Source organism: Castor canadensis, chromosome 3 (assembly GCF_047511655.1).
Source record: "Castor canadensis chromosome 3, mCasCan1.hap1v2, whole genome shotgun sequence".
NCBI classification, from domain to species: domain Eukaryota; kingdom Metazoa; phylum Chordata; class Mammalia; order Rodentia; family Castoridae; genus Castor; species Castor canadensis.
Genome location: NC_133388.1, coordinates 159,976,309 through 161,029,284, shown reverse-complemented (window position 1 = coordinate 161,029,284; position 1,052,976 = coordinate 159,976,309). Strand labels below are relative to the sequence as shown.

Below are 1,052,976 nucleotides of genomic sequence, written 5' to 3'. Positions count from 1 at the left end.
TTTACCAAGTTATTTAGAATGTACATTATAATATATGTACATTTATAAGCACCTTTTTCCAAAAATGATTTGAGGTTGGTTGCATGTTCCATTTATAGATCAGAAACAAAAAGAGGTAAGTTCTACTATTGAACAAATTATTAAGATCGGGGAAATTGTCAGTTTTGTAGGTTTTTGGGGGGGATTTGTTTGTTTTTTGCTTTTAGGTATCTTGTGTTCCCACTATGCACAGATTTAAATATAGCTCTTGCACTTTTTTTTTTTTTTTTTTTTTGGCGGTACTGGGATTTGAACTCCGGGTCTTTACCTTGAGCCACTCCACCAGCCCTTTTTTGTGATGGGTTTTTTCAAGATAGAGCCTCTCGAACTATTTGCCCAGGCTGGCTTTGAACCATTAATCTCCTGATCTCTGCCTCCTGAGTAGCTAGGGTTACAGGCGTGAGCACTAGCGCCCAGCCTCTTGCACATTATTTTAATAAAATGATTTAAAGTGTTAATTAGATATAGATATGTGTGGAAAATTTTGCCAAACATATATAACTTGATGCTTCACTTGCTATAAAATTTCATTAATTGCTAAACATTAAACTTTATCTATATTCTTTCTAATTCCACTAAGGGTTTTTGGAAACAAAGTATAAATATGAATAAAGTATTAGTTGTATCTAATAAAAGTTAGACAATCTCTGAATTTTACATACTTTATGACTTACTTGATTCTAACTAAATTCAGTTCTCAGTGTTTAATTTCCTAAAACACCTTTGACATCAGGGTCAGTTTACTAGTTAATGTTATTTACTTCACTCTTAACATTTTTTTCTCCATCAGAGAAGTTTGTTTTTAGGAAACTTATTCTAGTCTTGATTCTCTTAAGATATGAAGTCACCTCTTTGATTTATTTAATCCACACTACTTGTCTTTGGCCTTCCTGTAGCTCAGAGCAAGTCATATCTTCATTTGTTATATGAACATTTTGCTGTTTTATGCTCTTAATTTCTGCCTGATCTAAACGCATTCCTGAAGTGATGTCTTAGATTTTCAAATTACAGATCCTGTTCTTTGATGTTTTCTAAAAAATACAACACAATATTGTCTATTCTATGTCATTTAAATGTCCTAATATCTAGTAAGTTTTATTTATTACAAAAAAATGGGAGAGGAAGAGAAAACATTTACAAATGAAATTTTCAGTAGTGCTGTGTAATCTGCAGTCCTACTTCCAGTCGGTGCAGTGCTCTGGCGCCATCTTGTGTGGCACAACTCCCTAGCTGTGGAGTCACATCTGTCATCTTGTGGTTACTCAGCAGTGTTTTACCTCACTCTGGTGGTGAAAAAGTAGGTTTTACCACATTTAATTTAAGAAATAAACAATACTTATGTTCCTCTCTTAAACAGTGTAGATACTCTTAAACAGTGGAAACTGAACTTTTTTATATTTCTGGTTTTACTTGGACTTCAGTATTTTGATCAAGGAGATATGAATGAAATAATGTAAGGATACATGTTTTAATAATTTTGCAATAAAATTTCCTGAAGAAAAAAGATCAAAATAGGAATTCAAGAGGTAGGTTTCTTCTTGGTGAGTTCTATATTTGTAATAGGGTTGAGAGATAGGTAGGTCAACTTTATTAAACAAAGGCTCCAGCTATCTAGAAAATCCACACGATTTTAATTATTATAAGTTATTATGTACTGTAACTGACTGGAGTGGTTACTCCCTCTCTATACTTCCATGGAATCACTATGTCCTCTGAAGTGGCACATCATTCTCTTTATTTTGCTTGTTACTCTCCCTGTAAGCTGTGCAAAGTCCTGGGCCATGTCATGTCTGGTTTAAAACCATTGCCTCCCTAGCACCTAGCATAGTGCCAGGCAAGTAAAAGGAGTATCAATAAATATTTACTGAGTGTAAGTGGGTTATTTTACTGCTATTAATAATTTTTATCCAAGTAAGCCATTAAAAAATAATATGCAAATAATTTTTATCATAATAATTTTCAGTTTCTTAATGTTTGATTTCACTGATTAATGCTTTAGCATCTGAAAAGAATAAGATCTAAATTATTCCTTAAGTTCCATTTAAATATATAATCAGTGAATTTGTTTGGTATACTCATTCTGTAGCTGATTTTTCTTAGAACCAGTTAAAATGTAATGGAAGGAGCCCAAGGCCAGGAGTAAAAAGCCTCGGGTTGCTATCCTGAAGTGCTTGCTAGTTATGTTCTTCTGCAAATCATATATTGATTTTGAGCCAATTTCCTTTATCTATAAATGAAGTTTAAAAGACATTGTGAATTTACTCTGGAAACTTTTTAAGTGTTACATCAATTTGTATTAATACAAATTTTGGCTATATGTGAATAGCATAAAGTGAAATCGCATTTGTGGGGATAGAACATACAACCTTGGTATCATTAGCATATGCTTAATGAAACTATAAAGTCAACTTCTAACTTATAAAAAGTGGCTGAAAGTAAATTTAACACAGCATCAGCTGAGCAGTTGCTATGTACAGACACTGTTCTAAGTACTTAACATGTGCTAACTCATTGCTCATTATGACTGTAAGGAAATTCATATCTTACTCTTTTTAATATGTCAGGAAACTGAGGCCCACAGAGGTTAAATAATTTGAGATCACACAGGCAGCAAGCAGGGACCAAGATTCTGGCAAAGGCAGTCTACCATTTGTATATGACAAAGCTGTTTGCATAATTCTGTTGGTGAACCTATTTCAGACAACATCTTAATGGAAGACTGTTTTGCTATTTGAGAAAATTTTCTTGGTCTATAGGAAAAAAAAACCTAATTTAGAATAATTCTGCTTGAATAGAGTACTCCTTAGCTCACACGTGGTTTAAACAGCTTTATTATTTGAAAAAGTAAATTAATTAAATGAGTAGTCTTTTCTGAGAGTACTGTTGTAATGTAGAAAAAAGCCACTGTTCTAGTCTCAGGGTCTTTATAATCTAAAAACCTAGGGCATGAAAACAAGAATAAATATTACCACATTCTAGTTATTGAAACATTCTTAATCAATTTTTGACTATTGGGTAAGAGAAAGCAGCAAGAAAGGTTCACCAACATTTATTGATGTGTATATCTGTGTTCCCAAGGAGGTTCCAAAACAAGAGGAATGATTACATTTGGCATTTCATTTTTGTGTTTTGTTTCACTCTTAAGTAGGACATGAAGAAAATAATGAGTTTTACTTTAGAGGAAAACCAATGAATGCTTTACCTTCTACTGATTTAAAATAAAATCAGTCTTCCTCTCTCCCTGCCCCCTCATGGCCTGTATTCCTGATAACCTTTCTTGCTAATGGGCAGGAATTTTCTTTCTTTTGACCTCTTAGTACCAGGAAGGACAGGTCTTTCCTAATTTTCACCTTCTAGTTTGGAAAAAATGGCTAGGAACATGTGTTAAATAATATAAAGAAAAACAATGTAAATTTTATACTAGTTTTCCTATAAGCACAAATGTGGACATTTAAATTTATTCTAGCTATTTAAAGAATTAAGTCTTATTATGGATTTATTGATAAGTTGAATTGCTGTTGAGAAATCACTTTTGATACATTTTGACATTTATAAAGTGAAGTTAAGTTACCTTTACTTAATTTATGACACAAAGCAAAATTGTAAATTTATGTCACAAAAATTTAGCAAGTCAATTTTGACTTTTAATACATTCCTGATTTCTAATGTTATATATTATCACTTTATTTTAAATAGCTTCTGATTAAAATAATCTAACATATATAAAATGTTTTAAATATTTGAAAAGATGGAATTATGCATTATTTCTATATGAAGCAGGGTAAATATTTCAAAGGCCACACTAAAATATTCCACAAGGGGACACCAAAGTCTCATTAATGTGATTTTGGCCTTTCTTCAAAAAAAGCAAATTTAGCTTTTATGTATTTGACATTGATATGCTATGACATTGCCAAATAGTGAAAGTGTTCTTTGACTTCATTTTTTAAGTGTATGTAGAATAAATTTGGGGAATAGTATTACTCAGAGTTGGTAATTAAAATATTTTAGCTGGCTCACAGGAGGGTACTGTTTTCCCCAGGCCTTCTAATAGCACACCTTGTTGGTGGGCCTTGGTTTGTGCTTTGGCCATCTGTGTTTACTTACCCCAAGGGCTCTGGACTCTTGGCTCCTCTATCATGGACTGTGGAGCCAGAGAGGCAAAGAAGCTGTGGAAACATGGCAAGTGAGTGTTGGTTATAAAAGTGGTCTCCTGCTACTACCAGTGACTTCCTTCTGGCATTCTCATTCCTGCAGAAAGATAGTGCAAGTTTCAGGCCTTCATCACATCCTGCTAGATTACTGTGAGTGCTGCCTAACAGGTCTTTGCTTCTACTAACTTCCCATTTGAATCTCTCCTAAATGTTCATTGCCAAGTTGTTTGTACTAAAATGTGGCTTCAATGTCATTAGTTCCTATTAAAAATGTAGCAGAATTTAGGATCTCCAAATGGTCCTAACATTCTAGCAGTGTGTCCCACTTACTCTGTGCACTTTGCTCCAGCCAAACTAGACTCCTTGTTCTCTAAATTTCCCATGTGACTTCTTCCATCTCCTTCCTCTGTTGCCATTCTACATTCTGTTAAATCCAGCTAATCAGTAGTTGTTTCCTTGAATTATTTTTTGATCTCTCCAACAAGATGAAAATTTTACCTTCTTTGAATCTAGTGTGTGGTTAGCCCTTTCTTATGGTATTTCTGGCATGTCTTATTTGTACTAAATTCTTGTCTTTCACCATTAGCAAATTTCTTAAGGACAGAACTCTTTTTTACCTCTCTACCTCCTTTAGCAAAGTGTTTTGTGCATGATAAGAATCACGAAGAGTCAGCTAATTTTTTTCAGTACTGGAATTTGTACTCAGGGCTTCATGCTTGTTAGATGGGCACTCTACTGAGCCACACCTCCAGCTCCAAAAGGGCTAGTTGAATTGCTGAAGTAATAGTGGTTGCTTGCCATATGATAGGAGAAAATTTTTCCAAACCCCAATTTCCCTTTTTCAACTGGTAGCACAAGGAACTTCAATTACAGTTATTAGTTTTTGCGGCATCTTTAAATTGAGACACCTCTGCCTTTGCCGCAGCATTTTCAACATGGGTCATTTCTCCAACCTGCCTAGCTTTGCCAATGCTGCTGTCTCCCTTGAATTGTCATTCTCTCCCTTCCTGTGTGCCTCCCTCCTCTGTGCCTCTGAATTGTTTACTAGGGCCACCAAGGCTGATTGTCTCACTCCTTCAGCACAGCTGGAGTGTTATCCAGGCATGTACCAGTTTTTATGTTTTCCTCTTTAGACTGTTCCTCATCTGTGATGAACCCACATCTGTGTTCCCAATACTTAGTCTGAACTAAAGTTCCATGTTTGGCAGAAGTCTTGCCTGCCACCTCTCCTCTACCCAGTCTAGACTAGTTATACACAGAGTGCAATAGGGCAGGGAGAGGGACTCACTCCTGTGTCAAACCATTCTTCTGTGTCATTGTTAAAAGTGAGATGTCGAGGCCGCTAACGTGAAAGCCCTTTTTTCTCCTCTGCCGCCAGGGAAATGTCAGCTGCTGCCTCTCTCCTTAAGCACTGATATGATACACAGTGTAATTTCTCCTCGTGCTCAGCTACCCTCTAAGTGCTTTTGGATTGTTTCCCAAGGAATATAAATATCTCAGGGATGGGGCTATTCTTTCTTACTTCCCTCTAATGCTCCAGTGTCTGCTACTATTAACCCCAGAGAGACACTGTAAATGATGGCTAAAGGGCTGTGGGATCTGAAACAGGGACCCAAATTTATCATTTTTGTATATTTTTATTGTTGGTGGCTAATTTTTAATTTGGTCAGGCAGTGAACTAGGTGCTTTGCGGACATCTCATTGTGTTAAGAACAACCCTAATACCATTATTATCTGTAATATTTTTCCAGATAAACTAAGATTTAGGCGGGCTTAAAAAATATATTCTTCATATTCGTGAATTTAAAGCTGGGGTTAAAACAGTGGCTGTTTTGATGGAAAATGTTTAGGCTTGGCTTGCCGCCTGCCCCTGTGAGCTTTGGGTCTGCTGCTCCCTGCTTTGTTAGAGCATTACTTACTGCTTGTTTGGCCTCAGGTAAGCAGATGGAAAATTCAAGCTATTTTGCTTTTTTCTCTTTCTTTTCTTTTCTTTTTTTCTGCTTGGGGAAATGAAAATTTCACATCTTTTGTTTTGACCAATAATGTTCTTTTATGAGTTAATAACATGATCTTTGTTTCACCATTAAATAGGAATTATTTGTTTACCATATTTATTGAGCATTTACTTCACCACACCAGGCTTTGGTTTAGGTACTAGAGCTATAAGAAACACCAGCACAGGTCAAAAATCCCTTAGAGCCTAAATTAGTTTTTTAAAGGTGGGGGAGGAGGAGAGAAGAAAAACAATAGACATAGGAGGGGAGAAAAAAAAGAAAGAAGAAAATATTCTTTACTTACAAAAATCACAACATCTTAGAGCAATTAGAGTTTTCAAACTTTAACTAGGGAAGGGTTAAAAATTGAATTATCTAAGGGCTGGTGAAGTAGCTCAAGTAGTAGAGCTCCTGCCTAGCAAGTGTGAGGCCCTGAGTTCAACCCCCCAGTAACACCAAAAAAAAAAAAAAATTGAATTATCTCATCAGTGTGTGCAAGAAACAAAGCAATGGAATAGAATATATTGACAATTAGAGTAAATCTAAACCAGCAGGTCCAGATGGTAGTTATCTTGAATAAGTTAAGAAATTGCCTAATGACTATATTAAACTAATTATGGCCTTCAAAAAATTAGAACTGTTAAGTTGGAAAGTAGGAAAAATGCTGTTTTCCAGTTAAATGTAATACGGATGTGGGTACTTATACAACATAGATAAGAAATATAATTTAACAAAAAGTAAATCAAAAAGAATGGAAATAAGTAGTATATCAATTTTATAGTTTCTGTTTTTAAATTTCCTTGCCACACCTGCAGTTGCCTTAAGAACATCATGAGGTATTGAGCTGCCGTCCAAATCCTTAGGAATAACACTAATGCACTAACCTGTCACTCTGATTGACTTATGTGGAAAAATTAAAAGTATAATTTAACTATGTGGAATAAAGACAAACCTAAATCAGATTTTAGGATAGGCTATTTATTCAAAGCTTGCTGGGGCAGTGAGTCAGTCCCTATCACTTGTATTTTTCAAAGATACAAATGCTTCACAGTGAAAAGGAAAAGGGAAGGCTTCAGGTACACTCTACTTGGAGATTTGTTGTCATGGCAGGCTAGAAGTAGGCTAACTAGAACTTAGTGGGCATCCTATGTAATTGGTTTGGGGAACATATTTAGCTTTCTCTAATTGGTTCTGAGCTGGAATTAGAGCACAGTTAGGGAGTGACAGTCACCAACCAAGTCCTGATTGTATCAAGTCTATTTCTGCAAAGGTTGTGGTTTGGCCTCCAAGGCTGGTTGCTGCAGAGGTTATGGGTCAGAATTTATTGTCACATATCATTAGGCCATTGTCCATTTCTATATTCAGAGTCTTGGCTCTGTTAAATATCCTATCAATCAAAAATTAAACTCACTGTTATATTACGAATTTCATTCTTTGGTGCTAAACCTTTCCACAAAAAAATTTGCGAATAGGCTTACATTGGACTCTACCATATCAAACTCAAGGGAAGATTGCTACTTTTATGTAATTAAAGAGCAGGCAGGATGCCTAAAAATGTGCTCTTGATTGTCAAGGAGATATTTACACAAACACATATTAGCTAGTCTCTACAGTAGTACTGGGAGGGTCACTAAATAAATCCCTGCAATTTCTGACCCTGCAAAGGCTACATAAAGTGCCCTAATGAAAACTTGCCTTGCAATTCAGAAGGTTGGCTCTTGAGATGTTTGGTGTAGGGCTTATATTTGAAAGTCTATCATTTTTCTCTAGAAGCTTAACATGAAAACCACTTCTATCCTACTCCTCAGTCACCTTGGCTTCTCATTACAGCATAATTTTAACTGTTCTGTGAGAGACTGAGATGCTCTCTAGGGTTTCCTAAGTTGAATTTCAAGTACACAAGAAAGTCTTTAGGTAAGGCTACCCTAAACCCTTCAAAATTGCTGACTACATTACTAGATTCAGAAAATAATAAACTTAATTTTGTGTAGATAATAGTTTCAGATAAACAAAGCCTTTGGTTTTGAGCTATCTTGGTTTCAACAACAATACAGACTGGTTGTAGAAAAAAGCCTTTTCAGAAAAACTAATGTTTATCATCAGACAGAATATAAGGAGCTAAAAGTAAATACAATCTAGTAATCAGGTAAATGAGCATAAAAACCACAAAGAGATACCACTTCACAACCAAGAGGATAACTATAATTAAAATATCAGATGATAAAAAGTCAGGTAGTAAGAGTTGGCAGAATATGGAGAAATCGAAACTTATGGTCATTGTTGGTGGGAATGTAAAATGATGTAGCCAATTTAGAAAAACATGAGTTCCTCAAAAAGTTAAGCAAAGAGTTGCCATCTGACCCACCAATTCTCTTACGTAGATAACTAAGAGAAATGAAAACGTATGTACACAAAAGATTGTATGTGGATGTTCATAGTGTCATTTTTCACTAACGTCAAAAGCAGAATCCAAATGACCATAAGCAAAATGTGTTTTAACTATATAATGGAATATTATTTACTCATAAAAAGGAATGAAGTACTGATCCATGCCACAGCACCCACAAACCTCATAAACATGCTAAGTGAAAGAAGCCAGACATACACACACACACACACACACACACACACACACACATTATTCATCGTATTTATATGAAGTGTCCAGAATAGTGAATATATAGAGAAAGAAGGTAAGATAGTAGTTGCTTAGGGATGGGGGGGAGATAGTTAAAGGATATGCAATTTCTTCAAGGTGTTGAAAATTCAAAAATTGTGCTGATGGTTGCAATTTTTTGTTTTTTGTTTTTTGTTTTGGTAATACTGTGTTTTGGACTCAGGGCCTCACACTTGCTAGGTAGGCATTCTACCACTTGAGCCACGCCCTCAATCTCATTGCACAATTTTGAACATACTAAAAAACATTGAGTTCTGCACCCCAAAAAATCACCAAAACAGAACAGTTTATAACCTAAGCACTTGAGTTTAAGTTACTGTCTGTGATTCTCGTGCTGTTTTTTTTTTTGTTTTTCTTTCTTGTGAGATTATCTTTGGAGAGAAAAGCCACATAACAGGCTTTGGCACCTGACAAGTGGATCAAGCTGTGTCTCTTGTAAATTATCTCATCACTCTCTAGGTCTGTTTCCTAAATGGTAAATTGAGAAGAACAATACTGATCTCTTAGCCTCTTGTTAGAGGCTCCTCATAAGAAGGTTGCTGCTGTTTATGTTGAAACAAGATTATTGACTTCTCTGCAGGATGGCTATTTGACACAGGAATTACCAAGTCTTGTTTGTGAGCAGAGCACAGTGCAGAATGATTGTAATGGAGAGGAACTCCAGAAGTTCAACGAACAGCTACTGAGCAGTAGGGCCTCGGAAGCGGGTGTGATATAAAGAGGAGGAGGTTGAAATAAGACGCAGCCCTTTTCCCCTCAAGTTTAGCCCTCCAGGAGTTTACTGTTTGGTGTTGGCAATGGGGATTGAGAGTGCACCTTCTTGTACCAGTCATTTTAGTAGTAACAATAAGGGTTTAAGATATGGGCTTGCACCAAGCATACAAGAGCAAGTGGAGAAGCCAATGCAAGGAATCCATTGGAAAGTACACTGGAGGAGATGACTCCCAAGCTGAGTCTTAAAGAATGAGGAAATTTCACCTGGTAAAGAAAAGACCAGAAGGGTTTCTCTGGTGACAGAAGCAACACAAACTCCTACAAAGCCTGTGCGGACTCTCAAATATCTCCAAAATTCTGGGTCTTATGTCAACTGCAAACTCAAAATCTTCATTTGGATGGCTACTGAACATTTTACACTCTTCTCCTCATCATGGTCCACTCAGTTTCCCCTATCTTGACTGACAACAACACCCTTCTGGCTATTTAGGCTAAAAAACCATGGATTCTTTCTCAACACTTTGTTCCTGTCTCTCACCCAACTTCTCAGGAAATCCTCTTGTCTAAAATGTATGCAAAATCTGACTCCTGAAACCTGTGCTGTCTGCTCTGAGTAACCGGTGGCCTGCTGCTCTCAAGCTGTCTACACTCTCTGGACAGCACCAGAGTGATCATTTTCACAGAAAAGTTAAATCATGCTATTTCCCAGTAAAAGCTCTCCTTTGGTGCACCTTTCACTCACAATGAAAGCCACTGCTCACAAGTCCCCTGTGATTCATTCCCACACACCTCTCCTGACCTCTCTGCTCTCTTCTACTGCTCTCCGTTGATTTCATTCTGTTCTCTGATTTTGTCTGGTCAGGGCAAAGGCTTAGTCTACTTTTGTCTTTTCCTCTGTCATATCAAAAAAGCAATATGACCAGGCAGATGTCCTGCTTCCTCACACTGTGGGCATCCACTGTCTTACTCCTTGCTGAAGAATTCACATAACTGCCAACCCCTGGCCAGCTCTAATGTGTTCATCCCTAACACTGAAAGTTTTAAGTAGGTCAGAGTTGCATTTAGATAGATGATTTTGCTCTCAACGTGGATAATGGATTTAAGGGGAATGCTGCTGGAAGCCAAGGTTGGAAGAGCGACAAGTTAGGAAGTTTTTACAACAGTCCAGATGGGAGCCTGTACTAAGGCTGTGATTGCTAGTCAGAGTGGAGAGAAGATTCTAGATTCCAGAAATATTTTAAGGTAGAATTGGCAAGACCCAGTGGTTAGCTGAGTATGGACTTTGGAGGGAAAATTTTTAGGGGAAAACTCCCAGTTTCTGGCTGGAGTCACTTGGCAGGAGGAGGCACCACTGGGTGATCACATTTATGTCAGCAGATGAAATCTGAAGATAAGAGATGGGAAAGGTGTACGTTCCCTTTTGGACATGTGCACTGGAAGCCTTGGCGTGTATAGCAAGCAATTGGATTTGGGGTTTCTTTGGGGTGAGGTGGGAAGATCTGGGCTGGACATTTGAGATAGATGATTTTTTTTTTTTGAAAATGTAAATTTTTTTCCAATTTAGGATTAGTATTGTTTTCAAATTCCACTCTTTGTACTTAAACTCTTTTTATTATAAGTTTTCCCTAAACATACATGTTAGATAACCTCAGTTTATGTTCCGTCTTCAACAACCTCTTTGGGTAATGTTTAAAGTTTAGGTAGCGCAGAAATGGGGCAGTAATAACCGACTGGAGCAAAAGTGCGAAGGTGAAAGTATCTCCTAAAGCCCATGGAGATTTAACACTTTCTGCAGGCTTCCGAGATGCAGAGCGGTCTGTGTGCACCGAACACCCTCTGCTTTAGGAAGAAAACCCCTGGCCGCCCTTCTCTGCCCCTCCGGCCTGTTCTTAGTAGGGGACCCCAGGTCTCCCTGGGCGCCGTGGACAACCGTCCCGAGCTGCGGTCACCCGGGTAACCGACGCCGGTGTCGGGCTGCGGGGAGGCCGGGGCGGGAGCGCGGGCCTGGGCCTCGGCGCCCGCATTGTCCCCGCTCCATAGCAACGCCAGGCCCGCGCGCCGCGTCGCTCGGGAGAGCCGGGTCGGGCCGGGCTGAGCCGGGCCGGAGCCGGGCCCGAGCGGATGGCGCCCTGATGGCCCGCGCGGGCGCCGGCATGCCCGAGAAGCGGCTGACCGCCGGTAGGTGACCGCCGGCCTCCCCGCCTCGTCCATCGCCCGTCCCCTCCCGCACCGCGCGGCGGGGCGGCGGAGCTCTCTGGACCGCGGCGCGGGGGGCCTCGGGCCGCAAGGTTAACGCCAGGGTCACAGCGGATTAGGGACAAGCTGGGTTCCAGACGCCGCTCCTCCCCACTTCCACCTTGAATTCCAACTCACAATTCAATCCATGTGCAGAGAACCGACAGACCGCCAAAAGTTAACTGAGCTTGCCCATTTGTTAAGTAGGGCTAGGCGCTGTCTCAGCTTATTTCGTTTGCTCTGAAAGAAATCAGATTTGAATGACATAATGTAATATTTTATCTTGTTTCAGAGCCACCAGATATTACAGAAGAAGAATTTGTAAGTACAACTTAGAAGGCCTACTTCTACCCACCGCCCCCCCTGGCTTTTTAGAAAATAGCAAACATTAGATCCTAGAAACCTGTGTTTTCCCTTTTTGCTAAACGAATGTGTGTAGCTTTGCTTTCGTGACAATGGTGATAACTGTGTACAATGCTTTTTTGCATTCTTTAAAGGTACCTTTTTAAGAAGGGGCCAATTGATTTATATGGTGGATTTTTAATCATTATTGAAGTTCTCTCACTTAAATGACCTCAATTAATTTCTCTAAATTCTTTAGTGTCTCCAGGAGACAGGTTTTATCTCCATGGTTTTGTTGTGATGTGGCTGTGCAGTTCCTTGTTGCAGTAAACATTAGTAGGTTGCATTGATTAACGTTGAGGGGGTGACTTCAATCACTTTAAACTTTTCTATACATTCTTCTCAGTTCAAACTTCTGGAGAAACTGAATGATTCTAAGTATTTTGCCACATCTTATTACATCATCGTTTAGGTTGAGTGGTAGCTTTAGGATGGTGCTATTGTAATTCCTATTTATATATTTAAGGCACTTGCCTCAGGTTACAGACAGAAAGTAGCAGAGCCTTATTCCTAGGAAGGTCTGAGTCTGATTCCAACCTCTAAGACACCTTGTTTCTACTATTTACTTATGCCCTCCAGTGCTTACTGCACGTGTTGGCTGGTGATCTTATTTACTTTTGGTGTTTTATTCAACAAGCACAGTGATTGTATATTCAAAGATCAGTTCTTAGATGCTGAGGCTAAGTCTAGAAAGGGATGAGAGAGAGCCAGCTAATTCTGCAGATACTGGTAGCTTCCACTTTCAGCTTTCCAGGCCTTTGGTCCACTGCTTGTGTTGAGAGAGAGAGAGAGAGAGAGAGAGAGAAAGAGAGTGACCCCACACCCATGTAGAGATCCACAGAGCTTGTTGCATCATCTGGCCATGTTGGCTGAGTGAGGTCTGTTTAGTGGGAAAGTTTAGGCCTTGACCCTGAACTGCTCTTCATTCCAGCAGCAGAAGACGAGCATTTCTGGAGTCAGAGAATCCTTCCCATACACTTCCAGCTTGAGCTCTCTGAAGAGTACTTAGTAACACACCTCTCAATGTTTGAGCAGTTTGCTAACCATTTAAGTCATTTGACCTTGTCTACAAACCTATAATAGCTTGGAGACTATCATCCACTCCTCCTCCTTCCTTGGATGCCTTTTTTTTTTTTTGACAGTGCTGGGGAAATCGAACCCATGCCTATGAATGTGTTAGGCAAGCTGTCTACCAAGCTGCATCCCCAGTGCACTCCCTCCTCCCCCATGCTAGCTCTTAGTTCTTTCATCTCTTATTTTTATTGCCTCTTTCCAGCTTCTTTTTCTTTTCTCATGAAAGTATTCAACTTCTTTAGGATTCTGTTCCTTAGACTTTCTCTGGGCGATCTTCTCTTTTGCTTCTAGGACTTCAGCTACCCCTCCCCCCATCTCACAGGACTTCCAAATCTATACACACCTCCAGCACAGACACCACTTTGGATGCCACTGCTGCATATCCAGTGGGTTATTGGCCATCTTCATCATCTAAATGTTCCTGTGTCACCTCAACAGAACCTTTATCTCTCCTCCCCCAATTCTCCTTTACCTTCACTTTTTCTTAATTTTGTTAATAGTGCCACTGGCCACCAAGTCGCCCAAACCAAAGCCTTTCCTCCTCTTTTTTCTTCAGCAAACATTTATCAAGTACTTTAAATTGAAAGATAATTTAGGGCTGGAAGTGTGGCTCAAGCAGTAGACCATTTGCTTTATAAGTGTGAAGCCCTGAGTTCAAACCCCAGTCACACCAAAAAATAAAAAGAAAAAATTTTTATTTTAGAGCTAGGTATGGTGGCCCATCTGTAATCCTAGCTACTTTAGAGGTAGAAATCAGAAGAGAAGTAGTTTAGGCAAAAAAAAAATTTAGCAAGACCCAATTACTGTGTAATGGTACATGCCTGTAATCTCAGTTATTAGTCTTTGTCCAAGAATTTCCCTCCCTGTCACCCCTTCAAAATCTCGAGAACTTGTCTGAAAAAAAACTCAAGCAAAAAGGGCTAGGGGCATGGTTAAAGTGGTAGTGAGCACTTGCCTAGCAAGCACCACTAAAAACCTCTATATTTCATGTTACTTGACTGCTCAGAGCTTTTATTAATAAAATTTTATTTATTAAATGCCAACTATATGGTAGCATTCAACCTCAAATCAACCCTGTGAGGTCATTATTACCCATATTTCACAGGAAGCAGAACTTCACAGAGTTTAACAACTGTGCCTGAGGCCACACACCTAGGAATTAGTAGAGCTCTTCACACTTTTCTAGAACTTTTTGTCTTTCACCAGGCCTTCCAATATTTTTCTCTGTGATGAATCTGACATCCATCCCGTTTGGAGTTTATAAAATACTTCCACATGCCTCCTGCTTGAGCCAAACTACCCTCTGGCCTGTGCTGTCGAGTTTGGCCCAGTTGCCCTTCCTTGTTCATTTCACTGTCTTGCACATATTTCTAGGCCTAGCTCATCTCCTCCGTGAAACCTTTCCAAACTAACATCATGCAGACTGCCCTGGAGCTCTGGGCAGCTTCCCTTGGAGACCAGTTGGTGACCAGATCCTCAAATTCACACACTCGACCAAGTGTTGTCCACAGCTTAAATTATTAACCTGTCTTGAACATAGTTTCATTTACCCTTGTTTTTCCAAAGTATTGTTCTCATTAATAAAGTTCATATCCTTAGAAGAAAGAGTGTGGCAGAGACCTGTAGCTCCCCAAACTTCATTTTCTCCTTGTCCATGCTAGACACTAGATGCTGTACTATCCAGAATAAAGGCAACATTTTCTAGTATCTCCTGCAGCCAAATTGGTCATATAACTGAACTCTGGTCGATAGGATGCAAGCAGAGGTGTGGTGTCCTACTTCTTGAAGGTTGATGTTTATAGACATCAAATAACTGACCCCTTGATCACACAGCTAGGAGCTAGCTGAGCTACATTTGGAAGGTGGTTATTTCTGACTCTAATACTAATGTAGGTGAGAGAGGGAAAATGAGCCCTTTTTCTTCTTCCTGGTGGCTGGAACAAGGATTTGGTGCTAGAGCTGAAGAGTCATCTTCATGAAGTGTAAATGGCATCTTTTTTGGGGGAAGGCACTACAGGGCCCCATGCTTGCTAGGTAGGTGCTCTACCACTTGAACCACAACCCCAGCCCTTTTTTGCCTTCATTGTTTTTCACATTGGGTCTTATAGTTATACTTGGGCTCACCTGGACTGAGATCTTCATGTTTACATCTTCCATGTAGCTGGAATGACAGGCATATGTTACCATGTGCAGCTTTTTATTGATTGAGATGGGGTCCTGTGGACTTTTTGCCCAGGCTGGTCTTGAAATGCAATCCTCCCAATCTCCACCTCCCAAGTAACTAGGATTATGGGCTTTAGCCACTGTGCCAACCTGGAAATGGCCTCTTGAGGATGGAAGGATCAAAGGGGCATGGGGTCCTAATATTTAGGAAGCCACAATGGGAAGCCAAGAAGAGCTTATGATGAGACAAAGAAACTTCTATTTCATTTCAGTGGTGGTTTGGTTTTGTGTTCCTCCGCTCATAGTATTTGTTTCATACTTTCTGTTTTGACAAAATCTTCTTATTTTATTAGTATTATTTAATTAGAGTCTTTGATGGGTATAAATCTTTTTGGGTTTCATGCCCTCAGTGTAATAACTAAAGCATTCATCCAACAACGTTGTGAGCATCTGCTACCTAAAGGCATTGAGACTTTTAAAACTTAGTAAGAAACAGTCCTTTTCCTCCAGAAGCTCACAAGCCAGTGTGTGATATCTGTATGCAGACAACTATGAAATGAAGTAATAAAGGTTTTTAGAAGGAAAATGCATTGGCACTATTCCAGACTTTGTGAGAAGAAAAAGGATAGGTAGATTAATAGGGGAGAAAAAACTTTCCAGCAGAATAGTCAGTATGTGCAAACGTTTAGAAGTATAATTCTAAATTGTAGAGGATATAAGAGTAATTCTAAGTTTACTAAGAATTCTAAGTTTTCTAAGTAATTTGGCAGGATCCAAATTACATTCATCACAAGCCATTTTTGTGGTAGAAAGGATTGAAACAGGTGGATCCTGTATATTAAATGAGGCAAGGAAGACTGATCCAATGGGTGGTGTGGAAAGGAGGGTTAGGAAAACACAAATTTTGGCTTCTTATGGACAGGAGGATAAGCAAGCAGTCTCAGAAGTCTGACTTTTAGTGGATAGGATTTCAGGGGATTTAATCTCGAGACAATGGCAGTGATTAGAGAGTTGTCATTTAGTAGATAGGAGTCTAAGAAGACTGTCCATAAGGTGTGAGAAATTTGGTCTAATTTTTTTATGCATAAGTACCACATACAACATTTTATAATAAAAAAGTTTAAACTTATGAAGTTAAAAGAATTAGATAGTGAACACTGATATACCTACCAAAATTTCAACTATTTCACTATATTTGCCTTTTCCCATTTCTGTCTTCCCTGGCCTGGTAGCCATCCATCAACTTTATTTGTTTATGTATTTTGTAGGACTGGGGATTGAACACGGGGTTTCGTGCTTGTAAAGCAGGCACTCTACCACTTGACCTCCAGTCCATTTTGTCCTGGTTATTTTGGAGATGGGGGTCTTGTGAACTATTTGCCTGGACTGGTCTGGAACTGCCTCCCTATCTCAGCCTCTCAAGTAGCTTGGATTACAGATGTGAGCCACCAGCACCCATCTAATTAATCTTATTTTTGATGCATTAAAAAAAAAGTTATGGACATTGATATACTCCTCCAAAACACTTCAGTGTGAATGTCACAAGCTAGTGTGTTCAATCTTAATTTATTATTCTTTTGTTGATATAAAGTTTATATACTATAAACTTAAAATTTTTTGAATTGTCATTTGATAAATTTTTTGACAAATGTGCACTTGTGTAACCTAAATTTCCATCAATTTATCAAGAGCATTTCTATAATTCCCGAAGATTCCATCAGGTTCCCTCACAGTTGATTCTTAATCTTATTCTCAAGATGGCTATCCTGTTTTGCTTTCTGGCCTTTCTTTCTTCATGCATTTTGCTCTGCACTCTGCATTGTATCTCATATTTAACTTCATAGAATTTGAAGTTATTTGAAATATATTTCAAATGCCATTTTCCCTGTTGAGTCTCTCTGATTCTTCCCACCAGATGACACATTTCTTTCCTTTGGAGGAAACTGCTTATATTGTAATTCTCTTATGCCATGGATTATATTCTTTCTTGGACTGTGTTTTTCTGTCTGTAATTATCTTATTTCCTCTTCCCTGTTTATAAGAGCTTCTTTGTATACGATACATCTTTTGGAATTAGGAAGAAATTGTAATTCTTCTGACTTGAGGGTCCAGCATAATGAGCAAAATATTTTTATTGTTTTATTATTCATATGTGCATACAAGGCTTGGGTCATTTCTCCTCCCTGCCCCCACCCCATCCCTTACCACCCACTCCGCCCCCTCCCTCTCCCCCCCTTCCCCTCAATACCTGGCAGAAACTATTTTGCACTTATCTCTAATTTTGTTGAAGAGAGAGTATAAGCAATAATAGGAAGGAACAAGGGTTTTTGCTAGTTGAGATAAGGATAGCTATACAGGGAGTTGACTCACATTAATTTCCTGTGCATGTGTGTTACCTTCTAGGTTAATTCTTTTTGATCTAACCTTTTCTCTAGTTCCTGGTCCCCTTTTCCTATTGGCCTCAGTTGCTTTTAAGGTATCTGCTTTAGTTTCTCTGTGTTGAGGGCAACAAATGCTAGCTAATTTTTTAGGTGTCTTACCTATCCTCACCCCTCCCTTGTGTGCTCTCGCTTTTATCATGTGCTCAAAGTCCAATCCCCTTGTTGTGTTTGCCCTTGATCTAATGTCCACATATGAGGGAGAACATACGATTTTTGATCTTTTGGGCCAGGCTAACCTCACTCAGAATGATGTTCTACAATTCCATCCATTTACCAGGGAATGATAACATTTTGTTCTTTTTCATGGCTGCATAAAATTCCATTGTGTACAGATACCACATTTTCTTTTTTTTTTCTTTTATTATTCATATGTGCATACAAGGCTTGGGTCATTTCTCCCCCCTGCCCCCACCCCCTCCCTTGCCACCCACTCCGCCCCCTCCCTCTCCCCTCCACTCCCTCAATACCCAGCAGAAACTATTTTGCCCTTATTTCTAATTTTGTTGTAGAGAGAGTATAAGCAATAATAGGAAGGAACAAGGGTTTTTGCTAGTTGAGATAAGGATAGCTATACAGGGCATTGACTCACATTGATTTCCTGTGCGTGTGTGTTACCTTCTAGGTTAATTCTTTTTGATCTAACCTTTTCTCTAGTTCCTGGTCCCCTTTTCCTATTGGCCTCAGTTGCTTTTAAGGTATCTGCTTTAGTTTCTCTGCGTTAAGGGCAATAAATGCTAGCTAATTTTTTAGGTGTCTTACCTATCCTCACACCTCCCTTGTATGCTAAAGCTTTTATCATGTGCTCAAAGTCCAATCCCATTGTTGTGTTTGCCCTTGATCTAATGTCCACATATGAGGGAGAACATACGGTTTTTGGTCTTTTGGACCAGGCTAACCTCACTCAGAATGATGTTCTCCAATTCCACCCATTTACCAGCGAATGATAACATTTTGTTCTTCTTCATGGCTGCATAAAATTCCATTGTGTATAGATACCACATTTTCTTGATCCGTTCGTCAGTAGTGGGGCATTTGGCTGTTTCCATAACTTAGCTATTGTGAATAGTGCCGCAATAAACATGGGTGTGCAGGTGTCTCTGGAGTAACCTGTGTCACAGTCTTTTGGGTATATCCCCAAGAGTGGTATTGCTGGATCAAATGGTAGATCAATGTTTAGCTTTTTAAGTAGCCTCCAAATTTTTTTCCAGAGTGGTTGTACTAGTTTACATTCCCACCAACAGTGTAAGAGGGTTCCTTTTTCCCCGCATCCTCACCAACACCTGTTGTTGTTGGTGTTGCTAATGATGGCTATTCTAACAGGGATGAGGTGGAATCTTAGTGTGGTTTTAATTTGCATTTCCTTTATTGCTAGAGATGGTGAGCATTTTTTTATGTGTGTTTTGGCCATTAGAATTTCTTTTTTTGAGAAAGTTCTGTTTAGTTCACTTGCCCATTTCTTTATTGGTTCATTAGTTTTGGGAGAATTTAATTTTTTAAGTTCCCTGTATATTCTGGTTATCAGTCCTTTATCTGATGTGTAGTTGGCAAATATTTTCTCCCACTCTGTGGGTGTTCTCTTCAGTTTAGAGACCATTTCTTTTGATGAACAGAAACTTTTTAGTTTTATGAGGTCCCATTTATCTATGCTATTTCTTAGTTGCTGTGCTGCTGGGGTTTCGTTGAGAAAGTTCTTAATTATACCTACTAACTCCAGAGTATTTCCTACTCTTTCCTGTATCGATTTTAGAGTTTGTGGTCTGATATTAAGATCCTTGATCCATTTTGAGTTAATATTAGTATAGGGTGATATACATGGATCTAGTTTCAGTGTTTTGCAGACTGCTAACTAGTTTTCCCAGCAGCTTTTGTTGAAGAGGCTGCTATTTCTCCATCGTATATTTTTAGCTCCTTTGTCAAAGACAAGTTGGTTATAGTTGTGTAGCTTCATATCTGGATCCTCTATTCTGTTCCACTGGTCTTCATGTCTGTTTTTGTGCCAGTACCATGCTGTTTTTATCGTTACTCTTTGTAATATAGTTTGAAGTCAGGTATTGTGATACCTCCAGCATTGTTCTTTTGACTGAGTATTGCCTTGGCTATTCGTGGCCTCTTGTGTTTCCATATAAATTTCACGGTAGATTTTTCAGTCTCTCTAATGAATGTCATTGGGATTTTTATGGGAATTGCATTAAACATGTAGATTACTTTTGAGAGTATAGACATTTTTACTATGTTGATTCTACCAATCCATGAGCATGGGAGATCTCTCCACTTTCTATAGTCTTCCTCAATCTCTTTCTTCAGAAGTGTATAGTTTTCCTTGTAGAGGTCATTCACATCTTTTGTTAGGTTTACACCTAGGTATTTGATTTTTTTTTGAGGCTATTGTAAATGGAATTGTCTTCATACATTGTTTTTCAGTTTGTCATTGTTAGTGTATAGAAATGCTAATGATTTTTCTATGTTGATTTTATATCCTGCTACCTTGCTGTAGCTATTGATGATGTCTAATGAGCAAAATTTTTTAACTCTCCATAATTAGCAAGTACACATAAACTATTTTGCTTAACTCCCTTTCAGTATGAAATTCAAGAAGTTAGGAGTAAAAGTGGAAAAGCTGACTTCCACTTTCACAGGTGGCACACCTGTAATACATGGAAAGCCAGATTTCAATACTATATTCAATTCTGAAGAAGTGTTCCCTCTTTCCATGTATCAGTCAGCAGAGAATATGTGTTGCAAATTTTGCAGTCAACTTGGAGAAATGATGTAATGGAAGAATTGATTGTAACTCAATTTTCTTCTTGGTTATACCTTTAACCATCAACAGTTTAGTGGTTATTTGGAGATAATAAACCCAAGTGTGAAGATTTAATTAATTTTTACATGTGTTAGTAATTGAATTATGGAAACTTAATGAGAACAATTGGGCTACTTTTTCAGATTTTTAATTTTTTTTTTGTAATTGAAGGGCTTTAGGAGTAAAGGATTTATCATGTCTTTATTGGTTTGCAAGACCCTCTGGCTGCTAATGTGGCAAAGTGTTTGAACACATTGAACTAGTGACTGCATGAGAATATACTCATTGGAAAAGTTCAAGCCTTCCTGCTGAAGTGCCACAAGAGGACTGAGCTGGTATCTAATATCAGTAGAAATTGTGATACAATTTTAGAAAAGAAATGCCAATTTTGATGTATTTGAATAATACTTGAAGTGGTTCTGGATGTGTGTAAATATAAATTTGAGGTTGTGCCTGAATGCCAGGAGCTGCCAAAGGACCAAAGGGCTTGGGCAGGAGACTACCAGTGCCACCTGAGAACTCATCAGTCTTTGGCAAGTGACCTGAGCAATACAGAGCAAGCATTTAGAAATTTTATGGCAATTTGATGGAGTATGTTTAGTGAATTTAACAATAAAAAATTGGAATTGCACCATGTGTCCTTTTGTCTCATTTCCTAGTAATTCGTTCTTAGTATATTCCATAAAAGTTTACATCTGTCTGAAATGGATTAAGGAAAAACAAAAACAAAACGAGTGCTTCATCATTACACTTCACTGAATTAGAGTTTTTTTTAGAAGAGCGAGGCATCTGGAAATGAATATTTGAATCTGAGGATTGTCTAGAAATTTTTGGCAATGTGATTTGCCAAATTCCAGGCAATATTTAAGTCCACCAGACTCTATGAAATACACATTTTATATTATGGCTAAAAATTAAAAATAAAATGCATATTTTAGAAAAATTAACAAGGGATTTTATACTCCATTACTGTTATTAATTTAAAATACACACCCTTCCCATCTATGGATTTTTGATCATGTGGCCTATTATTGCAAAATTTGTCTATACTTATTGTAATACAATGGTTTCTACCTTGGAGATAATAAAAATATTTATTGAGTTCAAATGTTTTCTCATAAGAGCAGAAACTAGGCATTTCACTAAATATAGAAACTTAAGTAACTTTGAAAGGTTACTGGCTTTAGGGCTTCTCCCAAAATATCTACCTTCTTCTACTTTATTAGAACTTTGCCAATCAGAACCTTATTTGAGCATACTCCTAAGGTACCACCACTACAAAGGTAGATTTATTAAATCCTCAGTTTGTGTTGTTTTAATCATTTGAGGTTTTTAGCAAAGTAAATCCCGTGTTACCTTAGTCAGTTGAGAGGTCTGGTAAGTTCCTTAATATAAATATATATTAAGGACTTTATAATTCTCTCTGACACTGAAGTAACTTAAAATTACCATAAAAATCTATTTTCCAAAGTAAGTATAAATTTACTAGAATATCTTCTGTATAGCACTACAGTTTTGTTTTGTTTTTTTGGCAGTGTTGGGGTTTGAACTCAGAGCCTTATGCTTGCTAGGTGGGTACTCTACCACTTGAACTACACTCTCACCCTCAGTAATTTTTTTTTTAAAATGTCCAATACTCTATAAAAAGAAAGTTATCAGCCATATGGAAATAATAGCATTGTGTCATGTTGTCAACTTTTGTGTTAGATTTGCAAAATTGAAGTATAATTATGAATAAGAAAATAATCACATGTACTATATAACAGAGTGTGTTATGATGTGCTTTTGACAAAATGGAAACAATGACTAATAAAATAAGGTGTTTTATGATTTAAAAGAGAGATTTCCTCTTGGCCGTGGCTTTTCAATTTTGCCAATTTCGAAAGTGACTATGTTGGTATATGAGATTGTTATGGAAAAAGTGTATACAATCTATGCTCAGAACACATGCATTGGCAAAGTTTCCTTGTGTAAAAATAAAGCAGGACTCAGATTGTGATCTCATTCTGAGGGAGAGGAAGTGGAACTTTTTCTTCACTTAGCTTATCACTTCCATTGAGCAATTAAGAAATTTACACTCTCACTTTCCTTTTAACTCCAGACAATGCTTCTGTCTTTATTGACTACCTTTATTTTTATGAAATACATTTATTTAATACATCTGTGCAAATTTACCATGTCACAGTGGCATTTTGTATTTGTTGGTGCTTCATTGAAGTGTCGTGCTATATTTTTTTTCATGTTCTGTTTTCTAGTTAGCTACAATACAAGGTTTTTAAAGAGTATGTTCCATTCTATTTTCTTTCTTCTTTTCCTGAGGCTATAGCACTGTGTTAGGTTTATAGTTAGGATGCAGTGTTGCTAAAAAAATCTTTGAAAATAATAAGTTGATAGCAGAATTAGGGAATAATGTTAGCATAATCATAAAATTGTGTTTTTATGTTTTATGCAGGAAGATTGTTTGGCAACAGATGACTTCCTAGTGGACTACTTTAATGAATTCCTAAGCCTTCCAGTGAGTGTGCTATTATTTCCTATTGAATCATTGTCAAGGAAAAATATTTTAATCGCTGGATTATCTTGTGAGGCAAATTTATCAGAGATATTATTTTCTTTAAAGATCACTTAAGGAATTTTGTAAATTTGTATCTTTTATAGAGTTAATCATTTGGGTTTGAATCATATTTAGAAATTATTCTTATTGAAGAGTTTCCTAAGCATTAAGAAGCATTCTATACAAAATCTGACACAGTTTTATTTGTTTGACTTTGAATAGAGGTTATAAAGACAAAATATTAGAAACTCAAGAAATTAAATTTCTTTGACTTAGGCAATTATTGTCATCTTCTTGGATGGGCAGACATTAAAATGGAACTTTCATTTAAGGCAACTAGAGTATAAATAATAATAAATAGACTTAAGACACTGCTGTTGATGTAATGTAGATGGATGCCATTTAATAGTTTCAGTCTTAGATAACATCGATTGATAGAGTCAGTATTAATGCATTTGGGAAACATAAAATAAGAGCTCATAAAAAAGCCTTATATTGTTGGGTGGAAACTAAGTTAATCAGGAATGGCAGTTATAAGAAACATAAGATAAGGTTTTCATCACGTGTTCTGAAAACCTTTCTCATTAAAAGTTTTACCAGGAAAAATTTGGACTATAAAGAAGTCACAAAAATTAATTTCAAGGGGCAGACAATAAAATGTTAAATCTTTTAAAGCCTAACTGGCTGACTGTGTCTTTGAAGGGAAGATACTATCTATTACTTTCTTACATAGATTAGTTTCTGTATATACATATATGTCTATGTATGTATGCATGATTGTTTTGAGATTTTTTTTTCTCACTAAAGGAATTTTGTGCTCTCTCCTCCATTTGGCACAGTGAGGTCTCTGGAACTATTATAAGAATTAGATAAACACCAAATCACCTTCTCCCTTTCAAGGAATGGACCTGAACGACACTACGGGATACTTGAGGTTCTTGTTGGGTCTGACTCTAACTTTCATCACCCAGCTGTACATTATAAAAACACTCAGTAGCATCACTAAATTGTCAGAACGTTGCTTTTCAGATTATATAATTTTCTTCTGGGTTCTGCACTCTATTCTTCCTCTCAAAGAAATACATTTGGTTAAAAAAAAAGTAAAAAGAAAAATCTTTATGTAAGTCTAAAATTTCAGTATCTCAATATTTAAATTTCAGTGCCTCAAGATTTGAGATTATTGTGAATTTTACTTGATTCAGACAATAATAAACTCTCTTGCCTTTCTTTAAAATTTTTTTTAATTATAGAAATAATATAGTGCTAACAGAAAATTTATAAAAATTATAAGAAAAATTTAGTTATATTCCTGCCATCTGTTCAAAGTAGACACTGCCATTTTTGTTTGTTTTCTGTCAGGCTTGTGGGTCAAACGAGTGTGACCTCTGTTAAACTCTGTCTTCATTCACGATTTTCACCCCTTTCCAGCAGACACTTACAGTCTGACAGGTCTCGTTCAACCCACCTGGCGGGCTCTCTTCCATCTCTCCAAATCCTTTTAATTTTTCTCCCTTTTTAAATTCTTTCCTTTCTCTCTCTCTCTTTTTAGCTCGCTTCACATCTACATTTAGTACCACTTAGCCGACCTATGGAGTATTCACTCTTCATATCATGTGACAAGAGAAAGGAGAATGTTGCCACAGGTTTTCAGAGGGGACAAGGAGGGGAAGGAATGATGGATTCTCAAACCAAGTTTCTGGCACAACTCTCTAACAGATTACTAATGTTTGGTTTATGAGCACTTAGCTAAGAATTAGAAGCCAGCATGGGTTTACTGAGAATAAGTGTGCAAACTAATCTCTCTCTTTTTTGGATAGCTATGGGCTGGCATTTTAGGGAACCGTAAATTTAGTGTATTATGATTTCAGTAAAGTATTATAAAAATAATAAAATGAATCATGTTACTTCCTGCTCTGCTCAAAACCCTGTTTAGTGGCTTCTTTTATTACACTAAGAAGAAAATCCAGAATCCAGTAGGATCTGGCTCTTGTCATCTCTTGGTCTTTATTTCCTATCCCTTTTTCCTTGTCAGTTCTTTTCCTGCTTAACAAACATTCTCCATATTTCACAAAAATGAGTATGCCAAGCATATCCAGGGTCTTTCAGCCTGGAATGCTCTTCCCTGAGGTATTTGTATCACTCTCCTTGACTTAAATCACTTCTGTCTAGAAAGCCTTCCCACCAACCCTATCTAAAATAATATCCCCAACTCATGCTCTGCCTATATTGCTTTATTTGTCCCCAAAGCCCTTATCATTATATGTGAAATTAGTTTCCAAATATTTGAACTGGTTCACTAACTATAACCAGTAGGGGTTGATTCTTAATAGCCTACAGATTGAACTCCCCGTTCCTTCGTATGGAATTCAAGACCCTTTGCAATTTGGCCTCAACTTAACCTTTCTAGTTTTATCTCTAGCTCCATACTACTTGTGTCACTCTGCACACTCTTTTCTATCTCCTCTAACCCACCAACCCACCTTGATCACACATAATCTTCTTGTGTTCAACTCTCACTGTGTAATGGTTAGTAACAAGAGACAGAACTCTGTTTGATTTTGGCCCTCCCATTCATAACCTATGCAATTTTAGAGGCATCACTTACTTAAAGAAACTTTAGGTTTCTTTCTCTCTAAAAACAATGTATCTTGTAGAATTATTATGGAATGAGGTAATGTATAATATGAGTTAGTGCTTCTTTTTCCTTTCCCTTCACTAACTAGACCATCTTTTCTTCCATTCCTGAAACACAATAGGCAATCAGTCTCTCTTTAATTGGATTGGTGGATCATTGTCAATCTGGAGGATAATCTGTGCCACACAAATCTGTTATTGACTTTGCCTTTTAAAATTTATTTTTATTAGAGGCTTGTATGAAAAGTTGTAAGAGAAACCAGTATTTTTCCAGTTTAAGGTCACTCAGCTAGTAAATGACAGGTTCCACCCAGGGCCACATGGCTCAGAAACTTTTGATTGTCCCACACGATTGATGTCCACAGAACTGGCAATGGAAGGATAAACTGATCATTTGGATAACAGACTGTGGTCTCATTGTAATCCTGATACATAGTATGAAACGAACAAAAACAAACAAAGCTAATGTATTTTTAGGGTACATTAATAAAAGTATAGTCAAGATCAAGAAAAATACTGGCCTGGAGCATAGAAAGCACTCAGTAAATGTTTTTTTGAATAGGGTTGAATTGTCAGACCACATTTGGAATATTGTGTTCCATTCTTGGTGCCATATGTTAAGAGTTGCTCTGCCAAAACAGACTCAGGGAGACTCAGCTTGTGAACACTCAGGAAACCATGTCAGATGAGGAAGGGTTGAAAGAAGTATGAGTATTTAACCTGGCTTGGGACTGGGTGATAGGAGTGGAATGGAGTAGCCTTTTCAAATATTTGAAGATTTGATTAAGAAAGATTGGTTAATATATTCTGTGAAACTAGAGGGCAGACCCAGGGCCACATTTAGGATGGAATATGATTTTGAAGTTTGTTTTCAAACAGTAATATTGGCTGGTTTATGAAGTATTAAACTCTTTGTGATTGGAGGTTTCAGGTAGCAGTTAGAAAATCATCTTATGAGAATGCTGTATAGGAGGCTAGGGGTAAGGGAGAGGGAGAGAGAGCAATCATCTTATAGGAATCCTGTATAGGAGAGATTGCCTATTTCTCTCTCTCTCTCTCTCTCTCTCTCTCTCTCTCTCTCTTTCTCTCTCCATCCATCTGTGGTGAGAGACTGGACTTAACAAATAAATTATGATTAATTCCTTCTTCTCTGTTTATCTTAGGAGTTGCATTGTACATTTCTAGAGCAAAGATGTATCTCTTCTGTACCTCCCAAAACATATTCACATCTTCCATGTAAGACCCTTAAAATAAACAAATAATTTCTCCTGCTTCCACTCCTCTCCTACCTCTACCTCCCACCCAAACCAACTACAATGTAAGCCTGAGAGTGTAGGTAAAGATTATAGGGTCCTCAGGGCATCTACATTTCTGAGACTGTTCCTACATCTGCCCAAGGTCCTATAATTGGATTGTGGCAAAAATGGGCCTAGGAATCAGTCTTTCTGACTCCTACACTATTTCTTTCCATTACACTATCACACCCTTGGGACAGATTGTAAGATTCAGAAATTGATGGCTGGTAGCCTGCCTCCATGTTATTTTTTGATGAGGGGAATCCAGGACAGTTGCCGCTATTATAAATGATTATGGCACTTTCCACATCCTAGCTTTCATAACTTCATTCCGTTTGTTCTTGTGCCAAGTTCACATTCAGATATTGTTTTCATTTGGTGTCTGGGAGGGTTTTTTTTTCTGTCAACTCTTTCTGGACAAGTGTTTGCTTATTAAGCTTTCTCTGTGATATAGTGTGAAAACATTTTTTCCTTTTGGTTTTGTTTTGTGTGTTTTATGCTCATGACTGTTGTGGGATTGAGTAGATGAGCCCACATAGATTTAGGTTGGTCCTCTGTGGGTGGTTTCAAATGTTTGTGACATTTATGGTTTGCAGAAGCTGAAGGGGTGGCCTGTTCTATACCCTCCTTGCAAGGATAGGTATGTCATATGTTTGCCAGACCATGCTTAGCTATGTGCTTTTGGAATTTTACTATAACTTCTTTTTTTGGACTGATTCTCTACACTTTTTTTAACCTGAAAACTATAATTTCTTGCAGCTTTCTGAAAGTTATATGCTAGATGAATTGTTGAGTGAGAGGGGATGTCTAGAGAGAGAGACAGACAGAGAGATAGAGAGAAAGAGACAGAGAGAGAGAGAAGAGAATATAGATTTGGAGTGGGATGAAGGGGGCGGGGATGGAGGCCTTGGGCCTTCCATTGCAAAGATTCAAATACTCAGAGATTTGTTTTTTCAAGATGTTGATGGGGCTCTAGGTAACTGCTTAGTTCAGTTATTTATACCTTTGGATATTTTGATAAGCCTTGTAGCACCAACATAAATTGCCTAGTATAACTCATTCTCTTAACTAAGGATATTTTCTGTACATTTCATGTGGCACATCATTCCTTCCATGAATGTCTAGTAAACAGTTTACAGTTAAACATCTAAAATGACAATAAAGCTTAGATTAAAAGAAGTTGTTATTGGTAACTGACTTGTTATATTTAACTACTCAGATGTTTTTTATTCACTGACTAGGATGCATGTTTAAAATACAGCTTTGGAGCTCAATTAGTAGAGACAGAGTTGGAGCAGAGATGAACATGTATTAAATTAACCTAGTCATTAGTTTTTAATTTAAATACTGTTCAGCTAAATAATTTGGCACCCAATAAGTTTCAGTGGTGCTGGGCTGGCAGTTTAAGCACATCACTAATTATTCACAGGTTTTTTTTTCCTCTTCTTTTCAAAGAAATGTGGAACCAGCAATTTATTGTGGTAAAAATATTTTCATGCACTTGCTTTTTCTGTGAAAATATTTTTCGCACATGGATGACTAGTACTACAAAGTTAGCTTTCACCACCTTCAGGTCAATTCATCTTAGAACATTTGGAAGATGATACCCTTGAAATAAGAAATTAAGTAAGGAAAAGGCAGTCTGCAACAGCTTGTGGAGGATTGGGTTTAAGGCACAAACTGAAGATTTTTTTCCCCCCATCATATGATGAAAAGCTGAGCATTGTCTAAATCAGCCTACTCAGCTTTTGTGGGGAAATATTTCCCATATCATTGCTTTCTATCTCCCCTACCCTGGGTCTTTTATTATAACATATTAAGCTATCTTCAGGAGTTTTATGGATGGTAAAAACAAAGGACTTGATGTGTAAGGGAGATTATTTTTAAGCAAGCAACAGAAATCTGGGTCATTACAAAAGGGCAGGGTTTTCTCCCATGTACAGAACATAAATGGCTAGCATCGTCATGTATATGAGTACACAGGAGAGTCAGCATGAGGGAATGGACAGGGCTTAGGCCTTGGGATTTTTCTTAACCTGGAGTATATCTGTCTTCAGATAATAATTCTTCAATAGCACCCCATCATTTTGAAGGAATGAATCTTGAGCGTGCACTAGAATTACTTAAGGGCTTGTTAAAGTTGAGAACACAGGGGCCCCCATGCTGCTTCTGATTGGGGGGGCACGAGAATTGGCATTTGCTTCAAGTTCCAAGGTGATGCTGAGCACACTCTGAGAACCACAGGATTCAAGAGGATGCATTGAGGGTTACAGTGTGCAACAGCAGGTCCTGATGGAGCAGTCCTCGCCCTTTTCTCCAGACTTCCAGTCTGCTATTGTCCCCATCACACACTGAACTTCAGCAGTGCTACACTGTGTGCAGTTCACCAAAAGTGCCCTGTTCTTTTGTACTATCTTCTGCTCCTGTATCTTGGTACATTTGCTCTTTGTTTTGCTGAATTTCCTTCCCTCCCTGTCTACCTAATAAATGCCCATTCATTTTTCAAGACCCAACTTTAGCATTCCACTTACTCTATATCTCTTCCTTAATTTCCTGAAGATAGTTAAGTGAATCCTTACATGCCATCACACTATTTTGTATGTATGTCTAGTGTGCTTTTTATGTGTTGAAGTGATGTTGCAATATACATGTTGTATGTAATTGATCTCTTCATGTGGTGCAGAGAGAGTAAGAATGGATTAAAGATTAAGGATGATTTCTTCTGTTCCAATCCATGAATGTGTGTCCTGGAGAGGGTATGAGATGGAAGATGAGAATCTGCCATTCCTTCTTGAGTCTCATCCTTATTGCCTCTCAATAGTGTAATAGTCTCATTATGCCAAGGGCAATTTCGTGTTAAACATATACGTTTTTTGTATGACATGACCTTAAAGTACAAACCCACCACTTCATCTGGTCCCTAACTGAAATGAATCAGTGACCCATTTCCATGCTGAAAGACACAAGTCAGCTTGAGAATAGTGTTAACAACAACATTGTCCTTTACAAGTGCTTTCAAGGGTTTCAAGAATAATTTTGACTAATGTTTATCTTTCTTCTTTTGTTAGAAAAAAAAGAAAATAGCAAAACATTTATTTATCCTTGGGAAAGACTCTTAAGTCTTAAGCATTCTTAATTTAGAAATGACAGTGTTTTTTTCTTTGAAGATGGTGTCTGTCTATGTTGCATGGACTGGCCTTGAACTCTGTCTCATTCATTGCAGTTAGGGCTCTGTGATGGATGCTCTGCATTGGCTCCCTAGATATGGCAGTATATCTTCCATCATATTATCTCATTTAATAAGGAATCAGTAAATATTTATTGAATGAATGAGTGAGCTAACAAGGAGACAGTGGAGTTGGGTGATCTTACTAGAGAACAGAGATTTAGACTTTTCCCCCCTGGAGAGGCAGTCATGAACTGAGGGAGTATCAGACAGGGAAGGCACCTTCAGATTATCTAGTTAAAGCCCCTTTTTACTCAGGCAAAGTAGTTTTTCCAGTATTTCTAATTATTCTGCTTACCCTCTGGATAGTTTCTAGTTTAGCCAAATCTCTTTTCAAGTATGATAACTAAACAAGACATAATATCCTAGAATTATACCCCTTATCTCTGTGAACATATTTCCCCTTCAGTATTTACATTTACATGTGTTTTAACTGATTTCAGTATTTCATTGATTATGTGTGTATGTGGTACTGGAGTTTGAACACAAGGCCTTGTACTTGTAAGGCAAGTGCTTTTCCACTTGAAACATTCCCCTCATCCCTTTTTTTGCATTAGTTATTTTTTCAGATAGGGTCTCATGCTTTTAACCTGGGTTCAGCCTTGGACTGCATTCCTTCTATTTACACCTCCTACATAGCTGGAATTACATCTACATACCACCAGTTTATTTCCCAAGATGGGGTCTTACTAGCTTCTTTTGCTGAGGCTGGCCTCAAACCACAATTCTCCTGATGTCTGCCTCCTGAGTAGCTGGGATTACAGGTGTGAGACATTATGCCCAGCCCTTTAAATGTTCTTAAGTTTAAAAATTACAAAAAAAATTTTTCAAGACAAGGTCTATGTTGCCCAGGCTGGCTTTGACTCCTTGGTTCAAGCAGTCCTCCTGCCTAAAGCCTCCCAGGTAGCTGGGACTACAGGCACATGCCATCATGCCCAGCTTATAAATATTTTGACGTATCCTATATTTACATTTTTGGGGGGTCATTGAAACAGGTTGGCTTTGAACTTGAGATCCTTCTACTTTGGCCTCCTGAGTGCTAGGATACATTTCCTTTTTAAAGTAAGAACATTTCATGTCATTTTACATAAACACACTTAGTTCTAATACTCCTTTTGTTGCTTTTCCTCGTGCCTTTTTTGTAAAACACTTCTTTTTGATTAGTTCTTCTTACTTTAATGTGCTTACATTCCTTAGTTTTTCTTCCTCAGAATAATATACCTGCCTCTTTTACCACTTTGCTCGGTTCAGAATCCAACTATCTTTTGAGTGACTGTGAGTAGTAGGGACCTAAATGAAGCCATGGTTACATGGGGGCTGGGAATGTTTAGTTTTCCAAGCTTTCCATTTCAGGAGGTTGGAATGCATCCTGAGTGAGCTGGTCACAGCACCCACCTACTACAGCTCTAACTAAAATTCCCTGGATTTAAAGCTGTTTCAGTCATCATTCCAGAGTTCTATAGTAAGCTCACTAAGGGACTTGCTTTACACTATGATGACATCATTTAACCTTTCTCAGCTGCATTTTTCCCTGGTAGCAGAAAGCTAATACTTGCCCCCACCAAACTGGATGTGACTGTATGATGATGGCTCTGCTTGTTGTTATGAGCAGCCTACCTCCCCAGCTCATGAGCTGGCAAGGAGACAGCACATTCTGCAAACTGCTCCCCTCAGAATCTTCCTGAAAGACAAATGGGAAGTAGAGATGCTCCCCCCTTTATTAGGATATTGGCATACGCTTGTTTCCTTGAGGCTTGAGATAAAGTCCTTACTTCTTAAAATGGCACTTAAAGCCTTCCATGAGCTGGTCTTGTCTACCTTGTCTATCCCAAGCTGTTCTCTGTTCCTTGAACTATTCTACCTCTAGCTATCCTAGTTCTGCTCCAACTGCACTGTGTGCCTAGCCGCATTTCATGTATATCATGCTTCTGTGCCTCTACCACTAAAACCAAGTTAAGGAGAACAAACCTGTGCTGGTTTAAATCTCAGCTCCATTACCTTCATAGGGAGAGTTATGTCTTAGCACAGTGCCTGGCATAGAGAAAGTGGTTAGACATGAGTTTCCTCGCATGTGCAATACAGCAAAGAAGGGGAATGTGCTGTCTCTAGAGCCCTGATCTACCACTTCATAGCTCTGAATCTATGGGTTGTCACTTAACCACCCCACACATTAGTTTTCTGTAAAGAGCTCGCTTAGGAATTTAGAAGGTTACAAGACAGTACGTTAAAGTGTCCATCACATACCCAGTACATGGTAAACGTTCAATAAACTGTAGTTTTCATCCCCCCTGTTATTTCTGCCAACTGAACCTCAACTAAATAGAACTACTAAGTAAGATTTGGTATGTATCATTTCAGAATGTCACAGTCTTTCTATTTTTTTTTTTTACTTGAGCATTTTTTACTTGATTAGTGGGAATTTTTTCTTTGTCCATTGAACTAACTAATTGGTCTGGGTTTTTTTGGGTGGTACTAGGGTTTGAACTGTGGGCCTCACACTTGATGGGAAGGTACTCTATCACTTGTAATTTTGTGTTGGGTATTTTCAAGACAGAGTCTCTTGAACTATTTGCAACTGCTGGCTTCGAACCACAATCTTCCTGATGTCTGCCTCCTGAGTAGCTAGGATTTACAGGCATGAGCCTCGGATGCCCGGCTCAATTGGTCATCTTTGCTTTGGATTATCACAGCTTTGTGTTCCTCTGGCTGGCAGGTCTGGGGGTAGCAGATAGAAAAAAGAAAGCAACAACTGAAGGTCAGGCTGGTTCTCTTGTTCTATGGATATTGAGAACTAAAAGGAATCTTTTCCAGATGGTCTTTCACACTGTAGTGCTTCCTTTCCTCCACTCCATTAATATTTGATATGTATTCTTTACAATGTTTAATTCACTTCTTTCCCTCAATCCCATAAATCTGGTCTCTGATGGCAGCAGATTCTTTTCAGCCCCTGTCATAGTATATAGTTTGGGCTAATATTTATGACAAATAGGTGCCTATTTGAATACCATATTTGAAATACAAATTCAGTGGGCAACCAAAAAATACATTTATTGAAGAAACCCTATACACAATTTACTGATAATTATTCATATTTAAACATTGAGCTGTATTTGTCATTTGGGGAAAAAAACTTTAGCTCTGAGGCTCTTTCGTACTGTGAATTAATACTCATCTTGAACTCTGTTGTCCTTTCAGTTTAAATTCCTTACAAGGGGAGGTAGTCAGATTTTAGAAATATGATATTATCTGACATCTACATATAAATATAAATATACACAAATGTGTGTATTTCTAGTTCAAATTTGCAATGATGTCCTAGCATTTAACATTGTAACTATAGTGCATGTAACACCCCTTAGGAAAACTTGAATTAATGCTCTGTGTAGGACACTTACTGTCCCACGAGGGTCTAATGTCTTTTACCACTTGGCCAAACATACACAAATCACATGAATGCATGATCAGTTTACCAAAGGTGCCATAAACTAAGTGAATATTCTGAAAAGGGGACCTGATTCTGAATTTGGAGGGCAAAATGAAAAAAGGCAAGTCCAGTCCACCATTTACTTCTTATGGAGATAAAAGACCTAAAGGTGTTCAAATACTTATCCCAAATTACAGAGCTATTTATTGACAAGCTGGCATTCAAACTCAAGACACCTGACATTATGTATTAACTACTTAGCTTTAAATAAAAATTGGCAGCATTTAGTAATTACTGAGAAAAGCTCAGGCATGCTATTCTTTTTCACTTTTTTTGTCACAGTGTGAGGAATGGTGTTGAAATAGTCTTAAATGAAGAACATGTTGTGCTTAATTTTCTCCTTTTGGGAGAAAGAGATTGTTTGCTTTTATGGCTCCTGGGGATGAAAAAGGTAACAGGAGCATTATTTCTTCTTTATTCTTCCCTGATAATTCACCCCTTCTAAGAGGGTGTAATTGCTTTATAGAGACCAGTTTTTTCTAGTTTCAAAGGATCACAGAGGTAAGATGTTTATACAAAGGGAATTTCTGCCAGAGCACAGGCTGACACTGGTGAGGAACAATTCACTGGATCCCCTCACTTCTAGCCAAGGGATTTCCAAGTTCCTAAAAGGGAAGAGGAAATGATTTAAGAACACAAAACAAAGAATACATGTATATATGTAGAACTCAAGTCTTTAGAGAGACAGTGAGTTTCTGAGTTTTAAGTTTTTTTAATACCCCTATGTTTATTTATTTATTTATTTATTATATTACAGACATTTTCAGAAGCAATTAGATTTAATATGGATTATGGAGTTTTTGAAATAATTAACGATGCACCACAACTTCTGGAAAAGCAACTGAAAAAAATTCTACAAAATCAACAACCTCGGAATCCCATTTATGATGTTGTAAGGAAAGGAAAGAATGATGTGAAACCTGTTCAAATGAGTATCCCCTATGAAGATGAGACCATTAATATCAACTACAATATTATGGTAAGAAAGTATATTTGAATTTATTTTTTGCAGGATACAGAAAATGTTTGGTGAGATTAACATGAAACTCCTTGGGCTTCTGTTGCCGAAATGTAAGTATTTATTAACTTGTGTTACACTTACACATAGTGTTTGTTAGACACAATATTATCAGTTCATGTATAATGGCCAGCTTTGGTCAGGCAGTTTTGTTAATGTTTATCAATATAAGAAGGTTTACATAATTAAAATATCTGTACTTTGGGGCAGCATAAATATTTATATAAATGTATATATACACATATATATATATATCTCCTTTATAGTTTAGTTGCATTCTAGGAAATGTGGCTATGTAGGGAGAGTTGATTTCATTTGCGTTTAAACCAATCCTATTAAGCATTTAGAAATTGAGACTTTTGAGTCTAAAGTTACACTGTTTGGCTCTGACCTCCCTGGCCTCAAGTTTTATTATCAGCCTCTAGATTTTGTCTCCTTATCATGTGGTCAGAAAAACCTGTGTTCTAACATTGGCTGTTCAACTTACTAGCTCTGGGCCTTTGAACAAGTCACTTTGATAAATTTTATTTTCATCATCTGTCATGCCTTTACTATCTACTACTTAGGGTTATTGTGTGCATCAAATGACAATAATAATGAATACTTAACAATGCTATTCTCATCTGCTACAACTGTGCTAAAATATGTCTAACATTTCAGACATAGCTCTACTCCAGTCTGAAAATTCTTCAACTCTTCTGTTACTGAATTCGAGTATATTTCTGTATTTCTTGTTAACTCCTGTCAAATTAAATGCTAATAATAATGACTACATTAAAACACTATTTTGAAGCTAAAATAAGAAAATATATTCTGAATTATATAAAGTATTAGTTTATAAAATTTTAAATCAGATATGCCAATAAAGCTTACTGGCAACAATAATTAGTAGCACATTAATAATATATATGTATAATTACATTAAATTTAACTGGGTCTAATCACCCCAATTAAAGTCTGAGTCACATGGGATTAAAAAAAGAAAGACTCAGCTATTTGCTATCTATAAGAAACTAACCTCACAGGGTGGTGGTGACTCATGACTGTAATCCTAGCTGCTGAGGAGGCAGAGATCAAGAGGATTGCGGTTCAAAGCCAGCCTGAGCAAATAGTTCATTAGACCCTATCACAAAAATAGGACTGGTGGAGTGGGCTCAAGGTGAAGGCCCTGGGTTCAAGCCCCAGTACCACAAAAAAAAAAAGATAGAAAAGATATACAGTATAATTAATAATTAAAAGAAAGCTGAAGCAGTTATATTAATATCAAATGAAGTAGACTGCAGGATCAAGGAATCTTGTTAGGATAGAGGGACATTATATATAATAATAAAGGGATCAATTCACCAAGAAAGCGTAACAATTCATAATATGCATGCATCTAACAACAGAGCTTCAGAATATGCGATGCAAAACTAGTAGAACTGAAAGAGGAAATAGACAAATCCAAAGTTATAGTTGAAAATTAAAGCACTCCTCTCTCAATAATCAATAGAAAAGATAGATAGAAGATCAGTAAAGAGACAAGTTCTGTATGGCACTAGCGATGAGGCCACTCTAACTTGCATTTATGAACACGTTCTCTCACAACAGTAGAATGCATATTCTTTTTCAAGTACATTCGGATTATTTACTAAAATGTACCATATTATGGGCTATAAAACAAATTTTGACAAACTTAAAAGATTTGAAATCATGCAAAATGTATGCGCTAACCACCCCAGAGTTAAACTGTAAGTCAACCACAGAAAAATATATGGAAAATATTCAGATATTTAAGTAATTGAACAACATGTTTCTAAATACCCAATAAGTCAGAGGGTAGCTTTCAAGGAACATGAAAAATTATGTTGAATTGAATAAAAATTAAACACAATCAATCACAATTTGTGGGCTAAATTAGTTCTTTGAAAGAAATTAAATTTATAGGTCAAGTACTTATAATTGAAAATCCTAAATATCTTAAATCAATGATCTATCTTCCACTATAGGAAACACAAAAATAAAATAAAATTAAATCCAAAGTAAAGAAGTAAAGGACACCAGTCGCAGTGACTCATGCCTGTAACCCAGCTACCTGGGAGTCAGAGGTAGCAAGATCATGGTTTGAGGCCAGCCTGGGCAAAAATGTTAGTGAGATCCTATCTCAGAAATAAGCCATGGTGGCACAAGCCTGCAATCCCAGCTATGCGAGAGGCAAAGGAAGGAGGACAGTAGTCCAAAGCCAGCCCAGGCAAAAACATGAGACCCTATCTGAAAAATAAAGTGAAAAGGAGTAGGAGCATGGTTCAAGTGGTAGAGCATTTATTTGCCAGTTCTGAAAACAAAAAAGAATACAACCAATGAAATTGGAAATGGAGTCAAGAGAGAAAAAAAACAAGACTGGTCCTCTGAATAAAAATAAATAAAATTAGTAAATTTTAGCCAGATTAACAAGGACTAAAAAGAAAGAAGATATAAATGACCAATGTCAAAAGTGAAATAGAGGACATCATTATTGATCCTACAAATACTCAAAGAAAAATAAGGGAATTTGATAAACAACTTTCTGCACATAATCTCATCAATTCAAATTAAATGAACCTATACCTTGAGAGAGACACAAATTACCAATGCTTACTCAAGAGGATAGCTATAATCATAATAACTTGAGATTATATATTAAAGATATTGGATCTATAGTTAAAAATCTTCCCACAAAAAGAACTCCAGATCCAAGTGGCTTACTGGTGAATTGTATCAGGTATTTGGAGATGAAATAATATCAAAATTATGAAAACTTCTAAAACACAAAAGAAGAGAGATCAGTTTCCATTTCTGAGACTACCATTACCATAGTACCATCAGTAGATAAAGAAATTTCAAGGAAAAGAAAAAAAGCATAGGTAGAAGGATTGCAATCCAAGGTCAACGCTAGGCAAAAAAATTCAAGACCCTATCCAAAACATAACTAAAGCTTGGGCTGACAGTGGCTCAAGTGGTGGGTTGAGTGGCTGCCTAGCAAGCATGAAGTCCTGAGTTCAAAACCCTAGTAATGCCAAAAAAAAAAATGAAAACTACATCAAAAAGGACTGGGGGTGTAGCTTAAGCGGCTCAACAATAAAAAAACAAGTCGCTTTAAAAATCCAAACAGACTTTTCTCTAAATAAGATAAATAAACATCTATTAAGAGAATGAAAAAGATGCTCAAAGATCTCTAGTTGTAAGGGAAATGTAATTAAAATCACAGTGAGATACAGCTTCACATCTGCCTGGATGGCTATAATTTAAAAAGATAAAATTGAGAATGAAGGTTTGCAGAAGTTAGAGCTCTCATACAATGCTGGTGCAATTCTAAGGTAATGAAACCACTTTGAAAAATTTTGGGCAGTTCTTTAAAAAGTTAGCCCCACAGTTACCATTCATCCCTGAAATTCCACTCCTAGAGACACACCTAAAGAGCCTATAAAACATGTCCACACAAAAACATACCTACCATCATTCATAATATCCAAGACACAGAAATAGTCCAAATGTCCCATAGTGATGAACAGATAAACAAAATGTATATGGTATAGCCTATAGCCATGCACGGAATCCTATTTGGCAATAAAATATAGTACTGATCCAGGCTATACCAGGGATGAACCTTAAAACATCATGGTAATGAAAGAAGCTGCTCACAAAAGACCACATGTACTTAATTAATATGAAATAACAAGAATAGTCAAAAAAGAGAGAAAGGAAGTAGATTAGTGGTCATTTATGGGTGCTAGAGGGAAGGCAGGGAGTTGGGGCAAAATGGGGAGTAATTGCTGATGGGTATGAGGCTTTTCTGAAGATGATAAAATGTTCAAAATATGTGGTGGGTAATGGTTGTGTAACTACAAATATCCACAAACTACTGGATCTTGCACTTTAATTGGGTAAATTGTATGTAATTTTTTATTGAGGAAAAAAATAAAAGTGTTGTTAAAAAAAGACACAGCATGGTTTGTAGCTCAGTCGTACCCCTTGCCTAGCATGCACAAGGTCCTTGATTTGATGACCAGCATTGGAAAAAAAAATGGTACAAAGCAGAATGAACTTTTTCTACACATCTAATTGAACCAGTAAAATAAACAACAAGCAAACAATAAAAATTGACAAAAACAAATGCTAGCCAGGATACAGAGCAACAGAAACAAAAGGTTCCTATTTTAAAACTTCTGTATGTTGTTAAGAATTCTACATAGAAATCAGTTTGGTAGTTCTAAGTAAAACAGTCCAACATACCCATATATCCTACTCCTGTGTATTACCCAAGAGAAATGAAAAGTTTTATTTGCACAAAAAACCCTATCTACTTGAGGACATAGTGACAGAATCCCAGCACTTTGGAGGCTGATACAGGAAGATTGTAAGTTCGAGGCCAGAGTTCGAATCCCAGCACTTTGGAGGCTGACACAGGAAGATTGTGAGTTCAAGGCCAGAGTTCAAATCCCAGCACTTTGGAGGCTGATACAGGAAATTGTGAGTTTGAGGCCTCTATATAATGAGACTGTCTCAAACAAACAAACACTGTATGTGAATGCTTACTGTTCTTCTATTTGTAATCATAAAAACTGGAAACTTCCATGTTTCCTTTCATTGGGAAATGGATATACAAACTGTGGTACATCCATACAGTGGAATACTACTCAGCAATGAAGAGGAATGACCTAGGATTACAAAGAAGAGTGAAGGCCCATTCACATTACTTTCTGCTAAAAAGGTGCCAGCGCCAAGAGCCATATACTATATCAATTCCATTTGTATGACATTCTGGAAGAGGCAAACTATCAGGGCAAAGACAGATCATTGGTTGCCAAGGCCTGGGTTGGAGAGAGTCATTGACTACTAAGTAGCATGAGGAAATGTGAGTGTTGTGGAGCTCTTGTCTGGGCTGTGGTCCTTGTTACATGACTGCAGGCATCTGTCAGAACTTGTAGACCTGTCGGGTGAAAAGGAGGCTTTTACTGTGATTAATTCAAACAGCAAAAAATATGACTAAATAAAAAGATCTCTTAGTTGATAGTCATACTTTATTTGACTGCTTTAGACATGTAAATATAATTTTTATTAACCTAAAGGGGAGGTATTTTACACAGTTGCAGAACTATTTGGAAATAGTCCATAACTATTTTCTTTTTTTGTTTTTTTTAGCGGTGCTGGGGTTTGAACTCATGGCCTCACACTTGCTACTAGAGCCACTTCACCAGCCTTAAATGATTCTCTTTCTCTTTTTAAAAATTTTTATTTTATTCATATGTGCATACAATGTTTGGGTAATTTCTCCCCACTTCCTCCCGCCCCCTCCCTTACCCCACCTTACCCCTCCCTACCAGGCAGAAAATATTCAGCCCTAATCTCTAATTATGTTGAAGAGAGAGTATAAGCAATAATAGGAAAGTCTTTTGGGCCAAACTAACCTCACTCAGAATGATGTTCTCCAATTCCATCCATTTACCAGCGAATGATAACATTTCATTCTTCTTCATGGCTGCATAAAATTCCACTGTGCATGGATACCACATTTTCTTGATCCATTCGTCAGTAGTGAGGCATCTTGGCTGTTTCCTTAACTTGGCTATTGTGAATAGTGCTGCAATAAACATGGGTGTGCAGGTGCCTCTGGAGTAACATGTGTCACAGTCTTTTGGGTATATCCCGAAGAGTGGTATTGCTGGATCAAATGGTAGATCGATGTCCAGCTTTTTAAGTAGCCTCCAAATTTTTTTCCAGAGTGGTTGTACTAGTTTACATTCCCACCAGCAGTGTAACAGGGTTCCTTTTCCCCCACATCCTCGCCAACACCTGTTGGTGGTGGTATTGCTAATGATGGCTATTGTAACAGGGGTGAGGTAGAATCTTAGTGTGGTTTTAATTTGCTATTCCTTTATTGCTAGGGATGGTGAGCATTTTTTCATCTGTTTTTTGGCCATTAGAATTTCTTCTTTTGAGAAAGTTCTGTTTAGTTCACATGCCCATTTCTTTATTGGTTCATTAATTTTGGGAGAATTTAGTTTTTTGAATTCCCTATATATTCTGGTTATCAGACCTTTGTCTGATGTGTAGCTGGCAAATATTTTCTCCCACTCTGTGGGTGTACTCTTCAGTTTAGAGACCATTTCTTTTGTTGAGCAGAAGCTTTTTAGTTTTATGAAGTCCCATTTATCTATGCTATCTCTTAGTTGCTGTGCTGTTGGGGTTCCATTGAGAAAGTTCTTGCCTATACCTACTAACTCCAGAGTATTCCTACTCTTTCCTATATCAACTTTAGAGTTTGGGGTCTGATATTAAGATCCTTGATCCATTTTGAGTTAATATTGGTATAGGGTGATATACATGGATCTAGTTTCAGTTTTTTGCAGACTGCTAACCAGTTTTCCCAGCAGTTTTTGTTGAAGAGGCTGCTATTTCTCCATTGTATATTTTTAGCTCCTTTGTCAAAGACAAGTTGGTTATAGTTGTGTGGCTTCATATCTGGATCCTCTATTCTGTTCCACTGGTCTTCATGTCTGTTTTTGTGCCAGTACCATGCTGTTTTTATTGTTATTGCTTTGTAATATAGTTTGAAGTCAGGTATTGTGATACCTCCAGCATTGTTCTTTTGACTGAGTATTGCCTTGGCTATTCGTGGCCTCTTGTGTTTCCATATAAGTTTAACAATAGATTTTTCAATCTCTTTAATGAATGTCATTGGGATTTTGATGGGCATTGCATTAAACATGTAGATTACTTTTGGGAGTATAGACATTTTTACTATGTTGATTCTACCAATCCATGAGCCTGGGAGATCTTTCCACCTTCTGTAGTCTTCCTCAACTCTTTCTTCAGAAGTTTATAGTTTTCCTTGTAGAGGTTGTTTGCATCCTTTGTTAGGTTTACACCTAGATATTTGATTTTTTTTTGAGGCTATTGTAAATGGGATTGTTTTCATATATTCTTTCTCAATTTGTTCATTATTAGTGTACAAAATGCTAATGATTTTTCTATGTTGATTTTATATCCTACTACCTTGCTATAGCTATTGATGGTGTCTAGGAGCTTCTGAGTAGAGTTTTTTGGGTCTTTAAGGTATAGGATCATGTTGTCTGCAAATAGGGATATTTTGACAGTTTCTTTACCTATTTGTTTTCCTTTTATTCCTTCTTCTTGCCTAATTGCTCTGGCTAGGAATTCCAGCACTAGTTGAATAGGAGTGGAGATAGTGGGCATCCTTGTCTGGTTCCTGACTTTAGAGGGAATGGTTTCAGTTTTTCTCTGTTAAGTATAATGCTGGCTGTAGGTTTGTCATATATAGCTTTTGTAATGTTGAGGTACTTTCCTTCTATTCCTAGTTTTCTTAGAGTTTTTATAATGAAATGGCGTTGGATCTTATCAAAAGCTTTTTCTTCATATATTGAGATGATCAAGTGGTTTTTGTCTTTGTGTCTGTTAATGTGGTTTATTACATTTATTGATTTTAATATGTTGAACCACCCCTGCATCCCTGGGATGAAGCCTACTTGGTTGTGGTGAATGATCTTTTTGATGTGTTGTTGAATTTGCTTTGCCATTTTTTTATTGAGGATTTTTGAATCAATGTTCATTAAGGAGATTGGCCTATAGTTCTCCTTTTTGGACATGTCTTTGCCTGGTTTTGGGATAAGTGTATTACTGGCTTCATAAAATGTGTTTGGCACTTTTCCTTCCCTTTCTATTTCGTGGAACAGTTCAAGGAGGGTTGGTATGAGTTCTTCTTTAAAGGTCTGATAGAATTCAGCAGAGAATCCATCAGGTCCTGGACTTTTCTTTTTGGGGAGACTCTTGATTGCTGCTTCAATTTCATTTTGTGTTATAGATCTATTCAGGTGATTAAATTCCTCTTGGTTTAGTTTTGGATGGTCATATGTATCTAGAAATCTGTCCGTTTCTTTAAGATTTTCAAATTTATTTGAATATAGGTTCTCAAAGTAGTCTCTGATGATTTCCTGGACTTCCATGGTGTTTGTTGTTATCTCCCCTTTTGCATTCCTGATTCTACTAATTTGGGTTTTTTCTCTCCTCATTTTAGTCAAATTTGCCAGGGGTCTATCGATCTTGTTTATTTTTTCAAAGAACCAACTTTTTGTTTCATTAATTCTTTGTGTGGTTTTTTTGGTTTCTGTTTCATTGATTTCAGCTCTTATTTTTATTATTTCTCTCCTTCTATTTGTTTTGGGATTTGCTTGTTCTTGTTTTTCCAGGAGTTTGAGATATATCATTAGGTCATTGGTTTGGGATCTTTCAGTCTTTTTAATATATGCACTCATGGCTATAAACTTTCCTCTTGGGACTGCCTTAGCTGTGTCCCATAGGTTCCAGTAGGTTCTGTTTTCATTTTTCATTGACTTCCAGAACTTTTTAATCTCCTCTTTTATTTCATCAATGACCCATTGTTCATTAAGTAATGAGTTATTCAGTTTCCAGCTGTTTGCATGGTTTTTGTCTTTACTTTTGTTGTTGAATTCTAGTTTTATTGCATTGTGATCAGGTAGTATGCATGGTATACTTTCTGTTTTCTTATATTTGCTGAGGCTTGCTTTGTGCCCTAGGATATGATCTATTTTGGAGAAGGTTCCATGGGCTTCTGAGAAGAATGTATATTGTGTAGAGGTTGGATGAAATGTTCTGTAGACATCAACTAGGTCCATTTGATCTATTGTATATTTTAGATCTTGAATTTCTTTATTGATTTTTTGTTTGGATGACCTATGTGTTGATGATAATGGGGTGTTGAAGTCTCCCACAACCACTGTGTTGGAGTTAATATATGCTTTTTAGGTCTTTCAGGTATGTTTGATGACATTGGGTGCGTTGACATTGGGTGCACACAGGTTGATGATTATTATTTCCTTTTGGTCTATTTCCCCTTTTATTAGTATGGAATGTCCTTCTTTATCTCGTTTGATCAATGTAGGTTTGAAGTCTACTTTGTCAGAGATAAGTATTGCTACTCCTGCCTGTTTTCGGGGGCCATTGGCTTGGTAAATCTTCTTCCAGACTTTCATCCTAAGCCTATGCTTATTTCTGTCAGTGAGATGTGTCTCCTGTAAGCAACAAATTGTTGGATCTTCCTTTTTAATCCATTTCATCAAGTGGTGCCTTTTGATGGGGGATTAAGTCCATTAACATTAGTGTTAGTACTGACAGGTATGTGGTGATTCCTGTCATTTAATTGTCTTAGTTGTTTAAAGGTTTGATTGTGTGTACCTAAATTGAGGTTGCTCTCTACTGACTTGCTTTTTCTTTTCCTGTAGTTTGGTGCTGCCTGCCCTTTCATGGTTATGTTGGGTTTCACTTTCTGTGTGCAGAATCCGTTGAAGAATCTTTTGTAGTGGTGGCTTTGTGGTCACATATTGTTTTTGTTTCTCTTATCATGGAAGATTTTTATTGCTCCATCTATTTTGAACGATACTTTTGCCGGGTATAGTATCCTGGGGTTGAAGTTATTTTCATTCAGTGCCCGGAAGCTCTCACCCCAAGTTCTTTTTGCTTTTAATGTTTTTGTTGAGAAGTCTGCTGTGATTTTGATGGGTTTTCCTTTGTCTGTTACTTGTTTTTTCTCTCTTACAGCCTTCAATATTTTTTCTGAAGTCTCTGTATTTGTTGTTTTAATGATAATATGCCATGGGGTGGTTCTATGTTTGTCTGGTCTCTTTGGTGTTCTGGAGGCCTCTTGCATCTGTATGGGCATATTTTTCTAGATTTGGGAAATTTTCTGTTATTATTTTGTTGAATATATTAAACATTCCCTTTGCTTCCTCTTTTATGTTGTCTATTTTCATCCTGAGTTTATTTATCTATTAATCATGTTCTTTGTTTCACTTTGGTGTTTATACAGTGCTTCTATGCTTTCTTTTATTTCTTCTTGTTCTTTCTCAAATTCTCTATTTTTGTTGTCTTGGAATTTCTTGAATGTCTCCTGTACATTTTGGGTGACCACATGCAGTCTCATCTCTATAAAATTCTCATTGATTACTTGAAGGATTTCGTCTTTCAGCTTATTCTTGTGGGCTTCTTTGGGTTCTTTGGCATTGTTTATCTTCGTTTTGTTGGAGTCTGGTTCTGAGTATCTGTTTTTGTCATTTCCCTCTTGTTCCTGTACTCATTTTTTGCTGTGGGGAAACTGGTTTCCCTGTTTTTTCTGTCTTCCCATCATTGCTTTTGGTATTTTAACTGTCCCTGTACTCTGTGCAGTTAAGTATTTTCTAGCTTGTAATAATATCAATGGTGATATTTAGAATGGAAGGGTGAGAGGAGAGAGAAAGCAAAGAAGGTAAAGAAAGAGGGAAAAACAAATAAACAAGTAAAAAACAAACAAACAAAAAAACTGTGTCAAAGATATAAACAGGGAGGGATAGTGTACTAATCACCAGTAAGCTAAACAGGCATTAGAGAGACAGAGAGAGAATAAATAAATAAATAAAATGAAAATAAAAAAAAACTCCAAGTTCAAATGCAATAAAGTTTCAGTCTTAATAATTTTGGTGTTAGTCCCTCAGCCTCCAATTCTGGAGATGGTGTCTCAGAATTAGTTCTGTCATTGTCTCATCAAAATGAAAAAACCAAAAAAGCAAAAAAAAAAAAAAACCACAACAAAGTGTCCCAAGTTCAGCTGCAATACAGTTCCAGTAAGTTTTTCAGCATGCAGGTGTAGTTTGGTTGTTCTCTCATCAAAGGAAGAGAAGAAAAATAAGTAAATAAAAAGAGTCTGGAGACAGCTTTGTCAATGTCTATCTGAGGCTGTGGTTCACCTGCCTGCTGCTGTCAGCCTGCTGTTGCTGGAGGCTTTATTTATGCAGATCTCAGGAGTGAGCTTAACACTCACTTGGCCCCTTAGGCTATGTTTACTTAGAGTTCTCCTGGACGCAAATGCCACTGCTACAAGCTTTCCCCTTTCCAAGCACACTGGGGGAGGTGACACTGCAACCACTTTCTCAGGCTGGCATGTTTATTTACAGTTCACATGGGAAGTGAACCTTCCCCTCTCTCCAGTGGAGTTTTCCTCCCACCACCACTTTTACACACTTTCCCGCTCCTGGTTGCTGGGTGTGTGCCCCCACTCCGGCCTTCACTGGCCGGCTTGTTTATTTACAGTTCCATGAGGGATTGCCCCTCCCCCCCCCTTCAGCACTCAGGGCTCCCCGCCCTCTTTGCTACATGTCTTTTTTATTGTTATTGTTTATTAATCAGTTTTTTTCTCTTTTTTCCCTGGGTGGTGGTCGGTCTGTCCAGGGGGCTATGCTGAGCTGGCCCAGGGTTGTCTGTGGGAGTACCATGTACTGCTTAGCTCACCTGTGGTCTGCTTCTCCCAAGCTGGTTAGGAGCTGGCTTCTGGCACCGCGGGAGCCCTCCTGGTGTCTCCGTTTAACGTGGAGTGTGGATGCTCTGCGCTGGCTGGGGGTGTGGAGGTGTCGGAGTTTTACCTCTTCTTGGTGGCTTTTCCTGCAAGGTGTATCTACAGCATCTCTCCAAGATTTTACTTTAGGAAGCATGCTTTCTGCTTCCTCCCTCTAGTCGCCATCTTGGAATCCTCTAAAATGATTTTCTTAAAGCAAGTTTTCTTTAGCCTTTTAGTTATTTACTTTGTTATTTAACCAACTTTTTTTTTTAAATTTTAAAGATTAGGTAATTTTTTTTTGTGGCAGTACTGGGGCTTGAACTCAGAGCATTCTGCTAGCTAGACAGGTGAGGTAAATTGTTTTTGTGTTTCTTATAAATATTCAGTTATTTTATGTTAGGAACGTTTTTGGTATTATATTTTAGTTAATTTTAAACACCATAAAGGGATTTTGTTTTGATTAAAGGCTTTTCTTCAACTTTTGATTTTATTCTTTAAAGTTTTTCCTTTCATTTTTAGATTAAATAGATGCAAAAAACATTAATAAGGAGGGGTCTGCAGTGACCTTGGTGACTTAACTAAGTTTTCTTGGTGGTTCTTTTTCTGTTTGTGATTATTATTATTATTTTTTGAGATACTAAGGTTTGGACTCAGGGCCTCAGGCTTGCCAAGCAGGCACATTACCACTTGAGCCACTCTGCCAGCCCTAATTTGTGATTATTTTGTACCCATTTTATGAAAATAAAAATACTCAAACTGAACTGGCTTTTTTTTTCATTCCTCCTGCTGCAATAAATTGCTTAATCTTCCTGAATTCTATTTGCTAATCTGTACAGTAGAGCTAACAGTTGATACAAAGTTGTTGAGAAAATTAAAGGGGCTATCAGGGGCAAGAAGTGGCTTGCCTCACTTTTGTGGCTTAGAGTTACTCTGCTGTGCTCTCTTGTGCAAATAGAAGGTAGGGAGAGTTCCTAGTGATAGCTAGAGGTCATTACTGCCCTCATGACTAGGACTCAGTTGTCCTAAAAGGTGATTTTCTTTGACACTCTTTTTTTTTTTCACTTTCTACTGACAGTGTCTCAGTCGTGAACAGGGTATTAAATGGATCAAAAAAGAAAGACTTCCAGCATTTCTGGAAAGTGATTGCTACTTCGAATATAGGTATTGTAGTTCCATTAATTTACATGTTTTAAATGTCTGCTTTTTTCACCTAAAGTTATTTTCCTGTGATTTCTTAGTAAAATGGTATCCCTTTCAATTCACTGGAGTTTGGATTGCACCTGCTATAGAATAAGAGTAAAGGCAGTGGCAAAAATCACTTAACTTTTCTAAAGAGGTTTCACAGAAACAGTTCCTGGCGAATGTATTCTAACTGTGCCTCTTTGATCATTATACTTTTTAAGTTATCTACTGGTGATAATGGTATTTGTATGCAGTCGGTAGTGTGACATTCAAAAGATAAAATGTAAATACAGGGTCAAGGTTTTCCTTTATGTAACTTGATTTAAAATGTAAGTATGCAAACATTTTGAAATTTTACTAAAATTTGACTTTTACTTATTTTAAAAATAAAAAAAGTGTTAACTAATGAATAATTCTATAAGTAAGTCATTAATTTCAGCTGAGCCTAAAAGAATTATCCTGCAGAGTTAGGAGGAGAGACTGGTTTGAATACACAAATTAAAATTTTAGTTAGTTTTCTAAATGCTACCATATTCAAAGTTTATTTCAAAATTTGTAATTTCTACAATGCAGGTTAGCCAAATTGGTCTCACAAGTAAGATGGAGCAAGTCAGGTATGAATTTCTCAATAGGTGCAAGTTTTTCTCCCTGGGTCCTGAAAAAAACACCAACTCCACCTCCTCCTATCACAGAAGAAGACAATCTCACAATTATGAAAAAGTTCTACATTTCTCTTGGCGAGGTAAAAGTATGAGTATCTTTTCATAACTTGGCATTTCAATGAAATTTTTCATTTCAGAGGCATGAATTTCATTTGTACACTTGAACAGGAAAAATAATTTCAAGCGCTTCTAAGGCAGAACTAGGAATAATTCTTGTGGATGAATGCTGACCATTTGCTCTGTCCTGTTTCACCTGAAATACAATTAGGAATATGATCCTCATGTGTCTGAAGTGACAAAAGCGAGTCTGAAAGACATGCTGAGTATCACCTAGGAAGCATCCTGTCCATTACATTCCAAAGTTATTACTATTTGGATTCAATTACTTTTGTAAAAAAGACGATAAATTGTTTCTCCTTATTGGCTTAGTAGTAAGTGCATTACCGTTTTGTTGTTCTCTTTTCTCTTTGACAGTACTGGGATTTGAAGTCAGGGCCTTGTGCTCTACAACTTGAACCAAGACCCCAGCTCTTTTTGGTGGGGTCTAATTTTCAAATAGACCCTTGTGTTTTTCCCTGGGCCACACTGGACTGTGATCCTCCTATCTATACCTCCTTCATAGCTAGAATGATAGGTGCTGGCCACACATCCAGTTTATTGGTTGAGATGGAGTCTTACTAACATTTTTTCTGGGCTGGCCTTGCAACCACCATCCTCCTGCTCTTTGCCACTCCAGTAGCTAGGAATACAGGCATGAGCCCCCATATCAGCCCTGTTTTACTTTTATAAGATAATTCGTCCTTCATAATTGTAGATGTGGGGTTCTAAGAGTGCAACTTTGGATTATCATAGTATAGCGAAGCTGTTGTTTTATTTTGGGCCTCCTAAAAATCAGATCTTACTTCTGGCAGCACACTTCAGATACACAGCTCTATACAAATTAGGAATGACAAACATGTGGTCCTTGTGCTGCTCCTCTCAGTCTCTATCCATGACAGACATTGTTAATCAATTGTAGCAATATTTCTGCTGAGCTAGGACTTGGCTCCAAATTCTTCTCAGCAGAGCATTCTAGACGGGCACCTCTGATTGATCAAAGATGTCATACAAGAGGAAACCTCTTTGCCATTTGTGTGGGAATGGATAGACTTATGTTTGAATTTTTTCACTTCATTTTGTAGCTCCTAGTTAGTTTTGTAGTGTGGACATTTCTATCAGCAATGTTTATCAAAAATGTTAAAATTATACCAGTTCTATCATTTCTGGAGAATAATGCATATTTTTGCTTCTCTCTTATATTTAACTATTTATTTTTCTTAATGCATACGTTGTAGAAATTTCATAAAATATGTACTGATGTTTGGGGCAATAATCATGCAAAGGGAGGATCAGTCCAGGGGAATTAGTTTTGACTCCTTAAATGGGAATTTAATAAAATACAGGGAGTGAAAATCCATGCTAGTTTCCTCTTGCTATTTTCTGAGATGAAAAACCTCATTTCTGTTCACTTGATTAATACTTTAAATGTATGTTATCATTTTTCATAGGCTTTGAACTTTGCGGATTCAAATTTCTTTGGGCTCAAATTATTTAAACCATGACTATGACTATAAATAGAAATTAATTGTCTTTATGAGAATTGGTAATGTTTTTGAGACTTCAGTTATACCACCTAAACACAAACAATGGCCCATGTCTTGAAAGCATAGAGTGGAAGAATAAACTGCTGACTGACTGCTAAATTCTTTCTCCTGTCCTCGACTCTCTGATCCATTTTAAGCAGTTGACACTTGAATGTTGATCTCTCACAATTCCTTGAGCATTCCTTAACTATTCAGACTCTCTCTTAGTGCATAGGATACTGCTTAGAATGTAGTAGTGTATTAATCAGTGAATGTTGAATGAGGATATAATTAATAATAAATGACTTGATTTTAAAAGAAAAAAGAGACAAAAGTGAATTAAGAATCTTTCAAAGCTTTTATACATTCAGAGAACCTTATCTCTAAAAAGGGCAATTGCTACACAAAAGTCATTTTCATTTCTCTGTCTTGCTTTGGTCCCATTGTGTGGCTTGATTTGTCATGTTAAATCTGTATACTAGATAAGGGATATTATCTCTTCCATTTGAGCCCTGCCTCTTCCATAAGTGTTAGGCCAAGTACCAACCAGCTGATAGTTGGAGAATTGAGGGGGTACTGGACACTCCTTTCTCTGTTGCTATTGAATAGCTTGGATTCTCTAGGATAAATAGAGAGGACATTACTGAAAGAGGCAGGTGGAGGAATTTCCCATAGGAAAGTGGGCTAGGAGCTTCTTAGTGCTGTAAGCTAAGGGTCATCTTGGGAATTGGGTCAGCTGGTGTGGGGATACACAAAGCAGGGTTTCCCTTCTCTTTTTATGTTCACATTATTTCCCCCCGGAAAAGCACATAAATTTCTACTGTGGGGAGCTTTTGTGGGTGATAACAAAGCAAAGGAAAAACTGAAGACTAATCCAGCAGGTGGAATCTGGAATCAGTTGCAGGAAGCATCCAATCCAAGCAAATTGTGAAAGCCCAGTCTGAGGCATAAGGGCTCTGAGCTTAGAGAGGTTTCCAGTGGCGCTAAGAGTGGCATCTTTATCACACTGGGGAAGAGCTATTAAAAACACTCAGCCAGGTCTGACAGAACTGGGGATATAAAATGATTGGAAAAGTTATAAATTGGGGCAGCTAGCAAAAGATGCAGTGAAAGAATTATGAATCTGTAGGGAATCCAGAAGTGGGGTTTGATCAGCAACAGCTTTCAAGGAAGAGTGAAGATGAATTTGATGGGTAGTGGACACTTTTTTTGATTATCTAATATGAAGAAATATGGGTTGAGATTTCCTTCTCATTATTCTCTTAATTAATGAATTTTAGTTCAATTTTCTTTTTTCACAGAATAGGTTTTTCTTTACATACTGTATAGTACAAACTGAATGTTGTTATAATGATTTGTCCAGGCTCGTGATTGGAGATATGCTATTACTCTTCTTTTAAACTAATATGCCTTTTTTTCCCTAGGCCTCCTACACTCAAACAAAAGACTGGTTTACACTAGCAAAGCAAAGTGAACAAACAGTGTCTACCTTTTCATCACCCTGCTGCACCACCCAGAACAAAATTGCACCAGGAGTTTTGCCATCTGTTTCTGGTAAGCAGCAAAGGACAAGAATGGCTTCAGACTTCCTTGTGAAGTCTTTTGTTTGTCCTAATCTTACAGGGCAGCACTTAGTGACAGGGGAAAGGTTTATGCACAGAGCCCCTGCCTCTATGCCATTTCCTATTGTTTTGTTGTTTGTTTGTTTGTTTGTTCATTTTGTTTTGTTTTGTTTTTGAGACAAGTTCTCGCTATGTTGCCCAGGCTGGCCTCAGATTCACAATCCTCCTGCTCAGCCTCTTGAAGATTTAAGGCATACACCACCATGCTCAGCTCACTTCCTACTGTTTCTGGAGAAGCAAGTTGGTAAGGTAAAAAGGGAATGGGTTTGCAACCCAATTCTGGTACTCATTAGTGTGACTTTTGGTAAGTTATTCCACTTAGAATCTTATTTTTCTCATCTATCAGAGAAGACTAGTGATACACACACATTAAGTGTGTGGAAAATGCCTGGCCGAGCGCTTGATACCCAATCTGCCATCAGTACTTATGAATAGGAACTCACAAGATGAATTCCTGTTAAGACAGTGGGTGCAACATTTCTGTTTTCTTAAAAGTAAACAGGCTGGGCATCGTGGGGCACAGCTTTAATCCCAGCACTTGAGAGGCAGAGGTTGTGAGCCTGAGGCCAGCCTGGGCTACATACTGAGACCCTGTCCAGAAAGACAGTTGGATAAATAGTAAATAGTCATTGAATTGAAATTGAGCTCCTTTCTGCTTTTAAATTCAGACTGTTTTTCTCCTTGAAAAGCAGATAAATTTCTACTAGGGAGTTTGTGAGTGACATAAACTCTTTATAAAAATAGAAGGAATCTTCTAGAAATAGAAGTAATTAACTGTGATATTCCTAAAGAAAAAAAAATTTGGATGTGATTTGGGAGAATTCAGAAATCTATTAAGAGTTTTTTAATCTTTCTGAAAAATATAAGCCACTTCTGGGGAAGATAAATCTGGAATGCTCTGGAATTGAACCTAAGTCTAGGTAAAGAAGAAAAACATCTCCTTACTTGCAAACAGTTGGATTTATGGGTTTCTTGCTTCCTCAAAGTATTGCTATAAAGAACTAGAGAGTAAAGACAGTGAATAGGAAGAGGATGGATAGCAGGAGGGTGGGGAGCACAACGCCGCCTTGCGCTCTGCCCCTCCCCTTCATTCTGTAGGCGTGTGTGTCCAGCACCTCTGCCTAGGTTTACAGACTCCCCTCTCTCTCTCCGTGTGTGTGTGTGTGTGTATGAAATTTGATCTATACATTTTCAAGAAAAATTATAAAGAAATATTTCTAGTCTACTGAGATTTGAAATCTGGTTACTAAGAAAATGGTCATTGAGGATGGGAAGGTTGACAAAACTTACCTCATCACTCTATCAAGGAGTAGAGCGAGTGTGTAAAATACAGTACTGATGTGATATTTCTGTTATTTTTGTTTCTTTGTTTTTTTTCTGGTGGTATGGGGTTTTAACTCAGGGCCTCACACTTGAGGCACTATACTGCTGGAGCCACTCCACCAGCCCTTTTTTTGTGTTGAGTATTTTCAAGATGGGGTCTCACAAACTATTTGCCCAGGCTGGCTTCAAATCACAATCCTCTTGATCTCTGCCTCCGAGCAGCTAGGATTATAGTTGTGTAATCCTATCATATACTGGCCCCAGCATATGATATTTCTCTTGTTTCAAAAGAGAGAGAAAGTAAGAGCGAAAAACTATAGCTTTAGAAAAAGTGTAAGCCTTCATAAGTACTTTATGCTATTTTGTAACTTTAATGATAGGCTATAAGCATGATAGTATTTGAATCTTCTTTATAAAATCTTTCTTATAAAATAGTGACTCTGGTTCTGATTTCTTCATCTATGCTCTCATTATGGATGGCAGCTACCTATTATACAACATGGAACATTAAAACACATATAGTTGTTTAATGTATGTTTCTAATTCTCTAATAGATCTGGCCCTTAAATTTTGTTTTTTTTTACCTATCAGTCTGAAATATTACATTTTTTTTTATTATTCATATGTGCATACAAGGCTTGGGTCATTTCTCAACCCTGCCCACACCCCCTCCCTTACCACGAACTCTGCCCCCTCCCTCTCCCCCCCCACCCCCTCAATACCCAGCAGAAACTATTTTGCCCTTATTTCTAATTTTGTTGTAGAGAGAGTATAAGCAATAACAGGAAGGAACAAGGGTTTTTGCTGGTTGAGATAAGGATAGCTATACAGGGAGTTGACTCATATTAATTTCCTGTGCGTGTGTGTTACCTTCTAGGTTAATTCTTTTTGATCTCACCTTTTCTCTAGTTCCTGGTCCCCTTTTCCTATTGGCCTCAGTTGCTTTTAAGGTATCTGCTTTAGTTTCTCTGCGTTAAGGGCAACAAATGCTAGCTAATTTTTTAGGTGTCTTACCTATCCTCACCCCTCCCTTGTGTGCTCTCGCTTTTATCATGTGCTCAAAGTCCAATCCCATTGTTGTGTTTGCCCTTGATCTAATGTCCACATATGAGGGAGAACATACGATTTTTGGTCTTTTGGGCCAGGCTAACCTCACTCAGAATGATGTTCTCCAATTCCATCCATTTACCAGCGAATGATAACATTTTGTTCTTCTTCATGGCTGCATAAAATTCCATTGTGTATAGATACCACATTTTCTTAATACATTCGTTGGTGGTGGGGCATCTTGGCTGTTTCCATAACTTGGCTATTGTGAATAGTGCCGCAATAAACATGGGTGTGCAGGTGCCTCTGGAGTAACCTGTGTCACAGTCTTTTGGGTATATCCCCAAGAGTGGTATTGCTGGATCAAATGGTAGATCAATGTTTAGCTTTTTAAGTAGCCTCCAAATTTTTTTCCAGAGTGGTTGTACTAGTTTACATTCCCACCAACAGTGTAAGAGGGTTCCTTTTTCCCCGCATCCTCGCCAACACCTGTTGTTGGTGGTGTTACTAATGATGGCTATTCTAACAGGAGTGAGGTGGAATGTCAGTGTAGTTTTAATTTGCATTTCCTTTATTGCTAGAGATGGTGAGCATTTTATATGTGTTTTTTGGCTATTTGAATTTCTTCTTTTGAGAAAGTTCTGTTTAGTTCACTTGCCCATCTCTTTATTGGTTCATTAGTTTTGGGAGAATTTAGTTTTTTAAGTTCCCTATATATTATGGTTATCAGTCCTTGTCTGTTGTATAGCTGGCAAATATTTTCTCCCACTCTGTGGGTGTTCTCTTCAGTTTAGAGACCATTTCTTTTGATGAACAGAAGCTTTTTAGCTTCATGAGGTCCCATTTATCTATGCTATCTCTTAGTTGCTGTGCTGCTGGGGTTCCATTGAGAAAGTTCTTGCCTATACCTACTAACTCCAGAGTATTTCCTACTCTTTCCTGTATCAACTTTAGAGTTTGGGGTCTGATATTTAGATCCTTGATCTATTTTGAGTTAATCTTGGTATAGGGTGATATACATGGATCTAGTTTCAGTGTTTTGTAGACTGCTAACCAGTTTTCCCAGCAGTTTTTGTTGAAGAGGCTGCTATTCTCCATTGTATATTTTTAGCTCCTTTATCAAAGACAAGTTGGTTATAGTTGTGTGGCTTCATATCTGGGTCCTCTACTCTGTTCCATTGGTCTTCATGTCTGTTTCTGTGCCAGTACCATGCTGTTTTTATTGTTATTGCTTTGTAATATAGTTTGAAGTCAGGTATTGTGATACCTCCAGCATTGTTCTTTTGACTGAGTATTGCCTTGGCTATTCGTGGCCTCTTGTGTTTCCATATAAATATAATTGTAGATTTTTCAATCTCTTTAATGAATGTCATTGATATTTTGATGGGAATTGCATTAAACATGTAGATTACTTTTGGGAGTATAGACATTTTTACTATGTTGATTCTACCAATCCATGAGCATGGGCGATCTCTCCACTTTATAGTCTTCCTCAATCTCTTTCTTCAGAAGTATATAGTTTTCCTTGTAGAGGTCTTTCACATCTTTTGTTAGGTTTACACCTAGGTATTTGATTTTTTTTGAGGCTATTGTAAATGGAATTGTTTTCATACATTCTTTTTCATTGTTAGTGTATAGAAATGCTAATGATTTTTCTATGTTGATTTTATATCCTGCTACCTTGTTATAGCTGTTGATGATGTCCAGAAGCTTCTGAGTAGAGTTTTTTGGGTCTTTAAGGTATAGGATCATGTCGTCTGCAAATAGGGATATTTTGACAGTTTCTTTACCTATTTGTATTCCTTTTATTCCTTCTTCTTGCCTAATTGCTCTGGCTAGGAATGCCAGTACTATGTTGAATAGGAGTGGAGATAGTGGACATCCTTGTTGGTTCCTGGTTTTAGAGGTAATGATTTCAGTTTTTCTCCGTTAAGTATAATGCTGGCTGTAGGTTGGTCATATATAGCTTTTATAATGTTGAGGTACTTTCTCTCCATTCCTAATTTTCTTAGAGCTTTTATCATGAAATGGTGTTGGATCTTATCAAAGGCTTTTTCTGCATGTATTGAGATGATCAAGTGGTTTTTTTCTTTGCTTCTGTTAATGTGGTTTATTACGTTTATTGATTTTTGTATGTTGAACCACCGCTGCATTCCTGGGATGAAGCCTATTTGGTCGTGGTGAATAATCTTTTTGATGTGTTGTTGAGTTCGGTTTGCCATTATTTTGTTGATGATTTTTGTGTCAATGTTCATTAAGGAGATTGGCCTATAGTTCTCCTTTTTGGAGTTGTCTTTGCCTGGTTTTGGGATAAGTGTAATACTGGCTTCATAAAATGTGTTTGGCACTTTTCCTTCCCTTTCTATTTCGTGGAACCATTTAAGGAGGGTTGGTATCAGTTCTTCTTTAAAGGTCTGATAGAATTCAGCAGAGAATCCATCAGGTCCTGGACTTTTCTTTTTGGGGAGACTCTTGATTGCTGCTTCAATTTCATTTTGTGTTATAGATCTATTCAGGTGATTAAATTCCTCTTGGTTAATTTTTGGATGGTCGTATGTATCTAGAAATCTGTCCGTTTCTTTAAGATTTTCAAATTTATTTGAATATAGGTTCTCGAAGTAGTCTCTGATGATTCCCTGGACTTCCATGGTGTTTGTTGTTATCTCCCCTTTTGCATTCCTGATTCTACTAATTTGGGTTTTGTCTCTCCTCATTTTAGTCAGGTTTGCCAGGGGGTCTATCGATCTTGTTTATTTTTTCAAAGAACCAACTTTTTGTTTCATTAATTCTTTGTATGGTTTTTTTGGTTTCTATTTCGTTGATTTCAGCTCTTATTTTTATTATTTCTCTCCTTCTATTTGTTTTGGGATTTGCTTGTTCTTGTTTTTCTAGGAGTTTGAGATGTATCATTAGGTCATAGATTTGGGATCTTTCAGTCTTTTTAATATATGCACTCATGGCTATAAACTTTCCTCTTGGGACTGCCTTAGCTGTGTCCCATAGGTTCCGGTAGGTTGTGTTTTCATTTTCATTGACTTCCAGGAACTTTTTAATTTCCTCTTTTATTTCATTGATGACCCATTGTTCATTAAGTAATGAGTTATTCAGTTTCCAGCTGTTTGCATGGTTTTTGTCTTTACTTTTGTTGTTGAGTTCTAGTTTGACTGCATTGTGATCAGATAGTATACATGGTATAATTTCTATTTTCTTATATTTGCTGAGGCTTGCTTTGTGCCCTAGGATATGATCTATTTTGGAGAAGGTTCCATGGGCTGCTGAGAAGAATGTATATTGTGTAGAGGTTGGATGAAATGTTCTGTAGACATCAACTAAGTCCATTTGATCTATTGTATATTTTAGATCTTGGATTTCTTTATTGATTTTTTGTTTGGATGACCTATCTGTTGATGATAATGGGGTGTTAAAATCTCCCACAACCACTGTGTTGCCGTTAATATATGCTTTTAGGTCTTTCAGGGTATGTTTGATGACATTGGGTGCGTTGACATTGGGTGCACACAGGTTGATGATTATTATTTCCTTTTGGTCTATTTCCCCTTTTATTAGTATGGAATGTCCTTCTTTATCTCGTTTGATCAATGTAGGTTTGAAGTCTACTTTGTCAGAGATAAGTATTGCTACTCCTGCCTGTTTTCGGGGGCCATTGGCTTGGTAAATCTTCTTCCAGCCTTTCATCCTAAGCCCATGCTTATTTGTGTCGGTGAGATGGGTCTCCTGAAAGCAACAAATTCTTGGATCTTCCCTTTTAATCCATTTCGTCAAGTGGTGCCTTTTGATGGGTGAATTAAGTCCGTTAACATTAAGTGTTAGTACTGATAGGTATGTGGTGATTCCTTGTCATTTAGTTGTCTTAGTTGTTTGAAGGTTTGATTGTGTGTACCTAAGTTGAAGTTACTCTCTACTGCCTTGCTTTTTCTTTTCCTGTAGTTTGGTGCTGCCTGTCTTTTCATGGTTAAGTTGGGTTTCACTTTCTGTGTGCAGAATCCCTTGAAGAATCTTTTGTAGTGGTGGCTTTGTGGTCACATATTGTTTTAGCTTCTGCTTATCATGGAAGGCTTTTATTGCTCCATCTATTTTGAATGATAGTTTTGCTGGGTAGAGTATCCTGGGGTTGAAGTTGTTTTCATTCAGTGCCCGGAAGATCTCACCCCACGCTCTTCTTGCTTTTAATGTTTCTGTTGAGAAGTCTGCTGTGATTTTGATGGGTTACCTTTGTATGTTACTTGTTTTTTCTCTCTTACAGCCTTCAATATTCTTTCCTTAGTTTCTGAACTTGTTGTTTTAATGATGATATGTCATGGGGTAGTTCTATTTTGATCTGGTCTGTCTGGTGTCCTGGAGGCCTCTTGCATCTGTATGGGAATATCTTTCTCTAGATTTGGGAAATTTTCCATTATTATTTTGTTGAATATATTACGCATTCCCTTTGCTCGCACCTCTTCTCCTTCTTCGATGCCCATGATTCTCAAGTTTGGTCTTTTGATGGAGTCGGTGAGTTATTGCATTTTCTTTTCACAGGTCTTGAGTTGTTTAATTAATAGTTCTTCAGTTTTTCCTTTAATTACCATTTCATCTTCAAGTTCTGAGATTCTGTCTTCTGTTTGTTCTATTCTGCTGGATTGGCCTTCCATTTTGTTTTGCAGTTCTGTTTTGTTCTTTTTTCTGAGGTTTTTCCATATCCTGAGTGGTTTCCTCTTTAACGTTGTCTATTTTTGTCCTGAGTTCATTTATCTGTTTATTCATCGTGTTCTCTGTTTCACTTTGGTGTTTATACAGTGCTTCTATGGTTTCCTTTATTTCTTCCTTTGCTTTTTCAAATTCTCTATTTTTGTTGTCTTGGAATTTCTTGAGTGTCTCCTGTACATTTTGGTTGACCCTATCCAGTATCATCCCTATAAAATTCTCATTGAGTAACTGTAGTATGTCTTCTTTTAAATTATTCTTGTGGGCTTCATTGGGTCCTTTGGCATAATTTATCTTCATCTTGTTGGAGTCTGGATCTGAGTGTCTGTTTTCTTCATTCCCTTCTGGTTCCTGTACTAATTTTTTGCTGTGGGGAAACTGTTTTCCCTGTTTTTTCTGTCTTCCCGACATTGTCTTTGGTGTTGTTACTGTCCCTTTACTGTGTGCAATTAAGTATTTTCTAGCTTGTAATAATAACAATGGTAATATTTAGAATGGAAGGGTGAGCGGAGATGGAAAGCAAGAATTAAAGGAAAGGGAAAAGCAAATAAACAGACAAGAAGGAGAAAACAGAACAAGGAATCAGACAAGAAAGTTTCAAAGGTATAAACCGGGAGCGTTAGTGTACTAATTGACAGTAAGCTGAACAGGCATTAGAGAGACAGAGAGAGGATTGAAAATAAGAAATAAAAAAAAGATAAGCATAAAAATAAAAAATAGGTAAATGAAAGAAATATCTATATATAAAAATAAAATAAAATAAAATGAAAAATAGAATTTTTTTAAAAAAAAACCCAAAATACCAAAAAGCCAAAAAACCTCCAAGTTCAAATTCAGTGAAGTTTCAGTCTTAATAATTTGGGTGTCCGTCTCAGTCTCCAATCCTGGAGATGGTGCCTCAGATGTTGTTCTGTAATTATCTCATCAAAGGGGACGCATAAAGTAGAACAAAACTACACACACACACACACACACACACACACACACACACAAAACCCCACCACGTGTCCCAAGTTCAAATGCAATACAGTTTCAGTAAGTTTTTCAGCATGAAGGTATAATTCAGTTGTTCTCTCATCAAAGGTAGGGAGAAAAAGAGAAAAAAAGAAAAAAAAAACAAAAAAAAGAGTCTGAAGACAGTTCTGAGAATAGTATCTGCAGCTGTCTTGCCTGCCTGCTGCTGTCAGCCTGCTGTTGCTGGAGGCTTTATTTATGCTGATCTCTGGGGTGAGCTTAGCACTCACCTGGCCCTGCAGGCATTGTTTACTCAGAGTTTTCCTGTGAGCCTCTGCTACAAGCTTTCCCCTTTCCAAGCACTGGGAAAGGTGACACTGCACCCGCATTCTCAGGCCTGTGTGTTTATTTACGTAGTTCATGTGGGAAGTGGGTCTTCCCCCCTCTCCTGTGCAGTTTCCCTCCCACTCCCACTTTCACCAGCTTTCCTGCTCCTGATTACTGGGCAGTGCTGCTGCTCCTGCCGGCCGCCATGTTTGTTTACAGTTCACGTGGGAAGTGGGTCTTCCCCCCTCTCCTGTGCAGTTTCCCTCCCACTCCCACTTTCACCAGCTTTCCTGCTCCTGATTACTGGGCAGTGCTGCTGCTCCTGCCGGCCGCCATGTTTGTTTACAGTTCACGTGGGAAGTGGGTCTTCCCTCCTCTCCTGTGGAGTTTTCCTCCCTCCACCACTCTCACAAGCTTTCCCACTCCTGGTTGCTGGGCGCGCGCCCCCGCTCCCACCAGAGCCTCTCCGGCCAGCCCGGCTTGTTTATTTACAGTTCCGGGCAGGATTCCTTTCCCCCAATCTTTGGCACTCAGTGCGCCCCACCCTCTTTCCCACGTGTCTTTATTGTTCTTATTGATTATTACTCAGTTTCTCTTTTTTCCCTGGGTGGGGGTTGGTCTGTCCAGGGGCTATGCTGCTCTGGCCCAGGCTTGTCTGTGGGAGTACTGCGGTACCGTGAAGCTCACCTTGTCTGCATCTTCCCAAGTCCTCTGGGCACGGGCGACTGGCGGCCCGGGGGCCCTCCTTGTTTCTCTGTTTAACATGAAGTGGGGATGCTTTGTGTCGGCTGGAGGTGTGGAGGGGTTAAAGTTTTGCCTCTTCTCAGTGATTTTGCCTGCAAAGTGTGTCTCCAGCATCTCTCCAAGATTTCACTATAGGAGGCTCACTTTCTGCTTCCTCCCTCTAGCCGCCATCTTGGAATCCTTCTGAAATATTACATTTTAAAAACATATAATGTCTTTTTGAATATCCTCTGTGTTGGGGATGTCAAATATTTAGTCATCTGCTATCCTTCTCCTGTGCCATGTCCAAGAAGACAAGGTTAATTCCTGTTGGCAGTTTTTTCCCTACTGGCTCCAAATGCAATCCTTCTGAAGACCATGGTCCATGCAGTCATTCCCTGTGACAAACCCATTTGCCATAGCTCTATAGCATCTATTTAATAATAAAAAAGTTTGTACTCATATCTAACCTAATATACATTTATGATTTAATGCAGAGAACTTTATCTTTGATGATGGAGTTCACCCCAGGACAAAAAAAGGCCCATCTAACTTAATTTCTGAGTTGGAAGAAGAGGAAGAAGGGTCCATATCTCTAAAAGACACTCCTTCTAAAGCTCTTCTAAGAATATACCTTGAAAAGGAACAGAATGTGGTTGAGGAAAGCCTGACATTGCATTTCTCCACATGTGAAGAATTTTTAAACTCCTATGTAAACTTTATTTTGATGGCAGCCATTCAGCAAATTACCGGAGGGCTATTGATCGAAAGCTCAGGCTGCGTAAACTTCAGAAATGTAACACAAGTGTCATTTGATGTTTATTTTGAGTCTGGCCTTGACAAGAATTTTATACATCAAACCACGAAGGAAAATTCAGAAGAGATATTAGAAAAAGCGAGTTTAAATTCAAAGACTGAGAGCATTGGACCCGAGAGCAGGGCTGACTGGTGCATTTCTCATGGAGCTTATGACATTGGCAATAGAAAGGAGTTTGAAAGATTTAAGAAGTTTATAAAGGGAACATTAGGAGAGAGATATTGGTGGCTCTGGATGGATATTGAGAGGTTAAAAGTTCTTAAGGACCCTGGAAGACATCAAAGGTATTTCTATTTTCTATTTTTCAGTAGTTTTAAAAACAAATAACAGAATGTTTGTTTGGGTTTTTTAAGCATAGGCAGAAAACCTGAAATAAATATGAGTATAATTTATACTTTTGGAGCGATGAATAATGATTAAAATCTATTTTATTGTAATAATAAATTTGATTTATGTTTTCTAATTTCATAGCTTTCAGGTACTTATAACAGCAATTATTTGGGCTTCCCATAAACTCTACAATTGCTTGAAATTATTCTTCTTAAGCTTTTATAATGTTCAAATGACACAGCTTTTATAAAAAATAATTTATCAGTTACATGACTACTCTTGCATTCACTAGATACTAATGCCTGTGTAAAGACTTTTTTTTCCCCCCAGCAGTCTGCTTGGTCAACAAGTTTCATGAACATTGATCAGATGCCACACAGCTGGATATCTGAATGAGTTTCTCTGCTGAAGACCTAAGGTCTTTATTTAGCCAGCTCCATATATTTTAGGTTACTGTAAATCTAAGAATCTTAAGAGAATGCTCCTTAGGAGAGTTCTTATTTTGTCTATAGTTTCCTGATGTAATCCAGAGCAGACCAAATGCAAACCAAGATCCTCTAGCTTTCCCTCCCAAGTAGCTGAGATTATAGGCATGAGTCACTGCACCCTGCTCCCCCTTTTCCACTTTTCTGGGTTTTTTTTTTGTGGGGTTGACTCTCTTTTTTTTTTCTAATGAAATGAGATATTCTCTCTCTCTCTCTCTCTCTCTCTCTCTCTTTCTCTCTCCTCTGCCTCCCTTCCTACCTCTCCTCCTCTGAATCTCCCTTTCCCTCTTTCCATCTTCTCCCCTTCTTTCTCTTTCTCTCTTACAGAACTGGGGTTTGAACTAGGGCCTTGTGCTTGGTAGGCAGGCATTCAAATATTTGGGCCATGCCTCTAGCCCTTTTCCAGCTTTTGAGGCTACCTATCTTCCTTGGTTTGTGGCCGTTTCCTCCATCTTCAAAGCCAACAGTGTGGTATCTTGTCTTCTCTCTGACCTCTGCTCTATCCTCACATTTTTATGATTCTGGCCCTCCTGCTTCTCTCTTAGAAAGATTCTTGTCATTGCATTGGGACCACTTAGAAAACTCAGGATAATTTTTAAAGTCCTCATTTAATCACATCTGCAAGTCTCTTTTACCACGTAAGGTAACAAGTTCACAAATTCCGGAGATCAGGATGTGGACAGATTTGCAAGATCATTCAGCCTAATGAGAGGGCAAATGACCTTCTCATTCCCATAATTGAGAAATATTTTATTTTCACAAAAAGGTTTAGTACTCCTGTAAGTCAGTATTGGCCTCGAGATAGTCCATTACCTATCTGAGACATTTACATTTGAGTAGGAGAATAGTCTATTATATATATGTATATGTGGGTATGTGTTTTATTTCAGACATCTAGAGAAGATGAAAAAATCCTATCTTGTGAGCAGTGGAGATTGCTACCTTTCTGCAGAAATCTTATCAAAACTCAAACTGTTAGATGGAACACAGTGGACTAAAGAACATTTAAAAAATATTCAGGTTGAGGTTGTAAAGCCTTTACTTCTATATTGGTAAGAACAATAATGCAAATAAATCGTTTACTTTCACTTTTCATAGACTATGAATAATGCCTTTTGTCTATGGGTATATAATTCATAGAAATTTAAAATGATGAGATTGTTATATCTTTGGCCTTCCTTAAAATACTTATCTTTTAGATACCTGGGGTGTTTGTGTGACTTTAAATCCATAATAAGGTCGGATAGTACTTATGTTCTCTTTTAACTTTTGATCCCATTCTTCTACAACTTACCTTTTTATGGCCAGTATCCCATAAAATTAGGGAGAGTACATGTGTACAGGTAGCTAGAAGTGCAGATTTATCATCTCAATGAACTTTTTTTTTTTCAGCTCTTGCTTTTGGCCAGCTGCTGGGCTAAGGAAAAGGGTAAAACCTGGACTGGTACAAGGGCCATAGTCCAGTGGGAGGGACACACAGGTGAAATTGGTGTAATAAAAGGTATGCACAGGGCATAAGGAGGTCATGTTTATCCTGGGACCTCTGACATTTAAGGGTCAGTGAGTTCTCCATGTGGCTGCCTTGAATCTGATTTAGTCATTTCTCTACTTTAAATTTCACTGGTTGCCCCAAAGTTTTCAGTGTAAAGTTCAGATCTTTTTAAATTGGCAAATAAGATCATCATGATTTGTTCCTCACCCATTTCTCTGGATCATCTCCCATCTAGGAATTCCAGATTACTTTTATGCTTTGTACTTTTCTATACACAGCATGCTGTTCTTCTCTTTCATTAAAAATTATTCTTAGATAGTTAAGATATCCCAAAAGATGTGTGTTATACTGTAGTGTACTATGTACACACCACCCAACTTAATAAACATTAAGTTTAATAGACATTACCAAGACAGGGGAAGCTTTTCTTCTATAATTAACCTTTTTGTTTTGAGATAATTATAGATTCATATGCAGTTGTAAGAAATAATACAAAGAGATCCTGTATGTGTTTCCTCCAGTGGTAACATGTTGCAACTATAGTTTAATATCATCCTAAGGAAATTGACATTGATACAATGTATTCATCTTTTCCATATTTCATCAGTTTTACACACACTTATTTGTATATATGTGTATCATTAGTTCTATGTCACCTAATCATTTATAGATTCATGTATATGCCACCAAAGTCAAGATACAGAACAATTACAGTGCCACAAACATGCTTTGTGTTGCCCTCTTTTCCCTCTTATAACTGCACCTCCTCCCCTTTTCCTCCCCATAACTCCTGGAAACCACTAATAAGAATTATACAATATAGGTGTAGGAGTGCGGCTCAAGTAGTAGAGTGCCTGCCTAGAAATTTTGAGGCCCTGAGTTTAAAACTCTTAGTACTGCCAAAAATTAAATACTATGTAATCTTGAAGCATTAACTTTTCAAATTCAGTATTCCCTTGAGATTTGTCCAAGTTGTATGCGTCAAGTTTCTTTTAATTCCTGAGTAGTAGTCCATTGTATGAATGTACTATAGATATCCATTTACCCATTAAAAGACAGATTGTTTCCAGTTTTGGTTATAAAATTATACACACACACACACACACACACACACACAGAGACGAGACAGATCCTTGGTAGTTATGTGTCAAATATCTTCTCCAAACTTGCTATAACTTAAGAATTAATACATGAACAATGAGTAGTTACTTGAACAATGAAGGACAGGAACATAAAACAGGTCATGCTAAGGGGAGGGCACTAACTGGAGGGAGAGGGTAAATGAAGAAAGTAAAGAAGGTGAATATGGATGATGTACTTTCTATACAAGTATGAATTGGAAGCATTCAAACCTGTTGAAGTCACAGTAAGAAAGGGACTGGTTAGAAAAGAGAATAATGGAGGAAATTAACCAATTTGGGGTATAATACATGGAAATGTCACAACAAACCCCCCTGTGTAACTATCATAAACTAACAAAATGTCTTTTTGTAATGAAGGACAAGAAGGTAAAACAGGTCCTTTCCAGGGGTGGGTACCAGTGAGAGGCATAAAGGAAAGGGTGAAGGAGGGTAAATACAGTGGAAGTATCTTATACTCATGCATGAAAATAGAACAGCAAAACCTGAAACCTATTGAAATTGTTCTAAGAAGGAGGGAGAGATATATAGAGAGAGATAGAATCATATCTATATATATAAAATTATATATATATATATAATTGATGGACTGATTTTTAAAGCTTATTGTCTAATTTAATCATAATATCTTTCATCTTAAATTGATTTTTTTCAATAAACAGGGCACCAAGATTCTGTGTTACTCATTCATCTTCAGCAAAACATGCTAGTGCTGAACTGAAATTCTGGCACCTCCGTCAAGAGAAACCAAGGGTAGATATTGACCCTTTTCCACAAATGGCAACCCTCTTGCCATTAAGACCTAAGTCTTGCATTCCACAGATAACTGAGATCCAGGTAGGGTGCATAGCTGATGCTGTTGTCTCTATTAAATGTACAGTAAAATATCCGTGTTTGAGTGTTTGTCCACTTATATGTTTCATCATAAGCTCTGCTGTTATTACAATAGCACCACAATCAGAAAGTAAGAAAATCTATTCTGTTTACCATGCAAAGTGACCCTTTTAAATCACATGATCATGGCACTTATCTGCTCAAAATTCTCCAGTGGCTTCCTCTTCTACTTAGAATAAATCTAAAGTCTTTACATAGCTGTACAGGCTCCTGCCAGCCTCTTGACCTCATTTCCTTGCTCCCGACTAACTTACTTCACCCCAGCCACACTGGTCCTTTGAGCACAACAAGCGAAAAGCTATTTTGGCATTTGCTATTCCCCTTGCTTGGAGCACTTGTCCTCCCGGCTTGTCCCCTTACTTCCTTTAGATGTATGTTCAAGTATCACTTAGTCGGAAAGGCTGTCTCTGACTCTTCTACATAAGCATGCTTATGGGGAATGGCACACACACACACCCACTCTCTGAACCCTTTGCCCTGATTTGTTTTCCTTCGTGGTGTTTATGATCATATGATTTATCTGTTTATCTTTTACCTTCTACCAGAATATAAAAAATTTTTCTTTGTTAACTGCTGAAACGGTACCTGGCACAAAAGTGTTGCTTAGTAAACATAAATGAATGAAGAGCAAGGAGCAGCAACGACAGAGTTAGAAGTGAACTTTCATTGCATGGAGAAGAATAAAAGTACAAAAGGATAAAGGAAAACAATCTGGAAAGGGAACAAAGTTTCATTAACTTTGAAGAAAATCAATAAATAGCCCTATATATTTTGGCACAGAGATGCAATAATATAGGGAAGACCTGCCTTTCCAAAGTAAAGACCTCTGTTGAGCTTAGCATCCTGTAAAGATATTGTATTGTATTGGCATAGTCAGAAACAACCTCTTAAAAAGATTGCTTTATAATCAGGATATCATACTTTTAGAGGCAGGGAGATGTTTTACTTCTATAAGTCATTTTTCTTTTTTTTTATTATTCATATCTGCATACAAGGCTTGGGTCATTTCTACCCCCTGCCTCCATCCCCTCCCTTACCACCCACTCCGCCCCCTCCCTCTCCCCCCAACCCCCTCAATACCCAGCAGAAACTATTTTGCCCTTATTTCTAATTTTGTTGTAGAGAGAGTATAAGCCATAATAGAAAGGAACAAGGGTTTTTGCTGGTTGAGATAAGGATAGCTATACAGGGAGTTGACTCACATTAATTTCCTGTACATGTGTGTTACCTTCTAGGTTAATTCTTTTTGATCTAACCTTTTCTCTAGTTCCTGGTCCCCTTTTCCTATTGGCCTCAGTTGCTTTTAAGGTATCTGCTTTAGTTTCTCTGCGTTAAGGGCAACAAATGCTAGCTAATTTTTTAGGTGTCTTACCTATCCTCACCCCTCCCTTGTGTGCTCTCGCTTTTATCATGTGCTCAAAGTCCAATCCCATTGTTGTGTTTGCCCTTGATCTAATGTCCACATATGAGGGAGAACATACGATTTTTGGTCTTTTGGGCCAGGCTAACCTCACTCAGAATGATGTTCTCCAATTCCATCCATTTACCAGCGAATGATTAACATTTTGTTCTTCTTCATGGCTGCATAAAATTCCATTGTGTATAGATACCACATTTTCTTAATACATTCGTCGGTCGTGGGGCATATTGGCTGTTTCCATAACTTGGCTATTGTGAATAGTGCCGCAATAAACATGGGTGTGCAGGTGCCTCTGGAGTAACCTGTGTCACAGTCTTTTGGGTATATCCCCAAGAGTGGTATTGCTGGATCAAATGGTAGATCAATGTCTAGCTTTTTAAGTAGCCTCCAAATTTTTTTCCAGAGTGGTTGTACTAGTTTACATTCCCACCAACAGTGTAAGAGGGTTCCTTTTTCCCCGCATCCTCGCCAACACCTGTTGTTGGTGGTGTTGCTGATGATGGCTATTCTAACAGGGGTGAGGTGGAATTTTAGTGTGGTTTTAATTTGCATTTCCTTTAATGCTAGAGATGGTGAGCATTTTTTCATGTGTTTTTTGGCTATTTGAATTTCTTCTTTTGAGAAAGTTCTGTTTAGTTCACTTGCCCATTTCTTTATTGGTTCATTAGTTTTGGGAGAATTTAGTTTTTTAAGTTCCCTATATATTATGGTTATCAGTCCTTTGTCTGATGTATAGCTGGCAAATATTTTCTCCCACTCTGTGGGTGTTCTCTTCAGTTTAGAGACCATTTCTTTTGATGAACAGAAGCTTTTTAGCTTCATGAGGTCCCATTTATCTATGCTATCTCTTAGTTGCTGTGCTGCTGGGGTTCCATTGAGAAAGTTCTTGCCTATACCTACTAACTCCAGAGTATTTCCTACTCTTTCCTGTATCAACTTTAGAGTTTGGGGTCTGATATTAAGATCTTTGATCCATTTTCAGTTAATCTTGGTATAGGGTGATATACATGGATCTAGTTTCAGTTTTTTGCAGACTGCTAACCAGTTTTCCCAGCAGTTTTTGTTGAAGAGGCTGCTATTTCTCCATCATATATTTTTAGTGCCTTTGTCAAAGACAAGTTGGTTATAGTTGTGTGGCTTCATATCTAGGTCCTCTATTCTGTTCCACTGGTCTTCATGTCTGTTTTTGTGCCAGTACCATGCTGTTTTTATTGTTATTGCTTTGTAATATAGTTTGAAGTCAGGTATCGTGATACCTCCTGCATTGTTCTTTTGACTGAGTATTGCCTTGGCTATTCGTGGCTTCCTGTGTTTCCATATAAATTTCACGGTATTTTTCAATCTCTTTAATGAATGTCATTGGAATTTTGATGGGAATTGCATTAAACATGTAGATTACTTTTGGGAGTATAGACATTTTTGCTATGTTGATTCTACCAATCCATGAGCATGGGAGATCTCTCCACTTTCTATAGTCTTCCTCAATCTCTTTCTTCAGAAGTGTATAGTTTTCCTTGTAGAGGTTGTTTGCATCCTTTGTTAGGTTTACACCTAGATATTTGATTTTTTTTGAGGCTATTGTAAATGGAATTGTTTTCATACATTCTTTTTCAGTTAGCTCATTGTTAGTGTATAGAAATGCTAATGATTTTTCTATGTTGATTTTATATCCTACTACCTTGCTATAGCTATTGATGATGTCTAGAAGCTTCTGAGTTGAGTTTTTTGGGTCTTTAAGGTATAGGATCATGTCGTCTGCAAATAGGGATATTTTGACAGTTTCTTTACCTATTTGTATTCCTTTTATTCCTTCTTCTTGCCCAATTGCTCTGGCTAGGAATTCCAGTACTATGTTGAATAGGAGTGGAGATAGTGGACATCCTTGTCTGGTTCCTGATTTTAGAGGGAATAGTTTCAGTTTTTCTCCATTAGGTATAATGCTGGCTGTAGGTTTGTCATATATAGCTTTTATAATGTTGAGGTACTTTTCTTCTATTTCTAGTTTTCTTAGAGCTTTTATCATGAAATGGTGTTGGATCTTATCAAAGGCTTTTTCTGCATCTATTGAGATGATCAAGTGGTTTTTTTCTTTGCTTCTGTTAATGTGGTTTATTACGTTTAATGATTTTCATATGTTGAACCACCCCTGCATCCCTGGGATGAAGCCTACTTGGTCATGGTGAATAATCTTTTTGATGTGTTGTTGAGTTCGGTTTGCCATTGTTTTGTTGATGATTTTTGCGTCAATGTTCATTAAGGAGATTAGCCTATAGTTCTCCTTTTTGGAGGTGACTTTGCCTGGTTTTGGGATAAGTGTGATACTGGCTTCATAAAATGTGTTTGGCACTTTTCCTTCCCTTTCTATTTCGTGGAACCATTTAAGGAGGGTTGGTATCAGTTCTTCTTTAAAGGTCTGATAGAATTCAGCAGAGAATCCATCAGGTCCTGGACTTTTCTTTTTGGGGAGACTCTTGATTGCTGCTTCAATTTCATTTTGTGTTATAGATCTATTCAGGTGATTAAATTCCTCTTGGTTAATTTTTGGATGGTCGTATGTATCTAGAAATCTGTCCGTTTCTTTAAGATTTTCAAATTTATTTGAATATAGGTTCTCGAAGTAGTCTCTGATGATTCCCTGGACTTCCATGGTGTTTGTTGTTATCTCCCCTTTTGCATTCCTGATTCTACTAATTTGGGTTTTGTCTCTCCTCATTTTAGTCAGGTTTGCCAGGGGGTCTATCGATCTTGTTTATTTTTTCAAAGAACCAACTTTTTGTTTCATTAATTCTTTGTATGGTTTTTTTGGTTTCTATTTCGTTGATTTCAGCTCTTATTTTTATTATTTCTCTCCTTCTATTTGTTTTGGGATTTGCTTGTTCTTGTTTTTCTAGGAGTTTGAGATGTATCATTAGGTCATAGATTTGGGATCTTTCAGTCTTTTTAATATATGCACTCATGGCTATAAACTTTCCTCTTGGGACTGCCTTAGCTGTGTCCCATAGGTTCCGGTAGGTTGTGTTTTCATTTTCATTGACTTCCAGGAACTTTTTAATTTCCTCTTTTATTTCATTGATGACCCATTGTTCATGAAGTAATGAGTTATTTAGTTTCCAGCTGTTTGCATGTTTTTTGTCTTTACTTTTGTTGTTGAGTTCTACTTTTACTGCATTGTGATCAGATAGTATGCACGGTATAATTTCTGTTTTCTTATATTTGCTGAGACTTGCTTTGTGCCCTAGGATATGATCTATTTTGGAGAAGGTTCCATGGGCTGCTGAGAAGAATGTATATTATGTAGAAGTTGGATGAAATGTTCTGTAGATATCAACTAAGTCCATTTGATCTATTGTATATTTTAGATCTTGGATTTATTTATTGATTTTTTTTGTTTGGATGACCTATCTATTGATGATAATGGGGTGTTAAAGTCTCCCACAACCACTGTGTTGGTGTTTATATATGCTTTTAGGTCTTTCAGGGTATGTTTGATGAAACTGGGTGCATTGACATTGGGTGCATACAGGTTGATGATTATTATTTCCTTTTGTTCTATTTCCCCTTTTATTAGTATGGAATGTCCTTCTTTATCTCGTTTGATCAATGTAGGTTTGAAGTCTACTTTGTCAGAGATAAGTATTGCTACTCCTGCCTGTTTTCGGGGGCCATTGGCTTGGTAAATCTTCTTCCAGCCTTTCATCCTAAGCCTATGCTTATTTCTGTCGGTGGGTCTCCTGTAAGTAACAGATTGTTGGATCTTCCTTTTTAATCCATTTCATCAAGTGGTGCCTTTTGATGGGTGAATTAAGACCATTAACATTAAGCATTAGTACTGATAGGTATGTGGTGATTCCTGTCATTTAGTTGTCTTAGTTGTTTGAAGGTTTGATTGTGTGCACCTAAGTTACTAAGTAGAGAGGTTACTCTCTACTGTCTTGCTTTTTCTTTTTCTGTGGTTTGGTGCTGCCTGTCTTTTCATGGTTAAGTTGGGTTTCATTTTTCTTTTATACTTAACTTTTACAAGAAGTTTTACTTCTATATGTAGTGTTTTAGAGCTAGGCAGATATTACAGTTTGTCATCAGTTTCTGAACCTTGGTACATTAGAAATCACCTGGAAAACTTTTAAAACATACCAGTGCCCGAGCTTTACCTTCAGAAATGCTGATTTAATTGATCTGAAATGGGTCACTGTCGCTCTGAAAATCAAGGAGTTGGTTTGGAACCAAAGTTCTTAACCTTGCTTGAACACTAGAGAGAGCCTTGTTTTAATCTGCATTTTAATAATAGTCCCAGGTGATCTGAATGTGGAGCACTGCTATTGTTCGGTGGTTTTCAAGCTTTAGCATACCAAGGTATCATCAGAAGAACTTGTTCAGAAATTTCTGGGCTCTATCAGAGATCAGGATTTTGAATTAGTGTCCTTTTACTGTACCACTGTTTTCTTATCCATTGTCTTGACTTCTTCCTGTCCTCATTTGCACCTTGTGACTTTATTATATGCCACTCCACTAATTTAATCTAAGCTTACTGGTTAGCCCATGTGATGTAGTGTCCCAGGCATTAAGTGAAGACATATCTTGAAGGCATAGCGCAGGGAGCATGAGCGCATCGTATGATACCATGCGAACATTTCTACAAACGTTTGCAAACTGAAACTTGAGTGAAAAGAAGAAATGAATTAAGAAAAGAAACTTGAATAAGTTTACAAGGACAAAGGAATGGGGAGAGATGAGCTAGTGTGAAAAAGTGGTATAAACATGACTGCCCTGTTGTCTTCATTTGGCCTCTTAAGAGTCATCACCCTTTGCTGTCAGTGAGTTTTCTGGTCAGACAATGTGTTCTGATCTCACTCTATCTCTCATTGGCAGAAGATATTCTAAGGAATAGAATTTGTTGCCAGTTTACATTTTCCATTTAAACATTAAGATATAATTTACATACAGTAAAATATTCTCTTTTAGTGTTCAATTCCACAGATTTGGGCAAATGTATATAATGAGTAATCATCGTGTCAGTCTTCACAAAGGGCAGTTCCTTCACCCCACCATCCTCAATTCTACTGTGCTTTTTTGTCAGTTTTTTTCTCCCATTGTTTACTTTCTGACTACTCATGCAAGTCAGCAAGCTCAAAAAACTTAGGCTCTTCTCTGTGTGAGACACTTAAAAAGTATTATTTTAAATTTAAGAAAACTTTTTTAATGCTGGGGATTGAATCCATAGACTTGTATGTGCTAAGAAAGTACCACCATTGAGCTTTACACCCAGCCTAATAAAACATTTTTAAATGATCGTGGTAAAAAAGATACAATACAAAAAACTATTTTTAATTGCACACTTCACTAGTGCTAAATATATTCACTTTGTTGTATAGCCAAGTTTCAAAGCCTTTTTACCTTGCAAATCTGATTCTGTATCATTAAACAACAACTCCCCTTTCCTTTCTACCAGAGGCCCTGGAAACCACCATTCTATTTTTCTTTTTCTATAAATTTGGCTACTTTTGTAAGAAGTATGTTTAATTATAATGAGAGGTACCCCTGTGGTACCTTTCATTTATTGAATATGTGCAACGTCATACTGTGTTGTGCATTACTGAAACAGATGTGAGTCTTGACCCTAGAAAGTTGTATGTGGCACATACTCTGGTGATTACTTTTGTTTATAGAATTCTTAAAACGTTATTAGTAATTATTATGTATGTAGAGTATATACAATTTTATTGTTTGCTCTGGATAACAAAAACATCATAGATATAATCCTTGCTCTTCAGCAGTGTATATAGTATTAGAAAATTTTTTGTGTTTGTTTTTCAAATTATAGCAATAAAATCACTGTAAATTTAGGAATAGGAGAGAGACAAGTCACTTCTGATCTCACCTACTTCTAGACAATTATTGGCTTATTTATTTTTTCTTAATCTTCTTATAATGTTTTATTTTAATGCATTCTTTTGTATTCTATCTCAATTTCATCAGTATTTTTCCATGTGCACCATCATTTTTATAAGCACTACTTTTAAGTATTATATGACGTAACAAATTTATGTATATCCCAAACTCAGACAATTGTTTCTCCTCCATTTGGACATTTATTTATTTATACTTCTTTTGCTTCATGCATGTAACATCTTATAATTCTGTATTTAAATTGTTAAATTTTATCATAAGGAACTTTTAAGAATGGGAAAAATAAGCATAAAAATAAAATGTCCAAAAATGGAAGGAAATAGTCCTATTAATGTATAGCTAGATCCCTTCTTATAGACCAAGGGTATGTTTGTTTCATTACTTGCCACACTGCTACTACCCATTTCCCATGCTAACTCTAATCTTTTTTAATTATAGAAGAAAGAAGAGTTTCTGCAGAATTTCCTCCAAGAAAGAGTCTGCTTTCATTTTAGTGGAAGTTAGGACATACAAGTCTTTGACTCTTCTTTTTTTACAGTGTGAATTGCTGTTGGATTTGGTTTTGCTTGTTGTATAAAACTGGGTTTGGGGAAAGAGAAAAATTCTGTATTGGGGAAATGCAGTAGGAGGTGGACTGAGGTAGAAATCCTCTACTGATCAGAACAAATTTGAGGTACATGTGCAGAACCAGGCTTCAGTTCCTCTCCTTTTTTTTCATTTTGCTCATTTTTCATGTCATTTATTATTTTCCTACTTTTTAGGATGTCAGTTTGTTACAATCTCCTAAATCTCATAAGAAATCACATAGAGTAAAAACAGAAACCCAAAAACCTTGGAAAAGTGAGTCTTTGTATCAAGTTTCTTCCAAAGATGATGGAATTGACAAAGGGTAGGTACAACTTTTTGTATGTTAAGTGCTGTTCTAAAATGATAAGATTTTTGAAGAACTTAAAAATTAAATAGAAACTGAAAGCTAGTACATTGATTTTTTTTCATGTGGGTTCTTATATTTCAATGATATGTATTAGAGGCTTAAGGAGACCATGCATACCCTAAATTAGGAGTAGAAATCCATTTTTTTACATTAATTTATGTGAACTTTCTGCTCAGAAAGGAAAAGTGGGATTGGAGGAGGCAGATGGTGAATCCAGTTAGAGGCAGTGCACGAGTAGTAGAATATCCAGCACAACATCTGGCACAGGGTATGTTTAAATAGTATTTGTTAGATGACTGGAGAAGCTAAGGTACTCTTGAGGGATGACATAAAATTATATGAGGATCCAATTTTTCTACATCCTTGCCAAAAAATGTTATATATTGGAAATGTGAATTATCTCAAAAAGTAAAACTGCATTAGAAAATACATTGAGATGTACATGTCCAAAACATGTGTCTGGAACCCAGGAAAGATATCAGCTATAAATAAAAATATTTGGGAAGCACTGCACTTCAGGGGATAGTTTAAGCTATGGGTATGGTTGAATTGTTCTTGATAGAAAAAGTTGTGTAGAATGACAAGAACTAAGTTATCAAGCTTTGCAGTAAAGGCAGAGAACAAGGAATCAGAAGAGAAGGCCAAGAAGGAGTGATCTGAGATATGGGAGACATATATCTAGGAAAGGATGTTGTAATGGAAGACAAGAGAAGGAAGAATTTTAAGGTAATGTTAAATGCTGCAAAGTAGTCAAATTAATAGTAGCAAGTGTGTGTCCATGGTAAAGTTACTGATAACATAACAAAGATAAATTTCAGGAGCCAGAAACTAGATGGTAGTATCAGGAAGAATATTTTGAAGGTGAAGATGAACTGATTGGTAGAAAAAGTTGTGTAGAATGACAAGAACTGAGTTATCAAGCTTAGCGCACCCCTCTATTAACTTTTTATTTTGTAGTTGTGAGAAATGAGACCATATACCCTTCATTCAGCATCCCACAATTGTAATATCTTGTATAACTAGAGTATACAAGCAACATTCATCTTCATCACATTTCACCAATTTTAATGCATGTGTGTATGTGTGTGTGTGTGTTAGGTTCTATATAATTTTATCACATGTGCACTTTCATCTAACTGTCACATCATTGACATACCCAACAGTTTCATACCAAGAATCTCTTGTGCTGCCATTTGATACCCACAACCACTTCCCTCTCTTCTCCTTCCTTTAGCTGCCTGCTGGCAACCAAAACAATGTCTATAATTTTGTCATTTCAAGAACGTTACATTTTAGCTTGATGTGGTGGTCAGACCTGTAAACCTAGCTATTTGGGAGGTGGAGATCTGTAGGATTGTGGTTTGAGACAGCCTGTGCAAAAAGTTCACAAGACCTGATCTCAACCAATGATTGAATGTGGTGCTATGTGCCTGACATCTTGTCATCCCAGCTACACAGGAAGCACAAATAGGAGGATTTGTAGTCCAGGCTGGCCTGGGCATAAAGCAAGACCCTATTTAAAAAATAACCAATGCAAAAGGGCTGTTGGTATGACTGAAGTGATAGAGCACCTGCCTAGCAAGTGCAAGGTCCCTAGTACGAGGGGATTAACCCCCGTATTGCCAAAAAAAAGAAAAAGAATGTAACATTTTAAATGGAGTCATAATGTGTACAACCTTTTAATATTAACTTTTTTCACTTGGTATAATTCCTTTGAGAGCTACCAAGTTGTTCCAGATATCCATGCTTTGTTCCTCCATATTCCTAAGTAATGTTTCATGGATTATTCTTTTTAAAATATGGACATAGCTGGGCACTGTAGGGCATGCCTGTGACCTTCCCATAACCCAGGAGGATCAAGGCCAAACTGGGTTACAGAGTGAGACCCTGCCTTGAAAAAATACAAATTTTGGACACGAAGATTTGAAATGAGTCAGAAAAAAGTTAAAAGTCACTGAACTTAGAGGATTGCATTTTTGTTAAAGTTTATTCCTAAGTATTTTGTGCATTTTTTCTGTGTAAGGCTGTTGTGAATGGAAATGTTGCTAGTGTACCAAAATACAATTCATTTTTTGTGTTTATCTTACATCCTGTTATTTTACTGAACTTAACTAGTTCTAATAGTATTTTTGTGGGTTGTATATATTATCTGAGAATAAGGACAGCTTTAATTCTTTCTTTATACTCAGGACACCTTTTATTTCTTTTCCTTGTCTAGTTGCCTTGCCTAAAACTGCTAAAACAATGCTGGGTAGAAGTGCAGAGAGCAGGCATCCTTGCTTTGCTCCCAATTTTGGGGTACACATTCATCCCTTCACCGCTGAGTGTGACGTCAGCTGTACGTTTCACATAGATTCTCCCTACAAACCAACAGTGCTGCAATGTGTTTATTGATTTTTATTCTCACGTCTATAATTCAGGTCAAGGTACATGTCAGAAAGCAGTAAAGTGATTCGTTTAACATCTTTTACTGACATTTCTGAATGTCTGAAGCCCCAGCTGGATAGAAAATATATTTATACAGAAGAGCCTAACGTAAGTATCTTGAGGAGTGACTATATTCCTCATTTAGCTGACCAATGTCCCTAATTTTAGAAGATTTTTATTGACTCATCATAGTATTTTTTTTCTCTACCAAGTAACACATTTAATTTTTTTCCTTGCAAGAAAATTTTGACACAAGAACCTCCCGTGTATCCTTCTTTAGTATCATGCTGCTGTATACTGCATCAATTGCTGTTTTAAAAAACAGCCATGTTCTAGTTGAGGTGTGATGATACCTCAGACACAAAATAAGACCCTCTAGTATTTTTTTTTTTTTCATTTTCAGGACTTGGTAAAAGAATGTTTGCTATATGTTTTAGAAGTGTAGATTTTTTAAAAAGGCAAGCTATTTCCAGAGTGCAGCAGCCTGGGTGATGTGGACTGAGTGCCCCAGTTGTGGGTGAAGATTCCACACCCCCAGGGAAGATCTACTTGACATACAAACCCCAGCAGACCAACACAGATGAGCACTTAACTGGTTTTGTATAACCGCTTATTTTATCCTAGGCAAAGAGTTCTTCTTTTCTTCCAATTAGGATTTTTTTCCCTACTAAAATACTGTGGTTTTAGTTTGAAATACTGACAAACATAAACAAACAAACAAACAAAACCTATCAAATTCTCAACCCCGGAATTTGTTAGCAGGCTAAAAAGAGAGCTAGCATGACAAAAAGTGCAAAAGCTTTGCTGAAACCCTGTTTATGCCACACTTGTTTTAGGACTACAAAGAAGTCTGAGTTCCACAAAATAAGTAACAAAGAGTTCATGAGAACAGCAGACACCCTTTTATATTCTGGAGTCACCCTTGCACTTGGAGAAAGAGCCGCCAGCTCTGTGTTTTGAGGATGGTTTTAGGGTTGCTAACACTGTTGGCAGAGAAGCCATAAACAGCAAGGTTTTATGAGAACTTATACTGCCTTTTACACTTGGAAGGCCATGACCTATGTGGGATGAGACTGTCCAAAGAGGGACCTGCAAAAGCAGTTAATGAGCAGCGCTGAGAGGCCTTGAAGATGGTTCTTTTTACAACCCTCTCATAGCTGTAACAGCAGCACCTCAAGGCTAAAATAACAGTAAATATGTAGGAAACAGGCCACCAACAGAGATTTGGAAGACTCCTCAAATGTTATCACAGTGCCTGAAATGCGAAAATAATTGAGGTCAGGCAGTCACTTGAACATGAAATTTGAAATCAGACTGGTTTATAGTAGAATGAATTCTGCTGCTATAATTGGGTTTCATAAATGAATCTTATATGACAGTCATACTGCACTAATTATACATATGGCACAAATAAAATAAAAGGGGCCAGTGGGAAAATGACAGCCTGGCAGGATTATGAAACTCACTTGTGCAATGCTATAAAAAATTACAGTGTTTTTGGGTGGATAATGGACTTCTGTCTTGTTATCTAGGTTAAAACTGTATCAGATGTTGGTGCCTTGGGAGGATTTGACATGGAAAATTTGTTGCAATCTTTGTATGTAGAGAATAGAGCTGGATTCTTCTTTACTAAATTCTGTGAGGATTCAGGGAACCAGGTAGAAAAGAATTATTTAAAATCTAATTTTATAATTTTGCTTCATTTGAAAATAAGCAGTGTTGAAATAATTCAATGCTCAGATAATTATATTTGCTGATAAATTTCCTATCTGTGGTAAAAAAAAAAAGTCCATACTTGACATTTAGTAAAAATTTTAAACATCTCAATTATAATTGTCTGGTTCACCACCCTAGGAAAATAAAACACAGGTGAAGATTGACATGCGTTACTAACAGTAGTTTATTTTCATATAATTTTATCTTAGGATAGTATATTTTAAATTTACAGTTGATTTCTGTTAATTCTCTAATTTCCAATAATTTTAGCAATTACAGATTATAATGAATAGAGACAAAATTACCTCCAGTGTTTTTTAAAAATCACAAACATTATTCATTTTATAGAAATGAGAAGTGCTTAACTATTAGAATAATATTTGGTTCTGTTCTGATATGCAGTTGCCCATATATATCAGAACCTTCTGATTTTCCTTTCATGCTAGAAATAGCTGATCATGCTAACTACTTATGTATGTATGTATGTATGTCTATATATGTATATATGTATTTATTTATTTATTGTGGTGTTGGGGATTGAACCCAGGGCCTTGTACATGCTAGACAAGTGTTCTACCACTAAGCTACATCCCCAGCCCTTAATAACCATTGACTAGAGACTTACTATTTAAGGACTTTTAAATTACTTTTGAACATTTCCATTACAGTCAATTATATGGGAGGCATACATGGAAAACTATACTGCTCTAATGGCAATACCAATATTTTGTATGTTGCTAGTTTGTGATAAGAGATTAAAACTATCTTAAATTGAACCTGATTTATGGTAACAGCAAAGAGTTAAACAATTACTTATATTTGAAATTAGAGTTTTGTTTTGCAGAGTTTTAATAATTGGGTGGTAATAATTTATGTACTTTTCCCATCTCCAGTTGTGGAAGAACAGCGTGTACTTTTGGTTTGACCTGCAGGCTTATCATCAGCTGTTCTACCAAGAAACACTTCAGCCTTTTAAAGTATGCAAGCAAGCACAAGTAAGTAGTAAATAATGTAGGCTCCATGTGATGCTCTAAGGACACAGAGAAATGAAAATTGTGTCCAGCCCCAAACAAGAGAAATCTGGAGTTGTAGGCAAAAGGCAGCAATTAAATTGTTGCCTTGGGATTACTTTATTTAAATGTCAGCAAAATATTGGTTTATAATCTGATTTGTGGGTTTTTAGTTTTATCTGTTTTACTTGGTTTGCTCTGTTTTCTCTTTGCTGCCAACTACTTGCTCTTTTTCTTTCTTTCTTTCTTTCTTTCTTTTTCTAATTTATACCTTTTTGGTTTGACTGTGGGTGATTCACAATAGGGTTGTGAATCATTGGATGAGTAGTGGCACTGACCAGTATTCTCTGAGCTTCCTACAGACATCAGCTGTTGTCTGTACCAGGCTGTGTTGACTGGCTGTGTGTATGCAGGCCCATGTAGGCGCCTGGACTTCTGTGCTACACGCCATATGAGACAGATACTCAGAGGGTGGGTAAAAGAACGCTTTAAGACCACCCTGAAGCAAAATAGAGAAGGAATGAACAAAAGATAGAGAAGGAAGAACAGAAGATTCTCTGCAAATTAGGACAGAGAGAGTAGCCTCTCTTGGTGGGGGGGAGGAACAGAATTATGACTCAAGCTGCCTTATCTTTTTGGTTTTTATTCTTAGGCTCCTCTGATCTTTTATGGAGAGAGGCCTCCAAGACTAGAAAACTGCTACTCACTTCTCTATCTGTTGATCACTTAAGTGATTCTTATAACCCTGAATAACCGATTCCAGAGGGGCTCCCCCCAAACAGTGCTGAGGAAACTAGCTTCATCATTTTATTTATTATTTTATAATCTTACTGAGGACATCAGAGAATCCTGCTGGATGTCTCTTGTCCTGCTCCTTCCACTACCCTAACTCTGACAGTAATAGCTATGCTTTGTAAATCAGTGACAGAGCTCTGTACTTTTTTACCGTGAGAATAAGGACTTCAGCTCCTTCATAGCCCAGCTGTCTCCATGAAATTAATTTCTGATTTACCAGTGCCATTTTCTGAGACCACACAGTCGACTGTTCTGCTTGTTAATCCTTTACCTGTGATTCACTGTTTATCCTCCTCCTCCTAACCTATTGCCCCTGTCTGCTACAGTGCCATCCGTTATTTTTATTATGTTTTCACTACTACAAAGAGTACTCCTCCAAAAATCTTCAGCTGCTCACTGAAGTGGGATTTTTTTGTTATTAATAATTAACCAGATTTCCATGCACTGGAAATTTATTTGGGAGAAGGAAATTCTATTTGGTCAACTTATTAATTCTTAGCAATGGTATTATTTTACTAGTTATGAATGGTTGTAAAACAGGATAGAGAGTTTAACTTTTTCAAAAATGGATTATTTGGTTTGGTAATTATCAAGGCCTATAAGCTTTTTTTCCTCGGCTTCTCTTTTTGGAAGTCAAAGCAGGGTAGAGGAAGGGGAACAATGGAGACGTTTGCTTTAGGAATGGATAGTAAGGATAAATAAAAGGAGCAAATTCATGTGAGGTTCTTTTAAATGTATTTTCATCTTGCTTCTATGGTTATTTTATTTTGTACATCTGGTAGGAGGAGCAGTTATATAAATTGATCGAAGTTTTCATTATCTAAGATTTCTGTCCCTCCAGAAAGAGGAATTGCTTATGATACCATTAACCTATATGTTTCTTTCACAGAATACGATATCATTCATTTCTTTACAATAGAATGTTGTATTGTTTTCTTCAAAGATGCATTTACAATATAGATCTACTGCTACTGGAAGATATAATAAGCTGGCACTATGTGATTATGAACTTGATTTTACATCATTTTCAGACACCTGCAAAAGTATATGCTAACAGCCTGAGTTAATTCCAAGGGATGTAGATGCTGCTCTGTACATATGCCTTGGAAGTTTCATTCTCCCATGAAATATTATAGAAGTATCCGTAGGCAGACTGGATGGGGATGGTCAATAACAGTGATTAAGCATGACTAAAAAGTCCAAAAGTTTGAACTAGTGTCTGGAGGCATACCCTGCACATTTCGCTGCAGGGCTTTAAGAGAGCATGTGCACAATTAGAAACCAATTGAAATGGTCCTGGCAGGAGAGGAGGGATCACTGCCATTGTGCAGAGATAAAATCTGACTCTAGCACCAGCTTACCAGAGGACCATATACCCCTGCCAAGGTTTGGAGACTAGATTCCATACTTCTTTTTGAAATTATACACTTGTTGAAACAAGCATGAGACACAGGACAACAGAATGAAACAGATCTAGGTACCTCTGCCTTCTACAACTTCTTGCATCCTTGTGAATCTTTCAAACTTTATGTCCCAACAAAAACTATTCATTTAGAATCTACCATTCTTCTACCATACACATTGATATTTTTAAAACTAGTAAACATGTATGACATAGTCATGCTTACAAATCCATAAAAATTTTAAAAATAAGAAATAGGAAATGTCATAATGAAATCAGTATTTTAAACAGTAATATACACTATATAGGACCAGGAATGATATCATGCACCTGAAATTGTAGCTATTCAGGAGGTGGAGGTAGGAAGATTGTGATTTAAGTCCAGCCAGGACAAAAGTATGAGACCCAATCTGAAAAACAAACTAAGAGCAAAAGGACCAGGGTGTGGCTCAAGTGGTAGGGTGCTTGCTAAGCAAGCATGAGGCCCTGAATTCAATCCCCAGTACCACGCCTCCAAAATATATATGTATATGCTAATATTAAAAATACATAAAAAGAAATGGGAAAGAGGAAAGAGAAAGAAAAACCAGTAAAAATTAGAGTCCATGAGAAGAATTATATGGGAAATGCAAGAGTTATTAAGTGAAAATGGCAGGAGTTATTAATGAAATAGAAATGAGGAATGAGAGAAGTGCTATTTAATATAATGAATGGTATTCTTCCAGAAGCATCAGATTTTTGCCTTATTGAGTTGGACCTTAGGGTAACACACTTTAACACATAGGAAAAAATCACAGATCTTAGAATTTAAGGCCATGAATATAAGTCACCTCTGCTGTTACTGGCTGGGTAAACTTTGTCAAACCATAATCCTGGGTTTCATATCCTATAAAATGTGAGTAATATTTTACATTTTTTCCCTCTACTGGTTTGGAAATTACATGTTCTGTTTCTGTTTTTAACCCTTATAATTTTAACATGAATACTGAGTAATGTTTAAAATTAATCATTATCTTTATCCTTTCAAATGATTCAAGAATCTTAGAAGCAATTTAATTCTACTATACCTGTCCATCTTACGTATGATTTTAGATTTGTTTGTGGTACTAGGGATTGAACCCAGGGTCTCATGCACACTGTCTTTGAGGTGGGAGTCTCACTAACTTTGCCAGGGATTGCCCTTAACTCCCAGTTCTCCTGCCTCTGCCTACTGAGTGGCTGGGATTGCAGAAAAATATATCTATATATCCTGCTGGGGAAGAACACAGGGCCTTACATATACTAGGCAAGCACTTCCACAAAGCTACATACCCAGCCCATGTACGGCAGATATATATCTATATATCCATATATCCATATATCCATATATCTATATATTAATATAGATGTGTGGTATGGGGGAATGTTGGACTCAGGGCCTAGCACTTTACCACTTGAGCCATGCCTCCATCCCTTTTTTGTTTTTAGTTATTTTTTCAGATAGGGTCATTTTTGCCTGGGCGGCCTCAGACTATGAGTCTCCTACCTATACCTCCTGTTAGCTGGAATTTCAAGCATGAACCACCATGCCTGGCTAATATTTTTGTTAATTTTGTTCTATACCCTCCCAAGTTGTCAGTACTTTTATTACTACCAATCCTTGTGTCCAGTTTATTCACAGATATATTCCTTGCTTACCATTGTTTTATTTACGTATATCAATTGTATATTGATATTTCCATTGTGATATTTCCATACATATTTCCATACATACATATATGTATGATCAAATTTACCCCCATTATTCTTTCTTATCCCCTTCCCTCTTTTTAAAATGAATTTTAGTGATTTTCATTATTCTACTTTCATACATGTATATGAAGTATCTCAATCATGTTCCTCCCCCCCACACTCTCCTTTCACCTCCCTACTCCCACTGATTCACTTCCAAACAGTCTTCCTGTTTTACAATTTTTTCATTTTTTTTAACATCTAGATTCTATATATGAGAGAGAACGTGTGATATTTGTCTTTCTCAGTCTGGCTTATTTTACTTATCATGATGATATCTAGTTTCCTGCAAATGACATAATTTCATTCTCTTTTTTTAGTGAAAGTGATAGTAAAGTTTCTTAGCAAAGGACTACACTTTCAATAGGCTGAAAGCGGGTCAAAGACCAAGAATGACCAATTTCATTCTTCTTTGTGGCTGCAAAATGTACACACACACACATACACACACAAACATACACATATCATGTTTTCTTTATCCATTCATCAGCTGATGGGTATCTACACTGATTCCATAGTTTGACTATTGTGACTATTTGTGCTATGAACTTGGGTGTGCAGGTGTCTCTACTGTATGCTGACTTACACTCCATTGGAAGTATGCCTAGGCTCATATGGTAGAGTTATGTGTAGTTTTTTGAGGACCCTCCATTCTGATGTCTTTAGTCACTGCACTATTTTCCGTTCCCTCCTACAGTGTGTGCAGATTCCCTCCCTTTCCCCCATGTCCTATTTTGGAAAGATGTGGAATTAGACAAGTGTGAGTTTGGAAACCAAACCCACATGAGGGAACTCGCAATAACAAATTTTCAAGAAAAGTATTTTTTTCCCTCTTACATAGGGTTCAGGCAAAGATAAGAATGCTTCTTTTTTGTCTCCTAGATTTGGTAGTTTTCATGGTGCTTTCTATGGATACTAAGAAACTACATGACTGCTTCTTCCAGAATCTTCCTTCTCTGGTATTTTGGCAGCCTAGATTACTTGAAAACTCTTCCTCAATAAAATTTCTGGAAATACTGGATAAAATATATAAATATCCTCCTAAATACATGGCTAAGATAGTTAGAGGACTTCCAGGAGCCAGATTTAAGGAGCATGTTAAAAACCAGGGAGGTAAGTGTGAGCTGACAGTGGGACGGCCATGGAGGAAACCAAAAAGCTGCAAGAACTTGACATTCATGCAGTGAGACTTCCATATGTGTCAAGGTCTTGAAGGGCTATACACAACTGAAATGTAAAGTAGAAAAAAAGTTTGTAAATAAAATACAGCATATTTTAACATTAAATTTTAAAATATATTTTTCCATTTTGCATTTGACTTTGTGTTTAACTTAGAGTAAGCATATGAGATATTTTTATAGATAAAAAGAAACTAGAACTTTGACCTGTTAACCTTGTCAGGCTCACACAGCTAGGGACAAGGCTAGGCTCAGTCTTGAAGATCAGCCTGACCTCAAGTGTCTTTCTTTGCTTTCTCTGCTATGCAAAAGTTCCTATTTCATGTCATTGCATTTTTATAAGGATTGCACGAGAGAATGTAGGTTTTTTTTTTTGTAGTATGGAGCAGAGCACTGTATGGGATAAGTAAATGTTCTTATTATCAAGGCTGATACGTAAGGTTCTATTAATGACCTGAATACGAGCTTACCATCATTGAAGAAAGCAGGGTGGAGGAACTGCAACTCCTAAGTCACTACCTATTCACTCAGTCAACTCAGTACCTGTTCTGAGTTTCAGAATGCAACTTAAATAAAAATGGACTGCAAAAAATGACAATCTCTTAAGAAACTTTTTCACAGTGTTTTGTTGGTTATTTAATAATTAACATTCATTGAGAGACTGCCATGTACCAAATGATGTCCTGTTAATATGAGGACGATTAGGACAATATTCTTAGCTTAAAGAGCTCACTCTCTAAGATGGAAGAGAAAGAATTACTGAAAAACTGCAACTATGTTTCAATAAACAAAAACAAATAATAGTATTTTAACAGAAGATGAACTAAGTTCTTCCTTTACCAACAGGTAATGGTGGTTGATTTTTTTAATAGTCATCACCTCTTTTCAAATACCTGTGGATATGAGGAAATTGTTGTCTTTTTTCATTTTTTTAACCCAGATCTGCTCACTTTTAGTCTTATTCATGCCCTGCGGAGCAACACAAAATCTCTTTCTTTTAATGACAACCCCTCAAACAAGAAAAAAATGATACTGCCTTATTTTATTCCTATTAATAACTTCAGACTAAATCTGAAATCATTCTAGTATCTTCAGCTACAGCTAGATGAACTCTTAACACTTGGGAGTTCTGCTCCTGATATCATCCTCCACCCCATGATCTGACAGCTCAAAAGTACTCTCTGGCCCAGTGCTCTTGTGAGAGACTCTTACTGATTCTATTCACATTCCTAGAGACAAACAAGGCTTTTGATGGGCCCATCAAGTAAGCCAGTCCAAATGACTCTAGGATTTATAATATTGCCACCAGTTGTGTGTTTGCAAAATTTCATGAGAAAAAAAGGAAACACACAAAGTTGAGCCAATAAATGTCACTAGACCTATATTCATGCATTGATGTTTTTAGAAAGACATAAGTTGCTATGTAATAGCAATGTAGAATTTGTTAATGTATCTGTTCAGCAGTTATTTACTGCTATTCTCATCCTCTCTGATCCCAAATCATCTCAGCTCCCCAGATGGTCTTAGACACAGTGTGGATCCAATAATGTCCACAATGGCTCAGGGTTCTCCAAGTTTGTCAGCATAGTTGTCCTCCTTGCTGCTGCTTCTGTTTCTACTACTATAGGATCAGGAAATAAAGATGAACTGGATAGCGGTTAGGACAGCAGTTGCAAGCAACATTTCCTTAGCCTAAACACTTTTATTGATATTTCCACAAGCATTTATCAAGGGGCTGTGATCTGAACTGGGAACACACTGGTGAGCAAAGCACACATGTGGTGTCCTAAGGGGCTCTTTCTGTCAGTGTTGGAGAATGTGCTTTTTTGCCCATGTTTCAGAGAACCCTAGAAAGATCAAGAAAGAAAAAAATCATGTATCCCCTTTCCTATAAAATTTGCATTGTCCTGACAATATTTTCCAATGACATCTGAGCTAACATTGAGTTACCAAAACTTAGGATGCTGCCACAAATTCATTTGAATAAACATTTTACAGCATAGGAGGAATGGTATGAAAGACTTGTGTCTAATAATCACCTTAGTTTTTTCTTAACTCACTCTTATCCATTACCTTAATTGTTTAGCTCCTTTCTATACTTGGCTTATACCGCACTTACATACTTCAGGGTGGTCCTGGACGTTTTCATTAAAGTGCTATGAGCTAAGTGCTCCTTCTCTAGGCTACGGTGTATTTTCAGGTGCACTAACAGAGCTCATTATTTCTTTACTCAGCAATGGCATTAAGAATCAAGCTGTGTTTCCTAAAAGATGGATGGGCATGGGTGAGGGGTGAGGTTGGATGTGAGTGAATGTGGAAAATCATGAGCCTCTTTATAGCTTAATGGTAAAATTCAGTGTCTTTATAATTAGGTTGTTTCTTGAGTGCTGGCAATTACTATTCAATCTTTTTGTTACTTTATTTGTTTTTGTTACCAGAGAGATTGTGTACCAAAGTAGTAGTCAGGCTTGGATTCCTGAGCACTGTGAATCACAGAGCATAGAATCAGCAGGGTGTTCTGGTCTTGTACCCATTTGGTGGTGTTTGCTAGAAGCAGACTCAGGAAGAACACACATAGCACCCAGCTTGCTAGCTTGTAGTTACCCATCCATTCCCAGTCCTGTTTCTGATGTTTATACCAGATATCTAAATTCATTCAGAAGATTTGAATACTGTAGGATTATGGATCAAAAACTAATCTCCTTAGATTCTCTTTTAATCCTTTTATTTCCAGAAAAGCCAATTCCTGAACCTCTTTGAATCATAAATTTCATTATATGTGACAGTAATTTAATTTGCTGTCAAGTTCTATGGTAATAACTTTATATTAATAAATATATTTAATTCTTGTGTCACCATCAAGGTCTATCATCCTACGAGGTAGATGTTGTTATTCCTGTTTTAGAGATTAAGAAACTGAGACTTACAGAAGATGAATGCTTTCCTAAAGTCTTTCATTTAGCAATTGGAGAACTTGGAATTTGAACCAAATGTTCTGATTCCAGACCCTATCTCACCGTTGCTTTCCTATTATTAATTTCCTACGTGAAAGTGAATATCTAGTACCTTATTTAATCTTTTACTTTGATATCTTAAAATATCTTTATGAATATTATATGTGAAGCTGCATCCTTAATATTTTGCTTAGTAGACTCATGAGTCTATGAAGATAGTCTGTTTTGTCTACCTTACAAGGTATATTCAGGACTAGAGGTGGCTTATGAAAGGTTCTCCAATAGTTACTGAATAAATGAATGAACTCATTGGCATGTTAGTAGTCTCAGCAACATGTTATAAATCCAATTACAGTTAATCAATGATTGTTTGATTATGAGTGCCAGCAGGTTTGTTTTTTTTCAAAACAACTTTTTGGTGTGAAAATAGTTTAATGAGTTCTCATACACCATTATCCAGCTTCAACAATGACCAATATTCTGTATTTTCAGATATCTGTGATTATATTCCAAGTGTGCTCCTAATCAACAGACTGTAATAAATTGCCTGGGGCAACAGTGAAGCCTCCCTATTCCCTCTTACCTTATTCAAGGAACCTAAACTGCCTTTTGAAATATGGACTATGAAATAACTGTTTAATCATTCAGAACAGCTATGAGCAGTTGTCTAGAGACACAGCATCTTCACAGGCCTGAAAGATTTGTAATGAAGTTTCAGCACATCTGAAGACAGAGTGTTACATCAAGAAGACCTTTATGTTACTCTTGAAACATTGTCCTTAGATGTCTACTCCTCTGGGCCTCTGGTCAGCCTGACACATCTTTTTTTTTTTTTTTTTTTTTTCATTTTTCTTTTATTATTCATATGTGCATACAAGGCTTGGTTCATTTCTCCCCCCTGCCCCCACCCCCTCCCTTACCACCCACTCCGCCCCCTCCCTCTCCCCCCCCTCAATACCCAGCAGAAACTATTTTGCCCTTATTTCTAATTTTGTTGTAGAGAGAGTATAAGCAATAATAGGAAGGAACAAGGGTTTTTGCTGGTTGAGATAAGGATAGCTATACAGGGCATTGACTCACACTGATTTCCTGTACATGTGTGTTACCTTCTAGGTTAATTCTTTTTTATCTAACCTTTTCTCTAGTACCTGTTCCCCTTTTCCTATTGGCCTCAGTTGCTTTAAGGTATCTGCTTTAGTTTCTCTGCGTTAAGGGCAACAAATGCTAGCTAGTTTTTTAGGTGTCTTACCCATCCTCACCCCACCCTTGTGTGCTCTCGCTTTTATCATGTGCTCAAAGTCCAGTCCCCTTGTTGTGTTTGCCCTTGATCTAATGCAGCCTGACACATCTTGATGGAGAGAACACTCACAGGATCACACAGTTACCTTCCCCTCTCCTGACTCTGCAACCTGCTACACCAAAGCTTGCTTCCAAGATGGCGTGCCAGATCATGTCAACATCTGGCATGATTGATGGTTGACTTTCTCACTAGAGTCACTTGATGCTCTGGGGTCATGTATCAGGTCTTATGTGCTTTGTTAGTGTGGATTAGCATCCCTGTGAGACAAGTTTTTCTTTTTAAGCCAAAAATGCTAATGTAATGATACTTCCCTCATTGAATTATTCTTTGTTCATTGATTTCTAAGAAATTACTGTTAGAGATTTAATCCATTGGTTCAATACATATCTTGCCTTTGTTAAAGGGTTCTTTTAGTGAATAAAAATTTGATGATAAAATCCTTATTTGTTTCTTAGATTGCCTTCGACTACTCAGTAATAATTCTTTTTTAATGTGCTTGTCTGTTTTATTCCATTGTGTACTTAACCAGTTTTGCTTAAAATGTCTTCAGCAATGGCCTAAGTTTGTCTTAAAAACCTAGTCTATTTTGTCCCCTGAGTTTATGGTTTGTTTTTGGCTTTACTTGACACGTTCTTTTTTCCCCTTCTGATTTTTCATTCTGTCCAAAATGATTCAAGCTAGTTTTATTCTTTTATCCTATTGGCATTTTCTTAGGTTCTTTTGCTTTGAATTCTCTTTGGTGGAGTCTGTGCAACTGCCAGGAATTCTGTGTGATTGTCATCACATTATCTTTTTTATGAAATTCCATCTTGCGTTGATCTCTGCAGTAGTTTGCCTTTCAGTATCAGGGATGTTGCAATCTCTAGGTCCCATCTTTAAGATTTCTAATTGAAAAGCCCAAGGATCTTTGCAGGAAACCATTTGTGGAGAGCTCCATCTGTAATTTATTCCCTCTCGGCATAGCTTCTCGGTAATGTTTTTGAGCTCCTACTGGGATATGAGAAGTCATTAAAAATCATCATTTTTTCCTCCTTTTGCAGAAAAAAAGGTTGGATTGCTTGAACTTGCTCATTATTTTCTTTTTCTGCCTCATATGAACTCAGATAATAGTTCGCCTGCTAGAGCTGTGAATGGTTATGAAAACAGACTTGTCTTTTTGCTAAAGTAAATATTTTGAGATTTCTGAAAGCATCCTGTATCAGGGCATTTATATTCCTTTTACAAACACCTCTAGGGACTCTTTTTTTGCCTTTAGCTTTTTAGAGCACAGTATCATCTAATTATTTTAAATAAATGCTAAGGATAGAGTTACTGAGCCCCACTGAAGGGATTCCATGTTATTTTATTTACCTTCCAGTACAGCAATATGTTTCTGTTGGTATTACAGTTTAGTGGACATCTGCTTTATTGTGTTTAAAATCATCTGTGAAGCAACTTGGGTCTCTTTGGTGTCAAGACACTGAATCAAGACCCAGTAATATCAACTATATTTTTCCTAATGCTTTAATGTTTTTGCTTCAAGGCTGCCCTTTGTACAAGTTTTCCCCCACTAAATTTACCTCTTTTGATTCACTTATCAGACTGAAGTTAAATATAACTTTTGAGGTTTAGCTTCACCCTTTTCCAAATAAAGACTGTTCAGAATGTCAAGAGACAAATTTAAAGAAGAGCTTCTTGGCTCTCTTCTTTTGGTATTCAAAGGGTCTTTACTGTATCCATATTTTAAAAAGTGAATGTCAGTTAAAACAGTTGTAAGTAAACTATATTATAGGCATATTCTGTTGTGGATTGATGTATTCTGGTATGTGGCTTTACCTCCAGTACATTTTTTTTGTGGGACCGGGATTTGAGCTCAGGGCTTCATGCTTGGAAAGCAGGTGCTCTGCTTCATGAACCACACCTCCAGTCTACCTTCAGTAAATATTTGAATTAGCTGGTGTCATTTGCCTTTTTCCTACTTTCTTTCTTTAGTGATAATGATAGGAAAAGAGAACTGTATTTCCCTATGATCAGTAGTATGATGGTAAAGGTTTAGCAGCTAGTTTGGGGGGTGGTATCCTTATTTGTAGCATTTGCTGATCTCTGGGTGTAAATGCTCTCATGGTTGAGTACAGATGTGCAGCAGCACAACATCACACAGTTTCCACCATACAGATGCAACGCGGGTAAATAATCACAAGTCCACAATCACAGTAAAACATAAGATCAGAAAACATAGAGTTCTGAGTATTCATTATCTTTGTTTTTAATATAATTTTCTTGATTTTTAAGTTTATGTAATTCAATTTTGATAGTGAGTTTAACAATTGATTCACAAAATTCCTGAAAATTGAATGAATTGCAAGCTGGGAAGAGCTGGCATATCATTGTTTATAATGGAGGGAGAGAGTTAATGACAAAAGTATCACTCTGATCTTCTCCATTTTAAGTTTCTATAATATAAGAGCTGGAAATCCTGACCCTCCACCTTCAGAATTTTCTGCCATCTTTTAGAGACTTTATATTAATCCCTTGTTTACACCTACCAATGAAAGCACATTGCTCTTGCTCCAGAATTATCAGGTCCTGATAATTGTTTATTATGAACTTGAAAAAGAAGCTTTTTTGTATATTTCAGTAGCTGGAGGATTTTCCTTCTTCTGTCTTTACAGCGTATGAAGAAGTGTCATGGATTTTGTAGGATATCTAGTTCTTCTTCTTTGGTGGCTGGCAGTACCACCCTCTCAGTCCATTAGGCATAACTCCAGTGCTACCTGCCCCTGAGTAGAAGGGAGTAGGAGTAGCAACAGCAGACAGCTTTTGATTTGCCATACTCTCCTGGTGATCAGAGTTGACTATATACTTTTTAATTAATTTTTAAATTAATTATATATGTATATACTTTTAAAGCATATATATATGCTTTTTATTAATTTTTAAATTAACACATCATTGTACATGTTTATGGGGGATGATGTAATGATGTGATATATGTATACCTTACATAATGAGCAAATCAGGTTAATTAGTATATCCATTGCCTCATACATTTATCAGTTCTTTGTAATGAAACCATTCAAAATAAAAATCTACTTTTTTAGTGGCTCCAATTTTTGTAATCCTGATGATATGACCTGCTGGATGTTCTATAAGCTAATGTTAAGGTCTCAGCACACAGGATTTGACACATCTTATCCTTAGTGTGCTGAGGAGCTCATTTTAAGTCATACAGTTGTAAAGTTTTCCATTTCTCTTTCTTACTTCCATTCATGGCCTGGTGGTGACAGCAAAACCTCATGTAATTGTCTTACGAGGCAATCATAGAAAGATACATACACATGATCATTAAACTAAATATATCAAAAGGAAGTATGTGAGACTATTCCATTTACATAACTAGCAGCTGAAATGTAACATAACAAATCAACACACGCACTACAATATTTTGTATTATTCTCAACTTTTCCTTTTAAGGCTTCACAGAAATTGTTCTTGTTTTCATTGGCACACAGAAGAGTGTTGAGCTGCAGCTCATCAAATGGCCCCTACTTATGAAGAAGATGCCTTCCCAAGACTGTGCTCACCTTTGCACAGCAAGGAGGCTTTGCTGGGTGCTTCTACAGAACACATGTACAGCATGATAACTGGAATCTAACCCCATAGCTGTCATCATGTAGCCTTTGCAGCAAAGAAAAATCCAAATAGCACAGACAGTTGTGGAAAGTATTTCATTATTTTTCCACTTTCGACATTGTTAAAAACAGGAACACATTCAGTAAGTCCAGCATTCTCATAGCTTAGGTGAGTTTATCTAAGCTTTATGGAGTAATAAGAAAACATTAACATGGTAAAGATGAAATTGTAATGCACTGTAATATATATGAAAGGAAATTGGAATCCACTTCTACTCAAGAATATGATCATTGTTTTTTTGTTTGTTTAGTTTTGTTTTGCTGGGGATGGAATGCAGAGCCTCACAAACACTAGGCTCCACTGCTGGGCTACATCCCCAGCCCACGAAGATGCTCTTTAACATAAACTCTCAAAATGATTTTGAAAATTGACAAGGCTGCATTATTGCATGCAGAATATCATAGGGTTGGAAAAAATATAAATTGCAATGATGAAGTCCATAATTTATTTGATCCATCTCCTGTGTAGTACAGTGCAGCTGTTATTACAAGATATTGTTTCTAATGAAGCATCTGAGATTTCCTTACAGAAGCAATCATAGAAACATTTTCTCTTGCAATGCTAAAAAACAAATGTGTATTTAAAATAATTTAATTTAAATATTGTTCTTTATTTAATCCCAATTAAAAAGCAAAAATATTTATCAAAACATTATTTTTTATACTGTTGGTGACAATATAAAATTAGTCCAACCACTATGGAATCATACAGAGAAACTAAAAATAGAATTCTACCATATGATCCAGCTACACCACTTCTGGGTACATATCAGAAGGAATCAAATCAGCATATGATAGAAACACCTGTACACCCAGGTTTATCATGACACTATTTATACTATTCACTAGCCAAGTTATAGAATCAACCTAGGTGCACATCAACAGATGCATGAAGAAAGAAAATGTGATATTATATATAATATATACATATGTCATAAAGAACAAAATTATGTCATTGCAGGAAAATAGATGGAACTAGAGATTATCATGTTTAGTGAAATAAGCCAAACTCAAAAAGAAAAAATCTCATGTTTTCTATCATATGTGGAATCTAAATAATAATAATAATAATAATAAAAAGACATGAAAGTAGAGGGAGGACTAATTGAGGATTAGGGGATGCCAGTGGGAGGAGAAGAGGAACAAAAGAAGGTGATGGGTGAATAGGATCAAAGTACATTATATATATGAATGAAAATGTCATAATGAAACCCATTATTTTGTATAATTAATATACGCTAATTCTTTAAAACAATGTTTTTCTCTACCACTCCCTTTTATTATTTTTGGTCTTCATTTTTTCCAATTCATTTTTCCAATCCAATTCTTCCTCCTGTCTCCACAGTATACATCCTATATCTTTTTTTCTATTTGATAGTCTTGTTAGCAGTCAGATAAAGAGTTTAGTGAAACAAGATGAACTCCAGAATTTCAAGCCTGTAAATGATTTTTTCAGGAGAGGCCTTGCTCTTTTTTTTCCCTTCTATTTAATATAGTTGCCAAGAAAGTGAGTCATAGGCACAGGTGTAGAGAGGTGCAGGCAGGCCGCCCATTGTGCATTTCCTGATTACATAACCTTTGAGCGTCTCAAGGAGAGATGGAGTTCAGAGCTGTGTTGTGTGCAGTGCCAGGCCGTCTGATCACAGACAGGCAGTGCTTGTATCCCTTCTCAAAAAGTTTCCTGCTGGGCTGTTAAAGCACTGAAGGTTAATGTTTAGGTTGGAATCATGTCAGCTGCAGCTGTGAGTGAATCTCTGCTTCACTGTAGAGGAGAGTGGATGACTGAACTATGAAGGAAGCCTTTTCTCTCCGACCTCAACTACATTGTTATTTACTCTTCAGCTTGAAAGGAAGAGCTGGGTGGCCAATAAAGCAGCTAATGACCCAGGATATTGAAACAATGTTCCTAATCCACAATTATACTATATTATTCAGACATTATATGATCTAATCTTTATATTCCATCATAAAATCAGCTTACATCAACTTAAAAATCATTTTCATCATCTTTATAAAGATTTTAAGATTTTAAAAGTAGTGTTTAGTTTTTTAATTTACACATACACACGGTACATCTCTTGTGTTTGCTACTTATAGTCAGTTGTCTACTTACAGATTGTTTCTTGATTATTAGAAAAACATTCAGATTTTAATGCCATAAGTCAATTGAACATGTTATAAATTTACTGTGTGGTCTGACAAAGAATTGACAACTGAGTTCTGCTTTCTTATCCTAATGCCTTTACCTGCCTTTGTCCCCACTGCCCTGGGGAGATGAAGAAGAGTAGAGACTTGGCCCCTGGGGGGGAGAGTAAATGTGTGCAGTGTGGGCTTGGAAGCCAGGGGATCAATGACCTCTTCAGCCCCTTCCTGACACCTCCAGTTCTGTGCTTTTATAATAACACAGATAAAGAATCAGAGAAGTGAGTGAATAAACTACTCTTAAGGACTGTACTGGTTATCATAGTGGGGATTGATAATGTGAGCAAAGAGAAGTTACTTAGGTGATAATGATAATATTCTGATATACTAACTGCAGGGAAGCTAAATAAATAAAGTGGGAGGGCAAATAAATTTACTCATCTAGGTGCAATCATTTAGTGCATTTTATTTTATTCTATTTTATTTTTTGAGACAGTGTCTTGCTATGTAGCCCAGACAGGCCTTGAACTCATGTAATCCTCCTTTCTTAACCTCCCAAGTAGCAGGATTGCAGATGCATGCCATCTTACCTGGCACCGGTGTATTTATTTCTAATAGAGAAGTCTGTGAAGCTTCAACTCACCTTCCTCATTTGACATTCTAGCTTTTGGGAACAACTTTTCATTTCATAGGATTGAAAATTAGACAAATGTCTGTTTCTCAGCAAGAAGCCTACACTGCCTTTCTTTCCTTTACCCTCAGCTTTATCCTTGAGCATTTCTAAGAGCCTTATCATTAATCTAACTGGTAGCAGTTATAGACAAACCATCAAATTTTTGTCTGTATGTGATGCTTTTAAGAGTGAAAGTGGAACAGTTAATAATCATGCCAAGACAGCAGGCTTAAGCTAGATTGGGAACCCAAGACCACCCTAATTATAGTGCCTTGAGTGTATGCATTATTCATTTAAATATTATACATGGACCTCTTTGGCTACATGGAGCAAAAGAAAGGTATGGGGTCAGGAAAGAAGGCAGCTGGCAATAGCCAGGGGGAAAGGTCTAGCCTAGCTTGGTTAGATACCTGGGTTGTGTGAGATTCTTGTTGGAATGGAGCTGGTGCCACTTGTTTCTTCCTAATAGTTTTATATTTGTTCCTGTTTCTGTTTGTTCCATCGTAGAGATTAAATTCATAAGATTTGCCTTTAAGGGGAAAAAGGGAAGGGTGAGGAAGAGTCAAAGATTGTGTTCTGAATGGTGTGTCACTAATGAAAACCTGAAACACGGTGGGAAGAAGAAACTTGAGAGGTTACATTACTGGTTATCAATTAGCAATATTATTGATTCCTTGGAGGTCTATAGGAGGTTTTGAATTTCAGGGGGAAAAAATCAGGTCTAAAGCTAGATATGTTGGAGTTTCTTCTACAAGTAATTGACCATTGAATCTTTGGGAATGGATGAAGTCATTCACTCATTGATTCATTAACTCTACATTTAGCATTATGCTGGATATTAGGGAAGCAGTAATGGACAAGATAGATCCAATCTCTGCCTTCATAGGGCTTAAAAGTAAAAGGTCCATGGGAGCATATAGGAAGGATATCTAAGATAGACTTCAGAAGTCAAGAAGCTGAGTCCTCCAGGATGGATAGAAACTCAATGAAACCAGGATAAGGATAGAGGGCCTCGAGTGCATAGAACAAAGTGCTGTGCGACGCTTGGCACTTGTAAGAAACTGTAGGAATATGAACTGAGAACCGAGAGAATATAGTTGAGCATGGAACTTTACTCAGGGCCTCACATATGCTAGGCAATTGCTCTGCCATTGAGCTACATCCCCAGCCCCTGAATGTCTTCTTTTAATAGAGGAAAAGGAGTCAGCAAAGGAGCCTGAGAAGGATAAAAATAGGGGAGAGAGTCAAGGAAAGCACAGATCAGCAGGATCAGACCTACATCAGAGATCAAATAGGATGAAGCTCAAGGAGAAAAGCTACTGAATTGACAGCTGTGTGGTTCTTAGTGATCTTGGAGATCAGCTCCATTGACATGGTTACCACATTGCTATTGATTGAGGAGTGATCGTGAAAATTTCAGAGAAGAGAATCAGGGTAATAGTTTGAGGGAAAAACTCAAAAGTAAGAAAAAATATTTGAGAATGTGAGGTGCTAGCACTTCTCTTGCACAGCTTTTCAGCATATTGAAACAATGAAAAGGTAGAGAAAAGGAAAAAGGCACTGAGGGAATAATCAATGTTGACTGCCCAAGAGGAATGCAGTGAGAGCATATGTGCATGGTTTAGGCTTGGAAAGACACCTGCCTTTGAGACATAGGGAAATCAAAAAATTTAGAAGAGTAAAGAGGAAAGTCAAGGGCATTCATGCCAATAGTTTTTCCCAGTAAGATAGGAGATACAGTCTACTGAAAGAGAGGAAGCATAAAGGTAGTGTGGCAAGCCTTAAAGAAGAGGGCAATATTTAGAAATATGGAAATGGAGTTGATTAGAAATAAGTAAAACCTTAACATGCTCCACACTCTTGCAGCTGAGGTGTTTTTTTTAAGTCTCTCTATAATGGAATCAATCATCATAATTTATTGGGGGACCTTGAGGACAAGAGTTTAAAAAACGAATGAATAGAATGGCCCAGAATTGAGGCTTGATAAAGATGTTGATCAACTCCTCAATCAACAGCAATGTGGCAACTATGTCAATAGAACTGATCTCCAAGATCACTAAGAACCACACAGCTGTCAATTCAGTAGCTTCTCTCCTTGAGCTTCATCCCATTTGATCTCTGATGTAAGTCTGAGCCTGCTGATCTCTGTTCTCCTTGACTCTCAAGAATGAGTGTTCTCTGTGGATTCAGTACAATTCAATAAATGTTTATGGAATCTATTCTGTCAAGAACAGTTGGAGGTTCACAGATTAATAAGTTACCATCTTTGACCTCAAGGACCTCAGTCCAGAAGAGAAGACACAGCCATATTGTATCATAGTTTGACATGTAGAACATATTATCTTGGGAGAAGAGGACAGCTCCCTAAAGAAGGAGAAATCCATGTTGTTTTTTTATCTATCTATTTATATTTTTTTGAGATTGGAGTCTTGCTAAGTTCCCCAGACTGGCTCAAATTTCCAATCCTCTCACTTTAGCCACCCAAGTATCTGGAACTATAGGCACATACCACCATGCCCAGATTTTGTTTTTGTTGTTTAATCAGAGTTTATCAAGCAGACAAAGTGTATGGGGTAGAGTAAATATCCAAGATTGAAGAAACAGTATATGCAATGGTACAGAATAGCATTGCAACAAGATTTAAGGACATTAGAGACAATATGATCTTCGAGTGTAAAGTTTGAAAGGTGGTTAATGGGACATGAACTTAAAAGTACAGGCGATCACTGAAGCCCTAAGGTGCATCACATGCACCTACACCATTTGCCTTTCACCTCCATGTCACTAACAAATGGACTCCTTCAGAGCAGGCTTTGGCTGCTATTCACATAGCATCTAGCCAGCTGTCTAAGATATAGTACTCAGTAAATTAAATACTTATGTTATTAATGTAGACCCCTTAAAAATTTAAAGATTATTTTAAATAGAACTATTACTTGATATTGAGAATAGATACGTAATGTCTCTCAATTTAAGAGACTAGATATTGAGTTGAATCTAGATATTATCAGAACCAAAGTCTAAGTATATGAAATAAAAAACAATTAAAAATTCTTACTAAAACTACTTTTAAATCTGATGTTCATGGCATGACATATCTAGTGTGTAATACTTTAAAAAATATAATTTTGTTAAGCCAAGCATCTTTGATTTATACCTATAATCCTACTTGGGAGGCTGAGATTGGGAAGATTGTAGTTTGAAGCCAGCCTAGGCAAAAAGTTCATGAGACTCCATGTCAGCCAATAGCTGGGCATGGTGATTCCCTCCATGTCATCCCACTACAGCGGGAAGTGTAAAATAGGAGAGTCATAATCTAGGCCTGCGTGGGCAAAAAGTGAGACCCTGTCTCCAAAATAACCAGAGCAAAAGGGCTCAAGCAATGGAGTGTAAGCCTAGCAAGTCTGAAGCCCTGAGTTTAAATCCCAACTACCAAAAATAAAATAAATAAATAAAAATGGGTTAAATTGCTTCTGAGATAAAAATAGCTGTCATTGGGTGACATGACAGATGAGCAGACATTTGTGGTTAGTTTTCTGGGAGTTCTGTGTATATCTTCCCATTTACTTTTATCATCTTCCTGCATCCCTTCTACAGCATGGGACACTGGATGCAGACACTTTACGGTAGAAAGGGATAACTAGCCACAGTCTTAGAACTGCACCTCACTTAGGTAAGTTAGACATAAGTTAGGGCACTTGTGTCTAGACTAGAAGAGTAATAGCCAGATTTTCAGCTCTAGTGTGTTCCTTGTTGTTGTTTCCAAAAGGGTATTTCAGACCACTTTGGAAAGTAAAAGAGGATGTGTTAGAATTTAGGTGAACATAAGAGAATAAAGGATGTTTTTAATTTCAAATCAATCATAATAATACCTAGGAGAGCCACAGAATTTTGTCATCTGCAAAAAATTGACTACTTGCTAATTACCAACAAAAAAAGAAAAAACAGCTTTGTAAGAAAATATATTGCTTTGTCTTATGTAGTTTATCCATCTTTTTAAGAAATAAAAAAACCTCACTTGCACTTATTTGCCTCATCTCACTTCATTTTGGAATTTTGTTGAGGAGTCTGCTAACTTTTTTGGTTTCTCCCAATCTCCTGTGTTCCTCCACTTCCTCTCTTAGTATCTTTTTGCCACATATGTTGCTCCATCGGCCACTCTTGATATTGGACTCCAACAAGAAAAGAAGAAAGAAATCTATATGAAAATACAACCACCATTCGAAGACCTTTTTGACACAGCAGAAGAGTATATTCTTCTCATCCTTCTGGAGCCCTGGACAAAAATGGTGAAGTCAGACCAAATTACTTATAGAAAGGTAGCATGGCAGTGATAAATCCTAGAAGCCTTCTCTCTTTGCTGCACACTGAGCATAAGCAATGCTGTTAACTCACAGGAGAAAAGCTGAAAAAGATTTCACATGAGCCAGGGCTTTGGAGTTCAGATTTGGACAGGCTCAAAACTTGGGCAGGGAAAATGTTTATTAACTTTATTTTTTTGCTAGTTTCCCTATTGTCTCCTAACAAAAACATTCAAATCTCTGTCATTTTTGGTTCTCTGTACAAATATGTCAGAAGAGAGGAATCTGAGTTTTGATTTTCTGTGAACCAGAAAAATATGCCATGATAATAAACTGGCTTTGTCCCTTCCTGTCATTTCTCAACAGTTGTCTTAATTTTGATTAATGGAAAAAGCCCGTTTCATTTTATGCTGGATATGTTACAGTAAGTCTTACACCCATGGAAAATATAAACATTTCCTATGTACAGTGAAAATCAGATCCTCTGGCTTCAGTACTTCTGTTTTAAAGCACCCCCAGATATTCATCAGGTTAGACTGCTTGCTTGAATAAAAGTTTCAATACATTATTTTTTCCATTCCAGAAGGGCTCATTTTCAGCCTCGGTGCTTGAGTATTTTCATTATTCTTAATAATGAGTAGAGGAAATTTCTTTAACTATTTAGTTTGAATAACAGATTAAAACTGTTCTTATATATTTTTGTGTTAATGCATATCCCCTAGTCATTCCGCTGTCTCTGTATTTGTACTGCTACTCCTTTTTTTTTTTTTTTTTTTTTAAATGGTGTCGGGGTTTGAACTTAGGGCCTTGTTTGCCAGGTGCTCTTCTGCTTGAGCCATTCCTTCTGCCGAATTGCTCTCTTTATTCATCTCCCCTGAGCTACTTGTTAGGAAATCTTGTCTTCTTCCAGGAAGGCTAAGTTAGATGATTAAGATAAAGTTAGCAAGCACCAAAACACCTTGGATAGAGTTACCTCACTGGATTGTGACTGAAACAGCTCTCTGACTTACTAAATTCAGAGACCAAAATAATTAGATTTTTATTCCTGAATTCTCTTTGTTCTGAAATATTAGCAGAGCTGCCTTTCTACCATCAATATGTATATTTTACACTAGGAAAATTAGGGTTTCATATGAAAATTTTTGAAGCTTCATTTTTCTATTCATTTAAAAAATACATGCTGTATTATACACTATGTTACATAGAGAAAATATAAAGTGTATAGGATCCTGCAATTGTAAAAAAAAAAAAAAAAGCATGGAATTATAGCTAACTTAATAAGTTTTGGCACTAGCAACAATTCTTATAAAGTATGTGAGACATGTTATATACTATTTATAATAAAAGGAAAAACACATCTTTCTTAGTTCTAGAAACTTCCTTAAATTCATCACAGGGGACTCTCTAAAAGCCTATCTGACTGTATTCAAGCAGACTAGCAAAGCTGGTATTATACAGAAAGTTCTGACACAGCTAGTCAGCCAAACTGAATTATCCCTGCAGTGGGAAATTGGAGAGTGGTCTTGCCTTCCTGACTGTAGCAAATAGTACATTACGTGCTCTGAAGATTGAGATCTGCTGTGAGGATTAACTTGATAGTTTGCTGTCTTCTCTTTTGCTGCAGAACAAAGCCTTTGCTGGTAGACTAATAGCACCATGGAGTCTTTTCTAGTTCTGTGAATCATTTGGTTCATAAAGCTAGCAGTGATTGCCTTCATGTCTGTCATCCTGTTATACTGAATAGAAACAAAAAATGTGACCAACATATTTCACTGCTTGTTAGTTTACATGGAGTGACTAAAAAGGAGGAGCAGTCATTGGTGCATTATAATCATTACATAGAAATGTATGCATTTTTTATTGTATACTTTTTTAAGTATACAGTACTTCAAAAGCATTCAATTGGGTTTCCTGTAGCCAATATTTTTAACTATGTTGGTTTTCCTGCTTTTGCCTCCAAAAATTTTTGCTTTATTGGCCAAACCCCACTATTACTACTAAATTGTGCATTTTGTTCCCCACTTTTTGCATTCTATTGATAGTACAAGCTTTATTATTATTTGTTTAGGTGGAACTGGTGGAGGAAACTCGGCAACTAGACTCCACATATTTCAGAAAGCTACAGGCTTTGCATAAAGAGACATTTTCCAAGAAAGATAAGGTAAGACAATTTTCTACTTAGAAAAACAGACTTTTCATATTAGAGAAGGCTACTATTTTGTTTTGGTGGTGAGGAGATCTTGTATTGATAAAATAGAGGATAGGCAGTGTCATTTTACTGCTGTTCCTTTGCCTAGCATGCTATGTTTGTCAGGTGTCACATTTATATTGACACATTTAACAACAGAAAGATAGTCACTGAAATGTTAAAGATAGTTCTGGGTAGTGGGATTTCAGAGGATTTTTTTTTTAACTTTCTTCTTTGTGCCTATCTGAACTTTTTATCCTTATACAATAATCTTTTATAAAAACAGAACAACCTTCACAATAGTTGTTTGGTTAACCCAGAAGTTCTCTATTTGGTATACTATTAATTAATATCTTGGAAAGGATACATAAAATTCATAAGGGAGTAAATAAAGCTGTATTTAAACTTTAGGAACTATAATTTATATCACTCTCCGTAATCATTTTACATAAGGAGAATTTTTAAAATATCTCATGGTCAGACACTTTTCAAAAAAAATAGGGAGGTGAATTAATTACATAAGGAATTATAAGAGGAAGGAGTTTTCAAAGAGTAAACCTCTCTACTGCTTTAGAACCTTGTAAACTGCCCACAAAACATCAGAGGTCTTAAAATTACCTGAAATTTAACTTTATATAAAGGGGATTACATTAGAAGGATGAACTACTAGACATTAATTTTAACTATTAAAATTATGTTACAGAAACTGTTTTATGTTCATGATGTATTGTTAAGGAAAAGAACTCAGTTACAAAAACCATACAAAGGTGCACAATCCTATCTTTATTTTTAATAAACTGCATGTATACACACAAAAAAGACTAGAAAGATATTTATATAATATTAATGGTATTTATCTTTGAATGGTAGTATTACATATACTTTTTAATTTCTTCCTTTTTGTTACAAGACATATTACTCCTTTACTAAGAAATAAAAAACAATATTTTAAGACAAATGCCTTGTATATAGTAAATTTTGCTTAATGTTGGTAAAAAGAAGATAATGGAGTGGAAAGGAATAAAAAGGAAGTTGATATGAGTTAGAATCTGAACCACCTAGATTCTTTATCCTCTACCATTGAATTGCTAAACAACCCTGGCCTAGTAGTTAATTTTTCTTTCAGTTTCTCTATGTAAGACTGTAAAGAATTTGTTGCATTTAAGAGATTTTATGAGAAGTATTTATGTCACTAGGATACAACTGGTGAAGCTGGAACTGGTATGTTGTCCCTCTCCGATGTCTCTAAACAAACAGAATATTGGAGTAATGTTCCAGAAGAATACAAGCACTTCACTTTTAATGATCTGCTTAACAACAAACTGGAGTTTGAACATTTCCGTCAGTTTCTTGAAGCTCATTCTTCAAGGTGAGGAACATAACTATTTTTAAATGTATTTCTCACTTAAAATATCATTTTTCTTTTGATATTTTATTTAGGTACTGATTTTGATTCAGCATATTATAATCATGATTTGGTGCTAGATATTTTTTAGCCATGTCTATAAAAACTGGTGAACATAATTATCTGAAATCTGCATGAATTACTTCTTGTTGGAGTGCATTTTATGGTAACAACCTCCATAATGTTATTTTAAATGGTTACACAATATTTATTGATATTCTTAGCATTGGCTAACTTAAACACCAATATGCTTTATTTTTCCCTTTTCCTGCTATTTCCCTGCTTCCCATTATTAATTATTAATTATTAATAAGTACTTTATTTCTGAAAGTGTCTCATTTATTTCATTAAGCAACTAAAATTATTGTGATATTTTATAATTTTATCAATGTATATATATTTATAAAACACATTGTAGCTTTATACATAATCTCAGAATCTTATATCATATTTATCTAATTAAAAACTCAAGTATTAGTCATACTTTTTTCTCCCAAGTTAACAGAAACTGGGAGTCAAAATTCACTCTGTGTGGTTTCTCTTGATTGTGATTAGAATTATTCTAAATTTGGCTTATTGTCAAATGGACATACCACATGTGGAAGTTTTCCCATATTTGAAATTGATGACATTACTTCATCGTTAATGGAGGAACTCTGAGATGCAACCGATAATGATAATAGATTTTTTTTTTCTGATACCAGTTCCTTGTGATTATTTAGCCAGAATTAGGATTGTAGTAGAGTTGAGCTAGCTGACCTAGGATGGAATCAGAGGCAACACTCTACTCCTGAGTTCTTTGATCTATCCAGACATGCTAACTAATAGATAGCCACTTTCTGAGTTCTGTCAAAAACAACAACTTGTTTAGTAGAATTTAGAGAAATAAGAAGGACTGTATTTTCTCTTTGTTTTCGTTTTAGCATTGACCTTATGTGCTGGATAGACATTGAGCAGTTTCGAAGAATAATTTTCAGAGATCGAAATCAAATGGAGGCAAAATCTATATACATTAAAAACAAATACCTTAATAAAAAATATTTCTTTGGACCCAACAGTCCAGCTTCTACACATCAGCAGAATCAGGTATCAATATGTGAACCTATTTTCTGTCTTTAAATATGAAAAACCATCATTTATTTCTTTTTGCCAACAACCTGAACATCTCCTTTTTTTTGGCTTTGCTTTTATGATTTATATGCTACATACTTTTGATATCTAGGTATTCACAAGTATCTATAAGTTAAATGTCTTTAACATATACTTGAGTATTATATATTATAAAATATGTTATTTTTAAGTAATTTATGAGATAAAATAACTTTTATTCATCTAGGTCTGTATTTATGACAGTGCTCAGAAATTGTGGGGGTAGATCATAGCTTTATACCTATTGTCCTTAAATTAGTCATTTATTCATTCAACAAATACAAGTGACTTTGATGTGCCAGGCACTGTTCTAGGTGCTTAGGACAAAGTGGTAAATGGAATGGACAAGGTCCCTGCACCTTATAGCAAGTAAGAAACCAGCCATAACCAACCAGTAAACCTAATTTCTGCCTCTTTCCTCTTCTTCTTTTAACAGTTATTACTCCAAACATAATGAGTCTTTGAAATTCCTGTTCACAGTTATATTAACCCCAAAAAACATTTTCATTAAGGAGGAACATAAGTCTGAAAATTTGTTGTACTCGGGTCCTTTGGCTTTGGCTTTGATCTTAATTTATTAATTACAATAGTGTCACAAGATTTACAGCTAAAAAATCAGATTGGGATTCAGCAGTGGGTTTGAGTGTTCTTGTAACACTTCCATCTCATGAAGTATGCCTCAGTTTTTATGCCTTTGCAATGTAGTGTTATATACTATAATTTATTTAGTTTGAAGTCTGTTACTGCCTAAAGATCAAATTTATAGTATGTGATTTTAAAAAGTTGTATACCCTAATGGTATACACATTTACAAAACATGAATTTCAGATTAATGCTAAGTTCAGGAAATTAAAAATTCATAGATATTCATGAGCAGAGCGAATCAAACTAGTAAGTTATATTTTAGTGGAGGTGGGATAAACAGAAGTCTATGGGAGCAAGAGGGAGAAGCAATTCTACAACTAAAAAACTTTGACAAAAATGCCTTCCCGTTAGTTCCCTGAGCTGTAAATCTGGGACATATTAGCAAAAGTGGCTGGGTACCTCAGTAAGCACAAGTATGAAGTAAACACATGGGAAGCATTTGTTTTCTATTTGGCTTGTGCTACATTGCATGGGGTTTCATGGTATCTGATGCTACTGTGTGAACCCTCCGTAGTACATACGGCACGCTGAGAATTTAGAAGTCAGTGGGAAAAGTCACCATCGCCATCATAGCAAATGGTTGTGCTTACTGCAGTTTTCCCGCTGCCTCTTCTTTAACATTGCCATTCCTTTTTTATTTTCTTATTTTTTTACTTGAGGATATTTGATCACATGAAATTTTATGAAGATCCTACCATTCCTAATTTCAGTTGTACAGCCAGTTTGCTTTTTTATTTTATGCAAAAGCAGTATTAGAGTATTTTTTACTTGATTAATATTATTAAAGAGGACTGAAAAAGGATTTCTCCTTTGTTTTTAGTTAGTATTAATATTATTAAGTTAGCATTTTCTTAATATTATTAATCAAAAGTGAACTAAATAAAGAGGGCAATTGTTCCAGTGAGCAATCCAGAAATTATGAACAAGATATATACAGAAACAGGTAGAAAACAGAATAATTTACAGCAGGAAAAATCAGTCGGTCACTTGCTGAGGCCAATAATTATGCAGAAGGAAGATTTGGGCCACAAGGAAATTATGTTTTTAAAATGTGCTGTCTATGCAAGCCTGCCTATCATCTGTAAAATCTGACCTTTCTCCACTTCCTGCTGCCTGATTTCTTTTTAGAAGTTGTTGGAATAACCCTACATAGCTGCTGTCACCATCCACCACGTCCAACCTAACATTTATTGTTAATGTGTATATTTATGCTATCAGAGTCATACCTCATTTTCCTCACCTACAAAAGAAAATGCTTTGTGAAATGGGTAAATTTCACTGGAATCATAGATTTATAGGATAATAGGACTAGAAGAAAATTTAGGAAACCAATAGATTAATGCCCTGGGGCTGGGAATGTAGAGTGCTTGCCTACCACGTGTGAGGTACTGGATTTGATCCCTAGCACTGCCAAGAAAAAAAATAGCTCTCTTGTGTTTTCAGCATTTCATAACAAGCAAAATCACACACCTAGAACAACCACTACCATAACAACAGTTCCTTGTTGACGCTAGATATCTGTCTGTAATTCTTATATACAATATAGCCAGAAAATATCATATGGAAAATGAAAATTGTGGCACTGCCAGGTATGCTGCAAATGGTTTGGAGTGAATGAGTTAATGACTATTAGTGTTTCTTTAACAAGACACAAACTGTAGTTTCTGCTTCATTTGTATTTTCTTAGATAATGCTTTTAAGTGGTGGCTGGGGGAAGATTCTGCATGAGCAGCTTGATGCACCTGTTCTGGTTGAAATTCAGAAGCATGTCCTGAACAGGCTAGAAAATGTGTGGTTGCCATTGTTTCTTGCAAGTGAACAATTTGCAGCACGTCAAAAGATAAAGGTACATTGATTAGTATAATCTCTGGATAGCAATTAGTAGTACCTATCAAAACCTCAAGTGTGCATACCTGTTGACTCAGCCATGATATTTCTGTGGCTAGTGGTTAAAAGCAGGGAGTTAAACTTTTCACATTTTAATTTAAACATTTGTCGCATATTAACTGTACCACTTTTAGGTTTCATAAATTTAGCTTACTCATTTGAAAAATGGGACTAATAGTAATTGCTTCATAAGGTTGTTGTGAAAATGAAATGAAATGTGTGCTTAGTTTCCTAGAATGGTGCCTGGCATGCAGCAAGTTCTCAAATATTATCAATTAATATAGTTGGTATTTTTAACATTAATAACTCCTCACACAAATGGGAAAGGATATACAAGGACATTCTTTGCAATATCATGTGGAAGAATATTTATGTGACTTACAATACTTCCATTCTATGTAAAATGGAAGATTTTCATACAAAGTATTATAAAAATGAGATTTTTACCATATACTAATATAAAGGATGTTATTTATTGAGTGAAATAAGCAGGAAAATATATGGGTGATAATCTCATTATATCACTTGTATCTCCATTTTTATCTGTATGTGCAGATCTACTCACATCCATTTGTCCATTTATCTGTCCATCCATTCATCCTTCTTTCTATCTGTCTTTCTTTTTGCTTAAGCTTGTGGAAAAAAAATCCTAAAGGATCTGTAACCTGGAAATGGGTTTGGAGAGTAAGAAGAATTTTTACTTTTTACTTTGTAAAGCAGGTTTGTGTGGTTACTCTGTTTTATTTTGTAGGAAGCAAATCTTATTTTGATCATTTAAATTTCATTAGCATGCCTGAAAACAGGTGAGCCTGATCTTTACAAAAACACCAGAAGTGTCAGAAAATGTGTAATTTTGGACTTTACAAACACACACCATTAGTATTGATCAGGGAGAACCTGGAAAAGCTTCTCTCTGTATTGTATTCAATTTGAGACCTACTTATCTGGAAATATCCTTTAGTCTTTTTAGCTGAGTAACTTTTTTGGGGAATGCATAATTTATAATATAGAGAAGAGCTGACTTGTTTTACACAAAATGTTCCTGGTAACAAGCTTTGGGAGAACACAAATCTGCTCATTCCTTTTCTTCAGGGAAACTCCAATTCTCTATCCAAAGCCAAGTAAAATGATATTTGGCTTACTAATATTATTTACCACATTTTCTCATTCTGTTTACCACAGTAAATTTATTGTAACTTGTAGTCATTTCCTGACTTAGCATTCTTTGGGTGGTCAGCAAAATAAACTGACTTTGGCAACTTCAAGCCAAAGACAAAAAGGAGGGGTGAGAATTTATTATAAAATAGTGCTGGGGCATCTCACACACTTTGGGGAAGAGCTGACACCCAAACTTTAAAGATATGGCCAGGACAGCCCTGGGAACCCAGCAAGAACTCTCAGCTCTTTTCTCTGGGCTGTGGCTGTAGCTTAGTGATACAGAGCTTGCCTAGCAGGCATGAGCCCTAGAATTGCTAACAAGAAAAGACTCAGTCCTGGTGATCCCAGTCCCTGACTCTCTAGAATAGCTCATAGGTCTATCTGCTATGGGCAGGGAGGTAGAGAGACTGCAGGCGCAGTTCTCCAGGAAGGGAAGATATTAAATACAGGCACTAACCCCCAAGAAATACAGTTGTCCTTTGCTAACCATGGATTCCAAAAATCTGAAGATGCTCAAGTCTGTCATATAAACATGTCATAACATTTGCATGTACCCTATACTTATCCTCCTATGTACTTTAAATCATCTCCAGATTACTTGTAAAATCATAATGCAACATAAATGTTCTGTAAATAGTTATTATATGGTACGATTTAGGGAATAAAGACAAGGAAAAAGTCTGTATGTGTTCAGTATAGATGCAGCTTTTATTTGAATAATTTTGATCTGAGTTTGATTGAATGAACAGAGTGAGAACCCATGAATACAGAGGGCTGGCTGTGTCTTCTGTAGCTCCCTCTATGTTGAAAGTTACTTTTGGACACTTCAAAAATTAGTTGTGAAAAAATACACAGCTAGAGTGGTAGAGTGTTTGCCTAGCAAGTGTTAGGCCCTGGGTTCAATCTGCAGTACCACACAAAACAAAGTCAAACAAACACAACTGGCAAGAAAATAACACAAAAATCTGAGAACTCATAATTATCTCTCCAGCTTCATGTAAGTGAGCCCAAGTGGAACTGTTAGGTACATTTGGGGCAATGCAATTGGGTGTTATTGTGTAGCAGATGCGGAAACGGGTCCCAAGAGTGAGTAAACGCACCAGAACCCTTACTGCAGGGCTTCCATTCCTCAGTCTTTATTTACTTCCTGAGCAGCACTGTCATATGTGACTTGACTTTTACCTCATTCCCTAAGCTATGGGATTCAAAACTGTGGACATTCTGAATAAGTGAATAAAAGAACTGATTTTGCTCTTAGGTACAGATGAAAGGCATAACAGATGAGTGTTTACTACAGAAGCATGAAAGGAAAATCGGGGTCTGGAAGGCAAGTAATTGCTATATTCTTCCTTTTGTAAGTAAATCCCACTCTGTCAAAGTATTGTTTTTCCTTCACCTCTTGTTCAGAGATCTTTCCTGCAGACATGGTTTTCTAAGCCACCGATTGACTGTCAATAGTATTCCTCCTTGGCAGATGGAACTTGGAGGAAAGTGTGACTCGGCCAAGACTCTGTTTTTAAGGGTTCCTTGATCTGCTCAGTGGAAGCGTGGGATTGGCCTTTGAGTATGAACTTCTCTGCATGAGGCTACGGTTGTATCCCCAGCTCCAAAAACAGAGACAGAGAGAGACAGAGAGATAGAGAGAAGCATTTTTGTTCTTACCCTGCTTGTGATGGATTTATTGAGGCATGCTGTTCTTATCAGCATATGGCAGTTGTCATTGAGAGGGGACTACACAAACAGAATGAGTAATATGCAGCAGAATCAGCAGGCTAAATTCTCTTACATGATCTCCTTTATTTGAAATTATAGTTCAGCTTTCAAGGAGTTATGACAACTATCATTTTTGGTGACTATTAAAGCCACTATAATATAATACCTTAATATTAATTCTCAACAAGCATGATGAGCACAGTCTTCTTGAACCCACATGAGATCATCAGACTAGACCCAGGTGATCCACTGCAAACTAACAACCAAAGATAAAAATTTATTTGAATGTTAGAGTAGTGCATGTATCTGCTAGGATGTGGGATACTCTTTTCTGTATTTTCCACTTGAAAGGAAGTAAACTTTTTAAATGTTTTTGTTATATATTTAATTGAAATATTAAGAATGAGCTTGTATTTTATATTGTTGTGCACTATATATTATATTATGCTCAATTTAGTTAAATTGCAGGTTTTAGTTAAATTACTAAGTTTTACTATCCTAAGAAGCAAGTCTTAAAACATTGTTCGTTGAGTGGGTTTTAAATAAACATCCCAGGCTAATCCATAGTTGTTACTATTTATAGGGCTGTAATTTCAATTTGGACCAGATGTTAAGGGTCTTAAGTTTTTGTCCAGAGAATGTGGCATGTGCCTCGCTAAACAGCGATAGACATCTCTGCACGGTGTCTGGGCTCATGGCCCTGCTGCTCACCTAGACCGCCTGGAGTCGCCTTCACGTTTCAGTTCCAACTCAGATGTCATCCTTCAGGCCCTGTCTGTAAAGACTTTCCTTTTGCGGGCTGAATTGTAACTCTTGCCTTTGTGTTGCTGTAGCACTTTTAAAATAGTGCTCTTAAACACTTACATTGATGGTCACATATGATTTATTTCAAGGAATTTATTTAATGTATTGTCAGTAATGGATATTTTAATGCAATTTATTCATTAAGATAATTTTTAAGTAAGGCCATCTAAAATGTTGCATTTAGAGTGATGCTTCCTTATATGCACAATAGTGTCAACCATGGGGAACTTCAATAAAATTAAGATCTATTTGCTAAATTCAATAAAACCTTGTTTTATGTTTTTGAATCTGATAGAGCAAAGGGGATTGAATATTTGATTTTTAAATGGACAAAATATAAAAATATGAAACAGTTCAAAATTGTGAAGATATTAAATAGGTATAGATAAAAATAGCTTTAAGTATTATTAAAACATCATGGATAATTCTGGATTTTATGACATGTAATGTAAATCCTTAGAGGAATTTTATTATTTTAAAAAAATTACTCCTAGGGGGCAGATGCAGTGGCTCAAGCCAGTAATCCTAGCTACTCAGGAGGCGGAGCTAGGAGGATCACAGTTTCAGGCCAGCCTGGGCAAAAAATAGTTCAAGAGACCCCATCTCCACCTGGCTGGGTGTGGTGTTATGCATCTGTCATCCCAGCTATGTAGGGAAGCACGAATAGGAGGATCACAGTACAGATAAGCCCAGGCATAAAGTAAGACCCGATCTCAAAAATAATGAATGCAAAAAAGGTTAGAGGTGTGGTTCAAGAGGTAGAGTGCCTGCCTAGCAAGTGGGAGGCCATGAGTTCAAACCCCAGTGCCACAACCAAAAAAAAAATTATTGCTCAATGGTAGAGCACTTGCCTAGAATGTGCAAGGCCTGGCTTTAATCCCTAGCATCACAACAATAATTAATCAATTATAATTGATAATTTAACAAGTTATTATTTAATAATAAGTCAATAATGACAATAAATTTAATAATTTATTATTAAAATTATTTAAATATGTTTTATCTGAAAACATGATTTTTCCAAGCTAGAATTACAGTGAGGTCCTATCATAATTTTTCTGTTTAAATTACATTGGAGTAATTGTTTGTTTTCTAAAAAACTTGAAAAACTGTCTTAAAAATTCAACTGCTTTTACTTTTTAAAAGTTAGGGGGTGTGGTGGCACGTGCCTGTAATCCCAGGACTTAGAGGCTAATGCAGGAGGATCATGAATTTGAAGCCATCTTGGGCTACAGTGTGAGCTCCAGCCAGCCTGGGCTATAGGGAGACCCCCTCTCAAAAAGTAAAAAAATAATAATGTATAAAATGTAACATTATGATTACTTTTTTCCCTTTCCAGCACAGAACTCACACATATTTACATAGAAGTAGTTTTTCACCATCCTCCCAAACTATAATGACTGTTAACATTCTTAAATCATGTGGTCATACATTGAAAATCATCTAGTCATTTCTTTTTATAACTTCTAAAAAATCATTTTTATTTTTATCTTTGCCACACACAAAAAAGAGACATAAGGGAAAAGATGGAGAGGAAGGGGATTGCCAAATTCTATTGTGTTCATACTACAAATTCCAATAGCCAAAAGTAAAGGAGATAAAGTTGGTCATTTTAGCCTAATTAATGATTTTATTATCACTTTTTAGAACACAGTTGATTTTCTGTATTCTCTGTTTTGAACAGCCTGTGAAGAGTAAGTGGATATCCTCATCTTGTGAAATTATTGCTTTTCGTAAAGCATTATTGAATCCAGTTACTTCAAGGCAATTTCAACGTTTTGTTGCTCTAAAAGGAGATTTTTTGGAAAACGGGGTACTTTTTTGGCAAGAAGTACAAAAATATAAGGTATTGTATCGGGAGCTGGAGAAAACCGCTTTTTTTGAGAAAGAGAAGAATGACAGATTTTTCACTGTAATTTCCTGACAAGATTTATATAAGACATCCCAATTTTGCCCTCTTCTTCGTACCGGTATTTAAATATCGAGATGCTTACTGTCCATTATCTAGATATTCTCACACAGTGAAGAGTCAGAGCGAGCCCTCAGATGATAGCATTAAATGTTCGAAGTGTTAACATATACCGTGATCTAATGAGTATGCTCCTGAAAAGATAAGTTTTAACTATATTTCTACATTCTCAGCATCTACAAAAGCACCACATACGTTTCCCCTGAAGACACTCATATTTAGTAAATCCATATAACCAAGACCTCTTTATGAGAAATCTTCCCAACCTATTTTCAGGAACGGTAATCAAAGACACTGGTTTATAGATAAACCAACACAGATGAAAAGGCTAAATTCTTAACAAAAGTAATAGAAGGGTGGTGGGTTAGGTGCAAAGGCAGTTTGTTTTCAGGTTTAAGTGTTTAATTGACCCATATAGAATCTTTGCCTTGAGGAAGAGAAAGGGACTTTCCACATTATGCTGTCAAGAAACACCTAAGACGGATCTAGCATCTGGATAGGAATGGAGCCTTATTTCCTTGGAAGCAGCCTGTTCTATCTCATTGTAAAAGTGGAAAATAAAAATAAACTAGAAGTTAGGGGTGCAGTGCTTTCAGTCGGCCTATAATTTAGTGTTCATTACACAACACCAACATGGCTCTTCTGTGAATGGTCAGTAGTTGCTCAATAACATCCAAGCTTTCTCCAACATGCTGTGAAACAAATTTTTACCTTTTTCTGTTATCAAGCCATTTTTCACTATTCTCAGCTTAGATTAAACAGAAAAAACATTTGAAGAAGTTTTTTCACAATCTTTCACAAGAATAATATTGAAGTAATTTTTTGAGAATTAGAAAGTATGTAGAGTCTATTTCCCACAACAGGAATTTTTTTTATGAGTGGGAAGAACTATCTTTAAGGTGATATGAATGTGAATAGTCCAACCCTGCCTTGCGAAGGCAAGAGGGAATCAGATAAACCTTATTTTAAAGGTACTTAAAAAAAAATAGCATCAACTTTCAGCTTTGTGACTATCTTTGGTTTCCATTTTAATGTCTTTTCTGCAGTATAGTATGACGGACTTATAATACTAGGCAATTACATTTAAAAATATCCCATAAAATTAAAAATGATGCGATGGGAGTAAATTTGCTCATCCAAGAAGCATATATTATCACACTTGCTGGGCATTATGCTAGGAATTGTAGGAATAAAAAGGTGAATACAATGTATCACCCTTCCTCACTGGAGGGAGACATTCATGAAACAAATATCAGGAAGTAGTGTTGTTTCTGAGCCATGTTTTAAGAGATAAAGCTTTAGCACAGAGGAGGTAATGATGGGGTGGAGAAATGGTAGATCAGGGAATTCTCAGCAGAAGTGTCAATGCTTGCATTTGATCTTAAGGGAACTTGCCACTTGGAAGGTATTCCACCTGGCCAGGTCTCACTGAGCTAGCTAGTGTGTAAGAACACACTTGGTCTTACTGTTTGCCACCTGCCAGATATTATTTTAATGCTTTTCATGTTATAATGAATTTATTCCTCATAAGAATGCTATGAAGTCAAGGATGTTTTATTCATACCATTTTACAGATAAAGATGCTAGAGCACAAAAAAAATTAAGAAACTCCCAATGTTACAAAGCTAATTAAATGATAGAGCTAGAATTTAAACCAAGTCATTCTATTGCTAAGCCCATGTTCTTAAGCACAAAGCTAAGCTGTCTGCCTCCTCCTAATGTGTGTGATAGCATACAAAAGAGGTGGCTGATATAATCTTGCTCAAGCATTGTTCTGGATTGTGAAAAATCAGAAATAACCAGATGTACAACAAGACATTGGTTACTAAATTATGATACATCTCCACAACCATATACTGCAGCCAATATATCATTGATATATTTAAAACTAGGTACTAGAACACAGTATAATTTAATCCAAAATATGTGTTTGTGTGCGTATCCATAGAGAAAAGATTGGAAGGATATATTCATCCAACAAATAGTTATTGGACCAGGCTGAATCCCAAGGATATGACAATGACCAAAACAGTTTTCCCTGTTAGAGTTTACAGAGTCAAGGGAGGGACAGATGAGAAAGCGTTTGCAACTACTAGTAGTCTGAGTCAGGTACCTGGTCTTGGTGTTCTCCTGCAGCCCTGAGGTAGACGGAGGCAATCATAAGAGCACGATGAGGGCCATAGTGGATGGTCCAGGATGTGAAGTAAGTGGGTAAAATGGCTGTCCTTCTGTTCTAAAGGAGGCCCAGAAAGTTCATTAAAAGGAAACATGCTTAAAGTGAGACCTTAATAATAGGTAAGAATTAACTATGCTGGTGGCAAGATAGGGTAGAACAATTAAGAAAAAAATCAGTTATAATTCTGTCTCAAATTCTATCTCTTCACTCAAAATTAATACTAGATAACTTCACAAATATGTTTTCATTTCATAAGCTGATATTCCATAATTATAAACCAGGCTCACCAAATAATTACATATGACAGTCCTACTAGTGATGCCAAATAATGCATACTTCGGGACATATCAAACACAGCATAAATAGACTTTTTGTGAAGTGACACTAAATTCAGCAGAAATGCTGTTGACAATGTGACATTTAAATTAAGCTTTTTCACATATAACTTATGCTGAACTATACATAAAGTCTTATACGGCTGGTACCTGATTTTTTCTTTAATAAAATCCCTGTGACAGCTATTGCAATGACTGGCACACACTGGGTTCTTTTTTTTTAATTGTTTTATTATTCATATGTGCATACAATACTTGGGTCATTTCTTCCCCCTGCCCCCACCCCCTCCCTTACCACCCACTCCGCCCCCTCCCTCTCCCCCCCACCCCCTCAATACCCAGCAGAAACTATTTTGCCCTTATCTCTAATTTTGTTGTAGAGAGAGTATAAGCAATAATAGGAAGGAACAAGGGTTTTTGCTAGTTGAGATAAGGATAGCTATACAGGGAGTTGACTCACATTAATTTCCTGTGCGTGGGTGTTACCTTCTAGGTTAATTCTTTTTGATCTAACCTTTTCTCTAGTTCCTGGTCCCCTTTTCCTATTAGCCTCAGTAGCTTTTAAGGTATCTGCCTTAGTCTCTCTGTGTTAAGGGCAACAAATGCTATCTAATGTTTTAGGTGTCTTACCTATCCTCACTCCTCCCTTGTGTGCTCTCACTTTTATCATGTGCTCAAAGTCCAATCCCCTTGTTGTGTTTGCCCTTGATCTAATGTCCACATATGAGGGAGAACATATGGTTTTTGGTCTTTTGGGCCAGGCTAACCTCACTCAGAATGATGTTCTCCAATTCCATCCAGTTACCAGCGAATGATAACATTTCGTTCTTCTTCATGGCTGCATAAAATTCCATTGTGTATAGATACCACATTTTCTTGATCCATTCGTCAGTAGTGGGGCATCTTGGCTGTTTCCATAACTTGGCTATTGTGAATAGTGCTGCAATAAACATGGGTGTGCAGGTGCCTCTGGAGTAACCTGACACACTGGGTTCTTAAATGTTAGCTCATTTCTGGTCTAGAATAGAAGATTCCAAATTTGTTTGCTTTCAACTAATTAAGAAAACAGTGTCTTTGACATAAAAATGCTATAATTCAAGCTGATCTATCCTTTTAAGAAAAAAGAAAAGATGCCCTACATTTTTTACTTTAAAACTGGCTCATTTTAATGCCTGGTTATTACTTTAAGTTCTTTATAAAGATGGCAATGTGATATGGTAACTGAAATAATATTGATAGTAAACACAGTAAAATGACAGACTTGTTCACCACCAATAGGCCCACTTTTGTTGCTGGCTATTCATAGAAGGAGCCCAGTGAGAAAGCATTTGCAACTACCAGTAGCCTGAGTTAGGTGCCTGTTCTTGGTGTTCTCCTGCAGCCCTGAGTATACCTCTGTCATAGCTATCCTCCATAGGGAATGAGCCTTTCAAGTGTAGAGGCAGTGTCTGAAGGCTCAGCTCAGTGTCTGGCAAGTAGCAGGCACTTAATATACAGGTGTTATGTGTGTCAGAGTCGCTGGCACGAGGAGCTCACACCTGTAGTCACAGCTACTCAGCAGGCAGAGATCAGGAGGGTTGTAGTTTGAAGCCAGCCCTGGGCAAATGGCTTGTGAGACTCTATCTCGAAAATACTCAACACAAAAAAGGGCTGGTGGAGTGGCTCAAGCTGTAGAGTGCCTGCCTTGAAAGTGTAAGGTCCTGAGTTCAAGCCCCAGTACCACTCTATTCCTTGGGCTGGGGAAACAAGTGATCAGGATTAAATGAAAGTAAGCTATATATGCCAGTTTCAGGTGCTTCCAGTTAGAAAGAAAAGCTATGATCTTTAAAGAGAGCCCTGACATGTGGCAGTAACCTCTTAACCTAACGTTAAAATGCATATATTAGAACACATATGGATATAACTGTATGAAATGTTGTTGTAATGCATTGGTCACATACTGCCCCGTCTTTTCTCCTCTTTGTTGAGGACTTGTGCCACTCCCATTGTGATGAGTCCGTCATCCAAAAGAAGATCACAACTATCATCAACTGTTTCATTAACTCCTGTGTTCCACCACCTTTACAAATTGACATTCCAGTGGAGCAGGCCCAGAAGATTATCGAACATAGGAAGGAGTTAGGACCATATGTATTCAGAGAGGCACAGGTAAGAGATCAGGAAATGTGGCTAATCGTATTTCAACATAGACTGATAATCAAGATATTCTTTTAAAGCTTTTACATTATTCATATTTAGCAAAATTTTAATCCTCCCAATACTGGAATTTATTCTATTTCATTTAAATAACCTTGGTATATGCCACAAAATATGAAAAGCTAGTAACTTAGATGCTATTTTTCTTGAGGATAATATACAGAAAGTAAATTTTAATAATACACTTTGACTTTCCATGGTTCCCATTTTTGTTTCCAATTATCCTCCTTTCTTTCCCACTATTCATATTTCCCTTTAAAATATCTGCTACCACAAAAATGTGTAAAATATCCTAAGATTTGTATATTTTTAAAGATTGGAATATTCACATAGCTCATAAAATAAGTGAGAGGAGATTTAAGTACTCCAACCAACATAAAGTAAACAAACTCATGAAAGGAAAATCATGCCTGTTAACCTGCTCAAGTTACTTCTTTTTAAGATAAATAATAGAAAACATTGACTTGGTGAACATACTTTATATGCATTTTCAAAAGCCTTTTAAGTGATGCTGTTCCTAAAAAATGATTAAGAAAAATAAATTGTAATAGGGGTAATAGGGAAGGCCATGTCATGAATTAAGTGATATGAAACAGAGATTGAGAGTATGATTACCCTTGAGCGTGGAAAAAGGCCATTACTCCTCAACATTCATTTGTAAGCCAGCTGTGTTCCAAATCCTCTAAGGAACTGAAAGTGGACTCAAAAGCTAAACTAAACAGACAAAATACAGAGGAATGATTGAGGATGTGCTAGAGAGAAATAGAGAAAACATAACCCATGTAGCATCTGTTAATGAAAAAATCTTAGAGATAACTTAACCTTGCCTTGAGTACTGATAAACCAGACCAGGACTTGCCCATCGAAGTCAAAGACCTTGGTCCTGCACTGTTGAAATTGGTTGGTTCTAGCACACTCTTCAGGGACGGTAGCCAATGAGCTTCATTTGTGTCCTCTAGCCTGTGACTTCTACCTGCTTTCCTAAAGTGGAATCATAGATATGGCTTAAATATAGACTTTGAAACATATGAAATTACAGAATCTTTATGTGGGGATCTCATTCCTCCAAATCTGTTATTCTCCCTGTTTCCCTAAAGGAAGCTCAGAAAATGACACCCGTCCTACCCAGGTGTGTAAGCCAGAGATCTGGTTGCCAATCTTCATGTCTTCCCTCTCCTTCATCCTCTTATGCCCACATCTAACCAGTCCCTAAAACATTATCTGTTTGTCTCCTTGTTACATCATCCATTACCAAAACTCCCTGCCTTTGGGTTCTCTAAAAACCAACTCAACTGCACACAGACAAACTTTTTCAAAATGTGTATCTGATATTTCTCTGCTTACAAAGATTTGGACTCCCCACTGCCCTCAGAACGAAGTCCGTATTCCTACACACCTATCTAGCTACATCTCTTAGCACTCACTGCTGTCTCTCCCCTAGTCTTACTGAAATATCTGTAGTTCCACAAAGTGTCCTGTTTTCCCTTCTGAGCTTTATGCAGTATCATCTCCTCTTCCTTGTGTTTGTCCTTGTTACAAGACTTATCACATTAAGTTGACTAAGTCTCATGTCTGACTTTCCATTAGGTTATAAACTTTTTGAGGGCAGGCAAAAAGTTTATCTTTGTGACCCAGAGGTCTGGTGATGAGTAGGTATTTTTGGACCACGTGGTCCAAATGATGTGAGAGATTTGTCATGACAGAAATGAATAAAATCAAATTGGAAACGAAAACAAAATTGAATAAAAGAGCTGAATAGTAAATTTAAAAATTGCTGTTTTAGACTTGTTGTAGTCTCTGCCTATCTCCCACACCCACTGCCAAGAGCCTGAAAATTTCATCAATTCAGCCAAAATTTCACCGAACTCTTTACTCATTAAAACCATCACTCATCTGCTGGCAGTAAGCAAAGTAGTCCTATATTTATTAAAGTATTTTCTTAACCTACAATTTGGTTATCCTTTAAAGTTCTAGAAGTATAGGTAATGTTTATTAATGATAGATATTAACCTAAAATTTTAATTGCAACTTTTGGGAATATAGCATTTTATGCTTTCCATTGAAAAATTGTGTTCAAATTGAGTTAACTTTTAATAGGATACCTGCTTCATGGAAATAGTTATATTTGAGGGCTGGAATGACTTCAGGTTTTGGAGAGAAAATTGACAAGTAGGGTCACTAGTTGGTAAATAGAGAAGGAGGATATTTAAGCTTAAGAGCTTAATGAGCTCATTGTAACTTCTGTGTTCCCTTAAATTGGAAATAGAGATTAATTAAATAAATGGCAGGTAAATGTAAAAGAAAATTTCTTACAGTCTTACATGTCATCAAATAAAGTGCCTCTAGATTTCACACTCCCAAAAAGCTGTAGAATTCAATAACAAAACTGTAATTTAAAAGGAATGAATACTTCTAACAACATTCATGTATGGAAAAGAAGAATAATGAAATATGCCAGTTCAGGACTCTGGATCACTGCAGCATTTACCTTTTTTAAAAAAAAGCATTCTGCTTTTCCCCAAAGAATTGGCTTGGAGCCTAATGGGATGGTTAGTTTTTCTTTAAGGCATTAGGTAAAGGCTGTTCCTTTATGCTGGACTTGATCTGATGTGACAAGTCTTACTTCTTGGAAGTAATGTATGCCTCTGGAACTAATGGAAGAAGTTGGCATGGGAATTACAGCAAGTATTCTTATCTCTGTAAATATCATAATTAATCATTTAATGTAAAGGGTCTTCATAGACAACATTTATCTAGGATACCAGTCTGCTTTTTAAATGCTACTTTTCTTGCTCTCACATAAAAGAGAGATTATATCATTTAAAAGTTACTCAAGATTTATTCTTAGATCTGCAGCTTTGTTTAAGAGCTTTTCCAGAGGCAAAATGGTATTTCCTTTCTCTAAAAGAAAGAAAAGGGGGTGGGGGAGTTTCTCTTGATGAACCCAATACTTGGAATTCTTGCATTAAACGCAGAGTGTGTGGCACATCAACTAGTATATGTTTTAAAAGAAAACATAACTTTCTTATTTAAAAAGACCTAATGGATTCTTTATTAATACAATCAATTGGTTAGGGAAACATAAAGAATGAAGTGACTTTTAAGGGTATTTGGTGTGTGTGGGTATTTTTTTAAAGAAAAACTTCTTGTTGGTAATAAAAAACATTGATGATAAGCATGTGCTGAGCTAAACTGTACTAAGAAGTCTGGAGACAATAAGTAGAAGGAAACATGGTGTGTATTAAAGATAGAATAGTTAATCCATTATTATGGTAAATTAGTGTTTAAATGGGTACATTTGTATAGAATTGTAATCTGAGACTTTTTTTTAATCCAGATGACAATTTTTGGGGTTCTATTTAAATTTTGGCCACAGTTTTGTGAATTTAGGAAGAATTTAACTGATGAAAAAATTATGAGTGTTTTAGAGAGAAGACAAGAATATAAGCAGAAAAAGAAACCATCAGTCACAGATGATGACAAGTCTGGAAAGGTAAGATGACTCATTTTGGTTGTAATCACACTTTCAAAAGGTAGTTATGTATGTGAATTTGTCGAAGAGTTTGGGCTGAGAAAATATACAGTGGAGTTAAGTAATACAGATTTTAGTGAGTTTTAAGCATCATTCAGAGGTTTCAGACATGTTTTTAAGTTCTTCAAAATTCATTTTGTAACAAAAGTCTAAGACCATAGGCCAGACTGTGTGGGGCTCCAACATGTCAAATCTGGTCACTCACCCCAAAGAAAGTAGATGAAAGTAACAGTGAAAAGAGAGTCAATTGGGCTGTTTTGGGAAGATAGAAATTAAGCATTTCATCCCATTTTGGAGGGTACTAACATGAACTTTAGGCTTAAATATAGGAAGAGTTGGGGCAAGGAGTGAGAGGTACATATAACTAAGCAGTCTTAGTCAAACTGTGGTCTGGTTGTATCTGGGTTCTGGCCAGAAGGCCTCATTGCTTGGGATGATTGTTCCTGTTTGGAAGTGATCTCATCATAGGTGATTTGTCTGCAAAGCTCTACTGTACCTGGAATCCAAAGTGCCTGCAGGCTTAAGACAATGATTAGAGGCTTCTGCAGGTGCCTTTTCAGGGGTCTGGAACAGAACATTGTAAAAGCTGGCAGTAAGATACTTTAGTTACTCTTTGTGTCTTCAGTCTTAAAGGGAGATGAGCCAGGTTAGGTGGCACCAGGTTGTAGATAGGTACTCCATGAATAATTAACATTCGTATGCACAGGGTTAAGCAAGAGTCTGACCCAAAGTAAAGGAGACAGATACAAACTGAAGGTATAGATGCCAGCCAGGCTTATATCTTGCTTTTAGTACCTTATATACCCAAATGCTTTTTTGAAAAAGCATTGAGTCACTCTGGACTGACAAAGTGACTCAAGTGGTAGAACATCTTCCTAGCAAGCCCTGATTTGAACACATAGTACCACCAAAAAAAAAAAAAAAAAAAAAAAAAAGCAGTTTCTAAGTACCTGTTAGAATTCAAATACCATGTCTTCCAGGTGAAGGCTTTCTTAGTTCTCCTAGGCAGCATCATTTACATCCACAGCAGTCATCCACTGCTTATTTTCCTATGACCAAGTTTGACATCTGCCATGCTTGCTGGATGGAGATCTTCAAAGACAGTATCTGCCTTATTCATCCATGCTTTATAAGCATTTACACTAGTGTTCAGCATGTGCTCAATTGTTAATCATTGCTTGTTGAGTAAATCAGGAAATGAATGAATGAATGAACTTGTGTACTTGGCATGGCATATTTAAAATTACTGACTGAAATTTGTAAATGCAAATCACCAATTGGCTAGACTGCCTCCATTTCTACAGAAAATCCAGGATGTATGTTTACATCATATTGTACTTAGGAATGTAAATGCAAATGTTCTTAACTGATGTTCTCTGTTTTTATTAGCATATATTAATTATACAGGGGGTTTCATTGTGATGTTTCCATAGATGCATACAATGTACTTTGAACAAGTTCCCCCCCATATTATTCTCCTAAGCTTCCTTTTGTGCTGCCCCTTTTTCAACTAATATTTATTGTATATGTAATGTACTTTAATCCTATACACCCTCCAGTACCCTCTCCTTCACTCATATGTGGACTCTAGACCTAACATGATAATAATTGATGTCTTCTTGTTGGTCCATAGCTCTTAGCTGGTAAGGTATAAACAAATATTGACAATTGGAAAGTAACTCTTTTGTAGGGTGACTAATCCTAAAAAAAAAAAAAGAAAGAAAAGAAAAAAAGAAAGAAATTCCACTTTTGAATGTTTTAAATATTCTTTGTTGTTGTTTTTGTTTTTTGAGACTGTGTCTCACTGTATAGCCCAGGCTGGCATTGAACTGTAAATCCTTTTGCCTTAGCCTTCCAAGTGCTGGGATTATAGGCTTGCACCACTATGCCAAGCTACTCTTTTTCTTTTTTTATTTTTGAAATAGAGTCTTAACCATGTTGCCCAGGCTGATCTCAGACTCATAAACTTAAGTGATCCTCTTGCCTCAGTCTCCAAATAGCTAGGACTACAGGTATACACTACTACACCCAGCTACTCTTAGTGTACACTTAGTATATACAAAAAACATAATGTTATCATGTACTAGTAACAGCAAATTTTACATTTACATTTATTTTAATGTGGAAAATGTAAGGAAGACTAATGTAGTAGCAGATAATTGTTTTAATGAGTAAATGCTGGAAAAATGAATAAAGCAACACTATGATTTTTTTGGAACATAAAAAAATGTATGCTCTGAAAAAATCTGTTACTTTGCAAAGCATGGGACTTTAGGTAACTGTGGATGTGACTCAACTCTGGACCTCAATTTCATCTATCAATTGATAGTGATAATATTAATCTCATATAATTTGAAGGGGATTAATTGGTACGGTGTGCATAAAAGACCCTATGTAAGCTATTGCACTGTAAATTGTGAGGTGTTATTTGTCACTTGAGACAGTATAGCATAGTGGGTAAAAGTTTTTGGTGGGATGGGCAGTACTAGGGTTTGAACTCAGAGCCTGTGCTTGTTGGGCAGTCACTCTACCAGTTGATCCATGTTCCCGGCCCTTTTTGCACTGGTTATTTTTGAGATAGGGTCTCACTTTATTCCCAGAGCCCATTCTGAACCATGATCCTCCTATTTACGCTTCCCTACCTAGCTGGGATGACAGGCACATGCCACCATGCCAGGGTGTGGCATATGTGTGTAATAAAGTTTACATCATGGAGTAGGATTAAAAAAGACATGTGAAACACAGTGCATGTCATGAAGTAAATGTAAGTTATATTAACACTAGCAATAATTGTCTTTCTTTTTTTAAACTTTTTTTACAATAGGGTCTCACTGCATAGCCCAGGTTGGCCTCAAACTCTCACAATCCTCCTGCCTTAGACTCCCAAGTGCTAGATTTATAGGCATGCACCACCATGCCCTTCTTATCCTTTATTACAAAATATTAAGGTCGAATGTACATTCCATTAAGTTGGATATTCTGGAGAAAGTTATGATAGGAGAAAGAGAATCCAATGAAAAAGTTTCAGCTAGTTTAATATCAAGTACTTAAAATGAAGTATAAAATTTATTAATTAGCAAAGGATCACTGTGATTTAACTGCATAAAAATTTGAAACTTACATGGAAAAAATAAATAAGACTAGAAGAAAATAAGACTAGAAGAATAATTGGGAAACATAATATATGATGTAAGTTATAAAAATAAATAAATGCATGATGTAAATTGTAAGAATAAATCAGACAGAAGATATATACTCTTAACACAAATTTGGGCAAAGAGCATTAACAAGCAATTCATAAAAAAAATACAAATGAGTAAAAACATCAAAAGATGTTTAGGCTGGGTGTGGTGGCTCACACCTGTAATCCCAGCTATTTGGGAGATGGAGATTGGGAGGATCACTATTCAAGGAGGATCACAGTTCAATAAATTGAATGTGGTGATATGTGCTTGTCATCCCAGTTGTGCAAGAGATATAAACAGGCAGATCGAGGTCCAGGCCAGCAAGGGCAAAAATTAAAACCATGAGACCCTATTTGGAAAATAACTAATGCAAAAAGTGGATGGCTCAGGTGGTAGAGCGCCTGCCTAGCAAGCACCAGGCCCTGAGTTCAAACCACAGCACTGCCAAAAAAATGATGTTTAATCTTGCTGGTAAGCAAAGACATGAAAGACTGGCAAAGAAGAAAGCTTGGCAATGCCCAGTATTGGTTGAATGTGTGAGGGACAGATGTACAAACTCAAATACTATTAGAGAAAGCATAAACTGGTACTTTCTTTTGGAAGGGCAGTTTGATAACATATATTGTCTAAATATATGTTCTTCTTTTTAAATCAGCAAAAACACTTTCAGAAATTTATTGTAAAGGAGAATCATAAAAATACACAAAGGTATATAAATACAGCATCATTTGTAATAGTTCAGAGTTGGCACCAAAGGCCTATGGCTCACACCTGTAATCTTGGGAGGCAGAGATCAGGAGGATTGCAGTTTGAGGGCAGCCTGGGCAAAATAGCTCATGAGACCCCATCTCGAAAACACCCAAATACAAAAAAGTCTGGTCTGGTAGAGTGACTCGAATGGTAGAGTGCCTGCCTAACAAGTGTGAGGCCCTGAGTTCAAACCCCAGTGCCGCCAAAAAAAAAAAAAAGAAAAAATAGTTCAAAGTTGGAAATGACCTAAGGATCTATCAGTGGTATTAGGTGTACCTCTTTACTCACCTTTGAGAATGATGATATAACATTCATTTCATTGTTCAATAAATATTTGAGTGGATAAGACCTTCCAGCCATTGAAAACGGCAATGTAATTTATTAATTTCATCAGCCAATAAATATTTAAGTGCATTGTTTGTGATAGACACTGTTTTACAAATAAAAATATAGTGGTGAATAAAATAAATACCCAACTTACGTTCCAGCTCTCTATTTCCACACATGGAAAGATTGTTGCATTTCTGAGTGAAAAAAGCAGATCTTAAAACAGCACATATAGTTTGATTTCATTTGTATAAAATTTATACAATAAAGTATAAATATTAAAATTACAGATTATAATGAAATAGCTATTCATTTCCCTAATGAGAAGTCTGGATGTGTGTTCATGAAATGTTTACAGTGGTTTTTCTTGGATGCTAGAATGTGGGAGTGATTTTTACATTCAACTTCATCATTTATCTCATTTAGTTTTAAATGTTTTTATATTAGTATGAAAGAAAATTAAAGATCAAAGTGAAAGGGACTTAATGAAACCTCAAATGTAGCACTGACTATGGAGTATTTTTTCCATATAATGTTATGACTTCCTAACTGTAAGTTTATATTAGTATAGTAACAATTTAATTTAATTACAGATTGGACTCAAACCATATGCAAGTGTTACAGGGTCTGCTACAAAACCTCCTTTAGCCAGTGAATCCTACCTAGGCCTGCAAGCATATGGCCGGCAGGTAAGCTGCCAAGAGGTCTCAGGTCTCACTTCCTCTCTAGAGCTCGGGTAGTGGTACACAAGTGGCTCTGTCATTGGACAGCATGAGAGGTGTGTTTGTTTGAAAACGGGCCTAAAATTTTAATACTAGGAGAGTTTGTAAGGAAACGTCCTTGAGCCTTCAGAGAACATTAAAATTTCAGCTGATTGTGGATAATATAATCAAGGAAAATAACTTCTTGACACATGAAGATTTAAGTTGCAGATGTTGAAATGACAATCTTACTTAAAAAGAGCGTACGACAACTATAACAGAACAAGATAGAATATATGTAGGTTGTTGTGTTCTTGTGTTAAGAGATGACAAATTCAAATGCTTAGTCTCAATTTCTTAATTATTTAAAGTGGGCATAAAATTAGTTAATATATGACCACCAACTAATACATTTATAGTTTTTATACTTACATTTACATTTATAGCCCATCACACTAGTATCACCTCCCTGAAATTTCATGAGTTTAATTTATGTCTATTTTTGGTGACTTGTATTGAAAATGTTCGTATCCTAGAATAATACTAATTCAAGAAATTATCTTTTGGCATTTAGGAATGTCAAATAAGTTTAGTCACCAGCCAAGATAACTTGATAGATTTAAAGCTATTATTGAGGGAAGACAAATACCCAATTTTGTGGAAAGTGTATGATACCCAGTAAGACATTCATAAATATATTCATCAGCAAATGATTAGCATTAAATTTCAAAAACACAGTATAAAAATAAACAAGGAAATGAGGACATAGAGAACTCAGCTTCTGATTTTTACTCTGTCGTTATCGATCAGTATTACCACAGTCTCCTTTGAGCCTGCTTCTTTACCTGTTAAAAAGAAAGGGAGACGATGACGACAACAATGATGACAATGACGATTACATGACCTGTCAGAAAGCTCAAGATTTTTATGGGCAACTAAAAAGATTTTAGAACCAATGAAATTTTATATTTATTATAATCATTATTTATAGTTGCTATTTAAAGTACACATGATGAATCATTCTAGCAATTTGTAACATACTACCATCTGCAAATGTGGGTGCCTTATTATGCATTTGTTTCAGATAGATTTTGCAAACTAAAAATTGTAATTGATCCAAATGCAAAATTATCCTCCCCCCCAAGAAATCTTTAATCTTTTATAAGTATGTAAATTCATAACCAAATTGAGTACATAAAGGTGACTGAGTAATTGTCAAGATACCTACAAAGCTTTTGTGACAACAATTCACTGAACGATAGTATCAACATCCTCACATCCCCTCTTTCCCCACCCAAACAGGGAATTTACAAATTTAAGTCAAGGCTATAGAAAAAAGTACCTTTACTTCATCATAAACATTCTTATGAAAGTGGATAGGTAGATTGATAATAATTTATGGTACTCAGTTAAAGGGTTAAATGGGTAAATTCAGTTTGTGAAAATCCATATCACTGTAGATTTTTGATAGATGGAATTTTCTTTATATATATGCAAATAAAACATTTAGATGAAAGGTCTATAAGTGATTTTACCTTCAGTTCATTTCCTGAGGCAAAACTTTCCAGAATTAACTATGAAATTCTTTTCCTAGCCAACCTGGTGCTACTCCAAGTATATAGAAGCCTTAGAACAGGAGAGAATTCTTCTTAAGATCCAAGAAGAACTGGAGAAAAAGATGTTTACTGGTAACTTTTGCTTTTTGTGGACAAGAGTTCTTTTGTTATCATCTATCACAGATTAATTTTAGAGGACTCTGCCAATGATTTTTTCCTTGCTTTTCTTATTTCTCTTATCTTTGTGCAGGCACAGCATCTTTCACAAATTTATTTAAGTCTACTGGTTCAAATATGTTGTTGAAGAAGAATATGTCTATCTATACCTTCCAGAGTGAGTTTCCTTCTTTCTTTTTGTGGTACAGGGGTTTGAACTCAGGGCCTACACCTTGAGCTACTGCACCAGCCCTTTTCTGTAATCAGTTTTTGTCAAGATAGGGTCTCACGAATTATTTGCCTGGGTTGGCTTCAAACCACAATTCTCCTGTTCTTTGCCTCCTGAATAACTAGATTACAGGTGTGAGCCACCAGCACCCGGCCAGAGTAGGTTTCTAATGATAGTCCATCTTTAGTCCTTCCTTCTTTCTTCTTCTAACTGGCCATCCGGAATATAGAGAGACTGACTCTATATAGAGACCCCCAAAATTAGAGACTGTTAGTGTGTCTATGTGTGTTCTACCTCTCTGTGTTCTCTGGTTTCTCTTCTCTGCCAAGGACAGACTAACATTTCACTTCTTTCCTAGAGTGACAGCATTCACACCAGTGTTCACATCCTGCTTCAGATAGGTACAAGGTAAGTCCCAGTCTGAGAGTTGGTCAGTCCCACCACATCTCTTTAACATAAACACTAGTGCCTATGTGCACATGCACACACATAAACCTCATGCACACATATGTTCACACACCACATCCATGCCCACAAACAAATCAATGGGTAGGAGTGTCTTGTCTTCTTTTTGAAAGGCATTCTCTTCTGAGAAGCAATACCTCTGGAGAGGCATCATTTCTTGCTTCTATTTACTCCTCATCAATCCTTCTTTTCCACAAGGAATATGCCCTAAATTTTTTTAAGCTGGAAATATAAGAAGGAAACAAAAGTCAAGCTATGATCATTCTCCCATACAGATATTAATGTATTTATATTGTTTCGATTATATGCAAATTTTGATTGTATGCTAATGTTAGATTTTAACAAGGGCTTTATGAAATAGTCTGGTAGTGTAAAGTAATATATGCGTAACCCATTGACCAGTTACTTGAAGTAATCATTTAAAAGTCCCCCTCCCTCATCTTTTGTCTTGCAGATTAGTTTTTGATTTCTCAGAATTCTTAGTTTTCTGGTTCTTGGGAGGGCTTGAAGAGTAGGCCTTGCTGTTTTTAGCTGTTCATTTTTTCCCCCCTTTTTTTCTTTTTTTTTAGTTTTCCCTAGACACAACCCCCTCTGCTAGTTCCCCTATCCCCTTAGGCCAAACTTATGGGATACCAATATTTAGGATACTACTTTTTTGATCCTATGACAACTCTTGTTAAGTTTTTATCATTATTTTAGATTTATATTTTCTATAATGCTTATATTTCCTCCATTTATTTTTCTTTTGCAGGAATTATTTAAATCACACTTAACTGACATGAAAAGTTCAAGTGATTGATTTTTTGATGGTCTGCATTACTTTAGAATAAAATGACTACTATCTAGCTTAGAAAAGAATCAAAATGTTTTGCTTACCACAGTCCCTAAGGGAGTATAAGATATGCCCCTCGGGTAATCTTTCAACAAATATTCCTTGATCATTTATTATACTTGGCTAGCACATGTATTCAAGAGGTGATGAAGGAATGTGAATACTTCTGGCAATAAATTGACCCAAAACATAAAGGGAAAAGCCTTCCACAGCCATCCCCAACTGTGAAGGAAGTGTATTGAAGCAGTGGTTATCACACATTAGTGCGCATAAACTTAAGGCAGGACATTGGTTAGCAATGCATGCTCTTGAGGCCGGCCCTGAGAGTCCGTTCAGTAGTTCCTGGGCAGGAGCCAGGAATCTTCATCTTTACCAGGTACCCAGGTGATTGTCAGGCAAGTGTTCCTCTGGCCATTATTTAGACAAACTGTTAGTGTACCAAGAAAAGTAAAAGCCCTCTCATTAACTGGAGCGATATTTATGAAAAAAAGAGAATGAAAACGTGTATCTTCCTCTACTTGTTCCTGGAGACAAAGGAGAATGTGTAAGAAATGACCTCCAAAGGTTGTCTAGGGGTCTTATAATGGAGAGACCCAAGGACTGTGACCCCAATTACCAGATGGAAAACAATGGAAATCAGTCTTACACATCATAGAAGGTATTTTCAAAGTCGAAAATTCCATTTCTACGAAGTTAGATGTTTTATGTTTTGTTTTGTCTTTGAGACAGGATCTCATTTTGTAGTCCAGGCTGTCCTCGGATTCAACCTCCTCCTGTCCAGAGGTGTGCATCACCTGGAAGGAGTTAAACATTTTAAATGGGGAAAGTGCCACTTTTCAAAGAGTCACTGTGACCCTCTGGTTCCCTGCACTCCCGTACTATCCCTAAACCTTACAAAGTTTGTGACTGGCTTTCATTTATTCCCCTTGCTCTCTCATTTTTGCTGTTTGTTTTTTGTTTTGTTTTTCTTCCATTTTTGTTCTACCTTCTCTGGTTTTAATTAAGAATTTCATGTGCCTCCATTGTTTCTCCTCCCCCAGCATATTAATTATACTGGAATTCTCCAGTCTTCAATATACATTACAATGAATAAAAACCCACTTAAAGTAGCACTATGGGTGCTCTTCATGGGCAGTGCAAGTGCTTTGTGACAGCATGGACAACTCCCTTCTCATCGCATTGCTGCCATTCACTTCACAACCCACAAACTGTAATTACTGAATGCATTGTTGCTGTTATTATTTTGAACAAGCCATTATCTGTTAGATCAACTAGGAATAAGAAAAATAAAGTATTTACATTCATTTATTCATTCCATAATGCTCTTCCTTCCTTTTTGTAAACCTGAGTTTCTAACCTATATATTTTTTCTTCTTTCTGAAGGACTTCTTCTATCATTTCTTGCAAGGCTATAGGTCTACTTAAAACAAGTTCCTTTAATTTTTGTTTGCCTTGGAAAGTCATTTCTCTTTCCCTTTTAAAAAGATAACTTCACAGGACACAGAATTCTAGGTTAGTAGGTTTTTTCTTTCAGTGCTTAAACTATTTCACTTCACTCTCTTGCCTGCTTGATTTCTGAAGAGAAGTCAAAATGTTATTCTTTTAACCTAGAAGGTAACACCCACGCACAGGAAATTAATGTGAGTCAACTCCCTGTATAGCTATCCTTATCTCAACTAGCAAAAACCCTTGTTCCTTCCTATTATGGCTTATACTCTCTCTACAACAAAATTAGAAATAAGGGCAAAATAGTTTCTGCTGGGTATTGAGGGGGTAGGGGGGAAAGGGAGGGGGCGGAGTGGGTGGTAAGGGAGGGGGTGGTTGTGGGGGGGGGGGAATGACCCAAGCTTTGTATGCACATATGAATAATAAAATAAATAAATAAAATGTTATTCTTAAATTTGCTCCTGTATAAGTAAGTTGTTCTACCTCTTTCTTCCAGGCTTCTTTCAAGAGTTTGTCTTTGATTTTCTTTAGTTTGAATAATATACGCTTAGGTGTAAATTTTTTCACATCCATCCTGCCTACTGTTTCTAACTTTCCTGGATCTGTGATTTGGCCTTTTTCATTAATTTTAGAAAATTTTGTCATTATTACTTCAAATATTTCCAGTTCCTTCTTTCTTTTTCTTCTGGTATTCCTATTACTCATATTAATACCTTTTGTTACTGTCCCACAGGTTTTTTTTGGATATTCTGTTCTTTTTTTCTCTTTGCATTTAGGTTTTAGAAGTGCCTACTGATCTCTTTTCAAGTTCTCTGATCCTTACCTCAGCAGTATGTAGTCTGTGTTGAGCTTGATAAAAGGTACTTTTCATTTCTGTTATAGTTTTTTATTTTTAGCATTTCTACTTGACTCTTTCCTTGGTATTTTCCTCTCTGTGCTTACATTACTTATCTGCCTTGCATATTATCCATGTTTTAAAATTAGAGCCTACATATTAAGCACAATCATTTTAAATTTCTCACCTGATAATGTCAACATGTCTCCCATAACTGAGTCTGATTCTGATGCTTGCTTTTTCTCTTCAGAATGTGTTTTTTGCTTTTCACATACCTTACAATTTTTTGTTGAAAGTAAGACATGATGTATCAGTTAAAAGGAACTGAGTTAGATAGGAATTTAGTACGAGGTTTTATGTTTATCTGGCTAACAGGCTGCATTTACTGTGGTGTTAGAGCCTGAAATTTCCTCTGTGACCTAGCTTTTGCCTACCCTATTGTTTTTGGGTTTCCATAGAAGTTCCTTAATAGTGCCGAGGGCTTGAAGTTCTTGACGTTAATCCCCACTGATGTGTGGTGGTAAGGAAACGTTTTTTAGTATCATGATTAACTGTCAGGTTTTAGTGAGCATTCCCCTCAGCCAGTTGCTTGAGCTTTGTTTAGTTTCTGGTATGATTGTCCCCTTTGAGGACAGGCCTTGTTAAGAGTAGAGAACTCCTAGTATATTTGAAAATGGTTACTTTACTACTCTCCCTCCCAAAAGTAGGAGGGAATTTTTCTCTGGTTTTCACAGAAGAACATGGTAGAACTCCTAAGGTAAAACTGAAGGAAATGTGAGGGCTCCCCTAAGACTGGGCACCTCAGAGTTCTAGTCTACCTTCAGCCTCTGGCAATTCACCAGTTGTAGTCTCTAGCATTCCTAAAGATACTGCCTACAGCTCAGGCTTCTACTCCTGCTAAGCTTTGATTCTGTTTCTGCCTGTCTATCTGTCTCTCCAGTTTTAGAGGCAGTTCACCCTATTACCACATTCTTTGATGGAAAGAAGAATTGTTGATTTTCAATTTGCTCATCTTTTTTCTTTTAGTGAGGTGTCAAACCTGTATCTCAAAATATTCTGTAGTCAGTTTTGTTCTTAAGCTGAAGAAAGGTTAATTTATTATTAAAAGTTTTATTGTGTTACATATTTTTGGTAATTTTATACCACAAATATTTAGATACTCATTTTTGGTCTACCTTCGAAACTTTAAACTGCTGGACTTATCTTCATTTTTTGTCACTAGAAGGAATTTCCTTTTATTAGCATGCCTAAGAAGTGTTCCATAGTGTAACTATGGTTCTACTGGCTCTTCATATCCTTTTAATTCTTCTCCTCTCCCTTTTTCTTATTACTGGATGATTACTTTATTCCAGATCGCCTTGGATCTGGACCCTATTAGTATCCTGCCTGGCCCCCTCCAGCTGCCTTCAGAGTGACCTTTCTAAAATGCACACATGATATTCAGCTGTCTAAATGCTCCATTAAGATAATTGGTAAACCTGTTATTGATAAAAATAGAAATCTCTTACTTAGTGTGGCATACATCTAAGCTTTCCTGTCTTCTAATATAACATTAAGATCAGGCATTTGTTCCTCTGGGAAACTGTCTGATATCTTCTCTTCCCTGGGTCCCCCTAAACAGCTACTGAAGTTATCACTACCTCTTCTGTTCTCCCACAATAGTTTGTTCATTACTCAGTAGTAGCTTTAGTCACACTGATTGAAATTTTTAATGTACATGTCTATGTACCTTCACACAGCAGTTATTTGACTTTTCTTTCCACTACCTTACATAGAATATCTAAAAAATAGGTGTCCATTAAGCACCTGTTTTAAAAAAAATTAAGGAAATATCTCCACTATAAAATTCCTGGAAGATAAAAATCACTACTCATCTAAAATAAATTCATACAATACTATTCACAAAAATTTGTCACTAGTCAGTTTTGTGATTATGAGCACATAGTAATGTGACAATTTTATGTGAATTATAAATCTTTTATGTATCTACGTAGTTTTTCATATTTATAAAAATACATCTATATGACGGCCTGTGCACTGTAACAGTGTCCCTGGCCTTCTGCACACTTATGCTAGTAGCACCTCCCCAGTTATAGCAACTCAAAATATCTGTAGCTGTTTTGTCAAATCATCACTAGTTGAAAACCACTGCTTTAGACTTGAACATTTTTAGTTTTTGTTTCTCGAAATCTCTGATTACAATGGAAACTTTAAATTCTAGTTTTGTGTCATAAGCTTTTTAAAGTATACTACCCGCTCCTCCATTGTACTACCAATTCCTCTGGTCACTGATGACTCATTTGTTCTAGTGAGAATCCTTCCACTTGAATAATTTCTGATCTTTTACATAATCACTGGAAGCATGCTGCCTAAAGCAGATGCTCAGCCAATGTTTGTTGGATTAATAAAACTTAAATTCCTTACTGACATTTAATGTAGATAATACTATATTTTAGGTAGTCTTCAAAGTGTCCTAAAATCTACCCCGGGTGTGTACAACGACTAACTAAATAAATTCTAATTGTGCTCTACTTTTGCATTTGATGTGCCTCTTGATTTTATGAATTCTCTTAAAGAAAAAATAGCTCACTTTTAGAAGAGTTCAAAGTTCTAAAAACACACAAATTATTATATATACTATGCCAACTTACACACTTTAAAACAGGAAAATTGAGTTTACACTATTGTTTACATTATTACTTTTGGTGAATAAATGTATTTTGAAATAAACACAATTGTGAAGTAAACTAAAAGTTATTTGGCAGTTGGGTCAGATTGAGTTTGTGCATAAGCAAATTTGAAGATAAAACATAATGTTATATTTCTTTAAAATAGATCTTCATTTGTTATTCAACTGAGTACATAAATGTTAGTGATCACATTTTCAATGGGCATACTCTAAAATTACAGTGAAATTTCTGTCTCAAAAATATATCAGTTGGCATGTGTCCAGTGGTTTTGTAAAATTTGGTTCTAGTTCTGGGTCTCTTGCTGCTTTTCAATTTGGGGCCATTTATTTCATCTCTTTGAATCTCAGTTTACTTATGTATAAAGAACTCACAGTCCTTTTGTAACTAATGTTATATGACTATGAATTTATGATAGTAAAGCTTTTTAATGTGCAACTGTGTATAGAGTTTTGGCCTATTTTTCAATGAGAAATTATTTCTGTATTTTGAATTAGTACCTTACATTAAAAGATGAAAAGAAACATTCAGTTCAACATCTGTGCTATTTCCCTTTACAGAGTCAAATACTTAGTGTGCTGCCTGGCCTGAAAATAGTTATTTCTTTAGCAACCTCTTTATTGTTCTTACTGAGACAGATCAGGAAGACTCAACCATCCCTAAGGGTATTTGGTAGGAGTTAAGCATTATTAGAAAAATTCCCTGAAAAAGACTGTTAGTCCCATGCCAGTTCTTTGTAGCAAAAACCCCTGAATTTTTCCCTTTAAATATCTGAAGTAGTCAGGCACAAGCAGTTTGGCTGCTTGATTGACAACTATCAGACCCTTCCCCTGCACCAGTGTGCCAGACAGCACAGGGAGTAGAGCTGGGCAACTGCCCTAGGCCAGGCAGGGAGGAAGGCCTGCTGGGAACTGCTGCTGTTGTCTCCACTGGGCCTGCTGAGACTGTGGAGACACTGCAGCATCTACTGAAGACCCATGCCCTGCAGCAACCACAGCTCCAACCCTGCAGTTTTCCTGAGAACCATGGGAGCTGTCAATCAAGCATCCACTCCCTCTCCTTGGAGTTTCCTTTAGCTGTCACGACAGCACAGCTGTGTTTAAAATGTGGTGCACACCTGTAATGCCAGCACTCAGTTGGGAGGCTGAGGTAGGAGGATTGTAAGTTCAAGTCCAGCCTGAGCTTCATAGCAAGACCCTGTGTCTCAAATAATAATAATTTAAAAACCTCCTGGCTTCTCAGGTAGACTCCAATCCAGCCACCAATAAATACCCAAAGAAGACTTCAGCCCCAACACAGATGTTGTTCCAGTCACAGGGACCACCACAACTTGTCACAATTGGAGCTCAAAATGTGACTTTGCTTAGGGTGACTCTGCTTCAGTCACAGCTGCTGCAGACACCTTGCTTCAGCTCCAGGAGACTTTGCTTTAGCCATAACAGCTTCAGATGTCCCTTAGATGACCCTACCTGGAGCCACTCCGGATAACACCACCACCACCACAGCTAGATCAGAACTCCTGGCAACAGTCTTCACTATGATTGAGGAGACTCACCTTGCCCAATCATGGCAGCTAGTGCACATGTGTGACTTGCCATAGAGGAGAACCCTTCTCACTCCCCTGGACAGTCCCAAGACTTCCCTCCTGTGTACTGCCCTCTCTGAAGCTGCAGCTTAAGTCCCAATAAAGCCTCATTCAATTGTTTATTGCCAATGTGCACTCTTTACACAGGTAGAAAGGGCTGAGCTGGTAATACAAAAAGCAGACAAGTCCAAGGGCTGCCAGCCACAGGCACACCAGGCAACAGAAACTAGGAGACATCTGAAGAGTTTCAAAGAGCAGTCAGGAGCAGATCGTAGAAAGCAAAGGGCTCTAAAGAACTGAGGATGCAGAAGAGCTGCAAACCCAGCCTAGAGGAAGAGTTCCAGAAAACTGCTAAGAGTTACTAGCTCCAGCTACCAAGTTGCTGCAACACTAAACAGAGTCCTGACACCACTATGAGCTCAGAGCTGTAACATTAGCTACTGGGTGCTGGGCTACTGCTCCTTAAAGCTCTGAAGTGAAATTCTGAGAGTGGAGGGATAATAGACATCCTAAGCTCAGAGTTGCTGACACTAAGGGAGCTGCATTTTGCCTATTCCTGATTTCCATCTGATTAGAACAAAAGAACCCTCAGCTAATCAGTGATAATACTGTAAAACTAATGTATGCACCCAGTTTGTTTGTTTTTTTTAATGAATGATTTGAGAGTATGACTCAAGTGGCAAAGTGTCTGCCTAGTAAGTGTGAGGCCCTGAGTTCAAACCCCAGTTGTGACCCCTCCCCCTTCCTCCAAAAAAAATCCTTCTTGGAATCTTTACTCCCATTTCCTGCATGGGGAACAGGAAGTGTTTCTTCCTTTACCCCAATTTTCACTACTTTTATCCGGTAATACTAAATTCTTTTTCTAATAAAATTTGCTATCATTTTCACTATAAAAAATTCAATAGTACATGATGAAAATAAGTAGTAATTTCACTGTTTACCCCCATTAAATAGAGACTGCTATCTCCCAACATCTCTCTTATTCTTATTCTCTTTAGTAATGGAATCTTAAGTTTTAGCCACATGCACAACTACCTAACTGGAGCCCAGTGTCATTTTCCAGTCTATTTCACAGGTAGATATAACCATCTGACCAAGTTAAAACCAAGGAGATATGCACAGAAGTATGCAATATCCATTCAAGTCTTTTAAAAATGAAAGTGCTTGTCAGTCATGTTCTCTTTTCACTTTCTGTAACTAGGTAAGAGTTTTGGTGCTGGCTGGCAAGCTTCCACCACATAGACAGTTGGCACATTTGAGGAATTATGGAGCCTAGGTCTTTCAAAGGCTTCATGAACTGTTATGCGAGACAACAACAAAACAAATCCCTATCTTTTCTGAGCCACTATTTTCATGCCTTTTTGTTATAGACACTTATCCTATACCTTAACTAATGCAAAAATTGCCACCAGATATATGGTACTACCATAACAAATATATAAAATATGTGATATTGGTCAAGCAGTCAGTCACTGGGCATCAAGGAAACAAATAATTGCAGGCAAGAAAGGTTGTGGCCTTTGTAATATTATTGCAAAATATTAGGTAAAACTGGTACTTCTGCTGACTTGGAAGGCAGGTCAGGTGCCCAAAGCTTTCTAAAGGAAAAGGTATTAAAAAGAATTTGATGTATATTTGTGTGTTTATTGCTTTTTGCTGATTTTAACAAAGTACAGTGAGAAATATATCAGGCAAGAATTAACCAGTTTATAAGGACATATGGAAGAGAATATAGCTCAACCAAGAGGGGCATATTCTCTGACTGAGGCTTACAACTAAAATTGTAAAATCTATTAATTTGGATCATCAAACTTCGGAAAGTCAACTGAAAGAGAACTTTTAGTCACTATCCTTTTCAAAAGTGTCTCGTTAAGGCTTTTCATCTAGTTGGTGGTAGCCCAGTAACAAAGGTCAAAGTAAAGGTACACCATTTTATTCTAGCCCATTGTTTCAGAAGACCTTAAAATAGCTACCTTTAATATAACAGAAATGTGCTAATCACAGAACTAAATAAATGAGAGAGTTGGCAAGCTTATTATGATATGGAACTGGTAGTAAATAGACTGAAAGCTTACTAAAATTTTGATGGAATTTTATTCTATGCAAAACCACAAACCTGGCATGAAAAGGCTTTGTGGGGTTTTTTTTCCAATATCTAAAATGACCATTAGGTACCTAAACTTGCATCATCAGAAAACAAGCTATGAAATTTGTACAGTCCCCAAAGAGGCTCACCTCTAATGCCAACTTTAGATATGGCCTAGAAGGTAACAGGCAAGGAAAAGATTTCTCAGAAGTCAAAGCCAAGGGTCACTGAGAGCTAGGGACAAGGGAGTTTCTCTTGTAGGGTCAAATCAGGCTCTAACAAGGCATCTTTATGATTCCTGCCCAGAAAATGAATTGTGGCTACTATATGTTGCCCATCCTTCCTTTTTCAAATCATCACAGTCATACATTTTCTATTTGTATGCTAAAATCATTCCTCAGTTTTCTACCTTACAAAAATAATAAAACTCTGGTCCCCTGATGGCTTCCCTCCCATTCTCAACCTTGTTACCCATTCTTTTTGGCTTCTTTATCATCATGTCTGTGGGATTTTCAGAAAGAGGAATGGTCGAGAGAGAAGTTCAGCAAATCATTTCACTAAAAAGAAATAAAACTAAAAAACTGTTAAATCAACCACTTCAGAATTTTAGAAATTTTTCAAGGCATATAACAAATTGAAAATCATTTATTCAAGAAAAACTTCTAAACCTTAATAGAAACAGCTGAGTCTGTGATGTTTTGGTCTAAAGCTGCTTCCATTCCTCCCACCACTACCAAGCCCCATCCAGCTCCATGACAGGTTGAGATAGGTCATGAGGAACAGCAATCTGGCTGATAGAGAAGCTGATTTTATTTATATTGGAATTTGGCAAAACTCATGCCCAGGACTTTGGCAAAGACAATGAAACAATCCAGGAACAATGGCAAACAACCAGAAAAGCCAACCTTACAGCTAGTCTGAGGTCACGCCATTGGTTGGGCAAGTAGTAGATAAGCAGACCAACCAAAAGTATGATACAAATCTGGGATGAGATAGCCAAAGTGGTTACTGATAAAAGTTCACATATCCCTGGCAGTTTGAGAGCCAGTGGACTTAGGCAAGGCTGCCCACATTCAGGGGAGATGATGAGAGAGAGCCCTGTCTGATGAAGTTGAGGCCTGTGTGTTCAGAAAGTGAAAGTTGGAGCAAATTTACACACATGAGCTTTGAATACATTTCCCAACCCACACATTGATTCATCAGCAGAGTGGAAATCTTACAAGCTCAAAGTGATTATTTTTCACTCTATATAATAAAGGGTATAATTCTGGATAGCCAAATATAAGAGTTGCATAGAGCAAACTTCCATGCCCTCTGTGTCTGAGCCACCCTCCCAGCATCAACATGTGTTTACCAACCCAGAAACTTCAAATTCCATGCCAATTTTATAGTCATAATTAAATCACTGTCCCTTGTCCATTTCTACAGCTTTCCCTGGCAGGCATGGCATGTTCCTGGCAGCTGTACCTTTTTGGAGTCTCCACTGTGGATTCACACCCACAGCTCCATTCCCAAGGATCCATTGGGGCCTCCCTGCATCAGCTCTGGCCCTGTAGCAAATTTCTGCCTTGCCTCTCAGGTTTTCCTTCGACATCTTGGTGTAAGCCACCATGACCTCATAACTCTCAAATTCTGCATGCCTGTTAAATCAACAGCATGTGGTCACCAAGGTCGGCTGCCAGCATGGGCTACTGCTGGGCCTGTTTGAACCATAGCTGTAGCCACAGAGTGCTTTGCAGGCTGAATGTAGGGGGAAAATATCCTGAGGTCTGTCCAAACCTCTGGGGTTTCAGGAAACAATTCTGCCCTGAACAAGTCTGGGCCTGTGGTGAGATGGGTGCCCCCAAAGATTTCTGAGATCCCCTTGAGCTCTTTTTCAGTTATCCCAGAGCAAAGGAACTGCTTTCCTTTTATTCCCATTAATCTCTTTAGTAAGAGTTTTCTCTACCACATTCTTACATTTTCCTCCTTTCCTCTTCCACGTTGCAAATTTTCCAGATCTCTTCATTCTCCTCCTTTTGTTCTCAGGTCTCCCTATAAATCTGACAAAATGGTCAATAATACCTAGGCTATAAGCTGAATGTGGTGGTGTTTTGATCACCTTTAAAATATACCTTCCACAAGGTTAAGGCTTGGACATAAAATAGCGAACTTCTTTGCTACTTTGTAACAATCACTCCAATTTCCAATTAAATCTTCATTTCCATTGACAAGCGCTCATCAAAATCACCTATAACACTCCAGTAACAGCATTCTAGCCTTTTTCTAGCCTGCTTCTCCAAACTCATCCAGCCTCTGTCCATAGCCCAATTCCAAAGCTACCCATATTTTTGGGTATTCATTATTAGAAGCAGGTTCACTTTTTGGTACCATTTGTCTATTAGTCTGTTTTTTGTTGCCAAAGCCACAAATACTATAGATTGGGTAAGTTTAATGAAAAGAGGCTTGTTTTGGCTCATGGTTATGGAGGTCTAAGGTTGAGGGTCCACAGCTGGTGGTGGTGGTCTTGCTGGCAGTACTGAGGCAGTGCAAGCTATCACATGGCAAGAGGAAAGGAGTGTGTGTGTGTGTGTGTGTGTGTGTGTGTTTTCTGGTCTCTTTCTCTTATTTTTCACAGGGACTCTACCCTAATCACCTCTGAAGGGCCCCAACTCAAAGGTCCACACTGCCTTCCAACATTGCCACACTAAAGACCAAGTTTCTAATACACAAACCCTTGGGGAACGCACCACATCCAAACCATGACACCATGGGTAACCACATAGACACCCATGGAATCTGTTTCTTCATTCCCATTTTTTCATCCTTCCTCTTCCCAAAACACATTTCCGTAAGCCAGGACCATTCTAGCAAGTCCTACTCTGGTACCAACTCCGAAAAACTGTTTCTTCTACTTCTAAAATATTTGATGTCAAATGTGTAGGTTTTCCATACTAAGCAATTCTCCAGTTCTATGCAAATACCAACTGGGTGTCTTACAATTTAATTCATTTCTGGCACTAACTACTCAGAATTAACTCAGACCTGACAGCTTAAGGACTGGGTGACATAAGACTACCCCAACTCCAAATGCCAACTACAAGTCTCAGGTTACCACTTCTTCTCACCAACTTACTTAGAATTCCCCACAACCCACTTTTTCATGTTCAGTTACTTGCTGTATGGCTTATAAAACTCAAGAAAATATCTACTCATGTTTACTGGTTTATTATAAAGGACACAACTCAGCAGCGATCAAGTGGAAGGGATTCATAGGGCAGGTATCTGGGAAGAAGGACAGCATTTCCATGCCACTCCCTCAACACATCTTTGTGTTCAACAACCCCAAAACTGCAGCTCACAATGTTTAAGTGTATCTTCCAACCAATCACTTGACTGGCCACTAAGCTGTGATTACCAAGAGGTGACCCTAGGAAGCAAGATTTAAAAATAAAAAGCTGGGCAGAGACATAGGTAGCTGTACAATGTAGTAGAGACAGACTGTAGAATTAGCCTAGATAGGCCAGTAAACTAACAAATTCCACAATATATTATCTAAAATTTCCAGTCTCAAAAAACTTATAAGACATGAAAATAAAGTGTGACCCATTTAAAGAAAGAACAGTTAATAGAAACTGTGTCTTGGGGAGGACACACCTATTAGAATTTGAAGACAAAAACTTCAAACTAGCTATTATAAGTATATTTAAGTAACTAAAAGAAACTTTAATAAATGCATAGCAATAATTCATTAGATAAGGAATAGCAATAAAAAGAAATTAAAATTCTGGAGTTGAAAAGCACAATAACTGAAATGAAAATTTCACTATATAATTTTAACAGCATATCTGCACTGGAAGAAGAAAGAATCACCAAAGTTGGCTGGGGATGTGTAAGACTTGTACATTGAGAACTGGAAAACATTGCTGAGAGACATTCAAGATGTAACTCAATGGTGATGTGTTCCATTTCATGGACCAGTTATTGTTAAGATGCTAATTCTCCTGAAATTTATCAATGGATTCAACATAATCTCTATCAAAATTCCCCGAGCCCGTTTGTAGAAATTGACAAGCTGACCCTAAATTTATGTGAAAAAGCAAAGGATGCATCCTTAAATAATTTCACTAAGAACAGGTTGGGGGACTTACACATTTCAATTTCAAAATGTACCTAAAATCACAGCAATCAAAACAGTATTGTGTTCACCTCAGGATAGATACAAGGATTTATGTGACAGAATAAGAGTTCATAAATAAATCCTTTTGTTTATTGTCAATTGATTTTCAACAAAGGTATGAAGGCAATTCAGTTACCCTCAAAATAGATCATAGACTTAAATGTAAGCGATACACATTCTGAAGGAATACAAGAAAGAACTATTTGTGACCTTGGGTTAGGCAAAAATTTTCTTAATCTCAAATCAACTAAATAATATATCCATAGAAACAAAAAATATTCATTGCTTCTTAGTCTTTTGCCTCAGATAAAGTGTAGAAAGCAAAAAGTTGATAAATTATACTTCACAAAACTTTAAAACTTTTGTGTTTCAAAACATACCATTAAGAAAATGAAAGAAGACAAGCCACATTCTGAGGGAAAATATTGGCAAATCACATGTCTTCAAAGAACTTGCATATAAAATATATAAAGAACTTTTGCAATTCAATAATAAGACCCAATTTAAAAATGAATAAAGTGAGGATTCCAAGATGGCGGCTAGAGGGAGGAAGCAGAAAGAGAGCCTCCTATAGTGAAATCTTGGAGAGACGTTGGAGACACACATTGCAGGCAAAATCACTGAGAAGAGGCAAAACTTTGACCCCTCCACATCTTCAGCCGGTGCAGAGAATCTCCACTTCACATTAAACGGAGAAACAAAGAGGGCCCCCGGGCCGCCAGTCACCCATGCCCAGACGGCTTGGGAAGATGCAGACAAGGTGAGCTTCGCAGTACCATGGTACTCCCACAGACAAGCCTGGGCCAGAACAGCATAGCCCCCTGGACAGACTCCACCTGGGGAAAAAAAGAGAAACTGACTAATAAGCAATAAGAACAATAAAGACACGTGAGAAAGAGGGTGGGGCGCACTGAGCACCGAACATTGGGGGAAGGGTATCCTTCCCAGGACTGTAAATAAACAAACTGGGTGGGCAGGAGAGGCTCTGCAAAACAAAATGGAAGGCCAATCCAGCAGAATAGAACAAACAGAAGACAGAATCTCAGAACTTGAAGATGAAATGGTAATTAAAGGAAAAACCAAAGAACAATTAATTAAACAACTCAAGACCTGTGAAAAGAAAATGCAAGAACTCACTGACTCCATCAAAAGAACAAACTTGAGAATCATGGGCATCGAAGAAGGAGAAGAGGTGCAAGCGAAGGGAATGCGTAATATATTCAACAAAATAATAACGGAAAATTTCCCAAATCTAGAGAAAGATATTCCCATACAGATGCAAGAGGCCTCCAGGACACCAAACAGACCATATCAAAATAGAACTACCCCATGACATATCATCATTAAAACAACAAGTTCAGAAACTAGGGAAAGAATATTGAAGGCTGTAAGAGAGAAAAAACAAGTAACATACAAAGGTAAACCCATCAAAATCACAGCAGACTTCTCAACAGAAACATTAAAAGCAAGAAGAGCATGGGGTGAGATCTTCCAGGCACTGAATGAAAATAACTTCAACCCCAGGATACTCTACCCAGCAAAGCTATCATTCAAAATAGATGGAGCAATAAAAGTCTTCCATGATAAGCAGAAACTAAAACAATATGTGACCACAAAGCCACCACTACAAAAGATTCTTCAAGGGATCCTGCACACAGAAAGTGAAACCCAACTAAACCATGAAAAGACAGGCAGCACCAAACCACAGGAAAAGAAAAAGCAAGACAGTAGAGAGTAACATCAACTTAGGTACACACAATCAAACCTTCAAACAACTAAGACACCTAAATGACAGGAATCACCACATACCTATCAGTACTAACACTTAATGTTAATGGACTTAATTCACCCATCAAAAGACACCACTTGACAAAATGGATTAAAAGGGAAGATCCAACAATTTGTTGCTCACAGGAGACCCATCTCACCGACAGAAATAAGCATATGCTTAGGATGAAAGGCTAGAAGAAGATTTACCAAGCCAATGGCCCCCGAAAACAGGCAGGAGTAGCAATACTTATCTCTGACAAAGTAGACTTCAAACCTACATTGATCAAATGAGATAAAGAAGGACATTCCATACTAATAAAAGGGGAAATAGACCAAAAGGAAATAATAATCATCAACCTGTGTGCACCCAATGTCAACGCACCCAATGTCATCAAACATACCCTGAAAGACCTAAAAGCATATATAAACGCCAACACAGTGGTTGTGGGAGACTTTAACACTCCATTATCATCAATAGATAGGTCATCCAAACAAAAAATCAATAAAGAAATCCTAGATCTAAAATATACAATAGACCAAATGGACATACTCGATGTCTACAGAACATTTCATCCAACTTCTACAAAATATACATTCTTCTCAGCAGCCCATGGAACCTTCTCCAAAATAGATCATATCCTAGGGCACAAAGCAAGCCTCAGCAAATATAAGAAAATAGAAATTATACCATGCATACTATCTAATCACAATGCAGTAAAAGTAGAACTCAACAACAAAAGTAAAGACAAAAAACATGCAAACAGCTGGAAACTAAATAACTCATTACTTCATGAACAATGGGTCATCGATTAAATAAAAGAGGAAATTAAAAAGTTCCTGGAAGTCAATGAAAATGAAAACACAACCTACCGGAACCTATGGGACACAGCTAAGGCAGTCCTGAGAGGAAAGTTTATAGCCATGAGTGCATATATTAAAAAGATTGAAAGATCCCAAATCAATGACCTAATGATACATCTCAAAATCCTAGAAAAACAAGAACAAGCAAATCCCAAAACAAATAGAAGGAGAGAAATAATAAAAATAAGAGCTGAAATCAACGAAATAGAAACAAAAAAAACCATACAAAGAATTAATGAAACAAAAAGTTGGTTCTTTGAAAAAATAAACAAGATCGATAGACCCCTGGCAAACCTGACTAAAATGAGGAGAGAAAAAACCCAAATTAGTGGAATCAGGAATGCAAAAGGGGAGATAACAACAAACACCATGGAAGTCCAGGAAATCATGAGAGACTACTTTGAGAACCTATATTCAAATAAATTTGAAAATCTTAAAGAAATGGACAGATTTCTAGATACATATGATCATCCAAAACTGAACCAAGAGGAAATTAATCACCTGAATAGATCTATAACACAAAATGAAATTGAAGCAGCAATCAAGAGTCTCCACAAAAAGAAAAGTCCAGGACCTGATGGATTCTCTGCTGAATTCTATCAGACCTTTAAAGAAGAACTGATACCAACCCTCCTTAAACTGTTCCACGAAATAGAAAGGGAAGGAAAACTGCCAAACACATTTTATGAAGCCAGTATTACACTTATCCCAAAACCAGGCAGACACCTCCAAAAAGGAGAACTATAGGCTAATCTCCTTAATGAACATTGATGCAAAAATCCTCAACAAAATAATGGAAAACCAAATTCAACAACACATCAAAAAGATTATTCACCACGACCAAGTAGGCTTCATCCCAGGGATGCAGGGGTGGTTCAACATACGAAAATCAATAAAGGTAATAAACCACATTAACAGAAGCAAAGACAAAAACCACTTGATCATCTCAATAGATGCAGAAAAGGCCTTTGATAAGATCCAACACCATTTCATGATAAAAGCTCTAAGAAAACTAGAAATAGAAGGAAAGTACCTCGACATTATAAAAGCTATATATGACAAACCTACAGCCAGCATTATACTTAATGGAGAAAAACTGAAACCATTCCCTCCAAAGTCAGGAACCAGACAAGGATGCCCACTATCTCCACTTCTATTCAACATAGTACTGGAATTCCTAGCCAGACCAATTAGGTAAGAAGAAGGAATAAAAGGAATACAAATAGGTAAAGAAACTGTCAAAATATCCCTATTTGCAGACGACATGATCCTATACCTTAAAGACCCAAAAAACTCAAATCAGAAGCTCCTAGACATCATCAATAGTAAAGCAAGGCAGCAGGATATAAAATCAACATAGAAAAATCATTAGCATTTCTATACACTAACAATGAGCTAACTGAAAAAGAATGTATGAAAACAATTCCATTTACAATAGCCTCAAAAAAAATCAAATACCTAGGTGTAAACCTAACAAAAGATGTGAATGACCTCTATAAGGAAAACTATAAACTTCTGAAGAAAGAGATTGAGGAAGACTATAGAAAGTGGAGAGATCTCCCATGCTCATGGATTAATAGAATCAACATAGTAAAAATGTCTATACTCCCAAAAGTAATCTACATGTTTAATGCAATTCCCATCAAAATTCCAATGACATTCATTTTAGAGATCGAAAAATCTACCATGAAATTTATATGGAAACACAAGAGGCTACGAATAGCCAAGGCAATACTCAGTCAAAAGAACAATGCAGGAGGTATCACAATACCTGACTTCAAATTATATTACAAAGCAATAATGATAAAAATAGCATGGTACTGGCATAATAACAGACATGAAAACCAGTGGGACAGAATAGAGGACCCAGATATGAAGCCACACAACTATAACCAACTTGTCTTTGACAAAGTCACTAAAAATATATGATGGAGAAAAAGCTGCCTCTTCAACAAAAACTGCTGGGAAAACTGGCTAGCAGTCTGCAAAAAACTGAAACTAGATCCATGTATATCACCCTATACCAATATTAACTCAAAATGGATCAAGGATCTTAATATCAGACCACAGACTCTAAAGTTGATATAGGAAAGAGTAGGAAATACTCTGGAGTTAGTAGGTATAGGCAAGAACTTTCTCAACGAAACCCCAGCAGCACAACAACTAAGAGCATAGATAAATGGGACCTCATAAAACGAAAAAGCTTCTGTTCATCAAAAGAAGTAGTCTCTAAACTGAATAGAACACCCACAGAGTGGGAGAAAATATTTGCCAGCTACACATCAGACAAAGGACTGATAACCAGAATACATAGGGAACCTAAAAAACTAAATTCTCCCAAAACTAATGAACCAATAAAGAAATGGGCAAGTGAACTAAACAGAACTTTCTCAAAAGAAGAAATTCAGATGGCCAAAAAACACATGAAAAAATGCTCACCATCTCTAGCAATAAAGGAAATGCAAATTCAAACCACACTAAGATTCCACCTCACCCCTGTTAGAATAGCCATCATTAGCAACACCACGAACAACAGGTGTTGGCGAGGATGTGGGGAAAAAGGAACCCTCTTACACTGCTGGTGGGAATGTAAACTAGTACAACCACTCTAGAAAAAAATTTGGAGGCTACTTAAAAAGCTAGACATTGATCTACCATTTGATCCAGCAATACCACTCTTGGGGATATACCCAAAAGACTGTGACACAGGTTACTCTAGAGGCACCTGCACACCCATGTTTATTGCGGCACTATTCACAATAGCCAAGTTATGGAAATAGCCAAGATGCCCCACCACCGATGAATGGATCAAGAAAATGTGGTATCTATACACAATGGAATTTTATGAGCCATGAAGAAGAATGAAATGTTATCATTCGCTGGTAAATGGATGGAATTGGAGAACATCATTCTGAGTGAGGTTAGCCTGGCCCAAAAGACCAAAAATCGTATGTTCTCCCTCATATGCAGACATTAGATCAAGGGCAAACACAACAATGGGATTGTTGAGCACATGATAAAAGCAAGAGCACACAAGGGAGGTGTGAGGATAGGTAAGACACATAAAAAATTAGCTAGCATTTGTTGCCCTTAACGCAGAGAAACTAAAGCAGATACCTTAAAAGCAATCGAGGCTAATAGGAAAAGGGGACCATGAACTAGAGAAAAGTTTAGATCAAAAAGAATTAACCTAGAAGGTAACATACATGCACAGGAAATTAATGTGAGTCAACTCCCTGTATGGCTATCCTTATCTCAACCAGCAAAAACCCTTGTTCCTTCCTATTATTGCTTATACTCTCTCTTCAACAAAATTAGAGATAAGGGCAAAATAGTTTCTGCTGGGTATTGAGGGGGTGGGGGGTGAAGGAGGGGGTGGAGTGGGTGGTAAGGGAGGGGGTGGGGGCAGGAGGGAGAAATGACCCAAGCCTTGTATGCACATATGAATAATAAAACAATTAAAAAGAAAAAAGAAAAAGAAAAATGAATAAAGGATTTGAATAAATGTTTAACTAAAAAAGATACACCAGTAACCAATAAGCACATGAGAATAATCTCAGCATCATCAGCACTGGAAAAATGCAAAATGAAAACTACAAATATTTATCTTCACTCTCACTATAACGACTGTAATCCCACAGCCAGAAGTATTAGCGAGGGTGTGGAGAAACTGAAAGCCTTACATGCCACAGGCGGAATAAAAGAACTTCTTGGAAAAATCTAGAAGTTTCATAAAAAGCTAAATATATATTTACCATACTGCTTAGCAATTCCACTCTTTGTGATCCACCCAGGAGAAACAAAACATTTTTCACACTTAGAGTTTTATGCTGAGGTACACAGCAGCACTATTCAGCACTACTAAAATGCAAACACTACGCAAATGTCAATCACCTGGTGAGTGGACAAGCAACGTTTTCCAAGTACACAGAGAATACCATCCAGCAATTAAAAGAATGAACTGCTACTACTACTTCTCGATATGTGTTACCAGGTGAGACTTAAGCACATTATGCTAAGTGAAAGAAAACACACAATGGCAGAGTTTATTATAGGATTCCATTTATATGACATGTCCAATAAAGGCAAATCTGTGTATGGCATTTAGTTAGTGGCTGCTTGGGGCTAAGGAGGGAACAGAGTTTCCCTCTGTTTGAGGTGTGAAAATGTTCTAAAACGGGCTTGTAGTGATCATTAGAATATTGCTAGCTTACTTGTAAAATAATTGAATTTCAAAATAAGTGAATTTTGTGGTATAAAAATCATACTTCAGTAAAGCGATCTATACAAATTGCTGAATTATTAAATTATACACACTAAAAATATGTGTTTGTCTTTTTTATTTGTATTTGAGATTTTTTTTCATATTATAAAAAGGCAAGGGTTGGAGGCATGGCTCAAGCGATAGAATACTTGCCTAGCAAATGCAAAGCCCTAAATTCAAACCCCAGTACCACAGAAAATGGTGTGTGTGTATATATATATATATATATATATATATATATATATCACATTTTCTTTATCCACTCATCAGTTGTTGAACACCTAGACTGATTCCATAGTTTGGCTATGGTGATTAGTGCTACAATAAACACAGGTGTGCAGGTCTCTATTGTATGCAGACTTACTCTCCTTCAAGTATATGCCTAGGAGTGACAGAGCAGGATCATATATGGTACCACATACACACACACATTCCATCCTTACCAGCATTCGCTGTTTGTTTCCTTGATGACAGCCATCCTAACTGGGGTGAGGTAGAACCTCATTGTTATTTTGATTTATATTTTCTTTATGGCTAAGGAAGCTGAACATTTCTTCTTGTTTTTATTGGTCATTTGTACTACTTTTTTAAAGAACTGTTCAATTCATTTGCCCATTTTTAATTGGATTGTTTGTCCTTTTTGTATTTAATTTATGAGTTCTTTCTATGTTCTGGATATTAATCTTTGTCATATGAATAACTGGCAAAGATTTTTCTCTTGATCTGGTAGTTGTTTCCTTTGATGTGCAGAAGATTTTTAATTTGATGCAGTCCCATTTGTCAATTATTGCTACTATGTAGGAAACCCCAAAGACGCTATAAAAAAAACCTGTTAGAACTAATAAATGAATCCAACCAAGTTGCAGGATGCACAGTCAACACAGAACAATCAGTTGTGCATTTATACATATACAACAAACTATCCATAAAGGAAATTAAGAAAACAATCCCATTTATAGTCGCATCAAAATGAATATAATAGGAATACACTTAACTAAGGAGGTGAAAACCGATACACTAAAAACTACAAAATATTAATGAAAGAAATTGAAGGCACAAATACATGGAAAGACATCCCTGTTTATGGATTGGAAAAAGTAACACTGTTAAGATGCCTATGCTATCCAAAAGATTCAATACTATCCCCCAACAAAACAATGCTATTCCCCATCGAAAAAAGATTCAATGCTATCTCCCATCAAAATCCCAATGTCTTCATTTTTTTTCTTATGCAAGCCTGTAGGAGTGAAAAACATGATCATTTTGGTGCCACTGCCTTTACACATATATAGGAGGCAGTAGTTTTTCATATTTCATTAGCATCACCAATACAAATATCAAGAGCAAAAAAACCAGTGTCTTAGTATTATCATGAAAATAGTTTTGACATTGTCAATCTCTTGAAAAAGTGCTCTACAGAGCACACCTAAAGAACCACCTCTCACTAACAAAGTCACTCTAACTAACCAAAGTCACTTGTAGTTACCTACAAGTCACAAATGGCTCATTGCAGTTTCATATTCCATCTGCCTGGGAATCCCTTGCCTTTCATCTCACAGAACTCCTATTCATTTTTGAAAGGGGCACTTTAAAAGTTGCCTCACTCTTAAAACTGCTCCTGACCCTTTCCTCCCCCAACTAAGTCGACCAATTTTTCTTTTGTCTTCACTATGCCTTATACATATTTCTGCTACATCACCTGGCAATAGTGTTGCACTTTTGTTTGCATGTTTTGTTAAAGACTCAATAATTTCATGAAGCTAGAATTTTGTAATTACTTACCAGAGAAATCGAGGCAATGGCTGATTTTTCTTAGTCCTGTGGTTTATTTCCTAGAGCTTAAACACAATAGTGCTGCCATTGGTTCACTCTGTACTATACGTGGCATGCTCTCTTATTATTTGATTGTAGTTCTTACTTGGTTATCAATGATGTAAATATTACTTACTTATTCAATTAGCATCTTAACTGTACTGAGATTATATTTTCATTAAATCTGTTTTGCCTTTTTGTACTCTTAAGTTAAAGTAACATTTTAAAGTAAAAACTTCCATTTATCATCAAAAGAAGAAAATTAATTTCTTTAAAAGAGTAATTAATTTAGCTCATATGAAAGATACTTCATAGTCAGGTGTGATGGTACATGTCTGTAAGCCCAGCTCTTGGGAGGCTGCAGCAGGAGGATCACGAGGTGAAGGCCTTCCTGGGCTACACAGCAAACAAAACAAACAAATGAACAAACACTTCATAAAAGTGATAACACTTATTTCATCCGAGAGTTTTAAATGGATTATTCCAAAATATCAGTGTGTATTTTCCATTTTTATACAACTTATTTTTCAGGCTTGTCAGCACAAAAGAAGAATACACTTAGGAGATTGTGCTTTTAATTGGATAATGGTTTTCTCCATTAAGACCGTTAGGGGCACAGCCCTTTTACACCATATGTGTTTGAAATTCTCATCCTGCCAGAAATATAATTTTTTTCAAATCAAGAGAATTATCTCTTCTCAGAAAAATATTCTTGTACACAGAGAAGCAATCATCTCATTAGCTAGAATGTGAAATGAGACAAATGACAGGACAAACAAGGAACAAACACATTGTCATACAGGAGGAATGTGCTTGCGTGCAAGAGCTGATGCATTTCTGCCTCTAAGACAAAACTGTACATATCAACAAAATGTAACATACTGTGTAAATTCTTACAAATGTGGGATGTAGATGTTTGGAGGATGGCTAGTCTTGTTGCTCAGTCTTCTTTACTATATTTTAACCCAAAGAGAATGACTGCTTTAATTCGGATATAATTCAGCAAAGACCACTGTGTAATCATTGTGGCCATCAGAAAACTGATTCATGTGCAGTTGGTCCAACGGTTACAAAAGCTGTTTCTGAGTTCATGTTTGTACCCACCATCTTAAGATTACATCAGAATCAAAGCATGCAGGACTTGAACTGACTTCAAAGACTAAACTTAGACGTCTTGCTAGTTTAGCTTTTTTCTTTTACTGGTTCATGTTTTCCATTTGGCTTCCATATCCTGTTCTAGCTTGATGCCCCTTCTAGAATTTCATTTACAAATCTTACAGCTTTAGTTGGTGAAATGGACTAATTAATACTGCTGTGGAGGCTGAGGATTTTAGCAATCTCATGCCTCCTGCTTGGAAAAATAGCTGTGGTTTTTCCACCCATGTCTAGCACCACATTGAACATGGCAAAATGCATCCTACATAGAATTCTAAATGCACTTAATCAAAATGCATTTAAGGAAGACTGTTTACACTATTATCTGTTGCCAGTACTATTAATCATGAAACTCAAACTTTTCAATGCAGTAGAAATATGAGAGCTATTTTTTCCTAATTAGATTTTTTTCAAGTAAAACAATAAAGTAAAAACAGACCATTTTAATGATTTCTAAAAGTCCCAAATAATACTTAAATGAACAACATTCCAGCTTTATAAAGCAGGCAATTCTACAAGCTTTGTAACTTTCTTATGACAATATTAAGTAATACTAATTTAAGGGACAAACTCCAGTTCCATAGGTTTTTGTTCTGTTTGGGATCCTGGAAACAACCAAGGTCAGATTTGCTGCTTTCTTCTTGAGGAAGTTTATGATTTCTCAATAAATCTAGGTTAGTGGTATGGTACTTTCATTCTATTTTAGTTGAAATTGGATAAACCCAAAATTACTTGTGTTAGTTTGCCCACCAAGTTATAACAGATCCATAGGTGTCATATATTTTAAGTTGATGCTAAGATTGGTTTATCTGCACGCTTTCTTGTGTTAATGTCACTAGATATCAATTCAGTACTTTCTGAGCAGCATGTAGGGCCCACACTATTAGTAGGTTTAAAACCTTTGAAGGAATATTTAGGTAGTTTTAAAGCACTGTAGTTCTTAGATCATGGGATTATAGTTAAATTTCCAGCTCTGGGACTTCTCTAACTCCAGTTGAGTGATAAAGAAGAAAAGACAAGCCACTCTTGAAACTCAAAATTCATTGAACCTGGAACACATCACTCTTGTTTAGCTGTCTGTGTTAGTTGGCTGTCTGCAAACCAAGGAAGATGGAAAGGATGCTTTGTGAATATGTGCTGTAGATTTAGCAATCTACATGGCCAAGTCCAAAGCTCTGTTTTTGTCTTATTATCCAAATCCTCATGTATTTGGAAGGTTTATGTGTCCTCTGAGACCTTCTGATGAATGCAATCCCACTATACTTCTAAGAACCTGGGAATCCACTATTATCTAGCAAAAAATAATTTATAATACATTTATCTTGAGCTCTGATTGGAAGTATTTGTTACTATAGCCCCTGTGTTTTGTCTCACAAGTGTGAGCAAAGGCAAAGGAATGATAACTGGTCCCAAAACACAAGTTTTAAAAGTATGAGGAGAAAACTGTATGTGGCTCACTTAAGGCTATTTTTCTCAAAATTTTAAAATATCCTTTCCAAGATGGCATGCACTGATTTTTCTAATATTTAACTGAAAGTTGATTTAGAAAGATAGAGAAATCTAATTCAGAAATGTATTCCCTGAGTTCTATTTCTGTTTTTTTTTTTTAGCATCTGTAGAATTTGTTCAGCAGATCCACAGAGGATTGTCTTCATGCTGTCACACACAGACACAAACACAGTTACAGCACGATATCCATATTTAGCCAAGTGCATTCCTTCTGAGGCTCATTTATGTCTTTACATGTCATAGCCCACCATTTAAATAATGGATATTTTCAATGCCAATGCCTTTGTCAGCTTTTTCAATATCTTCTGCAGACATCTTTTTTTCCTATTTTCTTTTTCTTTATTTGTCTACATTCAGCTGTGTTCAGATGTACTGTCTGAATGATTCAGACATACAAAACCCCCACTCTTTCCCAGTAGTTTTTAAAACAAAATCGTCATGTATAAAACTGAAACACTGAAGCATTAAAATACAGGAAACTCATTTAACTCACTTCACAAAAGCATTAACAGATGACATATACCTTCTGTCACTATTTAAAGTCAAACTGAGTCTTTTTACACTGAGTATACACGGATACTCAATGACAAGAACTCAAAACTCTCCCCAGACAAGGCTGTAATGACAACTAACAAACCATTAAAGACACGGAGTCCCAAACATGGCTGAATATAGGTCACATCTTAATGATACCAACACATAAAGTGTGCCGTTTTCCTTCTGCCATGGTTGTAACTGTGGCATCTGCAGCAGCAGGGTAAAGTTTAGCCCCAGGAGAAGTTAAGCCTAGACACATGATATTTGTCTACTGAGTACAAATTTGGATGGCTCCTTTATTAACCTGCTGATGTGGCAGGATAAAAGGATATTTGTGAAGTAATCTTAGGGTTGGATAAAAAGGCCCTTCTCTGTCTAAAAAACAGTAATTCTGCATTTACTGTAAGGATTTCTATATGTTCATGGCCTCAGATATTTTGACAGAATCTTTCTTAGGCATGACTTGATTAAGCCACATTTCAATACCTGTAAATTCTTCTATCAATTGATTTCTTTCTTTCTTTTTTTTTTGGAGGTAGTGGGATTAGAATTCAGGGCCTCATGCTTGTGACACAGGTGGTCTCCCACTTAAGCCATTCCACCAGCCCCTCAGTTGATTCGTAATCCCCTAAAAAACTGAGGGTTTCAACTGGATGCAGTTAGACACATTTTCTTTTTCTTCAAATTTCTTGAACATGATCCGAGGTGATGGGGGCAACAATAGGGAAGGGCCCGGGATGGAAAGAAATTGAATTAGCAAGGGTCAGGCAGGATCCCTTCGCAAGAGGAAAGCTGGCACTGACCATCAGAGTAGCTGTCTGATTTCTACATTTAAAAGATCACAATTGTCAGTTGCTCTAACATGTGTGTCATGGATGTCAATATACCAAAGTTACTAAAGAGTGGGAAAGAAAGGCCTCAAATGAGGAAGTGTATTTTTTACATTCTTTTCACTTTCTTACACGAAGTGAATGACAAGGTAGTGGTCAGAACTAATAACACCTAGATTTCTTTACCTTGTTGATGATATTGACAATAATGATGATGATAATAATGACTTGACATTTATTAAATAGCATTTTATTAGCATATATTAATTGTTCAAAGGGATTTTATTGTGATATTGCCATTCATGCTTAGAATGTACTGTGACCAAACTTACCCCCTCTGTTACTCTTTCTTATCTCCCCTTTCCCTCTTTTTAAAACAATTTTAACAGATTTCATTATTCTATTTTCATGCATGCATATGAAGTGCTTTGAATATATTCACCCTGCCCTTTCACCCTCTCTCCTGCTGGTTCTTCCTCCCACCCCTGCCACTAAACAGTCCCCCTATTTTGCACTTGTGTCATTGTTTTGGCAATACTGTGGTTTGAACTGAGGGCCTGTGTCCCTGCTAAACAAATGCTTTACCACTTAAGCCTCACTCCTAAGGACCCCTCCCTTTTTTGGCTTTAGTTAATTTTTGGACAGGATCTTTCATTTATGCCTAGGCTAGCCTAGACCATGTGTAACTGGGATGATAGGTGAATGCCACCATGCTCCCCTTTTTTTGTTGTTGTTGTTTGTTTTTGTTTGCTTGTTTTGCAATATTGAGTTTGAACAAAGGGCTTCTCATTTATGGGTCATCACTCTACCATTTAAGTCATGCCTCCAACTCTTTTTGCTCTGGTTATTTTGGAAATAGCATCTTACTTTTTGCCCAAGCTGGCCTGGACTGCAATCCTCCTATTTTAGACTTCCTGCTGTCACTGAGATGATAGATATGCACCACCATGCCAAGCTTTATTCTGTTGATATGGGGTCTTGCAAACTTTATGCCAAAACTAGTCTAGAACCATGATCTTCCCAATGTCAGCTTCCTATGCAACTTTGTTTGACAGGTGTGGCCAGCATGCAAGACATTTGTTGAGATGGGGGTCTCACTAACTTTTTGCCAAGGCTGGATTCAAATGTGATCCTCCCAAGAGCCTTGGATTACAGGCATTGAGCCAATACTGCCCAGCTCATACAGCTTTTATTGGTTGAGGTGGGGTGAAATTTTTGCCTGGTCTGGCCTGAAACCATGATCACCTGAGCTCCACCTCCCAAGTAGCTAGGATTACAGGTGTGATCCACCAGCTTAATATTTAATTTTTAGTCATGTCTTTTTCCTGCCTCTCCCTTTCTTCCTCATCTATTTTAAAGATCTTTTTCTGTCTTCAATTAAATCAGTTTTCTCTTTTATTTCTTCTTCTTTCTCTATTTCCCTCATCTATAGTTCTTTATTTTCCTTATTTTTCATTCTCTGCTATTTTCTTTCCCCCTCATTCTCACATTACCTTTAGCTGAACCTTCTCCATCTCTTCCCTTATTCTTTCTCATCCCTCTTTCTCTTTACCTGTCCCTCTTTTCCTTCTATTTTTATTCTTCTTTTTTCTATTCTCTGGTGTTATTCCTCTTATGTTCTTTCCATTCCAATCCTTACTAAGTACATATTTTTAGTTCACATAGTATTATCTTTGTTAAATGTTTTGGAGTTGTGGTGTTGATTGTCTTTTTTTTTTTTTTATGTCTGCATATTTTTTTTCATTTTTCTTTTATTATTCATATGTGCATACAAGGCTTGGTTCATTTCTCCCCCCTGCCCCCACCCCCTCCCTTACCACCCACTCCGCCCCCTCCCCCTCCCCCCCAATACCCAGCAGAAACTATTTTGCCCTTATTTCTAATTTTGCTGTAGAGAGAGTATAAGCAATAATAGGAAGGAACAAGGGGTTTTGCTGGTTGAGATAAGGATAGCTATACAGGGCATTGACTCACATTGATTTCCTGTGCGTGGGTGTTACCTTCTAGGTTAACTCTTTTTGATCTAACCTTTTCTCTAGTACCTGTTCCCCTTTTCCTATTGGCCTCAGTTGCTTTAAGGTATCTGCTTTAGTTTCTCTGCGTTAAGGGCAACAAATGCTAGCTAGTTTTTTAGGTGTCTTACCTATCCTCACACCTCCCTTGTGTGCTCTTGCTTTTATCATGTGCTCAACAATCCCATTGTTGTGTTTGCCCTTGATCTAATATCTGCATATGAGGGAGAACATACGATTTTTGGTCTTTTGGGCCAGGCTAACCTCACTCAGAATGATGTTCTCCAATTCCATCCATTTACCAGCAAATGATAACATTTCGTACTTCTTCATGGCTGCATAAAATTCCATTGCGTATAAATACCACATTTTCTTAATCCATTCGTCAGTGCTGGGGCATCTTGGCTGTTTCCATAACTTGGCTATTGTGAATAGTGCCGCAGTAACATGGATGTGCAGGTGCCTCTGGAGTAACAGTCTTTTGGGTATATCCCCAAGAGTGGTATTGCTGGATCAATGGTAGATCGATGTCCAGCTTTTTAAGTAGCCTCCAAATTTTTTTCCAGAGTGATTGTACTAGTCTACATTCCCACCAACAGTGTAAGAGGGTTCCTTTTTCCCCGCATCCTTGCCAACACCTGTTGTTGGTGGTGTTGCTGATGATGGCTATTCTAACAGAGGTGAGGTGGAATCTTAGCGTGGTTTTAATTTGCATTTCCTTTATTGCTAGAGATGGTGAGCATTTTTTCATGTGTTTTGTGGCCATTTGAATTTCTTCTTTTGAGAAAGTTCTGTTTAGTTCACATGCCCATTTCTTTATTGGTTCATTGATTTTGGGAGAATTTAGTTTTTTAAGTTCCCTATATATTATGGTTATCAGTCCTTTGTCTGATGTGTAGTTGGCAAATATTTTCTCCCACTCTGTGGGTGTTCTCTTCAGTTTAGAGACCATTTCTTTTGATGAACAGAAGCTTTTTAGTTTTATGAGGTCCCATTTATCTATGCTATCTCTTAGTTGCTGTGCTGCTGGGGTTTCATTGAGAAAGTTCTTACCTATACCTACTAATTCCAGAGTATTTCCTACTCTTTCTTGTATCAACTTAAGAGTTTGGGGTCTGATATTAAGATCCTTGATCCATTTTGAGTTAATCTTGTTATAGGGTGATATACATGGATCTAGTTTCAGTTTTTTGCAGACTGCTAACCAGTTTTCCCAGCAGTTTTTGTTGAAGAGGCTGCTATTTCTCCATCGTATATTTTTAGCTCCTTTGTCAAAGATAAGTTGTTTATAGTTGTGTGGCTTCATATCTGGGTCTTCTATTCTGTTCCACTGGTCTTCATGTCTGTTTTTGTGCCAGTAACATGCTGTTTTTATTGTTATTGCTTTGTAATATAGTTTGAAGTCAGGTATTGTGATACCTCCTGCATTGTTCTTTTGACTGAGTATTGCCTTGGCTATACGTGGCCTCTTGTGTTTCCATATAAATTTAACAGTAGATTTTTCAATCTCTTTAATGAATATCATTGGAATTTTTATGGGAATTGCATTAAATATGTAGATTACTTTTGGGAGTATTGACATTTTTACTATGTTGATTCTACCAATCCATGAGCATGGGAGATCTCTCCACTTTCTATAGTCTTCCTCAATCTCTTTCTTCAGAAGTGTATAGTTTTCCTTGTAGAGGTCTTTCACATCTTTTGTTAGGTTTACACCTAGGTATTTGATTTTGTTTGAGGCTATTGTAAATGGAATTGTTTTCATACATTCTTTTTCCGTTTGCTCATTGTTAGTGTATAGAAATGCTAATGATTTTTCTATGTTGATTTTATATCCTGCTGCCTTGCTATAGCTATTAATGATGTCTAGAAGCTTCTGAGTAGAGTTTTTTTGGGTCTTTAAGGTATAGGATCATGTCGTCTGCAAATAGGGATATTTTGACAGTTTCTTTACCTATTTGTATTCCTTTTATTCCTTCTTCTTGCCTAATTGGTCTGGCTAGGAATTCCAGCACTACGTTGAATAGGAGTGGAGATAGTGGGCATCCTTGTCTGGTTCCTGATTTTAGAGGGAATGGTTTTAATTTTTCTCCGTTAAGTATAATGTGGGCTGTAGGTTTGTCATATATAGCTTTTATAATGTTGAGGAACTTTCCTTCTATTTCTAGTTTTCTTAGAGCTTTTATCATGAAATATTGTTGGATCTTATCAAAGGCTTTTTCTGCATCTATGGAGATGATCAAGTGGTTTTTGTCTTTGCTTCTGTTAATGTGGTTTATTACATTTATTGATTTTCGTATGTTGAACCACCCCTGCATCCCTGGGATGAAGCCTACTTGGTCGTGGTGAGTAATCTTTTTGATGTGTTGTTGAATTTGGTTTTCCATTATTTTGTTGAGGATTTTTGCATCAATGTTCGTTAAGGAGATTGGCCTATAGTTCTCCTTTTTGGAGTTGTCTTTGCCTGGTTTTGGGATAAGTGTAATACTGGCTTCATAAAATGTGTTTGGCAGTTTTCCTTCCCTTTCTATTTTGTGGAACAGTTTAAGGAGGGTTGGTATCAGTTCTTCTTTAAAGGTCTGATAGAATTCAGCAGAGAATCCATCAGGTCCTGGACTTTTCTTTTTGTGGAGACTCTTGATTGCTGCTTCAATTTCATTTTGTGTTATAGGTCTATTCAGGTGATTAATTTCCTCTTGGTTCAGTTTTGGATGATCATATGTATCTAGAAATCTGTCCATTTCTTTAAGATTTTCAAATTTATTTGAATATAGGTTCTCAAAGTAGTCTCTCATGATTTCCTGGACTTCCATGGTGTTGTTATCTTCCTTTTTGCATTCCTGATTCTACTAATTTGGGTTTTTTCTCTCCTCATTTTAGTCAGGTTTGCCAGGGGTCTATCGATCTTGTTTATTTTTTCAAAGAACCAACTTTTTGTTTCATTAATTCTTTGTATGGTTTTTTTTGTTTCTATTTCGTTGATTTCAGCTCTTATTTTTATTATTTCTCTCCTTCTATTTGTTTTGGGATTTGCTTGTTCTTGTTTTTCTAGGAGTTTGAGATGTATCATTAGGTCATTGATTTGGGATCTTTCAATCTTTTTAATATATGCACTCATGGCTATAAACTTTCCTCTCAGGACTGCCTTAGCTGTGTCCCATAGGTTCCGGTAGGTTCTGTTTTCATTTTCATTGACTTCCAGGAACTTTTTAATTTCCTCTTTTATTGCATCAATGATCCATTGCTCATGAAGTAATGAGTTATTTAGTTTCCAACTGTTTGCATGTTTTTTGTCTTTACTTTTGTTGTTGAGTTCTACTTTTACTGCATTGTGATCAGATAGTATGCACGGTATAATTTCTATTTTCTTATATTTGGTGAGCTTGCTTTGTGCCCTAGGATATGATCTATTTTGGAGAAGGTTCCATGGGCTGCTGAGAAGAATGTATATTTTGTAGAAGTTGGATGAAATGTTCTGTAGACATCTACTAGGTCCACTTGATCTATTGCATATTTTAGATCTTGGATTTCTTTATTGAGTTTTTGTTTGGATGACCTATCTATTGATGATAATGGAGTGTTAAAGTCTCCCACAACCACTGTGTTGGCGTTTATATATGCTTTTAGGTCTTTCAGGGTATGTTTGATGAAACTGGGTGCGTTGACATTGGGTGCGTACAGATTGATGATTATTATTTCCTTTTGGTCTATTTCCCCTTTTATTAGTATGGAATGTCCTTCTTTATCTCGTTTGATCAATGTAGGTTTGATGTCTACTTTGTCAGAGATAAGTATTGCTACTCCTGCTTGTTTTCGGGGGACCATTGGCTTGGTAAATCTTCTTCCAGCCTTTCATCCTAAGCATATGCTTATTTCTGTCAGGGAGATGAGTCTCCTGTAAGCAACAAATTGTTGGATCTTCTTTTTTAATCCATTTTGTCAAACGGTGTCTTTTGATGGGTGAATTAAGTCCATTAACATTAAGTGTTAGTACTGATAGGTATGTGGTGATTCCTGCCATTTAGTTGTCTTAGTTGTTTGAAGGTTTGATTGTGTGTACCTAAGTTGATGTTACTCTCTACTGTCTTGCTTTTTCTTTTCCTGTGGTTTGGTGCTGCCTGCCTTTTCATGGTTTAGTTGGGTTTCACTTTCTGTGTGCAGGATCCCTTGCAGAATCTTTTGTAATGGTGGCTTTGTGGTCCATATTGTTTTAGTTTCTGCTTATCATGGAAGACTTTTATTGCTCCATCTATTTTGAATGATAGCTTTACTGGGTAGAGTATCCTGGGGTTGAAGTTATTTTCATTCAGTGCCCGGAAGATCTCACCCCATGCTCTTCTTGCTTTTAATGTTTCTGTTGAGAAGTCTGCTGTGATTTTGATGGGTTTACCTTTGTATGTTACTTGTTTTTTCTCTCTTACAGCCTTCAATATTCTTTCCTTAGTTTCTGAACTTGTTGTTTTAATGATGATATGTCGTGGAGTAGTTCTATTTTGATCTGGTCTGTTTGGTGTCCTGGAGGCCTCTTGCATTTGTATGGGAATATCTTTCTCTAGATTTGGGAAATTTTCCGTTATTATTTTGTTGAATATATTACGCATTCCCTTCGCTTGCACCTCTTCTCCTTCTTCGATGCCCATGATTCTCAAGTTGGTCTTTTGATGGAGTCAGTGAGTTCTTGCATTTTCTTTTCACAGGTCTTGAGTTGTTTAATTAATAGTTCTTCGGTTTTTCCTTTAATTACCATTTCATCTTCAAGTTCTGAGATTCTGTCTTCTGTTTGTTCTATTCTGCTGGATTGGCCTTCCGTTTTGTTTTGCAGTTCTGTTTCGTTCTTTTTTCTGAGGTTTTCCATATCCTGGCAGTTTTCTTCTTTATTGTTGTCTATTTTTGTCCTGAGTTCATTTATCCATTTATTCTTTGTGTTCTCTCTTTCACTTTGGTGTTTATACAGTGCTTCTATGGTTTCCTTTATTTCTTCTTTTGCTTTTTCAAATTCTCTATTTTTATTGTCTTGGAATTTCTTGAGTGTCTCCTGTACATTTTGGTTGACCCTATCCAGTATCATCTCTATAAAATTCTCATTGAGTACTTGTAGTATGTCTTCTTTTAAATTATTCTTGTGGGCTTCATTGGGTCCTTTGGCATAGTATATCTTCATTTTGTTGGAGTCTGGATCTGAGTTTCTGTTCTCTTCATTCCCCTCTGGTTCCTGTACTAATTTTTTGCTGTGGGGAAACTGGTTTCCCTGTTTTTTCTGTCTTCCCATCATTGTCCTTGGTGTTGTTACTGTCCCTGTACTGTGTTTAATTAAGTATTTTCTAGCTTGTAATAATAACAATGGTAGTATTTAGAATGGAAGAGTGAGCTGAGATGGAAAGCAAGAAGTTACAGAAAAGGGGAAAACATATACAGACAAGAGGGAGAAAGCAGAACAAGGTATCAGACAAGAGAGTTTCAAAGGTATAAACAGGGAGTGTTCGTGTACTAATCAACAGTAAGCTGAACAGACATTAGAGAGACAGAGAGAGGATTGAAAATCAAAGATAAAAAAATAAAAAATAAGTAAATGAAAGTAATATCTATATATAAAAATGAATTAAAATAAAATGGAAAATAGAAAATTAAAAAAAAAAAAAACCAAAAAACTTCCAAGTTTATATGCAATGCAGTTTCAGTCTTAATAATTTGGGTGTCCGTCTCAATCTCCAGTACTGGAGTTGGTGCCTCAGATGTTGTTCTGTAGTTGTCTCATCAAAGGGGATGCATAAAGTAGAACAAAACTACACACTCACACACACACACACAAAAAGCCCCACCAAGTGTCCCCAGTTCAAATGCAATACAGTTTCAGTAAGTTTTTTGGCTTGCAGGTGTAATTCAGTTGTTCTCTCATCAAAGGAAGGGAGAAAAAGAAAAAAAAGCGTCTGGAGGCAGTTCTGAGAGTGGTATCTGCAACTGTGGCTTGCCTGCCTGCTGCTCTCAGCCTGTAGCTGGCGGCGTTATTTATGCAGATCTCTGGGGTGAGCTAGCACTCACCTGGTCCCACAGGCTTTGTTTGCTCAGAGTTCTCCTGTGCGGGAGCCTCTGCTACAGGCTTTCCCCTTTCCAAGCACTGGGAAAAGTGACACTGCACCTGCGTTGTCAGGCCTGCGTGTTTATTTACAGTTCATGTGGGAGGTGGGTCTTCCCCCCTCTCCTCTGAAGTTTTCCTCCCAATGCCACTTTCAGAAGCTTTCCTGCTCCTGCTTACTGGGTGGTGCTGCTGCTCCTGCTGGCCGCCATGTTTGTTTACAGTTCACGTGGGAAGTGGGTCTTCCCTCCTCTCACAAGCTTCCCGGCTCCTGGTTGCTGGGCGCGCCCCGCTCCCGCCAGAGGCTCTCCGGCCCGCCCGGCTTGTTTATTTACAGTCCCGGGAAGGATTCCCTTCCCCCAATCTTCAGCGCTCAGGGCACCCCACCCTCTTTCCAGCGTGTCCTAACTGTTCTTATTGCTTATTACTCAGTTTCTCTTTTTTTCCCGGGTGGAGGTCAGTCTGTCCAGGGGGCTATGCTGCTCTGGCCCAGGCTTGTCTGTGGGGCTACCGCAGTACCGCAAAGCTCACCTGGTCCACGTCTTCCCAAGCCGTATGGGCGCCAGCCACTGGCGGCCCCGGGGGCCCTCCTCGTTTCTCCATTTAATGTGAAGTGGAGATTCTCTGCGCCGGCTGGAGGTGTGGAGGGGTCAAAGTTATGCCTTTTCTCAGTGATTATGCCTGCAAAGTGTGTCTCCAGCGTCTCTCCAAGATTTCACTATAGGAGGGTCGCTTTCTGCTTCCTACCTCTAGCCCCCATCTTGGAATTCCTGTGTTGATTGTCTTAAATTGATAATTACTATATGTTCTTAGCTGGTTTGTTTAATAATTGTGGTTGCTTCTGCAGTTAGTTTTCTTCTCTCTGAGTGGTGCAGGCGATCAGGTCCAGCTCCTCAAACACACTGTGGCTACTGAGCCACACCCCTTATCCAGTGGTGAGAATCTGTACTTCAACCCTGTCATAACCTTGTCTTGCCTGAACATTAAATACTTCAATTGAAAGAATACAGGAGAGTAAAACCTCCAACCAAAAACTTGGCCACAGATAAACAAATGCTAATGCAGAAACACAAGAAATATGAAAAATAAAAGCAACGGGACACTTTGAAAAGTCAATAATTCCATAGAAATGGAGTCTAGTGATAATGAAGTGGATGAAATTCTAGACAGAGAATTAAAAAGAATGATTACATGAATGATAATCATTTGTATAATTTGAGTGAAATCACAGAGGGGACTATTAGACACCTGAATGAATTCAAAGAAAATAACAAGGACTGGAGGCATGACTCAGTGGTAGAGCAGTTGTCTAGCAAGACTATGGCCTTGAGTTCAATCCCTAGTATTGCAAAAAAAAAAATGGATTAAAAAGCAAGCAAAGAGAGTAATGGCAGATGAATGAAATATGAAAGACAGTAAAGGATATGAAAGGGAAATTCAATAAAGACATAGATTTTCTTATTTATATTTTTTTTATTATTCATATGTGCATACAATTCTTGGGTCATTTCTCCCCTTTCCTGCCACCCCATCCCTTACCACCCACCCTACCCCCTCCCTCTCCCCCCACCCCCTCAATACCCAGCAGAAACTATTTTGCCCTTATCTCTAATTTTGTTGAAGAGAGAGTATAAGCAATAATAGGAAGGAACAAGGGTTTTTGCTAGTTGAGATAAGGATAGCTATACCAGGAGTTGACTCACATTAATTTCCTGTGCGTGGGTGTTACCTTCTAGGTTAATTGTTTTTGATCTAACCTTTTCTCTAGTTCCTGGGTCCCTTTTCCTATTGGCCTCAGTTGCTTTTAAGGTATCTGTTTTAGTTTCTCTGCGTTAAGGGCAACAAATGTCAGCTAATTTTTTAGGTGTTTTACCATCTCACACCTCCCTTGTGTGCTCTCACTTTTGTCTTGTGATCAAAGTCCAATCATCTTTTTGTGTTTGCCCTTGATCTAATGTCGGCATATGAGCGAGAACATACGATTTTTGGTCTTTTGGGACAGGCTAACCTCACTCAGAATGATGTTCTCCAATTCCATCCATTTACCAGCGAATGATAACATTTCATTCTTCTTCATGGCTGCATAAAATTCCATTGTGTATAGATACCACATTTTCTTAATACATTCGTCGGTGGTGGGGCATCTTGGCTGTTTCCATAATTTGGCTATTGTGAATAGTGCCGCAATAAACATGGGTGTGCAGGTGCCTCTGGAGTAACCTGTGTCACAGTCTTTTGGGTATATCCCCAAGAGTGGTATTGCTGGATCATATGGTAGATCAATGTTTAGCTTTTTAAGTAGCCTCCAAATTTTTTTCCAGAGTGGTTGTACTAGTTTACATTCCCACTAACAGTGTAAGAGGGTTCCTTTTTGCCCGCATCCTTGCCAACACCTGTGTTGGTGGTGTTGCTAACAATGGCTATTCTAACAGGGCTGAGGTGGAATCTTAGTGTGGTTTGAATTTGCATTTCCTTTATTGCTAGAGATGGTGAGCATTTTTTCATGTGTTTTGTGGCCATTTGAATTTCTTCTTTTGAGAAAGTTCTGTTTAGTTCACGTGCCCATTTCTTTATTGGTTCATTGATTTTGGGAGAATTTAGTTTTTTAAGTTCCCTATATATTTTGGTTATCAGTCCTTTGTCTGATGTGTAGCTGGCAAATATTTTCTCCCACTCTGTGTGTGTTCTCTTCAGTTTAGAGACCATTTCTTTTGTTGAGCAGAAGCTTTTTAGTTTTATGAAGTCCCATTTATCTATGCTATCTCTTAGTTGCTGTGCTGGGGGTTCCATAAGAAAATTCTTACCTAGACCTACTAATTCCAGAGTATTTCTTACTCTTTCATGTATCAACTTTAGAGTTTGTGGTCTGATATTAAGATCCTTGATCCATTTTGAGTTAATATTGGTATGGGGTGATATACGTGAATCTAGTTTCAGTTTTTTGCAGACTGTTAACCAGTTTTCCCAGCAGTTTTTGTTGAAGAGGCTGCTATTTCTCCATCATATATTTTTAGCTCCTTTGTCAAAGACAAGTTGGTTATAGTTGTGTGGCTTCATATCTGGGTCCTCTATTCTGTTCCACTGGTTTTCATGTCTGTTATTGTGCCAGTACCATGCTATTTTTATCATTATTGCTTTGTAATATAGTTTGAAGTCAGGTATTGTGATACCTCCTGCATTGTTCTTTTGACTGAGTATTGCCTTGGCTATTCGTGGCCTCTTGTGTTTCGATATAAATTTAATGGTAGATTTTTCAGTCTCTTTAATGAATGTCATTGGAATTTTTATGGGAATTGCATTAAACATGTAGATTACTTTTGGGCGTATAGACATTTTTACTATGTTGATTCTACCAATCCATGAGCATGGGAGATCTCTCCACTTTCTATAGTCTTCCTCAATCTCTTTCTTCAGAAGTTTATAGTTTTCCTTGTAGAGGTTGTTCACATCCTTTGTTAAGTTTACTCCTAGATATTTGATTTTTTTTGAGGCTATTGTAACTGGAATTGTTTTCATATATTATCTTTCAGTTAGCTCATTGTTAGTGTATAGAAATGCTAATGATTTTTCTATGTTGATTTTATATCCTGCTACCTTGCTATAGCTATTGATGGTGTCTAGGAGCTTCTGAGTAGTTTGTTGGGTCTTTAAGGTATAGGATCATGTTGTCTGCAGACAGGGATATTTTGACAGTTTCTTTACCTATTTGTATTCCTTTATTCCTTCTTCTTGCCTAATTGCTCTGGCTAGGAATTCCAGTACTATGTTGAATAGGAGTGGAGATAGTGGGCATCTTTGTCTAGTTCCTGATTTTAAAGGGAATGGTTTCAGTTTTTCTCCATTAAGTATAATGCTGGCTGTAGGTTTGTCATATATAGCTTTTAAAATGTTGAGGTACTTTCCTTCTATTCCTAGTTTTCTTAGAGCTTTTATCATGAAATGGTGTTGGATCTTATCAAAGGCCTTTTCTGCATCTATTGAGATGACCAAGTGGTTTTTGTGTTTGCTTCTGTTAATGTGGTTTATTACATTTATTGATTTTCGTATGTTGAACCACCCCTGCATCCCTGGGATGAAGCCTATTTGGTTGTGGTGAATAATCTTTATGATGTGTTGTTGAATTTCAGTTTGCCACTATTTTGTTGAGGATTTTTGCATCAATGATCATTAAGGAGATTGGCCTATATTTCTCCTTTTTGGAGGTGTCTTTGCCTGGTTTTGGGATAAGTGTAATACTGGTTTCATAAAATGTGTTAGGCGTTTTTCTTCCCTTTCTATTTCATGGAACAGTTTAAGGAGGGTTGTATGAGTTCTTCTTTAAAGGTCTGATAGAATTCAGCAGAGAATCCATCAGGTCCTGGACTTTTCTTTTTGTGGAGACTCTTGATTGCTGCTTCAATTTCATTTTGTGTTGTAGGTCTATTCAGGTGATTAATTTCCTCTTGGTTCAGTTTTGGATGATCATATGTATCTAGAAATCTGTCCGTTTCTTTAAGATTTTCAAGTTTATTTGAATAAGTTCTCAAAACAGTCTGTGATGATTTCCTTGACTTCCATGGTGTTGTTGTCTTCCTTTTTGCATTCCTGATTCTACTAATTTGGGTTTTTTCTCTCCTCATTTTAGTCAGGTTTGCCAGGGGTCTATCGATCTTGTTTATTTTTTCAAAGAACCAACTTTTTGTTTCATTAATTCTTTGTATGGTTTTTTTTGTTTCTATTTCGTTGATTTCAGCTCTTATTTTTATTATTTCTCTCCTTCTATTTGTTTTGGGATTTGCTTGTTCTTGTTTTTCTAGGAGTTTGAGATGTATCATTAGGTCATTGATTTGGGAGCTTTCAATCTTTTAAATATATGCACTCATGGCTATAATCTTTCCTCTTGGGATTGCCTTTGCTGTGTCCCATACATTTTGGTAGGTTGTGTTTTCATTTTCATTGACTTCTAGGAACTTTTTATTTCCTCTTTTATTTTATCGATGACCCATTGTTCATTAAGTAATGAGTTATTTAGTTTCCAGCTGTTTGCATGTTTTTTGTCTTTATTTTTGTTGTTGAGTTCTACTTTTACTGCATTGTGATCAGATAGTATGCACGGTATAATTTCTATTTTCTTATATTTGGTGAGCTTGCTTTGTGCCCTAGGATATGATCTATTTTGGAGAAGATTCCATGGGCTGCTGAGAAGAATGTATATTTTGTAGAAGTTGGATGAAATGTTCTGTAGACATCAAGTATGTCCATTTGGTCTATTGTATATTTTAGATCTTGGATTTCTTTATTGATTTTTTGTTTGGATGACCTGTCTATTGTTGATATTGGGGTGTCAAAGTCTCCCACAACCTTTGTATTGGAGTTAATATATGCTTCTAGATCTTTCATGGTATGTTTGATGACATTGGGTACATATAGTTGATAATTGTTATTTCCTTTTGGTCTATTTCCCCTTTTATTAGTATGGAATGTCCTTCTTTATCTCGTTTGACCAATGTAGGTTTGAAGTCTACTTTGTCAGAGATAAGTATTGCTACTCCTGCCTGTTTTCGGGGGCCACTGGCTTGGTAAATCTTCTTCCAGCCTTTCATCCTAAGCATATGCTTATTTCTGTCAGTGAGATGAGTCTCCTGTAAGCAACAAATTGTTGGATCTTCCCTTTTAATCCATTTCGTCAAAGGGTGCCTTTTGATGGGTGAATTAAGTCCATTAACATTAAGTGTTAGTACTGATAGGTATGTGGTGATTCCTGTCATTTAGTTGTCTTAGTTGTTTGAAGGTTTGATTGTGTATACCTAAGTTGAGGTTACTCTCTACTTTCTTGCTTTTTCTTTTTCTGTGGTTTGGTGCTGCCTGTCTTTTCATGGTTAAGTTGGGTGTCACTTTCTGTGTGCAGAATCCCTTGAAGAATCTTTTGTAGTGGTGGCTTTGTGGTCACATATTGTTTTAGTTTCTGCTTATCATGGAAGGCTTTTATTGCTCCATCTATTTTGAATGATAGTTTTGCTGGGTAGAGTATCCTGGGGTTGAAGTTATTTTCATTCAGTGCCCGGAAGATTTCTCCCCAAGCTCTTCTTGCTTTTAATGTTTCTGTTGAGAAGTCTGCTGTGATTTTGATGGGTTTACCTTTGTATGTTATTAGTTTTTTCTCTCTTATAGCCGTCAATATTCTTTCCCTAGTTTCTGAACTTGTTGTTTTAATGATGATATGCCATGGGGTAGTTCTATTTTGATCTGGTCTGGTGTTCTGGAGGCCTCTGCATCTGTATGGGAATAGCTTTGTGTAGCTTTGGGAAATTTTCTGTTATCATTTTGTTGAATATATTACTCATTCCCTCTGCTTGTACCTCTTCTCCTTCTTCAATGCCCATGATTCTTAGGTTTGGTCTTTTGATGGAGTTGGTGCATTTTCTTTTCACAGGTCCTGAGTTGTTTAACTAATAATTCTTTGTTTTTTCCTTTAATTACCATTTCATCTTCAAGTTCTGAGATTCTGTCTTCTGTTTGTTCTATTCTGCTGGATTGGCCTTCCGTTTTCTTTTGCAATTCTGTTTCATTCTTTTTTCTGAGGTTTTCCATATCCTGGGTCATTTCCTCTTTAATGTTGTCTATTTTTGTCTTGAGTTCATTTATCTCTTTATTAATTGTGTTCTTTTTTTTATGGTTTCCTTTATTTCTTCTTTTGCTTTTTCAAATTCTCTATTTTTGTTGTCTTGGAATTTCTTGAGTGTCTCCTGAACATTTTGGTTGACCTTATCCAGTATCATCTGTATAAAATTCTCATTGAGTACCTGTAGTATTTCTTCTTTTAGATTATTCTTGTGGGCTTCATTGGGTTCTTTGGCACAGTTTATCTTCATTTTGTTGGAGTCTGGATCTGAGTATCTGTTTTCTTCATTTCCCTCTGGTTCTTGTACTAATTTTTTGCTGTTGGGAAAGTGGTTTCCCTGTTTTTTCTGTCTTCCTGTCATTGCCCTTGGTGTTGTTATTGTCCCTGTACTGTGTGCAATTAAGTATTTTCTAGCTGGTAATAATAGCACTGGTGATATTTAGAATGGAAGGGTAAGAGGAGATGGAAAGCAAAGAAGTTAAAGGAAAAGGGAGAAAGAAATAAATAAGTAAAAAATAAAAACAAAGAAACAAACAAAAAAGGTTTCAAAGATATAAACGGAGAGACAGTGTACTAATCAACAATAAGCTGAGTAGGCATTAGAGAGACAGAGAGAAGATTGAAAATAAAAAATAAAAAAATGAAAAAATAAAAATAAAAATAAAAAATAAATAAATGAAAAAATATATACATATAAAAAAACTCCAAGTTCAAATGCAATAAAGTTTCAGTCTTAATAATTTTGGTGTTCATCCCTCTGCCTCCAATCTTGGAGATCGTGCCTCAGAAGTGGTTCTGTGGTTGTCTCACCAAAGGGGAAAAAGTCTGGAAAAACCAATATAAAACAAAACCACACAAAACAAAAAAAAAAACAACCCACAAAGTGTCCCAAGTTCAAATGCAATACAGTTTCAGTAAGTTTTCAGCATGCTGGTGTAGTTTGGTTGTTGTCTCATCAAAGGTAGGGAGAGAGAAAAAAAAAAAGAGTCTGGATACCGTTCTGTGAATGGCTATCTGAGGCTGTGGCTCCCCTGCTTGCTGCTGTCAGCCTGCTGTTGCTGGAGGTGTTATTTATGCAGATCTCAGGGGTTAGCTTAACACTCACCTGGCCCTGCAGGCTTTGTTTACTCAGAGTTCTCCTGTGCACGAACCACTGCTACAAGCTTTCCCCTTTCCAAGCACACTGGGGGAGGTGACACTGCACCCGCTTTCTCAGGCCAGTGTGTTTATTTACAGTTCCTGTGGGAAGTGGGCCTTCTCCCCTCTCCTGTGGAGTTTTCCTCCCACTGCCGCTTTTACAAGCTTTTCTGCTCCTGGTTGCTGGGCATGCACCACTGCTCCCGCCCTCTCTGGCCAGGCCCAGCTTGTTTATTTACAGTTCTGTGAGGGATTCCCCTCCCCTCCTCTTTGGTGCTCAGGGCACCCCACCCTCTTTGCTACATGTCTGTTTTGTTGTTATTGCTTATTATTCAGTTTCTCTTTTTCTCCCTGGGTGGGGGGTCAGTCTGTCCAGTGTGCTATGCTGATCTGGCCCAGGGTTGTCTGTGGGAGTACTGCGTGCTGCTTAGCTCACCTTGTGGTCTGCGTCTTCCCAAGCCATCTGGGCATGAGTGTCTGGTGGTGGTGGGGGATCCCTCCTGGTTTCTCTGTTTAACATGAAGTAGAGATGCTCTGCGCAGGCTGGAGTTGTGGAGGAGTTCGAGATAGATTTTCTGAAAAAAAAAAACACATTGAAACACTGGAAATGAAAGCTCAATGAGTCAAACACTCAGTTGAAATTCTCACCAATAGACTTGTTCAAGTGAAGACAGAAAATAAGGAGCTGAAAACAAGGTATATGATTACAGCATTCAGATAATAATAAAGAAAAAACAAAGAACACTTGAACAGAATATATAAGGACTGTAGGACACCATTAAAAGACAAAACAAATTGTTGACATAGAAAAAGGAAAAGAGAAGAGAGATCCAAGATGGAAACTAGGGTACAGAAGAAGAAAGCCTAATCTCTGTAATTCCAAAACCTTCCTTAGAAGATGGAGTCATACCTGGGTAACTCTGACTACTTCTACCAAAATAACTGCTGTCACACTAGGTGCAGGAAAAAATTCAAAGAATGACCCACAAATCAGTCTTGAATTGCACCTAACAGCTGCGTCTCACTGCACCGCCAGCAAGGAGGGTCCAGCCCCAGGGAAAGCTTCGTTTACCATGGTGATTTTTTTTTCTTTCCTCTTTTCTTCTCCTTCTTCAATGAAGTAGAAATAAAGCACCAACCAGAATCAAACCTTTTACACCCTAAATCCCTAGCCTGTGGAAAGCCTCCCCATGCTACATTACACTGAGAAAATTTGAAGTCATTTCTCACTGTTGCTGCCACCGTTGCCAGTGGCTCCAAACCTGCCTGCTCATCATTTGACAGAATAAACAGGTGAGCAACACATACCACGCAGAACTCTCCCAGCCACCCCCAGGAACATAAACCAGCACAGCCCCTGGGCAGACTGATCCCCACAACAAAACTCAATAACAAACAGCGAACTAATCTAGCATGACAGCAGAGGAGGCGGCAATGCTGAAAGTGTACCAGAGAAAGGGGGAGGGCAGGGAGATAATCTCAGTGTGAACTATCAGTAAACAAACACAGGAAAGGCAGGAAGGTGGAGATCAGGCAAGCAAACAAAGCCAATCACCTGGTGAGACCACATCAGCGCTTCTGCTTATATGCCAATACCAGGACTGGATGCCAGAGGAGTAATTCCAGAACTTAAACTAAGACTGAGATTCTATTGTTCCTGAACCTGGTGGGGGTTTTTTGTTTTTGTTTGTTTTGTCCATTTGTTTGTTTGTTTTCCTATTATTTTTCTTTATTGTCTGTTTGTTTTGTTATTGTGGGTTTTTCATTTTTATTTCTATTTGTATTTTTTTTCTTTCTACATTATTAACTTTACCATCATCATCTTCTCATCCCTACTCTCACCCCCTTCACTCTCCCTCCTTCTCTTGTGCTAAAGTTCATTGCTTTCCTTTCCAACAACTTGTTCTGCCCTTTCTCACCCACTCTCTCCCCCTGCCTTCACCTTCCCCTTCCATTCTCTCCTAACCTATCAGACTACCTCTCCCTCCTACACACTCATCACCTGCTGACCAACCTACTATACCAACTTTACACAACCCCAACCTCCTGAAATCCCTGAAACAAGCACCTTTCACTACAACAACAGAAATACACTAAAACACACACAAGGGCCACAAAAACAAGCAGCCCCCACACTGCTTCCCCCACTTACCCACCCCATTTCCTTCCTCTCCTCTTAGTGCCACCCTAATCAACTCCCCAAATTTCTATAGCTAAACTAACAAACCATAACCCCCCAATTCCCACTGCTTTTAGATATTACCACCAAGGGGTCTTCTATATAATATATAAACTACTGGTTGGGTATGGAACCTGTGAATTAGTTATTGCTAAATTACACCCAGACCAGGACAGAAATAGCACATCAACCTAGCTAAAAACCAAGACAGCCACAAAACAAAACTTAAATCAAGGGAAAGAAAATAGATAACTAAAACCATCAACTAGCCTATCAAGAACATAGTTGCACAGTACCAAGTGGAATGATGGGAAGAAGAAAAAGGGATGGAAACCACTCTCCTCAAAAAAAAATTTGATACAGGATTTAGAAGGAAATGAAGAAAACAGATACCCAGTTCCTGATCAAAACAAAACGAAGATAAATGACACCAAGGAACCCAGTGATGCCCACAAAAACACACTCAAAGAAGAAATCCTGGAAGTAATCACTGAGAATTTCATGCAGAAGATACTAGACATGGATAACCAAAATGTACAAGATGCACTGAAGAAATTTCAAGACACCAAAAATAAAGAATATGAGAAGATGTAGAAACAAATAAATGAACTCATAGGAGCCCTAAATAAACACCAAAGAAAAACAGAGAACACTATAAATAGATCGATAAATGAGTTAAAGATCAAAACAGAAAATATTAAAGAGGAAGTGACCCACGATAAGGAAACCTCAGCAAAAAGAATCAAACAGAAACACAAAACACAGTGGAAGGCCATTCCAGCAGATTAGAACAAGTGGAAGACAGAATCTTAGAACTTGAAGATAAAATAGAAATTCAAGAAAAAACTAAAGAACTGTTAGTCAAACGACTCAAGACCTTTGAAAGAAATAAACCAGAACTCATCGACTTCATCAAAACACCAAACCTGAGAATCATGGGGATTGAAGAAGGAGAAGAGGTGCAAGCAAAAAGGATTCACAATATATTAAATATAATAATAACAGAAAAATTCCCAAATCTCAAGAAAGTTATGCCCATTCATGTATAGGAAGCCTCCAGGACACCAAACAGAATTAATCAAAATAGAACCTCCCCACAACATATTATCATTAAAACAATAAGCACAGGAAATAGAGAAAGAATATTGAAGGCTGTAAGAGAGAAAAAGCAAATAACATACAAAGATAAACCCATCAAAATTACAGCAGATTTCTCAATGGAAACCTTAAAAGCAAGAAAGGAATGGAGTGAGGTATTCTGAGCACTGAATGAAAACAACTTCAAACCTACCCAGCAAAACTATCATTCAAAATAGATGGAGCAATAAAAGTCTTCCATGATAAGTAGAAACTAAAACAATATATGACCACCAAGCCACCACTACAAAAGATGCTCCAAGGAATTCTGCACACTGAAGATGAAAGCAAACAAAACCATGAGAGGACAGGCAGTACCAAACCACAGGAGAGGAAAAAACAAGGAATCAGAGAGCAGCATTGAGTCAACTGAACACAATCAAACCCTTAAACAACAAAAGCAGCTATATTGCAGGAATCACCACATATCTACCAATATTAACACTGAATGTCAATGGACTCAATTCCCCCATCAAAAGACACCATTTGCAAACTGGATTAAAAAGGAAGATCCAACAATCTGTTGTTTATAGGAGACCAATCTCATTGACAGAAACAAACACTGGCTTAGGGTGAAAGGCTGGAAGAAGATTTACCAAGCCAATGGCCCCCGAAAACAGGCAGGAGTAGCAATACTTAGACAAGGTAGACTTAAAATTTACATTGATCAAACAAGATAAAAAAGAACACTTCATGCTAATAAAAAGGCAAATACACCAAAAGGAAACAACAATTATCAACCTATATGCATCCAATGTTAGTGCATCCAATTTCATTGAACATATTTTAAAGGACTTAAAGTACACATAGACTCTAACATAGTGGTAGTGTGAGATCTTAATACCCCCCCATCACCAAGAGATAGGTCATCCAAACAAAAAATCAATAAAGAAATTCTAGAACTACATCACACCATAGATCAAATGGACCTAGCTGATGTCTATAAAATATTTCATCCAACATCCGCAAAATATACATTCTTTCAGCAGCCCATGGAACCTTCTCCAAAATTGATCATGTCTTAGGGTACAACAAAAGCCTCAGCAAATATTAGAAAATAGAAACAATTCCCTGCATTCTATCTGAAAACAATGTGTTAAAAACAGAACTTAGCAGCAAAAACAACAGCAGAAAATAGGCAAACAATTGGAAGCTGAGCAACACTTGGTCAATGATCAGTGGGTCATTGATGAAATAAAACAGGAAATTAAAAGGCTCCTGGAAGTTAATGAAAGTGAAACACAACCTACCAGAACCTATGGGACACAGCAAAGGCAGTCCTAAGAGGAAAGTTTATAGCCATGAGTGCACATATTAAAAGGACAGAAAGATCTCAAATAATTGACCTAATGCTATATTTCAAACTCTTAGAAAAACAAGAACAAGCAAAAACCCAAAACAAGCAGAAGGAGAGAAATAATAAAAATAAGGGCCAAAGTTAATGAAATAGAGACCAAAACAACACACAAAGAATCAACAAAACAAAAAGCTGGTTCTTTGAAAAAATAAGCAAGATTGAAGGGAAAAAACCCAAATCAGTAAAATCAGAAGCACAAGAGGGGAAATAACAACAAACACCAAGGAAATCCAGGGAATCATCAGAGAACATATATTCTAATAAATTTGAAAATGATGGAGAAATGGACAAATTTCTAGATACTTATGGCCATTCAAAATTTAACCAAGAGGATATTAACCACATAAACAGCTGTATAACACAAAATGAAGCAGCAATAAAGAGTCTCCCAAAAAAGAAAAGTCCAGACCTGATGGATTCTCTGCTGAATTCTTTCAGACCTTTAAAGAACTCATACCAACTCTCCTTAAACTTTTCCACAAAATAGAAAAGGATGGAATACTGCGTAACTCACTCAATGCAGCCAGTATTATACTCATCCCAAAACCAGACAATGACACATTCAAAAAGGAGAACTATAGGCCAATCTCCTTAATGAACATCAATGCAAAAATCCTCAATAAAATAATGGCAAACTGAATCCAACAACACATCAGAAAGATCATTCACCACGACCAAATTGGCTTCATCCCAGGGATGAAGGGGTGCTTCAACATATGCAAATCTATAAATGCAACACAGCACATTAATAGAAGCAAAGACAAAAACCACTTGATCATTTCAATAGAGACAGAAAAAGCCTTTGATAAGATCCAACACCACTTCATGATAAAAACTTTAAGAAAACTAGGAATAGAAGGAAAGTACCTCAACATTATAAACCTACAGCCAACATCATACTTAATGGAGAAAAACTGAAACCATTTCTCCTAAAATCAAGAATGAGAGCAGGGTGCCTACTGTCCCCACTCCTATTCAACATAGTACTGGAATTCCTAGCCAGAGCAATTAGGCAAGAAGAAGAAATAAAAGGCATACAAATAGGTAAAGAAACTGAAAATATTCCTATTTGCAGATGACATGATCCTATACCTCAAAGACCCAAAAAACTCTACCCAAAAACTCCTAGACACCATAAACAGCTTCAGCAAGGTGGCAGGATACAAAATCAACTTACAAAAATCATTAGCTTTTCTATACACCAACAATGAACAAGTTGAGAAACAATATATGAAAACAATTCTATTTACAATAGCCTCAAAAAAAATCAAATACCTAGGAGCAAATGTAACAAAGGATGTGAATGACCTCAACAAGGAGAACTACAAATCCCTGAAGAAAGAGATCAAGGAAGACTACAGAAGATGGAAAGATCTTCCATGCTCATGGATTGGTAGAATCAACATAGTAAAAATGGCTACACTATCAAAAACAATCTACATGTTCAATGTAATTCCCATCAAAAATCCCAATGACATTCACCACAGAGATTGAAAAATCTACCCTAAAGTTCATTGGGAAATACAAGAGACCATGAACGGCCAAGCCAATACTCAGCAAAGAGAGCAATGTTGTAGGTATCACAATACCTGACTTCAAACTATATTACAAAGCCATAGCAATGAAAGCAGCATGGTACTAGCACAAAAGTAGACATGAAAACCAGTGGAACAGAATAGAGGACAAATGGGCAACTGAACTAAACAGAACTTTTTCAAAAGAAGAAATCCAAATGGCCAAAAAACACATGAAAAAATGCTCACCATCCCTGGCCATAAAGGAAATGCAAATCAAAACCACACTAGGATTCCACCTCACCCCTGTTAGAATGACTATCGTCAAAAACACCACCACCTACAAATGTTGGTGAGGATGTGGGGAAAAACGAACCCTTGTTCACTGCTGGCAGGAATGCAAACTAGTACAACCACTCTGGAAAACAATATGGAGGCTTCTTAAAAAACTAAACACAGATCTTCCATATGATCCAGCAATCCCATTCCTGGGGATATACCCAAAGCAATGTGACTCAGATTACTTCAGAGGCACCTGCACACCTGTGTTTATTGCAGCACTATTCACAATAGCCAAGTTATGGAAACAGCCAAGATGCCCCACTACTGACAAAATGGATTAAGAAAATGTGGTATTTATACACACTGGAATTTTTTTAAAAATTTTTTATTATTCATATGTGCATACAATGCTTGGGTCACTTCTCCCCCTCCCCCCATCCCCTCCCTTATCACCCACTCCGCCCCCTCCCTCTCCCCACCACCCCGTCGATACCCGGCAGAAACGATTTTGCCCTTATCTCTAATTTTGTTGAAGAGAGAGTATAAGCAATAATAGGAAGGAACAAGGGTTTTTGCTAGTTGAGATGAGGATAGCTATGTAGGGAGTTGACTCACATTAATTTCGTGTGCATGTGTGTTACCTTCTAGGTTAATTCTTTTTGATCTAACCTTTTCTCTAGTTCCTGGTCCCCTTCTCCTATTGGCCTCAGTTGCTTTTAAGGTATCTGCCTTAGTTTCTCTGCATTGAGGGCAACAAATGCTAGCTAATTTTTTAGGTGTCTTACCTATCCTCATACCTTCCTTGTGTGCTCTTGCTTTATCATGTGATCAAAGTCCAATCCCCTTGTTGTGTTTGCCCTTGATCTAATGTCCACATATGAGGGAGAACATACGATTTTTGGTCTTTTGGGCCAGGCTAACCTCACTCAGAATGATGTTCTCCAATTCCATCCATTTACCAGCAAATGATAACATTTCATTCTCCTTCATGGCTGCATAGAATTCCATTGTGTATAGATAACACATTTTCTTGATCCATTCATCAGTAGTGGGGCATCTTGGCTGTTTCCATAACTTGGCTATTGTGAATAGTGCTGCAATAAACATGGGTGTGCAGGTGCCTCTGGAGTAACCTGTGTCACAGTCTTTTGGGTATATCTTCAAGTACACACTGGAATTTTACTCGGCCATGAAGAAGAATGAAATCTTGTCATTTGCAAGTAAATGAATGGAACTGGAGAACATCATCTTAAGCAAAGTTAGCCAGGCTCAAAAGGCCAAAAATCATTATGTTCTCCCTCATATGTGGACTTTAGACCTAAAACAAATGAAGTAATATTATTGGACATGGGTCAACACTAAGTGGAGACACATAGGGAAAGGTAGGAAACCCAAAACTTGAAAGTATTTTATGTGCCCACTGTAGAGGAGCTAATATAGTAATCTTAATCTGACAGAGGCCACTATGGGAAAGTGACCAAGAAGTAGTGAAGAGGTCTGGTAGATATGAAGCAATTCAGGCTGTAATACACATGTGCATGGAAGCAATGATAGAAATCCCTCCATATAATTATCTTTATCTCATACTAGCAAAACCGCTATGTCTTTCTTATTATTGCTTATGTCTTCTTGTCAACAAAATTGGAGAAGAAGGCAGAACAGGTTCTGTCTGGAAGTGAGGGGGTAGGAGGGAGATGAAGGGGGTAGGGGACAGGGGGAGAAATGGCCCAAACAATGTATGCACATATGAATAAATGAATTTTTAAAATGAATAAATGGATAAAGAAAAAAACTAAAAAGGAAAAGAGGAATAAGCTAAAGTCATAGAAAATATATTCAATAAAAAAATAGAAAAAAAATTCAAATCTTGGGAAAGAAATGGTTGTCCAGGGACTGGAAGCTTTTAGAACACTAAGTAGACAAAACCAGAAAAGAACCTCCCCATATCATATTGTCCTGTAACAAGAAAAAATATACAAAGTTGCAAGAGAGAAGCACCAAGTCACATATGAAGCAAATCCATCAGAATAACTATAGGTTTCTCAATAGAAACTAAAAACCAGGAGTGGAATGATGTACTTCAAGTCCTGAAAGAAAATAACTACCACCTGGATTACCCAGCAAAGCTATTTTTCATAATTTAAGGAGAAATAAATCATTCTATATAAACACAAACTACAGGAATTCATGACCACTAAGCCAGCACTACAGAAAAGATACTTAAAGGAATAAATATGCAAAGAAGAGGAAGATAAAACCAAGAGAATGTGGAAAATAAATGTCTCACTATAAGAGTAGATAACCAAGTGAGGATTAAGAAAGAATCAAATATCACAAAAAAGACAAAATAACAGAAATTAGCACAAACTTTCAACAATAACTCTGAATGTTAATGGTCTTAATTCTCCAATTAAAAGACAGAGGGGCAGGTTGTATTAAACACAGAGACACACCCAACTGTTTGCTGCCACAAGAAATGTACTTCCCTGGCAAAGACAAACACGACCTTAAGGTAAAAGGATAGAAAAAGATATTCCAAGCAAATAAAACCTGAAAGCAAGCAAGAGTAGCTTATCTTTGGCAGAGCACACATCAAACCAAACCAAAATTAGTCAAAGAAAAGATAAAGAAGTTCTTCATATTGATAAAGGAAATAATCTATCTAGAGGCTATAACAATTTTAAACATATATACATTGAATATAAGCTAAATAATTTCATAAAATAAACATTACTGGACAAGAAGTCACAGCTAGACCCTAAAGCAGTAATAGTGGGTAACTTTAATATTCACTATCACCAAAGGTAGGTTATCCAGATCAAAAAAAATCAACACAACATCAGAGTCAAATGGATTAACCAGCATCTATAGAATATTGTACCTTGAAGTCACAGAATACACATTCTTCCCAGCATCCTCTGGAAATTTCTTCAAAATAGATCATATTTTAGAACAGAAAGCTAGTCTTAAAAAATACAAAAAATATTGAAGCAACTTCTTGTATTTTCATATCATAATGGAATAAAACTAGGAATCAACAGCAAGAGAAAATATACCAGTAATAGAAAATACACAAACATGCAGAGATTGAAAAATATACTTGAATTATCAAAAGAAATAGGGAGAAATTTTTAAAAATTTCTAGAATCAAGTGAAAATGAAAACACAATATACCAGAACCTATGGAATACCATGAAAGGAGGATTAAGAGTGAAGTTTATAGCTATAAATGCCTACATTTAAAAATCAGAGATATCTCAAATAAATAACCAAATTGATGCACCTCAAGTTCTTAGAAAAATAAGAAACCAATCACAACTTGGTAGAAGGAAAGAAATGATAAAGATCAGAGCTGAAATTAATGAAATAGAAAGTAAAAGAACAATACAAAGGATCAATGTGACAAAAAGTTGGTTCTTTGAAAGGATAAACAAGACTGGCAAATCCTTAGACCAGCGAAAATAAAAAGAGATGAATTTAATAAAATTTGTAACAGAAAAGTGAGATATCACAACTGATAACCAATGAAATCCAAAGAATCACTAAGCAATATTTTGAAAACTTATACCCCAATAAATTAAAAAATCTAAATGAAATGGATAAACTCCTAGACATAAATGACCTATTGAAACTGAACCAAGAAGCTCCAAAAAGCCTAATCAGATCAGTAGGAAGCAATAAAATAAAAAAGTAACATTAAAAAAACCAACAACAATGAAAAGCCCAGGACCAGGGCTGAATTCTAGCAGACCTTTAAAGAAAATCTAACACAATTTCTCCTCTAACTATTCCAAGAAGTAGAAAGGGGAGGAACACTTCTAAACTCAGTCCATGAAGTCAATATCATCCCAATACCAAAACCAGGTAAGAATGCATCAAAAGAAAGAAAGAAAGAAAACTATAGGCCAATCTCTCTAATGAACTTAGATGCAAAAATTCTCAATAAAATACATACCAACTGAATTCAACAACACATTGACAAGAGCACACTTCATGATCAGTTGGGTTCATTCTAAGAATGGAATACAATATGGCATATAAGCAGAATCAAGGACAAGAGTCACATGGTTATCAAATAGATGCAGAAAAAAGCCTTTGACAAAATTCAACATCACTGTATGATAAAAGCCCTGAAAAAAGTAGGACTGGAAAGATAATACTTCAACGTTATAAAGACAACATATGACAAACCTATAGCCAATTTTATACTGAATGTGAAAAACTGAAAGAATTTCCTTTAAAATTAGGAATGAGACAAAGTTTTTCACTATCACCACTCTTATTCAATATTGTGCTTGAATTCTTAGCCAGAAAATAAGGCAAGAGAAAGAAACAAAAGGAATACAAATAGTAAAGGAAGAATTCAAATTATCCCTGTTTGCAGTTGACATGATTCTCTCTTAAAGGACTCTAAAGATGCCACCAGAAGACACTTAGTCTGAAAAACACATTCAGTAAAGTACTGGGTACTTTAATTTTAATAAACTACTGAATTTACAAAAATCAGTAGCATTCCTATACGCCAACATCAAACTCACTAAAAACACCAGAAAACAATCCCATTCACAACAGCCCCACCCTCCAAAAAATACATAGGCACAAACTACCATAGATGTTAAAGACCTCTACAATGAAAACTAAGAACTAGAGAATTGTAGTAAATACTAGAAGAGGGCTTGCTTTGCAAGTACAAAGCCCTGAATTTAAACGGCACTCCCACCAAAAAAAAAAAAAAAGGCAAATCAAAACTACATTGAGGTGCTCAATGAGCCCAGCAAGCATAAACCCCAGTATCACCAAATAATAAATAAATAAACAAATAAATAAGTCCACAGGAAAACATATATTACCAGAGATACAACAGTAAGAATAATGGCTGACTTTATCAGAAAGAATGGAAGCTAGTATGGATTGACTAAAGGTCATTGGGCATGCAATGACTAAAGTGATGAAAGAAAAAAAGAAATTTTTGAACTGGAATTATATTTCCCAGTCAGAATGGCAATCATCAAGAAGAAAAAATAACAAATTCTGGCAAGGATGTGGGGAAAAGGGAGCCCTTATTTGTTACAAGTGAGAATGTAAATACAAGTGCAAGTACTATGAAAATCAGTACAGAGGTTCCTCAAAAAACTAAAAATAGATCTTCCATATTATCCAGCCATACCCAAAACAAAGTCAGCTTACTGCACCCATGGTGCTGTACTATTTACAACAGCCAAAAGACGGAGTCAGCCTGGGTGTCCACCATGGATGAACAGTTGATGAAAATGTGGTAGATTGATACCCAGCAAGCAGGAGATCCTGAATTCAAACGCTAGTACTGCAAAAAGAAAAAAAAGGCCCAAAACTTTTAATAGTCAAACTTAAGTGCAATCTGGGGTTAGATGAAACAATTATGTCACTGTGAATTCCCTACAACTTACTTTCAAGAGTTTGAAAAATTGTGTGCATGTGTGCACAAGTGTGTAAGTGCACATCCATCCTCAGAGAGAGGGAGAATGATTAAGCAAATGTGGCAAAGTGTCAACAATTACAATGTTTCTGGTTAAAGAGGGTACTTTGCCACTCCTGCAATTTTCCTGTAGGCTTAAAAGTTACAGTTAAAAACTAGAAAAATGATGGTTAAATATAGACATTTTCAGGCAAACAAAATCTGCGAGGCTTTGTTGGCATTAGCTCGGCACTGCAGGAAGCACTAAGGAAGTTCCCAGGGCTGAACCCAAACGATCCCAGATGGGAGCCTGCATCCGCAGGAAGGAAGAAGAGTGCTGGAAAAGGCAAGATTTCTAAACTGTGCTTTCTGACTGTAATTCAATATGGTAGATTAAGCACATGTGTTTAGCTACTCTCCCTCCCAACTCCATTTTTATGACTATAAAGCCTAAAGTTATAAACCCACAAAAATAAATAGAGGGCATCAGTTGATCAGAGAGTTCAAACTTGTGGAGACTGAAAGTGGGTGATGGTCTAAGTATTGAACAAGGGGGCAGGGAGGAGGAGACTGCACTCCAAAGAACATACGGTGGATACTGTGGCTGGGGAAACTACACAGCGACCCCCTGGAGAGGCTCAGGACTCAGAAACTCCAGGTCCTACAGAAAAAACAAAATGTGGGGCTGGAAACAGGAGTTACTGGAAAGCCTATAGGCAGAACATCCAACACATGCACATTTGTGCAGAGGGACAATGACAGACACAGAGAGGGGAGACGTTAATTGGTCTATAGATTTTGTTTTGACATAAATGGAAAGTGGTAAGACACTGGAAAAACAAAAAACATTTTTTGTTTTCTTATTTTTCTGGATTTCTCTCACCTGTAGTTTTAAAGGCATACTCTATAAGTACTACCAAAGGCAGAAATCAGCTGGAGAAGGTTATGACATTATGTTATTAAAAAAAAGGACATTTAACATGTGGACTGAGGCATATAATTTTTGTATCTATTAGTAACTGATAGAGTAACTAAGAAGGTGATTTTGGGAGAAGTGGGGGTGGGGAGTGGTAAAGAGGTATGAGGTCAACACTAATCTATCATAGCTGTAAGTCAGTAAGTCTTATAATGATAAAACAAGAAGTGTACTTGATACTATAACAGGTACTCTTAGAAACTGCTTTTGCCAAAAAGTCCTGACTTCTCACCCAGGCTCACAAGTGAACTGAAAGCAGGAGAAAAGCCTGGCATTCCTGCCTCCATTTTGTATCTGTCTCCTGTGTCTTAAAATTGTGGGTCAGACTCCTGTTGAACCTGCATGTAGTCATGTTAATCAGTCAAGAAGTGTCTGCCTAAAAAAAAGAAAATGATAAAACTAAAACTAAAAAGCAACTGAAGCATAGCTCAAGTGGTAGGAGCACTAGCCTAGCAAGCCTGAGGCCCTGAGTTCAATCCCCAGTACCACAAAAAAGAAGAGCAAATTAAAAGGTACCTAGAAGTCTACAGTCATTGTCCTAAACCTGCAGTCACCTTGGAATCCAGGAATAGCAGAGCCTTGCAGACAGCTCACCTATAATGAGATCACCCAAGCAGGAGCAATCATCTCAACTGATTGACCCCTCAACAATAAGGACTTCTTGGGGGCCATCTTGCAGAACCAGAATGGAGATAATGATTGATCAGACCACACTTTGCCCAGGCTGCTTAATTATGTATACCTCTCACCCCTGCCCCAATTCTTCCTCTATTTAAACCTAGAGCTCATGTCTATACCCTAAAGATGGGCTGAAATTCTTACTCTCCCTCTTCCCAGCATAGCATAATTATGTTGAATATATCTTTTCCTGCCTTTTCACCATTGCTTCTGTTTGCTTCCTTTGGGGCAAGTGGCTACACCTGACATGTTAGAACTCCCTGAGTTGGACCTCTGATCTAGGACTCCTGTTACAATGCGATTTTATTCATGTGATCACATGACAGCATAGTAAAGCATAATGATTGCCTGTTGCCTATAAACATGAAGATAATCAACTGGAAAAATAAATGAAAGTAGTTGATTCTGAAAAGTGCAGTAACAGTGGGGCACATGAAGACACAAGGCTGTGGCTCCTTATTACAAGCCCACCTGCAGTGTTTGGTTCTGTAACTGTGAACACAAATTAGTTTCGTTTTGATTAGATGACCCTGGGCACAAAACTGAAAAGGTAGCTGGAGCAGGCTACCACCTGCTCCAGGAAAAAAAAGACTGTAGCTTTTTCACTACATTAGGAGTTTGGCCTTGACTCTACCAGCAATGAGAAGGCATTGACAACCTCACTTTGGGAGAAAATGAACAGTTGTGCAGGGTTAGTGACTAAGAGTCACAGGTGAGCCTCCCTCAGACTGGGTAGGAGGCAGTAACCCTAATTGCTGTTGCTTTTTCCCAACCTTCCTTCCTTCCTGCTTCTTTTCCTTTATTTCCTTGAACATGATTTATGTTGTACCCTATGTGCCAGGAACTTCATGTGTTAGTGTTAAATAGCCAGTATTCCCTGAGGAGTGAGACACCTTTCGCAGCAATGCAATTTTAAGTGGCACACAGTCACTGCGTTAAAAAACATCAGTTAATTTGCAAGGAATAAAAAGAGAGAGGGAGAATTTACACATTAGGAGATGTAAAACTCTTAGCAGTCATTTGCAACATGTGGCCCTTATTTTGGTCCTGATTCAAGTAGTTTAAAAAAGTGATTTAGAAATTTGAATATTGTATTTTTAATGATACTGAGGGATTATCACGTGATAATGATATCATAGTTATATTATAAAATGGATTTTATGCCTTAACTGATTTCTAATGAAATATTTATAGATAAAACTATATGATATCTGGAATTTGCTCCAAAGTAATCAGTGATGGTAGAGAGTTGACATGAAACAAAGGAACCTCCTGGTCTGACGGTGAGTGATGTCATTATACTTCTCTATCAACTATGAATATGTTTGGAATTTTCCAAATTTAAATTTTTTTAAATGTTTAATGATACAATGAGAAAGTTAATCTCTTTTCAATATCTCTTCAACCTATCTGACTAGGCTAGACTAAGGAGGGGAAATTCTCTGATCTTTTTTATAAAGTTAGGCTCAGAGTCAGCATCTAACTAGAAATTCATAAAATTGTTTGGCTTTCAAGTGATCCTGGATTAAATTCTGTAATGATATGGAATTTATATAAAATTTACTTTTAGTAATATTTACAATTAAATAATGTATCATTTATTATATAACATTATAAAATTATCAAACAAATATTTTAGCTGGCTTTATATTCTCACTTCTACACATGTAAAAGTTATTTTATTTCTCTGTAGCTAAACTCAAGTTAGTTTTTGAGCCCTGTTTCTTTCTCAGCAATAGAAAGTGTGACCAATTTTAATCAATCTCAATTTAAAATTGAATCTTTTGCTGGGCACCACTGGCTGTTACCTGTAATCCTAGCTACTCAGGAGGCAGAGATCCAGAGGATCGTGGTTCTAAGCCAGCCTGGGAAAATACTTAGCGAGATCATTATCTTGGAAAAAACCCATCACAAAAAAAGCCTGGTGGAGTGGCTCAAGGTGTAGGCCCTGAGTTAAAATCCCAATACCAGAAAAAAAAGAAAATTAAGTTCTTTTATAAAATAAAAAATAATTTCAATCTTTTTGTGGGACTGTTGCAGATTCTCTTCAGAATCTCTTCTCCCTGGTGTGACTTTTGTTCTGGTATCTGAAGAATGGGTCTACAATGTGATTTCCTAGTCCTCCACATAGTTCCTGGGCACTGGCTTCTCAAATCTGCTTTCTGTCCATCTCTCCAGTCTTCTGGTTTCTTGGGGTCCACAGCTCAATCTCAGAACCCATCCCTCCAGGGGAGACCTCCTGAACTTTTAAGATGTTCTATATCCTTACTACTCTAAATTCAGTCTGTGTATCGACAACTGGGAACAGGTTAGAAGTGCAGGATCTCAGGTCTCATCCTGGACCTACTGGGTCAGAATGTGTGTGACATTGAGCTTTAACAAGCACTGCTCTAGAATTGACAGAGCCTCTTCCCTGCCACCAATGAAGCATCCAAGGTCCAACTGCCTCTTCCCAAATTCTCTGCCCACCTAATGTTATTTCCCTTTAATTAGGGAACTATATGTATTTTGGACTCATTAATTACCCACTCTTTATTACCTTGCTTTCTGATGGAATTGTTGACTATCTAAAACTTTCTCTTTCTTTAAAAATATAACCCAAAAGCTATGGGTTTTAAGACTACTTGTGAGTTTTAAATCAGTTCACCAAGTTTACTACCCCTAGGACGATGGGGGTAAATGGGGAAGATATGGACAGTGGGGAAGTCCAAGTTAGCATCTGAAAATATTAATGACTATGTTGATTTTTTTATTTTTTATTTTTATTTTATTTTTTTTTAATGTTGATTTTTTTAAATGAGCCAATTTAAAGGCAAGGGTTAAGTTAACAATAGTATAAGGCTATGAAAACAGTTGAAAGTTGGAAAACCACAAGTTAGGCTCTAGGCCCCCTGTACAACTCTTCTGAGTCAGTCTCTGTCTCTGGAAGGCAGAGGAAAAAGTACAGGTAATTGGTCTACTAATAAAAGGAATTGCTGCTGATATTAAAGATAAGGGGAGCTTAGAGGACATGGCTTTGGTATTCAGATGAGAAGGAAGAGGTCTGTGGGACTCTGGGAGCACCCTAGCATTTAGACTGGGCTGTAATCAACTGTGCTCCCCCAGAAACAACCAAGTCTGGCCAATAGTAGCCACAGTAAATATTTGTAGAGTGAATACCTTAGACTTAGAGTGTTATAGGACAGCTCAGACAGAGAGATGGGGCACCAAAGCTTTTGGGAGGCAAGTTTATTAAGCAGGCCAGCAGCAACTCAGTGGATTTGCATCTAAAGTTGAGTCACAAGAGCAAAGGGGGCTTTCCTTATATACCATTTAGAGTAGGTTACAGAAATGGGAGGTACAGCTTATCCCATAAATGGTCACATGTTACTTCATTGGCTATTTTAACCTCTGGGACAAGGTGATTCTTCTCTGGTCTCACCCCAGGTGACATTCCTCAAATCTGTTTTTTTTATGTTTCACTGTTGCACTCATTATCTCTCATTATCTCCCTTACCCCTCCCTGCCTTCCTGCTTGGACACACTTCTGGGTCAAAGAGCATCATCTTGATCTAGGGGTTTATGTCTTTACAGCATCATCACATGGCCAAGAGTTGTCTCCCTGGCACATATGCTTATCATTTGACATATAAACTTTTTCCCAAGCCAGGCCTCTGCTGGTGTTTCCACTACCTTGAGGTTGATAAATGGAGTTTTTAGCTGTTACAGCGCACACATCAAAGTATATAGATACTGGCTTTTTTAGGGTTGTAACCCTGTGTCTGGCTAATAAGCTCCCTAGTGCTGGTGAAGCTTAGGACCCCTAGCCATTGCTCCCAAGGGTGATAGGTGGGATTAAAACAGATATACTGACCATGATGACAGCACACTGAGTAAGTGGTATGGTTGTGGGTGCATGACCCAACAACTGTTCCTGCACAAGAATAGTAAGTATGGAAAACCAGAGTTTTGGCAACAATACTTCCCACTTGGGTAGTGTGTGTGCATGAGTCACAGTCCAAGGCCTGAGGGTCCCCAGGTAGAGGGCTGACCAAGACTTGCAAGAAGAAAACACGGAAGGGACTCACCCTCAACAGTGAGATGGGCAACTCCTCAAGTTTCTGCTGTGTAGACTAGACAGCTTCCAGAGTGACTAGAGCAGAGCTGACGTCTTGTCATTCATGGTCCCCTATTGTCTCCCAGGAAGGTTGCAAATGTTCTGGAGGGTGATCTTGCATGGTGAGGCTGGGTCAGGGATGCACTCCCACTCAAGGGAAGCTGGTTTCACTTGCCTCTGGTGGATCTAGGGAACAATCTCTGCTACCTTAACTGTGGTGGGGGTTGATAAAACAACAACAAAAGGGCCCCTCCAGTGGGGCTTTAATGGTTGAATATTCCATTCCTTTACCCAAGCAGCATCCCCTGGTCTATAACGGTGTGTGGGAGTTGTCAGGCTAACGGGGAGTCTCTCTCTTACCTAGTCATTGATTTTCGAGAGCGTCAACTCAAGGGCCTGCATCTGCTATCTCAGGGCGAGGTCACCTATTTCCTGAAGGTCCCCTCACAGGCCCTTGACTAAAGGGGGTGGGTGCCCAAAAAGAATTTCAAAAGGGGAGAGACCGGTCTGCGTGGTGGGGCTGGACCTAATCCTGAGTAAGGCTATGGGCAGTAACTGATCCCATTGTAGTTGGGTCTCCTGGCATCGTTTTTCCAATTGCAATTTTAGAGTCCTGTTTATACGTTCTACTTTCCCTGAACTCTGAGGGCAGTGGGCTGTATGTAGCTTTTAAGTTATTCCTAAGCCCTTAGCCACCAACTACACCACCTCAGCCATGAAGGCAAGCCCATTGTCTGATCCAATAGACACAGGTATTCCAAACCAAGGGATGATTTCCTTTAACAGGCACCTGGCCACTTCCCAGGCTTTTTCCAAGTAGGGAAGTTTTCCACCCATCCTGAGACGGTATAGACAAACACCAGCAAATACTTATATCCTCTGGTTTGTGGCATTTCAGTAAAGTCCACAATCAGGTTTTCTTGTTTTATTTTTCATTTATTCACATGTGCATACGTTATTTGGGTCATTTCTCCCCCTGCCCCCCGCCCCCCCTTCCCACCCTCCACTCTCCTCCACTCCCTCACTTCCAGGCAGAACCTGTTCTGCCCTTATCTCTAATTTTGTTGAAGAGAAGACATATGCATAATAAGAAAGACAAAGAATTTTTGCTAGTTGAGTTAAGGATAGCTATACAGAGAGATTCCTAGCATTGTTTCCACACAATCAGGTTTTCAAAGGGAGTTCCTTCATCACTTTACACCTGGAGTATTACTCACTCTGGGCCCTTTTTGCTGGAGAGCTTGGGGACATAAAAATGCTGGGCCAAGGTGGTTTCAAGAGTTGCCTACCCTGAGTGAGTTCCTTCATGGAACTGCTTGACAAATGTGGGAGCTAGTGCTTCTGGAGTTGCAATATGGCTGTCAGCAAATTTCTACCACCTGCCCTTCAGGAAACTTCCTCCTTCAGTCTCAAACCATGCCTGTTCTTGTGAAGTATACCATGAGTTCCATTCAGGTAAGGGCATGGGAACAAGCCAGCTGTCAGTGAGACTGAGGTTTGTCCTCCTACAAGGGCTGCTCACTTGTCTTTCCTATCAGCTTTTTGGTTTCCCTGAACAACTGTTGTCTCCCCCTTCTGGTGCCCACAGCAATGCATGAATGCTACTCACTTGGGGCCCATACAGGTTTTAGCAATTTCAGAATTTCTTGTCCATATTTAACATTTTTTTCTCCCACGTTAATGAGTCCCCTTTCTTTACATCGGGCTCCATGGACATGAATGGTAGTAAGGGCATATTTAGAGTCTGTATAGATATTTACCCACACTCCTGCAGTGAACTGGAGCACCTACATGAGAGCAATGAGCTCAGCCTTTTGTGCAGAGGTCCCGACTGGCAGCAGATGTGCTTCAGTGACAATGTCCAGAGTCACTACTGCATATCCAGCAAAACATGTGCTGTCCTGGACAAAGCTGCTGCCATCTGTGAAATACTTGGTGTCTGGATGACTGATAGGCTGATTAGTCAAGTCTGGCTGGCTGGCGAACACCTCATTCGTAACCTCTAAACAGTCATGTTCCAGGGGGCCTGAATCAACCAGCAATAGGGTGGCCAGGTTTAGAGTCTTAACAACCTCTAGTTGGATACGTGAGTTTTCATATAACATGTTTTGATAACTGATCATTCGGTAGTTTGTCAACCAATAATTTCCTTTATATTCCATAAGAGTCAAAACAGTAGAGACTCGGACTGTGAGTTCTTATCCCAAAGTAAGTTTGTCTACTTCAGCCACCAAGATGGCAGTGGCTACCAGGGTGCTCAGGCAGGGCGGCCAGCCTTGGGAAACTGCATCAAGTTGCTTTGATAAATAGGCCACAAGGCAGTGCCAGGAACCTAGCAGCTGGGTCAAGACTCCTACAGCTGTCCCCAGTCTCTCATGTACGTACAGGAATATAGGTTTCATCATATCTGGCAAGCCCAGAGCAGGGGTATTTGTGAGTGCCCTCTTAATTTCTTTAAAGGCTTTTTCTTGCTCTTCTCCCCATACTGTGGGTTCCTGTTCTCCCTGTTTTGTGGCTTCATACAGGGGTTTTGCCAACAGAGAGTAATTGGGGATCCAGATCCAGCAGAAACCCACAGCTCCTAGAAATTCTCTAATTTGTTGACAGGCTTTGGGGTCAGAATAGACACCTTGTTTTCTCTCAGGGTCCAGTATACATTGTCCTTGTGACAGGTGAAATCTGAGGTATTTGACAGTATCCTGGCAAATCTGAGCCTTCTTATGGGAAACCTTGTATCCTGCCTTCTACAAAAGGGAGAGAAGGAGGCGATTTCCTTTCATACAATCCTCATGAGTTGGTCCAGACAACAGAAGATCCCCTATGTACTGGAGGAATGTGTAGCCATTCTGGTCAGCTGAGAAAGCCTTTATGTCAAACACCTGGGCAGTCAAAGATAGTGGGAGAGTTTTTGAAGCCCTGTGGCAAGTCAATTTTGAAGCCTTGAGTCCAAGTCAATTGTCTCTTTTCTCCAGTGCTAGAATTTTCCCATTGGAAGGCAAAGATGAGTTGGCTCTGTGGGGCCAGGTGGATGCAGAAAAATGCATCCTTAAGATCTAGGCAGGTAAAAATTTTGCCTCAGCTGGGATAAGGCCCAAAAGCCTGTATGGGTTTGGGACTACAGGGTGTAAGGTAACAGTTGCTGAAATAACTGCCCAGAGGTCCTGAACTGGCCTAAAGTCTTCAGTCCTTGGTTTTTGGACAGGCAGTGGGGTCGGGGAAGGGGTGTTCCAGGGAGACTGACAAGGCTGAGGGATCCCATACTTCAGGAGTCTGTCAAGATGCTTTTGGATCCCAATCTGGGCCTTACAAGGAATGTAGTAGTATTGCCTCTGGGTAACAGGGATGGCTCCCTGTTTTAATTCTACCACCACAGGAGGTATGTTCCTAGCCGGTCTGGGGGGTTGTTCCCAGCTCATACTCCTGGAATCTTAAAGGGAAGTTCAGGCATCTCAGGAACTTCTTTTTTAGAGACACAGAGTCACCATTCCCCCTCCTGTGCCACTGTGAGGGTCAGAATCTTGGCTTCATGTCCTCTCAGCTTTAAGGCTGCCATGCCATAAGAGTCAAAGGTTATCTGTACCCTTAGCTTGCATAACAAGTCTCTGCCCATCAAGGGCAATCAGGAAGGTAAAAAAACTCATGTCTTATTTCATGCTTTCCAAGATTGCATTTTCTGGATACAAGGAAGGGGAGGCAAGTCTGATCTCCTGTGGCCTGGACAATAGTTGCATGTCTCTGTGAGAAAGGGCCCACCGGTTGGGTTACAACCAAATGGATTGTGCCCATATCCACCATTAGGTCAACAGGATGGCCCCCTATCTTCATTTGGACCATAGGCTCATGGGGGCCAAGTAGAATGGAGCCTGGTCTGTCCTAGTCCTCCTCACAATCCTTAAAAGTGGCCAGTCTGATGACATCTTCCTCCTAGGGGCTGTTTCTCCCCTGATCAGGCCAATACTTCCCTTCAATAATTTGGCCTCTGTCTCTGGTCAGGGGAGACTTCTGGGGGTCTCTGGGCCATTGGGGACACTCATTTTTGTAGTAGTTTCCTTCTTGGTGACAGTAGGCACACTGGTGCAGCCTTAGTTCCTCTCTAGAATAAGGCCATTCTGGGGGTGTTAACCACCGTCCATGGGGATTGCCCCCTCCTCTCTGCCATAGCCTGCACACTGTGGCCCACCCGACTATTTGGCTAGAGCCACAGCAAGGAAGCCCACCTTCCTTTTCATCTTTCTGTTGGCCTCCTGTTTGGCTTCCTGGTCTAGATTGACAAAGACTTTTGTGGCCACCTCCAGAAGCCGGCTGGTGTTCATACCAGCAAATCCCTCCAGCTTTTGCAACTTTCGCCTTATGTTCCCCTGGGCCTGGCCGACAAAGGCTGCATTAATCATCCTTTGGTTTTCAGCCACCTCTGAGTCAAAAGAGGTGTACAGGCAGAAGGTCTCACATAGTCACTCACAAAACTGACTGGGGCTCTCATCTGGCCCTTGGTAGACTTCTGTTGTCTTACTTGTATTCACGAACTTTTTTCCTCCCTCCTTCATGCCTCCTAATAATGCCTCCTGATACTGCTCAATCTGCTGGTAATCTCTATCATCATTAGGGTCCCAGTGGATGTTCTCCTTGAGGAATTGGCCCTGAGTGTAAGCTTGGGCATTTTGAGTGTCCACAGGAGCATCGTCTTCCAGCCATCTTAGAGCTGCCAATGTTATATGGCATTGCTTCTCAGTGTCTAGGCTCCCCTACAACCATTTCAAAAACTCTGTTGACTATGACTTTATCTAATGACTCCTCCGAAGGCCATCCTACACCAAAAGCAGGCCAGTCTATTTCACAGAAGGTCCTGAGCTTGCCAGGAGTCAGCTTGACCCCGTAATCTCCATCAAACCCCTTTTAAGGTTTTTAAGCATGCACTCTAGGTGGATGTTCTTACTCTGACCTCCTCCCCTTCCTCCCGTTTGCCAGACATCAAGACAGAGACAAAGACAGAAGGGATAAGGACTGTGGAGAGGCGATAAGGGTCCTCCTCTCCAGCACACAGGGGAGAACAAATAACACCACTCACTTCATCTGTCTCTGGCCACTCCCCTTGCAGGGATTTAGGCATCTCTTGGCCATAGTGAGGCTGTATAAGCCCCAGACCTGAGACCCTGTTAGGGCTCACCCTACAAACATATGAGTTCACCATGGACATCCAGATTAGGACTCTGCACTCACTTCATAACCAGGTTACATCTCAGCCTCGCACTTTCACACACTCTCACACAGCACAGTACTTCCACCCCGCTCCCTGTACCTGAAAGACACTGTTTCACCCCCAAGAAGGGCGTTATCAGGTGTCTTTGGGATATGATCAGTCTCCCTTTCTGCCCTGAGGCAGGGCTGACTTTGAACCAAGGTTCTTACCTGTCTGATGAGCGGGGATCCCAGGTTGGTTCCCAAGCCTTTCCAGGTTCCTTTGTGCAACCGGAACTTGCCTCCTTGGCTCACCAGGAAAATGGCTCCCTCTCCCTGATCAACATGGTCCAGTGGTGCCTGGCAGAGGCAGCCCTCCTAGTGGGCCAGGGATGCTGAGCTGGTGACCAGGAGGTGAAAACAGCACCCTCCAAGTCCCGGATGATGCACCCAGAAATGTTGTAGGAGGGCTTGGGCAGAGACTGAGAGGGCACCAAAGCTTTCAGGAAGCAAGTTTATTAAGCAAGCCGGCAGTGACTCAGTGGGCTCAAGTCTAAATGCTGAGCCACGAGAACAAAGGGGACCTTCCTTATATACCATTTAGAGCAGTTTACAGAAATGGAGGGGTGGGTAGAGCTTGTCCCATACATGGTCATATGTTATTTCATTGGCTGCTTTAACCTCTGGGGCGAAGTAACACTTCTCTGGTCTCCAGGTAACCTTCCCGACTCCAGTTTGTCTTTGTTTCACTGTAGCATTCATCATCTCCCTTCCTCCTCCCTGCCTTCCTGCCACTGTCACACATAGAAAGGTTTATCCTTCAATATGTTAAAATCTTTAATTCAGAGAAATCTAAAGGTAACTAAAGAGGGAAGGCATATAAAAGAGACTAGGTCTACTCATTTCAGGTACAGATGGTGAGGTGGTCCTTTCTGAATGGTTCTCTTGGGGCCCCAGATTTTAAATGTGGCACAGTGTCAGTGTGACATGTAGTCCTCTAGTGACTGTGTCCTGCTGGCCCACTGTGACCATCTCCCTAGAAGAACATCTGGAAGCTAAAGATATCCATGTTTATTGTATTTGGTTAGTTCAGCATGTCCATAAATTAAAATAAACTTAAGTTTGAAGTGGATTGCTGAAGTAACTACCAAGAGATCCATTTTTTACATCAAAAAGTTATTATCAAGTGTCCTATCTTAGATAATTTATATCTTTGGCTTTCTCATATCCTCTTGGAAACTAACGTAAGATATTTCTTCCCCTTTCTCTTCGTTGTTTTTTCCCATTTAGTAAACTTTGACTCTTTTGCTCTCTCCGTGTTCTTAATGCAGCTGAGTTTAATATGATTCTTTCATTTAATGACTTCATTTCATAAGGGCTTTTATCAGGCCAGAAGAACATCTTTGTGTACAGCTTCTGTGATTGATATCAGCCTGATTCTGGGAAAATTGTTCTAGTTACTATTGCCTCTGAAAAGCCTGAAGAAACACCAGACCTTGTCAATATTGGTCTAGATAAATAATTTCTTAGATTTTTTTAAGTAGAATGTAAGAAGATATATTCATTCAACCAAAAGAAACTGAGGACTATGAAATACCTATGGGTTTAGAGAGTATCCTCAAACATTCCCAGGCTGCTTGGGATGATCCTCTCAGCTCTTAAGTAGTAGGTGCTCAAAGAATAATCATAGGCCAGTGAGAGGTGTTCTTTGAGTAGATTTGTATTGCTGGAGGTACTCTTCATAGTGCTGATGTGGGAGGAAATTCCTGGAGTTTTGTGCTAGTCTAGATTTGGGTCCTAGTTCTGCTATTTTTCTACCACTATGGCCCTCAGTTTATCTAGAAAATAGGAACACGTGCTTATCTCGTGGGGTTATTGAGAAAACAAAATGAAAGGATAGGTAGACATATTTTGCAAACTACTGTAGCAGGGAGGAGGATCAGAAGAAAACAGTCTAGGCCTGAGTCCTGAGAAAGTAGCAGGGAGGTAGGGATGGCATAGAGAGATAAAACCTGAGAAATCTGAACGTGTGGAAGGTCACGTAGCACCAGGGAGGGGAAAGTCACATAGCACTAGGGTAAAGTAGCCAATAAAATTAAATATAACCATATTTGGATTAGACCTTGCTTTTTGCTTCTGTAACCTGCTTGCAAGGGTATGTAAGGTGAGACTCCTTTGTTCTCTCAGCTCATTCTTTGGACATAAGTCTGCTGAGTCTCTGCTGGCACAATAAAACATTGCTTCCTGCTAATTGCCCCAAGAGTCCTATCTCAGCTAGCAAACTCCTGCAACACTACTAGGTGCTACGTAAGATTTTCCTCTATAATGAAGCAGCTATTTGGTCCTTGGAGTGGCCAGAAAATATTATCCGTGATCCATGTTGAAGCTTCAGGGCAGTTTAGGGACCGTACACCACAGTATCCCATAAGTCTTAGGGGAGCTGATGTCTCAACCACCGAAAGGTGCCCAAATATCTAGTGTTCCCTCAGGCCAGCAGCCAGAGGACTCTTCAGCAAAGGACAAGCTCTATTTAAAAACCCTAGGCCTCTTACAGCATCTCTGGATGTCAGGATTTGGCTCACTAATCCAGAAGGGCAAGGATCCATACTTCTTTTCCTTTTCTTTTTTTCTTTCGACAGTACTGGGGCTTGAACTCAGGTGCTCCACCTGAGCTGGAGGCATAGCTCTGGTTATTTTGGAGATAGTGTTCTGCTTTTTGTCCAAGCCAGCCTGGGCTGCTATCCTCCTATTTAAATCTTCCCACTGTCACTGGGATGACAGGTGTGCTTAGCTCTACTTTGTCGAGATGGAGTCTTGCAAACTCCCTCTCTTTCCCCGCTGACCTGGAACTGTGATCCTCTTGATCTCAGACTTTATGTAGGTTGGGATAACTGACAGTCGCCATCAAGCCCAGCTATTGGTTGAGATGGTGTCTTATGAACTTTTTGCCCAGGCTGGCCTCAAACTATGATCCTAATGATCTTAGCCTCTCATGTAGCAAGGATTATAGGCATGAACCACCAGTGCCTGGCTCCATGGTTTCATTTTGCCTTCAACTCAGAAGATACTGTGGTGATTGACATAGCTTATTTCCAGTGCTACCTTAATTTCCTCATTTTCTATTCACAGTTTCACTGTCTCTTATTATTATTATTATTATTATTATTATCTTATTATTATTATTGTGTGTCTCTGCATTTATGTACATGTATGCTAACTAAAACAGATACTTTTTTTTTAACCTTCTGTGCCAGTCAGGATGAGCTAACTCTGTCTACAGGACTGTGCTAGTTAACTTTCCACCACTGCAATAAAATACCTGAGAAAATAAACTTAAAAAGAAGAAAGATTTATTTTGGCTCATGGTTTCAGAGGTCTCATTCTATACTTGCTTGACCCTATTGCCTTTGGACCTGTGTTAAGGCAACATGTCATGATAGAGAATGTCAGGAGGACAAGGAGAAAATAAGAAGGTAGGGTTCCAATACTCCTTTCAAGGGCATGCCCTCAATGACCTAACTTCCTTCCACTACCTCCACATGGCCAAGGTTCTATCACCTCTCAATAGTGTCACAAACACAAGCCTTGAACACATGGCCCCTAGAAGACAGTTCACATCCAAACCATAATAAGGACCAAACTGAATGTCAGTGGAATAACACATCAGTATAACCCTCACCCACTGTAGCCGGGCAGTAGAAGTCACTATTCATTCTATTTTTTCAGAATCAATGATGCAGCTGTCACCTCAGTCAATAATTCCATCATAACAATGGCAGGGAAGAGATAACATGGCAAACCTCACCACTTGTAAAGCTTTTACCCAGAAGTGACACATGTCACCTCCACATATATTATGCCAAAATAAATCATATAGTTGATTCTAACTTTAGAGGGGCAGAAAGAATTGGGGCAGAGCTTATCAGTAGAGCGCTTGCTTAGCAGGTATAAGGCCCTAAGTTTGATCCCCAAAAAAGTAAGGGAGGGAGAGAAAAGGAAAATATAACTCTACTGTGTGCCTGAATGGAAATAGAAATATTTGTTATATAAATGCTAATCATAACCCCACCCTGTTGAGTATGAAGAATAACAACCCTTCCAAAATGTCTACTTACTACTAATTCCTGAATTTTGTGATGTTATGTGGCAAAAGGAAACAAAAGTTCCATGTAGAGTTAAGGTTGCTAAACAGCTGATGTTAAAGTAAGGAGAACATCCTTGATTATCCAGGTGGACCAATATGATCCTAAGAATGTGGAAGTGGTAGGGAGAATAGGAAAGTCAGAGTAACAGATGATACGGGGCTGACTTTGAAGGTGATTGGATGAGGTCTCTAGCATTCATGCATTAGAAGCCTGGTCCCTAGTGGGGCAATGTGAAGAGGTAGTGGAACCTTTAAGAAGTAGGGCCTAGTGGAAGGCCATGGGCATGGGAAACTACCTGAAAAGGAATATAGTTCTCAAGAGAGCCTGGTTAGTTCTCATGAGAGGATTGTGTAAATGAACGAGTGTGACCATGCATCATTCTGTCTTCTTGTGTCATCATGTGATTGTTCTCACATGTGCTCCCACTATGATACCATCCCCCACTGACACAGCAAAGGGGACTCTCAGCAAAGCTGAGTTAATGCTTATGCTGTGTCCTTATAAGTTCTAAAACTGTGAGTTATGTAGAAATCTTTTCTTTATAAAATCCCCAGCTTTAGGCATTTCATTATAGCAACAGAAAATGGACTAACATGGGAACTATGAGCCAAGAAATGCAAGCTGCTTCTAGAAGCTAGAAAAGACAAGGAAACAGCTTCTCTCTTAGAGCATCCAAAAGGAATGCAGTTTTGTTGTCACATTGATATTTATCCAGTGACACTTGTGTCAAGCTTTTGAACTACAGCACTAAGATAACGAATTTGCGTTGTTTAAAACCAATATATTTGTGGTAACTTGTTTTAGTGACAATAGGAAAGTAATGTACCTCACCATTTTTTAAAAAAAATCACATTTATTGTTTTTTTCTGAACATAAAATACACAATCAAATTTGCAACACATAAAAGTAGAAAAATAAGATAAAAATAGTCTGAGTTTTTGGTAGATGCTCTTTCAGCATTATTTTCTGCATATAAATACATATGTAATATGTGTGCATATGTTATAAAATTAGATCACACAGCATAGTTTTGCAGCCTGCCTTTTCATTTAGCAATGACTCATGAACATTTTCCCATGACTAAAATGCTGTAACTGTGCTGTCCAAAACAGTCACATGTGGCTATTTAGAACTCCAAATGTGCACTGTAAGAGAAAATATAAACACCAGATTTCAAAGACTTAGTATGAAAAAAGCATGTAAAATATCTGATAATTTTTTGTATTAATGGCATTTCAAAACAATATTTGGCTTGGGGCTGGGGATATAGCTCACTGGTAGGGTGTTTACCTATCATGCACAGAGTCCTAAGCTCCATTCCTAGCACCACAAAAACAACACAACATGAAACAAAAAAATCCAATGATATTTTGGCTTTATTGGGTTGCATACATGACAAATATTAATTTTACTTGTCTTTTTACTTTTTCATGTGTTATTAGAAAATGAGAAGTATCTATATGGCTAGCCTTATGTTTATATTGAACAGTACTATTCTAACAGGTAAGATTTTGTATGCAAAATGCTTGATTTTAAAGAACTTATTTGGAACTTTATTTGCCTCTCTTATGGTGACCTGTAAGACTACTTTTGAGAAAATATCTAGATTTCCTTCGAGTGTCCCCATCGCTTGTCATAGATGCAGTTAGCCAGTTCCTTCCTTCAACTGCATTGTGACCTCTCATGGCTTCCAAGCTCCATGCCAGGCAGCATCAGTGACAGCAAAGGGTCTCTCCTGCAGACCTACCTTTCAGGGCATAAACAAGTCTCAAGTGTCTTGGAACTAGTTGAGCACTGTCAATCCCAGATCAGGAAGTCATTTTCAGATGATGACTCATCACATTTACTTAGTTAATGACAAAGTTACTGAGAAGAAATCACTGCATGGTTTTGCTGCCCTCTTCCCCACCCAAAATCCACTGGCTCTGTTCCAAGTTTTCCAATGCCCCTATCCTCAGCTGGTCCCTAGAATACAATTCTCTGGGAATTTTTGAATATGCCTTCCAAAGGCAGGTGGATTTTCCTGTTGAACCTTGCTTGCAGTTTCTTGTTTATTGATCAGTGGGTGTGCAGAGTAGGAAGAATAGTTACTTTATCCTTCTGCATCTCTGAAATCTTAGATGCTCTCAGTGACGATGAGTAGTGAAATTCCCTCCCTTGTCTCTTAACTCTGTGATGTAACTCTAACTCAGCAATCTTTTATTTGTTAAATATGAAAGTAGAATGAATTATATGGAAAAGAGCCAATAGGTCTACCCCTTAGGTTTGTCAAATGCTGTCACTGCTGCTATTTTATCTCATACAGAAGTTGTTTTTGTTGTTTCTTCTCAGTGTCTCACATTTTCTTTCTTTTTTTTAATTCTTTTTTTAACTATATTCATTTATTCATATGTGCATACATTGTTTGGGCCATTTCTTCCCCCTTGCCTCCAATCCCCTTCATCTCCCTCCCACCCCCTTCACTTCGAAGCAGAACCTGTTCTGCCCTCTTCTCCAATTTTGTTGATGAGACGACATAGCAATAATAAGAAAGACAGAGCGGTTTTGCTAGTTTGAGATAAGGATAGCTATATAGAGAGATTCCTAGCATTGCTTCCATGCACATGTATATTACAACCCGAATTGGTTCGTCTCTACCAGACCTCTTCCCTACTTCCTGGTCACCTTCCTGTAGTGGCCTCTGTCAAATTAAGATTACTATATTAGCTCCTCTACAGTGGTCACATCAAACACTTTCAAGTTTTGGGTTTCCTACCTTTCCCTATTCCTCCTGTATGTGTTTTCCCCTTAGCATGTGACCTGTGTCCAATAATATTACTTCATTTGTTTTAGATCTAAAGTCCACATATGAGGGAGAACATATGATTTTTGGCTTTTTGAGTCTGGCTAACTTTGCTTAAGATGATGTTCTCCAGTTCCATCCATTTACTTGCAAATGACAAGATTTCATTCTTCTTCATTGTGTATAAATACCACATTTTCTTAATCCATTTGTCAGTAGTGGGACATCTTGGCTGTTTCCATAACTTGGCTATTGTGGATAGTGCTGCAGTAAACATGGGTGTGCAGGTACCTATAGAGCAACCTGAGTCACTTTCCTTTGGGTATATCCCTAGGAGTGGGATTTCTGGATCAGATGGCAGATCTGTGTTTAGTTTTTTAAGAAGCCTCCATATAGTTTTCCAGAGTGGTTATACTAGCTTGCATTCTCACCAGTGGTGTGTGAGGGTTTCATTTTCCCCACATCCTTGCCAACATTTGTTGTTTTTGATGATAGCCATTCTAACAGGGGTGAGGTGGAATCTTAGTGTGGTTTTGATTTGCATTTCCTTTATGGCCAAGGATGGTGAGCATTTTTTCATGTGTTTTTTTTGGCCGTTTGGATTTCTTCTTTTGAAAAAGTTCTATTTAGTTCAGTTGCCCATTTCTTTATGGTTCATTGATTTGGGGGGAGTTTAGTTTTTTGAGTTCCCTGTATATTCTGGTTATCAGTCCTTTGTCTGATGTATAGCCAGCAAATATTTTCTCCCACTCTGTGGGTGGTGTCTTCAGTTTAGAGACTATTTCTTTTGTTGTGCAGAAGATTTTTAATTTCATATAGTCCCATTTGTCCATCCTTTCTCTTAGTTGCTGAGCTGCTGGGGTTCTATTGAAGAAGTCTATGCCTCAAAGGGGACTGATTTCTAGCCACTGTGAACACTTAACTGAAATATAACTTTCAGTATCCTAGCCTTCATAGTTTATTCCTTGAGACCATGCAGAACATGTCCAATTCTTTTACCAAGCCATCTTTTACTCTAGTATAAACTATGGACTCAAGTGAGATTGTCAAAGTCTTTCTCAACCTTCCAATATAAAAAGATTCTTCTTCACACAGACTTTCTTTACCCCCACTTTATTCTATTTTTTCCCATTGCTTTTATCTCTACTCTATATTTTTATTGTCTGTTTATTGTAGAGTTGAGTTTCATTGACCTGGCCAGGGTCTTCTGCTCATTCTTAACAAATTACTGTGGCAAAAGGGGTGGGGGACATTGTTTGGCCACTTGGGTCATATGTTCAACTGGGATAGGATTTAGCCTTTCTAGAACTACATGTCTGGATTTGGGGAAGGGCTGATTCCTAGAAAGACATCATGCACTGCTACTAGAAGAAGGAAAGAAGAAATGCAGGACAGGCAAAAAGAACAGAGGGAGAAATCCATATTCAGAATGTTTATTTAACAAGCACTATACATGCATTATCTCATTTAATTTGCACCACAACTGACAGAGTTGGTTTTAGAGGAGAAAGCACACTCAGATGAGTTAAAGACAATTTGTTAGCTAAAAAGGCAATGAGTTGGAACTGAAATCCAGGTCTACAGGGGTGTAGAACAGAACTCACATGTACCATCTCTCTACTTAAATTCTCTTCATGTGTCACCTTTAGTCATTCACCATGGATTTAATGTGATTGGCCCTTTGGTTTCTAAACAACCACTCCACTTCATCCAGGCCAGGCTCTGTGCTCTGAGTGTTAGTCTTAGACACATTCTTCCAACTAATGTTGTTTGTCATTACTTCTTCACTTTTCCAGGCCTCTCCATTGGACTGAGACTTAGCTCTGCTTCCTTCCCTTCTATATCCTCCCTGAAGCTTTCCCTGATGGTTTCAACACACAGAAATTCCTATGAACTCTGAAATTTACTGCTCATTCTGACCGGTGCTGGGGATAGGGATAGAAAGGTAGTGAGGACAAAGTATCACTTGAACAAATTCCACATAAACATTTTCAGATGGGTAGATCTTTTGAAAAGAGGCCAAAAAATGTTGCTGAGGTCCAAACCCACTTCTGACTTTCAATAAGCACTTATTGGAAAGCTGAAAGGTTTCACTTCCTATATGGTCTGTTAGCAAGTTGAGGACAAAAGCTCTGTAAGAAGTACCTGCTTAAAGATCTGTCCTTCTTATATAGCAGAGCTTGACACACAGTAGGTGCACAATCAAAATATGTTCACTCAGTATCATACATCTTTTCTGTCCATGTATCTTCCACAAGCTTCTCAGTTGACTTACATAATGTTTTGTAAATTTAGTATTTCAAGAAAAGTAGCCAGGCACCTTAAGGCACAAGAGCCTTCCTTGTCTACACAGCTTTCCACAAACTTCCCTGATGCTTTCCTTCAAAACACTTGCCTTTTATTAAGAACCCAACACTAATACCCATTAAACTTGCTCAACTTTGTCAGGCCGATAATTGCTTCTGTGGTAGCTGGGTCACGTCTCTGTGGTTGATTCCACTGCCTGAGAATGACTTCTGTTAATCTGTTTGTATTTGTCCCACCCATTAGGCTCTGAGCATCTAGAAGTCACCTTTTTTTGACCTTTACAGGTAGTGATAATGAAAATGTTGGTTTGTGCACATGGTTTGGTTAATCCTTTGGTTTAGGATAATTTGTAATGATAAATATCTTTGAATTCCTTAATAAATTAATAATAACTGTTTTTGAGCAAGATTATTCTTTCTAATATACTAAAAAACTACGAGGTCAAAGTTCTTCAAGGTTACACAGGAAGCTGGAGGTCGGCGCGTTTTGCCTTTTGAACTTCTTGGGCTTCCGTCGCCACGTCCTCTCCGCGCACGCTCCTTCTGCGCCTGCGCGGTGCAGAAACGCCGTCCATTTCTCCAGCAACCGGGAAGGACGTTGGTGTTAAGGTGAGTCTGAATGGCGTTTCCGTGTTTTTGTTTTCACAGCTGCCGCCTTCCCTTCTTTATCTGCCTCGGGGTTGACTTGTGACTCCACATTTCAGCCGTGGCGGAGCCCCTGACCTCCTTCCGTGTCGCCCCCCCGCACGCCGGGTCACGGCCCGAGGAGGACGGTGGGCAGGTGGGCGGGCTGCGGCAGCTCCGCGGAAGGCCGGCTGGCGGCGGGGGACTTGGGGGCGGGCGGGCTTCCTAGTGGCCGCAGGCCCGTTTCTCTTGTGTTTCCTCGTTAGTGTGACCTTGGTTAGGTTATTTGACCTCGCCGGTCCCAGTGAAAAGGGAGTGGTGGTTTATTCCTCAGCGGGCGGTCGGGCGTCCGCGGGAGCGTTGGTGACAGAGCGTTGGTGACACAGCCCGCGACGCCGGCGCGCGGGGGACTTTGCTTGAGTTTGGGGATGGTGTGGGGAAGGTGGAGGCGGGGCACCGGCCGGTCGCGGGAGGACAGGCCGCACCCCGCGGCTTCCCTGACCCCGAGCCGTGGGTCTGCGGGGACCGCCGTCTGTGGGCCCACGAGGCGACTGTCACGTTTGCGTCCGAGTTTTCGTTTTCGGGGTGACCTCGGACCACGCACGCGCCCCGCTCTCCGCGGTTGTCGTGGAAGCGACGCGGCGGAACGTTTGCACTTGTAATTACCACTCCTCTTTGCTGCGGGTGGGAGTGACTTTCGTCGCTCTGGTTACTGGTTGTGTCCCACGTACCGGGCTTATTTGGGACAGTTCTGCATAGGAGAGAATGAAAAAAGGCCGTCCAGGCCAGTGGTCACCTGAGGCTTTGTGGGAAGAGCCAGTTCCTGCGTCTGTAGGTGCTAAATGCGTGAGCAGCGAGCATCCTTTCGGAGTCTTAGGGTCTAGGTGTTCTAAGATTCTCTTTTATCGTTTGTCTCTGAGGGACAGTTGCTACCATGGCTTCCGGCGCGTTGGCAAAGCCTCAGATGCGGGGTCTCCTGGCCAAGCGTCTGCGGGTTCATATTTTTGGAGCATTCATTGTCGCTCTAGGGGTTGCAGCTTCCTATAAGGTATGTGTGTTTCTTTTTTATGTCACAAAATATGTGTTTATTTGAAAACGTATTTTATAATTAGTCTTTTTATGTTACTGGGGATTGAACCCAGGGCCTCATGCTTGATAGGCAGGTGCTCTACCACTGGAGTTAGACCCTCAGTCCCTAGTTAACAGTCTTCTGAAGAAACTTCCTTTTGGACAGGGGGTGAAGTTCAAGCAATAGAATGAGGTCCTGGGTTTAAGCCACAGTACCAGAAACGAAACCAAGTAACTGCAGCAGTAGAGAGGCCAGGGGAGGAGGATCATGAGTTTAAGGCCAGTCTGGGCTACATCATAAGACCTTGTCTCTAAAAGCTACAAAAAGCCAAAAACTTCTCTCTTTAAGGTGTTCCATTTGTTTACTTTCCCTGGACTTAAACTGTGACAGGAACTACCTCAGTAGTCCCCAGATAGGTTGCCTTTGTCTTCAAATGAAGCTGGGTTAGTTTGGTAGGGCTGCCATTAATAACTAATATATCATAGGCATGGGTTTGAATTCTGCTTGAGCCATCTGCCAGCTAGTGCTTCTTCCTAGATCCTCCTCAAGTCACTTAAACTCCCCTCCAAAGAATGAATCTTCTTTCTTTCTGTGTTGATCTCCTCCCTTTGTAGAAATTGTAAAAAGCAAAGCAATAACCCAACAAAGTAAACACTCCTGTCTTCCCCATCCTTTTCTCTGATGATTCTGCAATGTTAGCAGTTTAAAGGCTTTAATGATCAGTAGCCTTCATCTTGGGTTCATTTCCTCACTTGTAAAGTGATTCACTGCTTACTCCTAGAGCCTGCATGTTGAAGTATAAATCATCCCAAACTATTTTTTGTCAGATAAAAAGTTTCCCTTGCCTTTCAGAGACAGATGGTTACCACATCGGTCTCAGACTCCTTTAAAATTCATACTGTGGCTTAAATTGAATCAGAATATTTTTAGGCTGTTTTAGCTGTGTGAGTGTATTTAGGATTTGTTGGAGAGGAGGCTACTCATCTATTCTTTAACACCTTTGACATCTTTTGTACCTCTCTTCTACCAGGCACACATACACATGCACACACACCATCCACCCAGGAAAAGGTATAATCTGTTCCTTGGCAAGGAAGGCTGCTCTTGCTGTGTAGTTTCCTTGAGACCATCATCATTGCATCTGTGACACTTCTACCCCATGTCTTAGGAAATGTTGGGTTCAAATTAAAGAGTGGGCACAAATGTCATTTATTTTGCTTTTAGATACTAGGTTTCTAATAATCTGAAAAATAAACATCCTAATCAGCTATGTTACTTTTTAGTTTGGTGTGGCTGAACCAAGAAAGAAGGCATATGCAGATTTCTACAGAAATTATGATTCCATGAAAGATTTTGAGGAGATGAAGGCGGCTGGTATCTTTCAGAGTGCAAAGTGATTTTGGAATGGAAAGGTAATACAATTATTTCAAGTCACTTTAAAAATTTAACTTATGGTAAAATATAAATGAATACAATTTATTATCTTAACATTTTAATTGTACAGTTTGATGTTATTAAGTACTGTTCATTCTTGTTGTTCAACCAGTCTTTAGGACTCTGCATCTTACAAAACTGATCCTGTGTACCTGTTAAAAACTCCCCATTCCCATCTCCCCCCAGACCGTGACAGTTACCATTTTACTTTCTGTTAATCACTATAGATACTCATGTAAGAAGAATCATAGTGGTGTTTTTTTTTTGTTTTTTGGGGTTTTTTTTTTGTGAGTGGCTTATTTCATTTAGTATAGTGTTCTTAAGGTTCATTCACGTCATAGCATGTGTTAGAATTTCCCTCCTTTTTATGTCTGAAAAATACTCCATTGTTCATATTTACTACATTTTATTTATCTGTCAATATACATTTGAATTGCTTTCACCTTTTGACTATTGTGAATACTGCTCCTAAGAACATAAGTGTAGAAATACCTCTTCAAGGCTCTGCTGCTTTCAATTCTTTGGTGTACGTATTCAGACGTGGAATTGATAGATCATACAATTGGTTTTTTTTTTTTAAGCAATTGACGTACTGTTTTCCTTAGTAGTTGTACTCCCACCAACAGAGTACGGGTGTGTTTTACTTTCTCCATGTCCCCACCAATGCTTGTTACTTAATTGTTTTCTTTTGGTAGTAAGTATCTTATTGCAGTGAGATATTGCATGGTGTTTTTGATTTGTACTTCCCTGATGATTTGCCGTGTTGAGCATTTCATGTATTTATTGGCCATTTGTATATCCTCATTGGATATATTGGAGATTGTTTTTATTCAAGTCTGTTACCCACTTTTGAATTTGGTTGTTTTGGAATGAATTGTTCTTTGCACATTCTTGATGTTATGCCCTTATCAGATGTGATTTGATTAGAAATATTTTCTCCTATTCCATAGGTTGTCTTTTCACTCTATTGTGTCCTTTGCAGAAATTTCAAATTTCAATTTGCATATTTTTACCTTTGTTGCATGGGTTTTTGGTGTCATATCCCAGAATTATTGCTAGATTTAATGTTATGAAACTTTTCTTATGTTCTCTTCTATGAGTTTTTAGCACTTAACACTTTAGGTTTGTATCATTTTTTTGGTGGTGGGGTGGGGTGGTCCTGGGGTTGAACCCAGGACCTTGAGTATGTTAAACATGCTGTACTACTGAGCTATACCCCCAGCTGTCTTTGATTCAGTTTTAACTTTTACATATGGTGTAATGTAAAAGATAGAGCTACATTTTTTTGCATGTAGATATCCTGTTTCCCAAAACCATTTGTTAAGATTGTCCTCTTCCCATTGAATGATGTTGGTATCCTTGTTAAAAATCATTTGACCACAGGGATTATTTCTGAGCTTTTTATTGTATTCCATTGGTCCCATATGTTTTCTTTACTATAGTTTTGTAGTAAGTTTTGAAATTGGGGAATGTGAAGCTTCTATATTTGTTCTTTAGTTTTTTTTCCTCCCAAGGCTTAGCTATTAGGGAGTTCCTTGAGAGTCTATAAATTTTAAAATTTTTGTATTCTATTTCTGCCAAAGATGGTATTGGGATTCTGATAGGGATTGTGATGAATCTGTAGATTGCTTTGGGTAGTATGGAAATCTTAAGTATTGCAATCCATGAACATAGAATGTTGTCTTATTTCTTTGGACAGTGTTTTATAGTTTTCTCTTAAGTCTCTTATGTTCTTGGTTGTGTTTATTCCTAAATATTTTTTTTTTGATGCAATTGTAAATGGGATTGTTTTCTTTCATTTGTTTATTGTTAATGTAAGAAACTGATTTTGGTGTGTTCATTTTGTGCTATGCAACTTTGTTGACTTCATGTAATCTGACACTTTTTGTATGGAGTTGTTAGGGTTTTCTACATACAGGTCATGTTACATGCACACAGATCATTTTACTTCTTTCCTTTTTGGATGCCTTTTCTTTTTCTTGCCTAATTTTTCTGGGTAGGACTTTTAGTGCTTTATTTTATAGAAGTGGCAAGAGTGGGCATCTTTGCCTTAAAATCTCTGACAAATTAGAGGAAAAGCTTTCACTTTTATACCTTTGAGTTTAGTGTTAGCTGTGAGCTCATCATGTATGACTTACTATATTGAGGTACATTGCACTTAAAGTTCCTAGTTAATTGTTTTTATAATGAAAAAAGTGTTGAATTTTGTTAGATTCTGTTTTTCTACATTTATTGAATTATGATTTTTTTTTCTTTGTTACTGTGGTGTATCACATTTATTAATTTGTGTACTTTAAACCATCCTTGCATTCTAGGAATAAGTTTCTTGGCTCTCATGTGTAATCCTTATAATGTGCTATTGAATTTGGTTTGATATGTGGGGGATTTTTGCATCAGTATTCATCAGTGATTGGCCTTTTAGTTCTCCTTTTCTTGGGTCTTTCATTTAGAGATCAGGATAATGCTGGCCTTATAGAATGCATGTGGAATTGTCCCATTTTCTTCATTGATTTTGGACTGATTGAAAAAGGATCAATGTTCTTTTTTTTTCATGATAATTCTTTAGATTTTGGTAAAACTCACCATCTAGTCTTGGGCTTTTGTTTGTTAGGAGCTTTTTGATTACTGATTCAATTTTCTACTAAAGGTCTATTCAGATTGCCTATTTCTTTCTGATGTAATAGTAGGTTGTACGTTTCTGAGGATTTGTCCATTTTATCTAGGTCATCTAAATTGTTTCATATAATTATTCATAGTAGTCTTACAGTTTTTTTTTATATCTGTAAAAGTTTTGTATCTATAAAAACAAAAAGAAATTTTGTTTTTAGTTAGAGTCTCTTTTTCTTAGTCATTTTAAAGATTTGTCGGTGGTGTTGATTCTTTCAAATGACCAACTTGGTTTTGGTGATTTTTCTCTATTTTCCCATTATCTGTTTTGTTACTCTCTAATCCTTATTATTTCCTTTCTTTTGCTAGCTTTGCTAGATCCTCTTTTCCTACTTCTTAGTGTGTAAAGTTAGGTTCTGGATTTGAGATCTTTCTTTTTAAATTTCCATATGATTTCCTCATTGACCTATTGGTCACTAAAGAGTATATTTTTTAATTTCAATATATTGGATTTTCCTGTTTTCTCTTGAGTTCTAGTTTCATTGTGATTAAAAAAGATACTTTTTATGATTTCCAGTGATCTAGGATTTGTCAAGACTTCTTTTTGTCCTAACAAATGGTCCTTTAGAGAATGTTCCATGTGCACTTGAGAAAATTGTGTATTTTGTTATTGGTGGGGTGTTTTATTTGTCCATTAGGCCCAGTGTTGTTTAAGTCCTCTTTCTCCTTATTGATCTGTGCATTGTTGAAAGTGGAATATTAAAGTACCCTACTCTTACTGTAGTACTTGTATTTTTCCCTTTAATTCTGTGAGTGCGTGATTGATATATTTGGCCCTTTGATGTTCTCTGCATTTATATTTATAGTTGCTGGCTCTTATCAATGAATTGGTCCTTTTATTGTTACTAATGTCTTTGCATTTTATAGCCTTTTTTTGACTTTAAAGTCTGTTCTATTTAATATAGCCACTCCTTTTCTCTTAGTTACTATTTGTGTGGCACGTCTTCTTTCACTTTCAATATGTGACCTTAGTCTCTTGTAGATAGTATATACTAATTGAATTAGGTTCTTTTTAATCTATTTTACCATTCTTTGTCTTTCGATTGGGAAACTCAATCAATATACATTTAAGTAAATTACTAATAGGGAAAGACATTACCATTTTGTTTTTATGTATCTTATGGCTTTTTTTGTCTCTTTATTTCTTCTTTTACTATATTCTTGTTTAATTGGTTATGTTGTAATGATCTCTGTTTCCTTTTGTGTAAATTCAGTGTTTTCAGTTGTGACTACCCATGGGGATTTTATGAACCATGCTAAAATTCTAACAATCTATTGTAAACTTAGCAAATTTAACTTTAATTGCATAGAAAAATTTTACTCTTCTACAGTGCCCCTCCTTTGTTATTGATGTTACAAATTATATTGTGTACCCACTAACATAGATTTACAGTTGTTACATATGCTCGTCTTTTGATTTCAAAGTGGAGTTACAAGGCTCGATTACAATACAGACTTTTTATATTTATCCTTTATCAGAGAACTTTGTATTTTTGCATGATTTCCAGTTAATGTTTAGTATTCTGTCATTTCAACTTGAAGAACTCTCTTGGTATCAATTTTAGAGCAGGTCTGCTGGTAATGATCTCCTTTAGTTCTTGTTTATCTAGGAATGTCTTACTTTCTTCCTCATTTTTAAAAGACAGTTTTGCTGGATACAGTATTATTCTCAGTTGACATTTTTTTTCCTCCAGTGCTTTAAATGTATTCTACAGCTTTTTGGCCTTGAAAGGTTTCTGCTGAGAAATTCTCTGATAATCTTATGAAGGCTCCCTTGTACATGATGAGTTTTTTTTCTGGCTGCTTTTAGTACTCTCTTTGCCTTTGAGTTTCAGCAGTTTGATGATAATGTCTCTAGATTTACTCTGCTTGGTGTTTGTTGAGCCGCTTATATTTATGTATCAATTTCTTCAGATTTGGTACATTTTTAGCCATTATTACTTCAAGTAAGTTCACAGCCTCTTCCTCCTGTCTCCTGGGATTCCCATAGTATAGGTGTTGACCTACTTGGTCCCTTAGGCTCTGTTCACGTTTTTTACTCTTCAGACTTAATTGCCAATGACCTGTTGCCCTAGGTTTGCTTGTGTCTTTAGCCAGTTTGAGTCCACTCATGAAACTCCCTAGTAATTTGCAATTTAATTATTGTATTTTTCAGCTTCAGAATATCAGTTTTTATAATTTCTCTTGATATTTTCATTTTCATCATATATTTTCTGATTTTTAGTTGTCTGTGTTCTTCTTTAGCTTATTGAGCATATTTAAAGCAGTCATTTTTAAGGTTTTGTCAAGTAAGTCAGAGGCCAGTGTTTGTAGTTGGTTTGTGGAGATTTATTTTGTGTCCCTGTTTTTTGGTTGTTTTTGGTGGTACTGGGGTTTTTTGAACTCAGGGCCTCACACTTGCTCAGCAGGCACTCTACCACTTGAGCCACTCAGCTAGCCCTTTTTTTGTTGGGTGATTTCAAGAGGGTCTCGCAAGGTATTTGCCTGGGCTGGCTTTGTCCTGAAATCCTTCTGATCGCAGCCTCTCGAATAGCTAGGATTATAGGCGTGAGCCATGCACCTGGCTTCTGTTTCTTTATGTACCTTTTATGATCTTCTGTTGAAATTAAAAAACTTCTACCTCTTCCCCTGTTTGCAGACAGGGTCTGTGAGGGGAAGAGCTTTATTAAAGGCTCACAGTCACCCTTTTTTCTGAGGATACATCTTGCATGGGCCTATGTGTGTGCAGTTATTTTCCTTTATAGCTGATTGTTCTTAGGTCTGCCTTAACTTTACGAGTTCATTTCTGTTTACTCTTGTAATTCCTCTGCCTGTAATCTCTTGCCCATGGGTGCCTACAGATCTGTAGTTCCTCTGCAGCTCTCTCATGCTATGGCATTTACTTCCAACCGGATATTCAAAGTACAACACTGCTTCCATCCAAGTCAGGAAAGACAGAAACCAGTTGTTTGAGCAGCCCCTAGACAAACCAGAATATAGCAAGTACCTTCCATTCTTCACTGTGTGTATGCTGAGAAGGAGCTGACAAGGGCAAGCAAAAAACATCACAAAGTTTTATACTGTGTTTTGAATGTGGTTTTCTTGGCTAGGTGTTCACTTGGTTGCTGCAGCTTAATGGGTTTATAGAGTTCTCACAAAGCTAATTTGGTCCATGTATTACTCAGTATTTCTCTAGGGGAGGAGTGGTGGGTAGCTTGGAGCTTTTGTAGTATACTATCTTGCTGATATATGAAGTTACTTTTTATGTTCAAAGTCATTTCACAAGTTTTGCTATTAATTGCTTGGTTGATATTTAAGAAAATCTCACCATATGTGAGAATCAACTAAATTCAGATCTTTTCTGTCAAAGGCGTTAATGTATAGTATATTATCATTGTATAGATGTCAGCTCAACTTCCCTGAATTGTTGCCTATGTGCTTTGTGAGATGTCACTTAACTCGTAAATTCCTATTTTAAGCAAAGAGCTGTCCTCAGCTGAGCAAGTTCCTGTTATCACCAGGTACTCTAGTTTCAAAAACTGCTTGCTTAAGGCAGCTATTGTTCAAGTAAATCTTTGCTTTCCCTGTCCCAAAGTCCCTTGCCCCCATGTGCCACCTTTTCAAATTAGCCAGTCATGGAGATTATGAACTTGAAACCCGTTAAACAGGGTAAGGGGCAGACTTGCATTAGAGATAAAACCTGAGTGGACTTGCCATCCAGTGTGCTTGCTCTTTGTACAGTTACTTGCAGAAGTAAATTTTGTCTTGCCTATTGACTTCTGAGTTGTGTTGTCTCTTTCATGACACCCCAATATCCCAAATTCATTTCTAGCACATAGAAGTGACTTTAAAAAAAAAGATATTTTAAAGATTTTGGACACTTTCTAGTGCTACAGTGTCCATGAGTGACTTGCTGGTTCTTTTATAGATTCTGTGTGGTCTGTTATATCTGTGAGGTCCTCATGTCTCATGGACAGTATAAATTAAGGTTCTTTAGAAAAGAACAGCCTGTGTGCTGATGAAAGGTAATCCACTGAATTGATTTGAAAGGATGTATCAGATACCTGATGAGACCGTTCATACTTGGACTCTTACCATGCATGTATTAAAGTTTATTCAAGCTCAACTAAAAGGAAGGAGAGAAATAATTTAAAGATTCTATCACTTTTGTCTGGTTTTGTACACTGTAAATGTTTGATTTGATATGGAGAATGTCAGTATTTTTTTCATGCATGATATTCCTCAATAAGCATTTCAGCTGCACTAAAATGTGTTTTATTTAAATCTTTTGGAAGATCTGAGGTGGGAAAAAGGCCAATAGCACTGGACTTAGATCACTTTTCTAAATGGCACAAAGGCTTTTAGACTACAAAGATTTTTAATACATGATTTGATTCTATAACATTCTGTTATTCTAAGGAAATATCTGAAATGCAGATAGGTACATGTGCTAAGTGTCCACAGTAACTTTATTTTTCTTCTAATGGTTGGAAACTTAGTAAGTATAGCCTTCTTTCATACCTGGACTATTGTGTCCATTAGCAGTGATATTCACAAAAGTTATAGAAAATAATGTTTATATAAAGGATGGTCTGGTAGAAGAATTGCACAGGGAACAAAGACTGAAGGAAGAAAAAGATTCAATAAAATAGTGCTAATTTTGTCAGTTTTTAACATTGCTGTTTTCTTTAACTTTGCAGTTTTCAGAATTTTTCACATTGGGCATGCATTTCACAATCACAAGATGTTAGTGGTTACTCCTTCTTTACTTATAACAAATTGTTCAAAAACCAATAAGGGAAAAGTAGATTTTGAGATAGAACAGTATAATAGTACTGGGGATCAAACTGTGGGCCAACCTCAGATTGTGAGCACATCCAGCCTCCAGATGAGCTCTTTTTTAAAGAACATGTGTAAATACAATAGGGAAGAGGGAGTGTAGGTGGACTTGAGAAGGAAAAAAGTAGAATATGTTAAAATGAAAGTAAGAAATGAGTAAGGTTGGCATGTCCAAAATGGTTAAGAGCCCAGTCAGGGAGTTTGGAGGAGACTCAACCTAGACAGAGCTCAGGCAACCTGAACTAGGCTTCTCCTGGGGTGAAGTGAGTGGTCAAAGTGTAGGGTCAACTAATAGAAATGTACCTCGGTGATCTCAAGTGAGTATTGATAATGTTTGTCATTAACTTAGTCATTGTGTTTCTCTCCACAGAATTTCTTTGGATTGAGTTCCATAGAAGTTTGTCATTGACCTGTTCCTGAACTATGAAACGTGAATATGTGGACTATGGAATAGTTTCTCTTGATAAATAAATACTGTGAACAGTAAACGTGGCTCAGTTATTCTTAATAATAATTCAGGGAATTTAAAAGTATTATAACTGGTTAGGAGATTTTGAAGTGGTTATGAATGTTATGAAGCTAATTTTATTTCATTATTTAAAAATTTTTCATTGGTTTACTACATCTTTAATTGCTCTGATCTTTTGTCCATCACACTGAGGTACTTCTAGCAGCATTTATCTGGTCCTGTGTTGAGGGGGTGGTGTGTGTCTTTTAGGCGTCAATACCAGGCTTTAGCACTGTGGGGCCTAAAGCGACAGGCAGGGCTTCCAGTAAAACTTGTCCTGGGGCTGCACTGTTACTGGTTGGTAGCCTTCTTATCACTAGATAGATAAAATAGATAACTGAAATGCAGTTATTGAGGAATACCCAGCATTACTTTATTAAAGAGTTTGTACACAGAATTGGAATTTTTTTAATCCAGAAAAACAATCAATCACTTAACTAGAATTCAGTGAAGTAGAATTGAGTGATGTCTACTGGTAACTAACTAAACAGGTAACTTTTTTGAAGAACATCTTAGAATCTTTTTTGTCCTTTAATGTTTTTGTTGTGTCAAAGTGATACCACAGCAAGCATTAAAAGTTACATTTATTTTATCCAAAGTTAGTTTAATCACTAGTCACCTTATTATTAAGATAACAAGTACTGTCTCTTACTCCTTTTTTAACTCAAAATTAATACAAAATTCTTGAATCCCAGAGATGTGAACTATAATAGACAGGTGTCAGCAAAAAACTGCAATGTAAAAACCCTGGTAACAGAATAGACATTTATATATGGTCAGTAACTAAAGAATACCTTTTATTTTAAACAATTTCATATAACAGTTCTTGGCAGTATGTAAAATTACCATAAAATATGTAGGAATTGGTACATAATTACATTCTTAAAAATAGTTATCTTGAGGTTGACAAAAAATGCCATTCTCCTTAAATGAGTATTACAAATCAAACTCATATTCAGACTGAATTGTCCATTACTAGAGTTGCTCTCCAGTAACAGTGCCACAATAATGTGTGCCTAAAGATCAATGGGCCGTCAGAAATGTATTTTCTTAGTATTTCACAATTGTACCCAAAAAGTTGTAGGGCAAGTTTGAATGTAATCAGTGGATGTGTTTTAATTGAACCATGAGATGTTTACTGAACATACCAAGATACCTAGTGACCTGAAAATCTAAAATGATACCAGACATCAGGCATGTCTTCATACTTTATCACATCAGTTCATCATAGTAAGCCATCTGGACTGATGTCATTGCCAGCATTAATGTTGGGGTTCTTGATTCCCCTCCAGTACACCAGGCAGTTCCACACAAGGGAGTTCCTAGAAGTACATGTTTTAAAACTTTTCTGAGCACTTGGGTCTGTTTGCATTGATTGGTACACTCAAAGATTAACATTTTAGCTTGTTTAGTAAAACAAACTTTCCTAAAAGCACCTAAGACTTTTATAAATTTCAGTAAAATGCAGACTTTGGAGGTAATATACATGGCAGCGATAACTAAAAGAACAGCATTGCAGTTAAGTGACAAATTCAAAGTCCAAAGCATTTCACTTCAAGAATTTCAATCTTTATAGATGCAGAGTATTAGGCAGAGGTGGTATCTCTGCTCCAAAACAGATGCAACTGGGATGAAGTTTTAAGTCTGACTCTGCACTTTTGTCTTGGAGCAGAGCATTAATAGAGCCAAATTATAGTGGATATTTTTGGAAATGACACTATGGAACAAAAAGGAAAGTTTTCCATGTGTGGTAAGAATACAGCATATATAGGATTTTATTGATCGTTGTCTCTAAATGGGAGAGGAACACATTTTTTGGTCACTCCATCTTAAAAGTATTTTCTTTGTTTTAGGGAGAAAAGAAGAATCACAATTTCAGGAGTGTCTAGAAAATGAGTGTACCTATACCTGTAGTGTTGGCCCTGTGTCTATGTTGAATGTTACAGCTAATAAATCTGGGTTTCTTGTTTCAAAAATAAATTGTACAAGCAGAATTAACACCTTTGAGGGACTTAGGGAAACCCTTTCCTCAGGGCTTTATTCTTCACCATGGTAAATTTACTAATGAAGACCTGAGCAAAGGGTGGGTCAACCAGATAATGGTATGTTTTAGCAGTGGAGGAGGGAGGTTCCACAGCCACCACAGGGCATGGTATTTGCACGGAAGTGCAGCTGGGGGACAGGTGACATGAGGTCTTTGTGATATAGTCCACAAGTCTGTTGTACTGTTGCTCTGATAGTCTCTCTCGTACTCCATCCATCTAGGATCCAAAAATAAAAGATTCAGTTAGTTGCCAAAACCCTTATAATGAAACTTCTGTAACAAAATTATTTCTTGTCTTTTCCTTGGTGCATTTGTGTACTATTCCTCTTAGGTCATCTAATAAAGCCATTTGGTCCAAAACAGTGCTTTATTTTTCTTCTGAGATGTGGCAATGATAACAGTGCAATTTTTAGAATTAGAGAAGAGCTCTGCATGAAGGTACCAAACATCTGGTGTTGTGTAAAATTTCCCATGTTTGAAGTTGATGATTTGATAACATTTCACGCATTAACTGTTAAAACATCTATCGTTGCTTTTTATCAAGCAGCCCAGGACCAAAGAAGAAAAATGTAATTCTTCTACTTAAATCTTATCAACATTAAACCCAGCATCTCCAAATAAAAGTTGTTCCCAAACCTGGTTCCCAAAACCTCTTTAGATAGAACCTCTTCAGTTTCATGGAAGGAAAGAGGCAAAGAGCACCTCATTCAAACCAGTGGCTGGGCAGAGCATTAAAAACAAACAAAAAAAACCTTTGAACTATAACATTTCTATTTTTATAAACAGTATGATTTAAAGCCAGAGAAAATATAAAAACTGGGCAGAGGAAGGGGAGAGTTTTAGGGAAAAAAGGGAGGATACAAAGTACATTTATGGTTCATAAAAGTCTGGCTCATCTTCAGTGGAACTCAAATAGGGAATGGAGATATACTACCTAAGTTTTGAAGTGAGATTTTTCTGAGAAACCACCCATCAAAGGCAGAGCTATAAATTCTTTCTACCCTGAAGTCCTGTAACTATCTAGTTACAGATCGAGCAGGGTGGGACATTCGCAGTACAAGCCACAGGTTTGAGAATCAAGTAGCCACTGACTTTCAGTAGTTTCTACCTACTGAGTGTTGGCAAGATCACTGGAAGAATTACATTTTAATGATGAGGGCTTTTTAGTCCTCCAGGCAGATAATGTAAAGGATTTCTTTGTATTCTGTATAGGGTCCAAAAATACTGCAGCCAAAAGTGTCTTAAAAGCTGCAAAAAGTCAGTGACATATTAAATGGGCCTGCCAGAGGAGTAAGTAGAGCATCTGTTAGAGGTCAGGTCTCGTATTTTTAAGCTTGAGAAAGAAAATAAGGGCCCCTAAGATTCACTGACAGAGGAAAGCTGTGCACCAGCAGGCAAACGCCAGCACTCTGATGATATCATTTGACGGGGCCAGGATTCAGCTGGAAAGCTTTGAACACACAAAAAAGGCTTAATTGCTCCTCCTAAACAGCAGCACAGGAAAACCCGTGTTGTGAAAGGAACCTGGCCAAGGAATTAATTGACCTGACTCATTTTGAGCCTCTCATAAGGGATTTCAATAACGTGCCAGGCATATAAAACAATTATTACTCTTAAAATGGCTGAATTTAACCAAGAAATTAGCAAATTGGTAATTAGCAATTAGTAAATGCTAATTTCAAAAAGTCTGAAGCCTGCCATATTTGAATATGCTGGATGTCATCTATAAATTAATTTCTTCCAAAATTCAAAGGAGCTGTGTTTCCTACCCTGCAAGGCAAAAGCAACAAACCAGAAAAGAAAGCTATTTTATATAAAGATCTTAAAATACTGCTCTTGGTTTTCACTGGCAGACAGCAGGCAGGCTTCCTAGCAAAGCTTTTTGTTGGGAGGCACTGACATGAGAGCTGGAGAACCAACTGGGTCAAAGCTGCGCCCTTGTAACCTTTCTCCTCTCATGTTGAAAATACACCAGATCGCAGCTCTCAAAAATCCCTGCTGCTTTGGTTTTCTTAGGGTGAGGGGGGCGGTTAGGGTTATGGATACAGGAGGGGGTTTATTACTGTTGTTTCTTATGAATAGAGGAGAAGGTGTCAAAGATAGTAAGAGAGCAGATGTGGAGCCTGAAGGCACAGGATATCTGTTACGAGCCTCCTTTTATTCCTGGACACCAGTGGGAAACCTATTAAGCTTATGGTCCAGAGCTGTGGGGCTTCATCTCTGACTGTGATTCCAGGGTCTGAACCTTTCTAACTCCTAAAGGTGCTGAATCCAGTTTTCATCTCAACAGCCCCTAGAGAAATAGGTTTCTTCCCCTCCAGCTATGATAATCCTGTTGGTACTCTTCTCAAACCTAAGTGGAAAAGAGGGATCATGAGATAAGACAGCTTGACAGCAAAAGATAAATCTCCACTCCCAAAAGGTTAAGATCTAAGCATTTCCCAAGCCAGCTAAGGAAAAACGATGGTCACTGATATTCTTGAGGTCTTGGAGGTTTCTTGTTAAGGACTAAGGACTTGGAGATAATGATACTATCCTCTGCCAAATTCTGTAGCCAGATCACTGCTGCTTTATTGTCAAACGGATCAGAAGATTTTTGGCACATCTAACAAAGTCAGCCTGGATAGCTGACCTCAGTTTATTCCCCAAAAGTTATCAACTCAAAGCAGCAGTGTAGTCCTGGTGCCAACCTCCAGCATAAAGCCTGACTGATTATGATCCAAGAAACTAAAGAAATCTTAGCGTTGTTGTGGTTGGCTGGTTTCCATCTGCTTAGATAATTGTATGCAAACACTTCCATATCAGGAAGAAAATAATGGAGGAAGGAACCAGGCAGGACCTGCTGGGTTTGTGTCCTTTGCTGGGGCCACTCAATCCCCAGTAGACTCCAGCTTCCCATATGGAAAAAGTGTTTCCTAGGTCAATAATTAGGGCTTGTGGATCGGTCCATCACCTGGGGTGCAGAGTGCAGTTTCCCAGTGGGTTTATCTGCTTATCCTAGGCTGTACTCAAGGAAACAGGCCACTCTGGTCAGGGTTCACTTCTTATTCCTGACACTCAGAATTCCCCACCTGAGCATCCGTTCTCGGAGCCAGCAGCCAGCAGCCAGCACAGCTCAGGAGCTGTAGGGCCAGGTTGCTGGCCCCAGCACCTAAAGCTGTCCCTAGGAGGTACCCTGTGTTATTTATGGGACAGGAAAATATCCTTTGAGAAAGGGAACACAGAGCCACAGAATATAAATCAATGAGTAGGAAAGAGAGAGATTTACAAAATTTTGACTCCTGAATTCTCTGGGGTTGGGTGTGGGGGAGAGAGCACAGGGAGGAAGTTAAGGTCCCTGGTTAGCTTGCAGAAGTCAGGCTTCCTGCTCTTGGCTTGGTTCCCGCAGGATGCCCCTTGCTTCTGCAGCAGTCTTCTGTACCCACAGCCACTCCCAGGCCACACACAGACCAGGGAGCCTCCTTTTGTGGAATTGCTAGGAATTGCTGTCACACTCCTTGCCTTTCCTCTAGCAACCACTCATTTTGGAACTCCACTTACTGTCAGTCTCCAGCAACCCAAACTCACAACAGACAGCCACATTAGCCTGTTCCACTCACATGGTGACTTAGCCCCAGGCCAAGAGCCCCTTGCCACCTGAGCTTCCTGTGCAGGGCTTACATACACTGGGTGGGGCTTTCCTGATCTCTTCCGCAAGGGATCCGCAATCCTTCCTGTGTAGTAGCTCTACTGTCTCTAGTAGCCACTCTGGAGCTCATAAATGCTGGGTACCGGCAATCTGCCTGCATCTTGACCTTCCTGGCACCTAGCCCCAGTCACTCTATTTACTGAACTGTACCTCCACATCACAGGCCACTCTTGGTTGCTTGAGCTGCACAGTAAGGAGGTTGTTTTGCTTGCTGTCCTGTGCACAGTCGATCTCTGTGATGGGGAAGGCCTGCTGCTGCGTGTCCTCGCTGATGCTCACCACGAAGAGCACTTCTGATGTCAGCAGCAAGCACCCTTCATGCTCCTGGCCTGAGCCCCTCACCAGCACCACATCCAGGGCCATGTGGACTTCTGGTCTGCCCAGAGACTGAAGCATTTTCCTGTTTAAAAGGAGGAAGGAGGCCAGGAGTCAGCTTGGAGACAGTCACTTATCAGTACTTACCAAGGACTGATTGCACACAAAACTCAAGGGCAAGTAGATTAACAACTTTAGCTTGAAATGCTAATTGTCAATTCTCAAATTGATTCTAGTCAATAGAACCTGGCTCTTCCTAGAGACAAAGATATCCTTTAGTTCTGTTTATCTCTTTTTAATCCCATTAAAAATGACACCCCCCCTAACTAGAACTCCAGTTCCAGGAATCTTGGGCCCTTCTTGCAGGCCAGGGCTTTGCTACTAATGTGCATCTCCTTGAGAGGGCAGTGTGAAGCAGAGGTTTTTTGTTGTTTTTGAGACACAGTCTCCCTGTGTAGCACAGGCTGGCCTAAAATTTGTGATCCTTCTGCCTCAGCCTCCTGAGTGCAGGGATTACAGCTGTAGACCACCATGCTTGGCCTGTGGAGCAGAGTTCTTCAGCTAGCCCCAAACCTGGGAATAGCAGCCCTTCCCTGGCCCTCTAGGATGCTTGGTACGACCCAAACGCCAGTGCCCAAAACAAGCTAACGGGAAGCATAGCTGTTAGTTTGAGAGTAAGCCAGGAGCTGCTACCATAGAGTTTGGTTATAAAGATAGGGAGTGTCTCAGTAATTTTACCAGACATATTTGACATGGCTGTTTGGAGCCCGGTCAGCATGTAGATCAGTTGGCTCATAGCGCTGTTTGGGAAGCTGAGAAAGTCCAGCTCCGTGTAAAATACCTGTGGTAAGAGAAGTAAGGGAATTTTACTACTTGTTTTCAGGAAAATGGTTCCATGCTACAGTGATGTCATTTACTTAGAGCCATCCATAAAATGTTACAGATCCAAAATGATGTCACATGTTTGGAAGCGTGTACAGATAATCATTAAACGTTACAATGCTCTTAGCACTGGTGACAGTGTATTAGCTACAAACTAAAATACGAATGCGCTCCAGTCCAAGCGTAGACTGGTACTTAGAGAACACCTAGTGCTCCGCTCCTGAGAGTAACTGCTCATGGGCAAGAGCTCACATATCACATGTTTAAAAGTCAAGACTATTGACTTCCTTGCTTCATATTTCTGTATGTGTGCTATGGCTGGCCAAATAATAAACACAACATATATAAATATGTACAAAGGCACAAGGTTTGCCTAGGTACAATATTTAAATGTTAAGTGACTTAATCCAGCTGTTAAACACAATTCCATAGACATTTATGAGTGCATTTGGGGCTCTGGTTTATGGCATGCTCTCCCTGGTGCCAGCACCAAATGAGGGCACCCAGCAGCAGCCACACAGGCCTCCAAAGAGAGTCCAGAACCAAAGATGGTACAGCATGTGTGCATCCTGGGGGCTTGTAAATGTTTATAAATGAAGCACAGTCATTAGACTGCGAGTTAGTGGTTTGTAAAACCTTCAGTGTGGTAATAAAAGTTTTATAAGAGTGATGGAAACCAAAAAGGCCATGTGAAGCTTTGCTCTGAGATGCTCTTACATAAGGCACACTTCCCCAGCCTGGGGAACATGGTGAAGGACAGTGGCATTTTAAAAACTAGAGCGATTTATGAAGTATGAATGTACCTCACTGGAGTCTGTTGCAAAAGCAATACTGCTTATTATCATGTGAGGTCCAAGCATTTGATAAGGGAGAGTTTAACTTCTATCTCCAAGTTGCAGCGATTCTTATTGTCACTTTCCCTGTGAGTGAACATGTCATACACAGGAGAGAAAGAATTTGTAAAGAGGGAGCAGGCCTGTGTGGGCTCTCAAAGAATGCTCTGGATGGCTGCCTGGAGTGTAGGCGTCATCTCCCACTCCCTCTGTTTCAGACACTGTCTTTAATGCCCTGATGTGGTTGCATCCTGTCAGAGCTCCTGAGGTAGCAGATGCCTACAATGAGTATAAGCTGCCACGGAGATGCAGTGCTTGGTGACACTCCTCTGGTTTGAGACACCAGCTAGACAGCCTGCTTCATGGCCAAAATGATGGCATCAATTTTAGGTGAGAGGGTAATTGGTTGGTTATGCAGTCACATGTTCATTGCAAGGTGCTCTAATGTGCTCTGCCAAGAGTGCAGAAAGAAAGTGTGGGAGTGGGTGCTTCCGTTCACACCACCCATCACACAGTAGTGCCACAAGCCCCAGGTCTCTGCAGCATCTGCCTGGGAGACACTGTACCTTTGGTTCTTTTGGCCAGGAGACTGCCTGACTGCCAGCAGCAGGAAGCGTCTGTAGGAGAGAAAGCCACCCCACTCCCAAAGAGCTGTGTGCCTGCCTTGCTCCTGTTCCTCCATACACACTGGCTGTCACAGACCTCTTCTTGCCTTTCCAAATTTCTCAAGGTAATCATCCTTTCTTTTCTCTACTACAATATATTGCTCTCAATGTTTCGCTGATTACTTTTTTTTACTAATGTCTATTAAGTGTATTGTAAAAGATTTTGTGATACAGAATTTACTATGAAATTACTAAGATTAGTAATTGATTTCTTGGTTCTACAATTTTGTTATTTTTTATTAGTAGTTCAATTCTACTCTATGTAAGTAAGCATAGGGAAATAAGAAAGATAGATGCTTTTTATTTATTCTGTTTTCGCCCCTTCCCCAAGTGAAGGTCTAGATTACCTCAGGGAACCCTGGGTATCAGCAGTGTCTCAGTTGGCCTGACTGGTTTTCCACCTACTTACCATAGCCAGTCTGTGACACAAGCTCAGCAGCTCCCCCGATGGGTTTTGTGAACACTCCCATGATTCCTTTCCCCACGCCTGAGATAACTCCCTTGGCTTTGTGTCCTGCTGATGCCTGGGCCTCGGATATTTTCTGGAAGTTCTGCATTGGCTGATCAACTATACCAGCAATTGCACCTGAAAAAACAAAAGTCTTTGGTAAGGACAGAGGTTTACAATACTCAGAAAATGAAAACCTCAATCTGGAATGCAGTTTTATTTTGACTGAAAATGAATCCCTGGCCAGGTATAGTGGCACATGCCTGTACTCTGTGCATTGGGAGGCTGAGGCAGGAGGATTGCGAGTTTGAGGCTAGCCTGGAAGACATAGTGAAACTCTGTCTCAAAAAAAAAAAAAAAACACAAGGAGAAGACAAAATAATCATGCCCCCATTATAAAGTGCTCTACTATATATTAGTTTACCAATAATGTAAGTACATTAAAGGCTGTTTACATTATAAATTATCTTCATCTAAATATGATGTTCAGACTGGGTTTGGGCCAATCAGGTTTTGTGAAGCTTTGTCCAGAATTTAACAAACCTATCAGACTATTCCAAAGTGTCACCCCTGTGCCTTTCCCCCCAAATAAGGCAATACTTGCTTAGGGAGAAGAAAGAGTTAACAACTCGGAAGAAAGAGCTTACATGGTTTAATGAACTTTTATTCAACCAGTATGGAAAAAGTGGAAGGGACCAGCCCTTTTTGATATCCCCACTTTCAATAATAACAATTATTTAATAATAATTCACTGGTATCAATACACTAAAATGATTAATAAAAGAAACCATTGATATGGTCATTATTTCTCATCTAATCTATCTTGAGTGCTTACTATGTGCTAGGGTAAAGAGCTTCACTTGTATGAAATCACTTAATCCTCAGAATCCTAGGAGTTAGGCACTGTTGAAGAGTACACTGAAGTACAGAGAGGTTAAGGGGTTTTCCCAAGGTTATACAGCTAGTAAGTGGTTGGGAATCAGTTTAAATCTAAGGAGCCCGAGTCACAGCCTGGCTCTGAACCTGTTTATGAAATGGGTGCTCCTCTTTGCCACTTTGGAAAAACTTTCTTCTCGCTCACTTCAACTGAGGTTTGTCCAGTTACTCTTCACTTCAGCAAGGTAGTAACCAAATCCTGTTTCGCTAATTTGCTCCAACAGCTTTACCGTGGGGCCAGCATTTCCTGTACTGAGCTTCAAAGTGGCTACAAATGAATGGCAATCCCTCAGCCACTGCTGTGACTCATTCTCCCTGCCCCTCTCACTTTGAGGGTCAAGGATGAGGTCTAGGAAAGGCTTTGTCCAACCTGACTTTTTTTTTCATGATGGAATGACAGTTTCCTAACCCAGAATAAAAATTTCTTTGTAATTCTGGACAGAATTCTGTTTTCAACTCAAACTTGATAGGATTAATGAAAACACACAGTCTCTTGGTAGAAATTTTAGTACATGTCAAAGCCCATTATTCAAAATGCCACTAATTTGAAGTCTCCTTGTGAAAACAGATTTCCAGGTCTCAGTCAGTGACCTGCTAATTTTGAGCAATATTCCATTGAGTAAAATCCAGTACAACAAAAAGCTAATTCCTTCAGGTCAAATGTAAGGGGAATGTTCTTCATGGATTCACTCAACTAGGTTTTGACAGCTATTTAAGTTTATGAATCAACAGATTTAAGAATTACTGAAGGTGACAGATCTGTTTCCTAGCCTAGAGTAATACCACCCAAACCTTGTAAATAAATGACAGGGGCAAAAGGAGGTAGCTGTTCCTGGCTGACCCAGCCTGCCCTGGCTCTTTGCGGGCTGCAGGTCATTCTTTCAGCCCCATTTTCCATGGCTAGGGAAATCCCTTCACTCTGTCAGAGGTCAAGGGGCCAGTGATCTACTCTCCACTTACAATACCAGAGGTCGAAGCAGCTGTGTGTCGGGGAGTAGGGACATCAGAAGTGCAAATGGAGAGGCAGGAACTCTGAGTCTTCAAACCATTTCATAGCAGTTAGCTCAAAGTAGATAGCACTAACTCAAAGAATGTAGACTCTATCCTTTCATTACCTGATTTCTCTGAATGATCTCCATATTTAAGAGTACAAAAATTGGTAAATAACTACAAACACATCAATCAAATTATTGCCAGTGTTTCTCGAAGAAATGTCCTTTCTCATGTGTGGCTTTCATTACAACTATTAAAAGTGAGTTGGAAGCAGGTGGTTACCTCATTTAGAACCTTCTCCCACTTCCTTTCATGTGCCAGCCCTGACCCGTGCAAGGAACATGGAGCCTTGAGCAGTTGTGACATCCACACAGGGTGCTAACTTCTGTGTGCCTAAGTGCAAACAGGTATCACAGTGAAACTCCCCTTTGATCTTCTGATTTCTCCAGCCACTGGCCACACAAAGGCTCCGGTTACTGTGGCTTTGATAGATAAACTATTGGGGCGGCCAGAAATGTGGAAAGCCTGAGCTCCATGACAAGGTGTTAGATTCCACGAGTTGGAGAAGGAGCTAGGAAGTCACATACTCTCAACTCAGCCCTGGATCCTAAAAGCAGGGAAAGCTGCCTGTCTCACATATACCCTGACACCTCACCGGTTACCAGGTGCCACTGGGTTTGCTCTGTGCTAACAGCTGGAGAACAGAGAGGCTGAGAGCAGCTACCAGCCATTCCCAGGTCTCTGCAAGCTTGCCTGGAAGGAGGCAGTTCTCTTGAGGCCTTCAGGAGGCCTTCTTCCTAAGGATAATCCAGCTAAGTCCACACTGGTAAATTATTTACTGCCATATACTCAGACTGTGCTCAAAGGCTTTAATGGTGAAACTGATCCTAAGACCGTTGTCTGTGGGCAGCGGGCCCATGGGGTGGGCGGCCACATGGAAAGGACTGTGATGTGATGAAGTGAGGCGTGGAGGGCAGAGAATGCTGGGAGGGGCATTGGAGGACTCTAGGTGCTGGGCCGGGGCATGGGGAGCTGCTGTTTCTGCACCCTCAGCTTTAGGAGGAGAGGCCTTTCTTTGAGAAGCATGGGGCTATGCTATCCTTTCACCTCTTCTGTGACTTGCTCCTGGTATCTCGCAGGGATACTTGGTCACTGATCTATTTTGGTTCTGGTTTATCACATGGTATGATTTTGTTTCAGGCCCTTTTTTGTCACAAATAGAAGAGGCGCAAGCCTAAGCTGGGACACCACACTGCAACTTACCATTACAGATACAAGCGAGACCTAGAGTGCAACAGACATTACAACTTGGGGCCTTTTTTTTTGGACCAGAACAGATGAGCAAACAGAGAAGCAGATACTTAACTACAAGCCTGATTGCTGAGGGTACCCTGTGGTGTCAGAGTCCTCCCTCACTTACTTGAGGCAAAGGCCTGATTCACCTGCTAGAAGCAGGAATTCTGAAAGGCTCCCAAGAGCGCCCAAGAGTGTGGCCTGTCGAGATCCAGCATCACTGCATCAGTTCAGCAGAGGAATCAGGTCTGGGTGGGACCTGGAGCAGAATTGTGACATGGAGCTAGCTGCCCAGCCTTTCCTAGCCCAAGCTCCAGGACAGAGAAGTGAGTTGTGGGTATGTGGGGAAGCAGATTTGGTACATGTAGGCAAGGCCCAATGACAATTTTGCAGGCCAAAGCTTCCCCAAAAGCCCCTGCCTTTGGAAAACTGTTGTGGAGTTCATCCAAAAGCCCCGGTAGCCTCTCTTTGTTGGCAGATACTCTTCCTTGCTGATCTGGGGCCGTTGAAGACTTCCTTTGATTTTTATGTGCCTCACAGCACTCCACAGTTGTTTCCATGAGGGTGAAACATGAAAACTCATGAAGGCTCTTGAAAATGAGATACATTCGGGGGAAATATGTTTTTCCTGCCCTGGAACTTTCAACTGTTAAGTCTCCCCACACCCTGATTGTTTCCAGGCTAGGAACCCCAGGGGCAGATCTTTGCACCAGAAAGGCCCAGGTTCTTGTCCTGCTGGAAGTTTGGTCTGAGCAGTCACTTAACTCCATCCATGCCTAGGGTTGTGAAGAGCACACATGTGAAAGTGCTCTCTCAACCCTAAAATGTTCAAGTGTATTTTTACTAATTGGGTCATTAAAGTTTCTGTTTTATAAGGGAAGAAACTGCACAACTAGAAATTCAATTTCCCAACCAGGGATTTCAAACTATTATATAATAATAGCTCTAATTCAATTAGGCACTTAATTGCATGTGGCAATTTTAAGCACAATTTATGAGGACGAATGAAATGATGACAAACCTATACTTTTTAAAGCAAGGAGACCTGATTGCTCCTGCTCCTCCTCTTTTCTTCCTGCCATTCAGCTGGCAGTTCTGAGGCCAGGCATTGTGAGTTAATCCAGAGATTCTGTGAGACACAGATGGGCTCTTAAAACCCTGGAGGAAAGAAAGCTGCTTTGGCCAAGCTGGAGACACCCACTATGAACTCTGAGGAGTCCAGAAATACCTGTGCTACTCAGGGTGTGTGCTAGGCTAGGACTGGGGGGGTCTGGGTAGGTCAGTGTCAGCAGGTATACCCGTAGACACCAAGAGAGCACTTATGTTACCCTAGAACTCACAGGTTTCTGGAAATTACCTGACTCAGGAATACCATGTTAGCCCACTGCCATTTCCACAGACAGCATGGAGAAGATACAAGACACAATGACCAAAGCAAAGACCAGGGCTTTATGACTTCCTACCCTGTACATGGAAGCTGTGCCCAAAGAGTGACTTCCCCAGAACAGATTCATGGCCCTTCATGTGGCTGATCTCTGCCAGCAAGTACACTTTTAGACTGTAAAAGTTCCAGGGGGGAAGAGAGCAGACTGTTAGGACCTGAAAGAAGTCAGGATCAGGGTAGAGCCAGCCATGCATCAGCTAGCTCAGATCTCCTCTTTGATTACCTGGAAGTTCCAGGAAGCACTTGGATGGGGGAAAGGGGCTTTCATACCCAGTGTTAAAGGCACAAATTCTTACCATAAAAATGTCCTGAAGTCCTAAAATGGTTATCCGATACCTCCAAGATAAACTCATTGTCACTTCCTCTGGTTATAGCAACTTAATCTATTGGATTTAACTAAAACAAGAATAATCTTACACTTGCTCAAATGCCTCTCTTTGCTGGAACACACTTTGAAACCAGTTAATCCTTACAGGTTGTGTGCTGCCAGAATGTAACACTGACATGTGCTGTCTGCCCGTATGGACTCTATGCCTGGCCCCCCACCTGCCCATTGCTATTTCTAATAATGGTATTACCAGCTCCAATTTACAAAACATAAACCCATGACCAGAGAAGTTAAGAACTTGCCTTGGGTCACAAAGAAAGGACTTTGATACTCTATCCTCGGGACTGCAATCCTGAGGAACGTGGTCTACCTGCTGTACCACACTACCTTTCCCATCACTACTGGATAGCTCAGTCAAGCAGGGATGGCTCCTTTACCTAGCACATTCACTGCAGGTCACTAGCTTCCTGTGTTCCACACATTATCAAGTGACAGTGCCCCACACCCCTGGCTGTTATTGCTTAAATAATTTCTAGTAATTTAACCTGCACTTGTAACATTTTACTGCTTCCTCCCACAGCCTCAGCTGGCTGTGCTGCGGGGCTGGGGCCGAGGAGTTATAAGGAGAACGAGGAGCTGTGAGGAGAACTGAAGGGGAAAGAGGATGAAGCCTTTCAGGCTCCGCTTTTCTACCCTGTGCTCTGCACTGTTTTGGTCACTTTGATCTCTGCTAGGCGTACACTCCCTCAGATGCACAGAAGGCAGGGTGCCAAGCAGTACAACCTTAAATTCCTTTGTAAGCAAACAAACAAAATTCCCTTGAAGATCCTGCACTGCACACGTTTAGCTCTGAAGCTTCCCTTTTATAGATTTTTCCAAAGAAACTTATATTCAAACATTTGTAATACTTTGAAATAACCATAGCAATCTTCACCTCTAACTATACCATCTGGCTGCTCCACAAACAGTAATTGCTCTGAGTAAGGCTGATTTAAAATAAATAAATAGAAGGAGAAGCCAGCTCTTCACCAAAGTTTACATGGCATGTGCACGCTGCTCAAACAAAAGCAAGCATCTGCAGTGTGTGTGGTAGTGGGAAGCAAGTGCTTCAGAGGGTTGCCTGTTATTCACTTCAAAAAACAAACAGCATGTATATCGCTATGCTTGTGTGGACACCACTTTGCTCAGGGGGTGTCCTATGCAATTATCCTTTGCTTTGGAGAACTATGCAGAGGACAAAGTTACCTCTCCTGCTAGGGGCAAAGGAAGGCCAAGCATAGGCGTTGTTTGGGCCACCTTTCTTACCTGGCAGGTCCTGGGATGACCTTGTCATGGCCCCACAATGGAACTAGGAAATGGGGTCTTGTCCCAGAGTTCTACAGATGCACTGTAGGCACCAGGGGACATGCCATATCCTCTCTGAGCCACAGCTTTGCCTACAGAAGGGAGGTGAACGTCATAGCCACTCCCCAGGGAGAAGGCAAAACTGCCAGTCCTGGGAGAGCCTGACCGCAGCCTGCAGACTGGAGCACAGATGAAGGAAATTCCTGCAGCTCCTTACCAAGCAAGCTGATGCCCAGCCGAGACAGGCCCTGTCGCAGCCCCTCACCGAGGCTTTCAGGGAGCTGGCGCCGCCACTCCTCCTGGCGGTTGTAGTGCTCCTCATCCAGTGAGAGCCGGTCCATGTTCCGAGCTAGGCTGGTGGCCAAGTTGGTGATGGATGTGAGGGTACCTAAGGGCACAAGAGATGGTGTTGGCCTCTGTGACACAGGCAAGGTGGCCCCAGAGTAGTGGTCCTGGAGGTCTGGGTGGGGAGAGTGGGGAGAAAGGGCAGTGGCAACTCTTGTGTTCCTCCTGGATGTGCTCCATGGGTAGTGCTCCTGGGCAATTTGAAGCAAGAGCTTTAAGAAAACTTCCACGAGTGTGATGACATGCTTCAAGATTGTTAAGTAACAATCTCTGTGGCAAAGAGAGGGCTAGAGTGTCACATCCTTCCTATCATTTCATTGTCAAGACTTAGTTAAATAGTTTTGAAGTCCTCAATGAGGCCCAGTTTTGAAGGTTAAAATTTGCCTGCTCTGATTTTAAAGGTTAAGGTTATGTTGTTGAATTTTAGACAGACTGTAAAGAAATGTTTCCACTTTAGGAATAACATTTATCTCCTCCTTTATGACTTTATTATTTTTATTTTTAGTTTTTGAGACAGAGTCTTGCTGAGTAGCCTGAATTCATGACCCTCCTGCCTCAATGTCCTGAGTGACAGGCATGCACCACTACACCCATATATGACTTAAGTCTTAATAAAAGGAGACACTAAGTTTTATCATATGGCACTCTGAAGAAATAATTATTGTGCAAGATAGAACACATGCAATTTTGGTATTCATGCCATTAACTGAAAAAGTGAGGACAGCAAAGAGAGTGAAGCTATGATTCTGCCTGGTTTTCCTAAGAAGGCTGACTTCAGTCACTTGTTCAAAGGAGTCCGCACACATTTCAACAAGCAACCCTGGAAGGCATGGATGGGCATGTCCTGAAGCCAACAAGCCAGTTCATTTACTATTGAACATCTTAGTTTGGAGAAGAAGTGGCAGATGTTTTTGCGGCAGCATCTTTACCAGTCATCTGAAAACACACACACACACACACACCCTAACAAACCAAACAGATTTTGCTAAGAGGGAAGAATAAGTATAAAAATATTCAGTGAGTTAAGATGCTAAAATTACCACTTAAGTTCAATTTAGCACGTGTTTGTTGTCGTATTTTAAAATAAAAACAACAGAACCACAGATACTCTAGTGTCAGGAATGAGAAACCTGCCAAGGGATTCATGTGAGAGCAGCCGAGCTCACAAGCTGCTCAGGATCTGGGGCCAGGGGAGAGTCCTTTTCATTGTCCATGGAATGTTTTATTGCTCTTGCTGTTCTCTTGCCAGCCCCACCCATACCCCCCCCCCGCCATGGAGCATGGATTTTCATATTTCAAGCTCAGGTCTTCTTTTGAGGATTTCTAGAGACTTCCCCAACCTGCCCACTCATAATGGAGTTTCAGGACTGTCTACAGTAAAATGCCTTTTATGGGGAAGAAGGCCTTTGCCCTGTTTTCCCTGCCTCCTACTGAGAAGAAAAAGGGACTCAGATGGCCCTTGTTAGTTCCTCAGTCACTGCCAATCTGACCAAAATATCAGGCAAACACCCTCGGATGATATGAAAACATTCTCTTTCATGTAGGAAGCAGTTTGGCCTCTGTGCCTGGTGACTTATCTGGACCACAAGATGGCACTGTTTACGTAGCATGCTAGAGAAAAGTTGGCTGTTTCACCTCCAAATCAGCTTCTATGTCAAAATGTATCCACATCGTTAAGAAAGTTACAACTGTATCTACATTAAAAAAATATGATGAGGCAACACTGTTGGATTTCTGATGTTTAGCAGAAATCCTGAACACCTTTAATATTTCTGTTTATCATATGAAATAACAGTTGGGCCAATCCTTATCTTCCCAATAGGAAGTTTAAAATACTAAAGTTTCTGAAATAGTTTCACATACTACAGGCAAGTAGTGATCTGTTTAAAACATAAGGAATTACATATAAGGTTTGTTACAAGTTCAACATTTCACTGCGAGCTATCAGGGCAAACAAAGCTGGAGGCAATGTGAACACATTTAAAACTTTAACACTGTTTCTTAGAAATGAGGAGTAAGACGAGGACGGAGCGAAGTTAGGGCATTACCACAAGGAACTACCTTTGGAAATGTGCTTCACAAACGATGTGGTCCCTCTGGAAACTCCGCTCACGAAGGCCCCGGGGCCTCGGGTCAGTCCCTCATATGGAAGCCTGAAGAAGTCGGAGATTCCATTTCCTATGCTTCTCACCAAGCTTGCTGGGCTGCCAAGAATTTCCAGAGACCCCACCACCCAGCCTGCAATGCACCAAAGGAAAAGGGTTACTGAAACCTTGAGTACAGTACTTTCAACATCTGTAAAAAAATGGCCCGTTTTTCCCTGCAAGTCATTTCTCACAGAATTGAGAATATAATAAGCTTTGTTGGAGCAAAATATGGGAAATAACTCATTCACTGTGAATTCATAAATGGCGAACTTTCATACTTTATAAATCATAGTGATCCTGTGCCAGCTTCACAAATGGCTTTAATATGACTTCCTTGCTTGAGCTTCCTGCACTCCTGCAAAGGGATCTGTGTGTAGGGGATGTACTCCCACCTGCCCAGGGAGGACTCTTGGGGCTGCAGGTGCTCCCAGGCAGGGGCATCGTTCTAAACCTGCATGGCAGCCAGGCAGCAGGAGAAAGAGACACCCAGTGCTAAATGGGGTGTTGCAAAGAGGATGCAAACTTCTGACAAGGATGGAGGGGTTAGTTTTTAATCTCTCCCAATCCTACCAAGTTGAGCGCTTCCCTTTGGAGCAGAGTTAGAGCCAGACAAATGTCTCCCCTTCAGCCCTAGGTTGGGTTGTGTAAACATCACTTGACAGGGACATGCTGATTAGGTTAGTGAGAGGGGAGTGTTCCCTGAGGATGTCCCAGGAGGGTAGCTTTGGATCTGGTTTCCTACTTGTACTGGGATTTGCCAGGAGCCAGCTTACTCAGTGGCCTGATCTCTGTCTACTGTCTTGTAGAAATGAGGCTGTGCTGTGGTCCACAGTGGCTGTCCTTCTACATCTGCCCAGGGAGGAGGAAAAGGGGAGGTGCTGGGCTCAGAGGACTGTAGGGCAGGCAAAGGTCAAGGTCAAGGAGAGGAGGAATCTGAAAAGGCTGCTTTCTCTGGGAATCCACAGACCTCCCCAGCCCAGTGTTAAGGGCCCTTTAGTGGGAAGGCTGTGGGGACAAGACCTGAATGGGAGCCATATCTCCCTCAGCAGCATGCCTTTGGAGGCCAGCCCTGTGACAGAGAGCCTCAGATAAGTCATATATGTATGATAGGAAGGTGAGTATGCAAGAGGCAGGCCAGGGTCCTGAAGGGTCCCAGTCCTGGCACAGGCAGAGAGGGACTTTCATAAATTTTGGAGCCCTGCCTCTTTCCTGGATCATTAGGATGGTAACATTAGAATTTAGGTCAGAGGACAGAATAATTCCCAGAAGATGAAGAATACAAATGGGAAAACGTGTGGGGTGGGACATTACTCATTTAGTTTTCCCGGCACTTGTGTGAGAGAAGCTCCTCATCTCATTGCAAATCCTACCAAGCTCACTGACGACTCAGCTGCTGTTGGGGTCAGGGCTGCACTTTTCACAGGAGGTACAGGCCAATCCAACATGCTGTTGCTTATGTGCTAGCAGTCTCATGGTCAGGTAGAAAAAGGAGGACATCAAGGCTCAAAGAGCACTTCAAGTACCCATAATCTTCCACTGATGAGACACAGGGGCTGGGTTTTGAACTCAGCTTAATCTGATTCCAAAGCCTTACTGCCTCCATAAGCACAGGCTGCAAGGAGTAGGCAGGGTGCTGTAGAAGGGCCCTCTCTGGAAGTAAAGAAACAGCAGAGTCTACAGATGGTCTATAGACATCCTAATTTCCCTCCTCTCTAAAGACTCTTCCAAAGAAAAGTACCTCCTGTCTAGCAGAGACCTCCCTGCCACAGGCCGGTTCAAGTCAGTATAGAGCACACAGGTGAAGGTTCCAGTCTCCTCACTCAGCTCTCACACAGCTACTGGGGTCTTTTTTGCTCTTCCCAACCACATGAAGGGTGGGGCTGGATCTCCTGGTTAAAACCACAGAAGTCTGAAGCCACTGCTTGACAGGAGGGCTTCACCTCAGTAGCATCTGAGCTGGCCAGAAAAGGACAGAAAGTATCCAAGGATACGCCTTTTTAAATGATTTTCCCCTCCAAAAGCAAATACAGTCGACTCTCACCATCCATGGGGATTAGTTCCAGGACTCCTACAGATACCAAAATCTAATGATGCTCAAGTGTCTGATATGAGTAGTGTAATACTTTTTATAAAATGGTGCAGTATTTGCATGTAACTTATCCATAATCTCCCTTATGCTTTTTTTTTTTTTTTGAGGTACCTGAGTTTGAACTCAGGACCTTGTATTTACTAGGTAGGTGCTGTACATCTTGAGTCATGACACCAGACTCTTGGTTTTAGTTTTCTTCAAATAGGATGTCATTTTTATGTCTGGGCTAGCCTGGACTACTATCTTCTCTTCCCATTTATGCTTTCTATATAATTGGGGTGATAGGTGTGTACCACCACACCCAGCTTTTTATTGGTTGAGATGGGGAGGATCTAGCAAATATTTTTCCTTCAGGAAATATCAAACCATAGTCCTCCCAGTCTCTGCCTCCTGAGTAGCTAGGATTTCAGGTGTGAGCCACCATGGCCAGCTTTCCTTACATTTAAGTCATATCTAGATTACCTGTAATACCTACTACAATGTAAATGCTGTGTCAAAGTTGTTATACTCTACTTCTCAGGGAATAAGAAGAAAAGTCTAATGTTCAGAATAAATGCAATTATTTTTTGAAATATTTCCAATGTGCAATTGGTTGAATCTGCAGATGCAGAACCCATGCATAGAGGACCAGCTGCATATCTTTTGCTTAATTATTTGGAAATTTTGTTGATAAAGGGAGTCTATCTGGCTTTGTGTCAAATGGAGACTTGGAGGTAGACAGGGACTTCAGGATATTCTTAAGCCCACATTCTTTCCTTCAAATAGGGTTACTCATGTCTAGTTACTATTTTATTTATTTTTAAAATCTTTTTAAATGACTCTACAAACTTCCCTAGAAATTAGGTCAGGGTGTTTTTGACCATCAGAGCCAGGAAACTTCTCGGGTCCAAAGAGTGAATGTTGACCCAAATGAGATGTGAAAGCAACTTGCTCACTTCCAGGCCGGTGCTCTTCTTTCTTCTACAAGAATGCTAGTCCACTCCTTTTAAGAATTCTCTACCTGGTGGCTCATGCCTATAATCCTAGCTACTTGGAAGGCTGAGATTGGGAGGATTGTGGTTAGAAGCCAGCCTGGGCAAATAGTTCACAAGACCCTATCTTCAAAATAACCAGAGCAAAATAGACTGGAGGCGCAGCTCAAGTGGTAGAGCGCCTGCTTTGTAAGCAGAAAGCCTTGAATTCAAACCCTAGTGCTACCAAAAAAAGAAAAACAAAAACAAAAACAAAACTTCTCTTCCTGGGGTTTGGCAGCCTCCAGTTATCCTTCCATTTCCCACTCTTCAAGCACTGCTTTTTTCAGATTAATCTTCAGACTGACCAGAAACTTGGAGTGACAGGCTCTAAAAACTTGCCCTTTGTACTAGAATTTCTTCTCTGGGTATAGAATGAGATTGGGATAGTAAGAAAATTTTTAGGTAAATTACAGAAAATTCCAAACAGAATGTTCTTGTGAAATCTCATTAAAAACACAAAACAAAGCAAAATACAACACAACAGAGAGATCACTTTAGCACACAGGCTGCAGCAACCATGGGGACTTGGGCCACAGGTGGAGTTGCTCCTTCTGCTCATTTCCGGGAGGGGTACTTCCTGCATCTTGGCCTTATGCAGTGACTACATGAAGCCTTATTTCTTCCCTGCCTCAGATCAGAGCTCAGTAACCTACAGTCTGCTTTTCATATTAAAAGCAAAACTGCCTGAGAGAGTAAGGTTCTAGTATGGTTTGTAAATATACTCATCTCTTAAATTTGAAACACTGTTTAATTTTAAATGAATTCTTAGCAAGAGGGAGTATTTTCTTCATTGTGCGAGCTATCAAAACAGGTCTGGTAGGGCCTTTCCCTCATCTTGTCATTTTCTTCTACAAAAGTGTCTGGACAGCCCTGTTAGGCCTATGAATTTCATTATGGAGAAAATGTAATCTTACCAATATGGCATGGTCACTGGCATCTTACCAATGATAACAGGGGTCATTTATTGCTACAATCTATATCTTCTATGGCAATACCTTCACCAAGCACAAGGTCACCTAACGAGGTTAGGACAGAGGTTCCCTCCTTTGCCACTTTCAGAAAGTTCAGACTTGTGTGTTCTTTACTTAAGTGGGCTGCTGACAAAGTCAAGTCTGGAAGCTGCTCTCTGCTTCAAATCTTAGGACCTTGAGGAGACTGATATCAAACTTAAACTACTTTAGAATGAACTTGGCTCAGAAACATGTGCTTTGGTTCTATTATGGTAAAGTAGTTTGAGATCATGTGGTCCAACACTCAATGTTCAGTGCACAGTACTCCCCATACAAGACTTTCTACACATACCAAACACTCCTTGCAGACTTTTCCAGCCAGACTGAAAACAAGAGCCTCCCCTCTCCCAATGAGCCCCTGAGAAACAGGAGCCTTGGCATGCAGGAGGCCATCTGCCTGGCACCAGAGGGCAGTAAGGGTGAGCAAGGACCATTTTTCTCTGGGCTCGGGTCTGTGAAGAGGCTGAGACACTAACAGCCTTCTCTGTGTGCTCTGTCTGAACAGCTGGTGCTGTGCTGGAGAGGTAGAAGGCTATTTGTGCACCTCAGGAGCACAGGAGCCCTCTGAATTTCTCACCTACAGCTATTTACAGCAGCAATGAACACTAACCACCTAAAACTGGATTTTCTTTAGGCCCAGGAGCTGAGGCCCTGGGCTCTTTTTCTGGCTACGCTAGTGTGTTGAGAAAGGGTCTTGTGCTACAAGATGCTAAAAAACTGTTTTCTAAATTGAATTAAATTCTAAGTTAACTATTACAGCTATTGTTACTTGAGTATTTATTAATTGCCAAGGTGGGTACTTGATATGCTTTCATCTGACCATTTCAAACATCTTAAAACCCACGGTATAGATGAGCAAGTGGCAACTCAGGGAGATTTAATAACTTGCCCAAAGCCTTACACAGCCAGAGTCTAGTTTTAGATCCATTCTTGTTTAATTGCAATGCCTACATGTGTTACCTCTAACTGCTTCCTTATGTTTTGAAATAGGTAAGGCCATACACCAATGCATGTCATTTTTACCTAGGCTCTAGCTTGTCACAGATGCTCTGTTTGTATCCTTACCTGCTCTAAAAAGAGCCCCAGCAGCATAGTGCATGGCCAGGGCATGCACGAGCTGCCTTGCTGTGGTGAAGATGGGTCCTCTTTCGAACACGGAGAAGGAGAGAGGAGTGTGGTCAGAAGCTATGTACAGCTTGAGGGAAGCATGGATGCTGACGAGCAGGCTCACTGGCTGTATGACCAGCTTTCGTAACTTCACTGGGTTTACCAAGGCCCTGGCGTGCTGTCTCACCTGCATGGGCAGCACCTGTCTATCCCCAAAGAGCTGCGCAGAGGGACGAGCCAGCCTGCTGTAAGGAAGGTAAGTGTTGAATAAAGTTTTGATGTAGTAAACAAATGTGTCCTCCACGTATAACCGGGCAGGTTTCAGCTCAAATCTGAACTCGTTGACATTGAGCAAGAAGCTCTTGCCCTCAGTTACAGTGGCACAAAGCTTGATGAAGCAATTCTCCTTGTATTCTTCCAAATCTCTGCTGGATATAAGGAGATTCTGCATTTTAGAACACTGAGTAGGTTCTGTTTTCTCTCCCTGGCAGACCAAGACAGCAAAGTGGAAATTGGACTTGTTATAAAGCTGGTTGTCCAGCTGCAGGTCCCCACAATAGACCTCAACACAGTAAAGCTGGAAGAAAGTGGCAGTGGGCTCTTCTCCAGGGAGGGCACCAGCCACAGGGGCCACATGGAGAAACACATTGTCCAGCGTGAGCCTCAGAAGTTCAGACGATGCTCTGTGGTGAGTGAGGTCATTGGACACCGTCAGGCTCAACTGTGTGATGAACATTTTAACAGTAATCATCTTCTCCAGAGTTCTAGAAGAGAAAGGAAAAAGAACATTAGTCTCCCCCCACACCATTTTCTTTCTTTCTTCTTCTTTTTTAATGATAGTGCCTTATTAAACACCTCCTGATAGGACATCACATTCTCATAAGAGATAGATAAGAACTCAATTTTCAGTACATTGTGTCTGGACAAAGCCAGCTACATGCAAACAGTATTGGGAAATGTTCCCAAGGGGACTATTACAAATCCTTGTTATGTTTCTGTATGTATTTCCCTTATCAACACCAGATTTTTATTCCAGTTTTTTTGCACTAATTCTCTGTCATGATGACCACAAAATAGAAAGATAAATAAAATTACTAGGACTCCTTAAGTTGAAAAATGAAGCCAGTAGAAGAAAGCTCAGCATGAACCACAGCCCCCATCAACACACTCCTCCTTAGTGAGCACCCAAAGTGAACTGCAGGACTCTCTGCTCAAGGCCATCATTGCAGTGATGCACCTGTCCCACTTCACTGGTCTCTTCATTACCAGCAACTTATAAACATGCCATTATTTCTCCTCTCTTAGAAAACCCCTCTTGTAACTCTCCTTCTTTCTCATGCCAGCACTCGGTTCTCTGATTCCCTTTATATAAAAACTCCAAAGCATCTGTTGCCCGCACTGTTTCTGTAAGCTTGTTGTAAGCAGACTTGTGCACCTTCCCCCTCCCCCCAATAATCTGATTGTCAAGGTTGCCAGTGACTTCCATTTGGCTAAAGCAAATGATGGACTTTCAGTTTTGTGCTTACTCAAGTTACTAATGACATATGACAGTGTTGGGAGCTCCACCCACCCAGACACATTTTTTTTACTTGTCTTCTCTCAGACCTTTTGCCTCTCTGATCACACAACTTTAGCCATCTATGTGTACCCTTCCTTCTCTTCCAGATCTCTTAAATTGTTGGTAACTGTGGCTAAAACCATGGCTCAGCCCACGATCCTCAGGGAGTGTCTTGTGACTTGAAGCATCACCTATATGTGGATGCTTAGAACTTCCCTAAGTCCAGTCTTATGTATCTAACTGCTGTCCAATAGTTTTAGGTATCTAAATGACATCTCAGCTCACCATGTCTGTAATCTTTGGGGTTTTTTTTGGTGATACTGGGGATTGAACTCAGGACTATATGCCTGCTAGGCAGGAACTCTGCCACTTGAGCCACTCTGCTAGCCCTGTAATCTAACTCTTGTTCTTATACCCTAAACCTACACACAGCCTTTCCCATTTCAGTTAATGGAAACCATACCCTACGAACTAATTAGACCCAAAATTTTGGAATCATCTAGTTTCAACCTTTATCCAATGTACCAGGGAAATCCCACTGGCATTTCTTAAAAAGTATACTCCAAACTTCCCACCCACTTCTACAGATACTGGTGGTCTTAGCCACCAGTGCCTCTAATGTGAATAACTATAATAATCTCTGAACTATAAGAGTTTCCTGCCAGCTACCACCCTATTTCTCTAGACGTACTTCAACAAAGCAGCCAAAACTTCTCTGTTCAAAATGTTAAAATGACTTCCTCATTTCACTTAGAATTAAAACTAAATTTTTATGATGGCCTATGAGGCCCTAAATTGTGTGTCCCTCCTCCAGCCCTGATCTCTCTGGTCTCATGCACTACTCACATTCATCTCCACACTGGCCTTTGGCCTGTCTTCCTCTATGCCAGGCACACTGCTACAGGCACAGGCATGGCTATGCCCCTGGTCTGGAAAGCACCACCCTCAGAGGATCACACTACTAACCACCTTGCTCCTTTTGAATTGAATTCTAATGCAGCTTCTTTGATAAGGCTCTCTATACCGACTTCTTTAAAAGTCTACTCTCCTGTCCCTAGACCCTGTCACTACTGGCCCCTCATACTGGGCTCTTTTCATTCCTGTAGAATGCTGACCTATTGTACCATAAATTTCCCTTTATTATGTTTATTTTCCCCCATCTCATGTCTATGAGAATGTAATCTCACGGGTAAGAGTTTCAGCCTTTTCACTTGTTGATGTATCCCTGCCACCAGAACAACACATGGCATCCAGGAAGTGCTTGAAAACTATTTGTTGCATAAATGGATCAATAAAATGCAAGTCAAGGAAGTGCCAGTAGATATTGGTACTGTTCTTATTTCTACCTCCACATGTATGCTTGTGGGTATTATCATTTAACACTTATGCCCTAGGTTTCTGAAACTGTTGTGTAGGCTTGAAATTTATATAATTTGAAATTTACTCTCCAATTTTGTCATACTCTTAATTTTTTACACTTTGGGGCAAAGAAAACATTCCATCCAATGTTGTTTGAAATAGTGGGGTCAAAACTCATGAGTTCTAGCCATACATAAGAAGTAAGGAAATTTTTTTTAAAAGGCCTAAACAAATGTAAGAAAGTTAGCATTGTTAATTTAAACTGTAATTAAACTTTGATTATAAAATGCTAGTATAAAAATTAAAATACAAGAATTATTAAACTTACAACCCCATATCTATTAACAATTTTGATTGCTTCTTTTTCTTTCAGTCTTTTTTTTCAATACTGGGGTTTGAACTCAGGGCCTTGTGCTTGCTACGCAGGTGCTCTACACCTGAGCTATGCCCCTAGCCTTTTTTCCTTTAGTTATTTTTCGCATAGTGTCTCATGCTTTTGCCCGTCTAGCTTCAGGCTGCAATCCTCTAACCTCTGTCTCCCATGTAGCTAGGATTACAGGTGTGAACTACTGCGTCTAGCTCTTTCTTTCATTCTTTTTTCAGTCCTTTAAAATATGTATTTCTGTGTCTATATGTACAGATGACACATAACTATGACATTTATGTAGTCAATGTTATATTCTGCTTGCTTTGCTTTAGATTGTATCATATGCATCTTTCTATTCCATTAAAATTCTACAACACCTATTTTATGTAATGCACCATTTGTGAAGCATTTATATATCTTCTATTTTCCTACTGATGGGTATTTGTACTTTGAATACCTTGCCACTATAATTATCAATCTTATAAACATCTCTCTGTGTATATCCTTGCCCATGTCTTTATTTTCTTAACTCTTAAAACTCTTAAAAAGTGGAATTTCTAGGCCAATGGGATTTTAAAGCGCCTTGCTAAAGTGCATTCGAGAAAATGGCACCTATTTACCCTTCTCTCAGGACTATATATGGTGGACTATCTTTGTTAATTTGATAAATAATATCTTATTTATGTTTTCATTTTCATTTTTTTGATTACTTATATTTCCTCTAACCTAGAATTTCCTATTCATGTCTTTTGCCCTTATTTTTGTTTTTGGAAGGAGAGGGTGTCTTTATATTATTTCTATTGAATTATCTAAACCTGATAGCAGTACTCAGGTAAAAGGGGGAAAATGTTGCTGTAAGAAATAAAGCCCTAATTGCTTAGTCTGATTACTTGTGAAGTTGTCATGTGTATATAGAAATGTTAACTTGCACATCATGTTAACAATAATGGCTAATTCTAAGATGAATGTATTATTTTTGTAAGTCAGTTTGTTGAATTTATCACAGAAGAACTAGAAGGGAGACTCAAGAAAGATAATGCATTGCTGCCTATTACAGGTATGACTTCATGCTAATAACTAAATCTTTAGTTAGGGATTACACTATAATTAATCAAAAGTTTTAGAAAGTGTGTAGGGATGACAGAGAATGGCAAATAGTAGTTTTGCAAATTTATAATGGGAAAGCTTACTATACTACCACTGGGAAAATAATTACACCTACCTGTTTGGATTGGTTGAAATTAGTCCTGCTTTTCCTTCTGGGGCCACAGTGATGAAAACTGTGCCACACTGATGAACAACGTCCACATACACATAGCCAAAGCCAGTGAGGAAAAGAACCTGCAAAAGAATATTCAGATTAAAAAGAAGTAAGAACACTAATAAAAGTTCTGATTCAGTACTACAAACACTTCCTGGTTATATTTCCATGTGTATGGGCTATTCAGTTGACTTGAAATTAAAAAAAAAATCAAATCTAGATTTTTCAATATCCAGCTATAAGGCTCATAGAAAAAACTGATGAACGATGGGGCATGAGTATCTTCATTCTTTGTTTCTCTGCAATTGACAAATAACCCTGTATGGGATAGAGGCCAGCCATGGGGCCAGCTTTATGTGTACATATGGATCTCTATGGAAAAACCCTAAGACCGAGGACTTGACATGCACTGTGCAGAAGAATTTCAGGCTCTTGAGTTGGATTTACTACTACAGGGGTACCTTAACATGCTAGGCACGAAAGCACTCCAAATCAGCAATAAGACACATCATAGTTCCTCCAAAGTCCCTCATACAAGTTGTAAGAATTTTAGATAAGTTAATTTGCTTAGAGTCAAAATTAATTTTTTTTTACCATGAGAAGGTGGACAGAGACATAAAAAGCAGTTCTATCTCAGAAACGAGGTGCCAGGCCAGGAAAACAGATGTCCTTTCAGCATTAAATACCAATGTTGCTTAAATGGATAAATACTTGGAAACAGAACAGAACTATGTGAAAAACAACTCTAAGAACATTGTGTTCACAGCCAGGATTACCTGAGGGCAAGGGCAAGAACCAACTTGTGCCTGGGAATGTTGATTCTGATGATTTGCAATATCATTTTAGTCCAAGTCTAGGCCCTTTATTATTGTTAGGACAGCAAATAAAAGAAGAAAGACTGAAAATTCCTGGATGAAGGAATAAAGTAAGGTGCCTTCTTTTTTTTATTTTTTATTTTTTCATTTTTCTTTTATTATTCATATGTGCATACAAGGCTTGGTTCATTTCTCCCCCCTGCCCCCACCCCCTCCCTTACCACCCACTCCGCCCCCTCCTTCTCCCCCCCACCCAATACCCAGCAGAAACTATTTTGCCCTTATTTCTAATTTTGTTGTAGAAAAAGTATAAGCAATAATAGGAAGGAACAAGGGTTTTTGCTGGTTGAGATAAGGATAGCTATACAGGGCATTGACTCACATTGATTTCCTGTGCGTGGGTGTTACCTTCTAGGTTAATTCTTTTTGATCTAACCTTTTCTCTAGTTCCTGGTCCCCTTTTCCTATTGGCCTCAGTTGCTTTAAGGTATCTGCTTTAGTTTCTCTGCGTTAAGGGCAACAAATGCTAGCTAGTTTTTAGGTGTCTTACCTATCCTCACCCCTCCCTTGTGTGCTCTCGCTTTTATCATGTGCTCATAGTCCAATCCCCTTGTTGTGTTTGCCCTTGATCTAATGTCCACATATGAGGGAGAACATACGATTTTTGGTCTTTTGGGCCAGGCTAACCTCACTCAGAATGATGTTCTCCAATTCCATCCATTTACCAGCGAATGATAACATTTCGTTCTTCTTCATGGCTGCATAAAATTCCATTGTGTATAGATACCACATTTTCTTAATACATTCGTCGGTGGTGGGGCATCTTGGCTGTTTCCATAACTTGGCTATTGTGAATAGTGCCACAATAAACATGGGTGTGCAGGTGCTTGACAAGTAACAAATGTACTCTAACTGACCACACAAAGAGGTACAAGAGAGAGCATCCACCGATACATAGGAGGAAGTCACAGATTCACATGTGTACTAGGCTTCTTTCTGGTGCAATGACTACTCCCTTAGAAATCCTGACCATCTTCAGCATCCAGCATCATGTCATCTCTGCCTCTTCTACCTCCTTTGCAGCCCAGCTGTGCTCTGATCCTCACCTCCGCCTAGCTAGTGCCCTAGACTAGGCCCTTGCATGCTAGTCACCACTCCCTGTGCCCAGAACACACTCTGCCTCATGCAAGTCCTTTCAAAATCCTGTGCATCTTTTAAATACAGTTTTTAATGCCTTATTCCATGAGGCTATTCTTTAATTTTCTATCCCCCCTCCTCAGTTTGACACCTACTCCTACATTCAAAAAGCACTTAAACCAGATTTCTACTTGGTTACCAATTTCCCTATTTGTATATTATGTTACTTGTTCATAGATCTGACTCAATCACCAGATTGTCAACTTCTTGAGAACAATGAGTCAATTTGCTGTATCTGTATTTTTATGTTCCTGTCTCCCAAGTGGATTGTTTTGCAAAAATATCTATTTCAAAGAACTCTGTATCCTGAATTTGCTCTATTTGTTCCAACATAAAAATTTAACTTGGAGCTTAAGTGCCAGTACTAAAAAAAAAGTATTTTAACTTGATTATGATAAAATCTGGAATTAAAATGGCTCAGCTCATGAACCTAAAATAAAATGAGTATTTTCTAAAAAATATTTCCAATGATGAAATCCACCCATGTATGATATAAGCAAGTAGCTTTTTCCGAGGCTAAAAGACAATTATTCACTTGGCACAAACCTTTTTTAGGCTCTATGTTCCCATTTATATCCATTTTCTCAATGACTGGCCATAACTTCAGTGCATAACCCAGGCTTTTAGTGAGAGTGCTAAAAACCAGATCCTCCATCTCTCAAAGGAGGAAAGGAGAGGATTGGAATAGGAAAATAGTATTCAGCTCATTCTTAGAGTAATTTTCAGGCATTATGAAATGAAGGCTCTTCGGTGTTGTAAGATAATAAGACAAGGTGACAGTTTCTGTTAACTGCCCAGGGAGTTTTGAAAGAAAGCAAACTAACCTAAACTTTTAATGTACTGTAGCTGTAGAAATTAGGGGATGAGATGAGATGAGATGAAATGAGATGAGAGAGAGAGAGAGAAAGAGAGAGATTGAGCACCTATTCCTAGAACCCTAGAAATTTAAAGGAAATCCTTGTTTTGGTCTGATGGTTTGATCACTCAATCATTCCACCCATTCTTTGACAAATTCCTAGAGTACCTGCAAAGAAACCATCATCAGAGAAGAGAAAATCATACCCTTGAGTTGCTAAGTGCACAAATAGACGATGACTAACAGTTCTGGAGTGAAGGTACATATAGTGCTTCTCTTATGTAGTAACCTTCCTGGTCTCTGTGTGAACTCCATCAAAACAAAAGCTTTCTGTCCAGTTTTTTCATACTTAAACTCAGTGCCTGGTCCTCAAGAAAAACAGGCAGGTGACTGAAGTGGCCACTTTTGAAAAGAGGGTCCCATGACAAAGACTTCTAGCCTCTGCCAGTGCCTAGGTTTTCTCTTCTTCTAAAACACAGCAAGATTATACTGCAGTCATGTGACTACTTTTGGCCAATGGGTAAAGGCAGAATTCACATGTGATACTTTTGAGTCAAAGCATAAAAGGGCCAAAATTCTTCCCTTTCTGCAAGTACTGGATAAGGGCTTTCGTAACAGATTAGTGGTGGATCAAACCAGACCACTGCCTATTAGTGGAAATAAAGTTTTACTGAAACAAAGCTATGCTCACTTATTTACACCTTGCCACTGTTGAATAAAAGAACTGAGAAGTTGTGACAGAACTAATCGGCCTGCAAAGCCTAAACTCCTTACTATCTGGACTGTAACGAAAAAGTCTACTGCCTCCTGCTCTGATAGTTGTGGTAGACTGATTGTTACACAATCAATGAGTTGTATACCCAAATATCCATTTCCTTGTATAGTCTCTTCCTAAATTGACACTGAGCTTGGCTATGTGATTTTCTTCAGCTAACATGGCATCAGCAAACAAAAAGCTTAAAAAAGCTTCCTCGTTGGAGTCTGCCATCTTGCCATCATGTCTGAAGCTTGGTCTGGCCTCCTTAAGCAGGAAAGACCATATGGTGAAAGAGCTGTCCAGATTTCCCAGCTGAATTCATCCCTGGGCCAACTCTTGCTGAACGCAGCTGTATGTGTGGTCCTAGGCTCACCTCGTAGAAAACTCACTCAGTGAACTCTTAGAATCATAAGAAGATGTTAATCATTATTATTTTAAGCCATTAAGTTTGGGGGTAGTTACAATGGAGCACCACAAGATGATGAAGGTTCCCTTTTCCCCAAATCCTTCCCAACATTTGTTGTCACTTGTGTTCTTGATGACAGTTATTCTAACAATTCTAACAGGAGTGAGGTGGTATCTTAACATGGTTTTGATTTGCATTTTCTTTGTCAGGGATGTTGAACATTTCTTCATGAGTCTTTTGGCCATTTGGACTTTGAAAAAGCTCTGTTCAGTTCATTTTCCCATTTCTTCATTGGGTCATTGATTTTTTTTGGGAGTTTGGTTTATTGAGTTCCCTATACATTCTGGTTATTAATCCTTTGTCAGATGTATAGGCTGGTAAAGGTTTTTTTCCCATTCTGTGGGCTGCCTCTTCAATCTGATGACTGTTTCTTTTGTTGTGCAGAAGCTTTTTAGTTTCATGTAGTCCTATTTGTTAATCCTTTCTCTTAGTTGCTGAGTAATTTGAGTTCTACTGAGGAAGTCATTACCTATGCACATTAGTTCCAGTGTATTTCTTGCTTTTTCCTACACTAGCTTCAATGTTTCAGGTCCTTAATCTACTTTAGTTGGTACTTGTACAAGGTGAAAGACATGGATCTAGTTTTAGTTTTCTGCAGATATCCACTTTCCTCAGCAACATTTGTTGAAGAAGCTGTCTTTCTCCATCATATGTTTTGGGAACCTTTGTCAAAAATCAGATGGGCATAGCTGCATGGACTCATATCTGGATCTTCTATTCTGTTCCATTGATCTTCATGTCTGTTTTTGTGCCAGTACCATGCTGTTTTTTACTGTTATGGCTCTGTAATATAGTTTGAAGTTGGGTATTATGATACCTCCAGTGTTGCTCTTTCTGCTCAGTATTGCTTGGATATTTGTGGTCTTTTGTGCTTCCAAATGAACTTTAGGGTAGATTTTTCAATCTCCGTGATGAATGTCATTGGAATTTTGATGGGAATTGCATTGAACATGTAGATTGCTTTGGATAATAAAGCCATTTTCACACTATTTATTCAGACAATCTATGAGCATGGGAGATCTTTCCATCTTCTGTAAGATGATGGAGCCTCTATCAATCTGGGTTCCTGAGTAACTAGACTGAATAGAGCCCCTAATGACAAGCATTGGGCATGCAGCATGAACGTGAAATAAAGCTAGCAGTATGATAGGCAATATAATATAGTTTATATTACTAAATAGATATTTGTAAAAGCATGAGGCCCTTGTATGGTGGTTGGGCAGTAAAAATGGACACTAAAAGCTACAAAAGTGGAAATGGTCATTTTGAAGTGTCAAAGCATCTAGTAAACTGTTGCCTGACTACTTGGGGGGAAGATCATAAACTCAGTAAATCTGCAGCTTTAGAAGATAAGGTCTGGTGCTCGCTTCGGCAGCACATATACTAAAATTGGAACGATATAGAGAAGATTAGCATGGCCCCTGCACAAGGATGATAGGCAAATTCGTGAAGCGTTCCATATTTTTGAGATAAGGGCAAAATAGTTTATGCTGGGTATTGAGGGGGTGGGGGAGAGGAGGAGGGGGCGGAGTGGGTGGTAAGGGAGGGGGTGGGGGCAGGGGGAGAAATGACCCAAGCCTTGTATGCACATATGAATAATAAAACAATAAAAAAAAAAACCTAAAAAAAAAAAAAAAAAAGAAGAAGATAAGGTCTGAAAACAAAACATCAGTAGTGCGTGTCGGTTGCTGTTGGCTGTATCTATCTCTCACTCTTTCCCTTTCCAGACTAGAGAGGCTATCACTGTTATTCTCCTGTAAAACATAAGGGAGAGGGAGACTGATTACTCACAAGTACTGGGCCATCAACGGTGATTTGGTGACTGGTTAGAACCTTGGAGGTGACACTTGCTTGTTCCATGTGTGAGAAAAAGAATGGATTAAATGATTGATGGCCAAGGGGAATTTTTGGAGGGTTGTTTGTTCTTCACTTCACTCTAGTAGCATCTGTGTGTGTGTGTGTGTAGTTCTAGGCAACATATAGTAAGATAGTTGCTGCTTTAACTACAAAATATATCTGTGAGATCCTCTGTTTTGCCATTTGAATCTGTGTTAGAACACTACATTAAATAAGATGCCTTATCTATTGTGGGTATATCATTTGAGGTCTCTGTCATGCCTTCCTTTTAGTACATCATGTTTTACTATAATTACAAATAACAAACATGTAAATGTAATTTGTGTTTTTCTATGTACACAGTTATCTTTACTAAAATGATTACTATATTTTTATCTAGCAAGCAATATTAATCGCTATACCAATTTAATTTTACTAAATTAGCTATATGGTGACATATAGGAAGTAATGGAAAGTATACTTGGAAGTTTCTCTTTCACTCCCCTCCCTGGCTTTTTCCCCTCAATAGTTCATAAATCAAGATCTGGGGACAATCAAGAGGGGTTATAAGGCATCACAGCATTGTAGGCATAGTAAACATAAAGTTACCCCTGTTACTAAAATGCGTAAGCAGTTGCCTCCTCCAGTTTTCACAGATCCCTTCTTCAACCAGGCTTCAATTCCTATTATGATTGCCCCCTGTTTCAACTCTCTTCTACATGAGTCATCTTCTCCCACCTCAAGTTTTCACTTCTGTGTTAGGTGGAGGACTTTTGCTATGTCTTTCTCTTACTCCCAGCCTAACCTGGCTACCTTTTCACAACCAAAATTGTTCATCCAACAGTTTTCCTAAAGGTAATTTTCTTCTCATGAAGGAATTCTATCTATTCTTAAAAATGATATAAGATTAGCTGGGCACTAGTGACTCATGCCTGTAATCCTAGCTACTCAGGAGACAGGAATCAGCAGGATCGCGGTTCAAAGCCAGCCCAAGCAAATAGTTCAACAGACCCTTTAAAAAAAAACCTCCACAAAAAAAGGCTAGTAGAGTGGCTCAAGGTGTAGGCCCTGAGTTCAAACCACAGTATGGAATAGTTTCCTCTCCTACTTTTGAATCTATAAGTAAAATACTTACCTTGTATAGGAACTGATACATCCAAATGATCTGAAGATATGCTAGGTAGGCATTTTCTTGTTCAGCTGACTTGACTAAAACTTATTTTTTAAATAAAAAATTTCACCTGATACTTTGGGAAGGAATAAGTTTATACTTTACTACTTAGATATCCAAGTAAATACTCTGTGAAAGAGTATCACAAGTACAAAAACTATGATATGCAAGAACTCTATGTTTCATCTTTGAAAGGAGGGCAGGAAAGTTTTACAAATGTACTGAGGGGCTGACCTCTCACTTGTAGAGGGAGGACAGAGGTAAGATGTAGCCTGGTCTTTATAGTGGTCTGTTTTAAGTAAGCTGGTGGAATGGAGAGCCTTCTCTGGGCTGAACTTTGTGTTTTAGTAGTTACTTTGGTAGTTATGGACACAGACTTGTGGGTGAGAGACTGACCACGAAGAGACCTTTTAAGAGGAACTGATAAAATCTAGGAATGAAATGATGAACCAAAGGCCTGATCCTGGTCACAGAGAAAAGGGACATTTGTGAGGTATTTCTGATAGAGCACAGTGACTTTATGGATGTGGGAAGAGAGAAAAAGGAAGGCACTGGGATGCAACAGGAAGAAGTTAACTTGGAAGACAGAGAGTTGTGGGTGTGAGTCTGAAGTCCACTTACCCGGTGCAAGATTACCTCTCTGAGCTCCAGGTAGCATCTACCTTTAAGATATGTGACAGACTAGTGACAATACATTTAGAGTACTTGCATTAAAACAGACATTGATACAAATTCATAACAATATTATTTAAGGCTTTCATTCTGAGGAAATAGTGATGACATTAACTGAAGCAGAGATTCTAGGACAAGCTGGCTTGGGGTCCAGAAAATGACCATCTTGGTTTCAGACACATTGAATGTAAGGTGCTTGTATGACCTTTAGGCCAAGATGTTAGGTGGGTAGCTGGAAACAGATTTGGTGCTTAGGAGGGATATAAGGGTCAGAGATATCTGGGAGTAACTGGGTAATAGTAGCTAAAGCTATCAGATAAATTAGATCTCTCAAAAAGGAAAAGAAGGGAGATGAATTTCTAAGATGATTAAAGTAGAAAAGGTTGGATAGAGATGAAAAAACAATAGATATTCTACATGCAATGTTTCCTTCTGTATGCCTTTTGAAAAACATTTTAAGAGAAATCTCTACTCCTCAGTGTCTTTGGAAACAATTGTAATGCAGCCAGAACAAACTGAAAACATATAGAAGCCCCTAAAGCAGAGTACTTGGCAGACATTCAGAAGTGGGTGCCAACCTCTGATATCTGTTCTGGCCCTGACATGGGGTGGGGAAGGTGAAAGAAATAAACAAGAAGCCAAAATACTTGCACTACATATTTTCTAAATCAGATACTCAATTTGATTGACAACTTTTTTCTTATGTAAAAATTCCTGAATGGAGGCTGGAAGTACCTCTGAAAATTATTACCTGCTGCTTCAAACATTAATGCTCAGGGTTACCTCTGTGTTTTGTACACCAAATGGACTAGTCACACTGAGTCCCGGTTCATCAAGGCCATAAGAGTGCCTCATGATATTCCTGAGGTTATTAAGATACCATGTTTAATACAGTACAGTTTTAAAGTACTTTTAGAAACAGTTTAGAACTGTGGGTAGATGACAGTTCAGTGTATGTTACTGGGTGGCTGAACCCAGTCATGAGAGCAGTGTCCAGTAATTGTCCATGATATGAAGTCTTTGGACTTACATGGTTCTATATATTATTAATGACTTAGATGAACATGCAAAATGTATGCTTACCACGTCTACAATCACATAAGGCTCTCGTGGATACTTAATATGTTACATGACAGCATCACAATTTTTAAAAAGTAATTTCAATAAGGTAAACTAGGCCAATAGCAACAAAATTTAATTTATTGGAGATAAATACAAAGTCCTGTCATTGAGTTCAAACAGTCAACTGTACAACAGCAAATCCTATGATAAAGACCTGGGGGATGTGGTTTGTCAGAGGTTCAGTAATAACAAACAGTCTGAACTTGTTAATAAGAAGCTAACTGAACCTTTCACTTTATTAATGGAAGCATAGGGAGGTAATGGCTGGTTAGACCACATTTGGAATACTGTGTGTAATTCCGGCTGTCAGATTTAAAAAAAAGGAACATAACACAGTGGTGTGTTCATACAAGGGTAACTGTGGAGATGTGTCTGGAAATCAGTTTACAAAAAGAGTGATTCAAGGAATCAGAAATGTTTGGCCTGGATAAGGGAACACTTACAGAAGATGCTGAAGCTGTAGTGTGGCTGTATTGAAGGGGAGGTAAATAATCTGTGATGTTCTATGAGGAAAAGCCAGGATAATAAACAAGTGGATGTTGCTGAAAGATAGTTTTTTACTTAGATTAAAAAGAAAGTTTCTGGTCAGACGCCAGTGGCTCACGCCTATAATCCTAGCTACTTGGGAGTTTGAGATTGGAAGGATTGTGGTTCAAGTCAGCCTGGCAAATAGTTCCTGAGAGCCGTTTCCAAAATATCTGGAACAAAATGGACTAGAATGTGGCTCAAGTAGTAGAGTACTTGGTTTGTAAGTGTGAAGCCTTGAGTTGCAACCCACCAGAAAAAAGAAGAAGAAGAAAGTTTCTGGGATGAGTATGATTGGTGTATGTCTGTTAATCCCACCTACATGGGATGTATAGGTAGGAGGATTGTGGTTTGAGGCTGGCCTGGGCAAAAAGTGTGAAACCCTACAGAGAAATAACTAAAGAAAAAAGCTCAAGAGGTAGGAGCTCTTGTTTCGCAAGAGAAAAGAAGAGGAGGAAGAACGGGAGGGGGAGGGAAAAGGTGAAGGGGAAGGAAAAGAAGAGGAAGAGGAAGAAGAAAGTTTCTTATGGTCACAACTAGATACTGGGACCTTCTGAGACAAGATGTCATAGAAGAGACTCACACTAGATAAAAGGGGGAATAAGAAAACTTCCAATCCGTGTTTGACGAACTGTAGGGCAGCAATACCTATAGCCAAGGCAGGACTTCAGAAGACAGCCAGTGACCTCAGTTTTGTGTAGTAAGAACAGGACTGGATGACATGTGAGCAGATCTGGGTGCCAGCCTGATCTGCTTAGCTGTAAGCCACCTAGCTGATTACTCTTTAAGCCTGAAATGTCTCATAATAAATGAACACAAAAATTACTGCTCTTACAATCTTTGAGGTGACCAAGGGCTCTATTTTAGGACTTATTAGACTTTTCCCCATTTATTTATTATTCAAGTCCTTGAAGTTGGGGATTATGCCTTATTTAGGATAAAGGGCTTGGCACTTGATAGATCCTCAAAAAATTTTTTGAACAAATGAATGAAAGATTGGAGACTACGTGGGAAAGCATTTTGCAAATGGTACAGAGGTATGTAAATACAAACTATCACTCCTTGACCTTCCCTCCTAAATACAATTTGAGAATAGCAATGATACTGACCCCACTCAACACTTATGTTAACAGTCAAAGATCATGGGAATTTCCTGGGTCTTTTAAAGAACAAAATTCACCTGCAAAAGGATAACTTTAATTCATTTTGGGGGGTTCAAACTGAGCATTTTCCTTTGCCATTTTAATGGCTCAGAAATTACTTTTCATAAATAATTCAATGATTTCCCATGGCTCTTAAGATAAAAATCAACCTTGAAAGAACACATGGGATCTTGTGAGGTTTGTTTTCTTGTGCCTCAGAGGCCTCCTATCCCTTCCCTTTTACTTTCATCTGGTATGACAGCCACACTGGTATTTAATACCCAGAAATGACCATGTTCCTGCACTGAGCTCTGAAGCAGCAAATGTTGCTTTTTCTGCCTAGAAAATTGTCTTGCCCCTTATCTAGTTCATGCCTCTTCATCCTTGAAGACATAGATGCCAGGTTGCTCACCCAGAAACATACTCATTGGCCTTCAAATGGCCTAATGTGATCTCTTCTAGAATACCTGCTGCTTCTTTCACAGCTCCTACTAGAGTTGGCAATAATACAACTCTCCATGTAAACTCCTAGAGGGCAAAGTCCCAGTACCAAGCTTAATACCTAGTACATGTTAGAATCTTGAAAAATATTTGTAGATTGAATGAAGGCTTCACAATGTTTGTTAGTTAAATGGTAACTTCTAGGTTTGTTAGTTAAATGATAACTTCTATGAATTTTTTCAAAGTAATATTGCTTAACTGTCAAAAATAAGATTTCTATCAGAAATTGAAATCCTATATAATATGACAGAGTTTTGCTGATCAGGTCAAAATTATGACTTAAAATTATCAGTGTAAACTTTTTCCTTATGCTTTACTTTTTTGTGACCTTTGCTTTCTGAAATGAATTAGAGGTTTGTGTGTAAGAATGCAAATAGCAGAAAGTGAGGAAGTAGATGGGGAGTTTTGACAGACTGCTTTGGTTCAACACACCTCTGATGCCCGTGATTCTACAACGGGGTATGAGGGCAGCATATGCCCTACCCGTAACTAAACCAGTGGGAATTCTGGTCATTATTATTATTACCAGGATTATTATTATTATTTTAGCTGAATCATTACTCCCTTAGTTGAAGTATTTGATTTTTAAATTTTTTGGTGGTGCTGGGGACTGAGCTCAGGGCACTGTACATGCTAGGGAAGCACTCTACCACTGAGGTACATCTCCTTCCTGCCTTTACTTACTTGTTGAGATGAAAATTTAAAGATTCTTCCTTCCAAGCTCTGGCTACCATACCCTCTGTCACCACTTCTAGGCCTCTGACTTAATAACCATAAAATGTTTTCTAATGAGGTGTTAGTCAAGAGCACAATCCAGGAGCACCCACACCAACTTCACAATCAGAATTGTGTGGCCTACAAGTTATGAAGTCTTCTCTCTGGGTACAAAGAATACTTCCTTGTAAGATTATAAAAGTATTTCAGTATATTATCTTGCATACTCCATTTCAAAATTGTACAACATGAGACTGTTCAACTTATAAAACAGCATGCAAATATATCTAGGACTGAGAAAAGCTAAAGAAGTTTTCTTCCTTGTGATATACTGGAAATTTTATGGTGTTTTAGGTTTGCTTGTTTGGGTCAGTGTTGAAACTCATGCCCTGTCTCTTAAACCAAGGGCTAAGGGGAAACTCCTGGAAGACTAACCCACTCCTGCCATGTGGGCTGCTCTCCTATAGGGGATGTAGCTCCTTATCTCCCTAGTGGTTTAAATGACTGGTGAGGGCATGTTGGTGAGGGTCTGAAACACATCTTCCTCCAGAGGCGGAAGTACAACACAGTCTGCAGGACATATGGCTCCTCAAAGATTAACAGGAATATGAGCCTCTACAGGGTCCAAGGACCCTGGATGATAAGAGCGTTGGAAAGGGCACCTCTCCTGGGCTTTGAAGTATCTCTGACTCCAAAGGTTTGAGGAAATTTAGAGTGAATGAGGACTCCCAAAATACAGTTTGGCAGGCAAGATGCCTATAATAAAGAATTCTCTAGTCATACATAAGCAAAATGTCAAAAATCTTCAAACCAATGCAGGGGAGATTAGGAATGCTTGAGAAACTTACAACATTTATTTCGTAAATTAACAAGACCAGGAATATCTCCTGAAGCTGTACAGACCTAGCAGGTTTTCAATATTCATCAAATGAGCAGTGCTGATGGAAAGCACGGCCCTGGGTAGATTGGGGCCACTACAAATGCAGGTGTCCAGGGTAAGCAGCCTCTGGGCTGCTCAGCCATTCTTTGTCTGTCCCTGGCCAAATCCTTTAATTGTTTCCACTGCTACTGCTCTCCCCAGACCCCTCCATCTTTTCTTTTCTCTTAGCAGATCATTCATTCCACACTTCACAAATAAGCTCCAGGCCACTGAGAACCAATTCACTTAATTTCCCAGCCCCATCTCTTCACATGGCTCTATCTATACCTGTAGTCATCCTTATCTCTTTAGTCTGTCAGAGATGCAGAGTGGCTCTTCTGGTTAAGTCAAATTATTCTGTCTGTGTCTTGGATCTGTCTCTCTGAGCATCTTCTCACTCATATTTCCTGCTCTCTTTGCCTGGTTCCTCCCCTATAGCAGGTAAAGAACTTCTTCCATACTGATCTCATTTTCTTGAGAGAACAACTCAAACTTTCTCCTCCATTCCCTCTGAACTTGCACTTTCTCATCATTTTCTTGTTCTACCCCATAACCACTCTCCTTCTCCTACCCAGTCTCTTCTCCCCCTACTCAGCTCCTTTCCCCTCATCACTTTTGTTGCTATACATGTGCAGGTTAGCGTTTCTCCAGGTTATACCTGGGACCCTGTTGGCCTCCTTCATATGATTTTTGGTAACCTCTTCGTATTTAATTGTTCACTAAGTCATGCATTGATTCAGTTGATATTGATTAAAATCCTCTGGTGTTGACAAGTACTCTGCTACAGGTTGAGGATAAGTAAGGTATGTATCTAACCATTGGGGATTTTGATGTGATTAGGACATAATTTAAAGAAATAAGTGAATTAAGCTGGGTGTGGTGTCACATGTCTGGAGGCAGAGGCAGGTGAATTGCGAGTTTGATGTTAGCCCAAGGAAAGTTTGCAAGACCCTATTTCAAAAATAAAATACAAAAAATAAAAACAACAAACAAAATACAAACAAAAGGGTGGGAGCACGGCTCAAGTGGTACAGTGCTTGTCTATCATGAGGTCCTGGGCTCAATCCCAGAAAGAAAAGAAAGTGCAATTAAAGGTACAAATATGATATGAGCAAACAGAGGGCCCAGAGCAGAAGGGAGGACACTGGATGGGGGATGAGGCTACATCTTGAGAAACAGTGTGATGGAGGAAGAGAAGAGTCAAGAGATTCCAAGAAAAGGAGTAGCATGTGTGGCACAGGGCCTCTGTGCATGGGTGTTGGAGCCAGACCGATCTGGATAAAATCCTAGGCCCTTCTCTTACAATGCATGGGAATTAGAGTTGGAGGTCTCATTTCCCACTTCTGTAACAAGCCCTAACTTGCATGGCTGTTGTAAAGCTTAGAGAAGAGTTGAGAGTGCTCAACACAATGCCTGGCACAGAGTGATTCTTAAATGATAACCATTATTATTACTGTAAATATACTTTACAACCTTGATATGCGTTTTATAACCATTACAATAGAACCATTTCCATATGCTTATTATGAATACTATATGAACTCATAAAAGTGAAATAACTTTTAAAATATATAGCACAATATTCTTCAGCCATAAAAGGAATGGTGTTCTGATAATGCTATAACATGAGTGAGCCTTTAAGACAATATGTGAAGTGAAATAAACAAGATACAAAAGGACAAACAGCTTTTGAGTTCCCTTATGCTCAGAGTAAACAAATTATAGACACAGAAGGCAGAATAGAGGTTAGCAGGAATTGGGTAAGGGGAGAATGGGTACAGAGTTTCTGTTTGGAATACTGAAAAAGTTTTAGAAACAGATAGTATTTGTTATAGTTTAGATATAAAATGGCTCCAAAGGCTCATGCTTTGAAGGTTTGGCTTCCAGCTGGAGGTGCTATTGAGAGGTGATTGGATCAGGAGGGCACTAACTTCATCAATGGGTAATCCACTGCTGACTTCATAGCTGAAAGGGCTATCAGAAGGCAGGGCCTACTACCAGGAAGCAGGTCAGTGGGATGTGCTTGGTTAGTCTCTAGCCCCTTTCTCTCTGCTTCTTGGCTGCCATGAGGTGAGCAGCTTTCCTCAGCTATACTCTTTCTTATGCTGTTTCTGCCTTGCCTATGGCAATGGAGACAGCTGACCATGGACTGAAATCTCTGAGACTATGAGCCAAAATAAATCTTTTTTACTTACAAACAGTAAATTTTAAGTGCAGCAGCAAAGAAATGGTAGGTTCTTGGGGCATTTTCATCAAAAGTAATACTAGTAACATTCAGAGTAAAACAAACAAATCAGGATGTTTTTATCTGTTTAGGATTTTAAAACTATACTTGCACAGTTCTATGAATTACTAGGCAAACTTAGAAAAAGGGATTAATCTAAGGTTGATATTATAACCATCCTAAAACCTATACAACTGGACTACTTTCTATTTAAAGAAGTATAAAAATTTTATTTCATTCTTGACTTGTATTAGGTCTGAGATGGCCTGATTTTTTACCAAGTTCTGCCTGCTGGTGAGTAGTTGCATAGCATACTTTAGAGATATACACTTACGTTTAAGAATTTATAGCTCGATGAGGATGCAAAAATGGATAAACAGGTGCCTTCACACAGAGACAAGTTCAGCATTTAGAAAACTGTATTTAAAATAAACAATCAACAAGACCTTAGAAAAGGGAATTTGCCTTTGGGCCTTGGCAGGAACACATGTGGCTCACTGACCTGTGTTCCCTGATTATTGATGTCGATGGCATCACTCCACTCAGTTGTGATTTCTTCCAGCAATTCTACTTTTAAAAGGAGGCTAGGAAGTAAGTCTTTGGTCTTACAGTCTGGATAACTAGAAATCTGATGATATAGCTCGTGATGAACTGAACTCTCAGAAGGAACTTTTCTGCAGTAAACCTCAAACTTTGGAATATCTGAAATTTCAAAGAGGCATATGCAAAATAAGCTTCTCAAGAAGGAATGAATAATACTTTTGCTTAAATATTGTCTATAGGATCACAGGTATTTACTAAATCAAAAATGTAAATTTTACATTATTTACATTATAGTTAGTGCTATCAACTATACCTTTGATATTTTCCTTTATAAGCAGTGTTACTGGACATCTGTTGTGGAAAATTACTCGAGGACTAGGGTCTTCTGAGAGAGTTAAATAAGTCACTCCACAGTGTTCTTGATATGTCAGTGCTATAGCCCTAGAACAGAATCAAATCAAACGAACTCAAGGAAAAGTTTTAGAAAAAGGAGTCAATTCCCTCATTTGTTGGCTGTCATACATGAACTATAGGTTTACTGATTTTTAATGCAATAATAGTAACATGTATTTATCATAAACCATTAAAAATTTTGAAAATTATTTTAAAGATAAAAACCATAACTGTACCACCCAGAGAGAACAATAGCTAACCTCATACTAACTTTGCCTGCTGTTTTTTTCCTTTATGCATATTGCCCTAAACTCTTCAGAAAGGGCACCTTCTTCATTCCCAAAAGTGCCCAGTAAGTTTTGGAAAAGGAGTAGTTGACCTGCCTTTAGAAGGACTACTAGAGAATTTGACTACTTGCTCTTTTTGTCATTCTAAATGTAGGTAGACTCATGATGCTTATTGTCAATTTTCACAAAACACTTTACAGGATCTACATTTTGGCAAAGCTGTATTATATTACTTGGAGTTATACAGTTGCATAGGCATAGGAAGAAAAATTCTTTATGAAGTCTAAATTACATGTAGTGATTGTCAAAGTTAACAAAAGAAATTAGGTAATCTGCTAAATGTGGCTCTTCGTTTTATGCTGGCTAAAAGGGGTCAATGATGCAGTAAGGAATTTCCTATTTGTCATCTATCCTATTTGTAATCTGAGTCTTTCCCAGAGATTGCATTTTTTTGAACTGCCAAAGTGAAGTATCCATCAGCCTTTGGTGAAAACACATTAATAAGTGCATATCACATGTGTACTTGGGATTGAGGAGAGGAAAGAGATGAGAAAATGGGACACTAGGTTCTCAGAGTGAAGTCCTTGGATGAATAGGAAAGTTTTCTCAGTTAATTTTTTTTTTCTTTTTTTGTGCTGGGATCGAACCCAGGGCCTCACACATACTAGGCAAGTGCTCTACCAATGAGCTACATCCTAGCCCTCTCAGGTCAATTTTGAAAGAGCTGGGCAAGCCAACCTCAGACAATTTTTTTTGATGGCCACAAAAGTTGGGCACTAGGACTAGAATATGGTACTTTTAGTCTATTTAGTTTTATGTTTATAAATAATATTAAATTACATTATGATTCTTAGAATTTTAAACCCAATTCCCAATGAAGTTTTTTTCAAATTTTGACTCTCCATTTAAAAATGCTTTGTTTTATAGACCTAAGTTCACATACCTTTGAAGACTGCTTCCTTAAACTCAAAACACTGATAACATTATCTAACAGCAGAATATAAGGGCAATTAATCCTCTATAGGGTTAGGAATGAAAAATGCTCACAAAATCAGAGTGTTTGTGAAAGAAGAAAGGATGTGTGTAGGAAATAGGGTCTTCTCATTTAAGGTTATCTTATGTTAAGGTGTCATCTTTTTAAAAAAGTACAATTAAAGATCTGTATACATCAAGAAACTTAGGATGGCTTAAACATCAGAGTCTATAAATTTATGGTCCTGAGAAGAAGGCACCTCTCATAAGGTCCCAATATGTTTTCTTTTGTAGTTGTTACATGTACCATAAGTAAGTTATTCCTGACAGCTGTAGAAAGGACATATTGCATACAAAACAATCTCAAAATAGAAGTCCAGTCTGAACAAACAATTACATGTCTTTGGCTTGATTCTGTGGCTGTTATTTGCATAATAGGTAATCAGTAATTGGAGCAACTTGCATACAGGAACAACGACAGCAGAATCTTCTTTGGCTTGAGTGTATCTAAGTTATTATCTTTGTAAATGACTCTTTATGAAAGCTTCCATTTTGAAGTAAAAGTAAAATACTGGAAAATAAAAAAGGTTTTCCAACTTGACTTTCTCATGTTTTAGACTATTTCTCATCATTTTATAGAGGGTAAAAGCTCTTGAAAGAGGGGCTGGCGGAGTGGCTCAAGTGATAAAAGTACCTGCCTAGAAAGCATGAAGCCCTGAGTTCAAACCCCATTATCACCAAGAAAAAAAAAAAAACACTCCTAAAAGAAGGTGATTACTTTCATTATGATGTATTGCTGCTTCTATAGTACAAACACTGTCATTTCTCACTAGCATATGGTACATAAGGGAAAAATCTCATAAGCAGTACGCTGAGACAATACATTTGTGGTCATAACATTTGACCAAATGAATACAATGTCTAGAAGTTATTAAAGATAAAAGTAAAACCTAGCATTATATATGTAGAGCAGTGAAACTATTCTCCTGTCTCGCTTGGCATCTTGCAACACTGACAAGCAAAGAAGGGCATGCACATTTGTGTAAAATACCTGGTACAGAATCCATTTTCCCTGAAGTTCCCAAAGGGCACTGCTATACTCTGTCTGGGAAACTCTTGTCTAACTATAGCTGGCAGACTCCAGCACTGTGAGCTGTCAGCACCTGCAGCAGGAGAAAAGCCCAGCAATATCTGTTTCTGAAGCAGGGATACATCCAACACTGATGGCCCAATGTCAGGCATGAAGTCCCAGCAGGGAAGGGAGCTGGATTTCATAGCAGACTGTTCTCCACCTGGGCAAATGCTGAAAGTAGCACTGTCTGGGACGTGAAAATACTGAAAAAAAGAAAAGACAATGCAGAGGAGCACATTTACTACAGCAAAGTGGTGAAGTTAAGTTTTTAGAGCATACCTTGTAAGAAGACATAACTATGTATTCTCAGAACATGAACAACTCTAGGAAATGGGAATATCAGGAACTCTGTTTCCATGAGAATGCCCTAATGAGACAATTAAAGCAGTGAACTCAGTGTTTGCTTTCTTCCCTCCCTCCCTCCCTCTCTCTCTTTTCTTTCTTTTTTCCCCCCCCTCCCTCCCTCCCTTCTTTATTAGTACTGGGGATTGAACCCAGGTTTCACTTTACCACTTGAGCCATACCGTCAGGATCTGCATTTCTGGGCATAATGAAATATGTTCAACTGGGGTGACTGGAAGGTATTACAAATTTCTCATTGTCCCCCAGATATTTGCAAAAATCCTGTTGCCACAAGGGTAGAAATACTCTATGCTGAGGAGAAAGCATCTCACACAGGTATGCATTGAAGGTGTGGCACATGGGAGATGACAGGAAAAGAGATCTGAATGAGATTCAGAATATGGAACTGGGGGCTCAGAAGACAAATTTTGTTTAAGACTCACCCTGAGGGAGAAGCAAACTAATCTCAACCCTCAGATGGAACTCTACATGGTTTCTGGTATTAGAGTCCCTGAATTTTAGACTTGGGATAATTTCTTTGAATCTCTTTTCACAGCTGAGGGAGCTGCTTTCCAGTGAACCAACCTTCACTTTGTGATGTGCCCAACACCACAAAGCCAGTAAGTGGCAATGCCTAGCCAGATGTCAGGTTTTCTGTTTCTGGGTTTGGGGTTTCCTCACTGTCCCACAGTGTCCCTGAGAGGTTAGGGACTACCATGTTTCTCAGAAAATCCTACATCCACTTGAAGCAGGGTCAGTGTTGAAAAGGAGACATTCCTTGGCTGTAGGGAGGAGCCCAGCTTCCCCTTCTCTCTAGGAAGCTGAGGCAAATCAGGAATTCTGAGTGATGCTGATGCTGCAGTTGGTGCTGACTATTGTCATTTGTGAGTGACTATCCTTTTTATTTATGTGATCTTAATCCTCTCAAACCTGTAGGGAATGCAAGCTTCTGTACATTTTACAAATGAGCAAACGTTAGCGTGAAAAGTGCTGGCCAGTGTCTCAGGAAGCCCTGGGGTGAGGAGAAGCAGGAGAATTATTAGGAAGCATGTTGATTCCCTGTCCAGTCCTCACCTACAAGGCACAGCCTGATGACCTCTATTTCCCATCTGGGCTATCAATGGGGGTACTTATATTTTTATCAATACTTCAGTGGCCTAGGATAAAATTCTATTGTTCTGACATTTTTGTAAATACCACAACATATTGTAATAAGTGTAAGACTTTGATCCTATGTGATTATTCTATTGTAATTTTTAGGAGCTGAAAGTTAGGGGCATAATTATGTGTAGACAAAGGTAAGATAACACTTTCCTATATGACAGTTTCAGTAGCCTGAAATAGTAGTATGCCACTGGCACATCCTATTTTAAGTTTTTTTTTTTTTTTAAAATCTCCTTATTCTCTTAAATTATAATTGTTTAATTGTATAATGAGCCAAATCAAGAATCCCTCTGAACATTCTTGGACTTATTTTCTGCCACTGAGATGTTAAGATTACATTTTCACATTACATTTCATGGATACACAGCTCCCAGCTCCCAGACCTGTGGCTCAGTTTAGACCCTTGCCTTCTGCCCACATAGTCCCTCAGGCACTTTGGCTTGCAAGGGAGATGTTCTTCATGCAACTCTGGAGCCAGTTCACTTCTCTGCTGGTGGGGTTTAGGAAAAACTGCTGGAGTCTCTGAGCAGGTGTAGCCCAGGTAGAACTAATTCAGCAGTGTGCCAGGATCTGCTGCCTTGTAGGATTTCTGCTCATTAATTACCTCAGAAGGACTGGCTCTACCATCCATGGTTTTTGTTACAGCATAAGTAAGTGGATTTCTCTTGACCTATATTCAGTGTTAGCTTGTTGTTTGCCCCAGGCTAGAAAAAAGTTGATACTTATTGTTAATTTACAAAAACACAGACAAAACAATCAGGTGATGTATTGCTTACCTCTGTTCCAGAATGGGTACTGGAGACAGATAACCATGGTTTATAAAATATTTGATATGGTGTGTTATTGATTATTGTTGTCTTGTCTTCAATCTGAATAATCTGTATGCCTTGCTGTATCATGGAGGAAATACAGAACTGACACAACTACAAGAAAATTGGGGAAAGAAAACAATAATATAAGACATATGCAAATCTCTCAAGTTGTTTTATCTCTTGGTTTGCCACTTTACCTTTCTCCAAAGTACTTAACAGCACTCACTTTCAGTTTCAAAAATGTCCTGGCCAATGTAAGGGGTCAGGATTTACTCTACAACAGGGTACTTTAGCAAGCCAGTTCCTTTTGCTGCTATTGTGTAGAGACAGATAAGAGATTTGTTTTCATATGTTTGCAAATTATCTCACACACTGTTTGTAAAGAACTTATATACAAGCAAAGAGCACACATCTTACTCAACAAGAGTCAACTCAACATTCCTCCTCCTCAAGTTCATCCTAGCAGTGATTTTATGGAATGCTTACCATAGACCAAGGAGAGTTCTGAGAACTTTAATAATGATGATAATGAAGAACAAAATGACTGACTCTCATATATTGCAATAGTATGCTTCCTACCTGTTTTAATTACTTTATGCATATAAACTCATAAATTCATCATGATGCCTACATAACGTAATTACTATTATCCCCATTGTATAGAATAGAAAAGCAACTTGCACAAGGTCTCCTTGGGGTTGGAACCCATGTGGCCTGAGTAGCACTGTTCTTCACCAGTATCTGCATCATTTCATTGCCTCACTGCATTACCTGAGGAACATCAACTCTGAGAAGATGTTCCCTGCCTAAAGGTATCCAACTAGTAAGTAGTAATCTCAGGATAGCAGTTCTCAAAGGATGGTCTGGAGACTCACGGGAGATTCTCTGAGCAAGGTGTCCCAAGGTTAAGACTATTTTTATAATATACTAAAGTGCTATTTATCTTTTCACTCTAATTTCCATATGAGTGTACAGTAGATTTTCTCAGAGGCAATATTAACACATGATAACATTCTGATGGCTAATAGAGTATGTTTAAATTCTTATGTTTTAAAATTTTCTGTCTTTATTTATAATCTGATAAAAATTTATAACCCACAGAAACAAAAGGTCTCTGAGGGTCCTCAATAACTTTAAGAGTATAAAGGAGTCCTGAGACTAAAAAGTTTGAGAGCTACTTCTAAAAAGTGATTAGAAGTTAGGAGCTCACACCTATTATGCTAGCTACTCAGGAGGCAGAGATCTGTAGGATTGCAGTTCAAAGCCAGCCCAGGCAAAATAGCTCCACAAGACCCTATGCTCAAAAAAAAAAAAAAAAATCCTTCACAAAAAAGGGCTGGTGGAGTGGTTTAAGGTATAGGCGGAGTTCAAACCCCAATACTGCGTGCGTGCGTGCGCACACACACACAGACACAAAAGAGTGATTGGAAAAGAGTTACTACTAAAGGGTGATTGGAAATTAGCATATTTCCCAGCAGCTTGTTCTTTGTTTGCCCACAAACATTTACGCAGTACTTGCTGTGGCCACTTTGTGAAGTGCTAGAGATACTGGTTATTTGGCTATATATCATAGCATATTTTCCAGGTTTGGATGGTAGCTCTCAACTAACAACTATTCAACTTTGGGTGATTCATGCTTATAGTTCTTTGCCATTTATACTCGTGTTACAGGACTTTAGCTGGCAGAGTATAAACATGTGTTGCCCAGACAATTCTGAGGAAATGGAAAGCAGCCTTAAAGACTGAAAAAAGACTTCCTTCTTGTTTTGGGGAAGATTATTTTTTTAAAAGTGACCAAATGACCTTAACTTTTCTCAAAAAGGCTCTTCAAAGATGGCCATCAAAAATCTAATTTCTGCTCAGCGAAAGATCACTGTGAATTCTACTCTGTGAAGTACCCCTTCTTTCATTTGGGAGAGCTAAAATAATGAAGATAGTAAGTACAGCACGGGACTTCCACATGGTACACTATGATACTATACTTTCATACCTACAATTTAATGTGATTGATTACTACATACTACACCATTCAACTAATTGGTTTTCATAGGCTTTCGATTTATGCTAAAAGACATCCAACATTTGTACTCAGTTAAGTATCTAATTATTCCTTTTGTATATGTATCAAAAACCATGGACACCAGCCCACTGTTGAAGAATAAAATTCCCTCTTGTAACACTGGTTCTATGGAAGAATTTGAATTGGTTCCTATCATTTGTTCAGGATGCCATTTCCAGGAAGATGACCTTTGCTGCAGGAGGCTTTGTCCGTTCACTCAATGCTCACAATGATAACTACTCTACTTCCTAAAGAAGGAGGCCTAGAACAATTTGTGGATATTCTGGAATAAGTTCATTTACATACTATAAATCAAGTGACTGCTGAATGTTCTGAAATAGAGCATTTATTTATTTATTGGGTAAATTATGTGATACAGCTTTTATCACTAGTAAAGAAAAAAGAAACACTATAAGACTGAGGTCTAAGAAGTTAAGAAATCAAGCGTTTTACTGTTATAAATTATTTGGAATGACTAAAACCCAAAAAGTGCTTAAAAAAGAAAAGGAGACTTAACTTTGACCTTACCTTCTGATGTCCTGGGAAAGCACCTAGTCTTATTTCAGCATCAACAAATGCGTCTTCATCCAATGTCACAACTTCACTATTACATCCATCTTTCCACTTTGGAGATGTCAGGTTATGGGCCAGTTTTATTGCTACTGACTTGTGCACAGTGTTTGTATTTGCCCAGTATATTCCAATTTGAAAAGCCTCCTAGAAAAATAATGCTTCAATTATAAAATATTTTTCTTAACTCTGGTATTTTTTACCTTGATCTCTGGGATTTTTAAAATAAAGGCAACCAAATATCCTCACCGCTTTTGTAATGACAACATACATTTTATCTTGGTTTCCAATGTCTTTTATGATTCACACAGAAACTCACATTTATGGGAGGGGGAAAAAGCAAAGTCAAGATGTGACTATCCTGTAAATAGTGAAGGCTTTAAAACTGAAAGGTTTCATATCATTTGACAAGAGAATAATACGCAACACTAGGTCTGCATAGGTCAACATTCCAATTCTATAAGGTAACAGCATCTAATCAGATGCTGTTTCCTTTTAAAAGGAAAAATGCAATTGAATAAAGATGTTTATGAACTGGAACTCAAAAAAAGGACTCTGAAATTATTCTCTGTCAGGAAAATATTTTATTTAGGAGTTCCTTGAACTCTATTTTCTTATAGATTTATATGACTTCTTGAAATGGGTTAGCCTTATGAAGTTAGTTCCCTTGAGACAGAATATGAAGTTTTCCTGTGAAATTTCATTTTCTTGTTTGTTTTTCCATATTGTTAGAGGTAACAACACGATAAATATGACAGGCATCCAAGACCACTTATAAAGGAAAAGGGACCCTGATAAAAATTGTTGAGAAATTCATGATACCTCCCAGGTTTCAGAGAATTTCCACAAGAACTGCAAAGAACATATAAGGAGCAGGTAAGCACATGATACAGCTCAGTATCCTTAATACACTGAGTAGACAAAGCCTGATAGTTGTCAATTATCCTGTACAGCATGGAAATGAGAATGTAACTAGTACAAGTTATCAGATAACTCGAACATGAATACTACTGATGAGAAAAAGAAAAGACATGTGAAAAGTCTCTGAATATCAAAGAACATTCCACGCCCCTTACATATACGCCTACTAGGACTATTGTCCATAACTGATTCACCCTTTTAAGATCATAAATGCAACCTCAGAATAAAATTTAGTTGTTGAGAAAAAAGATTTATGCTAGTTTCAAATGTTATAGTACCTGAAAATTAGGAGGAATAATAATTTTGCCAGCAGGAACTTGTAGAACAATCTTCTCTCCTTCAAATAGCCAGAGGTCCCACTTGGATTGATTGATAAGCAAGGCCCATGGTAGAAGTTCTATCAACAAGGTTTTAACATATGGCTTCCAGATTGACAGTTTCACTCGCATTGGGCTATCCCACTGACTCAGCTGTTCATTCCTGTTCCAAATACCACATCCAAGAGACTCAATGAAATATGATGACTTTAGTATTCATGAAATATGTTTAAGGATTCCAGACACACACGCTCCTGTATGAAAGCTCTTTATACCAGATTCATTCAATGCTGAACGTGCAAGCAGGAGAAAGCAACTTTTATGCAATTATGTTCTACATTATAAGTAAAAAAATACATAAAATATAGCTATGTTGAAAATAAAAGGTCAGAATCTGCCAGATACATGTGAATCTTTCTTTCACACCATTTATGGCATCTAATATTTCTGTCAATGGTTAATTCTTAATGTTTTAGAAGTGTGTGCAGAAAAAGATCACTAAAAAAGGTTACCTGTCAGATTCCTTCTTATTATAGGGCCACGTGGGTTCAAGGAACTTTTCTGGCCCATAGAATTCATCAAGGATCTGATTAACTGTGCCTCCAGGGAGTACTTTAGTGGTTATTTGCTTAATGAGGGTTGTTGATATGGGAACAGCACAATCTGATGGATCATATTCTTCTCTAAGAAATTAAAATTAAAAACAAGCATATCAGATTTCTAAAGTGGTCTATAATTTACTAAAACTATAACTACAAATGTACTATATAGACCAATACTTTTTGTGGGACCAAGTCCATTTTTGGTAACCTAGGAATTTATTGACAAAGTTTTGGCATGATCTGGGCCCCGGCTTTTCCTCTTCACTTGCTCACGCTTGGGTGAGATCGCTAGTCATCTCTTCTTCTACTAAAACTTGTGGGTCAATTATATCTAACTTAAATGACATTTTCTGATTATCTATCTATCTATCTATCTATCTATCTATCTATCTATCTATTATCTATCTTTCCCTTTCTCTCTCACTCTTTCTCAAAGCCTCACACTTGCTAGGCAAGTCCTCTACCACTTGAGTTACATTCCCTAGTCCTAGTTTCTTTTTCAGACAGGGTCTTGCACTAACTTTGTAGGGGCTGGTCTTGAACCACAATTCTCCTGTCTCCACCTCCTGAGTAGATGGGATTATACATGTAGTACACCATGCTTGGCTTCTCTCTTAGTTATTTCTAGATTTAGTGAAAAAGGCTGAATTGTATCTAAAACTACAGAAGAGAATAAGAGAACACTATGCAGGGAAATTAAATAATAACATTCTTTTAAAATAAGAAATTATATAATAAACGTCATCCATGCTCCCTTACCTCCCAACAGTACCAGTTTTCTTTTCTACTGAATTTCTCTTAGGAAAATATAAAAATGTAATGTACTTTGCTAATACCTTGCTTGAAATGTTAGGTGATGTACAAGGTCAGGTTCTATGTTTTGCAGTGGTTTTTCCAGCCCTTTTCCTGGAATAATCTGTGTTTCGCTCAATCCCAGACTCCTTTTCTCCAAATGTATGATAATGGGGTCTGGAAGATGACTCCTCATGATAAAAAGAGGGCTGAACACAATCTATAAAAATACAAGGACAGAACAACTTTCATATTTGCTTTGTTGCAGTATTCCAGCTGTCTGATGCTGAAACAAACTTGTAATAAATCTCTTCACTGGGTCACTCTGACCTTAATTTATTTCAGAACAGGAGAGGTCAGAGTCGTATACCATATTTCATGATTGGGAAAGCACTCACCATTCGTTGTTGCAGTTGTGAGTTGGGTTCCAAAGTCAAAACTGTGCACCAGACATAAATAATGGAACTGTTTGAAGCTGGCACCTGCACATGAGATAGGAAAGGGTTCTATTAGATACTAAACAGCCTACTAGTTAATCAAAGTAAGACACAGATACAATATCAGTTTGGATGATAAAAAAAGTTTAAAGTTATAGGGAAAAAGCCCCTAAAAAAACCAGCTAAGCAAAACCAGACTTCATAGTAGATGGGGGCCTATTCTTTCCATGAGGATGAAGGGATTTGCGTAAGAATACAGTGATAGGAGACTAACTGGGGTCAGGAAGAGAGGATTTGTCCTTTATGGGAAGGAAATGATGATGGTGAAGACTGAGGAAGAGATAAAAAGTAACAGATCACGACAAATATCTTCAAGTGTGGAGGTCGCCAGCTTGATTCCCATCCCACCCCCAGCCTTGATGCATCAGGATCTTTTTCGAGGTTTAACTCACCTGCATCTGGGAAGAACAGAGATAGGGAAGTAACCTTTGAGAAGCACCTTCCAAAGTCTTTCTACGTTTTCTCAGATCTCTCCCTTTTTGTTTCTATCACCTTTTAATTACTTTACTAAAAAGCATTTAACAAATTAAGGGTTGAATCAAATACAAAGTATATTGAGGAATTTTCAATTACAAAGCCGCTCTCTTCTAGACTATACTACTTCCCATACCTGGATGATGATGCTATACTCAGAGGCTTTGGATTCTAGGCACACGTCTCTTGACCAGTCTTCATCTCCTTTGGCCTTCACACATAACTCTGTCAGTTCACTGTTTTCCAATATATATGAGGGCAATTTCTGTTTGGCTGTGAGGCAGTCAAAATGTTCTCGAACCACAGCTTGTCCATCTTGACCAATGTAATGCTGAACGACTTTTAGTTCTATGCTTTGAGACAAATAACTACAGATGATCTGTCTTCCACAGATAATAATCTAAAAGACAACATATAAACCCATAAGACTCCATCAACTTGGACTTTATTAACTGGAAATATGTAATCTTTCAGACAGATAGGTTGATTTTCATAACAAATGAAGTACTTAGCTTAGTACTAGAAAGATAAAAGAGACTTCAACTTCAAGAAAGAATAAATTTTGCTCTGATCATACTGAGTTTGCAGTATGGTCCAGGGTCCAGCTGGAAATGCTGGTCAGGTGTTTGAGAAAGAAGATGGAGATGGAGAGAAAGACTTGTGAAGTAAAGACTGCAAATGTGCACTGACAGAGGATACCTGGAGGAGAAAGTGAACACTCAAACCTAAAAATTGGCCAATACTGTAGGCAGACTTAGGATAAAAAGCCAGAGAAGGGGCCAGAGCAAAAAGGAAAGAAACAGAGTGGAGATGCACTATTAGAAAGTAGTGCTGCTGAAGCCCTATGAGGTGACTTGATCTAAAGGCAGTGCTTAATTCTGTCAAGTAATGTAGAAGTTGAAAAGGATGAGAATTAAAAATAAGCATTTACCTCTGGAAACAGAGGGCAACTGTGATCAATATATTCCTTGAAACTGATTTCCAAGGGTGTACTGTACTCTTATCCACTAAGAGATCTCCGTGTAAACAAATTACGAATAATCCTTGTTTTATTTTATCCAGGTTTTTCATACATTGTAAAACATACAGAACTGTCCATTAAATCTATGGATTATCCAATCTTGCACACCGCTAAGAGTATAGTTCATAGTAGGTATTTAGAAATGCTTCTTAAGTTGCTTAAAATTGAGAATACACTACAAAATGTACTCTCACGCAGTGAATATATATATATATTTTTTGGCGGCACTGGGCTTTGAACTCAGGGCCTCACATTTGCTAGGCAGGTGCTCTTTCTGCTTGAGCCACTACACCATGCAGTGAATGCTTTTAGAAAACAAATCTTAACAAATTTTTCCATAATATGAATATTCGTCATTATTGAGGAAACAGTATTTTTATAAACTAGATTTCTTATTTTTAATATTGTTCCAAATTATAAAAGAGTAAGCATGTGATGGTTACTTTTAATGTGTCTGGGTCATTGAGTGCCCAGATGTTTAGTCTAACACAATTATGAATGTGTGTGAGGATGTTTCTAGAAGGCACTACATTTGAATTGGCAGACTGAGTAAAACAGCTTGCCCTCTCCAGTGTCAATGGACATCATCTGAACCAACTGAAGACCTGAATAGAAAAAAAAGTACTGAGTAAGAGGGAGCTCATTTTGCCTGACTGCTTGGGACACTGGTCTTCTGGCCTTTGAACTTAAACTGAAATACTGGCTCTTCTTGGGTCTTGAAGTTTTTGGCTGGCTCTCAGGCCTTCAGACTCAGACTGAAACTACACATTGGCTGTCTAGCTTGCTAACTGCAGATATTGGGACTTCTGTCTCCATAGTCATGTGAATCAATTTATAATCAAGCACTCAGTGGTTCCCCTCTACCATAACCTATACTGGTTCTTTTTCTCTGGAGAACCCTAACACAAAACATTTTCACAATTTAACTCTTTTATTCTCACAGCAACTTTATAAAGTAGGTGTTCCTACAACTCCTTATTGATAAAGATAAAATGTAGGTAAGAGACATTGAGTAACTTACTGGCTGGCACCCAGAAAGAATGGCCCAGAATCTATGTTGGGGATCACTCTGATAATACTAGTCTGTCTCTCATAAAATTAATGCCAACCCACTAAGAAGACTTAGATTTTTTAAGACAGAGAGCAAAGGCTGCCCACCAAAACACAAATGTGGCAGATATCATTGGTTCCCTTCCCAATAGCCTGTTTCTCTTTTATCTTATTGTTAAAAACTCTGATTTGGTAGGTACCAAAAGTTAGCCAAGTACTTAGGGGAGGTGGATACCTCCCTTGGCCCCCAGAAGCTGTACTGTAATTGAAACAAGCTAATCCTGGTAACCCTGATACCCTTTTGCCAATGGTTGGGGAGAACATCGGACTCTATTTTGGCTAATAATATGCAAAGTAAAGAAAGGGTTCTAGAGAAGATTTTATTCCTTGAGAGTCAGGAAGATGATCCGAGGAGAGAAAGCTTTCTTTTTCTGTTATGAAAGGTGTTGAGAGGATGTATGTAGCATCTGCAGCCATCTTGAGATCAGGAGACAAATAGAGGGGGATGGCAGAGAAGCAGATATACTACCAATGTGCTGAGTTAACCAACACTGAACCTGCCTTCTTCCTTCTTACAATGTGAAATAATAAATGTAAAATGGAAATAATGATAGGGTCTGCCTCACTAGCTTGTTATGAATTTTAAAAAGCATACTTTGTAACTTCAAGCTGAATGCAGTCAAATCCACACATTTTCTGTCATCAAGACACGGCTACTCTATAATCATGATTTTTAATTATTCATACAAATAAATATGAATAACTATTTTTGAATGAACTATTTTTCATCCAAAACAAGCGTTGCACATTGGTGGACCAAAAACTAAACATCGCTGTTATTTTACCAGGTGTTATTTGAATAGTGGAATTTAGCATTTTCTTAAACATTTATTTTACAAGTATCTATTTGTTTGAATTTCTTTAGAAGGAGCTTCATTTCTTTAGATGGCTTCTCCTAGATACACCAGCCATTACAATCTTTTCAAAGTCAACTGAACTATGAGTCCTAAATAAGTAGGCAAGCCTTTCTTTAGCATATGCAAAGGATTACTAGACACCCATGATAAATCTTACAATTACACAGCAGTACCTAATTTTAGACATTTGATAGCTTTGAGGCAATATTTAACTCTGTTCTTACTCTTGATTTGCCCAGAACTGGCAATATGTGTGCATGGCTCTTGCTTCACAACCTTTGGACTCTAGAAGCTTTAGAAGAAAATTTTGCTGTCTCTCAAGAAACCACAGAGTCTCTGCAACCATCTGGGACTCACTTTGTTAGAGACAAAGATCCTCTTGGTGGGTTTTTATAGTTTCATTTTCAACTAAAAAGCCTGCTAAATAGGCTTTCAAATTTGGTTTAAAAAAAAAAAAGAAAGAAAATCCTTGAAAGTGTCCAGCAAGGGAAGGTTGCTTGAGTGAAGGAAAATCCAAAATGGCTATTCACTGGAGGGGTGTTCTTTCATGGTGGCAGGGTTCAGGAGAGCTCTGTCTGCTTTTCTTCAAAGTAGCCTTTATTTTGAAATTTATGGTTAGCATTTCAAGATTAATTTATCAGTTGAAGACAGCTACTTAATTTTTTTTAATGTAGGGGTTCTCTTTAATACACATTTCCAGGTTTCACACTAATTCCCTTCTTTTTCCCAAGCCACAAAGATGTGTACTGAAGATTTCCACATATGATTTTACTTAGCAGGTTTCAGAACTCTTACTAGATCAGTGCCAAGAAGAATAGTGATAGTAAAGAATAATTCCAGAGCACCAGATGCACTGGAAAATGATATCTTAACCATGATTAAAAGTGTATGTATAAAGATACAAATATACACACATTTGAGCTTTTAGAATGATAAAGGTTTCTTTAATGAAGAAATGGGGAAACATGAAAGCAAATATGTGTTCGTGAGCAGTTGCAGAATGTACAAAGTTTCTGGGAAATTTTGCATATGGTAATTTTTCATTTGACTGGAGGAAATGAGAGAAGTATAAGAAAGGCAGAGCACAGACAACAAAACATCAATATTATAAAGAGCTTTAGCAAATTCTTTATCATCTTGGGGCATATTAATGTGGGTAAGGTACATCAGGGATCTGTATACACTCACCTCCCCAAATAAGTCTTGGTAATTAGATAGCTGCAGTTTACTGCACATTTCCAGGTGGAGTAGAAGGAAAGAAGCCAAGACGTGAGGGAGGCAAGAATCCATGAAGCTTTTCTGAAAGCTTGATTCCTTTCTTCCCTCTTAATCTCACCAATTGAGGAAATCCTCTCTTTGCTGCGCTTTAACTAGACCTAATCTGGATGCTAGTTAAACTACCCTAATAAAAAAAATTAAATGTAATTGATCACAATAGCCAAGTTATGGAAACAGCCAAGATGCCCCACTAATGACGAATGGATCAAGAAAATGTGGTATCTATACACAATGGAATTTTATGCAGCCACGAAGAAGAATGAAATATTATCATTCACTGGTAAATGGATGGAATTGGAGAACATCATTCTGAGTGAGGTTAGCCTGGCCCAAAAAACCAAAAATTTTATGTTCTCCCTTATATGCGGACATTAGATCAAGGGCAAACACAACAAGGGGATTGGACTTTGAGCACATGATAAAAGTGAGAGCACACAAGGGAGGGGTGAGGATAGGTAAGACACCTAAAAAATTAGCTAGCATTTGTTGCCCTCAACGCAGAGAAACTAAAGCAGATACCTTAAAAGCAACCGAGGCCAATAGGAGAAGGGGACCCGGAACTAGAGAAAAGGTTAGATCAAAAGGAATTAACCTAGAAGGTAACACACATGCACAGGAAATTAATGTGAGTCAACTCCCTGTATAGCTATCCTTATCTCAACTAGCAAAAACCCTTGTTCCTTCATATTATCGCTTATACTCTCTCTTCAACAAAATTAGAGATAAGGGCAAAATAGTTTCTACCGGGCATCGAGGGGGTGGCGGGGGAAAGGAAGGGAGCGGGGTGGGTAGTAAGGGAGGGGGTAGGGACAGCGGGGAGAAATGACCCAAGCCTTGTATGCACATATGAATAACAAAACAATAAAAATTTAAAAAAAAGATGCTACAATATCACTTGTAAAAAAAAGTGTAGTTGAAATATTTGCTTGTTTGTGTGAGTGAGAAGGGAGGGGAGGGAAAAGGAGAGAAAAAACTTTTTGGCAAAGTTTTTAGAAATGTATTCTTCAAATGACCAACTTTTTGACATTTGGTATACTGCTGCAATGCATAACATCTGTGCGGGATATTATAAGATAGAATAGGATATGGTATATATTGTGTAGATTAATTTATCCCTGAAATTTAACATCATTCCTTGAAAACACATATCCATGCCAGAATGAGGCACTACTGTAAAAACACAAAAAGTCCATATAGTGTCACTTATGCTTGAGAACTTGTCATTATAATAACTATACCCGAAGCTTACTGAGCTATGTCAGTGGGTGAGGAACACTGTAAGCACTTTGTACAAAAATTCACTTAATACTCAGATTAACTTCCTGAGGAAGGCACTACAACTGTCCTCATTTTCTAGATAGAGAAACTGATTCACAAAGATGTTAAATACCTTGCTGAAGAACACACAGGGGATACATACAGATTGCCTATAATCAAAAAATCATTAAAATCATTTCTCCATGGAAGGACCTGCCACTTCACTCACTGGTAAATGTTCTAGCAACCAAATGCAAATGAGTTGAACCAATTGGAAAAATTTAGATGCCCAGGACCAGGATCTCAGTATCACTGGGAACTTGTTAGAAGTGCAAATTATTAGGCTACACCTAAGACCTTGCTGGATCTGAGACTCTGCGGGGTAGGATCCAGCAGTCTATGTTCCGACAAGTCCTCCAGGGGTTCTGATGCACATTGGAGTTTGAGAACCGCTGGCCTAAAGAGAAGGGAACCGAGGGGAAACATGCTGCCCTCATGTTTTTAAAGAGCTGTAATACATAGGGCATTTGTGGAGTCCTCACAAGTTGTTTGCTGCCTGTGTATGTCTCACAATTTTGGAGAATAATAAAAGCTGGTGGAATGGTAAAAGATTTCAGTCCAAATTGTGTAAAGAACTTCCTAATACCTGGTAGAAATCAACTACAGAAAGGGCACATGTAAGGAATGGGCCTCTTGCTGCTTGAACTATTCAAACAGAAGCTGAATGACCATTTCTCAGACATGCTAGTGAATGAGAGGGTGTATGAGGCAATTCTGGAAAACCATGAGTTACAGAATCAGAAAACCAGTATGCATTTATTGGGCAGGTATTTATTGATAGTGGAACCATGTAAGAGAGCTCTGAGGGCAGATGGGAGTCAGTGATGGTTTCATCTCTTAGGACTCTACTTCAAAGCTCATACCAGTAAGCTGGTCCCTCCTCTCATTAATCTTTCAATAAAACTCATTTATCCTACACTTGTGTTTTTGTTTACATTCTATTGTCTCCTTGGAATGCTCTTTCTTCATTCAAATGCTACGTATTTTCCAAAGCTTTGCTCAAGCCACATCTTCTTGTGAAGCCTAGAAATTCCCTTGACACTTAATGTCAGTTGTATATGTGACTGGGATTACATAAATTTGCAATTTAAGAGTAAAGATTGTGTCACATACTTGGTGTCTTCCGTTTTACCCTGTATCACTGTAGGCAATGGATAAACTGATAGGAATGACCAGTTTATTGGGAAAACTCTTCCACACTTCTTTTCTGACTTCTTTGCTACAGTTTTCTTTTCCTTTCTGTTGCCCACAACAATGAGAACACAAGTCCAGTTCCCCTGATTAGGTGCAGACCAAGAATGTACATGCTACAGGCCTACTGTTCCTCTTGCCAGTTGCTTCCTGCTTGTTTCTTGGCATACAGCAATAGATGAGCCCCTGCTGCTTGGTAAGTGGAGCTCTCCCTTTCTTTCCAGGGACTGAGTGTTGTTCCTATCATGTCTCCAGTTCACATAAGCTCTGGGTTGCTTGTTAACAACCCAGATGCAGATGTATATGTTAAAACTCTTATGACAAATCCAGTTATTATGTGTGCAGTGAAGCCGGTTTCAGATTTTAATACTTCCTTTTTTTTCTTTCTACTCTTGTCATATGCTCCACGCTTGAAAAACATACTTTAGAAACCACATTTTCACATCTTAAGAACACACCCAAAAAAGTGTTAGACACTTTTTTTTCCCTTTGCAGCCTTAGAACTTCAAAAACAGCCAAAAGGAAGTTTTATAAAATACATAAAAGTATGTGCTGAGAGCTGAGGTTTTATATGCCAAGAGTTTGACTGCAGTGGGTTTTTACTGCAGTTAATATTAACTCCTAGAAAAAGAAATGCTTGCAGGAGACCTAGGCCTCTCTGTATCATACACTTTCAAACAGACTGTTGTCACATGCATGAGAACCAACTCCTGGTTATCCATTGGTGGATTATCTAGAATCCCCACCACCCTTTGGTGCTTATCCTTCTCAGTAAAGGCCCTTTGGCTATTTCACAGCTCATTAGCACCTCCAACAGAAATTAGGTGGTGACAGGGAGAAGAGGTGAAACTAAAATCAGCAAATTTTACTGCTCGTTAGCAGCTCTTGTAAAAGATGTGGCACAATGGGGTTGAGACCATATCATCACTGGTATCATCAACAAGCACTCATTAAACGTTCACAGCCATAGTAGCAGTAGGCATGACTAGGCATAACCACTGTGATTTTTATTATCGATTGTATTTCGTTTAAGTTTGATCTCTAAGATATAAAATATTTAGGAGTTGTGTGGGTCATGAACATAATGAAGCTTACCTGTTTTTGCACTCCACTGAGTTGCTGAACTTTGATGATGAGTGAAGCAGTTCGACCCTTGTACTGAATTGTTCTAATAAACGACCCAGCATGGTCCACACTGAAGGGCTCTGACCAGCGCCAATTGCCCCAACCTTCGATGCAAATGTGTAACAGCTGGAGAGAAAAACAATAATCATCATAATGCCAAATGTGCCAACAAAAATCTAGTCCTATAATGAAAGTCTCGCTGCTGGAAAACCTTTCTATTCATAGTATCTAGCATCTGTTTTCTTTCTAACCTGCATTATTCATTCACTTCCAGCTTATTTCACCAGGCTAAGAATAGCAAATATGCCACATAGAGTCAATATAGTTTTCCAGACCACATTTAAACCTTCTTAAAAATAATGGTCCTATCAAATGGTAAAAGGTCTGCTGAACATTTGAAAAAACGCCATTTCATTCAGTTGGAGGATAAGAAGCTTTAAATGTGAGATCAGAGAGCCCTGACCTGGGCTGAGAAGTTTATTTGTTCTTAAACAGTAGTTAAAGCTAAATTTGGTTTGTGGCATTATTTTTGACTCTAAATTGCTGTTCCTTATTTTTCTTTCAATAAAGAATGAAATACAATTTGAAGATGCAATTCATTTAGCATACTCTCCTTATGAGATTACAATATCAAATTAGAAATACCTCAGGGCTGCCTGGGGTGTGGCTCAAGAGGCAGAGCACCTGCCTAGCAAGCACAAGGCCTCTGGTTCAAACCCCAGTACCACAAAAGAAAAAAAGATTGCTCAAATGAGAAAGACCTTCAACATTTTTGTGTATTTACTGTAATGTTTACCAATTGAATATCTTGACTCATATTTTTATTTATCTATATAGCATTGCTGCTATTGGTAATATCTGGATTTCTTTTGCGGTCATTCAGATATTTACTACTTTGAATACTACCATGGACTGCAGTTAAGGAAATTGGTTTTAACTTCATGTAAATTAAAAACAAACATATTGCTGGATGCCTGGTGGCTCATGGATGTAATCCTAGCTACTCAGGAGGCAGAGATCAGGAGGATCGTGGTTTGAAGCTAGGCCAGGTAAATAAATAGTTTGTGAGACCCTATCTTGAAAAACCCTTCACAAAAATAGGACTGGTAGAGTGATTCAAGGTGAAAGCCCTGTGTTCAAGCACCAGTACCACAAAACAAACATATAAGCAAACAAACAAACAAAACATAGCTGGGAATTGGTAGCTCATGTCTATAATCCTAACTACATGGGAGGCTCAGATCAGGATGATCAAGGTTCTAGGCCGGCCTGGGCAAATAATATGTGAGAACCTCATCTCCAAAATAACCAGAGCAAAATGAACTGGAGGTGTGATTCAAGCAGTAGAGTGTCTTCTTTGGTAGCATGAAGCCCTGAGTTTAAACCCCAGTTCTGTGAAAAAAAAAATCATGATAGTTCTTTAGGATATATATTTAAATGAAAATAAATAGTGTTTTATATATTTATTAAGTATAAGGAAAGAAAACTGTCACTTTAAGAAAAATATTTCTATGACACAAGTGCATAGTTCAATATTTTCCTTTGTATCATATGCAACTTTACAGAACTAACTAAAAGTGAATCTCATGAAACATTCCCTCTTGACTGGATAAAAATTTGAAAACATCCTATAAGAGCTATCATAGCAGATACATGGGTATTGTCAGATAATAAAAGGTCTTGATGGAAGCAGATTAGTTTTTAGTTTCAGCCATAGGATAAGCCCAGGACAACATGCTTCAGTCAAAAAAAATTTCCCAGTCTGCTGGTCAACACAGCATGAATTTTGATGAAAGATCATGGCAGGACTTTTTTTTGTTAAATGTCTAAAGAAGTATTTTAAAAAATCTAACTCATGCTCCTGCATTTAAGATGGCCCCACTCTAGTTCTTCCTCCACATAACTGCCAGTGATCCTATGAAATCAAAAGGCTACTAGTGACATGACTCCTAAAAAGAAGGCTAACAACTGAGATGAAAAAAAAAATCCTGGACAAATACCTTTAGGGAAAATATGGTCTTACACACATAGACCCTACAACATAAAAGCACCTGAGTATCTTTGATGTTTAAACATTAGTTACAGAGAAAAAGAAAGGAAACAATAGCAGTGTTTGGAACCATTTCGGCTTTCTATAGCAGCAACTGGGAATAAGCTCAGGGTACACACAAAACTAAAAGAAACAAGAAAGTTGTTTTCTTTGGAGCGACTGGTAGCTGGAAATGACAAAAAAATAATGAGGTGAGGTACTTAAGGTCAAGCTCAGCTATATTTTTCCTGAACATTCCATAGACTCTAGAGAGAGGTCTAATATATACGCTGTAATTTTAATTGAGGAGAGGTCATATTTGTATATGAATTCAGTTTAAGAAAGTTGACCACTCTGTGCACAGCTTTTAATGACTGAGTGTCACTAAGCAATATACTGTCAGGTTTTGCTTGGCAGCGACTCGTTCTCAGAATGTTGGCACAGATATCTTCTTTGAATTATGAAAATTCAGATACATTTGGATTTAGTTCACACAGAAAAGTTAAGTGGAAGAAAAACATAACACCTTTTCCCATAAACATCGTCAACTGGGTATTTTTAGCGTTTTAGTCTGCTATTAAAAAAAATCTAAGTATCACTGGTAATTTGATGTATAAAATGTATTGGAAAGGAATTACATTCTTTTTTGTTTTTTGTGGTACTGGAGTTTGAACTCAGGGTTTATGCTTGCTGGGCAGGCACTTGAGCCACTACTCCAAGCCCTTTTTGCTTTTTGGAGATAGAGTTGTGCCTTTTGTCCAGGCCAGCATGGATTGTGATCCTCCTATTTTAGGCTTCCTGTTTTAGGACGGGATGGCAGGCATGTGTCATCATATCCATTGAGATGGGGTCTTCAGAACTTTTTTGCCTGTGCTTGTATCAAACTGTAATCCACTCAGTATCAGCATCCTAAGTAATTTAGGACTACAGATGTGAGCCTCCTGTAGGAATTACATTCTTAAGAGGGATATCTATACAAAAGAATCCAGGAGGCCCAGGAGCACAAAAGTCCTTCTTTCCATGGTGTAGTCACAGGCCTGGGAAACCTGTGGCACTGGATTTGGGGCCTGGATGACAATGGTCAGATGACCACAAGTACCATGCCAGAGGTAAGAGGTACTGTTTTTGTTGGATCCACTGACTAAATTTCACTCCTACACATAATGAAAGTCTCCATTTAATAACAAATACTCATATATTGATTTTTTCTTTTCTTTCTTTTTTTCTGGTGGTACTGCATGGGATTAAACTCAGTGCCTTGTGCTTGCCAGACAAGTGCTCTACCACTTGAGCTCATTTCTATGCTGATTTTTGCTTCTAGACATTAGGAAATATAAAGTTAGGCATAAAAATATGAACTTTGTATCACACTACCTAATTTTAATTCATTTTTTTCCTAAAATTGATCCAATATATCTTCATTATTCAGGTCCTATAAGGAAGGCAGTAACATGCTAGGCAGTACAGAGGAAATAAAGAGGCAGAGATGAGTTCTTTGTTATACCAGGAATGTGTGAGAGCAAGAGCAAAAGCCAATAGGAGGCAGCAGGAGAGGTACAGAGCGCTGCACAGTCTTGGGCTGCTGTGATCAGGAAGCTTCATTTCAACTGACAAAGATGACAGCTCAATCCCATGCCAAAGACATGTGAGATGTGAGAGCCAGAAGCCATGTTTAGAGCAAAGTAAGCAGTCTCAACTGGTGGGAGAAAAAGATGGGGGAAAGAGTGGAAGATAATGTCACAGGTAGATCTAGATGGTGGCTGGCACTGATTTATGAAGCTAAGGAATTTGCATTCCATCTGGGAATTTTCAGGTAGCCATGGAAGTCTTTGGTAGAGTGAGCAGTGTGTTGACAGAAGAGTAAGAGTAGCTACAGCGGCAGAAACCCTGCACTAGTCAGGATGAGAGGCAGTCTGGGGAATGGGAGCGCATTGGGTTTGTCCCTTTCTCCTGGAGCCCAACGAATTTTTTGTGTTGTCTTATCAACTTGGAAATTTTCCTTTGCCTCTTGTATGAGTTTCCTTTATTGACTTACTTCCTCCACCACCTTTCCATCAATTTCATTCTTTCTGATGTATTTAACTAGTGTCTAATATTTTCCACTGGGGGCATGCGGGGGAGTCCAATAGGAATCACTGTTGTTGGAATTCAACAGTGTGGCAACTCAAAGGAGGCAATAAGGAAGGGGCATAGTGGCTGCAATTGTTGGGAGGTCCCAAGGGGCTATGTTTTCTTTTTTTCAGCAGATCCCCCCGCAATGCTGTGCTGGCAGCAAACTAAATTTGTAATTTTACTACTGAAGACTTCAGATGGGAGCATATACAGCTTCAAGTTATTTTTTTTTTCCTATGCAAAGTAAGACTTAAAACAGAATTAGTGTTCAAGGAGTTAGGGATCAGTTCTGAGGACCACCCACTGTCATGTTCAAAGGGAGAATTTCTGAATCGATACATTCAGGAGGAAAGAAAAATAAGATGAAATTTAGGAAAACAGAGTATGCACAGGAAAAGGATAGTTAAGCAAAAATTTAAACTATATCTTAAAATACAGATGATAAAGGCCCCAAATACATTTTTTATGAACTTAGATATTTCATTATTCATTTAAGAACTGTTTTCAGTTTTCCTATCTCAATAACAACAAAGTAAATATTAGACTTCAGACTCATTTGCAGTTTTCTTTTGCTTTTATAAGTTACCCTATAGTGATATATAATTTTCTAAAGAGAAACTAAAAATCTAAACAACTTCAGAAATTTCCTAATGAAGTGTATTCATTATAGAAATTTAGGACTTCTAAAACATTAACATAAAACCCAAGGGAAATAAGCTACTGAATATATATTAATTTATTTATGCATTACAATATGAATATTTAAAAATTTTAGTGGTGATATTTATGCATAAAATAGTATTATTAAATGAATATTAGATCAAAATATTTAGAAACATTTCTTTTTTTTTTTTGTAGTACCAGGGCCTTGGGCTTGGTAGGCAAGTGCTCTACCACTTGAACCACACCCACCAGCCCTTTTTGCTTGGGTTATTTTTTGAGATAGGGTCTTGCTTTATATCCAGGAGGTCCTGGACCACAACTCTCCTATTTATGCTTCTCACTATAGCTGGGATGACAGGTATATGCCACCATGCCTAGTCATTGGCTGAAATGGGGGCCAGTCTCAAACCATGATTCTTCCAATCTCAGCCTGCCAAGTAGCTAGGATTGTAAGACTTGAGCCACTGTGCCCAGCATAAAGGTTCCTGTTTTGAATGCTCTTTCAACACAGAAGAGCTGTCTTACATGGATAATGATATTAAAGTACAAGTCAATGTAATTCCTTGGATCTATAATTCAGACATTGTAACACTGAGTAGGCAAAAAAAATAAAATAGGTGAGTATCATGAATGAAGAAAGATTAAGTAAAAAATCTTATCTATATAGAATCATACCTGGAAAGCAAATTAAATAGATCAAAGTTAAATTGCTTGTTTGAAAGGCATGCGTCTAAGTGGAACTGATGGTACATTTCACATTGCATAGAAATAAAGTATGTTGCTCATTATGGCTTTTCTAAGGCAGCTGAATTTCAGGGTCTTCATGGTATCTGAAATAATGCTCAGTATGAAGTACCAAGTACGTCATGGCAGTGCTTGATGCCATCATGACTCAATACCGAAACTCTTTGGGCCCTATAGACCCTTTCACATTTGTTGAATACAATCTCACAGGTAGAGAACAATTAAGTGAAAATGAATAAAATTTGAATTGTTTTTGTGTAAGATAACTTGGGCTCTTTGGAGCAGGTAATCTTGGCAGAAATGAGAGACAGCCACCTTATGAAAACCTTTCCAATAATAAAAAAATTTGGTACTATGAGGAAATTGGTCAAATAAAATAAATAAAAATAATAAAACCTACCAATTATTAGATACTATATGCTTGTAAAAAGTACTTTTTATATACTGTCTTATTTATTTCTTATTTTCACTTTTACAGATGACAAAAGACCATGGTACACCAAAGACTGAGTGATTCTTCAGTGCCACACAGCTGGGGAGGGGAGGGTATATATAAGATCTGAATGGAGCTTCTATTTTTAATCAGACTCACAATGTAGAGTCCCCTCAAACCACCAAAATCATTCATAGCATGAAAAAAAAATTAACACTATTGGCTAACAATCAACTGAAAAAAAATTATAAAAAGGTAAATCCCATTTCTCCTAAGGGAGAAAAGGTTAGATTTATGCTGGAATGTTAACAGTGATTATCTTGAGGTTGTGGGGTTTTCATGAATGTTTTGGGTGCTTTTCATGTAATTTTCAAATTTTAGACTATAACTAGGTATTATTATGCAGTCAGGTAAAACTAATGTTATTAAAACAAAAACAGTGTCTAAGAGAAAGCATATAAAGCCTGCATTTCAAGTAAGAAGAAACTTCACATTTCTATTTTAAAAACCAAAATCAGCTTCTTCCATGCAATCTCCCTGTATGTCCTAATCAAAGTCACAGCTTCCCACACTGGCATTCTTAGCACTTTGCTAAGAGGATGACATTGATCCTCAGTTCATCTCTGTAATCTTTCCCAACTCCTTGCATAGGGCCTATCTTGCTAAATTACTGCATTATATAATCACATGGTTCTTGGAGCAGTTTAATATTATTGTGTGGGGCTTCTTTCTTAGCGTATTAGGTATTTTTCCCCTCAATTTTGCAGATATTTTTACAGATGTGTAGCTATTAAATATTTCCCATAAGTGAACTAACTGTACTAAATATGGTGGTTATAGAGAAGAATAAGATACTTTACCTGGGCTAAAAATGCTCACACCAATAATAGGAGAAACAGATTTTGAACAAGAAGAATTATATCACAAAATTTTACTAGAGATTAAAAAAAAGTATTGTAGGATTGTAGAGGTTTTCTGCTGGGGAAAGTTAAACACTTTCCCCATATTTTACTTATCCAAAGAAATAACATGAAAAAAGATAGGTTGAAATGGAATGAAAGGTGCCGTAGAGTTACTTAGCATAAATAAATTCAGGCAATAGCCTAACTTGCTATGTGACAACCAGAGAGAGAGTAGTTCTTTCTGTACAAGATTAATGTCTACAAAACATACAGATTGCAGCAACTGAAAGACAAGTCACAAAAGTGGCAAGGTACAGCTTCAAACTAATTGAGCAAACAACTTCTGGTTATATTTCTTGCCAAAATAATTTGGAAACTTAACTTTATATTGTGGACTCCTCAGTTTCCTACAATAGTTTTGATCATATCTCAACTGAATATTGATTCTGGGGTACAGTAGAGTCATTGTAATGGAACAAAAATCATTGTTTTAGGAGGTCAAATCTTACTTCCAGGTAGCCAAGAGACATGTGCGGAGATTACTGGAGATATAGAGAAGAGAGGGTAGGGAAAGGACCAAGGGAAAGGCCAAAAAAGAGTGGTAAAGAAAGGAAAGATAAAACATTGTGAATTCTTAGGTAAGTAACAGGAAAGACAGTAAAACAAAGTAACTAAAACAAAGAATGTTCTTGTTTGGCTGTCTGAAATAATGTTATTTGCATCTCCTATCTATATTCTTTAAAGTGTTCAGATAGTGCACTGTGTCATTTCATCATACAGTTTATAACAGTCATTTGAATTTCCATGAGTAAGTTTTGATGCTGAATGTCACACATTTCTAGTAAACTGTAAGGATTAATCAATGTTTCAATATATCTGCAATCAAGCCACTAAATCTTTTTAATATGTTTTCATAAATAACATAAACAGAACTCTAAATTCAAGAATTTGTTCATGGACTTTTACTATATTAGCATTAGTGTTGGTTCTGTCTCTGGCTGAAGTTTATATACTTAGAGAAAAATAAGTTAAAAAAGAAGAGGAGACTGAACAGTTATGGCACTTTTGACTTACATATGATCTACAAAACCATGGGCTGTGTAATGTGTATTCTTTGCTTAAAAATTATCTAAATCTAAATGAAAGTAAAGTTATTTTTACTTAAAATTTTTTGCAAAATACATTATTCATAATAGCCAAGCTATGGAAACAGCCAAGAAGCCCCACAACTGATGAATGGATTAAGAAAATGTGATATTTATATGCAAGGAAAATTTATTCAGCCACAAAGAAGAATGAGTTTTTTTCACTTGCAGGTAAATGGACGGAACTGAAGAACATCATCTTAAGTGAAGTTAGCCAGGTTCTGAAGGTCAAAGGTTGCATGTTTTCTCTCTACGTGGAATATAGACCTAATACAAATACAAGTGACATTATGAGAAACAGGTTACACTATGAGGAGGTCACATTTGAGAGAGGGAAGGTAAAACAAAGAAGTTAAGGAAGTGAATATGGATGATGTACTTCCTATGCAAGAACGAATATAGAATGTTTTAACATGTTGAAATCACCGTAAGAAAGAAGGGAACTAAGGTAGAAAGGAGAAAAATAGAGGAGATGGGCCAATTCAGGTTATAATACATATACACATGGAAATGCCACAAGGAAACTCTCTATATAGCTATTTTAAATAAACAAAAATATCATTTTTTTTCTTTTACAAAATCAGAGAACAGGAGGGCAGAACAAGTCCTGTCTGGGGGATAGTACCAGTGGGAAGCGGGGAGGATGTGGGGGAAGGGCGTATGAGGGTGAATATGGTACAAATACTATGTATACATGTATGTAAATAGAAAAAATGAGACCTGTTGAAACTATTCCAGACACTGGGGGTGGGGTAGGATGGATAAAGCAGAATGATGGAGGGGGTGAATTCAAGTATGATATATTTGATAGGTTGTAAGAACATTGTAAATGCTACAATGTACCCCCAGCACAATAAAAAAAAAAAGTTGCAAAAAAAATTTAATAAGCAAGTTGTCTTATATGTTTTACTTAAAAATTTTACTCTTGAAATCTGATGTAACAATACAAGTAAAAGAAAGTATGAGTTGTATAAAGGCTTGTTTTAAAGAGGTCATTTCAGTATTACACATATCTCTAGATTCATGTGTCTAAGGAGTATGGGCTTTCCTATAATTAAGTGATACATAACTAAAAAAAAAATGAGCTGTGATATTAATAGCTGCTTTAAGTTTAGAATTATGTGACAGCTTATTTACCCTTGATACCACCACAAAGGATTAAAAGGTGAAAAGCCAAAGAACTTTGATATGTCCATGTATATACATATGCAGAAGAGGATAATTCACATTTTCTTTATAAATTAGTAAGTAAGACAAATAAAACTTTCTCTTTGCTCATTAAAGTTGTACTAACAATGCAGAGATTCTGGTACTGTGTAGACATACTCTTTTCACAACATGATAAGTCAATGGTTGTCATGTACGTGGATGGACATAATTCTTTAGGGGAAAAGTTAACAATATGTTGGATGAAAATGATAAAGAATAATTTAGGTGAGCTGAGAAATGGAAGCCAACAATATAAGAAACTAGAGAAGCCACCTAATAGTCACTCAGATTTGGATAACAATTTGTGAGTCAAATTGTTAGGTTTTGTTTCTTTCTTTGAAAATCAAATTTGACTAAATACAAATATAAATAATAGAGAAACCTTCTTAAAGTTTGAATTAAAATTCTCTTTTAAATTGTTCTCAAATGTAACATTCATTGTTCAGCAAAATGTAGTTTAATTTAGAAGGCATGCCAACATGTGTCCTAAGAAAGGATCAAGTGGTTTTATGTGATTTTAAATTTATTTTTAGACATTATAGCAATTTAGATAATTATAATCGTTATCTCTAATTTTTAATTAGAGAAAAAAAGAAGTCAACAGATGGATATAAAAGAAATCCAAAATTCTTATTTATTTTCATTTAACTAAACTGCCTTGCCATACTAAGAAAACATTTTTGTAAAGGTTAAATAAAGTATTTCATGGCAACCGCTGCTTCTTAGTGCCTGTATAACAAGAAACATGAGCCAGCCAAAGTTGTGCAAGTTGGTTTTCTTTCCCAGTGAGGGAATGTGGTATCTAAGACCTTGTCCTAACTCATTTTATCCCCAAGTGTAAGTCAAGCAAGTCAAACATGAACTAATGCCTGAAAGGAAGTCCCTGACTCCAAAAGTATGGATTATTTCACATTTATCTTAAAATCTGCTCTCAGAGTTCTTAAAATTCACTAACTTGGCAAGTCAGGAATTATCATGAGAAATGAAATAATTTCACAACTATGAAGTCATCCAGCATTCCATGCATCTGACACTCACTGGGCTTGGCCATGTCTTGGGCATTATTCTGACCTTTAAATAATAAGTTCTTCAATATTCTGGAAATAATTAAAAGCATGGAAATAATTAAAAGTGCCACAGTATAATAGACATGCCATTGTCTTTCAGTTAATGCCTCTGTTACACAGTCTCATGGTAGTAAGTTATTATTAAAGACAATCACATTATGTATGCTGAAATCTTTATAACATTCTCAATCAGTATTTCCCATAACCTAAAAATGGCAAAATCCCATGCTTTAATGGCCCAGCTGCATACTCTTTATCCAAGCACTATGCATTAAAATTCACATTTAAAAGTAGTTCAGTGAAGAACCTTTATGTTTAGACATCAAGAATTCACGTTTACAGAGTACTGGCTTGTGAAAAAGCTTTGAAAGTCTTGTAAAAGCTTAAGGAATCTTCAGTATGTTTTCTACAAAGCTATATTTCAATATCTAAAATTTATTGCCAGAGGAAGGACAGAGAGACCATTAGCAGCACCCGAAGTCATTCCTTAGGGTGTTTCACAGCTGAAATAATCCTTAGTCAACCTCTTTCATGTAGGCTTGTAGAAAACTCCAGAAATCAGCCCTTGAGAAAGTGCCCTATCAACAATCCCATCTTAGCCATTTCTTGTAAAAGACTTTAAAAATATTGTAATAGGTCACACTGCAAATGATTTTTTATAAAGAAACCCTAAAATATATAGGAAATGAAAACTCAATTTCAAACTTCAGTCTAATTTAAATGTAATTCTCAACAGAAAATGAAGTTCGAAACATGTTCTGTGCATTAGATATTTAATGACCACAACTTTTTGGAGCCCATTTACTTCTACTGGTGGGTTCAAAAGGCTCTGTAAGCTCCTTCAGAGGATGTGAGTTTCTTGGAAGTCCCAATGAAATTAAAAATATTTTAAGAGAGAAGCGAAGGAACTGAGTCTACAGTGCACTTTTTTTTGCTGTGTTTGATTACTGTTTAAAACCAAAATAAAAATGCAATTGATGGCAAATGGACAGTAGTTCCGGGTACTCAGATGGAATCAGTGTTTATGGAATATTTTGGATTAAAACCCTTGCCAGATGGTCCTAAGAAGTGTTTATATCACTGTTGATTTTAGCTATCTTAATGTCAGCAACAATAAAAAGAAGCTTGTTACTGCCACTGGGGAGCAAAGGCATAAAATCCTTCCTCCCCAAATGGAGCTGCTAGCTGCAGGCAGCTGTGCCCTACACAATAATAAGAGTGATACTGTAGATTTCTGGGACATTACTTCCATGATTAGAAAAAACAAAAAAACCAATATGTGGCAAACTTATAATGAAGTCTACTTTATATACACAATATTTAGTAATTATAATATGTACTTTTACCTTATGAGAAATAATAATTTTTATAGCATAAACACAGACAAAAGTGTGAGGAATTGTGCATGCATCTGGGTCTGAAAGTTGGTTCCATCTGAAACATATTGCTAATCTCCTCCTGTAGCACTTTCCTGTTTTATGAGATTTCATTAGTGGCCATAGGGAGGCCACAAGGGCAGAGGTGGGGAGGACCAGGAGCTATTCTTATTTTAGAGTCTAAGTGTTTTGATAGCATATTGAGGCATACATACTTTGAGATAAATGCTTCTTTTTTTGTATGTATATACAGTATACACAAAAGCATCTAAGATGATGCAAAAATACTTATAATTTTAATATTATTAAAATAAGATTTTACACCTACGTTCTTGAGAAATGTTAGAAAAGTTATGAGAAATCCCCATATTCATCTATTTAGTGAACATATTTTGAGTGCCTATTACCATTAAATTCAGGAATAAATCCATGGAAGCATCACTTTATTAAAGCCTCCTACTCCTTCTTTCCCCTTTTCATTCTCAGTAAACTCCCACTATAACCTTACCTACATTCATACCCACCTCTCCTGTCTCGGAACAGGAAGAGGTTCTGGTGACAAATTGTAAATGGTTACAAATACTCTGCAGCCACTCTCCTCAAGATCTAGTTCCCTATCCTTTGGATCTGGCTAACTTTGTGACTTTCTCTTCCCAATAGAATGTGGTACAATGACACAGTACAAGTTCTGAGCCTAGGTTCAGGAGATCTTACAGTGTCTCCTCTTATTGTCCTGGGATAATTTTGTCATGTGAAGAAGCCAGGGCTAGCTTGCTGGAGAAGTCACATGAAAGAGAACCAAGGTACCTAGCCAACAGCTTGCCAACTACCATGAATGTTGGGGATGCCATCCTAGACCATACAGTCCCAGCTGACTGTAGCTTCTTGAATGTGCCCAGGTGAGAAGCAACAGAACCTCTGCATCTATCAAGATGTTTAAGCCACTGCACTTGGAGGTTGCATATTAACAACAGTGAGTATCTGGTATGAACCACTTCTCATCCAAGGTCAATCCTTCCATCTGTGATCCAACCTGTGTTACCAAACTAGGTATCATGGAAATAATAATGAATGACTTCTAAGGTAAGATCATAAAAGATACCATGCTGTTTGCTTTGTTCTGTCTTGGATCACTTGATCTAGGGACAGCTGCTACATCAAGAGAACAACAAGCAACTCCATGGAGAAATCCCTGAGGTGAGGAACTGAGACCTCTTATCAAGAGCCATGTGAGTGTGCCACTTTGGCAGTGGATCCTCTGGTCCAGTCAAGTCTTCAGATGACTGTAGCTCTAGCTTATGTCTTGATTACAATCTTATTAGAAACTGTGAGCTAGAACCATCCAGTTAACTCCTGAAATGCTTGAATAACAAAACTATGAGATATAAGTAACTGCTCAAGTTTTGGGGTAATTTGCAATAATACAACAGGTGACTAACACAGATTTTGATAACTGTAAATGGGGTGTTACCATAACCTAAGATGTGCAAGGGGTGTTTAGAGCAAGGAAGTGAGTAAAAACTGGAAAGTCTTGAAGGGTGTTGGTGAATGTCTGGTTTCAAAGAGATTATTAACAAAAACCTGATGGCTTTAAGTGGAGGCTGCCAGTGAATAAGTCAGGAAAATTGTATTGCAATAGGGGGAAGGGATCTTTCCTATGTAGTGGCAGAAAGTTCACAGCGACCTTACTATAGTGACACAGAAAATAGAAAAGAGACTTAAACTATGGGATCTAGCTAAATTTCCAGGCAATGCTGAAGTGCCTTTTGGCTTCTTCTCTCTGCTTACATTAAAATCAGAGAGGGGAGATACATACTTAAAAAAGGACTTATATAAAAAAGGGTCAGGACATATTAGTTCTGAAAGTTCCTAGCTTTATCAGATGGCAAAAGATGCTAAAACAAAGAAATGGCTTTTAGGAAAAGATCAAATTCAGGACATGGTCAGGAAAACTTCATCGAGAGATAACAAAGAATATGCATGTAAAATTCTTTGTTAAGACCATAGAGATATCTCAATTGGTACCTCAGAGAACTAGTCAAACAAAAGAGGATCTAAGACACTTGGGTAATGTCTCTTAGCAGTATCAGCAGAATCTTGAAGTAGAAAAGGGCTTATCTTGAAGACATCAGTGGTTTCACTTTGTCTAGTATAGTGAACCTCAATAAAATTAACAAGAGACCCACAGCATTGCTTAAAGGATTATATTGGCAGCAACATCGCTAATTTAGATGAAAAAGACAAAGATAGTACAAGTGAAGAGCCTTTCAACCTTCAACATTTTACCAGCAGAAAGCAAGTTAAAAAAAAACACTACAAGGTGTAAACAAATACTACTTTTCATGGAAAATGATGGACAACTCAGAGGCTACAGCCAAGACCCCAAAGCTATGAGTCATGGAGAATTATTTCCTAACTGGAATAGCACTGAATACTAATCAAGAAACTTCCCACATTTATCAGGTGGGATTTCAGAATTTCTGTGGACTAGTGACCCCTGTATGTCTCCTGTCTTCTCCTTTCATGAATGGGAGCATCTACAGGACTTACTATGCTTGTATTGTCACTATACATTTCCTGCAGCACTGCATAGTGAATAATGTCCTTTTCTCTTAGCATTAGCAGTCTCTCTGGGCATTCTTATCTAGTCCCACTGCGCCAAGGCACTGATGACAGGCCAAACTGGCATCTTCAGGCAGACTATTCTGTTTTCTGTTGATCTCCAGACTCTTACATCCAATTGCCCATTTTACACATCCACCTGCATGTCTAGTTAGGAAGGTGGAAAAAGGAAACTTGTGGTCATACAGAACCAAGTTCTCTACTAAGTACTTTATAAATGTTTTTTATGGAATACTCATAATAATCTCTTAATGGTTCAGAAGAAAAACTAAAGTTCCAAGAAATCAAGAAACTGTCCAATTTCCACAATTAACAAAACACAGGGATACACAGGTATTTCCAGCTTCAAGTTTGTGCTTTTTCTAACATATCATCCTTTCTGCACTCCAAAGCAACCTAAAATTTAATGTGCCCAAAATGGTTTTAGGATTACTCTAATGGGCACTCAACATTCTCTGTCTCTAAAACACTATTCTACTTAGGGCTTGTCTTGTTTTGTAACACTATTCATTTGTCACCTAATTCTGAAACCTCAGAGTCATCTCTAGACCCAGTAATCAAATCCTGGTGATTTTAATAACTTCCCACATATCTATCTTCCAAACTAAACCTTCTCTCAGCACTTTAAAGATGTGATTCCACAGTCTTCTGGCCTACTTATGGAAAGCAATCCATATAATGTCAGTTGCTGACCCTCATGGTCAGTGCTCTCTGTTTTCCTTTGGTTGCTTTTAAGATTTTCCCTAATTTGGTTTTCAGTAGTTTCATTAAGATGTTCCTGGTTGTTAATTTTTGAATTTACCCTGTTTGGAGTTTTCTGAGCTTCTTGGATCTTTAAGTTTTTATCTTTCATAAAATCTGGCAAATTTTCTGGGATTATTTAATTTTTGCCTCATTTTTTTTCTTATTCTGGAATTATAATTACTCAGATGTTGGACATTTTGAAGATTTCCCAGAGGTTCCTAGGATTATATTCATATTGTTTGAATGCTTTTTTCTCTTTCAGATGAGACGATTTCTACTGCTATCTTCCGGTTTCCTGACTTATCCTTTCTATCATGTTGTATTATATTTCCATTACTGAGTAACAAAGTACCACAGATTTGGTAGCTTAAAACCACATTTATTTACTCTCTCATAGTGTCTGTGGGTTAGGAGTCCAAGAACGACTTAGCTGGGTTGTCTGTTCAGGGGCTTACAAGACTATAAACGAGCTGTTAGCTGGGCTGCATTCTCATCTGGATGCTCATTTTGGGAAGAATACACTTCTAATCCTGTTGGCAGATTTATTCACTGTGCCTATATGAGTGTGTTAACGTCACACTGGCTGGCACTGATAACCACTTCCAGGTCTGGGAGGCTGTCACAGCTTGCTGCTCTCCTCACATATCATCATAACCTGGCAGGTTGCTTCATGGTTGGTAGAAGCTTATGTGTCTACCTTTCTCTGCAAAAGTTCCAATTCTTCTCTTAAGGTTTTTATCTGGTTGAATTAGGCCTACCCAGGGTTACCTTTTAATTAACTAAAAGCCATTAATTTGGGGCCTAAATTACATCTACAAAATCCTTCTCTTTGGACAATTGCTTTATAGTATGTGTTTGATAACGCTAACATCTGGGTCACTGAGGGGTTGACATTTAATTATCTTTTCCTTGAAACTGAGAAAAAATGCTTAACTTCTCTTAGGCAATTTTGGTTATATTACAGACATTGTAAATGTTATGTTGTAGAGATTCTGGATTTTGTTATGACTGCTTCAAAGAATGGTGATATTTTTGACTTAGCAGGTAATTTATTTATTATTTCGATTCAAGCAGAAAACTCTCACACCTGGGTGAGTGGCAGCTGAGATTAGTCCAGTTATTTAAGCCCTGGATGTGAGCTGCTTTCAGTTTGCCCATCTACGTGTGTGGTTGAGAACAGTTGAGACAAATTTATATATGTTCCCATTTTATGGCTTTCCCCTTTCCAGGGTTTCTCTTCATTCTCTAACAGCTTGGTTGTCTGAGCTTTTTCCCCTGGTACCTTGGGCTGGAAAGATGATAGGCCACCCTTTCCCTGCCGATTACACTTGCCCTAAGAGCAAAGCTATAAAAAGTAGGGAATTCACTCTGCAGATTAGTTGCTCAAAGTTTTGACTCTCCTCCAAAATCTGCTTGCCTTTGTTTAGTCTCCAGAGGCCTCAGGTAGATTTTAGTTGTGTTCTGGTTTTATGGCTGCTATTCACAGAAAGATTGGTTTCTTAGGCATTTATATAAATCTATGCCTTCTACTGTGACTTCTAAGTCACTATTGTCTCTCTCACTCCTACAATAAGCAGTAGTGCCCAAACAATTCTCTGCTTGTATTCTCAATCTCGTGTACACTATTTTCTTATCTATACCAGGAGCATCTTCCCAAAATGCAACTGTGATCCTGGCATTTCTTGACTTACAGCTCTTTAGCAGCAAAAGCTACCTATCATAAACAGGGGATAGCTCCTCAAAATGGGTTACCAGGTTCTTTGGAATAGAACCCCTCTAATGTTAAGCTGAAGCCAACTCATACTTGTTTGTGAAAATAAATTGTACATTCAACAATTTGTAAACTGGTTGTTAAACCATTGTTAGCTTGAAATTAGCTAGAGTGGGAGCATTTATACCACAAAATTGGCCAACCCATATCCTAAGAGCGAGTGTACCAACCATACATTTTGTTTTTAGCATGATGTTGCCTTTCTTATGCCTGAGTTACACTGAAAACACACTGAGTTTTCTTGACAATGCCATGTTGTTTACATATGTCTGTCTCCCTGGTTCTGCTTGGTATGCTCTCTCCACAATGTCCATTGGCAATCTCTACTCATCTTTTAAACCTGGCCTCTGTAGAAAGCTAACTTTGACCTCTCTCGGTCTGCAGATTCTCTTACCTTAGTGCTATCACTGCCTCCAAGGTAGCACTGAACTGCTTGGCACAGCATACCAGAGTCTTAGGGTCTTCATCTAGTTTCCCTTCTTTCAGCTCCATATATGTACTCTACACTGGGGCCAAATTAGTTAAGTCCCTTACCATGCCATGTTTCATGATTCAGAGGTTTACATACACGTTGGCCCATTTATCTGGAATACCACCTCTGCTCTCACTTCATTGGCTTACCTAACTCTTATTTAAGCATTAAATTTAATTTGAATATGCCTTTTGCTAGGAAGCCTTGTCAAACTTTCATCTTCATGTCCAATTTGGAATAATACTGTGTTCCCATTAAGACTCTCTGACTTTTCGTCCCATAGCTAGCATTTTAATTAGTCATTCATCATTTTTCCCTGTCCTAAACTATTGTAATGATTCCCTGATAGGCATTGATGTCTGTAATAATTTGTTAACTTTTCTGCTAACAATTGATAGCACATTCCTTAGTAGAACGTATATACTTAAGTATGTCACTCTGTGACAATACATCATAACAGACTAATATTTGATTAAAAAATGAATGGGAAGGAAGGAGACTGATTAAGGAGAAAGAGGGGAAAGGGGGAGGGAGAGAAGGAGGGAGGGAGAGAGAAAGAAAGGAAAGAGAGAAAGAGAAATAATGGCAGACGGGGGCCTGTAAGGAAACTGAGTTAGGCCTTAGATGCTAGAGATTTTGGATATTATTGAGTAGATCATGAGGGCGTATTGAAGGTTTTTGGGCAGGGAAGGTATAATAGTCAAAGTATCAGGAAAATTATTTGAGCAAGACAGATTGGAATGTGGCAAAACAGTAACTAAGAGAATAATTGAGAAAAACTATTGGGATTGTTCATATGAGAATAAAGATAACCATTCTAGTGATATATTATTACACTTGCCACTACTCCAGTTAGCATCTGAAATTCTTGTACTTTTTTAGTTTGCATATGATTCTTTATGAGTTTATTCTTAATCTCTGATTTAATAATTTATGCTCCTTATTAAATAGTTGAAAATTACCTAAAATGTAATACAGTGGAAAAATATCATATTAGCTGATCTCTCAGAGGTAAACACTGCACTGTGACATGTCTCTTTCCAGTATTTTTGGTGTATTTGCTCTTATATTGTGAAGGTCATATTGTATATACAGAATTTTTATATTCTGCCTTCCTGACTAATGATATGGTAGCACTTCCCTTTTCTATGTAAAAAATTTAAAGATCATAGCTATGGCAGAGTTTACTTAACTAGTTCCTTAAAAGTGAAATTTTGATATAAATTTTTCTACTATAAAGAAAATTGATAAACATTTTATATATAAATCTTTTCTTTAGTGTAGAATAGATTCATAGTAGAAGATTTATTGGGTCCAAAGTCTATGATTGCTTTAATAGCTATGAAATTTCTTACCCAGTTGCTTTCTAGAAAGGAAGTACCATTTCCATTTGTAACTTCAGTATGTAAGAGTACTTATTCATTTGCTATTTCTGAACAAACTTCATAATATCCACAAACAAGCAAACAAACAAAAACAGCAGAACAAAAGCAAACTTTAACATGTTTGTATGCACAAGAGAATAGTTGAAAAATTTATCAGGTTTGCCAACACAGAATCTTTCCTTGCCCCCAAAATCTGCTTTTTTAGTTTTTAAATTATGACTGTGATAATAACGAATGTGCTCTTTCTCTAGATATATGTGTACACATGCATTATATGAACGGAACTGGAAAAGTGGTAACTGAGTAAGAGTTACAGTCTAGTTAAGGAAATTGCCAATTGACTGGAATTACAAGATAGGCCTATATTAAAACTCACTGCTTTCTCTTTTGGACAAATAACCAGATCTCACTTAAAAATATTTTTACATCCAAAAAGAGAAAGGGAGAAACTTTCAAAAGTGTATACACTGACTAGGTCCAGAATGAGAATAACAAAAGCATTTTACTGTTATTTGGTAAGTATGGGTATATTAGATGAGTTAGATTTAAACTATTACCTGACGTTTCTCAGTTTTTGAAATGTTTTACCAAGCTTTCAAATGGTAGGAATACCATATAAGTCAGAGTGAAAATAACTTTAAATCAAACCTTTAACCTACAGAAACATATCAAATGAAAGACCCTAAAGCAAGGGTTGGCACACTTGGACTCACGGGCCAAATTTGGCATGCTGCCTACTTTTGGATAACTTATGAATTATGAATGGTTTTTATATTTTAATGGTTGAAAAAAATTTCATCTTGTGTGAAAGTGGAATGAAATTCAAATAAATGTAGTTTCATTAGAATGCATCCACATTCATTCTTTTATTTATCACTATGACTGCTTCTGTACAGAGTTGAGTAGCTGCAACAGAGATTGTAATACTTTGAAAGCTTACAACATTTTCTATCTGGCCCTCTACATAAAAAGTTTGCCAACCTCTATCTTAAAATAATGTAGGCTTTATATTGTCACTATGCCTGTTTAATGCATTTTTCAATGATGCTCTGCTGCTCATCAAAATTAATTCTTACCTAGGCACATTTTGTATCTTTACAACTGCCATTTTCATGAACTTATTAAACTACTTTTATATTCATTTTAGAGACAGATTTTATTACTTTATATACTCTATCTAGTGTCTACTTCTACCTTGTCTAATGATAAAATTACTAAAATTAAATCATTGGTAATTAGAATTCTAGAATTCTGAAAAGGCATTTCAGAATTGTATAATGTTTTTTTTATAAATTGTGCATGCCTGAAGATAAAAAGCAAGTGTAAATGCTTACATACAAGATACAGGAATTCTTATTTCAAGAGCAGTTTAATTAACCAACAGTGTCCTCTAGTAACCAGAAAAGGAAGTTAACTTCAACAGACCATATGCAAATCCTATGTAGTTGATGGAGGTGTCACTATTTATGTGGTTTGACCAAATCAAACAAAACTGTCCTTAACCCTGAGTTACATATACTGCTTATATTCTGAGAGAAGATTTCATAAATTCACACTATCAGTGCCTAGATTCAACTCTGCATAATGTGAAGCACTTCTCTGAAGACCAACCCCTTGCTGGTTATTGTTGTCATTCAACATGAGCTGAAGTCTACTGAACTGGGATGTTTAACTGTCCTTTGTGGTGGCATCTATGATTCTGTGCAGCTGAACATGTTCAATTATTCCCTGAGAAATAGTTTCGTTCTTCTTTTGTTTGTTTAGGCAAGAAATTGTTGTGGAATATCCAGCATTTTAAGTGATTCTGCCTCAAAGCATGTGTTAGAAAGTATAAGGAGGATTTATGATTTCTTAGTACTAAAAGGTTTCTCAGCTTTGAGTTTCTAGAATTGGTTGTGTCCATGTTTCTTCCCATCCTACCGGGACTTAATGTTGTTAGCAACTTCCTGTGTGGTTCTAAGATTTCCTGACCTCTTTGAAACCTTTCCAGATGCCACTTTCTTGATCTCTACAATATAAACTACATTGTTCAGTGGAGTTAAGTTCTATGAACTTTAGAAATCCTCCCTGAGACTATGAATTGACTAACACCCAAAGTAGCATAAACATGCAGACACAAATGTTCCTAAAACCAGGCTTGCTGGGCATCTGGAAAAAGGAACATTTTCCTCACTTGTGTATCTATGACTAACTCCAGGTGCAGCTTGAAGCTAAATGGCTAGTTTTTCTGATTCTCACATTAAACCTTTCATTAGGACATAGGAGAATTTGCAATTTTGGATATGAGGAATTCCATGAAGACTCTCTGGACTCATTAAGTCCTCTGGCTTAAGAGTGTCTTAAAATACACTTACATCAACATATACAGATACAGTAAAGACACATTTTTCTATAAATTTGATCTAAATTTTAGCTGAAAGATTATAATAACTGGCTCAGCTTAAAATCTGCATTCAAAGTATGCAGTTACAAATAAAAAAAAACAGTTGAAGAAATACCTGTCTTATGTTTCTATTTTGTCATTAAAAGATTTTTATTGTTTTTAGTAATACCGTTAAGGTTTTGCAAGGGTTATACTTGGACTAAGAATCCCATATTACTCTAGCTTTAGACTTACATGGTTCTACTGTATCAGAGATTTCTCAGCTGCCCTTGTAAAAACCTCTAGCTGGATTGTTCTAACAGACAAATCATGCTGCCAAAACCAGGGAGTAAATACTGTAGAAATAATACTATATATATTCAGAATTAAAAGGTAGGTTTTCACATCTATAAAGTATGTGTAACAACAAAATACACAGGGATATTGTCAAAATAAAACTAATTCAATGATTTTTTGTAATAAATACAAAAAGTCTTGAAAAATGTGCAGAATATGAAAGGTGACAGTTTCCCCACCCAGAAACTGTATGTCTTCATACTTCTGGGCCAGCTGCTCTATGATCACTCTTCCCATCCTGGCTCCTGTGTCCAGGGAATCCTGAAGGCCATGCATCTTCACATGACTGTGTAGAGAGTTGTTTTCTCTGCTTTGCTTTTTGTTGGCTAAGGCCTACAGTTTGCTATGCATATATAGGAAAACTGGCTGCAGGTATAGTGTATAGTTACATATTGTTGCAGCTCCTCTAAGGCTTCTTTCTGCCACTAACAGTTAGATTTACAAAGCTACACAATCAGTGTTAACTTGTTTGAAATTATAAATGTGTCAGTTAGATTTACAAAGCTACACAATCAGTGTTAACTTGTTTGAAATTATAAATGTGTCAGTGTTTTGTTTTGTCCATATATCAGTATGCTTTCACTTTTGCCATCAACTAGAAGAACGTAACCAAAAGAAATTTGATTTTGAAACAAAACCCTACAAAATCCTTTAACTATGGGGAAATAACTTAAAAACTCTCTACCATGAAAAATTTCAAGAGGAAAATTAAAAGATAAGGGCATGTGATTCACCCTAAAAATATGCATACAATATCACATTGTGTGAGAAATTTTTGTAAGAATTTTTATTAAAATTAATTTATGTAATTTTCATGTCCTGCCAGATTAATTTGAATTAAATAAATATATTTAAATAAGAAATATAATACTATATGTACTTTTCTAAAATGCCACACAAGAGCACAGCATTTTGATGAAAAAATATGTAAGAAACCAGAGTCTAGCTACTGCGGGAGGGGAAAAAAAAAAAAAAAGAAGGAAGATGGAGCCTCGGGGTATAACATGTTCTGAAGCTGGTCTATAGACCACATGGGAAAACTTGCTTTCTAATCTAATGACTTTCTTTTAATCACAAGCAGACAGTTGTTTCCTTATTATCCAGAGTTTTGGAAATACATTATTCTTGAGAGTGCTTCCTAGGATTTCTTTCACTCATTTAAGACCGCATCTTTGTATTTAATTTATCCTTATATTATCCCTGCAGGGCACATCTCTCTAATTATTCCCATCTAAAGCAACAGGAAAATGGAATTATACTACTTGGAAAACAGACATCCTTTGTATGTCTTTTCTCAGTGCTCCCTTGGGCACAGCTTGTCATTGTGTTCAGTGCGTTACAGATTGTGAGCATGAAAGAGTCATAGACTATGACTTCTCTGCTTTGCATCCCCAGTGCCTGGCATGTACCTGGTACAGGGTACCTACACAGAAGAAATCTGGATAAACACATGGAAAATGGTGTCCAACACATAGTGCTTACTGTATACCAAGCACTAATCTAGTGCCATATGTGTATTAGCTCACTTAGTTCTCACAACCCTATGGAACAGGTACTATTTTTATCTCCATTTTTCATTTGCAAAAGATGGAGCACAAAAAGTAAAGTAAGGTTCTACAGAGCCAGGATCTAGATCTACATGCTTTGGCTCTCAAATCCAATCTCTTCCACCACATCCTGCTCCTCCACCAGCAGCCATGCTCAGCAGGAAAAGTTTGACTTTAGAGGAAGCATGGATGCCCTGTGCCCAACCTCTGAAAATTTCTGGGTTTCCGTAAGATGTAGCTATATGGTGGGGTTCCTTGGGAGACTTAAACAGGGAAATAACTGGACACAGGCACACAAATGCAGAATAAATGAATCTCCAACCTTAACAATTGCTGTGTTTGTAAGGCTGTTTCTCAAATACCTGTGGGGATTTGTGGGAGCGCCAGCTGTACTGGTGACTATGGAGACTCGCCAGCAGGATATTTTCATCAGTATCCACCTGGCCAAACCGCAGTGTCTCCTGTGTGTCATTACAGATCACAAAGTGGCTGAAGACCAACTCCTCTACCTCAGGGCATTTGTTCTGAAAGAAAAAGAACATGAAAGCCAACGTGTATCAGATTAATTGCAAGATGTTTGGCAGCTGTCTGCCCAGTGGCCATTGTTATAACACAGAAACCCTAAAGGATCTGTTGTCATTAGTTCTGGTATACAAAGCATTCTATACTTCTAGGATAAGCACAAAAAATACCTTTAAAAGATCATAAATGTTCCAAGAATGTGTTTTGATTTATACTCCTAAAAAATAAATCATATGCACAGAAGAGCAAAAGAACAAAAAGATCCCAAAAACTTTTAACATTTCTTAAAATGAATTAACATGCTACAAAGAGTGCTGTACTGGGTAGTGCATGTTTTTGAACAAAGTACTAGAGGCTAGAATTACCATGTTCCTGGCCCTCTAAGCTCCACAATCAAGACCAATTACCAAAGCCACAGTTTGTACCCTAGAGAAAGTAAGGATCATTTAGGTAATACATCTCTAGATCCCGTAAGGGTGTGTGTGTGTGTGTGCGTGTGTGTGCGTGTAAATCTCTCAGGGAGAAATGTAAATAAAACCATAACTTTCTCTCTATCGTCAAGAGATTGAACACACAAATCAACTCAAAATTAGTTTAAGCCTAGTTGCAGTTTTTGAGAGTGAGTAGTTAGTTGAAAAACAGTTTCCAATACCTGTTTCAGCTAATGGTCATCAAATAGCTAACATCCTTCATTAATCAGTTAAGGCTCAGCAAATAAGTAATATGTTCCTGTGTTGATAGCTCTTTCTTAATTTAACTGGGTCTGTGTTTGCTGCTCTTACAGCAAAACACTGGCAAAGTAATACCGTATTTCTGTGCTTACACTTTCATCACTCTGGTTAGGTTATGACCTAAAAAGCAATGATCATGCTTTTGGTAAACCAAATAAATCATCAACTTGAAGATATCAGAAAAAAATCATAATTAATTTCCAGAGAATATGCAGTAGATACTTCTCCAGTTGGTCTCTATTTCCTGGCTGTGGATCTAAAGAATGCCACAATGCCATACTCTATAGTTTGCCATTTTATCAAGGGGAAGTAGAGCAAAAGGCGCTACAACTCAGAAGCATGGAGATTCAAGGGGATTCCAAGAGATAGGAGGCATGATGCCAAAGAGTCTATGGATGAATGTACCAGGATGGAGACCAGACTTGGAACTCATCAGGGAACAGGGTCTTTTGGGAAATAGAATTCACTCTTAGACCTATAGAATACCCCTGACTAGGAGGGCCATGCTTTGTGGCTGCAGGTAGTAAAAAGGTCCTTGTAGGTGGCCTCCTTCCAGAGGCCCTCAAGGACTTCCGAATCCTTTCTCTATCATCCATCCATTCTTACCAAACCTCTTAATTCTTAAAGAGCTGATCCTTGCTTGACTAAGGATCAGCTAATCACCAAAGAGAATCTGTCTGAGACCAAAGCACTTATAAACAACAATTACCTGTTGTCTACTGTAATGCTCTCTGCTGTGGTTTTTATTCAATGGTCATGAGTTCAAAAGCATATTGCACAGGCATTTGCAATTCAGCAGAGATACTGTTTTGGTGTCAGAGAAGACATATGAGTATAACTGATTTAAAAAGAAATCCCCTTTAAATGTTTTAAATGTTTTTGGTACAAATATGGGAAAGTGAAATAGGAATATAAAACAAACTGAAAGTGGCATTTTGGGTCCCTAATCTGGTTTCACAAAACAGTCATCATTTATAAAAGAGAAAAAAATCTATAGCCATAGAAATCAGACACTGATGAAGACTTCTGCTAATTTTCAACTCATGACCTAATGATGAAAGGTCAAATTGTTTCATGCCTTAACTGTCTGTTCCATCTACACTGGGTAAAAATGATTAGTCTCTGATATGAATCTGACAAAAACTATGTGGAAAATACTTATCCTGTTTATTAAGTTCATTTTTCTCACTGGCAACAATTGTACCACATGTAAGCCTTATACACATAATAAAATTCAAATTTGGGGAACTAAAGAGGATAAACTACATTCAGAACATCTTAGAAACAATGAATTTAATAAGGCTCTATAAACCCATTGCAATGTCAAATGTCCTATAATGTCAAAGCAGCACACTTTCATATTTACTTTGGAACACACAGGATTAGATGCCTACTACATTAAAGCTTGGTGGCAAGTACCGCTGACATGGGAGGAAACAAGAAAATTACAGCAACAATTACAGAAGTATATCCTCTTGTGGCTCATGTTAACATTGCCAAATCCCAGTATAAATCAGAACCAACTATTCATAGAATGTACCTGTCAGCAATATGCTATGTGACATATGGCTCTACTTAACCAAATATACAATTTCTTAAAAAAAAATCAGAATATTTCTTTAAGGCATTGTGTAAGCCAGTCATTCATTCACACTCTGATGTGGTTTAAAACATTTAAATATTTATGCACCATATTTTACTTATATGTATAACTGTGTCTAAAAGAATATTTTTACCCTTAAAGGAAACCAATATTCCTGAAGGCCATTTTGCAGTAGTTGCTACATATGAGTTGTCTTATAATGGCTGATACAAACACAAAAATATTCTTGGTTTAAATGCTCCATCAATGATTCTTTTACATTTTCTAGGTTTGTTTTTTATTAAATGCATTGTTCAAAATATGACAAAAAAAACAAATGGAAGCCATGGAGGTTTTTTTTTTTTTTTTCACATTGCTATTTGAACCAGCTGCAAAGATTTAGATCACACTAGCTCTTATTTTACGCATGTCCTTTGCAACAAGAAAACCGTGGAATGTCCTTAAAAAAGATTTTTAAAATATAAAACAGATGTGTTATCTTCTTTCCCTTTGCTATTATAGTACCATGTTAGGCAATTAATTCCTTAGTCTTGTATAGGTCTTCATGCATGTAAAGAAAACATTAAATTTTATTTCCATAAAATTTAATTCCCATAAAAATTCTTAGGTTAGAGAACTAAAAATTCTGTTTTAGAATTATTTTTTTCATAAAATTTCCATAAAATTCTTAAATTATTCTCATAAAAATTTTCCCCAAAATCTTTTGTTTATTCCCACAAAAATTTCTGTTAGAGAACTAGAGCCCCTCCCCATACCCTCTAGTGCCATCCTGATTGAGGTCAGGGTAGGAGGAAGGCCCATTTCTGCTGGGGAGCAATCCCTACACAAGTGTCTGTGAAATGTGGGGAAGTGTCTCTGGCTTAACTAGCAACCAAACCAAGGAAACATTGAAAACCAGAACAGAAAAAGTTGTGATTAGTTGCTAAATTGCTGAACATATTATCATACAAACATTCTGTGAAATTATTTCCATGCTAGTAGACATGAACAGGTTTCTCATTTAGCACAGACTTTCCTTTCTCTCTCTCTCTCTCTCTCTCTCTCTGAGGTACTAGAGGTTGAACTCAGAGTTTGGCACTTGCTAGGTAGGTGCTCAACCACCTGAGCCTGCCTTCAGCCCTTTTTGTTCTATTTTTGAGAAAGGGTGTCTTTTAGCTTGCAAGCTTTTTAGATAGCTTGTACTGTAATCCTCCTAATTATACTTTTTGCCAGTAGTTGGGATGACAGGTGCACATCACCACACCCAGCTATTGATAGAGATGGGGTCTTAAGAACTTTTATGCCATGGCTGGACTCCAATCACAATTCTCCCATTCTCAGTCTCTCAAATAGCAAGGATTATAGTCATAAGCCACTGTGCCTAGCTACTTCATCTCTTTTTTTGGACATGCATGTTTCCTAAATGATATAAGTGAAAAATTATTTTAAGTGAACAAGAGTATCTTACTGATCCTAAAAATGTATTATCCAGTTTTTTTTAGTGAATCAAAACAGCAGAATGATAGTAAAGGAAAGGACTAAGACTATACTGTGCTCACAGATTCCATCTCAGTGCTTTTTTTTGTTTGAGAAACTGGAATGCTTGTCAGAAAGGCTCATATATGTTCTTTATTTCTGTGATGGACACTCAGTACATAGCTAAGTTGAAATTTTAGCAAACTAAAGTAATAGTACTGCGAAAAAATTTCTGAGAATATGTTACTTTCTACACAGATGTGGTATATTAGTCATAAAAATGTAGACATGATTTCTGATGTGTGTATACAGTAGAACCCATATTCTCCCAAGTTCTTAAATAATACATATATCACATTACCAAAACAGAGAAGCCCCAGATATTATGGTGCCCATCAAATTCTTTATTCTTTCACATTTTTGTTTGTACTTAACTTACAATTAAAAGTACTATCATACAGTACCTAATAAAAGATCATGTGCAGCCAAACTGTTCTGGAATGTACGTACCTGTTGCCAAGCTTGTATTGCAGTGCTGAGAGAATGAACTACATGCTGTCCAAAGTTTACAAACAGGGAGTCCACTCTCAGGGTGCAGTCAAGCATCTTTTCCATTGCATCACTGGAAACTGCAATCTGTCCAAAGATGCTGAAGGGTTTCACCACACTTTGCATTGTAACATTTCTGCACTCTAGAAGCTTACAGTCCATTTGAGCTGAGAACCGAATTTCCTGGCAGACGGAATCATTATTCCACTGTTGAAGATACACATGTGGTTCTCTGAAGGAAATGATCATGTATTCTAGTTCAGATGGCACATTTTTATCAGAAATGAATGGCTGTAGGTATTGTGGTGAAGCTGTTGAGGAAAAAAACAAGTAAAAAAAACAATTAAGATGAGCCAAAACTTTGTGGAAATAAGTAAGATGACATTTAAATAATTTGCTTTTTGCTGCTGAATTTTATATTTGGTGTTTAATAAATTCAAACACTGTCTTGAAGATATTAAACTCTTTAAGTTGCGATTTAATATTTTCAAATAAATTGTTTTGTTCAATCTAGTCTCTTAGATGTATATTGTTCAAGGGTTACTTTCACTTTCATAGACAAAAAATGTGACCATAAGCGGACAACAAATAAAACAGGAGGCAACTATCTAAATTTCTGTATCTACCAACAAATCTCAAAAACAACAAAGTGATTCAGAGAAAGTTAGAAAAGGGTTAAACTGTTTTTTGCTGAAAAGGCAAGATGTTTAACAGTAGCTACAGTTGGTTTTAATCTGATTTTTATTTATTTTTTCCATTATATATAGGTTGAAAGTATAATATCTAAATCAAATCAAAATTTATTAACATTCTGAAAAGATGTGGTACAGATATAATGCCTTAAAAATAATCACTGAAGTAACATTATAAAACACAATCTTTGGTGTATGGGGTAATTTAATCATCTTTCTAAACTTGTATAGATGTCACTCCTTTAAATTAATTTGAGAATGTGCCCATCTTTTGCAAAGGACATTCAGGCTTTTGAAATCAGGCAATATCAAGTGCTTTTAGAATTTATTTGTCACTAATGTAATGGCTTAGGTTACGGAACAAGAGTGTATTTCTTACAGAAAGATCTAATTGGAATAATAGCAAAACCTGTGGTTTTTGTAACTTCCCTGAAAATTTTCATTAGGAAGTATGCCAAAACATGTCAGCTCAATACCATTGGTAACTTATAGGTTACCAACTCAAAAGCAAGGGGGCACACTGATTATAGCAGGCCAACTTCAAAATAACTTTGCCAGTACTGACTTCACACTTCCTGAAAATAAATTAGCTGCTAAAACCTGATGAATTGTGAATCTTGAGAACACTTAAGAGAAAACAGCAGTAAGTGGACATTACAGTGATGATACTAAAGTAAAGAGTACCTGTGCCTAGTTGATCAAGGTGATGACAAAGATGGAACTCCAGGTGAGCAAACTGGAAGGACATGGAAAGAGATGGGACAAACCATGGGGTAAAGCAGGAGTCAACTCTGGTACAGGCAGCCAGGGCTGTTGGAGTTACAAGTTGATCACAAGTGCTTTGTGAACCAGATTCACTTGCAGAGCTATGGGAAATAATAGAAGAAGTTCAATGACTTACATTTCCCAATATCATATAAACATAATGTCTTTCCATAAGAGTTCTTAAAATTAGCACTCAAAACCCTATAGCTAATATGATAAGCAAGGATCTACTCACAATAGATGTTTAAAAATTAGTTCATGTTGAATATTCTATAGACTGTTGAACAAAATACTTTCAAAGTATTCCTCAGCCTCAGGTCATTTGATCTACTTCCAACAGTTTTCTTCCATATGCATCTCACAAAACTTATGGACAATTTGGTCCTATATTAGTTTAAGGCCAACACAATTGCAGAACATGACTTTTCTGTTCAAAAACCTCAGTATTTTCAGTGTCAACATAAATGTTTTAGTTTTGTTTTACTTCTTCAGATTTTCCATGCGTCCATTAATACTACTTATTGAATACCCACTGAGTATTGTAGTTCCATAAAAGTTATATCCATGTGCAAGGAATGAGGGTCCACTGACAATTGCACTATCTGGGTCCTTGCTTCACTTGCTCATTCCTTGAACAGAATTAAATATAAGTCTGATTAAAATGAAGAGTGAAGACATCCACAGGAGGGAAGACCTTTGCATAGTGGCTGGTGGGTGGGGAAAGTATGATGACAAGATTACATTAGTGCTAGTAGAAGTCTGAAAGGTTGGGGCTGGAGAGGGGAAGAATAATTATGGATCACTGAGTAGATGCTGCCCCTTTCCCTTGCACTGCCCTCTACCTTCTTTCCAATGTGACGATGCTTGCCCACCATGTTAGCCTGGCTCCCAAATCCATGAGGAGCCTAGACAACAACATTGTGATTTACAGTATCCTAGGGACTACGACAATAAAAACTTAAAAAAAAGTCCTTGGTTTTCTACTTTTTTTTTTTTTTGGTGAGACCGGAGTTTGAACTCAGAGCTTCATGCTTGCAAAGCAGGCACTCTACCACTTGAGCCACATGTCCAGTCCAGTCCTTGGTATTTAAAGAACTTTCAGTCTAACTGGTGATCGTCCATAGACATTTGCAAACATTAGAAAGTAAAACCATCAAAGTGCTGCTGTTGGAGTAGACACACAAGAGGAATTAAGAATGGAAAAAACCAAAACAAAACAAAAAATAAACCCCAGAATGGCATAGGGGTGAATCATGCTGAATTCTCTGAGGTGTGAATCTTCAGATGGGTTTTGAATGAGGTTGTGAAAATAAATGCTAGATGTATTCCAATATGTATACTAAGTAGTTTAACATCAAAAAGTTTTCAGTTATGGGTGGTATTTACTGCAATGTTAGTAAACTTCTATTGAACACAATACAAACTCGGGGTCACTAAGTTATTAACTAATTGCTATATACAAAAATGCAGCCAAGTTTATTTATTTATTTATTTTTGAGACAGGGTCTCACTTAAAACCTAGGTGGCCTGCCTCTATCTCCCAAGTGCTGGGATTAAAAGTATGCATGACCATAACTGGCACAAGATATTAAAATCTCTATAAATGGGCACACTAAATAACTCTCTAGGAATTTATCTATGGAGTTCCAAATAAGATTTGATTGGCAAGGTAAAATTAAAGCTTGTATTTATACAGAAGAAGCAAAAAATATTTGTACCTGTGTTTTACACATTTGAACTTTCTTTCATACTAAAGAAGTCATAAGAAATAAAGTACAAGTTTAGTCAAAATTTAGAGTTCTAGAGATCAGTTTTAAAACAGTGAATGCACAGTTGGAAGTGTTTATCTGAAGCATTTTTCTTGCCAATTATAATTTCTGACACTGAGATTTCCCAAGATTTATTTTTCTATCTCAATTTTTAACACTGAGATTTTCCAAGATTTATTTTTCTATCTCTAGAAAGTAGAAGATATTAGAATACACTGAAAAGGGTTATGAAACATCCTGAGTATCTGCCACAACCTTTATTCATAAAAATTAATTCATTTTCCTAAATTAAATATATAACCACTGAGTAGAATAGAGATATATTTAGTATACAGAGTAAATCCTGAACCATAAAACCATACTTAAGTGGTCAGCAACACTCTTTCAATCTTGAAATCCTGACTATTCTAAAAATTTTATGCTTTTATTTAAAATTGGAATTATATAAAAATTAAACATTTCTTAAACACAAAACTTATATGGTACATATGTGAACTACTTTAAATATATATTTGAATCAGCATATAGTTTTTTGTCCTTTTTAATTTGGCAGTTAGTACTGAAGTTTGAACTCAGAGTCTTGCACTTCTTTTGCTTTAGTTATTTTTCAGGCAGGGTCTTACGTTTTTGCTGGGTTCCAGCCTCAGACCAGGATCCTCCTGCTTACAACTTCCCATGTAGTTGGGGTCACAAGTGCATACTACTATGCCCAGCTTGTTGGTTGGGATGTGGTCTAAGTTTTTGTCTAGGCTGAACCGAAACTTCCCAAGTAGCTGGGATTATAAGTGTGAGCTACCATGTTCTTAACGTGATCACCACTGTATACTATAAAAGTAGTATCTAAGTATTCACTTTTTACATAAGGATTGAAAACATCTAAGTGATAGAACAACCCTGTTGTTAATATCAGTGCTGACTCTGCTAGAGACTCACAGTAGCTAAATATTATAATTTCTTTAATGAAATTATGGACTGTGAACTAATTCACGTAACGATTTTTGTGATGCATAATAGGTAGAAACAGAGAGGAAGGTAACAACCCAAAACCCACAATCTATACTATTTATACTTCAGTACTTCTTTTCCGAAAAAGTTTTTTAATAAGGTCAAATTCATGGCTAGTGGTCAGTTCACACAATTCTGTGGTACTGCTCACTTCTGACAAGCTCAAGAAATACACAGAGCTCAAGATTCAGTAACTTGTTCAACCATCTGCAAGTTCAGTTGTAAATTTAAAATTTTATAGTGGTGGAAATATTGTAAACACTGCAAAGCATTGCAGGAGTTTTTAAAAAACATTTTTATCACTGTATATTATCTGTATGCAGGATGTCACGGTGGTACTTCACACGTGCATATATTGTACTTTGATCAGATTCCACCCCTCTTCTGCTCTCTTCTCTGAAACACCTCTCTCCATTTTCAACAGCTTTTAGTGGGTTTCCTTATGCCATCTTCATACATAGACACAATGTACTTTTGATATTATTCATCCCTATCATCCCCACCAGCCCCAAACAGTTCCACAATTACAATCACATTTTAAATGTATATGTATATATTTTAGGCCTAGATTCCACATATGAAAGAGAAAACATATGACCTTTGTCTTTTTGATACTGGCTTATTTTGCTTAACATGACAATCTCTGCTTCCATCCATTTTCCTGCAAACGACATAAGTTCATTCTTCTTTATGGTTGAATAATACTCCATCGTGTTTATATACCACGTTTTCTTTGTCCATTCATTAGTTTATGGGCATCCATGCTGATTCCACAGCTTGGCTACTTGAATCCTGATATAATAAACATGGATGTGTGAGGGTCTCTATTTCATCCTGACTTACATTCTTTCAGGTATGTGGTATCTCTAGACCATACAGTAGTTCTACTTTTATGTTTTTGAGGAATATCCATACTGATTTCCATATTGCTTGCAGTAATTTATAGTCTCATCATCAGTGCCTAAGAGTATCTTTTCCCTACATCCTTGTCAGACTTTGTTATTGTGTTCTTACCCATTTTGACTCAGGTGAGATGAAACCTCAGGGTTGTTTTGATTTGTTTTTCCTTTATGGCCAGGGATGTAGAACATGTCTTCATCTAGTTATTGTCCATTTGTACTTTTTAAATGCCTATTCAATTCTTTTGCCCATTTATTAATTGGGTCATTGATTCTTTGGGGTTTAGTTTTTTGAGCTTCTTGTATATGGTGGTTATTAATGACCTGTCAGATGAATAGCTGGCAAAGATTTCCTCCATTCTGTAGGCTGTCTCTTAATCCTACTTACTGTTTCTTTTGCTGTGCAGAAGCTTTTTAGTTTGCAATCCCATTTGTCAGTCTTTATTTGCTGAGCTATAGTTGGAGTTCTATTTAGGAAGTTGTTGTCTGTGCCTATATATTCCAGTGTTTTCCCTGTCTTCCTACAGTAGTTTTAAAGTTTCAGGTCTTACATTAAGGTCTTTAATCTACTTTGAATTGATTTAATACAGGGTGAAAGAGATCTAGTTTTAGTATTCTACATGGAATATTCAGTTTTCCCAATACCACTTGTCCAAGAGGCTGTCTTTTCTCCAACACATGCTTTAGGCACCTTTGTCAAAAATCAGATGGCTGCAACTGTGTGGACTTCTTTCTGGATCTTCTATCCTATTCCATTGGTTTACATGTCTGTTTCTGTGCCAGCACCATGCTGTTTTTGTTACTATAGCTCGGTAGTATGAAGTCAGGTACTGGTGATACCTCCAAAATTGCTCTTTTTGCTCCATTGCCTTTTCAAGATCTTTTGTGCTTCCATATGAATTTTAGGATTTATTCTTCTATCTTTGTGAATAATGTCACTGGAATTCTGATGGGGATTGCACCGAATACATAGATTGCTTTTGGTGGGATAGCCATCTTCACAACATTGATTCTGCCGATCCATGAACATGGGAGGTCTTTCCATCTTGAGTGTCTTCGATTTCTTTCTTCAATGTTTTACAGTTATCATTATAGAGGTGTTTCACTTCCTTAGTTAAATTTATTCCTAGGTACTTTATTTTTTAGAGATATAGAGAAGTGCTAGAAATATGCAGAGATCAAAATGCAGTAGTTTGTTCAACCATCTGTAAGTTCAGTTATAAACTGAAATTTTTTGGAAGTTTTTTTAGTATCATATTATTGTTGTACTGGGGGTACACTATGACATTTATAAAAGTTCTTATAATATATCATAGTTGAATTCATCTCCTCCATAATTCTCCTTTACCTCCTCTTCCTGCATTCCTGGAATAGTAAATTCACATTATTAGAGTGGTGAAACGATCATAAATGGTGCAAAGCATGCAGGATATTTATGTATTTATGCCTCCAATTTAACCAAAGCTACTTATCACCTGTCCTGGGTGACCTACATAGGGACATCAATGCTTTGAACAAGGAGGGTTCAGTACATAAAATGTAGATTGATCCTATCTTAACGGCACTGGGCCTAGGCAAAATCCCTAAAGATTTACTAAGCATGTCGTTCTGGGGTGAACATCTACAACACAGCATGTACCAAAAAATAATCTGACCTGACTGATGAAGCCCTGAGCTATACTTTGGATCCCTCTGTGATAATAAGGGTTTGATACAGCACACAGATATATCAGAGAATGACTAGGATGAAGGAACCCAGATTAAAATGCTTGCACTTGTATCACACACATTGTAACAATGCACATGTATATCTGGCTAAATCTAGTCTAATCATCTATAAAATGAGTACAGTATTAGACCTACTTTTTAAAGTAATAGTGAGATACTAATACAACAGTTAACTTAGTGTCTAACATTTAGTAATAGAAAAAACCTCACCCTTCTTTTTTCTTGTTGGTAAACAAGGTTATTTAGTTTAACACTGATTTTTAGAGATTATCTTTAACTCACCAAGTGGCTCTCACAATATCATGCTGGCATTCATCTCAAAGGGTTCTGCTTCACAACACTGGTTCACATAAATGGTCTCTTGCCTTCTGTGCTAACCCTTCTATCATCCTGAGAGAATGCTGAATGCATAAGAGGACATGGGAGGTATGTCTGCCTGATGCACCAAGATCTGTCTACTCCTTACAATTGTCATTTTTCAAGTGTTTTAACTCTAACCCAACACAACAAATACATCTTTTTTATAACCAAGGAGAGACATAAAACGGGGGTAAGGGCAAGTTTTCCTGAAAATGTAACACATTTTGATACTTTTTTTTATTGTGCTAAGATACGTATACAATATAGAGTTTATCATTCTAACTATCTTAAATCATGCAATTCAGTGGTATTAAGTATATTCACATTTCAACATCAACATCATCCAGCTGGACATTTTTATTTTCTCAAACTGAAATTTCATAACATTAAACAATAATTATCAGTTCTCCCTTCTCTCCAAGCCCCTGAAAACCACTATTATAACTTATGTTTCTATGAATCTGATTACTCAGCATCTTATATAAGTGGAATCATGTAGCATTTGTCTTTTTGATATTTTCTGCTTTATCAAAAATTTCAGTTGCAACCTGCTAAATTATTTCATGACCCACTAATGGGTTGCAATCTATAGTTTTAAAAACAGCCTTACATGGGAGGTAAAGGACTCCTTTAAATCTAGTGGGGAAGAAGGGAGGGAGAGAAGGGAAGAGAAGTGGGAGGTGGAGAAGAGGAGGAGAAAAGGGGAGGAGGAGAAAAGGGGGGGAGGAGAAAGGGAGAAAAGAGAATATCTCCTAAGATTTACAAAATAAGCAACATGACCCAAAGATGTCATTAGTACCATAAATCTACAACTTTAAGTGAAAACTGGGGAATACTGAGTACTTTGGAATGTGTATGGGTGAAGGCTTACATGGCAAAAGACCGACTTTCTGGAGGATTCAAGCATAGCGTTCAGTCGCCAACTAATGGGAAAGAGCAAAAGACCTGAAAATAAAAAAAAGTCTCACCTAAAGTAGAGAAGGCAAAATTTAGGTTTAGACCTAGGAAAGAATAACTGAAAGATTTCTCTGGATAAATCCTGGATCATACCATTGTATGACTAGACACAGGGGACAAGGCAGTTCCAAGTGTTAAGGTTTAATGTCTGAATAGCTTATGAAACTCAAAACACTATCCCCCAAATCTAGCTCTATCTGAGAGTTCAGATCCAAGTAGTCAAACAGAGGGGAAGAATATCTGGAGGCTACTGTCACCTTCTGATCAGAGAGAATTCAACTGGTGGAGAGAAAAACAATTTAGCGACTTAACCATCATGACTTCTGATTTTCCCACTGTCAATATATGCAAGAGTCAGTGCTTTGGGAAATGAAAAGCATTTTCTTTTCACAAAGACTATCAAAGATAAGTAGACAGTGACATCTTTTATGGAATCTTAAAGGAATTTGAGGGAATAGGAGAGGAAAGAAGAAAATGTGAATGTAAACTCGTTTTCTTCTTTTTGGCACATCCAAATATAAAAGCCCTTAGGAAAACTTACTAGAGGCTCAATTTTCATGACATGAGGAAAGAGCCACACACCCTTACGCTATTTCTCTTTCCATATGAATTAGCATTTTGGGGGTAGGGATGAAAAGTCCTTGTACATCACCTGCTCACACATTTTAATGTTGTGAGAAGATGACCATACAATTTGGATAACAACGTGCCAAAAACAGATCAACAAAGTATAATGTTTTGTCAAGCAACTTGTAACCAAGTATAACTAGATATACATAGCAAGAATGGCAGTTATTACTGTTATACGACAATTTGTGCTTTATATCGTCAAAGTAAGTACATCTGGAACTGGTCATTTGGTAGTGAAGCTAAGAGGGGCAGATGAGTAAAAAGTGTTTCTGATATATCAGAAGACATCTGATTGACAGGAAATTCAGGGAACTTGGCAAGGTTTCTCAGAGCCTGAGAGAAAGGTCCATGATGACTCCTTTTCCCTTCTGATCCTTCCAGGGCCAGCCATATAGTAAGAAACTGCAAATTAAATTGAGTATGTATTTGCTTGATACCTTCTGTTTACTATTTAGATCCACTTTCTACCCTTCCACACCTTCTATGCCCCTGGAAGGAACTTTCTGTACTGCATCGGCAAGTTCCTTGTCTTCTGGCTTGTCCATGAGTTCAGTCAGTGGGAGGTACCCGTAGAGATAAGAAGGCACCAGGGAAGTGAGGTGAGAGTTTGCATTTCCCTGATTCCTTCCCAGCCACATCTCTATACAATGTCTCTGTCCCTACACTAAAAGCAGCTACAGAATCCCACTCTGGGAGTTTGGGTAATGACTCTCTCACTTGGCAACTTTAAGCCTAAAATGGGATGATTCTCAGGGTTCCCAGCCCCAGGGTATTGTCCCATCCCTCGACCCTGTCCACACTTCTGTAAAGAGTCCTTTCATTAAACTCACCTTAATCACTCAGCTTGAGCTGCCATTTGTTTCCTGTCAGGACCTGATTGGTACAGGTAGTTTACTTAGCATTTACAATGGCAGTGAGTATGGGCAAATATATCCATGATGGGTCTAAAGATGCATAGCTGAAAGGGATGACTTAACCAGGGAACCACAGGTGTACCTCTTGCCCCCAGTCCAGTGTACAGGAGAGAGAAGGGGAAGGCTCTCACAGGTTAATACTATTGTGGAAATAGTATGAAGACCAACACTGATTCTACTACAAATGCTGCCTCCAAAAAACCACTATTATTTCTAACTCATTCATTTGCATATGGTTAAGCAAACCATTAGTAAAATATTGTGGAATGTAATAACTATTGTCTCTGTCCTTTGCATTGGAAGTTCCCTGCTATCCCTTGAACCAGTTAGCTCCTATTTATTCCTTAAAGTCCCAGCTTACACTGTCTCTCAAGGCCATATATCCCACAGGTGATAGAGCCAGGACGTAAACCCAGGACTTCTAGCTTGAAATTCTCTATTAAATATGCCTCTACTTACATACATACAGTGACATTATCACTGTGGCAGGCGCCTTAAACTGTTATAGATTCATCTCAATTGCAGGCAGAAGCTCTTCTTTTGTTTTAAATATTAAGTTATACGGTACCTATTTTTATGACCTTTTTTCTAATAATGTCCGACGACCTGATGCATACCTTTCTCAAACCACTTTTACCTTTTATAGTAAACTAATCTCTAGTCAAAAAAGTGCCGGGTTTCGGTCAACATCCAGGTTTCCCATGTGACACAATACACTGAAGATAACCATAAAAGCTTCTGTCCGCATGTAATTTTTATTTCTGTTTTTTAGTGATGAAGACTAAGCCCAGGGCTGTGTGTATGCTACACACATTGCCATTTTATGTAAAGTTGATGTATCATCAAAGTTTTGATACTTTCTTTTTAGAAATTAGACAAAATTTGTCTCTTTTGAAAAAAATGCCTTAATAGTGTTTTATTATGCTAATTTTTTAAACCAACCCCCCTAATTTAATTAGTATCAATTTCTACCTGAAAAAGGATTAACCCCAAACAACTTAAAGTAAGATCAACTGTGAAATGTCAGAAAAAGTGAAAAATCCCCAGTGAGGGTCTGTGATTGTGATGTAAAAGTCTGGTGAGAATGTCTCAATTTGATTGTCTGCATAAATGTCTGACTTCTAATTTCAACAGTGCCAAGCTTACCACAAAAGTAATTTTATGAATGTTTCAGATTCAGAGGAATTAACCTTGTCCAAAATGCTTCTTTCAATGATGAGAATGTATTCTTCCATAAATAAAATCAAGAAATAATTTCTAACTTGATACTACTAATGAAACTCAGAATTTAAAAATCAATTTAGCTATCGAGGGAATGTACTTTCTGAGATTGTCCAGTTTCTATACTTAGAAAAAGCAATCTTCCTATCAATCTGCTAATTCCTCATAGCATTTGTGTTCTTTTATTGCTACATTACTTTTAGTAAAGTCAAGACACTACTTCTCTATAACATATTTTCAATAAAAGTATATTACTATATAATATACTAGAGAAGGTAAATATTTTCAAGTGCACAGATGGTCTTGAAATAAAATCTATAAAGTATAAAGCAAATTACTACTACTAAGCATACAAAGTAGTCAATGAAAAAAGACTGAGGCTAGACCAATGTGCTAACAGGACTTATTTCAGTGTGATATAATTACAGATTTTTTTTTTTTGCTTTCTGAATGTTCTTCAATCACTGAGAATTTCATGGAGATGTTACTAGACATGGTCAACCAAAATGTACAAGAGGCACTCAAGAAATTCTAAGACACCAAAAATAAAGAATACAAGAAGATGCAGAAACAAATAAATGAACTCATAGGAGCCCTAAATAAACACTAAGTGTAACAGAGAACACCATAAATATAGAGATAAATGAATTAAAGTCAAAAATTGACAATATTACAGTGGAAATGACCCATGATATGGAAAACCTCAGAAAAAAGAATGAAACAGAAATACAAAACACAATGGAAGGTCACTCCAGCAGACTAGAACAAGCAGAAGACAGAATCTCAGAACTTGAAGGTAAAATGGAAGACCTGTGAAAGGAATATGCAATAACTCACTGACTCCATCAAAAGACCAAACCTGAGAATCACGGGCACTGAAGGAGAAGAGGTGCAAGCAAAAGGGATTCATAATATATTCAACAAAATAATAATAGAAAATTACCCAAATCTACTATGCCCATTCAAGTACAGGAAGCCTCCAGGACACCAAACAGACTTGACTAAAATAGAACTACCCCATGACATATTATCATTAAAACAACAAGCACAGAGAATAGAAAAAGAATACTGAAGGCTGTAAGAGAGAAAAAGCAAGTAACATACAAAGGTAAACCTATCAAAATTACAGCAGATTTCTCAATGGAAACCTTAAAAACAAGAAGAGCATGGAGTGAGGTATTCTGACACTGAATGAAAATAACTTCAACCCTAGGAAACTCGACCCAGCAAAACTATCATTCAAAATAGATGGAGCAATAAAAGTCTTCCACAATAAGCAGAAACTAAAACAATATATGACCACCAAGCCACCACTACAAAAGATTCTTCAAGGAATTCTGCACACAGAAAATGAAAGCAAACAAAACCATGAGAGGAGAGGCAGTACCAAATCACAGAAGAAAAGACAAGGAATCAGAAAGTAACATTGATTCAGCTGCACACAATCAAACACTTAAACAACAAAAACAACTAAATGACAGGAATCACCATATACGCATCAATACTAACAATGAATGTTAATGGACTTAACTCCCCCATCAAAAGACAATGTTTGGCAAACTGGATTAAAAAGGAAGATCCAATAATATGTTTTTTATGGGAGACCAATTTAATTGACAGAAACAAGCATTGGCTTAGGGTGAAAGACTGGAAGAAGATTTACCAAGCCAATGGACCCTGAAAACAGGCAGGAGTAGCAATACTTATTTCGGACAAAGTAGACTTCAAACTTACATTGATCACACAAGATAAAGAAGGACACTCCATGCTAATAAAAGGAGAAATACACCAAAAGGAAACAACAATTATCAACCTATATGCACTCAACGTCAGTGCACCCAATTTCATCATACATACTCTGAAGGACCTAAAAGCATATATAGACTCCAACACAGTGATAGTGGGAGACTTTAATACCCCACATCACCACCAGATAGGTCATCCAAACAAAACATCAATAAAGAAATTCTAGAACTAAATCACACCATAGATCAAATGGACCTAGCTGAGGTCTACAGAATATTTTATCCAACTTCTGCACAATATACATTCTTCTCAGCAGCCCATGGAATCTTCTCCAAAATTGATCATATCTTAGGGCACAAAGCAAGCCTCAGCAAATGTAAGAAAACAGAAATAATCCCATGCATTCTATCTGATAACAATGCATTAAAACTAGAACTCAACTACAAAAACAACAATAGAAAACATGCAAGCAATTGGAAACTGAACAACATATTGCTCAATGATCAATGGGTCATTGATGAAATAAAAGAGGAAATTAATAGGTTTCTGGAAGTTAATGAAAATGAAAAATGGCCTACCAGAATCTATGGGACATAGCAAAGGCAGTCCTAAGAGGAAAATTTATAGCCATGAGTGCATACATTAAAAGGACAGAAAGATCTCAAATCAATGACCTAATGCTACATCTCAAACTCCTAGAAAAATAAAAACAAGCAAATCTCAAAACAAGCAGAAGGAGAGAAATAATAAAAATAAGGGCCAAAATTAATGAAATAGAAACAAACAAACAAACAAAAAACCATACAAAGAATCAATGAAACAAAAAGCTGGTTCTTTGAAAAGATAAACAAGATTGACAGACCCTGGCAAACCTGACTAAAATGAGGACAGAAAAAACCCAAATCAGTAAAATCAGAAATGCAAAAGGGGAGACAACAACAAACACCATGGAAGTCCAGGAAATCATCAGAGACTACTTTGATGATTTAAATATATAAATATACTATTTATGTTCTAATAAATTTGAAAATCTTGAAGAAATGGAAAAATTTCTAGATACTTATGACCATCCAAAACTGAACCAAGAGGATATTAATCACCTGAATAGATCTATAACACAAAATGAAATTGAAGCAGCAATAGTCTCCCAAAAAAAGAAAAGTCTGGGACCTGATGGAGTCTCTGCTGAATTCTATCAGACATTTAAAGAAGAACTAATACCAACTCTCCTTAAACTTTTCCATGAAATAGAAAGGGAAGGAACACTGCCTAACTCATTTTATGAAGCCAGTATTACACTCATCGCAAAACCAGACAAAGATACCTCCAAAAAGGAGAACTACAGGCCAATCTTCTTAATGAACATCGATGCAAAAACCCTCAATAAAATAATGGCAAACTAAATCCCACAACATATCAGAAAGAATATTCACCATGACCAACTCGGATTCATCCAAGGGATGCAGGGGTGGTTGAACTTATGCAAATCTATAAATGTAATACAGCACATTAATAGAACCAAAGAGAAAAACCACTTGATCATCTCAAAGATGCAGAAAAAGCCTTTGATAAGACCCAACATCACTTCATGATAAAAGTGCTAAGAAAACTAGGAATAGAAGGAATGCACCTCAACATTGTAAAGACTATATGTGACAAACTTATAGCCAACATCATACTTAATGGAGAAAAACGGAAACCATTTCCCCTAAAGTCAGGAATGAGACAAGGGTGCCTGCTATCCCCACCTGTATTCAACATAGTCCTGGAATTCTTAGCCAGAGCAATTAGGCAAGAAGAAGAAATAAAAGGAATACAAATAGGTAAAGAAACTGACAAAATATCCCTATTTGAAGACAACATGATCTTATATCTCAAAGAACCAAGAATCTCTACCCCAAAACTCCTAGACACCATAAGTAGCTACAGCAAGGTGGCAGGATCAAAATCAACTTACAAAACTCATTAGCTTTTCTATACACCAACAATGAACAAATTGAGAAAGAATGCATGGAAACAATTTCATTTACAATAGCCTAAAAAAAAAAAAAATCAAATACCTAGGAGTAAACTTAACAAAGGATATGAATGACCTCTACAAGGAGAACTACAAACCCCTTAAAAAAGAGATCGAGGAGGACCTCAGAAGGTGGAAAGATTTCCCGTGCTTTTGGATTGGTAGAATCAACATAGTAAAAATGGCTATACTACCAAAAGCAATCTACATGTTTAATGCAATTCCCATCAAAATCCCAAGGACATTCATCACAGAGATTGAAAAATCTACGCTAAAGTTCATTTGGAAACACAAGAGACCATGAATAGCCATGGCACGACTCAGCAAAAAGAGCAGTGCTGGAGGTTATCACAATACCTGACTCCAAACTATATTACAAAGCAATAGCAATAAAAACAGCATGGTACTGGCACAAAAACAGATATGAAGACCAACAGAATAGAGGACCTGGATATGAATCCACACAGCTATACCCACCTTATTTTTGACAAAGACACCAAAAACATATGATGGAGAAAAGACAGCCTCTTCAACAAATGTTGCTGGGAAAAGTGGTTATCTGCCTGAAGAAAACTGAAACTAGATCCATATTTACCACCCTGTACTAGTATCAACTTAATGTGGATCAAGGACCAGAGTATCAGACTGAAACTCTGAAGTTAGTACAGGAAAGAGCAGGGAATACTCTGGAAGAAATAGGGATAGGGAATATACCTATTCCTGAGGTTGCTTAACAGAGGAAAGGATGGACAAATGGGACTATATAAAATTAAAAAGCTTCTGCATAACATAAGAAAGGGTCTCTAAACTGAAGAGACCACCCACAGAGTGGGAGAAAATATTTGCCAGCCATACATCATACAAAGGACTAATAACCAGAATATACAGGGAACTCAAAAAACTAAATTCTTCCCAAATCAATGAGCCAATAAAGAAATGAGCAACTGAACTAAACAGAACTTTCTCAAAAGAAGAAATCCAAATGGCCAAAAAACACTGGCCATAAAGGAAATGCAAATCAATACCACACTTGAGATTCCACCTCACCCGTTAGAAGAGCTGTCATCAAAAATGCCACCAACAACAGGTATTGGCGAGGATGTGGGGAAAATGGAACCCTCGTACACTGCAGGTGGGAATGCAAGCTAGTACAACTACTCTAGTAAACAATATTCAGGCTTCTTAAAAAACTAAACATAGATCTGCCATATGATTCAGCAATTCCACTCCTAGGGATATACAAAAAGGAATGTGAATCAGGTTACCCCAGAGGCACTTGTACACCTATGTTTATTGCAGCACTATTCACAATAACCACGTTATGGAAACAGCCAAGATATCCCACTACTGACAAATGGATTAAGAAAATGTGGTATTTATACACAAAGGAATTTTACTCAGTCATGAAGAAAAGTGAAATCTTGTCATTCTCAAGTAAATGGATGGAACTGGAGAACATCATCTTAAGCGAAGTTAGCCAGGCTCAGAAGGTCAAAAATCATATGTTCTCCCTCATATGTGGACTTTAGACCCAAAACAAATGCAGTAATATTATTGGACATGGTCACATGCTAAGGGGAGAACACATACAGGAGGAATAGGGAAAGGTAGGAAACCCAAAACTTGAAAGTGTTTGATGTGCCCACTGTAGAGGAGCTAATATAGTAATCTTAATCTGACAGAGGCCACTATGGGAAGGTGACCAGGAAGTCATGAAGAGTTCATGGAGAGATGAATTAATTTGGGTTGTAATATGTAATACACTTGTGCATGGAAGCAATGCTAGGAATCTCTCTGTATAGCTATCCTTATCTCAACTAGCAAAAACACGTTGTCTTTCTTTTTTTTTTTTTTCCTTTTTCTTTTATTATTCATATGTGCTGTCTTTCTTATTATTGCTTATGTCTACTCTTCAACAAAATTGGAGAAGAGGGCAGAACAGGTTCTGCCTGGACGGGGGGCGGGGGGCAAGAGGGAAGAGATGGCCCAAATAATGTATGTACATATGAATAAATGAATAAAAATGTTCTTCAACGAATATATACTATTAATAAAAATACCTTCAAAAGAAAAAACATGTACAATTAATTCATTTTTATTATTCTTTGATTATCCTGGGGTTTGAATTCATGGACTTACACTTGCTAGGCAGGTGCTCTACCACTTGAAACACACCCCAGCCTTTTCTTGCTTTAGTTGTTTTTTAGCTCATGCTTTTCACCTGGGGCTACCATTGGACGCAATTCTCCTATCTATTCCTCCTGCATAACTGGGATTATAGATGAGCACCACCATGCCATGCAACTCATTTATAATTTAAAGCAGCAATAAAAACATAATGGTAGGCTATAATTATAACATATATATTCATATAAGCAAAAATAAAGGTTAAATAGAAAAGGAAAAAAGTTGATTTGCAGTCCAAAAGAAGGGATCACATAAGAACATTTAGGTCCACCCTTTGGGAGAAGAGGAAGGCAGGACACTGACAGCAATGAAGAACACAGCCTAAGCCTATACATCATATCTATACCAAAGAAAATGTTCCACTGACTGTGGCTCGCTTTCTTTTTCAGTCGAAATTATGAGAGCATGACCAGAAGGCTTAGCTGGAGAAGAGGCTGCTAAAGCCATTTTTCTTACTCTAAGTCAGTGGATATGACAGGCAAGCAGCGGAGATGGGTATAACCTGGATCCTTTCTGCCACAACCAGATACTCTGCAGGACGTGGGGAACAAGAACTTTTGGGGGTCATAATTCAGAAACCTTTGATCTGTGGCTCCTGAGATTCATTACAGACAAATTGACTTTAAAAACTTCATATATCTCAACTTTGTTGGTCAAGTTTTCTTAATATTGAAAGTTGCCTTTTAAAGCTCTTTAAAACCATTTTTTTTCAGTTTGCCTTTATGCATTATATTATGAGTAAAACATGGGATTTTTAGTATGCAGACTGTGACACCTCAGAATTTATCTTTTTTACTAGCTCTCCTCTGTAGTTCAGGCACATGCAGGTGCTGGACAGCCAAGCCACAGGCACTAAGAAAAGATGATGTGGTGACTGTTCCCCAGTGCAACTCTGTCTCTTCTCTCTCTGGGTTACCTTTGATCATCAGCTCCATTTTGGTTGCTGTTCAAGACAATTCTCCAAAGGTCTGAGGATACCAGTTTCTTCTGGTCTTTCACAAGATTGATATCTGGCAAATGCAGTTCACAAACTTTGCTTTCAGACAGACTAAATTCTTGAAATGCAATAAACACCTTCTGGAGTTCATCCCAGTATTCCAAACTGCAAGGAACCTATGTTAAAATAAAGAAAAAAGTTAGAAGTTATAAATAGAAATTATGCTTCTGCATTTATTGAAAGGCAAATTAAGCCTTCATGAAAGTAGTAACACTAAGAATTTTAAAGAAGGATTAACTTGTGAAAGACAGTGATTTAGGATTTATTTTCAAGTTATATTCACCAAATACTTTAAAAGACTCACTAAAAGCCGGACATGGTGGTGTATGTACGTAATGCGAGCACTCAGGAGGATTGTCAGTTAAAAGCCAGCCTGGGCTACAGAGTGTGACCCTGCCTCAAAATAAAAAAATTAGGAAAAAAAATCCACAAATAATAAATGAAATCAGGCAATTTTTTTCTAAGAGATAATGGGGAACAAATTCTACAAGATATTAAGTAGACTAAAATGCTATAATAATTAAAAGATAAGGTTGAAGCAATGACGTACAAATAGATTAAAAGAACAGAATAAAAACAGTAAAAGAGATAAGCACAGATGAACAGTTAGTATGTAGTGAAGGTGCCCAACAAAGCAGGGGAAAGATGAAAAACGTGGTTATAAGAATTGCGAAATCATTTGGTAAAACCACAGCAGGTCCTTATATCATTCTTTACATAAAAGTAAATTCCAAAGGACCAACAGTAAAGGCTAAAAATGGAAAAAAAATCTGCAAATATTTTTTCCATTTCGTAACAGGACAGTATTTCTACATATGCAATGAAACTCATGAATGGGAAAATACTTCAATTGATAAAAATCAAATTTAAAAAGCACACTAGGATAAAATAAGGCTATATTCAATGACAGATCAAGGAATATTTGTTCTGATAGCAGAGAGCTCTTGTAAACCGAGGATAAAGATCTAAGTGAACAGAAGAGTGCACATTTGCTCTAAAAGATGTGGACTTTGTCAAGCTCCATATTTCTCAACCATGCCAAGTATCTACTGCATGCATAGCATCCCCCTAGCCTTTTTGCATCACTCTTGGGGGACTTGGGACACTGGGAAACAATGCAAATATACTTATGGTGTCAGCTACGAAGTTCTTTGTTTCATACCCAGGAGTCCTGTGTTCCACCAACATCCATGAAACACTAACAGAATAACTACTAGCCTGCATAGGGGAAAAATCTGAGATGCTAATAGCAATTAGTTCACAGAAGAAGAAATATAACCATCCAGTAAGCATGAAAAGGAACTCAATTTTACTAATAAACAAATGCAAATTCAAGCCACATATAATATTCTTACTTATAACTCTTGCAGTTTAAGAAGATTTATAGTTCCAATTTTTGTACAGGTATGAAAAAAAAACATTCCTACACAGTATTTTTGCAGAGTAATTTGGCAATATGTACTAAATACTTACATAATTTACTTATTTCTAAGAATGTATTTTAAAAAGATTCTGATGCAAGTGTGTGTACATATAATACATATATGTATATTTAAGCTTTCTATATGTTGTGTACATTGTGTTTGTGTGTATGTGGACTGTACTGTGTGTATTAGCAAGAAAAGTGGAAACTCAAATATAAATATCAACAGGGGAATAGTTTTAGATATAATAAGTGGATTACTGTACAACCATCAAAATGAGCAATGGGTAGCTATATAAATTAACACAAAAGATACGCAGGATGTATTATTAAATTTAAAAAATTTAGTTCTAAAATAAGAACGTGTCTTATTTGTCTTAAAAAGTACTGCCCTCAGATATGCTTCTTTTGGAAGCATTCACTAATGGCCATCCTCAGAGATGATCACTGCTGCTCTTGTGTCATCTCTTCCCAATACCTTCCTCTATCACAGAGTGCAGTTCCTTATTTACATATTTGTCCCCTTTACTAAATTATAAGACCCCTGAGGGAAGAAAGGGCATATTACTTTCAAATTTATTTCTGACAATGCGGTTTTGGGGGACAAAATAAGGTCTTAAAGTTTCCTGAGTTATCACATTTCTCCATAACCTTTCTTTCCTAAATAAGTGGAATCTTAATCTTTCAAAAGGAATATGTTTCACCTTCACCTGTGACCAAGTTTCTTTTCTTTAAAAAGTTATTTGAGTATCCAGGTATGAAAAGATGCTAGACAGAGGAAGGGAGAAAAAATGGAAATGCTTTAGAGGCTAACAGTGTGACGAAATAGGCACATGTTCTGGATATTGAAACTACCATATTCATAGTATTCTATTTTTTGCTACCACTCCCTGAAATTCTTTTCTTGCCATCCATACGTAATTTCTCTAACTTCCTCTCTCTGGGTCATTGGTTGTATATTCTCTCAGCCTGAACTACTTGTATACTCCATACTTTCTCATGTCCTTATGTCTAAATTATTCCATCTATTAAGGATCAACTCAGATGCTACTTTTCTCTGAGTCTTTTTATCTCCTTAGATGAAAACATTCTCCCTTTTCTGAATAACAGATTTTAAAAAAAAGTGAATCTGTTTTATAGCTCTTATCACTATGTACCTCATTTTATAGTTATTTCTATACATGATATCTTCCCTGATCTATACATTCTTTGAGGGAATGACTTCCACTTCGATAAGCTTTGGATTTTCACAGTGCCTGGCAAAGCGTATACAGCGAATGTTCAAAAAGAGTTGTCGAGTTCAAACTTCAGCACTGACAAAGGAAAAAAAAAAAGAAAAAAACAAAACAACAACAACAAAAACCCAACCAAGTGGCCAAAAAGAGTTGCTGAATAATTCATAAGTGAATGAACAAATAATACACATATATGGAGATTCAGCCAGTATCTGGCACATTAAAGATTCTCCACAATGAACTACAGAATACAAAAGCATGAATTTTGCAGTCAGACCTACTAAGATTCAAATCCTAGCCCCATTTGCTATGGGTTCTTGAGAAAATTAACTTTTCTAACATCAATTCCTGTACCTTTAACATGTGGATAATAAAAAGAGTCTCCCTCATGAATTTTCATAGGGATTAAATGAGATAGAACAATTTATACAATACCATATAGTAAGAGCTTAAGAAATGTTATCTATTACTAACTTAGGCTTCTCATGCTCAAAGAACAGTTCTGAAGCTGTGTTGTGACAAGAAACTTGTAAGATTTTTTAGATTTCTTAACAGTGGGTTTGACTTATACAAAAAGTATGACTGAACCATGAACCTGGATGTTCATGAACACTGTAACCATAGTTGAATATTATTTTCTGCTACATCTGTCAAACTGTAGCATTCTGTATATCCTGTGACTTAAGAGTAAAAAAAAAAGACTCATTGCTTAACTCTTTTCTGGGCTGCCAGTGAGCCTGCCCCTTGATTTCAGATACTTATAACCAGGGGCAGAAGAGATGAAGAAAATGAGGTTTAAACCCCTAGAAAGGCATACAAGAATCTCAGTGGAAGAAGGCAAGAATTCAGCAAAAGGCCAGGCTTGGTGTCTCACATCTGTAATCCCAGCTACTCAGGAGGAGATTGGGAAGATCATGGTCCAGGGTTGCTCACTAAAAGATGCAAGACACTATTTAGAAAATAACTAAAATGTAAAGACTTGGGGGCATGGCTCAAGTGGCAGAGCACTTGCCTAACAAGGCTCTGAGTTCAAACCCTAGTAACACCTAAAAAAAGTTCAGAAAAATTTGTTAACATACTTATTGTTTTTTGTAATACAAATAATAGAGTAGAACATTCAACACAATTTTGGTGGAGAGGTTACACAGAAAACAGGGTGAAAAACCTGTTTCTGGTATCATCTCCATAAGTTGTACAATAACTAAGGAAAATTAGTTGTTATACTGCAAAGCAGAGAAGGACCTTAAGGAAAAAGTTCGAGTAAGTTTTTTATTATGGTATATTAATTGTATAAACAAGTAAGTTTTGATGCAATCAGTATATAATATAAAGCAGTCTGAGCTGGGAGCTGTTGTGGGAAGCTATTAGGCAGTTTTGAAGCAACGAGACTAGACCATCCCAACACTGGGGCTGGGAAAAAGAATAATTGTGGAATTCAAAAAAATTGTAAAAGAGAAAAGTCAAAAAGAAAACCTTTTAGTTCACAACTGTGAGAGACTGATTCAATTGAGGTTATATACTTCAATTGGAATATTCCAGGCTACTCTGAAAATTCAGGAAACAACAGAAAACTTTTAAAAAATATATCCTAATACATACCAGTGTTTGTCAGAATTTTCCTTTATGCATTGTTTTCATTGCTTAATAAAAGGATATTAACAAATTCACTCCAAATGAAATCTCTGCTGAAAAGTTTTAAATTGTAGGCCTGTAAGTACATTTACAAAAGTCACACACCTATCCTTTTGTCCCTTAAGAATTTTTTTCCCCAGAAGAATATGTTTCTATAATTCTTGCTATAATTCATGCCTATAATTCTTGCTATAATTCATGCCTACAATTCTTACTAGTTGGGAGGCTGAGACCAGAAGGATGGCAGTTCAAAGCCAGCCAGGGCAAAAAGTTAGTGAGACTACACCTCAACCAATAGCTGCATGCAGTGGCATGCACCTGTCATCACAGCTGCACAGAGGCAGAGATTGGGAGGATTGTGGTTCCAGGTCATCCTGGGCAAAAAATTTCATGGGATCCAATCTCAACAGAAGAAAAAGGTGGGTGTGAGAAGTATAATAGGAGGATCACAGTTCAGGCAAGCCTGGACAAAAAGCAAGACCCTATCTCCAAAATAACCATAGGAAAAAGGGCCAGAGGCATGGATGAAGGAATAGACACCACCTTCCTATCAAATGCAAAGCCATGAATTCAAATTCTGGTATGGAGAAAAAAAAAGAGTATTTGTCTTCATTACTCCAAAACAAAAGCTAATGAGCATAATTAGTAATTTACAGGTAATTTTATTCAGTTTTCCACTCCAGTATATACTAAACTATAAACTTACAAAATAAAAATCATATATTGATCTTTATATTATCTTAATTGTAAGATATTTATCTTTTGTTACCTTATTTTTCCATCCTAAAAATATCACAATGATGTCCCACTTGGGATGAAATCCTGGTCCTGCCAATGTAAGCCACTACTCTATGACCTTGGGCAACTTAATGAATCTAAGCCGCACTTCTCTACCTTGTAAAATGAGGGTAAGAAAACCTACATTAATTTTAGTCTAAATTAAGGATTTTGCACTTTATCAATGCCAATGATATACCTTTGAAGGGTTTTAAGTAAAAAAGTGATATTATCAAATTTATATTTTAAAAATACTGGATACTACAGAAATGGATTTTAAAAAGGAATAAATGTGGATATAATAATAGCAGTTAAGAGGTGGAAGCTAGAAATGGTGATAGCTCAGAGTATTTCTGGTGGCACTAGAGTACTGTATGGGAGAATCTTGGGACACAATAGTCGTATGGACTGATCAGATTTAAGAAGCAAGAGGGAAGTGTCAAGATGACTTAGGTTGCTGGCCTGAGTAACTGTGTGGATGCTGACGTCATTTACTGGGATAAGTAAGACTGACTTATCTCTCTGGGGAGTAAATTTATGGTATATGGGGGGTGGAGAAGAGAAGATCATGAGTCCATTTTCAGATAAGTTGCGTTGGAGATGCCAATAAGCCATACCAGTAGAAATAATGAATAAGGAGTTGGCTATTCTGGAGAGCACAAGAGGGATATCACTGTTGTTGTACAGTGATTGGGTTTATCCAGCATTGCCAATTGTCAGAGGTATGTAATGGAAGCACAGAGACTAATAAAGTTTAGGGTATTTACTTGCAAGAGAGTGTTTTAAATGATGAGATAGGAATGCAAACTAGTTAAAAGGGTACATGAAAACAGTAAGATGATGGGTAAGAAGAAACTGGAGAACTACACATAGGTTTAATTTAATGAATGACTAGAGGAAGTTGTTGGGTGAACAGGCTGAAAGGCAATGAGAAACTATGAGCAAGATTAGGATGCTAAAACAAATGATTTAAGAGACAGGAAAGTTTTAGAAGATGCAAGGCTTGAGCAGGAGTGAGAAGGTAGATGGAGTGGAGGAGAAATTACTTGAGAGGTAAGATTAAGGTAGGGTCCTGGCTGGATTGTTCACGCAGATGCTGAGAAAAAGGCTGGAAGCTGTGGGCCAGGACTTCTGAGAATGAGAGAGTGCTCCAAAAGTAGAAGGCAACATCAAAGAAGGGTAAGGGTGATATAACTAGATGGAATGAGTCTTAAACAGAGGGATCTCACAGAAAGATGGAGAGGAAAAAGAGACACAAGTTAGTATCTAGACAGTAACTCTTATAATTCTGGTGGTGACTAAGAAAGAGGGAAGCAAGGTGTGTGTTGAAATTGAGTCTTGATTTAGGAGACAGGGACAGTGGCTGTGGTTTCAAAAGTAGACTAGTGCTACTTCTTTAAGCCTGGCTTGCATGCCATGAGTGATCAGATGAATATTTTTAAAGAACTATAACTAGTTTTCCAACAAACCCATAGCAGAAGGTTTATATATATATATATATATATATATATATATATATAAAATATATATATATATATATATTTTTTTTTTTTTTTGGTGAGACTGGGGTTTAAACTCAGGACTTTAAACTTGCAAAGCAGGTGCTCTATTGCTTGAGCCACACCTCCATTGGAGATGTGGGGGGTCTCATGAACCTCCCCATCTCAGCCTCCCAAGTAGCTAGGATTACAGGTGTGAGGCACTAGAACCCAACAAGTATATGGTATATTCTTAATAAGAAAACTAATTAATAGGTACTGGGGGTATGGCTCAGGTAGCATGCTTGTCTAGCATGAGGGAGGCCCTGGGTTTACTATCCTGCACTGCCCCCACCCAAATAATAATATTTAATGAATAAACATAGGTGGCTAAAAAATACCATCTACTTTACTTTAAAAGTCTTTTATTCTAAAAAGGTTTTTTATGTACTGGTCTTCCATTCAAATTGTTTTACCATCATACCTGTTTTAGCCAACTTTGCTTTATCTTACTAATCTTCCTTTGTCTTTCAATTAGAAGTTGTCATTGCCCAGTTAATCTCTAGATTAGTGGTGACATAATTAAATAAAAAATGTAATGTGGTCATATTGTGCTTATAGCTTCATATGGTGGTAATTAATTATTCTGAAGAAAAACTCTCTGGGCTCTATTTAAGATAACTGTATTATGTGTTTTAGTTTTGAAAGAGATGATGTGAATGATCTTTAGTTACATATCTATAACTGAGCATTTATTACTAATGCCTGTACTGAATAACTTGAAGGAAAGATGACTATTCCAAGAAAGTTTGGTTGCCAAAACATAGTTTAGAAAGCCTGAATATCTACTACTGAGTCATGGGAAGTGGGAACAAGTAAATTGGTTTCACTGGAAAACATTCCCCATATAACACATGGTACATTTCAAATGACTGTCAAGATTATATTTTTGTATTACATTTTGTTTTCCTAGCCATTATTTGACAGGACCTAAAAAATTAGCCAGCCATACATAATAAACTATACTCTAAGCATATGTGGTCTTTGCACGTGAATATATTTTAGGCTGTATATCTGCCAGCTGGTAAGAGCACATCTATTTTTGCATTTAAAATGTTATCCCACAATTTGTTTCCATTTGATGGCTAATTTGGGAAGATTTGCATGTGTGTTGGCCATTTAAAAATATTTTTTCGTACAAAGAATATTTTGGCACTTAATTTGTTTTTATTACTTAATAGTACTGCCAAGATTATTAGCAGGATTACAACTGCCCATCTGTTCTCATGGAAGAACAGCTCTGATTTCTTTGTGCAAGAGCTGCCAAAGCTGGGCAAATACCACTTTGCCCATTCACTCCAAGTGAACCACACAGGCAAAGAATAACCAAAAGTGTCTTCCCTGTATGCATGTGCATAACAAAGAGCTGGTTGGTAGAGAGGGGAGATCTAGTAACTGATGTACCCAATCAATCTGCTTCCACTGTTCTTCCTTTTGTATCATGACAAAAGACAGGCTAGCTGACCACACAGGGTTGGTGAGTGCATACAATGGCAGAGTTTCCATCCTGTATTCAGTTTCTGAAGCTTAGTTACAGAACACTACCTTCCTTGCTCACTCTACTTCACTTGTAGATTTCCCCAGATGCCAAATCAATAGGTGATTCTAACAGGGAAGAATGTGGCAACTGTGCATAGAAGACACTACCTTCTGAATAGCCCTTTACAAAGATTTTCTTATACATTAACTTAGTAATGAAATATTTCCATTTTCTAGATGACTATGGCTCAGAGAAGTTAGGTAACCTGTTCAAAGTTACCCATTTAGTCCATGGCATATCATTTGTCTATAAATCCTATGCTCTTTAAACTAAACATGACTCTATAATGTATCATTTAAAATTTCTAGTTCCTGTTTCTTTAAAGTGGATTCTTAGGAAGCAAACTGAATGCAAAATACATTTTGATGTTTGTCATTAATACAAGCCATTTATAGTTACTTTCCTTTGGTAGTTTTTCTCTCATTAAAAGAGATAAGAAAAAATATTTCCTTCAGCAGGTTGAAAATGGTATCTCACTGTTTTCTGAAGTTTATGGTTTTTGATGAGAAATGAATTGTTCATCTTACTAATAGCTCTTGTATGTTATGAGTCACTCCTCTGGCTGTTTCCAAGAATTTTTTGTCTTTTGACAGTTTGTATTTAGATATGGATTTAGATATGAATTTACTGGAGTTCAGTGAGCTTCTCAGATGTATAAAATGTCCAGTCATTACTTCTTCAAATTTCTTTCTTCCCCTCACCTTTCTCTCTCCTCTCATGAAACTCATTATGCATTTGCTAGTGTATGTGGTCTTTAAGTCTCAGTTCATTTTCTTCATTCTGTTTTCTTTCTGTTATTCCAACTCAACAATCTCAACTGACTCATTTTAGCTCACTGATTCTTTGCTCAAATATTTATTGGGCTACCTGAATCCTTCACTTTAGTTATTATATTTTTCAATTCTAGAATTTCTGTTTGCTTGTAAAGATTCTTACAGGTTGAGTATCCCTAATCTGAAAACCCCAAATGTTCCAAAATCTGAAACTTTTTTTTTCTGGCAATACTGGGGTTTGAAGTAACAGCCTGGCACCTGCAAGACAGGTTCTTTCACTTGAGCCACACCCCCAGCCTATTTGCTTAGGCTATTTTTGAGATAGGGTCTCTTGTTTATGCCCTGACTGGCCTGAACTGCATACACTTCCTGCCAAGCAGGGATGACAGGCATGTAACACAATGCTAAACTTTTTTATTGGATGAGTTGGGGACATGTGGACTTTTTTGCCTGGGCCTGTCTTAAACTGTGTTCCTCTTGATCTCCTCCCCCTCAGTGTAGTTAGGATCACAGGTATGAGCAAATGCACCCAGCTTAATCTGAAACATTTTGAGTCTCAACATGATGCCATGGATGAAAATTCCCCATATACCTTTGGGTTGGCACAGAACACAGTACACAAAATTATTTAAAATATTGCACAAAATTACTTTTAGGCTATGTGTGCAGGTATTTATAAATAAATTTCATGTTTAAACTTGAGTTCCATCCCTCTGAATAATTCATTTATCTGCAAATATTCTAAAATAAAAAATATCCAAAATTTGGAAACAAATATCATTCCAAACATTTGGGATAAGGGATAACCAATCTATACTTCTCTTTATTAATATTCTCTATTTGGTGAGACATCATTTCCATATCTCCCTTTAGTTCTTTACATATGCCCTTCTTTAATTCTCTGGACACATTAAAATAGATTTTTTAAAAAAGTACTTATCTAGTAAGTCCAGTATCTGGACTTTGTCAGGGACAGTTTCTGTTGACTTTTTTTTTATATATATGGGTCATACTTTCCTGTTTTTTGCATCTCTCATAACTTTTTGTTGAAACATTTTAAATAATACAAACTTCTATAATATTACAAATAACCAATGGCAACTGTAAAAATCAAATTTAGCCCTTTCCTAGAGTTTGTCATTGATTGCCATTTATTTTTATTATTTCTTTTGTTATTTATTGATATTTATGACTAATTGTATAAGGTTTGAAATCTTTGTCAGTGCTATGATTTGGATGTTGTTTGTCCCTGTAAAGGTTCATGTATTGGTTGCTTGGTCCCTAGTGTGGTGATGTGGATCTGGTGAACCTTTAAGAGGTGGGGCCTAGTGGTAGAACCTTAGGCCACTGGGGGTGTGCCCTCAAAGAGATTAAGATATTTCTTCTGGCACCCTGGTTAGTTCTTTCAAGAGGATTGTAGACTGCTTCTCCCAGTTTCTCTCTGGCTTCCTACATTGAGATGTAATCACCTGTTTCTACACATGCACCGATCATTACCACACACCATTCATTATGTGACACAGCTGAGAGGGCTCACAGCTGAGGGGGCTCTCACCAGAGGCCAGCTGATGCTGGTGCCATGCCCTTGAATCTCTAAAACTGTGAGCTAAATAAAATTCTTTTTTCATAAATGGCCCATTTCTTCTATTTTGTTATAGCAATGCAAAATTGACAAACACAGTTGTGTAGTCACAACTGTGTAGACACAAAGGACCTTACTTGGTTAGCTTAGTGGCCATTTTAGTTTTGATGGTACTGGGGTTTAAACTCAGGGCCTTGAGATTGTTAAGCAAGTGTTCTACCACTTGAGCCACACCATCAACCCAGCTTAGTGGCTATTTTATGATTAGACAGACACAACCCTAAAGGCCTGTACCAATAAGCCTCAAGTTCTTTACTAAAGGTCCTTTGGGCTTGTTTGCGTAAGCCTTCAACTCTGCCTTAGTCTTCTCTTCTTCCTTGCCTTTAGGATAGAGTTTAGAGAACAGGGCCCTTTTAGGTGTTTCCCAAACATGCAAACCGTTTGAGCATGTTCATCCCTGTGCATGAGTATATGTGTCTAGTTGTCCAGGACAACAGTAGAGCTTTACAAAACCCCAGGAACATCTCATTCTCCATCTTTTCCTTTTAAACTTTCTGGTTAGTCTACTGTTTACCCCATTTCCTACTGCCTGGGGCAACTTCAAAATTAACCAACTGACTCCACTTGTTTTTTGATGTATAGCCCCAGGGGTGGGGTGGGGCACACTTTTTACACTGAAAAGCTCCTACTAGGTAACCTTTGAATGAGTAATTGCTGTAAAACTCTTATTTTGATAATAAAAATGATTTTTACCTCATTAACAAAATAAAAGTACATATTACACTTATAACAATGTCAAGGGGATAGTAAGACTATATATATTCCCTAATGTAGAATGCACTACAAAGATTAGAGAAGCAGATAGGTGAAAGAATTTTTAATTGATGACTGGAGGATAGTAGGTGGATAAACTGAAAAACAGTGAGATATGAGCATGAATCAGACATTTCTACTAACTGAAAGAGATGGTGCATATGTAGGAATAGAGATGAGAGGACAGCTACACATTAAAACTTTAATGAGCTAAAAAAATGTTTGCTGTTTAGTAAGACTGTGTTAGGGTTTAACTGCCCTTTTAAACAAAAACACCATTCTCAGTTATTTATAATTTAAAATAGGAGTCACATATTCATATAATAGAGCAAATGCAAACTGAAAAGAGATACTTTTCAGTAGTTAAAAATTAAATGCATTTTTACTGTAGAATTTGCTTATTTTTGTATTCATTTAATAATGAGATAAAACACAAATATGCTTTTAATCTCTGCTGTTTCTGGTTATAGTTCTTTTTATATGTAGCTGCTTTATAGTTGATTCTGAAGAAAGAAATGTTTCTATACATCTTCAACTAATAGAAGTCATACCAAAAAAAAAAAAAAAAAAAAACCTTATAGCATTGGAACCAGTTGAGAAACCACAAGTATTCAAATGCAGGAAATCATGATTTTATAACATTTTAATGTGATCTACTCTTGGGAAAAAAAGTTAACCAAACTCTATTTCTGTACAGGAAATATTTCAGTGTACAGTTGTAACACACTGTGGTGAAGGGTACAGCTGTGGATTTTTCACCTGTAATGCCCCACTGGTATTGTGGTTTTACTGCACTGCTTCAATATTGCCTTCCTGTCTGGAAAACCTTCTCAGTACAAACAAGACTCCAAGTCCAGATTTTATTTTCCCTTGGTATCAGAATATGGTAATTTAAGAGCCCTGAGAAATACTTTTTAGCCTTTAAAAGGAAATATGTAACATTCTTTTATTAGGATCTATGTTTGGGCTGGTTTTTCAAAAAACTTAACATATGACCCAGTTATCTTATCAATTTATCAGGCTACCAGGTTTCAAGCAAATGCAGGTGTGTAATATGACATCCTTCAAGATCATATTCTTCCTTAAAGAGAAATAATAAAATATATATTAAGAGCTTCTGAGTCAAGACTAGAACAGAGAGAATTTCTTTTAATGAAATTTACATAAACTCTAAATTCATACTGCATTTTGATCTCATCTCTAAATATTCAGGTATTTTACTTATTTGTATTAAATGCAGTCAAAAGTACACAGTGTACTTTAAATTCAGCAATTAACTTGTTAGTTCACAAACAAGGTAAACCTCAGACTTCTCTGCAATTCTTGACAACAGATATTTTTATATGTACCACATATATCACATACATAAATGTATATAGAAGAATGCACTTTAATTAGCCTGTTGGTTATACTTAATGCATCTATTATACTTTATATATTTATGCCTGTATAATCAGCTCCTGAGTAAGGCAGCTACAGTACAGTTTGAAAATAATAGCCTTGGTTGACCTCTGGTCATTTGGATAAGGCTCTTGGACAATAAATCTCAGAATGGTCAAAATGGAATTGCAAATTCCAAAGGAGTTACAACCAAATTTTGGCCCCTACCTCTTTCCCCAGATAAGTCCCCTACTTTTATACTACATATGCCTTTAGCTGTCATCAGTTTGTCTTCATCAGTGTTTCTTGAAATCTTCTATCTTTGAAAACTACTTACCTCTCCTCCTAGAAAAACAAAAACCACAAAACAACCTTCCCTTAAGTCATCTAAGATTTAAAGTAAGTTTTCCCTGAACTTTGAAAACAAACATACATGGTTCTTTTGGCACTTAGTAGTATTATCTGTTCTATCTGTGTGTATCTGTGCAGATAGAACTCCCACATGTAGACCTCTATAACGCCTTGCCTATTCAATGCTAGCCTGCGCAGAATATGCACAAATCCTTGCTGCTATTTCTTTACCTCTCACTGAAATATTGCAAGGCTCTCTTTGTCATCAGTCTGCTTGTTCAACAAGCTTGAGATTCACCAAATAGATAAGGATGACGGTATATAAAGCAGACTATAATGAATATGCAGACAGGGCCTTACTTTGGTAATGTCCTTTAGGAGACAATAGGCTAATTTTATTCTATTTCTCTTTTAGCTCCCACTCATGGTCAACACCCACTGACTACTATTAGGCAGTAGAGATCAAAGATAAATATCATGTAAACTTTCTTCATAAGAAGCCAAAGCAAAAGATGGAATCAGTTATATGAACAGGCCCATGGTAATGTGAATGTCTTAAAGAAGGGTAACTTTTCTAGTTTGGTTAGAGATACAGCATATCATGGAAGGATTCTGGAGAAAAGAGTCAAGAAATGAATATGTAAAAATAACATAAATTAATATATATACAAGATATGTTTGACCTTTTTAGGGTTCAACTTAGGGCCTTCCCTACCTTAGAAATAATTTGTCATGAAGAAATACAAAATACATACAATTTAAACTAAATGTGAGTTATGATATTTCAAACATCCATAAATTCAACTGACAAGAAATGACAGTGTAATGGCACAAACCATTCTGGACTATCTTCCTAAAAATGGATAAACTGTATTTGAGCGTAAACTCAAAAATCAGGAAACATTAATTTTTGTTATTATGTATATAACAAATTTGTTCCTAACATATTTAAACTACTTGAGATTTCAAAATACTTGTTCAAATATGACAAAGTATACATAAGTGTGTACTTTCCCAAGAAAGTCATATTCATAAATGACCAGGCCCCAAGTAGACACACAAAAAATTAGGCACATACAAAATATATACTCTTATAAAGAAACATGAATGCTTTTGACTTTCATCATGATACTCTCCCTATTTTCTGACATGTCAGATTTGCCTGAAATAATGACTTACAGTAGTGGTTTAGTGCCAATCACTCTTAACCTTATACTACATTGATTTACTCTAACACAAAGTGTTAGAAAACATGTCTGCTTAAACACCACCTGAACATATCAAACCACAAATCTGTTCATTTAGTTTGTTTTCAGGTTTCAGGTAGCTAAAGGGAATAAGGAATGCTCTCATATATATCTCTAATTCTGAAGGTTCTGCAAGATCATCTCTTAGAAAGCTGACAAAGAAGCAAATTTTCCGGGCTAGAATGACTGGCTATTTCTTCATGAATTTGCAGATAGAATTTTTGAGTGCACTGATACTATAATTTGGTGATGACTTATGTCCTGTTAAATGGATCATGATGTACAAAGAATACAATGTGGAAAAACTGAGCTTTGGGAATTCTAATTTTTAGATAATTTAGTCAAATCCATAATGTATCATAGGCTAAAACAAAAGCTGTAGACAATCTGCCGTTCAGCAGACTTTAGGTGGAAAAAATTTCTCTTAAGAATTCTAGAAAGGGAAAAAAGTACAAAATAGAAAACTAATAAACAGTCTGGGTAGAGATAACAAAAAAAAAAAAAATTAAACAAAACAAACCACACAAACCAAACCAAACCAATGGTATCCATAGACTAATTCTTACATGTCCACAGAATTACCAGAACCTTCTTGGTTGTCATCCATTCCCATCCTCTTCCCCAACCCTGCTGCCCAAGGGAAAAAGTATTCTTGGAACAAATTGCTCTTAGAAAAGTTTTTAAAGTTTAAAAAAAACCCACAAAAAACAAATTCTCTCTAGTATAACCAATTCTTAAAGGTTTAGTATGCAATTAAAGTAGACTGCATTAATTTTAGAGACTTTACCTTCAGTAAAAAATAATAAAATGTCTTACTTTTAGTGTTTAAAAAGTATAAACATTTAAAAAATATCTTATGTAATTATGCAGCATTTTAAAAGTTTTGAGTTCTACTTACAATTATTGATATGCAAAAACTGACAATTCCAAAGAGCATCAGAATTTTACTCCTGAATGAAAAATAGGGGATTATAGATTCTCTAAAAGGTAGAATCTGGCACAGATCTGAGGAACTGAGAGCCGGTCTGCACATACTTGAATGTCATGAACTATGCTTTTTTTTTTTTTTTTTTAATCAATTACATATCTCCAACCACAGGATGTCACTATACCTCACTTGCATATTATATGGTTTAATAGTTTGATCTCATTATTAAAAAAATTTTTTTCTGGCTATAAGCCAAAGTCAAAACTTTGTTTTGGTACAAGAACATATCTATTTCTAACTTTTGGCAGGCTTTTCTCTTTGGATTCCATCCCTGACAGACATCTGTATTTTGTAACTTTTCCTACATTCTGGCTCTGAATATACTCTGAGCTCTGGCCCAATAATCCTTTTCTGTTTGAATTCATTAGTGTGAGAACTACAGGACTGAAAAGGACATTGGGAGGTCACACAGACATCAGTTTGATGCTCTGGACAAGATAAACTCCAAACCATAAAAACAAATGATATTTAAAGACTTGTAGAAATGTTTTGTGTTACAGATTTTTACTTCCTGAAAATGGTATCTGGTAGACATCTTGGCTTTTCTCTAAAACGAGCTACCACGGAGCTTCCACTTTTGCTTCACTATAGGGGCTTCTAACACTAAACTGAGTCATTTGCTTAACTCCGATGGTACAGAATTGGGGCAGGGAATAACCATGTTTATATGACCTTAGCATTGTTTTTATTGATAATAATACAAATGCTATTGTTGTCATTCTTATTCAGATTAGTCTGAGTTTTATCCATTCCTCAATTACTGCTTTCCAGGTTAATTTTTCATTAAAAGCAAATCCTCAAACCTGTATAACTATTTTAACTTACTCGTTACATGACCTTAAGCAAATTAATCTATTAGCATTTTTGTTATCTTATCAAACTACAGTGATGTATGGAATGTACAAGATTTGGGGAACAGCAAAACAAAGAATGTGGTTACAGTGTCAAGCAGAACTTCTAACATATAGATATTGCTCAATAAATTAAATAGTTAATATTAATTTTAATATTTAATATTAGATGCTAAATATTACCACTCAATAAACTAAAATTGAATTCAGTGACATATAATAAGCAAATTTTTCTTAGTGAAAAGTACATTACTGAACTTAATTTTTGTGGGTTAGGGAAACTAAAAACCATAGTACATATCACTAGATGTTAAAACCACTGTTTCAAAGATTGATGTAACGTGAACATCAGTGGGATCCTAATTCATAAAAATGAACTATGAGGGTGAATTCTCCTATGATATATTATAAGAACTTTTGTAAATGTACAGTGTACTCCTAGTACAACAACAAAAAATAAATAAAAACCCCATGTTTTTGAGACAACTGGAAAATTACACAACTGAGTATTATATAATAAGGAGTTCTTGTGGATTGTGTTGACTCTGATAGTATGGATGAAATGATATGATAACTGAACTTTATAATACTTTGGAAAAATAATAATATCAATGAAGAGTGGTGAAGGGATTAGATGTAACAAAGACAAGATATTGATAATTATTAAAGATGGGTGAGAGACACACAGAAATTATAATTGTATTAATCTCCTTACTTTCAGTTACTATGTATTTAAAATTCTTTATGACAGAAACTTAAATTTTTTATTCAAAGAAAATTATCAGAACTTTTTCTTAACTAAAATCAATTGAATGACAGGAACTTTGATTAGGAGTAATACAATAAGATGCATACCCCCCCAAAAAATTTAAACTTACTTGAAATTTCATTCAAAATCAGTTTATGAATCATATTAAATGTTGGAGCTCACACAACAGAAATAATTTCGATGAACTCACATCCACATATGTTAGAAAAGGACTAATTTGTATTGGGTCAAAAAAAAGATAAAGTGGTATGACTAGTAGATTCTGTCAAATGATATATTTTAAGGCACTGAAAATACATACTTGAAAAATTGCTAGATAGACTGAACTTCTTTAACTTAATACCAGATTCTTTAAGACCATTTTTTATTTTGAATACACTATTCTACATTATAACAATCACTAAGAGTAGCTTACATCAAGATTTAGCTCAGAATTTTCTTAATGTGTCCAAAAGAGTTTTTTATAAAAGAGAAAAAAAATAAAAATTTAAATACTCATCTTTTTAGGTAATTTTTTGATGGACTAGAAAGGAACTTTAAAAGCTTGTTATTTTATACAGATATCCCATAATTTAGCTAAAAAGAAAAAAATACTGATCAATGTTTCAGAGCTGAAATGACTTTTCCTTATGGAGGAAAAAAAGGTATCATGAAACAGGGTAAAATTATGGGTATGATTAATGAAATCATTGTTCATGTTTAAGGAATAATTTCTGACCTTGCAAATATTTCTCCATGGCTAAATATTTGTCAATCAACAAATACAAGATAAAACTATGAATGTACCTAATGTTTGTTTCAAGATCACTGCTATAAAATGAAGTTTGAGAGCTGAGTTAAGAGAGCTGGTTGTGGTGATAATGAATCCTTTGAGAACCTTAGTTCACCTTATATATAGAGAGAGACTCACAAAATTAAGAACTATCACATCCCTCATTTCTCTCCACTGAAAAATGCCCTTTGATGAGTACTACCTTGAGATAGAAAAAAGAGGCTATGTCCTATATAGCCTCTTTTGAAAACCAACATTCCAGTCCAATGTATGGGACAAGAGAACTGTTAACAAGAAAACACATATATGAGAATGCATTCCAGTGGTAGCCTAAAATTAACCATATTATTTGGCTCTTTTTGGCAACACTCTGAGTATCTCAAGCAGTGAAAAAATGTTTGCCAATTGTAGTTATTTTTATAAGTGTAAACTTTCAAATATTATGACAGCAAGATAGGGAAAACTGTCTGATACCTGCTTTTGGATTAGGTCAATTTTACAGAATGCAAGAGGATTTCCCCATTAACGAATAGTACTGGTAATGAGATACAAATGAGAATATTATTCTATAATTATAAAACTAATAAAATGCATTACAGAGTAGAATGTAGAATTTGGGCAGAAAAGGTGATTTCAAAAAGAAATTTGTGTGGGGGGAGGGAGACTGCTTGGGACTGTATCTACGAACTGGAAAGATTTGAGCAACACTAACCATATGTGAAGGTGTATTTCAGGAAGGACATCTTCAAAATGAAGCACCTCAAATTCAGTAAGACAGGGTACATATCCACCCCTATAGCTAGAGTGACTGTCTGTAATTAATCCTGGCTTTGCTATTTACCAATGATGCACTTGGGAAAGTTCTTTAATTTCTCTTAGCCTTAGCTTTCTTATCTGTAAAAGAAGAATGGTAACAGTTTTGTAAAGTAAGAATGTTTAAATCTCTTAGTATAATGGTTGGCACTAAATAGGAAACTGATACATTGGAAGCAAAAAAAATAAAAACAAGTAAAAAATTTTCTTCCATTCCTGTAACCAGAGGGTCACAGTTTGCTTTCTGTTTCTAGTATACCATCACTTATTAAGGTTTTTGGCCACTATACAACAGGACATGGATATAGATAGCCAAGTCATGCCATCTCAAGACTGACATTTTACCTCTAATTTCCCCTAATCTTATTAACTTAACTCTTTATCCAAAAGCCCTCCTGCCAACAATCCTCTCCTTTTCCTAGAATTAAGTGTAAACTAAATTCATAATATCTTTTGCAATTACTAACTACTTCCTTCTATCTTTAATCTCTTTCACAAATACTGAGCAACTCTTGTGTTCCAGTCTTCTGGATAACAGATAAATATAGATAATCAAGAGATAGGGCCTCTATTTTTTGTGGAGTCAAAACAAGTAAGCAAGCTACTGTACTTGAACATAGATATATGTTCCATTATAAGGGAAAGGCTCCACCATGGTTCCCTGGTGACTAAACTGTCCTCTCCAAGTCAACAGTGGGCCTTGAAGTTGTCAGTTTTACTGCTTGCTTCCCCACCCTCCCCACCCACACACCAGCCAGTCCACGTCTGCAGACATGAAACTACTGAGCTTCCCAAGCTTCCTGAAATTTTTGCAGTATCTTGGGCTTTCCTAACATTGCATTTCCCTATGCTTTTCTCTCTGCCCATTCCTTTACTGATTCTTGTATTAGTTTCTTAGAGCTTGCATAGAAAATTATCACATTTAGTGATTTAAAACAACAGAAATTTATTCTTCTGGAAGCCAAAAGTACAAAGTTACTGTGTCAGCAGGGCCATACTCCCTGTAAAATTCTAGGGAAGAAACTTTCCTTGCCTCTTCCTTGTTTCTGGTGTCTCCCAGCAATCCTTGGTGTTCCTTTGCTTGTAGCTACATCATTCCTATTTCTGTCTGTCTTTTCCCTTGTGTGTCTGTGCCTATGTCCAAATTTCCCTGTCTTATATGATACTAGTCATTGGATTATAGCCCATCCTAATTCAGTATGACTTCATCCATAACTTAATTACATTTGCAAAGACTGTTTCCAAGTAAAGTTATACTCTGAAGTTCCAGGTAGAAATGAATTTGGAAAGGACACTATTCAACCACCATAATTCGTAATCTGGTATTTATTTGCTGGATGTAGTATGTGTCCTTATTTTCTATCTTTGAACTTTTCACTTTCTCTGAGTTTGAGTTCTATTTTACTTGCATGGTTTTAATGTTTAGTTCTATGAGTATAACTCCCAAAATGATTTCTTAAAGAACTGCCTCTTCTCTGAATTGGCAGCCACAGTTTCAAGCTTGTGGTCGCATTTTTTGTGATTATTCCTCTAAAACCTGAAATTATAAGTGTTCAGTGCAGAACTTACTGACTCTTCCATACCCATGACTGCTCCATTTTTTTCTGGTATTTCCAGTTCTTCTTAATGGTAGTGTTTCATCCATTTAGTCACCTACAACAGATCTAAAGAATCATCTTTAATTTTCCTCTTTTATTACTGGCCACATCCAGGCACTATAATCTGTTTATTCTGTCTCCAGATGTCCCTCTACATTCATTTCCTCCTTCCCATTCTAACTGTCAATCTTATTTCTGAGTAATTGCAAAGTGTTCTGAACAGGTCTCCATGCATTCAATCTATAGTATCCTGTAATTCATCCTTTCTTGTGTAATTGGCCACGTTGTTGCTCAGCTCAATAACCATTTTAATGACTACCTTCATATAATAAAGTACTCATGGAATAAAGCCAAAATGTCTCAGTGGATCTTGCTTTAAGCCTACTTTTCAAGCTCATCTCCTACCATATTAACTTCTTTCTTGGTACTTTAATTATAACACTTGATATTCTCTGGGTACTCACTGCCAATGTGTTTGTTCCATGAAACTTAATAAGTTTTTTGAGATAAATGTATTTAAGAGCAACTTGCAGGTGTTATTAATCATCATCATCTTTTGGGCTTCACTTTAAGTTTGTAGGACAGAAAAGTCTATGAGGATAGAGACTCAAAAATGGCAAATACTCAAATATCCTTCAGCTGATGGATGGATAAGTATAATTGATACATGTATACAATGCATTGTATACATGTTTTGTTGTATGACAACAAAAAGAAATGAAATACTGATCCGTGATTCAAAACAGGCTGTGAAACATTATGACAAATGACAGAAACGACCACATATTACATGACTCCATTTATATGAGATGTGTACAATAAGCAGACACATTTGTGGTTGCTTAGAGATAGGGGATGAGATGACTGGAAGGTGATTTTTGAAGGTTATAAGTTTTCTCTGTAAGGTGATGAAAATGTTCTAAAATTGATTCTGGTGATGACTGCTAACTTCATGAATATACTAAAAATGAATGCACTACTGCACCTTTTAAATAGGTTAACTGTAAAATATATGAGTTGTACCTAAATGAAGCTGCTTTTAAAAAGGTGGTATAGTATAGGAGACCCAAACTCCTTAATTTTGATGTATCATTTAAAGATGTTGCCTAAGCTTGTAAGGTAATTAATTATGTTTGATATTTTTAAACTAAGGGTTGGATAAAAAATTTGAAGGCATGTATGTTTAAAAATATATGACAAAATGAATTTTTCAGATCAATGTCTTTATAAGAAAGATAGGTAAAAGGATAAAGAATTTATGGTTTGCAGCCAAAACTTAGTTGCCCTCCAACATTCAAAATCTAGGGCAGAACAAGATGCAAATTGGTACCTGGATATGGCAAGTCCTTAACAGAATGTAATCATTACTAACATTTTTATGGTACTTACTATGTGCTAGACACCATCCTAAGGGCTTTTTTATACTCAATGAGTTGTGTGCTATTATTATTACAAATGTCAGATGAGGGAGCTAAAGAATAGAGATGGTACATAACTTGCCCATAGTTATTAGCTGACCTAGGATTTGGAGCAGAAACTTTAGCTCCAGAAATATTGCCTTTTAGTACTTTCTTCTTCCTCTGTTTATTGATCTCTTAAACAATACAGCGTCTTAAAGAATAACGTTTTTTACGATGAATCTCACAGGGGAAAATACTTTTATTTAGTGGAGACTAATAGACTATCCATTCATATTTACTATTGGTTCATTTTAGTTACATCCCCCAAATTTTAATACCGAGTAGTAAACATCAAACATACTGATTACTAAGCATAGTTCTTTGTTTGCAGAAAGAAATGTCCCCCCTTTAAATGCAAGAGTATTTAATAGGGAAAGAGAAATAGGCTAATAAAATTTCTACCACCAAATAAAGTGACAGGACAAAAGCAACTTCAGTATTTATCCAGTTTGGAAATGTTTTCCATTTATTTTAAAAGCACATCTTACTGACAGATTCCTTCCCCACCTCTTACTTTTTTGAAGGGTAAGGAATGCTAGCCTTTCAAACTATTTTTTTTTATTTCAAAAATCTCATTTGCTTCTTAAGTTTCTTCTCCAAATTCTTCCTTAGTAGACCTTTCATTAATGAATTGTAAAATGCTTTCTTAGTGCATTATAGACTAAATGACACATTCCGCAGTCAGGCAGGAAAAGTGGATTGAATGTCTGGTCAATACAACAGAGACCTTGGACACAGGTCTTAGGGGTCATGGATGTGCAGGGCATGCTCTTGTCTCCAATATCTCTCTTTCCTTCCTCCTCAGCAAATAAGCCCTAATTTCCCTGTTAACTAGGTGTGGCTAAATGACACAATTCTGGACTTTGGGATGTTGGCAGTACAGGGTGTAGGTTTGAAGAAATATCCTTAAAGGGAAGAGGTATGCTTCTTTTAGTCCTTTCCTCTTACTATTGCTAGAGTAGGGGCAAGTTGGTTAAAGTTTATGCAGTCATCTTGGACCATGAAGGAAACCCAAGCGCTGGAGACAACTGAGCAGCATGAGGCCAGAAGATGCCTGGGTTCTAGAACTTTGTTGAGATACTCACAGTACTAGATCACATGTCCTCAGACTGTTCTTGGGTATGAGAGGAAATAAGCTTGTTTTGTCTAAGCTACTGGTATTTTGTATTTTATACCTCTTCTATCTGAACCTAATCTTAATTGATAAAAGAACTGCATAGCTCCAAAGGTGTTTTTTGTATAGCTTATGGCTTACAGAGGTCAATAAACTTTCTGAAGTTGCGTTTTACATCTCAGGTGCTTTGTGAACATTTTGGGAGAGGAGGTTCATGAACATTCATTTTAACTTTTCAGATCCTCAGCTTCCTTCTCTCTAGTGAGAGGATACCACCATTCCCTCTACAGGGCTGGTTTCAGGCTTATGGTTTGTGTGAAGTGCCTCACAAAGTGAACAATGTTTAGCATGGTAGATACTCCTTATTTCCAAAGTTGTGCAAATGCTCTTATACCATACATCTCCTTGAGCTCAAATCTCCAGTCATCATTGACTTCTCTTACTCCTTTCATTACCATATTAGTTGTTAAGAGAATGGATTCTTTCTTTACAACATCTCCAGCACTCATTTATTCCTTTCAGTTTATAGCCTTTGTCATTTCTGAAACCCCAACCAGGACTTCTCATTTCTAGTCTCCTTTCTCCATTTCACTTAAATTGTACCACTAGATTAATTTATCCCAAGTCCTAGACTGCCAATGGCTTGCCAAGGCTATGAAATGAAAAAGAAACTCCATGCTGTAAATGTAGTCAAGATAGCACAACACAGAAGAAGGACTTATGGATTCATACTAACCTAGGCTTGAGTCCTAGTTTTACCTTCCTACTTGCTTTATGATTTGGGGGAAATTATCTAACATCTCAGAACCTGGTTAATCTCAGCTCTAAATTATAGATCGTAGTACTTACTTCACAGGGTTATAGTGAAGAATCTTCTATCTTTATAATGTATAAAATAATAGATAAAATAATATGACATACATGAGTTTGGTGCCTTGTACATAGTATATGCTCCTTTCCCTCTATGGAATGGACATACTCTACCAAGTCATATCTGCAGCTTATCACTCTTGTTAATCTTGCCAGTTGTCTAACCTGTGCTATTACTCAACCCACATCATTTGCCACTTCCTAGAAATGTTAATGTTCTTCCTTCTTCATTTGATTATGAAATTGTGTTCAGACTGATTTTTTTTCCATAGGACCTTTCCCCTGCTTTATCTCTTGAAATTCTACTCATCCTTCAAGCATCACCTCAATAGCTATTTTCTCTATAAAGCCTTGTCTTGATATCTCCATTAGCCACAAATGCTCTTTGCTTTCAAAAAGGCACAGTCTTGTTTTTTCCATGGCACAGGTCATGACTTGCCTTGTTCTGTATGCATGATGTTCCTCCTGAAAGACTATAGCTGCCTTGAGAATAGAGCTAGAGCCCTCTCTGTCTTTACATTACTCACAGTATGTAGTCAAGGTCCTTTCATCTGTGTTTGCTGAGTTAACCTCAAAATTCTCAGGAAGGACTCTTGTAAATGTATTCCTAGATCCCTTTTTTTCATACTTTCATAATATTCTGAAGACAGAATGATTAAAAGTGTATTCAGGGAATACTCTATTTAAAATTTTCCATCTTTGTCCAAAAAAGGAAGCAATGGCTTCTGGATATAAAACACTTAGTAGTTGATCCAGCACCGTTACCCATCATTCAAAACATTTATTATTGTGTCTGTCGTGTACACAGGCTCTTTTCCTTTTCTTCATTTCCTATGAGTCTGGCTCAGCCTCTTACTTCCCCAAGGTCTTCCAGACTTTTTTTTCTGCATTTCAACAATGAGTCTCCTATCTGGCTTGAGTACTCCTCCTAAAGATGATGGATAGGAGCAAAGCCTTCTGGGGCACATTAGTATAGCTGCCAGTGGGCAGGAGGTGCTTATACAACAAAAAGCTCAGGACTCTTGGAATATATGGTCAGCTATAAGTGAAGCACCCAACACTGCTGAAAAGAAACACCCAAGAATGCTTCCTTTTATTCTTTTTGAGCTGTGAGGGAAAGAGGCAAGTCATATTACATTGAAAATAATTCTCCAAACAATTCTCTTTCTGTAGTGTCACCATGTACTAACATTGTAAGATTTGCCTATCAGTCCATGCCTTTTACAATTATAGGAACCTTATAAAGTCAAGTTTAAAGCAGCAAAAGTATAGTTTCTAATTTATTGGATAATATCAAGTATAACTGACTTGGAACATTTTCCACATAATTATGAACAAGAAAAAAAATCCTTGTAACTATAAGATTTAATGAAGCTTTAATTCAGTCTGTGGATAAAATATTAGAAATCACCACTAAGTTACAGACATTAAAACATCACATTGTAAAAAACCAATTTTATAAAACAGAAAATTCTATGTAAAGGCTCTCATACCTCATTAGAACTGGGAGCGTATATATAGAATCTGAGATGTTACCAATGAGATATGTAGTCACTGCATTAAAAAGGAAGCACTGGCCAAGAAAAGTATTGATTTTATGCATAGCGGGGGAAAGAAATAATCTCTTATGTGTCTTATATGTCTTGTGACATAGGACCTTGTCTAACCCACATTTCAGGAGGATGCTAGGGGAAGATGAGAGGATTTAAAAAGTGGTATGAAGCTTCTGTCCAGATGCAGATAGCTTTTGATGTGCAGGGAGAAATAGCTTTGCCAAATATTTGTAAAGGGAAAAGCAGAGCAAAGAAGAGACTTTTTTTTTTTTAAAGGAAAGCAGTCTTTCTGTGGGTTCCTTGTGAGTGGTAGTCTTTCCTCCAAAGTCATAGACCTTATAGGAAAGTTTTCCCTCCAAGAATAGAATACAGAAAGTTCTGCAGACCTTCAGAATCAGATTGGAAAGCAGTGCTGACAGTGTATGGTCAGTACTAACTGTGAACTTGGCCAATACTAGCTATGGTAGAAACAAAGGGCAGTAAGAAAGCTGAGACACAGAATAGATCTCTTTGGGGGATTCTTGAAAATGTCACAATGACTACCACCTCACAGCTATGTCAGTAACCTGTCACTGCACTCTGTGACCATCAGTGACTGGGCCAAGAGCACCAGACACCAAACTGGGTCAGTTAGGATTGTGCATCTGCAAAGTAGGCTGGTCCTGTAAATATGACTTTGGGAGCTCCAAGAGCTGTGGGGCCTGAGAAGTACCAGGTAGCCTGAGAAGCAAAGGGTCTGCTGAAAAGCAAGCTAGTCTGTTGAGAAGAAAGATTAAAACAAATACAGAAAAAGACACAATAGTGAGTGAATACTCCCTTGGGTTCCTATCTTCCATTCTGGCCCTGGTCCTTCAAGAGAGCCAGATGCATACTGCCCTTGGCCTCAAGGAATCCCCACTGTTATCTTTTTTTTTTTTTAATGGAACACTTCATGAATTTGTGTGTCATCCTTGTGCAGAAGCCAGGCTAATCTTCTCTGTATTGTTTCAAATTTAGTGTATGTGTTGCCAAAGTGAGTACTCCCCACAGTATCATGATATTAACTATTCCTGTATTTTGCCTAAGTTAGTGGCAACATGGAGAGCTATAACAGACATACTATACGGAGCCCACTAACTGTCTAGTTTAGGGAAACGTAGTATCTCTTAGAGCAGTCACTCTGTTGGTGAAAGTATTACATTTATTAATCACATGGAAAGCCAGCATTCCTCAAAATTATGATGCCATTAAACAAACAAAAAAAATGTCCTCAGAAGACTATGTCTAATGTAGTAAGAGCCAGGTTCTTACCTGGATGATAGGATGATAATGATAATGACACTGATAATGATGATGGTGGTAATAATCATAATAGTTACCACTAGTTATCACAATAATTTATTGAGTCTTTAACTATGTAAGACATTATGCTAGATGCTTTGCATTTATTAACCCTATTCCTCATAACTCTTGAAGTTAGTCAAAGTAGAAATTTCTTTGGAAATATTTGTGACATACTGAACAACAGAGATACAATTTGGGCATTCTCTGCCTGCTGAGAATGCAGGTAGCTACAAGAGGGCATTTACCATGATATATTCACCATGATTCAAGGTCTAGCCGTTGGCCTTATAGACTCAAGAAAATTTCAGAGATGTCCTAATATTGATGAAATTTAGGAATCCTGACTCTTGTTAGCCATGTTCACTAGATAATGATATATAAACCATAAGCCAAATTATTAATTTACCATGATATGTGTAACTGCAAGCACACTAGATACTGATGCTAGCCTAACCAACATTTGATACTCTTTCTACAGATAGACTGCACTGGGAAACAAACTACTGGAAAACTGTTTAGGTGTTTACATAATTTGAATATTAGGCACAGAGATTTGACAGCAGCTACATTCATCTCCATAAAAGGGATTTAGCTACCAGATGAACCAGACATTTGATGCTGCCAAGAAGACTTCTGAAAAAAAAAAAAAAAAAAGCTCCTGTGATCCTCCCAGGCCTCTAGACCTGAGAAGTTCTTCTTTGAAAAGAAACATTCTTTCTTTAGGTATCCTAAAACCAAACCAAACCTATCTTGCATGTCCTTTTATTGACTTAAAGTTACTTTGTATACCTTTGGGACAACTACTTCATTTAGTTTAACAAATTAAACAAAAAGGAGAAATTTATTCCCTTCTTCCCACACTTCCCAATAAGGTGGCTCACTGTCATCCTATTGTACCACCTACAATATTATCAGTTGTCTTTTTTACATATAGAGGAAAAAAACTGTTTTAGAGTCAGAAAGACTGGGAATGAAATTCTGCCCCCTCCACTTGTAAACTGTATGATTCAAGGTAGTTAATTAACTTTTCTTGCTTTCCTTACTTGTAAAATGGAGATGGGGCCCATCTCATAGAACAAATAATTTTGTTCATTATTCTTTCAATGTGGTTTCATTTTAACTTTTACAATCACATTAGGGTTACTTTAAAAACTAATTTTCCTGATTTTTGAATTGGATAAACAAAAGTGAATTGGGCACAGTGCATTGTTTTCTTTGGCTTACTGTTCTCTTTCTCCACCAGAAAAACAGTAACACAGCTTGTTTTTGTTTTTCTCTTCCTGTTACCCTTGTGAAGGTACCTTTTAAAAAGTTACCACAGGGTTTTAAGTTAGAAGAATGATGTAATATGACCTAAATTTAAAAAAAAAAGACCACTTCAGTTGCTTTTGGAGCATGCATTTCAAGTAGTCAAGAATAGAAGCATAGCGATCAATCACAAAGCTACTACAGTAGGAAACAAATGATAGTAGCTGTGATTGTAGCTGTATTGGTAGAAACAGATGTAAGGAAATGGACTTATTTTGGAGGAAGAATTGATAGGATATGTTGATGTGACGTGCAGAGTTAGAGAAAGAAAGCAAACAAGAATGACTCCAAGGTTTTGAGTGGCTGGTTGTGAGGTCTAGTAACAGGTGGAAGGAAGAAACAAATTTTAGGAGAAATTCACATCAGTAGGATGTTAATAAAAAGAACAATAATATAATGATATCCACAATGCCATTTACATTTAAACTCAGGGAACTAAGAACAAAAGTATTTATAAAAACACAGGGAATATCATCACTGGTTAGATGGTTTCTCTTTTTAGAAAAATCTGCCTACCTCAAGCCTTATGATCATTGAATTCATTGAATTTTGGCCTTACATGGGTATGTCTTATTTCACAGAGCAATGCTAGAAACTCTGAAGAATGAGAACACATAGTAGGCACTTGGTAAAAATTTGTGGCAAATTGAATGATACCTGCTTCTCCCATTATAGCTACACATCAAAGAACCTAACTATATCAGGATGAAGAGAAGGATTGAAATCTCTTGAAAGTGTAATGTATCTTGAATCTTAATCACACAATTCCCTTCCTTTAAAATTTCTATTATACATATGCGGTATATAGTATACACTTGTGTGTATTTATCTTTGATACTACTGACGTAAGAAATAAGTATGCTCCAAACATTTTTCTTAATGAGTGATCAGCACTTTCTCATAATGCTTTATTTTAAAAAGCATAGTCATCACGTACCTGTAGCACGTCACCCAGGTCTGCTGTGCTAATATCTGGATCCTCTGTGGTATTGAAAGGCACAGGAGTTATTCGTACAAGGGTGAGCACTCGAGGTTCTGGATACCTCCATAACATCATCCCTGGGCAATCTTCTGTTTCATTACAAAACAAGACTTCATAGACACCAGGAAGTTTCAGAGGTTCTGCCCAATGAAAATACAACTAACTGTATGCTTTTAAAAGGGAACATGTTGGTTTTGTAGAGTGAGAATAAAACAGTATGAAGAAACTGATTATATTTTATGACTTGAGATAGAAAAATACTCAAGAATTTCTCTTAAGAGAGACTGAATTGTAATGTATTATTTTTGTATTGCAAACATGAATGACTTTTCAAGTGATCTTGATATGCTACTTGGTGAACATGCATTAACACACACATGTGCATGTGCACATATACAGTCATGTTGAAGCTTCTGTACTTACCAGCATCTTGTATGTATTGAAAGAGACCTGTCCGCAGGTCATCTGAACTTTGCTCACTTTTAAAGGCCTGATTCTTTTCCACAGGAGATGGCATTTGAGACACAGGTTCAGAAACTTGCACTTCAAATTTTCCCTCCTCAATAAGATATCCATTGAGCAATTCATGTAGAAGAACTAAACAATTCAAATGTTCTTGACCCCAGAAGACCTTTAAAATGACATGAAAAATTCTAGTGGCCTTTAAATACAAACATTTCTTGAGGATAATTAGGTACAGTCATGTTTGAATTAATACAAGACTATAATTATGTCCCATAGTACCTTATAAGTAGTACCTTATAGGATGAAATTCTGTTACTTAAATATATAACAAGAAAATCAGTTATATAATATATTATGTGAATAACAGTAACTTTTATATGATAGATTAGTGGTAGAATTATATTGGTATGCAGTAAAGTTTGTGAATTCATTTAATTAAGAGGGCAAAGAACATCTATTAAAATCCAAGATTAGGAAATGCAGATCCTCAAGGCAAAAATGTTAATAAAATAGTAATAACCCTGTGGAATAGTTTTCTATATTTTGTCCTGAGATTAAATAAATCAAATTCTGATTATAAGGTTCCTTTCTTTGCACTTTAACTCATCAGAAAAAAAAAAAGAGGGAACTGGCTCAGTGGACTTGAACTTAAAAGTATCCTGTTGCTTCTGAATTTAGTGACAATGTTGTAACACACAGCAATTCCATAGTTCCTCCCAAGAATCAACTCTCTAGGAACTACTGGAGTTTCAGAGTACAAGGATGTGGAGTTTCTTCTAATGGAGAAGATTAAATTTTCTTTTCCTGCTTTTGAATAATATTATTCTGTAACAGATATAGGACCAGTAGGTCATAATGACTAATGTCAGAGGATTAAATTTTTAAAAATTAAATTTCTCTGACTATATTTGATAAAGGCAACACAGCTATAAATTCTAAGAGAACCAGCTAAGAGAGAAAAGACAAAAGAACACACAGAGGTAGAAAAGAATATTCCTTGTGGGTAAGCTTTAAATTCTAGGCTTAGGTTCTGCTCTCTGGAAGTAATGCATCTCAGAAATGAAACTAAGAGATACAATTCTAAGTATACTTTCAGTCTCATCAACATTATTTTAACTGGATACTAAGAAATAGAAATAGGTGAAAAGTCAAGCTGAGGAGAACACTGTGCCAGCATTTAAATTACCAAGAGACAGTCAGTGACTACAATGCAGAGATGACATACTTTGTCTTTGCACTTATTGCTGTGAAGTTACTCTGTGCTAAATAGATACTGAAAATCTCTAGAGCAACACCAAACAATGTTATTGGAATCTCCCCAAACAAATCTTGCTCATGATGTGTCAGTGAAACTGTGTCAGTTAAAACAACACAAACTTTGGGTTGAAAATAAGGAATTCATGTTTAATATGTCTCTAATTACTGACAAATTAGTCATTTCAATTTTCTGTCATTGTGAATATCATTAGCTTTTTGGATTCATATCAAGTTAGAGGGACATCAAATCATATAAAGATTAGATTAAAATCTATCCAAATATTATCAAGAAATAACATAGATCCTCTCACATATTGCATACTTGGCTACGAGGCAAACACATGAGGTTGCAATGTGACATGTATTAAGTGTTAGTAATCAGATACCATAATACCTAAGGAACCTAAGGTTCTTACATATTGCCAGTGACACCGTACTTGAGACAAGTTTGCTCCTTTGTATTTAGAAAAATGTGTGCATTAAAAAATTAGCTCGACCCAGCATTTCTATTCTAGTTATATACCCAAGAGAAATGAAAACACATGTCCACACAAAAACTTGTATGCAAATATTCACAGCAGTATTATTCATAATAGCCCAAAGTGGAAAGATTCCAAATATTCCTCGACTAATGAATGGGTGATAAAGAAAATGTCCTAAAATTGACCATGCTAATGACCACACAACTCTGAAAATAACTCTGAATATACTAAAAAAACACTGAATCCTACTCTCTAAATAGGTGAATTGTTATATGAGTTATACCCTAACAAAGCTGTTAAAAATTTAATAAGATAACAATGTGACAATACCCTTTCTTACCACATGAAGACTAAAAATTTATTAAAACAGTTTTTTAAAAAATAAAGGCTACTTTAAAACTTATGGGGAAAATATGGCCAATACCTACAGACCTGTAGCAGACCACCTCTTAAATCGATGGATATTTTTGGTATGGATTGTTCTGGGCCTGGATTACCACTGTGTTTACACCATTTAGCTTCCAGACTGGCAGTAGCACAAAATGGTCCTATCAGAATCCGACTTCTTTCTTTGAGACTTGTTTTAAGGAGAAAATCATTTATGCTGAGTAGAAATGATGACCCAAGAAATATGCCTAAAAAAACAAAAGGAAAGAGGTATATTTTATAATTCTTCCTCAAAACCAACAAACCAACCAAAGCCCAAAAAAATCTTCGGGAAGGGACAGTCTTTAGAGTTTAAATTCGCTCTTTGTCAGAGTCTTCTTTTTCAGTTGGCTTTCTATACACAGTTTCATGCTATTTATATAGAATTCTAGTTATGAAGCAGGTATACCTCATTCACATTCTTAACAAAGCAATATTTGCCAAAACATTATGACTTTTTCCATGTGTGAGCATTTTAAATTTTATGAGTAGAGACGTTTTCATTAAATTGTACAAGTTTTTTCAAACATCTACATTAAGAATAAGAACAGCTGCTTCATTTGTCTATTGTTAACATGATGTGAAAGGGCAATTTTCTATGATTTCTTACAGCAACAGAGTACAGTATATTACTTCACTAGACACTCAAGTTTTTGACTGGCCCATGTTAAAATTCAAAACAATCAAAATATATAACATGTGTTTTCTAAAAAATTTAGTTTAATCCAAACTTCACACATCATAACCACTTGAAGTTTACAAAGTCTTTAAAACAGATAGTGGCAGGTTAGATTTATGAGAAAAACTATATGCTATAGTTCAAAGTAAATACACCCAGAAAAAGAGTACTCTTTAAAATGTAGGTTTTCTTTTGAACTTAAAGTAGAAGTGTGGATCAAAACCTTTTCATAAAACCAGCAGCACACTTTCAAGGTATTTAGATGCAAAGTTAAGAGTGGTGAGTTCACTTTCCTCCCAAGAAGCTCATATTCTAAATTGTCATTGTGAATATTGAATTTCACCAGACCACGTTTGTAATGCTCGGGCTTATTTTTCCAATGCTATTTGATCCTTCAAAAACCATGAAAGATTAAAAAACACCTTAGGCCCACAGTACACACGTTTCAAAGTACAGTACCCACACTGACTTTTCAATTCTGTGGAGACTTGAAAAGTTCATATATGTTGTATGTTCTTACTACAGAAATAAGATACACAATTTTTAATCCTCCACAGAGGGCACTGCATCCACAAAAGTGTTAGCGCTAAGACTTTAGTTAAAAAAATTATGATGGAAGTCAATTTCTTAACTTTTCATCAAATATATTGTACCACTGAAACTTTTATTTCATTTACACAATGACCTTGATTCAAAGCTACATTTCACTTTCAACTAGACACACAGGCTCAATAATATTGAAGAATCAAAAATAATCTTTATTAATGAAGTTTTTACATCATAACTTTTTGACAATTACATTTCCTGACTTTTCAATAGTAAATATCTGTTAAATGAAACATTTAACAGTTCATCATCTGCAAATTGTCGTCATGGTATTATAAAAGCATAGGCTTAATTTAGTACAATCATCTACAAAATGAGTATTAAGAGAACATCAGGATTAGATCATCCTTTATACTCAAATATGTGCATCTTCATACTACTCTATACTGACATACCCAATTATCTGGTGGGGATCTTAATGTAAATGTCCACTGGTCCTTAATACATGAAGTGTTAACACCAAAGGCTTCCCAGGTTGCTTTTCATATTTAATGGTATCATTATTCTTTACAAACCCAGACTAGAAACTTCTAGGCCCTCTTTGAGGGCTTGAATAAGTTTCTAAGGCATCAATATTTATTTCATTCTTTCTGGTTCTATTCTATTATTTAAAATCATCAAGGATCATCAAGGAAGAGAGACGTCAGAGATATAAGTGACTGACAGGGAGGACCACATCATATTCTGTCTCCAGCATACTCAGCATCCAGGTGTGGCAAGGATTACCTTATTCAGTGAAGAACTGGACACAAATGTATCTATTCAGGGTGTGTCCCACTGAACTGAGTTGATGGTTTAAAATCTGATCATAGTTTCTGCAGCCTCAACACATTTCTCTTTTTCTAGTGTTCATTAATTGTGCAACTTTGTAAAAAATGCTTTTATTAGTATATGATTGTTGTACAAGGTGTTTCATTCCAACATTTCTATTGTACCCTGGTTTGGTTCATCCCCTCTATTCTCCCTCTTCCCCTGCTCTCCTTAAAATGACCGACAGGTTTGAATGCTCCATATTCATACTTGTATAGAAAATACCTCAACCATATTCACTCTCCTTTACCCTCTTCATTTCCCTTCCCCTTCCATTAGTGCCTTCTCCTTAACATAACCTCTTTCATATTCCTGTCCTTCACTGTTCAAGTGTCTGTTCATTGTTCAGTGGGATTTTGCTTTGATATTTTACTTATAAATATATTGTACTTTAATCAGTTTAACCTCCCCTCTATTTCTCTTTCTTACTCTTTCCCCTACTCTGAATTGTTCAACAGTTTTCAGAGCATTCCGTTATGTCTTGCTCCTACTCAACACATTTCTTAATCAGCAGATGGGAAATAAAAGTGTTAATACCTTTGATATTCTTCATTTGCATCACTGTAAGACAGAATAATAAAGCCAGATGGAAGAGACCTTAGGAGGTATTTATTCCAAATCCTCATCCTTTTAAAAAGACACAACATTTTTCTTTTCTTTTTTTTTTTTTTAATAGTACTAGGGATTGAATCTAGGGCCTCACACATGCTAGGCAAATGCTCTACCACTTGAGTCACACCCCATTTCCTTTTGTGTTGTGCTGTGTTTCTGAGACAGGATCTTGCTAACTTTGCCCAAGCTGGCCTCAAATTTGTTATCCTCCTATCTCTACCACCTGAAGAGCTGGGATTACAGGTGTGACACATCATGGGTGGCTAAATTTTTTCCATTTTGAAATAATTTTAGATCTACATAAAAGTTGAAAAATACAAAGAGTTCCCATAAATCTTTCATAAAACTATGCAATTATAGTACAAATAATGAAATCATATTCATACATACAATACTAACAAGTAATATGCAGATGTTCTTTAAATTTTTCCATTTTTCCCCATATCTAGGATCCAAGCTAGGATTCTCACTGAATTTAGGTGTCAAGTCTCCTTAGTTTTCTTTAATCTGTAACAGATCCTGTAGCTTTGTCTTCTACAACCTTGAGAGTTTTGAATAGTTCAGGCCAACTATTCTGCAGAGCATCTGTCAACATGGGTTTATCTGATATTTCCTTATGTGCAGAATGAGGTTATGCATTTTTGGCAAGAAAACCACAGAAGGGATGCCCTTAGGGCAACATAGTGAGGTGTGGGACTCTGATGTTTTATTGTTGGTAATATTAACTCTGAGGGGTAAAACAAGTGTCTGTCAGATTATGGCACGGTGAAGCTGCCATTTTCCCCTTTGTAAATAAACACCTTAGGGAGAGATTCTTGGAGATTAAGCAAATATCTTTTTCATCAAACTTTCATCCACTAATGTTAGCATTCATCAATGGTACTTTCCTGTAATGATTATTACTATGGTGTGTGATAATGGTGGCTTCTTATTTCCTTTATTTAGAGCTTCTGCCTTACTTATTAGCTCAATTATTTATTTATATTAGTATGGAATACTAAATATTCATTTTATTTCATGAGTCACAATCCACTGTTATCATTTACTTTGCTATTTACTTTGCTATTTAAATTGAACTGGTTTGGCCATTGGGTGCTAAATCTTTATGTTGGTTTCTGTGTCCTTGGGATAGACTGCCCCTCCCCTTCCATTACTTTTTGAGAATTTCTTTACTTTGGCCACAAGGTATTTCAGGTTCATCTTGTGGTTTTTCCCATCCTAACTCTGGCATCAGCCATTTCTCCAAGGAGCCTTGGCTTCTTTTGTTGAGAATGATTTGAAACCCAAATCTGGATGGTAGGGTGGGTACACTCATTGCTACTGGGGTTTCACTGCTTCTCAGGCCTCTCTGCAGACAGAGCTTTAAGAAGTGTATGTATACTAACCCATGTGTACACACATATCTGTATTTGTCTCTGTAGCTATCCATCAGTAAATATATTAAAAACCATAAAGCCATACTGATATCTTTAGTTTAAATCATTACAGGGTGGTTTCAAGCTATTTCCATTTATTTTTACTTCTTTCTGTGACACTGAAAACATACTGAGTGCCCTCTTCTGATGTATTTGCTTCCAATCCCCCCTAAAACATCACTTGGAGTGATTGGAGTGATAGAAATTGAAGCAAAAGAACTAAGACAGATGTAAAGGACAACTTTATGGAAGGAAATATAATTATTTATCAAAGAAGGATATCAACAAAAGGACTGATATTTGTCTCTGAGAGTCTCTTGAAGAATGGGTTTGATGTTTTGTTAAGCAAATAAATAAAATTACTTTTCTCATTCTACAGCCGCTTCCATTTATACAATAATATTGATGAGCATGGGATAAAATCTTATCTTTGCAGAAATAACACATGCAGATTGGATCTTACTAGGTATTTCTATACAGAAACTACTTCAAAATGCTGGTACTGCATTGTCTAAATTAGTTTCTGAAGTTTTGTCTGAAAATATAGTACAGGAATGATAAAATTTATATCACTATGTCTCATGTATATTCAGAAAGTTGCATATCTCTTCTCAAAGAACTTACGTAGAATTGATGAAAAGCTCTTCTTAACTCTCCAAAGTCATACAGTTATAAAGTATTTTTCACCGGGGTAAGAAAAGAATGAAAAAAATCCTAGACTTGAATTTTTATAAAAACAAATTCAATGTGTTGACAGCTTTTGTGTCCCTATATGCACTGTCAAATCCATGAACATTTCCTTTCTGTTATACAAATAGTAGTCTTTTTGCTTGGGCAGAGAGAATGGGAAACTGGAATTCTCAAGAGAAAAAACATAAGGTAGTGCATTAGTCAGCTTTGCATTACTACAGTAAAACTGCTGAAATAACTAACTTATAAAGAGAAAAGGCTGATTTGAGTTGAGTTGTGGAGATTCCAGTCCATGGTTGATGGACTCATGGGAGCTCATGCGAGCTCAAGGTGGAGCAAAGCTGTTTTCCTTATCAGCAGTAAGAAAAGAATCATGAGAAGAGACTGCAGACCCACTATACTCTTTGATGGCATGGTTCCAATGATTTACAGACTTTCCTTTAGGCTCCATAATGCCATGCTAGGGACTAAGCCTTTAACACATTGACTTTGGGGGGAATTTAAACATTCAAACTAAAGTAGGTAGGAACTGAAACGTTGGGGAAATGGGGACAGAATTAGAAAGCCAATGGTCAAGAAGAAGAACAAAGTGGGCCAGACTCTGGGGAGCACTGAGAAGAGATACCATGTGCCTGAGATTTAAGGAGCCTGCCATTGAGTCAGGCAATGACCCAGTTTTAGGATATTCCAGTGATAGGAAAATCCAATGACTGGTTTTCTAGGCCTGGAGATTTGCCACATTTTATAGATTTTTATGTTTGATATATATTGTAGTTTGATTTGATTCAGCGATGAGCATGAGATCCAAGTAAAACCAATGACCTATCGTACTATTTTCGGGAAAATGATCCTTCTTATTGTTTAAGTTAAGAAAAGAAAGACACAGGACCTACTGAAAGCTACCAAGTGGAGCCTGAGGCTGAAGCTGGGTAATACAGAAGAAAGATTCTCCCATGTTAAAGGATAGCACTGGTTTGGAACTTTTTACCATGATACTCTGTAACCCATTTTAGGTAGATTTTTCTGTCACTTGCAATCCAAAGTGTTCCAAATGATACACATCTGCTAATCAATGGGATTTCGAGGGTAATCTTCAGTCTGCTATTCTTCCCCGATCTCATATTTCACTGAATTTCTCTACTCTCATGAACTTCATGATAATTTCTGTGGGGTTTTTTTTTTTGGGGGGGGGGGCAGATGCAGTGTATTGCAATAATCAGGCCTAACCTCTTAAACAAGTGCACCTCCCAGTCTTCTAACTGGAATTTGGACATTCTGGATCACCTTCAATTTTATATTTATGCATGCGTGGATTCATCAATGAAGCAGGGACTTGTTATCTACCATATATATACTGCATATGCAAAGATAAAGTGAATAATCTACATTTTTCTTTAACATCAGATTCCTTCTCAAGTTCTGAGATGTCAGTAAGTACTGGGGGAAAAGATAATCAACAACACATATTATTGACTGTTGAGCACATGACCTGCTGAAGAACATGAAAATTTCCCTGCTATCATACAGACTATTATTCTGGCTTTCTTTTTATTCACCCTATGCACTATTAATTCTGTTATTCTATTTAAGAATTTAATTAGGAGCCAGGTGCAGTAGCACACATCTGTAGTCCCAGCTACTTGGGAGGTGGAGATAGGAGGATTACAGTCTAAGGCCAGCTTGGGCAAAAGCATGAGACTATATAAAAAATAAACTAAAGCAAAAGGGGCTAGGGGCATGGCTCAAGTAGTTGAGAGTTCCTATTCCTTTCTTCATTCCTAGTCCCTTTTACTCTTTCCCAGTAAACTCCCCCCTCACTTTACTCTCAGCTTTTCTAATCATTTACAGTGTGTACCTGCCTACATCTCAGGTTAACCAGTACTGACTATAGGCTTATTTATATACCCTGGCAGCACTGACTAAAGGCATCAGGAAAATACATGACCAACAGATATAAATGCGCTCTCCCTGGTCTCTTTTCTTTTCTTTCTTGTCATATGCCTATGAGGAAATTAGGTGTGGTTCACTTTTGAGACTTTTTTGCATGGGACACACCAATCTACCATGAGTATGCTCCTCAGTGAAGTGATCTGGTTATCTGTGGCACCACAAACAGGTTCATTCACAATGATCTGCATTTAAGCTTAAAATAGAACAAATGTGTACACATGTATGGAAATGCAAAAATGGTATCTGTTGAAACTATTCCAGGAATGGGGGCATGAGAGGAGGAGGGAGGAGATAAAGGAGAATAGTAGAAGAGGTGAATTCAAGTATGATATACTTGATACACTGTAAAAACCTTTGTAAATGCCACAATGTACCCCCACCCAGCACAACAATAAAGGGAAAAATAAAATAACAACAAACAAATAAAATATAACATTCCTTGCCGTATTTTAAAAAAGCTATAACCTAATAACAGAAAACCATGTTAGCTTAAATGGCATTATTCTCAGTGTAAGTGACAATAATAGGAGACTACTTAATAAATGACTAGTGGTGAATTTCACAAAGGCCATTTGCAGATGGGAGATCAAACTTTACACTTTCACCACCAAACAGGAAAACAATCTTTGAGACTCATGAAGGTGTTATTCACTCTGCCTTCCCTTTTCTTCTACTCTGAGAAGATAGCCTTTGGGATATCAAACCTTCCTTTTTTTTCTTTTTACATCAGGAAACATTCTAAATATCTTCCTTGGGATAAAATGAATCTTATTTTATATATCCACCACATACATAAACCCAGGGCCACAGAGTATACTCAGAGTTCATGTACATTGGATTCATACATTTAAAATACATACAAATGACAAGAGGAGTCAAGGCACGTGTTATCCTTCCTAGTGGACTAAGGCACCACTGGACAAAATGTAAAGTAAAAATTATAGAGCCATCTTCTTAGCAATGGAATACTGGAAAAGGCTGAATAATTTTGTGAAGTCTTTTTTTGTGTTTAACAGCAAATATGACAAAATGTTCATCTTTCTTCTGGCTAGCAAGTCAAAAAAAGGTGTTTAATGTGCTACCCTCTATATTTTCTGTACCAGTAAATTTTTTTTCTAAAAATTTAAAAATTAGAAGAGAAGAAAAAGTTAAAGGAATGTTGCAAAATTTTAAGAAATAAAACTTAAACAAAAATTTTTTATTCATTTATTCACGTGTGCATACATTGTTTGGGTCCCTTCTCCCCCCTGTCCCCAGACCCTACCGTCTCCCCTCCAACCACCCTTGCTTCCAGACAGAACCTGTTCTGCCCTTATCTCTAATTTTGTTGAGGAGAAGACATAAGCATAATAAGAAAGACAAAGCATTTTTGCTAGTTGAGTTAAGGATAGCTATACAGAAAGATTCCTAGCATTGCTTCCATGTACAAATGTGTTACAACCCAAGTTGAATCATCTCTAACTGATCTTTACACTGGTTCCTGATCTCCTTCTCATGTTGACCTCTGTTGCCTTAAGGTTTCTGTATTAGTTCCTCTGCAGTGGGGACATCAAACACTTTCATGTTTTGGGGTTTCTACCTATCCCCATACCTCCTGTATGTGCTTTCCCCTTGTCATGTAACCCAAGTCCAACAACATTGTTGTATTTGCCCTAGATCTAAAGTCTGAGTATGAGGGAGAACATACGATTTTTGGCCTTCTGAATCTTGCTAACCCCACTCAGGGTGATGTCCTCGAGTTCCATCCATTTACTTGCAAATGATAAGATTTCATTCTTCCTCATGGCTGAGTAAAATTCCATTGTGGATAAATAGCACGTTTTCTTGATCCATTTGTCAGTAGTGGGGCATCTTGGTTGTTTCCACAACTTGGCTATTGTGAATAGCGCTGCAGTAAACATGGGTGTGCAGGTGCCTTTGGAGTAACCTATGTTGCATTCCTTTGGGTGTATCCCCAGGAGTGGGATTGCTGGATCACATGGCAGATCTATGTTTAGATTTTTAAGAAGCCTCCAAATTTTTTTCCAGAGTGGTTGCACTAGCTTGCATTCCCACCAGCAGTGTAGGAGGGTTCCTTTAAAAATATGGAGCACTTCACGAATTTGCGTGTCATCCTTGTGCAGAGGCCATGCTAATCTTCTCTGTATCGTTCCAATTTTAGTATGTGTGCTGCCGAAGCGAGCACAGAAATAAAACTATTGTTTAACCCTCAAAAAGCATGAATATTATTAAAGTTACTTACATGATTACTGACAAAGTCATTTTTTTTTTTAAGATTTTGAGACAGGGTCTCTTTATATAGACTTAGGCTGACCGTTGAGCCCATTATGTAGCCCAAGCTGACCTTGAACTTGTGATCTTCCTGGTGCTAGGACTACAGATGTGTACCATCACACCTGGCTCAAATAAGTTTTTAGAACTTCAATTTATGAAATAAATTTTAGGTTTTCAGCAAAGTCAGTATTCTCTACTCAGCTTTTTAAAAAGTTCACAACTTACATAGAATCAGAGTATAATTCTCAACAACCAATAAGTTAACACTGGTACTATTGGTATTGGAACTATAGACCCCCTTCTTAGACTCTTATTAGCTTCTCTTCTAATATATATATATATATATATATTTTATATATATTTTATATATATATTTTATATTTATATATATATATACATATACATATAATAATTATATATATATATTTCCTATTTAAAGATCAATGCTGCATTTAGTAATCATGTGATCTGGTCATTATGACAGAGTATCTAACTTCTTTTCCCTACTTTCTTTTATTTAACAGACTGATTTTCAGTTGGATTTTTCCATTAACCTCTTTCAAAGACCTGTGTTTATATTTTTAATTTCAGCTTTAGCAAACTAATGGCAGATATTTAATTAAACTAAATGAGGTGTAACAACATTGAGAAGTAATTTCAGAAACAACTGGTGTGATAAATAGAATCTTGCTTTGTTTGCACACTGACATACTTTTCACTGAGTATAAAAACTTAGTTCAAAGAACAAACAGTTTCATGACCTTTAAAATACTCCTTCAGAAAACTTATAAATGCAAACCATTTGTGTTGGAAAACATTTACAAAATACTGCCAGCCCACCATCACCAGTATCTTCTAGACACTAAGTAAGGCTCCTACTTCTACATGCTGACTGAACAAAATGCAATCTAAATCAAGCTTCTGTATATCATTAGAAAGAGTACCCAATGATGACATGTGCTAGCAAAGCATATCCAGGTACTTGTTTTTTTTATCCAGATGGAAGTAATCTTAGGCTACTAGAAAATCAGGAAGCATATGTTAGAAACATCCAAAAGCTGATTTGCATAAGAGTAAAATATCACAATGCCTCAAAAAGTGAGGAGGAAAAAATCTTTTAAGTATGGTCTATAAATACATGGTCTGTCCTTCAAAAAATCAAAACCTTTCCATGTTTTGTCCCTTCAACTATTTTGAACCAACCATTTTTATGGTTTTAACCATGAAAAAATCCTTGTTTCCTTCCCTTGATTGGAATATATAAATTGATCTGATCCTACTAATTTACATTCAATTTTGTAACACACACGTATATATAGTACTTATCAATTTAGTAAACAAAAATATTGTATAAAACTGATGTATGGAACAAAATATAACAAAACAGAGAACAACATAGTCCCTACTGTTTAAGCTATAAGGGATGACAGTGATTCCCAACCAAGTAACTTGACAGTTAATTATACAATGAGAGCCCGATTGGGTGGCCCACCTACTAACTTCTCAGAGGCAGGACATCCAGTGTCCTCACTGGTGAGTAAAAGCTGGGATCCCTAGACAAACCAAATCCTGTGTCTCATTAAAAAAACAAACAAAAAAAAACCCAGAAAAAGAAAAAAACAAAAACAAAAACAAAAACAAAAAGGAATTATTTTCTTTCACACAAAGGGAGAATTTCTCATCAAAGATTAAATATCCATTGAGTTGGCCAGTTGTACTTGGCCCTTGTCTAGGAAAGGTATTTTTGTATATGTGTGAAAAATTTTAAAATTCTAGGATCCCAGAAAACTGAATCTAAAAATAACAAAGGGTGAGGGAGGATATGCTTTGCCTCATTCTTCCCTGCCTATCTGCCACTATATTCTTTTTACAATTGTATCAGTTAATTTAGAAAAATAAAACTTGATTGGATCATGTGGTTATGCTTTAAAAAAAAAGACTGGCACATCTGACTGCATACTAAAGAGTGTATGACAGTCTCTTACAGAGGAAAGAATTTGGAAAACAGATAGCTAGTTAATTACATAGGAAACTCCTACTAAATCAAGTGTTTTAGTCATTCATATGAATCGAAGAATGGGTATAAACAATGTTGAAAGCAAAATGACTTCCTAATTAATTTACTGATCTTGATCTACATAATCCAGGTTTTTAAAGACTGATATATCAGAAAGACCAGAAGTCAGGAGAATCCACTATATCTCAGAATATCCCTGGGCAAATCGCTTAATCTCTTCATGCTTTACTCAATGAGACAGTTAAAACTAGCTCAGTGGGCTTCAACCCAGGATTCCTTGACACTTACAGGGAGAGTCCCACATATCAATGGTGGTCCATGAGATAATTTTAGTATCTCAAAGAACATATGAGAAGTTACACATATGTTTGACCCAGAGATGTGGAGATGCACTGAAGTTTTTTTCTAAATTATAATTATATTAAATTGACATTGTTAGCTATCTAATCCCAAATGCAAGATGTTTGGATCCTAAGGCCTATGACCCAAAAAGATAACAAGGGTTCATATTAAAGAAAATTATGACTGCTAACATAATTTGCTCAAAAATTTAATGATCCATAACTTCAGCATTCAAATGGTATGATTTTGTTTAGAGACAGCAGGAAAGAAGATACAAAATGATTGATATTGACTGAGTACTTAACTTACACCAAGCAATGGGTAGGGTACTCTGAATAATTATTATCATCTAATTCTCTCAACAGCCCTGTGGGTTATTTTTGCCTTTATTTGGGAGATGACCTATGCAGCAGATTTTGCCACAATCAATTGACCAGTAAGTAGTGGGGCTGGGCTACAGATTCTGCCAGCCTCCTTTAAACATTATGTTGTTTTATGAAAACTACTGCTATTTGCTAGCTCTTAGTAATTTCATTTTCCAGTTGGTAAAAGGATTGTAAAAATAAATGTTTTTTCTTGTTCTCAGCAATCTTGCACAGTTCTTGGCTTGTTATGTCAATATACCCAACAGGTCCAGGGGACCAGTCAGGCTGAAAAGAACATCTCAGATGTGTTTTCAGTCACTCATTCTTGCCAGTGTTGCTTTGCCAGGAACCTTTCTAGCAAGTAGGTTACTGGCTTATGTAGATAAGAGGGTAACTTTCTGTGACAGGCAAAACTAAATGCTGCTACAAATTCAGCAAAGTTGGGAGATTTGCTTCTGAATTTCTCTATTCCTATAGTCCCAAGACTGGGGCTATTACAATTCATGTGCACTTCACGGAATGCTAACTTCATAGAGGCTACCATTAGAATGCAAAGGAGGGCTACTAGGAAAGGTCCCTAGCACTAAATCACTAAGGCTGGAAACTTTCCTCTCCAATAACATTTTTTTTGCCACAAGGTATCTTCATGTTAATTGATAGCACTTTTTTTTGTTGTTTTAAAGGCCCCTTTTTCTCCTGTCCAAAGAACATTATATATTATGTTTTACTATGAGTATATATGAAATTTGTATCACTTGTTGTTTTTATCCCAACGCACCCAAATCTAGGGAAATGGTTCTTTTCTATGCCTTTGTGAAAACTAGAAGAAAAAAACATTGATTTTTTTCCCCTTCCTATCAGATGTAGGACATATGTAGTGCCAATGTTAATGGGATACCATACTAAAATGTATAACCTGAAGTTAATAGTTTTCTAGCAAACAGTCTAGATTAAGTCTGGAGTTAAGTGATGAAAACTGATAGCAAGAAATAAACTAATTTAGTTAGAGACAAGATTTGAAGGTGGATTTACATGGAGCATTTTAATAACTACACTGGATTTCTCATTAGAAGGGAACAGAGTCTTATGAAGATTTCGAACTCCCCAAGAGAACCATATTTATACAATTAATTCTTTTGATGAAAAAAAGCTTTTCATTATGCATGTGGACACATGTGGGCTGTGTAAAAATACAAGAGATGTGTAACACACGGTAAACAGAAAGTAATGATCTTAAACAGGCCAAATCCTTGAACTCGTCATTAATAAATGTCTCTCCTACATTCTGCTACCCCGGCTGCTGGGAGCCTGTTTTCTTCAAGTACTTCAAACACTGAAATCCAGGAACATTTATTATTTTAATCCATTACAGGCAGTGCTTGATTTAACTTTATTGGTTGTGGTGGTGGTAGTGGTTATAAGTGGGGGTACAGCAATGTTCTTTTACACATCGTTTCAAAGGGGCTTAATTATATTTTATAGTTTGAGCCAGGAATTCTGCTTGTTTTTTGTCTAACAAGGTTCAAGTGGAGTTCAGGTCAGTGATGAATCAGAAGAAAAAGTCAGAGATGGTTATCTCTCTAATGTGAGCTCATCTCCCTCTAGAAAGGCTGGGCAGGTACATCATGTTCCCTACACCAGGGCTCAGGAGATCACTCTGATAGCCTGAGTTTGTTGCTTATTACAAAGTTTCCATTTTCCACATAGCCTTGAAATTAATACATCAGAGATGCAACAAAGTGGTTACTGTGTCTGTGAAGTTAATATACTATGTATCTTAAAGGCTTCTTGTTGGAACAGGAAAACATCTATAACATCTATTGTAGCCATAAGCACGAAAACAAAAAATGTACTTAAAAGAACAATAACCACATAAAAGAAAAAAAAAACAGAACACATATATTCACAGAGAAGTGAATATATATCACACAGTAAAAGATCCAGCCGGGTATGGCAGTGTATAGTTATCCTAGCACTCAGGAGGCTGAGGCAGGAGGACTGTGAGTTTGAGGCCAATCTGAGCTACAGTCAGTTCCCAGCTAGCAAAAATCTACTAGTTTGTTTTTGTTTTTTAATGTCAAACATTCATGATTTTTAAAAATCTCTTTAAGGTTCAAAAATGACCTTTTCTAAGGTAGTAGTTAATTAAATTGTTTATTACTGTCCAAAAGTTATAAAAATTATAGCAAAAAAGAGATTTCTTCAATGTAGACATCTATGATGTCTAAGAAGACAGGATAATTATGGCAGTTCATACACTTGTGGTTTTTATTTTTTATCATAGTAGAGACATAAAATGGGACATTAACTTGGGGGAAAAATGATACTAGTTTTACTAATTCTCTTTATTTCCTATTCAACTTTTATAACTTTGTATTCTACTTTTTTTGAATGCCTTGATGATTTAGCAGAATGTAGAGAAAAATATCACCATGGAGGGGGGGAATCAGCAATCTACAGGTAATTTAAAGGTAAGAAAGAGGTACATCAGTAGCAACTTTGAGCCTCGTTATAAAGTAATAGGAGGGAATCTGAGCAGGATTAATAGTGGTACTCAGTCCTGGGATGAGGGGATATTAAATTTCATGGACTCTAGGCCATCTGTTCTGACTGCCTACATTTTACTTCTGCAAAACCATAAACGCACCTCTACCTCAGGGACTATAGAAAGGCATTAGGATTCTTCTGCTTTTCATTATCACAAGATTCAGTAACTCATTTCATTGTCAAAATAATCCCCTTTTACTCTTTCTTTTGCGCTTGTTGGCTATGCCAAAATGACAAATAAAATCCCAGATGTTATAGACCCAATGAGGTCTCCACCTTTCCTTCAGTGTTGAGTTTAAGCTACTTGGGACATAGTGTCAAAAATGACAGGACCCTGATGCCCACACCCAATATTCATTAAGGTTTGTTAGTGATTTGTATAGCTGTCTACAAGTTGTACTTTCACTTCAATCCTCAATGGCTTAAGTTTGTCCTCTGGCTTTTACTGTCAAAAATTTCATTTCCCATTGTGCAGGCACTGGAAAGAGATGCTTTTTCTTTCTAAAAGTAACAAGGGTCTTTGGGGTGCTGTAAATGGCTTATTATTACAACATACTACTTTAGGTAGTCATATCTAATTTAACGTTTATTTCCCCTTAGACTAGAATGCATCTCTGCAGCATTCAAAAACTATGAGGACACCTTAAGAGATTTTTCTCAGGAGATACAGTTAATTATGGAACAAAAAGCTGGAGCTCCACTTTGTATCAATTAATGACCTGCTTTGACTTTTTCAGTACATGAAAAGGAACTTTAAATTCTTTACATTTTATTGATCCTGAATGTGGTGAACACGAGAAGAGGCATTTTGTATACATGGAAAATGATATGCTTATGCTTTCTTTCTCTCATTTTGTTCATACACAAAGATAAGCACATCTAGATGACTGCAGTGGGGGTAGTGAAAGTTACCTAAACCAAAACTCTCTGACTAGGAGTTTAACTCACTGCTTTGGGTCTGAGTGGAAAGTCCCTAATGACCCTGCGGAGAGAGGGTCCTTCCAATTTTCCCCAATTCCAGTTAAAACGCCAGCCAAAATGGCCTCCCCTCAGCTCTTTCCCTTTGTGTCGTTAACGCGTTCATATCCTGTTTCCCTCTTTCTTGTCTAGGTGGAAGTTGCCAATACAAGTGCCCCTAAGCAAGAGCAAGAGAGCCTCAAGCCCAGTGATTTCAAAGCTCTCAACTGTTTATTCTTGTTTGCCGAAATCTAAGGAGTACTGCCCTAATATAGCCATAATTTACTCTGACAGGAGCGCTAAAGTGTGCCGCTCACTCCCCACCCTCCTGTGGAAAGAACTGTACTGCCAGCTCAGAATTTCTAACTACATGCTTAGGGTTTCTCCAAAATGACATATTTCAAGCGGCAAAAAATGACTGTGTTCTGTGTATGTGTGGGAGGTTTCTTTCTTTCTTTTTTAAAGAACATACTATAGAATAGGATGGATTGAATGTATAACAAATAACATATACCTTCAAATATTTCAGAGTATAAGATATAATTTCTAAGTGAGAATCATTTTGTTATTGATAATGAACTCATAGAATCACTGCAATATTATATACCAACTTAAAAAATATAAGCATTACGTCTACTAAAATCAGAACTTTAGGGCCATTTTACTAAAGACACATGGGAGAACATAAGTATTCTAGCAGAAATATGAGTTAAGTTATTATAAGTCATTGCTCCACCAGCATCTGCAGGGTGGAATTAAAAAAAGAAATCAAGTCCCTTGAAACTCTCATAGTTTAAAGTTGCAAAATAGCGCAGGAGGTTGAAGAAGAACTTAAAGATTATTTTTTTCTAGTATAAAGCAGAAAATATTTAACCATTTCATTTTGTTCCATATGAACAAAATGAAGCAGGAATTCTTTTAGCCACTTTAGTGAATAATTTGTAACTATTTAGCTTTGAAAAATGAATTAATGAATATGAAAGCATTTCAGATTATTTAAATGTATTGACAATGTTCGGGTAAAGCATTAACTTTCTTGTTTCATGCTTTTATTATTACCATTCCATGTATACTTCCCATAAGCAGTTTAGATGATAAAAATATATAATCATTAGGTGAACTGAAATTATTTTTTACCTTTGACAAGTGAGTAAACTTGTCTACAATGCATTCCCAATGGCATTTCTCAAGGTACTACTTAGAACATAAGATTCCTCTAGCATTACAAATCTATTTCAGCTCCTAAATTAAAATTCATCTGGAAAGGACCATTTTTCCCTGTTTATATAACGTTGTCACATAAAGAGTGTTAAAAAATATTTCACTAAAAATAGTTTGCATAAGTTAGGGATTAGAGTAGTTTCTGCTGCTATAATTGTTCCTTTGTAGTTTTTTCCATGATGTTTTTCATAGTGTTTTTGACTGTGTTTATTAAAGTCAGCACATCAAAAAGGATCAAAGAGAAAGTGAGTGAGAACCAAAGAAACCCCAAGTGTGTTGTCTCATTGGGGAGCTATGCAGATTCAAACAAACAAGTGCAAATTGTTGAGGTTTTAATGAAAATTTTTCTACAATTATTTTATCTTAAGTCATTCTATACAATAACATCTGCACAGCAGATGGCTGTACTGTACTAGGGCAATGCTCCTTTTTCTCTCTCTGTTTAATAGTGCATCTGAGATGACTACTTTTGTCACTGTGCTCAATTTGGTTCAGCAAATAATTTGAAAAGTGCAGCTGCTACAGATGGCCACAATAGTTACATAAACTGTGAAGTCAAAGACACAGTTAAGTATTTCTGTATTAGATTCAACCTATAAAAAATCTGACATTAACCCCATCAAGCTCAAAGATATACTATAGAAATGTTTGGTTGGATACAAAATGATGTTACTTGAAAAATTATAAAAAGAAGTATGACTTCTGGTAGGAGGTTTATGTCTATGTGTGTGTGTTGGTGGATATTATTTACCACTTGTCCAAACTATACCTTGAAGTCATATATATATTTGCATATATTTCAAACTGTAAAGATTGAAACTAAGATATTCAACTAAATGTCTAAAGCTTAAATTTTTATATAACAATCCCGTTAAAATTCATTTTTGAAATTAATCTTTATGTAGCAGTCTCTCAATTATAGTTTTCCTAGGAATCAACCTTTAGCAATAACTAGAACTTGATACAATCTTATTTCACTTAATTATAACTCATTTTTTCTGACTTTATCTGTGTTAGCTGTTTGCACATGCTGTCATTCAAAACTGGAATGTAGAAAAAATAGATTTTGGTGTTTGTTATGGTCCCAAAATAAATTCTTTTCTATTAAGTGGCTAATTTCAATTTTGATTTAGTGTGACACAAGTAACTATTTTAGAATGCCTGCTGGATACTACCCAGCAGAGTTGTGTGAAGTATGTCATAGTCAAAGCTATAGTTTCTATTTCTGCATTTAATTAGATTTCAGAGCATAACTGTAAAAGGAGAAGGGATATGTAGTTTTTCTAGTATAAAGCGGCAAAAAAGTTACAAAAATAGGCTGAGTCTATTAATTTGTATGACTCAATGAGAGAAGGATTTTAATTGTATATTAGAGGTAAATGTTTACCAAACTATGAGTAACAAATGAATTCAAAAGGAATGGGGATGATAAAAGGAGTTAGAATTTTGAAAATAGTTTGTTTAAATTCTCCCACTCTGAGTCCTAACCTTTCCCTGCTATGATTAAGGTACAGTTGGAAAGGAGCAGGAACCTTTCCAGTATTGTCCGGGGTGCAGTTTATTTGTAGATATGTGGGGCATTGTAGTATCTAGTGTTTCATAGTATTTCATGTCCCATGAATTTGCATTTTTCATTTCTAGCTTTAAAGACAATAAAAAAAGATACAGAGCTTTTAGCTTGGCTTGGTCACAGATATTTCTAGTGAGAAAGAAATAAATCATCTATGTTTTGGCCTAAAACGAATACTTCCCAACCATAAACCTTTTTATTTCTTAACTACTGTGCTTAAACTGGCTCTATGGAACTAAGTTATAGTTAGCCTCCAGCTGCTACTTAATTATTTGTTGGTAAGCTATGGAGGTGCACATAGCTGAAGGATTTACTCTATCCCCTCAGCTATCCCATAGCCTTTACTTTTTTTTTTTTCCCTGTACAAATTATATAAGAAAGATGGTTCCCTTTTGCTACTTTTACTTTCAGGGTGAAACTTCTGGCATTTCCCCCTCAACTTTTACAGTAGCAGTTTCTGTGATTGATAACTGTTATTTCCTACCTGTGTGGTGACATTTCTCTTCCCCTCCTCACAAGTCCTCTGCCTGCCCTTTTTGATTCAGTGTGAAAAAGCACCTAACAACCTAGTCATAGTATCAGAAGAGAAAAATGAAGCTGTCACTGCCAGTTAACTTCTCAACCTCTCCGCCCATCAATGACCATGAATTTGCAGTGGGGCAAGTCTCTTTTACTGGGCTAGACACAGAAGCACAGCCTTTCCTTGCTGGGTGCTGCTGCCTAATAAAATGCCTCAATAGCATTCTTACAAAGCTGAATCTTGGCTTTTATTACATTTTGTGTAGCATATCTGCCACCACAACAATTTTTCTTTTTAAAATAAATTGTTACCAGTGACTTGATGCAGCACATCAGAATCACCTGTAGAACTTACTGAAGTCCAGTTTGCTGGGATCCATGCCCAGAGTGTCTGACGCAAAGGTTGGGGTGGGGTCTAACCTGGTCCAAGGTGATGCTGATGCTTTTGATCCTGAGATTACACTTTGAGACCCACTATTCTAATGGCTCACAAAACTTGATCCACTGTTGTTCCACCACAAGTACTTTAGGTAAAAGGAAATTAGAAATTAATAGTTTTAAAAATATCTGTAGGAAGATGCCTCAAGAGGTTGATACGTACAGCATAGGGTATTAAAATACCTAGGCTCAAAGAATTTGTTACAAAACTGTCTCTGTGATAAGGTCACAAACCAGAAATGTTCCCATCTTTAAAACTTTTAACTCTTCCACAGCACAAATCTTCAAAATGTCTCTTTCAGATAGTTAAACTATAAGGGCTACAGAGTGGCTCAAGTGGTAGAGCACCTGTTTAGCAAGTGTGAGACCCTGTGTTCAAACCCTGATACCATCAAAACAAACAAATGAATAAACAAACAAACTATATTGCTTGCTCTTTCCCCCTTTCTTCATCCCTTCCCCTGCCCTTTTCTGTGACTTACCAGGTACTTTTTGTGCTGCTTTCACACTAAGGCTTCCATTGAGGTATGATAGAGATGCTAATAGGCATGGTTTATCAGGATGTGGAACAGTTTCCATGGATACCACAATTTGAGTAGTATGGACAGAAATTTTCTGAAAGCAGGAAATGGCTCTCCACATGTTTTCTTGAAATGAAATTTGCACTCCATCACTATGAACTTTAGGTTTAGACAACTTGCCACGGTAACACTTGGAGACTGAATGTTCAAGCTTATTCAGTGTGGTGTCTGAAAGAACTGAGGTCTCTTTGCTATGTGCAAGGCTGTGTGCATTTTTTATCTTCTTTAAATATTGATTTATCTGATCCAGTTTGGTAAAACTCAGGTTTGCTTTCAAAGGCTTTGATATATCCAAGTTGATGTCAGCTATAAAAATGAAAAAGATAAAGAGAATTACTGAAGCTTTCATTAAATATGTACATTGTGATACCACGATGTTTTATTTCTTTTAATCACCACCCATTCCATTCCATGTAGTTACCTGAAGGAATATTCTCCTTAGACTACTTAATTGCCTGTGTTGCTGGCCACTTATTGGCCAGCAAGGGCCACACACAGGGATAAAGGCCACCCATTTCCACTTCTGCCCTCACACCCTAAGGCAAAATGAAGCAGGCTTTCCAGTTTGTTACTTACTTGAAGCTGGCATTCTTTCTCCCATGGAAAAAGGACTTCTCTCACTGTGCAGAACTATGTTTGACAAAATCCTGGTATTAATCAATATAGATACAACTGATTGAGTTAGCCTCCCTTACCCTTCTCTAATCAAGTTTATTTTATTTATTTATTTTTTGGTGGCACTGGCATTTGAACTCAGGACCTCATGCTTGCACTCTTACTGCTTGAGTCACTCCACCAGCCCTCTAGTCAAGTTTATGTACAAAGTGTTTGTTTCCCTTTGGTAACCCATGCAGACCGAAAGTCCTTGAATCCTTTCCTACATATTGCATTGATAAAAGTTGAAATATCTTCATTTAACTTAGGTAGACAGAAATTTCTTAAAACCTATAGTCCACTTTTTATGTATCATATATATGTTATCTTTGTCATTTAGTCATGACATTAAAACAAACCCATTTTATTATTTCTGTTTTTATCTTATTTCATCTTATAGCACTTTCTTTTTCTGTTTCTATTATCAGTAAGATATTAGACTGCAAGTATTATGAAAGCAGAGCATGTCACACATTTTTATAGCCCAGTGTCTGGCACAGTGCATTTCCCATAGTTATATGCTCAATAAATTGGAGCTTTGCTGAGCCTATCAACCATTCACTTCGTTGTGGTCCGAGGGTGTGATATACTCCCAGATGAAGCTAGGAATAACAAAATTATTAAGTGGGTGAAGTAAATATTCTACATCTGTCTTCCTAAGGAGGTCTCTTCTCATCTTCCCTGATGTTGGCACATTTGTGGTTCCTCCTGCATACCCAGGCTCACTTTTGCCCTCCCTCCTGAACATTCACTGTGTGCCCTTATCAGGGTCAGCAAAACTCTGAGTCCTCCTTTGAGCTTGCTGTCCACTGGAAAGAGCTGACACTTGAGTCACTGGTATACAATACTTACATTTTTTTTAACAGAAAAACCACCCTACCTTAAAGAATTTATTTTTTAAAACCTTACTGATATATAATTTATGTACTACAAATTTTGCCTATTTAATGTACATAATCTGATGGATTTTAAAGTACCCACAAAGTTATGCAATGATCACCACACACATACACACAGAAACCCATACCACTTAGCAGTCACACATTGGATGAGTTACCCTTTTCCCAACTCTAGCCTCAGACAACCACTAATTAGATCTTTACATTTGCCTATTTTGGGACATTTTGCATAAACAGAACCATACAATATATGATGTTTGGTGCCTGGCTTCCTTCATATATCATAATGTTTTTGAGGTTCATACATGTTTGTACATGGATCAGTACTTCAGATCTTTTTGTGGGTGAATAATATTCCAACATATGGAAATAGTACATTTTGTTTATCCATTATCAGCTGATAGACATTTGAGTTGTTTCCACTTTTTGATTGTGGTGAATAATCATGTTAAGAACATCTGCATGCAAATTTTTATGTGAACATGTTTGCAATTTTCTTAACTATCTACCTATAAGAGGGACTGCTGGGTCATATTTGATGAGAGCCATCCTATTGTGTGAAAAGTGGTATGCCAATGTGATACTGATTTGCATTTCCCCAATGACCAATATGGTGAACATTCTTTCATGTGCTTATTAGCTATTTATATATATTCTTAGGGAACACAATCTTGAATTCTTTGTTCATGTTTAAATGAGATTGCCTTTTTATTGTTGTAGGATTCTTTGTATATTGTGGATAGAAGTTACTGTCAGACACATGATCTGCAAATATTTTCTTCCATTCTGTGGATTGTCTTCTCACTTCATTTTGACTGTCTTTCAGCATTTTGTATTCCCAGCAGGGACTAATTTTCATGAAGAACAATGTATTTATTATTTTGTTTGTGCTGTTTAACCCAAAGTCACAAAATTTACAAATATGCTTCTTTTAAGGTGTACAGGTTTACCTCTTACATTAGGCCTCTGATCCTTTTTTGGATTAATCTTTGTGTATTGTGTGAGATATGGGTTCTCTTCTGCATGCATATATCCAGTTACATCAGTAACATTTGTTGGAGGGCATTATTTTTGACTTGTAGAGTGTTGGTTAGTGAAAGAAGCTGGTGAGAAAAATATTTTAGGGAAAATGAATGGTTTGAAGGGCCCATACTTTTACCTGCTCTATCTACATATTCTTTTGTGTGAGGTTCCAAATGCTGTGATCTCACAGAAAATAATAGCGCCGTTTTCCACAATGAAAAACAGAGAGCAATCTTAGCAGATGATTGCAAAAAAAGAAAAACCAAGTAAAGCTAAAATAGAGAGAAGATTCAGATGTTGGGGCCTGAACCTGAATGCTTTTTCCTGGATTCATAAGTGCTTATTCAACCTTTCCTGGATAAGTCAGAAGTGCTTATCCAACCTAGTGATTTACCTAGAAAGGTACCCAGACATCCAAACCAAGATGAACCTAAGAGATCCATTTTTCTCTGACTGCAAATTGGCATAGCATCCATGGAATAGTGTACATGAGAGTTGTCAATTACTACCTTGATATGGACCCTTATTTCTCAGGGATCACTGTGGTCCCAGGAACACAGATGTTTATAACTCTGGCTACTTGCCTAACTTGTCTTTTGAGACTCAACTCATGTCACTTCTAGAAAATATTTTTTTGACTTCTGCTGCTGAGAGAGATGCCTTTCATCGTTGCTTTCAGAATATCACTGGGCACCTATTTATATGATTTTTATAGTTGTCTGCCTAGGTTCTGTCATAATTCAGTGAACTATGAGCTCCTTTAAAGTAGAGACTGTCCTAAATCATAGTATTCTAAATATCTAACCTATTGTTCAGTGTATTGTAACTAAATGAATGTTTAATAATATAACAAAGGGAAAAGTGAACGAATAAAAAGGCCTTCTGCCCCTTTCTGCTGAACTCCTACAGGCTTATCAAATCACTTCATCCAAAATAATCCATTAATTCCTCTCATACATGCTGTTTTCCCTGTCTTGGTTATGGCTCTATAATCGACCACAAGGCTAAAGTTAGAAATCTGACTATTTTTTTGCTTTAGGTGGTATTGGGGTTTGAACTCAGAGCCCCATGCATGCTAGACAGGTTCTCTACCACTTGAGCCACCACCAGCTAAAAATCTGATTTTTGACTCATTTCATTACTTCTTTCCTTGGTCTCAGTCCAAACAGTGAATAAATTCTGTCACAACATTGCTTGTATTACAAAAATCTTAAAGAAATGGACAGATTTCTAGATACATATGATCACCCAAAACTGAACCAAGAAGATATTAATCACCTGACTAGATCTATAACACAAAATGAAATTGAAGCAGCAATCAAGAGTCTCCCCAAAAAGAAAAGTCCAGGACCTGATGGACTCTCTGCTGAATTCTATCAGACCTTTAAAGAAGAACTGACACCAACCCTTCTTAAACTGTTCCACAAAACAGAAAGGGAAGGAAAACCGCCCAAACACATTTTATGAAGCCAGTATTACACTTATCCCAAAACCAGGCAAAGACACCTCCAAAAAGGAGAACTATAGGCCAATCTCCTTAATGAACATTGATGCAAAAATCCTCAATAAAATAATGGCAAACTGAACTCAACAACACATCAAAAAGTTTATTCACCACGACCAGGTAGAGTAGGCCTCATCCCAGGGATGCAGGGGTGGTTCGACATATGAAAATCAATAAATGTAATAAACCACATTAACAGAAGCAAAGACAAAAACCACTTGATCATCTCAATACATGCAGAAAAAGCCTTTGATAAGATCCAACACCATTTCATGATAAAAGCTCTAAGAAAACTAGGAATAGAAGGAAAGTACCTCAACATTATAAAAGCTATATATGACAAACCTACAGCCAGCATTATATTTAATGGAGAAAAACTGAAACCTTTCCCTCTAAAATCAGGAACTAGACAAGGACGCCCACTATCTCCACTCCTATTCAACATAGTACTGGAATTCCTAGCCAGAGCAATTAGACAAGAAGAAGGAATAAAAGGAATACAAATAGGTAAAGAAACTGTCAAAATATTCCTATTTGCAGACAACATGATCCTATACCTTAAAGACCCAAAAAACTCTACTCAGAAGCTTCTACACACCATCAACAGCTATAGCAAGGTAGCAGGATATAAAATCAACATAGAAAAATCATTAGTATTTCTATACACTAATAATGAACAAACTGAGAAAGAATATATGAAAACAATTCCAGTTACAATAGCCTAAAAAAAAATCAAATACTTAGGTGTAAACCTAACAAAGGATGTGAATGACCTCTACAAGGAAAACTATAAACTTCTGAAGAAAGAGATTGAGGAAGACTATAGAAAGTGGAGAGATCTTCCATGCTCATGGATTGGTAGAATCAACATAGTAAAAATGTCTATACTCCCAAAAGTAATCTACATGTTTAATGCAATTCCCATCAAAATTCCAATGACATTCATTAAAGAGATTGAAAAATCTACTGTGAAATTTATATGGAAATCCAAGAGGCCACGAATAGCCAAGGCAATACTCAGTCAAAAGAACAATGCTGGAGGTATCACAATACCTGACTTCAAACTATATTACAAAGTAATAACAATAAAAACAGCATGGTACTGGCACAAAAACAGACACGAAGACCAGTGGAACAGAATAGAGGACCCAGATATGAACCCACACAACTATAACCAACTTGTCTTTGACAAAGGTGCTAAACATATATGATGGAGAAAAGACAGCCTCTTCAACAAAAACTGCTGGGAAAACTGGTTAGCAGTCTGCAAAAAACTGAAACTACATCCATGTATGTCACCCTATACCAATATTAACTCAAAATGGATCAAGGATCTTAATATCAGACCACAAACTCTAAAGTTGGTACAGGAAAGAGTAGGAAATACTCTGGAATTAGTAGGCATAGGTAAGAACTTTCTCAATGGAACCCCAGCAGCACAGCAACTAAGAGATAGCATAGATAAATGGGACTTCATAAAACTAAAAAGCTTCTGCTCAACAAAAGAAATGGTCTCTAAACTGAAGAGAACACCCACAGAGTGGGAGAAAATATTTGCCAGCTGCACATCAGACAAAGGACTGATAACCAGAATATAAAGGGAACTTAGAAAACTAAATTCTCCCAAAATTAATGAACCAATAAAGAAATGGACAAGTGAACTAAACAGAACTTTCTCAAAAGAAGAAATTCAAATGGCCAAAAAACACATGAAAAAATGCTCACCATCTCCAGCAATAAAGGAAATGCAAATTAAAACCACACTAAGATTCCACCCCACCCCTGTTAGAAGAGCCATCATTAGCAACACCACAAACAACAGGTGTTGGCGAGGATGTGGGGAAAAAGGAACCTTTGTACACTGCTGGTGGGAATGTAAACTAGTACAACCACTCTGGAAAAAAATTTGGAGGCTACTCAAAAAGGTAAACATTGATCTACCATATGATCCAGCAATACCACTCTTGGGGATATACCCAAAAGAATGTGACACAGGTTACTCCAGAGGCACCTGCACACTCATGTTTATTGCAGCACTATTCACAATAGCCAAGTTATGGAAACAGCCAAGATGCCCCACTACTGATGAGTGGATTAAGAAAATGTGGCATTTATACACAATGGAATTTTATGCAGCCATGAAGAAGAATGAAATGTTATCATTCGCTGGTAAATGGGTGGAATTGGAGAACATCATTCTGAGTGAGGTTAGCCTGGCCCAAAAGACCAAAGATCATATGTTCTCCCTCATATGTGGACATTAGATCAAGGGCAAATGCAACAAGGGGATTGGACTTTGATCACATGATAAAGCGAGAGCACACAAGGGAGGTATGAGGATAGGTAAGACATCTAAAAAACTAGATAGCATTTGTTGCCCTTAATGCAGAGAAACTAAAGCAGATACCTTAAAAGCAACTGAGGCCAATAGGAGAAGGGGACCAGGAACTAGAGAAAAGGTTAGATCAAGAAGAATTAACCTAGAAGGTAACACACATGTACAGGAAATCAATGCAAGTTAACTCCCTGTATAGCTATCCTTATCTCAACTAGCAAAAACCCTTGTTCCTTCCTATTACTGCTTATACTCGCTCTTCAAAAAAATTAGAGATAAGAGCAAAATAGTTTCTGCCAGGTAGCGAGGGGATGGGGGGGGAGAGAGAGGGGGTGGGGAGTTTAGAGTGGGGATGAGGGAAGGGGAGTGAAATGACCCAAACATTGTATGCACATATGAATAAAAAAAAACTGCTTGAATTAAATCTCCTTTTCTCTAGCATTCCAGCCTTTCCTCAATTTCCTCCTCTATGTCTTTGATATTTGTTCAGTTATTATAAAGCCTCCTAAATGGTTTCTCTGTCTAGACTGAATCCTTTTAATCCAGAGTAACCACCCAAATGATTTGTTTTAAATGTGATCCCATGTGTTTCACTCCTGCTTAAAACTCTTTATTGGCTTCTACTCACCTAGGAAATAATGGACCAATTTCCTTAAGATGGAAGTAAAGGTCTTCCTTTCTGTAATTACAGCCATTGCCTACATTACCTTTAAAGTCCAGAAACATCAGAGTTCATAGAACCCACTTCTCCTAATCCACACAATGTGATACTACTAGACCTTTGTTCATGTGTTTAATGTAACCTTTTTATATCTGCCGAACTTATAGTCTTCAAGATACTGCTCAGCATTTTCTCCAAGAAGTTTATGTGCAAGCCTAGCCAAGTTTCTCTCCTTGAGTTGCAAACCTTCTGTATAAGTATCTTTATATAAGATTGTATGTCCCATCAGTCAAGAAGATCTTAAGTGTACATTTTTCATCCTCGCTATTTAGTATCAGGCCTCAAACTCAGCATGAAGCACATTTGGTCACTTCTTGCTACAGAACTTCAGAAATTCTAATCTAGTTCTGTGGTAGGCAGAATTCTAACAATGACCCTCCTTCCCAATATTCCCAGTCCCTGGTTATCAAAACAAACACCAGTTTAGGTATTTCTGTGTGGTGAAAAAAATTTATTGCTATGATCAAAGTCTTAATTCAGTTTCATGTCCATCAGAGATGGAGATTAACTAGTAGACCTAATCTAATTCATATAAGCATTTAAAAGGCAGATGAAAGAAGCAAAAGGAGCAGTCAGAGCGATCTGAAGTGTGAAAAGGGCTCTTTGAGGATGGTGGGGATTATGTGAGAAGGCACATGCAGTCCCTACCTAGAGCTGAGGCCAACTCCTGGACAACAGCAAATAAGAATTGGAGGCTTCAGTCTTACCATGACAAGGAACTAGATTATGCAAACAACCAGAATGAGTTTAGAAGTAGATTCTTTCCAGGAGTCTCTAGATTAGTACCTATTCCAAATGACATTGATCTTAGCTTTGTGAGACACTCTGAGTATAGAACCCAGCTAAAACAACTTGGACTTCTCAGTCATAGGATTGTAAAGAGAGATTGTGCTATTATCAGCTATATTTGCTGTAATCTGTTATGTATCACTCAAACACTAATATAAATTCTATATGTACATATGTTCGCCTGATTTATGTGAACATAAATCAAGTTTCAAGGTTTAGGAATATTCAACTCAGCTTTCTTGTATCCATTCCCTTAAAGTAAAAATATCTAACATACTTTAAAAGTATCTAATGTAATCTTCTCTTTTATTAGTGGCCTATTCCTTCCTTTAAAAATTATTTCAGAGTTCCAGGAAAGAAACTGTTTCTTCCAGTAGAGCAAATACAGCCACAAAATCTGTAGTGAGCACCTATTTGTGAGGTAACTGGGAAAGAAAAACAGAATTCGAAATACCATTCCAGTGGTGGTAAGTCATTTATTCTCCCCTTACTCCTAGTTTGGACCAATGGCAGTCCCAAACCCAGGGGTGAGCATCAGGTGTAGATAAGAGGAGGCATAAGGAGAAAGATCTCATTTCTGGTTTCAAAGACTATGAGGGAGACTCTTAACGGTCAGAGGGACTATAATAATTGTTTTTTTTTGTTGTTCTTCTTCTTCTTCTTTCTTTTCCTCAGTCTCTAGTGTCCCAGAAAACAGAAAAGGAGAGAACATTTCTAATTTATTTGATGAGACGAATATTTATGAGACCAAAACACAACAAAGTATAAGAAAACTATACACCAATATTCCCCAATATTAAGAAGAGAATCTGACAAGGTTTTAGAATACAAGGCCATGACACAAAAATCAATTGGATTTCTACAAACTAACAACGTGTAGTTGGAATTAAAAAAAACTTACAACAAGACACCTAAAAAATTAGCTAGCATTTGTTGCCCTCAACACAGAGAAACTAAAGCAGATACATTAAAAGCAACTGATGCCAATAAGAAAAGGGGACCAGGAACTAGAGAAAAGGTTAGATAAAAAAGAATTAACCTAGAAGGTAACACACACGCACAGGAAATTAATGTGAGTCAACTCCCTGTATAGCTATCCTTATCTCAACTAGCAAAAACACTTGTTCCTTCCTGTTACTGCTTATACTCTCTCTTCAACAAAATTAGAGATAAGGGAAAAATAGTTTCTGTCGGGTAGCTAAGGAGTGGGGGTGGGGGGGAGGGGGAGGGGGGTGGGTGGGTAAGGGAGGGGGTAAGGGCAGGGGGGAGAAATGACCCAAGCATTGTATGCACATATGAATAATAAAAAAAAAAACCTTACAACAACAAAATAGCATTTACAATTGCTCCAAATGAAAGAAATACTTAAGCATAACTCTAATACACATACCATATTTAGAAAATTCAACATGATAAAGATAGCAGTTGTTCCCAAATTGATCTATAATTTTTAACACAATTTCAATAAAAATTCTAGCAGTATTCACCTTAAATATAGAGACGCTGATTCTAAAATTTATATAGTAAATGAAAAGTAGTAGAATAGTCAAATCACTTTTGAAAAAGAATATCAGAAGGCTCAAATGACCTGATGTTAAGACTTTCCATAAAGCTGAGAATGGACATATATATGTAAAGTGGATCAGAAGAGAGAATCCAGAAATTGAGTCCAAAAAATGCTGTCAAATGATTATTGGAAAAGGTGGAAAAGCAATTAAATGGAGAAAGGACAGTTTTAACAACAAATATTGATGTGTGCAAAAGAAAAAAAAAGGTGCCTCGAACTCAACTTTATTCCATTTATAAAAACTAGTTCAAAATTCAAAAGAGATTTAAATATAAAATGTAAAATTGTAAAACGTTCTTAAGGAGAATATATAGGATAAATCTTCAAGTCCTGGAGATAAACAGAATTTTTAGACATAATACCAAAATTCATGATTCATTTAAAAAATTGTGAACTGAACTTCACCAAAATTAGAAATGTTTATGCCATAAATGGTCATGTTAAGAGAATGGTAGTATAAAATCCAGTGTTAAGAGGGCTACATACAAGTGTTAAAATTCATAGAAGTCTACAAAAAAAGGTCAATTTTACTGCACATTAGTTTAAAAATTACCTCAGTGTCATATGGGTGACAAGATAGATTTTCCTACTCATTTTCATTCTTTTGCCCTCATATTGTTCCTCAAAAGGCTAAAAGTTAAATGCGCCATGATTTTTGTATGTAGGGAAAGCCCACACAAGGCCCCAGTGTTAACAGCTTTGCACTGAGTCAGTGTCCCTTTCTCATATAGTTTGTCCTGAAAGGTGTCAGTGTGATTTACAAGTTTACTTTCCACTTATGACAGACCTCTAACAAGGTAGTACAACATTTATACTGAGCCCTTTAATGGTGAGAGAAGGTTAGACTTTCTGCAGGATCTGAGAAATAAGCATTCCTAAATGTGAGGAAAGCCATAGGTCTATTCCTGATTTTATTAGTATCAAAGGTGGCAGCAGATGAAAATTTGGGGCATTAGTACCTGTATTATAGTCAGATTAGCCAGTAAAATTCAAAAGTACAGGATAATCTGGCATAATCCTAAGTAATTTATCATGAGAATGAATATATTCTTTCAAATAACTTTAATCCTATTACAAAATAAAATTTAAAAGAAGTTTCTTTTTTATCAATAGAGTTCAAATTTTGATAATTCAGAAAAAGAACTATAATTCTAATCATATTTGGGGATTTTCACTGTGAATCTATTTTGACTTATATTATTGACTTTATTTTACCAAATAGCTTTATGAATATCCTGAATCAGAAAGATCCACTTCCAAAGCAATATAAAATGTCAACCAATAGTATATATTCAAGAATAATGGCCCCAAATTGAGATGACAACTACATAATTAATTATAGTTGCCTTTCTTGCTCTGTGTTTTAAGAGTCATAAATCTCTATCAGAGTACTAGTTCATATAAATGATAAGCCAGGACTCAAAATATTTTAGAAACACAAAAATCTGAAGAAATATCTTGAACCTCCCTCTCTTCCATAGTTTGTTCCAAGTTTGAGTATGGTTTTAAACTTTAGTACTAAATTCAGATGCATAAATGCTACAGAATATAAAGATTTAAAAGTTTATTTAAATTTCTTATACATTTGGTTTCATGAATTTGAACAGTGCATTTTAATGTCAGCTGTAAGCTGGTTCTTGGAGGACCCTTTCTTGAATTAATGTATTATTATGGGAAAGTTATTTATTTTGATACTTAAGTCACTTGATCTCTTTCCTGTGTGGTAATCTCAAAGCTGTTCTGTATGTATCGAGCTGTAATCTTTGGATGATTGTACATTCATAATTACAAAAAAAATCTCTTAGTCACTGAACAGCAACTGATGAAAGTTTTTACAAAATCTTGTGTTGTGTTATACATAGCACAAGATAGTTTTTATGTTAGCTTTTTGAGGGGTGGTGGTACTGGGGGTTGAATTCAGGGTCTCATGCTTGCTAGGCAAGCGTGCTACCACTTGAGTCACTCTGCCAGCCCTTTTCATGTTGGTTATTTTTGAGATAGTGTATTGCTTTTTTCCCAGATTGACCTGGACCACTATATTCCTATTTGTGCTTCTCCACAAAGCTGGGATGATGGATGTGCACTATTGCACACAGCTGTTGATTGAGATGGGTCTAGAGAACTTTTTGTCCAGGCTGACTTTGAGCCACGATCCTACCAATCTCTACCTTCCAAAGTTCTAGGGGCTAGGTCAGTCCTGTTTGGGGAAGTTAGACAGGAACATAGTTAGAAGAGGAAAAGCAGAGTTACAATGAAGCTATATGGTAACACTAGGTATTCCTTTCAAAGGTCTACCAGGTCCACCAAGAGACAGGAACCACACACCAGAATGAGAAGCACCAGAAAATAAATAGTTGTTAGTGGATGAAGTATACCAACATAGATACTTCAACTGAAATCATGAAGACATTGTTGTACCTACAAAGTCAATCAATTTGCACTGATACTTTCACTATCCAGTGTTAATAGACTTTCACATCTTGAACTAGCCAGACACTTCTGTGGTAGCAAATCAGTGCCTTCATTGTGAATTTCACAATAAAGATTATTTTTAGAAATGGGAAAATTATACAATAAAAAGTTTGGCATTTTTAAACACAGAAAATAAAAATTGAGCAATCCACTTTTTCTGGTCTTCTTTTATACTTTAAAGCAGTTGATGGAACACAGTTACCTCATCATTAAGATAAAAACATTAAAGAAATAGACTAAAAAGTTTTCCAACAGAGACACAGTGGGAATTATATAGAATAATGTTTATAAAAACTGGAAACATAACTGGATAAAGAATCAGGCATCAGCTGTTAATGTGGGTTTTATTTCAATTAACAGATTCTTGTGTTTAAGAGTTTTGAATTTTTTCATAATCCTCATTGAACGTTCATAAATGGACTATACTCAAAGTTCAGATTTTAGGAGTATGTAGTAACAGAGAATCTCCTAGCTAAGTCATCCATTTCTCTGCCAGATCTAATTTTTCTAACCATCTTTGGAATATATTCTGTATCTTTAAGTTACCAAGTAAACACATGCCTGTCAATTATTAAATTTTAATTACCCTTCAAAAGTTTCTGAACAGCTACCAGGAAACAGAATGATGGAATAACTACTGAGTTAAGAGGAGATTAGACAAATACAAATAAATTACAGTTATTTTATGCTTCCATCACCCTAGAAGGTGACTTAATAGTGAAAGGAAAAGAATCATACTGCAATAATGAAATCAGAGAGGGAATTCAAGCCCCAGAGGTGATTCCCTAAGTTTATGTTAATGCACACCTTGTAGGGAACCAAACATCAACTGGAAAAGTTTCCTGAAAACTGTTCCAGCTATTTTCTCATTTAAAATGTTCCAACTTTATTTGACCCATTAGTCATTATATTACTTACATTTATGATGTATTATGAAATCTTTTACAAGAAACCCAATGGATTCAATATGGTTTATTATACTCAAATCATAACATTTATGAAAGAAAACTTCTTTGTTAAGTGTTTCTTTCTATGGAATTTTATTTGTAAAGATAATTTTTAAAAGCCAAATAAGGCTTACTAGGAAAACATTTTCTGTGTACATGGGTGGCTATGTATAGACATATGAGTAGTGGTATTTTTATTCCCTACTTTAGACAGGTAAATGAAAAACACAGAACTAACAAATCTACAATCAAATCTGACTTCATAGATTACAACTTTAATAAAAATATTTTTGTAACTATGCCATAATACATTTTTTCTCTTTGCAATTCAAATTCAAAGTTTTGAATCATGTCCAAATAAAAGGTATTCATGATGACAGAGTACTATGGAAATTGAGTATTCACATTGGACAATCTAGAAAACTGCCCAAGACAATTGAGATTGACATGTCTTTGGTGAAGATGTGGCATATAAAGACATGAGTCTTTAATTAAAGATGGTATACAAAGTGGGATTGGTATGCTGCAAGGAGGAACTGGGTAAGTGCTTTTGAATATGCCCTAAGGAGGAACATGTACAGTGGGGAGGCTCGGGGACATGGATGGGCTTACACAGGCTTTGACCTGCCAGTAGCAGTTCATAGTGCTTATCACTGGATCTACTATTATCACTACTACCAAAATTACTCAGGCACCTATTTTCATGATCAAGCAGTGACTCTGACTTCATTGTCCCTTCCAAAACCATGATATAAAACTTATGATTATAGGGTAAATGCACTGGTTTTCTAAGATGAATGTATTGAACTAGACTCTTAGTGAACTTCTCTCCTCTAGGTTGAGACCATACAAAGGTAAATAACATCCTATGCTCCAATAATTTTTGCATCTTTTTTGTGCCTATGACTTTTGTTGTTTTGCCATTTTCAGTGGTGGCATATACTTATCCTTGGAGACAATGATGTAACTTTTGGAAAGAATCAAATGTTGTTTTGAGATACGTTTAACGAAGGTGATATTATCAAGCTGCTTATTTTAAAAAAAGGAAAGAACACTGAGAGATCAGAGTGAATGGGAATGAAAGAGAAAAGATCACTGAAGGAAATGGGGTTGGCTAAATCTAAGGGTTAAGAATTAGGGTGGACAGAGAAAAAAGGAGCAAGGACTTCAGACTGAAAAATTTGAAACACAGAGAAGCCAATTTACAGACTCCCATTGCCAATGATGAGACAACCTGAGTATCATTAAAAATAATGTTTTAAATAATACCAAACAACATTAACTAATTGGCCACCACTTGGATATGTTAGAAAAACAATGCATTTGTTAAAAATGTGTAAAGGGAAAGAATGGAGCCTTTATCTTGCTTTTTTATATGACCAATACTGAGTAATCAAATGATGAGGAAATGTTTTTCTTTACAGCAGTATGACAACTAATATATGAAAAAGGAATGCTAGAAACAGAGTATTACTGTTTATAACCTCCAAAGGTTTAGGCATTGAGCATCAATGGTTGATAACATCACAAAAATAAACCTTCAGACAGTAAGTGCCTCCTCATGGAACACAAAATCTCTTATAAAACAGCTTTGCTTAACAAACAAACCAGATTCACAGTTTGTTAATAAACAAATCAGATTAAGTAAAAAATAATACATTAATCTGAAAACCAATTTATATGTAGGAAATACAGAGGGCAGGGTACCAAAGTTTTGACTTAATGAATTGAGGGAAGTGAGTGGTTGAGATTCATGAGTTTGGCAGGAGAAGCTAATCTAGGAAGGGCAGAGGGGATGCAATTGTTAAGCAAAAGGAGAATCTGGAGTTAGGCCTACTGGTAAACAGAATGGGGAAGAAATCAGAACATTAACACCTACATCAGGGAGGTAGTAAGCATAATTGAGTACAGTTTCATTTCTTTTTTTTTTTTTTTTTTTTTTTGTGGTACTGGGGCTTGAACTCAGGGCCTCATGCTTGCTAGACACCCACCTAGCAAGGTCTTTTAATATTTTACAGCACTTATATACACATTTTCATTCAAATCAAAGATGTTTGTGTAAATGCAACAGTTTAGGATGTTAGGATTTGTTTTTTTGTGTGTGCAGTGCTGGGGCTTGAACTCAGGCCTACACCATGAGCCACTCCACCAGCCCTTTTTTGTGACAGGTATTTTTGAGATATAGTCTCACGAACTATTTGCTTGGGCTGACTTTGAATCATGAGTCTCCTGATCTCTGCCTCCTGAGTAGCTAGGATTACAGGCATGAGCCACTGGTGCCCAGCAGATGTTAGGAATTTTTTAATAGTAGAAGCTAAAATTATTTTACAAAATAGCAAATTAACCCATTAAATATAAGAAAAAAGTATTCAAAATGGGATTATAATCAATTAAAGTCAAACAAAAATCAAATAAAGCCATAGATGGCAATGAAACCCCCGTGGTATTAATGTATGCTAATAAAAAACTCACTTAAAAAAGTAGAGATGAACATTTAAAAAATACAAATAAAACAAAAATAAATCAGAGATGAAACCAATCCAAAGTAAAATCAAATTAGAAAAGTGAAAACTATATAGGCACATTAATGAGCAAGTTAAAAAAGATGAGACTAAAGTCATCTTATTATGAGAAAAAGACACAGTGGTTGTGTGTTTCTACTATAGACACCATGCATATTAAGTTAAAAGAAATGTGAAACTGCATCCATAACTTGTACCTGTTATAACCATGTTATTCAAATTATATGATCAATGGGGTATGCAAATCATTAATTTATAATAAATCAAAAGTGACTTGGGAATATTGTACCAATGTGGCACTTTTGTTCTTTGTTGTCATTTAAATGTCATTTCATGGCTACAGTGACAATGGTTCAAAATTTTTTTGTGCAAAAGAACAATGGAAAAAAAAATACCAGGGAGCTCAAATGTTTTTGCAAATGACCCTGAGTTAATTAGAAAAATCTGCACTCTTACTAGTTGTTCTTTTCACGTGTCAGCTCTCATTAAATAAAAAAATTCATTCAAAGTTAAGAAATCCTATGGTTGACAAGACTTTTAAACTGGGATCAAGTGGGCACATTCCTACATTTCTGTATGATATCATACCAAACACTTCACAGCTGAATTTGAATTTGCAAGAAGTATGATTGATTTTTCAGTATAAGAAGTATCTGATATAATACTAATTTTTTTCTGTAGGCTAACTGTGCTGGGAACAGGTGGCCCTGCTTTCAATTATGGAGGGGCTAGCATGCCAGTGTGAGGCCTGGATTAGTTCACCTTCTCACAGGGAATTTTCCTCAGTTGGGAATGGATTTATTATGGCTTCACACATGGAATAGAGCTCATGTCAGCTGAGGGCAGTGACACATCATATGATTCAAATTAACCTGCTGTGGACTGTTCCGCAGGGCTTAGATTGTGTATTAAAATGACGACATTTTAAAAACAGTTTGAAAGAAACCAGGATTGCTGAACTGCAATGGTTCCAATTTGTTCCAACTAATCTATCACCTGCTGGAGATATTATTCTAGTGGCTTTCTGGTAGCTGCTGTTTTCCAGGTTTCTCCAAGCCACTGACCTTGCTAATGGGTACAACTGTCTCTGAAAGAGGGAGCTGGGGGTTGGAAGAGCTTTCAAGGAGTTTTTGATGTAGAAATTTGGACTTACCATTTGCCTGAGGTACTCTTAAGTGAAGGAGGAAATAAGGCATATTCAAGAGCTCTGAACTGTTTTTCCAAATACAAATGCTAAAGAGCAGCATTGCTGTGAAAGAGCAGATTGTTTAGGGGAAACAATTCCTTAAAAAAATGAATCTGAAATACTAAATTTAAGAGCTGTTAAGTTCATGGCTTTTTGAAGAAAATTTAAGGTTAGACAGTTATGCTCACTATTTTCCTCTACTTTTCAGGGTCCTAACTTTTATTGTTACTGTTAGCTAAGAAAAGAAAAGAGTAGATGGAAATTCCCAAGTTTAGAGATGTCCCAGTGAGACAGTCTTTGAGAATGATAAATAGCTGTGCATTCACACTAAGAAGCAATGGAAGAAAAGCTTCTGAGTGCTAATGTCCAAGGATACGACTGCATTAAGGATCCGCATTGCATTATTTGCAGTGCTTCCTTTTTATTTTTTAAGGGAAAGGAATGGGATTGGGGAATATTAGAGAGTGAAATTGGTTTCCCCGGTCCCAGCATAAATTGTACTTTAGAATCTTATTACCTAAGATCTGGACAAAATATAATTTTGAGTTGCCAAAATTAGAAAATAATACATTCATATGTCAAAAATGTTTTAATGTCTTGTTGTTCCCACTTAATTAATCTTAATATTTGCTATAGCTTTTTGACTTTTAAGTTAATATGGTGACAGTCTGGAAATGTAGTGAGAGAATATAATTATCCTATAGAATAATATGTTTATCTACATATTGAAAAAATGTTTACAGTAAGAAAATTTTTGTACATTTTGTATAAGTTCAAGCTTGTTAGGTTAGCGTTTTAGAGAAAATTCCACAGAATTAATGTATCATGCAAATGAATCCTCCCTTAAATACAAAGAAAAAGTACTTTTGGTTAGGATGTTTTAGACTTTGAAGAACTTCATTCATTGTACATTATGTTTGATTTTCAACAAGAAAAACACCATTCTAACAATCAATTCTCTTTGTATTATTTTCCTCTTCTGTGTCTCTGAATTTCCAGTTTGACCCCCAAAACTGTGACTGATTCTCTTAGAAAAGTACAGTCCCCAGACCACGAGAACCTATTTCACTGTGAGCTTGATAGAAATACAGATTTTCAAGTACACCTTATACAGCTATAAAATCACCACTTAAATTTTAATACATTCATCAGACAGACATGCTTCAAAAGCAGACTCAAGTTTGAGAAGCACTGCTGTAAAAGAACTATTTTAATTATTTAAATGTTTGACTTTCCCAAGTATATAATCACTATTATTAAACAGATATGAAATCAGAAATGGTATATATCTCATATCCAATTTTGAAAAATACCTTAAGAAAAACAAAAGTATAATAATTTTAAACATCATATTTCTCCTACAGTCAAACTAAATGCTATAATCAAATGCTGTTCATTCATTCATGGGCATTCCTGTTAAAACTCAACTTGGTTGCTTTGAAAATGTGGTGCCCAATCTCTTTATGACTTGCAGATCCCTTCTGCAAACAAATCAATCAAGTGTGAACTGCAAGAAACTTCTTAGCCAAACTGTAAGACTGTCTAAGACAAAAGAAACTTGAGACTAAAATTGAGAAATAAGAAGTGAACCCAACTTTCCCTGTCACTCCTCTATGAACTAATCATACGTGCTTTTATTCTGTTTATCTATTCTAACATGCAAACAACTCTGTAATTAGGACATATCCTAAAACCGATGCACTAAAAGGAAGTCCTGTTTCATAGTTTTAATGGCAGATTTTTTTTTTCTTTTTCCTTAGTGGTACAGAAAATGTTTTTTCTTATAATTGATGGTGGATTGGATTGAATTAAATCTAGTACTTCACACTTACTAATCAAACATGGCTGAAGATGGGCTGGCTGATGTGGTTACTTTGCCCCTTCCCATTGATGTGTCCTGGGCCCTGCAATAAATCTCTTTTCTACCCTTCAGCATGTCTCTTTGTTTGATGTATAGGGGTGAGTGGCTGGACCTGACATGAGGAAGCCCAGGATTTTGGGCTTGGGGTCCAAAACTCTGGTTTCAGAAATACTTTTTCTGCTAACACTGGAGACACATACTTACAAAGAACTGGGCCTCAGTGAGGAGCCAGCATATGAAGTTTCAGGCTCTGTTCAGTTCAGACATCATGACTAGCATGCTTCTACATCTGAAGTTATGCATTGTAAGTGCAGACATACCATAAGACACACTCGACAGGGTCCTCACAGAGATATTTTCCCTCATTAAAACTCTTGCCTGGCAGTTGTTGCTGGAGATCTTAGGACAGTATAATGTCATTGTTTTAAATTCTTAAAAAGGCAACTAATATTCCCTTGATGACTGACAAATTCTGAAGCACTATAACAAAAGAAAACCTAAAATACATTAATTTCTGACAAATAGTTAAGACTGCAATGAGAAGAATAGAAGAGGAGAAGGACCATAAGATGAAGGAATTAGAAAAAGAGCAGGAAAAAGGAGGAGGAAGAATAGAAGAAAAATCTTGAATTATGCTAAAATTAGTGTAGTGTTGATGCTAGTGGAGTAATAAAGACTTAGGCTTCTGAAAGGCTTTTCTGTCACCATGACCTTAGGCAATTTACTTCACTTTTTCTAGTTTTAGTTTCATTATTAATAAAATAGAAAGAATTATAGAACCTATTCCTTGAGTCTTTATGAGTATGTAAAACACATTTTGATAGCTGTTGCTATCTATCTAAAACTGAGTACTTAGTCTAGAGCACTTTCTTAAGCATTTGAAATAAGTGTACTTAACTAATCTATGTACATTATCTTATGTATGTATATTGTGCATATCCATCTATTTTATTTTCTTCATCTAATGTAAAGATACTAAGGCACAGAAGATTAGATCAATTAGTTAAGATCACACAATTAGTTGATTAGCAGAAAAGGTAGAAATAAAATATTGGATCTTCAGTTTCTAGTCAACCATTCTTTAACTGATAACTACTTTTTATCAGACTAGAGATAATTTTTTTTTCTTTTGTGGTATGGGGGCTCGAACTCAGGGCCTTCACCTTGAGCCACTCCACCAGGCCTATTTTTGTGAAGGGTTTTTCAAGATAGGGTCTTGTGGAAATATTTGCCCAGGCTAGCTTTGAACTGAGACCCTGATCTTTGCATCCTGAATAGCTAGGATTATAGGTGTGAGCCACCGGCACCTGTCTAAAGATAATTTTAAAATGTAATTTTAATGTACATTTATATTTGTCTTTTGAACTCCAGCATAAGCCCCAAAGAGAATCCATTTCTGGAAAACAAATTATTCATTTTTGACAAGAATTGTCAAAATTACTAACAGATCCTAGATATATTATGCTTGTACATTCACTTAGACAAATTTACACATTTTTGAATCATAACTTTCTTACCAGGTCCATTAAGAAAGTCTTTAATTTGTAGTGTTACAAGAGAAGGTGGAATACCACTTTTGCTGTCTATTTCTCCAGGCACTGTCTGCAGCCACACAGTGCTGTAATCAAGTGCTTCAGGCAGAGTCTTCCCAGGATCTAAAGTGACAAAATTTAAATTAAAAACACTGATGACATCACAAACAAATCATTTCGGTATATGAATCTGAGTTGAAAAGGAAAAAAAAACATGGTTAGATAATTATATTCAATTTTTGCTTATTTACAAACATACAGTATACAAGTATTTGTATTGAAAAAGATAAGCTACGTCTGAACAAGATATCATGATAAAATCACATTTTCCAGAGCAGGCCAAGATGAAAGACATTACAGATCTTAGTTCACTGTCTCTGCGTGAAGGCAGTACCTGTACCCTGAGCTGCTGACTATTACCAGTTTAACAGTTGGATTTGAAAAAACATTTCATGCTGTAAACAAATTAAAGGAAAAAAGGACAAACTTGTCAGCTTAAACAAAGGCCTATACATGTTAAGAGATGCAGTAGATTAGTACTACTTAGGAATTATTTGATCTGTTTCAGAGTTTTACTGACATTACAGTCACTTTTTTACTGCTAAGCTTTTGAAATTAACTTCAGTAGCTTTTCTATAGCCTTCTTTAATGATAAAAATTGGTCAATCACTAGTTCAAATTATGACTAAAACTTCAGTTTTTTTATGTTTTGACTTTTTTGTTTAACATTATGCATTTTAAAAACTTTTTTTGGTTAATGTATATTTAAAAAAAGCGTATTTTAGCTATTGGTGATGGAAAACAATTTGCTTTTTAAGGCTTAAAAATCCAGTTTTTATCAAAATAGCTCTTTAAATAAAAATGACTGCTGCATCTTGGCATACAATATAGTAGGCTTTTAAAAAACTTCTAAATATTCACAGTTTTTCTTTAGCTTCATGATTGTTTTACTCTCTGTGTTTTAATGGCCTCTGAATGTCAATTCTATAGGGATGTTCTTGCCATGAAGCCCATTTATTCCATTTTCAGTTTATTTGCAATGTGTTATTAAAGTGTTATTTATTTTAGGTTTTATTGATTGGATTGCCTTCAAGAATAGCATTTACATATAGTATATTAAATTCAACATATGGTTATATAGTATTACTGTCATATGTGAACTGGGCATATAAATTCTGCCTTGGAATTTGTATTTCTTGACCTTATCATGTGATCCTTATGAAATTTGTCACATATAAACTCTTATGTGATTTCAAAGAAAACACTGTAAGCAATTGATCATGACGTTAGATCTATGTGGTAAAGATCAAACACTAAGCTAGTGCATTCTTCCCTTTGTATATGATCAGTGAATTTAAAGCAGTGAGAATATGCATAGTAAGCCCCATTACATAGTAACACTCTACTATTCACTCTTTGAAATACAATGGTCAGGTCTTGTGAAAAGATGATAGAAATCTGTTGCTGTTAGGCCCTATACTCTGTGTGTGGGAGCTATATAACCTACCAGAACCCTACTTCTAGGACCTCACCCATTGAGATATCATTAAAAGTAGTTTTATCAACTAAGTGGTACTCGTTAAGTCTATGTGACACTAAGTCTATGTGACAGAACATAAATTTTCATTTTGGAGAGAAAACAATTATTGAACAGAGACAATACAGATGTGATATAAATAACAATAAATAACAGAAGAATAAAAAATAATGAAGAGAGATGAATTAAACTGAGGTAAAAACACTAACATGCAAAAAACCTGGCAAATAAAATTTAGAATAAGTAAAACAAATAATAGGAATTGCATATTTCAACTCATATGAAGCAATGTATGCTGTGGCAATGTAAGTAATTGATGGTCATATTATACATCAACAATAATTAACACCAAAACTAGAAAACACAAAAGACAGTTATGTGACCATATTAAGCTTCTACAACAGGATATTATGAATAAAAAGTCAAATAACAAAAGACAAAATTATAACATATGTGACAGTGATAGGAAAGAGATACTAACACAAAAAAAGCTCACACAATCAATATAAATACCACAGAAAAATCAGTGGAGGACAGAATAAGCAATTAATAAAGTTAACGAACAAAGTAATATATGAAGAAAAACAAATAGTATATAAACATTAAATAATACCAGGTCTTGGCACAAATTAAATAAACAAAATATGGACTACAACATGGACTAAGACTAAAAAAACTAATAATGCCTGGACTGGTGGTCTGTGATAAGATGTCAACTGTGTCCAATAGGGAGGCCTTTCTGGAGGTAATTTTATAATACACAACAGATTTTAAATGTGTACATCATTTTATCTAGCAAACTAACTTGTAGGAATTTGTTCCAAGTCAAAAATCAGGTGAATGTAAGCATACAGACAGACATACATATACACTGTAGAACTATTTATCATTTTTCTGTGTCTTTTTCTTACTAATTTGTAGAAGCAAATATTTCATCTTACTACATTAGCTGTCTTTTAACGGCAAATTAATGCCTTTTTGCATGCATACTTTTTTATAGATGTGGGAAAAATCTATTAACATTCATTTCACAAATTTTTTCCTAGGTAATTATAAACTCCAATAGTTCTTTTAAAAAAAATTGGTGGTACTGGGGATTGAACTCAGAGCCTTGGACTTGCCAAGCAAGTACTCTACCACTTGAGCCTTGCCCCCAGTTCTTTTGCTTTTAGTTGTTTTTGAGATAGGTTTTCATGGTTTTTTTTTGGCTTGGTAGGCCTTGGACCATGATCTTCCCATCTCTGTCTCCCAAGTAGCTGGGATTCCAGTTATATGCCACACATCTAACCTCCTGCATTTTCTTAAAGCATTTTTAAGTTTTCTTTTTTTTATCTTTTACTGTTTAACTCTTCTTGAAGAGGAATGCTTTACAAAAAATGGAAAACTATGCTCAGTTTCATTCTTAATCAGGGACATACAAATTAAAATAAAAAATACAAGTTTTCATTCATTGGAATAGATAAAAAATGAATGATATTTTGTGTGGGGGGGGTGAGGAGGAGAAATATTCCTCCAATGAATGGTTGGCAAGAGTGTATATGTGAGCTGGGCATGGTGGCACATGCCTGTGGTCCCAGCTACCTGGCAGATGAAGAAAGGAGAATTATGGTTCAAGGTCCACCAGGGCAAAAATTACACTGAGACCCTATATGAAAACTAAAAGCCAAAGGACTAGGTGTGGGTCAAGTGGTAAGAGTGCTTTAATGATGCCCTGAGCTCTAAATTCAATCCCAAGAAACACACACACACACAAAATGTATATATATACTATATACATACACATATACAATATTTTTGCATGGGCAGCAAAGAGGGTTAAAAATGTCTATTTATCAAAATACTATATATCTGAGCCCTTGGAAACAGAAAGTTCATTTGTAGAACTCTACCATCTTAAAGAAATACTTAAGAATACACAGCCAGGCTCTGGAGGCTCACACCTGTAATCCTAGCTACTTGGGAGGCAGAGATCAGGAGAATTGTGATTTGAAGCCAGCCTGGGTAAATAGTTTGCAAGATCCTATGTTGAAAATACCCAACACAAAAACAGGCTGGAGGAGTGGCTCAAGTGGTAGAGTATATGCCTAGCAAGCATGAAGTCCTGAGTTTGAAATAAATGTCCAAAGAACTTGACAAGAGTATCTATTGAATTATTAAAAATCTGGAAAAAAATAAATATCCATCTAAAGAGAAATGATAAAATAAATCATGACTATACTATGAGTGCTACATAGAAATGAATCTCATGTACTGGTGTAGAAGACTTTCAAAGTATGATGTTCAGTGAATAAAATGGAGAAGCAGGACACTAGAGTAAATTCAAATGTAAAAAACCTGCCTGCCTATGAACATACACAAACATACACACATAGACTTGCTTTTTAATTACCAGAAGTCATCTTCAGGATGATCCTAAATATATGATGACATATGGACATATACATTATTTAGGAATGAACACAAAACAGGACTTTTTTTTACCAAGGATTTAAAAAAACTAATAGAAAGAGGAAAAAAAGAATTCTTAAATGGGTATTTGATGTCCTTCCCTTATTGAGGTATAAACTAGAAGAAAACAAATTCCAAAAATGTGAATGAGCTTTCTCCAGATGAGTGAAGTAGGTTTTGTGCAGGTGCTTCTCTATGGTAGAAGTTAGAGGGCCTGGCCATCTGGCAGCTTGCCTAGAAGTCTGTCCTGGGGCAATTACAAGGGGAGATGAGTTGGTAGGAGATGAAACAAACCAACTGGCAATAGTAGGAAGCAGATTCGGAATTAAGAATTAAAGCAACCATAAAAGACTAGGAAATCTGTTCAAAGAAACCAACATTTTGATGACTATTTCCTTACAGAACATTAGGGCAACTGGTTTTAAACATATGTGTGAATTAGTACAACTGACAGAACAGAGTAACTAAAATTAGAAACACCTAGAAAAATACAGGTTGCATGGCTGATAAATGTTGAATACATGACAGAACTGGTGTCTCCTCTTCTAGTTTTGGGTAAAATCTCTACTTTGTATAAGCCTGTGGTCATGGTAGTTAGCTGAAACAGCAGAAGCAGAAAGGTATGTCAGAATTCCAGAGAAATGTCTCAAGTTCCAAAGTCACCATTATGTTCCTTATGCTCTAGGCTAGATGCTGAGAAATGTGACTTCTAGACTTCCTGTATTGTCATCAATTTTTCTCCATAAATACATCATTAGGAATAGAAAATGAGTACACAGTACATATCAAGATCCATTCACTTGCGAAAGTGCCAGAGGTTAAAGGAGCATATAAATATGATCTAAATAGAGTGGCAAATGCAGACAGCTGCTTCATATTGGAAGCTCCTTCAAACTTCTCCAAACTTAGTACAACACTTATTTATTCAAGTACAGGAAACCCTCAGAAACAAACAACTGCCGGTATTAATAAGTACATTTACTTCTTTTCCCTAAGCCTAAGAAATGAAGTAGTATCTTATGAGAAGTAACAGTGGGTGGGAGATCGGTCAGTATAAAGACAAACTGCTCATAGCTATAAATCCCATTAAAGATGAGTGAGAACTCATGCTGAAAAGATACTCTTATTGATTAAGTTGTAATAGTTGTTTTCCTTTTGGGCAGACCTGGCCTCCAAAAGAAAATACTTCACCATATCACCTCACAAGAAATACCTAAAGAGAAAATTCAGGAAGCCATGATTCAGTTGTTGATGAAGATTGTATTCTTTGTACTTGCAGATTACTCTGTTCTTCAGAAAAACCTTAATTTCACTCAACTGCTTGGGAGGGCTTCCAAGGAGTTGATAAATGTGGCTTTTACATTTGGATTGTGTAAGGTATGGCATAATTCAGTGCAGTAAACTCAAAATGAAACTTATCAAAAAAATTGTTTTTCAGGCTCACATAGGACAGCTGAATCTGCCACGTTAAAGCTTCATTACTCTTCTACTTTGTTACATAATAAGGCAGGATAAATATATTTTTTTCATAACAAAGTTGAGTTTTAAAAATAGGTTCTAAAAATATTTTCCCGCTGGTTTTAGTGATAATTTCTTCATTTTAAGGCTGATGTCACACTGAATACATAACAAAGTCCAATTATTTTTACAGTGGAAACTTCTAAGTGTTACCCATCTCAGAGACAAAAATGTTCGAATAGTTTTTATACCTCAAATAAAGAACTTTGAATTTTTTTTGGGGGGGGGGTACATTGTAGCATTTACAAATGAAGAACTTTGAATTCTAAAAAGTCATAAAGAACCATAAAAATCTGTTTGCTTCAAAGTTAAATAGGTATTATAGAAAGCGCAGGAGTAGGACTCTAAGCCATTATCAATTTCCTCCTCACTCTCTTCTCCCTTCCTTGAATGGTTACTTTCATCAACCATAGGCTTATGGTGGAGATGATACTGGGGGCTTCTTAAGAGCATCTCTGAGTGGATAAGGAGTAACACGAAGGAAGGTACTCTAACAGTTATTTTGTCTGGAAGTTCCAGGCAGTGCTTTCTGTAGAGGGAGATGCAAGTTACTACAGTCAGAATAATGTTTTGATTCCCCTGCCTCAACTTCTTGTGGAAGTAAGTGCAAACTGAAATATGAAGTATAATTAAGAAAACCAAATTTCCCTATGGTGGAAAATTCCTTTGCTACTGAGAAAAGTCTAATTAAAGTTTCAAGGACAAGTCCTAAAAAAATAAACTCATTAATTGACTTTAAGTGTACCTCGTTTTAACTACATTTTTTTTCTTTCTTTTTTGAGCCAGGGGTTCACTATGTTGCACAGCTGGCCTTGATTGTCAGGAGTAGTTGAGACTATAGGCACATACTACCATGCTCAGCTTAACCACATTTTCCACAGCAAGCAAACAGACGGTACCCTTGGTCCTGGCATTAGCCTTTCACTATATTAATCTGATCTTGTTGCTGTTTATAATCCGGGTAACCAACATCTTACCACAAATTATCAACTTTTGAAATGATACTGTGCTTTAATTCCCAATCTTAATTAAAATTAATAGTTTTTCAAACACTGTAGACCCATTTGAAGTTATATCACAGGAACTAGATTTTCATTCTGATGGAAGCACATGATTAAAAAATCAAATTCCCGAGAAGCAGAATGAAAGCACAGTGCTTATATGATAAAGTACTCCAAATACAAGTAAATCTTTAAATCAAGATTAACTTGTGCCAGTTCCATACCATCCAGAAGATGTACTGTGAAGTTTTGAAAGAAATATATACGTCTTTATTCAGTTTTTCATGAAGTCTTCAATGAACTGTTGTATGGGTTGTAAGCATACTCTAGTCAGCCCAGGCCTATCTGGGGCTGCCAGAGAACAAGGTGGTGCCTACATCTGCTCAGGGTCCTCTTTGGTCTGAGCAACACTGGGCTGTCATGATCAGGAAACAGCATTTAAGTGGTTTTTGATGAAATGCTGAGGGACAACTGGAAGATGATATGGCATTCTCATATAGAAGGGGCTTGAGAAAGTTTGTTACTGACCCAGGACTTTATTTTCATGGCGGTTTCTCCATGGAAAAGAATTCTAAATGAGAGTTTTTCTACGGGACAGAGAGTGGGGTAATGCAAGGAACATGAACTTGGAGATAGTCAGATCTGGGGGTAAGTCCTGATACTTTTTTTTTAATTTTCATTTTAATCATATGTGCATACAATGTTTGGGTCATTTCGCACCCCACTCCCCGCTCCCTCCCTTACCCCCCTTACCCCTTGCTACCTGGCAGAAATTATTTTGCCTTTATCTCTAATTTTGTTGAAGAGAGAGTATAAGCTATAATAGGAAGGAACAAGTGTTTCTGCTAGTTGAGATAAGGATAGCTATACAGGGAGTTGACTCACATTAATTTCCTGTGCATGTGTGTTACCTTCTAAGTTAATTCTTCTTGAACTAACCTTTTCTCTAGTTCCTGGTCCCCTTCTCCTATTGGCCTCAGTTGCATTAAAGTATCTGCTATAGTTTCTCTGTGTAGAGGGCAACAAATGCTACCTAGTTTTTTGGGTGTCTTACCTATCCTCATATCTCCCTTGTGTGTTCTCGCTTTATCATGTGATCAAAGTCCAATCCCCTTGTTGTGTTTGCCCTTGATCTAATGTCCACATATGAGGGAGAACATATGATTTTTGATCTTTTGCGCCAGGCTAGCCTCACTCAGAATGATGTTCTCCAATTCCATCCATTTACCAGCGAATGATAACATTTCATTCTTCTTCATGGCTACATAAAATTCCAGTGTGTATAAATGCCACATTTTCTTAATCCATTCGTCAGTAGTGGGGCATCTTGGCTGTTTCCATAACTTGGCTATTGTGAATAGTGCCGCAATAAACATGGGTGTGCAGGTGCCTCTGGCGTAACCTGTGTCACAGTCTTTTGGGTATATCCCCAAGAGTGGTATTGCTGGATCATATGATAGATCAATGTTTACCTTTTTGAGTAGCCTCCAAACTTTTTTCCAGAGTGGTTGTACTAGTTTACATTCCTACCAGCAGTGTACAAAGGTTCCTTTTTCCCCACATCCTCGCCAACATCTGTTGTTAGTGGTGTTGCTAATGATGGCTATTCTAACAGGGGTGAGGTGGAATCTTAGTGTGGTTTGAATTTGCATTTCCTTTATTGCTAGAGATGGTGAGCATTTTTTCATGTGTTTTTTGGCCATTTAAATTTCTTCTTTTGAGAAAGGTCTGTTTAGTTCACTTGCCCCTTTCTTTATTGGTTCATTAATTTTGGGAGAATTTAGTTTTTTAAGTTCCTTATACATTCTGGTTATCAGTCCTTTGTCTGATGTGTAGCTGGCAAATATCTTCTCCCACTCTGTGGGTGTGCTCTTCAGTTTAGAGACCATTTCTTTTGTTGAGCAGAAGCTTTTTAGTTTTATGAAGTCCCATTTATCTATGCTATCTCTTAGTTGCTGTGCTGCTGGGGTTCCATTGAGAAAGTTCTTACCTATGCCTACTAATTCCAGAGTATTTCCTACTCTTTCCTGTACCAACTTTAGAGTTTGTGGTCTGATATTAAGATCCTTGATCCATTTTGAGTTAATATTGGTATAGGGTGACATACATGGATGTAGTTTCAGTTTTTTGCAGACTGCTAACCAGTTTTCCCAGCAGTTTTTGTTGAAGAGGCTGTCTTTTCTCCATCGTATATTTTTAGTGCCTTTGTCAAAGACAAGTTGGTTATAGTTGTGTGGGTCTTCATATCTGGGTCCTCTATTCTGTTCAACTGGTCTTCATGTCTGTTTTTGTGCCAGTACCATGCAGTTTTTATTGTTTTTGCTTTGTAATATAGTTTGAAGTCAGGTATTGTGATACCTCCAGCATTGTTCTTTTGACTGAGTATTGCCTTGGCTATTCGTGGCCTCTTGGATTTCCATATAAATTTAACAGTAGATTTTTCAATCTCTTTAATGGATGTCATTGGGATTTTGATGGGAATTTCATTAAACATGTAGATTACTTTTGGGAGTATAGACATTTTTACTATGTTGATTCTACCAATCCATGAGCATGGGAGATCTCTCCACTTTCTATAGTCTACCTCAATCTCTTTCTTCAGAAGGTTATAGTTTTCCTTGTAGAGGATGTTCACATCCTTTGTTAGATTTACGCCTAGGTATTTTTTTTTGAGGCTATTGTAAATGGAATTGTTTTCATATATTCTTTCTCAGTTTGTTCATTATTAGTGTTTAGAAATGCTAAGGATTTTTCTATGTTGATTTTATATCCTGCTACCTTGCTATAGCTATTGATGGTGTCTAGGAACTGTTGAGTAGAGTTTTTTTGGGTCTTTAAGGTATAGGATCATGTCATCTGCAAATAGGGATATTTTGACAGTTTCTTTACCTATTTGTTTTCCTTTTATTCCTTCTTCTTGTCTAATTGCTCTGGCTAGGAATTCCAGTACTATGTTGAATAGGAGTGGAGATAGTGGGCATCCTTGTCTGGTTCCTGATTTTAGAGGGAATGGTTTCAGTTTTTCTCCATTAAGTATAATGCTGGCTGTAGGTTTGTCATATATATAGCTTTTTTAATGTTGAGGTATTTTCCTTCTATCCTAGTTTTCTTAGAGCTTTTATCATGAAATGGTGTTGGATCTTATCAAAGGCTTTTTCTGCATGTATTGAGATGATCAAGTGGTTTTTGTCTTTGCTTCTGTTAATGTGGTTTATTACGTTTATTGATTTTCGTATGTTGAGCCACCCCTGCATTCCTGGGATGAAGACTACTTGGTTGTGGTGAATGATCTTTTTGATGTGTTGTTGAGTTTGGTTTGCCATTATTTTATTGAGGATTTTTGCATCACTGTTCATTAATGAGATTGGCCTATAGTTCTCCTTTTTGTAGGTGTCTTTGCTTGGCTTTGGGATAAGTGTAATACTGCTTCCATAAAATGTGTTAGGCAGTTTTCCTTCCCTTTCTATTTTGTGGAACAGTTTAAGAAGGGTTGGTGTCAGTTCTTCTTTAAAGGTCTGGATAGAATTCAGCAGAGAATCCATCACGTCCTGGACTTTTCTTTTTGGGGAGACTCTTGATTGCTGCTTCAATTTCATTTTGTGTTATAGATCTATTAAGGTGATTAATATTCTCTTGGTTCAGTTTTCGATGATCACATGTATCTAGAAATCCGTCCGTTTCTTTAAGATTTTCAAATTTATTTGAATATACATTCTTGAAGTAGTGTCTGATGATTTCCTGGACCTCCATGGTGTTTGTTGTTATCTCCCCTTTTGCATTCCTGACTCTACTAATTTGGGTTTTTTTTTCCTCATTTTAGACAGGTTTGTAAGGGGTCTGTCGATCTTGTTTATTTCTTCAAAGAACCAACTTTTTGTTTCATTAATTCTTTGTATGGTTTTTTTGGTTTCTATTTCATTGATTTCAGCTCTTATTTTTATTATTTCTCTCTTTTTATTTGTTTATTTGTTTTATTTGCTTGTTCTTGTTTTTCCAGGAGTTTGAGATGTAGCACTACGTCACTGATTTGGGATCTTTCAGTCTTTTTAATATATGCACTCATGGCTATAAACTTTCCTCTCAGGACTGTCTTTGCTGTGTCCCATAGGTTCTGGCAGGTTGTGTTTTCATTTTCATTGATTTCCAGGAACTTTTTAATTTCCTCTTTTATTTCATCAATGACCCATTGTTCACTAAGCAATGAGTTATTCAGTTTCCAGCTGTTTGCATGTTTTTTGTCTTTATTTTTGTTGTTGAGTTCTAGTTTTATTGCATTGTGATCAGATAGAATGCATGGTATAATTTCTATTTTCTTATATTTGCTGAGACTTGCTTTGTGCCCTAGGATATGATCTATTTTCACTGGGCTGCTGAAAGAATGTATATTGTAGAAGTTGGATGAAATGTTCTGTAGACATCAACTAGGTCCATTTGATCTATGGTATATTTTAGATCTAGGATTTCTTTATTTATTTTTTTGTTTGGATGACCTATCTATTGATGATAATGGGGTGTTAAAGTCTCCCACAACCACTGTATTGGAGTTAACATATGCTTTTAGGTCCTTCAGGGTATGTTTGATGAAATTGAGTGTGTTGACATTGAGTGCATATAGGTTGATAATTTTTATTTCCTTTTGGTCTATTTCCCCATTATTAGTATGGAATGTCCTTCATCTTTTTTGATCAATGTAGGTTTGAAGTCTACTTTGTCAGAGATAAGTATTGCTACTCCTGCCTGTTTTTGGGGGCCATTGGCTTGGTAAATCTTCTTCCAGCCTTTCATCCTAAGCCTATGCTTATTTCTGTCAGTGAGATGGGTCTTCTGTTAGCAACAAATTGTTGGATCTTCCTATTTAATCCACTTTGTCAAATGGTGGCTTTTGATGAGGGAATTAAGTCCATTGACATTAAGTGTTAGTACTGATAGGTATGTGGTGATTCCTGTCATTTAGTTGTCTTAGTTGTTTGAAGGTTTGAGTGTGTGTACCTTAGTTGATGTTACTCTCTACTTTCTTGCTTTTTCTTTTCCTGTAGTTTGGTCCTGCCTGCCCTTTCATGGTTATGTTGGGTTTCACTTTTATGTGCAGAATCCCATGAAGAATCTTTTGTAGTGGTGGCTTTGTGGTCACATATTGTTTTAGTTTCTGCTTATCATGGAAGACTTTTATTGCTCCATCTATTTTGAATGATAGTTTTGCTGGGTAGAGTATCCTAGGGTTGAAGTTATTTTCATTCAGTGCCCAGTAGATTTCTCCCCAAGCTCTTCTTGCTTTTAATGTTTCTGTTGAGAAGTCTGCTGTGATTTTGATGGGTTTACCTTTGTATATTTTTTGTTTTTTCTCTCTTACAGCCTTCAATATTCTTTCTTGAATCTCTGTACTTGTTGTTTTAATGATAATATGCCATGGGGTAGTTCTATTTTGGTGTGGTCTGTTTGATGTTCTGGAGGCCTCTTTCATCTGTATGGGCATGGATTTCTCTAGATTTGGGAAATTTTCTGTTATAATTTTGTTGAATGTATTACGCATTCCCTTTCCTTGCACCTCTTTTCCTTCTTCAATGCCCATGATTCTCAGGTTTGGTCATTTGATGAAGTCAATGAGTTCTTGCATTTTCTTTTTACAGGTCTAGTGTTGTTTAATTAATACTTCTTCGGTTTTTCCTTTAATTACCATTTCATCTTCGAGTTCTGAGATTCTGTCTTCTGCTTATTCTATTCTGCTGGATTGGCCTTCCATTTTGTTTTGCATTTCTGTTTCGTTCTTTTTTTGAGGTTTTCCACATCCTGATTCTCTTCCTCTTTAATGTTGTCTATTTTCGTCCTGAGTTCATTTATCTCTTTATTAATCGTGGTTTTTTTTTCCACTTTGGTGTTTATACAGTGCTTCTATGGTTTCTTTTATTTCTTCTTGTGCTTTCTCAAATTCTCTATTTTTGTTGTCTTGGAATTTCTTGAGTGTCTCCTGTACACTTTGGTTGACTAAATCCAGTATCATCTTTATTAAATTCTAATTGATTACTTGGAGGATTTCACCTTTCAGATTATTCTTGTGGGCTTCATTGGGTTCTTTGGCATAGTTTATCTTCCTTTTGTTGGAGTCTGGATCTGAGTATCTGTTTTCTTCATTTCCCTCTGGTTCCTGTACTAATTTTTTGCTGTGGGGAAACTGGTTTCCCCGTTTTTTCTGTCTTCCCATCATTGCCCTTGGTATTGTTACTGTCCCTGTACTGTGTGCAATTAAGTATTTTCTAGCTTGTAATAATAACAATGGTGATATTTAGAATGGAAGGGTGAGAGGAGAGGGAAAGCAAACAAGGTAAAGAAAAAGGGAAAAACAAATAAACAAAGAAGTAAAACAAAAGAAAACAACAAACAGAAAACTGTGTCAAAGATATAAACAGGGAGAGACAGTGTACTAATAAACAGTAAGCTAAACAGGCATTAGAGAGACAGAGAGAGGATTGAAAAAAAAAATCTCCAAGTTCAAATGCAATAAAGTTTCAGTCTTAATAATTTTGGTGTTATTCCCTCAGCCTCCAGTCCTGGAGATGGTGTCTCAGAAGTAGTTCTGTTGTTGTCTCATCAAAGGGGAAAAAAAACCAAAAAAACCCAAAATACCACAAAGTGTCCCAAGTTCAAATTCAATACAGTTTCAGTAAGTTTTTTAGCATGCAGGTGAGGTTCGGTTGTTGTCTCTTGAAAGGAAGAGAAAAAAAAAAAGAGTCTGGAGACAGCTTTGTGAATGTCTATCTGAGGCTGAGGCAAACCTGCTTGCTACTGATAGCCAGCTGTTGCTTCAGGCTTTATTGATTGCAGATCTCAAGAGTGAGTTAACACTCAGCCCCTCAGGCATTGTTTACTTAGAGTTCTCCCGGGCACAACCACCACTGTTACAAGCTTTCCCCTTTCCAAGCACACTGGGGGAAGTGGCGCTACACACCTTCTCTGGCCTGCTTTATTTACAGTTCACGTCGGATGTGACCCTTCCCCTCATCCAGTGGAGCTTTCCTCACACTGCCACTTTTACAAGCTTTCCCACTCCAAGGTTGCTGGGTGGGTGCCGCCACTCCTGCCTTCTCCAGCTGGCTTGTTTATTTACAGTTCCATGAGGGATTTCTTCTCCCCCTCTCTTTGGTGCTCAGGGTGCTCCGCCCTCTTTGCTATGTGTCTTTTGTTGTTGTTGTTGTTGTTGTTGTTGTTTATTTAGTTTTTTTTCTCTTTTTTCCCTGGGTGGGGTCAGTCTGTCCAGAGGGCTATGCTGATCTGGTCCAAGGTTGTCTGTGGGAGTACTGCGTGCCGCTTAGCTGACCTGGTGGTCTGCATCTTCCCAAGCAGTCTGGGAGCTGACATCTGGTGGCACAGGAACCCTCCTGGTTTCTCCATTTAATGTGGAGTGGGGATGCTATGAGAGGGCTGGGGGTATGGAGGAGTCTAGAGTTTTACTCTTCTCGGTGGTTTTTCCTGTAAGGTGTATCTCCAAGATTTTATTTTATGAAGCACACTTTCTGCTTCCTCCCTCTAGTTGCCATTTTGGGACCCCCCCCCTACATTTTTATTACTGTTCTTCTCTTAAAAAATGAAGAACAGAAAGGTAAAATAGGTCCTGTCCAGGGATGGGTAGCAATGGGAGGGGAGAGGGTAAAGGAGGGCGAGTATGGTTGTATAAGTATGAAAAAAGAACAATGAAACCTGTTGAAATTATTCTAAGATGAGGGGAGAAAGGGGGAGGAAAGATGAGGGAGAATGATGGAGAGCGGTGAATCTAATTAAGATACATTATAAGCACATGTGTAAATGTCACAATGAAAAACCCCTGTACAACTAATATATGCTAATAAAAGTGTAAAAAAATTTTCTCTTTTCGCTAATTTTATTTATGCTTTGATTAAGTATTTTTCATTCAAATGCTATTGATGCTACCTTTTGATGGATTATTGTTATTTTTAATGACAAAATAAATAATTCAATAACTTTTCAATTTTTACATCTAATATGAGGCATCTTAACAGGTATGAGTCAAGTAAATAAGCTAGTTGGGACATCCACAGTATGTGGAGGGCATACCGAGTCTGGCAGGACTGAGAGGTGACTTGCCTCATGCTGCCATGTCACACTGCCCTCTTCAACAAACACCCCATGATGTTTGTCCAGAGGTCCCTCTTGGCAAGTAGCTCTGGGTGCTCTTCCTCCTAAGTGCCAGCCTATCCATGTGGCAGAAGTAGGTATCCTTGGTCCCTCTATGAAGTTCCAGAAGCCTCCCCATTCTGGGACATGGGACAGTCTGCATACCCCTGCCCAGGGTGCCTGGACACTTTCTGCTTCACCTCTTCCCTCACTATAAGTCCTGATCCCATTAACTGGTTAAATGTAACTTCACTGACTCCCTGTTTTTCTTTCAAATTGAGTTAATAAATAAATTTGTTTCTTTCAAATGGAATTAATACATTTGTTGAACTGCTGAGAATATATTAGATAATGTATGTGAAGTGGTTTGTATGGGACTTGTCATGGTAGATGTTCAATAAACTGTGACCATTTTGTTTCTTATAGCCAAACTGAAAAAATGAGCATGAGCGTATGGTATGTCTTTCAAATGTCTACTCTTCCTAGCTTAAAATTTTTTCTTTTACTTCTGATCTAAAATAAGGGCAATATAAAAGGTTAAAAAACTTTTGATAACCAATATAAATTACAGGCAGTGTTAATCTTAAAAATATGTAAGCTCCTTTATATTAATTAAAAAATAATACTAAGTACTAAGGCTTCAAATAATCCTCAACATATTCTCCTTCTGTATGAGTACTTTAAGCTAAGAAGATATTACAGACCTGATAATTTCCCTTTCCTTTGGTTCTGATGATTATCAAAATGATATTCTTACCACCTTTTCCATCCCTTAGAAGTATGTGGCTTACATATCAATCAAGGAAGCAAATACTCTGCATGCCAAAATTGTCTGCTTTCCATTTTCTACACTAGAAGTCAAGCAAGTGTTTGAGTATATACAAAGAAGAGACTGGAATTCACAATAATTTATAAGTAAGCAGGGTGAGTATATTAGGGTTTCAATTTCACAGACCTTTTATTTTTTTAAAGGACAATCAGGCAGACTTCACCATTAACCAGAGTAGGGTGGGAGAAAATACCTTAAAAGGAATGAGTAGAGCAGAAGAGATTTCTGCCTTTTAATTCTTGAGAAAAGATGATCCAAGATGGCCTTTTGGCTCAATCATTTTATGCCCAGGCAAGAATGGACAGAAGTGTTTAGTAATAGAGCTTGTAGAGAATTTAAAGGAAAGTATTTTGGAGGTCTTCTCCTACTAGATCTATTTGCCTCTATGAAACTGATACTGTTGAAGCTTCCAAAGGAACTCAGTCAGAAGTTGTGTCTGTACTTGGTTTCAGTTTGCCCAACAGCTCCAAGAACAACCCCCTGCAATGGGAGGTTACTATTAGAAGTCACCTCTTGACAAATGGACATGTAAAAGGCAAAGCTATAAGCTGTAAATTCCCTAGATTTTTTTTTAATGATTCACAGCTTAAACAGCTATCCTTTTTCTTTTAAAATATAACCACAGAAACAGTTATGGTCCATAAGGCCCCTATAATACCTGCAAATTAAATTGTGAAGGAAGCAAGTTCCAGAAAGTATCACAATAATTTAATGCCAGGGCAGCAAAATCAACCTCTGGACTCCAGTGGCATCATCTCCTTGTGGATAACCAGATACTTGGTGAACTCCATAAGCACTGTTTTCCACACCCTCTGTGATTCTGAACCTCATTAAATGTGATGGGAAGGACAAGAGATTTCCTCGCTTAAAACCCCAGGTCTTCAGTGCAAAGGAAAAGGAAGAAGAAGGGGTTAAAATGGTTGCTGGGATGTTTGACCACTAGTGTCACTAGCTCTTACTTTTATAACCAAGTCTTCCATACCTTGCTGAAAGGAAGTGGGCTCTTCCTACTTAATGCTATTATTTTTTTCTGTTCTAGACTGTGATATTCTTGATCTCTTCCTTGTTTGGTAGTTTATGTCAAATTAAAATGTGGGCTTCAAATATTTTTATGATAACAACTCAGCAAAGTCTGAATCAGGTCTTTAAATGTTTCCCACATTTTTCATTCATTTTAATTAAATGCTGATTAAAATGGATGTCACAAAGAACAGGACACTAATCATGTCCAAAAATGAAGGTCTGTTATGTTCTTACTTCTACTGCTAACAATGACAAGTCACAACTTATAGTTGAATAATGAGTTATATTTCTAAAGCATTTCATAAATATTGCATTTGGAGCTAAGATTAAAACATTAAAGTTCAAAGACCACATATTATTATTATTATTATATACATTTTAAAGATAGGTAAACTAAGGCACTAAGAAACTTAACTACCTAAACCAGTGAGCTTTGACATCAGAACCAAGAGTATAAGTCAAGTTTTCTGATTTCTTCCCCAATGTTTTCCCTACTTAACATTAATACCCCTCAGTGGCTGGATCATTTCCTATTTAACCTTCTTATCATCTTTCTCACTGCATAATGCACTACAGTGCTCATTTAAAAGATCTATTTACTTGCTGATGCCTGTGAAAGTAATAGTTTTATTTCACATAATTGACTACAAGAAATACTCACAGCAGCTACATTTGCAGATAAATGTTCGAGTCGTGATCATTTTGACATTAAAGTCATGGGGTAATTCTAAGCCTTTCCAGGGACATTAGCAAAACCTTTAATACTAAAAAGAAGTGTAATTTAATCCTTTTCTTAAAGTCATAATAAAATCAGGTCAATGAAATCAAGGTATGATTTATGAAGTGTAAGAAGCTAGTTTATGATTTTTTCAACTGTTGGTTTACTCATATGTCTTTGGCACATTTTCTGTAGTCCTACTCACGAAAGGGTAAAACAGTCAATTACTGTAAGTGAAAAATTTAACTACATAATAGCAACAATTACACTGAAATAATGTGAGTATTTCTTGGCCAATCACAACTACTATTTTAAAACAGACTTAAAGACTGTAACAATAATGATAAAGGCAACCACAACAATATTAGCCGTCATTGAGTGCCACACACCTAGGTAAGAATGTCACATACATTGTTTAATCCTCATTAAAACTCTCAGAGATTGTACTTTACAGAGATTAAAATAAGCCAAGGTCACATGGCTGTAAAAGCAGAGCTCGGATTAGAATTTGGGACTGATTAGCTCCAAATCTAGAGTTCTCATTGGACTCCATTCCATGTTTGTCTCTGAAGTAGATCTTAAGTCATATCTATAGCATTTATAGACTATCAAACTGTAGAAAATGTCCCATACTAGAGATATTATTTCTTGGATGCTACTGTCAAAGTGTGCTATTATCTGATTTTTTTAGTCAATCCATTCTAGTGAACTCTAAATTCTGTATTTTAGTCTAGCTGGTATTTGAAAAGTTCCAGTCAGGTAAAGAAGTTATAACAGGGTGAGGCAACTGTTGTCAGCTGGTTTCTTTGTTGGGTCCTCACACACATTAATGAGTAATGCGATACCGGAATAACTGTATACTAAAGAAGTACAGTGGTTAGTGTTGAACTCCTTCACAATTGACCAGATGGCACAAACATTTCTTCAAAACAAATAAAGAAGCCCTAAATAAATAAGAAGAAAAATGACATTTTGAGGCTGCCTTGGGCTACATAGTCAAGTTATGAGGCAATTTCAAATCTGGACTCTATTACCTTAAACAAAACAAATACCAAATTTTAAATATTTATAAACCTAACTAATATGATTATGTTAAAAACAACTACATACATCTTTATTTAAATGAGAATTGCCAATAATACAGCTGATACATATAAAGGTGCTGGCAGAAGATCTCATTTCAGCTCTAGGTGGAAAGGGCATGGAAAAGACCATTGCCATATTACTGCAATATTTTGAACCCCTTAAACAATTAATAAATACCCCTAAGAGAAAGGAAGAGGGAGGGAGGGAAGAAAGGAGAAAGAAATGGACGGAGGGAGGGAGGAAGAGAGAGATGGAGGGAAGGAGAGAGAGAGAAAGGGAGAGATCATTATCTGTTAGCTTACAGACATTTACTTGGACTACATGGAAAATTACTTGAAGTAGATTATTACTAGTATTCAAAAAAGAAATTCAAGTTGATACTTTTGTGTTTAACTAATCTGCTAGTTTTTAAATTAAAAAAAATGTATAGTACTGTATGGATTTCGAGATATGGTTAGTGTAATTTGGGATCACTAAATTATGCAGATTGGGGATTGTACTTTATTAATAAAACATTCAAAATAATAAGTAATTGCTATCATTTTTATTTCACTTTAGCTTTCTAAAATAAATGTTGTTCTAGATTTCATTTGTCACCTATTCTGAATTCTGTAGAATTTAGGCTGTATATAAATATACACAAATAATAAACACAAATATAATCTGGGTCTAGAAGTACATGTCTGTTCTCAGCACTCAGGAGGCTGAGGTAGGAGGATCATGAGTTATAGGCCAGCCTGGCTACACAGTAAGACCCTGTGTCAAAAAATACTATATATTATGCAAACACACTTGTGCACACGTGTGTGTTATGTGTGCTGGGGAAGGCAGGCTAAAGAGGGGACATTCCATATCATTTCCTCTTCTAAATTTCTTTTATATGAAAGGAAAGCCCTACAGAACAGAAAGTGAACACCACTGCCACCCTTGGAATATTTGGACAAGCTCTTTGCTTATTGGTGACATGGGCAGAATGAAGTGACTGCTGGCAACTCCCTGGGAGCAGTAATGATCCACTATGGTATATTTAACTCATCTGTGCTCACAGATGTAATGAAATAAGAGTATGACTCTGGAGGAACTCCTGTGTTAAATTTCTTAGAACACCAAGGCTCGGCTAGAAAGTATTATATTTAAATTGCACCACCGTGGTGCCAGCCACAGTGGAATAAATTTGCTGCAGCCTAAATTGCATGCTGCTTACAATAAAAACCCTACAAAAATATAAAAAGCAATAATGCCTGAGCATTCACAAGTTGGAAAGGGGAATCAAACTTGTGGATATGACCCTTTTATTAGTGAGTTTCCCAGTTTGTTTTGTTTCTACTTTCTCTCTTTAACTTTGACTATAGAGCAAGCCCCGAGTTGTGGTGCATGCTGATGGCAAGGAAATAGTCCAAACTCAATAGAAACCCTCTCTAAGAATAAGGTCCCTGTGGTTTCAACGGTGTGGGGGAAACCTTTCTGTGTGTGTGTGTGTGTGTGTGTGTGTGTGTGTGTGTGTGTGTGTGTGTAGCATGTGATAACTGTGCTTTAGTGGCAGTAACTCAGACACTGAAGGATTTTAAGCAGCTATTACAACTTTACTTCATGGGGCAAATGCCTATGTAAGTAAATGCAGAAATGACACCTGTTGAAACTGTTCTGGGAATTGGGGGGAGGATGAAAGAGAGCAGTGGAGGGGTGAATAAGTATGGTGTATTTGATACATTGTAAGAACCTTTATAAATACTCCAATGTACCCCACCCAGCATAGCAACAATAAAAAGTAAATATATAAATAAAGGTAAACATGCTTGAAATGAATGGAAACATATAGAGAAACAGATACTAAAAAAAAAAAAAAAGAGAACAAGATGGACACTTTAGAGCTAAACAAATCAACAGAAATTATTTGATCTAAAGAATGACGAGGCAGGGAAGAGGGATAAGAAAGCAGTCTCAGAGATTGGTAGGACAATATTAAAATTAGCATTAGTGTCCCAGAAGGAGGGGATAGAGTGGTATAAAAAGAAACTAAAGAAATAATGACCAGAAACCACCCAAATTTAGCAGAAATAAAAGAAAAAACATAAATTTACAGAGTCAGAAAGCCCAGAGAACTTCAAAAAGGATCCATTAAAAAGCCAAGCCCAGGTACATTATGACCTACAGAAAACCAAAAAAATCTTGAGAACAGCTGGACAGACAACCCATCACACCGTGGAAACAATGATTGGAATGAGCATACATTTCTCATCAAAAACCATGGGGGACAGGCCTGGGCATGGTGGATTATGCCTGTAATTTCAGGTACTTAGGAGGTGGAGATCAATCAGGAAGACAGTGGTTTGAGGCCAGTCCTAGCAAAAAGTTAGCAAGACACTATCTCAACAAACAAAGTGGCATGGTGCTGTGTGCCTTTAATCCCAGCTACATGGGAGGTGGAGGTAAGATGATTACTGTCCAAGGTTGGCCTGGGCAAAAAGTGCATGACCATATATGACACCCAGACTAAAAGCAGGAGGACTAGGATGTCCTGATGGCTCAAGTAATAGAGTATTTTACTTAACTAGCAAGTTCAAGGCCCCGAGATCAAACATCAGTACTGCACTGTCAAAAAAAAAAAAAAAAGTGGAGAATACAAGAAAATGGAACAATATCTCTAAGGTGCTGGAAGAAATGTCAACACAGAACTTTATATACAGCAAAAATATCCTTCAGGAATGAGAAAGGGGAAATAATAACATTCTCAGATCAAGAAAATCAAGAATTCAAGAAAATTCACTGCTAACAACCCTGCTCTAAAAGAAATGCAAAAGCCAGTTTTAATACTGAAGAAAAATACACCAGAGGGTAACTTGGAACTTTAGGATTGATGGAAGAACAATGGACACAATAAACATCTAGGAATAAAAGACTACTTTTTTGTTCTTCAGTTTTTAAAACACAGAAGATTATTGAAACAAAGATCAAAATTTTATGTGGTAGAGTTTTCAGTGTATATAGACAAAACTTAGCTACAGAGAGTAAAGGAAACTATGAGAGTGCAAGTCTTCTACATTTTTCCTGAAGTAATAAAATATTACCTCTAAGGCAACTGTGAAAGATCTGACATGTATATTGGAAATCCCAGGGCAATGACAAAAATATATTACAAAAAATATGGCCATAAAGCAAATAAATTAAACAGAATTTTAAGAAATATTCTAAATATAGCTACAGCAAAATACACTAATAAAAATTAGAGAGCAGTCCTCCATAATCAAGCAGCTCCCTTAATCCACCCCATACAACTGATACTAGCTTCTCAAAATTGCCTCTAGAAGGTGAAGTTACAGATATGAACTCATGTGTTTCAAAGCACTTTACTTCATGAATATCTATATTCTGATAAACCTTAATTAATCATAATCAGTACAGTTATTAAGCAAGGTGCCTGAAGGCAGTAACTGGGTGTTATTTATTACTGGTCTCTTAGCATCTTGTACATGTTTGATACATAGTAGGTATTCAAACTGAATGAATGCATGACTATAACTAAAGACTGTCTGAAGCTGGAAATGAAAGCTCAATAAGGGTAAGAAGTTCATTCTAAGGTAGTAAGTCAAGTGACTATATAAGACAGGAGGGAAAAATGTGATTTCAAAAACTTTACCGATTTACTTAAGAGAATCACTAGCAAGAAGAACTTTATTAATCTAAATTATGAATTATGTAATTAATATAACATACTTAATGTTATAATTAATATATTATATAATTTATTATTCTAAACTCTAACCCAAATGAATGTTTGGTATGATATGAACCTTTGTAACTGTGCTGAATATAGACTTAGATGGAAATGTATAAACATATGATTTGGGAGTATATTAATAAAATGAGTTGAAGCACCAGACCTACTCCTATAGTTTAGGAAAATGAAAACTAGCATATCATTGGCAGTTCTCATCTATTACCATGGGCCTTTGTTTGTCTCAGCTAAGTTAGTTTCAAAGGCTAAGAATATATAGAGTATCCTTAGGTTGGGCTTGAAGTAAGCAAAAGGAGTCTTCTCTGATTGCTGCACATATACAAATGCAAGCTTGGGAAGAGGTCAAAGCTATTCATATCATCCATTTCCCCCCTCCTACTTTCCTTTGTCTTTCCCATTATATCACAGAGGGCCACTGAAGCCACCTGCCTATATAGTGCCTGTAGCTGTGATTGTAAGGAGGGGCTGGGAATTAAGATTTATTTTGCTGATCGTGCAATTAGTTTCAGTCAATGTTAAGCAGACCCCCAAACAGGTATCAGATATGTAGGCGTGGGTTCTTAAATCATATATGCTCCCCAGCACTGTCCCAATCTCTGGTGCTCCTAAAGTACCTACTGTGTCACAGGTGAAGAAGGGAGGCAGTGGTTGCCACTAAATGGCTCTCAAGAGTAGGAAACGTGACTGATGGCATTTGTCAATATCCATGATATACTCTCACCATGGTTGATTTAAGCCACCAGTGATTTATAAAGTCTAACAGTCAACTCTTTTAAGCCAACCAGCTCTAGCACACCACCGGAGAGGGAATCAGTAAGAAATCTAGGGGATAACACTAGGTTTCCTCCTTAGCAACTGGCAGGGGATTTGGAATAAATGATGACAAGAGCCTAGAGCCTAGAGATGTTCTGAGCTTCCTTGGACTGAATCTTGATCCCTGCACCTGCTGTCTACTGTCTGGGTCAGTGTAAAACAGTTCTCATTAATGCCAAGAATGAACCAGCATGATTCTCAAATTAGACCAATTTTCCAAAAGGCTATCTGCTGGCTTCCATTTGCTAGACCGGATAACAACAAAATGCCTGAACTATACCTGTACTTGCTAGGGTTCTTTTCAAATAATCAGTCTTGGGTGACCCCAAGACCCTCTCTAGTCTTTGACACTGTCTCCAAGGAAAAGGTCTCTCATACTTTGCTTGATTCCATTTCCACTGGACCTTATTACTTCATAGCTCATATACCTTAAATCTGAACATCTGCTCACTTTCCTAGTCTCAACAAGCTTTAGAAGTTCCATACAATTATAACATAGGATGTTCTGTGTTATAGGGAAGGTATGGATAGGGGCACAAGAGCATATTTTTAATACCATTAATAAATATTTTTGTTGTAGATATATAAAAATCTTTAAATCATAAATTTTACTGATAATCATTCTTGATTACATTTAACATTATGCAATTGAAGTGAGATGATTTTTAGATCAAAAAGAACACCAAAATAATAATCTAATATTTTCCTTTTTTAATCCAATAACATGTAAAGCATACCTATGGGCCTTTTATATATGTATGTAAAGCTCTGCTTTCCAAACACTGAAAACTGTTAACCATTTCTATTTCTATAGGCAAAAAAAAAAAAAAGAGTCCCCATTTTAGTCAGCTTCTAAGATAAAAAAAACCAAACAAACAAATATTCAGAGACAGAGTAAAAACATTAAGGCTAAACCTGGATACATTTCAAACATTTACTTAAACATGATTCAGCTGTGGGACATGTACTTTACATAGTTTGTAAAGAACAGAATGCTTGTCTGGTCTGCCAGCTGTTTTCTGTTTGATCAGTCTTGAAGCTATGGGAATAAAACTCTAACACAGTAGTCATTATTAGTACTGTAGTAAATCTGAAGGCTCTTACCTGTACATTTGTAATCAGAGGCCACCCCTTTAAGCACAGCATCAAAAATGGATATTTCCACTCGCTGTCTTCTGTGATGACAACTTAGAAGCAAGGAAGGCTGGGACACAATGAAGTACAAAAATGGTTCTAGCTGTAAGTCACCAGTTCCTCTTCGACCAGGCTGCCGAACGATAGTTATGCCAAGTGCTTGTCTAGCAGATGACCTTGTGGATGCATGAAGACTTTCAAGAGAAAGAACTCCTATTTTTTTCCTTGAAGGAAAAGGAGTGCTACTGCTTAAGAGATCTTCTGCTGTCACTGTGGAAATACATGCCTGGTCGGGCTTAGCAACATCGGAATCAACTTCTGGAAAATTTAATGAACCCTTGCCTGTTTTTTCATCTTCCTTCTGTTCTTGTGATTTTGAATTGGGTAAGGCTGTACAGGAGTAGGTCATTAGTGAGATTCTACTTGCAGTAATAAATATGTCAAAGGGAATAAAATTTAGGTTTTTCACAATTGATGACTGGCGAGAGGGCTGGGCAATGCGGTGCTGACTGGCCCCACTATGCTGCTCTATTTGCACTATTCTGATTTTAACGCTGTCACTGCCAATTCCACTGTCCTGCGCACCACTGTACCGAGATGAGGTTTCAGTTATGCCTCCGTCAAATGCATCCATTTTTTTCTGTTCTTGTTTGGAGATCTGTTGAGAACAAACAATAAAATATTTCAAACTAGTTACATGTCAAGTGTTATTATATAAATAATATGTGTTTAAAAAGGAACCTAAAATGAATCCAGCATAACTTATAGTAATAGTCATAAAGGAGGTGCCTGCTAAAAAAATCATCTTAAAATGCCAATAAATAGTTAAGAAAAAGCATCAAATGTGCATTTTCCTCATTAAAAAACTGTTGTCAGACTTGCTTATTGTGGATCACTACACTTTTTTTTTGTTTTAGAAATTCCTCTTCAAATAATTATTTTGGTAAATATTCTTTACAGTAACTTTCCAAGTAATACAATAAACTATGTCCAAATCATGTTCACCATTAGTTGAATTGTATTTTATATAGCTTCTATTAAGTTGTTTACCCTTGCAGTAAAACTGATTATAGGTTTGTGGATACTAAGAATGGGAGGAACAAATCAGTAGTACTAAATTATGAAGGAAAAAGAACATTATAACTAATAATTATAATATAATAACTAATATAATTGCATGACATTTAAAAATTTGTCTATTTCTGCCTTTTACAATAGGACTTGGAAGAAAGATAAATTAAATAATCAAGTAAAATCAAATCAGTAATTAAGTGATTAAAGCTCCTCTAAGAAGGATTTGTGCTTTGTGCAAAAGCTATTAGTTCTCAACATTTTCCACTAGTGACTCCTTAAGTAGAGAACAAAGAGCAATTTGGTGGCAGCAGCAATTATGATCCCTTGGGCAGCATGACAAGACCTCCAGTTCTCTGTTTTTAGATCTCCTAACCATCTTCCCAGCACCTAGATATACCTAGATATTTTAGACTCATCAATGTAACCAAGGAAAATACATAAAAACTGAGAAAAAACAAAATCTTCCCATTCTCACTGCATCAGAAAATGTAACCAATAGTGACACTCAGCATACTTCCTTTCAGTCTTTTTTTCCCTTCCTATGCACAGGCTCCCCCCGCTTGCCATTTGTGGTTACAATCATACTGTAGAGGCAAATTTGTAACCCAGTTTTTACATGCTATTATGCTCTTCATAAATAGAATTTTTAAAAAGCTGCATAATATTTCATTTAGTGTTAGGAGGAATTTGTTCAGCTATTCCCATATAGTTGAACATTTGAGTTTTCAATTTTTGCCAACAAACATATATGACAAACCTATTTTTTAACAGTAAAAATGATATTAAAGTTTATTAGGAAAGGAATTTAATGTAACAGGATAAAAGTGGAGAGAAATGAGGAAAAAAGGAAAAACATTTCCTGCTCTCCATGCAGGAAATGGGAATAAAGACTCCTGAACATATTTTTTAGGACAGGCTCCCAGAAGTGGAATTACAAGGTAAATGATATGAAAAGTTTAAAGTTATTGAATATTTATAAGTACCTTTCCAAAAGGGCTGAACTAATTTACATGACTATTAGTAGTGGAAAACTATCCCAAAGTACTGGGTAACTGGGTGTTACTTACAGTTTTTAGATTCTTCTGTAATTTGGTTAAAAAAAAGTATCATTTTGCCATATACTACAAATTATTACAAGTTGCTTGTTAAGAGCTTATTGTGAAAATGTTAAAGAACAAGCAATGGAAGAGAATGATATAATTGTTATGATACAACAGTTATTACATTTTTTCAAATAACATTTCTTATTAATTTATTTTACGTTATTGAGGAAACACTGTTGGTAGAAAAACCTAGCATTAGCTATCTGAAACAAAATAATTTATCCTTGGTACATTTTTTTTGTTGGGGGTGGTACTTGGATTTGATTTGATTTAAACTCAGGGCCTTACACTTGCTAGACTCTACCACTTTAGCTGTGCCTCCTTTTTTGCTCTGGTTCTTTGTGAGATAGGGTCTGGCTTTTTGCCCAGGCCAGCCTAGACCATTATTCTCCTATTTATGCTTCCTGCAGTGGCTGGGATGGCAGGCACCTTGTCCAGCCTTTTCTGTTGAGTTAGGGTCTCACAAACTTTTTGCTGAGGCTAGTCTGGAACTGCAATCCTCCCACTTTCCACCTTTTGAGTAGCTAGGATTATAGGTGTGAGCCACTGGGGCTTAGTGGCCCCATGTTTTGTTTTGTTTTGTTTTTTAAAACATTTGATCTGTACCATGATTTTTTCCCTGCCCTGAGCACCCCTCTGAGCTTCTCATAGCTGGCAAACAGCTTTCAAAACAAATGGAATTTGAGAATTGTTTTCTCACTCTTTTCCTTCTTGGTGATCTTATTACTTCACTCATATTTCTATTATAAGATGGATCACATTCTACTAAAATGTCTGTAGTATTAGTATTAGATAGTGTTACAAGAATGTAGTCAAGCGCCACACTGTTCTGGTCAGTTATGGATTGCGTATACAACAGTGGTCCCACAAGATTATAACAGAACTGAAAAACCCCTATTGCATTGTGACATTGTACCTATTCTAATGTCATAGCACAATGCATTAGTCACATGTTTGTGGTGACACTGGTGTAATCAAGCCTACTGAGCTGCCACTCAGTGCAGTATGGGCACATACAATTACGCACAGTACATATTTGATAATGATAATAAGTGACTATGTTACTGGTTTCTTTATTTGCTGTTCATTTTATCATTATTTTAGTGTATACTCCTACTTACAAAAAATGTTTATTGTAACACAGTATGCTGTGTTATGCCTACAGTAGCCACCCACTACATCTCTAGATGGCACATCATTATCTCTTCTGCTTGATTCAATTTCGTGTTGTGTTGTTTATCATGGCCCGAAGAGCCACAGGCTATCTTTCTCTCTCTCCTCTCTTTCTCTCTCTCTCCATCGCGCGCGCACACACACACACACACACACACACCATATAGCCTAGGTGCATAGCATGATACACCATCTAGATTTGCATCACTATACTCTATGTTCATACAATGACAACACTATCTAGTGGTGCACTTCTCAGAAATTATCCCCATTGTTAAGTGACATTTGACATATATAGACACTGCAGTCAGACTTGAGATCAAGTCAACAATCTCTAATTATATCACTTTGGACAAACTACAAACCTCTTTATGACATAATCCTATGTGTAAAATAGGGATAATTATTTCTCAGAGGGTTATTATGAGGATTTGTTAAGCTAGTGTTGCTAAAAAGTCAGCACGGTGGCTGACAAACAATAAATACCCAATAACAGGCAGCTGTTACATGTTTGTCTCTTTTACCAGGTAAAAAACTGCTAGAGGAAACAGGCCATGTTATTCTGTACATCAATAAGGAGCAGTACAGTCCCTGGTACACTGAAAAGGGTTCATAAATGTCTGGTAATATGCTTGTTTCTAACACAATAGTAAATGAAAAAAAAACCTGCCTGGCAGATAAGAATGATTATTACTATGTAAATATGTGTGAAGGAAGATTTTCCCAATACTATTCTTTCTAAGTTATTCATGGAGTCTTTCCTGATCTGCACCCTCCTCCTGGTGGACTGAACACAGTTCAAACAATTCTCCAGTTTCTGTGTGTCATCCTCCTCACAGTGCAGTTTTGATAGGCCAGGGTGTTACAGCATTAAATAAGGCAATGTGTTGAACACACAAAGTGGGCACTCAATAAAGAGTAAGTTAAAGATAATTCACCTTCTTAATGAAAATGCCTGCAAACCTTCTGAGTGCTGCCCTTCTTTCCCATGTCTATACCTTTAAAATAACCTAATATTAATATAGCACTGTGTTCTGTCTCACAGCATGTGAACAACTGAAGATTAAAAAGAGGTATGTTTATTATTTGTTACATATTGTTAGCACATCACATACATTTTCTTTACTGAGCATTATAACCACTTGAGAGAGAGTACTGTTATTCCTCTTTTACAGCTGAAGAAATCTGAGGCTTAACGAGATCAATCAACAGGTCTAAGGTGAGATAGCTAGCAGGTTATGGGTAAAAGGAAACACCATGTTAATATTCTTAGAACATATCATACGGCTTGTCACAGAGTAAATATAATAACTATATACTGACAGAACATATGAATGAACACATTTAATTTAGAACTTTAGTGAAACAATAGGTGTGGTGATATATGCCTGTAAACCAGCTACTATGGAGGCAGAAGCTGTAGGATCATGAGTTTGAGGCCAACCTTAGCAAAGTTAGAGACTGTAACTGAAAAAACAGAATGAAAACAAAACGGCTTGGGACTTGGATCAAGTGCTAAGGCACATGCCTAGCAGGCAAAGGCCCAGAGTTTAATCTCCAGTACTTCAAAAACAAACTCACTAAAGTAAAAATAAATTCAGTTGTTTTCAGGACAACTTAAATTGTAAAGCTTTGTTTTCCCTATTATTAAAAATTTAAATGTATCCCCAAATCCACTGCCAACTAGGAACTGTCAGGTAACGTGTGGAAAGGTCATATAATCAAGTATTTAAGCAGTCTAGGACTTAGTGCCTACATTTTGAGACATTGTAACTAAATACCTGCATGTAGTTTAACTAAAAATATCCTTTCAGTTGAGTTCCATACAAAACTCAAATCAAGAACTATAAAGAACTCAAAACACTAAACTCCAAAAGAACCAACTGTCCAATTAATAAATGGGCAAATTAACTGAATAGATAATTTTTGGAAGAAGAAGTACAAGTGCTCAACAAATACATGAAGAAATATCCAATATCCTTGGCCATCGAGGAAATGCAAATGAAAACAACATTGAGATTTCATCTCACCCAAGTCAGAATGGCTACCATCGAGAATTCAAACAACAAATGCCGGCGAGGATATGGGAGAAAAGGAACACCTATACACTAAGGGTGGGAATGTAAATTAGAGCAACTACTATGGAAACCAGTATAGAGGTTGCTGAATAAAGTAAACACAGAACTACCATATGATCTGGCAATTCCACTCTTGGACATACATGTAAAGTAATGTAAGTCAGGATATAATAGAGACATTTGCACACAAATATTTATTGTAGCACAAGTCTAGGTGCTCTTCACAGATGAATGGAAAATAAAAATGTGACACGTATATATCTATCTGTATTTATAATATATACAGTGGAGTATTATTTCACTATATACAAGAATGAAATTATGTGGTTTGCAGGAAAATGGATGGAACTGGAGATCATCATGTTAAATGAAATGTTAGGTTCAGAAAGACAAATATTACATGTTGTCTATGAGGATGGCATAATGAAACCCACCAAAGGCTGTTAAAAACTGGTGAGAAGAGGATGGGGAAAAGAAAGAAAAATAGAGGGGCTAATCTGATCAAAGTACAATAGGTGTATGTATGGAAATACCGCAGTGAAATGCCTTTGTACAATTAATATACACTGATAGCAATTTTAAAGAACTCAAGCTTCATAATCTTTTTATTCTCTCAATGAGTACAGTCAATCACAAGTAACTATATGAAACTATAGTTTCTATGCTAGAAAATTTTCTTCTAATTTATACATTTAAATTCTGATCTTTTCTGCTTTGAAGTAAATTTAAATGTCCCCATAGGCGTTAACATGAAAAAACAAACCACCTGTAGGGAAAGATAAAGAAGTCTGGTGTCTAGCCTTATGAGGACATGTTGTGATTGCCACATTAGACTCTGGCACATGTCTAGAGATATAAATAACCAACTGGGGCAGGATGGCAGCTATCAGCTTAGGTCACATGGGTTACTGAACGGAAGTCCAACGGAAGTAATTCTAATCACTACTGAGAAGAATGGAATTTGAACCAGTGACCCAGAGATGAAAGACTCTTGACTCTCATTGGAAGAAAAAAAAAAGGTACAACTTTCTCAGTACTAGAAAACTAATTCTTACAACTGCACAAAAGGCCCAGGTTTACTCCATTCTCTCTGAGCTTCTAAATCATTTGTAGCGCTGAGATAAATAAGCCGAGGGCTTGAGACGTGTTTTAAAATCCAACAGTTTGTCACCAGTTCACTATAGATTTCTGTTTCAGCAGTGTTTGGCCTAGTACTGAGAAATGTCTTGCAATTAATTAGGTACTGGGTCCTATACTTGGGCATCAAATTTACCATTCCTTTGAGGAAAAGGAAAAGTTCACAGTGTAATCACTCTGAAAATAACTTTTGCTTTATTATTGTCCAAGGGGACTAATAACTTCAGTTGTCAAAAATATCAGTATCTGCTTGCTGTTGGTGAGAGCAGTATGCATCTTGGGCAGTGCTGTTACATCAGCTCTCCCACTCTTTACCTAACTTATTTAAAATGAACAATAAAAGTTTTCTTTAATTAGCTACTGGTGTGCATTAACATGATCATGATTAAACCATAAAAACCAACTGTACATTACTCTGGTCCCCTGTTCCATATGTTTTGAATTATTCTGTTTGAAAATGTACTTTGTGTCCCTTTTAAAAGTTCGACCTTCTGCTTTCAGAGAATTAAATGCATATTACTGTAGTGAAGAAGATAATGTTTCAGACCTCCAGGCATATATTAAACACACTGGCAGCACTTGAGACAAAATGCTTTACTTATTAGATACTTCCTATTCTAAACAGTGTCATCAAAGGCTAAAAACAAAATCCATATAAAAGCTGCACAATGCTTCCACACAGAACCTGTGCCAAAATCCCTGTACTTTCCAACTAATGAGGAAAGGATGTGTGCTCTTAACATATGAATGTAAGATTTTCCAAGCATTCACTTTAGGAAACTAGGCTATTGATTCCATATGCGTTATGTTAAATGAAACTGTATTGGTAAAATAACCTTTAAGATATCTGGCATGATAACAATAATTAAACAATATTCAAAAGACTAAAACAAAAGGGAATTTGGTTCCACAATGGCTAATTAAAATAAAATGAAAAAACACAGCATGCCAGCCATCAAGATAAATTGTTATTGTTTAAGAACTTTTTAAATACTGTTAAAATATACTTTTAGATAAAATCTGAAAGAGCTAGAAAAATATTTGTGACTTAAAAATGGATAGTTTGGTGAAGAAAAAGTATAGGGCTCTGAAATTTTATGTGGAGATAACAGCTTTAAAGCCTTGAGCACAACCAGATGGTACTTAAATCAGAGGAATTCTACAGTTTCAGTATCAATGGGTTTCAAAATGAGAAGGTTTTCAATAGCTAGGAAAACATGTCAGGTTGATAGTTTACTTTTTAGATCATTTTGGTGCATTTTCCCATCCTTTCACAGCTATATGGTAGAGACACTAGCCATCATGGAGGAGGTGCTGAAAGCTGTACTAGTAGCTAGGGAACTGTAGCTAATCCCTTTTTTTAATGTATCAAGATAGGTAAGTTTACCAGCTCACCTTGGAGGTGTGTGGTAAGACCCAGCATCTGTTCCAAGATTTTACTTAGTATTATTTCTTTAATTTTTCCTGTCTTTTTAAAACTTACTATGTATCAAAAATCGCATATTCATACATTTTCTAACTTCTTGTCATAATTATGGTTATACAATAGCAATGCAGAAGCAATACTTCCCGCAGGCAACAGCCATGCTTTAACCTTGACCAAAATATCTTTTTCCAATTATGACATAATTTATCACACTTATAAATTATAAAAAAGTCAAGTGTAAAACCACAGAATCAAAGTGATTATCACATCTGTACATCACTGTGACATATATCCTAATTTTACTACACTTGCTAAAATGTAGTAGTGTTCCTTATCTTACAAAATCAAATACAGTAAAAAAAAATTGGTTGCAGTATTTTAATGGTTTCACATACTGAAATTACAATGGAGAATTCTTATAAACTTGAAAAAATTATGTGCCTCAACTGTCTAAACATTTACAAACATACTTCTAGCTGGTAACTTTTAGGAGTTTATAGGATGGTGTGGTGCAGTGGCACTGGGAGAGATTGTGCCATGCTTTTAACACAGAAATGGTCTATCCTGGAAGTTTTATGTAAACAGAAAATTGTATTAATTTAATCAAGGAAATAATAAGAACATATTTTAAGTCTCAAAATTTCAATGTATATTATAAATCATAAAGTTTTATTACCTTATGGATGAACAACTCCGTGATGTGCTAGGTAAAATTTATCTTAGTACATTAAACAAAAAAATTAAAATTGACTTCAATATGAAACATCTCCTTCAGTGTCACCAGTTAGTGATATTTAAATGCAAAACTTTAAAAAAAAAAAAGCACCGTGTGAACTTACATACTACAGAATGTGTGTACTAGAGAACAAGGATTTTTTATGTTTTATTTCTCTAAGCCAAATATTATACAAGGTCCCTCACAATATAATTGCTCCCACTTGGATGCCAAAATGTTTTCACAATATTGCAGTAATTACGCAAAAGAGATGAACTAATGATACCTATCATTGCTTAACAGGTAGAATGGTAGAGTATTATAGTTTCAAGCTTCCCCTTTCATGAAGTTACTTTTCTGACTCTTGAAGTAGCAGTATGAGGCCACTACTGCTTGCAAAGTATCAGCTCAAATATTCACATTTCAAGACACTGCAGTACTAACTGCAATATGGATATAGTTCAGTCAGGGTTGTGTTTTATTGCAGTCTGTGGTCTAAGTTAAGTTGTAAATTATGAAAAGGGAAAGGCCAGTGTTAACTGACTACAATACCTAGTTCATTGTCAGTGTGTATTTTAATATATTAGCCCCCCCCCAAATATGTAAAACATACCCACATAGGTAGAGGTAAATTCAAATACTATCTATTGCTATTGAGATTTATCTATAGTATCGATTTTAGACGTTGTGTTACTTGTCTCTTTTAATAAATATGTGATTTCATAGCATATGTTTATTTGCAGGAATTTCTAAGTTCATGAAATAAAATTTGTTCCAAGTAAAATTTTGCACACAGGGTCGTAACTCAGAAACAGTACTCAATGTTTCTTTCTCTGTGACTCTCACATATATAATAGGAATAGGATGGCCATTTTTTATTCAAAGAGTATAGATCTAATTGGTTTATATTATGTTCTGAATTTTAAATTTGACTTGTTTTTTAAGGAATTCTGTTTTTAACAAAGCTTGATACATTCTGGGAACCCTAATCAAAACGGACACCTCTACATCAGTAACAGCATCCTGGATTAGAAATAGCCAAAATGTTAATTCTTAAAAAGTAGCTACTGTGTGTACAAGGTAACTACTCTTCATACTGATTGAAATCTAAGGCTCATTCCACTGATGTCAATGTGGAAACCATTTTGTTCCATGACTGCTTTAAGATTTTCAATAGGATTAAATCAGCTTCAAGTCCTCATTAGATCAGGCTTTACAATACTGTCTGAGTTGGAGCCTGTTTCTCATAGAATTTTACTCAAAGACTGACTTAGGTTGGCTCCTTAGAGCTACTCTGATTTTACTAGAAACAACTGTATCACATCAGCCACTCTCATAAACTTGCTTTGAGATTGAATCAGCCCTAACTCTGAAGCAGATGAAAGTTTACAAAGCCTATGCATTCTCTTTAAGAACCACAGAGAAGTTTGCTTCTGCAACAATGTAGGAGACTGATTATTAACTGTTTTAGTGGGCTTCTGCCTTCCAGCTATGGAGTTAATTTTCTGGTAAGAAAACTACAATCGAATGCAGACAAATGTCTATCAATAAGTACATACAAATTAATAAATCACATATACTCCTTCAAGGAAAATACATGGTTTATGGAAATGAAGCGAGAAAAGAGAATACGTTTGCCTGTAATCCTAGATACTTGGGAGGCTGAGATAAGAAAGACCAAGATTCAAGGCCAGCCCAGGGAAATAGTTCACCCGACCCCATCTCCAAAATAACCAGAGTGAAATGGGCTGGAGGTGTGGTTCAACAGTAGAGCCCCTGCTTTGCAAGCATGAAGCCCTGAGTTCAAACTGCAAGCCCATATCCTCAAAAAAGGGCACAGTTTTAAAACTAATTTTCCCCAATATTCAGTGAGCTGAAAAAAATGCTGAAAACGGTTAAGTCATATTATAATTAATTTTATCTAGTAGCTGTTTTTCACTGCTTAATAGACCAGTTATTTAATAAGAACACTGACCTGATTTTCAGATTAACACTGACTGTGTTAACTGCACAGTTTACTGAACAAACGTGGCTCAGTTAACTCTAGATTACCTTCAAAGAAGCCCAGCATTTCAGTGCTATTATCATCCTGATCTTCCTGAAATCCATTACGACATTACAGAGCAGATGGTCATTTGCAAACTTTATTGGCTACCCTTTAACTTCATGATGGCAGATCAAATCTAAGCTGAACTAAAGCCACATATTCTTTCTTGGTTATATATTATCAATACCTTAAAAAGTAGTAACGCAAAGGACTTGAGATGCAAAGTAATCAAAATGTTAGAAACACTTGTTTATGCCCTGCAGCCAACTCTTCCATTAGAAAAACTGTTTTTCTGTTACTCCATGAAAAGCATCACTATACTAAATAATGTTTCACACAAATGCTGTGATTGTAGCAACTCTCAAAAAATCCTAATGACAGCTCTGCTCAGCTAGCTCTGTATCAGCAGTAAATTTTTGTATTTTGATACCTCCCAGGAACTCCTGCTGGTTTAAGAAAGCAACGTTCTATATACTTATAAGGTAATTCAACATGTATTACCTTTGGATATTTTTGGTCATATGGGCTGCTTGAGAAAGAATCTGAAGGTTAGAAAATACTGATTTCCTTCTCCCAAATATTAACTATCATCTTAGAAACACAGAAGTAGTAAACAAGTCTGGAAATTCCTGAGAAGACTTTCTCAAAAAACTATGAATTATTCCTAAGCACTTTCAGTCACAGATCTCAAGTGTACTATAAATATTAACAAATCTCAATACCCAGGAGCTAGGAAAGTGTCTCAGAAGTAAAATCCTTGCTCCTGGTGGAACAGAGGGCAGAATATTAAAGGACCTTCTGCTGTACTTTTGACAAATACTTCAGCTGTCTATGCTCCAGGACTTGGAATTCTACAAGTTACTTCTCACTGAGACTTTTATAAACAGTTAAAAAGTTTTTCATAAAACTGTCTAGGAGAAGCTCAGTTTTTATTTTTTAAGAGGTAGAGTAATTCAAGTTCTCCTTAAGAAAGAGTTTATTTGTGGCTACTGTTAATATTATCCCTTTTGTACAGCCTTACTATGCCTCAAATAAAATATTTGCTCATTTATTTTTCTTCTTGAATGACTAATGCAGAAGAATTAAGAGTTACCATTCTTAGAGAAAAATTTAAAACCCTATGAATTAAGAAATAAATTTTAATCATACCTAGTGTATGATTACTAGCAGACCGTATCAGAATAAATTTTAGATCACATTCACAACAGTATGACCAAATTAACACTGTTGAAGAGAGTGTTCTAAGGCTTTAAACTTTACTGATATTTCTCTAAACCAGTTAAGAATACACAGCTTCTATTTTTAAAATTATATTATTTTAAAGTCATATTATTTGGTTAATGTTACCAAATAATATTGAGCTGTTGAACTGTACCTATAATAATCTTATTGGGATAAAATATTTGCTGGGCTTCTTGCTAACAGCACCAATGTCAAAATTCATTAACAAAATGTGGAAAGAAATTTCATTTCACATTACTCATTCATTCAACAAATCATTACTGAGCATCTACTATATAGTCACTTGCTGGGAATATGGCACAAACATAGCTGTTGCCTTCATTCTAGGGGCAAATCAGGTAGTAAAAATTAAATAACCCTTCCCCCTCATATTCTCTGACTGGATGTTGAATATTATGAAAGACAGAAGTCAGTAATGATATGAGGTTTTGGGGGGGGTGTGTTTTGTCTGAATAGCTACAAGAATGGCAAATGATGATTCTCTAGACTTCTGCAAGCAGATTTTCTGATCTATGTATTATTCCAATGCTTTTACTGTTTTTCCAAACTGTGCATGCTTTGCTAAGAATTTTAAATGACCACAGTGATCTTTACATAAGGGAAATGATTCTCACTATTGCGCCCAATTTTAAAAGACTCTCTACTATAACTCTGCTGTCTTCCTAGTTCCTACTAATCAGAGAAGCATTCAAAGGAAGAGCTGCACTAGAGATAGTTCTCTAGGACTGAATTGAAGCCTCATGCTTAGCAAATTCTAGATTGGAGAAATGGGGCTAAGACATGCAGATACACCATGATCTCCAGAAAAATCAACCGAATGAGACATAAAACTACTTCTCTGGAAGAAATTCTGTAGAAGAAAAAAGGAAAGTGGCTTGGCCTTTTATAAGATTTCCTTCTTCCCTCCCTCTCTCCCTCTGTTTCTTCCAAGTGCTGGGATTACAGTTATGTGCCACCATGCCTGGCTCTTATTAATTTCTTTCACTGTCCTTTCTCTATTATAATACATGCTATGTAGCACTATCAGGTTACTCTTCTCAATACACTTTCAATGTTTACGGATAAACATTTGCCTCATGAGAATGGGTCCAGGAAATCAGAAAATTTGTGGCTTTTTTTTTTTTTACCCCTACTTTATCACCAGAACCCAGAACAGTACTTGGTAGAGAGTAGGTACTCAACAAATATGTAACGAATGAGTTATGAACAAATGAATGGAATAATTCACAAAGTACTCATTAGGTCCTTGGATTAGGGTATAGATAGACACAACAATTAAACTCAGAGCTGCCTTCTAGGTTACAGACATTTTCATTTACTAAAGATGCTTTCTGAATATGTGGGAACCACGACTGAAAGAAGGTAGGATTTGGACTTATTGAACAGCAATAAGAACACATAGGCTGAGGGCACCACATAAACAATAAAGAAAAAAAAAACAGGACTGTAACATAGGTACAGTGTGTCTGTGGGGTGGCACTTGTGGAAATGGGGAAGATGAATGGAAGAGATGAAGGTGAGGGAATATGGCTGATGGGCTTCATATACATATACAAAATCAAATGATGAAATTTCTTGGAATTACTTTAAGTGGGTTGGGGAGGGCTCGGGTAGGGGGGAGATGGCAGGGCTGATCTAACCAATGTACAATGTAAGGCTATTCAGAATTGTCACAATCAATTCCCCATGTACAACAAATGCCCAAATAAAAATGAAAAAATAAAAAATGAGAATCTATAGGGAAAAAAGCATTTTAGAGCAGAAGTATAAGGAGCATAAAATGTCCCAAGTGGTTCAAAGAGTGTATTAATGAAATAATAGAAGATGAAATTGGGAAGGCAGGATGAAGCAAGAATCCAGGTGGCAGTTTAAGAGCTTGAACTCTGTTTTATACCAGTCTTCCTCAAAACAGGTCCTCTAGTGCTCTTCAATCAGCATTACTGAGGGCACTGACTGAAACAGAGTTTCTCAGTTCCCTACTGGAGGCATCTTGACTGAAGATGAGATCCAGCCATGTGCACTTAGAACAAGCTCCTGGTAACTCTTTTGCACACTAATGCTTGAGAAACACTGTTATGTACAATGAAGAACTCTAAGAACTTTCTAGGCAAAACAATGACAAAACATCGCTTAAGGAAAATGGAATAAAAATGTGCAGAGAGGAATGTGAGCACTGGAGATCACAAGTAGCATTGCCAGTTAGAAATGACAGTTATGGAATCTGAAATAAGCCAAGCTACGAGGATGCAGGTCTTAGACGAATGAAAGAACTCACATTTGATTACTCCAGTTCAGACTCCTGCGTCCAAATAATTTAGTCAGTATTTTGGGACCTCTTCTTGTAACCTACCCCTCACTATTTCTCTATTCAAATTCTCCATATTGGAATTTCACACTCACCTTACCTCTGCATTGTCATTTATCTTGTCCTCCCAGCCTGGATTCCCTCCCTCTGAAAGGTTTTTTTCTTCTGTGACACTTTCTTTTGATTAGCCCACAGTAACTGTTCTCTGTTCCCACAATTCTGTAGGATACACTATCTCTATTACTTATCTGGCATCTCATATTTGCTACCTTTCTATTGCAATTTTGTTTTAATACTTATACTTTCTCTCTTAACTAGATCACAGGCTTCTTGACTGCAAGAACATGCCACATCCATTTTTGTAAAACCTGTGCACAAGCATGCATGCACTATAGGTATCCATCGATGGCAATGATGATTACGATTAAGATGATAACAGTGATAACCTAATTTACTTCCTGATATTCTCTAAGGAATATCAATGCATAGATAGCACTCACTAGATACTTAATATGCACCAGGCACTTCTCTACGTGTATCACACACATCAACTCATTTGGTACTCAGAATAAGTCTATAAAGTACATACTGATATTTTCCCATTTTTAATTAAAGAAACCAAAGCCCAGGAATGTAACTTGCTCAAAATCAAACAGCTTGTACATAGTGAAGTTGAGATGTGAATGTTTGCAATGACTCTAGAATTCTTTTAAAAATCACAACCTACATAGTCTATCTCTCAGACCTTATTTTTTTATTTTATAGTTTTTATCACAACTCAAAAAAACTTTACACTATTGGTTGTTGTCAAAATATGTCTACTAGATGGCCAGAAAATTAATTATAGGGGTTAAGTAATTTTGTTCCCTACTACACATATACTGTTGGCCACAGATGCTCCATAAGTAAAGTAAATGCTTTGTAAATAAACAACTGCAAAAACAAGGAAAAGGAAAGAGGGTAGACAGTGAAGCAAAAGATACCATTATGAATATCCAAGGGAGTTAGGGAACTTCTTGACTGCTACAGATTTCAAACAGATGGCTTCCCAAAGAAAGCCTTCACCTCTATATGAATGTATTTTGAAATGCTGAAAGAAAAAAAATCCATTTGCAAGGTGCTAGGACCAGGTGTCTCTTTTAAAAAATCACTGTATTCAAAAACAGGAAGTAGGGCTTGGAGTTAAGAGTACTGCACTAGGGAGCTAAAGACCTGGCTGAGTTCCATGGTTTCCACAAGTCATACCTGAAAAACTGTCTTTGTTCACAGCTTTCCTTTTGTTGACATGGAGATAAAGTGGAGTAATAGAGGCCAAACTCAAATTCTCAGTTCAATGCATTGGAATCATGGCTTGTTAGAGCTGGAAGAGGTTCTACAGATCATTGTTTCCAGAAATTTTCAGCCCCCCACATTTTTTTTTTTTTTTTTTTGCCACAGTATCCTTTCTTCAAAGAAAATCTTACAGAGCAATGAGATAGTGGTTGAGGGGTTGGGAGGTGAAAGGAAATGCATGAAATGTAAAACATATAAAGCAAGTTTGCCACAGGATGATTAGGTCATGCTGTATGTGCATGGGATTTGAGGAAAACAAAGCTTATGCTACTGGTCAACCACCCTTAACATATAATTTTTTATTTTTAAATAATCATAATCATACATATATGGGACACAGTGTGATAGTATTTATTTATTGGCAGTACTGGTTTAAACTCAGGGCCTCAGCACTCTACAACTTGACCCATACTCTGGCCCTTTTTTGCTTTACTTATTTTTTCAGGTAGGGTCTCAGACTGTGATCCTATTTATTCATTACACTTCCTGTGTAGCTGGGATCACTGGCATGCACTGCCATACCTGGTTTATGGACTGAAATGGGGGTCACACTAATGTTTTACCTCAGCTGGCCTAAAAACCTGATTTTCCTGATCTCTGCTTCCAGAGTAGCTGGGATTACAGTGTGATTTTTTTCATGTATGTACACAATGTGGAGTGATTAAATCTAAGCTAATTAATATAGTCATTACCTTGCTTATCTATAATTTTTTGTAATGAGATATTTGAAATTTACTCTCTTGGTTATTTTCAAATATACATTATTATTGACTATAATCATCCTGCCTTACAACACATCTCAAAACTCATTTCTCTTGACCATCTGAAACTCTGTACCCTTTGATCAACAACTCCCCCTTTCTTCTTCACTCTCAGTCTGGTAACCATCTACTTCTATGAGTTCAACTTCTTTAGATTTCACATGTAAGTGAGATCATGCAGTATTAGTCTTTCTTTCCTGGCTTATTTCAGTTAGTGTAATGTTTTCCAGATTCATCCATGTGTCACAAAAGACAGGACCCTTCTGTTTAAGGCTTAATAATATTCCATTATAAATAATACATATTTTCTTTATCAGTTCATCCACTGATGATACTTAAGCTGATTCCATACCTTTGCCACTGTGAATAATGCTGCAGTGAACACAAGAGTACAGACAGCTCTTTAACTTACTGATTTTAGTTTTTAGGACAGTAGAGGGATTACTAGATCACATGGTAGTTCTAGTTAGTGTTTTAAGGAACTTCAATACCATTTTCTGTGCTAATTTATATTCCCATCAAAAATGTACAAGAGTTCCTGCTTCTTTGCATACCTGTCATTCTTCATATAATACATGTTTTGAGATAACAATTCACATAATATATAATTCATCTACATAAAGTATACAAGTGTGTAGCTAGTTTTTAGCATATTCAGAGTTGTGGCACACACCATAATTAATTTTAGAACATCTGTCTATAACACTCTCAAAAGAAATCCTATGGCCATTAGCAGTCACTTCACCTGCTATCTCACTTCCCCCACTGCCTGTGAAACCTATGTAACCAGAACTACTTTTGTCTCTGTGGATTTGCCTAGTCTAGACAATTCATATAAATGGAATCATATAATGTGTGGTCTTTAGTCATTAGCTTTCTTCCTATTTGTACAATGTTTGCAAGATTCATCCATGCTGCAACACGTACTTTATTCCTTTATTTATGATCATGTAATTGTTTCATGAATGTTACATTTTTAAAATTTATTCACTCAATTGGTGGATGAGCATGGGTTGCTTTCCCTTTTTAGCTATTATGAAAGATGCGGATATAAATATTCACATACTAAGTAATTGTGTGGACAGGTTTCCCTTGTCCTGGCTATATATTTGGAAGAAGAATTGCTGGGTTATATAGAAACTGCATGTTTAATCTTCTGAGGAACTGTCAGACTAATTTCTAACATAGCTGTACCATTTTACATTCTCTCATTTCTCTGGTATAAAGGTTCCAGTGTTTCTACCTCCTGATTTACACTTGCTATTGGGTATTTATGACCACAGCCATCTTAGTAGATGTGAAGTGGTATCTCACTTGTATTTCTCTGACTGCTAATTACATTGAGCTTTTTCTATGCATTTATCTATAAATTTTATATAATCTTTGAAGAAATGCCTATTCAGATTCTTAACCACTTTCTAAACTGGCCTTGTTTTTACTATTGAGATGTAAGGATTCTTTATATCCCTTATCAGATATGTGACTTCTAAATATTATCACCCATTCTGTGAGTTGTGTTTCACTCTCTTAATACTGATGAATGTTACTGATTAGTGCTTTTGGTGTCATATCTAAGAAATTATTGTCTAATCTAAGGTAACAAAAATTTTCCTTTTATGTTTTAAGAATTTTGGAACAGGGTACAGTGGCTAATACCTGCACTCCTAGCTACTCCCAGGAGTTCTGGAAGGAATGCCTGGGCAAAAAGTTATCAAGACCCTACCTCAACAAATAAACTGGGCATAGTAGTGTACCCCTGTGATCCCAACAAGGTGGGAGGTATAGGCAGGAGGATCACAGTCCAAGGCCAATCCCAGAGAAGAACACAAGACTCTATTTGAAAAATAACTAGAGATTCCTAGCATTGCTTCCATGTACAAATGTGTTACATCCCAAGAAGATTCATCTCAAACTGACCTTTTTGCAATGCTAGGAATCTGTCTGTATATCTATTCTTATCTCAACTAGCAAAAATGCTTTGTCTTTCTTACTATTGCTTATGTTTTCTCTTCAACAAAATTAGAGCCTAAGGGCAGAACAGGTTCTGCCTGGAAGCGAGGGGGAATGGGAGGAGAGGGAGGGGGTGGGGAGTAGGGGAAAGAATGACCCAAACAATGTATGCACATGTGAATAAATGAATAATAATAATAATAAAGAAAAATAACTAGAGCAAAAAAGGGCTGGGGGGCATGGTTCAAGTGGTAGAGAAATAGCCTAGCAAATAACAGAGGGAAAGAAGTAGATGGGGAAAAGGGTCAAAGGGAAGGGGGGAGAAGAGACAGAGAGAAAGAGAGAGAGAGAGAGAGAGAGAGAGAGAGAGAGGGAGAGGGAGAGGAGAGAGAGAGAGAGAGAGAGAGAGAGAGAGAGAGAGAGAGAGAGAGAGAGAGAAATTTGTAGTTTAAGTTAGGTTTTCATTCATTTTTAACTTTTGTATGTGGAATGACTTCTAATTTTTTTATTTCTGTGAAGTTGGTATTAATGTCTACTCTTTTATTCCAGATTTTAGTAGTCATCTTTTTTTGACCAGTTTAGCAAAGAGTTTGTCAACCTTGCTGAATCTATTCTGATAGAACAATAATGCCACCATTTTATAAATCAGCAGCACTTCATGGAAAATGGAGCTGTTCCCAGTAAATAGCCCATCCCCCTAACAAGGTTTCCTGAGCTCCCAAAAACAAGCTCCACTCAAGCTCCACCTCCATCAGGGACCCCAGCATATGCGCCAACCCCTTACCCTCCCTCTTCTATAAAAGGCCATGCCTGGCCCGAATCCCTTCCCTTTTTTCTTTCCTCTTCCTGCACTACCTCGTACCTGCCATTAAACCCTGCCCTTGGACATGAGTTTTCTTTGTGTGGCATTTTTCCTAACATATTCAAAGTATGAGGATCTGTTGATATTTTCAATGCTTTTTTTCTTACCAACCCCACCCCTTCGCCCCCGGTATTTTCCAGGGCCTTAAAGAAAATGAGGCATTCAGGGCTAAATTATATCATACTTGAATGCACCATTCTCCTTTATCCTCCCCTCCCTGGAACTATTCCTGGAATAGTTTCAACAGATATTTTTCCATTTACACATGTGTATATAGTACTTGTACCATATTCACCTTTCTTCACCAACTCCCACCTCCTCCCCCCTCCCCAACAAGGACCTGTTTCATCTTCCTGTTCTATGATTTTGTACAAGAAAAGAAGAAAATGACATTTTTGGTTGTTTAAGACAGATACACAGGGAACTCCTTGTGGCACTTTGATATTTATATGCATTATAGCCTAATTTGGCTCATTTCCTCTATTTTTCTTCTTTCTACCTTAGTCCCCTTATGGTGGTTTCAACAAGTTTAAAAATTCTGTATTAATTCTTGTATAGAGAGTACATCAACCATATTCAGTTTCTTAACTTCCTTCTTTTACCTTTCTGCTCTGGTATGTGACCACCCTTAGCAGGACCTATTTTTCAGAGAATTGCTCTATTTGTATTAGGTCTATATTCCACATATAAGTGAAAACAAGTGACTGTTGGCCTTCTGTGCCTGGCTAACTTCATTTAAGATCATATTCTCCAGTTCCATCTATCTATCTACAAGCAACAAAATTCATTCTTCTTTGTGGCTAAATAAAATTCCATTGCACATAAATACCACATTTTCTTGATCCATTCATCAGTAATGGGGCATCTTGGCTGTTTCTAAAGCTTAGCTATGTGTGAATACTGCTGCAATAAACATGGGTATGCAGGTGCCTTTGTTGTAACCTGCTTACATTCCTTTGGGTATATCCCTGGAAGTGGAATTGCTGGATCATATGGCACATCTATATTTAGATTTTTGAGGAGCACCCGCACTGTTTTCCATAGTGGTTGTACTAATTTACATTCCCACCAACAGTGTATGAGTGTTCCTTTTCCCCCCACATCCTCACCAACATTTGTTCTTTGTGTTCTTGATGGCAGTAGCCATTCTTACAGGAATGAGGTGAAATCTTAATGTTATTTTGATTTGCATTTCCTTTATGGCCAGTGATGCTGAGCATTTCTTCATGTGTTTTTTTAGCCATTTAGACTTCTTCCCCTGAAAAAGCTCTGTGCAGTTCTTTTGCCTATTTCTTCACTGGGTCATTGATAAGAGGTTTTTGAACATGGTCTCCAACTGACAAAAAGAATAAAAGCGTTAGTCTTTACTTGTCTCCATCTCCCTCTGTACTTTTTATTCTTTACTTAATAAGTACAAAGTGTGGTTGAAGTTGAAGAACTACTATGGATAAAACAGTTTGCATTTGCTGCATTCGGGTTACTGAATTCATATTGGGCAAGGGCCAGTATTTTATTCTGCGGGTGTGCCTATGCGAACATTTCCTCAGTTAATCTGGTACAATGCCATCCTTTTGAAGAGTAGGGTATCTCCCTTCTTTTGAAAGAGAGGCTCCTTATCTAAGGGCTGAGAAAAAAACAGGAAATACTCTGCTCCCTTTTACCATCTGCCTCTGAAGTCCCAACCAATGTCCCAATCTTTCAGATGCCCACAACTTTCAATTCTGTCTGTTCATTCCTCACTCTGCCCTGCCATATATTCTCCAAAGAACTGGAGTTATTTCTATGTTTCCATCTGCTGTTAGTACCTCTCTTCCTTCTAACATAGTTAAAGGAATACTGTAAACAAAGGTATTTGACCAGTTACTGGAGTATCCTTCATTCATAATAGGAATCAAGAAATTGTACATTCACTATGTCTAGAAGTACCCTGCACTAGATCAAGAATTAAACACACACTAATGTACTTGGAATCCTAAACTATTTTTCATAGTCTAGAAATCTGTAGCATTTTCCTGATTATTGCAAGCCATTCAAAACTTTTCTCATTTTTCCCAAATGTGCTTATTTTTTCATGCTGTATTGGTTTTTAGACTTTAAGAAAGTATATTTGGGAATTGATGCTTTAAAACACTTTACAAGAACTTGTCTGTTAATAAGAATATACTTGATATCAAAGTAAAATCACAATGACAAACTTGGTATGCTCAAGGTTTTCAAAGAAACAAAAATGGTCATTAAAAGTGGGGAAAATATCACTGCTATTTTTGGCAATAAGGTGCAATGTTGAAATGAACTTACTTAGCAATGTAAAGATAGTGAGACAGTGACTCAAGGTGCTGGCAGATATTTTATTTTGATACATAATGTAGCGCACAGAATACAGTTGACTTTATTCTTAGGAACATATTTTACAAATGGCAATGATGGATTTTCAGGCCTGGTTACACCAACCAGGAAAATGATGCAACCATTATTCACCTCTTCCAGCTATGGTTTTTATTGGCAACTTCTATGAGTTATATTTTGACATTCTTCTAAACATCATCAGGCCACAAGCTCAGAGTAAATAAAATATTTTTACAAACTAAACAATTCAGTGCTAAAAACTACCTAATTTACAAAGACCTAATGCTGTTTCTGTTCCAAGGAATGAATTATTTTATAGGGAAAAACGTTCTTACTATATTAAAGGAAAAATCATGCTTTAATCCAAAAGAAATGGGCTCACAAGAGCACTAGAAAAAAATCAAATCTACACCAGCACCAACTATCAGACATAGTCTACCACCAACATTTTCTAATTTCTATATTATATATGCCTACATCATGGATAGTCAAGACAAGTTAGTTTATTTGATATGTGGTCAGTTAAATTAGCTTGACATAGAAATAAACTGTTTCATAGATGTAACCTATACCTCTAATTGATTAGCATTCTTGAAAATAAATGCCCCTATCTATTCACATTATTACTATAAAAGAACAACTGCCTGTCCTACTGATGTCGGTGAGTAGCACTGCCTCTTCACATGGAGAGTATCTAATTTTTAAAAAGTTGAGGGAATTCATATGAGAAATGCTGGCAAGCTAAAATAAAATGCCAGTGAAGCTTTAGTTTCTCTACCTTAAATACAGATATACAGAGCATACCACACCCTCTGCTGTAAGTATCTCCCACTTCTATCTGTAGTTTCATCACATGGGGTCAATTTCTGTGAGAATCAGCATAGTATTGCCCTCTTGATAAAACTGTAAATTATTCACCTATAAGTATTCATTAAATACAGTTTGCTAACTTATTCATTTAGCAAACTGGTCCTGAGTTCCTATTAGTGCACCCACTAATTTAAGGTACTGAGAATATAACAGTGAAAAAAACAAAACAAAAACCCTTTCAGTATGGAGCCTATCTTCTGAGAAGGTGGGGAAAAGTAATAAATAAGTAGATTCTATGATATAGTAATGAGGCATGAAAGAGAAGAGCAGGGAAAAGGAGATCAGGAATTTGGAAGAAGGGTTGCAATTTTAAGTTGGGTAGCCATGGAAAGCCTCATTTGTAAGGAGACGTTTGCATAAAGACTTGCGAAGCTGCTGGGAAAGAGTCCTTGCAAAAGTCTAGTGGCAGCATTCACAGTAGGCATGCTCAAAGGACAGCATGAAGAAATGGAACATTGGAGACATAGAATACAGTGTGATTCCAGCAATTCACCTGAAATGTCATTTGTGTTAAACTTACTGCTGTCTTGAGAATAATTTTGGCTTCCACTTCTTTTGAGTCATCCTCAGTGGTTTTTATTGTAACACTATCATTTTTATAAACCCATTTTTCTCCAACATGTCAACATGAAAATTTTCAAACATGCAGTTGAAAGAACTTTATGGGGTAAGTATATGTATATTTATACTTAGATTCTCTAATAAATGTTTTCTTGTGCACTATTTTAATAACTACTCAAGGGTGGCATGGTTCTCAGAGGGGAAAGAAAGGTTGCTTTTATTTCATTAATTGTTTATAATTTAAAAAGCAAAAAATCAACTATTATTGAGTGCTTCCTATAAGCTAAATCCCTTACACACATTATTTTTAATCCTTGCAAAACTTCTATAGGGCAAAGGAAGCTTACAGGAGGAGTTAAGAAATGTGGCCTAAGCTACAGTAGACTCTTGTCTACCAATATTTACACTCCGTTAATTAGCATATACTGATCCTAAAAGTAAAACTAAGACAAAGCAAAACAACGGAAGAAGACATTACTGACTACCTGCTCACCATACACTCTGCTTTCCCCTATCCTGAGATAAATCTCATTTTTCACAACACCCTCATATCCTAGAAATGTGTCTTTGGGAAAGTTAACTCCACACCCAGGATGCACAGCGGAACAGGTCTAAGGGTAATCTTCCCTTCCTGTAACTGATTCAATGAGCCTAAACTAGTCAGAATCAGCACACACTCAATCATCGGGCTTGGGTCAGGAGTGGGCATGAGATAAAATCTGCCCTAATATAATTCTGTAAGAGGTTTTCTCAGGATTTCTTGGGAAGTTATTTCTTCATCCCTATAAGACAGCTTTGGAAAACAACTCTAGACACCATAAAATGTAGATATATGGCCAGGAACTATTGTAGCCACAGTGCTACTAGGAGCAAAGGAATCTAAGGATAAAACCAACATATCAAGGAAAACAGAGCAAAGAAAGTTAAGACACAAGAGGTTGTATTTGACCACTCTTGGGGATATACCCAAAAGACTGTGACACAGGTTACTCCAGAGGCACCTGCACACCCATGTTTATTGCGGCACTATTCATAATAGCCAAATTATGGAAACAGCCAAGATGCCCCACTACTGACGAGTGGATTAAGAAAATGTGGTATCTATACACAATGGAATTTTATGCAGCCATGAAGAAGAACAAAATGTTATCATTTGCTGGTAAATGGATGGAATTGGAGAACATCATTCTGAGTGAGGTTAGCCTGGCCCAAAAGATCAAAAATCGTATGTTCTCCCTCATATGTGGACATTAGATCAAGGGCAAACACAACAATGGGATTGGACTTTGAGCACATGATAAAGCGAGAACACACAAGGGAGATATGAGGATAGGTAAGACACCCAAAAAACTAGGTAGCATTTGTTGCCCTCTACACAGAGAAACTATAGCAGATACTTTAATGCAACTGAGGCCAATAGGAGAAGGGGACCAGGAACTAGAGAAAAGGTTAGTTCAAGAAGAATTAACTTAGAAGGTAACACACATGCACAGGAAACCAATGTGAGTCAACTCCCTGTATAGCTATCCTTATCTCAATTAGCAGAAACACTTGTTCCTTCCTATTATAGCTTATACTCTCTCTTCAACAAAATTAGAAATTTTGTCACCATTAGAAATCTGCTACGAGAATTATCAAGATGTCACAAGGAAAAAGATACATCATTCCTCCCTCTCCTCTGTTCCTTTCCAGCTAGTTGGACCATGGTCAGAGATAGCAAAGTGCAGGTCTACACAGAGTTATGATGCTCTTGTTAGTGTTGATCACACTGGAAATCAAAGTATGATTTAACAAGATAGAATACTTTGTGGGAAATGGAATATCAGACAAAAGCATGCAATACAAGAGTGCACAGATACTGGTCAGCTGCCAAGATCCGGTATGAGGTTCACAGCCAGCAAGAAGAATAGTGGAGAGGGATGGATTACACATTTCTTATGTTTAACAATTATGCCTCAGTGGGGACTGGCATTATTTATTCACTCTGCCTTCTTAAAACAACAAAGCTTAGCAGAAATTAGGGTAGACAGTTGTTTATAAATCTTTCAGTGTAATGGATGTTTAAGTATAGGCTTATACTGTCCTCTTGTTCCTTTAGGAGTTATATCCAACTCTATGAAAAACAAGTTATGTGTTAAAATAATACTAGGTTTTACTATTCCAAAGCAATATTATTTGTATATATCTCATAAAACACTCTTCATTTTTAGGTTTAAAACAAAGGGAACAAATATGTGAGGAATTACTTTTGATGTATAGAAGAGATGTAATTTATTAACTCCAAAATTCACCTAAAGCTTTTCAGTAGCTTTCTAGTGCATTCAAGTATTGAAATTATTTTTAAAAAATTGACTTATAATCTTCCTCCAACTAACAGTATACCATTTTGTATGTACTCTAAGAATCTTAAAACAGTATACTACAATTCTTCCTCTCAGTTTTTTTGTACTATTGTATACATTCTACTTCCATACCTGCTATCAATCCTAAAAATACATTGTAGTTATTTTAGCTTTGAATAGTCAATTATCTTTTAAAGAAATTTTAAAAGTGCAGAAAAAAAGTTCTTTACAGTTACCATCAGTACCAGTGTTCTCCATTCTTTTGTATAGAGGCAGATTTCTGTTTGGTATCATTTTTTCTGTCTAAGGATCCCCCTTAAAAATCCTCAAAGTGAAAGTCTATGGGTAAGGAATTCTTTTAGCTTTTGTATATCTGGAAAAAAGAGTTATTTTGCCTTATTTTCTTAAAAGATATTTGTCTAGATACAGAATTCAAGGTTGACATGCTTTGAATTTCTGTAAAGATGCTGCTCTATAGTCTTCTGGCTTGCATTTCTGATAATTTTTCCTTGTGTTTGAGGGCTCCATGGACAATTCAGCCTGCTTCTTTTCCCAGCCTTACCCTACCCAACCTTAGTTAGTGTCCTCACAGTCAAGGACTGGTCAGTACTCAGTTGAAGATTCCTCACTGCTTCTCTGCCTGTAATATTCCTCAATTCAAGGAGACGACTGGGTCCTCTTATGGTCCCTTCATTCTGTACTGAGGCCTAGAAACCATTCAGGAAGCCAGTTAGAGCCACTGTAAGGTTTACCTCATTTGATAGCTTGCTTAGGGATCAATGTTTTTAATTGCCTGTTATCTAATGCCTCAAAGCTGTTTTTCATATGTTTTATCTAGGAAAGTATGTCTGGTCTCATTTACCTATCATGGCGAGAAGCAAATCATTGTCTTTTTTTGGTTTGTTTTTTAAAGCATACTGGTATAGTACCGAGAAAGAGTTTGAACCAAGAGGTCCAATACAAAATTGCCGAAAACGTGGTTTCGTCCTTAGTGAAGATAAAGTACTTAATGGAGGATGTGTCATACAATACAATACAACATGAGGACTATGGTTAATAAAATTGCATTATATTTGGGATTTCTGTCAAATAAGCAGATTTTTTACTTCCTCTTGTTGTCATACACACAGAGGGTAACAAGCTGACATACAAGAAATATTAATTTTCACTGCAGTAATCATTTCACTACTTATATGTGTACTGCAACATCATATGGTAAATCTCAAATATACAGTACAATTTACTAAAATTATAAAAATTCTGACTAGGTGTGTTGACTCACATCTGTAATCTCAGTTATTTGGGAGGTAGAGATCAAGAGGATTGTGGTTTGAGGCCAGCAAGGGCAAAAAAAAACTAAGCAAGACCCTATCTCAGTAAAATGAGCTGGGTGTGGTAGTATGTGTACCATCCCAGTTACTTGGAAGCATTAACACAAGGATCATAGCCCAGGCCAGCCCAGGCAAAAATGTAAAACTCTATATCTCAAAAATAACCAAAGCCAAAGGACTGGGAGTGTGGTTCAATTGGTAGCTGCACAGTAAGCACAAGGCTCTGAGTTCAAACTCTAGTACCATAAATAAACACACAGGCACATATGTAAAATTCTTATTGTAAAAATTTAATGGATTGTTTTATTTTCAATAAATATTTGCTGAATAAGTTAAATTATGTTTATATTTATATAATAGGAATATTCCATATATAATTTACTTAACCTAGTTATTATGATGTATTAAAACATTTAATATATTCCTATTATTAAAAATAAAATATAGTGCAAAGGATAATTTTATATATGAACACAGTGTTTAGGACAGTTTCCTGTAAGTAAAATTCTTAGGCAAAACTTTGAGCATTTAGAACTATTGACACAGACTACTGAAATATATTCTAAAAAGTTTATACTTATTGATATTATCACTAGTAGATATGTATGAATGTGACCTTTTCAGCACATATCAATATTAATTTTAAAATGTTCCTCAATTTTGAACAAGAATGATGTACCATTTTCTTTTAATTTAAATTTATCTGATTACTAGTTAAGTTGAACAGCTTTTTGTACAGTCAGTTGGCTACATCCACTAGTGCTGTGGCCTAGAGGTAAAGTGACTTGACCATGATTCTGTTGTTAGTGGCAAAGCATATTTAGAGCAACGTCCCTCCCTAATTCTTAGTTTAGAATTATTTCCATAACACCATAGTGTTCAAGTTCCAATTTAGTTTAGACTCATGGAAAATTCAAAGGAAACTTTGAAATAATCCATTGTAAACTGCCAAACCATATTTAAGAATACAACTTTCCTTACTGAAGGAATAAACATGTTTTAAAATTTATAATTTATGGTAGACATATTCCAGCAACAATAACTACTACAAATGTTGATGGCTATCTATTAATTGTCAAGCCTAAATGTTTGATTTTTAATCAAAATAATTTCATCTATTACAAGTATAAGAAACAAGGAATACTATCTGAAATTCAGATTAGGAATCAGGCTCAGAGAGAGCATACAATTTGCCTATGTTCCAGGATTGAAACTAGCTTTTTCAATCATTCTATCCTTTTGGCACCATGCCATAATAATGTGAATAACATTGTGAATAATATTATTCACAATAATAAAATTAGTAATTATTATACGGAAAGAGGCAAATTTCAACTGATCTGAACTATACCTGGTATCAATTTTGGCAAGAAAAATTTTAAATATGAAATTTGGTAAAGGTATCTACTTTTTTCTTAGATTATCACAAAGTAAAACGCACTTACATTTAATCCGAATATTGAAAGCATAAAGTTCTGTTTTAATAGTCATAAATATAGAATTATTTTAATAATCTGGGCCAAGTCTAAATCCTCATATACCCTACAGGTTAAAATAGGTCACAAGAGTTCCTTCTTACAACTAAAACACTTTTAAAACAATAATGTCAAAAGAAGATGAAAGTTTGTTTGTTTGTTTGAAGTACTGGGGTTTGAACTCATGGCTCCATGCTTTACCATTTGAGCCATGCCCATAGTCCTTTTTGCTTTTTACTTATTTTCAGAGCAGGGAATACTCTGGAAACGATAGGTATAGGCAAGGACTTTCTCAGTAGAACTTCAGCAGCCCAGCAACTAAGAGAAAGGATGGACAAACGAGACTACATGAAATTAAAATGCTTCTGCACTTTTATTTTAGAGACCAAAAGAAATGGTCTCTAAATTGAAGAGACCATCCACAGAGTGAGAGAAAATGTTTGCTACCTATACATTAGACAAAGTACTGATAACCAGAATATGGGAGATCAAAAATCAATGAACTAATAAAGAAGTGGGCAACTGAACGAAATACAACCTTTTCAAAGGAAGAAGTCCAAGTGGCCAAAAAACACATGAAAAATTGTTCAGCATCCCTGGCCATAAAGGAAATGCAAATCAAAATCACACTAAGAATCCACCTCACTCCTGTTAGAATAGCTATAATCAAGACGACCACCAAAAACAAATGTTGGCAAGCATGCAGGGAAAAAAGAAACCCTTGTACATTGCTGGTGGGAATGACCACTTTGGAAAACATATGGAGGCTTCTCAAAAAAAAGCTAAACATACATCTGTCATATGATCCAGCAATACCACTCCTAGGGATATACCCAAAGGAATGAGACTCAGGTTATTACAAAGGCACCTGCACACCCATATTTATTGCAGCACTATTCACAATAGCCATGCTGTGAAAACAGCCAAGATGCCCCACTACCAATGAATGGATTAAGAAAATTTGGTATGTAAACACAATGGAATTTTATTCAGCCACAAAGAACAGTGAAATTTTGTCATTCGCAAATAAATGGATGGAACTGGAGAACATCATCTTAAGCGAAGTTAGCCAGGATCAGAAGGCCAAAAATCACATGTTCTCCCTCATATGTGGATTACAGACTTAAAATAGATGCAGTAATATTATTGGACATGGGTCACACACTAAGGGGAGAATGTGGATGGGAGAAATAGAGAAATGGAAGGAAACCTAAAAATTGAATGTGGTTGATGTGCTCACTCTAGAGGAGTGAATATATTAATATCCCATAGTGGCCACAAGGGGAAGGTGACCAGGAAGTAGCGAAGAGATCTGGTAGAGATGAACCAGTGTGTGTTGTAATACACATGTACATGGAAGAAATGCTAGGAATCTCTCTGTATAGCTATCTTTATCTCAAACAAGCAAAAACGCTATGTCTTTCTAATGATCTCTTATGTTTTCTCTTCAACAAAATTGGAGAACAAGAGGGTAGAGCAAGCTCTGCCGACAAGCTGGAGGGAGGAGTGATAGAGAGGGAAGTGGGGGCGGAGGTGCCCAAACAATGTATACACATGTGAGTAAATGTAAAAATGATAAAACTTAAAAAAAAGAAAAAGAAAAAGAAAACAACCCTTCACAAAAAAGCCTGGCAGAGTGGCTGGCTCAAGGTGTAGGCCTTGAGTTCAATCCCCAATTAAAAAAAAAAAAAAAACCCTAAAAACTCTACCAAAAAAAAAAAAAAAAAAAAACCCATTAGAAATCATAAACAGGTTCAGCAAAGTAGCAAGATACAAAATTAAAGTACAGAAATCAGAACCCTTTCTATATAAAAACAACGAACAGGCTGAGAAAGAAATCAGGGAAACAATCCCATTTACAATAGTCTCAAAAACAATAAAGCATCTTGAAATAAATTTAATGAAAGAAACCAAAGACCTTTTTAATGAAAATTATAAATCACTGAAGAGAGAATTCAAAGAAGACATCAGAAGATGGAAAGACTTTCAATGCTCATGGATGGCAGAATGAACATTGTGAAAATGACCATACTATCAAAAGCAATCTACATGTTCAATGCAATCCCTATCAAAATTCCAATGAAAAAGCAAAATCAATCTTGAAATACATATGGAAACATAAAAGACCTTAAACAGTAAAAGCAATTCTGAGCAAAAAGTCCAATTCTGGAGCCATCACAATACCCAACTTCAAACTATACTATGGGAATTCCAAGATGGCGGCTAGAGGGAGGAAGAAGAAAGCGAGCCTCCTATAGTGAAATCTTGGAGAGACACTGGAGACACTTTGCAGGCATAATCACTGAGAGGAGGCATAACTTTGACCCCTCCACACCTCCAGCCTGCACAGAGAATCTCCACCTCACGTTAAATGGAGAAATCAGGAGGGCGCCCAGACAGCTTGCGAAGAGGAGGACCAGGTGAGCTTCGTGGTACCACGGTACTTCCACAGACAAGCCTGGGCCAGAGCAGCATAGCCCCATGGACAGATTGACCTCCACCCGGGAAAAAAAGAGAAACTGATTAATAAGCAATGACAACAATAAAGACACGCGGGAAAGAGGGTGGGGTGCACTGAGCGCGGAGGACTGGGGGAAGGGAATACTTCCCAGGACTGTAAATAAACAAGCCGGGCTGGCCGGAGAGGCTCTGGTGGGAGCGGGGGCGCGCGCCCAGCAACCAGGAGTGGGAAAGCTTGTGAGAGGGGAGGAGAGAGGAAAACTCCACAGGAGAGGAGGGAAGACCCACTTCTCACACTGAACTGTAAATAAACATGGCAGCTGGCAGGAGCAGCAGCACCGCCCAGTAATCAGGAGCAGGAAAGCTGGTGAAAGTGGCGGTGGAAGGAAAACTCCACAGGAGAGGGGGGAGGACCCACTTCCCATATGAACTGTAAATAAACATGCAGGCCTGAGAACGCGGATGCAGTGTCACCTTTCCCAGTGTGCTTGGAAAGGGGAAAGTTTGTAGAAGAGGCTCCCGCACAGGAGACCTCTGAGCAAACAAAGCATGCGGAGCCACGTGAGTGCTAAGCTTACCCCAGAGATCTGCATAAATAACGCCACCAACAACAGCAGGCTGAAAGCAGCGGGCAGGCAAGCCACAGCCACAGATACCATTCTCAGAACTGTCTCCAGACTCTTTTTTTTTCTTTTTCTCCCTACCTTTGATGAGCGAATCAAATTACACCTGCATGCTGAAAAACTTACTGAAACTGTATTGCATTTGAACTTGGGACACTTGGTGGGGTTTTTTGTGAGTGTGTGTGTGCAGTTTTGTTCTATTTTATGTGTCCCCTTTGATGAGACAACTACAGAACAACATCTGAGGCACCATCTCCAGGATGGGAGACTGAGACGGACACCCAAATTATTAAGACAGAAACTTCATTGTATTTCAACTTGCAGGTTTTTTGGTGTCTTTTTTTAATTTTCTATTTTTCATTCTATTTTAATTCATTTTTATATATAGATATTTCTTTCATTTACTTATTTTTTATTTTTATTCTTATCTTTATTTTTTTATTTTTGATTTTCAATTCTCTGTCTCTCTAATGTCTGTTCAGCTTACTGTCGATTAGTACACTAACGTTCCCTGTTTATACCTTTGAAACTTTCTTGTCTCATACCTTGTTCTGTTTTCTCCTTCCTGTCTGTGTATGTTTTTCCCCTTTCTTTAACTTCTTGCTTTCCATCTCAGCTCACCTTCCATTCTAAATATTGCCATTGTTATTATTACAAGCTAGAAAATACTTAATTGCACACAGTACAGGGACAGTAACAACACCAAAGACAATGACGGGAAGACAGAAAAAACAGGGAAACCAGTTTCCCCACAGCAAAAAATTAGTACAGGAACCAGAGGGGAATGAAGAAAACAGATACTCAGATCCAGACTTCAACAAAATGAAGATAAACTATGCCAAAGGACCCAATGAAGCCCAAAAGAATAATTTAAAAGAAGACATACTACAGGTACTCAAAGAGAATTTTATAGGGATGTTACTGGATAGGGTCAACCAAAATGTACAGGAGACACTCAAGAAATTCCAAGACAACAAAAATAGAGAATTTGAAAAAGCAAAAGAACAAATAAAGGAAACCATAGAAGCAGTGTATAAACACCAAAGTGAGACAGAGAACACGATGAATAAACGGATAAATGAACTCAGGACAAAAAGAGACAACATTAAAGAGGAAACCACCCAGGATATGGAAAACCTCAGAAAAAAGAACGAAACAGAACTGCAAAACAAAACGGAAGGACAATCCAGGAGAATAGAACAAACAGAAGACAGAATCTCAGAACTTGAAGATGAAATGGTATTTAAGGAAAAACCAAAGAACTATTATTTAACAACTCAAGACCTGTGTAAAGAAAATGCAAGAACACACCGACTCCATCAAAAGACCATACTTGAGAATCATGGGCATTGAAGAAGAAGAGGTGCAAGCGAAGGGAATGCGTAATATAGTCAACAAAATAGTAACGGAACATTTCCAAAATCTAGAGAAAGATATTCCCATACAGATGCAAGAGACCTCAAGGACACCAAACAGACCAGATCAAAACAGAACTACCCCACGACATATCATCATTAAAACAACAAGTTCAGAAACTAAGGAAAGAATTTTGAAGGCTGTAAGAGAGAAAAAACAAGTAACATACAAAGGTAAACCCATCAAAATCACGGCAGACTTCTCAACAGAAACATTAAAAACAAGAAGAGCGTGGGGTGAGATCTTCCGGGCACTGAATGAAAATAACTTCAATCCCAGGATACTCTACCCAGCAAAACTATCATTCAAAATAGATGGAGCAATAAAAATCTTCCATGATAAACAGAAACTAAAACAATATATGACCACAAAGCCACCACTACAAAAGATTCTGCAAGGGATTCTGCACACAGAAAGTGAAACCCAACTTAACCATGAAAAGACAGGCAGCACCAAACCACAGGAAGAGAAAAAGCAAGACAGTAGAGAGTAAGCTCAACTTAGGTACACACACTCAAACCTTCAAACAACTGAGACAACTAAATGGCAGGAATCACCACATACCTATCAGTACTAACACTTAATGTTAACGGACTTAATTCAACCATCAATGCACCACTTGATGAAATATATTAAAAAGGAAGATCCAACTATCTGTTGCTTACAGGAGACCCATCTCACCGAAAGAAATAAGCAAAGACTTAGAAGGAAAGGATGGAAGAAGATTTACTAAGCCAATGGCCCCCGAAAACAGGCAGGAGTAGCAATACTTATCTCTGAAAAAGAGGACTGCAAACCTACATTGATCAAATGAGATAAAGAAGGACATTCCATACTAATAAAAGGGGAAATAGACCAAAAGGAAATAACAATTATCAACCTGTATGCACCCAATGTCAACGCACCCAATTTCATCAAACATACCCTGAAAGAACAAAAGCATATATAAACGCCAACACAGTGGTTATGGGAGACTTTAACACCCCATTATCATCAATAGATAGGTCATTCAAACAAAAAACCAATAAAGAAATCCAAGATCTAAAATATGCAATAGATCAAATGGACCTAGATGATGTCTACAGAACATTTCATCCAAATTCTACAAAATATACATTCTTCTCAGCAGCCCATGGAACCTTCTCCAAAATAGATCACATCCTAGGGCACAAAGCAAGTCTCAGCAAATATAAGAAAACAGAAATTATACCGTGCACAATATCTGATCACAATACAGTAAAAGTAGAACTAAGAACAAAAGTAAAGACAAAAAACATGCAAACAGCTGGAAACTAAATAACTCATTACTTAATGAACAATGGATCATCGATGAAATAAAAGAGGAAATTAAAAAGTTCCTGGAAGTCAATGAAAATGAAAACACAACCTACCGGAACCGATGGGACACAGCTAAGGCAGTCCTGAGAGGAAAGTTTATAGCCATGAGTGCATATATTAAAAAGACTGAAAGATCCCAAATCAATGACCTAATGATACATCTCAAACTCCTAGAAAAACAAGAACAAGCAAATCACAAAACAAATAGAAGGAGAGAAATAATAAAAATAAGAGCTGAAATCAACGAAATAGAAACCAAAAAAACCATACAAAGAATTAATGAAACAAAAAGTTGGTTCTTTGAAAAAATAGACAAGATCGATAGACCCCCCGGCAAACCTGACTAAAATGAGGACAGAAAAAACCCAAATTAGTAGAATCAGGAATGCAAAAGGGGAGATAACAACAAACACTATGGAAGTCCAGGAAATCATCAGAGACTACTTTGAGAACCTATATTCAAATAAATTTGAAAATCTTAAAGAAATGGACAGATTTCTAGATACATATGATCATCCAAAACTAAAACAAGAGGACATTAATCACCTGAATAGATCTGTAACACAAAATGAAATTGAAGCAGCAATCAAGAGTCTCCCCCCAAAAAAAAGTCCAGGACCTGATGGATTCTCTGCTGAATTCTATCAGACCTTTAAAGAAGAACTCATACTAACCCTCCTTAAACTGTTCCACGAAATAGAAAGAGAAGGAAAACTGCCAAACACATTTTATGAAGCCAGTATTACACTTATCCCAAAACCAGGCAAAGACACCTCCAAAAAGGAGAACTATAGGCCAACCTCCTTAATGAACATTGATGCAAAAATCCTCAACAAAATAATGGCAAACTGAATTCAACAACACATCAAAAAGATTATTCACCACGACCAAGTAGGCTTCATCCCAGGGATGCAGGGGTGGTTCAACATATGAAAATCAATAAATGTAATAAACCACATTAACAGAAGCAAAGACAAAAACCACCTGATCATCTCAATACATGCAGAAAAAGCCTTTGATAAGATCCAACACCATTTCATGATAAAAGCTCTAAGAAAACTAGGAATAGAAGGAAAGTACCTCAACATTATAAAAGCTATATATGACAAACCTACAGCCAGCATTATACTTAACGGAGAAAAACTGAAACCATTCCCTCTAAAATCAGGAACCAGACAAGGATGCCCACTATCTCCACTCCTACTCAACATAGTACTGGAATTCCTAGCCAGAGCAAATAGGCAAGAATAAGGAATAAAAGGAATACTAATAGGTAAAGAAACTGTCAAAATATCCCCATTTGCAGACGACATGATCCTATACCTTAAAGACCCAAAAAATTCTACTCAGAAGCTTCTAGACATCATCAATAGCTATAGCAAGGTAGCAGGATATAAAATCAACATAGAAAAATCATTAGCATTTCTATACACTAACAATGAACAAACTGAAAAAGAATGTATGAAAACAATTCCATTTACAATAGCCAAAAAAAAAATCAAATACCTAGGTGCAAATCTAACAAAAGATGTGAAAGAAGTTTGCAGGGAAAACTATACACTTCTGAAGAAAGAGATTGAGAGGAAGACTGTAGAAAGTGAAGACATTTCCCATGCTCATGGATTGGTAGAATCAACATAGTAAAAACGTCTATACTCCCAAAAGTAATCTACATGTTTAATGCAATTCCCATCAAAATTCCAATGACATTCATTAGAGAGATTGAAAAATCAAGCATGAAATTTATATGGAAACACAAGATGCCATGAATAGCCGAGGCAATACTCAGTCAAAAGAACAATGCTGGAGGTATCACGATACCTGACTTCAAACTATATTACAAAGCAATAATGATAAAAACAGTATGGTACTGGCACAAAAACAAACAGGAAGACCAGTGGATCAGAATAGAGGACACAGATATGAAGCCACACAACTATAACCAACTTGTCTTTGACAAAGGAGCTAAAAATATACGATGGAGAAATAGCAGCCTCTTCAACAAAAACTGCTGGGAAAACTGGTTAGCAGTCTGCAAAAAACTGAAACTAGATCCATGTATATCACCCTATACCAATATTAACTCAAAATGGATCAAGGATCTTAATATAAGACCACAAACTCTAAAGTTGATATAGGAAAGAGAAGGAAATACTCTGGAGTTAGTAGGTATAGGTAAGAGCTTTCACAATGAAACCCCAGCAACACAGCAACTAAGAGATAGCATAGATAAATGGGACCTCATAAAGCTAAAAAGCTTCTGTTCATCAAAAGAAAAGGTCTCTAAACTGAAGAGAACACTCACAGAGTGGGAGAAAATATTTGCCAGCTATACATCAGACAAAGGACTGATAACCAGAATATATAGAGAACTTAAAAAACTAAATTCTCCCAAAACTAATGAACCAATAAAGAAATGGGCACGTGAACTAAACAGAACTTTCTCAAAAGAAGAAATTCAAATGGCCAAAAAACACATGAAAAAATGCTCACCAATGAAGAAGAACGAAATGTTATCATTCGCTGGTAAATGGATGGAATTGGAGAACATCATTCTGAGTGAGGTTAGCCTGGCCCAAAAGACCAAAAATCGTATGTTCTCCCTCATATGTGGACATTAGATCAAGGGCAAACACAACAAGGGGATTGGACTATGAGCACATGATAAAAGCGAGAGCACACAAGGGAGGGGTGAGGATAGGTAAGACACCTAAAAAACTAGCTAGCATTTGTTGCCCTTAATGCAGAGAAACCAAAGCAGATACCTTAAAGCAACTGAGGCCAATAGGAAAAGGGGAACAGGTACTAGAGAAAAGGTTAGATCAAAAAGAATTAACCTAGAAGGTAACACCCACGCACAGGAAATCAATGTGAGTCAATGCCCTGTATAGCTATCCTTATCTCAACCAGCAAAACCCCTTGTTCCTTCCTATTATTGCTTATACTCTCTCTACAGCAAAATTAGAGATAAGGGCAAAATAGTTTCTGCTGGGTATTGAGGGGGGGGAGCGGGAGGGGGTGGAGTGGGTGGTAAGGGAGGGGGTGGGGGCAGGGGGGAGAAATGAACCAAGCCTTGTATGCACATATGAATAATAAAAGAAAAATGAAAAAAAAATGCTCACCATCTCTAGCAATAAAGGAAATGCAAATTAAAACCACACTAAGATTTCACCTCACCTGTTAGAATAGCCATCATTAGCAACACCACCAACAACAGGCGTTGGTGAGGATGCGGGGGGAAAAAGGAACCCTCTTATACTTTTGGTGGGAATGTAAACTAGTACAAGCACTCTGGAAAAAAATTTGGAGGCTACTTAAAAAGCTACACATTGGTCTACCATTTGATCCAGCAATACCACTCTTGGGGATATACCCAAAAGACTGTGAAACAGGTTACTCCAGAGGCACCTGCACAACCATTTTTATTGCGGCACTATTCACAATAGGTAAGTTATGGAAACAGCCAAGATGCCCCACCACTGACGAATGGATTAAGAAAATGTGGTATTTATACACAATGGAATTTTATGCAGCCATGAAGAAGAACGAAATGTTATCATTCGCTGGTAAATGGATGGAATTGAAGAACATCATTCTGAGTGAGGTTAGCGTGGCCCAAAAGACCAAAAATCACATGTTCTCCCTCATATGTGGACATTAGATCAAGGGAAACACAACAGTAGGATTGGACTTTGAGCACATGATAAAAGCGAGAGCACACAAGGGATGGGTGAGGATAGGTAAGACACCTAAAAAATTAGCTAGCATTTGTTGCTAGCTAACTCAGAGAAACTAAAGCAGATACCTTAAAAGCAACTGAGGCCATTAGGAAAAGGGGACCAGGATCTAGAGAAAAGGTGAGATCAAAAAGAATTAACCTAGAAGGTAACACACATGCATAGGAAATTTTGTGAGTCAACTCTCTGTATAGCTTTCCATATCTCAACCAGCAAAAACCCTTGTTCCTTCCTATTATGGCTTATACTCTCTCTACAACAAAATTAGAAATAAGGGCAAAATAGTGTCTGCTGGGTTTGAGGGGGTAGCGGGGAGAGGGAGGGGGCAGAGTGGGTGGTAAGGGAGAGGGTGGGGTAGGGGGGAGAAATGACCCAAGCCTTGTGTACACATATGAATAATAAAATTTAAAAAAAGATAGAAAAAAAATGAAGTACTGATATGGGCTAAAACATGGAGGAATAATAAATACATTGTCTTAGATGAAAGGACCACATATTCTATGTTCCATTTACATGAAATCTTCAGAATAGGCAAATAAATAAAGTATACTAGTGGTTACCTAGTGATAGGAGAACTAGGAGGTGATGATTAAGGGGTGCAAGGTTTCTTCTGGTGGTGACAAAAATATCTTAAGTTTGAGTTTGGTGATGAACTGTTTTAAAGTTAATTGCCTTGGTTATGGCACAACTCTGAATATAGTTAAGAGCCATAGAACTGAACACTTTAAATGTGTGAACTGGATGAGATGTGGATTATACCTCAAAAAAGTTGTTAAAAATATAGTGAACAAACTAAATAAAACAAGATACTATCACTTGTCAATATTTATTGCGTTATCAAAGTAGAATTATCTTAAAGATTGTTAAAATATTGTCCTTTCTAACTATATATCTGTATGAAGCTGTATTTTCATCTATACTTAAACGAAAATAACATGGGATTGGCTACAGAAGTAAATACAGGAATCTAGTTATCTTCCATTAGGCATACATTAAAGAGATTTATAAAAATTTAAGACGGTTTTAGTGACTGTTTTTGCTTTTAGAAAATATAATTACTTTTCATAAAAATTATTTTTGAGCACATGATAAAAGCGAGAGCACACAAGGGAGGGGTGAGGATAGGTAAGACACCTAAAAAACTAGCTAGCATTTGTTGCCCTTAATGCAGAGAAACTAAAGCAGATACCTTAAAGCAACTGAGGCCAATAGGAAAAGGGGAACAGGTACTAGAGAAAAGGTTAGATCAAAAAGAATTAACCTAGAAGGTAACACCCACGCACAGGAAATCAATGTGAGTCAATGCCCTGTATAGCTATCCTTATCTCAACCAGCAAAACCCCTTGTTCCTTCCTATTATTGCTTATACTCTCTCTACAGCAAAATTAGAGATAAGGGCAAAATAGTTTCTGCTGGGTATTGGGGGGGGAGAGGGAGGGGGCGGAGTGGGTGGTAAGGGAGGGGGTGGGGGCATGGGGGAGAAATGAACCAAGCCTTGTATGCACATATGAATAATAAAAGAAAAAAAAAGATTTTACACCACGATCAAGTTGTTTTCATTCTAAAGATGGAAGGATTGTTCAACATCTGAAAATCAGTAAATGTGATACACCATATAAACAGAATAAAGGACAAAAATCACATAATGATCTTAATAGATGCAGAAAAAGACTGATAAAATTCAGCATTCCCTCATGATAAAAAAAAAAAAATCTCTGAAGAAACTAATAGGAAGACCATACCTCAGCTGAGTTCCAATGGCTCACGCCTGTAATCCTAGCTACTCAGAAGGCAGAAATCAGGAGGATCAAGGTTCAAAGCCAGTCCAGGCAAATAGTTCACACGATGCTATCTCGAAAATCCCCAAAACATAACAGGGCTGGTGGTGTGGTTCAAATAGTTGGCTCACCTGCCTAGCAACCATGAGACCATGAGTTAAAGCCCCAGTGCTTCAAACAAACAAACAAATGAACAAACAAAAACCTCAACATAATAATACAACAAACCTATAGCCAACATTGTACTAAATGAGAAAAACTGAAAGTATTTTCTCTAAACTCAGGATTGAGACATGGGTATCTTCACTTTTTCTACTCTTATTCAATATAGTGCTTGAATTCTTAGCCAGAACAATAAAGAAAGGGGGATATACAAATAGGGAAAGGAGTAAAATTTTTCCTATCTGCAGATGACATGATTATATACATAAAAGACCTCATCAGAAAAACCCTTAGATCAATAAATCCTTTTGACAAAGTAGCAGGATATAAACTCAACATACAAAAACCAGTAGCTTTTGGATACACCAACAAACATTCTGAGAAAGAAATTAGGAAAATAATTCTATTCACAAGAGCTTCGAAAAGATTCACCCATGTTGCTGCATGGAGCAATAGTCCATTCCCTTCCTTTCTGAGTTTATCCATCCATCTACTGAAGGGCATCTTGTTTGCTTCCAGTTTGGGGCAATTACGAAGAAAGCTGCTATGCACATTTGTGCACAGGTTTTTGTAAGGACATGTTTTCAGTTCAACCGTATTAGCATCAGGGAGAGTGATTGCTGAATTGTATGGTAAGAATGTGTTTATTGCTTTGTAAGAAACTGCCACTATCTTCCAAAATGGGAGTACCATTCTGCATTCTTACTAGCAACGAATGAGAGTTCTTGTTATGCCATGTCCTCACTAGCATTTGGTGTTGTCAAGTGTTTTCTATGTTATTTTATTTTATCTTTAATTGACAATAATAATTGTGTATGTTTATGAGATTCACCATGCTGTTTCAATATATGTGCACATGAAAAAAAATTATTTTCTACATATAAAGGGTTTGTATTGTTAGTTTTCAATTAATAAATACTTTAAACATTGTTTTATGTTTTAATATAATAAATACTGAGAGTTATACCATACATAAACAAAAGTTCTTAATGGTCCTGAATGTTTTAGACTGTAAACAAGCCCTGAAAAACCGAGAACTGTTCCTTTCTGTGGACAGTGAGGCAATGTGAGAAAGACCTGACTGCCATTATTGGCACTGAAGATGGAGGGTACCATGAACATGGAATGTGAAGGCCTGCAGAAGTTAGAAAAGGCAAGGAAATTGATTCCTCCCCAAGGTTTCCAGACACAAACACATACCTGCTGATATCTTGATTTTAGTCCAGTGAGACATTGGTATTAGACTTTTTACCTAAAGAATTACAAGATAACTTGTGTTGTTCTAAGCCACTAAGTATTTGGGAAATTGTTATAGCAGCAATAGGATACTGATAAGGGGTAATATGTCAGTTTTCAGCTAAGATTGGTTGGGAAAGATTTATTGTAACATTAAAGAGATGTAAGCTTCGAAGCCTCTTGGGTCCTGAGCCTAATTTTTGTATTTTAATTTCCATTAGTTTCAAAGAAGATCAACTACATAGACCAGAAAACCTAAATTTTCTAGAGAGTACTAAAAAACAGCATTAGAGAAGTCATCCCTGATAGGGTGTACATTTCTAAATATATAGTCTTCTAAATATATTCTACAATTATTTAGAGAAAAATCTTAGTTTTTAATGTGAATGTGGCTCTATAAAGAGAGATATGTCTGAGAAAAAAAGCTAGAAAGAATGACAAGTTAGCTTCCACAATATTTTAGGTGAAATAAAATTAATTATTCTCAAAAATTCTCTGAAAATACTGAAAGAAACATTTAAACAGAAGAAACATTTATGAAGTGATTAAACCAAGAATCAAAGTCATCTATACATTAGAGAAGAGTTTAGACTAAACTTTTTTTTTTTTCTCCAAAAACCTCAAATTTCAGAAGGGTGGAAGGAAGAGACATTTTTGGGTTACGTCTATAAACAAATTTACTAGTCGTATCAAAGAGAAGTTGAGACTTTTCATTAATTACCAACAAATGATGAATAAGAAACTGTCTTATATGAGTGTTACTTCTCAACTACCTGGTTGCTCCAACTTATCTTGTCAACAGTAGCATCTTGAAACACAGCATGAGTTACCACTGGAGGTCAGCCTTAGACTTTCCCTAAGTCTAAGACTAAGGTCATCAAAAACATTAATGGAAGACTAGCAAGGGAGGCCAACAAACATAGTCCAAATTTCTCATTTTGCTTCTGAAGATACTAAAGTTGAAAAAGACTTGGAAATGACTGGTATCTTAGGGATTAACTACAGTTGCAATTCAAAGTACTAATTACTTTTTAATTTTTTTAAGAGTATAAGATATATCTTTTAAGAAAACATTTTATTTATACTATATGTTCTAAAAGACAAGTCTGAATGGAAGAATTCTACATGATTTATGTAGATAATCTTCCCTCACATTAGACAAATCCAAAGTATGGACAGTATACAAAATACCTGACCATTACTGCTCAAAATGGTCAAGGTCATTCCAAACAAGGAAAATATAAGAAAGTGCTTTTACCTAGAGGAGCCTATAGAGATAGAACAATTAAATATAATGTGGTATTCTGAATGGGATTCTGGAACAGAAAAGGGCACCAGTAGAATGTCCTTAGTGAAAACTAAGGGAATCCAAATCAAGTACAGGTTTTAGTTAATAATAAGATATCAACGTTGGTTCATTAGTTGTGACAAATGTCAGCTTCTCTAAAGATATTATAGACCAATAATTCTTAAAGCTAGATTTACTGAGGCTTAATTTGTAGGTAATAAAATTCATTCTTAAAAATGTACTCTTGGATGGGCTTTTACAGATGCACACAGCACCAACATCAACTATTTCCATCTTCCCTGTATATGGCAAAGTACATGACAGATACTTCTGTATCTGTCAAGGACACACTACTGAATGGGCCAATCTTTAGAAAGAATGGTAGGGGACCATCTATGGCATATTTCCTGAATCCAGAAATTTTAAAAAAAAGTGTAGAAGGTAGATTATTAGGTTTAGGCCTTGGTGTTTATTCTATAGACTTTTATATTTTTGGAGAATTTTTAGTTATTTGGTACAGAACACCTTTGAGGAAAAGACAAAGTTCTAGAAATAGGCAATCTAAAGGTGTATGAAATCTTAGATGAGAATTATATACATTCCCATGGCTTGGATGTCAATATTTTAAAGCTGATTCTTTTAATGCAATATTAAGAAAAGCTCAGAGTTTGCTTGTCAGAGGAATACAAACTGCTGGAGAGGAAACCAAGCAAATCACGGATGGTCAGTCAGTTTGAACAGCCAGCCTACTTATCACACTTTTACAATGAATTAATTATAACCTATTTTCCTATGGCTTTTCTCTTTATACACAAATATTTTTGTATCACAATAACGTAGAATTAAAAGACAGCATTGAAAATTAGAGAACCATAAGTGAGAAAGAATCACTTAATACAGAGACAGAATTCAGGATCAGAGAGAAGATGTAGGTCTTAGGATGGATAGGAATAAAGATAAAATATAGGAGAACTACAGGAGCAGATGGGAGAGGTCTGGGGAAGGATAAGCAAAAGAGGAGTCTTGAGAGGGCAGGGGCTTAGTGAGCATGGAGCGCCATGCAGAGCAGAGAGGCTTTTACCTGCTCTGACTGGCCTGACTGTAATATTTTTTAAAGTGTAACTTCATCATGCTTCATAGACAGTTGAATATAGAGCTTCATGTAGTTCTGTATTCTTTAGATAGTTGTAGACAAGCCAAATATAATAAATAACAGAAAGTCTAGAGAAATAGAAACCTTACTTTGAGTGGAAATATCCATTACTTTAGAAATACTAAAGGAACATGGACTAAAATTCAATGTAGTTAGTGATGGCTAAGAAAGTTCATTTTACAAATGAGGATTTCCTTTAAAAATGTAATTTTACATAGCAAAGAGAGTATGGTAACAGGCACCAAGCTTGCATGGGACAGGTTACCAATTAAGAAAATACTGGAAACTGAAGGGAAGGGAGAGCTAAGGAAGTGCCTAAAACCAAGTGGTTAAATGGAGGAGGAGGAGGAAGGAGAGAAGGCAAAGGAAGAAATGCTCAATTAGTGTTAAAAGTTGTCTTCATTTTTCTCCAGGATATATATATATGGATCAAAGAACTCCCACATAAGAACTCCAATAATGTGGTTCTAGTCTTTTCCCCTAAAAACATGATTTATATTTTACTACAAAAGTTTAATTTACTCTAAAATACTGATTTGGAAATGAGCATGTGTTACTCCTTACACCACCTCTGTAAGCAGTCTTAGTAAGATGATTACTTGGTAATTCAGGGATGACAATAGTTACTTCAGTCAAATAAACTTAACAAAGGACAAACCCAGCCCTCTCTCCTAGTTAGTTCATTTTAGAACTGTGTTCGTTATTTAAGAAAAAAAAAAGATAGGATAATTACAGCTTCTGGAGACAATGGGAGATACTAAATGATACTTCAATTTTTTTTGAAATAATCAGTCCTCATTTGTATTACAACAGGGGGAATATAACTATGTTTGAAGGTTATCTGCCTACAGACAGTTACTATCAGTATATGAGGGGTTTAGTTTCACATGGATGTGAGCATTGAAACATGAAATTAATTTAGGGAAAACACTGTGCCATATAGGCATAGGTAATAACTTTATGAATAGAATTCTAATAGCTCAGCAATTAAGTTAAAGAATTGACAAATAGTTTCGGCACTGCAAAGAAAATGGACACCAGACTGAAGAGACAGCCCACAGAATGGGAGAAAAATCTTTGCCAGCCATGTCTGACAAGGGATTAATAATCAGAATATATAGGAAGCTCAAAAATCTAACCTCTCGAAGAATCAACAACCCACTGAATAACTGGGCAAATGAACTGAACAGACAGTTCTCAAAGAAGAGTACAAATCGCCAATGGATACATGAAGACATGCTCAACATCCTTGGCCATAAAGGAAATGCAAATCAAAACCACACTGAAATTCCACCTCACCCCAGTCAAGTGGCTATTATCAATAACACAAGCAACAACAGATGGTGAAGAGGACATGGGGAAAAGGAACACTTCTACACTGTTGGTGGGAATGTAAATTAGTGCAACCACTATAGAAAGCAATATGGAGGTTCACCAAAAACTAAAAATAGAACTACATTATGATACAGCAATACCACTCCTGGTCATATATCCAAAGGAATGTGCTCCAGGATATGATAAAGCCACTTGCACACCCATGTTTATTGTAGCACTATTCACACTAGCCAAGCCTTGGAAGCAACCCAGATGCTCCACAACCCATGAATGGATCAAGAAAATGTGGTATTAACATACCCTGGAATTTTAATCAGCCATAAAGAAGAAGAATGAAATTATGTTGTTTGCAGGTAAATGGATGCAACTGGAGAACACCATGTTAAACAAAGTGAGTCAGGCTCAAAAAGTCAAAAGTATGTATATGCAAATACATATATTATCATATATATACACACATACATAAATATAGTGAGAAAGAGAACAAGATTGTATTAGTGCATCTGTCTGAAGGGACTATGAGAGGTTGGACAGGGAAAGAAAATGTTAGAGAACAAAAAAGATTCAATCTATATATGAATGTAATATAACATACTTCACTGTAAGTTGTTCAATATTAGGGGAACATGGTGATAGAGAAAGAGTGGGGGGATTAATTTGATTAAAGCATGATAAATATAGGCCTGAAGTACCAAGGAGAAAGCCACATGGACTATGAACATACACTTAAAAACATGAAGGACAGGAGAGTAAAATAGGTCTTTTCCAGGGGTGGGTACTAGTGGGAATGGGTGGACATAAGGAAAGAGTGAACGAGGATGAATATGGCGAATGTATTTTGTATTCTAAGAAACCTGAATATTCAAAGAAAACTGTTGAAATTGTTCTAAGGAAGAGGGGAAGGGGTGAGGGAAATGATGGTTGGAGAAATCTAGCTAAGATACACTGTTAGCCCAAGGCATCCTCCTACACAACTATTATAGGCTAATAAAATAAATTTAAAAAACACAAAAAACTTCAAATTCTCTCTAGTGCCTACTGACTTAAGTAAAACATTTCTTCCTATATTCTTAGCACTCCACAATATGAACCAAACCTGTCTCCAAATATATAATCATAAATTTATTTAAATTCTTTTGAAGTATATGTTGCACACATCTTATCTTTTCTAGTTCCAGGAAGAGGAAACAGGAATTCCTATGAATTAAGGAAACCATTTATTAATTCATACTGCAAGCATTTACTCAGCATCATTTCCATTGTGTGCTCAGTAGTTTCTCAGAGCTTCATCAAATCAGAATAATATTGCCATTATGTAATAGAAATCCAAATATTTGTGGCTGTCACATAATCTAAAGTGTCAGTTGATACAGTAGCTCCATTATGGCACTCATCTCAGTATCATTTTATCTGTCTATTTTGCTATCCTCATAGTGTGGCTTTTGAGAGCACATGGTCACAAATGGCTGGTCACTCCCATTATCATTATCCTAAGGAGGGTGAGAAAGAAAGTAAAAACTTTCCTAGAAATTTGTAGGACATATTTCTTTGTAACTCATCAGTAAGAACTGTGACAAGGGAAACAAAGACTCCCTCTCCATCTCTAACTTTGCCTATTCTGTACATTCACATCCTGTTTTGTTTTGTTTTTTTTAACACGGATTGGTTTTCTTTATATAATAATAGTTACGAATAAGAATGGCATGGTTAATGAAAGCATCAGGAACATCATCTGAATGCACTTATCTAGAGGAAAGAGATTTCATTCTTCTCAGTATCTTCAAATTAAGCACTGCCTTTGCTTGAGTCGCCTATGTCACATGGCTATGCTGTAAACAGAAGCCCCATAATAGTCACATGGAATAGGAAAATGTTTAACAAAAGAAAGAGAAGGTCTAACATTTGATGAAGAGAGCTAGGAACAATGGGAAAGACATCTGTCTGTATGGCAACACCAAAAATTTGCAACCTGATATTATTTCTGTAATAACATACAGTGCAGAACTTTAGGCTCTATTTGAGGATTTGTTCAAAATATTGTAAAAGAAGCAAAGCTACTTTCTGAGGTCTAAGTGGGCTTTGCCTGTCAAGTAACACTGTGGCCAAGGCTGCTGGTTGTACCCCAATATTCACTATTCCCTTCTTTCAGAGTCATATTTTTTAGCAAGGCACATGGCTATCTAGCAGGGCACATAGCAGGAAAATAATGCTTATCAGGGCACACATAGAAAGACTATGTTTCTCAGTGTCACTTGTGGCTGGTGTGAAGACTTGACTAAGTTCTTACTAATGGAATGTGGGCACAGATGATCCATTCAACTTCAGTGTTTGCCCTTAGACAGACAGACACGCTCACTATTTCCAATTTTATTTTTCCTTTACCCTAACCTGCTGATTAGAATAAAGACATGGTAAGTTATCTTGGACCAAGCCAGGGAGACACCTTAGAAACAAGAAAGCAATAAGGAGCAGAGACTGATTCTCTGGATGAAGAGATACCAGACCTAGATGACAAAAAAATTTCTAGCTCTTTTGGATTTTTGTGACATGCAGCTGAAACAGTCACTGAGTGAAATATTTTAACTCTTATTTATCCAACAGAAATTCTTCAAACTTACTCTTTGTCAGTCTAGTTTTCTATGTGAATGTATCTGTTCTTAGAAGTGCTACATATTAGCTATTCTAGACTAGTTGGAGAGCTATACAACCTAAAACATGAGATAAGTTTTAAAAATAAGAACATAGCATAAAATTATTTTCAGAGATGTTTTGCCAGCTGTAGTTCTGAAACTCTGATCAATCCAAACTTCAAAATTTTGCAGAGGTGCGTAGAGTGTTACTGTAAACAGCAGGCTATTCAGATGAACAGCATGGTCCACTGTAAGAGGGTTTGAATTTCTCCACATCCTTATCAAAACTTATTATGTTACTTTTTGATTGTAGCCATACTAATTAGGTGTGAAATGCTGTCTCCTTGTAGTTTTAATTTGCACTTCCTAGATGGCTAATGATATTTAGCAACTTTTCATGTGCTTATTGGACATTTCTACAATATATTTGCAGAAACATCTATTCAGATCCTTTGAATCAGTTTTTAAGTTTGGTTATTTGCATTTTTAGTATTGAACTGGAAGAGTTCATTATGTGGTATACACAAAAGTTTCTCATCAGATGTACGATTTGCAATTATTTTCTCTCATTGTGTGGGCTGTCTTTTCAAGGTCTTGGTAATGTCCTTTGAAGCCCAAAAGATTCAATTTTTATGAAGCCTATCTCGTTTTGTTCCTTGTGTGTTTGGTGTCATATCTTAAAAAAAAAAACAATGCCTCATCTATGATCATAAAGATTTATGCCAATGTCTTCTAATAATTTTACAGTTTTAGCTTTTACATGTTGGTCTTTGGCCCATTATGAGTAATACGTGGTATGAGTTATGCAACTTCCTCCATTCTTTTGCATGTGACTATCCAGTTGTTCGAGCACTATTTGCTGAAAAAAACTATTCTTTCTGTCACTGAGTGGTCTAGTTTACCTAGTCAAAAATCAATCAACTGTAAATATGAGAGTTAGTTCCTGGACTCTGAAATCTATAGTATTAATCAGCATGTCTATTCTTATGTCAGTACGACAATTTCTTCTTTTTGATACTATTACCAATGTAATTGTTTTTGTTAATTTCGTTTTAAATTATTCACAGCAACTGCATGTAAATATAATAGATTTCTCTATATTGATCTTATATATTGCAACCTTGCTGAACTCACTTACTGATTTTAAAGGGTTTTTAGTGTAGTTCTCAGAATTTTCTAAATTTAAGGCTGGATCATCCACAAATAGAGATTAATTTCACTTCTTCCTATCCAATCTGGACATCTTTTATTTCTTTTTCTTGCTTATTTATCCTGGCTAGTTCAGTGCTAAATAGGAGCGATGATGGAAGACATTCTTGACTTTTATCATTGAGTTTCTCATAGATGTCATTTATCAAGTTGAGGAAGTTCCCTTTTTCTATTCCTAGTTCACTGAGAGTTTTTATTATGAAATAGTATAGAATTTTGTCAAATGCTTTTTTTCACTTTTTGAATGATCATATGGTTTGTTTTTATTCTACTGATACAGTGTTTTACATTAACTGATTTTCAAATGTTAAGCCAATCTTGCACTCTTGGGTAAGTCCTATTTGGCCATGGTATATAAATCCATTAATTAGTTGTCATTTGGTTTGCTAAGTACGGTGTTAAGGACTTCTACATCCATATTCTTCACAGATGTTGGTCTGTACTTTTCTTTCCTTGTGATACTCACAGACTTTCCTTGAATGACACTTTGAATCTTCGAACAAGAGAGACTAGTCACAACACGTTTTATTAAAATACCACTTCTACTATGTTACTCCATCCACTCAAGTATTTCAACTTTGGTCCCTGAATGCCTCTGCCCCACATAGTTCCTTCACTCTAGAAATACTGACTTTTTTTCACTAGACCATTAAAAGATCCTTATGTTAACAAATTTCCATGTATTTTTATTAATAGTAAATTCAATTTCTATCTCTCTATCACTCTCTTCCCTAACAACCAACATCCCCAATCTAAATGAGGTTTATTTAGGTTTGTAAAAAAGATTAAATCAGGCTGGGTGCCAATGGCTCACACCTGTAATCCTAGATACTCAGGAGGCAGAGATCAGGAGGATTGATCATTTGAAGCCACCCTGGGCAAAGAGTTCACAAGACCCTGTCTCGAAAAAACCCATCACAAAGGAGGGCTGGTGGAGTGGCTCAAGGTGTAGGCACTGAGTTCAAGCCCCAGTACTGCGAAAAAAAAATTAAATTAGTTATAGAATTAAAGGCTATTTAATCTTTGTGTATGAGTATTTCTATATATTTTGATTAGGTCCTATTATTTATTCATTGCCCATCTTCCCTATTAAGTAAATGTGCATTAAAACATGAGGGCAGACACTTTACCTCTTTTGTTTAATGCTGTCCATAATACAATGTTTGATACCTAAGAGGAGCTTAATATTTATTGAGTGAATAAATAGGCTACTCTTCTTTATCTAGTCAATTCCAACTTCTCCATAAAGGTAGATCATGATAACCTGTTTTATATCCGTATCTTACTTTCCTGGATTCTTAAAACACTAATTATCCATAAGGTACATTTAACACTTTTCATATACCTCTCTAATGTCTTAGTTATCACTCCAGTTATCTATTTTTTATTTCCCAATCAGATTATAAAACTCTAGAGGGAAGAGACCACACTGTAGTTTTCATACTTCTGTCAGTCTGTAGGCAGTAATGGTACATAGTAAGCATTCAGTGAATACTGCTGAATAAGGCTAGGGTAGACATTTTAATACAATCTTAGGAAAACTTAATGCAATCACTCAATTTCTGGTCAAGAGATAGTAAGTAAGAAACTATTATTCTGAAAGTTTTAAATTCTTACTGTCTTTTTGATGCTTTGTATACAACCTTGAAGCAACTATGCTATGTTTTGGGCCTGAGCACAGCCTGTTTGTTCAGAGAAAATAACACTACTTTTAATATTTATAAGTCCTAATGGGGGGAGGGGAGATAAAGGAGAATAATGCAGAGGGTGAATTCAACTATGATATACTGTAAGAACTTTGGTAAATGTCATGATGTACCCCAAGTACAGTAACAATAAAAAAAAAAGGATTAAAAAATATTTACAAGGCCTAACTAAGACTTCGACAGGTGTGAGAGTTCAATGTACTTAAAAAATCCTTCCCTTGGAGAGGATAGGCAGTAAAACTTAATATCTTTCCCAGGTTTAGATTTTAAGAAATTCAGGGTATTCCGTCATAGCCCCTCTTGTCCACTTAAGACTGCTTGAATTCTTATTTTATTGGAGTCTGTGTTTATTGCCTGGTTACAAGTAGACTATCCAGGTGCCTTTGAAGGAAAACAAATTACTCAGCATAGCAACACTAAAAGAAGGTTATTGCATGAACATTGTTCAAAGGTCCCCACCCCCACCTCCATTTTCAATAAATAGAGAAACATATAACCTTTAATGTGGTGTTTTCCATTCATGCCTACCTCAAGACAGAAAGCACCGAGATAGTTGTGAACATCAACATCTTCTCCCATACCAGTCTCAGTTCCCCATTTCAAACTCACCTCCATCAACTTATGTTCTCAGGGTTTCTATTTTCCTTAGTCCTTAGGTTGATCTAATATAGCTACAAGAAATTAACCTTTACTAAAAAAATGTCCATCCTTAAAGTGAAGAACAAGTTGCAGATTATTTCCAAATTAAAATAGTAAGAATACAACCAAAACAATCTCTACCTCCACTTTCTATGAATATACTTAAAACTATAGTTCATGGCAAAAATCTCTAATGCCTTAGCCTATTTTGAAACAAACTTTAAAAACATTCAACTAAACTGTATTAGCCAGGTAAACAAACTCTATTTCAATATTTTTCAATGCTACTGCACTGTTTTTATACAGTAAACTAAAATATTTAATATTTTAGTGATAGAATAAAACTACTGGCAAATTTACTAATTTATATTCATTGAACTCATTGCTTTCTTGATACCCTTGATTTTCTTAAAAATTCTTTACAGCAACTTCAAAAACCACAATCTAATCTCATCTGAATCATTTGTGCCAAAGGTGTACCAGATCTAGGAATATTCCAAAAAGGAGAAGGCAGAACAAGAACTTTAGAAAAAATGGCTTGAGGCAATGGGTAGAGGCAATGTTACAAGTTTCAAAGTACAAAAAATTAAATTGTCAAGCATTATACAGATCCACTAGTGAGAGTGGAATATGGGGGAGGCAAAACAATGGCTAATAAAGGAGAAACAAAGAAAATAAAGACAAGAATACAATTATACTATTATCACCTCACTAAGCAATGAATAGCATTTACAGTCTGTATTATAAAAGAATTCACATTGATGAAGAAAAAACAATGTAAGATTATTGGGAAAATGGAGGCATGAAAGGAAAGTAAAAAGAGACGGCACCTTTAAGTACAATAAATAGCAAGTAGACATAGTTATAGTGAATTAAGAGGTGGTCATCTATGCACATCATTTAGGAACATGTACATAAATACCAGAAGAAACAGCTTACAGAGGTAAAAGTGGCTAAATATGGGGCAGTATCCAATGAGCATCAGCAGAGAAGAATCTATTTTATTTCATTAATCAATACTTAATTATGAAAATTCATGTATTGCATTCAACAAAAATAACAGGATAGCTAGGCCCAGTGAATCATGCCTATAATCCTTGCTATGTAGGAAGTAGAGATTGGGAAGATCACAGCTCAAGGTCAGCCAAGGCAGAAAGTTTATGAGACCCCCCATCTCAACCAATAAATACTCAGCCTTGTGGTGTATGCCTGTCATCCCAGCAATATGTGAAGCATAAATAGGAGGATCGCATTCCAGACCACCTGGGCATGGGCATAAATATGAGACCCTACCTCGAAAATAACAAAAACAAAAGGGGCATGGCTCAAGTGGTAGAGCACCCGCCTAGCAAGGGTGAGATCCTGAGTTCAATTCTCAGTTCTGCAAAAAAACAAACAAAAAAGAGACCATATATAAAAAATAAATTAACCACTTCAAGTTAGATCAGTTTTAGTATCATCTACATTCTTCACAATTTTACAGATTATAAATAGGTTGCTTATCTTTCATATTTTCAGTCTAAATCTAATATATCAAAATTATGTAGAAATTATCATATGGTATGCTTTTTTGTGACTGTAACTAGAATATAATAATATTAAGGTAGGATTTTCTATTTGCTTCCTTTTCTTATCATATAAAAATAACCTGAAATGTTTCTCCCTAAAAATGCTTTCATGAATTCAAGTTTTTACTTTATTCACATTCTCTTGCAATGGTTTCTTGAAATTTACTAGCAGATGCTATTACATGATCTTCCTTACTAATTCATATCGCAAGTTATGCTTAATAGCCATGTTTGTATAATTGGACCTCTATGGACAAAAATCATTTTGTAAAAACATAAATAATCTTCTAAAAGAACCAACTGTGTCAGTCACCAAATCCTACTTTCCACTGGGAAAGTGTAATTGTATTCTTGTCTTTATATTTTTTGTTTTTCCTTCATTAGCCACTGGTGCCTCCCCCATACCTCACTCCCATGAGTGGTTTTGTATAATGCTTGACAATTTAATCAAGGCTGAATATTACAGCTCTATTTGTGGAGAAAACTTAGAATTGTATATTTGGCTTTCATTGTTAAGGTATCCAGGAGACTGACTCCCACCTTATGTAAATGGGAATAATCGGGATCTAAGAATCCTAAATAAAATACATACTATACTAGTCCTATAGAGCCCCACATGGTCAGGGAGACATGACTACAGAATGGGATGGTGAACTGTGGCAGTAAGCCAGATAAGGAATGACGTGCACTTTATGGGATGTAAATCATTTTGGTGTTTGAATATTACATGTTTATTTCCCTTATATAATCTTTCCCAGACTGTTGTATTATATATATAGAAATAAGAAGAGATTAATTTAAAAGGAGGAAACTGCATATTCTGGGAGCCAGAAATCATGGAAGTAACAATGTTGGAAGGGGACAGTGAAAATCATACTAGCCTCTTGATTCAGAGGCCTCACTCCATCTAAAGCACTTTTTTCAAAACAAAAACACAGGAAAACTGTTGACAATATGGGAGGCAATTTGCCTAAATTTATCACCTGGTTATTTTATTACTTAGAAGTGGTTCTTTTTAGCTGTGAATTTAAAAGTTTCATTATATGTCAGATGCTCATTATGACAGATTTAATATTAAAATTAATATTAAATATTGCTCCTAGCAATAATACTTGGGTTTTCCTTCTATTTCTACTTCTACTTACAAAAATAAGTCCATTTTCTTCCCTTTGTTTACAGTATAAATGTTTCCTCTACCTACATGAATATCTCTGTCACATTCCTGAATGTGATAATTAAAATTCATTTTTAAAAATTAATCTTTTAAAAGTTCATCTGAATCACCAAAAGCTCATCTGAAAATAGTAACAACCTCCAAAACACAAGATATCCTACTGTAGATACAACTATTGCATCAATATACTGTTGGATGGTAGGCTTAGAACAAATAGGACATTTATTGGTCTATAATTCAATTAACAAGGTCCCTTTAGAGTCCTGGAATTCAACATTCTTAACAAATAGTAGTTAAGATACATATTTTTAAACAAACACATATCCCTTCTTCTATTTCTTCAGTAACTTGGCCAAGTTCAACTTTTTTAAAAATTAAAAAAGTAGTATGGTTGTTTTAAAGATAATTAGTCCTTTCAAAATATATTCTAACTTATTACAAACAGCATTCTACATAACCAAAATGTCTTTATATCCTTGACTATCAGATGTGAGCTCTGCTAATACCTTATGATATATCTTATTTTTCCAGTTAACTGAAAATCTTTTCTAAAATACTGAAATGTTCATACATATATTCCTCTAAAGCTTGGGACAGTGTCAAATTACCCTCTCTCATAGTCTATACTTCTGTGTTTACTTGTTATACGAAACATAAAACATACCATTTAAAATGCACATGGAATCTATACTTTTAATATGATCTCTAAGAAGAAACAGAGTCACAGAAATACTTTTAAAAGTAGCAAAAAACAATGCCTATTTCCTTTGTGGAATTGTGAGGAATGACAGTGTCCAGGGAAAGCTGGTTATTTTAATTCTGAGTGTCCCTTTATTCACCTATCTGAACCTATCAACAGGCAGTAGAATTATACAGGAAAATAGTTAATAACCCATTAGCTAAGTTGAATGAATTCCTAAAACAAGTCAGTAATTTGTGAGTTAGATTTCTTTGATGTGAGGTATTCATAACATAGGTGCAAGTAATATGGGAATATAAAATACTCTTTTCCAACCCCACTTGCTTAATGGACTTCACTGAGAATGCATGGAGGAATACTTTTTAATATAATTATTTTCTTGTTGTATAATCATATTTTTATGAATTTTCTAAAGTATACTGGAAGAGTAATATTTTGGAGATATATAATCCTTTTAAAATAGATACAGAATAAGCAGAAATCGTGGGTGGTAAAAGGTGATTGGGTAAAAAGAATTTTCATTTACAAAAATTAAAAGCCTTATTATAAATAACTTTTAAAAATAAAGAAGACTGAGAGAAAAATATAATAGTTATAGTACATGATCTGTGGCAGAATGGAAAGAGAACTGATTTGGAAACCTGAATTTAACTCTCAGGTCACTTCCTCTTTAAGGCCCCAAACTGTCATCTTTAAAATGGGATAAGGTAACCTGGTGCAAGTGGCTCATGCCTGTAATCCTAGCTACTCTGGAGACAGAGATCAGGAGGATTGTGGTTCAAAGCCAGCCCAGGTAAATGGTTCATGAGACTCCAAATACTCTTCCTTCCCTATATTCTTAATAAAAAGAATTTCAGGCTTTCTTCATAACTCATGGCAAGAATACAGCAACAACTTTTTCAAGGATATCAGTTTTTTTCAAGTGGATTCTATAAAGATTTATTCTCAGTTACAGATATGAAAGAAGTATGGAAACAAAAAGCAAAGAAGACATACCCGAAGAAGAATCTAATGAGCAGCATTCTTTGCTTGCTTTCTGCTGACATGCTCTGTGGTTATGAAACAGACTTCCAACAAATACTGGATCAAAATTAAGATTCTAGGCAGGCATTCAAGTTTTATGATTGTGTCAGTTCTTCACAGACATGAGAAACAAATGCTTTACAAATTATTTATTAAATATATTCCCATAGTATTCCTACAAAGTTCACTTCCAAAACAGGCCCTATGCCTGTAATGTATCTGAGAAAATAAAAGCTGTACCAGGTTTCTTGCATCACACTTCAGAAATTTCAGTAGGGTAATAAAATCATGTTCTTAACAGACTTTTCTGAGGTCACTCCACAACAATTTTGTGAAGTTGCATGATAAATAAAAGGAAAAGAGACAAAACAAATTTTAAAAATAAAGAACATCAATCCAAAATGATTTATGACCATATTTGGAATAGCATTAAAAACAGATTAGCAGAAAGCATTTAGTTTAATTAGTTTTCCTATTGTAACATTGGCACAAATGTAGTAAGTCCAATAAAAATCAGGTAATAGTTACCTCTGTGTCTTTGTTTGATGGTTCCAGTCCAGTCATATTTGCTACTATTAACTGATGTAAGAGTTGAACTTGAGCCACACTTAGGAAGAAGTCCAGGTTTGTGGTTATATTCACTTCCAAGGAGTGGCCACATACTAAAATCTCCTGAAGAGAAAAAAAGATGAAATACAGATTAGAAATATGATAGCCTTCAGGTGATAATTTGTCACTCTTACTAATTTGACTGTTACTACATCCTAAGTCACCCAGGACTCAAATTCATACTAACAAACTTGTTTTGCGGAGCCAGCATTCACTATTCATGAGAAAAGCAAAAATGGTGAACATAATCACTTGCATAGTTTAATAAATATTTGTAAGGGCTTGTTAGGCCTTATCACAGACTTAGAATAACAAGACAACAATAAGATGCTTTTACCTTTTCATATCCATTTGGCCTTTTCATACTTCAAACTAGTATCATTGTTTTGATATGTAAGCAATGGTGTAGCATGATGGCGGAATCTTATTCATCAATTCAAATCAATGAATATTTTCTGAGCATCTCCTAAGTATAGTAGAGTATCTAGCCCCTCACTAGGAACACCACCAGATTAAGGTTGGTCTTGAAAGGCAACCTACTCTAGAGGAGATAACATGATCTAGTGGGGCAGACAGATGTAAACAGGCAATTACAATTGCAAATGCCACTCTCTGAGTAGTCTCCAAAGGGATACAATCAAATGATTTATAACAAAGTACAGTGCTATAGCCAAAGTTAGCAAGACTAATTAATTTTACTTCTTCAAACTGCTAAAATCTTGGCAACATTAGGCAGATGTCCACTACTTAACTGGTGTTGTTTGGAATAATTTAGTCATTTGAACATTTATCATTGGAAAACCACTTAGAAACCAAAAGAAGAGAAATCCAGAGGCTTCACTTAATAAGCTTAAGTCCTGCCTTTTGTCATGAAGCACATGTGGACAATGTTTGAATACTTGGAAACATCCAAAAGACCTTCCACTTACTAGTGTACAAAGGAATGGATTTAAGGAGACTATGGCTGGTTCAAATATGGACTAGACAGCTTAGGGCAACTTTTAATAAAGCCATAAAGAACAACATCTCTGTCTGACGTGAATAACCTTTTTTTTTTGGTTAAATAAACTGTCAACTACAAGCTTCCCATATTCACTTACTACACTAAGAATTGTTATTTTATTCTTCAAGTAATCATGAAAAAGAAAATAAGGTCACTGATTCAAAATATTTTTTAAAAATTGTCATTGTAACATTTTCTAAGCAGATAAAACATTGTACTGAAACTATCTCAGCTCTATTAGTGAAATACTAGCAAATTACTGATCCCATACTAGAAGGTTAATGGCATGAATACTACTGGTAGAATAAGTAGTTAATAGCATAAATGTAATAATTTCCATTTTTATTTCTCTTATAATTACTATTATCTCTTTTGGTAAGTTTGATCCTTACAACAACCTAGAGGTCAATTGAGGTAAATGTATGAGGCAACTAAGGTATGTATAACAAAGAATTTAAGCGAGCAGCTGAAGCTGACAGCTTTAACATAAAGCTGAGGATGGCCTAGAACTGTTTTCAGATCTCCTGCTTTACGCCCCTTTCACTTGGGAACGGGAAACTTTGTAATAATGCCTTCAAAATGAGAAGAGGCATCCATTATGCTGGGATGATATTTTATTAATACTTTGATATATTATCCTTATTTTTGTTTCTGAACCTCATGATAAAATTACTTAAGAATCCAAGGGTATTTTCAGGGAAAAAGTCTTAATTCAAAGTGATTATGACTTTGTTCTTTTCTGTGGTGCTGAGAATACTTGTTTGGCATGTGACTCCATGCATGCCAAACAAGTACTCGCCTACTGAGCTATACCAGCAGCCTCAATATTTCATTTCTGTGAGCCAAATATAAGCAGGAAATTGAAGCAATTCTAAAACATGATTCTAATGTGTGAATCTTTGTTTGGTTTTTTTTGGTGCGACTTGGGTTTGAACTCAGGACTTAATGCTTGCAAGGCAGGGGCTCTATGATGAGCTACACCTCCAGTCCATTTTGGTTTGTTATTTTGGAGATGGGGGTTTCACAAATTATTCACCTGGGCTGGCCTTGAACCATGATTCTCCTGATCTCCACCTCCTAACAATGTAGAATTACAGGTGTGAGACACTGGTGCCTGGTTAATGTGTGAATCTTAATTCATATTTTGTAGCAGTATTAGTATGGAAGAAAGAAAAACACCCCATAAGGAGTTTCCTGTAGTTTAAACTAACTGTGATACTAAGTAACTGTAAGTCTTCCTTAATCTTCATACACCTTTTATGGATATAATGAAACCTGGCTAGTGGATGTGGTAGTACACACTTGCAATCCTGGTATTTAGGAAGCTGAGGCAGGAGGATCACAAATTTGAGGACAGCCTGGACTATAAGGAAGACTCTGTCTCAAAATAAACAGAAAATAAAAACCCCAAAATCAAATGAAAACAGATGGAAGGAATCATTACCTAACTTAATTTTCCTGATAGTTTATTATAAATATCAAATGATATAATATATAGAAAAATTAGAAGAGAAATATAACGTTTGTCTTAGATTAATATTCAGAAATGCATCTATTTAACAATGGGCTGGGTACAGTGGCTCATGCCAAATGGGAGGCAAAAGTTATCATGGTCCTAGGCCTGCCCTGAGCAAAAACAGGAGACCTTATCTGAAAAAAAACTAAAGCAAAAAAAAAAAAAAAAAAAAAAAAAGGAGGGGATGGAGGGAGTGTTGTGGCTCAAGTGGTAGAGCACTTGTCTAGCAAGCATGATGCTGAGTTCAAACCCCAAGTATGGCCAATAAAAAGAGGGGGATGGGGGTGGGTGTTACAGTCTAAGAAACCCATGGTGAGTTGAAAATACTGGGGGTCAAAATGTATTTAAGACTGGAATGGTGGTGCCCATAATACAAATACTTGGGAGATGGAGGAAAGAGGATCATGAGTTCAAGGTCAGTCTGGGCTACATACTGAGACCCTATCTCAACAATAACAACAAAACCACACATTGAAAACACCTATCCTACAGAACATCCTAGCTTTGCAACACAGTGTCAGCTGTTTCCCTTTATTACACCTGGCTGACTGGGAGCTGTGACTCTCTGTCACTGTCCAGTATCATGAGACAGTATTATTCACCATATCACTAGCCAGGAAAAGATCAAAATTAAAAAGTCAAACTATGATTTCTACTGAGTACATCACTTTCTCACATTGTAAAGTTGAAAACCTGTAAATTGAACCATCCAAAATCAGGGATTTAATCTATACCTAATTTTTCTGAACTTTTTATAACTGTCCATAATTTTATAAAAAAGCAAAAAAGTTCATAATGTGTTTGTCATATAAATTTCTCTGAAGAATTTTTCTTTTTAAGTTATGGTGAATCACACTACTATTACACTTGTCTTTTAGGCATGGGGGCAGTGCACCATATTGATCACAGCTGAAACCTAGACCTACCAGTTTACACCTCAGTTTCCTCATCTACAATATATGTATGCTTGCTAACAGTACCTATCTCATAAGGATACTGTGTAGACTAAATAAGGTAATCCATGCAGAACTCCTATGTAAGGTAGTATATATGAGAGCTGTCAGCATTATTGTTATTTTCATTAGAAAGAGGCTGTCTGGAGAAGTTAAGAGTGTGGAGTGTAGAGCCAGACCAGTTGAGTTTACACCCTGCTCTACATCTTCCTACTTGTGAAAATTTGGAAAGCTGACTACTCTTGTATGCTTCAGTTTTCTCAACTCTATAAAATTCAGATAGTAGGAGAAACTGATAGAATTATTATGAGGATTAAATGAGTTATTACGTGGAAAGCAATAACTGAATAGTATTAGCAAGTAATCAGTAATTACTAGTTACAATGGTAACTGTTAAATCGATGTCATGTAGGGTGAAACTGTGAAAATCCCTAACATATGTGGAGTTATTATTACTCCATTATTCGGACTAAAATGAAATCTACATTATGTTCTAACCTCAGTATGCAAATTTTCTGGAGAGATTATTTTGGTGAAAATGATGGCAGGTGCTCCAGTTATTCGGACAGAAAAATCTGTCAAAATGGGGGTCAAAATTGCTCTCCTTTCTTGATGCCGCCGTATGCTAAAAGACAAAGTAAAATATTATTAGTCAGTTCATTTTTTTTCAAGGACAATCTTCATTAAGTTTTTATCAGTATCTGTACTACATTTAAGACAAAATTTCATCATTATTTTGAGAGTGCCTATCTGTATATTTTATAGTCACAACTTCAGTTCCATAAGATTTATAAAAGATAGTAAAAAATTCACTGAGAAATTCAGATATAATTAAGCAATTCCATATTAATATTATCCCAGGACTTTTCAAGCAATTATTTTTTCTGTTTTTAATTCTTTTGTTCTTGTAAATAGTTTAGTAACTCCTTTGTTAACACAATACTCATACTACTTTTAGAATAATTTTTCATTTCCTATTTTTAAAATTCTGACTTTCCATCTAGTAACTGCCATCTTTCCCATCTCACTAGGTTCATGAGCACATCCTCTTAATCTCCAATCTGTTTTGTTTTGTTTTTTTTTTAAGCTGTAAGAACCATCTGAGTTCATGGATGAGTATAACCTTTACAGTCTGTTATATGGCCTTTGTGTCTGAAATTGAATGCTTCCTGAAATCAACCCTGCATATGAATCAAGACCATTATTGGTCCTATATTACCAATGAGGAAATGAAGTTCATAGTCTGAGTAAGGCCACCCAAAGGAACGAAAGTTTCAGAATTGAACCTGGAGGGCAAGCAGACACCAGAACAGCATCTGATCTCTATTTTAATTCTTTTTTACACATTCACACCTTTGATCAGTTATTTAGCACAGTATTTCTTCTTGGCATTCAAAACTGCTAATAATTTCAAAGGAGGCACAATGTACATTAGTAGACTCTGAAACTGGAAAACACTAAGGACAAAATGAAGCTTGTGTTGGTACAGATGCTCAAGTCCACAGTACTAGTTTTCAATGAAACAATGCATCCCTGTGTTTATGTTTTACTAGAAACCATAATTCCAAATTTCCTTCAAAATATTAATTTAATATTCTATCTGAATATATCCTTATTATTCTCTGAAATCAGAGAATTGGCACAAGTTGCCTCATGAGAAAACTTAGGTAGAATGCAAGTCTTTCTACATCCTTTGTTTTTTTAAAATAAGAGTAGTCTAGAGAACACTAATGTCTTTTGTTAAATTTGCAATGGGAGAGCTTTATTTGGTGTCTGCCAAAAAACAAATTGGATCATCTGGTTTTGTGACTTGAAAGTATTGTATTTCAAGAAAATCAATTTTAAAGAATTAAGAGATCTGGTAAGGGGAGAGTAACAGGAAGAAGTATTAAAATCTGTGACTATAAGAGGAAGGGTTTAGATCCTGAGAGACACCATAATTATAGCTTAATAACTCAAATTCCATAAAATGACCAATGTGAGAAACATGTAACATCTGATGTGCTCTCATAAGGGAATGCTAAAATATATGATATATTAAAAATACCTTAAAATGGAAAAGATGGCAGAGAACCAAATAAAAACAAACATTAACTGAAGCACTAATGGGGGAAAAAAGTACTTGTCAATATCACATGTATTTCCTCATTTGTGTGATGAATTAAAACAATGACATAAAATATGAAAGAGCTATAACCACAGAAGTAAAAAGAAAATTTAAATCAAGTTAATAATTCTACAGTACTGACTTTTCTTTTGAGATATCTCTGGCAAATATTTGAGGCAATGGTAAACTTAAAATAAAACCATTAAAAACTTTTGGATGCCAAGTATTTTCAAGGCTGAATCAAAAGAAAGAAAAAAACATGGCCAAGCGTTGTGGTGTACGCCAGTAGTCCAAGCTACTCAGAAGGCAGCTCTCAGAAGGAACATGGTACAAGGCCAACCTAGGCAAAGTGACCAAAGCTAACCATCTCAACCAATAAGCAGGGCATGGTGTGTCTGTAATCTCAGCTACTAGAAGGCATAGGTAGGAGGTTTGAGGTCCTAGGATAGCCCCAGGTAAAAACTTAAGCCCCTATATGAAAAATGACTAAAGCAAAAAAGGGCTGGAAGCCTGATTCAAGCAGTAGAGCATCTGCCTAGCAAGCACAAGGCCCTGAGTTCAAAACTTCAACAAAAAAGAAACACTGAAAAAATAACCACAATCAAAACTTAAATTCTGCCAAAAAAGGAACTAAGCCCCAGTACTAATAGTTATTAATGGTCTTGAGTCTCAGCACTCAGTAAATCAAGAAAATAGATGGAGATGAGCTGCCTACCTAGATCTAGGGTTCTTGAAGGGCCAAGAAAACATCAGACCAGCTGAAAGAGGGAAGAACATGGAAATTTGCCTTTGTCTCTAGCAGGAGAGCTTGTTGAAAAAAAGAGACCTCTATGGAAAACTAAAAATGATGGGAAATTTCCCATGTGTATGGAGTGGCTCTAATTTATACTACCTTTGTGGTCCAGGAGTACCTATCCTGAGTTATGTATATAAAAAATGGTATTAGACCTTCGATAGTCCTGCAGCAACTCTGAGAAACAAAAGTAAAATCTCTCCTAGAAAAACATTGACCAAAAGTACTTGCAAGAACAAAGATCACTGAAGTTAAGTGCTTAATTGTAGATCATTTTATATATGAGTCTCTTTATTTGTGTGAGGAGAATTAGATTCCATTTTCAAATGCATTACCAAGAACTTTGGATAATGGAATTATTACATATGGATGATAAAATAAACTTGTTTAAAATTATTAAAGACATATAGGATAGAATAAAAAATGAGAAGAAATAAAGCTCTATTAGGAACAACCAAATAAGATTTCCAGAAATGAAAAATGTAGTTATTAAAGTGAACAATAGGTGGGATAAACAGCATTTTAGTAAGTATTAAGAAAAAATTAGTAGGTTCTAGGGATGGAGCAAAGTGGTACAGCTTTTGCTTAGCATGCAGAAGGCCCTGAGTTTGATCCTCATTACTGGAGTGGGGAAAAAGGCAGAGTAAATTAAAATAAAGATTTGAGAAAATTCCAAGAATCTATCATAATAACTTTTGTTTTATTTTCTTACTTTTAAATTAAAATGTAAAACTATATATATTTCTGGAATATAGTAATTTTTAAAATGAAAGATTTAAAAGAAAAGTTAAGAGACAAGTTGGGAGAAGCCTGACATATTTAATTAGCACTATAAAACAAGAGAACAGAAAGGGAGGGAAAGGGAAGACATAAAAAGGATAATGGCTGAAAGTTTTTTCATAACTGATGACAAACAAGAATCCACACATCTAGGAACCCAAAGACTCTGGGTTAAGAGAAACAGAATAAAGTTCACAAGTAGGCATATCTTAATGAAACAGATAAAAGGTTGTGAATTTTCCTCCACGTCTCTTTACTTTCGTAATGACAGAGATGAAGAAAGTAAATTCACCCACAGAAAATAGTATACTGACAGCTTGCTTCTAAATATAGCAGGGAACCTCAGAAGGAAAGAGACAAGTACATTCTTGGGCCTTAATTCATAAGCTGTTAACACTAAAAATAAAGCCCCTATCTTGTCACTAATATATAGAAAGTGCCAATTTCAGTCTCCCCCTTCTTCTACTCTTATCTCAAGGATAAAACCCACCAGGTGCAAGGTGGCAACGTGAGATTCCCAAAGATGAACTGGCTGGTGACTCATATCTTACATGAGAAAGAAATTTCTTAAAATAAGAGGAAACAATTCCATTCTTGCTGGGTGCCAGTGGCTCACAGCTGTAACCCTAGCTACTCAAGAGGCAGAGATCAGGAGGACTAGGTTTCAAAGCCGGCCCAGGCAAATATTTCACGAGACCCTATCTCGAAAAACCCTTCACAAAAAAAGGGCTGGTGGAGTGGCTCAAAGTGAAGGCCCTGAGTTCAAGACCCAGTACTGCCAAAAAAAAAAAAAGGACCCCCAAACCACTCCTGGAACCCATAAAGTGGGCTATCCCTTCCTCAGATTTGGGGCAACCAGATCTCCCAGTCAATACTGCCCTCCTCTTCTCTTTGGCCCCTTTTGTTTTTAGTGAAAACTTTTGTCTAAAAAGTACAGTCTTTGTCCACCTTAGTTTTACTTGTATTCCTACTGAAATGGAGGTTCCCTTGCATCTGACATCACTATGGCACAAAGGAATCGCAGAACTGTAGAAGAAATATTTCTCTGATGTATTCTAATACAACAATTCACATTGTCCATAGAAACAAAAAATGTACAATTATTTGCACCAATACAGAGTATTATGCCCAAAGAAATTTACTAAGCCCTGCTGTAAATAACAAAACTGATTATCTATAAGGCACAATCAAGTAACAGGAAAACTATCCTATGTGCTAACAAAAGCTCTTCTGTTAAGCTTTGGGAGGAGTATATTATAAACAAGTAAAAGTATACTTCTCCAAAATTGTTACTAAGAAACAATTCACAGGCATATGCCACATATGATCATGAAAACATGTTTGTTCAGGAAGGCTGTGGTTACCTTTCTTATGCTCAGTATATCTACTAAAGTTCTACTGTCCATCTGTCATATATTTTGGTATGACTTTGTTAAAAATATTAAAGAGCTTAATAATGATACTTCAAAAAATATATAAATTGCGAAAGCCAAAAAGTAGGAAAAATGGTATCAAGTTTTCCAAAGTATTCCACCAAAAGGATAGAATAAAAATGCTAGATGGTCTATGTGTGAAGAACAAATCTTGTATAACATAAAGTCTTTCTAGGTAGGGTATTACAGATGAATTTTAGATAGAAGATCGTAGCACAGGAGAAACTTAAGACTTGTGGCAGGCAAAGAAGATAATTATTTACAGTGGTATTCTTAAATATGAAAAACAGCAATATTCACAAATATTTATTTTAAACAATTTGCTATTGGGAAAACTATTTGTTACACAAACTCATTGCTATAGATTCCTCTTAATTTTAGATTAATGAGAGTCATAAGAACAAACAGATTGAATACTATAGTGAGTTTGAAAATGAAATATTTAGTTATGGGTTTAAACTCACTTAGGTTTTTTTTTTTTCAATAAGAACATTATCCAATGACTTTCTAATGAAATTAAAATTAAACTTCCCTTGGCCTATAAGACAGTTCATAATACACCTCTTCTCTCCCTAATTCACAGCTTCTATTACTTCTCTTATCTTAGACATGAGCCATTTATGTGCTAAACTTGTTTCTCCTTAGGGTCTTTGCTCTGCTTGGAACTCTGGCAGGAATACGTCAAGGGTATCTGCATGTGTAGCTCTCTGAGAAGAGGCCTTCCCTGAGCCCAACTCTAAGGACACTTCCCAGTCACACTTGTTACGTTACACCACTGTGTTATTTTCCTAATAGTCATCAGTCTTTGAAATTCAGAAACATGGACTGAGTGCCCACTATGATACCATGAGCTTTGGTAGGTGACGGGAAAATAGTGAAAATGGGTACATAATGCTGATTCTCATGGAACTCAACATAGCAGTAAAGATAACCAAACAAAATAAACATAAAGTTGAATGAAACAGTAAGGAAAGTACAGAAAGGTGTAGGAACATTCATCAGAAAAGCTACTAGGAAGAGATCCAAGATCACGACTAGGATACGAAGCAGAAAGCCTAATCTCTGTGACTCCAAAACTTCCCTGAGAAGTTTGGAGCCACACTTGGGTAACTCTGACTGCTTCTAGCTAAAATAACAACTGCCATCAAACGGACTACAGGAAAAAATTCAAAGACTGAGCCACAAACCAGCATTTAATTGTACCTAACAGCTGTGACCTGCTGCACAGCTAGCAAGGTAGGTCCAGACCCAGGGAAACCCTCCTTCCCCACAGTGATTTTTTTTTTCCCTTCTTCTTTCCTTCTCTTCTCCTTCCTCCATCAAGCGGAAATAAAGCACCAACCAGAATCAAACCTTTGATGCCTTAAACCCCAGCCTGTGGAAAGCTTCCTCATGCCACGTTACACTGAGAAAATGTGGAGTCATTTATCACTCTTGCTGCTGCAGCCACCACTGGCTCCAAACCTGCCTGCTTGTCACTTGACAGAACAAAAAGGTGAGCAACACACACCCAGCATAGCCCCTGGGCAGACTGACCCCCCCCCAAAAAAAAAAAAAGCTGAGTAACAAACAGCAAACTGTAATCTAGCACAACAGCAGAGAGGGCAGATAGAATACTGAAAGTTCACCAGAGAAAGGGGGAGGGGAAAGGCTAATCTCAGTGCCAAACTATCAGTAAACAAACACAGAAAAGGCTGTGAAGACTGGGGCAGGAGGGGGGCGGTGATAAAGAAGAAATCCTGGAAATAATCACTGAGAATTTCATAGAGAAGATACTAGACGGAGTTAACCAAAAATGTACAAGATGCACTGAAGAAATTTCAAGACACCAAAAATAAAGAATATGAGAAGACACAGAAACAAATAAATGAACTCATAGGGGCCCTAAATAAACACCAAAGTGAAACAGAGAACACTATAAATAGAGAGATAAATGAATTAAAGATGAAAACAGAAAATATTAAAGACGAAGTGTCTTATGATATGGAAAAAAGAATCAAACAGAAACAGAAAACACAGTGGAAGGTCACTCCAGGAGACTAGAATAAGTAGAAGACAGAAACTCAGAACTCGAAGATAAAATAGAAATTAAAGAAAACCTGAAGAACTGTTGTCAAACAACTCAAGACCTGTGAAAGGAATATACAAGAATTCCCTGAGTTCATCAAAAGACCAAACCTGAGAATCATGGGCATTGAAGACGAAGAAGAGGTGCAAGCAAAAGGGATTCATAATACATTCAATATAATAATAACAGAAAATTTCCCAAATCTTGAGAAATTTATGCCCATTTAGATAGAAGAAGCCTCCAGGACACCAAACAGACTTGACCAAAATAGTTCCTCCCCACAACATATTACCATTAAAACAACAAGCACAAAGAACAAAGAAAGAATATTGAAGGCTGTAAGACAGAAAAAAAACAAATAACATATTATGACCACCAAACAACCACTACAAAAGATTCTCCAAGGAATTCTGCACACAGAAATTTACTAAGCCCTGCTGTTAAATAACAACACTGACTATCTATAAGGCACAAAACCATAAGAGGACAGGCAGCATTAAACCACTGGAGAAGAAAAGACAAGGAATCAGAGAGTAGCACTGATTCAGCTATACCCAATCAAATCCTTAAACAACAAAAACAACTAAATGACAGGAATCACCACATACCTATCAATATTAACACTGAATGTCAACAGATTCAACTCTCCCATCAAAGGACACCATTTGGCAAATTGGATTAGAAAGGAAGATCCAACAATCTGTTGTTTACAGGAGACCCATCTCATTGACAGAAACAAACACTGGCTTAGGGTGAAAGGTTGGAAGAAGATTTACTAAGTCAATCACCCCCGAAACAGGTAGAAGTAGCAATACTTATCTCAGAGAAAGCAGACTTCAAACTTACATTGATCAAATGAGATAAAGGACACTACATACTAATAAAAGGGGAAACTCACCAAAAGGGAAATAACAATTATCAAACTATATATACCCAATGTCAGTTCACTCAATTTGATCAAAATACTTTAAAGGACTTAAAAGTACATATAGACTCCAACACAGTGGTAGTGGGAGACCTTAACACTTCCTTATCATCAGTAGATAGGTCACCCAAACAAAAAAATCAATAAAGAAATCCTATAAATAAATCACACCACAGATCAAATGGACCTAGCTGATGTCTACACAATATTTCATCCAACATTCTCAGCAGCCCATGTAACTTTCTCCAAAATTGATCATATCATGGGGCACAAAGCAAGCCTCAGCAAATATAAGAAACTAGAAATAATCCCCTGCACTCTATCTGACCACAGTGCATTAAAGCTGGAACTCAACCACAAAAACAACAGTAGAAAATATGCAAACAATTGGAAGTTGAACAACACATTGCTCAATAATCAGTGGGTCAATGATGAAATAAAAGAGGAAATTAAAAGGTTCCTGGAAGTTAATGAAAATGAAAACACAACATACCAGAACCTATGGGACACAGCAAAGGCAGTCCTAAGAGGAAAGTTTATCACCATGAGTGCGTATACTAAAAGGACAGAAAGATCTCAAATAAATGACCTAATGCAACAGCTCAAACTCCAAACCCAAAACAAGCAGAGAAGGAGAAAATAATAAAAATAAGCACTGAAATTAATGAAATAGAGAACAAAAGAAAAAAACATATGAACAATCAACAAAACAAAAAGCTGGTTCTTTGAAAAAATAAACAAGATTGACAGATCCCTGGAAAATCTGATTAAAATGAGGAGAGAAAAAAATGAAATCAGTAAAATCAGAAATGCAAAAGGGGAGATAACAACAAACACCACAAAAATCTAGGAAATCATCAGAGGCTACTTTGAGAATCTATATTCCAATAAATTTGAAAATCTTGAAGTAATGGAAAAATTTCTAGATACTTATGACCATTCAAAACTGAAAAGAGGATATTAACCACATACACAGATGTATAACAGGAAATGAAATTGAAGCAGCAATAAAGAGTCTCCCAAAAATGAAAAGTTGAGGACCTGATGGATTCTCTGCTGAATTCTATCAGACATTTAAGGAAGAACTAAAACCAACTCTCTTTAAACTTATCCAAAGAAATAGAAAGGGAAGGAATACTGCCTAACTCATTCCATGAAGCCATTATTACACTCATCCTAAAACTGACAAAGATACCTCCAAAAAAAGAGAACTACAGGCTAATCTCCTTAATGAACATCAATGCAAAAATTCTCAATAAAATAACGGCAAACCAAATCCAACAACATATCAGAAAGATTATTCACCATGACAAAGTCAGCTTCATTCCAGGGATGCAAGGGTGGCTCAACATATGCAACTCTATAAATGTAGTACAGCACATTAATAGAAGCAAAGACAAAATCCGCTTGATCATCTCAAAAGATGCAGAAAAAGCTTTCAATAAGATCCAACACCACTTCATGATAAAAGTTCTAAGAAAACTAGGAATGGAAGGAATGTACCTCAACACTGTAAAGGCTATACATGACAAGCCTACAGCCAATATCATACTTAATGGAGAAAAACTGAAATCATTTCCCTTAAAATCATGAATGAGACAAGGGTACTCACTATCTCCACTCCTATTCAAGACGGTCCTAGAATTCCCAGCCAGAGCAATTAGGCAAGAAGAAGGAATAAAAGGAATATAAATAAATAAACTGTCAAAGTACCCCTATTTGCAGACAACATGATCCTATACCTCAAAGACCCAAAAAACTCTACCCCAAAATTCCTAGACACCATAAACAGCTTCAGCAATGTGGCAGGATACAAAATCAACTTACAAAATTCATTAGCTATTCTATACACCAACAATGAACAAATTGAGAAAGAATATATAAAACAATTCTATTTACAATAGCCTCAAAAAAAAAAACCAAATACCTAGGATTAAACTTAACAAAGGATATAAATGACCTCTATAAGGAGAACTACAAACCTCTGGAGAAAGAGATTGAGAAAGACTACAGAGGGTGGAAAGATCTCCCATGCTCATGGATTGGTAGAATCAACATAGTAAAAATGGCTATATTACCAAAAGCAGTCTACATGTTTACTGCAATTCCCATCAAAATCCCAATGATTTTGGGATTCATCACAAAGATTAAAAAATCTACCCTAAAGTTCATTTGGAAACACAAGAGACCACGAATAGCTACAGCAATACTCAGGAAAAAGAGCAATGCTGGAGGTTATCGCAATAACTGACTCTAATCTATATTGCAAAGCAATAGCAATAAAAACAGCCTGGTGCTGGCACAAAAACAGACATGATGACCAGTGGAACAGAATAGAGGACCCAGTTATGAATCCACACAGCTATGCTCACCTTATTTTTGAGAAAGGCACCAAAAACATGTGATGGAGAAAAGACAGCCTCTTCAGCAAATGTTGCTGGGAAAAGTGGTTATCCATCTGCAAAAAACTGAAACTAGATCCATGTTTATCACCCTGTACTAGTATCAACTCAAAATGGATCAAGGACCTTAATATCAGACCCGAAACTCTGAAGTTAGTACAGGAAAGAACAGGGAATACTCTGGAAGAAATAGGTATAGGCAATTTATCTATTCCTGGGGTTCCTTAATAGAACACCAGCAGCTCAGCAACTAAGGGAAAGGATGGACAAATGGGGCTACATAAAATTAAAAAGTTTCTGCACAACAAAAGAAATGGTCTCTAAACTGAAGACACCACCTATAGAGTGGGGGAAAATACTCTCTGGCTATACTTCAGACAAAGGACTGATGACCAGAATATACAGGGAGCTCAAAAAACTAAAATCTGTGAACTGATAAAGAGGTCGGCAACTGAACTAAACAGAACATTTTTAAAGGAAGAAATCCAAATGGGCAAAAAACACCTGAAAAAAATGATCACCATCCCTATCCAAAAAGGAAATGCAAATCAAAACCATACTAATATTCTACCTCACTCCTGGTAGAATAGCTATCATCAAAAATGCCACCAACAACAAATGTTGGCAAGGATGCAGGGAAAAAGGAACCCTTATATAGTGTTGATGGGAATGTAAGCTAGCACAACCATTCTGGAAAACAATATGGAGGCTTCTTATAAAACTAAACATATGATCGAGCAATACCACTCCTAGGGATATACACAAAGGAATGCGACTCAGGTTATTCCATAGGCACTTGCACACCCATGTTTATTGCAGCACTATTCACAATAGCCAAAGTATGGAAACAGTCAAGATGCCCCACTACTGACGAATGGATTAAGAAAATGTGGTATTTATACACAATGGAATTTTACTCAGTCATGAAGAAGAATGAAATCTTGTCATTCTCAAGTAAATGGATGGAACTGGAGAACATAATCTTAAACCAAGTTAGCCAGGCTCAGAAGGCCAAAAATCACATATTCTCCCTTATATGCACATTTCAGACCTAAAACAAACGCAGTAATATTATTGGACATGGGTCACACACTAAGGGGAGAACACACACAGGAGGAATAGGGAAAGGTAGGAAACCCCAAACTTGAAATGTCTGATGTGCCCACTGTAGGGAAGCTAAGATAATACAGTAATCTTAAACTGACATAGGCCACTGTGGGAAGGTGACCGGGAGTAGTTAAGAGAACTGGTAGAGATGAACCAATATGGGTTGTAATACACATGTGCATGGAAGCAATGATAGGAATCTCCCTTTACAGCTATCCTTATCTCAAACTAGCAAAAACGCTATGTCTAAGTATGACTTATTTGTCTTCTGGACAACAAAGTTGGAGAAGAGGGCAGAACAGTTTCTGACTGGAAGCAAGGGGAGTGGGAGTAGGGGGAGCAATGGGGAGAGATGACCCAAACAATGTATGCACATATGAATAAACGAATAAAAAGAAAAACAAAAACCTACTAGCAAGGTTCTAGAAATATAAAACATCTTAGAAACAAGACTTCACGAACTACAGCTTACAATGAGTATGATTTTAAAGATATATTTAAGTAAAATGCCAGCACAAATTTAGTTTGGCAAAATTAAATAATGTTGAAATTAAATATTCTCATTCTTTATTAAAAATCCAAAAGACAAAAAAAAACCAAAACCAAAACCAAAAAAACCCTCAAAAAGCAAAACAAAATCCCACACCTAATCCCTCCAACAAGCAATCTCCCAGCCCCCAGACTTCCAAACAACCAAATCAAAACTATGGTTAATACATTTGTGATGGAAGTCACAAGTGCTACATTTGTTACAAGTTCTAAACAATAGTTCTATCAGCATACTTATATTGAAATACTAACGTAATTCAATTTTACAAGACATCTAATAGATAACTGCTCTGGTTATAGTTTCCAGTTGTTTATATCTGTACCCTGGAACTCCTGCATCTAATTCTACTTGATAGATCTTTGCCAACGGAACTTCAACAGGAACTTCATAGATGAGGGATTGATGAACGTTTCTCAGAAAGCCTTAGAGATTGTGTTTAAAATATGTTAATATGAATCAATCAGGAGTCACAGGAGCAGGAAATTATTTTTACTTCATTTCATATTGAAGCTTTAATAACATGTATTGATGTACCAGTCACAGCACTCACAGAAGAACACAGCATAATGGACAGAAGTTAAATATTGTGTATAGGACTTTAAGATTATTCTTAATATAATCTTGTTTGGCTCCTTCTCTTAAAAAGAAAAAGTTGCATGAAGGAAACTACCTATTTAGGATAATGAATCAAGGTATCCATCTATCTATCTATCTATCTATCTATCATCTATCACCTATCTTAATAATAACAATAATAATGATGCTAGGAACTAGAAGATGACTTCAAAATAATTGAAAATACAGGGGTTTTAAAATTTTATGGTACAGTATATGACCATGATGAGTATATTCAACTTACTGAGTACATGCTGACTGTCAGGAACTATGTTAAGATAACAGAGAATAGTAAGACCTGGCAAGACATGATCTCAGCCCTTGTACTTGTATGCATTCTTTTCAGGTTTCCATAGGACACCCTCAACCAAGAAGTAAGGAACAAGACACCTCTGGTTGCCAGCAATGAAAAACTGCTCCTTCAGGATCCCTTTTCCTTTCATACCCAGTCCCTAGGAACTTTATTTTTTTTTTGTTCTGGGGCTTGAACTCAGGGCCTATACCTTAAGCCATTCCACAAGCCCTTTTTGTGTTAGGAATTTGTAAAATAAGGTCTTGCGAACTGTTTGCCCAGGCTAGCTTCAATCCGCAGTCCTCCAGATCTCTGCCAGCTAGGATTACAGGCTTGAGCCACTGGCACCCAGCCCAGTTCCTAGGAACTTTCAGAGGGAGGAAAATCACATTCATTCATGTAAAGTCATGACAATATGACTAGATTATATGACTCATAATAATCATATAACTCAAGTAGGTTTAAGGTCACGCTAGGCATTAATTTGTGAAATAGGAGAATTAATCAAACTTCTGCAATTTTGCTTGGGTGTTAGCTCAACAAACTAGCAAATTAGTAAGATAAAAGGGATGTTTTCAGGTTGAATATTTAAAACGAAGAAAATGGCTTTCCTTCTACATTCCTGCCTATGATTTTAGGTGCAATTCTGGGAAAGTCTCATATTTGATTTATCATAAGTCAAAATATGCAACTACTACAGCGAAGTGTAAACATTTACATAATATTGCAAATAAATAAAATGAGATCTAAAGATATATGGAAGAGCCACAACTTCTTAGATATAAAGCTAGTAATATATGGTTCAAAGATTTCAATTCCAACATACAGTTATAGTTCTCCATATTCAATGTTACCAATCTTGTGAAGTACAGGATTGATGCATTTTAAGAATGTGTCAAATTTAAATTCAGCTCATTAAGCAAATGTGTAAAAATTACATGCATGGGAAACTAAGGCCCATAAAGTACTATATGTAGTTTGGCACATGCATATCAAAACTTTCTACTTTGTTTTATGCCAATCTTGTAATAAATTATTGCTTGCTTTGTCTGTCTGTAACATTTATTAGCCTGAGATCTCCTATGTGTTTTCAATGGGAATATTCTGACTTGGATATGGCTCCTCTGAAAGTCTTAGTAGCCCACATTTGTCTATCATAGAATTTTCCACACTGCATTCTAAGGGTTAAATAGTCTACTACTTGATAGGATGCTGAACTCCATAAAAGACAAGAACAACATATTAAAGATTATTTCATTTTGTTTCTTTAGTATAAAAGACCTTCAACAGCATAGTCATTCCAAAGTCATTGTTAATTTTGGGCAAGAAGGATAAATTCATTGGATGGGTAAGGAATAGTCTCTTCATTAAATGGTGCCAGCACAATCAGATTTCCACATAAAAAGAATGAAGTTGGTTGGATCTTTACTTCATACCATATTCTTAAAACTCACAGTCAAAAAAAAATTAAACAAATCCCCAAATGGATTAATGAGCTATCCAAAAGACATAAAACCATAAAACTCTCTGAATATATGAGTAAATCTTCATGTATTGGCTTGGCAATGGATTCTTAGATACAATACAAAAAGTGTGAGTAATAATAACAAAATTGATTAGACTTCATTGAAATTAAAATATTCTACATCATAGGACATCAATAAAATGAGATCATTTCTAAATCATATTTGATAAGACCATAGTATTTAGAACAAAAAACTCTTATAACTCATCAACAAAAAGAGAAACAATTGAATTTAAAAATGGCTAAAAGACAAACATTCTCCAAAGGAAATGTATAAATAGCTAACAAGCACATGAAAACTGTTCAGCATCAATAATCATTACAAAAATGTAAACCAAAACTACCTGAGATAGCATTATTTAAAAAATAAATTAAAAAGAAAGGTGGATTCAGTAGCTCATCCCCATAATCCCAGGTACTCAGGAGGTGTAGACTTACTTAGAGAAGCCTGTAACAAGGCCAGCCCAAGCAAAAAGTTACTGAGACTACATGTCAACCAATAAGCCAAGAGTGGTGTTATATGCTTATAATGCCAGTTACCTAGGAGGTCTAAGTGGGAAGATTGCAGTCTGAGGCAAAAACACACAACCCTATCTGAACAATAAACTAAAACAAAAAGGGATGAAGACATTGATCAACTACTAGAACGCTTGGCTAGGAAACAAATCAATGAGATCGACTCCAGTACCAGCATCAAAAAAAGGGAAAACAAGTGTGAACCAGAAATGTAGAGAAAGTGGAACCTTTGAACACTGCTGATGGGGATACAAAATAGTTCAGCACTGTTGAAAACAATTTGGCAATTTCATAAAAAGTTGAACTTAAAATTAGCATCTGACTCTATAATTCTACTCCTAGGTATTTACCCAAATACTTGAAAACAGTTAAACTTATTCATCAAAGCCCATAGCAACATTATCTGCAATAGAGAAAAGGTGGGAATAGCACAAATTTCTATCAATGGCTGAACAGATAAATGAATTGTGGAATTACACAAGTAGAATATTCTTCAGACACAAACAGAATTGTGAACTGATACATGCTATGATGTCGATGAACCTACAAAACATGATGTAAAATGAAAGAAAGTAGCAGGATAGAAAAGATCACATATTATTCTATCGATATAAAAATCCAGAACAGATAAATTCACTGAGGCAAATGTGCATTAGTGCTTGCCAAAAGTTGGGAAGAGAAGGAGGGAGAGAAGCTGCTTAATAGAAAAAGGGTTTTACTTCGGTGTTAAGAAAATGTTTTAGAACTCGATAGAGGGCAGATGTCTATTATTGTGAAATTACTAAATGGCACTGAATGTTCACCTAAAAGATTTAATTTCATCCCAATAAATTATTAAAATACAAACACAAGTGCACACACAGTTTGTTAAATGAATTAAAGGAATAATAAGAGAGTTATTGTGGAGTTAAGGCTAGATGGCTGTAAGTTGTCTAGGAAAATACGGCTTGTTTTTTTCGTTGATGATATAATTCACGATTTTTTAAGATACAATAACCTCTAAGTTTTGTAAGCTGGCACCTACTAAACTTGAACACAGAGTGATAAAGAAGGATAAGGGGACTTACTGCTGGCTGATGTGTGATCTTTAGAGCTCAGGACTGCTGTAGTGGATACTCTGCTGTGTTTCCCAGATCCTCCCTTCATGAAAATAAGCATTCCCCAGCTGCAAAGCAAGCCACTTACTGATGGCTCAATAATTGCCTCTTTCTCCTGTAATTTATACTGACTGGCAGTGCATGCTTCTTCATCTAAATTTTACCTCCCTCTATTACTGGAGAGCTACAATAACACATTTGATAGCATGATACTGTTATGTGCAAACGAAGATGACAATTTCTGTGTTTGGGACACAGATACAGATAATTAGAAAAGGTGCTAAGTGATCTTACAGAAGCACAATTAAGGGGGATCTAATTTAAGTCATGTGAGAGGCTCAGAGATGACTGCTGGGAAAACATGATGTTTACTCTGAGACTTGATAAAGGGAGTAATAAGTCAAGTGAAGAGGGTTAGAGAGTTCCAGGTAAAAAGATAAGAGGTTACAAACAAAGCCTATGAAGAAAAATCTTGGAAGTTATACTAAGGAGTTAAAAACTATATCTCACTATTTGGTTTTATGCAAATTATTTATCTTGGCTAGGCCTCAGTTTCTTCACATGTAACCAAGGAAAATAATAGTTTGTGCCTCACAGAATTATGAGAATTAAGTTACTAAATTAAACTAATAAACATTGTATTATCTGAAATTGGTGTCACTATTATTCTGGAAAGACACTGTCAAATATAGTTTTGGTGGTAAAGACAAGAACCAAAGCAACCAGTATTGCAAAAGGAATACAACAAAGAATGCACAAGATTTTTTTTTTCAGATAGGGTCTCTCCCTTTTGTCAGGCCCTGCCCTATACTGCAGTCCTACTACCTCTGTCTCACAAGTGGCTGGGATTACAGTGTCACTATGCCTGGCCTGCACAGGATATTTTAAAATAATGTAATCAACCACCATCATGTGTTATGAACAATAGATGCTACTGGTTTTTTTTTCCCCCCGCAGGGCCTCATACATGCTAGGCAAAAGCTCTACCAATTCAGTCACACCCTGAAGTCCTTTTGTTTATATTTTTGTTTTGGAGGTAGGGTCTAACTTTGCCTGATCTTGAATTTGAGATCCTCCTGACTGTGTCTCTGAAGTAACTGGGATTACAGGCATGCTCCACCACACTTGGCTTAGATTCTACTGATTTTATCTTGTAAGTAGGAAAATGAATGAAAAATGATTAACCCTTTATTAAAATTAGAAGGACCTTCAGTTTTATAATATAAAATTAGCTTTAAGTCCAAGAACCTTCTTTCTAGCAAACAATTCTAACAGCCTGGGTGAGATGGCAGTGGTTCTCTACAAATCTGAACAGTTCTCATTCAGGATGATTTTCTTAGAAATGTTCTCTGTGAACATAACTGTTTTCCCCCCATTCTTAGATAGAAACTCTTGTGGTTCTCCCTACTCTAACTTAAACATACTGGTATTTCTTCCTTTTCCCTAAAAATTTTTTTAAATATAAAGGAGTTAAAAAATAAAATGTTGGGCCAGGCATGGTGGCTCACGCCTGTAATATCAGTTACACAAGAGGTAAAGATTGGAAGGATTGTAGCTTGAGGCCAGCCCAGGCAGAAAGTTAGCAAACATTTCAACCAATAAGCTGGGCAGTGGTAGCAAATGCCTGTCAGCCTAGTTATATGGAAAGGATGGGTAGAAGAATAGCAGTCCAAGGCTGGCCCCAGGCAAAAAACAAAAACAAAACAAAATAAAGCACCAGCAAGACTCTATGTGAAAAATGAATAAAGTAAAAAAGGGCTGGGGGCATGGTTCAATCAGTAGAGCACGTGCACAGCAAGTTCTAGGCCCTGACTTCATGCTCTAGTACTGAAAAAAAATTTTTTTTTTACCCTGGACACAATGGATTTCAAGTCAAAATGTGAATGTCTCCCTTAATCTGAAGTAGATTTTTTCATCAAATAGCAAGCTTAAAAAATTCTGATACAACTCTAAATGTGTAATAATTACAATGTAATATTGGTAGGACTAGGAGATTTCCAAGCAAAACCAACAGCTACAATTACATAATGTATTTTATATTTGTAATGAAAAGTAGAAGTAATACCAAAACACTTAGATTGGGTATGTTAAGATCACCAACTGTTCTTCTGAAAATGGAATCAGAAAGTGTAAAATTTTCTCAACATTTCCTACCTGCTGGCCATATTCCACTCAAGGGCTGGATTCTGAGAATTCCTTTCACTCTCTGTTAGCACCCCTCCTGTGCCACTTTTCTTCTCTGGTTTTAGTTGATCCCACTGTGCAGTACCAATATTAATTGACTGCAGTTCTATTTGGTATTGTCTATCTTCAATTTCTGATCCTGGATCTCGAAGAATTCCTAAGTTCAAGGCTCTCCTGTAAAGGCAATGAAAAAAGTAAACAGGTAAGATAAACATTTTATGTTTATTTTGCTTACCAATATACTACCACTAACCTTTGTTATATTACTGATTGTGTTAAGTCTTACATCCTTGTGACCAAATACCTGACCAACACAACTTGAGAGAGGAAAGGTGTATTTTAGCTCATAGTTTCAGAGGTTTCAGTCTATCATGGTAGGAGGGTGCAGGAAGATATCTCACATCATAGAAGCCAGGAAGCAGAGAAAATATCTGTACTTGTGGCCTCTCTCCTTTTAGTCCTTTTATTCCATTGCCCCCAGCTATGGGTAGTGCCATCCACATTCAGGGCAGATATTAACCTATGCATTAATCTCTAGAAACTCCTTCACAGACACACTCATGGTTGTGCTTTATTAATCTCCTAGGAAATTCTCACTCAAGTTACCTATTATTCTGATTAACACACTGGGTTGAATGGCAACTAGGAGACAGGTATTAAAAAGTTACCGTATATTACGACTTGTAAAGGTATCCAAAACTTATCATTTACAATAATCTAAACCACAATGATGATTTCTTACATTATTCCCAGCTATGTATTCTTTTGATAATTACATTTACATATATGATTTTAATTGTTGAAAAGCTTTCAGGTTCTATTATGACCATTTTACCAAAGAGAAAAAAATTCTGAGAGGTTGAAAGAGCAATGTAACAAAACTACAAGTTAAATTCAGTTTTTTTTTCCTTCAAAACCCTTTCCAATGTTAATCATATATCTGCCTGAAAATACTGCTATCTTATAGGAAAGGTGATAGATAGTACTTGGGGGTTTGAGATTCAAATATGGCATGAAAAAAATTCACACTGGCTAGGCTTGTCCCAGGTAGATAGTGTTGTCAGGAAAAGATAACAGAAAATTCTCTTGGGGTAACTCAATTTCGCCATATGAGGTTCCAAATGAAGTAAGATACTCATAAACAAAATTTGCAACTTATACACAGTACTACCTTGAATGAGACATAAAAGAAGTAGTAAGCAAAAGAAAGGGATCCTCAAAGACTTTAAAAAACAGCAGATATGAAATACAAAAATATGTCTCAAAAGTAAAAAAGCATCCTCAAAATATGAAAGACTAAGATTTTTTTTTATAAGAACTGTACAGAACTACAAATGAGAACAGAATTAACTTAAATTGAAAACTCAGCAGATTAAATGCAACTGTGGTGATAGTGAATTCAAAGTAAGATCCAAAGAAGTCCAGAATACAATTCAAACCAACTTTGTAGACCAAAGATGGTTAAGATAAATGGAGAATGTAAGTGAGAAAGTTTAAAAAATGCCTAACTGGAGTTTGAGAACAATAATACAGAAAATGGGGAAGAGGCTTTATTTGGAGAGATAATGTCTGAGAATTATTCCACAATTGTTGCAAAATGTCAAATCTCATAGCCAGATAGCCCCAAAATGCCAAGAAGTAATGATAAAGAAGAAATTATAAACTTCTAACCAAATATTAACTTTAAACCAGTAATAATGTCTAAATTAAGACAGATAAAAATAAGACATTAAATAATAATAGTATATAAATGAGAGGACCAGTTAATTTGAGTATTGTTGGGGAGAAAGGACATTGGTTAACTTAAGACTTAAGTACAAGTGCTTGGATAACCTCTAAAATAACAGACATGAAAGATATAACTTCCATATAAATAGAGTAAAAAATAAAACATAAAAAAACCAAACTGAAAAACAGAAAGTATGTACTATGAATATACATAGAATCTAGACATCACAATAACCAGTATACATATAATTGAAGTTCTCTAGCTAAAATATAAAAGCTATCAGAGTAGACTGAATAAAACTGCAATTATATTGATTTTTTAAGAGCTACAGTTAAACTATGACTCAGGAAACACAAAGAAAGATTAAATAAGAGTTGACATATGGAAAAATGTATAGTATCTATACTAGACAAACACTCAAAGTTCAAGTACTTATACTGGCATTAGATGACATAGTCTTTAAACATATTTAAAAACAGAATTACTTAGCCATCATTAGTAACACCACCAACAACAGGTGTTGGCGAGGATGCGGGGAAAAAAGGAACCCTCTTACACTGTTGGTGGGAATGTAAACTAGTACAACCACTCTGGAAAAAAATTTGGAGGCTACTTAAAAGGCTAGACATTGATCTACCATTTGATCCAGCAATACCACTCTTGGGGATATACCCAAAAGACTGTGACACAGGTTACTCTAGAGGCACCTGCACAACCATGTTTATTGCGGCACTATTCACAATAGTCAAGTTATGGAAACAGCCAAGATGCCTCACCTCTGACGAATGGATTAAGAAAATGTGGTTATCTATACACAATGGAATTTTATGCAGCCATGAAGAAGAATGAAATGTTATCATTTGCTAGTAAATGGATGGAATTGGAGAACATCATTCTGAGTGAGGTTAGCCTGGCCCAAAAGACCAAAAATCGTATGTTCTCCCTCATATGTGGACATTAGATCAAGGGCAAATACAACAAGGGGATTAGACTGAGCACATGATAAAATTAAGAGCACACAAGGGAGGGGTGAGGACAGGTAAGACACCTAAAAAATTAGCTAGCATTTGTTGCCCTTAATGCAGAGAAACTAAAGCAGATACCTTAAAAGCAACTGAGGCCAATAGGAAAAGGGGACCAGGAACTAGAGAAAAGTTTAGATCAAAAAGAATTAACCTAGAACGTAACACACACGCACAGGAAATTAATGTGAGTCAACTCCCTGTATAGCTATCCTTATCTCAACCAGCAAAAACCCTTGTTCCTTCCTATTATTGCTTATACTCTCTCTACAACAAAATTAGAAATAAGGGCAAAATAGTTTCTGCTGGGTATTGAGGGGGTTGGGGGGAGAGGGAGGGGGCAGAGTGGGTGGTAAGGGAGGGGGTGGGGGCAGGGGGGAGAAATGACCCAAGCCTTGTATGCACATATGAATAATATAATAATAATAATAATAATAAAATAAATGGAGCAATAAAAGTCTTCCATGATAAGCAGAAACTAAAACAATATTAAAAAAAAACCAGAATTACTACCTAACAAAAATGATTTAGTACATTTGGAAGTTATCATAATTTTAGTGCTGACCTCCACCACTGAAAATAAAAATTCTCCATTTATTTCTAAAAATAACCTCAAAACATTAAAAAAAAAAAAAAACCCAAAAACCTGACAGTGCTACAGAAAGAAACTGACAAATCAATCACTTAGAGTGGAAAATTTTAACCCATTTTCCTCAGTAAACACACTAAAGAGGTAAGAAAAAGAATGCAGAAGATTTGAAAAAATTAATGAGTTTGATGATATGAACAGTTAGATCACAGTATCTGAAAACTGAAGAATATGCTATTTTTTTCTTAATATCAGTATAAAAACATGCTATACAGTAAAGCTGGGCTCACATTTCAGTAAATTCAACCACAAAGGTATGTTCTCTGAAAATAACATAATTTAGGTGTTTTATTAAAGTGAATTTTCAAAACTCTCTGTTTTGAAATTTAAAAATACATTTCTAAATTAGTCACTTATTGGTCAAAAAAAATCATAATAAAATTAAGAAACACTTAAAAACAAAATCTTATGCATTAAAGGTCACAGTATTCAGTTAAAGTGGTACTGTAAGGAAAATTTATTGTTTAAAATGCTAGTTTTAGCAAAGGAGAAAGTCTCCGAATTAATAAACTAAACATACAAAGGTAGCATAAACCTAAAAAAAAAAAAAAAAAAAAAAAGGAAGGAAATGAAGGGGAAATAAAAAAAAAGACATGATCAACAAAGCCAAAAATAGATAAATTTCTAACATTCAGGGAAAAATAAAGAGATAAAAATAGAAGGTCAACAAAATACATTTGAAATAAAAAGGAAACAACTATTATGCTATGCAGATTAAAAAGATCAATAGGAGGATACTGAAAAGATTTATACATTCAAAATTTTTTCAGTTTATGGTGAAAAAAAACCCCATCTCTCCTGGCTATCATTGTCCCTAGAAGGTATGTCTTATCCTTTCTCCATAGGACTATAGTATAAAGGTTTATCTCTCATTTCTTCTTCTATCAAACATTCCATTAACTTTTCTTGTGTAGCTGTTTTCTATATGAAAACAACCTTACTTTAAAACTCTAACAGCAAAAAACCACTGGTAATGCAATGTAAGAATGGTGGAAAGCAGCAAAGTTGCTTCATTTTAGGATTATCAAAACTACATCCTCTTCTCAAAATAGCTCTTCCTCCAAAGAGTTAACTTGCATTCATTCCTTGAACAGATAGTTACTGGGCATTGTCTCTTAGGTCTTAGGGATACTAGGTGCCTATATGGATGAGCCCTAGTATAGCTTATAGTCAAGTGGGTGCTTTAAAAGCAACTATAAATCAGATAATGCTATAAAAGGTTGAGTATAGAATGCAACTGGAAGCACAAAGGAGGATCACTTGACCCAGACCTGGGGAGGCCAGGGAAGAGAAAGGCAATAGTTAGACAAGTTCCAAATAGTCTACTCTTTTCATTTCATACAATGAAGAAAGTATGTCAGGTAAAGGAAACAATAGGTTCTGACTCAAAGGTATAAGAAAACACACGAATAAACAATGAAGAGGCTCTCACTGGCTGGCACAGAGAAGGGCAGGGGGTCTACAGCCATACCATCCAGAACGCGCCCGATCTCATCTGATTTCAGAAGATAAACAGGGTTAGGCCTCGTTAGTACATGGATGGGAGAAGGGCAGGGGAAGATGTAATGTCATGAGGCAAAGGGGGCTTCAAGTGAAAGACAGGCCCTTCACTACAAAGTTTCGTAAAATTTGTAAAATTCAGGAGACCTATACTAGGTCCAGCCTTTGGGAATGAAGAGGTGTGGTCCCAAAGTTGGGTTTGCTTTGCAAATTGGTCATTTGGCCATTTTATCCATAGCAAATAGAATACAGAAATTATGTAGTATCAGAGTGGTCCAGAACAAATAGAAATCTGGGTTTCTGTTTTATGAAAACTGACATTATAAAGGGTGTGGTGCTAAAGCTGTTATATCCTAAAAACTTAAAGAAGTGTTAGAGAAAAAAATCATCTTACTTTGACTCTCTCCTCTGACTCTGACTAAAATGTTACATAGACATGAAATGACTGGAAAGTGACAGGACAAGAGACTCAACTGTATAAAACACATATTAAGATTTAGAAAAACAAAACAGCAGAGCAACTACAGCCCTCAAATAAGTCAAACCCAGTGAATTCTACCCACATTTTCTAATGTGATCTGTTTCATCAGACTAAAAACATTTTAATAGCAAGCAGGTTAATATGCAGTAAATCCCTTACTTTCTAGGCCAAGAAAAAGTTTACTGTGGAAAATTTAGGCCAATTAAAAAATACTTATATCTTTAAAAAGACAATTTCTTCAATAATTTCTTAGCCTCTTGAGATACCAAAAATTCAGAAACATCAATGTATTTCCTCTGAAGTTTCCCAAATATAAATTTTAAATTGTGGTCATTGGCTTGTTAGTTTTCATTAATAAAAAGATTTTAAAGAATTAGCTGATATATATAAACTTAACAAGTTTGGTTTGATCTTTATCCAGTAAAAATAAACATAGGATAAATTCTTCAGAGTTAGATAATAAGAACTCAAATTTTCTTTCTTACTACATGATCCCCAAGATTTATTTTCAATTCTTTAAAGAAAAAATACACAAGTAGTACATTGATTTACCTCATTTTCTGAAAAGTGATTCGGGAATTTTTTTTCCAGGTGAAAAACAAAATCAAGTTTTATGCATATTTAAAATCAATTATTATTATAATACAGAATATATGAAGCATGCTGCTTTATCTTCCAACACTAAATTAAGAAAACATACTCAAAATATTTTCAAATGCTATGCATCAATCACTATTATGGCAAGATGCCTTCTGAAAGAAATATTTCACATGTCATGGTACACTAGAATTTTTTAAAGCCCTAAATATACGAATGTTTATAGACATAAATTTCAAAAAGGTTAGAAATCATTTTATAACTTTTAAAACACCATTTTCCCTAAGCAAAGGTCTTTATAACTTAAAAATAATAGTAGGTGTGAATAAATATTTGATTGCAAATGCCAAAACTTAAAGTATATTTTACTCAAGAAAGCTTTGATTCAGTGCACTAAGTTTTTAGAGCATAAGAAATAATAGAATCAACAACAAATTCTAATAGAATGGTAATTTACTAGGGAGTAACTAATGATAGGAAAAGAACTGTAAATCAACGAGGACTAGAATGCCTAATTTAACAATGTCTTCCTTAAATACTATGTAAATATCTTACAATGAAAAGCTTTATGTTATTGTTTCACTTCCTAATTAAATTTTTCCAAAGAAATGTTTGCTATCACATACAGGGACCAAATTTTCTTGTCTCAAATTCACATACTTCTAAAATCTGTATGAGCTTTGCTCTCTCCTTATTGCAGCCTTTAAAATCTTTTAGTAATCCAAATCAGGAAAGGGGGTGAATCAAGATGCTTGTAACTTCCTTACCCTTCACACAAAAAGCTGCTTTATCGGATAAAATGTAGGAGTTATAATTGTAATTGCTTTGCCCTTCCGAATCTCTTCTCTCATACCATTTGAACCATTCAGCAGGTGGTGTGGGAGGATAAACTAAAGTCTGTAATAGTTGGTCAATAATGTAATCATAAGGAACCAAAGAAGACTTTAAGTGTGTAACAGGAAACACAGCTTTAATGTTTTCCTTTTAAAATTGATTTAGTCTGCAGCAGGCCTTTTGTATGTTTACATAAGAAACAGCTCATGTTGAACCATTTACTGCTCACTGCTGAATAGGCATATCTCAGGAATTCATTGTAAAGGAGCAAAATTCACTCACTTATAGCTCAATTGAGATCTAAAAAAAGTTAAACAAGCCAGAAAATATGAACTATGAAGAAGTAAAACATTTGTGTCTTGATTAAATTACTAAATGTCTATATATTTATCAGCAATTTTGAAGGAAAACAGGGAAGGGGATAAGATGGTTGGCTCTCAGGCGAAAACCAATGCCTAAATTCCGTGAGGAGTGGCTTAGCACAGAATCTTAATTTTCACATTGCAAGAGTCACCTGAGATGCTCGTCAAGTGTTCAGCTTCCTATTTTAGAGATTCCGATTCAGCAGATCTGAGGAATATGCCTGCTTGCTTCTTTCCTTTTTATCAAAATCAGAACCCATACTGATTCTAAATGCCACTCTCTGACACTTGGAAATCACATCTTTTTGCCTTGGAACATTGTATCTCTGCTATCTGAACTGAGGAGAGCAGAGAAAAGGACCAATAAAACCTAAAGTTATTCCATTTATGAGATAAAGAAATCCATCTTTGTCCTGTCCCTTTGCTGAGCTATTTAGAGGAAGCATCTCTTCTTAAGGTTAGGGTCACTCTTAACTCACTCTACCTTTTGAAAGATGGATCATGTCTGTTTTTTTCTCCCCTACTCCCATGTACACAGTGCTTAGCTCAGTGCTTGGCAGATGATAGGCTTTTAATAAATGAAAGTTGAATGAATTAACAAATATTCTTCTTTACTCCTTTCATTTCTGGTGGGGATTTTACTTGATCATCTTTTCCTTTTCTTGTCTAAGTCTTTTACCCTTTAGCTAAAAACATGTTCAAGTATTCTTCCTCTAAAGGAGAGACAGACACTTTTCCTAAGAGATGGTAAACTCCCTTGAGCTACTACCATCCTTTCTTTCACATTCCCCTTATTATCCTCTCATTATTTTCATTTATTCACCACTTATTTTCTCCTGTAACCAAGAACAATCAGGTGTCATCTCTACAACCCCTCTGAAACATTCCCATAAAAGGTCCTTAACTGATTTTCTAATTACCAGATCCAATGCACAGTTTTCAGTTATTAATTCAGTGGACTTTTCTGAGTCTATGTCAAGTTAAAATGACAGTATGTTATATTGGTGAAGAGCAAAGACTGGAAAGGCTAGCCTTCTTGAATCTATAATTATAGTTATGTCATCTATGCCTAGATGATGTTGGGTAAAACAAAGTTTCAGTGCTTCATTGTACTCACATGCAAAGTAAAGCCATTAGGGGAGTTAAAAAAGTTAATGTGTTCAAGCCAATACTGGACACAGAGTAAGTGATTAACATATTAGAAACTATTATTTTAATAATCTTGCTCATTCTTAAGTTTTCCGCCATGAGCTATGGGGCACCACACTCCCTCACCCTCAACTATACTTTCATACTTTCTTTTACTTTCTCTCCACCCCTCTAACACTGGTGTTCTCCAGGGTTCCAGCTATTGTTTTATGATTTTTATGAAATCACTTGTGGCAAAACTGATTCACAAAGCCAGTACATGTACTTATCAATTATAACTTTAATGAAGGAAACAGGTTTACTAGGAGATAGGTTTATAATTTCTGGCACAGTCAATTCTATGCAGAATGGTATACATCTGTAAGACAGTTTACTACTGTTAGGGTTCCATGGCCATGGAGAGTACAATATAATACTGTATTAAGGGGATGAATCTTAAAGTAATCACAATTATATGCAACTTCTGGTTCTGCCATTCAACAAACTATGTGTCTTTGGAAAGTAAACTAACCTCACTGAGTATCAGTTTCTTTCACAGAGGGATAATAATACCTAACCTACATAGATTTCTCTTGGGATCAAATATGGTAACTTTAACAACTGAAATATCTAATACTGTTTTTAAAAGAACGAAGCTAGCTGGCCTGCTTTGGGACTGAATCTACATTGGTCTCACTTACTTTTACTATAAAATCCAAAAGAACAGTGATGATACAAAGACATTCATCTAAGCAAAGGGGCTTTTAAAGAACTTGAGTGGGAAAGCAACATTATGTAAGAAAATGGTTTCTCCATACCTCTAGTCCAAGTGCTAAATTAATACTAAAATATTCTTTACACATTTCACATTCTCAAAACAAAGAAGAGGAACATAAGAGGAAAGGAGCAAAAATAGAATTTTCTAAACATTAACTTATTTTCTAAGAACATATTTCCTACCTCTAAGACAGTAAAAGTATTACCTTATTTTTAGGTAACAGAAACCTTAATGAAGGAACAATTTTATATTAACAGATTTGTAATAGAATAATAATAAAACACATTTTTTGGTTACACAAACATTAAATAATTTATGTGTCTAAATTCATGAGTCAAAATAATGGTAAGATAGCTAGTAGGATTTACTAACTCTTGATGACAAAATTACAGGCAACTTCTCATTAGAAAATAAATATTTGTCTCTTTCTGCTTCAAGGCTTTTAATATATTCTCACTGGTCAAGCAAATAAGAAATTAAACTTTCATAATTTATTGACTTTGAAGTTATTTGTTTTTTGATCTTGTTTTTCCAGCTAACAGATACAGTCTTGAACTAGTAAATCCTCATTTGCTCATTAACATTATAAGTGAGTTATACTGGCTCAATCATTTAAGAATCTAAATGGAGCATGAAATATTATTATTCACTGTGATCTATTACTCATTTCCTCAGAAATATGTTCTACTGAAAACATTTGACATTGAAAACTTTAATGCAATCAAAGGATCTATATATGATAAAAAATTACACATAAATAGGGATATTGGGGAATAAAGAAATCTCAGTTCTGTAAAAAACTACAACACTGATCTTCAATAAAATTGATTACCAGTTTTTTGAACTGTGAAAATAGAAAGTGGTATATATGAGAATCACACAAGTGAACTAAGAACAAATCAAGCCAAAACAGATCAATTTCCTTTATTAGTTGTATGACCAGAATAACAATGAGAACACAGCATCAATATTCTGTGGCTTCATGTTATGAAGATGTATAAATAAGTAAGTTAATATATTTTCATTGTAAAAGAGTTACATGGACTTGAGGAAAACAGCAAGATGGACTTGAAGCTGATTTAAATACCAGATCCAAATATCTATTTTTATTTTTGTGGTTGTACTGGGGTTTGAACTCAGGGCTTTGTTCTTGCAAAGCAGGAGTTCTACTGCTTGAGCACTTCCAGTCCAGATCCAAATATTTTTTTTTAAATTTAATTTAATATTTTTTTATTGTTTTATTATTCATATGTGCATACAAGGCTTGGATCATTTCTCCCCCCTTCCCCCCACCCCCTCCCCTACCACCCACTTTGCCCCCTCCCTCCCCAACCCACCCCCCTCAATACCCGGCAGAAACTATTTTGCCCTTATCTCTAATTTTGTTGAAGAGAGAGTATAAGCAATAATAGGAAGGAACAAGGGTTTTTGCTGGTTGAGATAAGGATAGCTATACAGGGCATTGACTCACATTGATTTCCTGTGCATGTGTATTACCTTCTAGGTTAATTCTTTTTGATCTACCCTTTTCTCTAGTTCCTGTTCCCCTTTTCCTATTGGCCTCAGTTGCTTTTAAGGTATCTGCTTTAGTTTCTCTGCATTAAGGGCAAGAAATGCTAGCTAATTTTTTAGGTGTCTTACCTATCCTCACCCCTCCCTTGTGTGCTCTCACTTTTATCATATGCTCAAATTCCAATCCCCTTGTTGTGTTTGCCCTTGCAGATCCAAATATTTTTATATAAGGTCAGGTGTCTATGGTATATGGCTCAATTACTGATTTTTATCATTAGTTTTAATGAGTTCATAAAAATGTGTCATCAAATATACAATGATGAAGTTGGTAAGAATATCTAAAATGGTGAAAAGAGTATCTCAATTCCTTAATATTTGAGAAAACTGAGTTAATCAACTTATGATAAAATTTAACAGCAGCAAATGCAAAATTCTATATATGGGTTCTAGTAACCAGCATATAGGACGTGGAAGAGATGGTTTGAAAACGTTTTACAGTAAAGCAACAACAAAAGACATCCAGAGAAGTTGGCTAACTTATGAGAAAGAAAAAGAAATATCAAAAATTTTGTTGATGTGATTTTAGCAGTTTAATTTTTAAATAGCATACCATATATCACTTGCATGCTATAAAGTTTCACTAAGCAATCCTTTCTTACTGCACTAATAGTATGATTCTTAAATATTGTTCTTTCATTAATATTCAAACATTAAATTTTATTTATTTTTTTTTCTTTTATTATTCATATGTGCATACAAGGCTTGGGTCATTTCTTCCCCCTGCCCCCACCCCCTTCCTTACCACCCACTCCGCCCCTTCCCTCTCCCCCCAACCCCCTCAATACCCAGCAGAAACTATTTTGCCCTTATCTCTAATTTTATTGAAGAGAGAGTATAAGCAATAATAGGAAGGAACAAGGGTTTTTGCTGGTTCAGATAAGGATAGCTATACAGGGCATTGACTCACATTGATTTCCTGTGCGTGGGTGTTACCTTCTAGGTTAATTCTTTTTTTTTTTTTTTTTTATTTTTAAATTTTTTTTTTTTATTCATATGTGCATACAAGGCTTGGTTCATTTCTCCCCCCTGCCCCCACCCCCTCCCTTACCACCCACTCCACCCCCTCCTGCTCCCCCCCTCAATACCCAGCAGAAACTATTTTGCCCTTATCTCTAATTTTGTTGTAGAGAGAGTATAAGCAATAATAGGAAGGAACAAGGGGTTTTGCTGGTTGAGATAAGGATAGCTATACAGGGCATTGACTCACATTGATTTCCTGTGCGTGGCTGTTACCTTCTAGGTTAATTCTTTTTGATCTAACCTTTTCTCTAGTTCCTGGTCCCCTTTTCCTATTGGCCTCAGTTGCTTTTAAGGTATCTGCTTTAGTTTCTCTGCATTAAGGGCAACAAATGCTAGCTAATTTTTTAGGTGTCTTACCTATCCTAACCCCTCCCTTGTGTGCTCTCGCTTTTATCATGTGCTCAAAGTCCAATCCCATTGTTGTGTTTGCCCTTGATCTAATGTCCACATATGAGGGAGAACATACGATTTTTGATCTTTTGGGCCAGGCTAACCTCACTCAGAATGATGTTCTCCAATTCCATCCATTTACCAGTAAATGGTAACATTTTGTTCTTCTTCATGGCTGCATAAAATTCCATTGTGTATAGATACCACATTTTCTTAATCCATTCGTCAGTGGTGGGGCATCTTGGCTGTTTCCATAACTTGGCTATTGTGAATAGTGCCGCAATAAACATGGTTGTGCAGGTGCCTCTGGAGTAACCTGTGTCACAGTCTTTTGGGTATATCCCCAAGAGTGGTATAGCTGGATCAAATGGTAGATCGACGGCTAGCTTTTTAAGTATCAAACATTAAATTTTAGAATGAGTACATTTTATTTGCATAGCTTCAACTAAAGTAATATATAATTATTCATTGATGACGTAGGATCAGAGAAATCAATGAGATTATAAAAATATATTGCAGGTGTGTTTACATAAAATCCATGTAGATTACCAAAACATGCAAGCACTTGGCATAAAATTTAACTTCACATATATTAAAAGTCCAGAATGGTCTCAGAAGTGAAGTTTACTATAATTTCCACATAGGGTGACTCTGAAAAGCTAACTGTAAATTTTGATTCCTTAGGTTTCTAAAGACTAAAAACATAAGCACATCAAACTTATCCTGTATTCTTATTAGAGGTAGTTGGACCTCCTACTACTCTAATGTTGTGACAACCTATCTTCAGCACACTTTTGTTTCAGGACTCCCTTATAAAATCTACCATGGCAACAAATCAAATTCTATTTTATAAATATAAATCACCCAGACTTCATTCCAACTGTGTTAGCAATCCTTTTTCATTCAGATATTTTCTTTATCTCTTTGCTCAAATTTTTACATCTCATTAACTCAAAATAACATATTTTCATCACTCATAGGCTCCCTATTTATTTCTAAATTTGAGTTGAGTATACCAGTGAATATTCTGAGAAATTCTCCTAATGTTTGTAACATTCTTTCTTTTTCTACTAACCAACCATTACCTACTGTTTCCTATTAATAAAACTATGTTTATATAGAAAGGTATCTTTCCAGATATTATCATTTAAGTCAGCATTCAGAATTGGCTCAATTTAATTTATAATCTCACCTAAAAATGGTTAGCAACAGTAATGATATTTAAAATCACTGAGTCCTTAAAGATTAGGTTTTTAAAGAATATTTAATAACAAAGTCATAAATACTCATAGTATGTAATTAAGCAGGAAAAGTATGTTCTTAATTTTTGAAGTACCTTCTTTAGTGAAAAAAATCTTACTTTTGTCTTGGTAAAAATCAAATTGCTAATTAATTAATTGGACTGTATGCAAACCAGTTTAGATCCAAATTGTTTGGGAAAACTTTTAAAATCTTAATAAAGACACCTGCTTTTATTGCTTACCAAATTCACTTTTATTAATGTTTCTATTTATAATTTAAACATTCTCCTGTTTAGTTATATACTTTCATTTCACAGTATTTTAATTCTACTAACAAACTCTAAGGTGCTTTGTAATACAAAATACATAAATACATAAAAATGATGGTAGTAATATCATTTACACTCGCTTATGGTGTAAGAGTTCACAAAATATTTCCAACACTAAGTAAATAAATCACCACCCACAGGGTGCCACAGGAGACTCGATTTTATAGTGCTCATTCTTTAGGCAGGGAGATGGCAGAGAGCATTGTCCAAACAGGAAGCCACACCTTCTGACTACAAATTCAGTCCTCTTTTATGCATAACAAATGTTAGCTAGGTTTCAAAATAAAAGATCACACTTTATTAAAATGTATTTGTGTGATATGTATTTGGCTGAAAGCCTGAAACTTCAAGTTAAATTCAGTAAAGACAATATTCCTAGACTACAGAAATTTTGGAAGAAAAAATTTCTTCAGATTTGGTATATAACAAACCAACTCCTTTTATAAAAATGTCATCACAGTTTATAATGCATGGTATTGTTTAAAATCCACAATTATTAAAACATTTGTCAGGAAGAATAGTAACAATGGTCAAGCTTCTCAAATTTACATACAATCATCATTAAGCAGGTCTATGTTTATTTGTAAAAGGAAACATTAGTTCTAAAAAATGGAGCAATAGATCAGAAAATCTCTTAATACATGTTAAAAATATGAATATTTTAACATGCAAATTATGAGAGTAAATAAGGAAAGGTATAAATCAAGAATTTCTTGTCAACAAAAAGTATAAAGTTCAACATTTGATTAGAAATAATAGCACATTTTATTCATATATAAAAATCCTCCTGAAACACAGATTGGAGGGCACAGTGCCCTTTGATCATATTACATTAGAGGGCACATATCCATACATATGATCCTACCAGGGCACTGATATCTAGCAACTTTGATGCTATATACAACCTAGAACCTAGCAATTTAAAATCTAGATACATATCCTTAAGCTACAAAATTCAATTTAATAGAAATTAGCTTCATTTATCTTAAATTTTAGATTAACAAAATTAAATACAGTTTAAAAATCTGGCTCCTTAGATGAATGAGACACACTTTAAGTTTTTCATAACCAAATGTGGCTAATGGGTACTGAGTTAGAACAAATAGAAATTTCCACCACTGAAGGAAGTTCTAGCCGAAAGCATACTGCAGAGCAACTATTTTATAATTCTACAAAGAGGCTGTTGAAGTGTATTTCCGTTAACACTATATCTGATATAGATAAAGTAAAATTTTAAATGTCTACCAACAGAAAGACTAGTAACTTAGCATATTCATGTAATGAAATTTTATATACTAGTAAAAACATACAAATGAAATTATGAGTATTCATGTGCTAAGTCTTAAAAACTGAAGGCAGAATGTAAAGGAGGAGTTGCAGAAAAGAGGTAGGCAGTGAAAATAAAAGATGCACTTCCTTTTTCTTTACATTTTTCTAATGTGTTTCAATACAAAACAGAATTATGTCATAGTAGATGACAGCATAACAGCTGTGTGCTGTTGGGCACTTGAACTTTGTTTTCTCCACTTAAAATGTGAATAACATTAAGTCATGCCTACAGATATGTGAGAAGGGATGATATATACCATGCAAATGTTAGCTATTTATATGGCCTGCTATTAGGTAGGACTTAAGACAACCAGTAGAAAATGATCTGGCAATTTTTAAATGCTCTGAACCTCTTGGGTAGGTGGGATAAGGATGCTTATACAGTATTATTTATTGCCATAAATTAATTGTACAAAGGATATTCATTGTGATACTTGCGTACATATATAATGCATTTTGATCAAATTTGCCCATTTAGATTACTACTTTTTTAAACTTTTTTTAGATTACTACTGCTTAACTGTCCTTCCTCTTCCCTTGCTTATATAGTTTATTTGATTCATTTATAGAAAACTACAGTTTCTTAGTTTGTTAGTGATATTTTACTTATTTAATTTTGCATAAGCAAAGATTAGGGTAAGAATACCCAATTCAACTAATATACTGAAGTCAAATAAAGCAAATGTTTAAAAATATTCAGCAATTATAATAACTATAATAGAAATAAGTATTCAGTAAAAACTTACTATTTTCTGTATTCAGTGAATATTACTATGTGCCAGACAATTTGTAGTTGTTTTGCAGACGTTAATTTATGTAATCTTCCTAACAACTTAATGAGGTAGGTAGTACTATTATTCTTGTACTACAAAAAGAAATTTAGCCAGGGTCACTCGGCTAGTAAATTAAAAGACTGACACTTGAATCTGTGCAGCCTAGAACCAGAATCTGTGCTCTTAAAACCAAGTATTCTGGAGAACACATACAGGAGATATGGAGATAGATAGAAAACCCAAAACATGAAAGCATTTGATGTCCCCACTCCAGAGGAGCTAATACAGAAACCTTAAAGCTACAGAGGTCAACATGAGAAGGTGATTGGGGATCAGGAACCAGTGTAAAGATCAGTTAGAGATGAATCAACCTGGGTTGTAACACATTTGTATATGAAAGCAATGCTAGGAATCTCTCTGTATAGCTGTCCTTATCTCAACTAGCAAAAACACTATGTCTTTCTTATTATTGCATATTTCTACTCTTCAATGGAACTGGAGAAAAGTGCAGAACAGGTTCTGTCTGGAAGTGAGGGGGGAGGGGGGAAGAGGATGGGGGTGGGGGGCAGGAAATTATCCAAACAATGTACACACGTGAATAAATGAGTAATAATAAAAAACCCAAGTATACTAATAGTTCTAAGTGTACCATGCTTGTTTCTGCCTCTTTTCAACATGGTATGTTTGTTACAATTCTACATATTCTTTAAGGTCTCACCTGTGTCCATCTCTTCCCCTGAGTTTTTACTCTGGCTGTCATACTCCAAGAAAAGTTCCCCAACCTAAAATCTATCATTAAGTTGTGGTTACTTACACAGGCATGGATGAGGACACTCTGTGATTCAAAACAGTAATGACAGAGTATCCCTATCAATAATAACTGTACATACTATCAAATGACATGCTAGTTTTTTCCTAATATTTGGCATTAAAATTTGGTTCTTTTGAAAAACTTTCCCAATAGAAACTTAATAACATAAGGTACTAGAAAGGACTCATTAAGTCTGGGATTGAAAACTATCCAGATTTCCAGCAGTAATTAAGCTTAAATTACAAGTTTATGGACTGGGGGCATGGTTCAAGTGCTAAGGTCCTTACACAGCAAGTGGAAGGCCCTGAATTCAAACCATAGTACTGTCAAAATTTTTACATTTAATATCATATACTACCATAGACAATAACTTCAAAAACGGTATTTTATCCATGCATTCAGGAAATAATAAAGCTGAAAAAAATGACTATTTAATTCAGGTAGTGAAACACTCATGTCACTCCTAAAATGAAGATGTATGTTTTCCTCCAGGAAAATTCAGAATATAAAACTATTTTCTTCCATCTATCCTCAAAGAATGGAGATGCTTTTATTTGCCTTGGGCCATAATGTTTTAACAAGGTAAGAATTATAAAAACATTGCAATAATAACCGCAATACACTTGTTCTTAAGAGTGTATCAAAGGAGTTGATTTGCTGCAATAACATAAGCTTTAGGCACATAGTGTTTACTATGTTCAGTAAAATATGAACAGCTTGATCAAAATATTTAAGTTATATTATCTATGATGCTAATAGATTTTTCTGTAAGATTTCATTGATATTCTTTGTAATCTCAGAATCGGAAACTACTACTATATGATATATGTTACAGATATTACCCCTGGAGTATTTTCTAAGCAATAAATAAAATACAAAAAGCACAGAGAAGTGAAGCAGCATATAAACAATGTAATGATATACATGTGGCAGGATTTTTTGTTGTTGTTGTTTGTTTTCTTGATACAGGTTGGCCTATACTCTTGATTCTCTTGTCTTGGCTTCCTAAGAACTGGGATTACAGCTGTGCTCCACAATGCCTGACTCCTGGTAGTCTTTATATACAAAATAATGACTACGAAAATATTTAGTCAGTAATATTTGTGCTTCTATACCATAATCCTACACATTTTAGGGAAACAACCCTAAAATAGAAAACATTTGTCTGAGCAATAGCACAGACAAATATTAAAACTATTATAGTTATTCAAAGTAGGACCAAGACCACAGTAGAAGTCCAGATTTGGGTTAAAAAGAAATGCAAAACAAAAATGTTCTTGTACTTCTCAAAGGAATAAAAAGAAATGGTATTGTGTAACATGCAACATTATTTTACCTACAAATTCTTCCAATTAAGAAATTTAGTTTGGAAAATGATACTCTTGAAGGTAATGGAAAAAAAAAGATTTCTCACATCTTACCACTGGGGAAAAGCATTAAAAATACAATCTATGAACTGTGAAATAATGAGGTCAAAGTGCTGTTAAAGAGATGCTACTAAAGAGTCTCAGCTTAGCTGGTGATGAACTTTAAGTTTCATTTCTTTTCACTAACACTGTAAAATAATCCTTAAAAAGGTAATTGTTTACAGAAATAAGGATGTCCTTTTCTGCTGTAGGGTACCAAAGAGAAGAAGCAATATATTTCAGTAAGAAGAAGCATTATCATACTTATCTTGGGCATCTTTTTTATCGCAATTTCTTTGGCATTTTTTTTCTATCATCATTTTCTGTGACTTCAATTATTCTATGCAATGTTTTAATGTTAACTACATATCATTACTTCCTTTGTTAAATACTAAAACTGTGTATTAATAAAACCATTTTATTAAAATCATACATAATTCTTGTTTAATACTAGCATGTTTTTAGTTATACATGTATTCATATCTATACATTAATGCAAACGAACATGCAGAAAATTATTACATATATTTTCTGAAGGGTCAGTTTTGGGCCTAGGAATACAGTTCAGTGGTAGAGATCCCCAGCACCAAAAACAAACAAATAAAGGTGAATTAAATAAATATTTCTAGATTAATGGTGAAAATTCTCAGTTCTTCTTTTTAAAAAAAGTACTTTGTACTTCTTATAATACAATCATGATTGTTTGGACGTACATATTAATAACACTAAGCAACCATGACCTGAAATTGAATGAAGCTACAGTGACAAAAACTTACAAAACTGGTGAAAAACTACTTATGAGATGAGATGAAATAACTACGGGTACTACATTGGAATGGTAAGAATATAAACTATTTTGGGTTCTTGTTTATAATTTAAATGTACTATATATTTCTTTGCCTAGGGAAAATTATGTTTAAAAAATCAGTTAAGTAAGATATTTTATGCATAATGATAAGGATGATTAAACTATGTTCCATGAAGGTAGACTATGAATAATTTTTTATCACTAGTGTAACTTCACATCTAGTAAATGGTAAGCACTCATGACATAACAAAATTGATTCATCATATATGGATGAAAGACAACATATGTATATATTGCAGCCAGTGCACACCTATAAATATGTCTTTTTGAAATTAATGTACTAATGATAAGCATGGCACTGAAAGAGAGACAAGAGATAAACAATGCAAATACCTGGATACACATGACAGGAAGGAAGACAGTGGCTCCTCAAATGAGTAACAAAATAAGTCTCAGACAGACAAATAGACACACACACACACACACACACACACACACACACACACCCCAGAATAGGGCACATATTTTTTTTGGAACCACAACTGTCAAATTGTTCCAAGTGACTGATGGATAAAGCTTACGGTATCATTCTAAAAATGAAGTTTAAAAAGATCCTAAGCTGGGATCCAGTGACTCATGCCTGTAACCCTAACTACTTGGGAGGCAGAAATGAGGAGGATTTTGGTTTGAGGCCAGCCCAGGCAAATAGTTTGTGAGACCGTATCTCAAAAATACCTAATACAGAAAATGCTGGCAGAATGGCTTAAGTACTAGCAAGTGTGAGGCCCTGAGTTCAAACCCTAGTACCACCAAAAAAAAAAAAAAAAAAGACGAGATCTTAAAGCAAATATAGAGTGTCATAGAAAGATGAATATGAAAGAACAAGGGATGCGTTTTTACATATTTTAAACTGAGTAATTTTTTTAAACTTAAAACATTTAAAGCAGTATTTGAATCCTTAAAGATGTAACAGATACAGCGGGTAAATTTGATCAAAGTATATTATATACAGTATGGAAATAACACACTGAAACTTCTCACAGATGCACAACGGTATACAACTACTTTTGAAAATTTGCTGTGCAATCATTTAGGCTATTTTTCATTCACACAGAAACATGTAAATAGATGAAATCATACTACACATGCAGTTTTTAAGTCTTTAATTCATTTGCCAAATATCTAAATTCCAACAAATAGATGTACAGACATTCTACTATATTAAACCAGTCCTCTACAGCTGAGCATTTAGATTGTTATCAAGTCTGTGTCATTATATATAACAAGCCATTGTTATTCATTTATGTTTAAAAATAAACCAGCCTAAATCCATAGCAACTTAGCACTTCGTTTGTGAATATGTGATGTGAAAATAAAGGACAGAATTGCCACACTTTGTTTCATTAAAGGTATGTGATACTGTTAATAGCGACTGTGTCGACACTCATTGCCTGTAATGCTTGCACACCTATGAAGACTGTTTTATAAAGCTAGTTTCCATCTTGAACTTTATAGCCTATAGGGGACTCTGGGAAGAACATGCTGATTTAAAAGCCAACTCTACAAGGTAAAGTAAGGATACCTAAAGAACAATGTGTGCCTACAGTAATGTTAGCACTGGCAGTTCTAACAATGAATCGTCTCTTTCATGAGAATTACAATCACAAAGGTGATTATCCAATTATGAGAAATAAATATTTTGATGAAAATGAGAGGTCATTATTTAAAAAAAAACAGTATCGTTAATTAAATAATGCTGCTAGGTATAGTTAATGACCCTATACATTAAAGAAGGTTGAACTTTAATGACCTGGACCACACCAGGGTCACAATTGGTAGCAGAACATTGATAATCATATAAAAGCCACTAAACACATGAAAGGAATTACAGTACATCACACATCAAACACTTTGGCCTAGTGCTTCCTTCCTCTAATCCTACTGGCAGGAAATACTCTACATATCCTTTGAGGTGACCAGACACATTTAAAAGTAGTTCCTTGTTAAAAAACCTTGTAGATAATACAATTTTCTCTAAAGAGGAGAGCAACTGCATCTCAGCACGGTAGCACTACACTTCCATTTGCAGCACAGAAGTGGAGCTCCACTGATGAGGTACTGTAACTGCATAATATAATTTCTTCCTCAAAGGGTTAAAAAGAGAACAGAGAACAAATCGAGAAGAAAATGTTTTCACATTGTGTATGATATAATAGACAAATTCAACTACAAATGACATAGGTTTAACAATTATATTTTAGATAAATGCAAATAAAGCTAAATATTATGATAAACATACTTTAACCTGTATCACATGATAACTCAGGTTTTCACTTGAATATACTTATGGCACTAGAATAAATTTTTAAAAATCTCTTCACACATGACCTCACTTTAATCTGGACAGTGTACAAATGACTCTGGCTCATTATTGAAAAAAAAAAAGATGCTAAATTTTTAAGGACATATTTTCAAATAAAATAACTGAATGAAATTGGACAAAATCAACATACAAATAGAAGGATATTTTCCCCTGGGAAAAATTGTCATATGAACTAGAATAAAAAAGATCAAAACATACTTGCTTTATTTTACAATGTTAATATATTTATAGCAGAATTTGAACTATTGACCAAAATTACACTACAATTCTTTAATCTTACACATGCTGATTTCTCTAGTTTTTGGAAAATTCTTAGTTTAGTGGTACTATACCTCAGTTTTATCAGGTGTGTTTTACAATCACCTGGAAACACTGAGGTTGTGTTTCACTGAACATAAGCTTCACGGATTCTGTTCAGAACTACTTAAGTGTCTGGGACTGTTTAATGCAAGGGCATGCTGTCCATAGTGTGTTTGATAAGCTGGCATGGGACAGGGATTCTTTTAACTGTTTTGTCAGTTTATTAAACCCATGCCTGGATGACAGTCAATTCAATTAACAGAAAATGGAATCCCAGAAGTTTATAGATCTGTATTCTACAATATTCAAATACCATATACATATGTGTATAATATTTTTCACTAAGAAACTGTGGCCATAAAAAAATGGATTGAAATTTAACCAAAAGTTCATGTTAAAATACAGTCAATAAGATTTACTCTAGGAATTTACCTGATGAATCGAGCTTTGTCCCTGATAATTGCACTCAAGAGACTTACATGGAAAATAGCATAGTGGGTGGATAGATACCCATAGTATCATATATTATATATATCCCATATATATATAATTTGGTAATAGGGTACAGTCAACTAAAGTTGAAAACTGTGCTTTAATTTTGCAGAAAATTTTTACATTTTTAATTGTATTATTTGACCTTAGGTCAAAAACTATGTCAAGCAGATTTATAGATGACAAAGAATTATGTTGAGAAAAAAGTTTTGACAACTTAAAAATTGATATTAACATTTAGTTTCACTGGAACTAACCTACAGTTATAGAGATCAGAACAGTGATTATCTTTCGCATACAGGGTACTACTGGAAGTACAGAATGGTTTCTGGGAGCACTGGATTATGTGATGTGATTGCACACATATGTAAAACATTCATCAAACTATCTATAAATGATTAAAACATTTTCCAGTATGTAAGCTATAACAATAAAGATACGAAAAAAGTACAAATCAGAAAAAATTTGCTGACAATTTTTACTTATTTTCACAATCATGTTTGTATTTATCATTGTCTCTGTCAATGTGAAATGCTTTTATGGTATCTGTTTTTACTCAAAGTTCAATGTTAGAAATGATGGGCAACAAGAGTGTTTCAGATTAAGCAAGTATCCGTCTTCAACACAGAGGGTACAAGGTTTCCAAATAGAGGATAGGTATTTCTGGTGCACACACAGGCGAAACTGTGGTGTTTATTCTCAGATGGTAACATCAGTGGGCACAGAATAAAATATAAGATAAAGTAAGCAAGTGTATTTAAGTATTATTGTTTAAATTGGTGTTTTAGAAAATAATTATTGCTTTTATACAAAAACTACAAGGGTATTTTTGGTAGCAGCATTTTACCTTATTAGTGGACAGCAAGTGCTCTTACACAATGTACACACGTAATTTACTATTGTCCAGACATTAAATCAAAGCACGTGTGCTTGCTTCCTAATTTTCTTTATAATTAGCTGCTTTACTAGGACTGGTAAGAGGTGCTTAATTGAAAATGAACACTAGTTAACACAGGGTAAAATGGATCTTTCTCAAATTGTAACTACAAAACCTATACTGCATCTTACAAGTTACTTAAATTCAAATTTATCAAAGACTCTTTAAAAACTATCTTCACATTCATCTATACCTCCATGAGTAACTGCAAGAGTAAATATGCAAGTTATGCTTTAGTTATAACATTTGATCATTATTATTAATACAAAAAATGTAATTCTTCCTTTACATCAGACATTTAGAGGATAACACAATGTTTTACTTTTTTTTTCAAAAAAGATTTGTCATTTGTCAGCAGTTATAGTGAATAAGCATCAGATTCCAAAAGTTGTGAAAATATTTTAAATTTTTATTTATTTTAAGGCATATTTTTAAAGTATACTATGCTTTCTCTCACACGTTTTTAAGCTCTGAGATGTTTATACACTAACTCACATAACACTGTGCCTCAATGAAAGTGCACAATCAGGAATATGATTTATTTCATATATTATTAACAAACTGGAATTGACATATTTCACTATGCTTAATATAACCAAAATGCTTTTGTTTTGTTTTGTTTTGTTTTGCTGGTACCGGGGTTTAAACTCAGGGCCTCATACTTGCTAGGCAGGTGGTCTACCACTTGAGCCACTCCACCAGCCGAACCCAAAATGTTTTTGAAAAAAAGTATAAGATAAATTTCCCAATAAAAAACTTACAATGGGAATCTAAAAAAATTCTATTATTCTGTAGCTTTTTTCTAGTATGAATTTCTAGAATATAAGAAAATCACGAAAAGTATAGAACACATTTAAAAAACATTCCACACTTTATGACAGTAGAACTTACAGTCATTTCAACATTGTTATTGAGGTAGCTTTTGGCAGAAAATAGAAAACATATTTATGGAAACTTATATCCTGCTACAGGATGCAGTTAACTTTGGTAAGGGCCAAATGTAAATCCAAAGCCTTCAACTAGATCAGCTGAAGAACCTGACAAGTACTAAAACTCTGTCAATAGTATTTTCAAACAAGCTTCTAGGCAAGTTACTTTAAATACCTACTATCTGAAATCTCTGTGACTTACTAAAAGGGGGTTATTTGAAACCAACACTAAGCATTATAGGATTAGGATCATAACGTCACTAGATATGAAACATACCTTGCCCAAAACCAACACAATGGTTATTTTGAGAACATTTGTATTTAGAAAATTAGGAAGAAATTCAATGTTGGGAGAACATAGATTTTAGAGGTTTGTAGAATTCAATCTTAACATTGTATTTGGAAACTACAGCTTAGTGCTAAAGCTGATGATAAGCCAGGTTTTAGGAGAAACCATAAAAACATATAAAAGAACAAATGTCCTAACTTGAGCAACATTCACCAGGAATAAATAAAGGCTTTAGTGAGCATTTGCAGAAAAAAGATTTTTCTATTTTTAAATCAGCATAGTTTTAAGTACACATATACAATTGTTAATGATGCTAAGGTCATATACGAAAACATCTTATTCTTAATTATGAATTTATATTGTTCACTGGCTTAATTTCTCAATTACTGAGGTAAATATATCTGTAAAAATTATGTTAATTTCAACCATGAATTTCATTAGTCACATCAATCTAAATGTTACTTCAAATTGGGAATATTAACCCTTTTGAAAAGTTAGATGACCATTATAAAATATGCTGAGTGTATATATAACAGAAGAAATGAAGCTGGAAGTTAAAATTTGTTAAGAGATATTGTCAAGATTTTAATGTATGAAAAAATTGTGTCACCTGCAAACGTCTGTATCTTGGACTACCCTGGTCCATTAAAGGCCATGTATTTAAAACTGTCAAAAAGATAGTTAATTTCAGAGTTTAAGTAAACTATGCTTTTAAAACCTCAATAAATTAGTTACACAACAAATTCACTAACAATTAAGATATATCTTGTAGTAGTTTAGGAAAAAAAATCTATCCAGTCCAATGAAATAGTGAAGTTTCTGATCAGGAAAGACCCATTTTTTTTGTTGTTATTGTTGCTTATTTAAGATAGCTACACAGGGAGTTTCCTTGTGACACTTCCATGTATATATAAATATATATAATTTACATAGACACATATATATGTGTACACACACACACATCTATAATATTACCCGAATTGGCTCATCTCCTATATTTTTCTTCTTTCTACCTTAGTCCACTTTTTATGGTAGTTTCAACAGGTTTAAAAATTCCGTATTCATTCTTATGTAGAGAGTACATCATCAACTATATTCACCTTCTTAACTTCCTTCTTTTTTCTTTTAGTGCTAGGGCTTGAACTCAGGGCCTACACCTTGAGCCACTCTACCAGCCCTTTTATTGTAAGGTTTTTTTGACATAGGGTCTTGTCCAGGCTGGCTTCAAACTGCAATCCTCCTGATCTCAGCTGCCTGAGTAGCTCCATGTGAGCCACTAGCACCCAGGGGGACTTCCTTCTCTTACACTACTGAAATACTGATCATGAAGCGAATTTGTGTAACCAAAGTTAAACTTGCTCAGCAACTACGTAAGAATAAGATGTATTTGTCTACCCTTCCAGGGACTATGGTGTCACATCAGGCTCACGGAGAGAAACAGAGAGCAGCTAGTATGGCAATATAAAAAAGCAATAAGGAGGCAGAAAATACATTTTGTGTGCACTGGGTAGAATTCTACTATAGTGAGTCCTTTTTGCCCGGGAGGCTTGGACTGCAATCCTATTTATGCCTTACACATAGCTGGGATGACAGGCATGTGCAAACACACCCAACTTGTTTGGCTGAGATGAAGGGGGGGGGGTGGTTCTGGCTAACTTTTAGCCTGGGCTGGCTTTGAACTTTTAATCTCCTGATCTCTAATTCACAAGTAGCTGGGATAACAGGCACAAGCCACAGTATCTGGTATACCAACACTTCTAAGGATGAAAAGTTCTCTTTTAAGTCACTTAAAGGTAAAATTTCATGGATTACACTGCCACAAAACAAGGTATATCTGTCAGAAATTTCACTTATAAAAGATATTGTTTGGTTTCCAAAAATCAACATGAATTTTTCAAATAATATGTGTAGACTGAAACCTAATACCAGATCGGTATCTATTAATCTGTGAATGTACAAAAAGGATTAGTAAATGTTTGCAAAAAAGAAATGGTGGAAAAATCTGAACAACTGACAAAGATTTAAAAGAGCTATGGAGTAAATTAGTCACAGATAAAATCCCAAAGGGACATGACACGACCCACAAATAGTTAGGGCATGATCGAAGAGCTGAATGCAGAAGTTCATAAATATCCAATTACAAGAAGGACATAGTTTTTCAAGGAAAGGATCAAAGTGTAAAAAAACTTTCTAATTAAAAACAATTTAAAAGGAAAGAACAATTTTGAATATTTTAAAATTCCTTAAAAATAATTCATACTTTTTCCAAAATATTGCTAAATTTTAAAAAATTTCTTACAGTAGGTTTTAAAAACTTCTGTGAATCTTCAGATACTATGACAGTTCAATGTTACAGGCACTCAACATATAATTGCAGGTTACCTGCAGATTAATCTAATTCTGTAAGAGTTTTCAGATACATAGCTTAAACTCAGTATTTCTCAACTGCACAGGATGAGTGGGAGAAAAATACCCAAGGTACGAGAAATCTTCATATTTTCAACTTTGATATAATTTTGGTATATGAGAAATGCATGCATATATAAATAGCAATATAACTGTCACTTCCTTTATGTGTGATGCAGGAGAAATTATTTAACGCTTACAGACTCAGTGATTTTTATCTCTAAAACACAGATAAGAATCATAATGTACAACTCAAAAGATTATTGTGTGGATCTAACTGAAATTTAAGCATTGCTATGAAAGCCTGAAGTAGAATGGCTGACATAGAGAAAACATGGTTGGCTGCTATGACATGCTGCTACTATTATGCAGTAATTGCACAAAGGTAGGTCACCCACTGCTATACAGACTGAAGAAAAGCAACATTACTTCTAAGCAGAATGATTATAAAAGGTTTAAAGAGGGAACAGGATTTAATTGAGACATTAAAGACTGATGTGACTTAAGAATTTTAAAATTAAAAACAATGTTGAATACCAAAGGAAAAAGCATTTTTTTATTGTGCTGAGTTGGGGTACACTGGCATTTACAAAAGTTCTTATAATATACCGAATATATCAGGCTTGAATTAATTTTAAGGATATATAACCCATCAATGTAAAGTTTTTCACAATAAAAACTCTAGATGGGCTGAAGTAAAAGAAACCTACATTTTAAAAAATCTGAAAATGCATATATTAACTACACCGACACAGGAACATACTGGACACTAGTGAGTACACAAAATATTTAATTTGAAATACAGGATTAGGTCAGCTCAGAGAGGTAGGCACACAATGAGTTAAAAGACGGGAATTTTGTTAAGTTAAAAACTGAGCACTTTGGGAGAGTTGGTATTAACAAGTATTGTTTCAGAGGGGCATATGAAAGCCTAAGTGCCTATACTATTTGAATTTGCATAGTGTGTTCAATTGTGAGTCATCTGGCTTTTGTGATTCCACTGATAACCAAAAAATTTTAGCTATAATAATTTGAGTTTCCCATTAGTGTTGATATAGTTTAGTTATTCAAGGACTGCCTCACTAGCTATTTTACATTTTACATGTAAAATTTTATGCATATTTTATTATGTAAATAATGTTTCGAAGCCTGAGAAGTTCTTGTCAGAAAATAAGCAAAAGCTAAATTTTAAAAGAATATTTTAACAGTGTAAAATATTTAGTTCAAAACAAAAAAAGTAGTGTTTAAATAATCTTTTAGTGTTTTACAGTCTTTTAGACACTATGCAATGTCTGAATTAGTTAAAAAACAAACAAGTATCAATGAATATGATGACACTAGTGAATGACCTCAATATACTACTGAGCTAATACAGCAAGTTTAGAATAGTATGTACAGGATAATCCACTTTTTAAGACAGACATGTACACATACACACAAACACACACAGAAAAACTGGCTGAGACAAAAGTGACCTAACATTTAACAGTAACCACTGAACAAGAAAGTGGTGCCCTTTCACAATAAGCAGTGGTATGAAGAGAAATGTCATTTTCTAGTGTACATATTTTTGTATAATTTAATTAAAAAACATCTTTACTCTTTTATTAAAAATATAAATTAAAATAAACATATATTTGCTATCAAAAATGGTATCATTCTACCAATTTATTAATAAAAATTTTAAATATTATTGTACCTTTTTTACTTATGTTTTTGGGGGTGGTGCTGGGTATTGAACTGAGAGTTTCATCTATGCTAACATACTCTATCACAGAGCTATACCTCCATCCCTACCTTTCCTTATTTCAATAACTAGGAGACTACATAATAATAGGATAAACTTCAAATGACATATACATATATGTCTAAATTTTTATGTATTTACAAATGTAATATATAACACAAATATGTAAACTTCTATAATAAAATTCATAATTTTTATATTTATATATACATATGCACACACATGTAATATATACATAAATTTATGTATATATAAATATATATTATATATAAATTATGGGGGATTAACCTCAGGCTTTGTACATACTAGGCAAGCGCTCTACCACAATCCCAGCTTATTTATTAAAATTTAGAATAAAAACAGAATATGAAAAATAACCATTAAAATGTACTAAAAAATGATATATTTAACTTAAATATATTGTAAGTAATGCCAATGTTCCTGTCACCTTGACTATTTTTTACTTTTTTATTTATTAATTTTTTGATGGTGTATTGGTGTTTGATCTCAGGGCCTTGCACTTGTTAGGTAGGTACTCTAACATTTCAGTCATGCTTCCAGCCTTTTTTTTTTGTTTTACTTATTTATTAGAGGGTTTAATATTTAGCCTGGGACTGACCTTAGACTAGGGTCCTCCTACTTATGTCCTCTAGTGTAGCTGGGATTATAAAAATGACCCATAATGCATGGCTAATTTGTTGCGATGGGGGTCTCAGTGACATTTTTGGTAATTTTTATTGTTGTACTAGTGGTACACTGTGGCATTTACAAAAGTTCTTACAATATATCAAATATATTATACTTGAATTCATCCCCTCCATCATTCTCCTTTATACCCCTCCCGCCATTCCTGGAATAGTTTCAACAGTTCCTTATTTTTCCATTTACACACATGTGTACACAGTATTTGCATTATATTCACCCTCCCGAACCCTTTCCCCATTTTTGAAATACAGTCCTGATCTCTGTCTCCTGAGTACCTGAGCCAATGCACTACTCCTATATTAAAAAGCAAAAATTTGAATAGAATTGAAGATTTTTCTCCATTGCTTTCTATGAAAATGAAATATCTAGGTGAAACTTCTGGATTCATTCTTCCCTCTTAAAATACCTTTTAGAAGACATAGAAGACAATGCAATGAGGACACTTAACAATGAAAAGCTGAGTTCATAACTTCTGAATTTTGCATATTTCATCAATCTAGGCAAATGGGAAGGAGTGTGTAAAAAGCCCTGCAATGTTATCACATCAAATCTAGCAGTGCTTCACAATGTATTGCCATTTACTCACAATGATGGGGTTGAGGTCTTGAGTTCCATGAAGGGAGGCAAACTATCATCCAGTTTAAAATATGTACCTAGTACAATGCAGACACTCAATAAAATACCTGTTGAATAACTGAAAGAATAATCACTGTATATCTAATAAATAAATGAATTAAAGGAACGAATACACTCATGCAGGCATGCAAAGGAAGGGGATATTTCAAGGATCTCTTTTGTTTTAATGACTGATGTACACCTATTTGTTCTATTTTTCATTTAAAATCTACCTTTAGGACACCATTTAAAACACAGAAACTCAAGTCAAACTCCTTATGAATAGTATTCAGGACTATAGGCAATGAAGTTTTCAGAAAAGACAGAGGAAGTAGAAATAACATAAATCAAGTATAGTGGTCCTACAGCAGTTGTAGCATAAAATGGCTCAAGTTTCTGATACCTGATCCAGTATTCAATAGAAACAACCATTAATAGTATAGGTAAAAAATACCACAGTGCTGTATACTGTAAAGTTCCTAAAAGTTAAATACATTGTGTATGAGAAGTTTTTACGAGAAGTGACCAGAACCTGAACAAAGTAGTGAGCAGTGGTACATGTTTGTAATTCAAACACGGAGAGAGTGAAGCAGGAGGGTTGCAAATGGGAGGACAACCTGGGCTACATACTGAGATCGTGTCTCAAAAAAACCAGCCAAACAAATGAATCTGAAACATGTCTTAGGAAAAGGGGTTGTCTAACACAAAAATGAAAACTAAACTATCAGGCCAGACTTTCTTCAGAACTATGGTGTAAGAATGGAAAAGGTTAACTGTATCACAGAAGAATCTCAATTTGAGTTGAAAGGAACCTGAGATCATCCTGTCCAAGATTTGGTGGTTGTAAACTAGGCAAGAAGATGAGTAAAGATCACAGAAGGTTCAGGAGAGGCAGATAACAACGTGTGCCATAACATGACGGCTGAATAAGTAACATGTTGCATTTGTTCTGTTTTCCTGTGGATTAGACATTTTTGAGAGCAAAGTACAAATTCATATAAAGTATCCATGAGTTAAAAGAAGTGTTTTATTATTTGACATTTCCTCAGTCATAGATTCCAAAAGTAACAACCGATTTAAAATGCAAATTTATGAAGACTTTGATGTTAGAAAAAAGAATCCACTGAGAACAATATATTATTAGGGAATGGAAAAGTTTGGGAATGGAGGATTTTCATTTTTTTTCATAGTATCTTTCACAATGTTTGACACTTTAGCATTAAAAACTGTTAGCATTATTTTTAAAAAATCCTCTGTGTTCAAAAGGTTTAGAAACCACTGGACAACTCTGCTGCCACATAAGGTGGTGTCCCTTCTGGGGCCGGCAGCACATCAGTATCACTCAGTGTCAAGACCATACCAAGATCCAGAAGCTCGTTAGAAATGTACAATTTGTTCATCCCAGGGATGCAGGGCTGGTTCAACATACAAAAATCAATAAATGTAATAAATCACATTAACAGAGGCAAAGACAAAAACCACTTGATCATCTCAATAGATGCAGAAAAAGCCTTTGATAAGATCCAACACCATTTCATGATAAAAGCTCTAAGAAAACTAGGAATAGAAGGAAAGTACCTCGACATTATAAAAGCTATATATGACAAACCTATAGCCAGCATTATACTTAATGGAGAAAAACTGAAACCATTCCCTCTAAAATCAGGAACCAGACAAGGATGCCCACTATCTCCACTCCTATTCAACTAGTGCTGGAATTCCTAGCCAGACCAATTAGGCAAGAAGAAGGAATAAAAGGAATACAAATAGGTAAAGAAATTGTCAAAATATCCCTATTTGCAGACAACATGATCCTATACCTTAAAGACCCAAAAAATTCTACTCAGAAGCTTCTAGACACCATCAATAGCTACAGCAAGGTAGCAGGATATAAAATCAACATGGAAAAATCATTAGCATTTCTATACACTAACAATGAGCAAACTGAAAAAGAATGTATGAAAACAATTCCATTTACAATAGCCTCAAAAAAAATCAAATACCTAGGTGTAAACCTAACAAAAGATGTGGAAGACCTCTACAAGGAAAACTATACACTTCTGAAGAAAGAGACTGAGGAACACTGTAGAAAGTGGAGAGATCTCCCATGCTCATGGATTGGTAGAATCAACATAGTAAAAATGTCCATACTCCCAAAATTAATCTACATGTTTAATGCAATTCCCATCAAAATTCTAATGACATTCATTAAAGAGATTGAAAAATCTACCATTAAATTTATATAGAAACACAAGAGGCCACGAATAGCCAAGGCAATACTCAGTCAAAAGAACAATGCAGGAGGAGGTATCACGATACCTGACTTCAAACTATATTACAAAGCAATAATGATAAAAACAGCATGGTACTGGCACAAAAACAGACATGAAGACCAGTGGAACAGAATAGAGGACCCAGATATGAAGCCACACAACTATAACCAACTTGTCTTTGACAAAGGAACTAAAAATATACGATGGAGAAATAGCAGCCTCTTCAACAAAAACTGCTGGGAAAACTGGTTAGCAGTCTGCAAAAAACTGAAACTAGATCCATGTATATCACCCTATACCAATATTAACTCAAAATGGATCAAGGATCTTAATATCAGACCCCAAACTCTAAATTTGATACAGGAAAGAGTAGGAAATACTCTGGAGTTAGTAGGTATAGGTAAGAACTTTCTCAAGGAACCCCAGCAGCACAGCAACTAAGAGATAGCATAGATAAATGGGGCCTCATAAAGCTAAAAAGCTTCTGTTCATCAAAAGAAATGGTCTCTAAACTGAAGAGAACACCCACAGAGTGGGAGAAAATATTTGCCAACTATACATCAGACAAAGGACTGATAACCAGAATATATAGGGAACTTAAAAAACTAAATTCTCCCCAAACTAATGAACAAATAAAGAAATGGACAAGTGAACTAAACAGAACTTTCTCAAAAGAAGAAATTCAAATGGCCAAAAAACACACGAAAAAATGCTCACCATCTCTAGCAATAAAGGAAATGCAAATTAAAACCACACTAAGATTCCACCTCACCCCTGTTTGAATAGCCATCATTAGCAACACCAACAACAACAGGTGTTGGCGAGGATGTGGGGGAAAAAGGAACCCTCTTACACTGTTGGTGGGAATATAAACTAGTACAACCACTCTGGAAAAAAATTTGGAGGCTACTTAAAAAGCTAGACATTGATCTGCCATTTGATCCAGCAATACCATTCTTGGGGATATACCCAAAAGACTGTGACACAGGTTACTCCAGAGGCACCTGCACAACCATGTTTATTGCGGCACTATTCACAATAGCCAAGTTATGGAAACAGCCAAGATGCCTCACCTCTGACGAATGGATTAAGAAAATGTGGTATCTATACACAATGGAATTTTATGCAGCCATGATGAAGAACGAAATATTATCATTTGCTAGTAAATGGATGGAATTGGAGAACATCATTCTGAGTGAGGTTAGCGTGGCCCAAAAGACCAAAAATCGTATGTTCTCCCTCATATGTGGACATTAGATCAAGGGCAAACACAACAAGGGGATTGGACTTTGAGCACATGATAAAAGCGAGAGCACACAAGGGAGGGGTGAGGATAGGTAAGACACCTAAAAAATTAGCTGACATTTGTTGCCCTTAACGCAGAGAAACTAAAGCAGATACCTTAAAAGCAACTGAGGCTAATAGGAAAAGGGGACCATGAACTAGAGAAAAGTTTAATCAAAAAGAATTAACCTAGAAGGTAACACACATGCACAGGAAATTAATGTGAGTCAACTCTCTGTATGGGTATCCTTATCTCAACCAGCAAAAACCCTTGTTCCTTCCTATTATGACTTATACTCTCTCTATAACAAAATTAGAAATAAGGGCAAAATAGTTTCTGCTGGGTATTGAGGGGGTGGGGGGGAGAGGGAGGGGGCGGAGTGGGTGGTAAGGGAGTGGGGGCAGGGGGGAGAAATGACCCAATCCTTGTATGCAAATATGAATAATAAAATAAAAAGATGTTAAAAAAAAAAGAAATGTACAATTTGCCAGTGCAGTGGTGGCTCGCACCTGGAATATTAGCTATTTGGGAGACTGAGATTGGGAGGATCACAGTTGGAGGCCAGCCCAGGCAAATAGTTCGAGATACCCCCATCTCCAAAATAACCACACAAAATGGACTACAGGTCTGGCTCAAGTAGTAGAGTACCTGCTGTGCAAGTGCAAAGCCCAGAGTAAGCCTTACCACAGACCTCTGAAGTAAAAAAATGTGCATTTGAACAAGATCTTGAGATGTGTAAATTCAAGCAGCACTGGTTTGGGATTTATATTAAGCATTGTAAGTAACTGATCAGCTTGTGCTGCATCAGTGATTGGGAGCTAACTACCTATGAAAGTCAGCATTCCCAAACTAAACTCCCAGGTACCCAGTTGCCCAACCCCACACCACCTTTTCAAGTTTTCCTTCCCTCAACTAATCTCATCTGTCCAGTAGTTTAAGAAATATAACTGAATTATCCTTCTCTTCATTGTTTGAGATCCCAAGAGTGATCATCTGCAAATTTTCTTGGGTCTGCTTCTGAAATATCTCCAGAATGTGATCACTTCTCATCTCTTGCACAGCTGCTACACGGGCCAAGCTGCTACCATCTTGTGCCAAGGTTACTGCAAAAAAAGCCTTGCTCTTCCCTGCCCCATTCTTCATGTCAGCCTGGGATGTGCTTAAATATGAACTAAATCATGCCACTTCTCTGCTGAAATTCTCTGAGCCCTTCTATTTGGTGAAGAAATCAACACATCAATGATCCCAAAAACTGTGTATCACAAACTCAGTTAACTCAAGTAAAGGAACTAATCCTTAAATGCCCCCTTCAGAGTTGAAGATCCCATTTGTTCTTCTTAACTGGGGCTTCCTTTGTTTTCAAATGTATACTTAACCTCTTTTTAAATCCTTCTGTATAACCAGCTGGTGATATCCTCATTTCTCTCTTCAGGCAGATATGCAGTAAACAATAAGCATTATTTTAAAAATTCTCCTCCTCCGCCCCCCCCAAATAAGCACTCAAAAACCAAAGACCTCACAATGGCCTATGTGGCTCCACTATAATGTCTATTTTCTCCTTGCCTACAAATCATCTAGCATGGCTTCAGCCACCAGTGGCTTCTTTTACACACTTGCTCAGAGGTATCTGTGCTTTTCCAGTGAGGTTACCTCTGACTAAGTCATCGTGTCTATCTAGAAGTCCTCACACCCAATTACCTTTCCCTGTTTTATTTATTACCTAAGTAGCACTTATTGCATTCTATCTTTTATTGTATTCTATCTTATCACATTCTATTACATTAGCAACTGTCCCTCTCCTTAATTAAAATGTAAGTTCCAGCAGAGTCTTGCTCAATGGTGTACACCCAACATCTACAACAATGCTTTTTGGACAGTAGGCTCCCAATAAATGTTGAATAAATAACAAATAGCCCCATTCATTATGAGACAGAATTTGAAAGATCTTCATTCTATTGTGATGCAGATATTGCCATTGTAATGCCCACTGAATTATTGATCCTAGGTCTATTCTTAGCTTCAGAGGAATGAAACTACTCCTGTAACAAATGACAGGCCAAGTATTTAAAGAATGATATCATGACACCTGGCTTTCTCTTCAAATTTAAGATCTTCAGTCATTTTAGTCTTGCTATTGTTACTTCAGAGGTTGTAAGTCTGTTTGTCTCTCTCTTGCTCTTTGCCTTGTGGGAAATGAAGCCAGCTCCTAGCAAATGCCAGGAACCTTTCTAACACTGAACTATATCCCCAGCCCAATAAGACTTTTTAAATGGCTATGTCTTAGATTTTTCTCTGTTCAAAAAAACAATCAAAACATCAGTATTTATTAAAGACAAAAGCATAAAAGCTGCTTCTCTCTCTTGAGTTACCTTTGGCCTTGAATCCTCTGTTGGGGAGGCAGATGTAGTTTGTTCTTCCCTCAGCTCATCAGGGAAGTCTTTTTATCTTCCATTTTCAGTAATTTAGCCATGTCTTGCCCAGCTATGGTTTTCTTTGCATTTGCTTTGCTTAGCTTGAACATAAGGTAATAGGCTTCCTGAGTTACTAATTAATGACTTTTAATTTTGGAAGAGTCTCAAGGATTACCTTTTTATCTTTAATCTTTTTGTTCCATTCTTTCTTCTGTTTCTTGTACTCTCATTCTTCATATAAAATCTTTAGACAATGCCCAACATGTATTTCAGCCTGTTTTCTTCCCTTATTTTATTATTTTTGTTTTTCAATCCATTTTAAGTCTCTGTGTTGCAGTTTGAAGAATTCTATCTCCAAATTTACTCATCCTATCTTCCATTGCGTCCATCTGCAGTTAAGGCTCTGTGTGTGTGACCTTAATTTCAGATACTATATTTTTTCAGTTTCAGAATTTTAAAGAAATAGTTTATTTCTAAACTCTCCATTTGACATTTTTCTTTATAAATATTAATAACAATCATTTTGATTCCTGGTTACTAATTCTAGTATCTCAGTTATTTGTTGGTCTTGCTACTAGTTACTTACTTTCAACTAATTATTTCTACTAATTTGTCTCCTGATAATGTGTCACATTCTCTTGCTATAAAGCAGCATGTATAAAAAGACTTTGAATACTAAAGTCAGTATTACTTTGCCCTAGAGAAGGCCAGGTAGATTAATGGGTGGATTACCAAAATCCAATCAGGAATTAACTTGGGTTGGCAGTGGTTTGCAACTTTGTTGCACAAGGAGTAGTTTTATCCTATGCTTTTGCAGGCCTCTCCCTATGGTGTAGCAGTGTTCAGTGGAAATATAACAAACTACAAATGTGAACCATCAATAGGAATCAAAATTTGCAAGTAGTCACATTGAAAAGTTTTTTCTTTCAAAGTGGTAATAGTTATAGTAACATACTTAACTCAATTGCCTACAGTACTGTTACTGTAGCATACAGTCAATATAAAGAATAGTAAGAAAGTATTTTACTTGGTTTCTTCTAAGTTTTCAAAATATGGTATGTATTTTACACTTACAAAACATCAGTTTTGATTACCCACATTTTAAAGTCAGAATAGTCATGTGGCTAGTGTCATCTCTTACTGTGGTGAGTCTTTTAAAAAATATGAAAGTTTGAGAAGCTGAATTTCTTTCTGTTAGTACTCCCTCCCAGAAAAAGTACAGTAGAGGATTTAGTTATGTGTTTGGAGTTTCTCAAGATTTTAATTTGTCACTCTAGCCCACATGACTGATAAATGTCTTCTGGTTTCTCTTTCTCAACAAACCCCTTTCCTTACACTCAGACAAGGAAATTGCCAGCAGAGTTATAAAGTATATCCAGCCTCCATTCACACAGGAAGGAAATTTCTCTCTCTGGAATTTAACTACTCTCCATCTTTTTGACACCAATTTCTGATATTTATCTAAAATCAGATTTCATGAGATATAATAACTGACATCCCATACATTTTGCATATTCACATTGTACTGCATCATTTATTGTACATCTCATTTTACACTACTATCTAATTCCAGAACATTTCCTTCATCCCCAAAAGAAACTCTGTACCCATTAGCAGCCATTCTCCTCTCTCCTTAGTCCCCTAGCAAACACTATTTGCCTTTCTGTCTCTGTGAATCTGTATATGCTAGACATTTCATCTGAATGGAATCATATGAGATGTTTTGAGTCTGGCTTCCTTCACTTTGTGTAATGATTCTAAGGTTGAACCACATTACAGCATTTATCATTACTTCATTCCTTTCTATGACAGAGTAATGTCTTCTATGAATACAACACATTTTGTATTGCTTACCCATTCGTCAACATCATGGACCTCTGGGTTGCTTCCACCTTTTGATTATTATAGATAGTGGTTCTAGGAAGTTCTGTGTGGAAATATTTTAATTCTTTTGGAATTTTTGTATCATACAATAATGCTATGTTTAACCTTATGAGAAACTGTTACATACTCTTCCACAGCAGCTGTACCATTATACCTTCCTACGAGAAATGAAGGTTCTTGTAATATTATAAAATATATTTGATATTTTGTACCCAATTTTTTACACAATGTCCCTAAAACCTTTGGAATCTCCAAAGTGATAAGAATAGCCGGGCTCAGTTGGTACCAGAAAGTCCACAGCAAAAATTAGGGTTGGGAATTTTAGTCTTAATCCTTGACTTCTGGAGAAAAGGGCTAGCAGTTCAGTCAATGGCCAATGTTTTAATAAATCATGTGTCTGTAATGAAGCCTCCATAAAAACCCAAAATGATAGCATTTGGATGAGCTTTTGTTTTTGTTTGCTTTTTGAGCCAAGGTCTCACTATGTAGCCCAAGCAGGTCTTGAACTTCAGATCCTTCTCAGTCAGGTTCCCAAGGGCTAGGGTTACAGGCATACACCACTATGCCAGGCTTGGATGAGCTTCAAATACCATAAACACATGGTGGCACATGGAATGTGGCATGCCCAGAATGAACATCCTTCCCTTACCTTGTTCTATGTATCTCTTCCTCCTGTATGTTACCTGTATCTTTGTAACAATCTCTGTAATAAGTGGTTAAAGATACTTCCCTAAATTCTGTGTGCAGCTCTAGCAAGTGACCTGAGGAAGAGGTATAGAAAATCTGATTTATAGACAGTAAGTTGGGAAAACACAGATCACAAACTGAGGCTTTTGACTGGAATCTGCAGAGGGGAGGGGCTGTCTTGTAACCCTAAGTTGTGGGATCTGATGGCTTCTCCAAAAAGATTCTGTCAGAATTGCATAAAATGATGGGATACCAAGTTGCTATCTGCTTAAGAATTACTTGGTAGAGATGTTGGGCTGAGGATGTATTGAATATCTGAGTGTACAAAAAACACAGGGCTTCTCCTGCATCCTCTACAGCTCCAATTTTTCTACATTTGTTGTCTTCTTGATTATAGCATTCTATTGGGCATTTTTTTTTATTATTATTCATATGTGCATACAAGGCTTGGGTCATTTCTCCCCCCTGCCCCCACCCCCTCCCTTACCACCCACTCCGCCCCCTCTCTCTCCCCCCACCCCCTCAATACCCAGCAGAAACTATTTTGTTGGGCATGGTTTTGATTTGCATTTCCCTAATGACTAACAAGTGTTGAACATCTTATTATGTGCTTACTGGTCATTTACATATCTTATTTATCCATTAAAATTCTTTGCCCATATTTATTTATTTATTTATTTTTGTCAGAACTGGGATTGAATTCAGGGCCTCATGCTTGCAAATGCTGCAATACTTGAACCACATACCCAGTCCTTTTTGCATTTGTTTCTTTAAGTTATTTTTCAAATAGGGTCTCATGCTTCTGTTGGGGGGCTGGTCTTGGAACATAATCCACTTACCTCTGTCTCCTGTATAGCTGGTATTACAGATGTGCACCACCACACCTGGCTTGCTCTTGAGATAGGGATTCATTAATTTTTTGCCTGGGTTGTCCACAAACTGCAGTCCTCCTATCTATACCTCCCCAAGTAACTGGGATTATAGATGTGAGCCACTATGCCTGACTCTTTGCCCATTTTTGAATTTGGTTTTCTTTGTATAAGTCAGCTGTAGGATTTCTTTACATATTCTGGACACAAGCCTCTTATTAGATATGTCTGATTTGAAGATATTTTCTCCTATTTGCACTTTCACTTTTTTGTCAGAGAAAGTGCAAAAGCAGGATAAAAGTTGATAATTTTGATAAAGTCCAATTTAAGTTTTCCTTTGTCCCTTGGCTCTGGTGCCATGTTTAAGAAATCACTATCTAATCCAAGGTAAAAAAACTTTATCCCTATTTGTTTGATAAGGTTCAGCATTATTAAGGTCTCTGACTTAAGTTAGTTTTCATAGATGATATGAGGTATGGGTCCAAATTCATGTGGTTATCTAGTAGTCCAAGCATCATTTATTGAAGTGCCTACTATTCACCACCGATTTACCTTGCACTTTTATCAAAACCTAACTGATAGTAAATGTGATGGTGTTATTTCTGAACTTTCAATTCGATTCATCCATCTACATTATCTGTACCACACTGTCTTTATTACTGTTACTTTGTCCTAAAATTGAAGTGTTAGTCTTCCAACTTTATTCTCCCTCTTCAAGATTGTTTTTGCTACCATCACTAATTCCAGACAATTTTCATCACCCCAAAATGAATGCCATCCTCATTAGCATGACTCCCTACTTTCCATAAATTTACTTCCAGTCTCTACTGATCTATTCTGGACATGTCATATAAATGGAATCATACAACAGTGGCCTTCTGTAACTGGCCAACTGAGATATTATAGTTAATCTAATCATTAGATTAATAAATGAAGTCTTAGGAGAATAGGTCTTTTTGCTTTGTGTTTACAGTTTTATTCTAACAGTTATTCCTACAACTGATTACTTCATTGCTAAGTGAATTTTGCTATGTCTCCTCTGATGTTTATGAAATAGCATTTCAATGAGATCTTTAAATGTTTTTGATGAACACCTATGTGAGTACTTTGCTAGTTTTTTAGAAATGACTCTGGAATGTGAGATTTCAAGGGAAAACTATTAGATTGAGCATGCTCCAGGATCCAAAAGTTTATGATGTTCAAAATTCGAACACATATTGTTAACCTAGGACTTCTGGGTCACTTCCAAATTATAATACATCCTTGGAGTCAAATTTTTCCTGAGCTAAGAGAGTAGACAGATTCACCCAAGAAGAAATGGGCAAAAGGTATAAAACAAAAACCCTGAGGGATACTAATATTGAAGGGATTGTTTAGGAAGTAGACCAGTAAAGAAGAATGAAGCCAGATGCAGTGGCTTATGCTTGAAATTATATTACTTAGGAGGTAATGGTTGGGAGGATTGCATTTTAAGGCCAGTCCAAGGAAAAGTTAGCAAGACCTCATCTCAATCACCAAGCTAGGAGTGGTGGCACCACCTGTCATCCTAGTTATGTGTGAAGCATAAATAAGAGACTCATCATCCACTTGGGGCCAGGCATAAATGGAAGAGTCCATTGGAAAATTAACTAAAGCAAAAGGGGCTGTGGGCAAGCTCAAGTGGTAGAGCACCTGCCTAGGAAGCACAAGATAAACCCCAGTATAGCTTAACCACTCTGGAGAACAGTATGGAGGCTTCTTAAACAACTAAGCACAGAGCTGCCATATGATTCAGCAACCCCACTCCTGGGGATATACCCAAAGGAATGCGACACAAGTCACTCCAGAGGCACCTGCACGCCCATGTTTATTGCAGCACTATTCACAATAGCCAAGTTATAGAAACAGCCAAGATGCCCCACTACTAACAAATGGATCAAGAAAATGTGGTATTTATCCACATGCAATTTTACTCAGCCACAAAGAAGAAGGAAATCTTGTCATTTGCAAGTAAATGGATGGAACTGGTGAACATCAACTTAAGCGAAGTTAGTCAGGCTCAGAGGGCCAAAAATTGCATGTTCTCCCTAATATGTGGGTTATAGACCTAAAACAAATGCAGTAATATTATTGGATATGGGTCACACACTAAGGAGAGACCAGGCATGGGAGGAATAGGGAAAGGGAAGGAAACCAAAAACTTGATTTGATGTGCTCACTGTAGAGGAGCAAATACAGTAATCTTAAACTGGGAGAGGTCACTATGTAAGGGGACTAGAAAGTAGTAAAGAGGGCTGGTAGAGATGAACCACTTTGGTTTGTAAGACACACATGTATGGAAACAACAAAACACAAAGAATCTCCCTGTACAGCTATCTTCATTTCAAACTAGCAAAATGCTAAGTTCTTCCTTTTTATCTTGTAATGCTTTGTTTTCAACAAAACTGTAGAACAAGAAGGTAGAACAGGTTCTCCCCAGAAGTGGTGGCGGGGGTGGGGGGAATAATGTATACACATGTAACTAATGTAAAAACAATTATATATATATATGCCTTTATCCTGAGAGGTCAAAAAATTAAAGTTCATTAGTAAGAAAATTTTTTAAAAAGACTGAAAAAAAGTATGGGAAAGCTAGAAAGAAAACCAATAAAGAAACAATCTCACAAAACTCACCGAATACAAAATAAGGTTCAATCAAGTAAGAATACACTTCATGCAAGAGCTTGAAAGTAGAAAGTGGAGGGAAGGGCAGGAAAGGAAAATTCTCAGTGATTCACTTCATTTGACTTCATAGGAAGACCACTTACTTCTGATGTGTAAAAGAGAAATACATTTGAAAGAATTTCTAAGTGTTAGAAAATTTATGCTCTGTTGTAATCCTTTCCCTAGATTCTAAGGCAAAGATATTTTTCTTTCCTTTTTCTCTTTTATTGCGGTGCTAATGGTTGAACCCTGGGTCTCACAGGTGCTACTCAAGTACTCTTCCCACTGAAATACATCTCTAGCCCGATACGAATTGTATTGTTGACTCTGTCATTATTTGACTAATGACAACTATTTGATTGGATCCTCAGTTATCTAATCTGTAAAATAGTAAGGAAGATGGATTAGGTAATTCCTGAAACTTCCTTCAGCTCTGACATCTTAAGATTTTATACAAACTTTGCTAAATAAAAGTTTATTTAAGAGATGTTATACACCAAAAACAAGAGATGAAGATTCATAAAGAAAAAAATGTATCAACTCCCTTATCAAATTATAGGAATGGTTCTAGGAATTATATTTCTGAATATAATTCCTAGAACCATTTAAATTAAAAACAGAAGCCAAGCATGGTAGAGCACACCTGTAATCCTAGCAGCTGGTAGACTCGGGAAGGAAGAGGGAGAGTTAGAGGCCACTGCTATACAGCTAGTTTAAAGCCAACCTTAGCTACACAGTGAGACCCTATCTTTAAAAAAAAAAATTAAAATACATGTCATCTTGGTGGTAAATGCACTTCCAAAATTAGAATCTTTTTTGTAGCTGTAGCATTTACTGGAGAACAGTAGGAATTTATTTTTCAAAAGAGTGAGACTATGACAGCTGAAAAACAGACCAGCAGGAAGAATAAGACACTTGTTCATCTGTACTTCTGTGACTTTTCTCACTTGGTATTATTTACAACTGCTCTTTTATGTCTGGCATCAGTGCCAACTTCAGTATGAATCATGTATTATTTTTATCATGTTGATTACATATGTTCACCAGTTTAGTTGTCCATATATACTTGGTGTGGTTTGCATACTCAGTGACAAAAACCAGAGCACAGCATTTTCACAGAAAGTGTTTACTGTGAAATTTCTCCTAAAAAGTTTGCTTTCCTTTACAGCTTTGATCCATATGACATCCACAGTCCTACATGTCAAATAATGACTTGAACTTAAATTAAGAAAATGATTCACTGTGATATAACAAGACGACAGTAGGATGTGGCGGTTCTAGAGCAAATCTCATTTTCTTGTATGATTAGAGATTTGGTCAAATTTGAAGTCTGCTAAAATTTTCCAAACTATGCGTCTTCAGTTTTATAGTGACTTGGTACTTACATTCTGTTATTCATCAACACGTCACAGAAATACTTGATTTGTCTGAATAAACTCAAAAACCCACAACTGAAGGAAATCAGAAAATCCTGGTTTTAAATATCAAAAGATCCCGAATGAAAAGTATTTCTACAGGCCACACTAAGCAAGTTTTATTGATCACTGTACTTCTTTGCAGGATGAAATTGTTGCAAGATTGAACATAAGAAAACAAACTTACTGGTAAATATCTTTCCTGAGGACAGATCTGCCAAGGGGATTGTCAGCCTGGGGAGCCATGGCAACAGAGCCAATCTTCAAAACCATGGTGTCTTCCTTTGCTGCCTGATTAACTGTAACAAAAGATAGAGACATGTGAATGCACTACGGATCTGTGCTATGCATAAACAGAAATATTTGAGGGAATGGGATAAAGATACAATAAGACGAAATCAATAAATAAGGAAAAGTAAAAACAAAAAATTATGTTTAAAATAAAAAATAGTGATGATTTTCTTAACTCTCCTTCAAATCCTTTCATGTCATTTTCTGTTACCTACATAATTAAAATAGCAATGAGAAAAGAAGCAACTCCACCCCCAAAATTAGAACACACGATATTCAGTAGACATAAGTAACACTGAATCATATGTTTAATTAATTTCATAAGCCTATAATACTGTGTATTTTTCCAAAGTGATTTTCAGTCTTGGACTTTAACCTCCATTGTTATCTACAAACATATTAAAGAAGATCAACAAAGTCAGCAAAAAGTTGTCATAATCATTTAAATTTACATGGTTAATAATAAATACAAAACTATCACACACAAACATACAGTATGGCACTTTATCCTCTAAAATGTCAGAAAATCCAAGAGAAATATGATGTCTACAGTTTTGAAGATGGGAAAGATCAGCTAATTATTTAATGGGAGAGAACATTTCAACATGTTACTTTAGGCATTTTTAATTTTAATAATGTCTACCTGGAAACTGCTTGGCAAACAGTAACTTTATACCTGTTTGAAAGTTTTACCTACTAATAAAGTATAGAAGTAAGGTAAGTAGAAACAACCCAACAAAACGTAAAAGGATTCATGAGTTCTCATTTTTCTTTATACTGAGTGAGACATTTAACTGCATGTTCTTATAGAAGTTCAATTATTTTTCTATAATTCACTGACTAATTCAAAGTCTCTTCTAAGGACTACTTGGGATGCATAGGGGTTCTTGATGGCCCTTTTCAAGATTAAAATAAAATTTTGCTCTATTTTAAGGAATATAATTCTACTATAGCAGCTGTTTAGATTGTTTACAAATTGTTTAAATTTTTTACCAATGTGCAACGTTCTGGGTTTTAAAGTAAATATATATTAAAACTTGCAGGGCTGGGATATAGTGGTTAGAGTGCTTGTCCATCATGCATGAGGCTCTGGATATGATCCCAAGCACCACAACAACAAAAAACAAACAAAACAAAAAGCCCAACAAAACAAACAGTAACAGTCCCTTATAATTTCTCTCAAAGAACTATCATCATCACAAATAGAACAGAAAAGGACTGGCTACAAGATCTCAAAAATATCCTGAACTTGCCTACAAAGGCATACAATCCTTATTTCCCTAACTGCGGTGCCCAAAGAATGCAAAAGCTAGGAGATTATTTCCAGCTGCTTCAGCAGTACACTTGGAATGGTCTGAGTTAGATTAATCAAAAAAAAAAAAAAAACAGTTGGAATTAAGAAAATAAGGAAGAGAAAGAATAAAGATATTCAGTGCATCAGTGAGGGAAATAACCAACCAGAATAAGATGACCATGGTAGCAAGGTGGGAGTAGGATGAGCAACAAAAGGGAAAAAAGTAAATAAACAAGCATAGTAAACATCAGGGTAGAAATTTCACAGTAAAGACAATACTTTTAAATGTCTATAGCAAAAAAAAGACCAAACTGAAAACTACTTCTCATGTAGCTGCACTATTTTCAAATGACTAGAGATCTGGCTTGATTACAGGTCTTTATACTATGAACATTGTTTATATTTCACAGATCTTGCCTTTTATGCCAGGCTTATCAAATACTTCCATGTGGGTGAAACCTCTGATTAAGCAGCAGGCATCAATTAAATCAATAAATAGCAAGCCTGGAGAATAGACTATACCACAAAAGTGCAATTAGTGTACATGCTAACTGTTCTTTCAGTCTACAGATACTACCCACCATAAGAAAGTCTGAACTGTAACAGAAACACTGCAGCAAATGAGGTACATATGGAAGAAAAGTGACGTACTTGGTGTTACATACAAAGCCAGATCCAAGAACAGAATTCTGTTTCTGTTAGAGTTAACTGTTCTCAGTAGATTATACTGACTACGAAATTATACTAAAATATACATAAGCACTTAATTCACAAACCAGATTAAAATAATTACTTTTATTACAGGAAAGTACTCACTTTATCAAAATGTTTCATTGACATATAAGCAAAAATAATAAAAATAATTATACAAGAAAGTGCCTTGAGACATTTCTTCAGTTACTTTATAGACAGACAAAAACAAGCTTCCCTTTCTGGGTGTATTTCACTTGTATTTAATAATTGGGCCGTAAGAAGAAATGCTCCATCTTAAAGCATTCTCAACATGAAAATGAATACCTGCTTTGTTTAATTGTATTTTTCAAAACTGAGTCTCAATAAGAACTACTCACTCTAGAAGACTCATACTAGATCTGAAAAATAGTTCTTTATTTTGAAATAAAAAGGTTAAGCTGGAAGTGAAACATCTGTAGATTTATAATCTTGGTAATAATTGCATACAGTGCAAAAATATTCAGGTTGAAAAGCAATTTCAGTATTTCTTGAAATAAAATTTTAGAATGTTATATATTCTTTATCTTTAACTAAATTTTAGACATGATTAAAAATTTATATTAATATAACATGAATTTTAAGTCAGAAAGACTATCTTTTGGGAGGCAAAAAAGTACATAAACATGTATGTGCAGATGCATGGATGTTTATATATGTACAGCAAATGAAAAGGTTATGAACAATGCAGAAATCATAACCTTGTGCCAATAACCTAAAGTTTAAATAAAAAACAGAGCTTTCATGTAATTGTAAGATAATGTAAGACTCTGCTGTTGCTTATGAATAAGTTTTTAAGCAAAACATGAAATAAAACTGTGAGACATCAACTTTCCATTAAAATTTTCATTACAAACTCAACATAGTGAAATATCTAGTCTCAAGAGCATTTGAAATTACCACTGAAAATGTTATACTTTTATAAAGCCACAACTATTATGATAGCCCTATACAAAGGTACCAAAAAGAGGTTTTACTTACTTACTGCCATGTTGGCAGCTGAGGATAGAAAGAAGATTCAATAAATGTGTAACCAACCTACTGAACAGTAAGCGTAATAAAGGGAAAATTTAGTTTGTGAATCATCTCTGACAAAGATTGCTTTATAACAGACACAGAACGCTATAAACTTAGATTGCTCTTGACTTATCTTATGAGAATCATTTAAGTAGGTATTTATTCTAATGGAACTGAAGCTTCTATCATGATTCCCTTAGTTACATTATTGCATTTAACATATTTTAAATAGAAATATTCAATTTTCCATCTATGGCATATACTTTAAAAGGTAAATTTCATATCATATGAATTTTACTTTAATGGAAGAAATTTCATGAGTGAATTATAATTTGAATTAATAGTAGCAATGGAAAGAGATTGTGACAAAAAAATGTAACAATATAATGTACTAAAATCTTTGAATTTTTGGCATGTATTTTTATATTTTTATTTTCAAGATGGACATATGGAAATTTCCTGCACTTCAGAAAGATATAGGCAAAAGTGTAACTATACAAGTATATATGTATGCATACAAACATACAGGACAAAAACCAAAAATGTAAAGAGTTGTGCATTACATATGCCAGACAAAAGTCTTAATATACAAAGAGGGTTTATAAACTAATTAATAAGTAAAAGGTAAGCAACTCCTTAAAAAGTAGTGTACTTTTCTTTACCCAGACAGATAAAAGGCAAATAGTCTGATAAACTTCTGTTAGAGGGAGAGTAAGGACACAGTATGAACTGGTGCAGCCAGTTAAGAAAGTAAATTGACATCTCTTAGTATTTAAAGGTACGTATCCTTTGATTTAACAATTCTTTTTCTAGGAATTTACTCAGAAGATATACAGACCTAACTCACAAAAAGTATCACCTGTAAGTTGTTTATTTCAAAATAAGTTCGCAATAGCAAATGGCTAAACAGTAGAAAAATATGAGAGATTACATTTCCCAAGGATGTCTATAACAACATCCTTCATCTCTTCTTCAAGGTAACCTTTGGGAATAGGTAGGCACCTGAACTTTGGAATGACACAGTTAAAAATTCTATCACAACCACTACTCAAAACAGAGAGAGACCTTACCATGGGATTGAATGATGGGAATGTCACTGTGCACAGTCTCGTTTTGTCATCATTTCTAAGCTATTAATACAACCAGCTATCAGGTAAGTACTACTATTACCTATTAAGTACTATTATTACACGAGGATTTTAGATTAAGTTGCTCCAGATTTCATAATCATAACCGGTGAGGTTGGGATTTGAACTGAAGTCTGTATAAGGTCAAGATCCATATGATTAAATCACTGTCTCTCAAAACCTTTAAAGTTCCCCATTTTTTTAAATAGCATAGGGTAAACTAAATTCCTTAAAGCAGTCTTCTGGCTAGAGGCAGTAGAATTATCAATGCAGGTCAAGACATAGAATAATTTCATAAGGCACTGGGAAACCTGGAAGAAGCCATAGGGACCTTGATCTGTTGAGTAATTTTTTCCCATCCTCAGTCATCAGGTGGATATTCATCATAAATTTGTATATATTTCATTATTACAATACCATTTTATTTTTAAGTAAAATTTTAGTTATCTTAGCTATATAGAATTCAGCACTGGAATTTTATAATACAAATGACAAAAAGTATAAGCTTACTGGCAAACGTGCTGGAGGAAAAAAATCTCAGAAAATTCACTTCTAATTTCATGTCTAATTAATGGAGTCTGATATTGGGATATAATTTGCACAGATTTATTTACAGAATGAATATGTTATTCTTTCTAAAATATCACAGCTTGCATATTTACACACAAAAAAGCCCCCAGAACACTAAGATATGTAGAAGAAAATTAAAGTCAACCCCTCATTCCCCCCCAAAATACCTCCAACAGATGGCTGTATTTCTTCTGTTTTTGGAACAAAAATTCTTATCACACTTGTGTTTATATAAATCAAAGGTAAATTGCGTGACGTCAGTGTGTGGGTCCTCATGGGCTGACCAGGAGATTTTCTTTTCTCTTTCTGGGTCCTTGGCAGTTTTGCTTGAAATATACTAGCAATGGCATTAAGTAAAGGAAAACAAAGGACAATATCAAAGGCTTGTGCTGAAAGAAGAATTTCATGAAGAAAATGAGGGGAACCATCTGTTAAACCTTCAGACAATTTATGGAAACTTCTTCTCTCATTTCTTGATGTTAACTTGTGGCGGACGTTTTTTGTTACAGCTTTTGTGTATGTCAGAGAGAGAAATCCGTGCTGTTGATGAGTGCCATCTAGAAGTTTCGTAGTTGTCTGTTCCAGAAAAAGGAAATCATAATACACATTTTATTAACAAAAGGAAAGAAAAAAACTATGTTAGTATTTTTAGGTTTTTTTCTTACTCATCCTGTACATTTTTTCCCCCATTGTGGTACTGGAAATGGAACCCAGGGGTTAGCACATGCTAGGCAAGTGCTTTGTCTCTTGAGTCACACTTCTAGCCCTTTTGTTTGTATTTTGTTTATGAGACATATCTTCCTAACATGGCCTGGGCTAGCCTCTATCTTGTAATCCTCCTGCCTCTGCCTCTCCAATAGCTGGCACTACAAGTGTGTGCCACCATGCCTTCTTTCATTATTCTTAATAAACATCTGACTGACCAATTCAGCAAATAGGGAAATGGTTCTATTAGAATGACTGACCTGAGAGTTAGGAAACTTCTTGAAAAAAATTTCTGAACCAGTAAGTGGTAAATAGAATTCTATTTTGCAAATTACTCAAATAAAATTAGACTAGAAATAGTATTTCCCATTTGCAAACCCTCTTCCCAATACCTGAAAAAGTTTTTTAGTTATTAGGGTTCAAGGAGTGATGTTAAGAGAGTAAATGAACTACGAAAGAAGAAAAAGAGTGCAATATATTCAGTAAAACAGGAAAAAAAAAGTGAGAAAGAACAAAGGCATGATATTTCTGACCTATGCTATCCCATCACTCCTAAATCTCCTTTCCTTCCACATTCATTCTCTCTCACATTGATGACTATAAATGATAGGGTATGAGGAAAAGAATATGAAATTTAGCTACTTGTACTGCTAATTTTTCTTGTGGTCTAGACTTTACAATGAATGAGAGTGAGAAAAAATTGCCATTGTAAACATTGCATCTTTTTGAAGTTAATTATTTTATCATTGGAAATTAACCATTGAAATATAAACATTAAGAAGCTGTAAAATATAATCATTTTTCCCATAATGGTTTGCCCTCAGAATGTTTTCATTGTCCCCAACTTTCTTGCTGCTCCTTTATTCTCATTTCCTTTTCTTTTGCTTTCTACACTTGAATCTAAAGGAAGCAGAGTAAAGAAGAAAAAGTGCTAACATTGAGGTTAGTGTGTGGCTGGCCAGCAGGAAACAAGCAAAGGATGGTTGTCGTGTAGTTACAACATTGCTGTCTGTTCCAGGTGACTAAACTGTTCTTTGAGGACACGGGTAGTAGTAATCATTAATCTAAATAACTCAATCCATAATAAAACTTTTATTAATAGCAACATTTGAGTACTCTAAGTGGTACTTCAATAAATAAATGTTATGACTTAAAAATATTTTAAGCATGTTGGACCTAAGCATTCTTGAAAGATAGGCTACGTGACAGAAAGGGTTCCATTTTTTTTAAACTGCTGTATCACTAACTTCTGTTATTTAAGTGGATAATGTAATATAAATTATTACTTTTTATACAGTGATATTTTATTTAAATGAAAACACTGATAAAGTATAGTTAAAAAGTACCTAAGTTTTAAAAACTTACAAAAATGGTAATTTTAAAGGTATCAACAATAAATTTTGGGTTTTTTCATAAATACATTTAAAATTTTTAAGATTGTTTCTCACAGATATCTACTAATGACATCTCCAAAGAGAGAAGTATAAATCTACACAGAACTTCTACTGACACTAAAGTCACATTTCAAAGACATATTTTTCTAGTACTCCAGATGGACTGCAAGAAGTTCAAAATGAAATTAGAAAATAGCATTTGCTATTATGTAAACACAGTATTAGTCACTAAATATAGGCAGACAATCAATTAAAATATTTTGATAAAGCTAAAAATATATATCTTAAATGTCTTTTGAGCTACAAAAACAAAATAACTTTTGCACATGGTGGAAAAAATAGTAATATTTTCAGTAATTTAATAAATTCTTAAAGGAATAGCAAAAATTTTATGCATTTTATTCACTTAAAAATCACTTAAAAGAAAGTTTAAAGCCAGATGCCATGGCATGTACCTGTAGTCCCAACTACTCCAGAGGTAGAGATCAAGAAAATCATGGTTCCCAATCAACCCAGGCAAAAAGTTAGGGAGACTCCAGCTCAACCAAAAAGCTGGGCACTAGTGGTACATGCCTGTGATTCCAGCTATGCAGGAGGCACCAACAGAAGGATTAGAGTCTGGGGGTGGGGGAGGGGAAAAAACTAAAAAAATAAAAACAAAAGAACACAAGACCCTATCTGAAAAATGACTGAACCAGAAAACAGGCTGGGGACATGTTCAAGTGATGGAGTTGCCTAGCAGGTATAAGGCCCTGAGTTCAAACCATAGTGTGGCAAGAAAAAAAAGTTTAAGAATGTATCTACATGTGTTTTACCATCAAAAAATGCAAGCTTTAAACTTCTAAAAGTCACTGGTATACAGTATAGGGTTCATCTTCTACATAATGAAGTATACATTTGTCCAGAGGGCACCAAATAAGGTATTCTGAATTAGATGCAAAAAGATAACAATGGCATAATAGGATAAAAAATCTCTGCAAGAATCAAAAAGACAATGACAATACTTGTCAACTCTTGATCATTTGATACATGCATGATCTAAAAAGCATTATATTTCACATCTAACTTTGACTTTCTAACAGCCATGGTGAAATTGGTGTGTGTTTACGAACTCAGAATGAAAACAGAATGTGCAAGTGACTCAGAAACAGAGTATAATGGAAAACCAATTTATGGTGTAAAAATATATTACAGTTCATTTACAAAGTGAACAATATGAAGACAAAGGAATATCAAGAGTTGACTCTATAGGTAGTTCCATTCCTTCTCTGAGTTCCTGTTAAGGAGAGTTCTGTAGCATAATTTTAAAATGAATTCTTACAGAAGGAAAGACGCCAGAGCAATTACTGAAAGGGTCCTGCTTGCTGACGGGTCGAACCAACAAGGTGCGTCTGTTCAGCTTGTCAGTACAGGAAAGGAAGACACCTCCACATTGCCCCAAAGACCAACTCTCTTCCCCAAGGCTTGAGGTGATGGACAGGAGCAAAGAAGGTGAAAAGACAAAAATGCAATAAAAGCCATAAGCAAAAAAAAAATTGGATAGATTTTAATTCTGCTCAAGTTTGTACAGGTTTAGGTCTGAGCCACTACTAGGTATGGGCTCGGTCTGGACCATCTTCTGGAAAAGCATTGTTAATGGAAGTCACTAAAAAATAACTGCTTTGAGTACACAATTACTACTTTTAGTTTATGCTAAAGGATAATTCGGCATGAATTCACTTATAAGGGGAAAATCTTCCAAAACATCAATATCACTTACTTTAAAAATATACTTTAATAATGAAAGTAATCCTACCTTTGTGATTTTGATACATTTACTTAATTGCTATAAAAGAAGATGGTTACAAAGCATGAGCAGATTAAAAGAATAAGTAGTTTTAAGTTTAAAATACAATTTTGGAGAAAGAAGTCAAAAATAATTTACACTGTAAGCTCTGTTTTTTGTAACTATTAGTCCTACTGCAAGAAAGAACAAAGATAAACAACTTAAAATGTATTTTCAAAAATCATAATTACTGAGTCTCACCACAGATTTTTCTTTGCACTGTAGAAATACTCCTTCAAAATGTCCTGACTGCCAACCTTCCCCTGGCCTGGAAAACATAAGTTCACCTTATCTGTTCTTTTTAATTTTTCTGAGTTAAAAAATTGAGCATATATAACTATTTCATTAGTTCTAAAGTAAACAACATGACACTGAACTAAAACATGGATGTAAGAACGCAATCAATAGAAACTACTTACACTAGCACCATACCCTGATAGTTCTGCATGCAAGCATTTATCCTAAAAGCAAATTATACATTTACTTGTTTTTTTAAAAATTAATTTCTATCTCATCCACAAGAATAAAAGGTCCATAAAGGTAAACTTTATGTCTATTTTTGTTAACCATTATATTCACAGTGCTTACCATATACCCTGGCACATAATGCACATTCAATAAACCTTTGAATTAAATGAATAAACTATCTAAATATTTAAAAATACATAAATATAAGAGCAAAGTTATATATAAACTGCAATATATAATATTCTTATCAGGAAATCAATTCAGTTCTAATATTATATAGATATACCAGTTGAAAAGATAATTTTGATATAGATATGCATCACTGGAAAGAAATTAAAGTGATAAACAAAAGCAAATTAATTCTTCAGTGTTACTATGACAAAATAATTATCATATATTAGTAAGATAATATTATAATGGGTTCTAATACATATTCAGAAAATATTTTATATTTCAAAATTATGATATAATATTTTAGCTGTTACAGATTTGATAATTATTGACATAAGCAATATGACATATGTGATGATAGATAAAAATTTAAGTGACTTCGATGTGGAACTAGAAACCTATCTAAAAAAGACCTTTTAAAGCATATAATGTATCAATATATGTACAGAAACACAAATGGGTTTCTGCAGACACATAATAAAATTGATGAATGAATAAATATTATAAATCCATAAAGAAATGGATTTTAAGGTTATTTCTAAACCAAAATACTATGACATTGAAAATACGCTATTTTAAGAATATTTTTTTAAAAATTTGTGAGTTTTATGCTATGTGAATTATATTTCAATTCAAAAAATAAAACACCAGTTATGTTATAAAGTAAAAAAAAAAAAAAGAAAGGATTTGTACTTTTATTTGGGTAACATTAAAGGCAAAATTGCTTTATGTGAAAAATATCTAAAATTTAACTTCTTTACTATCATTATTACTGCAAACAAATCGTATTTACATATACTATTATTTTTTAAGTAACTTTATTAGGGAAGGGACAGTGTGCTTATAGGAATACTCATCATATACATATGAATGATCTGTGATAAAAGAAGTGTCTTCCAAATGTCAAGGGACATGAGCAGTTGCTCTATCTCAGAGTGGATTATATAGGGAGTAGGTAGGAAAACAGCAAAATCCAGAGCTGTCAACTGTGTTCTAGGCATCTTAAAAAATATATAATACATGAAATAAGTTGTCAGATAATTAGCTTATTTCATTTAATATGAATAGATATATCACCTTATAAAACATGCTCTTTTAATAAACCATATATGAGTGAGTGATAGGGAGCCAATTCATTTTTAAGAACCCTCTTTGAGAATAAGTATAGCAATTTAAAAAAACAGCCAAAGTAAAATAGAAAAATTCTTAGTTACTTTCTTTTAAGAAAATAAAGCTTTTCCTATGTTCATTATTTACCTGCTTCTATAGTGATCAATATTGAAACTCTCTATTTTACATTTCACTTTCATGTACACATCCTGCACATCTATGGAAGCACTGAGATCTTCTAGTTCACTGACCATACAAACCTCTGCAAAAGAAACAAGTATCAATATAATCCCTCATAATCATTATCAAAACTTCCTAGTTTACATTTCACATTGACATTTACATCCTGGACATCTACAGAGGCATGAGACTACATAAGTTCTACAAACATAATCAAGATTATTATCAATATAGGCCTTACAACTAAAGTAAGTCATCCAGTTAATGTTTGAAGTGCTAAATTTGATAATAGTGAAGGATGTTTTCAATACTATTAGTCACAAAGATACAACACATCAAAATGACCCACGGGGAAATTCTCTCATGACCCTTGGGATGAACTTTAACATCAACAAATACAATTTAGGTATTATAAAGTCAAAGAGAATTAATACACATTAATATGCTAGTATTAAAAGAAAAATCACTTGAATGGGATATAATGATGCTTATTAAATTATAAAGGACAATAAACAAAATTAAGTTTAATAGTTCCTCTAAAAGCAGTGCTTAATTGTTGATCTTTTCATTACAAAAAGTACTCCTGTACCTGTGCCTTTGTTTTCAGGATCTGGAGCAAAAAGTTTTATAGTAATTTTAGGAAGCACCCACTGCATCCAGAGACTAACACGTCCACTGGATCCACCAATGTTATTAGTAGTTTGTTCCAAGGTAACAGAATCTGAGAATGGTGAATCATCACCTGCTTGTATAGAATCTCCCTGAAGTGAGAAAAAAACAAAATTGTAATTTAAGCGAAAGTAATGTTGATAATAATCATAGAAATGCTAGTACATAAATAAAGTGAAGCATTATAAATATATACTAATTAAATGGTTTATATAATGTATATGCATGAATTCTAGTTTTCTCTAAAAGTATCTAAGTAACTAGATCCTGAATGAGTTAAGACACAGCAATGATTACTTCCTTACAGAGTGAGAATATGAAGCTACAGTCAGGGCCAAATCCAGCTGTCCTGCAGAATGAAGTTGTAGCAGATCTCAGCCACATCCACTATTGACTGTCTTTGACTGCTTTTCAGGTAGTGTAATTACCAGAGGTGTTGTAGTGCACAAATCCTAAAGTATTTACTATCTAGATCTCTCTTTATGAAAAAAAATTGTGTATCACTGATAGTATTTATTAACGAATCTAGAAAAGTGATGAGAATTCATCATAGTTTACATATTTTTTTTATTGTTGTGCTGGGTGGGGTACACTGTGGCATTTACAAACATTCTAACAATGTATCAAATATATCATTTGAACCCCTCCCCCCAACTGTAAGGAATGGAGATGTTAAAATTTAGTATATTTGACAACAGGCTTTGCAAAATGTTTTATTTGACTAAAAGCAAGGGGAATAAAACATAACCTTATTCAATTTAATAAACATATACTGAAGTCTACATATGTATAAGGTTCTAAATTCACTGCTAGCAAAATTGCTGAGAAAGATTTGTTGGTCTCTGTTGGTTGTTTCATTAACTTTCAGTATGCCAGAATAAAATAAACATTTTTTTATTTGAAGTTAAACTGGAGTTTAATAGTTTCAGTTTCAAATGCAGGAAAAGATAGTGTGAAAGACAGTGATTAGTCACTGGTCTTTTCAGTTCTTTTGGGATTTGGTACCAAGCACTTAGGTTTTTTAAAACCCAAAACTTGCCGTCCATTTAAAACCTGCAAACAAAATTTGGGAACCTAAACTAATACTCTGAGAACAAATCAAATATAAAATGGTTATTTGTTTAAAAGATGTTTGTGGTTTTTTAAAAAACATTAGTTCTATACACTTAATTAAGCTTGGTCTGGTGAGCAGAATGATATACTAAGTTAAGGAATTCAGATACCAGTCATGTGATTTTAGACAAGTAATTTATCTCCTCAACATCCACTATCTTCTTTGCAAAATAGTTTTTATAATGATATTTATCTCCTAGAGTTAAGATTAAATAACAAAATAATTGTGAATATAGCAAACATGTTTTAAGTGGTAGGTATAATTATCATCACCAAGCTAAAGCAATGCTAAAGAAATTGTACTTTCACATTCTTGTAGAATTTGGGATTTCTCTTATCTTTCTCTTTTTTGTTATGTAACTTCACAAACATTTTCGTTTGCTATATATCCTCAATCAATAATAGTTCACTATTGCTTTGAATGTCTCAAACAAAATGTTTGTTTGCTATGCTAAGTAGCTATAACCAGTAGTTAACAGCCAAAACAAACCCCCCCTTAAAAGTTTTGAGAAGACATATAACATGGTGAATATCCATCCTCCCTCCCTCCCTTCTTTCTTTTTTCCTTCCTTCCTTACTAGGGATTTAACCCAGCACCTCAAGCTTGCTGGGCAGGTGTTCTACCACTTGGGCTCCAGTCTTAGCCCTCAGGATGCTAATTTCTATTGATAATATGTCAGAGCAGCAATCATTAATCTCAAAGTCAAGTTATTAATCTGACAGCTAAAAGCAAGAAAGGTAAGTAAAACAGCATACAAAATGAACTAAAAAGTCTGGCACAGACATGCTATCCAGAGAAGGTTATTATTCAGATCTGTAAGAAGCTTCTACTTGCTGGGTGCTGGTGGCTCATGCCTATAATCCTAGCTACTCAAGAGGCAGAGATCAGGAGGATCATGGTTCTAAGCCAGCCAGGGCAAATAGTTCCACAAGACCCTATCCTGAAAAATCCCTTCACAAAAAACGGCTGGTGGAGTAGCTCAAGGTGTAGGCCCTGAGTTCAAGCCCCAGTACCATGGAAGGGGGAAGGGCGAAGCTTTTACTTTGAGCTTAGTGCCTTTTGTTGTTTGTTTCGTTCTGAGACAGGGTCTCACTATGTAGCCCAAGCTGGACTTGAACTCTTAATCCTCCTACTTCTGCCTCGCAAGTGCTGGAATTGCAGGCATATGCTACCATACCCCTCTTGATGTCAGTGCTTTACAGCATCTTTCAATCAGGAAGAAATCCAATTTTCCCAAATCCTCAGCAGGAGACAAGACCAAATGGGGAAGACTTTCACAGAATAACAGTTGTGTGCTTACTGTAGGAATGCTTAGGCACCAAACACAGCAAAGTACAAGTGTCCTGGATTTGTTGTGACCGAAAATTATAGAGTTAAGCCTCCTGTGGGTGGTGCATGGTGCATGCCTGTAATTCCAGTACTTTGGAGGCACATGTAGGAAGACCTTGAGTTCAAGGCCAGTCTGAGTTTGGCTACATAGGGAATTCCAGGCCAGTCTGGGCTCTAAGACCCATTTCAAATTATATATATATATATATATATATATAGAGAGAGAGAGAGAGAGAGAGAGAGAGAGAGAGAGAGAGAAAGAGAGAGAGAGAGAAATATCTAACATGAAGACAGTATGGTCATGCCTCGTCCCAACCAACTACACCAAGCAAAGCAAATAGCTTGCTCTTTGTGAGCTTTTCATGTAAATGCTTCTCTAAAATAAGTCATCCTAAATTTGCTTAATTGAAATTCCTAAAACTTGAGAAACTATAAAAAATCATCTTTTTGATTAGCTAAGATGACAATACCTAATGAATATCCCAAACTAATTCTAGAAAATGATCCATTTTACAAAGTCAAAATAAACAGAAAACAATGTGGCCAAGCAGGCCTTTGTTTACTGATAAGTTCATAGAGCAGACGTGTGGATAAATTAAATCCTCCCTCCAACAGTTAGAAGAACATCATATCCTAAGAATGAAAAACTGCAGAGAAAACAGCATCTCAGATCAAGGAGACCTTGATTTTTAACAGTACTGATTATACTTAAGGATGCTCAGAAAGTTGTAGCTTCAGATTTAGTAAGTACTCCTAGGAAAAGGCTTTAATTTACTTCCTCATGTAGCATGAATTTTCATTTTGGATTTACAACATTTGGTGAGGTATTGTTAAGCATGTTTCTGCATTAATTTTCAGCTCCGTTTCCAAATCTGTAGTGAAAATTGGGCCAGAAATGGAGATGCTGAACTATTTTCCCACACCTACTTAGGCCAAGTTCTAAAATAAACAGTTCAATTCTTTAACCATTTTGTTGCAAATTGACCAACATACTTAATTTATTTTCCTAGGTGAATTTATCTTTGTTCATGTGGAAGAGCAAACAATTCAGCCCTTCATCTTTGGTCTGCTTCAGAGCTCAAGGATGATCATAGTTTTGGCCTCATTGCTATTTTTTCTTATCAAAATAACTCTCACATTCCTATTCAATCACAAAATTTCCCAAAGGGCTAAACACTTCCACCACTGTTTGTACTTAAGTCAACAGAAACAAGTGGCCAGCTGGGGTCTCCAATATCTGTGCTCTCATTATTTCAATGCAAGGGTGTGGAAAAAAAATGATTAACTGCTTATAAACTCAGTACTTAAATCTCTCACTCATATTTCCTTCTTTACCATTACCCAGACTGAAATAAAGGAAACTGGAGCTATATTCACAGGAAAGTGTGTTCCTCACAATCAACATATCAGCATGAAAAGAATTACTCATGGTTTAAAATATAAATCATCTAGTGATCATATAAATAAATATTTCTATTTAATATAAGCAATTATTAAAATGTGCTTTTAAAAATTAGATTCATTTCTAGGAAGTCATCTACATTCAAAAGAATTAAAAATAGTACCTTTGAAAAAAACTAAGTGAAAACCAGAAACACTTTAGATAGCAAAATATTTTTTAAATTTTATGAAAATTTTTGAATGCAGATTTTAATTAGAAAGTTTAAAAACCAAACCTGAAATTTCTAAGTGGACTCCAAATATATAACTGACATAAATGAGCAAAAATAACCTCGGCATACTAGGTTATATTTATACAGTAAAACCTTCTGAATTTTAAAAAACCAAGTAGGTAAAATTGAAAGACTAGAGGTATTTTCTGATGATTATTTGGAAACAGGAAAAGCATTATATGCAAAATATTTTGATGAATGGTATGTGAATTTAAAAAACTTGCTTTGATACATTATTCTTTTTTTTCCCCACAGCTATTCAAATGGTAAGAGAAAAATCCAATTGTTATGACCTCCACATTTTGAGTAAAAGTTTCTCCCTAAATGATACGGATAAAATCATCTAAATAAAAATATTTTAAAGAGATCTATTTTCAGGAAAATATTTTAAATAATTGTGAGACATTCTTAAAAAAGAAATCAACCAAAAGTTCAAATTAAATATACTATCTAAAGTGTTGTTTGAATAATTTGAGGTAGATTATTGCTTAGGCTAATTGTGTTCAAAATGAAAAACTGACAATGGTTTTGCTACAGCAGGTACCAACTTTTTAGTTCAATATTTAGTTTTTAATTAACTGAAAGTCATTGCATTTTTCACAATTCTGAACATTGAGAAAGGAACCATTCCATGAAGAATTTTTTGAAACTAGGCTGCTAATGATATAATTTTAATTCTTGGATCAAAATTCATGGATCAAATTTTCCCATAAACCTAAGCTTCTGAATACTGGTAGGTCAATATACCAATTTTTACTTTAAGTAGAATCTAGGATTGGTGGAGTGGCTCAAGTGGTAGTGTGCCCACCTAGTGTATGTAGAATCAGTATTCTAAGAAATCACTTAGCATTTTAGCTCTTTCCTCTCTTCCTTCCCTTTCTCTCTTCTTCTCTCTTTCTCCCCCTTTCTCTGTCTTCTGTTTCCCTCCCTCTCCTCTCCGTTATTTTGTTTTGCTTTTTGGAGAAAGAGTCTCTCTATACAGCCCAGGCTGACCTCAAATGTACTATCCTCCTGCTTCAGCCTCTTAAATGCTAAGATTATAGGTCTGTGCCACCAAGCCTGGCACATTTTATGTTTTTCTAAAGATATGAAATGTTTTCTTTTATCACTGGTGTGAAGAAAGATGACATAATTAAAAGTATTGTACATACATAAAATTAGAAATAACTAAATGACTTGCTTAAAATCAAAACTGAGTTGGAGGGATTTAATTTCATCAATACAGTACACTCATTCATAATAATTCTCCTTTCTAAATCACCTTCACTAAGATTATCATTTTATGTATAACTACATAACTAGAAGCTTCCAAAAGACCTAAAGATTGTGAATTTATCATGTAAGGGAAGTATGTGATTGTGTATGTATTTTTGTGTGTTTGCTTTGTTCCACTGTTTTGAAAAGGAATCATCAAAATATTAGTGCCTTTACTGGTAGTTTTTAGTGTTGGGCTATTTTGAAAGCAAAAATAGCATGTAAGGGAAGTATGTGATTGTGTATGTATTTTTGTGTGTTTGCTTTGTTCCATTGTTTTGAAAAGGAATCATCAAAATATTAGTGCCTTTACTGGTAGTTTTTATTGTTGGGCTATTTTGAAAGCAAAAATAGCATAAAATTTTTAATTACTCTAATTACACAATGTTCCACTTCCTCAAACACCTACTGGAACATTATTTTTTGGGTGAGTGCTGTGGATTAAACAAAGGACCCCTCACATGCCAGGTATTACTCCACCACTGAACACAAATACTTTCAGCCCCTGAACACAAATTTTGACAGCATCATCTAGCTGAGGTACAGTTAAGTATCTTCTTCAAGTATACTTATAAAGTTTTATTTATCTTTGGATCCATGACAAAATAGTACGGCAGAAATATATCTCTATTTAACATTTTTGCTCCCCTTTCTATAATACAGAATTGCCTCTGGAAAGCAGCACAGCTACAGGCTGAATTTCCCAGACCACCTTGTATTATGTGCACATAGTCATACCGCACCTGAAATATTACAAATTTTTCTAAGGTAAAGGACTATGGCTTAAATACTGAGCTTGTTTTTACAAGTCTCAATATTCATAAGCATTGAATTTATCAAATTAGCTAAGTAATAGGATAAACTTAAAAATAATCAGTATCTGTCTCAGTAGAATTTTTTTAACACAATTATGGGGTGCATTCAGGTTGAAGAGCTTGATTTCATGATGCACAATGTTTCACAACACTTAGATATGAAATAGGGTCCAAAGCTCGTAATATACTCTAGAGTCCCTCAGAGAAGCAAACACTTCGCTAAGTGTTCGCTTAGGGACAGACCTTCAACCCCTAAGTAAAAACCTCATTATGTACCACTGACGTGAAGAGTACCCAATACAAAATTACATAACACACAATCTTCTATGAGCAAGAGTTTGGAAAATAATAAACATTAAGATTAGACTGTAAAGAAAATAAGATACCAAATTGCTAAAAATATAAAATAATTGTTCAAAATAATTAAATACATTATTAAAAATACTAGCTCATGGCATATGTATAGTTTACTCATCTACATAAAAATACTTGTAGTGACTTACTGAACACAAACATCTCTATGCCATGTATTACATAACCAAAATTTCAGTTACTTATATGAGTTGATATTCTAAAATAATTTAACATTCATATATTAAAAAACAAAACATTTAGAACCTACTCTGTTATTGACCATAAAATAAATTTTTGTTTTCTTCCTATAATAAAGATGATGGGTTATGCAAAAACTGCTGGGAAAACTGGTTAGCAGTCTGCAAAAAACTGAAACTAGATCCATGTACATCACCCTACACCAAGATTAACTCAAAATGGATCAAGGATCTTAATATCAGACCCCAAACTCTTAAGTTGATACAAGAAAGAGTAGGAAATACTCTGGAGTTAGTAGGTATAGGTAAGAACTTTCTCAATGGAACCCCAGCAGCACAGCAACTAAGAGATAGCATAGATAAATGGTACTTCAAAAGATGCAACTTTTCCTTTTGCATCTCTGCAAATACAACTTCTCTGATTCTTGCTGTTTGCAGTTTCTGCCTTTGATTTCAATCTAAGTGCAGAATCAAAGCATATCAGAAATTTAAAGAGTCAAAAATAGTGGGCAGTCTTCTAGTCATTTGGTGAGTATCTTTGAAGGAAACACTGGAGCCCTAGCTTCTTCCTTCCTCTCCTTTGTCATTCCTGGCCAAGAGCTGAGTGGTTTTGCTGTGTATTGCCACTGTAGCCACCATGATAGGCTGTCTTGCTATAGACTCCCAAACAATAAGACAATTGATTATTGACTATAACTTCCAAAAATGTGAGTCAAAATAAACTTTTTCTATTAACTGACTAATTCTAACAGTAATGGAAAGCTGACTAACACACATATACATTTAACTACAATAAAATTTAAGACAAAACTGTTAACTGTAATATACGATCAAAATCGTTCAATAAAAATAATACATTATATATGGTTAGTGCCTATAATAAAAATGATCAGAAGTTTTATTTGACATAAGTTGGGTCACCAGAGTGGGATACAAATTTTATTACTAAGTATTATTTTATTAGTGACTAGTACAAAATTCAATTTCTAGAAACATAACAGTACTGTAGCTAGGAAAAGATCAAAATGTTTTCCTGAGTTCCTTTTATAAAAATTAGTGTCCTTTGTGTATCTAATACTTACCATTTCATTTTTCCTCTCATCTAATAATTTTAAGATAAAATTTCTTCTATATTTTAGTAACACTTATGACCCTCTAATTTAGATATGAGGTACCTTTTCAATTAGGATTACTTTCTTGATTAGCATAGGGATATATAGTAATTATGAGAATTTTCACTTGAAAATAATACTTTTCTAGAGCATGAAACAAGTGGCAACACTTCCCAACTTATTTTCTGAAGATAGTATTATCTTTATATGAAAATATGACAAAGACTATTATAAGAAAGAAAAGTCAAAGGCCAGTATCACTTTTGACTATAGATACCAAAATCCTAAGCAATTATCAAACTAAACCCAGCAATATAAAAAAGGAGGAAAATGTATTGCAATCAAGTTGAGTATTTTCCAGAAATACAAGGTCAGTTTAACATTTTCAAATCAACGTCATCAGCACAGTAACAGAATAAAGGAGATGAAGTACATAATACTTTGATCATTATATTGCAGAGTTAAAAACTCAAGTTGCCCAATTTCAAGGTCTCTTTCACAGATTCCATAAAAAGGATAATGATAAATACAAGCTGGCCCAACTCTACCTTGAGTATCACTAACATCAAATCACTATGTTTCCATTTTCTAGTCCATAAAACGAAAATACTGGTTGAGACGATCTGACAATTTCTTTGCTTATGTGAAAAGCTCTGCAAAACTACTATACCAAAGAGGAAGCCAATTCTTAGGAATGAGAAAAGAAAGTTTACTACAAAGAGTAGGAAAGTAGCAGAAACAGTTTAGCTATTTTCACAAGGAGAAAAAAAATACATCTTACAAAAAATAAATGACTAAGATTCTATTTTTTATTGTTTGAAAGGTTACCAGGGAAACTAAATATACTATTTTAATTTTCCATTTTTTTCCCCTTTTGACACCCATATTTTTGGCCAAAACTTTGAAATATGTTTGAACACATTCAGTGTGTTCAGCACATATTAAGTGCTACTATAATTCTAGACTATCCATGTTATTATTAAGTAAATCATAATAAAATGACAGAAAAGTGCTCCTCTCTGTTGGAAAATCAGTACTGAATAAAGTATCTTTAATGGATTCACTTCCATCATCTCCCTCTTTTCACCCTGAATCTCCTGATTGTATCAAGCTTTGTCTGAAAGCAAGGGGATTAGAAATTCCTAAAGGGAGAATTGGAAACTGCAAGGGAAAGGGAGGGGGTAAGAGAGGAGATTTGAGTAAATAACTTAGAGACAAAAACAGAGAGAGCTAATGATACAGCCAAGGAGAAGGTGTTGTTAAGAGATTTAGAGAAAGAAAATACAAAAAGAGAAAATAAAAATAATAGAGAATGTGGGAACCATATTGTCTCAAGTAAATGATACTAAGAATTTTCCAGAATTGAAGGAATATAGCTCATATAATCTCACTTGCTAAGCAGGATACGGAACAACACATCTATACTTTGTGGCAACAATTTATTAAAAAGGGAAGATTAACCAATGGATTAAGTTGTAAAAGACATATAATAAAAATACCTTTGAGGCTCTGGAGTCAGAATGCAGAGATTTTAATTTCAGCTTGGCCAGTTATTGTCTTTATGACCTTGAGCACACAAATTCTTTACTATGAAAGTAGAAAGTATAATACCCACCTTATAATACTACTTTGAGAATTAAAGGAGATAATACATGTAAAAAGCTTAGTGAAAGCTAATGCAAAACTCCTGGATAAAATTTTTCATTTGGCCTGGAGACAGGGAAATTCTATACACAAATAGTGCAATTTAAACATTTTCAGTTTAGAGGGTCTTCATTTCATGTCTCTAACTCTTGTAAAGAAAACTAGCATTTGCCCAGAACACAGCAGTCAAACAGTCAGTGATATGCTCCATGTAACTTGTTCATGCGTTCTTTAAAAACCTGTTATAGATAAAAAGTTAAATCATTTCAATCTAAATTTTAATATTGTTTTTGGCCTTGGGTCTATGAAGAAGATTCTGACATACTAATCAAATGGTGTATCACACTAGCCCCACTGCTATTATCTATAGTGAGAAAGGAAGGAACTATGTTTATAAAAATAATGTCATTGTAAGAATTTTATTTAAACCCATTAACGTTTGCTAATGTGGCAATAATAAAAAATGTCAAGAATATATTTATCAAAAAAGGAAGTATAACTTAGAACTTGCTAACTAGGGGATGTGTCAGAGCAATGCTGACACAGTGATTCCCTTCACACATCAAATCTCTGTGGTAGAGACCTCGAGTATATGGCACTTTGAGAGACTTGGAGCTTTTCTGATTACCCTCCACATTAATATCATTCTCTAAATACGCAACACCATGAAAATGGTTGCGAAGTACTGCTATAATTAACCATAACATTTGTACTGTATATTAAATCTGTATAAAGACAGTTCTGTTGTTTACCTGACAGTGTTGCTAATTCAAAATCTTTTTATAATCAAAAGATTACAAGATAATAATAACTAAGAGAAGGGTCGCTACAGCTGTCCAGAAACGTATTGTCCAAAAAGGCATAAGGGATATGGAATGGATTCAAACAAAATATGTTTGAACACTCTCTCCACAGTACAGGTCCTCTGCAGTTCCATTCATTCAGTAACTGCTCCAGTGAACAGGTGACACACATTTAAAGGTACAGGCAAATTCATTGAAATACAAAACCATATTTTACATGGGAATTCAAAAGATCACAATAATGTAGCCTATTAAGTAGCACTGATATAAAAGGAATGAAAATGAAAAAGATTAAGCATAGTTCAACAAGCTTTTAAAAGGGACATGAGAAATGAAGCCTTGGGCACAAATTTTGAATTCTAGTTGAGTTAAACAAGAACAAAGAATCATAACTGAAGTATTTGTGCACACTAAGAGGAAAACCCACCACTTTTTAATATCATCCTTTACTAGCTTACTCTCTAGGAGGTAAATTTAAACTCGGATGCATACATAATTCTGATCGCCACATAAATATTTTCTTGAGAGGAAGAAAAAAAATTAAACATAAAATATTCAAAACATGAACACTTCCTTCTAAGCTATAAAGTTAAATCAAAGTTTTATTATCTGTCATCATAATACCTTTATATCATCTTCACAAAAACCTTCCTGACCTTTATGGAAAACAAGCCAGCTAAGTTATTTTAAAATACTGTCAAAGAACAAGCTTCCCAAGTGACTCTAAGTTTCAAATGCATATTGGAATACTAGTAATCACCCACCTTTTTTCCTGTCTATCCTGTATCTATATAGGGGAAGAAGATACATTAAGAAAACCTTTATCATCACTTCTCTATGTATATCTCTCTCTACAACTCTGTTACCTTTTTTCTGTGAGCTATTTTACATGGTCTTTCTTGGATCTTGATTTATGAAATTTTACATTAAGATTCTTTCATTTTCAGTCCTTTGTCAAACAGATAGATTTCATAGCCAGCATAGAACAAATTCACTACAAGCAAATTCATTATTTATCATTATAACACAATCAGAAAAAAATCCTCAATTTTCTAATCTCAAATTATAATAAAATAAAGAACCTACTAAAATCAGAATTAAATTGCCTTCTGTTTGTTTTGTGGTACTGGGAATTAAACCCAGAGCCTGTGCATCTAGAGAAGCACTATCCCCTGCCCCCTGCAGTCCAGAAGTCATTTGTTTTTTGAGCAAAATCTCCATAACCCCCAGCATCATTTTTTTTCTCCCTATTTTAATGTCTCCCTTTTCTAATTCCTTCATTTTGGCTACTGAAGATATCATTCTTCTAACCTATTATACTGTAAACCTACTAAAACAAAACTGTTAGTAATGTCTTGCTCTTGCTTGCTTGCTCTTTTTTTGCTGGTGGAGGCAGTACTGCAGTTTGAACTCAGGGCCTTCCAACACCTAGGCACTTCAGGCCCCACCCCCTCCCTGTGCCCCAGCCCTCTCATTCATTTGGTAAAATCTGTTTCAAGTGTTACTTTCTCTACAAAACAGCTACAAAATCTAAGAGAGTAAATATAAATATTGAACATAGTTTATTTCTATTACACTTCACATTCAGTCCACCATGTCCTTTTGTGTAGGTTGTACACTACACAATTCTAGAGTGCAGCATTTACTACCATTCAAACACTACTTTGTATGAACAGCAGTTCTAACACCTGACTATTCCTGTCTTTCCTGCATTTGCAACACTTTTTAAAATGTCTCTTTCCAAAAGAAAACTTCAATGTCCCTGTGAACACAGTATTAGTAAATACTTATTTTTAATGAAACACTGTTTTCTACCACTAAAATTTCTCTAGCTTTAACTGTATTTATCAATTTTACTTGCAATTGTCCTTGTCTAGCAATTTATTGCCTTAAACATTGATTAGCAAATTTCACAAACTATATTTTATACAGTTAACAGGTAGACTATGAATGAGTCATTAGTTGAATAAAACTGAAAATTGCTGCATTTAGTAAAGTAGTTTTCTTTCAGACAAATCATCTCAAAGCTTTTGTATACTAACAACATTGAGGATCTCTATGAAAGCATTCACTGCTTTTACTCTAGAACATGTATGCATCATTAACTTCATAATGGCTCATGAGATCTAGACTTTCCATCTCCTCCTTATTTGGAGAAAAAGAAAAGGAAAAAGGATGGAGAAAAAGAAAAGAAAAAAGGATAAAGAAAAAGAAATCTGACCACTTAGGTCACTGTGTTTCTTAAGATTTGGAGAGGAGATATTTGTGAAAGGGTTAAATACATCCACTCCAATGTATGCAAAAGCCTCACAACAGGTGTAATTTACCCTTCTGAGTTTGCTTTTACTGGTTTGAAGAAACAATTAACACTCCCTTTACTTGTTCTCTTACTCTGTATTTTGCCAATAGCTTTGCTTCCAGAGGGAACTGTCTTTATCAATGCAGAAACAAAAACATACCATCTACCAGAGATACTATAGAATAGTAGTTCTCAACAGCAGTCTAGGGGGTGTTCTGGAAGTGAATGAGAATGGTTGGGGTTGATTCAATGATTTTCTGTTTCTACTGGCATTTAAAGGTTAGGAGTTAGGGATTCAAGAGGTCCTCTGGTATAGAGGATAGTCCTGCAAAATGAAGATGTTCTCATGGACAAATCATATAGGTAAAAATCCTGCTTATAAATATTTGGGCATAAAAATCTGTTTTAGCTTGAAAGCTGTGTGGGAGGCAGAGATGGGAAGGATCACAGCTGGAGGTCCGCTTAACAGAACAAGTTAGAGAGACCCCATCTCAAAAAAAAAGTCTGGCGTGATAGCATCTCACTGTGATCCCAGCTACTGGGAGGCATAGACAGTAAAACTGTGATCTGAGGCCAGACCAGGCAAAAACATGAGATCTCACCTGAAAGATAGACTACAGCAAAAAAGGCTGGAAGTGTGGCTCAAGAAAAAGAGTGCTTGCTTATCAATTATGTGAGGTACTGAGTTCAAATCTCAGTACCACAAAAAAAATCTGTTTTAAATCTAATTTTGTTCACAATTGTATGATTTTATCACTAAGAACTAAAGAAGTGTAACTACTGGAATAAAAGACTAAACAATGCATTGTTTAAAATTGGAGCAAAAGTTTGTCATTACTTCAGAAAATAATGCTACCTACAGCAATACTATTTGTGGTACTTTATACAGACTTGCACAAGTCCATGTGTACACAGACGTGTCTAACTCCATCGTGTCTTCCAATGTCACCATGCCAAGCATTTACATAATGAAATACATATTACTATATCTTAAATCATTTCCTTTATATTTCAATAATTGTATACTTTGAAATTCTATGTGTACATACAGGCTCTATCACTTTTTATTTTCATTTCATATTATATCTTTTATCTTCATTGCAAGATAATAAAAAGGCTAGTATAAAACATTTGTTATATCAAAGAGACACTGGCATGCCAGCTGAGGTTAAGTTGCTAAACATAACTAGAAAGAATTTTATGACTGAGAGGAAGAGGAGGACGACACTGGGTATGACAGCGTTGAAAAGCACTAAGCTAACGAGAACAGTAACAGCCTGGTTAAAAAAGGAACTGAGGCACAAAGACAGGAAAAGGAGAGACATGAGCTTCTTTTCCCCTCAGCTTCTAAGTTTCCATACTCCTGAGGAAACATACCTTTACTTTGTCTCAGCTTCTGCCACTTCACAGATCTACACAGTCCTGAACAACCTCACAGCCAGCAGAAAGTGATGAAAATACTTGGATCCCAAAAGAACCCAGTACAGTCACTGCTACCACAATTCTTCCTGAACCTTCTGAATCTGTCAGCTTCCACAGTGGTGAGGTCACCTTCACCCTCTTCACTGACATGGAGCTCTGAGTTATGTGTTACCCTGCATTTGTTCACAGTACTGTTCAACAGCACTTACCTCAGTAGCAGTTCCAATATCAGCGGATGGGCTGCACGTGCTGGCATCTGGAGGAGCTGTACCTACACTGCTTCGAACTGGAGAACCAGGGACAGGCCCTGCCACGGTCTCTGGACAGACTGAAGATGGACCAAGACTGCCTCTCTTCTGAATCTTATTCCAGACTTTATTCATACTATCAGCTACTTCACAAAGGAGCTGGACCTAAGATAAGAGAAAGAGAGTTTTCAACATCTAGTCACAATCAACTAAAATGCCAAATATGAGAAAATTAACTAACCTGAGGAAATAAGAAACTATAAAACAAATATCTACCAATGTATCACTGTGCGTGATTTTTTCACACTTACAAGTTTGTGTCTTACACACACAGTGTGATATTTTATAATCAACCAAGCATTTCTGTGAATTAAAGCCATGGAAATAAGTAAATTTATTAAGATACAAATAGTGAAAAATATATAAACACCTCTTAAAATCAGGAAAGGAAAAAAATTACAATATGAGTTATGTATCAAAGTAGATTTAATTGTTTTGTAAAATTTGAAATGAATACCATCCTTATTTCTGAATAATATTCACAACTTGTCCTCTGAGTTCTGAGGTATAAAACTGAAACTAGATTTCATGCTTCACAAAATAAACTGAAAAAGAATTATACAACACAGAATAGTAGAAGGAAAATGTTACTTGAAACTTTTCTATAGATAAAGAACATATCCAACCTACTATTCCCCTGGGTTATGTCACTCCAATATTCAGAGAAAAAACTGTTTAACTTGCACATTGTTTGACGGGGTTCTAAGATATTTATACAAGAGTTCATAAATAAGCATTAATCATGGAATTTGTATGACAACACACTGCCATATACTGTATAAAACAAGCCCATGGAAAAATGCAAACACAATATATAAGCAAATCCACAGCTGGAGACCATATTCTGCTTGCCATTAAAAAAAAGTGAAGTTCTCATATTTATAAGAAATCTCTGCTCCAGGATATCCAGATGATGAAGCTGATTTCTTTTTCAGGCAGCAGATGCATAAAAACACTGTTGTCAATCCTTACTTGATATAAAACAGTACTTGGGTATACAGTTTTCTCCAGTTTTTTGTGTAATGAAGTCTCAAATCTCGAGTTATAGCTACTTTTGCTTTAAAATAATCAAATGGCTACAGATGTTATACAAGAATCTTCTAGAAAAAAATTAGTTCAAATTTTTTCTCCATAATAAGTTTCTTTTTAGAAAGAAACAATTATACAGCAAACTAAAAATGTAAAAAAGATTATTTTACTCTTTCTTAAATAAAAGAACTTATACTACTTACTTCTTTACCTGTTACCATTAAAAATTGTATATGTCAATAAATACTTTTTATTTAAAGGCCGAACAATGACAGAAGCATAAACACATTTTTATTTTCAAAAAAAAAAGTTAACACAAAACTCAGAACCCACCCCCTCCCAATAAGGCAAATATCTGAGGATAGATGTTCAGCTTTCAAACTTCAGGTCATACTGAAACACTTTGCCAATTAAAGCCACAATGAACTGCGACTTCCCACCTATTAGAATGTGTAAAATTAGAAAGCCTAACCATTCCAAGTTTATTAGTGAGGATACCGTGCAACAGAAACTCTTATTCTCTGTTGGTGAGAATGTAAAATATATAGTCTGATAGTTTTAGAAAAGGTATATATCTACCATATAAGCCAGTCATTACACTCCTAAGTTGCCCGCCCCCCAAAAAAGGAACAACAATTTCCAAAGAAAAACATGCACACAAATGTTTGTATCAGCATTATCTGTAGTAACCCAAACTGAAATGTTTAATAATGTTTAATAACATTATTTAATGTTTAATAATGTTTAATAACAAGCAGGGAACACAATGATGCACTTCATTAATATGGCAGAATGTTAATTAGTAATAAAAAGAAATACAGTATTGCTTCGTGCAATAATATGGAATAATCTAAAAATAATTATGCAAAAGGAAAGAAGTTAGACAAAAAAAACCCAACAACTGTATGATTCTATTTATACAGAGTCCTAAAAAAGTAAAATTAATTTATGATGGCAAAATCAGTGTTTGCCTGTGATGGGAAGCAATAGGAAGGAGTAGTTCAAAGAAGCATGAAAAACTTCTGAAAACTTTGGATATATCCATTACCTACATTACAGGATGTATGTATGTATGTGAAATTTTTTTCAAGCAGGACAACTTAAAAATGGAATATATTATAAATTAAGTATACCACAAAAAATTATAAAAAGATATCTGAAAAATAAAAATACAGGTTATATAGGAAGGCACCCAAATATTTATGCTAACAAGAGTATCAAATACTGAATAAAGGTAAAAGATAATATCTTATTTTTAATTTTTTTGATGGTATTGACATTTGAACTCAAGGACTTGCATCTGATAGGCAAGTGTGTACACTTGAGCCATGCCCTCAGCCTTTTTTGCTTTCATCTATTTTTCAGGTAGGGTCTCTTGCTTTTACCTAGACCTGGCCTCAGACCACAATGCTCCTAACCATGCCTCACCATAGCTAGCATTAAAGGCATGAACCACCATGACCAGTTTGTTGTTGAGACAGGATCTCACTAATTTTTTTGTCCAAGTTGACCTCAAACCATGATCCTGTCATCTCCATCTCCACAAGGTTGGGATTACAGCCATGTGTCACCATGCCTGGCCATGTTTCTTTTCTTTTCTTTTTTTTAATTAGGAAGTAAAGCAAACAGTAGCTAAGTAAGAACCTCCAGCAATCATCTTCCCCAGAGACATACAAATTTGAGCAATTAATTCACATACCAAACTACTTACATAAGAACTGAAGAAGTCGGGTGAGAGACCATAATGCCTGGTCATGGTGTCAGGTGGAGAAATGCAGTGCTAGTCTACTGTTATTTCTGGGCAGCATCATCTAAGGCTGGTTTCAGCAATCCTGGGCCATGAGTCAGTTCAGCAGTAGATAGTCCAAGGCAGCCACAGGCATTGTAGCACTAGTGGCCACAGGAAAAGTGTTTCAGTATGAACTGAAGTTTGAAAGTTCAAGCCCAGTACCGCAAAAAAAAACAGTCTCCCAAAAAAGAAAAGTCTAGGACCTGACAGATTCTCTGCTGAATGCTACCAGATCTTTAAAGAAGAACTAATACCAACACTCCTTAACCTTTTTCATGGAATAGAAAGGGAAGGAACACTGCCTAACTCATTCTATGAAGTCAATATTACACTCATCTCATAAGCAGACAAGGACACATCCAAAAAAGAGAACTACAGGCCAATCTCCTTAATGAACATAGATGCAAAAATTCTCAATACAATAATAGCAAACCTAATCCAACAACATATCAGAAAGATCATACACCATGACAAAGTCAGCTTCATTCCAGGGATGGTTCAACACATGTAAATCATTAAACGTAACGCAGCATATTAACAGAATCAAAGACAAAAACCACTTGGTAATCACAACAGATGCAGAAAAAGCCTTCGATAAAATTCAACACCATTTCATGATAAAAGTTCTGATGAAACTAGGAATAAAAGGAATGTACCTCAACATAATATAAGCTATATATGACAAACCTATAGCCAACATTCATACTTAATGGAGAAAAACTGAAACCATTTCTGCTAAAGTCAGGAATGAGACAAGGGTGCCTACTCTCTCCACTCCTATTCAACATAGTCTAGGAATTCCTAGCCAGAAGAAATAAAAGGAATACAAATAGCTAAAGAAGAAGTCAAACTATTCCTATTCATAGAAAACATGATCTTATACCTAAAAGATCTGAACAAGTTCACCAAGAAACTCCTAGACACCATGAACAGCTTCAGCAATGTAGCAGGATACAAAATCAACTTATAAAAATCATAAGCTTTTCTATACACCAACAATGAACAGATTGAGAGAGAATATAAGAAAACAATTCCATTTACAATAGCCTCAAAATAAACTAAATACCTAGGAATAAAATTAACAAAGGATGTGAATGACATCTACAAAGAAAACTACAAATCACAGAAGAAAAATGAAAAAGACTACAGAGATGGAAAGATCTCCCATGCTCATGGGCTGGTAGAATTAACACAGTAAAAATGGCTATACTACCAAAAGCAATCTACATATTCAATGCAATTCCCATCAAAATCCCAATTACATTCATCACAGAGATTGAAAAATCATCCCTAAAGTTCATCTGGAAGCACAAAAGACTGCCAATAGCCAAAGCAATACTGAGCAAAAACAGCAATGCTGTAGGTATCACAATACCTGACTTCAAACTATACTACAGAGCCATAGCAATAAAAACAGCACAGTACTAGCACAAAAACAGACATGAAGACCAGTGGAACAGAATAGGAGATACGGATATAAATCCATGTAGCTACACCCACCTAATTTTTGACAAAGGAGCCAAAAACATATGATGGAGAAGACAGCCTCTTCAACAAATGTTGCTGGGAAAACTGTATATCTACCTGCAGAAAACTGAAACTAGATTCATGTTTATTACCCTGTACAAGTATCAACTCAAAGTGGATTAAAGACCTTAATATAAGACATGAAACCTTAAAGCTAGAGCAGGAAAGAGCAGGGAATACACTAGAGGCAATAGATAGGTAATGACTTCCTCAGTAGAATTCATGGGGCTCAGCAAATAAGAGAAAGGATTAGCAAATGGGACTATATCAAATTAAAAAGTTTCTGCACAAAAGAAATTGTCTCGAAATTGAAGAGGCCATCCATAGAATGGGAGAAAATCTTTGCCAGTTATACATCTGACAAGGAGTTTATAACCAGAATATACAGGTAGCTCAAAAAACTAAACTCCCAAAAAATCAATGACCCAATGAAGAAATAGGCAAATGAACTGAACAGAGCCTTTTCAAAGGAAAAAGTCCAAATGGCTATAAAAAACACATGAAAAATGCTCAACCTCCCTGGCCATAAAGAAAATGCAAATCAAAACCACATTAAGATTATACCTTACTCCGGTTAGAATAGCTACTATCAAGAACACAAATGACAACAAATATTGGTGAGGATGCAGGGGAAAAAGGAACCCTCAAACACTGCTGGTGGGAATGTAAGCTAGTACAACCACTATGGAAAATAGTATGGAAGCTCCTTAAAAAAACTAAAAATAAACCTGCCATACAATCCAGCAATACCACTCCTAGGGATATAACTGAAAGATTGTGACTCAGTTCACAACAAAGGTACCTTCATACCCTGTTCATTGCAGCATTGTTTACAATAGCCAAGATATGGAAACAGCCAAAATGCCCCACTATGTTTGAATGGATTAAGAAAATGTGGCATTTATATACGTTGGAATTTTACTCAGCCACAAAGAAGAATGAAATTTCGTCATTCGCAGGTAAATGGATGGAACAGGAGAACATCATCTTAAGTGAAGTTAGCCAGGCTCAGAAGGTCAAAAGCCACATGCACTCTCTCTCATTTGTGGAATATACACCCAACACAAATGTAACAATATTATGAAACACTGGTCACACAAAGGGGAGGTCACCCACTAGACAGGTAGGGAAACTAAGAACTTCAGTGGGGATGATATACTTACTACACAAAAATGAATATAGAAGTATTAAACTGAATGAAACTACCATAAGAAAGGAACTAAGGTAGAATGAAGAAAATTAGAGTAGGTAAACCAATTGGGATTATAGTAGATACATACATGGAAATATCACCAGAAAACTCCCTGCGTCTACCTTTATCTCAAACAAATGACAACGTCATGTTTTCCATTTTATGTTTTCTCTTTTTTCTCCTACAAAATCAGAGAACAGGAAGGTGGAACAAGTCCTGCTCAGGGGGAGGGCTAGAACCATTGGGAGGGGGAGGTGCTGGGGAAAGTAGGTAGTAGGGTGAATATGGTGCAAAAAAAAAAGCTTACATATGTAAGTAAATGCAAAAATGATACCAGTTGAAACTACTCCAGAAACTGGGGGAAGGGGAATGAAGGCGAATACTTGAGGAGGTGAATTCAAATATGATATATTACACAGGTAAGAACCTGTGCAAATGTCACAATGTACTCCCATCCATCACAACAATAAAGAAAACAACAACAACAAAAAAACCAAACCAAAACAACAAGAACAGATCAACTGTAAATGAACCAAGGAGCTTCAAGACAGGCTATCCGAAATACGTACTTGGAGAAGAGAAAGAGAAAAAGAAAGAAGAGGAATCAAGAACCCTTACAGGAACTTTCGCATAGCAGAAAAAGAGCAAATATTCAGGATAATGGGGTTCAAGAGGACCTTTATACTGCTAAAGTGGTAGAACGCTTACTCAGAGATAATAATAGAAAACTCCACCAATCTAGGTAAGGATACAAATATGTAAGTAGAAGAAAGTCAAGGGTCACCAGAGTTAAATAAGTCTATCTTAAAATTTATTATGATTAAGTTCATAAAGGTAGATGATAAAGACAAGATTCTCAAAGCAGCAAGGTAGAAAAAAACACAAACAAAAAAACATTCGAGTGCCTCAAATACCTGACAGCACACACCTCAGACAAAACCTTAAGAGTCAGGTGAGAAAAGAGTGATCTTTTTCACAGGAGTCGGGGAAAAGGCTTCCAAATGAGAATACTGTGCCTAGAGAGAAAGATATTTCTGAGAAACAAAAACTGAAAGAATCTATTTTTATGAGACTCATCCTACAAAAAAATGATAAAAGGAGTTCTTCAAACTGAGAGACATTAATAAGAACAAAACATCAAAAAGTATAAAACTAGCAAGAATAACTATACAAATTTAGATTGTTCAAACTTGTAAATATGGAATGTAAAATACTCTTATTATGTATGAAGACTGAAAATAACAACTATATTAATATCTGAAGAGATATGCAATATTGATAAAGTACAGCATGAAAAATTCAAGATGTGGGGAAGAATTGAGTGCAAGTGCTGTGCTTCTTATTAGTATTTTTTTTGTTTCTTTTTATCTTCAAGATAAAATCAGAAATGTTGCTATTTTTTCAAAATAGTTTTTTATAATTAAAAGGTGTTTCTGTAAGCCTAATGGTAACTTTACAGCAACAATCTATAGCAAACCAAAAAATACAGAGAAAGGAATCAAAGCATTATCAGAGTAAACCACTTAACCACAAAAGAAGACTGTAAAAAAGTGGGAGAAAGAAAGGAAGCAATTATAATTAAACTAAAAACAAGTTACAGAATGGCTGTAATAAAATCTTATTAATCAATAACTACCTCAAATATAAATGAATTAAATTCTCCAATTCAAAGAAACAGAGTGACTGAACGGATAAAAAAGCAAGACCCCATTATATTTTGTTTTCAAGAATTTCACTTTATTTCCAAATGAAAGTGACTTAAACCAAAAGCAAAGAGATGACATAAGATAGTGCATGCAAATGAAATCTAACAGAAAGTAGGAGTAGTTATACTTATGTCTGATAGTCTTAACATCAAAGCCAATAAAAAGAGATAAGGAAGTACACAATAAATTGATAAAAAATTCAACTCAAAAAGAAGAAATTATAAGTATGTGTGTACTCAAAATCAAAACACCAAATATATATAAGGAAAATCTTAACAAACCTACAGGGAAAGACAGATATCTACAGAAGACTTCATCAAGTGTAGAATACAGGGAAACTGCAGGTGGACCAGGTTTGCAAGGAGACCAAGGCTAGTTGATATGGCAGTATCGAAGGTGGAATGGGAGTTGCTACTGAGTCTAGGCCTGTCTGTGAGGATTGGAAAGGATGTTCATCATTGGTGGCTTTTTCTCAAGTATTTTTTCCAGTTTCTTTGAAACCATGGAAATGAGGATTTTAATTTTGGGATTAGAAGATCCTGGAAATACTGCAATTTTATACAGATTACAGGTTGGAGAAGTTAATTACTATTTTCACCATCAGATTTAACGTAGAGAGGGTAACAGAAAAACCTTAAATTCTAAGTTTGGGACTTAGGAGGACAGACAAGTATCAAGCCATACTGAAGAAGTTATTAATAAAACTCAGAGGAAGTCATGTAGGTAGTAGACAGCTGTGACCAAGATTGAATTGGCATTTCCTAATCAAAGTTAGTTGCCATGTTGGAGGAAGAAGGGCTGAGAAAAGCCATATTAGTGGCATTTGCAAATAAACATCATAAGTTCTATGAAATGTAAAATATTCGTTCCTTGTTTTCTTGTGTAAAGGTATATATTCTATTTGTATGGAGTTCTTATTCAAATAAAGTTCTATTAAAGAATGACCAAAGGTAAGTATATTTCACAGCTGGGATACACCAAGAAATCTCTTTGAGGACATTAGATCAAGGGCAAACACAACAAGGGGATTGGACTACGAGCACATGATAAAAGCGAGAGCACACAAGGAAGGGGTGAGGATAGGTAAGACACCTAAAAAACTAGCTAGCATTTGTTGCCCTTAACGCAGAGAAACTAAAGCAGATACCTTAAAGCAACTGAAAAGGGGAACAGGTACTAGAGAAAAGGTTAGATCAAAAAGAATTAACCTAGAAGGTAACACCCACGCACAGAAAATCAATGTGAGTCAATGCCCTGTATAGCTATCCTTATCTCAACCAGCAAAAACCCTTGTTCCTTCCTATTATTGCTTATACGCTCTCTACAACAAAATTAGAAATAAGGGCAAAATAGTTTCTGCTGGGTATTGAGGGGGTGGGGTGGAGAGGGAGGGGGCGGAGTGGGTGGTAAGGGAGGGCGTTGGGGGCAGGGGGGAGAAATGAACCAAGCCTTGTATGCACATATGAATAATAAAAGAAAAATGGAAAAGAAAAAAAAGAAATCTCTTTGAACATTGACTTTGGAATTAAAAAATAAAAGGCAGGACTGTAAAATAGGTTCAGTGTGAGAGGGAGAAGGGTGAAAGGAGGAGATGAAGGTGAGGGAATATAGTTGATTGGCTTCATGTACACACATGAAATACAACGGTGAAACCTCTTGGAGTTGAATTATGTGAGACAGGGAGGGTGCTGCGGGGTAGAGCTGGTGGGGGTGATCTAACCAATGTACAATATAAGGTTACTGGTAATTGGGACAGTGAATTTGCCACTTGTACAATGAATATATGCTAATGAAAATGAAAAACAAAAGACTACACTCTTCTTGGGGGGGCTGCTATTTTTGAATTAGTGATTGACTCTTATTTGTATAAATACTAACAGATATATTATCTGAGATATTTTCCCCCTTAAAATGTAAAATTCATTGAAAGAAATTAAAATGAGTCCTTCCAAAGATCAGACTCAGTAGAGTAGCTAGGAGCACAGTGTTTATTATATCACCTTCATTTGCTTAACTGGCCAGTTTACAATTTTTCATTTAAAAAATATGGGGCATAGATGCAAATATTATTTTGGTGGCTAACTTCATCATTATAACTGTCATTTTATAGTACTTTATAGTTTTTGAGAGAATTTTACATATATTGACTTGGTCAATTTGTACAGGAGCCTTGAGAGATAGGTAGGAAAGGTTGTAATGTCATCAATTTATGGATATAAACCCAAAATTCTGGTATGTTGGCTGGCCCACAGCTACTTACTAGTGAAGTGGGCAAGACTTTTGGGTAAGAAGTTTATCTCGTAAGTTATGCTGTATATTCCTGAACATACCAACATTAACAACTCAGACAACCTAACTCTTAAAATTATGCTAATGTAGTCACAGAAAATTTACAATAATGTCTATATAAACTTTTTGTCTGTACTAGTAAAAGTGACTAGTGACATGATAAAAACAGACTGAAATGATTATATCTGATGGAATTCACAACAAAATAAAGAAAAAAGCTCACATGGAAGGAAATAAAAATATTTTAAGCAGCATTATAGACTTCAGAATACATACTATTCTGAAGCATATAGAACGTGGAACATATAGAACATGTTCCAAGATAAATCATAATATAGGCCACAAAACAAGTCTTAGCAAGTTTAAAAATAGAAATCATACTAAGTATTATTTCTGACTACAATGCAAAACTAGAAATAAAAAACATGACCTTTGGAAAGTATACAAAACAAATAGATATTAAACAACTTACTGCTGAGAAACTAATGGATCAAAGATATCAAAAAAGAAATAAAATCCAGGTACAGCGGCTCACATGTGTAGTATTACTTACTTGTAAGCAAAGATAGGGAAAGCTGTGGTTCGAGACCTGCCAGGCAAAAAGTTGGTGAGACCCCATCTCAACCAATGGCTGTGCATGGTATCTTGCTTCTATCATCCCAGCTATACAAGGGAAGCACAAATAGGAGAATCATACTCCAGGCCACCCTGGGCACAAAGCGAGAACCTTCCTTAAAAATAACCAAAGAAAAAAAGACTGGCAGTGTGGTTCAAGTGGTAGCACGCATGCCTAGCAAGTACAAGGCCCAGAGTTCAAAACCCAGTATCACCCACCCTCCCAAAAAAAAGAAAAAACATAAACCTATGGAATACAGTACAAACAGCGCTAAAAGGGAAATTTATAGCCATCAATGCCTACAAATATCTCAAATAAACAACCTATCAATGTATCTCAAGAAGGAAAAACAAAACCACCCCACAAAATCAGTAGTGAGAAATAAATAAAGATTAGAGCAGAAGAGGACAGGTTTTGTTCTAAGCACATTCTATGGGTCCGACATTATTCTGATACGAAAATCAGACAAAACCACAAACAAAGAAAGCTAAAGGTCAATATATTTGAGGAATATACTTGCAAGAATTGTCAACTAAATACTAGCATATTGAATCCAAGAACACACTAAAAACATTATTCATCATGATCAAGTGGTATGCATTGCAGGGATGCAAGGATGGTCCAACATATGCAAATTAGTAAATGGGATACATAAATGAACAGAATGAAGGGCAAAAATCATTTGATCATGTTAATAGATGCAGAAAAAGCATCTGATAAAATTCAACAAACCATCATGATAAAAACTGGGAACAAATTATGACTAGAAGAAACATACATAATGATAGCCATCCGTAATAAGCCCAAAGCTAGCATCAAAACAAATGAAGAAAAGCTGAAAGCTTTCTCTCTAAAATCGGGAATAAGAAAAGGGGCCTACTTTTTCTACTTTTATTGAACATAGTACTAGGAAGTCCTAGCCAGAACTATCAAATTAGACAAAGAAATAAGGGGTATCTAAATTGGTAAAGAGTAAATCAAACTATCATTGTTTGAAGAAGATATGATTTTATATATAGAAAACCTCAAAGTCTCCACCAATAAACTATTAAACTATTTGTTTATTTGAATAAACAAATTCAACAAAGTTTCAGGACACAGAATCAACATGCAAATATCAGTAGCATTGCTATATGCCACTAACCAGTTATCTGAAATAGAAATCAATCTCATTCATAGTTAACTATGAAAAGAATAAAACATCCAGGAAGAAGTTTCATCAAAGAGGTGAAAGATCTCTACAATGAAAATAAAACATTAACAAAAGAAACTGAAAAGGACACATACACAAACACAAAAGAAAAGACATCCTGTGTTCAAGGATTGCAAGAATCAATATAAAAATGTCTATACTACTCAAGCAATCTATACATTCAATACAATCTTTACCAAAATACTAATGACATTCTTCATGGAACCAGAAAAAATAATTCTAAAATTGATATGGAACCATAAAAACAAAACAAAGAAAAAAAACTGACTAGTCAAAGAAAGAACAACAAATCAGGAGGCATACTACCTGATTTCAAAATATACTACAAAGCTGTAATCAAAATAGCATAGTATTGGTATAAAAACAGACATTCAGACCAGAAGGACCAGGCAGAGAACCTAGGAGTAAACCCATGTATCTACAGCCAAATGATATTAGAGAAAGGTGCCAACAACACACAGTGGAGAAAGGATAGTCTTTTCAATCAATGGTGCTAGGAAAATTAGATATCCACATGCACAAGAATGACACTCTCATGTCTCTCACCATCTAGAAAACCCAACTCGAAGTGGGTTAAAATCTTATGTGTGATACTTGAAACTATGAAATTACTTAAATAAAAAAAGGAAAAATACTTTGGAACATTGAGAAAGGTAGGGATTTTTTGGAGAAGACTTATGAAAACACAGGAAATAGGCAAAAATAGACAAATTGGATTATATCAAACTAAACAGCTTTGCATTGCAAAGGAAACAAGAGTGGAAAGACAACATATAGAAGGGGAGAAAATATTTGAAAACTATAACTTGGACATCAGATAAATACCTGGAATATTTAAAAAACTTTAATTACAAAAATATCAAATAATACCATTAAACAAATAACCCAATTTAGCCAAGAGACTGCATTAGATAGTTCTCAAAAATATACACAGTGGCCAAAGGTATACGATAAAATGCTCAAAATCACTAATCATCAGAAAAATGATATCAAAACCATAATGAGTTATCACCTCTAACAAGCAGGAATAGATATTATCAAAAGACAAGAATAACAGAAAAAGGAATTTTTGTACATTGTTGGTAGGAATATAAATTAGTATAGCCATTATACAAAACAGTACGGGGGCTCCTAAAAAATGGAAAACACACTACTACATGATTCAGCAATCCCACTACTGGGTATATAACCAAAGAAAATGTCACTGAGGATGTCATCTGCACTCCACTGTTTACTGGAGTACTATTCACAAGAGTCAAGAAATTGAAACAACCCAAGTATCCATCAATGGATAAATTGATTAAGAAAATGTGATACATATAAACAATGGAATACTATTTGGTGATGAAAATGAATGAAATACTATCATTTGTGAAAATATTGATAGAACTGGAGGTTGTTATATTACATGAAATGAGCCAGGCACAGAAAGACAATTACTGTATGATCTCAACTTACATGTGAAATCTTAAAGTGGTATCTCATAGATGTTGATGGTGGATTGGTGGGTAAAAAGATACAAATGCTAAGTTTCCTAAGTAATGTACATATAAACTGTCTGGTAGAAAACTCCAAGTAGCAGAGGCCTATTATATGGCTTTACAAGCTACAGATTCAATGTACTCTCCACCAAAATACTAATGATATTCCTTCCAGACACAGAACAATCAAAAAATTCATATGGAATCAGCAAAGACACAGAAGAAATCCTGAGAAAAAGGAACAAAGTTGACTTCAAATCAAAGTACAAAGTCATAGTAACCAAAACAACATGGTATTAGCATAGAAACTGACTTGCAGTACAATGGCACAGACAGAAAATCTAGAAATTCATATTTAACAGTTGGCTGACTTCTGCAGTGGTGCCAAGAACTTACACTGGAGGAAGGACAGTCTTTTCAATAAATGGTGTGGGGAAAACTAGATGTGCATATGTAAGAATAAAAGTAGATGTTTACCCCTCTACTATACCAAAGAGATCAAGGACCTAAATTTAAGGCCCAAAACTATGAAACTACTAGAAGAAGACAGTGAAAGGAAGACCTTGGTTTGGGCCTGGTCTGGACAAAATTAGTACAAAACCCTATCTGAAAAACAAACTAAAAAAAAAAAACAAAGAACCGAATGTGTGGCTCAAGTGGCAAAGCACTTGCATAGGAAGTTCAAGCCATGAGTTCAATCCCCAATACCACAAAAAAAGATAAAAATCACCAACCAGTAAATGAAAACATGCTAAACATAGAAACCATCAGGAAAACAGAAACCATGAGGGCTTCTATCTGTAGAGTCCATGTTTAACTTTTGTGAGGCCCTTGGTTCAATCTCTGGCACCAAAAAAAAAAGTAAACCAAACCGTCCATGATATTAACATTTCACCAAAGTTAGAATGGCTATTACCAAAAGGACCAAAAAAAAAAAAAAAAAACCCAAATGCATGAGAGGATACATAGAAAGATGAATTCATACACTGCTGGAAATGTAAATTAATACAACCATTTATGAAAAAGGAACTACCAAAATATGATGCAGCAGTCATACTACTAGGTCTACATACAAAGGAAATGAAATCAATGTGTTAAAGACACCTGCATGCTCATTGTTTATTAAGCAGTACTCACAAAACACAGATATAGAATCAAACAAAATGTCTATCAATACATGAAGGGAGAAGAAACTGGGATAAAGTAAGGCAAAAAAGTTACAAAAAAGTTGTACATCTATACAGTGGCGTATATATTGAGCCATCAAAATTGGAATCCTTTTAGTTTTAGCAACATGAATGGAACTGAGGATTCTGTGTTAAGTGAACTAAGACAGGCACATAAATACCTCATGTTCTGACTCATCATAAAAGTTTACCACCTTTTCATAAATTTCAAAATAACTACAAGAGAAGGAAACTTCAAACAAATGTTACTCACTCATAAAAATGATACTATCTAAGAAGATGGAAATGGTTAATCTCCTTATTTGATCATTACACATTGTGCATATATATAAATATACATATATAAAATTATACTTATACAATAAATAATTACAGATGTTATATAGCAATACAAATATTATATGGATTAAATCATTACTAAATATAAATTTTAAAATAAAACTATTTTTCCAGAAGTTTCTTCCTTATCCCATTATGTGCTATTATTATTCCTCCTTCAACTTTCCTGTATCTGTTCGAGAAACTTATTTACTATTTATAATTTGCTGAGTTTTTATTGAAAATAGGTGAATTTTGTCAAACATATTCTTTGCATCAATTCAGATAAGCATATTATTTTTCTCCTTTGTTAATATGGCAAATTATAATGAATAATATTTGAATTTTAAACCAGGCCTGCATTTTTAAGATAATTCATACTTGGTCATTATATATTATCCCTTTTAGATAGTTACATTTTATTCACTAATATTTGGTTGAGAATTTTCAGGAAGATATTGACATCTAATTTCCTTCTTTTATGAAGTATTTTCTTTGTTGGTATTAGGGTTATACTGGCTTCATAAAAGCAGTTGCTTCATAAAACCAGTTGGGAAGATATATCTCATCCTTTCTTCCTGGGGCAAACATCTGTGAAAATTTTGGGGCTATTTTTTCCTACGAATATTTGATAGAATTCACAAATATAGGCCTGAAGTTTTCTTTATGGAAAAAATTTTGGCATCAAAATTAATTTCTTTAAAAGATACATGGTTATTCAAATTATCTTTCTTCTTCTTTAATTTTGGTAAGGTTTTTCTTCACTGAATATTTAATTTCATCTAAGTTGTTCCACTTGCTGACAGGTAGTTGTTCACCATTCTCTTCTTATACTTTTAATGTTTGCAGGATCTGTAGTATTAGCTCCTCTTTCATTCCTTATTTGCGTTCTTCCACTCTATTTCAGTCCAGCTACAGAACTGTCAATTGTGCTGATCTTTTCAAAGAACCAGCTTATAACTGTAACTTTCTCTTCCACTTTTTTTTCAACTGTTCCATCTCTGTTCTTATCTTTATTATCCTCTTCCTTTTGCTTAATTTCAGTTTCTCACTTTGTTCTTTATGACCTTTCTGAAGCTGAACTATGTGAACGACTTAAGATGATTTAAGACCATTCTCAGATCAATACTTATGCTTCTCTTAATGCCCTAGCTATATCTGCTTTTTCAATGTCAAACAAAATGTTTTCTAAATTCAATGTTTTTACTCCTTGAGTTATTTAGAAACATAATGCTTAACATCAAGATATTTAGTTTTCTATGGAAAATATGCTTTCATCTGACTTTGATTCTTTGAAACATAAAATTATATATACCTGTAAAAATGTGCATTCCACAATTGCTGGATATACTGTAAGCTCATAACACGTTCGTATCTTCTCTACTTCCATTCATTCATTCATTCATTCATTTAATATTTATTCTGTCCATTGCTAGGAAAGGTGTTACAAAAATTTCTTAATAGGATTGTAGAATTAGCTACTTTTCCCTTTGATTATTTTAATTTTTGTTTCACATTACTTTTATCTTTGGTAACATTCTTTTGTCCTTTTATCTGCTATTAAAATAAGTACATTTAGCCTTTGTAATCTTATTTGTGTGGTGCATCTTCTCAGATGCATTTACTTATAACCTGCATCATTATATTTCAAAGGTTCCACTTTTAGGCAGTATATAACAGTGTCTTGCTTCCCCCAACCCCCACACTCCATAAATTTTTCCTTTATAATTAGAGTATTTAGGAAAGGAATTAGCAAACTTTCACTGTAAATGATCATGTAGCAAATATTTTAGGCTTTGTGAGCCTGAATGTCTTCAGTTCCCTGAAGTTGTGCCCTTGAGGGGATTTTGGGACCCAGATGTCCTCCTCTTTGTCTTTTACTTCATAGGTATGACGTGACCAGTTTTGTTTCACCTCTTGCTCCCTTGCTGTGATATCCTAACTTTCAACAGGCCAAAATACATATGATCAATCAATCGTGTACTGTAAGCCTCTAAAACTGTAAGATTCCCCACTCCAGGAAAAAAAAGCCTTTTATATTTTAAGTTCATTATGTTGGGTATCTGTTATAGTAATATAAGGTTGACTAACACAAATCTGAGTATGTTGAATGTCTTCTTTTACATTCTATTTAGTAGATCTTCCAGAACAAAGTACCAAAAGCAGGATCATTTAAAACAACAAAGAATTACTGACTCACAGTTATGGATGGTAGAGTCCTAAATTATGACATGAGCAGAGTTATACACCCTCTGAGACTTCAGGGACAATCATTCCTTGCCATTCTTCCTAGCATAAGAAGGTGGTGGCTGCTTTGTTCCAAATTTTTGGAAAAAAGATTACTGCCATATCAGTTCAATCTCTTACTTCCATGATTATATGACATTCACCCTGTGTCTTCATATCATCTTCTGTCTATATGTTTCTGTATCTAAATTTTCCCTTTTTAGATTTGACTAGGGTTTACACTAGCAACCTCATTTTAACATTATTACTCTGTCACGACCCTTTTACTACATAAGGTGCATGAGTTACAGGGGGATAAGGACTTCAGCATAACTTTTTTGGAAGGGCACAATACAACTCATAAATTTTTCTCCCTCTCGGAAATGTTTTAAAGCAAGCATTAGTAGTAACATTCAGAGAGCAATGTAAAGATGGTAAGTCACTTCACAATACTCTCTTCTCTACCACTGAGTCATAAGAGATTGACAAGTGTCCATTAAATTGGAATATTTACTATTATTCAATAGTATTTAATACTGATTCTAAAAGAATATGTATACACACATATACATATATATATTATATATACACATATATACACACACATAAATCAAGCAACACTTCATAGCACATGGTAGAAGGAGAGAGGAAGGGAGTAAAGAAGACAAGGAGGATGGTATTAGTAAGGAGGCTCTATAAAATATGGAATGACCATAGAACTTACTTTTAAAAAACATACTTTAAAAACTCGCTAAAACATGATAAAAGCTTTAGCACACCTAAAAAATTAGTTAGCATTTGTTGCTCTTAACACAGAGAAACTAAAGCAGATACCTTAAAAGCAACTGAGGCCAACAGGAAAAGGGGACCAGGAACTAGAGAAAAGGTGAGATCAAAAAGAATTAACCTAGAAGGTAACACACACACACAGGAAATTAATGTGAGTCAACTCCCTGTATAGCTATCCTTATCTCAACCAGCAAAAACCCTTGTTCCTTCCTATTATGGCTTATACTCTCTCTACAACAAAATAGTTTCTGCAGGGTATTGAGGGAGTAGGGGAGAGAGGGAGGGAGCGGAGTGGGTGGTAAGGGAGCGGGTGGGGACAGGGGGGAGAAATGACCCAAGCCTTGTATGCACATATGAATAATTAAAAAATAAATAAATAAATAAAAACTCGCTAAAAACTAGTAAGGGTGGAGTAAATAGAGATTTATAAATACTGACCTATCAGATCTAATAATGCACCAAAAAAGAATTGCTTTTAAAATATAACATCAAATAGTATTCAATATTGACCGTGTGGAAATATACAGGGCAATCTACTTAAGATTAATGAAGTAATTGTTAAATTTTACGTACCTCATGATTTACACAAACCATGTGATCTGATTCATATTAAAAAATAAAACTGTGGAATGACTGGCTTTTGACAACTGAAATGTTATGGATTAGAGATATAGTATACAGTGGCATGGTTTTCTTTTTTCTAAGATTACAGGATGAGGAAAGAGGTTCTGATTGAAAAGCTCAATGAAAATTACACTTGATCACTTCAATAGACCCTTCCTGTCTAGTAGTAAAGTAATTCCTCAGTGTTTAAGAACATCACATCTGTAACTGATTTCATTCCTTCAGTCAAAAGATGCATATATGCTGTCATCAACACATTTTCAGAAGAGTTTACATTAGAAAATTTGAGAAAGCTTCAAAGCAATTCTTAATTAAGTCACCCTGATCTTGATGGCCCAGTTTAGGGAATTTAATAGAAGAGAAAATGCTCAATAAAATGGATGACAATTGTTCTTAAAATACATTTCACAAGTCAAATAATACCAACCTGGGGATTAGAACATTTTATCTCTAATGACTCTAAGTCAACATGAAGACAGACAACAAACGAATGTCTCGCATCAGTTCCTGTAGGGAGTAATTTCTGAGATGTGACAGCTAAAGTAGAGGTACAACCCATAGGTTCCACTAGGCAAAGTGTCACTTGTTTTCCAAGAAGGGTATATATGCTGAAATGATACAAGCTGATGGTCCAAGGAAAAGCATCACCTAATAAAGGAGACAAAAGGGAGAAAGGAGACAAATGAAGAAAATTTCTGTTAACGGTCACTTGATAGTAAACTATTATTTACATTTGAAATTTAAAATATTGACTACTGTAACATAAAAACACAGCATCACAGAGAACAAATTTTTGAATAATTTACATACTACTTAAAAGTTATCTGTTAAATCTCTTTATTTGTATTTATTATAATATACTTCTACATTAATATTATGTCCACTACAAAAATACACAAATAGAAATTAAATTTAAAAACAAAAAATAGAAATTCTAACATTGTCTTTCTTGCCCTTGTATGTAACTGTACTATAATCGTTGGAGTCATTGGCACCATACCTTGGAGACTACAGAAAATCGATTAAAATAGGAAAGTTCATATCCTGACAGAAGACAACTATAGATTTGACTATAGAATGAGAGAGAAAAGGAATAAACAATCTCCTATGATCTGTTGGACAAATGAATCAGAATTATGTGAGGTGCATACTTAAAATGGAGGCTCTTGGGTTCTACTTCAGACCTATTTAATCAGAATATCTGCTGGTAAGACCCAGGATACATTTCAACATATTCCCTAGATGGTTCTTATGTCTAATGTGAATTATGTCAAAATAACCATGCTTGATAAAAAGTTAGAACTCATAAATTTGGAGATTAAAAGCAAAATTTCTTTCCTGCTTTTATATATTTATCTTTTGCTAATTTACTCAGATAAGAGTAACTTATTAATATAAGATTGTGAGATTAAAATTCTTAGTTTTTATTATGGCTATAGATAAAGGGTTCAGTGAAATAATTTTTTGAACAGTATATTTAGGGTTCAGGACTAGAGGCACAATTCTGTAATCCCAGTTACCTGAGAAGAAGAGGCAGGGGGACTGTAGTCCAAGGCTATTCTGGGCAAAAGTGTGAGACCCTATCTGAAAAACAAACCAGGGCTGGCAGAGTAGCACAAGTGGTACAATGCCTGCCTAGCAAGCCTGAGACCTGAGTTTAATCCCCATTATTCCTTTAAAAATAGATTAAATAAAAGTTTACTTAGTATTAAAATATTTACAAACATTTATTATTGTCATGTCAATTTGATGCAAAATATGTCCCTGTCACTTCTATTTCTGAATTTACAATTCAACTAGCACTGGCCGGTACAGATAGGACAATATAAATTTCTTTATAAATTATTTTAAAACAAATTGAGAACATTTATTTACTTTCTAATCAGATCTGTACTTTTTCACTATAAATAATTAAGAAAATTAAATATATAAAGGAAAAATGACCAAAACCAGTCACAATCCACCTTCTACCCTACAATTTTCCCCCCAAATATTAATATTTTATTATATTTCCATCATATATTTTCCACCTGGGAATAACAGGAGCACCCAAACAAAATTAAAACCAGGGATAACACAGTTATTATAGTTTCATTTTTTTGAATGAGAAGATATCGAGTGAATTATTAAGTTTATCATAACTATGTTAAGAGTCTAAACATGCTTTTGATACTCTACAGGTTTCAAAAAACAGATTCTCATAAGTGTGTCCTGGCCAAATACAGTTAGTAAAATTAAAACACAAGAGTCTGACGTTGTGATTTGGATAAAAGAATAAATATAGCTACATAATAGTTTATAATATTTTGAATAGAAACAATGATAACTGAATAATAATATGTGGGCAGCGCTGTGGCAATTTGTACATCTTAGATTTAAAATATTTTGCCCCCCAAAAAGAATGACAAAGTATAAATCATGTGTAATCAATGCTAAAATTATTTTTGAACGTATGTTAAATTCCATGCTGTTTACAAAGTCAAACCTCTGTGACAAATTTGTCTCGAGTACTTGGAATGATGTTAGAAACATTTAAAAACTAATACTAAGCTATATCAACATAGCTTTTCAAACCCTGTTTTATCCAAGAAATGCTAAATAGTTATTAATTTGTATAGAACAGTGTCACACTTAAATTTGTCAAATTAACAAAAAATCCCAAATGACACAGGTACTAATCTCAGATATATGTTTCTGCTTTTGCTTCAAAATAAGACCAATAAAATGAAATTGGTTATATCATACTCTAATTCTTAAAATAAACCATTAAAGGTATTCTACTTCATGTCCACTTACTTAGCATGCAGACTGTCTGCTTTAAAAAGAACACTCTCCTTAAGGGAGAGATGCTAGAATGTGATGACAATTACCTGTCATTCCATAACTGCTATGAAAAATTCCACAACTGAGGTGAAAAAAAATTCTCAAATTACATTAACTGTGCAAGTACTGCTTTTAAAAACACACTAAAATTTTAAAAACCACTCTAATTATAATAACATTGGCACAATAATGTTCTGGACACATCCTAAAAAATGCTCAGGTGTATTTTTGAAATGCCCCAAATATGCATTATGTCTGAAAAGAAAAAAAGGAAGAAAATTAAGAACCACATTTATGTGTGATTCTTCATATTATTTGGAAAAAAAGAATAGAAATGAAACAATTCTTAAGAAAATGTCAACGAAATACTGATGCAATTTAGACAAAATAATGCGAAAGGGAATAAATAGGACAGAAGGCTTTGAGATTAAAATAAAATCATAAAGATCAGCAAAACTGTGTTTCATGCCAAGGATAGGACAGGGAGGAAGACTCCAGAGGAGCATATTATATTATAGCCAAGTGAAACAAAAAAGAAAATCACTGATTTTCTTACACTGTATGACACGTTGTTGATTTTGCTCCTCAGTATCTTATCTTTGACATCCAATTTCTAACACTGAATGTTCTACTAAGTGAAGCACTGGGCAGCCAAGCAACTATGAACTGTTGCTGCTACCCAGATATGGGGGTTGGGTGAGGCTTTCATGTGATTTTTTGGGATTTCATTGCTTAGCTGTTTTTATTCATGTGCCTTGTTGATTGCCTGTTTCTTTCTTGGAATATAGTTTGCATGTCCTGAGGTTGGCCCTTTCTTCCTCATTCCATCTGACTCTTGGCATTTTGTTCCTGCCATGCCTCCTTAAGGGGGATTTCCTTCCTCATAGAAAAACAAAACCCATCCTGGTTTAAATGCAGCTAGGTCTCATCTCCTATATCTGCTTCAACCTGGGCAGGGTTGTAGAAACCTATTTATTTGTTGTTCTGGCAGAAGGTTACAGGCAGTATATGGGGACATGGCAGGAGGTAACTGAGTACCAGAATAAAACTGTAGAGAAGCCTTATCTAGAAGGCTGAGGGGCAACAGTTGCTAGATTGTATTAATTGGAACCCATGCTATAACACTGAATCTTTCTGTGTAGGGGTCAATATTCTGGAAACTAGGTGTTTCTTTATTCAAAAGACTTTAATATAGGGAAAAGTATCAGTAATTGGAGCAGTGTAAATCACCTTACAAATACTGATGTCACATATTAAGAAAAACATACTGGTCAATATTCAAGATACTTTTCTCAGCTTTCTTTGCATTTATAACCTTAATTATTGAATACTTTATTTGTTATAAAAACGCCTTCCTTTTCTGAATATTTTTTCCTTTATGTTCCACAAGCCAGTATGATTCTTATTTTACTTATTTCAAATATGAACTAGTGGAACCAAGGACATTCTACTAACTATTGTTAAGGTAAAACTTTGGAGAGTGATATATATTGTGTTCTACATGTTGCTGTATGCAGGTATTGAAAATTGCATCACACACCATTGATATGTACAATTAATACATATCAATCAAATAAAAAGCCAAAACTGCTACTATATTCTCGAAGACTTAGCAACTAACTGATTTAAATACAGTTAAGATACAGCATTTTAAAATTATAAGTAATATTAAGCAATGGGTACTTTCAAATAATCAAGGAATTAAAAATAATATAAAGTGTAAGCAAATTTTCCTGGAAGATAGCTGAAAGACAAAGAAAATGGGAAATGAAAATAAGTAACCTATGGAATCATTTGCCGTATAATCAAAATTTTACATTTAGACCAAATTACTACTTTAAATTAGGAAATGGAAAGAACATTGAATATTCAAATATTATGAAAATATTAATAATATTTGAATTGAAATTGGAAAGTTAACCTAGTTTTATTGTAATTTATCATAATTTCTTTATAGCATAAAGAAATATAATATTGTCTTTTGACATTCTATAAAATTCCATAATAAACAATGAACCATGAGAACAAGCATTGCTTTTAAGGGGGAAGGGACTGCAAAGGTTAATACCATCTTTGAGGGAATTAAGTTATCACTAGCCACCTTACAGTGTTTAAAGAAATGAATATAACAATGTAGACCTTATTTAGGGTCAATTTTTGTTATCAAATACTTCTCACTACTCCATTTCTAAGCTAAATATGAAAACAGTCAGCAACCTTCAAAGTGATACTATAAATAAATCGGATATGACTAAGTGAGGGACTAAAAAAATCCTCTTTCCAAAAATAAATTACAAAATAAACATAACTCATAAAATAAAATACCCAACCAATTTAGTATTTTAGAAAGCAAAGAATCTGAAAAGCATTTATGCTTAAAACATTGTTGAACTACTGGTATAAAGAGTAAGAATCTGTGATGTTCCTGCATGAGGTCATTCTTGTCTTCCATAGCTCACTGTGGATGATGTACCAAGATAAAGCAGACCATGAAAACTATAATCATTGCTTCCAAGGTCAAAAACAAGTCACCTGCTTTGGAGTGGTATACAATGCCTACACCTAGCAGCAATAATAAGAATGCTGATGTCAGTAGTGGTTTAACAGGATAGGACAACAATACAACTAGAGATGGTAGGTGAGACTAGGGTAAGAATCTTCCTGATGATGGTAGCATACTTGCACTGTGGACACTAGAAAAATGAGATATCTGTATACACCTGAGCAAGTATACGATCACAAATATATGCAAAGATCATGCAACAGAACTCACACAAAGCTGAATGCAAGGCAAATCTGAATAAAGTTAGAACATGGAATGCATAACATATGCACATACAGATCTATCTGTATGGGGAAAAAAACTTACTGGCAGTATGATAACAAGTACTGTTCAGCTTTGGCTGACCACTAAGATAAGAAGATATAAGGGCAATATCTAAGAAGCCAAGATTTAAAATAAAGCCAAAAATAATAAGGAAACAAAATTCAGCAAAAACATCAATGACCACATAGATGGGAAAAAACCAATACCAGATTAAGTGCATGGAAGTTATTAAAAAAGAAGAAAAAAAACCCATCAGATTATGGGGCATATACACACAAACATACAGCTTAGTTAAAAATATTTTAAGACACACAGAGGAGGATCCAATATGGTGACTAGAGGGCAGAAGCAGACAGCGTGAGCTCTGTAAATGAAAAATTTTGCTGAGACACTAGAACCGCCCTTGGCAGAAAAAAGCCACCAAGTAAAATCAAAACTCCAAAACCCTTAACACCCAGCCCATGCAAAACCTCTCCACACCACGTTACACTGAGAAAACAGGAGGGCTCCTGCACCGGAGAAGACCAACAGATGAACAAATACGTAACATGTGGTATTCCCACAGGTACCTCTGGGATAAACCAGCATAGGCCCTTGAACAGACTGACCCCCACCCCACAAACAAAAACAAAAAAACCAAAAACTGAATAATAAACAAGGAACTGAAAAGGAACATGTAACAGAGGGGGCAAGGTGCTCTGAGCTCAACAACAGGGGGAGGAACAAGGAGCTGAACTCCACACAGCTTTCAGTAAACAAGGACTGGAAAGGCAGACAGGCCAACAAAGGAAAGGTGATAAGTCGCTGCCTTATCACCTGACGGCAAATAGCAGTCAACAAAGCTCATCTCCTGAGCCATTGAGCAACATCCAAAGACAAACAATGTTGCAAAACTGAAATAAAGTCACCAAAGAAGCAGAGAGCTGGCTGAGGGATCTCTGACCTTGCCCTAGAGAAAGAGTGTGAGGCAAAGAAACAAGCCCCCAATAAACCAACACAGCAAAAACCCAACTCCAAACCAGGATGGCTAGTGGGACACAGAGCTGATCTCTAAAACCTTGAGGACAAGACACACCTCACTGAAGGAGTTGTTGACTAAGCAGCTGCTGCTGAAAGACAGGAAAAAAAAAACTGGCAAGCATCCCTAACCACATGGCAAGACTAAGACAGAGCTTCTACTTAAATACCAACACGAGGACTGGATGCTGAAAGAGTAACACCAGAACAACTAAGACTGAAATTCTATGGTTACTGAACCTGGAATTTTTTTATATGTGTTTGTTTGTTTTGTTCCCTGTTTGTTTGTCCACCACCTCTCCCTATTGATTTCTTTGGTCCTCTCTCTTTTTTCTTTCTTTCCTTGTTTTGTGAGTTTTACTTGTGTAAGTTAATTTATAACAAATTACACACAGACCAGGGACAGAAACAGTACCAAGTGAAGTGGTGCAAAGACAAAAGAGGGATGGAAACCATTCTTGTCCACAAAATAAATGAATACAGGATTCAGAGGAAAATGAAGAAAACGGATACCCAGTTCCAGACTCCAACAAAACAAAGATAAACTATGCCAAGGAACCCAAGGAAGCCCACAAGAACACTCTGAAAAAAGAAATCCTGCAAGTAATCAATGACAACTTCATGGAAATATTACTAGACATAATCAACCAAAATGTAGAGGAAGCACTCAAGAAATTCCAAGACAACAAAAATGAAGAATATGAGAACATGCAGAAACAAATAAATGAACTCAGAGGAGCCCTAAATAAACACCAAAGTGAAACAGAGAACACCATAAATAGAGAGATAAAGGAATTAAGGGTGAAAACTGACACTGTTAAAGAGGAAGTGACCGATGATATGGAAAACCTCAGAAAAAAGAATGAAACAAACCAAAAACAAAATGGAAGGCCACTCCAGCAGACTAGAACAAGCAGAAGACAGAATCTCATAACTTGAAAATAAAATGAAAATTAAAGGAAAAAACTGAAGAGCTATTAGTCAACAACTCAATACCTGTGAAAGGAATAAGCAAGAACGCACCGACTCCATCATAACACCTAACCTGGGAATTATGGGCGTTGAAGAAGGAGAAGAGGGTTAAGCAAAAGGAATTAGTAATGTATTCAAAAAAATAATAACAGAAAATTTGCAAAATCTACAGAAAACCATGCCCATTCAGGAACAGGAAGCCTCCAGGACACCAGAGACTTGACTAAAATAGAACTACCCCAAAACATAATATCATTAAATGAACAAGTCCAGAAAACAGAGAAAGAACACTGAACACTGTAAGAGGGAAAAAACAAATAACATACAAAGTTAAACCCATCAACATCACACCAGATTTCTCAACAGAAACCTTAAAAGCAAGAAGAGCATGGAGTAGTGAGCTCTACCAGAAACTGAATGAAAATAACTTCAACCCTAGGATACTCTACCCAGCAAAACTATCATTCAAAATAGATGGAGCAATAAAAGTCTTCCATGATAAGTAGAAACTAAAATAATATATGACCACTAAGCCACCACTACAAAAGATTCTTCAAGGAATTCTCCACAAAGAAAGTAAAAGCAAACAAAACCATGAAAGGGCAGGCAGTACCAAACCACAGGAGAAGAAAAGGCAATCAAACCTTTAAACAACAAAGACAACTACATGACAGGAATCACCACATACCTATCCATACTAACACTGAATGTTAATGGACTTAATTCCCTCATCAAAAGACAATGTTTGGCCAACTGGATTAAAAATGAAGATTCAACAATCTGCTGCCTACGGGAGACCCATCTCATCAACAGAAATAACCACTGGCTGAGGGTGAAAGTAGACTTACCAAGCCAATGGCCCCAAAAAACAGGCAAACTTATATCGGACAAAGTAGACTTCAAACTTACATTGATCAAACAAGATAAAGAAGGACACCACATACTAATAAAAGGAGAAACACACCAAAAGGAAATAAGAATTATCAACCTATATGCACTCAATGTCAATGCACCCAATTTCATCAAACATACTCTGAAGGACCTAAAAACATATATAGACTCCAAAACAGTGGTACTGGGAGACTTTAATACCCCCCTACCACCAATAGATAGGTCATCCAAACAAAAAATCAATAAAGAAATTCTAGAACTAAAGCACACCATACATCAAATGGACCTAGCTGATGTCTACACAATATTTCACCCAACTTCTGCACAATATACATTCTTCTCAGCAGCTCACGGAACCTTCTAGAAAACTAATCATATCTTAGGGCACAAAGCAAGCCTCAGCAAATACAAGAAAAGAGAAATAATTCCATACATTCGATCTGATCACAATGCATTCAAACTAGAAATCAACAGCAAAAACATGCAAACAATTGGAAGCTGAACAACACATTGCTCAATGATCAATAGGTCACTGATGAAATAAAAGAGGAATTAAAATGTTCCTGGAATTTAATGAAAATGCAACAAAACCTACTGGAACCTATGGGACACAGCAAAGGCAGTCCTGAGAGGAAACTTTATAGCCATGAGTGCATATATTAAAAGGACAGAAAGATCTCAAATCAATGACCTAATGCTACATCTCAAATTCCTAGCAAAACAAGAACAAGCAAATCCCAAAACAAGCAGGAGAGAAATAATAAAAATAAGGGCTGAAGTCAATGAAATAAGAACAACAACAACAAAAAAAAAACCATGCAAAGAATCAATGAAACAAAAAGCTGGTTCTCTGAAAAAAATAAGTAAGATTGATAGATTCCTCGCAAATCTGACTAAAATGAGGAGAGAAAAAACCCAAATAAGCAAAATCAGAAATGCAAAAGGGGAGATAACAACAAACACCACATAAACCCAGGAAATCATCAGAGCCTACTTTGAGAACCTATATTCTAATAATTTGAAAATCTTGAAGAAATGGACAAATTTCTAGATATTTATGACCATCCAAAATTGAACCAAGAGGATATTAATTACCTGAATAGATCTATAACACAAAATGAAACTGAAGCAGCAATAAAGAGTCTCCCAAAAAAGAAAAGTCTAGGACGTGATGGATTATATCAGACATTTAATGAAGAACTCATACCAAGCCAGTATTACATTCATTGCAAAACCAGACAAAGAAACCTCAAAAAGGAGTACTATAGGCCAATCTCTTTAATGAACATCGATTCAAAAATCCTCAATAAAATAATGGCAAACTGAATCCAACAACACATCAGAAAGATCATACACCATGACCAAGTTGGCTTCATCACAGGGATGAAGGGGTTGTTCAACATACGCAAATCTATAAATGTAATAAAGCACATTAATAGAAGCAGCGTCAAAAACCACTTCATTATCACAACAGATGCAGAAAAAGCCTTCAACAAGATCCAACACCACTTCATGATAAAAGCTCTAAGAAAACTAGGACAAGAAGGAATGTGCCTCAACATTGTAAAGGCTATATGTGACAAACATCATACTTACTGGAGTAAAACTGAAACCATTTCCCTTAAGTCAATAATGAGACAAGGGTTCCCACTATCCCCACTCCTATTCAAAACATAGTAATGGAAATCCCAGCTAGAGCAATGAGGAAAGAAGAAGAAGAAATAAAAGGAATACAAATAGTAAAAAAAAAAATGACACTCAGTACAGAGACTGAAAAATCTACCCTAAAGTTCATTTGGAAAGACAAGACACCATGAATAGCCAAGGCAATACTCAGCAAAAAGAGTAATGCTGGAGGTATAACAATACCTGACTCCAAACTATATTACAAAGCAATAGTAATAAAAACAGCATGGTACTGGCACAAAAACAGACATGAAGACCAGTGGAACAGAATAAAGGACCCAGATATGATTCCACCCAGCTATGCCCATCTTATTTTTGATAAAGGCACCAAAAATATACAATGGAGAAAAGACAGCTCTTCAACAAATGTTGCTGGGAAAAGTGGTTATCTGTCTGCAAAATACTAAAATTAGACCCATGTTTATCACCCTGTGCTAGTATCAACTCAAAATGGATCAAGGACCATAATAGCAGACCCGAAACTCTGAAGTTGGTACAGGAAAGAGCAGGGAATAGTCTGGAAGTAATAGGTATAGGCGAGGACTTCCTCAAGATAACTCCAGCAGCTTAGCAACTAAGAGAAAGAATGGACAAATGGGACTTCACAAAATTAAAAAGCTCCTGTACAACAAAACAAATGGTCTCTAAACTGAAGACACAACCCTTAGAGAGGGAGAAAATTATTTGCCACCTATACATCAGACAAAAGACTGATAACCAGAATATATAGGGAACTTAAAAAATTAAATTCTCCCAAAAGTAATGAACCAATAAAGAAATGGGCAAGAGAACTAAACAGAACTTTCTCAAAAGAAGAAATTCAGATGGCCAAAAAACACATGAAAAAATGCTCACCATCTCTAGCAATAAAGGAAATGCAAATTAAAACCACGCTAAGATTCCACCTCACCCCTGTTAGAATAGCCATCATTAGCAACACCACCAAAACAGGTGTTGGGAGGATGCGGGGAAAAAGGAACCCTCTTACACTGTTGGTGGGAATGTAAACTAGTACAACCACTCTGGAAAAAAATTTGGAGGTTACTTAAAAAGCTAGACATTGATCTGCCATTTGATCCAGCAATACCATTCTTGGGGATATACCCAAAAGACTGTGACACAGGTTACTCCAGAGGCACCTGCACACCCATGTTTATTGCAGCACTATTCACAATAGCCAAGTTATGGAAACAGCCAAGATGCCCCAGCACTGACGAATGGATTAAGAAAATGTGGTATCTATACACAATGGAATTTTATGCAGCCATGAAGAAGAACGAAATGTTATTGTTCGCTGGTAAATGGATGTAATTGGAGAACATCATTCTGAGTGAGGTTAGCCTGGCCCAAAAGACCAAATATCGTATGTTCTCCCTTATATGCGGACATTAGATCAAGGGCAAACACAACAATGGGATTGGACTTTGAGCACAAGATAAAAGTGAGAGCATACGAGGGAGATATGAGGATAGGTAAGACACCTAAAAAATTAGCTAGCATTTGTTGCCCTCAATGCAGAGAAACTAAGAAGATACCTTAAAAGCAACTGAGGCCAATAGGAGAAGAGGACGAGGAACTAGAGAAAAGGTTAGATGAAGAAGAACTAACCTAGAAGGTAACACACATGCACAGGAAATCAATGCGAGTCAACTCCCTGTATAGCTATCCTTATCTCAGCTAGCAAAAACCCTTGTTCCTTTCTATTATTGCTGATACTTTCTCTTCAACAAAATTAGAGATAAGGGCAAAATAGTTTCTGCCGGGTAGCGAGGGGGTTTGGGAGCGAGGAGGGAGGGGGCAGAGTGGGTGGTAAGGGAGGGCGTGGGGGCTTGGGGGAGAAATGACCCAAGCATTTTATGCACATATGAATAACAAAAATTAAAAATAAATAAATAAAAGAATAGAAAATATGAATAGACTTACAACACATAAAAACTGGAGCTGGGTGCAGTCGCTCAAGGCTATAATCCTAGCTACCTGGGAAGGCTATTTCAGATAAAAAGTTTGCAGAACCCATCTCAACCAATGTCTGGGCACTGTGGCACGTGCCTGTCATTCTAGCTATGTAGAGAAGCACAAATAGGAGGTTCATGTGCCAGGCCAATCCAGGCATAAAGTGAGACCCTATCTCAAAAATAATCAACACAAAAAGAGGTGGTGGTATGTGCTGGCACAGTGGCTCAAGTACTAGAGCACCTGCATAACGAGTGCGAGGTAGAAAAATGATTAATCTAAACACTGCCCATCAAAACAACACTAATTTCACATGGCTTCACTGGTAAATACTATCATGCATTTAAAAAAATAATGCCAATCCTTCATAAATTATTTCAAAAACAGAGGAAGATGAAAGGATTTTCTAACTCATTCTTTGAGGAGAGCATTATCCTAATATAAAACCCAGAAAAAAATCCAATGGAAAAAACAACATACTAAAATGCCTCAACAAACATAGAAACATAAACCCTTTATAAAAACCATTACAAACCTATCCAGCATCATATGAAGAGGATGGTACACTATGACCAAATGGAATATATCCCAGAAATATAAGGTTTCTTTCATTGGTCATTCAATTAGTCATGCCAAATTAGTTAATGTACTACATAATATTAACAGCATAGAATACAAAAGTGAATGATCATCTCAAAAGATTCATAAAAGCAACTCATGATAGAAAGTCTCCATAAATAAAATGGACCAGTCTTAAAGTGATGAAGGACATTTATGAAAAATCCACACTGATATAGCTTTGATCTTTCTTTTTTAAAAACAGGGTCTTACTATGCTGTCCTTCCTTCAGTCTTAAGCAGCTGAAACTATGGGTGCACACACCACCATGCCCAGCTTTTAATTTGGATCTTAACTGTCCCCAAAGGGCCATATGGTAAAGACTTGCTCCCTAGTGCAATGCTACTAGGAGGTGGTGAAACCTTTGAAAAGGAGATCTTTATGCCTTTGGGACATGCCGTCAAAAGGTATAGTGGAAATGTAGTCCCTTCTCTTTCCGCTTTCCTTTATATCCTTGCCATCAGGTGAATGGTTGTGCTCTGCTACATACTTCTACCATGATATTCTGCCTCATCATAGGCTCAAAACAACAGGGCGAACCGATCATGGACTGAAACCTCCAAAACTGAGTGAAAATAAATCTTTTCTCTTCATAAGTTCACTATCTCAGGTATTTCTCATACTAGTTAAAAAAAAAACTGACACATATAGGTACCATTATACTCAATACTGAGTATGTTTCCCTCTAGAATTGGAAAAAGGTTAAGTGTGTCTACTCTTAATAGTTCTTTGTAATACTGCACAAGAGATTCTAGCCAATATACTAAGGTTAGAACAAAACAAAATTAATACCATCAGATGTGAAAAATATGTAAAACTATCTTTATTCATATATGGAAAAATCTCAAAGAATCCAAAATAAAAATAACTAGAACTAGGAAACAAGTTCAGCAAGGTCTTAGGAAACAACAAAAATATGCATTTCAACTGCACATTTTTATATATTAGGAATGAAACAAAATGAAAATAATTATATTGCCATAGAATAATAATAATAACAGCAATAAATTTAAAAAGGAAGTACAAGATTTATGCACTGGAATCTGCAAAATATAGGTGGAACAAGATCTAAACAAATGAAAAAACATTCTACAGTAATAGACCTGAAGACTCGGTGGTCAAGATGATAAATTTACTCATATTGACCAACAAATTAAATATAATTCCTACCAAAGTCCTGACAGGCTTGTCCTGTAGAAATTGTTGAGAAGATGCCAACATTTTTATAAAAATGCAAAAGCAAATTTTTTTTTTGAAAAAAGAAAGTTTGATGACTTATACGATCTAATTTAAAAACTTACTATGATACCACAGTGATCAGGTCTTTGTGGTATAGATATAAGAACAAGAATATAAATCAATGGATTAGAATTAAGAGTTCAGAAAAGAATTAATTCTAGTGGTCAATTAATCCACTGACCAACAAAGGTGTCGAGACAATTCAGTGAAGAAAGCACAGCTTTTTGGAAAAAAATAGCAATGTGACAATTGGCTTATGCACATACAATAAAATTAACTTACGCCCTACCTCACCCCATATACAAGAATTACCACAATGTGGGTTACAAATGTAATATAGAGCTAAAACTATGATATGGAAAGCATAATTCTTAAAAAAAAAAAAAAAGAAAGAAAGAAAGAAATTGACACAGTGGACTTCATCACATCAAAAATTTTTATGTTTTAAAAATAATCATTAGGAAAACGAGAAAGTAAGATAACAGCCTAGAATTAGTAAATTATGTATGCAGAAAGGCTTGCATCTAGGATATATAAGTTCCTAACTTAAAAACAAGACAAATCGGCTGTCTACACCTGCGGCTGCGCCTCAGCGAGGAGGGAGGGCCGGCCCGCGCCCCTAGCCGACAGGGGTCACCTGGGTCCTTACCCAAGTTGTGCCCCACTATTGCGCTGCGATTTGCTGTAAGAACCGCACAGAACAAAACAATAAAGACCGGAAGTTGAGCTTTTACCCGTTTCCTCTACATGACAAAGAAAGACTTGAAAAGTGGAAAACAATGTAAACCGATATTCTTGGTTTCCCAGTAAATTCCAGTTCCTGTGTAGTGACCATTTTACTCCTGACTCTCTTGACATCAGATGGAGTATCCGTTATTTAAAACAAACTGCAATTCCAACAATATTTGCTTTGCCTGAAGACTGTCAGGAAAAGACCCTTCTTAAAAAAAAAAAAAACTCAGAAGAAAAAAATGGGAGATGAGAAAGAAGTGTACTTAAAAGCCGTATCTGAAGAATCATCTACGTCAGATGAAATAAAGAAAAATACAGTTAACATAGGTGTACTCCCTGAACACACAGAATTGCTTGATTCATCTGCCATGGTGAAGCCACCAAGTCCAAAAATAGAAAGCATACAAAATAACATATTAACTCTTAATCTAGTTAAACAAGATACTGGAAAAACAGATTCTAACTTGGAAACATCAGTTCACCAAGATTTAGGTGTAGGTGGTTTTCATACATCTTTTGAAAATCTAAATTCTACAACAATTATTTTGACAACTTCAAATTCAGAAAATATTCAGCAGTCTTTGGAAACCCAAGAAGTACTTGAAATAACTACCAGTCATCTTGCTAATCCAAACGTTACAAATAATTCCACTGAAATTAAGTCAACACAGGAAAATCCATTCTTATTCAGCACAGTTTAAGAGTTAAACACAAATAAAGAATCTGTTATTGCCATTTTTGTACCTACAGAAAATTCTAAACCTGCAATTAATTCCTTTATACCAACTCAAAAAGAAACCATGGAAATGGAAGACATAGACATTGAAGATTCCTTATATGAGAATGTAGACCATGATGCAGAAGTTTTACAAACAGAGCATTCTTACTGCAGACAAGACATAAACAAGAAACATCTTTGGCAAAAAGTCTCTAAGCTACATTCAAAGATTACTCTTCTTGAGCTACAAGAGCAACAAACCCTAGGAAGGTTGAAGTCTTTGGAAGCTCTTATAAGCCAACTAAAGTAGGAAAACTGGCTAGCTGAAGAAAATGTCAAGATTATAGAAAATCATTTCACAACATATGAAGTCACTATGATATAGAGTTAAAAAAAGGTTTTGAAGCTGTAATTTTTTATAAGCATTTTCTAGCTAAACCAAATTATGTGTAAAGTGAACTTTTTCCTGTAAAGTTCTTATCCTAAGCTATGAAAGTGCTCTAATGTTATGAACTGCAACCCATTCTTATAATCCCATTGTAAGAGAAAATCTAGAAAGTTTTGGGGCTAAAGAAACAGTTTTATTTCTTGATAATTTTCCAAATTATAGTTAAAATACAGTGAATAATTAATATTTAATCATAAAATGAGAGAGTAAGGTATAGTCAAAGCATCCCAAAATAGATTAGTCCTGGCTCTACCAGATGATTTGAGCAAGCTACTTACCAAGATTGAGCTTCAGAGGGCTTGGGATGTAACTCAGTGGTAGAGCCTTTGCCTAGCTTGCCTCAAGCCCTGGGTTCTAGCCCTAGTACTGGGACAGATTTTCTATAAGATAGTATATACTTACAGAATAGTAGAATTGATATTAACTGTTGGATTATTCTCAATATTCTGTTTTGTTCAACTATTTGTATATAGTTATATATCTGTAATATAAAGGAAAATGTAATATACAAGAAAATAATATACTTATGTACCTATGACTATTACAATTTTATTGCAGTTGAACTCAGCTCTTAGGAAAAGTGCTTTAAACTTGAAAGAATATATATTTTACTACTTTATACATAGCCGAACATCATAGTACATAGTCAAGTAAGTTTCTTAACATCTTGTATTTATAAAGTTATATTTATAAACCAAAAACTTTAATGAGGTTAATTTTAAATATATACTAATATATTTTAGAAATCATGATTTATATCTATTTCTTAATAGGTGTAGTTTTTAAAGTATGTGCTTATCTCATTTTTTAAATCCAAAATAACTGTGTAATACTTAATATCCGTTCCCTCTAGCATATATTTTAGTAAATTTATAAGGAAGAAATTACAGGCAAGTGCTGATGACCTTGGGAACAGAAAGTTCTCTTAGAAAAGAAAAGCAATGGTGATATAAATAAAAACACTGTTTATACTGACACTGAATGTAAGAAAAATAAATATAAAAGCAAGACATTGTGGTAACAACAGAAATGTGAAAAATAAATGTTAAGTTCCTTGAAAACTGGCAATTAATATAATGGAATGTTACTGTCTGTGGAACTAAGTTACTTCCTATCAGCTTGATTCTTAGTTTTCTTATCTGTTTAATTAAAAGTATGTTTATTTATCTTAATGGATAGGTTTGAGAATTCTGTAAGGTAATAAACATATTTTGGGACCTGAAAAATAGGAGGTGCTCTCTGAAGCATAGGTAATGCACTAATTGTTTTGTAAATTCATGTTGATTTTTAAACATGTTTCACTTGGTTTATTCAGAATAATAAAATTGATTGGTATTGTTAAAAAAAAATAAGACAAATCAAAATAGACATGACTTAGGTAGATATCTGACTAAAGAAGATACATGAATGGTAAAAACAAAATACATAACAGACTTGACATAGCAACTTATTACAAATATGTGAATTAACACCACAACGAGATGCCACTAAATATCCACTAGACTGCCACTAAAATGCCAAGTGTTGGTAAAGGATGTAGAATCCTAACGTGCTGCTTATGGGAATGTAAAACTGTATAACCACCTGGAAAGCAGTTTGGCAGTTCCTTGAAACATTCAATATAAACTTTCCATACAGCCCAGTAATTTTACTTCAAAAACTCTATTATCAGTTATAACATTCATCCATACAAATAAATTCATATCAAGTGTACATGACAGCTTTAGTCACAAGAGACAAAAAACTGCTAACAGTATGTTTATCAACTTATAAATTGATAAACAAAATGTGATATAATCATATAATAGAATGCTCCCCAGCAATAAAAAGGAATAATCTACAAATACATGTTATGACAGGAGAACCCCACAATGCTGAATCAAGCGAAAAAGACATGCAAAAAACTACATATTGTAAGATTCCAGCACATTAAAATGTCTAGAAAGAGGTAGAAAGATCAGTGGCTGCCTGGGGCCAGAGACGCAAGCAGAGAATAACTGCAAATGAAAAAAAGGAAATTCTGGGGTGATGGAAATATGCTAAATTTATATTGTGGTTGTGGCTACACAGCTTTATAAAATTATTAAAAATCACTGAATTATATACTCCCAATAGATCAATGTTATGATGTATAAATTTTACTTCAATAAAGCAATTCATTCAAAAAAAAGACAGTAGTAGAGAACAAACTCAGCTACTTTGTTAGCAGAATAAATCACAAGAACTGCTACCAGGCTGTAAATTCTAACCTTTTCCTAGCACACTCTAGCTATTCAGACCACTTCCAATGCTCTCCAATTGCTCTCAGAGGTCACTGAACACCCATTTCCTCAGATAACTTGACTATCTTTCTTCCTTGTAACCTGGGAAAAAAGGATTTACAGAAAGAAGATGGTCCGTGCTCACTAAACAATCTGAAAATGTTAAAGCAGAGGTTTAAAAATCCTCTTAAGATGGAAATAAAGTTTGAAAAATGATCTTAACTTTAAGATGGAATGAATTTTTAAACTGTTAATTCTACATAAAATACTAATGATAAAATAGTAAAACAAACAAAAACAAAATCCAGGACTAAAATTTGTGTTGTAATTACATCATAATTATATCAAAATAAGTATTTTGATCCAATGAGTATGTAAATTACATGTATCTGTGTATTTATCAAATAATATTAAAAGAACACTAGAAAGAAGTTTTAAAAAATGAAATGATAGTGGTTACCATAAAAATTGATTTATTCTGTATGTTTATCTCATTATTAAAAATTTAATAAAAATATGTTACCTTGGTAATCACTTCAAAAACACATTTTAAGGTCTTAAGGCCATGAAAATTACATAATTCATTAGGAAGAAAATGATCAGCTTAAGCCTTTCACAAAAGTTACTTAAAATGGGTCACAACAAAATATAAAATGCAATACTATAAAAGCTCCTGGAGGACAAACAGGGGAACATCTAGATAACCCTGGGTGTGATGATGTTTTAGACATGACACCAACGTGTAATTCATGAGAGAATGAACTGAGAAACCGGACTTCAGAAAAATTGAATTTTTGTGCTTTACAAGGACACTATCAAGAGAATGAAAAGACAAGCCACAGACTGGAAGAAAATATTTGCAAAACATATTTGATAAAGGGCTACTATTTGAAGTTTACAAACTTAAAACTCAACAACTAAAAGTGGTATTAGAACAGTATGCAAACGATCATTAAAATGTATTCCTCCCACCCATAAAAAACCCTCAACAATTATAAAACAAACAACCTTACAAAATATGGGCATAAGACCTTAACAGGCATCTCACCAAAGAAGTTGGAAAATAAGCAAATGAACAGATGTTTCACAGTATGTGTCATCAGGGAAATGCTAATTAAAACAGTAATGAGATACCACTGTACACTTACTAGAAAGGCCAAACAACCACAGCAGCAAATGCTGGAGATGAAGTGGGAAAAAAATGAACTCCTAGTCATTGCTGGTGGGAATTCAAAATTGAATAGCTACTATGAAGACTATTTGGTGGTTTCTTTCTTGCAAGGGGTGGGGTTCAGGCAGTGCTAGGGTTTGAACTCAGGGTCTTGTGCTTGTTCACCAAGCATTCTATCATTGATCCATGCTCCAAACCTTTTTTGCATTAGTCATTTTTCAAACAGGGTCTTGTATTTTCTCTCAGGGTCTGCTTCCAACTGTGAACCTCCTGCCAAGAGGCACCAGAAAAGCTACAATTGCAGGTGTACAACATGCCTTGTTAAGAAGGGAGCGCTCTAACTTTTTTGCCAGGGGAGATAGGGAGGCTGGCCTGAAACCAAGATCTTCCAGATCTCCATCTGTGCTTCCCAAATAGTTGGAATTACAATCATGAGCCAATGTGCCTGACCCATAGTTTGTTTGGTGGCTTCTTACAAAACTAAACACACTCAGCATGTATGATCTACCAATCGCATGCTTTGATGTTTTGTTTTCTTTTCAGAGTGAAATGTATGTTCACACAAAACCATGAATATGGCTGTTTATAGAAGTTTTATTCATAAATTTCCAAAACTTAGAAACAACCAATATGCTTCTTCATGAATGTATAGGTAATAAAGTATCCTATAACCAGACAAAGGACTATATAGCACTAAAAAAAGAGCTATTAAGCCATGAAAACACTTAGAAGAAACTCAAATGTACATTACTAAGTCAAAGAAGTCAATATGAAAAAGCTACACACTGCATGAATACAAATATATGACATCTAGAAAAGGAAAAGCCAAGGTGACAGTAAAAAGATCAGTAAGTGGCAATGGCTGAGGTGGAAGAAAGGATAGATGGATGTGTAGGTAGAGCAGTTAATTTTTAGGGAAATGAAAATACTACGTGTATCATAAAGGCAGAAATTTTTAATTACACTTTTCTCTAAACTCACAAATACATACCACCAAGAGAATCTTAAGGCAAACTATTAACTTTGGATGATAAAAGACAAGTCAATGTAGTTTAATCAGTTGTAACCAACATACCACTTTGAAGGGGGTTGTTGATAATGTGGAGGCTATGCAGGGAGTATGTGGGATATGTCTATTCTCCTCTCAATTTTGCTTTGAACCTAAAACCACTCTAAAAACAAGCCTTTTCTAAAAAAAAAAAAAAAAAAAAGTTACCAGAAAAATTATGGCAGCCTGTAACATCTGACACATAGATTGTTCTTTTAAAAATAAGTGTGAATAGGCATCAGGAAATGCAAAATTGATTAGCACAGAATAGTGTAGGTTTCTTTCTTCAGACTTTAAAAGCTAGAGAAGCACCCTTGGTTCAATCTCTAGAATGGGAGGGAGGAAGGTGGAGTACCTGTAAGTATATACAAGATGGAACAGGCTGGACGTGCACTTCTAAGAACAAAATAATGTCTACAGCAATTATATTAACTACATTGAGGTAGCTTAAAAGCTTGATTTCATTCGTAAGACATACATGAACATTTTAAAAATGTGATCATCATAAAGAAATTAAGTTACTTTCTTAGCTTCCTCTTCTCCCCAAAGAGTCCTAATTATATACATGCTTTAAGGATTAAGTCAAAGTGAGTGAACCTGGAAAAACAAAAACAAAGCACTGTCATAAAATATCACCATCTTTCAGAATGAGTGGAAACCATAGCTATGAAACTAGGATTTAAAAAACCTAAAATGGAATACATATAAACCATTAATGTAAATAACAACTACACAGAAAAGTAGCTCTCATGTTTTTCATGGATGCTGAATAACTTTGACATCAGTTTCTACTGAAACTCACTAAATCCAACAATAGTAAAGTTTTAATTTACAAATGACCTAAATATTCCATTTCTGTCAAAATATTTTATTAACATCACAGGCAACTCTTTCAAAGAAGAAAAAACAAACCTCTGGTGGACACAGTGTAGAAACCCATCTGCTCAGAGATGTTGGCTGGATGTACCAAATTACATCCACAAGGCTCACTGCAAATGCTCCCTAATAAAACCCAGGATGTTGATTTTGACCCAAACACCCTACACAGATTGGATCTGGCTATAGTGGAGATCATCTCTCTTTCCATGGCAATTGAAATCAGATGACATTTCAACAGTCTCTCATTCTGAACTTTAGAAATCCAAGTTTAGTATGGAAGGAGCCTCAAACTCTTCTTGCTTATCCTATTAAAAATCTTTTTCTTTATTTCTTAATAATAACGAATCCTTTTTCTATTATATGTCCATTAAAACAAGTTAGAATATAAGGAAAGGGTGTTGGAGGGTGAGTGTGGTAGAAATATTATATACTCATGTACAAAAATGGAAAGATGAGACCTGTCAAAACTATTCCAAGAGTAAGGGAAGAAGGAAATAAAGGAGAATGATGGTGGCGGTGAATTCAACTATGATATATTGTAAGAACTTCTCTAAGTGTCACAGTGTATTACCAGTACAACAATAAAATGATCATTTAAAAATGTAAAATAAATAAATAAAAATAAAATGAAAAAAGTTAGAAGTTAATCTTTTAATTTTTAAATATTTTTTCTACTTACAGTTACCAAAAAGCTATTTACCTCATGAGGTCTACAAGTAATACTGACCTCCTTATTGTGCTACATGGAGGATGGATAATAGGGAGAGAGCAATGAACAAGATAGATACAGCCACTGTTCTCTCCACCCTCCTAAATGGATGCTGAACAAAATTAAAGGTTGTGAAAGTGATGAGTGGAGTGTAAAAAAAAAGCAAAGAACTGAGGAACGTGATCAATAAAATATCCTGAAGAGTGAAGGATGAGAATGAGGAAGCCTAGAAAAGAGATCAAGAAGGCTGGAAGCATGTTTGTAAGTGTGCTAATACTGTCTGATAGGACAGGGCTATGCTAGTCCAAAGATACTTTTCTAGCTACTGGGGCTTCATTAGGAAGTAACATGGAACAGGGAGAGTGGCAAAAAGTAAGTCTAGAGGAGGGGGTAGGACCAACTCACACAGGATCTTGTCGGTCATGTAGAGGATTTTAACATTTACCTTAAAATTGATAGGAAGTCATGAAAAGTATTTCTGCCATTAAAAGTAAATTACCCTATATGACAAAGGAAGAATAATTCGAAATTACTTTGATCAGGAGGTTAAAGACAGAAAAGAGTCAAAGAAAGAAATCTCTGGCAGCAGAAATACTAAGAATTCTAAAGTATGAAAATGTCTAGGAAACTAATAGTATATTTAAAAACTATTTGATATGAAGGATATCAGTGCTACTTCTTTCCTATAGCAGCACAACTTCAGCAAACTCTACTTTGCTCTTTGATGTGAGGAGATCCTACAAGTGAACTAAGAGTAGTGAAGAATTTCTGTCTATTACAGAGATAAGGGTTCCTCCAGCAGTCCAGGAACCTTGCAACAGAAGCAATCAAGAAAGGAAAACATTTCCAGGAAACATCAGAGACTGGAAACCAAGTACTGGAACTTAGAAATCCTTTTTGGGTATAAACAACTATAATGGCTATTACTGAACACATACCATGAGATTGATACTATTTTACTTCCTTTAATCCCTACAGCACTTTGAAAAAGATACCAAGTGGAAAGTGATAAACACAATTCAACCCAGGGCTATTTATTCAAAAGCTTATAAAGTATCAGAAAGGAGGCACCCTATCTTTCCTGTTCAAATCTCTCTCTTTATTTACGACATAACAGGTGCTCAATAACATTTGCTGAATAAATGGGAACGATATGGGGGCAAGCAGGAAGATAAACAGAGGCTGAAGTCTTGGTCAGAATACAGAGGAGAGACAGTTGAAGAAACTATCAGTCCATGTCTTAGGAATTAAAAAAATAAGAAAAAGGCATCTTTAGAATTCTATACCCAGCAACCCCTTCATCTATGAAGATGTATATTATGTGTGAAGGCTTTCTAGAATCAAATTTTAAGTCTTTTTTAAGATGTCTCAGGACAATGACAAAGTTTGAATGCAGGAATAAAAAGGTCTCATTGTATTGTACTCACTCTGGTTGCATTCATAATAATAATCCTCAGTAATTTTTTAAATGATTAAATTTTGTGGTATATTTTTGGTTAACTCAGAGAAATATACACAATATTCCCAAAATATTTCTACAAAAACAAAAAGTTTTAAATACACAACCTTAGTTATATAGGATAATTATTCTTTATAGTTCATTCCATCAGGAATCCTAAGAAACTGTTTTCAAAGAATTATAATTTCAGTTGAAGACTTCAGTATAAAAACCCAACAATGCCAAAAATATGGATAAAAGTAATTTTCCAGGAGTTAGAAGAGGAGCAAGATGACAACAAAAAGAAAAAAAAAAAAAACAAAGTTTGTACAATGGAGTACTACTCAAAGAATAATGAAATTATGTTATTTTCAGGAAAATAGATGGAACTGGAGGACATCCTGTTAAGTGAAGCAGGCCAAGTTCAGAAGGACAAAGGTTGCCTATTTTCTCTCCTGTGTGGAACATAGATTCAAAAAAATAAATAAATACACAAATACAAACATTATCACGTATACATATTTATATAGAACATGTAGGCAATAGTGGGACTATTCTATGGAACTTGGGGGAGAAGGGAAAGGAAAAGAGAATGACAGAAAGTCGACAATATTCAAATAGATTGCATCTGTACAGGTAGATGGGATAATGATATGTACTGAAAGCTGTTGAATAATAGGGGTGGGAAGGAAAGGGTAAGGAAGAGTAATAAAGGGGGTGAAACTGACCTAAGTAAAGTATATTCACAGCTGAAATACATCAAGAAATCCCTTTGAAAACTGACTTTGGAATGGAAAATGAAAGACAGGACTGTAAAATAGGTCATGTGAGATACTTGTGGGAGAGGGGAAGGTAAATAGAGGGGATAAAGGGGGGTAAATATATTTGATGTACATTATATGCACATATGAAATAGAACAATGAAGCCTTTTCCAATTGTTTTAAATATGGTGGGAAGGAGATGAGGGAGAGATAGTGAGGCTGAACCTAAGCACTGTGCCATGTAAGCATATTCATAAATATCACAATGAATCTGCTTTGTACAATTAGAATATGCTAATAAAAATACTTTGATACAAAGGGAAAAAAGAATGAAAAAATGTTAGAACATGTTATAAGATAAACATGGTATATTTTAAAAAAAACTGTCAAAAAGACCATAAACTCAATGATTCCATTTACATAAAATGTCTAAAATAGTAAATTCATGGAGACAAAAAACAGTTTAGTGACTGCCAGGCACCAGAGAGAAGAGGATTGGAGAGTAACTGCTAATGTGCTTCTTTCATAGGATATGCAACTGTTCTAAAATTCCACAGTGGTAATGGTTGTATAAAACTGTATGTACACTAAAGATCAATGAATTGCACACTTTAGAATTTTGGGACATGTGAAATACAGTTTTAAAAGCTGTTACATGAAGATTAATGAGATTTAATTAAAATAAATGCAGGAACAAGTCATTTTATTCTTACCAAAATTATTCCAGACTTTAAAAATGTAGGTAGCAGTCCATAACTCACTTTATAAGATGAACATAGCTTTGAATGTTATACAGTAGGTGTTGTAATAAAGAATTCTTAATAACCAAAAGTAATAAACAATGAGTATGTCAAAAATGCTACCTTACATCAAGACAAAGATTACATAAGAACTTTTAAAGCATCTCCTCTGTTCATTATAATTCTGATTTTATTATAACGATATTCATATTCTTAATCGCCAGCATTAATATCTGGAATTGAAATCCTGCTTACCCCTTACAAGAAAACTGCCTTTCAATGGAAATTTCAAAGGGAAATGGACATCAAAGTTGGAATAAAAAAATCGCACAGGCTATTTGCTTTCCTGTGACAGAATGTATAGTAATCTGAATATCAGCATTTATATACTTACATCCTAATAATATGAACAAGGTGTTGACCTATTTAGCACGGTTGAAAATTTGAAACTTGTTATTAAAATATGGATTCACATTTACTTTTTGAGTCAAAACTTTTCCAGATCCATATTTTGTTTGAAATGAATATGTCAAAGTTCAAAAGGGTATGAATTTGTGACTGAAAGTACTGCAATATAAGAAATCAAGTACCTACTGGAAAAAGAACTATGGCTCTAATCATCGGACAATTATTTATTTTGTGCAAATAAGTAAGTCTAAAAGCTATTTTGCTTGATGTAAATATTTTCATATTATTTATATATATTCATTCATAACTCAAATGGCTTCAATTAAGAATGAATTTTATCATTCTTATATCAGCCTCCTGAAATCATCCAAAACCAACTTTATTCTCAAGTTAATTTTTCCTGCATTTAATTTTAGTAATTATATTACATTGCATATGATATTTTATATAGTTTGTATAGATGAAACCATGACTGTTTAAAAGTCATGGATAGCAATAAATTTTATCCGCTCATTTATTTGGTCATGAAAATCTTTCAGTGAGAAATGATTTACATGTATATGGGCATATATAAAAAACATCAGAATATTAATCATAGGAAAAATAATTTTAATGTACCTTCCTCAAGGATGGGTTTTGGGATGACAAAAGGAATTTCCTGCAGAGGTTCCATGTACTTGTGACCAGCACTAATAATCTTTATTTGTGGCAAACAGAGGACAACTGTTCCTGGTATGCTGGTTTGACTATGGTACCAACTTCTTACTGTTCCAGGAATGTCACCAGATACAATTGTACTTGGAGAAGGCAGGCTATCATTGGGAATGAACACACAACAACACTGTACTTCAAGCTAGAAAAGAAAAGCAGAATTAAAATAGTTGGGACAGATTAAACACATTTTTGAAAATGTACTATCTTCATCAGAATAAACAGTAAAGCCAAAAAATGAAAACATGTCTTATATACGTCTTTATGAGTTACTTTTACTAGCAAAATCAAAAACACTTCAATAGACATTTTTCATGCAATAAACTTGATCAAAAGCACTCAGTGACATGAGATGAAAATATATTTGCCCTTCTACAGTTCTTTCCAAGAAACATGATTAAGTTAGAAAGTGTGGTAGCATAAAACGTGAGAAAAATCTTGCTTCTTTTGCAGTTCATTAAACTTGTTGAGACCAACCAAATAAATCCTTAGAGCTCCTTTTACATTTAAAAAAAAAGGTATTTCTACATTTATTTTTCCCTTACATTTTATTTTACAGAATAACATACAAGAAAAAATGCTTAAAATGTTCAGTCCCTAGCACTAGACAACCATTGAGGAATGTGTTAATATCACATACTTTCATTTTACATACTTTCAAATATATACATATGTATATATATATATATATATATATACACACTATATATATATAGTATTTATTATATATAAGCAGATATATGGTAATAAGAAAAATCAGAAGTCTTCAAAATCAGAATGCTATTTCCTGATTTTTTCAATTTATTATCTAACTTGTGATTTTATGTAAAATGTTTAAGCTCCTCTTAAAAATCAGTTAAGTATGGTTGTTTAAGTTCCCAGGTCCTTACAAAGTTAAGATTAACTAAGTCCAAACCCTAAACTCAATTCATTGTGAAGCAATATATATTAAATTCTGTTGTTCTCAGTTGGCTCTTACAAAATAATATTATGTGTATTGTTACTAAATTGCCCCAACAGTGTCGCGCACTTAAATTACTTGTTAAACATATATAAACTATGATTTGTTAACTTTCTATAAAATATTGGGCACAAAAGATGTTATTCAAAGCTTTAATAAAACTATTGCTTAATAAATTCCCGAATATTCTAGGTAATTATATTAGCAATGGTTATATTTTGTAAAAGATAACTAAGGATATAGTAATCCCTTCTTTTCAGGTTAATATATTCTTAGTGACAGCTTAATGAGATGTAACATCTTTGGAATTCGATGATATGATAAATATTCATCTACCTACGAATAAACACACCTATTTGTGTTTGCTTCACATTTTTGGGTACAAGCTGCTGACTTTAGTGGAAAAAACTACAGGAAAATTTTTGCAAAAATAAATGCATTGGTTCACGAATTACAAGTTCACTTATTTTTGTCCTAGAATTTTATCTTACACCTTACGGAAGCTAAGTATGTATATATTAAATAGTTGATTAGTTTAAGATCACAACATATTTTATCTATTCTGAAACAGAAGTAAACCTATATTGTCTTACAAATATAATAATGTTTTAAAATATTTTAACTCACGCTAATGTTTAGTTACAAAATTTTAAATGACCCAGCAAGTGTATATTCTCTATTAATCCAGGTAAAAGGGCCAGATTATGAACATTTCATGTAAGCATTGATGTTCTGATGAAAAACATTCTCAACCATGTAAAGTGATTAATTTAATACACTACCATATGCAAACACATACATATTTAACCTTAGACACAAATTTTAATTGTGCCCAAATTCGCAAAATCTTCAAACATTCCAAATTCCACTAATTCAAAACTCAATTATTTAATCACATTTAAACACTCTCAGAAATGCATGCAGAATCAACAGTACATTGGCCTGAAATGTACAACTCTAAAAGATAAACTCTCTAAAATTTGATAAATGTTGTGAGAAGTCCTTTAATGATAAGAAAACAAACATAATCCAAATTACTCAAAATTATTATAAAGTTAGATGTTATATACACTGAAACTATCACATAAATCTTTTTACACTTTTTAAGTAAATGTTAAACTAGATGTCTAAAATTGTGGTTTTAATGTAAAATATTAAATGATTTATATTACTGAATATAAATTTGCAGCAGTAAATTTTGCATTAATGTAAGGATCTGACAATCCAAAGGAAAGAAAATGAAGTAATCTGCCAGTAAAACGTCGTGAAGCCAGGGGTCAGATCATGTTCATGGAAACCATCTGGTTGGGACCCGCTGAGCCACACCAAACACGAATGATCTTTAAAAAAAAATATATCCTATTCATTAATGCATCACAGCTGCGCTGAGTGTTACTTCATTTTTCCATGGCAACATCCTTTCTGTTTCAAGGATCCTGTTTCAGTTTTGGTAGCAACGTGTTTTTTTGCCAATATTGAACACATTCATGTGTTAAAGTGAAGGGATTATTAAAAATTCTTGAAGTAGAACCACCTCTATTTTGATTCCTATGAGGTCAAGGGCTACATATCTAAGTATCATATGCTGAGGATAAACTAATGAAGTAAAAATTATTTGGTATTATTACTTTAATAAATGAAACAACTGCAATACATTTTTCTGAAGTTTCAAGTTTATGTGCCTTTTGAAAAGATCTATGCCATTGTTTTTTATCAATTTAGATTTTTCTGATTTATGTGATTTCAACTCAGTTCAAAAGAGGAGAGGGTAAGTTTCATTTATACATTAATTTAAAAATCTTAGCCACTGGCCTTCATATCAGACACTTCTTATACAAGTGTTCACAAATGTGCCATATTTCTGCCCCTAATGACATTACTATTTCCCATTCCCAAACAACATATTCCTCTTTATATAAAACTTGAAACTTTTGCAATAATATATTGTAAGATCTGTATAGAGTAAGATATTCTCTATATGAAATATATTTTATTCTTGAGGAAAACATTTGAAATTAAAAATATGAAATACATTTTATCCTTGAGGAAAACATTTGAAATTAAAAATTAATTTTTCTTTTATTCATGCATTCTTTAATATTTACCATGAACTGATCTGGAAATTAGGAACACGGGGACAAAAGACAAAGTTCAGCCATTAAAAAGCTTAAAATAATAGTATTTTCCAATATTCATGTCAATAAAGAATTCTCACTAGAATATAAGTTCTCTAAAGTTGAAAACTTTGCTTATATTTTCTACTCTGTACTACATGATGCAGTGCCTAGCATTTACTTGGTATTCAGTAAATAATTGTTTAAAAGTAAACAAGATTATTTTTATTATCATCAGGTATTAAAATAATAACTTCATGCATAATGTTCAAAATTTCATTCCACCAAGGAGGTCTAATAGGGTGATTAACAAAACTGACTTATCCATCAGATAGGTCTAACTCCAGCTGTGGGACTTATGACAACTTATTTAAGTCTCCATGACCTCAGTTTCCTCATCTGTAAATAGGAGGAAAAAATAACATTGATATAAAGATTTAATATAACAAATGCCACCTACACATTTGCTAAATAAAGTTAATGAATAAAACACTAAGCATCTACTATTTGGCAGACCCATGTATGTACTGGCTTTCATAGATTTATAAAAGATGTTCATGGTGCATTTATTTAAAAACGCTGGGCTTCCCTATGTATTTAGGGGATATCAAAATACACAGTACCCCATTTATACCACAAAAATATATAAAACTATAACCCAGTTTGGTTTTCTTATTTCATAAATTCTCAACTATCATGGTAATATTTTGTGTATGAAATCTAAATATACTCAATTTGAAATCTTAAGTTTAAAAAAAAACCTCAAAAGTGAACCTTAGTTATCTTGCTTTCCATAGTACTATAAATCAACACTTTTTCCATAAGAGTTTCTCAAGGGAAATCATGAGAAACTTCCTAGATCTGTGTTCCAGACTTCCTCCTTATAAATCTACAATGATTGTCACTGTTTGATCCCAATAAATATGAATGTGAGCCTCAGAGCAAAACTGCTCGTAGTAAATATTTGAAGACTTACTGATACTTCATCTGTCTGGCTTGAAGTATCTATTCCTACATAATCCTGAAGAGAAGCCAGAGAGTTCATGGACATCAAGGAATATTATTTCATCACTGGTCATGCTCCAGATGGCATTTCCTAGGAAAAAATTCAACTGGCCTAACTTAACTGACTTATGGTGCTTTACTTGGGACACCTTGCTTGATATTCTTAGCAAAACCACACAAAACATGGGAAGTTATTCCCCAAAGGAATAACAGAATTATTGGAGAGTACAGAGACCACTAAAAACCAAAACCAAAATACACAGAAGTACTGGAGGATAGCAATATGAACTTCAATGTCTATAATCAAAAATGGCTGAGTTTGGCAATAAAATGATAATGCTCTCCTTTCAGGCTAGAGCATTTCTACTTTACAAATGCATGCCATTGCAAAGCATGTGCTTGCAGAATAAACATGTAACTTTTTGAAATGGAACAGGTCTTTGCTGATGAGCAGATAAAGAAAAATTGCAAACAAAAGGTAAATTTACGATAACCTATTCTTAAAAGACACCAAAACCAATTTCACATAAAAAACATGTATTATTATAAAATAATTTATTATAATGAACTTTGAAAGCTGTGTTTTCCCACTAAAAATAAATAGGTTATAGCAATTACTGTTAATGTCTTTATGAAATGTAAGTTTTTCCATAGTGAGTAAAAATGAACATGGGCTTACCAAATACCAACTTTGACTCCAAACTCAACTCTCCAGAAATTCTGATCCCAAATACATTTACTTGCTGAAAGTTCCACTAAAAGAGTAATCCTTTGGTGGCTTTAAGTTATGATGTTCTGTTTTATTTGATGATAACTTTAAGGAATTCTGTTTCACATTTTGTTTTATAAAATATCTCAGAAAATAGATATTGCTTTTTTGAAAAAACACATAATTTAAAATGCTAGTTTATTTATTCAGAGTCTAATTTTATCTTTTAAAATTGTCAAAATACATTAACATTGGAAAATGCTTAAATATACATAAGTTTAAAGCAGGTCCATGACTGAGGTGAAGCAAGCAAAGTAGCTAGGTCATATATGAGACATACTATCCAAAGATGTATCATTTAGTGCTCCTATAATCATATGTGAATTTATATCCAACACACTTACCCAAAATGTGGAACCTCAAAATAAACTAAACATGTACAAAAAGGACAGTAAATTTTATGTCATGCATGTATTTTATTAGAAAGAAAGAAGAAGCATTACTATGTCTACTTACAATTAATTCATGACACATAAGGTTAAGATCATTATTGATGGTGAAGTTAATAAAGACAGTAAATCATTATAAACCAAACAAAAGGCCTAGTGTGGTAATATATACCTATAATCTCAGCTCTTGGGAGGCTGAGGCAAGGAAGTTATGAATTTGAGGCCAGCTTAGACTACACAGAGAGACCATATCTAAAAAGTAGAAAAATTAATACTACAAGTGTATGAGAATTTAAGTAATCTTAAATGTTAATTCATCCACTTCACACTGCAGATAAACAGAGGAAAGTCTATAGTTAATATCCAGATTTTGGTAATACCGACCATGGCTCCTTGAAATTCTACACTCCCTGGGATCTCAAGAACTCTACAGCTTCTGCTTCTACACTTCTGATCATAGCAATTTATAATCTCCATCAAGCACACTTTCTCTTCTACTGACTACTTTTAATGACCCATTGTTTTTGAACTTACATATTTTCTTAATTACCCAGGCTCCTGTATTACTTTGTTAATACAAAGTAACATCTTGGTTAAAGATGACTTTAACCATCTATGAGACTCCCAAAATTATATGTCTACTATAAGTCTGCTCCTCAATTCTACCTATGATAGTCTACTAACAGATACCTGGAATATCTCAAAGGCATTTCAAATAATTGTAGAATTCAAACTCTCTATTTGCCTCTAAACTTAAAATGCTGCAACCTTTCACTAAATGGCACACAATCTACCCAAACACCAAAACTGAACATGGATGACCTCTTAGACAGATTCTGTCCTTTTAGTTGCTTAGATAGACTGTGTCTTTCTTATTAAATTCTGTTAATTTTACTTTTAGTTTCTCGGGGATCAGGGCTCAACTTGGCTTACTACCTAGTATTTTAAAACCTTAATTTTATATACTTTATCCTTTTTTTTTTTTTTTTTTTTTGCTATTTCAGGCAGCAAGGTAAATCTGATCCCTGTTAATTCATTCTAGACAAAAGAAGACATTTTCTAGTATATCTGACATTGTAGAATACTGATATATATAATTTCAGATTAGCTTATAAAGACTTCTATTATTACATTAAGAATCTTAAATTGGAATATTTTCCTAGAGCTGTCAAATAACCACATTACTTAATACTATCGTTCTTGTTCCCGGTAATTGAACTTCTTGCTGAGATTCTTTAAATGATATCAAAATGGGATAATTACACCAAAATATTCAGTTCATTATAGAATGGATAGTAAAGAATGAAGTTACTTTTAATACACCTTTTTACTAACACGAAATAGCATTTAAAATAAACTTTAAACAGCTAATTATTCTTGATAGCTCTCATAATCTAGACCATAAAAATTTGTCACCTAGTTCTTCTACAAATCATTACTCATCTGGGATAGTATCTGCTATGATTTGGATATAAAATGTTCCCAAAGGCTCAGGTGTTGTTGAAGGCTTGGTCCCGGGCTAGTGGTGCTACTGAGATGTCACTGGATCCTGAGGGTGCTAATCTCATCAATGGGAAAATCCATTCATGAATTAAGAGCCAAATGGACTATTAGGAGGTGGGGCCTAGCTGCAGGAAGTGGCTAACTGGATATGTGCCTTGGAAGGGTAACTTTGTCCCTAGCATATTCTTCTGTCTGCTAACCTGCCATGAGGTGAGCAGCTTCAGTCTGTCATGCCATTCTACTATGATGTAATACAGTTCCATGCACCCCAAAGCAATGTAGTCAGCTTGTCATGGACTAAAACCTCTGAGAGATGATCCAAAATAATTTTTCCTCCGTTATGTCAATGTTTCTCATAGTATTTTCTCATAGTGATAAAAAGTCAACCACTAATAACAAGGCAGTACATGCTCTAGGTAGCCATCATATTTATCTTAACATCCTCATTTCATTTTAGAGTAATAAGAGTTTTCTAGGGGATCCCTCCAAGAGGAGTTCTGCATCAGATATTTCCATCTTGGGGCACTTAGCCTTCTCCTGAAAGACCACAAGAACTACTATACTTACTTTGTCTCCTTAACTCCAGCATGACACGTAACAAAAATTAAGTGCTAAATGGAAGAATGAATGAAAGGAATAATGAATACAGAGAAAGAATTTATCCTATGATGTTATTACTAGGTACCTGGCCTTTTTAAAAAGTAAATGTATGCTAGAGTGTTAAAAGGGCAACATGTTTATTATACAGGGGTACTTAAATTTTGACAGTATTTGTTTTTGAAACACAGTGTTTATCAGGAAGGATATATGTAATTTCAGAAAGCTAAGGAGACTAGATTTAGTAGCTTATTGCCTTATAGCAATTCTTCTTCAATTCCAAGTCTACTACTGAGAAAAGCTCAGTCATTATTTTCTAAAAGGCATATAAGCAATAAGAGATGTACAGAGTTCACTATAGCAGAATACATAAACTTCATATACACCACAAATACATACACGCATATATATATATATATATATGAATGGATAATATGTAAGCCTGTTTGATTTGTGTATCTAGGCACTTTTACTAGACCATGGTAGGAAAACTGAATATTGGGAAAAGGAACATGTGCTTGTAAGATATAAAATGCAATAGATAAGAGTTAAAAGAAAGTAAGTATTTTGGGCAGCACTGGAGTTTGAACTCAAGGCCTCACACTTACTAGACACTTTACCACTTGAGCCAGCCCCCCCATCCCTTTCTACTTTGGTTATTTTTGAGATAAGGTCTTCGATTTGTGCCTTGTCTAGCTTGGGTTGCAATTCTCCTATTTATGCTTCCTGTATACCTGGAATGACAAGTGTGTGGCACCATGCCCAGCTATTATTTATTGAGATGAGGTCTCCAGAAGTCTTTGACTGGCCTGAACAGTAATATTCCCAATCTTCACCTCCTGAGAAGCCAGGATCATAGGCATGAGCCACCACCCCCAGTCAAAAGAAAATAATCTTTTTTTTCAGTACTGGGGTTTGAACTCAGGGCCTCGTACTTGCTAGAAAAGCACTCTACCAGTTGAGCCACTCCACCAGCCCAAGAAAGTAATATTTTTGTAACAGGTTAGAAATCACAATTAAAGTGAGAAGTTCTCTCCTCCAGTTTATTATGCACTAAATAAGTCCCAGAAAACATGCAAAGTTTGTCTTTACTGTTACATGTCATAGTCCCAATTTATTGAAACAAAAATCACTAACTCCTAAATATAGGAGGCTGAAAATTCTAGAGAAAAACATGATATTTAATTAACAGTACTGGAGAATGATCTGATAATATTTATATTATTCCTTTCTTTCATTAAATATTATTTGTGTCAAATCATAATTTAGATCTTCACATTGAAGTATAATCAGGTAAGTTTCATTATACTTACACAATTATTACAGTAAAAAAAGTGCTCTAAGTAGAAGTTACTCATTTTCTTAACTACTACCTCATCTATCGGGTATTTACCTTATGTGGAATAATAAATACACCACAGATTATGATTGCTAGAGAATCATTAATAATATATAAGAAGATGTTGGGTAGTAATAACCAGAAAAAAAACACCTTAGTAAGAATTTTATTTAATACATACAGAATACATTAAATCAGTGAAATTAGAGGAACACACACAGGTCAGTGAAATACTGTGAAGAAACACAAGACGTAAACAAGCAGACTGCTCACATTTATTCAATTACAATGACATACTAGATATAACACAGAACACTGAAATCTGTTGAAGTGTGAATGAGATAGGAGGAGATGAACAAATTAGGAATACAATACAGTATACATGGAAGTATACTACATATACTACAATGAAACTCCCTGTATAACTATCATACACTAATGAAAATGATTTTTTAAAAAATGAAAGATAGGAAGGTAAAACAGTTTCTGTCTGGGAGTGGGTTCTAGTGGGAAGGAGGAGAGCATAAGAAAAGGGTGAAGGAGGGCAAATACAGTGGAAGTATTTTATATGGAGGAAGTATGAAAGTAAAACAAAATCTGTTGAAATTGTTCTAAGAAGGGGGAAAGAGGGAAGGAAAAAGGTAGAGGGTGTGAATCTAATTAAATGTACTGTAAGCACATATGTAAATGTCACAATGTATCCCCCCGTTCAACTATAATATGCTAATTTAAAAAAAGAACACAGATTGAGCATAACTAAACTGAGACATAGAATGGAGTAATTGTACATGGACCTTTCCCATTCCTACAAATAGTGGGTCTCTCCTGAGGATAAATTTTATCAAAAGAAAAACTACATGTAATTAAGTAAATAGATACACATAGCTATCAGGGGCACAAACATCTGACCTAAGAGCTCTACCTTAAATAATGGCAGAGGTAATAAGGGGGATTAATATACAATGAGAGATCATAAGGAAACAATATTTCACTACATATGAAAAGCTAACAATGAATATAAATATTCAGCAACACTTCATATAGTACTATGTATTTTTTACTCATATAATCACAATGTAAATTAAACAAATGTTTCTGACATTCATGTCATCTCATTTCCTATTTCTTGTCACCACTGCATTAAAAAAAGCTGAAGGGAAGGAAGACAGGAGAGGCAACAGGGGAGTTATTAGAATAATGTAAACAGTAAAAGACTTCCTGCTGTCTGAGATCAGGGAGACTTAGCTGATACCTATGGAAAGTTAATATTCCTGTAAACTAAGAGTTATTACAACAGAAAAAAAAGGACAAGCTACACATTCCCCTTTCACTCTTCTTTAACCTTTCTTTTGAGCAATCTCCTCAGTCTGTAAAGAATTATCAAAGTCGAGGTTTTGGCTCCTGTATTAAATAATATTTCAAATAAACACAGTGACTGACACTATACAACTGGAGATGATCTGAGATATAATTACTAAAAGTATTTACAATGGGGTAAGTTTTCACTATGAAATTGACTATATTACAGCTATAACAGAATAGTAGAAAATACTATAGTAGAATGTACTAAATATATTATAGTATAGTTATGATGTCTGTATCTCTGGTGTATTAGCTTCCTATGGGGGTATACCAATTACCACAAAGATAACAGCTTAAAACAACATAAATTTGCTATCTTGCAATCTCTGTGGATCAGAATCTAAGTATGGCTTGGCTGGATCTCAGATTAAAGGCTCAAGAAACTGTAGTCAAGGAGTTTGTCACCTGTGTTTTCCTCTAGATGCACACTTTGGGAAGAGTACACTTCCAAACTCACTCGATTTGCTAGCAGAAAAACTTTTTTATATCTAGAGGACTAAGGACTCATCTGAGTATAGATGAGAAATTCCATAAATGTGTTCTGAATAAATGAGTACAATACCACATGAATAATGAATTTTGATTATAATCTTTTATTCTGTCATATACTGTTTGAATGTTAAGCTAAATTGGAAAATAAAAGGAAAAGAAGTCAAAGTCTAAAAGGTGCATAATGTATATTTTTGCCAAAATTTAGTTATTTTCCAACACAATCACTCTTCCTGTTTTACTTCATTACTTCCTGAAAACCCAACTAGTATAACTTTCCTTTAGCTTGACTTCACTTCAGCACATCTTGTAGTAAAGTTCTTCCATAGAAAAGTTCTGTCTTATGTATTTATTTTTCAAACATTCTTGATAAAACATTTTGCTAGATAAAGAATTGTATGCTAACAGATTATTTCATCTTTGCTTGATTTTAAGATATTCTCCTCATGACTGGGTCCTTAGTAGTGTGACTGTGATAACTTGATTTTATTTGTCCTGTTAAGAGTTTTTAGAGATTCTTTGATCTTTGGCTTCCTTTTCACTTTTTGGATTTTAGCATACTGCTGTTATAGTAATGTCAATTTGGAACTTTTGTTCTCTCTGTGGGTTTAAAATGACTAATTCTGTAGATCATCCAGCTTCTTGAGGTGGGAGGAACTTTCTGTCACAACTACTTAACTACTTCCACCTACTGCTTAAATAGGGGAAGACTCTATTACTTAGTTATTACTGGCTGGTACACATAAAATTCCTGGTATCAGTCATACTTTACAAAGAGGGAAGACAATATAAAAAAACTAAAATTTATAACTGTTGAGTTATTTTTAGCAAATTCCTGGGACATCAGATAAACATCTAATTGCTTATATTTTCATCAGTTTAAATATGATCTGTAAGGAAGGTAATTCAAATAAATAAAATAATATGCATTTAAAATCCCTGGCCATCAAGGAAATGCAAATGAGAGCCACCTTAAGAATCCACCTCACCCTGCCTTGAATGGCTATCATCTAAAGCACAGACAACAAATGTTGAGTAGGATGTGGGGAAAAAGGAACTCTAATACACTAGTGGGGGAATGTAAATTAGTAGAAAACAGTATGGAGGCTCCTCAAAAAGCTAAAAACAGAACTGTCACATGATTCAGTAATACCACTACTGGGGATACACAGAAGGAATGTAAGTCAAGTTACAATAAAGGCACCTGCGCACCCATGTTTTTTGCAGCATTATTCACAATAATTAAGGTATGGAAACAGTCAGGATACCCCACTACCGATGAATGGGATTAAGAAAATGTGGTATTTAAACACAATGGAATTTTATTCAGCCATTGAGAAGAATGAAGTTGTGTCATTTTAAGGTAAATGGATGGAACTAGAAAACATCATCTTAAAGTGAAGTTAACCAGGCTCAGAAAACCAAAGGCCTCATGTTTTCTCTCATGTGTGGAATATATACCCAATATAAATACTAGCAATATTATGAAAAACAGGTCACACTAAGGGGAAGTGACATACGGGAGATGAAAGGTAATAGAAGTTAAAAAGGTGAATATGATTGATGTACTTCCTATAAAAGTATGAAAATAGCACTTTTAAAACTGCTCAAATCACCATAAGAAGGCGACTAAGGTAGAAAAGAGAAAATAGAGGGGATAAACCAATTCGGCTTATAATATGTACATATACATATATATACATCTATATATACATATACATTTATACACATCTATATATACATATACATTTCCATACATATGTCTATATCTTTATATAGAGATGTCACCATGAAACACTGTGTCGCTATCTTAAACAAAAATGCCATTTTTTTTTTTCTTACAAAAACAGAGAATAGGAAGGCAAAACAGGTTCTGTCTGGAGAATGGGAACCAGCAGGAGGGGGAAAGATGTGGGAAGAGGGTATAAGACAGTGAGAATGGTAGAAATATTCTCTACATGTGTATGTAAATGGAAAACTGAGACCTGTTGAAACTACTTCAGGAATAGGAGGAGGGAAAATAAAGAAGAACGATGGAGGGGCGAATTCAACCCTGAAAAATTGTAAGAAATTCTGTAAATGTGAGTAATGTACCCCTAGTACAATAATAAATAAATAAAAACACAATCCTAAAAAAAGAATTTTTCTAGATTGCACTAAAAAAAAAAGGTAAAAGTAAATGAGAACAAAATTTACTAACATTTCAAAATTTGTAAAATTTTCCAGAACATTTTAGGTGTTTCATAGAATTTTTTTTGTAAGAAAAGCACACCAACTGTTTTCAACTAAATTCTGGAAATGAGATAGTCTGTGTGAGTAATATTCCTGAAAAAAAATTTATCAATATTAAGAATGCTAAAAATAAAAAAATACTCCAGAAGTTAAAGCCTTAAAATGTCAAACTTTTATTTTACCTGGAGTGTAAGACTCTTCACTGCATTCCATACTATTCCAATAAATTCTTTCATTCTTTCTTCAGGACTTCTGCAACCTTCAGGCATATTCAACATGGCTTTCACAGGTATTGACAATGGCCTAGATTCTAAGTATAAGAAAATGAAATTATTTAACAGAAGCATTCCTTTATAATTTCACAAAACAACACAGAAATTATTTTCAAGATTATTTCTTTTTCTTGTTTAAAACCGTAACATCTAAATTAGATAATGTCACATTAGATCATTTTATCTTGTAGAGTTACTAATTTTTTTGCAACTACTCAATAGAATACTGATGAGGCAACTGACCTATGAAATGACAGGAATGCTCTACTTCTGATTAAAGGGAGGCACTCACTTTCTGAAAAATCATTAAGATGTAAACTTATTCATTCTCAGTACAAAAGAAAAAAAGGAGTTTCACTTATATTTATAAATCTAATGTTAGTACAAACATAATTTATATGTATTTTATATATTTTTATAGTAGCATAAAATAAATCAGATCTTGATTTTCAAGACTTACCAATTAAGTTTGAATAAACTAGGAAGCTCTCCAAAATAAGTCCTACCATAGTACCACAATAAGAACAAGTTACCTTATCCACACACAATTTCCTCCTTCTCCTGTCAACTGAGTATGTGTGTGTATGTCTGTGTATGCATACATTCATACTAGACTGAAAATACACAGGCGGAATGGAGCATGGACATTTATCATTTTTATAATCCCAATGACTATGCTGCTGTGCACAACAGAAATGAAACAGAAAGTGTGTTAAAAAAAAGTTTAGAAAAAATATTTGGGGGGAAAAGCATTACAAGCAGGTGAAACAAAAACACAAAAGTTCAGAGTTAGGGGTATGCCTGGGATTTTAAAGCAATGGTACAGAAGAAAGGAAGGCTTGAGCAGATTGAGCAGGGCTAAGAGAAGCAGGAGGTGACATTGGAGCTACAAATAAGATCATATTATACAGAGCTCATGTAGGCCCTGGTAAGGAGACTGCTTTTTTACTTTGACAAAGCTGGGACATAATTAAAGGATTCTGAACATATTCATGGCATTCCTACACATATAAGCTAAAATAATTTCTTTAGCTGCTACGCAGAAAATTGACTATGCAAATGAAGTGTTGAAACAGGAAAACAAGTTGTGAGAGATGGTGGCAGCAAAAGAAATTGCAAGAAGTGGTGAAATTCTCTATCCATTACAAACATGTAACAACGGGACTTTTTGATGGGTTAGGTGTGCATAAGAGAGAAAAGAAAAGCAAGATGATTCCAAGATTTTACATCTGAACAACTGGAAGAACAGAGTTGAAATACAAAATATGGAAGAGAATATACACAGATAATTCAAAGGAAAATGTGATTTTGTCAGTAAACTTAGTTATTAAATGTTCAACCTTACAAAGAAAGACAAAATAAAGGTATCTATCAGTCATCCTTTTCACCTATTATTTTGTCAGACATTTTAAAGAGTTAGTTTGTATGCCTATAAAATATGTCATTCTAGAAATCTATTGTGATAATGTTCATATAATGAGAATATAAACAGGTATGGTCTACAGGCTGGAATTGCATTGGGGGGACTTATATCTATCAAAATTTAACCATGCATGGACTTCTATAAAATAATCCTATTTCCATGAACAAATTATACAAAAATACTAAAGCATATGAAAACACTTACACATGTACAATTTATGAAGGATGTTCAGCACCAACAATACTAAGTATAATAGAAAAAAGGAAGGAAGGGAGAAAGGAGGAAGAAAAGCTAGAAGGGAAGGACAAGGAAAATGCTAAACAATTTCTTGACCATCAAAAAAGAAATAAATTGATGATTATTATTCAACCTTTAAAGATGAAATACAGTTAAAGATGTAACAAAAATATACTTTTGGTACCTTATAAAGTGAAAAGGCCTGCATATACATAGTATAATCCAAAAATTTTTTAAAAGTGTGTTGAAGTTAAATACATATCTGTCTACCAATATATAAAAAATTTCAAAAGAATAAAAAAGAAAACCTTGAGAGAAATTACCTTGGAAGAGGGTTATAAAATTAATGATGCATAAAGAGAAGTGAATATTTAACTCTCTACCATGTATATTTCAGAATTAAGTGTTTTAGAACAACTACCTAATTTTTAAACACACATATCAATTTACTTTGTACCCATTTGGATTTCTTTGCCTTGTATTTTAGCAGTTGTTAGAAGAAAATGACTACCTAATCTTACTGTAGATCTCTACCAACTTAAATAATTGGTTTAAAATACACACTAAAAAGAAAATGTTTTTGAGACACTGTCTTGCTTATGTAGTCCAGGCTGGACTAGAACTTGTAAACCTCATGCCTCAGTCCCCATAATGCTAGGATTACGGCATGCACTACCACATCTGGCCCAGATCAAATTTAACACTGTTTTGAAATATAAAATATGAAAGTTTTTGTTATTTTGGTAATACTGGGGCTTGAACTAGGGCTTTACACTTGCTAGACAAGCACTTAAGTCACAGCTGCAACCCTTTTTGCTTTTTGTTCAAGTATGGTTTCACATTTTTGCTTAGGGCTATCCTGAACCATAATACTCCTACTTAAGCATCCTGCATGAGATGGAATGATTTGCCTATGCTGGCAATATCTTCTTGATATTTGCCTCCCCAGTATCTGAGATAATAGGTGTGAACCATAGTGGTTGGCCAAAATATTTTCACAAAAGTTGCTAATGATCAAATTTAAAATCCTACTGATACAAAATATTAGTGATATAAATGCAGTATAATTTGAAATAAATCCATTTAATAAATGCTAATATTGCCAAGAAAACTATTATATGACAATGAAACAATATTTCTAGCAAATGCTAGGCAAATAGCCATATTTATTGTAAATGATGTATTCTCTCACATAATGATCTAAAAAAAAACAGAGGCCTTAAAATCCACATGTGGCTTACAAGTACTATCCAAACAAGTAAGAAAAACATAATTAATTAAAATTTTTCATTATATAACAATCTAGCTACTAAAGTGAAAAAAAAGCACACTATTTGTGATACACTAATTTTCAAATCATATTTTCAAAAAGCTAATAGGAAAATGACTTTGTTGGGGGGAAATAGACAACATTTTCTGGAGTTAGGTGCAGTTTTACAGTCAGGGCAAGTACATTTTATAAAACTCTGCCAATCTTGACCCACATTTTACTCAGTTGAGACCGCTACATGCCATGCACAGCTGTGGTTCATAAACATCACCTGGATATGCCTCATTACAACCTGTAGCAATGCTCTATCATACAGATTCTTTCATTTTCAGATAAGGAAGCACATAGCAGGGAGATTAAGTAATTCATCCAGTCACCCAGCTGGTAGGTAGCACACAAGGACACAAATCTGAGCAGTATGGCTCCAGAGTCTATTCTTTTAAGTATTATGCTATGCTGCTGCTTCTATTATTCAAATTCTATAGAATGAATTCTAGTCCTATCAAATACATAATAAAAGTATCACATTTACTAAGGCTCTTGCTACCACAAAGAGTTCAGAAAACATTAGATTTATATATGTCTACTGGAGATTTAACTACATTTTCCGTTTTCAGCAATAAATAAGGTAATTTTAAGACACAAATTTTATTGAGTAAAATAATATAAATAATTATTTCACAGGGACATATAATCCTACTTGAATATCATTCTTTCATTTCTTTCAATGGAAACTGCTATACTTGGAGGCACCTGGACTTAGTGTTTTAGCTGTATCATTTGCCATGTGATTTGGGAAAAGCTCTTTAATCTGTCTAAATGTCAATTTCCTATTCCGTCCAAAACAGCTAATAATGCTTATATCTTGTATCTCTTATCATTCAGTATAAATGTTATATTATATATAATCAGTTTATAAAAGCACTATGAAGGTATTAAATAATAAAAATTTAAATCATCAAATTATGTATAGAAAGAGCTTGAATTTTCCAAAATTGAAAATTCAACTGCACTCTCTATCAAACTCCACCTATTAGTTCTACCTTAAATGAATGCCATTTCCTCTATGAAATGGTCATAATTTCCCAAAATTAAATTTGGTCCTTTCTCTATAACCTGATATAATTCTGACATATTATGCAACATATAATGCTTTACAGTTTGATATTAATCAATTGAATGTTTGTCTATCCAAAGCAGCAGTTGTGTGCAGTAATAAGGTACAGAAATAAATGGAAGTAGTCAAAGGCAACATAGTGAAGAAATAACTCTGGATTAAGCCCCCAACTATTCTTACTCTTTAAGTCACCCATAAGACAAAATTGGCTAAAAAGGCATAAAAGTAGAAAGGCTAAACCATAGAATTAAGGGCACATATTTTTAGCCCTCTAAATTTCAATCAAATTTACCTCATTCAGATTGAAATGGAATAGGGTAACAATTATTCAAAGTCAGTTGTCAAGGAAAGGAGGTATGGCTCAAGTAGCAGAGCACCTGCTTTGCAAGTGTGAAGCCCTGAGTTCAAACCCCAGTCCCACCAAAAAATAAAATAAACTAAGTAACATTTTTCAGGAAGTAGTGAAGAGGTCTGGTAGAGATGAACCAATTTAAGTTGTAATACACATGTGCATGGAAGCAATGCTAGGACTCTTTCTGTATAGCTATCTTTAACTCAAGCTAGCAAAAATGCTATGTCTTTCTTATTATGTCTTATGTTTTCTCTTCAACAAAATTGGAGAAAAGAGCAGAACAGGTTCTGCCTGGAAGTGAGAGGGGTTGGGGAGGAGGAAGAGATAGCCCAAACAATGTATACACATATGAATAAATGAATAAACAATAAAAAAACAAAGTCAGTTGTCAAGTCTCTTATTATTTTATGGTCTGAGTAATGATGTTAATTATTAAATGGCTAACTATAAATATCCTATAAATAATGTATTAGCCAATGGAGAAAATATTAATATTCAATACCAAATGGATTGTGTTCTTGAAGCTCAAGATTCTCCTAGTAAAAAGGTAACTTCAAGACATCAAAGACTCAAAAAGCATTTAGTCAGCTGCAATAACTCAGTTCTCATGGTAAGTGCTTCTCAGAATTAAGCCCATTTCAGTTCCTGGCGATGTCATCTGCCATGTAAAAACTTTAAGGAAAGAAGTGCTAAAACAATTAAAGGTCCGGAGTACTATTTAGGCAATAAGAGAGGATGATTTCCAATAGGGGAATTTTTTTAATTCCACAGAAATTTTACATTTAAAGATATAATTTATAACCATTAATTTATTTGTTTTGGGCTTCATTCAATATAGTGTACATACCAAGTATCCTTTCACAGAAAGGAAAATTCATGTTTCCTTTTTTTATTTTATGGAAGTATATAGCCATGCTCAGTAAGTACTGCCTGAATCAAACAATTATTTGATAAAGTTTTCCCTTAAATACTTTTTATTAAGTTATAATTTATATATAGTAAAATTGATAGATGCTAGGTGTATAAGGCAATCAATACTGACAAACTTATATACTCATGTAAACCACACTGCTAACAAGACAGAACATTTCCATCGACCCAGAAGCTTCCACTTGCCCTCTCAATCACTTTTCACCTCCTCTTTCAGAAGAAACTAGTGATTTGGTTTGAATCAGCATAGAGCATGTTTATTAGTTCTAAATCTCTTTTTTTGGTGGGACTATGGTTTGAACTAAGGGCTTTTCATTTGCCAAGTAGGCACTCTACCACTTGAGCCACAACTCCAGTCCATTTTGTACTGGTTATTTTTTTTTCATTGATGTACTAAGGGTACACTGTGACATTTATAAGAGTTCTTATAATATATCATAGTTGAGTTCACCTTTTTCCCTCCTTCCCCATTCTTGGAATAGTTTCAACAGGTCTCATTTTTCCAATTACATTCATGTGTACATACATTTCCACCATATTCACCTTCCTACACTCTTTCCTTATATCATCCCGCATCCGACTGGTACCAACTCTCGAGACAGGACCTGTTTTGCCTTCCCGTTGAACATGAAGTTAAAAAGGTTCTGCACAACAAAAGAAATGGTCACCAGATTGAAGAGGCAGCCCATAGAATAGGAGAAAATCTCTGTCAACTATGCATCTGACAAGGGATTAATAACCAGAATATACAGGGAGATCAAAAAACTAAGCTCACAAAAAAATAATGACCCAATGAAGAAATAGGCAAGTGAACTAAGCAGTGCTTTTTCAAATAAAGAAATCGAAATGACCAAAAAACACACAAAGAAATGTTAACATCACTGGCTATAAAGGAAATATAAATCAAACCCACATTAGCATTCTACCTCATCCTGTTAGAATGGCTACCATCAAGAATTCAAACAACAACAAATGTTGGCAAAGACGTGGGAAAAAGGAACCCTCATACACTGCTGGTGGGCCTGTAAATTGGTACAACCACTATGGAAAACAGTATGGAGGCTCCTCAAAAACACATAGCTAAGCTATGGAAACAGCAAAGAAGTCCCATTATTGATGAATGGATTAAGAAAATATGGTATTTCTATACAACAGAATTTTATTCAGCCATAAAGAAGAATGAAATTTTGTATTTTGCAGATAAATGGTAGAATTGGAGAACATCATCTTAAGTGAAGTTAGTCCCGTTTTCTCTCATATGTGGAATATAGACCCAATATAAATGCTAGTAATATTATGAAAAACAGGTCATGCTAAGGGGAGGTGACATATAAGAGAGGGAGTGTAATAGAAGAAAATTAAGGTGACTATGGTTAATATACTTCTATATAAGAAGGAATATAGAATTTTAAACCTCTTACAATCACCATAAGAAGGAGACTAAGGTACAAAAGGAGAAAAATAGAGGGTATGAACCAATTTGAGTTATAACACATAACATGGAAATATTAGAATGAAACACCCAGTATAGCTATCTTAAACAAACAAAAATGTCAATTGATAATTTTTTAAAGAGAGAACAAATTATATGCTAACTTTCTTGAAATTTTTTCCTAATAGCATATTATTTGACATTGTTGTCAAAATAATGTATATTTTAGCCAGGCCTGGTGGTATATACATATTATCCTAGCTATTCAGGAAGCAGAGGCAAGACAGATAAATAACTTGGGCAAAGCTAGTGAGACTATTTAAAAAGCAAAAATTACAAAAAAGGTGTGTGGGGTGAGGAGACTGAGAGTATAGCTAAGTAGTAGAGCTCTTGCCTAGCATGTGGAAGGACCTAGATTTAATCCCCATTTAAAAAAATAACAATAATGATGGTGTACCTTTTAATAAGATACATATTTATAACTGATGGTTTCATTTTTATTGTTTGTTGTATTGGATGGCTTTGTGTTGATAGAGATTAAACTCAGGCATCACTTATGCTAGGCAAGTGCTCTACCAGTGAACTGTATCCCAGGCCTTCATTTTTATTTGAAATTTTAAATAATCACCAAGAAGAAAAGACAAGGCATGGCTGCCTTCACCATAAATGAATTATCTAAAAGAAAACTTAAAAGATAAAAATGTAAAACTTCTAGAAAATAAGTCCTGCAAACTCATGACACAGATTATCTTAAAGAGCATGCTTCGACTACATGCTTTAAACAGTCATAAGCCAACAAAGAAGATGATTGCCAAAAAAATTTTTAAAAAGTAAGGAATATCAAGGCTTCTTGAAATATAAATGAAGAAAAAAATTGCAACCTTGGGAAAGACAAAAATGAAGCAGAAGCAAAAGTTGCTTTATCACTTCAGAAAGTTTATGACAGGTTGGTGAATAACAAGCTATTCAAAAGGGCATGGGTTTCTAGGCCAGAATGTGAAAGCCTCAAAAGAAAAACCAGACCTGACACAGCATGTTATGCAGTATGACATTTCATTATCTTAATCACAAGAATATTATGAGAAAGTAGGATAAAGTGCTAACTATTTATGGGCTTACGGGTAACTCTTGCTATATGGTATATTCTAAAAATATGTTTTACTAGGTACATGACATAATGCTAAGAGGAGAAAAATCAGAAATAGAGTTCACCAAAAATTAAGGTAGAGGGAGGAAATATGGGAGAGAGTGTGATAAGAAGAACACCTAAAGAAATGAGAGCACAGTGTAGAAAATGTCCTATAGTTCTTCCAGATAGTTTCAGGAGACCTTGAGAAGCATCAAGAATTTTTGGATTAGAAAGGCAGTCTTGCTGCAACTCTTGCCAAGTTGGCATTGTTTTTCCTGTATTTTCACATTCTAAAGAAGATTCATTAAAAAGAATTATTCAAAACATGTCTATAAAACAATGAAACTGATTTTTATGTAGCACTATATAAATGGTTTCAATATTTGATACCAGCGCTTCATGAGCACACTTCACACTTTTCCCCCTCCTATAATTAATCCCTATCTCAATTCTGGTCTTTAGTTACTTACATGGGTTCAGAAAGAAACTGAAGAGAAGCTAAAAACAGGGGTTAACAAAACTATAAACCAGAAAACATCGGTTAAACAACTGCTACTAAAATTTTAAGGTTTACGTTTAGGGTTTTTTTGGATGAGGAAAGAGAAAGTAGGTGGAAAAGAATCTTGTTTATCATAAACTCAAAAATTTTACTCAATGTCTATTTACCACAGCACTTCAATAACAGCTGATTCTTTCTCCTCTAAGGGGAACACAGGAAAAATAAGTTCTGATCCTTGACTCCTTTGTTAGCATCATTGCAGTCCAAAGAAAAACTCTAGGTTTAAATTTTCATTCCTTGTTCATGATTTATGTTGATTTCTGTAACTTCAAACATTTTAAGTAGCCATGAAGTAAGCATATAATTATAAGCATTTATTGAATTATCATTTAAATTTTATGTCTTCATACTTGTTTCAAACACTCAAAGATAAAGAAATTGATTAACTAAGGTTCCCACTTCTGAAACTATCATTAGCATTCCACTTCATTGCATGAGATAGGGGATGATGCCAGAAAATCCAGGTAAGAAGAGTCAAAGCTTTTCTAAATATCACCCTCTGAAAATTAGACACAACTCTGGGAGACCCCTGCGTTATATTCTTTTAACATGGTAGATTTTAGTATCAAAGATAAAGTAAGTTGTATACTCTCCCATAGCAAAAAAATATTACATTTTATATACCTGACTGAAAAGGTCAGAAGATTGTGCCTAGTACATACAAGTAAGTTATAGAATTGGAGTACATATAACCTGAGTTATCCTGTAGAGACCACATTCATCCAACTCCCAATACACACAGCCTAGCTACCTTATAAACCCAGGGTCATAAACCAGGGTTATAGACTCAACCTTATAAACCAGAGTTAATTCCTTCAAGTCTTTTACCTTCTGTTTGTCAGGTACTAGGTGAAGCTCAAAATTCTAGAAACCCCCTTTAATACCCATGTGCTCATCACAAAAAATATCTGTCTGACACCCATTTGACCACATCTCTCATGCCATACCAACAATGGAATCATACTATAAGTTATTTATAAAAGATAAGAAAAAACAGTCAATTTTTAGCTTCAAAAGATAACCTTCATCTCTACTATCTTATTCAATTCCTTGGCCCATTGAAAACCTTTATCACTAAAGTAGATTTATTCACAATTCTGCAACAGAATTCAATTCCATCCTACAGACTACTGTCAGCTTCAGGGTCTAATTCAAGAATGAATAGTATCTTAAATCAAAAGCCAAAGTTCCCTGCCTGGCTTTTCAAAGACCTCTGTAAACTGGTCTTGCCTCTCTAACCTGTTCAACTTCCACTAAAGAATCTTCACTCCAATCAATGCCTTCCACCTGCTATTACTGTGCGTGTAAATTGCAAACTCTTGACTGTTACAAATCCTTTTAAGACCTACTTCAAGTTACAACCCCACAATGAAAACTTTTTCAATTCATGGTCTGTAGAAAAGGCTTCTTTCCGTAAATCTTCTACAGTTCTATGAAGTCTACGTCAGTGAATATCATGTTTCTCTCCCAGTCAGAACCTAAAGCCAATCACATAAAACCCATGTTATATACTATTTTCAAGAGTAGTAGCACAAGAGTTCAGAACACTATAGGAAGTCAAGATTAATTTACTGATTACCACAAATAAAAATTTTACCTCAATATCTTGAGGTACACTTGGACTATTCTATCATTTAATATTTTGGAAGAGATACTAAGATAGGAACAGATCTATTTTAGAAAGAAGATACAGGAAAGGCCTCTTTACTAAAATGGTAACATTTAAACTAAGACTTGGAATATGAAAAGTACACAGCTATGAAAAGATCAATATAAACAGAAGAAACAACATATGCAAAAGATCGCAAGCAAGAAAAAGCATGAAATCTATGAGGGAAAAAAAAAGATATAAGTATAAGGAAAAATGATAAAATATGTAATGAAAGAACCTGATACAGGTTAGTTTGGGGCAAACTTCATAAGCTATGGGAATGAGTGATCCAATTTGAATTTTTAATAAGTTGACCCTTGCTGCCAACTATACAATGGAGTAAATGAGATCAGAGAATGTGGTAAGACTGAGATGACATCAGTAAGAATAGCTGCAATACCCTTGGCAATATTCTACATAAGAAATAATGGAGGCTAAAGCAGTAGAGTGCCTGCTTTGCAAACACGAAAGTCCTGAGTTCGAATCCCAGTTCAGAAAGTAAAAAAGGAAAGGGGAAGGGGAAGAGGGGAGGGGAGGGAAGGTAGAGGGAGGGGGGGAAGGAGAAATAGAGGAAGGAGTGAAGGAAGGAAGGAAGGAAGGAAGGAAGGAAGGAAGGAAGGAAGGAAGGAAGGAAGGAAGCAACCAACCAACCAACCAGCTGACTAGGATTGTAGCACACCAACAGACAAATAAGAAAATTCAAGATATAACCTGAAGGTAGAATGGAAAGGAACAAGAGACAGTAGGGAAGGACTCCTAGGATTCAGCCTTAAAACAATACAGTAAATGGTGGTGGGAGAGAGGTATGTAGTTATACACATCTAAGAAGGCAGACGTGACAAGATATGTTACGCTTGAGCAGCCTATAAGATAGTTAAGCAGAGATTATGTCAGAAAAAGGATATGAGACAACTTTGAAAAAGAGAAAAAAGAAAAAGAAGACTAGTATAACAAACCATATTAGTGTGACAAATAAATATAAATATAAAATAAGTATTAATATACAAATATAAATAAATATAAAAGAGAAAGAAGAAAATCAATGTGAAATCAATGCTATGTACACATGCATTTATATACTGGTTTCAAAGCAACTTGTACAAGATTAAGATCCAAGGGAGAAAAGAAAGTGTAAAATTACACCTCAAGGTCAGGAGCTGTAAGCTTCATTATGCTTGAAGTCTATAGTTTTCCATTTAAAATTTAAAACATTGAAAAAGTAACCTTTACCTTCTGTTTTATCATTTAAAAAACTTTCACATGTCTTTTTGAGGGGTGTCTTGTAATAACACACCAAAGAAGAGTTGGGTATATTTATTACCATTTTAAGACAAAGAAAATGATGTTGTATGAAGTTAGTGTAACATGAATTTGGGATAATGTCAAAACTACGTTTTCTTGGTCCCTAGACTACTGATTTATCTACCAAACCTTACTAATTCTTGATTTGTATTTTACAGTCGTCTTTATTTTTGGCAACTTTATTTGACATTATACACTTAAATAACTGGAAGAGAAAGTGACCTTTACATAGTAGTTCTGTTTTTTAAGTTTATAGAAGTTAGATAATATAACATGACCTAAAATTTTTTCATCAAATACAAGCTACATTCAATACTATCACTATTGAAAGTCCCTTGGGAAATAATGGCTTTTGGATTTGCGAGTCACCGTGACATGGCACACAAAATTGCATCTCATTCTAAGCCAACCAGGAAAATATATGTCATCATTATGTGACATTCAGAATTTCATCTGGAAACTATAATCTTGTTCAGACTGCTAAAAAAGGGTGAAAAGACTTCATACAAAACAATTTGCTTGAATTTTTGCTGAATTCTTGCCAGTTCATATAAAAACTAAAATTACATACTGATTTCCAAAGTATTCTGTATGTGAAAAACTTGCAATGTACTTACTCATATCATGTGTTCTCAAAGAAATTCACAATTAACTTTTAGTTCAAATAAATGGATTTCTGAGAACATTTTCTTTATGATGAAAGAGAAATCTGGCAAATTAACAGATTGTGCATAACAAAACTAAACTGCACAAAACTGTATACAACAAAAACTCATCCTAGTTCATTTCCCTCAACTGAATAAACTCTAGGTTAAAAACAAAAAAAACCCAGGCATGGTAGCACATTCCTGTAATCCCAGCACTGAGGAGGTGGAAAAAGGACTGCAAGTTTGAGGTTATGTGGCAAGCTCAAGGCTATTCTGAGCTACAATAGTAAGACCCTTTCTCAAAAAACCATGTGGATGTTACTGAGTGGTAGAGTGCTTATCTAGCATGCTCAGGACCCTGAGTTCAATCCCTAACAAAGGGAGAAAACTTCTAACATCCTCAATTTGTCTTAAACATCTCATGTCTCTCCCAGATTCTTTTTCTCAATCATAACACCTTCCTAAAACGTTTACCTGTTATCAAAACAAAAACGTGTGAATGTGATTTAGTTCACGTTATATAATCATATTTAAACTATGCTATGCCTAATTATAAAATGAAAAATTAGTAATACAAATTGGAGTACACACCTAACATTTCACTATCCAGTATTATACTTCATGCCCTTAAACCTAAGAGTGGCTACATGACCTAATGTGGGATGACACTGGTCCAAATACAGTATCTAACCTCTCTGACATGTAGTAATTGTCCAAGACATGGATACATGATCCAAAATCCTCCTTGGAGGGGATGGCAAAAGGAGAGAGTGATGGGGGAGGATATGATAAAGGAATATTATATGTATAAATGAAAACAGAATATTAAAATTGTTTTTAAAAAGAGGGGAGGGGAGATAAGAAAGAGTAACAGAGGGGGAAATTTTGATCCAAAGATATTATATGCACACATGAAAATTACAATGAAACCCTTTTGTATAATTAATATGAACTCATGAAAAAATACCTCCTTGCCTACATGTTCAACAGACACTGGACAAGAGTTATTTCTCATTAATCAAAGAAAGTATAAGAGCTCAGAGGTACCACAACCATATACACTGCTACATGCTATGGTGTCCAAGGAAGGACCAGAACAGGGACTGAGTGGTTTTGGCCAGTCTTTTCCTACCTCAGGATGTTACATTCCCAGCACATTCTACAGCTGTTCTTGAGAACTATAAGCAAGGAACAGGAGAGAATTGGGTTGGCCCATAGGCCCAAAAACTTAGGTTCAGTCCGTGAAAGTTAATTCAACACAAAAAGACAAAGTCTTGATAGTGCACAGAATCCGGTACTAAATCATTCCAAACAAAAGAACCAATTTCGCCTTCTGACCATTTTGGTTATGGGAATCAAAAAATACCCTCTCTTTTGAAAACCTTTTCTATAATCTTACAATCATAATTCCTAATTTAGAAATTTTTCTTTTCTAGTAAAGAAATCACCTATGAATTAGGGGGGAAAGCTGGCAATATGTACTAGCTGTAATTGTCCCACCCTAGCTACATCATTCTACCTGCACAGATCCCCCAAATGCCTTGAGCATACCTTAAGGTTTATTTTTCAGCCTTTTTTCCTCAAGAACTATTCCGCCTCACGGCCTTCTACTTCATTGGCTCTTTGTCCTTCCATTTCCATATTCACTGGTCACTATCCAACTTTTCTCAGCCTGAGCCACAGATTTGGAGATGCTATCTTTTTTTATGCCTCTGATTCTTTCTTCACTCAAGATAAGTTTCTGAACCATCTCAGCCAATACTCTTCTCAGTTTAACTTGGCCCCACGGACCTGCAAAATAGTTCTTTGGATGGCCTTGAGCCAATCCAATTCCTTGCTTGTTGTTCTCAAGAATAGCTTTAGAATGTACTGGAAATACAATATCCTGAGATAGGGAGGGACTGGGTCAAAACAGTCCAGTCCCTGTTCTGGTCTGTCTTAGGATACCTCATGGCATTAGGCAGAAAATCCTGCAGGATCAGGATATAAAACCCAGGGCAGGCTGCTTTCCAAAGTCTTTTAGCTGCAGTGCAAATGGGATACACACCATTGTGAAACCAGCTTTCCTGACCCTTAGTACTTGACTCATAATAAATCCTAGGTTGTCCCTTGCTACTCATCTATAAGCATCAAATCCACTTCATGTAACTATTTGTACAAAAATGTGTTCTCACTCTTCATTCAAGTTGGTAAGCAATGAACAATGAACTCTTCCCAAGACCCTCCTATCTGGGCCCCACATAAGAAACTTTTGTAGGTAACCTACACCTCCAGGTGGTAACACTGTAAAAGAGCAGTGTCCTCTGAAAATGCAATATATAAAACGAAGAGACCACAAGAATGTTGGGGAAAAAATACGAGAATATCAATTCATATTTACTTTTACCTAAATATGGGAAACACATACACTTTAGTAATATTTAATAAACTACACTGACATTGGAGCCCTTTCCTATGTAAGAAGGCCCCAGATAACAAGGTGTTAAGTGTACTAAAGAAAGAACGGCCATTGAACAATAAGAAGTAATTGACAGGAGCCCTTCAATCTGGTATTTGTTCTCAGCTAATGATGGTGTGTTATACCTAGTTAAGCAAATTTACAAATTTTATTGCCTATTTTTAACTAAATTATTCCTCATAATTTGAACTTTGTAAAAGATATACAACCAAACACAAATGTTAAAGATAAATCTAACTTATTTAAAAGCAAAGGCAACTGCTACCCACTAAACTGTAATAAATATTCTATATTTAGAAAATAGAAATTTACTAGCCTGATGTCAACAAAACCGTTGTAAAACGGTTAAGACTGAAATAAGAATTCTGAGTGCAGTCATTGATGTTTTGCTCTTCCTGGGTCTATATACATAAATGACATGGCTTTTCACTTACAGCAAACATTAAAACCAACTACTGAAACAATTACAACCATCTATTGAAACACAGCCTTCTAGGGTCTTGTTACAAAGTATTAAACAACATTTTTAAAAAGTAATGAAGTGTAATATTACTTTTCCTCCAATACCATGGATGCATTTTTAAAATCCTATCAGAATAAAATTTGAAATGTTAATAAATTAAAATTTTTTCATACCCTTTATAACTTAAAACATTGATACATACATTTATTACATAAATCAAGAAATGGTACAGTTTACATGCTTGCTTAAAATTACTAATATGAATACACACCAACAACAAAATTGAATACTACTATTTTTTACTTAAATTTAACTATTTTAAGGCACTTTGTGTACTTTGCATTTGTTTTACTTTATTCTTTCTTAGGATTTAGCAATACTTATTTTATTTTAATAAAATTTGAGCCTTAGATGTGTTGAAGGAAACCCAAAAACAACATTTGTGGTTGTGGTTTTGTTTTTCTCTCTTTTCTTTTGTTTTCTATTGATGTAGGCTTGTGCCAACATGTTTTAAAGGGGCAGAGGAAGTGAATGAATATCAATAGCCAAAGTAAAATTCAAAAGAATGATTAATTCAAATAGAACAAACTTCCTAGCATTAAAATAATTTACTTTCTAAATGTTATCATTCGCTGGTAAATGGATGGAATTGGAGAACATCATTCTGAGTGAGGTTAGCCTGGCCCAAAAGACCAAAAATCATATGTTCTCCCTCATATGTGGACATTAGATCAAAGGCAAACACAACAAGGGGATTGGACTATGAGCACATGATAAAAGCTTTAGCACACAAGGGAGGGGTGAGGATAGGTAAGACACCTAAAAAACTAGCTAGCATTTGCTGCCCTTAACGCAGAGAAACTAAAGCAGATACCTTAAAGCAACTGAGGCCTATAGGAAAAGGGGAACAAGTACTAGAGAAAAGGTTAGATCAAAAAGAATTAACCCAGAAGGTAACACCCACGCACAGGAAATCAATGTGAGTCAATGCCCTGTATAGCTATCCTTATCTCAACCAGCAAAAACCCTTGTTCCTTCCTATTATTGCTTATACTCTCTCTACAACAAAATTAGAAATAAGGGCAAAATAGTTTCTGCTGGGTATTGAGGGGGGGGATAGGGAGGGGGCGGAGTGGGTGGTAAGGGAGGGGGTGGGGGCAGGGGGGAGAAATGAACCAAGCCTTGTATGCACATATGAATAATAAAAGAAAAATGAAATAATAATAATAATAATAATAATTTACTTTCTAAAGCTTAGAAACTGACAAAATTTAGAGGAGTCTCTATGCTACCTTTGACATAAAAATGACAGGCAAACCTTGAACACATTGAAAGAAGCCATCGGCAAATACACTTCCTGCTTTAGAATCCTAGAGAAATAAAAAGTAAGCCACAGTGGCAAGTTGACAAGAGTTTTTAAAAAATTAAATATGAAATAAGTATTTATCTAATCTTAAAAACAAAGGCTCCAAGAAAAGAAGAATAGCACATGTATGCTAAGCCAAGTACAGTATGAATAAAATGAAAACAAATAAACCTAATCTGCTTAACAAACTAAATACTTTGTTGGAATTAATCAACAAATGCTAACTACAATGAATTCTGCAAGACACACACTTACACATAATACTGAAAAATGTAATTACATCTACATTTCTCCATAAGTTGATGAGATGCTTGAGGTGTCCCCATATGAACATTAGCATTGCAAGAAATTCAGGTATGTGGTGAATGCCAAATGAGTAGAACAAATGATAGACATGGTTATAAAGATGATCATCAAATATTCAAGGAATGTTTCATATACATGAAGGTTGTCACTTTATATTTGGAATGTAGAAATTCACTTGCTTAATGTCAGCAAAACTGACAAATATAAAAGTTATTGCCTTTGTATACATGAAACATAAAAGTATTAAAGAAATCAAGTCTATGGCTATTACCACTTACACTATGGCTGACTTATCAACAATCATCCAGAATCTGTCAAACCCTTTAGGAAACTAATCCTGGAAAGATCTAATTACAAATTATCCTAGTTGGCCAGAATTAATACAGAATTAAACAACTTATAAGATAAGGGAGGGAATTTGAAGTTATTGTTTTAAATTCCGCTAACTGCTAATACTCTTTCCCATGAATTTTTTGTATAAGAAATAATTTTTCTTATAATATACAAATGGGAAAAAATTTACAAATCAGTAAGCACTCTGATGACTTTTACAATATTTTTGAGGTTTTTTTTTTAAGGAAGTGCTATATCAGATATACTTCATTTTATTTTGAATCTTTTTCTATTCCAAAAAGGAAAATATTTTAAACCACATTTTATTCATGATAGAATAAAATCAAATACACATTACATATTAATGACTCCTCTTATGCTTTAAAATATTCCAATGAAATTACATATCTAATTAATCAAAGAATAGATTTTTAAGCTAAAGTGCATGATTAAAGCAAGTTATTACATATATATATACACACACACATATATGTGTGTGTGTATATATATATATCCACAATATATATATGTGTGTGTGTATATATATATATCCACAAAACATGTTTTTACATATTAACACTAATTCCCCACAGTAATAAGGAACATACTACTCAACATTCAAGCTTAATCATATTAAGGATGCTTAATTATTTTTAGATGATTAAATGTATTGGAGTAACTCATTTTGTTTATAGTCCAAAGTTCTAAAAAATTAGAAAATCAAAATATATCAGTGAATTAGAAGCAATTACTGAAAGCAAAACTTAGAAGCCACCTTACTTAAAACCATCTTTAAAAGGTACACTGCCTGTAACTACAATAATTCTTTAAATTTAATGTCAGGGGATGGAAGCAGAGACCGCTGCCTGTAATCCCAGCTACGCATGAGGTAGAGATCAGGAAGATCATGGTTAGAAGTCAGCCTAGGCAACAGCTTGGTGTGGGAGCACGCATCTGTCATCCCAGCTACTCAGGAAGCATAAGCAGGGGGACCGCAGCTTAGATCATCCCAGAAAAAAACATGGGAGATATTTTCTCAAAAATAACCTAAGCAAAATGTTTAAGGCTATGGCTCAAGTGGTGGAGCTCAAACCCCAGTACTGCCAAAAAAAAAAAAGAAAAGAAAAGAAAAAGAAAAAGAAAAGTAAAGAAAGGAAATAGTAATTTCAAACTTAGAATAACATGCTGAAGTGATGAAAAAAAGAGAAGGTAAACTGAATGTCTTGTTGTTTTTACAGAAGAAACATATTCCCTATATATGAAAAATAAAACGCTTGCCTTGAGAAAATTATGCATTTCCTGATCTCATATTCTCTGAAATAATGCATGACAAATAACAATTATCCTACATAAATACTTGCATACAATATAGTCATATTTCTTGAAAGACTGGTATACACAGGCCATCCCTATTTCCTCAATTGCCACTCATTTCCTAAGCAACTAAAGCTCCTCTGGCCAAAAGACCATATTATAATAGCACCCTCCATTTTCACAGTCACTGTTTTTGATGATTCAAGAGTGTTAACACACACTTACCTACCTTCCTCTGGAAAATCTTTCTTTGTCTGATATAAATTTGTTGTTGTGCTGCCTACTTCCCATACTGTTGGTTGGCTGCTATTCCTTATTATTTAATGAAAACGTTTCTCAAATTTTAATTTTGGGATCTCTTTTCATCCTACTAAGAGATGCCATTCACTCTGTGATTTTTAACTGTGATCTACATGTTGATAACTTTGGAAAAAACTAAGAAACACAACCAGTTTTGTCTTCTGATATTGATCCCACTAAAAGGAAGTTTTTTGTGTGTTTTATTTTCTAATTTTATTCCAAAATACACTTTACCACATCCATTTTAAGTTGTGACAGAGACTTCTACATGACCTTTAGTACCTACTTTTCCCTATCTTTCTCAGTTGGAATCCACAAGCTTTATCCACAGTAAGACTACAGTCTGTATTACTGTGATCCTTACACATATAAATATGATCAAGTGTTAGCTAACAGCCAATAGTATATAAACAAAAGTGGAGCATGGGTTAATATTTTTAAAGAGACAGGGAGTGCCCCTCTCTTTCCTTTAACTTACTTTTGCTCACAGAAATGCAGTCATGATAAATTGTTGAAGAAGTCATCCTAAATCATAAAACAAATCTACCGTGGAGGTCACTCATAGTGGAAAAGAAACTAGCTAAGCTTGGAGGACCACAAAAGCTTTAGGGTATACACTCAGGCTTTGCATGAGAGAAAAAAAGACATATTCTTCTAATCTTAACTATATAATTAAATACTTGCTTAGATTTAAAATACTATATTTTAAAATGACGTGAGAAAACTTCAATTAAACTAAGTTCATTCTTGAAAGATTTCATAGGAGGAGGAGAAAAAGGAGGGCAAAGAATAATCTGAAATCTTTCATGATCTGTAATATAAAAAACAACTTTTTAAGACTACAAGATTTTTTTCATGTTTAACTTCCCTTCAGAACTAAGCATAAATAGGAGGGTGAATTTGATGCAAAAAAATGTATACACATGTATATAAATGCAAAAATGATGCCTATAGAAATTACTCCAGAAATGGGTGTGGGGATAAAGGAGAATGATGGAAGGGTTGAATCCAAGTATAATATATTTGATATATTGTAAGAACTTTTGTAAATGCCACAATCCAGCCTCACTCAGCACAAAAATTAATGAAAAAAGAACTTTCTGAAGCATAAGAGAAATCTTCTATGTGCCTGACAAAAATTTGAAACACGGTAATTTTTTACTTTGTTTTAACTTTTGTTTATACTTTTGTATCAATGAGTCTGGAATATGTTTAAAGCTTTTCAAGGAAGAAAAGAAATACATCACCAGTAATGGGTTCATTTTTGAGTCTCATCTAGGAATGTGATTGTGCACCAGTAAAATGATATGAATTAAAGAGGAGGAGCCACACATACTAATGACCAGGTTAGATGTCTCCCAGCAGTATTTATCTTTTTAACTCTGATGAAGATTCTTCACTATTAGGGCTGAGGGACTGAACTAAAATTTTACAATAATTCCTTGGTTTAAAAAAAAAATTAGGAGAGATCCAAAATGGCGACTGGGACACTGATGCAGACTGCGTGAGCTAGGGGAAACAGGGACCTTGCTAAGACACTGGAGACAGGCTTGGATGAGGTAAAGAAACTGGGGGTAGGGGGGTAGGGGGGAGGGAGGGGCCTGAAACTTCGGCACCCTGAACCACTAGCCCAGGGAAGGCTTCCAGACTTTAACCCAGCAAGCTGGCCAGGACACCACCCCTCACAAGAGGGCTCTAGCACCACCAGTCACCAGTTCCAAACATGCCTAGGAAACACAGACAAAGTAGACTTCAAACTTACATTGATCAAACAAGATAAAGAAGGACACTACATACTAATAAAAGGAGAAACACACCAAAAGGAAATAACAATTATCAACCTATATGTACCCAACGTCAATGCACCCAATTTCATCAAACATACTCTGAAGGACCTAAAAACATATATAGACTCCAAAACAGTGGTACTGGGAGACTTTAATACCCCCCTACCACCAATAGATAGGTCATCCAAACAAAAAATCAATAAAGAAATTCTAGAACTAAAGCACCTAGCTGATGGACCTAGGTGATGTCTACACAATATTTTATCCAACTTCTGCACAATATACATTCTCCTCAGCAGCTCACGGAACCTTCTAAAAAACTAATCATATCTTAGGGCACAAAGCAAGCCTCAGCAAATACAAGAAAAGAGAAATAATCCAATACATTCGATCTGATCACAATGCATTCAAACTAGAAATCAATAGCAAAAACATGCAAACAATTGGAAGCTGAACAACACATTGCTCAGTGATCAATGGATCATTGATGAAATAAAAGAAGAATTAAAATGTTCCTGGAATTTAATGAAAATGCAACAAAACCTACTGAAACCTATGGGACACAACTAAGGCAGTCCTGAGAGGAAAGTTTATAGCCATGAGTGCATATATTAAAAGGACAGAAAGATCTCAAATCAATGACCTAATGCTACATCTCAAATTCCTAGCAAAACAAGAACAAGCAAATCCCAAAACAAGCAGAAGGAGAGAAATAATAAAAATAAGGGCCGAAGTCAATGAAATAAGAACAACAACAACAAAAAAAAAAATGCAAAGAATCAATGAAACAAAAAGCTGGTTCTTTGAAAAAATAAATAAGATTGATAGATACCTGGCAAATCTAGCTCAACTAGCAAAAATGCTTTGTCTCTCTTATTATCTTATGTCTTCTCTTCAACAAAATTAGAGATAAGGGCAGAACAAGCTCTGTCTGGAAGCGAGGGGGGCTGCAGGGGGAGAGGGTGGGTGCGGGGACCAGGGCGGAGAAATGACCGAAACAATGTATACACATGTGAATAAATGAATAAAAAAAATTTTTTTAAATGTCAATTAGTGACATCAATAGATATGTTAAATAAAGAAAAATGTTTGCATCATATTTAAAAATGTATTTACATAATAATAAAAGTGAACGTTGCAAATAAAACATAAAATAAAATAAAGCATATGACTAATGGTAAGGCAAGAGATCAGAAAATACAGTTTAAATGCATAAGGTAAATATATTTTTACAAACAAAATATTTATTTAAATAAGAGGTGATATTCACAAACTTTACATAAATTACCAGGTGAAGAAATCCAAAGTTGTAAAAATTTTAGCCCATGCTAAAGGAAATAATATCTAATCTTATATTCAAAACAACACAAATTATACACAATCTTTCTCTGATACAATACAAAGCCCATGTACTGTTTGTTAATTGAAAAATAAAATATCAATACAGTAAAGAGATTACAGATATTGACAAGCAGAAGTCTAATGATTCCACATGATAAACATAGTCATATTTTAGAAAAACAGAACAGAGAATAATGCTAGTTATGTATAAAAATCCACAGAAGTTTTAGTTTGTTATAAATATGAAAAGAAAGTAATACCTACCCTTCCTCTTGAAATATGTATTAGTATGAACTTTCTTTAGTACAAGACCATATTTTACATTCCTTGAGGGTAAAGATGTCTTAGATTCTGAACTCAATTTCACTCCACAACAATCATGCCCATAAAAATATCCAAGAAATGGTATGGATTTATTGGAAGTATATAATCTTTATCAATATTGTTTGGAATAATTGAACTATAATAAAACATTTAAGGAAAGATATAAAAGCATCTGAAGAAAGGTGACCTGTCATCAGAAAAATTAGAGGCTAAAGAGAAAAAATTACAATGAAATCACCAAGTGCATTTTCATTATGCAAATAGAAATTAATCATATCATGGAAGAATGCTTACACTTTCCGTTTTCATTGATGATCTAGCAGACAATGTAAGAAAACAAAAAGAAGATTGAGATGTAGTATACTGTAGTCATCAAGAATTCAGTTTTGGAAGGAACAATACTATGAGGAGACAATTCTCCATGAGTCTACTGTGTTTCTGCTTGTCCTACAAGTAGAGGCATTGACCGGTTTTGTTCCCAACTGTGTTTTCTGGATATATGTCCATCAAATAGCTTCTGAAGACACAGATGTTATCTGCCTTCAAGCAATGGGCAAATTTGCTTACAACCTTGATAAGGAGGCATAAGGCCTTCCTCTAGAGTAAAAGGCAGGCATCCTTTCTATAGTTATAGAGATTCAGGTTCCCTGAACTCAAGGTGCCTCTACAGTCATATAATTCACTGTGTATAGTGTCATCTGGCCCTTTTCATTGCCCTTTAGATGTGAACTCTGGACACTAGCACACAGAAAAAATGTTAATAGTCTGATTACTATTAATACTATACATAACAAAGTCTTTTATCTTCACCTAGGAGTCTCTTTTCTTCTGCCAACAACCACAAAACTAGCAAGTTAACTTATTAGTTTAGAAGTGTAGTAAACCACAGACCCTTGACACATACCTGTTACTGTTTTTGTTTTTACAGGGCTGCTGGCATATTCAGAGGCCTGATATGACTGCTGCTTTAGCAAGGGTGCACTTCCAACAGATAGCTCATCCTCTTTCCTTCTGTTCACTGGCATAACAAGAGGAACAGCTACCACTGGCTGCTGAAAGAGAAAAAATATAAAACCAAATTAATTATTGCCTTTCTGAAGCAGTGAAGGTTAAACGTGGCATCACCCAAGAAAGTATTTTGCAAGTTGGTATTGAAGCTTTATCCTTTATTATTCTAAATCACTCTCCCTTCCTGTGTCCACCTCTCCCTCTTTCTCTCACATACAGTAGTCCTTAAATTCAGGGGATAGGTTTCAAGACTTCCAGTGGATGGCAGACACTGCGCATTGTGCTAAATCTTATATACAGTTGGTCTTCTGTATCCATGGGTTCCACATCTGTGGACTCAACCAACTGTGGATCAAATATCCTTAGGTGAAAAACTAGCTCTATATTAAACATGTACAAATGTTCTGTCTTGTATTATCCACTAAATAAAACAGTATAACAACTATTTATATAGAATTTAAATGATTATAGATATTAAAAGTAATAGTGATGATTTCAAGTATATGGTAGGATATACACAGGTTATATGAAAATACTATGCCATCTTACATAAGGAACTTGAATACCCACAGAATCTGGTATTTGAAGGGTTTCGTGGAATCGATCCCTCATATATCCTCTACTATTTTTTCTTTCAACACATGCATACCTGTAAAAAACTTTATTTATAAGCTAAGCATAATAAGATTAGCCATAATAACACAATAGAAGAATTATAACATAGACCAAAAACATTTCACAAAACTTATGAATCATTATTTCAGGAATTTTCTATTTTATATTTTCAGATCATGTTTGACAATCTACATGAAAACCCAGAGACCCCAGAAATGCCTAGTTAACATAAATTGTAATAAAATATAAAGATAATATGAAAAGGGCAAATCCAAACTCAAATTCCCTTTGAAAATTGTGACACTTAGAAAATGGAAAGTTATCTTTATAAAATATTGTTTGTATGCTGATATGGACAGTTCAACTTTTTAAGGAAATGATGAGAAATCTCCACATTTTACCTAATGAAGTGATAATCATAACATATTTAGAAAAGAGAAAAAGATCTCTAGCTATAGAAAGCTGGAAAGCATTATGATTCTATATTGAATGCATGAGTGCTGAAGTGGACAATAAAGCAGCTGTTTCATCTTTATTTACTGAAATAAAGTCTGATGTTACTGCTGATGACACTCAATATAATCTTGTCAGGTTTCTGGCAAAAAGAAAAAATGTGGTTTTAGCTTTGCTGTAGGATCAAAGATCAATGGTGAATTGGGTGGAAAAGAATCATCAAATGTTGGGTTTTAGCCACAACTGAGAAGGAACTTGCAGCCTAGGAAAGAACAGATGATAACTGCAGAACAGCTGTGTCAGAAGGTGGATCTAGCAGAGCTGGTCATGCTGCAGTGTAGTCCAGTATTATTTTCAACACCACAACAACCAACATTTTACAGATAATGGAAATAGAGAAGTGTGGGGAAACAGCAAATTATCTTAAACAGTTCCAGTTGGCTGAGCAAAAGGACAAGAAATCTGAAAAGAAGAAAATGGAAAGCTCATTTACATATTTAAATACAACAATATATTTTGGGTCAATACTGGAGTTTCAACTTGGGGCCTTATACTTGCTAGGCAACAGCTCTGCCACTTGAGTGATGAACTCATCCCTTTTGTCTTTAAGGATTTTTTTGTTTTGTTTTGTTTTTTAAATAGGACCTTGCATTTTGTGCCCAGGGCCAGCCTGGAATGCTGCAGGTCCGGGCAGGGGCCGGTGAATTCAAGTATGATATATTTGACATAGTGTAAGAACTTCTGTAAATGCCACAAAGTACCTCCACCAAGCACAACAATAAAAGAAAAGAAATACTTTGGAACCTTTCTGCACCAACCATTCCATTCCCAGAACAGGCATTCAATGCATGTTTGTTGAATAAACTGAAAGATGAAAACAAATGTAGAGATAATAAAAACAGAAGCTAACACTTACTGAGCAATGTCTGCTCTCTCTTTGACATCTATTAGAGAAAGCAGGCCAGTGAAATAACACTACCTAAACTAGTCTTGTTTTTCTGGCTACTTTAAGCACCTTCAATAGTCAAAGAAATTTTTTGTTGAGCTACATTTTTTGTAAATAAAATTAAGAATTCTTTGAATGTAGTGAGGAACAAAGAAATTATCAACCTTACAGAATAAAAAGGTAAATATAACCTTCCTAACATCTGAGAAAATGATTTACTGATTAAGAGAAAAACAAAAATCTCTCACCTGTTGCATATGTCTGCTTGTTCGTTTTTGAGGCTGATAGGTGAGCCACACATATAAGATTGGGTCAACATTAACTGCTAGTCCTTGTATACGACAAAGAAGGACAGCACCTAAAATACAAGATTTTAAAATTATTGCAATTCCTCATAAAAATAAGTTTGATATCACTTTACAAGAAAAAAGCTATAAGAAAACAGACAAACAGTAATAAGTGGTAGCAAAGATATGGAGGAATTTAAACTCCAACAGCTGATAAGAAAGTAATGGTAAACTACCAAGTAGGCTTCATCTCAGGAATGCAGGGGTGCTTCAACATACGAAAATCAATAAACGTAATAAACCACATTAACAGAAGCAAAGACAAAAACTACTTGATCATCTCAATAGATGCAGAAAAAGGCTTTGATAAGATCCAACACCATTTCATGATAAAAGCTCTAAGAAAACTAGGAATACAAAGAAATACCTCAACGTTATAAAAGCTATATATGACAAACCTACAGCCAGCATTATACTTAATGGAGAAAAACTGAAACCATTCCCTCTAAAATCAGGAACTAGACAAGGATGCCTACTATCTCCACTCCTATTCAACACAGTACTGGAATTCATAGCCAGAGCAATAAGGCAAGAAGAAGGAATAAAAGAGTTACAAATAGGTAAAGAAACTGTCAAAATACCCTATTTGCAGATGAAATGATCCTATACCTTAAAGACCCAAAAAACTCTACTCAGAAGCTCCGAGATACCATCAATAGCTACAGCAAGGTAGCAGGATATAAAATCAACATAGAAAAATCATTAGCATTTCTATACACTAATAATGAACAAACTGAGAAAGAATATATGAAAACAATTCCATTTACAATAGCCTCAAAAAGTAATTAAATACCTATGTGTAAACCTAACAAAGGATGTGAACGACCTCTACAAGGAAAACTATAAATTTCTGAAGAAAGAGATAGAGGAAGACTATAGAAAGTGGAGAGGTCTCCCACGCTCATGGATTGGTGGAATCAACATAGTAAAAATGTCTATACTCCCAAAAGTAACCTACGTGTTTAATGCAATTCCCATCAAAATCCCAGTGACATTCATTAAAGACACTGAAAAATATAGCGTTAAATTTATATGGAAACACAAGAGGCCACGAATAGCCAAGGCAAAAGAACAATGCTGGAGGTATCACGATACCCGACTTCAAACTATTTTACAAAGCAGTAACAATAAAAACAGCATGGTACTGGCACAAAAACAGACATGAAGACCAGTAGAACAGAATAGAGGACCCAGATATGAAGCCACAAAACTATAACCAACTTGTCTTTGACAAAGGCGCTAAAAATATACGATGGAGAAAAAGCAGCCTCTTCAACAAGAACTGCTGGAAAAACTGGTTAGAGTCTGCAAAAAACTGAAACTAGATCCATGTTTATCACCCTATACCAATATTAACTCAAAATGGATCAAGGATCTTAATATCAGACCACAAACTCTAAAGTTGATACAGGAAAGAGTAGGAAATACTCTGGAGTTAGTAGGTATAGGTAAGAACTTTCTCAATGGAACCCCAGCAGCACAGCAACTAAGAGATAGCATAGATAAATGGGACTTCATTAAAAAAAAAAGCTTCTGCTCATCAAAAGAAATGGTCTCTAAACTGAAGAGAACACCCACAGAGTGGGAGAAAATATTTGCCAGCTACACATCAGACAAAGGACTGATAACCAGAATATATAGGGAACTTAAAAAACTAAATTCTCCCAAGACTAATGAACCAATAAAGAAATGGGCAAGTGAACTAAACAGAACTTTCTCAAAAGAAGAAATTCAAATGGCCAAAAAACACATGAAAAAATGCTCACCATCTCTAGCAATAAAGGAAATGCAAATTAAAACCACACTAAGATTCCACCTCACACCTGTTAGAATAGCCATCATTAGCAACACCACCAAAACAGGTGTTGGGAGGATGCGGGGGAAAAAGGAACCCTCTTACACTGCTGGTGGGAATGTAAACTAGTACAACCACTCACTCTGGAAAAAAATTTGGAGGCTACTTAAAAAGCTAAACATTGATCTACCATTTGATCCAGCAATACCACTCTTGGGGATATACCCAAAAGACTATGACACAGGTTACTCCAGAGGCACCTGCACACCCATGTTTATTGCGGCACTATTCACAATAGCCAAGTTATGGAAACAGCCAAGATGCCCCACTACTGACGAATGGATCAAGAAAATGTGGTATCTATACACAATGGAATTTTATGCAGCCATGAAGAAGAACGAAATGTTATCATTCACTGGTAAACAGATGGAATTGGAGAACATCATTCTGAGTGAGGTTAGCCTGGCCCAAAAGACCAAAAATCGTTATGTTCTCCCTCATACGCGGACATTAGATCAAGGGCAAACACAACAAGGGGATTGAACTTTGAGCACATGATAAAAGCGAGTGCACACAAGGGAGATATGAGGATAGGTAAGATACCTAAAAAACTACTAGCACAGGGTGATAAACATGGGTCTAATTTTAGTTTTTTGCAGACGGATAACCACTTTTCCCAGCATCATTTGTTGAAGAGCTGTCTTTTCTCCATTGTATATTTTTGGTGCCTTTATCAAAAATAAGATGGGCATAGCTGGGTGGAATCATATTTGGGTCCTCTATTCTGTTCTACTGGTCTTCATGTCTGTTTTTGTGCCAGTACCATGCTGTTTTTATTGTTATTGCTTTGTAATATAGTTTGAAGTCGGGTATCGTGATACCTCCAGCATTGTTCTTTTGCCTTGGCTATTCGTGGCCTCTTGTGTTTCCATATAAATTTAATGGTATATTTTTCAATCTCTTTAATGAATGTCATTGGGATTTTGATGGGAATTGCATTAAACACATAGGTTACTTTTGGGAGTATAGACATTTTTACTATGTTGATTCTACCAATCCATGAGCATGGAAGATCTCTCCACTTTATATTATCTTTAAGAAACAATAAGCTTATATTTTAGGCAAAGAGCAATATTTATATAGACCTTGACAATGGATTATCACATTTTTATTTATAACATAAAACTAACTCATGTGAAATTATTATTATAATATTTAATTAAATCACTATAACTTGTAGCTTTTAATGTTTTTAAACACAATGAGAACTTCTTATGTGATAAAGAGGTTAACATTCTGAGAAAAAGCACAACGTTTATGTATCAAAAGCTGCAATTTCATCCTCTCTGATAAAAAAGTAGCTCACATGAAACTCAATTAAATGGGAACTCACCATTCTTAATTTATGTTTGGGCCATATATATACAAATAAGCTTTTGCATTTCTACATAGATTTTTCAATACAAATATTATGAACTCCACTATATTCTTCAGTGTTTAGCAGCTATATCTCCAGCATCTGGAAAAAGTACCTGCCACATGTTAGGGACTAAAAATAATGTCAGAATAAATGGTAGACAGGTTGTCATGGTAACCAAAAAAAGCCCATTATTCTATTTTATGGTAGCTTCTTTAAACCAGTACAACTAGTATTAATATTGGACCTTACGAAAAGTGAACCACACAGAAGTAGTGCTTAAGAGAAACTTTATTCAAAGTTTAGTCTGAATTTTCAAATAACCAAATTTTCCCATTTACCCTCCTGTTCCACCTTGTAATGATACTTCTTCCAGCAGCTCAAAATCATACAGATCTATAGGTGGCACAGGAAGACAACATAAAAATGGCCCCCTCCCCTATACTAAGCATATGCTGCTGAGTAATGTTTCACTCAACTCCATGTCAGGAAGGAAAGACTGAGAGAATCTAAATATAAAATGACTGTCAAAGCGAATTCATTACTGAAGTTAGTTAGAAAATACCATTTAGTATACATATTTTTATTGCAAATATCTCCTAAGATCCTAAACTCTTCTATTTTTCAAATACCACAAGTATACAGGGAAAAAAGGGTTTAAAATCCTGTATGACTTTAAGAGAAATAAATAGGATTTTCCCAAAATTATATGCAACTTTCAAGTAATTCTAGAAACTCTATTATAGCAGAGACTACCACTGTCACATCCTGAAAAAAGTACAGCATTACAAGGGACAGAGCAAGATTTAATTTGCACTGCATTCTTGTAACAACTCAACATATTCCAAAAATGCTAAGGTGAGAATCAAATCGCCCCCAAACATGAAAATTGTTTATGACTTTTTAATTTTAAAGCAATGAAGTCAACACAATTTAAATAACAATTTAAAAAGTTAAATTCAAGAATATATAATTCAATCTTTAAGGTTAAGAGATTTTTCTAAAATCTATACACAAAAATGAACAGACAGAATTACTATGAATTGCTTCCTATCACATGAATCCAATGTAATACAAGCAAATTTTTCATAACAAATATTACATATGTATAAAAGACACCTAAAGTACTATGAAGCTAAAAATAAAGAATGTATTCCACCACAAAAGGATACTGGGAGGATAGGCATGTAAGAATATGTGATGGTGTCTAGAGAGGTGAAAGATGACGATCTTCATTTCCTAAGTAAGAAGTCAAAAAATAATGCTCTAAAATGAACAATCAAGAGTGGACAAGACAATCTAGGTTATTTAAAAAATTGGAAGTGAACATCAAAATACTCACTAAAAAGAACTTAAACTAGGTATCTCCAAAGAATAGAAATTAGAAAAAAGACTCAGTAGTCCTGAGGGAGAATATAATGAATATTCTAAAACGGGGCAGCAGGAAAGAAAGGTTGACAAGTCTTAGATTATATCGTGAGGATGAATACTCTAGCCACTGGTAAAAAGAATAAAATTTTTCCTTTTTTAAGTCTTGAATTAATTGTCACAGAGTAGTCATAAAGGAAGCTGTATTAATGTTTCCCAGAACCAAAAATCAGCATGCAATGTAGAAGGCAAATCACTTAAGACTCACAAATATAAACAAATAACAAATTTAGACCCTCAAGAGCTGGAGATATTAAAATACAGAACATAAAACATGTATGTATACATTGTTTAAAAACAAAATTATGGAATCATAGTAAGATGAATAATTCAGATTTTTAAAGAAAAATGGAGATTATACAATTGATAAATTGTTTAAACAAAAAACTCATTTGACTGGCTAAAGAGCACAGTACATACAGTTGAAAAGTAGGAAAAAATGGAAGCTGTATGAGATAACTTAGACTACAGTACAGATAGAAAAATGAATAAAATCTACTAAAAGAAGATATGGAGGAATAAGTAACATTATCTCACATGTTTAATTGGATTCAAGATGGAGATACTAGAGAATGGGGGAGAAGTAATATTGTTCAAATAATAATGGCTGAGAATTTTGTAAAATATAGAAAGATAGTAAACCTCAAATCTAGGAAGCTCAATGAATCTCATGATGAATAAAAGACACTGAGAAGTTTAAAAAATTAAGAAACGTTTTAAAAATTGAAAAAAATGCACAAAATGGGGGAGGGAATAAGAAACACAACCAAAATGAAAAGACTGATAATCTATGGAAAGAAAAACAAGGCAGAGAAACTAAAGCAGATACCTTAAAAGCAACTGAGGCCAATAGGAGAAGGGGACCAGGAACTAGAGAAAAGGTTAGATCAAAAAGAATTAATCTAGAAGGTAACACACACCCACAGGAAATTAATGTGAGTCAACTCCCTGTATACCTATCCTTATCTCAACTAGCAAAAACCCTTGCTCCTTCCTATTATTGCTTATACTCTCTCTTCAACAAAATTAGAGATAAGGGCAAAATAGTTTTTGCTAGGTATCGAGCAGGTTGGGGGGAGAGGGAGGGGGCAGGGTGGGTGGTAAGGTAGTGGATGGGGGCTGGGGGGAGAAATGACCCAAGCATTGTATGCACATATGAATAATAAAACAATAAGTTTAAAGAAAAAAATTTTAAAAAAACAATGAAGTTCAGTAAATCTCAAGAAGAATAAAAAGAAATTCAGTCTAGACATATCATGATAAAATTATACAAATACAAAGATAGAAAAATTTGAAATAACTGGGGGAAAAGACTATAAGGGAATCATAATAAGGGTTAACTTCTCTTCAGAAATAAAGTACTCAGAAAACAAAAGAACACTATCTGTAAAGTGCTGAAAATAGAAATGTCAACATAGATTTCTACATCCATTGAAAATACCCTTAAAAAATGAAGACAAAATAAAAATATGACAGAATTTGTCTCAAGAAAGCTTGCACTACAAAAAATTATTTGACAATTGTTTTAGACATTTCTCATGTGTATATATATATATGTGTATATGTATGTATATTATCTTTACATCTCTTCTAAAACCCTTTAACTGTTTAAAACAGAAATAGTAACAATGCAATGTGGTCTAGGCCCATCCAGAACAAAACAAAATGTTTATTAAACACTCACATGTACATATGTACTTTTCTCTAACTTTTCAAATACTTCACATGCTTTGATTCAAATTAGCATTTACCTAAAGTACAGCATATTTTTGAGAAAGGTGATGGGCTGCTGAGAAGAATTTTTTACAGCTGTTGGAATATTGTGTAGATGCCAATTGGGTCTATTCTAATGTACAATGTTGTTCAATTCTGAAGGTTTTTTTTTTATTTTCTTTTTGTCTGGATAACCTATCTACTGGTAAGAATTGAGTATTAAAGTCAACCTATATTATTATATTGAGGTTTATCTGTGCTCATATGTATACTAGTATTTGTTATATGAAATTGGGTACACCTTGGTGCATATATGTCCTCTTGATGAATTGTTCCTTTTATCAATAGGAAGTGAGGCAGCTTGTCTCTTTTTAGTTTGAAGTATGCTTAGTCAGATGTGAGTACAGCTATTCCTGCTTACTTCAGATTTCTTTTGCTTCAAATGTATTTTTGTACCCTTTCACTTTAACCCTGTGATTTGTCTTTGCCAGAGAAGTATGGTACTGATAGGCAACAAGTGGTTGGATCTTGTCTTTTAATTCAATTTGCCACTCTGTGTCTTTTGATTGGAGAATTGAGAACATTAACATTCTTTTTTTTTTTTCATTTTTCTTTTATTATTCATATGTGCATACAAGGCTTGGTTTATTTCTCCCCCCTGCCCCCACCCCCTCCCTTACCACCCACTCCACCCCCTCCCGCTCCCCACCTCAATACCCAGCAGAAACTATTTTGCCCTTATCTCTAATTTTGTTGTAGAGAGAGTATAAGCAATAATAGGAAGGAACAAGGGGTTTTGCTGGTTGAGATAAGGATAGCTATACAGGGCATTGACTCACATTGATTTCCTGTGCGTGGGTGTTACCTTCTAGGTTAATTCTTTTTAATCTAACCTTTTCTCTAGTTCCTGGTCCCCTTTTCCTATTGGCCTCAGTTGCTTTAAGGTATCTGCTTTAGTTTCTCTGCATTAAGGGCAACAAATGCTAGCTAGTTTTTTAGGTGTCTTACCTATCCCCACAGTTCTAGTTGAAAGGCATGTAGCTTTTGGTGAACTGGTTTTTAAACTTAGGGCCTTGCACTTGCTAGGCAGGCACTCTACCACTTAAGCCATGCCCACAGTCCTTTTGATTTAGGTATTAGATTTATGCCCAGGCCAACCTGGACCATGATCCTCTTATTTACGCTTCTCAGCTCCCCAGGATGACAGGCATGAATGACCCCAGCTTTAATTAGTTTTATTGGTTGAGGTGCGTTCTTGCAAATTTTTTACCTGAGCTGGCCTCAAACCATAATCCTCCAGATCTCCACTTCCCAAGTAGCTATGATTATGGACATGAGAAATCATGCTTGGCTCATTGTGTTGGTTTTGTGATATTAGCTCCTTTCCTAGTCCTCATTTGCTTATCTACTCATCTACTGAGATTTATTACTTCCTGTATTTTCATAGTTGCACTTATCTTCCCCTTTAGTGTATAGGATTCCTTTAAGTAAATTCTATAGTGCCAACTTAGTGATCTTGAACACTTTTAGGTTTTGTTTATAATGGAAGGTCTTTTATTTCTCCTTTAATTATGAAGAATAGCTTTACTGGATACAGTAAACTGAGTAGGCAGTTATTTTCATGCAGGGCTTGAAATACATCATGCCCTCTTTTCAAGAGCTTCTCTTGAGAAATCTACTGTTCTGAAGGGTTTGTCTTTCTAAGTGATTTGGGGCTTCTTTCGTGTAGTTTTCAATATTCTTTCTTTGTTCTGTATTTTAATATTTTAACTATAAAATGATTTGGAAAGGTTCCCTTGGGTGTTATCTGTTTGATACCCTAAAAGCTTCCTACACCTGGATGACCACATGTGGCTCAAAATTTGGGAAGTTTTCTGTTATTATTTTATTGAATATATTTTCCCTGCCTTTAGCTTGTACCTCTTCTCCTTTTTCTATGCCCATGATTCACAGGTTTAGTCTTTTAATGGTATCCTCATTGTCTTTACATGTTCTATTTGTACTTCTTAATTTTTTTTCTTTATCTTCACCTTAACATTTCAAATACAACTAACTACCTTATCTTCAAGCCTTGACAGTCTATCTTCAATTTGATCCAATCTACTGGAGAGACTTTCAACTTAGTTTTTTATTTTACTTATTGAGTTGTTCATTATCAGAATTTCAATTGGTTTTTCAAATTTTCTATAGATTTACTGAATTCCTCTTTCATATCCTGCACTGTCTTCTTCATTTCTTTCTACTATTTGTGCTACCTTAGAATCCACTCACACATTTACTCAGCCCTCTTAATTTTGTTGATTGTACTTATACTTCTTAATTTTGTTGATTTTCCTTATAATCAATTTTTAAAAATTCCTTGCCTGAGATTTCATTTCTTAGTTTCCCATGATCTCTGTCTATACATTCACTGGATATGCTACCCTGCCTTTCTAAACTGTCCACCTTGCTTTGTGGCCATGTAGCTAAGGTTTGCTTCAGGTTTGTGGAGACACAAGAATCTGGCAAGTATTTGCCATCCTTGAGCCCCTGTTAAAGACTTTCTAAAGGCCATTTGGGGATCAACTATAAAAATTTTAAGTGTATAGTCCCATTAATCCAACTATTTCCGTTTTAGGAATCCTACATCAACACATGTAGATGCTATCAAAGGTATATGCAAAGATATTCATTTATAGTATTATTTACAATTAATAAACATGCAAGTAACATTAATTTATATCATAAAATATGATTATGATTATGATTATGTGAATGGTACACATTCAGTTATCAAACAATGAAGGAGAACCATATGTAATGACTCAAATATAAGTGCAAAATAGTTAAAAGAGGAAAGTATGCATATAAAATGTAATGTACAGAAATTTTAGGTATTGCATGTATATAAGCATACTTAACCATAAAATATATTCATACATACATATTAAAATACAAAATGGGACTACATCTAAGTATAGATGGGTGAGTATACAACTGATATTCTATGGAGAAAAATCTGTGAGTATATGAGCCATGTTATATACAAAAAAGAAATATTTCACTTTACGATTTTAAGAGGGCTGGAGGAGTAGCTGAAGTGGTAGAGTGTCTGCCTAGCAAGTATGACGTCCTCATTACAAACCCCAGTACCACCCCCAAAAAAATTTGGATGTGAGTTTTAAATAATACATTACTTTATTGTTTATATTCTAAAACCAGTAGACCATAAATATATTCCTGATCAATTTAAAACTATATTTCATATAGAATAAAAGCAATACTTGCATTCCCACAAGTAAAAACTATTTTTATCAGATTTCATAAAAATCTACTATTTTTCAATTTGTAACTGCTTCTTACTCTGATTGTCATTATTCAGCATCCCTATTTGAGTGATCCTGTACCAAGTATAAGCAAATCTAGGTTTTCATAACTAAAAAATAATTTTTAAAACTAATTCCTCAATTTAAACTTGTTGGACAGGCTAGTGATACAACTCAGTTAAATAGCATATGCATAAAAACAACAAAACAAATCATTTGATGTAATTGTAGAGGAAAATGCAATCAAAATACACATTATAAACTAACACAAAATCATTATAAAACTTATTACCAATGAGCTCATATTCCTCAAGAAAATATTTTCCATTGCCAATACCATGATAGTTTTAACTACAAATGTTTCTGCATCTTTTATAAATAGTCCTAAAACTCCAACATGTATCTGATATTAACATGTTACCTTCTTAATGATACACAAAATATGAATGATGTACAATTTAGCATAAGCAGTATCTAAGCTTACATAAAATATTTTATAGCTAATGCTGATAAGTGCTGACCAAGTTTAATTCTAAATACTTAATTTATAATGTATTGATTTAGCAGTTTAATCTTGCTACTATGAAATTACCCACATCTGGCTGAAATTTTAAGTACACAGTGAAACATCATATGTATGTATTTCTTTTTATAGGTTAAAGCAGATAGTCTAATAAGTGGTTTCATGTTTTTTGAAATGAGCTCAAATAAATCTTTGGCGTCACCACATTAGATGGTCTCTACAGTTTCAAAATTTCGTATTCCAAAAGATGTCAGAAATGACTTCCAAAATCATAATATTTAAAAGACTAAGTAGGTAAGAGAGAATACATTTTGGTTTAATTATAGAATTGTTCGTAGTAAAATTTTTATTAATAATAAATCTTAACTATGAAATTAAAAAAGTGTTTTCTTGAACAAGATCAGACAAGCAAGTATTTTCTGACATTTAATATCATCTCTCACTTCATCTAAGATTTAGGATCGATTATCAGATAGCTTTCTAACAATGCTACTTCTAAGATACTACCCTCATTCAACAACAATATTCTAGTCAAGTTATTTCTTTTAATGTAAAAACAGGTGGCTGGCCCAAGGCTTGTAAGCTGAAGCCTCTGTTATGCTATCAGTTATACTACCCTCTTCTCAGTGTTTGAGTTTATCCTTTTAAAACTGTATTGTCTATAAATTGGTAAACTTTCAGATAGTTTTTGTTTTGTTTTGTTTTGTTTTGAAACACAGTCTTTGTTTTGGTAGCATTGGGGTTTTGAACTCAGAGTCTTGCACTTGGTATACAGGTACTTTACCAATTGAGCTATGCCTCAAGCCCTTTTACATTAGTTATTTTTTAATAAGATTTCAAACTTTTTTTTTCCAGCTTACCTTGGATCACAGTCTTCCTACCTACCCTCACACATAGCTGGGATTACTTCCTTATGTCCAACTGATTTTTGAGAGAAGCCTCCCTGGATTTTTGCTCGTGCTGGCCTCAAACTACAGTTTTCCTTTCTCTGCCTTCCATGTGACTTGGATTGCAGGAGTGAGTCACCATGCTTGGCCTTAAGCCTGCTATTAGGCAGGCTTGCTTTGAATTCACTTTGTAGCCCAGGTTGGCCCCAAACTCAAGATTCTCTCACCTCAACTTCCATGGTAGCTGGGATCACAGCTATATGTCAGCACACATACCTCTAAAACGTTGTTGTACAAATGTTGTCTTTTTGAACATGTATAGTTGCTAAGACCCCTTTGTGAACAATTTTTAAATCTTCCAATTCAAAAGCTCCTTAATTAAAAAAAAGATGTTCTAAAATCTTCTAAAATTCCTGTAAGAAGACATATTTCCATTTACAAATAAAAATAAAAAGTAACATCACTAACATGAAGTACTCGGTCTACTCAGTCCCCTTCTTTCAAAACATAAGATTTTCATTATTGAGAATTTTTCTGTTCTCTCCAGTAGGCATTAGAAGAGATTCTAATTTCATTTAAAAAGTTCCCTACTCCCAAGTGAATAATAATCAATGTCCATAACCCCTGACAAGTCAACAACTAATTAATAATTATTAATTATCTCCCATACCCACTCATGCAGTGTGTCAGGTACTGCCAGTATAGTGCCAAAGCACAACAGTTTAATCTTCCACAGAGTGGGATGAGATGAATTCTTCACAGGCATTTCAACAAGGTTAATCTGAACTTGGAATACTCAAAGCCTCGTATACAGAAATGTATGTTCGTGTGTATAAAGCAGTTAACTCCAAATTTATAGCTAAAACTGTTAAATTTATTTAAACTCCTATCAGCATGTGTTACCAGGCACCAGCAGACTTTTTTGTAAAGGGTCACACAGTAAATACTAGGCTTATGGACCATGTAACCTCTGTAGCAGCTGCTACTTCTGCTGTTTGAGTACAAATGCAGTCAGGGACAATATGTAAATAAATATGTCAGTGGCTTATAAATGCCTTTAATTCAGTCAGTATGATAAAGCCCCCACGTTTTCTTAGTTTAAAAGTTTTCCCTAGGACCAGGAACTAGAGAAAAGGTGAGATCAAAAAGAATTAACCTAGAAGGTAACACACACGCACAGGAAATTAATGTGAGTCAACTCCCCGTATAGCCATCCTTATCTCAACTAGCAAAAACCCTTGTTCCTTCCTATTATGGCTTATACTCTCTCTACCACAAAATTAGAAATAAGGGCAAAACAGTTTCTGCTGGGTATTGAGGGGGTGGGGAGGAGAAGGAGGGGGAGGAGTGGGTGGTAAGGGAGGGGGTGGGGGCAGGGGGGAGAAATGACCCAAGCCTTGTATGCACATAAAAATAATAAAAGAAAAAAAAATAAAATCATTTTATCTGGGCAGTATTAAAAAAATAAATAAATAAAAAATAAAAAAATAAAAGAATCTGTGTTTGAATTTTAGGGTAGTCATTTTCTTTCTGTGTTAAGTCTGAGTTTTCTCCATGAAAAAACAGGGATAAAACTCAGATAGTACTTTAGCATCATGTAGCTCATGAAGAAAGAACCAACCACATAAAAGTGAAAGTATCTACACCTATTAACAGAATAGTGTATGATAGCACATGCACAGTAATGTACAATAATCAAAAGTTGGGTAAATGTGTATTTGCATTTACCTTTCCACAACAATCTTTGAGAAAGCTAAGATAAGTATTATTTATGACATTTTCCTTTGATGATATAAGTATAGAGAAGTTGTGATTTGGCTCAAGACTCAAATGTTCTCATTTAAATCCTATGCTGACTGATTAAACTCTTTAACTTGTACCTCCTGTGAGCCAAGTATAATACTAGAGACTAGAAACAGAAATCAATAAAACAGTCATTCAAGGAGGTTTTATAGAGGGTGTCAACAAATACAGTAATTACCAAAGGATATTACTATTCTCCAAAGAACAAAGAATAAACTGAGTCTTAAAATTTTCAAGCACTCAATTACTTAACCATACTGCATGTAGAACTGATTGGAACAAAAGAAAACTAGAGGACCAAAGAGGAAGAAACAGATCCTATTACAGTACGCTAAACATGAGTGTACACAGGTTATAGTGTGACAGGAATAAGAATAGCAATTATCTTTTGAGTGATTACTAGAAGTCATGCACCCACGGAAGCATTCAGTTAGAAATGTTGGAGTGATACTGCAATAATTGAAAGAAATTTTTATTACTACAGGCAGAACTGACAGAATCTAGGAATTCATGTTAAAGACAATATAAAAGTTAAAATTGAGCACATTTATCCTGGGTTTATATAATAGGAAACCAAAATAATGATGAGGAGAGAGTCTGTCTACTATCACTAAGACAGAAGCTAAGAAGGATAAAGTTGCTGAAAAGGTGGATAATGGAAATAAAGTCTAACAAATTTTCAGAATGGTAAATGTGAGTCTGGCTGCTTTGATGCCTACATATTTCTAGACAATAACACCATTTTTAAAAATGACAATAATTCAATGAAAGATAAATGTCCTAATGAAATTATTTAGGGAAAGATAATAATGGATAATACCATTTGTGAAAAGTCAGTGCTGAATTTCACATTCAAACCACATACCCATAAGATTACATGCAGATTTTAAAGCAAAAAAAAATCTTAAAATGTAATGTTAAAATGTATTCTTATGTTAGCAATAATATTAACATGAATAGATGAATAACCAAACACATGTACCAGCACAGAGGATGTAATATTAAGTACACAGCATCACCTATACAGTATTCTAAGGAGAAAACTTTAACTTGAATTTATTCTTGCCTTTAGATCTTAATTCTAATTTATAGCAAATAAACGGAATAAGAGGAACAGAGAGAGGAACAGATTAAACACAATCAGGATAAAATTAAACAAATCCAGAAGATGAATCCCTCCAATACTCAAGAGATGATTCTTGATTCCTTGATTTGATCTTAGTTTAAATAAATAGGCTTTAAATGACATTTTGAGGAGAAGGAGAAACATTTCAATATGGAGTGGGTATGAGATGATAAATATAATATTGACTTTGTCTAATACAATAGAATTATTAAATGAGAAATATCATGCTTAATATAATATGCATACAAGTACTTACAGTTGAAATGTCATGATGTATACAATTTCCTCTAAGACAGCTAAGCAAACATAAATTGATGAAACACAAGGTAAAATGTTAACAATTATTCAGACTAAGAATATACAGGTATTCACTTATACTAATGTGTACTTTCTACTTAAATTTTTTCTTTGTGTAATTTTTTTAAAGGAACTTAGTAAACACAGTCATTGAGTACAATAAAACATTTATCTTCTTAGAATTTTCTAAAGAGCACTCGAAATTGAGCAGCTCACCCTCTGCAACACAGTTACAAATGATTGCTATTTCTATCCTGTCTGGGGGTGGATACCAATGGGAAGAGGGAGGGCAAAAAAAGGGGGAGGGCAAAAGGAGAGAGTAAAGGGGGGTGATATGATGATGTATTTTGACAACTGTTGAAATCGTTCTGGAAGGGGAGGAAGGGGGTGAAGGAGAACAATGGAGTGGGTGAATCTAATTAATATATATTTTAAGTACATATGTAAATGTCACAATGTATCCCCTGTGTACAACTATTATATGCTGATAAATTTTTAAATGAGTGTTATTAGATACATGGTTCCTTCATGAATCTTGAATTTAAATTTTTCTACTTGAGAAAAAACAAAACAATTTTATTTTATGGAAAAATTATTTTATCTAAAATAAAATAATCTTTACCACTCTGACTTGAAACAACAATCCTTGGGGACAAAATACACATCTATATACTAGCATTTTCCAAATATAACATACTTAGGTAATGATTGAGCTTTTGATTTTAGGTCTATCCTGTTAAGTTGACAGTATCAAACATTACTTAGAAAAAAATTTAAAATTATTTGATATTTCAGTAAAATTGTCTATGCCAGAAACACAAAGTGACCATTATAGAGTCATGAAGAAAATTGTAAAGACTCTAGCTTATCCTTATCCCAACCAGCAAAAACGCTATGTCTTTCTTATTAGTGTTTATGTCCACTCAACAAAATTGGAGAAAAGGGCAGTACATGTTCTGCCTGTAGCAAGGGAGTTGGGGGAGAGGAGAGAGGGCTAGGAGCAGGAGGAGAAATGGCCCAAACAATGTATGCACATATAAGTAAATGAATAAAGAAAAATAAAATAAAACCTTCCTCAAAAAAAAAAAAAAAAAGAAGACTCTAACTTGTACCTGAGGCAAAACATGGAGCCACTGGGTGGCTTTGAGCAAAGGAGTGATAAGAGTATCACTCCTTTTGAGAGGATCACTCTAACTGGTACACTGAGCATGAGAATGAGGCATGGGGGGGGGCACATGAGGGGGATGTGAGGATGAAAGACAGGGAATATAATTCAACGAAATGTGATAGTGTCACAAACCAGGACAGAAACAGTAGTATATAGTGGTGGCTCACATCTGTAATCCCAGCTACATGGGGGGAACAGGTAGGCAAATCACAGTCCAAGGCTGGCCCAAGCAAAAGGCACAAGACCTTGCCTGAAAAACAACTAAAGCTAGAGGCATGTCTCAAATGGTAGAGGGCATGCCTAAAAGTGCAAGGCACCAAGTTCAAATGCCAGTACCACCAAAAGACTGAGAATTACCCAGACATGTAGAGGGAAAGTCATGAGAAAAAGCAAATAGAAGAGGGTTTCAAAGAAGAGAAAAGATCAACTTTGTCAATTACTGCTGTCATACAGACAAAATTAGGACAGAGAACTACAAATTGAATACATTTAGGTCCTTTGTAACTTGGACAAGAGCAATTTCAACAGAATAAGGGAGCAAAAGACTGGTTACAATTTGTTCAGACATAAAAGAGATGGAGACATGAGAATAGATAATTCTTTTGAGAAGTTTTTAAGCAAACAGAGTAAAGAAATGTGGGAGTACCTATTGAGGGGAGAGTGAGATTTGGTTTTTTGAGACAGGAGAAAAATACAGCAAACTTATAGCTCCAAGGAATGACCCAGAAGAGACAGAAACACAGATGATACAAAAGGGTAAGTACAGATTTACTGGAGTGATGTCCTTGAGTAGATAGAAGAGATGGGATACAATGTTTAAGCAGATGCATGGCAGTTCCATCTAAAGGAACAATTAGGAAGGCAGAACACTGGGACAATGAATGGTGTTTGTGTGAGTATATTAGGATGTCTTCTCATTGCTTAAGTGTTTTCAGAGAAGTAAGAAGCAAGACTATCATCCATGAAATGGGTTTGAAAGAACTTAAAGATAAGGATGAGTGAAGGTCTGAAGAGAAAATAAAGTGAGAAAAAGTGATTTAGGCCACTACTTTTCAAACTTAAATGCACATATGAATCAACAGGGAAATCTTACTAAAATGCAGCTTGTGATTCTAGCATTCTGAAGTGTAGCTTTAGATAGTACATTTCTAACAAGATGCTCAGATTCTCTGCTCCAAAGTGAACATACTTTGAGTAGGCAGGGTGAATTAGGGAAACAGAGGATGCTTACCAATAACTTTTAGGGTAGTGGTCATGAAATTAACAGTGGAACAAGCTATAGATACTATGTGTTTTTCTGACCCCAAAGAGCTGTTGCCTGGGACATAATGATCACACCTTAAATAGCTGTTGTTATCACTATATCTAAATGCAAAAAATGGGGAAGGAGTAGAGGTTTTAAGAGTAGTGGTCCTTATGATCTTCCTTCAGGTTGCAAAACAAGAATAACAGCACATTTAATATGCTAGGTACTACTCTAAATACTTCAGGGCTTTATCTCATTACTTTTAAAAACAATTCAAGGAAGTGAATTATACTCAAAGCCTTTATGGATATTAAAACGGGTCCACAGAAAAACAAAGTAACATGTCTAAGATCAAAAAAGCTAATAAGCTCAGAGAATAGGATTCAAAATTGGGTCTATTTGGCTACAATAATATGCACTTATAACCTTTGTTCTAAAATCCTCCACAAAAAAGTTCTCTCTCCTCTAGTATGCACTAATGGCTGTCTATAAAATATGTAATTCAGGAAAATATACTCTTCTCGCTGCATCCCTTAAGTGCTAAATCTTATTTCTTCCCTTTTCTACCAACTTTTACTGGAAGTCATTTTAGTTCATGTCTTTCCTTAGCTTTACCTCCATTCATATCATTTTCTGTCTTCTAACACTAAGCAATAGGCCATGATGTTTATTATAATAAAGTTTTTCTTTAAAAAAAACTGATAGCATTTTCTATTTTGGAATCAGAATAAAATACAATTCAATATCTATTTATTTTGAGCTAAAAGCCTAAATTTAAACAAAATTTTATACCAGAAGTCATATTTCTTCAAGTCAAGTTAGCTGAACAGGTACATAGGGCAACATGGTCAGTTGATATTTATAACCCAAATGTTACTGGATCCGATGCAATTTTTCTCAGCATATATTGAAGCTAACAGCTTTATCACAACTGAAGAGAAGAAATCCTTTGCAATATATGATGATCCTAGGAAAAAGCGTAAAAATAAATCCCACAGAAAAGCTTTCCTTTCATGAAAGTAGTGACTAATTAGAACAAATACTATGTACACATGCATACACATGAAAAAATTATACCTGTTGACCTCTTCCGGGGGTTGGGGGGAAGAAGAAATAAAGGAGAATGGTAGAGGGGGTGAATTCAAATATGCTATATTTGATACATTGTAAGAACTTTTGTAAATGCCACAATGTACATTTACAAATGCCCACCCAGCACAACAATGAAAAAAAAATCACTGCATTTAAACATGTTAAGCTGACAGAGTGCAGATGAATAAGATGCTAAGATGTTTTAAGGCGAAGTGATAAAAAAAAAAAGTTACACACTGGTTCGTATTTTTTTATCTGTTGAAAGTGATCACTCTTAAAACCCTCAAGAATCTACACCTCAAACAAATTATGGATTGCAGAACTATATGATAGATACTAACAATGATGCTAGTTAGGATCACCAGAGAAAATATGATGGTGGTATTTTTTTTACTACATTATTATTTTTGTTTTATTAGTACCCTGGTTATAAAGTTCCATATGTTTTGAATGGTAACTGCTTCTAACCCTATTTTCTCTAAAAGCTCTGTTAATTTGATGAAATTATATAGAGACTTAAGAACAGTTGTGTGTTTAGATTTCCTATGACTACAGGTGTCATGTACCTGCACCAAAAGTTTATTTAATTACACAGCTAAGGTAACCAATCCTCAGAAACATATATATAGGAGTCATGAAGAAAGTTTCAGTGTCATGGCGGCAGGGGGGAAGGGGGAGTCAGTGCTCTGATAAGCACATTCAAAAAATGAAAACCTGGTAGGGTTAAAATGATAGGGAATGGAAGGGTATATTTTACATAAGAAGGTAGCCTTTGTAAGGAGGTCCTTGAGGATACTGGCTTCTACGTATATGCCTAAAGGGAGCCATACCAAACAGCACACATTTTCTCCATTTACTTATGTCTTTATGACAGTTGGCAGAGAACTATACTATCCCAACTGCTGGTAACTGGGTAGAATAATTCTACACAATAGTCATCCACTACCAAGGTGGGAAACTAATTTGTCTAATAACCTAAAGAACCAAGATGACAAATTTCAGATGACATTTTTTCATAAAAATTATCTTAATCAAAATGCACCAGAAGCACATTTCTGTTATTCTGTATTAATGGAGATACGTTCTCTGATGCTCACTTGTATTTTTTGCTCTCTTAATTTCACATGGTTTAACTCTGAGAAAAGGAACAGCAAACCATAACTTACAAGACAAAATCGGTTTACCATCAATTTTTATAGAGATTACAAATTCGGAATAATTTTTACATTTTTTAAATAGATGAAAATAAGCAAAATAATAAAACTGTATAACTTGTGAAAATCATAGCAGGTTCAAATTAATGTCTAGAGATAAAATTTTTTACAATGCTGCCACATTCATTCATTTACATAGGACCTGTGGCTGCCGATCACGTAAAACAGCATAGTTGAGTAGTTGTAACCGAAACCACAAAAACCTAAAAGATTTATTATCTAGTTATTGTAAAAAAAAAAAAAAAGAAAGAAATCTCAACCCGATACAAGAAAATGTATGGGTTTTTTGCCTAAATACTGTGAGAGAATGAATGCCTACCAATTCCTCAATAATATAGCTGAATGTATAGTGAACTTTCCAATAGAACTCTGGGAACATGCCTCTAAAGTTCTCTTCTGGTGATAATAGCCATTATTGACTAGGTGCTGACCGTTACATGCCAGGTATTATCATCTTCATTTTACAGATGAGTAAACTAAGGATTAGTGGGAAATGGTAACTTGTTGAAATTTGCCAAAGCCAGCAAGCCAATCCCAATACTATTTCTCCCAAAGCCTGTGAGCATAAGCACGACTGCCTGGTATAAGAAAATAGAGAACAAAAGAATTAAGAGTGAGTTCCCTCAAAAGAGAGTAATTTCCCATAATGATATGTATAATGATACAAGAGTAAACATACTATTTATAGAAATCAAGATCATCACCTTCAGAGGAAGGGATACAAAAAAAAAAAAAACCTTAGCATTTACTCTGTCTATTAAAATTGGTTCCCACTGTTAATCACTTTGCTTCATTCAGTGGTACCACTCACTGAATGAATGAAAAACTCACAATTTTTCTCAGTTATGTAAAAGACTATCTTTGCCACCTTTTATTTGTGGCAGCAAAGCATACTCAAGATGGTATATATTCATGAATAATCTGAAAACAACATAAAGTTACACAAATTAAGACATCTTCAAGTTTATAATTTAATGTTTTCAGCAGGAAAAAACAGTGGTTTCTCTGTTATCAAGTAATTCATGATTTTTGCTGCACGATGATTCATAATCTAGTGGCCATCGCTTTCAGTTAGGATGGGAACACTACTAACTGTATAACTACTATGTGTTTGCCTCATATATTGAACTAGACTTACTTCTATTTAAGTCTACATTTCAGTTGTTCTTTAATTTTATCATGAATATTCAAGGTAGACAAATACAGTAAACTGGAAGCTTGAATTTCTTTTAAGACACTTGTGGATGCTTTAATTACGCAAAGGACTCATTTAGTATATTTTTCCTTTAAAATATTAAAAATAGAGTATCTTCCATTATGATGCCTATACTACTTGTACTTCCTAGAGTTAATAGCCTAATATTAACTAATATTGCTGTTTTAAAAAATTACACAGAACAATCTTGAATAGGATATTTTGATTTCAAGCCAAATTAGAAGTATCTGAAAGTACTCTAATGGAGAATAATATAAAGGAACCAAATGTCAAAAATATAAAAGTATAACATAAAACCTTGGAAAAAATTAATATCTTGACTTTTATAAAAAGTGACTTTTAAAATCAGTTATTTTATGATTATAAAAATCTGTTAAATACTAAAAGTATTTTAAGAAAGCTGACCAAGACCTATGTTTTAAATCAATTTATGCATTTTTACAATACTAGTCAAGACAAAAATTCAATAACTATACCATACTTACATGTTAATTACTAAAATAATTTTAAGATTAAATGACTGATTTTATAATAACCTTATATAATTTAGAGCAAAACAAACTAATACTTACTAGAATAGTCTGAAATACTATTTCTATACTTTAAAAAGATATCTGGGACACCCGAGGGTGTAGTTCAATGGTAGAATACTTGCCTAACATTCATGAAGACCTGGATTCAATCCCAGCATCAAAAAAACTTTTTTGTAAAAGAAAGGAAAAAGCTATCTTAGTAAGTATAACTAAAAAGCTGAAGCATTTAAATAATCACAATAAGCAAGACTTTAAATTTTAAATCTATGGAAATATTAAGTATTCAATAATAACAAGTATCCAAAGATCAAAACTTGCATATGCTTTCAAAATATAAGTTTTTAATTGAGCTCTTCCCTACTTTTCCTTTCCTGATTAACAGTATCTGTATAATAATGGCAGAGTACAGGAGGCACCACAAGGTGGTGCTAATATCCTCTCAAAACATCTGGGTAGACCACTGCTGTGATTTAGATGTGGCCTAAAATGAGATTCATCAAACCCTCAGGGTGAATACCAACTGTAACATTCTCTAGGTCCAGAGAAAAATCAAACATAAAGTTTTGCAGATTGTGATTACCAGTTGTAGAAAAAATAGATGAGTTCAAATAGGCAGAAGATTCTCAAACTAAGAAAAGCAGTTGGGATTTAATAGGGGAATTAAAGAGGGAAAATTGCTGTGAGATGCAAAAAATACAGCAGAGCAAGTCTGGAACCAGAGACACTAATTAGAGTTTAAGTGATCCACTAGTTCTTAACATTTTCCCAGTGCCCAAATATGTAAGGGAAATAAGACCCTCCAACAAACAACAGCAATGAATGTAAAACTCTGTGACCTCTTTCAGGACCTCTGCTTCTAAGAATCATAGCTAGCACTCTTCCACCACTTACTCTCCCGTTCTCTTTCTCCCCCTTCTTTTTCTCTGCCTAGCTTACTAAACACTGTGAACACTGTTCAAATCAAAGTTGGATTTCTGTTTCAAGACTACTGACTTTGCTTGCATTCTTGGTACTTTAAGAACTTTAATTCTGGATACAAACAACAAAAAGACCTTTGTACAACTAACAGATTTCTAAATAATATGATTTGTCCTATAGAAGAAATTTCTAAAAAGAACCTAAACTGTAATAGGCAATTCCTACTTACAAATCAACTTTGACAAGTTTTCTGAATATAGGCAAATTTTTACATAGTTTTGAAACAAATATTTAAAGATACTCAAATTCCTAGCATGTGAACACACTAAAAACATATAGAAAACTAAAAACACTCTTAGTAATCTGATGAAGTAGCCAATTTTAGTTTAAATTTCATTTCTGTGTATCCTGAAATATTTCTTTTCTGTTGTTTAGAAAGCACAAAATTTGGGTGGCGAAGTGTTCAAATGGTAGAGCACCTGCCTAGCAAGCGTGAGCATGAGATCCTGAGTTCAAAACCCAATATTCCCCTCCACAAACAAAAAACAAAACAAAAAAACACTACTGGGGTGACAGGGAATAAGGGAGAATGGCAGAGGGGGTGAATTGAAGATACACTGTAATCACATAAGTTAGTGTCACAATGACCCCCCCACAAACCCAACATATACTAATAAAGTTGTAAAAAAAAAAAAAAACACAGAATGTGAAATTAAAAAAGAAAAATGCCTGGAGTAGCAAGCTCACAATAATGATTTAATCTAAGAGCCATATTAGTGACATTAACAATGACAATTGAGGTAGGCACACTGGCTCAGGCCTGTAATCCTAGCAACTGGAGAGACAGAAATCAGGAGGATTGTCATTTCAGGACAGCCCTGGCAAAAAAGTTCACAGGATCCCATCTCAACCAATAAAAAGCAGGGTATGATAGTATACTTCTGTCATTCCAGCCACAAAGAAAGCTTAAATAGGAGGACTATGGTACAGTTGGGCCTCTGCATAAACATGAGACTCACTTTCTAAAACAACCATACAGAAAGGGCTGGAGGCGTTGCTCAAGTAGCAGAGTGCCTGGCTTGCAAACACTAGACCCCTATACCACCAAAAAAGAAAAAAAAATGAATTGTAACTTATTTTTCAACCAAATGTTTCCCAATATTATCCAAGTCTCTAAAAGCAAACTGCACTGCTATTTTGATTCCCCTAAACATATGTTGTTCTATGGTAGTTATGGCATGTTCTAAAAATACGAAACAAAAATGGGAGTTGAAGTAACTTAAGTCAAATTTTATGTTCTCATAGAAATAAGAGTAACACAGCAGGTTATTTTCTTAATCATTGATCTAATAATTCTGAACATCAATACAAACATATTTAATTGTAAGTAACACACCTATATGCTAAAAAATAAAGCCTTTCAGAATGAAAAAACAATCACATAAAATCAAAGATAATATTACAAAATAACACTATGTACTCTTAAAGTTCATAATTGTTTTATTGCTAAAAATCAGTGAAGAGTCCTCACCAAGAATACAGAATCAGGAAACGTGGTTCAATGCCATAATCCTAGTTACTTGGGAGGTGGACAGAGGAAGGACCACAGTTTGAGACCAGCCTGGGCAAACACTGACACCCCTATCTCAACTAAAAAATGCTGGCATGGTAACATGCACCTGTCATCCCAATTATGTGGGATATGTACATGTAAATAGGAGGCTCATAGTCCAGGCCTGCCCAGGCATAAAAGAAGACCCTATCTGAAAAAATCTAAAGTTTAAAAAAGGGCTGGGGGCATGGCTCAAGTAGTAGAGTACCTGCCTAGCAAATGAAAGGCCCCAAGTACTGACCCCCTTGAAATGTGTGTGCGTAGACAGAATCCAGAACTTGTCTAGAAAAATGTCCAGTCATTTAAGGGGGAAAAAAACTTTCGAGATCACTCATGGTCATGTAAATGAAATGATGAAAAGCAGTATCAAGAATGCTACCTTTTTTTTTTTTTTTTGAGCCATGCTATTTAGCCTTTTTTAGCTTCTGTTATTTTTCAGGCAGGGTCTCATGCTTTTGTCTAGGGCTGGACTCATACTGCGATCCTCCTAAATACACCATCCCACATAGATGAGATCACGGGGACATGCCACCATGCCCAGCTAATGATTTGAGATGGCCTCAAACTGCAATCCTCCCAATATCCCCCTCTCCGTTAAACTAGAATCACAGGTGTGAAACCACCACACTCAATCTGCTATCTTTTCTTAAACAAGTGATGAGTTGAATTCAATTTTTCATTTTGTTTTATATTAAAGAAAGTTTGTCTTCTATACTATGAATGTAGCTCATCAAGTCAGCAGTTCAATTTATACTTACGGTAGGCTACCTTTAAAATTGATGAATCAATTTCTATTAGCCTGATATTAATACTTTATTCTCTCATTTTATACTGCTTTACCCTGTCAACAGATTAGAATACTGAGGTTTTTCTTTTAACTTCAAATGGATAAAAGCTTTACAACATAAGCATCTGTCATGCAATATTCCTTAAAATAAAGTCAATAGAATAGCTTTTTCTTCTTTTTTTCCTGAGGGGGATCAGGGGTTTGAACTCAGCCACACACTTGCTAGGCTTGCTAGGCAGGTGCTCTACCACTTGAGCCACTCTGACAGCCCCGGCTTTCTCTTTTTATCAGTTATTTTTCATAACTCATAAATATGTGACTGTCGGAACGGATGTTTCTTTTTTTTCTTTCGTTCATTAGAACTTAAGATCTAAAGGCAAAACATTTAATAAATTTATGCTGTTATTGCTGAAGATTTTTAGAATTTGTCTTTTGGAATTTCTTAATAGAAAAAAATAATTCATTCTCCAATAGCATAAAAGGCTATTCTATGTTTCCTTGTTAGAGAAAGCTCAAATTTTCCTGGTCATATATGTATTTACTTTAATTTTTAAAATTTAGCTTCATTCTGATTGCTCCTCCTTTTCTAATAAATTATGAAGCTAATTATGAACTAAAAGATCCCTGTGCTCAGTAAAAAGGCTGCAGAAACAAACCAAGGCTGAAAATAAAGAATAAAACTCCAGATAAGACAATGGATGAGGTCATCTCATTTGTGTAATATATACCTGCTACAAGTAACAAGAGTAATGGTCAAGGTTTATACATTGAAATTATATTTCATTTTAATTTGGGGGGAAAAGCATTTAAGGAAGGACTGCCTATAGTCTATCTGTTGATGTAAATAATGTCAGAAGCTTTATAGTATAGAGTGGACCCATTTGTTAACATCTAATCATTTCCTCTATAAATGCATTGGAATGCTACAATTTCACAGGAAGATGGTTTTTAAAAAGTCCATGTGAGATAACAAAAGTGTGATGAATTATAAACTTACTCTGGAATGAGTTAATATCACATGAGCTCCTCTATAAAGATAAAATGAAATCCATTCTCCTGAGAGCACTGCCTACATCTATACTGCAGAGAGCACTCATCTCTTATAATATTAACCGTACTGACTTGCAGTATGATATGCATGTGTCTATTGTCCCTTTGAAATATTAAGGTATTTGTTGACTTATTTACCTGATTATCCATCATTTCTGGAGAGAATTTGTTGAATATTCAAAATACAGGATTTTTGTTTGAAAACTCACTTTTATTAAAGGGAATACTTACTTAAGCAAGTAATTAAAGAATACATAATGTTTTATGAAAGACAGATAAAGCCAGGAGCTGGTGGCTCATACCTTTAATCCTAGCTACTTGGGATGCTGAGATTGGGAGGATCAAGATTCCAGGCGAGCCTGGGCCAGTAAAGTTTGTGAGATCCCCATCTCAAAGGAAAAAAGCTGGGTGTGGTGGAACATGCCTGCCAAACCAGATATGGTGGGAAAACAGGAAGATGCAATTCAGACTAGCATGAGCAAAAAGTTATATGACATGATGTAAGTAGAGCAAAAAAGGGTTTGAAGCTTGGTTCAACCAGTAGAATGCCTGGATAGAATCAGAATGACCTAATTTCAAACCCCAGTGCAGCCAAAAATAATATAAATAGTGTAGTGATATACTAGTTAGATTATATCTAATTCTAATACTAATAATTTATTAATAGTACAAGTAAGATGTCACATAAATATAAATAAAATGCTTGGCAAATTTATAGAAAATTTGACCAATAAAATTGCTAACATGGGGGGTAGTCACATTTTGAGACAATGTTTGACCTAAGTCTATAAAGTTCAGGCAGTATTTTCCAGACTAAAACAGGATTCCAGAAACAGATTGCCATTTGTTCTCTCTCTCTCTCTCTCTCTCTCTCTCTCTCTCTCTCTCTCTCTCTCTCTCTCTCTCTCTCTCTCTCTCTCCAGGAACTAGGTGGCCAAAAAGGTAATAGTAAAGGGTTAGTGTTGGGCTAGAGGTGTGGTTCAAACAGTAAAGCAACTGTCTAATAAGCACAAAGGCCTGAGTTTAAACCCCTACACAGCCAAAAGGAGGATGGGGGTGATAAGTTTAAAATAACCTCTTTCAGGCAATTTTTTCGTTAGCTTTATCATTTTAATTGCATCTACTGTATAAATCAGAAATTCAGATGTTATCTTTAATACTTTTCACATGGTGGTGCCATATATTAGCATCAGTAAATTTTGTAAATTTTACTTCTTAAATAACTTTGTCTCCTCTTGTCCATCTCTAACCTCTCCACCAATATTAAACTCCTATTTCTCCCTCACAGACTAATATAGTCCTCTGTATTGGTCTACCAATAATCACATACTCATGCATACACCATTCCATCACACCAGTTCTCTACACAGCATCCAAAATGATCTTTTCAAAACAACAAACTGATCCTGTTAGCATCACCCATATGGTCCCTTTCATTGGTTTCTCCTTGCTTTATGGAAGAAAACTTGACATCTTACACAGAGAGCATGTGTTTCAACAGCGTGCTTCTTTGCAGCTTAACCTAGCAGAAACCCTCCGGATGCTCTGACTGCTGTGAGTTCTTCCTCCTCACCATATTTCTTCTCATTTTCAGTCTGTCATAAAAACTATCCTCTTTGCCTAATTTATACCCACATTTACTCCTTCACATCTAAACTTAAACTTCACTTCTTCAAGACTTTCTGTGGGCCTGGGAATGTAACACAGTGGGTAAAGCATGTAGTTAGCATGTACAAGGTTCTGGCTTCACTCTCCTTAGCCATAGGGGTGGAGGAGAAAAAAAGAAAACTTCTATGAACTTCTAAATCAGTCAAACTTCCAACAGTATAATCTCATAGCATTTATGGATATTTCTTCTGGATACGTATTACAATTTTGTATTTACTTATGTAATTACTGGACCTCATAACGTTTATGAGAGTTATCAGATATTGTAATACTTTTTTTGCTATTTACCATACATTTACCTCTATAACAAAAATGTTGAAGTTACTTAAGTCAAGCATTTAAAATACTCCCTCCTCCCATCTACTCACAAGAAACAGTATCCACAAATATCCACTGCATTTTCATTAAGTATAGAAAAGTAGGTATCCACAATTATATTTTTAAAAAAAATTGGATTATTTAGGGTTGTCACATTTAGGAATTAAAAGAACAAATGCTCAGTAAAACTTGAATTTCAGATAGACAATAAATACATTTTTAATGTAAGGATGTCGCAAACATTGTTTGCTACTTATCTAAAACTCAAATTTAACTACAAATTTTGTGTTTTATCTGACACTTAATTATCTAATACCTATTATTCTATAATTTCATTTTCTCCATGACAGATTCTGCATTTGTGTTAGGGTTATTCACAGAAGATACTGAATTACACCTACACCAAGGAATTATTACTATGAGTAGTAACAAAAAGTAAAAAAGAGCATGCAACATTCAAATATGAAAAGTATCTCACGTCCCATAAAAATTAACTTCTGTTCTCCTTTTCAAGAGGCAAAAAATAATCCATTTCAGGTACGAAAAATTGGCATCCACTGAGTATTACAAGTTTTCTCAAAATAGTATTCAAAGATAGGTATTTGGCATAAAGTTTTCAAGCTACAAAAAAAAACACCTTTCATTCAATCTCATGTGCATCATAAAAATTTACATTATTACATATTAACATTTTATCAGAATTATGGGAAGGAGGAAGCACAAATAATAAGTACTAAAGAATAAAGTACTCTGTATATCTGAAAAACAAGGACATTTGTTAGGAGGTTCCTCACAATAAGAAATAGATCACAATGATCACAATTTTTTATTTCAAGAACATAAAATGATATGTCCAAAAATGTTAATGCCAAGCCTAATTCTCATTTGACTTTTAGAATGGAGAGTTACGTCAAATGGTTCAAAAGGGAAAAGAGCATTGTCTAGTTTATGTCCATGGAGTTTAGCAATGCAGAGGTAAAACAAATAATTTTTGCATGTTAACTGAAAAGTTTATTTTCATGATTGCTTTATTTAGCAATCTTGATTTCATCTATAATCAAAAATGTCATGTGCTAACCATGAGCTAGAAATAGGGTTTATTTTGTTAACAAGTTAAAAAACATAAGAACATAAAACGGTCTTTTTACCAAATAGAGAAATTTTATGTCAGGTACATAAGAAGTCTTATGGTCCAAATTTTACCACTATCAGAAAACAATAAAATGACAATTGTGTGGTACAGGTAAGAGCATCAGTTCAGTCAATACAAACTTGATTAAATGAACAATGACAAATTGTATCATATTCTAAAAAATATTTCCTAACTCATAAATCTAGTTTCTTAAAACCTAGCCACAAAAATTGATTAAAAGTCTCGAACATGTATCTAAGAAGACAAATATATGAATGTTCATAAAAGAATTATTTTTAATAGTTTTAAAATGTAAATATTCTAAATAATGGCTGAGGGGAAAAACACAGTGGTGAAATCATACAGTCAAATAATACAAACAGAAAAAGTGAAATGACTACAGTTACATAGTTATAAGCTACGTATCGTAAGTTGCATAAGACAATAAAGTTAGAACCCTACACTAACAATGACAAACTGAAAAACAATGTATGAAAACAATTCCATTTGCAATAGCTTCAAAAAAAAATCAAATACTTAGGTGTAAACCTAACAAAAGATGTGAATGACCTCTACAAGGAAAACTATACACTTCTGAAGAAAGAGATTGAGGAACACTATAGAAAGTGGAGAGATCTCCCATGCTCATGGATTGGTAGAATCAACATAGTAAAAATGTCTATACTCCCAAAAGTAATCTACATGTTTAATGCAATTCCCATCAAAATTCCAATGACATTCATTAAAGAGACTGAAAAAACTACCGTGAAATTTATATGGAAATACAAGAGGCCACGAATAGCCAAAGCAATACTCAGTCAAAAGAACAATGCTGGAGATATCACAATAACTGACTTCAAACTATATTACAAAGCAATAACAATAAAAACAGCATGGTACTGGCACAAAAACAGACATGAAGACCAGTGGAACAGAATAGAGGACCCAGATATGAAGCCAAACAACTATAACCAACTTGTCTTTGACAAAGGTGCTAAAAATATACGATGTAGATAAAGCAGCCTCTTCAACAAAAACTGATTAGCAGCCTGCAAAAACTGAAACTAGATCCATGTATATCACCCTATACCAAGATTAACTCAAAATGGATCAAGGATCATAATATCAGACCACAAACTCTAAAGTTGATACAGGAAAGAATAGGAAATACTCTGGAGTTAGTAGGAATAGGTAAGAACTTTCTCAATGGAACCCCAGCAGCACAGCAACTAAAAGATAGCATAAATGTGACTTCATAAAACTAAAAAGCTTCTGCTCATCAAAAAAAATGGTCTCTAAACTGAAGAGAACACCTACAGAGTGGGAGAAAATATTTGCCAGCTACACATCAGACAAAGGACTGATAACCAGAATATATAGGGAACTTAAAAAACTAAGTTCTCCCAAAACCAATGAATCAATAAAGAAATGGGCAAGTGAAGCAAACAGAACTTTCTCAAAAGAAGAAATTCAAATGGCCAAAAAACACATGAAAAATGCTCACCATCTCTAGCAATAAAGAAAATGCAAATTAAAACCACACTAAGATTCCACCTCACACCTGTTAGAATAGCCATCATTAGGAACACCACCAACAACAGGTGTTGGCGAGGATTGAGGGAAAAAGGAACCCTCTTACACTGCTGGTGGGAATGTAAACTAGTACAACCACTCTGGAAAAAAATTTGGAGGCTACTTAAAAAGCTAAACATTGATCTACCATTTGATCCAGCAATACCACTCTTGGGGATATACCCAAAAGACTGTGACACAGGTTACTCCAGAGGCACCTGCACACCCATGTTTATTGCGGCACTATTCACAATAGCCAAGTTATGGAAACAGCCAAGATGCCCCACCACCGACGAATGTATTAAGAAAATGTGGTATCTATACACAATGGAATTTTATGCAGCCATGAAGAAGAACAAAATGTTATCATTCGCTGGTAAATGGATGGAATTGGAGAACATCATTCTGAGTGAGGTTAGCCTGGCCCAAAAGACCAAAAATCGTATGTTCTCCCTCATATGTGGACATTAGATCAAGGGCAAACACAACAAGGGGATTGGACTTTGAGCACATGATAAAAGCTTTAGCACACAAGGTAGGAGAGAGGATAGGTAAGACACCTAAAAAATTAGTTAGCATTTGTTGCCCTTAACGCAGAGAAACTAAAGCAGATACCTTAAAAGCAACTGAGGCCAATAGGAGAAGGGGACCAGGAACTAGAGAAAAGGTTAGATCAAAAAGAATTAACCTAGAAGGTAACACACATGCACAAGAAATTAATGTGAATCAACTCCCTGCATAGCTATCCTTATCTGAACTAGCAAAAACCCTTGTTCCTTCCAATTATTGCTTATACTCTCTCTTCAACAAAATTAGAGATAAGGACAAAATAGTTTCTGCCAGGTATCAACGGGGTGGGTGGGAGAGGGAGGAGGCCGAGTGGGTAGTAAGGGAGAGGGTGGGGGCAGGGGGGAGAATGACCCAAGCATTCTATGCACATATGAATTTAAAAAATTAGAAAAAATAATAATAATTACCAGAATCAAGAGACAATCCATTGAATGGGAGACAACCTTTGCCAGCTATTCGTTGGATAAAGTATTAATATCCAGAAGATATAAAGAGCTCCAAAAATTAAACACTAGAAGAGCAAATGATCCCATTAATAAGTGGAATGGACAAATGAATTAAACAATTCTCAGAGGAAATTCAAATGGCTAATAAATACATAAAAGAATATTCAATATCTTTAGCCATAATAAAATGCAAATCAAAACTACACTAAAATTCTATCTCACCCCAGTCATACTGGCAATCATCAAGAAAGCCTGATGAATTAAGCCCCTGCCCCTCTCTCTCTCCCTCTCTTGGCTCTCTGATCTCTCCCTCTCCCACCCGGCAATAAAGAATCTCTTGGCCAGATCACTCCTCTCCACGTGGTCACTTTTGGGGCCTATATTTCCTTACAGTACTGAGTTTTGAACTCAGGACTTCACACTTGCTAGGCAGGTGCTCTACCATTTAAGCCACACCCCCAGCTTGAATATTTCCATTTTTGAGGATTGTTGTTCATATTCTCTGATAACATTTTTATAGGTAGTTGAGCTTTTCCTTGTTGATTTATAGAAACACTTTATATATTAGGTTTTTTTTTATGATGTGAATTGCAAGTATTTTATCCCATTTTGTGCACATAGTAAAAGTTTCTTTAAGGTAACAATAAAAACAATTTTAAATGATGATATAAAGAACATGATAAAACATAGTTTTATTAATAAATGTAAAGGGACTAAATTATTTATTAAAAACTGAAATAGGATAATAAAGTCAAAACCTGCCTATAATCTGCTTAGGAGAGCGTATTAAGATGAATAACTAGAAAGATGGCAAATAAAAGGAAATGTGTGCCAAAAAAAAAAAAAAAGAAAGAAAGGCTGATGAAGATGAGGGTATTTAAAAAAAAACCCTTACACACTATCGGTAGGAATGCAAAGTAGTACAACCACTGTGGAAATCAATACGGCAGTTCCTCAAAAAATTAAAAATAGACCTACCTCATGACCTCTCCATACCACTCTTAGGCAAGTATCTAAAGGAGTGTAACTCAATACACAAGAGAGATAACTGTATACCCATGAGTATTGTAGTTCTAGTCACAATAGCTAAACTGTGGAATGACCTGAGGCAACCAACAACCAATGAATGGATAAAGAAAATGTAGCACATAACTCATGGAATATTACTCAAGGAAAATGAAATTATGTCATTTGCAGGAAAAAGAATAGCACTGCAGATCATCATGTTTACTAACACAAGTCAAGCTCAAAAGGCCAAATATTACATGTTCTTGCTCATTTGTGCAACCTAGACCTAACAGGATAATGATGGTGATAACAGTGATAATGATAATGGAACATGAATGTGAAAGGGGTGTGCTCTTCGGAGGATCAACATTAGGGAAAAGGGAGAAAGAGAAGGATATTAAAGAGTGAAGAGTGGCAATGTATAATGAAACCGATGAAACAGTATTTGAAAGAGGGGCTGGGGTAGGGTGGGGTGGGGATATGTGACTTTAATGGAGGGAATGAACTTGTTTATCTGTGTAATGTATGAAATTACCAAAATGAACCACCCTCATATTATTAATCTAATACAAAATTATATTTTTAAAAAGACAACAGTGGGTACAGAATATAAATCGCATACCAATAACAACTAACTCTTGCTATGTGATACACCAACACAAAACTCAATAGCTTAAAACAATTATTACTTATTTAGGTTAGTATTCTGAAGGTCACTAATTTGGGATAGTGCCATGGAAGGGCTTCCTGGTAGCCTGATCTCTGTAGAGACTTACTTAAACCTATACTCAGTTGCCAGGTTCTTTTCTTATACATATAAAATACAGATTCATCAAAGTTTTGGTTAAAATCCTAAGCAGATTTTCACTGAACTTGAAAACTTAATTGTGTGTGTGTGTGTGTGTGTGTGTGTAAAATGAAACTTCATCTTTATAGGTCTAGAAAATGATGTTAGGTATTCTAGCAGTAATTCTACTGCAGAAAATCTTTGCTCTACCAAACCGATACCACATGGTATAAGTCCTGTGTCAATGGGCCAAAGTGGTCATAGGTTAATTGAGATTGAACAAGGGAATCTATGATGACCTACTGGAAAAAAAGCATTAACACTATTCACAAATCAGGTCTCTGATCCTCTGGGAAAAGATCATGGATACCGGGAAGAGCCTAGACAGTGAGAAACTGAACAGAGCAAGCATACCTGTATAGCAATGACACTGACTAGATGGCCACACTGCACTGGCAATATGGTCATATCAGCCATCATCCAATCCAACCTGCTCAGGAGGGAGAAAAATCTGTGCCAGACCAAGGACATGAGCCAAGAAATATATAATTTTCTGGCAAACATAATTCAAAAAAATTATCTATGATTAAATAATCTGCATGAGAGCAATTTACTGCATGTAATGATGAAAGCTGAAAGATAAAGTTACAATCACTACCCACAATAACAGGATTTTCTTTAACAGGCTGAATCTCATCTAACTCTAATTAGATAGGACAAAATTGGTGAAAAATGCTTTAAAATGGGGAGGAGAAATTTCTGACTAATAGCTTTTGGATATTTTTTAAAAGTTTTTTATTTATCATACATTAATAATACAAGGGAATTTCATTGTAATAATTCCACACATGCTGTACAGCATACCTTGAACAAATTTACCTCCTCCATTATATTCCCATTACCCATCTCTCTTCCCCCCTTTTCAAACAGTGTTTGGTGGATTGCTTTGTACTGTGTATGTATGTATATGTGTGTATGTACTTCCAAACTCTTTACCCCTTAGTATTCTTTCCTTTCCTGTTCTCCCCATCCCACTACCCCCAACAGTCCCCCAAATACATTGAGGTCCCATTATTAGTATTATTACCATCATATTAGACATTTGCATACTTTTTTAAGTTTCCATAGAGGGGCTACCTTCTTCAACCCTCCCTTTCCTTTATCTCCCCTCCTTCCTTCTCTCTCTTCTTTTCCCCTTCCATCCTACTTTGAACCAGATTATTCTGTCTTCTACACTGTATATTTTATAGAATCTCTCACTTCTGCCCATTAGACAGACACCAGTAGCAGCATCCATTGTTTCCCATACAATGCCAATTGTTCTGTTGGTAATAAGTCTTCCTTGTTTCAGAACCAGTGTTGGGAGTATGTTTCATTTTTTAATATATATTTATCTACTAAACATTCTTTTTCAGAACAGAAGTATCTCTGTAAGTATTTAGAATTTTAAATTATCCTTAAATATTTGGATATATTATTTAGACTAGATATTCTGGGGCTGTGATTCTAGTACACACTGGATATGAACTATTTTATGTTAAGGTGCCCTTTATCAAAATGTTATGATCACTTGTACATACATACATATACAAACACTAAAAATTACAATGTCCTTATGTATTATTATTATTACCATTCATGGAAGATATGAAGCTCTAAGAAGAGATCAGGGATGAGGCATGTGTGTATTTATGGTGGAGGCTTTTGAAGAGAAAGGAGAATTTGGGGATTTAATTAAATGCTACATAATAGAATCAAAGAATAAGTTTTTCTTCCAAACCGTCACTTAATGTACTTGTTTCAAACATATATTTCTTCTGTCATCTTTTCTTTCTTTCTTTCTTTCTTTCTTTCTTTTTTTTTTTGCAGTACTGGGATTTGAATTCAGGGCCTACACCTTGAGCCACTCACTTCATCAATCCTTTTTATCTTGTGATATATTTTTTTTGAGATAGGGTCTCATGAACTATTTTCCAGGGCTGGCTTCGAACCTTGATCCTTCTTATCTCCACCTCTTGAGTAGCTAGGATAACAGGATTGAGCTACTAGCATCCAGTTTTTGTCATCTTTTCATCTCTTCTTTCATCCTTGTCCTTTTGTCTCCTAAATGCTCCCCCATCTGTATTCAGGTACTATGTATAGCCTTCCCATCGGGTTCAACGAGTACCTAAAGTGTGCACAGCCCTGCCCTGTCTCTATCCTCTTGGCTCTACCTTATGTTCTGATTAATACTGGGTGTGCTCTAGTGAAAATTTTAGTGTTGATTTGATGTGCCACCTGTTTCACAGAGTTAATGATCTATTGAGTGTCTTCACACATCCTTTTTTTTTTTTTTTGACATTTTTGCTTGTTTAAAAAGTTTGCATCAGGTTTTAGGAATAATTACCAAAATACATTTGGTTAAGGACTCATTGCCTTTAGAGGTCTGAAAACTTGTCTCCTGAAAGACAGCAGGTTAAGAATCATTGCCACATTACCCCTTTGAGTACTTTTCTGGGTTTTCAGAAGACAGATTCATTTTTCAAAACATCCTTTCTAAGGTTTACAGTTTTGCAAGTTCTACTTGTCAAAGTCAGGAAACATGGTGTTTTCACTGAGAATAAGCCTGTATCTGCTTTAGTTTCTCTGCGTTGAGAGCAACAAATGCTAGCTAATTTTTTAGGTGTCTTACCTATCCTCACACCTCCTTTGTGTGCTCTCGCTTTTATCATGTCTTCGCACATCCTTAACAAGAACTTCTATTTTACGCCAATATTGCCACATGAAGATTTTGTTAACCTGACAATTGACAAGAACAGTAAGTTTACAATATAAGATCCTACCCAAATGAATTCAGAGAGAATAAAAATCAACAGCTGAATGAACTCAAAGAAAATTCAAACAAACAGAACATGAAGGAGGAATTCGATAAAGATATAACAATCTTGAAAAAAATCAAATTAAACTCTTAGAGATAAAAAGCTCAGTAAACCAGGCACTGGTGGCTCACATCTGTAATCCTAGTTACTCGGGAGGCAGGGATCAGGTGGATTTTGGTTTGAAGCCAGCTCAGACAAATAGTTTAAGAGACTCAATCTTGAAAAATCCCATCACAAAAAAAGAGCTGGTAGAGTGGCTCGAGGCATAGGTCATGAGTTCAAACCCCAGTACTGCAAAAAATTAAATTTAAATAAATAAAAAGTCCAATAACCAAAATATAAAACTCAATTGAAAGCCTAGGAATATAACAAACAAAACAAAAACAGAGTAGAAGGGACTAAAGATAAAGTAGAGGAATTAGATCACTCAATGAAAGACAATGGAAAAAATACTAAGAAAATACAAACAGAACACACAAGACCTCTGGGACACCATTAAAACACCAAACCGACGAATCATGGGGACAGAAGAAAGAGAAGAGGTACAAACAAAGGCATAGATAACCTATTCAATAAAAAATAGCAGAAAAATTCCCCAATCTTGAGAAAGAGAGGGTCATCCAGGTACAGGAAACTTCCGCAACACTAAACAGGAAAGATTGGGGAAGAAATAACCCTACGCATATTATAACTGAAACACTAAATGTACAGAACAAAGAATACTGAAAGCTGCAAGAAAGTAGCAACAAATCACACTTAAAGACAAACCCATCAGAGCAATAGCAGATTTTTCAACTGAAACTCTCAAAGCAAGGAGGTCATGGAATGATGATATTCCAAGCCCTCGAAGAAATTAACTGTCAACCTAGACTAATTCACCCAGAAAATCTATCCTTCAGAATTGAAGAATGAAAACTTCCCAAGATAAACAGTAACTATCGGAATTCATGAGCACTAAATGAGCACTGCAGAAGATCCCTAAAGGAATCCTACACAAAGGACAAGAACATACACACAATTAAGAAAATATGAGGAAGAATAAACCCCACTAGATGAGTAGATGAGAAATTTGGGATAGGAAAAAAGTAAACATCACAAAAACAACAAAATGATAAGAAATACTATATAACTTTTAATACTAATACTTGAATATTAATGGTGTCAAGTCTTCAATCAAAAACAGAGTAGTGAGTCAGATTAAAAAGCAAAACCCAGCCATTTATGCCTCCAAGAAATACATCTCATTGTCAAACAAGAAACCTGGGAGGGAGGGAGGGAAGAGAAGAGGGGGAGGGAGACAGAGAGAAAGAAACAAAGAAAGAAAGAAAAGTAAACTATAGGCCAATATCCTTTTTCAGCACACATGCAAACCTGCTCAATAAAATACCTGCAGGCCAAATTCAAAAACACATTATAAACATCACACCATGATCAAGTTGGCTTCATTCCAGGCATGCAAAGATGGTTCAACATGCAAATCAGCAAATGTAATACCCCAAATAAACAGAATCAAGGACAAAAAAAAAATCACATGAACATCTCAATAGATACAGAAAAAGTCTTTCACAAAATTCAGAATTCAATCATAAGAAATGCTCTAAAGAAACTAGTAACAGAAGGAGTGTACCTAACACAATAAAGGCTATATATGACAAACCCATAGCCAACATTGTACTAGATGGGGAAAAACTGAAAGCACTTTCTCTAAAGTTAGGAATGCGAAACATTGGTATCTACTTTCCTTAATCTTATTCTATATAGTACTGGAATTCCTAGCAGCAGCAGCAAAAGACAAGAGAAAGAAATTAATGGGATTTAAATAGGGAAGAAAGAAGTCAAATTATCCCTATATGTAGATGATGTGTTCAAAGACCCTAGAGAGACCACCCAAAAAATCCTACTTCTGATAAAAACTTATTTTTTTGGCAGCTGGGGGGTTGAACTCAAGGCTAAAGCTTGCTAGGCAGGCACTCTTACCACTTGAGTCACTGCAAGAGCCTCTGACAAACAATTAAGGAAAAAATAGCAGGATACAAAGTCAACACACAAATATCAGTAGCTTTTTTTATAACAACAATGATCACACTGAAAAACAAAACAAGAAATAATCCCAATCACAATAACCTCAAAAAAATAAAAACACATATATATAAAAAGGATGCATAATGAAACCCACCAAAATACTATTTGAAAAGGGGGAGGACATAGGGGACTAAAATAATCAATAATAGAGAGGTTAACTTTTCTAAGCACACTGTACACATCTATGAAATTTTCACAAAGAAATTTCCTTGTACTATTACTGATTCCTAACTGAAATAAAACAAAACAAAACAACAATGGAAAAAAACAGCAAAAACCCTGCTGATTCCTGTTCAGCAGCCACTCTATTCTTCCTTATAAATAGCTTTCCTTTGGGGACCTAGAAGTCAGTGTTACCTCCACAACAGGATCTACAGTTCCCCATGGTTGATCAAAAAAAAAAAGAACTAAAGCCAGTCAATATATGGCATTTCATGGCAATTATTATTGGTTCAAAGGTGGGCATGTGGCTTCAATTAACCTGACCACAATGAGGGGAAGAAAAGAAATACTCCATAGATATTTCTATTTTTAGCTGTCATACACAGAATTTAAGCTTTTTATATTCATGGAAATATTTTCTTAAGACTAAAAAAATGGAATATCTTGGCAAATTATTAAAGTTACTAAAAAAGGAAAATTTGTTGGAATGCCCGAACTATTTCAAGTATTTCCGAAAATTGTGCTTTTAACAATTATAGGTACAGTTAATATTTAAGGCTAAATACTATACTAGTACAAATTCCATCTGAAACATAAATCACAAATAAAGTTATTTTTCCATAATAATATTTACATTTTTAGTCACTGGCTTTAGAACTCAAAACTAAATTGGCCTCATATTCATAAAGTTGTCATTTCACCTTCTTATGTTGACAGCAATGCTGTATTTCTTCCAAAGACACTATCAATTATGACACATTATTGTATGTAATCATAAAGCTAGAAGACCCAAGAGGTATATCACTGTGCAAGACTGAAGAGAAAATGCTCTTCAAATAAATAGGAATAAAAAAACTCATGAACTAACCCTTTGCACTGGGTGAAGGATTGGGATAGAAATTTTGTCACAGAATTTAAACCACAACCTAGTAGTACCACACAAGTATGGCAATCTAAATTCATACTACTAGATAAGTCCAAAAGTCATCCAACAAATAACTTAATTAAAAGAGATCTCAGGTTGGTAGTATCTAAGGTGAATGACAGAAGCAAACACAAATTCCCACTATAAAAACTAGACTCTGCCTAGTCAGTGGTAATACTGAAAGGCCAATTATTTTAAGATAGAGTGTAACTTCTGAAACATTAACTTATTTTTAAAACGTACCCAAAAATTGATAATATATGGCATAAATGAAGTGTGGCAAATAATATTTTTGTAAGGTATGCATAAACACATAAAATTTATATATTAACATGAGGGAGTTCATGCAAGTACTTTTTAATTTTTTTTATTATTTTATTATTCATTTCTGCATACAAGGCTTGGGTCATTTCTACCCCCTGCCCCCACCTCCTCTGCCCCCTCCCTCTCCCCCCCATCCCCTCAATACCCAGCAGAAACTAATTCTAATTTTGTTGTAGAGAGAGTATAACCAATAATAGGAAGGAACAAGGGTTTTTTCTGGTTGAGATAAGGATAGCTATACAGGGCATTGACTCACATTGATTTCCTGTGTGTGTGTGTTACCTTCTAGGTTAATTCTTCTTGATCTAACCTTTTCTCTAGTTCCTGCTCCCCTTCTCCTATTGGCCTCAGTTGCTTTAAAGTATCTGCTTTAGTTTCTCTGCAATGAGGGCAACAAATGCTAGCTAATTTTTTAGGTGTCTTACCTATCCTCACCCCTCCCTTGTGTGCTCTCGCTTTTAACATGTGCTCAAAGTCCAATCCCATTGTTGTGTTTGCCCTTGATCTAATGTCCGCATATAAGGGAGAACATACGATTTTTGGTCTTTTGGGCCAGGCTAACCTCACTCAGAATGATGTTCTCCAATTCCATCCATTTACCAGCGAATGATAACATTTAGTTCTTCTTCATGGCTGCATAAAATTCCATCGTGTATAGATACCACATTTTCTTAATCCATTCATCGGTGGTGGGGCATCTTGGCTGTTTCCATAACTTGGCTATTGTGAATAGTGCTGCAATAAACATGGGTGTGCAGGTGCCTCTGGAGTAACCTGTGTCACAGTCTTTTGGGTATATCCCCAAGAATGGTATTGCTGGATCAAATGGCAGATCAATGTCTAGCTTTTTAAGTAACCTCCAAATTTTTTTCCACAGTGGTTGTACTAGTTTACATTCCCACCAACAGTGTAAGAGGGTTCCTTTTTCCCCTGCATCCTCGCCAACACCTGTTGGTGGTGGTGTTGCTGATGATGGCTATTCTAATGGGTCAGGTGGAATCTTAGCGTGGTTTTAATTTGCATTTCCTTTATTGCTAGAGATGCTGAGCATTTTTTCATGTGTTTTGTGGCCATTTGAATTTCTTCTTTTGAGAAAGTTCTGTTTAGTTCACTTGCCCATTTCTTTATTGGTTCATTACTTTTGGGAGAATTTAATTTTTTAAGTTCCCTATATATTCTGGTTATCAGTCCTTTGTCTGATGTATAGTTGGCAAATATTTTCTCCCACTCTGTGGGTGTTCTCTCCAGTTTAGAGACCACTTCTTTTGATGAACAGAAGCTTTTAGTTTTATGAGGTCCCATTTATCTATGCTATCTCTTAGTTGCTGTGCTGCTGGGGTTTCGTTGAGAAAGTTCTTACCTATACCAACTAATTCCAGAGTATTTCCTACTCTTTCCTGTATCAAATTTAGAGTTTGTGGTCTGATATTAAGATCCTTGATCCATTTTGAGTTAATATTGGTATAGGGTGATATACATGGATCTAGTTTCAGTTTTTTGCAAACTACTAACCAGTTTCACAGCAGTTTTTGTTGAAGAGGCTGGTATTTCTCCATCGTATATTTTTAGCTCCTTTGTCAAAGACAAGTTGGTTATAGTTGTGTGGCTTCATAGCTAGGTCCTCTATTCTGTTCCACTGGTCTTCATGTCTGTTTTTGTGCCAGTACCATGCTGTTTTTATTGCTACTGCTTTGTTATATAGTTTGAAGTTAGGTATTGTGATACCTCCTGCATTGTTCTTTTGACTGAGTATTGCTTTGGCTATTCATGGCCTCTTGTGTTTCCATATAAATTTAACGGTAGATTTTTCAATCTCTTTAATGAATGTCATTGGAATTTTGATGGGAATTGCATTAAACATGTAGATTACTTTGGGGAGTATAGACATTTTTACTATGTTGAGTCTACCAATCCATAAGCATGGGAGATCTCTCCACTTTCTATAGTCTTCCTCAATCTCTTTCTTCAGAAGTGTATAGTTTTCCTTGTAGAGGTCTTTCACATCTTTTGTTAGGGTTACACCTAGGTATTTGATTTTTTTTTTGAGGCTATTGTAAATGGAATTGTATTCATACATTCTTTTTCAGTTTGCTCATTGTTAGTGTATAGAAATGCTAATGATTTTTCTATGTTGATTTTATATCCTGCTACCTTGCTATAGCTATTGATGATGTCTAGAAGCTTCTGAGTAGAGTTTTTTGGGTCTTTAAGGTATAGGATCAAGTCGTCTGCAAACAGGGATATTTTGACAGTTTCTTTACCTATTTGTATTCCTTTTATTCCTTCTTCTTGCCTAATTGCTCTGGCTAGGAATTCCTGTACTATGTTGAATAGGAGTGGAGATAGTGGGCATCATTGTCTGGTTCCTGATTTTAGAGGGAATGGTTTCAGTTTTTCTCCATTATGTATAATGCTGGCTGTAGGTTTGTCATATATAGCTTTTATAATGTTGAGGTACTTTCCTTCTATTCCTAGTTTTCTTAGACCTTTTATCATGAAGTGGTATTGGATCTTATCAAAGGCTTTTTCTGCATCTATTGAGATGATCAAGTGGTTTTTGTCTTTGCTTCTGTTAATGTGGTTTATTACGTTTATTGATTTTCGTATGTTGAACCACCCCTGCTTCCCTGGGATGAAGCCTACCTGGTCGTGGTGAATAATCTTTTTGATGTGTTGTTGAATTCAGTTTGCCATTATTTTGTTGAGGATTTTTGTGTCAATGTTCATTAAGGAGATTGACCTATAGTTCGCCTTTTTGGAGGTGTCTTTGCCTGGTTTTGGGATAAGTGTAATACTGGCTTCATAAAATGTGTTTGGCAGTTTTCCGTCCCTTTCTATTTCATGGAACAGTTTAAGGAGGGTTGGTATCAGTTCTTCTTTAAAGGTCTGATAGAATTCAGCAGAGAATCCATCAGGTCCTGGACTTTTCTTTTTGGGGAGACTCTTGATTGCTGCTTCAATTTCATTTTGTGTTACAGGTCTATTCAGGTGATTAATGTCCTCTTGTTTTAGTTTTGGATGATCATATGTATCTAGAAATCTGTCCATTTCTTTTAGATTTTCAAATTTATTTGAATATAGGTTCTCAAAGTAGTCTCTGATGATTTCCTGGACTTCCATGGTGTTTGTTGTTATCTCCCCTTTTGCATTCCTGATTCTACTAATTTGGGGTTTTTCTCTCCTCATTTTAGTCAGGTTTGCCAGGGGTCTATCGATCTTGTTTATTTTTTCAAAGAACCAACTTTTTGTTTCATTAATTCTTTGTATGGTTTTTTTGGTTTCTATTTTGTTGATGTCAGCTCTTATTTTTATTATTTCTCTTCTTCTAATTGTTTTTGGATTTGCTTGTTCTTGTTTTTCTAGGAGTTTGAGATGTATCATTAGGTTATTGATTTGGGATCTTTCAGTCTTTTTAATACGCACTCATGGCTATAAACTTTCCTCTCAGGACTTCCTTAGCTGTGTCCCATAGGTTCCGGTAGGTTGTGTTTTCATTTTCATTGACTTCCAGGAACTTTTTAATTTCCCCTTTTATTTCATCGATGATCCATTGTTCATTAAGTAATGAGCTATTTGGTTTCCAGCTGTTTGCATGTTTTTTGTCTTTACTTTTGTTGCTGAGTTCTACTTTTACTGCATTGTGATCAGATAGTATGCATGGTATAATTTCTATTTTCTTATATTTGCTGAGGCTATGAAAGTACCTTTTAATTACTGCAGCATTGGTTTTAAAATCTGGCTGCTGATTAAATCAGTCTACCCATACATATTTGTAAAATCAAACATTTTAAATTGATGAGTTTCTTTTCTTGTTTTTCTTTTGCAGTGCTGAGGTCAGAAACCCCGGGCTTCACACAGGCTAGGCAAGTACTATGGTCCCACTTCTAATGATTCCCTAATGTGCATCATTAAGTCTTCTTTCTTATCATCATAACAATCTAGCACACAGCAAAGAGCTTAGTTTTATTTTATTTGTTCTTCTCTTTATAACCACAGGATTATAACCAAGGAAGAATGTAATACCCTAGTCATTTATTTATACATAACATCAACATATTATACTTTCTAGATGTTATTAAGTAGGGTTTTTTCCAAGTAGAAAAAATTTAATTCATCAACCTCAATTCTTAGATCCTCTTCAAGTCTTAGGTCATCCTGTCAATTTCCATTTTTGAGCAAAACTACTTTTATACTGCAATCTGCTTTAACCAAATGGTCAGAAATAAATTCTGCTTTACTCCAAGTTATTTAATTTTTTAAAAACCATTTACTTATTAATTAGAAAAAATTCACATACAATAAAGACATTATTTTAGCTCTAAGTTTAGAATCTATGTACAAAACAAATGATATACTCATACATAAAGTGTAAACACAGTAGTTCCCCCTCATGCACAGGGGATCTAGGGATCTGTCCTGAGATGCTCAGTGGATGCCTAAAATCCCAGATGGCACAAAACATTCTACATACTTTGTCTTTCTTGTACAAATAAGGTTTAATTTATAAATTAGGCAAATAGATATCAAAAGTAACTAATAAGAAACTAATCATAAAACTATACTGCAATAAAAAGTTATATAAACATGGCCTCTCTGTTGAAATATCTGAACTGAACATACTGTACTCACCCTTCTTGTAGTAAGTAATATGAAGTGATATAACTGAAGTGACTAACTAGGCACTTAACATGCACTGTGTCCATAACTTTTGAAATTTGAGAAATAACAGCAAAACTATAATAAATCATTTTCCTTTTTTACAATTTCACATGTATAAGATTCATTCTTACCATAGAGTTTAGTAATCTCAGCTTTTGATTTTTTTCCTTGCATTCTCAAATTGAGGACTTTCACTTTTTTCATTGAAAGGAAGCTCTATTTAACAGAAATTAATTGCAAGGATCACTATCCTTATACTTAAGGGCCATTATTAAGTAAAACTGAATGACTTTAACACAAGCAGAGAAATACCATGACAGTTCATGCAATAACCAAGATGGCTGCAAAGTGACTAATAGGCAGGTAGCATAAAGAACATGGAAACATTGAACACAGATGAGTTACATCCAGGATAGGACAAAGCAGGACAGTACAAGATTTCACGCTACTCAAAACAGTGCACAACGTAAAACTTATGAACTGCTCATTTTTGTAATTTTTGATAGTATTGTTGGACTCTTGTTGATCACCATTAACTGAATCTTCAGAAAGTTAAACTATGGATAAAAGGGGGACTATTACAACTCAAACTTATTCAGTCAATACACAATGCAAAGCTTGTGCAATCTTTTTAAACAGTGTTCCCCATCTGAACAACAATACAAAATCATTTGATTGACTATTTTCTCAATTCTTCCAAGTATGGTATATAATTATTCTATTGATACAGCATAACAAAGAACTCAATACAGAACAGCTGAGAAGAAAATGAGTACATATATTACTTTTTTTCAATAAATTAGTTGCAAAAATCAGTAAACAAATCAATCACTAAGGTATAACTACAGGAGCACTGAGAAATGACCCTCTAAAACATACCTTTGGGAAGTAATTTAATGAGGGTAAAAATTCAAAGAAGGAAAAGATTACTTTTATTGAAACTTTAAGGACTATGAAGTGGATACATAGTTTAAATATTTGGCATACAGATATAGAGGGATAAAATAAAAAATATTATAAGAATTGACAGACATTTGGATAAAGATGCAACCAGAAAAGTGGCTGATGCTTAAAAGTTGATATGCTTAACTGTTTCCTAGCAAAAATTATCTTTTCCTAAAAACAACTAATGAAACATCTAGACTAGCTCCTTGCAAATTATGAAAAATAGTTATTCTTCCTTAGAGATACTAGATTTATGTTGACTGAGACTTTAACTTATGCTACACATATGTACAGATTATAATTATTTTGCTAAGTTTGCCCTTAGTTATAAATTTTACAAAACTGTCTTTAAGAAATAAAAGCATCAATTCTTTTGGCTTGGGAGATAACAGTCTAAAGAATAAGTGAAGCATAAAATTTGTTTGCTTTTACTATGTTAGATGATACACGAATAGTTGCAAAAGGTGAAACTTTTGGATTTTACCTGACTGACAATAGGGAGTCACTTCATGGGATAAAATCAATTTGGCAGTTTATGCAAAATGGGTAAAAGAAGATGGTAAAATTAGCAAGAAAATATCCCAATTATCCGAACAACTTTTTGATCAATGCTGAGAACATACTGTAACATAGGCTAAATGGGAATTTTTCTAAAAGGGAAAAATTTTAGCAAATCTCAAAGAAACAAGATTTGCAACCTATTAGTTAAGTAGTACAGGCCAAAAGATAATAAAATATGTCATCCATTTGAAAGGAACAATACATGTTCAGGGAACTAAATGAAAATGGGAACAATTAATAAAGATGTTTTGGACTTTATCTAAAAGATATTATAATAGTTTATTCAGAGGAAGAAAAAAGGAGAACCTTTAATTAAAAGTAAAATCTCCAAAAGTAATGATTGTTTTGAAAACCATATGCGATCTCTCAAAATTGATTACTTGGTAGTAACAAGTCTTAAAATTTTCCTCAATTTATAATCAGTTTTCTTCTCTCAAATACAAGATTCAAGGCCCATGTGCTCTATCATTTGAAATACATGATCATAAAAACTGAAAAGATATTCTAAGATTAACACCCTATTAAATTAAATGGCAGTTGAATATTTATTTGGCTCTCAAATTTTCTGCAGAGTAGAATCTTTTTGCTTTTTTTTTTTTCAAATAATATCTAACAGGATAATCCAACAAATAAATCAGAGAAAAAAACAGAATCTAAAAAGAAGGACTCAGAACCCCATTCCACAAGGCATCTCTAAGGAACCCTGGGGCTATGTAAAGTGTTAAAAAGAACATAGATGTTGCTTTGGTCCAGTGAAACGAAATCTGCACAACTAAGACTAAAATCAGAACTACTTATCTGATTGACAGACTTAGATATACTTCAAAGGTGAATAGACTAAAAAGGCAAATATTTGATTAGAAGAAATATAGTAGACAATTATTAATTCTACAGCTCAAAAAAGTGAAATTTTATCATGAGAAATTTTACCAGCTTAACTTTGATTACTTTCCCATGCACATAGAACTAAGTGCTTCTAAGCCTAAGTTTCACAAAAAGACTTATATCAACTGCTGAGTTAAAAAGATCTCCCACTGCTTTTATCTTCGAGTAGAGCTACTGTCTAAAAGACCTCCCCAAAGAACCATGTAGCATCAACTATTGGATTGCTCATGTCTGGTTGCTTGTATCCCAGCCTGCATTCATTACTTTACCCCATTAACATTCCACACTGGGAGTCCTTTGCCAGTTTTATGAGGCAAAACCACAAAATGTCAGGTTAACAAAATCCTCACACAGCAATTTCACCTTAAAATACTGCCTGTCAGGAACTTGGTTCCAAGATATTCAATAAATCACTAGCTCTATAAAGCAGGTTGCAAGTCAGATAAATGCAAAACTCTGCATCACAGCACAATGAAGATTAATCAAACACAGGCTGATTACTTAGAGCTACAACCTTATGGGGGAGAAGTGCAGCAGTATGATTTCAAATGTGCCTGGTATCCTATCTCAGCTTTTATTGTTAAACTTAACTAAACTCTCTATTACTCCCTCTCCCAATCATTTAGATACTTGATTTAAGACAGCATGATATAACACAGAGTTTTGGGGACATGTATTTTCTGGTTCAATTCCTGGTTCTGCAACTTGTTACGCATCTTTGAGATGGTTAATGAAACATCTTGCAATATATAAGCCTAAGTCTGCTTTCTCAATGTAAAAATAAGAAATTCTTTCTTCATTGTTAAAAACATGTAAGACAAAAGCGCCATGCTAGTGTCTGGTAAGAGTAAATGCTCAGTAATTATTTCCTTCCCTTTATTCCTTGTTGAGATAAAAAATTGCCTAACTTGAGTAAGAGTTGCATTTCTAACTCTATGTGCTCTACGGAGATTATTAAGTAAGAAATCCCTCATACAGTTAAGAAAGTCAGGGTAAATATGAAATGAAAACAAGAAAAGAGAAAGTTTATGGTATATGAGTTTATGGTGCACATGGCTAAACATACTTATTTTAACACATTCCACCTGTACTCCTTCCCTTGCCCTACAAGAGTATGAGCTGCCCAAGTGTGACAATCACAATTTCTAGGCTGATGAAAGTGGCCATCTGCAGTATTTGACTCCCTGGTGACAATTATTAGGCAATACTGAATAACTATGTTCTAAACAAGTAACTTAAGTAGAATGGCGAATACTTGAGTACATTTTTATACGGTCTTCCTGGCCATGCTACAGATCTTCTGAAGAAGCTTTACAGTGGCCTCAAACCATTTCTGAACTACCAGAAAAGACAGAAATTAATCCTAGTGAATCCTTAAACCTATCTCCTATCCTGGACTGTAGAGTTAACTGCCAGAGTGTACCCTCACTAAATAATTAATTAACGATATATTAGGTAAAAAGTAGCATGCATTATGACTGCTTAAAAACTGTCATCAAACCCTAAGCTATCTCTACAAAAACAGACAAATCAAAACAAAACTAAACAAAATTAAATTAAATTAAATTAAAGGGGTAGAGAAAGTGAGGACCCCAAACCAATTAATTATCTAGGGAAATGATATGAAAGCAGATCAAATTCATACTATCCAGAATTGGTTTCCAAAAGGAAAACAATTCATACTCTGATTCTATATTTTTCTGAGAAAAATCATTTGCAAGGTCATTCTAATAAATTCTGTGAGTTAGTATATAGTGCAGAAGATAACACACAGCAGTCAGAACTATCAAGGAACAAACACAAACATGTTCAAAAGCCATTGCTTGGGTCCTTCTTTCCATCCTAATAATAATTATCATTCCTTTTCTTTGAATCCATTCCAAATAGCTCCAAATTCCATTGTAACTACAGGTACCAAAACAGAACAGGTTATGGAACCAATTTCAGGCTCTAGGAATATCTAAGCTGTTGAATGTTAATGCTTCCTAACTCTGGTTTGAAAAAACAAAAAAAAAAGGAAATCTTTGACACAGATACTTTGATTGCATTCATATTAAGTACCTAATTCAATGTTTAAATGACCATCCATGCTCTCAATGTCATGAGCAAAACAAGTCTGAAAGAAAAAGGATTAATATTAAAAGCTAAACTAAAAGCCATAATCATTCTTCACATTAGACTAATATGACCAGAGATCATGAACCTTCAACTTAAAAATGTACTTTTTCTTAGCTACTTGGGAGGCTGAAATGAGGAGAATTGCCATTAGATGCTAGCTTGAGGGAGGGGAGGAAACGATTGCATCTCAATGAATAGCTGGGCATTAGTGCTACATGCCTATTACCCCAAGCTATCTGGAAAGCTGCAATCGGAAGGATCGAGGTTCTAGACCAGCCTGGGCAAAAAAATGTTTGCAAGATCCCATCTCAAGGGGAAAAAAACAGGGCACAGTAGCATGCAACTGTCATTCAAGCAAAGGCAATAAGCGTAAAACAGGAGGATAGAAGTCTAGGCCAGATGGAACAGAAAGTGAGACCCTATCTTGAAAATAACCAGAGAAAGACCTGGCTCAAGTGACAGAGCACCTGCCTTGCAAACATGCAGTCCTAGTCAAACAAAAAAAGTACTTTTATTTTCCTCCTCTGTGCTCTTAAGATTTGGAGATTTTTTTTCATATGAAAAACATCAGGAGCAATATAAATGGCAGGAGCATATTCTTTGTCCTCAAAAGCACTAAAACAATCAGAATCTCTACATAGGGAAAAACTTCTACTTATAATTAAGTAAAACACTGAGCTGGTAAAACCTAAAAATAATGATTCAGTCTATTACAAACTGAATGCATTTTAATAGCACACTTGTACATTTTAGAGATGCATGAACTCTCAAGAGTCCCATGAAAGGACAGCTAATTGCTCTATAATATTAGTAAGGAGCATTCAACAACAAATAGACCTAAGAAAAGAACAGTTACGTACAGAAACACAAAGGAAAAGACACAACAGGATGTAGCGTTACACACCTGCAGTCCCAATAACTGAGGCAGCTGAATCAGGAGGACCACAAGGACACTAACACAACAAAGATGCTGAACAGAATGACACAAGTAAAGCAGCACATGATTTTTGGACACAAGAGAATAGGTGTTTAATTTTATTGTGTTCTCTAATACCACCAAGAAGAAGTCCAAGTCTTGAAATCCAAGTTGTAAAGAACAGAAAGAAGATTCAAAACAACTATATATAATGGAAAATCTTAATCCTCTCAACACTCACTATCACATTTCTCATATGGTAGAAATAAAATAAGATTAAGCAAAAAATAAATGAAAAAGCTACGTGTAAGTAAAATCAAAATTACAAATGGTATTCAGATGCAAATTTAAGATCACCTTCTCAGTCCTGGAAGTTCTATCTCAATTTATTTAAGCACATACATAAAATTGTGCATAAAAGAATCTTCAGTTTCCAAGAAAATTTAAAAGCATCTGAACAAATCCAAACTGTAATTTAATAGGTTTTCATTAATTTCATGGAACTTTCCAGAATTTGAATTTGGTAATACAGTCTGTAACTGACATGGTTATTTTTCTTGTGGAAATAGCTGTTTATTTAAGGAGACAAAAGCTAAACATTTACTTAGCTTTAAATATTTCAGCAATCACTGGCTCAAAACTAAACTTAAACTCTCAGAAAACAAGGGTCAAGGCCAAGAAGATTTGCAAAAGCAACAATGCCTGACCAAAAGGGGGCCTGAAGGAATAAAAGGAAAAGAAAGCAGTTAGACAAATTTAACTTTTCTGGGGCTGGCAGAGTGGCTCAAGTGGTAGAGAACCTGCCTTGAGAGCATGAGTTCCAGAATTCAAACATCAAGTAGCATCATAAATAAATAAATGACACATTTAGCTTGTCCACACTAAAAATATAAAAACAAGTGATTATTTAAAATTCTGGTTCATAGTAATCACATATTTACCTAAGTTAAAATTTTAATAAATATATATTTGCGGAAAACCTCAATGTTTGTAAGATTCCCCATTCTATAAACCACAAAGTTGCAACGACAGATCGAGCACTTTCTCTTTTTTGTTAAGTCAGATAGCAATATAAAAGAAAGACTAGGACTCTCTTCCAACACTTTCAAAAGTCTCGTAAAAATCACCAGAAATACCTATTCCACTTAATACATTAGTAAATGGTTCTGAATTGCCTAAAATGAAAGTTAAAGTCACCAAACAGAAAAAGGAAAACAAATATTTACTAACGTAAACATTAATAGGTCAAAAATCACAGGAGAAGGGAAAAGAGAACTGGAAAGGAGGAAGTGATTGATGCTGTTTTTTTAAAATCGGGGTAACAGAGCTCACAACTCCCAAAGGAAAAAAGTTCCTTGACTCTTTCATATTCCTCCTCTATCATCCTGCCATTAACAAAATAACATAAATGATAAAAGTATTAGGATTCTTGGATACTAATGTGCTTATTTCATAGATTCTTTTGAAATAGGAAGCAACCCATCGTATTTATGGTTTAGTATTCTCTTGGAAACCAGAGGCCAAAAATGAAAAGAGCGGACATTCTCAGAGACGATTCATAATTTCCAAAACATAAAACACACAGATAATAGCCCTTCGTGTGGGGGTGGGGGTACTGGGGATTGAACACAGGTCCAAGCACACGCTTGGCTACACAGCCGGCTATTTTTTTTTTCTTTTTTTTTTTTTTGAGACAGAGTCATACTATCTTTTTGCCTTGGCTGGCCTCAAGCTTGCAATCCTCCTCTCTCTACCTCCCCAGTTAGCTGGGATTACGGGTATACACCACCACAGCTAGCACATGCTTTCAATATTGGAATCTAATATGGCATCATAGGAATTAAAAGTAAACATGTATTTATTATCTACTAGTATTAAAAACCAAAGTGGTGAACAAAACAGACACATTTCCATCTCACATGCCAAGAACCTAAAATATAATATTTTATCTACATAACTATGAGAGAGATTACTGTCCCAGTTTTCCAGAAAGGAAATAGACTATGAAAGGTCAACTAACTTGCCCAATATCACAAAGTGGTAAGACGTCAGTAAGTAGAACTAGGACTTAAACAGAAGATTGTGACTCTTCCTGTAATCTTGGTACATTGTCCTACAACCAGTGAATTCTACACTAGGGTTATACCAATCTCTAGAAGTGTTCTTATTAGTGTTTCTGGCTGTCACAATTATTAGAAGACATTAGGTGTCAACCAAGAATAGTAAAGTTGCTTAATGCCCAAAACAGGCCTGCATAACAAAGAATGGGCTTACATTCTGTACAATATTCAAATATCCTGCCAGATATTCATATAATTGAACAGTCTGCTTATGATTACTTGAACCTAGACCCTAACTCTTATTTACATCTAAACACAAAGTGGTTTTTATACATTCTGAAAGTTCTAGAAATTTACCTAACAGGAATATAGGATAAAAATTATATATCATTTGGAATTTGAACAAGACATGTTTAACATTTCAGAAAATCTATCACTCATAGCTATTAAATCTGGGTATTTGCATTGCTAATAAGTAACACATATAAGCAGGCAAAATTTCTAACTCTCCCAATATAATACATGTGGCAGGCTGGATAGCTAACCTAGGCACTTCATTTCCTAGGCTTCTAATTATGCTCTAACTACTAAAATATATATATTTCTATTATAAATTATTTCCTTCTTATTTCTCTCAATATGATTGTGGCATTAAACTGATTTCTTCATGAATAATCTTAAAAAGGTTATTAATAGTGAAATTTATTCCAAGATACTAAAGGGATATTAGAAAATCCATGGAACAGAAAAATGGCATTAGATTTGATAGGGTTGAGACCTAATACACTATATCACTGCATCCCTAACTATGACAACAACAAATTATACACAATACAATTGGACCATCCTAATTAGATATTTTCTTACATCAAACTAAAGTTCCTTATTATGTAACTTAAACTTGTTTGTTCTTTTCTTTGTCTTAAAATGACAACATAGGGTTACAGGCATGGCTCAAGCAGTAAAATGCCTGTCTAGCAAATGTTAAGACCCTGATTCAAATGCATACCACCAAAAAAAAAAAAAGAAACTTAAAAATGACAATGTAGGACAGAAATAGTGAACCTGAAAGTATCACAGAGAGACTATATTTTATCACTGGAAATTATCAATAGTTCTCTATTATCTACCGTATTTCCCGGTAAGTATTTAATGAATGTTTCATTTAGAATAATCTATTGCATAGCATTGTTACTCTGTATCAGTATTCTTATGAGCTGAATAATCCAATGTGTCCAACATTTCAGGAATGTCTTCTACTCAATATTGTCTTGATTGATTATATAAATTCAAATCTTATCATCAGTATGAAAATTAAAAAAGAATGCTTAATCTATAGATAGTAAATTAGGAAAAGCATTAAAGTCTAGCTTTAAAATGTTAGCTATGAATTAAAGCTGTCCATGGGTCCCATAGTTTTCCTAGTCCAAAATACAACAGTTGTTTTCAAAATGTGTACTTACAGGAAACATGTAACTGCTGCTAGCTTGTGAATATTGCAGTACCTGTGAGCATGCATCTAGTTTTATGGCAGAAGTTTTCAATGAAATGAAAAATCTTTGCTTCAGTGAGAATCATTACAAACAGAAAAAAGGACTTCTAGTAATTCTCACTTCAAAGATAAGACTGTACCAGTACCACTGGTTTTGTGATAATTGATGGGTTCTGATTCTTAAGACCTTTTTCCAAACACCAACTCAAGGACTGCTGGCTAAATGATTATGCAAGACCTAACACTTTGGCAGATGTGGAATAACAGTCAAAGAAGTCTTACTTATAAATATATCAAAAAACACAGCAGATGAACTCACAGCACTGTAGCCACAAAGATGATGCTAACAAAGGCCATTCTATGCCACCTGGAAGTAGCTCAAAGGCTATATTGTACTTCCTGTATTCTATATGCTGACCCATGTTGGTTATATCATTGCTCCTAAATTTCATCATGTTTAGGATGTTATTAATTATAAGATTTGGTAAGTTAATTAATATACCATTATAAAAAGAGAAAAAGTCCAAAAAAGGAATCTGGTATAAAAGTCTTTGTGTTGTTAGCTTTCCGTAACTGTAACAAAAAATTCCTAAAAAAATAAGCTTACAAGGAGGAAAGGTTTATTTTAGCTCAGTTTCAGAGATTTCAACCCATGATCATTTGGTCCCATTGCTTTGCACCTATGCTAGCAAAGTACATCATGGCAGAGCATGTAGAAGAAGAGACTGCTTACCTCAGGGGCACCAGGAAGCAAAGAGAGAGAGAGAGAAGAGCCAGGATCCGAATAGCCACTTCAAGGTCATGTCCCCAGTGGCCTAAACTTCCTTCTACTAGTCCCTACCTCTTAAAGGTTTCACACTTCCCAATAGTACCACAGGCTGGAATCCAAGCCTTTAATGTGTGGAACTTCAGGGGATACTTCAGATTGAAACTACAGCATCCTCCATAAGGATGACACATTAAAGGTGCAGGGATACAGGAAATAAGAAATAAGACCACTAACAGAAAGATAACTTGTTTGACTTAAGCTTTACATTAGATATAGAAAGAAAAACACATCTTTGGGAATTTGAACCACAGGAACTTACTATTTATGCAGATTTTCAGTCTGAATCCACACCACTAATGATGTCAATTAGTAGACAAATTATTTTGAGGTAGTCACAAGTTGTAATGCTACCAGATAACCAATAGCAGCAAACACATGCCATCTAAGGTAGAACCTAACCTCAACTCAGACCATCAGAAATAGTAAACATTATTAATGATACAATGCCTCCTAATTTCAGAGATTTTAAAGTATGCCACACTGAAACTAATAACAAAATAACTTATAGTCATTTGCACAATTAATAATAATAACTAAATGAAATGAATAACAATAACAAAGGAAATAAACCAAAATAGACTCCAGGTCTCAACAGTAAGGGCGTTTCTGTTTTCTTTGTTTTTTTGGCAGTACTGGGGTTGTTTGAACTCAGAGCTTCACGCTTGCTAGGCAGGTGTTCTACCACTTAAGCCACACCTCCAGCAGGGCTTTTCAAAGAAAAAGAAAAAGTTCTATCTAAGGAATCTCATTTTATTGTTCATAAACTGTAAGCACCTCTCTTGTAGGAAGCATTGAAAATGAGATGGAAAGTTTCTAAATCTTTCTTTGCATTTATACACGTAAAATTACATAACTACAAAAGCTTTTAGAGCTTCGGACAGTAATTTCTAACAATTTTTTAAAAGGTCAAATTAATTGAAAAATTACCATATTAAAATACAATTTCAAAGGAAGTTTTAAAGGTCAATACCATATTCTTTGAAGTCAAATAAACACAAATATACACAGACATATACTAAAAGATTCAGAATACACACACAAAACACTATATTAAGAGATGAAAGATAACAGGTAAATTTTGGGGTGACTTGCAATGTTAACAAAGCTCAGAGTTACAATTTTATCAGTACTAGATTCATGTTACATCTGTGATAGATCCAAAAGAGAGTGTACTTTTAATCATATACTAATACTTATTTAATTGAGTTAATTAATTACAGCCGAAGCAAAAAGCTCAAACAGACCTCACACAGCATCAAAGCATATCTTGAAATCTAACCCTCTCTCCCTTTTCTTTAAACTGGCCCTGACGATGAAGTCAATAAATTGTCAATTAATAACATACTTGCTTTGATGAGTCTTCAGTAGTTTACTATCATCCCACTTCATAAATTTTTTAGTAAAAGTTCTGGGACTTCAAGTAAGATACCTCTTCCATGAGAAAACTCAGTTAAAGAGTTCTCTGCTGCCAAGAAGAGAAACTGGTTGATGATCCTCCCACAATACACTGTGTAGATATAAGCACTCAACCAGTAAAAGTTTAATTTGCTCCGCCAATGACATAGAAAACTACTGCAATTTATTCACTAAATAAACCAAAACATTAGTCTCTTGCATTTGGTTAGGGCCAGGTTGCACTAGGTTATTCAGAGGCAAAAAGAAATAATCCTGAACTTTAGTATCAATACAATAAACCTACGTGGTATTCAACTTCTAGAGCCAATATGCTCCACCATGTATAGCCTTTATCACCTTCTAATGGTTCTAAAGCCACTCCATTCACTTCTCACTTAAAAGTCAGCTTAAGTGATAACAAGACATACAGCATCTACCACATTAGCCCAATTAAAAAACATCTCTTCAACTTCCTGTCTTAACCTGTAACTCAGACTCTTACCCTCTTACCCACTCTGAGGGAAAATTCTCTCACTGATATATTTAATCTGTCCACATAGTTCCCTGGCCTTTTATCCTATAAACAGATCCTTGTCTTCATCCCTTTAATTCACTACAAGGACCACATGTCCTTCAATAAACTCAGTGAATCCAATTCACATTTGTGCAATGAGTGTGCCAAAAATAAAGGGAAAGTTTTATATTTCTAGTCATCTGATACAACAAAAGATAAATATCATTAACAGAATAAACAATTAAGAATTAAAAGACAGTGCTATTATAACTATACACTAGATTGAGTTAAGTTTTTAATAAAGAAACTAATAAGAAAGCAGTCCAGACCAAATAATAATGCCAAAGGGTTGAATAAGTGAGAGGAAGAAACTAGCAAAGTGACAAATGTCAAATGAGTAAAAGGTTAGGTATAAGTCCTTTTCTTTACAGGGACATTTTGAGTTAATTCTCACTACCTTTCATTAAAGACTAGTTTACCATGTTGCCAAAGATTTTGTTTTAATTCAAAATCATTTATTAACTCAACAAACTTTTTTTTTGGGGGGGGGGGTTCTGGTTTGTTTTGTTTTGTTTTGTTTAGACTGGGTCTAAATATACTTTCATTTAGGGCTGGAGGCATGACTCAAGTGGTAGAACACCTGCCTCACAAGTGTAAAGCCATGAGTTCAAACCCCATTACCACCCATTTGAAAAAAAATGAAATATACTTTTATAATGGACCAAGTTATTATTCAAGTCAACATAAATTATTTAGAATATGTGATCTCTCATCTGTCAAAGAGCAAATTTCATGCTACCTGGAGTATTAACAAAGGCATAACCCAAACACAAAGCAGTAGTGTTAGGAAACTGGAGACAAGAGAGGTGTCCCCACAGTCTAACTGAAATCATGCTAGAGACAGCTCAGTAACGTTGTTCTCACCCCTGGTACGCAAGTGTGCATTCACCTGCTTCCATGAACTTCAAACCATAGGATTAGAAAGAAGATTTAGAAACATACAGATTTCACAAATAAAACTTCTTTGTCACAAAAACTCCTAGACAAGCAGGTTATACAATCATATATCAAAACTCAGCAAGGCATGAGTTACTGGATGTTAATTATAAATTTATTTATTAAAAGGAAAGATAGAAAATCTCTAAATTCATCACAACAGAATAGTAAAACAACTGAAATATAAATTTATATTAAATGTGGAATCATTCTGGTGAAGAGAATAATACTCATAAAAAAATATTGCCAAAACTGCCCTAAGCACTTTACTTACATAATTTTACGTAAGTCTTATAAAAACTTATAAAAAGTGGTAAATTTTTAATGAAAAAAGACAAAGTGACAGCAGAAGAACAGTTTTGCCAAGTCCACTCCTTTGGATTGGGCTGCCTGGGGATTTGAACCTACATCTGTCTAATTCCAAATGCTATCTTTGACCATCACAACCATTTCTGCAAAGCAGAGGTGTCGTTTGTCTAGCACCTACTATATGTGGCTTGACATGTGCTAGGTCTTTGCATCCACTACTTTCAATCCTAAAAACAAACCTTATAATAAGAAAGTCAGCTTCCCTTATGAATCTTATACACAAGAAAATGAGACATTGGGAAGGCTGAAATAACTCCCAAAGTCACAATGTCTTTTAGCTGTCTATTAAAGAGGATAGGTATTTGAAAATAGGTTCACCTTATCCACAGTCCAAACTGTTTCTCCTAAACAGTCTAGGGCCAAGGAAATTGAAGAAATGATTTGTGAAATTCTTCTGAGAAGCAGAACTGAAACCTTCTTGGAGACTAAAGGTCAACATCTCAGAAATTTCTAAATACAAAGAATTTTTCTAGGGCTGGGATGTACCTCGGTGGTACAGCGCTTGCCTAGCATGCGTGAGACTCTGCGTTCGATCCCAGCACCAAAAAAGACAATAAAAAAAAAAGAATTTTTCTATCAGATATAAATTATGATGTAGAAAAGACAGATTCACTTTAATTCTCTGAAAAGTTAGCCAACTGTAATAGAACATTTGTAAACTTGGTTAGTACCAAACATTTGAAAATGTATACACATTTAAGTAAATGCAAAAATGAGAAAATAAAATTAAAAAAAAGAAAAGAAACTTTTTGACATCTCTGCAAAGCATGCACTAAAACATGCTTTTTTGGGGTTTTGTTTTGTTTTGTTGAAATGCAATCTCACTATGTTACCCAGGTTGGGAAACTCCTGAGCTCAAGTGATCCTCTTGCCTCAGCCTCCTAGGCATCTGGGACTACAGGCACATGCCGCCACAAGTAACATTCTTGTACCTTGCTGCATGCTTTTAACAATGTATTTTGTTGGGCAAGTTCACAGGACGAATGTAATAAAATTGTTCACAAGTAGTTTTTAGATTAGTACAAAATTAGACAAATACTAATATCTACCAGTAATGTATTATCCATCAAGCAGAAATTAATTATACTGATTTTAATTTGCCATGTAGCAGAATACTACAATGTCATTGAAAAATGAGGGTGAAAGCCTCTCTATTGGCATAGAAAGATGACTTTAAACACTGCTGAGTGCAAAAGCAGATACACAAGAGAATGCATGCTATAAAATCATTTACATACAATTTTTTATTATTTACCTTTCAGTAGAAAATGATCTAAAAGTAAGTTCACAAAAACTATTAACACTAGCTCGTCTCCAGGCTATAAAAGTTCAGGTGATTGCTAGTACTTCTTTCCATTTGAACTTGTGCATTAAGCATTTATCATAAAAATAAAAGGGCATTTTCATTTTGTAAAGTACAAAACAGAAAAAGGAAGAGGAGAATGAATTACCACATGATTTTATTTATTACTGAATCTGAAGGTAAGAATGATGTCTGTTAAATAAGCCCTTAGACCTAGTGAATCCACAAAACAATTTTTCTAAGTACCTTTTATTTTTATAAGAACAATGGCTCAAAGTTTCCTAACTTTACCAAACAATAATTTTACAAGCATGATTACAAGGACCAACACTAAAAGTTGTTAAGCGATTGACATTAAAAAGAATAAAGTTCCAATAACTAGTAGAACCAGTGCAGAGCTCTGCTACACAACTCAGAAAAAGTTGCCTAAAATATTAGCCAAATCAAAATCTTTGTTTGCAAAATATATATATAATTAAGTCTCATCTTCAGGTCAATTCACATTAAAAATAAAACACCCTTTAGCAGTTTTATCTTGATTTTAAAATTTATCATGTAAAGTTTCAAAATTTCCACATTTTCTTACAAATGTATTTTCCATGATTACGAGGAAAGGCTTTACAAGGATCTCCCCTATACATACATAAAATTTCATAATGATATTTAGCCTAAAGGGCTGGGCATGGTGGCACATGCCAGTAAAACCAGATACTACAGAAGCAGAGATCCAGGGGTCTGCAGTTTGAGGCCAGCCCAGGCAAAAAGTTAGCAAGACCCCCATCTCAACAAACAAGCTGGCATGTTGGGGCATATTGGTAATCCCAGCTATGCAGGACAAGTAGGTGACAGGATCATGGCCCAAGGTCAGCCCCCAAACAAAAACTGTAAGACTCCATCTGAAAAGTAACTGAAGAAAAAAAGGGGGATGCTAAGAAGGGACATGGCTGAAGTGGTAAAGTACCTATCTAGCAAGTGCAAGACCCTGACTTTAAAAAAAAAATCAAGTAACATCCTTAAAGCTGTGCTGTATGACTGATAGTATCTAAAAATCCTCTTTGGACAAGCCATCAGAAAGACAATAAAAAGAAAGCAAATAAGAAGCACAAATAATTAGTTGCTTTGAGTAATTAGTTATTTTTCAAAATAAACCACAGCCTGTAATTTAGGAAAATTACAAAACTTTGCACACAAATAGATTCAAAATTTACCTCAGAACTGAACACAACATACGGAGAATATTATATGACTCTTAAGGACTCAATTTCAAATGAAATGATTTCTGAACTGAGTACATGTGATAAACTTAAGAAAAGTGAAAACATTTAGGTCCACATGTTTAACTCTTAGAAATTTTAAATGTATAATATCTAGGCATGATTTTTAAGCTGCATACTTCAGAGACTATAATCAGTACAATAACGGATAAAACAGGTCAGTGATTAAATTGATCACCTCTCTTGGAGGTCAAAAATCTAGTAGATGACAACAGAGCTCAACATCTTCCAGCTGCTGAGGAGTAAAGGGTTTTAGCACTTGGATGTGAGCAGGCATCTCTTTTCCCAGGATTTCAAAGTCCACATTGCAGGCCACTGGGCAGCTACGGCAAATGAGTAATACAAAGAGGGCATGACTGCTTCTTGTATTTACTTAGTGAAGATGTTTCACTTCAAATGCATCAGCAGTTGTGCTACCTCATCCCTTTCACAAGCTTAGGCTTACTTATGCTGTACTTTGTGAACAAGTCCACAAAATAAAATAAAAAAACTTTATCCACTTCTTCATTTGTATCTCTAAGGCTAAAAATAATATTCTACTTAATTAGCTCTAAGCTAAACCACATAAACTGAATAGAATCCAATGGTCCTAATTTATTCTAATTTAAAATTTTATCTTGGATAGCAAAAGTATTCCAAACATTTTATATTTTATAACCATTTTTAAAATTTGAAATTTGAAAATATATTCTAATTATTGTTACTTAAAGGTACTAAAATACTTTAGGGGGAAAACTACCTTTCCATAAACATGTACCGAAAACATTTTGACAATAATTATACATTTTATACTTTTATGAAAATATGGTCTTTAAGTAAAAATAATTTCCATTTAAAACAATATAAGCAAACTGAAAATACTTGCAAAGTAAAATAAGAATGTTCAACTCATGTGCAATCTTTTATGCCTTAAGGCTTAAATATAAATCCTTCTTTAGGAGACCTTTCCCAAGATCTCTCAATTCCCCTTCCTTCTATTCAAATGATCTCTTCCCTCCATTTTCATAAAGCAGTACCTTTCTCTCAATTATAGGACTCAAGTTTGATCAGGGCCTTCTTATACCAACTTCTAGCAGTCACTTACACGCAGCTAGCAGACAATAATTAAAATAACGCAGAATTAAATGAACTGGTTAATCAATTATTTAAGTCTGAATTTCTCCATAGCCTGTGTACTTTTGTGTAGTGGGGAAGAACATGAGTTCTGGAGTCAAACTGCCTGGGTTCTAATTAAAATGCAGAGAATAATACCTGGCTCTCAGGAAGAACTAGAAAAATAGTAGTAGTATTGTTACTATGGTTTCAAGGTCCCCTCCAAAACTCCTGCTAAAATGTAATTGCTTTATTAATATTTTTGAGAAATGGAAGAACATAAGAGGTGATGAGGTCATGAGGGTTCTCACGTGAACTCACGACCTTGATAACTACCCTTGTATAAATATCTTCTTACCTGTCTCCCTCGATGAACTGTAAGCTTGTTAAGAAGAGGCAAAAAGGAAGCTTCTGGCAATAAGTAAATATGTGTTGAGTGAATGAACCTGATCACCTGAAAAGGATCATTTAGGTTATTGTACACAGTAAAAAGGAACACCAGTCTAAAAGAGTAAGTCTTATATCTCCAGTCACTAACTGCTTAATTGTAATAGCAACAGTATAAAATGTCTGCTTTATTCTTTTCTTCTGGACTATAAATGATCTTGAAAGTCTCTCTCCCTCAAAATTTTTCTACACAGAATTAGTAATCAATGATTTAACAATAGCAAGCTGATTTTTCTTTGTGAAGCTCTTACTCAAAAAGTTTAATATTGCTTATTCCTCCAGCCTTCTTTCCCTTCCAATTAGTAGTTACCCACTATGGTGCTGGGATTTGAGATCTAACACCTCCTCTATTCAGTAATCTTTGCCGGCTTTTTACCAATTATACAGCTCATTATTTCAGAAAGTCTTAAGCCCATATACAGAAATAATTCCACTTTAAAATCTTGACTACTCTCTTCCTATACCTCTCACCCAGTTCCTTCAAGGAAATTTTCTATTTCTCACCTTGAATCCAAAAGTAATCCAAATCACAGCTAATAATCATGAATTATATGAATAATCATGAATAATACATGAACTGATTGGAAACGAAGGTAAAAACAAAAAAGAGCAGGCATTGTAACCTCTAATGAAATGCATCTATAAAAGTATCATTCCACTATCCCATTCTATTTTTATTTTTTCTCTAAGATAAAGAAATTTAGAGATTACTGAAGTTTAAATTCTTTAAAGTTATGGTTTCAAGAGTATTAGCATCTATTAAAAGAAGACTATAGATACTCCTCAATTTATGATGGTATTACAACACAAGAAACCAACTGTAAGCTGGAAATATTTTAAGTTGAAAGTGCACTAACACATGTACCCTACTGAACATCATAGCCTAGTGATATGGTACAGTTATAGAGTACCTGTAATTTAACCTGTAGCTTACTGCAAGCTGCAGCTGCCCAGCATCACAAGATAGCATCACAAGAAAAGCATCATCATACTACAAAGTTCAAAATACAAAGAGTAGTTTCCACTAAATGCATATCACTTTTGCACCATCATAAAGTCAAAAATAATAAGCTGAACCATCATTAGTCAGGGGTCATATATATTTCAACTTTACTGCAGAAAAACAAAAAAAAAATTATGAGTGGGTCATGAACTATAACTATGACAGAATGTCTGTTCCTATGTAAAAATGCATTCAAACATTCTAAAAGCTATTTTTCAAGGGAACACATAGAGTACAACTAATTTTTTGTTTTGTACTATACTAGATAATACAACAAAACACTAATTCTAATCAAACTTCAAAAAGAAGCCAGGCTGCACATAACTGTTATCCCAGCAACTTGGGAGATGGAAGCAAATGCATTGGGAGTTCAAGGCCAGCCAGAGTAAAGTTAGCAAGACCCAAAAATAAATTTGGGCATAGTGGCTCAAGCCTATAATCCAAGGTGCTCAGCAGACTGAGACTGGGAGGTTCATGGTTTGAGGCCAACCTGGGGGAGAAAGAGTTCATGAGACCAAGAGCAAACAAAAAAAAGCTGAGTGTGACACACACCTGTCATCCCAGCTACACAGGAAGAGTAAAGAGGAGTATTATCATCCAGGCTAGCTTGGACATAAACACGAGACCCTATTCAAAATAAAACAGGGCTGGGGGTGTGGCTCAACTGATAGAGCACCTTCCTAGCAAACACAAGGTCCTGAGTTCAAACCTCAGTACCAGGTAGGAAGGAAGGAAGGGAAGGAAGGCAGGAGGGAGAAAGAGAGGGGAAAGGAAAGGATTTATTTAATGAGAAATACAAATTATGCTATCTCAAAGTCTGGCATTTATTTAGGTATATATACTCAGTTCTGCAAAGCATCTTTAAAAACTGAGCTACAGACTCTGTGGCTTTCCAGCACACATACTCTTTAAAAGTAAAATTTTATTTATTTAAATATGAAAGGTTTATGTAAGAAGACCTGAAGTTACCAAGGTGAAACCCTTCTTGAACTAACAATATATACATAATTTTTTTAAAATGAAGGGTAGAAGGGAAAAACAGATCTTTTCCAGGGGTAGGTACCAATGGGAAGGGAGTGGGCACAAGGAAAGAATAAGGATGTATATGGTGGATGTGTTTGTATCTATATATGAAACTAGAAGAATGAAACCTGTTGAAATTGTTCTAAGAAGCAGGGGATGGGGAAGAGAGAGAAGAATGGAGGGGGTAAATCTAACTATGATATATTATAAGCACATATGTAAGTATCACAATGTATTCCCCTGTACAACTATTATATGCTAATAAAGTTATAAAAAGAGGTTTATTAAGTAATAGTGCATAAAAATGCCTATTTGTAAGAAAAAAACCAGTGGCCTATAAATAATTTGGCTGAAAATAAGTACTTTGGAGAAGAAATATTTATAAACATTTCTGTTTTATTGTGGCAGTACAGGGCTTTACATTTGCTATGAAAGTACTCTATTGCTTAAGTCACAATCCAACCAAGAATAGTTATAATGTTAGCATAAAATATCCAATATGGAAGATTACAAATATAAGTAGGAAATATTCATAATCTCAAGCACTGGTAATTATATAAAGTGAATTTTTATTAATATAATACATGAATATATGGACACATATTCATTTGTACATATTAAACAACACTGAGATTTTATTCCATGTAGGTTTACTTTACTTTTTTTGTCTTGCTGGGAATTGAACACGCCCTGGGGCAGGGTATCATGCAAGCTAGGCAAGCATTAAGCCTTTGAGCTATCAAACCAATCCTAAATTTAGGTTTATATTTTTATGTTTTCACACAAGTGCTTAATATGAACATTTGCCTATAACATCAAATATTTTTATTGGCTGATTTCAAGGAGGACATCCTAAAGATATATTCTGATTTATTTATTTGTTTACCATTGGAAAACAATGACGACTTGTGATTATCATAAGTAAACAACTGCCAGGGGGCAATGGCTCATATCTATAATCCCAGCTACCCAGGAGGCAGAGATCAGGAGGATCAAGGCTCCAAGCCAGCCAGGGCAAATAGTTCCAAAGACCCTATCTCAAACAAACACATCACAAAAAAGGGCTAGTGGAGTGGCTCAGGGTGTAGGCCCTGACTTCAAACCCCAATACCACTAAATAAACATAAATAAATACATAACTTACATTTTAAATATAAGCAATCCTAGATTACTCCCTTAGGATATAGTCCAAAAAGAACTGGAAATGTAAAGAATGACCTCCTCCCCACTTTAACTCCATAAATTTTGCTAAACTGACTTGTAGAGACTTTGTACCAAATCATACTCCTAATCAGACTTCTATGAAACTGGTCATCCCATTATAAATTTCTTGGCTTTCGCTTTCACTTCCTAAATATTTGTCAATTTCACAAGTAAAAAATTTCCTGATCATGTTAATATCCATTTCATTGACTACTTGAAGTTTGATTTTTCTTTTCATGAGTTTTTAATCATTTGTATTTCTACTTGTGTCTCCTGTGGCCATTTTCCTAGGGTGTCCTTGTATTTTCGTAATTTTGTTTTTGATCTATAATCAAGTTTCGCACAACTTTGTCTACTACGGTCATGCAGATATTTCCACAGTATTTCTGATTTCCACATTAAAGTTTAAAGAAATTAGAATTTAACTAGAAGTTAGAATATTCTCATTTTTAGATTCCAGGAAAGACCTTTGATAGTGTACATAATAATTCCATTTCTAAATTTTCACTAAAAAATACAATAGGAATTAATTAACTACTAAAATAAAAGTGTCATAATCCACAAAATGTTATTTTTGTTAGTTTTGGAAACTCCTCTTTCATTCATGTAGAAGTAGGGGCATACAGATCTCCTTAATGTCCAAAGTAGGGACTAGCATATATCAGATACTCAAATACTTGCTGTACAAGGTCTCTTCACAAGAAAGTTTTGATAATTTAGAGCAATTCCTTTTGATAATTTATTTACTTAACAAAAACATGTTAGAACATTTATTTGCTTAATTACCAAAAATAAACTATCTAGCAAGTTTTAGATACTGACAAAGCAATTGGCTGAAGAGGAATTAGTATGCCAAGATTTCAAAGTCAAACTCAAATTAAGGTCTATAACCAGAATTATTCAATAATCAGTATCTCCTTTATACAAGAGAAAACTCTTACTTCATTACTGCCCTCTGCCGGTGATATCATTTCCCTTTAATTTTCCCTCATGCACTAAACCTTGGCTTCAGAAAATTACTTCTGACCTGCCTCTAAATTTATACCACCTCAGCTAAAAATAGCCAGCCATCTGGAATTTAGTAAGATTGTAGGAAATAAATGGTTCTTCAATGTGAAGTGTTAGAATGTTTAGAGCACACCCTTCCAGGTCATCTGAGCCTGATTCTTTGGGACTCTGTACCCTTCACTGCCTTTGAGCAGTTTTCCAAACCAGAACACTGTAGACAACTGGTGTAATAGAAAATGATTCTTGGAATATAATGAATTCTGTCAAGTAGAAGAAGTGCTGCTGTCTTCCCTTTCTCATCATTGGAAGAAGTCAATTTGCCCATTTCCAAAATTATTTTGTTATTACTGATCTACAAATACCTCTATTTTTAAAATTCTCCTTTGATCTGGCTATAAGATCTGTCTGGGTCCCTTATAAATAATGAGTTAAGTAAAACCTTTAACACTTGTAAATTTTGTATCCACACAAGGGTCATGAATTCATCTTTATTAAAAATTAATCACTAACAGCCAGACTAAATTTTTCCTCTACAGAGCAATTTAGAAATAAAAGGATGAAGAATTAAAGACAATAAGACTATGCCCAACTAACAAAAAATAATTTCTTTTGGATCATCCTTGATTCATTGAGTATCTATCATATACTACTAATAGAGATCGCTGCTCTTAGGAACTCCCAGCTTCAGGGAGAAGGAAGCCTACAAAAGTTATAATGGCTCACAGTGTGACATGAAGTACCATGGCAGTGCTTCAAAGAGAGTAAAGAAAGAGAGGGTAAAGAGGCACAAAACCCAACGTCAAAGGGAAGTGAAAATAAACAAAAACACCCTGAGTAAAATTCTCACACAACAAAGGACAACTGATTCTCATCATTTATTTTAAAAATACAACAATGGTCTATGAATGCTTCCTACATGTACTATTCTGAATGAAAGGGAGGTAAAAGCTGTCTATAAAATCAAGCTTCCTCCAGAGGGGATAGAACAACTAGGAGAATGGGCAGGTAGTGAAGGGACTTTTATCTCAGTTTTGTATGCAAGTAACTACACAACCACCTTCAACCACCAAAAGGTTTGAGACCATAAACACATAAAGCCAGGATTTGCAAAACTAAAAATTACTTGGCAGGTATATTTCACTTTCTAAGATAAAGTTTTATCAAATCACCCCCCCAAAAAAAAAAACACTGAGGTAATAATGGTACATTATATGGTATATATACTTAAATTACAAATTATAATATATTTGATATATTGTAAGAACTTTTGTAAATGCCACAATGTATCCCCACCCAGCACAACAATAAAAAAAAAAATGCTACATATTTTATAGTTCAGTTTACTTGTAGCCCATTTCCAGCATAAATATCCCCTGTATACTAGTTTACTACTTACTAATGAAACTACTACTTACTGACTTTGAATAGCAGGTTACTTTTGGTTACTTTTATTAAACAAACAGTAAAAAAAGATGCCAAAATTTTGACCTTGTGCTATAAATGTGGGAAACAACTGGCTACCCATAAGGCTCATAGGATTTCTCCCTCTGGCTTCCTTCCAGAATGCAGGACTGTTCAAAGGAACAAGTAAGTAATTTCCTGTTTCCATTGAAGCTTTTCCTGACTCCTTGCATCATGGCTTCCAGGAGGCATTTCACTTCATTTCAGAAGGAGAATTCTGGAACTAAGTAAAGTACTTGCTTCTTAACCTCAGAACTACAAACCTATAGGTTTATAAAGCTAACAAGGAAAAATTTAAAGTGGACAGAGATCAGTGGAAATGTACAGAACAGGAAGGAAAGAAAAGACTCAAAAAAAATTAAGTTTTAAATGACTAAGTAATTAATATATGTTATTATGTCAGAGTAACTAATACTTAAAATTTGTGCTATATTTTGAAATTTACAAATTTGAGGATGGAGTATTAAACTTAATTTTCATAACAATCTGCTAAAATTGTAAGAATATTTCCTTTTTACAGATAAGAAACCAACTGGTATTCAGGCAAACTTGCACAAAGTAAAACAGTTTACAATAGATAAAAACGAACCTAGAATATCACAATATAAGCTCTTTATCATTCACTTACTCATGCATTCTTCCATGGTTATCTACATGTCTATCTCCTCGATAAGTTAAAAGTTGTTTTACAGTAGAGACACTCACTGATACATATCTTCACACACAGAAAATTTACAGTACAATATTTGATGGATAAATGAATGAATAAACAATGATTACTCTAGAAAGTAAATACAATAAAATGAGAATGGGAAAAAATATTACAAGTAGTCACTAAATCTGACAACCAACTAAAACACAAAATAATTTCATGACTTGAAAAAGAAAAGGCATTTTAAATATATCTGTTTTAACATATATAGATATTTAAATATATATGTTTTACATAGATCTCCGGAAAGTCCCATAATTACTATTCTAGATAACAACTTACATTTCTTATATTTGAAAATAATGTGTTTTAAAAAATATTTATTACTTAAAATTTATCTCAAAAAATTGTAATTATAATGTACATGGCAAATACTTTACCACACCTTTGATTGTGTAGATGTACCTATATGTCTCTCCAAATGTAAAAAATTTTGTTTTTTTAAGTAATTAGAATAAAAACTTTTGTGGACAGATGCAATGTTCTCAATATGCTGTATTTGTTCAATTACCATAATCTTTTAGAAACTGTTCATATTATGCTTAAATTCACTTTGTTCATATATTTCCACAACTACTTCATATGGTAAAGAGATCAGTAAACTTACTTTTATGCGTAACATCTTTAACGTTTGCTCCCCTTTCTGTGCTTGTTATTAAATGTAACATTTTGAAATCCCAAAGTTCTGAGAAAAACATAAATCCTTGTCTCACAGCTGCTGTTTGACTCTGGAAGCACATGCATTTTCTTTTTAAGCATCTACCATCAAAACTCCCGAGGGCTTGGACTGGAGAACACCTGCATCTCTTCATTTAGTTCCAATAGCAGAGTTCAAACACAAAATTTACAAAAAATAGACGCTCTATTCAGCTGTAGTTACATCTTGCCTCTAATTCCCGTGGACAAAAATGCTAGGAGCATGAAATCATTCAGGCAAGCTCTGTCATCAAGAGGATAAGATTTTTTGCACCAGAAGCCCAGTGGGAACATGATAGAAAACTGGCAACGATTACAGATAAAGTACAGAGTAAAGTCCTCAGGGAGCAGAGAGGAAATGTAGTAAGATAGATGGGTATAATTTTTACACATTTATGCCCAAACCACAAATGTAAATTGTCTTTAATTGCTACAATCTATAAGCATTCTTATTTATGTGTTCTGTCAAAAATGCTAAAAACAACTTCAAGGCAACTCACTTAATTCTACATTATGAGAACTTCTGTAAAAGAAAGACATTCTCTATAAATTGAAAAATATAATATAAAACACTGTCCCATTTTAAATCTCTTTAGCAATTCATATTCTCACCAACCAACTTTCAATGATGTATATTTTCTGGTATGTTTTTATTAAGAAAGAGATCTACTCCTCAACTTAAGCGAATTTCCAGAGTCTAGAATTGTAATTGAATTCTAATTTTGTTTAATGATGGCCAAAAGTTCCCCATATTTGACACATATATTTTATTAAAATATAAAACTATCTTAACTGATGAAAATCTAACGAAGTTAAAAACTTCATATTTGTTTATGAAACTAATTACTCTGAAGAATAAGATTGGCTTAGGTGGAATTATATTTAAAGAATATTTTAAAAGGAACACTTGTTTTGCATTATTTAAGAGTAGCATCATAATCACCTAACTTTATTTTTCTAATATTAGAAAGAAAACATTGTTTTCCATTTACATATTAAAAGAAAAAAAACAGCACTGACTGTGGTAATCTGTGACTATAATTCTAGAACTTGGGAGGCCATAGTGCAAGAATCTGTCTCCCCTGCTCCCTCAAAAATGCAAGTCTCTTAACTTGCACAAGTAACTAAAGCTATCCAGATACTTTAAAAGGTACCTTCTTTATTAATGGGGAACCAAAATAAACTAGGTAAAATTCCATAAGACTAAGTACAAAGATCTCCATATAGGTTCATTAACTAGCAAAAACATAAAATATGGTAAATTGTCTTCAGAGTAGTTCATGTGAAAAAGAGAAATCATTTCAAGTAGCATACAAGCTAAAAGCAAATAGCAGCTCAAATTAAGTCCACCATCTCAATCTAAGAAGTGTACGTGCTAGAATTTGTGTTATATAGAATACTATGCTAAATTTTGGAGTACCATTTTAAAAGAGACATTTTCAAACATGCAGGAGAAATAATCAGTATGACAATGAATCTGAATCATATAGGAAATGACTAAAGTAAATTTATAATGTTTACACTGAGTGAGTCAGTTAAAGCTTTTCTAAAAAGTTGTGGAACACCAACTTTATCCAGGAGAGCAAGGAGGAATAGAGTCAGTGCGGAAATTTTCAGCATTAAGAGGAAAATAATGCCATTAATTTAAGTAATGAATAATGGAGTATGAAACAGGGAGGAAAAAGCACACTTAGTTTATTTTTCAATGTGTTAAGAAACATTAAAATATCCTTAGGAAAATGGTGAGAGTTGCTCAAGATTGGAGTCTGAATTTCAAAAAATAAAAAACAGATATGAACTTATAGTTGGTTGGTAGAAATAGAATTGCTGATTAGATGCTCTGAAAAGAAAGAGGAGCAATAATGTGATCTTAGAAGTAACCTTCACTAAAGGGACAAAATGAGAAACATATTTGAGAAGGGGAACAAAGAAAGGAGAACTAAGAATAACAAGAAAGGAGAACACTCTTATGGTATCAAGAAATATCAAGGATTTTATAGTATCAAGGATTTTACCCAATCACAGTTTCATGAATGCTACAGAAGACAAAACTCCTTAGTCAGAGACTAAGGACTTACCATAGCACAGGAAGCAACATGAGTGTCAAGATTTTTATCAAATCACTTTGCTTCCAAGTTCTGTAAACCTGATGACATACAGACACGTCCAAATGGTTATCAACACATGCAGAGAATTACATATATATGAATACTGACTTGAAGAACCAAAAATTTTATAATGGGCAGTAAGCATGCATTCCTTCTGCCCCAGAGTAAGACCTGTATCTTATCTCCCAAGGCTGTTCACTACACAAACATCTTTGAAAAGGTAGTCCAATGCAAAAAAGTCAGTGTCTTCACCTGTGAGATTTGTAAACAACATGAAAGATCTATAGAGATTTCTGTCTTAACCACAGATGCCAAGAGAGACTAAGATTTTACCAGAAAGAGGATGATTGTATCAGTAAATACTAAAAACTAAAAAAATTGGAGAAAGAGGCTAAGTGAGGTAAGTCTTTTCAGGAATATTTTAGGCTAACATATTATTCACGTCACTTACAAAGCCAGACCAAAATAGTGAATTATTGTCCAATGAACAAAGATTAATCTAGTAACTACAACTATTTAACAGAGGAAGATGTTGGCAGATGTTCTCTCCAATACTAGGTATATGCAGAAGGAAAAGAGCAGAAAGAAATATAAGGAGGAAGAAACGGAGGGAGCTAACATATTAACAACTTACCATTTATTTATCAAATGCATTCATACCCCTGACCATCTGTCATAAATGTTCATTCAGGGCTGGCAGAGTGGCTTAAGTGGTAAGAGTGCCTGCCTAGCAAGTGTGAGGACCTGAGTTCAAACCCCAGAGCCACCGAAAAAAATCTAAACAAATGTTCATTTGTTTACTGGTAATTCATTCAACAAATGATCTCAAGCATTCCTTATGTGTCAGGCAACTGAATATAAAATAATAAGCAACCAGTGACTAACTCTGGAAATCACAGTCAAGTGATGAAGACTATATAAATACACACTGTCGTAAGAGCTAAGAAAGAAAAGTATAGTGGACTATAAAAAGTGTTAACGCGGCTACTTAACCAAATTAAGTGCAAAGGGAGACAGGAGGAGTTTCAGGGAAAGCTTCTTGGAAGAGTCAGAAGTCGAGCAGAAATTTTAAGACTACCTAGGATTAAATAAGTATAGAAAGAGCAAGTATAGATGTAAGAATCCCAGGAAGAAAAAAAACAACTCCATATATAAAAGCAAAAAAAAGAAACTGAAAAAATACCAGTATATCTGGAGCAAGGAGGAAAAGGAGATAAGTAAATGGTCTCCTAACACTGACATAGAAAGGGAAATGATAGCCTCAAGTTCTTTTAATTTTAAGTTGATAGCATGTCATAATTATTTTATATTCCTGAACAAGAGTCTAAAATTAGTTTATACATTAAAACCATGAGTAAAAAGGAACTTCATGGCAAGTAGAACATACTATAAATCATGGGCAAAATACAGCATATAAAGAAGAAACAAAGTCTCTATGTAAAAGGAAATAAAACTGTTTAAAATCCATTTGAAAATACTATATATATAAATTATAGTAAACAAGTGATTCTATCTATGAAAGAGCCTGAGAAGCATCTATTTCTCCTTTTGACGCCTAACATCTATACAAATGTAAGAAATGTCATGCCATTAAACAATACCCCTGTCAGTAAGCATGAAGACAGAATGTGGATCGGCACACTAAATTCCCACAAAATCCCACATCTCCTTCACTGCAATCACAATCAGTCAAGTATAGAATGCAATTGGGGGCGGGGAGTGGATTGGGGGAGAGACAGAAAAGTGCAAAACAAGTTCCTAAGACTTCAAAGACAAAGCAAGGTTGTGAGATCATGAAATGTGGCTCTTTTGACAGTGCTTAACATAAAGTAAAAGAGAAGTTCTCCAAAGTTAAGAACTTTGAAGGCTATGGGATGCAATGTTTAGTAAGGTGGATACTAAGGTTGAAGAACAAAATGGTAAGCAGCCTAGGATATGGGGAAATGGTGTAGTCTGAAACTCCAGGATTAGTTTCAGAGTCTGACTTGGGAGGCATGTGGATAAGTCATTTGACTTTTAAGTCTCTATTTCTTCCACTGCAAAACACAAATACTTGCTGTGCCTAAAAGAGTTTTGTAAACAAATTAATTTACATGAAAGTTATTCTCAAATTGTACGATCATTTTTTACAATGAGTTTTACTAATATCATGAATATTCATTTCAATCATATTAATTCCTAATTCCTATTACTAAAGCAGTCCTTTCCCTCACAACCTGATATTCACAGGCAGGGATTCTGGTGGTCCAGCTCCTCTCAAAACTCACTTCTTAAATTCTATATAACATCCCAAACATTTAATGGCCCCTAGTTCTAATCCGCTCTCCTTCAATTTGGGGGCATATACACACTGACAGCTGTCTTTCACACATCATGCCATGATCCTCAAAAGTCCGTTAGCATATCATCATTCAAATTCTATAAGCCTATGGGAAAAGATCACTAACAGTTTCACCTAGACATCTGTTTCTGAAAAACCCAGCAGGGATAACTTGTGCTTCTCTTTAATTTTTCATCTAGAAGGGGTAAACTTCCAGCATCTTTCTTTAAAATAAAAAAATAGGAAAGACTTCTGCTTTGTCTCATTTCCATTTATATGCTCAAGCCTCAAAAGTCAAAGACTTCACTTACTTATTCATTCATTCATTAAATATTTACTGCTAGTCAGTTATCTGCCAAATATTATTCTAGACACTGAGAATACAGCAGAGAACAAAAAAAGAAAACAAACTTCCAGCCCAAATGAAGAATAAAATTCAGCTCACATCTGTAATTCTAGCTACTTGGGAGGCAGAGATCAGAAGGTACAAGGTTCATTCCCTCTAAAATCAGGAACCAGACAAGGATGCCCACTATCTCCATTCCTATTCAACATAGTACAGGAATTCCTAGCCAGAGCAATTAGGCAAGAAGAAGGAATAAAAGGAATACAAACAGGTAAAAAAAAGTGTCAAAATATCCCTATTTGCAGATGACATGATCCTATACCTTAAAGACCCAAAAAACTCTACTCAGAAGCTTCTAGACATCATCAATAGCTATAGCAAGGTAGCAGGACATAAAATCAACATAGAAAAATCATTAGCATTTCTATACACTAACAATGAGCAAACTGAAAAAGAAAGTATGAAAATAATTCCATTTACAACAGCCTCAAAAAAAATCAAATACCTAGGTGTAAACTAACAAAAGAAGTAAAAGACCTCCACAAGGAAAACTATACACTTCTGAAGAAAGAGATTGAGGAACACTATAGAAAGTAGAGAGATCTCCCATGCTCATGGATTGGTAGACTCAACATAGTAAAAATGTCAATACTCCCAAAAGTAACCTACATGTTTAATGCAATTCCCACCAAAATTCCAATGACATTCATTAAAGAGATTGAAAAATCTACCATTAAATTTATATGGAAACACAAGAGGCCACGAATAGCCAAGGCAATACTCAGTCAAAAGAACAATGCTGGAGGTATCACGATACCTGACTTCAAACTATATTACAAAGCAATAACAATAAAAACTGCATGGTACTGGCACAAAAACAGACATGAAGACCAGTGGAAGAGAATAGAGAACCCAGATATGAAGCCACACAACTATAACCAACTTGTCTTTGACAAGGAGCTAAACATATACGATAGAGAAATAGCAGCCTCTTCAACAAAATCTGCTGGGAAAACTGGTTAGCAGTCTGCAAAAAACTGAAACTAGATCCATGTATATCACCCTATACCAATATTACCTCAAAATGGATCAAGGATCTTAATATCAGACCACAAACTCTAAAGTTGATACAGGAAAGAGTAGGAAATACTCTGGAGTTAGTAGGTATAGGTAAGAACTTTCTCAATGAAACCCCAGCAGCACAGCAACTAAGAGATAGCATAGATAAATGGAACCTCATAAAGCAAAAGAAGCTTCTGTTCATGAAAAGAAATGGTCTCTAAACTGAAGAGAACACCCACAGAGTGGGAGAAAATATTTGCCAACTATACATCAGACAAAGGACTGATAACCAGAATATATAGGGAACTTAAAAAACTAAATTCTCCCAAAAGGAATGAACCAATAAAGAAATGGGCAAGTGAACTAAACAGAACTTTCTCAAAAGAAGAAATTCAAATGGCCAAAAAAGACATGAAAAAAAGCTCAGCATCTCTAGCAATAAAGGAAATGCAAATTAAAACCACACTAAGATTCCACCTCACACCTGTTAGAATAGCCATCATTAGGAACACCACCACCAATAGGTGTTGGCGAGGATGCGGGGGAAAAAGGAACCCTCTTACACTGTTGGTGGGAATGTAAACTAGTACAACCACTCTGGAAAAAAATTTGGAGGCTACTTAAAAAGCTAGACATTGATCTGCCATTTGATCCAGCAATACCACTCTTGGGAATATACCCAAAAGACTGTGACACAGGTTACTCCAGAGGCACCTGCACACCCATGTTTATTGCAGCACTATTCACAATAGCCAAGTTATGGAAACAGCCAAGATGCCCCACCACCGACGAATGGATTAAGAAAATGTGGTATCTATACACAATGGAATTTTATGCAGCCATGAAGAAGAACGAAATGTTATCATTCGCTGGTAAATGGATGGAATTGGAGAACATCATTCTGAGTGAGGTTAGCCTGGCCCAAAAGACCAAAAATCGTATGTTCTCCCTCATATGTGGACATTAGATCAAAGGCAAACACAACAATGGGATTGGACTTTGAGCACACGATAAAAGCGAGAGCACACAGGGGAGGTGTGAGGATAGGTAAGACACCTAAAAAATTAGCTAGCATTTGTTGCCCTTAACACAGAGAAACTAAAGCAGATACCTTAAAAGCAACTGAGGCCAATAGGAAAAGGAGACCAGGAACTAGAGAAGAGGTTAGATCAAGAAGAATTAACCTAGAAGGTAACACACACACACAGGAAATTAATGTGAGTCAACTCCTTGTATAGCTATCCTTATCTCAACTAGCAAAAACCCTTGTTCCTTCCTATTATTGCTTATACTCTGTCTACAACAAAATTAGAAATAAGGGCAAAATAGTTTCTGCTGGGTATTGAGGGGGTGGGGGGAGAGGGAGGGGGCAGAGTGGGTGGTAAGGGAGAGGGGTGGGGGCAGGGGGGAGCAATGACCCAAGCCTTGTATGCACATATGTATAATAAAAAAAAAAGAAGGTAAAAGGTTCAAAGCCAGTCCAGGCAAATTGTTTGTGATACCCTATCTTGAAAATACCCAACACAAAAAAGGGCGCAAGTGGTAGAGCACCTACAAGCATGAAGTCCCAATGCATGAAGTCAGTACTGCCAAAAATTAATTAATTAATTAATTAAAATTAATACAGCAATGAAAGAATACACCAAGACAAATCAATAATGTGTAGTATGGCAGACTATAGTAAGTACTAAAAACACCTAAAGACTAAAGAAGAGCAGTGAATGAGAAATATGTGTCCACTGTGTGTGTGTGTATGTATATGTATGTGTGTATGTATATATATATGTATATATATATATGAGCATAACCACCTATAAAAGAGCAAAGTAAAAACCAATTAGGTCCAGTGGCCAGGACAGTACTTGCTAAGAAAGTGGAATTTCAGTAAAGGATCTCAAAAAACTGTTAATAAATTGCTTCCTTTTTCAATTAAGATTTATTGATTTGTTTATATCAGTCATATTTATACACAGATACACACAGTCAATTTAAATCTTCTTATATGATCATAAGATTAATCAAAAATATGTTTAAATGGCTTTAAAAAGTAACTTATGCGCTCTCTAAACCATATCACAAATACATAAACTACAAACGTGGGGGATGGTTCCAAGGTGGGTGGATAATTTAAATGTTAAAATGTCCTAAACAATGTATGTGAAAACAACTGAAGTAAAAACACATTACATTGTAAGACTTAAATGTACCCAAAGGAGTATTTTCAAAAGAACATGATTACATTAAATTTTACACACAAATCCATAAACATAACACTAATGTTGAAGATTAGGTGAATTTCCTTAACAGCATGAAAAACTATAAAACTTTACCCTATAAATATCTTAGTCACAGATAATCTTTCTTACATCATCTTACTTTTAGAAATACATACAAAGTTACCCTAGAAATACATTTTAATTATAAATTGTGATATGAATTGTTTACAGAAAGATTACATGATTATTTAAACATGTTTTCACTCTTCAATTTATTCCCATTGTATTTATGGCAAAACAAAAAACCAGAAGTCCCTATTCAACTCAAGAATATGTGGCAGATTCAAATAAGATTAATCCCTTCTTAGGTATCAAAACTGGAACTGGATGGTCTAGGGATTGTGATAAAACCTTAATAATTTAATGATCTGAAAACAAATCTACCAAACCTACTATATGGATAATTATATAAAAGAGATTACTAAATAGTATAGTTAAAGAACATGATTGGGGCTGGGGGCCCAAGTGGCAGAGCATTTCCCTAAGGACCATGATTAAATAGGCATTAACAAAGGTATTTATTTAACCATCAATCAGTCCCTAAAATAAAGGTATGTAAAAAGTAAAGGCCAAATCTGTCCCACTTTCTGTTTTTGCAAATAAAATTTCATTGGAACATAGTCACATCCACTCACTTATGTATTCTCAGTGGATATTTTTGTGCTAAAAGAACAAAAGAGTTGAGACAAGACTCCATATGGTTCACAGGGCCTAAAATACTAGCTATCTGGCCCTTTATTAAAATATTTACCAATCTCTAGTTTAAAAGACCCATAAAAATCTTATCCATAGGCACAGACCTGATTTGGGTTTTGACCTCATCCTCATATTCCTTCCTTAAGATTATCTACTATTCTCATAAAAGGGAAGGCATTTTCATTTTATAAGCATATATTAATCGTACAAAATGATAGGTATAGTTATGATATTTCCATACACGCATTTAATGTACCTTGATCATATTCACCCCTTCTATTATTCTTTATTACCCTCTCTCCCCTCTTTTCCCTTTCAATATCCCTAATACTATCCCTTTTACTTCCATGTACTTTTTTGTCCCGGTAAATTCCATGTATGAGAGAAAACATGCAATACTTGTCTTTGTGAGACCAGCTTACTTCACGTAACATGATGAGCTCCAGGTTCCGTCCATATTCCACAAATAACATAATTTTGTACTTTTTTTGGTTGAATAAAATTCTATTGTGTAGATACACAACATTCCTTATGCATTCATCTACTGACAGGCACCCAGACTGACTCAATAACTTGGCTACTGTGAATAGTGACACAATAAACATGGGTATGCGGGTATCTCTATAGCAAACTTTGATTCCTTCAGGTATATACTCAGGAGTAGTGATATGGCTGGATTAAATGGTAGTTAAACTTGCAATCCTCCTGCCTCAACCTTGTAAGTGCTGGATTTACAGGCATGAACCACCATACTCAATAGGTGGATTCTATTTTTAATATTTTTGACACATCTCCATACTAATTTTGATAGTGGCTGGATGAATTAGCATTACTACCAACAGTGGGAAAGATTCTTTTACCTGTGTCCTCACCAACATTTCTTGGTTTTTGTTCTCTTGATGAAAGCCATTCTGACTAAGGTGAAACAGAGATACAACACAGTTTTGCATTTCCCTCACAGCTAAAGATGCTGAACACTTTTTCATGCATTTTTTTGGCCATTTACACTTCTTTATTTGAAAAGTGATTGTTCAGGTCATATACTCACTTACTGATTGGCTCATTTGCTCTTGCAGTGTTTAACATTTTGACTTCTTTACATATTCTATACTATTAATTCACCGTTGGATGAATAGCTGACAAAGATGTTCTCCCATTTTATAGGCTGTCTCTTCACTCTGATGATCATTTCTTTTGCTATGCAGGAAGGTTTTAATTTAATCCAATTTCATTTGTCAATTATTCCTATTATTTCCAGAGTATTTGAAGTCCTATTTAGAAAGTCACTGTTTATGTCTAGATCTTGAAATGTTTTCCTCTAGTAGCTTCAAAGTTTCAGGTCTTTCATTAAGGTCTTTGATCTATTTTTCAGTTGATTTTTATACAGGGTGAAAAATAAGGATCTAGTTTCAGTCTTCTACATATGGATATCCAGTTTTCCCAGCACCACCTGTTAAAAGAGGCTATCTTTTTTCCAATATGTTTTTGGCACCTTTGTCAAGATCAGATGGCTATAGCTGTGTGGGCTTATTTCTGGGTCTTCTATAATATTCCATTAGTCTACACATGTCTCTTTTTGTGCTAAGAACATCCTGTTTTTATTAATATGTAATGCCTCCTTTTTGAGGATTGTTATCATTAGAAGAACTCAGAGCGGCCTATCAAATATTAATGTCTAGGTTCTAATGTGGTTGCCATTCAGATACAAATGGCACCACAATAAAATTCAGCTTTCAAAATTTTTTTCTATTCCTGTATATGTGTACTTATGTGCTACACATATACAAAATTTTAATTAATATTTACCTCTACATAGTCTCTGCAAATTTAACTACAAATCTTTTCATTGTTTCCACATTGAATTTAGTAATGCTTAACATATTTCCTATAAGCTACAGAATTTAATAATGTTAACAGAGCTCCACTCTTATGCAGCTATTTAAAGCCACTCACTGGCCAACTCTAAAGAAATCTCTATATTGCTATCATGTTTAGCCTCATGGAACATGTTGGCTTTGCAAACCACATCCTAGTTACTTGAGCTCATGGCTGATATTGGTCTCTACCTAGCATAACTTTTATTCTCTAGTCTTCATTGATCCTTCTGATATCTCTTTTCAACATGAAAGGTATGGTTCTGCTATTATAGTGTTCTATAAAATGAAACAGATCCAAGGCAAAGTGCAAGCAGAAAAAAAAGAAAGAAAGAAATGAGATCACAACCTCTGAGCAGTTTTTTTGTTGTTGTTTGTTTTGGTTTGATTTATTTTTGTTGTTGCTGTTCCAGTTTGAAAGTCTTTTCATTTTTACAACACTACAATAGGACCACAGTCTAACTTTCATATGGCAAGCTGCAGGCCATAATTAAAAGATACTACTTCAGAAAAAGTATGTATTGCAGGATATGCTATATTTTAAAACTCAATTGGACTATACAGGTATAAATCTGGGTTCAGTGCTACGCATACAGCTAAATTCTCTCATATAAAAATCATAATTATTTATAAACACATTTCAGTGATCAAAAATAATTCATTTGAATTTGAAGAAAAGCACAATTACACAGACTATCCCAATGAATGCAAACTGGTCTTTATAAAAAAAGCTTTTTTTTTTTTTTTGGTGACACTGAGTTTTGAACTCCAGGATTCACTCTTGCTAAGCAAGGCCCACTTACCACCTGAGTCACTCCACAGCACTTCCTTGTGATGGGTTTTATTCAAGATAGGGTTTAGTGAACTATTTGCCCAGGGTTGACTTTGAACTGCGATACTCTTGATCTCTACCTCACTAGAGTAGCAGGAGCCACCAGCACCCCACCAAAAAGAGGTCAATTATAAAAACCTTTTTGGAAAAGAAAATGCAAAATGAGGGAATGATAGGTTTGTACTTACCAGAATTGTGGCAGTAGTTCATATATTGTGGAACCTGGATTGTGAAGGCTATGAAGTCTGGAGCTAGGAGAGATTCTGGTTTTCTACTCTCATTGAGCCACTTGGTGCCATGAAGGTCTTTAGTATCAGAAGGACCCTGAAGCAAGGGAACCAGCTTCTCTCTTCCATTGTCACCTGGACAGAAATATTTATTGAACCAAATAACAACAACAAAAAAAAGACAAAAATCTCCTTAAGTAAAATACAGGAGTACCTGCTTGATCTTAAAATATAGTAGCACTACAACATTTCCATCACATGTGGTAATTTTGGCTGTACATTTCATTAGTACTCTAAAGAGTATGACTGATAAAACAATTTTTAACTCTTAAAATCAAGTTTCAACTTTTGCTAAGGAATGTAGAGAATGTGCAGGAAATTTTATAAAAGGAAATAAAATGAACACATTGTCTTCGAAAAATTCAACAGAATATTTCCCATTAAAAATTTATCCTGAAATTTAATTTGTATTGAAAAAATTATAAATACTTCAAGAAAAACATTATGAAATAAAATACTAGTAGTGTAGTCAATTACAGCCCTAAGATTTAAAACAGTCGTATTTTATGTTCTAACCTATTACACTAACACTTTAATTTAGTAATTAAATGTCATATATAACTCACAATTCTCCAAAATATATAAGAATAAATGTTCTTTCAACTTTTCTCCTTCATAGCTATTCTTAAATCTATGCAAAGTTTCTTTCCTTAAATAAAAATTAATTTGTTAAAGTCAAGAAGTATCATCCTAGCACTATTAAAAACATTTAAGGCAAAATTTTTAAAAAATTAAAACCTCTGATTCATAGGAACAATGAGTAAATTCTTGTTTCAGTAACGCTCCTTGTAAAATGCAAGGCCAATTCTCCTATCCAGGCAATAAAGTTTTACACAGTCCAGCTGCACATACCTGGGGCTTTGGCACAAATTTTTATTGATCCCATGGTCCCAGAGGCACATTTGACCAATGATGTGCTGCAGTACTTCAATTCAAGATTCTGGATTGAGCCCTCAAGAGTTGGCAGGGGATTCTTAGATTTCACACCTAATAAAAGAAAACTGCAAATGTACTAGCCGATTGAATTTAAATAATTTTTATACTCCTTCACCAAGGTATTTAAACTTAATTATACTTTAATTATCTACCTCAGATGTTCTTACAGTATTTGTGTTAGGTTTCAGAGTTTAGTGTTTAAAAGGTGAAAGGATGCAATTTTAAAATAAATGGACTGAACTCTTGTAACTATATAGTCAGCTCCTTGATTAGTCAAGTCCAAGAAATATAAGTAAATGTACGAATATTTACTTTAAAAAAACAAGAGAGCTTTAAGAATCTTATTTGGCTTTAGAATATATAGTAAGATTTTTCCTTCTGAAACAAATTTATTTTGGCAGACATTTACAAAGAAAACTTCCTGAACAAACAAGACATCTTGTTCACATGGAGCTAGGAGATAGAAAAAAAATAACTCAAGAAAAGTTCTTAAGTTAAAATACAATAACTTACAAGCAAAAGGAACAAAAAAAGGGGGATTTTTATCAAGTAACCAAAAAGGTAAGCATTAACATCTACTGCATACTACTTGTTGAATGATAAAGGCAATAATTACCATAAAAATAGCTGGAAAATATGATCAGGAGAACCTCATTTTGATAATGAAAGGAAGGTAAGGATTTAAAAAGCACAGAATGCTATGAAACATTATTCTGATAATATCAGCAACCACTACAATGATTGTGATGATCTCTAATCAATTAACATTTACTGAGAACTTACTATGTGTTATGCACAAAAACTCACTCAATGCTTACAAAAGGCTTATAATGTAGATATTATTGTCCTCATTTTACAGATGAGAATACCACAGATTAGAGGTGTTAACTGATTTTTGCTCAAAGCACTATAGTTATAAGTGAAAGAACTAAGTTGTTTAAAATAGTCTGACTTATCATAAAAGATTTTTTACTACTCATTTTGCATATATTCATAAATCCAAAAATATATAATCTTCCTTCTTTTTGCCATTTCACAATTTGGTTAGATAGATAATACTATTTTTCATATTTGAAGATTCTTTAGCTATATATGAGTAATTAAGAAATATAAGCTTTCTATGAAGATACATTAAAATTTATTCTAAAATCTTATTTCAAGCTTTAGTGTGCTCAAGAAGACCCATAATTGACTGGCAGCATGGCTCGAGCAGTAAGAGCACCTGCCTAGCGAGCATGAAGCCCTGAGTTCAAACCCAATGCCACCAAAAAAAAAAAGAAGACGATGACCCATAATCTCCCCAAGTATGAGACTGTCCTCCTGATCTGTGACCCAGGAATCTGCTATTTAAATAATTAGCCAATGCTTAGAAAAGAAGATCACGAGGAACTGCTTTTCACATATTAATCCTTACTTCAGAAGGAGGTATTAACTTGTTAATTTTCATTTTGTCATAAAATTGTGTATCAGTTAGTTTCCAATATTTAACACCTGTGTTTCATTTAACGTCATCACCCATTATCCTCGAAGGACTTCTGAACTGGGCCCAATCACAGAGTTTAAGGAGTCTATGAATATTGGAATATTATATATTTGTCCATTTATCAGATTCTCAAAACTCATGACTTTAAAAACTTAATATTGAAAAAGATTAAATGATGCCAATAGCACTTAATCATAGTAGTAGCAGTATTCATTATCATAGCATCTAACATTGAGCACTTGCTGAGTGCTCATGGTTTATTTATTCATCACACACAAGAAAAGCTGAGGTAACTATTACTATTTCCATTTTATATACAGAAAAACAAAGGCTTTGAGAAATGTAGATTTTGCCAAAGACTCAAGTAGAAAGTGGCAAATCTGGGAACATGTTTTCCTTTGTAAGAAAGAGTGATGAGATACCCTACATATTTAATATCTACCAAAGTTGCAAAGAGTTATAATAGGTTAAATAATTTACCTGCTCCAATCACTATGCTTGATGAGGAGAGGGATACAGAACTCACTAATAACTTATCCAGCTTCTCAAACCTCATAGACTCTCAATCGATTCTAATGTCTTCAAAAAATATAGGGAACATATACAGAAGTCAGTAGACAAGAGCTACTAAAAGATTTGCTAAAGAGCTGCACACAGTGTTCAGAACCTAAAGAAGTAAATTTATTTCTAGAATATATAAAATAAAAAGAATCTGAGTAGAACAAATGGTTTTGTTTTTAAATGATTTTATAACAGTGCTTCTTTTACAGCTTACAAAGCTTAGAACTCTACTTCGTTAATATCCCATGCATGTAATATATGAACTATCATCTTAAGTTGCCTGAAACCTCTTCTGGTAAGAATCGTACATGCTTGTATAAAGCTCCTGGTTTAGAATAACACTATCAAGAACTGAGTTCTACATTTTTATGGTCATTACATTTATCAGCTATTTTAAAACTTATTGAAATAATGAAAACACCATCATCTCTCTTTAAGAAACTCTTTCTTATAATGAAATTTGCTTTTGGTGCAACAAATTCTGATTTTAAAAGGTGGGGGTGGGATAAATTTTAGTCAACACTTGAAAGATTTTGACAATGGAGATAAATCGCTAGTAAAAAATAATCTTGGAAGACAATGGTGGAACAGGTCCTGCCCAGGGTATAGGACTAGCACCAGTGGGAGAGGGGAGGTGGCAGAGAAAGCAGGGACGAGGGTGAATACAGTGCCAAAAATGTGTACACATGTATGTAAATGCAACAATGATACCTGTTGTAACTATTCCATGACTTGAGGGAAGGAGGATAAAGAGGAGCAGTGAAGGGGATGAATTCAAGTATGTAATATAGTTGATATATAGTAAGAACCTTTGTAAATGCCACAATGTACCCTCAACATAGCACAACAATAAAGGAAATATATAACATAAAAAAAAAGAAAGAAAAATAATCTTGGCACTTTCCACTCCAACATGAAAGTGAAACTATAAAATGCTCTAAATCTAGGCAACAGGTAGGTGAGAGAAGGCAGTCTTCTACACAACTCAGGGCTACATACAAATTCTGTTCTACAGGAATACTGCTCTTTGAAATTGTGAAAGGAAATCTATTAGGGGAAGCAAAAAGGTTTCTGAAGCTTAATAAATATGCCTTCAGATACAGGCAACATTATTTACCAATTTTGTAATTAGTTGCTTTAAAGCAGTTTACTATTTGTTAGTATTTACTTGTGGAAGCCAAAATAACTGCAGTTACTGTTCAAGGTATTTAACTCAGTTGAACATTTAATTTAGGAGTAAAGCTACAATATTTTGGTAGGATGTACAGACAGCTGACATGAGTTAAGAAGGCAATCCAAAGATATTGAAAAAACCTTGTATTTGAGAAAAGTGCTTTACAAAGTATTCTCATATACTTTTAGGCAAATGCTACTATCTTAGTCCACTAGAGAAAGGGAGGAGGGTATCCCCAAGGTATTACAATTAAAATACAAGCTTAAAATGAACTATCAATACAAAAATTTTTAAATAATGAACTTTTGTAATACAACTTAATACAAAAGTATTGCTACTTGTTCTCTTTTTAGTACTTTTCTGAAAAATAGCAACTCCTAAAATATATTCTTCTTCCTGTATTTTATAATTAACCCTAATTATTTTTCCACCAAATTAGAAGTCTGCCATAATTCCTTCAGGATCATTGAGATGTTTCCCTCACTATAAAGTCTCTAGAGTTCAGTAATCAAGTATGATATTATCTACAAATTAAAAGATGAATTAATGAGAATCACTTGTGTATCTTTGTGGAAGGAAAAAAATTAAAGAGTCAAACCACATTGTTTACCTCAGTTTACTCCTTGAATTCCACCAAAAGATCATTAAAAAAAGTTTTAGAACCTTCAACAACAGAGAAGCAAAAATAAAAATAAAAATCTTGAAAAGGTAGTACTCAAAGAGGCAAGAGCTGTCAATGAAATTTTGGAAGTTAAACATTTGGTGAACAATAAGCAATGAATAGACTTAATAGAACAGAGAAAAATGGCTGTGGTTAATTAAACTAAAAAGCAAATTGATTTACAATAAGTATTAAAGAAAACAGGCCATTCAGAAGGCAGGGATACAAATGAGGTTAAAATAATGCAGCCTGGCAGAAAGCCTATCTAAATGATCACAGATCATTTCCCTTAATCCATGCAGTCAAGCAACTATCGTATATTTATCCCGGCAAAAGACCAATGGGCTCACTCTGGAGAAAGGACTCTGGGTTGAGAAATATGAAATACAGCAAAAGAAAGGAGTGCTTGCTAAAAATGGAGAATTGTCAAAAATCTAGGGCTTGGGATATAGCTCAGCGGTAGAGCACTTGTCTAGTATGTGCAAGGCCCTTGGTTCAATCCCCAGCACCAAATAAAAAATTTAATGAGTTAAATAATTATTTTAAAAAATCTATGTTGGGTATATGTACTGAATAATGAGATTTCTTTTTATTCTGTTAGAACTCTGACAGGCTTATCACCTGCAGGAAGGAAGGAAAAAGATTTCTCTCTTTGCAAACCTGGGAAGCCCAACAAAGAGGAACCATAGAATGTAGTAATTGATTATACCCAACGAAAATGAGTTATGTCCAATTTCCTTACATGACACCAGTCATTCAACAAGGTCCAAACTCAAACAGAGGTTCTAATTAGTTTAGCACTTTATTCTACATTCAAATATTAGATTGAAATCATTAATGTGACAGCAGAGATTTTTTTAAAAAAAACACAGAGAATGAGAACTTGAAGCAAATACGCAATGCTGTTTGCTAAACAGAAGAAAATTTCAAATAACAATTATAAAAATATATCCTCAGAGAATATAGACGGTAGTACAACAGGAATGGGTATATATTTTAAATTTTCAAAACAGTAAAAAACAAAGAAAGTTCTTAGAAATTAAAAGCATGATGTTAATTCTCCTTAAGTTAATAAGGATTGGATCATAATTTATGATCTCCATAAATTAAAAAAATTCAAGCGAATGAAAATCAGACAGAAATGAAAATAAAATGAATGGATTGGCATAAGCTATTCCATATCTGAAAACCAAAGGTTCTAGAAAGAGCTACTGAAACAAAATAGAATACTCAAACAAATAATTCAGTATTTCCCAAAACTAAAGAGCAGGAGTTCAAAACTAAAAGGGCCTATCATGTACCTAGCACAACTGAAAAACACACATACATGCCACATGAACATCAGTCTAAGATTTAAAAACAGCACACACACATTAAAAATAAAAATGGGTAGTATTAAAAGGCTAAACAATTAAAATGGCCCAATTTCTCATAAGCACTATTTTTAAATTTCTATAGTAAATTAAATTCCAATCTAAAAACTACTCAAACTGCCAATCACATATAAAAGGTAAAGATTTATTCATTCAGGCTATTTACTTCCTATTCTGGAAAGGTAACTATAGAGGATTGTGCTCCACCAAAAAGAGGAATAAATCAAGAAAGGGAATACATGAAATAAGAAACAGGTCCCAACCAAGAAGAAAAGGGAATAGGGAATTCCCGCACAATGATAAAAGGAAGTTTCAGGGTATCTTTACATTGAGCCTAAAGAGAAAACAGAGGTAGAATTGGGAGGAAAGTGCACCAAAAGAATAACTTCAAAATTAAACATGTACTTGAGAATACTGAAAGAAGACTTAATGTTTCTGTCAGTTTAGGGGAATTAATTAAAAAATAAGTACATAAAATATTAATCAAACAAAAAAATAATCCAAATATTAACTCAAAGAATAGAAGTTTCAAAAGAGAAAAAAATGATGGCATATAATTCATATATACATGGTCATAATATGTTCATGTTGAATACACATATAAGCAAAAAATGTGATATAACTATATTCAACAATTTAGAGCAAAGACAAGACAGAATATTGGCACTAAAGGCTAAATACTTGGTAGTAAGTAGAATAGCCTCCCACACACAAAGAATCCCAGGATCTGTGAATATGTTTAGGAGCAGAATTAAAGCTCCTAAAGAGCTGACATTGAAATTGGGAGATTATCCTAGATTATTCAGGTGGACCTGAGGTAATGAGAAGAATTTCATTTTGAAACTACCCAACACAAAAAAAAAGATCTGGCTGAGTGACTCAAGTGTTAGAGTGCCTGCCTAGCAAGCATGAGCCCTCAGTTCAAACCCCAGTACCACCATCCCGCCCTGAGAAAAAGAAGTATGTAGGCAATATCTAAATACAGACAAGTTTTTTAAATGCAGTAAAACACAGTATTCGAAAATTTAGAGGTAAATACCTAAGAATAAATTGAAAAATTATTGCTTTAAAAGCAGTGGTATAACAGGATCCTACCCTTTTTACTATGAGACTCGTGAAACTATAATTTAATAAAATAAAGAGTTATTCAGGACACTCTTACCACATGATCCAGCAATTGTGCTTATCTGAAAAATTTAAAACTTACAAGTTGGGCGCTGGTGGCTCATGCCTGTAATCCTAGCTACTAAGGAGGCAGAGATCAGGAGGATCGCAATTCAAAGCAAGCCCAAGCAAACAGTACACAAGACCCTATCTCAAAAAACACTTCACAAAAAAGGACTGGTGGAGTGGCTCAGACAGAAATTACATCCATACAAAAACCTTCTTGCAGATATTTTTACCAGCTTTATTCATAACTGCCAAAACATAGAAGGAGGGGCTGACGGTGTAGCTTATGACAGTGTATTTGCCTAGCATGCATGAGGTCGCACCTTCTATATTCAGACAATGCAATATCAGGGCTAATAAGAAATGAACAACTGGTTCATGGAGGGACCTAAATTTCTTATTACTAAGTGAGAAAAAAAAGTCAATCTAAACAGTCTATAGACAGTAGGCTTCTAAGTATGTAACATTCTGGTAAAGGCAAACAATGTATACAATAAAATGATTAGTGATTGCCAGGAGGTGGGGGGGAGGCATAAATATGTAGAGAAGATTTTTAGGGCTGTGAATATACTCTGTATGACACTGTAATGATAGGTGCATATCATTATACCCAGAGAATACACCAAACTATGGACTTAGGTAATTATGTGTCAATGTAGGTTTGTTGGTGTAACAAATGCACCACTCTGATGCAGGCAGGATATTGATAATGGGGAAGACTATGCTTTTATAAGGCACATGGGAAATTGTTGTACCTTCTTTTCAAATATACTATGAACATAAAACTGTTCTTTAAAAATTATCTTTTAAAATATTTTAAAAAACTAATAATCTGCTCACTTTGAAGCTTATTTTAAATATAGACGTCTCAAACTGTTTCCAATAACTGCATGATCTGACACCTTAGGAGTCTAATTCAGTCATTCAGAGTTTATACTCACTCTTACTATTGATCGGTTTTTTTCATCAATTACTTTGTAATTTTGGACTGTCAGCTTACATTTCACATACAAGGCTTTCATTTTCAAATACATTGCCAGAGTTGAAGATATATGACAGACAATATTTTATTTACTACTGGATATCAAGAGACATAACAAGGCCAACCAGGATCATATTTACATTTACAACCTTGATGGTTCCTAGATCATGCAGGAAATTAAAACATGAGTGAAGACAGGACTGTGGATATAAGTTCTCTGAGAAAGCATCCTCCCCCTTCCCAATCAAGGCTAACACAAAGATCCCTCTTTATTAATTTGGGAGTGGAAAAGATTTTTAAACAATCTACCTTTGAAGTTCTAAGCTTAAGGAAGTGGAACATCAGTTCCAATTCCTCTTTTCTTGTCCTCACTTCCTATATGTGATTAAAAGCCAAACCCACTGGTTATAACCAGTGAAAGCATCAATGCCTGTTTCCCACTCTCATTTTCAGTTTCCTATTTTTCTTTTTTCTTTCTTTTACCTTTTCATTTGTTTTACTTTTCAGAAGTCATGCTATAAGTTTCTTAAGGAAAAGCAGTTTACAAATGAATTTTTCCTAAGATTTCATCCATAATAGATGAGGAAGCAACATGTATTTTTTAAGGCTAAACACTGCATATATGCAGAGACATTACATACTATAACCTCCCCCCAAAAAAATTTATTTCACTGCTTTGTAACATGTCTCTCATCTGTACAATGGGTACAAATCACTAGCTGCCCTAAGAGTAATTACAAGCACTGACTGAAATGATAAATGGACGGTAGTTAACAGTGCATTTGGCATGTTAGTGTTAAGTATTAGTCACTATATTTTAACTATTGTTACTATCACTATAAACACTACAAGCTTAAATCTAGGAATCTCAGTTTATACATGTGAAGAAGAATGGGGAACTGGAGACATAGCTTAATGATAGTGTGCACTTAGCATGAACGTGGCCCTCGGTTCAATCCCCAGCACCACGAGCACGCACACACACACACACACACACACACACACACACACACACACAAAATAAAAAGGGAGTTTACTCTAAGACAGAATAATGACCACACCTTTAGCATAAACACTATCATCAAATAAATCAATAAATTTGAATTTAAATTCTCTATGGCTCAGCCATAGAGACAATGAGGGGAGAATTTGATGATGCTTTCAGCTCTAAAAGCCAATGATTACTAGCAGCAGTGGAGAGAGGAGAGTAAGTACCACATCACAGGACATGAAAAAGAAAAGTGGCCTTTCAGATTTATCAGAATTTACTCTCAACACTTTACTGACAAAAAATTTACACTATTTAAATAAAGTCATTATGTTTTTGAACATATAGTAGAAAAATATGGACTAGGTAAAGTCAGTTCATGATGGGAGCTGAGATAAAATTACAAAGGAATAAGTATACATTTTTACATATTTATCTGTAAGGAAAAGTTTCCAAAAAATTTATATTTCCTCCTAACCTTTAGAACTAAAATGCCAGGTGAAGGAAAATTTTTTATGGTATAAATGACAATGTGATGCAACATTAGTGGTTTTTCTATATGTAAAACTTGTTAGTTGAAATAGTAAATGATACCTGAGAGCTATTTATGATCATTTACTATTATTCCCATACATAAACTTCCTAAAGTATAGCATATGGCATGAGATATGAAAATAAAAACCTCTGCAAAAAAAAAAAATCAAAATGCCTACTTCTTGCACCAGATAATTTTGTAACACACAAAGGAAGGAAATATAAGAAACTAAGTTCTCAGTAATAACTGTTGGCAGAAATGTTAAGGACTACTATGCAAAAGTCATATTAATTTAAGTTCCATATCTTAATAGTCAAAAAGGGGATAAGAGGACTGGGTGTGTGGCTCAAGCAGCAGAGCACTTACCTAACAAGTGTGAAGCCCTGAGTTCAAATCCTTAGCAAAACCAAAACAAAGGGAGGGAGATAAGAAAAGGGAATCATTACTCTAAGGCCCAAAAAACTATGTAAGTTTTAAGGGAAAAAAATCAAATGAGATCATTTAAAAATACTATATAGAAAGCCTAGAGTATTTTTAAATACTTTGTTGTACAGATAATATGGAAAATATAACATGGCTTTCAAAATTATTGTAACATGGATAAAGAGGCTCAAATGACCACCTAAAGGTATAAAAGAAGTTATAATAAGGTACAAAACTAAAATTAGCAAGACATATGTACACAGATGTTTGTAGAAAGAATTGGTAAAGGGTACAATAGAATAAAAATAAATATAATACTTAATCACTTGACATAGTCAAGATTGTTTTTTCTTTCCTCAATTTAATTCACATTCTGCCACCAAACACTCTCAATTCTGCCACAAAGTAAAACAGTTATCCTACAAAGCTACTTAGCCAACCACAATGAAAACTGGACCTCAATTAGCTATTCTTTTACTATAAGAACTCTGATGGCATACAACTAAGATTCAACTTGCCACATCAATCACTGCCCTCCAATTCATGACAAAACAAAGCCTATAGCACATGACTCTGGACTATGTCTCACTTAGAGCAATTGAGGCTTTGGCCCAGTTTACTGCCACAACCCCCTATAGAACACCAGCCTCCAAAGAAAAACTGGCTTCTAGAACTAGAGTTTCATCCTGGCTAAAAGATCCAAGTTTTTACCACAAGTAACCATGACCATCTACTAACAGCCCTTCATGCATAACACTAACTTTGACTCACACTGACTCATACATTTGACTTCCATTCACTGACTCATATATTTATTCAATAAATACTTACTATGAAATCACTATATACCAAAATCAACCTGGAGGTACAGGAGTAAACAAAACCAATTCAGGAATGAAATTTGTCACAAAATTCACAATTCTTATAAGAGCAATCATTAAAAGAATAAGTATACCAAAAATATACCTATTTCATATTAAGAAAAATGTCAAAAAGATAGAGCCATGTACAGTGGCTCAAGTAATCCCTTCTACTCAGGAGGCAGAGATCAAGAAGATAGAGTTTTGAGGCTAGCCCAAGCAAAAAATGTTAGTGAGATGCCATCTCAACAAATAGGCTGGACATGGTAGTACACATCTGATGTCAAGCATGTGGGAGGCCATAGGTAGGCAGATCAAGGTCCAGTCCAGACCCATGCCAGTAACACACAATACCCTATCTAAAAAATAGCCTAAAAGCAAACAGGGCTGGAGGCTTGGCTCAAGTGGCAGAGTACCTGCATAGCAAGAGCAAGGCTTTGAGGTCAAGCCCCAGAATTCCACCCCCAAAAGATGTGAAAAAAGAAGTTAGAGTGATATGAAAACATATGAGGGAAAGACTGGGAGAAGATACTTGCAAGTCATATGTCGTTAAGTGATTGATATGCAGAATGTATAGAGAACTCCAAAAACTCAAAACAACTCAAACTGCAATGATAGGCAAATAAACATTTCTTGAAAAATACAAATGGCAGCAGTGTACAGTGACTCACACCTGTATTTTCAGCTACTTGATAGGCAGAAAGTGAGAGGACTGTGGTTCAAGGTCAGCCTGGCAAAAAAGTTAGTTGAAACCAAATCTTAACAAATAAGCTGGGCATGGTGGGTCATGTGTATAATCCCAGCTACATGGAAACCATTCATAGGAGGATCATGGTTTGAGGCTGACCTGGTCCTACCAGAAAAATACCTTACGCAAAAAAACGTTGAGGGTGTGCTAAAGTGACACAGCACTTGTCAAGCAAGTCCAAGGTCCTCAGTTCAAACCCCAGTACCACCAAATAAAGAAAATATAAAAATAGCCAATAGGCACATAAAAAGGTGTCCAACATCAATGATCATTAGAAAAGCGCAATTCAAAACTACAATGAGATATCACCTGATGCATGTTAGGAAAACTACAGCACAGTCAGTGGACATGTACAATGTACAGGTATCCAAGGAGAAAAGTACGGTGGCTCCTCAACAAGTTAAAACACAACTACCATATTATCTGCCAATTGCATTTCTGAGTAGATACCAACAACAACTCAAAGAAGGGTCTCAAAAGATAGTTGCATACTTATATTCAGAGAAGCACTACCCATAACAGCTTAAACATGGAAGCAACCCAAGTATACATGGAGGATGAAGAGACAAACAAAATGCAGTACACACATACAATGGGTTGCTATTCAGTCTTAAAAATGCTAAGAATTCTGGGGCTGGTGGAGTGGCTCAAACATACAGTGCCTGCCTAGCAAGCGAGAGGCCCTGAGTTAAAACTCCAGTACCACAAAAAAAAAAAAAAAAAAAAAAAGTAAGGAATTCTGATATATGCCACCACATGGATGAACCTTGAAGACAATGAAGATAGTCACAAAAAGGTAAATACTGCGTGATTCCGTTTATCTGAGGTATGCAGAGTAGTCAAAATCATAGGCACTGGTAACAAAATGTCATTTCCAGAGGCTAAGAGGAGAACAGAAAGGGGAGTTATCCTTTAATTCTATTCCTTTATAGAATCAGATTTGGAAGGCAAAAGTAACTCTACAGGTGAATGGAAGTAATGGTTGCACATCATTGTAAGTGTATTTACCACTTGAGCTATGACAATATTTTATCACAGAATACTACCTCTAACAACACACAGTGCTTCAACCCTAGTGGCAAAAAAGACTGCCTGAGTGGACAACTTCAGAAAGCAAAATATACTAAAAAGTCTCATTTTCTTTGTGTGTGTGTGTGTGTGTGTGTGTAATTGGGGTTTGAATTCAGAGCTTCACACTTGCAAAGCAGGTGCTCTGTGGCCTGAGTCACTCCTCCAGTCTGTCTCATTTTTGCTAAGGTAGCACTAGCAAGTAAGAGCACTGCCTCCTCAAGCACCCAAAACCTAGAAGGAAAAGTTTATTATTACACTTATAATTCATATATGGCCCTCTTTCAGAGTTAAACCTGTTTCTATTTTGATAGTAAAAATTACTACTCACAGGAAGAATCCAAGGACTTTGATTTATTAAAGGTGTTAAAGACTCTTTGGCAAATACACTAAAAGCCTAACGAGTTACCTAATAAAGCACTGACAGGTATTTGTTGAATGAATTCATGAATCCATGAATCAGTGAATAAATTACTAGTAAAGAATACAAAAGCAGCAAAGTTGCTCCAGCAGTAAGAGCACTTGCCTAGCAAGTGTGAGGCTCTAAGTTCAAACCTCAGTACCACCAAAAACTAATAAATAAATAAATTTTTAAAAGAATACAAAAGCTAAGAGGAAATAGTAAAAGCACATGACAAAAAAAATCAACCTTAATATAATTAATGAAAAACGAATTTTTTAAAAAAGTGAAGCATCATTCTTTATGTATAATCTGCACAGTTAATGCTATTGAGGCTTTCTTAAACTATCATCCCCAGCTGCATGTATAGATATAGTCTGGAATGATGGAAGAGAGCAATACTTACTCTATGTTATTTTTATAGTTTATAATCCTTTACCAAGTTATTTCACTTGTGGAGATTTCTATTATTTATTAGAAATAATTAAAAAGAAGGAAAAATATTTACATTTTTCCAACAGCAAAAGTCATAAATAATTTTACCACTGAAGAAAAGAATTCAGTACATTATGAAACATTACTGTCCCATTAATATTAAAACTTATGTTACATAATACTTAGGGGAAATGATATAAAATGCATTTATTAGGAAATAAAAAATTGAACACAAACTGGCATAATCATTATAGCTATATGAAATACTATATATTATATTATATATACAATCCCCAAACTTATAAATGAAAAGAAAGAATATAAACAAAAACACTAAGCTTTCCAAAATGGAGGGAAATTTTAGGACTCAAAGAAAATATATTTGAAAGTTATATACAAAGACAGAAAAAATAAGAATGAAAATCTAATCTGTACATGAATTAAGCTTTAAATTATTCACACCCTCAAAGAACAAGTATTACTATGTCCAGATTCAGAACAGGATATCACTTTAGGTAACTCAGGTATGGTTAAGCTAAGAAATAACACCCATCAAAAAAGTGGAAGACTGCTCACAGTTCCAAACAGTTTTATTATAATCAAGAAAACATAATTAAGATTTTTCAAAATGATAGTTTAAGTGATTACAGAAATAAAATAATTCTCCTAGGAAGCAGAACTTCCTGGAATGTATTTTCCTTATTTCCCATAGTAAGTATAACTAAAAACCAGTTATCGTGTATTAAAAAAATAAGACTTTAAAGGTAGAAGAAAGAATAAAGTTAGCAACTTCAGGACCCAAAGAATAACACATTGATAAGTTTCATGGATTTTGTTTTGGCCTCATATATCCCAAACTTGAAGCTTCTTATTCCTAGACAAAGAACCAAAAGAGGGCATCCTAGCAAGACGGAAAATTTTTAGACAATAACTGTGCTACTCCAAACACCACCGTAGAAACTATGAACCCACAACCATAAAAAAGTAGGTCTGATGCAAAGCCTAGCCTTCTTTGGTTAGTATACTCTAACAAGGAACACCAAGATACCTGCATTGAGAATAAAAGAAGTCTCAACAGAAGCCTATACCTTTTGTAGGTGACCTCTTCCTCTTCCCCTTCCACCTTCAGTGGTATCAAAGGAGAGTCAAAAATTTATTTCATCAACCCCTAGCAATAACGAAAGTCAACTTGATGCTGCTACCAGTTATTAGTGGAAGCCTCATGCATACCAGTACAAAGGTAACTCAAAACACTCCAAGCAGGGAGGTTAACGGTGGGCAGGCATTATGAGAGCCAGAATTTCCATCCTGGGCCAGAAGTAACAAGAATCCTACAACCCTTAGACATAAATGGGGGACAAATGGGGAATCTAAACTTCTATACCTACCTGACAGTAAAAAGGGAACATGCCCACTTCTCCTGCTAGAGTATTTTCAGAGAATGTCACTTAAATCAGCAGACTTAAATAAAATCTAGAATTTCAGAACACAATATACAAAATATGCAGGTCTCAACTGATAATCACTGACATACCAAACACTAAGAAGATCCAAAAATCAATGAGAAAAGATAATAAATATCACTAAGATGAGAATGATGCTAGATCTGACATAGATTTTAAAGTAGTCTCAAAAAAATGCTTCAATTAGCAATTATAAACTTGTTTGAAACAAAGGAAAAAAGAAAGATTTTAGCAAAGAAACAGGAAGTTCCAGTTTTAAAGTGAACCACATAAATGATAGAATTGAAAATTACAACAACCAAATCAGGAAACTTAGTGGATAAAACATTTATGTCACCAGAGTCCAGTGAGAGAGGGAAAAAATGAAGCGGAAAAAAAAATTCAGAAAATGATGAGGTGGCAGGCAAGATGGCAGATTAGAAGCATATACTATTTTGACTCCATTAAAGAGAAAAGTCAGGGAACTCAGGAGATACTATATTCTGAAAAGACAAAGAGAAGAAGAGCATCAGGAATCACTAAAGAGGTAGAAGGACAGCAGAAGAACACTTGAGAAACTGAGCCAACAGAGAAGAGCAGCAAGTAGTCTCAAGCCCCATCCCCAGCTCCCCAGGAGAGAACGTGGAAGTTGAAGACAGGATCACAAGGAAAGCCAGACTGCCCTGATCACAGATGGAAGTTACTAGTTGCAAGATAATCTCATACCTCCAACAAACCTTAAATCCAGTGCAGGTATTTGGTGAGACAGTGACTGCTCCAGTGTGGAAGGCTAACCTTGATGAAGAAAGGCATTTTGTTGCTCACCTTATCATGGAGAGCCGTAGTAAGACACCATCTTGAGAGAGGGCTCAAGATTGTTTGAAACTAAGACAGTCTGAGGGCTTGAACACAAGGAACAATCACAGCTCAGGGACACCCCACCCCAGTGTCAGAATGAAAACAACCACTACAGTGGTTAAGGAGAGGTTCCACTAAGAAGTTTATGTAGCAGAGAGCTCCAGTAGCAAAGGGTATGGTGGTCAGAGACCCTGACCTCTCCAGCTAGGAGTAAGTCCCATCCCTTGAGGCAGCTTGGGAAAACAAACCACCTAGTTTAGGACTGGTATAGTATTAGGTCTCCAAGGCCTGCCTTCTAGTTGCATGTGTCGGCTGCTATGTCTGCCAGAGACCTGAGCCCATACTCTCCAAATCACAGATATCCACAGTCTTCTCCCCTCCCTCCTACCACCCCCTGCCCTAGGGAGACGGACTGAATGTATTGCAGGGCCAGAAAGCACTAAGACCTGCACCAAGCAATTGCATCTCAGTGTATATTTGCTGCCAGGTGAACCTGAGGGCCTGGAGAACAAACTTTCCAAATCATTTAATTTCCATAGCCTACTCCCCCCAATAGGGATATGAACAGCTGAGCAGGGTCTAAAAACTTGAAGCCCACATCCAAGAACTGCATCATGGTTTGTGTTTGCTGCCAAACAGAGCTAAAGGTTCCCAGCCCAAGCCCACCAAATCAAACTGTTTCCACTACCTCCTGCCCCCTAGGAGGAGGCAAACTGCTAGGAAAGATCTGAAAGCACAAAAGTCTGCCACCAGGTACTGAATCCCAGTGTGTGTTTGCTGCTGCCAACCGGGTTTAAGGGCCACCATCCAAGGCCTTCTGAATCACATAATTTCTACAGCTGCCCCTCAAGAGGGAGATGAACTGCTGGGTAGGGTCCGAAATCACTGAGGCGTGTCACCAGATATTACGCCCCAACACATTCCAACCTCAACAACTCCAAAGCAACAAACACTAATGACAATGAAGTGGATAAAATCTCAAAGAATTCATAAAAATGATTATAAGAATGACCAAACAAATTAAAGAGGGTAAGAATAAATGCCTGATAGATTCCAAGTAAAGATGACAATGCAGGACATGAAAGAGGCATCCAAGAAATATTTAGGAACACTGAAAAAAATCACATTGAAAATCTGGAAAGAAAAAGCTCAATAACTCAGAAAAGAAAAATTGAAGACAGACTATCAGGGTTTAAAGACAAGGTAGATTATAAACAAGTATGAGATACTGAATACAATCCCCATACTCCAAAAAGAAAGATATGCAACATCGTTTGTATAGTAATTGCAGTCACAATGAGGTATTACTATACAGCTATTCCAACATTTAAAACAAAATACAAAAACAAAATCAAATGCTGGTAAATAGGTAAAGAAACCAGCAAGTTATACATTGCTGGTAGGAATGTGAAATGATGCAGTTACTACAATAAGCAGTTTCACAGTTTCTTTAAACGTGAAATAGATAACTATCATACAGCCCAGAAATTAATGCATCAATCACAGAAAAAATGAAAACCCATGTTCATACAAAAACTTATTCACACATATTTATAACAGCTTTCATATAGTAGCCAAAAACTAGGGAAAAGGAGAGAAGATCCCATGTGTCCTTCCACAGGTAAATGGTGAAAGCACCTGTGGTATATCCATACAATGGCATACGGCACAATAATAAAAAAATAGACATAACTTACATAATTGCCAGAGAATTAAATAGAGGAAACAAAGCCACATATTATGATTCTTTTCATATGGTATGGTCACAGTAGAGAAATCAGAGACAGAAAATAGGTTAGCAGATACCAAGTAATGGGAGAGAGGACAAATAAGGAACAATTAAAGATTACAGAAAGCTGGCAGATGCACATCATTGTGAATGCATAAAAGACCACTCATAATTGTACATTTTAAAAATGAATGTGGTATGCTGGGTGAATTTAAATAATAGAGAAAGAGAGATAGAGACAGAGTGAGAGAGAGACTCAAAGGAGAGAAGGAAGAGAAACTAATCAGTGGCAGGTTTAAAAAGGAAACCCATATGTTCAAATATTTAAAGCCTAAAACAAACTTGAAAAATATTCATTTGTTATTCTATTAGTTCATGTATATGAAAATTCACTTCTGAAATAATAGACAGTGTTTATAAAATAAGCAAGTGCCTGTTTCCTCTAAAGGTTTGAAGTGTCAGAGAAAAATGCAGGAATTTATATATGTAGGTAGACCCACTGCAAATCTTTATGGACTAATATACTTTTTATGCTTCATGGTAACCATCAAGCAACTGTAAAGCTATCCTAAAAAGAATCATCAAGATTTATCCAATTATAATCCCTATATAATACTCTATAATTTCTGTGGAACAAAAGCTTAAAACCACAAGGAAATATTTTTGTCTTTCAACACTATGGCTCTTGAAATACATATTGCCTTGAAAAGAAATCTGAGAAGTGGAGTTTCCTTATAATTGACAAAGAAAATTAAAACTTCCTGTATCCATGAAAATAATTTCTGATAACCACACAAAGGCAACTTCATATACTGTGCAATATTATAGTGACAATTATTAAACTAAGAAAATATTAATGAATCCACTAATCATTAATGAAATGTTTGCAAAAATACTACTAGCGTCTTTATCTGGTCAAAGCACTGGAAGCTAAGTGGTATCTACACAAACCAATCATTTCACCAGCAGTTTTATATTTCTTTAAAGGCTCATATAAAAAGCACCTGCCTAAAGTGAGTAATGGAGTTTTACATTCATTGCACTTAGGAACAGCATATGTAACCTATTCCGTTTTCCTCCCTAGTGGAATATATTTCAGCTTATATTGCACAACACATTACCGATGCATATAAAGACTCTCTGATCAGCCATTTGGACTGCCGTCAGCAACCTGCCTGAGTGCTTTATTTTTTTTTTTTTAAAACCCTGCCCTAAATAACATATTCACTTTATTTAGTATATCAAATGAAAAAAATCATTATGATGATCTTATTCTCAAGTTTGTGTACTAAGTATATTTGGGATACAAATGTTGAGGCAAAACCCTTAAAATTTGTGCAGTTACAGTTGAAAACTAGCTGAACACATCAATCCAGGGGCATAAAACAGAAGCTATGTGAGATGCTTTGTTTCTGTATTTTTTTTCTCTTGAGCAACCTACAACTTAAAAGTAATGTTTATCCATTAAAGGCCTTTATTCAAATTGGGTCAACCTCCTAACTGCCAGGCACCCGAAATATTTTCTAGACACAAATATCTCAGCCATTGCCTAATGCCCTGAGAGAGGAACAGGTGGATTTTTTGAAAGAGTAATAATGGTGGAAATGTGGTATGCAGCTTTGTAGTTCAGATAGATATAAAAATTAAGTACAACTAATAAAAAGCCTAAGTGAAGATGGAAATAAATTGCAGAAGTAGGGAAAAAATTGGGAGATTTACAATAATTATAAAGTGATGACTTGATAATGCTGTAAAATACTATAATATGTATTTTACTATATTACAGAGAAATGAGTTTAAAAAAAAATCTGTAAGTATGCAGAGCAAAAGTCCCACACTGCCCCTTGCTGATGCCCTCATTAAATAACCTAAGGCCATTATTAACTTAGGCCCAACCAAACAACAATGACTGTATCAGGTGCTGAGGAAATTCTAAGAGCTGTAAAATATAGTGCCTGTCTTCAAATAGCTCACAATCTATTAGGCAGGAAATAAAGATGAGCAAAAATCTAGCTAATCCACCAACAAATTACCTCAAGTAGTAATTAACACAAAACCTAGGAGTGTACAAATCTGTGAAAACCAGAGTTCATAATCTAAATGGGGGCCAGCAAACACTTTTTAAAGGGCTAAATAGTAAATACTTTAGGACTTACAAGGCACAGTCTCTGTTACACTAATTCAATTTATAGCACAAAAGAGTCATAGATAGTAACTAAATGAATCATCAAATAATGGTAATTACTTGCTTCTGTGGTCATAAAAGCATTTATTAATTCATAATTTAGTCAAGATGTAATATATAAGCGAAGTTTTAATTAGGCTATCAATCTAACAGTGTTTGGGCTTATATATTCTATGTAAAATGATTTTTTTTTATTGTTGTGCTGGGTGGGGATACATTGTGGCATTTACAAACGTTCTTACAATATATCAAATATATCATAGTTGAATTCACCCTCTCCATCATTCTCCTTTATCCCTCCTACCCCCAATTATTTGGACTCCAGGTAAAAACAGGTGGTGGCCTGCATCTGACTTCTGGCCGTTATTTTGCCAATTTCAGTCCTCAAGCAGTAGTTCTCAATCCCAGGACCACATTAGATTGATGCAAAGAGATGTTTTTAAGACATGCAGGCACCATGTTCAGACTTCACAGTCTGTATAGGGCCCACCCATTTGGCATATCTTCGAAGCAGTGTTACTGATCTAAAGGAAAACAGGTTTTCATACAAGATTCCTGCAAGCCCTAAAGTTAAGACTTATGTTCTTGAACTTATCAATTTTTAGCCTAATGATGAAGAGGAACCATGATGGGTCAAAATCTGGAGGCCACTTACTGAATAATCTGACATTAAAAGTCAATGATATTTGAAAAATATAATCACATTCATACATAAAAAATAAATTGGAAGTATTCTCATTCCTAAGATCAAGCTGTTGAATAAGGAAAGAACGTTATCACTAAAGTGAACTCTTCAATTATAGAACCAGTTTTAAGTTTGTTAGTTGCTGAAGTCACAGAAACACAGAAACAAATGCTGAGGAAGAAGGCAGGAACAAGAAAAAAACTACCCCATTTCTTCCAGATATTTAAATTACAGCAGAAAATGGCTAAAGCTTACTGAATCTTTAAATGAGTGCAAGGCACCAGGAAAAATATTGTATGATTTTTTAAAAATACGATAAATGTGAGTTAGATAAATAGGACTCTCATCACTAAAAAATGGAAAATTTGAGACACTTCACAACTTGGTGAAAGTCACACAATATGAATGAAGTAGGACTTGAATCAGATTTGACACTGAAACACTATGGTCATAAAGATTCATTATCTCCTTAACATAACTATAGTACTACACTGATTTTGAAACAAAAAATAAAGCATGAGAGAGCCGGAGAACAAAAAAGAATAAATCAATCACATTCACTTATAGTTGTGAATCAACTCTGTATCACAGCATGAGTTCTAGGAGGTAATAGCATAGGACTACTTTTTTTTACTTTTTATGCACATTCATTCATTCAGCACATGGCACATATATCGTAACTATCCATACATGTATATATGTGTATATATGATCTACCTCAGTAGTCTTCTACTATGAGGTACTTATGAAGCTAATAAAATAAGGCCCTTCACACTATTTTGTTCAGTGAGTAAGCACATACATGGCCTAATTCAGACAAGTAATACTCTGTAGCTTTAGATACTCATAACATAGTTTACCAATTTTGAGATTTATGGACAAAATGATTAATACTCTTAATACTATTATGAAACAATCTTCTAAAATGTGACTACTGTACAGATAGAGTAAGGTATCTTTCAGGGTCATGTAAAAAATGTAAGGATAAGCTTTTAAAATGCATACATTCTGGGACATTTTTTCTTTCTGAGAAATTTTACTTTATAACCATCATATTTTCTTGTATCATGAAGTGCGATATATCTGGCATTTGCTACTTTTAAAATCTGCATTAATATAGTTTCAATGGAAACACTAAATACTACTTGACAAAAGCAAATTCCAATATCCCCAAATTAACAATTAACCCTTGAAACCAAAATATTTATCATAAAAATCATACTGCTCAGGTTTCATTGTTTTTTAATACCAGTAACTCTTAATGCAACTTGAAAACATTTATACTCTTGTAAATTTCAAAGAATTATTTTATAACCCGGCTTAATTTGCGACAAAATAGCTTATATGAATGCCAGTTTTACTTCTTTGGAAAGACAAATGTAAACCTATTTACTGATCTGATTTTCTCTTTCATCTTGTCTCCAGTTTCTGTGTAGATTTATAATGTTCATTGTTTCCAATTTTAACAAATCACCTAATGGCAGAAAGGAAAATATGTTAACCTTAGAATTATTTGCAGTTGGAGAAATCCCTTTTGTCTGGCCCATACAGGGCCTGCAATCTGTTTTAAACACAGATTGTCTGTCTTTCGTCTGACAGCCACCAAGCTGCACAAATTACTTTCTGCCTGTTCACCTGTTTGCAGCTGTGTCTGTAAGCTAAAGATTCTGCAGTTTGACTTGAGCAACCACTTCAGGATTGATGACATGTGCTGCTGATAAAGTGAGCAATTTGAAGAAATTACTAGCTATAGTTATTGAAAGACATCTGGGCATAAGCTGAGAACTAGAAGCTTTCAATCATATGCTTGCAACCTGCAGTGGCGGCAGTAGTGTTTGAAGTGATACCCTACTACAGGCAGTTGGCCCTGGTACTAAATAACCACGCAATATATGGAACATAATCTCTCAAATGAGTAATAAAACGTTCTGTCTTTTAGCTGTAAAAAATCTAAGGTTTGGTCCTTTCTTTAAAATGTTCTTTGAGAAATAACGTAAGGCAACAATTAAGCTTTCTTGTTTCTGTCTTTTCTGGGTTAACTTTATAAGTATCTCTTACTTCCTATGTAATGACTTTTTCAAACTGTTACTACTTCTGCTATAAAAGAAATAGTCAACATTCACTGAACACATACTACATGCTCCATACCCCGATCCTAAAAGAGCTTCTTGTCTATTGTCTTAAAAACTCACATCAATATTAAAATGGAATTACTACTCCATTTGTCTGGTGGGAAAAATTGACTAAAGCTTCAAGAAAATACTCTAATGTCACAACTATGAGGACAAGCACTAGGATTTGTCTGTATCCCGACCAAGTTCATTCAACCATACCATACTGCCTTTCTACTCTTTTTTAGAATTTACTGGTTTCTTAATGTGCTTTTGTTAAATGACAACTGTACACTTTGTCAGAAACATTCTATCTCTCAGGTCAGACATTAGGAGATGTGGTTTCTATTCTGTCTGTCTGTCTCATTATATAAGCTTATTTCAAATCAAACTGTCGTCATGCCTGATAAAGTCAAAGTTAACACTTTTAAGGCTAACAGATAGTGGTAAAAGCTCAGACTCTTCCCACACCTGCTGAAATTCAATGAAAGTAAGAGTTCAAGTAAAACTGGGACAGTAGTAGTAGCAAATATACATCCATTTTATGATGAAAAATACACCATACTTACTATTGAAGAGAAAGAAATCATGCCTATTAAAATGGCATTCAAATAATGGCTTTATAAACATATTTGTAAGACTGATGATATAACTAAAAAATTAGACAATCATGAAAAACAGTGAAATATAAAAATAAGGAACAATGATAAAAATGACTAAGACAACAAAATTTTTATTTAAGTCAATATCAAAAGAAGAATTAATATCTTTAGATCTACATATATGAGACACAGTATGTTTCAAATGCAAAACTGGATAGAAGACTACAGGCTGAAATTTTTTATACGATCATTACATTTTTCTAAGATGAAAATTAGTATGATTTTAGATAAGTACTGGAATTCCCTCTACTTGCAAATTATTTACAAATCAACACAGATAAAATAAGATGAATAGCAAAAAATTTATAGATCAAGCAAAATGTAACTATTCAAATAGTTCTTACTGTGTAAAGTCTACAAATTCTTAATTCATACATATTTCAAAAAAGTTAATACTTTTTAAAATAACTCAATTAAATATACATAATTAATATTAGAAACAAACTATATACTGCAAAATTAAAACTAGTCATTAAGTTATGGTAGTCTTAGGGAATGTAACTATGAAACACAAAACAAAACGGAAAATTTCAGATATAACTATAAGCCTGCAGTTATGTAACAGATATGAAAGATCTAATTTGGAAATATTAATTTAAAGATCAATTTTCCACATATTGAATCTTTACTTCTTATTTAGGATAGACAAGGTAGATAAAACATACTTCATCATTTAGAGAGGGTAGATGTTAAATGAAACAAAAAATGCTTCTAAGTTTCTTTTGATTAACTGGCATTTCCATTATTTTTATGTTGGCTATAAATTTTCCATAGCTTTACAAAATATTATTCCTGGTATCTATAAACACTGGAAAAATCCTTCAGAACAAATTTAAATATAGTGGTAAAACTACCAAAATTGTACTATCATTTCAAAATTCTAAAATTAAGTATACTTGGAAAAACAGAAAAGCCAAAGACTTCAAGCTAAATAACTATATAAAACTTTCTCTCACATTTCACTATTCATAAACTGGATTCAACACAGAACTGACTCTAGATCCAAAAGAGAATATATATTGTTAATGATTGCAATAAGTCAAAAATTTATTTATTTATCTAATGATACAGCAATATAACAACATTCTTATACACAAGGAGAATAGTCAGAAACTATCAACTATGTCACTAACCTCTTTCCTAATCATGTCATGAGTTAATATTTTTAATAGCAGCTTTTATTTTTAAAAGACCTAAGTCGTGAGAACATTCATATCACTTCATAACTTTGACACAAAGTATATATAAAAAGATTAGACTTTATTTGGTATAAAATCAGTTGGCAGTTTTACATCTGTGTGTGCAACATAAATATACCAGCTGGCATCTCAAGCACACACACATATGGACTTCAAAACAGAAACTTCCTTATTTGCAGCACTGCCAGGGTAATTTTGTATCCTCTGCATACTACAGCTATTTGTCAGGCCCCTGCAGGTGTGCACTGCACATAAACACACAGCTGTAGTCCAGCAAGCCAAGTGTTCCATCAAACACATAAAGGGAGACCTCAACAGTTGGATTAGTCATCCCTAGAACAGGTCCGGGGAGAACAATATGGGTTAGTATTTTTAGAAAAAGCATGAATAGGAAATTTATGATTATGTTAGTATTAGCAAATGGCTGAAGGATTGTGTCATTTTTAAAGTACTATGTACTTACTAAGTTTTTGTTAGAGTGGCTAGAAAAAAGTAAAATTTGTATTTTAGTTTTAGATAAACAATAATACAGCTTACACATCAATTAAGTATAAAATGTGAAAAGATTTTCATATTTGTTTTTAGCTTTTAAATTTTGTGCAATTACACTCCTTGGCTATAATATTTCTAAATCATGGTCATATATTCTTAAACATTCACCATTATATGTTGTATTGTTTGATATTTATAATTCTACTTTTCTATTTATATAAACTTATGGTGAACTTCTCAATACAGGGTAGTTGAGACCAAAATTATGTATTAGACAACATTTAACTACTTAGAGGTACATGCTGTATTAGATTATATAAGTACTCTTAAAGTACTTAGTTCTTATGAAAGTATGTTAGCCTAAAAGTGACTAGAGAAATATATAAAACATAAGATACAGTCACTTCACAGTCATGTAAAACCTTCAACAAAATTAAATATGATCTTATTAATATTCTTTAAAGTACCTGGAAAACATTCCAGGCAGTAGCTAATTATAACTAACCACATTTCCCCAAAAATGCTCAGTTCACCTGGCAGTTGACAAACATGAAAGATAACTTAGAAAATGAGCTTGAATGTATTATGCCTAATATACTAATCTTCAGTGAACTTGAGGTCAAAGAGTTAGTAATCAAGAAACAGCAGTCTCTTACATCAGGGAATTCATGTTTTCTCGTATCTGCAATGTACAAAGGTATTTAAAAATTATATTAGTCTGATACAAATCTCACCTTCATTAAGCCTAACCTTATTAAGTACTACTTTATTGTAACTGAGCTACCAAAATACCATCTAAAGTTGAAAAAAAAAGAGAGAAAGCAAATGAGAAGGAAAAATTGAAATGTTTATACTTAAATTCCTTTAAAGAAAATAATCTCAGGTCTTATTTTATTCTTTTGTCTAAATATAAATAGAAAATACCTGAACTCAACATGGATCAACATATTACTGTTGTATCCCTGAGATGTGATTCTTGGCTCTTTAAAGCTTCCTAGTAGCCTTAAATGTTTCTGGTTAGATATGGCTGAATTCTTAACCTCAGAAACTCTCTTAAACTATAATTCTATCTCAAACATTTACATCAGCATCCTTTGGCCCAAAGTACTGTCATTTAGAAAAGTATCAAATGGTAAGGAGAAAGAGACTATCATGTTCCTTAATTTCCACAATACTTTTTAAATTTTAATTAACAATCTATGTTCCATTTATGTACAACTGTAAAACTACTCCAAAATTTCATGGCTTAAAAGACCAATCTATTTTTAGCTCTTATAGTTCTAAGGATTTCCTGAACTGATCTAGGTGGTTCTTGTCTGGATATCTCATGAAGCTAAATCGTGGTGGCTAAGCTTGTGAAATTTCAGCTATGCTGGAGATCCAATAATGTTTGATGCTTTACCTGGGATGAGTACAACAGCTAAGGGCCAGATAAGCATCTATCTCTCCTTTCTTATACTAGCCACTCAATGTGGTTAGCTATCATAACATGGCACTATCACTGGACTTCATACATGGTGACTGGCTTTTCCAACATCAAGGCAAAAACCGCAAGCTTTCTGAAAATTTAGCCTTGGAAGTTAAACAGTATCACTTTCCTCACAATCTATTGGTCAAAAGCACATCACAGGCCCATTCCACATTCAAGGGGAGGGACACATGGAAGAGAATAAATACTAGGAAGCTCAACTCATGGTAATTTTTTCAGGCTGGCTACTCTAGAATAAACCTACTTTTTTAATGTTTTCTAAAAATTAATCTGTTAATGATTCAGTATTTAAATTTTGTTTTTACTTTCTAATGATATTAATTTACATCGATTTGATTGCAAACTATGACAACTAAGAGATAACAAGGGTATTTCTTTTTTTTCACATTAGCTTATTGACTCTTTAGAAATTAAATCTATATCCCAAGCTAACTCTGTATTTTTTAACATCTAAATATTGGAGGTTTGCCTCAAGCACCAGAAGGAGCCAATCTTTATTTTAGGAGTTTAAAAGAGTCACTCACAAATATTGAAGTTTACCATTTACCTAAATGGATCATATATTTCAGTTGCTTAAAAGTACTACACTTAGTAAATAATTATCAGAATTTATAAATGACTCTTAAAGAAAATGAGTTGTAAATGAGGGAAACAGGGTTAGTAATAATAGACAAAAACAGTGACTACAAACACATTCATAGAAAAAACCACAAGCATAGTAATCTTGTTTATAGATAGTTAAGAGTCATTCTTATTTGAAAAACACAAAACTACAGGTGAAAACTCTTCCATAAGGCCATGTTTTTTTAAAGTGGATAAAGAAATGGGCATCATAGTCTCATTCTCCATGTCACCACCCATGCCTTATGTTTTCCCAAGAGGTAACAACGGGTAATTGTCTTACATGCATTCTCCTCAATTTTTCTAAAAAATACTACTGAACTCCTATTTCCCTACTTACTTATACAACTGTCTATCATAGCACTCACACATGAAAATATACATTCTGCTCTTTAAAAAGAAAGATGGAGTGGGGCTTATGTACTGGTTTACAACTTTTTACTTGAAACCTATCTATCCTATATATTTTAAAGGATGACTAATATTAAATAGCATAATACTGAACAGCATGAATGAAGATAATAGTCATACTGACAAATCACATAAACTATCCGGTAAAAGAAACTAAAAGTAAAAGAGAGTACACTGCAGAATTCCATTCATATGAACTTCAAAAGGGAAAATTAAACTATCAGAACAGAAATCAGAACACAAAAATGTCTATGGAAGTGATGATCAGATCAGGATTGACTGTGAGGGGATCACAAAGAACCTTTCTAATATTGGGTCTAGAAAACTTTGAAATTATTTCTTGTTCTAAGAAACAATAAAACAATGAATCAACAGACCATTTATTATCTTCACTTCTTTTTCTTTAATTGCAAATACTGACTCTCAAAATACTAAGTTATTATCATCCACAATTGGAAATATTAGAGGACACCAGGTCCTGAGAGGTCAATGACATAACTAAAATCCCACAAGTAATTAGGTAAAAGTCATAGGTAGGCTTCAAGCTTTCCCAATCACACATCACAACTATTTTTCCTTTACCTTTTAACATTGAAATTTCTAGAATGTGTTACAAATTTTATCTTAAGTTCTCAGATGTTCTCCCTAATCAAAAGAAGTAGAAAAAATAAAAACAAATCTACACTTAAAACTTTAGGCTCCTAAAAGAAAGAATACCTATAAATTAGGAATTTGAAATTACTCCATAAAATTTTCCATGTGAAATGAAATTGAACATTAGCAGCTTATAATACAAATGACATAATGAATTATAAAGAAGCAGATAAAGAAAAATAATTAGAAAAGTCTTGATTTGTCACATTGCCTATGTTTTCTTGGTAGATTTGTTGATGGATTTTTAATACATTCTATGTGTTTTCTAGAAATTCACATATTCTATGACCTGCTTTTATAATAAAAAGATACATGAAATATTAAATTTTTATAAATGAAATAGGAGTAGCTACAAAAAGATGGAAACATCCTAAATGTTCTACCAATATTAGGACTAAGTAATTGCACCTTTATTCTATGGAATAAGTTACATATATCCATATATGTACACTTTATATACACTATATATTCATATATACACACCTTTATGTTAGAGCAACAAATATAACATGGTAGCAAGTGAAGTGAAAGAATCAAGTTCTAGAATATGCACATAATATGAAATTCACATTCAACACAAACCTAATACACGTTAATGTCTGTATATACACAGAGAAAGGTGGGCAAAGGTGAAAGGAAATTAACTTTTAAAAGTTTTTGCATATCCACGAACATTAAAATATGTATAAATTTATTTAACAAAAAATTTAAAAGGTAAAAATCAAAGTAAATCTCTAAGCTTTTAGAAGTAACATATTATGAAAAAATAACCAAAAATTAAAAATAGGCAATTCCCTTAGAGATCAGTCAGGGAAATATACTACTATCTTATTATAAATCCTTTGAATTATTTACTCTTAAAAATATATATTTAAGATATATTTATTAGTACTGTTAGCATTGGTAAAATGAGAAATACTAAAGAAAATAATAAATGCTCATTTTTAAAGATAATTATTTATACTGAGTATTTCTGACATTTGTACTAAAACTGTTGATACTTACTTTTCCAGACCATAATACTCAAACTGCTTATGACACAGCTTATTCTGCAATGTTGAGGGGCCCAGAAGATGAGGATAAAGTAGAATTTAGTCCTCCAAAATCATTGTTAAGAATGTAGGTTCTGACTGGGGATATGTACATAGGTGGGGGCAAAGAAGAGGGAGAAGGGGGGTGAACATGATCAAAGTAGTTTGTACAGTTATAAAAACAGAGTAATGAAACCCGGTAACAATTATTTTTTCAAGGGGAGGAGTAAGAAAGAATAACACAAGAGGTGAATTTAGTCAAAGTACACTACACATATATAGAAATATCATAATAAAACCCCTTTGTACAACTAATATATACTAAGAAAAATGTAAAAAAGAAAAATACAGGCAATTTTATAGGCTGGACATAATAAGACATGATAATCACTACTAACTGTAGCTAGAAACAGATCTTTCTAATCTATCTGCTGCTCTCTACTTCAGTAAATGTTATGACGTTCCACGGTAAAACCATTAGTTTCATACTTAAACATCACGAAGATTTTAGAAATTCCACTGAATTTATGAACAAATGAACATTTGTAGACCTTTCATTAAAGCAAAATCCAGAAGAACTATTTCTCAGACCTTAGATGATGCCTCCATGATACATTGAGCCAACGTTAGTAGACAAGAAACAGTAGTCCTTTGAAGCCAATGGCAGTAAATGCCATTGTGGTTTACCATGTGCATGTGGGATGCACAATATATTAGACCACAGTTACTTAAATTAAACCAGTCTTTGCATTATGAAAATGTATCCTATCCCCCTTTGGCTGATCCCCTCCAGACTGTTCACTTTTACATAATTATTTTTCTTATTATCATTTTAGGTCTAGATTTTGCACATAAATGAAACATGCAATAATTGACTTTTTTCATGATGATTCATTTTCCTGGGGGTTCCATCCATTTTATTTGGGGGTGTAGAAGATCAAAGTTCTATACATATATACATATGCATACATATCTATATATGTATTTAGATATATATGAAGATAGCACAATGAAATCCAGCAAACACTGCTCCAAAAGGGGGTAGAAGAGGGAGGAGCCAAAGGAATATAACAGAGGGGTTGAATTTGTCCAAAGTACACTGTGCACATTTATAGAATTATCATGAAGAAACCCCCTTGTGTTATTAATACATGCTAATAAAAACAAAACAAACAAAAAAAGAAAAAGAAAATGTGTCCTAAACTACTTATTTAGAGATCACACAACTGCTTTTAAACTTTAAGATCTCCACATATAGTAAACACTATTGTGTTTCATCTTGGGATTTTTGTTGTTGTTGTTGTTGTTGTACTGAGGTTTAAACTCAGGACCTTGTGTTTGCTAGGCAGGCACTTTACCACCTGAACCATGCCTCCAGCCCTTATTGCTTCAGTTCTTTTTGAGATAGGATATCTCTTTATGCCAAGACCAGTCTGGAACACAATCATCCTATTTACACTTTCTGTGTACCTGGAATGACAGATGTGCACCACCACACCCAGCTTTTATTGGTTGAGATTGGGTCTCTCAGACATTTTTTGCCCAGGGCAAAAATGTGATCCTCCTGATCTCTGCCCCCAAAGAAGGTAGGAATGTTTGAACTATTATTGATGAAATCAGTAAGTGGTTAGCAATTGTTTTGTACTATAGCAAAACGGACTACTTTATTTCTGTATCACCCTATGTTTTGCTCTTCTTATTTTTTTCTTGGCAGTGCTAGGGATCAAACCCAGGACATCCTATATACCAAGCACATACTCTACCACTGAACTGTATTCCCAGTCTCAATGTATGTGGTTTTAATAACTTTACTTTATGAAGTATTTAGAATAAACATTGCATGTACTGATCTAAAGGATAAACAAATTCCACAATAAATATTTTGCACAGTAGTATTTCCTTGTACATAAATTATATTGAGAGTATTTCAGATTCTTTTGTTTACTGGAGATATAATATACTAATTTAAGAGGAATATATTTGTAATAGTTCAGATTATACATGTTGAAACTTGTAAGAAATCTTTTATATTCTATGTATAATATACAGTCTACTGAATTATTAATTAAAACAGAAACTAGCCTCTGAAAAATTTTAGGCTTAAAATACAAGACACTGTTTAAAAAATTCTTCGTTCTTAACTTATGATTCTGCATAATCTGAGTAGATTAATTTCTACACTATGCATGCAGAAGGAAAACACTGTTTAGATTTTACTACTTTCATATTATTAATATATTTAAGATATGTATTTATATGTAAACCTTGGTGATAAAAATCAAATTATCATAATCACAAAATGAATTTCTAGAATATAAATATGAAAACAGAATTTCATTAAAAAGAAATGTTTATTAAATATCTTAACAGGTATTTTTAGTATGACAGTATATTATATAATTTCTTACCTGCTGCCAGCTGCTACAGTACTTCTATAATCCCTGGTCTACAAAGTAGGTGCTCAGTTCCAACTGAAGTAGATGGGGAAATAAAATGGTTTGGGGCTAGGATTGCTGAACCTGGTGCTTCTAGCAAATTATTAAATTTTCCTGCCTCTATAACAATAATGGACTAACTAACAACCCACAACAGAGTGGTTGTAAGCATGCTTGTAGAAGTCTACTGTTTTTGAGATGGACTGGAAAAATATGGTATGTTCTAGATATCACATTTTTTCTCTAGCAATTTCTTTTTTAAAATTTTTTTTCATTATTATATTTGAATCAAGGATTGTTTTCTTGGTTATTGCTAATTATTCTGAGGTATGCCTCCACAAGCATTCTGTTTTCTACATTTAATTTAATCTTAAAAGATTTAAAGAACTCCCCAATCTGACCTTATCTTGAGAGACTTGTGGCAAAATGAAATTAAGTAACTGTAAAATGAATACAGTTTGAAAGTTTTACTAGTGCTAGTACATTAAACAGATGCTTAATTGTATGAAAAATTGAGACTCAATCTAATTTCATTAGGTGTCTTATTTTTATTTAAATGTTTAAGAACATTTTTACCAAAACAAATTACAAAGGCTTCATTAATTATCTAAATGTTTGGTTAAGATTTATGCTGACAATCTTTACCTCATCATTGAACTTTGAAATAATGATTACTTTTGTATGTGAAATTAACAAATTCTGTAGCTAATATCACTGCAGTACTTTACTCTTGTAATAATAAGTATTTCTACTTTAACTCACTGACAGAATTTTAATACATAAAACCAATGAGGAAATGTTCATTCTTGGTTAGATTTAGAATGCTCACTTACCTATGATTAAAAGTGAATGCTGAGACATCTAACAATAAATCCAAGTGACATGCCTCATTTACACAAGTGATATTAGGCTATCAGGTATCATGATAATGATTTTTCACAAACAAATTCAAGAATGCCAGAAATGATACTAAAGTGACTACTCTGCTATTCAACCTTCTAAAGGCCTAGGTACAAGCTGAAGCTGAAGAACTGGTTTTAGATGAATATCCAGACTGAATCTGTACTTCTACATATCCCTAATGAAACAACTACATTAAAAGTTCACAGTAAAGCCAGGAGCAGTGGCACATGCCTCAGTCCCAGTTATTCAGGAGGCTAAAGTAGAAAGATCACTGCAAACCAGTTGTTCAGGTTTAGCCTGGGCAACAACAAGGCTCCATCTCAAAAAATAAAAGTAACAGTAAAAATAGCGAAAATCTTCATTAATAGAATAGTCATGGCACTCCAGACATTCTATATTATTTCACTTACTTCTCGCTATGGGTCTATAAAGCGGGTAACTACAGGAGTTCCCCTTTACACAGCAAGTATTAAAGAAATAGAAAAACTTGCCTAAATCACATGATTGACAAATGACAGGGCCAAGGTTCAAATCTGGACACTGAAGACACTTCTCATGACTGGAACCTAATTTTCAGTAAACAATGCAAGTCTTAAATAAAAGTCAAGATAACTAAAATCAGTCTCAATTATGTAAGTCAGAATTTTGGTGGCAATAGAGTCCTAAAACTTCCTGAGGTAGGAAGGCAAACTTTTGACCCCTCAAAAAATAAAAGAGTTCTGGAAGGCTGCATTGTATAGGTCCCTGATATATGCAGGAAACCTAAGATCTTAAAATTATGCCCTATACTATACCAGATAACTGCAGGGATCTGGTGATGGATTAAACTTTAAAAAAATTTAGTCAAACCCTTTCACATGAAGAGTTTTAAAAGCGTTAAATAAAATTCTTGCACAGCTGTTTACTTGTTTTTACAGATAATGGCAAAAAAATTACAAAAACAAAATTTCTATACACTCAATTAAAAATTAAAATACAGTCCTTCTAATGAGTAATGAATACTTACTTAAATGCAGAAAATCTAACAAATGAGTTACTACAGAAATATGGGAAACGGGTAAAATGAACTCTGATAATGGAATTGGCAGATGTGTGTTCTGCAAAGATTATAAAGAATTCCCTGAATAACTACATACTATGCCAAGACAAAAGTCAAGGCATATTGGCATTATGACTGTTAGACATAGAAACTGGTAAGCAGGAGTAAACTTTCTAAACCATAAGTAAAGCTGCATCATTCCTTTGATTAAAACCCTCCAAAAACCCACTGTAATTAAAGTAAAATCTAAACTTCTTACTGAGACTTGCAAGGTTCTAGAATACAGCTACTGCCAAATACTCTGACCTCATTTCCCTCCACAAACTCTCTTTTTTTCTCTCCAGGACTCTCCAGGAGAAGTGGCCTTCTTTCTGTCCCTCCTTTAGGTTAAGGTGATCATCATAAAAGGTCCTTTATCCCAAATTTCTCTTAGCTTGACCATTCTTCCTCTATACCTTTGCCCTACATGAGAACAAGGAGATATCTGTTCTGTTCACATCACCACACCCAGCACTACCCCTACTATATAGGAAATATACAGCAGTATTTAGATACTCATAGATTGAACAAATGTATAAATGTCTATCCCTGTCCTCATTTCTATGGCAGACAGATCATATAAATGTGATCCTTAGATCACCCTTCAATAAAGAATACACTAGCCAGTTGCAAGGAATTTGACTGACAGCCTACTGCTGTCAGGTTCTATAGTTTGCCTCCATTTTCTAGTCAAAGGAATACTCCCTTGTAGAAGTCCACAGTCAAAGTCTTAGTGATGATGACTGAAGGACCTAACCATTATCACCAAGGCAGGACTCCTCCAAACCAGCTGCACAAGGTGACCACTCTTTTATCTAATGCTGCTCCTAATCTTTTCTTTTCGCAGGTTTTACTCCCTAATTAGGGTGCAATCTAACTCCATCTCAGTGTCTGCTTCTTGAAGAACCCAGACAGCTTCCATTTCAAAAATCAGCACTTGTACCTACAAATAAAAATGGCTATTTTAACAGTACATAGAAGATTCATTTTGCATCAAGTATCTGTGATGAAAAAGCTATTACCACACTCATCCCCCACTATGTCAGCAGTCTGTCTGTCTCTCTCTTTCTCACACGTACAGACACACACACACACACACACACACACACACAAATGTCAATTCTTCTATGAAACCTTGAAATACAATCATCTGCTCTTTTCTTGTGGCTTCCTTTTGAACATCTAGCAATACTTACCACACTATTATAAGTATGTGTTTATATGTCAGTTTCCCTATCAAAGATACAGCTCAGTAAGTCTGTTTCTGCTTCACATTAATAACTCAATTGTCTTACAACGTACCTGGTATGAATAAGATTCCCTAAAAATCTATTGATGAAGAAAAGAAAAAAACTAACATAAAAATGAAGTTTAGATGCTAAACTCCTTTGTGTAGCAGCCTACCATGCTTCTTAATTGTGCCCTAACAAATCTTTGCATTCTTCCCAAAAAAAGTGAATTAACTAAACTTTAAAAACATTATTTTTACACATAATTTATATGTATTTTATCTGTGAGGATGAATAATTCTGACCAATTAATTTAAGCCCCAAACATTCACATGCTCTGAAAAGGAAGTAACTTTATTCTTCTTGGGGAATAAAATTCAATTTTTTTCAAGAGGTAGCTAATAGTGCTAAAACTGAAAGCTACTAGATTTATTCATTTTCAACTTTTTAGAACACTTCATCAAAAAATAACACATTAGTTACCAAGGAAAAATGAAGCACTGGTTTTTACAACTCATTACATTTCTTTTCAACGTCATACAATCTGTCCTGTCTCAATTACACACTCCTGGGACAAAAATCAGGCCAAACATTCCTAGTACATAAGCATAAAATAAAACTAATCCATGAAAGACATACACTCAGAAAGAATGAAGTATCTACCACAAAATCACTTTATTCGTTATAAATTTTTAATTTGGAGAATTATTTTACACCAGGTTAAGCCACACTGTTTTTTTTTTTAATTCAGTGAGTTAAAATGAAGTAAGTAGTGTAACTCCTCCACCCAGTAATCATAGAATAGGTGAACAATTTTTAAATCTAAGTATTTAAAAGGAAGGCTAAGCCTCCCATAGGAAATAAAAGTGGAAATGAGTCCAAGGGAGAAAATGGCTTGGTTCCACACCCTTAAAATTGCCTACAGCAATGCATCAAAAAATAAAATAAAATAAGCCCCCTGAGTCTGGGTCAGCAGCATAGTGTTACAACTTAAGCATTGGGTCATCAGTGGCAATGGAAGGCTGATTAAGGGTTGAGGTAATATATTTACCTACTGCAGTAAGGAACTGTGTAACAGTATCGCCAATAGTACAAAGAGTTCTTATGTAGATACCATGTACAAAGAAATAGTATAACCATCCAGTTATATTTTAATACTGAAATATGAAACATGCCAGAATAAGAATTTAAGAAATAAATACCAAAAAACAGTATTATAAATACTAATATCTCAACTTGTTCCAAAAAATAAAACTGAAATTTATTTAGCAATGTACTAATTATATTTTCTAACAAAACACCTCATTTTTACTACTCAGTATTAAAATCTGATCCTAACTAATATTCGTCTAATCTAAGGAATTAAAAATAAAAATGCAACACTGATATGGAAAAGAACAAGTTTTCAAGTAATTAAACTACTCTAATATAAATAACAAAACCTTTTAAACTTAAGACATTGATAGGCTGAAGATAACATTGATTTTTCTTCACATTTAAAAGGCAGCTCCAATTAGTACAATGAACGTGTATGAATCATGTTATGGATATGATAATTCAAAGTTCTTGTAAAACCTTTTTTTGAAATTAATCAGGAAAAAAAAAGAGCTTTATTATTTGTGTTACCAGTGCCTCACACTGAGACCAGCATACAACAGTGGCCATATACATTTGTTAAATGCAAAAAAAAATGAATACGAGGGTCAAGGATCAGGTTTTCTATAAGGATAAAAAATTTCTTTTAAATAGAGAAAATTTAATCAGTACCAATTGTCTTAGCTTGTATAATCCACTATACATATACTTTTTTGGGCAAGTCTGATATTAACAATCATTACATAAAAGACAATGCCCAAGAGTCAAAAAGTATCCCTATAATCGACCCAATATGTCTACTCCTTAGAAATTTAGCATGAAAATAACTTTTAAAAGTATTAATGTGCATGAAAATGAAAACTGTTTTATCTAATAAACAACTATAAACCACTGAAAATCCAAGTGGCAATGTATTTCCCAAAAAAAAAAAAACACTCATAGAAATAATATTAAATATTTTCATTAAATTTTTTTAATGCCAAACCTTACAAACTTGCACATTATGTTAGATAGTGTACTCTGGGAACATAAAGGGACACCTAAATCAGACTAAAGGATCTGAAGCTCCAGCTATATGTTAAAGGAAAAGTATTTAAGCAGACAAGAAGAAGAAATAGTTATAAGACACTGGGCCCCTATAATCCTACTCAGGAGGGAAAGATCCAAAGGATCAAAGTTGGAGGCCAGTCTGAGCAGAAAGTTCACAAGACCCCACTTCAATCAATAAGCTGGACGTGGTGGTCCACTCCTGTCATTTGAGTTATGTGGGAAGTGTTAAATAGGAGGACTGTGGTCAATGCTGGCCCAGGCAGAAACACCAGACCCTTTGTCAAAAATAACATAAACCAAAAGGAATATGGCTCAAGCAACAGAATACCTGCCTAGCAAATGCAATGCCCTGAGTTCAAACCCCAGTACTACCAAGAAAAAAGAGGGAGGGAACAGTTACGAGGGTAAGAAAGGTGTTCCAGACAATGCAATTAGTTGCCACACAACAGCAAGGAGGTATGAGAAAAGATGAGTATTGGGACACTAAAGAAAGGGACTCAAGGAAGTTTCCAGAGATGCATGTGAAAGGAAGTCATGAAATGACTATGTACTGACATGGAAAGAAATTCCAATTTTATCTTGAAGACCAATGGGAATGCACTGAAGGACATAATTAGAATTCCATTTTAGAAAGATCACTGCAATGGAGAGAATGAATTGATAAAGAACAAGAAACAACTGAGAGGCCATTTGGGAAGATATTATTAATAGTCCCAGATGGAAATAAAGGAGAGTAACATGAAATAGAGGCCTAGACCAGAAAGATTTTGGAAGAAGAAATAACAGAATATGATGAAGACAAGATAGAAGGGTAAGTTAAAGATAATTCCTAGTTGTTTCACATAAGACAATGGATGAACAGTAATATCATTTCTATTATTTAGAGAATGAGGTAAATTTCATTTTAGATAACTTGGCACATCCAAATGAATTTTTATCAGTTTTAAGAAAAAGTTTTAGGCTAGAACATTAAATAAAGCAGTTGTTAGCATTGGTGGTAGCTAAGCCACATACAAAGAGATTATTCAAAGTAATCCCTCTCAGTCAGGCACAAATAGCTCAAGCCTATAATCCTAGCTACTCAGGAAGCAGAAATCAAGAGGACTGAGATTCAGAGCCAGCCAGGGCAAACAGTTCCCTAGGCCCTATCTTGAAAAAACGCATCACAAAAAAGGGCTAGCAAAGGGGCTCAAGCAGTAAAAGTACCTGCCAAGCAAGCACGAGGCCTTGAGTTCAAATCCCAATGCTGCCCAAAAAAACACCAAAAGACAAAGTGCTACCTCTTAAGGTCAAGGAAAAAATACAAAGGAGAAGAGACCACAAATCAAGAAGAGAGTTCTGCATGTGTCACATATAAAGTCAAGAGAAAATAAAACTACAAAATATACAGCAGTAAAGCTAAGTGAAGCAGTAATATGTTTATCATTCTAAATCAATTCTTTATGACAGGGAATAGGGAGATACAATGAGAACTGGAGGGGGACAGAATCTGACAAAATTTTCTTTGTATGTTGTTCATAATGAGAAAGACAATGGAAGCGGTATATGACGGCCAAAAAAAGAATTTTAAAACAAAATGTTACGAAAAGTATAACATGAAATGGCATATTCACACTAAATAAAAACCATGTAAAAATTTACATATAAAGGCATGGGATAGAAGGAAACAAGGAAAATTTAAAAATCATGTTTTTTTTTTCCTTTTGATAATTTTCTCTAATGTCCTTTGCTTTTATAATTTAAAAATGAACAAAAAGAAAGTAACTTCCCTAGCCATGAACTCATCAAATTTTACCACGTTAAAATTTTATCCATCATTCACTAATGATGGATACCCTTACGATTAATAACAATAAAAATGCCAGTGATTCAATCCTAATTTTTAATACAACTTCATCTAATTCTAAAATGTGCATTCCTAAAAGTGATCTGGTTGTTTCCAAACATCTCAGTACTATGAGACTTCCCATGTCTCACTAAACTTGGAAAATATGAGGTAAATGACATATTAACTTGAGCAACATAAAAATGCTTAGAAAGTAAAAGGCACATTAAATGTAAAAAAAAAAAAAGCTTAGAAATGTTTCCATATGTTTCTATGAAGTATTTTTTCCCAGTAAATGAACACATTCAAGATTTTATTTTTGGCTTTGTTTCAGAAAAAAAAAAAGCCCATCTGCATAGTATAGCATTTACAAGTACATCTCAGTCATGCAATAGTTATGTCACAGTTCATATATCAAATAAAAATCACATTGAAGCCCACACAACCTCACAAACCCAAAGTCTTCCTTTCTATTAAGAGTATTCCTGAGAGAGCTCTCATTGCACCTCACTGATGTCACATGACTTTTGTTAGGAAGTTAAACCCTAAAACTAAAATAGCAGTTTGTAGCACAGTTGTGAATGACCTTAAAAAAAAAAAAAAAAAAAAAACTAACTTTCACTACTTATAAAGTATGAATATTTCCTTTTCACAGAAGCAGGTATAGAAGTGGTGAAAAACTCAGTATACCTCACCACACTATGATTTAAAAAAAATAAAGTATTACTTCAATATAAAAAGGATTTAATAAAATGACAGGCTTCATTTAATACTTAAAATAATCTTGATAGATTTAATGCATCTCTACTCAATTCCACATGTACAATGGAAATATGCTCACTATAAATTAGACATATTTTACTATCTAGAGTACTTTTTACAAACTTTGTGTATCTCTGTACCAACTTTCATTATTATTATTATTATTATTATTACCCTTTCCATGGATCACTAAATAAAGTAAAGCAGCAGCAGGATTGCACAGTGGCTAAGAGGTCGGGCACTGTCAGAGCACACTGACTAATATTCCAGCTCTGCCACTTACTAATTCATAACTACAGGAAAGCCTGTCATCTCTCTGTGCTTTAGTGTCTTATTTTTATCTTCATCTCTAAACTGAGGTGAGAACTAAATGACTCTATAGAGAAATCAAGCATTTAGACAACTACCTGGCACATATGCAATAATTAATACCATTTTAACATTTTTTCTGTAAAATTATCCATAATTTTTACTTCTCAAAAAATTTATTTTCTGATAAAACTTTTATTCTACTGCTAGCTTAAGCAATATCTGAAATTACAGATACAACATGTGGAATATATTTTTATAATACATAGTAAGATAAACAATTTTGAAAATTAAGTTTCCCACATACTACTAAAAATTACCTATAATACTGTATAGTGATGTATACACCACAAATGAATATTTAATAACTATAAGGCCTTTGTTTGTAGAAGACATTAGAAATTGTTCAAATTTTAAAAACTGTAGAAACAAAATACCAAACCAGTCCATTTTTAAGTGAAAACACTTAAAAAACTAGATGACTGTGTGATGATAAATATATTGCTGGGTATTATAAGATATACACAACACTTTCTGTAAAAAAAGGGGTAGCTCAATAAATGTCATCAGGTTTCATTCTCATCATTTAAATATCACTAGTTCTTCCTTACATCAACTAAATTTTTCTAGTTTTAATCATTCTTTGTAGAATAAGAAAACTCTGTTGCCTTTCATAAAATCATGAAATAATCCAAGAGAGATTTGATTAAGTGAATATAATTAATAACCCATATCCACCAATTACCAAGTCAGGCACAGTTGATGAGTACAATTTATCAAAATCAAATTGTGAAAAATTAACCATCATCCATATTTTCTAATGAAGAAATTATAAATTAGGAGAGTCTAAGCAACAGGCCTATGATTCCACAAACAGTAAAAAAAAAACAGTGGCATGGGGCTAGAATTTAAACCATGAAGACCTGACTATGCTGCAGGAAATTAGCAAACACACACGCACACTCAAAAATGTCCTTCAAAGTACTCATAAACTACCTATATCAATGTTTCATTAATAAAAATGTCTCACTGATAACTACATTTATATCCTGTAACTTGTTCTAAATTGTCCCAGTGAGGACAAATCCTGATCATCTGAGGAGTCTGAATGTTTGAAACACATAAATATTATTCAGAGTGAAGAGCAGTACATAAGTAGACAATGGATCTCACCAAATCTTTATATGCCTCCAGAACCATAAGGCAGTAAATTTCTGTTTATTATAAATTATCCAGTGTGTAATATTGTTACAGCAACACAAAACAAATCAAGACACACCCCCACACCATGACTTGAAATGAAGTAGCAGGCTTCATGGGGCTTGTGATATAGAGATGGTTCCGAAAATGCCAGAGTCTGATTCACCAATGGTCTGCCTAAACTGAAATCCAGTGGTGTCCTCTGTACTACTACAGCTGCTCAACCTCAGCTTCCACTATTCAGTGGGCAAAATGTAGTGTGCAATGTTCAAGGCCACTCATAACTCTGAATCTTGTTATAAATGGTCCTTGAGTTATTGCCAATGGCCAAGCTGTTTTTTCCTACCATCTGGAAAACTATAAAGCAGCAAATTTAAACACTAAAGGTTAATGACCATAACTGTAGAAAAAATGTACATATTAGCAAATAATCTGTTGCCTACCCTGATATCACAGGAGGGAACAATTCTCTGATGAAACCAACTAGAATCAACCTGATGTCCAAGCCTACACCACCCAGACTTGACAGCGCTGCTGTCTGGATACAGCACTGTATCAAACATACCAACACACGCACCATCATAAATTGGGCAAAAAATAAAGAACTATGATACTGATGTAGAGGTTGATACCGTTGGTAGACATGTGACTACCAAACCCAAACCAGTTTATATTGTGGTCAGAAAGGTCACACTTGAACAGGATAATGCCACCCATCCTTGTCCAACTACTCTTGGCAAACTATACCCCAACCACCCTCCATTCTTTATTAGATAATTGTTGGCACACCATTGTAGCCATCAAAATTAACGGTTACAAAATTACTTATTTTCAACTGCTAAAGCCACTTACTAGATGTCAGTTATGCACCTTTTATCATAGAGAACATAAAACAGCTCAACAACTGCTGAGTTCCATATCTAGAACTCACTGAAATTTGAGTGTGAAGCACTGAAATGGCCTCCTGATACAAGATCTCAAAAAGATTTCTGACTCTTATCTCCCCCATGTTCTCTTCACCCATATCACTCAATAACATAGTATAATTGCTAAACTTATCTCCCCTTACAAAGGGTTAATCTCCTTTTGGTCATTTCCAGAGTAATGATGTGGGGGAGGAGCACTGGGGATTACACAGACCAGAAATCAGCAAACATTTTCTACAAAGAACCAGATAGTAAATATTTTACTTCATGGGCAACACATGGTCTTTGTCAGTTTTCCTTACAGTGTCTTTTTTTCTAAAACTCTAAAAATGGAAGCGACATTGTTAACTTGTGGTTAACAATGACCTGTTACAAGAACAGGTCAGGTTGAGCCTGTAAGCTACAGGCTTGCCAACCCCTGGTATACACTTATTTTGAAACCTCAAGTTTCCACTCTGACCATTCTTGGGTGTGATGCATCCTGCTTTTTCCCCTAAAAGCAATCACAACCTAGACTAATTGGTATAAACCTCCATGAAAGAGTCCAAAGGAAAACCTAGAAGATTCAGAATTAGTTATGACCCAGTGCCTAGGTTCTTTTGTTTTCTAGGTTTCTTTTGTTTTGTTTGTTTTGATTTTGGTTTTTAGAGACAGGCTCTCTTTATGAAGCTTATACCAGCCTGGAACCTTGTAGTACAGCCCCAGCTTGCCTTGAAATAGCAATCCTCCTGATTCAGTCTCTCAACTGTTGGGAATACAGATGTGCACCACCATGATTCTCCTATTTACCACGTGGATTCTCCTGTTGGATTGATCTGGCTATGAATCAGGAGTCAAAGGCCAGATGGTAAATGTAATAAGCTCCGTGTGCCATTAGATCTCTACTGCAACCACTCAACTCCATTATTGCAGTAGGAAAACAGCCACAGACAATAAGTAAACAAATTAGACAGGAACTTTAGCCCAAAGCAAGCTAAGCTGCTAACAAGACTAGCAGCTTTCTTTTTCTGTATTTTTTTGTAATAGTAACAGTCTTATTTTTATCCTGTAGGTATATGCATAAAAAGGTGTTAAATAGTGTATTTTTATAATGAGGTTTAATTAGCAGGTTCATATGCTTCACATATGTGCAAGTGTTCTATTTTCTGTGATTTGATAGTATATTATCAAATATAAAAGACACAAAAACACAGACACATATCACAGCTAGAAAGAAATAACTAAAAACTATACATTCTCAGATTGCTTCAAGTCGAAAATTCCTACTGAATAAAGCTTAGTATGTGATGAATCATATGGCTAGTGATCTGAAAATATATTATTTCATTAATCTTCTTAATCATATTCTTAGGTATTGTCATTACCAGATATAATAAGATTAAGATTCAAACGCACTGTATCCTTGACTATATTACTTAATATCTCATCTCCAGTGTCCTCATTTGGAAAAGGAGAATACTAATGATAACAGTAGGGTTACTCTAAAGATTAAATGGCTTAATATACATAAGGCACTTTAATCACTTATGTTAGCAATTACTATTATTATGAATGTCATCAAAAGGAATAAACATGAACCTACTAGATTTTAATAAGCCTGCCAAGTGATCCCTTATAGTTATTTTGATCATTTACTTAAATAAAAAAAAAAAATAATAAATTTTGTGTCAATTTTGCTCCAAGTTAACTTTAGTTGAGTATGAAAGAAAAGCTAATAGCCAGGCATACGTAATCCCAGCTACTAGGAAGCTGAAATGGGAAGGATTGCAATTTGAGGCCAGTACAGGCAAAGAGTTTGTAAGACCCCATCTCAACAGAGAAAAACTGGATGTGGAAGTATGCACCTGTCAACCTAGCTAAGGCAGGAAACATAAAATAGCAGAATCTCAGTCCAGGACAGACTGGAAAAAAAATGTGAGACCCTATATTCAAAAATAACCAGAGCAAAAAGGGCTGACAGTGTCACTCAAGCAGTAAAGTATGAAGCCCTGAGCTCAAACCTCAGTATTGCCCAAAAAAAAAAAAGAAGAAAAGTTAACATATTATCTTCAATTACTTTTTTTCTTGCCTTCCTAAAGGCAAAGCATCATTGCCTCACTTCTGAGATAATGCTGCACAATACACCTATAAAGCAACCACATATGTAATATTTTATAGTAACTATCATTAGAAGAGTAAAAATAGGTAAAATCGTTAACATTCTTATTTATCCAAATATATCCAAAATACTATTATTTAATGCTAAAAATATTTTTTTAAATAAGGTATTTCACATTCATTGTTTTTTACAAAAAGTGCTTGAGCACTGGAGGTGTGGCTCAAGCAGTACAGCAACCTGCTTGGCAAGTGCAAAGCCCTGAGCTCAAACCCCAGTTGCAACAAATAACAAAAACAATAAAAACAAAAGTTTGAACCCAGTAAGTACTTTACATTTATTTCTCAATTCAGACTAGCCACATATAAGTACCCGATAGTTCTTATGCCTAACAGCTAAGATTCTGGACAATGAGATTCAGAGTTATTAACTACATGATTCTCAAAAATGCCATACAAATTTTAATTTTTTTCTTTTCTTTTCCTCTGGCAATGAGTGTCCTCTCCTCTCCCACCCAAAATTTTTAATTGATTCTTTCTTTCTTTCTCTTTTTCTTTCTTTCTTTCTTTCTGTGATGGTCAAGCATGAGAATATATTCCTCTGGAAAAGAAAAAAGTAAACAACTATAATACAATTGAAAAGTGACCTCAAGAGTAGCTAAGCTAAGAGACATGGGGAAGGGGGAAGGCAGTGAGGTATGACAGATGAAGTCCACATTGACACATAAAGGGTAAAAAGGGATATGTCAAGTAAAAAGAAAGAAAAAATGAACAGCACAACAGGCAAAGAGAACAACATAGTAAAACCCTGAAGAAGAGTAAGTTTGGTGTCCTTGAAGAACAGAAAGGAGATCAACATGGCTTATACCTAGCAAACAAAAGTAATTGTGGCCCCATCAGGCAATAAAACTTTCCCTAAAGGAGAGCTGAAAAATCTTAAAATAATAGAATTAGAAACTTCCTACCTAATACTCATGCCCCCATCTTAGTTACTAACAGAATTTCAATTTTGTTCAAAGTAAAAATGTATCCAGTTAAAAATCCTCATGCCTGTCTAGGAAAACAAAGCAGATATTGTTAAGAAACACTGTTTTAAGAACAATATAAAAAAGACAACATAGCACTCCTAAGACTTCTATCCTTCGAAATGCTTTCTTGGAAAGCTGACTCTTGACAGAAAGCATCTGGGAACTTGGCTTGCCTCCATTTCTAAGTGATAAGACTGGTTTACTGTGCCTAGACTTTTATACAAAAAAAAATACAGTTTATACTGAACATCTGCTTTCCTTCTGGGAGTCTGGAATTTTGATACCGGCTAGGATGATGTTGGTTATATGACTAGTCCCCAATAAAAACCTTAGACATCAAATGGGTTACTCTGTGTAGAAACATTGCACATACTGCTCTATTTCTATTTCTGGAAAATTTAAATGCACTCCTTAACAGCAGGTAATAAGAATAAGCAAGGCTGTGCATGGATTTCTGCAGACTCTGTTATTTCCCCTCATGATCTGACTATGAAGTTTTACTATATTGTTATAATAAATCCTACCCATGAGTACTATTATACATTAACTCCTATAAGTCCTTCTAGAGAAATGCCAAATGTAGGGATGGTCTGAAGGACCCTAGATACAAAAAGCAATAGCATTTCTACTTTAAAAATTTGTCACATATAACTTTAATTGCAGTATTATTTTGCTAACAATTTTGTTCCATAATTTAATTCTAAGTGGTGATTTTGCTACTCACTGTAAATGAATGAAAACTCCTAGTTTTCATTCCCTACATCACAGATAATAAGATGGGTAAGTTGATTTAAAAAAAAAAAAACAGGTAAAAGAGAGAAATAAGAGCACTGAGAGGGAAAACTAACTCATGACAAAAAGAAGCACAGCTCTTTTGAGAAGATGACAGGTTAATAAGGTATAGGTTGAGATTTGAATCTTCAATCCTAAAACTAACAGGAAGTCATTGAAGAGATAGCAGTATGATCACATCTAAATTTTACAAAGCTCACCCTGGCACATGGTAGACAAGATATGGTTGAAGGAGAAAAAGAAATGATGGTGTTGCCCTTGATGAACAGACATATGTTGTGATAAATTTGACAACACTTGGTGATTGGTTTATCATAGATATATGACTTAAAGAAACATAGAAGGTATCAGTTACCATAACCACTTACTCCTATGTATTTGGATAGGATACTTTAACAAACTGGCAATTAAAGATGAAAATAACAGTGACGATTACTTAAAGTGTAGGACCTCTTTTGCCTAATATTTTATTACATGAACTGAAAAATCACATGGAATGAACATGAATATGCTATTCTTTTCATAAAATATCTACAAATAAAAAATAGAATGTTTTAAGTAGGCACCAAATGAAAAGTGTAAGGCCATAAACTATACTTCATACAGTCAACAAAACTTTTTGTTGAAAGAGCTGTCAGGAAGTAAGAGTAGAATTGGGAAGTCAGCTGAAATGTTCAGAACAACAAACTAGGAATAGAAGAAAAATTCTTTGGCCTAATACAAAGGACATTTACAAAACCCATAACTAACATCACACTTAAAGCCAAATGATCTCCCCCTAAGATTGGTAACAAAGACAAAGATGTCCACTCTCAATTTTTCTATTCAAAATTGGTGAAGGGCTAACCAGGGAACCTAGTAGGCAAGAAAAAGAAATGTAATGCACCCATATAAAACACTGGGTTTAAAATTATTATTTTCTTCTATCCACTCCCACCAATATTTTTATCAAAGCAATAAAAGCTCCCTAACAGAAATGGTGAGTACTTTACAGAATGACAATAGTGGCTATGTGATTTTAATTAGCAAACAAGGAGAGAAAGACAGTAATAAGCAATATAAGATACACAGAAAAAAAATTACACAATTAGATAACTGAATTTTATCTTAGTGATATTCTGGTTCTCTAGATAATGGTGGAATAACTCGCCACTGATGGTTAGTTACTAACATTTTGCCAATAATCACTACCACACAGCATATTAATAGACAAGACTCTCCGTTTTCATAGTCTAAACACATTAGACAAGGATATCTCTAAAATTACATATGGAGTCACAAACTTAGTCCCTTTGTCTGTTGAGTACTGATGCCCATCTAATTCCCTCTGCAGCAGTGGCAGCAGTCTAAAGGGTGGTAATGATATACAGAGGTGCTGTAACAGATTCTACACAAAAGCTCTCCCATTTTGCTTCAAGACAAGCAAAATGCTCTACTCCAAACTCTACGATGTCTATATCTAACAAGAAAGACCACTGAAAACAATGAATGCTAGGAGCCTGGACTTTGCTAACACAGACCAAGTCTTCCATTCTGAGCAGATAGCAAACCAAGTTTTCTCCCCTTCCTCGCTTTTACTGCTGACACTTCTACCACGTGGAAGATGAATAGAAGACATGCAAGCAATAGGGAAGAACACAGCAAGAGGAGTATGTGAGTTAAAAGAGTAAAAGGCAAACACTGTCAAGATTACATTCAGATATGAAATAGAGTGACTGCAAAAAGCCCCTCTTATCTTGTCTTCTAATGGCAAATGAAATGAAAAGGGGATGGGTGGGAGGATAGAGGTGACCTAAATAATGTACACACATGTAAGTAAATGTAAAAACAATAAAATAAAATTTTAAAAGAAAAGAGCCTGGAAGCAAGGGGGGTAAGGGAAGAGGAAGGGGGTGGGGGGCCGGGGGAGAGATGGCCTAAACAATGTATGCACATATGAATAAATGGATAAACCAAAAAAAGAAAAGAAAGATGCCTAGTGCCCACCTTCTCGGCATCTCTTTTATAGGAAGATCTCACATTTAGGAATTCTAATCAAATATAATTTGTATCCTTATGAAAAGCAGACAGACACACAAAGGAGAATGTTGGGCTAGCAAAAGTCAGAGACTGGAGATATACCTACAAGTCAAGGAAAAACAAGAACTGATAGTCACCAAAAGGTAAAACAAGAAAGGATTCTCCCCTAATGAAATCAGAGACAACATTGACTGCCGCCAACACCTTGATCTCGGACTTCAAACCTCCAAGATGCTAACACAATGAATTACTATTGCTTGAAGCCACCCAGGTTTTGGTACTTTGTTAGAAGTTCTATGGAACTAATAGTCTCTTTCAATACTGTATGTAATTAACCCTTGTCAATTCTTAAAGTCATACCTAATAAAAGCTGCCATAAAAGACTATATCCCTGACTACAACCATATCTATTCCCAGAATGGAACATATTGTAAAGTACTTATTTTTAAAAGTTGCAAGTGAATATAAATGAAAGAAATACATTTTAGGCTATGAACCAATACAACACATTGGACTTAGCTTCAAAGGCAAAAAAAAAAAGTATGTTTTCTACACAATTTAACTCATTCTGTTGTCACAGTATCAACGTTATCTCATTAAAATATACTCTTTGAGGTTATTTACAAAAGATTTAAGATTAACAAAACATACTAAAGACATACACTGCTTAATTTCCAAAAATGAGATCACTTAATCATAATTTAGGGTATTGTTTTTCTCTCAAATCTACACAGTACACTCAAGCCTTGTATAGGGCATTTTCTGGTACTTAAAATTATTTTTAATTCAATCATTGATTGATTTTATTTTCTTTATGTTACTGGACATTGAACTTAGGGCCTCATGATTGCTAGGCAAACATCCTACCACTTGAGTTATACAACCAGTCCTTTTTGCTTTTAGTTGTTTTTCAAATAAGATTTCACGCTTTTACCCTGTTTAGCCTTGGACAGTGATCCTCCTGCCTCTGGCTACCAGGTAGCTGAGATTACAGTTGTACACTACCACACCTGGCCTGATCCATTTTCTTTTATTAAGTAGCACCTAAAATGTCCATTCCTGGGCAAAGCAGTATCATAGTCACCTATCAAAAATCTAAGACAGAATACAGGAACAAAAAATTAACATATTCTGTCAACATTCTAAATTAGCATTTGAGACTTATGTAAATCATTCATTTCTTAATAATGATCACATATTCTAAAAATGACCTCTAGTAATACCGGGACATGAATTCTATTGAAATGGAATCTCTAAATCCAATATTATGAAAAGTTCACTTATGTGCACTTTAAAATTCACAACATCTGCAAAAAAAAAAAGTCTTAAAATTCACTAGATTTGCAAACAGTACTATCTTTTTACTCAAATTTAAGTCTCAGCCAGGTGTGATGGTGCACACCTGTAATCCCAGCAGAACTTGAGAGGCGGAGGCAGGAGAATCAAAATTTCAAAGGCAACCTGCGCTATAGAGTGAGACCAGTGGTGGTGGTGGTGGTGGTGGTGGTGGTAGAGGAGAGAAGAAGTAGTGGAAGAAGTGTAGTAGTAGTAGTAGTAGTACTAGTAGTAGTACTAGTAGTAATAGTCATTTTTTTAGTAGTTTAGTAGTTCTTTTTTCTTCTTTTTTTTTTTGCTGGTATTGGGGTTTGAACTCGGGCTTGCTACTTTTAGCCACTCTGGCAGCTTATTAGTAGTTCTTAATGCACAACTACTGAATCGTAACAAATACTTGTATCTGGCAAAAAAAAATTATAACAGCGTAAAAATATATTTCTTAGAACACATTAGAGGTATATTTGGATGTAGTAGGGAAAAGCAGTTTGAAAGTAGAGGAAGAGAAAAAAGCATATCACTATACTCAGTCTTTTTTGTAACTGGTTAAAGAACTATTCAACAACTACAAAATCTTTTTATATGCCCACCTGGGAAGAGTACCAAATCTGTAATTTTTCTCAGAGTTACACTGATGTGGTTTTAGACCAGATGTTTAAATGTTACAGTATGTACATTTTCTTCCTCTGTTCTAAGACAGAAATAAAGTAAAAGGAATATTTGACTTCACTCCACAAGAGACCTATTTAATAGTTTGGCGGTTATGTAAGTAAAGGTAGCTTGGCTAAGTCAATGTTGACGACATACAGAACGACATGATCCTAATGAGTTGGAAAATATTGGTTCTCATGAGAATAGACCAGATGCTACTGAGCTGAGAAAGCTACTGTATTATTGAATTTCATTTTTATGAGGTAAAATTTATTATTCAACCATTAAGGTATCCCACATGAAATCTTGCATGAAATACTTTTATAGTTACTTTCTGGAAGGTAGATTTTTATTTGGCATTAAGATGTCACTTCAGTAAGGGCTTCAAATATCCATTTGATCACTCTTACACAGCTTTTTACAGTGATTCCCTACAAATATCAAATTAATGGTACTAGACTGTCAACAAAATAATGAACTATCTGAATAAAGAAAAAGTAGAAGTGAGTCCTTATTTTCCAGAGCAAACCAAATTTATGTGTGTCTTTGTATTTCATATTCTGGAAACTGACAAGAGTCAGAATGTCTAAGATTTGAGAACTACCAGAAGAATGAGCAATAAAGACACACAGATTAATAACTCTAATTAGTAATACAAATTTGGTTCAAACATTAAATCTCTGGTTTATCTTTCTAACTTACTATATTAATTGGATGTCCAATTAATTATTCTGTACTGTCTTTGAATAATTTCTAATGGAATATCAAACTTAAATTGTCTCACTCTATTTCAGTTCTCATTTACCAAAGAAATAATATGATAAAGCAAAAATAATAAGAGCAGAAAGGTCCAAAGGCCAGGCTTCAAAAACTGACTTAGTCAATAGCAAAGAGATGGTATTGAAGAAAAACACTAAAATATTCTAGGCATAAAATTTCCCATCTGCAAAATAGTATACATTACATGCCAACAACAATACTACTGGTAAGAAGCCAGTGAAATGTATGTACGAGAAATATAAACCTAAAATAAGTAAGCCAACACAGGTTCCTCAAGTTTCATAGTATCCATTCCCTATCTTGTGCAGATCACTAGAGGAAAATGCTTAGCAGATAGCTGCAAAGTATGTGAAAAGGAGAAGAAAGGACAGGGATCCATATTTCTACTATCCTACTGCATTGTCACATCCATTTACAGGTCTGTTGATGCACTCCCCTTTGGAATCTCTAGAATTGAGAATATATGCTCCATCATGTGTTGCTCTGAACCTGGCATGCCTTCTCTAATCAGACGCATCAAAGAAGCACCAATGTAGACTTTTGTCTCTAAGTCCAAACAACCAGACATAACCAATGTCTTGAATTTTGTTCTTCTCTCATCCTAGTAATTTAATGGCATTATCTGTTAAAATCTACTTTGCTATATAACCCTCTCAGCTAAAACACTGAACACCACTTAGAGTGGGTCCAACTCTGACAGGAGTCATCTCAATCTCCAGGAATGTTAGACCCCAGAATAACTTCCACAGGTAATATCACCATATACATGATTCCTGGCAAGGTTATATGACATGGACAAGAACAATAAATCAACCCTACAAACAATACTATTGTTAGCACTCACAAGAACTCCTCACTCATACCTATTATCACCATTTTACAGATGAGAAAATTAACTTAAACTCAATGAAACAAACTGACCTTCACTAATTTATATATAAATAGCTCATTATAGGCCGTGGATATAGCTCAGAGAGGAGCACTTCCCTCATTCATATGTGGGAAGGCCTGCTTGAGCCCCAGCATCTCAAAAAAAAAAAAAAAAAAAAAAACCACACAAATAGTTATATCAAGGATCTTGACACTCCAATTCAGTGGTCTCTCCTAAAGGTCAATACTTGAAAGTATTATTAGTGTACTCATAAAATAGTATTTTCACAATACTTTTGGAATTTTTTAATACAAAAATATGTGCCAGGGGTGGGGGTACATGCCTGTAGTCCAGGCTACTCTGAAGCTTCAGCCCAGAGACAGCCTGAGCAACAGAGCAAGACCACGTTACTCTCATTGATTCATACAATAAATAAATATAGAAATAAATAAATAAATAAATAAATAAATAATATATATATATAAAGTGAACAGATTTCCTTTCTAGGTTTTAGGATTGTTTGACAGAACTGGATTTTTAACTCAAGGCATTAAACTTGCTAGACAGGCACTCTCCCATTTGAGCCATGCCTCCAGCCCTTTTGCTTTTGTTACTTTTCAGATAGGTTCTCACACTATTGGCCAGAGATCGTCTTGGGCCACCATCTGTTTACCTACGGCCTCCTGCACAGCTGGGAAGCACAACGGGTATGTGCCTCCATGCTTGGGTTGTTTATCGATCACAATTCTAATATTTTCCCCAGCATAGCCTTTTGAACTTTGAGCTTCCTGATCTCCCACTTCTAAGTAGTTGGGATTAGAAGCATGCCCCACCATGCACTGCCCCTTTGAAGAGAACAGATCTCATTGTAGTACTTCTCTAAACAGTAATCTAAATACTATATTCATAACCTTACTCTATTTGATAGTCATATTTATTTCTAATAGAATATCAATGATATTTTCTAAACTGTAGGGAGGGGATGTGAATGCACTTTTTAATATGACTTTATCACCAAATTTTTTCATAACATTGTTTACATTCTTTTCAAAATTATACATTTCATTTAATGAGATTAAAATTTAACTTCTTTTAAAATACGAAGTGCACATCCATTACCAGTCAGAGTTCAAACATGGATATACCATAAAAACAAACTCATACTATATAGCTTTATGTGTCTACCTTCTTCTACTTAGGATACTGTTTTCTAGATTCACCTGCATTGTATCATACAACAATAGTTCTATTCCTTTTAATATCTGAATGACAATTCATTATTCAAATATACATTTTGCTCATCAGTTCATCAAAAAACATTTTGCTGTTCTCATTTTGGCTATGATGAATAATACCATACTTAACTGTATGAATTATTTTGTGGAGCATACATTTTTAATTCTTTTGGGTAACCACCTGGGAGAAGACTGCTAGGTCATATAGTAACTAAGTGCTTAAATTCTGAAGAACTACTAATCTACTTGCCAAAACAGCATCAGTTATTTCTTGTTTTCATGATAAGGGGACTACATATATCTGAAGCAAGAAAAGAAAAAAGTAGAATAAGAAATAATAGCAACTTTTTAAATTAGTATAGCAAAAAGCACAACAAATAGTAAGATGACAGAAACAAGATCAAAAAACAAACTAATATAAACAGACTGAGTTTGTAAATGAAAACAAGATTATAAAACTTTATTTAAAATATCCAGTTATGGGCTGGAGGCATACCTCAATTGGTAAAACAACTGCCTAGCATGCACAAGGCCCTGAGATCAATCCCCAGTACCAACCTCCCAACAAAAAAAATCCAGTTACATGGTATTTCCAAGACATATACCTAAAAAGTAAAGATATATAAATTTTTAAGTGAAAGAATGAAAGAGATAGTACAGGAAATACCAAACAAAAGGAAGCTTGTAACTACGTTAACATAATAACACCCAGATATCAGTCAAAACACTATCTGAGAAACTCCCTACATTCACAAAAAGAATCAATTGAAAAAACGAATATAAATATGTATCTCTGGGGAGCAGGTATTTATATACAAAGTAAACAATGCATACTACTTTAAGAAATTCAGAAACTCAAATGCCCTTAATTAAGAGCCTCTATGGTATATACAACATTTGCTTTATGATTCCTTATAGAATTTAAAACCAGAAAGCAAAACAATTATAATAACTTACATTAGTCACTGGTTAGATCAAATAAGAAGACTTTAATTATAATGCATTCTTTCAGAATTTGTAATATATTCTCCATAGTAAAGTCTCAAATTAAAATCTTCAAAAGCATGACTTCTGAATAAAAAATTGGGTGAGCGCACTGGTTCAAGTCTATAATCCTAGCTACAGGAGGATCACAGTTTGAGGCCAAGCCCACCCTCCCTGAAAAAACTGTGATACCCGCCCAACTCAACGAATGGCTGTGCACACTGTCACATGCTTATCATCTCAGTCACAAAAAAAAGCACAAAAAGGAGGCTCATGGTCCACAACAGCCTATCTCAAAAATACCCAACAAGACCCTATCTCAAAAATACCTAACACAAACTCACACAAAAAGACCTGGCCAAGAGCTATAAATGGTAAAGTACCTGCCTAGCAAGCACAAGAATGCCAAGGATAGATGACAGATGATTAGACAGATAGATACATGACTGATTGATAGATGGATAGAAAGATGATAGATAATAAAAATTTGATAAATGAAATGAAAGATAAGCAGTAATGCTGCCATTTTACAATATTATGGGACACACATCACACTAAGGGGAGGCTGTGCAGGGAGAGGCCTGAAAGTGGTTGATGTACATTGTACATCACTGTACAGGAATGAATACAGAAATTTTAAACTGGCTGGGGCCAGCACGGGAAGAGAACTAAAGAGGAGTGAAGAGGACTGGAAGATGTAAATTAATCAAGAATGTAATACAGAAGGAGGGAGGAGGGATTCTAAGATGGCGGCCAGAGAGAGGAAGCAGAAAGCATGCCACCTACAGTGAAATCTTGGAGAAACGCTGGAGACACACCTTGCAGGCAAGGCCACGGAGAAGAGGCAAAACTGAACCCTCCACACCTCCAGCCTGCACAGAGAATCTCCACTTCATGTTAAACAGAGAAACAAGGAGGGCCCCCCAGGCCGCCAGTTGCCCGCACCCAGACAGCTTGGGAAAACGCAGACAAGGTGTGCTAAGCGGTTATGCAGTACTTCCACAGACAACCCTGGGTCAAATCAGCATAACCCCCTGGACAGAATGAACCTCACGCAGGGAAAAAAGAGAAACTGAGAAATAAGCAATAAGAACAATAAAGACAGGTAGCAAAGAGGGTGGGGCGCCCTGAGCTCCAAAGAGGGGAGGAGAGGAATCCTTCCCGGAAAACTGTAAATAAACAAGCCAGGCAAGGCCAGAGAGGCTCTGGCGAGAGGGGCGCGTGCCCACCAACCAGGAGCGGGGAAAGCTTGTAAAAGTGGCAGAGGGAGGAAAACTCCACAGAAGAGGGGGAAAGACCCACCTCCCACGTGAGCTGTAAACAAACACAACACTGGCAGGAGAACCAGCACACGCCCAGGAATCAGGAGTGGGAAAGCTTGCAAAAGCAGCAGTGGAAGGAAAACTCCACAGGAGAGGGGGGAAGACCCGCTTCCTACATAAGCTGTAAATAAACACACAGGCTTAAGAAGGCAGGTGCAGTGTCACCTCCCCCACTATGCTTGGAAAGGGGAAAGCTTGTAGCAGCGGTATTGGGCATACAGGAGAACTCTGAGTAAACAAAGCCTGCCGGGAGGGGGGAGTATTAAGCTCACCCCTGGCATCTACGCAAATAACGCCTCCAGCAACAGCAGGCTGACAGAAGCAGTCAAGCAAGCCACAGCTGCAAATACCATTCACAGACCTGTCTCCAGACTCTTTTTTCACTCTCCCTACCTTTGATGAGAAAATAACCGAACTACACCTGCATGCTGAAAAACTTACTGAAACTATATTGCATTTGAACTTGGGACACTTGGTGGCCTTTTCTTTCTTTTTTTTTTTTTTGTGCAGTTTTGTTCTACGTTATGTCTCCCCTTTGATGTGACAACTAAAGAACAACATCTGAGGCACCATCTCCAGGACTACAGTCTGAGGGACAAACACCAAAATTATTAAGACTCAAATTTCATTGTATTTTAACTTGGAGGTTTTTATTTTTTACTTTTTACTGTTTCTTTGCTATTATTTTATTTTATTTTATATTTTATTTCTGTCATTTACTTATTTTTTTATTTTTCTTCTTATCTTTACTCTTTTTATTTTTTATTTTCAATCCTCTCTCTGTCTCTCTAATGCCTTTTCAGCTTACGGTTGTTTAGTACACTCTCCCTCCCTGTTTACACCTTTCAAACTTTTTTTCTTTGTTTCTTTCGTTTTTTCTTCAACTTGATTATTTGTTTTTCCCTTTTCCTTTAACTTCTTTCCTTTCCATCCCCTCTCACCCTTCCATTCTAAATATCACTACTGCTATTATTACAAGCCAGAAAATACTTAATTGCACACAGTACAGGGACAATAACAATATCAAGGACTATGACAGGAAAACACAAAAAATAGGGAACCAGATTCCCCACAGCAAAAAATCAGTACAGGAACCAGAGGGAAATGAAGAAAACAGATACGCAGATCCAGACTCCAACAAAATGAAGATAAACTATGCCAAAGAACCCAATGAAGCCCACAAGAATAATTTAAAAGAAAAAACAGTACAGGTACTCAATGAGAATTTTATAGAGATAATACTGGATATGGTCAACCAAAATGTACAGGAGACACTCAAGAAATTCCAAGACAACAAAAACAGAGAATTTGAAAAACCAAAAGAAGAAATAATGGAAACCATAGAAGCACTGCATAAACACCAAAGTGAAACAGACAGCACGATTAATAAACACATAAATGAACTCAGGGCAAAAATAGACAACATTAAAGAGAAAAAGACCAAGGATATGGAAAACCTCAGAAAAAAGAACAAAACAGAATTGCAAAACAGAACAGAAGGCCAATCCAGCAGAACAGAACAAACAGAAGACAGAATCTCAGAACTCGAAGATGAAATGGTAATTAAAAGAAAAAGCAAAGAAGTATTAATTAAACAAACCAAGATCTGTAAATAGAAAATGCAAGAACTCACAGACTCCATCAAAAGACCAAACTTGAGAATCATTGGAATCAAAGAAGGAGAAGAGGTGCAAGCAAAGGGAATGTGCAATATACTCAACAAAATGATAACAGAAAATTTCCCAAATCTAAAGATAGTCCCATACAGATGCAAGAGGCCTCCAGAACACCAAACAGACCAGATCAAAACAGAACTACCCTACGACGTATCATCATTAAAACAACAACTACAGAAATTGAAACCCAACATAACCATGAAAGGACAGGCAGCACCAAACTACAGGAAAAGAAAAAGCAACACAGTAGAGAGTAATCTCACCTTAGGGACACACAATCAAACCTTCAAACAACTAAGACAACTAAATGACAGGAATCACCACATACCTATCAGTACTAACACTTAAGGTTAACGGACTTAATTCACCCATCAAAAGGCATTGTTTGATGAAATGGATTAAAAAGGAAGATCCAACAATTTGTTGCTTACAGGAGACCCATCTCACCAACAGAAATAAGCACAGGCTTAGGATGAAAGGCTGGAAGAAGATTTACCAAACCAATGGCCCCCAAAAACAGGCAAGAATAGCAATACTTATCTCTGACAAAGTACACTTCAAACCTACACTGATCAAAAGAGATAAAGGACATTCCATACTGATAAAAGGGGAAATAGACCAAAAGGAAACAGTAATTATCAACCTGTATGCACCCAAAGTCAATGCAAAGAGTTTCATCAAACATACCCTGAAAGACCTAAAAGCATATATTAACTCCAACACAGTGGTTGTGGGAGACTTTAATACAACATTATCATTAACATATACATCATCCAAACAAAGAATCAATAAAGAAATCCAAGATCTTAAATACAACATAGATCAAATGGGCCTACTTGAGGTCTACAGAACATTTCATACAACTTCTACACAATATACATTCTTCAAAAGATCCCATGGAACCTTCTCCAAAATAGGTCATATCTTAGGTCACCTATTTGCTAAGCAAGCCTCAGCAAATAGAAGAAAACAGACATTTTTCCGTGCATCCTATCTGATCACAATGCAATAAAACTAGAACTCAACAACAAAAGTAAACACAAAAAACTTGCAAACAGCTGGAAATTAAATAACTCATTACTTAATGAACAATGGGTCATTGATAAAATAAAACAGGAAATTAAAAAGTTCCTAGAAGTCAATGAAAATGAAAACACAACCTACCAGAACCTATGGGACACAGCAAAGACAATCCTGAGAGAAAAATTTATAGCCATGAGATCATATATTCAAAAGACTGAAAGATCCGAAATCAATGACCTAATGATACAGCTCAAACTCCTAGAAAAACAAGAACAAGCAAATGCGAAAACAAATACAAGGAGAGAAATAATGAAAATAAGAGCTGAAATCAACAAAATAGAAACAAAAAAATAACATACAAAGAATTAATGAAACAAGAAGTTCCTTCTTTGAAAAAATAAACAGGAAAAACAGAACCCTGGCAAAACTGACTAAAATGAGGAGAGAAAAACCTCAAATTAGTAGAATCAGGCATGTTAAAGGGGAGATAACAACAAACACCATGGAATTCCAAGAAATCATGAGAGACTACTTCAAGAACCTATATTCAAATAAATTCGAAAATCTTAACTGGACATATTTCTAGACACATATGATAATCCAACACTGAACGAAAAGGAAATTAATCACCTGAATAGACCTATAACACAAAATGAAATTGAAGCAGCAATCAAGAGTCTCGCCAAAAAGAAAAGTCCAGGACCTGATGTATTCTCTGCTGAATTCTATCAGACCTTTAAAGAAGAACTCATACCAACCCTCCTTAAACTGCACCATGAAATAGAAAGGGAAGGAAAATTAAGTAACACATTTTATGAAGCCAGGATTACACTTATCCCAAAACCAGGCAAAGACACCGCCAAAAAGGAGACCTAAAGGCCAATCTCCTTAATGAACATTGATGCAAAAATCCTCAACAAAATAATGGCAAACCGCATTCAACAACACATCAACAAGATTATTTACGACGACCAAGTAGGCTTCGTCCCAGGGATGCAGGGGTGGTTCAACATACGAAAATCAATAAACGTAATAAACCACATTAACAGAAGAAAAGACAAAAACCACTTGATCATCTCAATAGATGCAGAAAAAAGACTTTGATAAGATCCAACATCATTTCATGATAAAAGCTCTAAGAAAACTAGGAATAGAAGGAAAGTTCCTGAACATTATAAAAGCTATATATGACAAACCTATAGCCAGCATTATACTTAAACGGAGAAAAACTGAAACCATTCCCTCTAAAATCAGGAACTAGACAAGGATGCCCACTATCTCCACTCCTATTCAACATAGTACAGGAATTCCTAGCCAGAGCAATTAGGCAAGAAGAAGGAATAAAAGGAATACAAACAGGTAAAGAAACTGTCAAAATATCCCTATTTGCAGATGACATGATCCTATACCTTAAAGACCCAAAAAACTCTACTCAGAAGCTTCTAGACATCATCAATAGCTATAGCAAGGTAGCAGGATATAAAATCAACATAGAAAAATCATTAGCATTTCTATACACTAACAATGAGCAAACGGAAAAAGAATGTATGAAAACAATTCCATTTACAATAGCCTCAAAAAAAATCAAATACCTAGGTGTAAACCTAACAGAAGATGTGAAAGAACTCTACAAGGAAAACTATACACTTCTGAAGAAAGAGATTGAGGAACACTATAGAAAGTGGAGAGATCTCCCATGCTTATGGATTGGTAGAATCAACATAGTAAAAGTGTCTATACTCCCCAAAGTAATCTACATGTTTAATGCAATTCCCATCAAAATTCCAATGACATTCATTAAAGAGACTGAAAAATCTACCATTAAATTTATATGGAAACACAAGAGGCCACGAATAGCCAAGGCAATACTCAGTCAAAAGAACAATGCTGGAGGTATCACGATACCTGACTTCAAACTATATTACAAAGCAATAACAATAAAAACAGCATGGTACTGGCACAAAAACAGACATGAAGACCAGTGGAAGAGAATAGAGGACCCAGCTATGAAGCCACACAACTATAACCAACTTGTCTTTGACAAAGGAACTAAAAATATACGATGGAGAAATACCAGCCTCTTCAACAAAAACTGCTGGGAAAACTGGTTAGCAGTCTGCAAAAAACTGAAACTAGATCCATGTTTATCACCCTATACCAATATTAACTCAAAATGGATCAAGGATCTTAATATCAGACCACAAACTCTAAAGTTAATACAGGAAAGAGTAGGAAATACTCTGGAGTTAGTAGGTATAGGTAAGAACTTTCTCAATGAAACCCCAGCAGCACAGCAACTAAGAGATAGCATAGATAAATGGGACCTCATAAAGCTAAAAAGCTTCTGTTCATCAAAAGAAATGGTCTCTAAACTGAAGAAAACACCTACAGAGTGGGACAAAATATTTGCCAACTATACATCAGACAAAGGACTGATAACCAGAATATATAGGGAACTTAAAAAACTAAATTCTCCCAAAACAAATGAACCAATAAAGAAATGGGCAAGTGAACTAAACAGAACTTTCTCAAAAGAAGAAATTCAAATGGCCAAAAAACACATGAAAAAATGCTCACCATCTCTAGCAATAAAGGAAATGCAAATTAAAACCACACTAAGATTACACTTCACCCCTGTTAGAATAGCCATCATTAGCACCACCACCAACAACAGGTGTTGGCGAGGATGCGGGGAAAAAGGAACCCTCTTACACTGTTGGTGGGAATGTCGACTAGTACAACCAGTCTGGAAAAAAATTTGGAGGCTACTTAAAAAGCTAGACATCGATCTACCATTTGATCCAGCAATACCACTCTTGGAGATATACCCAAAAGATGGTGACACAGTTACTCCACAGGCACCTGCACACCCATATTTATTGTGGCACTATTCACAATAGCCAAGTTATGGAAACAGCCAAGATGCCCCACCACCGACGAATGGATTAAGAAAATGTGGTATCTATACACAATGGAATTTTATGCAGCCATGAAGAAGAACGAAATGTTATCATTCGCTGGTAAATGGATGGAATTGGAGAACATCATTCTCAGTGAGGTTAGCCTGGCCCAAAAGACCAAAAATTGTATGTTCTCCTTCATATGAGGACATTAGATCAAGGGCAAACACACAATGGCATTGGACTATGAGCACATGATAAAAGCAAGAGCACACAAGGAAGGGGTGAGGATAGGTAAGACACCTAAAAAACCAGATAGCATTTGTTGCCCTTAACACAGAGAAACTAAAGCAGATACCTTTAAAGCAACTGAGGCCAACAGGAGAAGGGGACCAGGAACTAGAGAAAAGGTTAGACCAAAAAGAATTAACCTAGAAGGTAACACCCACGCACAGGAAATCAATGTGAGTCAATGCCCTGTATAGCTATCCTTATCTCAACCAGCAAAAACCCTTGTTCCTTCCTATTATTGCTTATACTCTGTCTACAACAAAATTAGAAATAAGGGCAAAATAGTTTCTGCTGGGTGTTGGGTGGGGGGAGAGGGAGGGGGCAGAGTGGGTGGTAAGGGAGGGGGTGGGGGCAGGGGGGAGAAATGAACCAAGCCTTGTATACACATATGAATAATAAAAGAAAAATGAAAAAAAAAAAAAGAATTAATCTAGAAGGTAACACACACACAGGAAATCAATGTGAGTCAATGCCCTGTATAGCTATCCTTATCTCAACCAGCAAAAACCCTTGTTCCTTCCTATTATTGCTTATACTCTTTCTACAACAAAATTATAAATAAGGGCAAAATAGTTTCTGCTGCCTATTGAGGGGGTGTGGGAGAGAAGGAGGAGGCGGAGTGGGTGGTAAGGGAGGGGGTGTGGGCAGGGGGGAGAAATGAACCAAGCCTTGTATGCACATATGAATAATAAAAGAAAATAAATAAAAAGTAAAAAAAAAAGAAAATATTTGCTAGCTATACATCAGACAAAGGACTAGTAACCAGAATATACAGAGTGCTCAAAAAACTATACTCCCCAAAAATCAATGAACCAATAAAGAAATGGTCAGCTGAACTAAACAGAACTTAGAAAACTAAGGAAGAAATCCAAATGGTCAAAAAATGCTCACCATCTCTGGCCATAAAGGAAATGGAAATCAAAACCACACTAAGATTCTACCTCACTCCTGTTAGAATGGCGATCATCAAGAACAATAAATGTTGGCGAGGATGTGGGGAAAAAGGAGCCCTCATACACTGCTGGTGGGAATATAAGCTAATACAACCACATTGGCAAATAATATGAAGGCTCCTTAAAAAACTAAACATAAACCTACCATATGATCCAGCAAATACCACTCCTGGGGATACACCTGAAAGAATGTGACTCAAGTTACTACAAAAGCACCTGCACACCCATATTTACTGCAGCACTATTCACAACGGCCAAGTTACAGAAACAGCCAAGATGCCACACAACAGACAAATTGATTAAGAAAACGTGATATTTATACACAATGGAATTTTACTCAGCCACAAAGCAGAATGAAATTTTGTCATCTGCAAGTAAATGGATGGAACTGGAAAACATCATCTTAAGCAAAGTTAGCCAGGTTCAGAAGGCCAAATTCCCTCATATGTGAATTATAGGCCCAAAACAAATGCAGTAATATTAGACATGGTTCACACACTAAGGGGAGAACATACACAGGAGAAATAGGGAAAGGAAACAAAACCTAACACTTGAATGGGGTTGATGTGCTACCTATTCAGCGAGTGAATAAAGTAATCTTAAATTGGGAAGAGGACCAGGAAGTAGTGAAGAGGTCTGGTACAGACAAACCAATGTGGGTTGCAATGCACAACTACATGGAAGCAACGCAAGGAATCTCTCTGTATAGCTATCTTTATCTCAAACTAGCAAAAACAGTATGCCTTTGTTATTATCTTCTATGTTTTCTCTTCAACAAAATCAGAGGATGAATATGGTGCAAACAATGTACATACATGTATGTAAATGCAAAAATGATACCATTTGAAACTGTTCCAGAAACGGGGGTGGGGGGGGTGGGGGGGGGCGGATTCAAGTATGATATATTTGATACATTGGAAGAACCTTTGTACATGCTACAGTGTACCCACACCCAGCACAACAACACAAATAAATAAGCAAATAAACATAAATAAATAAAGCTGCCATTTTTAAAAGAGTTACACTTAAAAATATACCATTATTTAAAAACTATTTTTGTGTTAGACAGTTAATCCTGGGTACTGCAGAGGGAGAAATCAGGAAGATCACGGTTCAAGGCCAGGCCAAGCAAAAAGTCAGTAAGACCTCATCTGAACCAAAAGCTGGTTGTGGTGGTGCCTGTCATCCCAGCTATGCATAAATAGAATCACCGTCCAGGCCAGACATGGTAAAAATGCAAGGCCCTATTCAAAAAATAACTAATAGAAAAAAGGGCTCAAGAGTGGCTCAAGTTCTAGAGCATGAGCCAAGCGAGCATGAGACCCAAGGCCAAAAAAAAAACAAACCTACTTTTGTGTTACTTACAAAAACTATAAAAAGCTAGTCTATAAACTTTTTGTTTTTATGCAAACTAAATGACAAAATGAGGTGAAAGCAATAATTTTTTTAGTATTTAACTATTCAAAGGATAAGATTGTTTCTCACACAAAAAAGAAAAAATTCCTTACCAAGCTGTACCAAATGTTATGAATAAGAATTTCATTTCACTTTACCAACATAATTAAACATATTGCATTTATACTCAATTTGGTTATTTCAAATATACACACTGAACATTCAAAAGTTACCTACCTGAGACCTAAAGGTAAATTACGTGAGGTGTTAGTAAAAAATAAACTTTTCTAAGTACAAAACAGATCCACAAATTTATACCAGGAAACAAAACTGGATGCCTTAACCCATAATCTGGATTTTAAGCATAAGCTAAAAATATCCACTTTCACAGAAATATATAATTTAAGTTGAATGTGCTACATATATGGATTAGAATAATTATTAAACACCTTCAATACGGATTTTCCACATACTTGTCAAGAAAATTGTGCTCTTACCTATAGTTTGGAAGACTTCATTCATCAAACCTTCATTCACTGTTAAAGAGCTGACATTTCCAATGTGAGACCAACTTTGATATATTGCTTGTAATAGAAGTGTCTGTGCTCTTGTAGCTTGAATTGTGAGATTTGGAAGTTCAAATATACCTTCAGTTGTAACAATGTGAGATCTTTTGGTCCTGCATAATAAAACAGAATAACAATACAGTAAACAACATTTATAAACAACATACTAAAGAAATTCAGTTGTAAGGAAAGAAAGGGCAAATATTCAAAATATCTTTAAATTGAATTAAATCAATTATATATGCAATTCTGCTAACTATACATTTCACTACTTCAAAAACTTTCACAATAATGAAAAATAAAAATACAAATTAGAATAATGTCTATATATATTCTGAAGAAATTATACTTTTCAATCAAATCATCAAAAATATCAGAATAATAGTACATAAAAGTTATAGAGGATTTACTAGAAAGTCTACATTATTCTAAATATCTTGAATTCTACATAATAATCCTATGAGTGACTATCACTGCATTCATTTTTCACAGTCAGAAACCAACAGATACATACATAAATTAAGATATATACTACTACTAAGTAGGAAAAATGCTATTTAATTCTAGGAGAGCTGATCTGGAAACCTCCAAACTATACTTCCTCTCACAAGTATTTGTGAAATATTTACATTATGTCTAGGACCCTACTTGATAGTAACAGGAAATTTTTTAAATGTCTGCCCTAGAACATCTAATTCATTGACACCTTACTCATCTAATTCTATGAATGAAGTGTCTCATTCATAAATTTTCCAAATAACAAATCCTCAAAGTAAATGAACATTTAAGTATATCTATAAACAACATATTCCAGGTTAAGGAACACTCAAGTAGAAGAAAAACATAAGGCATATGAAAAAGACCATACTAAGATACTACTACAATAGATTTTGTCACCTTACTCTTCCCTCAACCCCACAAACCTCCACCATTTATCATTTTTCCAACTATATCCACAAACAGACAGTACTGGACACCTATTGTACATTACATCAAAAGCTTCTTAGCCCACTTCTTATTCTAGTCACCCACTGCTTTAGACACCAACTTAATACAGACTTTCAGTGTCATTGTCTAAGGCTACCATGAATTGTGAGATACCTCTGGAAACTAAGCTGTATTCCTGTTTGCAGAACCTGGAAAATGTACAGATAAATGGTTCCCCATTTTCTTCTCCTGCCTGATAATTCTGAGATGCATTTCATAAGTCTTGTAGGAAGTCCCAGAAAAAAGGACAGGGGGGGAAGACTGAAATAATTGTACAAAGCTTAAACCATGGGACAGTATCAAGCATCTGAAGTTACTGGACTCCTATAAGAGAAAGAAGAAAGAAGTGGAGAAGGAGACCAGAAAAATTATTTAAGGAAATCATTTCCAATTTTTTTCTAAATATGAAGAAAACTACAAACTATAAGATCTAAGTTCAATGAACCCCAAGCAGAAAAGACTTTTAAATATACCAAGTAAGATCATCAAATTGCTGAAAACCAGATGTAAAGACAAAACTCCTAAACCAAAGGAAGAGAGTAGAAAAATGTAAAGTGACAAAGATAGGGTAAGGGTATCTCTGTGGTAGATTACATGCAAGCATGAGGCTCTGGATTCAACACCCAGAACTCCCTCCAAAAATTAAAAACAAAGACACAAAGATTAAAATGAAATCAGAATTATCATAGAATCTGTGTAAGGAAAAAAAAACATAGAATCTGTGTACAAGAGAACAATAAAATTACAGAAATGCTGAAAAAAATAAGCTGTCAATCTAGAATCCAAAATTCAGAGAAGATACCTTTCAAAAAGTAATCAACACAAAGATTTTTTTTTATTAAAAGCTGGAAAGAATTCCTCATTAGCATAACTTTACAAAAAATGTTAAATAAAATTATTCAAGCTAAACAAATGTGATACCACAATAAAATCTTTTTACAACTACAAGAAATGTAAATAGTGCAACAAATGGTAAATATATAGATGAATACTTTTAAAAAGAAAATGAGCCATTCCTTCACAGTGTACCCTAAAGAGATAAAAGATATCACTGTTTAAAACAAAAATAACATACTTTAGGATTCATAGCATATGTAAAAGTAGAACTTAGAAGTATACTGCTATGAGGTTCTAATATAACGGATGACATAGTATACTGTAATTTCAAGGTATCTGTGATAAGTAAAGGATATCAATACAAAGCCCTAGAACAAGTAAATCCATAAAACCATAAAATGAAATGTGGTAATAGTAAAAATAGACAATAGAACGGTAGAGATGAAATAGTCAATCCACATGAAGCTCAGAAAACCAATTAACATATGGGTCAATTAGAAAACAAACAAGATGACAGACTTAAACCCAAAATTATAAATGACTATATTAAGTGTCAAAGGTTAAGCAAACCAACTAAAGGTAGAGGTTGTTATATTGCATTATAGCAACTAAGACCCAATGCTATTCCATCACCAAGAAACCCACTTTAAATATTAAAAAGACAAGTCAAAAAGAATCTATTAAATCACCAAATATTTAGAAAATAAACAAAGAATGCATAACTGAAAACAGAGTGGAGCTGTTGAAGTGGCTCAAGTGACAGAGCGCCAACCTAGCAAGCATGAGGCCCTGAATTCAAACCCTAGTAACATCAAAAAACAAAAACAAAAAAAAAAGAAATTCAGTTATAAAATGATTTTAGAAAACAACATTTATATATGACAGAAAAAGAGCAATCTAAAATATACATTATATGCTTCTCTGAAGAAAAATACAAAACAAAGAAATAGTATATAGAACTGTCTAACAAAAGAAATCCTGCCAAAATAAAGATTTACATCAACAACATACACAAAATGTGTTGCAGAAAATACTGATTCAGAATAATTGCCTAATAAAGTAACTGAGCTACAGCAAAGATAAAGAAAAAATTCTATAACCATTCAAGTAAATAAAAACAATCAGGACTTCTCCAGAATTAACCTATTATCTTCCAGAATCAATCCACTAGTATAGAACACACGGTCAATTAAGGTGTACAATTCAAATGTAAAAAAAAAAAAATTTTTAAGGGTATTTCAAACAATATCCTATGGAGTTGAGATACTAATACAATGTCAGGTCAGTTGGTCACCTTTGTAACTTCCAAACTTGCTTTGAGACTTTTTTTTTTTTAACAAGTCAATAGGCTCCTTTTCTATACATTGCTACAGTAGCTACAGTTCATAATTGTTATCAAACTTAATGCTCAAGTGAAGACTGATATTCTACTTTGTAGTTTCTAAGAGAGCCATAAAGAAATAACACACAATATTCTTTCTGTTACTATACCTATTTCTCAGATTAATCCAAGTTTTAATAAAGCTTCATATTGAAGCTGTTCTGTAGAAAAGCAAGTATTTATTTGTTCTCTACTCTGTAGCACTTATATTCTAGCTATTGAGAAAAAAATCTCAGTCATTTTAAGATCTAAAAGAACAAAACGAAAATGAAAAATCCCTGTCTTTAGGGATAATAGAAGGGAACGACGAGAAGGCCAGTATGGCTATAACAGTTTGATAATTATCTAATTCACAAATTCAGCTGGTTTTCTATGGCTTCTACCCACAGGAACTAAATGGGTTTACACATGTCCATTTAACTGAGACTCCATCCAGTCCCACTCTATAGGCTTCAATTTACTATGTATAGTTGTCTTTTGAAATATCCTATCTCCAAATCAACTTTCAAACTTTTTATTTCAGATACCAGATGCAGGACATGACATTTTTTAAAACATCATGTAACTATTCTAAGATTCACTTTCCTACTTAAAACACATGAACCACTACCCCTGCTCAATCTACTTATAGATGACTATAGTAAAATTAACTGTAGTTAATATTTAAAGCTTAATAGATACAAAATCATTTTCTAGTATCTTAGGAGAAAGGCCCAATCTACATACTCAAAGAATTCAGAGTCTAGCATTGAGACAAGTAAACCAATAATTAAACTTCAACATTAGTTCAAAGTGATATAAAGGTCCTTGTGAGACACACTGGGGAGATATATTTTATCTAAAATAAAAATTACTGAAACGGCTGGGGGAAAAACTGATAGCGTTAGATTTACATTAAATGCAAAGTAGTACAACCACTCTGGAAAAAATTTGGAGGCTACTTAAAAATCTAAATATTGATGTACCATATGATCCAGCAATACCACTCTTGGGGATATATCCAAAAGAATGTGACACAGGTTACTCCAGAAGCACTTGCATACCCATGTTTATTGCATAGCTATTCATAATAGCCAAGTTATGGAAACAGCCAAGATGTCCCACTACTGACGAATGGATCAAGAAAATGTGGTATTTATACACAACGGAATTTTACGCAGCCATGAAGAAGGATGAAATGTTATCATTTGCAGGTAAATGGATGAAATTGGAGAACATCATTCTGAATGAGGTTAGCCTGGCCCAAAAGACCAAAAATCATATGTTCTCCCTCATATGCAGACATTAGATCAAGGGCAAACACAACAAGGGGATTGGACTTTGATCACATGATAAAGCGAGAGCACACAAGGAAGGTATGAGGATAGGTAAAACACCCAAAAAACTAGATAGCATTTGTTTGCCCTCAACGCAGAGAAACTAAAGCCGATACTTTAAAGCAACTGAGGCCAATAGAAGGGGACCAGGAACTAGAGAAAAGGTTAGTTCAAGAAGAATTAACTTAGAAGGTAACACACATGCACAGGAAAGCAATGCGAGTCAACTCCCTATATAGCTATCCTTACCTCAACTAGCAAAAACACTTGGTCGTTCCTATTATTGCTTATACTCTCTCTTCAACAAAATTAGAGATAAGGGCAAAATAGTTTCTGACAGTAGCGAGGGGTTGGGGAGTAAGGGAGGGGCGGGGGAAGTGGGTAGAAATGACCCAAACATTGTCTGTATGAAAATAATAAAAAAAGAAAAAATAAATAAAATAAAATAAAAACTACTGGAAACGCTGGGGGAAAAACTGATAGCCTTAGATTTACATTAAATCTGGAAGAATGATTATAAATTATTTCAACAAAAATGTTTCAAAAATCTTTAAAGAAAAACAAAACAAACCCCCAAATTTTAAATGGTCAAAAGACTTGAACAAAAAACTCATAGAAGATGAAAAGAGAACCTAATAAACATCAAAGACTCTAAACCTCAACAGTAAAAACGGAAATTAAAACAATGTATGACTCTTGTAATTTCTCAGCCTTTAACCACCTTCTAGGACTCTATCAGATAAAAATCCTCATCATGAATTTGAAATAAGACTTTAAAAAATGGTAGTTTTTATACTATTATGTAAAGTAACATATATATCAGACCATACCATTGTTGAATAAATTATGGTACACTGATTTTATAAAAGATTACTCTGATATTAAAACAACATATCAACATAAAAGGATCTCATAAAATATGATCAAGTAAAAACACAGAATTGCAAAACAATATGGTTTCATGTAACAACATGAGGGGCTGAGTAAACTACACATAAAAGTATTTCTGCAGGTGCTTACATGCTAAAATAAAAAGTTCTGGGAGTAACAATTAATAGTCACTTCTAAAAGACAAGAATTGAGGATGGCATTCATGTGATTTTTACAGGTTCTTCCCCCATCCCTCTGAAAATGTTTGCTTATTGTTTGGGTCAAGAAATCTTTATCATTTCACTAATTGGGTTTATTTTTTCTAAAATGTTTTAGGAAATGGTAGTATTTTAGGGAAAAATATCAAAATGAATTCTATATGCCACTTTAAAAAGGCAGAGGCAAAGTAGTATTATCAACATATCCAACTGCCCCATCTCAATTTTGAATTATCAATTTCATTCCTTCTCTTTGAAATAGAACTAAACCTCCCGAAACCTTTTTAATGACATGGACAAAAATGACAGAGCAAGGTGGGTGCTGCAGGCTCACGCCTATAATCCTAACTACTTAGGAAACTTAGATCAGAAGGATCGCAGTTTAAGGCCAACCTGAGCAAAAAGTTCCAGAGACTTGAACTCAACCAATAGCTGGACTCAGTGGTACGCACCTGTCATCCCAAGCTACACGGAAGCTGAGATCAGGAGGAGAGCAGTTCCAGTCCAGCCGGGCCAAAAAGTTAGTGAGGACTTATCTCAATTTTTAAAAAAAAGAGACAGACACAGACACAAAGTCTAACCAAAACCCTACCGCATACAAGAGAATACATAATTTAAAAAGTACAGCTGAGTTGGAATTTAACTCCATCGCAGAGCACTTGTTTACCATGTGTGAAGCCCTGGGTTCAATTCCCAATATGACAGGAAAAGAAATACAGCTATATTTCAGTAGGAATAGTGAGTTATGTGTTGTATTCCTCTCATTAAATCCCCCACTGTCAACTCAGCAATAGCACTAAAGAACACAACCCACACTTCCATTATAAATAATAGTAACAGAGGGAACATAATTGTCATTTATAAAGAATTGTGGTTATGTGTTTTAATTTGTTTAGTGGCTCCCTGGAAGATCAACACAAAGGACTTGCTTTATCTTTCTAAATTCAGAAGTCTCACAATGCTAAAACAATTGCTCAGGCACAGTAGTTTTAAAAAAATGCATAGATAAATGTATTAGACTTTGCTGCATAAAACAATGATGTGCACCTGTCAATCCAGCTATGTGGGGAAGCAGAAATAGAAGGATCACAGTCCAGGCCAGCCCAAGCATAAACTGATACCCTATCTCAAAAAAAAAAAGAAAGAAAGAAAAAACCCAATGCAACAAGGGCTGGCGGAGTAGCTCAAGGAGCAGAGCGAGTGCCTAGAAAGCAGAAGGCCCTGAATTCAACCCCTCTGGACTGTCAAATAAACAAAGGGAAAAAAAAGAACAAAGTAGGTAGGGCTGGACATGGTGGCACCTACCTATAACCCCATCTACTAAGGAGGGGGAGATAAGGAGGCTTGTCATCTGAGACCATTCTGGGCAAACAGGTAATGGGACCCAATGTCAACAAACAAACCTGGCATAGTGGCACAAAAACCAGTTACATGGTATTACAGCCTTGGGCAAAAAGCTTAAGACCCTATCCAAAAAATAACTAAATCAAAAAGTGTAAGGGGCCTAGCTCAAGTGGTAAAGTGCCTGCTAGTGCAAGGTCCTGAGTTCAAATCCCAGTACTGCCAAAACGAACAAAGTTAAAAGACTAATATTTTCCTATTTTAAAACTTACTACAAAAGGTATAGTAAACAAAATATGTCGCACTATCTTAAGGATAAACATATAGCTTAATGCACTACAAATGAGTCTAGCAATAAACACATTTATGGTCAAAATATTTTTATAAGGGTGTCAATGAGAAATAAATAGCATTGCGACAAATGACTTTGAAATTATCAGACATCCACATAAAAAAGAACTCATTTCGACTAATACCTCAAATTTAAAAAAAAAATGAACACAAAATGGATAAAAGACCTAACGTATAAAGCTCTTAGAAGTAAACAAATGTATAAATTTTTATGATCTTGGAATATACAAAGGTTTATTATATATGAAACCAAAAACACCAAAAGGAAAAACAGATAAACTAGATTTCATGGGAAGTTAAAATTTGTGTATCAAGGGATATTAACAAGAAATTGAAGACAACATACATAGGGGGAGAAAATATTTGCTAATCGTTTACCTGATAGGATCTAGTTTCTGGAATACATAAAGAAAATCCCCATAATTGTTACAACCACCTGATTTTTGACAAAGGAGCACAAAACAAATGATAGACAAAAGACAACTTATTCAACAAATGTTGCTGGGAAAACTGGATAACTGCATGTAGAAAACTAGAACTAGATCCATGCCTTTCACCCTGTATAAATATCAACTCAAAGGGGATTAAGGACATTAATATAAGACCTGAGTCTTTGAAACTAGTATAGTAAAGCGTAGGGAATAAACTGAAACATATAGGCATAGGCAATAACTTCCTAAATAGAACTCGAATGGTTCAACAACTTAGAGAAGGACTGACAAATGGGACTAAATGAAACTGAAAAGCTCCTACAAAACAAAAGAAATGGTCACCAGCCTAATGAGGCAGCCCACAGAATGGGAAAAAATCTTTGCCAACTACGCATGACAAGGGATTAATATCCAGAATATACAGGGAGCTCAAAAAACTGGACTCCCAAGAAATCAATGACCCAATGAAGAAATGGGCAAATGACTGAACAGAACTTTTTTAAAGGAAGAAGTACAAATGACCAAAAAATATACAAGGACTTGCTCAACATCCCTGGTCATAAAGGAAATGCAATCAAAACCACCTTAAGGTTCCACCTCACTTCTCTTAGAATGGCTATCAAGAACATAAGCAACAACAAATGTTGGTGAGCATATGGGGTAAAAGGAACACTCATACACTGTTGGTGGAAATGTAAGCTAGGACAACCACTATGGAAAACTGTATGGAGGCTCCTCTAAAAACTAAAAATAGAACTGCCACATGATCCAGCAATACCATTCCTCAGGATATAGCTGAAAGAATGTAAGTCAAGTTACAATAAAGAAACCTACACATCCATGTTAATTGCAGCACTATTCACAATAGTCAAGTTGTGGAAACAGCCAAGATGTCCCACTACTGATGAATAGATTAAGAAAATGTGGTTTTTATATACAATGGAATTTTATTCAGTGATACGGAAGAATGAAATTTTGTCATTTGCAGGTAAATGGATGGAACTGAAGATCATCATCTCAAGTGAAGTTAGCTAGGTTCAGAAAGCCAAAGGCCACATTTTCTCTCATATGTAGAATATAGGTCCAATACAAATGCAATCGGTATGTGTGTATATATATATATATATATATATATATATATATATATATATATATATACACATATATATACAAATACACACAAAGCATGTATATAAAAGTAGGAATGGTAGAGGAGACCAAGGGAGTAGGGAAAGGAGAAAAGGTAGAAAGAAAGATAGTGAATAATAATAAAATATGTCACATCTGTGTAAAAACAGGACACATGAAACACACTGAAAACAAACAACACAAGGTAGTGGGGAAGGACGAGGAAGTGCAGTGGAGGGGGTCACATTAGCTTAAACACAATGCATATACAGGTATAACACCAAGGCAACAATCACACCGAACAACAATCAGACACCTAAACAACAAAGGACAAGAATGAAAAACAAGTCACACTAAGAGGAGGGAACTAACATGAAGGGGAAGGTAAAAAAAGAAGGAAGTAAAAAAAGGTGAATTTGGTTGATATACTTTCTACACAAGAATGAATATAGAATATTTAAACCTGTTGAAATCACTGTAAGAAAAGGACTAAGGTAGAAAAGAGAAAAATGAAGGGTTTGAACCAACTTAGGATATGATATGTGTATACATGGAAATGTCACAATGAAAATCCCTGGATAGCCATATTAAACACACAAAAATGTCCTTTTTAAAAAACAAAGAACAGGAAGATAAAAACAGGTCCTGTCTGGGGGACTGGAACCAGAGTGGGGTATATATATAAGGAAGGAGCGTAGGAGGGTGAATATGGTGAAAATATTATGTACTCGTGTACACAAATGGAAAAATGAGACCTGTTGAAACTATTCTAAGAAGGGGGAAAGGAGGGAAAAAGGAGAATGATTGAGAGGGTGAATTTAACTAAGATATATCACAAACACTTTTGTAAATGTAACAATGTACCCCCAGTACAATATGATAATAAAACTTAAAAAATTGGCAGTTTATAAAAAATTAGAATTACCATATAGCACAGCAATTACACTGATAGGTTTATACCCAAGGTTAAAACCACATTCATAGAAAAAGCTATACACAAATGTCCATTGCAGTAGTATTGTGGTTGCAGCCAAAAGTGGCAACAACTGGAAAGTGTGCCAAATGATGAATGGACAAACAAGACAAAACCATATAAAGGAATGTTATTCACACACAAAAAGTATGAAATGCTGATACACAGATGCACCTTCAAACCATAACACTAACTGAAAGAGCCAAAAAAAATGCTACATTTGTATGTCACATATGAAATATCCAAAATCATTCCAAGTAATCATTGCCTTCCCTCACTCAAAAATATTCAAATCAACAAGAACAACCAAAATGCTACAGCCACCTATCTCTCACAGATCATCTAAATATACAGTTGCAGGATGGAGATGTGGAAGTGATAGAGCACCTGCCTAGCAAGTGCAAGCCCCTGACTTCAAACTCCCTCACACACAATTATCCAACCACATTGTCCATTTAACTTCCAAATATTTAATAGCAGTATATGACTCTACCTAAATTTATCCTTCAATCCACAATACTGATCATATTTTGGCATAAAAGCCAAATGAATAGAATGAATGGGCCAAAAAGTAAACACACACTTAAGAAAAGATTATTTATACCAAACAGATAAAACAGTAGCAATCAAAGAGACAGAAAAAAACAAATTCAACCTAATTCACAAATTTGTATTTAATTATCATTATTGCTTTCTTTTCTTCTTCCAACATTTGGAAAAGGAATATAAAAGATATAACTCTTTTTTTTCCTTTCTTCTTTGGCTTTTTCTTTTATAAGAGTTTTTAAATGGGTATCTGGTTCTCTCTATAATGTTCTCATTTTTCTGTTCAAATTTCCATACCCCAAACAAACAATTTTTTTCACTAGTGACATTAAGAAAACCTTTGGAACACCTCCTACAATATGAAAATGCATCAATAATCTAAGCACTTTACTTTTGGTCAGATACTCTGTGACATTTAGAAGTCCTATGGTAGAGCAAGAACCATATTATTAAAACTACAGCACTACCTGTAAGTCAATTATAAACAGGATTCTTTTTACAAGTGGGTCTTTACTATTTCATAATAAATTCAACTACTGCATCATGACTGCATCATGTCACATAAAATGACTCCCTAAAAGGTAACATAGGTTTGAATAAAAACTTAAGCTTATCCACATTTGGAAAGACTAATTTATTCTACATCTTAACATTGCCTGAGGGTAGAGAGTAATTCTCTTCTCTCGATTCAATATCAAAGAATATAACACTATAAATTATACAAAACTCAGTATTCAATAATAAACAAGGCAATTATGACATACATATCTAATGCTTTGTGGTTTTATTTTTCAAGTATATCAACCACAAATAAAAATACATTTTATTATATTTTTGTTAAATACTCTGGTAGCATTTAAACTCAATAAAGAAATTTAAAATGATCTAACAATAGACAGTAGTTTATACAATGTACCTATTATTGGTATTGTTAGTGTAGTAGTATCAATGAGAACAAATTTTTTTCTCTTGCTTTTCTCAATTTTGAAATATATCCAATAGGTTAACAAGTATGGAAAATAAATGCCTATGTATCTATTACCCAATTTATCAAACCATTACTTTAGACATATTTGCTGCAGAAACTTTTTAAAAGATTGATAGCTTTTACAACTTAAAACTATTCGGGTGATTAAAACATCAATGAAATGCACAATAAAAGCATAATTTTCCTTGTTATTTATACCACTATACATTTATTGAAGTTTATTTAAAATGAAACAACTCAATATAAATTCATACTGAAAATATCTAAAACTTCTGGACATATTTTGAAATATCACTACAACTCCATTTTAACAGTAAAATTGATGAATATAAAGCAATTTAATTATCAAGTGCCTATTTCTCAAGACTTAAACTGAACTTATGCTCATTTTACAGAATAGATTTTAAAACTATCAATCAAATATTACCTCCCGGGAAAAATAAATCCTAGTATAACTAGTGGAATAAACAACTCATTAAAACTTAACTTGGAAAAACTCCAGGATAAATTGAAGGAAAAGAGAAACAAGCAGGTCTTAATTGTATAGTACAAAAGACTGAAAATGACTATGCCCTAATTAACAACTACTTTAAAAGATCCTGACTGCACCATTTGATGGGAAATTATAACAGAAAGCTGATGAAATTTCAGGATCAATCTAGCATTTCTATACAGAAAATTCTTACACAATTTTAAACAGAAAACATAGAAGTGTGATTCTTACTACTAGATGTAAAGAAATCAAACAATCCATTTAAGTTCATAGTAATACCATAAGAATTTTGCCATATGTACACTTGAAGAACAATCATCCATTTTCTTAAAATCAACATACCTCATAGCAATTTAAAAAATATTCTTAGCAACAGCTGGATCTAAAGATTTATATGGAATCCCCAAATGCAAAGTTTTAATATATATATATTGGTTCCAAAAATGTATTTTTGTTATTACTCATATCCTGTACAGTAAAAGATTAGTTCACTTTTTTCCAGAATAAAATGAATACAAAACCAGTAACTTATGAGAGAAGTTTTAAAAGCCAAATATTGTATATTTCTTTATATAATGGCTATTTAACTTACCTTACACATCATAATCAATGAAAAGTTTTAAACACTTAAAAAATAAATGGTAGATTAAAAGTTAAAGATACTGTTCACTCCCGCTCCACTCCCCTATCACAGATAACCATGTTTATGAGGTTAGCATATATACCAAAAGACTTCTGTATAGTGATCTTATGCGCTTAAAGACAAATTTATAACTTTAATGGTAATATATATAAACATGCGCACAGCCTCACTTTTATGACAAAACTACATATCTTACCAATCATCAAGATCTTTCTACATTAACACATATGCTTCTACAATGGTCTTTTCAATGTAGGCATGATATTACACTGAGATTTCAATTTCTTTACCAGTGTATTTGGCTATTCCTTTTTCAACATCGCCATCAGTGTTAGCTATTTTACATCTTTAATTACAATAATCGTAGTATTTGAAAATTGCTGTTAAATACAAGTTTTACATAAATTGTACTGACATGAAAATATGTTATCATTTTTCCAATTTCTGAAATATTCTAATTTAAATGTTAGATAACAGATGGGAACAGAAAATATAAAAGTTATGTATTACTAAAACAATATATAACAAGAATCCTCGTTATTTAATAAACTCCAAAATCTTATAATGAACTTAGGAAACAAAAATAAATTCTTACCAAACCACCAGCAGATACTATTTCTCATCGACTAAAATAGATACATAATAAAAAAGACAGCAAAAGTTGGCAAGGCTGTGGAAAAACAGGAACCCTCACATACTGGTGGAAGGAATGTAAAACAGACTGGCAGTTTCTTAACCCAATAATTCCACTGTACGTATCTCTACGCAGGAGAAATGAAATAATAAATCTACACAAAATCTACACAATAAAGTTCATACCAACATTATTCATAATAGCCATAAGAGTGTAAACAACTCAAATGCTCACCAAGTAGTGAATGGATAAATAAAATATGGTCTAACCACACAATGAAATAAAACAGGCTGATGCAGTGGCTCACACCTATAATCCCAGCTACTCAGAAGGCAGAGATGGTGGGGAGGGATTCATGGTTCCAGACCAGTGTAGGCAAAACGTTAGGGAGACTCTATCTCGACCAATAAGCAGGGAGTGGTAGAACATGCCTTTCTTGTCAGGGATGCAGAGATGTAAATAGGAGGATTGTGGGCCCAGCACACCCAGTCAAAAAATGCAAACCCTATCAGAAAAATGACGCTAGAAAAAGAAGGCAAGGTACGTGGCCCAAGCGCAAGAATGTGTGCCTAGTAAGTGTGAGACCCTCAGTTCCAACCTTAGTACCACCAAAAAATGAAAATAAAAATAAAATGAAGTATTGATACACATTACAACACAGATGAACCCTGACAACAAAAGACCACATACTGTAGACTCCAGTGATAGGTTCTATATAGAAAAAGCATGTCTACAGAAAGAGGAAGTCTGTGGTTCCCTGAAGCTGGGGTAGGAAGAAGTATTAATCTTAACAAAGAGGATCTAAATGGGGTAATGGGATTCTACTGATGAATGCTCAACTTAGTAAAAAATCATTGAATTATATGCTTAAAACAGGTGAATCTGCAGTAAGTTATACTTCAATAAAGTTGTTTACTTAAGAATGCATAATAATAATTTTACCTGAGGATTACACTAGTTACAAAGATTTTTAACACTCTGAAACACTATGATCTCAAGAAAGAATATCTAGTTTAAATCCATATTAGGTAAGCCCTGTGCTAAACAATAATACAATTTAAAAGCCACTTGATGCTCATGTTGAACTTAACATCAAACATATCAAAAGACCTTCACTGTTCATTCAAATACTTGCTGAGCAGGAACCAAACACAATACACTGAGTTGCATATCTCCACACTACCATTTCAAGCATTTCCACTTTGAACATTTTTACATGCTAAGTTCCAGAGTAAAATTTCATTTAAAGAAAGAATGTTTAAACCTAAATCAAAGAAACAACTCCTATTCTCCCACTAACCTATATGAATTTTAATATACTACCAAAAATTAAAGTCTATTATGTTAAGAATTCCAGTGCTTCAGAGCAACAGTGGGGCATAAAGGCACATCCTAGGGTCTAAGCTGATAATGTGCTAATGCTAAATAAAAAAGAAATGACTATGATAAGAAAAAAAATCATGAGTTCATCCTGATACTACACAATGTATAGTATTCCTCTTTAACATTTTTTCCTTTTTTTGCTGGTACTAAGGTTTGAACTCAGGACTTCACACTTGCTAATCAGGCACTCTACCACTTCAGCCACACCTCTAGCCCTTTTATCTCTTGTTATTTTGGAGATAGGGTCTCCTTTTTGCCTAAGCAGGCCTGGACTATGACCCTTCTATTTTAAACTTCCCACCTTTGTTGGGATGACAGATGCATGCCACCATGCCCAGCTTTTTTCCACTGAGATGTGGTCTGGCAAACTTTTTTCCCCCAGACTATCTTGGAACCATGATGGTCCCTATTTCAGCATTCGCATAGCTTGGGATGACAGGTGTGCTCCGCTGGACCCAGCCACTGATTGATAGGGGGAGCTCTTGAAATTTTTGCCCAGACTGGCCTCAAACTGCGATCCTCCCAATCTCAGCCTCCTAAATAGCTAGGATTACAGGTATAAGCCACGAGCACCCAGCTCTAACATATTTTAAATATTTCTCCATGAATACCATTATCTTAAATCTATTTAGTCAAACCTCAAATACACAGAAAATAATTTAAGAGCTGTTAACTCCTATTACTAATTGCTAATTCAAACCAGTACAAAATGAACAAGATTTCAAATCTATGTGAAGTCCTTTTCCTTTAGGGAAAATTTACAGTCACTAAAATACAAAAACTCTTAAAATTTGCTTTGAGTTTTGCATAGTATTCACACCTATGTCATAATTCACATACCACAAAGATTTTCTCTCCAGGAAGTTACCATCCTTACTATTCCATCCTCTCAGAAGCAATCATTTCTTTAGAGATTTTCACCATAGATTAGTTTTCTGTGTTCTAGAGATTCAATTAAATAGAATCAGAGTATTTTTGTATTCATCTTTTGTGCCTAGCTTTTTTTCACTCAGGACACATAATTCTATCAGTAGGTCATTATTTCTTATTGATGAATAGTACTTTGTTTAATTTTCAGGGTTACTTCTGGGATTATTCTGAATAAAGCTGTTATGATCATTCTCGACGTGATATAAATCAGCATTTCCATTATGACTAGATATTATATACTTTTTTAAGTGTTCACTGTACTTCCTCAGTAAAGTGTTCAAGTTCTCTGTCCATTTTCTTATGGATTGCTTTTCTTACTATTATTAGACTACTGGAGGCACCTTAAATACTCTGGATACAGTATCTTGTTAGACATGTATATTGTGAAAATTTTCACCTAGTTTGCTTATTTTCTTAACACTGTCTTCCAGAAGTTTCTAAACTTATTAATTGATTATATCTACTATATTAATACATGTGACTAAAAACACTATTGCCTTTTTTGGTCATTGAAGAAAAAAATTATGCGATCTTTAAGAAAAGACATCACCTATTAATTTTGTAAGTATTCTAAATGTATCTATTGTTAAATCAGGATATATTCATTATGGGGGAGGGACGGGCATTTGAAGTGACAGTTCAGATCAGACTTATATTGTACGTTATTTCCCCCATAGTCTCTTCCCCTCAAACCCCTCCTCACTCCACCCAAAGCAATTGCAAGGTTTTTTAGTTCTGTTTCATACATGAAGTTGATCAACCATATACCATCACCTTAATTTCCTCCTCTCCCCCTACCCCTCCCACTAGTGCCTCCCATCCCCACCCCACCCCCATACACTGTGCCTATTTTACAATCCTGGTTTTGTTATTAATACTTAATAAATATTAACAAAAATTAATTAAAAATATGAATAACAAATTTGAAGTTCAAAGGGGTGTCTCAATGTATGCCCACTGTGGGTGTGCTTTACTTCGGGCTGTTTAATCCCTTCGATTGTTCTCCCTTACCCTTTTACCTCCTGCCTCCTGTTTTTCAACATCTTTCAATACACATCCTTATATCCTCTAGTTGCACATCTTGTGTGGTATTACTGATGCTCTATTATTCCTTTTTCCTTCCCCTCTTTTCCCAAGTTCCATAGAGTAGCTCCACTGTTAACAAAAATGTTCTAACTTTGAGTTTGTATATGATTATGCTTATTTTTGTGTACATGTTTATCTTTGGATTTATCTTCCACATATGAAAGAAAACATGCAGCTTTTGTGTTTCTGATTCTGGCTAACTTCACTTTACATGATGCTCTCCAATTGTATCCATTTACCTTCAAACCATGTGTCATTATTCGTTGTGGCTGAGAAATATACCACTGTGTATATATAAAACAGTATCTTGATCTAATCATCAGTTGTAGGGCATCTTGGTTGTTTCCAGAGCTTGGTTAATGTGAATAATGCTGTGATGAACATCAGGGTGCAGGTGTCTCTACTGAATACTGTCTCACATTCTTTCGGGTAGATGCCCGGAAGCAGTATCGCTAGATCATATGGCAGTTCTACCACTAGTGTTTTAAAATCTCCATACTGCTTTCCATAGTGGTTGTACTAATTTGCATTCCCACCAGCAGTGTGGTGGGTTCCTGTTTTGCCACATCCTTGTCAGCATTGTTTTATGACCCTTGATTATGGCCATTCTAACTGGGGTGAGATGAAATCTGTGTTGTTTTCATTTACATCTCTTTTATAACCAGGGAAGGTAAACACTTCTTAACGTTGTTTATTGGCCATTATTCTTTGAGAATTCCCTGTTTAATTCATGTGCCCATTTCTTCATTGGGGTGATGATTCTTTGGGGGTTGAGTTTTTTGAGTTCCCTGTACATTCTGGTATTAGTCCCTTATCAGATGAGTAGTTGGAAAAGATTTACTCCCATTCTGTGGGCTGTCTCTTGAGTCTGGTGACTGTTTCCATTGTGTGCAGAAGCTCTTTAGTTTGATGCAGCCTAATTTGTTCATTCTTTCTCTTAGATGCTGAGCCTTATGAGGTCTGTTTAGGAAGTCGTTCCCTATGCCTATATGTCCCAGTGTATTTCCTACTGCTTCTTGGAGGTGTTGCAAAGTTTAAGGCCTTATATTCAGGTCTTTGATTCACTTTGAATTGATTTTGGTACAGAATGAAAGACAGGGAACTAGTTTCAGCCTTCTACATGTGGATATCCAGTTTAATCAGCAGCATTTATTGAAGAGGCTATCTTTTCTCCACCATATGTTTTGGGCTCCTTTGTCAAAGATCAGTTGGCTATCGATGCATGGGTTTATGTTTGGATCTTCTATTTTTATCTGTTGGTCTTCCTGTCTGTTTATATTTCAATATCATGCTGTTTTTTATTGTTATTGCTCTGTAATATAGTTTGAAGTTGGGTATTGTGATGCCTCCAACATTGGACTTTTTGCTCAGAATTGCTTTAGCTATTCAAGGTCTTTTGTGTTTCCATATGTATTTCATGATTATTTTTTCTATTTCTGTGCAGAATGTCATTGGAATTTTGTCAGGGATTGCGTTTAACATGTAGACTGCTTTTGGTAGTATGGCTATTTTCACAATGTTGATTCTACCAACAAGTCTTTCCATCTTCTGATGTCTTCTTCGATATCTCTTTTCAGTGGTTTATAGTTTTCATTAAAAAGGTCTTTGGTCTCTTTTGTTAAATTCATGCCAAGGTACGTTATTGTTTTTGAGGCTACTGTAAATGGGATTGTTTCCCTGATTTCTTTCTCAGTTTGTGGGTTGTTGGTATATAGAAAAGCTACTGATTTCTGTGTGTTAATTTTCTATTCTGCTAATTTGCTGAAAGTTGTGATTTCTACTGGTTGTTTGGGAGAGTTTGTGACACCTCTTAGGTATAGGATCATGTCATCTGTAAATAGGGATAGTTTGACTTCTTCTTCCCTATTTGGATCATGTGATTTTTGTCCTTGGTTTTGTTTACATTTATGGATTTAAGTATGTTGAACCATCCTTGCATTCCTGCAGTGAAACCAACTTGGTCGTGGTGGATAATCTTTTTGACATGTTGCTGAATTCTATTTGTCTGTATTTTGTTAAGAATCTTTGCATCTATATTCATTAAAGGTGTTGGTCTATAATTCTCTTTTCTGGTTATGTCATTAATGGCTTTCAGAATGAGTGTAATGCTGGCTTCATAGAATGAGTGTTCTTTCCCTTTCTAGTTCCTGGAAAAGTCTGAATACTGGTGTGAGTCGTTCTTTAAAGGTTTGGTAAAATTTGAACGTGAATCCATCAGGTCTTGGGTTTTTATTTGTAGGAAGACTCTTTATTACTGCTTCAATTTCATTGCATATAATAGGATTATTTAGGTGGTTAATATCTTCTTGATTCAATTTTGGTTGGATATATGTATCTAGGAATTTATCCACTTCATCTAGATTTTCCAGTTTACTTAAGTTTTCAAAGTACTCTCTAATGATTCTCTGGATTTCATTAGTATTTGTGTTTATGCCCCTTTTTCATCTCTGATTTTATTAATTTGGGTCTTCTCCCTCCTCTGTTTTGTCATGTTTGCTAAGGGTTTGTCCACCTTGTTAATCTTTTCAAAGCATCAACTTTTCGTTTCACTGGTTCTTTGTATAGTTTGTTTGGTTTCAATCTCATTGATCTCAGCTCTAATCTTTATTATTTCTGTCTGCTGGTTTTGGGTTTTGTTTGCTCTTAGAGCTTAAAATGCACCATTACATTATTTGTTTGAGAGTTCTCTTTTTTTTAACATAGGCACATATCGCTATAAACTTTCCCCTTAGAATGGCCTTTGCTGTGACCCACAGATTCAGGTACGTTGTATTTCCATTTTTATTGGATTCTGGGAACATTTTAATTTCTTCCCTTATTACTTTGGTCACCCATCGGTTTATTAGCAGTGTATTGTTCAGTCTACATGTGTTTGCAGATTTTCTGGGTTTCTTTTGTTGTTGAGGTCTAGTTTTATTCCATTCTGATCTGATATGCTGCAGGGGGTTAGTTCAGTTTTCTTGGATTTGTTGAGACTTGCTTTGTGTCCTAAAATATCATCTATTTTGGAGATACTCCTTTGCAGAAAAGAATGTGTATTGCCTAGTTGTTGGGTGAAATACACTGCAGATATAAACTATGTCTATTTGGTCTAATGTATGGAGTAGATCTGAGGTTTCTTTGTTAATCTTTTGTTTGCATGAACAGTCTATTGGTAACAGTGGGATATTCAGGTCTCCCACTATCACTATGATAATACCTATCTGTTCTCATAGGGCCATTAGAGTTTTTTTAATGTAGATGGGTGTCCCTGTGTTTGCTGCATATATGTTAAAGGACTGATATTTCCTTTTGATGAACTGTTCCTTTCATTAACATGAAGTGATCTTCAATGTCTCTTCTGATTGATTTTAGTATGAAGTCTACTTTGTCAGATATGAGTATGACTGCTCCTACCTGTTTATGGGGTCTACTTGCTTGGAAAACTTTTTTCCACCCGTTGACTCTAAGCCAGTGCCTTTTTTTTTTTTTCCAGTGAGATTACTCTCCTGTAAGCAACATATGGTTGGGTCTTATTGTTTAACCCAATCTGCTTTTCTGTGACTTTTGATTGGGACTTTGTGCCCATTTACATTCAGTGTTAAAATTGAGAGGTGCCTGATGTTTCCAGTCATTTTTATGACCCTGTTGTTTAGTTTTACCTATTCCTTGTTTATTGGTCTGCTTGCTCAAAAGGATTTATTATTTCTTGAGTCTTCCTGTCTCACTCTAGTTTCTTCTTATATATGTCCTTTAAGTATCTTCTGTAGTGCTGGCTTGGTAGTCACAAATTCCTTTAGTTTTACCTTCTTGTAAAAGGTTTTAATTTCTCCTTTAATTAGGAAGAATAGTTTTGCTGGGTAGACTAATCAAGGTTGACAGTTGCTTGCTTTCAGGGCCTGAATTATGTTTTCCATGACCTTCTTGTATTTAGAGTTTGACTTGAGAAATCTTCTGTTATTTTAATGGGTTTGCCTTTATATGTGACTTGTCTTTTCTCTTTCGCAGCTTTCAGAATTCTTTCTTTGTTCTGTGTGCTGAGTGTTTTGATTATGATGTGTCTGGGGGTGTTTCTTTTTTCATCTTGACAGTTTTGTGTTCTGTAGGCCTCCTGAATCTGGTGACTCTCTTACTCAAGGTTAAGGAAGTTTTCAGCTATTATTCTGTTTAGTAAGTTGTCGGTGGCTTTACTTTATATCTTCTCTCCTTCTTCTACACCCATATTCCTAGGTTTGGTCTTTTCATGGTGTCCCAGATATCCTGCATGTTCCATTTGCATGGTCTTTTACTATTTGGTCTAATTCCTCTACTTTGTCTTCCATTCCTGATACTCTGTTCTCAACTTGTTCCACTCTGTTCACCAGATTTCGATTGAGGTATTTATTAGCGATACTAAGTTGTTTATTTCAGATTATTTTTCAGGGTTTCCCTATTTTTACTGATTTCTTCTTTCATATCTTGGATAGTCTTCTTAATTTCATTCATCCGTTTGTATTCTCTTTGAGCTCATTTAATTGCTTATTCATGTCCTGTTTGAGGTCAAATACTAACTTTTGTGTTTCTTCGTTGAGGTCATTAATCATTTTTCTAAAGTTTTTTTCAAATTCATTATTTGATAGCTCCTCCTCTATGCAGGTGTTTAGATTCTTAGTTGTGGAACTGGCTTTTGTTGGAGAGCAGTTGTCTTGATGTTTAATTCTGCACTGAGATTAACACATCTGGAGCTGATTTTGGTTAGGGTTTTAATCCCTTTTGATGCTGTAATTGGGGTTTTGAGTTTTTTCTCCTTTAGCTCCAGCAGTATTCCTCAGAGAGGAGCATACTGGATACATTGCCCCTTGCAACGTTCTTGTTGTATTACAGAATACCTCTTTTTCTTCCCTCAGCTAGAGGGCTGGAGTTCCCGCTCTTTGATGGGGGCACAAGGGCTGTCCTACCATCACAGTGGGGAGCATTGGATTTCTGTGAACTGTGGTGGACAGGCCTCCTAGCATCAGCAGAGTAGAGGGTTGCGACTCGGTGGAGAAGCTGGGATTCCAGCTCTTAGGAGAGCTCTCCTGCAGGGAGGTGCAGTGTGAAACACTGATCTTCTGTGTACCTTGAGGAAACAGGGCTTCTGGTGCCACCTGCAGAGTGGCAGGTGAGGGCTTTCCTCCCCTTAGTGGGGAATCTGTCATTCTCACTCTTTGACGGAGGAGCCAGGACTCTCTTGCTGTCAGGGACAGTGGGGAGAGCTGGTCCTCCATGCTCTGTGGGAAGGGAAGCCTCCTGGAGCCAAAAGCATGCAACCTGGGGTTCACTTAGGTCTGTGGTAGCAGGCTCCTGGCACTGAGTAGCAAGTTGAGGGTAGTACACACAGGCAGCAAAGCCAGCAGGCTTGAATCATCTGGTGTCCACAAGGCAGCAGAGGCCTTCGGGTCTATTTGCTTTTGGGTGTGGACTTCCAGGAGCCAAGAGAGCTGCTGCAGACACAGGGGAACCAAGCCTTCTGGCAGTGGGAGCTCTGAGGCCTGCTTACCAGGCATGGGCTCCAGGAGGGCAGTGCAATAGCGCTGCAGACACGGCAGAACCAAGCCTTCGGGTAGTGGGTGCCCTGGTGCCTACTTGCCCAAGCAGGCTACCAGGAACCACAGTGGCTGCTGCCAGCTAGGAAAAACCAAGCCTGTGAGCAGCAGGAGTTCTGGTGTCTGACTGCTGGTCCAGGCCTGCAGGAGCACAGTCCAGTGACGTTGCTGCCAGCCTGGAAGAGCCTGGAAGAACCAAGACTGAAGGCAGGGGCAGTTCATGGGCCTGATTGCTAGACCAGAATTCCAAGAGCAGAGTCTAGTGGTGCTGCTGCCAGCACAGGGGGAACCAATCCTGCAGGCAGAGGCAGCCCTGGGGCCTGCTTGCTGGTGCCAACTACTAGGAGCCACGGCAGCTACTGCTGGCTCAGGAGAATCAAGCTTTCAGGCGGCCGGAGTTCTGTGGCCTGATTGCCCATGCAGGCAAGGAGCACAGTACAGTGGCACTGCTGCTGGTTCAGGAAAACCAAGCCTGTGGGTAGCAGGAGTTCTGGGGGCTGCTTGCCAGCATAGTCTTCTGGGACCACAGTACACTGGCACTGCTGCCAGCTTGGGGGAACCAAGCTTGCTGGCTTGGCCTTCTGTTAACCGTGGAGCAGCAGGAGCCATGGGTCCTGCTTACACAGAGACACTGGTTTCCCTGGCATTTCAGGGTGAAGGAAGCAGGCTGTGTAGTAACAGGGAGCGTGGAGCTCCAAGTTCCTGTGTGTGCGGGGAAGAAGATCTTACTGCCTAGAGTACCAAGTAATGGAGCCTGGAGCCACGGAGCGACTTCAGGGGTGGGATCTGGAGTGCTGTGCAGCAAGTTGTTCTTCCCATTCTTCCCATGGTTACTTGCTTTTCTATTTGTGGATTTGCTTCTTGTGGGTTTGCTTCTTGCTGGTTATGGAACCCCATGGGTTCCTCAGATCTTTCTTTTTCAGGTAGTTAGTAGCTGCTGCACTATCAGGATGTCAACAATATGCCATCTTGCCTCTCCCCTCGTAATGTATCCTTATCAAACAAAAATAGGCAATAGTAACAGCTACATGCATAAGCACTGTTTAAAACAACTTATATTTGTCAAATTAATCAGTCCTAGAAATAATACTAAAGTAGAAATTATGAACTTGACCCTTTTACAATGAGGAAAGTAACACACAAGGAGACAAAGTAACTTTCTGAAGATCACAAAGGTAGTGCAAGTGGAGAAGACAACCTAGTGCAAGCAATCTAGTTCTGAGATCAATACCTTAACCCTTGTACTACATAGACCACGTCATACACTGGCTATGTGAAACCATCACAAACAATTAACCAAAGCTCAAGATTTTATAGATATGCAAGTATATTTTTGTTAACATGAATGGAAAACTTTTATACACTACTTTGTAACCTTTTTTTGCTCAATACGTATCATTAAAATCTTTCTGTACCATTGTAGCCCTAGGAATGTCAATATGCATAAGACATAGTGTTTGCATTTTCTTACTTGATGCTCGAAGAATTTAGACAGTTGTTCTTAAAGACTAGTTAACTCATACACCTTCAACAGGTGTGTTTAGGCTACTTTTTGATTATAGACTTCTAACTTTTCTTACTAAAACACTTTGCTTCTAGCAACTTTTACCATAAAGATTACTGATTTCAAAATATTCTCTGATATCCTCCAATGTTTGTGCATTGATTGGCTATCTAGAATCATCTGAAACATCCTCTTCTCACTCCCCTCCGACCTACTTCAATTCCTCACCATTTATCCAGTCCTTCACTAGACTTTATCACGAGTCTATAGCCTAAATAACCATACCATCTCACACACTGTCCCAAACTTTTTCTGACCAGCACCCTCCTGCTTATTAACATGTCAAGTGCACTTTTCCTTACTAAAAAATGAAAGGGAAAAATCCAGCTGAAATAAAGATAGGTGCTATCTACCTGTCATTATGCTTTTCATTTGCATTTAATTCTATATACCTAGACACTCTTAAAAATTTATAGAAAAGTATTATTTTTAGCTAGTCATTTACTTAAAGATATTATCAAACAGAACAAAAACATGATGAAAAACAAACATTGGTAAGACCATTAACACACATTATGATAGGTCAGACTTTCTGGGAGAGGTTTCACAAATAATAATACATTAATATTCCTCCCCTTAGTGTGACTGGTGTTTCATAATATGATCCTGCAATTCCAATCCTAGGGATATACCTAAAGGAATGTGAGTCAGGTTACAACAAAGGCACCTGCACACCCATGTTTACTGCATAACTATTCACAATAGCTAAGGTATGGAAATAGCCAAGATGCCCCACTACTGACAAACGATTTAAGAAAACGTGGTATTCATATACAATGAAATTTTACTCAACCACAAAAAAGAATGAAATTTTGTCATTTGGATGTAAATGGATGGAATTGGAGAACATCATCTTAAGTGAAGTTAGCCAAGATCAGAAGGCCAAAATTCTCATGTTCTCTTTCATATGTAAAATATAGACCTAATACAAATGCATTATAAACCATCTTTTTTGACAATTACCTGAGCAAAACAATGATGCATGAAATGAAAGCACATGAATGTATATGAACTCTAACTACAAACTGGGCCTGTAATTTCAGAATCTCAGAGGCTCAGGAGAGAGAATTGTGAGTTCAAGGCCAGCTTGAGCTACATTGCAAGACCCTGTTTCAAAAATCAAAACAAAAAAATTTAACTACAAATACTATATGCTCAGTCTCTGGCAGTCATATAGGCTAGTGATCCCAGAAGCAAATGAGATGAGAAATCAATGGGCTGCTAGGTTTGGGGAAAAGATAGAGAACAAAGCAAAGAACAGACAGTCTAAATCACACCCTGCATGCCTGAGTTCAGAAGAGATACTCTAGGAAAACAGGGAGGGATTGCCTGTAATAGGACAGGAAGGGACCCTGAGGGTGACAAAAATATTATGTATCTTCATTTTGGTGGTAGTTAAATGACTGTTAATCTGTCAAGAAATCACTGAAATGCACACTTAAAATTCTTGAACTTCACTGTATTTAAAACATACTATAATTATATTTTGTTTGTTTATTTACTTATTTTATTTTTGGCAGTACTGTGGTGTGAATCACGGCCTTGCACTTGCAAAGCAAACACTGTACCACTGCAGGCAAACCCCCCGGACTTTTTACTTTTGTTTATTTTTCAGAAAGGGTCTCCATACTTTTGCATATCGTCTGCCTAGGACCCCAAACATAGCTAATTTTAAAATGAAAACAACATTGCTAAAGACACTGGCATAATTCACTTAACAAACAACTGTGGAAAACTATATAAAGCACATTCTATGGAATTCAAGAGTATTGTGAAAACTTATTAAAATTATATATATATATATATTATCAGGTGTAGTTAGATGTCTAATTCTTTTGTAATTTTTTAAGTTACTCAAGAGATTTTATAAAAGTAAAATAAGAATACTTCAAGAGTAAATTAAGCAGCCAAGCACAATGGTACATGCCTGTAATCCCAGCACTTGGGAGGCTTAGGCAGGAGAATCATAAGTTTGAGGCCACCCAGAACTCAAAAAAAAAAAAAAAAAAAAAACTAAGTTAATTATGATATTCACCTTAAAATATTACTCCTTCTCAAAAAAAAATGAGACAGAATATGTAAAACTATAAATTCCCAACAGCAATCAAGTATCTAAATATTTGCAAGTAAAAAGGACAAAAACAATATATTTTGATGCTAGAACTTAGAAGAATATTTCTCTTCAGATAGATGCTAAAATCCAAAAGAATACTTGATTTAGAATGAAAAAGAGCTATTTACTTATTTGAAAAATAAAGATGAACCAAACCCCAAAACAGAGGTTGGGTAGTTTACCTAGCTTTTTTTTCCATAAACAGTAATTTTATCAACTACACCTGCTATTTTTTCTAATATCTTTAAATTTTCAGTTAACTGATTTAAAAATGTATATTTAAATTCCAGTTCATTTTAATCAATATGTGTTGAAAAATCAATAATGTCCAAAGTAACCAATTCAAGTTGCAAACCAGTCTAACCAGCAACTTTAAAGTTAGTACTGGGCCGGATGTGGAGGCACAGATAGGAAGATCACAGTTGCAAGCCAGCCTAGGCAAAAAGCTAGCATTATTCACATTATTTAAAAGGTGGGAGGAACCCAAGTGTACAATGTTGGATAAATGGATAAAAGAAATGGGGTATATATATAAAATAGATGCATAACATTCAGTTTTACCAAAAAAAATGACTGAATGAATATATAGAGAACAAAATTCTGATATATGCTACAAGATGAATTTTAAAGACATTAAAATTCTGGGTAAGTGAAATGAGTCAGAAGCAAAGGACAAAAACTGAATGATGGATATCAGAAAATTAACATCCAAGTTAAGGTATCTGGCATTATGCTGAGTAAGGTGCTTATAGGAATTCTTCAATCTTGAAAATAAATATGTGTTTTCATACATTCTTGTAACAATGACAATGACTTATGACATACATAAAAATAATTATGGGAGAGAAGAAACATTCTCAGGCAGAAATCTGAGTATGAACTTCACATGAAAGATTTTGATTCAATAAAAGAAATTTAGAGCTGCCCAACATCTGACTGCCTTACGAAGTAGCTAACATTTTTCTGAATAAACTGTTCAAGCAGTGACTAGATGACAATAAAGAAAAAGTGTGACACAGGGCTGGCGAGTGGCTCAAGGAGTAGCCTGCCTAGCAAGTGTAAAGGACCTGAGTTAAACCCCACCCAAAAAAAAATGTGACATAAAGACTCAGAAACTGATTGTTGGACTTGGGTCACACGCTAAGGGGAGAGCACATACGGGAGGAAGGGGGATAGGCAGGAAACCCAAAACTTGAAAGTGTTTAATGTCCCCACTGCAGAAGAGCTGATACAGTAACCTTAAAACGACAGAGGTCAATATGGGAAGGTGACCAGGAATTAGTGAAGAGGTCTGGTACAGATGAATCGATTCGGGTTGTAATACACTTGTGCATGGAAGCAATGCTAGGAATCTCTCTGTATAGCTATCCTTATCTCAACTAGAAAAGACACTAATTCTTTATTATATTGCTTATGTCTACTCTTCAACAAAATGGGAGAAAAGGGCAGAACAGCTCCTGCCTGGAGGTGAGGGGGGTGGGAGGGAGAAGTAAGGGTTTGGGGCAGGGGGGAGAAATGGCCCAAACAAAATATGCACATATGAATAAATGAATAAACAAAAAAAAAAGGAACTGAGTCAGTGCCTAAGATTCCACCTAAATCTAACAGCCATACTTCTATGAGATGGGTAACATAGTATCTATACACTATTAACTGATACTAGCAGAGTTCAGATTTATTAATTATGATACTTATAAACTATAATATCATAACTAGCCTCTAAATCCACAGAAATTCATTGTTACTGTAAGGCAAGAAGCACACTAAGCATTAAAAGTTGGTGAAGTAAAGACAATGTATGTCTACAGGCCTTCACACCTTTAGCTGGGCTCCTGTGGCTCATGCCTGTAAATCCTAGCTACACAGGAGGCAGAGATCAGGAGGATCGCAGTTTGAAGCCAGCCCGGACAAACAGTTCATGAGACTCTATCTTGAAAAACCGTATCACAAAAAAAATTGGGCTGATGGAGTGGCTCGAGGTGAAGGCCCTGAGTTCAAGCCTCCGTACCACAAAAATAAATAAATAATCAAAGACTTTGCAATAAGATAATAGTCCCATGAAAATCCTCATCTAGCTACACTGTGACCCTAAACAAATTTTTTAGTATCTCTGAACTTTAGTTTTGTAGGAAGAAATATCACCCTACCTCACAAGGTGTTATAAAACTTAAATCAAGCTAGTATTAAAATATACATAATTTCTGGGAATATAGCTCAGTAACAGAGCACATGCCTAGCGTGTACAAAACCCTGGGTTCTATCCCAGCACTAAAAGAAAAATAAAGGTACAGTATTCTCTTTTCAGATCCTACCTATGCTTTAATAATCTACCTAAAAGTTCACTCTTCCATGTTTTCCATGACTTTCTAAGCCAAAGTAGTATTTCTACAGTCCTAACCTCCAAAACATGTTGCATATATCTCAATAAATAAAATCATTTAAAGCACATAATTAAGTGAATTTGAAACTGCATTATAGTTGGAGTGTAACAAATTTGATCAGTAAGAAATGGGATCAATTATTTATTGAACTAGTTTAACTACTTTTAAATACTCATTAAAAAGTATAGAGGGGAAGAGTCAATGGATGAGATGAAGGTGAGGGAATATGGTTGATAGACTTCATATACATATTTGAAATAAAACAATGAAAACTCTTGCAATTACTTTAAATGGGGTGGGGAGGGGATGGGAGAAAAGATAGCGGTGGGGGGGGTGATCTAACTAATATACAATGTAAGGCTACCTGGAATTATCACAATGAATACCACCTGCACATGCTACAATCTTTCCATGAAAGACAAAAAAACAGTATTGACATCCTTATTCAATGAATAAGTCTAGGCTCAAGAAATTTTCCAACTTTTCCCCCACTGTATCTTGTGATATACTGATATCAACTTCAGCCATTAAAGCCCAAACCTAACATGACCACCTCCATTAAGGTATCCCTGAGGACTCAAGGAAATTTTCTCCTTTCTTTAAATACACCAGACACACTACTTAATCGTGATTTTCTAAATGCAATGGCAACTATTTTCACATGTGTCTTCATTTCACTAATTTTCAATGGCCAAGCAATACCTCTTATCCTTTTTGCATTCTACAGTACTCTTTCCCCAATCCCAACAGATAGCCCAGCACCTATCATATTATGGGTAGTGAAAACATACTTAAGAATGGCATTATATATCCACTAACATAACTGAAGCTGGAATAGTTTCAACAGATATCACTTTTTCCATTTACATTTATGTGTACACAGTATTTGCACCATATTCACTCTCCCACACCCCTTCCCCCACCTTCACCTCCCCCAATCGTACCAACACCTCCCCTCAACCCCCCACCCAGGCAGATCTGTTCTGCCCTCCTATTCTCTGATTTTGGAAAAGAAAAAAAAAAACACCTTTGCTTGTTTAAGATAGCTATACAGGGAGTCTCCTTGTTGCACTTCCATGTATATACATATTATAGCCCAAATGTGGGAGTGGGGCATAAAGGAGATGGTGCAGGGAGTGAACACATGTACGATATATTGTAGGAAATTTTGTAAATGCCACAATGTACTCCAACCCACTCCAACAATTTAAAAAAAGAAAACAGCAAAGGAATAAAAAAATGTTGACACAAACTTCAGTAACAGACTTAAATTAAAATTCTGGGGCAAGAATGAATAAATTATCAATGTGCAAATAATACAATACTCTAATTTTAAACAAGAAGCATAAAATGTTTTGCTCATTTACATAAACGTTTATATCCTCATTACTAACCCAAAACACACTAAAAAAGTTTTAATAATGCGCTCTAAAATGTCTGCTTCAAAAGCTGAACCCTGTATTAAAAATGTTCTTTGTTATTAAATGAAATACATACATAACACATATATGTGGCTTTAAGGGACTCTGAAATGCGAATTTTTTATTAAATGAAATATATATATATATATATAACATATATGTGGCTTTAAGGAACTCTGAAATATGTATTTTTTAATAAATGAAATGTATATACTTATGAAACACATGTGGTTTTAAGGAACTCTGTTATGTGAATTTTTCAAATCAAATAGAATAGTTCGTATAATCTGGGAAACAAAAAATCATGAGGGAACAGAATTGACATATGATGACACAGTCAGGATGTTCTACTACAAAAATGTTCACTGAGTTTAAATAAGATTCCCAGATTTTGTATGAATTTTGATTCAATTCACGTACTATATATTTTATCTACTATTTTATAAACTTCCAACAGCAAGTAGCTAAGCAGAATCTCAATTTCTTGAATTTTGTATTTATTATTTTCAAGTTAGACTTGTTAAAAATAAATGAACTACATTTAAGATAATTTACTTTTATATTAAGAAAAATAATTTAAAGAAACCATTTCAAAATAAATATATCTATAAGGCATCTAAATTATCTTTGGAATAATGTTAAAGTAGTTTTATCTATAAAAAATACAAAACACATCCAAATAAATAAATATCATCATTCTATAACCTCATGCTTTTAACGTTCAATTACAATATTTTCTCTTAGATGTCGATGTCAATAAACATTTTACATCAATTTGGCACTTACAGCAACCTATCATATCTTTAAAATAAACCCTACTTATTTAAGTATTCAATTTTTTGACAATTTTTATCTTTTTAAACATGTTAGGAATTTTCTATCAGAACTTTCTATAAGTAAGCTGCACTGTTTACAATAAAATTATTTGTCTTACAAAAAAATAAATAAAGCAGAATATCTGAGACAACAGTTCCCAGAGATAATAACTAAAATGAACACCGACAAATCAACTATGGTAAGTCCTATGGTAGAACAGAATGGAATATAAAACTTAGCTCAAATACAACATGTTATGTATATGCAAATAAAATCTGTCTTTCTATAACATAATAAATACAAACGAATAATAATGAAATGAAATTTGTTGAGAAAAATTATGGATAACTTTAGGACAATTCATTCTAAGACTTTATGATGGCTATAATTTTTTTATAATTTTCTGAACCAATTGGCAATTTTTATAGAAATGTGAGCATTTGCCTTACTAAATTCATTTTATAAGTTACACATTATTAAAGGAAATGAAGGGGTTTGGATAAAAAATATACTTTCTGGAATTTATGCTACTTTTAATAAAATATTAATGAAAACTTGGTAAAATTAAGTTTACTAATTAGGATAATAAAACAAGATACACTACAAATAATTGAAATATTTCATATTTTAAAATAGAAAAATATTTCAATAGAAAATCACATATTTAAACACTATTGATTGACTTAATTATTTTGTTACTATATAAAAAACATTACTTTAAACTAAAAACATATAAATATTGCCTTTCTATAAATCACTTTGAATTTAAGAAAATATGAATTCCAAATAAAGCAACTAATCCTGAATGAAAATGATTAAGGCCTAAAAATCTATTTCTTCCAATATGTAACTACCAAAATTATCAAAATTATTCTAAATAACTATGTAATGGGTATACTTTACTCAGTCACTATGAATACATAAAAATTATTTAAGAGACAAATACTTTGGCCTTGATATTAACTGTAACTCTTTTAAATCTGTATAGTGTTTCAGAAAATCAAAAAGTAGAGAGGGTTACTATCTTTATATTTTCTGTTACTATCTGAAGGAACATTTTGCTATACCTGCAACATGAATTACCAGTTATTACCCCATCAACAGTTATTACTATCACAACAGATACTGTGAACTAACATTTCAGACATTAAAAAGATTTTTTTAGTCTCAGTAGAATATACCTTCAGAATTTTTCCTATTTTTTGCAAAAAATTGACATATGGGCATAACACAAATACTTTTGGATTTTTTCTACATGAAATTAAAATTAACATAAAACATATTTTAACATGTAATACTTACCAGCAAGTGGGGAGTTTCAGAAGTTTACCGTAAAGAGCAGTGCTGAAAGAGGGTATAATCGGGACAGATAAGCAGTAAGACCCGCTACAATCCAAAGATGTCAGTCCCGCCTGGCAGCCAAATATCTGAAAGAAAAAGAAGCAATCCAAATGTTCACAAAGTTTTAATAAGCACCGGATGAAATGCATCAGTTTCAATTTCCTTAACAGCAGCTGCACAACAATTATGTTCCACTCTTTTTCTACTCCCAAACAACCAGCATTTTATTTTATTCAATTTGACATTAACAAAAATCAAACATAAAAGATTTAAATATGTAATATACCTAAAAGTTCACAGCTTTTTGAACTGTTTTCGTATCCCATTGTATTTCTATACAAGATCTTCATAAAGTTTTATTATGTGCTGAAATGTACATATTTCTCCATAAATATAAACACCTGAGTGCATTTTCCACATTCTAAATTACATATTAAATAAAGTAGTGTTGATATAATCTGACTAAAAGAACATTAGCAACAAGAACAATCTTAAAAATATATTTCAACTTCACCTTGCCTTGGGCACACACAGAAATGATATTGAAAAATATCTTTAAAATGTTACTTGTTTCTTTCTTTTGTAAAAATAATTGTATACTTCAGGTTTTAAGCTCTAGAAAATTTGGTACATGAAATATATATTGTCCATTTGTTTAAATTTAAACCAAGTAGATCACACTAAAAAATTTTGTAAGCAATCCCTGAAATTCCTGCACAATGAATTTTATCTCACTAGAAAGAAACACATCATCATATTTTACATGAAGCGTTACAGAGAACTGATGATATTCCCAGTCTAATTATGTCCATATATAAAAGTCTAATTATGTCCAATATAAAAGAAGATAACATTACAATAGAAAGACTAATACACAGGAATACGGAAAAAAGAGTTATTGTTTTCCAATAACATGCAAAAGCAGCTTAACTCCAACATTTATCTTTAGCAATTATTTTTTATTTGTGGGACTTATGTTTATAATACAATGACTTCATTAATCTGTAGAATTAATATTAAATGTTCAGTCCTTCATAACTACTTTCCAAAACAAAATGCAATTATTTAATGAGTAGAAAACAATGATCATTTACTTTAAAAGAGTATAATGGGTATAGCTTCCCTAACATGCAGGCAGCCCTAGGTTCAATCCCCAGGAGTGAGACAGACAGACAGACTGCAGTATTAACCTACTTCCAAATAGTTTTTAAAAATCTATTATGCCCCTGACCTTTCTCAAACTGTCCAAGTCAAATCATTCTTTAGCTTTCAAGGAGTCATTTTTCATTGAATAAAATAACATTTGGAAGGAAGACATTATTCAGATTTTCAGACAAAACTGCACTGAAAGGACCTACCTGTCTAACTAATATCAAGAAAAGTGAAAATGACAAAGTTAATAGTTTCTATGGGTCCTGCTATAAACAAATTGGCAAGAAATACAAAATTGAGAAGAAAACCAAAAAAGTTACATTCTTAATGCTAAAATTATCACTTAAAATCATAAATTTAAACTTAAGGCATTTCAAAATCATTATTTTTGAAGACCTACTCTACACAACACTGTAGGGAAACACTGTAATAATTCTGACATTTCATGTTTCCTCACAAAGGCCCTGTAGTTAAAAGATTCTAAAATTTCCAATTACGTGACTTAATATAAAATACAATTATTAAAACAATGTCTGAAGCCGAACTATTTCTAGAGTTATGAAGAACTTCCATCAAGTCCCAACAGTATAATCACAGATACTATTATTAACAGTATTCAAATGAAACTGGGGGTAGAGGAGATCCCCTGCTGGTTTTATGCTGACTTCCAAAGGACTTTGGGATATTATTCGGTAATTTTTTTAAACATTTTATTATACTTACATGTTGCCTTATAGATGCTTCTAAAAGAATATGTAAGCAGTTAAAAATTACAATGTAAAATGGCTTACTGGACAAAGAAATTACCATCTATATACTAGCAAATTATTATACCTAAAATAATATGTTGTGCTTCCCATCATCCACCGTATCAAAAATAACTATTTCAAAATAAATCTCATCTACATTTTAGCAATCAGATATACAGATTTATAATAAATATATAATCTAATCATTTGTCAAAACCCCTTGTCAAAGCTTATAAGTAGTTGATGTAGAAAAAAGAAAAAGTAGCACAGTGTTAATTAAAGTGACTTTCACAGTGGTTCACTTTTTTAAAAATGGGATAAAAGTACAGCATGCTAAAAATTAACACTCAGAAGCAGTAAAATTGTATGAAGCAGAGTAAGTGGAAATAAAATAATAATTTTACCTATAGTAAAAAAAAACTGAATAAGATGACTTAAACATAACATTAAATGAAAAGTAAAACAATGCCTCCAAAAAAAAAAAAAACACCTCAATTAGCAAAATATAAAAATAAACACATCAGTAAAATCAGAAATGCAAAAGGGTAGATAAAACAAACACCACAGAAATCCAAGAAAAACACCTCAATTAGCAAAATATAAAAATGAACACATCAGTAAAATCAGAAATGCAAAAGGGAAGATAAAACAAACACCACAGAAATCCAAGAAATCATCAAAGACTACTTTGAGAACATATATTCTAATAAATTGGAAAATCTTGAAGAAATGGACAAATTTCTAGATACTTATGATATTCCAAAATTGAACCACGAAGCTATTAATCACCTCAGTAGATCTATAACACAAAATGAAATTGAAGCAGCAATAAAGAGTCTCCCAAAAAAGAAAAGTCCGGGACCTGATGGATTCTCTGCTGAATTCTATCTGACCTTTAAAGAAGAACTCATACCAACTCTCCTCAAACTCTTCCACGAAATAGAAAGGGAAGGAATAATGCCTAACTCATTTTATGAAGTCAGTATTACACTTATCCCAAAACCAGACAAAGACACCTCCAAAAAGGAGAACTGTACATCAATCTCCTGAATGAACATCGGTGCAAGAAGTCAGTATTACACTTATCCCAAAAACCAGACAAAGACACCTCCAAAAAGGAGAACTGTACATCAATCTCCTGAATGAACATCGGTGCAAAAATCCTCAATAAAATAATGGCAAATCAAATCCAGTAACATATCAGAAACATCATTCACCACAACCAAGTTGACTTCATCTAGGGGATGTGGGGTGGTTCAACATACACAAATCTATAAATCTACTACAGCACATTAATAGAAGCAAAGATAAAAATGAGTTGATCATCTCAATAAATACAGAAAAAGCCTTTGATAAGATCCAACACCACTTCATGATAAAAGCTCCAAGAAAACTAGGACTAGAAGGAAAGTACCTCAACATTGTAAAGACTATTTATGACAAACCTACAGCCAACATCATAATTAACGGAGAAAAAATGAAACCATTTCCCCTAAAATCAGGAATGAGACAAGGGTGCCCACTATCCCAACTGCTATTAAACATAGTCCTGGAATTCCTAGCCAGAAAAATCAGGCAAGAAGAAGAAATAAAAGGAATACAAATAGGTAAAGAAACTGTCAAAATATCCCTATTTGCAGACGACATGATCCTATAGCCAAGTTATGTGAACAGCAAAGATGCACCACTACTGATGAATAGATTAAGAAAATGTGGTATTTGTACACAATAGAATTTTACTCATTTATTGTTTTGCATATGTTGAACCACCTCTGCATTCCTGGGATGAAGCCTACTTGGTCGTGGCGAATGATCTTTTTGATGTGTTGTTGAATTCAGTTTACCATTATTTTATTGAGGATTTTTGCATCGATGTTCATTAAGGAGATTGGCCCATAGTTCTCCTTTTTGGAGGTGTCTTTACCTGGTTTTGGGATGAGTGTAATACTGGCTTCATAAAATGTGTTCAGCAGTTTTCCTTCCCTTTCTATTTCGTGGAACAGTTTAAGGAGGGTTGGCATGAGTTCTTCTTTAAAGGTGTGATAGAATTCAGCAGAGAATCCATCAGGTCCTGGACTTTTCTTTTTGGGGAGACTCTTGATTGCTGCTTCAATCTCATTTTGTGTTATAGAAATATTCAGGTGATTAATACCCTCTTGGTTCAGTTTTGGATGATCATATGTATCTAGAAATCTGTCCATTTCTTTAAGATTTTCAAATTTATTTGAATATAGGTTCTCAAAGTAGTCTCTGATGATTTCCTGGACTTCGATGGTGTTTGTTGTTATCTCCCCTTTTACATTCCTGATTCTACTAATTTAGGTTTTTTCTCTTCTCACTTTAGTCAGGTTTGCCAGGGGTCTGTCGATCTTGTTTATGTTTTCAAAGAACCAACTTGTTGTTTCATTAATTCCTCATATGGTTTTTTCACTTCTGTTTCATCGATTTCAGCTCTTATTTTTATTATTTCTCTCCTACTATGTGTTTTGGGCTTTGCTTGTTCTTGGTTTTCTAGGAGTTTGAGATGTAGCATCAGGTCATTGATTTGGGATCTTTCAGTCTTTTTAATATATGCACTCATGGCTATAAATTTTCCTCTCAGGACTGTCTTTGCTGTGTCCCATAGGTTCCAGTAGGTTGTGTTTTCATTTTCACTGACTTCCAGGAAACTTTTAATTTCCTCTTTTATTTCATCAATGACCCACTGTTCATTAAGCAATAAGTTATTCAGTTTCCAGGTGTTTGCATGTTTTTTGTATTTTTCTTGAGTTCTAGTTTTAATGCACTGTGATCAGATAGAATGCATGCTAAAATTCCTATTTTCTTATATTTGCTGAGGCTTGCTTTGTGCCTTAGGATATGATCTATTTTGGAGAAGGTTCCCTGGGCTACTGAGAAAAATGTATATTGTGTAGAAGTTGGATGAAATGTTCTGTAGATATCAACCAGGTCCATTTGATCTATGGTATGTTTTAGATCTAGGACTTCTTGGTTTCCTTGTTTGCTTTTGGTGGTACTGAGGTTTGAACTCAGGGCTTAACACTTGCTAGGCAGGCGCTTTACTGCTTGAGCCACACCTCCAGCCATTAGATCTAGGACTTCTTTATTGATTTTTTTGTTTGGATGACCTATCTACTGATGGTAGTGGGGTATTAAAGTCTCCTACAATCACTGTGTTGGAGTTAACATACGCTTTTAGGTCCTTTTTAATCCAGTTTGTCAAGTGGTGCCTTTTGATGGGGGACTTAAGTCCATTACCATTAAGTGTTAGTACTGATAGGTATGTGGTGATTCCTGTCATATAGTTGTCTTAATTGTTTGAGGGTTTGATTGTGTGTAGCTAAATCAATGTTACTCTCTACTTTCTTGCTTTTTCATTTCCTATAGTTTGGTAATGCCTGCCCTTTCATGGTTATGTTGGGTTTCACTTTCTGTGTGCAGAATCCCTTGAAGAATGTTTTGCAATGGTGGTCATATATTGTTTTAGTTTCTCTGTATCGTGGAAGACTTTTATTGCTCCATCTATTTGGAATGACAGTTTTCCTGGGTAGAGTATCCTAAGGTTGAAGTTATTTTTACTCAATGCCTGGAAGACCTCAGCCCAAGCTCTTCTTGCTTTTAATGTTTCTGCTGAGAAGTCTGCTGTGATTTTGATGGGTTTACCTATGTCTGTTACTTATTTTTTTCTCTCTTACAGCCTTCAATATTCTTTCTCTAGTCTCTGTACTTGTTGTTTTAATGATAATATGTCATGGAGTAGTCCTATTTTGGTCAAGTCTGTTTGGAGTTCTGGAGTTTTCCTGTACCTGTATGGGCATAGCTTTCTCTAGATTTGGGAAATTTTCTGTTATTATTTTGTGGAATACATTATGCATTCCTTTTGCTTGTACCTCTTCTCCTTCTTCAATGCCCATGATTGTCATATTTGGTCTTTTGATGGAGTAAGTTCTTCCATTTTCTTTTCACAGGTCTTGAGTTGTTTAACTAATAGTTCTTCGGTTTTTTCTTTAATTACCATTTCATCTTTGAGTTCTGAGATTCTGTCCTCTGCTTGTTCTAGTCTGCTGGATTGGCCTTCCATTTTGTTTTGCATTTCTGTTTCATTCTTTTTTCTGAGGTTTTCCATATCCTGATTTGCTTCCTCTTTAATATTGCCTATTTCATCCTGAGTTCATTTATCCCTTTATCATGTTCTTTGTTTCACTTTGGTGTTTATTCAGTGATTCTACAGGTTCTTTTATTTTTCTTGTGCTTTCTCAAATTCCCTATTTTTGTTGTCTAGGAAGTTCAAGTGTCTCCTGGACATTTTGGTTGACCATATCCAGTATCATCTCTATAAAATTCTCATTGATTACTTGCAGGATTTCTCCTTTCAGGTTGTTCTTGTGGGCTTCATTGGGCTTTTTGGCATAGTTTATCTTCGTTTTGTTGGAGTCTGGATCTGGGCATCTGTTTTCTTCATTCCTCTCTAAAATGGAAGGGTGACGAGAGAGGGAAAGTAAAGAAGGTAAAGAAAAAGGGAAAAAATCAAAACAAAACAAAACAAAAAAACAGACCCGAAGAAATAAACAGGGACAGAGTGAGCTAAACAGGCATTAGAAAGACAGAGGATAAAAAATAATAATATTATTTATTATTATAAAAATAAAAATAAAAAATAAATAAAATTTCCCAAGTTCAAATGCAATAAAGTTTCATTCTTAATAGATTTGTTGCTAGTCCTTCAGCATCCAGTCCTGGTGTTCGTGTCTGAGTATTAGTTCTGTTGTTGTCTCATCAAGGGGGAAAAAAAAAATCCCAAGTTCAAATGTAATAGAGTTTCAGTCTCACCAAACAGAAAAAAAAAAAGAGTCTGGAGACAGCTTTGTGAATGTCTATCTGAGGCTGCTTCTCACCTGCCACCTACTGTCAGCCAGCAGCTGCTGCAGGCTTTATTCATCGCAGATCTCAGGAATGAGCTTTACATTCACCTAGCCCAACAGCCTTTGTGTATTTAGAGTTCTTCTGGACGCATGCCCCTTTTGTTTTCTCCAGTATACAGCCCTACCCACCTGTTGCGATTGCAACTCTCTGGTGGAGCTTTCTACACAACAGCCACTGTTACAAGCTTCCCCCTCTCCAAGGTTGCTGGGCGGGGGCCGCTGCTCCTACCTTGTCTGATTGGCTTTTTTATTTACAATTCACATGAAGGAGTGCCCCTCCCCCTCTCTCCAGAGCTCAGAGCTCCCTGCCCTCTTTGTTATGTGTCTTTTTTTTTCCAGCTGCTTGTTTATTATTCAGTTTTTTGGTTTATTTTTCCCCCCTGGGCGGGGGTCAGTCTGTCCACGGGGCTATGCTGGGTTGTCTGTGGGAGTACTGCATGGCACTTAGCTCACCTGGTGGTCTACTTCTCCCAAGCAGGGTAGGAGCTGGCATCTGGCAGGGCGGGAGTCCTCCTGGTTTCTCCATTTAACGTGGCAAGGGGATGCTGTGCACGGGTTGGGGGTGTGGAGGTGTCAGTTTTGCCTCTTCTTGGTGGTTTTTCCTGCCAGGTGTATCTCCAGTATCTGTCCAAGCGTTTACTTTAGGAAGCACACCTTCTGCTTCCCCCCTCTAGTGACCATCTTGGAATCCTCCCCTTTTCAATCTTTCTCAAGATTGTTTTTGCTATTAAGTCACTCAACATTTCATATCAATTTTAGGATGGGTTTTTCTACTTCTACAAAAAACACATCATTGAAATTTTGATATGGATTGCACTGAATCCCATCTGTAGATTACATCTCATAATAATGACACTTTAAACAATTTTAAGTCTTTCAATCCTTGAACAGGGGATGTGTTTCCAGTTGTTGTTATCTTATTATTCAGCAATGTTTTATAGTTTTCATTACACAAGCCATTCATCTCCTTGTTTAATTTGTAAGCAATAAAACTTTCTGAAGAAAACACAGGGCAAAGAAAACGACAGACCACAGGCAAAATTCCACAAACTCCTCTTTTTGTACAGCTTACAAGTTCAAAAAAACTTTACATATGAACATCTATAAAGAATGTGATGATGGGAACACTCACTTGGAACCTCAATTAGATAAAACATTATACAAGAAAAAGAATTCTGTTCTCAGGGAGCTCAAAAAACTAAACTACCCAAATATCAATGAACCAATAGTTGGCAATGAACTAAACAGAACTTTTTCAAAGAAAGAAGTCCAAATGGAGAAAAAACACAAGAAAAAATGCTTACCATCCCTGGCCATAAAAAAATACAAAGCAAGACCACGCTGATATTCCACCTCACTCCTGTTAGAATTGGTACCATCAAGAAAACCAACAACAACAAATGTTGGCAAGGAAGCAGGGGAAAAGGAACCCTCAGACACTGCTGGTGGGAATGTAAGTTAGTACAACCACTATGGAAAACAATATGGAAGCTCTTTTAAAAAAAAAAAAAAAAACTAAACACAGATCTGCCATATAATCCAGCAATACCACTTTTAGGGATATACATGATGAAACACAACTCAGGTTATTAAAAAGGGACCTGCACACCCATGTTTATTGCAGCACTATTCACAATAGTGAAGCTATTGAAACAGCCAAGATGTCCCACTACTGATGAACAGATTAAGAAAATGTGGTATTTATACACAATGGAATTTTTTTCAGACTCAAAGAAGAATGAAATTATGTCATCCACAAGTAAATGGATGGAAATGGAGAACATCATCTTAAGCAAAGTTAGTCAGGCTCAGAAGGCCAAAAATCGCATGTTCTCCTTCAAATGAAGATTATAGACCTAAAACAAATGCAGTATTATTGGACATGGGTCACAAACTAAGGGGAGACTGCACAGAAGAGGAATAGGGAAAGGGAAGGAAACCTAAAACTTGAATGTAGTTGATATACTCACTGTACATAAGTGAATATAGTAATCTTAAACTGGCAGAGACCACCAAGGAAGCCCTCCGTCCCTCCCTCTCTCTCTCTCTCTCTCTCTCGAACTTATTCATGGTATCTAGCTGAAGTTTCCTATCATTTGACCTACATCTTTTCAGACCCCTCTTCCCAGAGACCAAACATATCATTATCTTACCAGGTCCTCTTTATTTATGTGGAAACTCATTCTTTGAATATTTAAATACCTAAGACACTGCAAGGAATCTGATACTTGAAACATATGTTGAAAATAAGTTAGGTGAGTGTACCCTAAAAATTCTAACTCTAAGGCTTTGCTATTCATCAGGATTTACTACAGCTACCACTACAACAGATGCTTCAAAGAGGTCAAGAAGGCTATTGCAGAATCGAAACCCCTTGGATACAGTCATTTTTGACTTCAAGCAAATCCATAGGGATTTGGAAGACATGTTTTTTCATATACATCTGTTAGGAATACAAATTGATACAGTCATTTCATAAATTACTTTAGCAAATTTGAAAAAACATCTCCTGTATTAATTATTTGTGCCAATTTTCAATATATACTCTATAACAGGGGCAAGCAAACTTTTGTCTTATGGGTCAGAGTAAATATTTTCACTTTGTGGAATACGTAAAATTGAGGATTACGTATGTACTTAAGAGAAAAAGTTTCCCCAAGTTTTGTGTTGACAACATTCAAATTACAGTAATTGAGTACTTTTTTTGAAACACTGATTTTTTTTTTTTGAAACACTGATTTATTAATGCGAAGACTGGAATTCTTTTTTTTACATTTTTTTTTCAGTTTTAATTTTATTCTTATCAATTTTACACTTAACTATAAACCATGGACCTACAGACAGGGATCTATGTGTGAAGTCCTTGAATCTTTTAATACTTGGTATGAAATGTAATTCTCTTCATGGAAGGGGTGAATTCAAGTTTGATATATTTTATATATTATAAGAATCTTTGTAAATGCCACAATGTACCCCTACCAGCACAACAATTAAAGAAAAAAAGAAATTTAATGCTCTTTAGTTCTCATTCTTTTTTTTTTTTTATTCATATGTGCATACGAGGCTTGGGTCATTTCTCCCCCCACCCCCTCCCTTACCACCCACTCTGCCCCCTCCCTTTCCCCCCCTGCCCCCTCATTCTAAAATTCAATGCTTTGGGGGTTTCCCTTTGTTGATAAAACTGAATTTGAATGCCTCCACTTAATTATATACCTGTATCTTCTTAGAAAGGACATTTATAACTCAACATTTGAGTTTATCATTTGAGATGCATTTCTTTTTTATTCATTTATTCACATGCCCATACATTGTTTGGACCGTTTCTCTCCCATAAGCCCCACCCCTTCTTTCTTCCCTCCAGCCCCCCTCACTTCCAGGCAGAACCTGCTCTGCCCTTATCTCTAATTGTGTTGAAGAGAAAACATAAGCAGTAAGACAAAGCATTTTTGCTAGTTGAAATAAGGATAACTATACAGAGAAATTCCTAGCATTGCTTCTATGTACAAATGTGTTACATCCCAAGTTGATTCATCTCTAAATGACCTTTTCACTACTTCCTCATCCGCTTCTCATATTGACCTCTGTAGCTTTAAGGTTTCTGTATTAGTTCCTCTGCAATGGGGACATCAAATACTTCCATGTTTTGGGTTTCTTAACTATCCCCATACCTCCTGTATGTACTCTCCCCTTATCATGTGACCCAAGCCAACCACAACGCTGTATTTGCCCTGGATCTAAAGTCCACATATGAGGGAGTACAATTTTTGGTCTTCTGAGCCTGCCTAACCTTGCTCAGAATGATGTTCTCCAGTTACATCCATTTACTTGCCAATGGTAAGATTTCATTCTTCTTCATGACTCAGTGAAATTTATGTTCTTAATCCATTTGTCAGTAGTGTGGCATCTTGACTGTTTCCATAACTTGGCTACTGCGAATAGCACTGCAATAAACATGGGTGTGCAGGTGCCTCTGGAGTAACCTGTATCTCATTCCTTTGTGTATATCCACAGGAGTGGGATTGCTAGATCATATGGTAGATCTACGTTTCCATTTTTAAGAAGCCTCCAAATTTTTTTCCAGAGTGGTTGCACTAGCTTGCAATCCCACCAGCAGTGTACAAGGGTTCCTTTTTCCCCACATCCTCACCAACACCTGTTATTGGTTGTTTTTTTGATGATGGCTATTCTAATGGAGGGTGAGGTGAAATCTTAGTGTGGTTTTGATTTGCACTTCCTTTATGGACAGGGATGGAGAGCATTTTTTCATGTGTTTTTTGGCTATTTGAATTTCTTCTTTTGAAAAAGTTCTGTTTAGTTCACTTGCCCATTTCTTTATTGGTTCATTGTTTTGGGGAGAGTTTAGTTTTTTGAGTTCCCTATATATTCTGGTTATCACTCCTTTGTCTGATGTGTAGTTGGCAAATATTTTCTCCAACTCTGTGGGTGGTCTCTTCAGTTTAGAGACCATTTCTTTTGTTGAGCAGAAGCTTTTTAGTTTTATGAAGTCGCATTTGTCCATACTTTCTCTTAGTTGCTGAGCTGCTGGGGTTCTACAGAGGAAGTCCTTGACTATACCTATTAATTCCAAAGTGTTTCCTGATCTTTCCTATACCAACTTCAGAGTTTCGGGTCTGATTTGAAGGTCCTTGATCCATTTTGAATTGATACTAGTACAGGGTGATAAACATGTATCTAGTTTCAGTTTTTTGCAGATGGATAATCACTTTACCCAACAACATTTGCTAAAGAGCTGTCTTTTCTCCATCGTATATTTTTAGCGCTTTTGTCAAAAATAAGGTGGGCATAGTTGCGTGGACTGATATCCAGGTCCTCTATTCTGTTCCACTGGTCTTCATGTCTGTCAAAGGCTTTTTCTGCATCTATTGAGATGATCAAGTGGTTTTTGTCATTGCTTCTATTAATGTGCTGTATTACATTTATAGATTTGCATATGTTGAACCACCCCTACATCCCTGGAATGAAGCTGACTTGGTTGTGGTGAATGATCTCTCTGATGTGTTGTTGGATTTGGTTTGCCATTATTTTATGAAGATTTTTGCATCAATATTCATTCAGGAGATTGGCCTATAGTTCTCCTTTTTGGAGGTGTCTTTGACTGTTTTGGGGATGAGTGGAATACTGGCTTCATAGAATGACTTAGGCATTACTCCTTCCCTTTATATTTCATGGAAAAGCTTAGGGAGGGTTGGTATTAGTTCTTCTTTAAAGTTCTGAGAGAATTCAGCAGAGAATCTATCAGGTCCCGGACTTTTCTTTTTTGGGAGACTCTTGATTGCTGCTTCATTTTGTGTTATAGAACTATTCAGGTGATTAATGTCCTCTTTGTTCAATTTTGGATGGTCAAAAGTATCTAGAAATCTGTGCATTTCTTCAAGATTTTCAAATTTATTAGAATATAGGTTTTCAAAGCAGTCTCTGATGATTTCCATGGTGTTTGTTATCTCCACTTTTGCATTTCTGATTTTACTGATTTGGGTTTTTTCTCTCCTCACTTTAGTCAGCTTTGCCAGGGGTCTGTTGATCTTATTTTTTCAAAGAACCAGCTTTTTGTTTCATTGATTCTTTGTATGGTTTTTGTTTGTTTGCTTCTATTTCATTGATTTTGGCCCTTATTTTCATTATTTCTCTCCTTCTGCTTGTTTTGGGATTTGCTTATTCTTGTTTTTCTAGGAGTTTGAGTTGTAGCATTAGGTCATTGATTTGAAATCTTTCTGTCCTTTTTAATATATGCACTCATGGCTATAAACTTTCCTCTCAGGACTGCCTTTGCTGCATCCCATAGGTTGTGGTACAGCATGTTTTCATTTTCTCTATTTCACTGATGACCCACTGATCATTGAGCAATGTTTTGTTCAGCTTCCAGCTGTTTGCATGTTTTTTGTCCTTATTTTTGTTGTTGAGTTCTCGTTTTAATGCACTGTGATCAGAAAGAATCCATGGGATTATTTCTATTTTTTTATACTTGGTGAGGCTTGTTTTGTGCCCTAAAATATGGTCAATTTTGGAGAAAGTTCCATGGGCTGCTGAGAAGAATGTATATTGTGTGGAAGTTGGATGAACTATTCTGTAGATATCAGCTAGGTCCATTTGATCTATGGTGTGATTTTGTTCTATAATTTCTTCATTGATTTTTTTGTTTGGATGCCCTATCTATTGGTGATGGGGAGAGGGGGTATTAAAGTCTCCCACTACCACTTTGTTGGAGTCTATAATTGATTTTAGGTCCTTCAGAGTATGTTTGATGAAACTGGGTGCACTGACATTGGATACATATAGGTTGACAATTGTTACTTCCTTTTGGTGTATTTCCCCTTTTATTAGTACAGAATGTCTTTCTTTATCTCATTTGATCAATGTAGGTTTGAAGTCTACTTTGTCCGAGATAAGTATTGCTACTCACTCCAGCCTGTTTTTGGCGGCCATTGGCTTGGTAAATCTTCCAGCCTTTCACCCTAAGCCAATGCTTATTTCTACATTACTTATTTTTTAAAAAAGGGGAAGAACTGGTCAAAGCTTCCAATAATTCCTTTAACATAACTACAGTCACTAAAGTCATGTGACTATACATACATACATACATACGTGCATATATGTATATACATGCGTGCATATATGTATATATGTATATGTATATTTATATATATGCACGTAAGTATGTATGTATTGGTGGTCCTGGAGTTTGAAAACAGGGCCTCATGCTGTGAGGCAAATTCTCTACCACTTGAGCCACACCTCCAGCCCCTGTAACTATATATTTAAAATAATAAAAAAAGACTTTTCCCTTGCATCAAGAAATTTAAATGAACTCACTGTGAAAAAAGTAACTAAACACATCAGGCCCAAGTTTCCGTTAAAGAAATCACGCTCTTTCAAAGTATTCATATTAAACTAAATGTTCTTTTACAATGCATATAAAAATCATCAATGATATATAAAATCTTCAAAATTTATAATTACCATTAACTTACAAGCATCAAGTTACTAATCCTAAATAACTGAAGAAAAATCTTGAAAACAAGTACATTTTTATTTTACTTAAATTATATCAGAATAAATAAATCTTACAGTTATTTTCATCTTTCCCATGGAGTACTAATTCTGTGAAATTATGACTCCAACAACAAACAAACTTATTTGAAACATTCAAAGTGAAACGAATGCTAATAAACAAGAAAATTCACTTTCCATACCTTAAGGTAGCAGTGTACATAGCAATAATGAAGCAAGTTATCAGAAGGCTGAGTGAGGCTGCTGACCACATGCACCAACTGCTCAGCGTACATGGGGACTGAATGTTCCAGATTAATTTTATCCACCAATATCTGAATGGATGGCAAAGGCCGAAGAGACTGGAAGTTTGAAATGTTCATGAAGCTACTTGAGTTCTGGAAAAAATAGTATTCGCTTTTTATTTTAGGAGTGGAACAGTGAGGCATGCACACTTATTAAATCAATCTAAAAATGCCTTTTGTACAGAACTCTCTTGCCATAACCAGATATGACTGTATTCTACATATTTTTAAGTATATCCCAGACTTTAAAGAATGCATAGTTTTTATAAAACTATCTTTGCCCTTTTAGCTAATGCTTTTTATATTTTCAATCAACTGGAAACAGTATTATTAAATGCCTCTGCATGATAGAAGTATTTTGTTAATCTCAATTGTTCCAAACAAATTTCTAGGTATCCAAGAACCAGCAATCTTTTATATCCTTTCCCTATATTCACATTTAGTTGATTAAGGAACTAAGTGAACTATGCCACAGAGTGTGATGTAGACACTCACAAAAATCCAGTCTGTGAGGAGGGATAAATACAAGGGTCACAAAAGATTTTGTGGGCAGTGAAACTACTCTGTGTGACATTGTATGGAAGCTACATGCATTATGCACTTGTCAAAACCCACAGAACAAGGATCAAGAGTGAACCCTACATGGTTGAATGGTACCAGTGGGACGGGGGAGGCGGTGGGAAAAATGGGTAGTAGGGTGTATGTAAATGCAAAGATGATACCTGTTGATACCATTGCAGGAATGGGGGCAAAGGGAATAAAGGAGAGGGTGAACTCAAGTATATTTGATATGCTATAAGAACTTTTGTAAATGCCACAATGTGCCCCTGCCTAGCACAACAATAAAAAGAAAAAAAAGAGTGAACCCTAATATAATCTAGGAAGTTTAGGTGATAAAGATGTGCCAATAGGCTCAGGTTCAGCAATTACAACAAATTTACCACTCTTTTGGGGGAAAGTTGGAGGCTGGAGAATGCAGTGCGTGTGTGTGAACAGAAAACCACTTAGTTTTAATGTGAACCTAAAATTGCTCTAAAAATAAAGTATTTTTAAAGTTACATGATAACAAAAATAGAAATGATACAAAATATTGGCATTCTATTTTCTCCATTGAAACTTTCTCCAAATGAAGTCTTTTTTTGTGGGGGCACTCTACCACTTGAGCCACACCTGCACTCCACAAGAAGTCGTCTTAATCTCAGTATAATTCTTAATCATTATACACAAAATGTATAATGATACACAAAATCATACACAAAATGAAACTAATGCCTCAGTCAATTCTCTGCCATACTCCCTAAGTTGTTATGGAGCTTTTTATTTATGTAAGCATGTGGACATCAAAAGAAAATCAACAAAAAATACTAAATTAAAAACAAAAAAAGCTCTGTATGTCTATGTCAAACACAAAAAGCAATCAATACATTATATATGGACCATAAATATAAAGAATCTAAGAACAAATATTAAGCATCTAAGAAGTCCTCATTATCAAAAATATCAGTAATCACTGGGTTCCTAACATGCAAAAATGGTTTGTATGCATTATCTCATTAAATATTCAAAATAATCCTAGGGAAACTTTACTGTGCAAATAGCCAGACAATCTGTCACAAATCCACATCATAAAGGTAAAACTCAGCCACAACAGAACATCCTGTGATGCTGCTAAGATCAGAGGACAATGGTTAGAGGTTATATAAGTTGCTGCTAAAAGACCAGTTCTCATTCACTTTCTCATCTGAAGGGAAACTGCCATGAGAAAGTTTCTCATGGGCTTCTCAGTGAGGTGAAGTATGGGGTTTTCTGCCTAACCCTCTTAGATTGTAACTGGAGGCTTATATAACAGCTTAGCGACTGTATGACTGAATCCCTGCCAATCAGATGCCATACCACACAAGTTGTAAGTCACTTGTCCCTTTTGGTTGCACTGCTATCCTATGGGACAAGGCAAGCTGACATCATTACTGATTTTGCTTTTACTATGGAAGTTAACTAACAAATTGAATTTACCTAAGCCTATTGCTTCTTTATTACTAAATCTGTAAGCCTATTTTAAAAAATTTAATTTTCTTTTGTTTTTCAGAAAAGGAAAACAAGGCTTAGAGAGACAAAGCAACTGCCTAAGGTACTATCACAACATATGGTCTCATTTGTTTCAAGACCACACTGTCCAACATTTCATTATACACCCATGGCTTACATACTTTTCAAAAACAGCAATGAACAATCAAATTTTACATGCTTTTATTCCATCATGCTTAACTACATAAGCAGATATTCTTTTCCTTAATAACGAAAAATATGCCTATATTAGGGGGTAAAGGTCATGAATTGAAAATATACCTTTTCTCCCAAAATGACAGGAAGCAAACGGTCTAGTAAATTAAATTCAGCCATAAAAATTGTGCAGGTACATTTGAGGAGAGTAACACTTGTATGTCGAGTAGGAATATATTCCTCCAGAGAAGTTACTTCTTCAGGTTTCAGTACTACTGCATTTTCATCCTTAATTTCTACAATGAAAATTCAATGAACAATTATTTAAATAATTTTCTTACACAACTGAAAATTTAACCAGTTTCCCAAATCTGAATACCAAAATCAGTTTTGCTCCTCAACAACAAAACAGTTGCAAACTAAGTTACTCCAGAATAAAGCATAAATCACTCTAGAATACAAATGTAAACATCTTTGTTAAATGAAAATTAGCTAGTTTATGTTAAAACATCTTTTAAGAAATTCCATTTCTTTTTCTTTTAAAAAATAACAACTATCTGGTCATAAAAACACCACTGAGATAATGTAAAGACTAGGAAAAAAAATATTTTCCATATTCAGATATATAGACATAGAGATATAGTCACAGATCTCCATAAAACACTTGTATTCATAAAATATTTTAGAATACAAAATGCCTCCTAAAAAATCATTAAACGATTCAGCACATAAATGTGGGAAAAATTTGACTCAGCAAAAGTTGATATATCCAAGGGGGTGGGAGCAGGGGGTAGAAATGACCCAAGCATTGTATGCACATATGAATAATACAACAATTAAAAAAAAAAGTTGATATATCCAAATAAGTAAAAGTTATATCAAAAGCCAGTCGACAGTGTTGAGACATCAGATGTCTAAAAATAAAGTCACAATGTGATAAAACTATATACCCACTTGAATGAGACAGAATACTACATTTTGGCAAGCATATAGAGCAAAAGTCAATCAAGTTCTTCTGTGAAGAACCTTACAGAAAATATTTTAGGTTTTCTGGGCCATATAATAGGCTGTCACAATTACTCAAATGTGCCACTGAAGCACAAAAGCAGCCACACACAAGACATAACCAAATAACATGAGCATGACTAGATTCCAATAAAACTTTAGTTATGGGCTGGGGACATAGCTCAGTGGCACATGCCTAGCATCTATCAGACCCAAAACTGCAAATAAAAATTTTTAAATATATGGACACTCAATTAAATTTCATGTAATTTTCATGTATCATAAAATAAAATTCTTTTTTTTAATCATTTAAAGTGAACTTCTTCAACATAAACTGTACACATGTATGGAATTACTATAGTGAAATCCCCTTGTATTACTAATGTATGATAATTCAAAAATAAAATCAAAAATTTTTTTAAATATCAAAACCATTTTTTGCACATGGACTGTACAAAAACTGATAGTAGGCCATAATTAGATCAGTAGCAACTGAAAGTCTCCTACACTGCTGGCAGGAATATAAAATGGCTCAATGGTTCAAGATAGTTTGGAAATATCTACTAAAAGTGAACATCTATGTACTCCTTTGACTTTAAAATCCACTCTTTGGTATCCAGCAGAAATGTGTATACATATTTACCAAATCACATGCACTACAGCGTATCTTCACGATGAAAATGGCAAAAAACTAGAAACTAATCAAATACTCATCAACATAAAAATGGATAAGTAAGCTATATCCATACAGTGGAAACCTACACAGCAATAAAAATAAATCTCATAAACATGAGATGAAGCCAGAGACAAAGGAGCACATACTGTACAATTACATTTATAGGAATACAAAATAAAACAAATCTATGATGTAAGAAGTAGGACAGTGATTATCCTTGAGGACAGAATAGTTAGTAACCAGAAGAGGCAAAAATAGGTATTTCTGAAGGGATGGTTAAGTTTTTAAATTCTTGAACAGCTACTTACAAAGATGTGGTTAACCTTGCAATATTCATAGAACTATGACGTTAGGTTTTGTGTACTTTCCTACAGATATATACACTTCAATAAAAAGCAAAGAAAAACAAGTCAAGCACAGTGGCTAACGTCACCCCCTAAAGCCATTTTTAGTTTGTACTTTGCTACTAGTTAAGGTCCCCCTAATATTGCCCAGGTTGGCCTCAAACTTGCAATCTTTCTGCCTCTACCTTCCCATCACAGGTGTGTACCACCACCCTTGACTTCAAGATACTCAAAACTTGTAGGGTAAAGTGTTGGGATCTTATCCCAGCTTAGAAAGGAATATGACAATTTGCCAAGACAAAAGGAAGACATTCCAGGCCTGGCAGAGTAGCTCGAGTGGTAGACTGCCTACCTAACATGTGTGAGGTCCTGAATTCAAACTCCAGTACTGTAAAAAAAAAAAAAAAAAAAAAAAGAAGCTCCATATTGTAAGTTAATACAAGAACTGTCTAAACAACTCAATATTTTTTAAAACTTCAAAGTTTAAGCATTTTTACTTTTCCTTTTTCATTTCTATACTTTTATAATTAATAGTAAGAGAAATTTTCATGTTCTGACAAAAGCTGTAGAGCAATTCTATTTTTTTTCCACTAATTATTAAGATTGATTTGCATAGTTCTTTTAGTTATTATTGTTGCTGCTGCTGTTTGTTTTTGAGACAGGTTCTCACTATGTAGCTCAAGGCCAGCCCTTAACTTACAATCCTCCTGCCCCTACCACCTGAGTAATGGGATTACAGGCACACATCCCCACACCTACTACATAGACAAATATTTTTATAGACCCAAACCCTTACGCAACATGAAAACCTCCTATACATTAAATTAATGTCAGTGAGTAGTTTACATACATCACATTTTTAGACGACCAACTAGTTCAAATAAAAATTATACATATATGGCATAATGCCACTGTAGGAAAAATTGCTAATTATTCTGGAGTATTCACTGCCTCCTTCTTTCCTTTGTCGGTAAAACCTTCGGGATATATGTCAGTTATATGGACTTCTTCTACAGATTACCTTGCAGCTAAGTGTGAGAGCATGTCACTATTCTAGTCATTGGAATGACAGAGTTGTGTCTTTAACAGGAAATTATGAACCTACTGTTTTCTTGTTTCCCTTCTTCCTGATTAAAATTATACACTGTAATAGTGAACTTTCTTCTATATTGAGGTTATTTTTAATTCAAAAATAAAACAGGGATTTCTAGAGGCAGGGAATGGAGGGAGAATGTATAAAGGGAGATTGGATAATGAAATACCAAAACATAGTTAGGTAGAAAGAATAAGTGGCGGTGTTCCACAGCGCAGAGGGATGGACAGAGATCACAAAAAACTATTACATATTTAACGAAAAGTCTAGAAGAAAGGAGTTTGAAGGGTCCAAACATAAAGAAATGATGAGAAGAAAATGCTAATCACCCTGATTTGATCAGTGAATAGTGCATGTTGAAATAGCACAAATCAAAAACAGAAAGACAAATACCACATGTCCTAAACTGACTTTTGATAAAAGGGCATAACCAATGAAATATTGGTAAGATGGCTATGTCAGGAAATGGTGTTTACTGGCGCAATTAAAAATACAAAGGCAAATAAATAACTCTCTAGCTAAAACTCACCCATTACAAAGACAAATCAAGAAAAAGTAAACAAATCACAGATTGACATACAAGATGAAAAGTGCCATAGTTCTAAAAGAAGGTTGGTGGAATAGCTCAAGTGGTAAGAGCGCGTGCCTTGGAAGCATGAGGCTCTGAGTTCAAACCCCAGTACCACCAAAAAAAAAAAAGTTGTAAAAGAAACAAACAATCCAATTAAAAGTAGGCAAGAGACATGAACAGATATTTCACTGAAGGAGAAATAAAAATTAAAACAGTAAGTAAGCACATGAAGAAGTGTTCAACATCATTAGTCAACAAGGAAATGCTACTTAAAATGAGATTACAGATTACTAATTAAAACCACCCACTTATCACAGTGGCAAAAATAAAAAACTGTGACAATATCAAATAATGAGAATGGAGAAAAACAAATTTCTCATTTGTTACTGACAGGAATACAAAAAGAGCTTGGGAATTCATTTTAAATGATAGATCTATTGTATCTATGATATACTGTAAGAACTTTGGAAAATGTCACAATGTACCTCCAGTACAACAATAATATAATTTTTAAAAAATACTTAAACATACAACCAACATATGACCTAGCAATGGCACACTTGAGCATTTATCCCAAAGAAACGAAATCTTATGTCCACACAAAAATCAGTACAGAATTATTCAGAGCAACTTCATTTGTAAGAGCTCAAGATTAAACTCAAGATTCAACAGGTGAATGATTTCACAAACTATAAGACATGCATATAATGAAATACTACTCAGCACTGAAAACAAACAAAATGCTGATGCAAGCAACAACTTAGATAATTCTTCAAAGAATTATACCTAGCAATATAAGCCTATCCCAAAAGCCTACATAATAAATTATTACACTTGTTTAATGTCTTAAAAATGACAAATTTTAAAAGTGGAATACATTAATGGTTTCTAGAGTTTAGGGTTAAAAGAAGACAGAGGTACAAGGTAGGGAGGTAGGTGTGGCTTTAACAAGGCAACATGAGGGACCTTTATGATGTTGGACATGTTCAATTTTCGCTGTCATAATGAACACACAAACTTATACAGACAAAACTGTATAGAACTTAATGTACACACACAAATGAGAACACAGGTATAACTGGGGAAATATCTAAATTTAAAAAAAAATAAAGTATGTCAATATGAGTAATAACTATTAAATAGAAATTTATTAACTTCCCAACTCAAAATCTTCCAATGATTTCAAGTGTGCAAATCCACACTTTCCTTGGTGCTTGAGGCCTGACAGAATGATTTATGTCTACCTCTCTGACTTTACAACATTTACTATGCTATACTAGCCTGCCTTTCTTCCTGTAAATTGCCAAGATATTCCTAGCTCAAGGCTTGTACTTGTGTGCATAAAACCTTTTCAAAGACAATTAGTCATGGGTCAACTCGTATATAAACTCTCCTGAGATAACTATCCTCACCTTCCTATCTAAAGCATTCTTCCCCCACACCTTCTTTTACTTTTTTCCTAACACTGAAGAATGTCTGAAATAATATTTCTACCTTACTTACTATTTGTCTGCCCCACTAGGATATAAGGGCAGAGGGTTTCTATGTCTTGTTTGCAATACTATCCTAGCACACAGAAAAGTGTCTGGAATGGTTTAGGCATTGAAGTAAAGTACAATAAAAATAAATACATGAACATGTTAAATATTGGGTATGCACTAGGCACTGTGTTACATGCTTTAACATGCACTAGCTCATTTAGACCTCACAACAGTCTTTGAAAATAGATTCTATAAGATCATCATTAGGATAACAGTAAGGTGCTGTGACAAAAATAAATAGGAGCTTCAAGAAAAATAGAGGTTCACTGAGTCTAAATGATCTAGGTCTGACATGGTACTACCACAGTTCTGAGGATCTAGGTTCTTTTTACCTTGTTATTCCATCATCCTTAGCATGCAACTTTCAGCTCAGGGTCTAAGACTGCAGCTCCAACTCCTAATTACATTTTTTTTCAACACAGAAGGCAGGGGAGAGGGAAAGCCAGGCATGATCTTTTCCTAAATCCCCACACAATGTTCAGTTCCTATCCGAGTACTCAGAACATGGCCATATGACTACACCTGAGATACACAGTCTTTATTTTTATTATAGAAATTTATATTATTATAAAATAAGAGAATATGGATATTGGGGAGACAGTTACCCATTTATCATAATTATTTACCTCAGTGTAGAGAAAGAGAAATGGAAAAGCAGCAATACAAATTTCCTGTACTTAGTGAGAAGTGGGGGTCAGAGTTCATAGCTGAGTTCTTAACTACTATCCTATATTCCTCATTATGCCATTCTGTTCTACCTACTCGAGAGCTGCTTTATTGAATTAAAAATAAAATGGTATTTCATAAAACTGCAAAAACGATGTTCATAACATATAGAAAAAAATAGTTGTACAAAAGTTCTTTTTTATGAGTAATACACAAGTTTTCATAAATATTAAATTTGTATGTTTGGAGCACATATTACTATGTGACTCCTTAGAATCCATTAAAGTGAAAAAAGAACTGTTTTATTTCCCAAGTATACACTGGAAAGAGTATCAAAATATATGACAAATACTGATAAATGCTACCAAGTAAAATTCTTATGCACATAATTTTCAAATCCTGACCTCACCTAAAACTTTGGCACACAAGTTCATTCTCTAAACTGAAGACTGAATATATAAAGGTTTTCTTAAGTAGCAAAATATACTAAAGAGAGAAAGACAGCAAAATTGGACAAACTGGATTGTATAATTATTCAAATCAACTGGTAATAGATTAAGAAGCCAAAAACAGACCTGGTTTTAGCCTGCTATATGGTTCATATTCATGTTCGAAAGCACAAACAATCATTTTCAAAATCCTATGAACTGCACTGCTATTCAAGCGAAAATCAAGAGGACCTATAACAAGGCTTTTGGTTGACTTCTCTTGGACTGTTCCCAAATCTTCATTTTTCCCTGAAGATAAGTCTTGTTGATTTGCAGAACCTAAAAGAAGTCATATTCTATATTAGTATTTTAAGCATCAATCAGATTATACTAGATAGATGGATGGATGGATGAAGGAGGGAAGGGGGGACAGAGAGAGAGAGAGAGAGAGAGATTGAGAGATTAAACACAAATTTTTTTTAACCCAGGGCTTTGTGCATGCTAGTCAAACACTCTACCACTGAACCACTTCCCCACCCCTTGGTTTGTTTATTTTTCGTTTGAGACAGGGTCTCCCTATATAAGCCAGGCTGGCTTCAAACTTCAACTCAAGATCCTTCTGCCTCAGCCACCAGAATGCTTGGATTATAACCAACACCACCACTCTTGACTTCCTGCCCATTGGTTTTTTGAGGCATGAGCTCATAATGTAGCCCAGGTTGGCCTCAAACTTGCAATCCTCCTACCTCTGCTTCCTTAAGGATAGAGAATAGATTTTTGTATTACTCTTTCTCATCTTCTTAGAGTGTAGCTTACTGCTCTACAATCAATTCTCAGCCAACTAGAACAGTGAACCCTGATAAACTGCATTTTCTCCATGCAAATACTGACAAAAACAATTGACTCAAAAACCAATTATTCCTGTTACCTATTTAACATTACAACAAGTGCTATAAAATCAAAGTAATCATTCTTAGAAATTTATTCTGTGACACCTAATGAACAAAGATCAAATAATTGTACATAATGTACTATTATGTTAGGGCTGGAGTAGTGGCTGCCTACCAAGCGTGAACCCCTGAGTTCGAATCCCAGTACTGGAAAAAAAAAGTACGATTATGTTATTTGGGAAAGAAGACTTTAAAGGCAATTACATCTTGCTATAATTCATCTTTTACTGAAAATTATACTGTCTACAATTACATGACCATAGGGTGTCTTGGCAATTTTATAATGGTCATCAAAACAAATATTAGATGCTTTGAACCTTTTGCAGAATAAAATTATTATGCCCATGTTCAATGATGTAGAATCCTAGATCTTTGATCCCTCATCTGCCCAGATACTTGAGAGGAATATCCTTAGAAAATCTTGGCTCATATTATCTACTCCGTACACTTCTTGAATTAAACATTTTGTTTTAATATGTAAGTCCACTATTAAATGTAATTAAGACAAGTTAATTGTTAATCCTTGGCCATTTTGTTTATCCAAACAAAAGAAAAGGAAAGTAAGGCTTTCCGGCATTTAATTATCTTTAGAACTTAGAGACACCTAATTAAGCACGAAAATTCTGCTAATTAAACATTTAACAAAATTTTCACACACAGTAGTACAGTTAAATCTTTAGTGTCAATAGCATGAAAAAATTAAAATTATTTATATATTATTAAACAGATGATGCAATAGGCAGAAATTTTTTTAATTGTCTATGTAATGTTAATAAAAATCTATAAATTCAAACACAGACTTAAATGCTAAATAAAACATAGAAAGTTAATCTTATGCATATTTTCTAATATGTATGATTAACATTGACTCAGATTAGAAGTCACATCATTCACATTTACCATAAAGGTTATGGGAATTAAATAATTTAATACATTCACTTACAACAGAACCTTGAATTTAAAACCAATAAATATAAGCTATGAGTATTACCACATCCATCCATTGAAAATTAATATAGGTTCACAATGAGATACATAAGCATTTAAATACAGCTACCTAAGAACAGGAATGGAATAAATGAAAAGATTACTGAGTAAATGAATGAATGAATTTTTAGAAGTACATGTGATATTTACAAGTTAAATTAATAATAGAAGCTTATTATTTCTCAAAAAATAAGTTGGCTTGAAAAGTTAAGAAAATTGATGCATAAGTAGCAAATCAAAATCAAAAGTTATTGCTACAAATCTCAAAAAAAAAAAACATGTCTTCTAGTAAAGGAAAATGTATAAGCATATAAACATGACAGGCTCACTAGATGCTAGTAATGCCTTATTTCTTGGCTTGTATGAGAAATAGAGAGCTGATCACTTTATAATTTTTGCTATTCAATACATAAATGTACAGAATTTCCTGTATGTATATTAAGGTCAACATTTTGTTGAAAAAGAAAAGCACTAAACTACCTATAATGTTGTAGACTATCACATCAGTGGAAAACATGAAAAATTTAAAAATTAAACAACCACTTTCTCAGAAAAATAAGAGATAATAAACAATCTAGCAAATCATTTTTCTATGTTTTAAAAGCTGCAGGAAGCCAGGTGCCGGTGGCTCACTCCTGTAATCCTAGCTACTCAGGAGGCAAAGATCGGGAAGATCACGGTTTGAAGCCAACCTGGGCAAATAGTTCCGAAGACCCTATCTCTAAAACCTTTCATAAAAATAGAGCTAGTAGAGTGGCTCAAGGTGAAGACCCTGAGTTCAAGCCCCAGTACTGAAAAAAAAAAAAAAAAAAAAGGCTGCAGAAGCAGCACATATGTAAATAACAAATTTTTTCAGGGCTTGGTTTCTTTTACTTGAAAGAGGACTACTTTCCAGTTGCCAGCAGCTCACACCTGTAATCCTAGCTACTCAAGAGACAGAGATCAGGAGGATCAAGGTTCAAAGACAGCCTGGGTAAATAGTTCACCAGACCCTATCTTGAAAAACCCTTCACAAGAAAGGGCTGGTGGAGTGGCTCAAGGTGTAGACCCTGAGTTCAAACCCCAGTTCTGCTATCTATCTATCTATCTGTCTATCTATCTATCATCTGTCTATCTATCTATCTATTTATTTATTTAACTAAGAAAGATGGCTCCTATAATCCCAGCACTCAGAAGCTGAGGCAGGAGTTCCAGGACACTCTAACCTATCTCAAAAAAAAAAAAAAAGGCAATGACAATTTAAAAAGGTGACTACTTCATATTCCACCTATTCCCAAAATACCAAATCCATAGTAAATGTATAAGACATTCTACTGAACAAGAAGAAAACTGTCAACTTACAACTAGCAAGTAAAACTCTAAATGTGCAAAGCAGTTAGAACACAGACTTCATTTCAGAGTTGTTCTTTATATATCTAATTAGCTAAGGAATAGTTCCACCTCTATTTCCACAGGTAACTTTGTGAAAATTCTTCCTTTACTCCAAAAATCTTACTTTCTTGATTCTAGCTTTTTTATTTTTCTTTTTTACAGTATTGGGGTTTGAACTCAGGGTCTCACCCTTGCTTTGCAGGCCCCCAGCCTTGTTTTGCTTTAGTTATTTTTCAGGTAGGGTCAGATTACCTGAGGCCAGCCTCAGCCTCCATTCTCTTCCCTATGATCTTCCAAGTAGTTGGAACCACAGGCACACATCACCACATTCAGCCTATTGGATGAGATGGGGAATCTCACTAATTTTTCCCCCCAGGCTGACCTGGAAATAGAAACATCCAATCTCCTCCTCTCAACTAGTTGGGATTATAGGTGTTGGCCACTGTGCCAGGCAATTCTAGCTTTCCATATGCTTACCACTACCCACCAAATAACTCAAAACCAGTAACTCAAAATATGATCACCTAACACATGGAATTTGTGTATGAATGGGGGGATTGTGGTTGGGTATGAGTATGGGTGTGGGTGTGTGTCACTGGGGATGGAACCCAGGGTCTTGCATATGCTAGACAAATGCTCTTGTCACTGAACTACATCGCTGACGCTTGTCTTTTATTGCGATAGGGTCTCCTATGCAAACTCAAGCTTGCCTCAAACTTGCAATCATCCTGTCTCCAAATTCCAAGTACTAGGATTACAGACATCCATCTCCATAAGTGGCAGAAATTCTTAACTTTAATATGAAAAATAAAAACAAAATATAGAACTTATTTTCACTATCTTCTCAATAAAAAAAGAATGAAATTATAAGCATATCATATATCAATGTGCACATAAAATATCAAATGGCAAAACTTTTTAAAATGTCATTTGGTTCTTCACAAAATAAAATCTGTGTCTGCAATCTCTGAAATTTGTTTCTACTTTTCTGCTTGAAACAACAAACTGTCTTTTAATAAAAAGATCTATATAACTTCAAAATGTATTTAATACAAAAATTTTCTTTTTTGACAACTTAATGAAATATGAAATTTGATGCATAAAAAAATTATTATTTAATGCTTATGAGAACTAATTCTAATTAGCTAAATGTCTTTTCAGTCACCTGTATAAGAAAACACTTAAGAATCGAAGAAAATTCTAACGTAACATTAAAACCATCCCCCAAAGTACAAGAAGGTAACTCTAACATAACATAACATAACATAGTGCAACCCAGTCAGGAGCCAGTTGACTCTGAAGATGCCTTTGTTTCTGCTGTTTGAGGAAAGGCAAACATAAAGGAAAGAGAAACCAGTACCTTTGCCACTGGTGTTCTCCACTGTATACAGGTAATCCATGTAAAAAGCTCCAAACCTTTGCATTCCAGCTATCTCAGTGTATGTCTCCTGACAACAAAGCAATGCAAACAGAATGTTGTACAGAAGGAACTTAACAGATACATATCCTTATAGACAGTATCAACTCGAAAGATTACCAAAACAAAAGGATAAAGGTTATCCTAAGAATTCGCCTCTAAGAAAGGTAATGTTACTTCTAATACAGACCACACAAAAGGACACCCATAATTCTACTAGACATTTTGACCACTTTATCAATAATGTCTAGTTAATGAATAACTTTAATGGAGTAGATAGTACACGCTTGACCTTTTAACACAATCACAAAACTGTCTAATAATGTATACTCTCAAATAGTCCTTAGATGTTTCAGTACACTTGTATCAAACAGTTCAAACACTAAAGATACACTAAAACATTCTAAATATATGCTAATTATGAAGGCCAACATTAAATTTTTAATGTGAAAGTAAAACTCAGTGAAAAGGTTAAAATGTGAACTATTTATACATTAATCTTCAGGTAACTTTTTTGGATTTTTAAACACATTCCATACATTTATTAATATTCCATAAAAATTAATATTCTAATACATGAAAAATTCAAATAACACTAAAAAATGTACACAGCAAAAAACATTTCTTTCTATCAATCTTACACTCCAGGGGTAACAAAACCTAAAAGGTAATACTTGTTTCCTCCATGATATTTTAACATCAGGACATGGGTAAACAAATAAACTACGGTTATAGAGTGTATTAAGCTAAACATCTCTGCATGTTTTAAGCCTTCCTTAGATGTAGAGCCTGGAGAAAAGCATTTTAAATGTTGCAAAATAGCACTTAGAAGGTATTATGTGAGAAGAAAAATTACAATTACACTGATTCACACATGTGTCCACTCAACTGCAGACTAAAATTTGACTCAAATATATATTCTCTGACCTTATGATGAGCTTCATCCAAAATAAAGTCTGCACGAGTACCATTATTTTCTGGGCTTCGATAATCAAACAATGAATTCGTAAGGTATGTCAAACCTTTCGCACTCAAATTATCACCACAAATAAAGAAGCAGGCTTCCTGAAAACCAATGTAAAATTTTTGAACAGGAGGAAAAATCATTAAGTTGTTTAAAAAAAAAAGTTGGATTTATAACACCCATTAGTAGTCAACAGAAATTGCTAAAACTAAATAGAGAAGGAATACTATCTCTATTTCTCCATTTTTACTGCCTATTTTTGGCAAAGAACATTTTCACAAACCGAAAGGGAACTCCAACTAACTGCCATGAGCAAGAAAAAAAGAAACATTTATGAATTGGAAAGCATTTGGAACTACCGTCCAGGTGTTACGTGCTACCAACATTTTAAATTCCCTTGAGTTCTATAATTTCTTGCATGGGAAATGCACAGGAAAATAGTAAAGCTCTCCTTTCACATGTATTCTACCAGATTTTATATGGTTAAACACTTCATTATCTCTGCATCCTATTCAAAAAAGTAGGAGAGAAAAGAAATTTTGACTTACACTTTCACTTCTAGACATATTCTCTTCAAAATCTTTAACACCCATAATTGCTTTAAGACACATGGCTCTACAACCTACAAACCCAATCTGGCAGTCAAAGAAAGGCTCTCCCATCATAAGGGCCTATAAGAAAAAGGGGAACATTAGAACTAAGAACTTGAATTTATCAAAAATGTTATACATGCTTTCCCTGTAGAATTTCTGAATTATTCTTTAGGATTATGGCCTTTCCAAACATATTCTCCTCATATCATAAACACTATTAAAGAAACAGCTTGGTTGCCTCTGTGTAGACTGCCCCTTCATGAACATTAATACACAGCTAGGCATCTACACATATGTACAAGTTAATCAAAGAATGTTAAATGAAAGAATAAATTCATGTTGCATATTACAGCAAAGTATTTTGTTAAAGGATTGTTTTAACCAATACTACTAACTAAAATAGAAATATGAAAACTATAAATTTAAATAAAGTATACTATGATTAAAAGCCTGGGTTACTGATACACATTAACTTTAAAAACCCTCAAAATTGAAAAATATGTGTTTAATGTTGACTTATTACCTCAATTGTAGTTCCTTCTTGTTCCCAACACAATACTTCTTTAGATTTTACTTTCTGTGGGCTATAATAGCTACTCTCGGCTTGCATTTCGGTAATCTAAGAAATATAAGAATATTAAATAAATCAAAACTAGCCTTACATGGAAAAAAGTTGTCATTATTATGATGAATTGATAAAAACAAGGCCAATTTTAAGATTCAGGAAATTTAATGATTAAACAGGAAAACAGGTGCAACAAAAACAGCTGTAACAGATTATCCATGGAATTGAGGTTGAATTTGCTAGTCTAAACTTATTTAAATGCCACTTTTTAAAACTCCTTACTGATTGAAAAAGTGAAAGCTATGTGCAATAAGAATCCCACTGATAAAATGGCTCATATATTCTGCCAAAATTTTACACCTCTTATAACCTAAATTCAGTGTATTTTCACTAACATATTCAATTATGTTTAGATTCAGCCAGTTCCAAGACTCCACACTAATTCTAATTTTAAAAGAAAGCTGAGAAAAAAAACACAAGTAGATACAACAAAACGTTGTAGTTCCTATAAGGGAGGTAGAATCACCAATGTTCATCGTCAAAATATCTCATACACTAATTCAGTGATGCAATAAATACTTACTGAGTGCCTGCTAGATAACAAGAATTAATGTAGACAGTGACAAAAGGAAAAAAATTGTTCCCCAGAAGATTCCAATGTATTGTTTATATATATCAAAATTTAGGTAACTTATTTAAATGTACTTCTCCAAATGCAATGTGGCATCCCAATTTAGATCACGGGACAGAAAAAAGAACATTAATCGATTAAAGACTGGAATTTACCAGTAATGCATCAGTCTTGGCTTCTTAGTTTGGCAAATGCACCATGATAGCTTAACAATGGGAGAAATTAGGTAAAGACTGTAACTCTTTATGCTATCTCTGCAAGTTTTCTGGAATGGTAAAATTCTCCAAAATAAAAAGACTATTTGTAAAAACTGCTGAAGGCTGCACATGCAGCTCAAGAATAGAGTGCTTACTTAGAATGCCAGAGGCCCTGGGTTCAATCCCCAGCACCTAAAAACAACAACAAAAATTAATGGGGTCTGCCTATTTGCCAATGATTTAGTTATTCTTATTCCTGTGAAATGGATGTATAATATTCGTCAATGCCCAGCAACCAGGAGTGGGAAAGCTTGTAAAAGTGGCACTGGGAGGAAGTCTCCACAGGAGAGGGGGGAAGGGCCACTTTCCACGTGAACTGTAAATAAACACCCTGGCCGAAGGTGGGTGTAGTGCCACCGACCCCACTGTGCTTGGAAAGGGGAAAGCTTGTAACAGTGGCAGTCCCGCTCAGGAGAACTCTAAATAAACATAGATAAATAAAGCCTACAGCAAGAGCTGGCTGAGAGCAGCTGCCAGGTGAGCCGCAGCCTCAGAAAGACATTCACAAACCTGTCTCCAGACTCTTTTTTTTTTTCTCTCTTCCTTTGATGAGACAACAACCGAACTACACCTCCATGCTGAAAAACTTACTGAAATTGTATTGCATTTGAACTTGGGACACTTTGTAGTGTTTTGGTTTTTCTTGCTTTTTTTCCCCTTTGAAGAGACAACACCAGAACTACTTCTGAGACACCATCTCCAGGATTGGAAGTGGGGGGACTAACACCAAAATAATTAAGAATGAAACTTTATTGCATTTGAACTTGGAGATTATTTTTTCATTCCTCTGTCTCTCTAATGCCTGTTTAGCTTACTGTTGATTAGTACACTATCTCTCCCTGTTTATATCTTTGACAATTTTTGTTTGTTTTTACTTGTTAATTTGTTTTTCCCTTTTTCTTTACCTGCTTTGCTTTCCTTCTGTCACCCTTCCACTCTAAATATGATTGCTATTATTACAAGCTAGAAAACACAAAATTGCACACAGTAAAAAGACAATAACAATAATAAGGTCAATGATAGGAAGACAGAAAAAACAGGGAAACCAGTTTCCCAACAGAAAAACATTAGTACAAGAACCAGAGGGAAATGAAGAAAACAAATACTCAGATCCAGACTCAAAAAAAACGAAGATAAATTGTGCCAAAGAACCCAATGAAGCCCAAAAGAATGACCTGAAAGAAGAAATCCTACAAATAATCAATGAGAATGTTATAGAGATGATACTGGATATGGTCAACCAAAATGTACAGAAGACACTCAAGAAATTCCAAGACAACAAAGACAGAGAATTTGAGAAAGCACAAGAAGAAATAAAAGAAAGCATAGAAGCACTGTATAAACAGCAAAGTTAAACAAAGAACATGATTAATAAAGAGATAAATGAACTCAGGACAAAAATAGACAACATTAAAGAGGAAGAAACTTGGGATATGGAAAACCTCAGAAAAAAAGAATGCAACAGAAATAAAAACAAAACAAAAGGCCAATCCAGCAGAATAGAAAAACAGAAGACAGATTCTCAGAACTCGAAGATGAAATGGTAATTAAAGGAAAAGCTGAAGAACTATTAGTTAAACAACACAAGACCTGTGAAAAGAAAATGCATGAACTCACCAACTCCATCAAAAGACCAAACCTGAGAATCATGGGCAATGAAGAAGGAGAAGAGGTACAAGCAAAGGGAATGCGTAACATATTCAACAAAATGATGATAACAGAAAATTTCCCAAATCTAGAGAAATCCATTCCCACACAGATGCAAGGAGCCTCCAGAACACCAAACAGACCAGATCAAAATAGAACTACCCCACAGCATATTATCATTAAAACAACAAGTACAGAGACCCGAGAAAGAATACTGAAGGCTGTAAGAGAGAAAAAGCAAATAACATACAAAGGTAAACCCATCAAAATCACACCAGACTTCTCAACATTGAAAACAAGAAGAGCTTGGGGTGGGATTTTCCGGGCACTGAATGAAAATAACTTCAACCCCAGGATACTCTACCCAGCAAAACGATCATTCAAAATAGATGGAGCAATAAAAGTCTTCCATGATAAGCAGAAACTAAAACAGTATGTGACCACAAAGCCACCACTACAAAAGATTCTTCAAGAGATTCTGCACACATAAACTGAAACCCAACATAACCATGAAAGAACAGGCAGCACCAAACTACAAGAAAAGAAAAAGCAAGAAAGTAGGGAGTAACCTCAAATTAGCTACACATAATCAAACCTTCAAACAACTAAGAAAACTAAATGACAAGAATCACCAAATACCTATCAGTACTAATACTTAATGTTAACGGACTTAATTCCCCCATAAAAGGCACTGCTTGACGAAATGGATTAAAAAGGAAGATCCAACAATTTGTTGCTTACAGAAGACCCATCTCATTGACAGAAATAAGCATAGGCTTAGGAGAAAAGGCTGGAAGAAGATTTATCAAGCCAATGGCCCCCGAATAAAAGCAGGAGTAGCAATACTTATCTCTGACAAAGTAGACTTCAAACCTACATTGATCAAACGAGATGAAGAAGGACATTACATACTAATAAGAGGGGAAATAGACCAAAAGGAAATAACAATTATCAACCTATATGCACCCAATGTCAACACACCCAATTTCATCAAACATACCCTAAAGAACCTAAAAGCATATATTAACTCCAACACAAAGGTCGTGGGAGACTTTAACACCCCATTATCATCAATAGATAGGTCATCCAAACAAAAAATCAATAAAGAAGTCCTAGATCTAAAATATACCATAGATCAAATGGATCTAGTTGATGCCTACAGAACATTTCACCCAACTTCTACACAGTATACATTCTTCTCAGCAGCCCATGGAACCTTCTCCAAAATAGATCATATCCTAGGGCACAAAGCAAGCCTCAGCAAATATAAGAAAACAGAAATCATACCATGCATTCTAATTGATCACAATGCAATAAAACTAGAACTCAACAAAAATAAAGACAAAAAACATGCAAACAGCTGGAAACTGAATAACTCATTGCTTAATGAACAATGGGTCATCGATGAAATAAAAGAGGAAATTAAAAAGTTCCTGTAATCAATGAAAATGAAAACAGAACCTACTGGAACCTATGGGACACAGCAAAGGCAGTCCTCAGAGGAAAGTTTATAGCCATGAGTGCATATATTAAAAAGACTGAAAGATCTCAAATCAATGACCCAATGCTACAGCTCAAACTCCTAGAAAAACAAGAACAAGCAAAGCCCAAGACAAATATGAGAGAAATAATAAAAATAAGAGCTGAAATCAACAAAATAGAAACCAAAAAAAACACACAAAGAATTAATGAAACAAAAAGTTGGTTCTTTGAAAAAATAAACAAGATCGATAGACCCCTGGCAAACCTGACTAAAATGAGGAGAGAAAATACCCAAATCAGTAAAATGAGGAATGCAAAGGGGAGATAACAACAAACACCATCGAAGTCCAGGAAATCATCAGAGACTACTTTGAGAACCTATATTCAAATAAATTTGAAAATCTTAAAGAAATGGACAGATTTCTAGATACTTATGATCATCCAAAACTGAACCAAGAGGACATTAATCACCTGAATAGATCTATAACACAAAATGAGATTGAAGCAGCAATCAAGAGTCTCCCAAAAAAGAAAAGTCAAGGACCTGATGGATTCTCTGCTGAATTCTATCTGACCTTTAAAGAAGAACTGATACCAACCTTCCTTAGACTGGTCCATGTAATAGAAAGGGAAGGAAAACTGCCTAACACATTTTATGAAGCCAGTATTACACTCATCCCAAAACCAGCCAAAGACACTTCCAAAAAGAACTATAGGCCAATCTCCTTAATGAACAGTCCTACAAAACGTGCCAACACTATTAACTACACATAACTAACCCCTATAAACCCCTCTGCCTACATCAATTTTCTCCTCTCTACTAGATCACTAGTATCACCAAAAAAGCATTTCACAACTACCTCATCTTTAAAAAAGGCTTTGAACACCACTTTCCCAACCAGTTTTTTGTCTCCCCATTTCTATAATTCCCTTTTTAACAAAACTTTTTTAAAGAGTCTTCTGTTTCATTAATTTCTATACTCCCATTTGCATTTTATATGTATAGTTTTGCATGGAAAAATTACAAAATTTACCATTTTATCTATTTATCAGTGTAAAACTCAGTGGTACTAAGTAAACAGTGTTGTACAATAATCCCCACTGCCTATTTCCACAACTTTAACAACATCCCATGCATTAGGCACAAACCCCTACTCTAATCCTCCAAGACTCTGGAACTCTATTCTATACTGTGTCACTGTGAATTTTCCTGTTCTAAATACTTAATTAACTATAATCATACAATATTTGCCCTTTTATGCCTTGCTTATTTCACTTAGCAAAAGTTTTCTAGCACATATCAGAAGTTTATTCTTTTTATGGCTGAATAATATTCCATCACATGTATTTAACACAATTTATTCATTCATCCATTGATAAATATTTCAACTGTTTCCAAGAGAAGACTGCTACATTATACAGAAGTTTTATTTAACATTTTGAGGAACTGCCAAACTATATTCCACAGTGAATGTATCATTTTACACTCCCAACTGTCATCCCATTTGCATTTAACCAATTCCAACTAAGATTCTTCAGATATCATGGCTTTAGTCAGACTTGCCATCACTGTTACTAATGCCTAGGAAAAATAACTGTCAGAGGAATGATTATTTTAGCTAATGGTTTCAGAGATTTCAATTCATTGTCATGGGAGAGCATGGTAAAACAGAGCATCTCGTATCAGAGCAGCCAGTAAACAGAAACAGAGAAAATGCCAATTTTAATCATAAAGTACTAGTACTTTATATTTTTTAAGTAAAGCAATATTCATTTTACTATTCTTTCTGAATATGTACTTTATATGATCTATTTTAAAAATATATTTTACAAGCATTTTAATAGAAATGATCAAAGTATGTTATATAACACTGAAAATAGAGTCAGGAAAGGACCTAAATAAGAAATTAGATTGTCTTAAAGAGTGAAAAACAGGTGACAAAAGAAAGAAATTATATATAACAGGCCATTTACAGAAATTATTTTACAAAATGCTAATAAAGGTATGAAGGAAACAGGAATTCTTATATACTGTGGATGAGAATGTAAATTAATACAGGCATGATGGAGAACAATATGGAGGTTCCTCAAAAATTAAAATTACATCTACCATATGATTCAACTATCCCACTTAAGGTATATATTCAAAAAAAATTAACTCAGCATACTAAAGAGATACCTGCATACGTATTGTGGCACTATCCACAATTGTTCAGATCAGTTGAGTGCCCATAAACAGGTGAGCGAATAAATTTTTTTAAAAAGCAGTAGTATATATACACAATGGAATATTATTTGACCCTTAAAAATAAAGAAATACAGCCATTTGCAGCAATATAGATGGTACTGGAGGACATTATACTAAGTGAAACAAGCCAGTTAGAAAAAGACAAGCACTACATGTTCTCCCTCACATGTGGAAACTAAAAAACTGAACCTGAAAGTAGAACAGTGGTTGCTAGAGGTTGAGAAATTTATGGGAAGATGTGAGGAATAAAGAGTGGTTGAATGCGATTGGTGCATGCTATATGAATGACTGGAAATATCACACTGAACTTCATTCATATATAATTAACACGTCAATAAATTTTGTTATGATCACAGAAATAAAATAGTAACTATAGTAATACATGAATTCAACGGAGAATTTTTGATGTGCATTTCTCTACTGGAAATATTAAACATATTTATATGACAAGGGACCAAAAAAAAATGTCCATGAAGCCAATTAAAAAAAAAAGTGGAGACAGCCTTATCTAGAAGATAAGGAGGAATCAGGCCAAGCACAGGGGCTCACAACTCTAATCCTAGCTACTCAGGGGGCAGGGATCAGAGGACCATGGTTCAAGAAAACCTGGGAAAAAGTTCCTGAGATCCCGATCTCAATCAATAAAAGCTGGGCATGGTGTGGCATACTCCTGTCTTCCCAGCTATGAAGGAAGCATAAATTGAAGGGTCACGCTGCAAGCCAGACTAGGTTTAAATGTGAGAGCTACTCAAAAAAAATACATAAAGCAAAAAGGTTGGGTGCCTGGCTTATGTGGTAAAGCACCTACCTACCAAGCGCAAAGTCCTGAGTTCAAAACTTAGTACTGCCCCTCCCATCAATAAAAATGAAGAGGACAGGAATGAAGCAAAATGCAAAGAACTCATCTGGAGGAATGATGTAATTTTACGAAGAATTGTTAGAACTATGTTATGTCGGCTAAGTACAAAAACAATCTTTTAGTTCAGCCAGAATCTTACTAAGAATCAAATTTAAAGTATTAAAGTAGACAGATATTAGCAGCAAAAGAAAGGAGACCTACTTTGAAAGTCACAGTGGCCTTTGTACAGTAAAATCCCACAGAAACAATAGGATCCTTCAAAGTCTGTGCTTTTTGCTGATGCATGGTTGATGCAGAATCACTCCCAAGGTAGTCTTCCTCACTATCATCGTAACTCACAATTGCAGGCACAAATGACCAGGCCCAGGATACCCATCCCTGTGGCTGCTCATCAACCTGTTGTAAATATGAGTCTTGGCCTTTGTACTGAGCAGCATATTGCATATCTATTCTTGCTTCATCTTCAGCACCTATCAATCAAAATAAAGGAATGTTAAGTAAATCAAGAGGATTTAACTAAGAAAACTAGAGAAATGAAAATTCCTTAAAAAGTTTTCCTGCTACGTATTTCTAATAAAAGCTATTAACAAAACATACATGGATTATTACTGCTTACAATCAATAGTTTAGTATTACCACTCTCAAGGTTCTTTATGTTGTACTTTGTCAATATCTTTCTGTAGGATAAGTGGACAATAGTTTCTGAACTGCACATAAAAAAACAAAACAATCTACCTCACCAAAAAAAAAAAGCTAATGTGTCAAAAGACTGACTTTGCTATGAAACATATTGCCAAAAAAGGTCCAAGAAAAATTCTTCATTTTGTGATGCACCCACCCAGTTGGCAGAAAATGGCAAATGTTTCTATGCAAAATGCATCTACAAAAACAAGAATTATCCCAAACAACCAAAGTAGTTAAGAAAAATAATACTGTTAGTGACTCTTTCTTATTAGCACAGAAGACCATATTTTTCTTATTCTGAAGATGAGAAAGAAAAAAAGAAATTTTATTGGTTATGCACTGGAAGACAGAAGGTTTAGATTCCAACTACTATTTAATTCATTCCGAATAAGATATCAAATAAGACACCATCAGTATCATGAGGATAGGTAAGACACCTAAAAAATTAGCTAGCATTTGTTGCCCTCAATGCAGAGAAACTAAAGCAGATACCTTAAAAGCAACTGAGGCCAATAGGAAAAGGGGACCAGGAACAGAGAAAAGGTTAGATCAAGAAGAATTAACATAGAAGGTAACACACATGTATAACTATCCTTATCACAACTAGCAGAAACCCTTGTTCCTTCCTATTATTGATTATACTCTCTCTTGAATAAAATTAGAGATAAGGGCAAAATAGTTTCTTCCGGGTATCAAGGGGGTAGGGGGGAGAGGGAGGAGGTGAGGTGGGTAATAAGGGAGGGGGTGGGGAGAGGGGGGAGAAATGACCCAAGCATTGTGTGCACATATGAATAATAAGTAAATAAATAAATAAAACACCAACAACAACAAATGTTGGGGAGGATGTAGGGAAAAAGGAACCCTCATACACTGCAGGTGGAAATGTAAGCTAGTACAATCACTCTGGAAAACAACATGGAGACTTCTTAAAAAACTAAACATAGATCTGCCATATGATCCAGCAGTCCCACTCCTAGGAATATATGCAAATAATGCGACTCAAGTTACTGCAGAGGTAACTGCACACCCATGCTTATTACAATGCTATTCACAATAGCCAAGTTATGAAAACTGCCGTGATGCCCCACTACTGACAAATGGCTTAAGATAATGTGGTATTTATACACAATGGAATTTTATCAGCCATGAAGAAGAATGAAATCTTATCATTCTCTAGTAAATGGATGGAACCGGAGAACATCATCTTAAGCAAAGTTAGCCAGGCTCAGAAGGCCAAAAATCATTATGTTCTCCCTCATATGCAGACTTTAGACATAAAACAAATGCAGTAATATTATTAGACATGGGTCCCAAGCTAAGGGGAGAACACATACAGCAGGAATAGGAAAGGTAGGAAACCCAAAACTTGAAACACCCACTGCAGAGGAGCTAATATAGTAATCTTAAACTGACAAGAGGTCACTAGGGAAGCAGTGAACAGGTCTGGTAGAGATGAACCAATTTGGGTTGTAATACACATGTGCATGGAAGCAATGCTAGGAATCTCTCTGTATAGCTATCCTTATCTCAAACTAGCAAATAAATAGCTAGCTATGTCTTTCTTATTATTGTTTATGTCCTCTGTTCAACAAAATTGGAGAAGAGGGCAGAACAGATTCTGCCTAGAAGCAAGTGGGATGGGAGAGGATGGGAGGGGTGGGTGATGGGGCACGGAGGGTGGGGCAGGAAGAACTGGCCCAAAGAATGTATGCACATATGAATAAATAAAAAAGAATGCAAGCTAAAACCATGAGCTACAACATATTCATCAGAATAAAATAAAAATGTGCTGATGCTACCAAATTTTATAAGGAGCAACTAGAACTCTCATTCTCTGTTGATAGGAATATAAAATGGTAAAAAACTACTTTGAAAAATAGGTCAGATAGTGCTATGGTTTGGATAAGTGTCCCCAGAGGTTCATACTTTAAATGCTTGCTTCCCGAGTCCTGCTCCTTAGAGGTGGTAGCAACTTTAAGATGTGTGTCCTAGTCAGAGGTCTTTGTATCATGTCTACAAAGGGAATAGTGGAACTCCAACCCTTACTCATACTTCCTTTCACTTCCTAGTCATGAAATGAGGTGACTGGTTTGCTCTACTATCTACTCCCATCAAGATGTACTACCTTTCAACAGGCCCAAAGCAAATGGAGCTCAACAATTCTGAAATGAAACCTCCAAAACTGTGAGCCAAAATAAACCTGTTTTTATAAGTTGATTATCTCAGGAACTTGTTTCAGTGTAAAGCTGACTTACACAGGTAGTTTCTTTAAAAACTAAACATATAATACTACTCTTAGGTATTTTACCTAAGAAAGAATAGCACAAGTCTACATGAAACTTGTACAAAAATGTCGGAAAAAGCTTTATTTATAATAGGAAAAACCTATACACGGTCCAACAACTAGAAACTCCCTATGTATCAATGAGGAAATGGCTAAATAAACTATTGTATGTTAAGACAATGTTGCTAGCAATAAAAAGGAAAGAAGAACTATACTATTTAGACTTTTCGTCACCGTGACAAATAACCAAGAGAAACAGATTATTGTAGGAAAGATTTAGTTTGACTCAGTTTCAGAGGTTTCAGTCTATGGTTGACTGGCTCCATTACTATGGAACTGAAATATGAGGGAGAACATAATGGCAGCAGGGAATAGCAGAGGAAAGCAGCTTCCTCATGGCAGCCAGGAGAAACAGGAAGGGACTAGAGACAAGGTATGCCCTTCAGAGGCATACCTCCTAGTGACCCATTTTCTCCAACCAGGCCCCACCTCCTAGTTTCTGCCACCTCCCAAAAAAGCCATCAGATTATGAATCCATCAATGAATTAATCCACTGATTAGGTCAGAGCCCTGAGGAGCCAATCATTTCCCAAAAGCCCCACTTCTGAGCTTTGCATTGCAGATCAACTCTTCATAACATGAATTTGGGGGGGATATTCCATATTCAATCTATAACAGTGACTGATAATACAATATAGATGAATCCCAAAAATATTAGACTGAATGAAGGAAACCTTTCACAAAAGAAATGTTGTACTAATGTACTAGTACTGTATAATTCTATTTATATGAAATTCTAGAATGAACAAAACTAATCTATTTTGCAAAAAAAAAAATCAGAACAGTTTACAGAGTAGAGGCAGGTAGGTAGAGGGTAAATTACTAAAACTAAGAGTAAAAGGAGCTTTTAAGGTGTTAATGAACTATATATTGGTGTTTTACATCACACAAATGTATGCATTTCTCAAAACTCAATGAACAGAGCCAAGGATAGTGTTTCATACCTATAATCCCAACATTGGAGAAGCAGAGCCAAGAGAACCTCAAATTCGAAGTCAGTCTGAGTTACAAATATATGTAAGTATATTTAAGATTTATACATTTCACTTTGTAACTTTCACTTCAAAAACTAAAGAGATAAAGTTTAAATGCCATAAAATTCACACTTGGAACACATACAATTCAGTGGATTTTAGTATAGAAATAAAGTTGAACAACCAGAACCACTATCTAATTTTAGGACATTATCATCATAGGAAACCCACCTAATTGCAATTGTTCTCCCTGGTTACATTCTGCCTCTACAGAACTGCCTATTCTGGACAATTCATACAATCTGACTGGCTACTATTGCTTAAGATAACATTAACATTTTCAATATTCATTTATGTAGTAAGACATACCAGACCATTCATTGCATGGCTGAATAATATTCCAGTGTGCCTATATAAACAACTGTTTAGCCATTCAACATCTGGTAGACATTTGGTTTTTTTTTTTTTTTTTCTCTTTTCAATTTGGGACTATTACAAATAATGCTGTTAGGAACACTCATGTTTAATTTTTTATGTCTACATGTTAGATCTCTTGATATATATGTAGGAGTAGAAATGCTGGGTCATATAACAATAGTACACTCAAGTTTTTAAAAAGGTGCCAAATTGTTTTCCAAAAATGGGTACATAATTTTACATTTTCTCCACAAGCAACATAGATGGGTTTCAATTTCTCTACATCCTGAACAACACTTATTATGTGACTTTTTTATTATAATAATCCTAATGGCTGTGAACTCTTGGAAGTTTTAATTTGCATTCCTCTCATAACTAATGATGAGTATCTTTTCGTGTGGTAATTGGCCATTTGTTTTACCTTTGTAGAAATGTATATTTGCCCATTTGTAAACTGAGTTATGTGTCCTAATGCTCTTCTCTTAAGGTTCCATCTATGGCAATAAATTATCTTCTTAAAACTGTTTCTGAGACACAAGACCAATACCTAGTCAAAAATTACTTTTTGTCATTTTTCCACTTCAGAGCAGTCATAACTTTGTTTATGAAACATTCTACCAATATGTAGTACATCATAGTTCTGTTCATAGTTATTTATTATTTGAGCCTAAGATTTTAAGAGAACACATCTAATTTATCTTAGTATTTTTCCACATTACCAATGATGTCTTCTTATACACAAGCTTTAGTAAAATTGTAGCAAAATGAATTAACTTTAAAAAGAGCTCAATTAAATAACTCTTGGTGAGCTTTTACAGAAAAATTACCAATACATTCATTTACCAGGATATCCTGAGTTTGTAAAACTTTGACTTTTAGTAAATATACATTCTGAACACATGTATCTATTAGAAATATTATTTTAGTACACTGAAATACGAAAATCAAAATAACATTCAGCATGTAGATAAAAATCAAACTAGAGCAAAACAACCAAAATACAATCATTTGATCACATGAAAACAGTGCTTAACTCAATCTATTCCATTTTTTAAAGTTTCCATTGGGAAACTTTAAAACACTTTGTAAGATGTATAGTTCTAAATTAAGTTTTGGTTATACTTACCTGCAATGTTTCCTAACATATCTTTACTGTGACAAATAGGGTCTTCTATTTCACCATCTTTAAAACTGCCTATTTCACCATAGTAAAGAGCAATCCCAAGCTGCATTATACGGATAAACATAGGTAGTTGTTGATCTGTGATAGAAAGTTTCAAACTCTCCACTAAGGTATGAATCTGTATTTTGAAAAAACAAAAACATTTTTAAGGGCAATAACCTTTAAGATAAGTAGATAATTTTGCTGTGATGATCAAAAAACTTTAGACAAAATCTAAATAAAGCCAAATTATGTATATACAAATAGAATTCACACTCAGAAGATATATTCACATTAGATTTCCAGATAACTAATCCAAAAGAAAAACTATGTAACCAAAAGTTATGTAACTAAAGAATGATAGTGCTTCTCTTTCAAAATAACAGAAAGATCTTTCTCAAACCCAAGAATAACAAAAGCTTCGTAATATCATTCTAGTATAACTTTAATCACTATTATCAGTTTTATTAACCTAAAAGAATAAATAAGCATCCTAAAACCACATTGGCAAAAAACTAATATTATAACTGTTGAAGTATGGAAATAATAAAAAATTTACTGTCAAATACATAAAAGCAAATTAAATATATTCAAGAAAGTTTTTAGACAAATTTTAAATATATTTAAACATGACATAAAATTTATCACATGAATCAGTTAAAAGAAAAAAATAAGACTGATAACTACAAAATAGGATGGATAGCATTCAAGGTTCTCCTTAATAAAAGAGACATCAATGGAAACTAAACACAGCTTTAGTGTAATGGTTTCCTATATAAACATGGAATAAAACCAATTAAGCCATAAAGTCAAGTCTCTTAGAAGGTTTATTTTGATGAAATGGTATTTAAGTATATATGAAAAATGGAAAAGAAATAATGGTAATCATATTTTTTAGGACTTAAGACACAAAAATGTTGTATTTAGCAAGGGAAGAAAAAGTATATGGGAGGGGAATTAAATATTAGATTTCAAATACATCCACAGATTTTAAACTGACCTAAAAAAAATCACCCACTGAATAAGCCTGAAAGAAGTAAGAAAATGGGGACAAGAGCAGAGGAGTAAGTAGAAATGTTAAGCTTTGAGACTTGTTTATCTATTTGTATTTGTTTGTTTGTTTTGAGACAGAGTATCACCATATGGCCCAGGCTGGCCTGGAACTCATGATCCTCCTGCCTCAAGCAGGAGTTGGGACTGCAAATGGTACTAGACACCACCACAGCTGGCTTATACATTCAAGAAATCTTGAGATTTCTGTGCCACATCCTTTCAAATACTATATTGTGCCAATAACACCAATGATAAGCAATCTTAGCAAAACCAATGATAGACAAAGAACCCATCCTTATTATGCATATCAAAAATTCTTTATACTCACTATACAGGAATAAATACAGAAATCTTAAACTGACTGAAACTACCATAAGAAAGGAACTAAGGTTCCTTTCTAGTTCTAATTCTAATAAAGAGAATTAGAAGAGATAAACCAATGGAAATATCACAAGGAAACTCCCTGCATAGTTACTTTTATCACAAGCTAAAATATCATGTTTATCATTTCATCTTTTCTTGTTTCTCTCCTAGAAAATCAGAGAACAGGAGGGCGGAACAAGTCCTGCCCAGGAGGGAGGGCTGGCACCAGTGAGGGGGAGAGGTGTTGAGGAAAGTTGGGAAGGAGGGTGAATACGGTGAAATAAAATGTGTACACATGTAAGTAAATGCAAAAATGATACCTGTTGAAACTACTTCAGGAATTGGTGGGGGGAAGGAGAATGGAGGAGGCAGTGAATTCATGTATGATATATTTGATACATTATAAGAACTTGTGTAAATGCCACAATGTAACCCCACTCATCACAACAATAAAAGAAAAAAAAAAAGATCAAGCTTGGATCAACAGAAAAAAATCAATTTTAAATAAATCAACAGAAAAATGGAAAAAGAACCTGAATGAATAGTTCAACAATTAAATAGCCACTTGAAAATATCTTCAAATATCTAACTCACTAATAAATGTCAGTTAGATGTTTTTTATGCTCAACAAGCTCACAGTTTTTAAAAATTTGATATTTAAGGCTAGCAAGAATATAATATAGGCACTCCTCTCAATAGACATGGTGTACATGCTGCTTAAACTTTCCTGGAAACAATTTTGCAACAAAGATTACCAGTCTTAAGTTGAAACTCATTAATAAGATATTTACAGCAATAGAAGTCTTTCCTAAGTAATTAACCAAAGATGTGTTCAATGTTTTACATACAGACTTTCCTTCCCCTGAAAAAATGCACACTTTAAAAAATAAGGAAACAATTATATTAATTATGTATCCACGTGATTGATTTCTCATAAGTTTTATTATCTCTAGGACATCTTACATACAAAAGATTAAAAAATTATAAAATCTTAATTACAATATAAATAAATAAATTCAAAAGTCACTTAAACAAGCATATGTGAAAGTTTTCTTAAAAAAAAAAAAAAATAAGGTATCTGGAACATTTTGGGGAAAACCCTGTGTTTGAGGTAATCAAGGTTAACCACACCCATTTAACACATATTTCCTAGAACCAGAATTGGAAGAATGATGGATCTAACTCAAAATGGCAAATTTTGTATCACAATATTAATTTTAAAAAACTTTAAAAAATTATTTCAGTTGAGCATAACATAATGGTATATGTGGTAGTTTAGACGGTCAAAAACTACATACCAACAAGCTTATTTATGTTAAGACACATTTTTACAATGAAATGTCATGGCTAATCAATTTTGAGACAATATTTACTTACATGCCTGCCAATACTAAGTTTTTCTTTGTTGATTTATTTTAATATTTTCCTCTAATTTAGTCAAATCCTAGAATGGACAATTAAATTTGCACTAAAATTACATTATATCCTTAATTCCATGCGTTCTTTACTTGCTTTCAAACTATATTTGGTGCCAGATATAGTGGTTCATGCATTTAATCCCAGCAGTCAGGAGGCTGAAGCAAAGGATCATGAGCTTGAGGTCACCCTAGGATACATAGTTTGTTCATGGACAGCCTAGGTTACATTGTGAGACCCTGTCTCAAAACACAGAAAAATGAAACAAAACATGTTTTGAGCCAAGGCATGGTGGCACATAACTGTGATGGAAAGGCTGAGACAGGAAGATTGCAAGTGCAAGGCCAGCCTGGGCTACATAGTAAATTCCAAGCTAGCCTTGCTACATAGCAAGACCTTGCCTCATTAGTATATACTTTTTAAATTTATCTTCACATTCCCCAAATTTAGTGTAGATCTAAGATTTAAGAAAATATGCTCATTTTCCAGAGACAAGGGATATAAATATCATTGTATTAAAAGGTTTGCATGCTTATCTTTCCAAAGAAATTAACTCAAGGCTCACGTCTATAATCCAGCTACTTAGGGAAGTAGAGATCATGTATAGAGGACAGCCTAGGAAAAAAAGTTCTCAAGACCCCATCATCACCAATGGCTGGGAATGACAGTACATGCCTGTCATCCCAGATATGTAGGGATGCACAAACAGGAGGACTGTGGTCAGGTCAGCCCACACATAAAAGGAGACCTTATCTCAAAACACAAAAAGGGTTGGCGGAGTGGCTCAAGTGGTAGAACACCTGCCAAGAAAACACAAGGCCCTGGGTTCAAACCCCCAGTACCGCCTAGATAAATAAATAAGGAAAGAAAGAAGCTTGCAAGCTGAGCATAGTGGCATGTGCCTGTGTTCCCAACTATGCAGAGACCACAGATAGGACAACTGTGGTCTGAAGTCAGTCCTGGGCAAAAATGTGAGACTCTACCTAAAAAAATAACTAAAGCAAAAAAAGGGTGGGGCATAGCTAAAGTGATAAAGCACCTGCCTAGCCAGTACATGCCCCTGATTTCAAATCCCAGTACAGTTAAAAAACAAGTAAGTATGCATTATATGCACTGGAAAGTAAAATACAAATTATCAAGAAAACAAGTCAATTTTATGTACAAATATAAAATATGGCAAAGTTACAAAAAATAATACATTTTAATAAAACAAAATGTTAAAAAAAACCTAATTTTTATATAGCCACATTCAAATATAAAATGCCACTGTCAGACTTAGGACAAGTCCTTCTATCATAGAAATGTGGTATCAAAGGCAAGTAATTCAATAATAAAAATTTATTACACATTAAAACTTAGTTAATAAAGTAACAAGTCTTTGTGTGAATTCTTCCAAGAAAAAGAGAGACAGATAATGTTAAGAAAACTGTTAAGTAACAAATGGTGACAGGATTTATGCTTACATATAAAGTATATATATTGGAAATGTATACCACTACCTTAGAGAACAAAATTTTCACCTGTATCAAGGACTTGTCTTGGAAAACTCTCATATGCTAAAATTTTATTTACATTTTAAAACCATGGAACAAAACTAACACTTCTTTTAGTTGTTCCCGTTTGTTTGTTTTATTTTGTTTTGTTGTGAGACAAGGTCTCACTATGTAGGCCAGGTAGCCTTCATCTTGGAATCCTCATGCCTCAAGCCTCCCTAGTGTGGGGATCCATGCACTACCACGAACAAGCTTCAAAAGGTAAAACTTCTTTAGATAAGCACATCAAGCCTTATAAAATTACGTAAGAAAGAGAAAACAACTAGTCAGATCATACTGGATATAACGAGGATTAAAAATATAGATTACTGATAACCAGTCAACTAAAAGGTATAAACACTTTTTTTTTTTTGAGAGTGGGCCTGGAGATTGAACCCAGTGCCTCATGCTACTTTCTAATAACAACTCTTCTGTCTAGTTAAAGAAACACTGAAAAAACAGCTACACAAACTTAAAAAGGAAATTATTGTTACAAAAAGTTATGTCCAAAATATGTGTAGTAGGATGCATTATATAAATAATTATAAATATAAGCATAAAAATTATAAGTACATTTAAAGTTGTTTTATAAAATAAACAGCATATGTATTTACGAGGTTAATTTCTTTGATTTTTTTTGTTATAATTAGCACACCCAAGAGTCAATAAACAAAATAGACATGCAACTTTACTAGAAAAAGGGAGACACCTACTTTAATAATGGATGGCATCTTGGAATTCAGGTTATCATATGTAAAATGCAGGCGGGTTCTAAAGGAACATTTGTATAATAAAGGATCCTGGTAAAATTCTATTTTACCACTGGCATTTCGTTTATCAAGACAAACTGTACAGTCAGAAAAATTGATAACCTTTCTTAACACAAGATCAGTTGCTAAAAAGAAAAGAAAAACATTTTAGGTTAAAAGGAAAATCAGAGGAAAAGGCAACTATTATTTATTAGTAAAAATACTAATAAAAATAATAGCACTGTAAAACAACACTAACATCATATTCTTAACTGCTCCATGAATCTTATTTGCTGCTATTATTATTTCTTACTCATTTGCTTGTACATTCATTTTATTAAGTCTTAGTTAAAGGTCTAGAGCAAAGTAAAATTAAGTTTCAAGTACCTGTCTAGTTAAGTCATGAAACTAGCAGAACAGAAATATACATTGATTTTTGTCTGTTTTCGAAGGTTCAGTCTTCATATTTTGAAAATGCAGATTAATCCTGATCTTGTAACTTTTAGTTTTAATACAGAAATTATGCAAATGTTACTTTGGAAATTTATAGCGAATTAGAAAGAGTCCTGAACTAGGATTTGAAAAATCTTGATTTGACTCTTCCCTCCACCACTAGTGCTCCATACTAGCAGAATTATCATTACTGCTAATGTGCTCATGTATCTGTGCGCAAGATCAGATGAATACATGAATGTACAAGTAAATGAGTAAGAATTAAGTATACTAAGTATTCCATAGATGGAATTAGGAGAATTAGAAAAATGAATATTAAACAATAGCAACTCATTTTTAGCACTAACGTTATACTTCATAAGTCAGTGCATTAACTCATTTAATAAAAATAAATCTATAAGAAAGGACTTATGTTAGTCTTGTTTTACTAATGAGGAAACTCAGAAACAGACATAATTCACCCAAGGTCATACACTACTAAGTGGTACAGGCAGAATTCAAAATTGGTGCTAATAATACCATAAACAAATACACACCATGGCAAGTCACACATAAAAGGCACTCACCATAGTCTTTACTTGCCCCCCCTAAAAAAAACCATTCCTTACCCTATCAGAACATTTTCCAACAAATTTTTTACTTATTAGCATCTCCCCTGACAAACTGAAGTAGTATCTCTCATTCACAGCTATATTTTCAATACTTTGCATACTGCCTACCATACAGAACATAAGAGGAATAAATAATAATTATTAAAATTATATTTTCACTTAATAGTTCTTTTAAGATAAGTAGAAGAATGTAGCAAGCAACAGTTAAAAGAGGCTTCAGGTAATCAAAAAATTTCCAATTGTGCTCTAGAATATGCAAGACTAAAACATAAATCAGATATATTAACATTAATAAACTATGTAAAAGCAATATGCTCCCTTTCTCCCTTCAAAAACATTAAAATTTTTAAATGATTATCATTTAATTTTTATTAATACAACCCATGACATTGTAAAATATTTACATCATATTTGCAATTAGCACATGATAGGTAAGAAGGAATGAAAATTAAGAATCTTGGGCTGGAGGTATGGTTCAAGTGGTAGAGAGACTGCCTAGCAAGCATGGTACTCCCACACCAACAAAAAGAAAAAGAAAGAAACAAGAATGTATTTATTAGGTTGCTTATTTTTTTCATTATTAGGGTTTGAACTCAGGGTCTACACCTTGAGTCACTTCATAAGTCCTTTTTTGTGATAAGTTTTTTCAAGATAGGGTCTCTCGAACTATTTGCCCAGGCTAGCCTTAAATTGTGAGCCTCATGATCTCTGCCTCCTGAGTCGCCAGGATTACAGGCATGAGCTACCAGCACCTAGCTAAAAATGTGGAGTTTTTTAAATCTAGGCTTGTATTAACCTGCTGTAAATTTTACATATGAACACTTTTCAAACACTATAGTTATAAAGCTTTCATTAGATTTACCATAAAAGCCAGTGGTCAAAAAAAGTGTTAAGAAATCAAGGCAATCATTTTACTTATGGAAAAATACAAACTATCCTCTTGATATTTACTCACCAGAAATATCCATGAACGCACGATCCCATAATTCACCCACTGTATAGCATTCTGCAGATGTAATGTTGACTGAAAGAACAATATCATCTTCAACATACTTTAATATGAGATTATTTATAACAATGTTTACATTATTTACCACCCGTCTAATCAGACTCTGCACGTATCCTATAGAGCAGAAAAAAGGGTTCAATTAGCCACAAGTCTACCAATAAATATTTCTTAAAATGCTATTGAACTTAATATATGTGAGAGGTGGGTATTTTTAGCATATTTTGCAAAGAGGAACCTAAAGTTTGGATAGGTTAAAAGATGTGCCAGAGTGACACAGCTGATAAGCAGCAGATGGTCCATTCCAACAAAAAAAAACTTTTACAAACATTTCTTTAAATCAAACAGCCAGACGCAGTAGCCCACACTTATACGCACAGCTACTCAGAAGGCTGAAACAGGAGGATCATGAATTTGAGACCAGGGAGAAACCAACTCAAAAAATAAATAGATTAGTAGGTAGGTAGATAGATGATAGATGAAAGATAGGTGATAGATAGATGATGTATAGATGATTGATAGAGAGAGAGATAGCAACAATGTTATTTTATGCTGGCTATACAATACATTAAAAGATGAGCTTTTTTAACCTTCTTTAACCAGCTACCATCATTCTCTTTCTCCTTTATCCATAAAAAAAAAATCTAAAAATTATGCCTGAGGGAATAAAAATGGGAGAAAAATGAACATATTAATGGATTCAACTATATTCACTTACTAACATTCAATACTGAAAAAGAGTAGATTGGATAATATGAATGAAAGAAGGAAGAGTTAAAGATTTAAAGATAAATACATTTGTTGCAGAAGTAAATGTATAGAGAGAGACTGGATAAAACAAAATCAAAACATGGGAATAGAAAGTGAAATAGAAGTAATGGTTTTTAAAAACTAAAAACAACAGAAAGTAACAGGTGAGCTTTCTTTTCCTTTATAGCTTCAAAATTTTCTTCTGATTTCATATACCATAATCTCACAAATTTTCCACATAAGAAGCTTATATATGGATGTATAACTGAGAAATGCCACTGAAAACAGAAATAAAACTAGCTAAGTGTAAAACAATATTTAAAACAATGGGAAATAAAGATAAAAGCTTTTCCCTTAACTCAAATGTATGTCCCCTATAAAAAGCTATTAAAAGATTAGCTATTTTTAAAAAATAATACTTATATATTCATTGAATACAACTTTACTGAACAAAATGAAATCAATTTCTGTCAGAAGCTCACAGTACCAACACCTATACTTTAAGCCTCTCTTGAAGAAATCTTATTTAAATCTATTCAACCATAACATGTTTGCAAAAAATAATTCCTTTGGGATAGGGATGTAGCTCAGTGTTAGAGCACTTGTCTAATATGGACAAGGCCTTAGATTCAATCCCCAGTAAAACCAAACAAAACAAAACAAACAAAAATGATAAAACAACTTCATTCATTCCCAATAGATACAAATATGAAAGAAATACAACACAATTCTGGTTCAAGGTTTTCTCTTGTATATGAAAACTATTAGCAGCTTTTAGACTGCCAGTTATCATATACTATAAAATAAACATATGAAATATTAATAGGTTTAAAGTTGAATCAGACTTCCAAAACAAATTTTAAACATCAAAATATTCAAGCTTATAATATACATTACTCCTTGCCATTACTGCTCAACACAAATATTACAAACAAAAATAAATGCTTCTAAGAAGTCAGTAAGCATGATTAATATTAGTTTTCCTATTTCTGAAAACCTGTCATCAATAGGGAACTCATAAAAACCATTTAAGAGTTCATCAGTTTTCATCATCTTCAAAACAAAGTAAAAGATAACACTTGAGAAAATGTATAATCCAAAGTAATAGAAACATAATACAGTATGCACCAACACTACTGATGGATTTTTACATTTATTTTAATATTTCCTTAGTTTCATTATAATACTGATCTACAAATCAAAATGCATACATAAGTTCACCAAAATAAAAGAATTAAATATCTAAAAAGAACTACTTCTGTAGAAGACTATTATGCTTCCTTATTAAAAGTACAATACCAAACTATGTAATTCAGGACCAACAGAATAAATGGTACACTATCTCTATAATTCCTCATAACTTGGCTCTAAGCAAGCTACAGGGACATGGCAAACATCTGATAGCATTGATCAATCCATATTTAGATACTCTCTGGGTCTCTGTTCAAAAATATAATAATAATCCAGGTCTATTCCACAAGCATCTGAAAATGGAAGGTCACCTTAGAGTTGAGAACCTTTAAGATAAAATACTAGATGGCTTTAAAATAGGACATTACTAGCCAACCTAGCCAGAACTTCTTATCCATTATCTCTCTCTCTCTCTCTATCACCATAAATCCCATTCTTCCAAACACATCCATGTATGCCCACAGAAACAGATGAAAATGCTATGAATTTTCACTGACTTTGCTCATCATGTTCTTTTTTTCTGCTCAGAATACTTTTGCCTATTCTCCCTTCTTGTTCAGGAATATTATAACTGCCCCTTCCCTGATATCCTCTTCTTTAATGTCCCCATCCTATATATAAACACTAAGGAAAGCTGCCTCTACCACTTCTCTTGGCTTTATGTTACAACTGTCATTTTTTATGTATGTGTATACATATTTTCTCTATTCAACTATTAAACCCTAAAAGGGAAAAACTGTATATTACTTATGACATTCTTTTTTTTTTTTTATGGGACTCTGGTTTTGAACTCAAAGCTTCACACTCATAAAGCAGGCACTCTACTGCTTGGGTCTCACCTCTAATCCATTTTGTTCTGATTTTTTTTATTGTTGTTGTTTTTGATTGTTTGAGATGGGGTCTCATGAGCTATGAGTCTGGCCTCAAACTGAGACCTGAAGGATCTCAGCCTTCCAAGCACCTAGGATTACAGGCATGAGCCATTGGTACCCAGCTATATTTATGATATTCTTAAATAGCATGTACCAAATAATTTTTGCGACAGAGACATGATCTAAAATTAATTCATCCTGATTTAGTTACTAAGAAGCCAAGCTGCTCAAAATCAGAAACTCCATAGTTAATAACTTAGTTACAGTACCTGAAAATATATTACACAACTTTTTGATGTGTAACATTTCCAGGTTATACAACATTTGTGTTCCCACTTCCAGAATGTGGAAATATTACCAGCAAAGAGAATCAACACTTCGACACCCTGAACCCCTAGCTGGTAGAAAACTTCTCCATGCCACATTACACTGAGAAAACAGGAGAGCTGCCACCACCAGACACCAGCTCCAAACCTGCTTGGGAGACATTGAGCAGACCAAACAGGTGAGCACCAAGCATCATATGGTATGTCCCCAGGCACCCCCAGGGTAAACCAGCATAGTCCCCTGGGCAGACTGAATCCCTGGGGGGAAAAAAAAACTGAATAAACAAAGAACTGAAAAATAGCACACAGCAGAGGCAGAAGAAAACTGAAAGCTCACAGGGAGAAGGAGGGAGGGGCAAGGAGCTAATATCCGCCTGAAGTTTCAGTAAACAAAGGCTGGAAAGGCAGGAGGGCCAACAGGGGGCAGGTGATAAGCCACTGCCTAAAATAGGGCAGGTAGCAATCCACAAAACTCATCTCCTGAGCCAGTAAGTAACATCCAAAGTCAAATGGCCCTGCAAATTTGAAAAATGAACAGCAAACCATCACAACATGCGCACAGAAAATGAAAAGCATACAAAACCATGAGAGGACAGGCAGCACCAAAATACAGGAGAAGACAAGAAATCAGAAAGTAACACTGATTCAACTGGACAAGATCAAACCCTTAAACAACAAGAACAACTAAATGACAGGAATCACCAGATACCTATCAATATTAACAGTGAATGATAACAGACTTAACTCACCCATCAAAAGACACCATCTGGCAAACTGGATTAAAAAGGAAGATCCAACAATCTGTTGTCTACACAAGACCCATCTCACTGACAGAAACAAGCACTGGCTTAGGGTGAAAGGCTAGAAGAAGATTTACCAAACCAGTGGCCCCCAGAAAACAGGCAGGAGTAGCAATACTTATCTCAGACAAAGAAGACTTCAAATTCACATTGATCAAACGAGATAAAGGACACTCCATACTAAGGAAAAATACACCAAAAGGAAATAACAATTAGCAACCTATATGCACCCAACGTCAGTGCATCCAATCTCAAACATACTCTGAAGGACCTCAAAGCACATATAGACTCGAACACAGTAGTAGCAGTAGAATTTAATACCCCCATCACCAATAAATAGGTCATCAAAACAAAAAAATCAATAAAGAAATTCTAGAACTAAGTCACACCATAGATCAAATGGACCTAGTTGATGTCTACAAGAGTATTTCAACCAACTTCTGCATAATATACATTCTTCTCAGCACCCCATGGAACTTTCTCCAAAATGGATCATATCTCAGGGCACAAAGTGGCCTCAGCAAATATAAGAAACTAGAAATAATCCCAAGCATTCTATCTAATCACAATGCATTAAAACTAGAACTCAACAACAAAAACAGCAGCAGAAAACATGCAAACAATTGCAAGCTGAACAACACATTGCTCAATGATCAAGTGGTCATCAATGAAATAAAAGAGGAAATTAACATGTTCCTGGTAGTTATTAAAAATGAAAATAAGACCAACCACATCATATGGGACACAGCAAAGGAAGTCCTAAAGGAAAGTTTATAGCCATGAGTGTATATATTAAAAGGACAGAAAGATCTCAAATCAATGACCTAATGCTACATCTCAAACTCATTGAAAAACAAGAACAAGCAAAACCCAAAATAAGCAGAAGGAGAAAAATAATAAAAATAAGGGCCAGAATTAATGAAATAGAAACAAGAAAAACCATACAAAGAACCAAAAAAAACAAAAAGCTGGTTCTTTGAAAAAATAAACACGATAAACAGACCATTGGCACCTGACTAAAATGAGGAAAGAAAAAACCCAAATCAGTAAAATCAGAAATGCAAAAGGGGAAATAACAACAAACACGATGGAAATCCAGGAAATCATCAGAGACTACTTTGAGAACCTATATTCCAAAAAATTTGAAAATCTTGATGAAGTGCACAAATTTCTACATCCTTATGACATTGCAAAATTGAACCAAGAGGATATTAATCACTTGAAAAGATCTGTAACACAAAATGAAATTGAAGCAGCAATAAAGAGTCTCCCAAAAAAGAAAAGTCTAGGACCTGATGGATTCTCTGCTGAATTCTATCAGACATTTAAAAAAGAAATAATACCAACTCTCCTTAAACTCTTCCATGAAATAGAAAGGGAAAGAGCATTGTCTAACTTCTTTTATGAAGCTAGTATTACACTCTTCCCAAAACCAGACAAATACACCTCCAAAAAAGAAGAACTATGGGCCAACCTCCTGAATAAACACCGATGCAAACATCCTCAACAAAATAATGGCAAACTGAATCCAACAACGTATCAGAAAGATCATTCACCACGACCAAGTCGGCTTCATCCCAGGGATCAAGGGGTGGTTCAACATACACAAATCTATAAATGTAATACAGCACATTAATAGAAGCAAAGACAAAAACCATTTGATCACCTCAACAGATGTAGAAAAAGTCTCTGATAAGATCCAACACCACTGCATGATAAAAGCTCTTAAGAAAACTAGGAATGGAAGGAATGGACCTCAACACTGTACAGGCTACATATGACAAACCTACAGCCAACATCCTACTTCATGGAGAAAAACTGAAACCATTTCCCCTAAAATCACGAATGACACAAGGGTGCCCACTCTCCCCACTCCTTTTCAACACAGTCCTGGAATTCCTAGCCACAGCAATTAGGCAAGAAGAAGAAATAAAAGGAATACAAATAGGTAAAGACACTGTCAAAATATCCCTATTTGCAGACAACACAATCCTATACCTCAAAGACCCAAAAAACTCTACCCAAAAACTCCCAGACACCATAAACAGCTACAGCAAGGTGGCAGGATACAAAATCAACTTACAAAACTCATTAGCTTTTCTACACACCAACAACAAACAAATTGAGAAAGAATATATGGAAACAATTCCATTTACAATAGCCTCAAAAGAAATCAAATACCTAGGAGTAGACTTAACACAGGATGTGAATGACCTCTACAAGGAGAACTACAAACCCCTGAAGGAAGAGAGAGAGGAACACTACAGAAGGTAGAACATCTCCCATGATTATGGACTGGTAGAATCAACATAGTAAAAATGGCTATACTACCAAAAGCAATCTACATGTTTAATGCAATTCCCATCAAAATCCCAAGGACACTCATCACAGAGATTGAAAAATCTACCCTAAAATTCATTTAGAAACTCAAGAGACCACAAATAGCCAAGGTAATACTCAGCAAAAAGAGCAATGCTGGAGGTATCACAATACCCAACTTCAAACTATATTACAAAGCAATAGCAATATAAATAGCATGGTACTGGCACAAAAACAGACATGAAGACCAGTGGAACAGAGTAGAGAATCCGAATATGAACCTGCACAGCTACGTCCACCTTATTTTTGACAAAGGCACCAGAGACATACAATGGAGAAAAGACAGCCTCTTCAACAAACGTTTTGGGAAAAGTGGTTACCTGCCTGCAAAAAACTGAAATTAGATCCATGTTTATCACCCTGTACTAGTATCAACTCAAAATGGATCCAGAACCTTAATATCAGACCTGAAACTCTGAAGTTAGTACAGGAAAGAGCAGGGAATACTCTGGAAGTAATCGGTATAGACAAGGACTTCCTAAGTAGAACACCAGCAGCTCAGCAACTAAGAGAGAAGATGGACAAATGGGACTACATGAAATGAAAAAGCTTCTGCTCATCAAAAGAAATGGTCTCTAAACTGAAGAGAACACCCACAGAGTGGGAGAAAATATTTGCCAGCTACACATCAGACAAAGGACTGATAACAAGAATATACAGGGAACTCAAAAAACTAAACTCACCCAAAATCAATGATCCAATAAAGAAATGGGCAATGTAAGCCTTGGGTTCAAACCTCAGTCCCACCAAAAAAAAAAAAAAAAAAAAGAAAGAACAAAAGAAGAAATTCAAATGGCCAAAAAACACATGAAAAAAATGCTCACCATCTCTGGCCATAAAGAAAATGTAAATCAAAACCACACTAAGATTCCACCTAACCCTTGTTTAATAGGTATCACCAAAACACCACCAACAACAGGTGTTGGTGAGGATGTGGTGATCAGGAACCCTCGTACACTGCTGGTGGGAATGCAAGCTAGTGCAACCACTCTGGAAAACAATATGGAGGCTTCTTTAAAAACTAAACATAGATCTACCATATGATCCACCAATCCCACTCCTAGGAATATACCCAAAGGAATGCGATTCAGGTTACTCTAGAGGCACCTGGACACCCATGTTTATTGCACCGCTATTCACAATAGCCAAGTTATGGAACTAGCCAAGATGCCTCACTACTGATGAATGGATTAAGAATATGTGGTATTTATACACAATGGAATTTTACTCAGCCATGAAGAAGAAATAAATCTTATCATTCGCAAGTAAATGGATGGAACTGGAGAACATCATCTTCAGTGAGGTTAGCCAGGTTCAGAAGACCAAAAATCCTACGTTCTCCCTCATATACGGACTTTAGAGCTAGGGCAAAGGCAGTAATGTTGTTGGACTTGGGTCACACGCTAAGGGGACAGCACATACAGAAGGACTGGGGATAGGTAGGAAACCCAAAACTTGAAAGTGTTTAATGTCCCCGCCGCAGAGGAACTAATACAGTAACCTTAAAATGACAGAGGTCAATATGGGAAGGTGACTGGGAAGTAGTGAAGAAGTCAGGCAGAAATGAATCGATTCAGGTTGTAATACACCTGTGCATGGAAGCAATGCTAGGAATCTCTCTGTATAGCTACCCTAATCTCAACTAGCAAAAACACTATGTCTTTCTAATTATTGCTTATGTCTTCTCTTCAACAAAATTGGAGAAATGGGCAGAGCAGGTTCTGCCTGGAAGTGACAGGGGTGGGGAGGAAAGGGAGAGGGCCAGGGGCGGGGGAGGGGGGAGGGAGAAATGACCCAAACAACGTATGCACATATGAATAAATGAATAAAGAAAGAAAAATAAAGTACTGAAAAGTATTAAAAAAGAAAAAAAAAAGATAAGGGAGGGGGTCTCACTACCTTATTGTCTGGGGTGGCCTTGAACCATGATCCTCCTGATCTCGATCTCCTATGTTGCCTGGATTACAGACCTGAGGAACCACACCCAGCTTATAAAATGCATTTATTTTTTGGCAGTACTGAGGTTTTGAACTCAATGCTTGCTAGGCAGGTACTCTACCACGTGAGCCATACCCTCACCTCTTTTTCATATTCAATGTTTTTTATTATTATTGATATGTGCATACAATGCTTGGGTCATTTCTGCCCCTTCCCCCCTACCCCCTCCCTTACCACCAACCCCGCCCCCTCCCTCTCCCCCCAACCCCCTCAATATCCGGCAGAAACTATTTTGCCCTTATCTCTAATTTTGTTCAAGAGAGAGTATATGCAATAATAGGAAGGAACAAGGGTTTTTGCTAATTGAGATAAAGATAGCTATACAGGGACTTGATTCACATTAATTTCCTGTACATGTGTGTTACCTTCTACATTAATTCTTCTTGATCTAAACTTTTCTCTAGTTCCTGGTCCCCTTCTCCTATTGGCCTCAGTTGCTTTTAACGTATCTGCTTTAGTTTGTCTGTGTTAAGGGCAACAAATGTCAGCTAATTTTTTAGGTGTTTTACCTATCCTCATATCTCCCTTGTGTGCTCTCACTTTTGTCTTGTGATCAAGTCCAATCACCTTGTTGTGTTTGCCCTTGATCTAATGTCCACATATGAGGGAGAACATACGATTTTTGGTCTTTTGGGCCAGGCTAACCTCACTCAGAATGATGTTCTCCAATTACATCCATTTACCAGCGAATGATAACATTTCGTTCTCCTTCATGACTGCATAAAATTCTATTGTGTATAAATACCACATTTTCTTGATCCATTCGTCAGTAGTGGGGCATCTTGGCTATTTCCATAACTTGGCTATTGTGAATAGTGCTGCAATAAACATGGGTGTGCAGGTGCCTCTGGAGTAACCTGTGTCACAGTCTTTTGGGTATATCCCCAAGAGTGGTATTGCTGGATCAAATGGTAGGTCAATGTTTAGCTTTTTAAGTAGCCTCCAGATTTTTTTCCAGAGTGGTTGTACTAGTTTACATTCCCACCAACAGTATAAGAGGGTTCCTTTTTCCCCCGCATCCTCACCAACACCTGTTGGTGGTGGTGTTGTTAATGATGGCTATTCTAACAGGGGTGAGGTGGAATCTTACTGTGGTTTTAATTTGCATTTCCTTTATTGCTAGAGATGGTGAGCATTTTTTCATGTGTTTTTTGGCCATTTGAATTTCTTCTTTTGAGAAAGTTCTGTTTAGTTCACTTGCCCATTTCTTTATTAGTTCATTAGTTTTGGGAGAATTTAGTTTTTTAAGTTCCCTATATATTCTGGTTATCAGTCCTTTGTGTGATGTGTACCTGGCAAATATTTTCTCCCACTCTGTGGGTCAATATTTTTTTTTAAGTAGAAAAATCTGAGCATATGATTGCTAATTGAGTAATGTCTCCCCATAGATACCAAAATATCTGCCTTTCTATTTTCTCATTCACAAAAGTAGGCTAGATCAGAGGCATAAGCTGGGGATTTTAGCAAATATTTGAATACATTAAATGTCAATTTTGAAATTAAAGCTGTATTTTTTCACAGATTTTCAAGAATCCATGACCTAAAAAATCTAAGGTAATTTCTTATGCCAATTTCAGTGATTCTATGAATCAATTATGTAAACTTGACGGAATGTGCTATGTGATTTTTTTACACTTCAGGCAACAACTGAATGTCTATTATGAACCCGACATTGTACAAGGACCAGCAAAACAAGGCCTATACCATCTGGTTTTATAGACAGTTTTATTTGGCATACAGCCACATTCATTACTTTACTAATTGTCTATGGCTGCTTTCACACTACACCAGGAGAGTAGAATAGTTGTGAAAGAAAACATACAGCTTACATAGTTTAAAATATTTACAAAATGACCCTTTACAAAATGTGTTTGGTAATGCCTGTGCAAGATAATGAAGATCAGAGATGACTAAGGTACAACTTCTGATCCAATGGGCACATGGTTTTCAGTTTAACTATATCCTAAATATTTGTACACACACACATCTGAGAAAGCACAAGGAAAAGAAAAGGGAAGAGATAAATATATGACAAAAGCCAGAGAGAAACACCTATACAACAGAACACAAACTTCTGAACTTGCTAACAATCAAGTAAAGTGGCAAACTTTTTAAAGAGTATTTAGTAAGAAAAAAAAAATACCAATTAAGAGACTAAAATAACTAAAGGACAGTAGCTTTTAAAGACATTTTAGCAGAAATTTATAAGCAGCCCACAAATTGCTGGTTCTTATGATGTCCATCAATAAAATCCAAAGACTTTTCAGAAAGCAGACAATTAAAGTGAGACCTGGTATTCCTTTACACTGAGATACAGTGCACAGGATAGAGCTAGGGGTATAGCTCAGTGGTAGAGTGATTGCCTAGCAAATGTGAAGTTTAATCCACATTTGAACATTTGCTGGGTTCAATCCACATCAGAGTTAAAAAAAAAAAAAAAAGTGCTGCAAATACAGAAGAAAAAATGAATGATAAATAAATAAAACATCATTAAATGGTCTAAGTAGAAACTGTTAACATATCTCACAGGATATGATAGGCCCCTCATCCAAGATTGTTACTATGTATCTTTAAGAAACTGTGAATGCTTCTAGTTAGTTAGATTCAAACTGTTTGGTCTTCCTCCAGTAAGAAATATTACATCAAATCTCAACTCAAGCACACACATACAAACAAGTTTCTTGACATACTACGTTTATTACATGTCATTATGCTATGAGGTTTTCTATTCTATGCTATCTATTTTTTTAAAGGTTTGCCATGACTCACTAAATTGATGTAACGATGTAGTAAGTGGTCTAGAGCCACAGTCAGAAAAAGATTATTTTAGATACCAAGAACAGAACTGAAAAGTGGATGTTAGATTATTTATTTATATCCTTTTGCTATCAGAAAGCCACCTACCCATCAAAGGAATAAAACAAATGCCTATCTATCAACAACACCAAAACTTTCCTCAAAAATCATCTCTGGCTCCATAAACATGCTCAAACTTCAAAACTGTGACTACAGATCCTAGAAGAAACAAATAACCTTGCACCAGAAAATTTTGAAAAAAGAAATTTATCTCTATCATGAAAGAACTTTAATATGATTCCCAAGCAGACAAAGTTCCAAAAAGTCAGTCTTCAAATATTCCCCTTTTTTCCTTTGGCAAAATTAAGTTTAGCTGTTCTGACTCCCATTATTCAGCCAACAGATTCAGTTACTTCTTAAAGCAACTCTCTATGATTTATGTCAGCATAAAAGAGTATATAAGTTATAAATCTTCCAGTTAGGTAAGATAGAAAAGCACATGTTAATCCAAAAGCTACCTTGAGTAGTTCAGGTAGAACACAATTCTGTTTTATGGCACTAAAAATAAGTCAACTGTCTTAATTCTGTAAGTCTAAATTCAAATATGGGCTCTAGAGTGTCATTAGTAGTCTAGAATCTGTTTGCAGTACGTTCAGATTAGCCCACAGAAGGTTCCTATCTGCAAAATCAACAAATGACAACGGCTTTAAATTTTTCTTAAGCAAGTTCTCACTTAAGAGAAACAAAAATCTAGAATGGGGGAGGGGGGAAAATAATTAAATCTAAAACTGACAGTGAAAGGGAAAGGGGTGAAGGAAAAGGGGAAAAAAGAACAAAAAAAAAAAAAATCAATGTGCAAAAACCATGAGCTGGTCTAAGAAATTTTGAGGAGATAAGTAGTTAAATTTGAGAAATAAAAAGGTTGTATACTTCATAAATAAGAATAAGCTACCAGTTTAATTTAATTTATAGTTTAATTCCCCTGGGATTTTTCCCAAGGAGTTAAAAAGAAAAAAGTTGAAAAAGTTCCAGAACTACCCCACTAAGAAGAATTGAAAACATTTAGAAATATCTTTGGGAACCTTCTACAGCTTATAGCAACTAAACTTCCTAAAGGCCAGATGGACTACCAAATTTGTTATATACAGTTAAGAAAAATACAAAGTATCATTATTATCATTATAGCGCTAGCTAATAATGTTCACTTCAAGAGCACTGGTAACTTAGGATGTGTATTTAATAGATGTGTAACTACATAATGGTATACCTAACTTTAACCTATAACAATAGATGGTGCCGGAAGACTGTCAAAAATTAACTAGGTTAAACCTAGTAGAGAGTTTTAACCCTTTGCACAAGACAGAAGTATACAACAATCTCCATCATGCCTCACAAAAAAAGAGGAGTGACTAATCGAAAAAAAAATCAAAAGAAAAAGTGACTGATAAACAACTCTTAATTGTATAAAGGCAGTAATGCACTTTAGCCACAGAGCTGACATACAATAATGGTTTTCTTTCATTGAATATTTGCCAGGTAGATAAAAACATCAGAAAATGAGAGAGGTAATATATAAGGTTTCTTCCCGTTACAAAATCCTATCATTTCATTAATGAATTTTAAATCTTCCAAAGTCAACAATCCAGTGTCTTTTCTCTGTTATCAGTGAGAAGAAGGAACAAAGAGACCATGAGTCTCTGCTTAAAGAGGCTGTAAGAAAGAAACTCAAAGCTTAACTTGCTACAAAAAAAGGATCAAAATCTGACTAAAAGCCATTTGTGAGGGTTCTGGACCCAATATGTTCTGCACATGTATATATAGCCTAAAAGTTTTACAATGGTAAAGAGGACTGAAAATGTATATTCTACAAAGGACTAAAACAATGATCAACAATAACTGAAATTACCTGGTGGTAAGTCAGGATCTGTAGGAGCAGCCTGATGAATTCTTCGGGGTTTCACTGATGATTTTGCATTCTCAGTAGAGCTACGGTTGGTAGAATTAGAACCACAGCTTTCATGGTCATCCTATTTTTTATTTTAAAGAAAGGAGAAACAAATCAATCATATCTAAGACCCAGGAAAATGTTTGTTCATTATGTGCAGTTTATGATTACTAAAGTTATTATACTTCCAATTTTATTTTTTAGCTGTAAAAAACTACATCAGCAAGTTTAAAATTTTGCATTCTTGAAAACCACTTAAAAAAAACTAGTAGTTTAAAACTAAATCCCGGCCAGGTGTCAAGGGCTCATGCCTATCATCCTTGGAGGCTGAGATCCAGAGGATCATGATTTGAGGCCAGGCCAGGAAAATACCATCTCAACCAATAGTTGGGCCTGGTGGCACATTCCTGTCATTACAAGTTATGTAGGAAACAGAGATCAAGAGGATCATACTTCTAGGTCAGCCCAGACAAAACACCTTGTGAAAACTCATCTCAAAAGAAAAATTTGGGCATGGTGGCCCACCTCCATCATCTCAGCAACAGCAGAAACCTTAAAACAGGATATTGTGATCTAGTCTGGCCTGGACAAAAAGCAAGACCCTATATGGAAAATAACAAGAGCAGAAAGGGCTAATGGCATCACTCAAGTTGCAATGCCTACCTCACAAGCACAAAACAAGTTCAAACCCAAATACCTCCAAAAAACCTAAATCCTTATTTCCATTACCTGGTATCAAAATGAACTAACTGACAATATCCAAAGAATTAGTATTTATGGATTTGGCAAAAGAAAAGACTATTTAATGGAAGCTTTTAAACAATTTGCATCTATAAGCACAAAATACACACAAAGGAGAATTAATTTTCCATTTCTTGTTTACATGTCAAATTCTTTCCTGTTTAGAATCCAGGCTCTCTTCTTAATCATTTTTAATGTTTAATCTTAACCATCCTTATAATCTTTTGCACACCATTTAACAATGTTTACTGAATTATTCATACTACATAGGACTTAAATGAATTTTAATATAGATAACAGAAACTTAAATTATACATTTTTATGAAATTTGTCCCCTTATTCATGAAATGCAAAAAAGAATACTCTTTTTTATGCTGATTCAACATCAAATAATACTCTTATGTCCCAAATGTTGGATTTATTTACTAAGATAAGTTAGTTACAATACCTATCCTCAAAGATTTCAGAATCTATAAACACAGTTCTCAGTTCTAAGACAGCAGTATTTTTGTTGTTGTTGTTTTTAATAGAAACATAAACAGACATTCTATTTGGAAAAGCTAGTTTAGGCCCTTAAAACTCAATGTAGGAGGCCAGTGACAGACCTTAGTGGCAAAGCACTTGTCTAACATGAGCAAGGCCCTGGTACCAAGGTGGTGGGAGGGACCCTCAGTGTAGGAATGTTTAGGTTAAGGTTAAGGGTAGAGGCTAAACAAGGTGTGGGGGTGAGACTCATCAGCAAAAGAAAATGGTATAAATATATCTGGCATATTAAAAAGAAAGATGTTTAGTCAAGTAAGGTTGTAGTATGCAAGATGGAAGAATGATACCAAAAGCTAAAGGCATGGACTGGTTTAACAAAAACGGGGTAATAAAAATTCCAAGCACATACTCAGTTCTCACAGTTGAACTATTTCAGGGTTTAGTAATTAGGAGGAGGCTGACAGTAGCCTATAAGAAAGGAGATTAACTGGTTCCAGTAGAGGGACAAAAACTGGAACAGTAAATGAGAAGTTAAACTGGAATTAACAAGCATAGATTGCTCTTTCAAGAAAAAAAAGAAAACAGGCATTAGATAAAGAAAATATACAGGATAGTAATTATGAGGTAAAAGCACCTGGCAACTTCTTATTCCCTTTTTAAGGATAAAAGAGCACATTTTAATTTGAAAAAAGATGCCTGTGTGGAGTCAGAGAAAAGGTACAAACAAAGGTAAATGGCGTCCTGTACATCAATTCAGCCATCAATAATAATATATTTCATAATATTTATAACAATTTAGTAACTAATATTATTTTATAATTTTATAAATGTACAATATTTATACATTTAACTCAGAACTTTTACTTCATATATTTGAAGATTTTCAAGAATAATAATAATTATGATAATAATCACTAAATTTGCCAATCTAATAGGTACTAGAGCTAAATAAGAACCGTGCTAAGATCCCTTTAAAACACAAAAATTCTTATTGAATATAACAATAAGAGAAATATATGTCAATAAATGGTGAGTCTTTTACAAATTAACATGGCTTCAGATGCTAGGGATGCATTAGGGAGAAAGATTAAAATATTTGATATAAGCAAAACTTTAAATATTTGATATCATAAAAAACTTTGCATGAACTTAGGTTCTTCATAAGTTCATACAAAGTAACACCACAGTCTTTCAGGTTCACAATTCACTCTTTAAAATCACATCATCTGTTATTTGGGGGGAATCATTTAGATTTTAAATACTAAAACACTAATACTGAAAATAAAACCTTACTATAATTACTTTTAGTTCAAATATCCTTAAAATGTCCAGTTGTAGACTTCTACACAATGTTAACATTAAAAGCATATTATTAATATTTTAAACATGTGTTCACCTCAAAATTCCAGAAGTAAAATATATTCATTAAAGAGATGTGAAAAGTTCCAAATGAACTGCCAAAACTAACATAATTATGAAAATATTTAACACTGAAATCATAACCTACATATAGATTACAATGATGTCATAATAAACATTCCAGCCAAAACTAAAACTACTGCAGCCCAAAAAATCTGATATAGGACTGGAGGTGCGGCTCAAGCAGTAGACAGCCTGCTTTGCAAGCACGAAGCCCTGAGTTCAAACCCCAGTACCACCAAAAAGAAAAAAAATAAAGGTTAAAAAAATTACTGTTAAAAAAAAATCTGATATACACAAAATAAAGCAAAAGAAAGAATAAGTTATTTTTTTTAAATGCCAGAAGCAAAAATGGATAAGGTACACTAAATGAGTTTCCAAAGAGTTTTATACACACACACACACACACACACACACACACACACACACTTACTAAAGATTCCTTACAAACTATAGTTATTCAAAAGGAAAGTGGAATAACTTAAAAATTTTTAATAACCCTGAAATCTTAGTATGCTTAAGAATGAACACTAATCATGCTAGTCAAAGGAATACGTATTGTGAAGCAAACATTACCAAATGTGCAAACATTTTTTTCTTAACTTTGGTTAGGAAATTGTCACAACATACATATTATAATTAGAAAATAATCCTTTTAAAATTTGAATGTTTTCACTTCAATTATATTTTAATCATGACAATTACATACCCAACCAAATTTTTAAAAAATAAAGCAAAACAAAATTAAGCACAGAAAATAAATTTAGTATTTACTACTAAAAATGGAATTGGTGGCATCATATGCTTTTAACCAGTAGACATTACTTTGGACTACACATTCTTACTTTACTGAAAGCCTCCAATTACTAATAAAAGAAACTCTGTTTTCAAAAATACTAGCTAAGATAACTTGAATTAAGTTTTAACTTGGCAAGCAGAAAAGAATGGAGGCACCAGCTCTGGTCACCAAAAGGCTCCTTGAGCATTGAAAGAGGTTGAGATTTACCTCTATCCTCACCAGAAGCAAGTGCTTTGGTAATTTTCAATAAAGAAACCCTATGAATAACACCATACTTTAGAGAATCAGAAAACCAAAAAAAAAACCAACTCAGAAATAAAGCAGGAGAATAAAAGAGAACAAGGAATAACACATTTTAAAAATCTCACAGCATAAGAAAGGTAAAAAAATCTCACAGCAAAAATGGAAATCTTTGGCTTCCTTCTATACCCTAAAAGCTGTATTAGTAAAATTAACTTAGGGCATTGCTATAGTTTGTATGCATCCCCCAAAAGTGTACGAAACTTAACTACCAAACTCCTATGTTGATGATAATGGAACATGGGCCATTCAGAGATAATTAGGATTCAATGAGGTCATGAGGGTGGGGTCCCCATGATGGCTTGAGTGGCTTTATAAAGAGGAAGAGAGACCTGAACTAACATACTTGCTCTGCTTGCAGGTGATGCTATCTACCAGATTGCAGCAAGAAGGCCTTCATAAGATGCTGGTACCATGCTCTTAGACTTCCCAGCCTTCAGAAGAGTGAGCCAAAGAAATTTCTCTTCTTCATAAATTATACCATTGCAGGTTCTTATTTTGCAATAACAATTAAGCAATAACAATTAAGATCATCATTTTTAAAAATACCATCCAAGGAGGAATATGTAACACCAATCTCTTCATATATCAGCTTCACCCCACAGAAAACAATGCATCAATCTTTTCTCCCGTAAAAGGCTAGGAAAGAAGGAGTGACCCTCCCTTGTATTCTTACCCTTGATAACCTCAAAAAGAGGAATAATTCATCTCATTGACCAAAGCTACACTTTAATAAGGAAAAAGGTGACTATACTCTTGTGAACACTTTGGTGTGATGCGGCTCCTCTTCTATCTCTGCTTGGGAACAGGACCAAATCCACTTTCCTCAGATGACTCAACTATTTGCTATCTCTTCTCTGCATTATTTTCACTCACATAACTACCTGACACAGGACACTGCTCTGGCTACACAACAATCAAACCATGCTAGTTAATAGCAACAGGTTGGTGGTAACTTTTTCTTCATTATCCTTTCTTTCTTTGATGTATATCAGAGTTCTACATCCCTCTCCCCATTTTTTAAAACCAATGAATTGCTTAGACCTGCTCATAGATTTCACTGGGGGAAATTGAGTGCTTGAAAAGATTAATAAAACTGTTTATTTATTATATGTATTTCCCCTGAACAAGTAATGCTTAGGCAAAGATTTTTAAAGTATGTATTAGGCACCTTCAGACACAATGAGTAGTATTAGAAATTGTATCCTTATCCAGGTGTTTTATCTATGTACTTGAAAACAATACAACATAACTTAAAAAGGTTAAGAGCAACTTAAGAGTTAATCAGTTATTTTATCTATCACAAAGAAATAGCAGTTACCTTTATTGAGCACTTATATGTGCCAGGCATCAAGTATTTCAAGAATAAAGAAACTAAGGCTTCTCTTAAGAAACACATAAGGAAAAATAGAAGATAGGAGGAAAGAAATAAAGACAAATGAGAAAAACATTTTTGTATTTATGATTCTTCCAACTTGTAACATACTGCTAAGAACACTACTCTTATATCTCTCTTAAACCTCCTAACCAATCCTATGAATTTTATAGATGAGGAAAGTAAAGCATAAAGAAATTAAATAATGGCTTGAAATGACACCGCTATTAAACTGCACAATACTAACTACTTAACTCTACTGCCTCCCTAAGAGAAAAGGTCAACTGAATAGTTAGTGTAACACTAAATACCATTTATGAGATAGGAGAAATCAGACTGAACTTGGATAGTCAGGAAACATCACAAAGAACATATGTTTGAAAAATACTATATACTGCAGGAAAGAAAAAGAGAAGGTTGAATAAAAGGGTAAAAAGAAAGAAGCAAATGTGTTATCGAAAGAGCCCAATTTAGGTAAGAGAGAAGTAAAATATCACAGCAAAAAAGAAGCTAAGGCAAATGGAACAGGGCCTTGAATGTCAGTCCAAGAAATTTAAGCTTTCTTCCATACACTAGTAAGCCAGTAGCCTTTTAAGTAAAAGATAAGAAGATGAAGCAGAATCTTCAAAACAAGAGAACCAAAAACTATTAACTATAAAAGTTTAGAAACTAAACAATAAGGGAAGTAGCTATGAGAATTTTAACATTAACACCTCAAATTCAGTATATCTAAAATAAAACATAAACTCTGCAACTGCTTCAACTCCTTTTCTCACTAGTCTCATTGCGACCCCCAAAAAAAAAAAAAATCCTCTGTTCTTTGTACCTTAATTCAGTCAATGACACTACTGAGAAAGGAACTTAATCTTACTTTCATATCTGCTCTAATGTTGTAAAATTACACTAAAAAGCCTTAAAATTTTCAGGCTAGAAAAATAGATGCTTGATTATGAACTGTATAGGAAAACACTACTAAGAGCTCCACAGTATCCTGAAAATAACCGAACAGAATTTTTTTAAGAAGTAATTTTCAAAGTAAAATGGCTCCAGGGTGTGGTGGTTCACACCTGTAATCCCAGCTACTTAGCAGGGGGAGAAAGGAGGATTATGGGTTTGACACAAGTCCAAGCAAAGGTAGTAAGTCTTTGTCTCAAAAGCAAAATAAAAACCAAAGGGCTGGGGGCATGGCTGAAGTGGCAGAGCACTTGCCTAGCATGCTAGAGGCCCTGGGTTTGATACAAGGTACTCCAAAAAAAAAAAAAAAGTAAAATGATAAATTTGATTTTAGATAGAGAAAGCTTATCATATCAACATACATGTCTACATGGAAGCTGAATGTTTACTAGCAGAGATTGGGTAAAAACGTGGGACTTACCTAATAGAAATGGTATTTGAAACTTTTAGATTTCTAGTATAAAGTAAAGGATTTATTCTTCTGGTAATATGGCAGACTAGACAAATGGAAAGATTGGAGGAGAACAAGAAATGCCAGCAGCAAAGTAAAAAAGAAAAAAGTTTTAGCTAGGCTTGAGGCAGTGAGTCAGACTGAAGATGACACATAGCCCTACTCACGTTTCAAAAACTGGCAGAATCAGGTAAGAAATAAAAAGGACTCAAAATCACCAGACAAGGCAGTAAGACAGACCAGATGTTATTTGGCTAGAGGTTAGGCACTGTTAAGTACTGCAGAGAATATTAATTCCAAGATAGGCTTTTGTTGTTGTTGTTGTTTGCAGTACTGGGTTTAAACTCAGGACCTACACCTTGAGCCACTCCACCAGCCCTTTTTGTGTTAGGTATTTTCGAGATAGGGTCTCACAAACTATTTGCCCTGGCTGTCTTCAAACGGAGATCTGCTGATCTCTGACTCCTGAGTATCAAGGATTACAGGCATGAGCCACCAGCACCCAGCTCCAAGACAAGTGTTTATTGTAAGCCTTTAATGTTTTGTTCTTTAAGTACACTATTAGGAGGGAGCCTCTCAGCTTCTTGACTGACGGCTGTCAGACCCTTCCCTTGTGCCTGCTGCTTTGAGAGTGGGGAAACTACAATAAAGCAGCTACTTCTTTCACTACTGTCCAGCTTTTCTGAACACTCCACAATCACTCTGCAGAAACTCCTCTCCAGTGCAAGGACCACTGAAACCACCACTACTTCTGTTGCAACCAGGACCACGCCTACTTCAGAAGGTCTTGCTGCAGTCACAACCTCTTGGGCAACTTATACCAGCTTTGGAAAACTCCACTTGAGGCCAGACAAGCTTTGCTGAACTGTAGATGACCCTGCTTGCCCTTCATCTACACTCACTACAGAAGTCTGAAAGAGTAGTTCTATTAGAGTGGTGAGGGACAAAGCCAGATTACAGTGGGTCAAAGAGTAAGAGAGTATTGAGTAAATTAAGAAACTATTCCATTAAGTCTAGATATTGAAAAGGGGCCTAGAGATAGTAAAGTAGAATGAAGGTGGTACAGGTTCAAAGAAAAGCACCAGCTCCATATAGTGTACTCTGTACAGTGGAGTATCCATAAGATAAAAGTTGATAATACCGGGAAAAGAAAGTCTTTGACTTCAGAACATTTACTATTCATGAAGAAATATTTTCAAATCAAGCAAGTCTTACGCTGTAAAAATAAGAGCATGAGTGACTGATAATTACTGCACAAATGAATACAAGAAGCTATACACACACACACACACACACACACACACATACTGAAGTATTGGGGCTTGAACTCAGGGCCTACACCTTGAGCCATTTCTCTAGCCCTTTTTTGTGACGGGTGTTTTCAAGATAGGGTCTCATGAACTATTTGCCCAGGCTGGCTTCAACCCGAGATCCTCCTGATCTCTGCCTCCTGAGTAGCTAGGATTACAGGTATGAGCCACCGGCACCTGGCTAAGAAGCTCTATATTACTACTTACTTAAAATCACCACAAAGATCCTGCAGAATATTGTCAGTCTCATTTAATGAATGAGAAAAATTAAGGTTGATGAGGGTAAATGGTTCATCTAAGTGACAATTTTTGACTAACATAAAAGTTCACTGAACAGTTGAAAGAGTTAAGAAAAAGAAGATATTGTTTTAAGGTATTTCTATTACTCTCATTAACATCCTTTCATTTTCTAAGAGTTGGCCATCTTTTTCTATTCCTATCCTTGCTATTTTTCCCCCTTCTCAATTAGTGGAGTTTTGAAATTGAAATCAGGGTCTCAAGTTTACTAGGCAAGCACTCTACCACCTGAGCCATGCCCCTAGTCCTTTTGCTTTTAGTTATTTTTTAGATAGAGTTTTGCACTTTTACAATATGGCAATCCTCCCAACTCCACCTCCAGAATAGCTGGGATTACACAAATGTATCATTACACTCAGCCCCTGCTATTCTCTTTTGAATATGAAGTTGACAGAGCTACTATCAGAAAAGCCCCTGCACATATGCAAATAAGCAGGAATTATTTCAAAGGTTAAATCAACAAATGAGAATTTTTAAACAAAGAAAGTAGCAAGGAATTCTTTTAAAAAAAAAGCTGAAAGAATACATAGCAAAATGAAGTGCTCTACAAAAAAATATTAAAAGAAATTCCTCCAGCTGAACTAAAATGCTGCTAGATGAAAGCTTTTGCTCTAAACAAAAAAGTACCTGAAATAACTATATGGATAAACATAACAGATATTTTTTCTTATTTTAATTTCTTAGAAGTTAACTGATCAAAGCAATAGCAACATATTTTGTATGAATGTGTACCACAGATAGAGAATAGTTATGACAATGTTATCACAAGTGATAACAAAGGATAAAGAGAAGTATACTGTTGTAAGCACACAAACTGAAGTGATAACACATTATCAGTGAAGTGATATAATACTGAGAGTAGATGATAAGTTAAATATACATACTGTCAGACCTACAGCAACTACTAAACTATAAAGAGATATATAGCTAATGAAATTGATAATAAAGACAAAAAGAAGGCTAAAATACAGTAGTCCCCCTTATGTGGGGGGGGAGATACATTCCAAGGTTCTCAGTGGATACCTGAAACTGCTAATAGTACTGAACCCTACATACATGTGTTTTTCCTATATATACATATTTATGATAATGCCTAATTTATAAATTAGTCACAGTGACAATAACAACTTTAAAATAAAGCAATTTTAAATGTATACCATAGCGATGTTACCAACATCATTATTCTCTTTCTCCTTAGAGTCATTATTAAGCGAACTAAGAGTTATTTGAACACAAGCAATGCAAAATCATGACAGATCATTTGCTATTGTTAGTAACTGACTAACCACTGGGTAGCCAGCCTATACAACATGGATATGCTGAACAAAGATATCATTCACATCCTAGGAGATTTTCTCACCCTACTCAGAATGGTGCACAATTTAAAACTTATAAATTTTGGTTTCTGTAATTTCCCATTTATTATTTTCAGACCACAGTTGACTTCCAGTAACTGAAATCATTGAAAGCTAAACCAGACTCAAATGAATGACTACATACTTAAAACAAGGCAGGAAAAGAAAAAAAAGAACAAAATTCAGACAGAAAATAGATGTAACAAAAGGCATTAATCAATATTTTTAAATTACAAGAAAACAATCTAAAACACTCAAATTAATAAACAGAAATTGTCAAGACAACTAAAACCCAAATATAATATGTAATACAAAATTCAATTCAGATATAAAAACTCAGTATAGTTTCTGAATACTAAAAAGAAAGTCATGACAAAATGAACAAGTTCAAAGAAAAGAAACTGAGCAGCATCTAATCATCAAATCTACAAATAGAGGACACTTGCATATTGAGTTTGTGACTCACACAAAAAAAAAAAAAAAAAAAAAAACCAAACCTGTAATCCATGTTCTTCATTATCTTTAATGCTTGGTGACAATTGGGATGGCATAAAACCAGCAGGGAAGAGAAAACTTGCAACCACTAGCAAACTGCAAAGTCTCAAACTACACTATTTTTTTGTTTGCAGCATTTAGACACAAATTATAGCATGCACAGCACTGAACACTATAATTAAGGTTACACTGGAACTTCTATTACAACCCTGTATTTTCAGTCATTCATAACATTCTTAGAAAGCTCCTCGTGAAACTAAAGCCTTCTTTGCTTGTCTTGGTCCAAATGCTTCTTCTTCCTTAAAAGACTTATCAAAGAATAAAAATAAACATACCTTTTTTAGTTCAACACGGGATGGGGGTGGGGGTGAGGGGTCTATCATCCAAGGATGAAATACAACAAAACTCCACAAACTTCCAATCAGCCAGGTGCCAGTGGCTCACACCTGTAATCCAAGCTACTAAAGAAGTAGAGATCAGAAGGATCACAGTTGAAGTCCAGCCCAGGCAAAAAAAGAAGATCCTATCTCAAAAATACCAATGCAAAAAAGGGTTGGTGGAGTGGCTCAAGTGGTAGAGCACTTGCCTAGCAAGTTTGAGACCCTGAGTACAACCAAATAAATATACACACATATATGTATATGTACATATATATGTATTTATATGCACATAAAATACATCATAAAACATATATAATATAGGATTCAAGATGGTGACTAGGGCACAGAAGCAGACAGCATAGGTCCATGACTCCAAAACCTCACTGAGAACCTGGAGCCACACTTGGCGGAAATAAAGCAGCAAAGAGAATCAAAACTTTGACACCCTGAACCACTAGCCTGAGGAAAGCTTCTCTATGCCATGTTACACTGAGAAAACAGGAGGGCTGCTACACTGTCAGACACTGGCTCCAAACCTGCTTGGGAGACATTCTGCAGACCAACAGGTGAGCACCAAGCATCATGCAGTATGCCCCAGGCCACCCCTAGGATAAACTAGCAAGCCACCTGGGCAAACTGACACCCCCACCCCCCCACCCCAAAGGAAAAACACATGAACAATAAACAAAGAACTGAAAACTAACACACAGCAGAGGGGTGGAGTTGCTGAAAGCACACCTGAGAAGGGAGGAGGAGCGAGGAGCTAATCTCCAAGCAAACTTTCAGTAAACAAAGCCTGGAAAGGCAGAAGGGCCAACAGCAGGTGGGTGATAAGCTGCTACCTGAAACAGGGCATGTAGTGGTCCACAAAGCTCATCTCCTGAACCAACAAGCAACATCCAAACTCAAACAACACTGCAAAACTGAAACATAATCAGAAAACCATCACGGCACGCTAACAACAGGGGGCCGGCTGACAGATCACTGATCTTGCCCCAGAGAATGGGGACGGGGCAAAGAAACAATCCCTCAGTAATCCAGCAGAGCGAAAACCCAACTCCAAAGCAGGACAGCTGCTGGGCTACAGAGCTGATTGCGGAACCTGAGGACAACATACAAACTTAAACTGCCACACCCCACTGAGGGAGGAGCTGACCAAGCACCTGCCTCTGAAAGACACAAGAAAAAAAAAACTCACCTGGCAAGACTATAACAGAGCTTCTACTTAAATACCAACATCAGGGTTGGATGCTGGAGGAGTAACACCAGAACTTAAAAATAAGACAGAAACTCTATTGTTCCTGAACCTGGAAATTTTTTTTCTGTTTTTTTGTCTGTTTGTTTGTTTGTTCTGCTTCTTGTTTATTTGTGTTTGTTCATCTCTCCACGTGGATTTCTTTGGGGTTTTTTGTTGTGGCTAGTTTTACTATTGAGAATTAGCAAATACTAAATTACACCCAGAAATAACACAAAAACACAAATACTCACAAAACAAAATTAAACCAAGGAAAAGAAAACAGGTGACTGAAACCACCAACTAGCCTACCAAAACACAGTTGCAAAGTACCAAGTGGAATGATGGGAAGAAAAAAAAGAGATGGAAACCATTCTCCCACATAAAACAATTTAAAACAGGATTCAGAGAGAAATAAAGAAAATGGATATCTAGTTCCAGACTCCAACAAAACAAAGATAAATGATGCCAAGGAACCCAAAGATGCACACAAGAACATCCTCAAAGGAGAAATCCTGCAAGTAATCACTGAGAATTTCATGGAGATGTTACTATACATAGTTAACCAAAACATACAAGAGGCACTCAAGAAATGTCAAGACACCAAAATAAGTAAGAGAAGACACAGAAACAAATAAATGAACCCATAGGAGCCCTAAATAAACACCAAAGTCAAACAGAGAAAACTATAACTAGAGATATAAAAGAACTGAAGATGAAAACAGATAATATTAAAGAGGAAGTGACCCATATGGAAATTAAAGGAAAAACTAAAGAACTATAAGTCAAACAACTCAAGACCTACAAAAGGAATAGGCAAGAACTCATCAAACTAAAGCAGATACCTTAAAAGCAACTGAGGTCAATAGGAAAAGGGGACCAGGAACTAGAGAAAAGGTTAGATCAAAAAGAACTAACCTAGAAGGTAACACACACACACAGGAAATTAATGTGAGTCAACTCCCTGTATAGCTATCCTTATCTCAACCAGCAAAAACCCTTGTTCCTTCCTATTATGGCTTATACTCTCTCTACAACAAAATTAGAAATAAGGGCAAAATAGTTTCTGCTGGGTATTGGGGGGGAGAGGGAGGGGGCGGAGTGGGTGGTAAGGGAGGGGGTGGGGGCAGGGGGGAGAAATGACCCAAGCCTTGTATGCACATATGAATAATAAAATAATAAAAAAAAAAGAACTCATCAACGCCATCAAAACACCAAACCTGAGAATCATGGGCATTGAAGAAGAAGAGGTGCAAGCAAAAGGGACTGATAATATATTCAACAAAATAATAACAGAAAATTTCCCAAACCTAGAGAAAGCTATGCCCATACAGGTACAGGAGGCCTCCAGGACACCAAACAGACTGGACCAAAATAGAACTACCCCACAACATATTATCATTAAAACAACAAGCACAGAGAATAAAGAAATAATATTGAAGGCTGTAAGAGAGAAAAAACAAATAACATACAAAGGTAAACCCATGAAAATCACAGAGATTTCTCACTGGAAACCTTAAAAGCAAGAAGGGTATGGAGTGAGGTATTCTGGACACTGAATGAAAACAACTTCAACCACAGAATACTCTATGCAAAACCAGACAAAGACATCTCCAAAAAGAACTGTAGGCCAATCTCCTTAATGAACATCGATGCAAACATCCTCAACAAAATAATGGCAAACTGAATCCAACAACGTATCAGAAAGATCATTCACCACGACCAAGTCGGCTTCATCCCAGGGATCAAGGGGTGGTTCAACATACACAAATCTATAAATGTAATACAGCACATTAATAGAAGCAAAGACAAAAACCATTTGATCACCTCAACAGATGTAGAAAAAGTCTCTGATAAGATCCAACACCACTGCATGATAAAAGCTCTTAAGAAAACTAAGAATGGAAGGAATGGACCTCAACACTGTACAGGCTACATATGACAAACCTACAGCCAACATCCTACTTCATGGAGAAAAACTGAAACCATTTCCCCTAAAATCACGAATGACACAAGGGTGCCCACTCTCCCCACTCCTTTTCAACACAGTCCTGGAATTCCTAGCCACAGCAATTAGGCAAGAAGAAGAAATAAAAGGAATACAAATAGGTAAAGACACTGTCAAAATATCCCTATTTGCAGACAACACAATCCTATACCTCAAAGACCCAAAAAACTCTACCCAAAAACTCCCAGACACCATAAACAGCTACAGCAAGGTGGCAGGATACAAAATCAACTTACAAAACTCATTAGCTTTTCTACACACCAACAACAAACAAATTGAGAAAGAATATATGGAAACAATTCCATTTACAATAGCCTCAAAAGAAATCAAATACCTGGAGTAGACTTAACACAGGATGTGAATGACCTCTACAAGGAGAACTACAAACCCCTGAAGGAAGAGAGAGAGGAACACTACAGAAGGTAGAACATCTCCCATGATTATGGACTGGTAGAATCAACATAGTAAAAATGGCTATACTACCAAAAGCAATCTACATGTTTAATGCAATTCCCATCAAAATCCCAAGGACACTCATCACAGAGATTGAAAAATCTACCCTAAAATTCATTTAGAAACTCAAGAGACCACAAATAGCCAAGGTAATACTCAGCAAAAAGAGCAATGCTGGAGGTATCACAATACCCAACTTCAAACTATATTACAAAGCAATAGCAATATAAATAGCATGGTACTGGCACAAAAACAGACATGAAGACCAGTGGAACAGAGTAGAGAATCCGAATATGAACCTGCACAGCTACGTCCACCTTATTTTTGACAAAGGCACCAGAGACATACAATGGAGAAAAGACAGCCTCTTCAACAAACGTTTTGGGAAAAGTGGTTACCTGCCTGCAAAAAACTGAAATTAGATCCATGTTTATCACCCTGTACTAGTATCAACTCAAAATGGATCCAGAACCTTAATATCAGACCTGAAACTCTGAAGTTAGTACAGGAAAGAGCAGGGAATACTCTGGAAGTAATCGGTATAGACAAGGACTTCCTAAGTAGAACACCAGCAGCTCAGCAACTAAGAGAGAAGATGGACAAATGGGACTACATGAAATGAAAAAGCTTCTGCTCATCAAAAGAAATGGTCTCTAAACTGAAGAGAACACCCACAGAGTGGGAGAAAATATTTGCCAGCTACACATCAGACAAAGGACTGATAACAAGAATATACAGGGAACTCAAAAAACTAAACTCACCCAAAATCAATGATCCAATAAAGAAATAGGCAATTGAACTAAATAGAACTTTTTCAAAAGAAGAAATTCAAATGGCCGAAAAACACACGAAAAACTGCTCACCATCTCTGGCCATAAAGGAAATGCAAATCAAAACCACACTAAGATTCCACCTCACCCCTGTTAGAATAGCTATCACCAAAAACAACAGCAACAACAAATGTTGGCAAGGATGTGGGGAAAAAGGAACCCTCATACACTGCTGGTGGGAATGTAAGCTAGTGCAACCACTCTGGAAAACAATATGGAGGCTTCTTAAAAAACTAAACATAGATCTGCCATATGATCCAGCAATCCCACTCCTAGGGATATATCCAAAGGAATGCAACTCAGGTTACTCCAGAGGCACCTGCACACCCATGTTTATTGCAGTGCTATTCACAATAGCCAAGTTATGGAAACAGCCAAGATGCCCCACTACTGATGAGTGGATTAAGAAAATGTGGTATTTATACACAATGGAATTTTACTCAGCCATGAAGAGGAATGAAATCTTGTCATTCCCAAGTAAATGGATGGAACTGGAGAACATCATCTTAAGCAAAGTTAGCCAGGCTCAGAAGGTCAAAAATCATTATGTTCTCCTTCATATGTGGACTTTAGACCTAAAACAAATGCAGTAATATTATTGGACACGGGTCACACGCTAAGAGGAGAACACATACTGGAAGAATAGGGGAAGGCAGGAAACCCAAAACTTGAAAGTGTTTGATGTCCCCACTGTAGAGGAGCTAATATAGTAATCTTAAACTAACAGAGGTCACTATGGGAAGGTGATCAGGAAGTAGGGAAGAGGTCTGGTAGAGACGAACCAATTTGGGTTGTAATACACATGTGCATAGGAGCAATGCTAGGAATCTCTCTGTATAGCTATCCTTATCTCAAACTAGCAAAACCGCTATGTCTTTCTTATTGCTATGTCTTCTCTTCAACAAAATTGAAGAGGTCAGAACAGGTTCTGCCTGGCATTGAGGGGAGAGGGAGTAGTGGGATAAGGGGAGAAAATAAGTCTTTTCCTCATTGTCATGCTATAGTGTAGCAGGCGGAATGGCTCAAGTGGTAGAGCACCTTCCTAGCACTAAGACTCCAATGAGGCCCTTAGTTCAAAGGTGCCACTCATGCTACAGTGTAATAACTTCAAATAAATATGGAGCTATTTATACATGCGTAATTTTTAAATTAGTTATAAACTATACTAATCAATGCTTAAAATGTAAAAACATTTTAATATGAATTCCGTCTATGTTTTTACTCAATCTTTAATTCCAATAACTAATATAAACCCTCATATTACTCTCTAAGAGGTATATATACTGCTAAATAATTTGTCCCAGTGTCATTATGATTTTCAAAAACCCTTTTTACCCAAAATTTTATGCATCAGTAAAATATACTTCTTTTGAGAGTGATTTACATTCATGACACTTGACCTTTTGTTGTACAGACCACAAAATTCAAGTCTCAAATACCATGCAAGCCAGAAAGCCAATCATTCCTGCAGTAGCCATCTTCATGGTCCAGTATCAAATATTAGGTCTAGGTTGCAATAAGTCTTGTATTACAAATCTTTTTCTACAGCCTCTGTAATTATTTGTAATGTCTTTTAAAATGTGTTTCTTATAGAACATCTGGCCTTCAAACTTCCACCTACCCACTGAAAAAATACTTAGCGCCTATATTTTTTTTCTTTTAATATGCAGCAATATATGGGTGGTACAACTAAAGCCAGACATTTTTAAAAAATTAAATTACAGTAACCGATGATGATTAAGAATCATCTGTTACCAAATACAAACGTGAAATAAAACTTTGTTACAATATTAGCTATCTATAGGTTTCCTAATAAATCTCAAATACTGAAAGTTCACAAAATAAATTTTCAAGGGAATTTAACATTGGTCTATTCACTTCCAAGAACCACATTATTTGAGTTAGATTAGATAATAACAGGTTTGGAAACAAGGATTTCATAAACAGAAAAAAGATCTGAGCTCACTGGATTGATATAACACTCAAAGCACCTACTTAAAATAGGAAATAATTTGAATAGCTCACAAATATCCCTAATTTCATAGAAATTAAAATTATATTTAGGATACACTAGAATTGCTTTATGGTTCTTATGAAGACAATCATTCTAATAATACTTATCAATTCACTTAAAACTGAAAGACAAATGTTAAATGTACACTGAGGAAAAAGTAATAAAAATGAATGACAGATATGCTTTTTCCAAAATGAAAGCAAAAACATTTTTCTCCAAATGCTGCTAGCTATCCTGACCTATTTTCCTCCTAGATTAGAGTGTGGCAGACACTTCTTAAAACCAATTTTATACTTTCGCAAAAACCTTCACCAAAACCGGGCGCCAGTGGCTCATGCCTATAATCCTAGGTACTCAGGAAGAGGAGATCAGGAGGATTGCAGTTTGAAGGCAGCCCAAATAGTTAATGAGACCCTATCTTGAAAAGTCCATCCTAAAAAGAAGGCTGGTGGAGTACCTCAAGGTGTAGACCCTGAGTTTAAACCCCAGTAACAAAAAAAAAAAAAGCCTTCACCAAAAAATATGAGTGTGGAATTCAGAAATAAATGTCTGAAAAAAATCATTTGTGATGCCAAAACTTCAAAAACAATGAAACTTGGTAAACATAAATACATTTTTCATCTCCCAAGAAATCTTCTGATTTAGAAATGTCATGTAAATAGAAACTCATATACACCCTTTGCAAAACTTCAAAGATCTTAATCAAAAAGTTAGATTTAATCAGGCCTCACTTCTATTATGGATATAAGTAATCACCAATCTACATGATTCCTAATAATCTACATGATGACTGACTAGGCAAAATTTATATTAAAATATCTTTTAGATGTTCTATACTCTTCTGCAAATAATTATGTTGGATATAAAAAATAAGAATATGATTTATGAAAGTTGACATATTCCAAAAATCAAAGAAATATCAATATAATAACCATCAAAATCAATTACCATAAACAACTAGGTTCAATAATTTCTTACCTGTATTCCATCTTTAAGTTTCAAAATGCATTCCATTGTATTGATGGTAATTACCACTGGTTCTGAACCCAGTTTTGTCCATGGTACATGAATCCTCAATTCATGAATATGTCCACTTAAAAAAGTAAATGGTAACTTCAATTCCTTAAAAGACAAGTCATAAATAAAGTTAGTGTGTGTTTAATATCTTTTATTCTAATATCCAAATTCCTTTCTTAAAAGAAAAATGAACTATCCAGTGCAAAAATATTTTTATTAGTTTATTAAAAAGTAGAATCAAATAACTTCTTAATAATAATAAACTTAAAAATTTTTGTGAAAGTTACATTTAATAAGTTAGTCAAACACTCTGGGCATCAGTTTCCAAATATACTGAGTAGAAATGATATTCAGTGATATCCCTGCACATAATAAAGGCCTGTAAATGGTGGTCAGAATAGCAGTGAAAGCAGGAGACAGCAGCAGTACTCTAGATATCTGCAATGATATTTTTCTTAAATCTCAAAAATATATCCTCAAAAGGTCTCTGTAAGGCAATTTGAAATGAAGGCTTAAATGAATATAGGAGAATGATGTGATAAAACAAAAACTAGCCAACCTAGTTTTAAAAAAAAAAAAAAAACCTATTGCACTTAACCTAATTAAATATTATACCTGGATACTACTAGTTATAAATTCAAAATGTTCTCTGTTTTCCATTATTATTAGACAAAGTTTTAGGAATGAAAATCTAAATTTCACCATAGTCACCTTATACTAATTTGTTTCACTTCCAGACAAAATTTTTGTGATAAATCAACAAAGAAAGAAATTATATTTCTATCATACTTTCAGTTATAGCAGCTATTTGTAAGGGTTAATATAGCCATATACAAGCAGTAAGGTAAAGTGTTCACAACCAATAACTGTGGAGCAAGTAGACATATATAAATCTTATCTCTGCCATTTAGTAATCCAGTACCACTGGGAATATTTGTTTCATGTATCTGTACCTCCTTTTCATTATCTGCAAAACAGAATAATAATAGTATCTTTTTGAGAATTAAATCAATTCACTTACATAAAGTGTTTAGAACACTGTCTTCCTCACAGAGAAATCATTTTAAAAATGCTAAACATTATTTTAACAAAAGGGTGGGTCTAATTTATATATTCAACCAAAGGGTTTTTAAGGCCAAACTACTAAAAACCTGTTACTACTCTTTGCTAATAGAATGTCACAAATTTTAAATATTTCTCATCTAAAGAGGAAGTAATTTCTTCATTATTATATGCCAGTCAGTGTCGACAAAAAAGACAGTATTCAGTAAGCATTTACTATATACTAGGCATTATTCTAAGCATCTTACCTAAATGTAATGATTTAATCCTCATAAGCGCAACAAAAAGTAAATATTATCATCCCCTTTTATAACAAAACTGAGGCATGAAGTGTCCAATAACTTCCCAAAATGAAACATCAAGGAAAGCCAGGACTCAAAACTGACAAATAAGATGCCAGAGTCCTTGCTCTTAATAAAACTGCCTCTATACTTCCATTATAAGCACTGGCTATGTGTACACTGGCAACACATCTACTTGGAAATGAATGCAATACATTTCCACCACTACCACAACAACTTGTACAGCAACAATACATTTGCAAAATATGGCTACCAAAGCTGCAGTCTATTGGAACAAATCAGATTTTCTCAGGGAGAAGTTAAGAGACCTGAATTAAATTCAAGAACTATCAGAATGCTACTCATCAACTTAACTACTAACTAAACATTAACACATAGGTGTTCTCTACATTAGAATATGGAATTCTGAACCATATGTCCCATGCTAGAGGTAAAAATAAAATTCAACACTTATTACAATCTAAGCAAGAAAGTTTGTTTTCTCATCAAAGACTTGTTGTGAGGGTTGGAAATGTGGCTCAAAAGGTAGAGTGCCTGCCTCACAAGCATAAAGCCAGTCACACCAAAAAAAGAAGAAAGGACATGAATAGACATTTTTCCAAAGAAGATATATAAATGGCCTCCATGCATATGAAAAGACACTCAACACCAAATCATCAAAGAAATGCAAATAAAAACCATAATGAGTAAGGTACTACCTCACACCTGTGAGGACGGCCACCACTGTCAAAAAAATAAGTAACTTCTTAGTAACAAGGATGCAGAGAAACGAGAATCTTTATGCTCTCTTATGAGAACATAAAATAGCACAGCAGCTATGGAAAACAGAACAAGACAGCCAAACAGAGCCTTGCTAGGATCTCACATGTCCCTGATGAAAGTCTGCTTACTCAGAAGGCTTCAGAGAAGGACCTACAAACTACTCATTCCTGGTTGACCACCATGCCTTGTCAACACATACAGAAAAAAAGAAAAAAGGAAGATCAGAATTGTAATTCCCTATCTTTGAAAGTATTACCCAGTATACCTACATGTCTCATACCAAAGAGCAAAACTCTTACTAACTCAAAGATTTAAAAACCTCTAACAAACTACCTTTTTGGTGGGGGGGGGCAGTAATTGGGCTTGAACTCAGGGTCTCACACTTGCTAGGCAGACACTCTACCACTCGAGCCACTCAACCAGCCCCAAACTACTGACTGATGACTAAGGTATAGTAACCCAGGGCAATCCTTAGGAAGCCAGAGTTGTGACAACATCTTATTCAAAATGCGCAATTTTCAACCAAAAAAAAAAAAACTATGAAACACACTAAGCATACACAGAAAAAAAGTAAACAATATAAAGTATCTCTGAAGGTGTTCAAATGCAGGAATTAGTATATGAAGACTCCAAAATATCTACTATAAATATAATCTTTGTAGACATAATCAAATAGTGAAAGAAAGTAACTGTCAACCAGAAAATTCTATACTCAGGAAAACTATTCTTCAGTAATGAGGACAAATTAAAGACATGTACAAATTAAGAATGAGCTAATGAATGAATAAGTAATGAATTCACTATTAGTAGACTAAGAAATGAAGTTCTTCCAACTGAAAATAACACCCAATGATAAAGTAAATCTGCACTAAGAGAGTCAATAAAGGTAATTAAGTAGATAATTATTAATGAACAGTATAAATGTTTTTTCCTGCTTTCTTTTTCTGATTTAAAAGGCAATCTCAAAGGGGAAGAAAAGGAATTATAGTGGAGAAAGTATTTATATTTTAATGGAACAAAAGTTAGTATTAATCTCAAGTTAATTTAATATGCCACATATTAAATGCATATTAAATGCACAGGGTAACCCTTTGAGCAACCAATAAGAAAATAACTCAAAAAATAATTTGAAAATTCAACAAAGGAATTAGGATACCAGAAGATATTTACTACTTAAAAGGAGGTAGTAAAAGAGTATTGGAAGAACAGAAAAAACCGTAAGACACATGAAAAAGGATTGTAAAATGAGAGCTGTAAATCCAATCACCCTATGAATAAAAACATACAATGTGATGGATTAAATGCTACAATCAAAAGGCAAAGAATTTTGTACAGGACTTAAAAAAAAGTGTAACTAAATGCTCTCTACAAGATAAACAATTCAGATTTGGAAGCAGAAACGGATTGAAAACAAAAATAGAAAAAGATATATCATGTAACTACAGAGAGCTGGACTAATTACACTAATACCAGACAAAACAGACTTTATGGGAAGAAATGTTACTAAAGACCAAATAGGGACTAGAGATGTGACTCAAGTGGTGCAGCACCTGCCTAGCAAGCATGAAGCCCTAACTTCATACCCAAGTACTGCCAAAAAAAAAAAAAAGACACTATAAAGATATAAGAATCAATTCATGAAGAACATATAAAATATGTAAGAACATACCAATAAGCTGGGCAGTGTGATGCATGCCTATAATCCCAGCTACTCAGGAAGCAGAGGATAGGGAGCTTGAGGCCAGCCCTGACAAAGTTAGTGAGACTGTTTCATTAAAAAAGAAAGGCTGGGGGTATTGCTTAATTGGTAGAGTACTTACATAGCAAGTGCAAGACCATGGATTCAATCCCCAGTACCACCAAAAAAAAAAAAAAAACACGAGACAGTGCACCAAAATACATAAAATCTAACAAAACTAAAAAGAGAAACAGACAATTTAACAGCAACTCATAATAATGGACAGAACAACTAGACAGAAAATCAGCAAGGGCAGAGAAGAAATGAACACAACACTACCAGCCTACTAATCTATACACCTCCAACAACTTGATTAACAACTGCAAAAATACACAACTCATCTCAAGGGAAATCAGAAAACATGTGAACGGAATAAAATTGAAAATACAATATATGAAAATCTGTGATGTGCAATGAAGGAAATTCATAGTTGTAAATGACTATAATAGAAAAACATACATATATCAAATCAACCTCCCACCTTAGGAGTAGAAAATACTCATTTAAGGCAGACTCTAATAAATCAACTAAGCATTTTCTAATTTTTAGGGTAAATGAAATAATGTCTTAAAGTACATAATTAAAAAGTGTGTAAAGACAGGACTGTAAAATAGGTATAGTGGAGGGGTGTGCTTGTGGGAGGGAAGAGAGTTAATGAAGGAAATTAAGGTGATGGTATATGGTGGATGGACTTCATATACATATATGAAATAGAACAAAGAAACCTCTTGCAATTCCTTTACGTGGGGCAGAGAGGAAGTGGAGGGGGAGAGACAGTGGGGGTGATCTAACCAATGTACAATATAAGCATATTTGGAACTATCCCAATGAATCCCCCCTGTACAACAAATATATCCTAACAGAAACAATGAAATAAAAGTGTTTAATGCAAGAAGAATTACTACAATGAAAGAGGGACATGTGTCATGACAATTTTTAAAAGCATATTAAATAATAAAATTTCAGAGTATTAAATTTGTTATTTACTTAACAGTACTTATGTTATGTACTTTAAGATATATAAAGTGAAAGCTGACAAACATAAAAGTAGACAAATTCACAATCATAGTTGGAGACTTTAACATACCTCTCCTTGTGACAGAACAAGCAGACAATGAAAATCCATGTGGTCTTACAAGATTTAAAGAACTTACCACTGATTTTGAACCGACAGATCAAGAACACTGTAGCAACAACCGCAGAATACACTTTTCTTAACCAATTGTACATGTAACATTTATAAAAACAGAACATACAACAAATTATAAATTTTAGTATGTTGTAATCATACGGAGAATGTGCTGACCATAACACAATTAAATTAGGAATCAATAACAAAAAAACTAATAAGCAAATCACAAATGTTTAGAAGTTAAGCAATATACTTCTAAATAACTGACTGATCCAAGAAATAAAAATGGAAATCACAAATTTTTCAGCTGAATATAGGTACAACATATAAAACTCTGAGTGAAAGAATTAACTAATTGGCTAGAGACAAATTTATAACATTGGGTATATATACTTCAGTAGAAAAGTTTGAAAAAAAAAAATCAACGGTCTAAGTTTCCATCTCAGGAAGCTAGAAAAAAGAATAATAAATCACATTTAAAGAAGTGGAAAGAAAGAAATGATGAAAAGAACAAAATAAATGACAGAGAAGCACAATACAAACAAAAGTTGCTTCTTTAAAAATATTAGTGAGAGACTCTAGCAGTATGAAGAAAACACAAATTACCAGTATCAGGGACAGAAAGAGGACATAATTACAGATGTGTTGCATTTAAACAGGCAACTTAATGAACAACAAAGAAACAACTTATTTTTTTTTTATTATTCATATGTGCATACACCCCTTCCCTTAGCACCCACTCTGCCCCCTCCTTCTCCCCCTCCCCCAACCCCCTTGATACCCGGCAGAAACTATTTTGCCCTTGTCTCTAATTTTGTTGAAGAGAGAGTATAAGCAATAATAGGAAGGAACAAGGGTTTTTGCTAGTTGAGATAAGGATAGCTATACAGGGAGTTGACTCACATTAATTTCCTGTGCATGTGTGTCACCTTCTAGGTTAATTCCTCTTGATCTAAACTTTTCTCTAGTTCCTGGTCCCCTTCTCCTATTGGCCTCAGTTGCTTTGAAGGTATCTGCTTTAGTTTCTCTGCGTTGAGGGCAACAAATGCTAGCTAATTTTCTAGGTGTCTTACCTATCCTCACCCCTCCCTTGTGTTCTCTCACTTTTATCATGTGCTCAAAGTCCAATCCCCTTGTTGTGTTTGCCCTTGATCTAATGTCCACATATGAGGAAGAACATACGATTTTTGGTCTTTTGGCCAGGCTAACCTCACTCAGAATGATGTTCTCCAATTCCACCCATTCACCAGCAAATGATAACATTTCGTTCTTCTTCATGGCTGCATAAAATTCCATTGTGTATAAATACCACATTTTCTTGATCCATTCGTCAGTGCTGGGGCATCTTGGCTGTTTCCATAACTTGGCTATTGTGAATAGTGCTGCAATAAACATGGGTGTGCAGGTGCCTCTGGAGTAACCTGTGTCACATTCCTTTGGGTATATCCCCAAGAGTGGTATTGCTGGATCAAATGGTAGATTGATGTCTAGCTTTTTAAGTAGCCTCCAAATTTTTTTCCAGAGTGGTTGTACTAGTTTACATTCCCACCAGCAGTGTACAAAGGTTCCTTTTTCCCCACATCCTCGCCAACACCTGTTGTTCGTGGTGTTGCTAATGATGGCTATTCTAACAGGGTGAGGTGGAACCTTAGTGTGGTTTTAATTTGCATTTCCTTTATTGCTAGAGATGGTGAGCATTTCTTCATGAGTTTTTTGGCCATTTGAATTTCTTCCTTTGAGAAAGTTCTGTTTACTTCACTTGCCCATTTCTTTATTGGTTCATTAGTTTTGGGAGAATTTAGTTTTTTAAGTTCCCTATATATTCTGGTTATCAGTCCTTTGATGTGTAGCTGGCAATATTTTCTCTCTCTCTGTGGGTGTTCTTTTCAGTTTCAAGACCATTTCTTTTGTCGAGCAGAAGCTTTTCAGTTTTATGAAGTCCCATTGAAACAACTTATTTTTAAATAGGACAACTTAAAACATGAGCAAACTTTTTCAGTGCAGAGAATTTTTTAGGCTTTGAAAGCCATAAAGTCTCTGTCCTAGCTACTGACTCTGCCATTTTAGTGCAAAACTGGTCACAGATACTAAGTAAACAAATGACAATAGCTGTGATGCAATAAAACTGTAGTTATCAAAAAACAAGCCCTGGCCACAACCTTCTGATCCTTGATTCTCATGAAATGGGAGAAATGCCTTGAAAAATATGACTCACAAAAGTTGACAGAAATAAAAACCTAAAAAGTGTTCTATCTATTAAATTAAATCATAAATTTACAACTCTCTAACATGATCCAGAAAACATCAAGATTAATTTTTCCTACACTTAAAATAACTAAGAAGAAAGTGAAAAATACATACTTTCTGATTTCAGAACTCACTACAAAGCTAAGGTAATAAAAACAGTGTGAAACTGGCATAAAGACAGAGATCAATGGAATGTTTCTGGACCATACAGTCTAGAAATCTTTACATCTTTGGCTAAATAATTCTCAACCATGGTGCCAAGACCATTCAATGAGGGAAAGGCAGTCTTCAATAAATGGTGTTGGGAAAACTGAATATCCACATTAAAAAAAAAATAGTTGAATCTTTACAATCATATATAAAATTAACCTGAAATGGATCAAAACCTACATGTAAGAGCTAAAAATCAGAAGGAAACAGTAGAAAAACTTCATGGCTAGATTTGGCAATGACTTCATAGATATGACATGAAAAGCCCAGGCAAAAAGAGAATAGCTAAGTTGGACTTCACTAATAAATTTTTATGCTGGGAGCATGTTGCTATCTGCCTCCAATCCCAGCTACTTAGGAAGCAGAGGTAGGAAGTTTACAGAGGTAAGAAGGCCAGCCAGCCTGGACAAAAGTGAACACAAGACCCTATCTGAAAAACAAACTAGAACCAAAAACGATCAGAGGAGAGACTTAGTGGGAGAGGCCCTACATTTGATCCCCAGTACTGAAGAAAAAAAGGTTTTTTTTTTTTAATTTTTGTGCATCAAAGGACACCATCAACAAAGTAAAAGAGAAAGCACAGAACGGCAAAAAAAAAAAAAAAAAAAAAACTTGGAAATCATGTATCTGATAAAGGATTGCTACCCACAAACATCATGCTATACCTCAACAATAACAATTAAAAAAGAACCTATGCAAAAATGGGTGAAGGACTTGAAGAGAGAATGGAGAGTTTGAAGACAGCCTGGGCTACATCACAAGTTTAAAACCAGCATAAACTACACAGCAGGGAGGGAGGGAAGATGGAAGGAAAAAAGAGAAAAGTAAACCAGTCACAAAAGGACAAATATTTAATAATTCCACTTATATGAGGGACCTAGAGTAGTCACATCCATACAGACATAAAGAAGAATGAAGGTTGCAAGGGGCCAGGAAAATAGGGAGTTAATGCTTAGTGAGTACAGAGTTTCAGTTTAAGAAGATGAAAAAGTGCTGGATATGGATGGCAGTTAGGCTTCCATAACAATGTGAATGTAATTAATGCCACAGAACTGTACACGTAATGGTTAAGATGGAAGTTTTTACATTATTACATATTTTTATAATAATAAAAGGAAAAAACTAGTAATACCAATATTATATAAACTCTTCTAGAGATTATAAAAAGAGACTACTTCACAAATAATCTAAAAAGGCAGTATATCTGATATCTAAATCTGGTAAAGACACTACAAGAAAGAAAAATCATAAATCAGTATTATTTGCAAGTATAAATGCAACAAAACTGAACAAAATTTAATAAAATCCAACATATGTAAAAGGGCTACGTCATAATACCTGAGGTTTATTCTAGGAATGCAAGGATAGTTTAACATTTTAAAAACTTGATTTAATTTCCACATTAACAAAATGGAAAAATCAGACATGAACATACTAAGTGTAATACTCAATGCCTTATTCTTTTTAAAAATGCATCAGAAAACCAGGAATGGAAGAGTTTCCTTAACCCAACAAAGGATATTTGCACCTAACATACTTGATAGTGCAATATTTAATTTCCACTGACGTTGAGCCCAAAAATTAATGTTTATTCTTACCACCTCTACTTCTCATTGTGTTAAGGTCCTAGTCAGTGCAATAATGAAATAAAAAGAAAAGGAAGGTATAAACATTGCATAGAAAGATATCAAACTGTCATTATTTACAGATGACATGATTACGTATATAAACAATCCAAAAGAACCTACCAAAAACTGTTTAAAAATAGAAAGGTAAAGATTTCTTAATCAAAACATGAAAAGCCCTAACCACAAAGGAAAAGACTGATATATTTTTGCAACAAAATAATGAACTTCTGTTCATCAATATACCTTTAAGAAAGTAAAAAAAGACATGCCACAAACTGGGAAATGATGTGCCAAAAGATGTACGTGTCGAAGAACTAATTTCCCAGATATAAGAAGAACTCCTAAGGGGTCAGGGACATAGTTCAGTGATAAAACATGTGTTAGTATGTGTTAGGTCCTGGGTTCCATCCCCAAACCACCACCGAAGAACAAAAACCTCCTACACATCAATAAGAAAATGCAAACACAGAAAATCCAATTTGTTTTAAAAAAAAGGCAAAAAAACAGAGAACTTACAAAAGATATCCAAATGATTAAAAAAATGTTAATCATCGGTCATTAGGGAAATGCAAATAAAAACTGTAAGAAGATATCAGTACACACCCACCAAGAAGTCTAAAGTATTAGTAAAAATATGAAATAACTGGAACTCTCATATATTAGTGAGATTATAAATTGATACAACCACTATTTGTCAAAATATAATAAAGCTAAACATATGCCTACCTCCTAGACATACACCTAAGTGAAATTAATAATTATGACCATCAAAATACATATGCAAGAATGACCACAGAAGCTTTCTTCATAACAGTCAAAAGTATAAACACCCCAGAGATCCATCAATAGGAGAATAAGTAAATTGTGGAATCTTACATAATGGAATACTATAAAGCAATACAAAGAAACGACTGTTTATCCAACATTATGGGTTGATCTCAGCCATAAGGTTAAACAAGTCAAACACAAATGATTCCAATTTGTAGAAGCTCAAGAACAGGTGTGACACATCTATCTTGAAAAAAGAAAATTAGCAGTCACCTCTTTTAGGAGTAAGGAGTATTGGTTACAAAGATGCACAGGAGAGCCATTTAGGGTGCTGGAAACCTCCCTTACCTGGATGGTAGATGCAGAGGTGTGTGCTTATTTTTAAAGTAAGCTATTGTACTTTGCATGTGTGCTTATTTAAAAAATTAAAATGAAAGGCTGGCGAAATGGCTCAAGTGGTAACAGTGCCTACCTACCAAGTGTGAAGCCCTGAGTTCAAACACAGTGCTGCAAAAAAAAAAAAAAAATTAAAATACTCAAGTAAAAGTGAAAACACGGGAAAGGAGCCAAGAGTTTCTTAATGTTAACTGTAGATTATCCAGCACAGAAGAAAGTGGAATAAAAATTGGTAACCATCACCATTCGTTTTAAGTCTTCCCTTATCTCATAAAAACAGTTGGTCTGACCCTTTCAAGCGTCCACAGATATTTTGTATTCTCAAGCATAACAGAATCATTTGGCAAATGTTATTGATGTACGTGCTGAATAAATTAATGAATATGTGCACTTTGAAGTAACAGTTCATTTGCACCAGACCATTCCACACGTTAAAGGAAACTAAAAAGTGATTAATGAAGTTTCCAATGTCACTGTCATTCTCAATCTGTGTCTACTGAATTCTCTGAGGATGTCATGTGTAATGTCATCTCTCCTAGTGAGAGAGACAAAAATTCTGTCAAGATTTGACCTCGCTGTCTTTCAGACTCTTGCACTGCCTCAAAAGAAGAGCAGGAGTGTAATGTTCTCCAGTTTCGTACAGCATTTTAATAGAGTACGTTAACATAAAATACACTAGCAGGAAAACTACGTTTTAAAGCATAAAGAGGAAACGGATTGTGTCTAAACAAGTTTAAAATGTTTGCAGTCAACGACAGCTACACAGCTTACCTGCTCCAACACATCTAACTTTAACTCGAGTTTGCTGAGAACCACGTCTCCACCCCACAGTGAAAGCTGCAGATCCGAAGGCTTTAAGTTTTTGATATAGCGATTCACATAGCTCATTAAAATCGGAGTTACATATGACTCCAGCATCTTTTATGGTTAGGAGTCAAAATCAGGCGCTGAAAAGGGTAAAGACAGAAACGTGGTAAGAAACTGAATCGCCCGTGCAGCGAAGCAAAAAAAAAAAAAAAAAAAAACGACACATTTTTTCCAGAGGAAAGGCTGGAAAGGTCAAAAAGCGGTCGCTTGCCTCCTCGCAGAAACAGTACTCAAGCGCAGTCCCTGCCCCGGCCATGACTTCCCCACCAAAAGTACAACGCGCCTCACCTCGCCAGGTGGAGAGGAACAGCAAAGTGGGGACCTGAAGAGAGTGCGTCCCCGGAGCGCGAGGAGGACAGGTGGCTTCCGCTTCGCTGCCACAGCCCTTCACCAGCCCTGCCACCCCACTAGGCCATCGGCCTCCCGGAACCCAGCCGGATCCACGGCCGGAGAAACAGGACTAGAGCCAGGCCAGCTCCCGCCGCCGCACCCCACCTCCGCTGACACTCAGGCCCGCTTACGGTGGCGTCGTCTCCACCTCCGGGTACCCGGCACCCGCCCCCGACGGCGGCGCCGCTGTAGCACCACGCGACTTCCGGGTTGCCTCACTCGGTGCTTGGAACAAACGGCCCGCCCGCCCCCGCCAGTCGACTCAGCGGGCGGATTGGCTTCCTCAGGCCGGAGCCGCTACTAAGAGCGTCTCCAAGGAGAACGCTGGCCGGGCTTAGCGGCGTCCCCACTGCGACTCTGCTACTGTTAGGACAAAGCTTGTAGGAAGTGCCTAGGGGAGGGGGCGGACCGGTAAGGTGGAGACACCCCGAAATCCGGAAGTGGCGATCCGGGAGAAGGTGGCTGCCGGGGATAGGACCGCGGCGCCCGTGGTGGCTGTCAGTCCAAGGTGGCAAAACACCGAGAGCTGCAGGTCGGTTGACGGAGGAAGAAACCGGCCTAGGTCTTCAAGCCCTAAAGAAATGAAAAGTTTCCGTTTCCTTAGGAAAATAGACTAGAGGAGGAACTTGGTTTCGCTGAGAAGGGCAGTAGTGAAGGGTAGGAGGAGGAGCGAAGTAGGGGGGCGGATTTAAATTTAGACCTCAGGTTTGTTTGCCCGAGGGTGAGTGGCTGTGGGAAGGAAATGGAAAGGATTAGGATGTACAACTTTGGAGGATACGTTTAGACAAACGTGGATCAGAGCTCTTTTTGTGACTCACCAAGCAGATGAAAACAGCCGTGAGAATATCAAAGAAGTAGTAACTTGTAGTAGCTCACAAGCTAATAAAGCCAAGAAAATCAAACTCCTAAGTGGAAAATATACACTGGGCTTATAGGAATAGGATGGGTTATGCTGCCTGAATTTTTACCAGCTTCTCTTCTTATTTTGGAAAACTTGTAAAGAAAAACACCTACCACTGTATTTTGAAAGTAGACCTTCTTTATAAAATTATTTAATACTCGTTCGTACCTAACGCCCCTTCCTGGAATCCAAATTTAATATTTCTTGAAAGAGCTTTAATAATTGCAGTGGAAAAGAGGCAAAAATGAGACTGCCAAAGTACTTAAATTTATTTTGTTAATGAAAATAATGAACTAAGTTTCACACACTAAAAAAAGCAGCAGCTCATTGTTAGCTCAGAGCAGCTGCACTCTCACGAAAGCCTTGATGAATAAACCACACGATGTGGGCATTATGAGAAACTTGCTAACTTAGTCAAATTAATTTTTTAGTTATCTGCTTCACTTGAAAAGCAAACAGGTTGAAGCCATTACTGAGAAGTTTTAATACAAAGAAAATTATTCTAATTGCATAGAAGCTCTCAGCAGTCAAAACCAGCTCCAGGACCTGTCATTTTTCTAAAGAAAGGAAAAGGGCCTAATTTTATTGTGTGACAATCTGGCAAACAAGAACACTGTATTAGGATAATTTAGCCCGATATTTAAAATAAATAGCAGATGTGTGACTAAGATGTTTAAACAAAATAATTATATAGAGACAGGGTCTCACTATGTAGACAGGGAGTGGCTTGGAACTCTCTATCCTCCAGCCTCAGCCTGCCTACTGCTGGGATTACAAACATGTGCTGCCTTCTTTTTTTTTTTCAATGTCAAGAGGGCAGCCTTTCCAAAATCTCCTATATTGTCTTTTTACAATAAGATTTTTCAAGTTTCCTGTAGAAGACTTTGAAGCAGGTTGATTGGGCAGTAGTCCTACAGAGATAGGCCTTGATCTTGCTCTTAGAAGGAAATTTAGCATTAAATGTCATTAGCTGTAACATTTTTGTAGAAGTATTTTCGCAAATTGAGGAAGTTCCCCTCTTTCTAGCTAGTAGCCATTATGTCCTCTCTCCCCCTGTGAATGGGTGTTATATTTTGTCAAAGCTTTTTTTTTTCAAAATATTTTAAATTTTTTTCTTTATTAATTTATTCATATGTGCATACATTGTGCCATTTCTCCCCCTTGCCCCGTATCCCCCTCACTTCCAGGCAGAACCTGTTCTGCCCTTTTCTCCAATTTTGTTGAAAAGTAGACATAAGCAATAATAAGAAAGACATAGCATTTTTGCTAGTTGAGATAAGGATAGCTATACAGAGAGCTTTTTTTTTTGCATCTATTGATGCATACTGATTAATTACATTAATTGATTTTTGTATGTTAATCTGACCTTACATACCTGGGATAAATCTCACTTGGTCATTGTGTTAGACAGTAGCTTTCAATCACTGTGACAAAATACTTGAGATAAAAGGAGAAAAGATTTTTTTGGCTCACATTTTCAGAGGTTTCAGTGCATAGTCCGTTGGCTGTGACAAGGCAGAACATCACAGTGGGGAACATATGGTAGAGCAAAGCTGTTCACCTCATCGGGGCCAGGAGGCATGGAGAAGAAGGAAGGTGCTGCAGTTCAAATATCCCCTTCAAAGGCATACCCACAGTGACCTAGCTTTCTTCCACTAGGCCCAGCTCTTGAAGGTTTCACTGTCCCCAGTAATGCCACAGGCTGATAACCAGGCCTTGAACAGCATGGCCTTTCAGGACTAAGTTCCAAACCAGAATGATCACTGTGCATAATTCTTCATGTAAAGTTTGCATTTGACTTGCTAATGTTTTGTTGAGGATTTTTGCATCTTTGCTCCTTAGTGATACTGATTTGTAGTTTAAAATGTCTTTATCTGATTTTGGTATTACAGTAATGCTGGCTTCATAAAATGAGTTAGGAAATGCAGTATTTCCTTTACTCCTATCTTGGAAAAAATGAAGAGAATTGGTATAACTTTTCCCTAAATATCTGGTATTCATCAGTGGACCCCTCTGGTATTAATGTTTTCTGTTACATTGTTTTTGATCTCTAGTGTTTCTTTGTGATTCTTTTATAAAAGAGAGATGTAAGCATCTCTCTGCTTACATCGTCCCAATGTTTTTACATAGTGTCTACCTTTCAATTCAATCCTTTAACATATTAATCAGTTTTCTTAATTCCTGGTCTGATAATTCGAACATTCCTGTCACATATGACTCTGAATCTGATGTTGGTTGTTCGCTTCAGACTGTACTTTTTGCCTTTTAGTGGGCTGTGTAATTTTTTTTTGAAAGGCAGACATGATGTACCACATTTTAAAGGAAACTGCAGTTAACAGGACTTCAGTAATGTGGTGGCAAGATGGAGAGGAATAGAATAGGGAGGAGAAAGAGAGCATTTTATAGTCCTATGATTAGGTCTAGTCTTGTGACTAGATTGGACATTCCCTTCTCCTGAGTTAGTGGAGCTCTGATTAAAAAAGAAAAAACAGCATGTTGGGCTCTGGTAAAATAGGGTAGACCCTGTTAAGAATAGAATTCTGTGGCTTACTTCAAAATAGTTTATTTTCCCCTTTCCCTGCTAGAGCACATAGGAATCTTTCTGCAAAGCTCAGAAGTATTTTAGATAAAACTCAAAAAAAAAAAAAAAAAAGAGGGGCCCTGCTATGACTGGGTCTCCCTGGGGTTTCTGACTCTCAGGCTTTTCTACACTGAGCCTCAAGCAATTTGTCATTTACAATTTGGGTTTTCCTGGCACTGATTCCAGTGGAGGTTTCTGGTCTGGTGCTTTCTGATTTTCTATATTTGTTTGACTATCCCTCAAATTTTGGAAACAGTGCTTTGTACTGTGATGTATCTAAGAATTTGTTGATTTTTCAGTTCAAGTTATTCTTTGTTAGGTTGAGCAGACAACTTCTAAACTCCTTATATGCCATACCAGAAACCAGAAGGTATTGAAACTTTATTTCAATAAAGTTTTTAAATACTTACGGTATTTAAAAGTTTTTTTTTTTTCCGGAGTACTGGCGATAGTACCCATGGCCTCATATATGGTAAACGTGCTCTACCACTGCACTATGCCTGCCACCCTTGAAATTTCCTTTACTTGGGGTGGGCCCAATATGTTAGGTAGAACATAAGGGAAATAAATTTGCTGTAATTAAATATTACAAGAAATCTAGGTCTGATTACCTGGTGGCGGGGGGGGGGGGGGGGGTGGACAAAGGCCAAATTCTTTTATTTCTTAAGTCAGCAACATCAGAAACATGGGTTTTCTTGTTTATTTCTTTGTTTTTCTTTTGCATCATTGGGGTTCAAACCCAGGGCCTTGCATTTGTTAGGCAAGCACTCTATCAGTGATCTGCACCCCTACCCAAAAACATCTTTAAAATCTTTTTCTGCATATGTTCCGTTGTCAGTTGCAGTGGTTTTAAAACAAGTCCACAAATTCACTATCTGTACTCCTTTCAGAACATTAAGCCTAATTCCCTTTAGTTATGAGTTCTATTTAGTGACTAACTTCAAAAAACTACAATGTAGCAGAAATAACAATGTGTGACTTTTGAAATTAGGATATTAAAGGTATCATGGCTTCCTTTTTCTTCTTTCACTTGGATTATTTGCTCTGGAAGAAACCACCTGCCATATCATGAGGATATTCGACTGCATGATAGAAAAGTTCACATAGTCAGAAACTGAGGCCTCCTGTGATTAGCATGGAAGGAACTTGGTATTTTGTCCATAGTCAGCCTAATAAAAGACACTGTGCCAGAACCTCCCCATGGCTAGAAAGACTGCTTCTGAATTCCTGAACCACAACAGAAACTATAAGACTAAATATTTACTTTTTTAACATAGATTTGGAGGTAATTTCTTATACAATTAGCAACTAATGCATTGATGCACCTTCCACATAAAGTGCCATTTTTTATTCAGGAGGACATGGAACCCTGTAGGCATAGCAAATATGGTAAGCATCCCATGAATCACTAGAAGTTGATGTGTTCTAAGTGATTCGTGACATTACTATTGTCTCATAATGAGTTTAAGAATAATACTATTTATTTAGTACTTAATATGTACTAAAATATACTGAGATAGCTTAGCCTTTGAATACCATGCCTTATATCACACAGCTGTTACGAATAGTAACTAGGATTTGAATTTATGTCCTGCTAAATACAAATCCTATGTTCTAATCTTATTCTGAAAGACCTTCAAATTTTTAAAAACTTCTGTCTCCATTTACCCAGTTTATTTCTAGACCATCTGAAATTTCTTCAATCTTTCCTCCTTCGGTCTTAATATCGTAAATTACTTCCTGTGAATGCATATAACTTTGACCATTTTTCCTTTAACATTTAGTGTCCAGAATTGAAAATAATACTGTGATATCATCAATACAAAGTACTATAAAATTATTCTTATCTACAAAATTATAAAGACAGCCTGAGTTTATTAACTACATCATACCCTTAACTCATATTAAGACCTTAGTCAACTAAAATTCCCAAGTCTTGCAGGTAAACTATGGCCATATGAAGGTTTCCTTCATTATCTACACATAAGCCATTAGTTCAATAAAGGCACTTCTAAGAAAATGAAAAGGCAGGCCATAAACTGAAATATTTCTAAACATACAGCCATCAAAACATATGAAGAACTAATATGAATTATCAATAATAATTAGAGAAGAAATTTAAATGGGCAAAATATTTGAACATACACTTCACCAAAGAAGATACATGATGGCAAATTACCAAATGAAAAGGTGTTCACTAGTAATGTACTTTTAGTCATTAGTAAAGTATAAGCTCACAATAAGATACCAGTATACCCCCACCATAATATCTACAATTAAAAAGACTGACCAAGTATTGGTGAGGATATAGAGCAACTGGAACTCTCATACACCACTAGTAGGAACATAAAATGATCCAAGAGTATGGCTATTATTAGGATGGCCATTGTTTTTCATTGTTGGAAATACTCCTAGGTATTTGCCAAAGAAACGAAAGCATAAGTACGTAAAAATATTCAAACAGGATCATTTCTAGTGGCCAAAATGGTATAAATGACCCAAATGTCCATCATTACATGAATGAACAAATTGTGGTATAGACACGCACTACTCAGGAGCAAAGAAATGATTGATGCATGCAACAATGGGAGAAAATCAAAATAATTGTGCTGCATGAAAACTGACAAAACAAAAAATACGATATTCTGTTAATACAAAATTGTTATAGCAATTGTTTTTTTTTTTCATTTTAAATGTCTAGTTTAATGAGTTAAAATTAATTATGACCATAACTATCAGGATATAGAGGTTTTCATCACCCAAGAAGTTCCCATATCTTTTTTTTTTACATTTCTTTATTTTTTTTCTTTTATTATTCATATGTGCATACAAGGATTGGGTCATTTCTCCCCCTGCCCCCACCCCCCCCTTACCACCCACTCCACCCCCTCCCTCTCCGCCCGCCCTCAATACCCAGCAGAAACTATTTTGCCCTTATTTCTAATTTTGTTGTAGAGAGAGTATAAGCAATAACAGGAAGGGACAAGGGATTTTGCTGGTTGAGATAAGGATAGCTATACAGGGAGTTGACTCACATTGATTTCCTGTGCGTGGGTGTTACCTTCTAGGTTAATTCTTTTTGATCTAACCTTTTCTCTAGTCCTGTTCCCCTTTTCCTATAGGCCTCAGTTGCTTTTAAGGTACATGCTTTAGTTTCTCTGTGTTAAGGGCAACAAATGCTAGCTAGTTTTTTAGGTGACTTACCTATCCTCACCCCTCCCTTGTGTGCTCTCGCTTTTATCATGTGCTCATAGTCCAATACCCTTGTTGTGTTTGCCCTTGATCTAATGTCCGCATATGAGGGAGAACATACGATTTTTGGTCTTTTGGGCCAGGCTAACCTCACTCAGAATGACGTTCTCCAATTCCATCCATTTACCAGCGAATGATAACATTTCATTCTTCTTCATGGCTACATAAAATTCCATTGTGTATAGATACCACATTTTCTTAATCCATTCGTCAGTGCTGGGGCATCTTGGCTGTTTCCATAACTTGGCTATTGTGAATAGTGCCGCAATAACATGGGTGTGCAGGTGCCTCTGGAGTAACCTGTGTCACATTCCTTTGGGTATATCCCCAAGAGTGGTATTGCTGGATCAAATGGTAGATCGATGACTAGCTTTTTAAGTAGCCTCCAAATTTTTTTCCAGAGTGGTTGTACTAGTCTACATTCCCACCAACAGTGTAAGAGGGTTCCTTTTTCCCCCGCATCCTTGCCAACGCCTGTTGGTGGTGGTATTGCTGATGATGGCTATTCTAACAGGGGTGAGATGGAATCTTAGTGTGGTTTTAATTTGCATTTCCTTTATTGCTAGAGATGGTGAGCATTTTTTCATGTGTTTTCTGGCCATTTGAATTTCTTCCTTTGAGAAAGTTCTGTTTAGTTCACTTGCCCATCTCTTTATTGGTTCATTAGTTTTGGGAGAATTTAGTTTTTTAAGTTCCATATATATTCTGATTATCAGTCCTTTGTCTGATGTATAGTTGGCAAATATGTTCTCCCACTCTGGGTGTTCTCTTCAGTTTAGAGACCATTTCTTTTGATGAACAGAAGCTTTTTAGCTTTATGAAGTCCCATTTATCTATGCTATCTCTTAGTTGCTGTGCTGCTGGGGTTTCATTGAGAAAGTTCTTACCTATACCTACTAACTCCAGAGTTAGTAGGTATAGAATATACCTATAGAGTAGAATATTTCCTACTCTTTCCTGTATCAACTTTAGAGTTTGGGGTCTGATATTAAGATCCTTGATCCATTTTGAGTTAAACTTGGTATAGGGTGATATACATGGATCTAGTTTCAGTTTTTTGCAGACTGCTAACCAGTTTTCCCAGCAGTTTTTGTTGAAGAAGCTGCTATTTCTCCATCGTATATTTTTAGCGCCTTTGTCAAAGATAAGTTGCTTATAGTTGTGTGGCTTCATATTTGGGTCCTCTATTCTGTTCCACTGGTCTTCATGTCTGTTTTTGTGCCAGTACCATGTTATTTTTATTGTTATTGCTTTGTACTATAGTTTGAAGTCAGGTATTGTGATACCTCCAGCATTGTTCTTTTGACTGAGTATTGCCTTGGCTATTCATGGCCTCTTGTGTTTCCATATAAATTTCACAGTAGATTTTTCAATCTCTTTAATGAATGTTATTGGAATTTTGATGGGAATTGCATTAAACACGTAGATTACTTTGGGGAGTATAGACATTTTTCCTATGTTGATTCTACCAATCCATGAGCATGGGAAATCTCTCCACTTTCTATAGTCTTCCTCAATCTCTTTCTTCAGAAGTGTATAGTTTTCCTTGTAGAGGTCTTTCACTTCTTTTGTTAGGTTTACACCTAGGTATTTGATTTTTTTTGAGGCTATTGTAAATGGAATTGTTTTCATACATTCTTTTTCAGTTTGCTCATTGTTAGTGTATAGAAATGCTAATGATTTTTCTATGTTGATTTTATATCCTGCTACCTTGCTATAGCTATTGATGATGTCTAGAAGCTTCTGAGTAGAGTTTTTTGGGTCTTTAAGGTATAGGATCATGTCGTCTGCAAATAGGGATATTTTGACAGTTTCTTTACCTGTTTGTATTCCTTTTATTCCTTCTTCTTGCCTAATTGCTCTGGCTAGGAATTCCAGTACTATGTTGAATAGGAGTGGAGATAGTGGGCATCCTTGTCTAGTTCCTGATTGTAGAGGCAATGGTTTCAGTTTTTCTCCATTTAAGTATAATGCTGGCTGTAGGTTTGTCATATATAGCTTTTATAATGTTGAGGTACTTTCCTTCTATTCCTAGTTTTCTTAGAACTTTTATCATGAAATGATGTTGGACCTTATCAAAGGATTTTTCTGCATCTATTGAGATGATCAAGTGGTTTTTATCTTTTCTTCTGTTAATGTGGTTTATTACGTTTATTGATTTTCGTATGTTGAACCACCCCTGCATCCCTGGGATGAAGCCTACTTGGTCGTGGTAAATAATCTTGTTGATGTGTTGTTGAATTTGGTTTGCGATTATTTTGTTGAGGATTTTTGCATCAATGTTCATTAAGGAGATTGGCCTATAGTTCTCCTTTTTGGAGGTGTCTTTGCCTGGTTTTGGGATAAGTGTAGTACTGGCTTCATAAAATGTGTTAGGCAGTTTTCCTTCCCTTTCTATGTCGTAGAACAGTTTAAGGAGGGTTGGTATCAGTTCTTCTTTAAAGGTCTGATAGAATTCAGCAGAGAATCCAACAGGTCCTGGACTTTTCTTTTTGGGGAGACTCTTGATTGCTGCTTCAATTTCATTTTGTGTTATAGGTCTATTCAGGTGATTGATTTCCTCTTGGTTCAGTTTTGGATGATCATATGTATCTAGAAATCTGTCCATTTCTTTTAGATTTTCAAATTTATTTGAATATAGGTTCTCAAAGTAGTCTCTGATGATTTCCTGGACTTCCATGGTGTTTGTTGATATCTCCCCTTTTGCATTCCTGATTCTACTAAGTTGGGTTTTTTCTCTCCTCATTTTTGTCAGATTTGCCAGGGGTCTATCGATCTTGTTTATTTTTTCAAAGGACCAACTTTTTGTTTCATTAATTCTTTGTAGGGTTTTTTGGTTTCTGTTTTGTTGATTTCACCTCTTATTTTTATTATTTCTCTCCTTCTATTTGTTTTTGGATTTGCTTGTTCTTGTTTTTCTAGGAGTTTGAGATGTATCATTAGGTCATTGATTTGGGATCTTTCAGTTTTTTAATATATGCACTCATGGCTATAAACTTTCCTCTCGGGACTGCCTTAGCTGTGTCCCATAGGTTCTGGTAGGTTGTGTTTTCATTTTCATTGACTTCCAGGAACTTTTTAATTTCCTCTTTTATTGCATCGATGATCCATTCTTCATTAAGTAATGAGTTATTTAGTTTCCAGCTGTTTGAATGTTTTTTGTCTTTACTTTTGTTGTTGAGTTCTACTTTTACTGCATTGTGATCAGATAGTATGCATGGTATTATTTCTATTTTCTTATATTTGCTGAGGCTTGCTTTGTGCCCTAGGATATGATCTATTTTGGAGAAGGTTCCATGGGCTGTGGAGAAGAATGTATATTGTGTAGAAGTTGGATGAAATGCTCTGTAGACATCAACTAGGTCCATTGGATCTATTGCATATTTTAGGTCTTGGATTTCTTTATTGATTTTTTGTTTGGATGACCTATCTATTGATGATAATGGAGTGTTAAAGTCTCCCACAACCACTGTGTTGGCGTTTATATACGCTTTTAGGTCTTTCAGGGTATGTTTGATGAAATTGGGTGCGTTGACATTTGGGGCATACAGATTGATGATTATTATTTCCTTTTGGTCTATTTCCCCTTTTATCAGTATGGAATGTCCTTCTTTATCTGGTTTGATCATGTAGGTTTGAAGTCTACTTTGTCAGAGATAAGTATTCCTACTCCTGCCTGTTTTCGGGGGCCATTGGCTTGGTAAATCTTCTTCCAGCCTTTCATCCTAAGCATATGCTTATTTCTGTCAGTGAGATGGGTCTCCTGTAAGCAACAAATTGTTGGATCTTCCTTTTTAATCCATTTCATCAAGCGGTGCCTTTTGATGGATGAATTAAGTCCGTTAACATAAAGCATTAGTACTGATAGGTATGTGGTGATTCCTGCCATTTAGTTGTCTTAGTTGTTTGAAGGTTTGATTGTGTGTACCTAAGTTGAGGTTATTCTCTGCTGTCTTGCTTTTTCTTTTCCTGTGGTTTGGTGCTGCCTGTCTTTTCATGGTTAAGTTGGGTTTCACTTTCTGTGTGCAGAATCCCTTGAAGAATCTTTTGTAGTGGTGGCTTTGTGGTCACATATTGTTTTAGTTTCTGCTTATCATGGAAGACTTTTATTGCTCCATCTATTTTGAATGATAGTTTTGCTGGGTAGAATATCCTGGGGTTGAAGTTATTTTCATTCAATGCCCAGAAGATCTCACCCCACGTTCTTCTTGCTTTTAATGTTTCTGTTGAGAAGTCTGCTGTGATTTTGATGGGTTTACCTTTGTATGTTACTTGTTTTTTCTCTCTTACAGCCTTCAAAATTCTTTCCTTAGTTTCTGAACTTGTTTTAATGATGATATGTCGTGGAGTAGTTCTATTTTGATCTGGTCTGTTTGGTGTCCTGGAGGTCTCTTGCATCTGTATGGGAATATCTTTCTCTAGATTTGGGAAATTTTCCATTATTATTTTGTTGAATATATTACGCATTCCCTTCACTTGCACCTCTTCTCCTTCTTCGATGCCCGTGATTCTCAAGTTTGGTCTTTTGATGGAGTCAGTGAGTTCTTGCATTTTCTTTTCACAGGTCTTGAGTTGTTTAATTAATAGTTCTTCGGTTTTTCCTTTAATTACCATTTCATCTTCAAGTTCTGAGATTCTGTCTTCTGTTTGTTCTATTCTGCTGGATTGGCCTTCTGTTTTGTTTTGCAGTTCTGTTTCGTTCTTCTTTCTGAGGTTTTCCATATCCTGGCTGTTTTCCTCTTTAATGTTGTCTGTTTTTGTCCTGAGTTCATTTATCCATTTATTCATTGTGTTCTCTCTTTCACTTTGGTGTTTATACACAGCTTCTATGGTTTCCTTTATTTCTTCTTTTGCTTTTTCAAATTCTCTATTTTTGTTGTCTTGGAGTTTCTTGAGTGTCTCCTGTACATTTTGGTTGACCCTATCCAGTATCATCTCTATAAAATTCTCATTGAGTACCTGTAGTATGTCTTCTTTTAAATTATTCTTGTGGGCTTCATTGGGTCCTTTGGCATAGTTTATCTTCATTTTGTTGGAGTCTGGATCTGAGTTTCTGTTCTCTTCATTCCCCTCTGGTTCCTGTACTAATTTTTTGCTGTGGGGAAACTGGTTTCCCTGTTTTTTCTGTCTTCCCATCATTGTCTTTGGTGTTACTGTCCCTGTACTGTGTGCAATTAAGTATTTTCTAGCTTGTAATAATAACAATGGTAATATTTAGAATGGAAGGGTGAGCTGAGATGGAAAGCAAGAAGTTAAAGAAAAAGGGGAAAACAAATACATAGACAAGAGGGAGAAAGCAGAACAAGGTTTCAGACAAGAAAGTTTCAAAGGTATAAACAAGGAGCGTTTGTGTACTAATTGACAGTAAGCTGAACAGACATTAGAGAGACAGAGGATTGAAAATCAAAGATAAAAAAATAAAAAAATGAAAGAAATATTTATGTATAAAAATGAATTAAAATAAATAGGAAAATAGAAAATTAAAAAAAAAAAAACAAAAAAACCTCCAAGTTTATATGCAATACAGTTTCAGTCTTAATAATTTGGCTGTCCATCTCAGTCTCCAGTCCTGGAGATGGTGCCTCAGATGTTCTGTAGTTATCTCATCAAAGGGGACGCATAAAGTAGAACAAAACTACACACACACACACACACACACACACACACACACACAAAATAAAATAAAAGCCCCACCAAGTGTCCCAAGTTCAAATGCAATACAGTTTCAGTAAGTTTTTCGGCTTGCAGGTGTAATTCGGTTGTTCTCTCATCAAAGATAGGGAGAAAAAGAAAAAAAAGAGTCTGCAGACAGTTCTGAGAATGGTATCTGCAGCTGTGGCTTGCCTGCCTGCTGCTGTCAGTCTGCTGTTGCTGGAGGCATTATTTATGCAGATCTCTGGGGTGAGCTTAGCACTCACCTGGCCCGCAGGCTTTGTTTGTTCAGAGCTCTCCCGTGCGGGAGCCTCTGCTACAGCCTTTCCCCTATCCAAGCACTGGGAAAAGTGACACTGCACCTGCGTTGTCAGGCCTGCATGTTTATTTACAGTTCATGTGGGAGGTGGATCTTCCCCCCTCTCCTGTGCAGTTTTCCTCCCACCACCACTTTCACAAGCTTTCCTGCTCCTGATTACTGGGCAGTGCTGCTGCTCCTGCCAGCTGCCATGTTTGTTTACAGTTCACTGTGAGAAGTGGGTCTTCCCTCCTCTCCTGTGGAGTTTTCCTCCCTCCGCCACTCTCACAAGCTTTCCTGCTGTTGGTTGCTGGGCATGCACTCCCGCTCCCGCCAGAGCCTCTCCGGCCCGCCCAGCTTGTTTATTTACAGTCCCGGGAAGGATTCCCTTCCCCCAATCTTCAGCACTCAGGGCGCCCCACCCTCTTTCCAGCGTGTCTTAATTGTTCTTATTGCTTATTAATCAGTTTCTCTTTTTTTTCCCCGGGTGGAGGTTGGTCTGTCCAGGGGGCTATGCTGCTCTGGCCCAGGCTTGTCTGTGGGGCTACTGTGGTACCGCAAAGCTCACTTGGTCCGTGTCTTCCCAAGCCATCTGGGCGCCGGCCACTGGCAGCCTGGGGGCCCTCCTCGTTTCTCCGTTTAACGTGAGGTGGAGATTCTCTGCGCCAGCTGGAGGTGTGGAGGGGTCAAAGTTATGCCTTTTCTCAGTGATTATGCCTGCAAAGTGTGTCTCCAGCATCTCTCCAAGATTTCACTATAGGAGGCTCGCTTTCTGCTTCCTCCCTCTAGCCGTCATCTTGGAATCCCTCTGTTATAGCAATTGTTATAACAATATGCCATTAAAAGTGAAAACTAATGTTTAGTGACAGCAGATCAGTAGATGCAGGCGCACAGTTGCAGGGTTGCAAGGTAGTTTTGAAGGGGAATGAGAAAACTTTTGAGGGTGATGGAAATGCTATCCTGATTATGATAGTGTCACAGATTTTTATATATATTTATATATATATTTCAATATTAATTGATTTAAATATTGGCAATCCAGTGTACATCAGTTATACCTCAATCTTCATTTAAAATAGGATACACACACACACACACACACACACACACACACACACACATACTAGCCTAGAAAGAGTCCACAGTGTCATACAAGCATTATCATAAGAACCCAAAAGTGGAAACAATCCAAGTGTCTATTAACTGATGAGGAGGAAAATAAAATTTGATATATTTATATAGTTGAATTTAGTAAATAAAGTAATGAAACACTGATGCAGGCAATACCTATGACCAGAGCCTGATGCATGCTCACAAAAGGCCTGAAAGGACCCTAAATTTGCACCTCAGACACTCAGAGTCTGTGTAAACAAGCGATAATGTATAAACCAGAAGTATAGATGGCCTGTCTAAGCACTGAAAAAATGCCTCAATTCAGAGCCAATATGCAAAAAAAAAAAAAAAAGGAGTATGTTCTATGTTCTTTTCATCTTTGACTGAAGACATTTAAGGCAATCTCTGTCAAATCTCAAGCTAATCACTGAGGCAGTACAACAGAGCCTTCCTTCCGTGAACACACAAACAATACAATCCTTGTACAAATCATATGGAGAAGTCACTAGACAGATGAATGCAGCCCTCAACAAGCAACAACAGCAAAAGGGAGGAGGTCTGGTTTTTCGAAATTACATTATTCAAACTAGGTTTTGACAAAGAGAAAAATCACAAAATGTGGCCCATTCAGAGGGAGAAAAAAGTAACAAACCATTCCTGATAAAACCCAAATGTTGAACTTACTAGGCACAGCCTTTAAGTCAGCTATCTTAAATATACTCAACAAAAGGAAACCATGGGAAAAGAACTAAAGAGAAGCAGGATAACCATATATGAACAAGTAGAAAATATCAGTAGGCACATTATTTTAAAAATCTTGAAGCTGAAATACACAGTAGCTGAAATTTAAAATTCACTATAGGGAACAACAGCTTTCAGGAGGCAGAAGAATGATCAGCAGACTTGAAGCTAGAATAATTGAAATTATGCAGTCTAAAGAGTGAGAAGAAAACATAATGGAAAAAAATTAACAGAGTTGAAGGGACTTGTGGTATACCATCAAGTATACCATAATTGTGGGAGAGTTGGATATAGAGAAAAGCAAGCAAAATATTTTAAATAATTAATGACTGAAGGTTTCCCAAATACAATGAAATACCTAAGAAACTCAACAAACTAAAAGTAGGCTATAACCAAAAGAAATTCACACAAGGGAGAATCTTGAATGCAGCAAGAGAGAAGTGACTGACACATATAATGACTTCTCAGTAAGATTAATAGTATATTTCTCAGCAGAAAATCCTGCACACCAGAAGGCAGTAGGATGACATAAATTTCTAAAAGGAAAAAAAATAATATTTCTTCAGAGGTGAAAAAGGAATTAAAGCATTCTTAGATAAACAAAAGCTGAGAGAGTTCACTGGTAGAAGACCACCTCTACAACAAGTGCTAAAGGGACTTCTTCAGGCTGCAGTGAAAGGATACTAGACATAACTCAAAGTCATAGGCAGAAATAATGATTACCAATAGGAGTCATTATATAAGCAAATGTAAATGTAAAAGACAGTTTTATGGTATTTTTCATTTAGAACACTATTTCCTACATATTTTCAAAGATAGATGCATAAAACAATATATTATGTTAGTGGGTAATAACATAAAGATATGCTTGGTGACAGTCTAATGTTGGAGACATACTTGTATAAAAGAAGTTTTGTATGCTAGTGAAGCTAAATAAGTATAAATTCAAAGTAGAGCATTATAAATTTAAGATGTTAATTGCATTGTTTTTGTTTTCTCTTGTTTTTTGGTGACACTGGGGTTTGAACTCAGGGCCTCACACTTGCTAGGCAGGCATTCTTATCACTTGAGCCACTCCACCAGCCTTAAAATGTTAATTGTAATCCCCAGGGTAACCACTAAGAAAATTTCAAAGTATACAAAAGAAGAAATGAAAAGAATCAAAAGATACAATAAAAATAAACAAAGCTGGGAGGCAGTAGCTCATGCCTGTAATCCTAGCTACTCAGGAGGCAGAGATCAGGAGGATAGTGGTTCGAAGCCAACCTGGACAACTAGTTCACGAGATCCTATCTCAAAAAACCCTTTACAAAAATAGGGCTGGTGGAGCAGCTCAAGGTGAAGGCCCTGAGTTCAAGCCCCAGTACTGCAAAAATAAATTAATAAAATAAACACAAATAAACTCAGAATTAGAGTAATTGAGGAATAAAAATATCTATGACATATAGAAAACAAATAGCAAAATGGCAGAAATAAACTTTATTAGTAACCCCTTAAATGGAAATAGGTTAAACTCCCAAAAGACAGAGATGGGAAGAATGAATTTTTTTTTTTAGTCAGTATGCTATGAACAAAAGATTTACTTTAAATATTCCCAGACACAAATAGGTTGAATGTAAAAAGTTGAAAAAAAAGGCATTCCATCCAAATGGTAACCAACAGAAATCTTGGGAGGCTATACTAATATAAGACAAAATAGACTTTAAATCAAAAATTTTACAAGAGACAAAGAAGGACATTTTACAATAAAATAAGAATGAAATCATTAAAAAAAAGAATTTAATCTGTAAGAAAGCAAAAGCAAGTGTTTATGAATGGGACGACCAAATATTAAGAAGGCAATACCACTTATAGCCATACACAGATTAAATATATTTATCAAAATCCCAGTGGTGTTTTTTGCAGAAATGGAAAAATGCATCCTTAAATTCCTAAGAAATTTCGAGATACCCAGAATAGTCAATCTTGAAAAGGAACAAAGTTGGATATCTCTTACTTCTTGTTTTCAAATTTTCCTGTAGAACAACCATGATTAAAGAACAGTATGATATGAGCATAAGGATAGACACATAGACCAATGCGACACAATTGAGACCCCAAAATAAACTTTCACATGTATGATAAATTGATTTTTAACATATATGCTAGGAGTACACAATGGGAAAGGAACACTCTCTTCAACATATGGTACTGAGAAAACAGGATGTCCACATGCAAAACAATGGAGTGTAGCCCATCTCACACCATACACAAAAATTATTATAAGGCTGAGTATGGTAGCTCATGCATATATTTCCAGCTACTCAGGGGGAGATCAAGAGGATCAAAGTTCAAGCCCAATACAGGCAGAAAGTCTGTGAGACTCCATCTCAACCAATAGCTTGGTGTGGTGGTACACATCTGTAATCCCAGCTATACAAAAAGCATACATAGGAGGTTGAGGTCCTGGCTTGCCCAAGCATAAACATGAAACCCTACCCCAAAAATAACTAAAGCAAAAAGGGCTAGGGCCACAGATTCAGTGGTAGAGCACCTGACTGGCAGGCACAAGACCTTGAGTTCAACCCTGGTACCACCAAAAAAAAAAAAAAGGCAAAATGGATCAAAGACCTAGAATTAAGAGATAACCTATGAAACTCTTAGAGGAGAACATAAAGTAATATCTGTATGACCTTGGAGTTGATAATGGCTTATTAAATAAGACATCAAAATCACAGGCAAAAAAAAAAAAAAAGAAAAATACATTTTTAATTAAAAACTTGGGAGTATACTAAAGAGTCAAAAGGTAACCCATAGAAGAGAAGGAAATATTTGCAAATACTATCTGAGAAGGTCTTAATATTCGGAATATATGAAGTCTTAAAATCTAACAACAAAAAGTCAATTTAAAAATGGGAAAAAAAATAGGAAAAATACTTGAATAGCCACTTCTTCAGAGAAGATATACAAAAGGCTAATAAGCATATGAAAAGAGGCTGGCTATCATTAGTCATTAGGGAAACACAAGTCAAAGTCATAACAAAGTACCACTTCATGACAATTAGGATAGTCATAATTTCTTAAATAGGAAAATAAGTGCTGGTAAAGAGGTGGAAAAAAGCACTCTGGAGGCTGAGGCAAGGTGTTCTCAAGTCCCAGGCCATCCTGGGCTACATAGTGAGACCCTGTCTCAAACAACAGCTGCAACAACAAAAATATTAAATTTTGTTATGTGAATTTCTCCTCAATTAAGATAATATGCATTTCATTTATAATATGAATCTAATGAAAAACCTTTAAAATATATTCTGAACTCATGTTTAGCTTAATACAGATTCAGTTGGCTACATAAATAGATATGTGTATGACCACACTTACATTTCCTTGCTCTGTCAGTTCAGAAAGCCTAAAAGCAATGACACTAGTAACAATGACCATATGTAGTGCCCAACTTCTGGTTTCTAACAACATTAGATGACCTTATAAGAAAATAAGGAAATGATAAACACATAGAATAATAAAAGTGTGTCAAAGGGACATAGTAGTCAACTGCAAGCTCTCCCAAAGACAAAGGCTACATGAATTTGAACCAAAGCTAAAGTATTATTGAATTATAACCCAAGACATAAAATAAATATCCTCAAATCAATACTGATTTTAATAAATGATTGAATAAATTAATGAGGGAGAAGAATTTCCTGTGCATATGCACTCCAAATAATTTGAGTGTTGATTTCACCCTCAGAGAGATGGAAAACACTCTTCACTCATTAAGTGTGAGTGGCAGGTACATAGTGACTTTCTTCCAAAGACTACAGTATGAAAAGGTAAAATGGGAGTAACTTTGTAGTGGAAAGACCTGACACACACTCTCAGGGTTGAAGGTCAACATTGACAGTGACAAGTCATTTAAAATGGTACTTGTGATATTTTCCTCCCAAAAATCCACAAGACTGTTCATGAGAAAATATCAGACAAATCCCAACTGATATACTTTCTTCAAAATAGTTCACAAGACCCTTTCTCAAAAATACCCAACACAAAAAGGGGTTGGTGAAGTGGCTCAAGTGGTGGAGCATCTGCTTAGCTAGGCCCTGAGTTCAAACCCCAGTATTGCCAAAAAAAACCCCACCAAAATCACTGTCGTTACTGGTAATAAAGAAGATTGCACAGTGAGATGGTGTGTTCAATAGGAAGTTGTGTTTGGTAAAAAGAAAATTAAAATTGTGAAAGAAAGTCAATAGTAAGTCTGAAAGGCATTCCTTTCAAGAGGAGTTTAAATCTGGATTTCTTGCTTTCAGAATCCTTTCATCATTATAAGAGTTGTTCTTTTCCAGTTCTAAAACAGTTTGCTTCTCTCCTTTTTAAAGTGATTCTTTAAAACATTAGGCTAGATGAGCTAATTTCAGATGGTTTATTTACCTGCTCATGGATTTATATGCCACCTGTTTTTGCTTTTTCTACAGATGCAAAGTCAACCTCTGGGGCAAAATCCCACCTTTCTCTTTCTGCCACACAAGTGGTAAATAACATTACCCAATAAATTTTAGCATTTCCCCAAATGTGTAGGATACAAAAAATGTATTCATTCGTGTGAGATATAAAAATGTACACTCACACTTCTGAAATCAACAGCCAGCCATTTCACACTTGGGCCAAAGGCAAACAAACATAATTCTCACTGGCAGCTGGACAACATTCCAAGCTGCCACCACGTTAATTAACTCACCTCAATCAGATTCCACTTCAACTTGCACAGCTTGCTGCCAAGACGCCTGGCAATAAATTGTTAGGTTAAATACTGAACAAGGTAAGGAAATGCCATATGGTATGTTGTTATAGAGGGTGGGATATTCTTGTTTAACACTAGTAGCAGGGTTTTCCATTTGCTTTTTATTATTGTCTCCTGTGATTTGAGAAAAATAAATGTATATTCTTGTTGAAAAATGATCTTGCATGCCTTATTGTGAAGAGGAGTAGAATAACAAGATAGCAAAACTCCTTTGTCCACAAACATCTATGGTTAATATTCCCAAAATTTGAAGGCAACAGCTTACCTATGAAGTACTGGGAGCCCATTAATGATAAATTATTAGTATTAAGTCTTGGGATACTGTCAAGGAACAAACAACTTAAGTAAATTCCCTTTTCATTGAAGTCTACTGGAAATTTACAAATAAATGTAAACTACTTACAGTTGAAAATCTTCTAGCTTGAGAGTCAAAATTTGACTCTGAGTCCAGTTTCTGCCTGTAACTGACCGTACCACTTTGGCCAACATCACATATTATTTCATCAGCTGTCATATAAAGGAATTCGACTAGATGAGTGGTTCTCAAACTTTGATGCACATATCAATTTTAAAAGTTTGTTAAAATGCAGATTCTTTAGTGTTTGGAATTGATTAGTTTTGATGTAGGGCCCAAAACTGTGCATTTGTAATGAGCAAGAAGTTCTTTTGCAGATGTAAGACCATACTGAAAAACATTGGATTACATGATATCTAAGATTTCTTTGCCTCTGACAATTATTCTACTTCCCGATCCCTATGATTCTTCTATAACTTGTGGTATGGTTTTGGAAAATGGTAAAATTGGGAATTTTGACTCAAACTTTAATCTTCATTGGGCAATTTAAATATCCAGTGAAAAAGGTAGAACAAAACTCCTCAAATTCATAAGTATTTGCCTTGAATTGTGGGTGATAGCTCACTGGCTGCTTCCTCTGAAAGTCCTGCCTCTATATATAGGAAGACTCTAAATTTAGATAAAGAAAAACATTAAAAACCATCCTTCAAATCAATCTTGTTCATATTTTTGTGGTGCTCAAACCCAGGGCCTTGAATTTGCAAGGCAAGTGCTCGCTCCACACCTGAGCTACCCTCCTAACCCCTTATTCATATTCTTGATCACTCACCCAGCAGGTACTTTCCTTTGCTCTGAAAGTATTGTAATAACTGCTTATTTTCTTTATTTTGCTTCTTGTATCTGTGCTGCATGCTGCTTTGTTTTTAAATTCTAGAAATCAAGAAGGCAGGTGTGGTGGCACAGGCCTGTTATCCCAGGAGGAAGAGCTAGGAGGATCTCAGGTTCAAGGCCAGCCTGGGCTACATAGTGAGATCCTGCCTCAAATAAAAACTTCCAGGAAAAAAAATTCATACTTGTTCGCGAGAGTATAAAAGGGCTAGGTACATATGGGAATCTTCTTTTAAGGTTCTAGGACATGATTTAGTGAGAAAAGGAAAATTATCTTACTAGTGCACACTTGATTTCAAATAAGAGCTTATGGATTTATACAAATCCATATCTTCTTCCATCTGATTCCTCTTATGACCAGCAGAGAGCTATTCATAAAATAGTTGTCTGGTGTAGCCTTAAATTAGGAAAAAACATCCTTAACTGCTCCACATAAAATAGAGTGCAACACAGGCTTTCCTTATCATGTTACAAACCTAACAGACTTGAAGCCTCAAAAAACAGACTTCATTATTTCACTCCTTAAAACTGTGAAATCACCTTTGTTCTTAGTTTCTCTCACTGAAGGATGTAAAAAGCAACAGAGTGGTTGCTTTGCTATTCAGCCTACACAAAAGAAGCCTAATTCTTTTAGATTGAATCAGTTCCTCATCACACACATCTCCAAGTTGTAATGATGTTCCTTAGAAAGTGGGTGAGTGTTCTCTCATTGACGTTTTCATTCTCCCCAGCCGCTGAAGTCAGGCTCTTTACCTAGTAGATGCTCAATAAAGGAATTTGGCAGCTACTCTGGCAGAGGTGTTAAATCCTGTTGCAAACTTCCTTGTCCCCTGCAGGTGGTGCTGGCAGATAGGTTCTCTATTTACTTAATCATAATTATTTGAGCTAGTAAAGATTGGTTTAAAGCTATCGTAATTATCTAAATTACTTCCTCCCTTCACTTCAGTTACTGAGTCACAAACGAAAAATACTGAAAAAGGTGATTCAAATGAAGAAAACAAAGACATTAAGATGTTATCTCCCAGGCACAGCAGTGGAAAGATCCTATTTAGGGGAAAGAGATTTTGTACATTTTTCATTTCAAAAGAGGACATATATTAAAATCAGCCTATAATACTCTCTGAACCTCTCCTCAAATATACTGGACTAACTATCATGCTTGCAGCATTTCTCACTTTGGTCAGATATCACTGACTGTTGGCATTTAGGACCTCATTTCAAGATTTCCTGTTGAAAAAAATGAGACCTGTTCAAACTATTCCAGGAATGGGGAGAGAGGAGGATAAAGGAGAGTGGTGGAGGGGGTGAATTCAACTACAATGTATTCGATATATTATAAGAATTTTTGTAAATGCCACAATGCACCCCTACCCAACACAATAAAAAAATACATTAAGTGAAAAAAAAAAAGATTTCCTGTCCAACCCACAAACTGTCCACCACACAATCCTAGTCATAGTGGCTCTCTCCTCTGTGTTCTTCCAGATTAATGAACATTTTAATTATGTTTTAAATATTTGAATCTCCCACTCAGCTGAGGGGCTCCAATAAAGTAGAGATTTGGTCTTTCTCACCTTTATATCACTAGGGCTTGCTTGCTTCTTGGACTGTAGTAAGCACTAAATAAATTGAATAGATAAAGCAATCAATAAATCAGTAAGAATACTGCCAGCCACACAATTTTAGAACCGCCTGGGACCAAGTATGAATTTCTTTTCTATCACTCCTGACCTAAAGCTTCCAGAAGCCTGAGTAGAGGTCAGTGAAGACAATCATAAATAAGTGCTAGTATTTTTAATTGACACAATATGATCCCCAATGTACATTTCCACCTCCGCCCCTCTGATACTCCTTATACTCTTCCACTTCTGAGATTATGCCATCTCTGTTTTGTCCTCAATCTATTCTAATCAGTGCTTCTCAAAGTGGTTCTCAAGGGATCCAGAACATCAACATCATGTTACATTCTGCTCATAGTACTGCTAAGATCCTGTTTGTCTTTTCATTCTCATTCTCTGTAGAGTTTTCCAGAGGCCATGTGACTTACATGATCACAACTGGGGCAGATACGAGAATCCAGCTGTTTTCATATTAGACCATATATTAAAAAACAAAATGTAAAACCATACCACTTTCCTAACTAAATATTCTTGCTTGGAGACATGGTTATTTTCATAGAAAACATATTGTGTTCATCAACATGTAGGGTTTTTGTTTTGGTTTTGGTGGTGCTGAGGAAGCACTTGGCTAGGGAAGTACTCTACCACTTAGCTGTACCCCCAGCCCCATGTTAAATAGATGAAAATTTAAATTTTTTCTAAGTTCTAATTTCTAATATGGTAAAACAGATAACCCACATAAACAAAGCTCTTTGGTGACCTCAATAGTTAAAGAATGCTATAAAGGATCCTAAGACCAAAGAGTGTGCCTATGCTGATCTAAATCGTCTGTGTCTTTTAAAGTCCAAATCAAAGCCTTCCTCCTTGATAAGCTCTTCGACCACTGCAACTAGAGAGAATCTCCTTCCTCTATCTATTCTGAATGCCAGGACACTTTCATGCTCTTATGATTCTTTTACGCCATTCACCTAGTACAGAGCTTGTGTCAAAAATGAATTCATATATATATGAATATGTATGTATTTCGTGGTACGTGCTGCTAAACTCAGGGCTTCAGATTTGCTAGGCAAGCACTCTACCTTGTGAGCCACTCCACAAGCCCAGGAATTCATATTGTTATACTGATTAAGAATGATAATTAGTCAGGGTTTGGTGGTGAATCATAGATAGTCCTTTTACTTTCCAGTTTCTGATTGTAGTCTTCCCAGAATGAAAGAGGGAAAAAATTTTCTCGACCTTTCAACTGATTCTTTTTCCTAAGGAAAATAGTAATAAAGTTTAATAAAATACATATAGTATTTGCCATGTATTTTATATTTTAAATCTGACAAATATTAATTGAAAGTAGAGTAAAATAAAATAGAGCAAAATAAAATAAAAATTAAATTCACCCTTAATGCCATCCTCCTGAGGTAATAATTGCTAACATTTTAGGGTATATATTTCTAGTCTTCTTCTAAATATATTTTTCACTAAATTTAAGACATTTTAAGCATACTATCATTTCTTTTACATACTACTTTGTTAAGATGCTTTTTCTGCGTCTTTTATTTTCTGTTGTATGGTGTCACAAGGGATTTAAAGGAATTAATAATGTCCTTTTTAGTAAGTGGGTTATAGATACATACATCAGTGTTTATTTACTTTCTTTTGCTTTCCATTAAATATTTACATTTAATTCTCTTGTCTGAATGACAACTTTATAATAAATTAGTTTTTGTAAATTTTTAAAATATGATGAATATTTTTCTATGTCATTAAGTATTTACTATCTTACTTAACTTTGTAATAGATCCATATATAACATATATTCTAGGATTATTTAACTTGTGTTTAACCCTAATGGTAGGCATTAAAATTGTTCTAATTTTTCTATACCACCAATCATGCTTAGATTTTATTCCTTATATATATATTTTTCATACATCTGTGCTGAGTTCATCAGAATAAAGTTTTGAGGGGAATTATGAGGTCAGGGTATGATATGTAAACAAATCAACAGTTCAATCTAACAGTACAATCATCTTTTGATGCCACTTCTACTTTTTCAATAGGAAAAAAACCCTGAGATTTATTAGCAAAGGCAAAGACCTTGAGAGGTGGAGAAGCAAATGAAAGAGCTAAAACTAAGAGAAAACTACTGCCAATGGAAAGAAGCGAGGAGGAGAGAAAGCAAGAAGAAAGGAAATGGGAAAGCTAGGCAGATAGGGATTTCAAACACAATTCATCCATTAACTATCGACGTGACCTTAAACAAGTAACCTAACTTCTCTTTCCACTAAGCTGTTTTTGAAATTGGAAACACAGAACCAATCAGCTTCAGTACTCATTATTTTGACTAACCTTAAACCCTGGGGCTTACACTTTATACCCGTGTTCGTGCAAGCACGCACTCATGCACACGCTTTATCTTTCTCTTCTTGAAAGCAAAGAAAAACAGGTAGCAACACCCTCTTACCACTCTGCTTTCTGGTACTTAACCTCTGGTCTTTGGTTTCTCTTTCATAAACTGAGGACTGAATACTCTCTTTTCTGGAATTTCCCTAGCTGGACTAGAAACCTTGAGAAAAAAGGTTGTCTTTTTCTCAGGAATTTTTTGGCTCTTTATGCTTCTAACAGTGCCAAGAAAGTCTTTGGACATTTTATTTGGCTCTTCCACTTGAAAAATCTAAATTAAACCTGCCTGCCTATCATCCAAAATTTAATCTAACTGAAAGAGAAAGTATATCAAATCTTAAATGGGTACTATTTAAATTAATAAGACCTGAGTCCATTTTTATTTTTCCTAAAATAATGTATTCCTACTGTTTTTAATGGTTAACTTAGTTTCAGACCAGTGAAATCATCATCTCTGTTGGCTTCCTTACTTGACTACTCTTAATCCTTTCAGAGGGTGCTACAGATAAGAGTGATAGTGGCTTTTCACATAGCAAATTTTCCTTAGGTACCTACCAAGAAACAATCAAATGTCACACACCAAACATGTAATATGCTTCAGTTGAGGATGATCTTCTACAAAATAGAATGATTAAGAACCAGGTAAAATAGAGTGGGTGACAGGGTGATTTTAATGCCAATCTAACAAAAGTAATAAGTGGTGTAAGACCAGATCACACTTCTAATTTATTCTGGACTGTTTGGGTTGTCCATTAATCTCATCTCCTCCCTCTTAGCAACAGTGTCTTCCAGGCAATTCTTTGTTTTTTTTCCATTTTCCTAATATCTATCTTCCCAGAACTTTGAATTGGGGATTGCAATATAATCTAGTTAAAAATCTGTGCACATGTTCTAAATAATTTCAGATTTCCTAAATGAAGTTAGTTATATTTACCTCATTCCTTCCTTAACCTTTAACTTCCTCCTTATATCCTAAACTCCAATGCACAAACTTCAACTCAATTTATATTAAGTTATCTGGTTAAATCTTTTAGTAGTGACATTCTTAGATCCATGGTTAATATGTTAAATTTCTGGCTCTCACTTTTTGAAAAATGTTACATCTTAGAAATCTCAGCAAAGAAAATAAAAGCATCTCACAAAATGTTACAGTTATCTATACTATAATTCTTAACACATAACTAGCACCATTCAACATCTTTTCTATATCTACATTTTAGATACCTGAGAACAATTATATTATTCTTTGTATATATCCAGTTCTCTTAAAAATATATAAAACATTGCATTTTTCAAGTCATGAAGATATTTTTCATAGAAAAGCTTGGGGGACAGGGGGGAGAAACAGCCCAAATAATGTATATACATATGAATAAATGAATAAACAATAACAATAAATAAGTAATAATAAATAAATAAACAATAAAAAAAGAAAAGCTTGCATTGCCATATACCAGTGGCTCATGCCTGTAATCCTAGCTTCTTGGGAGACTGAGATCAGGAGGATCAAGTTTTGAGGCCAGCCTGGGCAAAAAGTTCATGAAACCCACTCTCCAAAATAACCAGAGCAAAATGGATTGGAGGTGTGGCTCATGTGGTAGAATGCCTGCTTTGCAAACATGAAGCCCTAAGTTCAAACCCCAGTCCCAGAAAAAAAAAACAAAACCTTGCATTTACCTAACAGCAAGACATATAAATAGCAATATGAACTGTGGATCAGCTAATTACGGATAATACTTTTATCACACTCACGTGCTTTATTTAATAAAAAAATTAAATTTTACTGATGATACTGTACTGTATAGATCTGCACTGCTCAACACAGTTGCCACCAGTCATCTGTGGCTCTCTAAATTTTAATTTAAATGAAATAAAATTTTAATTTGGTTCCTCAGTCACACTGATCATATTGAAATGCTCAATAGCCTCATATAACTATTAGCTACCCTATTAGATAGCATAAGCATAGACTATATCATCACAAAGTTATTGGCTAGCACTAGTTTACATGAGTCAAATATAGCATTAGTTACTAATCAATATAATTATTAGCCAGTCATAAATAAATTATAGCTGTATAATTTATATAATCTTACAATTCATAACTTACATAATTCTCTTTTATAACAAAGTGGTAAGATGGCTTTAATATGCTCTTAATGAAATAGTTGAAAATATAACATACATTGAACATCTTGGCAAAATGCAGTGAAGAAGTGTTTGAACTCACATAAACTTTATAACACTTCTTTTGCCCTTCTTATAAATAAATTGGCAAGTGTTCAAAATGTATGTGAGTCTCATGGTTGTTTTTTAAATACTTACCTCCCATAAAAAATTCTAGGGGAATTCTTCTCCCAGAAATATATGGGGACTGAATCAAATTCTCTGAGAATGGGTGAAAGTATAGAATGCATTAATATGCTTTCTTAAATGTTTAAAATTCTGTTATCTTTTCAAAACTCTTTGTGAGAATAAACTTCATAAGCTGTAGAAATGTAGAAAACTACATTGAAATCAACTTTTTCCTACTGCCATCTTTCTAAGAATGTGGACAGTCAGAGCATTCCATTGTGTCTCCTGCCAAAGACTTCTGGAGAAAGGTTACAGACTGAAGTTGTTCTAGAGCTGAAATCAGTTAGCTGTATTTTTCTTTTTCTTGTCAGCATATACTGGGAAATATACCTGCTACACAGAGCTTATCATTTCTAAAATGTACTGAGAATTTATCAGTAATGCCAAAAACTATCCAAGTCAAACAGTTCCACAAGGGAAACAGAAAATTCCCTTGATCCAGAATTCTCAAGGTGTAATGGCATAGCTCACTCCCTCAGCAGGAAGGGATTTAGAATAGGAAAAAGTTAAAAGTTTAGAATATTAGATCAGTTACTTTCTATCAATAAAGCTATCAGAAGTCTATGCTAGCTTGGCATAGTTTTTCCCTTTACCACCCTTTCACAGCACATACTACTTTTTTTAACATAAAGGTGAGAAATTTTCAGCTCAACAGTTATTTCTTTTTACAATACTTTCTGTTACAAAGCCAACTACAATTTGGCCACTGTTCCCAAGGAGCTCTTTCTAGTGGATACTAGGGCTGAAGGTGTGGCTCAAGGGGTATAGTGCCTGCCTAGCAAGCACAAGGCCTTGAGTTCAAATCCCAGTACCACCAAAAACAAAACCTCCTCTAGTGGATACTAGTCATAGATAAAACAGATAAGTGCTATGGTAGAGTTAAGCAAAGCCTGCAACAGAAAATCAAAGGGGTCAAGTTTGCAGTAAGATTTACTGGAAGTAAGAATATCTAAGCAGAGTCTTGAAAGATGGACATTAGTTAGCCAGGCAAGGAAGAAGTGAGAAAAATATAAAATTTTAGGCAAGGAAGAATAGCATAACAAATTCTGGGACTCACATGTAGCTCCATGTTGCTACATTAAGTGTCAGAGAGGTAAGCAGAGAGTAGATCATTAATTTTTTTTGTAGATGACAGGGAGTTATTTAAAAAAATTTTTGGTGGGGAGTGATCTGCCTGTGTGTGTTTTTATGTGTACCATTTTGTTAGACTCTGGAAGCCATACAGACACTAATATGGAAGGAGAAGATTTGAGAAACATAAGGAATAAAGCATGACCTGCTGAGACTAAAAGAGAAAGTTTAAGGTGATGCCAACATTTTTGGCTCCGTGGCTAAGTACCACATACTGAGATAAGGAGAAAAAAAAGTATATTTGGAGGAAAATTAGTTTGAGTTTGATTTGGCTAAAAATAAAGTGTTTTGTGTCATCTAAATGGATATGTATAGCAGGCAACTTGATATATGTCTTGACTGAGAGGGAATGTTGGACTCAGATATACCCAAAGGATGTGGAAATAGAAAAAAAAAAAACTGCATGGTAAGAATAGAAATGAGGATGGTGAAATTGAGAGCAAATTGAAGGGTGAAAAGAAAATGAAGGACAGAAGCCCAGGAATGCCAACTTCACAGGAAAATTACAGCAGAAATGTCTCCAGTGAAAATACTGAGAAGAAATGATGGAGAGCTAGAAGGAGATACAGAATAAAGTGGAAGAAAATCTGTTGTTATGTTAAGGAGGAACTCAGAGAACGAAGTATATCAACAAAACTATAACTCATCCTTCTTTGCTTAGCGCTATGAATGTCTTCAGATGCCTAGTCTATAAGGCCCACAGCCTCTCTTTAACAATGACTTGGAATTCCTTTTCCCCACATACAGGAAGCCAACATTAATGTATGCTCCAAGGCTTCTACAGAGAAGGGACAAATGGATTCAATTATTCATATCATGAGTAATATATGATATGTGACATATATTTCTGGGACAATTTAAAAAATGTAGAGAAAAGCAATGTGCAATCAGGTTAAAATATTACCAAAAAACATGGAAGAAGATTGTCTATGTAGGCTATCTAATATAATGTTATCTGAGTAACTCGTCTCAAAATGAATTTTATTTAATTTTTTTGTAGTTGTGGGGTTTGAACTCAGGGACTCACACTTGCTAGGCAAGCACTCTGCCACTGAGTCACTCTGAAAGTTCTGTTTTGTGTTGGGTATTTTCAAGATAGGAACTCATGAACTATTTGCCCTGGCTAGCTTCAAATCCAGAATCCTCCTGGTCTCAGCCTCCAAAGTAGCTAAGATTATAAGCATGAGCCACAAGAACGTGGTTCAAGGCAATTTTCATTCACTGGATAATTTTAAGTCTTCATTTCCTTTGGCTCTTTACTACCTCTATATCAAAGGCTTTTTAAAGATGAGAATTAATGAGCAAAATCTCTACAGGAAAAAACTAACAGGCTTCAAATATTATTTTTTCTAAGTAATTTTTGAAAATAATAACTGAGGAATGAAATCAAAGGGAATGAAAATCTGAAGAGTCAAGATTTTTCAGAACCAGGAAAGATTTGTTTGGGGGTTGGGTGGTTTTTTATTACACCTTCCATGAATGATAAAGTAACTAAGGATTAGAAATAGAAAAACAGAATGCAAAAATTTTAGAAATTACCACACACACAAAAATAAAGGAATGATAACAGTCAGCAAAATCCTGATAATGAATCTAAGCAAACCAAAAGTCAAGTACTAACCTGTACCAAGAAAAGCCAACACAGAATTAAAGATTGTCATTAATGATACAGAGCTGAGGAGCAGACGGCAATTCTCCTAGCTAAGGAGATGATGTAATAAAAGTGAAGGAAATAGGAAAAACAGATGAAAAATTAACACATTTTTAAGAAGTCAGCAAATGAGTAGGTGAAAACATAAGTTAACTCCAAATTAAGCCCAAGATTTCTGTGTCCCTAAGAGTTGTAGTATTCAAACTTCAATCTACCAGAAAAACTTTTTTTTTTCCTTTTTCTATAAGTGGATGCCATAAAAATTCCCCTGCCAGTCAGGTATTTTAAAGGGAAATGAAAATTATTTAACTTAAAAATCAATAGAATTTCTCAAAATAGGATTGTGGGTTTCCTGCCTCAGAACATTCATGACACCATCTGCACTTGAGGGCTTAGACAAGCATTTTTATGGTTTCTGTAGATGTTCCAACAAAGCATCACACACATACGCACATGCACACCTTTTAAAAACTGCTTTAATTACTTAGCTTTCCAAACAGAACAGATTAATGACCAAAAGGATGAAAGTAAAGTGGTGTGAATAGGAAATCCAACAACCAATAAAAAAATAATGTGCAGGAATTGGAAGCAAAAACATTCCGTTGCTCATGTGAAAGCACAGCCAAAAACTTAAGCCGATGTTGGATTATTGTGGAAACAGCTCCTGACTCATTCAATAAGTGAAACAAAAATTGTAAATGTTTTTCTATTCCTTTCCCAAAATTTGGGGAAAGGTTCCTGAAAGAGGAAAAAAAGAATATTAATGAAATCATATGCATTCACTAGAAACCCCCTTTTTTTCTTTAGAAAAATTAAGTTATGCGAATAACTTCCATTTATGTAATTTTGAGTTGCAAAACAAGCATGAGTTATCATTAAGGTCTGAGGTAAGAAGACTCCAATCATTATAATAGAATCACTTAAAAACTAATAGTTTGAGAAAAATATGGAGCTCTAGAAATATTATAAATAAGTAAAATAATAATTAGCTGTATGGCTTCCAGATTGTTAAATATAAATTATTTTTGTATTTTTTATGTTTAACTAACTAAATTTTCCCCTTGTAAAAATGTTGTAATATAAATTTTACTTATTGGATAAAATTTAGTTGAAGTTGTCTAATTCAAAGCAATTTCTATTACTCAAATAATTAAATGTCCTTTTGTTAATGATTAAATATTGAATAATCCAAACTTTCATAACTCAAAATATGGAATTCAAAATATTCAATGCTATAGAATAACTGCCAAATTAAATAATTACTTAAAATTTTTCATTTTCAATTTTCCAATTATAAATCTTAACAATTTTATATGCAAAAACTTATAAGATTGAAAATATGTACAAGAAATAAAATAGTAGACTAGATTGGGGAGAAACTTAATTGCAGAAAATGAGAAGTATGAAAAATAGTTTACAAAAATATTAATATTATTAACTATTAAATTTTAAAATGTGAAAATTTAAATGATGAAATTTATGAATACATATACAAGTTAAATAATATTAACAGCAGTCACTTAATTACCTACCTACTTTGTGTCACACACTGTGCTAGGCATTTTATAGATAAATTATCTCATTTAATCACTACAGCCATGTAGGAAGGGCCTCACAAAACCCTGTATATAGGTACAGCTCTTTTCAATTTTCAAAGGGAATTCTTATAATTATTTTATGTTATTGTCACATTATCTTATGAAACTAGCAAATATTAAAATACAAAATAAAAGCCAAATAATAAAACAATAGCAATAGGAAAATAGGAGAGATTAAAGTCACCAAAGCAGTAAAAATTTTAAGAAGTTAAAAATCCACAGAATTACTGACTTAGTTTTCTGACTTTTAACCCTAATTCATTATTCACTAGCTAACATTAAAATCAGTCTTAGTGGTCCTAAATTTTTTTACGAACTAGATTAAAAAGTTAACCAGTAAGCATTCAATGAGTTCTTATATTAAAGCATGAGAATTATTTGCATAATATAAAAAGATATAGAAAAAAAGCAAAAATTAGAAAAAAAATGGAAATAGAAAGGAAGAGAAAACGCCACTGAAGAACTCAATATCTGACTGAGAAGAAAACAATTTTTAGAATTTTAAGATAGTATGTCACTAAGTGCAAAATAATAGTTGTAGAAACTATCTGGGTAATTTAACCCCTTCTAATGATAATAAGTTATTCATATTTTACTTATTTGAATAAATCAAATGCCCTCCAAAATGTATTGAACTAACTTAATTCTTTGGCCAAACAGAAACCCTATTGTACAAATTATTGCTACAAAGAAAAATGTCAACAGATGGAAAATACCTGGCAATCATTCCAGAGATTTCTGTTCTAATAGTATTTGTTATCATAGAATTTTATTTGAGCTGAATATTATAAAGTGCGCAAATATTCATCAAAATCCCTACAAAAAAGCCAGGTGTGCTGGTGTGTCTGTAATGTAAACACATGAGAAGCTGAGTGAGGAAAATAGAGAGTTGAAGACCAGCCTAAGCTACATAGTAAGACCTTGTCTCAAAAAAAAATTGCCCACAAAGATCTGTTATACCTATGAATGAAAAATTTTTAATTATTCGTTACTATAGGTAAGTTATAAATTAAGCAAACAATACAGGGGGAAACATATTATTAAAAGACAAAAATAAAAAAACATGATTTATACACAAATAGTATTTGACTCGGATTATTGCTTATAGAATGATAATAAAGAAAAGTTAAATAAACTATATAAGATACATATATTTTTTAGAATATAAAACCCTTAATCAGAGTAAAGTTTCACACAGTTGTATTCATATAAGAGGAGTTAGTCAAAAGTCACTATATGGTTCTTAGGTGATAGTTTCAAAATAAAAATTATTATAAGAATAACTCATTCTGTAAAGTCACTGTTCATTCTGACTTTAAATTTGAGGTCTCCAAAAAAGGTATGTCAGCACTGATTCTATAATTTCTTATGAGGAATCAACACATTGCTGTGGTATTTTTTTAATTGTGGAATGACTTTTAATTCTCATATGTGTTTCACCTTCTAATTACTAATAATTTTCTTCCGATATCTTTCAACAGCTTCCATACAGTCTGTATAGATAAATCTCATTGATTCAATAACACTTCTTAAAGTAGGTTAAGAACAATTAAAACATTCACAAACATTTAAATACCATCTACATGATAAGCACAGACCTAGGAATTGGGAAATAAAAGGTAAATAATACAGAGGAACTGCTCTAAAAATGTTTAGCTGAAGCTTTTCAGGCTGTAGGTTATGACCCTTTAAAGAGTTACAAATCAATTTAGTGGGGTTCTGAGAATGATTTTAAAAGACCAAAATAAATTAGAACAAAATTTTAAAAACATGTGTATGATACACAATAAAATAAATATTGCCTCATGGAAGTTTGTCTCAGTTACCTGCATACGTATATGAATAAAGGTCAGAATGTAAAATGTATTCTATCATATGCGTCACAGCCAAAAGTCTGAAAAAGTTTCCTTGTTTAGGAAAGTATCTACAAGAAAATTTCACACAATGGTTCATTCTATAAAGACTGCCACAAACTGGTAACTTCAAACATTCTAATCTGAATTACTGACAAGATTAAATAAATATCTTACAAAACAGGTAGTCAAGCACCAGCAATGTCTTTCTTTTGAAAAAATGTTATCTTTATTTAGATCTCCTTTATTAAAATGTTCACCAGTCAATCACAATGGTATGCAATTGCAACCAAATATTTTTGCCATTAGTTAATACAACATAAAGTGAGATAAATATGATACTGCTCTAACATGCTTGGAACTTAGAAGAGGGGGATTCAAGTATACGTATATTCTCTCTGGCAACAGTCCATTAGAAACAGCTTATTCAGAGTTGATTTTTAAGGGTGAATAGGTTTCTTCGTTGATGCTAAACCACTTTCATAAGAACTAAGGAGTGCATAGTATCAAAACATTCACATTATGAAATACTAAGTAATTTAAACAGACCCAGCAAAAGGCTGAATAGCCAGTCATACCACACTTTTAGAGGCTGATTCATTCCAGCTAAACATATCTGCACTCCCCAGAGCTTGTTGTGTTTAGTTACTTTTTTAACTAATCCTAAACATCCTGAAGGCAGAGAACACATCTTATTTAACACTTTGCATACGAACAGTGAATGTTAAATGATTATTGTTGAGTGTATTATTTCTATTGGTTTCTTTTGTATTTTCATCTTACCAAAATATCTATCTACACTCAATATAGTTTCAGTGTTCTCTATAGAGAGATGTAGTCCCTCAATCAATATAACCTATGCCTTTCTAATGCTTAAATATTTAAAATCAATGAGTCTTAAAAACAATTATTTTGTCCTAGCAAATAAAGACATAAATCTAAATCACAGAATAATAAAGCTTAAAGATATCTGGCCCTAATCTCTTTAAAGATGGAAATTGGATCTGAAAGACATTCAGTAATTTGCACAGTCATACTATGTGTGATCTAGGATTACAAAAATTAAGACTGTCCTTGACACCAAGGTACTTAAAAATGGGGAAACACACACAAAAATATACTCAGACATTTATGGGGAATTAAGCTTTTGCAAATTACCATAGTCATTCAATTCAAATCTCATATTCTCTAAAAAGTCATTCTGTACCCTACAAACTGAAAAAACCTCTCCGTATGGTAGTAGAAGGAACACTAAAAGGCAACGCGCCATCTGGATTTGTGTTGTGGCTCAACCACTAACTAGATATTGGAAAAATGATTATTGAACTTCAGGTTCATAGGTAACTCATTTATAAAATGTAGAGGGATACTGGTAAATGGTATTTGAAAAGTCTTTTTTTAGACCTAAAGTCCCAGTACCAAAGGTGTATGCAGTCCACTCTAACTATGCCTTAAGTCAAAGCCATCCACTTATACACAATAGTTACAGACCTATCACCCTTATTTGTGGCAACTGTCCAGGACTCTCACCTTCCCTTGAATCCTTGTTTCTCTTCAAGAGTCCCTTGTGTTCCTTTTTTGAGACATCGCTAACCCTTTGGTGACTGGTTTTGGCTTCCCTGGTTTTGATACTTAGTGCTCTCTAAATGACTGGGTTTGTACAGGCACCATGGCTCTTATATCTGGATATGTCAAGAAAAAACTCCCACCTCAACTACTTCTGGTCCTTTAGCCAAAGACAGAGTACCTGTCTGTTCTCAAGGACACCCAGCAGAGACACCATGACCCAAGTACAGGCAATTTTCCAAATACTGATTTTAGACATTTCTATTACTACTCTATTGGTTATTATTTACACATTATCATTTAACCTTTTGTATGTTATACAGACCCATAGTCCCCAAAACTTTTGAAGTCTGTGATTAAATGCCAAAATTGTTGAGTCAGGCAATTATGTCAGAATTGGGAGTATTAAGTTAAAATGTGAAAACTGTAATTCAGTTTAACATTCAGGAGCTGTCAGTATCTCACAACTGTCAAATTGGCATAAGGATTTATTTTGGAATTCAGAATCTGGGGCTTTCAAAAGCTAATGTAACACATACACAATGTAAAACAGAGCCACGTAATCAAAAACATTAATATTTCTGCAGCAAAATGTATGAACATTTCCTTAAAATGGAGTGAATGAAGATTATAAATAGCTTCACACCAGTTCAAGTAAGATTTTTCTGCCAAATGAGTTAATCTTGGGTTACATTTTATTGCCAAATACATTATCTTAAAATAGTAAGTCTTTAGGGATTTCTGGACTTTAGAATTATCCATAAAGGACTGCATATCTAATAAATGGTAGAGAACTTACTGTGATTGTTTGTTTCTCACTAGACTGTGTCTACCACAGGGGCAGAGATCATGTATTTCAATGCTTCATAAGAAAAGTGCCTTGTACAACACTTAACAAAAAATGGTTGATGTTTATTTAAAGAATTCTTCTTTGAGTGTGTACCATGCGCCAAAACTATACTCAGGACTTGTGAGGCAGTAAAAAATAATGATAATATGGGCTTGGAATATAGCTCAGTGGGAAAACCCTTGCCTCACATGTGCAAGGCCCTGGGTTCAATCCCCAGCACTGCCAAAAAAATTTTTTTAATTAAAAAACAAGGAACAAAACCCTTATATTATATAAAACCTGAGACCTCAAGGGCATTACAGTCTCAAGAGAAATAAAGTGTAAAACAAATGTTAAAATGCAAGTCTATGATTAAATGCCAAAATTAGTGAGTTAGACAATAATTACAGAATTGAGAGTAGTAAGGTGAAATGTGAAAACTAATTTAGTTTAAAATTCTGGAGCTGTCAGTATCTCACAAGTCAAGTTGGCATAGGATTTATAGTTCTGACAGGAAATTGTATGTGATTTGGTGGACAAAATCTATTAGTCATAACAGTTTACATTGAAAACTCCTGTAACTTTTACACTAGATATATGGTTTTTCAGGCAATGTGTCATTCATTCACACTGATTCCTGACATGACTACTTCATGAGGATGACTCTTCATACCTAAAGATGTGAGAATATAAGACTTTGGAGCCTCAGCTGTATGTAACTATTAAGAACTGCCCTAGATAGGACAACCTTATTCTGTGCAAAGAGGAAATTATTTTTGATGATTTTCATCTTTTTGTTAATTAGGCCTATCTTAAAATGAATTTTGTCAGTTAGGCCTATCTGATAAAAGTTAGCAGCTTCTTTTTTTTTTTTTTTTTCATTTTTCTTTTATTATTCATATGTGCATACAAGGCTTGGTTCATTTCTCCCCCCTGCCCCCACCCCCTCCCTTACCACCCACTCCACCCCCTCCCGCTCCCCCCCTCAATACCCAGCAGAAACTATTTTGCCCTTATCTCTAATTTTGTTGTAGAGAGAGTATAAGCAATAATAGGAAGGAACAAGGGGTTTTGCTGGTTGAGATAAGGATAGCTATACAGGGCATTGACTCACATTGATTTCCTGTGTGTGGGTGTTACCTTCTAGGTTAATTCTTTTTGATCTAACCTTTTCTCTAGTTCCTGGTCCCCTTTTCCTATTGGCCTCAGTTGCTTTAAGGTATCTGCTTTAGTTTCTCTGCGTTAAGGGCAACAAATGCTAGCTAGTTTTTTAGGTGTCTTACCTATCCTCACCCCTCCCTTGTGTGCTCTCGCTTTTATCATGTGCTCATAGTCCAATCCCCTTGTTGTGTTTGCCCTTGATCTAATGTCCACATATGAGGGAGAACATACGATTTTTGGTCTTTTGAGCCAGTTAGCAGCTTCTTGAACCAAGAACAAATCAGAGAGGAATGAGACATATTCCTTCAGATCACACATTATTTGTAAATCACTAGGCAACTTTAAAGATAAAAGCAATCTAATAATTGGTTGTACTATGTTAAATTTGTTTTTATCATATAGACTTCATCTGACATTTCTTGAGTTAAAAACGTTAAATATTCCTCAAAGATGATAAATATTATGCATATTTTACAGACGAAATCCTTGAAGTTCTTTTGATACTGAATGACTAAAGATCATCAGTTCATTTTAATGGGCTTCTTTTTTTTAAGTGATGTTACTGGGGTTTGAACTCAGGGTCTTATGCTTGCTAGGCTAGAAAAAGCTCGACGACTTCAGCCACACCCCAGTCCTCATTATAGTAGGTTTTAAATACAAAAGTGTTAACTCCAGCTTCACTGAATTAACAATTACCAGTATCAAATCTAAACAAAGTAATGTGAAAATTCACTGGCTTGACTTTTTCCCCAATACATATGTATAACTACTTTCAATAGTGAAGGAAGTCAAAATAACATCGATTTGCCCATAAATACACTAAGTCTTATAATGAATATTTCCTAATAATTTTTATAATAACAATAAAAAGAAATTTAAAAAAACACTAAGCCTTGTCAATTCTTTACACTTCTAGAACAAAAAGAATAACACAAATAAACAAGCTATCAGATAAGAGAGAAAGTCCGTTCTGTTCTTTCTTGTATTTATTTTTTTTTTGAGACATGGTGTCACTAAGTTGCCCAGACTCGCCTCAAACTTGAGATCCTCCCGCCTCAGCCTCACAAACAGCTGTGATTACAGGTGTGTCGCATCATGCCCGACATTATAATAATATTTTCTATGTCGTCTTAGAGAACAGCATTCCAGTATGAATTTATGAACCAGAGTGCCCATTGTTTTAGATAAAACCTTTCATTATAATAAAGAAAATATATCTTTACATAATGATTTCCTTAAGGAAGCTGAATTCTTTATCTGATATCAAATACTGTGAAATATTTTTAGAAGAACATTTACTCTATCAGCTGAAGAAAGAAAAGGAAATAGCCTAGCTGTCTAAAGGGGAAGAAAAACCTGGCAATGACTATTACTGATCAAAATGAAAGGAAGCCCGTAAGTGATATCATATGACATTTTCTAGGGGACTATTTTGGTGGTGATATCATCTGACATCTTCTGTAGAGTTATTTGGGGTGAGTGTGACATTTTCTTAATGGGAAGATTAGGAAGTTGCCCTAAAAAAGCCTTATATAATGTATAAGGCCAAGGAACATATGGATAAAGTGTTGCTGGAGAAGTGTAAATATGACTCTTGAAGTAGTAAATGAAGGTTAAACATAAACAGCTGGTCCAGGGGAAATGAAGAGGGAAAAAAAATAAGCTGTCTGTTTCAGACTAGCATTTCACTAAGCAGTAAGTCATCTTTCTCTGTTATTCATTTTGAGTCACCTGACCAAAATATATTGCATTTCAGAGTTTAAGGAAATAAACTTTTAGAAGTTGCTTTCATTTAGTTAAAAAACATTGTAGTGTAGCGTTGTCTTTTAAATTTACTTTAAATGTTGAGCTGTGTAAGTTTTTTGTTTCCTTTTCAAGAATGCAGAACTGTTTTGGCTATAAACAAATTACAGTAGTGCCTCACTACTGCACACAAAAGTACATCATTTGTACTTTTATATTTTAAATCTTACACCAGAAACACCATGTCCCCCAACTTCAAAACTGTATCACAGCTCTGCATCTGCATTCATTGTGTTCAGGGACCCCAAGTCTTCTGTGCAACTGCACTTTGAAAATCTACATAATACTAGTTACCCCAACTGCATGGCGGAGTTAAGTGAATAAAATACAAAAATCAAACGTCTCAACAAACAATAAATAACTTATATTGAGTACTTTGAAATAAATTTTGATTAGGAAGTTTATGGCTTAAAGTTTGTCATTTAAAAGGTAAATATCTTTTAAAAAAAAATCCACTCCTATCTAGGGATTGAGTACTAGCTCTGTTATACACTATATAAATTTGATGCCATTGCTGTGAGCCTCCTTTTCCCCACCCAGAAAACAATCATATGGGTTTTTACTTCAGGTTTACTGTAAGAATGCAATGACATACATATACAATGCTGCACAAATATGCTAAATATATTCAGCTTCTTACATAATTCTACTCAGCAAAACAGGCCATCTAAACTACCTACCTACCTAACCAACTCTTACCAAGTAAAAATAACTATTTAACCCAGGTTTTACTTTCTACCTATTTTGGGGTTAACCTGTCCAAAGAAGAGGCAGAATCCCACTGTCAAAAACTTTCACATCACATTGAAGCATATTTTAGGAAAACTGGGAAGGATCAATAAGCATCTGCTTAAACTATAATTATTTTCTTCCAAAAACTTTCCATGCAGATTATATGTTTAATGTCCTGAGATCCTGTAGTAGTTATTTGTTAGCTAGAATAGCATCACTTATCTTCTTTGAAATAGAAGTTTTGTTTGGAAATTAGTTCTTTCATATGTATACAAATATTAGATTAAACATTAAGAGAAAATACAAGGTGTCTTTATATTCCATGTATTTTAGTGATTTATAATCAACGCTATATAATTTTCTAAAGCAACAAAAATCACTTCTGAAAGCCATAGTCGAATCCTGGCAGCTTCTACCAGGAGGCCCTTCTCTCTGCAGCGGAGACCACACAAGATTGAGGCAGGTCCATGTAATTCCTTCATAGCTCTGCCATTTATACAGAATTCTAGAGTCTAAACTGGCCATATGTAGGGTCATGGATTTCTTGTGATTTCTGATCAGAGTTTTCAGATTTTTTCCTTTAGTGGTATGATTTGACCCTACACTTAAGTATTACATTTTTGCATAATTGTTCTAATCAAGGAGGATTCAATAATGATTTATAGGCCACAATGGATCAAGTCATGTATTTTTAATAGTTTGACAAAGACCATCCTAAGCATTTATCATAATAAATATACTGGAATTTCAGTTATATACTGGAATTACTTCACCTTTCTTGTATAAACCTTTATTTCAATAAAAGAAGTAGAACTAAACCTTTTGAGAGTTGGTCTTATAAAACTGTATTGATCAATAAATAGCTTTAGGATCTTCAGAGAATGGCAATAATAAGAGGGTCCCTTATTGATAGTCAAGAATTAGAATTTCTGCCTTACAAGTGTCTTTCAAAAATGCTAAATCAGCAAATCTGACCATTTCAGTTTCTACTTTTCAATCTTTTATGACATTTCATGCGACAAGTCCCACACACACACACGCACACGCAAGAGCATTGTACAGGCGGGAGAGAGGAGGTGAAGACCCCAAGGCCCGAGGTCTGAGTGGGGTCACTCCACTGTGGTGAAGTGTCCTGTGGCAGGACATAAACCCTCTGCCCTGATGTCCTTTTCTTCTTTTGTAACCCGTCCGCGCAGCGCCTCCTGCCGGTCCCGAAGGCGCGGGAAGGTCCTCCGGACGCCCGGGGCGCCGCCGTCCGCGCCTCCTCCAGGCGGGCAGCTGGACCTGCCCGTCGAGGCAGGAAGACGCGGACGGCCTCGTCCTCGCCCCGCCGCGTGGTCCAGCGGCTGGCTTCCCTGGGAGGGCGAGCCGGACCCTAAAGTCCCGTGTGCGCCAGTTCGCTCCGTCTCGGGCGCGGTGGACTCAGCTGCGCCACCGCCAGGCTCCTGACCGAGGGCGCCCGCGGTGTCCGTGCAGGGCCCTGGGCACCGCCTCCCGCGCGCGCCCCGCGAGGGCCCTTCCTCCGCCCGACGCCCACCGCTTCCAGGGGCACTGCTGCCCGTTGTGCCGCCTTTGAGACCCCCTCGCCCCCCCACTGCAATCACCAACCCTAAAACAGACCAGCCTGGGTCCTCCTTCCTATCCCTGGCAAGACCGCAGGCTGTCCGGCTATCCCGCGGGGACGTGGCCGTCGAGGGAGGAAGGGACTCCAGGGAGGTCCTGGGGCCGCGGACCCCGCGAGGGCTGGTCACGCCGTCGGCCTTCGCTGGGCCAGGCGGACAGGCTCTTCCCCAGCGCATGTGCGGGTTTGCCAGGCTATTCTGATGGACGCCAGCGATCACCAGAGGATGGCCTGCTTTCCCCCTGCCCACCTCCCTGCACCCCAGTCTCTCCTCTCGGTGTCCATAACCCACCCCACTCTTTCCTTGCCTCCCCCTCCACCTCCTCTACTGTTGCCCTTTGAATTCCTCCAACCTCATCCATTCCCCCCCCTTTCTCTCCCCTCCGCATCCCCCGCCCCGTGCCCCAGCCGGCTCTCTTGCTGTGGTCCGCCTGCATCCCGGCGCTCTCTACTTAAATCTGTTTGCGGGCTCACCATCTTCCAGCCTAATGATTTCTTACATGGACATAAGCTGTCCCCAGATAGAAGGCTGATTTCGCCCTTTTTTTTTTTTCCCTACCCACAGTGCAAAGCCAGTTTCTGGTGTACAAGAGGTGTTGCATAAATATCAAACTCGCAAAAGCGTCTCCACAAGATCTTCTATCATGAGTCAAGTCGAAGGCCCTCCATGTATTAGTTGTAAGGCAAGGCAGTCCATTCCTGAAGTTCAAAGACAGGACTGGGTTGCCTTTTACCAGCCGCGTGCGGGGCCGTGAGCATCTAGGGACAGGAAACGGGGTTCGCAAAATGACCTCGCGCTACCCCCCAACACACACGAGCAGGGTGGCTGATTGTTCATCAGTTACACGTGCAAAGCCGGGTCCCAGCCTCTTATCTGTGGCTACAAGGCCACGGCTGCAAAGCTGTGAACTGACATTGAGCCCTGAGCGTGAACCCAGCTTTGGCAGAGGACTCCCGCTAGCCAGCTTCTGGAAGCTGCCTCGCTCCAGGCACAGAAGGGTGCGCTTCCAGGTTGTTCAGGCCACCTGCTGCCCCTGCAGACTGCTCTGACTTTCCCTCTAGGCGTCAATTGGTTCTTTGAAAAAAGGCCAGGGAGGAACATAGGCTATAAGGTGCCTTGGCAACCTTTACTCTCCCAAGGTCGAAAGACAGAGAGCCACGTGGGAGTCCTGAGCCCTGAGCGTCGACCAATTGCCCAGTTTCCTGCACTGGTTATTGTGTAAACCTCATGTGTTTTAAAAAACTGTATATAATATATATTATTATACAAGTTTGCATAGGCAGTGTATTAACTATGGGCATTAGCAGATTCTCCACTGAAATAGAGATAGCAAGTACTGGAACTTGGGGGAATTTGGGGCCAATATACAGCTCTTGCTTTTCAGTTGTTTAAATTGTTTTAGGCAAGTCAGTAGCCTCTTTCTCTTCATTTCGTCCAATAGTAAATAAAGTTGTTGGGTAAGCTGTATGATTTCTGAAGTCTTTCCCAACTCAGAGACTCTCCCCAACAAGAAGTCTTTTTAAAATTTTTGATAAATTTTTGAATTCATTGGTTTTGCTTTTCTGATCTCCTTTTAACTCTAACATCCAGAGAAAATGTAAGAAATAGCTTAAATAGGAGAAAACATTCAGAGAAGTCTGGAAAATGGAAAAAGTTGAAAAGATCACTCTTTTAAGAGAATAAAATGATCAATTAATGGAACAAATGAGTTTCCTCACTGCAAGTAAAATCAAACAGCCCTCTAGACCTCAGCCTCTGGTTCAAGTTTATGTAGGAACACAAGCTCAAGTTTGTAAAGGGCAGAATGTGTATTCATTTAGTAGATCAAAATCACACTATCTTATTTCCCTAGACTTCCAAATGGAATATGCTGGGTCTTAAATGTTTCTTCCAGTGCATCTAAAAGCACTTGTGTTAATGCTTCTAGTGTGAGTGGTGGAACTTGGCCATAGGTAAAGTGGAGAAGAAAGGACAGGATTTAAGCATTTTCTAGCAATGGTGCCACCATAACTCAAAGCCCTGCCTTCCACTTCACTTCTTAGGTTTACACATGACATAGCCAAAGGTAAAAACAAACAAATGAAAAAGAACCAAACAACTCTTATTCCTGAATTCACTCTCTTATTAACCAGAAGTCTGCCATCTGTTATGAGCTAGCACTTGGTGCTGGGAACACTATATAGAATAAACTTTGGTGTCGAATTTACAAACTGGTGAGAGAAATAGGTAGTATGAAAAAGGCTGTTACATAGTCATACATTAGTGACATGGGAGCATTAAGGAGAAACACCAGAGTCAGGATCAAGGAAGAGCTCTCCAAAAGAATGGCCCTTGAGCTGAGCATTAAGGAAAGAGTTGAAAGGAGGCAGTTGCAGGGAGAGATGGGTGGGTATCCTGGGAGATGTGGCATGGTCCAAGGCTAGAAATAGCTTTCTCTGGAGAAGTTCCAGTAATTCTTTAAGGCAGAAGCAAGTGAAAAATAAAGTAGAAGAGGGATTCAGCTAAAGCCGCAAGAAGGGACTATAACTTAAAGGGCTTTGTGTTCTGAATTTGAACTTTATCCTGAAAGCTATGGGAAGTTATTGAAAGATTTTCAGTGGAAAATGCATGGTATGGTTTGCTTTTTTGAAAGATCATGTTGACAGTAATTTTGAGGGCAGGTAGAAAGGTTGAGTAGATTGTAGGAAAACCAGTTAGAAGACTATTGCAGTCATGCCTGATAGAAGTGATGAGAGTCTGACCTTAGGCAGAGATAGTAGCTGTGGAAATGAAGCTGAGAGGACAGAGAGGGAGGGGCTGATACAAGAGATAATAAAAAGGGAGACTTGAGAGAACCTGATGACTAATTGAGTGTGAGGAATGAGTGAGAATGAAGAGCAAAGAAGGCTCCCTGGGCTTCTGGTTTAGGACACTGGAGATTCAATTATGCCACTTACTGGGAGAGAATCTGGGATTGGGACAGAAGAATAATATACTCAGTTTGGAACCTACACAGTTTGGTGTGTCTATGTGCCATAAAGTGAGGAGGATAGATGAATGGACAATGGGGCTGGAATCAACAGTAATCTGGCTAAAAGTTCAGTAGCCAAAACCCTGGGATGAGATGAAGTCATTCAAGAAGAATGTTAAAAAACAAATTTAGGGAACACCAATTTAATGGGTGATCAGAGGAAGAGGAACATTTGAAGGACATTAAGAAGGAATGATCATAAAGGCAGAAGGAAACATAAGGACAAGTGCCATTTGGGGGATACCTATTATCTTCTAGTCAGTGGACCAGCCACTGCCTCCCACCCCATGCTGAAGATTCAGCTTAGGGTTCGAACATGCTAAGCATGTGCTGTTCCCCAGAGCTGTACCCCTTCCATCATCTTCATATAAATTATCCATCAAGTTCTCCCTACCCTAGAATTTAGCGACCCTGGAAGGTAGATGTTTTCAAATGGAAAAACTTAAATTCTGGAAAGTTAAGTAAGTTGGCTACAGTATGTGCAGCCTCTGGAGTCAGACGAAAGCTAGTTCAAATCCCATCTCCCAATAGTGATGGGATGTATGCAAAAACTTGACTTCTCTGAGTCTCAGTTTCCTCATATGCAAAATGAGATTGATGGAATCTACCTCTGAAGAGTGTTGTGAAAATCAGATAAAGTAGCATATGTAACATGTCTGTCACAGAGAACACAGCTGGTAGTCATTAGCCTTCGTAGTGACCATAACCACATGTGACTGTGTTTTTACAATAAATTTTATTGTGTATATTTGAGGCATATAACTTGTTGTTTGGGCATAATGTCCAATAGGTCTGTTCACTGTAGCAAAATGACAGAAATCTTTTTTAAGGTGGAATAATATTCCATTATCTATCTATCTGTCTAGATATCACAGTTTCTTTATCAATTTGCCTATATTGTTATCATCTCTTATCTATAGTGAATAACACTACAATGATTTTTATATTGTTTGCAGCACTAGGGACTCAAACCCAGGGCCTAGGCAATGTATGCCACCACTGAGCTACACTGCCAGCTCCAATAATACTACAACGAACATGGGAGCGCAGATATCTTTACCAGGTGGTGATTTCTCTTCCTTTTGTTATATATCCTAAAGACAGATTGCTAGGTCCACATATCACTATGCTAACTTAAATGCTCTTATCTCTTCTTTAACTTTTTGGTCCAAATATGGGCTCTAATTTTTTTTTGGCAATATTAGAGTTTTGAACTCAATCTCATGCTTGCTAGGCAAATGCTACACACTTGAATCATGCCCCTAATCTTTTTTTCCTTAGTTATTTTTCAGATAGGGTCTCATACTTATTGCCCAATCACAATTCTTTTACCCTTGCCCCTACATAGCTGGGCATATGGGCATGCACCACTACACCAGACCCATATCTGAGGTTCTTAGTGTACAACTAAGACCTAGGCCGGGACAAAGTATAATGTTAAGCCTTTACTAAAGATTTAGGCATAGCCAGATGAGAATGAACACTTACAGCAACATAAAATAAAGCTAGATAATCTGAAAGTCTATCACTTCAGTCTTAGGATTCCCCATAGGTATACCACCTTTCTTCCTAACCCCTGAGAAAAGCGATCTTTCCCATACCATCAGGAAGCATTTTCAAAGATTCCGATAGCCCAGAAAGAATATGTCCCAGAAGAAGTCAGGAATTCTCATTTAAGTCCAAGATAAGAGGAATGTATACTTCCGAAAAAGTCATATCCGCCTCTAAGGGTGTGGTCTTGCTCTGGTATCTCAATAGGAGGTACTCAATAGTATTCTCCATAGGAGGGTCTTTAGAACCCACCACAAACCCAATATTCACTGCACTTCATTATTCCTAACAGAAGAGAAACTGAGCTCTTACTAGTGTTTGCTGACCCTTAGGTCTTCTACTAAAAAAATCACTGTGGAAAGTGAATTTGGATAAAGCAAGAAGCTGATAAAAGTCCAAGTACGAGAAGACATTGTAGCCAAAGGAACCTACCAGACTGGAGGTAAGAGAAAGACTGTGTCAGTATAATCAAGGAAAAAACCCACAATATGTTATCAAAAAGCCTAACTGGGTACAGAAATGAATAAATTATTGGTTATTGTTCACTCATGTGTTTTTAATCCCCTAATATGATTAGGTATTTCAAGGTATAGAGACTTTTGATCATGGCTTCAGTACAATTCACAATGGCAGTTCTTTAATTTTTTTCTTCATACTTGTTTCAAGGAATGTAGAGACATATTCTAGCCTAGGGCCTCCATCCACTCACCTCTAAGGTGAGGCTATTCTACAGGGTTTTTTGTTGTTGCTGTTTTTGGTTTTTATACTTTCTTTATATTATTATTGTACTGGGGGTACATTGTGACACTTACAGAATTTCTTACAATTTATCATAGTTGAATTCACCCTCTGCATCATTCTCCTTTATCCCCCCTCCCCCATTCACGGAACAGTTTCAACAGATCTCATTTTTCCATTTTCATACATGTGCACAGAATATTTCCGCCATACCTACCCTCTTAACTTCCTTTTCTCATCCCCCTTCCCCACTGATACTCAACTTCCAGACAGGACCTATTTTGCCTTCTTGTTCTGCTTTTGTTAAAAAATGACATTTTTATTTGTTTAAGATACAGGGTGTTTCATTGTGACATTTCCATGTATATATGTATCACAATCCAAATTGGTTCATCCCCTCTATTTTTCTCCTTTCTATCACAGTCCCCTTCTTATGGTGATTTCAACAGATTTAAAAATTCTAAATTTGTTCTTGACTATACAGGTTTTTCAAAGTTGGGCACAGAGCTTCAGTAAGCAACAGAATCCAGAGGTCATGACCTATATTGCTAGTTCTAAAAAGCATCTCCATTAGCCAGCGTTTTTAGTGATAGCTACCTGTGAAACATGGAAAAGCTGAAATGTGATGTTAGAGTTTATCTCATTGACCCATAGCACCTATTTTTCATGTGAAATTATCCTCTGTAGGTTAGGAATTTTAATAGCATCTGTTAGGATAGCAAAAGGTATCGTCCCCAAAATGAAGAAGTGTTATGGTCAGGGCAATATGGGAAGTGTTAGGCTATATTTTGTTAATCAGGTCTCTTTTCTACCAGACTTCTCAGAGACATTAGTTGTTAACGTACATTGTGAAGTTTCAGGTGTATTTGATGACAAAATCCTTTTTCTCACTGTGTCTAAGACTTTGTGTCATGGGTTATGCTTTAAGGAAAGCAACTGTTAGCTGCTACTCTCTAATCATTACCAGGGTAGCTGCTTCTGCTGGAGAAAGTCAAGCGAAGCTCTCTCATCATCGATTATTTAACATTCACCTCCTCCAGTGAGTGCTCCTTTACTCTGCCCTTACTCCTTCACCGACGGAGGAAGCATCTACATACTACCATAGAAGCCATCAGATACCTGCACGTGTAATTATTTCCTTATTCATGTGTTTCTTTTTCCTTATTTGTCTCGCAAATGTATTTGTACAGTGGCTAACATATGGAAATACTCAAATAGTTGCTGAATGGCTTATCAAAAATGAAAATTATAGGAAAAAGTATAAGCTCAATCAAAGGAATTTCCTAGTTATAGATATACTCTAGGGTTCCTTGTAGGACCCAAGGTGTAGAAAGATAGAGTACACTTCCCCTCATTGACACACCCTCTAGGCAAACACCTATTCTATATTCTTTTGTCCAGGCAACCTTAATCATTACCAAGAGCTCCTGTGAGTGGAATCACAGCTGTTTAATTCCATTGGATTGCTTCCATAAGGTTTTAGCTCAAGAGAAAAAACATGACTCAGGAAAAGGAATCCTTAATTATGTCTTAAAAATATGATCAAAAGCAACATTTAAGAAAAGTGTTTCCAGGGAAGAGCTGAGGATGACACTCAGTTTATAATAATTCATTTCCCCAAACTTCAGAACATGTGATCAAAGCTGATACACATTATCTCAGGGTTGGTACCTGGGTGACTGATTTTCATTCTTACTTTTTTTGAAGTTATTATTTGGATGAATAAAGAGATGAGGATGTGCCAAACCAGCACCAGCCAGGTGTAAGAGTCCTGCTGCATGACCTGTAATGATTTCTTTTTTCCTTTCTTTTTCTTCTCTTCCTCTTTTTTAAATAAAGAAGCTGTGGCCTTTGCCAACTTGAGACACTATCATGTAATCCAGGCCCTCTTGAGTCAAGATGGGAACATAGCATGTTAGAACTCGCAAGAGAGGACATTGGCACTTCCTCATTAAGGGTGGAGGAGGTTGTGATCAGATTAGTTATTAGGCAAAGCAGGGCGACACAAGTGCTCTTGACAACCTATATGTTCAATGTTAAGACCATTCAGTTAATCTGGGCCAGAGATTTAAGAGATCATACCCAGCAAGGGCTCAGCTCAAAGCCGTTAATCCTTCTTCCAACCATACCACCAAAGGAGGAGATAAAACCATGAGCTTCTAATGCCTTCTCTCTCCTCTCATAAGGTATGCTAATGTTGTCCATTGGATTGCTGGCACATTTCCTAGGAAGACTGAAAATTTGCTAAATTCACTGGTATATTTGAATGAAAGAGATGAAAACTTCTTAGTCTAGAATCTAAAGAAAGAATAAGCAATGTATTTTTTTGGAGGAACTGATTAGGGACACCATTCCCTAATGATTTTAAACATTTTACAGAGTTCAACGCAAACATCTCATCTGTTCATGTAAAAGGAATTCTCCTTTGTGGTTTAGAGAAAGAGAGCAAGATTGCAACCAACCATTGGAAAGTATACCAAGGAAGATTTTGACTGAATGCCACATGCCTTTTCTAACATTCAAAGTTGTCCAACAATGGTACCTAGAGCTTCACAAACTAGTAAGTGCTCCTCCTGTTAGTAATACTGTGTGAAGAAAGACATTTCTAAAGTTCCTTCCAATCCAGAGATGCTGCTGTTGTTGAAACATAATAAAGATCACAACTCTGAAAAGATGCTACTAGCAAGCCAGTAAGCCATCAGCTCTGGATCTCACCTTCTTTGGTAAGTAATGTTTCCTTATTCATTTGTTCTGAATACCTAAGAGGGAGATAGAGTTGAAATGTAGAAAAGAAAAAAAAACAAAAACAACAACAACCAAAAAGCCTCCTGAGCAATGGAACATTTTTTCTTTTTTGAGACAAGGTCTCCCTATATAGCCCATGCTAGCCTTGAACTAGGATTACAGGCATCTGTTTCCATGCCTGACTAATGAAATAATTTGAACACATATCCACTACCATGTATTTTTAGCAGACAATTAAAAAGTTGCTTTCTCTATCCAAAAGGAAGAATTACATTGGAATAAATGCTCCTTGGTACCAGAATTAAGAGATTCTCATAATAAGAAGGAAGCTGACTGTGTCTCTTATTCCACAAGACCAATTGTCATGGAACTGAAAACTGAATTTTTAATCTGATGTTTTCTAACCCTGTTACTTATGCAGCAGCACATGTTATTTCTGATATCAATGAATAAAACTTTTGCAGGGCACCGATAGCTCATCCTTGTTACTTGGAAGGCTGAGATTGGAAGGATCACAGTTCCAGGCCACCCAGTCAAAAAAACAAAAAATAGGTTGTGAGACCACCATCTCAACGAAAAAAAATCTGGGCATGGTGGTGTACTTCTGTCATCCCAGATACAGTAGAAAGCATAAAATACAAGGGCCATGATTCAGAATAGTCTGGGCAAAAAGGTGAGTCCCTATCTCCAAAATAACCAGAGCAAAAAAAAAAAAAACCTCCAGCAGTACAGTGCCTGCCTAGCAAACGGGAAGTTCAAACTCCAGTTCAAACTGAGTTCAAACTCCAGTACTGCAAAAAAAAAAAAAAAAAAAAAAAGAAGAAAGAAAGAAAAAATTTAAACCTTAAATTAAATACTGTTTTAGTCATAGCATAAATTGTTTTAGTCTTTAAATACTGTCCTCTGTGTGGGGGAGGGGGTCTTGACTCCATCAATTCTACTTTACCTGTATCGTTGTGTTGTTTTTAACACTTATTGGACATCTCTTACATGCCAGCCGCTATGCAAAAAGCTTTCACATACAGTGCCTGCCTGGCAAGCATGAGGCTCTGACTTCAAACCCCAGTGCTGCCCCCTCAAAAAGCTTTCACATAATTTGATAAATGTCCCAGGACAGTGAGTTAGAGGAGCTTAAATTATTGGTTCATATGAAGGTTTCAAAGAATTGGCAAGGCTAACTAGTGCTCGTAATAATAACTATAATAAAGATAAATATTTAGGGATAAATGTTTTTACATAAATTATTCCTTTTTCCTGTTTTCATAGTAGCTTTATTGAGATAGTATTCCTATACCATAACTTTTACTAACTCTTAATCTTATTTAAATAGAGAGAAACTCAATATCAGAGAACAGAAAAAGCCTTAACTGTAAAACAAACTATTTAATAGTTAAGAGTCCATGTTGAAATTTAAATACTAGTGAAATTTAAGTGCTTTTTTTTCAGTGGTATGGGGTTTTGAACTCAGGGCCTTGAGCTTGCTAGATAGGCACTCTACCACTTGAGCCATACCTCCAGCCCTTTTTACTTTAAATAGTTTTCAGGTAGATCTTTTGTTTTTGTCTAGGCAGGCCTCAGACCACAATCCTCCTACTTACGCCTCCCATGTAGCTGGGATCACAGGTGCAAACCAGCACACCCAGCTTATTGATTGAGATGGGGGTCTTCCTAACTTTTTGCCCTGGCTGGCCTCGAACTGTAAGCCTCCTGAGTAGCTGGGATTATAGACATGAGCCACCACGCCTGGCCTACATTTAGCTATGTTTTTAAGAACATACTAGAAAGAAGAAAATATTTTGGGGCAAAGATAGAGAGAAGGGCAATTGAGGAAAAAATAAAGGCACCTGAAAAATAACATAAAAAAATAAATAAAAGTTAGGTGGCTCATGCCTCTAATCTTAACTACTTGGGAAACTGATATCAGGAAGATTGAAGTTCGAGACAGCCTGGACAAATAATTCGTGAGATCCCCATCCCCAAAATAACCAGAGCAAAATAGACTAGAAGTACGGCTGAAGAGGTAGAGTGCCTGCTTTGCAAGCCTGAAGTCCTAAGTTCAAACTCCAGCCCACTAAAAATGAAAAAAGAAAAGTTGATGACATACAGTGTATGTATAGGGTGGGGAGTGTGAAGCCTGGATACTAAGTTTGGTTTGGTGAATATCAAGAGGGTAAATCAGGGCTTTTGAGAGAGGATGGGAAAGATTAAGAGACTAGCCAAGTTAATTTGGAAATAAGCCAGGTTCACATATAATAAGCTAAGTTCTGTCTGGGAGGATAGGTAATTCAAGAAGGTGCCCAAGGAAGGCTTTATATACAAGGAGCAAGATAAAACAAAATACACTGACGTCTGAAGTCTAGCTCAACAGGGGAAAAGTAACCTGTACACATGCCTGTGCTACAAAACAAAGATGGTTGACAAATAGTCTATTAATCAAAGATCCATGCTGTGTTTTTGTATTCTGTGTTTTGATTTTAGTCTAAAGGGATTATTCATCAGGAAAGCCACATTGAAAAAAATGTCGTTAGTTCAATATATAAAAAGTCAAAACACTTTTTAAAAAATGCATGCAGGGAAGAAATGTTGTACTGGAATTTAAAATATGACCTCTTCAAAGTTACCAAATGTCCCAAGTGTAACTGGAACTAGAATTAGTGTAATGATGATAAAAACTTCTCGGTATCCATTTTAAGTGTCACGAAATTTGAAAATATCCAGTTCCATCAGAACTTATTTTATGTATGATTCTTTACCAAGTGAAATTACTGTTTTTACTCAGAGTGGATTAGGATCACAGAATAAATTAATTCATGCCATTGTACTATTTAAAGCATAATTAATTGACCAAATAGAAAACTTATTACTGCTCAAGGTAATGGGAAAAAATTAAGATGCTTTGGTTTCTTTTTTTATCACTTTGTATCACTACAAAATATTTTCACTTTTTAATCAAATTAGTCTTTATGTTATTTATTACAAATAACAGTCAGATTATTTTTGTTAAACTTAGTTAGATCAGAGTGCGTATATAGATAAATTTAATTTCATAATGGAGATTACCAATATTCTGGTCATTTGTTAACATTTAAAAATAAGTATACTTTAGTGGCACTTTAAATTTTTATATACTTTGCATATAAATTGTATATTCTTAACAAAGAGAATTTTAAAACTTACTCAGATATTTTGAAAATTTAAAAATACATAAGTAAATAAAATAACCAACATTTCTTAGTATTTTTTGAATCACATATGTCTCTGAAAATCTGATGAAAGCTACAGCTTCCACTTTCCAGAAAAAAAAAAAAACACCAAACACGTGTATATATGCATGTGACACACAGAGTTTATAGACTCTCTACAGTCAGCCTATGGACCCAGCAAGGTCCATGAACTCTGGGTTATGAACCTCTGCAAATAAACCCACACTTTGTTTTGGCAAGATGGAAAACTTACTATTAGAATGTATGACTGTTTAAGTTTTCACTCTTAAGGGGCATATATCTGAAAGGAATGATTTTTTTAAAATCTCCTATTCTCAAAAAAACTTTGGCTGTTATTCCTCCTGTTTAGCCTTAAAATGAGGACCAATTTCCTTTGGGTCAAACCCCAAACTCTTAGTGTCTTGACTTTCTAAATGCTTGACAACTATAGACACTTTAATGAAATCCAAATGGGTGAAATTCAACACTTCATTCTGATGCTCTTTACAGATGTTCTTAATAAGGACACTGAAGAAGTCCTGAGAAGGCAAGCTTCTAACATCAACCAAGGGAAGAAGAAATTCATTGGAAAATGAACATAATCAGTAATTCTGGAGTGTTCCTGTACCAGTTGATATCAACCACTTAAAACACAAACCTATAATCAGCTTTGTGGGGAAGTATGTGGTGCACAGAGGTAAAACATGCAGATGATTTCCTGGGAGTGACAGTTAGACCACACTACTACATCCTGAAGTTTGAAATTTAAATTCTGCCCAGAATAATTTTTACCTGTAAGGACGTTATTTTCACAAGTGACCATTTCTTTTCCAATGAAATCAGGAAAAAAGAAACTGGAATGATCACTTTCAGATCTCATAGTGGTAAAAAAATAATTTTAATAGAAATGAAGATAGTTACTTTAGTAGAATTTTTATGAATGCTAGAATTTTGTAAGAATGGATGTCATAACACCATCTAAGTGGATTAGCTCACCGTAATCATTTTGTTCTTCTGCTCCCTTTACTTGCCAACTCTGAGTGAAAGCTCACCTGAACTCTCTCTTCAGAGCTCTAAATGGAACAGTTTCAGTCTGGGAAACGATTTTCCTCAACATTCTTTGTGACCATCTGGAAGGAAGAGTTTTGCACACATAGATGAACACAAAAACTTACGCTAAACATTTTTACCACTGAATTTACAATTTTGAAAGTGAAAAAATACTCAATTTACCCTACAAGATATTAGTGTTAAGGGCATTTTGCTTACAATTTTCAAAAGAGTAGTGTTGGCATTATAGGACTGTGGAAGTGAGTTACATACATTAACTTGAAAAGGAATATCAGAAAGAAAGGTACTCAAGATTTTGTGTTAGATTAGTCAGAGTTCTGAATTCTGATCCAGAATCTCACTCTTATTACCTACAGAGTGTTAGGCAATTTACTCTGCCCCACTGCTACTCCCCCATTCATCTCTTTCTTCATGACATGAGGATAATGTTGATGTAATTAATAAGAGGATTGTGTAAATCTGATGCCATGTTCAAGGTACTCCAATAACTCTGCTGCTACTTAGTTAGGTTTTAGCATTTGAGAAATGTGTACTTTATGGCTTATAACTTAAATAGAGGTGGCAACAAATCAAGGGAGACTCTGAATGCTTGTGCCTAACATCATCAATAGAATAATATTAAGTAAGAGAGTGCCCACAGTGAAACAGAAGTATGTGAAAAGACAGAGAAGATAAGGCTTGCACCTTGGGAAAAATAACTCAAATTTTCTGCTCCTCAATTTCCTTGCCCTCAAATAAAATTAAATCCCCTGCTCCAAAGTTGTGGAGACCTTGTCTCTCTGGTGCATCCAGACATCCTGACATCACTTAGTAGTTGCTCGTTAAATGCCCAGTACTAGACATTTCCTAGAGTCCTTTGCAGCTCAAATATCTGATTCTTTTTTGAAAAAAATGTTCATGGGCAAGGAATATAGCCCAGTGGTAGCCTGGGTATGGTCAGCCCTGGATATGATCCCCAGCACTGCAAAAAAAGTATATTATGAACATCTCCAAACATATAGAAAATATAGAAAAGCACATAGACTAATATAGTAAACACTCCTACATCTACCATTCAGTTTTGTCATTTTAGTTTTTGTATTTGCTTCAAATATCTCTTTAAAAAGTAAAATATCATGAATACAATTGAAGTCCCCCTTGAAGTATACTAGCTTCTAATTTCTTTCCTCTTTCTCCTCAAAAGTAAGCCCTATCTAGACTTTGGTGTTCTTTATTTCCAAGAAAGCTTTCACTATATTTATATAAACTATAAAACATGTCTTCAAGCTACAAATGATACATACTTCACATCCCACAACTTGCTTTTTTTCCATACAACATTAAGTTCTTCATACATGTAGTGCTGATCTGGTTATTTAGCTACTATATGATGTTCCATTATGTGAATATTCATGATTTATTTAGCCACTCTCCTGTTAGTAATGATTTAAGTTCATTTGAATTTTACTGTATTAAAAAACAACAGCAGAGCCTGGGGCTATAGCTAGCTCAGTTATGGAGCATTTGCCTCAATCCCCAGCACCCAAATGTGTGTGTGTGTGTGTATGTGAGAGAGAGAGAGAGAGAGAGAGAGAGAGAGAGAGAGAGAGAGAGTTGTGTGGTGTATGAAAATGTTCTTATTCATGTCTCTTTCTGAAGATGTGCCTGAGTTTCTCTAGTGGACATGCTAGGCTGGAGGGATAGATCTCTTCAGCTTCACTAAGCTAGGCCATAATATCTGATTCATTTGCTTACATTCTTATTGAGATGGCTGGTCAAAGTATTCCCATTTTCCTTCTCTTTTTTTTTTTTTGGTGGGAGGTCTGGGAGGAAGTGAAGAGTTAATCAAGCTAATAAGGCATCATCTTTCTATTTCTCACCTTTTCTTTCTCTAAACAGACAGAAATGAGGCAGAATCCTTTTAGAAGTAAAGAAAATTAACATAAGATGAGAAGCTTTCAGATGGACCTAGATCAGAAGCACATAAAAATGTGGCTATGACCTGTCACCACATTGTGATATTTACAGATTATTCTGTCAATATGTGATGTTGCAAAAATACAATGCCGCATGTAAATGTTGCAGAAGCCTGTTGATAAGTCCCTTCTTTATAATCCAATTCACAAAAGAAGTAATTTTTAGGACAGAGAAACACAGAACTTTTCGATCAAGACAATGGGAAATATTAAAGTCTAATCCATATTGTTTTAATGCTGTCTTTAACTAGGCAAAATGTCTTTTAGTTTAATATGATGTTTCAAATGCCAGATCTTGTGCAGTTCATTCAGCCTTGTCTTTCAGATGGTCTATTTAGAAGTAAGTTCTGGGAAATGTTTCTCAGTCTCTGCAAGTGAACAGTTATGGTTTCCTTACTCCATACAAACTAAAATAGAATAAAAGATAGGATAGCACTTGTTTTATCTATCTTCTTAATGCAATTTCTTTTTCTTAGATTAATTGTCTTATTTGTATAAAAGATGTAGGGCATGACCAGTTCAGTTTCACTGGGAAGTCTATCTTGGTCAAAAAGACAGGAGCTATTACATTCTATCTTGTCAATGATCCATGGATAATGGGTCACCAGGGGATTTAAGAACTGTATCTTTCAGTTCTTGCCAGGGAGGTATATCAATGTGCACTGATGTGAACCATAATATGACATACCTTGAAGAATTCTCAAAACCCTTCAGGCACTCTACTCTCTCAGCTGCCTCCATGAAGATAAGGGACTAAAGGCTGTCAGTTAAGGATGGCATTTTGTTAATAATTTCAGTAACAGAATTATTTTCTTACTTCTCTATGTTAAATTCTAAGAATTAATCCTTAGGTTTAAAGGTGTTTTATTTGGTCCCGCCCACCTTATATTAAAGGCAGATCTATGGGTACTGACATGAAAAATTGAACCCAGGTATATTGTTTTTCTGTTGAGGAGGGAAAAGAAAAGTTGCAAAATAGTATGGTGTATGTGTGTGTGTGTGTGTGTGTGTGTGTGTGTATGTGTGTTTTAAGAACACACATCTGCTTATCCACAGCAAATATCTGATAAAATATACTTTAAAATGTTAATAGCAGCTACCTCTGGTGAGTGTAAGTAAGAGGATTCATTAGTCGGGAGAATGTAGGAAGAGATGACCAGTGCTTACTCTATATATTTCTATACTGTTTAAGCTTCTCTCTCTCTCTCTCTGTCTAGTAAGTATGATTGTTTTTGCCATCTGAAAAAATAAATACATTTACTTTCAGTATGAAAATCATCACTTTCAATCTTCTGTAGAATCTCTAAAATTTCAACAGTTTTAAGAAAACAAATTATATGACAACTGAGTAGAGATTGAACTTATTTTCATTGACCTACAGTTTTTATGGGTCAGAACTGATTTCTTGTTATTTTCTAGCTTTTGTGAAGTCAACAGTTACCTTTCCTAAAAATGTACTTCTATATTCCTTAATGAGAACCATAAATCTTACAAACTAGAGAGGAAATTACAAATTGTGTAGTGTAAATTATTTTTACAGATGAGAAACTGAGGCTGGGAGAGTGGCTCAAGTGCTAGAGTATCTGCTTGGTAAGTACAAGGCTCTGAGTTCAATCCCCAGTACTGCCAACAAACAAACAAAAAACAACAGATTAGAAAATGAGTCTCAGAGAGGTTAAATGTCTTATCCATAAACAGTTTGAGAGCTTGAAACAAATTAAATCCATCTTCTGACTACAATTCCATGATTCTATCACAAAATGACCCCCTGCTCTGAAATTTTAGTGTGATGCTAATGTAAAAAAAATCTAAAAAGCAGTTAAGCTTAACTTGTATTTTAAAACCATTATATATTTCACAACTCAATACATAAACCATTACTACAGCAAATTAATATTCTTCATACAGAAGCTGAAGTAAGAAACCATTTGCTGACAATATTTCGGTTAACAAATTGAAAAGAAAAATATTTTACTCTGTGATTGTCTCATTTTAATCAACTGTTCCAGTCTGTTTCCTCTTCTGCCTCTTTAAGTTAGTGAGGGCATTAAGACAACAAGTAAAAACAAAGAAATAAAATACCAAAGCCAAAAATGTCTGTTAATATGAAAAGAAAAAAAAATGAAATTTGGGACAGCAACAATACAAAAGTAAATGGGACAGACCATGGAAGAGAAGTGAGAATCAAAGCAGAGTAAAATTTGACAACTTCAAGGACAGTGAGTAAATAAGTAAAGAAAAGTGGGCTGAGGTTTGTTTTATGTTTATTACGGTAAGCACATAGTAAATGGCTGATGGATAAGATAAAGGGAATGGTGGTGTCAAAGGCTAACTCAGAAGTTCTCTGTCTCTAATACATATAAGAACTACCTGAAGTGTTTGCTTAAAAGACTGAGCCCTTAGTCTTTATCACCAGAAATTCCAATTCACCCACTGAGTTAGGGAGGGCCCTGAAATAACTACCTTGAGGAACCCTGAGCTACAACTATTGAGGTTCTTAAAAGGGAGAAAACAGCACCAAGATAAAGAAATCTAGAGAAGAAGAAAAAAAAATAGGAAAGGGGGATCGGCAATGGAAATCAGGGAAGAAAGGAAAGGAAACTAGAAAGTAAACATGTAACTCAAGTAAAAGAATGGTTTAGAAGCAGCATAAGGGTTTGTGTGGGTGTGTGAAAAAAGACAAGCCAAGACTGGTCAGAGGTAATAAATCAAGATGAGAAAGTCAATATATTCAGTGACTTAAGACTTTTTAAAACATTTTTTTAAATAATGTGCATTACATTTTTTCCCTTTAAAAAAGTAACGTGCTTATTGTGGGAGAGTTGAAAAATAAGAAAGGGAAAAGGAAACTGAACTCTTCATTTGCCACTTATGAATACTTGCTAGTAACATTTTGGTATATTTTCTGCTAGTCTTTGTTTCTTAGTTTTTAGAAGGTTTCATTTGTTTTATATAGCTGAGATAATTCTGTATATGCCATTAAATATCCTGCATCTAATAGCATTTCCTAACATGTGGATATTAGTGGAAAGTTTATTTTTAACATCTGCCTAATATCAACAATAGCTACTTCTCTGCTAACAGAACTCAGGTTTTTCTTTTCAGGTAGTCATGGGCTTCAGGGAAGGCTGACTCCATTTCCATTAACAGAAAGGGATTTTTATGTAGTGTTAGTCAATCATGATATAACTATTTTCCTTTTTTAGTAATTGACTCGGAAAGGGGCAAATGGCTTACTTCTACCCAATAAGATATAATGACAGGTCCACAAGTTGGATTTATGAAAGAGATTCTTAGTTCTTAAAAAGTGAAACAAGGAAGAAATCATCCCTTTTTCTGCCTATGGAATGTGTGTGAGAAGGAAACAGTGGGGCTGGTGATTGGAGCTTGTGCAGCCATCTTGTGGCCATGAAGGGAGCCCTAGTCCACACATTGAAGACAGACAAATAGAAAAGTGGGAAGAACTGGGTCCTAAATGATTTTGTTACTACAGTGAATTATGATTCCCTAGACCCTACCTTGAGACTTCTTGTCATGTGGGAAGATAAATCCCCTGTTGTTGAAGCCCCCTAGAGTTTTCTGTTTCTTGAAGTAGAAAGCAACCTAACAGACATAATTTACTTAATAATCTTCTCTTTGTAGGCTATTTAAGTTAGTTACAGTTTTTCACTATCAGTTTTTGCTTTGGATAGTTTCAAGAATAGATATCTTAGATATTAAGGTAATTTGTGTAGGGAAGTGGGAAAACTCCAATTAGTAATAAAAAGAAAGAAAGAAAGAAAGAAAGAGAAATGACCTTGAAATACCTCAGGCCATCAAGGCTGAATCATTCTGAATCTCCACTCCCTTTGTTGCTTATTGCTGTCAACAGTGGTGGTTACCAATGACAAGTCACAATTTAGGAGGAAGAATTGAGAAATATAGTCTCAATCTAATAAACCACTAAAGGTGAACACAAATAATCCTCCAAAATGCAAAGGCCCTTCTGTTTGCAATGTGTTACATGGTTCTCTTTCCTCATTACAGTAATATTAAAATTATTTCGTAATAAGAAAAGCAACTCTGTGCCAATATTCTGCTTTTATTAAAAGTCGCTGTCATTTCTACACAGTGTTTAATCTAATTGCGTCATCAGCCATGTTGACTATGTTCCGTAACTACTTCCCAGGTGCCTTCCAGGGGTAGGCTCCCCCACCCCCAGAATAAAGTTGCAGCGGGAGAGTCTGATTGAACATTACTTAAGTGAGGTATCTCTTATCTATGCTAACGTCTAAAAAATTAACAGGAGAAATTTCCAGTAACTGACCTTGGTTTTATCACTGGAGGTTATTGGGCCTATTTATAATTTGTGACTAGATTTGTTGATTTTAGAAATATTTAGTTGTCCCCAAATCAGGATTTAGAAAGGTCTCCTCCTGTAAAAAAGGATATACCTGTGTAAAACAGCCATTTTAATGACTACAGTTATAAGGCTCTAGTGTTACAATGACTGACATTTTAAGAGTTGTATCGGTAGGATCACTTAACACAACATTCATAATTTTACAAAACAATTGATTACAATATAGTTCATTTTTTTAGAAATTATTTTTTAAAAGCTTATACATAAATGATGACTTATAGAGTAACTCTTAACTGTTATTCATGAAGTTCATTGGTACTGTGGTTATTACTTATAATATTCCCTCTTCCTGGTCTCTTGCCAAGAGTTTTGATTCATAAATTGACTATGGCAGGGGATGTAAGGAAAACACAGGCTAATCTAAAACTCAGAAACCCCCCTAGCAGATCAATATTCTAAGATACAAGATATTATTGTCCCTGTGATGTCTCATAAATTTGCTCATGCAAGAGTCATTTCCTCTATACTGAGACATTCTAAAGAAAAAGAAAACAAAATCCAGAATTGGAGAGGAATCCACTGCTAAAGTTCACCTGAAATCATGAAGAATGTATGGAGTCTCTAGAACAGAAGCTAGATCCTTTCTGGGCCTAGATCAATTACTGGATTTAAGGACTATTACATTAAGCTCTACCATAGATTTTTAAATCACCTTAGTAGTCAAGATTTTTAAAACGTGCCACTGGATACAGCAAGGTGGAAACATAATAAAAACCAGTGGAACCTGGCACAGGGTTTGTTACCAAAAAGCATATAATAAGCATTTATTAAACAAATGAAAAAAGATATAAGCTCTAAATAAATTAACTAACTTTTGAAACAGCATCTATATGGGAAGAGGAATTGCTTTCTTCACATTTTCTTCTGTCCTTCTGCTTTCACTTCTGATTCTCAATTTTTCAACTAAAATAAATGGAGAAAAAGAGCATTTTGGTTATATACTTATGCATCCTGTGGTGGGAACCTCAAGAATATGCCTGCAGCTTGAAAGCAAGCAAGGGTCATTCTTTGATAGTTCCACTGAACCCTGTGCAATGGAACTGTGACACTTGAGTCTGAGTAGGTGGTAAAAGCCTGCAGGATTAGGGGAGTTCTAGGGACAGTCAATGTGTAACCCATCCCTAAAGGATTCAAATATTCTATATCAAAGCAAGCAGTATCTTAAGAGAGTAGGGGTAGGGGATGTCACTGTGTTAATTCTGTACAAACCAAAGAAAACAAACAACCCTTTAATTATTTTAAATACGAACACACAGGCACTCCACACTCCATCCCTATACCTTCTCCTTAGTGAAGACCTCATACAGGGATGGTAAGGCACACAGACAGGTGAGGAGACACTTTCTAGGAGAGAATTAATTGATCTCCAGTGAGAGACAGAAGTGACTTCTTTTTGAAGCCTCCTAGTAAGTTATATTGAACAAGGCACTGGTGAGAAATTTTGAATCTAGTCCTCAAGTCCCCATCTACCCTTCTGAAGGATCTTAAGATATAAACACAGAACACATTGTTTGATATACCCTGAAGGTGAGACATGCCATATCCACACAAATACAAAAATTTTTAAAATTCTGAGAATGCCTAATTTGCCCTGTTGTTCAGAATTAAACCATTTGTGGCAGCCTTGGCCCTCTTTAAATTCAGTCATTTCCCTTCTATTCTCTGTACAATAGTACTGTTTATTTCTCTCCAAAACCTTCCATTCAAACCCTACATTATACTTCAGGATTGTCATTGTACTAGTGTCATATTCCCCAGACACCAATCAGGAAAGGTTGAAATGCCTCAAAAAGTGATTGCATAATTACCATGAATTTTCTACATGGAGTAACCTGAAGTTCTCACATTTTCCCAGAGACAAAACCTGGCTAATGAGCTAACTCACTTTGCTTTGTGGAGAAATCCTAACCTTCTTTCTGGCAGAAATGATCTCCACCCTTGGGAAGAAATATTGTGTGCAAACATAGCTAAGTAGTTTCTCCTTCCTCCTCTTCTTTCCCATCTTCTTGAAGGCTGTATCTTCCTGCACTCTTCTGTAGGATTTTAGACTTGTCCCCTGAAGGTAAGATAAAGTCTTTGTTTATAGTGACAAATCATAGTGTTCAAAGTCTAATGGTAAGAGAAGTGGCATATCATAAACTTTGACAACAGGTCAAGGACTTTCAGAAAATGAAGTGGTGAGAAGCTCCCTGCTCTCTCCTTGCTTAGGCTTCTCCCCAGTCAAGTAGGGTAGTCACTGGAGGGGCACGCTATTAATAAGGATTACTATAGTGCTCTATCTGGAGGAATAACACACAAGGAATTGGGATAGACAAAAAGGAATAACCCCAAGAATACCCATTTTGATATCTTTAAAAAACAAGGACAGATCAATTGTCCAATACCAAAAATAGAAGTGCCAAAGTTTCAATAAGAGATTGTGAGAAATCCTAATTTTTTTGAAACCTAGTAATAAAGAATACCTTTCCTTGTGGATTTTTTTTTTTGAGCAGCTTTCCACTTTTTCCAGAACCCACGAGAAAAACAGAATTGGAAAGCAAGACACTTTTGCAGCACTACTGAAACAAACAAAAAAAAGTTTTATTTTGGAAATACAGTCTTTAAAGATAAATTTGGCTTCCATTTTTCCATGTCTAGGTGCATCCGACAAGATACAAAAACAAAGAGAAGGACAAAACAAAGACCCACGACATTATGTACAGAGCTCTAAAATGAGCTGTGAATATCTACAAGAAACTAGCGTATGCTCTTTGTGAAGGGGTGTCGTGTGTGGCTTTCTATATAGTTCTCAGTCCTTCGGAAGAACAGTTAACTTCCTGGAGCTGCAGGTGCAGCTGCAGCAAGGGAAGAGCAGGGGGGTCAAAGAAGGGGGTAAGTGTGTGGGGGAGGGGGTGGGACCCTCGGTGGGAGACGTGGAGGGGACTCTGGGGAGGGAGCAGCGGCAGTGGACAGATCCTGGGCTTCTCTAGAAGTCCTGCCGCGGGGTGTGAGTCAGGCTGTGCCGCCGCAGATCACAGTTTCGCCTGAACACTTTGCCGCACTGCTCGCAGCTGTAGGGCTTGATGTCTGTATGGGTGAGAAGGTGAGTTTTCAGATTACTTCTCTGATTAAAGGTTCTTCCACATGTGGGACATTTGTGTGGAGATTCCTGTTCAGATGTGAAGCAAGCAAAGGATTAATCCTCCACACCACCACTGCACCCTCTCAATAGTTTCTGTCTTATCGCAAGCCTTAACATAATAAGCTGCAGGACAACAGAAGAGGGGACTTGCAGGAACAAATCTGCGCTCCTAATCCTCCAATCACGAAAACACACGTGCAGGCACACACAGAGGCCCGATTACACTGATAACTGCAGAGGCAGACCCGCGGCCACCGCGGCGGGCTTTGTGACTTCCAGCTCTTCACATTTCATCACCATGTCATAGGCAGGAAAAGGGGGAAGGAAAAACTCTAATCCTCTCTTAAGGAGTGACATTCTCCCGGGTAATAAGGCTCCTCTTTGCTGGAAAATTAAACTATTCCTCAATGTTCTGAAAGCTACAAATTATGAGGCCCCTGGGAAAGACAGCGTATGGGATTTCACCATGCCTCCATTATCAAAATTACCTTTATTTCCTCCCAAATGCGAGAGCTTTAAACGCAGGGCAGATCGGATGAAAAAATATATATAATTCTAAAATTAGGGTTTACTATAAATAGAGCCGCTTGTTCTTTAAGCAAAATATAAAATTTGATGTTAAGTAATATTAATTTTATGTATTAAAAAATCAAGAATGCTGCTCTTCCCTATCTAGACTACTACCTAAATAGAGCCCTTAAGAGACAAAACCTGCCTTGAACGCCTTTTTGTAATGCAATGATGATTTTTTTTAAAACCACTGTTGTTAAATAAGAAAACAAACTTACCTGCATATGTAAAGTTTTGTGAACTGCTAGAGTTCTAGACTGACAAAATCCTTTCCCACACTCCTGACATTTGAAGGGTTTTTCTTTGGAATGGATATACCTGAAAATCAATATAAGCTTTCATTGAAATGCATTACCCCCGTGGTTAAGGAGTTTCGACAATTACTCAAGCGAAGTCGTGGAAGGACAAAGGAAACAAAATTTCTATTATTTATGTTTTTAGATTTTTTTTCCTGTGTAATTCTGTTTATGGTTAACCTCAACTAACTGACTCTTCAAAACATTCACCCGCCGGCTGGTTTTACCTACACTTGACCGCCCTCTCTGGCGTATTCTAGAGCTCGAAATCGCGAGGAATGAGCCGTTCCCGGCCTCCAAGGTTTTCTCTGGGATTTAACTATCAGAGAAATCTGGGTGTAAGGCAAGGCCGAGTGTGTGTGTGTGTTGGGGGGGGTGGGGGAGGGGAAGAAATACATCATTTTAGCGAATTTCCTAAGCGCCTCAGGAGGATGAGCACAAAAGTCCCACCTCGGGGCCTCGCAGGTAGATTCCGGAGAAGGCACCTTCACCCCCCCACCTCTGGGAAGTTTTTAACCTACGAAAACCCTTACGTTACAGTATTTCTTCAATTGTCCTTTATTAATGCAGAGTTTAAGGAGGGGAGGTGAAAGCTGTTTTTAAATTCAGTGACCTCAAGACCCCTGAAAATGCAACTTCGAAGGGTCCCTGTGGCAGGTTCAAGGGCACGGCTAGGGAGGGGAGGTAGGAGGAGAGAGCGAACCCAGTAGAAGTGGCCCAAACAGGTATCCAAAAACGATCCGATGGCGGCTAAGACCTGCACCCATAGACTCATCGTGAGAAGGATTCTGGGATCCCTTGGCTATTCCTGCACCCACTCCCCAGGGCAACCGGCCGGGAGGAAATACGATAACCGATTCCAAGGCCAAGGCCAACCCACCAGATTTTTGCTGCCCAAGGATAGGGAAGAGGCCCTTGCTCATTCCAAAGAAGAACGCAGTAGAGGCAGCTGCGTAAGTGTTTGGAGGTTCGCTGAAGCCGGTTGGGGTGGGGGGCTGCGGGTTATTTTTAAGAGGTTTACTCTAGATCCGAGGAGATTTTTGTGACACTTGGAACATCTATCAGGGCTAGTCATGGATAAATTCACCTTCCCTCTCCCTGCCAACCTCCTTCCCGACCTCACCTATGATCCCGCAGGTGATCTTGCCTTCGGAAGGCCTTGTGGCAGATATCACACGTGTATGGCCTCTCATCGGTGTGGGTCCTTTCGTGGATGAGCAAATTGTAGGATTTGGTAAAGTGTCTGCCGCAAAACTTGCAGATAAACTCTTTTTTCGTTTTGGAGGGTAACCTCCCTCGGGAAGGCTTTCTGTCTGGAGTCAATTTACTGAGGCCCGAGATGGGGCTACCCAACCCCGGGCCCAGCTTGGTCAGGTCTCCCATCTTAGGGGGATCCTCTTGCGTGGCGGCCACCGCCAAGTTGGCAAAGTCAAAACGGGGCCGGTCCTTGTGCAGGGCTGGGAGGACGTGGGCAATGGCCCCCTGTTTGGGGTGGAATAGGTGAGTGGTAAATGGCAACGCCGGGAACGGGAAGCGCGCGTCCACGAGGCCCTGCGCCGCCGCCATCTCGGTGATGGTGGAGCGGGTGATCTCGTGCACGTTGGGGTACCCCAGCGTCCAGTGGTTCATATGCATTGTCTGCACAGCGCTGAGACCATACAGGCCCTGCAAGTGGTCCACCGCGGCCGGGAAGGTGTTCACGGCCTGTAGGAAGGAGTAATTGGTGAGCTGCAGCGATGGATGGAGAGGAATGGGCGCTGGCAGGGCCTTGCTCCCCATTTTCTTGGATGCTGAGGGGCGTAGTGAGCCGTCCTTTTCTTCCAGGACTCAGAGGAGGGTGGGCGTAGGGCTCTGGCAAAACCCGGGGAACAACAGCACGCAGATAAAGTCCTAAAAAATAGCAGGGGGAGAGAAAGAAAAGTGATTATCATCCAAGTCAGCTTTCTCTGCCCTGTGGCACCCACACGGGTTACCACCTTTGCCTTTGCCTTCCATGATCCCTTCCCACTCTTCTCCAAGACCCCCAAAAGAAGCCACGTGAGTACGACGTAGCACCTGTCCAGCGATTCCGCACGGAGACTGGTTGGTTCCAGGGCCAGGGCAGGAAGTGACCCCTGGCGAACCCGGCGCCCCGCAGCCCTGCAGGGCGCCGCTAGGAAGATATGATTCCGGGCAGGCACGCGGCGAAACACTGCTGTACAGGGAGAAAGGGAGGCTAGGCAAGCAGAGGGTTCCCGTGCGAGCAGTACCCCTCCTCACCCACCCACCCTCTCCAGCTCAGTCAACAGCAATGGTCCGCAACGCCAACGCCTGCAGGCCCGGGGCGAGCAGCTGCCCCGCGGCGCCCCCCGAGCTCCCTGGAGGACGGGTTGTGTGTTTGACCCGAGGCTCGAGGGCCTGACTGTGCCGGGTGCGGCGACTCCTCGCGCTGCGCCCCACGCAGGCCGACTTTCCCGCGTTTATCGGGAGGGAAGCTGGGGGCACGCTTGGTCCTCCTGGGCTGGTGAGCCCTCCGAGGGCTCCTTGCGCCCGGCGCTGACCTCGGAGGTTTTCTTTTTCCTTCTTCTGGGCCTTAGTCCCATTTATCAGCAGTGACGGGCCGCAGGAAAGAAAAGTGACACCTCGGGGGCTGAGTTCGGCCGGGAATTACCCCCTCCTCCTTCCCAGAGGCAGCCTCTCCTTCCACCCCCCACCAAGATCCCTTCCAGATGGTCCAGACAGGGGGAGGGGGAACGGATCGTCCCTGAGGCCGAAACCCCTTTTTCCAGACTGAGTCCCAAGCTCTCAAGAGGCAAGAGGCTTCGTGGTCTGCCAGGAGGAGCGGCCCCTACACCAGGGAGGCCCCAGGAGAGCAAAAAAAAGACTCGCGGAGAGGCAAGGGAAGGAGCTGCGGGATCTGCCGCATCAGGCCGGGTACAGCGAGGATCTGCACACCCGTGGTTGGTGCACGGTCGTGCTCCTGCCACCTGGAAGGTCGGCCTGGGTCTGCGTCCTGGGCCTAAACTGGGAGTTCCCTGTTGTTTGTGCTTCCAATGGCAACCCAGAGGTCTGATTTCAGGCCCAGGTTCTCAAGAGCACCTCACCTGCATTCACGATGGGCCCACCGTCTCCCACTACCAACCCCTTTTTAGAAGCGGGTCTGTCAGCTCCGGCGGTGACCTCCCAGGTGCGGGACTCAGAGCTAAGCGCTTTCCCCCAAAGAGGGGCAGGCTAGCCAGTTTGCATCACTAACTGCCAAACCTGGGATTTCAACCCAACAGGAAGGTGAGAGAGCCGGGCCAGCCTTCCGTGCCCACCTACCCCTTTGTACACCTGAATTTTCTTCTCTAGTGGATTGTGAAGTGGAGCCTGAGACTCTATCTGCCGGCAGACTTTGGGGGCTGCGCTAGTGACAGCGCCCTGGCAAGGCAGAATCTGGCTGCCTCTGTGGGGCCCACACCTTCCTCCGCTGTTTGGAACAGCTTGGAGACAGAGATTTATTAATGAACCGCTTCTGCTTGGTGGTATGCGGTCTGGGAGTTCAGGCTGGGAGTTAATGAGAGGTGTGTAACAGTCGGAGGGGCTCAGGCAGACCATTCAACCGAAACTGTAAACCCCCAGTAGTAATAAACTTTCCCACAAATCACTATTCACTTTTGTTCAGCCGCAACCCTCAAACCCTCTCCTCCGGAGTTAGAAAAAAAAGCATCTACTAACATCCCTGGTAATCTTTCTGATTATTTCCCCTTCAATTAAAAATAATAAATCTCATCTTTACTTCCTTCTCCTGAGGTAACGAGGATTTTCCAGAGATTCAAAATATTTCCCCCTAGTGTTGAAAAGCAGCCTCTCCTCCATAGAAAGGAAACCGAAATTAGTATTTGGGTGTATTCCCAGACTAGATTTCTTAGAAATAAATACAAGAGGCAAGCACAACTACACAAGGGGGAGGGGGGGAAGAAAGAGGTACCTTTGATTGCAGATGTACCAAGTGAACTTTGCCATAAAAGTTACCACATTAGATCTGTTGGGCCGAAAGCTGAATGCCCTCTTCCTTCCCTTTTCTCCAAATAGTTTCTAACACAGAAACTAATGATTCTATTATAACTCAGCTTCATGTTGACACAAAAGTGTTACTTCATAGTATGTGTTTGAATTTGCAGAGCAGGTAGTTTCTTCAAAGATGAAGAGCAAACCATTGGTGCCTTCTACAACCCTTTTACAAACAGATCAATCCTAAATATCCATCAAACATTGTTGCCATAAATAATTAGGGAGTTTAGATTTGCATGCTCCTGTTGAGTTGCTGGAGATGTATGTCAATGTTTTAAAAGTACTTTCGGTTTGTCTATAGCAGAGCTCACACTCCGTTTCAGGCTGTAACAGCGATTGTCCGCTGTCATTTCCCACCATCCTGTTTCAGACCATTGGTTACTTTAAATTTTTGCAAGGACAGAAAGTTGAGCCACAAAAAGAACTAAGCTACTTTTCTCACCAGTCTTCTTCACAGGAATTTCTGGGCATGTACAGAAGTTTTGTAAAAATTTAGTTAACTGTCAGCAAGGGAGATGTGAACATATTAATTTCAGTTCTGTGAAGTTTTCAAAACATTGGCGAAGAAAAGGTAAGTGGTAATTTGATAAGGAGTCTCGCTTTTGGTAATGGTGTTATTGCACTGAATTATCTAAAAATAATATAGCTAAGGGTCATCTGCTAAAACCTGTGCATTGGTATCTGAGAGAAATGGCTGATGGGCTCACTGAATTTCAGCTCAAACCAGAACAGAATTTTATATAAATCAGAGAGCTATAGTCAAAAGAGATCTAAGATCATATATTTAAAAAAAAAAAAAAGCCGACTTGATCAGGTGAACAGAAAAAAGGGGCCGCGGAATTCCTGTCCCTTCCCAGCGCCTCTGCCTTCCCAAGGAGTTAATTAAATTAAGATGCCTTCTACATAATCTGGGTTCTGTTTCTCTCTGCATTCTCGCTCCCCCAGCGTAATTTTCTTGTGCTTCTCAGGACTGCGTTTGTTTAGCAGAGAAAGTAGCTGTCGGTGCCCTTTCGCTCCAGGAAACGCCAGCCCTCTTTTGTTCTCTGCTAACAGGTAGGGTGACTGATCCAACTCTGTCCCCCTCAAACACCTTTTCCTCCCTCGTTCCACTGCAACTCCTTTCTCTGTTATTTCTCGAGAATCCAAGCGTTTAAGCCCCCGGGGAGTTTGGTTGCAGCCCTCTCCCCAACGGCTGCAGTGGGAGGAAAATAAAAAGGTCAACACGAGGTTGGAGAAATACCTAGGACTGAACTATTCCCTCTTGAAATTCGCCTTTAGAGTCGCTGGCCGGGCAGGCACTGTGTGTCCAGGCCCTAGAGCTGCGGTGCCGCGGCTGCCCCAGGACAGGTCCACCCAGGCTTTCTGGGGCAGGGACAGAAACATCAAGGGGTTGTGCGGTTTGATCCCAGCGTACGTCGATTCGCTTTTATAAGAAATCTTGCCGAATGCTTAAATTTCCCAAAACACAAAAGTATGTATGCAGTTGGGGGTGAGCTAGGAGTCGCGTGCCGAGGATCCAAAGGAAGTGAGAAACAACGCCCCAGGGTTTCATCCGCAGGAGTCCTTTTCACACTATCTGCACGCAAGACCGAGAATCTGAGCACCTCCTGCACCCCCAAACCTTTCCTTCCTTCGGGTGGCCACAGTCCCTTCCCCGAGCGGACACTCACCTCTAGCAAAAAGGTTTGCCTGGGCAGCGCCGCTCAGACCACGTCCAGGCAGGCAGACGCACAGTTTGGGAAGGTCATTAGGTCCAAGCTGGGCAAACTTCTGGCTCGGCGCGGAGTCCCAGGAGCCGCGGACATGATCCGGAGGATCGCAAGGAGAGAAAGCGAGGGAGGATCCCAGTTTTCGTCGAGTCTGGGGCCGCGGAAAGTGTAAAGACCGGAGTGTTGCGGACGCACACTCAGCGCTCGCCCAGATCCCCGCGCTGCGGCAAGCCTCTGGCCGCCGACTGCGGGTGAAGTCGGAGCCCGCAGCCTCGCAGGGCCATCACCCTCCGGCAGCGAGCGCGCCGAGCTCCGTACCCGCCCGCGTCCCTCCCCAGGCTGCCCAGGGCCGGGAGTCGTGGGCTTTAGTAGCGGCCCCGCCTCCCCTCCGGGCGGGCGTCCCGCCGCAGCGCGGGGCCCGCGGCATCCAGGCTCCGCCTCCGCGCCCGGCTCCCGCTAATGGTCCACTCTGTTTACTTGTGTTTGGATAGCAACTGAGTCTTAAAGGCGCAGGTTTGCTCGCGGTTTCTGTGTTACAGAGACACAGAGCCCAAGGTGACTCAACTCAAAAACTCACACAAAGACAACGCCCACCCCCTTTCTTCTGGGTGCCACTTTTCCTTGTACTGTTAGAAACTCAACGATGAGTTAGTTCTCTGCTTTTCAGATTCCGCAGAGAAGCCCAAAGGGCACTTTGTACTTTTACTTGGTATGCTCTCCGGCTTAGTTTTCACATCTTAACACGTTTAACACAATCATCTTCTTCAAAGGGTAAAACCAATCTAGATTTTGTTTTCCAACATATATCACTCTCCCCCTATTTAAAATAGTTTTGTACATTCTTTTGGTCTATTATGACTATATGTGTAGTCTGCTTTCCTCTGCTGTTTTCAAAATGAAGTTTGTTTACAGAGGTGACAATTGACTAATTTCGTAATTACTGCAAAGACATGTGGAATGTTCCTGGAGAAATTTCTTCCAATATCTAAGCTTTAATCAGCTAATGTACATTTCATACGCAGCTAACCAACGTGGTTAAGGAGTGACCATCTGTAACCCATTGGCAAACAATAAAGAATCCATCTGGAATGGGTGAAGAACAATCATTTTAAAATTTTAGGGAAATACTATTCTAGCTTCTCAAAACATAATGTATTATCTTCATTTTGGCAAAAATTGAGTTCATTGTTCAGTCGCCAGGAAAAGTAATCGAATTTGACATGCAACGATACATTTTTTCAAGTTCTTCTAAAGGTTTAACCTTGTGTGAGTGTAAATGCAGAACGCACTTCAGCCACCCTGGAGTAGGGTGACCGAGTAACAGAAAAAGAATGACACAGATTCATTTTAAACAACTTCTTTTCAGCTGAGATCCGCCTGAGCAAAACTAAGCAAAAACGTCCTTCGTCCCAGACGAGTCACCGGAGGAGATTCGCATCGGCCCACAGCAAGCGCACGCTTTGAGGAGTTTAGATGTTCTAAGAAGCTGTACAATCCAGAAGTGTTCCGCCAAAAGATGCATTCGGAGCAACCTCCTCGGAGAACAATTAAAATAACCTCAACTGTGCGGGGAGGTGGATAAATACAAGCAAAAGGCTAAAGCCATCAAATGGAGAGCCAGGCAGAAGCGACAAGACATTATTTTATGAAGATAAAACCCTTTCTGTTTTATTTATGCCGAGGTGGACAGAAATTTTCGTTTCTTTGGTATAATATACTTCAGGAATAGGAGATCTTCTCCCTTCCCTTCTTACCATTTTTAGGTTTGCAAAGATTAAAACATGAATCTGGAACACAGACCCGAGTGTTTAGAATCCTGCAAGTACTTAACTGCTTAAAAGTAAATTTGACAAACAGCCTGAAGTAGCAGAATGCCTAAGAGTTGGGGGGTGTTTAAAAGCAAAAACGTTTTCTCTAGTGGGTTATTAGGGGTGCTTTCATTTTAGCGCTCAGTCCTGAGCCTCAGCTGCGGGAACGCCTGCGGTCCCTACTCCAACCGCCTCATTCCTTCCGCAGCTTTTCTCAATTTGGGGATTTGAAAGGGACTTTCTCTTCTTTCAGACCCCCCTAGGACACACACCACACGGGGTGGTGACCTGAAGTTTGATCCTATGCTTCATAGTTCCTTTTCACCAAAGTAGAGGCAACTCCCCAGCGTCGGGCTTCGCACCTTTCCTGTCCTGAGTGTGTGTACATTGCGTGCGGAACCGCCTGCTTTTCCCGCGGGGTAGACAGAATTTCCAGCCACCCATGAGCTGCGCGCTCTTTCCGCAAACCTCCAGGGCCAGGGTTTTTCCATAAACGTGTTTACCTCTCCCACCCCAGCCTCCCAAGTTCCAAAATGGAGTCTGGGCCAACCCGGCCCGAGCGTTGCGATCGCTTGAAAGGTAGAGAAGAATCGGCGAGCTCCAGCCTTTGGGAGGAGGCGGCGTGGCCCGGCAGCGTCTCCGCAGCCTCCTGGTCCTGCAATTGCAGGCAGGTGCGCACTCGGCGCGGGGAGCAAATCTGAAACTGAACGCAACACTGCACATCGGCCTCCCCCAGGCCACCAAAGCGCCCACCTGGAACCGGCCCTAGAGTTTCTTCGCGCTGGGAACCCGCGAGCCCCACGCCCCGGCTGGCGTGTAAAGCGCACACATTGCGGAGGCCCCCCTGCTAGCAGCTCACCCTCCGCACTCTCCCAGCGCAGAAAACAGGCCACCCGGCCCACTAACGCGCTGTGGGGTCCGGGTGTGTGGAAAGGGAAGTCCCCGAGCCAGCAGCAGCCCAGCTGCGCCCCCAGCTCTGAGTCTTGGCTGAGCTGTCCCACTCCGTCCGCTCCCTCTGAGGCTGAGCTGCGGGCTCACGCTGAAATTTCCGCCGATCCGGTTGTCTGCTGTCCTTACGGCTCTGAGCTTTCGACACCAAGGGCGCTTCCACGCAAATAGCTAACAGACTGACCCGGGGCGCGTGAGCAGTTGCTGCCCGAACCCCAACAGCATTAAGTTTACGCCCCCGGAGGCGGAGGAGGTGGAAGAGGAGGGGGCACGCAGCGCAAGCCCCTTCCTCCCCACCCCACCATCGGCCCACCCAGGAGGTTCTGGCAATGGAGCAGCGAGCAGGTGTCAAACAGACGTCCCTGGAGTTGACTCTGATCCTGTCTCCCTTTGACCGCGCGCTGCGGACATCCTAAAAACGTTTACCTTTTAAAAAACAAATTATGAACCTTGTCTTCTTCCTGGGATCCCAGCTGCCACTCCTTCTGAGGACTCTCTTCCCTGCTCCCAGCTTTCCTTAGCTTTCTCCTGCTTCTGCGGGGCGGAGACCTTTTGCATTTGAACTTCCCGCACTGTTTGCTGGCTCTTTTTTTTTTTTTTTTTTTGTCGGAGCTTTGGAGGAGTTGGGAACCCAGCTTTGCTTGTAGTGTGTGCGCTCCAATCCTGGGGTAGTGAGGAGGCCAGGGGAGCACAGAGGAGGATTGCATGCATTTGACTTGGAGGCTATGGACCTAAGGGCCGAAATACCACGAATTTGATTTTTGAGGAAGCGCCTCCGAGTCCGCGCTCCAAACTCGGAGTGGGAAAGCGCAGCCGCGGGCTGTAGCTCAGCCGCCGGCAGGAAGGGCCGCAGCGCCCCCTGGAGGCGCAGACCGAGCACATCGTGGCTTCGTGGGTTCCCGGGTGTGAGTGCGTGGCCGCCAGCGACCCCGCGGGCAGCTTGGTTCCCTTCATCTGGATCCGCGCACCCTTCCAGCTGCGGAAGAGTGGTTTATGCAGCAGACGTCCTGGGGAGAGGTCCTGGGGAGAGGGCCTGGGGTAGTGTCAATAAGCCATTCTACTTCAACCACTGGGCTCTTTGTGGGGATCTCCCACGTAGCGGCCCCCTGCGAAGTTTCTCCTAGCGAGTTTATAACGTGAATTTTCAGATTTTCGACACCGCTCCTGGCTTCCCAGACTTCTTCAGGGCAAGGAAAAGACACCCGTTTAAACCCCAGCATAAGGAGTTTGCTGGTCAGCTCAGATTCTAGTAAGTTCCAAGACTTGGGACGCTGTCCCGCGGGGGTTGCAAGAGGGAGAGCTCATTTGGAAAGGCTGTTCCACGCCCCCCACCGCAAGTCCACCCCAGCGACATCGTAACATCCAAGCATTTGAAGCCTGGTGGAATATGGATTCCTGGGCGAGTTGCATTCTCCTGAAGGATGAGAACTGGAACAATCGCGTCTCGAGGTGCAAGTGTTTGCGCTGGAGGCTGGGGAGCCCGAGGACCGCACCCTCTCCAGGCGTCCAGTCCTCTACTCTAGCCAGCCCGGGCGCCCCAGGTTCAGCCTTTCCCATCGACTCTTCCAAGGGAGAGGATGAAGAGGGCGTGTTGGGCCCAAGGACACTCTCCACGTGCCTGCGCCACTGGCTCAGCTTCATTCCGCGGGAGGCCTTGGCGCACACACTTCCCGCTACCAGCTTGCGGGGCACCAAGCCACCAGGAAGGGGGAGTTGTGTGGGGAGGACCAACAGTGGTTCGCAGGGAAAGTACTTGCTCAAGCCTTCCCAGATCTTTCCAGAGCCCAGATCATTCCCAGAGCCCAGATCCAGTATATGTTTGGGTTTTCCAAGCGAAGCTCTTGTTCGTGGCAGCAGCAAAACCCAGAGCTGACTCAAAGTCGCCCCAGCGATCTGTCAGCCTCTCACAATTCGCAAGGTGCCGCCAGGGCCTTTGAGGATGAGAGTGGTCAGGGCACATTCCTGTTGCCTGGAGTCCCGACAGATCTCAGGGGGCAGGAGCCCGCAGAGCCGTTAGCTGGCTCCCGCACATGCTGGGCGTGTTTCCACTCGGCTACCCCATGGCCAGGGCAGCACACTGTCCCGCAGGGTGCGAAGGGACAGAGCTTTCTCCTTGCCCCCCAGGGAGGCGGATCTCCTGCAGTTTCCCTAGCCAGAGAGAAACAGGTCAACTACTAAGCTCCAGCGCACCAAGACAGCTTTCTAACACATTCCTTCAGTGTCACAAGGAAGACCAGTTGATGGAGGGCAAGACCCAGGCGCAACCCAGGAGGGAGGGCTCAGTGGATGGTGTCCCTCTTGTGGGACTCTGAAAAGACCATCTTCAGGAAAGACCAGGGTCTGTAAAACCGCGTTGGACATGTGTGTTTGCGTGTGGGTTTCAATCACGTATGTGTGCGTGTGTTTTAACGTACTTGCTAATGCTCTGAAACAATGGGAAAATACGAACGGAAATCTTGATTTCCAGTGAGCTCTATTCCTCCTGGCCGGAGCTGAGCAGCTCTGCTCTCCTGACTCACTTTCTATTTTTTAAATGCTGAACCGAAGATTGCCTTGGAATTTCCAATTCTCTCCGCAGACGTAAGGATCAGCCCGTAGTTACCCTGTGGAGCAGCGGTTCTCAAAGTGTGGTCCATCAGCCTCGGCTGGAACTCGTTAGAAAAGCAAATTATATGGCCCCACCTACTGAGTCAGAAACTGGGAGTGGACCCAGAAAACTGTGTTTAAACAAGCCCTTTAGGTGATCCTGATGCACGATAAAGTTTGAGAATCATTGACCTAGATCAAATTGACATTTGGAGGCAATCGTGGGGTGCCTCATTTATCTTTGGTTCTCCTTCCCTCCTTCGTCCTTTCCTTGGGAAAATGAATGTATAAACATCTGGCCTAGAGCAACTTATTCATTCACTCTCTTTCCCCTGACTTCCCACTGGTACTTCCAACATCCTTGAAAACTTTCTGAGGATACCCGCGAGCCCTCCCAGCAAGGAGTACCAGAGGGGACCTGGAGGGCAAAGCGCAAGGGAGAGAAATCAGTGCAGGTGCCTTCCTCTTTCGCGACCAGTTGTTTATCATCGTCACCATCATGTAATACTAGATTTGATCTGACGTCAAGAAATGTCTTCTTTAGGGACCTAATGCAAAGGAGCATATCACCTATTTTATAGTTGCTAAGCGTTGGGGACCAGGCTGATGCTGCCCTCTTATTTTCATTATATCCTAGGGATTCTGCTGCACACACTTCCACACACACTTTGGCTCACATCCTGCCTGCTCTCCCAGCATTGGATCATAGTGTGTGTTGCACAGGGAGTTGATAATGCGTGGACAAGGGAGAGCCGTTGTGCCCCTGGGTTACCCTGACTGCGCAGGACACTCGAAGGACCCCGGAAACTGATGTACTCATCCTGCTCACCCACTGGCTCCCACCAGCTCCCACCCTACCTTCTACTGCCCCAAACTGCCTAGCTATCAGCTGTTCACGTACCCCAGCCAAGAAGTATTGATACTGGACTCGCTGATTTGTCATTTAAAGGTTGGAACACGTCCTTTACCTTTCTCTAAGGAGCACAAAAGAGTATTCCTCCCCCACCCCCCGCCACTGTCCCCCCAGCAGCTAAAAATCTGACACTTTCTAGTCTTCCAAATACCAAATCCATTTCCCTTTGTGCTTTCTCTCTAAGATCTTGACTCGAATTTCTGTTCTTAGCCCGCCAAAGAGCGCCTCCATTGGACCATTTTCTTCCCTCCGAGTTTTGGGTGTGAACCCTGTGGCAGTAGATGGCACTTGGCCTCACAGACAGTATCAGTCCTCAAAAATCCGATTTAACTAGAAGACTTTTGTCATCTATTTCCATCTACTGCTTGGTGGAGTGGCTCAAGCAGTAGAGCGCCTACCTAGCAAGCCTGAGGTCCTGAGTTCAAATCCCAGTACTGCCAAAAGTTACATTTGAGTGAGTCAGTGCAGGAAAGCCACTGAAAACATACAAAAATGAATTTTCCTACTGACTATAAGCATAAATTGGAGACAAATATTTGTATCCACTTGGACAGAGTTGCCATTTTATAATGACCTTTTCTTATGGAGATTTTCAAAATATAAAATGCATGATTGTCAGAACATGATAATCTCTTTTACAACCAGTGATGGTATTTCTTAAAAGGATTTTGCTTCCCAGTACAGATAGTTTGACATAGTAACAGTCAAAGCAGCCAGCACTTAGGGAATGCCAAGGCCAATATTTAAATTCAGATACAAGTTTTAACAAAGGAAAATATATATCCTTGTAGCTGTTTGCCTGTGAGTATACCCCAGAGGATTATACACTATTCTTGAATCCAGTCCAGATTACCAAACTTGAAAATCTGTGAGGTGCCAACTCATAAGGCGCATATAATTTCTTTTCAACAAATATTTTCCAGTGTCTATTATGTACTGTGTACTGGGCAATTGGGTTACTGTTGGAAAACCTGAAATTTCATCCTGACTTGGGGATGGGAGTGAAGGTAAGGAAAGTGGGATTTTAAGGTTGGTTTCTCCTTGTTTTAAAAAATTGTTTTAAGTATTCCTCCTTAACAATAATCTTTATAACCTTTATTGAACTCTCTCTTACATTTTTAGGTCATTTTTACAAGTCAAGGATTGAAAATCAGTGTTTCAGCCCCCTCATTTATTGGAAAGTGAATGCCAGCACAGGCTTAACTTTTTTTGGGTTTCCAGCTGGAAGACATGTTATAATAGTGGTATCTCACATCACACCGGGTGAGAATTTAGCTGTAGATTCCTTATGATTGGTGACCATAATTTACTAAAACCTGTTCACCTCCTGACTCTGTGAAGAGTCCTAGAAAGAAAATAAATACTTTTTGCCTGGAACACTTGCTGGAGGAGGAGTCAAGGAAGTGGGGATGGCTAGACTGGCCCCCATTCTTGTGGAACAGGACAAACTCAGTTCCAAGCTTCAAGATTCCAGGTCTTCCAAGAAGTGATAAACTCTATTATCTTTGCCTCTGAGCTCTAAACACAGATAACTTCACTGGATCTGGGGATACACCAATAGGAGAGGCTGAGAAACCCACTCCTCTCTTACCCCATGTGCTGTGTCATAATGCCTGGTCACACTGCATGTGTTAGCCATATATTCCATTTTACAGTCACCTAACCCTTTTCCCATGTCCTCTGTCTCTACTCCTTTCCTGGCCCACACTTGGCAAGCAGGCTTGCCTCCAGGAATAAGACTGGGTGGATGCTATGATGTCAAGACACCGGGCTGCGGTGTTTCTGCACTGCTGCCTATTCCTTACCCTGGAAAAGTACAAAAAGTGCAAGTTGTTTCCCAGGCCATGAGGCACATACCCAAATGCCCTATGTGGTGGGCCCGCCCAGGCCCAGGAGAGTGGAAGAGAACACAAGTGTGTCATATGGGTGTGTTCACTAGTCCTGTTCCCCTCTGTCTCATCCTTGACCACATTATCTTGACAGGCCTGGGAGTGACCTGGAATATATTAAGAGCATTGGCTTGTAGAACCTTTGCAGAGCAAGGGAGCAATGGCAGACCAGAATTTTAGACTTGTTAATTCATTTATTAAGGACTTGGTATAGTAGACCCTGTGGTAGGTGCTGGCAATAGCCCAATGGATAAAGAGCTACAGTCTAGTGGGAATATGGGCAAGGAAATCTGCAGTTATGATACAGCATAAGTCACAGAACCTGGAGCCAGTGTTGCAAGGCATGGCTCTATTATGTTGGGCAAGCTGTGCCACCTGTTGAAGTCTCAGTTTCTAAATATGTAAATTATGAATATTCTGAGGGTTAAATGGCATGGATCCATATCTATGTTCTTAGTAGTTATGATTCTTTCTTACTCATTAACTGATCTTGTCAGCACAAAACTATTCTTCCTAGCCTTGTAAGGACTTGAAGAGGAGATTAAGGGAAAGAAATCTGATCCAATGCCTAGTATCTAGTTATCAAGACTATATGAATTAAGTCACTGCAACAAGTGCTAGAGAAGAAGTCAGTCACCTACTTTGACAATGACTTTTACCAAGAGAAAAATGTCTATATGTTTATTGTTTACTGAAAAGTCGGAATACAACATTGTGCACTGTTTTATTGTACTCTTGTTTTTAGTGCAATTACAGAATACATGGTGTGAATCTGTGACAAGTAAATTATTTAGGCTTCAAAGCCATTAATTTGGAGATGTTACTCTACAATAAAAGAAGATGCAGTTAATTTTGGGTTGTCATTGACATTTGAGGCCTTAAAGAAGAAAATGTATTAGAATACAATTGGGCTGTATTAGAAAATCCAAAGATTAACTTGGATTTAAACAATAGAGAAACTGACTTCTTTCTCAGATAAATTTAGACATTATGGTGGAGAGCTCTTTGATTACTAGGCATCTGGACCCCTACTATCACTTTTAAGAATTACTTTGACCTTGGAGTCCCAGGTAGCTGTATTCTGTCCAGAATTTAGACAATTCCAAGGAGGAAGTCCCCTTTCTTTAAGGAAACTTCATAGAAACCAGAATCTAGTCACTAGGCATAACCAGCTTCAAGAGAGATTTTCAAAATAGACTCTACTCTGGGTGGTCGTGGCCCTGCTAAAATTCAGACTGCTATTTCTAAAGAAGAGAATGAATGCTGGAGGACAACCAGTAGTCTTGACCATGGGATGTGTAGGTCAGGTGCTGGGTTGTGTTGGCACCATAATCACTGTCTTGGTTCTGGATCATTTTCACTGTCTCCTGACTGCTCTTAAAGATTTTAAGCATTTCTATGCACAAGCAGGAATCTATTTTGGAATTCCTGGGCATATTGTCAACACTTGCCTCTTTCTTGTTTATTCTCAGTTGTAGTTACTGGTAGGCAACCTGCTTAGAGTGGGGAGGTGGAAACAAAGAAGGAGGGTTGCTTATGGAGAGAAGAGATGTCAGTCAGGAGCCTGGCTGGAAAGGCCTTGCTGTGAATTGTTGGGGAAGGCCACTTATGGCACACAGCAGCATTTCCTTTGTAGGAATGTGTCCCAGGTGTCAGGTGGTGTGTGAATAGATTCCTTGTAGTAACACTTCATTTTTATCTTGGAAGATGGAGTGTGAAAATAGATAGTACATCACAAGTAGAAAGACCTGGATTCTTCCTAGCCCTTTGGGGGGCAACTGCAAAAGCCAGGAACAGCTTTTTTTTTTCCTTAAAAAAAACCAGTCTCTGTAGCCAAAAGCTGCAGAAAAAAATGTGCAGCTCAAGTTCCCCCGAGGAGCAGAGTCAAAACTGCAAGCAGACCTCACACACAGTGAGGAAGGCCCTGCTCAGCTGGAGCCCAAGGACAATCTCAAAAGATAAGTGTAGAGAGCCTTAATTACCATTTAAAGTTGTTCTGCCCTGACCTTGCTGCCTGTTGGGTTAACTTTGCTTCTGAGCCTTATCCTGTGTTAATACTTAGAGGCTCTAGTCCCCATTTCAAGTCCAGTACTGTACTTTGTAACATGATCTTCCAGGTGAGAACAGAGCAGGTAGAAGGACCTATTACTCCTCTGTATCCTGGAGGTACCCTTCAGGATGCTGCTGGGCTGGGGGCAAGTCTGAATGTGGAGGTTACGTGCAGAGTGTTGACGCCAGTGTGAGGGGAGAGGGATTCTTTCCCTATAGAAACATCTGGAGTGACACTGAGGACATACTTATACACATTTACACGAGCCTCGGGGGATTCCCATGCCTGAGAGAACTGGCTAGATAGTTCCTATTACACATTTATTTCCTTAAAGGAGGTATTTTATATTCTACCCTGTAATTCAATTCTCTTGGCTCCCCACCCTGCTAAAAAGGAAAAGAACATACAGTCCAAACAATTTTTAAAACCCAGTTTTTTTCTCTCCAAATAGTAAATGTGCACAGTTTGTGCAGATTTACACACATCTGTAAGCTATGACTTGTTTATACCAGCTAGTACAATATTTTAAAAATAAAGTATAATGTTTTCAGTCTGTATACAATAGCGTTTCCTTTTATCAACCCCTCACATACAAATGTATTTCCCCCTTTTATGGGGTAATTACATGTCTAAATAGTGATGTATGCAATTGATGTATAGGAAGGACATGTATCTTTTGTAGCAAACATGCCAAAGGGTGTAAAATACACTTGCTGATTCTTTAAAATACATACCTAATTACCTGCATAATTAGGAAAGTCCACTTAGTTGGTTTGACCCTATTTTTTGTGCAATAGAGGATTTAGGATCATGGAATGAAAAAGTACTTTAGAGGCAATATCATGTAGTCTCTCTCTCTCTCTCTCTCTCTCTCTCTCTCTCTCTCTCTCTCTCGGTACTGGGGTTTTAACTCAGGGCCTTATATTTGCTAGACAAGTGCTCTACCACTTGAGCCACACCCCCAACGCTTTTTGCTTTTATCTTATATTTCAGATAGAGTCTGTCTTTTTGCCTGGGCCAACCAAGAATCTCCATCATCCTACCTATGCTTCCTGCTAGCTAAGGCCACAGACATGTTGCCATCATGCCAGCTTGTTGGTTGAGATGGGGGTCTCTCTAACTTTTTGCTCAAACTGACCTTGAACCATGATTTTTCCTTCCCCCAAGTAGCTGGGATTATAGACATGAGCCCAGCTTGTTTTTCTTATGTGGCCACAAAAGCTAAAGAAGAAAGTGATTTTCTCAAGTTAACTGACTTTTCCATAGCACAGGCCTGGGACTCCTGATTTAAGGTGAGGGCTTTTACTGGAATGGCTCAAACTCATCTAGATTAAAGTTGACATTTGACTTAAGGAACAGATGTTGACTTAATCTATAGAGTGCTATGGTACATCAAGAGTCTCCTAGCACCAGAACTCTAGCCTCATTGTCTTCTGGGGCTCCATTTTTCAAAGGATATCCTGAGTGCTGAAGGGCTAGCACTCAGGGGCTGGTTAGAATCGCAGAGAGCCCTACTGAATGAGAATCTGCATTCTGACAAGACAGGTGCCTGAGGGATTTGCTTATAGATTCAATTTGGGAAGAATTGCTTCAGGCCACTGTGCCTCTACTGCCAGATGATTTCCTTAAAAGCGTATTAAATCATTTCCCTCTGATGCATTAAAAACCTAGAATGGCTTCTCATTGTTTATCTATTTCTACCCAAATGTTTTGAAAGTCCAGTCTCAATCCATCTACTAAACCCAGGAGTACTGGCTATATTCTAGACTTTCTCTAGAGCTGATTCTGGAATTCTAGTTATATTTAAAGACTGCCCCAGGTCACTAGCCATCCTGGGTCTTTAAATTGGCTGCTTGAGAACTATTGATCCAAACTATTGTTTAGGAATAACTAAGGATAGGTAACTCTTGGAAAACAGCAAGCACTATTCCTTGCTGCCATCATTTCTCAGATGCCAAAACACAAAAGCTGCTTTCCAACTGATATTTTCTCTTATTTTTTCCTTTCGTTGGCTTCTACTTGCTCTCAATTTGAGAAGATAAACTCTGTGTGACTCCCAAATTAACTCTTCCACTCACCCCTATTATTATTACTAAAAGGAGAGAACTACCCTGGAGGCCTATTGATATTGATTGAAGAATTCCACCCTGGGTTGAGTTGGCATTGACATCTGACATTTCTGTGCTTGCCAGGATTGATTTTACCTACCCATACATAACCATAGTTCTTCACTTGGCTAACAGGCTCAGGATGGAGATGGTTGTGTGTACCAAGGAGCAGTGATTCAACTTGATTGTTTTGTTCTGACAGGGATCTTCCCCTGCAAGTCAACGGCTTAGGGTGGGGCTAGTCAACAAAAGTTTTCTGTACTTATAATAGGCTGTTATGAAAAACCCAATGCCTCCCATGGCTGCTCAGTTACCTCATTACAACAGTGATGTGATCTCTTGAGTATCTGGGTTTACCACTGACCACAGCAGAGGCCTGGACATTATTTCTCCTTCTTTGACTCCTCCTTCTCTTTTCCTCCTCCTCCTCCTTCTTTTTCTCCTGTTAAATATATACAAAATGATGAGCAGGAAGTTGGGTGGGGGTGGGGGTGGGGGTTGGGAGTATTCACTCCACCGAGTACAATGTTCACTTTTTCAACGCTATACTACTTTCATAAAGTAGATTTTTACAAGCTATATGCTTGCGTTTTGTTTTCTGAGTTATTGTTCTCTATCCTACAATTGTTCTATTAATTTGATAGCGTATAGTTTCAGCCAAACATTTGTTCCAAATTCTGCCAGATTAAGGGGAAGTTTCCAGACAAAACTCTGCCCAGGGGCCTTCCTAAACAAGCAGAACTCCTTCAATTCATCCCCCAGTCTCTCCTCCATCCTCAGGGGACTTTGGGAGCTGAATGGGGTCAGTAGTTAGACCCCAGCTCAGCTTATTTCAAGGATACCTCGTCTCCCTGTGGCAAGGCAGATACACAGGCAATTCTGGGACCAGCTCAGGAGCAGAAATATGGGTCAGACAGAAGCAGTGGGTGAGGAACTTGATCTGAGTGTTGAGAAATGAAGCACAGAAGCTTATAGGGTCAGCTACATCCTTGAGCTAAGCGTTTTCCTTCAGGCTCTGAGCAGGCCCATTCACCCCACCCTGACAGTCACATTCCACTTAAGTAGTCTGCTTTTCTAATTCCCTGCAGATTTCCATGAGGATAGAGGTCACTGTCTCTGACAATTAAGCTTTAACGTTAATTCCCAAGATAAATAGAGCAAATTGACACCACTTTGGTTGTAATTTTTCTTGCTTCAAATTCTAGAAGACAACAGTGAACCAGCTGCCAGACTCAGTTCCTGAAAATACAAAAAAATTAAAATCAATTTATTTTCTACCTTTCTACCACATGAGCCACTCTACCAGCCCTATTTTTCTACCTTTCTAAATGAAGCAATTTAAGACCATCAGAAACAACAAAATTCATGTAAACATCTTAATTCTACAATTTTGCTTGCATTTCTGAAAGGACAGAGAATCATTGTTTCCATTTTTTTTTTTAAGGCAACATAAGTAATGGTTTCTGTTTAAACTGGAATGATAGAGGGTTGTAATCTTTTTAATTCAGACCTTGCAGCAGAAAAGCTGGGTTTACTTGTAAACTGTATTATTCAGTAACACACTCGGCATGGAACAGGGAAAGTAAATAACTGAACACATACTTTATAATTACATTCTGGGGGAATTCAGAGCTGCAGTGCAGGGAATGAGGCTTGGGGACCCGGGCAGCAGCTGCAGCTTCTGGCTTCTCCCTCTCACATGAGGGATGGGAAACAACAGGAGCCTGGAGGTCCCAGCAGGACGTGGGTGGTGAGGGAGTTGTGGCAAAGGATTTGTCACTCTAGGCCAGCTAGCAGGAGCATTATTAGGATTTACAGAGTACAATGTGAGCCCCGGAAGGAACTCTAGAGATCTACTACACCATTTCCTACATAGTGCTGGGGATCTAAAGATTTTAATGATTTTGCTGAGGATAAAAAGATTCTTATGTCAAAGAAGTTTGAGAAAGCTTGTGTACTAGATCCCCTATCGGAGAATAAATGTGCACGTTAGCACGAGGAAGGCTGTTTATTCTAGTTTTCTTCACCCTAACTTGGTTTTTTCTTTTTTATTTCTTTCATTTTTTGGGTGTGTGTGTGGCTGGGGGTGGGGGGGGTTGGTGGGGAGTAGCGATGGTACTGGGGTTTGAACTCAGAGCCTTGCACTTGGTAGGCAAGTGCTATACTACTTGACCTGAGCCATGTCTCCAGCCCTTTTTTGCTTTAGTTATTTTTCAGATATCACACTTTTTGCCCAGGCCTGCCTCAGACCATCACTCTGCTACTATACCTCTTTCATAGTTGGGATTATAGGCCACGAGCCAGCGCACCTGGCCCCTTTTCTGCTATTAAGTTCTAAAGGATCTTGCTGGCCAAGTACTTTCTGTTTTTCAAGCTAGTTCATTTGTTGATGGAAAAAGCATGATAATTCAAAATTTTAAGTTGGGTTATGCTATATAATACACTTAAAAAGTAAAGGTGTTCATTTTCATTGTCAATGAAGACCAAAAGGCTAGCATAATTTAATTGTACCAAAGTAGTCTTTTATTTACAGTGCTATTATTTATCAGCCGTGTGACCCTTGACATTCACTTGTCTCAAGTTTTAACTTTTTTATTATTTTTTGAGATGGGGGTTCTCACCATGTTGGTCTTGAATTCCTGAGCTCAAGAAAACCTGAGTAGCCAGGGCCACAGGCTCATGCCACCATACCTGGCTCCAAGTATTGACCTTTGAATTAAAAATCTTTTCTGGCTGTAGCACTGACCCTTGTGTGGAGATACTAATTGGACATTCATCTTCCAGAAATTCTGGTGTTAAACCTCTCCTCATTCACTTGTCCACAGAATCTGTTAGTAGGTTTCAAAAGTGCTGATCCATAGAGCAATTCTGTGGGGAATTGTTTTCAAGTAGAGTTAGTGCTTCCTCTTGGGAGAATCAGCAATTCACTATACTTGTTTTAAATTAAATTCTGCATTGCCGAATCTTTTGAAAACCAGAAAGAGAAGAGCAGAATGTGTTTGGTTCATGAATGTTTACTATGTGCAGATACTGTTCTAGGAACTTGGCTTGTATTAACCCCAAAGCCCTCTGCTCTGCAGCCTAGGAACCTCGAAATAACATTTGAAACTAGTCAGAGGTGGAGCAAGTGTTAATTCCATCTAGCTACTCACAGGGGACTAACTAACCCAACTTTTTAGAGGAGCCGTGTGGGTATATTTCAAAAAGCAAGCATTGCAATTATCTTGCTTTTCACAGTTACACAGGTGTGGCCTTTCTGTGTTCAACCAGCATTCTATAGGTTATTTGCAGTGTGCTATAAACCCAGGCATTGATAAAGCAGATCAAACATTTTCTCCGGTGAGTGATAACCCTGTATTTGCTTTAACTTAGACTTTTTTCCAGGGGCCAGTGACTGAGTCTGTGGAGGGACGGTCAGTGTGTTTAGACAGTCACTGATGCAGGGCACCGTGTAAGGACAAGATGGAATGCCACTACAATATTTATGTCATAAGATGCCACCCTGTGTCAACACATCCTGATTTATTTCTTCTGCTCTCACCTTCCCTGATTTTTATAATACGTACTGAAGTACCCCACAGACAAACCTTATTAGTCAGGATACTTGTTTGCAGGTGACAAAACCCTAACTCTAACCAGTTCAATCAATAAAGGGAGTTTAGTGGTCCATGTCACTGAAAGTCCATGGTTAAATGCGTTCAAAAGCACCTAGATCCAGGAACTGAAGTCATATCATGGAGTCTCTTTCTCCTCTTCATAACTTAGAGTACCATTCTCCTCTATGACAGATAATTCTCACTCTGAGGTCTGGGACAATGACCACTCACATTTCCAGTCTCTGTTATGCTTATAGCCTTACAACCCCAAATCAGGCAAGTGTGACTTTCCTCACATGTCAGTAGCACAGGTTTGGGGACAAGACTGAAAAGTTATACAGTCTGTTTCTACCACCTAGTTGTGTGATCTCGGGCAAGTTAATCAATCTTTGTTTCATTTCCTTTACCTATAAAGGGGGAGATAATAATAGGATTACTTTATCAGATTACATGAAGATTAAATTAAATAATGCATTTAGAATGCATGAAATTGAATAACTGCATTTAGGGCCTTTGTTGGTAAACCCTCAATAAACGCCAGTCATAGAAGCCCTTCAATAGAAGCGTTGGCTTGGCTTGTATGTAAGCCTGTCTCCAGTTAAATCGCTAGAGCAGGGGAACAAAGTGATCTAATTCACATTCTCCTGTGTACTGGGAGAGCAATGCCCAAACCACAGTGAATAATTGAGAAGTCACTACCAAAGGAAGGACTTTGGGCAGACAACTAACATGTATCAACTATAGGACCAACACCTGGTCCAACTCTGACCACAAAAGGAAAGAGACAGGTAGCCTCAGCCCTGGCCTCCTGTGTGACTGGAATGAAGCTGGGTTACCAGCTCTAAATCCCATTCAGAGATTTAGACTTAGGCCTCTAAAGTAAAATGCAGTCCTAAAATGGAAGCTTCCTCATGAGGTTCCCTCTCTCAGATCTGGGCCCATCTACCATCTTGGTTCCAGCTCAATATCTGCTTGGTTACCTGGCCTAGAGCCCCTGGATTTATATATAGCTGGAACATACTATGAACTTCATTTTGCTTGACTGTGGCCCATATACAGCCTGGTCTGGATTTAGCCCCATGATTCCTGGGGTTCTGATCAACACACCCACCACCCACATCCGATGCCTGAAACCTCAGCACCATACCTTGCCTACTGGTTTTGACCAGTTGGTACTAAACTACACCTAAGCTTGTTGTGTCTATGACACTGTGCCTTAGGTATCCTAGGGCCAGTTTCTTCATAGTTTCACCTCTGCTTTGCCTCTTTTGTTGCTCTATATACCAACATATGTTGGCCCTGTTTTAATAAGATCAGGCTATGCTTTATTCGTTCTTATAGCCTTGTCCTCACAGTTCCATTTGTCTGGTCTCTGGTGGTTATTTTTCAGAATTCTGGTCCTTAGCAAAAAACCTCTTCTCCCATTTCCTCATCTATATTACTGGGTATAATAAAACATAATAAAATAAATATAATATAATATAATATATATTTACTTTCTCTTGAAGAGAACATTATTTTCAATGCTTAGCCCAGGACAATATGGGATGTGATGAACTTGAGTCTCTATAAATGCTATCTTGAGGAGAGTGGAAAGTTCCAGATTTCAAATATGTGCATTCATAGGCAAGCAGTTCTCTAGCTGGCTAATAAATTACATTTCCATGTCAGTGACTGGGTTTTTATATTACAGCAAATGATTCTCCAAATACAAGAACTTCTAAAGAGCAGATAAAAGCAGCTGGAAATGTGATCTAGGAATAAATATCAGGAAAGGAAACACAAGCAGCCTGCAGAGTTCCAGCTGTTCTTCCCCCCAGTGCTTATCACCGTTCTATGGCCAGGCATATTTTGAAGTGGGAAGGCACATTTCCAACAGCTCTTGCCCTTATGCTTGGTTCTTGAAATATTGCAGACATCCTGGTTCCTATCAAAATAGTGGTCACTGTCACCAAAATTATCCACTTCCTCCTCATTCTCTGTTCTCCCTCTGGCCCCTCTTTGGCATCTGTGTCTTCCATCCTGATGCTCAAGATGACAAATCCTGATTAGGGGAGGCTTTGACGTGCACGCTTTAATAGGAGCTGAGCAGAGCCAAGGTTAGCCTGTGATTTATGTGATCATTCCACTCACTGGGGCAAGTGAGCCTCTCTTAATCCCATACCTTTAATCCTTGCCTCCTCCGAGCCAGTCACATTTCCATCTTATTGTTGCAGCTGCAGCAAGTTCCTTGAAACTAAACTGCAGTTTTCCAGGGATGGTAATTCCATCTTCCTGAGCTGATTCAAAGATTAAAGAGTGCTTTAGAGCCTGCATTCTCAGCGAGCAGCAAAGGCAATCAAAAAGTGGTATTTGGGCCAACAACAATACACATTTCAAATGGATAGAGGGGCTGAAAAAAATCTTAAAAATTAGAAGCATTTGAATAAGTTTATGTTCTTGACATTGAAGGCTAGGAGGCTGCCTTCCATACCATAACATGCTAAGGATTTTGTATCACTTTTACCTCAAAACCTAGGCTCTTCAGTTAAATGAGTAACTGAAGTATACAGTACAGAAAACAGTCTCTCCCCCGTTCTTTTTGTTTGTTTTCTTTTTAAGACAGGGTCTCACTATATTGCCCATGCTTGTTTAGAAATCGTGATTCTCTGGCCTCTGTCTCCCAAGTTCTGGGATTATAGGCATGTGCCATCATGCCTAGTTCTCCCCAGTTCTGCAGCCAATCTGCTTCAAGATGTTGGGAGAGCTAACAACATACTTTTGGTCCATAATATTCATGTAACCCTCATTAGATTTTCAGTTAACTGTCTTTTCCTGACTTGTGGTATTGTAAGCCTGGACACTTTATTTATTTTTTTGAATTCAAAAATAAATATCCACTATCATGAAGACCTGCAGAAAATTTAGGATTATTGAGTCAAAAGAACATTCAAAAGTTTGTCTTAACAATTGTCAGAAGAGCTATGAGAACCTGGTGCATAGAGAGGGATGGCTACCAGGGCCTGATGGGAGACTCTGGAGAGCAGATGGGCACCAGAAAACCTGCTCCACCTACTCAATTGGGCCTTCTTGTGGCTACCCTGGGGAAGGTTTGGACTCTAGCAGCCGTTTTCATGGCAGGACACCTTTCCAGAAGGAAGCTAGGTTTGAGCAATTGGTGTGAATAGTTTCTTTCCTGTTCTCCTCCTTCCTCCCCCATCATGTCTGAGGATTTTGTCCTTTTCCTTCTGATTGGTACCATACAGTGTCGTGCACCAGCAACCATCCTGAGGCATTTTATGGTTACAGTGCCCAGACGCTACTTCTCAATGGGAAGAGAAATCTGGATTCACCCATGTTCCTCTGAAGTCTCACCTCCTCTCATTGCACCTACTGCTTTCTGCAGACCCATCTCCTAATTCTTACTTTCTCACTTCCAGTTGTTTGACCTTGAGTCAGTAAATTAAACTCTTTGTTCCTCAGTGCTGGCTTTTACCAAAGATTTTACAAAGATTTTTGACTTTGTGGTATGACTTAAGGTTTTCGTTCACTCCAAAAAACCCTAGCTCCATGCCCAAACTTCTGTCTATAGTGGTCCATTCCTTGCTCTAGATGCTTTCTCATGTTTGTTTTTTGTTTTTATTTTTGTTGTTGGGGTTTTTTTATTTATTTAAAAAATCCTGGAACTCATTGGTCCTTTAATAGGGTAATGCAAGATGAAAGTAATGACTTCCTGAGTCATAAGGACCTTTAAATGAGGGGCAAGTATGTGCAAAGGAAAAGAAAGGATCCCCCAGAAATAAACTGTTCTGACTTCACAACTCTACCCAGGCTGCCTGCTTACAAAACCTTGTCATTTCTTTTTCCTGTGTACATAAAGCCTTTATATAACCAGTTAGGGTAAGCAGAAACTCAATTTAGCAGAGAAACAGAAGCAGATAATGTTTGTTTATTGACAAGGGAAGCAATCAGCCTTTGTTCACAAACTTATTAAACAGACAAGGATTCTCTCTGCTGCCCAAACAAGAAATAAGAGCAGGGAGGCCTGCCAAAGGGAGAATGTTCTCCACAAGGTTTTCAGAGGCAGAAGCCTTGTCCTCAGGCTTCTCTGTTTTCTTCACGTGGACTCCCTGAGCCTTCAAACCTCCATAAGTCCCCTTAGAGAGAAAATGACAACCCTTTTAAGGTAGCAGGGAGTTTCAGTTGTAGTGTGTTTCTTTTTTGTTATATCATAACCTAATTTTCACAGGGGGAAAAATAAAAAGAACTGGCTGGCTCAATGTATAACAGTTGACATTCTTCCAAACTCTCTCCCATCACTGTCAACACACACACACACACACACACACACACACACACACTCTGGTAGTTTTCTATTCTGCTTTTTTCCCTTAACTTTATTCCATGTGCAGATTTCCATGACTTGATGGGTAGCCCTAGGCTTTGAAAGTTTCAATGGCTATAGAATATTCCATCTTGTTCATAGAACTTAGACTTATGACCATTCATCTTCCTACTGTGGGCCTCTAACTGTTTCAGTTTGGAGAGAATTCATCCATCTGTGCCCGGGGACATGGTGTGGGGTTTCTCAGGCCATTTTACAAGTAGTGCTAGGTTTTTAGGTTTGTTTGCTTGTTTTGTTTTTCTTTATGATTTCTTCTGTCACAGTTTGCATTTTGTGTTTGCACGAGGATGTTATTTCTGGATCTGGAGGCTTTAGGAAAATATCATAACCATCTTTTCCAGCGATCAGTACATTTGTTCTGGAATGCAATCGATGCCACTCTACAAAGCAAACAATACAAGTGTTGCCACCTGTTGACAGAAAATTTATTACTCTTCATTCACGTGGGCCTCAATGAAGAACAGTATGAAAAGAAAAGAGAAATTTTATTATAACTCAATCTCTAGACTTATTAACATAATATCTGCATTATTGCTGTTCTTTTTGTTATTTCAGACCTTCTTTGAACATGGGTCATTGACCGTAAGCTAGTATAAATTTTGCTTCATTACAATTTGCATTAGATATATTCAAAGCCTTTCCATTTGATCAAGGCTCCACATTTTTTTTTAATTTAAAAGTTCCAAACATCAAACATTTTGAAACCCCATGGATGGTATATATCCTAGTACTCTAAATGAAATGATGTCAGCAAACAGCTAGAGTTTGACAATCCTCAGCGGAACCAATTTCAGCTAATTTCAAAGAAGAAAAATAGTTTCCATATTTCATAGAAAGGGTTCCGCTAATAAACATAATAGAAGCACAGTGACTTTTCTTCAAGTTTCAAGACTGAATGAGTGTGTGTATATTAAGAAAATAAGCAAACAGTATGCACTTTGATAAACCATAATTTATATAAATCAAAGAGCAAGAGCTAACAATTATAATAGTTTGTAACCGAGGCCTTATAAATACAATAGTTTCAAACTTTTCAACTAAATAACTTCTAACAACCCTCACTCAGCAACCAGCAGTGCCTTGAGTGCAATAACAGATGGAGAAATGAACTTCTGGATCCCTTTTTATTCATTTCCTGATTTATTTGTTCATGCATTCAATAACTATTGAGCTCTTATTGTGTACCATGATCTGAGCTAGGTGCTTGGGAATAAAAAGTGAATAAAATACAGTGTCTGTCCTATCTGTTTAATCTGGAAGTAAGAAAAGTACCAGCTACAAAGTATTTGAACACGAATGAAGGAAAAGGGAGCAAGACTGTCTGTGACTCAGACATTACAGATATTTATATTAACTTACTTAAGAAGAAGGCTAGAGGTAATTGATTCCAGGGACGATTCGGTGAGTCAGTAAAGCCCAGGGAGGTAGGCTATTTTTATGTTTCTGTTCTTTAGTCCAGGTGCTGCATTTTCCTTCGCATGCTTGTCACTGTTGGTTGATGTGATGATGGTCACAGTGTCTGATTTCATAGACTACATTCTTAGCAACAAAAAAGGAGAAAGGATAGCTCCAGAAAGTTCCCTTCTTTTGTCCGAGAAAGAAAATGTTTTCCATCAGGAAACAAAATATCTTTTCCAGAAGTACCCTAGCGGACTCCCTCTTTGGGCTAAACCTAGCTGCAAGGGAGCTTTCTTGCTTCTGTAGAGTGGAAGGAGAAAGGGGAAAGCAGTTAAAATGGCTTTGGTACCCAGCTAACAGTCCAGAGCAGTGTGAATTCATTGATGCATTTATGCCTCCTAGGCTGTAGCAACTTGAAGATTAAAGATTCAATATATCCATTCACTCAGGGAAGATTTATTTGAGGGCTTTCTCTGGACCCAGGACCTAAAGACAGAGCAGTGAGTAAGATAGACACAACTCCTGCCATCAAAGAACTTAAAATCCAAAGGGGAAAACAGAGGGAGACAAAATAATTAGAGTGAAACATGGTAAATTAATCATTACCAGATATGAGTGATGCCATTAGGAACTCCAAATTCAATCACATCAGGCTGAACTGCAACTTAGAAACTCAGAAAGGACATTCTCACAGAGACACAGGGATTTAAAGAAGGTGATACACCCACCTAGTCACTCAACTAACCAACCCACTAATTCAAAGGTGTTTTGAATACAGGTATTACAGTTATGACTTTTTACAGTTTTACTTGTTGGTTTTAGCAGTGATTTTCATGTTCAACTCGTACCTTCCATCTCTCCATTTGTGTTGGAAACCCAGGCACAGAAAAGGCAGATCACTGTTTCTCAGGGTGAGTCTGAAACCCACTGCTTGTCTAACTTCAGCCTCTTGCCCTGCCTCTCCAGGGACCAGAGGATGTGGCCAGGTGGTAAGTTGTGGCTGCAGGCCAGCACAGGAGCCTGAGGGCTTGCTCAGCATACATTTGGACAAACTAGAGCTTCTGGAAAAATCAGAGAGCAAAGCTTCAACCCTGAGGGGGGAGAAAAAAAAGTCAATGGACTTTACCAGGCCCAAACAACGGCTGGGCCACTTGTGGCAACATAAAAGGCCAACATAGCGGCCATGAGTAATGTGCTCTTGGCAGCTGTTAAAAGGGGCCTAAAAGCCCACTGGCTCCCAGACCCAGCCGGACAGGCCAGGTGCAGGCTGACAGGAGAGCTGTGTTGATTCTAAAGGCCAAAGATGTTATTTTGAGGTTTGACTGTTTATGTCTCATTACTGCTAATTTCCATGAGTTTGCAGGCCTTGTTCTGACAACCCCATCCCCTGGTAGAGAAATCTATCGACACATGAAGGCTATTCACCAACCTTACCCCCATCCCCCACTTTTTTTTTTTTTTTTTTAAGAGAATCATTTCTGGGAATACAACAAACTTCATGTGGAAGTTTCTTAAGCAATTTTAGTTTGGTTTGTGGGTCCCTCTTCTCTGAAGTCTCTTTCTGGGTATGAGCAGGGCTGGCCTGGGACACATTTAAACAGCTTTTACCTTCTAATTCTCCTCTCCTTAGAATGGTAGCTATTAAGATAGTAATCTGTACAAATGCATAAAAGTGTTAGCTTGCTGTTATAGTTAGACATTCAGTGGGAAAAAAATTCAATTCATAAGATTTTTTAAAAAATAAAGCAACACATAGAATTACATTTGACAAGAAATGTGCAGGAGACAAAGGGTCCCCTCCCTTAGGCGTTTTAGTCTGCTTCCCAGGCTGCCCTTGACTGTGTGGTACTTAACCCACATGGCTCCTTTCTGGTCTCTTGTCCTACCTCCTCTGCTCCTGACAAAGATTTTCTTAGCTTTTTATTCTGGAAAACTCTAAGCATGTACAGTAAATTGTACCCATCATGTTCTGCCCTGATGCCTCCATTCCCCTCCCCCAACTCCATCATTGTTTTTCTTACAGGTCGTAAGGTAAAACTTACGTACATTGAAATGTACACTTCTTAGCTGCACCCGTTTGAGAAATGGCTGTATCTGCCCTGTCCCAATATAGCATTTCCACGATCTGGGTTTTTTTGGCCTGTTTTAGGACTGACAAAGATTTCTCTCATCTGTGTCCTATCTCTGAACTCTACTCTCAGCTTCCTGGCATAAAAGCCAGGTAGGTAGATGGGTGCTAATGGATGGCGGTATGACCCCTTTCAGGTCAGATCTTGGTGTTTCACAGAGGTCTTTGGAGAGGTAGGTCCTTACACTACAGACGTCCCTCTTCTAAGAGAGACACTGAAGGGGCTCCTCAACTCTTGCCTTCTAAGGCCTATTATAGATGATTCCAGTCACGGGACAGCTCTTGCTTGAGAAATCTTGGCTTATGAACACTCTGTACTTCCTTCCCTCATCATCAGGGCTTATTCTCACTGTTCTGGACCCATTTGCCTGAGTCAACTCCCTCTGGTTGGCCCTGCTATTGTTGTGTACCCTGTAACTGGTCCTGTCATGACTGACAGAGATGCCAGGCCCCTCCTCACAATCTGATTGTCAATCTTTATGCTGACTCATGGGTTTCAACCTTGGAGAATGCCATCCAAATCAAGGATTTGAATTTTCCCCTACATTTAGTATCAAGTTATCTTCTCTGAGGTAGGACAGATACTGTTTAATGTACCACTGAGTCTCCGCAGAGAGGAAAGAGTATTTGTTGAGTATCTATTGTAAACCACGTTCTTCATCAGCCTCTAGGATAGGTTAGCAGTCAAATTTATCCCAAATAGTTGGCATCTTTAAGTCATTCAGCAGGACTTTGACATTTCAGATAAGTTAGGGCATGGCTTTACTGGAGGAAATTTTATAACATTGTTATCATTATAGCTATAATATGTTGATATGTTGGTCACCCATTATTGACCAGGCATGCTATCTCCTCTAGTTTTTTATTGTTCGTTGGTTGGTTGGTTTTGTTCTTGTGACAGGGCTTTGTTATGTAGCTGGACTGGAACTCACAATCCAACTACCTCAGCCTTTTAAGTGTTGAGATTACAAATGTGCACCACAAACTGGTTTCTTCTTCTTCTTTTTTTAAAAATTTTTATTTTATTCAATGTTTGGGTCATTTCTCCCCCCTTCCCCCACCCTCTCCCTTACCCTCCCCCAACTCCCTTGCTACCCAGCAGAAACTATTTTGCCCTTATCTCTAATTTTGTTGAAGAGAGAGTATAAGCAATAATAGGAAGGAACAAGGGTTTTTGCTGGTTGAGATAGGGATAGTTATACAGGGAGTTGACTCGAATTGATTTCCTGTGCATGTGTGTTACCTTCTAGGTTAATTCTTTTTGATCTAACCTTTTCTCTAGTTCCTGGTCCCCTTCTCCTATTGGCCTCAGTTGCTTTAAAGTATCTGCTTTAGTTTCTCTGCGTTGGGGGCAACAAATGCTAACTAATTTTTTAGGTGTCTTACCTATCCTCATACCTTCCTTGTGTGCTCTCGCTTTTTCATGTGCTCAAAGTCCAATCACCTTGTTGTGTTTGCCCTTGATCTAATGTCCACATATGAGGGAGAACATAGAATTTTTGGTCTTTTGGGCCAGGCTAACCTCACTCAGAATGATGTTCTCCAATTCCATCCATTTACCAGCAAATGATAACATTTCGTTCTTCTTCATGGCTGCATAAAATTCCATTGTGTATAAATACCACATATTCTTGATCCATTCGTCAGTGGTGGGGCATCTTGGCTGTTTCCATAACTTGGCTATTGTGAATAGTGCTGCAGTAAACATGGGTGTGCAGGTGCCTCTGGAGTAACCTGTGTCACAGTCTTTTGGGTATATCCCCAAGAGTGGTATTGCTGGATCATATGGTAGATCAATGTTTAGATTTTTAAGTAGCCTCCAAATTTTTTTCCAGAGTGGTTGTACTAGTTTACATTCCCACCAGCAGTGTAAGAGGGTTCCTTTTTCCCCACATCCTCGCCAACACCTGTTGTTAGTGGTGTTGCTAATGATGGCTATTCTAACAGGGGTGAGGTGGAATCTTAGTATGGTTTTAATTTGCGTTTCCTTTATTGCTAGATGGTTTCTTCTTTCTTCTTCTTCTATTTCTTTTTATTTACTTATTTTTTAAATTTATTTTTATTACCATATTATTATTGTGCAGGGGGTACATTTACAAAAGTGCTTACATTGTATCTTAGTTAAATTCATCCTCTCCATCCATTCTTAGAATAGTTTCAACAGGTCTCATTTTTTCATTTTCATGCATAAGTACATAACATTTCCACCATATTTATTCTCCTGCATCCTTTCCTTATATCCTCTGCCTCTCACTGATACCAACCCCCAGACAGGACCTGTTTTACCTTCCAGTCCTCTGTTTTTGAAAAAAGACATTTTTGTTTGTTTAATATACTATGTAGAGTTTCTTATGGCATTTCCATGTATATATGGACTGTATCCTGAATTGGTTCATCCCCTCTATTTTTCTACCTCAGTTCTCTTCTTATGGTGATTTCAACAGGCTAAAAAATTCTATATTCATTTTTGTATAGAAAGTACATCAACCATATTCACGTTAACTTCCTGTTTTTACCCTCCCCCTCCTGTTAGTGCCCTCTTAGCATGACCTTTTTTTCACTCTTGTCCTTCATTGTTTGGGTGTCTGTTTGTTGGTCAGTGGGGTTTTTGTCTTGGTTTTATACCTGTAAATGCATTGTGCTTAAGTCAATGTAACCCCCTCCACTGCACTTCCTGGCCCTTTCCCTTCTATCTGTGCTGCTCAACAGTTTTCAGTGTGTTTCACTGTGTCTGGTTCCTACTCAGATGTGACATATTTCATCGTCATTCACTATCTTTCCATAAGCTGACTTCTTCTAATGCTTTTGAAGGGAGCTATTTTTGTCTTCAGAGAAAAAGGGAGGGAAAATACACTTATTGTGTATCAATTTATTTGTGGCATCCCAAGCTATGAAGTAGGTACTATCATCATCCCTCTTTTTAAAAAATTATTTTATTTAATTTTCAAATTATCATACATTAATAAAATGTGGGGATTTCATTGTGACAATTCTATCCATGCATACAGTATACCTTGAACAAACTCACCCCTTTATTGTATTCTCATTCCCCTCTTATTATCCCCTCTTGAAGATTAAATGAGATAATACAGGTAAGCCTGGCCCATAGAAAGCATTCCACAAGCATCATTTTCTTAGTAGTAAGTAATTTACTTCTCAAGTTTCCATGACTAGAAAGAGGCAGACAGTGAGCCTTGAGCTGCTATTCTTTCCTCTCCCCACGTTCCCCCAGGGATGCTGTGTGAGTTCTCAGTTATGGAGCCCTGCAAGTGCAAAAGTAAGGGACTGACAGATTCAGTGTCTGGTGAGGATCTACTTCCTGATATGTCCTCACAGAGCAGAAAGGGCAACAGAGCTCTTTTGGGTCCCTTTTAAAAAGGGACTAATCCCATTCATAAGGGATCTACCCTTACGACCTAATGACCTCCCAAGGGCCCCACCTTCTAATACTATCATGTTTGAGGAAAGAAGTTCAAGATACGAGTGTTGGGGGTACATAAACATTTGGTCTATAACACACAAGAAGCCTGCCTCTGGATTCTGTTCCCTGGGATGCAATCCACATTGCTGTCCTTTTTAAAAAGACTACATTGGAGTGGGCACAGTGCTTTACACCTGTAATCCTAGATACTTGGAAAGCAGAGATTACGAGGCTGGTGGTTTGAGGCCATTATCAAGGTCCCATCTCAACACAGCTGGGTGTGCTGGTGCATGCCTGTGAGCCTAGCTATTTGAGAGGCAGAGATGGGAGGATTGAGGTTCGAGGCTATCTGGACAAAAGTTAGTAAGGCCTTATTTCACAAGCAAGCTGGACATGGAGTAGCATGCCAGCTATTCAAAGGTGGAGGTAAGAGGACCTCTGCAGGAGGCCAGCCTGGGCACAGTTAGTGTGAGATCCTATTCAAATGCAGACTAAAAGCAAAAAGGACTGGGAGTGTGGCACAAGCAACTCTACCAGTGCTAGCAAATTTGAGGCCTTAAATTCAGCCCACAGTACTGAAAACAAAACAAACAAACAAAAACCCCAAAGAACTCTACATTGCCACATCTACCAGTTGCTCTGAGCCCTGGTCAGTTAAATGACTGTTAAATCACAGATTTATCTAAGGTAGTTTGACCATAGGGAATCAATGGACCTCCTTACTTATTAAGTGCCTGTTCCATCTCCAGGCAATTAAACAGAGATGTGTGCATTTCTGCTAGTCTTCAAAACATTCATTACTGTGACTTCCATGCCTGGGCTTCTTTTTCTGACTTCATCTTCTGTACCTCTCCTATTTGTTCACAGTGTTCTAGCCACACTGGGCATCTTCCTAGTTCATTGTCACATGAAGCTAATGTTCCACGTTGTGCCCTGGAAGTGCTGGTGCTTCTTCAGCCCCAAAAGCTCCTCCCACAAATCTGCTCTTCCCTGGCTCTTTCCAGTCTCTCAGGTCTCAGCTCCCCCCACCTCTCCATCCTCAGAGAGGCCTGACTACCCCAGAATCACTGTTCTCTCCACCTGGTTGTGCATGTGTTAAATTATGTTGCTTTGTTTATTTCCCACCTAGTACTAATTCCAAACTGAAATTATCCTACAATTACTTAGGAAGCTGCACAAGGGGTAGAGACCTTAGTCTGATTAGTTAATTCTATGTCTTAGAACCCAGAACAGTGATCTCAATACTTGGATGCATGATAGTAATAATAATAATAATAATAACTTTTGGATAGTGCTTGGGTGCCACTCATAGTCATAGTCACGTGGTCCTCCCAGTAACCAATCAGACAGGAAGGGCAGTCATACTTCTGTTGCAAAAAGAGAAACCAAGTCTCAGGTGTGGAGGGAAACTGACTCTCTACATAGTATTTGTTCCTTGGGTTTCTGTTTCACTTTGTGTCCAGCATTAAGCTGGCAGCTGAGTTTTTTTACACTTCCCTTATTCTGAGGAAGCTCACCCTCATAAGCATTTGCAGGCTTATTTATGCCATGGTAGGAGAAAAATTGTGCATTTAAAGCAGTCGGGAGAGGAAACGCTCCTTGTAGAGGTTTTAACAGGAAAATGTGTTGAACGTGCTGTGGTAGGTCTTTGAAATAGGACTAACTTTCTTCTAATTTTCATGGTTTCTGGAAAAGCTGTCCTCAGGGTGGAGGATGGGTAGAATAACCCTTTGCCCCTTTGGTTTCTGTAAGTAGAAAAGGAAGACTGAGATAACCATATTGGCAAGGAGGGGAAGAGGAGCTGCTCCTTGGAGAACTGGATGGGTGTGTGGCCAGGGCAGGTGGATGTTTTCTCTCAGTGGGTGCCCTGTGTGACAGAGTAATGAATATGTCCCACCTGAGGACAACTTTTCAAGACTCAGATTTTAAAATCACACACACACACACACACACACACACAATTGGCGTTGATTATTATTTGCATTTCAAAAAGATTCCTCAAGTGATAAAATAATTTCACCTCCAAGTAGCTTTTGAGTGGATTAGAGACCACGCAGTCACTTTTACAGAGGCTCTTACTCAATCCTCACAATCACTCTTTCCTTTGAAGTGAGGGTTTTTCTACACTTTTCAGAGGGGAAGCTCACATCCCGAGAGAGGGGCCAAGGATCTGACCCAGCGCTACAGAGTAAGCGGCAGAAATAAATTTGGACCTAAGTCCAGTGTTCTTTAAAAAATGTAATCCTAACAAGGGAATTGTCCTACGGCACATAAAATATGATTCTATTGAATGAAAGATTTATTTGTCTTCCATTTTTCAGGAATGTTCCCTTCAATCAACTGCTCTCTATTGTCTTTGTGTTCTATCTTTCAGGCACACACTCGGTGTATCAACACATTCAGTTCTTAAATGCCCCCAAGTGTATGGTGCTGGCTGCACCACCCTACTTGGAGGACCCATGTTTAGAAATCCATTCATCTTAAAGAGAGATGAGGACAGTTTGAAAGGACAAAAAACAACCAGTACAATTAACGTGTCAATAGCGGCAACGTGAAACCCACAGTTGAGCAACTTGGGCCTGTGTGAACAAACAACTGAAATAATTAAATTTTGTGAGCAGGGTGTGGGGGATGTGTGTGTATGTGTGTGACTGCACATAAGCCTAACTTATAGATTTGTTTTTTGAATTGGCTTTAATTAAATAATCAATGAAATAATTTTCACCTTCATTTATTGCATTACCACAGAGTGTTTGGATAGAAAGAAACTGACAGGAAAAGTATTTCAAGGCAGTTCTAGCGTGATGAATCTAGCCTCTGGGTTTTGCTTTTTACTTTGTGTGTGTGTGTGTGTGTGGTGCTGGGGACTGAATCCAAGGCCTTGCACATGCTAGGCATATGCTTCTACCATTGAGCTACACCCCTAGGCCTAGTTCCTGGCTTTGAGATAATAATGTAGGAGCTAAAAGAGGCCCACAACTGTCATGGAGAGAGATCCCAGGTACCTCCACTGTAGCTGCTAGAGTTGATTGCCTTGAAAGACTTTCTGCAACTGAATTTCTCTTTCTTCTTGTGTACAGATCTGCACTTGAACCTAGTGTGGAAGATTCTTTTCTATAGGTTTGGTCACATTGTGGTGTGGGAAGGGATTTAGTTTAATGCCTGAGTGGGCAAATGTGGGGCAAGAAGTTTGAACCCTGAAAGACCTATGAAAAAATTTCCTTACCTGGCGCTCCTCAGCGGCACTCAGGCACACGTGGATACCTTGTCACAAGGAGGCTGGAAGAAGGCCAAGAGTCTTGCATAGCAAGTGTGGGTGTTGAGTCAACAGCTCTGGTTATGACTCTCCAGGGACTCTTCTTTGAAGATTATGTAACTCCAGCTAAGAGGATGGGCTTTCCCTACCAGCTTTACACACTGGATTAACTTTTTAAAAACAAACAGTAGTTTCTCTACTCTCTTTTATGGAAGGTTTTATCTTCCTGTTTTAGGCTAAGTACTGTTTAGGGAAGGGAGAGAGACTTTTATTGGACATGATTTTTTTTTCTGATATTTTGATTTAATTTGCAAGGCACTTATGAAAGAAGCATAAATCAAGTAAATGTATTATACATTTTTTAAAAGTATGTGTGTGAGTTTTAAAATATGAGAGTTATTTGGGGACATTTACTTGATACCCCAAAATTTTAATCAATTTTGTTTAAAAAATAATGAGCAAACTATTGTTTAGGAGCACATCATCCAGGTAATGTGACTGAAGTTTTTACCATTTATTACTGTAATTAGCTAGTTAGGATTTTTCTTTTCCCAGTCTCATAGCTCTGAATAGAAGACTTTCCTTACATTAACATTCTGGTCTCTCAACCCCTCTATTTCTGGTTTGTGTTTGGTAGTATGAACGTGGTGAGTAGCTACATGTGGAGCTCACTTCCCTATTAGCTCAGCTGCCTGCAGAGAACTTGTTCCCTTGTCTATTCTCCAGGTAGTATTGTTAGTGGGCCATATTCTTCCTTGTGAGCAAAACCTTCAGTTTTCCAGCTCTTTCTGTGACTAGGAAGATAAGTTCAGTTTGGGGGAAAAGTGTAAATCTACCATGACCACAGATCTCCAATCCAGTCTTACCAGTAATCAAAATAAAGTTTTGAACTTCAGTTGTCAGATTTTTGTGTCTATCTCTTTGAAATTCATAAGGGGATTAGAAAATAAAGAAAACTCTTTAAAACCTCAACACAGAACTGGTGGTGATCTTTTCCAATGAGTGCTTCTTCCAGCAGTCCAAAAACCGCTGACTGTTGTTGCCTTGCTGCATCTGGGCCTTACGAGGAGCCCTGTGATGCTTCAACTGTTTCCCACGTGAGAACCATGGTGGACTAGTAAGACCCTGCCATTGGGCTGTATGCTCATGTTCTCCTTGGAGCTGCCATCTTTCTGCCCAGTTGGTTTTCCTTGGACATTGTAGACACAAGAGAGATATCTTAAATGCTTTTTGGTAAAAAAGACTCATTTCCTCTGGAGTTAAAGTTTTAGAAGGATGTTCTTCCCCACAGACATAGACAATGGTAAGCACTTCTGTGTGTTAGGATTTAACACTGAGATCTCCTAGCACGCAGCCATTCAGAGGGACCAATAATGCAGGCTACTTGGGTGTAGTTTAGTGCTTTATTTTCAAGCACAGTTAAATTATGAATTGCACGTAGCCAATAAAAGACAGTTTTTTTTTCCTGAAGGTGTTTCTCAGTAGAGAGGGTCACTACATGTTAAGTTCTTCAAAGTCTGTCATGTTATTGAAGGCTCTTTCTCACTTTGTTTTGAATAACAATATATTCTCTTATATATAAGGCACCTTGGTGGGGGATTGTGGGACAAGATGGAGGCCGCCGCTCACCCCCGGGTTCTCTGGGCCCTTCCAATGTCACGTTCTGCTGTTACTGCAGTAGCCACATCTGTATTTCTTGGTCCACCCAGTTGCCAGGTTCATCATGCCCTCATACCTCATGGGAAAGGTGGGCGTTTGTCTGTTAGTGGGGTTGCGGCCACTGTGTTTGGAGCAACAGGATTCTTGGGCCAATATTTTGTCAACCAACTCGGACGTATGGGATCAAAAATGATCATACCCTATCGGTGTGATCCATAGGACACCATGCACCTTCGTCTCCATGGGTGACCTGGGCCACATTATTTTTCTGGAATGGGCTGCCAGAGACAAAGATTCCATCTGGAGAGCACTGGAGCACAGCAATGTAGTCATCAATCTTGTTGGATGAGACTGGGAAACCAGAAACTTTAGTTTTGAGGATGTTTATGTGAAGATTCCCAAGGCAATAGCTCAGTTGTCCAAGGAAGCTGGAGTTGAAAAACTCATCCATGTTTCTTTCGCATCTGAACACTGATATTAGAAGCTCTGCTAGATCTCTGAGGATGAAGGCTGCTGGAGACAAAGAAGTGAGAGATGCCTTTCCAGAAGCCACTATCATAAAGCCAGCTGACATGTTTGCAAGAGAAGACAGGTTCCTCAATCACTTTGCAAATATGCATTGGTTTATTGGTGTGCCTCTTGTATCCTTGGACTTCAGGACAGTGAAACAACCAGTCTATGTTGCAGATGTATCCAAAGGAATTATTAATGCAATTAAAGATCCAGATGCCAAAGGAAAAACCTTTGCCTTTGCTGGGCCCAGTCGGTACCACCTCTTTGATCTGGTTCAGTACATCTTTGTGTGACTCACAGACCATTCTTGCCATACCCCTTGCCACACTTTGCCTATTGATAGATAGCAAGAATGTTTGAGATAAATCCATTTGAGCCCTGGACAACAAGGGATGAAGTGGATCGGATTCACATCACAGACAAGATACTGCCTGACCTGCCTGGCCTGGAAGACCTTGGTGTTCAAGGCCATCGAGGTGCTGCGGCGTCACCGCACCTACCGCTGACTGTCTTCTGAAATTCAGACTACAAAGCCTGCCAAGACTGTTAGCTATTAGTTTCTCCAAGTAGCCTTAGTTTTTGGTATTATTTTGGTCACCTGGCTAGCCTGTGTTCTCGAGGGGAACCTGTACATAGGGATAAGATCCCACTATTAAAACATCTGAAGTTAATATATATATATATATATATATATATATATATATATATGGCACCTCAATTTGTAAAAATTTCAGTCAATGCCAGTTTTCCATGTTTATTAAGAAATCTTTGAAAGAGAGGAAATAACTTAATATGAAGTCAAACAATTCATTCCTGACTTTTGACCACACAATTATAAATGCTGGTTAAAAGTATAAATTGTTATATTAATGAATATCCTTAATGCATACCTATTTAGCAAATGTTAAAAGCCATCTATCCTACAACTCAATAACAGAAAATAAATAACTCAATTAAAAATGGGCAAAGGAAGATTCACAAATGACTAATAAGCACATAAAAATGTTTGCCATCATCAGTGAGGAGATAAAATAAAATAAACTACAGTGAGATACCGCTCACTAGGATGACCAGCATCAAAAGTCAGATAACAAGTGTTGCTAAGGATGTAAAGAAACCAGAACCATTATCCATACCTGAGAAAGGGAACATTCAATGTATACCTCCTTTGTAAAACAGTCTGGAGTTTCCTCACATGATTAAACATAGGATTGCCATCTGACCCAGAAATTCTACTTCAGGCATATATACCCAAGCAAAATGAAAACATATGTCCACATAAAATTGTGTAGATGAATATTCATAGCAGCTTTATTCATAATAGTCAAAAGGGAGGAGAAGCCCAAATGTTCATCAATTAAGAATGGATAAACAAGATGTTGGGGAATATTATTCCATCATAGAAAGGAATGACACACTGATACACACTATAGCATGGATGAACTAAAAAACAGTATGCTAAGTCAAAGAGACCAGTCACAAGGACTCCTAATAAGTCTATGATTCCATTTGTATAAATTAAGTCTAGGACAGGGAAAGCAGATTAGCTCAGCATAGGGCTAGGGGAGAGGGTGGGAAGATAGGGAGGTGACAGTTAAAGGGTATGGAGATTTTATTTTTTTACTTATACTGGGAATTGAACTCAGGGCCTTGCACATGCTAGGCAAGCATTCTATCATTGAGCTATATCCCAGTGCCTGGGCTATTTTTTTGAGGGGATGGAAAGTGTTCTAAAACTGACTGTGGTGATGGTTGCATATACCTGTGAATATCCTAAAAACCATTGGATGGCATACTTGAAATTGATGAATTGTATGCTATGTAAGTCTATCTACAAAATTCAACATCTATCAATAATATATGGTTATCTATTGACAAAAAAGGTCAGCTGTCCTAATAGTTTATTATTCATTGTAGCTTGCAATAAAATTTTCAGAGTTCACATAAAACAAAAAGTAGTATGTCACAAGACAAAAAACAACATGAAAAAATACATATACATTAAATCACTGTTGACAAATGTTAGGGAACCAGCTCATTATTCTGAAAACTAATAAAGAGAGAGAATCAGCACTGTCCTGCCTTTAGGATAAATCAAAAACTGATGACAGAAACTTTCTCCTTATAGAAGTATACAGCTAATAAATGAGCTGCAAGTAGAGCTCAGTGGTAGAGCATGTGCTTAGCATGTGTAAGGCCCTGGGTTCGATTCCTAGCATTGCCAATTCATAAATAAACGAGGTATGATAGAATGAGAATTTCACAACTTGAGGCTGGGGGCATGGCTCAAGTGGAAGAGCACCTGCCTAGCAAGCACAAGGCCCTAGTACCACATACACACGCACACACAAAAAATCACAATTTCCACCCCTCCTGAAATAGTGGGTCTAGGTAGTAATGATGCATGGTTATAATATCACACAAAAAAAGATATTTGTCTCCTGATGAAAGTCCTCAGTGCCACTATGAAATATTCTTTCTGCCCAACAAGTAGAATGTGAGTGTGATATAGCCTCTGGAGTGAACTACTAGTTCCCAAGAGACAAAGGGAACCTGAGAAGCATGTTATGTGACACCACTGCCATGCGGTCAAAAAAATTCCAGATGTGGAAAACATTAAGGGGCCATGCAACAACTGGATTGTACGAAACGAAAAAAGGGACAGAGGAAGGGAGACACTTGTAGATTAAAAGAGGATTGAAGATGTATCAACCAAATGCAAGGTATGAACCTAGTCAGGATCCTGATTTAAACAACTTTGTAAGAGAATTGGGAAAATTTGAACACTTAGTGAACATTTGATGATGTGAAAAAAAGGTTAATTTTTAGGTGCTGTGATAGCATTGTACTTATATTTTTTAAAAGTATCTTTATTTTAGGGATACATATTGAAATGTTTCCAGAGGAAATGACATGATACCCAGGATTTGCTGAAAAACAATCCAGAAAGGAGAGGATGGGAGATTACAGACAAAACTCTGGCCACAAGTTGATAATAATTGTGGAGACTTTCATATACTTCTGCTTATTTTTGAATTTTCTGTAATAAAATTTTTTTGAAGAAAAGTGATGTATGTTCCTTCTAGTTTAGACTAAAAAGTAAATGAGTTGATGAAAAATTGCTACACAGCATCTTGTTAGAGATGATGGAAGACAGTGATGTTCAGCATGCCTATAAAGAGTTTGAACAAAATTTATTCATGAGTCAAATGCGAGTGGCTCACACGTGTAATCCTAGCTACTCAGGAGACAGCGATCAGGAGGATGGCTGTTCAAAGCCAGGTCAGGCAAGTAGTTCTGTGAAACCCTATTTTGAAAAACCCTTCACAATTGCCTGGGGAGATTTGTCAAATTGGATTTCTGTTTGGTGGGCTTGAAGTGAGCACCCTGGAATTTTATATTTCTAACAAGGTCTCAGTGGTGCTCAGAGGTTGCTGGTCCTTGAACAACACATTGAGTAACAAGTATTACAACTTGGCACCCATTTTCCTGTTTCTTTTCCCTTGACCCCAATCTTGCTCATGTCTAACCTTCCTCCTCCAATCCTCAGAGAAAGTTATCCCAGCCCCAGCTCCACAGTTAGACTGAACTTGACCTCAGAGCCAATCAGTGTACAGCATTCTTCTGGCTGCTGAGAATGGGAACCAAGGATTGTGTCTGTTTCGGGAGGAAGGGTTCTCTTTACTTCCTGGTGTCCTTAAACAAGGAAGCATGTGACTCGATGACTTGACCACTACACACACAGCCATTCTAGAACATGAAGAACAATCAGCCTTAGGAGAAAGCCAATGCCAAAGACACCAAGTGGGGACAGGGAGAGAACTTGAATCTTTGATGACATCACTCAGCTGCCAATTGTGCTGAGCCTGGAAGCTACTGTACCTCTGATCTTTCAGGAAAGTGAAATAATAAGTGTCCTTGTTTGTTTACACAAATATGAGGTCAACACTTCTCAGAAATCATCTAAATGGTTACCTATGACATTTGGTTGTAGAACAAATATTTATTGAATACCTTCTATGTCCCAGGAACCATCCTAAGTAAACAAGACAAGACTACTTCCCTATTGCTGGCTTACCCTCTGATATGGTTCTTAGTAATCACCTCTGCCCTGGTACAATGGCCTTATTCCTAAATCAGAGTTTTGTCTCCTCACACTTGAAAATGGCGACAGTACTCAAATTCCCCTCTCAGATCTGATGCACAATCTACCCACTGGTACCCCATCAGTCTCCCTGAAGCATCAAATTCATAAACTAAAAATCTCCAGAGATCCTCCATTGAGTATAGTGGTGATTTACAAGTTTGTTTCATTAAAACAAGAACTGTTTCTTCAAAGGCAATACAATGTTCTCAAAGTTACAAAGTATAAAATAAACTGATGGGCAGGGGAAGTAGGGAGGGGCAGTCAGCATCTTCCCTACCCTACTCTACCCCACCTCCACTTCACTCCCGCAACATATCCTGCCACTCAGGAGTCGTGGAGTTCAATTGGTGGCTTCATAAACACTGACCTTGTGATCTACTACCTGCCTAATTATCTGCCTCTATACTTAATTCAGCTGGGTCAGTCTCCCAACTATCTTCAAATATACACGCCCATTCTCAAGTCTTTGTTTGGGCTATTTCCTGCATCAAGAAATGTGTCATTTGGACTTGGGTCACACGCTAAGGGGAGAACATATACAGGAGGAATAGGGAAAGGTAGGAAACCCAAAACTTGAAAGTGTTTGATGTGCCCACTGTAGAGGAGCTAATACAGTAACCTTAACACAACAGAGGTCACTATGGGAAGGTGACCAGGAAGTAGTGAAGAGGTCTGGTAGAGATAAATCAATCTGGGTTGTAATACACATGTGCAAGGAAGCAATGCTAGGAATCTCTCTGTATAGCTTTCCTTATCTCAACTAGCAAAAACGCTATGTCTTTCTTATTACTGCTTATGTTTACTCTTCAACAAAATTGAAGAGGGCAGAACAGGTTCTGCCTGGAAGTGAAGGGGGGAGGAGGCAGGAGGAAGAAATGACCCAAACAATGTATGCACATATGAATAAATGAATAAATAAACCAAAAAAAAAAAGAATGCTGTATGTCAACCTCACAGAGTGCAAAATGAACCCACCTTCCCTAGAAACCTTTCAACAATGCTAATCCCATGCTCCAGCACCCACACAGGAGGCGTGATCAGTCGATCCTGGGCTGTCATTCTCTCCTTCCTGTGGTTGGTAGCTTTACAATCCTTATCCATACCTTACATCAACCACTACCATTCTAATGATTCACTACTCAAAAAAGAATCTCTTTTGCCTCCCTATATTAAATAGAGTCCTCATTCTTTCTATTGACTTACATTATTACTTAATTATAAAATAGGTATGTACGGTTCCTCAGTTAGATGATAAATATGGGTAAGGCCTATGTTTCCTTTTTTTCCCCTTAATTCCTAAACTCACTAATAGCCACTTAGACAAACATACAGAATGAATGAATATTACGAAAAATATTAATTTGTGTTTCCTAAAACATGCTTATATGATCATACAACATATCAAAGCATGCAGCAGATTATAGTGTTGTTGTTGTACAGTGTCGGGAATGGACCTAGAGCCTGGTGGATGCTAGGCAGGCACTCTACCGCATGAACTAAGCCCCAGCCCTGCGTTATAGTTTGAAGTACATTCTGGAGACAGAACAGAAGGGTCACTGTCTTTGAGGTGCTTTGATCACCATAGATGTCCCAAACACCTTCCAATTGCTCCTGCACACTTTTACTTGGGCTGTGGCAGCTTCGGTGGGGGTCAGCCCTAGATGACTCTCCCACCCATAGGCTCTGGGATTGACTTGAAGTAGCCACTGTGGCTACTCCAAGTGTTCCCACTCCTGTCCACCAGGAACACCTCCCCACCCATGGAGCCACCTTTCCTACAGAACAGCCCAGGCCAGTTGGTCGGTGCACTGTTCCCCACAGGCTGCAGCAAAAGTCCTAATAGCCCCTCTGGAGTGGTCTGATTGTGCTATTTGTGATTTCCCTCTCTAGTAGAGAAGGCTGAGCTGGTAGCACAACAGGCTGCTGGCACTGGCGGCAGCTGAGCTGGGCTGGTGACAGAGAAGCTGCTACTGGCACTGCTAGGAGAGCTGCTAAGCCGGCAGCTGGGGCACCTCACACCCAAGCTCGGCTGTTGACACTAAAGGACCTGCACTTCACCTGTTCCTGATTTCTATCTGAATTGAGCAAAAGCACCCCCAGCCTATTCATACCATTACAAATCAAGAAATCTGAGCCCCACTCCTTAGGAGCGCTGCAATGAATTAACCATGAGGCCATTTTTTTCATTTGTAAGAAATGACTTAGTTAAATTATTTCTGAGGGTCAATATTAGGGATGTTCTTAGGGTTTGCTGGGAGAAAAAGCCCTCAGATTAGCAAGTTGCCTGTGGGACTGGGGTTCTTTCTCCAGGTTCATGGCTGTACTCTGGATCCCTGGACTTCCAAGCCATGACCATATGCCCTCCTGGGTGGAGAACTGGACTGCAGCATCTGCCCTTCTCTGTGTGAAGTCAGTGTCAGTTTATCCCAGCAACAGGCAGAGTTCACAGCAAAGTCTGTCAGACGCCATCAGCCTCCACTTCTCCAGCTTCCACACGATTATTTTTGGTTTGGATGCCAATCCCTGGTCTAATCAGCTGTGGCCAACCTATTAGATTGGTTTTAGTCAGGACAACTCCAGCACTTAACATTTGGGCAAGGAATGGTTGGGGCCATCTTGTTCAGAAAAGGGGCTAGCAGGTGTGGCACAAACCTAGCACTCCATAAAATCTCTCTCCCTTTCTAAAACATTTTATCTGATTTAGTCAACTACTTCTGATTATCATAAAAGTCATTAAGAAACATACATTGTGCCAGACACCAGTGGTCACGCCTATAATCCTAGCTACTCAGGAGGCAGAGATCAGGAGTATCCTCGTGTTCCAAGTCAACTCTAGGCAATAGACCATGAGACCCTATCTTGAAAAAAACCTTCACAAAAAAGGGCTGGTGGAGTGGCTCAAGGTGTAGACCCTGAGTTCAAACCCCAGTACCACAAAAGAAGTAAAGAAACAAACAAACAAACATGCATTGTTAGTGAAAGATTACATTATTCAATTAGCAGTAATTTAATTTTTCTGCATGTAGAAAAGTATTCAAGAAGTCAGTCTAGAGGACAGGCAAATTACACAAATGCATAAAATTACCTTCCTTAAAGACCTTCTAGGATCTAAAGACCTTAAACACGACACAATATTTGCTCAGTATTAAAAAAATTTGTAAAGAAGACATAGAGCATAAAAGTGTTTTATAACCTTCTGGCACATAGCTAATTCAAAGGCAGCTTGCCTGGTACTTGTTTTGCCACAGCCAGTGACAATATCTCCAACCTGTGGAACCTGTCATCTCTCACCTGTCTTGGGATCTACACCACACACACACAAGGATACTTTCCAGGAGGAGCTGGAGTGTACCCGCCCATTCAGCTCACACAGAATGATGAGGCCTTTTTCTGCGGACACTTTTGTTTTCTCCATCCAAGCTAACCTCACACTTGTGACCCTTCCATCTCACCTCCTGAGTGCTGGGATTCCAGATGTGAGCCACCACACCTAGTTTGACATTTTTTGTAGATACAACCCCCCACATATAAAACACAAAGCCTGTGACTTTGTTTTTCAACTATCATTCAGAAGCAGAGCTAAAGATTTTAGGACCATAAAGTGTTAAGCCCAGAAGTCTGGATAGAGATGCTATTGGTCCATCTGGAAGTATCTCTTGGGACAAGGTGCCTAGACTTTGCTGTCATGCAGTCGTAAGACTGAATTCCTTATTTTGCCTTGTCCCGGTTTGCAAAGCTTTGCAAGGTGCTTAAAATGAATAATAGTTCCAATTCATCATGCACTTTACTCTGTGCCAAGAGCAAGATATGCACAATTACATTTACTCTTCATGAGATCCCTGGAAGGAAGAAAGTATTGAGACTCTGAAATAGGAACTTCTCCATAGCCCATTAACATGCAAGAGGAAGCCACGGTGCAAAGACAAGTGTGAGACTGTCTACTGCCTTTCCTGTTCATCCTCTCTGAACCTCCCTTTCTACATCTATACAATGACCTTAATACCGCCCTAGAGAACTATAGAGAGATTTAAGTTTTGTTCTGTTTATAAACATGCCTGAAACAGTAGTTGCTCAATGAATGTTGGTTAGTACTATAAGTTTACACATGAGTAATTGAAATCCAGAGAACTAAATCAAAAGGGGACCCGCTGATTTTCTTTACTTCTGATCTGCTGTGATGCTTTTTTATGTAGTTTTTAAGATGTCAAATTAAACATGAACAAAAGTGCAAAATACAGAGTGAGAATATACAATTACCTAAGTCCATCACCCCCTGACACACACACACACACACACACCCTGCCAGCTATGTTGAAGGATAATTGACAAATTAAAATTATATAATTGGGGCCAGGCACAGTGACTCACAACTGTAATCCTTACTACCAGGGAAGCAGAGATTTGGAGGACTGTGTTCAAGACCAGACTGGGCAAAAATATAAGGCTCTCTCTAAAAATAACATTAAAAGCAAAAGGGACTGGAAGCATGGCTCAGCTGACAGAGCACAAGCACAATGCCCTGAGTTCAAACTCCAGCACTGCCAAAAAAAAAAAAAGAGAGAGAGAGAGAAAGAGGTCATCATGTACCTAATACAAATAGATTTCTTTAAAAAATAAAATAAAATTGTATTAGAGGCTGGAGGTGCAGCCTAGCTATAGAGTGTCTACCTAGCATGTGTGAGGCCTTGAGTTCAATCTCCAACACCACAAAAAAATTGTTTATATTTTTAACATACTGCATAATGTTTTGTTATATGTATACATTGCATATAGCTTTTTGTACATTGTCTTCTCTTTTCCTTTGTGTTGCTATAGTTTTATATTCTGCTTTTTTTCCACTTAACATTGTCATAACTATTTTGAATGTAATGAATACTATCTTATATACTATTCATAATCATCATCTTTAATTATAAATAAAACCATTCTGGAATACTTTTCTCTTGACCATAATGCTGAAAAGTTTGGACTTCAAGTGAGAGAAAACTTGAACAGAACCCTCAGCAAAATATAGTTACCATGTGACTTCAGGAAAGCTTCTTAAATCTCTTAGGCTCTGTTTATTTATTTGTAAAGTTGAGATAATGATTCCTATATTACAGAATTACTGAGGATTAAGCAAAATAATACATACAAAGCCCCTATGCTTTTATTTGCTATAAGCTTTTATTAACAGCTATTCTTAATTGCAAACTTCTTCTCCTCCCTTCAGCCAGCATTACTTCACATTTTCAGTTAATCAATGGCTTTTCCAGAGATTACACTGGTTTAAGAGAGTGAGAGGAGAAAAGGGGTGGGGGAGGCTGGGAGCCTGGAGGCCCTGCTTGACTCTCTGACTGTACATCAGGCCTGCCACAGCCCTTGTATTGCCCCTGCTGCTCCTGCAGCTCCCAGGCTGAAATTCCATTCCCAGGTAGCTCACAGGGTAGATCTGGTCACTGCTGGGATGTGTGGGCTGGGCCCACCTGCTCCCTCAGGCAGCCTCATTCCATGCTGGCTCCCTCGGGATGACCAAAGCCACTGTGGCCCGGGGATGGAGGCAGCTGGAAAGGGCAGCACAGCTTTCTGTGCTCTGTGAGAGCTTCTCAGTTGTCTGAAATCTTCAGCCTTTCAAAGGACTGATCCCTACACAGAAATGTGAAACTGCCGCAAGTCAAATAAATCATTACTAGGCGCTCTGGGAAAGAATGGGCAGTAAAGAGGACAAAGGGTCAACCTAGCCTTTCTCCGAAGGATTGACTTCACATGTGCTCTCTACTTCCTTACTCCATTCTCCTGCAACTCCCAAGATGCTTTTAGCTGTCCCAGGAAGGCTCCAGAAGCATTCCACACAGTTGAGCACTCCCTGGTTCTTGAAATAATATTCTCTCGCCCTCCATGACACCACCCTCTCCTGGGTCTTCTCCTACTTCTCTGTGTTCCTTCTCACTCTCCTTGGTCTGCCATTTCTCCTCTACTTGATCTCTAAATATCAGAGTTCCTTAGGGCATAGCTCTAAGCCCTGTCCTCCGCTTGAACTCTCCTCTCCCTAGGTGACCTCATCCTTTTCCATGATTTGAAATATCATCTACTCCTACTTTTTATCTGCAACTCAGACTTCTCTTCGGAGCTCCAGACTAATTTATCCAATACCATGGATATAAAATCTCCACTTGGTTATCTGAGAAATCTGTTGTAATTTAACATGTTTCAAACTCTTGATCTTAACACTCAAATATACACTCCGTCCAAACTCGCTTCACCCAGTATTTCTTTCAGTAAATCTCAGAAACTCCCATCTGCTTAGTAGCTTCTGCATACCTGAGACCTAGAAGTCATCTTTGAGTCTTCCTCTTCCCCACCCAGTTGATCACAAATCCCTTTCAATTCCTTCTCTGTAATATTGCTTTCATTTTTCCACTGTCATCATTGTGGTGACATCTAAGCTTTTCTCTTATGATGGTCATCAGCTAATCTCCCTGAGTCCTCTATAGGGAAATCAGGGATCACTTTCAAACACAATAAATGGTATCATGCCACTCTACCACACAAAAACATTTCCATGGCCCCCACCACCCCTAATAACAGTCAACATATCAGAGACATTGCAAAGAACCCTACATGCATGATCTCAATTAATCCTCACCACTCCTGTTTTACAGATAAGGAAAATGAGGTTTGGAGATTTTGTCATTTGCCCAAAATGACAGAACTAGAATAGGTATACTTAGAATTTGAACTCATTCTGACCCCTAAACCCAAGGCTCTTCAATCACCACCATCTCATCTTTCATTTAAGGTAAAATTCAAAGGTCCTAACTTTGCCTAAAGGGCCCTGTGTGACCTGGCCTCTATTCGCCTCTTAAGTACCCTCTCCTCCATCATCTCTGTGGTTCATTGTGTGAGCCATGCTCACCTTCTTTTAGTGCCTCCACTACCCTCCACTCTTTCCTGCCTCCAGGCCTTCACACATGTTTCTCTCTAACACTTTTCCCTGCGTGGCCTAAGAACTCAGCCTTCAGGACTCAGCTTGAATGTCACTGTCTCACCAAGAGAATTGCTCCTAACTCCTGATCTAAATTAATTGTTAAACTTTCTCATTGCATCGAGTACTTTCCTTTTCAGCATTTACCAAATTAGTCATACATATGTAAAATTATTTAATGTTTATCTCTCACATAAATATAAGGTCCATGAGAAGAAGACTATGGTTGCTTTATTCATACCCTATCACCTGAGCTTAGCATAGTAGTAAATGCTTAATTAACTCTAGTTAAATGGGTCTGGGGTGTAGCTCGGTGGTAGAAAAAAGCAAACAAACAAACAAACAAAAAAAACTAGTTAAATAAATAAGTATATTTGTTTATCTGTATAGGATAAATAATTTATGCACATCCATATCAAAACAACTACATTCCCTAGTAAACAGATAAATGACACCACTCGACAATTAACAACATGGAATAAAATAACACAAATAAATGGGGGAATATTCTACCTTATTAAGTAATCAAATAAATTGAAAAAAGAAATAAGACAAACTTTTTAAACCTATTTTAATGCCAAAATGAAAAACAAATAAATAAAGCTTCTTAATGCTGATGGTGAAAATGACCCATTAATAGTTTGATGGTGAAAGTATTAAACATATTTAGAAAAACAAAATCTTACCAAAATTAGTCTGACAAGTGCCAAAATTTTTGAAATATCTATATCCTTTTATCTTATAATTCTATTTTAAGAATTCTATTATAAAATAAGCTAAAGTAAAATGTTCTCACATAAAAATACCTCATCTCAGCATTATTTATATAACAGTGTATCTGCTATATTTTGCAGCCATTAGTTATGTTTACCACAACTTCATAAAAACATGAGGAAATGGCAAGAAATGGAATGAAAATGCATAATTGTTTATATTACATATGCCTAAGTAGAAAATATTCTTGACTATTATATAACCCAAATTATCATAATGAAAAATTTAAACCAGTTGAGTATGTAGGGGCAACTTACAGAAAACTAAACTATGTAAACTTGGCAATGAAAATGACATATTTAACTATCTTTTTTTATAATATTGAACCAAATGCGAGAGGCTCACACCTATAATCCTAGCTACTCAGGAGGCAGAGATCAGGAGGATGGAGGTTCAAAGTCAGGCCAGGAAAATAGTTCTGTGAGACCCTATCTTGAAAAACCCTTTACAAACAAGGGCATATCCAAAATCATACTTATAGCAAATATGTTCTTTAAAAAAATTTTTTTCTACTCCAATATTTCATGAAAAAAATTTAAAAAAAATTTGGCAGTGCTGGGGTTTGAACTCTGCCAGCCCTTTTTTTGTGATGTTTTGTTTTGTTTGCTATTTTTTGTGGTATTGGGGCTTAAACTTAGGGCCTACACCTTGAGCTGTTCCTCCAGCCCTTTTTTGTGAAGGGTTTTTCAAAATAGGGTTTCACAGAACTACTTGCCTGACCTGGGAACATTGCCCCCTGCCACACACTTTAATCCCGCTGTGGCCCTTTGTCCTGCACAGGGAGCAGATGAACATGTACCTCTTCTTCAAGACCAAGATGTGAAGAGTTAACATGAGTGTCATCAGTTCTAGGCTCCGTGGCATTTTGTTCCTACTTCTATCACACATCTTCATCCCATTGCATTGCATTTGGTTGTTTAATTCTAATTATCTTAGAATCTTCAAGCATCTAGCTCAGTGCTTGGTACTAAAATGTACTCAATGAGTTCCTATCCATTTGTTCATTTAGTCAACAGACCTTTGTTTAATGCCTGTGACACATGGTACTATATGAGTACTATTTGAGATTCTGGGGATACAACAATGAACAAAGCAGATCACGTCCATCACTTCATGGAGCTTAATTTCTAGTCAGGGGCAGGATGTATTTTAAATTATATTGTTGTACATACTTGTAGAGTGAATGAATTATTTCAACAAATATTTATTGAGTACCTTCTGTATGTCAGGCACTATTTTAGGCAATGGGACAACATCAATGAACAAATACACAAATCCTATCTTCTGTGGTGCTTATATTCTAGTAGGGTTGGGGAAAAATTAATACATGATAAATAGGTAAGTAAGTTACTTAGTATGCTATAGAATAAAAAGACCAGTTTAACAGGGGGATGTCACTGAGCCATGGAGTTGCAAATTGAAATTGGGGTAGTCTGGATAGTAATCATCGAGGATTGACATTTTATGTTCTAGCAGGAGGAGTGACATTGGCCTGGGAGAATGACGGGCTACTGGCAAAAGTAAGGATGCTGCAGATGTGGTTCAATTTTTTTGTTTTTGTTGTTTTGAATGGAGGCAAGATTACTGGTTAGGTTGGACTTGTTGAGTTGGAGCTCTGGGTGAGAGGTCCAAAGGAAAATATCCTACAGACAATGAAAAATATAGATCTGGAGTCTGCTTGTGAGGTCAGAGTGGATATAATAAATTTAGGCCTCATTAGTATGGAGCTTACATCTAAAAGAAAGAGCCATGATAGAGAACTGGTTTACCAAGCAAAGAATCCAGAGGAAAACGTCAGGAGTTCATGGCTGAGCCTTGGCAAATGTCTCTAAACATGAGGTGGAAAGAAGACATGTTTGCCTTGCCCAGAAACATCCCTAAGTGATGGATTGAGGTCAGTAGTAGAAAAAACAAACAAGCTAATTTTACATGTTTTCCTTTCTCTGTACTGATCATAGATAAAAGAGAAATATATTTCCTACTTGCAAAGGGATATATATGAACTATGGGCTGGTGAAATTTTAATAGTTCTCTGAAAGTCTGTGATAAGCAAAAAAATTAGTTATAGCCATGTGTGCCTAGACAAGTTCAACCAAATTGTCTAGGATGGAGTCTGTTGATCCACTCTGCTTTGCGCTCTGGCAGTTTCTCCATACCATAGGCCTTGAAATAGAGTATAGCAATTGAGCCAGCCTGGAGTGTTGGTTTCTCACTGTTGTACCCATACAGTAGAACCAACCTTTTCTTATGGTAGCGCCAGGGATGAAATTGAGTTGTAGTTGTTATTTTCTTTGTACCAATGAATGGCCCTTCTAATCTCCCTCCATGGTACCTATTTTTTCTGTCCTTCCCAGTACCTTTCTTGTTTGGCTAACCACTGTGTTTATGTTACCCCCTGGTTGTCTAGAGGGAATTTTGCCTTTGTTTCTTTAACTTTCTCAAACATCCTTAGAGTGCTGAGATAAGGACAATCGCACTCAACTGTGAATTATCAATACTGGCATGTTAATAGAAGATAGGATATTTCCTGGAATTCATTTGTTCATTTATTCAACATATATTTATTGTGCGACTATTATATAACAGACATTATGCTAGGTCTTAGAAATATAATAGTGAATAAGTGACAGTCCTGGCATTCATGAAATACCTAGTTCAATAGTCAAACAGATGAAACTTACATAGTAAAAAAGTGCTAAAATAAGTGTACTTATGAAGTCTTTGTGGACCAGTGTAGAATAGGGAAGGGAGTGTTCTAAGCAGAGTGGACAATATGTACAAAGACCTGGAAGTAAGAATAAGGGACTGCTATAATTTGGATCTGCAATGCCCCCCAAAGTCTCCTGGGCTAAAGTCTTGGTCTTCAGCTTGGTGCTAATGGGAATTAGTGGAACCTTTAAGAGGTGAGGCCTAGGACAAGTAGAGTGGCTCAAGTGATAGAGTGCCTGCCTAGCAAGTGTGAAGCCCGGAGTTCAAACCCCAGAGGTGGGGTCTTGAAGTCATATGGGGGCATACCCTTGGGAGGGATATTGAGACCCTGGCCCCTCCTCTTTTGTTTCCCAGCCACTCTGAAGTAAGCAGTACTCTACCATGTACTTTCTAACCAGCCACAGGCCCAAAAGCAATATGGCCAACCCATCATGGTGTGCAACCTCCAAAACTGTGAGACAAAATAAACATTTGCTCTTTTTAAGTTGATTTATCTGATGTATTTATTATTGTAACAGGAAGCTGTCTAACACAGAGACAAAGAAATGACATGTGCACTGATGGGAAAACAGAGGCAAGCAATGGGCCCAGAGTGGTCAGTAACGACAGACCACAAGGGCCTTGTAAACCCTGTTGGTAAATCTCAGCTTCATCCTGAGGACCATGACGAACTGACTAACTTTTTGTCTCTTTGCTTTGCTTTTTTCTTTATGTAGAGACAAGATCTCCTGTTGAGTTGCCCAGCTAGTCTCAAGCTCCTGGGCTCAAGTAATCCTCCCATCTCAGCCACCCCCTCTCCAAGTGCTGAGAGTACAGGTACGTGCCACCTCATCCAGCATCAGCTAACGATTTTAAGGTGAGGATTGTCATAATCAGATTTGAGTCCTAGAAAGATGGAATTTGTCACAGTTGTAATATGGAGAACAGACTGGAGGTGCTGAAACAAGTCTGCAGGCAACCAACAGTCACCCTGGCAGGAGTCCATGATGATCTGAATTATCAAACTGTCCAAGGGAATGAAGATAAAGGGACAGGGTCATGAGCTATGTAGGAAGAATGTGTGATTGGCTGAGTGGGGTCAGAGAAGGAGGGAGGAGTCAAGGACTATGGCTAACTTTCTGATTGTGGATGGATGTACTCCCTAATGGCAGAATCTCAGAAATCTGTAACCCAGGTCTGTAGTATGGATATTTGTGGGGGTGGGATGTGCACTTGTACACTTTAAAATCACATCATTCAAATGGCTGCCAACCCCAAATATTTACCTTTGGGCTTAGTGCTGGCACTCAGTTTTACTTAGTGGTGTAGGGAAGTCTTTGGTCATGCTGGGACCAGGAGTGTTTGTGGCCTGAGTACTTTCAAAGTCTAGTGAAGGACCACAGAGGACTTCCTAGAATTATTCAGGTTATCAGCTGTTTTCATCTAAATGATGACTTAAGTCCAATCCCCAGCCACTCATGTTAGGGAGTTTCACCTCAATGCAATCTCTTTTCCTTCTAGATCCCATTCTTCTCACCTCCTGTTCATAGTGGAAGGAGTTGATAGCTGGAAATCTTTTAGCAGCATGACACACTGAATAAAATCACCCTTCTTTTACTAATGTTTTATGAGAGCACAGTGTATTACACACTTACACATAGCTTTATTGTTTAAAAAGTAAAGCTGAGCATAGTGTTGTATGCCTGTAGCCCCAGCTACTGGGGAGGCTGAGACAGGAAAATTGAAGTCTAGATGTTCAAGGCCAACATAGTGGGACCCTTCTCAAAAAAAAAAAAAAAGTACACATGGCTTACAAAGTTTTAACAAAATTCCAGGCAATGTACATTGCAACTCCTGCTATATATTTTGAGTGTTATAACACAGATATTTAGATGTTATCCATCTAAAGGAATCCCTCTAGAAATCATTAATCATCGATTATGTTGTATAGCTCTCATTAACATTCATAGTGCAACAAAGGATAGAAGAACATGAGAGCCATAAGTGAGAATATTTGACAAAGCAATGAGATTCAAAAAGAAAACAAGTGCACCTGGTCTTCCTTAAGTGCTTTTTAAAAGACTCATTCAGAACAGTTCCTGTAAGTGAATTGGGTCTCTGTTTCTCATGGGGCTGCCAGCTCTTTCTTAGGCCAGGACAGCAGCTGCACCACATTGTGCTGAGCTATAAAAGGCTCTTCTGGTGGCTGTGGTTGCTGCCCTGGCCCTGGCAGATGACCTGCAAAAATTCTTAATTGGTGATTTTTTTGTTGTTGTTCTGGGGCTGAAACCCAGGTCTCATACATGCTAATCAAGCCCTCTACCACAGAGTTACATCCTTAGATCTGTAGCTGGCATGTTGGCTAGCACGTGCAAGGCCCCAGGTTCAAGTGCCAGCATTACAAAAAAATGGTTTGTGGGGGACTAGTCTGCTGTTCCAGGTGCTGGAGGTAGGATTTCTCCTGCGGGAATTCCTGAGAAATGATGGCTTTGTCCACAACCCTGGAAGCTAGATTGATTCTAGTTTTTGACTGCTATGAATATTTTTTAAAAAACTGTCAGAAAGTCAGATTTTTCACTTGCACAACAGTGCACAAACCTATGTGCTTTCAATAGAGCCTTGTAACTGGATAAAAGTCATGTGTGAGTGAGACGGTATGGCCGTTACTCCTCTCAGTAACTGGCATTGATAACTGTGCTCAAGGCTAAGACAATAAAATGGAATCGATCTTCAACTCAAGGACAGACAAATTCCAGGCCGAGTGGCATTTAGAAGATGTATCTTTACCAAAATAATGGTTTAGCTGTATATCTATGTTTTCCAGTAATGAATGTTTGTGAACCCTGGCCTAACCTCTTAAAGAGTTTCTCCTCTCTGGAATTACAAAAAGACTAGTGCTTCTCCTTCTCCTTCTTCAAGGGACTCTAGATGCTGAAATTATGTGTTGTACCCAAGGCATGGGGTAGAAGAGGGTAAGTTTGTGACTTAGAAAATTCCAGGGCAAACTTCTATTTATGTGACCCCAGGTGGCTGGTGGGAGTGATTGATACGACTAAATAATTGTTCTAAAAGTCTAATGTTCTTATCTTAGCAGATTGATGCATGGGGTCTGGTTGGTGTGTCCTCAGATTATACTGTTACTTGCTGTCACACAGACTAGGTAGATGGAGAAATAAATACATGGCACCGTATTCACTAATATGTCCCTAGCCATTATAACTAAAGGTTAGTGTGGCTATGAGACTGCCCAATTTTGACTGCCTGGCTTAAAAAAAAAAAGGAGAGGAGGAATTCCTGGCTTGGGGATTCCAGAAGAGAAAGTACACCTGAGCCAATGCAGTGAAAATGAAAAGGTAGGAGCCAGTGGGAAAACCACTAAGAATCAGAATCATGCTGCCTTTCTGGTTCCCTGTTGAGCTGGAGGTCTCATTTTACCAGTTGTGGCAAGTGCGTGGGAGTGGGGACTATGACGTCTGAGTATTTTGTCTCAGCACAATATGAATTCACTGGGAAACTTCACACAACCTGACTGTCTCTAAGCCTAATTTTTTCACTGAGAAAAACCCGAAAGCTTGTGGAGTCAGTCCTGTGGGCTGCTGATTTCCCCATGGATTTGGAATTGGCTGTGCAGATCATCCCCATTCATGTTTGGTTTTTGTTGTTGTTGTTTTTATTTATTTCTGGGTTCTTGGGGGGGCGGTGCTTGGGATTGAACCTAGGATCTCATGCATGCTAAACAAATAAGCTACCACTGAGCTACACCCCCAGTCCCTCAGTAGTTCTTAAAGTGTGATCCAGGGACCAGCAGCGTTGGCGTCACTGGGGAATTATTGGCAGTGCACATTCTTAGGACCCCTCTCCACCTGCTGAATCGGAGATTATGGGGGGTGGCATCCAGCAGTCTGTATTCACCTGTGTTCAGGTGATTCTGATGAACGCTAAAGTTTAAGGATCACTGATCTAAATGAAGTGTAATAGGTGATGTTGAGTGTGAAAAGCATCAGACTCTTGTTCCATTATGCTTTGCTGATCTTGGCACAGTCTAACAGTTTGGCATTTTTATCTTTAAAAACATGCCCAAGGGCACCAGTGATAAGAAGAGATTTGAAATGAGCTGAGTCAACTCTGTATGTCAAAAGGTTGTCACATTTAAACCTTTCTTTCTTTTCTTTTCTTTTTTTTTTTTTTTTTTGACAATTACAGAGTGGTTTAAAACAGTCCCAGGCCTAAATAAAAAGAATTCAGGGAAATGTAGTTTATTCATTTATTATAGGAGTAGTTTGTAAAGGAGAGGAAGGAAGGGGGTTTCTGGGAAGTGTCTCTCTGGAGATATGTGAAGTTTTCCAGGGCACCCAAACTTGGCTGAAAGAGCCATTTCTCCTGTGGCTGGCAGCAGCTGTCGGGTAAGAGCCCACTGCATTTTATCTTTGCGTGTTTGTTTGTTCTGCTTGTTGAACACTGGCTTTCATACCATCTTGTTCTGTAATTCAAAACTGACTTTATAATTAGGTCTGAAAAGGAATGGTTCCCAGACAATTCCTTTATGAAACTGGTAAAGACAGTTGCATTCGCTTTGGCTTGTTTTGATGTAATTTGTCGGTGAGGGCTGCAGAGTTGCTCTGTTTTAAGTTATATTGGGCTGGCCTCTCCTTGAGTTTTAGGGGGGAGGAGATGAGGACTGAATTCTGCTCTTGGGAACTAGGTATGGATGAGCAGAAGATGCTTGCACATGCTTCTCTTTCATCTTTGGACAGTAAACTCTGAATGGGTTCACGTGTGTAAACCCACCTGGCTCCAGTTTAGCTGTTTGGCCAGAGGAGAGGTTTAAACAGGGGCCACAGGGGGCTGCCCAGGGAGCAGACAGAAGACGATTACTGTTGTGATATTTCAGTTTCCTTTTTTAGATTCCATCTAATGGAGTCCTGAGACATTCTAGTTAGTCCACATACATAAAATTGGGGTTCAGACCTAACTTCTCAGTAGAGCAAATTGTTACTACATTTGTGAATTCCTGTTTTGCTTCAACATCTGGACGTGGGACCACAGTCAGCTGGGGTTGGTGAGGGAAGGAAAGTCAATGATGGCCCTACTTTGTAGGACCCTGGATTTCTACTTCTGGTTTCCACCAAACCAACTTTACTTTGTTTTGGTCGTTTACACTTTCATTTAAGATTTAATTTGGAGGAGTCAGGTGTGGTGGAGCACGCCTGTAATCTTAGCTACTTGGGAGGCAAAGCAGAAGGATTATGAGTTTGAGATGAGCCAGGGCAAAGATAGTGAGACCCTATCTCAAAAAACAAAATAAAAACAGGGACTGGGGGCGTGGCTCAAATGATGGAGCCTTGCCTAGCAAGCAGGAGGCTCTGGGTTCAATTCCCAGAACCTAAAAAACCTTTGGAGGAAGTTTTCCACCACTTCTAAAAGGTTGAAAACAGCTGGTTTAGACTAGGGTTGTACAGCCCAACCTTTACCCTATAAATCAGGTTAATTTACCTATGAGTCCATAAAGCAAGCTTCAAACACCAGAGGCCCTGGGGACCAGACTTTCTCAGTTCCTGTGCTCTCTGCTTGTTTTTGGCAACAGCTCAGACTTTCTAGTCCTCCACATTCAACCGTCACTGATTCCCCTCTAGGATGTAGACACACATTTCTCCTGTACCTCCTCCTCTCCAGCTGCCTGGCATTTGGTCAAATTTCCAACACCTGCCTGCAAGGCAGGGAGGCCAGCAGAGCCCTCTTGGGCCACACATTCTCCCTAGCTGCTTGCTTTGTGGTAATTTGCCAAGGCTTGTATAAAACTGGCATTCTTCTTAGTGCCCTTGGAGTCATCCCTGCTGGTGGCTCATTGCCCTGGAATCATCTCTACTACTATAGTTTCAGAGAACCCAACTATAAGTAGTTCTCCTTTGTCTGTGTATTACTGAGTTTCTAAATTTTTTGTATATACAAAGAAATTGGTGCTGGGGATCAAACTCAAGGCTTTGTGCATGCTATGCAAGTGCTCCACCACTGAGCTGTACCCCTCAACCTCCACTTTCTGGGTGTTTATAGTTGTCTCTTGATTTCTGTGGGCTCTTACTCTGGTGTGTATGTTTTCTTTAGGTTAATACTGTTTTTATTCCTTTATATCTTTTAGTGGAACTTCAGAAGGCAGTGAAGGTAAACATGTGTGTTAAATCTGTCCTTTTAACTAGAAATCCCTTGTATTGCTTTTTCTAAAATTAGTATATATAAATTATACAAAATAATGGGTTTCATTATGACATTTTCATACATGTATATAACATACTTTGATCATATTTGCTCCCTTTACCCTCTCTGATCCCCCTTCCCCCTCTCACTGGTCTCTTTCCTCTTCTCAAATAGTCCTCCTTTTACTTTCTTTTCTTTTTTTTTAATCTAGATTCTGCATATGAGAGAAAACATGTGATGTTTTTCTTAGTCTGGCTTATTTCGCTTAACATCATAATCTCCAGTTCCATTCATTTTCCTGCAAATAACATAAGAATTTCATTCTTCTTTTAAGTTTGAATAATGCTTCATTGTGTATGTATACCACATTTTCTTTATTCATTGGTTTATGGGCATCTAGGTTGATTCCGTAGTCTGCTTGTTGTGAATAGTGCTGCTATGGACATGGGTGCACAGTTGTCTATCATGTTGACTCTGATTCCTTCAGGAATATACCCAGGAATGGTAAAACTGAATCATTTGGTAGATCTATTTTTAGTTTTTTTGAGGAACCTCCATACTGATTTTCACAGTGGCTGCACTAATTTAGGTTCTTACCATCTTATATTGCTTTTTTATTTAAAAAGAAAAACTTTTATTTTGAAGTTATTATAGATTCACAGGAAGTTGCAAAAATAATAGACAAGTTTCATGTACACATCATGCAACTTCTCCTAATGGTAAATTCCTATTTAACTTTAGCACAATATCAAAATTAGGAAATCCACCCTGGTATAATCCACAGGCTTTATTTGGATTTTACCAGATTTTTATTCAGTTGATTGTGTGTGTATGTGAGTACAATTCTGTGCAATTTTATCCCACATAGTTTCATGTAACTACCACAATTAAGATGCAGAACTGGTCTACCCTTTGTAGTCACACCCTTTCCCTTTCCTCACTCCTAACCTCTAGAAATCATGAATCTGTTCTCCATCTCTGCAATTTTGTTATTGTGAGAGTATTATGTAAATGAAATCATATAATATGTAACCCTTTGATATTGGCTTTTTTTTTTCACTCAGTAGAATTCTCTTGAGATCCATCAGAGTCATGTGAATCAACAGTTTCTTCCTCTTGACTTCTGAGTGGTAGTCCATGGTATAGACTGATATACAACAGTTTGTATAACCATTTTCCAAAAAAGAAGGGCATTTGTCTGGTTTCCAATTTTTGGCTATGACAAATAAATAACTTGTATTTTTGATAAATAAAAGCATATAATTCAAAGAAGCAAGTGTTAACAATAACCATTGTTTTCTTTTCTCTTTTTGGGTGCTGGGGATTGAACCCAAGACCTTGTTCTTTTAGGGAAAATTTGGCTTCAGCACTACAGGCTGCTGTAAATTCTTCCTTAAAGCCTTCTTTCCTCACCTTTAAACATGAGCAGTGCACTCCTGAAACTAGAGCACATCTGTGTGGAAGCAAAGAGGCAGACCTGGTCTTGGTTCAGCTAATTACCCAGTGATTTTATAGCCTTGGTAAGACCAAGCTCTGGTGTATTAGGAGAAATTTAAGTCCCTAAGGCCATTCACCATAATGATGTGGCCAGTTACAACAGACTTATAGGTGATTTGTCTAACACATGCCTTATTGTTAATAGGGTACTTCAATTGCTTGAGATTTATTTAATCTCTTTTACAAAACCGTGCCCAACCACATAGGGGACTTGGGAGATGCCATTGTACAGTCTTTGAGTTTTTAGGCAAAAATAATTCTTTTAACAATAGTTCCAAGCATCACAAAACTTTTTTGAAAGGACTCAACTTATTCATTTGTTTAATTAGTATGTATTCATTGAGCACATAATAGGTAAAAGATACCACTATTTTAGACACTGGGGATGTAATGGTGACCATCCCTCCCATGACATGGTTATTGTTCTCATTAAGCTTATATTCTAACAAGGAGACAAATTAACACAACAATCACACAGATAAGTTTTGAAGTTATAACTGGGATAAGTTTCACACAGAAGATGCCATGATATTGTGTGATAACCTAATTACCTTCCACAGGCCCTGCCTCCTAATATTATCACCTTGGGGGTTAGGATTTCAACATAGGAATTTCAGGGGATGTAAGCATTCAGTTCATTTCAATCCTGGGGCAAAAAAAAAAAAAAAAAAAAAAAAAGGAATAGTAGAACAGTTGTCAAATTCTCAATGAAGTCTGTAGAGATAGTGTTATCATATTAACTCCCTAATTTTGATAAATTATAATGTGGTTATATAACTCGTTAATGTTTGGGGAACCTAAGAATCCTTTGCTATATTTACAACTTAAAAACTCTGACATTATCTCCAAATGGGATATTTTTAAAAATTAAAAACAAAACAAAATATCATAGCTGGGATGTAGCTCTGTGGTAGAGCACTTGCTTAGTATGAGCAAGGCCTTAGGATGCAAACCCAGTGCCTTAACAAGACAAAAACAAAAGAAAGTAAGTATGTATGAAATAATTCCACACACACTGGAATATCATTCTGAAATTTCAAAGCACAAGGGATAATTGATATCCTGAAGCCTTTGGGGAAGGGAAAAAAGAGATATCATATATAGGAATAAGAATCTATGGGCACTAAGCTTCTTAACAAGAGAATTGAAAATTAGAAGACATAGAAGAGTAGTCTTGGTGATAAATGTTCAATGGTCTTCTACCTTATGGTAGCTAACAGGTGAGATCGTGGAAGGTTTCCATACTGGGCCCGATTGGCTGTCCTACACTTATAGTACATAGTAGATATGTTGGGGGAACTCCTGCGCTGCTCTGAGTGACCCCTTTAAACTGCTTTCTTCCTCCCCCTTCCAGTAGGCAGAGGTTTCTATGTGACTCTGCCCTCTGGCTTTAGTTGATAGGACTAAGGCATGAATTTAAACACCAAATAGGCCATTACTGTTCCTTTATCAGGAATTTGGGAAAAGGACTGTGAGATCCCTCTGAGAGCTGGATGCTTCTTTTTTGGTGGTCTGGGCTTTGAACTCTATTCTGTGGATTTTGAATAACATATTATGACATGTATCCACACTAACAGTATCAAAAAGAATAGTTTCACTGCCCTAAAACTCCCCTGTGCTCCACCTATTCACCTATCCGTCCCTCACCCCTCAGTCAAAGCAGCAGCACTTTCTCTTTTTTTTACTATATCCATAGCTTTCCCTTTTCCAACATGTCATATAGTTGGAATCACACAGGATGTAGTCTTTTTGGGTTGGCTTCTTTTACTTAACAGTATGCATTTAGGGTTCTTCTTTGGTTTTTTTCTTTTGTGGCTTATCAATTCATTTCTTTTTTGCACGAATTAATATTCCCTGGTCTGGATGAGACACAGTTTACCCATTCACCTATCAAAGAACATCTTGGTTGTGTCCAAGTTTTAGCAATTGTGAATGAGCTATTATAAACTTTTGTATGCAGGCTTTTATGCAGATTTAAATTTTCAAGTCATGTATAAATGTCAAGAAGCAAAACTGCTGGACAGTATGTTAGGGTTTCTAAGAAATATCACATTGAATTCCAGGTTGATGCTACCATTTTGCATTCCACCAGCAAGGAGTGGAAGGTACTTTTTTGGGGGTGGAGGAGGGAGAGGAGTGAGACAGGATCTCACTGTGTAGCCCAAGCTGTTGTCAAATCTGCTGCCTCTCACAACACCAGCACAGGCACCGGTATTCTGGGAGCTTTGCATTTATTTATTTAAATATTTATTTTTTTGACAGTACTAGGGTTTGAACTCAGGGCCTACCACTTACTAACTAGGCAGGTGCCCTACCTTTTGACCCTGCCCTTAGCCTTTTTTGTTCTAGTTAGTTTTCATATAGGGTCTCAATTTTTGCCTGGGGCCAGCCAGCCTCGGAACACACAATCCTCTTTCCATCTGCATAGCTGAGATTCTAGATGTGCACCACCTTGCCTGGTTGTTTGCATTTTAGTCATTCAAACAGGTGTGTAGAGATTTTCCGTTGTTTCGGTTTGCGATTTGATGTATGATGTTGAGTTACCTTTTCGTATATATCTTTGGTGAAGTGAGATATTTTCAAGTCTTTTGTTCACTTTTCTTTTCTCATACTGGAGGTTGAATCCAGGGCCTTGTGCATGCCAAGTGATTGCTCCACCTCTTGAGCGATGCCCCCAGTCCTTTTGTTTTTGAGACAGGGTCTCCCTGCTACCATTGCCAGGACTGACTTCCTGAGTAGCTGGGATTACAGGCATGTTCCATCATGTCTGGCTTTTGCCCACTTTTAAATAGGATTGTTTGTTTTCTTATTATTGAGTATGAGAGTTCTTTGTATATTTTGGATACAGGTCCTTTATCAGATCTGTCTTTTGCAATAATTTTCTCTCGGTTATTTTTATTCTTTTAATGGAATTTGATTTTTATTTTTGATGCATATTTTTTTCCCAAAAATGAACACCAGAGTTTGAAACAAATTTACTAAGGGAATATTATGCCTTTTATGGTGCTACTCACTTCACAAATAACCTAAAAATTTAGAAACATGTCATATTACATTTTTATAAGTAATAAACAACAGCAAATTGATTTATCATCTTGCTTATCATGTTTGAATAATTTACTATGAAATATATATTTTAAGTAAATTATAACTATAGCAGTTTAATCTTTTATACACACACACACACACACACACACACACACACACATATTTTTTGTGGTGGTACTGGGGTTTGAACTTAGGTATTCATGCTTGCTAGGCAGGCACTCCACCACTTTAGCCATTTCACCAACCCAGAAATTTAATCTTTTTTGAGTAAATTCCATTCCTGAAGGTATTTCACAGTGATTTTTAAATGACGTTTTGAAATAGTAATTAGAATATTGATTTGGATTGAAAAATGGAACTAGACTTTTTTGTGACAGTAAAAAGGCTGATTGGACTGATTGGCAGAAATCTCCATAACTTGAACATGCTATATGCTCAGTCCAAGTTTTGACAAAAATGTATTTAAAGCTTGTGCTAAGTAAGAACATTTCACTGAAAAAAATTGAATTGGCAGAAGTGTAATGACATTAAAATTGGTATAGTTAGCTGGGCGCCAGTGACTCACACCTGTAACCAGCTACTCAGGAGGCAGAGATCAAGAGATTCACAGTTCAAAGCCAGCTTAGGAAAATAGTTCACGAGACCCAATCTCAAAAATACCCAACACAAAAAAATAGGCTGATGGACTGGCTCAAGACGAATGCCCTGAGTTCAAGCCCCAGTACTGTTAAAAAAAAAAAAAAAAGGTAGTCTTCCTAATCTTGTCTAAGCCCAAAGGATAAAATATAATGCCTCTAAGTAAAAGAGTAACAAGGGTAATAGATGGTACTTTAATGAACCTTGGTAGACTCTTTTTGGTGGTATTCCAGAAATAGAGAAATTGTAACTATGGCTGAGTAACAAGCCACTGTGTAAGTCAGGTCTCCAGTTCTTGGCTCTCACTAGTCAGAAAGGAGGATCTAATCCACATATCATTTGCTAGGCCATTAAACATCATTTCTGATGATATAATTTAGAAGGGATTAAAAACTTGATTGACATTGCAATAGCAAAATTCCTTCTTCTCTTATCTGCTTTTAAATATGATTTCTCATTTGTTACATTTATTAAATGAAACAACATAGAAAAATTAAAGAGAAGTGATATAAAACCCTGTGTTGGGGCCAGGCGTGGTGGTACATGCCTGTAATCTCAGCAACTCAGGAGGCAAAGATCAGGAGGATCTCAGTTCAAGACCAGCCATGGCAAAAAGTTAGCAAGACTGCATCTGAACAAACAAGCTGGGCATGGTGGTCTGTGGTTGCAGCTACTTGGGAGGCATAGATAAGAGCATCAAAGTGCTGGTCCAGCCCTGGGCAAAAATGTAAAACCTATCCAAAAAATAACTAAAGCAAAAAAGAGCTGGAGGCATGGTTCAAGTGCTAGAGCACCTATCTACCAAGTATGAGGCCCTAAGTACAAACTCCAGTACCACCACCTCAAACTCTGTTATTCTAGTTCTAAATTGAATTCGTGGATGCATGGACTAATTTTTAAAAATCTCATTCATTTCACTGAGACATTTCTATTAAAAATTTCTTTTTATATTTGTGACTGTTAATCAAATATTATAATTATTATTGTATATTAGTAAGAGTTATAATGGTAAGTCAAATCAGAACAATTTTAATAACTAGAGAAGTATGATCACAGAAAAATAAAATAACATTTAGAAATTCAATTTATATTGACATTTCTACTGCAGAGAAGTATAATATGATAATTAATAAAAATACTTTTAAGCAAGAAATAAAAGAGTATGATTGGCTAAATTCTGTGGAAGGTTAAGGAAGAAAAGGAAAACTGAATTTTCAAATGTTAAAGAAAGGATAGTCAGGCTTCCGTGTCTGCTATATAATGATAATCATTATGTTATTTATATTTTAAATGCATTTAAATTTGATGTGACCATTTTGTTTTATGCCAGATGTTGAATCCATTTAACTACATAAACATATAGTTTTAAAAAAGCTTAGGGTGTTGTCACCCAAAAGCCTTGAATGTCACTGCTCTAGGTAATTTTTTCAACTTGTTTTCCACAAACACGGAATGACTGAATTAATTCACATAGTATTACTGTTAAATTTGAAAAAGTGACCCAAAGAGTGACCTAAAGAAAAAGTGACCTAAAGAGTCAGTTAGGGGCACTGTTCTAATATCTTAAGCTCTGAAATTTGAAAAGTAGTCGGTATGGTCTTCTGAGCTGAACAGGGACAACAGGGAGAAGGTCAACTTGCTTATTATTTTCCATTCCAGACTCACAGTTTGATAGAGTTACACTTGACCTCTAAGTGCTGGCCTACCTGTGGGCAGCATGGTCATTATAGCCTATCGAACCTTAAGAGATGTGCTTACTTTGAACTTCTAGTTATAATATAAAGTGTTGTTTCACAAACCTTTCAGAATAAATATCAGAATTTGAGATCACGGTTATCTTTCTAATCAGAGTCATTCTAGCTAACAGAGTTTATGAAATGTGTAACAAATTCTTAGATAACAGTGCAAGGCCATGTTAGAGTTTTAGCATGATAGCCAAGATCTTTTTGTTCTGGGCAGAGTAAAAGATCCTTTATCTTTTCTGTAAGGAGTTGACAGTTTATTCAAGGTCATTTCTAACTTTTCAAAATGCGAATTTACAAGCGTAGTGCCTACATTTAAAAACACACATTTTTTCTCTTTTGATCTGCATGTTTCTTTGCAACAGACAGGGGTGCTATTGGTCACATTTTGAAGAAGCTGAAGGAGAAACACATTCACACTGCTTCTTAAAATGATTAAGCAAGGAACTTTACTGAACCCTGCAAGGAGCTGGTCATTGTTCCTGGAGGGAAGCAATATATCCTGAACTCAAGACCCAGGAGGCTAAAGCTTTGTGGACTCCCATGCAGAGCGTTCCTCTCTTCCTTTCCAACAGAGAGCCTCTCTATATCTCTTGCCTGTGCCTTTGGTCTTTGTTGACAGTCCTGAGCATTACATGCCTTTTGCTATTGCTAGTGGCACCCAGAGATCATGTGCAGACTCCAAAGTGTGGATTTTAAGTGCTTTGCTCATGAAAATTATAATGTCATGATTAGATACCTTGAGAGGTTAATTTCTATCTTGTTTCTTACAATAAGAAAATATGAAAACAACGAGAGGAATTTTGGAACCCTCTTGGCCAGTGACTCCTTCTCCAGGGGGCCAAACCTGCCTGGGTAGTGGTCCTACTTTTGTTCCTGGAATTAAAAGTCTTTTGATCAGGAAGTGAAAGGCTTTTCCTCACCTGACCCCCAAGTCCCATGTTCCTAGAGGTGCTAAGTTGTCCAAATGGCAGAAGGACCCCAAAGACTGAGGGGGCTACATGGACTATCAGTGGTTCCCATGTGGTACATGGGAAGGGAACTGGACGCCTGATGGAGCTAGGAGCAGCAATGCTGGGGATCAGACTGAAAATTAAGAGCTGTTGCCTCTGAAGTGGAGTGTGGTGGTACATGCTTATATTTCCAGCACTCAAGAGGCTGAGGCAGAAGGATCTAGAGGTCAAGGCTAGCCTGGGTTACATAGTAAGACCCTATTTCAAAAAAAGAAAAGAAAGGAGGAAAAAACAAAACTGGTGCCTGGAGTACCACAGTGGAGCTTCTTTGACTGTGGTTGGCCCTGGGGTAATGAAGAGAACAGGGCCTTCACTTTTGAACAGGGCCTGCAGGCTTGGTCGATGTTACAACCTGAGGAATAAAGGCTCTTCTAGCATTTTCTTTTCTTTTTCTTTTTTCAGTGCTGGGGGATCAAACCACTGCCCCTGCTAGGCAAGGGCTCTGTCACTGAGCCAGCTCTCTTCAACCATTTCCTTGGTTATCCATGCTTGGACTGTTCAGAAGAGGAGAAAATTCACACCCGTTAAATCTATCATGATAACTACCATTCACTGAGCATTACTATATGCCTGGCATAGTGCTTGCTTAGCAGGACAGTTTATAAAAACACACTTCATGTGGCAGAATAACTGGATTACAAAAGTAGCTGTATCTGTGTTCAAGGCTGTAGGCTTATCAGTGAAGAATGAGAGGAATTTTTTCCACATTTCTTCCAACAAAGGAGCCCAGGGCATTGTGTTCTGAAACCTAGATTTCATTTAACCTCTGAGAAGAATGAAATGACCTTCATTTGTAAAGGTCTAACTCACAAGTAGAAACTTAGAGGGCCAGTTTCTGTGTTTTACTTGACCTGAAAACTTGAATTGGATGCTCAGATTTAAAAAGCAGACTCTTCCATATTTAAAAAAATCCAAATTTCCAGTGTCTTGAAAAATCAGAAGACTTGGTAACATCCAGGCTGACTCCTCTGTGACAACAGCAATTGGAGCAGAGCTGAAGCTCCAACTTAACACAGGAATCTTCTCAGTTCGCTCCACACCACTGATGCCTGACTATCTCCTATGGTAATCACTATGTGGAAGAGTATTTCTGCCTGACTTCTACAAGCATCTTGGTTTTTTATCCCTGGCCCGAGTCTTTTCATGAGAAAAGCACTGGATATTTCCACATCATTCAGAAGGATAGCCCAACTCCAGATGTGGTCTACTCACATCTGGACAAGAGAATAGGATCTGAGGCCTATCTATTGGCACTCGAATGCTATAAAGCCTTCTAATTCTGTATTCAGAAAAGTATGCAGAGCAAATGCTCATTAAACAATGAAAGGCTTTTGTGTATTATTTTAAAACGAAATGGGCTTTAAAACAAAATTTGTTTACAACTTGCATTTTAAATTTACTGAATATATTTAAAATCATAAACATTTTGAGGGATGGTACAGATGCACTTGTGGGGTTTACAGGAAATGGTGAAGTAGGACTACACAGTGTGTTAGTTTCTTGGCACTGTTGTAACAAATTAGAAAAAACTTGGTAGTTTTTGTTATTCTTTTATAGTTCTGGGGGCCAGAAGTCTGAAACAAAAGTGTCCATAGAGCCATTCTCACTCTGAAGCCTCTTCCAGTTTCTGGTGGCTACAGGCAGTCCTCAGTGGTGGTTCTATTACTCCAACCTGTACCTCTATCTTCACATGGCTTTCTTCTCTGTGTCTGAAATCTTCCTCTATCTCTGGCAGTCTTTGGCTTTGAACTCAGGGCCCTTGCACTTGCTAGGCAATCACTCTATCACTTGAGTCATGCCCCAGCCCTTTTTGCTTTAGTCATCTTTCAAGTAGGGTCTCACGCTTTTGCCTGGGGTGGACTTAGACCACAGTTCTCTTACCTCTGCCTCCCTGTAGCCAGAAATACAAGTGTGTACCACCTGCCTGGCTTGTTCTTTGAGATGGAAGCTCACTAACATTTTTGCCTGGGCTGTCCTTGAACTGTGATCCTTGTATCTCTGCCTTCCCAGTAGCTGAGATCACAGGAGTGGGCCCCTGTACTTGGCTACCTTTCTCTTACAATAACACCTGTCATTGGATTTAAGGCCTACCCAGATTACTCAGAATGATCTCATCTTTTGACCCATAACTTCATTACATCTGCAAAGAGTCTTTTTCCATGTAAGACCATAGTCACAGTTTCCGGGTGAACAAATCTTTTGGGGAGACCATGTTTTAACCCAGTACACTTGATTTAATAGTTTTCTTCTTTAAATTATTTTTAAAAGAGTAGTTGATTTAAATTTCTGGGTCCTTCTTTCATTGGGCTACACATGGGCAGAACTGAACTGAGGGCAGAGCTCACTTTGAGTCACTGAGTGGCTCAGGGGAGTTTGTGGTTAATATAAAGCAGGCCACACACCGAAGAAACATGTACTGAACAGTTCAGCTCCCCGAGCTCAGTATCCAGAGGAAGTGGTGGTGAAACTGCAGCAAAAAGGTTAAAGATCTCTCTCCCAAGGCTGTGGGGTTTGGATTACAAAACTCAACTGAGGCTTCTTTGAGACAAATAGCCTCTACTCATGTCCAAGATGTCTAAAAAGGTTTTGTTTGGCAGACAGTAACAGCTGTTTTAACAGTTCCCTTTTATTTATTCTGCCCCCAGGATTCTGCATTGAAGGTTTTGGTGTGGTCGGAATTACCCTAAGCATCTAAAAGCTGGATCCTTGGAGCATCTACAGTCATCATTGGTGAGGAGGCTGTGCATGGTGCTCATGGAGAGGTGTCATTCTGTGAAAATGGAGGCTGGGCTCAACTTGACAGAGTTTCCTACACTGTCAAGAGTTACTGTGAATAGGAATGTTGTAACAGTGCCCGACTTTGCACGTGCTTGTTAGGGGCCTAGCACAGCCCTAGGCCCTGGCATGTTTTCTTTTTCTTTCTTTCTTTCTCTCTCTGTCTTTCTCTTCCTTCCTTCTGTCTTTCCTTCCTTCCTTCCTTTTTTCTTTCATTCCTTCTTTCTTTTCTTTTCCTTCCTTTCTTCCCTCCTTCCTTCCTTCCTTCTTTCTTCTTCCCTCCCTTCCTTCCCTCCTTACTCTCGCTTTATCCCTCTCTCTTTCTTTGTGCTGGGGATCAAATCCAGGGCCTCGTGCATGCTAGGCAAGCATTCTACCACTGAGCTTTATCCCCCTGTTCTTTCATTTAAACTTCATAATAGCCCTGTGGGGCAATACTACTGTTATCTTCATTTTACAAATGAGGAAACGGAGGCACAGGGAAATTAAATACTTTCCCAAGGTTGGTAAGCAGCAAAGCTGAGTCAAAGCCAGTCAAGAGTGGCTCTGAAGACTGTGTCTTAACCATTTGTCATCTGTAGCTCCTCATCCTTCTCCGACAATACTGTAAAGAAGGCAAGGCTGTCACAGGATTCCTCCATCCCCTCCCTACTTTCCATCCTGCTTCCTTTCTGAGGTTCAAATACTGGCTATATGGACCTAGACAGGTTAGATAGCCTCCCCAAGCATCAGTTTCCTCATTTTAAAATGCTGACTTTATGCCTGTGTTATTGGCAAATGGTATTTCCAGAAGATCTTGGTCCTTGTGTTCTGGATGGAAAAATCCAAGCAGAACACAGGGATGGGGTGAGGTGGAATAGCTTTATTGAGGGAGGGGAGTCACCCATTCTGCCAGGTGAGGGAAGAGAGGAAGAAGGGCCGGGGTCTTTTGGTAGGTCATTTTTATTCCACCTTGAACTTGGAGGTGGGGAGACAATATGCCATCACCTGGCTCCTGTCACCTGTGGGCGAGGGGGAGGAGGTCTTGAGGAGGGGGAGCGGTCCCAGACTATCCTTAACCTGGCCTGCCTCACCTGTAATCCCAGCTGCGTGGGAGGCTGGGATGAGAGGATGGTACTTTGAGGCCAGACCTTATCTGAAAAATAAACTGAAACAAAAAGGGCTGGAGGTATAGCGTAAGTGGTAGAGCATTTAGCTAGCAAGCATGACACCCTGAGTTCAAACCCCAGTACTGCCAGTTAGTAACAGCAACAACAACAATAATAATGATAGTATGGTGATTATAGCTATTCATAGGCTCGTCATGTGGATTAGGTAATATAAAGCTGTGAGTGCTGTGCTCAGCTATCCAAATCACTCTTCAGGGCCGGCATGAATTTCCCCTTCCTCCCCTGCTGCCCAGAGAACTATGAACAGTTCACAGCGGAGCCTTTCCCAGAAAGTCATCCACAATCCTGCTCCTCCCCAGTGGCAGCTGGCATCCAGTGTCTTAACTATGTTGCAGGGCACAAAGGCCACCCTTCTGCTTGCATTTAGGACAACTCTGAAGGACCTTCCCGGCTTCAGAGTTTTCTGCAGAGGCTGGATAGAGGCCCCTGCAGCATCTAAAGTGGCAGTGTTCCCATCTTTCTTTGCATTCCTCTGAGGCACTGGCTGAGATCACTTCCCTGTGAACCTTCCACACTCAGAGAGTCTGTTTCCTGGGCAACCTGGCCTACAACAGTTAGCATATGTACAAAGTCTGACACATAGTTCAATAAATCCTTTCCAGGGCTCCTGCTCACCTCATAGAATTCCTACTGTAATGCCTCACCACCCCAGAGAGCTCCTTATGCCTGTGACAGCCTCTGCCTCATCAAAATTTGGCAATCCCGGGTCTTACTGCCACAGGGCAGTGCCTTGTCAAAAGCTGGTTAGTCTCAGGTCAATTAATTGCCTCTGCCTGACTGGAGGACATGTAACCTTCTAGGCTGCATCAAATGGTCACAGGGTGAGAACCAAGTCTAGAGATCCAGTTACACCACGTAGGTAGCTGCCCACGGCCCTAGACACAGCTGGCTTACAAGTGAGAGTTTGTGACTGATGATATAACTGACCCTTAAGAATGAACGCTCAGTTTTCAGATTTCAAATGGACGAATTCAAAATCTAGACACACACACTCTTTCCACAGTAAGTGCTTTGAGAACTTCACAATATTTGGAATTTCTGCACTATCAGCAGCATGCCTGAGAAATCTTAGCACCATGGTCTAAAAACTGTAGGGTGTAGGAGCAGGGAGCGGGAGCCACAAAGTGCCATAGCAACACACAGGAGGTGGGCACACGGGCCTGCAGCCGGGGAATGTAGCTTGCAGATTCCCTGCCCACTCCAGGAGAGGATTGTGTGGCCAGGAGGGAGGAACAGTGCGTTGTCCTGTGGGCAGGCTCTGGGCCTTCCAGAAAAGCTGATGTGTTATCCCAAGTGATTATCACTGCAGGGCAGTAACAGGGTATGGTGGGTTTTGTGCTCACAGTCTTCTGAGGTGATATGAAGTGGACTTTGATGTCTAGGATGGTACTCTACAGCTTATGACACTGGCTTGCTGATAGTTGAAAGCTACTGTGGTTAACCATCACTAGGGAGTATCCAGGAGCAATGGCCTATGCTTAAAAGTTAGCAAACTAGCCAGGTGTGGTGGCACACACTGGTAATCCCAACATTTGGGAGGCTGGAGCAGGAGGTTCATGAGTTTGAGGCTGACGTAGGCAACATAGTGTCTCAAAAAAAAGTTAGCAAATTAATATTGCCTGGAATGATGTCTTTGGATTGGTTGTATTGGGAAACTAGAGGTCTATGGGAAAGATAACAAATGCAAATTCCTTCTTTGAAATTCAAGCAATGTTATTTACACTGCATTGGACGTAGTGACTCTGGATGGCTGTTTGACTTCATATAGATGTTTCTCACTTCAAAGAAAATATCTACTGCTGTCTTTAATCCCAGGTTACCCAAGGAAGCAAAGTTGCTTAACAAAGATTTTCAGCACTGCCGAATAAACTAGTTTCAGGACAGGCTTGGTGGTCAGGCCTGTAATCCAGCTACTTGGAAGACAGAAATAGGATCACAGTTCCAGACCAGCCCAGACAAAGTTAGCAAGACCCTGTCTGAAAAACAAAAAAAGCAAAAGGGCTTGAAGGCATGACTCAAGTAGTAGAATGCTTGTCTAGCAAGTGAGAGGTCCTGAGTTCAATTCCTAGAACCACAAAGATAAATAAATAAATAAATAAATAAACAAAACAAACTCTTCTGCTGTTTAATATTTCTTTAATTACGATTCCTCTGATCTTTCTTCATGTAATAGCTGATGCTTGGAATCCTACCATCAGAAGTTCTTGTATTTAAAAAAATTATTGAAATATTTATGTGAGAGGTACACATCATAAATACATGGTTTAATGAGTTCTTGCACACCAAGTATGCTCATGCAGCCATCCCCTGAGTTAAGAAACAGGAAGTTACCAGCATCCCAGAAGCCTCTCTCAGGTCTCTCTCTAAAAGCAAACTTTATCCTGATTTCTAATAACAGATTATTTTGCCTGTTCTTCATTCTTTAATTAAATTTGTATTTACTTAGAAGCATTCAGAATGTCAAAAAAACAGCTGTAACTTTTTTTTTTAAGTTATAGAGTGGTATTCAGTTAACTGAACAATTATTTGTATAGGCTACATCAGAGACAACTGAAGAAACAATATATCCCGATATATGGCTAATTTGTGGAGTATACCATCAAGAACTTGTTTTAAATTTCCATGCACATTCACAACCTTCATACTGTACCAGGCAAGGTTAGCGGCTGGATAATGCAGGATTATCTACAGACACATTTGGTAGTGTATTAACTATACAAAAACCCCACTACAGTTGCAAAACAAACTTTATACAACCTTATTTATCAATTTTCTTTTTTAAAAGGAATGAGTTGTAAGCAGGGATTTTGAATGCTTTATAGACAAGAAAAAAAAAAAAACTGCCTTAGAACCAACTTATTTGTCACCATCCTCTTCATCTTCCTATCCTCCTCTGCTCTTTTTAGTCCTGACAGTTCCCTTTCCATGACAGCAGCTTTTCCTCTAGCTCCATAGGCAGCAATGTCCTTTTTATACTTCTCCTTCAGCTCAGCCACCTTCTGTTCCCAAGGCTCTTGCCACCTGCAGTGAGGTTGTTGTTCCACTCCTCTTCCAGGTCCTTTGCAACATCACCAATGGATAGGCCAGGGTGTTCTTTGATTTTGGGGCAATGCTCAGAACCAAACAAAAAGGCTGCAGGAAGCCTCTTGGGTGCGTTGGGGTCCTTGGACTTGTTTTTTTTTCCCCATATAGGAGGGATTTGAGTTCTCATTTCTCTTTCATAATGAGCCTTGTCTGCTTTGGCATGTCTCCAAGTTTTCCTTTGTCTTTACAAGACATGGTCTCCCACATCTCTGAGTATTCCTTAGAAACTCTGAGAAGCAGAATGAAGCCTTGGCTGCTTCCTGTTCTCCTGAAAGTTTGCACAAAGAATATCCATGATGACATTTTGCCTCTTGGCTTCTTAGAATCACCTTTGACCATGTATAGTTCTTTTATTTTTTTCCTCAGAGTCTCCCAGGGCCCTTGCAGCTCTTGCTTGCCTGGCACTGTGTCTATGGAGAGCAAAGCACTGCAATGGCTGCGAGAGCATTTTTTTTCTGTAAATGGAATCATGTGCAGAATTACTAGTGTCTCACTTCTTTTGTCATATAATACTTGTGAAATTCATCCAGGTTGTTAAGTTAGGTCAGTTTGTGCATTCTCAATGCTGCACAACATCCCATTCTACTATTTACTTATCCACTCTATCATTGATGGATATTTAGATAATTTTCATTTGAGGACTATTATGAATAGCATTGCTGTGGACGTGACTTTTAGCTGAATTTGTTTGTCCCTTTCTGTTACTTGTATGCTCAAGACAGGGATTTTGGGGTCATGGGTAAGGACTTACTCAGCTTCAATAGACACTTCTTAACATTTCCAAGATGTTCCACATCTTTTAATGTAAGACTTTCTTGCTCTTGGAAGTTAGGTGGGGAAAAGGATGGCATTGTGAGCTAGAGATAATGTTTTCAAATTCTTTTTTTTTTTTCATTTTTCTTTTATTATTCATATGTGCATACAAGGCTTGGTTCATTTCTCCCCCCTGCCCCCACCCCCTCCCTTACCACCCACTCCGCCCCCTCCCCCTCCCCCCGCCTCAATACCCAGCAGAAACTATTTTTCCCTTATTTCTAATTTTGTTGTAGAGAGAGTATAAGCAATAATAGGAAGGAACAAGGGTTTTTGCTGGTTGAGATAAGGATAGCTATACAGGGCATTGACTCACATTGATTTCCTGTGCGTGTGTGTTACCTTCTAGGTTAATTCTTTTTGATCTAACCTTTTCTCTAGTACCTGTTCCCCTTTTCCTATTGGCCTCAGTTGCTTCAAGGTATCTGCTTTAGTTTCTCTGCATTGAGGGCAACAAATGCTAGCTAGTTTTTTAGGTGTCTTACCTATCCTCACCCCTCCCTTGTGTGCTCTCGCTTTTATCATGTGCTCATAGTCCAATCCCATTGTTGTGTTTGCCCTTGATCTAATGTCCACATATGAGGGAGAACATACGATTTTTGGACTTTTGGGCCAGGCTAACCTCACTCAGAATGATGTTCTCCAATTCCATCCATTTACCAGCAAATGATAACATTTCGTTCTTCTTCATGGCTGCATAAAATTCCATTGTGTATAGATACCACATTTTCTTAATCCATTCGTCAGTGCTAGGGCATCTTGGCTGTTTCCATAACTTGGCTATTGTGAATAGTGCCGCAATATAGCCTAGGTTTTTGTTGCTGAAAAGCTATCATTCAGATATGAAAGTGGACCATATATCTCCTCCTCCCCTGCAGCTAGGAGCATCCATGTAACCCGGGTAAATGAGGTAAGAGCTGATGCAATGTACAAAACGGAGCTCGCTTTTCCCTCCTCATCTTTCCTTCCTTCTGACTGAGATGCAGGTGTGATAGAAGGAGCTGAAGCAGCCAACAAGGACCACAGGGAATTACTTAGTGAGGATGGACACGGTAATTAAGAGGATAAGCCAGAGGTGGTCATATTAGTCCTGGACTACTTGTGCTCAGTGTGTGTACAGATAGGACCTTCTATCTTACTTAAGTCACTGTTACTTTGTCCTTTGTTTCCCTGAGATAAAAAAGTCTCCAAAAGTTTGCCTGTTAAGTGCTTTTCTTATGAAGCTGCTCTACCAACACAAGGGAACCAATGGAGGAAGAGGAAAATGAGGACTCAGGAAACAGGACATTCAATCCAAGGCAGAGTTGATGGAAGTACTCAGGGATTGTTTAGCTATGTGACATTCTAAATAGCTAGTGACTTCAATGAGAAGGATTTTTTGCTTACCAAGTGAGAGGTCCAGAAGACAATAGTTCTTGACTGCTATCACTGTTCTATATTGTCCTCAGGGACCCATCTTTTTGCAGTTTCTTATTCTACCACCCTCATCATGTGCTTTCTAGTCTCAGATTTATAAGATGATGGCTGAACTTCAACCATCATTGTAATGTTTTAGACAACAGGAAAGAGTAAGGGTTGATTACAAAATGATATAAAATTTAGTTAATTCAGCCTTCTTTTAAGGAGCTATCCTAGAATTCCCTCCCAACATCATTTTTGTCTTATTGGCCAAAAATGAGTTGCATGGCTGATCTTATTTGCAAAGAATGCTGGGAAACATGTTACCCATAATAAAATCAAGTATGGTTAGGGCCAGGCATGGCGGTTCATACCTATAATCCCAGCAACATGGGGGGTAGATTTAGGGGGATCATAGTCTGAGGCTGGCCCTGGGCAAAAGTGCAAGACCCTCACTGAAAAATAGAGAGAAAGGGCTGAGGGTGTGACTCAAGTGATAGAGTGCCTACCTAGCAAGTGGGAAGACCTGAGTTCAAACTCCACTAACACCGAAAAAAAAATTAGATATAGTTAATAAGGAAGAAGAAAAGAATAAATATTGCATTAGAAATGGTTGTTTCTGCCCCAGTCCCACCAAAAAAATAAAGAGAGAAATAAAGAAGAAGAAGAAGAAGAAGAAATGGTTGCTTCTGCCATTG

At 36.3% G+C, this 1,052,976-nt stretch overlaps 4 protein-coding genes, 4 non-coding genes and 3 pseudogenes across 36 annotated transcripts; 6 read left to right on the top strand and 5 right to left on the bottom strand.

The window, feature by feature from the left end:
• The first annotated feature begins 11,643 nt into the window (after nucleotides 1-11,643).
• Rgs22 (regulator of G protein signaling 22) lies at nucleotides 11,644-130,300 on the top strand. Of its 8 annotated transcripts, none has more exons than XM_074068922.1 (28): nucleotides 11,644-11,756; nucleotides 12,106-12,134; nucleotides 23,146-23,208; nucleotides 34,644-34,865; nucleotides 47,342-47,427; nucleotides 48,022-48,190; nucleotides 51,157-51,286; nucleotides 60,930-61,533; nucleotides 62,955-63,116; nucleotides 65,358-65,532; nucleotides 73,675-73,802; nucleotides 76,268-76,382; nucleotides 77,807-77,932; nucleotides 78,884-78,985; nucleotides 99,010-99,204; nucleotides 101,255-101,347; nucleotides 102,571-102,743; nucleotides 103,703-103,865; nucleotides 106,261-106,419; nucleotides 108,877-108,945; nucleotides 111,820-111,981; nucleotides 116,584-116,763; nucleotides 120,188-120,304; nucleotides 125,199-125,294; nucleotides 126,901-126,994; nucleotides 127,113-127,196; nucleotides 127,606-127,655; nucleotides 128,464-130,300. In XM_074068922.1, the coding sequence occupies exons 1-27, from the start codon at nucleotides 11,711-11,713 to the stop codon at nucleotides 127,608-127,610; spliced, it is 3,747 nt and encodes a 1,248-aa protein (XP_073925023.1). In that variant the 5' UTR covers nucleotides 11,644-11,710; the 3' UTR covers nucleotides 127,611-127,655; nucleotides 128,464-130,300. The 8 variants fall into 8 exon arrangements, with proteins under 8 accessions (XP_073925023.1, XP_073925022.1, XP_073925024.1 ...); XM_074068921.1 differs by having other exon boundaries at nucleotides 120,149-120,304; XM_074068923.1 differs by lacking the exon at nucleotides 77,807-77,932 and having other exon boundaries at nucleotides 120,149-120,304.
• A 22,635-nt stretch (nucleotides 130,301-152,935) lies between these two features.
• On the bottom strand, nucleotides 152,936-153,947 carry LOC141421356 (malignant T-cell-amplified sequence 1-like; annotated as a pseudogene).
• Nucleotides 153,948-202,468: 48,521 nt separating this feature from the next.
• Nucleotides 202,469-213,064, top strand: Cox6c (cytochrome c oxidase subunit 6C). 2 transcript variants are annotated; one of them, XM_020170164.2, is made up of 4 exons: nucleotides 202,469-202,573; nucleotides 203,509-203,636; nucleotides 204,941-205,069; nucleotides 212,947-213,064. In XM_020170164.2, the coding sequence occupies exons 2-3, from the start codon at nucleotides 203,523-203,525 to the stop codon at nucleotides 205,052-205,054; spliced, it is 228 nt and encodes a 75-aa protein (XP_020025753.1). In that variant the 5' UTR covers nucleotides 202,469-202,573; nucleotides 203,509-203,522; the 3' UTR covers nucleotides 205,055-205,069; nucleotides 212,947-213,064. The 2 variants fall into 2 exon arrangements, with proteins under 2 accessions (XP_020025753.1, XP_020025752.1); XM_020170163.2 differs by having other exon boundaries at nucleotides 202,472-202,573; nucleotides 203,515-203,636.
• A 368-nt stretch (nucleotides 213,065-213,432) lies between these two features.
• On the bottom strand, nucleotides 213,433-913,090 carry Vps13b (vacuolar protein sorting 13 homolog B). Of its 15 annotated transcripts, none has more exons than XM_074068910.1 (62): nucleotides 912,601-913,090; nucleotides 911,984-912,159; nucleotides 900,929-901,072; nucleotides 883,014-883,134; nucleotides 869,945-870,112; nucleotides 867,890-868,071; nucleotides 862,777-862,951; nucleotides 857,433-857,701; nucleotides 850,066-850,161; nucleotides 849,498-849,620; nucleotides 848,913-849,050; nucleotides 847,929-848,016; nucleotides 843,408-843,599; nucleotides 837,063-837,232; nucleotides 834,615-834,809; nucleotides 820,542-820,666; nucleotides 788,797-788,978; nucleotides 725,628-725,762; nucleotides 724,677-724,850; nucleotides 644,933-645,042; nucleotides 642,567-642,714; nucleotides 619,532-619,659; nucleotides 606,497-606,731; nucleotides 580,966-581,186; nucleotides 562,454-562,657; nucleotides 548,149-548,320; nucleotides 547,527-547,641; nucleotides 545,127-545,268; nucleotides 541,874-542,282; nucleotides 536,866-536,977; nucleotides 493,581-493,784; nucleotides 475,715-475,841; nucleotides 471,664-471,807; nucleotides 415,801-416,488; nucleotides 391,846-391,983; nucleotides 371,750-372,154; nucleotides 352,262-352,464; nucleotides 350,049-350,256; nucleotides 349,581-349,765; nucleotides 320,853-321,049; nucleotides 304,423-304,604; nucleotides 303,008-303,357; nucleotides 298,549-298,710; nucleotides 275,217-275,372; nucleotides 267,484-267,747; nucleotides 266,775-266,858; nucleotides 266,421-266,596; nucleotides 265,495-265,665; nucleotides 264,944-265,145; nucleotides 263,703-263,891; nucleotides 261,080-261,226; nucleotides 258,717-259,000; nucleotides 256,327-256,454; nucleotides 255,973-256,172; nucleotides 240,515-240,633; nucleotides 235,967-236,772; nucleotides 230,704-230,880; nucleotides 228,515-228,685; nucleotides 221,921-222,097; nucleotides 219,870-219,972; nucleotides 218,967-219,216; nucleotides 213,433-215,345 (listed from the first exon to the last, which is right to left on the bottom strand). In XM_074068910.1, the coding sequence occupies exons 2-62, from the start codon at nucleotides 912,128-912,130 to the stop codon at nucleotides 215,097-215,099; spliced, it is 12,066 nt and encodes a 4,021-aa protein (XP_073925011.1). In that variant the 5' UTR covers nucleotides 912,131-912,159; nucleotides 912,601-913,090; the 3' UTR covers nucleotides 213,433-215,096. The 15 variants fall into 15 exon arrangements, 12 of the variants coding, with proteins under 12 accessions (XP_073925011.1, XP_073925013.1, XP_073925010.1 ...); XM_074068912.1 differs by lacking the exons at nucleotides 545,127-545,268; nucleotides 912,601-913,090 and adding exons at nucleotides 545,832-545,898; nucleotides 912,368-912,594; XM_074068909.1 differs by lacking the exon at nucleotides 912,601-913,090 and adding an exon at nucleotides 912,368-912,594.
• On the top strand, nucleotides 246,004-246,110 carry LOC141421973 (U6 spliceosomal RNA). The gene has a single exon (XR_012446642.1). It is a non-coding gene; the product is annotated as a U6 spliceosomal RNA (small nuclear RNA).
• Nucleotides 346,926-347,032, bottom strand: LOC141422027 (U6 spliceosomal RNA). Its single transcript, XR_012446696.1, has one exon. It is a non-coding gene; the product is annotated as a U6 spliceosomal RNA (small nuclear RNA).
• On the bottom strand, nucleotides 361,096-361,202 carry LOC141421972 (U6 spliceosomal RNA). The gene has a single exon (XR_012446641.1). It is a non-coding gene; the product is annotated as a U6 spliceosomal RNA (small nuclear RNA).
• On the top strand, nucleotides 595,518-596,887 carry LOC109690699 (THAP domain-containing protein 5-like; annotated as a pseudogene).
• Trnap-ugg (transfer RNA proline (anticodon UGG)) lies at nucleotides 840,669-840,742 on the top strand. Its single transcript has one exon. It is a non-coding gene; the product is annotated as a tRNA-Pro (tRNA).
• A 40,613-nt stretch (nucleotides 913,091-953,703) lies between the features above and the next one.
• On the bottom strand, nucleotides 953,704-982,053 carry Osr2 (odd-skipped related transciption factor 2). Of its 7 annotated transcripts, XR_012446366.1 has the most exons (6): nucleotides 981,643-982,053; nucleotides 977,064-977,830; nucleotides 975,863-975,962; nucleotides 973,863-974,009; nucleotides 972,766-972,856; nucleotides 953,704-971,966 (listed from the first exon to the last, which is right to left on the bottom strand). XR_012446366.1 is itself a non-coding variant. In XM_074068906.1 (5 exons), exons 2-5 carry the CDS (start codon nucleotides 977,717-977,719, stop codon nucleotides 972,845-972,847), a joined length of 915 nt encoding a protein of 304 aa, XP_073925007.1. In that variant the 5' UTR covers nucleotides 977,720-977,830; nucleotides 981,643-982,053; the 3' UTR covers nucleotides 953,704-972,844. The 7 variants fall into 7 exon arrangements, 5 of the variants coding, with proteins under 5 accessions (XP_073925007.1, XP_073925006.1, XP_073925008.1 ...); XR_012446365.1 differs by having other exon boundaries at nucleotides 972,766-974,009; XM_074068906.1 differs by having other exon boundaries at nucleotides 953,704-972,856.
• Nucleotides 982,054-1,013,763: 31,710 nt separating this feature from the next.
• LOC109688650 (NADH dehydrogenase [ubiquinone] 1 alpha subcomplex subunit 9, mitochondrial pseudogene) lies at nucleotides 1,013,764-1,014,895 on the top strand (annotated as a pseudogene).
• The last annotated feature ends 38,081 nt before the right edge of the window (nucleotides 1,014,896-1,052,976 follow it).

What these genes read in the sequence shown, in the direction of transcription:
- Vps13b (XM_074068910.1), bottom strand. Translation starts at nt 912,130, where the DNA reads ATGCTGGAGTCATATGTAACTCCGATTTTAATGAGCTATGTGAATCGC. An exon ending in GCTCCCACAAATCCCCACAG is followed by an intron (nt 275,373 to 298,548) that starts GTATTTGAGAAA and finishes TTTTCTCTCCAG; the next exon opens with CTGTTACACATTTGCATCGA. An exon ending in GTACCCATTCTGGAACAGAG is followed by an intron (nt 259,001 to 261,079) that starts GTAAGCAATACA and finishes TCTTTTTTTCAG; the next exon opens with TATTTTCACGTCCCAGACAG.
- Osr2 (XM_020167151.2), bottom strand. Translation starts at nt 977,719, where the DNA reads ATGGGGAGCAAGGCCCTGCCAGCGCCCATTCCTCTCCATCCATCGCTG. An exon ending in GATCACCTGCGGGATCATAG is followed by an intron (nt 975,963 to 977,063) that starts GTGAGGTCGGGA and finishes ATTGATTTTCAG; the next exon opens with GTATATCCATTCCAAAGAAA. An exon ending in ACAAAACTTTACATATGCAG is followed by an intron (nt 975,102 to 975,862) that starts GTAAGTTTGTTT and finishes ACATCTGAACAG; the next exon opens with GAATCTCCACACAAATGTCC.
- Cox6c (XM_020170164.2), top strand. Translation starts at nt 203,523, where the DNA reads ATGGCTTCCGGCGCGTTGGCAAAGCCTCAGATGCGGGGTCTCCTGGCC. An exon ending in GGGTTGCAGCTTCCTATAAG is followed by an intron (nt 203,637 to 204,940) that starts GTATGTGTGTTT and finishes GTTACTTTTTAG; the next exon opens with TTTGGTGTGGCTGAACCAAG.
- Rgs22 (XM_074068921.1), top strand. Translation starts at nt 11,711, where the DNA reads ATGGCCCGCGCGGGCGCCGGCATGCCCGAGAAGCGGCTGACCGCCG. An exon ending in GACCCTGGAAGACATCAAAG is followed by an intron (nt 61,534 to 62,954) that starts GTATTTCTATTT and finishes GTTTTATTTCAG; the next exon opens with ACATCTAGAGAAGATGAAAA. An exon ending in AAGTATGCAAGCAAGCACAA is followed by an intron (nt 78,986 to 99,009) that starts GTAAGTAGTAAA and finishes TTCCTCTCTTAG; the next exon opens with TATCTTTTTGCCACATATGT.